Below are 1121920 nucleotides of genomic sequence, written 5' to 3' on the forward strand. Positions count from 1 at the left end.
CTCCCACAACCAGGAAGAGGAGGGGTGGGGTGGATAGCGGATGACCAAAGTCTAAAACGCTGTCTAAATGCACCCACAACCCTCAGTTTTGTTCCTCCACTCCTTCCTCCCCTATCGTAACAGTCCAATTCCAAACAAGAACCCTCCTCACTCCAGTCCAAACCACACGCCTCCAGAAGATGGGAAGTTCTTCTCCCTCCTGGTCCACTCCTCTCCCTCCTCTCTCTTCAATGTAGGCCTGAAAAGCCTCAGGCCTCGAGCTGCAGGCCTCCCCTCTTGCAGGTGTCATGCAGCATCAGCAGCACAACAGGCAGCCCAGGTCTTGAATGGGCCTCAGGCCTCAGTTACAGGCACACTTTGCGCAGCAGCAAAACTGAAGGTCACACTGGAAAGGCAGCCAGAAGCCACAGCCAGAGCCCGGAGTCAGTAGTTAGCAGCCAGCAGTTTGTAGCCAGAATCCAGCAGCGCAACAACCAACCCTCCCTGTGGAGAATTATTTGTCCAGCCTGGACACAGGCGTTAATCACTTGTACACACTGTTCAATATTGTCAATAAACTCCCAAACATGTCTCCCTGCCTGTGGCTCCATGTTCTGATGAACACTGTTCATGTCACTCAGATGTGAAACCTTTCTGCACAAGGTAAAGGCAGGTGTCTCAGTCCAGGGCCTCTTCCCTGTGCTCTGTGCAGCCTTCAGACCACAGTGATGGTCCAGCCTCTCACTCCCTGGAAACATTACTGATGCCTGTACCTCAGCGGTGCTGGTCATTGCTGCCAGAATGTATTGGGCTGGTGCCACAGAGTTCCCTCATACTGTGTGTGCCCCCAGCACCAGCATCTGTGACCAGTGATGCTGTGCATCAGCTCCTGAAGGGCTGAGGTGCTGAAGGCGGACACAGCATCAGGTGCGTCTAAAGTTTCATGGCTGCGTCTCTGAGATGGCCCTGATCATGGAGCGCAAGCGAGCTGCCCTCAGCCAGACAGGAGTCAGACATTCTCAGAGGCTGTGTGAAGATCTATGGAGTGTCCTCACTGCATGTTGTCGTCATCCTCCCCAAATCTGGCAGCTATGAGGGCCTCCCAAGCGCACCTGCCTCCTCTAGCCAGTGCGAGAGCCTCATCCCCGATGTCATCACCACCGAGGACTCTCACCCTCATCCCTGTCAGCGTCCTCCTCATCGGAGGAGACGTGCAGCTCCTTCATCTCTCCCTCAGCCAGCTCCTCTCCCTGTTGCATGACCAAGTTGTAAAGGGTACAGCAGGCAACGTGGAAGCCCTTGCAGTTGATGAAGTTCACAGACGCAGTTATCATGGCAGCACTTAGCATCTTTCATGACTCTGTGACCGCCCCTTAATTCTTCCGGAGAGTGCTGCTCACCCCCAGATGGCCAGAGATGAGTGCCCTGCAGGAGATCGGACCTCCTCTCAGCTGCCAGTTAGCCATGCTGTTGTACAGAAACGTCTTCCTCTTGTGGATGAAGTGGACGCCCTTAGTCTTCCTGGCATTCATCTCCTACCCCATCTTTTGGCAGAAGTCCTGTACAATGGCCAAGTTCTTGGTTATGTTGGCATGGAAGTCACTGAGAAAAGCAATGTCATCAGCCAACGCCAGAGCTGAACAACTAATCTGCGTTCCCCGAAAGGGTAAGTGGACGCCCAACTGTGCCCCCTGTAGGGAGCAGATTAGAGGATCTATCGCTATGTTAAACAGTATTGGTGATAACAGGTCACCTCGCTTGACCCCTCATGATGTTGATGGGTTTTGTTTGGCCGTCTTTACATTCAATGTATGTGTTTGTTTCTGAATACAGATCTGTGATCATTGCGATGAATGATTTTGGCAGCCCCACTCTCTGAAATGCCTTGATGAGCATTTTATTCCCTATGGAATCGAATGCCTTAGCCAGATCCACAAAGACAATGGCCAGCTCTCTCTCCTGTTGTGTTTCGCCCCTTTTAATGATATTACTGAGAACCATGATCTCATTACAACCAGGAGTCACCACCAGAAACCCTTGCTGCCTGGGGTTGATCTGGACCACTTCACTTAGGCGTTTGGCGATGATCTTAGTGAAGAGCTGTAATAAAATCGGGCCAATCATTATTGGCCGCCAGTTGTCAATGCTTTTCAGTTTCTCAGCGTCGTCTGTCTTGGAATGAGAACCGTACGACTCTTTTTCACAACCCGAGGGATGGGACTTGATATGAGCCAGAGGGTGAAGAGGTGTGGAATCCTGTCCTCATACTCCGCCTGGATGTCACTGATGTCTTCCCACTTCATACCATCAGGACCTGTCGTGTTCTTATCAATGCCCTTTATCACCCGCTCAACCTCTTCCTTCTGTATGGGCTCTTTCCAAGAGTCGTAGCTTCTCGTTCCCTTATATGATGCAAACTTTTGAAGGTTTGCTTTGTTATTTGGCTTGGCGAGTTTATCTGTAAGACTCTCTCTTCCAGTTCAGCTTTGCTGAGTGGACATTGCAGGGTGGACTGTGCACCCATGATTTGCTGTGCTACCTTTCGTCTGTCGGTTTTGTACACCAACTGCGTAGATTTGAAATGTGCTTTTTTTTAGTTGCCCACTTTTTCATTGCATTCGTGTTTCTGCTTCCGTCCTTGGGGTGAGCAACTGTCTACCTGGACCGCTTGCCAGTTTGCTCTTCCTTCCCTTCAGTCAGTATGGCATCTGTGATGCTTTCAACGAGGCCGATGGCCGGGGCTCTCGTTTCAGGGTCATCCCGTACCACCATAAATTCCTCAGCTGATCATCCAGATCCCTGTGTTTAGGGATACTGGCCGGGGGTCGCACATTCCTTGTCGTTTGGGGACTGTTCTCAAACACCAGCTCTGCATCATCCCCCTCTTGTGGAGTTTCCATTCCCAAAGCACCTTCTGTCTGGCTGCTTTGCGGCGTTGGTATGCTCGGTGTATTCTGCTCTGCTTTCAGGAGACATCTGCTCTATGAAGCAATCTGCCTGTTGGTTTTAAATGTTAGATGGACTGCAATTTGTTAATATCTGCACAGCCTTCGTACTGCTTCACCAATGCTATGAGGAGGTCCGTTTCCTCTTTAGTCCATTTGTAATCTCTCCTGCCAGGCTTTCCCTGTGGTAGGTGAGCTGCTAATGATTTTGCATTTAATACTTCGGCGTGCCTGTGACCCTCGTGCTGGCTGAGCCCAATTTGCCATGTGAATTGCATTTGGCAGTGTTCACATGCATAGATCGTACCGGTGAGGGGTGGCCTGACCCCTTTACACTTGCTATAGTGACAAGCAATGGAATGGTACTCGCCAGTTTTTCTGCACTGGGAACATTATCGTACAAACGTGTTTTATCTGGTGTCTAACGGCCATGTGTTAGCAGAACTCACCCACCCCGGGGAGTAGCAGATTGCACCGACTGCAGAGCAGACCATCAACGGGATATTGGATCTCCACTTCTCTGTGTGGTTCTGTCACTGGGTGGCATCACCACAGGCTCGACATAGGTGGGGCACCTGTCTCATCTTGGGGTTCCACCACCCCATTCCCGTCCAAAGTTAACGTTCCCTCCAACTTCGTGTTATAAAAGGTCAGCGTTCTTATGGCTGTCGTGTCCTCCCTTTCGCTGAGAGGGCTTGACTCCGATACCTTCTCTTGTTGAATGACATTCACTACTGGGGGTTCTGGACCTTGCAGTCTGGCTTGTTTCACAGGTTCCCAGTAGGGTCGGTAATGTCTATACAGCCTCGAGTCCCCCTCGGTGATTTGTGTTGAGGTGGACTTTTTCTCTAGTCCGTTGAGCTCGGAACTAGCACTTGTGTAGCAATTGCAATTTACACAGTGACCTGCTACAGAAGGTACAACTGTTGGAATGTTTTTTATCCGGGTCGCTTCCCAACCGGGCCACTCTGACCGACGGTCATCCATTTTTTGATGAAATTGCTGGTCACCGCAGACCGCAACCAACACGGTGCTCTTTGTAAGGTCGTTCAGCCAACGAAATCTTTTCTGTGCCAACTGGGATAACGGTGACATTGTTACCGGCAGGAGGCACGACCAACGCTGTGGATGGCGAGAGCACCAAACCAACACAGTCACGTAACTACTAACCAGACAGGCTCACAGGTGAGACCACCACCAGAGAGTCATAGTTACTCCCACCAGTACTAGCAATTTGTTGAGTACTTGCCTGTTTGTGTGCTGTGATGATGGAGATAGTCAGGAAGGTTTTCCTGGTTGAACAAAGGAAGGGGTTAGTTTTTCCCATATTTAAAAAAAACTGACCTGGGTAAAATATAACCAGATCTGACCTGTACAACAAACACAGGCCCAAACACTGAAAAGTACAGATTACAGGAGGAGGGGGGAACTGTGTAAAAATAAAATGTCAGTTTGTAGTTTGCTGTCTTGGCCGGTTGCAGATTGGATCTGATGGTAGTGAAGCTTCTAATGTCAAGATGAGGACAACAGTTGACGTTTGTCTAGGGTCACAGCTGTGGAGTTTCTTTAAAAATCTTTGTCTATTGTAAATGGGAGTCCCAGTCAAATTAGACAAGGCCCCTCTGAGCTGGAGAGAGGGAGGTGGGCAGGAGGATTCCCTTCACTTTTTTTGAAAAATATACTTTATATACCTCGAAGAACATTCCAAACCATTTCAAAATCACCATCACAAAAGTACAATCAGGTTCAACTTTTACACATGTATCACAAGGTGCATCAATACAATCAATGAATATTACAATCATTTCAATCTGGTCAATGCAGACAATCAGACAATGGTATTGGAGTTGTCAACATACATCATGTTGCTCTGAGGTGCTTCAATACATATATAATACAATTAGTATTCAATGTAAACATTCATTTTGAGCTGTACAGCCCCGAGGGGCTCTCGACAGTTCCCAGTCCCTCGGTGCACTGTGGCAGAAAGGTCTTAGACCTTTCCCCATTGAGCCTTTGTGGCGGCTGCCCCAAGCTGTAGTGCGTCCCTCAGCACGTAGTCCTGGACTTTGGAATGTGCCAGTCTGCAACACTCGGTCGGGGACAACTCTTTGTGCTGGAAGACCAACAAGTTTCGGGCAGACCAAAGAGCGTCTTTCACCGAGTTGATGATCCTCCAGCTGCAGTTGATGTTTGTCTGTGTGTGTGTCCCTGGGAACAGCCCATAGAGCACAGAGTCCTGTGTCACTGAACTGCTCAGGGTGAACCTCGACAGAAACCATTGCATCTCTCTTCAGACCTTTGCAAAGGCACAATCCACAAGGAGGTGAACAACGGTCTCGTCCCCACCACAGCCACCTCAAGGGCAACGCGCAGAGTGGGTGAGACTCCTGGCGTGTAGTAACGATCTGACGAGGAGGGCCTTTCTCACCGCCAGCCAAGCTACATCTTGGGGCTTGTTGGAAGGTTCTGGCGATGAGGCATTCCACCAAATGACTGACAGTCTGCTCGGGGAACCATCCCACAGGATCCATTCTCTCCTTTTTCCTCAGGGCCTCTAAGACATTAGGTGCCGACCACTGTCTGATGGACTTGTGGTCAAAGGTGTTTCTCTGCATAAATTTTCCCACGAGGGACAGGTGGTACAGCACGGTCCAACTACTTGGAGCGTTCCACGGCAGCGTGGCCAAACCCATCCTTCGCAACACCTGGGACAGGTAGAACCTCAGCACGTAGTGACACTTGGTGTTTGCGTACCGAGGGTCTACGCACAGCTTGATGCAGCTGCACACAAAGGTGGCCATCAGTATGAGGACGATGTTGGGGACGTTTTATCCCCCTTATCTAGAGGCTTGTACATCGCGTCCCTGCGGACATGATCCATTTTCAACCTCCAGATAAAGCGAAAGATGGCTCGGGTGATCGCCATCGCGCAGGAGTTTGGAATGGGCCAGACCTGCGCCACGTACAGCAACAGCGAGAGTGCCTCACACCTGATGACCAGGTTCTTACCCGCAATGGTGAGGGAGCGTTCCTGCCACATGCCCAGTTTTCTTTTCACCATAGACACTCGCTCCTTCCAGTTTCTAACGCATGCCCCGGTCCCTCCAAACCATATCCCCAGCACCTTCAGGCCGTCAGCCCTGACGGTGAAGGGGACAAAGGATCGGTCAGCCCAGTTCCCAAAGAACATGGCCTCGCTCTTCCCACGATTTACCTTGGCTCCTGAGGCCAGTTCGAACTGGTCGCAGATGTGGATCAGTCTGCGCACCGACAGCGGATCCGAGCAGAAGATGGCGACATCGTCCATGTACAGGGAGGCTTTGACCTGAGTGCCTCCACTGCCTGGGATCGTCACTCCTCTTATGCCCAGATTCTTCCTGATGGAGTCAGCAAAGGGTTCTATGCAACACAAACAGGACAGGGGAGAGAGGGCAGCCCTGCCTGACTCCCTATTTAATAGGGAAGCTATCTGATTCCCACCCATTGATTGAGACTGCACTACTGATAGTGTAGAGCAGTTGGATCCAATTGCGAATTCCCTCCCCAAACCCCATTTTGGAGAGCACATCCACCATGTAGGTGTGCGATATTCTGTCAAAGGCCTTCTCCTGATCCAGGCTGATGAGGCAGATGTCCACACCCCTGTCCTGCACATAGGCAATCGTATCCCTGAGCAGCGCTAGGCTGTCAGATCTTCCTGCCCGGCGCAGTGCAGGTCTGGTCAGGGTGGATCACCAATTCCAGAGCGGACTTGACCCGATTGGCGATGACCTTGGACAGAATCTTATAGTCCACATTCAACCGTGAAATGGGTCGCCAATTTTTTTATTTCCTCCCTTTTCCCCCTTGTGCTTGTAGATGAGGGGGATGATGTCTTTCCTCATGGATTCTGACATGCTGCCGGCCAGGAGCATACTCTCGTACACTACTAGCAGGTCTGGGCCGATCCAGTCCCACTGAGCCGAATACAACTCCGCCGGCAAGCCATCGCTTCCGGGAGTTTTACTCTTCTCAAAGGACTTAAAGGCCTTAGTCAGTTCGTCAGGAGTTAGTGGTTTGTCCAGGCTCTCCCGTGTACTGTCGTCTAAGACCTCCGTGATAGAGGACAGGAAGGACTGGGAGTCTGTGCTGTCTGTGGGCTTCACGTCATACAATCCGGCATAAAAGGATTTGCTGATCCTCAATGTCGGACTGCGATGACTTTACTGAGCCGCCTTCTTCCTTCAGGCTGCTGATCACAGAGCTCTGTCTGTGTACCTTTTTAGAAGAAGAAACGTGAGCACGTCTCATCCTGCTCCACAGAGTCGACCCTGGAACGGAAGATGATCTTGGAGGTCTCCGAGGCAAAGAGCGAGGCTTGCTGGCTCTTCACCTCTTGGAGTTCCTCCTTGACATCGACCCCCATCGACTGCAGCCGGAGCAGATTCTGCATGTTTTTCTGGAGTCGGGACATTTCCCTCTGTTGCTTTCTGGGCGCCTTTGAGGATGAAAAACCTCTTGATGTTTCCCTTGACCGCTTCCAACAGTGTGTCAGGGACTCAGAGGGGTTTCACGGTTCTCCAAACTTTGTAATCCCTCTTGAGCTCCTCAATGTTCTCTGGGGTCAGCAGTTGCACGTTTAGCTTCCATGCCCCCCGCCCACCCTCTTCTCTTCCTCTAAGTGGCAGTCAGCCAGTAGGAGGCAGTGGTCAGAAGAATACCGGCTTGATGTTAGTGGATCTGACTGCGAACGCACGGGACACAAACAGTAAGTCTATCCTGGAACGAATGGACCCGTCTGGCCGCGACCAGGTGTATCTACGCTGCGCTCCGTCTGCAGGGTTGCTGAAGACATCTTGCAGCTTGGCATCCTTAAATGTTTCCATCAGGGATCTGGACGTAGCGTCCAATCTGCTGTCGGCCCTGCCGGATCGTCCAGCCGCATCGATGATGCAGTTGAAGTCACCGCCCTCCCTTCACTCAACTATGTTTTAGCACATACTGAAATACCCACAGCTTGGCTTGTCTTGTGACTTCTCTCCAGCTGTAGTTCCAACTATCATACATTTCAAATATAAATTGAGTCACGTTTGGATGTTATCTAAAAATAAACTTCCTTTGTTCAAGTAAAGTCTCCATTTCCAATTGAACTGTCGATGGCTGCCACACGTGTCAAAGGCAGTCATACAAACATCGAACATACAAATTAGGAGTCGGCTATGCAAGTCTCCTCTACCGTTAAATAAGATCATGACTGATCTGTTTGTAACCTCAACCCCACATTCCCCCCTACCCAATAACCTGTCACCCCTGTTAATCAAGAATCTATCTAGCTCTGCCTTAAATATTCCGGCTGCTTCCACTGCCTCCAAAGGTGCTCAACCATTTCTCCTCATCTGTCTTAATGGGGGAACCCTAATTTTTAAACAGTTCTAGTGTCTCGCACAACAGGCAAGATCCTCTCCACATTCACTCTGTTAAGATCTCTCAGGATCTTGAAGGTTTCAATTAAGTCACCTCTTAGTTTTCTGAACTCCAGCCTTTCCTCATAAGACAACATTGCCTATTCCTGTTATTAGCCTGGTAAACCTTCTCTAAACTATCACATGTACATCCTTAAATGAGAACAATACTGTGCACAGTACTCCAGATGTGGTCTTGCCAATGCCCTGTACAACTGAAGCATAACCTCCTACTTGATATAATCAATTCCCCTCACAATAAATGATCTTTCACTAGCTCTCCAACTTGCCTGCTGTACCTGCACACTAAGCTTTGACAGAGATCCCTCTGAATCTCAGCACTGTAATCTCACCATACAAGTAATTTTATTCATCCTGCCAAAATGAACAATTTTACATTACTCACCCGGAGGCTACAAAGTGACAAAGATCTGGCAAATGGAGTATAATGTGGGCAAATGGTAAAACTCTTTTTGTCAGGTTAAGTCCTCGTCACAATTCACTTTCCTTCCTATCTATCTTTGTCACCAGCAAATAGAGCAACCATTCCTTCAGTCCCTTCATCCAAATCATTTATATAAATTGTAAACCGTTAAGGCCCCAGCACTGATCCCTGTGGCACACCACTCATCACATCTGCCAACCAGAGTCCTATTTATGCCAATGCTGTTAGCCAGCCAATCTATCTATGCCAATACATTGCCCCTATGTGAGTTTTTATTTTCTGAAATAAGCTTTTCACGTGGCACTTTATCAAATGCCTTCTGGAACTGTAAGTGCAGCACATCCACTGGTTCCCCTTTATTCAGAGCACATGTGACTCCTTCAAAGAACTTCAATGAATTGGTTAAACATGGACCAGAATTTTACAACTTGCAGTGGGACGTGTGCCTGACCTGAATGGACAGGAATTCGTGCGAGATGACGATGGGCAGGCATCCTAATGTCATTTTGTACACATGCAATCTTCAGGTCAGCAGGCCTATGCAGGTGTTGAAGTTGACTGCCAACAATTAAAGTGGTGCTTAAGGCCATGAAGCAATTGATCTGATTTTGTATTGCCCATGCATTTTGCACTGTTCAAACAGGCAGTCCACTTTTAACAAAACCCCATCCAAGGGTGGGATAAAGATCTGCAGCATTGCCACTGAGTAGTGAGGAGTTCAGGGGATAGTTTGCCACTGGTTGCTTATTGGAACTTGTCAGCTTCATCTCCTGTTCTGAGCTTCATTCTCAGCTTTTCTAGGCTTCATTTCAGGACTCATTGGTGTCTAAGGCCCCAGGAGAATCTTGACCATGTCGACCCTTCTGGGTATCAGACAGGCTTCTGTCACCCTGGTAATGGGGAATGTGCACTCTGCTGTTGGCACCACCTCCTGACGGACAGAAGGGAGGAGGCCACATGGTCCCTATGCAGCTTCCAGCAGAGGGAGCTGTGGGAGGAGGTACAGGCACAGGGCCAGCAGCTTGTCCAAGGCAGAAGGGACTGCAGCAGATGCCACTAGCCTGCCAGGGTTCAGAACCATAGAAAAGTTACAGCACAGGAGGCCATTCGGCCCATCTCGTCCATGTCAGCCCGAGAACACCCAGGTGCCTTTTCTAATCCCACCGTCCTGCATCTGGCCTACAGCCCTGCAGCTTACAGCACTTAAGGTGCAGATCCAGGTACTTTTTAAAGGAGTTTAGAATTTCTGCCTCTACAACCAACTTGGGCAGTGAATTCCAGACACCCACTACCCTCGGCGTATTTTTTAAAAAAAAAAAGTTCTTCATGTTCCCCAACACCTTACACCTTCTGCCACTTATCTTCAATCTGTCCCCTGCCTGCTTATGGAATTCTCCAGCAAGGGAAACCATTTTATCCTGTCCACTCTATCTATTTCCCTCAATTTTGTACACCTCAATCAAGTCACCTCTCAGCCTTTGTTCTAAGGAAAATAACCCCAACCTATCCAATCTCTGCTCGTAGCTACACTTTTCTAACCCTGGCAACATTCTTGTAAACCTCCTCTGCACTCGCTCCAGAGCTATTACGTCCTTCCTGTAATGTGGTGACCAGAACTGCACACAATACTCCAGTTATGGCCTGACCAGTGTTTTATACAATTCCAACATTATATCCTTACTTTTATATTCTATACCTCTGCCAGTGAAGGAGAGCATTCCATATCCCTTCTTTACAACCTTGTCTACTTGAACTGCTGCCTTCAGGGTCCTGTGTACTTGTACGCCAAGATCTCACTTCATCTACCCCTCTTAGTATATTCCCATTTATTGTGTAATCCCTGTAGCTCTTTGACCTCCCTAAATGTATGACCTCACACTTCTTCTCTGTTAAAATCCATCTGCCCCTTTACTGCCCACTCCACCAACCCATCTATTTACAGGCAGCAATGCAGCTCCCTCCAATGAGGTGCAATGCTGAAAGAGGCTCTAATCTCCAGGAAGACTGACCTCCGTTTTGTTACATGATTGGACCTGAAATCAGCTCTGACTGGGTGGACACACCATGCCAGTGGCTCAATTTCTATGCCTCCTCCAGCTGTTTCCAGGGTTCAGTGGGGGATCTTTGGGTCATTCCACAATTAGCTGTCCACAGTTGAATTATGCTGGTGACAGAAGCTCTGGTCAGGCGGGTACTGACCTTTTATTCTTCACCATATGGACGAGGCCAGCCAGTGCGCGCCAGAGGCTTTTCAGTGATTGTTGGATTCCTCAGCATCCAAGGTGCAATCGACTGCACATGTGGCCATCAAGGTGCCAACGGTCAGCAGGGCGCCTTCGTCAACAAGAAGGGATTCCACTCGAACAGTCAGGTAGCTAGTGACCACAAGATATAGATTCTGCAAGTCTGTGCAAGGTACGCTGACAGCTCCCATGAGCCTTAGATCCTGACACTCCCAGCTGCTGAGGCTGTTCACTGCTGGATGCTGGGTGACGGGGACCTCAAAAACAGAGGCAGAGCAGCATTACGCCTCAAGGGTGCTGGTAGAACCATAAGCCTTCTGCAGATGCACTTGCAATGCCTAGACCATTCGGGGGGGGAGCAGTACAATACCCCCCAGAGCGGGTGCCACATAGTGGTTGCATGTGTGCTCTCCACAGTCTGGCTCTGGCAAGTGGGGACCCACTGGAGGAAGAGAATCTTGAGGGAGCTGCACAGGCCACATGATGAGTCCAGCAGTGATTCAGAAGAGGAACATAGTGAGGAGAATGCTGAGGGTGTGGAGGCAGACCTCTGGACCCTTCAGGGAGGCTGGGACAACTTAATCCAACACTGCTTCAGCTAGGCTGCCAAAGACCTACCACCTCATGTCAGGGCTGCTGCCTCCATCCCAGGTGTCTGAAATAACCTTTTTTATTTGACCCCAAAGTCCACTCAGTGCCTGGGCAATAAAGTATAGAGCTACTCAGCCCAGCATTAGATACTGGCATGCCCTGCACCATCAAAACAAGTGAAGCTTAGGCCATTCAGACAAAAAAGCAAAATTTATATGTTGGCACTCACAAAAAATGAACACTGGTCTGACCATTAACACGATATAAAAACATGAACAAAAATGGCAGAACAGACCAACTGGAATCAGTGGCTCCTGTGCCCATGGAACCTTTTTAAAATGATGGCCATTATAAAACCAAAACTTATGCATTTTGCCAACCCAAACAAATGACCATCACCTTCCCTCGTCTTAATTCCCAGACCAGAAAACATAAACCAAACATGACAGAATGGAAGATCACCCGTGACCAGCCCCTCCTTGTGCTCATGGGGCCTTTAAACTTTGATATTTCCAAGCGTTGTCTTGGTGCCCCCACCTCACTGGCAGCAGCATTGGAGACTGCTGGCTGTCTCTGCTGACCTTAGTGGTCATGCTCTGCCCAGTGGAGCCTGTGCTGCCCCCACCTCAGTGCCATGGCTGGCATCTGTCGTCACAGTTTCATGTCATGGTCACTGGCAGAAGGGTGGAGGAGCTGCTGCCATCATCCAGAGCACAGGAGGCTGCAGAGACAAAAAGCTTGTGGACCAACATGATGCTCCAGACCTCCCTGCTCAAGTGATAGACAGGCACCGAGCTGGGATACTGGGTGCCTCATCCATCTCCCACACTGACACTGACCGCCTGAGGTCATTGCCTCTTGAGGGATCACAGGTCTGAGCGCGACCCTGGGAACCTGATTCCTGTCTCTGGAGCTGCGTCTCCATGAGTCGCCACTGAATGGGAGGAGGCAGTGCGCTCGGCAATGAGGGTCAATGCACTGATGCTCCGCATGGAGTCCTCGATAACGGAGACCATGGCACGCAGACTCTCCTGAATCTCTGCCAGATCCTCCCGTATATCGCACTGGACATCCAGCAACTGCTGCACAATGGATGACTCGAGAGGCTCATCTGTTTTCGAATCAGTATCGTCCCGGTTCCCAGCAGTCCACTGACGGCTGGTGCCCTGGGCACTGCCACCTGCTCCTCAAGCTGTGAAGTGCCCTCACTGCTACGCACATTCTAGCTGGTGATGTAACGCCCGCAAGAGGCGCTGGTATCCATGCTGGTACCTGGTTCGGTGGGGGTGATGCAGCTGTAGCTGAAGAACAGTGGTCCTGGCATCAAGGGCGTGGCTCTTTGGGGTCCTGCATTTGTGGGCAAATTCTGGGGGCAAGGACACGTCCTTTGATTAAGTCATCAAACTGTAACTGTACATGACAGGCACCCTGGTGAGACAATGGATCTGCATCATGGTGCCATCGTCTTTCAATGATCAATGGGGGCTCTGGGTTTGAACCTCCCATTAATGAGAACACAATGTTTGCACAATCTGCCACTCGGATCTGCACTCCTATCTTCAACAGAGACCCCTACCTTTCCATGACTGGCTGACCAAGGTGGATGGTGGCACTCCTCCAAATCCATTCCATACCTTGTCAGAATGAGGTTTGGGGGGGCCTCCGCCTGTCATCTCTTGTTATGGCTTCTCTTTACCTGAGCAGAGGAGCATTGATTAGTCCACTCTCTACCTGCAGTGCTATTGGTGCCTGGCCAACCCCACCTGAGGAGCACCTCACAGGGCCCTCGAGAGCTGCAAGGCACTCAGTTCAAGAAGCCAGGGCTCACCCCTTGACTGGCACCCCTGTCAGTAACAGTGGGAACTCAGACTCTAACACCATTGAGCTCCACAGGGGGACAGTCAGTCCTTAACACATCTCCACACTGATCCATGCCAACTGGGTACTCTTGCTTGCTGAGTGTAGCAGATTGAGCCTTTAGTGGCACTGTATCCATGTGCATACCACAACACTATGGCTGCTGATCTCAGCTGCCATCTCTTCACTGGTATTTTGGTTGGGTGTGGTGGGCTGCCTCACACCATCCCTGGATATGACAGTGTCCAGCCTGACACCAACCTGCAAAGGTCATGAGGCACCATCTGAAACAGGGCAAAGAGTCTAGCCGCCTAACGTCTCCCAGCCTCTGGTGAGGCCATTGTTCGAATGAAATGGTTTCTTGGACAGGCTCCAAAGGTTTGCCACTAACGACCTTGGGGAACTGCCTCTGTTTTTGAAGTGTCAGCTAGGTCACCGTTAATACCTGGTGCCTGACAGCCTTCTGCCCCCTGCCTGGCACTTGACCATTGAGAAGGCAAGTTTCATGCTGAGTGGACCTTAACTGGCCACCCAGTGTGAAACCATGTTTGCAATGTGACCGTGGCCAGGAGCAGATTCCAGTTCCTGGTGATGGTGTGCACACCAAGCATGAAATTCAGGCCATGATTTCCCTTTTACAAAACAATGACTCTACCTGATGCCTTGAATTTCTCAGTGCCCTGCTATAACATCTTTCAAAAATAGCTTTAAACATTTACCTATGACAGATGTTAGGCTAACTGGCCTGTAGTTTGCTTTGTGTCCCTCCCTTTTGGATAAAGGAGTTAAATTTTCTATTTTCAAATTTAATGGAACCTTCCCCAAATCTAGAATTATGGAAAATTTAAAACCAGTGCATTAACTATCTCTCTAGCCACTTATTTTAGACCTTGGAGTGAAGTCCATCTGAACCCGGGGATTTGTCAGCCTGTAACTCCAACAATTTGCTCAATACCACTTCTCTAATTTTCCCAAGTTCCTCCCTCCCCCTCCCTTCCATTTCCTGATTTACAGCTATTTCTGGGATGTTAGTTGTATCCTCTAGTGAAGACAATCAAAATACCTGCTTCATCCATCTGCCTACTTGCCATATTTAATTATCAGGCAGGAAAGTATTATTTCTCAATGTGGGTGTCACTGGCAAGGCCAGCATTTATTGCCCATTCCTAATTGTGCTTGAATCTGGTGGTGAGCTGCTGCCTTGAACCACTGCAGTCTCAGGTGTAGCGAAGACCAGAGAATTTAACTGCACTGTGCTACAAGTCCGTTTCTGCCAAAATGGGAGGTAAATTAAATGAGGGGGATGATTCCAGCAGGCAGGCAAGATGATGAGATGCAAATGCATTGAAATTCGGTTCCTGATGAACTGGAAAAGGTGGTTTGCCATCGAGCAGATGAATTCGGGTGGAGTGGATGATGGCAAATTAATTTCACAATGGCACTGAACAATGTTGGCCATTTTGTCCCCACTGCCCACCATGACGCCTGACGCCAATGGGGCTGGAAAATTCCAGCCGGAGTTTCAGCAATTGAGGCTAATTGGCCTGTGCAATCTGGTAAGATCCCCTCAGGAGATGATCTTTGAGCATGTTCAGAGATGGTTTTACAGCCTCCTTTAAAATGGAACTGTTGCTTGAAAAGCTCCTCTTCCCGATTTTATTGGAATGTATTCCTTGTGATCCAAGTCGCTTGGCTTACTTGGATTCATGCTTTCACTGGAGAATACTTGGCCTTGCTTGAACCCATCAAGTGTCAATGTATTTACAAACCCATTTCTTAGCTTCATTAGTGGAGGAGTGTAAAGGCTTGTTACGAGAGGTTTGTCCAGGGTGTGACCTGCAAGTTGCTGCTAACTATTAATGACTCCTGAAGCTCTGCATTCTCCATTTCTTGAGAGGGGAACCTTTATTTCCTGGAAAAGTCATCCAAAGGTTCTGGTCCCTGCCCCCTGGGTGTGCAGTGTGTATGTATCATGATTGCTACCCAGATACTGTGCGCACACCTGCATTATCTATCCTTTTGTTTTATGAGCACACCATTTGGACATGGATTGAGTGATACCTTTTGCTATTGATAAATGCCCTGGTACTCCAGATGGAGCTTCTATTGCTGTGTGCAGTTGATGACCCCCTGCACCTTCAGACATCCAGCCATGGCTGCAAAGTTTCTGGGTCTTTCACCTTGACTGGCATTCTCAGTAGTGATAGAAACTCCTGGACATGCCTGAGTGAAGCATTTGTGGAGATCCTCTCAGTGATAGGCCACGTGCTGGGAAATTTCAGTACCGTCTTCATGACTTGGGAAATGAAGAAAGTCAATGCCACAGGCATCGAGTGACCACCAATGCAATTGGAGGCCATCTCCCCAGGCAGTGTCTCAAGGTTGTGACCATCTCCTTGTGGATACTGTCTTTGAAGGCAGTGTTAAGACATCAGGAGGCTTGTCATTCTCACCTCTTTTTGTTGACATGGCTGGCAAGGTAGTGCCTTTGCCTGCCTCATGTTCCTGTCTGTCCTGTGCAGCCCATTGAGCAGCAGCAGGTGCACATCTTGCTGGACCATGGGGCACCTGTCTCTGGCCAGCTGCCATCCTCCCCTTCCTCTCCCTCGCTGGAGGGCGAGCTTCATACAGAATGAAAAATTCCCATGGGGGAAACGGGGATATAAAGCTCCAATGCTGGAGTGCACAAACTTGATAGTTGGCACTTTGCCCCCCTCCCCCATTCCCGAGTTTAACACAGCCTGAAAACTCGAACTGGAAAGTGAAACCACCAATGAAACACATTGACCAGAACCTTGAGCATTCTTTTATATCCACCTTGCAACACATCCTGATTTAACCTGTGACTCCCCATCTGTTTTTCCACATGCACCCATTGAAAAATGACATGGGCAATGTAAAATTATGGCCCATTGCCTTGTTAACCAGCTGACTTGGCCCTTTCTGAGAATGGTGGGTAGGGGTTGCTGATTGTCTGCCCAGCTTCTGCACTAGTGATGTTGGCACGCTGGAATTTACATATGGAATGGTGGAGGTCCCAATTTCCTTAAGACGTAGGAGCAGAAATTAGGCCATTCGGCCCATCAAGTCTGCTCCGCTATTCAATCATGGCTGATAAGTTTCTCAACCCCATTCTCCCGCCTTCGCCCTGTAACCTTTGATCCCCTGACCAATCAAGAACTTATCTATCTCGGTCTTAAATACACTCAATGACCTGGCCTCCACAGCCTTCTGTGGCAATGAATTCCATAGATTCACCACTCTCTGGCTAAAGAAGTTTCTCCTCGCCTCTGTTCTAAAAGGTCATCCCTTTACTTTGAGGCTGTGCCCTCGGGTCCTAGTCTCATCTACTAATGGAAACTTCTTCCCCACGTCCACTCTATCCAGGACTTTCAGTATCCTGTAAGTTTCAATCAGATCCCCCCTCATCCTTCTAAACTCCATCGAGTATAGACCCAGAGTCCTCAAACGTTCCTCATATGTGAAGCCTTTCATTGGTGGGATCGTTCTTGTGAACCTCCTCTGGACCGTCTCCAGGGCCAGCACATCCTTCCTGAGATACGGGGCCCAAAATTGCTCACAATATTCTAAATGTGGTCTGACCAGAGCCTTATAAAGCCTCAGCAGCACATCCCTGCTTTTATATTCTAGTCCCCTCGAAATAAATGCCAACATTGCATTTGCCTTCCTAACTACTGACTCAGCCTGCAAGTTAACCTTAAGAGAATCCTGGACTAGGACTCCCAAGTCCCTTTGCACTCCAGATTTCTGAATTCTCTCCCCATTTAGTAATGGTCTGCCTCTATTCTCCCTACCAAAGTTTGCAGATGATACAAGGATAGGTGGAGGGACAGATAGTGTTGAGGAGGTGGGGAGGCTGCAGAGGGATTTAAACAGGTTAGGAGAATGGGCAAAGAAGAGGCAGATGGAATACAACATGTGGAAGTGAGAGGTCATGCACTTAGCCAGAATGCCCTCAGTTCCTTCAACTAGATCATTAATGTATAAAGTGAAAAGTTGTGGTCCCAACACTGACCCTTGCGGAAGGACCCCCTTATCCCCACTCTCTGCCTCCTGCCAGAAGGCCAATCTTCTATCCATGCTAGTACTTGCCTCTAACACCATGGGCTCTTATCTTACTGAGCAGCCTCCTGTGCGGCACCTTGTCAAAGGCCTTCTGGAAGTCCAAGTAGATAACATCCATTGGCTCTCCTTTGTCTAACCTGCTCGTTACCTCCTCCAAAGAATTCTAACAGATTTGTCAGGCATGACCTCCCCTTGATGAAACCATGCTGACTTTGCCCTATTTTACCACGTGCTTCCAAGTATTCTGAAATCTCATCCTTAATAGTGGACTCTAAAATCTTAGCAACGACCGAGGTCAGGCTAATCGGCCTATAATTTCCCGTCTTTTGCCTCACTCCCTCCTTAAACGGGGGGGTTACATTAGTGATTTTCCAGTCCTCTGGGACCCTCCCTGACTCGAGTGATTCCTGAAAGATCACCACTAATGCCTCCACTATCTCTTCAGCTATCTCCTTCATAACTCTGGGGTGTAATCCATCTGGTCCAGGTGATTTATTCACCTTCAGACCTTTCAGTTTTCCTAGCACCATCTCCCTGGTAATGGCCACCATACTCACCTCTGCCCCCCGACTCTCTTGAACTTTGGGGATGTTACTCGTGTCTTCCACGTGAAGACTGACACAAAGTACCTATTCAGTTCCTCCGCCATTTCTTTGTTCCCCACTACTACTTCTCCAGCGTCATTTTCCAGCAGCCCAATGTCCACTTTTGCCTCTCTTACCCTTTATATATCTAAAAATACTCTTGCAATCTTCTTTTATATTACTGGCTAGTTTACCCTCATATTTAATCTTCTCCCTCATTTCTTTTTTAGTTGTCCTCTGTTGGTCTTTGTAGGCTTCCCAATCACCTGGTTTCCCACTGCTCTTCGCCGCATTGTATGCTTTCTATTTAGTTTTTATGCTGTCCCTGACTTCCCTTGTCAGCCATGGTTGCCTCGCCTTCCCTTCTTCGTCCAAGGGATGAATGTGTCTCCCAAATTACTCCCAGAAACTCCTGCCATTGCTGTTCCACTGTCTTTCCTGCTAGGCATATCTCCCAGTCAATTCTGGCCAGCTCCTCCCTCATGCCTCTGTAGTTGCCTTTATTCAACTGTAATACCGTTACATCTGATGCCAGCTTTTTCCTCAAATTGCAGGGTAAATTCTATCATATTATGGTCACTTCCTCCTAAGGGTCCCTTCACTTTAAGCTCCCTTATCAAATCTGCCTCATTACACATCACTAAATCTAGAATTGCCTGTTCCCTAGTGGACTCCACCACAAGCTGCTCCAAAAAGCCATCTCGTAGACATTCCACAAATTCCTTTTCTTGGGATCCACTACCAACCTGATATTCCCAGTCTACCTGCATATTGAAATCCCCCATGATCACTGTAACCTTGCCTTTATTACACGCCTTTTCTATCTCCTGGTGTATCTTGTGCCCCACATCCTATGTTCAGAGGCCTGTACATAACTCCCATCATGGATTTTTTACCTTTGGCGGTTCCTCAACTCTACCCACAGATTCTACATCATCTGACCCTACGTCGTTTCTTGCTATCAATTTAATTTCATTTCTTACTAACAAAGCAACCCCATCCCCTCAGCCAATCTGCCTATCTTTTCAATAGGATGTATATCCTTGGATATTTAGCTCCCAGTCCTGATCCCCTTGCAGCCATGTCTCCGTGATGCCCACCATATCATACCTGCCAATTTCAATCTGCATCACAAGTTCATTTACCTTATTTCGTATGCTGCGTGCATTCAGATACAACACCTTCAGTCCTGTATTTCCCGTCCCCCTTCTCATTGTCATCCCTTTATCTGATGTGCTTGAAGTTAGATTCCTAGCCCTTTCCAAACACTGAAATTTTGTGTTCTGGAGACTTTAATAGCCTCTCCTGGGCTCTCCTTTCTTTCCAGTTTTTTCATAATTTTCCATGAAGTTGAATCCACCCCCCACACGCTAACCTGCTGCTTTGTTTCCCATTAGTCATGCTTCTTGGAGTTTTACCCTTCCCATCCCCCCACTTTCTAGTTAAAAGTCCTGTTGATCACCCTATTTACCCTTTTTGCTAGAACATTGGTCCCAGATCGGTTCAGGTGGAGACCATCCCAACGGTACAGATCCCTCCTGTTCCAATACTGATGCCAGTGCCCCACGAAATGGAACCCCTCTTTCCTGCACCACTCCTTTAGCCACATTTTTACTTCCCTTATCCTCGCGTCCCTATGCCAATTTGCACGTGGCTCGGGTAGTAATCCGGAGATTATAACTCTTGAGGACCTGTTCTTTAATTTAGTTCCTAGTTCCTGATAATCCCCAAACAGGTCCTCTTTCCTAGTCTTACCTATGTTATTTGTCCCGACGTGGACCACAACAACTGGATCATCCCTCTCCAATATCCTTTCAACCCAGTCAGAGATGCCCTAGAATGTATTTCCTGATTATGAAGTGACAAAATATGTTCACCCGTGCAACCACTTGCGATCAAAAATTCTCAACTTCTCTAGGGCCACTGCTTCTTCTAGGTGCTTCCCTGACATCTGCAGCAGGAGTGGAGACAGTCTGTACAAGGGTTGGCCCTGTTGCCTCTGATGACTTGGGCATGGGTCCTCTGGACAGCTGAGGCCTTGAGGGCCCCGGCTTGCTTTGGGTGTCCTCCTGTGGGCTAGCTGCTCCCTCTGCAGTGACAGAGGACAAGGTTAAGGGGGTCACAGGCAAAGCGCACTCCCAGAGGGAGAGGACTGCCTCTGGGATTACTGAGTGGATGACACAGCAGTGTCCAGCTGCTGCTTCTCCTCCCTTCAAGTGCCAAGAGTCCTGGCCTGACTCCTTGAGGGGAAGTAGTACCTGGAGGAATGTTGAGGTGCTCCGTTTCCCTCTTGCGTTGCCACTGTTGTTACTGCGATGGAGTGCACGTCTGTGTGCATCTGTGTTCAGCTGGACCTGTGGCTCGATGGCATCTGCCATCCTTCCCATGTGCACATGTGGGCACCACTTCAGAGAGCAGGCGAATGCCCTCCTCCGATTTGTGAGCCACTCTGCTGAGGGCTTCCAGCAGCTCTGCATGATGTTCCCCCGCCTTCTGCTGACCCTCCACGATGAGTTGGAAGGCCCAATCTAGAGTCTTCTCATCTGACTTGGACCTCACAGATGCCTCATCTCCAGCAGTTCTCCAAGTGCTGGGGAGCTTGGCTGAACCTGCCTCCTCCTGTTGCGGACACGTGTCTGTGTAGTGACCACCAGATTGTGAACCTGAGCCTGCTTTAGATCTAGGTCCCAACGAGGTGTGTGTCTCTGCACTGGTGCAGGGTGTGGGTAAACGCTGTGACGGGTCTTCCAGGCTGCTTATTTCCAGCTCTTCAATGGCTCTTGGCTGGAGGTGAGGACCTGGATGGAGCTGAGGGACTGGCTGGCTGAGGGTGTCAGTTGCTTGGCAGAGCTCCCTGTGAACCAAACATCAGGCAACTGCATCCAGTTCATTCTCGGTTATCAAATTTATCCTGCTTCTGTCTGACATGTTCTGTCAAACTTTGCTTCCAATAATTCTGCCTTTTTCATTCTTTCATGTGATGTGGTCAACACTAGCTAGGGCAATATTTATTGCCCACCCTTAAATGCCCTTGAAGGTGGTGTAGGTACACCCACAGTGCTGTTAGGGAGGGAGTTCCAGGATTTTGACCCAGTGACAGTGAAGGGGTGATGATATATTTTAAGATAGGATGTGTTGAGTGGGTTGGAGGGGAACCTACAGGTGTTCCCGTGTGTCGGCTGCTGTTGTCCATTCTAGATGGTAGTGGTCATGGGTTTGGAAGGTGTTGTGGAAGAAGAGTCTTGGTGAGCTGCTGCAGTGCATCTTGTAAGCAGTGGTGGAGGGAGTGAATGTTGAAGGTGGTGGATGGGGTGCCAATCAAGCAGGCTGCTTTGTCCTGGATACTGAGAGTTTGTGTTGGAGCTGTGCTCACCCAGGCAAGTGATGAGTGTTACACCACTTTCCTGACTTATACCTTGTAGATGGTGGACAGGATTTGTGGATCAGGAGGTGAGTTACTCAAAGCAGATTCCAAGCTTTTCACCTCCTTGTGGCCACACTATTTATTTATGGCCGGTTCATTTTCTGGTCAATGGTAACCCCCCAGAATAGTGGGGGATTCAGTGATGGTAATGCCATTTGAATGTCGAGGGGAGATGGTTAGATTCTCTCCTGTTGGAGATGATTATTGCCTGGCACTTGGGTGGTGCAAATGTTACTTGCCACTTATCCGCAGCCTGGATATTGTTCAGGTCTTGCTGCATTTGGACATGGACTGCTTCAGTATCTGAGACATGAATGATGCGCAACATTGCATGTCCACTTCTAACCTTCAGATGAAGGGAATGTCATTGAAGCAACTGAAGATGGTTGCAGCTCAGACACAACCCCAATGAACTCCTGCAGTGATGTTCTGGGGCTGAGATGATTGACCTCCAACAACCACAACCATCTTTGTGCTCGGTGTGACTCCAACGAGCAGAGTTCCCTCCAATTCCCATTGACTCCAGTTTTGCTAGGGCTCCTTGATGCCACACTCGGTCAAATGCTACCTTGATGTCAAGGGCAGTCACTCAACACGCCTCGAGTTGAGCTCTTTTCTCCATGTTTGAATCAAGGCTGTAATGAATCTGAATCACAGTGCAGAAGAGGCCCTTTGGCCCATCGAGTCTGCACTGACATGAGAAACACCTGAGCTACCTACCTAATCCCATAGCCTTGAATGTTATGACATGCCAAGTGCTCATCCAGGTACTTTTTAAAGGATGTGAGGCAACCCGCCTCCACCACCCTCACAGGCAGTGCATTCCAGAGCATCACCATCCTCCTGGGTAAAACCTTTGCTCACGCCCCCCTCCCCTGTCTGCCAAACCTCCTGCCCCTCACCTTGCACTTGTCCCCTCGTGACTGACCCTTCAACTCAGGGGCACAGCTGCTCCCTATCCACCCTGTCCATGACCCTCAATCTTCTACACCTCAATCAGGTCACCCCTCAGTCTTCTCTGCTCCAATGAAAACAACCCAAGTCTATCCAACCTCTCTTGATAACTTAAATGTTTCATCCCAGGAAACATCCTGGTAAATCTCCTCTGCACCCCCTCAATCACATCCTTCCTATAATGTGGCGACCAGAACTGCACACAGTACTCTAACTGTGGCCTCACCAACTCCAACATGACCTCCCTACTTTTGTAATCTATGCCTCAATTGATAAAGGCAAGTGTCCCATATGCCTTTTTCACCACCCCACTAACATGCCCCTCCACCTTCAGAGATCTATGAACACACACGCCAAGGTCCCTTTGTTCCTCAGAACTTCCTAGTGTCATGCCATTCATTGAATACTTCCTTGTCAAATTACCCCTTTCAAAGTGTATCACCTCACACTTTTCAGGATTAAATTCCATCTGCCACTTATCTGCCCATTTGACCATCCCGTTTATATCTTCCTGTAGCCCAAGATACTCAACCTCACTGTTAACCACCCGGCCTATCTTTGTGTCATCTGCAAACTTACTAATCCTACCCCCCACATAATCATCTATGTTTACATAAATGACTAACAATAGGGGACCCAGCACAGATCCCTGTGGTACGCCACTGGACATTGGCTTCCAGTCACTAGAGCATCCTTCTGTCATCACCCTCTGTTTCCTACAACCATGTTTCTGTGATGGCTACTATATCATAATTCCGTGTCAATCCTCACCCTTAACTCACCTGTTTGACCTGTAATACTCCTGGCATTAAAGTAGAGGCCATCCAGCCTTGCCTTCCTCACTTGAAACTTAATGCAGCTGTACTCCCTGTAACTTGATTGTTTTACTGTATTATGATGTGTCCCTATTCTGCTAACATTGTGTCCCCTCCCCCTGCCGAATTAGTTTAAACTCCTCCCAACAGCACTAGCAAACCCGCCCACAAGGATGTTAGTCCCGCTCTGGTTCAGATGTAGACCGTCCCGCTTGTACAGGTCCCACCTTCCCCACAAACCGTCCCAGTGATCCAGGATTCTAAAACCCTCCCTCCTGCACCAACTCTTAAGCCACATATTCATCTGCGCTATTCTCCTATTTCTGAGCTCGGTAGCATGTGGCACTGGGAGTAATCCAGAGATTACAACCTGAGAGGTCTTGCTTTTTAGTCTACTGCCTAACTCCCTGAATTCTTGATGCAAGACCTCATCCCTCTTTCTACCTGTCATTGGTACCAACATGTACCATGACCTCTGCCTTATCACCCTCCCCCTTCAGGATGTCCTGCAGCTGTTCAGTGACATCCCGGACCCTGGCACCAGGGAGGCAACACACCATCCTGGAGTCACGTTGACGGCCACAGTAGCGCCTATCTGTTCCCCTGACTATAGAATCTCCTATTACTGTTGCTCTTCCTCCCCTCCTGTACAGACAGGCTGCTTGTGGTGCCAGAAGCTTGGCCCTGTCCGCACTCCCTGGAGGAACCAGCGCCCTCATCAACCTCCAAAATGGAATACCGATTTGCGAGCGGGACCCCAGGGGACTCCTGAATGACCTGCCTGTTTCTCTTGGACTGCCTGGTGGTCACCCATTCCCTTCAAGTCCCTACAGCTGCGGTGTGACCACCTCTCGAAACGTGTTATCCACGATGCTCTCAGATTCGCGGATGCTCCAGTGTCCCCAGCCGCCGTTCCAGCTCTGAAACCCGAGCTTCCAGCTGGACACACTTCCTGCACACAGCTGGTCCCGGGCACTGGAAATGTCCCCGGCTTCCCACATGGAGCACGAGGAGCGCACCACGGCTTTGAGCTCTCCTGCCATGTCTTAACGCTTAAAATTAAAAGTTTTAAATCAATTACTCTAGGCCCTTTGTCCTGAGCCACACCCACCCCGAGAAATATTGGTTTTAATATTTATATTTTTTCATATAAGCTCCTCCCAGAGGGAGAGAAAGGTGGAAATCATCTCCCCCTCTGAGATGTTAATGCAGAGGAGGGAGAGGGGTAGAAGACAGGGAGACATAGGAGGGTAAGTGTCGGGTGTCTTGATGGGAGATGGATGGTGGGTGGGAGCCTTTATGATCTTCCGGTCGGGGGAGGGTGATGTCTTCACCAGGCAGCTGTTACTGCCTGGCACACAGGAGTGAGGCCTGTTCTCCTTCACCAGGCAGCACCAGCTACCTGGGTTTAGGCCTAGTGGGGAGTGGTGATGGTATGGGGGGAGGTGGTAAGATTTTACAGAATACAGCAGCGGTCAGTAGTCCAGCAGCAGGAACACAGCCCAGAGCAGCCAGCTCTCCTCACACTCAGGCTGCAACTGCTGCAGCAGCTGAGAGCAATGGGGAATTATTTGTCCAGCCTGGGCACAGGCGTTAATCACTTGTACACACTGTTCAATATTGTCAATAAACTCCCAAACATGTCTCCCTGCCTGTGGCTCCATGTTCTGATGAACACTGTTCGTGTCACTCAGATGTGAAACCTTTCAGCACAAGGTAAAGGCAGGTGTCTCAGTCCAGGGCCTCTTCCCTGTGCTCTGTGCAGCCTTCAGACCACAGTGATGGTCCAGCCTCTCACTCCCTGGAAACATTACTGATGTCTGTACCTCGGCGGTGCTGGTCATTGCTGCCAGAATGTATTGGGCTGGTGACAGAGTTCCCTCACACTGTGTGTGCCCCCAGCACCAGCATCTGTGACCAGTGATGCTGTGCACCAGCTCCTGAAGGGCTGAGGTGCTGAAGACGGACACAGCATCAGATGCGTCTAAAGTTTCATGCGAGAGCCTCATCCCCTATGTCATCACCACCGAGGACTCTCACCCTCATCCCGGTCAGCGTCCTCCTCATCGGAGGAGACGTGCAGCTCCTCCATCTCCTCCTCAGCCAGCTCCTGTAGGGGGTGGTGTGTGTGTGTCAGCTTCACCTCTGACTTCTGAGCGGTTCGAATCGCTCCCACTCCCTGGGTTCTAGACCTTGAGCTTATTTGGGGGTTGTGACAAAGTGCAGCAGACACTGGTTTTGGTGCAAGAAAAAAACTGGGTTTATTGAAGTCACAAATGAATTTATAACATTAGGATTACACTGAGATTATACAGACCTACAAAGTACACTTAGTTAAGAATGGGGAACACACGGCATAACAAGGGAAAATCACGCTACTAATCCCCTTCCCCTTGTCCCACCCCCAAAACCTAACTAAATTGAACTAGGAGAGGTCAGGGGTCATGCTTACCAACCAGGGTTCCTTGACAGTTTGAAATCCAGCCAGGTAAGCCGGTTGCAGTTTTGGGGTACGCTCTTTGTGTCCTCTGGGGCCTGCCGTCCCCATGTGGTCCTGGTCTGTGGAATCTGCAAAGGTTCTTCAGTTGGATGGAGGGGGTGGTTGTGGGTGGTCGATCTTCGTGGAGGCTGCGGTTGTGGCCTTGTTGTCTTCGGTTGAGCCTGCCACCCCGTGCCCCTCGCCGTGATGTTGCCTGCGGGGCTGCAAACCTCCAGATCTCCTCCCTCCGCTTGGCTCACCTACGCCCTGTTTAAACTCTGCTTCAACCACTCCAAAACTGCTCACCCTCCTGTGTCAGCTTCACCTTCATAACTGACTGCCCAGTTATACTGTTTTTTTGAATTTCTCATCTGAAACCAAATCAAGGTTAGTTCTTTGTCTGATTTGGACTTCTTCTGGTGATTGTTGTCTTGTTGTTTTTAATGGGCTCGCATGATGTTTATCGTTGTCTTCCTGTCCCCGTAACTAGTCTTGTTCTGAAAGATATTGTATATGTGGAGTATTGATTGGTTCGCATAATTGCATTGATTGCTGTCTTCCTGCCTCAGTAGTTAGTAGCGATTATTTCTGCATGATTTTGACGGACTTTAGTTTCGTTTAAGATGACGTCTTTCTCTGGGTTGATTGTTTTAAAGGGAAGAATGCATATTCTGTCTCTTCTCATTGTCTTGTTACAGGCAACAATCCACATTGCACTCAACAAGCCCGGGCATGTCCAGTCCCAGGCCTTCATGGGCTGCCTCCTGTCTGCAGGGTTCTACACTAAACTCAGCAGTTGTGTCTCTGCCATAAAAGTCCCAAAGTCATATCCTTGTTGATGATATGAAAAATGTGGCAATTTTGAGAACCCTTCACTCCTCTCCCCGTTGCAGCGCCAGGTTGTAAAGGGTACAGCAGACAACGACTATGCGTGACACTCGTGGACCCCTGCAATACAGTCCACACAGACCAGTCCAGGCACCGGAACCGCATCTTCAGCATCCCGATGGTCTGCTCGACCAAGTTGTGAGCTGCAGCATGAGCCTCATTATACCGTCGCTCTGCTGCAGCCTGAGGCCGCCACACGGGTGTCATCAGCCACGGCCTCTGTGGGTGTCCCTTCTCCACAAGGAGCCAACCCTGCAGCCTCTGTGGACCCTGGAAGACTGCAGGGATCTGCGAGCGACTCAGGATGTCGGCATCGTGCACACTCCCTGGAAACCGTGCTCATACCTGCAGGATGTGTTTCTGGTGGTTGTACACCAGCTGCACGTTCAGTGAGTGGAAGCCCTTGCGGTTGATGAAGTTCACTGAGTGTAGCGATGGAGACTTGAGCACCACATGGCTGCAGTCAATCGCACCCTGCACCTGTGGGAATCCCGAGATCCAGGCGAATCCAATGGCCCTTGCATCCTGGCTGTCCCTGTCCCGGGCAAAATGCACAAAAGTTGTGTGCCATGGAGAAGATGGCATCCGTGACCTCATGGATGCATTTGCGGTTGGCAGATTGTGAAATCCCACAGAGGTCACCTGTGGAGCCCTGAAAGGACCCCTGAAATGTCCCCTTGGCACCCGGCCCTGCAGTAAGTGGGAGATGTGAGACACCAGGTCCCTGGACATGCGCAGTCGTCAGCAACACTGGTTCTCAGTCATCTGCAGGAATGGCAGGCGCTGTCCATAGACCCTGGGTATCGCTAGGCACTGACCAGACACGGCTCACTGTCACTCCTGGGCAGTGTGTGGGGGAGTCCCTGCTGCCCCTTCATGAGGTTGCTGCTCCTGCCTTTGTACGGCCAGGAGTCTCAGTCACTCTCTCCTCCATCTTCTACAGTCTCTCTAGGCCATCAGGCACACAGCTAGGTCACCAGGATCCATGTTCCTGGCGTGGAGCATGAAAAAGAGAGATTCAGTTATCATGGCAGCACTTAGCGTCTTTCCTGACCCTTGTGACCGCCCCTTAATTCTTCCGGAGAGTGCTGCTCACCCCCAGATGGCCAGAGATGAGTGCGCTGCATGGCTGCCCTATCAGCCTGCAACATGGGGGACACTGGTCCAAACCAGGATGCTGAGATTACAAGGGGCAGTGAGCGTCTCCAGCAGTGACTGCTACATGGCCAGTGTTGGTGAGGAGATTGTACAACGTGTGCAGTCCAACTGCTCCACGCTCCAATAAAGTGGTGGTGGATTCGAAGTCTGTGTTGGGGGTTGAAGGGGAGGGGTAAGGTTTGGAGCGCTTGGTGACCCTTTGGTGCCTCTGCGATGTTTGTGTGAGTGGGCAGGCTAGGAGCCTGACCCCAATCATATCCCTGTGGCTGTGCCTGATCTGTCTCAGTTACAGAGACATGGTCAGTTTATACAGGGTGTCCCTAATGCGCGGCCACTCCCCTCACTTACCCTGCCCCCCCACCTCGATTGCCTGTGCGCGGGATGCAGCACCAGGGCAGCACTGAACACCCCTCCCACCCTCCGCAGTCACCTCCGGGGCCAGGCTTCAGTTGCCCCACCTCTGCCCTGAGGCCTGTAAACAACAGGCGAGCTGTGGAGGACGCTGCTGTTCACTCCCCTCCGTTCCCCCAAAGTGAAGGCCGCCAAGTGCACGTTGCCTATGTGTTGTTGTGAAGCAGGTCGGAGTTGCTTTCCCGCTGACGTGGATGGACGATACAGCGGGGTTCCAACAGCCTGGCGGGATGGCACTTTAATTATATGCTAACGTATTACAATTAGCTCCCCGCCGACCGATGGCGGGAAACGCGGCCCCGCCATCAGCGGGCTGAGCGGAAGATTGTGAGCTGCCTTCACACCGTCAGGAAGTGGGTCCCGCCATATTTTCCCCGCATGCCCAACTATCTCACCCACCACCAGCGGGCTGGAAAAATTCCACCCGTGGTCTCACCAGTGCCCTGGATAACTGATGCATAACATCCTTACTTTTCTGTTCAATTCCTCTTGTAATATGAAGGCTAATGGGATGTTATCCTTGAATGACTTTCTGTACCTGCACTAGAACACCCAGATCCCTCTGCATCTCGGAATTCTGCCGCTGTTCTCTAAGTAATACTCTGCTTTTTTTATTCTTCCTGCCAAAGTGAAAAACTTCCCATTTTCCCACATTATATTCCTGAATTTGCCAGATTTTTGCCCAGCACTGACCCCTGCAGGACTCCACTCATCACATTCTGCCAATCAGCAAAAGATCCATTTGTGCTCTGGGAGATTTATTGTCCATGTCGACTTCACTCCGGACCAGGGTGTTGCCGGGTTGGAGCCAGACGGGTTTTGAGGAACGGAGTTGACTGTGTTCCAGTCCAGGGCAGAGTCTCGGTTGAGGAATTCTTCCAAATGTTCTCTCCGGGGAGCACTGACTGCCTCCCTGTCCTTGGGTCATGTTTCAGTGATTGAGCTCACCCTCGCTCTCGCACAACTCCATCTACCCACCTCAGTTCTGTAAAGCTTAATAACGAGGCCTGTTCCTCTTCACCAGGCAGCACCAGCTACCTGGGTTTAGGCCTAGTGGGGAGGGGTGATGGTATTTTGGCGGGGGGGGGGTGTTGGGGTGGTGGTAAGATTTTACACCGGCACACACACGCACCCTTTTACTCCCCCAAGTCTCTAGGACAGTCCTCTGCCCTCCTCCGACAAAACAGTTCTTTTCCAGCCCCCACCTGAATAAATAAATGTCCAGACACCCACCTTGGATGTTTATTACACAGTCCTGGCCTCCCTGTCCTGTTGCAGCAGCTCTCCCTCTCTTCCTCTCTCCCTCTCTCTCTATCTTCTGGCCTCACAGAATGCCTTTTCCCCAGGCAATGGAGGATGATGAAATTGTTAATAAAACAGAAGGTTTCTGGAAACAGGCAGTGCCAGTCAGGAGGAATACAGCAGCAGTCAGTATCCAGCAGCAGGAACACAGCACAGAGCAGCCAGCTCTCCTCACTCTCTGGCTGCAACTGAAGCAGCAACAAACAGCAGCTCAGAGCAATGGAGAATTATTTGTCCAGCCTGGGCACAGGCGTTAATCACTTGTACACACTGTCCAATATTGTCAATAAACTCCCAAACATGTCTCCCTGCCTGTGGCTCACAGTGATGGTCCAGCCTCTCACTCCCTGGACACATTACTGATGCCTGTACCTCAGCGGTGCTGGTCATTGCTGCCAGAATGTATTGGGCTGGTGCCACAGAGTTCCCTCATACTGTGTGTGCCCCCAGCACCAGCATCTGTGACCAGTGATGCTGTGCACCAGCTCCTGAAGGGCTGAGGTGCTGAAGGCAGACACAGCATCAGGTGCGTCTAAAGTTTCATGGCTGCGTCTCTGAGATGGCCCTGATCATGGAGCGCAAGCGAACTGCCCTCGGCCAGACAGGAGTCAGACGTTCTCAGAGGCTGTGAGAAGATCTATGGAGTGTCCTCACTGCATGTTGTCGTCATCCCCATCAGCGTCCTCTTCATCAGAGGAGAAGTGCAGCTCCTCCATCTCCTCAGCCAGCTCCTCTCCCCGTTGCAGCGCCGTGTAAATGGTACAGCAGACGGTGATGATGTGTGACACTCTCTGTGGGCTGTATTGCAGGGCTCCACCAGACTGGTCCAGGCACCAGAACCGCATCTTCAGCGTCCCGATGGTCTGCTCCACCAAGTTGTGAGCTGCAGCACGAGCCTCATTATATCGTCGCTCTGCTGCAGCCTGAGGCCGCCACACGGGTGTCCCTTGTCCCCCAAGGAGCCAACCCTGCAGCCTCTGTGGACCCTGGAAGACTGCAGGGATCTGCGAGCGACTCAGGATGTAGGCATCGTGCACACTCCCTGGAAACCGTGCTCATACCTGCAGGATGTGTTTCTGGTGGTTGTACACCAGCTGCACGTTCAGTGAGTGGAAGCCCTTGCGGCTGATGAAGTTCACTGAGTGTAGCGATGGAGACCTGAGCACCACATGGGTGCAGTCAATCGCACCCTGCACCTGTGAGAATCCCGAGATCCAGGCAAATCCAATGGCCCTGGCCGAGGTGTCAGGGTTCCCGTTCCCTCCTTTACCTGGTTCTTAGACTTCAGGATTTATAAAAAACAAAATGTCACAGACGGTGTTTGTGTCAACCAAGATTTTGATCTTTCATTGAACCCAGTGATGTCCCGAATAACACAGGAAAACAACAAAATTAAAACAACAGGGCCACAAGTCAAAACCTCCTGTGTCTGGAATTGACACCCCAGTTCCCAGCTAACCCAACACACAGTCACCACGACCCGGTTAAACTCTCAAAATACAGATTAAAAACACTGTCTTGTCCCAAAACCCTCAGACCAATATCACTACGATTTGTCTGAAAACATTTACAATCCCCAACACGCCTGGTCCGTTCTGGTGTTAATTGTAGGTCCTGGGTCAAGGTGACCAGCCCTGAACCGCTTCCCGACTGCAGCAGACACTCTATAAAAAGAGCACATCAATGATTCAACTGAGACATATCAAATCTTATTTCCTGCTGTTCCGATGTCCAGTAGTTAGCACTCGGTTTATTCCACGTGTAGTCCCAATGAATGTGATCGATTAATGCTGGTTGAAACAATACAGGGTTTTTCCATGGGATATCTGGGATACGAGATATAGAACCATAGAAACATAGAACACTACAGCACAGAAAAACAGGCCGTTCGGCCCTTCTAGTCTGTGCAGAAATATTATTCCGCTAGTCCCATTGATCTGCACCCAGTCCATAACCCTCCAGACCTCTCCCATCCATGTATCTATCTAATTTATTCTTAAAACCTAAGAGTGAGCCCACATTTACCACGTCAGATGGCAGCTCGTTCCACACTCCGACCAATGTGAGTGAAGAAGTTCCCCCTGAACCTTTCCCATTTCACCCTAAAGCCATGTCCTCTCGTGTTTATCTCTCCTAATCTAAGTGGAAAGAGCCTACTCGCATTTACTCTGTCTATACCCTTCACAATTTTGTAAACTTCTATCAAATCTCCCCTCATTCTTCCACGCTCCAAGGAATAAAGTCCTAACCTGTTTAATCTTTCCCTGTAACTCAACTCCTGAAGACCCAGCAACATCCTAGTAAATCTTCTCTGCACTCTTTCAATCTTACTGATATCCTTCCTGTAGTTAGGCGACCAGAACTGCGCACACTACTGCAAAGTTGGTCTCACCAATGTCTTATACAACCTCACCATAACATCCCAACTCCTATACTCAATACTTTGATTTATGAAGGCCAGTATGCCAAAAGCTTTCTTCACAACCCTGTCTACCTGTGACGCCTCTTTCAGGGAATTATGTATCTGATCTCCCAGATCCCTTTGTTCCTCTGCACTCCTCAGTGCCCTACCATTTACTGTGTGTGTCCTACCTTGGTTTGTCCTTCCAAAATGCAACACCTCACACTTTTTTCTGCATTAAATTCCATCTGCCATTTTCTGGCCCATTTTTCCAGTTGGTCCAGATCCCTCTGCAAGCTTTGAAAGCCTTCCTCACTGTCCACAACGCCTCCAATCTTAGTGACATCAGCAAACCTGCTGATCCAATTCACCACATTATCATCCAGGTCATTGATATAGACGACAAACAACAATGGTCCCAGCACAGATCCTTGAGGCACACCACTAGTCACAGGCCTCCAGTCTGAGAAGCAATCATCCACTACCACTCTGTCTTCTCCCACACAGCCAATTTCAAATCCAGTTTACAACCTCTCCATGGATACCAAGTGTCTGAACCTTCTGAACTAACCTCCCATGTGGGACCTTGTCAAAGGCCTTACTAAAGTCCATGTAGACAACATCCACAGCCTTTCCTTCATCTACTTTCTTGGTAACCTCCTCAAAACTCTACAAGGTTTGTTAAACACTACCTACCACGCACAAAGCCATGCTGACTATCCTTAATCAGCCCTTGGCTGTCCAAATAATTGTATATCCAATCTCTCAGAACTCCTTCCAATAATTTACCTACTACTGACGTCAGGCTCACTGGCCTGTAATTACCTGGTTTACCTTTGGAGCCTTTTTTAAACAACTGAACAACGTGAGCTACCCTCCAATCCTCCGGCACCTCACCCATGGCTAAGGAATTTTTAAATATTTCTGCCAGGGCCCCTGCAATTTCTATACTAGTCTCCCTCAAGGTCTGAGGGAATATGATTCAGGCCCCAGGAAAAATCATGTCAGACCCGGTGGATTTATCTACCTTTTATTCGCTGTAAGGCAGCAAGCACCTCCTCTTTAATCTCTATATGTTCCATGACACTACTGCCTTCCTTATACACTCTGCCAGTTTCCTGAGTAAATACTGATGCAAAAAGACTGTTTAAAATCTCCCCCATCTTGTGAGGCTCCACACATAGGCGACCACTCTGATCTTCAAGGGGTCCAATTGTGTCCCTTACTATCCTTTTACTCTTAATATACTTGTAGAAACCCTTCGGGTTTAACTTCACATTATCTGCCAAAGCAACCTCATGTCGTCTTTTTGCCTTCCTGATTTCCTTCTTTAGTATTTTCTTACATTTTCTATACTCCACAAGTACCTCATTTGCTCCTTGTTGCCTATGCCTGCTATACACCTCTCTCTTCTTCTTAACCAGATCGCCAATATCCCTAGCAAACCAAGGTTACCTATGCCTGTTAACTTTGCCTTTAATCCTGACAGGAACATACAAACTCTGCACTCTCAAAATTTCGCCTTTGAATGCCTTCCACTTACTGAACACATCCTTGTCAGAAAACAACTTATCCCAATCCACTCTTCCTAGATCCTTTCTCATTTCCACAACATTGGCCTTTCTCCAATTTAGAATCTCAACTCAAGGACCAGACCTTTCCTTAGCCATAATTAACTTAAAACTAATGACATTGTGGTCACTGGACCCAAAATGTTTGCCTACACATACTTCTGTCACCTGACCTGTCTGGTTCCCTAATAGGAGATCAAGTATTGCATCCTCTCTCGTTGGTACCTCTATATATTGATTTCAAAAACTTTCCTGAACACATTTGACAAACTCCAAGCCATCCAGCCCTTTTACAGTATTGGAGTCCCAGTCAATATGTGGATAGTTAAAATCTCCTACTATCACAACTTTCTAATTTCTTACATCGGTCTGCTATCTCTCTACAGATTTGCTCCTCCAATTCTCCCTGACTATTGGGCGGTCTATAATACAACCCTATTAGTGTGGTCACACCTTTCCCGTTCCTCAGCTCCACCCATATGGCCTCTGTAGACGAGCCCTCCGGGCTGTCCTGTCTACGCACAGCTGTGATATTTTCCCTGACTAGTAATGCCACTCCTCCCCTTTCATCCCTCCCCCTCTATCACGTCCGAAACAACGGAACCCCGGAACATTGAGCTGCCAGTCCTGCCCCTCCTGCAACCAAGTCTCACTAATACCAATAATGTCGTAATCCCACGTGCCAATCCACGCCCTAAGCTCATCTGCCTTTCCGACAATAGTCCTTGCGTTGAAATAGATGCACCTGAGAACATTTCTATCACGTACAAACCTTTGATTTCTGTCTATACATGCATTCCTCGCTTGACCTTTAACCTCCTCCACTTATCTGCTCTAACACTCTGGTTCACCTCCCCCTGCAAATCAGGTTTAAACCCCCCGGAGCAGCACTAGTAAACCTACCCGCAAGGATGTTAGTCCCCCTCCAGTTCAGGCGCAAACCATCCCGTCGGAACAGGTCCCACCTTCCCTGGAACAGAGCCCAATGGTTCAGAAACATGAAGCCCTCCCTCCTGCACCATCTCCTTAGCCACATATTTAGCTGCATTATCCTCCTATTTCTAGCCTCACTAGCACGTGGCACGGGTAGCACTCCTGAGATCGCAACCCTGAAGGTCCTGACCTTCAACTTTGCACCAAACTCCCTAAACTCTCTTTGCAGGACCTCCTCCTCCTTCCTATCCATGTCATTGGTCCCTACATGGACCACGACATCTGGCTGCTCACCCTCCCTCCTGAGAATACTGAGAACTCGATCCGAGATATCGCGGACCCTGGCACCAGGGAGGCAACAGACCATCAGGGATTCTCGATCTCTCCCACAGAACTTCTTATCTGTCCCCCTAACTATCGAATCCCCTATCACTACTGCTCTCCTCTTTTCCCTCCCTCCTTTCTGAGCTGAGGGTCCAGTCTCGGTGCCAGAGACGCGACCACTACAACTTGCCCCTGGTGGGTCGTCCCCACCAACAGTATCCAAAACGGTATACATATTGTTGATGGGAACAGCCACAGGGGTGCTCTGCTCTTTCTGTCTATTCCCCTTCCCTCTTCTGACAGTCACCCAGCTACCTGCCTCCTGCCTTTTAGGGGTGACTGTCTCCCTGAAACTCCTGTCTATTGCTGCCTCTGCCTCCCGTATGATCCGAAGTTCATCCAGCTCCAGTTCCCTAACTCGGTTTGTCAGGAGCTGCAGCTGGATGCATCTTTTGCAGGTGTAGTCACCAGGGACAATTGTGCTGTCCCAGACTTCCCACATGCTGCATTCTGAGCACTCGACTGCCCTAACTGCTGCCTCCATTACCTACTCCTAATTTAATTAAAGGAACTTACCCGGCCTTACCCCACTGGGAGCAAGCTCGTCCTCAGCCTCTGCTCGTCCTCAGCCTCTGCTCGTCCTCAGCCTCTGCTCGTCCTCAGCCTCTGCTCGTCCTCAGCCTCTGCTCGTCCTCAGCCTCTGCTCGTCCTCAGCCTCTGCTCGTCCTCAGCCTCTGCTCGTCCTCAGCCTCTGCTCGTCCTCAGCCTCTGCTCGTCCTCAGCCTCTGCTCGTCCTCAGCCTCTGCTCGTCCTCAGCCTCTGCTCGTCCTCAGCCTCTGCTCGTCCTCAGCCTCTGCTCGTCCTCAGCCTCTGCTCGTCCTCAGCCTCTGCTCGTCCTCAGCCTCTGCTCGTCCTCAGCCTCTGCTCGTCCTCAGCCTCTGCTCGTCCTCAGCCTCTGCTCGTCCTCAGCCTCTGCTCGTCCTCAGCCTCTGCTCGTCCTCAGCCTCTGCTCGTCCTCAGCCTCTGCTCGTCCTCAGCCTCTGCTCGTCCTCAGCCTCTGCTCGTCCTCAGCCTCTGCTCGACAAAGCCTCTGCTCGACAAAGCCTCTGCTCGACAAAGCCTCTAAGCTCCACTCCTTCACTGGGCCACTCACACGCAGTTGAAGGAGAAATTGTTCAGTGAGAAGACAAGTTCAGCCAAGCAGAGCAGAGTAGTGGTGGATGGGGATTGTTCAGGCCTCTGTTCAAGGAAGAAGCGGAGAGCCCTCAGACCATCCCGGTGGGGGATGGAGGTGTACAGGGCTTGGACGTCCTTGGTGAAGAGGAGGCAGTTCAGGACAGGGAACTGGAAATTGTTGATATGATGTAGGGCATAAGAATCACAGATGTAGGTGCGAAGAGACTGGATGAGGGGGAAGAGAATGGAGTCAAGATAGGAAGAAATGTTCTTTTGGGGGAGGAACAGGCTGATACGATTGGTCTATTAGGACAGTCCTGTGTGTGGATTTTGGGAAGGAAGTAGAAGTGGGCTTTCCGAGGTTGGGAGCCTGAGGTTGGAAGCTGTTTGGGTGGGGGTGGAAATCTCCAGAGGAGATGGGATCAGTGACCATCCTAGAAACGGTGGCTTGATGTTCAGTGGTGGGGTCATGATCCAGTTGAAGGTGGGAAGAAGTGTCTGAGAGTTGGCGCTCAGCCTCTGAGATAGTCGTCAGTACGCCAGACAACATCAGACCTGACAAGGGTCGTGCTAACAAAGTCAGGGTTGGACCTGAGAGAACGGAGAGCAGCAAGTTCAGAAGGAGACGGGTTAGAGTGGGTGAGGGGGGGGAAGAGAAATTGAGATGGTCAATGTCACGCCGACAGTTCTCAATGAAAAGATCAATAGCAGGTAAGAGGCCAGAGGGAGGGGTCCAGCTGGAGGGAGAATACTGGAGGCGGGTGAAAGGATCCATTGAACCGGGGGAGGACTCCTGCCCAAAGAAGTGAGCACGGAGACGAAAGTGGTGGAAGAAGAGTTCAGCATCTGGAATTCATTGAGGTGAGGGTGTAAGAGTATGAAACTGAGTCCTTCGTTGAGCACTGAACATTCAGCATCAGAGGGGAAGGTCAGAGGGTATAGGATCGGCTGGGATTAGAAGACGGGGATGGGGTCAGAGGGATGGGAAGGGGTGGAGGGTCCTGGATGGGCGTTGGTATCAATCAGTTGTTGGAGCTTGCGTTCTTTAACACCTGAAAGGAAGAGTTTCTTGTTAAGGCGTCAGATGAGACGAAGAATAAAATGAAACTGGGGACAAGGGCAGCTTTTGAGAGAGGGTGAGTCGGTGCTGATGGAGGGAGAGGCTGAGTGTACATATGGCAGCACATGGCACTGAATATGGAAATCAGGATGTAGTGAGAACAGCAGGCTGAGGAGCCTTAGCTGTAATCCTGGGTGGACTTGAGACATGAGGGATGGAACTTCAGTTGGAACCAACATGGGGGTGAGACAGAGACAGACAGTCACTGAGGAAGGAAATATGGCTGTGAAAGCAGGTTTTAGTAAACACCTTGTCAAAAAAAGAACAAAGAAAAGTACAGCACAGGAACAGGCCCTTCGGCCCTCCAAGCCTGCGCCGATCATATTGCCCGTCAACTAAAACATTTTGCACTTCCGGGGTCCGTATCCCTCTATTCCCATCCTATTCATGCATTTGTCAAGCTGCCTCTTAAACACCACTATCGTACCTGCTTCCACCACCTCCTCTGGCAGCGAATTCCAGACACTCAATACCCTCTGTCTAAAAACACTTGCCCCGCACCTCTCCTCTATAGTTTTCTCCTCTCACCTTAAATCTATGTCCCCTAGTAATTGACACTTCCACCCTGGGAAAAAGCTTCTATCTACTCTGTCCATGCCACTCATAATTTTGTAAAGTTCTTTCAAGTCGCCCCTCAATCTCCATCACTCTACTGAGAACAATCCGAGTTTCTCCAACCTCTCCTCATAGCTAATAACCTCCAGACCAGGCAGCATCCTGATAAATCTCCTCTACACCCTCTCCAATGCCTCCATATCCTTCTGGTAATGTGGTGACCAGAATTTCATGCAATATTCCAAGTGTGGCCTAACCAAGGTTCTATACAGTTGCAGCATGACTTCCCAGCTTTTATACTCAATACCCCTGCCAATGAAGGCAAGCATGCCATATACCTTCCTGACTACCTTATCCATCTGCATTGCCACTTTCAGTCACCTGTGGACCTGTACGCCCAGATCCCTCTGCCCGTCAATGCACTTAAGGGTTCTGCCATTTACTGTATAATTCCTGCCTGTACTAGACCTTCCAAAATGCATTACCTCGCATTTGTCCGGATTAAACTCCATCTGCCATTTCTCCGCCCAAATCTCCAACCGATCTATATCCCGTTGTATCCTTTGACAATCCTCTTCACTATCTGCAACTCCTCCAACCTTAGTGTCATCTGCAAACTTACTAATTAGCCCACTTACATTTTCCTCCAAATCATTTATGTATACTACAAACAGCAAAGGTCCCAGCACTGATCCCTGCGGAACACCACTAGTCACAGCTCTCCATTCAGAAAAGCACCCTTCCACTGCTACACTGTCTTCTATGACCAAGCCAATTCTGTATCCATCCTGCCAGCTCACCTCTGATCCTGTGCGACTTTACCTTCTGTACCAGTCTGCCACGAGGGACCTTCTCAAAGGCCTTACTGAAATCCATGTTTATAAATGCACTGCCCTTCCATTGTCGATCATCTTTGTCACTTCCTCAAAACTCGATCAAGTTAATGAGACACGACCTCCCCTTCACAAAACCATGCTGCCTCTCACTAATATGGCCATTTGCTTCCAAATGGTAGTAAATCCTGTCACGAAGGATCTTCTCCAATAATTTCCCTACCATTGACGTAAGGCTCACCGGCCTGTAATTTCCTGGATTATCCCTGCTACCCTCCTTAAACAATGGAACAATATTGGCCATTTTCCAGTCCTCTGGGACCTCAGCCATAGCCAGTGAGGATACAAAGATTTCTGTCAGGGCCCCAGCAATCTCCTCCCTTGCCTCCCTCAGCACTCTGGGGTAGATCCCATCTGGCCCTGGGGACTTATCCACCTTAATATTCTTCAAGACGCCTAACCCTTTTTTTTTTTATCACGTGATCCAGGCTATCGACACACACTTCCCTAGACAAATCGACCGCTAAGTCCTTCTCTTTGGTGAATACTGATCTGAGAAGTACTCATTTGGTATCTCTCCCATTTCTTCTGGCTCCACACACAGATTCCCACCTCTGTCCCTGAGTGGGCCTACCCTTTCCCTGGCTACCCTCTTGCTTTTTACATATGTATAAAAGACCTTGGGATTTTCTTTAATCCTGGTTGCCAGTGACTTTTCATGACCCCTTTTTTAGCGCTCCTGACTCCTTGCTTAAGTTTCTTCCAACTTTCTTTATATTCTCCAGGGGCTTCATCTGTTCCCAGCCTTCTAGCCCTTAGGAATGCTTCCCTTTTCTTTTTACTAATCTCACAATATCCTTCGTTATCCAAGGTTCCTGAAACTTGCCATGCTTATCCTCCATCCTAGCAGGAACATGCCAGTCCTGAATTCTTATCAATTAACTTTTGAAAGCCCCCCACATGTCAGTTGTTGATTTGCCCTCAAACATCCGCCTCCAGTCTAGATTCCTCAGTTCCTGCCTAAAATTGTTATAATTAGCCTTCCCCCAATTAAGCACCTTAACCTGAGGACTCCTGTTATCCTTATCCACCAGTACCTTGAAACTTACTGAATTATGGTCACTTTTCCTGAAATGCTCCCCTTCTGAAACTTCGACCGCCTGGCTGGGTTCATTCCCTAATACCAGGTCCAGTATTGCCCCTTCCCTAGTTGGACTATCTACATATGGTCTCAGGAAGCCCTCCTGGATGCACCTTACAAATTCTGCACCATCCAAACCCCTAGCACTAAGTGATTCCCAGTCAATATAGGGAAAGTTAAAATCACCCACCACAACAACCCTATCGCTTTTACATCTTTCCAAAATCTGCCGACAGAACTGTTCCTCAATCTCCCGCCGGCAATTAGGAGGCCTATAGTAAACCCCCAACATTGTGACTGCACCCTTCCTATTCCGGAGCTCTACCCATAATGCCTCACTGCATGAGCCCTCCGAGGTGTCCTCCTGTCGTACAGCTGTTATATTCTCCTTAACCAGCAGTGCAACTCCCCCACCTCTTATACATCCCTCTCTATCCTGCCTGAAACATCGAAATCCTGGAACGTTTATCTGCCAATCCTGTCCATCCTTCAACCAAGTCTCTGTAATAGCAATAACATCATAGTCCCAAATACTAATCCAAGCTCTAAGCTCATCTGCCTTGCCTGGTATACTTCTCGCATTGAAACAAATGCATTTCAGACCCCCAGTCCCACTGTGTTCAGTAATTTCTCCCTGCCTGCCCTTCCTCTTAGTCCTACTGGCCATATTCACTGGTTCCCAGTCATTCATTTCACCTGCTGACCTATTGCTCTGGTTCCCATCCCCCTGCCATACTAGTTTAAACCCTCCCGAGTGACACTAACAAACCTCACAGCCAGACACCAGGGAGGAAATGGGAACCAATGAAGGTGAACAGGGTGAAAGAGAGGAACTGAAATCCTGTTGGAGAGGAGAGCAGTACCTCTTCAAGGTGGGCATTCCCGGAAGAGAAGTGGCAGTGAATTAAACACTAAGATAAAAGCCAATTATTCTGGATGCTGGAAAAACTCAGCAGCTCACAGCATCTGTGGAGTGAGAATCAGTTAATGTTTCGAGTCTGTCTGACACTACTTCACAGCTAAAGAACAGTAGAAATCTCACTGTGGCCTCGCCCTCTATTTATCAGCTGCCCGAGTTGAGGTGTCCCTCGCAGGTCGGGCTGTTTCCACTCCCGGGAGGTGAGTGAAGGTGATTTTCTACCTTGTCACCTGCTCTAATGATGTGAACAAAATGTTGCATCTATCTTTGATGCTGGGCACTAATTTCCCCCTCCAGCCTCTTGCAGCGTGTCCTCATTTAGTCTTTCTGTCTGTGTAGGATATGCAGAACATCAGGGGCTAATCTGCAGCCTGTGGAAAGGAGACTTGCTCTGCTTAAAAGCCTCGGGACTTTCTTGCTCTGAACCAGAATTGAAAGTGCTGTGCTTCAGCCCCATTAACCTCATGAAATGTCCCCGGGTGCTTCACAGGAACATTATACAACAAAGTGAACCAAGACACATAAGGAAATATTAGGTCAGGTGACCAAAGGCTTCGTCAATGGGTGGGTTTGAATCAGTGTCAGAAAAGAGGAAAGGAAGGTTTGTGTCAGAGGTGTAGGGAGGGAATCCCAGTGCTTGGGGGCCCAGGGAACTGAAGGTACAGCCACCAATAGTGGAGCAATTAATTTCAATCCCACTTTCCAGCGCCTGGTCCGTAGCTCTGGAGGTTACAGCGCTTCAGGTGCAGATCCAGGTACCTTTCTCAAGAGTTGACTGTTTTGGCCTCAACCACCAACCTGGGCAGTGAATTCCTCTGGGTGAGTGTTTTTCCTCACATCCCCTCTAATCTGTCTACCAATCACCTTTAAATCTATGTCTCTGGTAATCGACCCCTCAGTTATGGGAAACAAGGCTTTCCTGTCTACCTTATATCTAGGCCCCTTTATAATTTTGTACACCACAATTAGGTCACCCCTCAGCCTCCTCTGTTGTAAGGAGAACAGCCCTAGCCTACCCAATGGGCCATCATATCTGCACCGTCTCTCCAAATGAACATTGACCTGGTGCCAATCTCCCCGTAACCCTGCATGTTTTCTTTTCCAATAATCATCCAATCCCCTCTTCGATGCCTCGATTGAACCTGCCTCCATCTGACTTCTAGGCAGTGCATTCGAGACCCGAACCACTGATGTGAAAAGGTTTTTCCTCATGTCACACTGGTTTCTTTTGCAAATCACTTCAAATCTGTGCCTTCTCCTCCTTGATCCTTTTATGAGCAGGAACAGCTTCTCCCTGTCTACTCTATCCAGCCCCCTCATGATTTGGAACATGTCTATTAAATCTCCTCTCAGCCTTCTCCTCTCCAAGGAGAACAGTCCCAACTTCTCCAATCTTTCCTCACAACTGAAGTTCTTCATCCCTGGAACCATTTTCGTAAACCTCTTCTGCACTCTCTCCAATGTGTTCACATCCTTCCTATAATACGGTGCCCAGAACTGCACACAATATTCCAGCTGAGGTCCAATGAAGGTCTTATATAAATTCAGCTTAATCTCCCTGCTCTTGTACTCTATGCCCCTATTAATAAAGCCCAGGATACTATATGCTTTATTAACTGCTACCTTCAATGATCTCTGCACATATATACCCAGGTCTCTCTGCTCCTGCACCCCCTTCAAAATTTCACCCCTTATTTTCTATTGTCCCTCCATGTTCTTCCTACCAAAATGCATCACCTCACACTTCTGCACAATGAACTTCATCTGCCACCTGAAATTCTGCACTCTCCTCGGTTTACAATGCTTCCCAAATTGTCATCTGATGCCACTTCCCTGGGTTTTAGCCTGGGGAAGAGATTTGTCTTTCCAATGCTGTCAGCATCAATCCACCTCCAACTGGCCCTCTTCCTCCTGCCTCTGCCAATCAACCTGGAGGATTCAGATGCGGAGAGCACATGAACCACCTCCGTGAACGGAATCACCAAGGTCTGGAATACTGCCTCCAGTCCTGCCCTTTTCAATGGGCATTGTGAGCACACTTATGCTGAGAGTAGGTGTAACATTGCAAGCACCAACACTGCTGGGTTATTTGATGTCATCCTGCCTACGCATGATCACAATGCTGGGCGGCCAAGATGCTGTCCACCTTCCCCATCAGCACAGACTCCCAACCCCCACCATCCACCCCAACCCCGCCAGACCAAACGGGGAAGTCCGCACTGACATCGTTGCTAAGACCAATGCCTTCACTGCACTCTGCTGCCTTGGATCTCCCAGACAATCTTGCACAATCTTGTGACTCTCGCAGCCTCGCCTCCCCCCCGGTGACAAGAACCCTCCCCACTCAAGTCCAAAACACTCGCCTCCAGAAGACGGGAAGTTCTTCTCCCTCCTGGTCCACTCCTCTTCCTCCTCTCTTCAATGTAGGCCCGAAAAGCCTCAGGCCTCGAGCTGCTGGCCTCCCCTCTTGAAGGTGTCATGCAGCAGCAGCACCACAACAGGCAGCCCAGGTCTTGAATGGGCCTCAGGCCTCAGTTACAGGCACACTTCGCGCAGCAGCAAAACTGAAGGTCACACTGGAAAGGCAGCCAGAAGCCACAGCCAGAGCCTGGAGTCAGTAGTTGGCAGCCAGCAGTCTGTAGCCAGAATCCAGCAGCACAGCAACCAACGCTCCCTGCGGAGAATTATTTGTTCAGCCTGGGCACAGGTGTTAATCACTTGTACACACTGTTCACTATTGTCTAAACTCCTAAACATGGGGCCACAGGCAGGGAGACATGTTCTGATGAACACTGTTCATGTCACTCAGATGTGAAACCTTTCAGCACAAGGTAAAGGCAGGTGTCTCAGTCCAGGGCCTCTTCCCTGTGCTCTGTGCAGCCTTCAGACCAAAGTGATGGTCCAGCCTCTCAATCCCTGGAAACATTACTGATGCCTGTACCTCGGCGGTGCTGGTCATTGCTGCCAGAATGTATTGGGCTGGTGCCACAGAGTTCCCTCATACTGTGTGTGCCCCCAGCACCAGCATCTGTGACCAGTGCTGCTGTGCACCAGCTCCTGAAGGGCTGAGGTGCTGAAGGCGGACACAGCATCAGATGTGTCTAAAGTTTCATGGCTGCGTCTCTGAGATGGCCCTGATCATGGAGCGCAAGCGAGCTGCCCTCGGCCAGACATTCTCAGAGACTGTGTGAAGATCTATGGAGTGTCCTCACTGCATGTTGTCTTCATCCACCCCAAATCTGGCAGCTATGAGGGCCTCCCGAGTGTGCCTGCCTCGGTCTAGCCAGTGCAAGAGCCTCATCCCCGATGTCATCGCCACCGAGGACTCTCACCCTCATCCCGGTCAGCATCATCCTCATCGGAGGAGACGTGCAGCTCCTCCATCTCCATCTCAGCCAGCTCTTCACCCCATTGCAGCGCCGTGTAAAGGGCACAGCAGATGGTGATGATGCGTGACAGTCTCTGCGGACTGTAGTGCAGGGCTCCACCAGACCGGTCCAGGCCCCGGAACCGCATCTTCAGCATCCCGATGGTCTGCTCCACCAATTTGTGAGCTGCAGCATGAGCCTCATTATACCGTCGCTCTGCTGCAGCCTGAGGCCGCCACACGGGTGTCATCAGCCACGGCCTCTGCGGGTGTCCCTTGTCCCCAAGGAGCCAACCCTGCAGCCTCTGTGAACCCTGGAAGACTGCAGGGATCTGCGAGCGACACAGGATGTCGGCATCGTGCACACTCCCTGGAAACCGTGCTCATACCTGTAGGATGTGTTTCTGGTGGTTGTACACCAGCTGCACGTTCAGTGAGTGGAAGCCCTTGCGGTTGATGAAGTTCACTGAGTGTAGCAATGGAGACCTGAGCACCACATGGGTGCAGTCAATCGCACCCTGCACCTGTGGGAATCCCGAGATCCAGGCGAATCAAATGGCCCTTACATCCTGGCTGTCCCGGTTCCGGGCAAAATGCACAAAGTTGTGTGCCATGGAGAAGATGGCATCTGTGACCTCATGGATGCATTTGCGGGTGGCAGATTGTGAAATACCACAGAGGTCACCTGTGGAGCCCTGAAAGGACCCCTGAAATGTCCCCTTGGCACCAGGTCCCTGGACATGCGCAGTGTCAGCAACACTGGTTCTCAGTCATCTGCAGGTATGGCAGGCAGCGTCTATAGACCCTGGGTGTCGCTAAGCACTAACCAGCCACGGCTCACTGTCGCTCCTGGGCAGTGTGTGCGGGAGTCCCTGCTGCCCCTTCTTCATGAGGTTGCTGCTCCTGCCTTTGCTTGGCCAGGAGCCTCAGTCACTCTCTCCTCCATCTTCTACAGTCTCTCTAGGCATCAGGCACACAGCTAGGTGACCAGGATCCATGATCCTGACGTGGAGCATGAAAAAGAGAGACGCAGTTATCATGGCAGCACTTAGCGTCTTTCCTGGCCCTTGTGACCGCCCCTTAATTCTTCCGGAGAGTGCTGCTCACCCCCAGATGGCCAGAGATGAGTGCGCTGCATGGCTGCCCTATCAGCCTGCAACATGGGGGACACTGGTCCAAACCAGGATGCTGAGATTACAAGGGGCTGTGAGCGTCTCCAGCAGTGACTGCTACATGGCCAGTGTTGGCGAGGAGATTGTACGTGTGCAGTCCAACTGCTCCACGGTCCAATAAAGTGGTGGTGGATTCGAAGTCTGTGCCGGGGGGTGAAGGGGAGGGGTAAGGTTTGGAGCGCTTGGTGACCCTGTGGTGCCTCTGCGATGTTTGTGTGAGTGGGCAGGCTAGGAGCCTGACCCCAATCATATCCCTGTGGCTGTGCCTGATCTGTCTCAGTTACAGAGACATGGTCAGTTTATACAGGGTGTCCCTAATGCACGGCCACTCCCCTCACTTACCCTGCTCCCCCACCTCGATTGCCTGTGCGCGGGATGCAGCGCCACGGCAGCACTGAACACCCCTCCCACCCTCCGCAGTCACCTCCGGGTCCAGGCCTCAGTTGCCCCTCCCTCTGCCCTGAGGCCTGTAAACAACAGGCGAGCTGTGGAGGACGCTGCTGTTCACTCCCCTCCGTTCCCCCAAAGTGAAGGCCGCCAAGTGCACGTTGCCTGTGTGCTGTTGTGAAACAGGTCGGTGTTGCTTTCCCGCTGACGTAGGTGGATGATACAGCGGGGTTCCAACAGCCTGGCGGGATGGCAGTTTAATTATATGCTAACGTATTACAATTGTCTCCCCGCCGACCGATGGCGGGAAACGCGGCCCCGCCATCAGCGGGCTGAGCGGAAGATTGTGAGCTGCCTTCACACCGTCGGGAAGTGGGTCCCGTCATATTTTCCCCGCATGCCCAACTATCACACCCACCCCCAGTGGGCTGGTAAAATTCCACCCGTGGTCTCACCAGTGCCCTGGATAACTGAATCATAACATCCTTACTTTTCTGTTCAATTCCTCTTGTAATAAGAAGGCGAATGGTATGTTATCCTTGAATGACTTTCTGTACCTGCACTAGAACACCCAGATCCCTCTGCAACTCGGAATTCTGCCGCTGTTCTCTGTTTAAGTAATAATCTGCTTTTTTTTATTCTTCCTGCCAAAGTGAAAAACTTCCCATTTTCCCACATTATATTCCTGAATCTGCCAGATTTTTGCCCAGCACTGACCCCTGCAGGACTCCACTCATCACATTCTGCCAATCAGCAAAAGATCCATTTGTGCTCGGGGAGATTTATTGTCCATGTCGACTTCACTCCGGACCAGGGTAGTGCCGGGTTGGAGCCAGACGGGTTTTGAGGAACGGAGTTGACTGTGTTCCTGTCCAGGGCAGAGTCTCGGTTGAGGAATTCTTCCAAATGTTCTCTCCGGGGAGCACTGACTGCCTCCCTGTCCTTGGGTCATGTTTCAGTGATTGAGCTCACCCTAGCTCTCGCACAACTCCATCTACCCACCTCAGTTCTGTAAACCTTCATAATTGGACCTAACAAAAACCTCCTTTCCACTGACCTCAAATTGGATGGTTTGTTTAAGGGGGGGGAGGGGTGGATGTTCCAGATTTCCAACACCCTTTGTGTGAAGAAGTGTTTCCCGATATCACTCCTGAATTAACCTGGCTCTCATTTTAAGGCTCTGTCTCCCCCCTTTGTCCTGTACAGGCCCATCAGGAGAAATAGTTTCTCTATCATTTCTTTCATAATTTATAGAAATATCATTCCTGAAACAAATACAATGGTGGGACATTCTAAGTAGCAACCTTAGTGTTTGTTTTCTTGAAATTTAACCTTTGGTCTTGAGGAAAGAGGCAACAAGGCAGCTTTGCTACACTTACAGGAGTGTAACAAATGTCTTTGCAACCTGGGGCAGAATTTTCTGCCTCTCCACGAGAGTCGCCACTCTCTCCACACAGGACGCATGGCGCTCGGACATGTGGCTCATTGCTTTGGCGATCATCTGCGTGGACTCCTCCACCACGGAGACTAAGACAAGCATAACCTCATGTATCTTCCCCCAGATGCTCCCGCACACCCGGCCGCAATTCCTGCCCCTGCTGTGCCCCGGATGACTCTGGCACCGACTGAGCATGTGCCTGGTACCTTGCAGTCCTCCAACTGCTGGCGCCATGGGCACTCTCTGCCAGCTCCTCCAGCGACTGAAGTGCCCTCATCACTGTGTCCTGGGACACTAGCTGATGTCGAATTCCTACTGAGGTGCTAGTATTTGCACTGCCGGCTGCCTCGCAGAGATGGTGTGACGCTGGTGAGACTTCAGGCCGTTCAGGTGTGAGAGGGCCTCTGCTCCTCCTCCTAGTCCTGCTCCAATGATGCTGAAAGGAAGAACAAGGACAGTGGGTCAGTTAACGTGGAGACAATTGACAAAGTGCATCCCTGTCCCCCAGATCATCATGCACTCATCCTTCCATAAGCAATGGTCAAGCCATGTTGCAAAACTAAATCAATTAACATTCAGCACTATTGGGAGAACAATGCTGACTTCACTAGGCATAAATATCTGGCCGTGGCACCCCAGCCTCACCGACACCAGTGGAACTGGGCACATGGCGCCTCTCCAAATCCAGGGCCTCCTCTCAAATCGGCTAAGAATGGTGATCTGCGCCTGGCCGTCGCCAATCCTCACACGCTCTGCTGCGTTATGAAAATTATTCTCCTGAAAATGAGACTAGCGTTGATTAGTGCAAATTATACATGGACTGGCTTCGCGCCCCGGCCCACCCCAACCAGAGTGGACATATCAGGGCTCCAGAGCCTCCTCACCCTGCTGCTGCCGAACACACTCAAAGATGCTCGGCCTGTTTCTCTCCCGACCGCCCCCCACCCCACCCCCAGCCATATGTTGCCTACATCACATTAGGCACCCCACGGTATATCCTTCCATAGCAAGGAGGCACAAGCACGTGGAGCGCAGAGGGCAGCAGATGGTTCGTTGCCAACGCCACCTTGAAGCTCCCCTCCCAGCATCTCATCACCCTGACTTGGACATGCCCTGGAGTTCCAGCACTGTGTCTAGGTGCAGCTCCTCCAGGTTGCCCCCAAACCAGTCATGTGGGTCTGAGTGTACCATGCTGCGGGGGCAAAACACATCTCTTCACCACCCTCTCAGGGTGACCTCGGCATAGGCAATATCTGCTAGCCCACCCAGCGAAGGACACATTCTGTCAATGATTCAATGCAGCCACTACACTCAGACTTGGGGGTGGCGAGGGTGGGTGTGGGTAGCAGTGGGGAAAGCCGACCTGGGTTAAATGACCAATGCCAACATGGTACTCACCCTGCCAGAGCGCAACTAGTTATTGAAGCATTTGTGACACTGGATCCAGGTGCGCTGCACCACTTGCAGGAGCTCACCACCACCTCCCAGGCACATTCCGTCATGTGGGGGGGGGGCTGCCTCCTCCCATCCTGGGGAACCAGCACCTCCCCCTGTGCTGCCACTTCCTCGGAGGGCAGCAAGGCAGTCGTCTGAAAAACGATGGGCACACTGGCCCCCTGGCCTGCCCTGAAGGTCTACCCTCCGGACTTGCATGACCGTCATTGCCCCCCCTTTGCACAGCCCTTCACCCAGCCATTGACAGCCGCCTTTCTGAGGCTGCCAGGGCTCTTCCTTTCTACAGGCTGCCGGGTCCCCATTGGATCTGGCAGCCTGAGCGCGCCCGCCCACTCCCGCTATGCACAGGAGTCGTGAAGTACACTGGGCGGACCTTAATTGGCCTGTCCGAGTAAAATGGGGGCTGCGACCCAACTACAAGAGGTGATCAGGTCCGCTCCTGCTCTGCCCTCCCCCCACCAGCCAGAAAATTCAGCCCATAGTGAAAAGCACTCAGCTGAGGTATTATGACGGTATTCATGTCCTGTCTCATATCTCTGAAATCTTTAATATCAAATCCCCCCCCGCTGCCTTCACTGGTCACACTTACCTGGTGCCCCAAGTCCAGTCCCTATCCATTTCTGCACATTTTTATTAAATAACCCCTTGCTGTATATTACAATACTAAACCCTGTAACAACAACTTAAATTTATATATCGCCTTTAACATAATAAAACATCCCAATGCGCTACAGAGGATCATCATAAAGCGAAGTATGATACTGTGCCACATAAGGAAATGTTCGGTCAGTTGACTGAATGCTTGATCAGAGTTAGGTTTTAAGGAGTGTCAGAGACAAGCCAAATGGAAGATGTAAAGGGAGGGAATTCGAGATTGGGGCCAAGGCAGCTGAAAGCATAGCCACCAATGGTGGAGAAATGATGATTGGGAATGCACAGATATCTCGGCTGTGGGGTTAGAGATTGGAGATCGGTGTTGTTTCAATCCCAAGCCAGCTGAAGCATGAAACTAGTCAATATTAATCTTGATAATGGCTTTATTCACACATGCAGCATTACAGGCATGTCTGCTTCCTCGGTACCAACCCATCAGTGTCTCTATTCAAACTATACAAAACATACATTCAAGTGACAGTCCCTCTAAAAGCAAAATCTGAAAGAAACTTTAGCAAACCTGTTATTTCCAGGGCTGACTATGCACTCCAGCCCCTATGGTGCCCACTGGCTGCGGAAGGTCTCGAGTGTGCCAGTGGACATTGCTTGCTCCCTCTCCAAAGACACCTGGTCATGAATGTAGCTGTGAAAGAGGGGCAGTCAGTTGGGCTGATGCTCCCCCCACCCACACACCACCTGGGCCTGTTGATAGCCACCTTGGCCAGGCCCAATAGCAGGCTTACAAGGAGGTTCTCCTCCTTGCCTGCACACCCCCCACCCCCTGCACCAGGTGGCCAAAGATCAGGGGTGGGTGGGGGGGGAGGATTGTGGCTGAAGTGCAACTAAAACTTAAGTAATTCACAAAACAAATAAAAAGGGAGTACAATCTCTCTCAATCTATGGATGCCTGGAACACTGAATCCTCAAGGCCACAAATACAGATGGCTTGGGAGTCCTTGAGCCCATCATATAGCATAGGATTGTACAGGACTGCTGTATACAACTCCCTCCACACCAGATTGCCAATGGGAAAAGGGAGGACTCCCACGTAGACAGTCCTCCACTGGAGATCCCTGCCACTGTTGGATGGCAGGATGTGAAGGGTGTGCAGCAGCAGCCTTTAAAAAGCCCTCTGCACCAAATGGAAAGTGTTATGACCGATGCAGTTGGTAAAGCGGAAGTTATTTAAAAATCCCAGAGGGAAACTTTAAACAACTGTCATAACCAATAATTTTAAGTGTTATGTTTGAGATGCAGCTCTAAATTCAGGAATCAGACCACCAGTTCTCGAGGTTTTACATTCAAATAAAGGGAACATTTCATTAATTTCCACAGGTTAAAATATATATACACATGGTGTCAAATTACTATTATAACTTTTAACAAATTCCCAAACTAATCTCCATTAAGGCAACAGAAACCCATAGACTTAACCAGACACCAGGCAAAGCATTTTCACCCTACGAATTCAGACTGAGGTTCTTTTCACTGGAGCCAGTTGGAGGTTTACAGCTGCCTTTTGATCCTTCTTTGCCTCTGCCTCTGACTCTGCTCTGCACTGCACACCCGAAAACTTGTTGAAGTTATACCCTCCCACCACTGAATCCAAATTCTCATTGTCTCACCAGCCTCTTTGAACTTCACCTTTTCACAATGAAACTTCTTTCACAGTACCAATTTTATGAGTAATATAAACATGTTGCTTGTTACCCATCAAAGCACCCAGACTAGCTGGCTTTAATCCAATTAAGACACCCACAGACTAAACCTCCATTTTAAAAAATATACATGAATAGCTTCATGACACCTCCCACAGTAATGTCGTACACTGTCCATGTTAATACCAGATGGAAGAATCCCCATGCTGCCAAACCTCGACAGCAGTGCTGTCAAACTTCAGGACCTCAATCCCGTTCTTCAAATTGTTGCACCATGCTGTCCAAATCCAGGATAATCCCCATGTGGTACCTGGGGACAGCTGCATCCCATTTCTCAACACTGCTCACTACAAGATACCTATTTCCATTTGCATACCATCTTGCTGTGTATGTTTAGCTTTAAAAGGCAAGGGCTAAAAATGAAATACTTAATGGGCAGAATTTTATGGCTGACGTGTGGGTGGTGGAGCCCGCAGGTCAGTGCGATATTTAGGTGGGCGGACGCTATGAAGTGCGACGTGTGCCAGCCATTAATTAAAGGCCTTGTTAAGGCCTTTAACTCGGCAATCGACGCCGATTTTGAGGAGCCCGTGCGATCTTCGCCTCGACGCACGGGCCCAACGGGCAGGCGGGTTACTGATTTTTTAACAAACCTCATCGATGGGCGGGATATGTGGGCTCAGAGGGGTTGTTAATCCTTTTTCTGAAGTATTTAATGCAGAAAGTGTTTTAAACTTGCCTGTGTGATTGTTAACAGTTCAGATCGATTTCCAATAGCTTTCTCTGTACTTTGAAGTTTCAGCTCAGCACTCTGCAGACAGTAATCTTTATCGGGCCTGCAGCTTTCCGGAGGCCTCCATTTAGCCTGGGTATGGGTTCTGACATCTCCACTGGAGGCAGCTCCTCTGAGGAGGAAGGGAGGGATATAATAAGGAGGAGGCCAGGAGTGGACAATCAGCCTCCCAGGGAGCCATTTTTGGGAGGCCAGTTGCGGGGCAAAGACGTTGTCCAAGGTGGAAGGGGCCGCAGAAGATGCCACTATCCTGCTGCCAGGGTATACAGGCGGCGAAGCAGCTACCTCAATATGACTGAGGTGCAGTGCCGAAGGAGGCTGCGACTCTCAAGGGAGACAGTCAACTATATCTGTCAGATGATTGGCCCTGAGATCTCCCCTAACTGTGTGGGTGGACACCCCATGCCAGCGGCTCTGAAGGTCACAGTTGCCCTCCACTTCTATGCATCTGGCTCCTTCCAGGGCTCAGTGGGTGATCTTTGCAGTGTCTCCCAATCAGCTGTCCACACTTGTGTCAAGCAGGTTACAGACGCTCTGTTCAGACGTGCATTGACCTTCATCCACTTCCGTTGGGACCAGGCAAGTCAGACACAGTGAGCCAGAGGCTTCACAGCCATTGCTGGCTTACCCCGTGTCCAGGGTGCTATAGACTGTACACACGTGGCCATCAAGGCGCCAGCAGGTGAGCCCGCTGCCTTCATCAACAGGAAGGGCTTCCACTCCATGAACGTGCAGATAGTGTGTGATCACAGGATGCTGATTCTACAAGTCTGCAAGGTACCCAGGTAGCTCCCAACAAGCCAACATCCTCAGACATTCCCAGGTGCCAGGACGAAGAGCTCAGCTGGATGGTTGGCTGCAGGGTGACAAGGGCTCTCCCCTGCAAAGGTGGCTCATGATGCCTCTCCGCCTTCCAAGAACAGAAGCTGAGCAGCGCTACAATAGGAGCCACGGCACCACAAGGGCTGTGGTGGAGAGAGCCATCGGTCTTCTCAAGATGCACTTCCGTTGCCTGGACCGTTCAGGGGACGCACTTCAGTACCCCCCAGATCACGTCTCTGTGATAGTGGTAGCATGCTGCGCTCTGCACAATCTTGCGCTGGAAAGGGGGGATGAAGTTGACGATGAAGACCTTGATGCAGTGGATGTGGCTGCACATGATGAATCCAGCAGTGGCTCAGAGGATGAGGAAGCACAGGGCAATGATGAGGGGCAGCACGCTGACCCACTACTACACCAAGGAGGCAGGGACACCCGGGACACTTTAATCCAAAGAACCTTCAGCTAGCTCCACACACATGGATCAGCAGGACCAGCATTGCCTGTCACTTCCACACGTGGCACTAAGATGCCACATCTTCCACCTGTTCAGCTGCAGATAAGGACTTATTACAGAAACATCAATGTCCACTCAAACACTCATGATAAATCTGTGAAAAAGAAAAACGCACCACAAACAAAAGACCCTCAGCCATGGTTACAAAGGTGGACTTCATTTTGTCCAAAACAAAAACACACACCACTTGTCAGTGATCACAAAAATATGGGTCCCTATTCGAAGGCCAACACAAAATCACCAGTGACATACCCATTGAGTGCCTAACGTGCCTTATGCTTACGTTTGTGGGTGCTACGTCTAGGTGCCGCCCCATCGCTCGGAGTGGCTTGTGAGACAGCCTGCTGACTCTGCTGTCCAGTTGGCCTCAATGACCTTGACGGCCGTCCTCTGGCCCGTGGAGCCTGTGATGTGAGGAGCCGCTGCCCTCATCTGGAGCGCTCTGAGAGGAGCTCGCAGTGACGACAGGCAGCTGCTGTGCCGACATGAGGTCCATTTCGACCTCCCTGCTCACCGCAGATGCATGGGCACCGAGTGCCAGCACTTGGTGTCCACAACATCTCCCACAATGGAAAACACCACCTGTGGCCAGAACTGTTGTGAGGGCTTGCAGGTCAGAGTGTAACCCAATCATATTTTGATCCATTTGGTGGAAGCTCCTCTCTGGGAGTCGCCAATCTCTCATTGAAGGAATCCTGATGCTCTGTCCTGAGGGCTGTTTCTTCACCTGCACTCTGCCTAGACTCCTCCATCGCAGAGAGTAACTGAACCATTCCCTCATGCAACCCTGCCAGATGCAAACGCATTTCCTGCCGCCTGTTCTGCAGCTGCTGCATTGGGGACAACTCCACAGACACGTCATCAGTGCCGGACTCAGCATGTGCCTCGTCCCCTGCAGCCCTCCGGCTGCTGGAGCCATCGGCACTCTCTGTCCCTGCCATCTCCTCCAGCGATTGTGATGCGCCCTCTCCACTGTGACCTTGGGACACTAGCCGATGGTAAAGTCCCCACCGAGGTGTGTCTGCGCTGGTGCCTGGCTGGGTGAAATACGCTGCAAGTTGCACATGTTGGCCCTCAGGTGTGGAGGGAGGGTCGAGGTGTGGGTCACTCTGGTGGTGACGCTGAAATTAACAACAAGGACAGCGCATCAGTTAGCGGACATTCAGATCAACCTTTCATCCCTTTCCTCCCCCCAGCCTCATAAGTCGCTCACCCTTCAAGACCCTAAGGAGAAGAACATTGGTGAGGTAGAAAAGAGTCTAGACGAGCCCCAACCATTAACCGCACATGCAGACAGGCTGGTCAGATGGCCTCAGGAATGCTACATGGCTTGTTATAAACCATAGGAATGGGAAGCATGCAGAGGTATCTGACCTGGATGCATTGGGGCCTGGATAGTTGCGGGGCTGAGGAAACATCGCAAACAGTAGCGACATTTGCCGTGGGTCACAGGAGATTGAGAGGTCACATTATTGGCCTTTATTCCACAAGGAGGACCATAGATGGGGTGGACAGAAGGCAACATTTCCCCTTGGCGCAGGGATGGCTGAAAGGGTGCTGGAGGTCCCAAACCCCCTCAGTCTTTGGCTGTGCAGCAGCGATCCAATGGCGTGTTAGACCATGGTGATAGTGGTCACAAATGGGATAAGGTGACTTTGGAAGGTGGTGAAGATGCGATTCCTCAAGGGGATGAGGGTCCCTTCTGTATGACCCACACGTCAGAATGTCTCACTCTGTGAATGAGCAGTGTTTCAGCATTATCGATTGCAGCAACTATCAGTGGTTTGGATGGTGGGGAGACAGTGGATGGGACTGTGGACCTCAAATACCTGCCCGCTGGACCCCAGCCTCACTGCCCCCGGCCTCCCTGGCCTCCTGCCTCCTGCCCAGCTCCATGGCCTGCTCCTCGAATGGGGTGAGGTGCTGCAGGAGGACGCGCCCACCTCCAGTCCTCTGGCGTTCCCGGGCATTGTGGTGAGTTTTTTGCCTGCAAAACAGAAGAGCATTTATTGGGGCTGATCGCTCATGTAGTCTGCACGCACACGCCGCACCCCAACCACAGTGGCCCATCTGATGCCTCCAGTGGCTCCTGTCCACACTACTGGTGATCAGTCCCCAGAAGATAGTACGGCTGCACCCAACCCCCTCCCCCAATGGACACCTTGGACACATTCGGCGTCCATCACTTTGAATAACACACAGGTCTTAGTGCCCATGGCAAGGAGGCACAACTAGGTCTAGTGCTGAGGTCAGCAGATGGCACTTGCCCAAAACACCTTGAGGCTCCCCTTGCACCATCTCATCACCATCAATAAGACATGTGTTGGAGTTCTGACTATGTGTCCAGCTGCCTCCCCTGCAGGTTGCCCCCAGACTACTCAAATGCCACAAACACCAACATCTGCAGGGAGAACCCATCTTCTCAACCACTAAGGCTGATGTAAACATGGTCAGTACCCATTTGCCCACCCAGCGTGTGACAGATGCCCTCTGCAGTAACGACAGCAACACATGGTGGGGGGGGTCAAAGGCTCAGGCTGCCTTCTGGGTCAAATGGCCAAGACAGACATGGTACTCAACAGTCCAGAGTGCAGCAAATCATTGAATCATTTCCTGCACTGTGTGCTAGTGCACCGCACACCATGGGCACTTACAGCGTCACCCACCTCCTCCCACGCCTGGCTAGTGACATGGGGGGTTCTCCTCCTCCCATCCTCTGGATACAGAAGGTGCCGACGGATGCCCACCTCTTGCAGGAGGACAGCAAGGCATGCGTCGGAAAGCCGGGGGGCACATTGTCCCCCCCGCTGGCCTCTCCTGCAGCCTGCCCCCCTCCTCCTGCTCATGCTGCTCTCCACTCACACCTCCCTCCCTCTCTCCCCGAGGGGCCATGGTGCACTGTCTCGAGCAGCTGCCTGGTCACTCTTTATCCAGGCTGCAGGTTCCCCATTGGAACCGACAGCCTGAGGCCGCCCACCCCTGTGACTATTTTCCCCTTCTCCACAGGAGTCGCTTACCCGTGGGGCGGGTCTTAATTGGCCACCCGTGGAAAATGGCGGCCCGGCCCGTTCCTTCAGTGTCGATCAGCCGGCCGACCGACAAACGGAAAATTCTGGCCTAAGTCTTTTCTTTTAATCTGAAACAACCCTTAGCTTCCTTTATCAGCCGTGGTTGATTGACTTTTTTGGGGTTTTGCACCTTGAAGGAATGTATAGGTGCTGTAAGCTATGTAATAGTTCTTTGAAGACTACCCATTGCATATGTACGGTCATAACCTTTAATGAATTTTCCCAATCTACCTCAGCCAATTTGTCCCTCATGCCTTCATAGTTTCCCTTATTCAACTTTAACGCCTGGAACTCCTCATTTTCAAACATAATGTAAAATTCTATCATATTGTGGTCACTCATCCCTAAAGGTTCTTTGACAACGAGATTATTAATTATCTCTTTCTCATTACATAATACTAGATCTAATTAAGCCTGTCCTCTAGTCGGCTCCTCAACATACTTCTCTAGAAAACCATCCCTAACACACTCAAACTCGTCTTCCACAGCATTAGTGCTCAATTAGTTTACCCAGTCTATATGCAGATTGTAGTCACCCATGATGACTGTATGGCCCACGCTTCTCTCATCTCCTGTTTAACATCATGCCCCACATCACCATTACTGTTTGGTGGCCTATAAACAACTCCAACCAATGTTTGCTGCCCTTTGCTTTTTCTTAGCTCCACCCAAACAGATTCCACACATTGTTCTTCTGATCTGAGATCCTCCCTTACTAATGCACTGATCCCTTATCAGTGCAGCTCCAACTCCTTTCCCATCTTCCTAAACATCGAATGTAGCCTTGAATATTCAGTTCCCAGTCTTGGTCACCCTGCAGTCATGTTTCTGTAGTGGTAATTATATCTCACCCATTTACCTCTCTTTGTGCCTTTAGATCACCTACCTTATTGTGAATTCTGCGCACACTCAGGTAGAGAGCCCTTAACTTTGTCTTTTTGATATCATTCTCCATTCGAAGCATACTCAATGCTCTGCTTTGTTTCTCCTGCCTCCTTATCTCACTACTAATTCCTGTTACCAACTTTACTTCCTTCCTTCCAATTTGGGCCACCCCTCAGGTTTTCCCCCCCACTGACAAGCTAGTTTAAACCGACCCCAACAGCACTAGTAAATCTCCCTGTGAGAATATCAGTCCCAGTCCTGTTAAGATGAAACCTGTCCAGCTTGTACAGGTCCCACCGGCCCCAGAACCAGCCCAATGCCTCAGAAATCTGATGTCCTCCCTCCGACACCAGTTCTCCAGTCGCATATGTAATCGATCTAAAATAAAGACAGAAGGCCCAGGCTTCATACTCCGGGGTCAGGGGTTCAAATCCCACTCTGGCATCTGGTGGATTTTAAACTCAATTAATAAATCTGGAATATAAAGCTAGACTCAGTCATGGACTGTCGCGGAAAACGGAGTGAACACTCGGACCCAGGAGGTTTGTCTTGGAAGTCTTTATTAAATCATGATATCACGGAGAGCCCAGTCGCATACAATGGAGCGATCCTGCACTCTGAGAAGCATTAGAGTACATGTAGTTATAGCAAAAATGTACGTGACAGAGATTAGGCAGTTTCAATGGTTAGGCAGTTTCAATGGTTATTTAACCCTCACTAATTGTTAACATGGTTATGGTGACATATCTTGGGCATGCACACAAGAGTTCTTCCTTTGTTTACAAACATATCTGACATCTGGCGCCCATTAGTCTGGGAAGGTAGCTGATAGCGCGACTAGTCTATTAGTTTATGTACTGGTTATGTGACTGCTCAAGGACACTCTGTAGTAATTTCATTATACATGTATTTTATTCTTCCACAATCCCTCCTTGTTAATGTTTTAGATTAACACCAGTGAGGAATAGTAACTTCTTCATCATACGAGGGTTCATAACCGTAAGGAAAAGGCTGGTCCCTGGCAGGTTAAACTTTCTCTCCCAACCAGTGGGCTTCGCTGGGGCCAGTGCACATCATTTGGGGAATAATTGGGGCACCACCTAATCCAGTAGAGAGACCGCTGATAATCTGGGAGCAGCAAATCCACAAAGCAACACATGCACAACACCCTATAACACATGCTACGACCAACCCAATTAAAACGTATAGCAACCAACTTCCCCAACCGGAGAACCAACCTACTATTACAGACCACCAAGAATCTTTTTTTATAAAAATTACTCAAACTTTCCGTTTCAATACATAATACAAGTTAGATCACTTGGTAACAGCGGCTATATTATCGCCGGACAATATTTTTTACAGCGGGTGGCGTGGACCCAGTCTTCCTTCCCTTTAACCTTCAAGGCCGTCCGAGTTGTTAGCAGCACAAGGTAGGGTCCTTTCCACCACAGAGAAAGAGTCTTTGTTTAGATTTTTTACATACACGCCTTCCAGCCAGGTGATCAAGTGTATAGGAGTATCTCCTACGGTCATCTGAGCCTGCCTTACCCCCTCATGCAATTCAGCTGCAGTTTTGCATAGTGCTTGGGCGTAAGCCAAGGTCTGCTTATCATTCCATATTAAGGCCAATTTTTCGGCACATACAGGGGGCTGGGCTCCCATAGTCATAGGACGTCCCATAAGAGCTTCATGGGGCGTTATTCCAGTGGTTCTATTTTTTCTATTTTGCATAGCATAAAGCACTAGGAGTGCTTCTGGCCATGAGAGGATATTATCCTGACAAACTTTAGATAGGGTGTTTTTTAATTCCCCATTTACCCTTTCTACCATCCCTGACGACTGTGGCTGGTAGGGAATACGCAATTTCCACTGAAATCCCATAACCTGCACTAAGTCTTTTACTATCTTTCCGGTAAAGTGAGTCCCTCGGTCACTATTTATTCCCATAGGTATTCTGTATCTAGGTATTATGTCTTTCCACAATATTTTCACTACCGTTCGAGCATCATCTTTTCGTGTGGGGTAAGCTTCTACCCATCGGGTGAACATGTCTACTATTACTAACATATACTTATATCCCGAGGCCAGGGGCATACGCACAAAATCAATTTGTAAATTTTCGAAGGGTATCTTGGGCATCGGGAGGTGATCATACTTGGCTGCTGCCCCTTTGTTATTCTGCTGGCAAATCGAACAAGAGCGAGTGATTTTTTTTGTATGGTTGGGGTTATGCCTGGCGCAAACGATTCTTGGTTAATCGCATGTTACATCCCTCCTTTGTCCATGTGTGCCTGTGCATGCACTAGGTGGCACAGGGGCAAAAACAGACTGCGGGGACAGACCACCCGCCCATCCGGATGAAACCAAAAACCTTCCTTAAAACTGCATTGCGCCCGCTCCCATGTCCGCTTTTCCTGTAGGGTAGAATTTTGTTGCGCTGCCTGTAATTCAAAAGACCCTAAAGCAGGGATGGGAGAGCAACTTGAGGTGTGAAGAGCTTGCAGGAGAGGCATTTGTGCGGCAGCTACTTCTTTGGCCGCCTGATCCGCTCGGGCATTCCCTTGGGAAACATTATCAGTCAAATTAGTATGTGCTTGGCATTTAACAATTGCCAGGCGCTTGGGCAACTGAATTGCTGCGAGGAGGTTTAATACAAGTTGGGAATGTTTGATGGACTTTCCTGCTGATGTAATAAAACCCTGATTTTTCCATATCTGGCCGAAATCATGAACAACGCCAAAGGCATAGCGGGAATCGGTATAAATATTAGCCGCCCGATCACCGGCCAGGATGCAAGCTCGGGTGAGGGCAAAGAGTCCCGCTGCCTGCGCTGAAGCGCCAGGGGGTAATGCATAGGCTTCCACGGTGCGGTGCGGGTCCACAATGGCATAACCGGCGAGGAGTAAATAGTCTCTTGGTCGATGAGAAGAGCAGTCGGTGAAAAAGATAACATCCGGATCGAGCAGGGGGTCTATCCGCAGATCCTCCCTGGGGGAAGTGCACTGTTCGACCACTGTGAGGCAGTCATGCTCCACATCAGTTGAGGGCTCCGGCACAAAGGTGGCAGGATTAATCGCAGGCGATCGGCAGTAAGTGTAATTGGGGTGTGATAGCAAAATTACTTCGTATCCTGTACATCGTGAGGCGGTAAAATGTTGTGTAGCGGCTGAGTTTAAAAGTAGCATAACAGCATGGGGTACTCGCACCTGACAAGGGTGGTCGAGGACCAACGGCAAAGACTTCTCGACCATGGCAGCGGTGGCTGCGACGGCACGGAGACAAGCAGGCATTCCCAGTACTACAGGGAGAGCCGTAGAGTAGTAAGCAACCGGTCTTCCTCCTCTATGGTCCTGGGTAAGCACTCCCGTGGCGAACCCTTCCTTTTCACAGACGTGCAACTGAAAAGGGCGCTCATAGTTGGGTAGCCCCAAGGCCAGGGCCGTGGTTACAGCTGTCTTGAGGGCTCGGAATGCTGACTCCGTTCTGGAGTACATTGAATGAGCGCGGGTGCTTCTTTCAGATCAGCAGCACGGAGGACAGCATCATGCAGGCGATAATCAGGTATCCATTGTCGACAATAGCCAATCACACCTAGAAAAGAAAGGACCTCCTTCTTTGTTTTAGGAGGGGGTATTCGTAGGATAGCCTGTACTCGCTTAGGTCCTATTTGCCGAGTTCCAGCCTTGAAGGTAAATCCCAGGTATTGGACTTATGACTGGCAGAACTGTAGTTTAGATCTCGATACCCTATGGCCTCTTGTAGCTAATAAATGGAGCAAAGTCACTGAGTCCTCTACACAGTCCACCAGGGTAGGTGAGGCCACTAAAAGGTCATCAGCATACTGTATCAGGGTGGGGTTTCCAGTCACACAGCATTCGTCCAGATCATGTTGCACAGCGGCTGCATATACGGCCAGGCTCTCTGTGTAGCCTTGGGGAAGCTGCGTCCAGGTATACTGTCGTCATTTATATGTAAAAACAAACAAATACTGGCTATCGGGATGGAGGGGGATAGAGAAGAATGCAGAGCACAAATCAACCACAGTGTAGGCCGTGGCATCAGACGGGATAGAGGAAAGGTTCACATTTACATCCGGCACCACCGGGGCTATGGGAATGACAATGTTGTTTACAGCCGTTAAGCCCTGCACAAAGTGCCATTCGTTTGGCCGTCCGACCTTGGGTTTAGGCAGTATTGGTGTGTTACAGGGACTGGCTTAAGAACCCCTTGCTGGAGCAGGGAATCTATGACTGTGGCGATGCCTGCCTCAGCTTCAGGGGTCAGTCGGTACTGTCGAACGCAAGGCAGCACAACGTCCTTTCGTAGTATGACACGGTGGTCCGGGGCGGTGAGCACTCGGCCTACATGAGTCTTGTGCAGGGCCCACAAATCACCATTGACTATGTCCAACACTAAAGGGCCAATAGAGTTGGGCTGCTCAGGTGGCTGTTGCTGCTGAAATTCAGCAAGAGGGTCGATTAATTGACAGGAAATCCCCGGGAGGTATATTCTACCCTCAGCAGGTCCAAACCACTTGAAAGATCCAATGCATTCAGAGGTAGGAGCTGACTGTAACCGCTTAAGCATGGGACCTATTTGTTTGGCATGGAAGGGGGGCCGGACCACAAGGGTTAAGTGGGGCTCAGAGTCGAGGTCCATATGGAACAGGGGCTGCTGTTCCATGGTCAAGTGCACCGGGACGCCTAGGCCCATTTCCCCGAAATAAAGGTAGGGGTCGAGGCAAAGGGAGGTTAATTGCCCTGCAAGAGCGTTGGCCCTTTGGCGATACTCGGTCATCTTTCATTGTAATCCACGCAGTACAGTGTAAGCGAGAGTAATACCGTAGCACCTGTAACAGGCTCTTCAGAGTCCTAACAGGAGTTAAAACCGGCAGCTTATTGATTTCCTGCCACAAGCGGCCCATCTTTGCCACATAAGGGTTACCCTCAAGTTGCCAGCAGTATAAGGTCAGTTCGGGCTCAGCTTCGGGGGTAAGGAGTAGGGACATTAACTGATGGGTCTGGGGCGAGGGTACCTCCATATACATGCCCTGAGGGGTACAGTAGATAGTGGCTCCTAATTTGCACAGGGTCTGACGTCCTAGCAGTGGTAAGGGAGTGGTTGCTGATACTATCAGTGTCTTCTCTATATGGTTGTCTTTCAGTGACAGAGCAACCCGTTTAGATAGGGGCTCTGATAAGGGAACCCCAGACACTCCCACAGTCACTACCCTGTTCTGACTAAGGGGTAATCCCAGGGAGGGGGGTACAGACGACAGGGTAGCGTCAGTGTCCACCAAGGCTCGGAAATGAGTATCTCCTATTCTAAGGGTTACCATAGGTTGTGCTTCCGAGTCTTGGGAAAGTGATATAACCGCTCCCTATACCATAACCTCCCCTGGGCCCCGCTAATCCTGCGGAAAAGGGTTATTATAAGTAAAGGAGGGAACCGTGGCTATCTGCTACCTGTGTGACATAGCAGGCTCCTTGGGGGGAGTAGATTGGCAGTCCCTGGCCCAGTGCCCTTTCTTCCCGCACTTACGGCAAATGTCTTGGGATTTGTCCCGTCTCGGACCCTTAGCCTGTCCCTTACATCTGCCCTGTTCCTGACAATAGAATTGGGTCTTTTGTTGTTTGGGGCCCTCCCGGGGGCTGACGAACAGTCCCTCCGGTCCATATTGACCAAAGTAGTGGTAATTTCGGACCAGCGCATAGATTGCCAATTCAGATTTTGCATCTTAAAAGCCTGGGCTTGTTGGGGCAGCATACAGTTCAGCAGCGTCTGAATGGCCAAGGGCCCATTGCCCTCTAAGGGAACACCTGCATACTCTTCCCAGGTATTATGAAATCTGGCGATTAAAATCAGGGGCGCCCTCATCTTTCCTCGGCAAACACCGAGTTACTTCCCCCAGGTCCCCATGTCTCTGTGCTGCCCCCATAATGGCAATCCGGCCTCTTCCTTGTAACCAATGTCCTAAACTTTCATTGCTAGTTTCCGCTTGTTCATCATCTTTTCGCCAATCCCCATTTTCCCCAGGTGGCCCCAGAATGGTATCCCTCAGTGTGGCCCAGGAGCTCCCATAAACAAATTTACACAAGGCTGGCAAGTCGCCCGGAAGGGGTTGATAAATTGCACACATTTGCTCCAACCAATTGAGGAAGGCTGTGGGACGCTTAATGGGGTTTGGGCGCCTCGGCTACCATGGCGTGAGCCTCAGCTGGGGTCCGTGGTTTAAGTATGGCCGTTTCTCCAATCATTATTTTAGGGGCCTGAAATGCATGAGAGGTAGAGTCAGCCTCTATCCACTTAGAATGACTTCGCGTGGTTACCCCTCTTTGCCGCTTTGCTTCATCACTTTCACTATCAGATTCCGACTCCTTGGATTGGGGGTTGGGATCGGGCTGTTCGTCAGTCGGGACGGGTTTTGATGGTCCCGGACCCGGTCTCGCCACTCTATTAGACTGTCTCCAAGCCGCTACCATCTCTATTAGTTCACCTGTCAGGGTATCAGGGAGGGGAGGCCGACAAGGGCTGCCAGAAGCGGGCGACATGAGTCTAGGGAACTGGGAATAAGGCCGCAGTAGACCGGGGTTAATGGGATAAGGCGGAGGAGCAGAGGGGGTTTTCATTATCAGGAACCAAACCCTCCCGTTTATTCTTTTGTTTGGGAGTTGATGTCACTTGGCCACCTCCATCCATTTTTCAAAACAACCCATCATATAATCAAAATCCCAAGCAGAATCTCCGGCCCCATTAGCCACTCCATCCCACCAGGCCTGGATGAGGGGTATTTTAAAACTGCCACCATAAGGCCATTCCCCTTGTGTCCAGCCATATAAGTCACTGCTAAAAGGCACCGCATACCTGTCATCACCCGTCTCTTTTACAACAATGTCGGCTGGCGACCCCGGAGGGACCAGCGGGTCTCCTACCTTCTGTCGAGCCCTGGTTACCATTTTCATACGTTTTTCCGTTTTCTTGCCCATCTTCAAAGTTCCGGATTTGGGCTCTGGCTTTGGTTTGTTTTTGGAGCCCCGTGGAACAGGGGAGGTGGGGGATGCTGCTCTGCTGTTACAACTTCCCATTATACCTAGAAAGGAAACACAATTAACAGCGCGGCGTGTTTCCTACCCTATGCGCTCACCGGTGTTTAAGAGTTCCTTAACAAGTCCTCCGATTCTTTGGTCGGTAGCTACCGTTTTACTCGCAGTCCCCCTTTCAGCTGGGACGCTAATTCACTGCAATCCCCTCTCAACTAGGATGCAGTTTGTACTCTCCCTAACTTAGGAGAGTTGTTCCTCCCTTTCTCTGCGAGGGTTCTTTTTCGGAGATCCGACGGTCCAGGATTTCAATCACCTCTCCAACTTAGGCAACTGGACTTCGCCAATTTGTCGCGCGAAGTGAACACGCGGACCCAGGAGGTTTGTCTTGGAAGTCTTTATTAAATCGTGATATCACAGAGAGCCCAGTCGCATACAATGGAGCGATCCGGCACTCTGAGAAGCATTAGAGTACACACATAGTTATAGCAAAAATGTACGTGACAGAGATTAAGCAGTTTCAATGTATTTTATTCTTCCACAGCATGAGAGGGGAAGATGTTTGGTGGCATCACACTGGAGATGGCAGAAATGGCAGAGGATGTTCCTTTTGGATTTGGAGGCTGGTGGGGTGAAAAGTGAGGACAAGGGGGACCCTATCATGGTTCTGAGAGGGAGAGGAAGGTGCGAGGGCAGAGGTGCAGGAGGTGGATTGAATGCAGCTGAGGGCCCCGTCAACCATGGTGGGAAACTTCGGTTAAGGAAGACACAACAGAAGCACCGTTTTGGAAAGTGGCGTCATCGGGACAGGCGAAGGAACGGAGAGAATAGGATGGAGTCTTTACAGGAAGTCGGGTGTGTGGAGCTATAGTCGAGGTAGCTGTGGGAGTTGGTGAGTTTGTAATGAATATTGGTGGACAGTCCAACACCAGAAATTGAAACAGATCAAGGAAGGGAAGTGTTGGTGATGGAGGGGTGGAAATTGGAAGCAAAATGGAGAAATTTTTCCGGGTCCAGACGAGAGCATCAAGTGGCACCTAAACAATTGTGGGGAGGGGGCCTTGAGTAGGACTGGAGCAAGGAATGTTCCACATACCCCATAAAGAGACAGGCATAACTGGGGCCCATGTGGGTACCCATAGTCTCACCTTTTATTTGGAGGAAATGAGACGAGTTGAATGAGAAATTCTTAAGTGAGAAGACAAGTTCAGCCAAGCAGAGGAGAGTATTGGTGGATGGCGATTGTTCAGGCCTCACTTCCAGGAAGAAGCGGAGAGCCCTCAGACCATCCCGGTGGGGGATGGAGGTGTAGAGGGATTGGACGTCCATGGTGAAAAGGAGGTGGTTCGGGCCAAGGAACTGGAAATTGTTGATCTGATGTAGGGCATAAGAATCGCGGATGTAGGTGGGAAGAGAATGGAGTCAAAATAGGAAGAAATGTTCTTTTGGGGGAGGAACAGGCTGATACGATTGGTCTATTAGGACAGTCCTGTTTGTGGATTTTGGGAAGGAAGTAAAAGTGGGCTTTCCAAGGTTGGGAGCCTGAGGTTGGAAGCTGTTTGGGTGGGGGTGGAAATCTCCAGAGGAGATGGGATCAGTGACCATCCTAGAAACGGTGGCTTGATGTTCAGGGGTGGGGTCATGATCCAGTTGAAGGGAGGAAGAAATGTCTGAGAGTTGGCGCTCAGCCTCTGAGATAGTCGTCAGTACGCCAGACAACATCAGACCTGACAAGGGTGGTGCTAACAAAGTCAGGGTTGGACCTGAGAGAACGGAGAGCAGCAAGTTCAGAAGGAGACAGGTTAGAGTGGGTGAGGGGGGGGAAGAGAAATTGAGATGGCCAGTGTCACGCTGACAGTTCTCAATGAAAAGATCAATAGCAGGTAAGAGGCCAGAGGGAGGGGTCCAGCTGGAGGGAGAATACTGGAGGCGGGTGAAAGGATCCATTGAACCGGGGGAGGACTCCTGCCCAAAGAAGTGAGCACGGAGACGAAAGTGGTGGAAGAAGAGTTCAGCATCTGGAATTCATTGAGGTGAGGGTGGAAGAGTATGAAACTGAGTCCTTCGTTGAGCACTGAACATTCAGCATCAGAGGGGAAGGTCAGAGGGTATAGGATCGGCTGGGATTAGAAGACGGGGATGGGGTCAGAGGGATGGGAAGGGGTGGAGGGTCCTGGATGGGCGTTGGTATCAATCAGTTGTTGGAGCTTGCGTTCTTTAACACCTGAAAGGAAGAGTTTCTTGTTAAGGCGTCAGATGAGACGAAGAATAAAATGAAACTGGGGACAAGGGCAGCTTTTGAGAGAGGGTGAGTCGGTGCTGATGGAGGGAGAGGCTGAGTGTACATATGGCAGCACATGGCACTGAATATGGAAATCAGGATGTAGTGAGAACAGCAGGCTGAGGAGCCTTAGCTGTAATCCTGGGTGGACTTGAGACATGAGGGATGGAACTTCAGTTGGAACCAACATGGGGGTGAGACAGAGACAGACAGTCACTGAGGAAGGAAATATGGCTGTGAAAGCAGGTTTTAGTAAACACCTTGTCAAAAAAAGAACAAAGAAAAGTACAGCACAGGAACAGGCCCTTCAGCCCTCCAAGCCTGCGCCGATCATATTGCCCGTCAACTAAAACATTTTGCACTTCCGGGGTCCGTATCCCTCTATTCCCATCCTATTCATGCATTTGTCAAGCTGCCTCTTAAACACCACTATCGTACCTGCTTCCACCACCTCCTCTGGCAGCGAATTCCAGACACTCAATACCCTCTGTCTAAAAACACTTGCCCCGCACCTCTCCTCTATAGTTTTCTCCTCTCACCTTAAATCTATGTCCCCTAGTAATTGACACTTCCACCCTGGGAAAAAGCTTCTGACTATCCACTCTGTCCATGCCACTCATAATTTTGTAAACTTCTATCAGGTCGACCCTCAATCTCCGTCGCTCTAGTGAGAACAGTCCGAGTTTCTCCAACCTCTCCTCATAGCTAATAACCTCCAGAGCAGGCAGCATCCTGGCAAACCTCCTCTGCACCCTCTCCAACATCTCCATATCCTTCTGGTAATGTGGTGACCAGAATTTCACGCAATATTCCAAGTGTGGCCTAACTAAGGTTCTATATAGCTGCAGCATAACTTCCAAGCTTTTATACTCAATACCCCTGCCAGTGAAGGCAAGCATGCCATATACCTTCCTGACTACCTTATCCATCTGCGTTGCCACTTTCAGTCACCTGTGGACCTGTACGCCCAGATCCCTCTGCCTGTCAATGCACTTAAGGGTTCTGCCATTTACTGTATAATTCCTGCCTGTATTAGACCTTCCAAAATGCATTACCTCGCATTTGTCTGGATTAAACTCCATCTGCTATTTCTCCACCCAAGTCTCCAACCGATCTATATCCCGTTGTATCCTTTGACAATCCTCTTCACTATCTGCAACTCCTCCAACCTTATTGTCATCTGCAAACTTACTAATTAGCCCAGTTACATTTTCCTCCAAATCATTTATGTATACTACAAACAGCAAAGGTCCCAGCACTGATCCCTGCGGAACACCACTAGTCACAGCTCTCCATTCAGAAAAGCACCTTTCCACTGCTACCCTGTGTCTTCTATGACCAAGCCAATTCTGTATCCATCCTGCCAGCTCACCTCTGATCCTGTGCGACTTTACCTTCTGTACCAGTCTGCCATGAGGGACCTTGTCAAAGTCCTTACTGAAATCCATGTTTATAAATGCACTGCCCTTCCATTATCGATCATCTTTGTCACTTCCTCAAAACTCGATCAAGTCAGTGAGACACGACCTCCCTTTCACAAAACCATGCTGCCTCTCACTAATATGGCCATTTGCTTCCAAATGGTAGTAAATCCTGTCACAAAGGATCTTCTCCAATAATTTCCCTACCACTGACGTCAGGCTCACCGGCCTGTAATTTCCTGGATTATCCCTGCTACCCTCCTTAAACAATGGAACAATATTGGCCATTTTCCAGTCCTCTGGGACCTCACCCATAGCCAGTGAGGATACAAAGATTTCTGTCAGGGCCCCAGCAATCTCCTCCCTTACCTCCCTCAGCACTCTGAGGTAGATCCCATCTGGCCCTGGGGACTTATCCACCTTAATATTCTTCAAGACGCCTAACCCTTTTTTTTAATCACATGATCCAGACTATCTACACACTCTTCCCTAGACAAATCGACCACTAAATCCTTCTCTTTGGTGAATACTGATCTGAGAAGTACTCATTTAGTATCTCTCCCATTTCTTCTGGCTCCACACACAGATTCCCACCTCTGTTCCTGAGTGGGCCTACCCTTTCCCTGGCTACCCTCTTGCTTTTTACATATGAATAAAAGACCTTGGGATTTTCCTTAATCCTGGTTGGCAGTGACTTTTCATGACCCCTTTTTAGCCCTCCTGACTCCTTGCTTAAGTTTCTTCCTACTTTCTATATATTCTCCACGAGCTTCATCTGTTCCCAGCCTTCTAGCCCTTAGGAATGCTTCCCTTTTTTTTTGACTAATCTCACAATATCCTTCGTTATCCAAGGTTCCTGAAACTTGCTATGCTTATCCTTCATCCTAGCAGGAACATGCCGGTCCTGAATTCTTATCAATTGACTATTGAAAGCCCCCCACATGTCTGTTGTTGATTTGCCCTCAAACATCCGCCTCCAGTCTAGATTCCTCAGTTCCTGCCTAATATTGTTATAATTAGCCTTCCCCCAATTAAGCACCTTAACCTGAGGACTCCTGTTATCCTTATCCACCAGTACCTTGAAACTTACTGAATTATGGTCACTTTTCCCGAAATGCTCCCCTACTGAAACTTCGACCACCTGGCTGGGTTCATTCCCTAATACCAGGTCCAGTATTGCCCCTTCCCTAGTTGAACTATCTACATATTGTCTCAGGAAGCCCTCTTGGATGCACCTTATAAATTCTGCACCATCCAAACCCCTAGCACTAAGTGATTCCCAGTCAATATAGGGAAAGTTAAAATCACCCACCACAACAACCCTATCGCTTTTACATCTTTCCAAAATCTGCCTACATAACTGTTCCTCAATTTCCCGCTGGCAATTGGGAGGCCTATAGTAAACCCCCAACGTTTTGACTGCACTCTTCCTATTCCGGACCTCTACCCATGTTGCCTCGCTGCATGAGCCCACCGAGGTGTCCTCCTGTCGTACAGCTGTTATATTCTCCTTAACCAGCAGTGCAACTTCCCCCACCTCTTCTACATCCCCCTCTATCTTGCCTGAAACATCGAAATCCTGGAACATTTATCTGCCAATCCTGTCCATCCTTCAACCAAGTCTCTGTAATAGCAATAACATCATAGTCCCAAGTACTAATCCAAGCTCTAAGCTCATCTGCCTTGCCTGGTATACTTCTCGCATTGAAACAAATGCATTTCAGACCCCCAGTCCCACTGTGTTCAGTAATTTCTCCCTGCCTGCCCTTCCTCTTAGTCCTACTGGCCATATTCACTGGTTCCCAGTCATTCATTTCACCTGCTGACCTATTGCTCTGGTTCTCATCCCCCTACCATACTAGTTTAAACCCTCCCGAGTGACACTAACAAACCTCGCAGCCAGACACCAGGGAGGAAATGGAAAACAATGAAGGTGAACAGGGTGAAAGAGAGGAACTGAAATCCTGTTGGAGAGGAGAGCAGTAGCTCTTCAAGGTGGGCATTCCCGAAAGAGAAGTGGCAGTGAATTAAACACTAAGATAAAAGCAAAATACTGTGGATGCTGGAAAAACTCAGCAGGTCACAGCATCTGTGGAGAGGGAATCAGTTAATGTTTCGAGTCTGTCTGACACTACTTCAGAGCTAAAGAACAGTAGAAATCTCACTGTGGCCTCGCCCTCTATTTATCAGCTGCCCGAGTTGAGGTGTCCTTCGCAGGTCGGGCTGTTTCCACTCCCGGGAGGTGAGTGAAGGTGATTTTCTACCTTGTCACCTGCTCTAATGATGTGAACAAAATGTTGCATCTATCTTTGATGCTGGGCACTAATTTCCTCCTCCAGCTTCTCGCAGCGTGTCCTCATTTAGTCTTTCTGTCTGTGTAGGATATGCAGAACATCAGGGGCTAATCTGCAGCCTGTGGAAAGGAGACTTGCTCTGCTTAAAAGCCTCGGGACTTTCTTGCTCTGAACCAGAATTGAAAGTGCTTTGCTTCAGCCCCATTAACCTCATGAAATGTCCCCGGGTGCTTCACAGGAACATTATACAACAAAGTGAACCAAGACACATAAGGAAATATTAGGTCAGGTGACCAAAGGCTTAGTCAATGGGTGGGTTTTAATCAGTGTCAGAAAAGAGGAAAGGAAGGTTTGTGTCAGAGGTGTAGGGAGGGAATCCCAGTGGTTGGGGCCCAGGGAACTGAAGGTACAGCCACCAATAGTGGAGCAATTAATTTCAATCCCACTTTCCAGCGCCTGGTCCGTAGCTCTGGAGGTTACAGTGCTTCAGGTGCAGATCCAGGTACCTTTCTCAAATGAGTTGACTGTTTTGGCCTCAACCACCAACCTGGGCAGTGAATTCCTCTGGGTGAGTGTTTTTCCTCACATCCCCTCTAATCTGTCTACCAATCGCCTTTAAATCTATGTCTCTGGTAATCGACCCCTCAGTTATGGGAAACAAGGCTTTCCTGTCTACCTTTTATATCTAGGCTCCTTTATAATTTTGTACACCTCAATTTGGTCACCCCTCAGCCTCCTCTGTTGTAAGGAGAACAGCCCTAGCCTACCCAATAGCCCATCATGTCTGCACCGTCTCTCCAAATGAACACTGACCTGGTGCCAATCTCCCCGTAACCCTGCATTTTTTCTTTTCCAATAATCATCCAATCCCCTCTTCGATGCATCGATTGAACCTGCCTCCATCTGACTTCTAGGCAGTGCATTCGAGACCCGAACCACTGATGTGAAAAGGCTTTTTCTCATCTCACACTGGTTTCTTTTGCAAATCACTTCAAATCTGTGCCTTCTCCTCCTTGATCCTTTTTTATCAGCAGGAACAGCTTCTCCCTGTCTACTCTATCCAGCCCCCTCATGATTTGGAACATGTCTATTAAATCTCCTCTCAGCCTTCTCTCCAAGGAGAACAGTCCAAACTTCTCCAATCTTTCCTCACAACGGAAGTTTCTCATCCCTGGAACCATTTTCATAAACCTCTTCAGCACTCTCTCCAATGTGTTCACATCCTTCCTATAATACGGTGCCCAGAACTGCACACAATATTCCAGCTGAGGTCCAATCAAGGTCCCATATAAATTCAGCATAATCTCCCTGCTCTTGTACTCTATTCCTCCATTAATACAGCCCAGGAAACTATATGCTTTATTAACTGCTACCTTCAATGATCGCTGCACATATACACCCAGGTCTCTCTGCTCCTGCACCCCCTTCAAAATTTCACCCCTTATTTTCTATTGTCCCTCCATGTTCTTCCTACCAAAATGCATCACCTCATACTTCTGCACAATGAACTTCATCTGTCACCTGAAATTCTGCACTGTCCTCAGTTTACAATGCTTCCCAAATTGTCATCTGATGCCACTTCCCTGGGTTTTAGCCTGGGGAAGAGATTTGTCTTTCCAATGCTGTCAGCATCAATCCACCTCCAACTGGCCCTCTTCCTCCTGCCTCTGCCAATCAACCTGGAGGATTCAGATGCGGAGAGCACATGAACCACCTCCGTGAACGGTATCACCAAGGTCTGGAATACTGCCTCCAGTCCTGCCCTTTTCAATGGGCATTGTGAGCACACTTATCCTGAGAGTAGGTGTAACATTGCAAGCACCAACACTGCTGGGTTATTTGATGTCATCCTGCCTACGCATGATCACAATGCTGGGCGGCCAAGATGCTGTCCACCTTCCCCATCAGCACAGACTCCCAACACCCCCATCCACCCCACCCCCAACCCCGCCGGACCAAACGGGGAAGTGCACACTGACATCGGTGCTAAGACCAAGGCCTTCACTGCACCCTGCTGCCTTGGATCTCCCAGACAATCATGCAGGCCTCCAGCATTTGCAATGCTCCTCCGCAGCTTCCTGGCACAAGAATACACCCACTGAGGACTTAGTCACCCTGGCCAACCTCAGGTGGTCATTGAGGGTCTTCTGGCATTGTCCACTCGCCCAACACTGCTGACCTCCTGCTACAACCTCCTCCGAGGCTGCACATCTCCCAGAGGGAGCTCCCCTCTCTCTGTCAGCTGGTATTAGCTGCTCACACCTGGCAGACACAGCACAGAGGAGGGTGCGGAGAGATTCATCACCAAGTCTGGCCTGCTCTGGTCCTTCTTCCCTGCCTCTCCCTCGCTCCGTTGCCTTGGCCATCTCTGGAGGGAAACATGCAATAATTAGACGACAACTCTGTTAGGAGCTAGAATTTGTTCATGTTCAAATTGAATTCCTCCTGTGATCAGTGGCAAAGAACCTAAACTCTGATCATTTCAGAGAGATTAAAAACATTCACACTTCACTAAAATGAAGTCTGATAGTGAATTTGGTTAGATAATTCTGCAGATTTGAGTAAAATGCGCACATTTACCGGGTCATCTGACACTGTCCCCATGCCAGGTGACCCTTTTTAAATGACTGTGATCTCCTTCCAGGCCACATCCAACCACCTGACAGCAGACATCCTGCCCTCTAGCACTGGGCAGAGAGCTCACTCCCTTGGGGCCTCGAGGCTGGGAAACCTGCCCCCCCGGCCCCAGTTTGCATAGTTTCCATTCAATCCAGTGTTCTTGGATGGCGGGGGCTGGGAATGGGAAGGCTGCCCCTTGCTGAGCCTGACTGGATTATTCAGCCCCGTGCCACACAGATGGCATTGTGACTCTCGACAGGGCAAGTCTCCTCAGGGCACTGCCTTTGTCATCTCAGTGTTGCACACCCTGTAAACGGGTGGTCTCTGCACGTGCCCCTGACCTGCTGCAGCCTGTCCTCAGCGGGTTTTGCTCCTTCGGGCAGACTCTGGCTCATGTTCCTTTGGGCTGCCTGTGCCATCACTGCCTCCTCACTGGAGGATGAACCTCCCAACAGAATAAGCGATGCTGGTGTTGGGCACAGCAGGAATGCTGCGGTGATGTTAGCAGTGTCTACTAGTTTGGAAACAGTAAAATGATCAATACTCCTGTTATTCTCCAGGGATTCATGCACTCCAATGATTTGGAAGTCAAAAGCCTGTCAGCAGCCCCTCCGGCTAAAAGCAGGCTTAGACCCACCTCTCGCCTGTCCACCCTTCCAACTAACAATAGAAATAAAAAAACCTGGTGTATTTCACATGCTGGGAACATATTCTGGCATTGGGACATAATGCACTCGATTTAGACGATTGTTGTTATGTTGGAGTAGTTGCAATGATGTCTGAAGAATGTTAGCTATAAAGATGCTAACATTTAATTTAACATTTGCAGATTATGGAGAACACCTCTTAGCTTTGGGGCAGTCAAGAATCAAAGTTAAAGGAAAGCAAGCGTGCCCCAGAGTGTCTCATCATAGACTAGTCCAACATTTCTCCATTGTACTAATCAGCTTAAACCATCGATAATTGTTGTTTCAAAACCTAGTCTGAGAGATGGTGACCATGACCTGCTCCCAATTCTGGAGGGCGCCCACCCACCATATCATTTCTGACTAGCGCCATGTCGGTGCTGTCACCTGATGTCATCGCGCTGGACATGATGTCACGGCGAGACTAAAACGGTCCAGTTTGTAAAAAGTAAAATTCAGCCTGTTGAGTTTGAACCACTTTCCTCATCAAATTGAAACTGAAGAACCTGATGTTTTGTCCCTTCATCGTATCTTTAATGGGGTTTTCCAGGAACATGTTCTTGCTGATGTTCTGTGCAGTCCAGTCGCATTCCAGAGAGTCGTGTATTATCTTCAAACCTGGCTGTGAAATAGACTGCAGCGATGTCCCGACCTTTCACAATATTAAGTCAGGTGGGAATTGCAAGTCCGAACTCTACATATGCCCAGTCGCAATGGTCACTTTCCGCTGCAGAAGATCGAAGATGTTACAACCTATGATTTTCTGTCATGTGCGTGCAATGTTCAGAAATGAGACTGAGGAGCCGCACCTTCTCTAGTTCTCAGCTTGTCACTGTCTGTCTCACCAGCTTTACCTGATCAGTCCTGCTTAGTGACTCACGTGGGTGTGACTTAAAAACCTTGGAGATCTTCGAGAATCTCTGCAAAAAAAATAAAACTGGCCTTTTTGACTTGTTGACATGATCGGGCCATCGCCGGCTGGGCGCTGACAATTTGCAGAACCTCATCATAGAACCATAGAAAAGTTACAGCACAGGAGGAGGCTATTCCGCCCATCTTGGCCAGGCCAGCCCGAGGAGACCCGGATGCCCTTTCTAATCCCACCTTCCTGCACCCGGCCCATAGCCCTGCAGTTTACAGCACTTAAGGTGCAGATCCAGATACTTTTTAAAAGAGTTTCTGCCTCTACCACCAACTTGGGCAGTGAATTCCAGACACCCACTACCCTCTCTGTAAAAAAAGTTCTTCCTCATGTCCCCCCTACACCTTCTGCCACTTATCTTGAATCTATGTCCCCTAGTTCTAGAATTCTCCACCAAGGGAAACAATTTTATCCTGTCCACTCTATCCATTCCCCTCATAATTTTGTACACTTCAATCAAGTCACATCTCAACCGCCTTTGTTCTAAGGAGAATAACCCCAACCTATCCAATCTCTACTCGTAGCTACACTTTTCTAACCCTGGCAACATTCTTGTAAACCTCCTCTGCACTCTCTCCAGAGCTATTACGTCCTTCCTGTAATGCGGTGACCAGAACTGCACACAATACTCCAGTTGTGGCCTCACCAGTGTTTTATACAATTCCAACATTATATTCTTACTTTGTTATTCTATACCTCTGCCAATGAAGGAGAGCATTCCATATGCCTTCTTCACAACCTTGTCTACTTGAACTGCTGCCTTCAGGTACCTCTTTACTTGTACGCCAAGATCTCTCATTTCATCTACCCCTCTTAGTATATTCCCATTTATTGTGTAATCCCTGTAACTGTTTGACCTCCCTAAATGTATGACCTCCCCATTCTCTATGTTTAAAATCCATCTGCCACTTCCCCCCCACCCCCTCCTTCAACCCGTCTATATCGTTTTGGAGATTATGGCTATCCTCTACACTATCCACTACTCGGCCAATCTTTGTGTCATCTGCAAATTTCCCAATCGTTCCCCCCACGTTCACATCGAAATCGTTAATATATAACACAAACAGCAAGGGTCCCAACACTGAGCCCTGTGGAACACCTGAGACAACTTTCTATTTGCAAGGGCATCCATCGACCATTATCCTTATTATTCCATTCTTAATTAGCACTTTTCTTAGATATCACCACCTTCAACACCTCTTTGATCCTTTGTCTGTGACATATTTTGATTATCTGCTATCACTGCTTGCTTATCCCCACAATCACCCCACCCTCAACTTCTCTCTCCCCCCGCTCCCCCCCTCACCTTAGACCAGCTTATATATCACCTATCTCGTAACTATACTCAGTTCTGCCGAAAGGTCGTGAGGACTCAAAACGTTAACTGATTTCTTCTCCACCGATGTTGCCAGACCTGCTGAGTTTTTCCAGGTAATTCTGTTTTTGTTTATTATCCTTTGTTTCCTGTTACAAAGCCAAACTTTTATCCAGTTTGCCACATTACCCTGAATCCCATGGGCTTTTACTTTCCTGACCAATCTGCCATGTGGGACCTTGTCAAATGCCTTGCTAAAATCCATGTACACAACATCCACTGCACTACCTTCATCAACCCTTCTTGTCACTTCCTCAAAGAATTCAATCAAATTTGTGAGGCAAGACGTTCCTTTAACAAATCCATGCTGACCATCCCTGACTGGTCCATGCCTTTCCACATGACAGTTAATCCAATCTCTCAGGATTGATTCTACTAATTTGGTCACCACCGATGAAAGACTAACTGGCCTATAATTGTTTGGCATTTCCTTTAATCCCTTTTTAAACAATGGAACTACGTTTGCATTTCTCCAGTCCTCCGGTACCTTCCCTGTATCTAGTGAAGATTGGAAAATCATCCTCAGAGCATCTGCTATCTCTTCCCTGACTTCCTTCAGCAGCCTCGGAAACAATCCATCTGGCCCTGGTAACTTATCAACTTTCAAGAATTTCAACCCTTCGAGTACTTCCCCTCTCTTTATGACTATCCCGTCCAATATCTCGCAGTGTTTCTCCTGGACTACTATATCTACATCCTCCCTTTCCTTTGTAAACATGGAGACAAAATATTAATTTTAAACCCTTCCCACAGCCTCTGCATCTACACACAAGTTTCCATCTTCATCTCTGATAGGTCCCACTTTTTCCTTAACTACCCTTTTAGCGTTAATGTGTTGGTAAAACATCTTTGTGTTATCTTTAACTTTACTTGCTAATCTTTTTTGATGCCCTCTCTTTGATTTCCTTATTTCCTTTTTTATTTCGTCCCTGCGCTTCCTATATTCGTCTAGGCTATCTGCAGTGTTTAGTTCATTGTGCCTATCGAACGATTTCTTTTTCTGTTTGATCTTCCCCTGTATTCCTCTATACAACCAGGAGGGTCTAGATTTGGCAGTACCACTCTTATTTTTGTAGGGGACATCTCTACTTTGTACAATTAGGATCTTGCTTTTTAGTGCTTCCCATTGGTTTTCCACTGTTTTATCCTCCAGCAGTGCTGTCCAGTCCACCTCAGCCAAGTCCCTTCACTTTCCTGCAAAATCTGCCTTCCCCCAGTTCAAGACTTTTACTCCTGTCTTATCTCTGTCCTTTTCCATGGTAATGCTAAATCTGACTGAATTGTGATCACTGTCCCCGATATGGTCGTCAACTGTCACTTCACCCACTTGCCCTTCTTCGTTCCCCAAGACTAGGTCTAGAATTGCATCTCCTCTTGTTGGGTTTGTCACTAATTGGTTGAAAGTTTTTTCCTGGACACACTGCATGAATTTTACTCCCTTAGTGCCCCTTATATTGTTTGAATCCCAGTTGATATTAGGGTAGTTGAAGTCTCCTACTATTATTGCCCTCTTGATCTTACAAGCAGAAATTTGCCTACATACTTGTTCTCCTTTCACTATTTGGGGGTCTGTAGTATACTCCCAGTCGTGTGACTGCCTCTTTTTTATTTCTAAGCTCAATCCATAAAGCCTCGTTTGTTGACCCATTTAGTATATCATCCCTTCTCACAACTGGAATTGATTCTTTAACTATTAGTGCTACCCCCCTCCTTTTTTATCTCCTACTCTATCGTGTCTGAAGACTCTAACCAGTGATATTTAGCTGCCAGTTTTGTCCCTCCTATAGCCAGGTCTCCATTATAGCAATGACATCCTGCTGCCATGTGTCTACCTGTGCCCTTAACTCATCTACCTTGTTTGTAATGCTCCTTGCATTGAAGTATAAACAGTTTAACCCCGTCAATTTCCCTTGCTGGACACTTTGTAAACTTTGCTTCTCCTGTAACTCCATGTCTATCACAACGTCCCTAGCTAATGTTCTACCTCCATTTTTCTGATCTGAATCTGACCTATCTGATCCAACCCCTGGGATCCCATCCCCCTGCCACACTAGTTTAAATACTCCCTAACAGAACTAGCAAATGCCCCCGCAAGGACACTGGTCCCAGCTCTGCCTGGGTGCAGCCCGTCCGGTTAGTACAGGTCCTACCTTCCCCAGAACCGGTCCCAGTGCCTCAAGAATCTGAATCCCTCCCAGCTACACCATCTCTCCAGCCACGTGTTCATTTGGTCTATCCTCTTATTCCTGCTCTCGCTAGCACGTGGAACTGGGAGTAATCCTGAGATTACTACATTTGAGGTCCTGCATTTTAATTTATCTCCTAACTTCCTGTCCTGAGGTCTCGAATGGCAACGGCCATGAGCCAGACGAGCTAACTCCTGCGGGAGCATCCAGCCCACTCCTCTGCCACCCAGTACGTCCCCGATCCTGCTCACCGCGGCAGCCACAGCCCTCCTCTCCACCAGCCACTGAAACGGACGGAGGGGCGGATTCCTGAGCAGCAGCTCTCTGACGATAGCCACTACTCCTGACGGGGGAGAGCTGCGTCGCGAGGCGACCATGGTCCAGACTTTGATCAGGTCCTGGTAAAAGATGGGCAACGCCTGCAAGGAGCCACCAAGGCCCCTGTTGTGCTGTTGTGAAACAGGTCGGTGTTGCTTTCCCGCTGACGTGGATGGACGATACAGCGGGGTTCCAACAGCCTGGCGGGATGGCACTTTAATTATATGCTAATGTATTACAATTAGCTCCCCGCCGACCGATGGCGGGAAACGCGGCCCCGCCATCAGCGGGCTGAGGGGAAGATTGTGAGCTGCCTTCACACCGTCGGGAAGTGGGTCCCGCCATATTTTCCCCACATGCCCGACTATCACACCCACCCACAGCGGGCCCGAAAAATTCCACCCGAGGCTTAATAGTTTGATACCTGGAATGAGTGGGTTTGTCTTATGAGGAAAGGTTGGACAGACTGGGCTTGTTTCCACTGGAGTTTAGAAGAGTGAGGGGTGATGAGGGGACATGAAGGGAGTGCTGCAGTCCCCTGGCGGGCTAGATGAATCCTCGGGGGTCCAGGGTGGATCTGGGTGGGGCATGGCCTCAAGGGCGATACCCTCACTGACCCCCGAGGGACCCTGCTCTGGGGGCCGCAGCAATGGAGCAGGTGTCTGGTTTCCCCCACCCCCGACCCCCCCCCCGAGGGCAAAGTGGGGTCTTAAAAGGTGGAGACGCTACCACCTCCTGCTCACCAGGGGAGGGGACAGAACCAACCTCATGGGTGGGAATGTCCTCCCCCTCCGAGGGGTGACGTCTCTTCCGGGACAGGCTGGGGGCCGGGGAGACCCCACTCAGCTAGGCCTCCACCACCTTGTCCAGCCCCTCCCGGACGCTCCGCCCTCTGGGGTTTGGGTGATTCCCCCAGCTCGGGGGTCGTGAGCCTCACCCCCGCGGGACCCAGGAACCCGCGTGGGGAAAACGCCGGGTGCAGATGTTTCTAGTTCCCCCGAGCTGGTATTTTCGGGGGGGGGGGGGGGGGGGATCGGGCAGTCTTGGGGGGGTCTGGTGAGTCTCGGGCCGCCCCCGGATTGCATCTCTCCCCCCACCTCACCGGCAGCCGAGATGACGGTAGCTGCCGGTGACACCTCCCCTTGGGGGGAGGGGTGGTGACGGGGGGAGGGAGATGGAAGGGCGGTGTCGGGGGGCGGGGCGGTGTCCCCGGCCAGAGCCTTAACACAGGCCTCGATGGTCATTGTGAGGTGGGTGTAACACTTCACCCCGAGCTGACAGGTCAATAATCTAAAGGTGACGGGGCCGAAGAGGCCACCACCCCCGTGTAGGTGGCCTGGGCCGGCTGCACTACCGGCCAAGATGGTGCCACCATTAGGGAGTGCTACACCCACCCCCATTTCCCAGAGCAAAGGGGAGTGGGAGCAGGGGAGAGCGAGAGGACAGATTGGCAAATGCCTCAATGTTTCTGGGGGTGGGGGGGGTGGTGGGGGGTTGGGGTGGTGGGGTTGGTGGGCACCCACCTCCGGCACAGAAACAGTCCTTCCCCCTCGGCTCTCCATGAACTCCCACTGCCAGGCCTAGGTTCTTCAGGCCTCGGTAGGCCTCACAAGGCCCTGCCCTGCCCTGCAGCAGCTGGCTGGAATAGCAGCAGCAGGTTATCCCAAGGCAGCTTCAGGAACAGCTGGAGGAATCCAGCAGTGTAGAGATCCAACAGCAGCAAAACGGGAGCCTCAGCTGGAATCCCAGGGCATCCACAGGAATACAGCAGCCTGGAAATCCAATAGCAGCTCACAGCCCAGAGCATCCAACACTCCCTGCTCTCAGGCTGCAACTGAAGCAATGAGCAACAGCTGAGAGCAATGGAGAATTATTTGTCCAGCCTGGGCACAGGCGTTAATTACTTGTAAACACTGTTCACTATTGTCAATAAACTCCCAAACATATCTCCCTGCCTGTGGCTCCATGTTCCATGGACATTGTGGCACCTGCCCACTACATTCTGGCAGCAGAGTTCCCTCATACTGTGTGTGCCCTCAGCACCAGCTCCTGAAGGGCTGAGGTGCTGAAGGCGGACACAGCATCAGATGCGTCTAAAGTTTCAAGGCTGCGTCTGTGAGATGTCCCTGATGATGGAGCGCAAGCGAGCTGCCCTCGGCCAGACAGGAGTCAGACATTCTCAGAGGCTGTGTGAAGATCTATGGAGTGTGCTCACTGCATGTCGTCATCATCATCCTCCTGCGATCGAGTGACTATTTGGGCCTCTGCTGCATCTCCATGATAGGAGCATTCTCACAGAGGGTATTGGTGCTGCGATAAGCCAGACTGGAGTCAAACGTTCACAACTGTGATGTGAGGATCTATAGGGACACCTCCCTGCATGTCGTCATTGTTAGCATAAATTCTCACTTACTTTCTTCCCCCTAAGAGAGAATTCATTATAAGGGAATGAATTACTTAAATTAGAATCTACAGGCGCAAACCAGTAAATCAACAGTTAAACCAGATGCACTTTGTACACCCCCAGGGCTTGTGATCACCAGCAAGGCCCTGGGAACTAGACTGGACATGAAGGAATTAAAAGTAAGATAGAATGGGTGTCCTGGCAGTCAGACTGGAAACTTAGGTTGGAAAACAACTAAGATTAAGTGTGCTCTTCAACAGATGGGGGAAGGACAGATGGTCGCAGCTTAGGTAGGAGGGAAGGTCTCTGCCTGGGTGAAAAGTGGGATGTACCTGATGCCAGAGATATACGTGATCAGTAAAGCATAAATATGCTGAACACTTGTAATTTAGCAGAGTGCTACCTCAGATTGCCTTGAGGTGGGTCTCTCTTTGCAATCGCTTGAATAAACGATCGTAGCCTGTACCTGAGACTCCTGTGGTCCATTTGTCCAAGATTCCACAACATCACCTTCCACAAATCTGGCAGCTATGAGGGCCTCCTGAGCTTGCCTGCCTCGTCGAGCCAGTGCGAGAGCCTCATCCCTGTTGTCATCACCACCGCGGACCCCCTCACCCTCATCCCTGCCGTCACCACCGAGGACCCCCTCGCCCTCATCCCCGTCTGTGTCCTCCTGATCGGAGGAGACGTGCAGCTCCTCCATTTCCTCCTCAGCCAGCTCCTCTCCCTGTTGCAGCGCCGTGTAAAGGGTACAGCAGACGGTGATGATGTGTGACACTCTCTGTGGACTGTATTGCACGGCTCCACCAGACCGATCCAGGCACCAGAACCACATCTTCAGCATCCCGATGGTCTGCTCCTCCAAGTTGTGAGCTGCAGCATGAGCCTCATTATACCGTCGCTCTGCTGCAGCCTGAGGCCGCCACACGGGTGTCATCACCCACGGCCTCTTACCCCAAGGAGCCAACCCTGCAGCCCCGGTGGACCCTGGAAGACTGCAGGGGTCTGCGAGCGACTTGGGATGTAGGCATCGTGCACATGGCTCTTAAGTGCCTGTTGTTAATCCAGGAAGGTACAGGATCTTGCTCTAGGTCTCTAACTTACTGAGCCCCAAGCGTCGGACATGACGCACATATCATTCTGGGCAGCCTGGTCTGACGTGTTCCACTCCTCCTCCTATCAGTTTGTTTATGGCCTGGGCATGAGTCTCCAGCTCAGCTGTAATTTCCTTTAAGTGAATGGCCAACATGTGGTCCCCCCAATAATTGCCCCTCAATCTCATCCCCCTCCCCCAGTATTTTCTTGAACTGATCCTACAAGGTGTTGCCCTGCATTTGCAGCTGGGCATCATCTAACTATTGAGCAGTCACGTCCGTGTATTAAACACCGTGGCTGTGTGTATTCATCAATTCCCTCTTCCATCCCTCCCAACTGGTGTGACTGTCGTCGGCAAAACTGGTATAAACCCAGCCGCCCATAACACAGCTCAAAACCGTTGGAGCATTTCCCTTCACCACTTGGCGTATGATTTTTCCATCTCTGGTGGGCACTACAGGGGAAGCCATACCTCCGTTAAATTAAGGAGGACAGAAGCTACCTCATAATGGACATCATGGTACAACAGCTCCCCTGTTGGAATCAGCACCAACCCATTCCTGGGCCTGGTTGTCATCATGGGGCACTTAACCTCTTTATCCCGGGTCTTTGGGCCTGTTGGTAGGGGCTTCCTTTGGTAAGCTCGCAGTCCGCTGTATTTGGAGGATCGGAGACCTCACCACACAGGAGTCTAACCTTTGAGTTCAGTGCATAGCAGATCCTGAGTCCTGCCATTGCCTTTTCAAAGCAATAGCCAGCCCCCTCCGTCACCTGCGTTCTGACCCTCCCACACAGACATCAATCCCTTGCTCTTCCTTCCACGTGACCTGGTCCCCTACCCTCTACGACTGTGGCTCCAACAGCATTTTATCCTTGTGCTGGCTTCCCATGTTATCCACTTCTTCCCAACGGTGCCTTTCCTCAGGGACTCGCACAGATCTTCTACGAGCCTGTCCCGAGTTACCTCCCTAATTTGGGTTTCGGTCAGGACCGGTACCAACATGACCCTCCCGGTCATCATACGAACAAGGAACGGGAGTAGGCCATTCAGCCCCTCGAGCCTGTTCTGTCATTTAACAAGATCATGGCTGATCTGATAGTAACTTCAAATCTGCATCCTGCCCACCCCCTGGTAACTTATCACCCCCCTTACTTACCAAGAATCTATCCACTTCTGTCTCAGGGTGTGTGTATGTGGCTTAACTGGATTAAAGTCAACTAGTCTGGGTGCTTTGAAATGTTAATTAGATAAACGTGAAGCGAGAAGGTAAAGAGTACATTTGCATTTGTTGAATAAACCATTCAAAATAAGGGAGTAAAATCTTGCACCTAGCTAGGAGACACCAAGCAATATGTTCATATTACTAATAAAATTGGTACCATGAAAGGGGTTTTATTGTTCAAGGAGGTGGAGTTCAAAGGGCCTGGTGATACAATGAGAGTTTACATTCAAAGGGAGGGCTGGGTATAAAGAAAAGGAGTTTTGTATGCGCAGGTCAGAGGGTGTAAGGTCTAACCAGCCTGTTAGCCCTGCAACTGTGTCTGCAAAGGAACCAAATTGCAAGAGACCTCATTTTTGAATTCTTAAGACAAAATGAGCTTCGCCTGGTGTCTGTTTAGGTCTATGGGTTATTGTTACCTTGGTGAAGATTTACCTGGGAGTGATTTAATTTGGGGATTTGTTTAAAAGTTATTACAGTAGTAATTTGTAGACATGTGTATGTGTTTAATTAGTTGTTGAATCAATAAATGTTGAAGCTAGTTTTATATTTTTTTTAAAAACCTCTTGAGGCTTGGTGGTCTTATTCCTGAATTCAGAGCTACATCTCAAGCACCAATTGAAAATATAGGTTATGACAGTTGTCTAAGTTTCCCTCTGGGATTTAAACAACTCAGCCTTTACCGACTCCTGTGTCATAACAAAGAGACTTCCAAAGACTCACCACCCTTAAAACTGAGATGAGGGGAAATTTTTTTTTAAGTGAGCGACCCCTTATTTTTGAACAGTGACCTTTTAGTTCTAGATATTCCCACAAGAGGAAACATCCTCTCCACATCCACCCTGTCAAGACCCCTCAGGATCTTTTATGTTTCAATCAAGTCGCCTCTCACTCTTCTAAACTCCAGTGGATACAAGCCTAACCTGTCCAACCTTTCCTCATAAGATAAACCGCCCATTCCAGGTATTAGTCTGGTAAACCTTCTCTGAATTGTTTCTTACACATTAACATAAGGAGACCAATACTGTACACAGCACTACAGATCTCACTGGTTCTCTGTATAACTGAAACATACCCTCCCTACTTCTGTTTTCAATGCACCTCACAATAAATGATAACATCCTATTAACGTTTCTAACTAGTGCAGGGAGTGCCCTGTGCTTTGAGATACTGGCCCTGCTGCTCATAAAGACTGGAGGGCAGGACCTCATCCCACTTTTTCAGATATTCCCCTATCTCTTTCCTAAGCCTCTCCTTTTTAAGGTCTGATTCATCCTTTCCACCAATCCTGATGATTGGGGGGGTTGTGGGCCACACGCTGTTTTCCCTGTATTCCTAAAAGTTTCAGGGTGGCCTGAATAACTGGTCCTGCAAAATGGCTCCGCTGATCCGATTCCACTATCTGGGCTATCCCCATTGGGAGAACACTTCCCTTACCAGGAGTTAGTGCTGTGGCTGTTCAACAAGGGAATATTGTGAGCAATTTTGGGCCCCTTATCTCAGGAATGATGTGCTGGCCCTGGAGAGGGTCCAGAGGAGGTTCACGAGAACGATCCCCGGAATGAAAGGCTTAACATATGAGGAAGGTTTGAGGACTCTGGGTCTATACTCGATGGAGTTTAGAAGGATGAGGGGGGATCTGATTGAAACTTACAGAATACTGAAAGGCTTGTATAGAGTGGACGAGGGGAAGATGTTTCCATTAGTAGGAGAGACTGGAACCCGAGGGCACAGCCTCAGAGTAAAGGGAAGACCTTTTAGAACAGAGATGAGGAGAAACTTCTTTAGCCAGAGAGTGGTGAATCTATGGAATTCATTGCCACAGAAGGCTGTGGAGGCCAGGTCATTGAGTGTATTTAAGACCGAGATAGGTTCTTGATTGGTAAGGGGATCAAAGGTTACAGGGAGATGGCGGGAAAATGGGGTTGAGAAACATATCAGCCATGATTGAATGGCGGAGCAGACTCGGTGGGCCAAATGGCCTAATTTCTGCTCCTATGTCTTATGGTCTTATGGAAGGCTTCCACCCTCTAGGAGAAAACATCCACCAACACCAGACAATATTTATTGCCTGCTTTTGTGGTGGGCAGTGTTCTGATGAAGTCTATTTGTACTGATCACCATGGTCCCTCTACCCTCCTAGTGTGTCCTTAGTGTGGGCCTCTCGATAATGGGGGCTGTCTTTTTTATTCATTCACAGGATGTGGGCTTCGCTGGCTGGGCCAGCATTTATTGTCCATCCCTAGTTGCCCTTGAGTAGGTGGTGGTGATCTGCCTTCTTGAACTGCTGCAGTCCATGTGGCGTAGGTACACCCACAGTGCTGTTAGGAAGAGAGTTCCAGGATTTTGACCCAGTGACAGTGAAGGAACGGCGATATATTTCCAAGTCAGGATGGTGAGTGACTTTGAGGGGAACTTCCAGGTGGTGGTGTTCCCATCTATCTTCTATCCTTGTCCTTCTAGATGTTAGTGGTCATGGATTTGGAAGGTGCTGTCGAAGGAGCCCTGGTGAATTCCTCCTTGTAGATGGTACACACTGCTGCTACTGTGCGTTAGTGGTGGAGGGAGTGAATGTTTGTGGATGTGGTGCCAATTAAGCGGGCTGCTTTGTCCTGGATGGTGTCAAGCTTCTTGAGTGTTGTAGGAGCTGCACTCATCGAAGCAAGTGTGGAGTATTCCATCACACTACTGACTTGTGCCTTGTAGATGGTAGACAGGCTTTGGGGAGTCGGGAGGTGAGATACTCACTGCAGGACCGGCTCTTGTAGCCACAGTATTTATATGGCTAGTCCAGTTCAGTTTCTGGTCAATGGTAACTCCCAGGATGTTAATAGTGGGGGATTCAGTGATGGTAATGCCATTGAATGTCAAGGAACAATGGTTGGATTCTCTCTTGTTGAAGATGGTCATTGCCTGACACTTGTGTGGCGTGAATGTTACTTGCCACTTGTCAGCCCAAGCCTGGATATTGTCCAGGTCTTACTGCATTTGGACATGGACTGCCTCATGGTCTGGGTTATTTGCCGCGCACACTAGGCAACTGTGACAGTGTTCCTTACCTCTTCCCTGAGTTGAGGCCACCAACTCACCATCTCCTCCTTCCTCCAGGTTATCTCCTGCCCTGGGTGTCCTGTTCCCGGACCCCCATGGGCGAGCTGCAGGAATTCTTCTGGGTTTCGTGTGGGCAGGATCCTTTCATCCTTCAAACCATCTGTGGTACCCCCACCCTCACCCTCAACCTCGCCCCCACCCCTAACCCCAACTTAGTGGCTGCCGACAAACTCTGATACAGTTTCTTGTCTGGGGAACCAGCCAGTTTCTTCCTTCCATCCTCGTCACAATGATTGATTTTCCCCGATCTGCTCTATGCCAGCGACGTGGACAAGAGGCGCCCCCCCACCCTCCCTGCTTCAGTTCCGGCACACTGACCATCTCCTGTAACTGAAGGTTCACAGAGGGGTCACATCATCACTGGGCAACAGCGCCGGACCACCGCCTGCTGGAGGGGGAGCGCACATCGGTCTCAGTGGTCCTGGTGACTCGGGAGGAGGTTGACACTCACTACACTGGGTCCCGTCATCGGACCCCTCTCTGTCCTCGCCCCAGTCTACCCCGAATCCCCCTGGCGCCATCAGACAAGCCGTGCCCTTGGCCCCGGATAATGCTAGGGTCAACTTGTGAATATTTTCCTGACAGGGCCCATGGTCGGCCTCTTCACGTACCCAATTTTGAGCTACCCTGTGAGCCACCTTAAAATCCTTCAGCTTGCCCCACAGCCTTGTCAGCTCTCTCCAAATTCCTGGCACGTTCCTCACACTGAACCTGACGCTCCCTTTTACTCTCGGTGACCTGACTTTGCAGATATTCTATCGCATTCCCAGAAATTTCCTCCTGCACTTTCCTCTCCTGCCTTTTCATTACTTGGATCCTCTGTCAAGTGATTCCCTCCAACCTCTCTGTCACTTGCGGGTGCACTCCCAACCCCCGATTGGGGGTAAAATTGCGCGAGAAGACATTGGGCGAGTGTGCGGGGTGACAGTCGGGACAATCTTCAGGTCGGCGGGCACGCGCGGGTGTCAGAGCTGCGCCCGCCATCAATTAAAAGGCCACTCAAGGCCATTAAAAACCCAATGGATTCAGGTTGTACGTTTTGCCCCTGCGATTTCGCACTAGTCACGGGCAGGTGGGCAGCCCACATTTTACAAAACCTCATCCAAGGGCGGGATAAAAAGGGTCAGCAGCATTGCCAGTGTGAGGAGTGAGGAGTTTAGGAGAGAGTTTGCTGCTGGTTGCTTATTGGAACTTGACAGCTTCATCTCTGTTCTGAGCTTCATTCTTAGCATTTCTAGGCTTCATTTCTGGACTCATTGGTGTCTCCAAGGCCCCCGGAGGGTTCAGACCGTGTGGACTCTTCCAGGTATCAGACAGCCTTCCCTTACCCTGGCGATGGGGATTGTGGTCTCCGCTGGTGCCACCTCCTCTGAGGAGCAAGAGAGGGGCAGAAGGGAGAGGAGGCCGGGTGTCCCAATGCAACTTCCAGGGGAGGGACCTGTGGGAGGAGAGGCGCAGGCACAAGGGGCGCAGGGCCAGCAGGTAGTCCAAGGCGGGAGGGGCTGCAGGAGATGCCACTATCCTGCTGCCAGAGTTAACAGGCAGTGATGCAGCTACCTCAATATGTCCAAGGTGCAATGCCAAAGGAGGGTCCACCTCTCCAGGGAGACCCTGACCTCCATTTGTCAGATGATCGGCCCTGAGATCACCTCTGACTGTGTGGATGGAAATCCCATGCCACTGGCCCTGAAGGTCACAGTGGCCCTCAACTTCTATCCCTCTGGCTCTTTCCAGGGGTCAGTGGGGGATCTGTGTGGAGTCTCCCAATCAGCTGTGCACAGTTGTCTCAAGCTGGTGACAGAAGCTCTGTTCAGGCGGTACTGACAATTATTCATTTCCGTATGGATGAGGCCAGGCTGAGTGAGTCAGAGACTTTACAGTGATTGCTGGTTTCCCCCACATCCAGAGTGCTATAGACTGTACACATGTGGCCATCAAGGCGCCAGTGGGTCAGCCGGGTGTCTTCGTCAACAGGAAGGGATTGCACTTGATGTGCACGTGGATCTTCAGTGTCCCAGCCCGATTGGATGGATGGCTGCTGGGTGACCAGGACTATCTGTTGAAAAGGTGGCTTGTGAGGCCTCTCCACCACCCAAGAACAGAGGCAGAGCAGCATTAGAATGGGAGTCATGCCTCCACAAGCGCAGTGATAGAGAGGATCTTAGGTCTTCTCAAGATGTGCTTCCGACGCCTGGATCATTCAGAGGGAGCAGTACAATATCCCCCAGAGCAGGTGTCACTGATAGTGGTTGCATGTTGCGCTCTCCACAATCTGGCACTGGCAAGGGGGGTCCCACTGGAGGAAGAGGATCCTTGACGCAGCTCCACAGGCCACAGAGGATGAATCCAGTAGTGAGTCAGAAGAGGAACACGGTGAGGAGAACGCTGAAGGTGTGGAGGTAGACCTCTGTATCCTTCAGGGAGGCAGTGACACCAGGAACACCTTGATCCAAAGCTCCTTCAGCTAGGCTGCCAAAGATCTGTTTTCACCTCATGCCAGGGCTGCCGCCTCCATCCAGGATGTCTGAAATGACCCTTTCACTTGAACCCAAAGTCCCTCCAGTGCCTGTGCAATAAAGTTTAGAGCCACTCACACCAAGCATGACATAGAATCACAGTGCAGAAGAGGCCCTTCGGCCCATCGAGTCTGCACCGACACGTGAGAAACACCTGACCTACCTACCTAATCCCATTTACCAGCACTTGGCCCATAGCCTTGAATGTTATGACGTGCCAAGTGCTCATCCAGGTACTTTTTCAAGGATGTGAGGCAACCCGCCTCCACCACCCTCCCAGGCAGCGAATTCCAGACCGACACCACCCTCTGGGTAAAAAAACTTTTCCTCACATCCACCCCTAAACCTCCTGCCCCTCACCTTGAACTTATGCCCCCTTGTGACTGGCCTTTCAACTAAGGGGAACAGCTGCTCCCTATCCACCCTGTCCATGCCCCTCATATTGGCATACCCTGCACCAAACAAAAAGGTGAAGCATACTCAGGATACAGGGAGCCTCATCCATCTGGCACTGACCACTTGAGGTCATTGCCTGTGTGAGGGTTTGCAGGTCCAAGGACATCTCCAGCATCCCCTGATCCTGTCCCTGGAGCTGCCTCTCCATGAGAATCGCTGCTCTCTCAATGGAGGAGGCAGTGCGCTCGGCCATGAGGGTGAATGCAGTGCTCACGCTCCTCCACAATGGAAACCATGACACACAGACCCTCATGGATCTCCGCCAGATTCTCCCACACATCCTGCTGGACATCAGCATCTGCCGCCTAATGGACAACTCCAGAGTATCATCATCTGCCTTCGACCCATCATCATCCTCCGGCTGCCGGTGCCCTGGGCACACTCTGCCTCCGCCTGCACCTCAAGCAAGTGTGAAGTGCCCTCACCAATGTGCACCAACATTCTAGCCAACCAAGCTGCTGGTATCTGTGCTGGTGCCTGGTTCAGAGAGCGGGGGTGGCACAGGTGCATGTGGAGCCTGGTGGTCCTCTGGCATCAGGGGTGGTTCTTCGGGGTCCTGCGATTGAGTGCGCGCTAGTGAATCTAAGGGAGAACAGCGACATGTCATTAGTTTCAGTCATCACACTGTCACTGTACATGCCAGGCACCCTGGTGAGACAATGGAGATCTGCATCATGGTGCCATCGTCTTTCAATGATCAATGGGGAATCCAGTTTTGAGGCTCCCATCGGTGATGAGACTACACAAGAATGTTTGCACCATCCAAAACTCTTACCTCTGTGCACTGCACTCTTACCTTCGTCTGACACCTCAGCATCTCTGCGGCCAGTTGACCGAGCTGCATGGCGTCTCTCCAGCTCCAAGGTGTCCTGCTCGAATCTGGATCGGATTAGGAAGTTAGGGGGACCTCCACCTGTACTCGACCTTTCAGTGTTGTTATGGGTCGTCTTCTCCTGAAAGGACAGAGGAGCATGGATTAGTCCCCTCTCTACCTGCAGCGCCATTGCAGCCTGGCCAACCCCACCTGAGGAACACCTCGCAGGGCACATCTGAGTCGTGGCCCTCGAGCCGCAAGGCACTCAGTCCCAGCAGACAGGGCTCACCCCCTTGGCCAGCTCCAGCGTCATTGACAGTTGACACTCAGACTCTAACACCCCTCAGCTCCACGGGGGGGAAGGCCCACCCTTATCACATGGCCGCACTGGTCCATACCAACACAGTACTCACCCTTGCCAAGCGCAGCAGGTCATTGAATCTTTTGCAGCGCTGCACCCATGTGAGCCTCACAACGTCACGGCTGCTGACCTCAGCTGCCACCTCCTCGCAAGCTATTTTAGTCTGGTGGGGTGGCCTCCTCCTGCCATCTCTGGGAATGAGGGTGTCCCTCTTGGCAGACACATCCTCCAAGAGCACCGCGAGGCACCCGTCTGGAAAAACAGGAGGCCGAGTGCCCACTCGACCTGCCCTGTCACTCGGTGTCTCCAGCCACTGTTGAGGCCATTGCTTCACACTCCAGAACGCAGAATATATGATTCCCTGGCAGCCTTCAAGGAGCTGCCTCTGCTGTTTTTAAACCGCCCGCCGGGTCTCCATTGGGCCCAGCGCCTGACAGGTTCCCGCCCCCGCCTGGCCCTTCCTGACCACTGGGAAGATGCGTTTAATGCTGGGTGGGAGGAGTAGAGGGATTGGACGTCCATGGTGAAGAGGAAGTGGTTGGGGCAAGGGAACTGGAAATTGTTGATGTGACGTAAGGTGTCAGAGGAATCACGGATGTAGGTGGGAAGGGACTGGACAAGGGGAGAGAGAAGGGAGTCAAGATAACGAGAAATGATTTCCGTGGGGCAGGAACAGGCTGACACGATCGGTCTGCCAGGACAGTTCTGTTTGTGGATTTTGGGTAGGAGGTAGAAGCCGGCCGTCCGAGGTTGGGCGACTATCAGGTTGGAAGCTGTGGGAGTTAGATCTCCAGAGGAGATGAGGTCAGTGACAGTCCTGAAAACAATGGCTTGAGGTTCAGTGGTGGGGTCATGATCCAGGGAGACGTAGGAGGAAGTGTCTGCGAGTTGACGCTCAGCCTCCGAGAGGTAGAGGTCAGTGCGCCAGACAACAACACCACCACCCTTGTCAGCGGGTTTGATGACATTGTTGGGGTTGGACCTGAGAGAATGGAGTGCAGTAAGTTCAGAGAGAGACAGATTAGAATGGGTGAGAGGAGCAGAGAAATTGAGACGACAAATGTCACGCCGACAGTTCTCAGTGAAAAGATCAAGAGAAGGTAAGAATCCAGAAGGAGAGGTCCAGGTGGAGGGAGAATATTGGAGGTGGATAAAAGGATCCGTTGAACGGGGAGAGGACTCCTGCCCAATGAAGTGAGCACGGAGACGAAGACGGCGGAAGAAGAGTTCAGCATCGGGCCAAGCCCGAAATTCATTGAGATGAGGGCGTAAGGGTATGAAACTAAGTCCTTTGCTAAGCACTGATGTTCCTGCCCCACGGAACTCATTTCTCGTTATCTTGACTCCCTTCCCTCTCCCCTTGTCCAGTCCCTTCCCACCTACATCCGTGATTCCTCTGACACATTACGTCACATCAACAATTTCCAGTTCCCTGGCCCCAACCGCTTCCTCTTCACCATGGATGTCCAATCCCTCTACACCTCCATCCCCCACCAGGATGGTCTGAGGGCCCTTAGCTTCTTCCTTGAACAGAGGCCCGGACAATCCCCATCCACCATTACTCTCCTCCGTCTGGCTGAACTTGTTCTCACACTGAACAATTTCTCCTTTAACTCCTCTCACTTCCTCCAAATAAAAGGTGTGGCTATGGGTACCCGCATGGGCCCCAGCTATGCCTGTCTCTTTATGGGGTATTTGGAACATTCCTTGTTCCAGTCCTACTCCGGCCCACTCCCACAACTCTTTCTCCGGTACATTGATGATTACTTCGGTGCTGCTTCATGCTCTCGTCGGGACCTGGAAAAATTTATTAATTTTGCTTCCAATCTCCACCCCTCCATCATTTTCACATGGTCCGTCTCAGAGAGGTCAAGGAAGGGAAGTGTCAGTCTCAATTTCTGATGATAGACTGTCCACCAATATCCATTACAAGCCTACCGACTCCCACAGCTACCTCGACTACAGCTCCTCACACCCCGCTTCCTGTAAGGACTCCATCCCATTCTCTCAGTTCCTTCGCCTCCGTCGCATCTGTTCTGATGATGCTACCTTCAAAAACAGTTCCTCTGACATGTCCTCCTTCTTCCTTAACCGAGGTTTTCCACCCACGGTCGTTGACAGGGCCCTCAACCGTGTCCGGCCCATCTCCCGCGCATCCGCCCTCATGCCTTCTCCCTCCCTCCCAGAAATATGATAGGGTCCCCCTTGTCATCACTTATCACCCCACCAGCCTCCGCGTTCAAAGGATCATCCTCCGCCATTTCCGCCAACTCCAGCATGATGCCACCACCAAACACATCTTCCCTTCACCCCCCCGGCGGCAGTCCGCGGGGATCGTTCCCTCTGGGACACCCTGGTCCACTCCTCCATCACCCCCTACTCCTCAACCCCCACCTATGGCACCTCCCCATGCCCATGCAGAAGATGCAACACCTGCCCCTTCACTTCCTCTCTCCTCACCGTCCAACGGCCCAAACACTCCTTTCAAGTGAAGCAGCATTTCACTTGCATTTCCCCTAACTTAGTCTACTGCATTTGTTATTCCCAATGCGGTCTCCTCTACATTGGAGAGACCAAACGCAGACTGGGTGACCGCTTTGCAGAACACCTGCGGTCTGTCTGCAAGAAAGACCCAAACCTCCCTGTCGCTTGCCATTTTAACACTCCACCCTGCTCTCTTGCCCACATGTCTGTCCTTGGCTTGCTGCATTGTTCTAGTGAAGCCCAACGCAAACTGGAGGATCAGCACCTCATCTTCCGACTAGGCACTTTACAGCCTTCCGGACTGAATATTGAATTCAACAACTTTAGATCTTGAACTCCCTCCTCCATCCCCACCCCCTTTCCATTTCTTCCCCCTCATTTTTGTTTTTTCCAATAATTTATATAGATTTTTCTTTTCCCACCTATTTCCATTATTTTTAAATCTATACCTGTAATGCCCTGTCAGTCTTTCCACCCCAACCCCACTAGAGCTGTACCTTGAGTGTCCTGCCATTCATTCTTAATTAGCACATTCTCTTAGATAATATCACCACCTTCAACACCTCATTGTTCCTTTGTCTGTGACATATTTTGATTATCTGCTCCTATCACTGCTTGCTTGTCCCTACAACCCCCCCACCCCCCCACCCTTAAACCAGCTTATATTTCACCCCTCTCCTAACTTTACTCAGTTCTGCTGAAGGGTCGTGAAGACTCGAAACATCAACTCTTTTCTTCTCCGCCGATGCTGCCAGACATGCTGAGTTTTTCCAGATAATTCTGTTTCTGTTCTGGATTTCCAGCATCCGCAGTAGTTTTTTGTTTTTATCTATGTGGACGATGTGGCCTGGCGGGCGGAGCTGATCGAGCTCGGTCAATGTTTCGATGCTGGGGATGTTGGCCTGAGTGAGAACACTGCCATTGGTGCGCCTGTCCTGCTAATGGGTTTGCAGGATCTTGTGGAGGCAGCACTGGTGGGACCTCTCCAGAATTTTGAGGTGCCCCCCCTGTACATAGTCCACATCTCTGAGCCACATCACCTCAGTGAAGGTGTTGACGATGGCTTGGAGCTTGGTCTCCGAGTGTGCGCAAACACAAGCATCGTCTGAATACTGTAGCTCAATGACAGAGGATGGGACGACTTTGGATCTGGCCTGCAGGCGGTGGAGGGTAAACAGGTTCCCGCGTGTTCTGTCATTTATCTCCACTCCAGCGGGGAGCTTGGTGAGGGTGAGACGGAGCATTGTAGCAAGGAAGATCAAGAAGAGCGTCGGTGTGATGACACAGCCTGGCTTGTCCCCGGTCCGAATGTGGATCGGGTCTGTGGTGGATCCGTTGGTCAGGATCACGGCCTGCATCTCATCGTGGAGCAGGCGGAGGACGATGACAAATATCAGGGGGCAGCCGAAATGTAGGAGGATGCCCCATAATCCTTTGCGGTTGACGGTCGGAGGCTTTTCAGAGGTTGAAGGCCATGTACAAGGGTTGGTGCTGTTCCCTGCATTTCTCTTGCAGTTGCCGCACGGTGAAGATCATGTCCATTGTGCCACTTAGTGGGTGGAATCCACATTGTGACTCTGGGAGGAGCTCTTCAGCCACTGGGAGGAGGTGATTGAGGAGGATTCTTGTGATGACCTTCGCTGTGGCCGACAGCCGAGAGATTCCTCTGTAGTTCCCTCAGTCAGACTCGTCACCTTTCTTGAAGACGGTCAAGATTATGGCGTCTCTGAGATCTCGTGACATGCTCTCCTCTGTCCAGATAAGGGAGATGAGGCCTTGTAATTGGGCCAATAGTGCTTTTCCACCATGCTTTAGTACTTCAGCGGGGATTCCATCTACTCCTGATGCCTTGATGCTCTTTAGCTGTCAAATGGCCTTTTCTACCTCGTGCCGGGTTGAAGTTGTGCTGAGATGGTGGCGGGTAACGTGCTGCGGGATGGAGTAGAGGACACTCACGTTGAAGACAGAGTCTCTGTTAAGAAGATCTTGGAAGTGCTCCTTCCAGCAGGCGCTGACTGCCTCTCTGTCCTTGATGAGCACCTCCGTTCTTGGCCAGCAGTGGAGTGGGGCCTTGGCTGCTTGGGCCGTAGGTGGTCTTGACTGCGCTAAAGAAACCTCACACATCATGGCTGTTGGATAACTGTTGGATCTCCTGTGCTTCCTCCACCCGCCGTCTGTTCTTTAGGTCGTGGGTTTTTTTTGCTGGACCTCAGCCTACAGCCGCCTGTAGAGCTGTTTACTTGCTCTCGAGTTGGGTTGCTGTTTCAGGTTCCGAAATGCCTTGCGCTTGTAGCTTAGCAGCTCCTGGATCTCTGGGTCGTTCCCATCAAACCAGTCTTGGTGTTTCCTGGTCGAGTGACCAAGCGTCTCTTCTCAGGTGCTGATGAGGGCAGACCAGGCGCTGTGGACACTCAGCATCTCTGGGGCACCGGGAGTCACCAGGTTGGCAGTGAGGCACTGGCTGAATAGGGGTCTCTTATCAGGCTCCTTGAGTGCCTCGGTGTTGATTTTCCTGCGACATTGTTTCTGTTGCCGTCGCTGCTTTGGGGCTGCATTGATGTTGATGACAGAGAGAATTAGACGGTGGGGTCTGTCCAGCAGTCGTCAGCTCCTGTCATGGTGCGGGTGATATGCGCGTCCCTGTGGACCCTCACTTGGACAATGATGTAGTCGAGCAGGTGTCAGCGCTTGGAGCGAGGGTGTTGCCACGAGGCCTTGTACTCGTCTCTCTGATGGAACAAGGTGTTGGTCATGACAAGGCCGTGTCCTAGGCATTTTCTCAGGAGCAGGGCACCATTGGTGTTGGATCCCTACCCCCTCTCTGCCGATTACATCTCCCCAGAGGTCTCTATCCTTCCCAACTCTGGTGTTGAAGCCACTGAGGAGGATCAGCTTATCGCCCGCTGGGATTAGGGCCATGGATTGTTCGGGACTGGAGTAAAATTCCTCTTTGGACTCGTCTGCAGCATCCAGTGCTGGGGCATACACGCTGAGGACTATAGTGCATTGGTTCTGGGCTAGGGTGAGACGAAGGGTCATGAAGCACTCATTTATCCCGCAAGCGGTACCTTTTATGATGGCCAACTAGTTTGGTCTTTAATTTTGAAGCCAACCCCATTGAGGCGGTGATCTTCCACTGCTTTACCTTTCCAGAAGAAGGTGTAACCGCCATCTTGGTCCTTGAGCTGGCCTTCCCCAGCCCGCCGGGTCTCACTTAGGCCACCGACGTCAATGTCGAAATGTCTGAGCTCCTGGGCAACGATAGCAGTATTTCATCCTGGTCTGTCACTGTTAAGACCATAAGACATAGGAGCAGAAATTAGGCCATTCGGCCCATCGAGTTTGCTCCGCCATTCAATCATGGCTGACAAGTTTCTCAACCCCATTCTCCCACCTTCTCACCGTAACCTTTGATTCCCTTACCAATCAAGAACCTATCTATCTCGGTCTTAAATACACTCAATGACCTGGCCTCCACAGCCTTCTGTGGCAATGAATTCCATAGATTCACCACTCTCTGGCTAAAGAAGTTTCTCCTCATCTCTGTTCTAAAAGGTCTTCCCTTTACTCTGAGGCTGTGCCCTCGGGTCCTAGTCTCTCCTACTAATGGAAACATCTTCCCCATGTCCACTCTATCCAGGCCTTTCAGTATTCTGTAAATTTCAATCAGATCCCCCCTCATCCTTCTAAACTCCATCGAGTATAGACCCAGAGTCCTCAAATGTTCCTCATATGTTAAGTCTTTCATTTCTGGGATCATTCTCGTGAACCTCCTCTGGACCCTCTCCAGGGCCAGTACATCCTCCCTGAGATACGGGGCCCAAAATTGCTCACAATATTCTAAATGTGGTCTGACCAGAGCCTTATAAAGCCTCAGCAGCACATCCCTGCTTCTATATTCTAGTCCTCTCGAAATAAATGCCAACATTGCATTTGCCTTCCTAACTGCCGCGTCAACCTGCAAGTTAACCTTAAGAGAATCCTGGACTAGGACTCTGTAGGGATTGTCCATGAGGGCCCTTGCATTTCAGGTCCCGAGCTTCATTTTAAGGGGATGGAAGATGCCTGTGTGAGTTCCTTTAATGTGGGTCGGCCGTTTCACACCAGCTACCACACGGGCTTCATGGAGCAAGGCCTTGGTCCAGGGGCAAGAGAGTCCCAGACGACTGGAGACCAGGCTCTGCTGAGTGAGTCTAGGACATACAGACACACACGCTACTTACTACTGTCCTCTTTTCTCCTTCCCACAGGACCTCTCTCCCGGGGATAAAGAACAGTGGCAGCTTCGCCATCTCACTGACTCTAATTTTAAATTTTACAAAGAATTTTCCAACTTCAGCTTTATTAAGAATGGATTATTTTGTCTCCAAATAGGTCTCCAATTCCCAACACCTAAGGGACATATAATTTGATCTTTCCTCCCAATGATTCTTCTTGCCAAACACTGTTGTGACTATTTAAAAACAGACTCCTTCCTAGCCAGTCTATTCCCTGCAGCTGTATTCTTAAATGTTCCTTGCCATTTATATCTTTACCCACAATTTGATTCCTTTACCTTTTTGATTTGTTTACATCCAATTCTTCCCAATTTGATTCTTCATTTACCAAACAGTCCCAATCACCTGTCTCCTCGTTCATTATACTTGTTCCATTAAGTTAATCAAAGATATGATCCTATTCCAATTCATTTTCCACTCTAGTGCCAAATTCAGTGATATGAAGAGAAGTATCATCACCCTGGAGCTCTATAATTTCTGCCTCTAATACCAGTTCACCAACTTCTGTCATTGTTCAAGTGGGGTTTAACTTTGCACTCTTTTTATAAGTTTAACAAATTCGGGCATCTCCTTTTGTCCAAAGTGTGTTTATTGGCCTTGATTGAAAGTCCCTTTCTAATCCTATTAATGACTCTTGTATTCCTTTTCTAATCTAAGCAGATAAGAGATTTCCTCCTTTGTCCATCTAGGTTTCTTATCCGTTATCTTCTGGGGAGCCTTGGCCTAATCCATTGTCTCCAACCTGTACTTCAACATGACGAAGCCTTGCTTGCTGTCCTAGACCCGCATGTTCTCGAATATCATCCGACAAATATTACATTGGATCTCCCCCATTTTGACCACCACCTTTAGCATAATGATAGACGCTGGAATGAGAGTCACCTTCCTTCCCACATTTACTACACATCGCTCAAAATCTTTTAATCAAATGTTTATCTTTGTAAAAGAACTGACTGAGGTGTTAAATTTCCAAGCGGGACCTGCAAGTAAGGTGATCACTCGGATAATGGATCATGATATTATCATTGTGCCCCCTCCTCCTCCTTCCTCCGGGGGCACTGTCACGCCCTCGTACCTCATCCACCCCCCATCTTTAATTAGTAACATTAGAGCCTTTATTCGATTCGTTACCTATAACAGCGTTCAATGAATTAAACACGCTAATAGAATCTGAACAAGTCCCCTGGTGGAAATCTCCGTCTCGAATTATTATAAAAATTGAAGTTCTCTTCATCCGAAGGATGGTTCCAAATACATCTCTCCTCCTTTCTGTAATTCAGCTCCTTGTTTGTATCCATCCCTGGCTTATCCCCTTCAGCCGGTTCTGAAATTGGGAGATCAGCAACCTAAATGGACTCTGTAAAAGATCCTACAGAATCCTGCTCAGCAGTTGGAGTCCTGGTAGATCTTAGCATGGCCTCCGCTAAACTGGTGGGTGCGGCTTCCGCTCTCTCCCAGCGAGGACGTCATCGACATTTCACATCTTCGGCTGTCGCAGTAAAAACAGAGGGTTTTTTGTGCAGTTCAGATCCCGCCTGAGAGGTTTGAGTTTCAAAAGCCCAAACATTTTTATTCTTCGTTGTCCTGCTCCCTGACTCTGTGGGCGTAATGGTGTCCGCAGGCCACTGCCAACCAAACTGATCTTCCACGGGCTGTTTCGCCGACCTAGACATCGGCAGGATCAATGTCAGAATCCAACCAAAGCTCAAATATAAAGACCTGATCCAAGCTACATTCACACTGTCATTCCCAGCAGTACCGTGTGGAGGTGCAGTACCGTGTGGAGTTACAGTCCACTACGACTAAGAAATCATAACCGTTCCAGTTACCTCCCATCCAAGGAAATAAAAACCTGGTCTATCCCACCTGATCTCATAATTTCCCCCATTTAGTGCCCAGTGTCATTCTGGTAAATCTACAGGTGACCTCTGGGCAATGGAGTCCATAAAAGATTGCCTTTAGATTCGGGAATTCCAATGATTCCATCTTTATAATTGGTATCTTACTGTGTAATTCTGACTCTTCGCAGCTACTATATATAGGTCAGAGTTACTGACGAGGTACATGATCCCCAAGGACTTTGGGAATAGATGAGAGAGTGGTGGAGCTGGTCTCTTGTTGCAATGTGGGAAGACTGAAGAGATCAGGATTAATCTGCAGCCTGTGTAAAGGAGACTCTGCTGCTGTTAGAACCATAGAACACTGCAGCACAGAAAAACAGGCCGTTCGGCCCTTCTAGTCTGTGCCGAAATATTATTCCGCTAGTCCCATTGACCTGCACCCAGTCCATAACCCTCCAGACCTCTCCCATCCATGTATCTAACCAATTTATTCTTAAAACTTAAGAGTGAGCCCGCATTTACCATGTCAGATGGCAGCTCGTTCCACACTCTCACCACTCTGAGTGAAGAAGTTACCCCTAATGTTCCCCCTAAACCTTTCCCCTTTCATCCTAAAGCCATGTCCTCTCGTGTTTATCTCTCCTAATCTAAGTGGAAAGAGCCTACTCGCATTTACTCTGTCTATACCCCTCACAATTTTGTAAACTTCTATCAAATCTCCCCTCATTCTTCTACGCTCCAAGGAATAAAGTCCTAACCTGTTGAATCTTTCCCTATAACTCAACTCCCGAAGACCCGGCAACATCCTAGTAAATCTTCTCTGCACTCTTTCAATCTTACTGATATCCTTCCTGTAGTTAGGCGACCAGAACTGCACACAATGCTCCAAAGTTGGCCTCACCAATGTCTTATACAACCTCACCATAACATCCCAACTCCTATACTCAATATTTTGATTTATGAAGGCCAGTATGCCAAAAGCTTTCTTTACAACCCTGTCTACCTGTGACGCCACTTTCATGGAATTATGTATCTGAACTCCCAGATCCCTTTGTTCCTCTGCACTCCTCAGTGCCCTACCATTTACTGTGTATGTCCTACCAAAATGCAACACCTCACACTTTTCTGCATTAAATTCCATCTGCCATTTTCTGGCCCATTTTTCCAGTTGGTCCAGATCCCTCTGCAAGCTTTGAAAGCCTTCCTCACTGTCCACAACACCTCCAATCTTAGTGTCATCAGCAAACTTGCTGATCCAATTTACCACATTATCATCCAGATCATTGATATAGACAACAAACAACAATGGTCCCAGCACAGATCCCTGAGGCACACCACTAGTCACAGGCCTCCAGTCTGAGAAGCAATCATCCACTACCACTCTCTGTCTTCTCCCACACAGCCAATGAAGCCCTCCCTCCTGCACTATCTCCTTAGCCACGTATTTAGCTGCATTATCCTCCTATTTATAGCCTCACTAGCACGTGGCACGGGTAGCACTCCTGAGATCGTAACCCTGGAGGTCCTGTCCTTCAATTTTGCACCTAACTCCATAAACTCTCTTTGCAGGACATCCTCCTCCTTCCTATCCACGTCATTGCTCCCTACATGGACCACGACATCTGGCTGCTCACCCTCCCTCCTGAGAATACTGAGAACTCGATCCGAGATATCGCGGACCCTGGCACCAGGGAGGCAACAGACCTTCCGGGATTCTCGATCTCTCCCACAGAATCTCCTACCTGTCCCCCTAACTATCGAATCCCCTATCTCTACTGCTCTCCTTTTTTCCCTCCCTCCTTTCTGAGCTGAGGGTCCAGCCTCGGTGCCAGAGACGCGACCACAACAACTTGTCCCTGGTGGGTCGTCCCCACCAACAGTATCCAAAACGGTATACATATTGTTGATGAGAACGGCCACAGGGGTGCTCTGCTCTTTCTGTCTATTCCCCTTCCCTCTCCTGACAGTCACCCAGCTACCTGCCTCCTGACTTTTAGGGGTGACTGTCTCCCTGAAACTCCTGTCTATTACTGCCTCTGCCTCCCGAATGATCCGAAGTTCATCCAGCTCCAGCTCCAGTTCCCTAACTCGGTTTGTCAGGAGCTGCAGCTGGATGCATCTTTTGCAGGTGTAGTCACCAGGGACAATTGTGCTGTCCCAGACTTCCCACATGCTGCATTCGGAGCACTCGACTGCCCTAACTGCTGCCTATATTACCTACTCCTAATTGAATTAAAGGAACTTACCCGGCCTTACCCCACGGGGAGCAAGCTCGTCCTCAGCCTCTGCTCGCCGAAGCCTCACGAGCCAAAGCCTCAAAGCTCCACTCCTTCACTGGGCCGCTCACACACTGGCCGCTCCTCTACAGCTTCCCCTCCTTTTATTTTCAACCTCCCGCCCGACTCTCCTCTCGCGCTGTTTTCAACCTCCCGCCCGACTCTCCTCTCGCGCTGTTTTCAACCTCCCGCCCGACTCTCCTCTCGCGCTGTTTTCAACCTCCCGCCCGACTCTCCTCTCGCGCTGTTTTCAACCTCCCGCCCGACTCTCCTCTCGCGCTGTTTTCAACCTCCCGCCCGACTCTCCTCTCGCGCTGTTTTCAACCTCCCGCCCGACTCTCCTCTCGCGCTGTTTTCAACCTCCCGCCCGACTCTCCTCTCGCGGTTTTCAACCTCCCGCCCGACTCTCCTCTCGCGCTGTTTTCAACCTCCCGCCCGACTCGCCTCTCGCGCTGTTTTCAACTTCCCGCCCGACTCTCCTCTCGCGCTGTTTTCAACTTCCCGCCCGACTCTCCTCTCGCGCTGTTTTCAACCTCCCGCCCGACTCTCCTCTCGCGCTGTTTTCAACCTCCCGCCCGACTCTCCTGTCGCGATGTTTTCAACCTCCCGCCCGACTCTCCTGTCGCGATGTTTTCAACTTCCCCAATCTCTTGTTCTGGAGCAATTTAAAACCAGGGATACTCCAAGAGGCCAGAGTTGGAGGAGCGTTGCTATCTTGGAGGGTTGTGGGCTGGAGGAATGAAGATATAGAAGGTTTTGAAAATGAGGATGAAAGTTTTGGTTGACCTTGTAAGCCAGTGTAGGTCGGTGAGCATGGGAGGGAGGGAAAGGAGAGGGATTGGGGGGGGGGGGGGGGTGCGGGGGGAAGAAACAGGACAGCAGAAATTTGACCTCAAATTTACAGAGGGTAGAATGTGGGAGACGAGCCAGGAGTGTGTTTTTTTGTTATTCATTCATGGGATGTTGGCATCACTGGCTAGGCCAGCATTTATTGCCCATCCCTAATTGCCCTTGTTTGGAGGAGTCAGCCAGACCAGGTAAGGACAGCAGATTTCCTTCCCTAAAGGACATTAGTGAACCAGATGGGTTTTTACGACAATTGACAATGGTTTCTTGGTCCTCCCAGATTGTTATTGAACCCGGGCCCCCAGGGCATTACCCTCTGAATGACCATTCCAGTGACAATACCACTAAGCCTCCGCATCCCTCATGGTGTGGTGGAACAGTTCAGCCTCGGAGTAACAAAGGCACGGATGGAGTTCCAGCAGCAGATGAGCTGAGATAAGGGATGTCGAGCGATGTTAAAGGAGCCTGTCTTAAGGATGGCACAAGCGTATAGTCAGAAACTCATCTTGGGGTCAGATTTGTCACCGAGGATGGGAACAGACTGGTTTAATCCCAGACTGTTGCCAGGAGAGTGTGGCGGAGTGGGTCGTTACCAAGCGAGGTTCCGAGCAGGGACCAAAAACAACGGCATCAGTTTTCCCAATGTTCAATAGTGGGAAATTTCTGCCCCTGCTGTGTTGGATGTCGGATAAGCAGTCTGATAATTTAGCAACAGCAGAGGAGTCAAAAGAGGTGCTAGTGAGGCAGAGCTGGGTGCCATCAATGTCTATGTGAACATTGATGTGAAGGGGGCAGCGTGTAGATGAGAAATAGGAGGTGGGGGGCGGGGGGGGGCTAAGGATACATCCTTGGGGGAGAGACATCAGAGGTAATGGTTCATGTGGAAAGAGAAGCCCATAGCAAGTGGCTACCATTAAATATACGACTGGAACCAGATGGGGACAGTCCCATCCAACTTGACGACAGTCATCAACGGCTGTCCTTCGATTCAAGGATGACGCCTACTCGGGTTCTCACAGACCCTGGTAGAAGCCTGCATTGGCTTCGGTTAACCTCAGCACGGTCATTGTCCACACAATCTTGTTCCGATTTTGGTGATGTTGAGCCACGATGACTGGGACCACAGCCACCTTTAGAGCCAGTGAGAGACTCTCTCCGTTCTCCTGTTCTGCCATTGAGGGCTTGCTGGACCGCACTTTGGCATCTCCCCCTGACCTCGCCGTGAGGAACATCATTCCCATGAATCTTTTCTGCACTCTCCCAAGCCTTCCCATCCTTTCTAAGATGCAGCGTCCAGAACTGGACACAACACTCCAGCTGAGGTTGAACTAGTGACTTAAACAAGTTCAACAGAACCTTGCTCTTGTCTGGCAGACTAGATACTTTATTAACCATGTGCTCAACCAGTCCTGCCACCTTCAATAATTTATGCATATGTGCACCCAGGTCCCTCTGCTCCTGCATCCCCTTTAGAGTTGTACCCTTCATTTTATATTGTCTCTCCATGTTCTTCCTACCAAAATGAATCACTTCACATTTCTGCACATTGAATTTCATCTACCTCCTATCCACCCACTCCACCAACTCACTATGTCCCCTTTGAAGTTCTACACTGTCCTCTTCACCGTTCACAATCCTTCCAAGTCTTGTATCATCTGCAGACTTTGAAATTGTGCCCTGTACACCAAGTCTAAGTTAATATTTATCAGAAAAAGCAAGGGTCCCAACACTGACCCCTGGGGAACTCCACTTCAAACCTTCCTTCCAGCCTGAAAAACATCCATAGAACCATAGAAAAGTTACAGCACAGAAGGAGGCCATTCGGCCCATCCTGTCCATGCCAGCCTGAGGACACCCAGGTGCCCTTTCTAATCCCACCTTCCTGCACCCGGTCCATAGCCCTGCAGCTTCCATTAACCAATACTCGCTGTTTCCTGTCACTCAGACAATTTCGTATCCATGTTGCTACTGTCCCTTTTATTCCATGAGCTCTGACTTTGCTCACAAGTCTGTTGTGTGGCACGGTATCAAATATCTTATAGAAGTCCACATCAACAGTTACCACTTCAAAAAACTCTAGCAAGTTAGTTAAACATATTCCCTTAAGAAATCCTGCTGGCTTTTGTTAATTAACCTGCATTTGTCCATGTGACTATTAATTTCATCCCAAATTATAGTTTCTAGAAAGTTCCCCACCACCAAAGTTAAACTGGCCTACTCCTGCTCCAATGCCCCATACGAACATATGAAATAGGAACAGGAGTAGGCCATTCGGCCCCTCGAGCCTGCTCCGCCATTTAATAAGATCATGGCTGATCTGTTTGTTTCGATTTCCACATTCCCATCTAACCCCGATAACCTTTGATTCCCTTACCTAACAAGAATCTATCTACCTCTGCCTTAAAAATATCCAATGATCCCGCTTCCACCACCACCTTAAATAGGAACCACATTAGCTGTTCTCCAGTCCTCTGGCATCTCCCCCGTGGCCAGAGAGGAATTAAAAATTTGGGTCAGAGCCCCTGCAATCTCCTTCCTTGCCTCCCTCAGCAGTCTGGGACACAAATCATCCGGACCTGGAGATTTGTCCAATTTTAAGCCTGCCAATACCTCCAATACCTTGTCACTCCCTATATCAATTTGCTTAAGAATCTTGCAGTCTCTCTCCCCGAGTTCGATACCTTCATCCTCATTCTCTTGGGTGAAGACAGATGTGAAGTATCCGTTCAACACTCCACCGATGTCTTCTGGCTCCACCCATAGATTGCCCCCTTGGTCCCTAATGGACCCAATTCTTTCCCTGGTTATCCTCTTCCCATTGATATACTTATAGAATATCTTGGGATTTTCCCTACTTTTACCAGCTAGAGCTTTCTCATATCCCCTCTTTGCTCTCCTAATTGATTTCTTAAGCTCCACCCTGCCCTGTCTATTCTCCACTAATGCCTCCGTTGACTTGCTTCCCTTGTACCTGCTAAAAGCCTCTCTTTTCCTTCTCATCGTATCCTGAATATCTCTGGTCATCCATGGTTCTCTGGGCTTGTTACTCCTTCCTATCACCCTGGAGGGAACATGTTGAGCCAGTACCCTCCCCATTTCCTTTTTGAACCCCCCCCCCCACCCCACTGCTCCACTGTAGATTTCCCCACAAGTAGCTGTTTCCAGTCTACCTTGGCCAGATCCTGCCTTATTTTACTAAAATCCACTCTCCCCCAATTCAAAACATTTAATCTTCGGGTAAACTTTAAATCTCACCCTTTGTGGTGACTCTAAAACACAGGCTTGTGCCCCGAAAGATTCTGCTTCGGACTTAGACACTTATTAGGAGATTGTCTACTTGCTGTAACATGGGCGCTGTCATCGGGGGTTGAGTTCACTGATGCCCGGACCCCACCCATTACTTGGTGAAAGGTGCATGGCGTGATAAAACAAAACGAGTTTAAATCAGGCGGTCCGGAACTACAGTTCCCAGTGGGCCTTGGCACTCCTGCATTGGCCGGGAAAGGGCGCACACACACAGCTCGCATTTTCTTTCCGTTCTCAGGTCTCCAGCTGAAGAATGCGCATGCACAGTTGGTGGATTTCCTCATCTTTAGGCTGGTAACCAGCCCAGTGCACACGCGCAGAAGAAACAGAAAAGTGAAACGGCACAAAACTGGAGTTTAGGTGACCTGAAGAGGGGCACCATTGCAGAGAAGGAGAAGGTCCCAGGCAGGGACAAGGACAGGGATCGGAAACTGATCCTAGAAGACAGTCGTAGGTTAAGGACAAGGACAGAGTTCAGAAATAAATCCTGTTGAAAAAGTTGAGAGGAGCAGAGCAATTGGCTCTGAGTTAAACAGAAATCTGTGCAGAGCAGACTTGAAGCAAAGTGGGCTTGAGAAAAGCCAGAAGATCTGAGGAGGCAATCGAAGGTTGGTAGCTCCTTGCTGCAGGCCCTTTGGAGCAGTGGGTGATCTGCTTGGCACAGCTGAATATCTGAAAGTGTGCTTGGAAGGTGAAGCTTGTGTGTACGTGGAGTTCCAGGGGAAAGGAACATCGGAAGGAGAGATTGAAACCCTGAACTTAGATTCTTGTTGAAGCTGTCCAAGTGGAAGTGATGTTTGGGAGAGAATTCCAAGGTGAATTCTTTCAGTGTGAAGATTGGAAGCCCTCGTGAGAAAGACAGTGTTTCAGTGAGACCGGTTGGCTCACAGTATAACAAGCGTCTGGGAAGGTTGATCAGAAATCCATGGAATCTGTTCTGGTGGCATCTGTCACTCGTTTTGAGGTACGTGTGTCTCACCCCAGTTCTCCTGCATACTCACCTCTGAATATTAGAGTATAAGAAATATATTGTAAATTTGTAATAATATTGTAAATCTTTACAAATTTGTATGTACCAGTAAAGGTATAGTTGGAATGAAGGAATAGTGTGATTTGAATCATTTTCTTGTGTTTGTGCTGAAATCTTTCCAACCTTTTTTGTCTGGCGTAATATCGCTCATTTTTCTTGCTTTATAAATATTTTATTATTTGTGTTAAAAGTTCACGGCAGACTCCTGTGAATTTGTTCAGTCACTGTCCTCCATGGTTTCAAAATAAAACTAAAGTTAGGATCTATCACGCCAAGTTTCACTCTGGGATCTGACTTGTGCAGCATTAACATCAGCTGGGATCGTAACAAAAGCGCTATTGTGGAGCTCCTGTGGGACTGGAGTCCACGTGCACTACTTTTCTCCTAGGGCAAAGGTGAATTGATTCTGCGATCCTGGGGCTAAAGAGATGGCGCAGAAGCCGTTAGCGATATCTGGAACTGTGAATATTCTGTGATCTGGCCGTGATCCATTAAAAATCACAGCAGGGGCTCGTGACAATGGAGTGCAGCTACCAGCTCAGCTTATTCAATGCTGAGTCATCGACGGAGTCATCCCATCTGGCATCCAGACTGGCCCTCCAGGCCAGTTGGTCATGGAAGTTGTTCTGTGTAATACTCCCCTCTCTACCGGCTCCCTAATGATATCCTCAGTGGCTCCCTTTGCTTCTGGTTTGACAGGATATGGCTGGTGCACTTGATGTTCTTCCCCGGGAATCGTTACCGGATCTATTTCTACCTTTCCCACAATCCTGTTTATGGGTGGACCATGCTCTAGGGTATGTGGGCACAAATGCCATAAATGCTATCCCTTGCCCAGTCCCGCGCAAGGGGCTTTGCGGACGCTATTGGGATCGAGTTATGTACATTGGCTTGTGACCCCGCTAGGTATCGCTTTTCTCCCCCCCCTTGTGATTGGCCAGATAGTTTGTCCCTTTCGCGGGTCCATTAAAACCCCAATCTCCCTTAAGACATCAATCCCTTGGATCGTTCCCTCTTTGGGCACACCCAGAAGTGTACAGGGACCATCACGTACCCTATTTCTAACAGTTGGCTCTCAGTTCGTCTAGTTTTAATTGAGTTCCCCCTTCCCCCCGCTCCCTCCCAAGTTACATATAAAATTTCCCTGCTGATGGGTTAGGGCAGATTGGTGATTGAGACTGAGGGACCCGTACCTGCTAACATTTCACACCACCGGCCCCCGCAATCCTGATGGCTTCAGGGACCTGTTCAGTAATTCGCTCTGTGGCAGCCCCTTGGGTCTAAAAGCTCATTGGGGACCACCCCCTTTTCCTCCCCCTTTACTCTGGCAGTGCTTATGTTTGTGGCCCTGCTTCCCACAATTACTACATTTTAATTTTCCCACACATCTCCCCATCCCCCCTCCCCACACACCCGCTTTTGCCTGAGTCCCTGGTGTGGTGTCCTATCTTGCTGCAATTGAAACATCGCCCAATCTAGCAACCTCACCAAATGTTGCGGCTACCTCTACTTCTACAACGACTGCAGTCACCATGGGAGTCCGCCTTGCCTGCTTGACCATCTACCTTACTTACCCATCGCTAAACAGTTTTGTAATCGTTACCGACTGAGAGTCCCAAATCGAGAATCATCTGGTGCTGCTGACTAAACCTCTCCTCTAGCGTCTTTCGAAACACTGGATCATCCCGAGTGGGATTCTGGGCCCCAGAAAACTCTTCGTGGGTCATATATTTTCGCTCAGCGTAATCGCTGGCGGTTCCCCCCCCACCCCCAACCCCAACAACCCCCTCCCGGGTTTCTGTATGACTCTGGTTATTGCTCTCCAGTTGCTCTTCCCGTTCTGCTCCCTGTGCTGTGTCCTTAAATCTGTGACATTTCTCCTGGACCATGTCATTTGCTGTGACTCATGCCCCCTCTTTAGTGTTGTCTGGACATTGGTTCCATGTCTGTCAGGGGGCGTTTGGTTCACACGAGGAAGTGTCCATCCCTCCAAATGCATATTCTGGATCTCGTATTCAATTCCCCTCCCAATAAACAATAACATTCTATTAGCTTTCCTAATTAGCTGCTGTACCTGCAGCCTAACCTTCTGCGATTCATGTACTAGGACACCCAAATCCCTCTGAATCTCAGAGCTCTGCAATCTCTCACCATTTAGATAATATGCTTCTCTTATTCTTCCTGCCTAAATGGACAATTTCACATTTTGCCACATTATACTCCATTTGCCAGATCTTTGCCCACTCACTTAACCTACCTGTGCCCCTTTGTAGTTTCCTTATGTCCTCCTCACAATTTACTTTCCTACCTATCTTTGTGCCATCAGCAAATTTAGCAACCATTCCTTTGGTCCCTTCACCCAAGTCATTTCTATAAATTGTAAACAGTTGAGGCCCCAGCACTGATCCCTGTGGCACACCACTTGTTACATCCTGCCAACCAGAAAAAGACCCATTTACGCCTCCTCTCTGTCTCCTGTTAGCCAGCCAATCTTGTTTCCATGCCTAAAATATTACCCCCTACACCACGAGCTTTCATTTGCTGCAATAATCTTTGATGTGGCACTTTATCAAATGCCTTCTGGAAATCTAAGAGCAGTACAGGATTTAGGGATTAAAAACTGTCCTATGTAGTTTTAAATTTACCCAGTGTCATTCTGGCCCTCGACCACAATGTAAACATTTTGAGCAGCACCACCGATTTTTTTTGGAATTTAAAGTTTTCAGTTCCTTACCTGAAGGTTCATCTGGTCAGGGTGCCACATCCTTTTGAAAGTTGTTGATTATAGTCCTAACTCAGTTATTAAAATCAAAAGAAGAGGAAGTTATTATCTTCCTTTTTAATGTACTTGGAAAATTTACCTTTATCTGACTTGTTATTAACTGTAGATAATTTCAGGATGAAATAATCTTCTAAATCATCCATTTTCAGGGGACATTTAACTTGATTTGGATCCCCCCCAATTAGACTTCTGGCTAGACTTTTTTAATAAGCTCCTTCCGAGCTTATTAAAACGAGCTACCATCCAGAAGGACAAGGGCAGCAGACATGGGAACACAACCATCTGGAAATTCCCCTCCAAGCCACTCACTGATTTGGAAATATATCACTGTCGCTGGGTCAAAATCCTGGAACTCCCTCCCTAGGGTGCACCTACACCACAGGGACTGCAGCGGCTCAAGAAGGCAGCTCACCGCCACCTTCTCCAGGGCAATTAGGGATGGGCAATAAATGCTGGCCCAGCCAGTGATGCCCACATCCCTTGAATGAATTTTAAGAAGTGTTTGGATTTCTTTAAATACCTGTTTCTTTTTAACATATTTTCTTCTAGCCCCTGTAATCTTAAAGGACTGATTCTTATTAATACAATCTACTTTATCCAATCGTTTGTTATCTACATTCCCCACTTTTAATCCAGAGAAAGCAACCTTATCGAAAATGTGTCCAATCATTACTTTGATTTGATCCCCATCCACACCCTTTCTATCTTTGTCAATAACCTATCAGTCATATTCATTAACATTGCAGCATCCATATTCTCGTAATTAATATCATTGGCCATCCTTGTTTCTGTAACAGAAATTCTTAAATTACTTACATTTAAATTTGGTCCCCACCGACGTCATTTTCACAATGTGCCTCTCAGTTCCTCCTTCAGATAAAGTAGAAGTGGCCTCGAATGGATTAATATCAAAATGTTAAATTATCAAGGGGACCAAAGTTTTCCTACGTTTCATCAATTCCACGGATCGCCGCTGATCGGAAATCTGTTGATTGTTTTTTTTTTGATACCCGGACTTTAGCGAATATGACCTTAATGTTCTTACTCGCAGCATATTTTTAACTTTCCTCCTTTGTTAGTCCAAATTGCGTTTTTACTATGAAAAGGCTGAGGTGAAGTTGACCGAGGGCCACTGTTCTTTTCGTATTTCCCAAATCAGCGTGTGTATGACCTTCATGTTGGCTTAAACCACATTTCGATTTAAAACCTTTTTTACATCTTGAACAAATTAAGTCCATGATATCGCTCGTCTCAGCTACACACCCTTACATTGAGCTTAATAGCATGCTATCGGATGATACTCGCCCGTCTTTTCACATTTACTACATATAACTAAGAACTTTGTTTATTTTTAAGATGTTTTCTAAAATTGGTAATTGAATTTAAAATTTCGTTGCAGGGCCTGACATTTGAACTGTCTGCAGGGATAATAAATCCTAATTATGTCATCAAACTCCTCAATGGTTAAGAGTTCTGAACATGATTGGTCTTTAAATTGTCATTAACCACAACTTGGTTAGTAAAATTAGTTTTGTTTATAGTTTTTTTAACCTTACCCAGTGATTTTTTTAGTTAATAATCCCATCATTATAATTGATGATTAAAGGATCTTAAACTCGTATTGTAAAAAGTCAAATTAAACTTACCAAATGGTAACGATGTTTCAGGTAAAATCTGGATTTCAGGGGAAATCCTCCAACATCTTTCGCTTTTGCTGTCGAAGGAGCCTTGGTGAATTCCTGCAGTGCGTCTTGTAGATGGTACACACTGCTGATACTGTGCGTCGGTGGTGGAGGGAGTGAGTGTTTGTGGATGGGGTGCCAATCAAGCGGGGCTGCTTTGTCCTGGATGGTGTTGAGCTTCTTCAGTGTTGTGGGAGCTGCACTCATCCAGGCAAGTGGGGAGTATTCCATCACACTCCTGACTCGTGCCTTGTAGATGGTGGACAGGCTTTGGGGAGTCAGGAGGTGAGTTACTTACTGTGAAATTTCCAGCCTCTGACCTGCTCTTGTAGCCACAGTATTTATATGGCTAGTCCAGTTCAGTTTCTGGTCAATGGTAACCCCCGAGGATGTTGATAGTGGGGGATTCAGTGATGGTAACGCCATTGAATAGCAAGGGGCAATGGTTAGATTCTCTCTTGTTGGAGATGGTCATTGCCTGCCACGTGTGGCTCGAATATTACTTGCCACTTGTCAGTCCAAACCTGAATATTGTCCAGATTGTGCTGCATTTAGATATGGACTGCTTCAGTATCTAAGGAGGCATAAGTGGTGCTGAACATTGTGCAATCATCAGCGAACATCCCCAATTCTGACCTTATGATGGAAGGAAGGTCATTGATGAAGCAGCTGAAGATGGTTTGGCCGAGGACACTACCCTGAGGAACTCCTGCAGTGATGTCTGGGAACTAGGATGACTGACCTCCAACAACCACAACCATCTTCATTTGTGCTAGGTATGACTCCAACCAGCGGAGAGTTTTCCCCGATCCCCATCGACTCCAGTTTTGCTAGGGCCACACTCGGTCAAATGCTGCCTTGACACCAAGCATAGTCACTCTCACCTCGGGAGTTCAGCTCTTTTCTCCATACAGAATCTCACAGTGCAGAAGAGGCTCTTTGGCCCATCAAGTCTGCACCGACATGTGAGAAACACCTGACCTACCTACCTAATCCCATTTACCAGCACTTGGCCCATAGCCTTGAATGTTATGATGTGCCAAGTGCTTATCCAGGTACTTTTTAAAGGATGTGAGGCAACCTGCCTCCACCACCCTCCCAGACCATCACCACCCTCTGGGTAAAAAAGTTTTCCCTCTCATCCCCCCCAAACCTCCTGCCCCTCACCTTGAACTTGTGTCCCCTCGTGACTGACCCTTCAACTAAGGGGAACAACTGCTCCCTATCCACCCTGTCCATGCCCCTCATAATCTTCTATACCTCGATCAGGTCGCCCCTCAGTCTTCTCTGCTCCAATTAAAACAACCCAAGTCTATCCAACCTCTCTTCATAACTTAAATGCTTCATCCCAGGCAACATCCTGGTGAATCTCCTCTGCACCCCCTCCAGTGCAATCACATCCTTCCTATAATGTGGCGACCAGAACTGCACACAGTACTCCAGCTGTGGCCTCACCAAGGTTCTATACAACTCCAACATGACCTCCCTACTTTTGTAATCTATGCCTCGATTGATAAAGGCAAGTGTCCCATATGCCTTTTTCACCACCCCACTAACGTGCCCCTCCGCCTTCAGAGATCTATGGACACACACCAAGGTCCCTTTGTTCCTCAGAACTTCCTAATGTCATGCCATTCATTGAATACTTCCTTGTCAAATTACCCCTTCCAAAGTGTATCACCTCACACTTTTCAGGTTTAAATTCCATCTGCCACTTATCTGCCCATTTGACCATCCCATCTCTTCCTGTAGCCTAAGACACTCAACCTCACTGTTGACCACCCGGCCAATCTTTGTGTCATGCACAAACTTACTAGTCCCACCCCCGACATAGTCATCGATGTCATTTATATAAATAATGAATGGTCCATGTTTGAACCAAGGCTGTAATGAGGTCAGGAGCTGAGTGACCCTGGCCGGGTCCAAATTGAATGTCAGTGAGCAGGCTATTGCTAGGAAAATGATGCTTGATAGTCCTGTCAATGACCCCTTCCATCACTTTATTGATGATGGAGAGTAGACTGATGGGGAGGTAACTGGCCAGGTTGGATTTGTCCCGTTTATGCACAGGACATACCTGGGCAATTTTCCACAGAGCCGGGTAGATGTTAGTGTTGTAGCTGTACTGGAACAGCTTGGCTAGGGGCGCAGCAAGTTCTGGAGCACAAGTCTTCAGTACTATTGCCGAAATATTGTCAGGGCCCATAGCCTTTGCAGAATCCAGTGCCTTCAGCCATTTTTTGATATCACATGGAGTGAATTGAATTGGCTGAAGACCGGCATCTATGATGCTGGAGACTTCCAGACTTCCACTCGGCACTTCTGGTTGAAGATTGTTGTAAATGCTTCAGCTTTGTGCCGGGCTCCCACATCATTGAGGATGGGGATATTTGCAGGGCCACCTCCTCCAGGGAGTTGTTTAATTGCCCACCACCATTCACGAATGGATGTTGCAATGATCTCGTTGGTTGTGGGATCGCTTAGTTCTGTCTATCACTTGCTGCTTATGCTGTTTGACACGCAAGTAGCCCTGTGTTGTAGCTTCACCAGGTTGACGCCTCACTTTTAGGTATGCCTGGTGCTGCTCCTGGCATGCCCTCCTTCACCCTTCATTGAACCTGGCTTGTTGGTCATGGTAAAGTGGGGATATGTCGGGTTATGAGGTTACAGATTGTGTTCGAGTACAATTCTGCTGCTGCTGATGGCCCACAGAACCTCATGGATGCCCCGTCTTGAGTTGCTAGATCTTTTCGAAATCTATCCCATTTAGCATGGTGGTAGTGCCACACAACATGATGGAGGGTATCCTCAACGTGAGGCGGGACTTCATCCCCAAAGGGACTGTATGGTGGTCACTCCTACCAATACTGTCATGGACAGATGCATCTGCGACAGGCAGGTTGGCGAGGATGAGGTCAAGTACGTTTTTCCCTCTTGTTGGTTCCCTCACCACCTGCTGCAGACCCAGCCTAACAGCTATGTCCTTTAGGATTCGGTCAGGTCAGTAGCGGTGGTACCAAGCCACTTTTGGTGATGGACATTCTGCGCCCTTGCCACCCTCAGTGCTCCAAGTGATGTTCAACATGGAGCACTGATTCAGCAAATGAGGTTGGTTGGGTGGGGGGTGAGCGGTGGGGGGGAGAGCGTGACGTTTGGCAGTATGTGGTAATTAGCAAGTTTCCTTGTCCATGTTTGACCTGATGCCATGAGACTTCATGGGGTCCGGAGTTGATATTGAGGACTCCCAGGGTAACTTCCTCCCAACTGTATACCACTGTGCCGCCACCTCTGCTGGGTATGTCCTGCCAGGGGGGCAGGGCATACCCAGGGATGGTGATGGTGGTGTCTGCGACATTATCTGAAAGATATGATTCTGAGAGTAACGTTCTATCAGGCTGTTGCTTGACTAGACTGTGAGACAGCTCTCCAAATTTTGGCACTCGTCCCCAGATTTAGTAAGGAGGACTTTGCAGGGTCGACAGGGCTGATTTTGCCACTGTCAGTTCTGGTGCCTAGGTCAATGCTGAGTGGTCCGTCTGGTTTCATTCCTTATAGACTTTCTAGTGAACATGATACAACTGAATGGCTTGCTAGGCCATTTCAGAGGGCAGTTAAGAGTCAACCACATTGCTGTGTGTCTGGAGTCACATGTAGGCCAGACCAGGTAAGGACGGCAGATTTCCTTCCCTAAAGAACATTAGTGAACCCAGATGGGTTTTTACAGCAACCAACAATGGTTTTATGGTCATTAGACTTGTAATTCCAGACTTTTTTGAATTCAGATTCCACCATCTGCCATGGTAGGACTTGAACCCAGAGCATTTGAATTACTAGCCCAGTGATAATACCACAACACCACTGCCTTCCCCATTTCCCCATACTCCGTTGGGTCTTCCTGATTTTGGCTGTGCGGAGCATGCCATTAAAAGTTTTCTAGCAAGGTCCCCAAAACCATTAGCTGAAAGGAAATCCTGGAAGGCCTCCAAATGGTACGTGTGGCTATTGTTATACAGTTTTCCATGTTTAAGTGGAATACTTTAAGATATTTATTTATTTTGTTCCAAAAATCAATTTCTCCCGATGTGGTGTTATGATGTGACAGGTGATATTTGCCAGGCAGACCAAATCCACAAAGGAAACTTGGCCATGCTATCACAACGGTTTGGCAATTTGTATTTATTATGAGAAGATTTGTGCACTGAATTCAAAAGTAGTGAGTCCACTAACACCTTTAGTGATTTTAAAAATTAAATTAAAACATTTATTAACAGAAGAAAACAATTCAAACACATTCATAAGATTACAGTCAGTTGATATTATAACAGATCCCAAAATTCCAAATTAACCTAATTCCAAACTATACACCCCCTTTAAGGCAACAGTCCAAAGTAGATTTTAAATTTAAATAGGCAATCCAGCAAGGTTACCACAGCACCCACTCAACAGTGGAATTCCAAAGGCTTTTAACACAGCTTTAGTTACTGGACACAGCAGACTTCTGCAAAAGTGGCTAGAGGCTTTTCCCCAAGGCTGCTTTACACGGTGTACCTTTCAAGATGTTGCACGGCCACCCACACATAACCTTCTATCCTTCTTTATATATTGTCTCTCTCTTTAATATGTAAATCCCATTGTTCGACATGTCTTTGGAAATTTTCTTTTCCCGTAATATAAAAATCTTTCATGTTGTCAATGTGGTCAGTACCTTTGGGGAAAAATAAACATACTGCTTGGCTTTGCTTATCTTATTGGTTGTAAACATCCTATCATCCCTGTGAAAATCAAACAACTCCCCACTTATCTTAAAATGCAAATTTCATTCACACCTTATCTGTGGAACCCTCATCCTCGCTTGTCCATCCCTATTTCAAAAATCTGCTTTACACCGACATCTTCTGATAACTTCACCCTTGCAGTCTATCTGACTCTCATTCAATTAAATCAGTCACACAAACAGAACCATCCACACTCTCAACCATAAACATACCTTACAATGTCCCACAATACTATTATGAAAAATATGATAGTTTCATAACATAAGCAAATGTGATATATTGATGATTGATGTATTCATTTGTCTGTAGAGTGAAAATTCTGTACAGTGATGCCAACGTGACATTCAATGCCCACTTACTGACACATCTTCCCAAACATGTAGCTATGTCCTTTTGCGGACTCATTTATGCTTCCCCTTTGAGGCATGCAAATGGCGACTGAAGCAACAACGTAAAGGGTAAAGGCGCATTATCTCTCAAATAGTGCAAAAGTTTCTTTTCAAGCAAAATTTGCCACTCATGGTGGGTGAGTCTGCAAACTCACCATTAGCTAGAAGATTTGATGTGCAATGTTAGCCAAAAGAGGAGGGAAGAAATTGCCCATGAAGCGTTCGGAGAGGTTAGACCTTTAGGGCAAAGGTGACCTGCGAATGTTCAATACACAAGTAGCAGCTTTATCTAGAAAGGATTGTACTGTTGATGGGGATCAGACAACATGTGCATACTACAGAATGCGCAAGAATACAATGGTGGCTGGTGTACAATACAGAACTGAAACTATGTGAAGAAAGAATTCTGTTTTATTTGACAACCAGCTACAAGACATATTGACATTTCAAGGTCGATGCCTAATGAACATCAAAGAACTGTTGATGCAAGACACTGCCCCATTCCAGGATCTGGAAACGGGTTGCATCGCATTTCTGAGGATCTACACAGGCATTTCTCTGAACACCCCAAGCTGTGGCACCTGGAGAGCAGTGGCCAGCTGTGTTAAAACAGAGTTCAGTGACAGATGCTAAGTCGCATACTTTCCAAATTACATGGCTCTGAACTAGATCTCTGTTCATCTGAACATTTTGAAACTGAGACACTTCGTTCCTGTGCACTGTGGAGACCAGCCTCTCATGCTTCTAATCGTGGGAAAGAAATGTGTAAATTGGTTGGCCATGTTGTACAACCCCAGAGAAATTCTCAAAACTCCTGGTGGGCACAAGGGAAAATGCAAACCAAATGAATAATAGTGGAATAAAAATTAATAGCAAAGTTCGTGATTGAGATCATGAAATCATTTTATTGTCTCTGATGGAGTCCTGTCAATGTATTTACTGCATATAAATACCAAGTTTACATATAATTATACAAATATAAATAAAATATGAATGTGCAAATGTATATACATTTCAGCAGATGCAAATCTCCATTGGAATTGTCACTTATGCAAATGTTGTTTATGCAAAAAAAATTTAAAGTGAGACAATCAATGGATTTTCCATTTGACTCCAGTCATGAGAGGCTAGATTAATTCCACAACTCTTCAGACCATATTTCATAAAGGAAAGTGTTTAAGTTGTGGGGACTAGAATTTTATTGGTGACTACAGTGACATTCTAGTTATGATAAAAGGCCAGAATTTTAATTTGAATACAAGGGTGGGATAGTTTTTTAAGCTTTGATAGGAAATTGGGACGTTTGCATTATTCTTGGGTTAGAAACTCTACGAAAGCGAAAATTTTTGGGAACATTTAAGAGTTTAATTCAAAACGTTCTGATCCATTTTGCTTCAGGGCTTTTGTTCATAAGTGTGTGTGCACATGGCTTGGAGAAATGTCATTGTTCTAACTTTTTTTTAAAAAAAACACGGGTTGATGATTGACCTAATTACCTGCATGAGGACTTTTGCCCTGCCCCTCTCCCTGCCCCCCTTTTCAAACTAGCAGGGACAGTTTATGGCTAGCAGCTGAGCCCAACACACAGCTTTTAGCTTGAATGAAGATTTACATAGTTCTATTGGGCATTATGAAATTTTAAGTTTCTGAATTGACAGATGTGTTTGGGTGATTTAACCCTTTTGGCTCTCAGCTAAATGGACCTTTTTGTGTTTGTTTTACTGAACAGGTGATGGTGTCCAATTCTGAGAGTGCAGCAGCTTCAAGAATTTGGGAACCAAGTAATGTCACAGGGTAGTTGTGGACTAAAGGCTTTCCCGTGCTTAAAAAAAAGTTGTCTCGCGAAATGGCAAATGGCCTGCATGGGTTAAGGCCAGAGTGCTCGAGAATGGGAGATTGATGTAAACACACTAACCAATAAGTATTCAATGTTTCAAAACCACCAAGCCTGAGCACAGAAAATTGGAATTGATGAACTGAATTAACACGAACTCCTGCCAATGTAAGATGGGCCACCAACAGCGCACTTGTCAGAGCACGTGCAGAAATCCACCCTAAGTTTGTGCGAGTGAGATGGTGTGTGGAATGGTAAACTTTGGCATGCTTAAAAACTAGCAAGGTTGAATCAGAGAACTTTCCAATCACAACAGTTTGTTCCATTCTACATTTCTTTTTTTTTTACAGAACAGATCTTCACCTCAACCTGTCTCGGTTTATAAGGTATGTTTTTTAAGCAAAGTTTGTGGTAGGTGGCTACCAGATATTTAATTTATTGTTTTGTGCCAGGGATAACTTATTTTTGTGTTGCACCATTGTTAGGTTTACGCTTTTTCCAAGTTAAATGACAATTCAAATAATGGAGTAATGTAAACCACTGATCTTTAGATGTTTAAGTTATTTTATCATGTTCTTTTTGTTGGCGTTGTTGTACCAACCATATCAATAATGCTAGGTTTGGGGTACCTAGTTTTCATACATATTTTGGATGGTCTGTAAATTGCTTTACAAGCACCAGTAACTTGATGCTGCCAACACTGTGATATTTCCAATTCCAGGGTCAGTGATGACCACACATGCACCCTTGCTGCACATTGCCCCCTATAAAGATGGCAGCCATGCATACACAGCTTTGGCAGCAAACACAGCCTTAAATTAAACTCGTGAATTGGTATTTTAAACATCTAAATGAAAAAGTTTACCTGGAATTTACAGGGATTTTAGTCTCTTCTAGATGGTTAAGAAATAACATTTCCGGGGAGCAATAAACTTACAAGACCTCTCATCTTAAACTCAAATAGCTGAGTTGTTGGGCTAAATTTGAAAATATCAGTATAATCTAGTGGCTGCTTAAGTGATAGAACGTCATCTAAAAGGAAGAACGAAAAAAAATCACGTTAATGTCTAGAATCAAATGGGATGTTTCTGGTCTTGTTATTAAAACAAAAATTTATTTATCCATTCACATGATGTGGCGCGTCATTGGCTAGAGCGGCACTTGTTGCCCATTCCTAATCGCCCTTGAGAAGGTGGTGGTGAATTGCCTTCTTGAACTGCTGCAGTCCATGTGGTGCTTTTAGGGAGTTCCAGGATTTTTACCCAGCGACAGTGAAGAAACAGTGATATATTTCCAAGCTATTCCCAGGCCGTCTCCCATCCAAGTACTAACCAGGCCAGAGTCTGTTTAGCTTCCGAGATCAAATGAGATCAGGCTTTTTCAGACTCGTATGACCACAGGCAAGAAACTTATCTCCCCATCGGGGAACTGAACCCTGGTCTCCTGCCTAACAGGCGGGGATAGTAATACTGTACTAACAAGTGACTTGGAGGGGACCAGCAGGGTGGTGTTCCCATGGGGTTTGGAAGGTGCTGTGAAAGGAAAAGTTTCTCTAGGGCTCAAAATGAATTAGAATTGCACATAATGAGGATTGGGAATTAAATCTGGCTGATGCAAGAAGTAACAAAGGGATTTTGGAAATAGACATAGGCAAAATTAAAAATCTAAATATTAAATTACAAGAAAACACACACCTTGATCTTTCAATATGATCACCTGAAAGTCTAGAAATGGTTTATGCCGGATAGTTCAAGTGGCATGATATTGGAATACCAGTGTAAGTATGACCTGTCACACATGAAGTGACTAACGTGCAAAAAGGGCATGGTAAAATGCACTAAACAGCAGGTCTCAAGCATGCTTAGCATGGACAACAGAACATGAAATGGTTAATGTGGCCAGTATAGTAAGACGACGTCTTTAAATCGCCATGCATTGACACTAACACTATCCTGAAAGTCAATTTCTCTATAGAGTTATATAAAAAGAATGTGTTGGAACAGATGAAATGCCAGGAAAGCAATATTTAGCGGAATTATGTACAAGGTGGGTATAGGTAAAGGGAGAGCTGGAGAATCTTTAAGCCCATACACAATCTGTTTCAATATTGGGTGAGCTGATGTGCAGGTGGGAAGTGTTAAACCAAGGACTATCAGTCTGAATCGATCGTAATCAGTGATCACATTCTATAATGGTATTTAACACATTTTTCACCACCAGGAGTCATCCAGGGTTATGGAGAGGAAATCAAAATCAAAAGGGATCTTAAAAAAACAATGTGCAGTTCACCCCACATATGGGCTAGAGAAAGGAAGAGTGGTCAAGAACAAAAATGAGATCAGGGATGAGGGAGTAAGATCCTGTCCTGTGTAAACTGAAGGTTCCAAGAATGGTTTTTAAAATGACGAGTAGAAAACGCCCATTCAATCCCGGTAAGAATTAATGAGTGGACTCAATGGCCTAGAGTGAGTTCTATCCTTTTGTGAATGATAGCGTGATTAGTAAATGGTTTAACTGTACCACGAGTGGGGACATGGGTTATCATACTTAATGAAGGGCAGTCAGACAGATGTGACCCTAGTAACCTGTAAGTCACTTGGCTACCTCATGTACAAAATGAAGCAGAATGAGAAGGTTAAGGAAGAAATTCCTGGTGTCATTAGTGGGACATTGGGCTGAATAGGGAGATTCCCTCCTTGGATTAGGATAATGTCGTGTCCTAGTGGTAGTTCAGCTAGTTGTTTGTTTTGGTATATCCGTGTGCCGATCAAGCAGGCTTCTTTGTCCTTGGTGGTGATGAGCTTGTTGAGTGTTGTTGAAATGTTTTTGTTAAGTTCTCAACCACCGAACCCATAGAGAGTTCGGCCTTGGCGTTTCAGGGCATAGACCACATCCATGGCGGTAACAGTCTTGCGTTTAGCATGTTCCGTGCAGGTGACCGAGTCTCGGATTATATTTTCCAAGAAAACCTTGAGAACCCCGCGAGTTTCCTCGTAAATGAGGCCGGAGATGCGCTTAACGCCCCCACGACGAGCGAGGCGGCGAATGGCAGGTTTAGCGACTCCCTAGATATTATCTCGGAGGACTTTCGGGTGCCGTTTCGCACCCCCTTTACCGAGACCTTTCCTGCCTTTGCCTCTACCGGACATCACACCGGGAGATAAAGCTTTGTAATCTTGAGTGTTGTTGAAACTCTTTCGAGTTACCAACAGTCACAGATTGCAACTCTTTTCGAGTACAATCACAGTTCTTAGTTTCTGGGAGTGGGACGTGAACCCACAACCCTCTGATTCAAAGGCGAGGGTGCTATGAACTGAGCCACAGCTGTTGAAACTCTTTCGAGTTATCAACAGTCACAGATTGCAACTCTTTCGAGTACAATCACAGTTCTTAAGTTTCTGGGAGTGGGACGTGAACCCACAACCCTCTGATTCAAAGGCGAGGGTGCTATGAACTGAGCCACAGCTGACACCTCGCCACAGCTGTTGAAACCTCTTTCGAGTACATTCACAGTTCTTGGTTTTTCCGGGAGTGGGACATGAACCCACAACCTTCTGATTCAAAGGCAAGGGTGCTATGAACTGAGCCACAGCTGACACCTCTTACCAACAGTCACAGATTGCAACTCTTTCGAGTACAATCACAGTTCTTGGTTTCCGGGAGTGGGACATGAACCCACAACCCTCTGATTCAAAGGCGAGGGTGCTATGAACTGCTATGAACTATGCAGCTTCAACAGCTGACACCTCGCCACAGCTGTTGAAGCTGCACTCATCCAGGCAAGTGGTTAAGGCAACATTTGCTAATTTAATGGAAATGCAACCATAGGCACAATGTCTACTGTTAAGTGATGACTGATTTGTGTTTACCATTAATTAAACAATGATTGATTTAATTGTTAGGATTCAGTGCAGGTGCACTTCATCCTCAAAGTGGGGACTGCAAGGTTCAGTGGGTTTTTTCTCAATCTTTTAATATTTTTAATGATCCCTTTGATGCTTTGCAATTTAGCCTTAGCATCATTGTTAACTTTGCTCAAATCATGTTGAAAGTGTAAGCAGGCTTGAGATAATAATTGCTTCTTCCTTGATTAGTCTAAGCAATCCTTAAATTGTTTAATCTAAATCAAGGAAGATGTATGGAAGGTGGGGTCTACTTGACATATCAAGTGGATGACGTTGGAACATGGCCAAATATGGTAAGAATGGGGCTCAAAAAAGGAAGATAAAGCGAAATTTAAAGCGACACAAGAGAGTGATGAAGACATTATCTGTGCTACAGCAACTGGTGAAGCAAAAACTGAAGATTGTTGTTAATTGCATTATTAATTAATAAATCTCACTTGATTCACTGTACTTGTTGTCTGATCTGTATTTGGGTCATGATCCAGACTGTCACCATCTTTACAGGGGAGGTGAGAGTGACTGTCCTTGACATCAAGGCAGCATTTGACAGAGTGAGGCATCAAGGAGTCCCAGCAAAACTGGAGTCAATGGGAATCGGGGGGAAAACCCTCCGCTGGCTGGAGTCATACCTAGCACAACGGAAAACGGTTGTGTTTGTTGGAGGTCAGTCATCTCAGTTCCAAGACATCACTGCAGGGGTTCCTCAGGGTAGTGCCCCAGCCCAACCATCCTCAGCTGCTTCATCAATGACCTTCCTTCCATCATAAGGTCAGAAGTGGGGATGTTCGCTGATGATTGCACAATGTTCAGCACCATTCACGATTCCTCAGATACTGAAGCAGTCCATGCACATATGCAGCAAGGTTTGGGCTAATTAATGCCAAGTAAGGCAGCTCACCACCACCACTGCCACCTCAGGGCAATTAGGGATGGACAACAAATGCTGACCATATCCCATTAAAGAGCAAAAAAATAGGAATGGGAAATAAATGATGGCTTTGCCAGTGATATCCACATCCCATGAACTGTGAACATATTAAAAATAAAATGTGTTCAAACTGCTGGACAGTTAACCAGCCAAGAGTAAGCAAGATGATGCGTGCAATAGTGCACATCACTGGTGATGCAGCTTCATTAGCTACTAACTAGATTGAATAGGTAGATGAAGGAAATGGGGTTGAAGGAAGATGGTAGTGATTAGGGCCTTTTGATTCCCTTCTTAACAGCACTGTGGATGTACCTACACCAAATGGACTGCAGTGGTTCAAGGCGATGGTTCACCAGCACCTTCTCAAGAGCAATGCCCAATGGGATGGGCAGCAAATGCCTTGCCAATGATACTCACATTCCCATGGAAGAAAAATAAAGACAAGTTACAGCACAGTCACTGAACACCAGTCCCTGCATCAGGCAGTGGCTGGAATTAATGACAAACATCTAAACGCCACACACAAAATGAACCTGTTGTGAGTTTTGCCTCAAATAGGCCAAGACGTGATGCAAAAGAAGCCACCCTATAGCAACTCTTGCTTTGTGCAGGATGATGAGAGACAATATTAATGGACTTCCCCACATTTACATACATCACCAGTGATGTACAAAGACAGCAAGGTCAACAGGAACTAAATGGAATAATAGTGCATTCATCTCCAAAGAAAAAATAATTCAATTTTAATGGATACATCTCTGAAGTACAATGATCATTAGGCTCAAATCTAACCCACATTTCTATAGAGCGGCTAAATTCTCCATTGCCCATTTTTAAAAATAAATTGTGCACTTGGTACAAACACAATGATCAAATGGGCCTGGAGTGTCCCACAGAATAATATTCAAGATGGCAGAGCACCGCTACACGTTTTAATCTGCGATTTGGTGTCCCAATCTTCAGAAAACAGGCTGGAGAAAAGGTTACTGTGGAGATGTCATCTGCCCCAGTTTCCAATTACACAATGAGGCACAAGCAGAAAATGCTGGAAACAGCATGCCAGACAGCATCTGCAGAGACAGAAGGAGAGTTGCTTTGCTTGTCATTTTAATTCTCCACTTTGCTCCCACTCTGACCTTTCTGTCCTTGGTCTGCTTCAGCTCAAGAAACAGCACCTCATCTTTCCTCAAAATTGAGCTCATCAAATCATAATCTCTGCCTCCATCTTATTCTATTTTGTTTTGCCTACTCACTTTTTTTTCTCCTTCATGTTACGTTCACGTGGCAGCTATATTGCCATTCACACCTCCTCTGGACTTCTGTATCATGAAACCTTTTTGTCCTTTAATTTCTCCTGCGCCATCCCCCCCCACTTCTGTGGTTTAAAAACTCTTGCGTTTCTATCTTTCCTTCTGTTCTAACAAAAAGGCAATGATCTGAAACGTTAACTCTGTTCCTCCCCACAGATGCTGCCTGACCCACCGAGCAGTTCCTGTTTTTATTACATAGGTAATCGGAAATGGAAGATGCAACAGTTTTCAAGCAAGTGCGAAGGGGAAGAAGACTAAGGGAAGGTCACTTAATTATGACAAAAGATCAACTTGAAATCTGTTTCTCTCTCCACAGATGCTGCTTGACCTGAGTATTTCCAGCACTTCATTTTTAATGACAGATTTCCAGCAGCAGCAGTATTTTGCTTTTATCCTGACAGTTATGAGGCAGATCCCCTTGGTGCTGCTAATGGGCAGAGCATCATTGCTGCACATGACTTTTTTTAAATCCACAGGCTGTCTGATTTGGGTGGCCTGGTTGCTTTTTACAGTGTCTGCTTGTCTACTGAATGAAGGGCCTGGGTTTCTGACAATGTAATATTGCACGCAAGCAGTTCTTGTTAGAGAGTTCAGGGTACAGGTAAATACCAGCTTTAGGAATGGCAATAAATGATGGTCCCGTCAGCAACGTTCACCGCCCTGTGTACAAATTAACAAACAAATACAGCTCTCTATATCCTGTTTGCAAGCTCCTGTAAAATCTGCATTCAGCCATTTCAACAACAGTGATGCGGAGTGAAGGGATCCATCCTCGTAGCAAATTCAATCCCAATTACTCACTGGTGATTACCAATAGCTCCACGGGTGCACCGACACAAAGCAATCAGGAATGTACTGCACAGGCAACACACAGGGCATGAACAAGCAACTGTCTCTTTGAGGTGTATAGCCGCACAGTGCAACAAGCCAGTCATGCAATGATATTAGAGAGAACATTGTTAATGACAGGATCATGGAGCACTTACCCTGGGGACTTTCAGTCTCAGATGAGCAGCTGCCACTGGCATTTTTGGATAAACATTTAAAACATTAAAATAATGACACATCTCCCTGTCTCCTGTACTACTCCTGAAGGTGCCACTGTTGGGGGGGATGGTTCCTGCAATTCCGTGGCATATCACAGCAATGCAACATTTCTTGCATGCAAATTGTGATTTGTACCAAGTCAGTCACGGTGTTTATTAAATACTTGGGCCCAAAGCTGGTGGCCTCAATCTGATGGATCAGCAACACCCAATCTGCTAATCTCCACACTTGCCTTGTAGGTCACTCAATAACCTTGAGCTTTCAGCTCCTCAACAAGCTGTGTTGAGTTCAGCCTCTGATGCTCGTCAGTCCTTGTCTTTTAAATAAACTGGGATTTACAAGTTGCACATTCCACTGTGCTGAACTGCACCTTCCTGGCTTGGTTAATGCGACAATGAGTTAAACATTATAACCAGCTACTTACTGCATCCATCTCCCAATAAGGCCTGACAAGCTCATCAATACTTCAAACATACTAAGTAATAAAATGTTTCATTTCATCTCTAATTTGACACAGGAACACATTTTAATAAAAATGCCTGTTACGCTTCAAAAGGCACCAATTTAGCAAGTTGCTACTTAACTTCTGACTCAGCTGAGTCAGTGAAAGGGTTAACAATTCAATGGCTGCTGTAACTAAACAGCTGAGCGGCTCGTGGGTGAACTGATTTGAGAGGATGGTTGAACCACTTCTCTGAACATTTACAAAACAAAAAAATCTCCCACTTGGGAGATTCACTCCACACTTACAACCTCACGATGCACAAATTGGTTGGAACATCAAAAATGGGCCCAGGGATGCAACACAATTTCAGAGACCCTGACTACAGTTTCTTCTTTATCACTTGCACATCCTCTCAAAGCTGGACATTGAATAAGGGCAAGACTCACTCTCTGGTGTTGGAATGCACCGCCGTCACTCCATCAGCCCTTCAATGATCAAGGGCGATTTGGTTAATTCACCTCACAGCCTTCCCCAATACACAAACCAGCTTCTCAAGGCTCCATTTTAGGTTTCAATGCACCCACTCGACAAGCACCTTCCATATCAAACTGAGTCCACCAGCCAAGAGTTGACTTGAAGTGAATGGGGAAGAGGGAAAAGAAAGAATTGGTTCCACTGTGCATCCTGTATATGCGCCAGGGGCTGGGGGAAGACACTGCAGAAAATGGCTCATCTCATTTCTTCCTTAAAAAGATAAGTCAATGAACTGAAATTTATTACAACTGCGCCAATGCTTGTAAGCTATAAGATATAGATATATAATTATTGATCTAATCAGATAATAGTGAACATATAAAACCAATTAATATAAATTGTATGTGTGTCTCAAACGCATTTAATACAAGCTGTTCCTGTTGTTTAAAAAAAAACGATGGGTGTTTGCTTCAGTACAACTGCAACATGTCGAGTGAGAAGTCATTGTATAACTCAACTGTTGTAACAATATCTGTTCGCACTGCCTTCAACCGTATCTCATTCAGTTCTGCATCAACCCGACTCAGTTTCTCTTGATCAATGCTGTAGTCAATAAGGTCATACGTAGATGGGGGCCAGGGGAGGCCTTCTTCATAGCAGTCGACTGGAATAGGGTGCACGACTATTTTAAGGACTGGTAGCTGCACTGCTGTATGAAGCAAGGCCTTGAGGCCCTGGCTGGAGATCGGGTTACAGAAACAGCTGAAATACTGGAGCTGAGAGCAGTGCCTGAGGGCGGGCAGGAAGGAGGTGAGCTGTCTGTCCATCACCCGGCACTCCATGATGTCCAGGTACACCAGCGAGGTGGAGGAGTGCTGCAGGATCTGGCAAAAGGGACCCAGAAGGACATCAGATAGGTTGTTGCCACTCAAATCCAGCTTCCTCAGGAAAGGGGCATGATGGCTGTTGGCCAGGTAGGTTGCATCGGTTGGTAGAAGGTAGCAGTAAGCAAGTTCCAAGCTTTCCAAAGGTTTCTGCAAGACACTGTTTGAAACAAATCCATTACACTCCACATGAGAAGGGCCGATGTATCACACAGTTGTACAGCAAACACCACAGGATCAAATCACTTACTGTGTAGTGAGCTGGCCAGAGGCAGCCTGGGACCAGACTATTTTTATAAGGGATGGACACTGTGGGCGAGACAAAGACAGACAAGAACTTGTGTTCATATATCACCTCATCAGGTCTCTCGGAGGGTCCCATTGCCCTTCAAATAATCATACAACACTGAAGGAGGCCATTTGGCCCATCCTACCTGTGTTGGCTCTTTGAAATTGCTAAATAGTCCTACTCCCCTGCTTTTCGCCCATAGCCCCTTCAAGTTACTATTAAATCATCTTCCACCACCCTTTCAGACAGTTCAAGATCATCATAACTCTGTGTTTAAGGGGAAAAAAAATCTCCTCCCCTCTGGTTCTCTTGCCTCACATAGAATAAGTTTCCTTTTTAAAGTGCCATCACTTTGTGCGGGGTAAGCACTGCCCAATTTATGTACAATAGGTCAATCTGTTATTTGGTGGCGTTTGGGTGGAAATTGGGAGGGTTTCCTGGCACAATTACAGCAAGGCAGGCGGTTTTAATCTCTCATTTGAAGGATGACAATGCAGCACTCCTTCAGTACTGCACAGTGTCGATCCTAGAGGGGCTTGAAGACACACCGTCCTGATGCCATCGAAATAAACAAGCCGAAATAGTGAGTTTGAGCTTTTCTATAGCAAAACTTCCTTTGTAATGTCACAAGAAAGGGTGTTCCATGAAAAGTCACTGCTCCCAGTTGCCTCTAGCCACCAGTTATAATGAATGAAACATGATACCAAGGAGAAACTGCAACAGGATGTTGTGTCATACTCACAAGTGCTTAGTGCGTTTTCATTATTGGTGTCAGCTGTGGCTCACTAGGTAGTAATCTCACCTCTGAGTCAGAATGTTGTGGGTTCAAGTCCCACTCCTGAGCACCAAGTCTAGTCTGACATCAGTGCTGCACTCAGAGGCACCAGCTTTTAGTTGAGATGTTAAACCGAGGCCCCTCTCAGGTGGACATACGATCTCGCAAAGATAAAAACAAAAAGCTAAAAGCTACTGCGGATGCTAAGGATACTGCGGATCCTTCTCTCTCCCCTTGTCCAGTCCCTTCCCACCTACATCCGTGATTCCTCTGACACCTTACGTCACATCAACAATTTCCAGTTCCCTGGCCCCAACCGCTTCCTCTTCACCATGGATGTCCAATCCCTCTACACCTCCATCCCCCACCAGGATGGTCTGAGGGCCCTTAGCTTCTTCCTTAAACAGAGGCCCGAACAATCCCCATCCACCACTACTCTCCTCCGTCTGGCTGAACTTGTTCTCACACTGAACAATTTCTCCTTTAACTCCTCTCACTTCCTCCAAATAAAAGGTGTGGCTATGGGTACCCGCATGGGCCCCAGCTATGCCTGTCTCTTTATGGGGTATGTGGAACATTCCTTGTTACAGTCCTACTCCGGCCCCCTCCCACAACTCTTTCTCCGGTACATCGATGATTACTTCGGTGCTGCTTCATGCTCTCGTCGGGACCTGGAAAAATTTATTAATTTTGCTTCCAATCTCCACCCCTCCATCATTTTCACATGGTCCATCTCTGACACTTCTCTTCCCTTCCTTGACCTCTCTGTCTCAATTTCTGATGATAGACTGTCCACCAATATCCATTACAAGCCTACCGACTCCCACAGCTACCTCGACTACAGCTCCTCACACCCCGCTTCCTGTAAGGACTCCATCCCATTCTCTCAGTTCCTTCGCCTCCGTCGCATCTGTTCTGATGACGCTACCTTCAAAAACAGCTCCTCTGACATGTCCTCCTTCTTCCTTAACCGAGGTTTTCCACCCACGGTCGTTGACAGGGCCCTCAACCGTATCCGGCCCATCTCCCGCGCAGCCGCCCTCACGCCTTCTCCTCCCTCCCAGAAACATGATAGGGTCCCCCTTGTCCTCACTTATCACCCCATCAGCCTCCGCATTCAAAGGATCATCCTCCGCCATTTCCGCCAACTCCAGCATAATGCCACCACCAAACACATCTTCCCTTCACCACCCCTGGCGGCATTCCGTAGGGATCGTTCCCTCCGGGACACCCTGGTCCACTCCTCCATCACCCCCTACTCCTCAACCCCCACTTATGGCACCTCCCCATGCCCACGCAGAAGATGCAACACCTGCCCCTTCACTTCCTCTCTCCTCACCGTCCAAGGGCCCAAACACTCCTTTCAAGTGAAGCAGCATTTCACTTGCATTTCCCCTAACTTAGTCTACTGCATTCGTTGCTCCCAATGCGGTCTCCTCTACATTGGAGAGACCAAACGCAAACTGGGCGACCGCTTTGCAGAACACCTGCGGTCTGTCCGCAAGAAAGACCCAAACCTCCCTGTCGCTTGCCATTTTAACACTCCACCCTGTTCTCTTGCCCACATGTCTGTCCTTGGCTTGCTGCATTGTTCCAGTGAAGCCCAACGCAAACTGGAGGAACAGCACCTCATCTTCCGACTAGGCACTTTACAGCCTTCCGGGCTGAATATTGAATTCAACAACTTTAGATCTTAAACTCCCCCTCCCCCCATCCCCACCCCGTTTCTTCCCCCTCCTTTTTTTTTCAATAATTTATATAGATTCTTCTTTTCCCACCTATTTCCATTATTTTTAAATCTACAACTAATACTTTGTTAGTCTTTCCACCCCACCCCCACTAGAGCTGTACCTTGAGTATCCTGCCAGTCATTCTTAATTAGCACTTTTCTTAGATAATATCACCACCTTCAACACCTCTTTGATCCTTTTGTCTGTGACATCTTTTGATTATCTGCTCCTATCACTGCTTGCTCGTCCCCACAACCACCCCACCCTCAACTTCTCTCTCTCCCCGCCCCCCCACCTTAGACCAGCTTATATTTCACCTCTCTCCTAACTATACTTCAGTTCTGCCAAAGGGTCATGAGGACTCGAAACGTCAACTGTTTTCTTCTCCACCGATGCTGCCAGACCTGCTGAGTTTTTCCAGGTAATTCTGTTTTTGTATATGATCTCTCAATGTTATTTCAAATGGCAGAGCAGCTCTTCCCAGTGTAGTGGTCAATACTTATCCCTCAACTAACATCACTAAACAAAGACAAGTGCGCAAATGGACTGCCCTCGTTCCCATATCTCAGTGACTAAACTTCAAAAGAACTTCATTGGCTGTAAAATGCCTTGGGCCATCCTGAGGTTGTGAAAGGCGCTATATAAATGCAAGTCCTTTAACTCTATATCTCAACATCCAAATTATCAGATTTTGTGCCAGAACTGATTGGGAAATGGTTCCTGAAACATACATCAAATTACAGTAAACCTGGGTAATAGGGGAAGTGAAAAGCAGATTCACTATGATCTGCTGTCACCTTCCATAGTGCCCACAAATGCTCCCTGTTCCAAAGTCCTATTGGACTCAAAACATTAACTCTGCTTCTCTCTCCACAGGTACTACCAGAGCTGCTGAGCTTTTCCAGCACTTTGTTTTTATTACTACCTGATTCCTGCTATATCCACTAACCTTATATTTCATGGATATAATCGAGAGAAGACATTCTCCAAGTTCAGAGCCAATTCATAATCTTCTAACAGTGCGTCAAGAGTGACCTCTAAATAACAAACAAGGGACACAAACCCAGCAGCTGTACACAGCTTTCCATTAATACCGCCTCTTCACACAAAGGAACAAAAACATGTTTATGTAGTCTTTCACGGCTGCAGCACAGTGTAAAAGCACTTCACTTTTTGAAGTGTCTTTACTGCTGTTACCTAGGGAAGTGACCAGTGAATCTACTTTTAGTGATATTGGTTAAGGGAATAAATGGCCAGGAGTCTAGATCTCTCCAGAGGAGCTTTTACAACAGGCTCAACAAGCAAACAACCTCAGTTTGACTTCTCATCTGAAGGACGGCAACAGTGCAGCGCTCCCTCAGTACTGCACCAGAGACGCAGCATTGGTGCTGAAATTTCAGTAACAGGTTGTATAACCCACAACTTCTGTGGGCTCTGAGGTGAAAGCGCTACCTCAGGTATGATTCCAGAATGAAAGCACTGGTTTCTTGCTAAGGTACAGATCAGTGAGCGCTCTAGGGTCACACCGACATGGTCATTCTTCAGATGCATTTGTTATGCAACAGGAAAGCATCGTAATCCAGTCTAATACTTATCTTTAGCAACAAGCACCATTGTTAGCCACCAGTAGTAACTGCAGGGCAGTGAGAGCAGAGGGCTGGTGAAACGCATAGCAAACAAATTACTTTGAGGAGGAGATGGAGTAGTGTTAATGTGACAAGACTAACAATACAAAAACCCAAACTAATGCTCTGGGAACATGGGTTCAAATCCCACCATGCTGTTGGAATTTGAATTCAATTAGTAAACCTGAATTTTTGGAAGGATGTGATCGCACAGGAGAGGGTGCAGAGGAGATTTACCAGGATGCTGCCTGGGCTGGAGGGTCTGAGCTATGAGGAAAGATTGGATAGCCTGAGGTTGTTTTCCTTGGAGCAGCAAAGGTTGAGCGAGGACCTGATGGAGGTGTAGAAGATGATGAGGGGCATAGATCGGATGGATAGAAAGGTACTTTTTCCATTTGTAGAGGGGTCAATAACCAGGGGGCATAGATTTAAGGTAAGAGGTATAAGGCTAAGACGAGAGTTGAGGAGAAATTGTTTCACCCAGAGGGCGGTGGGAGTCTGGAACTCACTGCCTGAAAGGGTGCTTGCTTCAGAAACTCTCATAACATTTAATACGTTTTTAGATAATCACTTGTGTTGCCATAGCCTCCAGGGCTATGGGCCAAGCGCTGGAAAATGGGATTAGTGTAGTCAGATCTTTGTTGACTGGTGCAGACACAATGGGTTGAATGGCCTCCTTCGGTGCTGTAAACGTCTACTTTCTGGGTAACAGTCACAGGATCACAAAATTGTTACAGTGGAGATGGCAACCATTTGGCCCATCGTGTCTGCAAAGGCTCTCCGAATGAGCAACTCACCCAGTACCATTCCCTCTCCTTCTCCCCATAACCCTGCACAATCTTCCTTTTCAGATTAACAGTCTAATTCCCTTTTGAACACTTCAATTGAACCTGCCTCTACCACACTCTCGGGCAGTGCATTCCAAACCCTAAACACTCGCTGAGTGTAGATGTTTCTCCTCATATCACTTTTGCTTCCTTTACTAGTTACTTGAAATTGTGCCCTCTCACTTTCGATACTTTCATGAGTGGGAAAAGTTTCTCCCTATCTACTCTGTCCAGATCCCTCATGATTTTGAATACCTCTATCAAATCTCTTCTCAACCTTCTTTTCTCCAAGGGAAACGGTCTGAACTTCTCCAATCTCTCTTCTTAACGGAAGTTACTCACCCCTGGAGCCAATCTCATGAATCTTTTCTGCACCCTCTCTAATGCCTTCACATCCTTCCAAAAGTCCGGCACCCAGAACAGGACTCAATACTCCAGCTGATGCCAAACTAGTGACTTATACAAGTTCAACATAACTTCCTTGCTCTTTGCCCCGATTAATAAAGACTAGGATTCTGTATGTTTTATTAACTGCTCTCTCAACCTGTCCTTTCAATGACTTATGCACGTTTACACCAGGTCCTTCGGCTCCTGCACCCACTTTCGAATTGTACCCTTTATTTTACACTGTCTCTCCATGTTCTTCCTACCAAAATGTATCACCGCACATTTCTCCACATTGAACTTCATCTGCCACCTGCACGCCCGTCTCACCAACTTGTCTATGTCCTTTTGAAGTTCTACACTATCCTTCTCACAGTTCATAATGCTTCTAAGTTTGGTGTTATTAGCAAACTTTGAAGTTGTGGCCTGTACCCCAAGGTCTAGGTTATTAATATATGTCAGGTAGAGCAAGGCTCCCAACACTGACCCCTGGGGAATTCCACTTCAAACCTTCCTCCAGCCTGAAAAACATCCATTGACCACTACTCTCTGTTTCCTGTCATTCAGCCAATTTTGTATCCACATTGCTACTGTCCCTTTTATTCCACAAGTTATAACTTTTCTCATAAGTCTGTTGTGTGGCACTGTATCAAGTGCCTTTTGAAAGTCCATGTACACCACATCAACAGGATTGCCCTCATCAACCCTCTCTGTTACCTCATCAAAATACTCCAGCAAGTTAGTTAAACGTGATTTTCCCTTAAGAAATCCAAGCTGGCTTTCCTTAATTAACCCACATTTGTCCATGTGACATTAATTTTGTCCCGAATTATTGTTTCTACAATTTTCCCCACCACCGAAGTGAAACTGATTGGCCTGTAGTTGCTGGGCTCATCTTTGCACCCTTTTTTGAACAAGGGTGTAACGTTTGAATTTCTCCAGTCCTCCAGGATCACCCCTGAGTCAAAGGAAGACTGAAAAATTATGGCCAATGCCTCTGCGATTTCCACTCTCACTTCCCCCAGCATCCTTGGGTGCATCTCAGCCAGTCCCCTCGCCTTATCAACTTTAAGTAATTTCAATTTTAAACCCATCGGGCATCTGAATTACCTCATCTTTTACCATGGCCTGGGTGGCATCTTCTTCCTTCATAAAGACAGTGCAAATTATTCATTTAATACCTCAGCCGTGCCAACCTGCTTCCATGTGTTAGTCTCCTTTTTTGTCACTCACTGGCCCCACTCCTCCTTTTACCACCCTTTATACTATTTATGTGCCTGTAGAAGACTTTGGAATTCCCTTTTACATTAACCGTCAGTATCTTTTCATACTCCCTCTTTGTTTCCGTTATTTGCTTCTTCACCTCCTGTATTCAGCCTGGTTTTCAACTGTATTTTCTACTTGACACCACACATTTTCTTCTTCATCTTAATTTCTACCTCCCTAAAGTTTCGAGTCCCTATGAGCCTCTGAAGAAGGGTCACATGGATTCGAAACATTAACTCTGTTTCTCTCTCCACAGATGCTGCTAGACCTGCTGAATTTTTCCAGCATTTTCTGTTTTTGTTAAAGGGCTGTGAATGTTTGGAACATAACGCGCAGGGTAGCACAAGATCAATTCTTGGGCATCAGTAATTTACAATCTATATTAATGACTTGGATGAGGGACTGAATGTAACACCATCCACGTTCGCTGAACATACGAAGTTAGAAAAAGAAAGAGAAGACTTGCATTTATATAGTGCTTTCCACCATCGCTGGACGTTTCAAAGAGCTTTACAGCCAATTAAGTACTTTGGAAGTGGAGTCACTGCTGTAATGTAGCTAAATTAGGTGGGAAAGTAAGTGGTGAGGAGAATGCAAAGAGGCTGCAGAGGGATATCAACAGAGTGGATGAGTGGACAAGAACAGGGTAGATGGATACAATGTGGTGAAGCCTAAAGTTATCCAGATGGTAAGAGATTGGGAAATGTTTGCATTCGGAGGGATCTGGCTGTCTTTGCACAAGAATGACAAAAGTTATCATGCAGGCACAGTAAACAATTAGGAAGGCAAATGGCACATTAGCTTTTGTTTCCAATTCGTTTTCTAAAGGACTCTTACTACAATTGTACAGGGCATTGGTGAGGCTGCAGCTGGAATACTGAATGCAGTTTATGTTTCTTTATTTATTCCCCCTGGAGGAAGTGCAACAAAGGTTCACCAGACTAGCTCCTGGGATGACAGGATTATCCTATGAGGAGAGATTGAGCAGACGAGGCCAATATTTGTGGATTTTCGAGGAATGAGAGGTGATCTAATTGGAACATATAAAATTCTTCAGGGGCTTTGCAGAGTAGATGCTGAGAAAAATGTTTCTTCTGTTGTGGAATCTAGAAGACGGGGTCAGCTAATTCAGAGTGGGATGAGAAATTTCTTCACACAGAGGGTTTGAATCTTTGGAATTCTCTAAGGCAGTGAGCTGTGGATGCTCAGTCATTGAGTATATTCAAGACTGAGGTTGAATGATTTTTGAGTACTAAGGGAATGAAGGGATATGGGGATAGTGGGGGAAGATGGAGTAGAGATAGAAGATCAGCCCTGATCTTATTGAATGGCAGAGCAATCTCGAAAGGCCAATTGGCCTACTCCTCTTATTTCTTACGTTATGATTGGGACAAAGGTTTTGTGCAGTATGAACACCAAGGACTGGTTGGGGGAACAGTCAGCTTCTGTGTTGTAATTCCATGTAAGGTTAGTAAAGATTCTTGCTCCGGATTATTAACTAGTGACCCTATTTAGAAAGGGTATGTGGAGGCAGGACCTATATGCCCCTCCCTACCACTGCCATCCATCCCCCAGTCAAATTGCCTGTTGGCACAAACTATCTCTACTTGCGTCAGTAGAATGACTTTCAGAAAGCTACCAGTGCACTGGCAGTGCCCATAGAACAGGACTCCCAGAATCTGGGGGCATGTGAACCTCCTAGTCCCACTTCTCCATCCCACGATTGAACCCATGGACTCTGCCAGTAAATCTACAATCTGTGTATATCTCTCTCTCTGGGCTTTGTTGACTCTTGTCAGTTGTGAGATACAACCGCACAAAATACAGTGTGTGTGTGTGTGTGTGTGTGAGACAAAGCCTTTGCCGTTCATGATAACCTTATTGTGGATCACTGCATTGACATCACAGCCCTGACTGACTTTGTTCGTAGACAATGATGACATCTTGCCTCTTACTCCCAAGCTGGTTATACTTTCCACCCTCTCCCCTGCCATAGTGGCGATATGGGCCGTATCATCAAATCTCACCTTGCTCTGACCCCCAATCTCAATCTTGTTGCACCATACTTACTTCTCCATTCAAATGTTGGCTTTGTATTGCCCTACACAAGCCCCAGCTCAGCAATGAAATGGTGCTCATACAGCCCTCAAGATATCCCGAAGAGCTTCAGTAAGATTGCAGTCACTATGGTTTTGACATCAGGCACAGCAACCAAGTCCCACAAACAGCAACAAGGTAAAGGAGCAGTTAATCTGTTTTATGGTGGAAGACGAGTATTGGCCAGACCAGCAGGAGATGCTCTTCAAACAGTGCTATGGGCAACCCCCTGGACTGGCACGCAGGCTTAGTTTAATATCTTCATCCAAAGATGGCGCCTCCAGCAATGCAGCACACCCTCAGTATTGTACAGTGACAGTTTAGGTTATGGGTTCAAGTCCTGAAGCAGTGCTTCAATTCACAACTTTCTATTCCAAAATGTGATTCACTCACTGAACCGAGGCCCACACTTTTGTAGGTGAAAAGAGGAGAATCAAGAAAGGAAAAATAAACTTTTGAACACCAAGTCGCTCTGAGATTAGATAAAAGGTCTCAACCTGAATCCTACTATTATCCAGACTAGGATGCTCCTCACTGGGTGTCACTGAGAAGAGTTGCTCAGTCGGAGAGCCCAAACCATTACCAGGAGACGGATGTGAATGGAAGTGATGGGGCAAGATCTAGAACAACAGACACGTTTGACCACTTACCTCAGCAGTTCCCGGATGCGCCCAGAGAGTCTGGAGGACGCCAGGTTTAACTCCTTCACATTAGGCAACTGGCTGAACGCTGACACCATGCTCTGGAAGGACTCCTCCATCTCAGGAGTCATGTGCCTCACATCGATATTACTGTAGGGAAGCTTGAGGCTGATCAGGTTCCCAAACATCGGGAAGTAAGGGAACACAGCGTTGAGCCCACAGAGGCCAAGGTTGTTGTATCGCAGCTCAATCTTCTTGAGAACTACCGGATCCAACAGTTCCAGGATACTGATCGTCTTTTTTGCAGATAATTCCTCTGCTCGAAGATCTCGGCATTTCAGACACAAGGGAGAGGTTTTGCTGATCTGTAGTGCATCCCTTACTGTTGCGTAAGAGTTGCTTGTGATGAAGAGGTTGGCGTGGATCTCGACGCACACCTGGCTGTCACAGGTTCCATCCAGCGGGGTACCACCTTTGCCTTTCCTCCGCTTAGATGAATTGTACTCGTCCCTTCTGCTAGTCCGAGATATATCAATGCAAGCTTTGGCCAAAGCCACAGTTCGGGACCACTGGCCAATGGTATCTGCATCTTGCCTGTCTCCATCATCCTGGAGTCCTGTGAGGTCCACAACACGGAGCAATCGGTGTTTCCTAAGAACCAAGGATGCAAACCATTGGGGTCACCATTACTCAGGTTAGAAACATCAATCACAGACACTACCGGAACAATGACTCAACTACCTAATTAGGCAATGAAGTAACACTCATCCCAAGAATACAATTATGGTGTGCGACAGCTTTTAAGATTGAACAGGCTAGGGTTCTCTTCTCTAGAAGAGAGGAGGCTGAAGGATGACCTGATTGATGTCTTTAATAGGGTGGGCTTAGAAGAGGTTTCTATCTGTGGGGGAGACCAGAACTTGAGTCAGTCATTCTGAAATTCATTATTGAATTTACTAGAAATGTCTTTACCCAGTGAATGTGAGAATGAGGAATTGAGGTGAATAACATAAATGCTCCAACAATTTACTCAGTACCATTTCTGTGGTGATTATAATTTTCCTGAGCTCCTCCCTACCTTCCATTTCCTGATTTACAGCTGCCTCTGGGATGTTACTTGTATCCTCTATAGTGAAGACCGATGCAAAATACCTGTTCAATTTATCTGCCGTTTCCTTGTTTTCCATTATCAATTCTCCAGATTTCCTAAGCTTTATGTCTTTAAAACATCACCTTTTTGACTAAGCTCTTGATTACCCTTCCCAGTGCCTATTTTTTTGATTAAACCTCAACTTTAAAAGCCCTATATAGTGAATCCTCCTGACAGATAGCAATAGACCTCCAGTGCAGGTATTAGTTTGATCAGATTTTTTAGCGTTAATACAGCAAAAGTTCATTAAATTGATCCCTGGGATGAGGGGGTTGCCCTATGAGGAGTGGTTGAGTAAATTGGGCCTATAGTCTCTGGAGTTTGAAGGAATGAGAGGCAATCTCATTGAAACATAATAGATTCTGAAGGGGCTTGATAGGATGGATGCTGAGAGATTGTTTCTGCTGGTAGGAGAATCTAAAGCACAGGGGCGCAGACTCAGGATAAGGGGACAATCATTTAGGATGCAGAGAAATTACTTCACTCAAAGGGGTGTGAAGCTTTGAAACTCTCTAGCCCAGAGGGTTGTGGATGCTCTACTACTGAAAACATTCAAGGCTGAAATATACAGGATTTTGATCTCTCAGGGAATTAATCGATATGGGGAGCGGGCAGGAAAGAGGAGTTGAAGCCCAAGATCAACCATGATCATATTGAATGGCGGAGCAGGCTCGATGGGCTGTGTGGTCTAGTCCTGCTCCTATTTCTTATGTTCTTGTTGACTTTCGTTTAACAACATAGAGAGTGTCCAACCAGATATTCAGATTAGAATGCCAATGTACAAAATCACGACTTCACTGTGCGATCCAGTCTGCCAGTGGGGTTTGAACAACAGCTCATAGAGCAACACCACACATCAGATCCTTACAGCCAGAAGAGACGAGATTCAACCTGCCAGGGTTTATTATAAGATTTCTAGATGAAATGGTCAAAATTACAGGATACACTCTCTGAATGAGAGATTATCAGGCAACATTATTTTGCATCTCACCCTATAACTGACCTGGGCTCAGTTAACATAGTAATTGGAAAGCACACGCCATGACCAAGAAGTAATATCCCTGAGCATAACTGGTGCAAAATTCACCTAAAGTGAGATTCGAGTAAAAAATAAAGCATACCTTGAAATAAATCCTGATGCTTAAAGGAATTTAATTTTGCATAATGGATTTGCAGCTTAAAAATAATAATCAACATTGAGTAGGATTTAGGGAGCACCAACACTATTATATAACATTCAAATGACAATAGTGCAATTTCTGTGAATGATTAAAATTCTGAATGCAATAAGAACATTAGGGCATATGGCCCCTCAAGCCCCTGCTCCACCATTTAATAAGGTTGTGGCTGATCAACTTTATACTCTAACCCTACCCGATATCCCTTGATTCCCTTAGTGCCCAAATATCTATCAATCTCAGTGAAAGCAACCACAGCCCTCTCTCCCAAAGATTCACAGCCCCTTTGCATGAAGAAATCTCTTCTCATCTCAGACCTAAACAGCCAAGCCCTATTAGGACCATAGAAAAGTTACAGCACAGAAGGAGGCCATTCAGCCCATCTTGTCCATGCCAGCCCGAGGACACCCAGGTGCTCTTTCTAATCCTGCCTTCCTGCACCCAGCCCATAGCCCTGCAGCTTACAGCACTTAAGGTGCAGATCCAGGTACTTTTTAAAAGAGTTTAGAGTTTCTGCCTCTACCACCAACTTGGGCAGTGAATTCCAGACACCCACTACCCTCTGCGTTAAAAAGTTCTTCCTCACGGCACCCCCTACACCTTCTGCCACTTATCTTGAATCTATGTCCCCTGGTTCTAGAATTCTCCATCAAGGGAAACAATTTTATCCTGTCCACTCTATCTATTCCCCTCAATTTTGTACACCTCAATCAAGTCATCTCTCAGCCTTCTTTGTTCTAAGGAAAATAACCCTAACCTATCCAATCTCTCCTCGTAGCTACACTTTTCTAACCCTGGCAACATTCTTGTAAACCTCCTCTGCACTCTCTCCAGAGCTATTACGTCTTTCCTGTAATGTGACCAGAACTGCACACAATACTCCAGTTGTGGCCTCACCAGTGTTTTATACAATTCCAACATTATATCCTTACTTTTATATTCTATACCTCTGCAAATGAAGGAGAGCATTCCATATGCCTTCCTTACAACCTTGTCTACTTAAACTGCTGCCTTCAGGGACCTGTGTACTTGTACGCCAAGATCTCTCACTTCATCTACCCCTCTTAGTATATTCCCATTTATTGTGTAATCCCTGTAACTGTTTGACCTCCCTAAATGTATGACCTCACACCTCTCTATGTTAAAATCCATCTGCCACTTTACCACCCGCTCCACCAACCCATCTACATCGTTTTGGAGACCATGACCCAGAATTCCTGAATCCTCAGCCAGGGAGAATAGTCTCTTAGCATTTACTCTGTCAAGTCCTCTAGGAATGTTATACATTTCAATAAGATCACCCATCATTCTTCTAAACTCCAGAGGATATAGGCCCATGCTATTCCCATCTCAGGACAACCCTCTCATCCCAGGAATCAGTCTAGTGAACCTTTGGTATACCCCACTAAGGCAAGTCCATCCTTCCTTAGGTAAGGAGACACAAACTGTACATAGTACACCAAAGCCCTATATAATTGCAAGGCCAATGCAGTCCATCTTACCTTACCAGTCAATCACTTCCCTTGCCAAATGTCCACCAAACTCTCAAACTTACAAACACAACCCAAATCCAAAGCCTCACTTGGCAGTCTTTTCCAATGTGTTCACCAGTGTCTGTAAAACATTTTATTAACCTTCTGCTTAACATTTCTGCTTCTAAGTTTGAGTCTGTCCCTCCTTCAGTGTTAGAGCTCAGCTCCTCTTTACTTTTATGATTATATATCCTTTTAATAAGCTCTTCACGTCCTTTATCCTAAACATGTCCAATTTCTGAAACTCGAATTTTATCTTCTTCGATTTTCAACGAAGCCCCAAGGTTCACTTATCCCACTTTGTACAACAACCACACAATATCGCAGGGACACACATGCTCATGTTAGTTCTCCGATATCTCTGCTTCTCACCTTCACTCAGCCAGCTAATTTCATACACTCGCCTCAGTGAGTTCATGCAGTACTCTATACACTTCACAGCATCAGGAGAGGCAAAATAAACTTAAATGGGACAATTTGAAAAGGGACTGCACTAACACCAATCTTTGAAGGTGACAGAACAAGTAATAAAGGCTTTAGGAAAGCATATGGAATCCACGGCTTTACACACAGAGGCTGAAGCTTTATAAACACTGTTCTCAGTTGGAGAATTGTGACCATCTCCACACACCTCACTTTAGGAAGGATGTCAAGGGTGCAGAAGAGATTTACTAGATGATGACGGACTTCATTTTCGTGGAGACTGAAGGAGATGGGATTGTTGTATTTGAAGCAGAGAATATTAACATGAGATTTAATAGATATTCAAAATCATGAAGGGTTTTGACAGAGCCAATAAGGAGACACGGTTTCCACTGGCAAGCGGGCTGGTAACCAGAGGACACTGATTTAAGGTCATTAGCAAAAAAACAGAGGCAAGATGAAGAGAATTTTATTTTTATGCAGTGGCTTGTAATCTGGAATGCATTGCCTGAAAGGGTGTTCGAGGTAAATTCAATGGTAACTTTCAAAATGGAATTGGAGAAAAACCTGCAGGGTTACTGGAAATGAGCAAGGGAGTAGGACTAATTAGATTGCACTTTCAAAGAGACTACATAGGTACAATGAGCTGGAATGGCCTCCTCTGCTCTGTATCATTCTAGAGTTCTATAAAAGTTCAATCTATCCCCACTCTAACTTTACCACTGCTGAAATTCACATTCTTGCCAACTCCAATGTTCATATCCAGCTTCTTGTTCTGCAGCAGCGATAGTCTGTGGGAATCAAGGCTACTCAGGATCGCAATCAGGTGACTAAATCCCAGAATGTTCCTTCTTCCCACCTCTAACTCACAGACACTTCTGTTGGCTGCACCATCACTCCTTCATTTGTTAACATCTGGACTCGCTCTAATGTCAAATATCACCTCCTCTTGCAATCTGCGGCCAGGAAGCCCTGGCCTTTTGTGCCCGAAGACTTACACCTCTCTATTAGGCTGATTCTATCATAGATTGGAATACTGCTCCCATATCTGCAGAGGGCTTTCTCATATCCCCAGGCAACCTTTCTTGATTCTACCCGATCAATATTATGACCTGTGCTTCTCTGAAATTTCTCATCATTCTTTTTAAGCAATAGATACGCCATCCTCTATATTATATCCTCCCTTTCCGCAGCTTCACTGTTAAAATCAAGACTCATCACAGTATCTATGATCTATTTAATGGGAACGGTAGCATCTTGGTCATGATACTGGACCAGTAATCCAGGAGGCATGAACTAATGATCCAGGCACACAAGTTCAAATCCCATCTTGACAGCTAGAGAGTTTATATTCATTCAATTAAATAAATCTGAAATAAAAACTAATCACAGTAATGTTGACCATGAAACTACCAGATTGTTATTACAGAGTCATCTGAATCAGCCGTGCTAACACATTCTGGCCTGTATTTGACACCAGACCAACAGTAATGTGGCTGACCCTAAACTGCATTCTGCAGTGGCCCAGCTATAGTTAGGTTGAAGATGGTGGCCCATCATCTTCTCAAGGTGAATTAGGAATGAGTAATAAACACTGACCTAGACAGTGATGCTCATATTCTGTGAATGAATTGAAACTCCTAATCTCAATCTTTCTCAAGAGCTCAATTAGCCAATAGCTAATTCCTGATCCAACTTATCATCTCTTTTGCTCTTTTCAACCTAAAATTTAATTATGGGTCTTGATTTTTCCCAATTAAACGAACCATCTTCAATGATGGTGTTGTAATTGCTGTCATGTATAGAATCTGTCACAACTGGATGGCAGATAGCAAACACTCCCTATCCACCAACCAAAAACAGCAATACATTCGATACACATTTTTTTTTGCCACCTGCGGTTTCTCTGTGCATTGTGCCATTCCGTTACTGTGGGTGCCAAGTAAAAACCTGCCCCTAGGCAGTGACAAAGTGCAAGAGGGATGTGGAGGTGACATCTTCAGATTCCCCACCTCACCACCCTGAAGAGGAATCGCCTTTGTGACCAGAGATGAGGAATCTGCGTCGCTACATCTTACTTCCCTGGGTTGGACAACCAACACATCGCATTTCCCTCCAAAGTAAAAAAATAATTCACAGAGCAATTTTACCAGCAAGCTTACCTCTAGGTAGCTGTGGGGCAAGGGGTAGACAGAGTAGTTTCAATACAAGGTTCTTTCTCATCCATGTTTGCATCGTAGAACCACAAGTCTTTTGAAAGCACTCCTCTGCACACCCTGGCAGCCTAACATGGGGCAGTTGGATGTCTTGCATCAGCATCTGGCAGGGAGAGGGAATACTGATTGGAAGGATACACTAGCTGCCGGCTAATGTATAGTTCAATAAACAGGAGCCACATTTTCCATTTTTAAATGCATTCTCCATCAAGGCTTTTACAATTGTTTCTGGGTGGCAGTGGGAGAGGAGAAGATTTCAGCAGGGCATTAATGCTAACCGGGCACAAAGCAGCCAAATGATTTCCTCCCCAATCTCCCCTCCATCCATCCTCCCTTCCAGGACATTACAGGAAAGAGTCACTGGTTGTCCCACTGTATAGAGGACCCTGGGATGGAGGGTAGTGTCTGTGACTTTCTCACTATGCATACTACACAGGCAGGGACAGGATTGCACCCCACATTATTCTGAGAAGGTTGGGGTTTGTTTTCAAGACTTGCCCTGAAACATATAAAAAAATCTTTACATGATAAAGTACTGTCTTTCTATGCTTCCTCTCATACAGGTTAATATATTTGCTGTACCTAAGCTTGAAATTGTCCTGAGATGTTGATGCTTTTGTTTTTCTGCAAAATAACAAAAAGGAAGTTAACAATTCCAGCTAGTCTCTCCTTTGTCCCTACCCTCACCTTCCTACAAGTGTAGGAAGTCTCCCAGTCCTCTCCTCAGCTCATTGATAACTCCATGTTCTCTCTGCCATCCCTCCTGCTTTAACCCAACCCCCCATTCCCTTGAAAGAATCCAGTAAAACCAAACATGTAATGAACTGCACACTACACCATGGGTAAGTGCAGAGCTCAGCCAGTCTAATGGGCTGAGGGTGTGAGATTGTAAGACTCACAGGAAGAGAATTTCTTTCCGGGAAGTTGTTAAAATGCTTATTTTCTGGACTCCCCTTTTGACCTGTCAATGCACTGAGGGCTGCTGAGCTGCTGCTGGGATGAACACCAGCAGCTTCAATGCTACACTCCTTGCAAATTGCCTTCTCTTCTTTCTGCCTCCCCACAGCAGCATGGCTGAGATACAGAGCCAAGAAGAAAAAGACTCAGGTTTGTTTCAATCTTTGGGATGTGGGCATTGCTGGCAAGGCCAGCATTTGTTTCCCATCCCTAAATGCCCTTTCGCTGAGTGGCTTGCTAGACAATTGCAGAGGGCAGGTAAGAGTCAACCACATTGCTGTGGGTCTGGAGTCACATATAGGCCAGACCAAGTAAGGATGGCAGATTTCCTTCCCTAAAGGACATTAGTGAAGCAGATGGGTTTTTATGATATTCAATGATGGCTTCATGAGACTAGCTTTATATTCCATATTCATTAATTGAATTTAAATTCCACCAGCTGCCTTGGTGGGATTTGAACCCATGACTCCAGAGCATTAGCCTGGGCCTCTGGATTACTAGTCCAGTGACATTACCACTACTCCACCCTCTCCACTTCCAAGCAGTCTGATGCGTAACGCAATATTCCAGGTTACTACAGAGCAGGAGTAACACTGTGCCTGATCAGTAAGAAGAGCCAGAGGGCAGGGGCCCCAAAAGCCTATCTTGCTCCATGAATTGATCTTCGTTTAGATATAAGAAGCTAACTGTAACCCTTGTCCTTCGCATTCCAGATCAGCCGCACAAGGTGTAGATCCCATCCACAAAACAAATTTCAGTCCAACTCAGGTTGGCTGTTGTTCTGCTCCTAACCCTGCCAGCTCTCTCCTGAAGAGAAGCACCTCCACTGTACAGGTCCATAGGACTGCAGGCACCCAACCGGGGTGCCTCAGCTTCCTCATGTGCGAGACTTGTCAATGAGCATTGGCATGGGATGGAGAACTGTGGCCTGTGGGGAGTAGGCAAGGTGAATTATAGTAATGCCCAATGCCGAGGTGAGAAAGTTCAGTCAAGAACTGTGTTGGCAAGTCTGTCATTCAGCTGGTTAAGGCATCAATAGAGCAACCAAAGCGGTTTTAATTTTATCAAAACAAATTTATGGGTTGTCAAATGGTTAACAGGCCCCAATATTACTAGATCCTAATAATCAGTACACTTGAGCTGGAACCATCCTAGTTAGTACCTGTTGCTGGGGGTGCGGTTCTGTCGTAGCTCGTTCGTTAGGTAGTCCTTTACTCCCATTATGACTGCCTGCAAGCACTGCTTGTTGGGCTTCTCCCGGATCACATCACGGTCACAGTGCTTGCATCTCTTCAGGATGGTCGAGAAGTTGAGAATGCTGAAGGGCCACCTCTGCACCACATCGCGCAGCACCAGTGTCCGTATGTCCAGGAAGGCAGCTTTAAACAACACCGGGTAGATCTCACGCGGGATGTAGTCCAGGGCTTTACGGGTTGAGGCGTGGTCTGAAATCACTTTCTGCGCACAAAAGAAGACCAGAGAATGCATCCTTCCGAAGAAACAGCCCGGGTCACGTTGATGCTGCAGTCAGTGGGTGGCTGGTGGGAGAGAGAATGATATCGGTCAGATCCAAGAAACACATCTTTTTTGAACCGTTGTCTCTACTGAGCCTCTGTGCCTGCAACTTGTGCAGGTAGATTGTTCCCATGAGTACCTGATCCCAGCTGAAATGTGGTCAAACACTAAGAACCTCACAGGAGATGCAGTCTATTAATTCTGCATTACTACGTTTCAAATAGTGCATTTTCAGTCACTTGGTAATACAGAACTAGAATATTGCTGAAAACAGAAGTTGCTGAAGCTTTTCATCTTGCACTCATTGGAACAAACACTAGAATGCCAAATTTCAAACAATCACAACAATTTATACTACACGAGAAAAGGGTGCTGATTGGTTGGCAAGTAAAATGCTGATTGGCCGAGATGTTTCTATGAAGAAAGCAACATGAAACTATGAGCCAATCGTTGTGACGTTCTTCATTCATTTTCATTACACCATTTCTGTATTCCTTGACCAAGGGAACATCGAACACCTGAACTCAAGATGCAGAATCTGGAGAGGCAAGGTTTGATCAGGGATTGTCAACATGGCTTTGTCAGAGGGAGGTCATGCCTAACAAATTTGATTGAATTTTTGAGGAGGTGTGTAGATGAGGGTAGTGCAGTTGATGTAGTTTATATGGATTTCAGCAAAGCCTTTGACAAGGTCCCACATGGGAGACTTATAAAGAAGGCAAATGCACATGGGATACAGGGTAATTTAATAAGGTGAATTCAAAATTGACTTAGTTGTAGGAGACAGAGGGTGATGACAGAAGGCTGCTTTAGTGACTGGAAGCCAGTGTCCAGTGGCGTACCACAGGGATCTGTGCTGGGTCCCCTATTATTCATCATTTATATAAACGACATAGATGGCTATGTGGGGGGTAGGATTAGTAAATTTGCAGATGACACAAAGATTGGCCAGGTGGTTAACAGTGAGGTTGAGTGTCGTGGGCTACAGGAAGATATGGACGGGATGGTCAAATGGGCAGATGGAATTTAACCCTGAAAAGTGTGAGGTGATACACCTTGGAAGGGGTAATTTGACAAGGGAGTATTCAATGAATGGCATGACACTAGGAAGTTCTGAGGAACAAAGGGACCTTGGCATATATGTCCATAGATCTCTGAAGGTGGAGGGGCATGTTAGTGGGGTGGTGAAAAAGGCATATGGGACACTTGCCTTTATCAATCGAGGCTTGGATTACAAAAGTAGGGAGGTCATGTTGGAGTTGTATAGAACCTTGGTGAGGCCACAGCTGGAGTACTGTGTGCAGTTCTGGTCGCCACATTATAGAAAGGATGTGATTGCACTGGAGGGGGTGCAGAGGAGATTCACCAGGATGTTGCCTGGGATGAAACATTTAAGTTATGAAGAGAGGTTGGATAGACTTGGGTTGTTTTCGTTGGAGCAGAGAAGACTGAGGGGTGACCTGATCAAGGTGTACAAGATTATGAGGGGCATGGACAGGGTGGATGGAGAGCAGCTGTTCCCCTTAGTTGAAGGGTCAGTCACGAGGGGTCACAAGTTCAAGGTGAGGGGCAGGAGGTTTAGGGGGGGTGTGAGGAAAAACTTTTTTACCCAGAGGTTGGTGATGGTCTGGAATGCGCTGCCTGGGAGGGTGGTGGAGGTGGGTTGCCTCACATCCTTTAAAAAGTATCTGGATGAGCGCTTGGCATGTCATAACATTCAAGGCTATGGGCCAAGTGCTGGTAAATGGGATTAGGTAGCTAGGTCAGATGTTTCTCATGTCGGTGCAGAGTTGATGAGCCGGAGGGCCTCTTCTGCACTGAGATTCTGTAATTGCTTGCTGCACCTGCATATTCGCTTTCAGTAACTTATGAACAAGGATATCCAGTTCCCTTTGGACATCAACACTTCCCAATCTCTTACCATTCAAGAAACCTCTGTTCCTCCTACTAAAGTGTATAACCTCACACTTATCCACATTATAACCCATCTGCTAAGTTCTTACCACTCACTCAGACTGTCCAAATCCCCTTGAAGCCTCCTTGCTTCCTCCTCACAACTCACATTCCCACCTAGTTTTGTCTCACCTGCACACTTGGAAATATTACATTTGGTCCCCACATCCAAATCATTGATATAGATTGCAAATAGCTGGGACCCAAGTACTGATCCTTGCAGTGCCAGTCACAGCCTACCAACCGGAGAATGACCCATTTATTCCTTCTCTGTTGTTTGTCTGTTACCAGTCCTCAATCCATGCCAGTATATTACTCCCATCCCAGGTGCTTAAATTCTGTTTACTAACCTCCTACGTGGGACCTTATTGAAAGCCTTCCGAAAATCCAAATACACCACATCCACTGGTTCCCCCTTACCTATTCTGCTAGTAATATCCTCAAAAAACTCCAACTGGTTTGTCAAACATGATTTCTCTTTCAAAAATCCATTTTGACTCTGACCAATGGCCAGTTATCACATCCTTTACAATAGATTCTAGTATTTTCCCTACTACTGATGTCAGGCTAACAGGTCTGTAGTCTATCGGGTTCCAGTTTCTCCAGTGCTACTTTTTTTTTTACTCATACTAATTTCTTTCAGTATCTTGGTTCCCTATTATTTCTGGGAGGTTTTTTGTATCTTCCTCCTTGAAGACAGACACAAAGCTACACATTTAGCTTCTCTGCCATTTCTCTATTCCCCATCATCAACTCTCCTGACATTTGCGTTCACTAATCTTTTCCTTTTTACATACCTTTTTTTTACACTCTGTTTTTATGTTCTATTATATTCGATTCTCCCTTTATCAGTTCCTTGATCCTGTTTTGCGGAATTTTAAAATGCTCCCAATCCTCAGGCTTACTACTTTTTTGGAAACTTTATAAGCGTCTTCCTTTGATCTAATAGAATCTTCCTTTGTTAGCCACAGGTGACCCATTTTTCCTGCTGGGTTTTTGTGCCTTAAAAGAATGTATATTTGTTGCAAACCAAGTATTAATTCTTTAAATACTGGTCATCACCTGTCTTTCATCATATCTTTTACTCTATTTCACAATCCACCACAGCCAACTTGCTCTTTATACTTCAATAGTTTCCTTTGTTTAGATTTAGGACCCTAGCTTCGGATTGAACAACATCATTTTCAAATTTAATGTAAAATTCTAACATATAACGGCCACTCCTTCCTAAAAGTTCTTTACAATAAGATTAATTAGCCCTTTCCTGTTGCATAAAATGAGATCTAAAATAACCTGTTCTCTAGTTGGCTCAAATTTAAATTGCACCAGCTGCTATGGTGGGATTGGTTTCAGTGTTGTGGGGTGGTGGTGGCGTAATGGTTATGTCACTGGACTATTAATCCAGAGGCCCAGGCTAATGTTCTGGGGACATGGGGTTCAAATCCCACCATAACAGCTGGTGGAATTTGAATTCAGTTAATAAAGCTAGTCTCAATCATGTTGACCATGAAACTATCAGCCATTGTTGTAAAAACCCATCTGGTTCACTGATGCCCTTTAGGGAAGGCAATCTGCCATCCTCACCTGGTCTGGCCTACATGTCCACAGCAATGTCATATCAAACCACTCCGAGGCCTGAAAGGATGAGCTTGGACCTCTAAAGGTGGTCAAAGGCTCTGAGGAGAGGGCGGGTGTATGGAACTGAAATAGAGGATCAGACATGATCATATTGAATGGCGGAGTGGGCTCGAAGGGCTGAATGGCCTCTACTGCTGCTCCTAGCTTCTATGTTTCTGGATTCCCTGTCCAGTGACACTTGCCTTGCCACACCACCCTCTGCCGGGACTGACTGAGAGTTAAACCCTGCTGCCCCTGACTAAAGGGCGGGCAAAGGGCTGAGGGCCGAGGCGGTGAACAATCGGGTTCAGCCTTCGGGATCGGCCAGGACCGAGTCTCTCACTCGGTTCTAGAGTAGCTGCAACTTTAACCCTCCACAACAAGCTGAGGCCGTTCAGTACAGCAACTCCATATGAACCATGTTGATGAATATTAATGCGTGATCACCTCTCTGACTGCAGCCCAGGCCGGGAGGCTCCAACTGGGCCTCCACCCGCCCCCGCGCCCCGGCCTCAGTTTGAGCCTGAGCCCAGGCCCAGGGCTCAGGCTGCGCCCCGGCCTTACCCTCCCCCCCAGACTCCGGGCCCGGGCCGTACCTTGCCTGTTCTCCGGCCGCGGCTGAGACTGTGTGTGAGCGCGGCAGGCGATGAGACTCCATGGAGACGGAACGGTTGCCATGTCCCCCGGGGAAGAGCCGCGCCTGCGCACTGCACGGCCTTCCCGTCCTGCTCTCCGGATTGTGGTGTCATCGCCTGGTCAGGGGCGGGGGGGGGGGGGGGCGGGGGAGGGGTAGGGCGTGGCCCTGGCGAAGGACGGGGTCCGGGCAATGGGGAAGGCGAGGAGGGGCGGGACCGGGACGGAAGGAGGCGGGGCTTGGAGTGGAGGCGGGGCTTGGAGTGGAGGCGGGGTCTGGGCGATGGGGTGGGCGCGGGGGCGGGACCGGGACGGAAGGAGGCGGGGCTCGGAGTGGGGAGTCAGGGCACAGGGTCAGAGCAGAAGGGGCCGCGACCCAGGGCAGCGTAGGGTAGGGTAGGGGCGGGGCCCGTACGAGAGTAGCCGAAGGGGGCGGGGCCAAAAGTAGGGGGCGTGGCCTCAGGGCGCTCTCCGCCGGCCCGGCGTAGAACTGCGGGTCCGCTCCCAGCGCCACCTGGCGGCGGGAGGTCAAGTTCCTTCGCTGCGCCCACTCCAGGCGACTGGTGGTACTGCAGTTCCAGGAAAAGTGAAACCAAATGAAAAATGTGGCAAGGGGAACGGGAGTCCATTCGGCCCATCATAGCTGTGTCAGCTCTTTGAAACAGCCAGCCACTCAGTCGCACGACCGCTGCCTTTTCCCTACAGCCCTGTAAAATTTTGGCTTTCCAAACAATTCTTTTTGAAAAGTATTTATGACATTGACATTAAACGTGGAGAAGCAGTGACAGACTTCTAAGGAGATATTTAAATACTCTCAACAAAGATATGTTCCATTTAGAAAGAAAGTCGCTATGAGGACTAACTAAGGAAGTTAATGATGGTATCAAATTGAAAGAAAAGCTGGGTAACGTTGCAAAGTTTAGCGGCAGCCCAGCAGGTCGGGAAACATATAGAAACCAGCAAAAGATGTCTCAAAAAAAATAACAGAGGGAGAATTGGAGTATGTGAGAAAACTAGCAAGAAATATAAAAGCAGACAGAAAAAGCTTCTATAAATATATGAAAAGAAAAAGAGTAGTTAAAGTCCCTTGGAGGGTGAAACTGGGGAATTGGTAATGGGAAACAAGGAAATGACAGAGACTTTGAACAAGAGATAGTGGGTGCATTGGTTGTCATCTTCCAATATTCCCTAGTTCCTGGAAAACCACAAATATAACACCTTTGTTCAAGAAAGAGGGAGACAGAAAGCAGGGAACTTTAGGCCAGTTATGAGGTGGTCATAGCAGGACACTTAGAAAATCATAATACAATCAGGCAGAGTCAACATGGTTTTGTGAAAGGAAAATTGTGTTTAACTAATTTATTAAAGTTCCTTGAAGATGTAACAAGCAAGGTGGGTACAGGGGAACCGGTAGATGTAGTGTATTTGGACTTCCAAAAGGCACTCGATAAGGTGTTACATAGAAGGTAACTGCACAAAGTAAGGGCTCATGGTGTTGGGGGTGGTTTATTAGCATGGATAGAGAATTGGCTAACAAGCAGGAGACAGGGAGTCTGGATAAATGGATTATTTTTAGGTTGGCAAATTGTAACTAGTGAAGTAACACAGGGATCAGTGCTGCTGCCTCAACTATTTACAATCTATATCAATGACTTGGATAAAAAGACAGTGCTTTCCTCTTTATCCATATATCTCTGAACTTTTGACCTTTTGTTGGTCTTTGAGTTATTTTATATAAATTATTTCCATTTCTGGCACTTGTATTGTAGCTAACTTTGCTGATGATACAAAGGTAGGTAAGAAAGAAAGTTGTGAGCAGGATATAGTAAGTTTGCAAAGGGATATAGCCAGGTTAATGAGTGGCCAAAAAAATGGCAGATGGAGTATAACGTGGGAAAATGTGAGGTTGACAACTTTGGCAGGAAGAATGGAAAAGCAGAATATTAAATAAATGGAGGGAGACTGCAGAATGCTGCAGTACAGAGGGATCTGGTTGGCCTTGTGAATGAATTGCAAAAAGTTAGCATACAGATACAGCAAATAATTAGGAAGTCAATTGGAATGTTAGCCTTTATTGCAAGGGGATGGAATATAAAAGTAAGGAGGTCTTGCTACAACTGTACTGGACGTTGGGAAACCACACCTGGAGTACTGTGTACAGTTCTGGTCTCCTTACTGAAGGAGGGATATACTTGCATTGGAAGCAGTTCAGAGCAGGTCCACTGGGCTGATACATGGAGTGAAAGGGTTGTTTTTTGAGGCGAGATTGAGCAGGTTGGGCCTATACTCACTGGAGTTTAGAAGAATGAGATGATTATATTGAAAGATACTGTATAAGATTCTGAGGCCATTGACAGGGCAGATGCTGAAAGGACATTTCCTCTCGTGCGGGAACCTGGAACTAGGGGATACACTTTTAAAATAAGGGACCTCCCATTTAAGATGGAGATGAAGAGGAATTTCTTCCCTCAGGGGGTTGTTAGTCTTTAGCATTCTCTTCCCCAGAGAGCAATGGAGGCTGGGTCATTGAATATAATCAAGGCTGAGTTTGATTTTTGATTAACCAAAGAGTCAAGAATTATGAGGGACAGGCAGGAAAGTGGAGTCAAGGCCACAATCAGATCAGCCATGATATTATTGAATGGTGGAGCAGGCTCAATGGGCTGAATGGCCCACACCTGCTCCTATTTCTTATGATCTTACAAAGAGGCTGACAAACAGGTTAACAATTGTTTTTTTTTAATCTAGCATACAATGAAAAGGGCTGGGTGATGTACACAGATCAGTAGAAAGTGTTGGAAAGCCAAAATGTGAGCGAGCAAGGAAACAGATAATCAGGCTCCTTAAGTCAGCGAATGTTCTCTTTTATTCATATCCTTCCATAGCACAGTAGGGGTAAACTTTTCCTGTATTAAGTGAAGAAGTTTAAAACAATTGTAAATGTCTGTGGATTATTGACCCAGTACTGACCTTAAAACACTGGTCAGTTTTAATCACTTCAGTAAGGGTAAAGATATACCAGTGCATGCTGGCTCATTTTGTATTCATTCATGGGATGTGGGAGTCCATCCTTAATTGTCCTAGACAAGGTGGTGGTGAGTCACCTTCTTGTGCCAGTGCATGGACTGCAGGTCCAGTGGTGTAGGTACTCCCACAGTGCTGTTAGGGACAGTGTTCCAGGAATTTGACCCAGTGACAGTGAAGGAATGGAGATTTATTTCCAAGTCAGGATGGTGAGTTACTTTTGAGGGGAACTTCCAGGTTGTGATGTTCCCATCTATCTGCTGCCCTTGTCCTTCTAGATGGCAGTGGTCTTGGGTTTGGAAGGTGCTGTCGAAAGATCCTTGGTGAGTTCCTGCAGTGAATCTTGTAGATGGTATACACTGCTGCTACTGTGCATCGATGGTGGAGGGAGTGAATGTTTGAAGTAGTGAGTGTGGTGCCAATCAAGCGGGCTGCTTTGTCCTGGATGGTGTCAAACTTCTTGAGTGTTGTGGGAGCTGCACTCATCCAGGCAAGTATTCCATCACACTCCTGACTTGTGCCTTGTAGATGGTGGACAGGCTTTGGGGAGTCAGGAGGTGAGTTACTCGCCACAGGATTCCCAGCCTCTGAGCTGCTCTTGTAGCCACAGTATTTGTATGGCTAGTCCAGTTCAGTTTCTGGTCAATGGTAACCCCCAGGCTGTTGATAGTTGGGGATTCAGTGATGTAATGCCATTGAATGTCATGGGGAGATGGTTAGATTCTCTCTTGTCGGAGATGGTCATTGCCTAGCACTTGTGTGGCCTGAATGTTATTTGCCTGAATCCTGTCCAGGTCTTGCTGCATTTGGACAGGGACTGCTTCAATATGTGTGGAGTCCCGAATGGTGCTGAACATTGTGCAATCATCAGTGAACATCCCCGCTTATGACTGACCTTATGATGGAAGAAAGGTCATTGACGAAGCAGCTGAAGATGGTTGGACCGAGGACACTACCCTGAGGAACTCCTGCAGTGATGTCCTGGAGCTGAGATGACTGACCTCCAACAACCACAGCCATCTTCCTTTGTGCTAGGTATGACTCCAACCAGCAGAGAGTTTTCCCCCTGATTCCCATTGACTCTAGTTTTGCTTGGGCTCCTTGATGCCACAAAAGAGCTGAACTCAAGAGGTGAGATGAGAATGACTGCCCTGGACATCAAGGCAGCATTTGAGCATGACTGTAATGAGGCCAGGAGCTGAGTGGCCCTGGCAGAACCCAAACTGAGCAGGTTATTGCTGAGTATGTGACGCTTGATAGTACTGTCGACCACACTTCCCATTACTGATAATCGAGAGTAGACTGATGGTACTGTAATTGGCTGGATTGGATTTGTCCTGCTTTTTATGCAAGACATACCTAGGCATTTTTCCACCTTGCTGGGTAGATGTCAGTGTTGTAGCTGTACTGGAACAGCTTGGCTAGGGGCGTAGCAAGTTCTGGAGCACGAGTCTTAAGTACTATTGCCGGGATGTTGTCAGAGCTCATAGCATTTGCAGTATCCAGTATCTTCAGCCATTTCTTGATATCACGTGAAGTGAATCGAATTGGCTGAAGACTGACATCTGTGATGCTGGGGACCTCTGGAGGAGGCCGAGATGGATCATCCACTCGGCACTTCTGGCTGAAGATTGTTGGAAATGCTTCAGTCTTATCTTTTTCTACACAGTATTTGAAAGATATTTTATTCAGGAAAAAGAGTAAATTCTACATTAGTTAAATATCCTCCTCCTTTAGGTACCATGCCCTAAGAGAGCATTGGTGACCATGGACCTCCATTGAATTAGTCCATGATTATATTTGGCAAAGTATTGCGGTGGTTTGCCATTGCCTTCTGCAGTATGGCTGACCAGGAAACTCTCCCACTCTTACCGCCCGCTATCAGACGTTCTGGAAGGATTTACAGGCTGATAATCAACCTGTTTGGCCATGTTATGAATGCATCCTCCATGGTCATCAAGTCCTGAAGTGGGACTTGAACCCAGAGCTTCTTGGCCAGAGGTAGAAACGCTACTCACTGCACCACAAGATCTCCCAGGTAAACATCATCCTTTTTAAACAGGGTTCCTCTATTTCACAGTATCTTCACAGTGCAAGAGGCCATTTGGCCCATCGAGTCTGCACTGGCTCACTGAAAGAGCATTCTACCTAATCCCACTCCCCTGCCTTATCCCCGTAACCCTGCACCTTCTCTCTTTTAAGGTAACAATCCAATTCCCTTTTGAATACCTCGATCGAACCTGCCTCCACCACCCACTCAGGAGATTTTCTCGACTCCAACCACCCTCTGGGTGAAAAAATGTTTTCTCACAGCACATTTACTCCTTTTGCCAATTATTTTGAATCTGTGCCCTCTAGTTCTTGATGTTCTCTTGAGTAGGAACAGTTTCTCACTATTTACCTTGTTCATACCCCTCAGGATCTTGAATACCTCTATCAAGCCTCCTCTCAGCCTTCTTTTCTCCAAGGAAAACAGATCCAACCTCTCCAATCTGTCCACATAGCTACAGCTCTTTACCCCGGGAATCATTCTTGTGCATCTCTTCTGTCCAATGCCTTCACATCCTTCCTCCAGTATGGTGCCCACAACTGGATGCAGTACTCCAGATGAGGCCGAACTAAGACCTTAAGTTTTCCCTGGATTCGGTCTGGCTAGAGGAAGCTGATGCTCTCTAACATTTTCACCATTTCTTATCCCAGTCTTACTGACACCGGTCCCACGCAGGGACTGCACAGTAATTGTCCGGGACGTTGAAGCATCTAATGGACAATTACCCTGCACTGGGAATCATCCAATTCAAATCGGAGACTTTGGATGGTTTGAGTCTCTTAGCAGAATAGTTACGCAGGAAAAGTTAGGAGAATTAAAACCACTTGTAACTCCTGGGTAACTATAGTACTGACCAACACAGCCCCAACCCCTCTTCTACTCCCCGCCTCACCACTTGACTATCCACCTAACCCCCCCCACAACTTCCTTCCTGACCATCCCAGTCACACGACTACCCCCACCCCCTTGACTACCCTTCCAACCTGACTTACCACCTGACCCCCCAACGCATCCTACCCCCACCAAGTGAACACCTGACACCCCTCAACTGACCACCCAACCCCCCAACTGACCATCCAAACCCCCTGACATGTCCTACCGCTCGACTGACCACCCAATCCCTGACCCATCGCATCCCCCCCAACTGACCACCCGACCCATCTTATCTGCCCAATCCCCCTAACTGACCACCCAACCCCCCCAACTGACCATCCAACCCCCCCTGACCCGTCCTACCCAACTGACCACCCAACTGGCCATCCAACCCCCCCTGACCCGTCCTACCCAACTGACCACCCAACAGCCCCCAACTGACCATCCAACCCCCCTGACATGTCCTACCGCTCGACTGACCACCCAACCCCTGACCATCCAACCCACCTTACCTGCCCAACCCCCCTAACTGACCATCCAACACCAGCCACTCATCCTACCCTCACCACCCCAAGTGACAAGAGCCCCCAACCTATCCTACCCCAATAACCCCCGACTGAACCACCCACCTCCCCGAACACCAGAGCCCCCCCCAACCCATCCAACCCCCACAACTGACCATCCAACCCCGCCATGACTGACCACACGGCTGCCCGCTACTGACCGCCCAACCCATCCTACCCCCAACCGACTGACGACCCGACCCCACTGACCCATCCTACTCCACCCTGACTGACCAAGCAACGCCGCCCCCCTCCACCCCACCCACCCCAACCTACACCCACCACCCCCCCAACTCCTATCCTACCCACTTACCGTATACACTTAGCTTCTCCCTGGCTTCTCAAAGGTGGCTGAACCTTTAAACGTACCTGCGTCAGGGTAGCTAGTACCTTAAAAAGAGGGCGTTGATTTCCTTTCCTCCAACTCTTTGCTGCCCTAGACTGAAGGCCTTGGGAACCTGCTGCACTGGACTCTTCTGAGGAGGCCCAAGTTGGACTGTGCAGCTCCCGACTAAGGTGATCTGAAAGGAGCGGAATGGCAATGGGACTCTGATTGCTATTCCTCGGATGTTCCGGCTCACCACTGTCTAACAAGTGTGAAACGAACACTAGGATAGCAACTTAAGGCCATCGTGCCGCTCTACCTTAGAAGTAAAATTATTGCTCAGTGGCCAGTCAAATGAATCCACCTTCCCTGGAACTGATTTTAAATTTTATGTAATTGCGCAATGCAGAATCGTGCAGGTTGTCACCTGGAAAGAGTACGAGGAATAGATTAAAATTGAGTGTTTAGATTCGCGAAAATACTGAGCTCGGAATGTTTCCTCTTGTGGGAGAATCTAGAACTAGGGGGTCACTGTTTAAAAATAAGGGGGTCGCTCATTCGCGACAGAGACGAGCAGAATTTTTTTTCTCTCAGAGGGTCGTGAGTCTTTGGAACTCTCTTCCTCAAAAGGCGGTGGAAGCAGAGTCCTTGAATATTTTAAAGGCAGAGCTGGATAGATTCTTGATTAACAAGGGGGTGAAAGGTTATCGGGGGTAGGTGGGAATGTGGTGTTGAGGTTACAATCAGATCAGCCATGAAGTTATCGAATGCTGGAGCAGGCTCGAGGGGCCGAGTGGCCTACTCCTGCTCCCGATCCCTATGTATCTTTTTTTCCCCCCATAAAGCTTGAAGCCTCAGCACAACCTTTGTCGGCTTATGGTCCAGTTGTGGCTAATCGGTTCCACATTTGTATCCAGATTAAGAGTGAGGAACCGACTGTAACTCAGTGATCCTGCTTTAATTCTGCTTCCTTCATTGGTGCTCATTCTTTCTACCAATCCCTCACGTCGCCCAGTCGTAAATTTAATTTGCCATTTGCCTATCAGGTTGCCAAAATAATTCCAAATCCTTCTGCAGGATGTATAACAGCATCTCCGTTTCCTCTCGCTCTCCTTGTGCGAGTTCTCTGAAGATTTGAGAGCGTGCATCCTAGGTCATTAGTGTACAGGAGAGCCCAGGCACTGATCCCAGCAGCATTCTACCCAGTACATCACCTCACTCCATCTCTCACTCGTACTGTCAGCTTTCTATTTTTTTATTCCAATTTGATCAGAATCTCCGCAGGAATGAACAATAAAGAGGGAGAGGGAGAGTGTCAGCGGTTTTTATTCAGTCACTGGATGTGGCAACAAGAACTTGGATTTATATAGCGCCTTTAATGTAATGAAACATCCCAAGGCACTTCACAGGAGCGTTATATCAAACACAGTACGACACTGAGCCACATGAGGCGACATTAGGTCAGGTGACCAAAAGCTTGGTCAAAAGGGTAGGTTTTAAAAAGTGTCTTCAAAAAGGAAAGAGAGGTAGAGAGCCAGAGAGGTGTAGGGAGGGTATTCCAGTGCTTAGGTTCTTGGCAGCTGAAGGCGTGGCCGCCATTGCTGGAGCAGTTATAACACAATGCACAAGAGGCCAGAATTCGAGGAGCACAGATATCTCGCAGGGTTGAGGGTTTGCAGGAGATTATAGAGATAGGCAGGGGTGGAGGGCACAGAGGGATTTGAAAATTAGGATGAAAATTTTAAAATCAATTCGCTGCTTGACTGGGAGCCGTTGAATGTCAGTGAGCCCGGGAGCGATGGGTGGAACAGGACTTGCTGCGAGGTTAAGATTTGGGCAGCAGAGTTTTGGATAGCCTCAAGTTTAAGAGGTCATGAAGAGAGACGAGGTAAAATCAGATAAGACCAGCATTTATTGCCCTTGAGAAGGTGGCAGTCAAGCTAGTTATTAGCCCATTTGAGAGGGCAGATTAAGAGTCAGCTACATTAGCTGTGGCTGTGGCTCTGGAGACACATAGATGCCAGATCAGGTCAGGTAAGGATGGCAGATCTCCCTCCCTCAATCACCAGATGGGCTTTTACAATCATCCAGTATTAATCACTGATACCGACTCTTCATTCCACATCTATTTAATTCATTCATCAGATGTTAGGCCAGCATTTATTGCCCTTGTCCAGAGGGCATTTTATAAGAGTCAACCACATCACGGTCTGGAGTCACATGTAGGGCCAGACCAGGTAAGGACGGCAGATTTCCTTCCCTAAAGGGGCATTAGGGAACCAGATGGGTTTTTACAACAATCGTTTTGTGATCATCATTAGACTTTTAATTCCACCATCTGCCGTGGTGGGATTCGAACCCCGGACCCCAGAGCATTAGCCCAGGCCTCTCCATTACCCTGCATCTCTGGATTACCAGCCAAGTGACAATACCACTACGCCACCGCCTCAGTGATTGAATTTAAATCCCACCAGCTGTCACCAGTGCTGGGATTTGAACCCATATTAGCCCGGGCTTCTCGATTACCGCTGTGCTAACATTTTTGTCAAACTGAGGCAGCTTCAGTCTTCTCTTTTCTAGAAAGACAGAGACGCAACATGTTCAGCATTTGCTGCTGGGTATAACCTCTCAGTTCTGGGGCTATCCTTGTGAATTGTTTTTACACCTCTGTAGGGGTTCTACATCGTATCCAGAACGTGAAGACCACAACTGTGCAGACTACAACACATCTGGTCGTCAGTTTCTTTTCTCACCCTCACTGAGTCTGAACTTAAAACACATCAAACAGCGACTGAGCGTCAGCCAGTAGCAGCAGCAGGCACAGTGTGATTCGCATGGCTGATACTTCCAGTACAACATGAGCTTAGTGACACTGCAACAAAGTCATTATACAGGGATGGGAACAGCCGGAGACAGAGGGACTGTTGCTGCTGAGAGAGGGATTACTGTTGCTGCTGAGAGATGGATTACTGTTCCTGCTGAGAGAGGGATTACTGTCGCTGCTGAGAGAGGGATTACTGTTGCTGCTGAGAGAGGGATTACTGTTGCTGCTGAGAGAGGGATTACTGTCGCTGCTGAGAGAGGGATTACTGTTGCTGCTGAGAGAGGGATTACTGTTGCTGCTGAGAGAGGGATTACTGTTGCTGCTGAGAGATGGATTACTGTTCCTGCTGAGAGAGGGATTACTGTTGCTGCTGAGAGAGGGATTACTGTTGCTGCTGAGAGAGGGATTACTGTTGCTGCTGAGAGAGGGATTACTGTTGCTGCTGAGAGATGGATTACTGTTCCTGCTGAGAGAGGGATTACTGTCGCTGCTGAGAGAGGGATTACTGTCGCTGCTGAGAGAGGGATTACTGTCGCTGCTGAGAGAGGGATTACTGTTGCTGCTGAGAGAGGGATTACTGTCGCTGCTGAGAGAGGGATTACTGTTGCTGCTGAGAGAGGGATTACTGTCGCTGCTGAGAGAGGGACTACTGTTGCTGCTGAGAGAGGGATTACTGTCGCTGCTGAGAGAGGGATTACTGTTGCTGCTGAGAGAGGGATTACTGTCGCTGCTGAGAGAGGGATTACTGTTGCTGCTGAGAGAGGGATTACTGTTGCTGCTGAGAGAGGGATTACTGTTGCTGCTGAGAGAGGGATTACTGTTGCTGCTGAGAGAGGGATTACTGTTGCTGCTGAGAGAGGGATTACTGTTGCTGCTGAGAGAGGGATTACTGTTGCTGCTGAGAGAGGGATTACTGTTGCTGCTGAGAGAGGGATTACTGTTGCTGCTGAGAGAGGAACTACTGTTGCTGCTGAGAGAGGGATTACTGTTGCTGCTGAGAGGGATTACTGACGCTGCTGAGAGAGGGATTACAGTTGCTGCTGAGGGAGGGATTACTGTCGCTGCTGAGAGAGGGATTACTGTTGCTGCTGAGAGAGGGATTACTGTCGCTGCTGAGAGAGGGATTACTGTCGCTGCTGAGAGAGGGATTACTGTCGCTGCTGAGAGAGGGATTACTGTCGCTGCTGAGAGAGGGATTACTGTCGCTGCTGAGAGAGGGTTTACTGTTGCTGCTGAGAGAGGGATTACTGTCGCTGCTGAGAGAGGGATTACTGTCGCTGCTGAGAGAGGGATTACTGTCGCTGCTGAGAGAGGGATTACGGTTGCTGCTGAGAGAGGGATTACTGTTGCTGCTGAGAGAGGGATTACTGTTGCTGCTGAGAGTGGGATTACTGTTGCTGCTGAGAGAGGGATTACTGTTGCTGCTGAGAGAGGGATTACTGTTGCTGCTGAGAGAGGGATTACTGTTGCTGCTGAGAGAGGGATTACTGTTGCTGCTGAGAGAGGGATTACTGTTGCTGCTGAGAGAGGGATTACTGTTGCTGCTGAGAGAGGGATTACTGTTGCTGCTGAGAGAGGGATTACTGTTGCTGCTGAGAGAGGGATTACTGTTGCTGCTGAGAGAGGGATTACTGTTGCTGCTGAGAGAGGGATTACTTTTGCTGCTGAGAGATGGATTACTGTTGCTGCTGAGAAAGGGATTACTGTTCCTGCTAAAAGAGGGATTACTGTTGCTGCTGAGAGAGGGATTACTGTTGCTGCTGAGAGAGGGATTACTTTTGCTGCTGAGAGATGGATTACTGTTGCTGCTGAGAGAGGGATTACTGTTGCTGCTGAGAGATGGAATACTGTTGCTGCTGAGAGAGGGATTACTGTTGCTGCTGAGAGAGGGATTACTGTCGCTGCTGAGAGAGGGATTACTGTTGCTGCTGAGAGAGGGATTACTGTTGCTGCTGAGAGAGGGATTACTGTTGCTGCTGAGAGAGGGATTACTGTTGCTGCTGAGAGAGGGATTACTGTTGCTGCTGAGAGAGGGATTACTGTTGCTGCTGAGAGAGGAACTACTGTTGCTGCTGAGAGAGGGATTACTGTTGCTGCTGAGAGAGGGATTACTGTTGCTGCTGAGAGAGGAACTACTGTTGCTGCTGAGAGAGGGATTACTGTTGCTGCTGAGAGGGATTACTGACGCTGCTGAGAGAGGGATTACAGTTGCTGCTGAGGGAGGGATTACTGTCGCTGCTGAGAGAGGGATTACTGTCGCTGCTGAGAGAGGGATTACTGTCGCTGCTGAGAGAGGGATTACTGTCGCTGCTGAGAGAGGGATTACTGTCGCTGCTGAGAGAGGGATTACTGTCGCTGCTGAGAGAGGGATTACTGTTGCTGCTGAGAGAGGGATTACTGTCGCTGCTGAGAGAGGGATTACTGTCGCTGCTGAGAGAGGGATTACTGTCGCTGCTGAGAGAGGGATTACGGTTGCTGCTGAGAGAGGGATTACTGTTGCTGCTGAGAGAGGGATTACTGTTGCTGCTGAGAGTGGGATTACTGTTGCTGCTGAGAGAGGGATTACTGTTGCTGCTGAGAGAGGGATTACTGTTGCTGCTGAGAGAGGGATTACTGTTGCTGCTGAGAGAGGGATTACTGTTGCTGCTGAGAGAGGGATTACTGTTGCTGCTGAGAGAGGGATTACTGTTGCTGCTGAGAGAGGGATTACTGTTGCTGCTGAGAGAGGGATTACTGTTGCTGCTGAGAGAGGGATTACTGTTGCTGCTGAGAGAGGGATTACTGTTGCTGCTGAGAGAGGGATTACTGTTGCTGCTGAGAGAGGGATTACTTTTGCTGCTGAGAAAGGGATTACTGTTGCTGCTGAGAAAGGGATTACTGTTCCTGCTAAGAGAGGGATTACTGTTGCTGCTGAGAGAGGGATTACTTTTGCTGCTGAGAGAGGGATTACTTTTGCTGCTGAGAGATGGATTACTGTTGCTGCTGAGAGAGGGATTACTGTTGCTGCTGAGAGATGGAATACTGTTGCTGCTGAGAGAGGGATTACTGTTGCTGCTGAGAGAGGGATTACTGTTGCTGCTGAGAGAGGGATTACTGTTGCTGCTGAGAGAGGGATTACTGTTGCTGCTGAGAGAGGGATTACTGTTGCTGCTGAGAGAGGGATTACTGTTGCTGCTGAGAGAGGGATTACTGTTGCTGCTGAGAGAGGGATTACTGTTGCTGCTGAAAGAGGGACTACTGTCGCTGCTGAGAGAGGAACTACTGTCGCTGCTGAGAGAGGGATTACTGTTGCTGCTGAGAGAGGGACTACTGTTGCTGCTGAGAGAGGGATTACTGTTGCTGCTGCGAGAGGGATTACTGTTGCTGCTGAGAGAGGGATTACTGTTGCTGCTGAGAGAGGGATTACTGTCGCTGCTGAGAGAGGAACTACTGTTGCTGCTGAGAGAGGGATTACTGTTGCTGCTGAGAGAGGGATTACTGTTGCTGCTGAGAGAGGGATTACTGTTGCTGCTGAGAGAGGGATTACTGTTGCTGCTGAGAGAGGGATTACTGTCGCTGCTGCGAGAGGGATTACTGTTGCTGCTGAGGGAGGGATTACTGTCGCTGCTGAGAGAGGGATTACTGTTGCTGCTGCGAGAGGGATTACTGTTCCTGCTGAGAGAGGGATTACTGTCGCTGCTGAGAGAGGGATTACTGTTGCTGCTGAGAGAGGGATTACTGTTGCTGCTGAGAGAGGGATTACTGTTGTTGCTGCGAGAGGGATTACTGTTGCTGCTGAGAGAGGGATTACTGTTGCTGCTGAGAGAGGGATTACTGTTGCTGCTGAGAGAGGGATTACTGTTGCTGCTGAGAGAGGGATTACTGTCGCTGCTGAGAGAGGGATTACTGTTGCTGCTGAGAGAGGGATTACTGTCGCTGCTGAGAGAGGGATTACTGTTGCTGCTGAGAGAGGGATTACTGTTGCTGCTGAGAGAGGGATTACTGTTGCTGCTGAGAGAGGGATTACTGTTGCTGCTGCGAGAGGGATTACTGTTGCTGCTGCGAGAGGGATTACTGTTGCTGCTGAGAGAGGGATTACTGTTGCTGCTGAGAGAGGGATTACTGTTGCTGCTGAAGGCACACAAGTTTTGCCAGGCTAAAGTTCAATTTATTGGGGTATGTTTGTCTTCCGTGAAGTGTTAGATGTCAATGCAGCAAAGGAACCATTCTCATATTTCATCCAGTTTTAGTATCAAACACTCCCAGGACAGGTACAGCACGTGTTAGATTCAGAGTAAATCTCCCTCTACACTGTCCCCATCAAACACTCCCAGGACAGGTACAGCACGGGGTTAGATACAGAGTAAAGCTCCCTCTACACTGTCCCTATCAAAACCTGCCAGTACTGGGGATGGGACACTGATAAAAGAGAAGAATGTGTTTGGGAGGGGTGAGTGGGGAGATTAGGGGGAGGATGATGTAAGAGAGGGAGGGGGTAAAAATTGCATGAAAGTGAAATATGAAAATGAAACGAGGAACTTGGAGCATCTCCAGTGTTTGGAGGGTGGAACCTGGGCTTTGATTTACAGAGGCTCAGAGCAGCCAGGTGTCGGAGTGCTGAACACAGTAACACACCTGTGTCAGCACCTCTGCCAGCTCCTCATCGGCCTCTCGCCGCCAAGATGGCAGCAGCTGGTGGTGGTTGAGTGTCCGCAGGTTGGGCACCCCCTCCTGGAGAAGACTGTAGAGACAAGGCCAGCGACTCTGGACTGCCAGCTGGGTCTGACTGTTCAGGATAATGCCCCGGATCGTCTTCCTGGCCTTTAGCTCCTTCAGCTGAGGGAGGTTCAAGAGGCTGAAGACCAGGCCTCGGCTCTGGGAGACATCCAGGAACTCCAAGGAGGCGGACTCCAAAGCGTACGTGACCTCCAGGTCTCTGACAGGGATCATAACGTGCAGGACCAGTCTCTTGAGGTTAGGCAGGGCACGGATCAGCTGCTGCAAGCTGCTGGGACAGATTCCCTTAAAAACCCAAAAGTTCCTCAGCTCCAAGCACTTCAACTGCTGGAAGCTAGTCAGTAACTGGACCGAGTGCTCTGACCAATCAAAGGGCAGGCTGGCCTGTCGGAGAGCTGGTGAGACCAGGCCCAGCCTCTCCAGCAGAGTCTGAAAGTTGGTGACCTGCTCCGCCTTGGTCATGCCCACTTGGGTCATGCTGGGCTGGCGGTGAGTGGACAAGGGCTCCAGCGGAGTGAAGGTCCAGTTCAGTTCCAGCTCCTCTAGATCCCGGCAGTTCACCCTCTCCAGGAACCGCAGGAGGAACTGGGTCCAGTTGGTCTGCTCATCTCCCAGGTCAAAGCTGGCGCGTAACACCAGGAGGCTGGCGCTGCGCGACATCAGGTGGTAAGCATAGTCCTCAACCCACTTCCTCCAGCGCTTGTGGTCTCCGGCGGCGGGCAGCAGCGCTCCCTCCCAGCCCCAGACCGCACCCAGATGGGTAAAGTCTGCCCGCCGCCACAGTTTGGAGGTCCTCATCAGCTGGCTCCAACCTTGGCAGACCAGGGCTGCCCGACACTTCTCCACATCCGACAGGAACGAGAAGCAGTGGAGTTGGCACTCGGGTGGCAAAGCGTTAAACGGAAAATGCTGGCATCCCACCAGCTCTCTGCCCGTCCCCCTCTGGGGGCCACTGGCGATCCCACCAGCTCTGCCAACGCCGACTCGTTTCCTCTTGCGGGGCATCGCCAGACGGTGCAGGCAGCCGTGGTCAGAGGCATCGCAGTCTCAGCCTGACCAGGACATTGATTCGTCAACTCACTGGCCGTTATACATCAATCCCTGTCCGACTGGCAACGGAATCGTCAGCAGCAACTTCAGGACCTCCCGGCACTTGGAAATTCCTAAAAGGAGGGAGGGGAATAAAAAAAGGAGAAAGTGATTCAACTGAGCATGAGAAATAGGAACAGGAGTGGGCCATTCGGCCCCTCGAGCCTGCTCCGCCATTCAATAAAACCATGGCTGATCTTCTTGCGTTTCGATTTCCATATTCCCATCTAACCCCGATAACCTTTGATTCCCTTGCCTAACAAGAATCTATCTACCTCTGCCTTAAAAATATTCAATGACCCCGCCTCCACCACCTTCTGAGACAGAGAGTTCCAAAGTCGCACAACCCTCTGAAAGAAACAATCTCTCCTCATCTCTGTCCTAAAAGGGCGACCCTTAGTTTTCAAACAGTGCCCCCTAGTTCTGGACTCACCCACAAGAGGAAACATCCTTTCGACATCCACCTTGTCAAGGCCGTTCAGGATCTTGTATACTTCAATCAAATCACCCCTCACTCTTCTAAACTCCAGTGGAAACAAGCTCAGTCTGTCCAACCTTTCCTCATAAGACAACCTGCTCATTCCAGGTATCAATCTAGTAAACCTCCTCTGAACCGCCTCCAATGCATTTACATCCTTCCTTAAATAAGGAGACCAAAACTGCACACAGTATTCGAGGTGCAGTCTCACCAATGCCGTGTATAACTGAAGCATAACATCCTTACTTTAATGTTCAATTCCTCTCGTAATAAAGGATAGCATTCCATTAACCTTCTTAATTACTTGCTGTCAGTGCTGAGTGCACAGCGCCTCCTCCTGCTCCCTCCTGAAAGTGCAAATTCCAATTCCACAATCAGCAAGGCTCCTCTGATCCTCCAATGACCTCTGGATTTCAATACATTGGTGGGAGCTGCGGGTGTTGTGGGGAGGGGGTGAATGATTTGAGAGAGAGAAGGTTCACTAACCCTAAACCCTAGCCCTAACCTTCCACCTTTTTGTTGAATTCTTAACTTGTAAAGTCTTGATTGGAACAGTGCGCACAACAACAGGAACAATTATCCAACACACAATAAGGAGATATTAGGGTCATCTGACCTAAGAGGTCAGTTTTAAGATATGTCTTAAAGGAGGAAAGCGAGGTAGAGAGAGACAGAGAGGTGGGACTTGTGGCCATGGTGACTTTGTTTTCCTTTATTCTTTCATGGGGCGTGGGCATCCCTGGCATTTGTTGCCCATCCCTAAATGCCCTTGAGTGGCTTTCTCGGCCATTGCAGAGGGCAGTGAAGAGTCAACCACATTGCTGTGTATCTGGAGTCACATGTAGGTCAGACCGGGTTAAGGTGGCAGATTTCCTTCCCTAAAGGACATTAGTGAACCAGATGGGTTTTTTATAACAATCTATGATAGTTTCGTAGAAGCAAAATACTGCAGATGCTGGAAATCTGAAATTAAGAACAGAAAATGCTGGAAAAACTCAGCAGGTCTGGCAGCATCTGTGGAGGGAGAAACAGAGTTACATGTTTCGAGTCTGTGTGACTCTTCAAGAGCTAAAGAGAAGTAGAAATTTGATGGAGTTTATACTGTTTAAGAGGGGGTGGATCAGTTGGAACAAAATAGAACGTCAGGGGTAGGTGGGAGCTAAGGAGAGATTGGCAAAGCTGTCATGGGCACAGGACAAAGTGGGTGTTAAAGGTAGTGTTAAAGACTAAAGAAGGTGCTGATAGTGGCATAAAGATGAGATAGCAGAATGTGTTAATAACAGAACAAGGGTCAGGGCTCTGTGAAAGCACAGCATAGAAACAAGTGACAGGTGGCCCCGTGGGGGTGGAAGGGGGGCAGGGGTTGGGGGAAAAGGATTTTTTAAAAATGAATGAATAAATACATTTCTTTTAAATGGATTAAAAAAGGAGTAAAGATGAAGGGGAGATTTCATGCTCTGAAGTTGTTGAACTCAATATTCAGTCCGGAAGGCTGTAAAGTGCCTAGTCGGAAGATGAGGTGCTGTTCCTCCAGTTTGCGTTGAGCTTCACTGGAACAATGCAGCAAGCCAAGGACAGACATGTTCGTTTTTCTCTTCGTTCATGGGATGTGGGTGTCGCGGGCTAGGCCAGCATTTGTTACCCGTTCCTAACTGCCCTTGAGAACTGAGTGGCTTGCTAGGCCATTTCAGAGGGCATTTAAGCGTCAACTACAATGCTGTGGGTCTGGAGTCACATGCAGGTCAGACCAGGTAAGGATGGCAGATTTCCTTCCCTAAAGGACATTACCCTGGGTCTCTGGATTACTAGTCCAGTGACAATACCACTAGGCCACCACTTCCCCGGGGCATGAGAGCAGGGTGGAGTGTTGAAATGGCAAATGACAGGGAGGTCTGGGTCATGCTTGCGGACAGACCGAAGGTTTTTCTGCAAAGCAGTCACCCAGTATGCGTTTAATCTCCCCAATGTAGAGGAAACCGCATTGGGAGCAGCGAATGCAGTAAATAAATTGAAGGAGGTGCGAGTGAAATGCTGCTTCACCTGAACAGAGTGTTTGGAGCCTTGGGCGATGAGGAGGGAGGAGATAAAGGGGCAGGAGTTGCACCTTCTGCGATTGCATGGGAAGGTGCCATGGGAAGGGGATGAGGAGTTGGGGGTGATGGAGGAGTGGACCAGGGTGTCCCGGAGGGAACAGTCCCTACAGAATGCTGACCGGTGAGGGGAAGATGTGTTTGGTGGTGGCATCATGCTGGAGTTGGCGGAAATGGCGGAGGAGTAGTTGATAGCTTCATGATTACCATTACTGAGACTAGCTATTTTAATATTCTGGATTTATTAATTGAATTTAAGTTCCACAGACTGGATTTGACCCATGTCCCCACAGCATTGTTTCTTATTGTTATTTTTTATTATCCCCAGAGCACTAGCCTGGGCCTATGGATTACTGGCATTACCGGGATGCCACCTCTCCCCTTGAAGGTACAGCCATCAATGACGGAGCGATTAAAATCAGGGATTTTCAAAATTCCACCTCTTTGAAAGGCCCATTCAATCTGCCCCACTTCCACTGTCCTTTCAGGCAGGAACGTGGGCCTGAAGGAAACTCTGAACGTTTCGAGTCCCGTATGACTCTTCTACGGAACTTGGCCTTTGTCGGGCAATTCCAATTGTAAAACAAAATTAAAAAGCTGAAAGAAAATGTCTCCTCACTTGTCACAAGAAATTGTGGCTGGAGAAGGGGCCACTCAGCCCCTCCAGCCTGTCCCACCATTCAACATGATCATGGCTGATCTTCTATCTCATCGCCACCTTCCTGCATTCTCCTCATAGCCCTTTCCGAAGGTTCTGTTCAAGACACGGAGGTCAATAGTTTTCTAGATGGTAAAGTCATCAAAGGCATAGTGCGGGAAAATGGTGTTGAACTGGAGGATCATCCAACTGAATGGTGAAGCAGGCAGGAGGGGCTGAATGGCCTACTCCTGCTCCTATTTTTCAGTATCCTAGGCTTTATTAGTAAGGGCATAGAGTACAAGAGCAAAGAAGGTCATGCTGGACTTGTACAGGACACTGGTTAGACCTCAGCTGGAGTATTGTGTACAGTTCTGGGTGCTACACTATAGGAAGGATGTGAAGGCACTAGAGAGCGCGCAGAAGAGGTTTACGAGAATGATTTCAGGGATGAGGAACTTCAGATATGAAGAGAGTTTGGAGAAGTTGGGATTGTTTTCCTCGGGGAAAAGGCGGCTGAGAGGAGATTTGATAGAGGTATTCAGAATCATGAGGGGTCTGGTCAGAGCAGATCGTGAGAAATAGTTCCCAGGGATCGAGGACAGATTTTAATTGGCAAAAGAGACAAGAGCGACATGGGAATAAACTTTTTCACGCAGCGAGTGGTTTGGGTCTGGGATGCACTGAGAGTGTGGTGGAGACAGGTTCAACCGAGGCATTCAAGAGGGCATTAGATCATTATTTGAAAAGAAACAAATCTGCAGGGTTACGGGGAGAAGGCAGGAGAATGGCACTAGGTGAGATGCACATTCGGAGAGCTGATGCAGACATGATGGGCCGAATGTCCTCCTTCTGTACTGTAACAATTCTGAGATTCTATTTCCAATTCTCCTGCATTCCAACGCTCCCAATTCCCTCTGCAAAAATCCATTGACAGATGTCTTCAACATGCTCAATGACTTGAGCCTCCACAGCCCTCGGTGGGGGGGGGGGGGGGGGGGGGGGGTAGAGAATTCCAAAGATTCACCACACCTTCTGAGTCTTAAATGGCCGACCCCTGTGACCCTAGGATCTGGATTTCTCCCCTCCCCCCACCAGCCCACGGGAAACGTGTTCTCAGAATTGATCTTATCAAAGCTGCTCAAGAGTTTGGTGTCCCCCAATGAGTTCACCTCCGATGCGGCGTCTCCTTCCCCACCGGTTGGCAAGATGACCCCTGTTGAGTCAGCCTTTGTCCCTGCGCCCACTCATGTCCCAACTCTGGGTGGCAGTCAAAATCTCTGGGACAGCTCAGGGTCAGAGGAACATCCAGGAAGTGACTAGGGAACATCTGGGAGAGAACCAATATGGGGGGGGGTGGCTGGGATGAGGGGGGGGGACAAGTTAGAGTCAGCCCCAGATCCAGAATTAAGCCAATAGGCAGGGGTCCAAACCCTGGGACCCAGGGCACAGACAATAGACACATTTCAGTGGTTTTAAACCATTTCCTGTGTGTTTTCAGGCCTCCAGTTTCCTGCTGGGGGCTTCGTAAGAGACAAAAAAAAAAGAGACGTTAAATGCAGGTTGTTGTTTTTTTTTTGGGGGGGGGGGTTTGGAGTGTTTCCCTGGAAATAAAGACAAAGACATTCTGCTGCTCTGGAGAAACCCCACTTACCACCAGCCCCTTCCCCGGGGAAGCGTCTCTCCTCTGCAGCTTGTAGCTCAGTGACCCGGGCCTCGGTCTATCTGCTGCGATTCTCCCCCTGTTTGTCTGCCTCAGATGCACCGAGTCCCCCACCTCCCGCACCCCATACCACCCACCACCCCCGCGGGATCAGGATCTCCGGATCCGACCCCTTCCGCAATCCGGAGGAGCGGAACCCAGACCGGGGGGGGGGGGGGGGGGAGGGGCAGTGCCCCCCTGTGGGCGCCGCGGGAACTGCAGCATCTCACCTCACCTGCGGGTCACAGTGCCCCCCTGTGGGCACAGCGGGAACTGCAGCACCTCACCTGGGGGTCACGGTGCCCCCCCCCCCCGTGGGCACCGCCGGAACTGCAGCACCTCACCTGCAGGTCACGGTGCCCCCCTGTGGGCACAGCGGGAACTGCAGCACCTCACCTGCGGGTCACGGTGCCCCCCCCTCCCTGTGGGCACAGCGGGAACTGCAGCACCTCACCTGCGGGTCACAGTGCCCCCCTGTGGGCACGGCGGGAACTGCAGCACCTCACCTGCGGGTCACGGTGCCCCCTGTAGGCACAGCGGGAACTGCATCACCTCACCTGTGGGTCACGGTGCCCCTGTGGGCACAGAGGGAACAGCAGCACTTCACCTGTGGGTCACGGTGCCCCCCTGTGGGCACCGCGGGAACTGCAGCACCTCCTCACCTGCGGGTCATGGTGCCCCCGTGTGGGCACAGCGGGAACTGCAGCACCCCACCTGCGGGGCACGGTGCCCCAGTGTGGGCACAGCAGGAACTGCAGCACCTCACCTGTAGGTCACGGTGCCCCCTGTGGGCACAGAGGGAACTGCAGCAGCTCACCTGCAGGTCACGGTGCCCCAGTGTGGGCACAGCGGGAACTGCAGCACCTCACCTCACCTGTGGGTCACGGTGCCCCCCCCCTGTGGGCACAGCGGGAACTGCAGCACCTCACCTCACCTGTGGGTCACGGTGCCCCCCCCCCCGTGGGCACAGCGGGAACTGCAGCACCTCACCTGCGGGTCACGGTGCCCCCCCCGCCTGTGGGCACAGCGGGAACTGCAGCACCTCACCTGCGGGTCACGGTGCCCCCCCCCGTGGGCACAGCGGGAACTGCAGCACCTCACCTGCGGGTCACGGTGCCCCCTTGTGGGAACAGCGGGAACTGCAGCACTTCACCTGTGGGTCACAGTGCCCCATTGTGGGCACAGCGGGAACTGCAGCACCTCACCTGCGGGTCACGGTGCCCCCTGTGGGCACAGCGGGAACTGCATCACCTCACCTGTGGGTCACGGTGCCCCCTGTGGGCACAGAGGGAACAGCAGCACTTCACCTGTGGGTCACGGCGCCCCCCCTGTGGGCACAGAGGGAACAGCAGCACTTCACCTGTGGGTCACGGTGCCCCCCTGTGGGCACCGCAGGAACTGCAGCACCTCCTCACCTGTGGGTCACGGTGCCCCCGTGTGGGCACAGTGGGAACTGCAGCACCCCACCTGCGGGTCACGGTGCCCCAGTGTGGGCACAGCAGGAACTGCAGCACCTCACCTGTGGGTCACGGTGCCCCCTGTGGGCACAGAGGGAACTGCAGCAGCTCACCTGCAGGTCACGGTGCCCCAGTGTGGGCACAGCGGGAATTGCAGCACCTCACCTGTGGGTCACAGTGCCCCCTGTGGGCACAGCAGATACTGCAGCATCTCACCTGTGGATTACAATGCCCCCTCTGTTATAGAGTTTTACAGCACGGAAAGAGGCCCTTTGGCCCATCGTGTCCATGCCAGTCATCAAGCACCTGTCTACTCTAATCCCATTTTCCAGCACTTGGCCCATAACCTTGTATGCTATGGCATTTCAAGTGTTCATCAAAATATTTCTTCAATGTTGTGAGGGTTTCTGCCTCTACCACCCCTTCAGGCAGTGAGTTCCAGATTCCCACCACCCTCTGGGTGAAAAAAATTTTCCTCAAATCCCCTCTAAACATACTGCCCCTTACCTTAAATCTATGCCCTCTGGTTGTTGACCCCCCCGCCAAGGGGAAAAATTTCTTTCTATCTACCCTATCTATGCCCCTCATAATTTTATACACCTCAATCAGGTCCCCCCTCAGCCTTCTCTGCTCCAAGGAAAAAACCCCCAGCCTATCTAGTCTCTCTTCATAGCTGAAACACTCCAGCCCAAGCAACATCCTGGTGAATCTCCTCTGTGCCCTCTCTAGTGCAATCGCATCCTTCCTATAGTGTGGCGATCTGAACTGCACACAGTACTCCAGATGTGGCCCAACTAACATTTTATACAGCTCCAACATAACCTCCCTGCTCTTGTATTCAATGCCTCAACTAATAAAGGCAAGTATCCCATATGCCTTCTTAACCACTTTATCTACCTGTCCTGCTGCCTTCAAGGATCTATGGACATGAACAGCAATGTCCCTCTGATTCTCTGTACTTCCTAGGGTCCTAACATTCATCGTGTACTCCCTTGCCTTGTTAGTCCTCCCAAAATGCATCACTTCACACATTTCAGGATTAAATTCCATTTGCTACTGTTCTGCGCATCTGATCAGCCCATCTATATTGTCCTGTAGTCTAAGGCTTTCTTCCTCACTATTTATCACACCACAAATGTTCGTGTCATCTGTGAACTTACTGATCATACCTCCTACATTCATGTCTAGATCATTAATATACATTACAAACAGCAAGGGACCCAGCACTGAACCGTGTGGTACGCCACTGGACAGATTTCCAGTCACAAAAGCAACCTTCGACCATCACCCTCTGCCTCCTGCCACTAAGCCAATTTTGGATCCAATTTGCCAAATTGCTCTGGATCCCATGGGCTCTTACCTTCTTGACCAGTCTCCCATGCGGAACCTTGTCAAAAGCCTTACTGAAGTCCAAGTAGACTACTTCAACTGCACTACCCTCACCTACACACCTAGTCACCTTCTGGAAAAATTCAATCAAATTTGTTAGACATGATCTCCCCTTAACAAAGCCACGCTGACTATCCCTGATTAATCTTTGCCTCTCCAGGTGGAGATTAATCCTGTTTCCCCAGAATTTCTTCCAAACGTTTCCCTGCCACTGAGGTTAGACTCACTGGCCCTGGTTTATCACTACCACCCTTCTTGTATAACGTTACCACATTCACTGTCCTCCAATCCTCTGGCATCTCTCCTGTGGCCAGAGAGGATTTGAAAATTCATGTCAGGGCCCCTGCAATCTCCTCCCTTGTCTCACATACATCTCATCTGGGCCTGGGGACTTATCCACTTTTAAGCCCACTAAAACCGCTAATACCTCTTCCCTTTCAATGCTAATTTTTTCAAGTATATCACAACCCCCCCATCCCTGATTTCTACACCTACATCATCCTCCTCCATTGTGAACACAGATGAAAAGTAATCATTTAAAACTCCACCTACGTCTTCCGGCTCCTCACACATTGCCACTTCAGTCCCTGATGGGCCCTCCTCTTTCCCTGGTTATCCTCTTGCCCCTAATGTATTTATAAAACACCTTTGGATTTTTCTTTATTTTACCCGCCAGTGTTTCTTCATGCCCCCTCTTCGCTCTCCTAATTTCTTTTTTAAGTAACCCCCTTCACTTTCTATACTCTTTTAGCGCTGTCGTGGTTTTGAACCCTTGGTATCTACCATGAGCTTCCCTTTTTTTCCTTATCCAATCGTGTACATTCCTCGACATCCAGGGTTCTCTGGACTTCTTGGTCCCACCCTTCACCTTTACAAGGACATGTTGGCCCTGCACTCTATTTCCTTTTTGAATGACTCCCACTGGTCTGATGGAGATTTTCCTACAAGTAGCTGCTCCCAGTCCACTTTGGCCAGATCCTGTCAGCCTTCCTCCGATTCAGAACCTTTATTTCTGGTCCATCTTTGTCCTTGTCCATAACTACCTTAAATCTTACAGAATTATGGTCACTATCACCGAAATGCTCCCCCACTGACACTTCTAACATTTGCCCGGCTTCATTCCCTCAAATTAGGTCCGGTACCACCCCTTCTCTTGTAGGACTTTCTACGTGCTGGCTTAAAAAGCTGTCCTGGATACATTTTAAGAATTCTGCCCCCTCTAGGCCTTTCATGTTGGGAAAGTTGAAATCTCCTATTATTATTACCCTATTATTTTTACACTTCTCTGAGATTTGCCTACATATCTACATAGAATCTACAATTCCATCTCTCCCTGACTGTTTGGGGGTTTATAGTACACTCCCAGCAATGTGATTGCCCCCTTTTTGTTTTTATGCTCTACCCATATGGCCTTATTTGAGGAACCTTCTAAGATATCATCCCTCCTTATTGCAGTAATTGACTCCTTGATCAATAGTGCAATGCCACCTCCTCTTTTACAACCTCCCTACCCCTGTAACGCCTGAAGATTCTGTACCCTGGAATATTGAGCTGCCAGTCCTGCCCCTCCCTCAACCATGTCTCTTTGATAGCAACAATATCATATTCCCATGTTAATCAACACTCTCAACTCATCTGCCTTACTCACAAGACTCATTGCATTAAAATAAATGCCATCCAGTCTTGCCATGCTCCCTTCTGCCTTAACTTGATTATATACTGTCTGCCTTCCAGACTGACTTGCTTTTTCTTCTATACTTGTCTGTGCATCACCCACTACTATACCTCCACTCCGCATCCCATTCCCCTGCCAAATTAGTTTAAACCCCCAACAACAGCACTAGCAAACTGCCCCAAACTGGTCCCGTTCTGGTTCAGGTGCAACCAGTTGGACTTGTCCAGTTCCCACCTTCCCCAGAAACAGACCCAGTGATCCAGGAAACTAAAGCCCTCCCTCCTGCACCATCTCTTCAGCCACGCATTCATCCTCTCTATCCCCCTATTCCTACACTCCCTAGCATGTGACACCAGGAATAATCCAGAGATTACAACCTTTGAGTTCCTGCTTTTTAATCTGTTACCCAGCTCCCTAAATTCTTGTTGCAGGACCTCATCCCTCTTTCTATCTGTGTCATTGGTACCAATGTGAACCACAATCTGACTGTTTGCCCTTCCCCTTCAGAATGCCCTGCAGCCGTTCAGTGACATCCGTGACCCTGGCCCCAGGGAGGCAACACACCATCCTGGAGTCACGTCTGCAGCTGCAGAAACGCCTGTCTGTACCCCTTGCTACTGAGTCTCCTACCACTGTTGCTCTTCCTCTCTTTCTCCTCCTCCCTTGTGCAGCTGGGCTCTGGCTGCCCTCCCCAGAGGAACTGTCACTTTCACCGTTTTCCAACACAGGAAAACTGTTCTTGAGTGAGATGCACTCTGGGGTTTTCCTCATACCTGCCTGCCTCCCTCCTTCTAACCGGTGGTCACCCATTCCCTCTCTGACTGCACTTCCTTAAACTGCAGGGTGATCACGTCTAAAAGCGTGCTATCCACGTAACTCTCAGCCTCGCGGATGCTCTGCTGTGCCTTCAGCCAACGCTCAAGCTCCGAAACTCGCCACTCAAGCTGGTCAAACTAGTGGCATTTCCTGCAGATGTGGTCATCCAGACTGCCAGGAGCGTCTAAGAATTCCCACATACTGCAGGCTGTGCAGCACATGGGACTTCCCTGCCATACCTTTAGTTAAAATACTCTTACACTAAATTTAAGGCAAGTAGAAAATTATTTAAGTTACTTTCATTTTTTTTTTAAAAAGCTAGAACTTTTCTTCATGTAGCTTTATAGTGGAGAGAAACAAATTACCAACTACCTACCAATCAGCTCTCTGCTTTGTGCTGAAATCACTTTCGTCAGCCTTTTTGAATTCTGGCGGGGTTCCTGTTGGGTTTAGCTGCTGTTCCGCCTGGCTTGATTTGGGCATCGACTCTCAGGCTTTTATTGAGAATCTTCACTGGCGCCATTCACCCCCTCCCCCACCCAAGGTTCGCTCCTCTCCGCTCCCGCTGCTGCTCCAGCTGGCTCCGTTCAGGAGACGTTTTATCTCCCGATCTCACGCTGCTTTCTCTCACCTGTGGCTCACAGTGCCCCAGTGTGGGCACAGCAGGTACTGCAGCATCTCACCTGTGAGTCACAGTGCCCCAGTGTGGGCACAGCAGGTACTGCAGCATCTCACCTGTGGGTCACAGTGCCCCAGTGTGGCCACAGCAGGTACTGCAGCATCTCACCTGTGAGTCACAATGCCCCAGTGTGGGCACAGCAGGTACTGCAGCAACTCACCTGTGGGTCACAGTGCCCCAGTGTGGGCACAGCAGGTACTGCAACATCTCACCGGAGAGTCACAGTGCCCCAGTGTGGGCACAGGAGGTACTGTAACATCTCACCTGAGGGTCACAGTGCCCCAGTGTGGGGACAGCAGGAACTGCAACATCTCACCTGAGAGTCACGGTGCCCCAGTGTGAGCACAGCAGGTACAGCAACAAAAACAGAATTACCTGGAAAAACTCAGCAGGTCTGGCAGCATCGGTCGAGAAGAAGAGTCGACGTTTCGAGTCCTCACGCCCCTTCAACAGAACAGGCTGTTGAAGGGTCATGAGGAATCGAAACGTCGACTCTTTTCTTCTCCACCGATGCTGCCAGACCTGCTGAGTTTTTCCTTGTAAATCTGTTTTTGTTTTGGATTTCCAGCATCAGCAGTAGTTTTTTGTTTTTAGGTACAGCAACATCTCACCTGTGGTACATAGTGCCCTACTGTGGGCACAGCAGGTACTGCAACATCTCACCTGAAAGCCACAGTGCCCCAGAGTGGGCACAGCAGGTACTGCAACATCTCACCTGTGGGTCACAGCGCCCAAGTGTGGGCACAACAGGTACCGCAACATCTCACCTGCGGGTCACAGTGCCCCAGTGTGGGCACAGCAGGTACTGGAATGTCTCATCTGTGGGTCACAGTGCCCCAGTGTGGGCACAGCAGGTACTGCAGCATCTCACCTATGGGTCACAGTGCCCCAGTGTGAGCACAGCAGATACTGCAGAATCTCACCTGTGGGTCACAGTGCCCCAGTGTGGGCACAGCATGTACTGCAGCATCTCACCTGTGGCTCACAGTGCCCTAGTGTGGGTACAGTAGGTACTGCAACATCTCACCTGTGGGTCACAGCGCCCAAGTGTGGGCAAAACAGGTACCGCAACATCTCACCTGAGAGTCACTGTGCCCCAGTGTGGGCACAGCAGGTACTGCAGCATCTCAACTGCGGGTCACAGTGCCCCAGGGTGGGCACAGCTGGTACTGCAACATCTCACCTGAGGTTCAAAATGCTGACCGGTGGGCACAGCCGGTACTGCAAAATCTCACCTGTGGCTCACAGTGCCCCAGTGTGAGTGCAGCAGGTACTGCAGCATCTCACCTGTGGTCACAGTGGCCCAGCGTGGGCACAACTGGTACTGCAGCATCTCACCTGTGGGCCACAGTGCCCCATTGTGGGCACAGCAGGTACGGCAGCATCTCACATATGGGTCACAGTGCCCCAGTGTGGGCACAGCTGGTACTGCAACACCTCACCTGTGGGTCACACTGCCCTAGCATGGGCACAGCAGGTACTGCAGCATCTCACCTGTGGATCACAGTGCCCTAGTTTGGGCACAGCGGGTACTGCAACACCTCACCTGTGGGTCACAGTGCCCTAGCATGGGCAAAGCAGGTACTGCAACATCTCACTTAAAGGACACAGTACCCCAGTGTGGGCACAGCAGGTACTGCACAATCTCACCTGTGGGTCACAGTGCCCTAGCATGGGCACAGCAGGTACTGCAACACCTCACCTGTGGGTCACAGTGCCCTAGCATGGGCAAAGCAGGTACTGCAACATCTCACCTGAGAGTCACAGTGCCCCAGTGTGGGCACAGCAGGTACTGCAACATCTCACCTGTGGGTAACAGTGCTCCAGTGTGGGCACAGCAGGTACTGCAACATCTCACCTGAGAGTCACTGTGCCCCAGGGTGGGCATGGCTGGTACTGCAACATCTCACCTGAGGGTCACTGTGCCCCCTACGGGCACAACCGGTACTGCAAAATCTCATCTTTGCCTCACAGTGCCCCAGTGTGGGCACAACAGGTACTGCAACATCTCACCTGTGGGTCACAATGCACCAGTGTGGGCACAGCAGGTACTGCAACATCTCACCTGTGAGTCACAGTGCCCTAGTGTGGGCACAGCAGGTAATGCAGCATCTTTCCTGTGGCTCACAGTGCCCCGTGTGGGCAGAGCAGGCACAGCAGCATCTCACCGGCGGGTCACAGTGCCCCAGTGTGGGTACAACAGGAACTGCAGCATCTCATCTGTGGATCACAGTGCCCCACTGTGGGCACAGCAGGCACTGCAGCATCTTACCTATGGGTCACAGTGTCCCAGTGTGGTCACAACAGTTACTGCAACATCTCACCGGAGAGTCACAGTGCCCCAGTGTGGGCACGGCTGGTACTGCAACATCTCACCTGCGGGTCAAAATGCCCCCTGTGGGCACAGCCGGTACTGCAAAATCTCACCTGTGGCTCACAGCGCCCCAGTGTGGGCACAGCAGGTACTGCAACATCTCACCGGAGAGTCACAGTGCCCCAGTGTGGGCACGGCTGGTACTGCAACATCTCACCTGGGGGTCAAAATGCCCCCTGTGGGCACAGCCGGTACTGCAAAATCTCACCTGAGGGTCACAGTACCCCAGTGTGAGCACAGCAGGGACAGCAACAAAAACAGAATTACCTGGAAAAACTCAGCAGGTCTGGCAGCATCGGTCGAGAAGAAGAGTCGACGTTTCGAGTCCTCACGCCCCTTCAACAGAACAGGCTGTTGAAGAGTCATGAAGAATCGAAACGTCGACTCTTTTCTTCTCCACCGATGCTGCCAGACCTGCTGAGTTTTTCCATGTAAATCTGTTTTTGTTTTGGATTTCCAGCATCAGCAGTAGTTTTTTGTTTTTAGGTACAGCAACATCTCACCTGTGGTACATAGTGCCCTACATGGGCACAGCAGATACTGCAACATCTCACCTGAAAGCCACAGTGCCCCAGAGTGGGCACAGCAGGTACTGCAACATCTCACCTGTGGGTCACAGCGCCCAAGTGTGGGCACAACAGGTACCGCAACATCTCACCTGCGGGTCACAGTGCCCCAGTGTGGGCACAGCAGGTACTGGAATGTCTCATCTGTGGGTCACAGTGCCCCAGTGTGGGCACAGCAGGTACTGCAGCATCTCACCTATGGGTCACAGTGCCCCAGTGTGAGCACAGCAGATACTGCAGAATCTCACCTGTGGGTCACAGTGCCCCAGTGTGGGCACAGCATGTACTGCAGCATCTCACCTGTGGCTCACAGTGCCCTAGTGTGGGTACAGTAGGTACTGCAACATCTCACCTGTGGGTCACAGCGCCCAAGTGTGGGCAAAACAGGTACCGCAACATCTCACCTGAGAGTCACTGTGCCCCAGTGTGGGCACAGCAGGTACTGCAGCATCTCAACTGCGGGTCACAGTGCCCCAGGGTGGGCACAGCTGGTACTGCAACATCTCACCTGAGGTTCAAAATGCTGACCGGTGGGCACAGCCGGTACTGCAAAATCTCACCTGTGGCTCACAGTGCCCCAGTGTGAGTGCAGCAGGTACTGCAGCATCTCACCTGTGGTCACAGTGGCCCAGCGTGGGCACAACTGGTACTGCAGCATCTCACCTGTGGGCCACAGTGCCCCATTGTGGGCACAGCAGGTACGGCAGCATCTCACATATGGGTCACAGTGCCCCAGTGTGGGCACAGCTGGTACTGCAACACCTCACCTGTGGGTCACACTGCCCTAGCATGGGCACAGCAGGTACTGCAGCATCTCACCTGTGGATCACAGTGCCCTAGTTTGGGCACAGCGGGTACTGCAACACCTCACCTGTGGGTCACAGTGCCCTAGCATGGGCAAAGCAGGTACTGCAACATCTCACTTAAAGGACACAGTACCCCAGTGTGGGCACAGCAGGTACTGCACAATCTCACCTGTGGGTCACAGTGCCCTAGCATGGGCACAGCAGGTACTGCAACACCTCACCTGTGGGTCACAGTGCCCTAGCATGGGCAAAGCAGGTACTGCAACATCTCACCTGAGAGTCACAGTGCCCCAGTGTGGGCACAGCAGGTACTGCAACATCTCACCTGTGGGTAACAGTGCTCCAGTGTGGTCACAGCAGGTACTGCAACATCTCACCTGAGAGTCACTGTGCCCCAGGGTGGGCACGGCTGGTACTGCAACATCTCACCTGAGGGTCACTGTGCCCCCTACGGGCACAGCCGGTACAGCAAAATCTCATCTTTGCCTCACAGTGCCCCAGTGTGGGCACAACAGGTACTGCAACATCTCACCTGTGGGGTACAATACACCAGTGTGGACACAGCAGGTATTGCAACATCTCACCTGTGGCTCACAGTGCCCCCTGTGGGCAGAGCAGGTACAGCAGCATCTCACCTGCGGATAACAGTGCCCCAGTGTGGGCACAGCAGGTACTGCAACATCTCACTTTTGAGTCACAGTGCCCTAGTGTGGGCACAGCAGGTAATGCAGCATCTCACCTGTGGCTCACAGTGCCCCGTGTGGGCAGAGCAGGCACAGCAGCATCTCACCTGAGGGTCACAGTGCCCCAGTGTGGGTACAACAGGAACTGCAGCATTTCATCTGTGGGTCACAGTGCCCCAGTGTGGGCACAGCAGGCACTGTAGCATCTTACCTATGGGTCACAGTGCCCCAGTGTGGGCACAACAGTTACTGCAACATCTCACCGGAGAGTCACAGTGCCCCAGTGTGGGCACGGCTGGTACTGCAACATCTCACCTGCGGGTCAAAATGCCCCCTGTGGGCACAGCCGGTACTGCAAAATCTCACCTGTGGCTCACAGTGCCCCAATGTGGGCACAGCAGGTACTGCAACATCTCACTTAAAGGACACAGTACCCCAGTGTGGGCACAGCAGGTACTGCACAATCTCACCTGTGGGTCACAGTGCCCTAGCATGGGCACAGCAGGTACTGCAACACCTCACCTGTGGGTCACAGTGCCCTAGCATGGGCAAAGCAGGTACTGCACAATCTCACCTGTGGGTCACAGTGCCCTAGCATGGGCACAGCAGGTACTGCAACACCTCACCTGTGGGTCACAGTGCCCTAGCATGGGCAAAGCAGGTACTGCAACATCTCACCTGAGAGTCACAGTGCCCCAGTGTGGGCACAGCAGGTACTGCAACATCTCTCCTGTGGGTAACAGTGCTCCAGTGTGGGCACAGCAGGTACTGCAACATCTCACCTGAGAGTCACTGTGCCCCAGGGTGGGCACGGCTGGTGCTGCAACATCTCACCTGAGGGTCACTGTGCCCCCTACGGGCACAGCCGGTACAGCAAAATCTCATCTTTGCCTCACAGTGCCCCAGTGTGGGCACAACAGGTACTGCAACATCTCACCTGTGGGGCACAATGCCCCAGTGTGGGCACAGCAGGTACTGCAACATCTCACCTGTGGCTCACGGTGCCCCAGTGTGGACACAGCAGGTATTGCAACATCTCACCTGTGGCTCACAGTGCCCCCTGTGGGCAGAGCAGGTACAGCAGCATCTCACCTGCGGATCACAGTGCCCCGTGTGGGCACAGCAGGTACTGCAACATCTCACTTTTGAGTCACAGTGCCCTAGTGTGGGCACAGCAGGTAATGCAGCATCTCACCTGTGGCTCACAGTGCCCCGTGTGGGCACAGCCGGGACTGCAACATCTCACCTGATGGTCACTGTGCCCCCTACGGGCACAGCCGGTACAGCAAAATCTCATCTTTGCCTCACAGTGCCCCAGTGTGGGTGCAACAGGAACTGCAGCATCTCACCTGCGGCTCATGGTGCCCCAGTGTGGGTACAGCAGGAACTGCAGCATTTCATCTGTGGGTCACAGTGCCCCAGTGTGGGCACAGCAGGCACTGCAGCATCTTACCTATGGGTCACAGTGCCCCAGTATGGGCACAACAGTTACTGCAACATCTCACCGGAGAGTCACAGTGCCCCAGTGTGGGCACAGCAGGTACTGCAACATCTCACTTATGAGTCACAGTGCCCTAGTGTGGACACAGCAGCTAATGCAGCATCTCACCTGTGGCTCACAGTGCCCCGTGTGGGCAGAGCAGGCACAGCAGCATCTCACCTGCGGGTCACAATGCCCCAGTGTGGGTACAACAGGAACTGCAGCATCTCACCTGCAGGTCACAATACCCCAGTGTGGGTACAGCAGGAACTGCAGCATTTCATCTGTGGGTCACAGTGCCCCAGTGTGGGCACAGCAGGCACTGCAGCATCTTACCTGTGGCTCACAGTGCCCCAGTGTGGGTACAGCAGGTACTGCAACATCTCACTTGTGAGTCACAATGCCTAGTGTGGGCACAGCAGGTACTGCAGCATCTCACCTGTGGCTCACAGTGCCCCAGTGTGGGCACAGCAGGCACTGCAGCATCAGTGTGGGCACAGCAGGTACTGCAACATCTCACCTGTGGCTCACGGTGCCCCAGTGTGGACACAGCAGGTATTGCAACATCTCACCTGTGGCTCACAGTGCCCCCTGTGGGCAGAGCAGGTACAGCAGCATCTCACCTGCGGATCACAGTGCCCCGTGTGGGCACAGCAGGTACTGCAACATCTCACTTGTGAGTCACAGTGCCCTAGTGTGGGCACAGCAGGTAATGCAGCATCTCACCTGTGGCTCACAGTGCCCCGGGTGGGCAGAGCAGGCACAGCAGCATCTCACCTGTGGGTCACAGTGCCCCAGTGTGGGTACAACAGGAACTGCAGCATCTCACCTGCGGGTCACAGTGCCCCAGTGTGGGTACAGCAGGAACTGCAGTATTTCATCTGTGGGTCACAGTGCCCCAGTGTGGGCGCAGCAGTCACTGCAGCATCTTACCTATGGGTCACAGTGCCCCAGTGTGGGCACAACAGTTACTGCAACATCTCACCGGAGCGTCACAGTGCCCCAGTGTGGGCACGGTTGGTACTGCAACATCTCACCTGCGGGTCAAAATGCCCCCTGTGGGCACAGCCGGTACTGCAAAATCTCACCTGTGGCTCACAGTGCCCCAGTGTGAGCACAGCAGGTACTGCAACATATCACCTGTGGCTCACAGTGCCCCAGTGTGGGCACAGCAGGTACTGCAACATATCACCTGAGAGACACAGTGCCCCAGTGTGGGCACAGCAGGTACTGCAGCATATCACCTGAGAGTCACAGTGCCCCAGTGTGTGTACAGCAGGTACTGCAGCATCTCACCTGTGGGCCACAGTGTCCCATTGTGAGCTCAGCAGGTACTACAGCATCTCACCTGTGGGTCACAGTGCCCTAGTGTGGGCACAGCAGGTCCTGCAACACCTCACCTGTGGGTCACAGTGCCCTAGTGTGGACACAGCAGGTACTGCAGCATCTCACCTGTGGCTCACAATGCCCCCTGTGGGCAGAGCAGGCACACCAGCATCTCACCTTGGGTCACAGTGCCCCAGTGTGGGCACAGCAGGTATTGCAACATTTCACTTGTGAGTCACAGTGCCCACTGTGAGCACAGCAGGTACTGCAGCATCTCACCTGTGGTTCACAGTGCCCAAGTGTGGGCACAGCAGGTACTGCAGCATCTCACCTGAGAGTCACAGTGCCCCAGTGTGGGCACAGCAGGCATTGCAACATCTCACTTGTGAGTCACAGTGCCCACTGTGAGCACAGCAGGTACTGCTGCATCTCACCTGTGGCTCACAGTGCCCCAGTGTGCATACAGCAGGTACTGCAACATCTCACTTGTGAGTCACAGTGCCTACTGTGGGCACAGCAGGTACTGCAGCATCTCACCTTGGCTCACAGTGCCCCAGTGTGGGCACAGCAGGTACTGCAACATCTCACCTGTGGGTCAAAGTGCCTAAGTGTGGGCACAGTAGGGACTGCAGCATCTCACCTATGGTTCACAGTGCCCCAGTGTGGGCACAGCAGGTACTGCAACATATCACCTGAGAGACACAGTGCCCCAGTGTGGGCACAGCAGGTACTGCAGCATATCACCTGAGAGTCACAGTGCCCCAGTGTGTGTACAGCAGGTACTGCAGCATCTCACCTGTGGGCCACAGTGTCCCATTGTGAGCTCAGCAGGTACTACAGCATCTCACCTGTGGGTCACAGTGCCCTAGTGTGGGCACAGCAGGTCCTGCAACACCTCACCTGTGGGTCACAATGCCCCAGTGTGGGCACAGCAGGTACTGCAACATCTCACCTGTGGCTCACAGTGCCCCAGTGTGGACACAGCAGGTATTGCAACATCTCACCTGTGGCTCACAGTACCCCCAGTGGGCAGAGCAGGTACAGCAGCATCTCACCTGCAGATCACAGTGCCCCAGTGTGGACACAGCAGGTACTGCAACATCTCACTTTTGAGTCATAGTGCCCCTGTGTGGGCACAGCAGGTACTGCATCATCTCACCTGAGAGTCACAGTGCCCCAGGGTGGGCACGGCTGGTACTGCAACTTCTCACCTGAGGGTCACAGTGCCCCAGTGTGGGCACAGCAGGTACTGGAATGTCTCATCTGTGGGTCACAGTGCCCCAGTGTGGGCACAGCAGGTACTGCAACATCTCACCTGTGGGTCACAGTGCCCCAGTGTGGGCACAGCATGTACTGCAGCATCTCACCTGTGGCTCACAGTGCCCTAGTGTGGGTACAGTAGGTACTGCAACATCACACCTGTGGGTCACAGTGGCTCAGCGTGGGCACAGCTGGTACTGCAGCATCTCACCTGTGGTTCACAGTGCCCTAGCATGGGCAAAGCAGGTACTGCAACATCTCACTTAAAGGACACAGTACCCCAGTGTGGGCACAGCAGGTACTGCACAATCTCACCTGTGGGTCACAGTGCCCTAGCATGGGCACAGCAGGTACTGCAACACCTCACCTGTGGGTCACAGTGCCCTAGCATGGGCAAGGCAGGTACTGCAACATCTCACCTGAGAGTCACAGTGCCCCAGTGTGGGCACAGCAGGTACTGCAACATCTCACCTGTGGGTAACAGTGCTCCAGTGTGGGCACAGCAGGTACTGCAACATCTCACCTGAGAGTCACTGTGGCCCAGGGTGGGCACGGCTGGTACTGCAACTTCTCACCTGAGGGTCACAGTGCCCCAGTGTGGGCACAGCAGGTACTGCAACATCTCACCTGAGGGTCACTGTGCCCCCTACGGGCACAGCCGGTACAGCAAAATCTCATCTTTGCCTCACAGTGCCCCAGTGTGGGCACAACAGGAACTGCAGCATCTCACCTGCAGGTCACAGTGCCCCAGTGTGGGTACAGCAGGAACTGCAGCATTTCATCTGTGGGTCACAGTGCCCCAGTGTGGGCACAGCAGGCACTGCAGCATCTTACCTGGGGGTCAAAATGCCCCCTGTGGGCACAGCCAGTACTGCAAAATCTCACCTGTGGCTCACAGTGCCCCAGTGTGGGCACAGCAGGTACTGCAACATCTCACCTGTAGCTCACAGTGCCCCAGTGTGGGTACAGCAGGTACTGCAACATCTCACTTGTGAGTCAGAGTGCCTAGAGTGGGCACAGCAGGTACTGCAGCATCTCACCTGTGGCTCACAGTGCCCCAGTGTGGGCACAGCAGGTACTGCAACATCTCACCTGTGGCTCACAGTGCCCCAGTGTGCGTACAGCAGGTACTGCAACATCTCACTTGTGAGTCACAGTGCCTAGTGTGGGCACAGCAGGTACTGCAGCATCTCACCTGTGGCTCACAGTGCCCCAGTGTGGGCACAGCAGGTACTGCAGCATCTCAGCTGTGGCTCACAGTGCCCCCTGTGGGCAGAGCAGGCACAGCAGCATCTCATCTGTGGGTCACAGTGCTCCAGTGTGGGCTCAGCAGGCACTTCAACATCTCACCGGAGAGTCACAGTGCCCGAGGGTGGGCACGGCTGGTGCTGCAACATCTCACCTGAGGGTCAAAATGGCCCCTGTGGGCACAGCCGGTACTGCAAAATCTCACCTGTGGATCACAGTGCCCCAGTGTGGGCACAGCAGGTACTGCAACATGTCACCTGTGGGTCGCAGTGCCCCAGTGTGGGCACAGAAGGTACTGCAACATCTCACCTGTGGGTCGTAGTGCCCAAGTGTGGGCACAGCAGGTACTGCAGCATCTCACCTATGGTTCACAGTGCCCCAGTGTGGGCACAGCAGGTACTGCAACATATCACCTGAGAGACACAGTGCCCCAGTGTGGGCACTGCAGGTACTGCAGCATATCACCTGAGAGTCACAGTGCCCCAGTGTGTGTACAGCAGGTACTGCAGCATCTCACCTGTGGGCCACAGTGTCCCATTGTGAGCTCAGCAGGTACTACAGCATCTCACCTGTGGGTCACAGTGCCCTAGTGTGGGCACAGCAGGTCCTGCAACACCTCACCTGTGGGTCACAGTGCCCTAGCATGGGCAAAGCAGGTATTGCAACATCTCACCTGAGAGTCACAGTGCCCTAGTGTGGACACAGCAGGTATTGCAGCATCTCACCTGTGGCTCACAATGCCCCCTGTGGGCAGAGCAGGCACACCAGCATCTCACCTGTGGGTCACAGTGCCCCAGTGTGGGCACAGCAGGTATTGCAACATTTCACTTGTGAGTCACAGTGCCCACTGTGAGCACAGCAGGTACTGCAGCATCTCACCTGTGGCTCACAATGCCCCCTGTGGGCAGAGCAGGCACACCAGCATCTCACCTGTGGGTCACAGTGCCCCAGTGTGGGCACAGCAGGTATTGCAACATCTCACTTGTGAGTCACAGTGCCCACTGTGAGCACAGCAGGTACTGCAGCATCTCACCTGTGGTTCACAGTGCCCCATTGTGGGCACAGCAGGTACTGCAGCATCTCACCTGAGAGTCACAGTGCCCCAGTGTGGGCACAGCAGGTATTGCAACATCTCACTTGTGAGTCACAGTGCCCACTGTGAGCACAGCAGGTACTGCTGCATCTCACCTGTGGCTCACAGTGCCCCATTGTGGGTACAGCAGTTACTGCAGCATCTCACCTGTGGGACACAGTGCCCCATTGTGGGCACAGCAGGTACTGCAGCATCTCACCTATGGGTCACAGTGCCCCAGTGTGGGCACAGCAGGTACTGCAACACCTTACCTGTGGGTCACAGTGCCCTAGCATGGGCACAGCAGGTACTGCAGCATCTCACCTGTGGATCACAGTGCCCTAGTGTGGGCACAGCAGAACAGGCTGTTGAAGGGTCATGACGAATCGAAACGTCGACTCTTTTCTTCTCTACCGATGCTGCCAGACCTGCTGAGTTTTTCCATGTAATTCTGTTTTTGTTTTGGATTTCCAGCATCAGCTGTAGTTTTTTGTTTTTAGGTACAGCAACATCTCACCTGTGGTACATAGTGCCCTACTGTGGGCACAGCAGGTACTGCAACATCTCACCTGAAAGCCACAGTGCCCCAGTGTGGGCACAGCAGGTACTGCAGCATCTCACCTGTGGTCACAGTGGCCCAGTGTGGGCACAACTGGTACTGCAGCATCTCACCTGTGGTTCACAGTGCCGCAGTGTGGGCACAGAAGGTACTGCAACATCTCACCTGTGGGTCACAGCGCCCAACTGTGGTAACAACATGTACCGCAACATCTCACCTGAGAGTCACTGTGCCCCAGTGTGGGCACAGCAGGTACTGCAGCATCTCAACTGCGGGTCACAGTGCCCCAGTGTGGGCACAGGAGGTACTGCAACATCGCACCGGAGGGCCACAGTGCCCCAGGGTGGGCACGGCTGGTACTGCAATATCTCACCTGAGGTTCAAAATGCCACCGGTGGGCACAGCCGGTACTGCAAAATCTCACCTGTGGCTCACAGTGCCCCAGTGTGGGTACAGCAGGTACTGCAGCATCTCACCTGCGGGCCCCAGTGCCCCAGTGTGGGCGCAGCCGGTTCTGCAGCATCTCACAAATGGGTCACAGTGCCCCAGTGTGAGCACAGCAGATACTGCAGAATCTCACCTGTGGGTCACAGTGCCCCAGCGTGGGCACAGCAGGTATTGCAACATCTCACCTGTGGCGCACAGTGCCCTAGTATGGGTACAGCAGGTAGTGCAACATCACACCTGTGGGGCACAGTGGCTCAGCGTGGGCACAGCTGGTACTGCAGCATCTCACCTGTGGTTCACAGTGTCGCAGTGTGGGCACAGCAGGTACTGCAACATCTCACCTGAGAATCACAGTGCCCCAGTGTGGTCACAGCAGGTACTGCAGCATCTCACTTAAAGGACACAGTACCCCGGTGTGGGCACAGCAGGTACTGCAGCATCTCACCTGTGGCTCACAGTGCCCCAGTGTGGGTACAGCAGGTACTGCAGCATCTCACCTGTGGGCCTCAGTGCCCCATTGTGGGCACAGCAGGTATGGCAGCATCTCACCTATGGGTCACAGTGCCCCAGTGTGGGCACAGCAGGTACTGCAACACCTCACCTGTGGGTCACAGTGCCCTAGCATGGGCACAGCAGGTACTGCAGCATCTCACCTGTAGCTCACAGTGCCCCAGTGTGGGTACAGCAGGTACTGCAACATCTCACTTGTGAGTCAGAGTGCCTAGAGTGGGCACAGCAGGTACTGCAGCATCTCACCTGTGGCTCACAGTGCCCCAGTGTGGGCACAGCAGGTACTGCAATATCTCACCTGTGGCTCACAGTGCCCCAGTGTGCGTACAGCAGGTACTGCAACATCTCACTTGTGAGTCACAGTGCCTAGTGTGGGCACAGCAGGTACTGCAGCATCTCACCTGTGGCTCACAGTGCCCCAGTGTGGGCACAGCAGGTACTGCAGCATCTCAGCTGTGGCTCACAGTGCCCCCTGTGGGCAGAGCAGGCACAGCAGCATCTCATCTGTGGGTCACAGTGCTCCAGTGTGGGCTCAGCAGGCACTTCAACATCTCACCGGAGAGTCACAGTGCCCGAGGGTGGGCACAGCTGGTGCTGCAACATCTCACCTGAGGGTAAAAATGCCCCCTGTGGGCACAGCCGGTACTGCAAAATCTCACCTGTGGATCACAGTGCCCCAGTGTGGGCACAGCAGGTACTGCAACATGTCACCTGTGGGTCGCAGTGCCCCAGTGTGGGCACAGAAGGTACTGCAACATCTCACCTGTGGGTCGTAGTGCCCAAGTGTGGGCACAGCAGGTACTGCAGCATCTCACCTATGGTTCACAGTGCCCCAGTGTGGGCACAGCAGGTACTGCAACATATCACCTGAGAGACACAGTGCCCCAGTGTGGGCACAGCAGGTACTGCAGCATATCACCTGAGAGTCACAGTGCCCCAGTGTGTGTACAGCAGGTACTGCAGCATCTCACCTGTGGGCCACAGTGTCCCATTGTGAGCTCAGCAGGTACTACAGCATCTCACCTGTGGGTCACAGTGCCCTAGTGTGGGCACAGCAGGTCCTGCAACACCTCACCTGTGGGTCACAGTGCCCTAGCATGGGCAAAGCAGGTATTGCAACATCTCACCTGAGAGTCACAGTGCCCTAGTGTGGACACAGCAGGTACTGCAGCATCTCACCTGTGGCTCACAATGCCCCCTGTGGGCAGAGCAGGCACACCAGCATCTCACCTGTGGGTCACAGTGCCCCAGTGTGGGCACAGCAGGTATTGCAACATTTCACTTGTGAGTCACAGTGCCCACTGTGAGCACAGCAGGTACTGCAGCATCTCACCTGTGGTTCACAGTGCCCAAGTGTGGGCACAGCAGGTACTGCAGCATCTCACCTGAGAGTCACAGTGCCCCAGTGTGGGCACAGCAGGTATTGCAACATCTCACTTGTGAGTCACAGTGCCCACTGTGAGCACAGCAGGTACTGCTGCATCTCACCTGTGGCTCACAGTGCCCCAGTGTGGGCACAGCAGGTACTGCAACATCTCACCTGAGGGTCACTGTGCCCCCTACGGGCACAGCCAGTACAGCAAAATCTCATCTTTGCCTCACAGTGCCCCAGTGTGGGCACAACAGGTACTGCAACATCTCACCTGTGGGGCACAATGCCCCAGTGTGGGCACAGCAGGTACTGCAACATCTCACCTGTGGCTCACAGTGCCCCAGTGTGGACACAGCAGGTATTGCAACATCTCACCTGTGGCTCACAGTGCCCCCAGTGGGCAGAGCAGGTACAGCAGCATCTCACCTGCCGATCACAGTGCCCCAGTGTGGGCACAGCAGGTACTGCAACATCTCACTTTTGAGTCATAGTGCCCTAGTGTGGGCACAGAAAGTAATGCAGCATCTCACCTGTGGCTCACAGTGCCCCGTGTGGGCAGAGCAGGCACAGCAGCATCTCACCTGCGGGTCACAGTGCCCCAGTGTGGGTACAACAGGAACTGCAGCATCTCACCTGTGGGTCACAGTGCCCCAGTGTGGGTACAGCAGGAACTGCAGCATTTCATCTGTGGGTCACAGTGCCCCCGTGTGAGCACAACAGTTACTGCAACATCTCACCGGAGAGTCACAGTGCCCCAGTGTGGGCACGGCTGGTACTGCAACATCTCACCTGCGGGTCAAAATGCCCCCTGTGGGCACAGCCGGTACTGCAAAATCTCACCTGTGGCACACAGTGCCCCAGTGTGGGCACAGCAGGTACTGCAACATCTCACCTGTGGCTCACAGTGCCCCAGTGTGGGTACAGCAGGTACTACAACATCTCACTTGTGAGTCACAGTGCCTAGTGTAGGCACAGCAGGTACTGCAGCATCTCACCTGTGGCTCACAGTGCCCCAGTGTGGGCTCAGCAGTCACTGCAACATCTCACCTGAGAGTCACAGTGCCCCTGTGTGGGCACAGCAGGTACTGCATCATCTCACCTGAGAGTCACAGTGCCCCAGGGTGGGCACGGCTGGTACTGCAACTTCTCACCTGAGGGTCACAGTGCCCCAGTGTGGGCACAGCAGGTACTGGAATGTCTCATCTGTGGGTCACAGTGCCCCAGTGTGGGCACAGCAGGTACTGCAACATCTCACCTGTGGGTCACAGTGCCCCAGTGTGGGCACAGCATGTACTGCAGCATCTCACCTGTGGCTCACAGTGCCCTAGTGTGGGTACAGTAGGTACTGCAACATCACACCTGTGGGTCACAGTGGCTCAGCGTGGGCACAGCTGGTACTGCAGCATCTCACCTGTGGTTCACAGTGCCCTAGCATGGGCAAAGCAGGTACTGCAACATCTCACTTAAAGGACACAGTACCCCAGTGTGGGCACAGCAGGTACTGCACAATCTCACCTGTGAGTCACAGTGCCCTAGCATGGGCACAGCAGGTACTGCAACACCTCACCTGTGGGTCACAGTGCCCTAGCATGGGCAAGGCAGGTACTGCAACATCTCACCTGAGAGTCACAGTGCCCCAGTGTGGGCACAGCAGGTACTGCAACATCTCACCTGTGGGTAACAGTGCTCCAGTGTGGGCACAGCAGGTACTGCAACATCTCACCTGAGAGTCACTGTGGCCCAGGGTGGGCACGGCTGGTACTGCAACTTCCCACCTGAGGGTCACAGTGCCCCAGTGTGGGCACAGCAGGTACTGCAACATCTCACCTGAGGGTCGCTGTGCCCCCTACGGGCACAGCCGGTACAGCAAAATCTCATCTTTGCCTCACAGTGCCCCAGTGTGGGCACAACAGGAACTGCAGCATCTCACCTGCAGGTCACAGTGCCCCAGTGTGGGTACAGCAGGAACTGCAGCATTTCATCTGTGGGTACAGTGCCCCAGTGTGGGCACAGCAGGCACTGCAGCATCTTACCTGGGGGTCAAAATGCCCCCTGTGGGCACAGCCAGTACTGCAAAATCTCACCTGTGGCTCACAGTGCCCCAGTGTGGGCACAGCAGGTACTGCAACATCTCACCTGTAGCTCACAGTGCCCCAGTGTGGGTACAGCAGGTACTGCAACATCTCACTTGTGAGTCAGAGTGCCTAGAGTGGGCACAGCAGGTACTGCAGCATCTCACCTGTGGCTCACAGTGCCCCAGTGTGGGCACAGCAGGTACTGCAACATCTCACCTGTGGCTCACAGTGCCCCAGTGTGCGTACAGCAGGTACTGCAACAACTCACTTGTGAGTCACAGTGCCTAGTGTGGGCACAGCAGGTACTGCAGCATCTCACCTGTGGCTCACAGTGCCCCAGTGTGGGCACAGCAGGTACTGCAGCATCTCAGCTGTGGCTCACAGTGCCCCCTGTGGGCAGAGCAGGCACAGCAGCATCTCATCTGTGGGTCACAGTGCTCCAGTGTGGGCTCAGCAGGCACTTCAACATCTCACCGGAGAGTCACAGTGCCCGAGGGTGGGCACGGCTGGTGCTGCAACATCTCACCTGAGGGTCAAAATGCCCCCTGTGGGCACAGCCGGTACTGCAAAATCTCACCTGTGGATCACAGTGCCCCAGTGTGGGCACAGCAGGTACTGCAACATGTCACCTGTGGGTCGCAGTGCCCCAGTGTGGGCACAGAAGGTACTGCAACATCTCACCTGTGGGTCGTAGTGCCCAAGTGTGGGCACAGCAGGTACTGCAGCATCTCACCTATGGTTCACAGTGCCCCAGTGTGGGCACAGCAGGTACTGCAACATATCACCTGAGAGACACAGTGCCCCAGTGTGGGCACTGCAGGTACTGCAGCATATCACCTGAGAGTCACAGTGCCCCAGTGTGTGTACAGCAGGTACTGCAGCATCTCACCTGTGGGCCACAGTGTCCCATTGTGAGCTCAGCAGGTACTACAGCATCTCACCTGTGGGTCACAGTGCCCTAGTGTGGGCACAGCAGGTCCTGCAACACCTCACCTGTGGGTCACAGTGCCCTAGCATGGGCAAAGCAGGTATTGCAACATCTCACCTGAGAGTCACAGTGCCCTAGTGTGGACACAGCAGGTACTGCAGCATCTCACCTGTGGCTCACAATGCCCCCTGTGGGCAGAGCAGGCACACCAGCATCTCACCTGTGGGTCACAGTGCCCCAGTGTGGGCACAGCAGGTATTGCAACATTTCACTTGTGAGTCACAGTGCCCACTGTGAGCACAGCAGGTACTGCAGCATCTCACCTGTGGTTCACAGTGCCCAAGTGTGGGCACAGCAGGTACTGCAGCATCTCACCTGAGAGTCACAGTGCCCCAGTGTGGGCACAGCAGGTATTGCAACATCTCACTTGTGAGTCACAGTGCCCACTGTGAGCACAGCAGGTACTGCTGCATCTCACCTGTGGCTCACAGTGCCCCAGTGTGGGCACAGCAGGTACTGCAACATCTCACCTGAGGGTCACTGTGCCCCCTACGGGCACAGCCAGTACAGCAAAATCTCATCTTTGCCTCACAGTGCCCCAGTGTGGGCACAACAGGTACTGCAACATCTCACCTGTGGGGCACAATGCCCCAGTGTGGGCACAGCAGGTACTGCAACATCTCACCTGTGGCTCACAGTGCCCCAGTGTGGACACAGCAGGTATTGCAACATCTCACCTGTGGCTCACAGTGCCCCCAGTGGGCAGAGCAGGTACAGCAGCATCTCACCTGCAGATCACAGTGCCCCAGTGTGGGCACAGCAGGTACTGCAACATCTCACTTTTGAGTCATAGTGCCCTAGTGTGGGCACAGAAAGTAATGCAGCATCTCACCTGTGGCTCACAGTGCCCCGTGTGGGCAGAGCAGGCACAGCAGCATCTCACCTGCGGGTCACAGTGCCCCAGTGTGGGTACAACAGGAACTGCAGCATCTCACCTGTGGGTCACAGTGCCCCAGTGTGGGTACAGCAGGGACTGCAGCATTTCATCTGTGGGTCACAGTGCCCCCGTGTGAGCACAACAGTTACTGCAACATCTCACCGGAGAGTCACAGTGCCCCAGTGTGGGCACGGCTGGTACTGCAACATCTCACCTGCGGGTCAAAATGCCCCCTGTGGGCACAGCCAGTACTGCAAAATCTCACCTGTGGCACACAGTGCCCCAGTGTGGGCACAGCAGGTACTGCAACATCTCACCTGTGGCTCACAGTGCCCCAGTGTGGGTACAGCAGGTACTACAACATCTCACTTGTGAGTCACAGTGCCTAGTGTAGGCACAGCAGGTACTGCAGCATCTCACCTGTGGCTCACAGTGCCCCAGTGTGGGCTCAGCAGTCACTGCAACATCTCACCTGAGAGTCACAGTGCCCCTGTGTGGGCACAGCAGGTACTGCATCATCTCACCTGAGAGTCACAGTGCCCCAGGGTGGGCACGGCTGGTACTGCAACTTCTCACCTGAGGGTCACAGTGCCCCAGTGTGGGCACAGCAGGTACTGGAATGTCTCATCTGTGGGTCACAGTGCCCCAGTGTGGGCACAGCAGGTACTGCAACATCTCACCTGTGGGTCACAGTGCCCCAGTGTGGGCACAGCATGTACTGCAGCATCTCACCTGTGGCTCACAGTGCCCTAGTGTGGGTACAGTAGGTACTGCAACATCACACCTGTGGGTCACAGTGGCTCAGCGTGGGCACAGCTGGTACTGCAGCATCTCACCTGTGGTTCACAGTGCCCTAGCATGGGCAAAGCAGGTACTGCAACATCTCACTTAAAGGACACAGTACCCCAGTGTGGGCACAGCAGGTACTGCACAATCTCACCTGTGAGTCACAGTGCCCTAGCATGGGCACAGCAGGTACTGCAACACCTCACCTGTGGGTCACAGTGCCCTAGCATGGGCAAGGCAGGTACTGCAACATCTCACCTGAGAGTCACAGTGCCCCAGTGTGGGCACAGCAGGTACTGCAACATCTCACCTGTGGGTAACAGTGCTCCAGTGTGGGCACAGCAGGTACTGCAACATCTCACCTGAGAGTCACTGTGGCCCAGGGTGGGCACGGCTGGTACTGCAACTTCCCACCTGAGGGTCACAGTGCCCCAGTGTGGGCACAGCAGGTACTGCAACATCTCACCTGAGGGTCGCTGTGCCCCCTACGGGCACAGCCGGTACAGCAAAATCTCATCTTTGCCTCACAGTGCCCCAGTGTGGGCACAACAGGAACTGCAGCATCTCACCTGCAGGTCACAGTGCCCCAGTGTGGGTACAGCAGGAACTGCAGCATTTCATCTGTGGGTCACAGTGCCCCAGTGTGGGCACAGCAGGCACTGCAGCATCTTACCTGGGGGTCAAAATGCCCCCTGTGGGCACAGCCAGTACTGCAAAATCTCACCTGTGGCTCACAGTGCCCCAGTGTGGGCACAGCAGGTACTGCAACATCTCACCTGTAGCTCACAGTGCCCCAGTGTGGGTACAGCAGGTACTGCAACATCTCACTTGTGAGTCAGAGTGCCTAGAGTGGGCACAGCAAGTACTGCAGCATCTCACCTGTGGCTCACAGTGCCCCAGTGTGGGCACAGCAGGTACTGCAACATCTCACCTGTGGCTCACAGTGCCCCAGTGTGCGTACAGCAGGTACTGCAACATCTCACTTGTGAGTCACAGTGCCTAGTGTGGGCACAGCAGGTACTGCAGCATCTCACCTGTGGCTCACAGTGCCCCAGTGTGGGCACAGCAGGTACTGCAGCATCTCAGCTGTGGCTCACAGTGCCCCCTGTGGGCAGAGCAGGCACAGCAGCATCTCATCTGTGGGTCACAGTGCTCCAGTGTGGGCTCAGCAGGCACTTCAACATCTCACCGGAGAGTCACAGTGCCCGAGGGTGGGCACGGCTGGTGCTGCAACATCTCACCTGAGGGTCAAAATGCCCCCTGTGGGCACAGCCGGTACTGCAAAATCTCACCTGTGGATCACAGTGCCCCAGTGTGGGCACAGCAGGTACTGCAACATGTCACCTGTGGGTCGCAGTGCCCCAGTGTGGGCACAGAAGGTACTGCAACATCTCACCTGTGGGTCGTAGTGCCCAAGTGTGGGCACAGCAGGTACTGCAACATATCACCTGAGAGACACAGTGCCCCAGTGTGGGCACAGCAGGTACTGCAGCATATCACCTGAGAGTCACAGTGCCCCAGTGTGTGTACAGCAGGTACTGCAGCATCTCACCTGTGGGCCACAGTGTCCCATTGTGAGCTCAGCAGGTACTACAGCATCTCACCTGTGGGTCACAGTGCCCTAGTGTGGGCACAGCAGGTCCTGCAACACCTCACCTGTGGGTCACAGTGCCCTAGCATGGGCAAAGCAGGTATTGCAACATCTCACCTGAGAGTCACAGTGCCCTAGTGTGGACACAGCAGGTACTGCAGCATCTCACCTGTGGCTCACAATGCCCCCTGTGGGCAGAGCAGGCACACCAGCATCTCACCTGTGGGTCACAGTGCCCCAGTGTGGGCACAGCAGGTATTGCAACATTTCACTTGTGAGTCACAGTGCCCACTGTGAGCACAGCAGGTACTGCAGCATCTCACCTGTGGCTCACAATGCCCCCTGTGGGCAGAGCAGGCACACCAGCATCTCACCTGTGGGTCACAGTGCCCCAGTGTGGGCACAGCAGGTATTGCAACATCTCACTTGTGAGTCACAGTGCCCACTGTGAGCACAGCAGGTACTGCAGCATCTCACCTGTGGTTCACAGTGCCCCATTGTGGGCACAGCAGGTACTGCAGCATCTCACCTGAGAGTCACAGTGCCCCAGTGTGGGCACAGCAGGTATTGCAACATCTCACTTGTGAGTCACAGTGCCCACTGTGAGCACAGCAGGTACTGCTGCATCTCACCTGTGGCTCACAGTGCCCCAGTGTGGGCACAGCAGGTACTGCAACATCTCACCTGAGGGTCACTGTGCCCCCTACGGGCACAGCCAGTACAGCAAAATCTCATCTTTGCCTCACAGTGCCCCAGTGTGGGCACAACAGGTACTGCAACATCTCACCCGTGGGGCACAATGCCCCAGTGTGAGCACAGCAGGTACTGCAACATCTCACCTGTGGCTCACAGTGCCCCAGTGTGGACACAGCAGGTATTGCAACATCTCACCTGTGGCTCACAGTGCCCCCAGTGGGCAGAGCATGTACAGCAGCATCTCACCTGCAGATCACAGTGCCCCAGTGTGGGCACAGCAGGTACTGCAACATCTCACTTTTGAGTCATAGTGCCCTAGTGTGGGCACAGAAAGTAATGCAGCATCTCACCTGTGGCTCACAGTGCCCCGTGTGGGCAGAGCAGGCACAGCAGCATCTCACCTGCGGGTCACAGTGCCCCAGTGTGGGTACAACAGGAACTGCAGCATCTCACCTGTGGGTCACAGTGCCCCAGTGTGGGTACAGCAGGAACTGCAGCATTTCATCTGTGGGTCACAGTGCCCCCGTGTGAGCACAACAGTTACTGCAACATCTCACCGGAGAGTCACAGTGCCCCAGTGTGGGCACGGCTGGTACTGCAACATCTCACCTGCGGGTCAAAATGCCCCCTGTGGGCACAGCCGGTACTGCAAAATCTCACCTGTGGCACACAGTGCCCCAGTGTGGGCACAGCAGGTACTGCAACATCTCACCTGTGGCTCACAGTGCCCCAGTGTGGGTACAGCAGGTACTACAACATCTCACTTGTGAGTCACAGTGCCTAGTGTAGGCACAGCAGGTACTGCAGCATCTCACCTGTGGCTCACAGTGCCCCAGTGTGGGCTCAGCAGTCACTGCAACATCTCACCTGAGAGTCACAGTGCCCCTGTGTGGGCACAGCAGGGACTGCATCATCTCACCTGAGAGTCACAGTGCCCCAGGGTGGGCATGGCTGGTACTGCAACTTCTCACCTGAGGGTCACAGTGCCCCAGTGTGGGCACAGCAGGTACTGGAATGTCTCATCTGTGGGTCACAGTGCCCCAGTGTGGGCACAGCAGGTACTGCAACATCTCACCTGTGGGTCACAGTGCCCCAGTGTGGGCACAGCATGTACTGCAGCATCTCACCTGTGGCTCACAGTGCCCTAGTGTGGGTACAGTAGGTACTGCAACATCACACCTGTGGGTCACAGTGGCTCAGCGTGGGCACAGCTGGTACTGCAGCATCTCACCTGTGGTTCACAGTGCCCTAGCATGGGCAAAGCAGGTACTGCAACATCTCACTTAAAGGACACAGTACCCGAGTGTGGGCACAGCAGGTACTGCACAATCTCACCTGTGAGTCACAGTGCCCTAGCATGGGCACAGCAGGTACTGCAACACCTCACCTGTGGGTCAAAGTGCCCTAGCATGGGCAAGGCAGGTACTGCAACATCTCACCTGAGAGTCACAGTGCCCCAGTGTGGGCAAGGCAGGTACTGCAACATCTCACCTGAGAGTCACAGTGCCCCAGTGTGGGCACAGCAGGTACTGCAACATCTCACCTGTGGGTAACAGTGCTCCAGTGTGGGCACAGCAGGTACTGCAACATCTCACCTGAGAGTCACTGTGGCCCAGGGTGGGCACGGCTGGTACTGCAACTTCCCACCTGAGGGTCACAGTGCCCCAGTGTGGGCACAGCAGGTACTGCAACATCTCACCTGAGGGTCGCTGTGCCCCCTACGGGCACAGCCGGTACAGCAAAATCTCATCTTTGCCTCACAGTGCCCCAGTGTGGGCACAACAGGAACTGCAGCATCTCACCTGCAGGTCACAGTGCCCCAGTGTGGGTACAGCAGGAACTGCAGCATCTCATCTGTGGGCCACAGTGCCCCATTGTGAGCACAGCAGGTACTACAGCCTCTCACCTATGGTTCACAGTGCCCCAGTGTGGGCACAGCAGGTACTGCAACATATCACCTGAGAGTCACAGTCCCCCAGTGTGGGCACAGCAGGTACTGCAACATCTCACCTGAGAGTCACAGTGCCCTAATGTGGACACAGCAGATACTGCGGCATCTCACCTGTGGCTCACAATGCCCCCTGTGGGCAGAGCAGGCACAGCAGCATCTCACCTGTGGGTCACAGTGCCCCAGTGTGGGCACAGCAGGTATTGCAACATCTCACTTGTGAGTCACAGTGCCCACTGTGAGCACAGCAGGTACTGCAGCATCTCACCTGTGGTTCACAGTGCCCAAGTGTGGGCACAGCAGGTACTGCAGCATCTCACCTGAGAGTCAAGTGCCCCAGTGTGGGCACAGCAGGTACTGCAACATCTCACTTGTGAGTCACAGTGCCCCCTGTGAGCACAGCAGGTACTGCAACATGTCACCTGTGGGCCACAGTGCCCCATTGTGGGCACAGCAGGTACTGCAGCATCTCACCTATGGGTCACAGTGCCCCAGTGTGGTCACAGCAGGTACTGCAACACCTCACCTGTGGGTCACAGTGCCCCAGTGTGGGTACAGTAGGTACTGCAGCATCTCATCTGTGGATCACAGTGCCCTAGTGTGGGCACAGCAGGTACTACAACACCTCACCTGTGGGTCACAGTGCCCTAGCATGGGCAAAGCAGGTACTGCAACATCTCACTTAAAGGACACAGTACCCCAGTGTGTGCACAGCAGGTATTGCAGAATCTCACCTGTGGGTCACAGTGCCCTAGCATGGGCACAGCAGGTCCTGCAACACCTCACCTGTGGGTCACAGTGCCCTAGCATGGGCAAAGCAGGTACTGCAACATCTCACCTGAGAGTCACAGTGCCCCAGTGTGGGCACAGCAGGTACTGCAACATCTCACCTGTGGGTAACAGTGCTCCAGTGTGGACACAGCAGGTACTGCAACATCTCACCTGAGAGTCACTGTGCCCCAGGGTGGGCACGGCAGGTACTGCAACATCGCACCTGAAGGTCACTGTGCCCCCTACGGGCACAACCGGTACTGCAAAATCTCATCTTTGCCTCACAGTGCCCCAGTGTGGGCACAACAGGTACTGCAACAACTCACCTGTGGTTCACAATGCCCCAGTGTGGGCACAGCAGGTACTGCAACATCTCACCTGTGGCTCACAGTGCCCCAATGTGGACACAGCAGGTATTGCAACATCTCACCTGTGGCTCACAGTGCCCCCTGTGGGCAGAGCAGGTACAGCAGCATCACACCTGCGGATCACAGTGCCCCAGTGTGGGCACAGCAGGTACTACAACATCTCACTTTTGAGTCACAGTGCCCTAGTGTGGGCACAGCAGGTAATGCAGCATCTCACCTGTGGCTCACAGTGCCCCGTGTGGGCAGAGCAGGCACAGCAGCATCTCAGCTGCGGGTCACAGTGCCCCAGTGTGGGTACAGCAGGTACTGCAACATCTCACTTGTGAGTCACAGTGCCTAGTGTGGGCACAGCAGGTACTGCAGCATCTCACCTGTGGCTCACAGTGCCCCAGTGTGGGCACAGCAGGTAATGCAGCATCTCACCTGTGGCTCACAGTGCCCCGTGTGGGCAGAGCAGGCACAGCAGCATCTCACCTGCGGGTCACAGTGCCCCAGTGTGGGTACAACAGGAACTGCAACATCTCACCAGAGAGTCACAGTGCCCGAGGGTGGGCACAGCTGGTACTGCAGCATCTCACCTGAGGGTCAAAATGCTCCCTGTGGGCACAGCCGGTACTGCAACATGTCACCTGTGGGTCACAGTGCCCCAGTGTGGGCACAGCAGGTACTGCAACATCTCACCTGTGGGTCATAGTGCCCAAGTGTGGGCACAGCAGGTACTGCAGCATCTCACCTATGGTTCACAGTGCCCCAGTGTGGGCACAGCAGGTACTACAGCATCTCACCTGTGGGTCACAGTGCCCAAGTGTGGGCACAGCAGGTATTGCAACATCTCATTTGTGAGTCACAGTGCCCACTGTGAGCACAGCAAGTACTGCAGCATCTCACCTGTGGGTCACAGTGCCCCAGTGTTGGTACAGTGATCAGATTGCATTGGGAATATTGCATTCAAATTCTTAGAGAGAGAGCAGTGTTGATTCACCAGAATGATCCAGGGACTTAGAGGGCTGAAGTAGTGGTGATCTGCCCAAGTGCAGGGTTCCTACTCATTACTTACTGTCCTGCCCTTTCCTCCTCTTCAGTTCCCTGTTGGAGCCTCCCATTTTCAACTTCACTAAGCAACGAGCAACTTGACTAAGGAAAAGGATACATGAGGCGATTTTCCATTGCCTTCCCGTGTGCTCTTAAAGGAAACACAAGTCCTCTTCCTGAAGGGTTCTCCACCTGGAAGCAGCCACTGTCCCTCAAGGAATAAAAACAGAAAGTTCTGGAAAATCTCAGCAGGTCTGGCAGCATCTGTGGAGAGAGAAATAGAGCTAACGTTTCGAGTCAGCTCTGAAGAAGGGTCATACAGACTCGAAAGGTTAACCCTGTTTCTCCCTCCACAGACACTGCCAGACCTGCTGAGATTTCCCAGCATTTTCTGTTTTTATTTCAGATTTCCACCATCCACGGTCTTTCACTTTTATATTATTGTTCATTGAGGTTCCAGCTCTTTCGCCATCACCACTGAAACATTGGTGGTTCCACCCTCAGCCATGTCTCCTAACACTGAGCACAGGACCCTCACCTGGGCCTGGGGCCTGAGACCACCAATGGTCCCACTATTATCCTCACATTATGTGGACGGGTCACATAAACCTGGCTTGTGAGCCCTCTGAGTTTGAAAAGCTGACAGGCAGGGGAGACGGTGGCAGAGTGGTATTGTCACTCGGCTAGTATTACAGAGACCCAGGGTAATGCTTTGGAGACCCGGGCTTGAATATCACCATGGCAGATGGCTTGGAATTCAATTTTTTTTTAAAACCTGGAGTTAAGAGCCATGAAACCATTGCCGATTGTTGTAAAAACCCATCTGGGTCACTAATGCCCCTTTAAGGAAGGAAATCTGCCGTCCTTACTTGGTCTGGCCTACATCTGACTCCAGAGCCAGAGCAATGTGGCTGATTCTTCAATGCCCCCATGAATAAGGGCAGTTAGGGATGGGCAATAAATGCCGGCCTACCCAGTGAGGCCCGCACCCCACGAACCAATAAAAGAAAGTTAAAATCCTTTTGAGTGGATCCCACAATCGTGAAACTTTTCTATACGGCTGTCGTTGAGAGCGCTTATCCTTTTCTGGATGTCTCGCCTGGTTCAGTCGCCTTAGGAAAGTAGATCCTTTAAGGGTGCAGAGGTTACTGAACCAGGCAGGGAGGGTAACTTTCGAGCAGATCTTTCTTGATGCGTTCTGCTCTCGAAGAATCTCGGTGGAAGAAGAGTGTGATGAACAATTAGAATCAAGCCCTTGCTTCAGTTTTACTGCTGGATGCATTCAGGGGAAGGGCTACAATCACTCAGATGCAGGAAAAATCAGTTCCCGAGCTGATTCTATCAGAGCTTGACTCAGGAGTTTGATGTGTGGATGAGGATATCAGGGTGACACTCACTGACCGATTCCTTTAATGCACTGAAATAGTTCCAAATACCCATTGAATTAAAGTTAGATCTTTGTGATTTTCTTTCTTTTATTGATATTATTCATTTATATGTTTTTTTCCTAATGAATCAGCAATGTACCCGAAACAAATTTCCATATGGATAATAATAAAGTGAATGAATGTGAACGATTCTCCCCAAACACTTCTCGTGGTAGCGAGCTCCACACACGCTGTGTGTAAAGCAGTTCCTCCTGAATTCCCTATTGGCTGGTTGTTGGAACATTTTTAGCCTTTGCAAATGATGTAAGACAAACAAAAATATAAATCCATTGTTTTATTATCAAATGAAGTAATGCAGACATTACACAAGAGTAAACCCAATGTAGCTCATCCAACAAGAACACCTTATGGTACCTGTGTCTCATGTTACCACCCGTTTAGTTTTGGAGCAGACAGCTATTTAACAATCAAAGTGTTTGACTCATGGGGTAAGGAAACAATGGGGCTTGACTCTCCCTGTGGACAAGCCTATGTCTAACACTCTGACAGGGCCCCCCCAGCTAGGATTCAGTGGATGTTAATGCTCTGTCTCCTGTCTGTCTCCTCTCACTCTCCTGGAACTCTTGAAGATGTATAACTGCAGGCCTGTAAACCAGAGCCTGTCACTGACACTATCAGTGAGTCATTACGGCACATAGGGAGGACATTCATACCACTGAGTCCATGCCCACTCTCTGTAGAGTAAATCCAGTCAATCCCACTCCCCCACTCTATCCCTTTAATCCTCCGAGCTTATTTCCCTCAACTGCCCATTCAATTTTCTTTTGAAATCGTTAATCGGTTCCGCTGGCAACTCCCTCATAAGCAGCAGATTCCAGGTCATTATTACCCACTGCATTAAAAAAGGTTCCTCCTCACATCCCCCCAGTATCCTTTTGTCCAAAGCCTTAACTCATGAGTCCCCTAGTCAGTGTGCAGTCAGCTAACAGCAACAGCGTTCCTTTGTCTCTATCATAGTCTTGTACACTTCTGTCAAATTTCCCTTCAATCTCCTTTTCTCCAAGGAGAATAATCCCAGTTTCACCAGCTTAACCACGTAGCTGAAACCACCGGTCCCTGTGACAATCTGGAAAATCGAAGAGGATAACTGAAGCTCATTCACTCTGATGTCAACCTTGGTTCATCATGAACCTATTCCCATTGCTCTGCATTATGCAGTGATAAATAGCCCCCAACGGTGCTCAAGGGTCTCGGTTCTGCCTATGTTTGCAGTTGTGAACAGGTTAGCAGGATTCCAGTTACTACCTCCCAACATTCAGAACCGGTTAAATCCCAAACCTCATGTCAGTCTGGTGTGTGTCTATGTCTGTGTGTGTCTGGGGTATTATTATTTATTAAACTACCTGTCCAACTGTATTTGGCATGGGGTCACTGTTTAAAAATAAGGGGTCGCCCGTTTAAAACGGAGAGGAGGAGAAATTGTTTCTCTCCGAGGGTCGTGAGTCTTTGGAACTCTCTTCCTGTAAAGGTAGTGGAAACAGAGTCTTTAAATATTTTTAAGGCAGAGGTGGATAGATTCTTGGTAAGCAAAGGGGGTGATAGGTTATTGGGGGTAGGCGGGATGCAGATTTGAGGTTACGATCAGATCAGCCATGATCTAATTAAATGGTGGAGCAGGCTCGAGGGGCTGAATGGCCTACTCCTGCTCCTTGTTTGTATGTTCCTTCAGTCTGAATATTTTGTCATTTATACCCTCGGAAAGTGTTTGTGGCTATCTCTGTGTTCTGATGGATCAAACAGCAAAACATTCAGAACAGACAAACATCAATGGTAAACTTTCCTTTCAAATCACATTTCCTGCACAACAATGTGCTAAGTGGAAGGGGGAGGGGTCGGGAGGGGAGAGCAGGGGAGGGGGAGGGGAGAGGAGGGGCTGGGTGGGGAGAGGAGGAGTTGGGAGGGGGAGGAGAGAGAAGAGGCTGGGAGGGGAGAGTAGGGGAGGGAAGGGGAGAGGGGGGCTGGGTGGGGAGAGGAGGGGTTGGGAGGGCAGAGCAGGGGAGAGGAGGGGTTGGGAGGGCAGAGCAGGGGAGGGAGAGGGGAGAGTAGGGGAGGGAGAGGGGAGAGTAGGAGAGGGGAGACTAGGGGCTGGGTGGGGAGGGTGAGAGGAGAGGAAAGGCTGGGAAGGGAGAGTAGGGGAGGGGGAGGGGGCAGAGAGAGGAAGTGAAGGAGGAGAAACTTTGAGGGGGGCTGGAGCAGGAGAGTGGAAGTGGGAAGGTGAGGGAGGGGGGAAGTGGAGGGGAGGGGAAGAGGATGGGGAAGACAGAATGGGGAGGGGACCAGGAGAGGAGGGATGGAGAGGGGCGGGGAAGGGGAGGAGGAGGAGATGGTGAGGTGTGGAGGAATGGAGGGGAGGGGGGAGGGGGGGAGAGGAGAGGGGCGGGGAAGGGGAGAGGAGGAGATGGTGAGGTTTGGAGGAATGGAGGGGAGAAGGGGGAGGGGAGGGTGGGGTAAGGTTTCTTCACAACATTTCATAAAATACTCATAAACATAATCTCTTCTTGAGCTCCCCACCTCTCCCCTCCCCTCCTGATCGACTGTCCCTCAGACCTTAATAGCCCTCCCACTCATCATTACCCCACCCCCCTCCGCTACACTCCCACATGGGTTTATCATGTGAAGGGTCAATGGTTCACTGGAGCTTTGGGGAGCAGATGATGTAGTTGTCCCTCTGCTTACACCTTCTGGCCAAGTTCAGTGATTGTAACCAGGAGCAGGGACCCTGCACCAATGTCAGTGATGGCACCTTAACCCGCACTCCACCAATGAACCCAGTAGATATTAGTGATTGTGCCTGGGATCTCCCTCATCTCCGGAGAGTCACTGCCCCAACGTCGGGAAGGAGTTTACAATTTGAAGTACTGTGTAAGGATCAGATCCCATTTCCACTCTAATATCCTTCCCCCCCGCCTGACTTCAGTACCTCACCAGCCTGATTCACCAACTTCCCTCCGAATTAAGCTGCTCCTTTTGATCCAGCCCTCCTGCTGCTTCAGCCTGTCCTAGGCCAGTGTCCCAGGAATGGGGAAGAAATGCCGGAATCTCCGGTGATGCCCAGACCCAGGGAACGAATAAACCAAACCGGAAAATAGATGTGTGCATCCAGGGATATATTCACACACTTCCTTCATTGTCAAACGGTGACTGTCACACTCTCCCAACGCTATCTGTCTGTCTCCCGCACTTCCTGCTTTATCCCAATACCTTCCTTCCCTGCTTCCCAACCCGCTTTAATTCTGGCACTTTGTTAAGTATTCTCCCCCCCTCCCACTCCTCATACTTTCACCTTTAAACCCTTGCTTTTCTTTTCTCGTTCACTCCTTCCCTCTCGGATTCCCCTGACCCGCTCCGGGGTGGGGTCCTCTCCGCAGGTGAGGGACAAGGTGAGAGCGACGGGGTCATGATACAAAAACTAAAAGGCGCGCATTTACATAGCGCCGTTCACCACCTGGAGATAAACCCCCCCATGCCCCCCTCGCGAGTGCTTCGCAGGCGTCGTCGTCGCCGTGGAACGCGGCAGCCAATTTGTGCACAGCAAGCTCCCGCACGCAGCCACGTGATCAATGACCAGGCAAATCCGTAAGATGCAGCGATAAAATGTTGGGCCAGGCCACCGATGGAGGGAGAGAGATAGTTGAACAGCACCCTTGACATCCGCGGGGTGGGGGGGGGCCCCTCAGTTTAACGTCCCATCCGAAAGACGGCCCCTCCGACAGTGCGGCACTCCCGCGTCAGCCTGGCCTCTCCTCCTTTCAGCAGTGGATTTCGTACTTGATCTCCTGCTGGAACCCGGCGCTGCGGTTCCCCATCGCCTCCCCGTCGCCCAGGCCGTGGGGCCCCTGGGCCTCGGCCTCCTCCTCCTCGGCCGTCTGGGTGGCCTGGTCCTGGAGGGGCCCGGCCTGCAGCAGCAGCAGGAGCCGGCCCCGCTCGGCCGCCGTGTCCGTGTCCGTGTCCTTGTAGGTGCGGAAGTCCCTCTTGGTCCGGTCCAGGACCAGCATCTGGTGGCCGGCGGCGTCGCCGTACTCCTCCAGCTGGGCGAAGGTGGTGGGCCCGTCCGAGTAGTCGTGGAGGTAAAGGCCGCGCTGCTCCTCCTCCGCCGCCTCCCCCATCCCCGCCCTCTCCTGCTCCTCCTCCCCGGCCCCCCGCTGCTTACCCCGCCGCCGGCAGATCACCGCCAGCAGCAGGAGGGCGGTGAGGGCCAGCAGCGAGATGCCGGCGGCGATGCCGGTCTGGGTGGCCGTGCCCAGGGCGGTGAAGTCCAGGCTGTCCACGCTCTCGTACAGCGGCTCCTGGCTCAGGCCCGGCCGCCCCGGCGGGAGAGGGAGGAGGAGGCCCCGGCCTAGGCCCAGGCCCCGACCCCCGGACCCGGACAGGTTGACCGACAGCTCGAAGGCGGCGGCGGCCCTCCCGCCGGGGTTGCGGGCCTCGCACTCGTAGCGCCCGGCCTGGGAGGCCGTCAGGTTGCGGAGGGTCAGCGTACCGGCGTCACCCGAGGCCCCGGACCCGGCCCCCGGAGGGCTCAAGGCCCCGGATCCCGCCCCCGGAGGGCTCAAGGCCCCGGATCCCGCCCCCGGAGGGCCCCAGGCCCCCGCCCGGCCCGAGGCCCCGGACCCGGCCCCCGCCGCCCCCGGAGGGCCCGAGGCCCCGGACCCCGCCCCCGGAGGTCCCGAGGCCCCGGACCCCGCCCCCGCCGCCTGGAGTCGGCCCGGCGCCGCCGCGGCCTCCACCTTCCTCCAGCCCACCGCCGGCTGCGGGTAGCCGGACGCCCGGCACACCACCCGCAGGTCCTCCCCCAGGCGGCTGACCACCACCCCCTCGCCGCGGTCCAGCCGCACGGCCGGAGGGATGCAGACCAGGCTGTTCCCGGGGATGTCCAGCAGGCTCTGGCCAGCCAGGCGCGGGGGCTCGGCGCAGAGGATCCTCTTGCCCAGCAGCAGCCGGTGTCCTTCCTGAATGATCCAGGCCCTCAGCCAGTGCAGCACACAGTCACATCGCCACTGGTTACCTACAGAGGAGAGAGAGAGAGATCATCTCAGCCAGTGCAGCACACAGTCACATCGCCACTGGTTACCTACAGAGGAGAGAGAGAGAGAGATCATCTCAGCCAGTGCAGCACACAGTCACATCGCCACTGGTTACCTACAGGGGAGAGAGAGAGATCATCTCAGCCAGTGCAGCACACAGTCACATCGCCACTGGTTACCTACAGGGGAGGAGAAAGGGGAGAGATCATCTCAGCCAGTGCAGCACACAGTCACATCTCCACTGGTTCCCTACAGAGGAGAGAGAGAGAGATCATCTCAGCCAGTGCAGCACACAGTCACATCTCCACTGGTTACCTACAGAGGAGAGAGAGAGAGATCATCTCAGCCAGTGCAGCACACAGTCACATCTCCACTGGTTCCCTACAGAGGAGAGAGAGAGAGATCATCTCAGCCAGTGCAGCACACAGTCACATCTCCACTGGTTACCTACAGAGGAGAGAGAAAGGGGAGAGATCATCTCAGCCAGTGCAGCACACAGTCACATCTCCACTGGTTACCTACAGAGGAGAGAGAAAGGGGAGAGATCATCTCAGCCAGTGCAGCACACAGTCACATCTCCACTGGTTACCTACAGGGGGGGAAGAGAGAAAGGGGAGAGATCAAACACCCTTCATCGTCCCTAAACCAACACTTCCCACTGGCTTTAATCATCCCTAAACCAACACTTCCCACTGGCTTTAATCATCTTAAACACCTCAATTGGACCAGCCCTTCATCTTCTGCACTCAAGGGGAATACAAGCCTCCACTCTGCAGCCTCTCCTCATAACTTAGCGACGGGTAAGAAATGCTGGCCCTAGACAGCGATGCCCACATCCTGAGAAAAAAATAACTCAAAACCCAAATTTTAAAAACCTTTTTTAGATGCGCTATCACTCTGGTGAATTTGTGCCACATCCTCTCCAATGCCCATATATCTTCCCTGATGTGCCAGCGCCCAGAGCTGGAAACAATGCATGTCAAACCTCCATAACAGACAGCCTTATAACCCCTCCCCGAATCCTACAAACCCTCCCCGAATCCTACAACCAGTCCCCGAACCCGACAATCCCTCCCCGAACCCGACAACCCCTCCCCGAATCCTACAACCCCTCCCCGAACCCGACAACCCCTCCCCGAATCCTACAACCCCTCCCCGAACCCGACAACCCCTCCCCGAACCCGACGATCCCTCCCCAAACCCTACAACCCCTCCCCAAACCCTACAACCCCGCCCCGAACCCAACAACCCCTCCCCGAACACTACAACCCCTCCCCGAACCCGACAATCCCTCCCCAAACCCTACAACCCCTCCCCAAATCTTACAACCCCTCCCCGAACCCTACAACCCCTCCCCGAACCCTACAACCCCTCCCTGAACCCTACAACCCCTCCCCGAACCCGACAATCCCTCCCCAAACCCTACAACCCCTCCCCAAATCCTACAACCCCTCCCCGAACCCTACAACCCCTCCCCGAATCCTACAACCCCTCCCCGAACCCTACAACCCCTCCCCGAATCCTACAACCCCTCCCCGAACCCGACAACCCCTCCCCGAATCCTACAACCCCTCCCCGAACCCGACGATCCCTCCCCAAACCCTACAACCCCTCCCCGAACCCGACAACCGTTCCCCGAATCCTACAACCCCTCCCCGAACCCGACGATCCCTCCCCAAACCCTACAACCCCTCCCCGAATCCTACAACCCCTCCCCAAACCCGACAACCTCTCCCCGAATCCTACAACCCCTCCCCGAACCCTACAACCCCTCCCCAAATCCTACAACCCCTCCCGAATCCTACAACCCCTCCCCGAATCCTACAAACCCTTGCCAATCCTACAACCCCTCCCTGAATCCTACAACCCCTCCCTGTATCCTACAACCCCTCCCCAAACCTACAACTCACCCCAAACCCTACAACCCCTCCCCGAATCCTACAACCCCTCCCCGAATCCTACAACTCCTCCCCGAACCCTACAACACCTCCCTGAATCCTACAACCCCTCCCCAAATCCTACAAACCCGACAAACCCTCCCCAAACCCTACAACCCCTCCCCAAACCCGACAATCCCTCCCCAAACCCTGCAACCCCTCCCCAAACCCTACAACCCCTACCCAAACCCAACAACCCCTTCCCGAATCCTACAACCCCTCCCCAACCCTACAATCCCTCCCCAACCCTACAACCCCTTCCCGAATCCTACAACCCCTCCCCAAAGCCTACAACCCCTTCCCGAACCCTACAACCCCTCCCCAAACCCTACAACCCCTCCACGAATCCTACAACCCCTCCCCAAACCCTACAACCCCTCCACGAATCCTACATCCCCTCCCCAACCCTACAAACCCTCCCCAAACCCGACAACCCCTCCCCAAACCCTACAACCCCTCGCCGAACCCTACAACCACTCCCCAAACCCTACAGCCCCTCCCCAAACCCTACAACCCCTCCCCGAATCCTACAACCCCTCCCCGAACCCTACAACCCCTCCCCAAACCCTACAACCCCTCCCCGAATCCTACAACCCCTTCCCAAACCCTATAACCCCTCCCCGAATCCTACAACCCCTCCCCGAACCCTACAACCCCTCCCCGAATTCTACAACCCCTCCCCAAACCCTATAACCCCTCCCCGAATCCTACAACCCCTCCCCGAATCCTACAACCCCTCCCCAAATCCTACAACACCTCCCCGAACCCTAGTAATCCGTCCCCAAACCCTATAACTTTCCCCGAACCCTACAACCCCTCCTGAAACCCTAGGTAACTCTCCCTCAATCCTACAACCTCTCCCTGAACCCTAGTAACCTCTCCCTGAGCCCTAGCAAACCCTCCCTGAACCTTACAACCTCTCCCTGAACCCTAGTAACCTCTCCCTGAACCCTAGTAACCTCTCCCTGAACCCTAGCAAACCCTCCCCAAACCCTACAACCTCTCCCCGGATCCTAGCAACTTCTCCCTGAACCCTACAACCCCTCCCTGAACCCTACAACCCCTCCCCAAATTCTACAACCCCTCCCCGAACCCTACAATCCCCCCCTGAACCCTAGCAACTGCTCCCTGAGCCCTACAACCCCTCCCTGAACCCTACAACCCCTTCCTGAACCCTCTCTCTACTCAGTCTGTCCATGGTCTTTTGCACATGCTCCAACTGGCATTGGAATTCTCTCTCTAAACCTCCCCACTAAGACCCTATTTAAAAACCACTCCTTTGTCTGAGTTTTGTTAATCACGCCTTCCTAATATCTCCTGCTTTGGCTTGCCATTTGGTCCCATTGTGACTCCGCATGAGGCACCTTGCCAAATTTTCCCATCGTGCCAAAGGCGATATATAAACGCAGTTGTTGTTGCCGCTTGCTCTTGGCCCCGAATCTACTCAGACTCCTTTTTGCTGCTTCACCCTAAACCCGTTTACCTGGGGGAGTGTGTGACAAGTGATGGGTCAAGTCAAACTGTTTGCTCTGGTGAAGGGTTCGAGGGTCCAGGGGAGAAAATCAGTTATTAGAAAATCAGGAATCAGGAGAGAAGTCAGGAACACAACAGTCAAACCCAAGGGAATAGAGTCGGGAATGAGTTTCTGGGAATACCATTAAAGCTTCAGGAGACAATACTGGATTCACACAGTAAGGGTTCATTTCCATTGACCCTGCGCCAGTTCAACTGCTGGAACTTTGCTGGAGCTGCAGGAGATTGGGAACAGCTCCCAGGAAATTCCCACACATATTCTCTGTGACCTGGAGATGGGCTGTTCATACGTTGCCTGGAGGAGAGGCTCAGGGAAGTCACATCACCGTGTACAGTGAAGCACCAGGAAAAGTTCAGCAAATTCATCAAAACAACAATCACAGCCCAAGTGACATCCACAAAAGAAAGCATTGTAAAAGGGAACATTAACCCCTTGTTGGCCACCATTAAACTTCCAGTCTCTGACACTGTGTGAACTTCACTGTAAAAAAAACCCTGTCTCTCACACTGTGGATATCACTGTAAATAACCCCCATGTCTCTCACACTGTGTGTGAATGTCACTGAAAATAAACCCCTGTCTCTCTCACTGTGGATATCACTGTAAATAAACCCCTCTCCTCTCACACTGTGTGGATATCACTGTACAAAAAACCCTGTCTCTCACACTGTGGATATCATTGTAAATAAACCCCTCTCTCTCAAACTGTGTGAATATCATTGTAAATAAACCCCCCTCTCTCAAACCGTGTGAATATCACTGTAAATAACTCCCTGTCTGTCACACTATGTGGATATCACTGTAAATAGCCCCCTGTCTCTCACACTGTATGTGAATATCACTGTAAATAAACCCCTGTCTCTCACACTGTGTGAATATCACTGTAAATAACCCCCTGTCTTTCACTGTTACGAATCTATAATAATTTTCAGAATATTTTTCTGGTTTATTGTGAAGTAGGTTTATGGGGGTGAGTATAGTATAGTTGAGTCTGTGTGTGATTTAATAGCATTTGGAGTCAAGTAGACTGAAAATTTGAATTCATCAAAAGAAGCTAGTTGCTTGACATGCTAATTAATAAACATGGATGCTGGATTAGCATGTAAGGTGTGAAGGTAAGTTGCATTTTTAGATAAATTAAGGGATTATTTGGATTTCAAAGGGATCTTAGCCCTGCTTAACTGGGTTAAGTTGTAAACAGACCAAGAAGTGCGTTTATTTTAGAAACATAGAAACTAGGAGCAGGAGTAGGCCATTCGGCCCTTCCGAGCCTGCTCTGCCGTTCAATATGACCATGGCTGATCCTCTATCTCAACGCCATACTCCCACTTTCTCTCCAGACCCCTTGATGCCCCTAATATCCAAAAAATTATCAATTTCTTTCTTGAATACACTCGGTGATTCGGCCTCCACAGCCTTCTGTGGTAAAGAATTCCACAGGTTGACCACCCTCTGAGTGAAGAGATTTTTCCTCATCTCAGTCCTAAATGGCCTGCCCCCTATCCTGAGACTGTGGCCCCTGGTTCTAGACTCCCCAACCAGGGGAAACATCCTCCCTGCATCCAGTCTGTCTAGCTCTGTTAGAATTTTATACATTTCAATCAGATCCCCTCTCATTCTTCTAAACGCTAGTGAATACAGGTCCAGTCAAACCAATCTCTCCTCATACGACAGTCCTGCCATCCCCGGTATCAGCCTAGTGAACATTCACTGCACTCCCTCTATGGCAAATATATACTTTCTTAGGTAGGGAGACCAAAACTGCACGCAATACTCCAGGTGTGGTCTCACCAAGGCCCTACATCCCTACTTCTGAACTCAAATCCTCTTGCAATGAAGGCCAACATACCATTTGCCTTCCTAATTGCTTGCTGCACTTGCCTGTTTACTTTCATTGACTGGTCTACAAGGACACCCAGATCCCTTTGTACATCCACATTTCCCAATATATCACTATTTAAATAATACTCTGCCTTTCTGTTTTTCACACCGAAGCATATAACTTCACATTTAACCACCTTATACTGCATCTGCCATGTGTTTGCCCACACACACAACTTGTCTAAATCGCCCTGAAGCCTCCTTGCATCCTCCTCAAAACTCACAACCCTGCCCAGTTTTGTGTCATCAGCAAACTTGGAAATATTGCATTTGTTTCCTCATCCAAGTCATTTATATATATCGTGAATAGCTGGGGCCCAAGCACTGATCCCTGCGATACACCACTACTTACCGTCTGCCACCCAGAAAAAGACCCATTTATTCCCACTCGCTGTTTCTGATGTGTCAACCAATTCTCAATCCATGCCGTATATTACCTCTGATCCCATGTGCTTCAATTTTGCCCACTAGCCTCTTATGTGGGACCTTATCAAATGCCTTCTTGAAATCCAAATACACCACATCCACTGGTTCTCCCTTATCTATTTTACTAGTTACATCCTCAAAGAACTCCAGCAGATTAGTTAAGCATGATTTCCCTTTCATAAACCCATGCTGACTTTGTCTAATCCCGTTAATACTTTCCAAGTGTTCTGTTACCATGTTTTATAATAGACTCTAGCATTTTCCCCACTAGCGATGTTAGGTGAACTGGTCTGTAATTCTCTGTTTTTTCTCTCTCTTTTTAAATAGTGGGGTTACATTTGCCACCCTCCAATCTGTAGGAACTGCTCCAGAGTCTCTAGAATTTTAGAAGATGACCACCAATGCATCCAATATTTCCAGGGCCACTTCCTTTAATACTCTGGGATGTAGATTATCAGGCCCTGGTGATTTTTCAGCTTTTAACCCCATTAATTTCTCTAGCACCATTTTTTTGTACTAATACTGATTTTCTTCAATTCCCCTTTCTCACTAGACCCTTGGTTCCCTAACATTCCTGGGAAATTATTTGTGTCCACTTTTGTGAAGACAGAACCAAAATGTGTTCAATTCTTCTGCCATTTCTTTGTTCCCCGTTATAATTTCCCCCGTTTCTGACTATAAGGGACCTATATTTGTCTTCGCTAATCTTTTTCTTTTCACATATTCATAGGAGCTTTTACAGTCAGCTTTTATGTTCCCTGCAAGTTTACTCTCGTACTCCATTTTCCCCTTCTTGATCAGTCTTTTTGTCCACTTTTGCTGAATTCCAAACTGCTCCCAATCCTCAGGCTTTTTGCTTTTTCTGGCACTTTTATATGTCTCCTCTTTGGATCTACTACTATCCCTAATTTATTTTGTAATCCATGGTTGAGTCACCTTTCCTGTTTTATTTGTGTGCCAGACAAGAATGAATAATTGTTGTAATTCATGCATACATTCCTTAAATATTAGCCATTGCCCATCCACTGTCAACCATTTTAGTAAGGTTCCCCAATCCATCATTGCCAACTCGCGCCTCATACCCTTGTAGTTCCCTTTATTTAGATTCAGGACCCTGGCTACTGACAATATTGGCAACATGAAAGTTTTTATATAATGTGGAAGATACAGTTTCAACGACATATGGAACAATAGAATTTACATATTAAAAAGAGAGAAACATATATAAAGGAGAATGAAAGGCTATGTGGAAAAAAAGGCCATTTAAGATCTAACAGGAGTGTGTGAAATAGCCTAAATGAAGCCTCCAGCCATGTGTGCATGAGTCCACTATGTAACAAAACTGAAGTTGGGGAAAAGCCATTTGGAATTCCGCTGTCAAGTGGGTATTGTGTTAACTTGCTGGTTCTGTTTTAAATCTAAAATCTATTTTTGACTGTTGCCTTACAGGGGGTGTAACAGGGAGTCAGATTAATTAGGAATTTTAGGAGTTATTTTCATAGTAAGCAATTGTAGTCTTATTTATGTGTTTGAAATCTTTTATTTTGTTAATAAATATTTTAATTTAATTTTTAAAATCTCTAAATGCCTTGGTGGACTTATTGCTTCTAAATGTATAATAAATACAAATTGCAAAACCATTGTGATAACGCGACCAAGTTTCCCTTGTGGATTTGGTCTGCCTGGCACACATCATCTGCCATGTCATAATACTCATACTATGTGAATATCACTGTAAAAAAAAAAAGTCTCTCACACTGTGTGATATCACTGTAAGTGACCCACTGTCTCTAGCAGTGTATGAATATCACCAAGTTTTTTTTTATTCATTCACAGGATTTGGGCTTCGCTGACTGGATATCACTGTAAATAACCCCCTGTCTCCCACACTGTGTGGATATCACTGTAAAAGACCCCTGTTTCCCACACTGTGTCAATATCACTGTAAATAACCCCCTGTCTCTCACACTATGTGGATATCACTGTGAATAACCCCCTGTTTCACACACTGTGCGGATATCACTGTAAATAACCCCCTGACTCTCACACTGTGTGGATATCACTGTAAATAACCCCCTGTCTCTCACACTGTGCTGAGTTGAATATTAAAGCTGTGAGGCTGTTTTCTCACCAGTCAATCTGAGCTCCTGGAGGCTCCTCAGGGGTTGGATTGATGCTTGGTGCAGAGTATGGAGGCTGTTGCTGCTTAGGTCCAGCAAGGCCAGTGACGAAAGCCCCAGGAAAGCTTGATCAGCTAAAGATTCGAGATTGTTCTCCTGGAGATGAAGCTCCTGTAACCTCTGGAAGAGAAACAGAACCGTTGTGAACAACCGACCTTCAGGCTTTTAAAATCCCAACCTCCTCAGCACACACTGCTACTTCCTCATTTACTTCATTGTCCCTTTCATTCTACGCAGTCCCCCTGATTTCCATACCACCAGCCTCCGCCCTCCGCCCTTTGCCCTTTGCCCTCCATCCTTAGCTCAGGTTTCTCAACAGAAGCCATGAACTGAGATATGTTAAAAATGATCATTCATACCTCTCAAATTTACTATTCCTGTGCTGGTCCAAGGACAAATAACACCTGTGCACCCAGGCCCCATTTGGTTTCTCTCCTGCTGATTCTCCATCCCTTCCAGGGGGAAGTGATTGATCATCACTCCATCCAGTGTGAGGCTGTCGCTCTGACCAGTGCGAGGCCGTCCCTCCATCCAGTGTGAGGCCATCCCTCTGACCAGTGCGAGGCCATCCCTCCATCCAGTGCCAGGCCACTCTTCAGTTCAGGATCCACTCTCCCTATTCTCCCTCCATTCAGCTTCTATTTCCCTCAGTTCATACTCCCCCCTCAGCTCCCACTCTCTCCCCCATTGCCTACCCTTCCCCTCAATTCCCACACCCTCTCAGTACCCATCCTCCTGAGTGCCCACCATCCCCTTCAATGCTCACTCTCTCTCCCCCATTTCCCACCTTTCTCCTCAGTGCACTCATCCCCCCTCAGTGTTCATTCTTCCCCCATTTCCCACTCCCCCTCAGTGTCCACTCTCCCTCAGTGCCCACTCTCCCTCAGTGCCCACACCCCCTCAGTGCCCACTCCCCCTCAGTGCCCACTCCCCCTCAGTGCCCACTCCCCCTCAGTGCCCACATCCCCTCAGTGCCTGCATCCCCTCAGTGCCCACATCCCCTCAGTGCCCACATCCCCTCAGAGCCCTCTCAGTGCCCACTCCCCCTCAGTGCCCACTGCCCCTCAGTGCCCACTCCCCCTCAGTGCCCACACCCCCTCAGTGCCCACTCCCCCTCAGTGCCCACTCCCCCTCAGTGCCCACACCCCCTCAGTGCCCACACCCCCTCAGTGCCCACATCCCCTCAGTGCCCACATCCCCTCAGAGCCCTCTCAGTGCCCACTCCCCCTCAGTGCCCACACCCCCTCAGTGCCCACTCCCCCTCAGTCCTCACTCCTTTTCAGTGTCCACTGCCCATTCAGTGCCCACTCCCCCTCAGTGTCCACTCAGAGCCCAGCCCTCCTCAGTGTCCACTCCCCCTCAGTGCCCACCTCCCCTCAGTGCCCACTCCCCCTCAGTGTCCACTCCCCCTCAGTGCCCAATCCCCTTCAGCACCCACTCCCCCTCAGTGCCCACTCCCCCCACTGCCCACTCCTCCTCTGCACTTTATACCTGAAGTCCGCGAAAGGTGAAGTCTGCCAGCCGGGTGATCTGGTTTCCTGCCAAGTACAAGACCCTCAGGTGACCCAACCCTTCGAAGATGCTACGGTTCAGTTGTTGAATCCGATTGCCATTCAATGCCAACTCCACCAGTGAGTGTTGCCTGGACAGGGCACCAGGTTCGATGGTGCTGAGGCTGTTGTTTTGAATGTAGAGGTTCTGGAGTTTGGAGAGATGGGAGAAGTCCTGATGGTTGATGTGAGCGATGTCATTGTCTTGCAAGAATAAGGTCTGAGAGAATGAACAAAACCCAAGTTAACTCACTGAGGCAGAAAGAGCGAGAACAGACAGAGAAAGAGAGCGAGAGACTAAGAGAGAAAGCGAGAGACAGAGAGAGAGCGAGAGAGACAGAGAGAGAATGAGAGACAGAGAAAGAGAACAAAAGACAGAGAGAGACAGAGAGAGAACGAGAGACAGAGAGAGAGAGCAAGAGACAGAGAGAGAATGAGAGACAGAGAGAGAACAAGGGACAGAGAGAGAGCGAGAGGCAGAGAGAGAGAACAGGAGACAGAGAGAGAGAACGAGGGACAGAGAGTGAGAACAAGAGATAGAGAGAGAGAACGAGGGACAGAAAGAACAGGAGACAGAGAGAGAGATTGAGGGACAGAGAGTGAGAACGAGATACAGAGAACGAGAGACAGAGAGTGAGAGAGAATGAGAGAGAACGAGAGAGACAGAGTGAGAAAGAATGAGAGGCAGAGAGTGAGAGAGAGAACAAGAGACAGAGAGTGAGAACGAGGGACAGAGAGTGAGAGAGAATGAGAGAGACGGTGAGAAAGAATGAGAGAGGCAGAGAGAGAGAGAGAGAATGAGAGAGGCAGGGAGAAAGAGAACGAGAGACAGAGCGAGAGAACGGGCAGCACAAATCAAACAAGAATTCCCCATGAACAAGCTGGCAATGCACAGGAGAAATAGTGAGAGCACTCAGTCCAAAACATGTGGTGACAGAGTATGGAAGCAGCAGAAAAACAGCATGATAGACGTGGGGAGAGAGGATAAAACAAGTCTAATTACAACACAAGGCAGCAGAGAACAATTATAGATCAGAAAACGGTGAGAATGTGAAAGCAGTAGGGAAACAGGATGTGACAGGGAAAGGCTGAACAGAAAGAGTAAACAGCACAAAACATTGCTTCAACATTAAACCGACATTCAGAGCCGTTTAACCATATTCATCAGCATAAAGGTGAAAGTGTGAAATTGGAATATTTTCAATCTTTCTCCCCCAAGCGAACTCAGGACAGGCTCAGTTTAAATTGAGGTACAACATTCTGTAATTCTCCCTGACCTGCACAGTGCAGCACTGTACCTTCCCCATATGGATTGTGGTTTAAGAAGGATGGCCAGCAGCTTCGAGGGCAACTAAGAACAGATGGCAAACACGGCTTTGCCAACATGACCACATGCCGGGAAAAAAGTCAAAAGAAATAGATACATTTTCTTCCCTAGGCGACCTCGGCCAATTACCCCTCATCGCTATATCTGGGATTTGGTGCTAGAATTTACTCAGGTTTAGCCTTTTATTTTATTCATTCATGGGATTGTGGGCTTCGCTGGCTGGGCCAGCATTTATTGCCCATCCCTAATTGCCTTTGGGAAGGTGGTGGTGAGCTGCCTTCTTGAGCCGCTGCAGTCCATGTGGTGTGGGTACACCCACAGTGCTGTTAGGAAGGGAGTTCCAGGATTTTGACCCAGCGACAGTGAAGGAACGGCGATATATTTCCAAGTCAGGATGGTGAGTGGGTTGGAGGGGAACTTGCACCAATGGTCGCTCCCATAAGCAGATGTGATGTCCCTTACAATCTGGAGTGCGTCCTTTTCTTCTCTTTACCTAGTTAAACAGTGGCATGACCCAGGGATGGTAACAGACAACCCTTGCTCCTTATACTACACACCAGCACCTGAATTCTTCACACTTTGAGGAAGGAGGACTGAAGCAATATTACACCAAGGCAGGGAACAGCTTCAGTTAGTTCACCAGTTTCATTGCACAAGAAGGGGGCCATTTGCCAGTTTTCTGACAGAGCTATGCTCTTATCCCATTCCGCTGCTCACATCTTTATCCACTGTCCTTTCTCAGTCCTGGCTCTGGGTCCAAGCAGTCTCTCCCCTGAGTCAGAAGGCATCATCATGTCCCAGGGACATAAGCATAAAATCGAAGTGTACGCACGGTACTAAAGGGAGTGCTGCATGGTCAGAGGTGCCACCGGTCAGATGAGACATTAAATCAAAGTGCCGTCCGCCCTCTCGAGTGGATGTAAAAAAAATCCCACGGGACTATCTGATAAATGAACAGGGGAGTTTTTCCTAGTGTCCTAGTCAATATTTATTGTATTGTCACTGGACTAGTATTCCAGAGACCCAGGGCAATGCTCTGGGGACCCGGGTTCAAATCCCACCAGGTGATGAAATTTGAATTCAATCAAAATCTGGAATTAAAAATGCCTGATGGTGACTATGAAACCATTGCCGATTGTCATTAAAAACCCATCTGGTTCACTCCTGCCCTTCAGGGAGGGAAATCTGCCGTCCTTACCTGGTCTGGCCTACATGTTACTCCAGACCCACAGCATTGTGGTTGACTCTTAAAAATGCCCTCTGAGCAAGGGCAATTAGCAATGGGCAATGAATGCTGGCCTAGCCAGAGACACCCACATCCCATGAACGAATAAAAAAAAACCCAACAAACACCAACTAACAGATTAATTGGGTCATTAACACCTTGCTCCCTGCGGCAGCTTGCTGTGCACAGATTCTCTGCTGCCACAATACAACAACATCTATATTTCAAAAGTATTGTACAGTGGCTGTAACGTGCTTGGGGACATCCTGAGGTTTTGAAAGGCGCTATAGGAATGCAAGTCTTTCCTTGGGAAGCCACTGTGGGTTCTAATTCCTCCACAATTTGTGCATTTCAGGACCCCACAAGACTCTGCGTTAAATTAACTCTCCCCATCTCCTCCCCTTGTATTTTTATTTTGGTGATGAGGTTGCAGCTTCTCCATTGTGAACTCAGTGGGATCAGGCTTGCACCACATGGTACGGTATGAGGGGGATTGCTGCACTAAGTCAGTCCGTGAAGTTACCTGGGTGAAAGGAGGAATATTGGACGGTACAGTTGTCAGTCCTAGAGATCCACATTCCACGGTTGTACTGTAACACCGGCACCCTTCAAGGCAGCCCTGGGACCGAAGCACCTGGAGGCTGAGTATTATAAAAGTGGCGACGAAATCCATTGGGTCAGAGTGGATAACCTGTGTGTAAATAAACAGCAGAGGAATTAATACCTCAACTCGCTCTGTGCTCATTGAAAAGGATCCTGCCAACAATGAGGCCAACCTTTAGTATCCATCTCATTTTAACTTCTCTTGGGTTGCTCTCATGTTCAGCCCCTGTGCATTTTATTCTTTCACAGGACGTGAACGTCGCTGGCTAAGCCCTAACTGCCCCTTGAGAAGGTGGTGGTGAGCTGCCTTCTTGAAGCACTGAAGTCCCTGTGGTGTAGGTACACCCACAGTGCTGTTAGGGAGGGAGCTCCAGGATTTTGACCCAGCGACAGTGAAGGAACGGCGATATATTTCCAAGTCAGGATGGTGATTGTGAGCTTGTAGGTGCTGGTGTTCCAGTGCTTAGAACCCTGGCAGCTAAGGCACAGGCACCAATGGAGAGAAGACGATTGGGTGACCTGCCTATATGTTAGGGGGTGGGTGGGGGGTTGGGGGGTGAGGGGTTTGCCCTTGTAGGGGCAAGACTTCTGCCCGCCCTTCTATATCCCCAACCACAGACTCTATCCTGGGGTGATGTGTCAGCTGCATGTACCCAGCCAGCTCCTCCATTTCCCCCCATCAAGAGGGAGCCCTGCCAGTACAAGCAAGAAACTTCCAGTGGTAATGTAGCACAGATAGGGCAACAAGGGGTCTTGAAGGGATCAAAGACCCCAGCTTCAAGGCTACTATTGCAGGCCTCACCTGAAACTGAGACCTTCAGCAGGGAAGTGTTTGAGGCCTACTGAAAGGAGAAGAGGCCTCTCCACAGGTGAGGGGTGCCACTTCCCAGGGTCCACTTTGAACATGGCAGACAAGCGTTGCCAAGTCTGGTTAAATGCATTCCTGGAGATTTCATCACATGATCTGGCTTCTCCAAATACCGGCACCTACCATTGGTTCACCTGGTGGCACTTCCCTCTTCCGATGGCCAATTGGAAAGTGAGAACAGGCTCTTCATTCCCCAGTCTGTTTATTCCTGACTGTTCATTAAACAGCCCTTTCCCCAGCATCCATATTGTCACAACGAATGAACAGAAATGGGCTCAAAGAAAATGAGGAAAAACCCCCTCTTTGAAAATATCCCGATGAATCGTTCCTGAGCCACTCGCGAGGGAGGGGAAGTAGGGGAGGTGAATGGTGTGCTGGTATTATTGCTGCCCTGGTAACCTGGGGACCTGGGTTCAAATCCCACCAAGGCAATTTGAATTCACCAAAAGTCTGGAATTAAAAGTTGAGTGGTGACCATGAAGCCATTGCTGACTGCTAGAAAAATCCATCTGGTTCACTCATGTCCTTTAGGCCTGGGCCCTGGTCTGGCCTACATGTGGCCTCCAGACCCACAGCAATGTAGGTTGACTTTTAAATGCCCTCTGAACAAGGGCAATTAGGAATGGATAATAAATGTTGGCCTAGCCTGTGATGCCCACATCCCATGAATGAATTAAAAAAAAACAATATTCTGGAGATTATTCTCCAATTCCTGGTGGCCCTGGAGGGTTCAAGTTGGGGGTGTGCATGGGTGTTGCTGTTGAAGTGTTAAAAGTGACTGTAAACTTCACCATGCAAATTTCTTCCATGGGATGTGGGTGTCACTGGCAAGGCCAGTGTTTGTTACTGATCCCTAATTGCCCTTGAACTGAGTGGCTTGTTAGGGGGCATTTCAGAGTCAATCCTTGCTGTGGACCTGGAGTCATATGTAGGCCAGACTAGGTAAGGATGGCAGATTTCTACCCCTACAGGGATATTAGTGAACCAGATGGGTTTTTACAACAATCAATGAGAGACAAGATGGAATTTAATTGAATTGAATTTAAATTCCACCCTCTGCCATGATGGGATTTGACCCCATGTCCCCAGCACATTAGCCTGGGCCACTGGATTACTAGTCCAGTGACATTACCATTATTCCAACATCTGCTGCATTCTCTGCCTCAGCCCTGTCTGGTGACCAGCTGCATTACAGAGGAACATTCCGGCAGCATCTTAGAGGGAATCTGATGCAGCAACAGTCTAATCTCTTTACCATTTTTAAATTGTCCCTCTGGTAAGAAAAAATGAGCAAGACTTGTACTTAAATGCATCTTTCCCAACCTCAGAAGGTCCCAAAGCATTTTACAGCCATCTGAGTACTTTTTGAAGTGCAGTCACTACATTGTGATGCACAAAACACAGCAACTAATTTTCACACAGCAACTTCCCACAAGCAGCAGCGTGGTAATGACCAGATAATCTGGTTTTTTAATCATGTCACTGGAAGGATAAATATTGGTCACATCAGCAGGGAGGACTCCGCTGCTCTCTCTGAAAATCGTGACATTTACATCCACCTGAAGGCAGACAGGGCCTTGGTTTAACATTTCATCTGAAAGCAGGCACCTCTGACAGTGCTGCACTCCCTCAGTACTGCACTGGGGGCATCAGACTAGAGATTTTTGCACTGGAGTTGGACTTGAACCCTCAACCTTCTGACACAGAGGCAAAAATTCTACCCACTGAGTCACAGCTGGCACAAAAACCCATTACTTACCTTACATTATTTGTCCCTTCTCTTAGAATTGCTGAATTTTATTCTCTCCAATGTTTCAATAATTTATACAAAGGCTGTAATGATCATACATCGGTGATTCATCCTGACATACCCGGCTCGTATTGTTCCCTCAAACAATACCATCAGGAAACACTCGTTAACCACTTGTGGAATCTTGCTGTGCATATTCTTCTTTGATTAGTTTGTTTATATAATGCCAGGCTCTTCAGAGTAACTCATTGTGTGCTAAACGCTTTGCAATATTATGAAGCACATGATATTTCCGCACATTCACAAGAGATGGTACTCAGTTTGCATGAGTCAGGTAGGTGTGAACGGACTATGAACTTGATGTGCACTGTTTATGTACAGGAGCTGAGACTAAGTCTGAGACTCTCATGTTTCTCATGAATCTCAGGGTGTGGGTGATGTTGATAAGGCTGTTCTTATTGCCAGTTGCCATCTGTAGTGGTTTTTGAAGTGTGGCTCATGAACCCAAGCTCCAGGTTGCTAGTCCAGTATAACACGTGAATATTCATTTCCTCCCCATTCATTCTGGATACTGCAAAGGCTATGGGCCCTGACAATATTCCGGCAACAGTACTGAAGACTTGTGCTCCAGAACTTGCCACGCCCCTAGCCAAGCTGTTCCAGTACAGCTACAATACTGGCATCTGCCCAGCTAAGTGGAAAATTGCCTGGGTGTGTCCTGTACACAAAAAGCAGGACAAATCCAACCCGGCCAATTACCGCCCCATCAATCTACTCTCGACCACCAGTAAAGTAATGGAAGGGGTCATCAACAGTCCTATCAAGCGGCACTTGCTTAGCAATAACCTGCTCACTGACTCTCAATTTGGGTTCCGCCAGGGCCACTCAGCTCCTGACCTCATTACAGCCTTGGTTCAAACATGGACAAAAAAGCTGAACTCAAGAGGTGAGGTAAGAATGACTGCCCTTGACATGAAGGGCATTTGACCGAGTGTGGCATCAAGGAGCCCAAGCAAAACTGAAGTCAATGGGGATCAGGGGGCAAACTCTCTGCTAATTGGAGTCATACCTAGCACAAAGGAAGGTAGTTGTGGTTGTTGGAGGTCAATCATCTCAGGACATCACTGCAGGAGTTCCTCAGGGTAGAGTCATCAGCCCAACCATCTTCAGCTGCTTCATCAATGACCTTCCTTCCATCATAAGGTCAGAAGTGAGGACGTTCGCTGATGATTGCACAATGTTCAGCACCATTCGCAACTCCTCAGATACTGAAGCAGTCCATGTCCAAATGCAGCAAGACCTGGACAATATCCAGGCTTGGGCTGACAAATGGCAAGTAACATTTGCGCCACACAAGTGCCAGGCAATGACCATCTCCAACAACAGAGAATCTAACCATCTCCCCTTGACATTTAATGGCATTACCATCAACAAATCCCTCACTATCAACATCCTGGGGGTTACCACTGACCAGAAACTGAATTGGACTAGCCACATAAATACTGTGGCTACAAGAGCAGGTCAGAGGCTAGGAATCCTGCAGCGAGTAACTCACCTTCTGACTCCCCAAAGCCTGTCCACCATCTACAAGGCACAAGTCAGGATGGAATACTCCCCACTTGGCTGGATGAGTGCAGCTCCTGCAACACTCAAGAAGCTTAACCCTATCCAGGACAAAGCAGCCCGTTTGCTTGGCACCACATCCACAAACATTCACTGCCCCCACCACCAATGCACAGTAGCAGCAGTGTGTGCCATCTACAAGATGCACTGCAGGAATTCACCAAGGCTCCTGAGACAGCACCTTCCAAACCCAAGACCGCTACCATCTAGAAGGACAAGGGCAGCTGATATATGGGAACACCACCACCTGGAAGTTCCCCTCCAAGTCACTCACCATCCTGACTTGGAAATATATCGCCGTCCCTTCACTGTCACTGGGTCAAAATCCTGGAACTCCCTTCCTAACAGCACTGTGGGTGTACCTACACCACATGGACTGCAGCGGTTCAAGAAGGCAGCTCATCAGTACCTTCTCAAGGGCAACTAGGGATGGGCAATAAATGCTAGAGAACCATTTTACTACTTAAGTGGTGCTGACAATGAATTGTACATTACTGCACTGTACTAAATCAATGTAGATGGTCTATGTATAAAAGCTGAGATATGATTCATTCAGTACCAGACAGAATTAAACCGATCATCATTGCACACAACACCTTCAGCCTGAGGCAGTCCTCAAGATGCAACATCAAATAAAAACCGATTACCTGCTCCAATCAGTTGTTCCTCGAACCTGCTCGAACCCACAGAAGTTGCAATAACTGATCTCACCCTTGCTGCTCCTAAAGCATCGGGAACTTGGTGTGCACTGTGCCAGGGATCTCAATGCCCTCCTAACTGAACAACTCCCGCTGTATTCTGACCTTTGACACCGGGCTGTAGTTTGTGGCTCCCTCATAGTGAAACTAGAATAAGTGGATGTTGTGTGCCCTGCACTGTAATATTGTAATTACAGCACACCTTTGTGTACCACACTCTGTGCCCCACATTTACTGCGGAATTTATTGCACCTTCTCAATACAAGCCCTTATTTCGAATTTACCCTGGCCATGCACCACCCATTCCACCGGCTGAGCCAAGCTGACACACACACACACACAAACACACAGCTCACAGCTCACACACACACAGCTCACACATACACACACACAGACACACACAAACCTCACACACAGATCACACACACAAACCTCACACACACACAGCTCACACAGCTCGCTCACACACGGCTTTGAATCACTGGCTTGAATCTGGGAGGCAGCCAGCTTATCTTATCTTCTCTTTGTAAAGAGCATTGTCTTACTTGTACTCTCAATATCTCCGACAGTGTGGGTGGGCTCAGGTAATATCAGTGCTATCCTCTCTATTTTTTTGACAGCAGACACCGGGAATAAAGAGCGAACTGTAGAACTGGCAGGTAGCAGTTTTCCACAGCAACCTCGCATGCCAATTATACCGCGAATGGGGAGACTTCATTCTCTCATCAAACTCTGACAGGGATCGTTCAGTGAGCACAGTCCCTAATGATTCATGCAAGAAAAATCTAATAGCGTCCTCAAAGTGGGCAAACTCTCCACCCCTGCAGCCTTCTCCCCCTTCAGTCCTCGCCCTGTCCTTTGACCAACATGTTCTGGGTAATTCAGCCTCTGATAGAAATGATGTTGTGTCTGTGCAGTGAGGATTGCAAGTCAAGTTACCAAAGCAGAGACAATGTGGCTGTGACAGAGAAACAGACTGACAAAGTTGCTTCTCTCTCTCTCTCTCTCTCTCTCTCTCTCTCCCCCCCTCTCTCTCTCCCTCTCTCTCCCTCTCTCTGAGAGCTCCAGGTACATGCCGCAGGTTGCTCAGTATCAGCCAGGAAGGGGAAAAAAAACAGGAGAAGATGATTTCTGGCGCTCTGACTCTCCGACTCTCCTTGCAAAAGGCTAATCTCTCTGTTCAGGTGCTGACATGACTTACTCTTGATCCAGTTTTCAGTATTCCATGCCACAAGCAAAATGCTGCGGGGGGCCGGAAATCTGAAATAAAAACAGAAACGGATGCTGCACAGAATGCTGCCAGACCTGCTGAGCTATTCCATTGTGCCATAGGCTTTCCTGTTTCTCTTTTATCTTCTGTCTGATTTTTTTTTAAAACTCATGTTTAGTAGGAAGAACAGAGAGAGAAACATAGAAACATAGAAACTAGGAGCAGGAGTAGGCCATTCAGCCCTTCAAGCCTGCTCCGCCATTCATTATGATCATGGCTGGTCATCCAACTCAATAGCCTGCTCCCGCTTTCTCCCCATACCCTTTGATCCCTTTTGCCCCAAGAGCTATATCTAACTCCTTCTTGAAAACATACAATGTTTTGGCCTCAACTACTTTCTGTGGTAACGAATTCCACAGGCTCACCACTCTCTGGGTGAAGGAATTTCTCCTCATCTCAGTCCTAAATGGTCTACCCCATATCCTCAGACTGTGACCCCTGGTTCTGGACTCCCCCACCATCAGGAACATCCTTCCTGCATCTAACCTGTCTAGTCCTGTTAGAATTTTATAGGTTTCTATGAGATTCCCCCTCAATCTTCTGAACTCCAGCAAATATAATCCTAATCGACTCAATCTCTCCTCGTATGGTGGTCCCACCATCCCAGGAATCAGTCTGGTAAACCTTCGCTGCACTCCCTCTATAGCAAGAACATCCTTCCTCAGATAAGGAGACCAAAACTGCACACAATATTCCAGGTGTGGTCTCACCAAGGCTCTGTATAATTGCAGCAAGACATCCCTGCTCCTGTACTCGAATCCTCTGGCTATGAAGGCCAACATACCATTTGCCTTCTTTACCACCTGCATGCTTACCTTCAGCGACCGGTGTACAAGGACACCCAGGTCTCATTGCACATTCCCCTCCCTCAATTTATAGCCATTCAGATAATAATCTGCCTTCCTGTTTTTGCTACCAAAGTGGATAACCTCACGTTTATTCACATTATACTGCATCTGCCATGCATTTGCCCACCCACTCAGCTTATCCAAATCACACTGAAGCATCTCTGCATCCTCCTCACAGCTCACCCTCCCACCCAGCTTTGTGTCATCTGCAAATTTGGAGATATTACATTTAGTTCCCTCATCTAAATCATTAATATATATTGTGAATAACTGGGGTCCCAGCACCGATCCCTGCGGTACCCCACTAGTCACTGCCTGCCTTTCAGAAAAAGACCTGTTTATTCCTACTCTTTGTTTCCTGTCTGCCAATCAGTTTTCTATCCATCTCAATACATTATCCCCAATCCCATGCGCTTTAATTTTACATGCTAATCTCTTACATGGGACTTTGTCGAAAGCCTTCTGAAAGTCCAAATAAACCACATCCACTGGCTCCCCCTCATCAACTCTACTAGTTACATCCTCGAAAAATTCCAGTAGATTTGTCAAGCATGATTTCCCTTTCGTAAATCCATGCTGACTCTGACCGATTCTGCCACTGTTTTCCAAGTGCTCAGCTATTAAATCTTTTATAATGGACTCTAGAATATTCCCCACTACCGACATCAGGCTGACTGGTCTATAATTCCCTGTTTTCTCTCTACCTCCCTTTTTAAATAGTGGGTTATATTAGCTACCCTCCAATCTGTAGGAACTGTTCCAGAGTGTACAGAATCTCGGAAGATGACCAACAATGCATCCACTATTTCTAGGGCCACTTCCTTAAGTGCTCTGGGATGTAGATTATCAGGCCCCAGGGATTTATCGACATTCAATCCCATCAATTTCCCCAACACCATTTCCCTACTAATACTGATTTCTTCAGCTCCTCCCTCTCAATAAACCCTGCGTTCCCCAACATTTCTGGTATGTTATTAGTGTCCTCCTTTGTGAAGACAGAACCAAAGTATGTATTTAGTTGGTCAGCCATTTCTTTGTTCCCCATTATAAATTCCCCTGTTTCTGACTGTAAAGGACCTACATTTGTCTTCACCAATCTTTTTCTCTTCACATACCTATAGAAACTTTTACAGTCAGAGAGACAATATAAACTAAAGGGTACAATTCTGAAGGGGGTGGAGGAGCAGATTGACCTGGGGGTATAAGTGCCCAAATCATTGAAAGTGGCAGGACAGGTTGAGAAAGTGATTAAAAAAGGCACACAGGATCCTGGGCTTTATAAATAGGCGCATGGAATATAAAAGCAAAGCAGTTATGATGAAAATTTATTTTAAAAAATGGTCTTGCCTCAGTGTCCAATGTCCTTGTACTCCTTTCAATTTATTGTATTCACTGTTGACAATGTGGTCTCCTCTACTCTGGGGAGAGCAAGCGCAGACTGGGAGACCGCTTTGTGGAACACCTCCGCTCAGTCCGCAGGCATGACCCCTGAGCTTCCGGTTGGTGTCATTTTAATTCTCCACCTTGCTCCCACACTGACCTTTCTGTCCTTGGCCTGCTCCAATTGAGCTCAACGCAAGCTTGGGGAACAATGCCCCACCTTTCCAGTTGGCACGCTACAGCCTCCTGGGTTCAGCGTTGAGTTCAGCAACTTTAGATGGTGACCTCTGCCTTCAACTTGGTGGATGTGCTTTCTCTCCCCCCTCTCTCTTTTTTCTTGTTTCGCTGGATCGGTCTGGCTTCTGCTTTTATCCCTTCGCGTTACATTCAGGTGGTTTTTAGTGTAACCCTTCACACCTCATTTGGACACAGCTTTTGTTTCTCTGCTCTACCCATTCCCACTCTCATTGCCTGTTGCATCAGGAAATCTTTTGTTCGTTAATCTCCCCTGCCCTCTACCCCTAACACAGAGCTTCTCCACTGTCCTTCCTGGCCCCCTCTCCGCTTCCACTGCCTTAAAATCTCTTACGTTTCTATCTCTCTTCAGTTCTGATGAAAAATCATCAAGCTGGAACCTTAACTCTGCTTCTCTCCCCGCAGATGCTACCTGACCTGCTGAGTACGTCTAGCAGTTTTTTGTTTTAATTTCAGATTTCCAGCATCTGCAGTATTTTGCTTTAGTATTTGCACATTCGATGGGCTGAATAAAATGAGGGGGGGAGGTGGGGGGGTGGTGGTGGAGGGGGGAAGGTGGCAGAGGTTGGGGGAGGGTTCGCACCACCCCCATATCACACCACCCCCCTCACCATCGGCCGAAGCAGTCAGTGTGGGGCCAGCCCACTGCACCCGGACCCGCCCCACAGTGCCATGCCCTGCGACCAGGCTTAACAAGGATGAAGCGGGACTTCTGCCCCTCACTGGGGAGGAAGTCCTGCCCTCTGGAGCTGCTGGCCAATTCCATAGTCCCGGCAGTGCCAAAGCGCATGTTAGTGGGCGCTGCCGGGATTGTGTCAAGGAGGGAGAAAGGTCCAATGGATCCATGGAAGCGGTGAGTCATGGGCAGGGAGGGTTTCGGCAAGTCATGAAGGGTGGGGTGTGGGGAGCGTTGGTTTTAAAGCTGCGGGAGGAGGGTTAAGAAGAAAAGTTGGGTGGGGGGTGGTGTTCGATCTTCTGGGGTGGGGGGCCCCCGAAGATAGTACCCCCCATCCCGTCCTTCCCGTCCTTGGAAGGCTGCACTTAACAAAAAAAAAAATCGGGATGCCCACTCCTGCTCATCTGCCCACGCCAAACGGTTTATGGTATGGGCAGCATATTATCAGGGTCTATTGGCTTGGTAGCTAGTCTAATTGACCCTTGGTTACCTATTTAAATATAGCGGGCGGCCTGCCGATTTCAGCACCCGCCCAACCCTCGTGTCACGGGAGGTGAGCTGGGGGTGGGTGGGTGGGTGGGAAGGCGGTGGTGGGGTAAGCACCTGCCCTATTTTATGTGCCCCCTGCCCTATTTTACGTACCCCCTGCCCTATTTTAAGTGCCCCCTGCCCTATTTTAAGTGCCCCCTGCCCTATTTTACGTGCCTCCTGCCCTATTTTACGTGGCCCCTGCCCTATTTTACGTGCCCCCTGCCCTATTTTACATGGCCCCTGCCCTATTTTACATGGCCCCTGCCCTATTTTAAGTGGCCCTTGCCCTATTTTAAGTGGCCCCTGCCCTATTTTATGTGCCCCCTGCCCTATTTTATGTGGCCCCTGCCCTGTTTTATGTGGCCCTTACCCTATTTTAAGTGGCCCTTGCCCTATTTTAAGTGGCCCTTGCCCTATTTTACATGCCCCCTGCTCTATTTTAAGTGGCCCTTGCCCTATTTTAAGTGGCCCCTGCCCTATTTTATGAGGCCCCCTGCCCTATTTTACGTGGCCCCTGCCCTATTTTACGTGCCCCCTGCCCTATTTTACATGGCCCCTGCCCTATTTTACATGGCCCCTGCCCTATTTTAAGTGGCCCTTGCCCTATTTTAAGTGGCCCTTGCCCTATTTTACATGCCCCCTGCTCTATTTTAAGTGGCCCTTGCCCTATTTTAAGTGGCCCCTGCCCTATTTTATGAGGCCCCCTGCCCTATTTTACGTGGCCCCTGCCCTATTTTAAGTGGCCCCTGCCCTATTTTACGTGGCCCCTGCCCTATTTTACGTGCCCCTGCCCTATTTTACGTGCCCCCTGCCCTATTTTACGTGGCCCCTGCCCTATTTTACGTGCCCCCTGCCCTATTTTACATGGCCCCTGCCCTGTTTTATGTGGCCCTTACCCTATTTTAAGTGGCCCTTGCCCTATTTTAAGTGGCCCCTGCCCTATTTTACGTGCCCCCTGCCCTATTTTACGTGCCCCCTGCCCTATTTTAAGTGCCCCCTGCCCTATTTTACATGCCCCCTGCCCTATTTTAAGTGGCCCCTGCCTTATTTTAAGTGGCCCTTGCCCTATTTTATGTGGCCCTTGCCCTATTTTAAGTGGCCCCTGCCCTATTTTACGTGCCCCCTGCCCTATTTTACATGCCCCCTGCCCTATTTTAAGTGCCCCCTGCCCTATTTTAAGTGGCCCTTGCCCTATTTTACATGCCCCCTGCTCTATTTTAAGTGGCCCTTGCCCTATTTTAAGTGGCCCCTGCCCTATTTTATGAGGCCCCCTGCCCTATTTTACGTGGCCCCTGCCCTATTTTACGTGGCCCCTGCCCTATTTTACGTGGCCCCTGCCCTATTTTACGTGCCCCTGCCCTATTTTACGTGCCCCCTGCCCTATTTTATGTGGCCCCTGCCCTATTTTATGTGGCCCCTGCCCTATTTTACATGGCCCCTGCCCTATTTTATGTGGCCCCTGCCCTATTTTATGTGCCCCCTGCCCTATTTTATGTGGCCCCTGCCCTATTTTATGTGGCCCTTGCCCTATTTTATGTGGCCTCTGCCCTATTTTATGTGCCCCCTGCCCTATTTTATGTGGCCCCTGCCCTATTTTATGTGGCCCCTTGCCCTATTTTATGTGGCCCCCTGCCAGAAACACGCCCAATGGATACCACCTAAAATGCAGCCCAATATCTTACCTGATCTCAGCACTGCCAAAAGCAATTTCCAGCCAATGAAATACTTTTTGAAGTGCAGTCACTGTTGCAATGTTTTTCTTTTCCCACCTATTTCCATTATTTTTAAATTTATACCTTTTATGCCCTGTTAGTCTTTCCACCCCACCCCCACTAGAGCTGTACCTTGTGTGTCCTGCCATCCATTCTTAATTAGCACATTCTCTTAGATAATATCACCACCTTTAACACCTTTGTTCTTTTGTCTGTGACATCTTTTGATTATCTGCTCCTATCACTGCTTGCTTGTCTCTACGACCACCCCCCACCTCCCCACCCCCACTTCTCTCCCCCCACCTTAAACCAGCTTATATTTCACCCCTCTCCTAATATTACTCAGTTCTGTTGAAGGGTCATGAGGACTCAAAACATCAACTTTATTCTTCTCCGCTGATGCTGCCAGACCTGCTGGGTTTTTCCAGGTAATTCTGTTTTTGTTTAGGAAACACAGCAACCAATTTGCACACGGCAAGCTCCCACAAACAGCAAAGGTGATAATGACCATGCAGACAAACTGTTTCTTTTTGATATTTATTGAGGGGTAAATATCAACCAGGACGCTGAGAAAATTCGTCTTGGATCTTCTTGGAAAAAGTGGGGTTGCAGTGTTTATTATTTTGTGGGGCGTGAGCATTGCTGACAGGGCCAGCATTTGTTGCCCAGCCCTCATTGAGCTGAGTGGTTTGCTAGGCCCTTCCAGATGGCAGTTAAGAGTCAACCATGTTTTGCTGTGAGTGTGGAGTCACATGTAAGCCAGACCATGTAAGGATGGTAGATTTTGTTCTGTAAAGGGCATTAGTGCACCAGATGGGTTTTTACAATAATAGTTTTCAATGCCAGCTTTATTAATTGAATTTAAATTCCACCAGCTGCCATGGTGGGATTAGAATCCATGTCCCCAGAGCCTCTAGATTACTCATCCAGTGACATTACCACTCCACCACCATCTCTCTCTAAATACATACCTCATTTGGTCAATTATTCTGTGTTTGATTTGGTGAGCCTGTTGACTGATCTATGATCACTGTGCTTGCTTTAGTCAGCCTGGACGTGGATTCAGAGAGATAAGTAACAACGCTGTAGAAAGGGCTGGAGACCAGAGCTGAAGCATTGTGAATAAAACCAGTTTCACACAGAGGAAACTAGTGTCATCTCTGGATAGATCTGAGGTATAAAATGTACAACAAGGACCTGAAAGAGCAGACAGGCACTCAGTTTAACATCTGATCCAAAAAAAAACAGCACCTCCAACAGTGCAGCACTCCCTCAGTACTACACTGAGGTGTCAACCTTGATTTGTATCCTTAAGTGGGATTTGAACTCACGACTTCATCCTGACACTCAGGTTAGAGCACTATCAACTGACCCACAACTGACCCCTCAAGATTCACTGCCCCATCTTCCAGTGTAACCCATCCATTCCGAGGACATAAAATCATCTTCCTGGACAAGATTCAAAGGAACAGGAGGAGGCCATTCAGCCCCTCGAGCCTGTTCCTCCGTTCGATTAGATCTGGCTGCTCTGCCTCTTAAGTCCATTTTCTCTTGCTTGCCTCCTTGGCCCTTAATACCCTTGCCTGACAACAATCGATCAATCGCAGCCTTGAAACGATTCCATTGAAATTTCAAGCCTCGGCAGCTGTTTTGGGATGCGAGTTCCAGACTTCCCCTAATCTTTGTGCAAAGAAGGGCTTCTCAGGCATCGGCCCTGAACAGCTTCACTCTAATTCTGAGATTGCTGGGTAAGATTGCCTGATGTTAGCACAAGTTTTTTTGCCCTAGTGAATTGTCGCACGCCCCCTGTACATTTTCTGCCTCAGAGGAAAGGATTCAGGAAAATGTTTCACGGCGTTGAGTGGAAGTGAGGTGACAGATGATGAGCGAGAGTACCTGTCTGAGCATAGAGCAGCCCCCACTGGATCTGTCAAAGGAACCTTGCACAGATTTGACTTGACAGCCTGTGGCACTGTTCAAAGGGTCAGCTTTGTAGCTGATGGTCTCCAGTGGAAACTTACAGAATACTGAAAGGCCTGGATAAAGTGGACGTGGGGAAGATGTTTCCATTAGTAGGAGAGACTAGGACCCGAGGGCACAGCCTCAGAGCAAAGGGAAGACCTTTTAGAACAGAGATGAGGAGAAACTTCTTTAGCCAGAGAGTGGTGAATCTATGGAATTCATTGCCACAGAAGGCTGTGGAGGCCAGGTCATTGAGTGTATATAAGACCGAGATAGATAGGTTCTTGATTGGTAAGGGGATCAAAGGTTACGAGAAGGTGGGAGAATGGGGTTGAGAAACTTATCAGCCATGATTGAATGGCGGAGCAGACTCCATGGGCCAAATGGCCTAATTTCTGCTCCTATGTCTTATGGTCTTATGGTCTTATGGAGAGTTTGAACCTTAAGGACCGCAGTTGTGTTTGGGTTCCAAAATTGCCAGACAAAGCGTAAGTAGGTGTAATAGTAAAATCAGTGGCCCCCTCTCTCTCCCTCTCTCTCTCTCCCTCTCTCTACCTCTCCATCCTTTTATTATTGCCTTTATCGTGCCTGGGGAGTCCTTTCTGTTTTGCCTCAGTTTCCCGTCTTTGGTCTCACCTCTCTCTTCTCTCACGTTCTCTTCATCTTGCCTGTACCTTTCATCGAACCTCTTTTTCTTTTGTTTTCTCTCTCTCTCTATTTTGTCCTGTATGATTGTTATCTTGTCAGCCGCTGGAGAAACAGGCGATACTGGAAATACGCAGCAGATCTGGCTGCATTACTGGGGAGAGAAACGGTCGAGGACCTCTCGTCGCCTGTCTGAAATGTTAACTCTCTTCCTCTCTCCACAGATGCTGCCTGAGCCCCTCTGCCCCCTGTGTATTTCCAGCATTTTCCGTTTTTATTCCTGATTTCTAGCACCCCCAGTATTTTGCCTTTGTTAACGGTTGGCTTGTCTCGGTTGGTAGCGGTGCTATCTTTGAATCAGCAGGTGGTGGGGAACCCGGGACCTCAGCATAGGATCTAGTCTGATGCTGCAGTGAGGTACTGAGGGAGAGCTGCACTGTCAGAGGTGCTGTCTTTCAGGTGAAACGTTAACCTGAAGCCCTGCCTACCTGTTCAGGTGGAAGTAAAAGGTCTCATGTGGTATCCATTGAAAAACTGAGGGGATTCATATCATAGCAATTAGGAAGGCGAATGGCATGTTGGCCTTCATCGTGAGGGGATTTGAGTACAGGAGTAAGGATGTCTTGTTGCAATTGTATAGAGCCTTGGTGAGACCTCACCTGGAGCTGTGCATAATTTTGGTCCCTCTGTCTAGGGAAGGATGTGTTTTCCATAGAGGCAGTGCAACAGAGGCTCACCAGACTAATCCCTGGGATGGCGGGATTATCTTTTGAGGAGACTGGGTCTGTATTCACTAGAGTTTCGAAGGACAGGCGATCTCAAAATTCTTACAGGGTAGATGTAGACGGGTGCTTCCCCTGACTGGTGAGTTCTCAGAATAAGGGACTGAGATGAAGAGGAACTTCTTCACGCAGAGGGTGGGGAATCTCGGGAATTCTCTACCCCAGAGGGCCGTGGATCTCGATCACTGAGCATGTTCAAAACAGAAATCAATAATGCACATGGGGATAGCGGGGGAAAGTGGTGTTGAGGTGGATGATCAGTCATGATCTGTTTGAATGGAAAAGCAGGTTCTATGGGCCGAATGGCCTACTCCTGCTCCTATGTTCCTATAGAAGAATGGTTACAACACAGGAGATCATTCAGCCCATCATGCCCATGTCAGTTCTCTGCAAGAGCAACTCTGCTAGTCCCACTCTCCCCACTCTTTCCCTGTAATTATTTTCTTTTCAAATAATGATCCAATTCTCTTTTGAAAGTCACAACTGAACCTGCCTCCCCCACACTCTCAGGCAGTGCATTCCAGATCCTAAACACTCGCTGCATTTGTGCTTTTTTTTATTTATTCACAGGATGTGGGCTTTGCTGGCAGGGCCAGCATTTATTGCCCATCCCTAGTTGCCCTTGAGAAGGTGGTGGTGAGCTGCCTTCTTGAACCGCTGCAGTCCATGTGGTGTAGGTACACCTACAGTGCTGTTAGGAAGGGAGTTCCAGGATTTTGACCCAGCGACAGTGAAGGAACGGCGATATATTTCCAAGTCAGGATGGTGTGTGACTTGGAGGGGATCTTCCAGGTGGCGCTGTTCCCATCTATCTGCTGCCCTTCTCCTTCTAGTTGGTAATGGTTGTGAGTTTGGAAGGTGCTGTCTAAGGAGCCTTGGTGAGTTCTTGTAGTGCATCTTGTAGATGATATACACTGTTGCTACTGGCTACTGTGCGTAGGTGGTGGAGGAACTGAATGTTTGTGGATGTGGTGCCAATCAAGCGGGCTGCTCATGTCACTGTTGATTCTTTTGCCAGTCACTTAAAATCTGTGTCCTCTGGTTCTCGATCCTTCTGCCAAGGGGAACAGTGTCTCCCTACCTACTCTGTCCAGACTCCCCATGATTCTGAATACCTCAATCAAATCTTCTCTTCTTCAGGGAAAACAACCCCAACTTCACTAATCTATCCATATAACCAAAGCCCTTCATCGTTGGAGCCATTCCCATGAACCTTTTCTGGACTCCCTCTAATGCCTTCACATCCCAGAATTGGAAGCAATACTCCAGCTGAGGCCGAACCAGTGTTTTACACAGATTTAGCATAACCTCCTTGCTTTGGTATTCCATACTGCTATTTATAAAGCCCAGGATCCCACACGCTTTCCCTGTTTTCTCAACCTGCCACCTTTAATTATTTCTGCAAATATACGCCCAGGTCTCTCCGCTCCTGCAAACCCCTTAGAATTATCTCCTTCATTTTATATCATCTCTCCACGTTCTTCCTACCAAAAATCATCACTGCACACTTCTCTGCATTAAATTTAATCTGCCACTTGTCCATCCATCCCACCAGCCTGCCATTCCTCTTGAAGTTCATCACTCACTGGGTTCCCCCAGCGTCCTCCTCAAGATTTATCCTTCGATTAACAGGTCATTCATCCTAATTGATTGCGGAATCTTGCTGTGCAGAATTTGGCCACACTTCTAAAAGGAGTCACTGGCCCTGAGGATCCCCTGAACAACCCGGGATGTGAAAGGAGAATTATTTCTCTTTCCTTTCCTCTCCCGATCCATCTTTCCTCAGCTGCTAGCTGATGGTGTGTCTGTGGTACAGCAAGGCCTAAGGTAGGCCGTAAGGCTCAGGAGGGATTAACCGAAGAGTCAGCAAGATCCCCTGCTGGCTCATGGAGTTTATCCAGACAAATAAAAAGAACTTGCATTTCTATAGCACCTTTCACCTCCTCAGGATGGCTCAAAGCCAATGATGGACTTTTGACCTGTCGTCGCTCTTGTCAAGTAGAAAAACGCAGCAAGTGATTTTCACACAGTGAGCTCCGACTCGCAGCTTATGGTGATGATGACCAGGTAATCTGCCTTTCGTGATGGGGGTTCAAAGGTAAATATTGGTCAGGACAGCAGAGATTGTCTCTGAGAGAATAGTATCCTGTGCGCAGCTGAGAAGGCAGACTGGGGCCTCGGTTTTACATCACATTTGAAAGACAGCACTGTCCACAGAGATGCACTGGCGGGTCAGCCCGGCTCCTTTGCTCAAGGCTCCAGAGTGGGACTTGAACCCAGGACCTTCTGACTCAAGAGGTGAGAGTGCCACAGGTGACCGGAGCATTGAGCCTGACTTTGCAGTAAAGTCCACCATTGTTGATTTTTTACCTTATTCCAGAGTACATGGAGTTGATCATGTCTGACAGGAGAAATTGTTGGGAATTTGCAGATTGGACACGCTCTCCTAACCATGGGTTGGATTTTCCCAGGGGGATTGAAGAGGGGGGGGTGGGGGTGTGTGTAGGAGGGGTTGTCTGAAAAATAGGGGGGAAGCAACATTCATCCAGGCAGTCCCCCAATGCATTCCCGCTGCCAGGGAGGTGTCCCCGAGCTGGCCTGGGAATCGGACTAGCTGGGCATTCCTAGGAGGCGGGTTGTCAATGACCCTCGTTAACGCCCCGATTAGAGGGGAGGTTGCAGCCTCAACGGCATCCTGCTGACCGAGGGAAGGTCCCCCGCCACGTGATAGGACTGCCAGCTCAACGGAGGCGGCCTCCCTGCGGCAAGCTGGGGGGATGGCAGGTAGTCCTGTTGGAGCTAGAGGCTCCATGGCCCAAAGAGGAGGCCCATGAGGAGGAAATTTTGCACCTGGGTCCCACTGGAGGGATTCCCCCTCTAGTCCAAGGGGGCCAACCTCTTATGAATTTCATCTGATCTTTTAGCGCCCTCATGGTCCCCAACCTGCCTCAGCAGCGCCAACTGCTCATCTTCGGGCTGCTGAGTCTCCGGAGCTGCCAGGCCTCTGATTGGGCACCGGGAGCTCACCTGCTATCCTTAATAGGACAGCAAACCTGGAGCCTGTTTCCATCCCAGAAAGTGCAGGACCCCCATTTAGTCCCAACATCAGGATCCTGAAGCTCAATGGAAACCCCAGGGCCCCACGATTCTGATGTGACAGCATTACAAGCAAAATAAAATGAAATAAGAGCAGAATTCAAGTCTCCTCGGAACAGAGGAGGTAAACTCAGCTGTCACCGCTATACTGTTCAGTGAGGCAGCCCTTTCCGCTCATTCCTCTCGCACATTTGAAAGGTCTGTCATTATCCCACATTCCCCACTAATATTAGCAAGTCCTTCCATTTGGGTCTCTCTTCCTACTGCTATGTTCTCAGGACCTGGGATTAGGCCTCTTCATCCTCTCCTCATCATGCATTCCTGGGCTCCCCCGCGTATATAATCCTGAGGTTTGCTCTCCTCCCCTTTCCCTATCGCACCCTCCCTGCCCACATTCTCAGACTCTGCCAATGGATCCACCATAAACAATATCTCCTGCTGGACACACATCACAAATTCCCTGGGATCTATTATTGAATTGCTTATCCCCTGGGATCTATTTCTGGATCACCCAGTCCCTGGGATCTAACACTGGATCACAGATTAGCCAGGATCTATGATTTCCTGGGGTCCATGATTGGATCCAGCTATCCTTTCCTTTGAACTTCCCTCCTTGACCATTACCTGGGAATTGCTAACCACATGATACTCCACCAATGAAATGGAGCCAATGTACGCACAGCAGGGTCGTAGCAATGAAAAGGGGCCAAGTAACCTGGCTTCGGGAGCCTGGCGTGACTATAGAATCTGGGAGCTCATTCTCCGGAGGAGCCTTTCGCTCCGTGGCAATCTCTTGCACATCAGGAGCTGTCAATCGAAATTACTTCCACTCTAGTATAATCAGATAATGAGACCGAATCAAAATTCCAGCAGCAGGCAGAGACAGAAGACTGGCATTGAATCCGATCTGACAGCTGGACATGTTGGCAACGGTGCAGCAGACTGGACCAATGAGGCTCTTTCATAATCTTGACACAGAACCGATTTTAAATGGGTTTCTCCGCTGCCGGACTCTCTCCGGTTGACTTGGCACGACAAGCTGAACCGGTATACACCTGGACCCTGGGAAAACTCCCCACCTTCAGGCCAACTTAAATGAAACCTGGCATTTTAGAAGTGAAGGTTTCATTGTGGGAGGGAGAGAGTTTAAGGCCGAATGCAATCTTTGGAAGGGGGAATGTTCAAAAGCTCCTTAAGCTACATCAATATGGTTTGTGATATAATCAACTAGAATTACAATCTGTTATTTCTATATGGCATAGCAGTATTGCCACTAAACTGGTAATCCAGAGGTGCCAGGCTAATGCTCTGGGGACATGGGTTCAAATCCCAACAAGGCAGCTGGTGGAATTTAAATTTAATTAAATAAACAATCTGGAATCAAAAGCTGATCTCAGTCATAGTGGCCATGAAACTATTGTTGACAGTCATAAAAACCCATCTGCTTCACTAATGCCCTTCAGGAAAGAAAATCTGTCAGCCTTGCTGGGTCTGGCCTACACGTGACTCCAGGCTGCCCTCTGAAATGGCCCTAGACAGCCACTCAGTTCAAGGGCAATTATGGATGGGCAACAAATGCTGGCCTTGTCAGTAACACCCACATCCCATGAAAGAAAAAATACATAAACCAACCGAACCCCTCGATTAGTTTCCGGTCAGTATCTCACTCCTGGGTATCCACTATTCTATATATAAACCCCACCGAATCCTTCAATTAGATTCCAGTCTGTAACTCACTTGCAGGTATCCATTATTCTATATATAAACCCCCTGAATCCCTCGATTAGGTTCCAGTGACCATGAGCCTCTTGAATGCGGGGCTGCTGCTGATGAGCTTCACACCAAATTGTGCCCAGTAAACTCACATTGATAGATGTCCAGGGGGAGTTGGGGAGAAGTCCATGTGTAACAGCTAGCTCCCCTTACATGTACCTTTCCCTTTACAGTCACTCACTTGAACTGTCTTTTGGACTTTGCAACACAATCTTCAATGCATCTCATCGTATACCATCTCTAACTGAGATGTTTAAGATGATTAGATGAGTGATAGGATAGATAAGAGAGATGCGAGTATCCATAACAAGACATAAACTTAAAATTAGGGCCAGGCCATTCTGAGGTGATGTCAGGAAGCACTTTTTCATACGAAGGGAAGTGCAAACCTGGAGCTCTCTCCCTCAAAGGTCAATTAAAAACCTCAATGCTGAGCCTGGTAGATCTTGAGGTTTCGGAAGCAGAAAGGCAGGTGGATGGGGTTGAGATACAGAGCAGCCATGATCTAATTGAATGGCAGAGATTGAAGGGCTGAATGGCCTCCTCCTGTTCCTATGTTCTTCCCTATGTCCCTAGTAAGTGACAATGTTTTACATACACATTCCAACCTCCTGATAGTGTGTTCCAAAGATAATGTAAATTGGCATGATAGTGGAAGGAGTGTTAACCTATGTCCACTCCTCCACACTGCTCATTACACATGCTCCCTTGATGGGTCGTTGTGAGGAGACAGGCCTATCATTTACATTGGAACCTCCTCAAGTGCTTCTTCTACTGTGACCTTGAGGTGTCAGCTGTGGCTCAGTTCATAGCACCCTCGCCTTTGAATCAGAGGGTTGTGGGTTCATGTCCCACTCCCGGAAACCAAGAACTGTGATTGTACTCAAAAGAGTTGCAATCTGTGACTGTTGATAACTCGAAAGAGTTTCTACTGTGACCTGTGAGGTGTCAGCTGTGGCTCAGTTCATAGCACCCTCGCCTTTGAATCAGAGGGTTGTGGGTTCATGTCCCACTCCCGGAAACCAAGAACTGTGATTGTACTCGAAAGAGTTGCAATCTGTGACTGTTGATAACTCGAAAGGGTTTCTACTGTGACCTCTTGGAAGTGGAAAGTTCATCTACTATTAACATCAATCGTACGTCAGCTGCCAGGGCTATAAACTCTGGAATTCCTTCCCTAAATCAGGGAGATGGTAGCATAGTGGTAATGTTGCTAGACTAGCAATCCAGAGGATGTGAGTTCAAATCCCACCATAGCAGCTGGTGGAATTTAAATTCAATTAATCAAATCTGGGCTGTAAAACTAGTCTTAGTGATCAGTAATGTGGTTAACTCTTAACTAGCCTAGCAAGCTACTCATTTGTTGCTGGCCTTGCCAGTAACACCTGCATCAAATGAAAAATTCTCTCTTCCTTCAAGACACTTTCTTAAAACCTTATTTTTAGGCCAAGCTGTTGTTCATTTGTCCTGATAGCTCCTATGTGGGTCAGGGCAATGGCACTAGGTCATAATGCTCGTTTGGAGAGGCGGTGCAGACATGATGGGCCGAATAGCCTCTTTCTGTGCCATTAAAATTCTGTAATTCTGTGATTCAGGCATAGCCTGTACCAGTCGAATGGAGATATTCAGTGGTCTTAGCAACAGGTATGAAATAATGAAACTGCACAGAGAAGTAAGTAGAAATTCACATTATTCTTCTTGTAGATACAGGATAACTTTCCTCACCTTTGTGCATTAAAGCTATTTAACGGTAGCCACATTGCTACCATCTTGAAAGAAATGGCTAGTGAGATAGTTGATGCGTTGGTTTTAATTTTCCAAAATTTCCTGGATCTGGGGAAGGTTCCATTAGATTGGAAAATAGCGAATATAATTCCTTTATTCAAAAAGGGCGGGGAGACAGAAAGCAGGAAGCGACAGGCCAGTTAGCTTGAAAATGTTAGAAGCTATTATTAAAGATGTTATAGCAGGGCACTTAGAAGAATTTAAGGTAATCAGACAGAGGCAACATGGTTTTGTGAAAGGGAAATTATGATTAACCAATTTATTGAAGTTCTTTGAAGGTGTTGCATGTGCTGTGGATAAAGGGGAACTGGTGGATGTGCTGTACTTAGATTTCCAGAAGATTTGAGAAGGTGCCACATCAAAGGTTATTGCGGAAAATAAAAGCTCATGGTGCAGGGGGTAACATATCGGCATGGATAGAAGATTGGCTGGCTACCAGGAAACAGAGAGTAGCCATAAATGGGTGTTTTTCTGGTTGGCAGGATGTGATAAGTGGAATCCCACAGGCATCAGTGCTGGGACCTCAACTGTTTACAATTTATATAAATGACTTGGATGAAGGGACCGAAGGAATAGTTACTAAATTTGCTGACAACATAAAGATAGATAGGAAAGTGAGTTGTGAAGAGGACGTAAGGAGGCTACAAAGTGACATAGATAGGTTAAGTGAGTGGGCAAAGATCTGGCAAATGGAGTATAATGTGGGCAAATGTGAAATTGTCCATTTTGGCAGGAAGAATAAAAATGAAGCATATTATATAAATGGCGAGAGATTGCACTATTCTGAGATGCAGGGGGATCTGGGTGTCCTAGTGCATCACTCACAAAAGGCTCGTATACAGGTACAACAGGTAATTAGGAAAGCTAATAGAATGTTATCATTTATTGTGAGGGGAATTGAACACAAAAGTAGGGAGGTTATGCTTCAGTTGTACAGAGCACTGGTGAGACAATATCTGGAGTACTGTGTACAGTATTGATCACCTTATTTAAGGAAGGATGTAAATGTGTTGGAAGCTGTTCAGGGAAGGTTTACTAAACTAATACCAGGAATGGGTGGGTTGTCTTAAGAAGAAAGGTTGGACAGGTGAAGCTTGTATCTACTGGAGTTTAGAAGAGTAAGAGGCAACTTGATTGAAACCTTTAAGATCCTGAGGGGTATTGACAATGTGGATGTGGAGAGGGTATTTCCTCTTGTGAGAGAATCTAGAACTGTTTAAAAATAGGGGGTCACTCTTTTAAGACAGAGATGAGGAGAAATGTTTTCTCTCAGAGGGTTGTCAGTCTTTGGAACTCTCTTCCTAAAAAGGCTGTGGAAGCAGAGTCTTTGAATATTTTTAAGGCAGAGCTAGATAGATTCTTGATTAATAAGGGGGCGAAAGGTTATTGGGATAGGCGGGAGGTTACAATCAGATCAACCATGATCTTATTGAATGGCGGAGCAGGCTTGAAGGGCCAAGTGGCCTACTCCTGCTCCTAGTTCGTATCTTCGTATTGTATGTATCCAACACTTGCAATGCCACCTCCTGCCAGTGGCTCAAGAAGGCAGCTCACCACCGCCTTCTCAAGGGCAATTAGGGATGGGCAATAAATTCTGGCTGTGAATGCATAAATAAAGATTTCTGTGTGGTAATTTACTGTTGATGATTAAATAAGATGTCTTTAGTAATTGCTTTAGGCAGATTCAGCTAAACAAAAATTAAGTTCCTGACCCCTATCATTTATCACTGCGACAACATTATCGGAAATGCATATTTAGGAGATGAGCCAGCAAGGCAGGATTAATGGAATCAGAGACTGAAGTCATTTTCAAAATGGACCTAACGGTTTGCATAGAATCATAGCATGGTTATAGCACAGAATGAGGCCATTCGGCCTGCTGAGTCTGTGCTGGCCCTCTGAGGGAGCAATTCACCTGCTGCCACTCCCCTGCCCTTTCCCCATAGTCCTGCAAATGTTTCCTTTTTGGATGATGATCCAATTCCTTCTTGAAAGCCTCGATCGACCCTGCCTCCGCCACACTCTCAGGCAGTGTGTTCCAGATCCTAACCACTCGCTGTGTGAAAATGTTTTTCCTCATGTCTCCATCGGTTCTTTTGCCAATCGCCTTAAATCTGTGCCCTCTCATTCTCGATCCTTCCACCAATGGAACAGTTTCTCCCTATCGACTCTGTTCAGACCCCTCACGATTTTGAACACCTCTATCAAATCTCCTGCCAACCTTCTTTTCTCCAAGGACAACAGTCTCAACTTCTCCTATCTACGTTCATAAATAATCACCATAGTTGGGGGGAGGGTGGGGGGGCGGGTGGGGAAACAATGGTGTAGTGATAATGTCACTGGACTTACCTGGTCTGGTCTACATGTGACTCCAGACCCACAGCAATGTGGTTGACTCTTAGTGGCCCTAGCAAGGTCAGTTCAGGCCAGCAACACCCACAAAACATCAACAAGGTGACTCAGAACTTGCAACTTTGGAAGAAGAGGTTTGGGAGTTTGTGGGGCGGTGATTCCAGGTAATTTCAAACCCACTTGGGTTGGTTGTTGGGCTGCAAGGTGGATTATCAAGGGCAGCATTTAAAGAGCAGCCTCATTAAAACAGCAGTGTAGTAACTCACACCTTGGAATATCTAATTCCCTGAATCACCTCCGCTCCTTCTATATGCAATATTCCCATATCCAGCTGTGTGGCATCAAGGAGCCCTGGCACAACTGGAGTTAATGGGAATCAGGGGAAAAACTCTAAATTGGTTGGAGTCATACTGAGCACAAAGGAAGATGGTTGTGGTTGTTGGAAGTCAGTCATCTCGGTTCCAGGACCTCGCTGCAGGAGTTCATCAGGGTAGTGTCCTCGGCCCAACCATCTTCAGCTGCTTCATCAATGACCTTCCTTTCATCATAAAGTTAGAAGTGCGGAGTTCACTGATGGTTGCACCATGTTCAGCACCATTCACAACTCCTCAGATACTGAAGCAGTCCATGACCATATACAGCAAGACCTGGACAACATTCAGGCTTGGGCTGACAAGTGGCAAGTAACATTCACTCCACACAAGTGCTAGGCAATGACTATCTTCAACAAGAGAGAATCTAATCATCTCCCCTCAACATTCAATGGCATTTCCATCGAATCCCTCACTATCAACATCCTGGGGGGTTACCATTGAACAGAAACCGAACAGGACTAGCCATATAAATACTGTGGGTACAAAAGCAGGTCAGAGGCTGTGAATCCTGCAGTGAGTAACCCACCTCCTGACTCCCCAAAGCCTGTCCACCATCTACAAGGCACAAGTCAGGAGTGTAATGGAATATTCTTCACTTGCCTGGATGAGTACAGCTTCAACAACACTTAAGAAGCTCAACACTATCTGGGACAAAGCAGCCCGTTTGATTGGCACCCATCCACCACTTCAACATTCACTCCCTCCACCACCGATGCACAGTAGCAGCAGTGTGTACCATCTACAAGATGCACTGCAGCAACTCACCACGGATCCTTCAACAGCACCTTCCAAACCTGTGACCTCTACCACCTAGAAGGACAAGGGCAGCATGGAAACATCACTACCTGCAAGTTCCCCTCCAAGTCACATACTATCCTGACATGGAATGATATCGCCATTCCTTCACTGTCACTTCACCACCACCTTCTCAAGGGTAATTAGGGATGGCAATAAATGCTGACCTTGCCAGAAATACCCAAATCACAGGATCAAATTTAAAAAATGGAAAACAAAAACAAAAATACCTGGAAAAACCCACCAGGTCTGGCAGCATCTGTGGATAGGAGCACAGTTAACGTTTCGAGTCCGAATGACCCTTCAGCAGAACTGAAGAGTTCTGTTGAAGGGTCATTCGGACTCAAAACGTTAACTGTGTTCCTATCCACAGATGCTGCCAGACCTGCTGAGTTTTTCCAGGTATTTTTGTTTTTGTTTTGGATTTCCAGCATCCACAGTTTTTTGCTTTTAAAAAATGGAATATTCCCACTGTCTGCATGTAAAATATTCCCACTCCTTGTACATGAAATGTTCCCAATCTTTGTATGTGAAGTATTCTCATACTCTGTACGTGGAATATTCCAATTCCCTGTTCCTGAATGATTTCCATTTCCTATGGCAGAATTAGTCCCATTCCCTTAACCTGAATTATCCCAATTCCCTGCAGCTGACCAGTTTACGTCTAAGAATCCAGTATGTGTTCTTAGATGTGATCTGCATTTCAAATAAGAGTAAATATACTTATGGCACAAGTGACATAATTTAAGGTTTGAGTGTGTGGATATAATTGATTTATCATTGATAGGTTGTTTAAAACAGTGTGTGAGTTGAATGGTAAGAGACTGCGAATTAAATGAACACACCACACAGACTGCATGGATGGGTATGCTGAATACTGTATGCACGGCATATAAGTTGTTTCAATATAGGGATTATTAAACTACATCAGCATCGACAAGGCTCTCTTAATCAAGCTGTATTACATAAAGTAAACTGTAGACTGTGTCCTTACCTGGGTAACTAGCTGGCTCCTTCAAACCTTCTTTAAACACCTGTAGTCCTCATGATATTTGGGTATAGTGGGCAGCAATCATTAATAACAGCGAGACCAAGCCAACTGGCACTGAGCATGATTTCTCTCTCTCTCTCTCCGCCTCTCTCTCTCTTCCATTTCACTGACTTCTCTCTCTCTCTCTCTCTCCACTATTCTAAGATCTCAAACAATCGCCAGTCAGGGACTCGCCCACCTCTCTCCACGATTGGTGACCCTCGCTTGCATCACCTCCGTAGTCGGCCAACTGCAGACCCACTGGGTGATGTCATCACATCCCAGGCCCCGTGTTCCCATTCAATCTTATTTGCCATTTGTAACGGAGGGAGGAGGGGCGGGAGGTTAGAATAGGGCTGCAGTTGCTAGGCAACCAGCCGAGGTGAAGGAGGCTGCCTCTTCAACAAGCGTGTTTAGATGCAGCTTCGGGTTTCTCATTTCATTAATCATGTGTCAAACGGGCCGTGTTTATCAGGCTTTTAATCCCATGATGGTGGAGTTCTTGGCCGAGCCAGTGGAGGAAGTGGAAACATGTTTGAACAGAGAGATTCTAAGGTATTGGGCCAGGCAGTGCGAGGCTGTTGTGCGAGGGTGTTTAGAGTGGTGGCGAGGGGGGTACTAATTGATAAAATGTATTAGAAACTGATCCTGCCAATCCCTCTTCAGCACGAACAAACTCTCATAACTACAGCTAACGACTGCTGCACAAGACAAAATGGGTGTGTCCTTTTCAAGACACATCAAAATATTCGTTTTTTTTTCTGTGTTTGTTCAATTGTCGTACTGCACCCCGAGGACCGGCGCATTTTTTATTTTAAGTCCTTCATCTGTTGCCGCTCCAAGCCTTTGTTGGACTCGAGTATTCCATAACTCTCCCACCTTACGCCTTTCGTAAAACTCATCCAAAACTCTGCTGCCCGTGCCCTTAACCCACGCCAAGAAAGAAAGACACCTGCTCTCGTTGGTGGCAAGCTTGGAGGCAGGGTGGGTAATTGGGCAAGATGGTGGCGTAACTCTTTCGAGTTATCAACAGTCACAGACTGTAACTCTTTCGAGTACATTCACAGTTCTTGGTTTTCCGGGAGTGGGACATGAACCCACAACCCTCTGATTCAAAGGCGAGGGTGCTATGAACTGAGCCAAACCCGAACCTCGCCTCGTTTCCACCTCCGCCAGAATTAAGTTCTGGGCGGGAAGGCCCGGGGTCGACTCTCCTGCGCCGGCTGCCAATCGAAGCCCTTAAGTGGCCAATTAATGACCACTTCAGGGCCTCATCGCAACGCCATGGGTATTAAACCATTGGTGGGTGGGACTTGTCCCCGTGCAGCCAGCTTGTCACCTCCTGTGGGGGAGGAGTGCCCCCCCCCCCGATCAAAGGTACTCAGTGCCTGATTGAGGGGCTGGACGTCGGGAAGGGTGTTTCCACTGAGAACCCCTCGCCCTTGCTGCCGACCCCTCTGCACCCCTCTCCATGACCCCCACCCTACGAAACCTCACCCTTCCCCCCCCTCCTGTGGCCTGGGTCTCTCTGCGATCCTGGGACTCGAGTGTCCTGTCCTTCCGGCAGCAGCCACAGCCTCCCCAGTGGCGCTGCTGAGCACAAGAGCTATCAGCCTCTTAAAGTTTCAATCGACCCAGCATCTACAATGTTTTAAAGGAGAGTGTTCCCAGGTGTCTAACACTCTTTGTTTTCCAGATCATTCCTAAATGACTTGGCTATAATTTTTAAGATGTTGTCCATTTGTTCTGGAGTTCCCCCACCAGAGGAAATAGCTTTTCCCTATCTATTCTACTCTGTCCTTCTACACCTAGATTAGATCAACCCTTAATCTATGTTCAAGGAAATGAATTTAAGCCAAGCTTATGCAGCCCGTCCTTACAATGTGACCTTTAATTCCAATATCATTTTGCAAAATCTGCTGTATCTGATCCACTATCTTTCCTGAAATACCCAGGACCAGAACTGAGTTTTATATACACATAATATATATAGTCATGACAGCAGATCACAGCCCTGAATTACTTACGGACATGTTGAACTTTTTAAATAAGACGTGTTTTTTTTGTTTTAAAAAGACCTACAAGCAAAAGCTAGCTGAAAATGTGAAGTAACCACCTGCTGGAAAATTCCTATGTGGATTACACTTGACCAACTAGTCAAGAGAGCATAGAATGTTGCACCTAAAAAGGTGTCAAGGCCTACTCCAGACAGAGACACTTCAAAGGAAGAGATGCAATGCAAAAAGACTGAACTTTAATCTCCTGTGGTTGCGGAGACAATGGAGACTGATTACCATCTCAATAGAAACCGTCTCCTGTTGGGTTATGTCTCAGAATGTGGAAATGATCGGAGTTGAAAGAAAGCTGGCTCTGGACAAAAGACATATTTGTTTCTCCCTTCCAGGAATACCCAAAAAAGCGGTTTTAAAAAGCCAGCTGCAAACCTGATCTGTCTGTGCTATTTCTGGTGTTCTAGTTCTGCTGTGCTAGTGTGTGCTGTGAAGGTCACAGCTGAAGAGCATCAGCCAGGCATCCTTGCGGCCTGCGGGTAAAAGTCTCTCTCTGTTTCGGAGACAAGCTGCAAGTCAGCAAAGCCACAGTCAGAAAGGAAACAGGGCAACTCCTTCAGCTAACCTGCAGAACCAAGTTATCGGCGGCAGTCCCTCGGAATCGAGGATGATGTGTCCGTCAGGCTTGGTGAGACTTCAGATGAGTGAAGAGCCCAATTCTGGACCCACATGTTCTTCCACAGTGGAGGCACATTGTTGCGCAGGGGAATGGAAATCATAGCCCCGGGTTGGCTTCCTCCTCCCTCCTCTGCTGCCGCTATTCTGCCTCGCTGTTGAGACGCTGAGCCTCGAAGTGGTTTGTGCCTTGATGGACCAGCTGGTGCCCTGCTGAGCGATTGGCAGCATTCTCCTCCCAGTCAGTGGTGTTAATGCCTCCGTGCTTTAGGGCGACCTTGAGCGTATCCTTATACCTTTTCCTTTTGCCGCCTTTGACCGTTGGCCAACGGAGAACGTGAGAAGAGAACCTGCCGAGGGAGGCGGTTTTCGGGCATCCGGGCACAATGGCCTGTCAATCAGAGTTGGTTCCACAGGAGCAGGGCTTCAATGCTGATAGACACAGCTTCATGGAGGACGCTTGCATTAGTCTGGCGATCCTCCCATTTGATCCCCAGGATTCGACGCAAGCACTGCTGATGGAAGCTCTCAAGGATCTTAATATGGTGTCGATCGACAGTCCATGTTTCGCTGCAGTAGAGGAGGGCGGTCAACACAACAGCCTTACAAATCAGAACCTTTGTGGGCTTGCAAAGGTCCCTTCCAAAGGTCCCAAGTGTCTCCAACCAAACTGCTTAACTGCCAAAGTCAGCTCTACCAGAATCATCCAACTTCACGGCCGCAACGTTTCACCATCTACTCTTCATGGACAAGCCAAAGACTGATGCATATTTTTTTAACTTTTATTTTCTCATTTCTAATCTGTGTGTATGTGTGTTGCATTTTTATTTTTTTTTCACCAGTTTTTAGTAACTAATAAACTTACTCTTTCTTTGACTCAAGAAAGCCTGGGTTAAATTGGCTCCTTCTAAAACATAAATACATTTGGAGTGGGAATAGGTATCCATGAGGGAAGGGATCCTTCGTAAATTAATCTTGTTGCGGCCAACTGAAGTGGTTGAATAAAGAAGGGGAGCCCGTTCACCCCTCCTCACCCGGGAGTGTAACAATTTGTGATATCTCGTCAGGGATCATAACAAATTTATTGGCTGGCTAACAGAAAGCAGAGAGTAGGCATAAATGGGTCTTTTTCAGGCTGGCAAGATGTAATGAGTGGCGTGCCACAGGAATCAATGCTGGGACCTCAACTGTTTACGATTTATATAAATGACTTGAATGAAGTGATGGATTGGATGGTTGCTAAATTTGTTGATGTCACAAAGATAGGTAGGAAAGTAAGTTGTGAAGAGGACATAGGGAGGCTACAAAAAGATATAGATAGGTTAAGTGAGTGGGCAAAAATCTAGCAAATGGAGTAAAATGTGGCAACATGTGAAATTGTCCATTTTGGCAGGAAGAATAAAAGAAACATATTATCTAAATGGTAAGAGATTGCAGAGCTCTGAAATGCAGAAGGATCTGGGTGTCCTACTGCATGAATCACAAAAAGCTAGTTTGCAAATACAGCAAGTAATTAGGGAATAAGTAATAGAATGTTATCATTTACTGGGAGGGGAATTGAATACAAAAGTAAGGAGGTTATGTTTCCACTATATAGAGCACTAGTGAGACCACATCTGGAGTACTGTGTACAGTATTGGTCACCTTATTTAAGGAAAGATGTAAATATGTTGGAAGCAGTTCGGAGAAGATTTACCAGACTAATTCCTGGAATGGGCGGGTTGTCTTATGTGGAAAGGTTAGGCTTGTATCCGCTGGAGTTTAGAAGAGTAAGAGGTGACTTGATTGAAACATATAAGATCCTGAGGGATCTTGACAGGGTGGATGTGGAGAGGATGTTTCCTCTTGTGGGAGAATCTAGAACTAGGTGATCACTGTTTAAAAATAAGGGGTCATTCATTTAAAATGGAGATGAGGTGAAATTTTTTTCACTCAGAGAGCCATGAGTCTTTGAAACTTTCTTCCTGAAAAGGCAATGGAAGCAGAGTCTTTAAATATTCTTAAGGCAGAGGTGGATAGTCTCTTGGTAAGCAAGGGGGGGGTGATAGGTTATCGGGGGTAGGTGGGAAGCAGATTTGAGGTTACTGTCAGATCAGCCATGATCTTATTAAATGATGGAGCAGGCTTGAGGGGCTGAATGGCCTACTCCTGCTCCTTGTTCGCATGTTTGTATTTTCAGCCACCTTGAGAAAATTTTTTTTATTCATTCAGGGGTATGGGTGTCACTGGCAAGGCCAGTATTTATTGTCCATCCCTAATTGCCCTTGATAATGTATCAGGTCAAACATGGGCAAGGAAACCTCCTGCTGATTAACACATACCCCCCCCGTCCGTCAGCTGATGAATCAGTGTCCTCCATGTTAAACACAACTTGGAGGGAGCACAGAGGGTGGCAAGGGCACAGAATGTACTCTGGGTGGGGGACTTCAATGTCCATCACCAAGAATGGTTCGGTAGCATCACTACTGACCGAGCTGGCCGAGTCCTAAAGGACATAGCTGCTAGACTGGGTCTGCAACAGGCGGTGAGGGAACCAACAAGAGGGAAAAACATACTTGACCTCATCCTCACCAACCTGCCTGCCGCCGATGTATCTCTCCATGACAGTATCGGTAGGAGTGACCACCACACAGTCATTGTGGAGACGAAGACCTGCCTTCACATTGAGGATACCCTCTATCGTGTTGTGTGGCACTACCACCGTGTTAAATGGGATAGATTTCAAACAGTTCTAGCAACTCAATACTGGGTATCCATGAGGTGCTGTGGGCCATCAGCAACAGCAGAATTGTACTCGAACACAATCTGTAACCTCATGGTCCGGCATATTCCCCACTCTACCATTACCATCAAGCCAAGGGTTCAACCCTGGTTCAATGAAGAGTGCAGGAGGGCATGCCAGGAACAGCACCAGGCATACATAAAAATGAGGTGTCAACCTGGTGAAGCTATAACACAGGACTACTTCCGTGCCAAACAGCATAAGCAGCAAGTGATAGACAGAGCTGAGCGATCCCACAACCAACTGATCAGGTCTAAGCTCTACAGTCCTGCCACATCCAGTCGTGAATGGTGGTGGAAATTTAAACAACTCAATGGAGGAGGAGGCTCCACAAATATCCCCATCCTCAATGATGGATGAGCCCAGCACATCAGTGCAAAAGATAAGGCTGAAGCATTTGCTACAATCTTCAGCCAGAAATGCCAAGTGGGTGATCCATCTCGGCCTCTTCCGGAGGTCCCCAGGGTCACAGATGCCAGTCTTCAGCCAATTCAATTCATTCCATGGCTGAAGGCACTGGATGCTGCAAAGGCTATGGGCCCTGATAATATTCTGGCAATAGTACTGAAGACTTGAGCTCCAGAACTTGCCGCGCCCCTAGCCAAGCTGTTCCAGTACAGTTACAACACTGACATCTACCCAGCAATGCAGAAAATTGCCCAGGTATGTTCTGTACACAAAAAGCAGGACAAGTCCATCCCAGCCAATCACCGTCATATCAATCTACTCTCCATTATCAGTAAAGTGATGGAAGCGGTCATCAACAGTGCTATTAAGCGGCATTTGCTTGGCAATAACCGGCTCATTGACGCTCAGTTTGGGTTCCGCCAGGGCCACTCAGCTCCTGATCTCATTACAGCCTTGGTTCAAACATGGGCAAAGGCGCTAAACTCCTGAGGTGAGGTGAGAGTGACTGTCCTTGACATCAAGGCAACATTTGACCGAGTGTGGCATTAAGGAGCCCTAGCAAAACTGGAGTCAATGAGAAACAGGGAGAAAATTCTCCGTTGGTTTGAGTCATACCTAGAACAAAGGAAGATGGTTGTGGTTGTTGGAGGTCAGTCATCTCAGCTCCAGGACATCACTGCAGGAGTTCCCCTGGGTAGTGTCCTCGGCCCAACCATATTCAGCTGATTCATCAATGCCCTTCCTTTCATCATAAGGTCAGAAGTGGGGATGTTCACAATGTTCAGCACCATTCGCAACTCCTCAGATACTGAAGCAGTCCATGTCCAAATGCAGCAAGACCTGGACAATATCCAGGCTTGGGCTGACAAGTGGCAAGTAACATTCGTGCCGCACAAGTATCAGGCAATGACCATCTCCAACAAGAGAGAATCCAAAAATCAACCCTTGACATTCAATGGCATTACCATCACTGAATCACCCCCTATCAATATCCTGGGGGTTACCATTGACCGAAACTGAAGTGGACTGGATCTATAAATACTGTGGCTACAAGAGCAGGTCAGAGGCTAGGGATCCTGCGACAAGCAACTCACCCCCTGACTCCCCAAAGCCTGTCCACCATCTACAAGGCACAAGTCGGGAGTGTGATGGAATACTCTCCACTTCCCTGGATGAATGCAGCTCCCACAACACTCAAGAAGCTGGACACCGTCCAGGACAAAGCAGCCCGCTTGATTGGCACCCCATCCACAAACATTCACTCCCTGCACCACTGACGTGCAGTAGCAGCAGTGTGAACCATCTACAAGATGCACTGCAGGAACTCACCAAGGCTCCTTCGACAGCACCTTCCAAACCCACGACCACTACCATCTAGAAGGACAAGGGCAGCGGACACATGGGAACACCACCACCTAGAAGTTCCCCTCCAGGCCACTCACCATCCTGACTTGGAAATATATCGCTGTTCCTTCACTGTCACTGGGTCAAAATCCTGGAACTCCCTCCCTAACAGCACTGTGGGTGTACCTACACCACAGGGACTGCAGCGGTTCAAGAAGGCAGCTCACCACCGCCTTCTCAAGGGCAATTAGGGATGGGCAATAAATGCTGGCCCAGCCAGTGACGCCCACATCACGTGAATGAATATAAATAAAGGGCAGCTGAGTGGCTCACTGGATCATTTCACAGCTGAATTCAAATTCCAGCAGCTGCTGTGGTGGGGTTTTCACTGATGCGCAGGATTTTCCCACGAGCTTCGGGACCCCGACATCGGGATCAAACGGGGCGTCCTGAGGTCAGTCACTCTCACCTCACCTCGGGAGTTCAGCTCCTTTATCCATGTCCTGAGCCCCCAGCTGCCAGAATCCTCCTTAGTCACCTCCGAGCTTGTAGCACAGCCTATTAAGTTCAAAGGGCAGGGTCACGATGCTGGCTCCTTGTTTAATTTTCTCCAATTTCACCATCTCTTGCTGACATTTGCATTAAACTAGGATCTGCCGACTCTGGCACTGAGGGGATTGGTCAATTAAAATGTCCTCAGTATTTGCTGGCTGCATTTGTTTGGCTTAAAGCCTTTTGGTAAGTTGAGCTGCCGCTTGCTTAGTTGAGATAGTTTAAAATTAAAAGCAAGACTCGCAATTAAGAATATTACCCAGTTATCACTAGTGAGCAGACATTACAGGAAGTGGTGGAGACAGGTTGAAAATAGAAAATTCATGGGATGTGGGCGTCGCTGGCTAGGCCAGCATTTATTGCCCATCACTCATTGCCCTCGTTCAGAGGGCATTTTTAAGAGTCAACCACATTGCTGTGGGTCTGGAGCCACATGTAGGCCAGGCCAGGTAAGGATGGCAGGTTTAACTTCCTTAAAGCTGTAAAAAAATCTTGGCTCATTGTCCAATGTTTTATCCTCCTTTGTAAAGCTCTTTCCTCTATCTCACATGGTGCTAGTTCTGATTTTTGTTTTGGTTTGTTTGGGTGGAAATCAAATTATTTTATACTTTGCCTTTTTATTGAGACAATCTCGACTTATTTTCACCAACCTCACAGATCGATTGAGCTGGTCCCTGCAAAATTGATGAGTTCCATTAAGTCTGCACCAATCCCAATTTAAGTCTGAACTGCAACCATGTCTAAGAATTGGCATCATTTTGTTTCATACCTTCACACATGTTTTGTTTTTCCTTTTGGGGAATGGTGGGGAAGTGTTGGAAGGATTAGCAGGCTGATTATCATCCTGTTGAACTGCATCATGAACACTCCTTCACGGTCAACAAATCTGAGAGGGGGGCTTGAACCCAGAGATCTTGGTTCAGAGCTATTTGCCTGCACTATCCCCCTATCCCTTGACATCTTTAATATCTAGAAATTTATCGATCTCAGTCTTGAACATACTCAAAGACTAAGCCTCCACAGCCCTCGGGGGGTAGAGAATTCCAAAGATTCACCACCCTCTGAGTGAAGAAATTCCTCCTCATCTCAGTCTTAAATGGCCAAACCCTTATTCTGAGAAAACTGTAGCCAATGAAATGCAGACAGCTGGGTCCATTTCCCTTCCCCTGATTTTTCCGCTGTATTCCCACCACAGACCTTTCCTGCACAACTCAACGGTGACTCAGGATTAAGTTCCGACCAAAGTTCCCTTTAAAACGTTATTGTACGCACTACAGGAGCTCAGCAAGGCTCCTTTGACAGCACCTTCCACACCCACAACCGCCACCATCTAGAAGGACAAGGGCAGCAGATAGATGGGAACACCACCACCTGGAAGTTCCCCTCCAAGTCACTCACCATCCTGATTTGGAAATATATCGCCGTTCCTTCACTGTCACTGGATCAAAATCCTGGAACTCCCTCCCTAACAGCACTGTGGGTGTACCTACACCACATGGACTGCAGCGGTTCAAGAAGGCAGCTCACCACCACCTTCTCAAGGGCAACTAGGAATGGGCAATAAATGCTGGCCCAGCCAGCGAAGCCCACATCCCTTGAACGAATACGCTTTTTAAAAATTGCTAAAAGTATTCAAAATTAGGAGGGGTCTGGAAAGAGTAGAATGGGAGAAGTTGTCCCATTGGTGGAAGGATTGAGAACCAGAGGGCACAGATTGAAGATAATTGGCAAAAGAACCAAATGCATCACGAGGAAAATAATTTCACGCAGCAAGTGGTCAGGGTCTGGAACGCACTGCCTGAGACTGTGGTGGAAGCAGATTCAATCAAGGCTTTCAAAGGAAAATTGGATCATTTCCTAAAGAGAAAGTTTTTCAGGGCTATGGGGAAAAGGTGGGGGAGTGGAACTAGATAAGACGTTCTTGCAGAGAGCCAGCATGGACACGATGGGCTAAGTGGCCTCCTTCAGTGCTGCAAGCATTCTATAATTCCATCCACCTGAGCAAACGACCTCACATGTCACATTCATAGAGAGTATTGCTCATAAGATAATTGCCATTTCGACACTCCACCCTGCTCTCATGCCCACATGTCCATCCTTGGCCTGCTGCAATGTTCCAGTGAAGCTCAACGCAAACTGGAGGAACAGCACCTCATCTTCCGATTAGGCACTTTACAGCCTTCCGGGCTTAACATTGAGTTCAACAGCTTCAGACCATGAAATCTCTCCTCCATCCTCATCCCTCTTTTTCATCCCCCTTTTCTCCATGTTCATTTTTAAAAAATTTTCATTTTTTTCCCACTTATTTTCATTAATTTAAAAAAAAAATTTATTTCCATTTTCATTCATTGTTTTATCCCCAGCTTTTAGCCTATTTTCGATCTTTCTTCCCTCACCCACCCCCATAGGGCCATCTGTCACTTTCCAGAGTGCTTACCCTGGTCTGGACATTTTCACATTTTGCTTTCTTAATGTCACCATTAGCACCTCCTTTAGTCAGTACCACCACCACTAACAACTCTTTGACCTTTTGTTTATGACATCTTATGCTATCTCCCCTTTGCCTCCACCTCTATCTGGCCCTCTATCCAGCTTCACCGGTTCCACCCTCCCTTAATCAGTGTATATTTCACCACATCACTACCTCTCTTTAGATCTGAAGAAGAGTCATACGGATTCGAAATGTTATCTCTGTCTCTCTCTCCAAAGGTGCTGTAAGACCTGCTGAGTTTTCCCAGTATTTTTTGTTTTCATTTCAGATTTCCAGCATCTGTAGTATTTTGCCTTTATTAAAATAAACTTGTCCTGGCTTATAGTCCAACATACTTGTTGTGTATCTCATACAGAGTTAACCTAGTTGATAACAGCTTCACATTAACCATCAGTGAATTCTCACTGATGACTCCCAAAATCCCTTTTTTCATCTCCTCATCATCCATAGGTTTTTTTGCCATTGTCTGTTCCATCGTGTACTCCCTCACATTTATCTGCATTCAACTCCCATCTGTCATCCTTACCCCATTCATTGAATTAATCCAAATATCTTGGAATCCTATTATCCTTCTTGTGATTGCAGAGCTGTGTTCCAGCGGCACATTTTACTGTAGTGCAGTGAGAACCTTCTCATCACTATTGGGCACCGTAAACAGCCGGAGTCCCCAAAAACACATATCGCAGATTGTCACTGACCGACCTCCTGGTTCAGAGCCTTGCTTCCATTTTATCCTGAATTCCGTACACTCACCAGTTTCAGATCCAGCCCAGTTAATTTCGCATTATTCCCATGAACCTTAATCTTCCTTAAAATCCTCTATTGGCTCCTGAAGCTCCAAATTAATAACATTCGTCAGGCAGCCTTTATCTGATCATTTAATCACTGCCTGAAAAATACCAGCATCTTTCTGAGAGAGGCAGACCTGCACCTCTGTATACATCTCGCCTGACAACAGGTTATCTCCAAAGTGCTTGGCAGCCAATCAGGGATTGTTGCCGTTGTAACGCAGGAAATGTGGCAGCCAATTTGTGCACAGCAAGCTCCCGCAAACAGCAACGTGATGGATTGCTAGATGCTCTGCTTTAGGTATAAAAACAGAAAGTGCCGGATATACTCAGCAGCCTTGGCAACATCTGCGTGGAGAGAGGAAAACAGAGTTAACAGGCCTGAACGTCCTCGGAGTGGCAATCAGCATCGGATTGCCACGACACTCCCAGTTCTTAACCTTAATTTTTTTTCTCCAGCCTTGTCTCACCCGACCTTCTGACCCAGGCTGGACGAGATCCAGGCAGTGCAACGCGTCCCTGGGGGCGCAGCATTGAAGGGTAGCTCTGTCGAAGGGAAGGAGGCCGCGCCCGCTTTTTTACAGCACTAGCTGCCGTAAGCAGCTAAGTTACAGGCCCATTGAAGTTTAAAGGCCCTAGACAGGCCAGGCAGAAGGTAAGCGTATAAGGTAAGTGGGTATAATTGTAGTGAGTGGGCGGGGGGAGGTGGTGTGGCTGAGCTTTATAGTGGTGGGGGGGGGTTGGACCTTGGGGGGGGGGGGGTGGGTGGGTGTGGGTGGGAGGTGCGTCAGGTCTTGGGGTTGTGGTGTCGGGCCTTGGGCGTGGGGGTGCGGGTGTCAGGCCTCAGGGGTGGGGTTGGGGTTTGGGCCTTGGGGAAGTTGGGGGGGAGAGGCAGGCGTCAGGAGGGGAGTCAGGTCTCGGGGGTGGGTGTGTCGGGCCTCAGGAAATTGGGGGGTGTCAGGTTTTGAGCGGTGGGTGGGTGGGGGGGGGCCGGGCCTTGAGGAGGTGGAGGGGTTCAGGCCTCAGGGGGTATGGGGAGGCCCAGGCCTTGGGAGGGTGGGGGTTGGAGGGGTCAGACCTTGGGTGTGTGGGAGGTCAGTTCTCGGGGGAGTGGGTGGGTCAGGACTCGGGGCAGGGGGGGTGTAGTTGGCAGGTCGGGCCTCAAGGGTGTTATTGGGTGGGGGTGTTGGGGCAGGGGGGATGGGTTTGGTGTCAGGCCCGTAGAGATGGGGTTGGAGGCCAGGAGGGGAGGTGGTTGGGGGCAGTAATGGGTTGGGGGTGGGGGGGGTGGAGAGGAGTGGGGGCAGGGAAAATATCAGGAGAATGCCTCAGGATGGATCCCTGACATCCTCCCATGTCCAGGCTAATTGACCGGGAGCAGACGGGTAGTGGGAGCAGGAGTTGTCTGCCCATTGGTGAGCATTCAATTGAAGCTTTTGGAATCCTATAGAAGACACACGGGTCTCACAGATCGTCAGCAACTCAAGCGAGGCGTGGGCGCAGCAAGAGGAGCTTGTTCCTGAAACGAACAGGCAATAAACCCTGTAGTTTCCAAGCAGGAAGGCTTGGGGCTGCCATCGGATGGGAGTGTAGTTTAAAGGGATTTTGGTATGAAAGGGCTGTGTCAGAGACAGTAACTCTCAGGACAATGAACAGTGAGCCAGCCTAATCCCACCATCAAGCTCTTGACTCCAGTCTTGTCATCTAGTGTATTTTCTAACTGTGATGGGGGTTCTGCCTCTTTCAGGCAGTGAGTGCCAGACTCCCATTACCCTTTGGGTGAGAAACTCTCTCTTCATTTCTTCCCTAATCCTTTTGCCAATTACAATCCCCACCTCCCGACTCCCTCCTTCCCCCACCGCCCCCGGTTATTGACCCCAGTGCGAATCGGGGGAAAACTCTCCTTTGGTTGGAGTCATACCTAGCACAAAGGAAGATGGTTGTGGTTGTTGGAGGTCAGTCATCTCAGGCCCAGGACATCACTGCAGGAGTTCCTCAGGGTAGTGTCCTCCGCCCAGCCATCTTCAGCTGCTTCATCAATGACCTATTTTTCATCATAAGGTCAGAAGTGGGGATGTTCGCTGATGATTGCACAATGTTCAGCACCATTCGCAATTCCTCAGAAATTGAAGCAGTCCATGTCCAAATGCAGCAAGACCTGGACAATATCCAGGCTTGGCCTGACAAGTGGCAAGTAACATTCACGCCACACAAGTGTCAGGCAATGACCATATCTAACAAGAGAGAATCCAACCATCGCCCCTTGATGTTCAATGGCATTGCGATCACTGAATCCCCCACTATCAACATCCTGGGAGTTACCATTGACCAGAAACTGAATTGGACTAGCCATATAAATACTGTGGCTACAAGAGCAGGACAGAGGCTAGGAATCCTGCAATGAGTAACACCACCTCCTGACTCCTCAAAGCCTGTCCATCATCTACAAGGCACGAGTCAGGAGTGTGATGGAATACTCCCCACTTGCCTGGATGAGTGCAGCTCCCACAACACTCAAGAAGCTTGACACCATCCAAGACAAAGCAGTCCACTTGATTGGCACCACATCCACAAACATTCACTCCCTCCACCACCGACGCACAGTAGCAGCAGTGTGTACCATCTACAAGATGCACTGCAGGAATTCACCAAGGCTCCTGAGACAGCACCTTCCAAACCCACGACCACTACCATCTAGAAGGACAAGGGCAGCAGATAGATGGGAACACCACCACCTGGAAGTACCCCTCCAAGCCACTCACCATCCTGACTTGGAAATATATCGCCTTTCCTTCACTGTCGCTGGGTCAAAATCCTGGAACTCCCTTCCTAACAGCATTGTGAATGTACCTACACCATGTGGACTGCGGTAGTTCAAGAAGGCAGCTCACCACCACCTTCCCAAGGGCAACTAGGGATGGGCAATAAATTCTGACCCAGCCAGCAAAGCCCATGAATAAATAAAAAAAATAAGTAATAGCCCAAGTATCACTTCCCTTTGCACCCTCATGTTGGCAGTTACTCCATTAAACCTTCTTCACTTGTCTGCCTGAAGTGGGGTTAACTCAGTTGACTGGATGGCCAGAGTGGATCAGATTTGGTGTCAACAGTATGGGATTCGATCCCCTTCCCAGCTGGAGTGGATTTGGGACCTGTCTCCTTGCACTATTTGTGGTGAAGGTTGTGTCACTGTGGGTCAGACCTGCCTTTGGGCAGGGAACTGAAGAAGCAGCAGTTTGTTCTTAATATAGAGCACGTCACATTGTGACCAGCATTATCGGTTAGCTGGATGGCGAGAGTCCAGTGTATAGGCACAGTGCTCCAATGGTTTGGATTGTCTGCAAAGGTGTCTGAAGCTCTTGACTAAACTGCACTATCTTTGTACAATTTTCCACTTTTAATTCTGCCTTCTGCACACAAAGGGTGATAAAAAGTAAAAAAGTAACTGGGAAAGCTAATAGAATGTTATTATTTATTGCAAGGGGAATTGAACACAAAGGTAGGGAGGTTATGCTTCAGTTGTACAGGACATTGGTGAGATCACATAGAACCATAGAACCATAGAACACTACAGCACAGAAAACAGGCCATTCAGCCCTTCTAGTCTGTGCCGAAATATTATTCCGCTAGTCCCATTGACCTGCACCTAGTCCATAACCCTCCAGACCTCTCCCATCCATGTATCTATCTAATTTATTCTTAAAACTTAAGAGTGAGCCTGCATTTACCACGTCAGATGGTAGCTCGTTCCACACTCTCACCACTCTCTGAGTGAAGAAGTTCCCCCTAATGTTCCCCCTAAACCTTTCCCCTTTCACTCTAAAGCCATGTCCTCTCGTGTTTATTTCTCCTAATCTAAGTGGAAAGAGCCTACTCGCATTTACTCTGTCTATACCCCTCACAATTTTGTAAACTTCTATCAAATCTCCCCTCATTCTTCTACGCTCCAAGGAATAAAGTCCTAACCTGTTTAATCTTTCCCTGTAACTCAACTCCTTAAGACACGGCAACATCCTAGTAAATCTTCTTTACACTCTCTCAATCTTACTGATATCCTTCCTGTAGTTAGGCGACCAGAACTGCACACAATACTCCAAAGTTGGCCTCACCAATGTCTTATACAACCTCACCATAACATCCAAACTCCTATACTCAATACTTTGATATATGAAGGCCAGTATGCTAAAAGCTTTCTTTACAACCTTGTCTACCTATGACGCCACTTTCTGGAGTATTGCGTACAATATTGGTCACCTTATTTAAGGAAGGATGTAAATGTGTTAGAAGCTGTTCAGAGGTTTACTGGACTAATATCAGGAATGGGCGGGTTGTCTTATGAGGAAAGGTTAGACAGGTAAGGCTTGTATCCACTGGAATTTAGAAGAGTAAGATTGAAAGCTTCAAGATCCTGAGGGGTCTTGACAGAGTGGATGTAGAGAGGATGTTTCCTCTTGTGGGAGAATCTAGAACTAGGGGTCATGGTTTAAACATAAGGTGGCACTCAATTAAGAGAGAGAAGGGGAGAAATTTTTTCTCTGAGGGTCGTGAGTCTTTGGAGCGCTCATCCTCAAAAGGCAGTGGAAGCAGAGTCTTTGAATATTTTCAAGGGGCTGAAAGGTTATTGAGGGTAGGCGGGAAGTTACAATCAGATCAGCCATGATCTCATTGAATGGCAGAGCAGGCTCGAAGGGCCGAGTGGCCTACTCCTGCTCCTAGTTTGTTTGTTTGTTTGTATGTAGAAGATTGGAACTCTCTTCCACAATTGACAATTGATGCTATTTCAATTGTAAATTTTAAATCTAAGATTGGTAGATTATTGTTAACCAAAGATATTAATGGATATAGGGCCAAGTCACACAGCATCCTGACTTGGAAATATATCACCGTTCCCTCACTGTCGCTGGGTCAAAATCCTGGAACTCCCTCCCTAACAGCACTGTGGGTGTTCCTACACCACATGGACTGCAGCGGTTCAAGAAGGCAGCTCACCACCACCTTCTCAAGGGCAATTGGGGATGGGCACTAAATGCTGGCCCAGCCAGTGATGCCCACATCCTGCGAATGAATTAAAAAAACATGCGGATATCTGGAGTTAGGTCGCAGATCAGCTCTGATCTCATTGAATGGCAGAACAGCCTCGAGGGGCTGAATGGCCTCCTCTTGTTCCTGTGCTCCCACGTGTGGCCCGTAAGTTTCTGCACAGTGGTGGGTCTGCTACCCTTACACCGATTTACATGTTCCATTACATATTATTGTTCCTAACACTGTGTGATTCCACTGATCAAAATGATGATTAGCACTGACGCCTCGCCAAAGATTTCAGGAGGAACTGCATCCCTTTGAAGTGAATGTCATTGTTATTATTGGAATAAGGAAGCTATAGGTGACGTTGACCTTCACTTGCCTCTAGCTCCTGTGATTGTGCGTGGGGCTGACACAGGAGCCAAGTGCAGTCAACTCGAGAGCACCTGGATCTAGAGCAATTGTGGTGTAAATGCAGTTTGGGGTGCAGATCAACCAGACTCTGACAGAATGGCATAACACCTTTGAAGGGTTGAACGGCCCACCCTGGGTCCCAGTGTTCCCACGTTCATCCGAGGAGCAGGATTGCCGGAAGCTCGCAAAAGAATTTAATTGCACAGTGTGCGTTTGAACATGTTGCTGGGTGGCCTTTGGGTGAGATCAGCATCACATTATAAACATCGGAGAAAGTTGTTAAAGACACACACGCCCAGTCTTGTCAGAGTGGGGAATAATTGAATCACAGAGGAACAGAACACGTTCCGATCATCAGCCACCAGCTTAATGCCTGCAAAGTGACACTTCCCAATAATGCTTTATTTTGCTTGCTTCACCTTCTTTGCAGTGTCTACTTTGCAAGTTCCATACACCATGTTCAGAACTTCAGCTAGAGACTCTTTCCATGCTGAGCTGATACCCACCACACTGAAATTCCCACTTCCCCAAGTGCCATCCTGTCACATTCCTCTGTAAGGATGTTATCATTATAAATTATTCTATTTGTGGAGTTTGGAACCATAGAAAAGTTACAGAAAGAGGCCATTCAGCCCATCATGTCTGCGCCAGCTGAGAAAAACTAGCTGCCCTTCTTAATCCCAGTTTCCAGCACCCGGTCTGTAGCCCTGCAGGTTACAGCACTTCCAATGCCAATCCAGGTGCCTTTTAAATAAGTTGAGGGTTTCTGCCTCCACCACCGAACCAGGCAGCGAATTCCAGACACTCACCACCCACTGGGCAAAGTAAATGAATAAAAATAAAAGCTTGGTCTCCTTGAATGGCAGAATGGGGCTGATTGGCCTCCTCTCATTCCAGGTCATTTATCTCATTTCTGTTTGTGGGAACTTGCTGCGTACAAATTGGTTGCTACATTTCTCTGACATTACAACAGCGCAATGCTTTTTTTTTATATTCTTTCACGGGATGTGGATGCATTTGTTGCTCATCCTTAATTGCCCTTGAAAAGGTGGGGGTGAGCTGCCTTCTTGAACCGCCGCAGTCCATGTGGTGTAGGTACACCCACAGTGCTGTTAGGAAGGGAGTTCCAGGATTTTGACCCTGCGACAGTGAAGGAAAGGCGATATATTTCCAAGTCAGGATGGTGAGTGGCTTGGAGGGGAACTTGCAGGTGGTGGTGTTCCCATGTGTCTGCTGCCCTTGCCCTTCTAGGTGGTGGAGGTTGTGGGTTTGGAAGGGGCTGTCTAACTTCAAACTTCAAAATATTAGAATAAAACACAGAGAAATATGTATCAGTATAAATACTCTGAGCTGGGTAAATGTCAGTAACAATGCAGACGGACAGGAGAAGCTGGGGTTGTGCACCTAGGCGCAGAGCAGCTCGGATAGAGGTGCTCAAAATCATTTGATAGTTTCTTCTCACTCAGCCTATCTCCATTAACAAAAGTGTCAGTAATTAGAAGGCACAGATTTAAGTGATTGGCAAAAGAACTAGAAGGAAGAGGAGAAAAGGTTTTTTTAAACAGCAAGTGTGACTTGGAATACACCGTCTGTGAAAGGGGTGGAAGCAGATTCAATAGTAACTTTCAGAAGGAAATTGGGCAAATCCTTGAAGGGAAAAATAATGCAGGGGTGTGGGAAAAGAGCTGGAGAGTGGGGAGTAATTGGATAGCTCTACCAAAGAGCTGGGCCAGGCACGAGGGGCCGAGTGGCCTCCTTCTGCGCTGCATCATTCCACGGCCAACCCCTCAGGTCTCTCTTTTTATAGAAAAAAGGAGATCGCAGCTTGTTTGATCTTTCCAGGTAGTAAAAACCTCTTAGTTCTGGTGTCATGTTTGTAAATATAATTCGCCGGTGCCCTTGCATCCTTTCTGTATTACGGAGCCCAGGATTGTACACAATACAGGTATTCGCAGTCTCATTCGGTACTCTACTGTCAATATTGCCGTAAGTGTGGTGAAGCTGAGCACGAAATGGAGCTACAGTGACCCCTCAGCACTGAGATTGAGAATGGATGAACCCTTTGGGTCAGTCTGTCACAAGCAGAGCCCCCTGTACTCGGGTGAAATCAGGGGCTCTGCTTACTGGGAAGGTTCCTGAAACGCAGGCTACAAACGCTGAGCGCTGCTGGGGTGAGGGCGGGAGGAGGGCGAGCACAGACATTTATGCCTGCGCACGGGTGCGTGCAATGAAAGCTCCCTGAGGCACGGAGCTGCCTCAGAAAGCTGAAGATTTTTAAATTCCTGTCGGAGACTTCATCCCGCCCGTGGATGAGGTTTCACAAAAAATCCAAAGGCCACTTGGCTTTTTTTGCCCGCCCGCCAACCGATCGGTTGGACAGGCAGCAAAAAATCCGAAACAAAAACAGAATTACCTGGAAAAACTCAGCAGGTCTGGCAGCATCAGCGGGGAAGAAATCAGTTAACGTTTCGAGCCTTCATGGCCCTTCGGCAGAACTGAAGCATAGTTAGGAGAAAGGAGAAATATAAACTGGTTTAAGGTGGGCGGGGGGGGGGGGTGGAAGAGAGAAGTTGAGGGTGTGGTGATTGTGGAGATAAGCAAGCCGTGATAGGAGCAGATAATCAAAAGATGTCACAGACAAAAGGATCAAAGAGGTGTTGAAGGTGGTGATATTTGTCTAAGAAAAGTGCTAATTAAGAATGGAAGACAGGATACTCAAAGTACAGCTCTAGTGGGGGTGGGATGGACAGACTAACAAGGTTTTAGTTTTAGATTTAAAAATAATGGAAATAGGTGGGGAAAGAAGAATCTATATAAATTATTGAAAAAAAAAGGGGGGGGGTGGGGGGGGGGAGAAACAGGGTGGGGATGGGGGGAGGGGGAGTTTAAGATCTAAAGTTGTTGAATTCAATATTCAGCCCGGAAGGCTGTAAAGTGCCTAGTCGGAAGATGAGGTGCTGTTCCTCCAGTTTGCGTTGGGCTTCACTGGAACAATGCAGCAAGCCAAGGACAGACATGTGGGCAAGACAGCAGGGTGGAGTGTTAAAATGGCAAGCGACAGGGAGGTTTGGGTCTTTCTTGCGGACAGACCGCAGGTGTTCCGCAAAACGGTCGCCCAGTTTGCGTTTGGTCTCTCCAATGTAGAGGAGACCGCATTGGGAGCAACGAATGCAGTAGACTAAGTTAGGGGAAATGCAAGTGAAATGCTGCTTCACTTGAAAGGAGTGTTTGGGCCCTTGGACGGTGAGGAGAGAGGAAGTGAAGGGGCAGGTGTTGCATCTTCTGCGTGGGCATGGGGAGGTGCCATAAGTGGGGGTTGAGGAGTAGGGGGTGATGGAGGAGTGGACCAGGGTGTCCCGGAGGGAACGATCCCTACGGAATGCCATCAGGGGGGGTGAAGGGAAGATGTGTTTGGTGGTGGCATCATGCTGGAGTTGGCGGAAATGGCGGAGGATGATCCTTTGAATGCGGAGGCTGGTGGGGTGATAAGTGAGGACAAGGGGGACCCTATCATGTTTCTGGGAGGGAGGAGAAGGCGTGAGGGAGGATGCGCGGGATATGGGCCAGACACGGTTGAGGGCCCTGTCAACGACCGTGGATGGAAAACCTCGGTTAAGGAAGAAGGAGGACATGTCAGAGGAGCTGTTTTTGAAGGTAGCGTCATCAGAACAGATGCGACGGAGGCGAAGGAACTGAGAGAATGGGATGGAGTCTTTACAGGAAGCTGGGTGTGAGGAGCTGTAGTCGAGGTAGCTGTGGGAGTCGGTAGGCTTGTAATGGATATTGGTGGACAGTCTATCATCAGAAATTGAGACAGAGAGGTCAAGGAAGGGAAGAGAAGTGTCAGAGATGGACCATGTGAAAATGATGGCGGGGTGGAGATTGGAAGCAAAATTAATAAATTTTTCCAGGTCCCGACGAGAGCATGAAGCAGCACCGAAGTAATCATCGATGTACCGGAGAAAGAGTTGTGGGAGGGGGCCGGAGTAGGACTGGAACAAGGAATGTTCCACATACCCCATAAAGAGACAGGCATAGCTGGGGCCCATGCGGGTACCCATAGCCACACCTTTTATTTGGAGGAAGTTAGAGGAGTTAAAGGAGAAATTGTTCAGTGTGAGAACAAGTTCAGCCAGATGGAGGAGAGTAGTGGTGGATGGGGATTGTTGGGGCCTCTGTTCAAGAAAGAAGCTAAGGGCCCTCAGACCATCCTGGTGGGGGATGGAGGTGTAGAGGGATTGGACATCCATGGTGAAGAGGAAGCGGTTGGGGCCAGGGAACTGGAAATTGTTGATGTGACGTAAGGTGTCAGAGGAATCACGGATGTAGGTGGGAAGGGACTGGACAAGGGGAGAGAGAAGGGAGTCAAGATAACGAGAAATGAGTTCCGTGGGGCAGGAACAGGCTGACACGATCGGTCTGCCAGGACAGTTCTGTTTGTGGATTTTGGGTAGGAGGTAGAAGCGGGCCGTCCAAGGTTTGGCGACTATCAAGTTGGAAGCTGTGGGAGGAAGATCTCCAGAGGAGATGAGGTCAGTGACAGTCCTGGAAACAATGGCTTGATGTTCTGTGGTGGGGTCATGGTCCAGGGAGAGGTAGGAGGAAATGTCTGCGAGTTGACGCAAAAAATCCAATTTAATTAATTGATACGGGCCTTAATTGGCCTCTTAATTGTCGGTGGGTACACCGCCACCCAGCGCGCACACGCACCGTGCGAAATGTTGTGAAAGTGCGTGTTGACATCAGGACGCTCACCATTTCACTCTCGTTCAGGTCGGGCGCACGCTTGCCCAAGGAGAGGAAAATCCTGCCCTATGTCTTTGCACTTTACCCGTCTAATAATAAAAATCTCTCAGTGTTAATTTTACCAGTAATCTTTAGGAAAAATAAACGCATTGTTTCTGAACTTCGTCTGGCTAGGTGTAATATTTCACTCCCACTCTTTGAATTCAAACTAGTCTAGCTTATTTAAAAATGTAAACGTGCTTTTACACCTCACATTCTAAAATTCCCCCATGTTTACCTACTTAACATTTCAAACCTAGCTCATCTTCTAATACATCAAAGCCTTCAGACCCGCTGCCTTTAATCCAGTTAAGTCTCACACACAGAGAGACACATATAGACAATGATAGCACTATTTCACAGTAAATTCCAATAACATTATTATATCTTCCTAACATCTATTGCCTCCACTTTCAGGCCAATAAAATTTAATAACCTTCCCTTGTTTACTTATGAAACCTTTGTAAGTTGTAAAAGTCCCTTAAACTCCCTTTGAAATTTAACAGCTGAAAAGTCATGTCCTTACCCATGACCTAATTCAAATCTCTCTTTACCAACATAAGCATCTATCACATTTACCTTTCATCTCTCAGCTCCCACTAAATTTCCCCCAGTTTAATTAATTATTGACACAAACACGCGCACACACACACACACACACACAGCCTTCTTTACAGAATACCACCATATTCCTAAAACTATTAAAATAAGAACATTAATCTTCACACCTCCCTCAACAGAAAAATAAATCATCATATTTAAAAATGATGTTTTCATTTTCTCAATCCACTTCATATTACCTTATATACTTATATTTATATACATACTTATATACACACAAAACATGATTAGACTAGGGAGGTATAGTTAAAGTTACCCAGTAAAGCCAAGAGAAGTGAACTGATCCAGTTGTTGGTAGAATATTTGGATCTCATGTCCGATAGAACAGGTAGATGCAGGGCTCAGCCATGACTCTAAATCCCTCCCCCAAGCTAAACTCAAGCTGGTATAGCTCAGAATGCAGCTAGAATTTAAGGCGGGGGAAAGAGAGAGAGAGAAAGGGAAGTTCAGGAGAAGGAAAGAGAGAGAGAGAGAGAGAGAAAGAGAAGTTCAGGAGAAGGAAAGAGAGAGAGAGAGAAAGAGAAGTTCAGGAGAAAGAGAGATAGGAAGGAAAGTTCAGGACAGAGAAGGGTAAAGAGAGAGAGAGAGAGTGTAAGGGAACAGAAAAGGGAAAGAGAATTCCAGCTCCAAAGATTGGAAATGGAGCTAGTAACTCGAAGGGAGAGAGACACCAGACAGCTGGAATCTGCAAGGGAAAATCTACTCGGTATCACCCCCTATCATCCTAACCCAGAGCCACTCTGAGGCCCTCAAGCATGCTAGATGTAATCCCAAATCCGAGAGTGCGATGTGCAGTCGTTTCTTTTTGTGTCTTTTTGGAGAGAGAGTAGCAGGACGGCTAAATTGACCTTCAGATATCTGGACCTTTTTTAACTTCAAGGGCGGCTATCAGGGAGAGCCCAAGAGGTCTACTCCATGCTGACTCCTGATGTGTCTATGAATTATGAGCAGACCAAGGCTGCCATCCTAAGTGCCTATGAGTTAGTCCTGAAGGCAAATCGCCAGCAATCCCAGAACACTAGCAAGAAACCCACACAAAGCTACATTGAGTTTGAACGACTGGGATAAGTTTCCTCGGAATCCCATTGCACAAGTAGATATTGTTAGAGGAATTTAAAAACCGCTTACACTCCAGCCTAAGGATGCGCTTGGCGGAGCAGAGAATCCTCGCAGCCCGGGAGGTAGACATCACAGCAGGCAGCTACAATCTCACCCCAAGGCCTGGAAACTCAGTCAGACCCTTTCCAAACCATTCCCAAGATAAGCAGGGCAACCCAGATAGGAAAGGACCACCCCCCCCGCCCCCCACCACCCTGTCCAGACAGGAAAACACAAAGGAGATGTGGGAGGAGTCCTCCTGCAGCCCGAAAGGAGAACAGCCAGAGGCCGGTGTGTTCCCATTGTAATAAAATAGGCCATTCCAGACCTGAGTGCTGGAGATTGTGCAGAAAGCCTGCTGGCCCTAATGGGGCTCCATATGAATAGTCTCCCGAAGGACGCCCCAATGGGTAGCATGGCAGAGAATCTCAGTACACAAACCTACCCTTGGAGGGCATGGCACTTTGTGTGTCTGAGCTGGACAAACTCCCTGGGGGCTTCTGGAGTTCTGTCCGGTCAGGAACAGCGCCCCTCCTTCCCATCCCAAAATGTGAGCAAGTCTGCGGTACTGCTCTGGGACACAGGGGCCACTCAGTCCTTAATGCTTGAGAGAAACCTAAACCTACCCCCCCCCCGCCGCCTCACTCACCACCCTCCCTCCCCGAGTCCTCCCTGAAGGAGAAGGAAAAGAGAGACTTTTAGCAGGTACAAGGGGAGCAAGTCAACGGAGGCATCAGTGGAGTACAGAAAGTGCAGGGTGGAGCTTAAGAAAGCAGTTAGGAGAGCAAAGAGGGGATATCAGAAAGCTCTGGCTGGTAAAAGTAGGGAAAATCCCAAGGTATTCAATAAGTATATCAATGGGAAGAGGATAACCTGGGAAAGAGTAGGGCCCATTAGGGACCAAGGGGGCAATCTATGGGTGGAGCCAGAGGACATCGCTAGAGTGTTGAACGAATACTTCACATCCGTCTTCACCCAAGAGAATGAGGATGAAGGTATTGAACTTGGGGAGAGAGACTGCGAGGTTCTTGAGCAAATTGATATAGGGAGTGACAAGGTATTGGAGGTGTTGGCAGGCTTAAAAATGGACAAATCTCCAGGTCCGGATGATTTGTGTCCCAGATTGCTGAGGGAGGCAAGGGAGGAGATCGCAGGGACTCTGACCCAAATTTTTAATTCCTCTCTGGCCACGGGGGAGGTGCCAGAGGACTGGAGAACAGCTAATGTGGTTCTGCTATTTAAGAAGGGTTGTAGAGATAAGCCAGGGAACTACAGACCAGTGAGTCTCACGTCAGTGGTAGGGAAACTATTGGCAAAAATTCTGAAGGAGAGAATCTATCTCCACTTGGAAAGGTAAGGTTTGATCAGGGATAGTCAGCATGGCTTTGTCAGATGGATGTCATGCCTAACAAATTTGATTGAATTTTTTGAGGAGGTGACCAGTGCGTAGATGAGGGTAGTGCAGTTGAAGTAGTTTATATGGATTTCAGCAAAGCCTCTGACAAGGTCCCACATGGGAGACTTATAAAGAAGGCAAATGCACATGGGATACAGGGTAATTTGATAAGGTAGATTCAAAATTGGCTTAGTTGTAGGAGACAGAGGGTGATGACAGAAGGATGCTTTAGTGACTGGAAGCCAGTGTCCAGTGGTGTACCACAGAGATCTGTGCTGGGTCCCCTATTATCCATCATTAATATAAACGACATAGATGACTATGTGGGGGGTAGGACTAGTAAGTTTGCGGATAACACAAAGATTGGCCGGGTGGTTAACAGTGAGGTTGAGTGTCTTGGGCTGCTGGAAGATATAGACGGGATGGTCAAATAGGCAGATAAGTAGCAGATGGAATTTAACCCTGAAAAGTGTGAGATGATACACTTTGGAAGGAGTAATTTGACAAGGAAGTATTCAATGAATGGCATGACACTAGGAAGTTCTGAGGAACAAAGGGACCTTGGCATGTGTGTCCATAGATCTCTGAAGGCGGAGGGGCATGTTAGTGGGGTGGTGAAAAAGGCATATGGGACACTTGCCTTTATCAATCAAGGCACAGGTTATAAAAGTAGGGAGGTCATGTTGGAGTTGTATAGAACCTTGGTGAGGCCACAGCTGGAGGACTGTGTGCAGTTCTGGCCGCCACATTATAGGAAGGTTGTGATTACACTGGAGGGGGTGCAGAGGAGATTCACCAGGATGTTGCGTGGGATGAAACATTTAAGTTATGAAGAGAGGTTGGATAGACTTGGGTTGTTTTCATTGGAGCAGAGAAGACTGAGGGACGACCTGATCAAGGTGTACAAGATTATGAGGGGCATGGACAGGGTGGATAGAGATAGATTCCCCTTAGTTGAAGGATCAGTCATGAGGGGACACAAGTTCAAGGTGAGGGGCAGGAGGTTTAGGGGGGATGTGAGGAAAAGCTTTTTTACCCAGAGGGTGTTGACGGTCTGGAATGCACTGCCTGGGAGGGTGGTGGAGGCGGGTTGCCTCACATCCTTTAAAAAGTACCTGGATGAGCACTTGGCACGTCGTAACATTGAAGGCCATGGGCCAAGTGCTGGTAAGTGGGATTAGGTAGGTAGGTCAGGTGTTTCTCACGTGTCGGTGCAGACTCGATGGTCCGAAGGGCCTCTTCTGCACTGTGTGATTCTGTGAAGGCCAAAGCCCTGATCAGTGGAGTGAAAGGAGGATCTGCGTTTGCCCCCCCACCCCACTCCATTGGATCCACTGAGAGTGTAACCTTGTTTCAGGCCCTGTCACGGTAGGAATTGATCCTGAACGACCAGAAGCAGGAATCGACTTCCTCCTTGGAAACAACTTGGCTGGCAGCAAAGTGTTCGCCAGCAAACGAAAAGAGGCCAACATCAGCCAGCAGAAATCTGCAGGAGTGCAGAAGGCTGGGGAATGTTCAGAGGCCCAAAAGTTGAAATAACACCCATAAGCATTTAGCAAGAGCTGCTTGCATGTGACAAAGCCATAGCAAAGCCAGTAACATTAAAAAAGAGGCCCAATCAGAGTCAACCTGCCTGGTTTAAATTTAAACAGAAGCTTGGTAGTTAACTGCTCCCTGGTGCATTCTCCATGGTAACGCCTCTGCCATTCAAAGTCTAACTGCCAACCAATAAGCAGATCTGTCCTAATGAGTGTAAAATGAAAAACTTCAAAAGCTTGTCTCTTTTTTTCAGCAACACTCTGATGCAAATGCAACTCAAACAAGCCTAGGTTTATTGCATTTAAAAGATAGCCTATCTTTGTCTGAGGTTGGAGTGGTAGCGAAAAACAAAGATACAGCTCTAAGCTTCTAAAACGCCAGGGATCTGGAGAGAGAACAATTACATCCTAGAAACATAAATTATTCATCTGGGTTACAGAATCAAGGTAGAATAATTAGGTCAAACATTTCTGTTTGAATCATCCCAAAATTCAGGGTGGAGCATTGGTTATTAAGTTCTTTTGTTTAATTTAACTGTATGTGTTTGCTGACAGAAGCAGGCAATTCAGTTTGTGTTTCATGAGGGAAAATCAGCTGGAAGATTTGCTCTAGTTTGCAGTTAGTAGAAGAAGTCTACAGTGGTCCTCATAGAACCTTGTGGCAGAAGGTCAGCTTGAATAGTTAGCTTGGAAAGAGCTGTACAGACGTTGTGTACAGAAATAGACTGAGAAAAAGCGGTCCACATATGTCCAAAGCCAGGACAAGGAACTGAAGACTCCACAGTCATGAGGTCATTAAAGAAAATTGGAGGATCGTTTATCCAAAAGATAATGGAAGGATCCTCAAGAAATTTGTACCTTGAAGACTAGCTGGAATACGAAGAAGAAATCAAAGTGACTTCAAGAGGGCTGTGGCAAACCATTGCATTGGTCCCAGGAAGAGTGAATGAAACTTCAGGTTGTAAGATAATGGAACTCTTTTGCTAGGGTGGAGGGGGATGGGAGTGAAAAGTAGAACTTAGTTTATAGCATAAGTCTTCAGAAGTTATAGTGTTAAGTTAAAAATACAGCAAAGTCCCGCCGTTCGCACCTCCCTGGATCGTGTTATCACTTACCCTCGCTTTGTATTCTGTACACCGCTTCATCCATCATGTGAGAAATGTTTGATTATCCGCGGTTTCCTCATGTTGAGACACCGTCTCTTTCTGGTAGACAGTAGAAATCAGGGGAGTGGTGCAAGGATGTGGATAGTGGGATGGAGTTTTTTTTATATATGTGTCCAGGCAAAATACCAAATCGCCATTTGTGGTGCCACCAGTGTGATGAAATAATACTCAAATCCTTTGGGCCTTCTGCTTTCCCTCCAACAAAAATATCATTTACCAAAAGATCTTCCATCGAAACTAATACCCGATTCAATTTGAAATCTTCACTGATGAGGAAGCTCAGAGGCTTCCCCGTCTGTTGTATACAGGGACGGCGCCACAATACTGCCCTCGCATGGCTGGAACTCGTCTAATTGAATCCCACTCAAAAGCAAGTTCCCCGTTCGCGATTTCGCCATTTGCAAGTTTTCGCGGGAACGTAACCCCCCCCCGTGAACAGCGGGACTTTAGTGTACTCACTTCCTTTCATTCGTTTTCATATACAATAATTTTAAAATATGAAATCTTGTGGCATCGCTCTGTCGGTTAATTACTGGGTGTTCGGATTTCTTCTTTAAACTTAACGGCCCCTAACAGGATCATGACAGTAGTACACACGAGCATATGAATCAGGAGCAGGAGTAGGCCACTCGGCCCCTCATGTCTGCTCCGCCATTCAATAAGATCGTGGCTGATCTGACAGTAACCTTAACCCCACATTCCTGCCTACCCCTGATAACCTGTCACCCCCTTGTTAATCAAGAATCTATCCAGCTCTGCCTTAAAAATATTCAAAGGCTCTGCTTCCACTGCCTTTTGAGGAAGAGAGTTCCAAAGACTCACAACCCTCTGAGAGAAAACATTTCTCCTCATCTCTGTCTTATATCAGTGACCCCTTATTTTTGAACAGTGACCCCCTAGTTCCAGATTCTCCCACAAGAGGAAACATCCTCTCCACAACCACCCTGTCAAGGCCCCTCAGGACCTTGAAGCTTTCAATTAAGTCACCTCTTACTGTTCTAAATTCCAGTGGATACAAGCCTAACCTGTCCAGCCTTTCCTCATAAAACAATCCACCCATTCCTGGTATTATTCTAGTAAATCTTTTCTGAATTGCTTCTAACGCATTTACATCTTTCCTTAAATAAGGAGACCAGTACTGTACACAGTACTCCGGATGTGGTCTCACCAATGCCCTGTACAACTGAAGAATAACCTCCCTACTTTTGTAACCAATTCCCCTCACAACAAATGACAACATTCTATTAGCTTTCCTAATTACCTGCTGTACCTGAATCTCAGAGCTCTGCAATCTCTCACCATTTAGACAATAAGCTTCCTTTTTATTCTTCCTGTCAAAATGAACGATTTCACATTTGCCCACATTATACTCCATTTGCCAGATCTTTGCCCACTCACTTAACCTATCTAGGTCGTTTTGTAGCCTCCTTACATTCTCTTCACTATTTACTTTCCTACCTATCTTTGTGTCATCAGCAACTTTAGCAACCATTCCTTCGGTCCCTTCATCTAAGTCATTTTTATAAACTGTAAAAAGTTGAGGCCCCGGCACCTGTGGCACACCACGTGTCACATCCTGCCAACCAGAAAAATCACATTTATGCCAACTCTCTGCTTCCTGTTAGTTAGCCAATCTTCTATCCATGCCAATATGTTACCCCCTACACCATGAGCTTTTATTTTCTGCAAAACCTTTGATGTGGCACTTTATCAAATGCCTTCTGGAAATCTAAGTACAGTACACCCACCAGTTCCCCTTTATCCACAGCACCTGTGACTCCTTCAAAGGATTCCAATAAATCGGTTAAACAGGTTTCCCTTTCACAAAACCATGTTGACTCTGCCTGATCACCTTGAATTTTTCTTAGTGACCTGCTATAACATCTTTAATAATACCTTCTAACATTTTCCCTATGATGGTTGTTAGGCTAACTGGCCTATAGTTTCCTGTTTTCTGTCTCTCTCCCTTTTTGAATAAAGGAGTTATATTTGCTATTTTCCAATCTAATGGAACCTTCCCCGAATCCAGGGAATTTTGGAAAATTAAAACCAGTGCATCAGCTCAACTCTCTCACTAGCCACTTCTTTCAAGACCTTAGAGTGAAGTCCATCCAGACCTGGGGATTTGTCAGCCCGCAGCCCCAACAATTTGCTTAACACTTCCCTGGTGATTGTAATTTTCTTGAGTACCTCCCTCTCTTCCATTTTCTGATTTACAGCTATTTCCTCTATAGTGAAGACCGAAGTAAAATACCTGTTTAATTCATCCGCCATCTCCCTGCTTTCCATTATCAATTCCCCAGGTGTACTTTCTGTAGGATTAATGCTCACTTTGTTAACTTTTTTCTTATTTAAATATCTATGGAAACTCTTACTATCCATCTTTATATTTCCAGTTAGCTTTCTCTCCTATTCTAATTTTTTCCTCCTTATTAATCTTTTTGTCATTCTTTGTTGTTCTTTATATTCTTTCCAATCTTCTGACCTGCCACCCATCTTTGCGTAATTGTATGCTTTTTCTTCAAATTTGATACTTTTTAACATTTTTAATTAACCTCGGATGGTGGGCCCGCCCCTTGGAATTTTTCTTTCTCATTGGAACGTATTTATTCTGTGCATTCGGAAATATCCCCTTAAATGTCTGCCACTGAACTTCTATTGACATATCCCTTAACCTCATTTGCCAGTTGACGTTAGCTAGCTCTGTTTTCATGGCCTCATAATTGCCCTTATTTAAGTTTAAAATACTAGTTTTAGACACACTCCTTTCTCCCTCAAAATGAATGTAAAAAACAATCATATTATGATCGCTGGTACCTAGGGGTGCCTTCACTAGGAGGTTATCAATTAATCCTATCTCATTGATCAATACCAGGTCTAGTATAGCCTGCTCTCTGGTTGGCTCCAGAACATGCATGGCTCCAGAATATTCAGGTTCCGATCTATGTCATCCTGTAGCCATGTCTCTGTAATGGCTGTCAGATTGTACTTATTTATTTCTATTTGTGCTATCATTTCATCTGTTTTGTTTTGAACGCTATGTGCATTTAGATACAGAGCCATTAGTTTTGTCCTTTTAATATTTTTGTAGCATCAAGCCTTATCTGCTGATTTACTCTTGGAATTGTATTCTCTGTCCCTTCATGTCACTGGTCTGGCCTACATGTAACTCCAGACCCACAGCAATGTGGTTGACTCTTAAAATGCCCTCTGAAATGGCCTAGCAAGCCACTCTCACCACCAACTTCACAAGGGCAACTAGGGATGGGCAATAAATGCTGGCCCAACCAGCGAAGCCCACATCCCTTGAATGAATTTTTTTTAAAAATACCTTTCTCTCTTGCCTTGTCTCTATTCTTTGGTTTACCACATCTTCCCAAATTTGATCCTTTGCCCCACTATTCAGTTTAAAATCCTCTCTACTTCCCTAGTTAGGTGAACACCAGCCCCAGCACGGTTCAGGCGTAGACCATCCCAATGGTACAGATCCCACTTTCCCCAATACTGGTGCCAATGCCCCACAAACCGGAACCCACTTCTCCCACACCAGTCTTTGGGCCATGCATTCATTTCTCTAATCTTATTTGCCCTATGCCAATTTGCACGTAGCTGAGATAATAATCCAGAAATTATTACCTTTGAGGTTCTGCTTCTTAATTTGGTGCCTCGCTCATCGTACTGACCAGGCAGAGCCTCCTTCCTCATTCTGCCCATGTCGTTGATACATGGACCACGACCACTGGGTCCTCCCCCTCCCACTGCAAGTTCCTCTCCAGCCCTGAGCAGATGTCCTGGCACCAGGCAGGCAACAAAGCCATCTGGACTCTCACTCTTTGCTACAGAGAACAGTGTCAATCTCCCTCTCTATATTGTCTCCTACTAACACTAGGTTCCTTTTTGCTCCCCCTACTTGGATGATTTCCTGTACCGCGGTGCCATGGTCAGTTTATTCATCCACCCTGCAGCCCCCACTCTCATCTAAGCAAGCTGAGAAAACCTCAAACCTATTGGACAATTGCAGACACTCACACTCCTGCCCTCTGCGTCCCCTTACCTGCCTCACTCGCAGTCACACCCTCCTGTCCCTGGCCACTGACCCTATCCTAAGTGGTGTGACTGCCTCCTGGTATAAAGCATCCAGGTAACTTTCCCCCTCCTGATGTGTCACAGTGTCTGCAGCTCAGCCTCCAGCTCAATGACTCTGAGCTGAAGTTCCTCAAGTCACAAACACTTACTGCAGACGTGTTTGCCCTGGATCACAATGTTATCCAGGAGCTCCCACATGCTGCAGCCTTGACACATCACCTGTCCTGCCATCCTTAATGTGTTTAAAATAATTACTTAATTATATTAATCACTTATTTATGTTGCTTTTTAAATACATTTTATTAACTTTACCACCAATTTGTGGACTATTTTAAACCTTAGGGTTAGAATAGAACTGACCTACTCACCAAACAGCCAGCTCCTTTCCCTGTAGTAGAACACGAACCAATTTCTATGGGGTGTGAAAGATAGAAAAAGGAAACAAACACATCCTTCCCCCAACTCCCCTCTCATCAAACTCCAAGTCTTCACTCAGTTCGTCAGCTACATTAAAGAACCCTGAATTTGTAGTAAACTGAACTGGGGCTACAGTAACCAGATTCAACCAGTTAGCTCATTAACTACTCAGCTCCTACAGCTGAGAGTGAGTTTACCCTGTCTAAACTGCAAGAAAGAAAGAACTTAGCCTGCTTACACAGTACTTTCCGGTTACTGCTAATTACAGACTAGAGTCGATTTTAAGAACAAAATTAATAGTTAAAACTCCCCCTCTCCCCAAACTCCAAGTAGTAGTGATCTGGCTGAGGGTAGGGTCTCTACTCATTTCTCTACACCTCATGCTCTTGCACGTTCCTGTGGCTCAGTTCATAGCACCCTCGCCTTTGAATCAGAGGGTTGTGGGTTCATGTCCCACTCCCGGAAAACCAAGAACTGTGATTGTACTCGAAAGAATTGCAATCTGTGACTGTCGATAACTCAAAAGAGTTTCCCCTTCAGTTGCTGGTAGGAGCCTCCCATTTTCAACTTCAATAAGCAACATAACTAGAGAAATGAATGCATGAACTGGTTTCCCCATTGCCTTCCTTGTGTGTTCTTAGAGGAAGCACAAGTCCTCTTCTCAAAGGATCTTCTATCTATAAGCAGTCATTGTCCCTCAAGGTTCCAGCTCTTACACCATCACCATTGAAAATGTGCTGAGTCTGCCATTAGCCATGGCTCTTAACCCTGAGCATGAGACCTGGGCCAATTCTCAAAAGGACAGAGATGACCACCCCCTGAGGTCTCAGATAACCCTGCCACCCTGCAGCTGTAAGTAAGGCCATTAAAATAAATCAAATGAAATTCTTGGTTTTGCAACTAGAATCAGAATTCAAAAGCAAAAGGGTAGCAATATGTAAGAAAGAACATGTACACACATTGTGCCTGTTTCAGCTGAACAAAATAAGTGACAGCCATTCGCTGACTAATTCCTCAGGGGAATGCCTTGACCAATCAGGGTCAAGCTGCCTGGTTTAAATTTCAAACAATGCTTGGCAGTTTGCTGTCAGTCACCATCATGGGTGCATTCTCCGTGGCAATGCCTCTACCAATCAGCACTCTCTTCACATGCAGTATAAATTGTTGTTTTCCCATTATATTGGTATGTTGTTTAAATTGCACAAGATCTTAATTAAGCTGCAGTCAGAGCACAAAATATGGTGTTGGGTATCCCATTTTGGAGAGAATGTGAAAGTATTAGAAAAGGTGCAGTGTAAATTCGTGGGATGTTACCAGGAATGAGAGATTACAGTTGTGAAGAGATCCTTGAGAAATTGAGCTTTTGCCACTAAGAAGATGAAGGGGTGACATTTATGATTATAAATGATTCTGATGCAGTTAATAGTGATGGACTGTCTAACCTGGCCAGTGAAGTAGGGGACACATTTAAAATAATCATAAATAGAATTAAAGAGGTCAGAAAAAATTTGGTAACAGAGAGTGACTGGAATGTGGAATGCACTGTCACAAATCATTATTGAAGCACAGTCCATAAATTTCTTTAAAAATTAAATTATATGGTTGCTGGAAGAAGAGTAATATTAATGGTTATAGGAAGCAAGCAGGAGAGTGGGTTGAGAATAGGTGTCTCACTGGAGAAACACAATGGTACAGAGCTGATGGAGCTGAATAATCGAGTTCTGTACTGGAATGTTCAATAATTCAGTTCCATCTTTGTAGACTGCACAAGTATCCACTCCTTCATTGTATCAGTGTCCCAACTCCCTGTACTGAATGTTATCCTCCTGCTGTACTTGTGTCCCCTCTACCCAACTGCACAATGTTACCCCTTCCCCCTCACAATGTCCCAACTCCCCATAGCTTCCTATCAATAATCCTGTCCGTTTCACAGGGCAGAGAATCTCTCAGGTTCATTTTATTCAAGTTGGAACCTCAGTCTAACATCTCATCCAGAAATCATTACCTTTGATAGTATAGCACTCTCTTGTATATCCCTCTAAGTCTTGCACTCCCTCAGTATGACCCTCTTATACTACAGCAGTCAATCAATAATTTCCTACTGACAGTGTAGCACTCCCTCAGTGCTGCCCCTCTGACACTGAGGCACTTCAGTACTGCCCCCAACAGTGCAGGATACCCTCAGTACTGCCCCTCCAACAGCAAAGCATATCCTCAATGCTGCCCCTCTGACAGTGTAGCACTCCTTCAGTACTGCCCCTCCAACAGTATAGCATGCCCTCAGTATTACCCTGCAAGTGTACGCATGCCAATGCAGACAATGACCTATACCTTTAAGAAGCTGCATAGTGACATCACTATGACATCACCGTGTGTGAGGCTGGATGGTAAAGGGACAGTCTCCATGATAGATGTTCATTATTGCCTGTGATCTCCACTGCAGATGTTCACTACTGTCTGTGTCTGTGGGCAGAATCGTCCCTGATTTGCACTAAGTGCGGTAGTAAACGATGTTTTACCAGCCGCAATGGTGGGTTTTCACGCCGTATCGTCCCAAACCCGTCACATTATTTATGCGTTCCCAGGAGACATGCCGTTTCCATGGCGGGCGGGCGCTCATTCGTGCACTTTCCACCTCACTGCTTCATCACGCCAGGTACCACATTTAAAGTACAGCCGCGCTCAGTGCTTCCAGCCCAGGACTGCGGCAAAGAAGATGGCAGCCCTCAAGCGCCTTTTGGACGCTGTTGAGGCCCACTGTGATGTCCTCTATCCCCGCTCTGGCCACAGGAGGGGCAGCTACATTACCACGCCAGCTTGGGGGGCGATGGCAGTGGTGATCAGTGCCAATGCTGCACAGAAGAGGTCGGCCATCCAATGCAGATAGAGGGTGAATGATCTCATCCATGCAGCCAGAGTATGGAAACCATCTCATCACTCTAAACTCATACTCACAAGCCCATCACACATTCACTGGCATCTCACTCACTGCCAGCTCAAGGGACCACTCACTCTCTCACACATACCCTCAAATCTCTATCTGGCCTCATCTGCTCTGGAGACTGCCCCCTCAGGCATCACCACCTTGAGGCCACTGGCACAGATTAACATGTGCCCCCTCTACACACACACACACCCTGGGATACCCTCCTTCCCCAGGACAGTTCTCGTCCTGCAGCCTCTTACCTTGCCTGAGGCCGCTTCCCCTACCTTCCCCAAGCAAGATCTTGCCCTGCAGCCATTGAAAAGCCACCCATATATGGCTGGTCTGGTAGAGACCTACCCATGAGGCTCCCTAAAAGTGATGTGGCGCTGTCTGTGAAGCTTGATGCTGATGACCGTGAGTGCTGCCCGGAGCAAGGCAGGCACACAAACATTGAAGTCCCGAGCAAAGTGCAGCCCACCGAGTGCATGTCACTTATGTGCTGTTGTGAAACATGTTGGCGTGTTTTCCAGCCGACATGAGCTGATCATCCAGGAGGGGGAATGGGTCCAGCGGGCTGGCCTTACAATGATATGCTGATGTATTACAATGAGGTTCCCCATGTCCGATGAGGGAAACGCAGCCCACCATTGGCGGGCTGAGCAGACAAGCGCAAACTGGTTTTACGCTGTTGTGAAACCAATTGCACCACATTGTCCGCTCACTCCACCAAACACGCCCGATGCTAGCGGGCACAGAAAATCACGGCCCCTGTACCAGTAAGCCTTTATGTATACCTTATGTGTCAGGCATACAGTCAAGTAATCAGCCTATGTAACTGTTAAGACCCAGGCTAGATCGAGGCCTGTGCAGAGCTGTATATAGTTGTTGCTAGTAATAAACTTCATGTAATTATGTTTGACCAGAACCCTCGTCAGTCTCAATTTCTTGCTTAGCATAGATAGCACAGAGACAGATCCCTCAAGGTGCACATCAAGACCCTCAACATATATCAGGGCAGCAGGCTGTAGGAGACCATGACAAGTGTCAGCTTAGATTTTGTGCTTAAATCTCTGGAGTGGGACTTGAACCGTCAGAGGACTTGGAGGCAAGGGTGATAAACACTGAGTCACACTTGACACAGAAACAACATTAGAAAAGGAATTGATGTCAATTTACATCAATGAGTTTGAGGTCAATGAATATTGGTCTCCAGAATGCTCAGGATATTGTGTTATGATTTGACGTGAATCTCTCCTTTATCTTATTCACTCCTCCTTCACTTGTGCTCATCCATCATGTGCTAAGTGACCCTTGATTTGACGGTTAACATTTCTTCAGGAATAAAACACACATCAGGGGTCTGAAACAAAGAGAAAAACAGCAGAAAATGCTAGAACCACTCAGCAGGTCTGGCAACACCTGCAGCGGGACAGAGAGTAAAACAGAGTCTATCTTTCGGGACAATGATCTTCCGTCAGACCATAGCATCGCTCTAACAGGGAAAGGGCAGGCTCTGGGCCTAAGCCTCCATCAGAACTGGCCTTGCTGCTCTTTGGCCATAGTCTATAGCTGTCTCTCTCAGGCCCTGGCAGCTGCTACAGCCACACAGTTTCACTCAGATGGTGGCAGTGACTTATTTTAAAATTTGTCCTTGGGATGTGGGCGTCGCTGGCTAGGCCAGCATTAATTGTCCTTGAGAAGGTGGCGGTGAGCTGCCTTCCTGAACCGCTGCAGTCCATGTGGTGTAGGTACACCCACAGTGCTGCTTCTATCATGGACTGATACAACTGAATGGCTCACTAGGCATTTCAGAATCAGACACATTGAATCTGGAGTCACAGGTAGGCCAAACTGGGTAAGGATGTTAGATTATCCCCCCAGGATTACTCCAGATGGGTTTTTAACCACAATCTGGTAGTTTCGTGGTCATTATTAAATGAGACTAGCATTTTATTCCAGATTGATTGGTTAATTAATTGAATTTAAATTCCCCCAGTTGCCGTGGTGGGATTTGAACACTGACTCTGAAGCTTTAGCCTCTCGGTTACTACTCCAGTAACATTATCACTCTGCTGCTGCTTACTGTGCAATTCACTCCATGCGGGGATAGACCTGCTATAGAAACTTTCAAAACAAATGGCTCACCACAGCTCGCTGTAGTGTTACCGACTCTGGTTGGACAGATACCTGGCAGTTTCATCACATGACCTTCTGCCTCCAACAGCCCCTCCCCAATCTAACAGCCCTACCCCCATCTTTTGTTTTATTCTTTGGTGGGAGGTGGGTGTCACTGGCAAGGCCAGCATTTGTTGCCCATCCCTAACTGCCCTTGAACTGAGTGGCTCGCTCAGCCATTTCAAAGGGCAGTTAAGAGTCAACCACATTGCTGTGGGTCTGGAGTCACGTGTAGGTCAGACCAGGTAAGAATGGCAGATTTTCTTCTCTAAAGAGACAATGGTGAATCAGATGGGTGTTTGTGACAATCAATGATAGTTTCATGGCCACCATTACTGAGATTAGCTTTCAATTCTAGGATTTGTGAATTGAATTTAAATTCCAACAGCTGCCATGGTGAGATTTGAACCCATGTGGTGGTGTGGTGGTAATTTTTTTTGTATACATTCCTTCACGGGACGTGGGTGTTGCTGGCTGGGCCAGCATTTATTGCCCTTGAGAAGGTGGCGGTGAGCTGCCTTCTTGAGCCGCTGCAGTCCATGTGGTGTAGGTACACCCACAGTGCTGTTAGGAAGAGAGTTCCAGGATATTGACCCAGCGACAGTGAAGGAACGGCGATATATTTCCAAGTCAGGATGGTGAATGGCTTGGAGGGGAGCTTCCAGATGGTGGTGTTCCTATCTATCTGCTGCCCTTGTCCTTCTAGATGGCAGTGGTCATGGATTTGGAAGGTGCTGTTGAAGGAGCCTTGGTGAATTCCTGCAGTGCATCTTGCAGATGGTACACACTGCTGTTACTGTGTCGGTGGTGGAAGGAGTGAATGTGGTGCCAATCAAGCAGGCTGCTTTGTCCTGGATGGTGTCAACTTCTTGAGTGTTGTGGGAGCTGCACTCATCCAGGCAAGTGGGGAGTATTCCATCACACCCCTGACTTGTGCCTTGTAGATGGCGGACAGGCTTTGGGGAGTCAGGTGGTGAGTTACTCGTCACAGGATTCCTAGCCTCTGACCTGCTCTTGGAGGCGCAGTATTTACATGGCTAGTCCAATTCAGTTTCTGGTCAATGGTAACTCCCAGGATGTTGGTGGTAGGGGATTCAGCGAAGGTAATGCCATTGAACATCAAGGGGAGATGTTTAGAATTTCTATTGTTGGAGATGGTCATTGCCTGGCATTTGTATGGCGTGAATGTTACTTGTCACTTGTCAGCCCAAGCCTGAATGTTGTCCCGGTCTTGCTCCATATGGACATGGATCATCTCCTCCTAAATGACACTAGACTAATAATCCAGAGGCCCAGGCTAATGCTCTGGAGACATAGGTTCAAATCCCACAATGGCAGCTAAAGGAATTTAAATGCACTTAATAAAATCTGGAATTGAAAGCTAGCCTCAGTCATGGTGACCATGAAACAATCATCAACTGTTGTAAAAAACCCATTTCATTCACTAATGTCCTTCAGGGAAGGAAAGATGATCAGCCATGATCTAATTAAATGGTGGAGCAGGCTCGATAAGCCAAATGGCCTACTCCTGCTTCTATGAATCTGTCATCCTTATCTGGTCTGGCCTGCATGTCACTCAGATCCACAGTACTCTGGTTGACTCTTAAGTGCCCTCTGAAATGGCCTAGGAAGTGTTATGATCCCAGCTGATGTTACTACTGGACAAGCCAGATCCCAGGGTGGAACCCGGCTTGACAGGTCCTAACTTTTACTTTTTCTTTACAAGTGTGGAAGGTGGCTACTGAACAGAGTCACAGGAATCAGCTGATGAACTTTTGACAAAAGAATAAAACATTTATTAAACAAGAAAAGATTAACTATATGACAATATTCCTTCATCCACAACTATACCTTCACAGATATATGCGGGTTTGTAAGGATACAAAAGTAACTTGTATCATATAGATTATCTTATACTCTAATGTTCACAGTAAGTACACAGGCCATGCAAACCCTTAGGTGATCTGTGGTCAGCTACACCACACTCCGAAACCAAGTGACAGATGCCACCCCAAACAGATGCTATGAATCTCTCATCAACTCCCCCAGATTCTTGTCAAACTGTGAGTCATCCAATCTCACTGAACCCCGTCTTTCACATGAGGGTTTTCAATCTCCACTCTCGAAGAATTCGCTTTTGAATCTTCTCCCAAACAGCGCTTTCTCTCAGATGCCTTCCACAAGGGTCCTCCTCCAGGGTAACGATCTCTCCTTTCTGATGTTCCTCTCACCGTTTAGCCATGTGTATTCAAGCTTTTCCTTCCATGTACTCTCTCTCAGATACTCAACTGTGCCAACAGAGCACCACTGCTTCATATGTCCATAGTAAGGAGTCACCAACCTTTGGCTGTCTCCTGGATCTTCTGGCTTCTTGCAAGCCTATTTTGCTTTTAGTCTGCGTCCTGCAGCTTTCTCCCTTTAAGCTTGGAACTTTCCTCTGCTCCTCACTCTTAACTTCACCTAACAGGACCTTTTCCAGATTCATGTTCTTTTCCTTTGACTAGAAGGTCTTCTTGGGACCTTAGCAATCCATTCCGGTGTCCCTTAATTAACTCACAATTTCCCAAGTGACTACTAATTTTGTCCCAAATTATTGTTTCTAGAAGCTTCCCCACAATCAAGGTTAAACTGACTGGCCTGTAGTTGCTGGGTTTATCTTTACACCTTTTTTTTGAACAACGGTATAACGTTTGCAATTCTCCAGTTCTCTGGCACCACTCCTGAATCTAAGAAAGACTGAAAAATTATAGCCAGTGCCTCCACAATTTCCACTCTCACTTCCCTCAGTATCCTAGGGTGCATCTGATCTTGTCCTGATGTCCTATCAGCTTTAAATACAGTTAATCTATCCAATACCACCTCCTTATCAATTTTAAACCGTTCACATGTCTGAACTACTTCCTATTTCAACTTGTTCCTTGGTAAAGTCAGGTGCAAAGTATTCATTTAATACCTCAGCAATGTCCCCTGCCTCCATCCGTAAATCCCATTTTTGGTCCCTAATAGACCCCACTCCTCCTCTTACCCCTTTTTACTATTTATATGCCTATAGAAGACTTTGGGATTCCCTTCTATGTTAGCTGCCAGTCTCTTTGCATACTCTCTCTTTGCTTCCCCTTATTTGCTTTTTAAATTCATCTCTGAACCTTTTATATTCAGTCTGGTTCTCGGTTGTACTATCCACCTGACATGTGTCAGAAGCACACTTTTTTCTTCTTCATCTTAATCTCTATCTCTTTCGTCATCCAGGGAGCTCAGAATTTATTTGCCCTCCCTTTCCCCTTCGTGGAAATTTTCTGTTATAAACCTAGTCCATGGTTCATGTCAATATTTTAGAGGTAATGTTTATTTCTGGGAAGATTAAAGTTTAACTGTAGAAAATGGGATAAATGCAACTAAAGCAGCTTGGAGTCTTATTACACTCAAAATGCTGGGGCCATGTTGATTTAAGGGATTAACAGCAAGATAGTTAAGAGCCATACTTAGTTGGAGAACTGGAGACGAGGTACCTGCACTGCTTGGAAAGAAGTGCAGCCCAGAGAGTTGTTTGTTTTGGGTGTTGAGGTGTTTTGCTTTTAAAAGCATTCAGCGAGCCCTGGACGGCTATGTTGTCATGGAAATGAGTGGGGCTGAAGAAAGTTCTAGGGCTTGAATTTATCTGTCTTATTTGCTGGGGAGTGAGTGCTCTGCAACTGGGGAAAAGGCCACACCGAAAAGGTGCTGTTGTTAGCAAGCTCCAGGCAGCAAAAGTGTTGATGCTAGTCGGCTTTGTGTGTTTGGGGCTCAGGAGAGGTCCCAGGAGCCGTTTGATAGCTCTGTGCAGTTAGAGCTCAGGAGAAGTGCTGGGGGGAGCTGAGCAGGTGGCACAAGGTGGCTCCATGCTGGAAAGGGTTACGGGTCAGAAGAAGTCCTGGGAGCCATTTATAGTTCGGTGTAGCTGGGAAGACTGGAGCCGGGTGAAACCCAGGAGCAGTGCCAGCCCGGTGAAACTAGCCGGCTGTTGAAGAGCCGAAACTGTTCCAGTAAATAGAGGCTGGAGTGTAGACTCGGAAATCCAAGGGAACGGCACATCGGGAGGTGGGATTGAAATCCTGGGAGGTACGCAGTCGTTGAGGCAGTCCAGGTTGGAGTGGCTTTGAGGGAATTCAGAGGCTTGATCTTCGAAAGTGATAAGTTTGGAGTCACTCTTGAGAGGGACGGAATTTCAACGAGACCAGTTGACTCACAGTGTTTACTGACATCCGGGTGGATTGCTGAGAAATCCGTGGGATCGGTCTTGTTTGCATTTGCTATTAATTGTGCAGTGTGGTGTGTTCGACCACAGTTTGCCTGTTAATTCATGTGTGCCTGTTAAAAACCATATTTGCTCTAAAAATATGGAAGGACTCTGCGTTACCTGGTCACTTTGACCTGGATTTTTTTTTTTAAAAGGGTCATAAGTTCGCCTTTGGACTGGGAGCAAGCATGCCTTTTCCAACAAATCACCCGACCAGCGTGGTACTTGAGGGGGGGGAAGAGCTGTTTGCGCTGCAATTATTTTAATGGACCGGGGGGAAAAACAAACTGGTTTAAATGCAAAGGCTAGTGATTTACTGGAAATCGCAGGACAGGGATGAGCTTTAAGCTTTGGACTTGGTGTTTTGAATTCAGTTGGAACTGAACTGAGAAAGTTAACAAACTGCCCAGCTCGCTGCCTTGTCTTGCCTGAAACTGTGTGATTGACAGCATCCGGATAAGGATCCTCATCTCAGTGAAACCTGAAGGGTCATGAGGACTCGAAACGTCAACTCTTTTCTTCTCCGCCAATGCCGCCAGACCTGCTGAGTTTTTCCAGGTAATTCTGTTTTTGTTTCAGTGAAACTTGTCTCTATTCGGAAACCCGAGAGGCTGAGACGAGAGGGATTAATCCGGCTCTATTCTCCTCCACGCCAAATAAACTCAGAACGATTGATTTATTATAAAATAAAACTTTTTTTTTAAGACAAATTGCAAGAACTGGTTAACACACAATTGTAATCCGGAACTATAACTATCTATCCCTTTTAAAAACCCCCAGCATGCGCACGAACACAGACAAACAAACAAAGGACAAACAGATAGGGCCTCTGCAGAGATGGGCTTTGGAGGATGGGCGTTATAAAATAAAGGATAAAGTTCGCAGGACGAGAACCTCCAGACATCAACTGGGACCAGCGGCCCATCATCACGTGACTGAGCTCCAGACCAAACATTCACTCTCTCCACCACCAACGCACAGTAACAGCAGTGTGTACCATCTATAAGATGCACTGTAGGAATTCACCAAGGCTCCTTCGACAGCGCCTTCCAAATCCACGACCACCACCATCTAGAAGTACAAGGACAAGATGGGAACACTGCCACCTGGAAGTTCCCCTCCAAGTCACTCACCATCCTGACTTGGAAATATATCGCCATTCCTTCACTGTCGCTGGGTCAAAATCCTGGAACTCCCTCCCTAACAGCACTGTGGGTGTACCTACACCACTTGGACTGCAGCGGTTCAAGAAGGTAGCTCACCACCACCTTCTCAAGGGCAACTAGGGATGGGCAATAAATGCTGGCCCAGCCAGCGAAGCCCACATCTGATGAACAAATAAAACAAACTGGAAAGATGGTACTGGTGTGTAAGGAGAGAGAGAGAGAGAGATGAGCAGGGTGAGATGGTGGCGAGTGTGTTGGGAGGGGGGGAATGGTTAAGGGATTGAGGTGCAATCCTGGGGCAGATTAGAGGCAAGGTTAGCTCTGCATCTTACTCAAGCATGTAAAACCACAACTAAGTTCTTTGATGGTCCTTCCTCCTGTGAACCTGTTAGATCCTCTCCCTGCACCTCTTTCTGATCGAAACTCTGCTTACCAATAAAGATGAAGTTAAATCCCGCAGGAATACAGCCTGATTCCATTCTGACTGTCTCCTGTGAATTGACTGACAGTTGGATCTGCCAGTAAGGAATTACCATAGTTTCTTCCAGATCCCGATATCACATCAGTTCAACTCAAACTGTTCTTCAGATTTTTTTCCCCCTTTTGGGGTTGTAGTTTGTATCATTAAAAATATAATTACAGATTCTGGAGAAAAAAATATTGGCTATAATTTAATTTTATTTAATCTCAGGCTGTATAAAATGTCATTTCACTTCCCTGGTCAGCGATTGATCTAAACTGCTAGATTACTGGTGTGAAATGGTGCAGATATTTTATGTACCATGCTGCAATCATTCTCAGGAGAGTTTGTGCATGCATGCGTGCGTCTGTGTGTGTGCATGTCTGTGAGCCTGCGTGTGTGCGTTTGTCTGTGTGCGTGCGCACGGGTGCATATGTGTATGCGTGCATGTGTGCGTATGCATGTGTGTGTGTGTATGCGTACCTGTGTGTATGCGTACGTATGTGTATGCATATGTGTGTATGTACATTTGTGTATGTGTGTGTGTGTATGTATGCGTGCGCGTGTGTATGTGTGCATGCATGTATGTGTGCGTTTGTGTATGCCTGTGTTTGTAAATGCGTGTGTGTGTGCATGTGTACGCATGTGTGTGTGTAAATGTGTACATGTGTGTATATGCATGTGTGTGTATGTGCGCATGTGTGCATGTGTATATGTATGCACGCATGTATGTTTGTATGCGTGTGTGCATGTTAAAAGGTACAACAGCAATTGGAATTTATATACATAGGATTACACAGAATATAGAGCACATAAACAGGCCATTCAGCCCGACCAGTGCTTGCTGGTAATCATGATCCACTCGAGCCTCCTCCCATCTTTCTTCATCTAAATGGATCATCGTAACCCTCAATTCCCTTCTCCCTCAAATGTTTGTCCAGCTTCCTCTTAAATGCATCAATCAAATTCACTTCAACCCCTGTGGCACATTCAAACACCTTTGACTTAGCAAAACTTCACGAGGCACTCCACAGGAGTATTGTCAAAGGAACATTTCTGTCCTCTGTCAAGATGCTCCTTTAAAAACTACCTCTGACCAAGTTTTTGGGTCACCGGCCTCAATCTCCTCTGATATGCCTTGTTAAGTTTCAGCACTTTAGATGTGCTATTTAAATGCAATCTTTTTGAATATCCTTCTTTGATACTGAGGTCATGCACAGCTTTTTACTGACTGGTCAGTGCCTCCTCTAATTGCTCATGCTCTCTTGTTCAAGTGTACAAAATCTATCTGCTTAATGGAGTGAACGAAGGGGATTAGATGTTGTGTGTCCAACAGGTCGATGAAGTGCACCTAGTGTGTGGGTGAAGAGATTTAGCACCTTTCAAGTTCTGAGGACAGCTTTTGTTAATTAAGGATGACGTTAGCACAGCACGGAGAGGTGACCGTAGCTTGAAAGAGCAAGTTGTAGAATCAGTTTGGGTAAAGATAAGAAATAGGAAGGGTAAGCAGTCACTTGTGGGAGTAGTTCACAGGCCCCCTGACAGTAGTTACGCTGTAGGACAGAGTATGCAGGAAGGAATAAACACGAACATACGAATTAGGAGCAGGAGTAGGCCACTCGGCCCCTCGAGCCTGCTCCACCATTCAATAAGATCATGGCTGATCTGATTGTGGCCTCAGCTCCACATTCTCGATTACCCCTGATAATCTTCACCCCCTTGTTAATCAAGAATTTATCTAGCTCTGCCTTAAAAATATTCAAAGACTCTGAGTCCAGATTTGCGCTAAGTGCGGTAGCGGGCGGGAAAAAGGATGTTTTACCTGCTGGCTACAATAACGACTTCTCACACTGTGTCGTCCGAGATCCGCCTCTTATTCTCCCGCCACGCCATCACCTCATCGCTTCATCACGCCGGGCACCATATTTAAAGTGCAGCCGCGCGCACACCTCTCAGTGCTTCTAGCACACGACTGCTACAAAGAAGACTTGGTCCCGAATGGTAACTAGACTGCAGCCCCCAGGTGCATGAGGTGTCCCTCGAGCGCCGTTTGGACACAGTGGAGGCTCGCCATGATGTCCTCTATCCCTGCACTAGCTACAGGATGGGCAGGAACATCATTAATCCGGCTTGGGAGGCAGTGGCAGCGGTGATCAGCGCGAACGCCCTGCAGAAGAGGGCAGCCACCCAGTGCCACGAGAGGATAAATTATCTCCTCCATTCCGCTAGGGTAAGTCAGTCTTCTCACCACTCTCAACTCTCTCACTCACAAACGCATCACACATCCACAGGTGTGTGCATGTGTGTGTGTACGTGTACATGTGTGTGTATGTGTGTGTGCCACTCACTGCCAGTTCAAGGGACATCACCATTCACTCTCTCACACTCACCGTCATTGTCCTTATCCCGTCCATGGGACCACTCACCACCCACACATGCCAGGCATACTTATCATCTTGCCTGGCAGTCATCCTGCTTACACTCTCTCCATCTCTATTCAGGCAGGACAAGCTGGCACACAACAAGAGAGAGAGACCGCAGACCAGAGGAGGAATGCCTGAAATCAAGGTCTTCGCAGACTTTGAAAACAGAGCCATCCAGCTGGCCGGCGATGACAGGGACCAGTCCTGTGCTGACGGTGAGGTCGGTGCTGCTCTACCAAGTGTGGATCCAGCAGTGCAACATCCATCAGACAACCATGCTGAGAGTGACATGTCCTGTTTCACAGGCCACTGCCATGCACTAATTATCTCTCCTTGCTTTCGCAGGCACATCTGCCAAACAGCCGATGGACTCCATGACCCAGGGCCTCCAATCAAACCCTGAAGAAACCTCTGAAGAGGAATTTGAAGGCTTGATACCACTTCTCTAGTGATTGTAATTTTCCTGCGTTCCTCCCTCACTTCCATTCCCTGATTTACAGCTATTTCTGGGATGTTACTCATACCCTATACAGTGAAAACCGATGTAAAATACCTGTTCAATCCATCTGCCGTCTCCTTATTTTCCATTATTAATTCCTCAGACTCACTTCCCATAGGATACTTTGCTAACACTTTTCTTATTTAAATATCTATAGAAACTCTTACTATCTGTCTTTATATTTCCAAATAGCTTTCTCTAGTGCTCTAATTTTTTCCTTCTTTATTAATTTTTTGTCATTCTTTGCTGTTTTTTATATTCTGTCCAATCTTCTAACCTGCCACCCGCCTTTGCACAATTATATGCTTTTTCTTTAAGTTTGATACTGTCTTTATCTTTTTTAAGTTAACCGCGGATGGTGGGCCCTCCCCTTGGAATTTTTCTTTCTCATTGGAACGTATCTATTCTGTACATTCGGAAATATCCCTTTAAAAGTCTGCCACTGCGTCTATATGGACCTATCCCTCAACCTCATTTGCCAGTTCACACGAGCTAGCTCTGCTTTTATGCCCTCATAACTCTAGCTAGAATCATCATCAAACCAGCTAGAAATATAAAAACAGAAAGGGCGGAATCATCCCAGATTCGCATTGTGTGGTAGCCGGCAGGGAAAGGGATGTTTTACCCGCTGGCAGCAATGGCGGGTTATCACGCCGTATCGTCCCAATCCCGCCTCAGTAATCATGTATTCCCGGGAAACACGCTGTTTCGCTGGGGGGGGGGGGCTGGCCTCCGATTTGCCCGCCACACTGTCACCTCACCGCTTCCTCACACCAGGCGCCATATTTAAAGCGCGGCCGCATGCCGCACCTCTCGGTGTTTCCAGCCCAGGGATGTTTCAAAGAAGTCATGGCCTCGAAAGGCAAGAAGACTGAAGCCTCCCGGATTCAGTGACGCATCCCTGGGACGCCTTCTGTTCACCATTGGAGCCTGTTGCAATATCCTCTACCCCCCGGTCTGGCCGCAGGAGGCCCACCAGTGTCACCACTCTGACTTGGGGGGCGGTGGCAGCGGTGGTCAGTGCCAACGCTGCACAGAAGAGGTTGGCCATCCAGTGCAGATTGAGGATGAATGATCTCATCCATGCCGCCAGGCAACCATCTCATCACTCCCAAAAACTCTCACGCTCACAAGCCCATCACACATTTACTGGCATCTCACTCACTGGCAGCTCAGGGGACCACTCACCCTCTCACACACACCCTCACATCTCCTTCGAGACTCATCTCCTCTGGAGACTGCTTCCTCAGCCCTCACCATCTTGAGGGCGCTTGCACAGATCAACATGTGCCCCCACACACACACTGATTACTGAAAAGTGATTGCAGTAGCAAAGACAGATTCATATCCCTTTCCACAATTGGAGGATTGTATTGAGAAAGTGGGACAGTCAATGCTTATCACAAAAATTGACTTGCTGCATGGATATTGGCAAGTACCCTTATCAGATAAGGGCAAAAGAGATATCAGCTTTTGTGACACCAGATGGTCTATATCAATGCAAAGTAGTGACTTTTGGTATGAAAAATGCACCAGCAACATTTCAGGGACTAACAAACAAAGTGATTGAGCGACTGAACCATTGTGCTGTTTATATTGATGACTTAATAATATTCAGTCAAACGTGGGAGGAACATTGACAAAATTTAAAGGAACTGTTTGATTGACTGCAGGGAGCCAATTTGGGTGTAAATTTGGCTAAAGGTGAATGTACCGAAGCACAAGTTGCATTTTTAGGCCACACTGTTGGGCCTTGTCAAGTGGCCCCATGAGATGCAAAAGTAAATGCTATTGTGGAATTCCCAGTGCCTAAAGCAAAGTGGGAAGTTTTGAGATTTCTAGGCATGAGTGGGTTTTATTGGAAATTCATGTCAAATTTCAGCAGCATCATATGCTCTGCTGACTGGGTTGTTCAAAGAAAATCCAATGAACACAGGAGTGCCAGAATGCATTTGACAGCTTGAAACCTGTACTAGTTACTACGCCTGTTCTATCAGCACCTGGTTATACAATGCAGTTTAAGTCAGCTATTGACGCCTGTGATGTGGGTGCTGGTGCTGTGTTGCTACAGATGGTGAACTGAGAATTGAGAAGATGGTAGGATATTTCACATGGAAGTTTACATGGTGAAAATTTAATTGCAGATGCGTTGTCAAGAGTTTAAAATTCAAAAGAACTTGGAGATTGGCAAATGGAGAATGGACCGGAATGAACTCTATATTTACAACAACTTATGTATATTTTCATGGTTAGTGCATGTACACCACAGTGTAATAGTTTCGGTTTGTATAGTTAAATGTAGGAAGCTATAAGAAATGGGTGAAAAAGTGAAACCATCTTTTTGGAATTATGATGGTTCATTTTGTTTACAAGGAGGGAGGTGTGAGAAATGGATGTTTTTTTAAAACTATTTTTGGGGAATATTGTGCTATTCTGTGAAGATGGGTGTGTGTGTGTGTGTGCGTGCATCTGTGCATGTGTATGATTTAATTAAGCTGGGCAGAGAACAATAGGAGACAGGTTGTCTGGGGGGTTTAAAACATGAAAAGGAGAGATGTTAGGATTGAGGTACAAGTGAATATATTAGATCAAGCATTTGCATTTTTAGATAAATTGAGAGTTTGTTTAAATATCAAAGGGAAGTCAGATGTGCCAAGACACATGTCTGTATCTTGCAGGAGTTCCATAGGTAAACAGAAGTGGGGTTATTATATTTTGTTGACCCAAAAGCAAAGACAGAATAGACATGAAAGATTTTGTATTTAGAAGGATGTGAGTTTCAAAGAGGTGTGAGAACAATGGAACCTGAGATGAAAGGGGGAAAAAGGATATTTTAGAGTTACTGTAGCTGTGAGCTTTAGCTGTTGAGCTGGAGCTGTGAGATGAAGCAGCTGGAGCTATAGTTGGAGCTCTGGTTTGGGAGTAGATGCAGGTTTGAATCAGCCATCCAGTCAAGCCAGAAAAGTATTGGGCTGCAAAAAGCAGGTTTATTCTAAAGTTTGGATTTCCATAGCAGAATGAAAGAGAGTTAAAGGGGTCATGTGGTATACCTCTGTTAAAGTTACAGCAGGTTGCCTTGGGAAATATTACTGAATTTTTATTGCTAAAAATCTATAAGGGAATGTTGCCTGGAAGGTGTTTAGTTGCAGGTCTGACCAAGCAGAGTGTCTTTTTAGGGGGATGTTTTGTAAGACTAAGTTTAATTGTGTAACTGCAATCTTGTGTGCTTAAGTTTTGTTTTATTCTTATTAATAAAACTTTTACTTTTAATTTTTTTAATTCCAGAAGTGTTACTGGACTTCTTGCTGCTGAGATCAGTACGTTGTCTTCTCGTTTACAGTATACAAAAAAATGGGTTTCCCTCTGGGATTTGGTTTGTGCATCGGCTGTGGTCAAAACAGTAATAAACTTCCAAAATTCTTTAGATTCTGTAAGAGTCCCAGCAGATTGGAAAATAGCCACCTTTATTCAAGAAAGGAGGGAGACAGAAAGCAGGACACTACAGGCTACTTAGCCTAACATCTGTCTTAGGGAAATTGCTAGAATCCATTAATACGGTTATAGCAGGATATTTAGCTGGAAATCCTAATGTGGCCAGGCAGAGTCAACATGGTTTTGTGAAAGGGAAACTGTGATTAACTAATTTATTAAAGTTCTTTGAGGAAGTAACATGCAAGGTGGATAAAGGGGAACCTGTGGATGTGGTGTACTTGGATTTCCAAAGGCCATTTGATAAGATGCCACATCAAAGGTTACTGTATGAAATAAGGACTCATGACGTAGCTAACAGGAAGCAGAAAGTAGGGATAAATGGGGCTTTGTTGGGTTGGCAAGCTGTAACTTGTGAGTGCCACCAGGATCAGTGCTGGGGCCTCAACTATTTACAATCTATATCAGTGACTTGGATGAAGGAACCAAATTTATGGTAGCTAAATTTGCTGATGATACCAAGATAGGTAGGAAAGTAAAAGCAAAAAACTGCAGATGCTGGAAATCCAAAACAAAAACAAAAATACCTGGAAAAACTCAGCAGGTCTGACAGCATCTGCCAGAGAGGAATACAGTTAATGTTTCGAGTCCGTATGACTCTTCACCAGATGGTAGGAAAGTAAGTTGTCAAGAGGAGGCAGAGAGTCTGCAAAGAGATATAAATATTAACAGATAGAGTATAATGTGGGAAAATGTGAACTTGTCCACTTTGGCTGGAAGAATAGAAAAGCAGCATATTATTTAACTGGAGAGAGATTACAGAACTCAGTGGTACAGAGGGATCTGGGTGTCCTGGTACAGGAATCACAAAAAGATAATATGCAAGTACAGCAAGTGATTAGCAAGGCAAATGGAATCACAGAATCTCACAGTGCAGAAGAGGCCCTTCGGCCCATCGAGTCTGCACCGACAGGTGAGAAACACCTGACCTACCTACCTAATCCCATTTACCAGCAATTGGCCCGTAGCCTTAAATGTTGTGACGTGCCAAGTGCTCATCCAGGTACTTCTTAAAGGATATGAGGCAACCCGCCTCCACCACCCTCCCAGGCAGCGCATTCCAGACCGTCACTACCCTCTGGGTAAAAAAGTTTTTTCTCACATCCCCCCTAAACCTCCTGCCCCTCACCTTGAACTTATGTCCCCTTGTGACTGACCCTTCAGCTAAGGGGCACAGCTGCTCCCTATTCACCCTGTCCATGCCCCTCATAATCTTGTGCACAATGTTGGCATTAATTGCAAGGGGAATGGAATATAAAAGTCAGGAAGTTTTACTGCAGCTGTACAGGGCCTTGGTGAGTCCAAATCTGGAGTATTGTGTGCAGTTTCTGTCTCCTTATTTGAAAAATGATATCATTGTGTTAGGAGCCATTCAGAGAAAGTTCACTTGACTCACTCCTTGGATGAAGGGCTTAACTTATGAGGAAAGGTTGAACAGGTCGGGCCTCTATCCATTGGAGTTTAGCAGAATAAGAGGCGATCTTATTGAAACATAAAAGATTCTGAGCGGACTTGATAGTGTGGATACTGGGAGGATGTTTCCACTTGTTGGGGGGGAGGGATTAGAACTAGGGGACACAATTTAAAAATAAGGGCTCTCCCTTCTAAGACAAAGATGAGAATATTTTTCTCTCAGAGGGTCATTAGCGTGTGGAATTCTCTTCCCCAGAGAGTAGTGGGGGCTGGGTCATTGAATTTATTCAAGGCAGAGTTAGGCACATGGAAGTCAAGCATTATGGAGCAGACAGTAAAGTTGAGACCGCAGTCAGATCAGCTATGATCTTATCAAATGGCAGAACAAACTCGAAGGGCCGAATGGTCTACTCCTGTTCTTATAGGACATTCCAAAGCGCTTTACAGCTATAAACCACTTTTGACCAAAAGCAAAATATTGCGATGATGGAAATCTGTAATAAAAACAGAAAATGCTGGAAATTGGAGCTCGAAACAGAGTTTAATGTTTCATATCGAACTGATGGAAGCTCAGTGAGCTAAAATATTAACCTTGTTTCCCTCTCCACAGATGCTGAGCATTTCCAGCATTTTCTCTAGGTATTTTTTGAACTGTTGTAATGTAATAGCAGAATAGTATTGAAATGGATGAGCGAGCTCCCATAAACAGCAATGTGATAATGGCCGGTTAATCTATTTTCTGTGATGCTGGTTGAGTGATTAATATTGGGCAGGACATCAGGCAGAACTCCCCCTGCATTGCTTCAAGATAGTGCTATGGGGTCCTTTGACTGGAATTTTCTGGCGTTGGACGTCATGGCGGGCGGGGGAGAAGGGGTGGGAGGGGGGTACAATATGGCGAGATGGCCAAAAATCGGTTACTCGCCATCGTGAAACCAGTTTGCGATTGTCCGCACCACCACCCATCAATGGTGGGCCGCGTTCCCTGCTGCCGCACATCGGGAATTTCAATACTTTACCATTTCGTTATAAGCCCTGCTCGCAACAATCATCCCCCCACGCTGGGTCATCTGGGCATGTTGGTGTAACTGCACACCGACATGTTTCACAACTGTGCACAAGTGACATGCATCTGGGGAGCTGCACTTCGCTTGGGACTTCAAGGTTTGTTTGCCGACCTTGTTTCAGTCAGCACTCACGGTCATCAGAGCCAGGCTTCGCAGACAGCACCACCTCACTTTTAGGGGGGCTCACGGGCAGGTCTCTACCTACCTAACCAGCTGTAAGGCGAGGGTGGCTTTTCAATTGCTGCAGGGCTAGGGCTTGCTTGGGGAAGGGGGAGAAGTGGCCCCAGGCAAGAGAAGATGCTGCAGACCAAGGGCTGTACTGGGGAAGGAGGGGTATCCAAGGGTGTGTGTATGTGTGGGGGCAGATGTTGATCTGTGCAAGTGACCTCGAGATGGTGAGGGCTGAGGAAGCCAGAGGAGATGAGGCCAGATGGAGATGTGTGTGTGTGTAAGAGAGAGAGTGGTGATGTCCCTTGAGTTGGCACTGAGTGAGATGCCAGTGAATATGTGATGGGCTTGTGAATGTGTGAGCTTAGAGTGATAAGAGGTTGCCTTACCCTGTTGGCACGGATGAAATCATTCATCCATTTTCTGCACTGGATGGCCGACCTCTTGCACGCAGCATTGGCACTGACCACCTCTGCCACCACCTCGCAAGCTGGAGTGGTGAGACTGATGGGCCTCCTGCGGCCAGAGCTGGGGTAGAGGACATCGGAGCAGGCCTCCATGGCCTCCAGAAGGCATCCCTGGGATGTGTCACTGAATCAGGGAGGGAGGGCTACACCATTCTTGCCTTTTGGGGCTATGCCTTCGCCGGAACAGTCCTGGGCTGGGAGCATTGAGAAGTGTGCTCGCGGCTGCAGTTTAAATATGGCGCCCTGCATGAGGAAGCTGGGAGGTAATGACAAAGCGGGCAAATCGGAGGCCGCCCACCAGCGAGATAGAATGTTTCCTGTGGCTGCACAATTAATAAGGCAGGAATGGGACAATACCTGCCAATGCGGCCGGCGGGTAAAACAACTTCCCGCCCGTTACCGCACTTTGTGCAAATCTGGGATGATTCCGCCCTTTATCTTCATCCAAGGGGGCAGAGTTTTAGTTTACTGTCTCATCCAAAAGACGGCACCTCTGACAATGCAACACTCCCTCAGTGCTGCAATGGCGTGTTCGAGACGCTGTTGTGGGACTTCAACCCCAGGATTTTATGGTTCAGAGGTAAGAGTGCTACCAGTGAGCGAAAGCTGGTACCTAAGAGTTAAATAGAACCTGACACCTCATCTCCCACACTGGGACACTGGTAGATTATGCTAGTGTGAAAGGTTAATTGAACAGCTTAAGGACGAATCACAGGAAAGTTAATGAGTTAAGTGCGCTGGATTCTAATTACTTTGGTTCACAGCATTTTTCTCCCAGACGACACCTACAATTACTTGTCTGTTAACTGTTTCACTATTTGCTGTGGACAAGAATCATCAGCAAGGGGCTGTGCATGAGTAGTCTTAATGACACAAATAGCAATCAAACTCTGCCCGATGGCTTGGAAACAGAATGGTCCTGTACCGCACAAACTGTGAAGGTTTATCCCCACTCAATGTGGTTAGTTGAGCTCAATGGTGCAGGAATTGGGATGAGGGAGAAAACGAAAGGCAGGAAAAGCTTGAAATACTCAGCAGGGTCGGGCAGCATCTGTGGAGAGAGAAACAGTTAATGGTTCAGGACGACAATCCTTCATCAGACCCAGAACCCTGTGATACAGGTCAGAGAGGTCAGACCAGATGTGAAGCGTTGGGCGGTATTTAATCAACACGACAGTTTTGGGGGGGGTCTTACCCACTATCTGGAGAGCCCCACATCGCCTCCTTTGGGGAGAGCCCACTCGTATTAACTTAAATGGTGAACTTCCCCAGGATCAAGGACCCTGCGGATGGAAGTCCTGCCCCCTGAGGGCTACCGGCCAATCAGAGGTTGGTAGCTGTCTATTGCAGTGCCACCCAGGGACAAAGGCCACAAGAGAGTGAAGGTGGGATGGGGGGTCGCAGGGTGGGGGGGTTGCAGGGAGGGGGTCAGGTGGTTGACAGCAAGGCTGGTGGGGGGGGAGGGGGTGGTGAGGCTCTCAGCAGCTCTTCCTCTCTTCCTGGTGTTGAGTCCCTTGATTAGACACTGAGTGCCTTTGAATAAGGGACCACCACCACCACCCCACCCCCAACCACCCCCCTGTGCTCCCCCAACCCACCCCCCACGCCACCCCCCCACCCTGCTCCTCCCCACCCACCCCACCCCACCTGTGTGCCTGTGCTGGCTCTCCTAAGCAGCAATTCACATACCGCCACTCCCCTGCCCTCTCCCCACATCCCTGCATATTCCTCCTTTGTCAGATATTTAGAAAATTGAGAAAATGTAGAAAAATTTAGAGCACAGAGGGAGGCCACTCTGCCCATCATGTCTGTGCCGGCTGAAAAATGAGTCGTTCCCTCAACCTAATCCCATTTTCCAACACTTGTTCCGTAGCCCTGGAGGTTATGGGACTTCAGGTGCAAATTCCAACACTTTTTAAATGGGTTGAGGGTTTATGCCTCTGTTACCCTTTCAGGCAGTGAGTTCCAGGCCTCCAGAACCTTCTGGGTGAAAAGAATTTCCTCATCCCCCCTCTGATCTTTCTACCAAACACTTTGAATCTATGCCCCCTAGTCACTGGCCTCTCTGCTAAAGGAAAAAGGTCCTTCCCATCCACTCTATCCAGGCCCTTCACAACCTTGTACACAACAATCAAATCTCCCCTCAGCCTCCTCTATTCCCTGCTTTTCTACTCAATGCCTCTATTTATGAAGACCAATGTTCTCAACGCCTCTAGTCATGCAGCTAATTCCCCATTTTACCCACGTCATAAATAGAAAGAAGGACAAGCAAAGGCCGCCTCTCTCCCTACATGGAGTAAGCGGATTAAAATTACAAGTTGAGAAAGCAAGGCACCCTGGAGGTGTTATTATTTAACAGCAAGTGTTCGTGAGAGACACACTGGCTGTTTTTTAAAATTCATTTATGGGATATGGGCATCGCTGGCTAGGCCAGCATTTATTGCCCATCCCTAGTTGCCCTTGAGAAGGTGATGGTGAGCTGCCTTCTTGAACCCCTGCAGTCCATGTGGTGTAGGTACACCCACAGTGCTGTTAGGGAGGGAGATCCAGGATTTTGACCCAGTGATAGTGAAGGAACGGCAATACGTTTCCGAAGTCAGGAGGTGGTGTTCCCATGTGTCTGCTGCCCTTGTCCTTCTAGAGGGTAGTGGCTGAGAGCGAGTTGTCAGCTTCCTTTGCCAGTGTATGTTGAATGGCACCGTCATCTGGCTGGCACTGCATGAGCCCATTGTATCCCAATACAGATAAGCAGGGATGCCAACCTCACACCAAGTGACTCACTAAATAAAAATCCTCAATATTCATGTACTATAACTGAGCATCTGCGGGTTGGGATGGGAAATCACCGTGGTGCTGGAATCCTGAGATTCAGTGGAGCAACATTCAAAAAGAGCAAAATGTTAAGCTGCAAAGATGAGGGAAACTGGTACCAATTATTAAAAGCATTCTCCCAAACCCATAAGCGCAATGGTGAGAGAATTGTAACGAATGCACAAATACTGTAGTTCCAGCAATATCAAGAGCATGTGCATTTACTTAATTGCCACTTTAAATGATTTTTTTTAACAGAAAATATACTTCTTGAGCATCGCTGAGTAAATAAATTAGTGCTGCATTCAATAATAAAATGCTTTCCTTTATTGCACTGATGGAATGAAGCATTAAACAGCATTGTCTGAACAGACAACCATGCAAGAAAACACTTATATCTCCTGCTTGCTACATGGATGAGCACTCTTCCTCAGTGACTGACTTCAGTTGGCGCTTGAACAGACAGCATGATGGGTGAACAAGAATCGTGACTGGAAGTCCACAGTGAGATAGAATCCCCCCCACCCACTGCAGTATTCATGAATCTGAGAGGCTTCCAACTGAAATTAATGTTGACAGTCTCGGTCTAGTTCATAGCAAGTCCATGTCTGCAATGCTGAGTGTGAGATGGTTCTGCACTCAACGATCAGACAAACTCTTCGAATAATTTGGTGTTGGGAATTAGAATGTCACACCATGTCGTAGACACCCAGAAGATCCCAAGTTCAATCCCTGGTCCGTGCCCACGTCAGTGTAAACCTGTCAACCTGTTAAACCGTGCAAGTTTCACCCTGCCACTGAACTGCATGGTCAAACATTAAGAATCAGCAAGACCGGTCACTGCTGCAGTGTCCACCATGGGGCTTTGCTATGCTATTCAGCTGCACTGAGTACATTGGTGGTTTTCTAAAAACCATTTCAGATATCTAATTTCCCTCTCTGTCAAGCACCTCGCTCACTCTGGCAAAATGATGGAATCGATCCAAATACAAACCATACAGAAGGCACAGGGCAGGGGGAAAGAAAATATTTTTATATAAGTGTTCACTGAATAATCACCTGCCAGTTAATGAGAAAGCAGTGTTTCTGGGCCCGTTATTGGCGATTCAGGTACAGTCAGAAATACAAGTCGTGCACTCTGATGTCAAAGCATTAGTCAGGAGGTGCCCCATTGGGAGGTGAGGGGTTGGCAGTGATTGTATTCGCACCAGGCCGTAGAAACACATAATTTCCCAAGACAGCAGATTTAATTGTTACAGATCTTTTCACATGGAAGTGCCTGAGTTGCACTGGGTAGCAGGATTAGTAATTACAATATATTATATTTCCAACATTACAATACGACCCTCATCGGATATTCGTGACACCTCCCATCCCCATTCTGGCAGCATAAAGGCCAACTCACTTCTAAGTGGGCTCTTCATTCTGGATGAACGAGGCAAGTTCATTGGTCAGTCGGAAACGCTGACCATTCCAGTGAAAGTGGGATGGTGGACTGTTCTCTGGGCTGCCAGCAGCGTATTCAAAGTGAGGACTAAATTCGAAGGCCAGGGAAGACTTGACCAGCCCCACGCTACCTGACCTCTCCGGGGCCGGGTGATAGACTCGCCCGTTCTCCGGCATGAACAGCCTCTCGGGCTCGAACCTCACGGCCAACTTGTCGCCGCCCCCGCAGTAGGACAGCAGCTCCTCCTCCGATCCCACTCCTTTAATCAGGTGCGTGAACACGACAGGCAGGTCATCACAGCGAACAAAGTTCCGCTCCCGACCGCACAGCGACACATAGGGGAATTCCTGGTAGCGGCCAGTGGAGTTCTTCCTCAGTTGCTTGAAGAAGAAAATGAGGAATTGTTTATCTGTTCAATAACCAACAGAGAGAGCGGTTCAATTAAGTGGAGGGAATTGAACAACAGGCAGCATCTCCACCAAGCAATCAGTCACCAAAATACTGTCAAATACCTAGTTACCAATATGGGATTCAGCAGAAACTTCAGGAGAATGTGGAACTAGCTACCACAGCATGTGGTTGAGGCAAGAAATATAGATATAGTTAAGGGGAAGCTAGATAAGTACATGAAGAGACAGGAATAGAAGGATATGCAGACAGGGTGAGATGATGTCAGGTGGGAGGAGGCTCTTATGGAGTACAACAACTAACATCAACTTTCTGGGCCGCATGGCTTGTTTCTGGGCTGTAAATTCTATGTCGCTCCCTTTGGTGCAGGGCTACTCAAACTGCAGCTTGAGGTCATCTGTCTCCTCTCAGCACTAACAATCCAGCTTTCACAGTTCAGGAAACTTGGTCCTATTTTCACTAATATTTATTTGCTGATTTATCCTGTTTGAATTTTGTGCACCTGGAGGTTTTGGTATGGTATATTTGGCACTGTTGCCTCCTGGGTGGAACCAATCCTGGATTGACAACAGCGAGGTATGTTAACATAGGTTAGCTCGGTGGAATGTAAGGAGGTGGTGGCGTAGTGGTATTGCTCTGGGGGCTTGAATCCCACCATAGCATTTGAATTTGAATTTGAATTCAATACATATAAAAAATCTGGAATTAAAAGTCTAATGATGACCATGAAATCAGTGTCGATTGTTGTAAAAACCCATTTGGTTCACTAATGCCCTTTAGGGAAGGAAATCTGCTGTCCTCACCTGGTCTGGCCTACACGTGACTCCAGACCCACAGCAATGTGGCTGACTCTTAAATGCAAGGGCAGTTAGGGAAGGGCAATAAGTGCTGGCTTAGCCAGCGATGCCCACATCCCAAAAATGAATTTTAAAAAAAACATGCAGCCTCACAAAATAAAAAGATGCCCCCACTTCCCCCATTTCTTATTTTGTTGGTAAACACACTACATGACGTAGAAACCACCCAGGTTTAAGTCCCCATGGAAAGTGACTCAGTGGTTGCACTCTCACTTGAGTCAGAGATTTGTGGATTTTAGTCCCACTCCAGAGGCTTAAGCACAAAAGCTAGACTGCCACTGAGGGAGGGCTGCACCATCAGAAGTTCATCTTCCCAATGAGGCACAAAGCAAAGCCCCATCTGTTCTCTCCACAGCACTATTTCAAAGAGATATGGGGGAGAATCCTCTGGTGTCCCCAGCAATATTTATCCCTCAATCAACATTAGTAAATCATATTGTCCAGTCTTTATAACATTAATGTTTGTGGGAGCTTGCTGTACGCAAATTGGTTGCTATGTTTCCTACATTACAACAGTGAAAGCACTTTGCACTGTAGGATGTCCTGAAAGGCTCGAAACGAATACAAGTGTTGCTTTCTTGATCTCAGCCCAGATAGCAGTGAATTCCTAGAAATGCCTTGAGTTTCCTGGGGCAAAGCTTATCTGAGAATTTCTGATGCTCAGTATGTAGACTCGCCTGAAGGATGGGTACAGGAAGGGGACTGGCGCCTATGAAACCAAACCCCAACACACGTGAGGTGGAGAACGATATTAATATACTAAAACATCAGTTGGACCCAAATTTCTTCTCACTTTCCCTGTCTCTGGTTGTCTCTGCAGCATGCACAATTAATTAATCACTTGAAAAATGCAAGATTGGCCTCTGCCAGTACTAGCCCACAACAGCATGTCTAGATTCTGAGTGGCATTTTGGGGAACTATGAAGGAGACCGCTCTCTATGCATAGCGGTGTCATCCAACTGTAACCATTAAATTGGAGTCATTCTCCCTCGAGTGGAACTGTGCCTTTATTGAAGTCATTCTATCAAGTTAACACATACCAGTGTCCAAATTATTAAGGCACACTCAGAGTCAGATTTGACACACAGTGGCATGTAGACATGTCTGTTGAAGCTTGGATCAGTAACAGGGGCTGCTTCAAAGTTGAGCTTCCAGTGAAAGATAGAAAAAAATCTCAAAGGTACTGAATGGTACAGTCTGTTAGAATTTCAACCTTCACTTCTAGAACTGGGCTTTCATTTGGATCAGGCTAACTGGCTGAAGGACACCTCCCATCAAAGACTGAGTTCATCTGAGGAGTCTCACAGATCAATGTCCAACTCCTGCTCCGAACTTTGTAATCTATTGTAGCAGTCAGTTGTGAAGGGGATAGTGGAATGGGAAACAGAGATTCTATAGCTCTTCTAAGGCTGGAACAATTGTTGAGTTAAGGTTAATAGAGCTTTCGTCCATAATCCAAATGGCAACAGCTAACATAAGAGAGATAGATGAAGAGCCTAGGTGCTACAGGCAGAAATAGGTTAAGTCCTAAGAAGTTTTAATTCCTCTCTGGCCACAGGGGAGGTGCCAGAGGACTGGAGAACAGCTAATGTGGTTCCGCTATTTAAGAAGGGTTGCAGAGATAAGCCAGGGAACTACAGACCAGTGAGTCTCATGTCAGTGGTAGGGAAACTATTGGGGAAAATTCTGAAGGAGAGAATCTATCTCCACTTGGAGAGGCAAGGTTTGATCAGGGATAGCATGGCTTTGTCAGAGGGAGGTCATGCCTAACAAATTTGAGTGAATTTTTTGAGGAGGTGACCAGGTGTGTAGATGAGGGTAGTGCAGTTGATGTAGTTTATATGGATTTCTGCAAAGCCTTTGACAAGGTCCCACATGGGAGACTTATAAAGAAGGGAAATGCACATGGGATACAGGGTAATTTGATAAGGTGGATTCAAAATTGGCTTAGTTGTAGGAGACAGAGGGTGATGACAGAAGGCTGCTTTAGTGACTGGAAGCCAGTGTCCAGTGGCGTGCCACAGCGTACCTAGTGCTGGGTCCCTATTATTTGTCATTTGTATAAACGACATAGATGACTATGTGGGGGATAGGATTAGTAAGTTTGCGAATGACACAAAGATTGGCCAAGTGGTTAACAGTGAGGTTGAGTGTCTCGGGCTACAGGAAGATATAGACGGGATGGTCAAATGGGCAGATAAGTGGCAGTTGGAATTTATCCCTGAAAAGTGTGAGGTGAAACACTTTGGAAGGAGTAATTTGACAAGGAAGTATTCAATGAACTGCATGACACTAGGAAGTTCTGAGGAACAAAGGGACCTTGGCATGTGTGTCCATAGATCTCTGAAGGCGGAGGGGCACGTTAGTGGGGTGGTGAAAAAGGCATATAGGAATCCTGCCTTTATCAATCAAGGCATAGATTACAAAAGTAGGGAGGTCATGTTGGAGCTGTATAGAACCTTGGTGAGGCCACAGCTGGAGTACTGTGTGCAGTTCTAGTCACCACATTATAGGAAGGATGTGATTGCACTGGAGGGGGTGCAGAGGAGATTCACCAGGATGTTGCCTGGGATGAAACATTTAAATTATGAAGAGAGGTTGGATAGACTTGGGTTGTTTTCGTTGGAGCAGAGAAGACTGAGGCAGGGGTTCAAGGTCTCTACATCCTGTAACATTTGACAAGATCGAGGTGTACAAGATTATGAGAGGCATGGACAGGGTGGATAGGGAGCAGCTATTCCCCTTAGTTGAAGGGTCAGTCACAAGGGGACAGAAGTTCAAGGTGAAGGGCAGGAGGTTTAGGGGGGATGTGAGGAAAAACCTTTTTACCCAGAGGGTGGTGACGGTCTGGAATGCGCTGCCTGGGAGGGTGGTGGAGGCGGGCTGCCTCACATCCTTTAAAAAGTACCTGGATGAGCACTTGGCACGTCATAATATTCAAGGCTATGGGCCAGGTGCTGGTAAATGGGATTAGGTAGGTAGGTCAGGTGTTTCTCACGTGTTGGTGCAGACTCAATGGGCCGAAGGGCCTCTTCTGCACTGTGATTCTGTAATTGACAGGATTTGCCATAAGGTACACAGGGTTTAATTGTAAGAGGTTTTATTTTTAAATTGATTATAGATGTGAGACTCAGGACAATTTTCACCTTACATTTTTAGAAAGCAGTGACTGAATATTTGATAGAACACGCTCAATACTTAAGGATGTGTACTCTCCACATCATTTCCTGATTTTAAGTCGCATTGTCAACAGAAATCTCTGAATAGAAGTAACGGATTTATCTATGGGGACAGGGAGAAAGACAGATCGGACTAAATGTTCCGCTCATTCATTCTAGTGACCAGTACAGAGCAGTGATTTGAGAGCAACCAATAGTCCCATCCAGGAAAAGTAAGAGGATTTGAGAATCTCCCGGGGAGTGAGGAATGGACAAAATACAACTCACTCACAAATTTGATTCTAAAATAAAATGTTACTTGGGGAGGGGTTCAAGGTCTCTACATCCTGTAACATTTGACAAAATGTGGAATTTTCTGTACTTGACTTTTTAAAAAATTCCTTCATGGGGTGTGGGCATCGCTGGCTGGGCCAGCATTTGTTGCCCAGCCCTAGTTGCCCTTGAGAAGGCGGTGGTGAGCTGCCTTCTTAGACCGCTGCAGTCCATGTGGTGTAGGTACACCCACAGTGCTGTTAGGGAGGGAGTTCCAGGGTTTTGACACAGCGACAGTGAAAGAATGGTGAGCTGGTCCTAAATCATAATGGCCCAGATCTTCCGGTCTCCGGATGGTCGTACCCAGGAGGTACTCCAGAAGATGTGCTGGGGACCCCTAGGATGTTCCAACACAAGGACTCCACAGGAATTGCCTAGGAAGTTTCAAATTCCGATGGCAATTCCCCTGCATCTGGAACCCTCCGAAAAAGTCTCCAACTCTGAGTTAGAGCAGAGACGTTGGAGGGTTCTGACTCACTTACCAGAATAGTTACCCAGGAAATGTTAGACAGCAAAACAACATGCCTAACTTCTGGGTACAACCAGCCCCTTCCCCCAACTCACCACTGACCCACACCCATAACTCCCCTCCCTGGCCCTCTGACACCTCTCGCGGACCCTCTGACTCTACCCACCCCCGGCCCTCCAACTAACACCCCCGACCCCTTCCCCCCAACCTGACAACTCACCCCCTCGACCCTCTGACACACACCCCCGACCTTCCAAATTACCCTCACCCCTCTGACTCCAACTCCTCCCGCCGACCCCACGACTCACGTCCCCCGCGGCATTTGCCTGGGCCTCTGAATTACTAGTTCAATGAGATTACCACGCCACCGTCTCCCTGCCTAACACCCGGCTATCTACCCACCAACCCACCTGCCACCTGCCACCCAGCTGGCACCCTACCATCCTATCCAATCCCCCCCCCACTTACCTCATTCACACTCATTCACTAACACAGTGAAAAGCTACTCAAATGTCCCAAACTTATTCACTGTGTTAGTGAATAAAGACCTACCGAAATAGGGCAGCTAGTGCTGTAAAAAAGGGGATGTGTCTTAGCTTCTCCTGACGATCCTGCCCCACAAGGAAGGACTCAGAACATTTCTGCATTTCAGGTGGATGTGGGTGTCAGTGACAAGGCCAGCATTTGTTGCCCATCCCTAATTGCCCTTGAACTGGGTAGCTTGCCCGGCCATTTCAAAGGGCAGTTAAGAGTCAATTACATTGCTGAGAGTCTGGAATCACATGTAGGCCAGACCAGGTAAGGATGGCAGATTTCCTTCCCTAAAGGGGCATTAGTGAACCAGATGGGTTCTTACAACAATCAATGATAGTTTCATAGTCGTCATTACTAAGAGTAGCTTTATATTCCTGCGGCTCTGGATTACTATTCTAGTGGCATTATTACTATGCCACCATCTCCACGTTATGAAATGGCTATGAGTCAGGAGAGTGCTGGGGACAGCCCATATTGTAATCCTAGGCATGCAAACCCTTACATGGCAAACATAAGAGGATACTTTATATGATAGGAATTTTGATCTGATTATGAAAATCGCATGTTATCTGATTCTTGGGTGAGATTTTTGTTTCTGCGTGTCAGATGTGTCTAAGGTACCCTTTGGCAGAGCAGCACTCACCTTTAAAGCAAGTGATGAAATTTTTCACCCTTGTGTCATCAAGGAAGAGCTGCAAGAAAACACAGGAGAGTGTCAACACTATATCTCATACAAGAAAACACAGGGCAGTGTCAACACCACATCTCACACGAGAAAACACAGGACAGTGTCAACACCACATCTCACATGAGAAAACACAGGACAGTGTCAACACCACATCTCACATGAGAAAACACAGGACAGTGTCAACACCACATCTCACACGAGAAAACACAGGACAGTGTCAACACCACATCTCACACGAGAAAACACAGGACAGTGTCAACACCACATCTCATACGAGAAAATACAGGACAGTGTCAACACCACATCTCATATGAGAAAACACAGGACAGTGTCAACACCACATCTCACATGAGAAAACACAGGACAGTGTCAACACCACATCTCACGCGAGAAAACACAGGACAGTGTCATCACATCTCACACGAGAAAACACAGGACAGTGTCATCACATCTAACACGAGAAAACACAGGACAGTGTCAACACCACATCTCACACGAGAAAACACAGGGCAGTGTCAACACCGCATCTCACACGAGAAAACACAGGACAGTGTCATCACATCTCACACGAGAAAACACAGGACAGTGTCATCACATCTCACACGAGAAAACACAGGACAGTGTCAACACCACATCTCACACGAGAAAACACAGGACAGTGTCAACACCACATCTCACATGAGAAAACACAGGGCAGTGTCAACACCACATCTCACACGAGAAAACACAGGACAGTGTCAACACCACATCTCACACGAGAAAACACAGGACAGTGTCAACACCACATCTCATACGAGAAAACACAGGACAGTGTCAACACCACATCTCACATGAGAAAACACAGGGCAGTGTCAACACCACATCTCACACGAGAAAACACAGGACAGTGTCAACACCACATCTCACATGAGAAAACACAGGGCAGTGTCAACACCACATCCCACACGAGAAAACACAGGACAGTGTCATCACATCTAACACGAGAAAACACAGGACAATGTCAACACCACATCTCACATGAGAAAACACAGGACAGTGTCAACACCACATCTCACACGAGAAAACACAGGACAATGTCAACACCACATCTCACACGAGAAAACACAGGACAGTGTCAACACCACATCTCACACGAGAAAACACAGGGCAGTGTCAACACCACATCCCACACGAGAAAACACAGGACAGTGTCATCACATCTCACACGAGAAAACACAGGACAATGTCAACACCACATCTCACACGAGAAAACACAGGACAGTGTCAACACCACATCTCACACGAGAAAACACAGGACAGTGTCAACACCACATCTCACACGAGAAAACACAGGACAGTGTCAACACCACATCTCACACGAGAAAACACAGGACAGTGTCAACACCACATCTTACACGAGAAATCACAGGACAGTGTCAACACCACATCTCACACGAGAAAACACAGGACAGTGTCAACACCGCAACTCACACGAGAAATCACAGGACAACGTCAATACCACATCTCACACGAGAAAACACAGGACAATGTCAATACCACAACTCACACGAGAAATCACAGGACAGTGTTAGCACCCCAACTCACAAGAGAAATCACAGGACAATGTCAATACCACATCTCATACAAGAAAACACAGGTCAGTGTCAACACTGTCAACTTCTTACACAATCCATGCATACTCCATGCTAACGTGCCTGGTTCATAGTGCAGCCTCTCCCAGTCACTTCATATTCAAAAGGTTGAGCTCACTCGGAGATACTTCACATTCGAAAGGGATTCCCTCACTCAGATATTCCACATTCGAAAGGGAGTCCCTCACTCTGAAATACTCCACACGGACATAGAGCAGGAGTAGGCCATTCAGCCCCTTGAGCCTGCTCGAGGGCATTTAATAAGATCATGGCTGATCTGATAGTAACCTGAAATCTGCATCCCACCTACCCCCGATAACCTATCACCCCCTTGCTTACCAAGAATCTATCCACCCCTGCCTTAAAAATATTCAAAGATTTTGCTTCCACCAGATTTTTCGGAAGAGAGTTCCAAAGACTCATGACCCTGAGTGAAAACGTTTCACCTTCTCTCTGTTTTAAATGGGCGACCCCTTATTTTTAAACCATGAACCCAAGTTCTAGATTCTTCCACAAGAGGAAACATCCTCTCAACATGCACCCTGTCAAGACCCCTCAGGATCTTATATGTTTCAATCAAGTCACCTCTTACTCCACTAAACTCCAGCGGATACAAGCCTAGTCTGTCCAATCTTTCCACCCATTCCAGGTTATTAGTCTAATAAACCTTCTCTGAACTGCTTCCAACACATTTACATCCTTCCTTAAATAAGGTGAGCAATACTGTACACAGTACTCCAAGTGTGGTCTCACTAGTGCCCTGTACAACTGAAGCATAACATCCCTACTCTTGTATTCAATTCCCCTCACAATAAGCAATAATATTTTATTAGCTTTTCTCATTACTTATTGTACCTGCATACTAGCCTTTTGTGATTCATGCACTAGGACACCCAGGACAAAGCAGCCGGCTTGATTAGCACCATATCCACAAACATTCATTTCCTCCACCACCGATGCACAGTAGCAGCAGTGTGTACCATCTACAAGATGCACTGCAGAAATTCACCAAGGTTCCTTAGACAACACCTTCCAAACCCACGACCACTACTATCTAGAAGGAGAAGGGCAGCGGATAGATGGGAACACCACCACCTGGAAGTTCCCCTCCAAGTGTGATGCTAGGCGTGTAGGCTGTACGTCCCAAAGGCTGGCAGATCATGTCAAACAGCATGTCCCTTCTGCTGTTTGCAACAGGCAGGGGATGGACTGTTCACAACCAGCCCATGCTTGCAAAACTCAAAAAAAAGTGTCCAACATTAGATGCATTTCCGCAATTGGACAACAATTTTTGAGCAATTTCTGGCAATAATTTTCAATACCTCTCTGGCCACAGGAGAGGTGCCAGAGGGCTGGAGGACAACCAATGTTGTACCGTTATTCAATAAGGGAGGAAGGGATAAACCAGGAAACTACAGGCCAGTCAGTCTAACCTCAGTGGTGGGGAAACTATTGGAAGCAATTCTGAGGGACAGAATTAATCTACACTTGGAGAGGCAGGGATTAATCAAGGACAGTCAGCATGGTTTTGTTAAGGGGAGGTCATGTCTGACCAATTTGATTGAATTTTTCGAAGAGGTGACCAGGTCTGTAGATGAGGGCAATGCATTTGACGCAGTCTGCTTGGACTTCAGCAAGGCTTTTGATAAGGTCCCGCATGGGAGACTGATAACAAAGGTAAGAGCCCATGGGATCCAAGGCAATTTGGCAAATTGAATCTAGAATTGGCTGAGTGGCAGGAAGCAGAGGGTGATGGTCGAGGGGTGTTTTTGTGACTGGATGCCTGTGTCCAGTGGGGTTCCATAGGGATCAGTGTTGGGTCCCTTGCTGTTTGTGGTATATATAAATGATTTAGACTTGAACGTAGGAGGGTTGATCAATAAGTTCGCGGATGACACAAAAATTGGTGGGGTGGTAAATAGTGAGGAGGATAGCCTTAGATTACAGGACGATATAGACAGGCGGGTCAGATGGGCTGAACAGCGGCAAATGGAATTTAATCCGGATAAGTGTGAGGTAATGCACTTGGGCAGGACAAACAAAGCACGGGAATACATGATGAATGGTAGGAACCTGGGAAATACCAAGGATCAGAGGGACCTTGGTGTGCATGTCCACCAGTCCTTAAGGTAGCAGGACAGGTAGATAAGGTGGTTAAGAAGGAATATGGGATACTTGCCTTTATTAGCCAAGACATAGAATATAACAGCAGGGAGGTTATGCTGGAACTGTATAAAATGCTGGTTAGGCCACAGCTAGAGTATTGTATGCAGTTCTGGAATCCGCATTATAGGGAGGAATGGGTTGCACTAGAGAGAGTGCCGAGGAGATTTACCAGGATGCTGCCTGGGCTGGAAAGTTTTAGTTATGAGGAGAGATTGAATAGACTGGGATTATTTTTCCTGGAGCAGAGGAGATTGAGGGGGGACATGATTGAGGTGTATAAAATTATGAGGAGCATAGATAGGGTAGACAGGAAGGAACTTTTCCCCTTGGTGGAAGGATCAATAACCAGGGGGCACAGATTTAAGGTAAGGGGCAGGAGGTTTAGAGGGGATGTGAGGAAGGATTTTTTCATCCAGAGGGTGGTGGGAATCTGGAACTCACTGCCTGAAAGGGTGGTAGAGGCAGAAACCCTCATAACATTTAAGTATTTGGATGTGCACTTGCGATGCCATGGCATACAAGGCTATGGGCCTAGTGCTGGAAAATGGGATTAGAATAGTTAGGTACTTGTTTGACCGGCGCAGACTTGATGGGCCGAAGGGCCTTTTTCTGCGCTGTAGACCTCTATGGCTCTATGAGATGCTGTCTGACCTGCTGAGTTTTTCCAGCAATTTTTGTTTTTTTGTTTCAGATTTGCAGCGTCCGCAATATTTTGCTTTTATATTATTGAAGAGAAATGCCATTTGCTTTGACAATTTAAAATGCCTGCTCAGAGAAAGGCAGTGTTACATATTAGATTATGTAGCATAGGTTACGGTGAATCAAAGTCACAGTGGATACCAGGGATTTACATTTTCTCTTCAATGGCATTCTGGGGGATGGGGGGGGGGGGGGGGGGTGGGGGGGCGGGGGGAGGAATTCATCATAGTAACTGGTGTTACTGTTCCTTTGACATCCCTATCTTCAAAGAAATTAAAAAGTATAAAATTCATGAATCCTTCAACAGCTGGCCGTTCTGGCACAGGTGCCAAAATAGATTCAGGAACACAGTGAATATTAGAGCCAATATGTTCTACCTCGACTCGGAGGACACACCTCAAGGCTCCATTCTACGTATTAAGCAACAAGATAAGTTCACCCAAGAAACCGGAAGAAAAAGTGGGGAAAAGGTATTATTAGGTCGGTCCATCTAAAAACGGAGATGTGAGAAGGATAAAATAGACAGTTTGTGGACAGTTTCTACAACTTTCATTTGCCTTTATTGTAACGTGCAGTATTCCTTTAGTGCTTTAGATTCCTCATTAGTAAATAAATTGGATTAACAGTGCTCAGGTCCTCAGTGTGCTGGTTTCTACCTTGCAGATTGAATAGCAACATTGTGAGAATACTCTGCAATTTCAAGTGCAGCACGTTGCTGCTAAATGGGGTAATTATTAGCTCTGGGCTATTCAATCCGTATATTACCAGTTCTTAACAGACACAGCCCGCTCAAGTAGAAATTATTACAACCATTAGAATGCAGTGTTTAAGAAGCTTAAACCGTTACACTTTTATTATTTTTATGGTGTCACTTCTGGTGATGTAAAGAAGATGGGAGTATTACATACATGTTACCGAGCTCTGGAATACCCTCCTTACATGTCAGCACCTCTCTACCATGCTTTCCTCCTCCAAGGCACTTCTTAAAACCGGCTTCTTTGAACAAGCTTTTGGCCATCTGATCAATATCTCTCTCTGTGGCTCGGTGTCATATTTTATCGTGTAGCCGTCCCATGAAGCACCTTTTACCAATTTTATTTTGAATAGTTACAGCAGGTTCAGGAAACCTAGTTCAATCCTCTGCCTAAACAGTTTGAATTTGTCTCTCATCAGATGTTTTCCAGTCCATCCCTGGAAACCTGGCTGCCATTGACAAGGCCTTAGGGACATAGGAACAGGAGTAGGCCATTCGGCCCATTGAACCTGCCCCACCATTCAAATAGATCATGGCTGACCATCAACTCCAAAACCCACGCGATATCCATACCCCTGATGTCATTAGTCTCCAGAAATCTATTGATTTCTGTCTTGAACATGTTTAATGATTGAGCCTCCACAGCCTACTGGGGTAGAGAATTCCAAAGATTTCTCCTCATCTCAGTATTAAGTAACCTACCCCTTATCCTAAAAGCCTGGTTTCAGAATCTTCATCCAGGGAAAATGTTTTATCCACATCCACCCTGTCACGCCCTGTAAGAATTTAGTAAGTTTCAATGAGGTCACTCCTCATTCTTCAAAATATTAGGGAATACAGACCCAGTCTCCTCAATCTCTCCTCAAGCAACAATCTCGCCATCCCAGGGATTAATCTGGTAAACCTTTGTTGCACTTCCTCTATGGCAAGTATATCCTTCCTTAGATAAGGGGACAAAATGGTGTACAATACTCCAGGTGAGGTCTCACCAAGGCTCTATATAACTGCAGCAAGACATCCTTACTCCTGTAATCAAATCTCCTCGCGATGAAGGCCAACATACCATTTGCCTTCCTAACTGCTTACTGCACTTGCATGTTAGTTTTTAGTGACTCATGAACACGGGTACCGAGGTCCCATTGGACAACCGCACTTACCAACCTCTCACCATTTAAGAAACATTCTGCTTTTGTCTTTTCAACCAAAGTGAATAACTTCACACTTATTCACATTATTTTCCATCTACCACATTCTAGCCCATTCACTTAGCCTGTCCAAATCCTCTTGAAGCCTCCTTGAATCCTTCTCAACTTAGGTTCCCACCTAGTTTGGTGTCATCAGCAAGTTTGGAGATACTACAATTGGTCCTCACATTGTGATACCCCACAAGTAACAACCTGCCATCCCGAGAATGATCTGTTTATTCCTACTCTCTGCTTTCAGTCTGTTAACAAGTTCCCAATCCTTACTATATTTCCTCCAATCACAAGCACTCTAATTTTATTTACTAACCTCCTGTGTGGGACCTTAATGGGACCTCGGTACCCTTTTACGTGAATGAACGCAGTACACGAAATAAGGTAAATGAGCTTGTGGCGCAGATTGAAATTGGCAGGTACGATGTGGTGGGCATCACGGAGACATGGCTGCAAGGGGATCAGGACTGGGAGCTAAATATCCAAGGATATACATCCTATCGAAAAGATAGGCAGGTTGGCAGAGGGGGTGGGGTTGCTTTGTTAGTAAGAAATGAAATTAAATCGATAGCAAGAAATGATGTAGGGTCAGATGATGTAGAATCTGTGTGGGTAGAATTGAGGAACCGCAAAGGTAAAAAAACCATAATGGGAGTTATGTACAGGCCTCCGAACAGTAGTCAGGATGTGGGGCACAAGATACACCAGGAGATAGATAAGGTGTGTAAGAAAGGCAAGGTTACAGTGATCATGGGGGATTTCAATATGCAGGTAGACTAGGAAAATCAGGTTAGTAGTGGATCCCAAGAAAAGGAATTTGTGGAATGTCTACGAGATGGCTTTTTGGAGCAGCTTGTGGTGGACCCCACTAGGGAACAGGCAATTCTAGATTTAGTGATGTGTAATGAGGCAGATTTGATAAGGGAGCTTAAAGTGAAGGAACCCTTAGGAGGAAGTGACCATAATATGATAGAATTTACCATGCAATTTGAGAGGAAAAAGCTGGAATCAGATGTAACGGTATTACAGTTGAATAAAGGCAACTACAGAGGCATGAGGGAGGAGCTGGCCAGAATTGACTGGGAGATGAGCCTAGCAGGAAAGACAGCGGAACAGCAATGGCAGGAGTTTCTGGGAGTAATTTGGGAGACACAGCACAAATTCATCCCTAGGAAGAAGAAGCATACTAAAGGGAGGACGAGGCAACCATGGCTGACAAGGGAAGTCAGGGACAGCATAAAAGCTAAAGAGAAAGCATACAATGCGGCGAAGCGCAGTGGGAAACCAGGGGATTGGGAAGCCTACAAAGACCAACAGAGGACAACTAAAAAAGAAATAAGGAGGGAGAAGATTAAATATGAGGGTAAACTAGCCAGTAATATAAAAGAAGATTGCAAGAGTATTTTTAGATATATAAAGGGTAAGAGAGAGGCAAAAGTGGACATTGGGCCGCTGGAAAATGATGCTGGAGAAGTAGTAGTGGGGAACAAAGAAATGGCGGAGGAACTGAATAGGTACTTTGCGTCAGTCTTCACAGTGGAAGACACGAGTGACATCCCCAAAGTTTAAGAGAGTCGGGGGGCAGAGGTAAGTATGGTGACCATTACCAAGGAGAAGGTGCTAGGAAAACTGAAAGGTCTGAAGGTGGATAAATCACCTGGACCAGATGGATTACACCTCAGAGTTCTGAAGGAGATAGCTGAAGAGATAGTAGAGGCGTTAGTGGTGATCTTTCAGGAATCACTGGAGTCAGGGAGGGTCCCAGAGGACTGGAAAATCGCTAATGTAACCCCCCTGTTTAAGAAGGGAGTGAGGCAAAAGACGGGAAATTACAGGCCGATTAGCCTGACCTCGGTCGTTGGTAAGATTTTAGAGTCCATTATTAAGGATGAGATTTCAGAATACTTGGAAGTGCATGGTAAAATTGGGCAAAGTCAGCATGGTTTCATCAAGGGGAGGTCATGCCTGACAAATCTGTTAGAATTCTTTGAGGAGGTAACGAGTAGGTTAGACAAAGGAGAGCCAATGGATGTTATCTGCTTGGATTTCCAGAAGGCCTTTGACAAGGTGCTGCACAGGAGGCTGCTCAGTAAGATAAGAGCCCATGGTGTTAGAGGCAAGGTACAAGCATGGATAGAAGATTGGCTGTCTGGCAGGAGGCAGAGAGTGGAGATAAGGGGGTCCTTCTCAGGATGGCGGCTGGTGACTAGTGGAGTTCCGCAGGGGTCAGTGTTGGGACCACAACTTTTCACTTTATACATTAATGATCTAGATGAAGGAACTGAGGGCATCCTGGCTAAGTTTGCAGATGATACAAAGATAGGTGGAGGGACAGGTAGTATTGAGGAGGTGGGGAGGCTGCAGAAGGATTTGGACAGGTTAGGAGAATGGGCAAAGAAGTGGCAGATGGAATACAACGTGGGGAAGTATGAGGTCATGCACTTTGGTAGGAAGAATAGAGGCATAGACTATTTTCTAAATGGGGAGAGAATTCAGAAATCTGCACTTGGGAGTCCTAGTCCAGGATTCTCTTAAGGTTAACTTGCAGGTTGAGTCGGTAGTTAGGAAGGCATTTATTTCGAGAGGACTAGAATATAAAAGCAGGGATGTGCTGCTGAGGCTTTATAAGGCTCTGGTCAGACCACATTTAGAATATTGTGAGCAATTTTGGGCCCCGTATCTCAGGAAGGATGTGTTGGCCCTGGAGAGGGTCCAGAGGAGGTTCACGAGAATGATCCCAGAAATGAAAGGCTTAACATATGAGGAACGTTTGAGGACTCTGGGTCTATACTCGATGGAGTTTAGAAGAATGAGGGGGGATCTGATTGAAACTTACATAATACTGAAAGGCCTGGATAGAGTGGACGTGGGAAGATGTTTCCATTAGTAGGAGAGATTAGGACCCGAGGGCACAGCCTCAGAGTAAAGGGAAGACCTTTTAGAACAGAGATGAGGAGAAACTTCTTTAGCCAGAGAGTGGTGAATCTATGGAATTCAATGCCACAGAAGGCTGTGGAGGCCAGGTCATTGAGTGTATTTAAGACCGAGATAGATAGGTTTTTGATTGGTAAGGGGAGAAGGCGGGAGAATGGGGTTGAGAAACTTATCAGCCATGATTGAATGGCGGAGCAGACTTGATGGGCCGAATGGCCTAATTTCTGCTCCTATGTCTTATGGTCTTATGGATAGACTTGGGTTGTTTTCATTGGAGCAGAGAAGGCTGAGGGGCGACCTGATCGAGGTGTACAAGATTATGAGAGGCATGGACAGGGTGGATGGGGAGCAGTTGTTCCCCTTAGTTGAAGGGTCAGTCACAAGGGGGCATAAGTTCAAGGTAGGAGGTTTAGGGGGGGGATGTGAGGAAAAACTTTTTTTTACCCAGAGGGTGGTGACGGTCTGGAATGCACTGACTGGGTGTTGGAGGCGGGTTGCCTCACATCCTTTAAAAAGTACCTGGATGAGCACTTGGCACGTCACAACATTCAATGCTATGGGCCAAGTGCTGGTAAATGGGATTAGGTAGGTAGGTCAGGTGTTTCTCACGTGTCGGTGCAGACTTGATGGGCCGAGGGGCCTCTTCTGCACTGTGATGCTGTGAAATCCATCTTGACTCTGCCCAATGTCACCATTCTTTTCTAAATGCCCAGTTATCACATCTTTTATACAGCTGGAACTGTATGAAACGCTGGTTAGGCCACAGCTAGTGTATTGCGTGCAGTTCTGGAATCCGCATTATAGGAAGGATGTGATTGCACTAGAGAGAGTGCAGAGGAGATTTACCAGGACGTTGCCTGAGCTGGAGAGTTTTAGTTATGAGGAGAGATTGGATAGGCTGGGGTTATTTTCCCTGGAGCAGAGGAGATTGAGGGGGGACATGATTGAGGTGTATAAAATTATGAGGGGCATAGATGGGGTAGACAGGAAGGAACTTTTCCCCTTGGTGGAGGGATCAATAACCAGGAGGCATAGATTTAAGTTAAGGGGCAGGAGGTTTAGAGGGGATGTGAGGAAGATTTTTTTCACCCCGAGGCTGGTGGGAATCTGGAACTCTCTGCCTGAAAGGGTGGTAGAGGCAGAAACCCTCATAACATTTAAGAAGTATTTGGAAGTGCACTTGCAATGCCATGGCATACAAGGCTATGGGCCTAGTGCTGGAAAATGGGATTAGAATAGTTAGGTACCTGTTTGACCGGCACAGACTCGATGGGCCGAACGGCCTTTTTCTGTGCTGTAGACCTCTATGACTCTATAACATTTTCTAAATAATCCTGTGTTCTAAGAATGACACTGACAACCAATTTAAGATTGTCAGTCGACTCAGTGTGACGCATTTGCACTGGAACCTACATATTAATTTACACAGGGCCCTGTTCTTTGCAGACACACATTACGTCTGTTTTAGCTAAACAAAATAAGTGACAGCCATTCGCTGGTTCATTCCCAAGGGCAATGTCTTGACCAATCAGAGTCAAGCAGCCTGGTTTCAATTTCAAACAATGATTGGCAGTTAACTGTCAGTCACCATCAGCTGGTGCATTTCCCACGGTAACGCCTCTACCAATCAGAGTCCACTTGCCAAAGAATCAGTACTCTCTTCTCATTCTGTATAAATATGTTGTTTCCCCTGACATTGGTATTTTCTTGTGAATTGTCCTGATGAGTGCAAGATGAAAAGCTTCAACAAAAAAAGCCTCTTTTTCAGCAATACTCAAGTTTTGGACTACCAAACGACTATTTCTAACCATTCTCTGAATAAAGATACTCCTTTAAGAACAATTGTTATCCAGCCTTTCCCCCACACCCACAGCAGGCTTGGATGGTTTCTCCAATGATCCAACTTGTGTATGGTTTCACCTTGTTAAGAGCTCCCTGTCCGGAATAAGTTAGACAGGAGAACAAACATGGAACTGGATCAAAGGAGGTAGATGCTACCCAGGCCATGGTAACAGATAAGGAAACTCTGTCACCAGAAGGATTCATAATTGATAAGGAGGTGGTATTGGATAAACTGTCAATATTTAAAGTTGACAAGGCACCGGGACAGGACGAGATGCATCCAAGGACATTGAAGGAAGTGAGAGCAGAAATTGCAGGGGCACTGAACATAATTTTTCAGTCTTCCCTAGACTCAGGGATGGTACCAGAGGACTGGAGAATTGCAGACATAACACCTTTGTTCAAAAAAGGTTGTAAGAATAAGCCCAGCAATTACAGACCAGTCAGTTTAACGACAGTGGTGGGCAAGATTCTAGAAGCAATTATTCAGGATAGAATTAGTAATCACATGGAAAAATATGGGCTGATAAGGAAGGGCCAGCATGGATTTCTAATGGGGAAATCATGTTTAACTGACTTGCTGGAGTTTTTTAAGAGATAACAGAAAAGGTCGATGAGGGTAATGCTGTTGATGTGGTGTACATGGACTTTCAAAAGGCATTTGATACAGTGCCACACAACAGACTTGTGAGAAATGTTGTTGCTCATGGAATAAAAGGGACAGTAGCAACATGGATACAAAATTGTCTGAAAAATAGGAAGCGGAGAGTAATGGTCAATTTTTCGGGCTGGAGAAAGGTTTGTAGTGGAGTTCCTCAGGGGCCGGTATTGGGACCCTTGCTTTTCCTGATGTATATTAATGATCTAGATCTTGGTACACAGGGGACAATTTCAAAGTTTGTGGATGATACGAAGCATGGGAGTGTTGTAAACTGCGAGGAGGACAGTGTAGCACTTCAAAAGGACATAGACAAGTTGGTGGAGTGGGCAGATAGGTGGCAAATGAAGTTCAATGTGGAGAAGTGTGAGATGATACATTTTGGTAGGAAGAACATAGTCAGACAATATAAAATAAGGGGTGAAATTCTGAAGGGGTTGCAGGAGCAGAAAGACCTGGGTGTATATGTGCATAGATCATTGAAGGTGGCAGGACAGGTGGAAAGAACAGTTAATAAAGAATATAGTATGCTGGGCTTTATTAAAAGGGACATAGAGTACAAGGGCAAAGAGGTTATGCTGAATTTATATAAGGCACTTGTCAGACCTCAACTGGAGTGTCGTGTGCAGTTCTGGGTGCCACATAATAGGAAGGATGTGAACACATTGGAGAGAGTGCAAAAGAGGTTTACAAAATGGTTCCAGGGATGAGAAACTTCAGTTACAAAGATAGATTGGAGAGGTTGGGACTGTTCTCCTTGGAGAGAAGGCAGCTGAGAGAAGATTTGATAGACATGTTCAAAATTATGAGGGGCTGGACAGATAGGGAGAAGCTGTTTCTGCTCAAAAAAGGATCAAGAACGAAAGGGCACAGATTTAAAGTGATTTGCAAAGGTAGCAAACGTGATGTGAGAGAAAACTTTTTCGCAGAACAAGTGGTTCGGGTCTGGAATGCACTGCCTGGAAGTGAAACCAAACACAAGCTGGATCATTGGAGAAACAAGCCAAGACTGTTGTGGGTGTGGGGGAAAGGCTGGATAACAATTGTTCTTAAAGGAGTATCTTTATTCAGAGAATAGTCAGAAATAGTCATTTGGTAGTACAAAACTTGAGTATTGCTGAAAAAAAGAGACTCTTTTTGTGGTGGTGGAGGCAGGTTCAATCGGGGCATCCAAGAGAGCATTGGACGATTATTTGAATAGAAACAATGTGCAGGGGTACGGGGCAAAGGTAGGGCAATGACACTAGGTCATAATGCTCATTTCGAGAGCCGGTGCAGATATGATGGGCCGAATGGCCTCCTTCTGTGCCATTAAAATTCTGTGAGATTCTGTGAAAATAGGCAGCATCAGCACATCAGAATTAGTTGACAAGAAAGCCAAATTAATGACTGGCATTAGCAACTTGGAATTCAGCAAGAGAAGGGGGAGGGCAAAAAACAAGAGAGATGGAAAGAAAAGGTCACTGAGCGGTGAAGAAACAGAATAACAAATCCTGACAAGTTGAAAGGAGAAAGAGATGAACTGACATATGCCAGAAAGCGTGGCAATCAAAGCAGATAATCGTTCGAGACACATGACATGTTCACAATAACAGGATGATGCTACAAGAAGATTAACTCCAGACCATTCTGCATCTCGCTCTGAACTAAGCTACTTGGAAATTAAGACAATCCCAGTGCTGGCCGCTTGTCTCTGTCCCCTCCCATTCTTTGACTGATGGTTCTGTGTGACATCCCTACAGGTATGATCTTTGCCTCCTTGCCCCAACGCTCTCTGCTGCTGTGTTCAAGTTCTCCCACAGCTCTTACCTTTTATCCTCCCTTTACTTCTGCTCTTTTTCGTTTTGTATATTGTAGTTACTGTTAAATCAAATGTAAAAAAATAAAATTGGAAATGTCCGGAAGGTCAAAAATTACAGCAAGAGTCCTCTTATTTAACCCTTTCACAGGATGTGGGTGTTGCTGGCAAGGCTGGCATTTGTTGCCCATCCCTAAATGCCCTTGAACTAGTGGCTTGTTCGGACAGTTAAGAGTCAGCGACATTGCTGTGGGTCTGGAGTCACATGTAGGCCAGACCAGGTAAGGACGGCAGATTTCCTTCCCTAAAGGGCATTAATGAACCAGATGGGATTTTATGAAAATCTACAGTCACCATTACAGAGACCAGCTTTCATTTCCAGATTTTATTAATTGAACTTAAATTTCACCAGCTACCATGGTGGGATTTGAATCTGTACTCCCAAAGCATTAGACTGGGCCTCTGGATTACTGGTCCCTTGACACTCCCACCATACCAGCATACTGTACCCCACTCTATAAATAAGGAAGAATGGAAGATACATTTACATAGTGACTTCCATCACCTCAGAACATCCTAACCAAGCACTTTTGAAGTATAGTCACCGTTGTAATATAGGAATTGCAGCTGCCAATATGTTGTGGGAGCTTGCTGTGCACAATAAGATAAGAACTACAATGTTGTTTCAGGTGCCAGTTGAGAGATAAACGTTGCTAAATACACACTTGTTGGGGGAGGGGATGATACTCCCCTGCTCTTCTTCTAATAGCACTGTGGGATCTTCTGTGACCACCAGAGAGAGTCAAGAAGGAGCCTTGGCCTAACGTCTCCATCCCAAAGATGTCACCTCTGCCTTGCAGCACTTCCCTAGAATGGCAGCCTCGGTTTTTGTGCTCTGGTGCCTGGAGGACAGCTTGAGCCTTTTGATTCAGAGTCAAGTGTGTTACGCACTGAGCCACAGCGGTCAACTAATACTGGAAGTTCTTCCAAAGTCTTATTCCCAATAAGTCAGAGCACATCTTGGTTAAGAGAGACAAGCAGATTGTCACAGTGCAAAATTTATTAGCCTGGTTTTAAATGTGGCAGTGTACAAACTGATGTGTCTCTTTAGTAGCACACAGTGTAATTTATAGGCATTGCTTGGATCAGTTAGGGGCTAACCAGTTATAGCAGATGTTCAGGTCAATGAGAGGCAAGACTGCCTTTCCGTGAGACAAGTTGCTGAAGCTTTTCAGCTTGCACTTATCAGGACAAGCAAAAGAATGCCAAATTTCAAAAGATCACAACAATTTATACTACAGGAGAATAGGGTATGGTTTGGTTGGCAAGTCAACTCTGATTGGCCAAGGCCATGGAAAGGCACAAGGCTTGAACATATTCCTTTTTTTTTGCAGAGAATGGGTCTCTGTGTATGAATGTATGTCACTTCTAGCTAGCGTAAATGAGTTTGACTGATTATCTTAAATTGGTTGCTGGTGTAGCTAGTGTAGTGCAAGTTCAGCAAGTGCTGTCCAATTGCAGAATCACACCTAACAGTAGACATTTTGTTTTCATTTTGCAAGTGCAGGCTGCAGAGTACGACCCGTACTCTATCTATTCCAAACAACTGAAGGAACATGTTGTTTAATTTGATCACTCAATTGCTGGGATGTACGGCCTACATTTCTGGCATCGCACCAGCACTGAAATATATAGAAACGTGGCAGAATTTTGCACGTCTCACAATGTCACACTCGAAGTCTGACAGACACAAACGAGTGTTAGATATCCATCCACACTATACTCACAACCAAAGTGTTTTACAACCCATGAAATTATTTTGAAGCGTAGCCACAGTTGTAGTGTAATGAAATGGGCCTATCAATTTTTGCACAGTACAGTTCCCAACAGTAATGATACAAATGACCAGGTAATCATTGTCAAAGAGCCAAACAGGGTGGTAATAGGGAAAGCAATGAAACAAAAGATGTGTCCAGATGAGCAGTGAATGACGTTAGAATGCAAAGGAATAAAGAAAGAAACCAGAAAAAATACAAAACAAAATGGAAGTAGAGGCTATGCTCTAAAATTGTTGAATTGTCTGCTCCAGCTGTCTCCTCTCCCCCAGCAGCACCACCACCACCCCCACATGTTGCTGTATAGGAGGGACTGCAGGTTAGAGGCAGGCTGGAAGCAAGACCTAGTCTTGCCCCTCTGGTGTGACATTAGAAACTCACTAGGATATAACTTCATAATATATTCATGAGGGCAGCTTAAAGTACATTCATTGCCAGGCTGCCTCTAACCTGTAGTTTTAAACAATAAGGAAGATTGACGGACGCCATGAGGAACACCATGCAAAGCTCCCTTATAGTGTTGAGATTGGGTGATAATTCAGTCGTATACACTGTCCCTTTAATGAACGGAAGGTGATGCAGCAAGAACTTTCTGTTGCTGTCACTTTTTATTGATACAGAGCTGCAGCAACCTCTACTGGCAGAACACAGTAAATGAGGTACTAAATGAATACTTTGCATCTGTCTTTACCAAGGAAAAAGATGCTGTCCAGTTCATGGTGAAAGAGAGGTGGTTCAGACACTTGAAAGGTTTAAAATTGATAAGGAAGAGCTTAAAGTCTGCACTTAAAGTTGATAAGACACCAGGACTGATGGAGATGCATCCAAGGATACGGAGGGAAGTGAGAATGGAAATTACGGAGGCACTGGCCATAATTTTCCGGTCCTCCTTAGTCTCAGAGTAGAGGTTTGGAGAATTGCAAATGATACACCCTAATTCAAAAGAAGGATATATAGATAAGCTCAGCAGCTACAGATCAGTCAGTTTAACCTCAGTGGTGGGGAAGCTTTTAGAAAGAATAACTCAGGAAAAAATTAATAGCCACTTGGGCAAATGAGAGTTAATTAAGAAAAGCCAGCATGGATTTGTTAAGGGCAAATCGCGTTTAACTAACTTGCTTTAAGTTTTTGATGAGCCAACAGAGAAGGTTGATGAGGGCAATGCTGTTGATGTGGTGTATATGGGTTTCCAAAAGGCATTTGATACAGTGTCACACAACAGACCAGTGAGCAAAGTTCGAGCTCATGGAATACAAGGGACAGTAGCAACGTGGATATGAAATTGGCAGAGTGACAGGAAGCATAGAGTAGCGGTGAACAGTTGTTTCTCAGACAGGAGGAAGGTTAATAGTTGGGTTCTCCAGGGATTGGTGTTAGAACTCCTACTGTTCCTGATATATCTTAACAACCTAGACCTTGGTGTACATGGCACAATTTCAAAATTTGCCGATGATATGAAGTTTGGAATGTTGTGAACCATGAGGAGGATAGTGTAAAACTTCAAAAGGACATGGGTTGGTGGAACGGTTGGACAAGTGGCAGATAAAACTTAATGCAGAGAAGTGTGAATTGATTCACTTTGGTAGGAAGAACACACAGAGACAATATAAAGTAAAGGGTATAATTCAAAAGGGGGTGCTGGGGCAGAGGACCGGGATGTATATGTGCATAAATCATTGGAAGTGGCAGGACAGGTTGCAAGCACGGTTAATAAAGCATACAGCATCCTAGGCTTTAATAATAGGGACATAGAGGACAAGAGCAAGGAGGTTACATCAAACCTGTATAAAATACTGATTCAAACTCAACTGTATTGCTTCCAGTTCTGGGCACCACACTTTAGGGGAGATGTAAAGGCATTGGAGAGAGTGCAGAAAAGATTCATGAGAATGGTTCCGGTGATGAGGAATTTCAGTTATGTAGATAGATTGAAGAAGTTGGGGCTGTTTTCCTTGGAGAAGAGAAGGTTGAGAGGAGATTTGATAGAGGTAGTCAAAATCATGATGGGTCTGAGTAGAGAGGGAGAAACTGTTCCCATGGGTGGAAGGATCAAGAACCAGGGGCCATAGATTTAAAGTAATTGGTATAAGAAGCAACAGTGATATGAGGAAAAATCTTTTCACGCAGCAAGTGGTTGGGATCTGGAATGCACTGCCTGAGAATATGGTGGAAGCAGATTCAATTGAGGCATTCAAAAAGGAATTGGATCACTATCCAAAAAGGAAAAATTTGCAGAGCTACAGGGAAAGGAAGGGGAATGGCACTAAGTGAATTGCTCCTTCAGAGAGCCAGCACAGACATGACAGGCTGAATGGCCTCCTTCTGTGCTGTAACTATTCTATGATTCTATGATCAAAAGCACATGGAATCTTAATGTCATTCTGACCTGATACTTTCAACCATATAGTAACAACTATCCTTTAAACACACAACTGGATCGCATCTAACATCCAGTGGGGACGGTGATCAGGAGCAGGAATGCTGAGTGTGTTCTAGTCTTGGATGAGATTCAGGCACAGGTTGGCCTGTCCCTCATCTGATAAATATTAATATTTGTATTTTTGTATCACTATATTATTTATCAGTTTCATCTGTTTAGAGCATTGGATAGTCACAGCATAGGAGGCCATTCTGCCCATAATATCCATGTTGGCTCTTTGCTAGAACAATCCAAAGCTAATCCCACTGTCCCATTCTCTCTCTGCATCTTCCTCGTCTTCAAACAGTATTTCAATTTTCCCCTAAAGAATGCAGTGGTCTCGTTCTCTCAACCGGTCCTTGTGGAAAAACATTCCATGGTCCAACGACTGACTGTGGCTAGTTTTATATTGATGATGATTTTCCTAATGATGAGTTTAAATTGATAATCATTCAATTTCAGCATTTATTTCTAGTCACAGGATGTTTACAGGATATTCTCACACATAGTGAGAGAGTGGTAAGCATGTAGGACCTTGGGCTTTATAAACAGAGGCATTGAGTACAAAAGCAGGGAAGTTGCACTGAACCTTTTTAGGGGTCCTTGAGAGGGTGCAGAGGAGATTTATCAGAATGGTTCCAGGGATGAGGGTTTTAAGCTACAGGGTTAGGTTGGAGAAGCTGGGGTTGTTCTCCTTGGAGCAAAGGAGATTATGGGGAGATTTGATAGAGGTGTACAAGATTATGACAATTTTAGATAAGGTAGACAAAGAATCCCATTAGCTGATGGTACAAGGATAAGGGACGCAGGTTTAAGATTTTGTGCAAGGTATGATTTTAAAAATCCCAAATGGTTCACTAACAACAATTTGTATTTATGTACCGACTTTGATGTAATAAAAATCATTACAGAAGGAACATCAAACAAAATTTGACACTGAGCCCCGTAAGGAGATATTAGGACAGATAACCAAAAGCTTGGTCAAAGAGGTCTGTTTCAAGGAGCATCTTAAAGGAGAGGCCATGGAAGGATTTGAAAACAAAGATGTAAACTTTAAAACCAAGGCAATGTAGGTCAGCAAGCACTGGGCTGATGAGTGAATGGGAGTTGGCGTGAGTTAGGACATGGGCAGGAGAGGTTTGGATGAGCTTGAGTGTTTGAAGGGTGTAACGTGGAAGGCAGGCTAGGAGTGCGTTGGAACAGTCAAAGGCATGGTTGAGGGTTTCAGCAGCAGATGAACTGAGTCAAGGAAGGGAGTATACATGGTCAGGCCAACATGTAATCCTACACTCTGTGGTTGAAACAAAAGAAAGACAGACTTGAATTTACATGGCGCCTTTCACAAAAGCAGGACATCCCAAATCACTTCACAAGTGAGGAATTACTTTCTGAAGTGCAGTCAATGTTACAGCAAGTCACTTGTAAAAATCACAACTCCTAAATCCCCTTGTTCATCTATCCTGCTGAATGGTCTTTCCAATTCTGAATGAAAGGAAGCAATGAGTACTTGCTAAGGGCAAGGAAACACTGTACAGAACAACCAGGGTCTGTGCTCTTGATAATCTACATTAGCTGGATTCCAATTAGCCATTCCATTTTGACCATCATTGCACATTTAAGCCCATGAGGGACAGCGAAGCCCCTAATTGGCATGGACCACTGCAGTCCATGTGGTGTAGGTACACCCACAGTGCTGTTAGGAAGGGATGTACACTGGTGACAGCCAGCTCTACCTCAGAACCAACTCCTGCTACCTCCCCACTTCCTCTGTGTTGTCAGGCCACTTGCTCGATTCATAGTGCCTGGTGAGATCAGTTTCATCCATTTAAACATTGTGAGATTGTCTTTGGCACCCCACACACCACCACCATTCCCACCCACCATCCCCCAGCCCCCACCCCACAAACTCACTTACTCACTGTCACTGAGATGTTCACATTCTTGCTGCCCCATCTGGACCCTCAGTTTGGGGTCAATTAGCTCCTATCACAAAGACTTCCGCTTCCACCTCCGGAATATCACCCAGCTCCATCTGTGCTCCCAGCTCATCCGCTGCTGAAACCTTCATCCATTTCTCCAGTTCCGATTATTCCAATACATCCGCGGCCTAGCCTCTATCTTCCACACTCCAGAAACTGAAGCTCGTACATGAAGCTCTGCTGACTATATCCTAACCTGTACCAAGTCCTGTTCAACCATCATCCCTCTTCTTCTGATCTTACTAACCCCGTAATTTTAGAATCTTTTATTCAGATCCATCGCCAATGATTGTTGGCAGCTCATTTGGATGGCACTGGGGCCATTGTAACCAAGGCTGATCCCACCGTCACCAACTGATCCCAGCACACGTGCTTTCCAGCAGGGGTCACAGGCCAGGAGCCAGTTGCAATTTCATTTCATTTGCCCAGAAATGCTGAAGCCAATTCATGCACCCCTTCTATCTGAGATCAGGCAAATCAGCAAAGGCCGTGGGATCTCCCTGCTCTTTGTGGCTCTGGGTCAGAGGTTCCAAAACTTTACTATTGGGTACCCCAGCTGCTCGCGTACTCCAACCGGCAAACAGTTTTAACCCCTTTAACATTGCACAAAAGTATAATAGTTTTATATCTTAAACAACACTTTATGAGTAATGAAAACAAAAAATTCTGGAAAATTCTTCAGGTCTGACAGCATCTGTGGAGAGAGAGACAGAGATAACGTTTCGAGTCCGTATGATTCTTCTTCAGATCTAAAGGGAGGTAGAGATGTGGTGAAATATATACTGTTTAAGGGGGGGTGGAACCGGTGAAGCTGGATAGAAGGCCAGCAATAGACGGAGGCAAAGGGGAGATGGCAAAAGATGTCATGAACAAAAGGTCAAAGAGTTGTTGATGGTGGTGGTACTGGCTAAAGGAGGTGCTAATGGTGTCATTAAGAAAGCAAAATGTGACAATGTCCAGACTAGGGTAAGCACTCTGGAAAGTGACAGATGGCCCTAGTGGGGGTGGGGTGGGGGAAGAAAGATCGAAAATAGGCTAAAAGCTGGGGATAAAACAATGAATGAAAATGGAAATCATTTTTAAAAAAAAATAATGAAAATAAATGGGGAAAAAATGAACATTTAAAAAATAAATAAATAAAAATGAATATGGAAAAAAGGGGGATGAAAAAGGGGGTGGGACGGAGGAGAGAGTTCATGATCTGAACTTGTTGAACTCAATGTTAAGTCCGGAAGACTGTAAAGTGCCTAGTCGGAAGATGAGGTGCTGTTCCTCCAGTTTGCGTTGAGCTTCACTTGAACATTGCAGCAGGCCAAGGACGGACATGTGGGCATGAGAGCAGGGTGGAGTGTTGAAATGGCAATTACCTTATGGGCAGTACTCTCTATGAATGTGACATGTGAGGTCGTTTGCTCAGGTGGATGGAATTATAGAATGCTTGCAGCACTGAAGGAGGCCACTTAGCCCATCGTGTCCATGCTGGCTCTCTGCAAGAACATCTTATCTAGTTCCACTCCCCCACCTTTTCCCCGTAGCCCTGAAAAACTTTCTCTTTAGGAAATGATCCAATTTTCCTTTGAAAGCCTTGATTGAATCTGCTTCCACCACAGTCTCAGGCAGTGCGTTCCAGACCCTGACCACTTGCTGCGTGAAATTATTTTCCTCGTGATGCATTTGGTTCTTTTGCCAATTATCTTCAATCTGTGCCCTCTGGTTCTCAATCCTTCCACCAATGGGACAACTTCTCCCATTCTACTCTGTCAAAGGAGCCTTGCTGAGCTCCTGCAGTGCGTACAATAACGTTTTAAAGGGAACTTTGGTCGGAACTTAATCCTGAGTCACCGTTGAGTTGTGCAGGAAAGGTCTGTGGTGGGAATACAGCGGAAAAATCAGGGAAAGGGAAATGGACCCAGCTGTTTGCATTTCATTGGCTACAGTTTTCTCAGAATAAGGGTTTGGCCATTTAAGACTGAGATGAGGAGGAATTTCTTCACTCAGAGGGTGGTGAATCTTTGGAATTCTCTACCCCCTGAGGGCTGTGGAGGCTTAGTCACTGAGTATGTTCAAGACTGAGATCGATAGATTTCTAGATATTAAAGATGTCAAGGGATAGGGGGATAGTGCAGGCAAATAGCTTTGAACCAGGATCTCTGGGTTCAAGCCCCCCTCTCAGATTTGTTGACCGTGAAGGAGTGTTCATGATGCAGTTCAACAGGATGATAATCAGCCTGCTAATCCTTCCAACACTTCCCCACCATTCCCCAAAAGGAAAAACAAAACATGTGTGAAGGTATGAAGCAAAATGATGCCAATTCTTAGACATGGTTGCAGTTCAGACTTAAATTGGGATTGGTGCAGACTTAATGGAACTCATCAATTTTGCAGAGACCGGCTCAATCGATCTGTGAGGTTGGTGAAAATAAGTCGAGATTGTCTCAATAAAAAGGCAAAGTATAAAATAATTTGATTTCTACCCAAACAAACCAAAACAAAAATCAGAACTAGCACCATGTGAGATAGAGGAAAGAGCTTTACAAAGAAGGATAAAACATTGGACAATGAGCCAAGATTTTTTTTACAGCTTTAAGGAAGTTAAACCTGCCATCCTTCCCTGGCCTGGCCTACATGTGGCTCCAGACCCACAGCAATGTGGTTGACTCTTAAAAATTCCCTCTGAACGAGGGCAATGAGTGATGGGCAATAAATGCTGGCCTAGCCAGCGACGCCCACATCCCATGAATTTTCTATTTTCAACCTGCCTCCACCACTTCCTGTAATGTCTGCTCACTAGTGATAACTGGGTAATATTCTTAATTGCGAGTCTTGCTTTTAATTTTAAACTATCTCAACTAAGCCAGCGGCAGCTCAACTTACCAAAAGGCTTTAAGCCAAACAAATGCAGCCAGCAAATACTGAGGACATTTTAATTGACCAATCCCCTCAGTGCCAGAGTCGGCAGATCCTAGTTTAATGCAAATGTCAGCAAGAGATGGTGAAATTGGAGAAAATTAAACAAGGAGCCAGCATCATGACCCTGCCCTTTGACCTTAATAGGCTGTTCTGCAAGCTCGGAGGTGACTAAGGAGGATTCTGGCAGCTGGGGGCTCAGGACATGGATAAAGGAGCTGAACTCCCGAGGTGAGGTGAGGGTGACTGACCTCGGGACGCCCCGTTTGATCCCGATGTCGGGGTCCCAAAGCTCGTGGGAAAATCCTGCTCATCAGTGCAAAACCCCACCACAGTAGCTGCTGGAATTTGAATTCAGCTGTGAAATGATCCAGTGAGCCACTCAGTTGCCCTTTTTATTATATTCATTCACGGGATGTGGGCGTCGCTGGCTGGGCCAGCATTTATTGCCCATCCCTAGTTGCCCTTGAGAAGGTGGTGGTGAGCTGCCTTCTTGAACCGCTGCAGTCTGTGTGGTGTAGGTACACCCACAGTGCTGTTGGGGACGGTGTTCCAGGATTTTGACCCAGCAACAATGAAGGAACAGCGATATATTTCCAAGTCAGGATGGTGAGTAACTTGGAGGGGAACTTCCAGGTGGTGATGTTCCCATTTGCCTGCTGTCCTTGTCCTTCTAGATGGTGGGCTTGGAAATACAATTTATGTATCCTTAAAGCATTTTTATTTGTCCAGATAACTTTAAGCCTCTAGCTACACAGGCTTGGGAGCAGCACAGTCACTATCCCTCAGTATAGTAGCTTCCTTCATAGTAATTCTTAATGACTTTGCGGTGGGAATAATTATAGTTCAAAGGAGGCACAACAATGAGGAAAGACTGGGACTCTTCTGACCTGAAAGGAGATGACTGAGAGGGACCTTGTACAAAATATTTAACTGTACAGATAAGGTAAATCTAAATGGTTTTGCTTTGTTTACAATGTCCCAGGGTTTAGATTAATATTTAATAGGTCCAAGAATTTCTTTTCACGTATACCAGCTCCTGAAAAGGTGGTGGAAGCAGAGTCTTTAAATATTTTTAAGGCAGGGGTGAATAGATTCTTGGTAAGCAAGGGGGTGATAGGTTATCAGGGGTAGGTGGGATGCAGATTTCAGGTTACTATCAGATCAGCCATGATCTTATTAAATGCGGAGCAGGCTTGAGGGGCTGAATGGCCTATTCCTGCTCCTTGTTCGTACGTATGTTTGTATGACATTTACCTTGTTTTGGACGTTTCGGTCAATATTTAGCTGGTTTCTGAGCTATTTATGCTAATAATATTTACTTGGTCATTGACCTTTTTATATTAATATTTACCAAGTATTTATACCACAATTTAGCTTACTAATCAATATTTATTTGGTTTCTGTACATATTAATATTTCTTTGTCTCCAACATTTGTATCAACGTTTCCCAGGTTCTGAGATTTATGATAACCTTAGTGTTTGTTTTTATATTTATCACGTGCTATGTAGCTATTTGTCAAGACCATGGCAGTGTGGTTTACTATTAAAAATGGCCCTTTTGTTATTTTACTGGGCTCTGGGGTTATATTAAATATTATCTATCCAGTTTGGGTTTTTTATGTTGATACTTCCCCAGTCTCTTAACTGTTTAATCAATGTTAATCCAGTCTCTGACATTTCAGCCCATATTTCATAAGCATCTTTAGTTAACTGCCCTGATACAGCACATTCTTCTCAATTCACAGTTGTTCCATTTTGGTTATTCGATCATTAATTTTCTGAACACAAAATTCATACCTTGCTGTGAGATAGGATGTTTATTTCCAATTATTGGGTACTTTTTTGTTTAGTGCAAGAAAAATGATTTTGAATTAACAGGATTTATACGTTCGCATGACTGCATTTTTGTCCGGAGCTCAGTGCTCAGCTGTTTTTAGTCAAATTTACCACCTCACAGGTGGTTTCAGATTTCTCCAATGCTCTGGTCCTCAGCACTGCTACATACCAACCCTTTGGATGTTTATATTATCATTTATCAACCCTCTCCCGGATGTTTATATTATTATTTACCCCAGTCCTGGGGGTTTACGTTGATATTTACCCCTGTCCTGGGGGTTTACGTTGATATTTACCCCTGTCCTGGGGGTTTACGTTGATATTTACCCCTGTCCTGGGGGTTTACGTTGATATTTACCCCTGTCCGGGGTGTTTACGTTGATATTTACCCCCGTCCCGGGTGTTTAAAGTGATATTTACCCCTCTCCCGGGTGTTTAGACTGATATTAGCCCCTCTCTTGGGTGTTTAGACTGATATTTACCCCTCTCCCGGGTGTTTAGACTGATATTTACCCCTGACCCGGATGTTTAGATTGATATTTACCCCTGTCCGGGGTGTTTACGTTGATATTTACCCCTGTCCTGGGGGGTTTACGTTGATATTTACCCCTGTCCTGGGGGGTTTACGTTGATATTTACACATGACCCGGGGGTTTACGTTGATATTTACCCCCGTCACGGGTGTTTACGTTGATATTTACCCCCGTCCCGGGTGTTTACATTGATATTTACCCCTGTCCCGGGTGTTTACGTTGATGTATACCCCTGTCCCGGGTGTTTAAACTGATATTTACCCCTCTCCCGGGTGTTTAGACTGATATTAGCCCCTCTCCTGGGTGTTTAGACTGATATTTACCCCTCTCCCGGGTGTTTAGACTGATACTTACCCCTGACCCGGATGTTTAGATTGATATTTACCCCTGTCCGGGGTGTTTACATTGATATTTACCCCTGTCCTGGGGGTTTACGTTGATATTTACACATGACCCGGGGGTTTACGTTGATATTTACCCCCGTCACAGGTGTTTACATTGATATTTACCCCCGTCACGGGTGTTTACACTGATATTTACCCCCGTCCCAGGTATTTATGTTGATATTTACCCCCGTCCCGGGTGTTTACGTTGATGTTTACCACCGTCCCGGGTGTTTAAACTGATATTTATCCCTCTCCCGGGTGTTTAGACTGATATTAGCCCCTCTCCTGGGTGTTTAGACTGATATTTACCCCTCTCCCGGGTGTTTAGACTGATATTAGCCCCTCTCCTGGGTGTTTAGACTGATATTTACCCCTCTCCCAGGTGTTTAGACTGATATTTACCTCTGACCCGGGTGTTTAGACTGATATTTACCCCTATCCTGGAGGTTTACGTTGATATTTATCCCTGTCCTGGGTGTTTAGATTGATATTTACCCCCATCCTGGGTGTTTAGATTGATATTTACCCCCCCCCCGTCCTGGGTGTTTACGTTGATATTTACCTCCGTCCCGGGTGTTTACATTGATGTTTACCCCCGTCCCGGGTGTTTATGTTGATGTTTACCCCCGTCCCGGGTGTTTAGATTGATATTTACCCCTGTCCGGGGTGTTTACTTTGATATTTACCCCTGTCCGGGGTGTTTACATTGATATTTACCCCTGTCCCGGGTGTTTACATTGATATTTACCCCTGTCCCGGGGGGGGGTTACGTTGATGTTTACCCCCGTCCCGGGTGTTTATGTTGACGTTTACCCCTGTCCTGGGTGTTTAAACTGATGTTTACCCCCGTCCCGGGTGTTTAAACTGATGTTTACCCCTGTCCCGGGTGTTTAGATTGATATTTACCCCTGTCCGGGGTGTTTACATTGATATTTACCCCTGTCCCGAGTGTTTAGACTGATATTTACCACTGTCCCGGGGGGTTACGTTGATATTTACCCCTGTCCCGGGTGTTTAGACTGATAATTACCCCTGTCCCGGGTGTTTACGTTGATATTTACCTCCGTCCCGGGTGTTTAGATTGATATTTACCCCTGTCCGGGGTGTTTACATTGATATTTACCCCTGTCCCGAGTGTTTAGACTGATATTTACCCCTGTCCCGGGTGTTTAGATTGATATTTACCCCTGTCCGGGGTGTTTACATTGATATTTACCCCTGTCCCGAGTGTTTAGACTGATATTTACCCCTGTCCCGGGGGGTTACGTTGATATTTACCCCTGTCCCGGGTGTTTAGACTGATAATTACCCCTGTCCCGGGTGTTTACATTGATAATTACCCCTGTCCCGGGTGTTTACATTGATAATTACCCCTGTCCCGGGTGTTTAGATTGATAATTACCCCTGTCCCGGGTGTTTACGTTGATGTTTACCCCTGTCCCGGGTGTTTACGTTGATGTTTACCCCTGTCACGGGTGTTTACGTTGATGTTTACCCCTGTCACGGGTGTTTACGCTGATATTTACCCCTGTCACGGGTGTTTACGTTGATATTTACCCCTGTCACGGGGGTTTACGTTGATATTTACCCCTGTCACGGGGGTTTACATTGATATTTACCCCCGTCCCGGGGCTTTACCTGTCCCTGATGATCGATGTAGTAGAAATACTCCCGGATCCTGGGCTCCGGGCTCTGGCCTTGACGATAACTCAGGGAGCGGGACAAGGTGAGGAGGAGGCGGCGGCCGGTGCGCAGGAAAGGCGGCGACATCTCGCAGGCTAGGCTAGGCTGGGCTGGGCTGAGCTGCGAGTCACCAGGGCCAAGGCCCAATGCCGGCCTCAGCAACCACTTCCCACCTTTCACCGTTGCCAGGGGCTCCCGCGTTGCTAGGTCGGGGGAGGAGGGGAAGAGGCTAAGGGGCGGAAGTGGGTCCGTGGCCGGAAACGCTCCGACCGGAGTCTCGGTGCCGCTCATGTGGTTCCAGAAAACAGCTGCAGCTTCATAAGAAGCGGGAGATCCTCACTCAGGGTTTAAATCTCATTAAAAGAAGCCATTTCAGGTAAAAAAAGAAACAACAAACACACATTTTAAGATGCAATTTCCTTCATGTTACGATAAAGTGGAAATATAATTTGTGAAATAAACGGGAAGACAATAATTTGCATTTACACAGGGTAAAACCCTGACAAAACGCTTGACAAGAGCGTCCGGAGAGAAGCGGAAAATAACAAATAAAACTTGATAAACGAAGGAAATCGAAAGCGCTGGAAAAACGGGACAGGGTCTTGGCGGCATCGACGGGGGTGAGAAATAAGAGTGAACGAGCCGGACTATCCGGTTCCCGCCGAAAGTCGGGATTTTCCGCTCCAGATTTTACGTTGCCCCCGCCCCGCCCCGCCCCCAGCCTCCGCCTCCTGCCCCGCGCCTCTGTCCTGCCCCGCCCCTGTCCCCGCCCCCTGCTCCGCCACGCCACGCCCCCTGCCCAGCCTCCGCCTCCTGCCCCGCGCCTTTGTCCCGCCCCCTGCCCAGCCTCCGCCCCCTGCCCCTGCCCCGCGACTCTGTCCCGCCCCCTGCCCAGCCTCCGCCCCCTGCCCCTGCCCCTGCCCCGCGACTCTGTCCCGCCCCCTGCCCCTGCCCCGCGACTCTGTCCCGCCCCCTGCCCTGCGCCTCTGTCCCTGTCCCCGCCATGAGGATGTGAATTTTAATTTTTCTTCTATTGTTCATTCATGGGTTGTGGATGTCGTTGGCTGGGCCAGCATTTATTGCCCATCCCTAGTTGCCCTTGGGAAGGTGGTGGTGAGCTGCCTTCTTGAACCGCTGCAGTCCCTGTGGTGTAGGTACACCCACAGTGCTGTTAGGGAGGGAGTTCCAGGATTTTGACCCAGTGACAGTGAAGGAACGGTGATATATTTCCAAGTCAGGATGGTGAGTGACTTGGAGGGGAACTTCCAGGTGGTGGTGTCCCCATCTATCTGCTGCCCTTGTCCTTCTAGATGGTAGTGGTTGTGGGTTTGGAAGGTGCTGTTGAAGGAGCCTTGGTGAGTTCCTGCAGTGCATCTTGTAGATGGTACACACTGCTGCTACTGTGCATTGGTGGTGGGGGCAATGAATGTTTGTGGATGTGGTGCCAATCAAGTGGGCTGCTTTGCCCTGGACAGTGTCCAGCTTATTGAGTGTTGTGGGAGCTGCACTCATCCAGGGAAGTGGGGGGTATTCCATCAGACTCCTGACTTGTAGATGGTGGACAGGCTTTGGGGAGTCACGGTACTTATATGGCTAGTTCAGTTCAGTTTCTGGTCAATGGTAACCCCCAGGATGTTGATGGTGGAGGATTCAGTGATGGTGATGCCATTGAATGTCAAGGGGCGATGGTTAGATTCTCTTGTTGGAGATGGTCATTGCCTGACACTTATGTGGCACGAATGTTACTTGCCACTTGTCAGCCCAAGCCTGGATATTGTCCAGGTCTTGCTGCATTTGGACATGGACTGATTCAGTATCTGAGGAGTCGCGAATGGTGCTGAACATTATGCAATCATCAGCGAACATCCTCACTTCTGACCTTATGATGGAAGGAAGGTCATTGATGAATCTAAGGCATTGTTGGACCAGGAGCCCATGCAGGTCAGCAAGCACAGGGGCGATGGAGGAACAGGACTGAATACAAGCTGGGGTACAGGCAGCAGACATTTAGACAGCTGAATTTTAGAGGCCTGGAGGAGCTTGACCAGTAGGTGGTGTTGTTAACCTGACATTAAAGACAGCGCTTCACTCAGCCCTTAGTGATCCTGGGTGACTGAGGAGGGTGGGTCGGTGTTGGTAGTGTTACCTTATGAGGAAAGGTTGGACAGACTGGACCTGTATCCATTAGAAACATAGAAAATAGGAGCAGGGGTAGGCCATTCGGCCCATCAAGTTTAGAAGAACGAGAGGTGATCTTATTGAAACATGTAAGGGGACATCCCGAGGGGACTTGATGGTGGATACAGGGTGGATGCTGAAAGTATGTTTCCACTCGTTGGGGAATTTAAAATCAGGGAACACAGTTTAAAACTAAGGAGTCTCCCATTTAAGACTGAGATAAGGAGAATTTTTTTCCCTCACAGGATCGTAAGTCTTTGGAACTGTCTTCCTGCTCCTCATTGGTATGTACATTAGTATGTGTAATTAATAAAAATCAGTGCATAAAACAGCACAATGTGGTGAATCAAACATTTCTGAAGTGAAATACGAGTATAGAAATTGCCAGCTGAGTCAGAACATTCTCGGTTCAAGTTTCGATCCGGAGATTTGACCCGAAATCGGAAAGGCTGACACTCCAGTGCAGCACTATCTCGGGCGGATGATAAAGATCCCATGCCACGATTCAAAGGGAGACTCTCCCAGGTGTCCTGGCCAAGGTTCACCTGACAACCAGCAACACGAGCCGTGGATAATCCGGCCATTTGTTTCATTGTCTGTGGGAGCTTTCTTTGCACTACTTGGCTTTCCAACGTCACAATGACGCAGTTCAAAAGTACATCATCACCTGTGAAAAGTCATGGGATGTCCTGAAGTCATGAAAGGCAACATATTGGGGAAGCACCCCCACTGCCTGGGGAACAGCCATTCAACCAACATGTAAACCACAAGGGGGCAGCCTGACTCCACCAGTCAGAATAGAATCGTAGAATGGTGACAGCGTAGGAGGCTCTTCGGCCTGTCGCCTCTGTGCCGTCTCTCTGCAAGAGCAAATCAGCTAGTCCCACTCCCACCCCAACCTTTCAATGCAGCCCTGCAAATACTTTCTATTCAGATAACCATCCAATTCCCCTTTGAAAGCCACTATTGAACCTGTCTCTACCACATTCTCAGGCAGTGCATTCCAGATCCTAACCACTGAGTCCCATCTTTTTATCCTTTCATGGGATGTTGGCGTTGCCGGCAAGGTCAGCATTTGTTGCCCATCCCTAGTTGCCCTTGAACTGAGTGGTTTGCTCGGCCATTTCAGAGGGCGGTTAAGAGTCAACCGCATTGCTGTGGGTCTGGAATCACTTCACAGAATCTTTACAGTGCTGAAAGAGGCCATTCGGCCCATCGAGTCTGCACTGGCTCTCTGAAAGAGCATTCCACCCAGCCCTAGTCCCCAGACTTAGCCCCGTAACCTTACACATTCATTCTTCTCAGGTAGCAATCCAATTCCCTTTTGAATACCTCGATCGAACCTGCCTCCACCACCCTCTCAGGGAGTTCGTTCCAGACTCCAACCACCCTCTGGATGAAAAACATTTTCCTCACATCACTTTTGCTCTTTTTGCCAATTATTTTGAATCTATGCTCTTGATGTTCTCTTGACTGGGAACAGTTTCTCACTGTTTACTCTGTCCATACCCCCAGGATCTTGAATATCTCTATCAAATCTCTTCTCAGCCTTCTTTTCTCCAAGGAAAACAGTCCCAACCCCTCCAATATATCCACGCAGCTACAGTTCTTCATCCCTGGAATCATTCTTGTAAGGACAGTGTGAGAGGAGGACCCTGGGACAGGCAGTCAGCAGCATCTATGGGAGAGTGCGAGAGGAGGACCCTGGGACAGGCAGTCAGCAGCATCTATAGGAGAGTGCGAGAGGAGGACCCTGGGACAGGCAGTCAGCAGCATCTATAGGAGAGTGTGAGAGGAGGACCCTGGGACAGGCAGTCAGCAGCACCTAGAGGAGAGTGTGAGAGGAGGACTCTGGGACAGGCAGTGAGCAGCACCTAGAGGAGAGTGTGAGAGGAGGACCCTGGGACAGGCAGTCAGCAGCATCTATAGGAGAGTGCGAGAGGAGGACCCTGGGACAGGCAGTCAGCAGCATCTATAGGAGAGTGTGAGAGGAGGATCCTGGAACAGGCAGTCAGCAGCACCTAGAGGAGAATGTGAGAGGAGGACCCTGGGACAGGCAGTCAGCAGCATCTATAGGAGAGTGTGAGAGGAGGACCCTGGGACAGGCAGTCAGCAGCATCTAGAGGAGAGTGCGAGAAGAGGACCCTGGGACAGACAGTCAGCAGCACCTAGAGGATCTAGCCTATCTAGAGGATCTAGCATCTAGCCTAAACTCAAGTAGGAGTACGGGAAAAATAAAAGGAAGGGTCCATATTCTATTTAGTTAAGATATATCCGAGGAGCTCAGTCTTGTGATTTGCACATCTTGCGCTATGTGGGAAATCCTAGATGCTCCTAGTGGTCTGGATGACCATGTGTGCAGGAGGCGCCTCCGACTGGAGCAACTGGAGCTCCGGGTTTTGGAGCTTGAGCGGCAGCTGGGAGCACTACAGTGCATTCACGAGGCTGAGAGGTTCATGCACAGCGCGTTTCAGGACGTGGTCACCTCACAGTTTAAGGAAGTGCAAGCAGAGAGGGAATGGGTGACCGCCAGACAGAAGGAGGGGACCAGGCAGGTAGTGAGGAATCCCCCGAGTGCATCTCACTCGAAAACCGTTTTTCGGCCTTGGAAAACGGTGAGAGTGACGGTTCCTCTGTGGAGGCCAACCAGAGCCAAGGCCATAGCACTGTGGATGGTCCGGAGCTCGGGGGGGAGGAAGAAGTGTGGAAGGGCAATAGTGGTAGGGGATTCATTTGTGAGGGGAGTAGGCAGGTGCTTCTGCAGCCATAGACGTGACTCCAGGATGGCATGTTGCCTCCCGGGTACCAGCGTCAAGACTGTCACAGAACGGCTGCAGGGCATTCTGAAGGGGGAGGGTGAACAGCCAGAGGTCATGGTCTATGTTGGAACCGATGACATAGGAAGAAAGAGAAATGAGGTCCTGTGAGTAGACATTAGGGAGTTACGTAGGAAATTGAAAAGCAGGACGGATTACTCCCGGTGCCACGCAGTAGTGAGTATGGGAACAGAAGGATAGAGCAGATGAATGCGTGGCTGGAGAGATGGTGCAGGAGGGAGGGCTTTAGATTCCTGGGGCACTGGGACCATTTCTGGGGAAGGTGGGACCTGTACAAGTTGGACGGGTTACATCTGAACAGGAATGGGACCAACATCCTCGCGGGGAGGTTTGCTAATGCTGTTGGGGCGGATTTAAACTAAATTGGCATGGGGATGGGGTCCTGAAAAGTAGTTCAGAGGGGAGAGCAGCTGAGTTGGAATTAGAAGCTAAAACACTAGTAAATGAGTCTAGAAGGCAGAGGAAACATGGGCTAGATAAGAAAGAAGTGAGTTTAACAATGCTAAATGGAATATATTTTAATGCAAGGAGCCTGAGGAATAAGACAGACGAGCTGAGGGCACAGATAGGCAGGTGGGAGCATGATATTATAGCTAGAACCCGAGACTTGGATAAAAGAAGGGAAGGATTGGCAGCTCAATATTCCTGGTTAGAGGTTATTCAGACAAGATAGAGAGGGGAATAGAAGAGGAGGGGGGGCGCAATATTGATCAAGGAATCGATTATAGCAGTGAGGAGGGATGATCTCTTGGAAGGATTATCAAATGAGGTCATATGGGTAGAAGTAAAAAACACAAAAGGGGCAAACACGCTGTTGGGTGTGTACTATAAACCCCCAAACAGTCAGGGAGAGATAGAGGATCAAATATGTGATCAAATTTCAGAGAAGTGTAAGAATAGTAAGACAGTAATAGTAGGGGATTTTAACTAACCAACTATTAACACGGGATAGTTTTAGTGTGCAAGGGAGGGAGGGAGCAAAACTCTTAAGTTGCATCCAGGAGAACTTTCTTAGAAAGCCCAACAAGGGAGGGGGCAGTTTAGGACCTAATATTCAGAAATGAGCCTGGGCAGGTGGCAGGTGTATTCGCAGGGGAGCATTTTGTAGATGGTGACCTTAACTCAGTTAAATTTAGGATAGTTATGGAAAAGGATAAGGTTGGGCTGGGAATAAAAGTTCTAAACTGGGGAAAGGCTAATTTTACTAAGATGAGATATGATTTGGACCAAGTGGACTGGGATCAGCTACTTGCAGATAAAACTGTGTCAGAGCAGTGGGAGGCATTCAAGGGTGAAATAGGAGAGTACAGGGCAAATATGTTTCCATAAAGACAAAGTGGGGGAACAAGTCTGAGAACCCTGGATGTCAAGGGACATAAAGGTTAGGATTAAGAAAGAAAGAGAAGCTTATGGCAGATACCAAGGGCTCAGTACTGCAGAGTCCCTAGAGGAGTATAAAAAGTGCAGGGGGTGAACTTAAAAAGGAAATTAGGAAAGCTAAGAGAGTGCATGAGAAAGCATTGGTGGTTAGAATAAGGGAAAATCCAAAGGGGCTTTTTTAAAAATATAAAGAGAATAACTAGGGAAAGAGTAGGGCCAATTAGGGACCATGTAGGTAATCTGTGTGTGGACCCGGAAGACATGGGTACAGTCCTCAATGAATATTTCGCACGGTCTTCACAATAGAAAAGGACGACACAGGTATAGACATTAGGGTGGAAAACTGTGAAATATTAGAGGAAATTAACATAGAGAGAGAGGAGGTACTAGCGGGTTTAGCAGCCTTAAAAGCGAATAAATCCACAGGCCCAGATGAGATGTATCCCTGGCTGTTGAGGGAGGCAAGGGAAGAGACATCAGGGACCCTGGCAGTAATTTTCAAATCCTCTCTGGTCACAGGTGAGGTGCCAGAGGACTGGAGGACTGCTAACGTTATTAAAAAAGGGAAGAAGGGATAGACCAGGAAACTACAGGCCAGTCAGTCTAACCTCGGTGGTAGGGAAGTTACTAGAAAGAATTCTGAGGGACAGAATACATCTACACTTGGAGAGAATGGATTAATCAGGGATAGTCAGCATGGATTTGTTAAGGGAAGGTTGTGTTTGACAAATTTGATCAAATATTTAGAGGAGGTAACCAGGAGTGTTGATGAGGGCAATGCATTTGATGTGGTCTACATGGACTTCAGCAAGGCTTTTGATAAGGTCCCTCATGACAGACTGGTTAAGAAAGTAATGCAAGGCAAAGTGGCATATTGGATCCAAAATTGGCTGAGAGGCGGGAAACAGAAGGTGATGGTAGAGGAATGTTTCTGTGACTGGAAGTCTGTTTCCTGTGGGGTTCCACTGGGCTCGGTGCTGGGGCCCTTGCTGTTTGTGGTGTACATAAATGATTTGGACTTAAATGTAGAGGGTATGATCAGTAAGTTAGGGGATGACACACAAATTGGGAAGGTTGTAAATAGTGAGGAGGGTAGCTGTAAACTGCCGGAGGATGTCAATGGACTGGTCAGGTGGGCAGAGCAGTGGCAAATGGAACTCAACCCAGAAAAGTGTGAGGTAATGCACTTTTGGGGCCTAACAAGGCAAGGGATTACACTATGAATGGTAGGACCCTGGAAAGTACTATAGATCAAAGGGACCTTGGTGTGCATATCCACAGATCCCTGAAGGTAGCAGGGAAGGTAGATAAGGTGGTTAAGAAGGCAAATGGGATACTTGCCTTTATTAGCCGAGGCATAGAATACAAGAGCAGGGAGGTTATGCTGGAACTGTATAAAATGCTGGTTAGGCCACAACTGGAGTACTGCGTGCAGTTCTGGTCACCACATCTTAGGAAGGATGTGATTGCACTGGAGAGGGTGCAGGGGAGATTTACCAGGATGCTGCCTGGGCTGGAGGGTCTGAGCTATGAGGAAAGATTGGATAGGCTGGGGCTGTTTTCCTTGCAGCAGCGAAGGTTGAGAGGGGACCTGGTAGAGGTGTATAAGATTATGAGGGGCATAGATAGGGTGGATAGGAAGGCACTTTTTCCATTAGTAGAGAGGTCAATAACCAGGGGGCATAGATTTAAGGTAAGAGGTATAAGGCTAAGAAGGGAGTTGAGGAGAAATTGTTTCACCCAGAGGGTGGTGGGAGTCTGGAACTCACTGCCTGAAAGGGTGCTTGAGTCAGAAACTCTCATAACATTTAGTACGTTTTTAGATATTCACTTGCATTGCCATAGCCTCCAGGGCTATGGGCCAAGCGCTGGAAAATGGGATAAGTATAGTCAGATCTTTGTTGACCATTATGGACATGATGGGCCAAATGGCCTCCTTTTGTGCTGTAAACGTCTATGAATCTCCTCTGTACTTTTTCCAATGCCTTCACATCCTTCCTCAAGTATGGCGCCCAGAACTGGACGCGGTACTCTAGATGAGGCCTAATTAGTGTCTTATACAAATTCAATATGACCTCCTTACTCTTGTACTCAACGTCCCTATTATTAAAAGCCTAAGATACTATATGCTTTATCAGCTGCTCTCTCAACATGCCCTGCCATCTTCAATCACTTATAGGCCAGACTGGGTAAGGACAGCAGATTTCCTTCCCTAAAGGGATATTAGTGAACCAGATGGGTTTTTATGACAATTGATGATAGTTTCATGGTCACCATTCTGAGACTAGCTTTATGTTCAAGATTTTATTAATTGAACTTAAATTTCACCAGTTGTTGTGGTGGGATTTGAACCCACATCCCCAGAGCATTAGTCTGGATTACTAGGCAAGTGATATTACTACTGTGCCATCACCTGCCCTCATCTGAAAGGTAGCACCCCTCAGTTCTGTACCGAAGTGTCAGTGTGGATGATGTGTTCGAGTCTCTGGACTGCGTTGTAAACCAATAACCTGCAGACTCAGAGACACTGCCTCCCACCTCACACATAGAGCAGTATATAACGGAGGTGACGGGGACTCCCCCGAGCTCAAGAGCCCTGCGTCACCTGTTCTCCGGAGGGCCTGTTGCTGCTTCCACCTTCAACTGCCTCTCCCCCCGCTTCCTGTCACTGGTCACCCAACATGATGGGTCACCCAGCCCATCACAGAGCACTGCCCTGCTAAGGGTCACCCTACCGTGGCAATTAGTGCCAATCAGGCACTTTACTGGACCTTCCTCAGGAGCAAAGAACACAGGGACACCACTCCTCACCCTCACACACAAACATACACACACAGACACTGCTCCCCACCCTCACACAGACACACACACACACAGACACTGCTCCCCACCCTTACACAGACACATACACACACACAGACACTGCTCCCCACCCTCACACAGACACACAAACACACACAGACACTGCTCCCCACCCTCACACACACACACACACACACACACAGAGACTGCTCCTCACCCTCACACTCAGACACTGCTCCCCACCCTCACACAGACGCACTCACACACACAGGGACACTGCTCCACACCCTCACACACACACATACACTGCTCCCCACCCTCACACAGACACACACACAGGGACACTGCTCCACACCCTCACACACACACATACACTGCTCCCCACCCTCACACAGACACACACACACACACACAGGGACACTGCTCCACACCCTCACACACACACAGACACTGCTCCCCACCCTCACACAGACACACACAAACACAGGGACACTGCTCCACACCCTCACACACACACACACACACACAGACACTGCTCCCCACCCTCACACAGACACACACAAACACAGGGACACTGCTCCACACCCTCACACACACACACGCACACACACACAGACACTGCTCCACACCCTCACACACACACACACACACACACACCCTCTCACACACACACACACACACACACAGACACTGCTCCCCACCCTCACACACACACAGTGGAGAATTTTCCCCTTGCCGGGCGGGTTGAGTGGGCACAGACCCGATTGCTGCCCGCGATCGGGTCCACGCTGCCAATTAAGGCCCGCCCAGCGTATTTCTCGACTCCTGAAGATAGCGGGAGTGGGCGGGCATGCACTGACCACCGGGTCCACTGGCGACCCGGCAGCCTGTTTGAATGAAGGCCTGGCAGCCTTTACAAGGCTGCTTACAATGGCCAGCAGGAGAGCTCTGCAGAGGGATACTGTTCAGCACGCAAGTCCAGAGGGTAGACCAGCGGGACAGGCCAGGCCGGAGGGTAAGGCAGCGGGACAGGCCAGGCCGGAGGGTAGGGCAGCGGGACAGGCCAGGCCGGAGGGTAGGGCAGCGGGACAGGCCAGGCCGGAGGGTAGGGCAGCGGGACAGGCCAGGCCAGAGGGTAAGGCAGCGGGACAGGCCAGGCCGGAGGGTAAGGCAGCGGGACAGGCCAGGCCGGAGGGTAGGGCAGCGGGACAGGCCCAGGCCGGAGGGTAGGGCAGCGGGACAGGCCAGGCCGGAGGGTAGGGCAGCGGGACAGGCCAGGCCGGAGGGTAGGGCAGCGGGACAGGCCAGGCCGGAGGGTAGGGCAGCGGGGCAGGCCCAGGCCGGAGGGTAGGGCAGTGGGGCAGGCCCAGGCCGGAGGGTAGGGCAGCGGGACAGGCCAGGCCGGAGGGTAGACCAGCGGGGCAGGCCAGGCCGGAGGGTAGGGCAGCGGGCAGGAGAGAGCTGCTCGGGAGGAGGTAGCCGAGAGTGTCAGCTCCCGTGATGTGGGTGCGCCGTGCATGGGTCCAGTGCCGAAAAAGATTCAACGACCTCCTGCCCTCGGGAAGGGTGAGGACCGTGTTCGCTGAGGTTACAATGCAGCCGTCACCCATTCCCCCCACTGCCCCCCCAACACCCTCCCCCAGCCCCAACAACTCTGAGCACAGTAACGGCACTGAATCCCTGACAGCATGTATCCCTCGCTGGGTGTGCCAGCAGATATTGCCCATGCCTAGTTCACCCTGAGAGGGTTGAGTTAGGATGGGTTCTGCACCCGCAGCATGTGTGACACTGACACCCAGAGTATAGAATGGGGGTGAAACTCAAGGATGTGCACCTAGGCCGAGAGCTGGAACTGGGAAGCATGTCGGAGTCAGGGTGCTAACATGCTGAGCGGGGAGCTTCTAGGTGGTGGGGCATCAATCCATCTGCTGGCCTTTGCGCTCCACGTGCTTGTGCCTCCTTGCTTAGCAAAGTGACACCTTGCGGTGCCACGTGTGAAGGAGGCAGCATTTGGGCAATGGTGGGAGGGTTAGCCCTGGCTTGTTTGGGTGAGTGTGCGGCAGCTGCGGGGTGATGAAGAACTGGAGTCCTGCAGTGTCCCACTGTGGCTGGGTTGGCAGGGATGTGATGGGAATCCAGGTACGGGCTGGATTAATCAATGCTCCTCTCTCCTTTACAAGAGAAGACTGTGCATGATTCCACCGAGCAGATGCAGACTGGCAGAGGCCAGGCCCAGTTGGCCATCCTGACACCTTTTCAGCAGCAGGCCATGGACCTGGAGAGGCGCCATGTGCCCAGGTCCACTGGTGGCGGTGAGGCTGGGGTGCCATGGGGAGGTATGTTTGGCGAGCAGTCAGGTCACCATGCGTGTCACAGAAGCCATGGCACTGCTGAATGCTCCTTGATTGAAGTTTGCAACATGGGTTGACCATAGATTATGGAAAGATGAGCGCATAGTGACCTGGGGAGCGGCATGCAAGTTGACATTGTCTACACTGTAACTAATCAAATGTCCTTGGTCTGCCTTTCAGCATAACCGGAGCAGGGCCGGGAGGAGGATACAGAGGGCCCACTTCTCACCCCTGAAGCCCCAGAACAAATCCACTCACCAGCATCACACCATCTCAGCCAGGCAGGCACCAGCACAGGTACTAGCACCTCGGTGGGAATTAGATCTTCGGCTAGTGTCCCGGGACACAGCGGTGAGGGCACTTCACACTCGCTTGAGGTGCGGGCAGAGACAGAGAGTGCCCAGGGCGCCGGCAGTCGGAGGACTGCTGAGGACCAGGTACTTGCTCGATCGGAGGCTGATGATGTGCCTGTGGAGTCATCCGAGAGGCAGCAAACGCTGGAAGTGCAGCAGGGTATGCGGGAGGATCTGGCAGAGATGCATGAGGCTATGCTTGGCATGGTGTCCATGCTGGAGGAGCCCACGCAGAACATCATCGATGCAATGAGCCTCATGGCTGAGCGCCATGCTTCCTCCATGGAGAGAGTGGCGACTCTCGTGGAGAGGCTTCTCCCAGGAGAACAATCAGGGCCTCCTGGGGTTGCGCTCAGACCTGCAAGTCCTCACAGCGGCAGTGGCCTCAGCTGGTCAGTGCCCGTGTGGGAGATGGTTTGGGCACCAAGTATCCCAGCTTGGTGTCCATCCATCTATGGTGAGCAGGGAGGTCCGAAGTGACCTCACGTTGGTGCAGGAGCTGCCTGTCATCTCTGCGAGCTCCTCTCAGGGCACTCCAGATGAGGGCAGCAGCTCCTCCACCCCTCTGCCAGTGACTGATGCATTCGGTGAGGCTGCGACGACTGGGCATATGCCAACTGTGGAACTGGCCGCTCCCTCCCAGGCGGGGCCAGCACAGGCTCCACGGGCCAGGGGACGGCCGCTAAGGTCATCGAGGCCAACAGGACATCACAGTGAGCAGGCTGTCTCAGATGCCAGTGCCAGCGAGGGTACAGCACCAAGACGTAGCATAAATTTAATGCACCTTAGGCACACCACGGGTTTCTCACTGGTGCTTTTATGTTGCCCCATATTAGTTCATTTAGGACTTGGTGTGATGTGCAACACCATTTTTTTTGGTTTCTGAAGTTACTTTGCCATGCCTCAGGGTGATTCCTCACTTCTGCAGGTGGATGTAGTGCTGCTCAGCTTCTGTTCTTGGATGGCGTAGAGGCATCATGAGCCACCTTCTGAGGGGAGAGCCCTTGTCATCCAGCAGCCAACCATCCAGCCGGGCCGGAGCACTGAAGAGCCCCGGCACCTGGGAGTGTCTGAGGATGTAGGCGTCGTGGGAGCTGCCTGGGTACCTTGCACAAACTTGTAGAATCTGCATCCTGTGATCACACACTATCTGCACGTTCAAGGAGTGGAAGCCCTTCCTGCTGACGAAGGCACCGGGCTCACCTGCTGGTGCCTTGATGGCCACATGTGTACAGTCTATAGCACCCTGGACACGGGGGAAGCCAGCAATGGCCGCGAAGCCTCTGGCTCACTCTGTCTGGCTTGCCTGGTCGCAGTGGAAGTGGATGAGGGTCAATGCCTGTCTGAACAGAGCGTCTGTAACCTGCTTGACACAAGTGTGGACAGCTGATTGGGAGACTCTGCAAAGATCATCTACTGACCTCTGGAAGGAGCCAGAGGCATAGAAGTTGAGGGCAGCTGTGACCTTCAGAGCCACTGGCGTGGGGTGTCCACCCACACAGTTAGGGGAGATCTCAGGGCCAATCATCTGACAGATATAGTTGACTGTCTCCCTTGACATTCGGGGCCTTCTTCGGCACTGCACCTCAGACATATTGAGCTAACTGTTTCACTGCCTGTAAACCCTGGCAGCAGGATAGTGGTGTCCTCTACCTCTTGGCCCTACGCCCCTTGTGCCTGCGCCCCTCCTCCCAAAGCTGGATCCCCTGGAGGCTGAATATGGACTCCTGGCCTCCTCCCCTTTCTGGCCCTCCCTTCCTCCTCAAGGAGGTGCCTCCAGTGGAGAGCACAACTCCTATTCCCAGGCTAAGGGAAGGCTTCCTGAAACCTGCAGGCCCCAAAAATGATCTTAGTCCTGGCCTGAAGGCTGTTACTCCTGTCCAAGTAGCTGGTAAGAGTTTTGAAGTATTCCTGCTCACACAAGCATCAGTAACTTTCACAATTAAATATCTGACAGATAACATTTGCGATCCCACTCACCCCTCTTATCGCGCCCGTGATGAGGTTTATACAAATGTCTCCTACCCGCCTGCCCGTTGTGCCCATGTGATGTCTCGAAGATCACATGGACCCCGAAAAATTGCAGTCAATTGCTGCCTCAAGGGCCTTAACTACATGATTAATTAATGGCGGGTGTGCACCGGAGAACATTGCGCGCCCGCCCATCTAAATATCGAGATGGCGCGCGGTGATGCCGGGACGCTCGCCCGACGTCACCGTGTGTCATTTTACGCATCGGCCGCCCCTGCACACCAACGGGAAATTCCTGGCCATAGACATTGCTCCCCACCCTCACACACACACACTCACACACTCACACCCTCACACACACACACCCACACCCTCACCCTCACACACACACACACACCCTCACACACACACACACACCCTCACACACACACACCCACACCCTCACACACACACACTCACACCCTCACACACACACACCCACACCCTCACACACACACACACACCCTCACACACACACACACACCCTCACACACACACACACACCCTCACACACACACCCACACCCTCACACACACACACTCACACCCTCACACACACACCCACACCCTCACACACACACACACACCCTCACACACACACACACACCCTCACACACACACACCCACACCCTCACACACACACACCCACACCCTCACACACCCACACCCTCACACACACACACACACCCTCACACACACACCCCCACACCCTCTCACACACACACACACAAACACGCACACACACACACCCTCACACACACACACACCCTCACCCTCACACACACACAGACGCTGCTCCCCACCCTCACACACACACACAAACACCCTCACACACACACACACACAAACACCCTCACATACACACACACACACCCTCACACACACACAGACACTGCTCCCCACCCTCACACACACACGCCCCCTCACACACACACACACCCTCACACACACACATGCTGCTCCCCACCCTCACACACACCCTCACACACACACACACACACACACAGACACTGCTCTCCACCCTCACACACACACGCCCCCTCACACACACACACGCCCCCTCACACACACACATGCTGCACCCCACCCTCACACACACACCCTCACACACACACACACAGACACTGCTCCCCACCCTCACACACACACACACACACCCTCACACACACATGCTGCTCCCCACCCTCACACACACACAGGCACTGCTCCCCACCCTCACTCACACACCCTCACACACACACACACACACACACACACATCCTCATACACACACGCTGCTCCCCACCCTCACACACACACACACACACACCCTCACACACACACACACACGCTGCTCCCCACCCTCAAACACACACATACACACTGCTCCCCACCCTCACACGCACACACCCTCACACACATACACACATGCTGCTCCCCACCCTCAAACACACACCCTCACACACACACACATGCTGCTACCCACCCTCAAACACACACACCCTCAAACACACACACCCTCACACACACACACGCTGCTACCCACCTTCAAACACACACACCCTCACATACACAAACACACACACACACACAGATACTGCTCCCCACCCTCACACACACACACGCACAGACGCTGCTTCTCACCCTCACACACACACAAACCCACTCCGATAAATGAAATAAACCTATGTCTGTAGTAGGTTACAGGTTAATAAGTCAAATATCTGGTGCGTTCTTGGAGGAAGGGCTGTTGTCAGTGATGATGACAGGACCCACTACACCTTGGTTTTAAAATGACAATCCCAGATGAATTATTAGGAGTGAAATAACCCTGATAAATCTAGCACCAAACCTGCAATATTTCAGTGTGTATCTGTTTAACATGTTTAATTTTGTTTTTAAAAAGGAAGTGAAGTTTTTTTAAAAACACCCACACACACAGACACTGCTCCCCACCCTCACACACACACACCCTCACACACACACACAGACACTGCTCCCCACCCTCACACACACACGCCCCCTCATACACACACACACCCTCACACACACACATACTGCTCCCCACCCTCACACACACACCCTCACACACACACACACACACACAGACACTGCTCCCCACCCTCAAACACACACATACACACTGCTCCCCACCCTCACACACACACACCCTCACACACATACACACACTTGCTGCTCCCCACCCTCAAACACACACCCTCACACACACACAGACGCTGCTCCCCACCCTGAAACATGCACACCCTCAAACACACACACCCTCACACACACACAGATGCTGCTCCCCACCCTCCAACACACACACACACACAGACAGACGCTGCTCCCCACCCTCAAACACACACACACACACAGACAGACACTGCTCCCCACCCTCAAACACACACACTCACACAGACACTGCTCCCCACCCTCAAACACACACACATACACAGGCATTGCTCCCCACCCTCAAACACACACACACACACAGACATTGCTCCCCACCCTCAAACACACACACATACACAGACATTGCTCCCCACCCTCAAACACACACACACACAGACACTGCTCCCCACCCTCAAACACACACACCCTCACATACACACACACACACACACACACACAGGCGCTGCTCCCCACCCTCAAACACACACACACACACAGACAGACACTACTCCCCACCCTCAAACACACACACCCTCTCTCACACACACGCACTCTCTCTCACACACACCCTCTCTCACACACACACCCTCTCTCACACACGCACCCTCTCTCACACACGCACCCTCTCTCACACACACCCTCTCTCACACACGCACCCTCTCTCACACACACCCTCTCTCACACACACCCTCTCTCACACACGCACCCTCTCTCACACGCACCCTCTCTCACACGCACCCTCTCTCACACACGCACCCTCTCTCTCACACACACGCACCCTCTCTCACACGCACCCTCTCTCTCACACGCACCCTCTCTCTCACACACACCCTCTCTCTCACACACACGCACCCTCTCTCACACACACGCACCTACTCCCACACGCACCCTCTCCCACACGCACCCTCTCCCACACGCACCCTCTCCCACACGCACCCTCTCCCACACGCACCCTCTCCCACACGCACCCTCTCCCACACGCACCCTCTCCCACACGCACCCTCTCCCACACGCACCCTCACTCACACGCACCCTCACTCACACGCACCCTCACTCACACGCACCCTCTCTCACACGCACCCTCTCTCACACGCACCCTCTCTCACACGCACCCTCTCTCACACGCACCCTCTCTCACACGCACCCTCTCTCTCACACACACGCACCCTCTCTCACACGCACCCTCTCTCACACGCACCCTCTCTCACACGCACCCTCTCTCACACGCACCCTCTCTCACACGCACCCTCTCTCACACGCACCCTCTCTCACACGCACCCTCTCACACACGCACCCTCTCACACACGCACCCTCTCTCACACGCACCCTCTCTCACACACACGCACCCACTCTCACACGCACCCTCTCTCACACGCACCCTCTCTCACACGCACCCTCTCTCACATGCACCCTCTCTCACATGCACCCTCTCTCACACACACGCACCCTCTCTCACACACACGCACCCTCTCTCACACACACGCACCCTCTCTCACACACACGCACCCTCTCTCACACACACGCACCCTCTCTCACACACACGCACCCTCTCTCACACGCACCCTCTCTCACACGCACCCTCTCTCACACGCACCCTCTCTCACACGCACCCTCTCTCACACGCACCCTCTCTCACACGCACCATCTCTCACACGCACCCTCTCTCACACGCACCCTCTCTCACACGCACCCTCTCTCACACGCACCCTCTCTCACACTCACCCTCTCTCAGACGCACCATCTCTCACACGCGCCCTCTCTCACACGCGCCCTCTCTCACACGCGCCCTCTCTCACACACGCACCCTCTCTCACACGCACCCTCTCTCACACGCACCCTCTCTCACACGCACCCTCTCTCACACGCACCCTCTCTCACACACGCACCCTCTCTCATACGCACCCTCTCTCACACGCACCCTCTCTCACACGCACCCTCTCTCACACGCACCCTCTCTCACACGCACCCTCTCTCACACGCACCCTCTCTCACACGCACCCTCTCTCACACGCACCCTCGCTCACACGCACCCTCTCTCACACGCACCCTCTCTCACACGCACCCTCTCTCACACGCACCCTCTCTCACACGCACCCTCTCTCACACGCACCCTCTCTCACACTCACCCTCTCTCACACTCACCCTCTCTCACACGCACCCTCTCTCACACACACGCACCCTCTCTCACACACACGCACCCTCTCTCACACACACGCACCCTCTCTCTCACACACACCCTCTCTCACACACACCCTCTCTCACACGCACCCTCTCACACGCACCCTCTCACACGCACCCTCTCTCACTTGCACCCTCTCTCACACACACGCACCCTCTCTCTCACACACACACACCCTCTCTCTCACACACACCCTCTCTCACACACACCCTCTCTCTCTCACATACGCACCCTCTCTCTCACACACACGCACCCTCTCTCACATGCACCCTCTCTCACACACACCCTCTCTCAGACACGCCCCTTCTCTCTCTCACACACGCACCTTCTCTCTCACACACACGCACCCTCTCTCTCACACACACGCACAGACATTGCTCCCCACCCTCTCACACACAGTGACTCTGCTCCATTCTGTTTCCCACCCTCTGCGTCAATGGGTCTGATCTCCAGCTGGCTGGAAATCCCTGATGTCCAGTGAGCCCCATAGTCCATCGAGTGGGACACAGATACAGAGCTGACAATAGTTATTCAAAATGATCCATAGCTGATTTTCATTTGGACTGACTGCCGGTTTCAGTTCTGCCGAAGGGTCATGAGGACTCGAAACGTTAACTGATTTCTTCTCCACCGATGCTGCCAGACCTGCTGAGTTTTTCCAGGTAATTCTGTTTTTGTGCCGGTTTCACTGTTTGCTGGGCACTCCTTTTGGTTGGTGGTGCATGGGGGGTCCGGTGCTGGTGGGTGAAAAGCGCTATATAAATGCAAGTCTTTCTTGCATTGTTACTTGTAGTTTAACTGGGATTTGGAGTTTTTGGGTTTGGGGTTCGGCGTTTGGGGTGTGGGGTCTGGGTTTGATGTTTGGGTTTGGGGTGTGGGGTCCGGCTTTGGGGTTTGGGGTGTGGGGTGTGTGTCTGGGTTTGGTGTTTGGGTTTGGGGTGTGGGGTCTGGGTTTGGTGTTCGGGTTTCGGGCGTGGGGTCCGGCTTTGGGGTTTGGGGTGTGGGGTGTGTGTCTGGGTTTGGTGTTAGGGTTTGGAGTGTGGGTCTGGGTTTGGTGTTCGGGTTTGGGGTGTGGGGTGTGGGGTGTGGGTCTGGTGTTCGGGTTTGGGGTGTGGGGTCCGGCTTTGGGGTTTGGGGTGTGGGGTGTGTGTCTGGGTTTGGGGTTTGGCGTCCGGCTTTGGGGTGTGGGTTGTGGGTCTGGGTTTGGGGTGTGGGGTCCGGCTTTGGGGTTTGGGGTGTGTGTTTGGGTTTGGTGTTCGGGTTTGGGTGTGTGGTCCAGCTTTGGGGTGTGGGGTGTGGGTCTGGGTTTGGTGTTCGGGTTTGGGGTTTGGCGTCCGGCTTTGGGGTTTGGGGTGTGGGTCTGGGTTTGGTGTTCGGGTTTGGGGTTTGGCGTCCGGCTTTGGGGTTTGGGGTGTGGGGTCTGGGTCTGGGTTTGGTGTTCGGGTTTGGGGTGTGGAGTCCGGCTTTGGGGTTTAGCGTTCAGGTTTGGGCTTTGGGGTATTGTGGTTTGGTTTGGGGTTTGTGTTTGGGGTTGGGGTTTTTGGGGCTTGGAGTTTTCCCACTTCCACTTGTCACCGCTTAGGCAGTGAGATGTGCCCGTCCCGTGGGATTTGCCTGCTCATTCGCCATAGGATTTTGGCATTTGGCGGATCACCACATTCACCAGCTCCAGACTCCTCACGTGGTATCAGAGAGCTGGTGCCAACTATGGAGCAAAACCCCGAAAGGAAGCAACACATTGCGGATTTATCCAGGGGTAATTGGAACAGCAGAGCAGCAGCAACAAGTAATCGATAGAGAGGAAGCCAGAGACTGTGTGGCAAACCTCATTCCTATTCCCAGCTAGTACAGAATGCAGTCAGTAGATTTTACACGGCTAATGTAACGTGCTTTGGCTGTCATTTAAATTGGTGCATTCTTTAATTGCCTTTGACAGCCTGGCAGATATTTTCTTTGCTAAAGCTCACACACTTAATATTTCAGTGTGAATTCCTATTAAGCTTATTGTCGGAACGTGAATACAATTTAGATGCAAATGAGTTTCTCAGGTGCAGCACACTCCTTGTCACGGAGCGGTGGAGGGGCATGGCACTGGGGGGGCGGGGGGTGCCACTTAAACTGGCACCCAGGATAATTGGGAGCGTGACTGACACCGAGATGGCAAAGGAAGGGGACAGTAGGGAATATTTTCAGTCACTTCTCAAAGGTTTGACATTTATATATATTAAAAAAATGAGAAACTTGCATTTATATAGCACCTTTCACAACCAACATCACAAAAGGAACAGCTTTACCTGGTCATTATTACAATGCTGTTTGTGGGGATTTGTTGTACACACAGTTGGCTGCCACGTTTCCCATGTCACAGCAATCACTTCAGCAACAATCTCCCACAAACAGCAATGTGATAATGATCCATCCTGACTTGGAAATATATCGGTCGTTCCTTCACTGTCGTTGGGTCAAAATCCTGGAACTCCCTCCCTAACAGCACTGTGGGTGTACCTACACCACATGGACTGCAGCGGTTCAAGAAGGCAGCTCACCACCACCTTCTCAAGGGCAACTAGGGATGGGCAATAAATGCTGGCCCAGCCAGCGAAGCCCACATCCTGTGAATGAATAAAAATAAAATCAGATAATCTGTTCTTTTTGTGTTATTAGTTGAGGGATAAATATTGCCCGGGACTCTCCCCTGATCTTCTTCAAACTAGAACCATGGGATCTTTTACATCCACCTAAAAAGACAGATGGGGCCTTGATTTAACAGCTCATCCGAAAGATGGCACCTCTGACAGCGCAGCACTCCCTCATTGCTGCACTGGAGTGTCAGCTTTGATTTCTGTGCTCAAGCCTCTGGAGTGGAACTTGAACCCAGAACCTTGGTGACTCAGAGGTAAGAGCGTTACCAACTGAGCTCGTAGTTTCTCACTGACATGTTGAGCTTATCCAATGAGTTGCTAAGCCCCACGCACCAGGAAGGTCCTTTGTTTGATCCCCGTTCTGTGCTAGATGAGCTCAGCTTCATCATAGAGAGGCTAAGGCCACTTCACTTGGCCTCAGAGTTCCCTGTTTGTGTAGAACCATGGAAAAGTCACATCATGTATGTGCCAGCCGGAAACAGATGAAAAAGAAACTAGCGGCTCATTTTAATCCCACTTTCCAGCACCTGGTCCCTGCAGGTTACAGCGCTACAGGTGCAGATCCAAATACCTTTTAAATGAGTTGAGCGTTTCAGCCTCAACCACCAATTTAGGCAGCAAATCCCAGACACCCACCACCCTCTGGGTGAAAAAGTTTTTCCTCATGTTCCCTCTAATTCTTCTACCAATCACTGTAAATCTATGCCCCTGGTAATTGACCCCTCAGCTAGGGGAAAACAAGTCTTTCCTGTCTACCCTATCTTAATAACCTCATAACCTTGTACACCTCAATTAGGTCACCCCCTCAGCCGCCTCTGTTCTAAGGAAAACAACACTAGCTTATCCAATCTTTCCTCATAGCTGCAATTTTCAAGCCCTGGCAACATTCTTGTAAATCTTCTCTGTACTCTCATTGTACTAACAGAGTATTCTCTGTACTCTCTCTCTACTTACCATTGACCAGAAACTGAACTGAACTAGCCATATAAGTACTGTGACTCCGCAAAGCCTGTCCACCATCTACAAGGCACAAGTCAGGAGTGTGATGGAATACTCTCCACTTGCCTGGATGAGTGCAGCTCCCACAATTCAAGAAGTTCGACACCATCCAGGACAAAGCAGCCCCGCTTGATTGGCACCGCATCCACATCCTCCACCACCCACACACAATAGCAGCAGTGTGTACCATCTACAAGATGCACTGCAGAAATTCACCAAAGTTCCTTCGACAGCACCTTCCAAACCCACGACCACCACCATCTAGAAGGAAAAGAGCAGGAGATAGATGGGAACACCACCATTTGGAAGTCCAAGTCACCCACTGCTCTGACTTGGAAACATATTGTCGTTCCTTCACTGTCGCTGGGTCAATCAGTTATATGTAAATAAATTTTAAAATTCCACTTGTCATAAGAACAGAAGAACTTTTAACATCAGCATCTTCTGTGATGTTCTCGATATGCAGGATGTCACCAAGTGTTTATTATTAAGGAGCAAACGCAGTGAACAGGAAGATAAGAAATAGGAGCAGGAGTAGATAATTCGACCCGTCGAGCCTGCCCTGCCATTCAATTAAATCATGGCAGACCTTCTATCTCAATGCAATTTTCCCGCACTATCCCCATATCCCTTGAACATCTTTAATATCTTGAAATCTATCAATCTCTGTCTTTAACATGCTCAATGGGTGGCATTTTCTGTGCCCGTTGGCATCAGGGGATCATGGTGGGTGTGAGCGGACAATATTGTAGGGAGGACAAAAGTTGTTTTCACGATGTGGTGAAGCCAGTTTGCAATCGTCTGCTCCACCCGTCAATGGTGGGCCTCGTTTCCCACCGCTGCACATCAGGAACTTCATTCTAATACATCTACATATCATTATAAGCCCAGCTCGCTTGAATGATCCTCCAACGCTGGATCATCTGTGCACGCCGACGTGTTTCACAATTGAACGTAAGCAACGTGCACTTCACTCGGGACTTCAAGGTTTGTTGGCCTACTTTGCTTCGGGCAGCACTCGAGGTCATCAGCGCCAGGCTTCGCTGACAGCACCACCTCACTTTTAAGGGTCTCACAAGCAGGTCTCTAGTTACAAGAGCAGCCGTAAGGCGGGGGGATGGCTTTTCAACTGCTGCAGGGATAGTGCTTGCTTGGGGAAGAGGGAGAAATTGCCTCAGGCAAGGGAAAAAGCTGCAGGGTAGGGCATTACTGGGGAATGGGGTATCCCAGGATGCGTGCAAGGGGCACGTGCTGATCCGTGCAAGTGGCCTCAAGAGGGTCAGGGCTGAGGAGGCAGTCTCCAGAGGAGATAAGTCCAGATGGAGATGTGAGGGCGTGTGTGAGAGAGAGTGAGTGGTGATGTCCCTTGAGCTGGCAGGGTGAGATGCCAGTGAATGTGCAATGGCCTTGTGAGTTTAGAGAGATGAGATAGTTGCCTTTCCCTCTTACCCTTATCCTCTTTCTGCACTGGATGGCAAACCTGTGCAGCATTGGCACTGACCACCTCTGCCACCTTCTCCCAAGCCAGAGTGGTGACACTGATGGGCCTCCTACGGTCAGAGCCAGGGTGGAGGATATTGCAACAGGCTCCAGTGGTGTCCAGAAAGCATCCCAGGGATGCATGACTGAATTGGGGGTCTGCAGTCTTCTTGCCTTTCAGGGCCATGTCTTCTGTGCAGCAGTCCTGGGCTGATAGCGTTGAGAGGTGTGCGTGTGGCTGCACATTAAATAAACATGGTGCCCGGCATGAGGAAGCAGCGAGGCGATGGTGTGGTGGGTGAATCGGAGGCTGCCCATCAGCAAAATAGCATGTTTCCCGGGAATGCATGATTAATGAGGCGGGAATAGAACAATATGGCGCGGAAACCCACCATTACGGCCGACGGGTAAAACCTTTTTCGCACTCACGACCACACTTAGTGCAAATCTGAGACAATCCCGTCCAACGACTGAGCCTCCACAGCCCTCTGGGGTAGAGAATTCCAAAGATTCACCACCCTCTGAGTGAAGAAATTCCCCCCTCACCTCAGTCCTAAATGGCCAAACCCTTATTCTGAGACTGTGTCCACCTGGTTCCAGACTCACCAGCCAGTGGAAACAACCCTTCCTGCATCTACCCTATCGAGCCCTTTAAGAGTTTTGTATGCTTCATCGAGGTCACCTCTCATTCTTCTAAACTCTGGAGAACACTGGTCAGGAAGGATGGAGAGGGCTAGAGATTTGTAAGCACAACTTTTAGTAGATCAACAACCTCCCCGTCTCCTCATACTCCTCAGTCCCTTCTCTCCGCTAAGTTACTGCTTGCCTGTGTCACTTCCAGTAAAGTATGGGAATAAATAAACAATAATTGGTTTCAATCAAACAATAATTGGCTTTAATAAACAATAGCCAATTAACTTTAACAGTTAAGGACTATTGAATGACTTTGACATTTAAAATATCAATTAGAATTTTAATTAATAATAATAGGGCTGCTTTCGAAAAATGCACAATAATTGATTAGCCATAATAAATAATTATCAATCGCGGTTAATGAAATCTTTGACTTTAATGAATAAATAATTCATTAATCTGACAGGAAAATGTAAATAATTGATCGGCTCCGAAATAATAACATAAGAACAAAAGAAATAGCAGCAGGAGGAGACCACATAGCCTGTTGGGCCTGCTCTGCCAGTCAGTATAATCATGGCTGATCTTGGGCATCAACTCCACTTTCCCGCCTGCTCCCTGTGTCCCTTGATGTTCCTGATACATTGAATACTTTAACACCAATTTAATTCCCGGATAATATTAATATTTACCCTGCAGATATTAAATAAGTCATTCCCGACTGGAATAAATAATTAATGATCAAACAACCTTACTGATACATTAAATAAATAAGTCACCGGTCCAAAAACATGTAATAAACTACTTAGGATCAGGATATTGACAAGAAGGTCTTTATATCGCCCACATGAAGGATAAACTCCTAATCTGTAGATGTGTCTATCAGATTTCTCCAGACTCCTATAATGTCACAGTGTCAATTATTATAGCTGTTGTTTCGCTCAGTAAGTGTCTCACTTTATCCAGGCTGCTAACAACCATAAGCATCCCTGGCATTTAAGGATAAAGCAACTAATGAAATAATCAAGTGGTCTAAATTCAATGAAAGCAAAATACTGCGGAGGCTGGAGATCTGAGATAAAAACAAAACGTGCTGGAAAAACTCAGCAGGCCTGGCAGCGTCTGTGGAGAGAGAGACCGAGTTAATGTTTCGGGTCCAATATGACTCTTCATCGGAACTTCAGGACTTTGAAGAAGAGTCATATTGGACTCGAAATATTAACTCTGGTCTAAGTTCAGCGCTCTGTTGCTTTTAACAAACTTGTGAAATTTGGGTTAGTAAATGCATTCAATACTTGGTAGCGCCCACCCTTGGTAGGAAGCTTCTCGAATTCTAGTGGCACACTGCAAAATAAAATAAAGATGGAAAATGTTGGCAATATTCAGGAGGTTAGGCAGCATCTGTGGAGAGAGTAACAGAATTAATGCTTCAGGTCGATGATCTTTCATCAGAGCTGTTTTTCTTTCTCTCTCTCATCCTGGGGGTTTACCATTGACCAGAAACTGAACTGGGCCAGCCGTATAAATACTGTGGCTACAGGAGCAGGTCAGAGGCTGGTAATTCTGCAGTGATTAACTTCAAAAGTCACTCCCACTCGGACGTTTGGACAATGACCCATCTTGCAGTGCTTCAATTTCACCTTCCGAGATTCTTTTCCTCTGAATCTCCGAGTACACTCAAGCTTCACCTTCAATGCACAATTTCAGATCTTCGGCCATGCCAAACAGAACTCCACTGTTTGCCCCAACAGCCTGCAGAACAAAGTCACCCAACCTTCAGCTGCCTTCTCGGATCTTCAGGGCTCCTCACATGCCCACTGCGCTTAAAGTCTGCTCCCTGCAGCTCTTTCTTGAAGTCAGAGCCTATTACTTTGTTCCTTTCTTTAACTTCAATTAATGGGACCTATTCCTGTCCCCAGCCTTCATCCCTTACCTGGGACTAACTTTTGGGACCTCTTCCTGTCATCCTCCCTGGTTTGGGAGCTTCTCCCTGCCCCCCCCCAACCCCTGCCCTCCAACTCCCCAACCCTTTGTCCTGTTTGCTGGGACACACTCACTATGATGTTGCTCCATATCAGGTCATCTGACCTGCTTCTTAGGCGCCGTTTTATATCCTTTTCTCTGCGTAGGCGCGTAGGGCTGGTCCCCAGCCTGAAGAGCAGAAAAAAACTCGAACTGCATATGTTCCGATATTTCCCAGCGAGCACCATTTTCAGAGGCACGAGATTCTTTGGGAACTGGAGTTCCTGACCTACAAACCAAAAAAAGGTAAGTATTTGAGTTTCATCACACCTTTTCCCTTGGAAGAAAGAAAACTTCATTACTGTGAAGATTTCTTTACAACGGCTTTACACTAACCTAGCGTCGTAAACTTCTAACAAAACATTATTACATACTATACAGTTAAATTTTTCACTTTGTAATTGTATAATACACATGTGTAATTGTGGAACAAAAGTTTGACCAAAACAAAAGCCAATACATGTAACAAGTAGGATTAGCAGAATTTAAACTCATAGAATTAGCATAAAACAATGCTTGCATTTCTTTCTCCTCTTATTCCTGGCCTTTAACTCGGCAAAGAACATTTCACCTAAGCTCACAGACCAAGTTTCATCCTTTTCATTAGCTGTAGGTGTAATTCCCTCTTCCAGCTCATTTTCCGAACTCAAACGTGGTAAATTCTCATTTTGAGACAATAAGGTCAAAATGACATCTTTGTGTATTACCAGTCCATTTCTCCTCTGATCAAAATCTCTTTTAGACATTTCAAAGGTGTTACTGAGATGCTTCTTATTTTCACACAAAAGAGTTTCATACTCCTGCTTGGTTTGATCTTTGAAGTAGTTTCTCCTGATCCCATTGCAAACGGATCTTATTTTTGAGCAACGTCAACCATTTCTTCACTCTGAATTTTTATTGTTCATTCCAATACTTCAAATCTTTTTACACAATTCACAAACCATATCATTCCACTCCTTTGCAGATTTGAAATGATCTTTGGTGAACTGTCCATTTTCCTGGATTCCTGCTGCTGTACCTTGTGTATCAACACTGGAAAGCACTTGTAACTCAGTGTCCACAGTGTCCCTTCCAGACCATTTTGTTGTTTCAGTCTATTCTATTTACAATTCTTAGTTCTCAATTCTGTAGGCAATTCTGTTGCTTCTGTACTGTCCGTCACTGAGGTTGATGCGTCAGTATGGTGACTTGGATCAGTTCTTCGTTGAACGGGGGTCACAATTTGGCAAAGAGTTTTTATTCATAAGAACAACTTCAGAACTGTGATGTTCCATCCCTGGTTGTGGAAAAAATTTATGCCACTATACCATTGTCCAGTATAACGTCTACATTTGCAATAGGTAATTTTGGAACAACTCCAACCACACCAAGGCCCCTTCTTCAGAGCATAACTTAAATTTACTCTATGCAATGGATAAGACATACACCTCCCATCAACACCCTGCATTAGTACATTCCAATTCAGTGAAATTTCTGATGTAAGATCCAAATCCTTTGCTAACAATGAGCTCTGAATTGAACCAGTGTCTCGCAGGATAACAATTTTTCCGGGCTGTTTCTTGGACAAAAATGGAATGACTTCCCCTTCCAATATAAACCCCTGGTAATCTTTTTCAATCTACCTACTCTGCTGTAAAAACATCAGAAGCACAGGGTCTCTCACAAGTTTCATTTTCTGATGCAACTATCTCTGTGGAAGTCTCTGTCACTACCTTTTCTAAAGGCTCCTTAAGTGTTCTTATTACTTTTGCTAAAAGGGAAGTTGAATGCTACTTCAGAGAAAGCTGCACTGGAACTATCAGTAGTGACAAAGCAACACACTGAATCACAGAGTGAGAAGATGAGCTGAACAAGAAAATAAACAGTTAACAGCTAATTATCATTCAGTGTCAAATTCAAAAACGGTAAAGAACCCTTCAGCAACATGAAGGAATAAAGATTAGCTTGAACAGCAGAATGATTGAACAGCAGAACAAGCTCAATAAGACTCTGTTAAATTGTAAGGAAACTCAAGACAAAGTAATTGAGCTTTGCAACAAAAAGGAAAACCTGTTGAAAGACCTTCACATGCTACAAGGATCCCTCAGGTCAAAAATTGTTCCTGTGGAACATTCTGAAATGAATTTAATATCACTTTGAAAGAATTGAAGAACCGGTTGGCAGAGAAGACTCGAGGAATGTTCTATATTCCAGGAGGAAACCAAGAGAGACAAGATAGAGACTGCAGAACTGAAGAAAATGGTTGGACATTTGGAAGAAAACTTGGGAAAATATTACATTTCCAAAGAGATACATGAAGAGATGAAAATCAAGAACATAGAATGGCAAACGAAGGTAGGAGTTCTCACTGCAGTGTGAGATAAAACCATAAGACATAGGAGCAGAAATTAGGCCATTCGGCCCATCGAGTCTGCTCCATCATTCAATCATGGCTGATAAGTTTCTCAACCCCATTCTCCCGCCTTCTCCCTGTAACCTTTGATCCCCTTACCAATCAAGAACCTATCTATCTTGGTTTTAAATACACTCAATGACCTGGCCTCTACAGCCTTCTGTGGCAATGAATTTCATAGATTCACCACTCTCTGGCTAAAGAAGTTTCTCCTCATCTCTGTTCTAAGAGGTCTTCCCTTTACTCTGAGGCTGTGCCCTCGAGTCCTAGTCTCTCCTACTAATGGAAACATCTTCCCCACATCCACTCTATCCAGGCCTTTCAGTATTCTGTAAGTTTCAATCAGATCCCCCCTCATCCTTCTAAACTCCATTGAGTATAGACCCAGAGTCCTCAAACCTTCCTCATATGTTAAGCCTTTCATTCCTGGGATTGTTCTCATGAACCTCCTCTGGACCCTCTCCAGGGCCAGAACATCCTTCCTGAGATACGGGGCCCAAAATTGCTCACAATATTCTAAATGTGGTCTGACCAGAGCCTTATAAAGCCTCAGCAGCACATCCCTGCTTTTATATTCTAGTCCTCTCGAAATAAATGCCAACATTGCATTTGCCTTCCTAACTACCAACTCAACCTGCGAGTTAACCTTAAGAGAATCCTGGACTAGGACTCCCAAGTCCCTTTGCACTCCAGATTTCTGAATTCTCTCCCCATTTAGAAAATAGTCTATGCCTCTATTCTTCCTACCAAAGTGCATGACCTCACACTTCGCCACGTTGTATTCCATCTGCCACTTCTTTGCCCATTCTCCTAACCTTTCCAAATCCTTCTGCAGCCTCCCCGCCTCCTCAATACTACCTGTCCCTCCACCTATCTTTGTATCATCTGCAAACTTAGCCAGGATACCCTCAGTTCCTTCATCTAGATCATTAATGTATAAAGTGAAAAGTTGTGATCCCAGCACTGACCCCTGCAGAACTCCACTAGTCACCGGCCGCCATCCTGAGAAGGACCCCCTTATCCCCACTCTCTGTCTCCTGCCAGACAGCCAATCTTCTATCCATGCTAGTCGCAAAAACACTTGGCAGCAGTACAATCAGAGAATGTGAGCTTCAAGAATAGCACAGAGGAATTATACTCTGTTAAGGAAAATCTGCTCAGTGTAGAGAATCAACTTTCACGTACAAATTATGAGCTAAGGAAAAATGAGAACTGATGAGAGCACTGGAGTGTCGCTCACAGGAAGTAGAGCACTTGAAAGAGAACTTGAAATGCTTAAATGATGAACTTGTACAAACAAATTCAACAAAGATAGATCTCCATAATACTTGAGGAACTTCAAGCATCAGATGTCTCTAGTAAACATTGTGAGAAATGCCTGGAACGCGAGAAGGAATTGCTGAAGATTCAGAACAGATGCTTGAATGCAGAATTAATGACCAACACTGATAAAATTGCTGAACTCTGATCCAATCAGAACAACATGATAGACGAGATGCGTAGTATGGAAGGGCAAATCCAGACTTTGAAAGCAGAGAAGGAAAATTCTAAGAAACACATGGAGGATCTAACGAATGAACTGAAAGAGTCCAAACAGCAGTCAGTGACCAGGCAAGAAACATTCTGAACAGAGCTGAATGGCCAGGTCTCAGAAAAACCTCAATGGTCAGACCAGCCAAACACCCAAGAGGTAACCATGACACCTCCAGTGGAAGAGGCTAAAGAGAGTGATCACCAGTCCGAGGAAACTCTACCTCCAGCCCCGAGAGCGGTACAGCAGGTCAACACTGCAACCACTGCATACACTGGAACTCCCAACCAACATGCCAAAGACTTAAGAGATGCTGGGACCTGGTAGCAGCAGTCCATGGCCGACAATGAAAGCAGAGGTGAGCGTACCACTAAACCCTATTCTCATCACAGGAACGCTCTTCCTCAGCCACAGAGGACATCGAGATGACCCACGCGAGACAGAAAAGGTGAAAGAAGCGACAAGGAGATGAACACAATGTTCATCCACCCCACAAGAAATGAGTTAGAGAAGCAACAACCACCAATCAACGCAACAGCCAACCGGACTGAGTGCGCTTCAACATGAAGGGATGGAAGAAAAGAATGAAAGCATACCCTGGCGCCACCTTAACCTCCAAACCAACAGGAGGAACCAACAATGATGGAGTCTGCCACTCCACCAGCAGAACTGCGAACAAGATATGGGAGGGTTATAAGGCCTCCACACCACCTGAAGCTTTAAATTCAAGGATGTGAAGAGGCAAGATGGGGTAGTGATAATGTAGTAATTGTGATAATGTAGTAACAATGTAAATATATGGGAGTGATAACAATGTAAATGTAAGACATAAGGTGAGCTAGTATAACTTCAAATACACGGGATAAAAACTTGGGGGGAGGGGTAGTATAACGGTCTGGTACATATAGGTTCAATGTGGAACTGAGACAGCACCTTCCAAACCCACGACCACTGCCATCTAGAAGGGCAAGGGCACATGGGAACACCACCACCTGGATGTTCCCCTCCAAAACACTCACCATCCTGACTTGGAAATATATAGCCGTTCCTTCACTGTCACTGGGTCAAAATCCTGGAACTCCCTCCCTAACAGCACTGTGGGTGTATCTGCACCACATGGACTGCAGTGGTTCAAAAAGGCAGCCCACCACCACCTTCTCAAGGGCAATTAGGGATGGGCAATAAATGCTGGCCTAGCCAGCGACGCCCAGATCCCATGAATGAATAAATTAAAGAGCATAGTAGCAGCCACACAGTGAGGTAAGAAGGCACATGACCAAGACCTGGGGGTCAGTGTGGTGTTGAGCAGAGACAGGTGCAGACTTAAGCATGGAGACAGCTCCCAGCCTGTACCCTTTACTATTAAGGTGTAAATAGCTCTACTATCTATTAACCTGCTGAAGGCTAAGAAGGCTTATTTAAGACACAGTGATCTGTAACCAACAGTCCACAAGAAGTTACAGACTAGAATTTAGTTGAGGGGATTGGGTGGTTTATGTATAGATAATGGATTCCTGGGAGAGTTAGGGACTGGAATCTAATTGAGGGTTTCAGGGGGTTTATATGTAGAATAATGGATACCCAGGAGTGAGTTACAGACTGGAACCTAATCAAGAGGTTTGGGGTGGTTTATATAGAGCGTTATGATCCCAGCTGATATCACTACTGAAAAAATCAGGGTGGAACCTGGCTTGATAAATCCTAACTTTTAGAAACGTGGGGGGTGGCTAATGAACAGAGTCACAGAAGTCTGCTGATGAACTTTTAACAAAATAATAAATTTTCATTAAACAACAAAAGATGAGCTATATTACACTACTCCTTCACCCCAACTATACCTTTACAGATGTTTCTCTTGGGCTTGGCTTGACTGATAAGTGGCAAGTAACATTTGCGCCAAACAAGTGTCAGGCAATGATCATCTCCAACAAGAGAGAATCCAACCATCGCCCCTTGATGTTCAATGGCATTACCATCACTGAATCCCCTACTACCAACATCCTGGGGGTTCCCATTGACCAGAAACTGAACTGGATTCAGCCATATAAATACAGTAGCTACAAGAGCAGGTTAGAGGCTAGGAATCGTGCGACGAGTAACTCACCTCCCGACTCCCCAAAGCCTGTCCACCATCTCCAAGGCTCAAGTCAGGAGTGAGATGGAATACTCCCCAAATGCCTGGATGAGTGCAACTCCCACAACACTCAAGAAGATTGACACCATCCAGGACCAAGCAGCCCGCTTGATTGGCACCACATCCACAAAAGTTCACTCCCTCCACCACTGATGCACAGTAGTAGCAGTGTGTACCATCTACAAGATGCACTGCAGGAATTCACCAAGGCTGCTTAGACAGGACCTTCCAAACCCACGAGCACTACCATCTAGAAGGACAAGGGCAGCAGATAGATGGAACACCACCACCTGGAAGTTCCCCTCCAAGTCACTCACCATCCTGACTTGGAAATATATTCCTTGATATATTCCTTGACCATGATATGTTCCTTCAATGTTGCTGTGTCAAAATCCTGGAACTCCCTCCCTAACAGCACTGTGGGTGTACCTACACCACCTGGACTGCAGCAGTTCAAGAAGGCAGCTCACTACCGCCTTCTCAAGGGCAACTCAGAATTACAGAATCTTAACGGCACAAAAGGAGGCCATTTGATCCATCACGTCTGCACTGGCTCTCCAAATGAGCATTATGACCTAGTGCCATTGCCCTGCCTTTTCCCTGTAACCTTGCACATTGTTTCCATTCAAATAATCATCTAATGTCCTCTTGAATGCTTCGATTGAGCCTGCCTCCACCACACTTCCTGGCAGTGCATTCCAGACCTAAACAACTCGTTGTATGAAAAAGTTTTTTCTCATGTCACACTTGCTTCTTTTGAAAATCACTTTAAATGTGTGTCCTCTCGTTCCTGATTCATTTACGAGTGGAAACAGCTTCTCCCTGCACTCTCATGATTTTGAACATCTCTATCAAATTTCTTCTCAGCCTCCTTCTCTCCAAGAACAGTCTCAACCTCGCTAATCTATCCTCAGAGCTGAAGTTTCTCATCCCTGGAACCACTTTTGTAAACCTCTTCTGCACTCTCTCCAATGTGTTCACATCCTTCCTATAATACGGTGCCCAGAACTGTACACAATACTCTAGCTGAGGTTTAATGAGTGTCTTATATAAATTCAGCATAACCTCTCTGCTCTTGTGCTCTATTAATAAAGCCCAGGATACTATGTGCTTATTTAACTGCTCTCTCCACCTGTCCTGCCACCTTCAATGATCTATGCACATATACACTTAGGTCTTTCTGCTCCTGCACCCCCTTCAAAATTTCGCCCCTTATTTTATATTATCTGTCCATGTTCTTTCTACCAAAATGCATCACCTCACACTTTTCTCCACATTGAACTACATCTGACACTTACTGCCCACTTCACCAACTTGTCTATGTCCTCTCGAAGTTCCATACTGTCCTCCTCGCAGCTCACAACACTCCCAAGCTTTATATCATCCGCAAACTTTGAAATTGTCCCCTGCACAGGTCTGGATCATTAATATATATCAAGATAGCAAGGGTCCCAACACAGGCCCCTGGAAACTCCACTACAAACTCTCCTCCAGCCTGAAAAATATCCATTGACCATTACTCTCTGCTTCCTATTTTTCAGCCAACTTTGTGTCCATGTTGCTACTGTCCTTTCTATTCCATGAGCAATAACTTTTCTCACAAGTCTGTTGTGTGGCACTGTGTCAAATGCCTTTTCAAAGTCCATGTACACCACATCAACAGCATTACCCTCATCGACCTTTTCTGTTACCTCTTCAAAAGCCTCCAGCAAGCTAGTTAAACATGATTTCCCCTTTAGAAAGGGGATTTCCTTATCAACCCATATTTTTCCATGTGACTACTAATTCTATTCTGAAAATTATTTCTAGAATCTTGCTCACCACTGAAGTTAAACTGACTGGTCTGTAATTGCTGGGCTTATCCTTACAACCTTTTTTGAACAAGGGTGTAATGTTTGCAATTCTCCAGTCCTCTGGCACCACCCCTGAGCCTAGGGAAGACTGAAAGATTATGGCCAGTGCCCCTGCAATTTCTACTCTCACTTCCTTCAATATCCTTGGATGCATTTCATCCGGTCCTGGTGCCTTGTCAACTTTAAGTACCAACAGTCTATTCAACACTTACTCCTTATCAATTTTGAACCCTTCTATTGACAGAGTTTCCTCATCTCTCACCATGGCCTGAGTCGCATCTATAACTAGGGATGGGCAATAAATGCTGGCCCATATCACCTGAATTAATTTTTAAAAAAGTCAGAGCCAAGTTTGTGGCACCACAGATGACTCTATTGTACAGGAGAGGAGGAAAAAGAGGGGAAGAGTATTAGTGATAGGAGATTCATGAGTTAGGGGAACAGACAGGCATTTCTGTGGCAGTAGATGTGACTCCAGGATGTTGCTTCCCTGGTGCCAGGGTCAAGGATGTCATGGAACCGCTGCAGGACATTCTTCTGGAGGAGGATGATCAGCCAGAGGTCGTGGTCCACATTGGTACCAATGGCTTGGGTAGGAGAGGGGATGAGACGCTGAAAGCAGGCTTTAGGGAGCTAGGAAGGAGATTGAAAAGCAGGATCTCTAAAGCGGTAATCTCAGGATTACTCCCAGTCCCACGTGCAAGCGAGTATAGAAATAGGGGAATTGAGTGAATAAACACGTGGCTGGAAAGCTGGTGTAGGAGGGAGGGCATCAGATTTCTGAGGCATTGGGATCGGTTCTGGGGAAGGTGAGACCTGTACAAGCCGGACGTCCGCACCTGAACAGGACTGAAATGGATATCCTCGCAGGGAGATTTGCTAGTGCTGTTTTGGCGGGGTTGGAGGGGGGTTTAAACTAGTTTGGCGGGGGGTGGGAACCTGAGGGCAAATTCAGAGCAGGGAATGGGAGATGGAGAATTAGTGAGTGACTGAAAGACAGAAGCAGCACAGGTTAAAAAGTGTACGGCACAGGAATTTGGCAGTGTTAAAAGGTATATATATAAATGCAAGGAGCATAGTAAATAAAGCCTATGAGCTGAGGGCACAGATACACACATGGCAACATGATATCATCGCTTGAATGGAAACTTGGTTTAAGGAGGGGCAAAAATAGCAGCTCAACATCCCTGGATAGAGAGTTTTCAGGCAGGGTAGAGAGGGGGATAAAAAAGGTGGGGCTGTAGCATTATTGGTTAAAGAAACAATTACAGCTATGAGGAGGGATGATATACTAAATGAGGTACCAAATGAGGCCATATGGGTTGAGCTCAGAAATAAAAAAGGGGGCAGCCACACTGCTAGGAGTGTACTATAGACCCCCAAATAGTGGAACAGAGTTAGAAGAGCAAATATGTAGACAGATTTCTGAGTGCAAAAACAATAGGGCAGTAATTGTTGGGGACTTCAACTATCCTAATATCAATTGGGATACAAACAGTGTGAAGGGCACAGAGGGCACAAAATTCTTGAACTCCATTCAAGAGAACTTTTTTAGCCAGCACGTAACAAGCACAACGAGAGGGGGCACAATTTAGTCTTAGGAAATGAATCTGGGCAAGTGGATGAAGTAGCAGTGGGCGGCCATTTTGGAGATAGTGACCATAATATAATTAAATTTAGCATCATTATGGAAAAGGACAAAAATAGAACAGGAGTAAAGCTTCTAAATTGGGGAAAGACAAATTTTACAAAGCTGGGAGGTAAGCTGGTGAGAATGGACTGAATACAGCTATTAGAAAGAAAAACTGTGTCAAATCAGTGGGAGGTTTGCAAAAGCGAGATTCTATGAGCACAGTGTATACATGTCCCCACAAAGATAAAGGGTGGTACGCCAAATCTAGAGCCCCCTGGTTATCCAGAAGCATACAGGCCAAGATAAAGCAGAAAAAGAAAGCTTATGACAGTCATGAAAAGCTTAATGTTGTAGAAAGCCTAGAGGATTATAGAAAGTACAGGGGTGAAGTAAAAATGGAAATTAGGAAAGCAGAGAGGATACAAAAAAATACTGGCAGGTAAAATCAAAGAAAATCCAAAGATGTTTCACCAGTACATAAGAACATAAGAACTAGGAGCAGGAGTAGGCAATTCAGCCCCTCGAGCCTGCCCCGCCATTCAATACAATCGTGGCTGATCTCATTTCAGCCTCAACTCCAATTTCCCGCCCTCTCCCCATAACCTTTCAACCCATTACTAATTAAAAATCTGTCTATTTCCTCCTTAAATTTATTCAGCGTCCCGGCATCCATTGCACTCTGAGGTAGTGAATTCCACAGATTCACGACCCTTTGAGAAAAGTAATTCCTCCTCATCTCTGATTTAAATCTACCACCCCTTAGCCTAAAACTATGGCCTCTTGTTCTAGAATGCCCCACAAGGGGAAACATCCGCTCCACGTCTACTTTGTCTATCCCCTTTAGCATCTTATATACCTCAATTAGATCTCCTCTCATCCTTCTAAACTCTAGCGAGTATAGGCCTAAACTGCTCAATCTCTCCTCATAAGACAAGCCCTGCATCTCTGGAATCAATCTAGTGAATCTCCTCTGAACCGCCTCCAATGCAACTACATCCTTCCTCAAGTAAGGGGACCAAAACTGTGCACAGTATTCCAAGTGCGGACTCACCAATGCCTTGTACAGTTGCAACAACACTTCCTTATTTTTATATTTTATTCCTTTAGAAATAAATGCCAAAATTCCATTTGCCTTCCTTATTACCTGCTGTACCTGCATATTAGCTTTCAGCGATTCATGCACGAGGACACCCAGATCCCTCTGCACTGAAGCATTCTGAATTTTCTCTCCATTTAAATAATAAGTCCCCTTTTTATTCTTCCGACCAAAATGGATAACCTCACACTTATCCACGTTAAACTCCATCTGCCAAATTTTGGCCCATTCACCTAATCTGTCCATATCCATTTGTAAATTTCTTATTTCTTCATTGCAACTTACTTTCCCACCTATTTTGGTGTCATCTGCAAATTTAGCTATAGTACCTTCTATCCCTGAATCCAAGTAATTAATATAGATTGTAAATAGTTGGGGCCCAAGGACCGAACCCTGTGGCACCCCACTAGTTACAGCTTGCCATCCAGAAAAAGATCCATTTATCCGACTCTCTGCTTTCTGTTGGTTAGCCAATCCTCTATCCAAGCTAATATATTACCCCTAACTCCGTGTGATCTTATCTTGGGTATTAATCTTTTGTGTGGCACCTTATCAAAGAGCTTCTGGAAGTCCAGATATACTACATCTACAGGATCCCCAATATCCACTTTGCTTGTCACATCTTCAAAGAACTCTAGCAAATTAGTCAAACACAATTTACTCTTCATAAAACCATGCTGACTCTGATGGATTGCATTTTGACTTTCCAAATGCCCCATTAATACTTCCTTAATAATGGATTCCAACAATTTCCCAATGACAGATGTTAAACTAACTGGTCTATAGTTTCCTACTTTCTGCCTCCCCACCCCCCTTTTTTGAATAAGGGAGTTATATTAGCATTTTTCCAATCCACTGGAACCTTTCCAGAATCCAGGGAACTTTGGAATATTATAGCCAATGCATCCACTATATCCGCTGCCACTTCCTTTAAGACCCTGGGATGTAGGCCATCAGGTCCTGGGGACTTCTCAACCTTTAATCCCAATAGTTTGCTCAATACTTTCTCTCTAGTGATGGTGATTGTTCTAAGTTCCTCCTTCTCTATACCCTCTTCACTACCTGTTACTATTGGGGTGGTACTAGTGTCCTCCACCATGAAAACTGAGGCAAAATATTGATTAAGCGTCTCTGCCATTTCTGCGTTCCCCACTATTAACTCCCCAGTCAGCTCCTCCAAGGGACCAACATTCACTTTAGCTACTCTCTTTCCTTTTATATACTTGTAGAAGCTTTTGCTATTAGTTTTTACATTTTGCGCTAGTTTTCTTTCATAACTTACCTTTGCTCTTTATATTATTTTTTTAGTAACCCTTTGTTGATCTTTAAAAGTTTCCCAATCTTCCAGCCTGCCAATGACCTTTGCAATTTAGTATGCCTTAGTTTTTGCCTTTATGTTATCTTTAACTTCCTTGCTTAGCCATGGATGCTTTTTCTCCCTCTTACCACCTTTCTTCCTCTTTGGAATATATTTTACTTGGGAGGAATTGAATATCTCCTTAAATATACGCCACTGTTCATCAACTGTCCTACCTTGTAGTCTTCCTGCACCGTCCACTAGGGCCAAATCTGCCCTCATGCCTATGTAGTTACCTTTGTTTAACTCCAGAACACTAGTGTGGGACTCAAGTTTCTTGCTCTCAAACAGAACTTGAAATTCTATCATGCTATGATCACTCTTCCCTCGAGGGTCCTTTACTATGAGATCATTAATTAATCCCATCTCATTACACAAAACCAAATCCAGAATAGCCTGCTCCCTGGTAGGTTCCACAACATATGGCTCCAAGAAACAATCTCTAATACACTCTATGAACCCTCCCTCGAGGCTACCCTTGCCAATTTGATTAGTCCAGTCCATTATGCATATTAAAATCATCCTTCATTATTGTCGTGCCTTTCTGACATGCTCCCAGTATTTCCTGGTTTATACTGTGCCCTACTGCTGAACTACTGTTTGGGGACCTATAGATTACTTCCGTTTACATTAAAGCAAGATGTGCATTAAAGATGTACATTAAAGCAAGAGAATAAGAGAGTGGGGAAAAGGTAGGGCCTATCAGAGGTATACATGGTAACTTGTGGGTTGTTGCAGAAGATGTGGACAGGATTCCCCATGAGTATCTTGTCACTGTCTTCACTAAGGAGGGGGATGATGCAGACATTCTAGTTAAAGAGGAGGAGTGTGAAATATTAGATACAATAAGTATAGTGAGAGAGGAAGTACTGGAGGGACTGGCATCCTTGAAGGTGGATAAATCACCAGGGCTGGATGGATTGTATCCCAGGCTGTTGAAGGAAGCCAGGGAGGTAATATCAGATGCTCTGAGGATCATTTTCCAATCCTCACTGAAACAGGCGAGGTTCCAGAGGATTGGAGTTCTGCAAACATTGTATTTAAAAAGGGTGCGAGAGATAGGCCAGAAAATTACAGGTCGGTGGGCCCGCAGCTGATTTTACTGCGGGCTCGCCTTCCTGAAAATTTAAATGGGGCGGGATGATGTCGGGGGTTCCACCCGACGTGATCCTGCATCATTTTACATGTCGGCAAGCAGGCCCCGCCCCCTGCTCGCCGACGGCAAAATTCTGCCCAGTGTGTTTATTTTTCCCAAAGATGACTGGTAAAATTGGTACTATGCTTGGTTTTTATTATTTGAGAGGTAAAGTCCAAAGACAGAGTGAAACAATAGGAATTTGCATTCAAAGGGGAAAATATGTATGAAGGAGGGAAGGTTGTGTGTAAGGGAAGGCATTCTAAGATCTAACAAGTATGTAAAGCCTCCAGGCTCTGTGCCCAAAGTGCTGTCTGCAGGAACTGAAATTAACAAAACTCACTTTGAAACAGGGTATCGTATTACTTTGCCTGGGTCTTTTAAAATCAATGTGTTTTTACTGTTGCGTTAGCGGAGGTGTAACTGGGAGTTAAATTAATTAAGGGAGCTAGGAACTATTATAGTACTAATTTGTAGACCTTTGTATGCGCTTAAAATTATTTCTCTTATTAATAAGTGTTTAATTTAGTTTTGTAAAAACCCTCTAAGACTCATTGAACTTATTACTGCCGAATTCAAGGCACGCATCTCCAAATAAATATACAAACTGCAAAACAGTTGTGGCAGTTGTTTCAAGTTTCCCTTTGGAATTTGAGCAGCTCAGCATTTACCATCTGCTGTGCCACAACCAGTAGACAGGAAAGACCTGTTTCCCCTGGCTGAGTGGTCAATTACTAAGGGGGCATAGATTTAAGGTGATTGGTAGAAGGATTAGAGGGGACATGAGGAAAATATTTTTCACCCAGAGGGTGGTGGGCATCTGGAATTCACTGGCGAATTTAGTGGTTGAGGCTGAAATGCTAAACTCATTTAAAAGGTATCTGGATCTGCACCTGAAGTGCTGTAACCTGCAAGGCTACAGACCGGGTGCTGGATGGAAAATGCGACTAAAAATGAGCGGCTAGCTTCTTTTTTCTCTTTTTTACAGCTGGCACAGGCATGATGGGCTGAATGGCCACTTTCTGTGCGTAACTTTTCAATGGTTCACAGGAGCATTATCAAACAAATTTTAACACCGAATCACATAAGGAGGTATTAGGACACGGGACCAGAATTTTAGTCAAAGAGGTAGTTTTTTTAAGGATTGTGTTATGGATGAGAGAGATAGAGACTTGGGAAACGTATGGAGGGAATTCCAGATCTTAGGACCTGGTTAGTTGAAGGTGGGGCTGCTCATGACTGAGCGAAAGAAATCAGGGGCTACACAGGAGGCCAGAATGAGAAGAGCGCAGAATTCTCGGAGAGTGTGTTTGAGGAATTACAGAGGTAGGGAGGGAGCGAGGCCATGGAGGGATTTCCAAAAAGGATGGCAATTTTAAAATCTAACCTAAAGTGTATCACCCAGTCAATCGTTACTGGTGGCAACTGCAAACTTTAAGACGCGCATAATCTCGTAACGTGTTTGGTGAATGACTGGGGTGGATCTGTTATTTTCAATCATATACAAACTGACAACAGTAAAAGTTGGTTTTGAGTGTGAGTTGGTTTGTTTGTGCCTATGATGTGTTATGATCCTGGACCAGACCCCCAGGTTTTTGATACGATACAGTTAGGGACCAGCGATGTTTTGTTTAAAGGAAAACAAAGTTTGAGATTCAAGGCACTTGCTAAGATTGCACAAGATCCCACAGTTTCTGAAGTAAGTGAATAGACTTTACCATACAAGGTCAGAAAGATAAAACAATTTAGAATATCTATCTTATACTCTAACATTCATCACCAACATGAGGTATATGTGAATTTTCAGGCAACTGTGGTTGAACACACCACACTGCCAATAAATAGCAGATGTGACCAAGACAGAGTCCATGGATTTCTCAGTTGCCCAGACATCAGTAAACACAGTGAGTCAACCAATCTCATTGAAACTCTCTCTCTTAATAGGGATTCCAGGCTTCACCTTCAAAGAACTAACCTCTGAAATCCCCCCAAAAGTCGCTCCAACCTGGACTATCTCAATGACTGCTCACATCCCCACCCCCCGGCTCCCGAGGGTTTCAATCTCATCTTCCAAGACTCCATTCCCCTGGATTCCTGAGTCTGCACTTCAGCACCAACTCACGACCACAACTTCAGCTCTTCGCCTGCACCAAGCAGGACCCCACTGCTCCAAAGGGTTATCTTTGCCCCATCAGCCTGCAGCACCTAGTCACCAACCTCCCGCTGCCTTCTCAGATCTCCAGGGCTTCTCCCGAGCCCTCATTACTCAAAGCCTGCTAACCGCAGCACTTTTACAGCTCAGAGCCTCTTTCCTTGCTCCTCTCCCTGGTGGTTCCCACTGATGGTTTCCTCTTCCTGGTGGATCTTTCCCCAGTTTTGTCTATCTCTTTCTCTCTCTGAGACTTCTCCCCGTCCCCTCTCCTTGGGTTCTCTCTTTGGGTTCCCTCTGGGAACCTCTTCCTGTTCCTTCTCCCTGACCCATGCCCTGGGACCCCTCTCTCGTATGGCACCCCACTCCTGGGTCCCTGAGTGATTGGGGTTTTTGCACTTTTTTGTGCAGGCGCACTGGGCCCTTGTCCTTGGCCTGAAGAAGTCCAAAGCGCTGGACTGCACACGTGTCGCCCGCTCCCGACCTGTGCATTTGCAGAAACACCTGATGCCTGTCAGGACTTGTAGTTCCCAACCTCTGTCAAATGCCAAGGTAAGCTTGCATCTCTTAACAGACTCCTGTTGGTGTAGGTGTTGGGTGACAATACGCTCCATGTCGCTGGCAACATGCAGAGGAGAGTGTTAATGATTGTGACAACATCATTGGCGGTTTATCAAGTGATCATTTGCAGTTCATTACTGGCAATCTCTGGCTCCCAGCAATTGTTCTGACTGATCAGAATGTAGAACTACAATCCCAGTTAGCAGGGACTGGGAATAATTTGATATGACAGCACATGCACACTAAACGGCTCCCACTGGGTAAATGTCCTGAATGATATGCCACAAAGTCCAAGTGCCAGCTGCATAACAGGGTAGCAATGAGCACAATACACGTAGGGTTGCCAACTGTGATTAAATGTATTCCTGGAGGTTTCATCACATGACCTGTCCCCACAATCCACCCATTAGTCGCCAACACATCCATCCTTGTGACATACTGCCTCCCTACATTAATTGGAAAGCTAAAAGACTCATTACCCACTTGGATGACGCATGACTGTCAGCCAAACAGCCTGTATGTTTTTTCCCATTTTCATTATTTTTATATCTGGTAAAGAGAAATATTCAAAGAAATTGACAAAAAATACAATCTTTTTTAATGTCCCTATGATTTTTCTCCAGGGTTGCGCAGTATCCTGGAGATTGATCTTCATTTCCTGAAGACTCCAGGCCAATCCTGGAGGGTTGGCAACCCTAAATACAATTGGCCTGGGTTAGCATGGAGGAAAAGATTAAATCAGTCAGGGCTAACTCCAGCTAGCCAATGCGTCCTCAGATGGGAACGGGTTTGGACCTGGCTGTAATGCTTCTGCTCGTGACCAGTCCGCTGACATGACACTCGCTGTCAAGGTCCATCTGGAAAATGGCCACTCATTGAGGTGCCGGAGGACAACAAGTACCAGTGAAAGTACACCTCAGTGAGGAGCCCCGCATTCCGATGTAGCCGAGCATGTGGAAGGGGTGGGGGGGGGAAGGGGTGGGTGGGTGGAGGAGGAGGTGGTGAGGGTGGTAACAGGAGTAGACCATTCAGCCCCATAAACCTGCTTTACCAATCAATTGGATCAGTGATTCTCAAATGTTTCCCTCTGCAGATCATTTAGGTTAGGGGGGGGGCCAAAAGACCCAGACCACACCCACTTTCACTGACCAACCCAAAAAGACTCAAGGGAACTAATGGAATCTATAAATATTCCGCTGCATTTTCGCTACTAAATGCAGAACCATAGAAGAAGTTACGCACAGAAAGAGGCCGTTCAGCTCATCATGTCTGTGCCGGCTGAAAAAGAAAAAAATTAAAAACTAGCTGCTGCCCTTTTTAATCCCACCTTCCAGGACCCGGTCTGTAGCCCTGCAGGTTACAGCACTTCAGGTGTCGATCCAGGTGCCTTTTATAAGATCATAAGACATAGGAGCAGAAATTAGGCCATTCGGCCCATCGAGTCTGCTCCGCCATTCAATCATGGCTGATAAGTTTCTCAATCCCATTTTCCCGCCTTCTCCCCGTAACCTTTGATCCCCCTTACCAATCAAGAACCTATCTATCTCGGTCTTAAATACACTCAATGACCTGGCCTCCACAGCCTTCTGTGGCAATGAATTCCATAGATTCACCACTCTCTGGCTAAAGAAGTTTCTCCTCATCTCTTTTAAATGAGTTGAGGGTTTCTGCCTCCACCACCAAACCAGGCAGCAAATTCCTAACACCCACCACCCTCTGGGTGAAGAGGCTATTCCTCATGTCCCCTCTAATCCTTCCATCAATCACCTTAAAACTGTGGCCCCTGGTAATTCACCCCTTCTGCAAGGGGAAGCAGCACATCCCCGTCCACTCTATCTAGGCCCCCCACATTCTCAATAAAAACAAAATACTGCAGCTGCTGGAAATCTGAAACAAAAACTGAAAATGCTGGAAAAACTCAGCAGGTCCGGCGGCATCTGTGGAGAGAGAAACAGAGTTAACGTTTCGAGTCCGTATAGCTCTTCTTCAGAATCCCCTCATAATCTTGTACATCTCAATTAGGTCACCCCTCAGCCTCCTCTGTTCCAAGGAAAACAACCCTAGCCTACCCAATCTCTCCTCATAACTGCAATTTTCCAGCCCTGGCAACATTCTTGTGAATATCTTCTGTTATAAATTTATGAATGATTGAGGACTGGAGCAATCTTCCACAAACCTTAAATTCCATGCTCTGTAAGGATTAATTTAAGGAAAATATGCTGAACTTTTTTTGAATGAATGAAACCATTGATGGAACTCATTGTGCATCTCCTGTGAAAATTAATTGCTGGAAGACTACAGAGGGAAACCTTTCCAAGTACCAAGTATCAAGTATGTGCACTTTTAAAATTAAGTCTCGAAGTACATTAATTCATGCCAGAAATAAAAACTTAGACATTTTCAGAATTTTATCAAGATTCACTGTAACTTCCTTGCATTCCAATCCCCAGAAACCCTGTCCAGGATAATTCTGGAGGGCTGGCAACCCTTACAGTATGTGTGAGGCTGTCAATACAGGTGATAGCAGCTGGCAGGCGAAGGGAAGTTGGGGTGGGGGTGGGGGGTGCATGGGTGAGACAGCATTTTTAAAATTTATTCCTTCACAGGCTGTGGCTACTCTGGCCATTTATTGCCCATCCCTAATTGCCACCACATTCTTGAACCGCTGCAGTTCATGTGGTGTAGGTACACCCGCTAGGGTTGCCAACTGTGATTCAATGTCTTCCTGGAGGTTTCATCACATGACTTGCCCCCCCCCCCACCCCCAGCCATTAACCAGCCAACACATCCATCCTTGTGACGTACTACCTTCCTATGCCAACTGGAAAGCTAAAAGATTCATTACCCAATTGGATGATGCTTGACTGTCAACCAAACAGCAATTTTTCCCCATTTCCGATATCTTTAGATCTAGTGAAGAGAAATGTTCGAAGAACATGATTTTTCTCCAGGGTTGCACACAGTAATGTCCTGGAGATTAATCTTTAATTCCTGGAGACTCTAAGCCAATCCTGGAGGCTTGGCAACTCCAGAAGGTGGTGGTGAGCTGCCTTCTTGAGCCACTGCAGTCCATGTGGTGTAGGTACACCCACTGTGCTGTTCGGGAGGGAGTCTCAGTGACAGTGAAGGAAAGGCGATGTATTTCCAAGTCAGAAATAAAAACAGAAAGTACTAGAAAAACTGAACAGGTCTGGCAGCATCTGTGGAGAGAGAAACAGAGTTAACCTTTTGAGTCCAAAGTTTTTTGAGTTCTCTGAAGAAGTCACATCCGACTCCAAATGTTAACTTTGTTTCTGTGTCCACAGATGCTGCCAGACCTGCTGTATTTCAGATCTCCAGCATCTGCAGTATTTTGCTTTTACTTTAGTTCCAAGTCAGGTTGGTGTGTGGTTTGGAGGGTGGAGTTCCCATGCATCTGCTACCCAATTGTCCTTCTGGGTGGTAGAGGACGCTGGCTGTAATGTGCTTGTCGACCTGCAGAGGGGGCGCACTCTGGCTTGATGAGCCCACGGCTGACAAAGACTACAATCCCCGGCGTGCCCCGAGACGGCGACAGCGTCCCATGGCGTGCGCGTTGACGTCCAGCGCGTCCAGGTGGGGCCCGTCACCGCCCCCACGGCGCGCTGATGTCTCACGGGGGTCGGCGTAACGCGGCAGGCATGTTGAAACATCGCGGCCGGCGAGCTAACGTCAGGCGGGGGAGTTAGGCAGGGCGGGGCGGGGCGGCACGTTAACGTCCGGTGAGGGCGGGGCGACGGGGCCAGCGCGCTGACGTCGGGGAGACGGGGCGTTCTAACGTCAGGCGGGGGCGGGCCGGCGCGCTGACGTCAGGCGGTTGTAGGGACGGCTGCTAAACGCGGCTCCAATATTAATGATGCTCGAGCCGGCGAGCGCTTTGCATCGGATGGAGCCGTTCCTGGTTAGCGTTCAACCTTACACACGCTGAGTTTCCCCCCCTCACAAGATGGCAGAGAGGTCGGTTAATTTCAATTAAAAATAAACCCTCTTTTACCAAAAAAAAAAATTTATTGAATGTTATATTTTTTCACTCCCCTTGTGAGGTGATTTTAATTTTTTTCCCTGTGTATGTGTTTTCTGACTGACTTTTGAGGCGATTTGAGCCGGGTGTTTTTATTTTATTTGATATATTCTTGCCGCCAGCCAGTGCTGTGGGGATGAAGCCCGCAGCTGCCGGGTTGCTCTCGGTCTGCCGGTGATGCTTGGAGTCGGTGCCCGCTGCCTAATAGTGAGCTCCAACCGTGCAGCCAGCAGCCTGTCTCCGCCTCAGGCTGCGGGAGAGCTGGTGCGCAGGCGCGGGCTTGCCAAATACTGGTCCCCTTCTCGCCTGCAGAGCATGCGCAGCCCGGCAACAGGTGCAACGGAGTGCGCATGCGCCAGGGCCTCCGTTCGTTTGAATGGGATTTTTTTTTGCGGGGCGAGAAATTGGGGGTCTTGTGGCGCAGTGGGACCCGCCCCACCCACCCCGTGTCTGAGCTAGAAGCCCCCACCATGGGACTTAATGACTGGGAGAGGTACATCCATGCCGTGGCCCAACATGTTGATTGTCAAATCCTTTCAGCAGACGGGAAACACGTTGGAGCCTCTCTCCAGTCACTATCCATAGCTCCAGACTACAGCATGCATGTAACTGGTGTATATGTTGCTGCAGCAACCCAGACTCCAAGTGAACTGTAATGCACCACCACAGGGCAGAAACAGTCCACTGCACCCAGCCAGTGCCTTTGAAAGAAAATAACAAATTCACCCTGCTTTGTGGCATTGGAATTGTGAAAGTCCGAAAGCAAAGTACTGCAGATGCTGGAGATTTGTAATAAAAACAGAAAATGTTGAAAACTCTCAGCGGGTCAGACAGCATCTGTGGAGAGAAACAGCTAACGTTTCATGTGTGATGATCCTTCATTGGAACTCTAATCTAAGTCCAAAACCCATCCAGACCCATCTAACCGTGGTGTAATGATAATGGAGTTGTTCACTAATTATAGCAATCAATCTATTGTTCTACAACAAACCCAGACATGAGTGGATGAAAATCCCAGTGGTGGGATCCATAGTCCAAAGTTACCTATTACTCCCACGCACTCTGTGCTCACCACATCATGTCCCAAATTACTCGTGTATCCAAAAATGAAATAAATGAATCTGATTTGTATTTGAATGTATCAATACTACCAGCTTCCGAGGGAGCCCCTATGCAAATAATGTTTCTGCAGATTAGTTTTGCATTTATCCCCCTTTCAAATGTAAGTCTTGTCCACATTCTCCTGGTCTGGTCCAGCTGAGCAGCTTTTCATTTTATTTTCTGATCCTTTTGGTTTCCCAGAAATAGAAGTTGTGTTACCTCGCGATATCACAATCACTTCCCTGTAATCCAGTCTCTTCATTCTCCTCAAAGAGAATTGGAATGTTTTAACCGTCTATGTAAAGATTTCAATTCTTTTTGAGATTGTCTTTGATTCGTACCCTTTGGTGCAAACTATCTATCACAATTTGGCTGCTCACAAACCTTCAGAAACTTGAAGAGCTCTACCAGATTTGCCTGCAAACCTCTGCTCTGTTGGGATGATGGGGGTTGGAAATCTGAAGAGACGCTTGAATTCTTCAAGCCTCTGTAGCTGTAACAGCTCACCTCTGCTCAGATCTATACATTGTCAATCTTTTCCAAAACTTGTGTATAATCTGATGCCCAAAATAGCACAAAATACTCCAGCCTCACTTCCGCATTATCTCCTTGTTTTTTGTACGTCTTAGATACAAAACCAATTATTCGTTTTACCTTCTTGATTGGTATTTGTGAGAGATGATGGGAATGCAGCCTCAGAACGTTGGTGAGGTGCATGCTGCACTTCTTTTCCTGGTTAATTCTGGAAAGGCAGAGTCTACCACAAGTGCCACACATGAGGTTGTCCCTTGCTGATGGTGCAGGGTGATCTCTGCTGACACCTTGTTTGCAAGACTGGCATCTGCTTTGGAGCTTCTGAAGCCACATGTCGCCATGGTGGTGAATTCCTGCTCACTGCTGGTGTTGCCATTTGCGTCAGTTGTCAGCTAGAGTTTCCTACTTGTTGTGATTGATGCTGAGGGCTTTCATTTCTCTTTTGAGAGGGTTGTTGAACTGGAGCTTGGTGCTCTGCTGTGTTGGCATGGGAAACCTCTCCATATAACATATCCTTGGGGATACAGCCATCCTGTGCACTTGCCCAAGCCAGTGAAGTTTTTGCTTTATTTGCGCTAGCATGCTTGGCAAATTTGCTCTAGAAAGAACTGCTTCATTGGTGACTTTGTGTTTCCGTGTGGTGCCGAGGGTATCTTCTTATTTTGCCTTCTCATGGCTTTGTGCATTTGTGCGTCTGCCATTAATGACCTGTATATTTACACACTCAGGTCCCTATGCTCCTCTTATCCATTCATGGTGCACTTCTCTTCCCTGTTTCCAAAATATATTACTTCATATAGCTTTTGAAAGGTAAATTCTGGTTTATTCATGGTGATTGATGGTTCTCATTGTACCTTGCATGGTATGAGTTTTGTTTTAATTCTGTTTATTCCTGGATGGGAGTATTTTTTTTGTTTTTAATTGGTTTCTTGTGACTAAAGTCATTATTGTCTTAGTATTTTAAGCATTTGTTACAATTGTAACCACATGGCTGTGCATATATAGTCCTCGATAGCTTCCTGCTCACGCCCCCATTCTGTGATCTGCCTAATCTCAAAAAGAGAAGTATTGCATTTGCTTTTATATGGTGCCTCGCCATGTTTCTTCGACATCATCTGAGTGCTTCACAAACAGTAACATGTTGGTCATTGGATGATTAGAAATAGAAACAATGTGCAGAGTTACGGAGAAAAGGCAGGAGGTTGGCACTAAGTTAAGATGCTCAGAGAGCCGGTGCAGGCATGATGGGCCGAATGGCCTCCTTCTACACTAACAATTTTGTGATTCTGTAACGTTGTTATGTGGGAAAACATGGAAGTCTCTGTTCACAACAATAATGAAGTGAATGACAGGGTGATGAGTCTTTAACGTTGTTTGCTGAGGGGGCGATGTTGGCCTGGACAGGGAGAATGCCGTGCTTTTCAGGCAGTGCCATGGAATCTTTCAGTATCAACGGGATAGGTGTACAGGCCCTAAAAGATAATGCCCCACTTTCTCAGCATGCCATTAAACATTGCTGTCGCCTGGACTGAAACAGTGCTCTGACTCGAGAGGTGTTGGTGTTACCAACAGATGCTACTTAGTTCCGGAGTTTTGAAATGGGATGTCATTTCTGATTTATTTCTATCGTTCTACCGCCTAAACCGCCTGTATGCTAAAATATTCTGTGTAATTATAGTACAATTTGAAGTTCACACAGTGTGTATAACTGATCAATGCATGAAGTTCCAGCGTGCATTTTCCCTCGTGGTATCTAGAATTGCATTCCGTTGTGTGTATTAAATAGATGCAGAAATATTGGTGCTTAGTTTAAGACCAAATAAAAATGAAAAATATACAACCACAATAAAAATATTCACCTGTAAACACCTGTTTAATTTTTACTTTTAAGCATCTTAGCTTGTAGAATTTTTTTTTCTCCTACTGTACTGATGGTGCTTACATGCTGAAATACAGTCCTCTGCTACAATGAATATTTTTCATGGAGCACACTTCAGTATTTTTGGGCTATTTTGCTTTGAAGAGCATCATAACTAAACTGAGTTCCATTTCACCCATGTCCAGATGTACTGATGTGAAGTTAACTCATAAGCAGGCAAATGAATGTCACAATTTCAGTAGTTAATTATTTAATGTAGTAAAAATAAAATAATCTATCATTGCAAAAGGGACTTTAAATGCTGGTAAAATAAATATACAGAATATTTCATAAGCACTGTATCTTGTTTGTATGACTTGCTTGTGCTGTATTCTCCCTGATTGCTTCTTAGTTTTGGACTGTGCTGTGTCGCATCATTAGCAAGATGGTTGAGATTCTCCCTGTCCCCCACCAGTGCTGCTTGTTTATTTATTTAAACGTAAAGTGCTTTTATACAAATATTGCTTTGAAAAATGACTTTCTATTCCAATGAGTTTGCTGGTCAAAGGAGCACTTGTTGACTTTTCTTACATTCAGACTGAGCATCAAATGCTTTTGTCAGGTATAACCAGTGGAGAAAGCTTCTTGCTGGAAGGTTTAGTGGGTACGTTTCTAGTGCCAAACTGTTCCAGCGTCAATAGCTGTTGAGTACGTCAATTTATTCATCCAGTTCCACACCTTTGTAGGTGTAAATAGATAGGGCAATGCTTGATCCACTGTACCTCACCTCTCATCACCCCCTTTCTTGTACCAGTCTGATGACCTCTTTGAATTAATTTGTGCACAGTTAAAGCATGATTACGATGTGAGTGCCCTCACACTGTGACTTGAGTTGGGTTTTCGTGCAAGGCCCTTATACTGGTAGAGGATTGATTAAAATAATGCCTTTTTACAACATGCCAGTGCAGCACACATCTAGATCACTTGTAATGCAAGTTGTTGCCTTCAATCATAATGGGCTGTATTTTACAGGTGATTTATTCCCATAATCTGAATCTCTTCTGTTTGTGTTGTACAGTTTTTTTCCCCCTGTGTGCCTCCAGCGCTGCATTTGTGCAAGTTCATTTAGAATACTGAGGAATTCTGACCTCATTACATCAAATGCATTGAGCAACTCACTTACAGTGGGTTATTTGGGAGAATTTGGTGACTAGTGTGACAGCATTAGTGAATGGTGGTTCTTCACTAATTTTAAAATATGATTAAATGTTTGAACTGTAATTAATGTGATGTGAGAGTAGAGCCTTTTGAGAACAGAATACTCGTCTTTCAGTGTGTGTCCTTTGTTCAGTGTAGTCTCTGCAAATTTCTAAAGTGGGTGTTGGTTAAGACAATTATTGTCCACTATTCTGCTACTGGCTTCTGCTGACAAATGACAAGAATGCTGCGAGGAAGGAATAATACATCCTTCAAAGAGAAGAATGACATATCTGCACTGCTATTGTTTCTGTGGAAATTATGGCATGGATATTATTGGGCAGTTTATGTAGTTAGTGGGGGCGGAGTTTTGAATGGGAATTTCTGAGCTCCCCACACGCTGTAGAATTTTAAATCCACAGCATGCGTCTTCTGTCATTGAAAGGTTCACCACCCAGAAGTCAGCCTGATTGACCGGCTTGACTTCCAGACAGGCAGGGAGGACTCTGGAGCAGGCTGAAGTCACAGGTATGTCCCAGGGGAGTGCCTCATCTTGGGAGTCTCTGTGTGAGGTTGTCTATTTGGAGCTGGGGGAAAGTTGGGGCTGGGGGATCCATTCCTGGCCCCCAAGCAGTGCTGTGAAGATGCAAATCTGTGCCCATCTCCCTTGAGCTGTCAGTGTTCCAAATTCTATTTGTCCTCAAGTGCTTTGCAGCCAATTAGGTACTTTTTGAACTGAGTTACTGTTGTAATGCAGGAAATGCAGCAATCAATTTACACATAGCAAGCTCTCATAAATTGCAGGGGAGAATGACCATTTAATCTGTTTAGTTGAGGAATGAGTATTGACCAATTTGGCCAGCTCTTCAAAGGTGGGATGGGATCTTTTACTCTACCTGAGAGGAAAAAGGGGGAGTTGATTTAATGTTCCATCTAAAACAATCAATGTCAGCCTACAAGTCTCTACCAGTGGGACTTGAGTCACATTCTGATGCGAGAGGGCCGCTGCTGAGCCAAGTCTTACTGACCCCCTCGGTTTGAGTGTTGCGTACAGTTCTGGGCACCCACAATAGAAAGGATATTACAGCCAGGAAAAAGATTCAATAAAGAGTCCCGAGAACTATACAGGAATATGAGGGTGCAGTTACAAAGTCGCACTTGCAAAATTGGTGATTTATTTGCTGAAACCTGTAAGATGAAGAAGTGGGAACATAGAGGTTTTCAAAATTTTGAAATGATCAATAAAGATAAGTTAGTGACTCAGCAACAAAGATTATCATGAGTTGATTCAAGGTGGTTGAGGATCTTTTTTCGTTAACATTATTAGAATTCTTTAGACATGTCTGGTGAAGTATGGACTATAACATCATGTAAAAGGAAATTGGACAAATCAAGAATCAGTATTTAAAAAGGAAAAATATACAGGAATGAAGGATATGGAAATGACATTGGCGTAAATTGTTCCTGTTAAGGAGCTGAATATTTTATGATCCAACTTACTTGAAAAGTATTAAAAGAAGTTTCTACACTAAACGTTGCTGGTCAGGTTTAAATATCGCGAGTGTTTTGTGGTAGGAATTCCAGAGCTTAGAGTCCAGACAGCTGAAGGCACAGCCACCAATGCTGAAGCCCCATTAATATCGGGGAAATGGGAGCGGTGAGGATTATAAGAGCGTAGATATAACAGGGTTGTGGGGCTGGAGGAGATTACGGAGATAGGGAGGAACAATGCCATGGAAGGATTTGAAAATAAGGGTGAGGATTTTTAAATTGAATTGCTGCTTAATTGGGAGCCAGTGTGGGTCAGCGAGCAGAAGAATTAAGGGGGAATGGGATTTGGTGTGTTAGAACACAGGCAGCAGAGTTTTAGGTGACTTCAAGTTTATGGAAGAATGTGGGAAGCCAGCCAGAAATGCCTTGGAATAGCCCAGTCTAGAAGTAATAAAGCCATGGATGAGGGTTTTAGCAGCAGATGAACTGAGGCAGGGGCAGAGTCTGGTGATGTTAACCAACTATGCTTCTCAGTTTCCACTGAGGGCATTTTTGTACTGGTTTCATGTGTGTAGTAGTTAACCTCCCTGAAATAGGAACCGTGTGATGGGGAGAGTCTAGTCATTTGGATTACAAGACAGTCTGCCTGGTAATGTTGGGGAGACATCAGGTCAATAAAATCGTTCTGTTTTGAAACCTTTTTCTTTAAGTAGTTTATTGAGGCAAGATGTGGATTTCAAATTGCTACCATTTCTTTTAATTATGGTACATAGTTCTTTTAATTGAACATGGCATGACAAAGATCACTCTACTTAAAAACCCTTGGAGTCTAATGCTAGGCTGCTACTGGAAACTGGGTATCTAATTAAATGTCCCACTGTATAGATTAAGGTAATACATGTCTGAACTTTTGTCATTACTTTAATATCTTTGAAATATTACTGTTAGAACATCCTATAAGGTGCTAACTCCTCTTCTCCCAGCTGGCTTTGTAATTTGTGTAACAGTAACTCACTAATTAGAATGCATAAGATTAAATTGCTAATTAAAAGTTCCTTCTCTTTTTAATAAAAAAAATGACCAAAGTGGCTTTCAGCTACCTTGACTACAGCCGGTTGTTAATTCCCATATTTTCTTTTTGCTTTTTGTATCTCCCATCCAATTTTAGTCTACAAATTGCAAGGACTTTTTAAACAAATAGAAGGGAGTTTATTTTGTCCTGCTGTTCTCCTAAGAATGTCTGCCTCTGTTTTTTGTTTTGTCAAGGTGACCGGAATAACGTGCTATGGTCTGTATTCTTCCTACCTTTTTTGTCATGTACAGCTGACTGAGCAATGTGTTAACAGTAATCCTTTGAACAAGGAGTCTGGTGTCGCATGCAAAATACACATAGCCTTTTATTAAATTTTCAGGAGTTCAAATATTGACATCTTAGCTAGACAGTTGTGTGTATTTCACGAATGCCACTGCAGAATATCCCGTGGGGTTCAACACCAGGGATACAGCAACAAATTTGGAAAATTGATGTAGGAAATTGGAAGACATTTTCCTATTTCTTTGAGGGTTGTATCCAAACAAGCTGTTGCTTGCATGCCAAATGAACTGAATTTAGAGGTTTGATGTTTTGTCAACATGGTCAACTGTTGGCTTCAGATTCAGTGACTGAAGTTGAGAGAATTGTGGATTTACTAATCTGTCTGTGAATAGCGCATTGAATATTTGAATACTCTCCGAAATCTGATGGTGTCACCAGTCATGTAATTGACGTATGCATTGACCTGGGAGTGATGCGGATGTACATCAATTCCTCTGACAATTATTGATTTGAATAAAACAATTTAGCTCAGGCTCTAGATTACTATTAAAATCTTGATGTATACAAAGGTGATCAAACGGATGTCCTTGGCCTGCCTCGGCAGCTCCGTTCTTCCACACGTTCCTCCTGTACTGGTCTTATCCTTGTAGATTTTCTTTGAAGAAATTGAAAAGCCTGACCGAAGGGTCAGGTATAAGATGCTGAAGTTGAAAAGGTAGGAGCGAAGGTGAGCTAACTTGAGGAATAGTGGCTAGGTGACATCAAAGTTGTAGTTTAAAGCCTGCTGGAGGAAGGGTAGTAAGGAACTGTATGGTTTTGAAAACCTGGGGGAGTGAGACTGTGAAGGCATAGCAAGCCTAGATTACATCACATTGGAGGAAGAGTATATAGAAAGATGCATGTGCAGTTTAGATTGAACAAGAGGAGAGTTCAACAGAATATCATACATCAATAAAACAGTGCTCAGGAAGGTTGCAGCAAATAGAGGCTGAATGCTAGAGATGAGAGTGAGGTCAACAAAAGTTTTTTTTGTGTGTCCTGTCTATCAATTGCAATTGATACCGGAAGAGCCTGCTCGAGTAGAGCAGCAGTATTCAAGTCTTGTATGGACGGTGCAGCCAGCACCTTTCTTTGCACCTTTTCTATAAATCCCAACAGCTTTCGACACTCTCCTATACTTCAAATTTTTTTGAAGCCCTGTGCCTATTTTTCAAAACTACAATGAGTAACACAAAAGGATCCTTTGCTGCAGGCAATTTTGCAGCACCTCATCTAAGTGCTTTCTTTATCTGTGAGCTAAGCCAAGAACATAACATAAGGAACAGGAGTAGACCATTCGGCCCCTCAAGCCTGCTCCACCATTCAATTAGATTATGGCTGATCTTGTGTTTCGATTTCCACATTCCCATCCGACAACCTTTGATTTCCTTGCCTAACAAGAATCATCTACCTCTGCCTTTAAAAATATTCAATGACCCCACCTCCACCACCTTCTGAGGCAGAGAATTCCAAAGTCGCACAACCTTTAGAGAAAAAAATTCTCCTCATCTCTGTCCTAAAAGGGCAAAATTTTATAACATTGCCCCCTAGTTCTGGACTCACCCATAAGAGGAAACATCCTTTCAACGTCCACCTTGTCAAGGACGGTTAGGATCTTGTATACATACCTCAATCAAATCACTCCTCACTCTTCTAAACTCTAGTTTAGAAGCCCAGTTTTTCCAAGCCCAGTCTGTCCAACCTTTTCTCATAAGACAACCCACTCATTCCAGGTATCAATCTAATAAATCTCCTTTGAACTGCCTCCAATGCATTTACATCCTTCCTTAAATAAGGAGACCAAAACTGCCCACAGTATTCGAGGTGCAGTCTCACCAATGCTCTGTAGAATTGAAGCATGACATCTTTACTTTGATGTTCAATCCCTCTTGTAATAAAGGATAGCATTCTATTAGCCTTCTTAATTACTTGCTGTACCTGCATACTAACTTTTTGTGACTCGTACTAGAACACCGAGATCCCTCTGCATCTCAGAATTATGCAGCTGTTTTCCATTTAAGTAATACTGTGCTTTTTTGTTGTTCCTGCCAAAATGAACAACTTCATTGTTAAACTCCATTTGCCAGATCTCCGCCCACTCACTCAACCTATCCATATCCATCTGCAACCTCCTCATGTCCTCTTCACAACATATTTTCCTACCTATCTTTGTGTCATCTTCAAATTTAGCTACCATGTCTTCACTCCCCTCATCTTCCCCAAGTCATTGATGTAAATTGTAAAAAGTTGAGGCCTCAGTACAGACCCCTGTGGGACTCCACTCAACCCATTTATGCATACTCTCTGCTTTCTGCCAGCCAGCCAATCTTCTATCCATGCTAATATGTTATCCACTACACCATGCGCTTTTCTGTAATAATCTTTGATGTGGCACCTTATCAAATGCCTTCTGGAAATCCAAGTACAGCACGTCTACAGGCTCCCCTTTATCCACTGCGCATGTTCCTCAAAAAACTCCAATAAATTGGTTAAACATGATTTTCCTTTCATAAAACCATGCTGATTCTTCCCAAATCCCATGAGCTCTTCTAAGTGCCCAATTATAACCTCCTTAATGATCGATTCTAATAACTCCCCTTGACAGATGCCAAGCTAACTGGCCTATAGTTTCCTGTTTTCTGCCTCCCTTGAATAGAGGGGGGTTATATTTGCTATTTTTCCAATCTGATGGAACCTTCCCAGAACCTAGAGAATTTTGGAAAATTAACACCAGCGCATCAACTACCTCATTAGCCACCTCTTTTAAGACCCTAGGATGTTGTCCAAAGAGAGCATTTGTAGGCTATATGACCGTGAAGCCATGAAATTCTGATGAGCTTATCCCTTTTCCAGCCAGAGTCAATGAAACCAATTGCACCTTCACAGATTACGCCGCACAAACTGGGAGTCAACCCAGGACTGTTTCTCGTTTATTCACCAAAGCACAGGAAGTCTTCATAATTTTTATTCTGCCGCTGCTGCTTGTAGCTACTCCTGCCAGGAGATCTGCTGTCACGTTACGTCATGTGTGTCATGCTATGACTTGCGCCATCCTCACACATTCACTGTAACTCGCCTCCGACTGCTCTGTGACATCCATCACCCGACTATGCCTAAGTCGACCCCTCTTTGTGCTGCTCTTCACTTTGCCCTCTAGAAGAGGTCTCTGCAGCTTCTCAGCTCTGATTTAAATGGCTGAAATACTGCCAATTTTTTTTCTGGATGTCACTTTTTAAAGTTCTTTTTGCATTTGCAATTTCAAGCACCTCTTCATTTGTCTTATGGTCTGTATATGGAATGTTTAGCATATGTCTTAGCATCCACATTTCAAAGGCCTCTGTTTTCTTCCACGGATCTTTATTTATTGTACAGGTTTCTGAAGCAGAGGGGGAAGTGGAAAGAATGTAGCATCTTATGAGTTTTTATTCAAGATAATGTAAATCTAGATTTCCTTTTTAATACTTGAAATACATGAAAACCAGGAGAAATACCAACATTTAAAGTAGAAATGCAAAATTAGAATTTGAAGGAAAAAATGGGGGGGAAATGATATAACCTAAAAACAGAAAAGTTTGAAAGGAATAATTTGCATTTATATAGTGACTTTCATGGCCTTAAGATGTTCCAAAGCATTTTCTAACCAATGAAGTACTTTTGAAGTGGAATCACTGTTGTAATGTGGGAAATGCATCAATTTGTGCACAGCAAGCTCCCACAAACAGCAATGCCATTATGACATATAATCTGCTTTATTTAAGTTGTTTGAGGGAGCTAGAATTATTGCCAGGGTACTGGGGTGAACTCCTCTGCTCCCTTTGTTTTTAAACAAAAAATTGTCATGGGATCTTTTATATCCACCTGAGAGGGCGATTGGGTCTTTGATTTAATGTCTCATTCAAAAGACGGAACCTTGGACAATGCAGTGCTCCCTCAGTAGTGTACTGAAGTGTCAGCTTGGATTTTGTGCTTCCAACTGAGTATTTTAAAAGGGCTCATTCATATAACTACAGATAACTATCAGCTTTGCATTGTTCAAGACCACAATTAAGGGCAGACAGTGGAGATTTATAGATGATAGGTTATGTTTTACTCATTTCATTGAATTCTTCCAGGAAGATACCCAGCATATATAGATATTGGGAAAGCAACAGGTGTGCTATGTGTCAACCTTCAAGAGCTTTTGAGTGCCATAAGGACAGATTTATGAAATCAAAGCCAAATGCTTAAAAGTCATGACTTAGAACTTTAAATGCCATAAACCCTTTTAATATTTTTACTTATTACTCTAACAGGTACTGCTTTGGTTTCCCTGCACCCTTCCCTTCACCATCTCTTGTTAATGCAGAGATGAAAAACTTCTAAACATCTCTCTCATCTTCAGCCTGTAGTGGACTTCTCTTCCTTCTGAGGTGCTTATAAAGCCCTTCACTTACTTAATAGGTTAAATAACAGACTGTTATCTATTTTTGCTCCTCCACTACTCCATTTTTACTTTCTTCTACAATATTGGTATTTCTCTTGCTTTTTGTCTGCATTGTGATAAAAGCTGGATAGAGACTGAAGAAGAGAACACAGAATAGAAGTTTCTCAGATTGACAAGGTTTAGATGATGATAGCTAAGGGCCAGTGTTGGGACCTCTTGTTCTCCCATGTGTAGAAACGTTTTGGGCGTTGGTGTAGGAAGTGGGGTATCAAAATTTGATGATGGCAAGTTAGGGAGCATATCAAACAAAAGGAGAATGTGATTGACTATAGGTTGAGTCTGCATTTGACCCTGTTCTGCAGCTTCCTGTCACGGATGAGTTAGATGAAGAACCCTCATCACTCGAACTCGAGAAGGTCATAAACTGCTTGGCAAACAGGCAACCTGGCAAGGATGGAATCCCAGCCAAACTGTTCGAGTACAGAGTCGCTAGCTGACAATAGGGGACGATGGCAACACCTTCTGTGGGCTAGTGTGCATTACCAAGATGACCAGTGGCTACAGCAGCTTGCAACAGATGCCAAAGCCAAAAACAACTCTCAGTGACATCTGGTAGCTTCATGTGCGGCACTTGTGGCAGAACCTGCCTCTCCAAGGATTGGCCTCTTCAGCCATCAACAAAGGTGCACATTATGAAGATACCCTATCTGAAATGGATTGTTTGCTGCATGTACACTCTCTTGCGTAGATGGAAGGATGCTAACGAAGGCGACAGTTTAAGATAGTGGGCAGATATTTGACAAAGGCAGTTCAGCATAACAAGAAATAAGAACAAAAAAAGGCGGAAGATTATCAACCTGAAACGTTGACTCTGTTTCTCGCCACAGATGCTGCCTGACCTGAGGTTTTCCAGCTTTTTTTTTGTTACTGCAGATGCTAGAAATCTGGAATATTTTGCTTTTGTATCAGCATAACAGGGACCTCATTGTACTGTACTCAGCTAGCTTGCTTCCCAAGATATATTTTTAAAAATCATATTCCTTGTATCCTTTATTTTAGCAAAACAATGCTGTTATGACCCCAGCTGATATTACTGGACAAGTCAGATTTCAGAGTGAAACCTGGCTTAGTAGATCCTAACTTTTTTTTTAGAAACTGTGGAAGTCAATTACTGAACACATTCACAAGAACCTGCCAGTGCACTTTTAACACACAGAATAAAACATTTATTAAGCAAGAAAAAATGAACTATATTGCACTAGACAAAATGGTTGGAAAGATTTCAATACAGATACCAAAAAATGATTCAAACTCACTATTCCTTTTATCCCAGCAACACTTACAGATACAAAAGCCCCATGAAGATTTACCACTATCTCAACAGCAAGGTTTCTTGCTTGAGTTAGCTCAGTTTCAAACCGTTTTCTTCTGGCGGACTTCTGAGCATTCACTAGATACTTTTCTTCAGCTGGTACCTCTCCCTGAGATACCCAAAAACTACAATCTGAACTCTCTGTTACTTCAACTTCAGAGCAAACACATGAGTTTCCTAAACTCAGTTCCCAAGCAGACTTGCAGGATTTGTTATGAGAGAGATTGGACCATCTGCCTGCACTCTCGGGTATACACAACTAACTGACTGCCCTTCTGTGTTTCCTTGTCTCTCTGGACCCCTGTTGCTAGGCAACAGCACAGTTTTTTAAACTTCATGAAACTGCTAACTCCTTGATAACTCATCTCTTCACTTCGAGCTGTAAAACCTCATTAAAAATGCACATATACAAACAGGGCCCAGGGCACCAAGCTCACAAAAACCTCTAAAAGAAACTAAAACTAGGTTTCACCTTTCTTAAGACCCAAATATCACAGAATCACACAGTGCAAAAGAGGCCAATATAAAATATAAATTAAACTTAAAGCTATACATTATTCCTAACACAGCTTCAGCTTGAATATGTTGATGCCATCTACCTCAATGCTATCAATGGGAAGTTTGCTCCATGCACTAGTTACCCTGTGTAAAGTAGTTAACTTAAACTATCTGCTCAGCTTCCTGCCTGTGAGCCTCAGTCCATACTGTGACTATCTTGGACAATTTTGAGGGTTTAATTTATTTCTACTTGTCCTAAATTCTGAAAATTCAACAAGATCTCCCCGAGCTATAATTTCTTCTGCTCCCCCCCACCCCCCCACCTTGCAGGATTCCCCCATATCAACTTCTTTAGACCTGCTCTGTACATGCTGTAAGGTGAATGGTACACCAAGTTGGGTGGACCATGCAGTGAGTGTTTTGTCCTTTTTGTGCTTCATGCTTCTTGTGTGTCACATTCTCACCATCGTAATTTGATGTTGAAATACATAGCTCGCTTGCTCACATTTCATATTCATGAAACAATGAGTTGCCAATTGAAGTAAGGAAGATGAATCAAATGTGAGCATATGGATAGAAAAGCTACCAATGAAGGAGTAATAAGGGCATATGAAAAAAATAAATCATCGGAATTTAACATGCCCTACAAATAAAAGCAAGATGATGAGCTTAAAATGATGCCTCTGATCACCATCTTGCTTTCTTCCAAAAGTGAGACCTAATACGGAAATTAGTTTTTTTTTACCAAAATAAAATCAGTAAAGTACATTATCAATGAAACTGTTAAAGTTACCAATACACAGTAGATATATGTGTAAATTGTATCCAAAATTAGGACCATGAGTAAGCCACTTCAGCCTGCTCCACTAATCAATTAGATCATGCCTGATTTGTATTGAAGATGTGCTTTATGTAAAAGAACATGATTGTTAATCCACCACCTGGAAACACGAAGTGAACTTTTAAAAGCTGACTTTAAAACACAGGTTAAAGGGACTTGAGCTCACAGCCTAAGATGGCTGACCCCAATTTGCATTGCTGTACATTCATATGACAATTCAGATGTCTGCAAAACCCACCAAAGACAATGACCTTCTGGAAAATGTACAGACCCACATCTCCTGCCCCGTTAGCATGGCATTATGGCAATCACCTGAGATATTCAGCTGAACCATTAAGCCTAGTCATTTGGACGATGGGACCTTGGCTGAAAGAGCTTCCCAGACATGAAATAATCAAATTAACCTTGGAACACAGGCAATGACCTTATTTGGATCCCCTGGACAATTGGAGAGGGAAGGTCGCTGACAAGCCAACCCTTTGTATGTATTAAAAGCATGTTTTCTCTGCAGAACTGGGAACAAATAGCTGAGACGCTGAGATAGAAGACCCAAGTGGGGTCCCTCCTGCCTCCCTCTCTCCAACTCACCTAGCAAGCTTTGATCCCTATTTGCTGACTGTGACCATCCAGGGAGCCCCCTGCTGCAGACAGAGATTTCTTAAGAGTTCAACCCAGCACTACCGTCTCCAGAAGAAGAACCAACTTTGCCACCTACATCTTTAAATCGGAAGCATTGAGATCACTGGAGTAGAGTTGTAAGATCACCAAATTCAACCGGGAGCCAGCTGAGTCAGCAGATTGTATATTCATTTTACATTTTATGGGCTAAATTGGCCAACCTATTCTTCCCCACTCTGTAATCTGTGTGCACGCGCTTGTGTGCGAGCACACGAAAGTCAGTTTAAGTATAATCAAACTAACCCCTTTCTTTGTTAAGTTCAAGAAAACCTGTCCGATTAGTCCTTCTAAGATTACAGCACATAAACAATTAAGTATTTACTAAATTGGCAAGTATATCCTTTTCAAAAATTCTATTGTGGTCAAATGAGGAGAGGAAAAAGAGAGGAGCCATTCGACCCTTCCTCACCTGATCATAACAATATTTTAGTTCCATTTATCTGCCTTGGATCCATTTCCCCCAATACCATTCCCAAACAAAAACCTGTCACTCTATATTGAAATTTACAATTACGCCTCAGCTTTTCAAGTAGAGTGTTCCAGATTTCCACTACCCTTTGAAAAAGTGCTTCCCAACATCACCCCTGAATGATCTAGCTCTTTTTTTTTTAAGGATATGCCCCATTGTCCTGCACTCTCCCAATGTAGTTCCTGTGGGAGGGCTTTGTCTCACTGCAAAGCCCATGCCCTGATTGAGTTCATCGCACTTCCGAGAACTAGGGTATGTGGTCTGTGGTTCAAACTAGTAAAAGGCAAATTCAGGACTGATATAAGGGAGGTTGTCTTCAGATAAAGAGTTGAAATGGATTCCAGATAGGATATTCTGATGTGTGGAAACCCATCACCGTGCCTTTCATTTTCTACATCAAATTACTATAGCATTATATTCTTTCATGGGATGTGGGTGTCGCTGGCAAGGCCACCATTTGTTATCGATGCCTAATTGCCCTTGAACTGAGTGGCTTGTTAGGCCATTTCAGAGGGCAGTTAGAGTCAACCACATTGCTGTGGGCGTGGAGTCACATGTAGACCAGACTGGGTAAGGACGGCAGATTTCCTTCCCTGAAGGGCATTACTGAACCAGATGGGTTTTTACTGTAATTGACAATGGTTTAATGTCACCATTACTGAGATTAGCTTTCAATTCCAGATTAATTGAATTTAAATTCCATCAGCTGCTGTGGTGGGATTTGAATCCATGTCCCCGGAGTTTTTTTGCATCTTCACTCTGCCCCTTTTTGGAGAACAGTGTGAAGATTCACAGACAGCAACTTAACCACTGCTATGGTTGTAACCATCTTTATACCAGTTAATAGGGTTGTTTGTCTTGTAAGGTTGGAGAGTTTTTAACGGCTCCCACAACCCATGCTATGGGGATGGGGTTTGGGGGGGGGGGTGGGGCTGTGCAGTCTGGGACAGAGGGGGGTGGGAACAGCCCACACCCATTGGATGCAAGGGTCCCACCAGATGGCAACCCAGAATTCCAAGTCGTTCTCCAGTCGTTGGAGTTTTCTGGAAGGGTTTCTGTTCTAACTCTGTACCTTTGTGATACAGAGGCAGGAATGTGACCGCTAATCCAAAGGCACTCTTTCCAGATAGGGCCGACAGGGTGAAAATCTTGGAATCATTTAAAGACCAATTTGATGTTGCAGCGAGCATTTCATGGGAGTTAATGGGATACCCCCCTTGTGGCTTCCCTCTTGTGAATTATCAACGTCAATTAGAGAATCAGCAAGGTCCTAGTCTGCAATTTTCAGCTTGCATCTGTATCTTGAAATGTGTAGAATTTTTTAGACCATTCAGAACATGCCAATCCCCATCTATTCAGGAAAGGAGAAACACTAACACGGAGATAGAAGTCCCTTTAGGGACAGGGAATCACCTGAAAATTTATTTTCTTTCCTACAAAAATATCAGAAGCAAGATAAAGAATGAACTTTTTACCCTTTGTGATGCAATTGTTTGGAAAGTGAGCAATGTAAATTAGTTTATGAGAAGGGTTGTTTATCTAGTCAATACAGTGTTCAATGTTTTACAAACGGAATGTAGTACTTTGAAACGTATCCATTGGTCAGTTTGTAAGATTTATTTTCTGATGTATTTTAAATGGTTCCAGAAGCTGTGTTTATTTTAGTTGTGTTTTGTAAGTGAAAATTCCAAGTTAATATAAGGATCAGATTCTGTAGGCACTGCATCCTTATTCACGTTTAAAGGGAAATTACAAATAAAGATCCTGAATTTACAGATTCTTATTTAAACAGTACTTTTGCAACACCAATTATTGCTTCAGAAATATTTGGTCTAAAGTAAGGAAGACTTGATTTTATATAGTGCTTTTCACAACCACCGGACATCTCAAAGCACTTTACAGCCTTTTTTGATGTGTAGTCACGTGGCAGCCAATAGCACACAGCAAGCTCCCACAAACAGCAATGCAGTAAAGGAAGAGAGATGCAAATTGGTTAAATTTCAAGTACATCTTGTGCATTAGAGACTGCTCCACATTCCAGCATCCCCTTTGTAACAGTATAACCTCTGACTCCTGTGAGTGACCCTTTGGGAAATCCACCTGTCTCTGTATCACAACAGTTTAGCTAAAGAATGTATGTCATACTTATATCTGATGGTGCCTACTTCACTAGATCCTTCCTTAAGTACTTTAATGTGTAGCCTACCAGGGCTTTACCACTTAACCATTCTCAGTCTGTCAGTTAATTTCTAATATCCTTAATGTTTTCTCATCCCTCCCTAAACATTTATGGATAAATGTGAAGTGGTGCTTCTTAGGGAAAAAAAAGTTCAACAGAACTGTACCCAAATTGGTATAATTCACAAAGGAGTGGAGAAACGAGGAGATCTTAGGGGCGTGGGTGAAAAATGCCATGAGAAAAAGCTGAGTACAAAAGCCAGTGGATGCAAGAGATTAGTTACACCACAGTTTGCGTAATATGTGCAGTTTTGAGCACTCTATTAGAGACCTTGAAAAGATGCAACATAACTTCAGCAAGAGGAGCATTCAGATGTGAAGCTTACTATATTCTAGAGTAATAAACGAAAGCTAGAATCCAGTAGGAGTGTTCAAAGTTGAAGGATTTGAGAGGATGGATCATGATTTAAAATATGGGTATAAGCTTGAAGTATAAAGTAAGGCACTTTCTTATATAAAAGGATCATGATATGCTCTGAATGGCTGTTCTTGCTGTCAGTCATGTGAAAAACATTACTGTAAGTGACTATTGAAACCGGACCAGTTACAATACAATACACTGCTCTGCTGTGGGGCTGCTTATATAATTCTGAAGCATAGTTGTGATGTTAGCTGTTAGTGTGACTCTGCCCCCTTTTTTTTAATGACGACTGTTTAAATTCTCCCTGTGATAGACACATCCTGAGACTAATGAACTGGAGGTTTCTTCAGTTTGCAGCTGCTGATCCATTTCTGGCTCTTAATCTTTGGGAGAGGTCGAGTTATCAAGCAAAAGCATCAGGAAATGATAGTCTTTTTCTCTATATATCCATTTTGACCTACTGAAGTGAAACATCTGAAGCGTAAGTATTGGGTGCTTGGCCCAGGATTCTTTATATAAAGATAAATCAACCACTCGAGAAAAGATATTGAAAAGTTTGGGGTTGGAACAAGATTGCTTCGGTGTCATCGCTACAGGCTTAGTGGAGCAAAAGGGTCCCGACTGTTGAAAAATATTTCTTTCGTTGACTGGTTTGGGCAACTGAAATGTCACATTGAATCTGCTGAAATTGGAATTGTGACATGCTCATTAGGACAGAGCCAAGGAAACTTAACTGTACATATAACTGTGCTGTGAATTGGGTATGACCGCCTACTGGCTCAATATTGAGCTGGAACCCCAGAGAAGGTGACTTCAAATAGCACCATGGTGCATGAAATTAGTCAGTTTGGCTCTGTTATCATATTTTGTCACCTTGAAGTGGAGGGTTGCAGGTTCAAGCCCCACTCCAGGATCTGTGGAGTGTGTAATCCAAGCTGGCATTTAAGTGCGATACAAAGGGAAGTACTGCTGGAGGTGCTTAGGATTTACTTTGTTTTTATGTTTTGCGTATTAGTTTGGACAGCCCATCTGTCCAGTGGTGAATCAGCAGTACTCTCCTCCTGAGGTGACACTTGTAGTGATTGTGTTTTGGATTAGACTATTGCCACTCAAGTGGTCTGTTCAGAATATTCCTGATGCGGAAGCAGTTGTTGACTGTATGGCTGCAAGTAGTGGACACTACATTATTGCTTAATGGTCTTTGCGAACTTACTGATATTTTTTAATGAATACAAAAAAAAACACCTCCTGACCTCAACCCGCACACAGTACATATTTCCCCTCAAATTTGTGTTATATTCCTTTATCATTCCTATAAGTGCATAATTAGATTCTTTTAAATCCCTGCAGTTTTCCCCACTATTTCAGGTATCAACTACACAGTATAATGATGTATGTTTAAACTGCAAAATCCCGGTTGTGGAACTCAGTTCCTCTAAAGGCTGTGTCATATATAAGTATGCGATGTATGTACTGCATTTTATGGTACTTGATAAGCACACAGGTTTTCAGATTGTGCAGCTCTGTAACCACCTTTTGTGTGAATGTGGGCAGTATGCGTGCCTGCTCCCTGGAAGAGCTCCATGCTATCACCACCCAATAAATGAGATGTGGCATCTCAGCTGTGCACCCTGGTAAAGTATTTTCAATCTGTAAATACTGTAAATGGAAAACTGATTAACAGTTGATGGATTTTTGTTTTTTCAAGATTGCTGTAATCAGTCTCGGGCAGATGTAACAGATTGCAATAGTGTGGCAGCGACTTCAGTCCTGAATATTGCATAGTGATGTGACTGCAGACACAGGTTTTTGTGCTACATCGATTATTTTGAGCCCTGTATTCCTTTTATTTTTAAAAAATAATTATGAAAAAGAAGATGCTTAATTCTTTTTTTCTATATGAGATAGGTCAATGGTAAACAACATTTAGCATAACTGGATCACAGTGCTTAATTGTTTATTTTTGCGTATGCATTTAAGTGAAGATTTTTTTTTGAGGACAGGGTGGAGTTGGAGTGATGGGATGTATAAACGTGGTTTTGGTGTGGAGCCACACTGCTTGCTGTGCAATGTGCAGGGGAGTAGCTCACAGTCCAGGTTTGGGAAACGGCAAGTCGGGTTTTCCCAAACCTTTCCACGAAGATAGAGGGGGAAAATCTGAGGGAAAAGTCATCCCGGGATGATAATACAGACGATCCTTCCCTGGTGCCTGGCTGCTTTTTAATAAGGTTGATGGATGGTGGAAATAGGTACAATCTAGGTCTAAAAAAACAACTGTTTCACTATGAGTGGGAGACAGTGGAACAGAAGTTAAAGTAGCCTTGCAAATGGAGGTAAAAAATAACTGCAATTTTTTTGTCTTGTGGCATTTAAATTTAATCATGACTGTGTTGTGATTTTTTGGATTCCAAACTTCCCCCCGCCAAACCCCTTTCCGTCTGTCCCTCACCTGAATGGAAATCTACGTGCATGTGTTTTTCCATGCTGTCAGGTAGGGTACAGTAAAACTCTCTCTTCACTGTTGCTTCATTGCCCTGCTGTAAACTCTTCTGCACAACAAAGTTGTTGTAAAGATGATAAAAGAGAAGCTGATCTGATCTCTCTGCAGCCTGAGTGTAAAAATGATTAATGTTCATATTTCTCCGAATAATTATTTTCCGTATTTTAAATCCAGTGATTTCTGTGCTCCTCTCGTGAATGATACCCATAAAGAGTAGATCAAATTATGCAATCTTCTGTTGGAACTAGAGAAACAAAAGCAGTATTCATTTTATGTCTATAGGAGGAGTCAGCTTGATGGGCTAACTGTACCTTTTTGATGTTTTACCTACTTTTCCGTAACTCCAACAATGGAACTGGATCGTAGAGAGCCTGCGTGGACTCTGCTGGCTGAATGGGTTCCTGTGTTGTAACCATTCTATAAGTCTACGATATCTGTTATTTCATCTAAGAACTCAATCAAGTTAGTCAAACACAATTTGCCTTTAACAAATTTGTGCTGGTTTTCATTCATCAACCCATATTTTTGTTCTAAGTGCCAGTTACTTTTGGCCTGGATTATTGTGTCTCAAAGTTTTCCACCATTGATGTCAGCCTGTTACAAGAGTGTAACATTTGCAGTCCTCCAGTACCCTCGCACCATTCCCATATCTAAGGAGGATTGGAAGAATTTGGCCAGAGCCTTCACAATTTCCACCCTTAGTTCCCTCAGCAACCGAGGATGCATTCTACTTTTCTACTGAGTGCTGCCAATCTTTTAAGTACCTACTCTCTATCTATTTTTAAACTATCCAGTTTCTCTACCACCTCCTCCTTTCCTGTGACACTGACAGCATCTTCTTTAGTGAAGATAGATGCATAGTATTTAGTTAGTACCTCAGTAATGTCCTCTACCCCTACAAGAACATCTTTTTTTAATCCCTAATTGGCCCCACCTTTGACCACCCTTTTACTATTTGTGTTTATAAAATATCTTTGGGTTCCCTTCTGCCTTACCCACAAATTGATTCTCTCTCTACTTTCTCTCTCTCTTTGATTCTCATTTCCTTTTTAATTTCTCCTCTATAAATTTTTTATATATTTAGTGTGGTTCTCTACTGAATTATGAACCTGGCATTTATCATTAGATTCCTTTTTCTATCTCATTTTAGTCTCTATACCTTTGGTCATCCAAGGAACTCTCTCTTTGGATGTCCATCCTTTCCCCTTCATGAGAACGTGTCCAGTCTTTACCCAAACTAACTCCTCTTCCAAGGCACCCCCACCCCCACCAACAGTTTTACCTCCTTAACTTTGACTCAAATCCACCTGGGCCAGACCCTTTTTTAAACTCACTGAAATTAGCCCCCTTCTAGTTGAGCATTTTCATGTGATTGTACCTTGTCCTTTTCCTTAACCCTTAATGATATTGTGATTGTTGCTTCCCAAATGTTCTACCATAGAAACACACTCCATTTGTCCCTAGAATTTCTTTCTTCTGATCAAGAAACTTCTGTTGTACACATTTTGGAAACTCCTCCTTCTTTGTCCTCAGCAGTGCTATTTTCCTAGTTTACATTAGGCTAATTAAAGTCTCCCGTTATCATTGCTCAATTTCTTGCATAATTTTAGCAAATTTTCTCCCCTATCTTCCCAACTCTATGGGCCGAAGGGCCTCTTCTGCACTGTGATTCTGTGATTATTTGGTGGCCTATTGTGCACACCCAGCAGTGCCATAGCTCCTCTATTGTTCTTGAATTCTAACCTGAAATTCTTCCTTTTAATCCTCAACTATATCATCCTTAAATGTTGCAAAGCTATCTTTAATCAGCATTACCATCCCTCCTTTTCTATCCTTCCCCATCTTTGTTGAATACTTAGTAGCCAGAAATTCCCCCCTCCTTGTTCGAGCCAGTTCTCCATTACTGCTACTATAATCCCATGTGGTTGCTTGGACCTGCAGCTCACCAACCTTATTTACACACATGCACTCCAAATTCATTTTAGTCTCCCTCTCATTTGCCCTATCTGATCCCTCCCATTTCTGAACTTTTCTTTACTCTTCTATGTAGATTTGTGCCGTTTTCCACACTAAGCCCCAGTGCTTTGATTTTAATTAGCACTCTGGCAGAAAGGAAAGAGACGTAAATGCTGAATTTGCATTTTAATGGATCCTTGTTTCTGAGTGCAACTGCAGTTATTTAAAAGATTTATCTAACCTCGTTGTGCAGCTTTAAAGCCTGGGAGTAGGAGATGTGGGTTGAACCTAAATGAGGATGAAATAAAAAGACACACTTGAATTTCTTTAGTGCTTTTTGTGCTTTTTATGATCTCAGGGTGTCCAAAACATTTTACAGTTGATTAAGTTCTCTGTGAAGTGTAGTCGCTGTTGTAATGCAGGAAATTCAGCAGTCAACTGATGCACAACAAGCTCCCACAAACAACCTTCAGACTTGACTACGCCAATGTGCTCCTGGCTGGTCTCCCATTTTCTACTCTCCGTAAACTTGAAGTTATCTGAAACCCTGCTGCCCAAGTCTTAATTTTTAAAAATTCATTCATGGGATGTGGGCTTCGCTGGCTGGGCCAGCATTTATTGCCCATCCCTAGTAGCCCTTGAGAAGGTGGTGGTGAGCTGCCTTCTTGAACCGCTGCAGTCCATGTGGTGTGGGTATACCCACAGTGCTGTTAGGGATGGAGTTCCAGGATTTTGACCCAGCAATACTGAAGTCTTGGCAATATACTTCCAAGTCAGGATGGTGAGTGACTTGGAGGGGAACTTCCAGGTGTTGGTTTTCCCATCTATCTGCTGTCCTTGCCCTTCTAGATGGTAGTGGTTGTGGGTTTGGAAGGTGCTGTCTAAGGAGCCTTGGTGAATTCCTGCAGTGCCACCTGTAGATGGTACACACTGCTGCTACTGTACGTTGGTGTTGGAGGGAGTGAATGTTTATTGGGTGTTGTGCCAAACAAGTGGCCTGCTTTGTCCTGGACTGTATCAAGCTTTTTAAGTGGTGTGGGTGCTGCACTCATCCAGGCAAGTGAGGAGTATTCCATCACACTCCTGACTTGTGCCTTGTAGATGGTGGACAGGCTTTGGGGAGTCAGGAGGTGAATTACATGCCACAGGATTCCCAGCCTCTGACCTGCTCTTGTAGCCACAGTATTTATGTAGCTAGTCCAATTCAGTTTCTGGTCAATGGTAACCCCCAGGATATTGATAGTGGTGGATTCAGTGATGGTAATGCCATTGAACATCAAGGGACGATGGTTGGATTCTCTCTTGGAGATGGTCATTGCCTGACACTTGTGTGACATGAATGTTACTTGCCTCTTACCAGCCCAAGCCTGGATATTGTCCTGGTCTTGCTGCATTTGGAAATAACTCCTCAGATACTGAAGCAGCCTTTGAATGATGCTGGACATTGTGCAATCATCAGCAAACATCCCCACTTCTGACCTTAAGATGGAAGGAAGATCAGTGATGAAGATGGTTGGGCTGAGGACATTACCCTGAGGAACTCCTGCAGTGATGTCCTGGAGCTGAGATGACTGACCTCTGACAACCACAACCATCTTCCCTTGTGTTAGGTATGACTCCAACCAGTGGAGAGTTTCCCCCTGATTCCCTTTGACTCCAGTTTTGCGAGTGCTCCTTGATGCCACACTCTGTCAACTGCTGCCTTGATGTCAAGGGCAGTCACCTTGAACTCTCACCTTGAGAGTTCAGCTCTTTTGTCCGTGTTTGAACCAAAGCTGTAAAGAGGTCAGGAGCAGAGTGGCCCTGGCGGAACCCAAACTGGGCGCCAGTGAGCAGGCTATTGCTAAGCCAGTGTCACTTGATAGCACTGTTGAGGACCCCTTCCATCACTTTACTGATGATGGAGAGTAGACTGATGGGGTGGTAATTGGCTGGGTTGGATTTGTCCCACTTTTTGTGTGCAGGACGTACCTAGGAAATTTCTCACATTTCCAAGTAGATGCCAGTGTTGTCGTTGTACTGGAACAGCTTGGCTAGGGGCGTGGCAAGTTCCGCGGCACAAGTCTTCAGTACTATTGCCGGAATATTGTCAGGGCCCATAGCCTTTGCAGTATCCAGTGCCTTCAGCCGTTTCGTGATATCACGTGGAGTGAATTGAATTGGCTGAAGACTGGCACGTGTGATGCTGGGGACCTCCGGAGGAGGCCGAGATGGATCACCTGATCGGCACTTCTGGCTGAAAGTTGTAGCAAATGCTTCAGCCTTATCTTTTGCACTGATGCGCTGAGCTCTTCCATCATTGAGGGTGGGGATATTTGTGGAGCCTGCTCCTCCAGTGAGTTGTTTAATTGTCCACCACCATTCACGACTGGATGTGGCAGGACTGCAGAGTTTAGATCTGATCTGTTGGTTGTGGAATTGCTCAGCTCTGTCTATCACTTGCTGCTTATGCTGTTTGGCACACAAGTAGTCCTGCGTTATAGCTTCACCTCATGTTTAGATATGCCTGGTGCTGCTCCCGGCTTGCCCTCCTGCACTCTTCATTGAACCGGGGTTGATCCCCTGGCTTGATGGTAATGGTAGAGTGGGGGATATGCTAGACCATGAGGTTACAGATTGTGTTCGAGTACAATTCTGCTGTTGCTGATGGCCCACAGTGCCTCATGGATACCCAGTCTTGAGTTGCTAGACCTGTTCGAAATATATCACATTTAGCACGGTGGTAGTGCCACACAACACGACGGAAAGTATCCTCAGTGTGAAGATGGGACTTCGTCTCCACAACGACTGTGCAGTGGTCACTCTTACAGATACTGTCATGGACAGATGCATCTGTGGCAGGTGGGTTGGTGAGGATGAGGCCAAGTATATTTTTCCCTCTTGTTGGTTCCCTCACCACCTGCCGCAGACTCAGTCTAGCAGCTATGTCCTTTAGGACTGGCCAGCTTGGTCAGTAGTGGTGCTACTGAGCCACTCTTGGTGGTGGACATTGAAGTCCCCCACCCAGAGTACATTCTGCGCCCTTGCCACCCTCAGTGCATCCTCTGAGTGGTGCTCAACATGGAGGTGTACTGATTCATCAGCTGAGGGAGGGCAATATGTGGTAATCAGCTGGAGGTTTCCTTGCCCATGTTTGAACTGATGCCATGAGACTTCCAAGGGGTCCGGAGTTGATGTTGAGGACTCCCAGGGTAATTCCCTCCACTGTGTATACCACTGTGCCACCACCTCTACTGGGCCTGTCCTGCCAGTGGAGTCACTTGTAAGCCAGGCCAGACCAGCTAAGGACAACTGATTTCCTTCCCTAAAGGGCATTAGTGAACCAGATGGGTTTTTACAGCAATGGTTTCATGGTCATCATTAAACTTTTAATTCCAGATTTTTATTGAATTCAAATACCACCATCTACCACAGAATTCGAACTATGGCCCCCAGAGCATTACCCTAGGTGTCTGATCACGAGTCCAGCGACAATACCACTACGCCATTGCCTCCCCCCGAATTACAGAAAATCCTGTTAACACATTGCCCCTGTGCTCACGGACCTACATTGACTTCCAATCAAGCAATGTCTTGAATTTAAAATTCTTATCCTTATTTCCAAGTCCTTCAGTGGTCTCAACCCTCCAGCCCCACAACCCTCTGAGATACCTGTGTTCCTCCTTGTGGCTGTGCCTTCAGCTGCCTAGGCCCTGAACTCTGGAATACCCCCCTTACACCTCTCTACCTTTTTACCTTGCTTTCCTCCTTTAAAGCACTACTTAAAACTTACCTCTCTGACCAACCATTTGATCATCTGACCTAATACCTCCTTATGAGGCTCAGTGTCATACTTTGATAATGCTCCTGTGAAGTGCCCTGGGATGTTTCATTACATTTATATAGCATCTTTACTGTAAGTTGTTGTTCCCTGCTCTTTGAATAATACCAGAACCTTTTACATGTATTTGAGACGGCAGTAGGGCTTTGGTTTCACATCTCATGCAGCACTGCTAAAACATGTCATTAGAACTGTCATTAGAACATTCCACTTGCCTTCCCTATTATCTGCTGAACTTGTATGTTAGCTTTTTGGGATTCATGCACGAGGAGCCGAAATATCTCAGTGCAGCAGCTTTCTGCAGTCTTTCTCCATTTAAATAATTTTCAGCTCCTCTATTCTTCCTGCCAAAATGCATAACCTCACGTTTTCCCACATTATATTCCATCTGCCAAGTTTTTGCCCACTAGCTTAACCTGCCTATTTCCCTCTTTAGACTCTGTGTCTTCCTCACCACTCGTCTTCCCAGCTATTTTCGTGTCATCTGCAAACTTGGCGTTAGTATATTTACTTCCCTCATCTAAGTCATTGATAAATAGTGTAAATAATTGTGGCCGCAGCACTGATTCCTGTGGCACTCCGCTAGTTACTGGTTGCCATCCTGAAAATGAGCCCCCTTATCCCAACTCTCTCTCTTCTATTAGTTAGCCAGTCCTCTATCCATGCTAATATACTACTCCCAACACACGGGCTCTTATCTTATTAAGTAGCCGTATGTGCGGTACCTTGTCGAACGCCTTTTGGATTTCCAAATATATCTACTGGTTCCCCTTTATCTAACCTGCTTGTTACCTCCTCAAAGAATTCTAAAAAAAAATTGTCAGGCATGATTTCCCCTTCATGAAGCCATGCTCACTCAGCTTGATTATATTATGCATTTCTAAACGCTCTGCTATTACATGCTTTATAATAGACTCTAACATTATCCCAATGATGGATATTAAGCTAACTGGCCCATAGTTACCTGTTTTTTGCCTCCCTTTTTGAATAAGGGTGTTACATTGGCAGGTTTCCAATCTTGTGGGACCTTTCCAGAATCTAAGGATTCGTCGAAGATTACTATCAGTGCATCCGCTATCTGGGTAGCTACTTCCTTTAATATCCTAGGATGCAACCCATCAGGTCCAGGGGATTTATCGGCCTTTAGCCCCATTAGTTTCCCTAGTACTTTTTCTTTAGTGATAGTTATTGTATTTATTTCCTCTTTCTCCCCCACCCCTTTTTTTTTTTGCCCCTTGATTATTTAGTATTTTTGGAAGAGGTAAATCTGTGGAATTCTTCACTGCAGAGGCCTGTTGAGGCCGAATGGCCTCCTGCTGCTACGTCTTATGATCTTTGTATACAGCAAGTTTTGTTACAAGTCTGATAACTCGTTTCTTCCACGGTCTCTTGTATAAATGGGTAAATGCTGGGCTTGCTCTGGCAATTCTATTTGCCATCTTGCTGTCAATGCAGACATTTCTGCAGATTAAACTTCCAAGTTTGATGAAATTATCTATAGCCTTCAGGATTGTGTCATTGATAGTCTATTCTTAATCATCAATTTTTAACAGTGTATAGAAGTGGCACTTGCCACTGGATGCTCAGTTTGAGCTTTACCAGGGCCACTTGGGTCCAGATCTCATTATAGCCTTTCTCCAAACATGGATGAAGAGCTGAGTTCAAGTTGAGAGTGGCTGTCCTCGACATCAAGGCAAGCATTTGACTGTGTGCGTCATCAAGGAGCCCTGGTAAAATTGAAGTCAATGCGAATCAGGGGGGAACTCGCCACTGGTTGGAATTATACCTGGGAAGATGGAAGCCAATCATCTCAGCCCCAGGGCATTGCTGCTGGAATTCCTCAGGGAAGTGTCCTCGGCCCAACTATCTTCAGCTTCATCAATGGCCTTCTGTCCATCATAAGGCCAGAGTGGAGTTCATTGCTGATGATTGCAAAATATTCAGTTCCATTTGTAACTCCTTAGTCCATGCCTGCATGCAGCAAGGCCTGGACAATATTCAGGCTTTGGCTAGTTACGGGCAACCAATATTCATGCCTTCTAAGCGCCAGGTATCTATCTTCAAAAAAACAGAATCTAACCAACACTCCTTGATATTTAAAGGCTTTACTGTCTCTGAATTCCCCCCATCAACATCCTGGGGGTTACCATTGACCAGAAAGTTAACTGGACCAGCTATATGAATACTGTCACTACAAGACCAGGTCAGAGGCTGGGAATTCTGCAACGAATGATTCACGGCCTGACTTCCCAAAGCCTTACCACCATCCCTAAGGCACAAATCAGGATTGTGATGGAATACTCTCCACTTGCCTGGGTGATTGTAGATCCAACAACACTCAAAAAGCTCAAATCATCCAGGATAAAACAGCCTGCTTAATTGGCACCCCATCCACCACCTTAAACGTTCACTCCATCCACTACCAGCACACAGTGACACGATGTGGACCATGTACAGGATGCACTGCAGTAACACATCAAGACTTCTTACGCAGCACCTTCCAAACCTGTGACCTCTCCAACTTAGGTGAACAAGGGCAACAGGTGCTTGGGAACACCATGAAAGTTCCCCTCCAAGTTGCACATAATCTTGATTTGGCAATATATTGCCATTCCTTTACTGCCACTGGGTCAAAACCCTGAAATGGGAACACAGAATGGAGATAACGAGGACTGAGTGTGCTGAGGAACGAGTGCTAACTCGGGAATTTGGTACAGGTGGGATATCTCTGGTAAGTTTTTCTTGAAGCTGTAACTTACATTAACAGTCAGACTCTGATTTGTGGGGCGCAAATGTTACTTTTTCATGCTGCATGTGGGCACGGATTGTTTCAGTATCTGAGGAATCATGAATGGTGCTGAACATTGTGCAATCATAAGTGAACATGCCCACTTTTGACCTGATGGAAGGTCATTGGTGAAGCAGCTGAAGATGGTTGGGCAGGGACTCCTGCAACGATATCCTGGAACTGAGATGATTGACCTCCAACAACCAGAACCATCTTCCTTTGTGCTAGGTATGACTCCAACCAGTGGAGAGTTTCCCCCTCGATTCCCACTGACTCCAGTTTTGCTAGGGCTTCTTGACGCCTCACTCTGTCAAATGCAGCCTTGATGTTAAAGGCCAATCACTCTCACCCTACCTCTTGAATGCAGCTCTTTTGTCCATATTTGGACCAAGGCTGTAAATGTGTGAGTGAGAACTGAGTGGTGAATTAAGTTCAGCCTTGGCTGCCAGAGTATCTGGGAGTATCCTAACTCCTACCATGTCCTATTCACCCATCACCTCCTCCATGGTTTCTCCCCTCCCTATCTGTAGCTTCCTCTAGCCTTACAGACCTCAGAGATATGTATCTGCATTCCTTTAATTTTGGCCTCTTGTGCATACCTGGCTTCCTTCAGCCAACCAGAGGCATCTGTGCCTTCAGCTATACATACCCAAGCCTTGGGAATTGTTTCCCTGAACTCCTCTCTCTTTCTTTTAAGGTTCTTAAGCCTTCTTGCTTCTCTGCACAAGTTTTTGGTTAAATGTCCTAATGTCTCTTCCTTTGATTTGGTGTCAGTTTACTTTGCCTGATTTCACTCTTGTGAAGTGGCTTGGAAGATTTTACGATGTTACAGGAGCTGTATAAATACATGTTGTTCTTAACTCAAAGATTTACCAGTTAAATGTGAAGCAAAGTGCTTTAACCTTGTAATTGAGTATGAATAGAGCGGTCTGTGATTATTACTTGGTCCGGTTACACAATGCTAACATTTTCAGGTTATTGAGTAAGAAGTCGTCTTGAGTTTGCACCATCAGGCACTCGTGTGCAACTTATTCAAACTGACTACACTCTGGCATTGAACACTCCTCAGTTTGATCTGATTTCAAAACATCCACAATGAGCACTGCATACATAATAAATACATAATTAAATACTATGTTCTGGTACCTGAAGGCACAGCAAGAACTTCTTACCTTCCCAGCATGTGGATACTGTTGTCGCTAGGTTGCATGTCTGCAAGTAATGGCATTCCTGCAGTGTCACAGCAGCGATGTCGGAAAGTTTTTTTTTAAACCTAAATCATCCACTCGTCCAGTTACAGCTCATCTATTTGTCACCCAGTCCCACTAGCTACAGATTTAATTAACATTAGTGCCTCAGTATCCATAACTGCCTTAGTAAGGGTCGATGGGTCAAAATCCCGGAACTCCCTCCGTAACAGCACTGTGGGTGTACCTACACCACAGGGACTGCAGCGGTTCAAGAAGGCAGCTCACCACCACCTTCTCAAGGGCGATTAGGGATGGGCAATAAATGCTGGCTCAGCCAGCGAAGCCCACACCCCATGAATGAATAAAAAAAAGGGAAAGCTGGAGAGAAAACAACTCCTCTCCATCTTCCACCTGAATGCGATCAGTTTTTAAGCATTAAACCAAGTGTCTTGAAAATTATTTGCAATCTGTTAATGCACTTGGTAACATTATCAGGCATGGCATTGAAGTATAAAATATCCTTAAAGTGGGAAACTTGGCTCTTACATTAACATGTGGAGCTTATTTCATGTTGATTTCAGTGCAAAAGCAGCATGTAAAATTCTGTTTATACAGATGGTGGGTATGTCTTACAGCAACGTTGAAAAAAAAATTATTTGACAATAATGCTTAAAACATCGTTTTGTTACAGATGGCACATTAATAGGATCAGAAAAAACTGTCTTGGTGTGGCAGATGGATAAATTTTGGGGAATTAATAGATTGGGTTTTGACATCAAATTTTAATCAAAATGAAAGTGTCTTGACAGGCCTGGTTTTCCTTAACGTTCCCGAGTTTCAAGCCCATTGGGGAAGGGAGAGCAGAGATGCTGTTTTAGTGGTTGGCTAATTAATTTTCTTTTCGTGCACATTGGAGCACTGATTAAATAATTTTAGGCATGTTTTAAAATTTTATGCCCTGAACAGACACCATTGAAGACAGTTGAGTAATGGTTTTCTGTGTAAGCTTTTCTCTTTCTAAACAGGGTTAGAATCTTGTTAACTTTAGGCAGAAAAGCAGTACACACAAGAATTAATGCCTTTGATCTGTTGTGAATTGGTTTTCAGGATGGTGGATATGATCAAACAAAACTGGCCAACATACAGGCTTGAGCTGAAATATGACAAGTAATATTCACATCACTACAAATGCCAGGCAATGACCATCTCCAAAAAGAGAGGTTCTAAAAGCTTGTGCAGATGTTTAATAGCATTATCATTGCTGAATCTTCCACCATCAACATCCTAGGGGGTTACCATTGACCAGAAGCTGAACTAGACCAGCCATTTAAATACTGTGGTGACAAGAGCAGGTCAGAGGCTGGGAATTCTGTGGCAAGTAAGTCACCTCCTGACTTTCCAAAGCCTGTCCAACATCTAAAAGACATAAGTCTTTGGGGAGACAGTGTCATAGTGGTAATGTCACCAGAGTAGTAATCCAGAGGCCCAGGCTACTGCTCTGGGGACATGGATTCAAATCCTGCTGTGGCAGCTGGTGGAATTTAAATTCAGTTAATAAATCTGGAATTAAAAAGTTAGTTTCATTAATAGTGGTCATGAAACCATTGTCAATTAGAAATAAATCAAAACTGACCTGGTTCACTAATGTCCTTCAGGGAAGGAAATCTGCCATCCTTACCTGGTCTGGCCTACATTTGACTCTATGCAATGTGGTTGACTCTTAAAAGCACTCTGACATGGCCTAGCAAGCCACTCAGTTGTATCAAACCACTACGAAGTCTACAAAAAGGAATGAAACCGGACAGACCAACCAGCATCGACCTAGGCACCGGAAATGACATTGGCAATGCCAGCCCTGTTGACCCTGCAAAGTCCTCCTTACTAACGCCTGGGAGCTTGTACCAAATTTGTCAGAGCTGTCCTGCAGGCTAGTCTAGCTATTGCTTGATATAGTCATACTCATGGAATCATACCTTACAGATAGTGTCCCAGACACCACCATCACAATCCCTGGGTATATTCTGTCCCACTGGCAGGACAGACCCAGCAGAGGTGGCAGCACAGTGGCATACAGTCGGAAGAGAGTTGCCCTGGGAGTTCACAACATCGACTCTGGACCCCATGTAGTCTCATGGTATCAAGTCAAACATGAGCAAGGAAACTCCTGCTGATTACCACCTACCGCCCTCAGCTGATGAATCAGTACTCCTCCATGTTGAACCCAGGGTGGCAAGGGCGCAGAATGTACTCTGGGTGGGGGCTTCAATGCCCATTACCAAGAGTGGCTCGGTAGCACCACTAGTGACTGAGTTGGCCAAGCCCTGAAGAACATAGCTGCAAGACTGGGTCTGCAGCAGGTGTTGAGGGAACCAACAAGAGGGAAAAACCAACTTGACCTCATCCTCACCAAACCTGCCTGTCTTAGATGCATCTGTCCATGACAATATTGGTAGGAGTAACTGCTGCACAGCCCTCGTGGAGACGAAGTCCCACCTTCAAATTAAGGATACTCTCCATCGTGTTGTGTGGCACTACCACCATGCTAAATAGAATAGATTTCAAACAGATCTAGCAGCTCAAAACTGGGCAACCATGAGGTGTTGTGGGCCATCAGAAGCAGCAGAATTATATTCAAACACAATCTGTAACCTCAAGGCCCAACATATCCCCCACTCTCCATTACTATCAAACCAGGGGATCAACCCTTGTTCATTGAAAAATGCAGAAGGGCAAGCCAACAGCAGCACCAGGCATACCTAAGAATGCAACTTGGTGAAGCTATAACACAGGACTACTTGCATGCCAAACAGTGAAAGCAGCAAGTGATAGACAGAGCTAAGCGATCCCACAACTAACGGACCAGATCTAAGCACTGCAGCCCTGCCACATCCAGTTGTGACTGTTGGTGGATGATTAAACAACTCAACTGGAGGAGGAGGTTCTACAAATATCCCCATCCTCAATGATGGGGGAGCCCAGTACATCAGTACAAAATTCAAGGCTGAAGCATTTGCAACAATTTTCAGCCAGATGTGCCAAGCGGATGATCCAGCTTGGCCTCCTCCTGAGGTCCCCAGCATCTCAAATGTCAGTCTTCAGCCAATTCAATTCACTCCACTTGATACCAAGAAATGACTGAAGGCACTGGGTATTACAAAGGCTATGGGCCCCGGCAATATTCCAGCAATAGTATTGAAGTCTTGTGCTCCAGAACTAGCTGTGCCCTTAACCAAGCAGTTCCAGTCCTGGCATCTACCTGGCAAAATGGAAAATTGCCCAGGTATGTCCTGTGCATAAAAAGCAGGACAAATCCAACCCAGTCAATTACCACCCATCATTCTACTCTCCATCATCAGCAAAGTGATGGAAGGGATCATCAACAGTGCTATCAAGCAGCACTTACACAGGTACAACCTGCTTACTAATGCTCACTTTAGGTTCTGCCAGGGCCACTTAGCTTATTACCTCATTACAGCTTTCATTCAAATATGAACAAAAGGTGAGGTGAGAGTGACTGCCCTTGACATCAAGGCAGCAGTTGACTGAGTTTGGCATTAAGAAGCCCTAACAAGACTGGAGTCAATGAGAATCAGGGGGAAAACTCTCCACTGGTTGAAGTAATATCTAGCACAAAATAACATAGTTGTGGTTGTTGGAGGTCATTCATCTCAGCCCCAGGACATCACTGCAGGACTTCCTCGGGGTTGTGACCTAGGCCCAACCATCTTCAGCTATTTCATCAATGACCTTCCTTCCATCATAAGGTTGGAAGTGGCACTGTTCGCTGATGATTGCACAATGTTCACGAGATCTGGACAACATTCAGGTTTGGGCTGATAAGTGGCAAGTAACACAAGTGCCAGGCAATGACCACCTCCAACAAAAAAAGAATCTAACGATCGCCCCTTGACGTTTAATGGAGTTACCATAGCTGAATCTCCCACTTTCAACATCCTGGGGATTACCATTGACCAGAACCTGAATTGGACTAGCCATATAAATACTGTGGCTACAAGAGCAGGTCAGAGGCTGGGAGTTCAGTGGCGAGTAACTCACCTCTTGACTTCCCAAACCCTGTCCACCATCTGCAAGACACAAGCCAGGAGTGTGATGGAATACTCTCAACTTGCCTGGATGAGTGCAGCTCCAAAAACACTCAAGAATCTCGACATCATCCAGGACAAAGCAGCCCACTTGATTGGCACCCCATTCACCACGTCCTCCACCATCGACGCGCAGTGTGTACCATCTACAAGGACGCACCAAGGCTCCTTCGACAACACCTTCCAAACCTACAACCTCTACCATCTAGAAGGACAAGGGCAGCAGGTGCATCAGAACAACACATTGGAGCACTGTCACATTCGTGTTTCCCACCATGTCACACACCATCCTGATTTGAAGCTATATCACTGTTCCTTCACTGTCACGGGGTCAAAATTCTTGAATTCCCTAATGGCACTCAGCGTACCCGCAGCACTTGGTTTTCAGCGGCTCTAGGCGGCAGCTCACCATCACCTTCTCAAGGGCAATTAGAGATGGGCAATGAATGCTGGCATTGCTGGCATCACTGACATCCACAAAAGAATTTTAAAAAAAAATCTGAAGTCTCTTTCCACTTCCTGCCTCGGTGGCACTGACGTGGAGTTAAACATGGTCTTGAGTTGAGCGTACTTATAAAATAGAGAATTATCTATCTCAAGAACTTCAGGTTTATAAACCTGAAGTTCATCAACACCTTCTTCAGTGGTTAGGATAGTTTTGTAAAATAATTTGTGATAATTTCTTGGTTGTCAGTGGGTGGGAATAAATTACTAAAAGCTGTTGCATTGAAACTTAGTCTGTTTTAAAAAGTCTGGTCTCATTTTTCTTGATAACAGAATATTATTTAAACTAACAACATCAATTCCTCAGGAGCCCTTAACACTGGAGAATCTTCAGAATCGAGCAGGAACTAGAGGAATATCGGCACACAGTGCCTGCTTTCCATGAGTTGTGATGTTGTCTTCATTTAATACTGTTGCATTCCAACAGATATTCTAAGTAGATTGTGGCAACCTTGGAAAGCAATGGATTAGATCCCATCCTGAGAAAGGACCCAAGTGGAAGGGCAAAGCTAAAATGGTGAGACACACATTGCCCATGCCAGGTTGTGTGTGGAAGCTGGCAGATGATGTAGAATGAGTGAGAGTGGCTTTTGGTGTGGGTGCTGCCTGTTAATGACTTATGTCGTTACTGTTGTGGGAAATTATCATGACTTTGGTGTAAACTATTTGTTTAGTGTTACAGTTGGCTAAAATGTTGTACAAGGTTTTATTAGCACATGGAGAATGTGATGTGAGTAAACTGAGAGACCTTTTGTCTCAGTTATTTCAGCGTAACGTTCAGGCTATTCACAATCTGAGATCGAGTGAAGGAGGCATTCTGTTTACAGAACTTTCCGTTTCTGGAAACTTCCAGAAGAAAATGTAGACTGGAATACGAAACAGAACTAATAGGTAAAAAGTTATTTGCATCAACTTCCAGTCTCATTATAAAACTCCAGGTGAGAGACTGAATTCATACTTGTCTCTGTAATTTTTCTGCCTAAAATTAAGTTTCTCAGCCTCTTCTTTAGAAGAACTAAACAAAATTTACTCAAAAACTCCAGTATTAACTTCAGCAGATTCTTCAAACTGTAATGAACAGTCTCTACTGCAAAACATGAACCCGTATTTTTCTTTTTAGAATTTACCCTGTTTACTTGGTTGTTCCAGAATGTTCTGTTTTTAATTTCTGTTGATAAACTGAAGTCAGTTATGTTTCAGTATTGTTATGATCCCAGCTGAGATTACCACTGGACAAGCCTGAACCCAGAGTGGAACCCAACTTTATAGATCCTAAATTTTATTTGTTTGTTTAGATACGTGGAGAGTGGCTACTGAACAGAGTCACGTAATGAACTTTCAACAAAAGAATAAAACATTTATTTAACAAGAAATGAACTATAATACAATACTCCTCCATCCACAACTGCACCTTTACGGATATATACAGATTTGTAAGGATAACACAAGTTACAAAGGCTATCTTATACTCTAATGTTCACAGTAAGTACACAGTCCATGTAAACCAATAGGCACCCTGTGGTCAGGCACACCACACTCTGAAACCAAGTGACAGATGCCACCTCAACCAGACGCTGTGAATCTCTGCTCAACTCCTTTCCCCCCCATCCAGACGCTTGTCACACTGTGAGCCAACTGGTCTCACTGCACTCCGTCTTTCACATGATGGTTTCCAATCTCCACTCTGCAAGATCTCACCTTGGAATCTTCTCCCAAACCAACGCTTTCTCTCAGATGCCTTCCACAAGGGTTTCGAACTCTCCTGATGTTCCTCTTCCCTGGATAACCACATGCATTCAAGCTGTTTTCCACACACACACTCTCACCAACTCAACTGGCAACCATACACCACTGCATCACATGCCCATAGCAAAGAATTGCAGACCTTCACTTGTCTCTTTCTGGCCTCTTGCAAGCTGTCCTTGCTTTAAATCCACTTACTGCAGCTTTTGTCTCTTTAAATCTGAAGCTTGGAGCCTTTGTCTTTGCCCCTCACTCTTAACTTCACTTAATAGGACCTTTTCCAGGTTCCTGTCCTTCCTTTGACTAGAAGGTCTTGCTGGGACTTCCTCCTGTTCCACTGCCCTGGATTGTTGGGGTCTTTTCTTTGGCTTGGTACTAGGTTTTGGCTATTTGTCCCCTTTGCTCTAGTCTTTCCTGGCAGCTGACTTCAAAACCAACTGAATTTGCAGCTTCCAAATCAAACTGCTGTTCCTAATTTCTTGAGTGTGTGTCTGTGGGACCGACCTGCCTCTCTGGACCTTTGGTGCTGGGCAACAGCCTAGTTTCTCTACTCTTGTTTGCTTAACTTAGCTGCAACAGTCGTAAAACTCTCATTAGAAATGCAGGCACCTTTTAAAGTGAAACTAAAATTCAATTTGACCTTTCCTTAACACACAAATACAGAAATACAAATCAAACTCAAATTTAAAGCTAAAACTCATTCCTAGCACTCAAAAATACAAATATAACTTACTTAAATTATCTCTATTTCCTAACAGTATGTCACATATAACAATCCAAGCAATGGATGTGGCACCGTGAAGTGATGGTGAAACTGGATAGTAAATATTTTCCACTATCAGTAATATAAAAAAAAGTATTTTCATCTTACTGAAGTTTTAACAAGAAAATTCTTATTGTGGTAATGCTATTTGTCATTCTGTAACTTGTGATACTTGTGAGGCCCTTGAATAACTTTGAACTTGAACCCTTAACACAGAAGTCTTACCTTTTGCAAAGCCTGAAAGTAAACTTCCCCCATCAGGAGAGATTATCAGTCAAATTCAACTGGCTGAAGATCAGAAAACAACAGATTCTGGCTAGAAGAGTTGGCACAGGTAGGATGGTGGGGGAGGAAGTACTGAGTAGAGCGCTCGCAGATTTGATGATCTCCAAGACAGCATTGTGTACAACCTTCAAGATGCATTGCAGCAACTTCTTGAGGCTTCTTCAACAGCACATCCCAAACCCACAATCACTATTGCCTAGAAGAACAAGGGCACAGATGCATGAGAATACCATGAGCTGCACGTTCTTCTCCAAGTTACCTCATCATCCTGACTTGGAACTATATTGTCATTTCTTCATTGCCATTGGATCAAAACAGATAATTTAAGATGGGCTCAATTTATCCCGACTGACCACGTAATGTTGTGATGAATCTCTTTAATCGGACAGTATCATATTAAAACAGAAATAGTCACAGCTTTCAAAAGCTAGTAATTTTAATCCTCTAATTTCAATGGGAACAAATTTAATCAAAGTCCCAGACTTGCTTGTTACTGAATTTATAAATTGCTTCCAAGGTCTGGGACTGGCATCAAGAATTAGGAAAGATGCCAACATGTGTTGCTATGACATTCTACTTGCAAAAGGCTGCATATTTCAGTTGCACGCGCCTCCCTTTTGTTAATAAACCACTCAAAGGATGTGGGCATCCATCAGGTCTGCTGGTAGAGTAAGAGAATTGAATGTTTCCCCTCAGACAGTGAGTGGGGCAAACTATATTCCATTGGCTAACTACATATTAGAGAGTTCTATGCCCTGGAATTATTTTACATTTTAAGAGGTGGCAAGGTAAGATCTGATGATTTTTTTTTGTGATGAGTGGGCAGTTTGTTACCTGTGACACTCATTATTAGGATAAATGTCATAGCAACTCACTGAGCTAGAATAGGAAGAGCTTTAATTTGCAACATATTGGTTGCTTTAGTCTCAGCTTCTATGGATCCTCGTTTCAGAACAGTGCTTTGTGGTACAGCTGGAGGAGATGGCTAAATTCGGACCGGGTCACCTGCTCAAATGTGCTGCTACTCATCAGAATATGATTCAGGGACATTGCAACAAAACCTGATACAGGGGCCCTGAGTGTTCTTTTTTAATTGTTACAAATGTGAAGTTGGTAAGATTGTTGTGTTTTGGGATGTCTCTTTAAATTAGGGTAAAATGGAGGAAAGAAGGGTTTCATGTGACCTGTTCTGAATTCTGCTCAACAAGCTTCAGTGGCTTGGTTGTCAAAGTCGGGGCCCAGGTTGTCTTACTGGGAAGAAGGTGAGAGATATTCCCACCTAAAAATTACCAAGGCAGCTGTGCTGGCAGTGGATGGGCATTTAGTCTCCAAGTCTCAAAGGAAGGTGTTAGGAATGTCAGTTTTTGTAAATGATTATACTTTAAATTGTCTATTTAATTCCAAGAAAGAATAGAGTTGGGGGTCTAGAGGATAACTAATTGACTTTTCCACCTGGATACAAGGCCCATGTGATTCAAATTGCCATGGAGATGGGCTCTGAGAGGGGAAGAGTCCATAGAAAACCATTGTAGTGTCAGCTTACAGGGATTTCTCAGGTATCACTGAACCTTACAGAGATGGGTCAGTCAGCCTGAAAGAATCTGAGAGAGAGAGAGCTCAAAGAGATCGAGGGAGCCAGTCTCTGTTATTCACCACCCAGAATTCAGGTGGAAGCTTGCGCTTGGATTGAGGCTCATGAGGATTTAAATGAGATGGGAAGATTTACCTAGCTTTGGCTAGAAGGAGGAATCTCCAGGATAAACTTGACTGTGAAAGTCAGTTCGGGGATTAGAAGTTATTCAACTGGAAAAGGAAGAAGCAGCGAGCCATCGGATGCTAAAAATAGCTTTGGACTGGTTCCTGGAGAATGAAGTTTCCATTTAAGGGACAGATTAAAGTATAACCATGGAGGGGGACTTTCGGTTGTTTTAAAAGGTAAATGGGAGATCTTTTCTGTAGTCTAGAGTATGAGGTACTTGAAGAATAGTGTTTAGACAATAAAAACAATGTGCTGGAAAAGCTCAGCAGGTCCGGCAGCATCTGTGGAAAGAAAGACAGAGTTAATGTTTCGAGTTGAATATGACTCTGGTTCCGAAGAAGAGTCATATTTGACACAGCGTTAACTCTGATTCTCTCTCCAGATGTTGCCAAACCTGCTGCTTTTTACCAGTTCTGTTTTTTCCCCCCAGATTTCTGTCATCTGCAGTATTTTGCTTTTATTTTAGTGCTTAGACAATGTTTCTTTTAGTCTGTTTATTGCAGTAAAAGTCTTACAATTTGAAACCTTGTGTGATCCATCCAGTCGGGCAATGGAAATTCAACCATTTTTTAAAAATGGTTTTATGGTCTGTACAGGGATTGTAACTGCATCTTGTCTAACCATGAAGTTCTGAGGCCCTTGCTGTTACCCAGTTGACATTGGGCTATTGTAACTCAAAACCAGGGACAGACACTTTTTAAAAAAATGGCAAATCCTGTGTCCAAAGCTGCATAAATGCGATGGAGTGCTGGACTATTAATGCTCTGGGGACCCGGGTTCAAATCCTGCCGTGGCAGATGGTGGAATTTGAATTCAATAAAAATCTGGAATTAAAAGTCTAATGATGACCATGAAACCATTGCTGATTGTTGTAAAAATCCATTTGGTTCACTAATGCCCTTTAGGAAAGGAAATCTGCCATCCCTAGCTGGTCTGGCCAACAAGTGACTCCAGACCCACAGAAATGTGGTTGACTCTTAACTGCCCTCTGAAATGGCCACTCAATTGTATCAAACCTCTACCAAGTCTCAAAAAAGGAATGAAATCGGACAGACCGCCCACCATCGACCCAAGCACTGGAAACGACAATGACAAACCAAGCTCTCTCGACCCTGCAAAGTTCTCCTTACTAACATCTGGGGGCTAGGGCTATTGTCAAAATTGGGAGAGTTGTCTCACAGTCTTGTCAAGCATCAGCCTGACATAGTCATCCTATGGGGAACCATATCTTATAAATAATGTACCTGACACCACCATCACCATCCCTGGGTATGTCCTGTCCCACCAGCTGGACACACCCAGCAAAGGTGGCAGCACAGTGGTATAAAGTCGGGAGGGAGTTGTCCTGGGAACCTCAATGTCGACCCCGGACCCCACGAAGTTTCATGGCACCAGGTCAAACATGGACAAGGAAACCTCCTGCTGATGACCACCTACCGCCCTCCCTCAGCTGATGAATCAGTGCTCCTCCATGTTGAACACCACTTGGAGGAAGCACTGAGGGTGGCAAGGGCGCAGAATGTACTCTGGATGGGGGACTTCAATGTCACCAAGGGTGGCTCGGTAGCACCACTGCAGACCGAGCTGACCGAGTCCTAAATTACAAAGCTGCTAGACTGGGTCTGCGGCAGGTGATGAAGGAACCAACAAGAGGGAAAAACATACTTGATCTCATCCTCACCAACCTGCCTGCCGCAGATGTATCTGTCCATGACAGTATCGGCAGGAGTGACCACAGCACAGTCATTGTGGAGACGAAGCCCCGCCTTCACATTGAGGATACCCTCCATTGTGTTGTGTAGCACTACCACTGTGCTAAATGGGATAGATTGCAAACAGATCTAGCAACGCAAGACTGGGTATCCATGAGGCGCTCTGGGCCACTTACAGAAGCAGAATTATGCGCAAACACAATCTGTAACCTCATGGCCCGGCATATCCCCGACTCTTCCATTACCATCAAGCCAGGGATCAACCCTGGTTCAATGAAGAGTGCAGGAGGGCATGCCAGGAGCAGCACCAGGCATACCTAAAAATGAGGTGTCAACCTAGTGAAGCTATAACACAGGACTGCTTGCTTGCCAAGCAGCATAAGCAGCCAGTGATAGACTAGAACTAAGTGATCCCACAACCAATGGATCAGATCTATGCACTGTAGTCCTGTCACATTCAGTCATGAATGATGGTGGACAAATAAACAACTCACTGGAGAAGGAGGGTCCACAAATATCCCCATCCCCATTCCCACCCTCAATGATGGGGGAGCCCAGCACATCACTGCAAAAGATAAGGCTGAAGCATTTGCAACAGTCTTCAGCAGAAATATGGAGTGGATGATCCATCTCAGCCTCCTATGGAAGTCCCCAGCATCACAGATGCCAGCCTTCAGCCAATTCAATTCACTCCATGTGATAACAAGAAATGGCTGAAGGCACTGTTCAGTGCAAAGGCTATGGGCCCTGACAATATTCCAGCAATAGTGCTGAAGACTTGTGCTCCAGAACTTGCCGCGCCCCTAACCAAGCTGTTCCAGTACAGCTACAACACTGGCATCTACCCGGCTATGTGGAAAATTGGCCAGGTATGTTCTGTACACACAAAGCAGGACAAATCCAACCCAGTCTGTTACCGCCCCATCAATCTACTCTTGATCATCAGTAAAGTAATGGAAGGGGTCTTCAACAGTGCTATTAAGTGGCCCTTGTTTAGCAATAACTTGCTCCCTGGTGCCCATTTTGGGTACTGCCAGGGCCACTCAGCTCCTGACCTCATTATAGCCTTGGTTCAAACATGGATAAAAGAGCTGAACTCCTGAGGTGAGTGACTGCCCTTGACACCAAGGGCATTTGACCGAGTGCTGCATCAAGGAGCTCTAGCAAAACTAGAGTCAGTGGGAATCGGGGAAAACTCTCTGCTGGTTGCAGTCAAACCTAGCACAAAAGAAGAGGTTGCAGTTGTTGAAGGTCGGTCAACTCACCTTCAGGACATGACTGCAGGAATTCTTCAGGGTCGTGTCCTCGGCCCATCATCATTGGCTTCATCAATGCCCTTCCTTCCATCATAAGGTCAGACTTGGGGATGTTCGCTGATGATTGCACAATGTTCAGCACCATTCGTGACTCCTCAGGTACTGAAGCAGTCCATGCCCATAGGCAGCAAGACCTGGACAATATCCAGGTTCGGGGTAGCAAGTAACATTTGTGCCACACAAGTGCCAGGCAATGACCATCTCCAGCAAGAGACTATCTAGCCATTGATGTTCAATGGCATTACCATCTCTGAATGCCCCACTATCAACATCCTGGGGGTTACCATTGACCAGAAACTACAAGGACAGGTCAGAGGCTAGGAATCCTGTGACGAGTAACTCACCTCCTGACTCCCCAAAGCCTGTCCACCATATACCAAGCACAAGTCAGGAGTGTGATAGAGTACTCCCCACTTGCATAGATGAGTGTAGCTCCCACACTCAAGAAGCTTGACACCGTCCAGGACAAAGCAGTCCGCTTGATTGGCACCACATCCACAAACATTCACTCCCTCCACCACCACACAGTGGCAGCAGTGTGTACCATCTACAAGATGCACTACAGGAATCACCAAGATTCCTTAGGCAGCACCTTCCAAACCCAGGACCATAACCATCTAGAACGATAAGGGCAGCAGACACATGAAAACACCATCACCTGGATGTTCCACTCCAAGTCACTCACCAGCCTGATTTGGAAATATATTGCCGTTCCTTCACTGTCGCTGAGTCAAAACACTGGAACTCCATCCCTAACAGCACTGTGGGTGCACCTACACCACATGGAGTGCAGCGATTCAAGAAGGCAGCTCACTACCGCCTTCTCAAGGGCCATTAGGGATGAGCAATAAATGCTGGCCCAGCCAGCAAAGCCCACATCCCTTGAATGAATTAAAAAAAACAATTATTGGTGCAAGTGTAGAGGTGTTATAATTGCATTAGAAGCAGTTCAGTGAAGGTTCACCATGGGATGAAAGGGTTTTTTGTGAGGAAGGGTTGAGCAGGTTGTCCCTATACTCATTGTAGTTTGGAAGAATGAAAGGTGATCTTATTGAAACATATAAGGTCCTGAGAGGTCTTGACAGGGCAAATGCTGGCAGGATGTTTCTGACTGTGGGAGCGACTAGGACTGGGGGACACAGTTTAAAATTAAGGGAACTCCCATTTAAGAGGGAGGTGAGGAGAAATATTTTCTCAGGGTTGTTAATCTGTGGAATTCTCCTTCCCAGAAAGCGGTGGAGGCAGGACCGTTGAATATATTTGAGGCTGAGTTAGTTAGGTTTTGGTTGATACGGGAGCCGGGGGTTGTGGGGACAGGGGGATGATGGAGTTGAGGCCACAATCAGATCATCCATGATCTTACCAAATGGCAGAGCAGGCTCGAGGGGCTGATCGGCCTACTTCTGCTTTTAATTTTTCTGTACTCGCATTCTTGTGGTCTTTATGGCTTAGTTCTGCACCTTTATAGTGCAACTGCCCATTGTGTCATTCAGCAAGCTCTTGGCAACCAGTAGACAGAGAATAAAATATATTTACATTAATTGCACACGTTTTGTGGCCAGGTTCATCATCTTTTTCAACTAACCTGCTGGAGTTTTTTGAAGAGGTAACAGGGTTGATGAGGGTAATGCTGTTGATGTGGTGTACATGGATTTCAAACAGACTTGAGAAAAGTTATAACTCGTGGAATAAAAGGGACAGTAGCAACGTGAATACAAAATTGGCTGAGTAATAGGAAATAGCGGGTAATGGATATTTTTCAGGCTGGAGGAAGATTTGTAATGGAGTTCCTCAGAGGCCAGTATTGGGACCCTTGCTTTCCCTGATATATATAAATGATCTAGACCTTGGTGTGCAGGGGACAATTTCAAAGTTTGCAGATGATATGAAACTTGGAAGCATTGTAAACTGTGAGGAGGACAGTGTTGAATTTCAAAAGGACATAGACAAGTTGGTGGAATGGGCAGGTAGGTGGCAGATGAAGTTCAAAATGGAGAACTGTGGGGTGGTTCATTTTGGCAGGAAGAACATGGAGAGACAATATAAAATAAAGGGTACAACTTGAAAGTGTGTGCAGGAGCAGAGGGACCTGGGTGTATATGTACATAGAACATTGAAGGTGGCAAGACAGGAGGAGAGCAGTTAATAAAGCATGCAGTATCTTGGGCTTTATTAATAGGGGCATGGAGTACAAGAGCAGGGAGGTTATGCTGAGCTTATGTAAGACACTAGTTAGACCTCACCTGGAATATTGTGTACAGTTCTGGGCGCCATAGTATAGGAAGAATGTGAACGTATTGGAGAAAGTGCAGAAGAGGTTTACAAGAATTGTTCCAGGGATGAGAAACTTGAGTTATGAGGATAAATTTTAGAGGTTGGGACTGTTCTCCTTGGAGAGGAGAAGGCTAAGAGGAGATTTAATAGAGGTGCTCAAAATTATGAGGGGGCTGGATAGAGTAGTTGGGAAGAAATTGTTCCTGCTCGTAAAAGGATGGAGAACAGGAGGGCGCAGATTTAAAGTGATTTGCAAAAGAAGTAAATGTGATGTGAGAAAAACTTTTTCACAGAGCAAGTGGTTAGAGTCAGGAATTCTTGGAAGTGTGGTGGAGGCAGGTTCAATCGAGGCATTCAAGAGGGTATTGGATGATTATTTGAATAGAAACAACGTGCAAAGGTGTGGGGAAAAGGCAGGAGAGTGCCACTAAGTCAATACTCATTTGGAGAGCTGGTGCAGACACAATGGACCGAATGGGCTCCTTCTGCACTGTAACAATTCTGTGATTCTTGCAGGAGAATCTAGAACTAGAGGTCATGGTTTAAAAATAAGAGATCAATTATTTAAGACAGATGAGGAGAAATTTTTTCTCTCAAAGGGTTGTAAATCTTTGGAATTCTTCCTCAAAAGACAGTGGAAGCAGGGTCTTTGAATAATTTTGAGGCAGAGCAAGATAGATTCTTGATTAACAAAGGGTGAAAGGTTAGCAGGGGTAGGTTATAACCAGATTAGCCATGACCTTATTGAAAGGTGGAGTAGGCTTGAAGGGCCAAGTGGCCTACTCCTGCTCCTAGTTCTTATGTTTAAATAAAACCTCTCATTCTTCTGAATTCCAATGGGTATAGGCTCAACCTGTTCAACCTTTCTTCATAAGATAAGCTCTTCATCCAAGGAATGAATCGAGTAAACCTTCTCTGAACTGCTTCTAATGCAAGGAGGCAATAAGGAGACCAGAACTATACACAGTACTCTAAATGTGGTCTCACCAAGGCCCTGTACAGCTGCAGTAAAACTTTCCTACTTTTGCATTTTTTTTCCCTTGCAACAAAGGCCAACATTCCATTTGCCTTCCTAATCACTTGCTGTACCTGAATATTAACTTTTTGTGATTCATGTACCAAGACACTCAGATCCCTCTGTACCTCAGAGTTCTACAATTAACCTCCCTTTAAATAGTATGCTGCTTTTCTGTTCTTCCTGCTAAAGTGGACAGGTTCGCATTTTCCTACATTATAGTCCATCTGCCAAATTGTTGTCCACTCACTTAACCTATCTATATCCCTTTGTAGATGCTTTACCACCTCTTGACAACTTACTTTCCCACCTATCTTGGGGGTCATTGGCAAATTTAGCAACCATACATTCAGTCCCTTCATCCAAGTTATTAATATAGATTGTAAATAGTTGAGGCCCCAGTACTGATCCCTGTGGCAATCCGCTAGTTCCAGCTTGCCACCTGAAAATGACCTATTTCTTTTTTTCCTGTTAGCCAACCGATCCATTATTCCTGCTAATATGTTAGCCCGACACCATGTGCTCTTACCTTGTGTAGTAACCTTTGATGTGGTATCTTATCAAATGTCCTTTGGAAATCTTAATGCACCACATCCACAGGTTCCCCTTTATCCACCTTGCTTGTTACTTCCTATAAGAACTCTAATAAATGATAAAACCATGTTGACTCTGCCCTGAAACCTTTCTCGGAAATCTTTTCTGCGCCCTCTCAAACCTTCACATTCTTCCTAAAGTCAGAGCCTAGAATTGGACACAATACTCCAGTTGAGGCTGAACCAGAGTTTTACAATGGCTTATCTTTAGTCTTTTTTCCCAATGTCTCTAATTATAAAGCCCAGGATCCCCCTTTTTAATCACTTTCTCAACCTATGCTGACACCTTCAATGCTTTCTGCTCATATACCCCAAGATCTCTGTTCATGCACCCTATTTAGAGTTGTACCCTTTAGTTTATGTTGCCTCTCTTACTTCTTTCTGCCAAAATGTATCACTTCTTACTTCTCTGCATTAAATGCATCTGCCAGTCCCTGTGCCTGTCTGTTGTCTTGAAGTTTATCACTATCCTCCTCACAGTTCACAATGCTTCCAAATCTTGTGTCATTTGCTGATATTGAAATTGTGCCCGGCACATCTATGTTTAGGTCACTAATATAGATTGAGAGAGGCACTAGTCCTAGTACCTGGGGATCCCCACTGTATAACTTCCTCCTGTTTGAAAAAACAACAGTTCACCACCACTCTGTTTCCTGTCACTTGGTCAACTTTTCTAACAAACCTGTTACGTGGCACCTTATCAAATGCCTTTAGGATGTCCACAGAGACCGCATCAACCACACTACCCTCATCAACCCTGAGTTACCTCATCAAAAAAACTCACCAAATCAGTTAAACACAATTTGCCTTTAACAAATCTGTTCAATCTTCAAATCTCTCATTAATCCAAACTTGTCCAAGTGAATTTTGCCCCAGGTTTCTACAAATTTTCCCACCACTGAGGATAAATTGACTGACCCGTATTTGCTGTGTTTATTCTTATACTGTTGTTTTGAACAAAGGTGTAACGTTTAGAAATTCTTCAGTTCTCTGGCACCACCTCTGTATTTAAAGAGGTTTTGGAGATTGTGACCAGTATCTCTATAATTTTCACCCTTACTTCCCTCAACTTCCATGCATGCACCCATCTGGTCCTGCTGACTTATCAACTCTGAAGTACAGCCTTTCTAATTCCTCTTCTTTATCAATTTTTAGCCCATCCAATATCTCTATCACTTCTTTGACTATGACTTTGGCAGCATCTCCCTTGGTAAAGAAAGATGCAAAATACTCATTTAACCCTTTGGCCATGTCCTCTGCCTTCATGCATTAATCCCCTTTTTTGATTTCTAATTGTCCCCACCCGTCCACCTACTACCCTTTTATTATTTACATGTGTAAAGAAGACTTTTGGATGCCCTTTTATATTCGCTGCTAGTCTCTAAAAGGTTTGAACAGGTTGGGCCTATACCCTTTGGAGTTTAGAAGAATGAGAGGTAATCTTATTGAAACATGTAAGACCCTGAGGGGATTTGATAAGGTAGATACCAGGTGGATGTTTCCACTTGTGGGAGAGACTAGAACCAGGGGACACAGTTTAAGGATATGAGGTCTACTGTTTAAGACTGAGATGAGGAGAAATTTTCTCTCTCAAAAGGATTGCCTGTGGCATTCTCTTCCCCAGAAAGCAGTGGAGGCTGGGCCATTGAAATTATTCAAGGCAGAGTTAGATTTTTGATAGGTAAGGGAGTCAAGCATTATGGGGGTGCACATGGCAAAGTGGAGTTGACACCACACCCAGATCAACCATGATCTCATTGATGGCAGAGCAGCTTAAGAGGGCTGAATGGCCTACTCCCGCTCTTATGTCCCTATGTTTTCTTACCGTGCCTCTTTGCCTCTTATTTCCTTTTTCACACACACCCCACACCCCCTGAACCTTTTAAATTCAGCCTTATTTTTCGCTTGTAGTATCAACCTGACGTTTGTCATACATAACCATTTCCACTTCATCTTACTCTGTACCTTTTTTGTCATCCAGGGAGTTCTGGCTTGGTTGCCTTGCCTTTCTCCTTTGTGAGAATGTATCCAATTGTACCCAAACCATCTCCTCTTTAAAGGCAACCCAGTTTTGCTGGCCAATCTTTGGATCTTTCTCAGGTAAATTGGCATCATTGTCATCTTACAGAAATTGACCCTCTGCCAAGGAAGTATTTGTACTCTAAATTGCTCTTTGTCCTTTTATTTATTTTTTATTCGTTCATGGGAGGTGGGCGTCACTGGCTGGGCCAGTATTTATTGCTCTTGTTTAGAGGGCATTTAAGAGCCAACCACATTGCTGTGGGTCTGGAGTCACATGTAGGCCAGACCAGGTAAGGACGACAGATTTCCTTCCTTAAAGGACATTAGTGAACCAGGTGGGTTTTTATGACAATCGTTTCATGGTCATCATCAGACTTTTAATTCCAGATTTTTTATTAAATTCAAATTCTGGGCCATTGAACTTATTCAAAGTAGGGAAAATCCCAAGATATTCTATAAGTATATCAATTGGAAGAGGATAACCAGGGAAAGAGTAGGGCCCATAAGAGACCAAGGGGGCAATCTATGGGTGGAGCCAGAGGACTTCACTGGAGTTTTGAATGAATACTTCACATCCGTCTTCACCCAAGAGAATGAGGATGACGGTATTGAACTTGGGGAGAGAGACCGCAAGGTTCTTGAGCAAATTGAAATAGGGAGTGACAAGGTATTGGAGGTGTTGGCAGGCTTAAAAGTGGACAAACCTCCATGTCCGGATTATGTGTGTCCCAGACTGCTGAGGGAGGCAAGGGAGGAGGTCGCAGGGGCTCTGACCTGAATTTTTAATTACTCTTTGGCCACGGGGGAGGTGCCAGAGGACTGGAGAACAGCTAATGTGGTTCCGCTATTTAAGAAGGGTTGTAGAGATAAGCCAGGGAACTACAGGCCAGTGAGTCTCACGTTAGTGGTAGGGAAACTATTGGAGAAATTTCTGAAGGAGAGTATCTATCTCCACTTGGAGAGGCAAGGTTTGATCAGGGATAGTCAGCATGGCTTTGTCAGAGGGAGGTCATGCCTAACAAATTTGATTGAATTTTTTGAGGAGGTGACCAGGTGTGTAGATGAGGGTAGTGCAGTTGATGTCGTTTATATGGATTTCAGCAAAGCCTTTGACAAGGTCCCACATGGGAGACTTATAAAGAAGGCAAATGCACATAGGATACAGGGTAATTTGATAAGGTGGATTCAAAAAATTGGCTTAGTTGTAGGAGGCAGAGGGTGATGACAGAAGGATGCTTTAGTGACTGGAAGCCAGTGTCCAGTTGCATACCACAGGGATCTGTGCTTGGTCCCCTATTATTTGTCATTTATATAAACGACATAGATGACTGTGGGGGGTAGGATTAGTAAGTTTGCGGATGACACAAAGATTGACCGAGTGGTTAACTGAGGTTGAGTGTCTTGGGCTACAGGAAGATATAGACGGGATGGTCAAATGGGCAGATAAGTGGCAGATGGAATTTAACCGTGAAAAGTGTGAGGTGATACACTTTGGAAGGAGTAATTTGATAAGGAAGTATTCAATGAATGGCATGGCACTAGGAAGTTCTGAGGAACAAAGGGACCTTGGAGTGTATGTCCATAGATCTCTGAAGGCAGAGGGGCATGTTAGTGGGGTGGTGAAAAAGGCATATGGGACACTTGCCTTTATCAATCGAGGCATAGATTACAAAAGTAGGGAGGTCATGTTGGAGTTGTATAGAATCTTGGTGAGGCCACAGCTGGAGTAGTGTGTGCAGTTCTGGTCGCATTATAGGAAGGATGTGATTGCACTGGAGGGGATGCAGAGGAGATTCACCAGGATGTTGCCTGGGATGAAACATTTAGGTTATGAAGAGTGGTTGGAGAGACTTGGGTTGTTTTCGTTGGAGCAGAGAAGACTGAGGAGTGACCTGTACAAGATTTTGAGTGGCATGGACAAGGTGGATAGGGAGCAACTGTTCCCCTTAGTTGAAGGGTCAGTCACAAGGGGGCAGAAGTTCAAGGTGAGGGGCAGGAGGTTTTGGGGGGATGTGAGGAAAAGCTTTTTTTACCCAGAGGGTGGTGATGGTCTGGAATGCACTGCCTGGGAGGGTGGTGGAGGTGGGTTGCCCCTCATTCTTTAAAAGTACCTGGATGAGCACTTGGCACGTCATAACATTCAAGGCTATGGGCCAAGTGCTGGTAAATGGGATTAGGTCGGTAGGTCAGGTGTTTCTCACGTGTCGGTGCAGACTTGATGGGCCGAAGGGCCTCTTCTGCACTGTGATTGTCCCGTCTGCGGGATTCGAACCCGGGTCCCCAGAGCATTACCCTGGGTCTCTGGATTACTAGTCCAGCAACAATACCACTACGCCATCACTCCCTCCCACCCCTGTCCCCTGAATATTCCTTGCAAATTTGTTCCTTTATATCTTTCCCACTAGTTGGTGGCCTGTGGAGTACACCCAGTGGTGTAATGGTACTGCTATTATTTCTTAATTCTAACCAAACAGATTCTGTGCTTGACCCTCCTGGGACATCCTTTCACTACAGCACGGTAATATTCTCCTTAATCAGCACTGTAACCCCTCCTCCTTTCTTTACTTCTCTATCTTCCCTGTATACCTTGGATCCAGGAATATTTATTAACCAGTTCCACCCCCTTTCTTAATATTCTCATGTGCCTATTTGTGCTTCCAGTTCACCAACCTTATTTACCACACTTTTTGCATTTACATAGATGCACTATAAACCTGACAGATTTTCCTCTATTCCCTCTTACCCTGACCCCAGATAATTCCTTACTATTTCTTACTCAAATGCTATCTATCTGTGCCAATCCTTTGTGCACCTAGTTTCTCCTTTCTAATGCTGTATTCTGATTTCCATCCCCTCTAAAATCAGTTTAAACTCCGTCTCACAGAACTGGTATATTGCCCTAAAAGGATATTGATCCTGGTCCGGTTTATGGTGTAACCCAGTTGGTATGTACAGGTTCCACCCACCCACACACTGCCCCCCACCCCACCCCTCCGAGCAGAACCAGCCCCAATGCCCCAGAAATCCAAGACATCCCTTCTGTACTGTCTTTTGAAATGTAGTTACTTTTGTAAAGTAGGAAACATGGTAGCCAACATGAGCACAGGAAGCTCCCGCAAACAGCAATGATCTGTTTTAGAGATGTTGATTGAGGGATAAGTATTGGCCAGGACACTGAGGCGAGGCCCCATTTTCTTCAGAATAGTGTTGTGGCATCTTTTACATCTGCCAGAGAGGACAGATGAGGTCTCAGTTTAACGTTTCATCTGAAAGATGCCACCCCGGAAAGTGCAGCTTTCCCTCAGTATAGCACTGGAGTGTCAGCTGGGTTTTTTGTGCTCAAGTTCCTGGGGGCGGAACTCGAACCTACAACCTTTTGACTCTGAAGTGAGAGTGCCTCAAACTGAGCAATGGCTGACACCTGAGCCAGGGATTTTTTGTCCCACAAAGGCCAGAGTCCTGTCATTGGGGTGAGGGGAATGACGTACTCTGTTATTTTGTTAAAAGCCAAATTCTGAGCATTGTTGAGTTATAATGATTCATGCAAAACTATTCATACAAACCTAATTTTCAGAGATTTAGTTTTGATTACATTTTTGCAATCAATCCTTCTCAAGTATATTTTCACAGTGCATTTTTTAGTATCCTAAATATAGTCATTTAAATATATGTTTATGCTAAGATGTATGTCATTACAGGAAGGGTTGCAATATCACGTGATTCAGTTCCCTTGCACAGTCTGTTAGCATGTGTAAACTTAAGCAACAGCAAGTCTCCAGTGAAACTCTGTGTTCAACCTCTCTGCTTGTCGTTCGACTTTATTTATATTAATCTAGAAAGAGATAATATAACATGGTGGCAGCAGTGGTCAGCCAACAGCATTGATCAACAGGTGAAAATGACAATTCAGGTCAGAAGCCCTACCTGAAGTGCTGCTGTGATCAGTTCACAGCTCTCACATCAGGAGAGCAACGGTTTGAGTAGAATTTGAAGGCGATTTGGGTGCATTAACAGTTTTACCCTGAGCCGGCAAGACAAAAAAATCGAAGGCCGTTTCAACCACAGAGATCAGCGCAGCATTGTATTTTGGCGTGGATTCCTTCATGCCGTCATCGCACTTGCGTACCATTAGCGGACCCTGATGCCAGAACCCCTTGCCTGCAAGCTCAAAGCCTACGCTTCAACAGCAGAGCTCAGGGCGTGGCTCTTGCTCTGTTCTGTAAACATCACAGCTTGCTGCAACTTGTAAAACAAGGTTTGCTTTGCAGGGAGAGAAAAAGAGTAGAAGGCGACCAAGGCACTTGAACTAAAAGAAATTAGTATGAGTAAAAAGGCAGTATTTAAAAAGTTAACTGGATCAAAGGTTGTTAAATCCCTTGGACCAAATGAGCTTCACCCCAGAGCATTGAAGGAGGTGGCTAAAGGGACAGTGGATGCATTACTGGTTATCATTCAAAATTCTATAGATCCTGGAGAGGTTCCTCTGAACTGGAAAGTAGCAAATGTAACCCCACTATATAAGAAGGAAGGAGGAGGGAGAATGGAGAACTATTGATCTGTTAATTTGATGTCTGTAGAAGGGTAATTGTTGGAATCTATTATAAAAGATGTGATAACTGGGTATTTAGAAAAGAATGGTGACATTGGGCAGAGTCAAGATGGATTTATGAAAGGGAAATCATGTTTGACATACTTGGAGTTTTTGAGGATATTACTTCTGGCATAGATAGAGGAGAACCAGTGGATGCAGTGTATTTGGATTTTCAGAAGGCTTTTGATAAGGCCCCATACACGAGGTTAGTAAATAAAATTAGAGTGCATGTGATTGGAGGAAATATAGTATGGATTGGGAACTTGTTAACAGACTGAAAGCAGAGAGTAGGAATAAACAGATCATTCTCGGGATGGCAGGTTGTTACTTGTGGGGTACCACAATGTGGGGACCAATTGTAGTATCTCCAAACTTGCTGATGACACCAAACTAGGTGGGAACCTAAGTTGAGAAGGATTCAAGGAGGCTTCAAGAGGATTTGGACGGGCTCAGTGAATGGGCTAGAATGTGGTAGATGGAAAATAATGTGAATAAGTGTGAAGTTATTCACTTTGGTTGAAAAAACAAAGGCAGAATGTTTCTTAAATGGTGAGAGGTTGGGAAGTGCAGGTGTCCAATGGGACCTCGGTACCCGTGTTCATGAGTCACTAAAAACTAACATGCAAGTGCAGCAAGCAGTTAGGAAGGCAAATGGCATGTTGGCCTTCATCATGAGGGGATTTGAGTACAGGAGTAAGGATGTCTTGCTGCAGTTATGTAGAGCCTTGGTGAGACCTCACCTGGAGTATTGTGCACCATTTTGTCCCCTTATCTAAGGAAGGATATACTTGCCATAGAGGAAGTGCAACAAAGGTTTACCAGATTAATCCCTGGGATGGCGAGATTGTCACTTGAGGAGAGATTGAGGAGACTGGGTCTGTATTCCCTAATATTTTGAAGAATGAGGAGTGACCTCATTGAAACTCACTAAATTCTTACAGGGCGTGACAGGGTCGATGTGGATAAGACATTTTCCCTGGATGAAGAGTCTGAAACCAGGCTTTTAGGATAAGGGGTAGGTTACTTAATACTGAGATGAGGAGAAACCTTTGGAATTCTCTACCCCAGTAGGCTGTGGAGGCTCAATCATTGAACATGTTCAAGACAGAAATCAATAGATTTCTGGAGACTAATGACATCAGGGGTATGGATATCGCGTGGGTTTTGGAGTAGATGGTCAGCCATGATCTAATTGAATGGTGGGGCAGGCTCAATGGGCCGAATGGCCTACTCCTGTTCCTATGTCCCTAAGGCCTTGGTAATGGCAGCCAGGTTTCCAGAGATGGACTGGAAAGCATCTGATGTGAGACAAATTCAAACTGTTTAGGCAGAGGATTGAACTAGGCTTCCTGAACCTGCTGTAATTATTCAAAAATAAAATTGGTAAAAGGTGCTTCATGGGACGGCTACACGATAAAATATGACACCGAGCCACAGAGAGAGATATTGATCAGATGGCCAAAAATTTGTTCAAAGAAGCCGGTTTTAAGAAGTGCCTTGAAGGAGGAAAGCATGGTAGAGAGGTGCCGACATGTAAGGAGGGTATTCCAGAGCTCAGTAACATGCATGTAATACTCCCATCTTCCTTACATCACCAGAAGTGACACCATAAAAATAATAAAAGTGTAACGGTTTAAGCTTCTTAAACACTGCATTCTAATGGTTGTAATAATTTCTACTTGAGCGGGCTGTGTCTGTTAAGAACTGGCAATATACGGATTGAATAGCCCAGAGCTAATAATTACCCCATTTAGCAGCAACGTGCTGCACTTGAAATTGCAGAGTATTCTCACTATGTTGCTATTCAATCTGCAAGGTAGAAACCAGCACACTGAGGACCTGAGCACTGTTAATCCAATTTATTTACTAATGAGGAATCTAAAGCACTAAAGGAATACTGCACGTTACAATAAAGGCAAATGAAAGTTGTAGAAACTGTCCACAAACTGTCTATTTTATCCTTCTCACATCTCCGTTTTTAGATGGACCAACCCAATAATACCTCTTCCCCACTTTTTCTTCCGGTTTCTTGGGTGAACTTGTCTTGTTGCTTAATATGTAGAACGTAGCCTTGAGGTGTGTCCTCCGAGCTGAGGTAGAACATATTGGCTCTAATATTCACTGTGTTCCCGAATATATTTTGGTAACTGTGCCAGAACGGCTGGCTGTTGAAGGATTCATGAATTTTATACTTTTTAATTTCTTTGAAGATAGGGATGTCAATCAATGCTGATCAAAGGAACAGTAACACCAGTTACTATGATGAATTCCCCCCCCCACCCCCATCCCCCAGAATGCCATTGAAGAGAGAATGTAAATCCCTGGTATCCACTGTGACTTTGATTCACCATAACCTATGCTACATAATCTAATATGTAACACTGCCTTTCTCTGAGCAGGCATTTTAAATTGTCAAAGCAAATGGCATTTCTCTTCAAACTGGGTTACCATAAATGTTAAGATATATCTGCAAGATGTACAAACTTCCTGGGTGAAATTCTGCCACATCACAAAAATAGCTTTTCAGACCCAAGCAATGGCGTGAAATCTTGAGAAAGAAAATGCTGGTGATGGGAAGCATGATCAAAGGGATTCAGGGGTCCATGTTTCTGTCACTAAAGGTAGCCTGTGGTGCAAAAGATAATCTTAAAAAACCAAGAAGGTGGCAGGCTTCATCGCAACATAAAAGCGAGGAAGTGGACATTCTGCTATATAGGGTGTTTGTGGACCTCGTTGGTTAGTGTTGGGCACCCCATCTTTATGAAGGACTGGTGAAAATGATCAACCAGAGTGATAATAGGGTTGAAGGGACTGAAGTACAATGGATAACCTGGAGATAAGGCTAAGGGGTGTTCTGATTTGAAGTATTTAAAATATAGGAAATTGATTTGGTTAGATATGAGATGACATATGCTTTGCAATTGAAGTTAATCAAAGCTGGCTATTTTTTCCAAAAAAGGAAAAAAACTGTTGATATTGGAAATCTGACATAAAAGCTGAAATTGCTGGAAATACTCAGCAGGACAGCACCAGTGGAGACAGAAACTGAGTTAACGTTTCATGTTGATGATCTTCCATTTGTGATCATAGATCATCAACCTGAAACGTTAACTCTGTTTCTCTCTACACAGATGCTGCCAGACATGCTGAGTATTTCCAGCATTTTCGGGATAATAATAATTTGAGGAAGACGATCTTGTCGGACAGGATTGTGAGAATGTGGAGTGCACTGCACTAGTAGGCCAATGTAGTACCCCTGAGTCAGGACTGGAAAAACTTAGCCTTAGTTCCTGCTCCAAGATACTATCCAATGACCAGCTCCCCCCACCCCTGCTCCCAACATTCCACAGGATGGACGTTCGGAGAAGTCAAGTTCAGATGTGATGCCTCTTTCCCTCTTGGTCAAATACATTTACTGTCTAGGTTTACTTATGAAGAATGGCTAGGTGTTGGCCACAGGAGCATCTGTGAAACGCACTCTGGAACGTCAGGACTTCAGAGCAGGAGGCCATTCAGCCCCCCTGCTAGCCAGTTCTGCCATTCAGTTAGATCATGAGTGACCTGTATCTTAACTCAATTTTCGTGTCTTGGTTCCTGAGCTATCAACACCCTTGCCTAACAAAACAAAAACTGCTGAAGAACTGGGAGGCAAAGACCAATGTAATTTTACTTCCTATAGTATGTAAAGATAGTGCTCAAGGCTACGAACTGTAATGCAGGACTTTGAGACTTCAGAAGAGGACCACACCACACAAGTTTAAAAGAGTAGATGTGATAACATGTTTAGGTTTTAAGAAGATTAGAGGAGGAAAGACTGACCAAGATGAGTTGCGATCGCAACAAAGAATTTGGAGTAAGAAATGGTGCATTAAGTTTTGATTTTAATAGTGATGCTGCAAGAGGGGGCAGAGTGGAATAGGATGACATCTTTGCAGCTGAGGAGGAACAAGTAGAGAAAGTTGTCAGTATAAAGAAGCACTGGCCTGAATAATTTGTAACACTTCAGTTGAACAGTACAGTGTGTCATGACATTACTGTTGTGTTCTGGCTGAATGTAGTGAGCATACTTTTCATGCAATCCATGAACATTGTAACTTCATAGAGTTATGTCTCAATTATTTTTACATAGCAAATAAATTACCAACTTAAAATATTGGCATTGTGCCAATATATCCTGTCTATTTGAGGGAAAGACTTGCATTTATATAGCACCTTTCACAAGCGCTGGATATCCAAAACCAATTAAGTGCTTTTGAAGTACAGTGACTGTTGTGATGTAGAAAATACAGCAGCCAGTTTACACACAGCAAGGTCCTAAAACAGCAATGACCAGATCATCTGTTTTCATGATGTTGACTGAGGGATGGGTATTGGCCAGGGCATTGGGATTAACTCCTCCCCTCCATTCCCCCCCCCCCCCACCTCACCGCCACTACCTCCTTTGAAGTAGTACAACAAAATCTTTGCCGTCCACTTTAGGGAGTGGACGAGTCCTCAGTTCAACATCTCATCTGAAAAAGGCACCTCTGACAGTTCAGCACTCCTTCAGCACTGCACTGGAGTTTCAGCCTTGATTTTTGTGCTCAGTCCCTGGAGTGGGACTTGAACCCATGCACTTCCTTCTTAAGATGAAAGCAATATCAAATAAACCGTGGTGGATATGTGCAAGTGTAAAGCTTTTGTTGTAGTTGTCTTAATGTATTCATTTAAGAAATCACTGAAAAATGTAAGAATTCTTTCTAAAACTTCTGTTCACCTAGTAAGAAAAAGTGATACTGTTTACTTTAACTTTGAGATCGCCCAGTGGTTGTTAGGACCATTTATTGTCCCTTTGACTAGTTCTATATTTATAGGAATTCTAGTTCCTATAAAATATCATATTCTTAAGTATCTTTCATTCACTTCTATCAAAATTTTCTGCAGATACTTATCCAAATCAATTGAATTTGCTGACAGAAATCCTAGCCTCTGGTGATCTTGATGGCTGAATGTGCTGAATTATAAAGTATGATCCTTGGTCTGAACTCAGTTAGCTGATCTCAACTGGTTAAGGGTGTCTTGTTGCCAATGAGTTACGGATGGGAGGTAAATTTAGCCAGGGGTCCTGGTTCTGGTCCCTAACTATTGGGCATCAGCAGGCCTTTGCCTGATGCCCATATGGGTTGTGTATGCACATATGTGAATGTTGAGTAAAGATGGACTTGTGATACCCTCACTCCCGGAACCCGGGATTGTTACTCTGATGGGGCTCGGTAACTATGCCTGTCCCAAGGAAGGGGAAGAAAGAGAGACAATTGGCAGCAAAAGAAAAGATCTCCTGTTTCCTGATGTTGCTTCAACCACTCAAGAGATTTTCTTACAGTTGGAACCCTTGTACCTGAAATGGAATGGAAGAGTAGCAGTGAATCACTCCCCTTTGTCAGCACCTAACCTATATTATTGCTGGGAATGCACCAATTTATTAGAATGCAGCAGATGGCATCTCTAATAGTTGATGGTTTTTATGGAAATGGAGCAGATGGGAGGGGGAGGGGTAAATTGTGAGCTTGACATTTTTACACATGAAAAACTAATACAAATAGGGAGGAATAAGATTTTACAACAACAACTTGCATTTATATCACACCTTTAATACAGTAAAACATCTCAAGGCACTTTACAGGAACAGTAGCAGACCAAAAATTGACAGTGAGCTAAAGAGAGCGACATTAGAACATGTGACCAAAAGCTTGATTAAAGAGGTAGGTTATTATTGGGGCTTAAGCATTAAATAACATTTTTTTTAAAATTCCATCATTCTCCATCACCCTTCCCAATTTATTGTGGGTACCCTAACCAGGTCCACACCTTTCCAGTTCTCGTTTGTGCGTGGTTCTTAATTTGTATAGCAAAAACATTGAAAATCTCTGGACTTCTCTCCGGTGTTTAAAGCAATGGATCACTTGCACCAACCTCGTGGCGAGGCTAAGTATGTGATTTGCTAAAAGAAAGTGGAGGGACTATTTTTTACTGAAAAAGGCAGCACAACTGGAGATGGGAAATGTTTAAGAATAAAGATTGGCCTGATGAGGCCCTTAAATATGTTATTACACCGTGGAACTTGGGCTCCAATCTGACCCAACTAAACTTTCATTTATGCAGTGCCTTTCATGACGTCTGGATGTCCCAAAGCACTTTACAGTCAATGCTGTACTTTGAAGTGAAATTGAAGTGCTCTGTCTCGCTCTTTTGCTCTATCCCTCTCTCTGCAGACTATTAAGATTCTGTGCCAACTGTTCCAGATGAATAAACAAAGAGAGACTTGAAATTCTAGCCAGCCCTATTACCTCAGAGAAATTGACTCATTGGGGCAGCCATTTTGTATATAGCAAATTTCCATAAACAATAAAGAGATTCCATGACAAGTTAATCTGGTTTTGGTGATGGTGGCAGCATGGAGAGATTTTGCCTGGGATACTGAGGACCCCTCTGCTCAGCTTTGAATAATACTGTGGGTCCTTTAATGTTCATCTGAACCACTTGAATATTCAGGTTGAGAACTTGGATTAGTGTTCCATAAAAAGGATTGCAAAAAAAAATGCATACCTCAGCTGGGCAAGAAAATGAAATCTTGCCTGTATAGTAAGGGTTGTTTGCCAAAATTGTGTTGAGGGGTATTTTTGGGGAATGTTAGGGGACCTGGGCACCCAATCTATGCCAGGAGTGATGTGCTCAGTTTCGGCTCCATCAGGCCTGCTCAGTACCAAACCTCATTACCGCTTTGGTCCAAACATGGACAAAAGAGCTGAATTCCAGTGCTGAGGTGAGAGTAATTGCCCTTGACATCAAGGCAACATTTGACTGATGGGGTTACCTCTCCACTGATTGGAGTCATACCTAGCAGAAAGCAACAGGTTGTGGTTGTTCGAGGCCAATCATCTCAGTCCCAGGACATTGCTGCAGGAATTCCTCAAGGTAGCATCCTAAGGTCAGAAGTAGGGATATTCGCTGATGATTGCACAGTGTTTAGTACCATTTGCAACTCCTCAGATAGTGATGCAGTCTGTGCCTATATGCAGCAAAACTTGGACAACATTCAGGCTTGGCTTGCTAAATGACAAGTAAGATTCACGCCATACATGTGCCAGGCAATGAGTTTCCAACAAGAGAGAATCTAATCATCTCCCCTTGACACTCAATAGCATTATCATTGCTGAAACCCCACCATCAACATCCTTGGGGTTACCATTGACCAGAAACTGAACTGGACTAGCCGTATAAATACTGTGGTGACACGAGCAGGTCAGAGGCTAGGAATCCTGTGGTGGGTAACTGGCCTTCTGAATCCCCAAAGCCTGTCCACCATCTACAAGGCACAAGTCAGGAGTGTGATGGTATATTCTCCACTTGCCTGGATGAGTGCAGCTGCAACGACACTCATGAAGCTTGACACCATCCAGGACAAAGCCGCCTGTTGATCAGCATTCCTTTCACCACCTTAAATATTCACCCACTCTGCCAGCGGTGCAGCGGTAGCAGTGTATAACATCAACAAGATGCACTGCAGCAACTTGTCAAGGCTGCTTTGACAACACTTTCCAAACCTGCAGCCCTCTACCAGCTAGAAGATCCAAGGGCAGCAGACAGGTGGGAACACCACCAGCTCCAAGTTCCCCTCCAAGGCATAAATCATCTTGACTTGGCAATATATCTCTATTCCTTGACTGTCGCTGGGTCAGAATCTTGGAGCTCACTCCCCAACAGCACTGTGGACTTTTTTTTATTCTTTATTGGATGTGAGCACTGCTGGCAAGGCCAGCATTTGTTGCCCATCCCTAATTGTTTGTGAGAAGTGGTGGTGAGCTGCCTTCTTGAACTACTGCAGTCCATCTGTTGTAGGCACACCCACAGTGTGGATGGTAAACGTTGCTGTTACTGTGCTGATGGCAGAGGATGTGAATGGCTCCCCATCCATCACCTTAAACAATCAAGTGGGCTGCTTTGTTCTGGATGGTGTTGAGCTTCTTGAGTGTTGTTGGAGCAGTTCATTAAGGTGGTTCACTATCAGCTTTGTGAGAGCAATTATGGATGGCCAATACATGCTGGCCTTGTCTGCGACGCTGATATCCCATGAGCAAATTAAAAAATGCATGTGTTGTAAGCAGCAAAATGCTCAATTAAGTACTGATGAAACGTTGATTAACAAAAAAAACATCCTCCTTGTCTGCCTCACTCTCTGTTGCTCAAAGTTGTGAGATAATTATTGATGAGGATTTCGATTTGACCATTTTAATTCACTGATCCAGAAAGATTCTAAAGACAACCTTTCACAACTTCAGGATGTCTCAAGAACTTTTGACGTATAGTCACCGTTAATGTAAGAAATATTGGTCCTTTGAGCATCTATATTTATTTTTAAATGAGTGAAATACATTCAAAAGAACAAAGAAAAGTACAGCACAGGAACAGGCCCTTCGGCCCTCCAAGCCTCCGCCGATCATATTGCCCGTCAAACTGAAATATTTTGCACTTCCGGGGTCCATATCCCTCTATTCCCATCCTATTCATGTATTTGTCAAGCTGCCTCTTAAACACCACTATCGTACCTGCTTCCACCACCACCTCTGGCAGCGAATTCCAGACACTCACTACCCTCTGCGTAAAAAAACTTGCCCTGCACATCTCCTCTAAAGTTTTCTCCTCTCACCTTAAATCTATGTCCCCTAGTAATTGACTCTTCCACCCTGGGAAAAAGCTTCTGACTATCTACTCTGTCCATGCCACTCATAATTTTGTAAATTTCTATCAAGTCGCCCCTCAATCTCCGTTGCTGTAGTGAGAACAATCCGAGTTTCTCCAACCTCTCCTCATAGCTAATAACCTCCAGACCAGGCAGCATCCTGGTAAACCTCCTCTGCACCCTCTCCAACGCCTCCATATCCTTCTGGTAATGTGGCGACCAGAATTGCATGCAATATTCCAAGTGTGGTCTAACCAAGGTTCTATACAGCTGCAGCATGACTCCCCAGCTTTTGTACTCAATACCCCTGCCGATGAAGGCAAGCATGCCATATGCCTTCCTGACTACCTTATCCACCTGTGTTGCCACTTTCAGTGACCTGTGGACCTGCACACCCAGATCCCTCTGCCCGTCGTTGGACTTAAGGGTTCTGCCATTTACTGTATAATTCCTACCTGTATTAGACATTCCAAAATGCATTACCTCGCATTTGTCCGGATTAAACTCCACCTGCCATTTCTCCACCCAAGTCTCCAACCGATCTATATCCCGTTGTATCCTTTGACAGTCCTCTTCACTAACTGCAACTCCTCCAACCTTAGTGTCGTCTGCAAACTTACTAATTAGCCCAGTTACATTTTCCTCCAAATCATTTATGTATACTACAAACAGCAAAGGTCCCAGCACTGATCCCTGCGGAACACCACTAGTCACAGCTCTCCATTCAGAAAAGCACCCTTCTACTGCTACCCTCTGTCTTCTATGACCAAGCCAATTCTGTGTCCATCTTGCCAGCTCACCTCTGATCCCGTGTGACTTTACCTTCTGTACCAGTCTGCCATGAGGGATCTTGTCAAAGGCCTTACTGAAATCCATGTAGATAACATCCACTGCCCTTCCATTGTCGATCATCTTTGTCACTTCCTCGAAAAACTCGATCAAGTTAGTGAGACACGACCTCCCCTTCGCAAAACCATGCTGCCTCTCACTAATACGCCCATTTGCTTCCAAATGGTAGTAAATCCTGTCACGAAGAATCTTCTCCAATAATTTCCCTACCACTGACGTAAGGCTCACCTGCCTGTAATTTCCTGGATTATCCCTGCTACCCTTCTTAAACAATGGAACAACATTGGCCATTTTCCAGTCCTCTGGGACCTCACCCGTAGCCAGTGAGGATACAAAGATTTCTGTCAAGGCCCCAGCAATCTCCTCCCTTGCCTCCCTCAGTACTCTGGGGTAGATCCCATCTGGCCCTGGGGACTTATCCACCTTAATATTCTTCAAGAGGCCTAATACCTCTTTTTTGATCTCAACATGATCCAGGCTGTTTACACACTCTTCCCTAGGCAAATCGACCGCTAAGTCCTATTTGGTGAATACTGATGAGAAGTACACATTTAGTACCTCTCCCATTTCTTCTGGCTTCACACACCTCTGTCCATGAGTGGGCCTACTCTTTCCCTGGCTACCCTCTTGCTTTTTACATATGTGTAAAAGGCCTTGGGATTTTCCTTAATCCTGGTTGCCAATGACTTTTCATGACCCCTTTTATCCCTCCTGACTCCTTGCTTAAGTTTCTTACTTTCTTTATATTCTCCATGGGCTTCATCTGTTCCCAGCCTTCTAGCCCTTACGAATGCTTCCCTTTTCTTTTTGACTAATCTCACAATATCCTTCGTTATCCAAGGTTCCTGAAACTTGCCATAATTATCCTTCATCCTAGCAGAAACATGCCAGTCCTGAATTCTTATCAACTGACGTTTGAAAGCACCCCACATGTCAGTTGTTGATTTGCCCTCAAACATCCGCCTCCAGTCTAGATTCCTCAGTTCCTGCCTAATATTGTTATAACTAGCCTTCCCCCAATTAAGCACCTTAACCCGAGGACTCCTGTTATCCTTATCCACCAGTACCTTGAAACTTACTGAATTATGGTCACTTTTCCCGGAATGCTCTCCGACTGAAACTTCGACTGCCTGGTCGGGTTCTTCCCCTAATACCAGTATTGCCCCTTCCTTAGTTGGACTATCTACATATTGTCTCAGGAAGCCCTCCTGGATGCACCTTACAAATTCTGCACCATCCAAACCCCTAGCACTAAGTGATTCCCAGTCAATATAGGGAAAGTTAAAATCACCCACCACAACAACCCTATTGCTTTTACATCTTTCCAAAATCTCCCTACATCACTGTTCCTCAATCTCCTGCCGGCAATTGGGAGGCCTATAGTAAACCCCCAACATTGTGACTGCACCCTTCCTATTCCGGAGCTCTACCCATATTGCCTCGCTACATGAGCCCTCCAAGGTGTCCTCCTGTCGTACAGCTGTGATATTCTCCTTAACCAGCAGTGCAACTCCCCCACCTCTTCTACATCCCTCTCTATCCTGCCTGAAACATTTAAATCCTTGAACGTTTATCTGCCAATCCTGTCCATCCTTCAACCAAGTCTCTGTAATAGCAATAACATCATAGGCCCAAGTACTAATCCAAGTTCTTTTACTCTGTCTGGGAGCCTATCTGGTCGTTCTTTGTTTGAAGAACCATTCCCTGATATTAGTCCTCGATTTTCCTTTTACTGTAATACAATTGGGAGGGATGGCGGTGTAGTGGTAACATTACTGGACTAGTAATCCAGAGGCCCTGGGTAATGCTGGTTCAAATCCCACCATACCAGTTAGTGGAGTTTAAATTTAATTAATAAAATCTGACCATGAAACTATCATCGATTGTTTAAAAATCCATCTGGTTCACTAATGCCCTTTAGGGAAGGAAACCTGTCTTCCTAACCTGGACTCACCTACATGTGAATCCAGACCCACAGCAATGTGGTTGACTCTTAAATGCCCTCTGAAATGGCATGGCAAGCTACTCTGTTCAAGGGCAATTAGGGATGGACAACAAGCAATGTCCAAATCCCATGGAAGAATTAAAAAAAATAGAAACACTCAGCAGGTCAGGCAGCGTCTGTGGAGAGAGAAACAGAGTTCATGTTTCAAGTATAAAATGCTATCAATCTGAAACATTAATTCTCTTTCTCTGTCCATATATGCTGAGTATTTCCAGCATTTCCTGTTCTCATTTCAGATTTCCAACATCCGCAGTATTTTGCCTTTGTTTTCTTTTCACTGATTTGAACCTGTGACCCCCCCCTCATCCTATTCTTGTATTTTCGTTTAATGTTCCAGCTTTACGCCCTCTCTCTCCTCACTTGGACTCAGGTATCTTAAAGCCATCTGGTACATCGTTATTTTTCCAAATTGGCTTGCTTTGCAAGACTTGTAAACCAAAAACTCATGATAACTGTGCTTCTTTATAGTCCCCTTTGTGCAACATGAACATTGAAGGCTCATCCTCCTCCTACAGTTAATAGGAAAGGTTTAATTAACCAAAGCAGGAAAAATCAATCTTGACTTAAAATATTGCTGGGTTATTTATTAGTGTGTGTGTGTACTTCAAACTTTTATGACTAGGAAAAGCTTGCATTTTGTTAACTAGGCCATTGAGAGTTCTGATTTATGCTTACAGAAACGTTTTAACATGCTGTCTCACGTATGTTTCATTTTTCAAATGTTAACACATTGTAGGGTACATTGGATATCCACGATGCAGGTCCAAAAAATGGGTTTTCTAGCAATGACAGTATGAACAGTTATCTTTCAATAGTTGTTTGGTAGTACAGAACTTGAGTATTGGTGAAAAAAGAGACATGCTATCAAAGTTTTTCATCTTACACTTGCACGATAAACCAACAGAAAAGGGAACAACAATTTATGCTGTGTTAGGAAACAGAGATAGTTTAAGTAAGTTATATTTGTATTTGTGGGTGTTGGGAATGAGTTTTAGCTTTAATGTTTAAGTTTTATTTGTATTTCTGTAACTCTGCTTTAAGAAAAGTCAAATTGAGTTTTAGTTTCACTTTAAAAGGTGCCTGCATTTCTACTGAGTGTTTTACGACTGTTGCAGCTAAGTTAAACAAACAAGAGTAGAGAAACTGGGCTGTTGCCGAGCAACAGGGGTCTAGAGAGGCAGGTCCCTCCCACAGACACACACACAAAAAATTAGAAACAGTTTGATTTGGAAGCTGTTTGAGTTCAGTTGGTTTTGAAAGTGGCTGCCAGAAGAGACTGGAGTAAAAGGAACAGATAGCCAGTCCTGAGATAAAGAAAAGACCCTAAAATCCAGGGGAGTGGAACAGGAGGAAGTCCCTAGCAAACTGTCTCGTCAAAGGAAGGACAGGAACCTGGGAAAAGGTCCTATTAAGTGAAGTTAAGAGTGAGGGGCAGAGAGAAAGGCTCCAAGCTTCAGATTCAAAGAGACAAAAGCTGCAGAAAGCAGATTTAAAGCGAGAACAGCTTGCAAGAGGCAAGAAGGTCCAAAGAGATGGCCGAAGGACTGTAACTCTTTGCTTATGGGCATGTGAAGCAGTGGTGTACTGTTGACAATGAGAGAGTGTGTGGAAGACAGCTTGAATGCATGTGGTGACCCAGGGAAGAGGAACATCGGAAGGAGAATTCGAAACCCTGGAGATGGATCCTTGTGGAAGACGTCTGAGAGAAAGCATCGGTTTGGGAGAAGATTCCAAAGTGAGTTCTTAGGGAGTGGAGATTGGAAACCCTTGTGTGAAAGACAGGGTTCAGTGAGGCTGGTTGGCTCATGGTGGGATAAGCGTCTGGAGGGAGTTGATGAGAGATCCATAGCATCTGATTGAGGTGGCATCTGTCATTTGGTTTGAGTATGGTGTGTCTGATCACAGGATGCCTATTGGTTTACATGGTCTGTGAACATTAGAGTATAAGATATCTTTTGTAATTTGTGTTATCCTTACAAATCTTTATATATCTGCAAAGGTATAGTTGTGGGCGAAGAAGTATTGTAAGATAGTTCATCTTTTCTTGTTCAATAAATGCTTTATTCTTTTGTTGGAAGTTCATTAGCTGACTCCGGTGACTCTGTTCAGCAGCCCCTCTTCCTGTATCTAACAAACAAATAAAAGTCAGGATCTATCAAGCTGGGTTTCACCCTGGGATAAGGCTTTTCAGGGGTAATAACAGCTGGGATCATCATAACTGCATGAGAAGAGAGTACTGATTGGTTGGCAAGTAGATTCTGATTGATAGAGGTGTTGGCATGGAGAATGCAGCAGAGAACCGTTTAATGCCAAGGTTTTGTTCAAGTTTGAACCAAATTCTGATAGGTCAAGGCATTGCCATGGGGAATGAACTAAGGAATGGCTGTCTCCCAAGCTTTTCTTCAGTTAGAAAAGGTTATCTTTCAGTGGACTGAATGGGACCCATGAGAATGTGGCAGATCCAGGCGACTATAAAAGCATTTTTATTGAGGTGTTATTTTCAGAAGGTGTTACACAGTATTTGCAGCACAAACAGACCATTTGGCTCAAAAGGCCCATACTCTGCATGTGCTTCCTCTAACCCTTTCTCATATAACGCTATCAACATAACCCTCTGTGTTGAACAGACTGTGTTTCATTTTTGCTGATCCAGGAACAGTGATGGAAATGCTGTTTGTGTATAAATGTAACCACTCTTGCTGGCTTCATGAAGATGGTTGGTGCTCTACTGGTAATGGAAAATCCATAGTTCTCTGTTCGCTTGTCCTCCTCCACTGACTCAAGATTGCATATTCATTATTCCTTTTAAAGTCATATTTGTTACTTGGGAGCAATTAATGTCACTCAATTGCTGTGTAGTCTAAATGGTATTGATGTCTTTGGGCTGAGCATATTCAAGTTCAAGCTCCAGCTTCAAAGACACAGACACTCGATCAATTTGGTTAGTCTGAACCAGGCCTAGTCTCGATGGAATACCATCCAGCATCAGATAGATGATACACTTGGCACAATGCTCAGGGATATCTTGTGGCCTTGGAACTGCACGTCTAAAACTGGCAGTAGTCTCTTCACACCCTACTGACTCCAGATAACATGGAAGGTGTGGTAAGGGAAGAGAGAAGAAGACATAACCACAGGATGTCCCAAAGTGTTTTACAGCCAGTGAAGTGCTTTTGAAGCATAGCCGCTGTTATAATGTAGAAAATGTGTCAGCCAATAAGTACACAGCAAGGTCTCACAAACAAAAATGAGATAATCATCAGATGATCAGGGTTTTTTCCCCTAAACTAGGGCAGTAGTTTAAACTAGAACCAAGAACATGTAAGTCATGTATTAATTTTGTAGCTTAACGAGATAAACTATATTTGAAGTATACTCATTAAACTACTTGATGTAACTACCAATAATCATTGAATAAAAGCTAAATAAATGAGGTTCGTCTAAGATATTTTCTTTATTATTTCATGGATGTGGGCATCACTGGCAAGGTCAGCATTTGTTGCCCATCTCTAATTGCCCTTGCTGGGCCATTTCAGAGTCAACCACATTGCTGTGGGTCTGGAGTCACATGTAGGCCAGAGAGGATAAGGATGGCAGATTTCCTTCCCTAAAGGACGTTATAAACCATAGGATCTTTACAGTGCAGAAGGAGGCCATTTGGCCCATCGAGTCTGCTTGCTGAAAGAGCATTCTACCTAATCCCACTCCTCTGCCTTATCCCTGTAACCTTGCATTCATTCATTCTTTTCAGATAGCAATCCAATTCCCTTTTGAATACCTCGATCGAACCCGCCTGCACCTTCCTTTCAGGAAGTTGGCTCCTGACTCCAATCACCCTCTGGGTGAAAATTTTTTTCCTCACATCATTTCTACTCCTTTTGCCCATTATTTTGAATCTGTGCCCTCTAGTTCTTGATGTACTATTGAGCGGGAACAGTTTCTCACGATTTACCTTGTCCATACCCCTCAGGATCTTGAACACGTCTATCAGGTCTCCTCTCAGCCTTCTTTTCTCCAAGGAAAACAGACCCAACCTCTCCAATCTATTCTCATACCTACAATTGTTTTTCCCTGGAATCATTCTTGTGAATCTCATAGAAACATAGAAACTAGCAGCAGGAGTAGGCCATTCGGCCCTTTGAGCCTGCTCCGCCATTCATTATGATCATGGCTGTTCCTTCCAACTCAATAGCCTGCTCCTGCTTTCTGCCCATACCCTTTGATCCCTTTCACCCCAAGAGCTATATCCAACTCCTTATTGAAAACATACAATGTTTTGGTCTCAACTACTTTCTGTGGTAACGAATTCCACAGGCTCACCACTCTCTGGGTGAAGAAATTTCTCCTCATCTCAGTCCTAAATGGTCTACCCCATATCCTCAGACTGTGACACCTGGTTCTGGACTCCCCCACCATCGGGAACACCCTTCCTGCATCTACCCTGTCCAGTCCTGTTAGAATTTTATAGGTTTCTATGAGATCCCTCCTCATTCTTCTGAACTCCAGCGAATATAATCCTAATCGACTCAATCTCTCCTCATATGTCAGTCCTGCCATCCCAGGAATCAGTCGGTAAACCTTCGCTGCACTCCCTCTATAGCAAGTACATCCTTCTTCAGATAAGGAGACCAAAACTGCACACAATATTCCAGGTGTGGTCTCACCAAGGCCCTGTACAATTGCAGCAAGACATCCCTGTTCCTGTACTTGAATCCTCTGGCTATGAAGGCCATTTGCCTTCTTTACCGCCTGCTGCACCTGCATGCTTACCTTCAGCGACTGGTGTACAAGGACATCCAGGTCTCGTTGCACATTCCCCTCTCTCAATTTATAGCCATTCAGATAATAATCCGCCTTTTTGCTACCAAAATGGATAATCTCACATTTATCCACATTATACTGCATCTGCCATGCATTTGCCCACTCACTCAGCTTGTCCAAATCACACTGAAGCATCTCAGCATTCTCCTCACAGCTCACCCTCCCACCAAGCTTTGTGTCATCTGCAAATTTGGAGATATTACATTTAATTCCCTCATCTAAATCATTAATATATATTGTGAATAACTGGGGTCCCAGCACCGATCCCTGCGGTACCCCACTAGTCATTGCCTGCCATTCGGAAAAAGACCCATTTATTCCTACTCTTTGTTTCCTGTCTGCCAACCTGTTTCCGATCCATCTCAATACACTACCCCCAATCCCATGCGCTTTAATTTTACACGCCAATCTCTTATGTGGGACTTTGTCGAAAGCCTTCTGAAAGTCCAAATAAACTACATCCACTGGCTACTTTCCAGCATCCACTGGCTTCCCCTCATCAACTCTACCAGTTACATCCTCGAAAAATTCCAGTAGATTTGTCAAGCATGATTTCCCTTTCATAAATCCTGACTCTGTCCGATTCTGCCACTGTTTTCCATGTGCTCAGCTATTAAATCTTTTATAATGGACTCTTTTCCCCACTACCGACGTCAGGCTGACTGGTCTATAATTCCCTGTTTTCTCTCTGCCTCCCTTTTTAAATATTGGGGTTACATTAGCTACCCTCCAATTTGTAGGAACTGTTCCAGAGTCTCTAGAATCTTGGAAGATGACCACCAATGCATCCACTATTTCTAGGGCCACTTCCTTAAGTACTCTGTGATGTAGATTATCAGGCCCCGGGGATTTGTCGGCCTTCAATCCCATCAATTTCCCCAACACCATTTCCCTACTAATACTGATTTCTTTCAGTTCCTCCCTCTCACTAAACCCTGTGTTCCCCAACATTTCTGGTATGTTATTGGTGTCCTCCTTTGTGAAGACAGAACCAAAGTATGTATTTAGTTGGTCAGCTATTTCTTTGTTCCCCATTATAAATTCCCCTGTTTCTGACTGTAAAGGACCTACATTTGTCTTCACCAATCTTTTTCTCTTCACATACCTATAGAAACTTTTACAGTCAGTTTTTATGTTCCCTGCAAGCTTACTCTCGTAATCTATTTTCCCCTTCTTAATCAATCCCTTGGTCATCCTTTGCTGAATTCTAAACTGCTCCCGATCCTCAGGTCTGTTGTTTTTTCTGGCTAATTTGTATGCCTCTTCCTTGCATCTAATACTATCTCTAATTTTCCTTGTGAGCCATGGTTTGGCCACCTTTCCTGTTTTACTTTTGCGCCAGACAGGAATAAACAATTGTTGCAGTTCACCCATGCACTCTTTGAATGTTTGCCATTGCCTATCCACCGTCATCCCTTTAATTAATGTTTCCCAATCCATCATAGCCAACTCGTGCCTCATACCATTGTAGTTTCCTTTATTAAGATTCAGGACCCAAGTCTCAGAATCAACTACGTCACTCTCCATCTTGATGAAGAATTCTATCATATTATGGTCGCTCATCCCCAAGGGGCCTCTCACAACTAGATTGCCAATTATTCCTTTCTCATTACACAATACCCAGCCGAGGATGGCCTGTTCTCTAGTTGGTTCCTCAATGTATTGGTCCAGAAAAACATCCCATGTACACTCCAGGAATTCCTCCTCTACGGTATTGTTACTAATTTGATTTGCCCAATCTATATGCATATTAAAGTCACACATAATTACAGATGTTCCTTTATTACAAGCATCTCTAATTTCCTGTTTAATTCCATTCCCAACATCACCACTTCAGTTTGGGGGTCTATATACAACCCCCACTAACAATTTTTGCCCCTTAGTGTTTCTCAGCTCTACCCATACAGATTCTACATCGTCGGAACTAATATCTTTCCTCGCTATTGCGTTAAATTCCTTTTTAACCAGCAAGGCAACTCCACCACCTTTTCCTTTTTGCCTGTCCTTCCTAAATACTGAATACCCCTGGATGCTCAGTTCCCATCCCCGGTCACCCTGCAGCCATGTTTATATATCATACCTGTTTACATCTATTTGCGCGGTTAATTCATCCACTTTATTGCGAATGCTCCTCGCGTTAAGGCACAAAGCTTTAAGGCTTGTCTTTTTAACATTATTTGTCCTGTTCCCACTATTTTTCACTGAGGCCCTGTTTGATTCTTGCCCTTGATTTCTCTGACTATCACTTTTCTTATTCTGCTTTCTGTCTTTTGTTCTTGTCTTTGATTCCCCTTCCTCTGACTTCTTGCATAGGTCCCCATCCCCCTGCCATTTTAGTTTAAACCCTCCCAAACCACTCTAGCAAATGTTCCCCCTAGAACATTAGTCCCGGTCCTGCCCAGGTGTAACCCGTCCAGTTTGTACTGGTCCTATCTCCCCCAGAACCGGTCCCAATGCCCCAGGAGTCTGAAACCCTCCCCTTCATACCATCCCTTCAGCCACGTATTCATCCGATATATCCTGCTATTTCTACTCTGACTGGCACTCTCGTCTGTACTCTCTCGAATGCCTTCACATCCATAAGTATGTTTCCCAGAATGGGACGCAGTACTTCAGATGAGGTCTAACTAGTGTTTATACAATTTAACATGACTTCCTTACTCTTGTACTCAATGCCCTTATTAATAAAATCTAGGATACCATATGTTTTATTAACTGTTTTCTCTACATGCCCTGCCAGCATCAGTGACTTATGTACATGTACACTTTGTCCCTGCACCTCCTTTAGAGTTTCTCCCTTTTATTTTATACTGTCTCTCCATATTCTTCCTGCCAAAATGAATCACCTCACACTTCTCTGTATTGAACATCATCTGCCACTTGTCTGCCTAATCCATCATTATGTCTATGTTCTTTTGAAGTTCAAGACTATCCCCATCACAGTTGAAGATGCTTCCAATCTTCGTATCATCTGCAAATTTAGAAATCAAGCCCTGCACACCACAGTCTAGGTCATTAATATATTATCAATAAGATTAAGTGTCCCAACACTGACCCTGGGGAGCTCCGCTACAGATCTTCCTCCAATCTGAAAAACAACCAAGCATTTAATAAGTATTTAGATGAGCGCTTGAAACGCCATAGCATACAGGGCTACGGGCCAAGTGCTGGAAAATGGGGTTAGAATATATAGGTGCTTGATAGTCGGCACGGACATCATGGGCCAAAGGGCCTGTTTCTGTGCTGTATAACTCTATGACACTTACCTATCTATGTCCCTTTGTAAGCCACCTTACGTCCTCTTCACAATTTACTTTCCTACCTTTCTTTGTGTCTTCAGCAAATTTAGCAACCTTTCCTTCGGTTCCTCCATCCTTTATATAAATTGTAAAAAGTTGAGACCCCAGCACTGATCCCTGTGGCACACCACTTGTCACATCCTGCCAACCAGAAAAAGACCCATTTATGCCAACTCTCTGCTCCCTGTTAGCTAGCTAATCTTCTACCCATGCCAATATGTTACCCCCTGCGCCATGAGCTTTTATTTTCCACAGTAACCTTTGATGTGGCATCTTATCAAATGCCTTTTGGAAATCTAAGTACAGTACATCCACTGGTTCCCCATTACCCACAGCACACATGACTCCGTCAAAGAAATCCAATAAATTAGTTAAACATGATTTCCTTTTCACAAAATGTTGACTCTGCCTGACTTTCTTGAATTTTTCCAAGTGCCCTGCTGTAACATCTTTAATAATAGCTTCTAACATTTTCCCTATGACGGATGTTAGGCTAACTGGCCTGGAGTTTCCTACTTTCTGTCTCCCTTTTTGAATAAAGGAGTTATATTTGCTATTTTCCAATTTCATGGAACCTTCCCTGAATCTTGGGAATTTTGGAGAATTAAAACCAATGCATCAACTATCTCACTAGCCACTTAGGGTGAAATCCAACCAGACCTGGGATTTGTCAGCCTGCAGCCCCAACAATTTGCTCAATACCATTTCCCCGGTAATTGCAATTTTACCGAGTCCTCCTTCCCTTCCATTTCCTGATTTACAGCTATTTTTGTGTTGTTACTTGAGTCCTCTATTGTGAAGAACGAAGCAAAATACCTGTTTAATTCATCCGCCATCTCCCTATTTTCCATTATCAATTCCGCAGGTGTACTTTCCAAAGGACCAACGCTCACTTTGTTAACTCTTTTCTTATTTAAATATCTATAGAAACTCTTGCTATCTGTCATTATTTTACTAGCTAGCTTTCTCTCACACTCTCATTTTTCCTCCCTTATTAATCTTTTTGTAATTCTTTGCTGTTCTTTATATTCTTTCCAATCTTCTGACCTGCCACCCGTCATTGCGCAATTATATGCTTTTTCTTTACGCTTGATACTGTCTTTAACTTTTTTAGTTAACCATGGATGGTGGGCCCTCCCCTTGGAATTTTTCTTTCTCATTGGAATTCTATTCTGTGTATTCTGAAATATTCCTTTAAATGAGTGCCACTTAACCTCATTTGCCAGTTCACTTTAGCTAGCTCTGCTTTCATACTGTCATAATTGCCCTTATTTAAGTTTAAAATACTAGTCTTGAACGCACTTGTCTCTCCCTCAAAATGAACGTAAAATTCAAATATATTATGATCGCTGCTACCTAGGGGTGCCCTCACTGAAGTTATCAATTAATCCCATCTTGTTGCTCAATGCCAGGCCGAGTATAGCCTACTCTCTTTTGGTTCCAGAAAGTGCTGTTCTAAGAAACTATTCCGAAAACATTCTCGAACTGTTCACTACTCTACCTTTGCATGTCTGATTTTTCCGGTCCATATGTAGATTAAAATCCCCCATGATTATCACCTACCTGTCTGACAAGCTCCTGTTATCTCTTTTACACTGTGTCCTACCGTGTAGTTACAATTAGGGGACCTGTATACCACTTCCACAAGTGACTCCTTGCCTTTATCATTTCTCATCTCAACCCAAACCACTTTTACAACCTGGTTTCTTGAACTTAGATCATCCCTCTCTAATGTGCTAATACCATAACTAATTAACAGAGCCACCCCTCCACCTTTTCCTAATTTCCTGCCCTTCCTAAATGTCACATACCCTTAAATATTCAGGCCCCAATCTATGTCATTCTGTAGCCATGTCTCTGTAATGGCTATCAGATCAGATCATATTTATTTATTTCTATTGTGCTATAAGCTCATCTGTTTTGCTTTGAATGCTATGTACATTTAGATACAGAGCCTTTAGTTTTGTTCTTTTATTATTTCAGTAGCGTCTAGCCTTACCTGCTGATTAACTCCTAGAATTGTTCTCTCTGTCGCTTCCTGTCATGGTCTGTTTATCAATTCCTTTAATAACTTTCTCTCTTGCCCTGTCTCTACTCTTTGGTTTACCACATTGATAGTCAATACTGAGGAGGATTGCAACAAGTTACAGGAGGGCTTAGATAAACTTGCAGAATGGGCCATTTGCAGATTGGTGAATTTAAGTTCAAGCACAGATATTGGACCAGTAATGTAGAGGTCTGAACCAATGTTCCTGAGCCTTGAGTTCAGATCTCACCTTTGTAGCTGGTGAATTTAAAATTCATTTAAACCTGCAGTAAAAGAAAATCTAGCATCAGTAGTGTTCATCATGAACTTAACAGATTGTTGTAAAATCCCATCTAGATTCTTTAAGGAAGGAAGACTGCCATCTTTGCCTCGTCTGATTTATATGTGATTCCAGACCCATGGCAATGTGCCCTCTGATGTGGCCTGACAAGCCACTCAGTTGTATAAGGATGGGCAATAAATGCTGACCTCACCAAGGACACCCAAACCCTACAAATAATTAAAAGAAAATGGATTTTCCTGTCTTAAGATTCACAAAATCCTTGAACTGAGGCATGAAGGCAGGACGAAGTGGCAGCAGGTTGAATTAAGCACAAGGAGGGGATGGTGGGGTGGGAAAATAAAGAAAAATTCTGCTGCCTGAGCTTTAACCTTCTGTAATTACATTATACAGATGCAGCTCACACTATATCAGTATGGTTTCGTCAGGTTAGACCAATCAAATTTTTTTTCTGTTTTCTCTTTGTTATTTGCTGTCAGATACAAATCAATAAACAATTAATCTAGGCTGAAATTCTCATAGCAATCAATAAGCGTTTGACACTGTTGACCACAGCACCCACCTCCAAAGTCCCACCGCTGTCGACCAGCTGGGTGGGACTGCTCTCAGGTGAATCCATTCCTATCTACTCGCAGTCAGAGAATCGTTTTCAATGGCTTCTGTTCGTACACCCTTAACTCTGGTGTCCCCCAAGGATTTATCCTCATCCACCGCTCCCCCACCTCCTATTGCTGCCTGACCTGCTGAGTATTACCGGAATTTTCTGTTTTTATTTTATATTATTTATAGGCACACAAAACCTTGCAAAATCTTAAGCAGCGATGTCACTTTTTTTAATCCTGGTCAATCAATCACAGCGATCAAATCAGTCTGTGCCAGCAAAAAAACAGATACCACTCAGTGGGTTCAAAGATATCTCTCAGTCTGCCTTGTATGTTCATGACTGGGGTCAAACTGGTCAAACTGAATTGAATGATATTGTCTTTGAAGTGATCTTTTACATACCAGAATGTAATGTAGATTCGTACAGTGTGAGAAAGCTGCTCGCAGTACCCAAACATGCAAAGTGACTCCTATGTAAAGGATAGTGGCCCGGAATTTGCAATATTCATGACGGACAGTATAAATGAGATTGCGATGCTCCTCAATCCACAAGATGCAAGATGCTCTTCTGACCTTGTATTTGTGCCATTGTTAAGACTGCCTATTTCTGCCTCCATAACATCGCCTGATCTTGGCCCTGTCTCCGCTCATCTGCTGAAACCCTCATTCATTACCACTAGACTCTATTATTCCAATGCACTCTTGTCTGATCGTCCACATCTTAGCCTCTGTAAAATTCTGCTGCCTGTGGCATAACTCACACTAAGACCAGTTTCCCGATCGCCCCTGTGCTTGCTGACCTACATTGACTCCCGGTCAAGCAACATCTTGATTTTAAAATTCTCGTCCTTGTTTTCAAATCCTCCGTGGCCTCACTCCTCCCTATTTCTGTAATCTCCTCCAATTCCACAACCCTCCAAGATATCTGTGCTCCTCTAATTCTGGCTTTTTGTGCATCCCTGATTTTAGTCATGCTGCCATTGGTGGCTGTGCTTTCAGTTGCTTATGTCCCAAGCTTTGGAATTCCCTCCTGACACCTCTTTGCCCCTCTACCTCACATTCCTCCTTTTAGAACACTACTTCAGCCTACCTCTTTGATCATCTGACCGAAAGCTCCTTATGAGGCTCTTTGTCATACATTGTTTTATAATGCTTCTGTGAAGGGCCTTTGGCCACTCAGGAACTGCCGCAATGCTCACTGTGGCATATTCTAATTTTCCAGTGAACACGCCACTTGTGGATCAAGGAGCATCGCAATCTCATTTATGCTGTCCACCACGAGTATCGCAAATTCTGAGCCACTATCCTTTATGTAGGAGTCACGTTGCACATTTGGGCAGTGCTGCGAGCTGCGTTCTCACGCTGCATGAATCCACATGACATTCTGGTATCTAAAAGATCACTTCAATGACAATATCCTGATGACTACAGTATCTGCTTCGATATCATTCAATTCAGTTTGGTCAGTTTGACCCCAGTCATGAACATGCAAGGCAGACTGAGAGATACCTTTGAACCTACTGAGTGGTATCTGTTCTTTTGCTGGCACAGACTGATTTGATTGCTGTGATTGGTTGACCAGGATTTTTTTAAAAAGTGACATCACTGCTTGATACCTTAGAGGCTCTGTGTGCCTATAAATAATATAAAATAAACCAGAAAACTCTGCTAATACCCAGCAGGTCAGGCAGCATCTGTGAAGCGAGAAACAGTTAACATTTCAGGTTAATCAGAATTGGAATAACTTTTTTTTTCCTGAAAAATCAATGTAACTGACTATTAACTGCCCCCTGAAGTGGCCTAGCAAGCCTCTCGGTTATTTAGGGCAACTGAGGATGATTAATAAATGCTGGCTTTGTCAATAACCGAAACATGAAAACAGTATTTTAAAAAAGCTGCCGAGTTTTGTGGCTCGGGTGCATCTTCAAGGCCCATTTCATTATTAAAATCTAGATGAATTAGTTGATGTTGCTCCCTCAGCACCACCATCCAAATCTACATTCTAATCATTAGTGTTTGTGAGATCTTGTGAGTAAACAGCTGTATTTTCTTACACTCAACAGTCACTATAATTCAAAGGATAATAATTCACTGCGTGAATTGTTTTGACATATTTATCATTTAATAGGTGCCATTTAGATGTAGTGGAAAGCCCTGTGGTGCAATGGCCATGTAATACCAACACGAGTGAGACCAGAAAGAGAGCCAAGTTTAAGGTTGGAGGCGAGGATTGCTCTTGTATAACTGCTGTCTTGCTATTGACAGTTCTTTAAATAACCATTTCCCTTCTGCTTTAGTTGTGTCGACATCACAGACTAATATCTGTATTCTGCCTACATTTATATGGGTGGTGCTGGCTAAGCCAGGCATGATCTGAGAAATCGGCGGAGAAGAAAAGAGTTGACGTTTCGAGTCCTCATGACCCTTCAGCAGAACTGAGTGAAGTTAGGAGAGGGGTGAAATATAAGCTGGTTTAAGGTGGGGGGGGTGGGGGGGGTGGGTGGGGGGGTGGTTGTAGGGACAGGCAAGCAGTGATAGGAGCAGATATCTTCTGCTCTCCCCCCCTCCCCCCCCCACCTTAAACCAGCTTATATTTCACCCCTCTCCTAACTTCACTCAGTTCTGCTGAAGGGTCATGAGGACTCGAAACGTCAACACTTCTCCACCGATGCTGCCAGACCTGCTGAGTTTTTCCAGGTAATTCTGTTTTTGTTTTGGATTTCCAACATCCGCAGTAGTTTTTTGTTTTTATGATCTGAGAAATAGTTGTCCTGATAATGAAAACTTTTAAATAGAAATATTTCATTTTCAGCATGTGTCTGCTACTGGCAAGGGCAACATTTTATTGCCTATTCCCAGTTTCCCTGTATAACTGAGAGGCTCACAAGGCCACTTCAGAGTTAAAAGTCAACTACACTGATGTGACACTGGAGTCACTTATAGACCCAGACCGGCTAAGGACGACAGGTTTCGTTCCCCAAAACCACTGTTTGGGTTTGAACTGTTTGGGTTTTTATGACAATCCGACAGCCTCATGGTCACTTACCGATACAGGTTTTTTATTTCCAGATTTAAACTGAATTTAAATTTTCAATCACCGTGAGGAGATTTGAATTCTCCAGTAATATAACCGCCAGAGTCCACAAGGAGATGGAGGCATCTCTCTCTTTGGAGCGAGACAAGTGGTTATAGCTGGAGGGGCACTGCTCTGCATAAAGGCACCAAGGCTCCTTAGACAGCACCTTCCAAATGCACGACCATCTAAAAGGACAAGGTCTGAAGATAGATAGGAGGAGCACCACCACCACCATTCACCATCCTGACTTGGAAATATATCACTGTCACTGGGTCAAAATCCTGGAACTCCCTCCATAACGGCACTGTAGGTGTACCTACACCACATGAATGCAGCAGTTCAACAAGGCAGCTCACCACCACCTTCTCGTGGGTAACTAGGGATGGGCAATAAATGCTGGCCCAGCCAGCGAAGCCCACGTCCTGTGGATGAATGAAAAAAAGGCATGGCTGGATAGTAATCTGTTCTTACTGCTTACTATGAGTGTGTTTGAAAAGTGAGCAGGCTGATTATCAACGGTTTGGCCCCATCATGCCTGCTCCTGGAGTGGCACTTGAATCATGTGCTTCCAGCTCAGAGACAGGGGTGCTACCTACTGAGCCAAAAGACCTCCACGTACATGGACTTAAACTCCCTCTTATTCTCTTTTGCAAACAAGTCGACATTTTTTGTGATGAACTTCATCATTAATTCTCACATCTCCTCCAGTCAGCCTGGCCCCACTGCTGTTTTCATAGCAGTGTAACTGAGAAGTACTGCTGCTAGCTTAACACTGAACTGGGGGAATCAAAAATGAGGAAACATAATCTCAAAATCTTTTCATACATTGTTGAAGGAAACTCGCACTCTTTCCCCCAAAAGGCTGTTAATGGCAGCACAGTTGGAGATTTCAAGACTTCATTCAGTGCATATTAGTTACTTAAGGGTATCAAAATTATGAAGCAAAAATGGATAAATGTAGTTAAGTAACAGATCAGCCATGACCTAATGACTTGAATGGCAGAGCAGGCTCAAGGAATTGAATGGCCCACTCCTGTTAGGCCGTTGAATGTATTCAAGGCTGAGTTAGATATACTTTTGGTTGATAGGGGAGCAGAGGGTTGTGGGGCACAAGCGGGAAGGTGGAGTTGAGACCATAATCAGATCAGCCATTTTCTTACCGAATGGCAGAGCAGGCTCAAGGGGCCGAATGGCCTACTACTTTTAATTTTTTTGTTCTTGTGTGTTCTTGCGACCAGGTTATGTGTGCATGGGGGATCGGGTGACCTATACCAAAGAAGGCTGAGAAAATAGTCATCTGATGCTTAATTGCGTTTATCCATAACTGAACTGTACAGTCCTGATGCGGATGACCTTTAGGTCTGCTAGTTCTCTCTATTGGGACAGCAGTAGCAATGTTAAAATTAGCCTCTGTTCCCTGTGCCTTGTAGATGGTGGATAGGCTTTTGCTAGTCAGGATCCTTTTTTTCCCCTTTACGAATGGGTTAGAAGTAAAACTTGTATTTATATAGCATGTTTTACAAGCAATGAAGTAGTTTTGAAATGTAGTGATTTTTGTAAAGTAGTGAATTGTGGCAGCCACTCTATGCGCAGTATTGTCACACAAATGGCAGTGAGCTAATGACCTGGTAATTTTTTAAGTGACGAGGAATAAATATTGATTTAGGGCACTGGTGTGGACTCCCCACTGCTCTTCAAAATGATGCCATGGATTCTTTTACATCCACCTGAGAAGGCAGACCTGGCACTTTAGAATGTGTGGATTTGAAAGATAAAAGAGCCACAACTTGCACTAAAATAATTTGAATGCTTTAAAACTCAGGATTTAAGTAAGTCAGGATAAATTGGCCAAGGTTCCTGCTCCTGATGCCGTTGAAACGTCTCTTCTGGAACATGCTGACGTATTGACTTTGTATGAAGACGGAAGTGTGTTTGGCTGTGATGTCCGAATGGTTAAAGCAGTCAGATAACCCCCTGGATGGAGGATCACTCATGGAGAACGGCCATGGGTAAGGCCTTGCGAGATAATTTGTACCCTTTGCACCAGCCCCCTTAAAGAGACAGAAGGAGAGAAAGGCTGCTGGGGGGGGGGCAGTGATGAGTGAGAACAAAATGTTATTGTCCTGCCACATCCTACCACCCGTGTAAGGTTTCAAATTTTGCCTTTTTAAAAAGAAAAACTAGCTTTAATTCCCTGAGCACAACCAGACTTAAACTTATTTGAGAGCCTTGGTGGCCAGACATGTCTTGTGGTTGTGGGCCTGGTTCCAAGTGTTTAAGTGCTAACAGTATATCAGCAGGATGAATAATGTTAGCTTTATAGTAGCTGGTGTAGAGCCTGAGCATTATTCTTGCACAGAAATTGCTGCAATGTTTTCGAGGCAGATGGTCTTACTTAAGATACATATGGCACTTTTGTATGTGTTTTTTTTATTCGTTCATGGGATGTGGGCGTTGCTGGCTCAACCAGCATTTATTGCCCATCCCAAATTTCCCTTGAGAAGGTGGTGGTGAGCTGCCTTCTTAAACCACTGCAGTCCATGTGGTGTAGGTACACCCACAGTGCTGTTAGGGAGGGAGTTTCAGGATTTTGGCCCAGCGACAATGAAGGAACAGTGATATATTTCCAAGTCAGGATGGTGAGTGGCTTGGAGTGGAACTTCCAGCTGGTGATGTATCTGCTCCTAGGTGGTAGAGTTGCAGGTTTGGAAGGTGCTGTCGAAGGAGCCTTGGTGAGTTGCCGCAGTGCATCTTGTAGATGGTACACACCGCTGCTACTGTGCATCAGTGGTGGAGGGAGTGAATGTTGAAGGTGGTGGATGGAGTGCCAATCTAGCGGACTGCTTTCCCCTGGATGGTGTTGAGTTTCTTGAGTGTTGTGGGAACTACACTTGTCCAGGCAAGTGGGGAATATTCCATCACACTCCTGACTAGTGCCTTGTAGATGGTGGGCAGACTTTTGGGAGTCAGGATCCTATTCTTCTCCCTTACTAATGGATTACAAGGAAAACTTGTATTTATATAGCATGCTTCACGAGCAATGAAGTAGTTTTGAAATGTAGTGATTGTTGTAATATCAGGAATTGTGGCCGCCACTCTATGCACAGTATTGTCACACAAATGGCAGTGAGATGATGATCTGATTTTTTTAAGTGACGAGGAATAAATATTGATTTAGGGCAGTGGTGTGGACTCCCCACTACTCTTCAAAATGATGCCATGGATTCTTTTACATCCACCTGAGAAGGCAGACCTGGCACTTTAGAATGTGTGGATTTGAAAGATAAAAGAGCCACAACTTGCACTAAAATAATTTGACTGCTTTAAAACTCAGGATTTACTCAGATGAGGGAGTAGTACCTGGGGGTTCTCCACTTATTTGTTGGGTAAATAGCAAAGTATTTGGCGATTCTAATTAGGAAGGCCCAGGGTTCAATTCCTGCCTGATCTCAGCCGGGTTAGGCACGGGGAGATACAATTTATGGCATTGACCCCATGATAGGGAACTGTCCCTACCTCCCATTATAGGCCACTGTTCCTTAGCGTTCTACATTGGATGAGGAAAAGGCTGGCTCTGTTGTGCTGCCACACATTATTAATTAGCCTGTTGCTGCTTTCTGTATTGGTTTGGGCGTGGAGGAACATGGCCACTTGGTTGAGGGGTGGGGAAGGCTGCTGGTGGCTGTGAAATTATTCTGCAACAAGAGGATAAAAGGACAGAGGTGAATGTGATTGAATGCAAAGATACTGGCACTTTAGTATCAGGCTAGAAGTGTGCAATTTTGTATATCTATGGCATGGACTATGGCTCTTTCAAATGTCCTTAATGTCAGTGGCAGAGTAAGCAGTTTTAAAAATAAATCCGATAGTAATTCTGTCCTTGTTCCGTTGATGATAATTAGTGGAAATTCTGAAGCACTGAAGATTTCAGCCCAGAGCATAAGAACTGGCTCTTGCTAGAGACCTGTCCACAATTCTTCCACTTCACTAACTTTTCCCCTTCTTTTAAAATGCATTTGCAACATTTTGGGTTTTTGTCGTAATGATCAATCTTAATCAATAATCAATCTCAAGGCTGCCCATTGTTTTTTTTTTTGTTTTCTTGCTAGTGCCGACTTCAACCACTCCTCGAACTGTTCTGCTTTTTAGTTTTGCATTGTGAAAGATGTTGTTACTGCCCCCCGCTTACTTTTCTATGTATGACAATATTGTGCTGCAGCCTATAGGAGGCGCAGCTTGTAGGACTAATTGGGAAGTGTTAGTGATAGTCCAGTCCACTATTGTAGATTTAGTCTGTGCAAGTGTAAAGACTCATTCGGATTCATGCTGGTATTCTAAGGTCCTAAGGAACGGAAAAGGTCAAATGCATTATTACGTTTTTTAAACAATATGTATTAAGGACAGGCACCTTGACCATTTTATTAAATAATTCATCAAAGACAACGCAGGTTTGAGTTCTGGTGTGTAGATAGCCTGGATAGGTTCTATTTAGAAACTGACAGTGAGATGAAGCATTTCTTAAACGTGCCTCATCATTTCTTTTATTGCTTTTATGTGGGTAATATGTCATTTTTTTTATTCCTCTGACAGTGTTTCTTTTAAATCCGTGTGCAGAATGGCAGGTGAAGAGAAAAAAAAAGACAAGGCTGTGGGTGTGTAATTACATTCCAGAGAAATCAACTTGCATTTAAATGTTTCCTTTCCCCTCTCCTCTCCTCTTCCTCCTCCTTTCCTTCCTTCCCCCCTTCATCAGTTGCTGCCCTTTCATTTCCAATGCTTTCTTTTATCAAACTGCCAGTGAAAAATGAATTTCCAACTGGCTATGTTCCTGCTGCCTGTCTGCCTCTCCTCTACCATTACCCACCCTCCCTCCAACCCATATACAAACATCTTTTTGCATCTAATTTCTACCACCTGGGAGCAACAGAACAAATAGGTTGTTTTTAGCAAATAATATTTGAATACAAGATATACAACATTTTTCCGCTTTTTAATTTACTGAAGGAAGTTTTCTCTCTCCTTTTCCTGATGCAGATGTTTGCTTGGATATATATTGATCTTACAGATATATCCTGGGCAGTGTCTAGGTGTCTCACTGTCACTCATTCTCATTTTCAGTATCACTTCTCCCTTTCTCTTGCCTCTTGGGGGCCTCACCTGCCCTCTTGCCCTCCCTCCACAATATGTGAATGTTTTGTAATTCTTGGTACCTCCATGGTATCCCATTGAAGCATTTTTGGGATGTACCAGGTTGTTGGCTCATGGTGGTGTCCACTCTATCCAAAAGGAAATCATTAGAGGGAGTAAAATAGAAAATGGGAATGCATCCGTATGAACCATGGGAATTCAATGGAAAAAATGACAGCACACAGTATCCAATTGGTAGGAAAATGTAAAGCCCTTTGGTAGATTTTGTCTTAGTTTCAGGAAAAACATAGGCTAATCACTGTAAATGTTAAAATTTAATCTGGAAAATTCACCAGGACCTGAAAACAGTGAAAGGTTATAAGTATCCAGTGATGTTGGCAGAGTTTAGCATGCTGAGACTGAGCATGCATTGTCTACATTTACAGCCTGCATAATTGAGTTGTGCCCACAACGAGCTGATATGTTTGACCTCACATTTAGCCTCGTGCTTTTGGCTGAGGTTCATCATTTTAGAATTCCATTTTTGCACTAGAATTCCATTTTTTTTTGTCTCAACCTCTTTAAAACCAATACTTTGGGTCCGAGGTGTATTAAACGTTAGCTGTAGCACTGCTTGTGTTCTCTTGGCAGTTTCTTCTGTGCTTGAAGCAAGAGTGAAAACAAGCTGTTGTTGAATGATGGAGGGGGTGTGGAACAGTCTGTCAGGGCAATGTAAAGAGAGTTGACTGTATTGCCGCAAAGAGTTTTGGTGCTTAGAGTCATAGAATCGCTTATGGCACAGGAGGTGGCCATTTGGCCCACCGAGTCCATGTCAGCTCCTCGGAGAGCAATCCTGTCATTCCCACTCTCCAGCTCAGTACTCTTGGCCCTGCAAGTTTATTTCCTTCAAGTGTACATCTAATCGCCTTTTGAAATCATTGATTGTTTCTGCATCCACCACCCTCGTAGGCAGCAAGTTTCAGGTCATTGCCTCTCGTTGTTCTTCACGTTCCTCCCTGCATCTCTTGCCCAAAATCTTAAACCTGTGTCCCCTCGCCCTTGTACAGTTAGCTAATGGGAAGAGTTTTTCCTTGTCAACCTTATCTAAGCCTGTGCACCTTTATCAGGTTTCCTTTAACCCCTCAATCTCCTTTGCTCCAAGGGGAACAGCTCCAGACTCTCCAGCCTAATCTTGTGACTAAACCCCCACCCCCATCCCTGGAACCATTTTGATAAATCTCATCTGCACCCTCTCAAGGACATTCACATCTTTCCTCAAGTGTGGTGAGCAGAACTGGACACAGTATTCCAGTTGGTGCCTAACCAGAACTTTGTAAATGTTCAGTATAACTTCCCTGCTTTTGTGGTCAATGCCTCTATTTATGAAGCCACCTGAGAAATTTGCCAATTCATCATCAGCAGAATTTTGAATTTCTCCACTTGATTTTTTTTTAATTAAAAAAAATTGAGCTGAATAAATAATAGAACTGAATGGTGCTGGTTAAGGAATACAGCTGTAATAGTGAGAGAGCAATATGAAATGACGAATTGTGTGTTCTATGGCATGTTACTCAATATTAGGGCGCATTAGCCTAAGTGTAATTTCCCCAGTACATGTTGGTACCAACAAGTGGACGTAATGCCAACAGTGCATGGATCCAAACCCTGAAAGAGATAATTGAGGGAAGAGGTGCATTTGAACCAATTCATGTATGTATTTTTTAAATAATCACTTAAAATAACAACACAAGTGCAACAGTTTCTTTGGCAGGTAACTTTAAAATTTGTCAAATGTATTGCCTCTTTTTTTAATGGATTTCTAGCCTGAGCACATAAGAATAGAAGCAGCCTTGAACTTGTTCCACGTCTGCAGAAGGGAAAAACAGTAAAAACTGGGAAATAAGAATACTGGTCCGAACTGGTCCTGTATACCTTAAAATGGAACACCAGTAAAACTGGGAAATAAGAGCACTGGTCCGAACTGGCCCTGCATACCTTAAAATGGAACACCGGTAAGACCGGGCAATAAGAATACTGGTCCGAACTGGCCCTGTATACCTTAAAATGGAACACCAGTAAAACTGGGCAATAAGAGTACTGGGTCCGAACTGTTTTTCCCCCTGGGCCTGCAGATGGACAGGATCCCTGACATTTACTGATGCACCTGGACTGGAAGGACCTGCGGCTATACGTAGGCTTCTTTAACCCAGAATGTCGCCACTGTGACGTTCCTCTTAGAGTTCCAGCTGCACTGGGAAGGGGTGAGAGTGTGGTGGTTTTAAGCCACCCCCATTTTTAGCCTCTGCTTGTGTGCAACCTGTGCACCGATTCCTGTTCACAGTGTATGGATAGAATTCTGGTTCTCTGTGTCTCACTCTGATGAAAAGCACTTGAGTACACCAATAGAATAGATAGCTTGCTGACGAGACGTGTGATCAAAACTGACCAATTGAAACTTTTTATTATTTTGTTTTGGGCTTTTTAGTCCAGTTTTTATTTATAAGATGGGTTACAGCCTTTTTGGAATAGCTTACATCCAGTAGAACCTGGACATGCTACATACTCTTTTTGCAGCACCTTTTGTTGGGTACCAGTGGACCTTTAGAGAACCGTTGCGCTATACAAGGGGAAGGCATTTTAGCAGAGCAAGAAAATGCCACCAGAAATGTTTGAAATTCTAGTTGAACGTGCTGTAATGTTGAAGCCTGTCTAAGACTTGAATGCTCTTCCTATTATCAGGGGAGACTCTTCCAGTGCCTGATCTGTCATGTCTTCCTCCTTCTTTCATCCTTATTTTGGTTATTTTCATTGCTTCTTTGAACTTTTGTTTCAGCTTCCCCCAAGGTAGAAATGTGCTGTTGTATTTTTTATCCTCATTCCTACAAGTTCATCTGGTTTAAATGAAAACATGCTACACTGCCCCTTACTCTGTCATCAAAACTGGAGACTTCCTCACCACCTTCGCCTGCTGTTAGAATCTACAGGCTTGCTCCTCTCCCCAGTGGCTCACTTGGTTAGCACAATAAGTAGCTGAGCCTTACAGCTCACCTCTCAATTTTAGACCCCTAAATTTGTACTTATCCTGGCTGGACTAGCAGTATCTGTGCTGCAAAAATGGCAACGTCAGGGAGGGAAAACTCCATCAGAGACCCCATATGTTGTAGGATATACTGTGACCCTTGCTGAAGAGTTTATGTGAGGACAGACTCAGGTCAGATTATGGTAACTTTCCACCTCCACCCTCAACGTTGAATAATCTAATGGCCGAAGCTCACAAAGGAAGAGGCACTAAGTAACTTGTCAGAGGACCGGTGCCCATGCACCATGGCTGAGCAAATCATTAACAACTTCAGAGGCAGAAGCGTTTTCTTTGTCTTGCTGTTCCTTTCAAACTTGTGAAGTTGAAGGCGTGGGGTTAAAGAGTATCCTACACAACTTGGGTAATATTTCAAGGTTACTGCAGCAATTGCTAGTGGATGCCAGAGACTTTTCTGCAGAGTGTGAAGTCCTTTACAGTCACTTGATGGTTGGTTGTAGGCAAGCATTGATACTGTCTTAAGAGCAGGTGAAGTTGTCTTGTTTTCACCCAGGTCATAATATGTGTAATGGAGTTGGCCGGAGGAGTTGGGGAGATGGTGGACATGTTCGAAACAAGTGGGCAATGGAGTCAAAAACACCACATACTAACTTCCCTGAAGCTTTACATTTTTAAGTTTTTGGTTTTTTTTTTGTTAGTAGTTAGTCCTGGAAGAGTACCTATTAAACTATGCATTGGAAGCGAGAAGCTGTATGTATGTAACTATTGCTTGGTATTATAAACCTTGTGTTTCTTTATCCTCGAGTTATGTTGCAGTGCAGTAACTCTCCATGACCTGATGTTAACCAGCAACTTTTGCACATTTCCAAAAAGAAAGACTTGCATTTATATTATGCCTTTCACAGCTTCAGGACCTCCCGAAATGCATTACGTCCACGTTTAATCTAAGATCTTTGTTGTGTTCTAATTTACACTCATGACTGTGTTTTTATACATAATCTAGTAATGTTATTTTACCTTTTCTTTAGTTTACTATTTTTACATGTTTTTCTTTCTCATGTCAGAAGGTGAGAAATGTTTGGCTGATGATTGGGTTTAAATGACGTTGCACCATGTTTGTGTGCAAGAGAAATTATTGGAATTTATTTATCAGCTGAATTAGGAAATGTCACAATGTCTAATGTATATGAACAAATAACAAAGATTTAGTAGCATAAATAATGCAGCACTTCAGCCTTTGGCTCCTGCAACTTGTGGTTGTATCAGAAGTGTCTTATGCCCTTGATGCCAACTCTCTTTTTCCATGAAGGGAAGTGTAGGCTTAATAATTCTTCTTTATCACTATCTTCTTCAATCTCTTCAGGAATGCAAGTAATTGTCTCTTGAACCATTTTAGAAAATAAGAACATAAGAAATAGGAGCAGGAGTATGGCCCCTTGAGCCTCTCTGATCATCATGGCTGATCTTCTATCTCTCTCCAATTTTGTGTCTGCTGCCCAATCCCTTGATTATTTTTTTTATTCATTTATGGGATGTGGGTGTTGCTGGCTCAGACAGCATTTATTGCCCAAACATAGTTTCCCATGAGAAGGTGGTGGTGAGCTACTTTCTTGAACCACTGCAGTCCATGTGGCATAGGTACACCCACAGTACTGTTAGGGAGGGAGTTCCAGGATTTTGACCCAATGACCAGAGCGGGACCGGGAGGCAGTGCGAGAGAAGCGGCGGCCTTGGTAAGATTTAAAAAGAGCGGGAGCTGAGAGCCAGAGCAGAAATTTAAAAGAGCGTGAGCTGGAATCAGGGCTGAAAGCAACGTGAGGACAGAGCGAGGGTTCTGGGGAGACTCGGGGCTGAAAGTGGCGAGAGGGCAGAGTGAGAGTTCTGGGGAGACTCGAGGCTGAAAGTGGCAGGAGGAGGTCACGATTCAAAAAGTGACGTGACGCAGGGGAGGCAGCTGATTGGTAAGTAGGGTCAGGTGAGTACTTCTACTTTTTCTACTAATTAAACTGCTGCAGTCCATTAGCTTAAACAAAATAAGGTGAGGACTTTGAACTGTAGTGGGAGTATTTGGAGTGGAATAAGGCCCCTAGCATAATTAGTACCCTTTAAAGGGAGTAACTAATGAGCTTAATCTAAAGCAAAGTCATGGCAGCAGAGCTCGCACCCGTGATATGCTCCTCCTGTTCTATGTGGGAAGTCATGGACACTTCCAGTGTCCCTGGCGACCATGTGTGCAGGAAGTGTGTCCAGCTGCAGCTACTGGCTAACCGCATTTCGGAGCTGGAGCTGAGGGTGGATTCACTGTGGAGCATCTGCGATGCTGAGATTATCGTGGACAGCATGTTCAGTGAGGTGGTCACACCGCAGGTAAAGACTGAACAGGCAGAAAGGGGATGGGTGACCACCAGGCAGAGTAGAGGAAGTTAGGTAGTACAGGAGTCTCCTATGGCCGTCGCCACTCTAACAGATATACTGTTTTGGATACTGTTGGGGGAGATGACTTCTCAGGGAAAAGCATCAGGAGCCAAGCCCATGGCACCATGCGTGGCTCTGCTGCAAAAGAGGGGAGAAAAAAGAGTGCAAGGGCTATAGTGATAGGGGATTTAATAGTAAGGGGAACAGATGGGCGTTTCTGCGGCCACAAAAGAGACTCCAGGATGGTATGTTGCCTCCCTGGTGGCAGGGTCAAGGATGTCTCGGAGATGCTGCAGGGCATTCTGAAGGGGAGGGTGAACAGCCAGTGGTCGTACATATTGGTACCAACAACAGGTAAAAAAAAAAGGGATGAAATCCTACAAGCTGAATATGGGGAGTTTAGGTGTAAATTAAAAAGTAGGACCTCAAAGGTAGTAATCCCAGGATTACTACCAGCGCCACGTGCTAGCGAGAGTAGAAATAACAGGATACATCAAATGAAAACGTAGCTGAAGAAATGGTGTGGGGGGAGGGATTCAGATTCCTGGGCTGGGACTGGATCCTGGGGAAGGTGGGGCGTTGGTGCTTGCTAGTGCAGTCATGGAGGGTTTAAACTAGAATGGCAGGGGTGGGGAAGGTGGGGTGGGAACCCAAGCAGGGAGATAGAGGAGGGGGAAACAAGGATAGAAACAAAAGTCAGAAAAGTAATAAGCAAAAATGGAAGGCAGAAAAAAACAAGAGTGAAAAACAAATGGGGTCATATTGCAAAATAAAGCTAAGATGACTAACAAGGTTAAAAAGGCAAGTCTAAAGGCATTGTACCTGAATGCATGGAGCATTCGCAATAAGGTAGATGAATTAACAGCGTGAATAAATATAAACGGTTAAGATATAGTTGCAATTACAGAGACATGGCTGCAGGGTGACCAAGGATGAGAGCTGAACATCCAGGGGTATTCAATATTTAGGAAGGACAGACAAATAAGGAAAGGAGGTGGGGTGGCACTGTTAGTAAAGGAGGAAATCAATGCAATAGTGAGGAAGAATATTGGCTCGGAAAATCATGATGTAGAATCTGTTTGGGTGGGGATAAGAAACACCATGCGGCAGAAAACATTGGTGGGGGTTGTCTATAGGCCCCCAAACAGTAATGGAGATGTAAGAGAAGGCATCCTCACTGCTTGCCTTCCTACCTATTTTTGTGTCATCTGCAAACTTGACAATAGTACATTCATTTCCCTCATCCAAGTCTTTAATATATATTGTAAATAATTGTGGCCCCAGCACTGATCCCTGTGGCACTCCACTAGCTGCCATCCTGAAAATGCCCCCCGTATCCCAAATCTCTGTCTTCTATTAGTTAGCCAGTCCCCTATCCATGCTAATGTACCATCCCTAACATCATGGGCTCTTATTAAGTAGCCTTATGTGTGGTACCTTATTGAACGCCTTTTGGAAATCCAAATATATTACATCTACTGGTTCCCCTTTATTTGTCCTGCTTGCTACCTCCTCAAAGAATTCTAATGAATTTGTCAGACATGATTTCCTCTTCATGACGCCATGCTGGCTCTGCTTGATTAGATTATGCATAAATGCTCTGCTATTACATCCTTTATAATAGAGTCCAACATTTTCCCAATGACATGTTAAGCTAACTGGCCTATAGGTACCTGTTTTTCATCTCCCTCACTTTTTGAATAAGGGTGTTACATTGGCAGTTTTCCAATCCTCTGGGACTTTTCCAGAATCTATGGACTCTTAGAAGATTGCTACCAGTGCACCCACCATCTGTAGCTATTTCCTTTAATATCCTAGGATGCACCCCATCAGGTCCAGGTGACTTATCGGCCTTTAGCCCCATTAGTTTCCCTAGTACTTTTTCTTTAGTGATAGCTATTGTATTTATTTCTCTCCCCCCCCCACCCTTTTGCCCCATGATTATTTAGTATTTTTGGAATGCTATTAGTATTTTCTACCGTGAAGACTGGTGCAAAGTATTTATTCAACTCCTCTGCCATTTCCTCGTTCTCTATTATTATTTCCCCAGCCTCATTCTTTAAGGAGCCTATATTGACTTTGGCACCTCTCTTCCTTTTTATATATTTAAAGAAGCTCTTACTGGCCGTTTTTATATTACTTGCTAGTTTACCTTCAAAGTTTATTTTATCCCTCTTTTTTTTGGTCATCTTCTGTTGGTTTATAAAACTGTCCCAATCCTCAGGCTTACTACTATTCTTTGCCACATTGTATGTTTTTTCTTTCGCTTTGATACTATCCTTAACTTCCTTGGTTAACCATGGTTGGTTTATCCCCTTCCTACAACCCTTCTTCCTCACTGGGTTATATCTTTGTTGTGAGTCATGAACTATTTTCTTAAAATGTCTGCCATTGTTCATCAACTGTCTTTTCTGCTAAACTGCTTTCCCAGTCCACTCTAGCCAACTCTGCCCTCATTCCTTTGTAATTGCCCTTATTTAAGTTTAGCGCAGATGTTTCTGAACTAAGTTTCTCACTCTTAACTGAATGCTAAATTCCACCATGTTCTGGTCATTTTTTCCTCGGGGATCTTTTACTCTGAGATCATTTGTTAAACTTGCCTCATTACACATTACCAGATCCAAAAAGCCTGATCCCTGGTTGGATCCACAACATATTGTTCTAGGAAACTGTCCCAAATACACTCTATGAATTCTTGCTCGTGGCTACCTCTGTCAATTTGATTTTCCCAATCGACATCGGTGGTCAGCTTCCAAAACTCTATAGACTGGAGCAGTTCCTACAGATTTGAGGGTGGCAAATGTAACCCCACATTTTAAAAAGAAGGGAGAGAAAAAACAGAATTACAGACCAGTTAGCCTAAAATCAGTAGTGGGGAAAATGCTGGAGTCTATTATAAAAGACGTGGTAACAGAACGCTTGGAAAGCATTAACAGGATTAGACAAAGTCAGCATGGGTTTATGAAAGGGAAATCCTGCTTAACTAATCTGCTGGAGTTCTTTGAGGATGTAGTGGATGTGGCGTATTTGGATTTCAAGAAGGCCTTTGATAACGTCCCACATAAGGAGCTAGTGGGCAAAATTAAAGCACATGGGATTGGGGGTAATATACTGGCATGGATGGATCTCTGTCTCAATTTCTGATGATAGACTGTCCACCAATATCCATTACAAGCCTCCCACAGCTACCTCGACTACAGCTCCTCACACCCCGCTTCCTGTAAGGACTCCGTCCCATTCTCTCAGCTCCTTCGCCTCCGTCGCATCTGTTCTGATGATGCTACCTTCAAAAACAGTTCCTCTGACATGTCCTCCTTCTTCCTTAACCGAGGTTTTCCACCCACGGTCGTTGACAGGGCCCTCAACCGTGTCCGGCCCATATCCCGCGCATCCGCCCTCACGCCTTCTCCTCCCTCCCAAAAACATGATAGGGTCCCCCTTGTCCTCACTTATCACCCCACCAGCCTCCGCATTCAAAGGATCATCCTCTGCCATTTCCGCCAACTCCAGCACGATGCCACCACCAAACACATCTTCCCTTCACCCCCCCGGCGGCATTCCGTAGGGATCGTTCCCTCTGGGACACCCTGGTCCACTCCTCCATCACCCCCTACTCCTCAACCCCCACCAATGGCACCTCCCCATGCCCATGCAGAAGGTGCAACACCTGCCCCTTCACTTCCTCTCTCCTCACCGTCCAAGGGCCCAAACACTCCTTTCAAGTGAAGCAGCATTTCACTTGCATTTCCCCTAACTTAGTCTACTGCATTCGTTGCTCCCAATGCGGTCTCCTCTACATTGGAGAGACCAAACGCAAACTGGGCGACCGCTTTGCAGAACACATGCGGTCTGTCTGCAAGAAAGACCCAAACCTCCCTGTCGCTTGCCATTTTAACATGCCACCCTGCTCTCTTGCCCACATGTCTGTCCTTGGCTTGCTGCATTGTTCCAGTGAAGCCCAACGCAAACAGGAGGAACAGCACCACATCTTCCGACTAGGCACTTTAAAGCCTTCCGGGCTGAATATTGAATTCAACAACTTTAGATCTTAAACTCCCTCCCCCATCCCCACCCCCTTTCCGTTTCTTCCCCCTCCCTTTTGTTTTTTCCAATAATTTATATAGATTTTTCTTTTCCCACCTATTTCCATTATTTTTAAATCTATAACTGTAATACCCTGTCGTCAGTCTTTCCACCCCACCCCCACTAGAGCTGTACCTTGAGTGGCCTGCCATCCATTCTTAATTAGCACATTTTTCACCTTTAACACCCCATTGTTCCTTTTGTCTGTGACATCTTTTGATTATCTGCTCCTATCACTGCTTGCTTGTCCCTACAACCACCCCCCCACCCAACTTCTCTCCACCCCACACCCCCAACCTTAAACCAGCTTATATTTCACCCCTCTCCTAACTTTACTCAGTTCTGCCGAAGGGTCATGAGGACTCGAAACGTCAACTCTTTTCTTCTCCGCCGATGCTGCCAGACCTGCTGAGTTTTTCCAGGTAATTCTGTTTTTATTTTGGATTGAGAATTGGTTGACAGACTGGAAACAGTGTGTGGGAATAAATGGGTCTTTTTTCGGGTGGCAGGTGGTGACTAGTGGTGTACCACAGGGATCAGTGCTTGGGCCCTGGCTATTCACAATATAGATAAATGACTTGGATGAGGGAACCAAATGCAATATTTCCAAGTTTGCTGACGACACAAAACTGGGTGGGGTTGTAAGGAGGATGCAAGGAGGCTTCAGGGCAATTTAAACAAGTTGTGTGTGTGGGCAAGCACATGGCAGATGCAGTATAAGGTGGATAAATGTGAAGTTATATGCTTCAGTGTGAAAAACAGAATGGCAGAGTATTATTTAAGCAGTGATATATTGGGAAATGTGGATGTACAAAGGGATCTGGGTGTCCTTGTAGACCAGTCAATGAAAGTAAATAGCAGGTGCAGCAAGCAATTAGGAAGGCAAATGGCATGTTGGCCTTCATTGCAAGAGGATTTGAGTTCAGAAGTAGGGATGTCTTACTGCAGTTAAACAGGGCCTTGGTGAGACCACACCTGTCGTATTGCGTGCAGTTTTGGTCTCCCTACCTAAGAAAAGATATACTGGTCATAGAGGGAGTGCAGCGAAGGTTCACTAGGCTGATACCGGGACTGGCAGGACTATCGTTTGAGGAGAGATCGATTCGACTGGGCCTGTATTCACTAGAGTTTAGAAGAATGAGAGGGGATCTGATCGAAATGTATAAAATTCTAACAGGGCTAGAAGACTGGATGCAGGGAGGATGTTTTCCCTGGTTGGGGAGTCTAGAACCAGGGGCCACAGTCTCAGGATAGGGAGCAGGCCATTTAAGACTGAGATGAGGAAAGATTTCTTCACTCGGAGGGCGGTCAACCTGTGGAATTTTCTACCACAGAAGGCTGTGGAGGCCGGGTCACTGAGTATATTCAAGAAAGAAATTGATAATTTTTTGGATATTAGGGGCATTGAGGGGTATGGAGAGAAAGCAGGAATATGGCGTTGAGATAGAGGATCAGCCATGACTATATTGAATGGCGGAGCAGACCCGAAGGGCCAAATAGCCTACTTCTGCTCCCAGTTTCTATGTTTCTATGACAGTGAAGGAACAGCGATATATTTCCAAGTCAGGTTGGTGAGTGGCTTGGAGGGGAATTTCCTGGTGATAGTGTTCCCACATGTCTGCTGCCCTTGTCCTTCTGGATGGTAGTGGCCGTAGGTTTGGAGTGTGCTGTCTAAGGAGCTTTGGTGAGTTTCTGCAGTGCACCTTGTAGATGGTACACACTGCTGGTACTGTGCGTTGGTTATGGAGGAAGTGAATGTTTGTGGAAGGTGTGCCAATCAAGTGGGCTGCTTTGTCCTGGATGGTGTCAAACTTCTTGAGTGTTGTGGGAGCTGCATTCATCCAGGCAAGTGGAGAGTATTCCGTCACACTCCTGACTTGTGCCTTGTAAATGGTGGACATGCTTTGGGGAGTCAGGAGGTGACCTGCTCTTGTAGCCACAATATTTATGTGGCTAGTCAAGTTCAGATTCTGGTCAATGGTAACCCCCAGGATGTTGATAGTGATAGTAATGCCGTTGAACATCAAGGGGCAATGATTAGATTCTCAGTTGTTGGAGATGGCCATTGTCTGACACTTGTGTGGCGCGAATGTTACTTGCCACTTGTCAGCCCAAGCCTGGATATTGTTCAGGTCTTGCTGCCTTTGGACATGGACTGCTTCAGTGTCTGAGGAGTCGTGAATGATGCTGAACATTGTTCAATCATCAGCGAACATCCCTACTTCTGACTTTACGATGGAAGGAAGGGCATTGATGAAGTGGCTGAATATGGTTTGGCTGAGGACACTACCCTGAGGAACTCCTGCAGTGATGTCCTGGAGCTGAGATGATTGACCTCCAACAACCACAACCATCTTCCTTTGTGCTAGGTATGACTCCAACCATTGGAGAGTTTCCCTCCTGATTCCCATTGACCCCAGTTTTGCTCGGGCTCCTTGATGCCACACTCTGTCAATTGCAGCCTTGATGTCAAGGGCAGTGACTCTCAACTCACCTCGGGGGTTCAGCTCTTTTGTTCATGTTTGAACTAAGACTGTAATGAGGTCAGGAACTGAGTGGCCCTGGCGGAACCCAAACTGGGCATCAGTGAGCAGGTTATTGCTAAGCAAATGCCGCTTGATAACACTGTTGATGACCCCTTCTCTTACTTTATTGATGATGGAAAGTAGACAGATGGGGCGGTAATTGGCTAGGTTGGAATTGTCCTGTTTTTTGTGTCCAGGACATACCTGGGCAATTTTCCACATAGCCGGGTCGGTGCCAGTGCTGTAGCTATACTGGAACAGCTTGGCTAGGGGCGCAAGTTCTGGAGCACAAGTCTTCAGTACTATTGACGGAATGTTGTCATGGCCCATAACCTTTGCAGTATCCAGTGCCTTTAGCTGTTTCTTGATATCGCGTGGAGTGAATCAGACTGGCATCTGTGATGCTGAGGACCTCTGGAGGAGGTTGAGATGGATCATCCACTCGGCACTTCTGGCTGAAGATTGTAGCAAATGCTTTTGTACTGGTGTGCTGGCCTCCACCATCATTGAGGATGGGAATATTTGAGTAGCCCCCTCCTCCTCCAGTGAGTTGTTTAATTGCCCACCACCGTTCACAACTGGATGTGGCAGGACTGCAGAGCTTAGATCTGATCCGCTGGTGTGGGATCACTTAGATCTGCCTAGAACCTGCTGCTTATGCCGTTTGGCACGCATTAGTCCTGTGTTATAGGTTCACCAGGTTGACACCTCATTTTTAGGTATGCCTGGTGCTGCTCCTGGCATGCCCTCCTGCACTCTTCATTGACCCTGGGTTGACTCCCTTGCTTGATGGTAATGGTAGAGTGGGGGGATATGCCGGGTCATGAGGTTACAGATTGTGTTCGAGTACAAATCTGCTGCTGCTGATGGCCCACAACGCCTCAAGGATGCCCAGTCTTGAATTGCTAAATCTGTTCGAAATCTATCCCATTTAGCACGGTGGCATTTCCACACAGCACGATGGAGGGTATTCTCAATGTGAAGCTGGGACTTCATTTCCACAAGGACTGCGCAGTGGTCACTCCTACCAACACCGTCATAGACAGATGCATCCGTTTCTGACCACATATCGCCTCAGCAAGAAGATCGACTGTTTTCTCTTCTGTAACATCACAGACTCTGCCCTGGCTCAGCTCAGCTGCTGTGGAAACACTCCTCCATGTCTTTGTTACCACTGGACTTGATTATTTCAATGTACTCCATAGTGGGTTCCCATCTTCCACTCGCTGGCATGGATAGAATATTGGTTAGTTAAAAGGAATCAACAGGTAGGCATAAATGGGTCATTTTCTGGTTGGCAGGATGTAACAACTGGTGTGCCACAGGGATCAATGCTGGGGCCTCAACTTTTTTCAGTTTATATAAGTGACTTGAATATGTTATGGTTGCTAAATTTGCTGATGACAGAAAGATAGCTAGGAAAATAAGTTGTCAAGAGGATGCAAGGAGACTACAAAGCAACATAGATTAAGTGAGTGGGCAAGTGAGGGTTTCGAAATCCCTCCATGGCCTCGCCCCTCCCTTTCACTGTAATCTCTTCCAGCCCCACAACCCTCAAAGTATCAGTGCTTCTCTAATTCTCTTGAGCATTCCTTATTTTAATCACTCCACCATTGCTGGCCGTGCCTTCAGTTTTACCATCCTGACTTGGAACTATATCGCTGTTCCTTTGCTGTCGCTGGGTCAAAATTCTGGAACTCTGTCCCGAACAGCACTGTGGGTTTACCTACACTACATGCGCTGCAGCGGTTCAAGAAGACAGCTCACCACTACCTTCTCAAGGGCAACTAGCAATGGGTAAAAATGCAGGCCTTTCAGTGGAGCCTGCTTCCCAATAGTGAATTCTTAAAAAGCTGCCTGGGCCTAAACTCTGGTATTTGCTCCTTAAACCTCTGAATCTCTACCTCACATTCCTCCTTTAAGACACTTCTTAAAACTTACATCTTCAACCAAGCTTTTGGGTCATCTACCCCATTCTTCTGCGTCTTGTATCAAATTTTATTTGGTGACACTCATGTGAAGCACTTTGCAATGTTAAAGGCGTTATAAAAATGTAAGTTGTTCAAAAGCAAAATACTGCGGATGCTGAAAATCTGAAATAAAGACAGAAAATGCTAGAAATACTCAGCAGGTCAGACAGCATGGGAGAAAATCAGAGCTAACGTTTCAGGTCGACGATCCTTCGGTCAGAACGTTCCTGATGAACAGTCATTAGCCTGAAATGTAAGTTGTTCTGCTGTATGGTTCCAAGATGCTGAAAACCCTCCACTACCTGATGCAAATGCACATTCTTTTACACAGTAGGCTTTTTTCATTGTGCCATGTACCCTGGCCAAGTCTCCGAACTGTTTCGCTCAACGGATGCTGCCTGACCTGCTGAGTATTTTCCAACATTTTTTGTTTCCATTTCAGATTTCCAGCATCTGTAGTATTTTCCTTTTGAACCACTTGGTTGGTATTTTTTATCTTTTATTGGTCTAGCCCAATGTATTCTCTTAATTTTTTTTTGGCATGTGTGAGCGATTAAAATGTGCACCCCTTAATTTTGTTTTTGCAGAGTCGCACACAAACAGTAGTTTAAAGGGGCTGACTTATGCACAGCAACTTTTCAAGGGGCTGAGCAGTTTAGAGGGTGGTTTGCCTTAGCTCCTAACACCTTTGAACCTGGAACCTTGCTGCCTTTGAACTTAGCCTTAAGTTTGGCCAGTACGCAGCTAAGGGAAGTCAATAACGAATTGTAGATGAGTTTACTGTAGTTTAATGGAAAACTGAAGACCCACATGCATTTGTAATGATAATGGGAGTGTTCTGTTAGCGTTTGTGGTGTGACACTTACTGGTTCATTCAATTCAATTCAATAGTTTTATCTGCACAATGAAAACTGGATTCGATGTAGACTACATTGGCTACCTGTTGCTTGGCATCAACTGGTGGGTAATGGGTGGTGAGATTCATTGTGTAATCCCTTGATGCCTGTGGTTGCTGAATAAATCTGATGTGTAACCCGTAACATTTGGCAGGGAGTGTGAGGGAGGTTCTGAAATTACTTCCTTTGAACAGCCAATCTTTTTATTTCTCATTTGTGATCTCAAAAAAGAATTGTTAATATATCCTCTTGATTTTTCAAGTTATTTATCCTTTGAATTAATTTTGCTTTTTTAAAATATAGCTTTTCTGTACTTTATTTCTCATTGTTCATGTTTTACAATTCGCAGGCTGCTGCAAATTCTGCAACTGAGAGAGGGAGTCCAACATTTTCTACAGTGATTATTGTTCTACAGGGGACTGATCCATTCTAACATTGTGCCTGTATGTTACTGATTAGACTGTTATTACCTCTGCCAATCTTTCACCCAAGTGTCACACTGCTTGAATGCTCTCGAGACATGACCAAAGTTTGGAAGGACAGAAGATAATTGTAGTGCTCATTTTTCCATAATTCAAGTGGGCATTAAATAAAAACTTGTCTCGCATTTTGCTGAACTAGTGAGAGCATGGCTGCAGTATTGCTGGATTAGGTCCATTACACAGGCAGAGTGGAGGGGTGGGAGAGACAGTTCACAATAGAATAATCTGGATCCAGTAACCATCTCAATTTGGCTGAATTGTCTTTCTCACTCAGATCTTCCTTGCGCAATAAGATTATTGTTGGAGAGAGCTGTTGGATTAGTGGTAACATTCCTGCCTCTGAGGCAGAAGCTGCCAGTTTGAAGCCCATGTCAGGCAAATCCCAGCAAGTGGAGACTATAACTCCAGCCCTGAATCCTGGATTGACATCCAACAGGATATTCATGTCCAGTCAGTGTTGGTTGCTCTCCTTACCTCATTATATGGGGTTGTGGGTAATACATTGAACTCCTCCTACCCCCCCATCCAATGTTGTATAGGGCAAATAACTCTATCGGATGGTGTGAGTGTTAATTAGTCTGCGTATCCTTCCGCTATTTCACGCTGTTTTCCAGGGGAAGAAAATGAAGGTGTGAAAACAAGTGCCTTGTTTTACATGCATCTGAGTTTAATAGTTTACATATTACAACATGAATGTTGTACACTGCAGAATTATAACCAACTTTTTGACTTTAGCAATTATTCAGTCATACATGTTCTTGTGGAAATCCTATTCATGGGTCTTTGTTCGTAACTGCTGAGAAGGGAGTCATGGTTTACAGATGATCGTTATACAAATTCTAACGATTTGGAATTTAGGTGTACTGCCAAGACTGGCATTGACATGAGCCTTGTTTTATCGCCACATTGCCAGTTGTCTCCAGACTTTGCCACAAAAATCAAGACTGACACTCCAGTACAATACTAAGGGAGTGCTGCAGTGTTAGAGGTACCGTCTTTTGGGTGAGACATTGAACCAAGGCCTGTATGCTCTTTTGGTTGAATGTGGAAGACCCTATGAAACTATTTCGAGGAAGATCAGGGGAGTTCTCCCTGATGTCCTGGCCAATATTTATTCCTCAGTCCATGTAACAAAAAACAGATTATTTAGTCATTATCACATTGCTGTTTGTGGGAGTTTGCTGTGTGCAAATTAGTTTCTGTGTTTCCTACATTACAACACCGATTGTACTTCAAAAAATACTTCATTGGCTGTAAAATGCTTTGGGATGTCTTGTGGTTGTGAAAGGCCTTATATAAATGCAAATCTTTCTTTCACCCAAGTTTCTGACTAGGAATGTTTGTTTTCCATCTGATACAATGATCATTAATCACGTCAGTAGGTTGCAATTACGAGGGGGAATGAGAGGGTGAGAAACCTGTGTAGTTATGAAGGAAAAGTTCTATCGGTACCTCTTGTAGAAATTAAACTTGATAAATTGTATTGTTAAGCTGCATACATAGTCCTTCTCAAGGGCAATTAAGGATGGACAATAAATGCTAGCCTTGCCAGCGGCGCGCACATCCCAAGAACTAATTTTAAAAAACTTGTGTCAGAATGTTCAGCATTCTGTTTTCCCAGTTCATGTTAATGCGTGCAGGCATTGCCTTAATCTTCAAATGTCTCGTTGAGTGAATTGGTTTGGAGGGGTTATCCTGCCTGACGATGTGGGTATGATTAATCAACCACAGTCGAAATAATAACTTCTGGATGCTTCACCCCAGGGGAACATATGTAAAATTACTTTAGCTTCTTCACCCTGACAGACTTGAGTACCTCTTCCAAACCAACATTTATTATTTCAACAGAAGTGTTACCCAAAAAGTGCCTCCCTCAAACATAATTCTTTGCAGTATTTTTTTTAGATAAAGCTATTTATTTATTTTTTGTTTATTATTCACTACTGGAGAAAAGACTTTGTTTTATTAACCCAGTGTCTAACATACCAAGCCTGTTAGAGCAGAGACTTTCCTCTACTCGGTTCTGGCAGTGGACCTGGGTAAACCGTGAGAGGAATAGTTCTTTATGGGGTACTAAAAGCTTTCCATTTCCTATACCAACTATCCCTATGTGAGGCTGCCACCTGCATACGACTATTTCTTCTGATAGGGGAACCCAGAACAACGGGGCACAATTAAGTTCAAGAAGCACTTCTTCACACTATTTGGAACTCTCTTCCACCAAAAGTCCTCAGATTGTGGGTCAATATTAATTTTCAAGACTTGAGAGATTTTTATTAACACGAGGGTATTGTAGCGGGTAAACGGAGTTGAGATCGTGATCAGCTATTCATCAATTGAATGGCAGAACAGGTTCAAGGGACTGAATGGCCAGCTCATGTTCCCAAGCTAATTGAATGTCATTTTTTACAATGGACTTGGATGGCTTTCAAAGGAATGTGTACAAAAGTAACTTATTCTCTAATCTTTCCTTTTGCTTCTTAGGCTCGAGCTGTTAGAAGCCTATAATTAGGATCAATCTAAATCCAACTTGGTGAAAGTAGGCTGCCAGATATTTGACAATACCTGGTCTAGCAGATAAATTATGATGTTTAAAAGTGAACAGGATGTATCGAATTAGGTTTAACTTCAGACAGTAATTGGTAAAATACATCAGTAATTTTAGAAGTTGTTAGAGGTATTGAAATATGTTGTACACTGTTAATCCCCTCTATAATGATATCTCCTCCGTTGCTTACTTAATCAAATGAATTATTTTGGTTTAGAGCTGAGTTTTTGAGGTTTATTTAAAATTAGCCTGTGATTACTATTCTGGAAAACCACTTCAAAATTTTAAATTTTTTTTCTCAAAATTGTGGGAAATTGCAACTGACTAATATTTGCTCCCAAACTGCTCCTACAGCTTTAATCAAAGAATACAATGGCGTTTTGGTTTAAGTGAGGAGTGAGTCCCAACATAATTAAATCCTTTAGGAACAAAGAAAGGGCTTTAAACCCAATGTGCCTATTCCATTATGTTGGATCTCAGCCCCACCTCTGCATGCTCCTCAATCTAGAAATTCTCTCCTGAACCCTGGAGAAGGTTTATAAATTATGAGGTGGTGACAGAAGGGTGAGGAAAATATTACTCACTTTGCTTTATTCTAAAGCTTTGTTTAAGGGTGTCAGTCGTGGCTCAATCAGTAGCACCGTTAGTTCTGAGTCAGAAGGTTGTGGATTTGAGCCTCACTCCAGAAACAAGCGCGTAATTCAGGTTGACTCTCCCAGTGCCACTACTGAGGGTGTTCTGCACCGTCAGAGGTGGCACCTTTCAAATGAACCATTAAACTGTGTCCCTGGCTGCTCCCTCAGGTGGATGTAAAAGATTCCATTGTTTGATTCCTTCAAGACATCATCTCCTTTCAGAATAACAATTTATTGAAAAAAATTATCTTCTTTCTCCATAGTGCAAAATGTGGTTTTGATCCCGTGATATACCCACTGTGCTGAATTCCCAACCTGACCCGCGCTGTGTGGAGGAAACTGGAGAGTGAGATACCACTGAGCCAGATTTGTGTACTCCCCGTTAAGGCTGGCCAAAGAATGTGATTGACAGAGTTCTGGAGTAAATCCCCATTAACTGGTGCATCCTAACTTGGGAGAGGAATAGAGGGTTAAAAAATAATAAGTGAAGGCGCTATAGATCATTCACTTAGTTTACATCAGGACAAGCCAAATGGTTTGTTCTCTTCAGTTTAAGCTGTGTTTCTCCGCATCAGTTCAGACGTAATGCTCAAGAAGCAGAAATCTCATCGTTGTTGAGGCATTTTACATACTATGTAACTCTGTAATTGCTAGACAGTGCTACAATGACCTAAAAATTGGTGAAGCAGTTGAATTTTTTTCTCCACTTAGCTGAAAGGATTTATCTCGAAGTCCTGTTGCTCTCCGCGTGGATAAATGTTCCATATAACACTGTACCGAGCCGTACAGCTAGCGAAGGCTTCAAGGAAAGGGAAGGCCTTATCGGAGAAAAAGTTGATGGGTGACCTAGTATTTAGTTTGAGATGTTGTGTGACTGGCTCACAGAAGCATCCTGGAGTCGCTTGGCTTCCCCCCCACCACCACCCCCATCCATTTTGTGAAAGTGGCTGAACTGCCCTGGGCCATTTCCTATGACAGCTCAGCTTGGATTCGGAAAGTCACCTACCTTTCCCGTCAATCCACAGCTGCACTGTGACTTCAACCTCTGCTCACCTCTGCCCCATTGCTGCCACTTTTTAGCTGGCCGGCTACAGGGAAATGTAAGACAACTCTAGAGTGAACAGTATTTAGGGATCATTTGTTTCTCCATTTTCTACTCTTTAAAGACAAACAAGCCTGTCGGAAATATGATTCAAAGATTCTTGTGACAAATGAGTGCAAACTTTTAATGTCTCCAGATTCTTCTTGGCAATGATTGTGTAGGTCTCTGAAGGCCTTTGAATGAAACTTTTCATCAGCTTGATCCTCAATGATCCGTCAAAACCTTTTCCAGGGTCAGCAGTTGGACTATCGTAGGATTAAGCTTGCACATGTTCAAGTTTAGTAGACTTAAGGTAACATTAGCTGCTTAGGCAGGGTTACTTAGCAAGAGATCAACAATGTTTTGTGTGTGTCTCTCTGCATTTTTGTGTGTATGTGTGTATACATGTGTATGACTGAAATATCTGGGGTCTGATCTCTGTATTTTAGGTGCTAAGCAATCTGTCTCCATTTTACAGCCATCACTTGTACAGACCAATGAAGCAGCTTAATAAGGTTCTGTCTGTCCCCTTGGGCACATTCCTTAATGTGCAGGCAGCACTGGGAGATTTGTAGTTACTGTATGTTTTTAAGTCCAGGATTATCTTTTATGGATGCATTTATAATGCAACCTGTGTCATCGTTAAAGGGTTTTTTCTTGTCAACAATTTTCCTATATTAATTATTGGATGTGGGTATCATTGGCAAGGCCAATATTTATTGCCCATTCCTTGTTGCCCTCCAGAATGTGGTGCTGCAGTCCATGAGATGAAAGTGCTCCTTCAGTATAAGGAGCCAGTAAAGAGTGTCAGCATTTTGAACCAGCAAAAGTAATAACTATCCAAGTCAGGATGGCATGTTACTTGCAACACCAAAGGAGCAATTTAAACTGTAGTGTCTCATTCCTACAGATAATAAATTAGTATTTTAGATTTTTAAAAAAATTTAGAACATTTTTTTTCTTTCTTTCTCTGTTATCTCACTTTCTCTCGCACACTCATTCTTAAACCAGCCTTTCTTTTCTGTACCTGATTTAGCTTCTGATTCACCCGATTTCCTTCTCCATCATCCCTTTTTCTTTCTCATTTTAAATCTCATTGGTTAAGAAGATAGACTGCTGGTGCCACTGTGCACCAAAGTCACACTTCATTAACAGCTCGAACTTCCAGCAACTCACAGGGCAAAATATGTATGAGCTGAGGGTGAGGGAGGGCCGAATGCGAGATTTCAGCAAACTCCGGACAATTCATATGCAGTTCAAGTAGCTTCTGGAAGTTGCTAGTGTCTACCTTGCACTCTCCACTCATCCTATCTCAATTTACCAGCCTTGTTTTCCTATCTGCTTGGCTGTTCCATTTCTTCTACTGAGTAATCAGCTTTTCTTTGTAGAGTTGTTAGGATCGGGAAGGTATTACCTGGAAGGGTGGTACAAGCAGATTCAATAGTAACATTTAGAAGGGAATATGATATATAATTGAAAAGGAATAGACTTACAAGACCTTGGGGAAAGGGACAGAGGCTTGGGACTAATTCCATAGCTCTTTCAAAAAGCAAGCACCATCAGGATGGGCCGAATGGCCACCTCCTGTGATGTATGATACTATTACTTGGTTTGTTCTTTTCTGAGCCTAATGTGCATGCATGTCAATAATGAACTGCAATTATTCTTTACAACGAAAGCTTTGCCAATTTTCTCTACTGATTTTTTTTTTTTGCTCCCTTATTTTCCTCCTCCCGTCCCCCTGATTCCTTGTTGGCCACTTTCTTTCTGCTACCATGTAGATATTCTTCACGTGCGAGCCTGAACACTAACATCAGCTGGTCATTCACACGTGTAGAGTCGAGCCCAGTCCTATTCTTGTCCTCTGACCATATGCGTGAACAGAAGTACTGAGTAGTGATCATTTTTTTACCCTTCTAATTAAAGGTTAATTTTTTTGACCTTCTGCTATTGCCTTAGTTGAAATCAGCTAATCGGGACAGATGGAGAATCAGCCTAGTACTTCTTGGTCTATGTGTCTTTGCTGTTCTCTGGCTAAATCTGCTGAATCATCAGCAGAACAGTGGAAGGTGAGGGTTTACACTGGAGTTTACATTTACTTAACCAGAGGTTAGATGTGACCACGATCTGCTGGAGTCTGACATCTGTCAGTGCTCGGCACCTGCTGAATATGGAGCCTGATTCAGCCACGTGCCGGTATAAGTTGGAGGTGGATTGTTGGCCAGATTTTTTTCTCCCTTTTAATGATCCTACTTCCCCTCCCGCCCCCCTCATGTTTTCAACTTTTGTCTCCCTTGCTTGCATGCTGTACCGGATATCAGCTCCCATCCATCCAGTTGGCTCTGTGGAGAACTGAGTGGCAGGAAGGACATTTTCCATTTCTGACAACTCTGGCACTTAACCTTTCTCTCTTTAGTTAGTCAGTTGGCAAATCTTTGTATCCCAGCCCCTTAAATTAGGCATTTTGTTATTCCTTGTGAACAAAAGCTATGGAAAACGGTCAATACTTTTCGCAAAGCGTGACTAGACTTGTAAAGGTGGAAGTTAATTATGGGTCAAATCTGTTCAGTGCAGTGAACATCAAAAGGTGGGCAAATGGGAGACTTTTTTTGTTTAAATGAGGATTTTATAAGAAGCACTAGGGCCAATAAATCTACACAGTAGGAGTAAATGGGAAGAGATGGTCCATTTGGAATGTGGAACTGTCATAAAATGCTTTTTAAATCTGATGGAGCTGACCTGGAATTACTTTTCCTGAGAAAATTCAAATATAAGGGTTCAAAATAGAAAGTATTCTAAATGCATACTGCACAAAAGTAAACTTCTTATTTTCACTGCCTCCATTTTAATGTAAGCAATCTTGTGGGAATGCAGCGCTCTATTAAATATCTTTTCCTTCGTCTATCTAATTGACTTTAATCCTACTTCATGGTTTTAATTTTTAATGTGTGGCAGAAAGAGGCATATTGTGATATCAGTTATATTCCACCCCTGGCTCTCACTAGAACTTCACTTCCATTTCTTGCAAGTTCCTTTTTTTTATTCATTCCTTCACTGGGTGTGGGCTTCGCTGGCTGGGCCAGCATTTATTGCCCATCCCTAGTTGCAATTGAGAAGGTGGTGGTGAGCCGCCTTCTTGAACCGCTGCAGTCCATGTGGTGTAGGTACACCCACAGTGCTGTTAGGAAGGGAGTCGCAAGATTTTGACCCAGCGACAGTAAAAGAACGGTGATATATTTCCAAGTCAGGTTGGTGATGACTTGTAGGGGAACTTGCAGGTGGTTGTGTTCCAATGTGTCTGCTGCCCTTTTCCTTCTAGATGGTAGTGGCCATGGGTTTGGAAGGTGCTGTCTAAGATGCCTTGGCGAATTCCTGCGGTGCATCTTGTGGGTGGTACACACTGCTGCTATGGTGGTGGAGGGAGTGAATGTTTGTGGATTTGGTGCCAATCAAGTGGGCTGCTTTGTCCTGGGCAGTGTCAAGCTTCTTCAGTGTTGTGGGAGCTACACTTATCCAGGCAAGTGGAGAGTATTCCACCACACTCCTGACTTGTGCCTTGTAAATGGTGGACAGGCTTTGGGGATTCCTAGCCTCTGACCTGCTCTTGTAGCCTCAGTATTTATATGGCTAGTCCAATTCAGCTTCTGGTCAATGGTAACCCCCAGGATGTTGATAGTGGGAGATTCAGTGATGGTAATGCTATTGAACATCAAGGGGCGATGGTTAGATTCTCTCTTGTTGGAGATGGTCATTGCCTAGCACTTGTGTGGCACAAATGTTACTTGCCACTTATCAGCCCAAGCCTAGATATTGTCCAGGCCTTGCTGCATTTGGACATGGACTGCTTCAATATCTGAGGAGTCGCAAATGATGCTGAACATTGTGCAATCATCAGCGAACATCCCCATGTCTGATCTTATGGAAGGAAGGTCGTTGATGAGACAGCTGAAGATGGTTGGCCCGAGGACACTACCCTGAGGAACTCCTGCAGTGATGTCCTGGAGCTGGGATGACTGACCTCCAACAACCACAGCCACCTTCCTTTGTGCTAGGTATGACTCCAACGAGTGGAGAGTTTTCCCCCGATTCCCATTGACTCCAGTTTTGCTAGGGCTCCTTGATGCCACACTCGGTCAAATGCTGCCTTGATGTCAAGGGCCGTCACTCTCATCTCACCTCGGGAGTTCAGCTCTTTGCCCATGTTTGAACCAAGTCTGTAATAAGGTCAGGAGCTGAGTGGCCCTGGCGGAACCCAAACTGGGCGTCAGTGAGCAGGTTACTGCAAAGCAAATGCTGCTTGATAGCACTGTTGATAACCCCTTCCATTACTTTACTGATGATGGAGATCGATGGGGTGGTAATTGGCAGGGTTGGATTTGTCTTGCTTTTTGTGCACAGGACGTACCTGGGCAATTTTCCACACAGCCGGGTAGATGCCAATGTTGTAGCTGTACTGGAAAAGCTTGGCCAGTGGCACACCAAGTTCTGGAGCACAAGCCTTCAGTACTATTGCTGGAATATTGTCAGAGCCCATAGCCTTTGCAGTATCTAGTGCCTTCAGTTGTTTTTTGATATCACATGGACTGAATCAAATTGGCTGGAGACTAGCATCTGTTCTGCTGGGGACCTCCGGAGGAGGCCAAGATGGATCATCCAACCGGTACTTCTGGCTGAAGATGTAGCAAATGCTTCAGCCTTATTTTTTGCACTGATGTGCTGGGCTCCTCCATCATCGAGAATGAGGATATTTATGGAGCCTCCTCCTCCAGCGAGTTGTTTACTTGTCCACCACCATTCACGACTGGATGTGACAGGACTGCAGAGCTTAGATCTGATCCATTGGTTGTGGGATTGCTTAGCTCTGTCTATCACTGTGTTGATTATTTGAGAGATCTAAATCCTACTGCATAAATCTTCATAATGATTCCTTTTCCTACCCCCTGCCAACCTGTTTTCTGCCTTCCTGAAGGTGGGGATTCTGGCTGGAGTGCAATTCAATACTCTTGAATTTAGTATCACACTCGAGCAGCAATCCTTCATGTGTGAATGTAGACACTGAGCATCGGTAGGCTATTTGATTGTGAAGGGTATCGCATCTGATCACGAGCCCATGGGCACATGTGTACTCATGAGGAGAGTGACTGGAAAGCAATCTGATGTGTGACTGTTTGTTCTCCATATTGCAGGATATTGAGGCCAACTGTGTTGTTGACATCAACTAACTTAAAGTCTATGGATTGAATACAAGACCCGTTGCTAGGTGTACAGCTCAGTGCAACACCACATGATGTATTTACCTGCACAGCCATCAGGGCTTCCTTCTGTACCACAATGTATATGATTCAATAAAAGATGTTCTCTCCTCATTACTGGGAAAAATATATAATTCCATTTAAGAACAAAAATCTTTTTGCTATGCGGTGCAGAAAATCTTGTAAGTGCGTAGTGATGTTGCTGAGGACAAATTGACAATTGTAGTGAGACCTCAAATGGTGGAATTATGAAATGTGTGTGGATACTCTCTGAATTCAGAGGCACTTAATCTGAATTATCTGTTACTTTGAAAATATTTCTGGTACAAACATAGCTTATGAAACTGCTTATTTTAGATTGTGGACCAGTTAAAAAAAGCCCTCGAATTTATGGATTATACTGTATGTAAGGACATTGTTGGCTGGCAGGATGTTTTGAAACTGTTCACGTTGGATTGCACTGCAACCTGAGAGCAAACTGGCCGGAATTCATGGAAAATCTCTGGAAAAACTGCAATCCTTGGCAAGTATACCACGTTGCATGTGGCCACGTGAGCGAAATGGCTTTTTGGCCATGTTGAATTTTTTAACTTGTATTTTTGTATTGCTAGAATCAGCCTGTATGGTGTTAAAACAACATCACAGTGGGTAATTCTCAAAGGGAAACATCAGTTCCAGGCAAATATAATAAATGCTAACAGTATAAAGTTCCGAATATTAAGGTGGGGCCTGGGGTGGTAGACCCTATCCTCTCGTGTCACAGTTCAAGGTAGGCCACAACCTGAGGTTGTGGCTTTGAAGTTGTTTCTCAGACCATCGATAAATGGGTAAAAGCAAAATACTGAGGATTCCGGAAATCTGAAACAAGAACAGAAAATGCTGGAAAAACTCAGCTGAAGAATGGTCATATGGACCCGAAATGTCGACTCTGTTTCTCTCTCCACAGATGCTGTCAGACCTGCTGAGTTTTTCTAGCATTTTATGTTTTTGCATTGATAAATGGGCATGGATTTGATTAAGCGCTCACTGATTGACATCAGACTAATCAATTGGCTGCCTACAGTCAATGAGAGAGAGTGTTAGTGTGAAAGAGAAAGACTGACTCATAGCCAATAGGCCATCTGAGCCAGCTTAATCAGGGCGTGACTCCAGACCCACAGCAATGTGGTTGACTCTCAAATGCCCTCTGAACAAGGGTAATTCGGGATGGGCAATAAATGCTGGGCTAGTCAGAGACACCCACACCCCATGAACGAATTTTTAAAAAATCAAATCCACTGTTTGTAGAGAAAGAAAGCGTTGCTTAGCAGCACGTGATACACTCCCGCAACTGGAGTGCTGAGTCGGCAGTCTCTTGTTACGATCAGTAATCAGGTCACGGTATTGTTTCTTTGGATTGCAAAGGACATAAGGTCCACTACTTTAAGAGGCTAGTGGATACTTGTACCACCCATCCCTGATGCGAGGCTACCTTACCCTTGGCATTAGATTTTTTGAGGGGTGCGGGTGGGGGTGACTCTGGAAGCATTTATAGAATTTTTTTTTAACTCAAGGGTGTAGTAATGCTTCTGAGAGTTGAATGCTTTTCTTGCATTACAGTTTTCATTACTGTTCCCAAAACATTCTATCAAAACCTTAAAGGCAACTCGGAAGGTTGCCAGTGTTTGGTTTATGATCTTTCGCATCTGCAGCAGTTGACAAATTCAAGTTCTGAAGTCCTTGTATCCCATTAAGGAGATAATGGTAGTGTGACCTAGCACTATCAATAATAACAGCTCACAGTCTCAACTGCAAAATAGTCAAGAAAGTAAGATGAATGAGTGTGTTTCAGACAGTAATACATCTCTGGATGCTGCTGAGGTCCTGAACTTATAGAGCAGGTCAAAGAGCTTTATGAAACAGTGAATAGGGAGCTGCAATATTGGTTTCAAATGGTCCCCACGATCATCTGTTGTGCCGTGTAGCACAAACCATATTAAATGGACTTGATTTAAAGAGGCTACTGTGTGCGGAGCCCAGCAGTAATTCACATCTGTGCACATGGCTCAGATTGAAGTGATGATTCAAAATGTGTACAAGGTGCTGTTATTCCAAATGTCAGACTTAAATACTTGAATATTGGTCTTCTATATTTGACCAATGTGTACATTAATTATAAACACATTTACTCTTTTTGAGGGGAGCAATGTGAAAGAAGGAAAGATGCTACCAGTGATTTAAACATAACCTTGTGCTGCTTTCTCTTAAATCCTGATTAAAATAAAATGTTTGTAAAGTGTTCTATAAAGAGAAAATATACAGAGAAAAAGAAAGACAGTGTCTTTTACACCTCAGGATGCCCCAAAGCACTTTGTAGTTAATGAAATACTTTTGAAGTATAGTCACTGTGGTAATATAGGAAATAATGAGTTTTAAATGGTAGGATATGTTAGATTGCTGTTAGTAATTGCCTCTGTACCTTTCCCTACATTATGCTTGCCCTCCCAATCTTGACCATGCATAATTGAAAGGTCAGACAGCTGATAACATTATTAGAAGGTTTGACTGGATTGATGTACTGTTGACAGGTGAGAGTGAACTGAATTAACATGAATGAAGGTAGAGGAAGTCCTGGGGCTTCAGCTATCTTGTCATTTCGACAGCGCATGAGGAAATTGAACTGAGTGTGAAAACTACACAACATCCTGCACTGGATACGGCAAAGACTATGGGCCCTGATAACATTCCAGCAATATTACTAAAGTCTTGTGCTCCACAACTAGCCATGCCCAAGCTGTTCCAGTACAGCGACAACACTAGCATCTACCCCGCCATGTGAAAAATTGTCCAGGTATGTACTGTCCATAAAAAAAAAACAGGACAAATCTAACTTGAACAATTACCACCCCATCAGTCTACTCTTGACCACCAGCAAAGAGATGGAAGGGGCTGTCGACAGTGCTATTAAACGGCACTTGTTCAGCAATAACCTGCTCACTGATGCTCAGTTTGGGTTTCACCAGGGCCACTCGGCTCCTGGCCTCATTACAGCCTTAGTTTGGGGGGTAGGCGGAATATGGAATTGAGTACACAATCAGATCAGCTATGGTCTTAATGAATGGCAGTGCGGACTTGAGGGGCCAAATAGCCGGCTCCTGCTCCTAATTAGTATGTTCATATGCAGTTAAGAGCTGAACTCAAGTGATGAATGAGGTGAGAGTGACTGCCCTTGACATCAAGGCAGCATTTGACCAAGTGTGCATCAAGGAGTCCTAGCAAAACTGGAGTCAATGGGAATTGGGGGAAAACACTCCACTGTTTGGAGTCATAACTAACACAAAGGAAGATGGTTGTGGCTGTTGGAGGTCAATCAACTCAGTCCCAGAACATTGCTGCAGGAGTTCCTCAGGGTAGTGTCCTCGGCCCAACCATCTTCAGCTGTTTCATCAATGACCTTCCCTCAATCATAAGGTCAGAAATGGGGGAGTTCGCTGATGATTGCACAATGTTCACCTCTTGTGATGACTCACATACTGAAGTAGTCCGTATTCATATGCAGCAAGTCCTGAACAACATTCAGGCTTGGGGTGATAAGTGGCAAGTAACATGAATGTTGCTCAATGCCTGGTTGAGTGCAGCTCCAACAACTCTCTAAGCTTGACACCATCCAGGACATAGCAGCTCGCTTGATTGGCACTTCACCCATCACCTTCAATGTTCACTCCCTCCACCACAACGCACAGTGACAGCAGTATCTACCATGTACAAGATGCAGCAACTCACCAAGGTTCCTTCAACAGCACCTTCTAAACCCGTGACCTCTACCACCTGGTAGGACAAGGGCAGCAGGCACATGGGAATACCACCACATGCAAGTTCCCCTCCCAAGACACTCACCATCCTGACTTGGAACTATATCGCCGTTCCTTCACTGTCGCTGGGTCAAAATCCTGGAACTACCTCCCAAACAGCACAGTGGATGTTCCCATACCACATGGACTGCAGCAACTCAAGAAGGCAGCTCACCACCACCTTCTCCAGGGCAATTAGGGATGGGCAATATATGCTGGTTTAGCCAGTGATGCCACATCCCATGAATGAATGAATGAGTAAATAAAAAAATATGGTGGGGATAGTGCAGGAAGGTGGAGTTACAGTAGAAGATTAGCCATGACCGTGTTAAATGGTGGAGCAGGCTGGAAGAGCCAAATGGCCTCGTCTAGCTCATTTTGTTCTACTGACCCTTCTGCTTTATTTTTCTGATCACGCAACCAGAGTTTGGAGTATAATAGGAAACCCTCTCAAAACAACCAAAGCTGTCAATCTGGATGTTCTTCGTGATATTCAGAACGCATCTATAGATTGGATTCTTTAGTTGTTAGTTCACCCCAAGAATGAAAGGAATTATTTAGTGACCGCTTTAAGTGTCACAGCATCTGTAAAATGCTGGTTATTATTTTGTTGGATTGTTTTTTCACACAGGAAACAGATTCCAGTGTGCAAGCAAGTGACACAAAGAAAATCTAAAATGTGTGCAGTGAGCTGTGAAACAGCCTCCTTACTGTTTGCAGAATTGTGCGTGTGAAGACAGCCTCTTCAGACATGTCAACTCGTCCAGCGGTAGCCCCCACTGTCTCCTGCGTGCATACAAATTACACAAATTTTCCAGCAAGTTACCATGGCTGAAAAAGCCATTCAGTTGTTGGATGGGAAAAATCCATATTGTGTGTTGCATTACAGTGATTGCAAAAATGGAAAGTCGTAGAAGTAGGTAGTCAGCATCTGAAATGTTCAGATAGGTTAATGCTCTGCTTGTCTCTCTTGATCTGAACTCAGCTTTGCTGTTTAAGTTGCTTACTTAGACTAAACCTTGGGTAAGGTCATTATTTTGCTGAGTAAGTCCTTGGGTTTGGAGTCAGCATGATGCCTGATCTGGATTCCAGTTTCCCTTGTAGATCCATACAGTGCTGACCATAGCCCAGCTATTTGAAGTATCAGTCCCACATTGTTTTTTCAAACCTCTTTATATCTGCACTGTCTTCTAAGTGCACATATTCCTATGTAAAACCTTGATGATTTGACTAAGGGGCTTTCTCATCTCTCCTTATTGTCTAGTGTCCAACATATACTTTGAGACCTTGTTGTTTGTGGAGATATCAGCTTGCTTTTCTTAATCTTGGGTCCTGCAATGTTAGACTAAGTGGAAGCATCTAACAATTTGATGGTGCTGAATTGTTGCTCTGTCAATATTCAGCAGTAACTAACCAGTAGCGCTGATCATCGTCCAACTGTGGTGTATCCTTTCTTCTTTGAAGTCTTGCTGACAAATGGCTACAGGGAGCGAACCTATTGTGGATCAAATAATGCTGATCAGGGGCCTCGCACTGGATGCAGTCCAGGGACTGATAGCAGTTGATTCATTGCAGTATACACAGAACAAATCATGACAAGTTTAATGGTCTTTTCCATGAGAGTAGACATTGACTTCTGCCCTCCCAAGATGTGCCATTACTTTATAGAACCATAACAAAGTTATGGTGCAGAAAGAGGCCATTCAGCCCATCATGTCTGCACCAGCTAAAAAGAGAAGAAAGAAACTAGCCGCACATTTTAATTCCACTTTCCAGCCCCGGTGCATAGCCTTGCAGGTTACAGCACTTCAGATGCAGACCCAGGTGCTTTTTATATGAGTTGAGCATTTTGGCCTCGACCACAAACTTAGGCAGTGAATTCCAGACGCCCACCCCCCTCTGGGTGGAAAAAGTTTTTCCCCATGCCCCCTCCAAATCTTCTACCAATCACCTTAAATCTATGCGCCCTGGTAATTGACCCCCTCAGCTAGGGGAAGCAGGTCTTTCCTGTCTACCCTATTTAGGCCCCCCATAATTTTGTACACCTCAATTAGGTCACCCCTTAGCCTCCTCTGTTCTAAGGAAAACAACCCCAGCCTATCCAATCTCTTCTCATAGCTGCAATTTTCAAGCCCTGGCCACATTCTCGTAAATCTCCTCTACACTCTCTCCATTGCAATTATGTCCTTCCTGTAATGTGGTGACCAGAACTGTACACACAATTCCAGCTGTGGCCTAACCAACTTTATGCAGTTCCGTCATCACATCCTTGCTTTTGTATTCAATACCTCGCCCAATAAAGGAAAGCATTCCATATACTTTCTTGTCCATCTGTCCTGCCACATTCAAGGACCTGTAGACATGCACTCACTTCCTCAACCTCCCTCAGTAACTTCCTGTTTATTGAGTATTCCTTTGCTTTCTTTTCCCTCCCCAAGTGCATTACCTCACACTTTTCCGGATTGAATTCCATTTGCCACTTCTCCGCCCACTCAACCAAACCATTGATATTCTGGAGTCAACAGCTATCCTTTTCACTATCAACTACACAGCCAATTTTTGTGTCATCTGCAAACTTCCCAATCATGCCTCTCACATTTAAGTCTAAATTATTAATATGTACATCAAACAGCAAGGGCCCCAACACCAAGCCCTGTAGAACACCACTGGAAACCGTTTTCCATTCACAAAAATATCCAAAGACCCTTTGTTTCCTGTCACTGAGCCAATTTTGGATCCAACCTGCCACCTTCCCCGGCATCCCATGAGATCTCACTTTCCTGACCAGTCTGCCATGTGGGACCTTGTCAAATGCCTTACTGAAATCCATGTAGACAACATCCGCTGCATTACCCTCATCAATCCCCCCTTGCTACTTCCTCAAAAAAATTCTATTAAGTTAATAAGACACAGTCTTCCCCTAACAAAACCATGATGTCTCTCCCTGACCAATCAGTGTCTTTCTAAGTGATAGTTTATCCTGTCTCAGAATTGTTTCCAATAATTTTCCCACCACCAAAGTCAGACTGACCGGCCTATAATTTTCTGGCCTATCCCTCGCACCCTTCTAAATAATGGCACAACATTCAATACTTGGGATCTCTCCTGTATCTGGTGAGGATTGGAGAATGACCCTCAGTATTTGCTATTTCCTCCCTGGCTTCCTTCAACAGCCTGGGATACAATCCATCTGGCCCTGGTGATTTACCCACCTTCAAGGATGCCAGTCCCTCCAGTACTTCCTCTCTCATTATGCTTATTGTTTTTAATATTTCAGATTCCTCTTCTTAAACTAGAATGTCTGCATCATCCCTCTCCTTAATGAAGACAGAGACTCATGGGGAACCGTGCCCACATCTTCTGCATCAACCCACATGTATATCCCTGATAGGCCCTACCTTTTCCTTAATTATTCTCTTGCTCTTAATGTACTGGTAAAACACCTTAGGATTTTCCTTGATTTTACCTGCCAATATTTTTTCGTATCCTCTCTTTGCTTTCCTAATTTCCATTTTTACTTCACCCCTGTACTTTCTATATTCCTCTAGGTTTTCTACAGTATTAAGTTTTTTGTGACTGTCATAAGCTTTCTTTTTCTGCTTTATCTTGGCCTGTATGCTTCTGGATAACCAGGGGGCTCTAGATTTGGCAGTACCATCCCCTTTCTTTGTGGGGACATGTCTACACTGGACCCATAGAATCTCACCTTTGAATGCCTCCCATTGATCTAACACAGTTTTTCCTTCTAATAGCTGTATCCAGTCCACTCTCGCCAGCTCACCTCCCAGCTTTGTAAAATTTGTCTTCCCCCAATTTAGAATTTTTACTCCTGTTCTATCTTTGTCTTTTTCCATAATGATGCTAAATTTAACTATAGTATGGTCACTATCTATAAAATGGACCCCCACTGCTACTTCATCCACTTGCCCAGCTTAATTTCCTAAGACTAAATCTAGAATTACACCTCCTGTCTTTGGGATTGTTATGTGCTGGCTAAAAAAGTTCTCTTGAATGCAGTTCAAGAATTTTGCCCTTCACTGTTTGTATCCCAATTGATATTAGGGTGGTTGAAGTCCCCAACTATTACTGCCCTATTGTTTTTGCACTCAGAAATCTGTCTACATATTTGCTCTCCTAACTCCTTTCCATTATAGTACAATCCTAGCAGCGTGGCTGCCCCTTTTTTATTTCTGAGTTCAACCCATATGGCCTCATTTGATGCTTCATTTAGTATATCATCCCTCCTCACAGCTGTAATTGATTCTTTACCCAATAATGCCACAGCCCCACCTTTTTTATCCCCCTCTCTATCCTGCCTGAAAACTCTATATCCAGGGATATTGAGCTGCCATTTTTGCCCCTCCTTAAACCAAGTTTCCATTATAGTAATGATATCATGTTGCCATGTGTCTATCTGTGCCCTCAGCTCATCAGCTTTATTTACTATGCTCCTTGTATTTACATATATACCTCTTAACACTGCCAAATTCTTGTGCTGTACACTTTTTAACCTGTGCTGCTTCTGTCTTTCAGTCACTCACTAATTCTCCATCTTCCATTCCCTGCTCTGAATTTGCCCTCAGGTTCCTATCACCTTGCCAATCTAGTTTAACCCTACCCCCTCAACGGCACTAGCAAATCTCCCTGCGAGGATATTCATCTCAGCCCTGTTCAGGTGTCCAGCTTATACAGGTCCCACCTTCCCCAGAACCGGCCCCAGTGTCTCAGAAATATGATGCCCTCCCTCCTACCCTAGCTTTCCAGCCATGTGTTTATTCGCTCAATTCTCATATTTCTGTACTCGCTTGCACGTGGGACTGAGTAAACCTGGGTTACTGCTTTAGAGGTCCTGCTTTTCAATCTCGTTCCTAGTTCCCTAAAGTCTGCTTTCAGGGCTTCATCCCCTTTCCTACCTAAGCCATTGATACCAACGTGGACCACAATCTCTGGCTGATCACCCTTCCACAGAAGAATGTCCTGCAGTTGCTCCGTGACATCCTTGACCCTGGCACAGGGAGGCAATGTACCATCCTGGAGTCATGTCTCCGACCGCAGAAACGCCTGACTGTTCCCCTAGCTAACGAATCCCCTATTACGACTGCTCTTCCCCTTTCCTTTCTCCCCGCCAGTACAGCAGAACAACCTGTGGTGCCACAAACTTCCCTCTGACTGCACTCCTCCGAGGAACCAATGCCCTCACCCATATCCAAAACGGAAAACCGATTGGTGAGTGGGACCTCAGGAGACTTCTGCACTACCTGACTAATTTTCTTGGACTGCCTGGCAGTCACCCATTCCCTTTGTGCTTCCAGGTTCCTAACCTGTGGTGTGACTTGAACGTGCTATCCACGTAGCTCTCAGCCTCGCAGATGTGCCAGAGTGACTCCAGCCACTGCTCAAGCTCTGAAACCCGGAGCTCTAAGTTTCTGCAGCTGGTGACATTTCCTGCACATGTGGTTGCCTTGGGCACTGGTAGCATCCTCAACTTTCCACTTATTTTTATTGCATGTGTGTTTGTGCATTTCATTTGTCAGTTGTGTCTACCTAGCGTTTGTTTCAAGCGTTTGATTATTTGGTGTTACCAGACATAATGTTAAATCATATGGTTAAACACTCGGTTTTGCCACTACTCTTCTTGTGTGATGATTCTAATTTAACACCACCAAATTACTCTCATCAATGCTACCACCTCCAGTATCTCACTCTAGTGTTATACAGCTCTAAATATTCTCTACAAACAAAACTCTAACTTGGCAGGACAAAACCTATAATAGCATCCCTGAATATTTTTAACAATCCGAGTGGGCGTAGTATGAATATTTCATTTGATGCCATTGCACCTTAGTGAGGGGCCTTCGAGGCAACATTAACTGCTATATAATCCTGACTGCCAAAATCGTTGAAGAAAAGAGATTAAGGGATGTTTTGAAAGAGGTGATTAAAATTAGGAAAGGGTATGGCAGAATGGATAGAAGCAGACTGTTTCCAGTGGTTGAGGGGCCTAGATCAAAGCATCATCGATTTTAGGTGCAAGAACTTTTTTTTATGTAAAGGATTTTAAGGCTGTGGAATGCATTACCAGTTTGTGACTGCAGCAGTGACCATGTCAACATGTAAGAACAGGTTAAATAGGTGGTAGAAGAAAAGGGATAAGGGAACAGGATGAGCATATGGAATTAAGACCATTGTTCAAGTGGAGATTAAACACCAACGCAGGCTGCTTGGACCGAGCAGCCTGCTTCTGTGCCGTAACAATTTTTATGTAAAATTCTCCTTTTTGTGTTTTCTTGCTAGTGTGTCAGCCGAGGCCCAATGGGTAGCGCACTCGCATCTGAATCGGAAGATTGTGGGTTGAGCACACAAATCCAGGCTGACACTCCCAAGTGCAGTACCAAGGGAGCTCTGCACTGCCAGAGATGCTTTCCTCTTTCCGATTAAACATTGAAACGAGGTACTGTCTTCCCGCTCAGGTAGACCAAAAAAACCCCGTGGTACTATTTTGAAGAAGATCAGGGCAGATATCCCCGGTGTCCTGGCCAGCATTTATCCCTCAATCAACATCACAAAAAGCAGTTTATCTGGTCTTTTATCACGTTAATGTTTGTGAGTGCTTGCTGTGTGTAAATTGGCTACTGTGTTTCCTAGATTACAGAAGTAACGACATTTCAAAAGTACTTAATTGGCTGTAAGACACTTTGGGATATCTGGTGGTTTTGAAAGAGGCTATATAAATTATGGTTATGTTGTTTAGTTAGATGAATGGTGCGAAGAACATGACCTGAGATTCACACCATCAGCGAATCATCCAACTGAGGTAAAGAAGTCGCCTGTATCCAGTGATATTTTTAAAATTCATTACCCGTCAGAATTTATTGTTGTTAATATTTGTAAATCACTTTAGTTTCACTTCCCAAATGTTGGTCAGCATGTAAGTTTTCTTCTTGACTGAATCTAAGGTGAGCAGGGTGAAGGTGAGAAACGACACTAAGGATATGAACAAACTTATGGAATTACAGATTTTCACAGTGCTGTGTTGCTGTTAGGCACAGAGAAGTGAGAAGCTTTACTGGGAGATGTCTGCAAGAGGTTGTGAAGTATTGCATTCAATTGCTAGAGTAAAAGTCTGCTTGCTTTTCTAGCTCTAAGATGCATTTGGGGAGGTTGAACAGAATTAAGATTCCCAGTATCTTTCTACTATATTGCCCATAATTGATTTGCAAAATTGTCAGTCACTCAGAGAGCTGATTTAGGAAATTGAAATGTTAGTGGTGCAGTTTGGAGTCGCCTTATCATGTTGAGATAAGTTGTGTACAGAAAGCTGTACTCAGCAGCTAGCGTATGTGTGATGCCAACAAAAGTGTCAAAAATTAGAAGAATATTCTGTTCACAGCACCAAGTGCCAGTCACTATGATTGGGACAAAAATACTATTCCAAAAATATAGTTTTGTTTAAAGTGACTCAGCCTGTACATTAACCAAGCGGGGTTAATTTGTTTAAAATGCTTACAGTCCTGTTGTTTCTTTTTATAGAGATTATTCAGGGGAGGTAATACTATTCAATTTGGATTCCTAACCTCATTACCAAAAGATGCTTTTAATTAAAGTGAGTCCAGTCTGATTGCAGTCGGAATGGAGTCAACCTTTCTGCAGTTAAACTGTGCAAATTCTTTTTAAAGCATGGGGAAAATATTGAATTTCTCTAGGTTTCACTCTGATGGCTTACTAACCCACTTTCACCCATAATTAACTTATGTGCCACTTCAACACTTTTGAATAATTTAACGCTAAGGAATGTGTTTGTACCTTGTTATGTGTCGATTTCACAGTTTCATTGCTAACGGCTCTTTGAGACCAGTGAGTGAAAATAGTGATTGTAAAGTCTTGTATTTTTTAAATAGATTTTTTTTTGAAAAAATCTAACTGATTTACACATTCTTGCATAGTTCAGGAGAGCTTGGAACATTCATTATTAACTTGTTTGAGTGCACTGTAGCATCTTTTGTCATGACACCTTGAGTTAAGCAGTCTGTTGGTGCTATGTTGGCTATGAAGGTGGCACATTTCTTTGAAGTGTGAAATACTCCCCCAAAAGCAGTCATGCTGTCACATCTGTGGTTGTTCAGTAAACAACTTAACACGGGGTCCAAGACCCCACAGCTGCTTTGCGCTCCTACGTCTAGTGGAGAAATAAAATTTAAAGGTGCACAAGGAATTGGGATGTAAGCGTTACTACTCCCAATGTTTCTCACGTGCCTATCTGCATTCCCTTTCAAGCCTGGAGCTGAGTTATAACTATCAATTTAGCTTCTATCTTTTCTGATTTTCTGTTCCCAGTTTAAAGGAGGAAAGCCATCTGTGGAACTGTTTGGGTGAGTGGGTGAAAGTGAGAGGCAACACTCGTTTTTGTGTTGTTACACCAGTCAGTCACGTCCCCTTTTCATTCACAGAGATAAAAGCAAAAAACTGCGGATGCTGGAAATCCAAAACAAAAACAGAAACAGAAATACCTGGAAAAACTCAGCAGGTCTGGCAGCATCGGCGGAGGAGAGCACAATTCGCGTTTCGAGTCCTCATGACCCTTCAACCTATTTTTACTTAGTTCTGTTGAAGAGTCATGAGGACTCGAAACGTCAACTGTGCTCTCCTCCACCGATGCTGCCAGACCTGCTGAGTTTTTCCAGGTATTTCTGTTTCTGTTTTTGTTCCCCATTTCATTCATTTGATAGATGGGAACTATGGGAAGCAACGTTAGGGTGAATGAGGATAATTTTTAACACATGTGGAATGAGAAACAGCCATTGGAAATCACTTGCCAAACCTCAACTGTATCCACCCTGGACTGGTTAAAGAGACATTATCTTCAGAGACTGATGCCTTTGAACTTGAGAGTTTGTTTTCTTGTGAATGTGGATATTTATTTTTAAATACTTTAAGAGATGTAATTGAAAACTTTGTTGAAATTGGAGAGTGCTGCCATCTTAAGTACAGTTTTAATGGTTGTGTTTATAAAGAAGACATGTTGCCTTGTGCACCACAAGATATTGTAGCTTTAATCCAGGAATTTCTCTCCTCCCTCTTTGTATTGACCTCTTGCTGGACTAAATTCCTTTGCGTGCTTTCTGATGCCTCAGCCACCATTGTCCTCTGTGAACCTAGACAGAATATATAAGGGGCTATCCAACAGTGGTGTATCATTCTGTACTTACTCATGATTCTTTTTAAATGAACATTCCCTGATGCCCCTGTTTCCTCTGCTCTGGTTGAGGTTAAGGATAGGTAAACTGTCGTTTAGCCTCTGCTCATGCAGTTCTCTGTATTGTAACTCTACATTGTTGTGGCTTAGTTATTATTTTCACCTCTTGAGTCAGAAGATCAAAGATCCAAGCCCCACATGTGAACCTGAGCAACAGACAGTGCAGCACTGACTGTGGGATTGTTGCATTGTTGGACGTGACACCAAGTCTGAATCTTCAGATAAGTGGCTTAAAAATTCCATTGCGATATCGGGGGAGGCGATGGCGTAGTGGTATTGTCACTGGACCGGTAATCTGGAAACCCAGGGTAATGCTCTAAGGACCTGGGTTTGAATCCCAACACGGCAGATAGTGGAATTTGAATCCAATAAAAGTCTGGAATTAAAAAGTCTAACGATGCCCATGAAACCATTGCCGATTGTCATAAAAACCTATCTGGTTCACTAATGTCCATTGGGGAAGGAAATCTGCTATCCTTACCTGGTCTGGCCTACATGTGACTCCAGACTCTCAGCAATGTGATTGACTCTTAAATGCCCTCTGAACAAGGGAAATTGGGGATGGGCAATAAATGCTGGCTGAGCCAGAGACACCCACATCCCATGAACGAATTTTTTAAAATTCAGAAAAATTAGGGAACTCTGTTGGCCAAGGTTTCTCCCTCAAGTGACACTGACAAAATAGAATATTTGTGGGATCTTGCTGTGTATAAAATGGCTGCTGCATTTGCCTATATAAAAGTTGTTTTCTCATAGCACTGAACATCTTGTGATGTTACTGGGTTATTTCTGAGAGATGCAATAAGGCACCATATAATACATGCGTAGATATTGTTCATGTATACATATATAATATATGGCTTTCTTTTTCACATATTTTAGTTCAGCGGTGGAGAGGAATTCCATAAGAGCAGCTTGGATGTTTCCTTGTGATTTTAGTTATTATTGGAGGTTACATAATTTTAAAATTTATTTTGAACTTTTTTCTATCTTTTTTATTTCCCTCTCTCTCAGTCCCATTTTCTTTCCCTTTCTTCATTTCACTTTCTGTACATAATTTTAAATTGAATAAAATATTCTAACTTGCACGTCCTAGTTCAGTCTCTGTGTGCCTCAGTAATCTGGTTGAGGAGACAGGCAGTAGCTTGCCCTGTTCATGTAGGTCCCAGGTTCCCTGTAGAGTGCACCTTGCAGTTTTGGATCTGTACAAATTTCTACCTAGATAACTACAAATCACAGTGCAAAAGCCCAACAGTAAGTCTTTTGGTAAATGCAAGTGGTGAACGTTGAACGCCGTTCATTTGCTGTTACTGTAAAATCCAGGCCATAGCATTTCAGGCCCTTCATCGGAACTTGAATATTGATACAAGAGAGTTTTTTGTGCATTTCAGTCTCTGTGGAATTTGAGTGCAGCAAATAAGCTTTTAAAATAGGCACTGAGATTCTCCAAGAAAACCACAGGCTCAATGTGGTCCCTATACACACACGCATACTCGATGAGCAGCCAGAAGGGACAAAATATGATCTGTGCAGATGTTGGTGGAAGAATATTGTCCTTTCTGACAGTGCATTAATGGGACACTATTACTGGACCTTGGCTTATTCCAGGTGCTAATTTTCTCATGAGTTGTCCACCTTATAAAGGCTTCCTTCTCTGAACAGATTGACCTCAAGGATGTGTTTATTTATTGAAGTTTAATTCAAATGGAAGGTTTGCCAAATCTAATTTCCCTACACTTAACCAATAAAAGCCAGGACTTTTTCCATGCAATGTACATGAAGCTGCAGTTGCTTAGCTCTGTGTAGGAGGTTGTTATATGTGTGCAAGTGGGTAGATGCTGTCAGGATATTGAAGTAAGTGTCATTGAATGCAGGGTTTGCAGCAACCTATACTTGTGGTTCTTTTTATTGTAATTGCTTTGTGCTAATCAGGATGAGATGTATTCAATGTTGGGGAATGCAATCCTTACAAATCTCAGGACTTATTTCGCCCCAGGTCTGATACAACATGGGTTTCATGTAAAAAGTATAAGTTCATTCTACTCTGCCTCAGGCCCAGACTCAGAAGAAAAGAAAGACGCCTTTATATAATACCTTTCACCACCCTTAGAACGTGCCAAAATGCTTTGCAGCCAATGAAATAGTTTTGAAGCGTAGCCATTGTTGTAATGTCAAAAATATAGCAGCTAGTTTATGCACGGCAAGCTCCCACAAACCTTAATGGCCATATAATCTGTTTTAGTGCTTTTGGTTGAGGAGTAGATGTTGGCTAGAACACTGGAGATAAGTCCCTGGCTCCCTTCATTATAGGACTATATAATCCTTTATGCCCACGTGAGAGGGCGAACGGAACCTCAGTTTAGTGCCTCATCTGAAAAACAGCACCTTTTATAAGGTGGACAACTCATGAGAAAATTAGCACCTGGCATAAGCCAAGATCCAGTAATTAATGCACTGTCAGTAAGGACAATATTCTTCCATCAACATCTGCACAGATCATATTTTGTCCCTTCTGGCTGTCCATCGAATATGCGTGCGTGTACAGGAACCACACTATGCCTTTGGTTTTCTTAGACAACCTCAGTGGCTATTTTAAAAGCTTATTTGCTGCATTCAAAACACTACTCTCACTACTGTACTGGAGTGTCAGCCTAGATTATGTGCTCAAATCCTTTGAGTGGAACTCAAACCCACAACCTTCAGAGCCAGGTGAGAGTATCACCACTGAGCCACGGATGATAGTGAATGTTCTCTATTACACCAGAGTGACGTTTTTCCATTCCCCACATTCCTGTGGCCTTTGAGTGAGATTAGCCATTTAGTTCTGTATTGTGGGGCAGTTTTTATTCACACAGCCTAAATTAATTTTATTTATGATCATTATAAACTGCAGAGAGAGAATACCATCTATCAGTCTGAATTGGATTAAACCCAGGCCCCTGAGGGTGAATTTCTTACTTAAGCAAAGAAATGAGCTTGCGATGAGGCTTCAGAACTTTTGATTTTTTTTTTCCTCCAGCACTTCTGAGAAGTTTGGTTTGCAACTCCTGTTTGTTATTCACAGTATCCCAACATGTAGGTCCAGTGTAGGAGACCCCCAACCCACTCTGCCCCTTCCCACCATGTTAATATTACAGAATCGCTTTCATTAGTTGTGATTTTGTAACATAATCTGATCTCTATGCCTCTCACTTCATATTGTCCAAGGAGGTGAATTTAACATTAACACTGTGTGAGATTTACGCAGGTACATTTTGCCTTGAAGCTGCAATTGTGACTTTGCAATGTGTTTACAGCTACTACAACACATACTACATATGCGGTTGATGCCAAATTGTGTTTACCACTCTGGCTGGGAACTTGCCAATGCTGGAGTAGCCTCCAAACACCAGGCACAGATTGCTGGCCTTTATTGGCCTGTGGTCAAGACCAAGAATGATTGACTCAGCCAAACTGCTGATGTGTACATCTTCCACTGCCAAAACAGAGCAGGCAAAAATGCTTCTTGAGACGCCCGTGGTGTCTTAGACTTGGGTTCATTTTCCAGGATTACCCTCCATGGCACTCTTACAATCTTGTAAAATTAAAGCTGTGATATGAATTGGAACAAAAGCCGCTGTTCCTGCTTTTGTATTGAACTATGTAATAGCTTTCCGATGTAATATGAATCATTTGAAGTGCCTCTCTCTATTCTTTTGGATTAAATGTTTGTTTCCAGAAAGTGCAGATGAGAACTGAAAAATGAAATGAGAGGCCAAAAAGAGTGCATGCGAAAAGATTAGTGGGTAACAAAAAAGGGAACATTAAAGTATTTAATAAATATACAGAGTAAAAGGATAGTCAATCAGGATCTGTATGAGGACAAATGCTTTTCTTGTTCTATTCAAATGACTTGGACTTGAGAATAGGGAGTAGAATTTTGAATTTTGCAAATGATATAAAAGTAAATAATGAGGAGGGTAGTATCAGACATTAGGAGGATATAGACAGACTGGTGAAATGGGCAGACACATGGCAGATACAATTTAATGGAGATAGTATGAAGCGATGATGCGCTTTGGCAGAAGCAACATGGAGAAGCAGTATAATCTAAATATACTATTTTGAGTGGGATATAAGAACAGGAGAACCTGAGAGCGCATCTTTGAAGGTGACAGGACAAATTGTTAAGGGCAGTTAAGAAACACAGGATACTTGGCTTTATAAATAGGGACATTGAATACAAAAAAGAAGTTATGCTAAACCTTCACAAATCACTTAGCTGGAGTATTGTGTACAATTCTGGGCACTTAACTTTAAGAAGGATGCCAGTTGCCTTGGAAAGGGTACAGAGGAGGTTTACCAGGGATGGGAGATTTCAGTCATGTGGTGAGATTGGAGATTCAAAGTTCCAGTACAGGTATTGAAAGTTATGATGGGTTATGGTAGAGCAAGGAGGGAGTAACTGTTCCCCTGGTAAGTGGATCATTATTAGAAGTCATTGGCAAAATTGCCAGAGGGAATATAAGGAGAAGTGTTATCACAGAGAATTGTTATGATGTGGAAAGCACTATCTGAAAGGGTGGTGAAAGCAGGGACTTCCAGAAAGGAACTGGACATGTACCTGAAGGAGACTAATTTGCAGGGTTATGGGGCAGAGTGGGACTAAATTGGACAACTCTTTCAAAGAGATGGCACAGGCAGCACAGACCAATGGCCTCCTTCCGTCCTGTAAGGTTCTGTGTTAAGTAGAGGCATTTTGGAAGTAAAAATGTGGTTGGGCAATATAAATTAAATGGTACCATTTTAAAGAGCAAGCAGGAATCCGGGAGTTGCGTAAACAAACCTTTGAGGCTGGCAGGACGAGTTGATGAGTGTTTTTTTTTTAAAAAGTTCTACAGGTTCCTTGGCAAGAAAGTAATAGTAACCTTTTCTAACTCACCACAAGGCTTCAGCTAAATGATTGTGTCCAATTCTGAGCAGCACACTTTAGGAAGGACGTAAAGGAGAGGTTGTAGTGGAGAATGATCAGAATTGTACCACAGCAGGTGGATTTCAGTTAGGTGGTGAGATGAGTGAAGTTAGAATTGTTCTCCTTAGAGTAGAGGAGTTAAGGGGAGAATTAGTAGAGCTATTCAAAATATTGATCGTGTAGGTAGGGAGAAACTGTTTCCAATGGTAAAATACTCAAAATCACAGGATACAGATTGAAAGTAATTGGCAAAAATGCAGGCGGGAAATGTGAAGCAGTTGCTTTTTACAGAGTTGTTGTGGCCCAGAGGGTGGTGGAAGCAGGTTCAATAGTAACTTTCAAAATGGAATTAGATATATACTTGTAGTGGAAATATTTGCAGCAAAGATTGGTGGAGTGGATCTAAATGACTAGTTCGGTTGAAAAGCCAGCACAGATGTGGTGGGCTGAATGGCCACCTGTGCAGTATGATTCTCTCAATCCTTTAACCACTCAACGTGTTAAGTCTCCCTGCTGTGGAAGTATGAGAGAAACATCCTGGCCTATGCTGAGTTTGTGATTTTTCAAAGCTAAAATACTAGCTATAATTTGGTGTATCATGCTAGAATCCTCCTCAGTTACTCTATTGGAGTTGTACATAGGTGGGCAAGATTAGGCTTGGTTATGCTGCCTTCAGATAGTAGACTATAAGTACTTTGAGCTTTACCCCTGCATGTATTTCCATCTTTCATCTTGAGCGGTATCAGGAGATGCTGCTGCATCCCTGGATGCTTCACAGGAGCATTGTCCTGAGCCGAATTTATATTAATTACTGTTAACACAGACATTAGGATATGTTGATAGGATTAGATGAAGAAGGGTGGGAGAAGATTGTGTAGTGCATAACCACCAGTATGGACTAGTTGGGTTGAATGGCCTGTTTCTCTCCTGTACTTTATATGTAATACACAACATAGTAAGGTCACTGAATTATTCAGACTAGAAAGGTTCCAAGTTAATGTTAAGCCAGCTCAACTTGGCCAATGTTAGGCTCTACAATTGGCCTATGTGCATCTTTGTTAATTGGAAGAGGGGGGAATAAGGCAGGTTTTCTATTCTGACTACTATCCAACAACACCCATTAGAAGTGCGGCAGTTTGGCTATACGGGGAGGGCAGCAGGATTGTGTTTGGGAACCCCACAGTTGAGTAACCTGCTGACTTTGCAGTCTACAATTAATCATGAAGCATGATCATTTAGAATAGGTAGTGAAGAGTGGCCAGCACCCATAGCATTGTACCTCAGCAAGGAGCCCAAGTCTTTAGGAGTGGCAGATGGAAGGAGAGAAAGAAATCATCTGAAAAAAGGAGCATAAAAGAAAATAATCGATTTTCCTAGTATGAAATCTAAGTTTTCAAAAGTTTGTTGGAGCTGTAATACTGTATGCACTGTTCATGTGAGCAATGCATGACTCCAGATATATTTTCAGCTGAAAGTTGGTGGAAAACTACTCCATTCAACAGCTGTTGTAACACATGTTGCTTTGAAGGTAGGAAGGCACTTTAAGGCTTTGGGATTCAAAAGCATGTGGTTCCCTTTTGTGGTAGTGTGAAGATTAATTTGTATTCTGTTGTGGTTTTCCAAATATGATCAAAGATAAGATTTCACTTTCTAATTTGAATTTGAAATACCGAAGTGAACGTGGTGTGAAAGGCTTGTCTTGTACAGTGAGTAAGATGCAGACTGGTTTGATGATATTTGCAGTTCTGCCTGTCACCACGTTACAGATTTTTGTGAAAATCAGATTCAATTCAATACCTTTTGGCCTTTGGCTTTGTTTTTGCTTTGTAGACATTTGAACCTGTCACGGTTCTTTCTGTGTCTGACTACATTGCACCTTATTGGCTCACGTGAAGGTGCAGTTTTCTCCTAAGCATGGATTGTTGTTCCTGGGTAGTGATCGCTCTGAAGACACCGCTTGGAGTTTACTGCAAGGTCCACAAGGAGCTGTTTTAGAGGAAGGCATCTCCTTTGTGCAGTTAGTGAGGAGCATAGATGGTGGGAAGCAACCCTGAAACCTTCCCAGCCTGGACTAGCCATTTTATGTGGAAAGAAAGTATTGACTTGCATTTATAATAGAGCCTTGGACATCCCCACAGCACCTTACAGCCAAAAGAGTACTTTGAAGTATAGCCACTGATGTAATCTGGGAAATGGGGCAGCCAATTTGCACACTGCATAATCCCATAAAAAGCAATGCGATAATGCCCATGTCATCTGCTTTAGTGATAGTTGAGGGTACGTATTTTACAAGTGTTTGGAGGACTCTTACGCTGTTCTTCAAAAAAGTATTAAGGAATCTTTTACAGCTACCCAAGAGGGTAGACAGGGCCTTGATTTTAATGTGTCATCTGAAAGATTTAAAATAGCCTGTCTGAAGTTGGGAGCACAAGCAGCATGCTCCATTCTCCCCCTGTATGCCTCTCTTTGAAGATATGTTAACCTCTAATATCCTCAGTTGTTGCTCTGAGTAAGGAGGGTAGGAGACTGGCCTGTATTCTGGGCTTTATCCAAATGAATGCTTCAACCATGTGTTGTCCCTTCTCTTGATTTCTTACATCATAGTAGATATCAAATACTTGCTCCTTTTATATTAAAAAAACCCCCAACTTTTTGAGATGTTTCCAATATTGAATACCATTTCTCAGCTAAGATGGGGGAATAATTAAAATAAAAGCAAAATACCGGAGATGCTAGAAATCTGAAATAAAAGCAGAGAATGCTGAAAAACCTCCAGGGATGCAATTAAGATAGTCTCACCTCTGTATATATTGCTCCTGAAATGGCTTCCAGGGGGCGAGTGAGAATAATATGGGATATTATTTGTGAATATGAATATGGCAGAGATGTGAAATTTTCTTTGGGTAATTTGACAGTGCAAACATACAACTTACCACAATGAGAGATGATGCTTTCTACACAACTATTACAGGTTAGTCAGGTTTTGCTTTTAGAGAAAAAAAAAATCATCTTTTTATATAGCTGTGATGAACTGTGCCAAATATTAAAAAGATATGTGTGGGAACATTCTAGGCTGAGCTCATCGAGAGGCTTAAGGGTGTCAAAGGAAAGATAAAGACTATTGACTCTCAAAGCAATGACAGACTACCGAGTATACAGTTACAGTGAGTAAAACTGTGTTGAATTCTTGTCGGGTTGTACCTGTACCTGGGTGAATATATGAAGAAACTTGGGTAGACAACAAGCTGAAAATGTTCAACTCTCGTGTTTATATGTTCTGAAATCTTAAATTAGGAAAAACAGCCTAAAGGAATCAATGGAACAAATGAGAGGAAGATGAGAGTTAGAAAAACTAGGAATGGCCAGAATTTAAGAACGTTGAGAATGCGCTCTAATCCGAGTCAGGGTGTTAACAGTATGTAATTGGTTTTAGTGCCCTCGAGTTAGGGAGTAGTAAATCAGCCAGAGTTTCCATTCCTGATTGTTATCCTAACCCTCTACTGGAATGTGTGCTCGTGAATTTGAGATTGGCTTGCACTTGATGCTTTCCATGGTGGGGAAATTCTACCAGCGTTGCAGGGAGACGGGTGGTATGGGAGGGTGTGGAATTCCTGCCAACATTAGTGGGAGAGTGCAAAACATGCCAACATGGGTGGGGGGAAGTTATTATTAGCTGCTTTGGGTGTGCCAATCAGGAGTCGGCAGAACTATAGACCAACTAAACCCAGTAAAAAGTGGCTGAAGACATGGTGAAACTCATTTCAGAGGAACTTAACAACATAGGACTCAGGAGCAGGAGTAGGCCATTCAGCCCTTCGAGCCTGCTCTGCCATTCAATAAGACCCTCTCTGATCTGGTTGTGGTCTCAACTCCATTTTCCTGTCTGCCCCTCTCTTCCCCCCCTCCCCCACCCCCCTCCCCCATAACCTTTGACTCCTTTTTCTATCAAAAATCTAACTCAGCCTCGAGTAAATTCAATAACCCAGCCTCCACTGGTCTCTGTGGAAGAGCATTCCAAAGATTAACGACCCTCTTGAGAGAAAAAAATTCAGGTCATGAATCTTTATTTCCAAGTTCCTAGAAATTCCCATATCTATTCATTCTTGGGATGTAGGGGTCACTGGCAAGATTGGTATTTATTGCTCATCCCTCATTACGACTGATTGGCTTGCTCAACCACTTCAGAGGATGGTTAAGAGCCAATTATATTGGTGTGGAATTGGAATCCTATATGAACAACAACTTGCATTTATATAGTGTAGGAAAACATTGCAAGGTGCTTCGCAGGAGCGTTTCTAACAAAACTTTGGCACCAAGCCACATCAGGAGCTATTAAGGCAGGTGACCAAAGAGAGGCCAGACCAGATTGGGACGACAGATAGCCATCCCCAAAGCACATTAGTTTACCAGTTTTTAACAGCAGCATCACAACTTCACGGTCACTTTGCCAAATTCTAATTTCTAAGTTGTTAAAAACCGAATTCAACATTCTCAAACTGCCATGGTAGGATTCTCTCTCATTCTCAGGATACTAATAATAAGAACAGAAAATGCTGGAAAAACTCAGCAGGTCTGACAGCATCTGTGGAGAGAGAAACGGAATTAATATTTCAAGTCTGTATGACCCTTCAGAGATCTGAAGAAGAGTCATACAGACTTGAAACGTTAAGTCCGTTTCTCTCTCCCCACAGATGCTGTCAGACCTGCTGAGTTTTTCCAGCATTTTCTGTTTTTATTTCAGATTTTCAGCATCCACAGTATTTGGCTTTTTTTCTCAGGATACTAGTTCAGTAGCATAATCACTATGCTACTATCCCTGTTATGTGGCAAAGCTTTGGAGAGATATTTGGAGCTAAACCTTCCTCAGTTGTGATTGAATTTTATTTATGAAATAGCATGCAGTCTCAACCTGTAATACAATTAGAAAGTAGCATTAAAGTTAACCTTGTTAACTCATACTCTTCTCTGCATGAACAGGCAGCATCTGGGGGACATGGCAGTCTGTGGGATAATGTAGTGAGGAGGGTACGCAAGTTCCACATTTTTTTGACATCCCTAAATACCCAGCTTCAGTTGTGGAAGGTGTTGTGTGACATTTCATTAAGTCAGGTCTTATGTACTCTCCTTGGGGCTCTCCACTCTAACCTTTTCGAGGTATCTACAATGGACGGTACAAGTAGCAACTTTGCATTTTGTGGGCCAGATATGATTCCCTGCCCAGTTCCGCCAGTGACCATGATGCATTTGGCCTCAGCGTTCTTTGGTTGGGCAGGAGATATGTTGGCCACGATCTTGTTTGCAGTCTGACTCTTTCCCCAAACCACCCACGACCCACAGCTTGGAAGTGTATATGGCTAGGGTAGAGCTGAGCTTGAGTGGGATAACTCTTATGATTCACTAGCTCACTGGCTTCTACCCGGATGCCTGTTGAAGAATGGTCAGTCTGTGCATTGCTACAGGGTTGTTGTTTGCCAACTTGAGTTTTAACCTTTAAGAAATTTGACCTGCTGGTGGTGTTTTGTATTATTTTCCTTTTAAAAACCAATGTTACTGAATCTAATGGGAATGGGATATTAGTATACAAATAGACTGAATTACACAGTGCTGGCAGATAGATTTGTGGTGTCAAATGTTTAAAGGTCAAGTTGTTGTTATATTCACTTGTGACCGGTTCAAATAGAATTGGGAAAAAATCCCATGAGTAGATTATCTAGTAACTTGAGGAAGGGCTGGGGGGTCGGGGGTGAAATTAAAGGATGTAGAAGAAAAGGGAAGGAACTGTAAATAAGAAATAAATTCTAGCTAACTTTATCAGAATTCTCTTACTGACACAAGAGCACAAACTCAAGAACATAAGAAATAGGAGCAGGAGTAGTGGCCTGTCAAGCCTGCTCTGCCATTCCATATGATCGTGGCTGATTTTGGGCTTCAACTTCATTTTCCTGCCCACTCCCCATGTCCCTTAATCCTCCGCGAGACCAAAAATCTGTCAATCCCAGCCTTAAATGTATTCAACAATGGAACACCCACAACCCTCTCCAGTAGATAATTCCAATGCTTCACAACCCTTTGAGTGAAGTAATTTCACCGAATCAGCCCTAAATGATTGGCGCCTTATCCTGAGACTGTGCCCCCGTGTTTTAGATTCCCCAACTGGCAGAAACAATCTCTGTGTCTACCCTATCAAATCCCCTCAGAATTTTCTAGGCTCCAATGAGATCGCCTCTCATTCTTATAAACTCCAGAGAATATAAACCCAATTTATTTAGCCTCTCATCATTGATCCCTGGGATGAGGGGGTTGTCCTATCTAGTGAACATTCGCTGTACCTGCCTCTAACGCAATGCAAGTATATCCTTTCTTAAATGTGGAAACCAAAACTGCACACAGTGTTCCAGCTGTGGTCTCACCAAAACCCTGGACAGCTGTGGCAAGACTTCTTTATCCTTGTACTCCAATCCCCTTGCAATAAAGGCCAACATGCCATTTGCCTTCCTAATTGCTTGCTGCATCTGCATGCTAGTTTTCTGTGTTCCTTGTACAAGCACACCCAAGTCTCTTTGAACATCAACACTTACAAGTTTCGCACCTTTTTAAAAAATTACCTGCTTTTCTATTCTTATGACCAAAATAAATAACTTCACACTTCCCTACATTATGCTCCATCTGTCATCTTGTTGCCCACTCACTTAACCTGTCAATATCACTTTGCAGCCTCTGTATCCCCCCACAGCTTACCTTCCCACCTAGCTTGGTATCATTTGCAAACTTAGGTACATTACTCTCTGTCTCTTCATCTAAGTCATTAGTATAGACTGTAAATAACTGATCCTTATGGCACTGCACTATTCACTGCCTGTTAATTTGAAAAAGCCCTGTTTATGCCTGCTCTTTGCTTTCTATCTATTAACCAATCCTCTACCCATGCTAAATTACTATCTGCAATTCCATGAGCCCTTTTCTTTCCTATTAACCTTGTGTGTGGCACCTTATTGAATGCCTTTTGGAAATCCAGATGTACTACATCTACTGGTTCCCCTTTATCTATCCTACTATGGATGTTATCTACTTGGACTTCCAGAAGGCCTTTGGCAAGGTGCCGCACAGGAGGCTACTCAGTAAGATAAGAGCCCATGGTGTTAGAGGCAAGGTTCTAGCATGGATAGAAAATTGGCAGGAGGCAGAGAGTGGGGATAAGGGGGTCCTTCTCAGGATGGCAGCTGGTGACTAGTGGAGTTCCGCAGGGGTCAGTGTTGGGACCACAACTTTTCACTTTATACATTAATGATCTAGATGAAGGAACTGAGGACATCCTGGCTAAGTTTGCAGATGATACAAAGATAGGTGGAGGGACAGGTAGTATTGAGGAGGCAGGGAGGCTGCAGAAGGATTTGGAAAGGTTAGGAGAATGGGCAAAGAAGTGGCAGATGGAATACAATGTGGGGAAGTGTGAGGTCATGCATTTTGGTAGGAAGAATAGAGGCATAGACTATTTTCTAAGTGGGGAGAGAATTCAGAAATCTGGAGTGCAAAGGGACTTGGGAGTCCTAGTCCAGGATTCTCTTAAGGTTAACTTGCAGGTTGAGTCGGTAGTTAGGAAGGCAAATGCAATGTTGGCATTTATTTCGAGAGGACTAGAATATAAAAGCAGGGATGTGCTGCTGAGGCTTTAGAAGGCTCTGGTCAGACCACATTTAGAATATTGTGAGCAATTTTGGGCCCCGTATCTCAGGAAGAATGTGCTGGCCCTGGAGAGGGTCCAGAGGAGGTTCACGAGAACGATCCCAGGAATGAAAGGCTTAACATATGAGGAACGTTTGAGGACTCTGGGTCTATACTCGATGGAGTTTAGAAGGATATGGGGGGATTTGATTGAAACTTACAGAATACTGAAAGGCCTGGATAGAGTGGACGTGGGGAAGATGTTTCCATTAGTAGGAGAGACTAGGACCCGAGGGCACAGCCTCAGAGTAAAGGGAAGACCTTTTAGAACAGAGATGAGGAGAAACTTCTTTAGCCAGAGAGTGGTGAATCTATGGAATTCATTGCCACAAAAGGCTGTGGAGGTCATTGAGTGTATTTAAGACCGAGATAGATAGGTTCTTGATTGGTAAGGGGATCAAAGGTTATGGGGAGAAGGCGGGAGAATGGGGTTGAGAAAGTTATCAGCCATGATTGAATGGCGGAGCAGACTCGATGGGCCGAATGGCCTAATTTCTGCTCCTATGTCTTATGTCTTATGGTCTTATAGTTACATCATCAAAAAGCTCTAATAAATTTGTTAAACAAGATTTCCCTTTAGTAAAACTATGTTGACTTGTTTCAATAATACCATGCTTTTCTGAGTGCATTGTTGACACTTCCTTAATAATAGATTCCAATATTTTTCCAACTGATAAGCTAACTGGCCTGTAGTTCCCTGTTTTCTCTCCCCCTCCTTTCTTGAAAAGTGGTGTAACATTTGCCCACTTCCAATCTAATTGGATCATTCCAAAATCTAAGGAATTTTGAAAAATCATGGCCAGTATATCCACTATCTCTGCAGCTACCTCTTTTAGAACCCTAGTGTATAAGCTAGCCTGTCTCGGGGATTTGTTGGATTCTAGTTCCTCAAATTTCGCCAATACGTTTTCTCTGCTGATATTAATTTCCTTAATTTCTTCACTTTTTAGCCCCTAGGTTACCATCTAATTCTGGTATGAAACTTGTGTCTTCTACGTTGAAGGCAGACACAAAATATTTGTTCAATGCCTCTGCCATTTCTTCATTCCCCATGATAATTTCTCCTGCCTCTGCTTCTAAGGGGCCAGTGTTTACTTTAGCTACTCTCTCAATATATACGTATAAGCTCTTACAATCTGTTTTTTATATTTCTAGCAACTTTTGGTGACCCTCTGCTCATTTCTAAAACATTCCCAATCCTCAGACTTGCTACTGCAACATTATGAGCCTCTTCTTTTAATCTATAACCACCCTTAACTTGCTGAGTGAACCACGGATGGGTCTGCCTGGTTGAGTTTTTGCATTTCAGTGGAATGTATTTTAGTTGAAGATTTTGAATTGTTTCTTTAAATGTTCCCACTGACGCAACGAATAGAAAGTAAACTGTCAAATAGCAGAGTGTTTGCTTCAAAAAGGACAGTACAATCTGTTCCTCTTTGTGAATAGATCCTGCTTTAACTTCAATTTTTTTCTGGCTCTCGCACTGGAGGTCTGTACATCTACGTGGGTAGGTCACGTAGATTACGGTGTTTACGGTGTTGTACGCACATGTACATGCTTATGTGTGTTTCCATGCTTCTGTAAAGCGTGTTTCTGTTGCTGTTGTTACTGTAGTACAGTACGTTAATGAAACAGACATGGATCTGATCATGCAGTGATTACTGGACTAATAACCCAGAAGCCTTGGCAAATAATCTAAAGAACATGAGTTCAAATCCCACTGCTGTAGTTTGAGAATTTGAATTCAGTTTAATAATGGCAAGAAGCTGTCAGATTGATTTTAAAATCCAACTGGTTCGCTAATGCCCTTCAGGAGAGGAGATCTGCTGTCCTTGCCTTACCTACTTTGGCCCACGTGTGACTCTAGTCCCACAACATTGTGTTTGACTCAACTCCTCTGAAGTGACCCAGCAAGCCACTTTGTTGTATCCAAACCACTAATCTAGTTAGTGGTGGTGGAGGACCATCACCTCCTTCTCGAGCCAGTTCGTTATGGGCAGTAAATGCAGGCCTTGTCAGTAATGCCAGAGAAACTTGAGTGCCAGTGAAGCCTGAGATGAAGCAAATCTCTGCAGCTGTTGGTTTAACACAATAGTGAAGCTGCCTGAGCTGGTGGCTGTTCTGAACACATGCTGTATAATCCTCCCTTAATTCTTCTTTTCCCCTGTTTTGACAGTATTGGCTATTGTCAAAGTATTAGAAATTGACTGAATGTGTAAAGAATTTAGTACAATGGGCAAATGAAGATCTCAAAAGAAGCCTCTTCAATTAGCAGGACACGTATGTCTTAATCATTCCCAGCAAATTGTAATCTTGGTTCACTCACTGGAAGCTAAATGGTTCCACTTAAAGAGAAAAGAATAATATGTTTTGCGCTAAACTCCACAACATGAGCAACGTTTTTTTAAATTATAGAAGTCATGGGCAATCTGAAGGTACAGCGTTTCAGTTCAGTTGATCTGTGCACTATCTAAAAATCCTCATACAGCGGAGTTTCTGGAACGTGACTGTGACAGTTTGTTTTTTCCCTCCCAATACTTTCCTGTGTTTGTTGTCTGGTACAGTTAATAATCAACTGAGTCTCTCTCAAACTAAGACCTGTGTTTTTGTTCACTGCTGGGTATAAACTGGTGTACCCCAGCTTTAGCACTGAACTCCACATTCTGATTTGTCACTAACTGAGAATGTGTAGGACATTTGCCATGCTTTCCTGTCACCTCGGAGAGCACAAAAACAGCTTGCCACTGGGCTATAGATTGCATAGGCCAAAGCAGCTTGTTTAGATTTATATGCACATGATTCTAACTACAGTAATCAATCTGACATAAAAACAAAAAACTGCGGATGCTGGAAATCCAAAACAAAAACAGGATTACCTGGAAAAATTCAGCAGGTCTGGCAGCATCGGCGGAGAAGAATAAAGTTGACGTTTCGAGTCCTCATGACCCTTCAATAGAACTGAGTAAAATTAGGAGAGGGGTGAAATATAAGCTGGTTTAAGGTGGGGGGAGAGCAGTGGGGGGGTGGTGTGGTTGTAGGGACAAGCAAGCAGTGATAGGAGCAGATAATCAAAAGATGTCACAGACAAAAGAACAAAGAGGTGTTGAAGGTGGTGATATTATCTAAGAGAATGTGCTAATTAAGAATGGATGGCAGGACACACAAGTACAGCTCTAGTGGGGGTGGGGTGAAATAATACTAACAGGGCATAAAAGGTATAAATTTAAAAATAATGGAAATAGGTGGGAAAAGAAAAATCTATATAAATTATTGGAAAAAACAAAAGGGAGGGGGAAGAAACGGAAAGGGGGTGGGGATGGACGAGGGAGTTCAAGATCTAAAGTTGTTGAATTCAATATTCAGTCCGGAAGGCTGTAAAGTGCCTAGTCGGAAGATGAGTTGCTGTTCCTCCAGTTTGCGCTGAGCTTCACTGGAACAATGCAGCAAGCCAAGGACAGACATGTACAGACATGACCCAAACCTCCCTGTCACTTGCCATTTTAACACTCCACCCTGCTCTCTTGCCCACATGTCTGTACTTGGCTTGCTGCATTGTTCCAGTGAAGCTCAAAGCAAACTGGAGGAACGGCACCTCATCTTCCGACTAGGCATTTTACAGCCTTCCGGACTGAATATTGAATTCAACAACTTTCGATCTTGAACTCCCTCCTCCATCCCCACCCCCTTTCCGTTTCTTCCCCCTCCCTTTTGTTTTTTCCAATAATTTATATAGATTTTTCTTTTCCCACCTATTTCCATTATTTTTTAATTTATACCTTTTTTACCCTGTTAGTATTATTTCACCCCACCCCCACTAGAGCTGTACCTTGTGTGTCCTGCCATCCATTCTTAATTAGCACATTCTCTTAGATAATATCACCACCTTCAACACCTCTTTGTTCTTTTGTCTGTGACATCTTTTGATTATCTGCTGCTATCACTGCTTGCTGTTTTTGTAATCAATCTGACACTAGTTCAAATTGAGTTGATCCCACATGATTCTTGTAGATCTTCTCGTATTTTAAGAAAACAATCTCCGGTGGTATATACACAAAGCTTTGGTTCTTGTGGCACTCTGTTTTTCTTAACTTGCACGTAGAGGCGTACAGAAGACCCAACAGCTGGATTGAGCACTCCGACTCTAAGATGTAAAAACGATCCTTTTAAAGATTTTTTTTTTTGTTCATGGGATGTGGGCATCACTGGCTGGGCCAGCACTTATTACCCATCCCTAATTGCCCTTGTTCAGAGGGCAGTTAAGAGTCAATCACACTGCTGTGGGTCTGGAGTCACATGTAGGCCAGACCAGGTAAGGACAGCAAATTTCCTTCCCTAAAGGGAATGCCTAAAGGGGCATTAGTGAACCAACTGGGTTTTTACAACGACCAATGGTCATCATTAGACTTTTATCCAGATTTTTATTTAATTCAAATTCCACCATCTGCCGTGACGGGATTCGAACCTGGGAACATTACCCTGGGTCTCTGGATTATTAGCTTAGCGACAATACCGCTACGCCATCATCTCCTCATCAATGTCCTCATCAAATAGTTTCTGGGAAATAATGCCATCACAGTAGGCAATGAGTTAACGGTTCAGGAACTCTCTCTCCTAGTGATGTTCATATCTGTGACATTCAGTGACAGAAGAAATTACATTTGTGATAGCAAGAGAAATTCACAAAGTAGCAATGTACACAGGGAATGGGTTATGTTTTAGTTGGTCAGACAGAGATTGAAACAACACTGAAATCTCATTTAGGACTGATGTCCCATTCAATACAATGACTGTCTGATAGCATGCAGCCAATTTTCTGTGTACGTTACCTGCAGAATAACTCTCAAAACAGAAGGAGTTTTCACACATCTCCGGAGTCACAGCTGTCTGAGGTGATTTTTACCTTGGGATTTACCTGATCTAAAATCCCACAAAGCAACGACAACAGTTCCTGCACCCAGTGAAATTGATTTGCAAAGCCATGTGTCAGTCACATCCTCAGACATGTATTATAACTGTACTGTATAACTTGCCTTCAGATGGAGTACGCCTCAAATCATTGATGAGACATGGGAGTTCTTTTTATCCTTTGTTACATTTTAATGCCAGTCAGTACTAATTCCAACAGGAAAGCAGACGTTCCACAAGGTGCAAACATATTCTGAAAATTCTTCAGAGGAAAATCATAGTGATTTACATATTGCTTTACCTATTAGTTAGTTGGTCATTACCTTCAAATGGCTTCTAAACAATGTAGTACTTCAATGGTTGAGCTATGCATAATTGGGCAGATAGCTGACATATATGCTTAACAATTTAGTGCTTGAGTGGGGACACTTGGTCACTGAGGGTATCTGCTTGTTCTGGTGTCATGACACTGTTGAGTCAGTTTTCAGAGATGCCTGGGTGGTGATGCTCTTCCATTTTCTGCCTGTCCCAGTGTGGAGACATATTGTGTTGTCTTTGTGAAGGGGGGAGGTGTAGACCTCCAGCAAGAGAGTTCAGAGTGTTTGATGCTTTTCAAACCTGAGGATTTCAGGATTCAGCAAAGAATGACCAAAAATCGATAAATAAATTAGAGTATGAGAGTAAACTAGCAGGAGACATTAAAAACAGATTATGAAAGTTTTTATAGGAATGTGGAAAAGAAGAGATTTGTGAAAGTAATTCTGAATTCCTTACATGCAGAGGCAGGAACATAAAGAACAAGGAGTGGGAGAAGGCCATTTGGCCCCTCGAGCCTGTGCTGCCATTCAGTAAGATCATGGCTGATTTTATCGTGACCTCAACTCCACTTTCCTGCCCTTGACTCCCTTGTAGATCAAAGATGTGCCTAATTCAGCCTTGAATGTTTCAATGAGCCAGCACTGCTCTCTGGGGAACAGAATTCCAAAGATTAACGACCTTCAGAAGAAATTCCTCCTCGCGTCCATCTTAACTGGGAGACCCCTTACTTTTAAACTGTGCCACCTAGTTCCAGATTCCCCCACTTCTGCTTCAGTTGTGTTGGTATCACAGACGAAGATGCTCATTCCGGCATGAGGGGAAACGTTCTTTCGGCATCTACCCTGTCAAGCCCCCTCAGAATTTTGTCTGGAATTGTAATGATTACATGAAATTATAAGGAAATGGCAAACATTTCACACATACTGTTCTCATGGTTAAAGATACGAAACAAACATTCTAGTGAGAAAGAGGAACTTAAATAAATTAGTTTGCGCAAGGAAATACCTGTAGTACTGGAGAAATTAATCTGGCTAAAAGCCAACAAATCCCCTGGACCTGATGGCCTGTATCCTTGGGTTTTAAAAGAAAGGCTAGAGAGACAGCAGATGCCATTGGTTTTGATCTTTCACAATCCTCTAGGTTTTAGATTGGTCCCCGCGGATTGGAAGATAGGAAATGTAACTCTGCTATTCAAGAAAGGTTAAGGAAAGATAAAACAGGGAATTATAGGTTAGTTAGCCTGGTGTCAGTACTAGGGAAAATGGTAGAATCTATTATTAGTGATGTGGTAACTGGGCACTAAAATTATAATATGATTAGGAAGAGTCAACACTGATGTATGAAAAGGAAATAGCGTTTGATAAATCTGTTTTTTGAGGTCGTAACTAGCAGGGTGGGAACCAATGGATGTGGTGTATTTAGATTTTCAAAAAGCATTCGGTAAGATGCCATATAAGGGGTTTTACATAAAATTAGGGCTTGTGGGTATGAGGTAATATAAGCATGAATTGGGTAATATAAGCATGGATTGAGGATTGGTTAGCAGACAAAAAACAGAGTTATTTTGGGTTGGCAGGCTATAACTGGCGGATTACCACAACGATCAGTATTTGGGCCTCAACTATTTACAAACCGTATTGATGCCGTGGATGTAGTGTGTCCAGATATGCTAACAATACAAAGCGAGGTGGGAAAGTTAGCTGTGAGGAAGAGGAAAAGGTTTCAGAGGGTTATAGAAAGGTTAAATGGGCAAGAATGTGACAGATGAAATATAACACGAAAAAATGTGGAGTTGCCCAGTTTGGAAGGAAACGTAGAAAAGTGAAATATTTTCAAAATGGTAAGTGACTGGGAAATGTTGGTCTTCAGAGGGACCTGGGTGTGATTGTACAGGAATCACAGAAAATTAACGTACAGGTGCAGCAAGCAATTTGGGAAGTCAAGTGGTATGGAAGCATTTATTACAAAGGGATTGGAGTATAAGAGTAAAGAAGTTTTACTGCAGTTATCATATAACACCAAATGGACTGTACAGCAATGGCCTCCTCATCTGAGTACAGATATGCTTGTCTTAGAGGGAGTGCATTGAATGTTTACCTTATAAGATCCTGAGGGGACTTGATAGGGTGGATACCAGGAGGATGTTTCCACTTGTGGGGCAGACCAGAACTAGGGAACACAGTTTAAGAATAAAAGATCTTCCTTTTAAAATCAAGACCAGGAGAAAATTTTCTCTCAAAGGGTCGATGGCCTGTGGAATTTTCTTCCCAGAAAGCAATGGAGGCTGAGTCTTTAAATTTATTCAAGGCAGAGTTAGTCAGATTTTTGATAGACAAGGGAGTCGAGGGTTATGGAGGGCAGACAGGAAAGTGGTGTTGAGGTCATGGTCAGATCAGCCATGATCTTATTGAATGGCAGAGCAGGCTCAAAGGGCTGAATGGCCTACTACTTCTGCTCCTAAGTCGTGTGTTGAGCAGATTGATTCCTGGGATGTGGAAATTGTCCTATGAGGAGAGATTGAGTGGACTACTTAAAAACGAGAGGTTGAACTCATTGAAACATAAAATTCTTAAGGGACTAGGAGGATGTTTTCCCTGCTGGGGAGTCTAGAATTGGAGTCACAGTCACAGAAGAGTCAGTCATTTAGGACTGACATCAAATTTCTTCACTCAAAAGGCTTGTGAATCTTTGGAATTCTTTACCCCAGAGAGACAGATGATGCTCAGTGAACTGAGAATATTCAAGACCATGATAGATAAATTTTTGGATATGAAGGGAATTAATATGGAATAGTGTGGGTAGGTGGAATTGGAAGTAGAAAATCAGTATGATCTTATTGCATGACAGGGAAGGCTTGATGGGCCCACTGTCTCCTATTTCTTATGTTATTATGTTTGCAGTTCCAAATAGAGACCATACATCATGTACTGTGATTGGAAAATATATCTATTCCACAGTTGTTTAATCCACATGCTTATGTTGGAGGCAGTGTGACTTCACTGCGGGAGGGGAAGCTTATCTTCTCACTGCTAGCAGCGAGAGTCTTTCCTTTAAAATGTTTTTTATTTGCTAATTTTCTCCCCTCAGGGCTTCTTCAGAGGGCATCGACTTCTGCTGGGGTCCGATTTTACAATTACTGGCCGCCCTCTGGAACCTCGCTTAAGGTACCTCAGCGTTCTTCCTGTGTGAACATAGTCAATGTTGGCAGGCCGTTCCACCAAAGCGAGTCACCATGGAACCTGATCTTGCCCTCGCTTGGTGTCCAAGTCCCGATGGAAGGTCACAGACCTGAAACGTTAACTCTGTTTCTCTCTCCACAGATGCTGCCAGACATGCTGAGTACTTCCAGAATTTTCTTTTGCCATTCCATGTGCACTTCTCACTCACCGCCTCCCAAAGCACGGAGAATATTTGCAGTGCCCGCACTGTCACCTTGGCTGAGATGAGCCAACTAAGCACGGACTGCAAACCCTTTTAATCTATACGGCCCAGAAACTCCTGGCTAAAACCTGCTGAGCTAGTGGGCAAGCAAACTATTTTTGAAATAAATGATTTTTTTTCCCCCCCTCCTCACTTCAATAATGTTATGACATATTTGGTCAGACTTTGCTGCCATTTGTAATTCGGGTGCGTGTTAACATCGTGTCCTGATTCAGGAGATTCAGAGTTACCAGTGTCCTATCAGTAAGTCCTCAATTAAAAGTTGTGGTTATGTTCCTGAAAATCACGACTTTTAAGTGAAATGGCTGATTTCTATGGGAATTTTTCAATTGATGTTAAAACTGTAGTTACGTTCTGTAGGGCTTTTCCTTATCAGAAAGAAACAACTATTAGAACATTTAGTATTGCTGAAAAAAGGGACTTTTTTGTCAAAGCTTTTCATCTTGCACTCATCAGGACAATTCACAAGAAAGTGCCAATCTCAGGGGAACAACAAATTTATACTGTTTGAGAAAAGAGTGCTGATTGGCAAGTGGACTCTGGTAGAGGTGTTGCCATGGACAATGTACCAGTAGATGGTGACTGACAGTTAATTGCCAAGCATCGTTTGAAATTTAAACCAGGAAGCTTGACTCTGATCAAGAAATTGCCCTGGGGAATATTTTGTTTGGCTGAAACAGGCATAATGTGTGTACATGTTCTTTCTATTTGCAAAGAACAGGGCCCTGTGTATTAATATATGTAGCCTCCAGTGCACTCAAATGCACCACACTGCAAACCTGACTGACAATCTTAAATTGGTTGTCAGTGTGATTCTTAGCACACTGAAGACTATTTAGCAAATGTTGTACAATCACGGAATTACATCTAATCTTGGATACTGTTTTGCAAGTGTGGGCTGGTTGAGTACAGTCTGTACCTTGCCTGTTGTGAACAACGAAGGGACATGCTGTTTGATATAAACATGTATGCACATTACGCCTGTTTCAGCTAAACACAATAAGTGACAGCCATTAGCTAGTTCATTCCCCAGAGCAATGTCTTGACCAATCAGTGTCAAGCTGCCTAGTTTAAATTTCAAACAATACTTGGCAGTTAACTATCAGTCACCATCGACTGGTGCATTCTCCATGTCAATGCCTCTACCAATTTAAAGCATACAGTATTCTAGGCTTCATTAATCGGAGCATAGATTACGAGAGCAGGGAGGTTATGATGAACTTATATAAGACACTGGTTAGACTTCAACTGGATATTGTGTAAAATTCCGGGCACCACACTATAGGAAGGATATGAACACAGAATGGTTCCAGGGATGAGAGATTTCAGTTATGAGGAAAGATTGGAGAAGTTGGGGCTGTTTTCCTTGGAGAGGAGAAGGCGGAGAGGAGACTTGATAGAAGTTTTCAAAATCATGAAGGGTCTGGACAGAATAGATAGGGAGAAATTGTTCCTGTTTGTAAACGGATCGAGAACCAGAGGACACAGTTTTAAAGTGTTTTGCAAAAGAAGCAAATGCGAGATGAGAAAAAACTTTCACACAGCGAGTAGTTAGGGTTTGGAATACACTGCCTGGAAGTGTGGTGGGGGCAGGTTCAATTGAGGTATTCAAGAAGACATTAGATGATTATCTAAATAGAAACAATGTGCAAGCTTACAGGGAAAAGGCAGGAGATTGGCATTAAGTTGAAATGCTCAGAGAGCCGGTGCAGAAACGATGGGCCCAATGGCCTCCTACACCGTCACAATTCTGTGATTCTGAGAGTCCAGTTGCCAATCAATCAGGACTCTCATACAGTATAAATATGTTGTTTCTCCTGACGTTGGCATTTTCTTGCGAATTGTCCTGATGAGTGCAGGATGAAAAACTTTGACAAAAAAGGCTCTTTTATCAGCAATACTCAAGATCTGTACTACGAAACGACTATTTATTAGAACATTATACCGTCTAAGTTGAAATAATTTTACATTGGTAAATGAAGTAACTTTCAAAATAAGATGAGTTTAAAAGATTGTAACTGTCAACTTACAGTACCTCCTGCTCACCGCAGAACCTTTGCCCGAACCTCCTGCTCCCTGATCCTGGTCGCTGGAGATCCTCCAAGCTGTGGCCTCTCTCTGCTCCCCCCTCCTCCAAGTTGTGGCCTCTCCTCCTCCCGGACCCACCCTCTTGCTAATCCTCCCATTCCCTGGCTTGCCATTTCCCTCTCCCGGACCTGCGTTCCTGTTGAAGACCCAGATCCCATCGAAGCTGGAGCTCCAATGTTGTGGATCCTCCCTGCTCGGGAACATTTAAAAAAAAAACATGGATTGTAGAAGCCCCAGCTCGGCACCTCTGCACCATCAGAACCGGCACTTCCACAACAGAGCTCCGGCTTTGGATTGGATCTGGATCTTCAAGGGGAGCGCAGTTCCCAGAGAAGGAAGCAGTGAGAGGGTGAGTCAGGGAGTGGGAGGTTAAACGAGAGGGCGAGTTGGAGAGCGGGAGAGGCCGCAACTTTGAGGTCGGGGAGTGGGGAGAGGCTGCTCCAAAATGGCGCCAATCGGGTCACGTGGGAAACTACATTAAAACAAATGTAGTGACACTCGATGAGATTACAGTCTCTGTTAATTTAGCAACGTTAGAGTGAAGCAACATTAAATGGGGCAACATTGAATGGGGCCTTACTCTCCTTGCATGCATTGTGACTAGTTGGCGCTAATTTGAAATTTGTACATTCAACATTATTCCTGATGGCTATTCTTATTGAACTAGGCTCTCTTTCTCAGTGTCGCCCACCCTATCCTGAATTTTTCAAAAGGTAACATTCCTAATCTGAAGGAGCTTCATCATCTTCCACAGTGTTACCCAGCAGAAACTTTTCAAAGAAAGATATTGGATAATGGAAGATTGTGCACGCCCCGCTTCAGAGATCTAAAATTCCAATCTGACACTCCTAGTGTCGAGGAAGTCCTGAACTGTCTGAGGTCTGTCAGATTGGATGTTAAACCGAGGGCCTGTTTGCCCTCTTAGATGGACACAAAATATCTCAAGGCATTATTATGTAAAGAGCCTAATGCTCTGTCTGCTATTATCCTTGAATTAACACTCAAAAACAGATTATCAGCGCATCAATCTCATTGCTGTTGTGGGACCTTGCTGTACTCTTTGGCTGTGGCACATCCTAAATTACAACAGTGACTAAACTTCACAAGTACTTCATTGGCTGCAAAATGTTTTGGGATGTTCTGAGATCATGAAAGGTGCTGTGTAAATGCAAGTCTTTTACAGCCAGTCAGTCTAACGGTTCAGGTGATCAATAAGTCTATGCTCTTTGTAAGGCTGTTTTAACTCCTCTTCTAGATTGTTGCCTTGTAATCTGTGCTAGTCCACTTCATTTTATGTTTATTCTTTACACAGTGAGAAAGTGCTCTCAGGACTTTACCAGTGCTATTTAATGTGTTGTAAGTCACCTATCCTTTTTCTTTTGCCCCTTGTGAGCTGTGGATAAGTTGGGGACACTCTTGCCAGGGAATTGAAATGGCACAAAAATCTATGCTGACACTACAGTGCAGTACTGAGGGAGTGCTGCGCTGTCCGAGGTGTTGTCTTTCAGATGAAACATTAAACCGAGGCTTCCATTACCTACTTGGGTGGGTGTAAAAGTTCCTCTGGCACTGTTTCAAAGAAGAGCAGGGGATTCTGCTAGTGACCTGGCCATCATTTTTCCCTCAATCCATATCACCAGACGTATTAAAATTTGGTATTGATTCATCAGAACCAGAACTCCTATTCCCTAATGGGTTAATGTTGATGAGAGGTGGTGGCAAGGTGTTACGTCCATGTAGTGAGTGGGAGGGGAAGGGAGAAAGGGAAAAAGACTTGCCTTTCATGGCCACCGGATGTCTCAAAGCACTTTACAGCCAATGAAGAACTTCATTCAGCACCAGAAGAACGGATTATCTGGTTATTATCACGTTGTTTTTGTGGGAGTTTGCTGTGTGCAAATTGGCTGCTACATTTCCTACATTACAACAGTGACTACACTTCAAAGTACTTCATTAATCCACTTGGGAATAGGAGTGCTGGTTCTGGTAAATCAATACCAAATCTTAATACATTCATTTTCGAGTAATGAACAGAAATAACGTTATAAGATAAAAATAGTTTCTGTGCTGTGGATGATATTGGCAAAGCAGACTTTATTGCCCGCCCCTAGCAGTAATGGTAGTGGGCCTTCTTGAATGGTTGATGGTGCTCCCACTGCGGTGTTCGGTAAGGAATTCCGTGGTACGACATGGCCATATTTGGTGTATTACTTGGATTTATTCAAACTTTATTCAATTTTTATTCATTTTTTAAAATTTAAAATAGTCTTTGCACTTTGATAAAAGGATTAATTGTAATAGTTGCTGAAAAAATAACATGGTAATTGTGCTTACTAAGCTTATGAAATCAATGTCCTTTCAGGTCTTACGACATGCAACTTGAAACTGAAACGGAAAGTGCTACGACATGGTAAGAGAAAAAGTCCAAAGAAAATTCTGGCTTTTTCTTTACAAATTGTGGATTGTGATGCCATTAAAATTCCACGACTGGATTTGTAATGTATAGCAAGCATATTCTCTCCCTGCACCCCACCCCCCCCACCCCACCCTAGGAATCAACTGTGCATTATAGTTTGATTTGAACTCAGTGTTTGGAATTGTCTCTTTTGATTGGCAGGTTATTGAATTGCTAAGTGGGATGGTGAGCTGTACAGACAGGGATTGTCTCATGTTATCTGTGTGAGTTAGCTGATGTTGGCTGGAATGCTGCCATTAACTACAATGTCCTTAGGCTGAAGTCAGGTCAGGTGTTAAAACCTACTATTGTAATAACAGTAGGTATTATTACCTGTTACTAGTCATTGATGAGTGCCAGGCGACAGTTAAATAATCCCAGCCATCGCCTCAGCTTGGGTAAGAGTATCAAGCAATATGGAGAAAAGGTGGGTAAATTGGGTTGAGGGACAGCTAGACATGATCTAATTGAATGACGAAGCAGGCTCAAGGGGCTGAACAGCCTTCTCCCATAGTCCTATGTAACTTTATGCATGCAATACCAAGGGTCAAACAGGAACCTTTCATACTGTAATTAGCTCACTTAATTGACAAGCCCTCTTGTAATCTCCTACTGTTCAGATGATGAAATAACATACATAGTTGTCAGACTGCATTATTGGGATATAAACTAAGCATCAGGTTTATCAAAAGCAGAATTAGACAGTAGCAGGAAATCAATGATTCATTTGATTAAGACTGTGTAACTACACCTCCTTGGGTACAAAAATAATGGTGACACCGTAGCAATTCTCTTGTTAGTACAAACCTAGACCAATCTGTGACATGAAACTTATACGTGACTAGAACGAGTCGTTCTTGTATCCAGATCCACATGGGAACCAGTAGAGGAGAGCTGACAGCATGCTGCCTCATATATGTGATCAGAGAGGCCAATGAGATTGGAAATTATATAAAAAATTGTCTTCTGTTAAAGTGAGAGTAAGATAAGTGAACACTGGTTTAAACTAATAAGAAAATTTAGGACTAAAGTCAGGAAGTTCCTTCCACAATGAATGACATTGAATAGCTCTCAATGGAGGAAGAAACTCTGGAATTGTTCTAAAAACGAATTAGATGCTGCAGTGGGGTGGACACTAGCATACTCCTGAGTGGATGAGCTGAGATGGGCTGATAAGGCTACATCTATAAATAATCATCTTGTGTTCTATCCTTTGTATCTTTCCTGAAGTTCAGATCTGGATACAGGGAGCTGACAGGTGTCTTCCATAATTGAATGAAGCTAATTGAATTATTCCTGAAATGCAACCAAATATCAGACTGAAGCCCATTGAAACATGTGACTTAAACTCTTGTCCTGGAATCAAGCAAAGCAAGTGGTCTGCGCTGAGTAGTTTCCACTTGCTTTGCAATTATTGCAATTGAAGAATGCCTTTGAAGTGACATTTTGCATACCAGACAGCACTGTGTATCGTCTTCAACCAAGCAAAAACAAATCAGCTGGGAGGCAAGCAGCTGGACAGTTTGCAACAGGCAGTAATAGAATTTAAAATTACCAGCCTCTTTCCCATCAATTGATATTAAAGATATATAGACCTTATGATTTGAAATGCAATATACCCATTATTCCCTCCCTGCCCAGCAAATTTCATGATATTCAATCCACTTATATTAACCACACTGTTCACAGTCAACTTGTGGAAAAAAAACATGTTAGTTGAAATATCTGGTTTCAGGTTCCTGCAGCTTCATTTCCTAAACAGCTCCCTTCAGACCCCATCCAAGACGGCACTCCTGCTAAAGTCAAGGGTTTGTTTGCTGCTTAATATTTTCCACCCCAATACAGCTGACCATCATATTGTCCTTTTTAAATTAGTGCCATATCTGTTCAAAACTGTCCCATCTAGCCTCAAGTTGCTGTCCTCTAATCTTCAGGCATTTCTGGCAAGATTGATTCATTCGTGAGTTAAGTGACTGGTATACCAATGAAAGTTAAGGAATTTCTCAACCTAAGTGTTACAAATGTGTTCCTGTATTGAAAGATTTTTATTGGGTATCAAGGGAGTTAAACTCAATACATCAGTCATGATGTATTTGGAACAGGCTTGTGGGCTGAATGGTCTACTCCTGTTCCTATTAACCTAAATTATTACCACTCCACATACAAACATACACTGATGACCTGACAGCTGTGGCCATGAGGGGTTATTAACTTTTCACAACCCTGCAGAGAGCACCTCCATTTTGAGCCACCCTCACTGTCTCGACATAAGAACGTACAAATTAGGAGTAAGCTCCTTGAGCCAGCTCCACCATTCAATAAGATCATGGCTGATCTGATACTGACCCCAACTCTGCATTCCTGCCTATTCCCCATGAACCTTGACTGCCCTATAGTTCAGAAATCTGTTTCTTAGCATTGAATATATTCGTTGTCTCCTGCTTGTCGCAGCATCATTCATCTCTCCCAGAGGAGCTGCCGGCTGGACATTGCTGTGAGCCCTCCCATTGTGCCTCCCACTTCACTGGTCTGCCTGTTGCCCTTAATTGGACACGGCTCCCAGAAGCAGCTTCTTAGTTGGCCGCCTCCAGGAAGATCACGAGCGATGTCCAACCACAATCACTTCCGGGTTCCCAACTTGGAAATGAGGCTGACTGGAGATCGCGACCCAACCGGGAAAATCTAGCCCATTAGAATCTCAGAATCACGCCGGGCAGAAGAGGCCCTTTGGCTCATCGAGTTTGCACCGACACATGAGAAACACCTGACCTACCTATCTAATCCCATTTGGCAGCACTTGGCCCATAGCCTTGAATGTTGTGACGTGCCAAGTGCTCATCCAGGTACTTTTTAAAGGATGTGAGGCAACCCGCCTCCACCACCCTCCCAGGCAGTGCATTCCAGACCGTCACCACCCTCTGGGTAAAAAAGCTTTTCCTCATATCTCCCCCTGAACCTCCTGCCCCTCACCTTGAACTTATGCCCCCTTGTGACTGACCCTTCAACTAAGGGGAACAGCTGCTCCCTAGCCACCTTGTCCATGCCTCTCAATCTTGTACACCTTGATCACGTCGCCCCTCAGTCTTCTCTGCTCCAACGAAAACAACCCAAGTCTATCCAACCTCTCTTCATATCTTAAATGTTTCATCCCAGGCAACATCCTGATGAATCTCCTCTGCATCCCCTCCAGTGCAATCACATCCTTCCTATAATGTGGCGACCATAACTGCACACAGTACTCCAACTGTGGCCTCACCAAGGTTCTATACAACTCCAACATGACCTCCATGCTTTTGTAATCAATGCCTCGATTGATAAAGGCAAGTTTCCCATATGCTTTTTTCACCACCCCACTAAAATGCCCCTCCGCCTTCAGAGATCTATGGACATGTTGTGGATCTAGTGCCGTGCTGTTCATTGAATACTTCCTTGTCAAATTACTCCTTCCAAAGTGTATCACCTCACACTTTTCAGGGTTAAATTCCACCTGCCACTTATCTGCCCATTTGACTATCCCGTCTATATCTTCCTGTAGCCCAAGACACTCAATCTCACTGTTAACCACCCGGCCAATCTTTGTGTCATCCGCAAATTTACTAATCCTACCCCCCACATAATCATCTATGTCGTTTATATAAATGACGAAAAATAGGGAACCGAGCACAGATCCCTGTGGTATGCCAGTGGACACAGAATAGAAGCAGAAGTAGGCCATTCAGCCCTTCGAGCCTGTTCCACCATTCAATATGATCATGGCTGATCCTCTATCTCAACGCTATATTCCTGCTTTCTCTCCATACCCCTTTATGTCCCTAATATCCAAAAACTTATCAATTTTTTTCTTGAATATACTCAGTGACCCAGCCTCCACAGCCTTCTGTGGTAGAGAATTCCACAGGTTGACCACCCTCTGAGTGAAGAGATTTTTCCTCATCTCAGTCCTAAATGGCCTACCCCGTATCCTGAGACTGTGGCCCCTGGTTCTAGACTCCCCAACCAGGGGAAACATCCTCCCTGCATCCAGTTTGTCTAGCCCTGTTAGAATTTTATACATTTTAATCAGATCCCCTCTCATTCTTCTAAACTCTAGTGCATACAGGTCCAGTCGAACTAATCTCTCCTCATACGACAGTCCTGCTATCCCTGGTACCAGCCGAGTGAACTTTTGCTGCACTCCCTTTATGGGAAGTATATCCTTTCTTAGGTAGGGAGACCAAAACTGCACGTAATACTCCAGGTGTGGTCTCACCAAGGCCCTGTATAACTGCAGTAAGCTATCCCTATTTCTGAACTCAAATCCTCTTGCAATGAAGGCCAACATACCATTTGCCTTTCTAATTGCTTGCTGCACCTGCCTATTTACTTTCATTGACTGGTCTACAAGGACACCCAGATCCCTTTGTACATCCACATTTCCCAATATATCACTATTTAAATAATACTCTGCCTTTCTGTTTTTCACACTGAAGCACATAACTTCACATTTATCCACCTTATACTGCATCTGCCATGTGTTTACCCACACACACAACTTGTCTAAATCGCCCTAAAGTCTCCTTGCATCCTCCTTACAACCCCGCCCAGTTTTGTGTCATCAAACTTGGAAATATTGCATTTGGTTCCCTCATCCAAGTCATTTATATATATATATTGTGAATAGTTGGAGCCCAAGCACTGATCCCTGCGGTACACTAGTCACCGCTTGCTACCTGGAAAAAGACCCATTTATTCCCACTCTCTGTTTCCGATCTGTCAACCAATTCTCAATCCATGCAGCATATTAACCCCAATCTCATCTGCTTTAATTATGCCCTCTAGCCTCTTATGTGGGACCTTATCAAAAGCCGCCTTGAAATCCAAATATACCATACCCACTGGTTCTCCCATATCTATTCTACTAGTTACATACTCAAAAAATTCCAGTAGATTAGTTAAGCATGATTTCCCTTTCATAAACCCATGCTGTCTTTGTCTAATCCCGTTAATGCTTTCTTAGTGCCCTGTTACCACGTCTTTTATAATAGTCTCCAGCATTTTCCCCACTACTGTGTTAGGCTAACTGGTCTGTAATTCTGTTTTTTCTCTCCCTCCTTTTTTAGATTATGGGGTTACTTTTGCCGCCCTCCAATCTGTAGGAACTGCTCCAGAGTCTATAGAATTTTGGAAGATGACCACCAATGCATCTATTATTTCCAGGGCCGCTTCCTTTAGTACTCTGGAATGTAGATTATCAGGCCCTGGGGATTTTTCAGCCTTTAACCCCATTAATTTCTCTAGCACCATTTTTTTACTAATACTGATTTTCTTCAATTCCTCCCTCTCACTTGGTTCCCTAACATTTCTGGGAAATTATTTGTGTCCTCTTTTGTGAAGACAGAACAAAAATATGTGTTCAATTCTTCTGCCATTTCTTTGTTCCCTATTATAATTTTCCCCCTTTCTGACTGTAAGGGACCTATGTTTGTCTTCACTAATCTTTTTCTCTTCACATATTTATAGGAGCTTTTACAATCAGTTTTTATGTTCCTTGCAGGTTTAACCTCACACTCCATTTTTCCCTTCTTGATCAATCTTTTTATCCACTTTTGCTGAATTCTAAACTGTTCCCAATCCTCAGGCTTGCTGCTTTTTATGGCAATTTTGTATATCTCCTCTTTGGATCTAATACTATCCCTAATTTATTTTGTAAGCCATGGTTGAGCCACCTTTCCTGTTTTATTTTTGCACCAGACAGGAATGAATAATGCTTGTAATTCATGCGTATATTCCTTAAATATTAGCCATTGCCTATCCACTGTCAACCCTTTTAGTAAGGTTCCCCAATCCATCATTGCCAACTCGTGCCTCATGCCCTCGTAGTTCCCTTTATTTAGATTCAGGACCCTAGTTTCGGATTCAACTTCTTCATTCTCCATCCATTGAATAATTCTATCATTTTATGGTTGTTCTTCCCCAAGATTGTTAATTAATCCTTGCTTATTGCATAATACCCAGTCTAGGGAAGCCTGCTCTTCAGCTGGTTCCTCAACATATTGGTCTAAAAAACCATCACGCGCACACTCCAGGAAATCCTCCTCCACAGTGTTATTGCTAGTTTGGTTTGTCCAATCTATATGTAAATTAGTCACCTATGATTACAGTTATACCCTTATTGCTTGCCTCTCTAATTTCCTGCTTAATGTCTTTACTTACATCCCCATTACTGTTTTGGGGCCTATAGACAACCCCCACCAATGCCCCTTGGTTCTTGTCTCCACCCAAACAAATTCCACATCATGATTTTCCGAGCCAATATCCTTCCTCACTATTGCATTGATTTCCTCCTTTACTAACAATGCCATGCCACCTCCTTTCCCCATTTGTCTGTCATCCCTAAATATTGAATACCTCTGGATGTTCAGTTCCCACTTGGTCACCCTGCAGCCACGTCTCCGTAATTGCAACTATATCTTAACCGTTTACATCTATTTGCGCTGTTAATTCATCTACCTTATTGCGAATGCTCCATGCATTAAGATACAATGCCTTTAGACTTGCCTTTTTAACCTTGTTAGTCATCTTGGTTTTATTTTGCACTATGACCCCATATGTTTTTTGCCCTTGTTTTTCCTGCCTTCCAATTTTGCTTCTTACTTTTCTGGTCTTTTGTTGCTATCCTTGTTTCCCCCTGCTCTGTCTCCCTGCTCAGGTTCCCATCCCCCTGCCATTCTAGTTTGAACCTTCCCCGACTGCACTAGCAAACACCTCCCCCCTGCGGACATTAGTATCGGTCCTACCCAGGTGAAACCCGTCCTGTTTGTACTGGTCCCACCTTCTCCAGAACCGGTCCCAATGTCCCAGGAATCGGAATCCCTCCCCCCTGCACTTTTTCTTCAGCCACGTATTCATTTGATATGCCCTGTTATTTATACTGTCGCTAGCATGTGGCACTGGTCGTAATCCTGAGATTACTCCTTTTTTTTCCACATATGCCTTCTGGAATCTCACCTGTGGCCATTATTCAGATATTGAACATTGGAAGTGAATGGCATGGGGTCGTTTGACAGTAGAAAGCAAACTCTGCTCTCATCATCCTCACAATTACACTCGGACATGTGTTACTGAATTATGGTCTGAATGGGAACTCTGGTTAATACTTCTCTCTCTAACCTGGAGCACTGAGGCAAATTGCAGCATTGCTGCAGCTGCCCGGTTGAAAATCCACTAACCCCGAACCCTCCTTCCTGACATTTACTGGATACCATAACTGGACCATAATAGAGATGCCTAATACTCCTTGATAAAAGCAAAAAACTGCGGATGCTGGAAATCCAAAACAAAAATAAAAATACTTGGAAAAACTCAGCAGGTCTGGCAGCATCTGCGGAGAGGAACACAGTTAACGTTTTGAGTCTGTATGACTCTTCAACAGAACTGAGTAAAAATAGAAAAGAGGTGAAATATAAGCTGGTTTAAGGGTGGGGGGGAGGGGTGGGACAGGTAGAGCTGGATAGAGGGTCCAGTGATAGGTGGAGATAGCCAAAAGATGTCACAGACTAAAGGACAAAGAGGTGGTGGTGATATTATCTAAGGAATGTGCTGATTAAGGGTAGAAAGCAGGACAAGCAAGGTACAGATAGCCCTAGTGGGGGTGGGGTGGGGTGAAGGAATCGAAAAAGGCTAAAAGGTAGAGATAAAACAATGGATGGAAATACATTTAAAAATAATGGAAATAGGTGGGAAAAGAAAAATCTATATAAATTATTTTTAAAAAGGGGGGATTGGAAAGGGGGTAGGGATGGAGGAGAGAGTTCATGATCTAAAATTGTTGAACTCGATATTCAGTCCGGAAGGCTGTAAATTGCCTAGTCGGAAGATGAGGTGCTGTTCCTCCCGTTTGCGTTGAGCTTCACTGGAGCAATGCAGCAGGCCAAGGACGGACATGTGGGCATGAGAGCAGGGTGGAGTGTTGAAATGGCAAGCGACAGGGAGGTCTGGGTCATGCTTGCGGACAAACCGAAGGTGTTCTGCAAAGTGGTCACCCAGTCTGCATTTGGTCTCTCCAATTTAGAGGAAACCGCATTGGGAGCAACGAATGCGGTAGACTAAATTGAGGGAAGTGCGAGTGAAATGCTGCTTCACTTGAAAGGAGTGTTTGGGCCCTTGGACGGTGAGGAGAGGGGAAGTAAAGAGGCAAGTGTTACACCTTCTGCGGTTGCATGGGAAGGTGCCGTGGGAGGGGGTTGAGGTGTAGGGGGTGATGGAGGTGTGGACCAGGGTGTCCTGGAGGGAACGATTCCTGCGGAATGCCGCCGGGGGGGTGTGAAGGGAAGATGTGTTTGGTGGTGGCATCATGCTGGAGTTGGCAGAAATGGCGGAGGATGATCCTTTGAATGCAGAGGCTGGTGGGGTGATAAGTGAGGACAAGGGGGACCCTATCATGGTTCTGGGAGGGAGAGGAAGGTGTGAGGGCGGATGCGCGGGAGATGGGCCGGACACGGTTGAGGGCCCTGTCAACCACCGTGGGTGGAAAAGCTCGGTTAAGGAAGAAGGAAGACATGTCAGAGGAACTGTTTTTGAAAGTGGCATCATCAGAACAGATGCGACGGAGGCGAAGGAACTGAGAGAATGGGATGGAGTCCTTACAGGAAGCGGGGTGTGAGGAGCTGTAGTCGAGGTAGCTGTGGGAGTTGGTAGGCTTGTAATGCATATTGGTGGACAGTCTATCACCAGAAATTGAGACAGAGAGGTCAAGGAAGGGAAGGGAAGTGTCAGAGATGGACCATGTGAAAATGTTGAAGGGGTGGAAATTGGAAGCAAAATTAATAAATTTTTCCAGGTCCAGATGAGAGCATGAAGCAGCACCGAAGTAATCATCGATGTACTAGAGAAAGAGTTGTGGGAGGGGGCCGGAGTAGGACATACCCCATAAAGAGATGGGCATAACTGGGGCCCATGCGGGTACCCATAGCCACACCTTTTATTTGGAGGAAGTGAGAGGCGTTTAAGGAGAAATTGTTCAGTGTGAGAACAAGTTCAGCCAGACGGAGGAGAGTAGTGGTGGATGGGGATTGTTCGGGCCTCTGTTCGAGGAAGAAGCGGAGAGCCGTCAGACCGTCCTGGTGGGGGATGGAGGTGTAGAGGGATTGGACGTCCATGGTGAAGAGGAGGCGTTGGGGCCAAGGAACTGGAAATTATTGATATGATGTAGGGTGTCAGAGGAATCATGGATGTGGGTAGGAAGGGACTGGACAAGGGTAGAGAGAATGGAGTCAAGATAGCAAGAAATGAGTTCCGTGGGGCAGGAACAGGCTGACACGATCCGTCTGCCGGGACAGTCCTGCTTTTGGATTTTGGGTAGGAGGTAGAAGCGGGCCGTCTGAGGTTGGGAGACTCTGAGGTTGGAAGCTGTGGAAGGAAGATCTCCAGAGGAGATGAGGTCAGTAACAGTCCTGGAAACAATGGCTTGATGTTCAGTGGTGGGGTCACGGTCCAGGGAGAGGTGGGAGGAAGTGTCTGCGAGTTGACGCTCAGCCTCTGCGAGGTAGAGGTCAGTGCGCCAGACAACAACAGCACCACCCTAGTCAGCAGGTTTGATGACAATGTCAGGGTTGGACCTGAGAGAACGGAGTGCAGTAAGTTCAGAGAGAGACAGATTGGAATGGGTGAGAGAAGCAGAGAAATTGAGACGGTTAATGTCGTGCCGACAGTTCTCAATGAAAAGATCAAGAGAAGGTAAGAATCCAGAGGGAGGGGTCCAGGTGGAGGGAGAATATTGGAGGTGGGTAAAAGGATCCATTGAACGGGGAGAGGACTCTTGCCCAAAGAAGTGAGCACGGAGACGAAGACGGCGGAAGAAGAGTTCAGCATCGTGCCGAGCCCGAAACTCATTGAGATGAGGGCACAAGGGTATGAAACTAAGTCCTTTGTTGAGCACTGAATGTTCAGCATCGGAGAGGGGAAGGTCAGGGGGTATGGTGAATACACGGCCGGGGTTGGGATTGGAAAATGGGATGGGGACAGAGGGACAGGCAGTGGTGGAGGGTCCTGGATGGGTGTTGGTGTCGATGATTTTTAAAATAATTTATATAGATTTTTCTTTTCCCACCTATTTCCATTATTTTAAAATGTATTTCCATCCATTGTTTTATCTCTACCTTTTAGCCTATTTCGATCCCTTCCCTTCACCCCACCCCACCCCCACTAGGGCTATCTGTACCTTGCTTGTCCTGTTTTCTACCCTTAATTAGCACATTCCTTAGATAATATCACCACCTTCAACACCTCTTTGTCCTTTTGTCTATGACATCTTTTGGCTATCTCCACCTATCGCTGGCCCTCTATCCAGCTCTACCTGTCCCACCACCCCCCCCCTTAAACCAGCTGATATTTCACCTCTTTTCTATTTTTACTTAGTTCTGTTGAAGAGTCACACGGACTCGAAACGTTAACTGTGTTCCTCTCCGCAGATGCTGCCAGACCTGCTGAGTTTTTCCAGATATTTTTATTTTTTGCCTAATACACCTTATTTGATTCATAAATCCCTTGCTTCAAGTTATTTTATGCTGTTGTTAGTGCCTATGTTTTTTCTTTTGTGTAAAGATAAGTCATCAAATATGTATTGTTGTGATGTAGCTGAAGTTCCAAGTTACTGGGAGGGAAGATTGATTGCGGGTGAATTAGCATTGTTACTGACAGAGTGGCCACCATTTAACTGCAGTGATGCAGGAGGACCTGTTCTCTCGCTGTTTTAAAACATCTTTATGCTCTTCCTCCTTTATGTAACAGATTATCTCTGTGCCATTTTCCTATAACCCAAAGAAATGATTGAGTTGCAGGTGAAGAGTCAGTGAGGGTGACTCACTCCCCCAATTTCAATGTTTGCCTTCTGTGACCTGAACCACTGATGCCCCACTTTCCAATTTGTTCCCAAAATGACCAAACTAATATTCAACTTGCTGGAACATGTGGGGAAAATCACAAAGAATCCTAAACTCTCTATTACTGTGTCATCAATGGTTAGGATGTAATAAATAAGTTGGAGGCTGAATTATTTTTATCTGGTTTAACGTTGGCCTTGCCTAAGTGGGCAGCACTCTTGCTGCTGAGTCAGAAGCTTGTGCTTTCAAGCCACACTCCCTCACCTTCTGCACATAATCTGGACTAACAGTTCAGTGCAGCACTGAAGGCGTGCTTTACAGTTGGAGGTGCCCTCTCGGATGGAAGTAAAAGATCCCATAGCACCAATTCAACAAGAGCAAGACAATTCTCTTGGCGTCTTGGCCAATATTTATCTCTCAACCAACCTTCCTAAAGAAAAACAAACAAATTGACCACTGCCTTTTCTAACATTCGCTGGCTGTGAATCACTTCAGAAATTTTGAGAATGTCATAGAGTCATAGACCGATCGAGTCTGCTCTGGTCAAACAAGTACCTAACTATTCTAGTCCCATTTTCCAGCACTAGGCCCATAGCCTTGTATGCTATGGCATCGCAAGTGCACATCCAAATACTTCTTAAATGTTATGAGGGTTTCTGCCTCTACCACCCTTTCAGGCAGTGAGTTCCAGATTCCCGCCACCCTCTAGGTGAAAAAATTCTTCCTCACATCCCCTCTAAACCTCCTGCCCCCTACCTTAAATCTATGCCCCCTGGTTATTGATCCCTCCACCAAGGGGAAAAGTTCAGTCCTGTCTACCCTATCTATGCCCCTCATAATTTTATATACCTCAATCATGTTCCCCCCTCAATCTCCTCTGCTCTAGGGAAAGTAACCCCAGTCTATCCAATCTCTCCTCATAATTAAAACTAAATGTAAAAGGTTGCACTTGTAATGGTGGTAATAAAACTACCAGGTCATTGTTAAAAGTCCATCTAGTTCACAAATGCCTTTTAGGGAAAGAAATCTGCCATCTTTATCCTGATAGATCTGACCTATGTGTGATGTCAGATCCACAGCAATGTGATTGACTCTGAATTGCCCTCTGAAATGGCCTAGCAAGCCACTCAGTCATATCAAAACCATAAGGGCTGTCTGCAGCAGTTCCAGAAAGGGGCTTACCACTGTCTTCAAGACCAATTAGGGGTGGGCAATAAATTAATGAGATGCCAACCTGATGAAGCTACAATGCAGGACTACATGCATGTTAAACAGCAGAAGCAACATGCTCCACATGGAGCTAAGTAATCCCATAACCAACAGATCAAGTCAAAGTTCTTCAGACATGTAGGTGTCAATGGTGATAGATAATTAAATAACTAACCAAACATCACCATCTTCAAAGATGGTGATCAGCATGTTAGTGCAGAAAAAAGCTGAAATATTTGCAAACACCTTAAGCCAGAAGCACCAACTGGATGATCCATCTCAGCCTCATCCTGAGGTTCCCAGCATTGCAGATGCTAGTCTTCAACAAATTTGATTCACTACATGTGATATCAAGAAATGGCTGAAGGCACTGGAGATACAGAAAAAGCTCTGGACCTTAAGAATATCCTGGCTGTAGTACTGAAGACTTGCGTTTGCAGAATGAGCTGGACTCTGTGCAAGCTGCTCCAGTACAGCTACAACACTGGCATCAATGTGGAAAATTGCCCAGGTGTCCTTCCACAAAAAAACAGGACAAATTCAATCCAATTAATTATTACCCCATCAATCTACTCCCAGTCATCAGCAAAATGATGGAAGTTATCATCATCAGCGCTGTCAAGTGACAATTACATGACAACAACCTGTTCACCAATGTGTAGTTTGGGTTCCACCAGGCCTATTCAGCTCCAGATCTCATTACAGCTTTGGTTCAAACGTGGACAAAAGAGCTGAAATGCAGAGGTGAAGGTGACTTCCCCTGATAGCAAGGCAGCATTTGACTGAATATGGCATCAAGGAGCACTAGCAAAATTGATGTCAATCAGAAAACTCTCCACTGGTTAAAGTCATCCCAAACACAAAGGAAGATGGCTGTTGTTGGAGGTCAGTCATCTCAGCTCCAGGACATCGCTGCAGTAGTTCCTCAGGGTAGCGTCCTAGGCCCAACCATCTTTAACTGCTTCAATGACCTTCCATCCATCATCAGGTCCAAGATGGGAATGTTCACTGATGATCACGCAGTATTCAGTACCATTTGCAACTCCTCAGATACTGAAGCAATCCATGTTTATATGCAGAAAGATCTCGATCATTCAGGTTTGGAATGATAAGTGGCAATTAACATTCGTGCCACACAAGTGCCAGGAATGACCATTTCCAACAAGAGAGAATCTAACCATCTCCTCTTGACATTCAATGACATTGCCATCGCTGAATCCACCATTATCAACATCCTGGGCCTTGCAATTGACCAGCCAGATAAATACTGTGGTTACAAGAGCAGGCTGAGATGTACAGATTTTTGGTTTTCCAGGGAATCGAAGGATATGGGGCGCGGGTGGGAAAATGGAGTTGAAGCCCAAGATCAGCTATGATCACATTGAATGTGTTATGATCTCTAGGAAGACAATTAACATTTTAAAAATAAATTTAAACTCCCAGTTATTCACTGAAAAAACTATGACATGAGGTTTTACTCTTTAAACAAAACCTTTTGCTGTACAAAGGTTAAACAAAGCAAGTACTATGAACTTAACTCTATATATTTCGTAAACACTGATTATTTAAGCCCGAAAACCTCAACAGTGCACTCCCTGTCCTACTGTTATTTCCACCCAAGAGCTCCCCTGTGTCTTGAGGGCACCTTAACTTCTTCTGGGACCAAACCAAGGTGTGCCACTGTTCTCAGGAATCCACACTGATTCTCCTCACTTTTCCCATATTCTCCGAAATAGGAGATTTCTTGGGGTCCTTCCATTACCATCTGGCGGCCCTCCAATTCTCTTTAACTGGACTTCCGAGCTCAAGCACGAGCCTCACTGCTTTCTTGCTCAATGAATCCAAATCAGAAAACACGCTTGCTTTTGATAGCCCTTTGCTTCTGGTCTTGACTGCTTCCAAGCACCAGCTGCTGGCAGCTTTCTCTTTCTGCCTGTTTCCAAGCTGTTCCACCTCCTGATGTAAACTACCTTGTCTGTGAGAAAACAAAGATAAACAAAAAAAAAAGCTACACCCCATGACGCACCTGTGATGTCCCAGATAGGGATTACAACTAATTAACTTTACTTTCGAGAACACCCCTTTGATCTGACAAGTATATGGATGCTTTAAGACCTCTTGTTTACCAGTTGTTTTCCAACCTGTCTTTGACCTGGTAAATTACATGAATAATTTAAATACCTTAATGAAGGCAACCTTAAGTATCTCATCTCCTCCAAGGAACTCGGAACGGGGCCTTGCATTGTTTAATGTTTTCCCACTTCCAATTCTGATGTTATTAAATAAACACAGGCCACCCTTTGAATGGCAATTACTTCAGATCTGATTAACAACTTGCCAAACTAGGTGCTTCCTTACCTTACTTTTCAAAAAACTTCAGTCCCCAAACTAAAAGTTATGCTCCCAAAACATGAAAAATGAAATTAGACATTTTTGCAACAAATGGCAGAGCAGGCTCAAAGGGCTGTATGGTCTGCTCCTGCTCTTATTTCTTATGTAGGTCAAAGTCTGGGAATTCTGCACTGAATAACTCGCCTCCTGACTCCTCAAAGCCTGTCCACCATCTACAAGGCACAAATCAGGAGTGCGATGGAAGCAGCCTCAATAGTAGCTTTCAAAAAGGAATTGGTTATTCACTTGAAAAAGAAAAGTTTGCAGGGCTGTAGGAAAGTGGGGACTAATAGGATAGATCTTTCATAGACGCATGGGCACAATGTGCCAAATGCCCTCCCTCTGTGTTGTATGACTCAATATATTTAGTGACTGGAAGCCAGTGTCCAGTGGCATACCACAGGGATCTGTGCTCGGTCCCCTATTATTTGTAATTTATATAAATGACATAGATGACTACGTGGGGGGTAGGATTAGTAAGTTTGCGGATGACACAAAGATTGGCTGGGTGGTTGACAGCGAGGTTGAGTGTCTTGGGCTACAGGAAGATAGAGACGGGATGGTCAAATGGGCAGATAAATGGCAGATGGAATTTAACCCTGATAAGTGTGAGGTAATACACTTTGGAAGGAATAATTTGACAAGGAAGTATTCAATGAATGGCATGGCACTTGGAAGTTCTGAGGAACAAAGGGACCTTGGCATGTGTGCTCATAGATCTCTGAAGGCAGAGGGGCATGTTAGTGGGGTGGCGAAAAAGGCATATGGGACACTTGCCTTTATCAATCGAGGCATAGATTACAAAAGTAGGGAGGTCATGTTGGAGTTGTATAGAACCTTGGTGAGGCCACAGTTGGAGTATTGTGTGCAGTTCTGGTCGCCACATTATAGGAAGGATGTGATTGCACTGGAGGCGGTGCAGAGGAGATTCACCAGGCTGTTGTCTGGGATGAAACATTATTAAGTTATGAAGAGAGGTTGGATAGACTTGGGTTGTTTTCGTTGGAGCAGAGAAGACTGAGAGGCGACCTGATCAAGGTGTACAAGATTATGAGGGGCATGGACAGGGTGGATAGGGAGCAGCTGTTCCCCATAGTTGAAGGGTCAGTCTCAAGGGGGCATAAGTTCAAGGTGAGGGGCAGGATGTTTAGGAGGGATGTGAGGAAAAACTTTTTTACCCAGAGGGTGGTGACGGTCTGGAATGCACTGCCTGGGAGGGTGGTGGAGGCGGGTTGCCTCACATCCTTTAAAAAGTACCTGGATGAGCACTTGGTACGTCATAACATTCAAGGCTATGGGCCAAGTGCTGGTAAATGGGATTAGATAGGTAGGTCAGGTGTTTCTCGCATGTCGGTGCAGACTCGATGGGCCGAAGGGCCTCTTCTGCACTGTGATTCTGTGATATATTCTTTTACACAATCAGGGTTCCCCTATCACCCCTGTATTCAGTGACTTAAGTTGGCTCCTAGTCAAGAAACAGCTTGATTTTAAAATGATCATTCTTTTTTGCAAATCCCTTCATGGCCTCACCACTCCCTATCTCTGTACTCACCACCAGCCCTACAACGCTCTGATATCTGGAGTCCTCCCATTCTTGCCTTTTGTGAATTCCCAATTTAATTGCACCACTACTGGTGGCCATGCCTTCAGTTGCCTGGGCTCCAAGCTTTGGAACACCCACCCACACCTCTCCACCTCGCTTTCCATCTTTTAGACAATCCTTAAAACCTACGTCTTTGACCCAACTTTTTGTCATCTAACCTAATATCTCCTTATTTGGCTTTGTGTCATACCATATTTTATAATGCTCCTGTGAAATGCCTTGGGACTTTTGATTACATTAAAAGCACTATATAAATACAAGTTGTTGTTGATGTTGCAATTGATCTTGGCAAATTCCATTCTACCTACCATTTTTAGTAATTTGTGAAGCGCTTCTTAAAGCTGTTTCATTGATGTGCCAACTACTTGTCCGAGCTGCCTTGCCTGGGGAAACCCGAGAGGATTTTTAAAATGCGAGTGTATAAAGGATGCACTTTGTTCAGATAACAATTCCCTGAGCTGCAGTGCATTACAAACTCCCCTTAAATCAGACAGGACCATATTGGCCCCACGAGCACCACATATATTACTTAACGGTGGTAAATCTTTTGACATTATTGTCTCATCTTTGATTTCAGTTGGCTGGCTACAGATTCCCCCCTCCCCCATCTCACCCCCAACTCACTCCAGCCTTCTGCACTCAGTGCCACCATTTCTTTCCTCTCGCTCACCGATGAGACAAAGCCAGGGGATATTGTGGGAGGCCAGCCTATTCCTCCTCCATGCTACAGCACAATGAAAACTCAACCGGCTATTTTCTCTAGAAAGGAGAATACTGAGGCATGACCAGAAAGTAGAGACTGTTCTATAGGACAGATGTGGAGGAGAGATTTCAGCTTGGGAGCGAGTCTAAAACTAGGGGCCATCAGTATAAGATTAGTCACTAGTAAATCCAATAGGGAATTCAGGAGAAACTACTTTACCCAGAGAGTGGTAAGAATGTGGAACTCGCCAATACAGAAGTTGAGGCAAATAGTATAGATAAGTATCTGAAGGAAGGAATGGAAGAATATGGTGATAGAGTAAGCGGGGAGGAGGCTTATGTGGCATGGACCTGCTGGGCTGAATGGCGTATGACGATGCTGTAAAAGCCTATGAAATAACTGATAAGAATTGAGAATTCAACATTGTATATTTTGTATGTTTAAAATCCTGAGATTGCAGTCAAGTTTTTTTAATATATAAATGGCTTCCACCCTTTGAAAGAATGAGAGAAGTTTTCATTTTTTCGCCCTTTGCACTAGGATCTACGAGATAGACTCATGGATATATTGAGTGAAGGGAATTGCTGTTGGGGAGGCCCAACACTTTTGACGTATGTGAACAGCTGACTTTCAACATGTTATTAAAGTGAGCCTGCAGTGTGCAAAGCTGCTGCAAAACGGCTGCCTTCAGCCACATTGAGGATCCTCCTTTGCCCTGTGTAATTGTCCTTGTGTGGATTAGTGAATAATTTGGACAACTGATCGCATCTGACTTGCAGCACTGTGCTACACCGAGCTGTACTGATTAGGCACAGCAACCCCATACAGTGAGAGGAAATAATTATTCACACAGGGCATTCTGGGGGGTCCAGCTGGTTCAGATAAGTGACACTTGAAGAAACAGTGCTGCACTGTAAATTGGCTTTTCTAGAAATATGTTGATGCTCAATTTTCTATGTACAAATTTCTAGGAGCTTTTCAGCCAAATGGGACTGTCCCACTCCTTTCTTTCCATAAATTGTTCTGGCTTTTGTGTAGTTTTCATTGCCTTACATTTATTTATGGCTTTCAGCTGCTTAGGCCCTAAGTTCTGGAATTCGTTCCCTAAACCCCTGTGCCTCTCTGCCTCTCATTTTCAAGATGCTCTTTAAATTGTCTCTTTGACAATGTGACCTAATGTATCCTGAAATGGCTTGTTGTCAAATTGTTTGATAACATTCCTGTGAAATATCTGAAGATGTTTTTGTATGTTATGGTGGTATATGAATGCAAAAGGTTCTTGAAACACATGTTCCTTTTTTTTAAAAACATGGTTAGGAACTCCAGTAAAGGTCAAAAACATTGAAGTGAATCGGGTAAGGAAAGAAAAATGTACTTTTTTAATCAGTTTGAAAATTAAAAGAGCATTTAAACTGTCCACTCTACTGCACCAAATGATTCACCTCCTGACTCTCAAAGCCTGCCCACCATCTAAAAGGCGCAAGTTCGGGATTGTGACAAAATGCTGTCCACTTGCCTGGATGAGTGCAGCTCCAACAACATTCAGGAAGTTCGAAACCATCCAGGACAAAGCAGTCCGCTAGATTGACACCCCATCCACCACCTTCAACATTCACTCCCTCCACCACCGACGCACAGTAGCAGCAGTGTGTACCATCTACAAGATGCACTGCAGCAACTCACCAAGCCTCCTTTGACAGCACCTTCCAAACCTGCAATCTCAAGAAATCAAGGGCAGCAGATTTTTTTTATTCTTCCATGAGATGTGGGCGTCACTGGCAAGGACAGCATTTATTGCCCATCCTAATTGCTCTTGAGGAGGTGATGGTGAGCTGCCTTCTTGAACCGCTGCAGTCCATGTGGTGTAGGTGCACCTACAGTGCTTTTCGAAAGGGAGTTCCAGCGGCGGTGGAGGAATGCTGATATAGTTCCAAGTCAGGATGATATGTGACTTGGAGGATAACTTGCAGGTAGTGATGTTCCTATGCATCTCCTGCCCTTGTCCTTTTAGATGGTACAGGTCAAGGGTTTGGAGGGTGCATTCGAAGGAGCCTCAGTGAGTTGCTGCAGAGCATCTTATAGATAGTACAAACTGCTGCCACTGTGTGTCGGTGTTAGAGGGAGTAAATGTTGAAGGTGGTAGATATGGTGCCAATCAAGTGGGCTCTTTGTCCTGGATGGTGTTGAGCTTCTTGAGTGTTGTTGGAGCTGCACTCATCCAGGCAAGTGTGGAATATTCCATCACACTCCTAACTTGTGCCTTGTAGATGGTGGACAGGCTTTGGGGAAATGGCAGGACCCTTAAATGCATTGACGGGCAGAGATGATCTGGGTGTACAGGCCCACAGGTCACCGAAAGTGGCAACGCAGGTGGATAAGGTAGTCAGGAAGGCATATGGCATGCTTGCCTTCATTGGCAGGGGTATTGAGTATAAAAGCTGGGAAGTCATGCTGCAGCTGTATAGAACCTTGGTTAGGCCACACTTGGAATATTGTGTGCAATCCTGGTCGCCACATTACCAGAAGGATATGGAGGCGTTGGAGAGGGTGCAGAGGAGGTTTACCAGGATGCTGCCTGGTCTGGAGGTTATTAGCTATGAGGAGAGGTTGGAGAAACTCGGATTGTTCTCACTAGAGCGACGGAGATTGAGGGGCGACTTGATAGAAGTTTACAAAATTATGAGTGGTATGGACAGAGTAGATAGTCAGAAGCTTTTTCCCAGGGTGGAAGAGTCAATTAATAGGGGACATAGATTTAAGGTGAGAGGAGAAAACTATAGAGGAGATGTGTGGGGCAAGTTTTTTACACAGAGGGTAGTGAGTGTCTTGAATTCGCTGCCAGAGGAGGTGGTAGAAGCAGGTATGATAGTGGTGTTTAAGAGGCAGCTTGACAAATACATGAATAGGATGGGAATAGAAGGATACAGACCCCGGAAGTGCAAAATGTTTTAGTTGATGGGCAATATGATCGGCGCAGGCTTGGGGGGCCGAAGGGCCTGTTCCTGTGCTGTACTTTTCTTTGTTCTTTGTTCTTTGAGTCAGGAGGTGAGATACTCGCCATAGAATTCCCAGCCCGTGATCTGCTCTTGTAGCCACAGTATTTGCATGGCTGGGACCAGTTCAGTTTCTGGTCAGTGGTAACCCCCAGGATGTTGATAGTGGGATTTCAGCAATGATAATGCCATTGAATGCCATGGGGAGATGTTTGGATTCTCTCTTGTTGGAGATGGCACTTGTGTCGTGTGAATGTTAGTTGCCACTTATCAGCCCAAGCCTGAATGTTGTCCAGGTCTTGCTGCATAGGGACACAGACTGTTTCGGTATCTGAGGAGTTGCAAATGTTGCTGAACATTGTGTAACTCCAGTTTTGCTTGGGTTCCTTGATGCCATTCTCAGTCAAATACTGCCTTGATGTCAAGGGGAGTCAGTCTCACCTCACCTCTTGAATCCTACTCTTTTGTCCATATTTGGACCAAGAATATAATGAGCTGAGTGGCCCTGGACAAACCCAAACTGAACACCAGTGAGCAGGTTATTGCTTACTGATGCTTGATAGCAATGTCAACTTTTCCCTCACTCTGCTGTTGATGGAGTGTGACCTAATGGAGCGGTAATTGGCCGGGTTGGATTTGTCCTACTTTGTGTGTACAGGACATACCTGGGCAATTTTTCACATTGCAGGACAGATGTCATGATTGTAGCTGTACTGGAACAGCTTGGCTAGGGGCACGGCTAGTTCTGGAGCACAAGCCTTCAGGGCTATTGCCAGAATGTTGTCAGGGCCCATACCCTTTGCAGTGTCCAGAGCCTTCAGCCATTTCTTGATATCACGTGGAGTGAATTGAGTTGGCTGAAGACTGGCATCTATGATGCTGGGGACCATGGAGGAGGCCGAGATAGATCATCCACTTTGCACTTCTGGCTGAATATTTTTGCAAATGCTTCAGCCTTGTCTTTTGCACTCATGTGCTGGACTCCCCTCATTGAGGATGGGGATATTTGTGGAGCCTTGTCCACCTGTTAGTTGTTTAATTGTTCACTACCATTCACGACTGGATGTGGCAGGACTGCAGAGCTTGGATCTGATCTGTTGCTTGTGGGATCGTTTTAGCTCTGTTCGTCGCAAGCTGCTTTTGCTGTTTGGCATGCAAGTAGTTTTTAGCTTCACCAGGTTGACACCTCATTATTAGGTATGCCTGCTGCTGCTCCTGGCATGCCCTTCTGCACTCTTCATCGAACCAGGGTTGATCCCCCGGCTTGATGGTAATGGTAGGGTGAGGGATAAGCTGGGGCATGAGGTTACAGATTGTGATTGTATGCAATTTTGCTGCTGCGCCTCATGGATGCCCAATCTTGAGTTTCTAGATCTACGGTGGTAGTGCCACATAACGATGGAGGGTATCCTCAATGTTAAGACAGGACTTTGTCTCTACAAGGACTGTGCGGTGGTCACTCCTACCAATATTGTCATGACAGATGCATCTGTGGCAGGCAGGTTGATGAGGATGAGGACATGTCGGTTTTTCCCTCTTCTTGGCTTTCTCACCACCTGGCACAGATCCAGTTTAGCAGCTATGTCGCTGATGCATGGGAACACCACCTGAAGTTATCCTCCAAGCCACACAACATCCTTCATTGTTTCTGAGTCAAAATCCTGGAACTCTGTGTTGTCGGTGTACCTACACCACCACTGTAGTGGTTCAAGAAGGCAGCTCACCACCACCTTCTTAAGGGCAACTAGGGATGGGCAATAAATGCTGGCCTAGCCAGTCATTCCCCCACCCCATGAAAGAATTGAAAAAAAACATACCATGAATGAATTAAAAATAAAAATAAATTTGACTTCTATTTAAGACTCCTGTGACAACTGGGTGAAGATTGGTGGCTAGTGGGTAGAGAGTTGCAGATGAACTTAATGACTTACAACTGCAAGACATTAGTGGTAATTTTCCAAATGCGTTTGCCAGGCACAAAGTTTCACCCACAGGGAGGGCGTATCAGGAGATTCCAGGCGTACACTCCATGATCTTCCACCTGTTAAGTGAACGGTTGGAACACAGGGAATTCATCACTGACTTCATGATGTGCACTGCCAGCTGATGAGGCACTATGTTGGGAATCACTAATTCGACAAAACAATGCTCTTAGTGTAAATTGTAACATATTGCCCAAACACGTGCCATCCTTCACAATGAAGCAAGGACTCTGAACACTGCTTGTAATCTCTTTACTGGGGGCTGTTGTCTACATAATAAAAAAAAATGAAAGCCCTATATCTTGCCAGTATAGGTGGGGTAACTTCGCCTTCATTTAGCGAAGGTTTAATTCTAAATTAAACTTCCCACATCAGTAACTCCCCAACGAAGGGAAATAATCTTTTCATGTGCTCTATCAAAGTTCACAGTTTTCAAAACCTCTATCAAACTCCTATTAACCATTAATGCCCCACAATAAATAGTCCCAGTATTTTAACTTTTCTTATAACTGTCTGTCTTGAGATGGACTTTGAAGCGCTTACATGATACAAAATGAAGAAATGTTTCCTGGAATCATTCCCAAGTAATCATTCAGGACAGGGTCTGTGTAGTGGAATACCTAGTCCGAATGTCATCTATCCCTGGTGTACCTGACGAGGTAAATGGTTTTTAAATGTCTCAGTCCTAATGGGGAGCTGTTAGTTGACAAAAGTGCTGAAATTTTTGAACTACAACCAGGAAAACTTTCTAAAGAGCTTGCCCGTGTGTTTGTGTATATACGCACTTTTATATCTAAATATATATATATACCTTTATAAGCTTTTATCTTTCTTTTCTCAAGGCTGGAATGGGTGGAGATCATTGAGCCTCGAACTCGGGAGCGTATGTACGCTAACCTTACCACCGGAGAATGTGTCTGGGATCCGCCTTCTGGTGTCCGGATAAAGCGCACCAATGAGAATCAGTGGTGGGAGCTCTTTGATCCCAACACCTCTAGGTTTTATTATTACAATGCCACAACACAGAGGACTGTATGGCATCGGCCTCAGAACTGTGACATCATCCCGCTGGCCAAATTGCAGACATTAAAACAGAACACCGACTCGCCGAGTCGAGCTTCGGCTGACAACAGTCCGGGCCGTAGTAGTAATATGAGTAGAGAAGGGAGTACCAGCTCTTCCCTAGAACAGGAACTGGAAGCTGATAGGACACAAGAACAGGCACGACCAAAACAAGCCCAGCAGATTATTGGAAAAGAGGAACCAGAGAGGTAAGGTCTAGAGCTGCTGCATGCTCTCCATGGTATCCGTGCATGTCATGTGTTTGTTTTCACTTGTTCCTTACTCTCCGCCACTCAATGACCAGGAAAATATGCCTGCCAATTGTTGGGTGAAGCATTGGTTTCTGTTGGGATACTGGATGGCAGAATGAGGTGATGGACAATTGTTGACAGACATCATTAGTTAGACAGAGAGTTAATGCTGGTTGTCAGTACATAACCTCACAGCCTTCCTCTGGCCTAATAAATCCTTAAATAACTGAGTTCAGCAGCTAATTGCTAGCCGTGCATTTGAATGAATACACACAAGGGACCCAATCAAAGGTGATGGAATCGTTTCCCAGTGACCCTCACAAGGACGGTGATGTTTCACCTTTTGGTGCAGACTTTTGGAGTGATCTACTGTGTTGAGATACAAACAAGCATTGGGCAACTCTTGCAGTTTCAGATATAGATCATTGAACCCTGAATTTGAAAGTATAAATATGCTAAAATAAATGTTCCATCAGGATCAATTTAGTCAGCAACTGAATAGGTTTCTTGTGGAGATATCTCTCCACAACTGTCAATAAGAATTTGATGTTTTAAAATAAGAGAATAGGAATTAGGAAAGTCCATGATTGCCCAACAATTTTTTTTTGAAGAGATCATGCCCACTTCCTCACTATATCACTCTATATCTTGTTCTTTTTTTTCTCCCTCTTTCTGTTACACAGCAGCTAATCACCTTCTGAACCCATTTCTGCTGTACACTTCAGGGCCCTGTGTACATCACAGAATTCTCCCACGCTTCCTTCTGATTCCATACTTGATCATTTTTAACTTGTGTTAACCTGTGAGTCCATGCTGGACCGTGAGTTCCACGACTCATATTTTACTGGGGGGCTAACACACTGACGGAATTGCCTCCTCAATCATCTCCTGGCATTATTTGGGATTGGGACCCTAATACTCCAGTTGTGAATTTCCAATATCAGCTATGTCCCTGGGTAGGCACAAAGCTGAACCGAGTTCCGTAACCAACAGGGGTTGCAAAATGATAGCATCAACCACCAAAGCTGCTCTGTTGCAGCTCCCAGCAACAACCTAAAGCAGAATTTGGAGAAGACTTGGATAATTTTGGTTCCCAACTCTTGTCGGACTGATTCTGTGTATTGCGGTTGGAAGAAAGTGACCTTAGATTGCATGGCGTTGCAGTGTGATGAAATGATGGAACCAAATTAACAATGGGAAGAAGTCTTCAGTTTTGCAGACCCTTAATCCGTGTTTTCACTCTTGCCCCTGTTCGGACTTCTTGGTCAAATTATTGGCTGTGCCGTTGCAGGAGGGGCAGAGCTGAAATTTGTTCCCCCTGGGAAATCTTATGTCAATTGGCATTTTTAAATTCAGAAATAATGCTCCAGTCTTTGACATTTCTAGGAGGTAACTATGGAGCTGAAGGACCTGTCTCATTTAGAAATGGTTTTCTGTGAAATAGCATCATAATGTTTTAAACACTAAACTGAAGGCTGGTAAATTTAAGTGATGAAATTAGAGGATTCTGCTGTGGGGTGTGCGATATTTGTTACTTCCCTTTCTCCCTCGCCCACTCCACCAGCCACAACCCCCACCCCCCCCCCAAAACTATGATCTTTTGCTGGCTGTTAAAAGTATCGTAGTCCAGGGTACACTGCAGTCTTGAATCATTGGGTAAAATTGCTGAAAGTGGCACAGTGTGAAGAGAAAGAAGAGGGGGAAATCCATTAAAAATCAAATTAAAATGAGCAGTTGCCCAGGTGATCCTGCAACGTTTTAATAGAATTTTATTTCTAGGGACAGGTAAGTAAGGAGTGAAGTAGTTTGCTTCAACAAAGTTCAGCTTGCAGCTGACTTGACAAAATTTCTTAGACTCTCCTAGATTCAAACATTTCACAGTCAGACGAATGGATAATAAGACAATGTGGGGCCTATCTGTGTGAAAAGTAGGTTGTTGCTTCTTGTTTTGTGACCCTCCTTCCAACATTTCCTATAGAACACAGTCTTCTGAAAATAACCCGCCGCCTTCTGAAAAAGCAGCAAGGTTTAAAATGCGATAAAATTTGCACTACCATATGAACATATGAACAAGGAGCAGGAGTAGGCCATTCGGCCCCTTAAGCCTGCTGCGCCATTTAATAAGATCATGGCTGATCTGATAGTAACCTCAAATCTGCGTCCTGCCTACCCTTGATAACCTTTCAGTGTCAGGAAGATATAATTTTCATAATGTTATTTGGAATTTATTGTAAAGCAGAGTAATAGTGGGGCCTGTGTCTATGTGTGTGTGTGGGACTTAATTGAATTAAAGACAACTGGTCGCAAGGCTTTGATGTAAGAAGAGAAGCTAAGTTTGAAATGCTAAATATGTAAACATGGGTGAAGTTTTAGAATGTGAGGTATAAAGGGAACATTTGTATTTTTAAATAAACCAGAGTAACTTGAATTCAAAAGAGAGGATGAAATGTTTCACCTAGCCAGGAGAAGTTAAGAAACAGTGTGTTTATTTTTCCCAAAGATTACCAATTTTACCAGTAAATTGATAAATTTTTATTATTAGAGAGGTAACGTCCAAAGACATAGTGAAACAATGGAAATTTGCATTCAAAGGGGAAATCTGTATAAAGGAGATGAGGTTTTGTGTAGGAAAGGAGGCATTCTAAGATATAACAAGTGTTAAAAGCCTCCAGCCTCTAAGCCTGAAGTTGCTATCTACACGAACCAAAGTGAAAAAAACTTATTTTGAATTTGACTGTTCAGGGTATCATGTTACTTTGTCTGGGTCTTTTAAAACCTATGTTTTACTGTTGCCTTAACGGAGGTGTAACTGGGAGTTAAATTAACTGGTAGGGCTAGGAGTTACCATAGTAGTAATTTGAAACCTATGTATGTGCTTACAATCATTTTTTTTTATTAATAAAGGTTTAACTTAATTTTGTAAGAAACCTCTAAGCCTCGGTGGCCTTTTTACTGAATTCAAAGCCCGCATCTCTAAATAAATACAAATTGCAAATAGTTGTGGCAGCTGCTTCAAATTTCCCTTTGGGATTTGAGCAGCTTGGCATTTACCTTCCGCTTGCCATAACAATCACTTCCTTGCTTACCAAGAATCTATCCACCTCTGTCTTCAAAACATTCAAAGATTCTCTTCCTGTTAAGGTGGCGGAAGCAGGGTTCCAAAGGCTCATGACCCTCAGAGAAAAAATTTTTGCCTCATCTCCGTTTTAAATGGGCCACCCCTTATTTTTAAACAGTGACCCCTAGTTCTAGATTCTCCCTCAAGAGGAAACACCCTCTCCACATCCACCCTGTCAAGTCCCCGCAGGATCTTATATGTTTCAATCAAGTCGCCTCTTACTGTTCTAAACTCCAATGGATACAAGCCTAGCTGTCCAGCCTTTCCTCATAAGACAACCCGCCCATTACAGCTATTAGTCTGGTACACCTTCTCTGAACTGCTTCCAACACATTTACATCCTTCCTTAAATAAGGAGACCAATACTGTGCACAGTACTCAAGGTGTGGTCTCACTAGTGCTCTGTATAACTGAAGCATAACCTCCTTACTTTTGTATTCAATTCCCCTCACAATAAATGATAACATTCTATTAGCTTTCCTAATTACTTGCTGTACCTGCATACTAGCCTTTTGCGATTCATGCACTAAGATACCCGTATCTCTCTGCATCAGAGCCCTGCAACCTATCACCATTTAGGTAATATGCTTCTCTTTTATTCTTCCTGCCAAATGGACAGTTTCACATTTTCCCATATTATACTCCGTTTGCTAGATCTTTGCCCTTCGCTTAACCTATCTATACCTTTTTGTGGCCTCCCTATGTCCTCTTCACAAGTTACGTTCCAACGTATCTTTTTGTCATCAGCAAATTTGGCAACAATCCCATCCATCCCTTCATCCAAGTCATTCATATAAATTGTAAACAGTTGAGGTCCCAGTGCTGATCCCTGTGGCACACCACTCATTGCATCTTGCCAACCTGAAAAAGACCCATTTATGCCGACTCTCTGCTTCCTATTAGCCAGCTAATCATCTATCCATGCCAATATGTTACCCCTTATGCCATGAGCTTTTATTTTCCACAATAACCTTTGATGTGGCACTTTATCAAATATCTTCTGGAAATCGAAGTACAGTACAACCACCGATTCCCCTTTATCCACAGCACATTACTTCCTCAAAGAACTCCAATAATTTGGTTAAACACTATTTCCCTTTCACAAAACCAGGTTGACTCTGCCTGATTACCTTGAACTTATCCAAGTGCCCTGCTATAGCTTCTTTAATAATAGCTTCTAACATTTTCCTTATGACGGATGTTAAGTTAACTGGCCTGTAGTTTCCCACATTCTATCTCCCTCCCTTTTTGAATAATGGAGTTATATTTGCTATCTTCGAATCTAATGGAACCTTTCCTGAATCTAGGGAATTTTGGAAAATTAAAACTAATGCATCAACTATCACACTAGACACTTCTTTTAAGACCCTGGGATGAAATACATCAGGACCCTTGTCAGCCCGCAGCCCCAACAATTTACTCAGTACCACTTCTCTGGTGATTATAATTTTCCTGAATTCCTCCCTTCCTTTTATTTCCTGATTTATAGCTGCTTCTGGGATGTTACTTGTATCCTCTATAGTGAAGACTGATGCAAAATATCTGTTTAATAAATCTGCCACCTGCTTGATTTCCATTATCAATTCTACAGAGTCGATTTCCGTAGGATCAATGCTCACTTTGTTAATTTGTTTCTTTTTAAAATATTTATCGAAACTTACTATCTGTTTTTATATTTCTGGCTAGCTTTCTCTTGTACTCTAATTTTTCTCTCATTAATCTTTTAGTCACCTTTTGCTGTTCCTTATATTCTGTCCTATCTTCTGGTCTTCTACCTATTTTTGCACAATTATATACTTTTTCTTTAGGTTTGATACTATCTTTAACCTTTCTAGTTAACCACCGATGGTGTGTCCGTCCCTTTTTCTTACTCGTTGGCATGTATCTATTCTGTGTATTCTGAAATATCCCCTTAAATGCTTGCCACTTCATCTCTATTGACCTATCCCTTAACCTAATTCGCCAATTCACTTTAGCCAGCTCTGCTTTTATGCCCTCATAATTGCTCTTATTTAAGTTTGAAAACATAGTCTTGGACCCACTCCTCTCTCCCTCAAACTGAATGTAAAATTCAAGCATATTATGGTCACTGCTACCTAGGGGTGCCTTCACTATGCGATCATTAATTAGTCCCATCTTGTTGCACAATACCAGGTCTAGTATAGCCTGCTCTCCGGTTAGCTCCAAAACATGCTGTTCTAAGAAACTGTCGCGGAAACATCCTATGAACTCCTCATCTGGGCTACCTTTGCCCATCTAACTTTTCCAGTCTATATGTAGATTAAAATCTCCCATGATTATCACTGTGTCTTTCTGACAAGCACCCTTTATTCCTTTATGCTCCATTCTACCATGTGGTTACTATTAGGGGTCTGTACACAATCCCACAAGTGACTTCTTGCCTTTACCATTTCTCATGTCTACCCAAACCATATCCTGGTTTCCTGAACTTAGGTCATCCCTCTCTATTGTGCTAATACCATCATTAACTATTATGGTCACCCCTCCACCTTTTCCTCGCCTCCTGTCCTTCCTAAATGTCCTCTACTTTTTAATATTCAGGCCCCAATCCATGTCCTCCTGCACCCATGTCTCTGTAATGGCTATCAAATCATAATTAGTTACTTCTATGTGCATTCTTAGATCATCTGTTTTGTTTTGAATGCTTCATGCATTCAGATACACTGCCTTTAGTTTTATCCTTTTATTCTTTTTATAACCCCTAGTCTCATCTGTTGATTTACTGATAGATTTGTACTCTTTATCCCTTCCGGTCACAGTCTGTTTTTCATTTCCGTAATAATACCTTTCTCTTTTGTCTTGTCTGTACTCTTGTTTTACCACGTCTTCCCAAATTTGTATTCTTGCCCCGACTAATTAGTTTAAAACCCTCTCTACTTCTCTAGTTATGCGGCTCGCAAGAACACCGATCCCAGCACGGTTCAGGTGTAGACTGTCCAGACGGTACAGATCCCACTTTTCCCAGTACTGGTACCAGTGCCCCACAAACCGGAACCCACTTCTCCCACACCAGGCTTTCAGCTACGTGTTCATCTCCCTAATCTGATTTGCCCTATGCCAATTTTCACGTGACTCAGGTAATAATCCAGAGATTATGACCTTTGAGGTCCTGCTTCTTAATTTGGTGCCAAGCTCCTCATACTAACAATGTAGAACCTACTTCTTTGTCCTGCCTATGTCTTTGGTACCAACATGGACCACGATGACTGGGTCCTCCCTCTCCCACTCCAAGTTCCTCTACAACCCCGAGCAGATGTCCTGAACCCTGGCACTGGGCAGGCAACACAACAGTCTGGATTAACGCTCTTTGCTGCAGAGAATGGTGTCAATCCCTCTGACTATACTGTCCCCTATTACCATTACGTTCCTTATAACATCCCCGCTTGAATGGCTTCCTGTTCACGGTGCCATGGCCAGTTAGTTCATCCATCCTGAAGCCCCCGTTCTCATCCAAACAAGCTGAGAAAACCCCAAACCTGCTGGACAACTGCAAGGGCCGAGGCTCCTGCATTCCTGACCTCGGGTTCCCCTTACCTGTCTCACTTGCAGTCACACCCTCCTGTTCCTGACCACTGACCAAATCAGAAGATTTCATCTTAAGGGATGTGACTGCCTCGTGGAATAGTTTCCAAGTAACTTTGCCCCTCCCTGATATGCCAGTGTCTGCAGCTCGGCCTCCGACTCTATAACACGGAGCCGAAGTTCCTTCAGCTGCAAACACTTACTGCAGATGTGTTTGCCCTGGATCACACTAGTATCTCGAAGCTCCGATATCCTGCAACCGCAGCACACCTGCCCTCCCATCTCCGATATGTGTTAATTAGTTAATTAATTATAATTAATAAAGTTCACACATCCCAATAGGCTTTGGCACTGCCAGTAAACTTTGCAATACTGATCAAACAATACAGTACTTACAATACTGATAAAACTAATAATACCAGTTACTGGTTTACCTGCTCCTTCTGCTGCACCGAAGTGGAAATCAAATACTGGAGGATGAAAAAGGGGTTGAAGAAAAAGAAAGCACCTCCTCCCTGTCCTTCATTGAACTCCCCACTCAGCATACTTTACTTCTTGCAGTAAGCATTACCTAAAACACCTCTTTTTTCCCCCCCATGTACCAAATTCCCACTTTGAACCAAATTCTCAAATATACTCGAATGACTCTTCTTCAGAGCTAAGAAGTAAAAATTTTTTTTTTTTTTTTGCTTCTCTCTTTACTTCTCTTAGCTCTGAAGAAGAGTGATATGGACTCAAAACCTTAACTCTGCCTTTCTCTCCACAGATGCTGTCAGGCCTGCTGAGTTTTTCCAGCACTTTTTGTTTTTGTTTCAGATTTCCAGCATCCGCAGTATTTTGCCTTTATCCCAAATATACTCACTTGGTCTCTGTCTCACCCAGGCTGAAGTCTCCCCTCTGTGACCTCTTACTGACCATGCGCTTTAAAAGTCTCTTTCTTATATAGAGCTGTGATGAGTCACTTTCTAGCTTAGCTACCTGCTACAGTAATCAGCACCTATTCAGGCAAGGGCTTTCAGGTGATTGACAGTTAACTGCTACTAAGGCAGTTGCCTGTTTAACTGAGCTATTTAACTTACTTAAAGGCTGCTAGTTCTAGGTCAGAATCTGACTCTTAGTCTAAAATTGAGCTTGAAAAAGATTTACCAGTTGAATTCCCACTTTGAACCAAATTCCCTAATATACTCACTCGGTCTCTGTTTCACTCAGGCCAAAGTCTCCCCTCTGTACGTGTATCGAACCCAGTGCTCATTCTGAAGATTATAAAGAGTATGTTTTGTCTTCAGGGTTTTTGTGAGGATTTACTATTCTGACTCCACAAAAGTACTTAATTAGCTGTAAAGCGCATCAGAACATCCTGAGGTCAGGAAAGGCACTCCATAAATGCAAGGTCTTTCTTTATATTTGGGGGCTTCTCAGGCGATGCTGGTCAGGTGATTAGGCCCCTGCAGAACAGTCAGCAGTACAAGTGGTGAAAACTGCACCAACAGGGAAGAGTCTGTTTCCCATCAGATGCCTCCCCCCCACCTTTTCTATTCGTTCATGAGATGTGGGCGTCGCTGGCTAGGCCAGCATTTGTTGCCCATCCCTAGTTGCCCTTGAGAAGAATTTCTGGAAGAATCTTTATTTTTCGGACTAAAAACTATTACCAAACCAAATCTTTGGTCAATCACTGTTTTCAGGTATGTCAGTTGTTTCTCACCTGGTGCAGACTCGATGGGCCGGTTTGATTCTGTGATTCTGAGAATTGCCTCTCTAACTGTACTGTGACATTCTGCACTTACTCTGTTAGAGATACTCGGGCACTATACTTAACTTTTTGCATGCGTATCACAGAGGCCAGTAAAAGTGAATTCATTATTTGACAGGACTCCTCTGCCACATTGGGCAATCCAATATTTTTTACTGTTTTTGTTCATTCTCTTTCTTATTTTATTTCACAGTCGTGGAATGAGAAACCAAGTTATTTTTTCTTTTTAATTTACCAACACTTGTCTGTACAGATCTTGAATCTGAAGCAGATTGTTCGAAGTATGTTGTATTGTCCCCTCAAGTAATCTCAGTAATTGGATCTTTGAACTCGTATTTTCCGCATTGATAGGACTCAAAAGCAGTTCTGAAGAGCCACTCTAGCCTAGTTTTGCTGTTTCATCCCTGGAAGAAAATGTATCTGATTGTTTTATCATTTTAAAAAAATATAAAAATAAAACCAATAAAAAGATTTGACAGACAGCTCTTGTTAGAAATTATTTTGAAGATAGTTGGTGTTAAAACGACATTGCAAGTAATCTTGAAGTGCTTGTTAATTTTAAACGATTATCCAGATACACAGAGTTGACAGTTGGTTGCAGGGTGTGATTCAATCTACGTTCTGCTGACATTTTACAGAGTGCTTAAGCCTTCGCCTCACATTTCAAGGATATTAGATGATTGATTTAAGCCCGATTTACTTACTTGTTAATTTTCCTTTATTCATTCAATTCTTTTATAAGCTGTTTCTAAGTTCAAGGGTGATGTTAGGAAACTCTTCTCCACATTTCCTCCTTCCTTTTGGAATTCCCTCGCCTCCAGGAGGTTGTGGATGCTTCATTGTTGAATATATTTAAGCCTGGGATAGACATCTGGTAGACAGATTTTGGTCTCTCAGGGAATCCAAGGATTTGGGAAGTGGGTGAGAAAATGGAGTTGAAGCCCAAGATGGTATTGAATGTCGGAGCAGGCTCACTGGGCCGTATGATCTACTCCTCGTATTCCGTGTGTCCCGCACAAAGGGTAGTGGGAATCTGGAGCTCCCTTCCCCCACATTTCAAAACTGATAGATGGATTTTTATTAAGTGAGCGTATTAAGGGAAGCTAAACCAAGATTGATGAATGGAGTTAAGATACAGATCAGCCATGATCTAATTGAATGCTGGGACAGGTTTGAGGGCATGAATGGCTGGTTCCTGTTCTTGTGTTTTTTCATTCTCTCCACTACTGTTGCATGAGAAGATTTTTCCCAGAGCTGCATGTGGTGTACTGTATTCACTTTTCCATTTTAGTCTTCCTCTCTTTATGTATTATTTTCAGCGGGATGTAGGTTATGCTAGCAAGGCCTGAGGGGCGTTAACTGTGTAGCGTGGGACTGGATCATACCAGGTAGGGGTGGCAGCTTTCATTCCCGGAAGGGCATTAACATGTGATGTGGGTTTTTACAGCAGCTTTTTTGGTTATTTAGCTGGTGCCTGCCCAACAATACCAGATTTTTGGAATTCAAGTTTCCACAGCTTGACATGTTGGATTTGAATTCTGGATTATTAATCCCTTACCAGACCACAAGACGAATACAGAATACACGTATCATTTGCAAGTAACTATACTCTAGGAAACAATTGAATGACTGGGATAGTGTCCCTATTGATAGATTAATCTAGTTTAACAAATTGGGGAGGACCAGAGAAGATGAGTTTAAACAATGTAAGGGTAGGAATCAAGTGGATGTTAGGTGGTCGTTTTGCCAGAGAGAAGTGAGACATTGCTGGTTGATGCAGTGAGTGCTGACTCTATACTGTCTCTGCCTGCAAGCAGGAACTAAAATTGGGAATGACCTCTACGATGTCTGATGATATTTTGTGGGTGGCTGCACTCTCTGGGTAGGACCCTTTCAAAAAAATTTCGCTTATGTTTGGAAACATAGGTGGAGACAACAGTGCGTTTAGATATCAGTTTGTGGAGTCCTGTGCTATGACTGACTGATAGTATGTGGGACATGTATGTGAAGCGGGTGCTCACACTCTTACCTCAAGTGGGCTTTTCACTGCCTTTATCATGCTGCTGTCTCCCTGGAGACTGCAACATAATGCATTCTTCAGTTTTGAAAGAACTACAGTACAGACTGTAGTGCTGTCACTGTGGAGTGATGGGGTGAGGTTTCATTTGTCAAGGGCTGAGGTTTGGCAGTGTTCTTTTCTCTTTCCTCTTCAAGAAAGGTTCTTGAAGATTAAATGATCTTAAAGAATAGCCTGTTTGAAATATAGGGCGGATCTTGAGACCAGCTTGTGCTGAAATGCTTATGGTTTGATGAATGAACTCTAATTTTCCTCCTCAGAGAATCTGGTTCTAATGTGATGCTTACTTTTAGTGAAATCTCTGTGTTATGCTGGCTAGTGGCCTGTATTTTGGTGGTAATCTTACTTTAATAATTTATTAACCAATTTATTACTTATTACTCATACACATTGTCCTAACAGGAACTTGCTTCTAGTGATGTAAACTGCAGGTAGAGTGACAGACTGTCTGTCTGGTACAATATGTATGTCTCATTGCCAGCTACATGCATCCATGTTAACACCACATTTATTAATGGACTGATGTGCCAGGATGACGAACACCTTCCACTGCATGTTTCTGACCAGTTCTGTAAATGGCCATAGTTAGTAAATGCAAACAGAGCACCTTTATCAACTTGTAGCCTCCTTCATTACTCTCTGCTGTCTGACATTAAAGCACGCACATTGCACCATGAGATGCAGTAATCTTTTGCGGGTACAGTACTTCTGAAGAAATAATAGGACACAGGTGTTTAAAATTTGAAGTGGGTTTATATTTTACAATGTGGTTGTGGCTGACTTCAAAAATAAAATTTCTCGGGGAGCGGAATGACGCCTTTGTGCCTGTAGGCTGCCAGTCTGATCACTGGGTCTGAATGTGCTGTCTTTTAAGGTGGAGTGGATAAACAGACTGTGCCAAGAAGCAGGTTTCAAAATCATTTGCGGATATTCTTCAGAGCATCAAAATTACAAGCTTCAGAGGTAATAAAAAGAAACTCGCATTAAATCTCTCCAGAGGGGGCGCCTCCCAACATCTTTACTTGCAGCCCGTCTGTTGGATGCTTCCTGAACAGCTGTACATTTTTATTCCAAAAAAATCAACAAGCTTATTCTGGCATCAGAATGAATTTTTTCCTCAAAAACTTGTGCAGTATATCAAATGAACCTGTGTGTATAGCAGCACCAGAGATCACAATGTCGGCCTTGAATGCTTCACATGGAGAATGCTGCATTGTTCAGTTATATAACTCGTGAGCAGTGACTAAACCTCGTACAATTTGCTACCTGTATTTCCTTTCTATTCCCTGCCTTTCCTGACAGCACAGTTCCTGCTGCGGAATGGTTCTGTGGGTTGTGCCTTTGACGTTACAGGTTTTGAATGCAATTCTACAAGAGTAAGAATTGGGCGTCTTCGCAGGCAAGCTAGCCAGATTCGGGCCTCCCCCACTCTCCACAGATGTGTCAGCAAACGAATCCTAAAATGGGCACCTCGGCCATATTTTTCTCCTTTTCCCCTCCTGTTCCCAACGGCGCAGAGTCCAGTTGAGTGACTAACTCACTGCAGACCAAACCTATAGTCTTGTGAGTAACGTAAAGGCAAAACAATTCAAGTGTTGGAAATCTGAAATAAAAACAGAGCATGCTGGAAACACTCAGCAGGTCAGGTGGCATCTGTGGAGAAGAGAAGCAGAATTATTGGGCAGAATTTCACCAGGCCCTTTGAGGCAGTGGGGGGAAAGGATTATGAGCAGTAGAGAAAATGCGCTGGTCTTAATTACTGACATGTTCCTGCCACTAGCCACTTTCCCCAAGGGTGGGTTGAATCCAATATCGGCAATCCACCTGACAGTGGTGGGAAGCCAATTGAAGTGGATAATTAAGCAATTAACTGCAATCTTCCAGCAACATTGCCTTTTTCTCAGCATCACACGGGGCTCATGCTGTGTCAACACCTCAGCAACTCAGAGGAGACGGGAGTTCGGAACAGCGTGAGATTTCAAGGCTTTCTAACCTTTGGCCTTCATCGCAAGGGAATTTGAGTAAAGGAATAAAGATGTTTTGCTGCAATTATATAGAGCCTTGGTGAGACTGCACCCGGAGTATTGTGTACAATTTTGGTCTCCTAATTTAAAGAAGGATATACTTACCATAGACGGAGTGCAATGGAGGTTCACCAGGCTAATCCCTGAGATGGCGAGATTTTCTTATGAAGAGAGATTGAGGAAACTGGGCCCTATATCCTCTAGAGTTTTGTAGAATGAGAGGTGACCTCATTGAAATTTACAAAATTCTTCAGGGCGTGACAGAGTAAATGTAGATAGGATGTTCCCTCTGGCTGGTGAGTCTAGAACTAAGGGACACAGTTCCAGAATAAGGAGTAGGCCATTTAAGACTGAGATAAGGAGGAATTTCTTCCCTCAGAGAGTGGTGAATCTTTGGAATTCTCTGTCCCAGAGGCCTGTGGAAGCTCAACCATTGAGCATGTTCAAGATAGAAATAGATAGGTGACAGAAATCGATAGATTTTTGGATCGTAATAACAACAAGGGGTATTAGGATAGTAAGGAAAAATGCTGTTTAGGTAGATGATCAGCCACAATCTGTTTGAATGGTAGAGCAGGCTCGATGGGCCAAATGGCCTACAACTGCTTCTATTTCCTATGTTCCTGTGTAACAACAGAAAATAGGAAGGATGGTGTCTTCCACTCATAGAGGCTCACTATGGGTGAGGAGCTCCTGGAGACTGATGTCTCTGATAGTGCTGAAGGTGAAGCAGAGGCTTTCATCCTATCAGACTGATGACACCTCCATTGTGATCCTCCTCCTGTATTCCCCACAGCAGCACTCTCACTGCATAGCCGGTGAAGGCTGTTGACCTTCCTTGCATTGGGGCCAGTGAATTGAACTTCTACCTGCTCAGGCCGTCTGCCATCTCTAATTGGACGGCAGGTCCTTAATTGGCTTCCTTTGGGATGATTGAACTGAAAGGCTCACTGCTGCTGTGAATGGGGTCAGGACCCGAAAAAGGGTGTCGACAGTTGAAAACTTTCTATGTCTGGAAAATCCTGTTTCACCTCCACGACCATGCAGAAAACTCTCTCCATGGATGCTGCCTGACAAGCTGAGTATTTCCAGAATTTCTGTATTTTTATTGTCTTGCTGGAAAATATAGTTCAGTACCACTTACCCATTGAAATATTAGAAATTCTGTTTGTCCATCTTTTAACAAGCTTCAGAAAGTCTCCTTGTAATCCAGAAATGTTCCCCGTGCTGTGCCATCACCAGTGAACAGCCCCTGTAGTCATAGCACGACACCATTATCTTTTGACCATTGAGACAAATTTCATGATGTAAGGGGAAAAAAAAACTCTAACATTAGTTCATGGGAAACTTAAAATGAAAATTAATTCTGGAGAGCTGGGCATCACTGGCAGGGCTGACATGGTCCATCTCTAACTTCCCCATGCAACTGAGTGCCAATTCAAAGGGCAGTTAGAGGTGGAATTGGAGTCACAGATGAGCCTAGACCGGGGAAGGACAATGTGTTTCCTTCCCTCAACAACATTAGTGAGTTGGTTTTTAATGACAACGGCTTCGTGGACACTTTTACTGATACCAACTTTGTATTTCCAAATTTAGACTGAAGCTAAATTCTCAAACTGCTATGGTGGTATTTGCACAAGCATTCTCTAGATTTAGTCCAGGCATCTTTATTAGTCCAGCAACATAACCACAACACTACTGTACTCGACATAATCTGGCTTTAATTCCAATCTTCTAACTGATTCCAATTGCTAACATTTCTCCTCTCCTAGTTGGCTCCCATGTTACAAACAGAAACCATAGCACCGAACAGCTGGGTAAATATAACATCCAGTGGGTGGACCTGACTTTGTACATTTGTGACTTTGTGTCTCAGGCACTCTTTTATTGTGCTGCCCACTGGGTCCCGTGTGTGTGTGTCTACACTTACTCCATAAGTAGAATAAATAAGATATTCTACAAACCTCACGTGCAGTTTTCTATTTTTTCACTTGGTCGTACAGAACTTGCATATCTTGAATATTGCTTGAAAGGAGACTTTTTTCCCCCCCTTATTCTTTCATGGGATGTTGGCATTGTTGCCAAAGCCATCATTTGTTGCCCATCTCTAATTGCCCTTGAACTGAACATTTCAGAGGACAGTTAAGAGTCAACTACATTGCTGTGGGTCTAGAGTCACATGTAGGCCAGAATATAGATGGCAGATTTCCTTCTCTAAAGGACATTAGTGAACCAGATGGATTGTTATGAAAATTGCTGGTAGCTTCATGGTCAGCATTACTAGCTTTATATTCCAGATTTATTAATTGAATTAAAATTCCACCAGCTGCCATGCTGGGATTTGAACCCATGACCCTAAGAGCATTAGCTTGGGTCTCTGGATTACTAGTCCAGTGACATTACCGCTACGCCACCGTTTCCCTTTCAATACACTGTTGAAGCTTTTCGTCTTGCACTCTTCAGGACAAGATGCCAAATTTCAAAGGGAACAACAGTTTATACTGCATGAGAAAAGGAGGGGGGTGGGGGGGGGAGGGGGTTGCTGCTAATTGGTTGGCATGTCGGCTCTCATTAGTCGAGACGTTGCCATGGCGAATGCACCAGAGAGCGATTGTCCCCCGTGTTTTTATTTATTCAAAAAAGGACATATTCCTTTTTCCTGCAGAGGACAGATCCCTGCATATAAGTATATGCAGCTTCTAGCAAGTGTAAGCAAGCTACATTGTGAGTCTGACTGATCATCTTAAATTGGTTGTTAGTGTAATTCTTAGCACACTCAGGATTGTTTAACAAGTGCTGCCCAATCATGGAATCACATCTAATGTTAGACATGACATTGAGTTTTGCAAGCACGGGTTGGCTAAGTACGGTCAGTACTCTGCCTATGGCAAACAGGTGAAGGGACGTGTTGTTTGATACGATCTGCCAGTCATTGGGATATATGTCCTATGTACCTAGCATTGCACTGGCACTGAAATTCATATGCCACATTACTCATTTGTCTGGTAGGCAAAATGTCTTTTTGGCTTGATGGCAGCATCCTGTTAGTGAAAAACACCACTTGTGTTGTCACTGCATAGTAGCAGCGTGAAATGGCTAGCTTCATCTGCTGCTCAAATTTTTTAGATACTTTACCCTTCCAGGGTAATTTAACGTAGACTGGGCAATTTTCAGGCCTAAAACAGGCAACCGTAGACCTATTCATGAGTATGTGTGATACACATCAAGCAATGATCTGATCAGGGTAGCCATTATCCTGCAGGATAGCTTTGATGCACCCTATTTTAGCATCAAGCTTGCACAGTGAGCGAGATTGTCCATCAGTTTTCTATTCATGCATTAAAGATTGATGCATTTGTTTGTTGTAGATCAAAAACTGAAAATTGAATTTGTGCGTCTTGTTAGTGCTACCAGCACCACCTCTCTTGACTCCTGTACTATCTCTGAATCGTCACACTACCGGTGCAACATTCAGCAATTGGTGAGCAGAAGTTTCCTCCAGTTAAATAATGGAAAATCAAAGCCATTGACTTTGGTCCCCGCCACAAACTCCAACGCTACAAACTCCATACCCTCTCCCTGCCAACCAGTTTGTTCACAGCCTTGGTTTCCTAATTGATGCTGAGCTGAGTGTTACATTCTCTGTAGACGCTGATAACTTTTAAAAAGATTCAAACTTCCAGTTACTAGCTGAAAGAATGATGCAACAAGATTTCACGGTTTAAGATTCTTATTGTAACAAATGACTCAAAAACAACTTTCACTAAACACTATTTTGTTTTTGTAGATCGCTTGTACTTTAAACTGCAGAAAGGAAAATTCCCCTTTTATAATTATCACACATCACACTCTCCACTGAATTAAAGTCCTTAATGCAAACAGTCCATAGTTTCTCCCAGCTACCATGCGGTTCCCATATCCCTGTTTCGCCAAGTAATAATTTCAAGTGACCATCTCCTGGAAATCCCCTCAATTTTCACAGAATTTCTTAAACCTGCCAGCAGCAGCAAAGCCTATTCTGCAGATTCATCTTTCCCCCTCGCCATGCCAGGTCAAATCTCTAGAATCTTTAGAAGGCTGCAAAATGCATCCTGTTGATTAGAAACCATCTCCTTACCGCACCCTGCTGTGGTAGCTTGCAAAGCTAAGCAACCTCTTTTCTCTGCTGACCATTCAGAACCTGCTGTCTGTCAGTGATATTCATTGATTTTTTTTTATGGAAGCCTGTAACCTGATCTCAAAAATGGCTCCCTCTTCCCCATAACAACCTGAAACACACTAAGCTTGCATCCAGATTGAAATGATGATTTGCTGTTTTTGACCCCAGCTCCTTTTCATCTTAGAAGTAAATGGACAATTACATAATGGCATAACTCTTTACAACATGGTACCTTCAATACCTTTAAGGGACTTTGGGAGACTCAGATCCTACTCATTGTAAATTCAGAGACTGCTGCCATTGTTTCCAAGTGTGAATACCTTGCATGTTCTTCCTAAAACAATCTAAGCCTCCTTTTGATTTCTAATAATTGTAACATCCCCATATCATTTTTTTATTCATTCATGGATGTGGGCACAGCATTTATTACCTATCCCTAATTGCCCTTGCTCAGAGGGCATTTAAGGTTCAACCACATTGCGGTGGGTCTGAAGTCACGTGCAGGCCAGACCAGGTAAGGACAGCAGATTTCCTTCTCTAAAGTGAACCAGATGGGTTTTAATTCCAGATTTTTATTGAATTCAAATTCCCCTATCTGCCATGGTGGGATTCGAACCCAGGTCCCCAGAGCATTACCCTGGGTCTCTGGATTACCGACCCAGTGACAATACCACTATGTCACCACCACTACACCATGTAACCTCCATAATGTTGCTAGTCTCCGCCCCACTCTCAGCTCATCTGCTGCTGAAATCCTCTTTCATGTCTTTGTTATCTCTAGCCTTGACGATTCTCCTGGCCTGCCTCCCATCTTGGATCCTTTATAAACTTGAAGTCATCCAGTATTGTAACTCGCACCAAGTCCAGTTTAACCACCCTTCTTGTTTTCACTGGTCCAGCGATGGCTCATTTTTAAAATTCTCAACCCTTTACTAAGTTTGTTATAAATGCTGTGTGATATAAATGCAACTTGGAATGCTGTAAATGGAAGAGCACAGTGTTTGATCCAAATACTGCTGCATTCTGGAACACGGTCATATTAACATGCCAAGCATTCCTTTTGATTTCTGAAGGAAAATTCAGACGGTGTCCATGAGGTTGATGTCTTGTGACTCCTGTGGCTGCTCGTAAGCAATTATGGGCAAATGTGGCCTGGGGAGAATGTCAGGAAATTCATAAATGAGACAGCATGGGGTCACAGGAGGGTAATGTTGGGTCACAGGAGGGTAATGTTGGCTCACCTAAATAAATTTAATTGGTGTGACCAATTTTTGTGGCACATTGGTTAGTAGGACACAGGAACGCAGGAGTAGGCCATTCCGTCCCCTTGAGTCTGCTTTGCCATTCAGTAGATCACAGTTGAGCTTCTATGTCAATGCTATTTTCCTGTATATTATCCCCATATCCCTTCATATTCTTTAATATCTAGAAATCTATTGACCTCTGTCTTTAACATGCTCAACCCTTTGGGGTAGGGGATTCCAAAGATTCACCACCTTCTGACTGAAGAAATTCCTCCTCATCTCAATCCTAAATGACTCTCCCCTTATTCTGAGACTTTTTCCCCTGATTCTAGACCTACCCCCAGCCAGGGAAACATCCTTTCTACATTTACCCTTGTCACAACCTGTAAGAATTTTGTATGCTTCAATGAGAACACACCTCATTCTCCTAAATCCTAGAGAATATAGACCCAGTCTCCTCAATCTCTCCTCATATGACAATCCCGCCATTCCAGGAATCAGCCTGGTGAACCTTCATTGCACTTCCTCTATGGCAAGTGTATCCTTCCTTAGGTAAGGAAGTACGCAGTACTCCAGGTGTGGTCTCGCCAAGGCTGTATACAATTGAAGCAAGACATCTTTACTCCTGTACTCAAATCCTCTTACGATAAAGGCTACATACCATTCACCTTCTTAATTGCTCGCTGCATGTTCGCTTTCAGTGACTTATGAACAAGGACACCCAGGTGCATCAACACTTCCCAACCTCTCACCATTTAAGAAATAATTGTTTCTGTTTTTCATACCAAAGTGGATAACTTCAATTTTTCCACGCTATATTCCATTTGTGATGTTCTTGCCCACTCACTTAGTCTGTCTTGAAACCTCTCTGCATCCTCCTCACAACTCACATTCCCACCAAGATTTGTGTCATTAGCAAATTTGGAAATATTACAATTTGGTCTTCACATCCAAATCATTGATATAGATTGTGAAGCCCAAGCACTGATCTTTGCAGTACCCCACTAGTTACAGCCTTCCAACCTGAGAATGACCCGTTTATTCCTATTCTCTTATTTTCTGCCCCCTAACCCATGCCAGTATATTACCCTCAATCCCAGGTGCTCTAATTTTGCTTATTAACCTTTTGCGTGGGACCTTATCAAAAGCCTTCTGAAAATCCAAATACACCATATCCAATGGTCTCCTTTATCTATTCTGCTGGTTACATTCTGAAAAAAACTCCTAACAGGTTTGTCAAACTTGATTTCCCTTTCACAAATCCATGTTGACTCTGCCTAATCCTATCATTATTTTCTAAGTTTCTAGTTATCACATCCTTTGTAATAGATGCTAGCATTTCCCATACTACTGACGTCAGGCTAACAGGTCTGTAGTTCTTCCTTTTCTCTCTCCTTCCTTTCTTAAATATGGGCACAAGAAGCAAGTTTATGGTTATTGGAAAAATAACCCAGATATGGTGACCAGGTGTGCTAGTTGTTGGGAACTTATTTTTAAAATTGCAGCTTCATTATTCAATTAAAAGACTGTTCTCAAATTAACAATCGCAAGTGTGAATTCTGTACGATCAGTTTTTTGCCAACGGCAGGTCATGGAGGAAGCACATAGCTTGGCATTAATCTATCAGAAATAGAAGTTATTAGAAATTTAAAACAAAATCTTATTGTTTCAGCTGGGCTTCATGTTAGTATTGTCTGTTACAATCCCGGTCAAGACCCACAATTTTGTTACAATCTGGTTAGGGACCAGTAACTTTTTGTTTTAAAGTAGACAAAATTTGAAATCCCAGGTATTCACTAAGAGAATAAAGGCACAAGATTCCGCAGATTTAAACAAACCAGAAACGTTACTATACAAGAATCAACAAAGCAAACAGTCAGTACTATCTATCTTCTATTCTAACGTCCAGAATTAGCATGTGGCTAACATGAATTAATAGGAAAACTGTGGTTGAATACACCACAAACTGCATATTAAATGACAGATGCAACCAAGACAGGTCCCCCAAATTCTTTAGCAACCCACCCAGACATCTGTGATCACTGACCGTCACGAAAATTCTTTAAAACTCAGTCTTCCTCCCGAGGCATTGGAAGAGCTATCCTCTGATTTTCCCTCAACAGCTGCTCTAATTCGGATTGACCCAACAACTGCTCACCGCAGAGCTGCTCAATCTTTTCTCCCGAGACTGGATCCCACTAGATTCACAAGGGTGCACCACACTACGATCCCAGCTATCTAGCTGTCCTCAGAAGAGCATCACTCTTCCTAGGTTTCTCTGAGCCGCAACTCTCAGCTGCACTGAGCAACTACTTCTCCTGGTCTTCCCTGAGTCCCAACTCCCGGCTGCACTGAGCTATCAACAGCTCTTGGGGCTTCTGTGAGCCTCAGCTCCCCACGGACTTTTCTGAGACCAAGTTGCACGGAGCTAGCCACCTTCTGCCTCCTCTTCAGCTCCTAATGGGTTTTTCTGAGCCGCAGCTGCACATGGAGCTAACAACAGCACTTCAGCTGCCGCTTCTTCAGCTCCCGATTAATCTTGTCACTTGGGCTTACTTTCACACTGCACCAGGTCTCATGGTTATTGTTTGTGCCACGCCACCATGCAGGCGCACTGCCCAATCTCTGCAGCTGTCTAAAGAAAACCGGAAACCGAGCTTGCACAGCCTGTCTCCCTGCCATGCTTTACGATGGAGCCCCAGGCGTGCTAAGAGTTGTTGTCCCTCAGCTAGGACTCGACCCCCGGCCCCCGCCCTGTAAACACACTGAAACAACCTCGGAATACAAATTTCCTCATGTCTGAGTCAGACGGTTGTGGGTTGAACGCCTACTCAAGAAAATTGAGCTCATAACCTAGGCTGATACTTCAGGGTAGTACTGAAGGGGGTGCTGCATTGTTGGAGAGGCTATCTTTCCGATGAGATCTTCAGCCCACTCAGGTGGACGCAAAGGTTCTCACGGCACTATTCGAAGAGCAAGACGTTTTGGTGTCTTAGCCCACATTAATTCTTTAACCACTACTACTGAGATAATTGAACTGGCTGCTTGCCTCTGTGCTCTTTATGCCCACATGTGCATAAATTGGTTGCCACATTTGCCTGAAAAACAGTACCGACGCTTCAAAGAGTAACCTATCCGCTTCATAAGGATCCCTGGCACAACCTCAGCACGTGAAGCTACATAAATTCAGTTCTCCTTTCTCACTGCAAGTTGCTATTGATTCAATCATGATCTTTTACGGAGAATTGGATGAAAGCTTGGAGAAAATTAGTTAAGGATTCGAGCCGGTAATTCTGATGTGGAGCTGGTACAGAAGTGAGACGTGGAGTTGAACTAGAATTTCCATGATTTTCAATGCCATCACTTAACAATGGTATCTGAATGGTGGGGTGTCTCCTGGAGGATTGAAACAAACTGTAATCAATGTTTTTTTTTATAAATTCCAATTAAATGAACAAACTGGCCTGTTTTTCAGCTCGGTAAATTTATTCTTGATTTGCATCCTAGAGTATTCCCTTCAGCTCTGCCCAGTGTTTTGTTGGGTGGGGTGTGGTGTGTGTGTGTGTGTACATTCATATGCCTATGAGTAAGAGTTCAAGAAGGCTACGAATAGACCTTTAAATGTTACCGCTTCACTGCTTGCTTACTTCCCTTGGAAATATCATTCTGGGAAGCTGTGTTAATTTAATTAGATAGCCAAGTAATTAATATCTTAACTGTAATGTATGAATGCATGCAATGGCACAATTGCATGGAGAAATTCAGACTGTAGCATGTGAAGCTTTGACCTTAAAATTGCGTTAGCCAGATGGAGCAAGTATTAGTTTTATAGAACGTGACCAAACCTGCAGTTTCCTAAAAATATTGAAGCCAGGCCACCTTTTCCCACCTGGCAGCATGCCTCCGCTGATTTGACAGTGGATCCCTGTTCCCAATTTAAAATTCTCATCCTTCACTTCAGTTTGCTCCTCAACCTCACTCTGTACCCTGTTTGCATTCTCCACTGCCCTGTATCCCCTTCTTTATAAGGAGGAAGGCAGACTTGGGATGGCTCAAAGAATCAATGAAGTACTTTTAAAATGCTGTGTCAGCCATGACTCAGTGGGTAGCACTTTCATCTCTGAATCAGAAGGTTCTGGGTTCAAGTCCGACTCCAGAACTGGAGCACAAATCAAGGCTGACACTGTGGTGCAGTACTGAGAGAGTCCTATATTGTTGGAGGTGCTATCTTTCGAACAAGATGTTAAACCAAGCCTCCATCTGCCCTCAGGTGGATGTAAAGGACCCCATGACACTATTTCAAAAAAGAGCAGAGAAGTTCTCCCTGATATCTAGGGAAATATTTATTTCTCAATCCACCTCACTAACAAACTATCACATTGTCGTTCCTGGGAGCTTGCTGTGCGCAAATTGGCTGTTGCATCTCCAACATTACAACAGTGACTACAATTCAAAAAAAGTACTTCATGAGTTGTAAAGTGTTTTGAGACATCCGGTGGTTGTGCAAGACACCATAAATTCAAGACTTTCTATGAAATGTAGTGAACGTAGGAAGCACGACACCCAGTTTGCACCAAGCATGCTCCCACCAACAGCAATGAACTAATGACCAGATAATCTATCCTTACCCCACCCCACTATTGTTCACCATTTTTGTGGAGACTTCAGCACCCTTAACCTTACTTTGTGGAATTTGCTCCCTAATCTCACCCATCTTTTTACCCTTATTTCCGCCTTTCTAAGCTTTCTCTCAATCCCTTTCTTCTACTAAGCTTTTGATCATCCGTTCTAATCTTTCATGGCCTTGGATTCTGTTGTTCCTTGTATTTGTGTTTTGCTGTATTTTTTTGGAAGAGCGCCACAGTCTGAATGCAAGCTGTTATTGTGTTGTAAAATCATTTTAACAGTATGTGGTTTGTGACCTATTTGGATACTTAGAACTTGCCATTTTTGTTACATCTGAAGCTCTGTTGTCAAGGCTTGAGGTATGAACTCTCAGCTGACTCCTCAGCAATTCACTGCAAGTTACATCTGGTGAGTGATGATGTGCCTTTATACTGAACCATGCAGACCAGGAGAGACCCAGATCTGTACTAAAGGTATGTGACCTGCGCCTCAGTGGTAATGAGGATTCAACAGTTTGTCATCATTGTTGAGAATAAGCAGGAGGAAAAGAACCTGAGCCATATGCAGTGACCATCTTACGGAAAATATACACGCTTGCACATAGAGCAGGAGAAGGCTCAAATGTGATACTGCCCTAGTGGGCATAAAAAGACTTTTGAAGAGCGGCAGTGCTCACCCCTTTCGCCTGTCCAATATTTACCCTTCAACAGACATCATTACAACAGATGACCTGGTGATTTCCCTCATTGCTGTTCGTGGGAACTTACTGTGCACAAATTGCCTGTCGTGTTTCTGGTGTTACAGCAGTGACTACAATTCAAAAGGAACAATTCACTGGTTGCAAGTGCTGAGGGTTTGAAAGGCATCATATAAAATATACGTCTTTGCTTTAATCATTTAGTCTCCTGACATTCAAAGTTTGAATATTAGGAATGACCAAGCCAAAGGACAATGAGTGTTTTTACTTTTTAAAGTTGTTACACATCCTGATTCGTGCTTTTTAAAAAAAATTCAAACCGGATATGGTCACAACATTGCTGCAAATCCTGAAGCTTATTTCTCAGATGCCAGGTTTCTTTTTGTGGTTTAATTGAATTTTGCCTCAGGGCCTGTGGCTGTTACAGTGATGCACCTAATTTTTTTTTTGTAAAATGACTTTGCTGTAATAAGACACAAATATGTTCCGTCGTGTAATTGATATAATGGAAGTAAACACACACAAGATCAGCAGCATGGTATATTTTCCCTGTACTCGCTGCTTCTGTCATCTGCTGTGGAAAGGCAAGGAGTAATTTAATAAATACCACAGTTTCCAAGGCTCACATGTGAAACCTTAACTAGCCTTGTTAGAAAGCTGATGGGCCTGTTGTACAATTCAGCAGTTTTCTGATCCAGTACTCAAGTTTTCTTTTTTTAACCGTTATTATAGCTCTGGTCTATTTGTCAATCGAAGCAGGGTCACATCTTTCTCTAAAACACAATGTTTACAGCATAGAAGGAGGCGATTGTGTCTGAGCGGCTCTCTGCTAAAGCAATCTGCATTAATCCCAGTGCCCTGCCCTCTCCCTGCAGCCTTGTCTCTTTGTATACTTGAAGTATATATTCAGTTTTCCCTTGAAAGAACAGTGGTCTCTGCCTCAACCACTCCCTGCAGCAAAACATTCTTCTGTTCCAGCGTATCTCTGCGTAAACAATTTTTTCCTCATCTCTCCTCTTCGTCTCTCGGTGACTATTTTAAACTGATTTTTCATATTCTCATCCTTGTTTTTAAACCACTCCATGACCTCAGCTGTCCCTTTCTTTGTAACCTCCTCCAGCCCCACAACTCTGCGACATGTATGCACTCCTCTTATTCTGGCCTCTTGAGCATTCCCAAATTTAATCATTGCACCATTGGTGATGTGCTTTCCACTGCCAAGCTCTGGAATTGCCTCCCTAACCCTCTCCACCTCACTATCTCTTTCCTCATTCAAGAAGCTCCTTGAAACCTACCTCTTTGACTGAGCTTTTGATCATTTGCCCGAGTATTTCCTTAATCGGCACACTGTCAGATTTTGCTTTATAACATCCTGGTGAAGCACCTTTGGGCTTTTTATTATGTTAAAGGTGCTATATAAATCAAGGTTGTTGTTGATGGCCCCTCAATGCTGACTCTCCAAAGAGGGGAAAAAGTCCTCCTCTTTTCTCTATCACAACAATTCATGTTCCCTCTTGTGCAATTTGCATACATTTTTCTGTTGAGCCTTTTTTGAGGCCCCTTCATGTGCCTTCTGAAAATCCATGTCCACTTCAAGTTCTGCACTTGTGTTATCAGACACAATTGGTCACTTCGTTACAAAACCTTATTAACTTTTGGTCAAACATGACTTGCCTTTAACAAATCTGTGTTGATTGTTCTTTGATTAATCCATGTATTTCTCAATGCAAACCAACATTTTCTTGAACTATAGATTCTAAGAATTTTATAGCGACTGATGTTAGACTTTTTTTATTCTTTAATGGGACATGGTAGTCTCTGGGAAGACCAGCATTTGTTTCCCATCCCCAATTTCCCTTGAGCTAAATGGCTTGCTGGGCCAAATCAGAGGGCAGTTAAGAGTCAACCACATTGCTGAGGGTTTGGAGTCAGATGTAGGCCCGCCCCAGTAAGGATGGCAGATTTCCTTCCCTAAAAGACATTAGTGAACCAGTTGGGTTTTTATAACAATCAATGATAGTTTCATGGCCACCATTATTGATGGTAGCAAAAATCAATTCCAGGTATTTTTTTAAGATTCATTCATGGGATGTGGGTATCGCTGGCAAGGCCAGCATTCATTGCCCACCCCTAATTGCTCTTGAGAAGGTGATGGTGGGGATGGAGTGGGCAGATGGTGCGATGTGTGAAAATCAGCAGGAGGTTTCCTTGCCCATATTTGACGTGATGCCATGAGACTTAATGGGGTCCGCAGTTGTTGTTGAGGACTCCCAGGGCAACTCCCTCACGACTGTATACCACTGTGCTGGGTCTGCCCTGCCAGTGGGACAGTACGTACCCAGGGATAGCGATGGTGGTGCCTGTAACATCATCTGTAAGGGACGATTCCGTGAGTATGACTATGTCAGGCTGTTGCTTGACTAGTCTGTGAGACAGCTCTCCCAATTTTGGTACTAACCCCTGGATGTTAGTAAGCAGGACTTGCAGGGTCGACAAGGCTACGATTGTCGTTGTCGTTTCCGGTGCCTAAATTAATGCTGAGTGCTCTGCCCGGCTACATTCCTTATAGATTTTGTAGCGGTTTGATACAACTGAGTGGCTTGCTAGGCCACTTCAGAGGGAATTTAAGAGTCAACCACGTTGCTGTGGGTCTGGAGCCACATGTAGGCTAGACCAGGTAAGGACGACAGATTTCCTTCCCTCAAGGACATTAGTGAACCAGACGGGTTTTTAGGACAGCCTACAATGCTTTTGTGGTTGTCATTTGGCCTTTAATTCCAGATATTTATTGGATTCAAATTCCACCATCTGCCATGGTGGGATTCGAAACTGGGACTCCAGACAATTACCCTGGGTCTCTGATTACTGGTCCACCACAGCCTCATTTCCCCTAACTTGTCTATAGTTTATCCATTTTCCCCTTCTTGACCAAAGCTGTTACGTTGGTCACTCTCCAGCATTGCAATTTGTACATTATAGAAACATTGAATTGTTACAGTGTAGTTGGGGGCCATTCGGCCCATTGTGCCTGCACTGGCTCTCCGAATGAGCAGTTCACCGTTTTCGTTATTCACTCACGGGATGTGGGCTTTGCTGGCTGGGCCAGCATTTGTTGCCCATCCCCAGTTGCCCTTGAAGAAGGCGGTGAGCTGCCTTCTTGAACCGCTGCAGTCCATGTAGTATAGGTACACCCACAGTGCTATAAGGGAGGGAGTTCCAGGATTTTGACCCAGCGACAGTGAAGGAATAGCGATATGTTTCCACGTCAGGATTGCAAGTGACTTGGAGGGGAACTTCCAGGTGGTGATGTTCCCATCTCTACCTGCTGCCCTTGTCTTTCTAGGTAGTGGTCATGGGTTTGGAGGGTGCTGGCGAAGGAGCCTTTGTAAATTCCTGAAGTGCATCTTGTAGATGTACACACTGCTGCTATTGTGCGTTGGTGGTGGAGGGAGTGAATGTTTATGGATGTGATGCCAATCAAGCGGGCTGCTTTGTCCTGGACGGTGTCAAGCTTCTGTGGGAGCTGCACACGTCCAGGCAAGTATTCCAACACACTCCTGACTTGTGCCTTGTGGATGGTGGACAGGCTTTGGGGAATCAGGAGGTGAGTTACTCATTGCATGATTCCTAGCCTCTGACTTGCTCATGCAGCCACAGTATTGATATGGCTAGTCCAGTTCAGTTTCTGGCCAACGGTAATCCCCAGATTGTTGATAGTGGGGGATTCAGTGATGGTAATGCCACTGAACATCAAGGGGCAATGGTTGGATTCTCTCTTGTTGGAGATGGCCATTGCCTGACACTTGTGTGGTGCGAATGTTACTTGCCACTTGTCAGCCCAAGCCTGGATATTGTCCAGGTCTTGCTACATTTGGACATGGACTACTTCAGTATCTGAGGAGTCGCGATTGGTGCTGAACATTGTACAATCATCAGCGAACGTCCCACTTCTGACATTTTGATGGAAGGAAGATCATTGATGAGACAGTTGAAGATGGTTTGGCCGAGGATACTACCCTGAGGAACTCCTTCAGTGATGTCTTGGAGCTGAGATGACTGACCTCCAACAACCACACCCATCTTCCTTTGTGCTAGGTATGACTCCAACCAGCGGAGAGTATTCCCCCGATCTCCATTGACTCCAGTTTTGCTAGGGCTCCTTGATGCCACACTCGGTCAAATGCTGCCTTGGTGTTAAGGCTGCTTATGCTGTTTGGCATGCTGTGTTATAGCTTCACCAGGTTGACACCTCATTTTTAGGTATGCCTGGTGCTGCACCTGGCATGCTCTCCTGCACTCTTCATTGATCCCCTGGCTTGATGGTAATGGTTGGGTGGAGGATATGCCTGGTCATGAGGTTACAGATTGTGTTCGAGTACAATTCTACTGCTGCTGATGGCCCACCGTACCTCATGGATGCCCAGTCTTGTGTTGCTAGATTTGTTCGAAATCTATCCAATTTAGCACGGTGGTAGTGCCACACAACACGATGGAGGGTATCCTCAATGTGAAGGCGGGACTTCATCTCCACAACGACTGTGCGGTGGTCACCCCTACCAATACTGTCATGGACAGATGCACCTGTGGCAGGCAGGTTGGCGAGGATAAGGTCAAGTATGTTTTTCCCTCTTGTTGGTTCCCTCACCACCTGCTGCAGACCCAGTCTAGCAGCTATGTCCTTTTGGACTTGGCCAGCTCAGTCAGTAGTGGCGCTACCGAGCCACTCCTGGTGATGGACATTGAAATACATTCTGCACCCTTTCCATCCTCAGTGCTTCCTCCAAGTGGTGTTCAACATGGAGGAGCACTGATTCATCAACTGAAGGAGGGAGGTACGTGGTAGGAGGTTTCTTTGCCCATGTTTGACCTGATGCCATGAAACATCGATGTTGAGGACTCCCAGGGTAACCCCCTCCCAATTGTATACCACTGTGCCGCCACCTCTGCTAGGCGTGTCCTGCCAGTGGGACAGGACGTACCCAGGGATGGTGATCGTGGTTTCTGGGACATTATCTGTAAGATATGGTTCTGTGAGGATGACTATGTCAGGCTGTTGCTTTCCCAATTTTGCCCCCAGACGTTAGTAAGGAGGGCTTTGCAGGGTCGACAGGGCTGAGATTGCCATCGTCGTTTCCAGTGCCTAGATCGATGCCAGGTGGTTCGTCCGGTTTTATTCCTTTTTTTGTGACTTTGTAGCGGTTTGTTACAGCTGAATGGCTTGCTCAGCCATTTCACAGGGCATTTAAGAGTCAACCGCATTGCTGTGGGTCTGGAGTCACGTGTACTTCACAGACCAGGTAAGGATGACAGATTTCCTTCCCTAAAGGGCATTAGTGAACCAGATGGGTTTTTACAACAATCATTGTTTTAATTCCAGGTTTTTATTGAATTCAAATTCCACCAACCCAATTCGAACTCAGGTCCCCCAGAGCATTACCCTGGGTCTCTGGATTACTAGCCTAGCAACAATACCGCTACGCCATCTCCTTATTTATGAGGATCCTATTAGCCAAGTCCACTTCTGGGTTCCTGTTGATGGTGCCCTTATGATGCTGCAGGAATTACTTGACAGTATAACGGTTGGAGTTGAGAACTCGGGCATGACCTTTACACAGCCTTCTGGAGATCTGATAACTGAGCTAAAGATCAAACCTGGCACATTACTGGTCTCTGATTCAGTGCACACTACTGAACCATTATTCAGCCATGGCTCAGTTGGTAGTACTCCTGTCTCTGAATCACAGAGTTCCCGGTTCAAGCCCCATTCAAGGGTTTGAGCACAATAATCCAGGCTGACACCCCAGTACAGTAATGAGGGTGTGCTGCACTGTCAGAGGTGCAATCTTTCTAATTAGATGTTAAACAAAGACCTGTCTGTCCTTCAGCTGGACACAGTTCCTGATGGCACTATTTCGGAGAAAAGCAGGGGAGTTTTCACCGGTGATCTGGCCATAATTTATTTCTTAAGCAACATCACAGAAACAGATTATTCATTTATTATCTCAACTCTCTGCACAAATTGGCAGCTGCATTCTCTATATTGCAACTGTGACTACACCTCAGAAGTACTTCATTGGTTGTAAAGCACTTTGGAATGTCTGGTGGTCATGAAAGGTGCTATATAAATTTAATTTTTTTTCTCTTCAGCAGTCTGGATAGGAAAAAAGTACACATGGTTTGTATCTGGAGATGATTCAAAGACCACTTGACAGAGGGCATGTACAAGGCTTGTGGTCAAATTCAAGGTTCTGGGGATTCAAGGCTAAAATCCCTAGAACTGAAGTAAGAAACTGGCTGAAGAGTGGAAAGGAAGCATTTATTAAAGGAGTTATATCAGGCTGGGGAAATGAGTCGGATGCCTCAGAGCATGGTGTTGAAAATTGGGCTATTTCTAATTTGAATCAAAGGCCTGGAATCAGAAACTTAACGAAAAAGTGGTTTCGTTTTGCAAATGATACCAAACGGTGGGTGGGGAGCAATGGAATCCAAGGAAGCAGGTTGGAAAGGAAAGAATGAGCTGGTCAAAGTAAGCATGTGGATAGAATGAAGCACACAGTTCCTCTACATAATATGGGCAACTACGTGACTCATGAACTCCATGAATGGGTCAGATCGCAAAGGAGATTTGGGAGTCTTGGTAGACCTGATACTAAACATCTCCAACCAAATCAGAGTAGCACTCAATTGAACCAATAGTGTTTTGAACAGAACCTGAAGAATGGAGTACAAGTCAGAGGAAGGTATGATCCATCTGTACAGTGCTCTGGCTAAACTGCATCTGGGGTACTAATCTGTTGTGGTTGCTGAGATATGAGGGCGATGTTCTGTGTTAGTGGCAGTGCAGAATAGTGTCATGAAGCAGATTCCTGAGTGTCAGAGGCCTAAGTTATGGGGAAAGAATAGTGAAACTTGGGCTGTTAGCAAGGAAAGGAGACAGTTGAATGGTGATCTTACTGTAAAACAAAAACAAAAAAAAACCTGGAAAAACTCAGCAGGCCTGGCAGCATCGGTGGAGAAGAGCACAGTTGACGTTTCGAGTCCTCATGACCCTTCAACAGATGCTGCCAGACCTGCTGAGTTTTTCCAGGTATTTTTGTTTTTGTTTTTGTTTTCGATTTCCAGCATCCGCAGTTCTTTGCTTTTATCTCGGTGATCTTACTGTGATATACAAGATAGTTATGGAAATGGGAAAAGGTTTTTTAATTCATTCTCAGGATGTGGGCATCGATGGGTAGGCCAGCATTTATCGCCCATCCCTAATTGTCCTTGAGAAATTGGTGGTGAGCTGCCTTCTTGAACCACTGCAGTCCTTGTGGTATAGGCACACCCACAGTGCTGTTAGGAAGGGATTTCCAGGATTTTGACCCTGGAACGCCATTATATTTCCAAGTCAGGATGGTGAGTGGCTTGGAGGGGGTGGTGGAGTTGGTGTTCCCATGCCTGCTGCCCTTGTCCTTTTTGGTGGGAGAGGTCACGGGTTTGGCAAGTAAATCCAGAGTAATGTTTTTATTTAAATTGAAGGACTTAGATCAGGAGTACTAGTACAGACTAAAAAAAGATAAATTTTGAGACCATTCAAAGGAAATTTTTCTTCGCACACAGTGACCACGAACTGGGAATAGATTGAGTGTTGGATGGAGTTAGAAATCCTGGAATCACTTTAACAATTGGATGCTGCAATGGGAGCGACATCCATTCTGGATGAATGGCATTTCTCATCTGGAATTGCCCTGTGGTCTTCTGGCCAATTGTGGGAGCATTAGTTCAGAGCGTGGAGTGAAATTACCAGTGCAGTGTTTGGGCAGAGAACAAGACCCTGTTTTTTTTATTTTTTCATGGGATGTGGGTGCCACGAGCAAGGCCAGCATTTGTTACCCATCCCTAATTGCCCTTGAACTGAGTTGCTTGCTAGGCTGTTTCAGAGGGCAGTTAAGAGTCAACCACACTGCTGTGGGCCTGGACTCACGTGTAGGCCAGACCGTGTAATTTCCTCCTCTAAAGGACATTAGTGAACTAGATGGGTTTTTATGACAATCAGTGATAGTTTCATGGTCACCATTACTGAGACTAGCTTTATATCCAGATTTATTAATTGAATTAAAATGCACCAGCTGCTGTGGTGGGATTTGAACTCATGTTTTTTTTATTCATTCATGGGATGTGGACATCGCTGGCTGGGCCAGCGTTTATTGCCCATCCCTAGTTGCCCTTGAGAAGGTGGTGGTGAGCTGCCTTGTTGAACCACCATGTGGTGTAGGTACACCCACAGTGCTGTTAGGAGCATTAGCCTGGGCCTCTAGATTACTAGCCCAATGACATCACTACACCACCATCACCCAACACAGTTCAGGAAAACCACATTAAATTTAGATCTTGCCATCATGTTTATTGCATTGGGGTCCCAGATAACGGTGAAGTACATGGATGAGTTAATTCTACCTTACAACATAAACACCAGCTTTCCCTTTTTCTCTTGCTCTCTATCCAATAAAGAGCTTGGAAGGATTGAAATGTTAGTAACATGTGGCCCACAGTTTAATTCCAAGCAGTCCAGAGCCTAATCAAATTCCAGAGATAGAAACTAACCAAGTGCTGACCTTGTTGCTGATTGTAAATGTGATATTTTGTCGCGTGTAGCATGAGCAGTTTATGTCTCTGTCAGCTGTTTTTGTTTTCTGAACTGTTGCCGTTTTAACCACTGCAGCTTTCCTGAGCGTTCACATCCTACAGTGACAGATTGTTGTCAGAACACAGCAGCAGGGGGGATGGAGTCCAATTTCCTTAGACTTAGTGCTGTGTTATCCTTCTTAAATGATGTTAGTGGGTAATTGTATAATAAAGTCATTCCTTTTATGGAATCTTTTACAGTAACATCTCTCAGAGAAGGATTAACATTTTGGCCTAATCCCTTTTGCTTTGTATTTACATAACAGCTTTAAAACCACCTGCAATAGCCCATTTCAAACCAGCTTTCTCGCTAATTACACACGTTTGAAATCGATCAACCAGCGATCTTGAAGTGGCTGTCTGTGTGAATGTGTAATATATACATGTGTATGCTACGTATTTGTTATTTGACAGTTTCCTCTATTGTTTCAACTTTCGTTTTGACAAATCCATCTCATTCTGGTTTTTGCCTTTATAAAATAGATAGTTATTTTTGGGGTGAATTGCTCATCTCGTTGATAAGTAGTGCTTCCCCACTTCTATAACAGCACAGTTAGATGCAGACCATATCTCCCTTTATATTATCTAAACCTCCCTTTCATATTATGCAAATTCCAGAAGAGCGTTCCTGCTGCAGCAGTGTGACATTTCAATTTCCCACACCAGCCACCCTAATGCAGTGAGGGAAGCTGTCAATCTAGTGGCAATTTTTTTGCTGAATTATGGACAATTTTATGCTTAGACCCGCACTCATTAGACTTGATTGAGAGTATTGCACATTCAACCACTACAGATGATCACACTTGGCAGAGAGAGGAGGGACTCATAAGTATGGGTTGGATTCAAATCCAGGGAGTAGATGTGAAAGGGTATTTTAATTTAATTTAATCTAACCAGTTCTTTCCTTACTTTACTGACAAATGTCCAAAGTGTGCTACTAACTGCATGCTATTGCAGTGTCATCAGTTCACTACTGTACTTGACTCTTAATGAGCAGAATATTTTTTCTCCTTTAAATAACCATTGCGTTTCCCCTAATATCTCAGTAGATGAATACACAGTACAATACTGAGCCATAAACATCAGGCCAGTCCCGAGCTCAATACCTCAGACTATGCTGAACTTGCTGATCCCATTTGAGGAGCTACAGTTAGCCTCCTCATCATTTGGCTATAGAGGCATCGCCTCAGCCAGGGCTTCAGCTCAGGTTGGAAGGTATAGGTGCGTGGATATTGGCTGAGAACAGGTTCAGCCTCGGCTTGGTCTCCCCTTTTACTACTTGCTGTCCGAGTTCGTGTATGAAGATGGGCTACTTGCTCCAAGTACTGGGGAGCAGTTACTGCCTGTGGAATTGCACTTCACTGTGACTCACTGTCTTCAGGATCAGAAGGAGAAAAGCAAGTGCATTACATAGAATTTGCACAGAAACAGCCCCATTGATGCTACGTTCCCTCCGGGACACCCTGGTCCACTCCTCCATCACCCCCTACTCCTCAACCCCCACCTATGGCACTTCCCCATGCCCACGCAGAAGATGCAACACCTGCCCCTTCACTTCCTCTCTCCTCACCGTCCAAGGGCCCAAACACTCCTTTCAAGTGAAGCAGCATTTCACTTGCATTTCCCCCAACTTAGTCTACTGCATTCGTTGCTCCCAATGCGGTCTCCTCTACATTGGAGAGACCAAACACAAACTGGGCGACTGCTTTGCAGAACACCTGCGGTCTGTCCGCAAGAAAGACCCAAACCTCCCTGTCGCTTGCCATTTTAACACTCCACCCTGTTCTCTTGCCCACATGTCTGTCCTTGGCTTGCTGCATTGTTCCAGTGAAGCCCAACGCAAACTGGAGGAACAGCACCTCATCTTCCGACTAGGCACTTTACAGCCTTCCGGGCTGAATATTGAATTCAACAACTTTAGATCTTAAACTCCCCCTCCCCCCATCCCCACCCTGTTTCTCCCCCCTCCCTTTTTTTTCAATAATTTATATAGATTCTTCTTTTCCCACCTATTTCCATTATTTTTAAATCTATACCTGTAATGCCCTGTCAGTCTTTCCACCCCACCCCCACTAGAGCTGTACCTTGAGTATCCTGTCTTCCATTCTTAATTAGCACATTCGTTTAGATAATATCATCACCTTCAACACCTCTTTGATCCTTTTGTCTGTGACATCTTTTGATTATCTGCTCCTGTCACTGCTTGCTTATCTCCACAATCACCACACCCTCAACTTCTCTCTCCCCCCGCCCCCCCACCTTAAACCAGCTTATATTTCACCTTTCTCCTAACTATGCTTCAGTTCTGCCGAAGGGTCGTGAAGACTCGAAACATTAACTGATTTCTTCTCCACCGATGCTGCCAGACCTGCTGAGTTTTTCCAGGTAATTCTGTTTTTCCATTGTCTATGCAGGTGTTTGCACTGCCTCCTCCCACCTTTTTTCTCACTCTATCAGTACATACATCTATTTCTTTCTCCCTTATGTATTTAACCAGCTTCCCTTTAAATGCAACTATGTTAGTTGGGCTTCTGACACTGCCTCAAGGAACTCCTGAGGCGATTGAGAGTATCTTTGTAGTAACATGACAGTTGTACTCATGCAGGTTAGAAATTTACCTCTGCTTCCAATCAGCCCTTGAAATGCAACAAAGTGTATTTTTAAAATTCTTTCATGGAATGCGGGCGTCACTGGTACAGCCAGCACTTGTTGTCCATCCCTAATTGCCTTTGAACTGAGTGGCTTGCTAGGCCATTTGAGGCTTCAAGATGATTTAGACAGGTTGAGTGAGTGGGCAAGTACATGGCAGATGCAGTATAATGTGGATAAGTGTGAAGTTATCCACTTTGGTGGGAAAAACAGAATGGCAGAGTATTATTGAAATGGTGATAGGTTGGAAAATATTGATGTACAAAGGGGTTTGGAAGTCCTTGTACACCAATCACTGAAAGCCAGCATGCAGGTGCAGCAAACAGTTAAGAAGGCAAATGGTACATTGGCCTTCATTGCAAGAGGACTTGAGCACAGGAGCAAGGATCTTACTGCAGCTGTACAGGGCCTTGGTGAGACCACACCTGGAGTATTGTGTGCAGTTTTGGCCTCTTTACCTAAGAAAGGATATACTTGCTATAGAGGAAGTGCTGCGAAGGTTCACCAGCCTGATTCCTGGGATGGCAGAATTGTCGTATGAGGAGAGACTGGGCCGACTCAGCCTATGTTCACTGGAGTTTAGAAGAATGAAAGGGGACCTCATTGAAACGTATAAAATTCTGACAGGGATGGACAGACTGGATGCAGGGATGATATTTCCTCTGGCTGGGGCAGAGAGGGGTCTAGAATAAGGGGTCACAATCTCAGGATACGGGGTAGATCATTTAGGGCTGAGCTGAGGAGAAACTTCTTCACTTAGAGGGTTGTGAACCTATGGAATTCTCTACCAGAGAAGGCTGTGGAGGCCAAGTCACTGAATATATTTATGAAGGAAATAGATAGATTTCTAGACTCTAAAGGCGTCAAGGGGAGAGCGCGGGAGTACGGCGTTGAGGTAGAGGATCAGTATGATCATATTGAATGGTGGAGCAGTCTCAAAGGGCCAAATACCTAATCCTGCTTCTATTTTCTATGTTTCTATTCCAAGGGTAGTTAAGAGTCAACCACATTGCTGTGGGGCTATGGTCACATGTGGGCCAGACCAGATAAGGATGGCAGATTTCCATCCCTAAAGGACATTAGTGAACCAGATGGGTTTATTATGACAAATCAACGGTGGTTTCATGGTCACCATGACTGAAACTAGCTTCAAAATTCCAGATTATAGATTGCAGTAGTGGGATTTGAACCCTTGTCCCTAGGGCATTAGCCTTGGCCTCTGGACTATTAATCTGGTGACATTACCACTAAGCCACCCATCTCCTTGATTTAACTCCTTGTGATCACCTGTAATGTGTCCACTGCCTCAAGCTTAGGCATTTCACTTCTAGATGGTGAATGCTGGCAGCTAAGCTTATCTTAAATCCTGTCATAATTACAATAGATGCTAACAATTTATCCATGGACCTAAAGATAACTCGATAAATTTCTGTTCTGGTGACATACAGAATTAGAAATTCACACTTTTCATAATGTCACTAAATGGGGGTCTCTGCAGAAAATGTTTTGCTTTCAGGCAGCTTCTGAACATCAATTGTAAAGCGTAAAGTTTTGGGATATCAAAATACTGGGAAACTGTTATGGCACAGGGAGAGAAATGCACCTCATTAAAGGAGAGTGAAAGAACATAACATAAGAAATAGGAACAGGAGTAGACCATTCGGCCCCTCGAGCCTGCTTTGCCATTCAATAAGATCATGGCTGATCATCTTGTGTTTCGATTTCCACATTCCCATCTAACCCCGATAACCTTAGATTCTTGTTAAGCAAGGGAATCAATCCACCTCTGCCTTAAAAATATTCAATAACCCCGCCTCCACCACCTTCTGAGGCAGAGAATTCCAAAATCGCACAACCCTCAGAGAAAAAGTCGGAGAAAAAAGAAACCTGTAGGTACTTCTATATCGGGATGTGGCTGTCACTGGCAAGACATTCGTAGTTTGATATGACCATGTTGGCTCTTGCCTTATTACAGAGAGTTATTGATTTTTAAAGTCCTCTATTTAGTAAGCTAATTTTTTTTATCATTAATTGTTAATAGCACTTAGCAGCTTTGATAGCATGGACCTGCTGTAGCCTTTATTTGTTTCTTGCAGCTTGTTGGTCTGTCATGCACACCCATTGTGTGAGCTCCTCAGATCATAGAATACAAGTACTGATAAGATCTTTTACATGTGTGTAGGTTTTGTATATAGCAATCAATGTTTAAAATCAATGTTTAATGGCAACGTTACAAAGGTACGTGTAGTTGTAACATAACGCTATGTGATAGGGTCACCTAAAGCAAAGAAATTCAAGACCACTTGTTGGAACCATGCAGAAAAAGGAATTTTAAAAAAAGAAAAAAATTAAGAACCTGCTTAAAAAAATCCACAATTTACTTGAACAGGGAAAGAAATGGAAAAATCATTTTAGGATAGTGACTTTGTATAAGGTGGTGAAGTGAACTCATCCACAAAATGGTAAATGATAGCAATCAACCTTCTCTCTGCGGAGGCAAAATTCCTACCATGAGTAGGGGTGGGGTATCACACCAGCATTCCAGCTGTGACAGAATTTTTCCCACCATCGCTGAAGTAATTCCTCCTTGCTTCTTCCTCCTCCCCTCCATATATCCCTTCCCCCTGGACTCTCTCTCACTCCCTTGTCTCTTCTTCCTCCTCACTCATATCCTTCAAGAACATAAAATAAGAAACAGTGGTTGGCCCCTCAAGCACTGTTCCCTCTAAGCTGTGCAGGAGCTTCTCCTGCGCAGGCCAAGCACAAATTGGCCCCTCTAATTATACTCAGCAACTGAGCATCCACAGCTTTCTAGATTCACAACCCTCTGAACTTCCCCTCATCTCAGTCCTAAATTCCTGACCATTTATACTGTGACCACACATTGTACATTTCCAACCAGAGGAAATATTTTCTCAATATCTACCCTGTAAATCACCTCTTGCTCTTCTAAACTCAAGGAAATATAGGCCTAGTCCACTCAATTAGCCCTCATTGAACAATCCCCTCACCCCAGCCAATAATCTGGTGAACCATCGTTGCATGCTGACCCATAGTTGAGGGGAGGAGGAAGTAATAGCACGTTCACCTTTGTGTCCTAGTGGTAGTGGCAGCAACAACAGCTTCCGCTAATGGGGCCATTTGCAAGTTACTTCACAGGAATGTGATAAAACAAAATTAGACGCCAATCCACAAAAGGCAATATTAGGACAGATGGCCAAAAACTTGGTCAATGAGGTACATTCTAATGAGCATCTTAAAGGAAGAAGGAGAGGTTTAGGGAGGTAATTCCAGAGCTTGGGGTCCAGCAACTGAAGGCACGACCACCGATGGTAAAGTGATTAAAATCAGAAATGCTTAAGAGGCCAGCACTGGATGAGTATAAATATCTCTGAGGGTTGTGGAGCTGGAGGAGCTTTTAGAGAAAGGGAGGGGTGAGGTCATGGAGGGATTTGAAAACAAGGATGAGAATTTTAAAATCAAGGGAGCCAATGTAGGTCAATGGGCAGAAGGGTGATAGGTGAAAGTGACTTACTGCGAGTGAGGACACAAGCAGCAGAGTTCTAGAAGACCTCAAGTTTATGGAGGGTAGAATATGGGAGACCAGCCAGTCCTGCGTTCTAATATTCGGACCTTTTATTTAAATTTATTTTTTCATGGCATGTGGGCATTACTGGGGCAAGGCCAGCATCTGTTACCCTTGAACTGAGTGGCTTGCCACACCATTTCACAGGGCAGTTAAGAGTCCACCACATTGCTGTGGGGCTGGAGTCACGTGTAGGCCAGTGCAGGTAAGGATGGCAGATTTCCCTCCCTCAAGGACATTCGTGAGCCAGTTGGGTCTAGAGGTAACACGAGTGAGAGTTTTAGCAGCAGATGTGCTCAGACAGGCGAAGTCAGGCAATGTTGTGAGGCTGGAGAAAGGTGTCTGAGTCAGGGAGTCATTACTGCACAAAAGCCCTTTGAATCTATGCCGACTTTCTGTAGAGCAAATTAATCTATTTCCCCTGCACTTCTGCAAGTTTATTTCCTTCAAGTACCCATATAATTTCCTCTTGAAATCACTGAACCTTTGCTTCCACCAGTCTTACAGGCAGCGAGTTCCAGGTCATCAGCACTTGCTTTGAATAAAGTTCCTCCTCAACATCTCCTTTTTACAGGTACGAGCTGATCTGCTTTGTATTTTAATTTTAAATCTTTTTGTTTCATGGTTCCGAAGTCCTGAAGTTGAATAGATTTTTATTATGACCTTGAATCAGTCTGAAACCTGAATCCAGTAATTGGAAGAATGATCCAATGAATATAAGGAAAGGGAAACCAGCTTGTCCTGAATTCGTTGGGACTTCCTGAAGCCATGAATGCTGTTGCATAAATACATGTGTATGGAGAACAAAAAACTACCTTGCCACAGATCCTTGGTCACGAGCTACAGTTTGGCAATCTGGGAAACACTGACTTACTTGTGCCACCATTCTATCTTTCAGCTAACTCTCTGTCACCACTTCAGTACCATAGGCCTTAATTGTCACAGTAAGTTGTGCTTTATCGAATGCTTTTAAAAGTTGAAAGCTAACACATCCAATGTATTCCCTCTATTTTATTGTGGAATGTTCATTGCTGCAGTAATTACACACTTAAAATTGTCATTACTGTAATCCTTACAAGATCTTATGTAGTGGAGAAGCATTCAAGGCTTCAGTCACATGCCAGTATATAACTTTTATTGGTTCGTGGGATGTGAGCATTACTGGGAAAGCCAGTATTTATTGCCCAACCCTAATTGCCCCTGAGAAGGTGTTGGTGAGCTGCCGCCTTGAACCGCTGCAGTCCATGTGGTGTAGGTACACTCACGGTGCTGTTAGAGAAGGAGTTCCAGGATTTTAATCCAGTGACAGTGAAGGAATGGCAATATAGTTCCCAATCAGGATGGGGTGTGTGTTGGAGGGGAACTTTGAGGTCGTAGTGTTCCCATGCTTCCTTTGCTTTCCTAGGTTGGAGAGGTCACAGGCTTGGAAGGCGTTGTTCTTGGCGAGTACCTGCAATATATGGTGCACACTGCTGTATCCTTAAGGTGGTGAATGGGGTGCCAGTCAAGCAGGTGGCTTTGTCCTGGATGGTGTTGAGCTTACTGAGTGTTGGAACTGCACTCATCCAGACAAGTGGAGAGTATCCCATCACACTCCTGACTTGTGCCTTGTAGATGGAGGACAGGCTTTGGGCAGTCAGGAGGTGAGTTAGTTGCTGCATAATTCCTGGCTGACCTGCTCTCTTAGCCATAGTTTTTATATGGCTGGTCTAATTAAGTTTCTGGTCAATTGTAATTCCCAGGATGTTGATAGTGGGGGATTCAGCAATGGTAATGCAATTGAACATCATGGGGAGATGGTAAGATTCTCTTGTTGGAGATAGCCGTTGCCTGACACTTGTGTGGCACGAATGTTACTTACCAGCCCAAGCCTAAATTTTGTCCAAATCTTGCTGCATGTGGGCATGGACTGCTTCAGTATCTGAGGAGTCGCAAATGGTGCTGAACATTGTGTAATCATCAACGTACATCCCCACTTCTGACTTATGATGGGAGGATGGTCATTTATGAAGCAGCTGAAGATGGTTGGGGCCAGGGCACTACCCTGAGGAACTCCTGCAGCCATGCCATAGGACCGAGATGATTGACCTCCAACAACATAACCATCTTCCTTTGTGCTAGGTATGACCTCAACAGTGGAGAGTTTTCCCCCTGATTCCCATTGACTTCAGTTTTGCTAGGGTTCCTCGATGCCACACTAGGTCAAATGCTGCCTTGATGTCAAGAGCAGTCACTCTCACTTCATCTCTTGAATTCATCACTTCTGTCTATGTTTGAACCAATGCTGTAATGAGACCAAGAGCTGAGTGGCCCAAGCGGAACCCAAACTGAGCATCGATGAGATTGTTGTTGATGTGTAAATGCCGCTCGATTGCACTGTCACTTTGCTGATGATCGAGAGTAGACGGATGGGGCATTAACTGATTGGATTGGATTTGTCCTATATCTTGTGGACAGGACATACCTGGGCAATTTTCCACATTGCTTGCAGATGCCAGTGTTGTAGAGTGGAACAGCTCGGCTAGGGATTTGCCTAGTTTTGGAGTATTGTTACCAAGATGTTGTCAGGGCTGATAGCTTTTTCTGTATCTGGTCCCTTCTTAGTGGATCATATATAAAAATAAAATTCAGCCCAGTACTACTTAGAGAGTAGCATAATGGTTTTGTTACTAGACTAGTAAGCCAGAGGCCTGGAATAATGATCCAGAGGCATGAATGAGTTCAATGATAATAACCAGATAATCTGTTTGTGTGAGTTTTGTTGAGGGATAAATATTGTCCAGGGCACTGGGGATAGCTAGTTCCCCTACTCTTCTTCGAAATAATGCCATAGACTCTTTTACGTCACACTGAGAGGGCAGACAGAGCCAAGGTTTAATATCTCATTCGAAAGACAGCACCTCTGATAGTGCAGCACTTCTCCACCACTCCACTATACCGGAGTACAAGATTTTGTCAATTTTTGTGCTCAAGTCCTGAAGTAAAACTTGAGGCAAAAGTGCCAGTAAGTAGTCCACTTTTTTTTTATTCCAGATTTATTTAATTATCGGTGATGGTGAGGATGAAAGTACCAGGATTGTCATAAAAACTGGTTCATAAAAATCCTTTAGGGAAGGAAATCTGCCATCCTTACTCGGCCTGACCTACATGTGACTCTGCAAGCACGGCGATGTGGTTCACTCTTCTGAAATGACCTAGCAACTTGTATTCAGGAAGGCAGCTCATGGCCACCTTTGCAAGGGTAATTAGGATGGGCAAGAAATGCCGGCCTTGCCAGTGATGCTCACATCTGGCGAATGAATATGGGGAGGCAGTGGCATAGTGGGATTGTCACTGGATTAGTAATTCAGAGACCAGGGTAATGACCTGGGTTCAAAATCCCACCACGGTAGATGGTGGAATTTGAAGTCTAATGATGACCAGGAAACCATTATCAATTGTTGTAAAAGCCCGTCTGGTTCACTAATGTCCTTTAGGGAAGGAAATCTGCCATCCTTACCTGGTCTGGCCTACATGTGACTCCAGACCCACAGCAATGTGGTTGACTCTTAACTGCCCCCTGAAATGACCTGGCAAGCCACTCAGTTCGAGGACGAATAGGGATGGGCAACAAATGTTGGCCTTGCCAGCGACATCTGCATCCCATCAAAGAATTTAAAAAATACAAAAATATTCTCAGTTCCAAAAACCATTTTCAGTTCCTACTCAAGTCTTTTACAAAATTCCATTCCAAAATTCTGGAACAGTGCTGTCACTGGAATTTCAGAGCAGAGTAAACATGATTGTGTGTAATTTTAAAAGCATGTTTATCTGAAGTGTGAAAAGGGCCAACAGTGCAGTTACTGATTTTATTTTTTTTATTTTTATTTTTTCCTTCGTTCATTGGATATGGGCACCACTGACTAGGCCAGCATTTATTGCCCACCCCTAATTGCCCTGTTCAGGGGGCATTTAACAGTCAACCACATTGCTGTTGGTCTGGAGTCACATGTAGGCCAGACCAGGTAAGGACGGCAGATATCCTTCCCTAAAGAAATTAGTGAACCAGATGGGTTTTTACGGCAATCGGCAATGGTTTCATGGTCATCATCAGACTTTTAATTCCAGATTTTTTTTTTATTGAATTCAAATTCTACCATCTATCGTGGTGGGATTCGCACCCAGGTCCCCAGAGCATTACCCTCGGTCTCTGGGTTACCAGTCCACTACACCACCACCTCCCAAGCTTTTTTCCAAGCATGGTTTGTGTCTGGGGAGAGCATTTTGAGCTATTGTCCGGTACCAGAGTCCTCTAGCAGTGAGTGATGAATTTATAGGTTGATATAGGATGAAATATTACACCTAGCCAGAAGAAGCCAAACAATGTGTTTATTTTTTCCCAAAACTAACTAATAAAATTGGTACTATGAAAGGGTTTTATTGTTAGAAGAGGTAAAGTTCAAAAAACCTAGCGATACAATGAGAATTTGCATTCAAAGAGGAAAATATGTACAAAGGAAGAGAAGGCTGTTGGTAAAGAGGGAGAGAGATTCTAAGATCTAAAGCCTCCAGCTGTAAGCCTCAAGCCACTGTCTGCAAGGACCCAGAGATTAAATAGACTCATTTTGAATGCGACTGTCCAGAGTGTGCTTTGCCAGGAGTCTGTTTAAATCTATGTGCTTAAATTTATGTGTGTTTTAAATCCATGTGCCTTAATGGAGGTGTAACTGAGTCAGATTAATTGGGAGATTTTTAGAAGTTATTATAGTAGTAATTTGTAGACATGTGTATATGCTTACAATCTTTTAATCAATGTTTAATTTAGTTCTATAAAAACCCCTTGAGACTCGGTGGTCTTATTATAACTGATATCAAAGCCTGCATCTCGAAACATACAAATAGCAAAAATAGGTTATGACAGTTGTTTCAAGTTTCCCTCTGGGATTTGAACAACTCAGCGTTTATCATCAGCTATGTCATCATAACCAACATCTGTTGCCCATTCCTAATTACTCTTGCAAAAGTGGCAGTGAGCTGCCTTCCTGAATACAGCTGAGTGGCTTGCTGGCAATTTCAGAGGACAGTTAAGAATCAATCAAGTTGCTGTGCTTGCAAAGTCACATATAGGTCAGGCCAGATAAGGGTGGAGATTTCCTTCCCTAAGGGATATCTATGAACCAGTTTTCATGACAATCTTAGTAGTATCATTGTCACCATTACTGATACTAACATTTTATTCCAGATTTATTTATTAAATTCAAAGTCTGGTATGGATTTGCTCTACTCTTCCTTGACTTTGAATTTGGCACCATCAGTTTGGCATCATTATAGGCTGATTAGCCATTCAATTTGAAGAATGCTCACAAAACAAAACAGGAAGTAAAAAACAGTGATTATTTTAATGATTGTGCAGAAAGCAAAATAAAGATTGGGCCATACACATGGGATTAATGGAGATGATGTGTAACCATAAACGGACCTTTAAAAAGTTACAATTTTAAAAATCATGCAACTTTTAAATGTTTTTCTGAGGGAATTAGGCTCCATGATTGTAAAGTTATTTTTTCGAGGCTTGAGAGGTTGTTCAGCATTTGTTATGACTCAATGTACCTTTAGAAACTCAATTACTCCTGATCAAACAAGGTTTAACACTTTGATTTTTAGATCGGGAATAGTCCATAAAAAGTTGAAGTTTACGTCAAATCACTGATTCTGTGTCAGTTGCATCTGCAATGACTTGTGTCAGCACACTTAATAGAGGGAACAGGGTATCACTGACAGCAACTTCGGGATTTTCATGCGTCATGAAGAGACATTAATGTATATAATGTTATTGGAAATTATTTTTTTTAAATAGAGGTTTAGCCTGTGTGTGTGCCTTAATTGGAGTGAAGCCAGCTAGTTTGGGTGCTTTGATGCATAGAAAGAAGTAGGTTTGAAATGGTAATTAGATAAACATGGGGGCAATTTGCACTTTTAAATAGAGCATTCAAGAGTGGGAGTGAAATCTCCACCTAGCTAGGAGACACCATGCAATATGTTTCTATTATTAATAAAATTGATATTATAAAAGGGGCTCAAAGGGCCTGGTGATACAATGAAAATTTACATTCAAAGGGGAAGGCTGGGTATAACAGAAAGGAGCTTTGTGTAAGCAGGTCAGAGGCATGTAAGATCTAAGCCTGTAAGCCTACAACTGCCTGCAAAAGAACCAAATTGAAAGGAACCTTATTTTGAATTTGTGAGGTGAAAAACGCCTTGCCTGGTGTCTGGTTAAGTCTATTAGTCATTGTTGCCTTAGTGGAGATTAATTTGGAAATTGGTTAAAAAGTTATGATAGTAATTTGTAGCCATGTGTATGTGTTTAATACCTTGTTGTAAATTAATAAATGTTTCATTTAGTTTGATATAAAAACCTCTTGAGGCCCCTGGTGGTTTTTATTTCTGCATTCAGAGCTGCATCTCAAACATTCCAATTGAAAATATAGGTTTTGACAGTTGTTTAAAGTTTCCCTCTGGGATTTTAAATAACTCAGCCTTTACCAACTGCTGTGTCATAACACATGTTTAAATGTGCATGTGTGGACCCCGAGAGTTGTAAGTTTTATAGGGTGATGAAAGTGAGCACAGTCAGGCTCGCTGCCACTGCAGACGCAAATTCCGGATCACTATCTTTAGTTTGATTTCTGTTTGGTACCAATGCATGAAATCAGCTCAATGATTCCTCTTACGCTTTTCAGTATTTCCTTTTAAATACAGTAAATGCGCAAAAATGTAGCCTGTTACAGTAAAAGCATTGGACAGGCAACACCTCTCTTGTCTGTTGCATTTCCTGAGAGTTTAAGATCAGCCCTTTGACAGAAGGAAATATTAATTTGTCTCTTCCTGGCTCCTCTCTGCTGTTAATAGATTTTTTTTGGTGAAGTGCTTGTTTAAATTCCTGATTTACGGCTTTGCATTTCCTGAGTCAGTCAGTTTTATTGTTTTCCATCTTCTCTAAAATCATCCATAGTGTCAGTGACTTGGGGGTGGGGGGTGGGGGGGTGCAAGAGATGCCTGCTGGTTCTATTAAATAATGGAAGAATTGTGGAGCTGTTTATATATTAAAATTCAGGGGCAGGATTTTCCCCACAGCTTCAGGACTCCACTGCCAGCCTCAAATGGGGATCACTCCACAGGTTCGCCTGGAGCTGCAGTTGAAGCCAAGCAGGCAGGCACAGCCTCTAAGCCTATCAGCAGTGCTGCCCCCACTCCCCGGGAAATTTCCAGTTGGCTTCTTACTCTGACAGTAGGACTTAATAGGATATTAATTAGCTGAATTGCTACCCACCACGTGGCCAGGCAGCCCTGTCATGTGCCCCCGCTCCCCCATCCCATCTCCAAGAAAATGTTGCCTGGTCTGTTTCTGCTGAACTAAAATTACAGTTTACAAGGATCATGAATAAAAAGAAGCTTGTATTTTTTTTTATAAATAAGATCCATTTAAGAAAATTAATAACCGCACACTTTCATTTCCATTTTTGGATCCAAATATTACCTGTATTTTCCCTGTATGATATCTTTCATATGTCCCATCTGTGTTCAATTTTTTAACTAAACTGGTTTCTGGTTTAATAAATTCAGAAAAATCTACTGCACAAAATAATTATAATTATTATTGCTTACTTGTACCCTCATCTTTGTGTGTTTAAAATTATTGAACTTTATCTGAGTGATTTTTGAAAACTGATGCGGGGTAATCTATGACTTAACAAATTTAACAACTCTTCTTAAATTCTAGGCCAACCCCTTCCCAAAAAAGCTACTGCAAAACTCCACTTAAAATCAGTGACATAGAATGTAGCACAGAAGCCTTTCCAGTAACTTTCCTGCAGGTTGGACATATTTTGTGAAAGATCCTATTCCATTTTTTTGCAAGGTTTTTTACCTTGTGTCTCTGCTGCACACAGTCCTCATCACATGAAATAAACTGGGTGGAATCTATTTAAGAGTCTGCTCAAAAGTAGCAGGGGGAAAGGAAGTAGGGGAAAGAGTAAGTTGGCCGAATGAACCTTTCTCATCCCGCATTGACTTATATTCATGTTCCCTCATTGATTACATTCCTGTGAAGATCCTTGTCATGTTTTACTATGTTAAAGTGACTATATAAATGCAAGTCTTTTCTTATTTATTCACGGGATGTGGGTGTTACTGACGTGGCCAGCATCATTGCCCTTGAGAAGATGCTGCTGAGCCATCCCTTGGACTACTGTAGCCCATGTGGTGAAGGTACTCCCGCAGCGATTATACTGTAGCAGTTTGGTACAACTGAGTGGCTTGTTAGGCCAGTGGTTCTCAAACTCGGGTCTGTGGACCCCTGGGCTTCGTAAAGACTTTCTGGGGGTATGTGAGTAAGCGCATTAATATTGACCAGCGGTAGGCTTCCTGTGAGCCCTGAAGTGAGAGCGGAGTGCAACTGCCACAGTCGCAGCACAGAGTGGGCTAGCTGTCTCACCGAGGGAAGTTTGCATGGAGGAACGCCAAGAGGGACAAAATATCACTCGTTTGACCTACATTTCCCAAGGCTGGTGGTGGATGCCAGGTGAGTTCAGCCTTTTTGAAGTGAGGAGTTTTTTTTAACTATTGAAGTAGGCACATTCATCTCACAGATATCTAGAACAAGCACCTATTTTCTTAAATGCATTATTACAGTATAGAGTCATATTTGGGACACAAGGAGCCCATTTGGCCCATCGAGTCCAAACTGGCACTCCATGGAGCAATCCAGTCACTCCTACACCCCCGCTTGATCCCAGTTGCCCTGCACACTTATTTCCTTTAAGTGCTCATCCAATTTCCTTTTGGAATCCTTGATTGTTTCCACTTCCACCACCCTCGTAGTCAGCCAGTTCCAGGTCATTGCCACTCGCTGTGTTTAAAAAAAAGTTCTTCATCACATTCTCCTGCATCTCGTGTCCAAAAGCTTAAATCTGTGTCCCCTAGTCCTTGTACTGTTAGTGAAAGGGAACAGTTTTTCCTTGTATTCCAAGAATCAAGACATTCATATATATCCCATGAGCCTCAATTTTGTAAATCAACCATTTATGTTGTACTTTATCGAACACTCCTTAAAACCCATTTGGACATCATACGGACTCGAAACGTTAACTGTGTTCCCCTCTGCAGATGCTGTCTGACCTGCTGAGTTTTTCCAGGTATTTTTGTTTTTGTTTTGGACATCATCCACGTTCTCCTCATCAACCCTCTCTGTTACTTCATCAAAGAATTCAATTAGGTTGGCCAAGCATGTTTTGCCTTTTACAAATCCATGCTGGTTCTCCTTAATTAACTCAAACCTCTCCAAGTGCCTGTTGATTTTTTTTTTTCCCCTGATTAATGTTTCTAAAATTTTACTCACTCTTAATGTTTAGAGGGAGATGATGGTGTAGTGGCAATAGGAACATAGGAGCAGGAGTAGGCCATTTGGCCCTTCAAGCCTGCTCCATGGCTGATCTGGTTATGGTCTCAACTCCACTTTTCTGTCGGCCCCCTATAACCCTTGACTCCTTTGCCTAACAAAAATTTGTCTAACACTGCCTTAAATAAATTCAAAGACCCTGGCTCCACTACTTTTTGGGGAAGAGAATTCCACACACGAGCAACCCAGTAGGAGATCGCTTATTCTTAAACTATGTCCCCTAGTTTTAGTCTCTCCCATAAGAAGAAACATCCCCCCAGTATCCACCCTATTAAGTCCCCTTAGGATCTTATATATTTCAATTAGATCACCTCTCATTCTCCTTAACTCCAATGGGTATGGCCCAACCTGTTCAACCTTTTTTGATAAGATTACTGCTTCATCCCACAAATGACTCCAGTGAACCTTCTCTGAACTGCTTCTGAAGCAATTATATTGTTATGACCGATGCAGTTGGTAAAGCGGAGTTATTTAAAAATCCCAGAGGGAAACTTTAAACAACTATCATAACCTATAATTTTAAGTGTTATGTTTGAGATGCGACTGTAAATTCAGGAATCAGACCATTAGTTCTTAAGGCTTTATATTGAACTAATTGAAACATTTTATTAATTTACACAGATTAAAATATATGTACACATGGCTTCAAATTACTATCATCATAACTTTTAACAAATTCCCAAACTGATCTCCATTAAGGCAACAACAACCCATAGACTTAACCAAACGCCAGGCAAAGCATTTTCACCTTACGAATTCAAAATGAGGTTATTTTCGCGGTGGAGCCAGTTGGAGGCTTGTAGCTGCCTTTTGATCTTACATTGCCTCTGCCTGCACACCTGAAAACTACTAAAGTTATACCTACCACCACTGATTGAATTCAAATTCTCATTGTCTCACCAGTCTCTTTTGAACTTTACCTTTTAAGAATGAAACCCCCTTTCACAGTACCAATTTTATTAGTAATATAAACATATTGCTTGGTATCTGCTAGATAGGCGTCAAGTTTTCACCCCGCTTCTTGAATGCTCTATTCAAAAAATGCAATTGCACTCTACCTCTCTGTTTATACCTCAAGCTGGGACATCAAAGCACCCAGACTAGCTGGGTGGAAACATCCCCGCAGATTAAAGACATGCCCGCAGATTAAACCAATATTTTAAAAGAATAATATTTTCCAAAATATTATATACATTAATAGCTTCATGACAATATCTTTTTTTTTAGATAAGGAGACCAAAACTGCACAAAGTACTCCAGATGTGGTCTCACCAAGGACCTGTACAGCTGTAGTAAAACTTCCCTACTTTTATATTCCATTCCTCTTGCAAGAAGCATCAACATTCAATTTGCCTTTTTAATCACTTGCTGTACCTGCATACTAACTTTGTGATTAATGTACGAGGACACCCAGATCCCTCTGTACCACCAGGTTCTGAAATCTTTCTCCATTTAAATAGCATACTGCTTTTCTATTCTACCGGCCAGAGCGAATAATTTCACGTTTACCCTCTATCTGTATAGATGTTAACCTATCTTTATCAAAAACAAAAATAAAAATACCTGGAAAAACTCAGCAGGTCTGACAGCATCTGCGGAGTGGAATACAGTTAAGATTTTGAGTCCGTCTGACTCTTCAACAGAACTCGGTTCTGTTGAAGAGTCATATGGACTCGAAACCTTAACTGTATTCCTCTTCGCAGATGCTGTCAGACCTGCTGAGTTTTTCCAGGTATTTTTACTTTTGTTGTTGTTTTGAATTTCCAGCATCCACAGTTTTTTGCTTTTAACCTATCTATATCCCTCTGCAGACTCTCTACCTCCTGCTGACAACTTACTTTCCTATCTATCTTGGCGTCATTGGAAAACTTAACTATCAATTGCTCCCTACATCAAAACCATGAGATGTCTGGACAGAGTGGATAGGGAGAAATTGTTTTCACTCGTGAAAGGCTCGAGAATGAGAGGGCACAGATTTAAAGTAATTGACGAGAAGCAAAAGCAACATGAGAAAAAAAAATTTCACGCAGCGAGTGGTTAAGGTTTGGAATGCACTGCTGAGAGCGTGGTGGAGGCAGATTCAACCGAAGCATTCAAAAGGGAATTAGACTGTTACCTGGAAAGGAAGAATGTGCAACATTGTGGGGAGAAGGCAGAAGAATGGCACTAATGAACTGCTCATTTGGAGAGCCCATTTACACACGATGGGCTAAATGGCCTCCTACTGCCCTGTAACAATTCAGTGATTCTGAGTTTGGGAATCATAGATCCACAATTTGCTGCTCCATCCAAGCATGCTACACTCACCACATGTCGTGTCTCAAACTAGTCATATGTTGTGTCCCAAAATATTACTTTCAGGAAGAAGTCTGACTAATTTGCAGTGAATGAATCAGCACTGTGTTCCACCCTTTCCTTAGAGCGCCTGTTCTGTAGATTTTCTGCTGGCACACTGTAATCATGGAATCATAGAAGGTTTGTGGTGCAGAAAGAGGCCACTTGGCCCATCTGCACCAGCTGTAAACGAGCTCCCCAGCCTAATCCCACTTTCCAGCATCTGGTCTTGTAGCCCTGCAGTTTCCGGCACTTGAGGTGCATATCCAGACGCCTGTTAAATGAGTTGAAGGTTTCTGCCTCCACTACCCTTTCAGGCAGTGAGTTCCAGACCCCCACAACCCTCTGGGTGAAAAATTCTTTCCTCATCTCCCCTCTAATCTTTTTACCAATCACTTAAAATCTATGCCCCCTTGTCACTGAATTCTGCTAAAGTAAATAGGGCCTTCCCAAGCACAGAATCACACAGTGCCGAAGAGGCCCTTTGGCCCATCGAGTCTGCACCGAAATGTGAGAAACACCTGACCTACCTACCTAATCCCATTTACCAGCACTTGGCCCATAGCCTTGAATGTTGTGACGTGTCAAGTGCTCATCCACGTACTTTTTAAAGGATATGAGGCAACCTGCCTCCACCACCCTCCCATCGTGTGTAAATGGGCTCTCCAAATGAGCAGTTCATTAGTCCCATTCTTCTGCCTTCTCCCCATAATGTTGCACATTCTTCCTTTTTAGGTAACAGTCTAATTCCCTTTTGAATGCTTCGGTTGAATCTGCCTCCACCACGCTCTCAGCAGTGCATTCCAGACCGTCACCACCCTCTGGGCAAAAAAGTTTTTCCTCACATCCCCCCTAAACCTCCTGCCCCTCACCTTGAACTTATGTCCCCTCGTGACTGACCCTTCAACTAAGGGGAACAGCTGCTCCCTATCCACCCTGTCCATGCCCTCATAATCTTGTACACCTCGATCAGGTCGCCCCTCAGTCTTCTCTGCTCCAACAAAAGCAACCCAAGCCTATCCAACCTCTCTTCATAACTTAAGTGTTTCATCCCAGGCAACATCCTGGTGAATCTCCTCTGCACCCCCTCCAGTGCAATCACATCCTTCCTATAATGTGGCGACCAGAACTGCACACAGTACTCCAGCTGTGTCCTCACCAAGGTTCTATACAATTCCAACATGACCTCCCTACTTTTGTAATCTATGCCTCAATTGTTAAAGGCAAGTGTCCCATATGCATTTTTCACCACCCCACTAACAAGCCACTCCGCCTTCAGAGACCTATGGAGACACACGCCAAGGTCCCTTTGTTCCTCAGAACTTCCTAGTGTCATGCCGTTCATTGAATACTTCCTTGTCAAATTACTCCTTCCAAAGTGTATCACCTCTCACTTTTCAGGGTTAAATTCCATCTGCCACTTATATGCCCATTTGACCATCCCGTCTATATCTTCCTGTAGCCCAAGACACTCAACCTCACTGTTAACCATCCAGCCAATCTTTGTGTCATCTGCAAACTTACTAATCCTACCCCCCCACAAAGTCATCTATGTCGTTTATATAAATGACGAATAATAGGGGAGCCAGCACAGATCCCTGTAGTACGCCACTGGACACTGGCTTCCAGTCACTAAAGCATCCTTCTGTCCTCACCCTCTGTCTCCTACGACTAAGCCAATTTTGAGTCTGCCTTATCAAATGACCCTGTATCCCATGTGCATTTGCCTTCTTTATAAGTCTCCCATGTGGGACCTTGTCAAAGGCTTTGCTGAAATCCAGATAAACTACATCAACTGCACTACCCTCACCTACACACCTGGTCACCTCCTCAAAAAATTCAATCAAATTTGTTAGGCCTGAGCTCCCTCTGACAAAGCCATGCTGACTATCCCTGATCAAACCTTGCCTCTCCAAGTGGAGAGAGATTCTCCTTCAGAATTTTCTCCAATGGTTTCCCTATCACTGACATGAGACTCATTGGCCTGTAGTTCCCTGGCTTATCTCTACAACCTCGCAGTTTGCGGATGCCACAAATCTGTACAAAGTTGACATGTCCCCGACAAAAATAAGAGTGGTACTGCCAAATCTAAACCCCCCGCCCTGGTTGTCTAGAGGAATACAGGGGAAGATCAAACAGAAAAAGAAAGCGTACGATAGGCACAAAGAACTAAGCACTGCAGATAGCCTAGATGAATATAGGAAGTGCAGGGACAAAGTAAAAAAGGAAATCAAAGAGAGGGCATGAAAAAAGATTAGCAAGTAAAGTTAAAGATAACCCAAAGATGTTTTACCAATACATTAATGCTAAAAGGTTAGTTAAGGAAAAAGTGGGACCTATCAGAGATGAGGATGGAAACTTATGTGTTGATGCAGAGGCTGTGGGAAGGGTTTTGAATGAATATTTTGTCTCCGTGTTTACAAAGGAAAGGGAGGATGTAGATATAGTAGTCCAGGAGGAACACTGTGAGATATTGGACGGGATAGTCATAAAGAGAGAGGAAGTACTTGAAGGGTTGAAATCCTTGAAAGTTGATAAGTCACTAGGGCCAGATGGATTGTTTCCGAGGCTGCTGAAGGAAGTCAGGGAGGAGATAGCAGATGCTCTGAGGATGATTTTCCAATCTTCATTAGATACAAAGGAGGTACCAGAGGACTGGAGAAATGCAAACGTAGTTCCATTGTCTTAGTATATTCCCATTTAATTTGTAATCCCTGTAACTGTTTGACCTCCCTAAATGTATGACCTCACACTTGTCTATGTTAAAATCCATCTACCACTTTACCGCCCACTCCACCAACCCATCTATATTGTTTTGGAGATTATGGCTATCCTCTACACTATCCACTACTCGGCCAATCTTTGTGTCATCTGCAAGTTTCCCAATCACGCCCCCCACGTTCACGTCCAAATCGTTAATATATAACACAAACAGCAAGGGTCCCAACACCGAGCCCTGTGGAACACCACTTGAGACAACTTTCCATTCGCGAGGGCATCCATCAACCATTACCCTTTGTTTCCTGTTACAAAGCCAACCTTTTATCCAGTTTGCCACATTACCCTGAATCCCATGGGCTTTTACTTTCCTGACCAATCTGCCATGTGGGACCTTGTCAAATGCCTTGCTAAAATCCACGTGCACAACATCCACTGCACGACCTTCATCAACCCTTCTTATCAAATCCTCAAAGAATTCAATCAAATTTGTGAGGCAAGACCTTCCTTTAACAAATCCATGCTGACCATCCCTGACTAGTTCATGCCTTTCCACATGACAGTTAATCCTATCTCTCAAGATTGATTCTACTAATTTGCTCACCACCGATGTAAGACTAACTGGCCTATAATTGTCTGGCATTTCCTTTGATCCCTTTTTAAACAGTTAGTCCCGCTCTGGTTCAGATGTAGACTGTCCCGCTTGTACAGGTCCCACCTTCCCCAGAAACAGCCCCAGTGATCCAGGAATCTAAAACCCTCCCTCCTGCACCAACTCTTAAGCCACGTATTTATCTGCACTGTTCTCCTATTTCTAAGCTCACTAGCACGTGGCACTGGGAGTAATCCAGAGATTACAACCCGAGAGGTCCTGCTTTTCAGTCTACTGCCTAACTCCCTGAATCCTAGAAGCAAGACCTCATCCCTCTTTCTACCTATGTCATTGGTACCAATATGTACCATGACCTCTGCCTTATCATCCTCCCCCTTCAGGATGCCCTGCAGCCGTTCAGCCTATTCAGGTCCTTCACAATTTTATCCATCTCAATCAAATCTCCCCTTAGCCTTCTCTGTTCCAAGGAAAACAACCCCAGCCGATCCAACCTTTCTCTTCACAGCTGCAATTTTCAAGTCCTGGCAACATCCTCTTAAATCGCCATGATCATATTGAATGGTGGAGCAGGCTCGAAGGGCCGAATGACCTACTCCTGCTCCTGTCTTCAATGTCCGTTTATTCTGTACCGTTTCTAATGCAATTACATCCTGTCTGTAATGAGGTGACCAGAACTGCACATAGTACTCAAGTTGGGACCGGATTTTCAGTACAGGGTCTGGAACCCGACACCCGGATGAATTTCAGGTCCTGACCCTGCGCCAGACTTGTGATGCAATCTTCAAATTCAGATAGCCTAACTGGCCATGTTTGGGGTTTCTGCAGCTTACCGATTTGAGCAGGCAGCTTTTCAAAAGGCCAAGAGGTCAAACAAGGCGGACAGCAGCCTTGCCAGACAAGGTATGGCAAGATGGCATAGTGGTATTGTCACTGGACTCGTATTCCAGAGACCCAGGGTAATGCTCTGGGACCCAGGTTTGACAGATGTTCGAATTCAATAAAAATCTGGAATTAAAAATCTGATTACATAGAATATGCAGCAGATATACAAGCCATTTAGCCCCACCAGTCCATGCCGGTGTTTATGCTCCACTTGAGCCTCCTCCTGACTTTCCTCATCTAATTCAGCATAACTCTTTCTTCCCTTCACCCTTATATGCACATCTAACCTCCCCTTAAATGTTGGGGAAATTCTAAAGTAACAAAACCTTTTCAGAGTAGTATTGCTTAATTTAGTAATTTGTTTATAAAATAGAAACAGAAAATGCTAGAAATCTAGGTTTCCATTGCATCTCTTCTGACAATGCCACATTCCATACTAAAGGATCCGAGTTGGCTTTCTGTTTTCTTAACTGAGGATTCCCCTCCATCGTGGGTGACAGACCCTCGGCTGTGTCTGTTCCATTTCATGCATTTCTGCTCTCGCTTCCTTCCCTTGCTTCCCAGAACCATGCTAGGCTTCCCATTCCTCATCTTCCACCTTACCAGCCTCCATGCTAAACAAATATTTTTCTACAACCTCCAGCATAATGCCATCATCAAACCCATAGCCCTCTACCCTCCCTTTCAACATTCCTAAAAGACGATTCTTTCTTTGACACCTTGGTTCACTCCTCAGTCACTCCCAACATCTTGATGACCATGAAACCATTGTCAATTGTCAGAAAAACCCATCTGGTTCACTGATGCCCTTTAGGGAAGGAATTGCTGTCCTTAGCTGGTCTGGCCTACATGTGACTCCAGACCACAGCAATGTGGTCGACTTTCAAATGCCCTCTGGACAAGGGTAATTAGGGATGGGCAATAAATGCTGGCCTAGCCAGTGACGGCCACATCCCATGAATGAATAAAAAAAAAGTTGGCCCCACAGATTCCCCTCAAAAACACCTTCAGAGACATGTATTTGGGCCCAGTGGCAAACAGACAGCTGTGCACTGATGCGCACAAGACTTTGGATTCGTTAAGGAAAGTTTTGACAATTTCATTGCATTCTGGACAGGCCCCTTAAGCTCCCACATCCCTCCCCGTCACTGGACCATTGAAAAATCGGAACTATCCAGAAAATGTCAGGATGCCGACACGTGTTCCAGGACCACGATTTTCAAAGCCTATCCAGATCTTGCGCCCTTTAAAAATCCCGGCGCATGTTTCTGTCGATTTAGTCTTGAAACCACCTCACTTCAAGCGCAGGCTGTGTCCTCTGGATGACACCTGATGTAATTCTGCCTTTCGTTGTATTGGAGTTTGTGTATGGCTATGGTTCCATTTTATACTTCAATGTATATGAATGGAATAGGACTGTAACATAGAAGTCAAGCAAGTTCTAATCGTATGCACGTCACGATCGCCAAAACAGCTTTACAAACACTGCTCCAGAGCCTGTGGCCATTATGTAACATAATCTCCTCAGCTTTGCATACAACAATATAGCTGAACATTGACATGGTGACAGGACTTACTCCTGTTGAAGATATTAAATCCAAGCCGACATGGATTTATGAAAGGCATATCACGCAGAACAAATTTATTGAAATACTTTGAAGATGCAACAGAATATAACAGGATATAACATTATGTAACTACGTGGCTTTCAGAAACCACTTGATAAGGATTCCCTCATTGAGGATTTTGTAGCAATGTTCCCTGTAAAGTTTGCAAGTGCTTGGGTGCGCAACATCCCAGCAGGCCGCTCGCAAGTTGTCCCATTTAAGATAACACGCGGCAGCGCAAAAAAGAATTTAAAGGTATTGCTCATTAAAATGAACAGGCCACGCAAAACAAAAAAACCTAAAGGGAACATTGGTTTGTATTTTGAAATGAAAGCTCATGGGGCCCACGGTGAAACTGTAAATGGGGTTCCTAATTGACTGGACTTTACTCACTCCATCATTGGTGGCCTTCAGCTGCCAAGGCTCTAAGCTCTGCAATTCCCTCTCTAAACCTCTCCCTTTCTATCCCTCTCTCCTCCGTTCGGACACTTCCTAAAGCTGACCTCTTTGACCAAGCTTTTGGTTATCTGGCTTATGTGGCTGTGTCCAATTTGCTTTGCACTCCTCCTGTGAACGTTCTATTATGTGAACGGCAATATGTAATTACAGATTGAGCCATGGTTAGTTAGCAGCAATAATAATTGGGCAGCTTAGTAGTGGAGTGCCCCGGAGATCCATTCTAGGATCCTGCTGTTCATGCAAATTACCTTTCTATTTAAAAGAAAAGTTTTAAACATTAAGCTGTACTCTTACAAGGCTCAACCAGTGATATCTACTCTTCATGGATTTGGACATGCCACCTGCACCCTTGTTCTGTAGCGATGCCTTTTGCAAGTTGCAATTTTTGGTGCTGTTAGAAGGTTAGTTCAATGAAATCATGCTACCTTTATTTGCACCATGGCTAATGACCCTGAGCTAGAAGTCTCCGTACAGAAGCGGCTTGTGAATTCAATGAGATCCATGTCTTTTCTTGGTTACTGAACGTGCTCTAGGGATGCTAGGGCAACAGTTGTGTTTTTCCAGACCATTAGTGCAGGTCATTTGCTTTACAATCAAGCTAAAGTCATCATGGTCTATGGAATACTGCACAACTCTCTCATGTGTTGTGGGCTCTGTCAGATTTTATCTTTCTCCCTCTCCTTCTGTCGCTCCACTTGTGAGTCACCCAGTACACCTTCCTGAAACACTCTACATGCTAAAACACTCCGTCCTGGAGTTCGGCAGAAGGTGTGCGCTTGAACTAATCTGATGTGAAATATCAGGATACCTGGCACCACTTTCTCTGCCCTCCTTATCTTGGAAAGAACCTAAATGGAGTGAAGCTTTAAAACAACTTCTGATCTTCTATCTCTTTAGTGTTTTATCTAGCTGTTCTTCAAATTTGGCCTCTGCTTTAAAGATCTGGTAAGTGAATCAGTGTAATGGTATGATAGTAAATGAAGGATACTTGTCTGGGCTCCATACTCTCTGTTCCAAATGCTCTCCATAGGCTCACGTAAAAATAGCCCAGGGCGTTCTCCTTGACATGACTCTGCCACTACCTGTCATAGTCCCCTCTCATTGGTTCTGCACTGCCTTAGCTGGTAAGTAGAACACCTTTAGGCAATTGTCTGAGCACCTAAATGCTATCTGCCTGAGAGTGTAGGAGATGAGCATTGTCTATGGAGAAAAGAGTAAGCACATTCATCATGGTGGTACCATCTTGCTTGGTACTTCTCCTGATTTCACTGAACTTTTCCTTGGCTGTGGTGATATGAACTAGTCCATTCGCAAACTTGATTTTTGTACTTGAACCCAAGATGAGCTCCTGACCACACATCCAATCTTATCACCAGGACTTCCTAGTGATGAAACTGGAATACTGGCCTTAACCTGAAGCCGGAGGTCGGAAACTTGGGTCTTCTGCGCATGCGCTGGCCGGGAAGTGGCTGCATGTGCTGCTCAGTTTGTTTGTTTTTGCGTCTTCAGGCTGGGAACTGGCCCTGCGCGCCTGCGCAGAAGCAAAGAAGTGAAATGGTGTGAAACAGTAGGTCAGGTGACCTGAAGTGGAGCATTACTGAGGAAGGTGTCCCAAGGAGCAGGACATGGGGAGGGGGACAGGGAGAGATTCCAGAAGCAAATCCAAGGAGGGGACAAAGACAAGGATCAGAAAGAGGTCCCAGAAATAAAGTTAAAAGAAAGGAGCAGAGCAACTCTGAGTTAAAGAGAGAGCTGCGAGAAGCAGACTTGAAGCGAAGTGGGCTTGAGAGAACCCTGAAGAGCCAAGGAGGCAGCGGAAGGTTGGTGACTCCTTACTGCAGGCCTTTTCGAGCAGCGGTGTCCTGCTTGGCATGGCCAAAGTGCTTGGAAGTTGAAGTTTGAGTGTACACAGACCCAGGGAAAAGGAACCTCAGAAGATCAGATTGAAACCCTGGAGGTGGATCCTTGTTGAAGCCGTTTGAGTTGGAGTGATGTTTGAAGAGAATTCCAAGGCAAGTTCTTCAAATGTGGACATTGGAAAACCTCGTGCGAAAGACAAAGTGTCAATGAGACTGGTTGGCTCACATTGTAACAGATGTCTGGGTGGATTGTTGAGAAATCTATGGAATCTGCTTTGGCTGCATCTGTCAATCGCTTTGGAGAATGATGTGTCTGACCACAGTGTGCCTGTTAATTCACATGTACCTCATACCTCTAAATATTAGAGTATAAGCTAGATATTGTAAATTGTTTTATCTTTCTGAATTTGTATCTGTAAAGATATTGCTGGGATAAAAGGAATAGTTTTTTTAATTCAATTCATGGAATCTGGGCTTCGCTGGCTGGGCCAGCATTTATTGCCCATCCCTACTTGCCCTTGAGAAGGTGGTGGTGAGCTGCCTTGAACCTCTGCAGTCCACGTGGTGTAGGTACACCCATAGTGCCGTTGGGAAGGGAGTTCCAGGATTTTGACCCAGCGACAGTGAAGGAACGGTGATTTATTTCGAAGTCAGGCTGGTGAGTGACTTGGAGGGGAACTTCCAGGTGGTGGTACTCCCATCTATCTGCTACCCTTGTCCTTCTAGATGGTAGTGGTCGTGGGCTTGGGAGGTGCTGTCGAAGGAGCCTTTGTGAATTCCTGCAGTGCATCTTGTAGATGGTACCCTTTGCAACTGTGCATTGGTGGTGGAGGGGCTGAATCTTTGTGGGTGTGGTGCCAATCAAGCGGATTGCTTTGTCCTGGATGGCGTCAAGCTTCTTGAGTGTTGTGGGAGCTACACTCATCCAAGCAAGTGGAGAGTATTCTATCACACTCCTGTAGATGGTGGACAGGTTTTGGGGAGTCAGGAGATGAGTTACTCTGATGATAATGCCATTGAACATCAAGGGGTGATGGTTGGATTCTCTCTTGTTGGAGATGGTCATTCCCTGACACTTGTGTGGTGCAAATGTTACTTACCACTTGTCAGCCCAAGCCTGGCTATTGTCCAAGCCTTACTACATTTGGACATACACAGCTTCAGTATCTGAGGAGTCGCGAATGGTACTGAACATTGTGCAATCATCAGCGAACATCCCAACTTCTGACCTTATGATGGAAGGAAGATTGTTGATGAAGCAGCTGAAGATGGTTGGACTGAGGACACTACCCTGAGGAACTCCTGCAGTGATGTCCTGGAGCTGAGTTGACTGACCTCCAACAACCACAATCATCTTCCTATGTGCTAGGTATGACTCCAACCAGCGGAGAGTTTTCCCCCTGATTCCCATTGACTCCAGTTTTGCTAGGGCTCCTTGATGCCACACTTGTTCAGTAACTTTCCTCCCCAGTTTCTAAAAAAAGAGTTAGGATCTATCAAGCCAGATTTCACCCTGGGATCTGATTTGTCCAGTATTAACATCCGCTGGGATTGTAACAGCCTACTTCCACCTCCGTAACATAGTCCGACTCCGATTCTGCCTCACTTCATCTGCGACGGAACACCTTATCCAGGTTTTGTTACCTCTAGACTTAACTATCCTATAGCTCTCCCAGCCAGCCTCCCATCTTCCACCCAGCATAAACTTGTACTCATCCAAAACTTTACTGTCCATACCTAATCTCTTCCCAAGTCTCAATAACCCATCATCCCTGTGCTTGCTGACCGATTCTGGCTCCCAGTCCAACAACACTTCAATTTTAAAGTCCTTATCCTTGTTTTCAAATCTCTCCATGGCCTTGCCACTTGCTTTATCTGAAATCTCCTCCAGCCCTTGAACCCACCCCCACCCCGAGTTCTCTGTACTCATCCAGTATTGGAAACTGTGTCTGCTCGATTTTAATCACTCCACTTTAGGTGTTTGTACTTTCAGCTGCCTTGATCTAAGCTCTGGAAGTCCCACCCTAAGCGTCTCTGCCCCTCCCTTCTCTTTCTCTGTCTTTAAGACGGTCTGTAAAGCCTACCTCTTTGACTAAGCTTTGGGACGTTTGCCCTAATATCTCCTGCTGTGGTTTAGTATCAAATATTTGTTGATAACGTTCTTGTTAAGTGCCTTGTGGTATTTTGGTATGTAAATGCAAGTGGTTGTTGATGGATGGACTAGTTTGACTCTGATTACCATACAGCCTGAAACTTGCTATACTAGGGAGTGCATTCCTTCGATTTATTTCTTAGCTAGAGACCTCAGGAGTCATTAGTAAATGATGTTTAGCCCAATTGCGCACACAGTTTTCAAAAGTCTGTGCTTTTGCACTTTGCTACAGTGTAAGGAGGTAAACTCTTCTTTTAATAATGACCAGCGGCCCAGTAAGTGCTGATGGATCACTCAACATGCAAGCCTTTCCACCTCTGCAGCAAGGCAGCTAATTTCGCAAAACGTTCTGCAAGTCAGCCTTACCCACTGTCAGTGTGTCTATGGCCGGCAGAGTCATACAAACAGAATGATACAGCACAGAGACTTGTTTAGATATTTGTCAGTTAGGATGTGAGCATCAGTGGCAAGTCCAGCATTTGTTGCCCATCCCTAATTTCTCCTAAAGGTGGTGTGAGCTGCCTCCTTGAATGACTGCAGTCCGTGTGGTGTAGGTGTACCATTGTGCCTCAGCCGGCTTTTTGAAATAGCTGTCCAGTTAGTCCCACTCCTTTGGTCTTTCCCCATTGCTCTGCAATTTCCGTTCAAATATTTATGCAATTTCCCGTTGAAAGTTATTATTGAATCAGTCTTCCAGATAGTCCATTCCAGATCATACCAATCACTAAAACAATTTCTCCTCATCTTCCCTTGGTTCTTTGGCCAGTTACTTTAAATATTTCCCCTTTGGTCCTGTTTTTGTTGTTCTCACAAATTGGAGCTCATCTGCATTTAGTTTTCAGGTGGTGGAAAGTAGGACTTTCCAGGGAGAATAACGATTCCTTTTTAAAGAGTGACACTGAAACTGGGTGATGAAGGGTAAAAATGGCATTTAATTTTGAGACATGTAATGCATATGGTTAAATAATGATCGCTATTAAACAAAGCAGATTGTAGAAATGCAGCAGGGAAAAGATCTGAGCATTGGACTCAATCAAACATAAGATATCCTTAAGTTGTTTTAAACAATGCTGCCAAGGTACGTAAACTTTAGGCATATAAATAGATCCAAAGAGCTTATGGGTCCATTGGGGGTATCCTGACATCTTGAGTTATTGGCTAGACTCTACCTGGAGCTTTTTTCATTGCATTCATTAAAAGGCTTCAAAGAACAAGAATAGAATTAGTTAAATCAATGAGCTATGAAAAGAAACTAAGTAGCCCAATCTATTTCCAGTGGGAAACATTGACAAAGGGGAAGCATAATTCATATTTATTAAACACTTGGTAAGGCATCTGTGGAGACTATCTTTGTGATAAGCCAAGTAGCATGATTAGAAACTAAATATAAGATATGAGCTAATTACTTAACTGTAGAATTAAGAATAGGTGACTTGGTCAAAGCGTGCAAAGCTTTTGGAGGCATTCCAGGTTCCATACTAAGCTAGCATTGAGAAGCAGGAGATGGAAGTTACCCCTGCTGGTCTTGTGCATGCCCCTTGACCTGCCGGGCTCAAATGTGCAGCGCGGGAACCGGAGAGAAAGTGAGAAAATGTCCCCCAAAAAAAAAAGATAGATAGGCTGAATGACATTGAGATTTGTGCCTGATTTATTTTTCTGATTCTGGTTTGGAAAGTGCTCAACATTAACATATCTTTAGCCACCAATTTGAAGATGAGTTTCCTTTTTTAAAAAGGGAGATGCAGTGGCATAGTGGTATTGTCACTGGACTAGTATTCCAGAGACCCAGGGTAATGCTCTGGGGACCCGGGTTCGAATCTCACCAAGACAGATGGTGAAAATTGAATCCATTAAGAATCTGGAATTAAAAGACTAATGATGACCATGAAACCATTGTCGATTGTCGTAAAAAACCCACCTGGTTCACTAATGTCCTTTAGGGAAGGAAATATGCTGTGCTTACCTGGCTTGGCCTACATGTGACTCCAGACCCACAGCAATGTGGTTGACTCTTAAAAGCCTTCTGAACAAGGGCAGTTAGGGATGGGCAATAAATGCTGGCCTAGCTATGGATGCCCAGCATGGATGCCCACACCCCATGAACAAATAAAAAAAAAAGCACCTTAAAAAATCTCAGAAGTGTTTTTTCCTGAAATGCACTGACTGCTGTTATCTCAGCAGATATGGCAGCCACTTTGCGTGCAGAAAACTCCCATACAGCAATGAGATGAATGATGAATCTTTTTACTGGTGTTTAGTTCAAGGAGCAACATTGGCCAGGACATCAAGATAACTCCCATTTCTAACGCAAATAGATGCCTTAAGAACTTTTAAAACGCACATCAGCAACTAAAACAGTGAGACAAGGCCTTGTCTATAACCTTCTCCAGCACTACAGTCCTCTAAGATACCTGTACTCCTTCAGTTCTGGCCTCTTGCGCACCCACATTTTAATTGTTTCACCAGCCTTCAGCTGCTAGGCTCTCCCTAAATCACTCCCTAAACCTTTCCACCTTTATACTTGTCTCTCCTTAACGATGCTCTTTGAAAGCTACCTCACTGACTAAGCTTTTGGTCACCTGCCCTGCTATCTTTTTGCCTAACTCAGTGACAAATTGTTTGTTGCTCACTTCTGTGAAGTGTCTTGGGATGTTAAAGATGTCATATAAACAAAAGTTGTTGTTGTTGTTTAAAGCCTCACCTCAGCGTTGTGCTCCTTTAGTACTGCACTGGAGTGCCAAACTAGAATATTGGCTGAAGCCTTGCAGCTGAGAGAATCTGACGGTCACTAATTTTTATTTCATGCTGCAACGTGCAGCCAATACGTTCCCTGTACAATGAGCCAAATGATTCATAAACGGTTCTGTAGGAAGCTCCTTTGAAGAACCTGGTTACGTTTCCCTATGTTAAAGGCACTTTGGAATTGAAGTTGTTGCTATAGTGGTGGATAAGTTGGCGAGGTCATGGCAGGCTTCCTGCAGCTTGCAAAGAACATGAGAAATGTAAACAGCAGCTATAATGAGTGGGATTGAGCAGAGTGAGGCAGCAATGCTTTGCTCAGCCTGAACTTCTGTGTCCATGTCAGCCATTGTCATAGTCTAACAGCTTGATCAATGGCTGTTGCAGTGGGCATTGGATATGGCTCCAAGTATAGACCATTAAAGCTTTGATCTAGCTGCAGTCATGAACTTGAAAGAGTTCTGAGCTATGGATTATTCTAATGCTGTGTAATCATTATTGAGACAGGCAGTCTCAATAGGTGTACCAGATTGTGCATTAGAATGTTAAAGCCTTCGGTACCATGTAATTAGAAATGCAGTGAGATGGATATCATAAGAACGTGCTACAGGGCATGAAGCAATACATCTTTAGAAAATGCTTTGTAGTAGAAAATACACCGCTGAACAATTTGTGAACTCATAATGAAGCATAGTTGCTTAAATTTGTTTTCAATTTGTTTGTGAAAAAAGCAAGTAATACTTTCTCACATGAAGGCGTTCATGTTTCAAGGTCGTTAGGCTCTCCCTTCGGCTTGTTTGGTTGGCCTTTGTGGGACGCTGGGCACCACTGCACCCTTTCCTCAGTTCATCAATTGGGTCAGTGAGGTAGGGGCAGTAAATGAACTAGATCTGCCCAAGCCCCTCTGCCCACACTGGAAATATGCACAAGTTACTGGGTGAGGGCAGGGTTAAACCTGGCTGTGAAACTCTGTGGTGGGATAGCCTGATGATGCTGTTGACCAGGCTGTAACATCAAGAGTCACATTAGTGTCCCATGTACTGAAGAGCTGGCAGCACCTTGGGATTGTATCCTGTACTATTGGCTTATTGACACTGTACGCTCCTTGTGATTGTATCCTGTGCTATAGGCTTATTAACACTGTGTGCGACTCCCAACAGGACAGATAATGCTGTGAAAAAAAATGAGGTGCTTTTGAGGCATTAATGATAACAGTAGAGAAGGATATGACTGCTTCTGAGAATTGTCTGTGCTATGGGAAAGTGCGTAGAATCTACAGAACTGTTTCCCAGGCCTGAACAATATTGATTTGCAGGTTACAAAAATAAAATCTTAGCTGAATTGCTGCATGGGAACTTGGTCCATCCTTAAATGATGAATTGTTCTTTCTTGGCTTCCAGACCTTGTCTGAATAACTTGTAACTAATCTTACTGACTTGATTAGTCGATAACATTGCCAGGACTGCTGTTCAAAGATGAAACACGTACGTGTCCTGACTAACACTAATATTTCATTAAAGTAGTCACTGAACGAAGGCACAAAGGTTGTAGAATCTTGCATCCAGAATTTCAATGTGCCATCTGATGATAAACGTTTACAAGTCTTCTATTATTTCAGACATATTAAAATGGGAGAAATGAATTTCCAGTGACATGTACGAGAGATCAGGTTTACTACCTCATTACAAATTTACTTTCATGATGTCTATTGCATTCTTATCTCTGAATTAAGGCACATTAAAATACTTTCTGAATTACGCTGATCTGGTGTTCTTTTCTGAGGTTATGGTTCTTTAAGTTTAGAACAGTGATAATGTTACTCAGGAAGGACCTGAAGGTAATCTGCAAAACTATTGTCACTGCACTCAGCAGCTATAAAAATGTAAATGAGACATGTGGTTCTGGAGGTGGTGCTCAAAATTACGAGGTGTCTTGATCGATTAGATATATATAACTGATTGCACTGTAACCAGAGGACACATTTAAAGTAATTGGAAAAAAATTCAGGGGGCGATGAGAAATTTTCTCACATAGCAAGCTGTTATGATTTGGGATGCACTGGCTGAAAGGGCGATTGAAGTGGGTTCAAATGTCAGCAACAGCTTACATTTATATAGCACCTTTAATAGAGTAAAGCATCTCAAGGTGCTTCACAGGAGCTATTATCAAACAAGATTTGACAACAAACCACAAGGTGACATCATGACAGGTGATTAAAAGCCTGCTCAAAGAGGCAGGTTTTACTTCGTGTTTTATGGAGGAGAGAGAAACAGAGAGGTTTAAGGAGGGAATTCCTAGTGGGTAGGCAGCTGAAGAAGGCATGGCTGCCAATTTATGGGCAAAGGAAAACACAGAAGCACAAGTGGCCATAATTGAAGGAAGATAGGGTTCGAAGATTGCTGGGCTGGTGGTGATTATGTAAATGGGGGGGGCGGTGGGGGGGAAGGCAATGAAGTGATCTGAACACCAGGATGAGAATTTTAAAATCAGAGTATTGCCAGACCAGGAGCCCAATGTAGGTCAACCAGCGCAGGGGTGTTGGGTGAACGGAACATGACGAGAGTCAGGAGATGATGAGCAGCAGAACTTTTGATGAGTTTGGATGAAGTTTATGGCAGTCGGAAGGCCAGAAGAGCATCGGAATATCCTGGGTTGGAGATAACAAAAGAATAAATGAGGATTCCAGCAAGAGATTGACTGAAGCGGAGTTGCAGACGGGTAATATTAAGGAGGTAGAAGTAGAGTTTCAAGGGTAAAAATGTAGGAGCTAAAAATGAAATCAGTTGTGAGTTTTTTTAGAGAAGGCTGTCGAAATGGATACTGTAAGCACATTTAAGGGAGTAAGCATTGAGTGACCAATTAGGATGTAAAAAGCAAAGAGTTGATCAACTAAATGGCATTTTCTGTTCCCAAAATCTGTATCCCTGTATAAAAATTTTTGACAATGAAATCTTCAGTTAAACCGTTTAGCTTATAAAATTTATCTTTACTTGAAAGCCCTGCAGCGCAAATTTTAAATGTTTGCTCCAAGTTTGGCATCTAATTAAACCTCATATTGTAGAGGGTCAATACCTCTTTCAGTTTTTCTGCGAGATCAGATTGAGAGATCACTCTTCTGCTCCTGAACTGTATGTGATTTGGTTCAAAGTAATTGCGCTGGTTAGGACAAATGATCTCACAGTAAGTGACTGGGCCTTTCCAGAAAACACTCACCCATGAAAAGCATTTTTAACTGAGCACCACCGAGAGTTAGAATTGTTTAGTTGTGGAGGCTGGGAGCTGTCCTTGAACAAATTATGTTAATTTATCGCACAACTGTCACAGTTTGGGCTGTTTAAATATTTTTTGATGGTTGTATCATTTTCCCCTTAACTCAGCTTTGCTTCTTGAGAATCAGAAATGAACACCTCAGTTTGCCCAGGGCTAACAATTGCCCTATTTACAGTTACACTGCACAATGAAAATCTCATGATGTCTCTTAAAAGGTTGGAAGTAAAATACTTAGGAGTTGGTTGTTACAGGCTTACCCATACTTAAAACAGTTTACATTAGCAAATATTGTGAAGTACAAAGTGCTAGGTAGAAGGCCTGGAGCTTGACACAGAAGGTTAAGTCATTAATTCACTTTCATCAGTTTAGTAAATCTTTTTCTGTTAGTTTTGTGCAAGGGAAAAGTTTCTTCGACTGAAACCGAATCTCCTTCTCTTGCCACTTGGTAATAGAATGTTACCTTGAGGTATATTCTGCAGTTAGATGTTACATGTGGAGTGCTTAATGTTACATGTGGAGTGCTTAATGCTCACATCTCCCACTGTTAGCAGCCATGCCTCTAACCCTATGTTTAGCAATTCCCTCCCCAGTCCACACTGTTTCTCTACGTCCCTCTCTTCCTTTTAAGGACCCTTCTTAAAACCCGAGCTTTTGGTCACCCCTCTTGATATTTTCTGCTTGAGCTCAGTTCCCCTTGTACCTTCACTTCGCCATATCACTCCCCTGTACCTCTGTGAAGGGTTTTGGGATATTAAAAGTGTTATTGAAACACACATTATTGTTGAAAAAGCACTCGTGCAATGCTACTCTATCTGGAATCTTAGCTGTTCAAACCACATATCACTTAATATAACAGTCTTTATAGGCTTGAAATGGCAGCTAAAACACGTTTATGCCTGGATTTATTGCATGAATGAATTTCTTTTAAACTATTCTTGATTCAACATTGAATGGCATGGATCAGTTGACAATGCAACATCCCTTTAGCATTGGCATAAAACAGGACAGGATTTATGCACTTAGCTCTTTTTGGTCTGTCTAAAGCATCTCATTTACATGAACAAAGCTGTCCACCCTTTTGAAGTGTAGAAGCTGCTGAATGCTGCTGGAGATTATGTCTATATTTTTTTTCTCAATTCATGACATTTCTTTCCCCAGAAAAACAGTGACTTCTGTTGCTTGGTTATCCTCGTATCTTATGCTAGCATAAGCTCAATGGGAAAGGTGTAAAGGATCAGAGGCATCTGGAGTGTTACGACCGGGATGGGAGGAGTGCACGAATTATAAAGCCCCACTACTCCACAGGTCATACCGTTAATTTAAAGTTTAATTTTGTCACCAAAATGGCCACTTGTTTACCTATACGCCTTGTACCCAGAAGGAAAGAGACTCTGAGCAGGCTTCTTTCAAAAACTCAGAGTGATTAATTAATGTTTAAAAACAAAACTTCTTTTAACAAGTTGCAAGTACTGGCACAATTGTAATCGGGAAGTATAAACTATCTTTCGCTTCCTAAAGAATTCCCCCAGCACACACACAGACACAGACACATGCACAGACAAGCAGAGGACAAACAGATAAAATCTCTCTGCAGAGATGGGCTTTGGAGGGTGGGCCATAAAGGTTATAAAGTAAAGGATAAAGTCTGCAGGGTCTCGACGCTGTCAACCTGGGGTTCTCTCGCGTGAAGCCGCTGGTCCCAGTGGATGTCTGGAAGTTCTCACCACTGGTCTCAGCTTTGCAGGTCCAAATGCAGACTAGTTACACTCAGATGAGGGTTCTCAGGCTACAGGTTGATAGCCCCACACAACTTTAGGCAAGGGAGCCAGTCAAGGTAACCTTCTTTTCTCCAACAAAACTGCTTCCAAACAAGCAGGTTCACAACTTAAGTTTTTTCCCTCTCCCCTATGTGATTGCCATTTTTGTCTCCCAGCTTTTCATTAAGTATTTTTCAGTTCAAACAACCAAACAACTCCTTCTCAAGTACCGTTTGGTCAGGTGGTTTCTTGGAAGAGGCTTGCTGGTTGGCAGCTCCAAGGTGCACTTATGACATTTTTTTAAAAAAATCCCAGGTTAGCATCCAGATGACCAGATCATAGCAGGTCCTTCCATTTTTTTTAAATAAAACTTCAGTCTTGAGAGAAATTATTCTAACAGGAGGTGCAGCTACATTTCCTGAGTGTGAGTGCAGGTAGGTTAAACCATAAATAAGATAAGCAGCATTTTTTTTTGCTTTCATAAATAGGGGCATAAAGTATAAAAGCAAAGGGGTAAGGATAAATTAATAAAAGGCAGTTGGTAGAGTACTGTGTGGTTTTGGGTGCCCCATTATTGAAAATATATTAAAGCCACAGAAGGGCTACTTTAGATCAACTAACAGGTGACTATCTAGATTTTCCAAACAATGTTATTTTAATAACACTGACCTCTACCTCGCGGAGGCTGAGCGTCAACTCGCAGACACTTCCTCCTACCTCTCCCTGGACCATGACCCCACCACTGAACATCAAGCCGTTGTTTCCAGGACTGTCATTGACCTCATCTCCTCTGGAGATCTTCCTCCCACAGCTTCCAACCTGATAGTCGCCCAACCTCGGACGGCCCGCTTCTACTTCCTACCCAAAATCCACAAACAGAACTGTCCCGGCAGACCGATCGTGTCAGCCTGTTCCTGCCCCATGGAACTCATTTCTCATCATCTTGACTCCCTTCTCTCTCCCCTTGTCCAGTCCCTTCCCACCTACATCCATGATTCCTCTGACACCTTACGTCACATCAACAATTTCCAGTTCCCTGGCCCCAACTGCTTCCTCTTCACCATGGATGTCCAATCCCTCTACACCTCCATCCTCCACCAGGATGGTCTGAGGGCCCTTAGCTTCTTCCTCGAACAGAGGCCCGAACAATCCCCATCCACCACTATTCTCCTCCGTCTGGCTGAACTTGTTCTCACACTGAACAATTTCTCCTTAAACTCCTCTCACTTCCTCCAAATAAAAGGTGTGGCTATGGGTACCCGCATGGGCCCCAGCTATGCCTGTCTCTTTATGGGGTATGTGGAACATTCCTTGTTCCAGTCCTACTCCGGCTCCCTCCCATAACTCTTTCTCCGGTTCATCGATGATTACTTCGGTGCGGCTTCATGCTCTCGTCGAGACCTGGAAAAATTTATTAATTTTGCTTCCAATCTCCACCCCTCCATCATTTTCGCATGGTCCATCTCTGACACTTCTCTTCCCTTCCTTGACCTCTCTGTCTCAATTTCTGGTGATAGACTGTCCACCAATATCCATTACAAGCCTACCGACTCCCACAGCTACCTCGACTACAGCTGCTCACACCCGGCTTCCTGTAAGGACTCCATCCCATTCTCTCAGTTCCTTCGCCTCCGTCGCATCTGTTCTGATGATGCTACCTTCAAAAACAGTTCCTCTGACATGTCTTCCTTCTTCCTTAACCGAGGTTTTCCACCCACGGTGGTTGACAGGGCCCTCAACCGTGTCCGGCCCATCTCCTGCGCATCCGCCCTCACGCCTTCTCCTCCCTCCCAGAAACATGATAGGGTCCCCCTTGTCCTCACTTATCACCCCACCAGCCTCCGCATTCAAAGAATCATCCTCCGCCATTTCCGCCAACTCCAGCACGATGCCACCACCAAACACATCTTCCCTTCACCCCCCCGGCGGCATTCCGTAGGGATCGTTCCCTCCGGGACACCCTGGTCCACTCCTCCATCACCTCCTACTCCTCAACCCCCACCTATGTCACCTCCCCATGCCCACGCAGAAGATGCAACACCTGCCCCTTCACTTCCTCTCTCCTCACCGTCCAAGGGTCCAAACACTCCTTTCAAGTGAAGCAGCATTTCACTTGCATTTCCCCTAACTTAGTCTACTGCATTCGTTGCTCCCAATGCGGTCTCCTCTACATTGGAGAGACCAAACGCAAACTGGGCGACCGCTTTGCAGAACACCTGCGGTCTGTCCGCAAGAAAGACCCAAACCTCCCTGTCGCTTGCCATTTTAACACTCCACCCTGCTCTCTTGCCCACATGTCTGTCCTTGGCTTGCTGCATTGTTCCAGTGAAGCCCAACGCTAACTGGAGGAACAGCACCTCATCTTCCGACTAGGCACTTTACAGCCTTCCGGACTGAATATTGAATTCAACAACTTTAGATCTTGAACTCCCTCCTCCATCCCCACCCCCTTTCCGTTTCTTCCCCCTCCCTTTTGTTTTTTCCAATAATTTATATAGATTTTTCTTTTCCCACCTATTTCCATTATTTTTAAATCTATACCTGTTACGCCCTGTCAGTCTTTCCACCCCACCCCCACTAGAGCTGTACCTTGAATGTCCTGCCATCCATTCTTAATTAGCACATTCTCTTAGATAATATCACCACCTTCAACACCTCTTTGTTCCTTTGTCTGTGACATCTTTTGATTATCTGCTCCTATCACTGCTTGCTTGTCCCTACAACCACACCCCCCCCCACCTTAAACCAGCTTATATTTCACCCCTCTCCTAATTTTACTCAGTTCCTTTGAAGGGTCATGAGGACTTGAAACGTCAACTCTTTTCTTCTCTGCCGATGCTGCCAGACCTGCTGAGTTTTTCCAGGTAATTCTGTTAATGTTATTTTAATGCCTGCCGTAATATTTATTTTTGTAGACTATTCATTGTCAAACATCATCCTTCAGAAGGGAGGGTAGGATGGTGGAGGGGCAATTTTTGTTGCAATCAGTGTTACTGTGGAGTTGAACAGCAGAAAGAATAATTCAAGAAGGTTAGAGTGGTTGATGTCGGCTTTTCTTGTCTTGAAACGTGTAGTTAACCTTCATTAAATGCCCTGTTGAGATAATTGACTGATTGTAACTGACAAGGCTAAGATTTCAAAAGTGTTCATAAATATTCCCCTAATATTTCAGATGTGGACTTCAGGTCATCAACTGATGGAGACTGGAGAGAAGCTGGGGACAGATTGGAAACACCATCGGTGTTATGAGAGATTCTTGTTATAAATGTTTGAAACTCTATGAAGCTGTTTAAAAACAACACAACTGTTCTCTCTTCTGAAGTTGTGTTAAATTGCACAATGCTTAAAAGAGTGTGTGTTCTGAGGAATTAACTGGCATAAATATGCTCAGTACAAATATTGGCAAGATTCCATAACTTTCCATAATGAGCTCACACCAACAGAAATTTTGTCAAACTTGGGCAAAGGCATACTGAAAAAATCTAGGTCATCTTCTCTTACAGTTTGGCTCTACCACTAGTTCTCCATGTAATAACATCCTTGGAAACAGTAGGAGCTTCCACACATTGCTCCATTGCATCTAAGAAACTTGCTTTCCTTTGCATGTTCTTTTCTGTCAACAAATCTTGACAACCTGTATAGAGCCTACATCCATCTGCTGTCATATTTGACAAAGCTCTTCTGATGTGCCTCACACTCCTGCACAAAATACCTGACCAGCAACTCTTCCTCGTAACTGGCTTCCAATCTCTCTCTCTATCACAACCGTAATTGTCTTTCTATCGATGGTACTGTGGTTAGGCACTCTATACCGCAGTCTAACTGAAAATAATCTGTCCCAATCACTGTTTTTCCTCATTGAAGCATGATCATAAGAAATAGGAACAGGAGTAGGTTATTTGGCCCCGCAAGCCTGCTGTGCCATTCAACAAGATTACAGTTGATCTGATTGTGACCTTAACTTCACTTTCCTGCCTGCCCTCCAATAACCTATGACTCCCTTGTAGATTAACAATCTGTCTAGCTCAGCCTTGGATATATTCAATGACCCAACCTCCACAGCGCTCAATGGAAGAAAATTCCAAAGACTAACAACCCTCTGATTGAAAAAAATCCTCCTCACCTGTGCCTTAAATAGAAGCTCGCCTATTTTTAAACTGTACCCTCTAGTTCTAGATTCCCCCAAGAGTGTAAATATCCTCTTGACATCAACTTTATCAAGCTCCCTCAGAATCTTATATGTTTCAAAAAGATCACCTCATTTTCGAAACTGCAATAAGTATAATTGCAACTTGCTCAACCTTTTCTCGTAACACAGTCCCTTCATCCAAGAATTAGCCTAATGTACCATCTCTGAACTGCTTCCAATGCAAGTATATCCCTCCTTAATTAAGGAAACCAAAACTGCACAAAATACTCTGTGTTGTCTCACCAATGCCCTGTATGGCAGTAACAAGACTTTTATACTCCATATAAAAGCCATGCAATAAAGGCCATCATTCCATTTGCTTTCCTAATTACTTCATGTATCTGCATGCTAACTTTCTGTGATTCGCGAATGAGGACATCCAGGATCCTCTGTACAGAATCATTCTGTAGTGACTCTCTCTATTTAAATAATATTCTGTTTTTCTATTCTTCCTGCTAACGTGGGCAATCTCTCATTTTCTCACATTATACTCCATCTGCCAACGCCACTCAATTAACTTATCTATATCCTTTTGCAGCTCTTTGTATCCTCCTCACAACTTGCTTTACTTTTTTGTATTATCGGCAAATTTGGCTACAATTCATCCTTCATCCAAGCCATTAATATAAATCGTTAACACTTGAAATCCCAGCACCGATCCCTGTGGCACTGTACTCGATACAGTTTGCCAAGTTGAAAATGACCCATTTGTCTCAACACTCTGTCTCCTATTAGTTAGCCAAACCTCTATCGATGCTAATATATCACCCCAACACATGACCACCGCCTTTTGCAGTAACCTTTTATGTGGCACCTTATCGAATGCCTTTTGGAAATACGAATACACTAAATTTCCTTTTTTTATTCTTTCATGGGATGTGGGCGTCGCTGGCTAGGCCAGCATTTAATGACCTTCCTTAATTGCCCTTGAGTAGGCGGTGGTGAGCTGCTGCCTTAAACCGCTGCAGTGTAGGTATGCCCACAGTGCTGTTGGGAAGGAAGTTGACCCAACAACAGCGAAGGATTGGCAATATAGTTCAAGTCAGGATGGTGAATGGCTTTGAGGGCAACTTCCAGGTGGCGGTGTTCCCGTGCATCTGCAGCTTTTGTCCTTTGAGGTGGTAAAGGTCGCAGGTTTGCAAGGTGCTGTTGAAGGAGCCTTGGTGAGTTCCTGCAGTGGATATTGTAGATGGCACTCACTGCTGCCATTGCATTGGTGGAGGGAGTGAATGTTTTATGTAGTGGGTGGGGTGTTGATCAAGCAGGCTGCGGATGTTGTTGAGTACTACTTGAGTATTGTTGGAACTGCACTCATCCAGGCAAGTGGAGACTATTGTATCACACTCCTGACTTGTGCCTTGTAGATTGTGGACAGGCGTTGGGGGTTCAGGAAGTGAATTACTTGCCACAGAATTTATATGGCTGATGCAGTTCAGTTTCTGGTCAATGGTAACGTCCCAGGAATTTAATAGTGGGGGATTCAGTGATGGTAATGCCATTGAATGTCAAGGGGAGATGGTTGGATTCTCTCTTGTTGGAGATGGTCATTGCCTGGCATAACTTCTTGTTCAAGAAGGCAGCTCACCACCACCTTCTCAAGGGCAACTAGGGATGGGCAATAAATGCTGGCCCAGCCAGCGAAGCCCACATCCCGAGAGTGAATAAAAAAAATATATTACTTGCCACTTGTCAGCCTAAGCCTGAATGTTGTCCAGGTCTTGCTGCATTTGGACATGGACTGCTTCAGTATCTGAGGGTCACGAATGGCGCTGAACATTGTGTAATCATGAACGAACATCCCCACTTCTGACCTAACGATTGGAGGGAAGGTCATTGAAACAGCTGAAGATGGTTGGGATTCGGACACAACCCTGAGAAACTCCTGCACTGAAGTCCTTGAAGTGAGATTTTTTTTTTTAGCCTATCTTCATGCACGCTTTTCTTCCACTTTGGGGAATAGTGGGGCGGTGGTGAAAGGATTCTTGGTTGATTATCAGCTTATTGAACCACATCATGAATGCTCCTTCCGTGGCCAGCAAGACCAGATGTGGGACTTGAACCCAGAACATCTGGCCAGTCTGCCTCAATGCCTCCTGGTCTTGAGATGATTGACCTCCAACAATCACAACCATCTTTCTTTGTGCTAGGTATGACTCCAACCAGCAGAGAGTTTTCCCCCTGATTCCCATGGACTCCAGCTTTGCTAAGGTTGCTTGATACCATACTCGGTCAAATGCTGCCTTAATGTCAAAAGCAGTCGCTCTCACCTCACCTCTGGAGTTAAGCTCTTTTGCCATGTTCGGACCAAGGCTGCTGTTATGGCACAGCAGATGATAAATGCTAAGCTGCTCAAATCCCAAAGGGAAACTTGAAACAACTGCCACAACTGTTTTGCAATTTGTATAGTTATTTCGAAATGCGTGCCACTGAGTCTTGGTGTGTTTTCACGAAACTAAATTAAACATTTATTAATAAAAGAAATAATTTTAAGCACATGCACAGGTCTACAAATTAATACTATGATAACTCCTAGCTCCCCTAATTAATCTAACCCACAGTTACACCTCCATTAAGGCAACAGTAAAAACAAAATAGACTTTAACAGACCCAGGCAGAGCAACACGCAATACCTTGGACAGGGAAGTTCAAAGTGAGTTTTCTTAACTTCAACTCTTGCAGGCAGCAATTTGGGCACAGTGGCTGGGGGCTTATCATGCTTGTTAGATCTTAGAATGCTTTCCCTCCTTTATACATGTCTCTCCCTTTTTAATGTAAATCCCAATGTTCCAATATGTCTTTGGTCTTTACTTTTCTAGTAATAAAAATCTTTCATAGTACCAATTTTATCAGTAAGCTTTGGGAAAAATAAACACACTGTTTGGTTTCGTCTGGCTAATTGCAACATTTCACTCTCTCTTTGAAATTCATGACTACTCTGGTTTATCTCAAAATGCAAATTTTCCTTTTACACCTCACATTCTAAAACTTCAACCATGTTTACTTATTTAGCATTTCGAACCTAGCTTCTCTTCTGACACAGCAAAGCCTTCAGACCAGCTGTCTTTAATTCAATTAGGGGAGGAGATGGCGTTAGTGGTATTGTCACTGGACTAGTAATCCAGAGACCCAGGGTAATGCTCTGGGGACCCGGGGTTCAAATCCCACCATGGCAGAGGGTGGAATTTGAATTCAATAAAAAGCTGGAATGACCATGAAACGGTTGTCAATTGTTGTAAGCACCCATCTGTTGTCCTTATCCGGCCTGGCCTACATGTGACTCCAGACCCACAGAAACGAGATTGACCCTTAAATGCCATCTGAAATGGCCTAGCAAGCCACTCAGTTGTAAGAAACCACTACAAAATGGTAGTGTGAGGTCTACTGGGTAGGGGGCTTCAAACCACTACAAAGTCACAAAAAAGGAATGAAACCGGACGGACCACCTGGCATCGACCTAGGCACCAGAAACAACAACTGCAATCTCAGCCCTCTCGACCCTGCAAAGTCCTCCTTACTAATATCTGGGGGCTAGTCCCACAATTGGGAGATTTGTCTAACAGACAGCAACAGCCTGACATAGTCATCCTCATGGAATCATATCTTACAGATAATGTCTCAGACACCACCATCACCATTCCTGGGTATGTCCTGTCCCACCGGCAGGACAGACCCAGCAGAGGTGGAGGCACAGTGGCATACAGTCAGGAGGGCATTGCCCTGGGAGTCCTCAACATCGACTCCGGACCCCATGAGGTCTCATGGTTTCAGGTCCAACATAGGCAAGGAAACCTCCTGCTGGTTACCATGCACCACGCTTCCTCAGCTGATGAATCAGTGCTCCTCAATGTTGAACACCACTTGGAGGAAGCACTGAGGGTGGCAAGGGCACAGAGTGTACTCTGGTTGGGGGTCTTCGATGTCCATCACCAAGAGTGGTTCGGTAACACCAATACTGACCGAGCAGGCCAAGTCCTAAATGACATAGCTGCTAGACTGGGTCTGCGGCAGGTGGTGAGGGAACCAACAAGAAGGAAAAAAGTACTTGACCTCATCATCACCAACCTGCCTGTCACAGATGCAGCTGTCCATGAGAGTATTGGTAGGAGTGACCACCGCACAGTGTTGTGGAGACGAAACCCTGCCTTCACATTGAGGATACCCTCAATGCCTTGAGTATCCATGAGGCACTGTGGGCCATCAACAGCACCAGAATTGTACTCGAACACAATCTGTAACCTCATGGCCCGGCATGTCCCCCACTCTACCATTTCCATCAAGCCAAGGGATCAACCCTGGTTCAATGAAGAGTGCAGGAGGGCATGCCAGGAGCAACACCAGGCATAATTAAAAATGAGGTGTCAACCTGGTGAAGCTATATCACAGGACTACTTGCATGCCAAACAGCATAAGCAGCAAGTGATAGACAGAGCTGAGAGGTCCCACAACCAATGGATCAGATCAAAGCTCTGCAGCCCTGCCACATCCAGTTGTGAATGGTGATGGACAATGGAGGAGGATGCTCCACAAATATCCCCATCCTCAATGATGGGGGAGCCCAGCACATCAGTGTAAAAGATAAGGCTGAAGCATTTGATACAATCTTCAGCCAGAAGTGCCCAGTGGATGATCCATCTCAGCTTCTTAGAGCATAAGAACTAGGAGCAGGAGTAGGCAATTCATCCCCTCGAGCCTGCCCCGCCATTCAATACGATCATGGCTGATCTCATTTCGGCCTCAACTCCAATTTCCCGCCCCCTCCCCATAACCTTTCAACCCATTACTAATTAAAAATCTGTCTATCTCCTCCTTAAATTTATTCAGCGTCCCGGCATCCACTGCACTCTGAGGTAGTGAATTCCACAGATTCACGACCCTTTGAGAAAAGTAATTCCTCCTCATCTCTGATTTAAATCTACCACCTCTTAGCCCAAAACTATGGCCTCTTGTTCTAGAATGCCCCACAAGGGGAAACGTCTGCTCCACGCCTACTTTGTCTATCCCCTTTAGCATCTTATATTCCTCAATTGGATCCCCTCTCATCCTTCTAAACTCTAGCGAGTATAGGCCTAAACTGCTCAATCTCTCCTCATAAGACAAGCCCCCGCATCTCTGGAATCAATCTAGTGAGCCTCCTCTGAACCGCCTCCAGTACAACTACATCCTTCCTCAAGTAAGGGGACCAAAACTGTGCACAGTACTCCAGGTGCGGTCTCACCAATGCCTTGTACATTTTATACTCTATTCCTTTAGCAATAAATGCCAAAATTCCATTTGCCTTCCTTATTACCTGCTGTACCTGCATACTAGCTTTCAGCATTCCTCTGCACTGAAGCATTTTGAAGTTTCTCTCCATTTAATTAATAAGTCGCCTTTTCATTCTTGCGACCAAAATGAATAACCTAATACTTATCCATGTTAAACTGCATATGCCAAATTTTGGCCCATTCACCTAACCTGTCCATATCCATTTGTAAATTTCTTATTTCTTCATTGCAACTTACTTTCCCGCCTATTTTAGTGTCATCTGCAAATTTAGCTACAGTACCTTCTATCCCTGAATCCAAGTCATTAATATAGATTGTAAATAGTTGGGGCCCAAGGACCGAACCATGTGGCACCCCACTAGTTACAGCTTGCCATCCAGAAAAAGACCCATTTATCCCGACACTCTGCTTTCTGTTGGTTAGCCAATCCTCTATCCAAGCTAATATATTACCCCTAACTCTTCCAGAGGCCCCCAGCATCACAGATGCTAGGCTTCAGCCAACTCGATTCACTCCACGTGATATCAAGAAACAGCTGAAGGCACTGGATACTGCAAAGGCTATGGGCCCTGACAATATTCCAGCAATAGTACTGAAGACTTGTGCTCCAGAACTTGCTGCACCCCTGGCCAAGCTGTTCCTGTACAGCTACAACGCTGGCATCTACCCGGTAACGTGGAAAATTGCCCAGGTATGTGCTGTACACAAAAAGCAGGACAAATCCAACCCAGCCAATTACTGCCCCATCTCGATCATCAGTAAAGTAACGGAAGTGGTCATCAACTGTGCTATCAACTGGCAATAACCTGCTCACTGACACCCAGGTTGGGTTCTGCCAGGGCCGCTCAGCTCCCGACTTCATTACAGCCTTGGTTCAAACATGTACAAAAGAGCTAAACTCCCGAGATGAGGTGAGAGTGACTGCCCTTGACATCAAAGCAGTATTTGACCAAGTGTGGCATCAAGGAGCCCTAGCAAAACTGGAGTCAATGGGAATCAGGGGAAAACTCTCTGCTGTTTGGAGTCATACCAAGGCACAAGCACAACATAGCACAAAGGAAGATGGTTGTGGTTGTTGGAGGTCAGTCATCTCAGCTCCAGAACATCACTGCAGGAGTTCCTCAGGAACGTGTTCTCGCCCAGCCATCTTCAGCTGCTTCATCAAGACCTTCCTTCCCTCATAAGGTCAGAAGTGGGGATGTTCACTTATGATTACACAATGTTCAGCACTATTCGCGACTCCTCAGATACTGAAGTTGTCCATGTCCAATTGCAGCAAGACCTGGACAATATCCAGGCTTGGGCTGACAAGTGGCAAGTAACATTCGCACCACACAAATCTCAGGCAATGACCATCGCCAACAAGAGAGAATCCAACCATTGTCCCTTGATGTTCAATGGCATTACCATCACTGAATCCCCACTATCAACATCCTGGGGGTTACCATTGACCAGAAACTGAACTGGACTAGCCATATAAATACTGTGGCTACAAGAGCAGGACAGAGGCTAGAATCATGCAATGGGTCCTCCTGACTCCCCAAAGCCTGTCCACCATCTACAAGGCACAAGTCACGAGTGTGATGGAATACTCCCCACTTGCCTGGAGAGTGCAGCTCCCACAACACTCAAGAAGCTTCACACCATCCAGGATAAGGCAGTCCGCTTGATTGGCACCACATCCACAAACATTCACTCCCTCCACCACCAATGCACAGTGGCAGCATTGTGTACCATCTACAAGATGCACTGCAGGAATTCGCCAAGGATCCTTAGACAGCACCTTCCAAACCCATGACCACTACCATCTAGAAGGACAAGGGCAGCAGATAGATGGGAAAACCACCACCTGAAAGTTCCCCATCACCATCCCAACTTGGAAATATTTTGCCGTTCCTTCACTGTCACTGGGTCAAAATCCTGGAGCTCCCATCCTAACAGTACTGTGGGTGTACCTACACCACATGGACTGCAGCGGTTCAAGAAGGCAGCTCACCACCACCTTCTCAAGGGCAACTAGGGATGGGCAATAAATGCTGGCCCAGCCTGTGAAGCCCACATCCTGTAAGTAAATTTTAAAAAATTAAGTATCTCACACAAACACACACACATACATACACACACACTATTCCAACTTTACCATAAATCCCAATAACAATACAAAAATTATTATATTTTCATGACACTGGTTCCCTTTATCCATCTTGCTTGTTACATCCTTAACAAACGCTATAAATTTGTCAAACACTATTTCCCTTTCATAAAACTATGTTGACTCTGATTATTAATCTCCAAGGTCTTTAAAACTATTTAATTTCTTACCTTCTGCAAATCTTCTTTCTCCCCCCCGACAGGCATTTCAAACACAGCTTAGCATATCACCTAATCACAGCTATGTAATTTAGCTCTGTTACAGTTTTGGGTCTTCCATCAGCTCTTTCTTTCAGACCGTCCCATGAATATAATTGGCTGACTGGAAATGACACAAGTCCTCTTTCAGTAACAGAAGAATGAAGAAGAAGCTAGACTGTGATTCAGGCCAAAAATTAGGAATTGAGTTTATTATTCTAAAGGGGATGCAGGAGCAGAGCGATCTGGGTGTATGTGTGCATTAGTCATTGAAGGTTGCTAGTCATTTTAGTTTTGCTTGGTTTTTTTGAGGTTGGGAAAGTGCAAAGTATTGCCCAAAATGAGTGATTGATCTGCATTTTATTATTAAACTGGGTGATGGCAAACAATCAGCCTAACTGTTAATTTTATCATCTCCCAGCATATTGATTTAAAAATCCTTAATCTTCAATCAAACATCCTTTTTTTCCCATCAAATTCCTGCAGCCACCTCCAGCCCCACATCCTATTGCATAGTTTCTGCTGTCTGCATTTGTTCCATTGTGTGTTTCCCTTTCTGTCCTCCACCATAAGCAACAGAGCTTTCAAATTCCCAGCCAGCATCAAATTCCTAGCCTGTTTTCCTTGCAGGATCTTGTGTCACCCACAAAATCTATATCTTCAGCCTTTCCTTTGTCCCCCAAGATCCCCGCTCAGTCTCACCCACCCTTACTTAGTAAAGCGCCATGGGCTATTTCACAATCTTAACTTATATTTGGATACTATCTTTATTGTCACTGTTGTTTTCAATCTTTGTGGTCTCCTGCACCATTGACCGGTCACCCTGGTTTCTCAATTTGAGAAAGAAATGCTGTGATTGTGTGTGATGGCTTTTGCAGGCTGATCCAATGATGTAAAATCCAGCCATCTATTATAGGCAGCTTATTGTTCTGACAGTTCTGATTTGATTGATGCTTCCAGCATATAACGTAGCATGATTGGTGTGAGATTTATAAACAGACACTCTGACACCTGGAGATAGTGTCAAGACTAGGAGGTTAAACATTGCAATTAGAGCCTACTTGTAACGATAGGGATAGCTTGCCCTGGAGCTTCACAGGTACCCGGGCCTCGGAAATTAAAGCAGTTGTCTGTGACTTCATCTTTCTAGATAACTGACATCTCCCAACTATCAGGCTAATATTAAAGGATTAAATTGCAATCTCCTTGGGATTTGGGAGTTCTTTAGTATTAAATGTACTGATGTTATTCAGTTTGTATCCCAGGGTCATGCTGATATTGCTAAGAGCAGCTTAAGCATTCAAGGTGTACTTGCACACTCTCTGCTTCCTCCATCTACAGTTGACAAAGAAGATTTTCACAAGGGACACTTCAAACATTAAATAATTACTCTGCCCCATTTTACGTGTGGCAGAATGCATTTTAAAATGTCTTTCACCTACCCGAGAATAATACCCTTCAAAGAGCTCGCCTAGTACCCCAAACCAGAGACTTGAGCACATAATCTGTTCTGACACTCCAGTGCTGTACTGTCAGAGGTGCCATCTTCCTGACGAGATGTTAAACTGAGTGATGTATTTTGTTGCAAGGGTTCACCTTCAACTGTCAATGATCTTAAGTAGAAGAAAGTCGCGACTTACTAAGGAGTTTTTATAAGACAATGTTTCCTACGTTGCAACAGTGACTGCACATTGGCTGTAAAGAACTTTGGAACATCCTGAGGTAGTGAAAGGCGCTGTAAAAATGCAAGTGGTGCTTTTTTTAAGTAGTTCTCTCTTCAGTTTCATCTGAATGGGCCTTCAGTAATGTTAGGTTTTGAAATCAACTTGTTTATTTCCTCACAGTTCTTTTTACATAGATATCAACAGGTCTTCAGTATGTTTCTGGCATGAGTTTGCACAATGAGAACCAGCTGCTGTTCAAGTGTTGTATACAAAAGTATAATTAATGGGCAGGAAAAGACGAGCTCATCCATCAAGTTTGTCCTACACTCATAGTGACTGGAGCATCATGATTAAACACTTGAACTGTGGGGCCACCCGGGTCCTGGAGTCCGCCATGCCTACAAGTGGGTTCCAGCAATATCCTGGTTGCTGGATCATTGGCAGCTGCTGGTATGAAGCTGACGTGAGGGAAACCTGCTGTGAGGCTGAAGGGGGCTGGCTTCTCTGGCTGAGTGGGGGGTTATATCGTATCAATTCATCAAGGCTCCTTCGACAGCACTTTCCAAATCCATGACCACTACCATCTAGAAAGACAAGGGCAGCAGACACATGGGAACACCACCACCTGGAAGTTCCCCTCCAAGTCACTCACCATCCTGACTTGGAAATATATCGGCCGTTCCTTCACTGTCGCTGGGTCAAAATCCTGGAACTCCCTCCCTAACAGCACTGTGGGTGTACCTACACCACATGGACTGCAGCGGTTCAAGAAGGCAGCTCACCACCGCCTTCTCAAGGGCAGTTAGGGATGGGCAATAAATGCTGGCCCAGCCAGCGAAGCCCACATCCCGTAAATGAATTTTTTTAAAAATCACCGCAGGTTTTCTTCAGGGCTCAGGTACTGGTGGCTTTTTAAACATATTGGCAGCACCATCTCTTGTGTCAGGTGATGATGTGACCCCTGCCTAAAGTCCCACCACCAGGTGCAGGTTACCTCCCCCCCAACCACCCCCCCGGCCCACCTGCTGTCTGTTAATTGACCATCCAGCATGAGACATGAGATTGCTCCACAAACTGAGATCGGAGCCAGAGAGCCTTCACCTTCCGGTTCTGCCTCTGTGACCCTGCCGGTCCAGGTAAAATCCCGGCCTTCCTACCCAACCTACTCATGATCAAAGCCAGCCCAGGAGGTCTCTCAGACCATGTTATTTATTAAAATAACCTTAAAGAATTAAATCGGAATCTCCTTGGTAAGAATTTTGTGGCTGGCAAACCCTGTGAGGAGAAAAAATTAAATAGTTGTTTGTCGGCACTGTTTACCTTGCAATTTTTGTGGTGAACATGTCAAGGAGGAACTTTTTCAAGTACCCTGTATTTATTATTCAGTGATGCATCTTACTTTGCCAGCCATTTTATTTACTTTAGATCATATCTGGCCTAGGCTAGGCTTAGGCTATTATTACGTAGGTTTATATGCGGTATCCGAGAACCGAAATGATCTGAAATCTGAAATGCAATCGACCCTGAAAGTTCTGGATAAAGGTAACTCGACCTGGATAATGTAGCTCAGAACTACTGGACTTCTCTCAAAACTTTACAGACAATAAAGTTACTGTTGTAATGTAGAAAACATGGCAGCTAATTTACACACATCAAAATCCTTCAAACAGCAATATGTTAATAACCACTTGATCTGTTTTTGTGGTGTCAACTGATGGATAAATATTGGCCAGGACACGAGAGTTAACTCCCCAGCTCTTCTTCAAAATATGGCATGGGATCCTTTATATCCATGGTGCCTCGTTTAATTTCTCCTCCAAAAGACGGCACCCCCGACAGTGCAGCACTCCCTCAATATTGAGGGGGGGGAGGGGGAGGCAGAGTGTAATGTATCCAGATTTGCCAACGGTACAAAAATAGGTGGGAGGGCATGTTGTGATGAGGACATAGGAATCTGCAAGGGGATATAGACCGGTTGAATGAGCGGGCAAAAACCTGATAGATGGAGTTTAATGTAGGAAAGTGTGAGATCATGCACTTTGGTAGGAAAAATCAAAAGGCAGACTATTATTTAAATGGAGAGAGACTCCAAAAAAGTGCAGCACAGAGGGATCTAGGTATTCTTGTGCATGAACCACAAAAAGTTAGCATGCAGGTGCAGCAAGTAATTAAGAAGGCAATTGGAGTTTTGGCCTGTATTGCTAGCGGGTTGGAGTTTAAAAATAGGGAAGTGTTGTTACAACTGTACAAAGTTTTGATGAGGCCGCACCTGGAGTACTGTGTACAGTTTTGGCCCCCGCATTTAAGAAAGTATATACTGGCATTGGAGGCAGTTCACAGGTTCACTAGGCTGATTCCTGGGATGAAGGGGTTGACTTATCAAGAAGTGGGGAAATCTCAAACTAGAGGACATAGTTACAGAATAAGGGGACACTCATTTAAAACTGAGATGCGAAGGAATTTCTTCTCTGAGGGTAGAGAATGTCTGGAATTCTCCACCCCAGAGCGTTGTGGAGTCTAGATCACTGAAAGTATTTAAAGAGGAGGTCGATAGATTTTTGAAATATCGTGGAGTTGAGGGTAATGAGGAGCTGGCATGAAAGAGGAGTTGAGGCCTGGGGGAGCTCAGCCATGATCTTATTGAATGGCAGGGCCAGGCTTGAAGGGCCGAATGGCCTACTCCTGCTCCTATTTCTTATGTTCTTATGTATTGCGCTGGAGTGTCAGCACTAATTTTTGTGCTCAGTTCCTGGACTTGAACTCTGAATCTCATGATTCAGAGATGAGAGTGTAACCTCCCTCTCTTCTTAGGCAGTCCCTCAGGATCGTGGATGGCTTGCTTCCACTCCGGTTCGGTGGGTTCTGAACTCAGCCACAGCTGACACTTTAGAAATATTAATCAAAAAGCAGCAGGTGGCTTTTTAACGCCTTTACATTAACTTCTCATGAGAGAATCAGTCAGAGATTTGCCAATCATGCCACAGGTTCATTAGTTGCAATTTAGCAAGCTTGAGCCAGCTTGCATTAATTGGTCGAAAATACATTGATCGCGCTGCAGACCAAGCACTCTGTTTAGGGCACATGATAGTTATTGAGTGAATGAGTTTTCCAAAGTCGTTGAAGAAGACGTTAGGCAGCTAAATCATGAACTAACATTTCTTTATTAGCGCATGTAAGGTAACATGATTAATGGTATCTGAAGGCTAACCATTAGAGACTACATAAGGGCATATGTTATTAACATTAGTAATTATGCATTGTAAATTGTACATTATACATTAGTAATCCTACAGATAGGAGACAGTTTAAATGTATTGTGCTAAATCCCAATATCAACTGCTCTCAGTGCAAAATTAAAATATATTTAGTGCGCAAGATTGACGTAAAATAGTAGGGTTAATTTGTGTGGGTGTTGAAAGACTTGTTATGTAAAGCTATCGGACATGTTTAAAACCCAGTTAAGTATATTGATGATGAGTTTGTAGCTTTAATAGTATGATTCCTTAATCTCATATCACCACTTCCTTCCAATTCAGTGACAAGAGTGGGCAGTGGTATCCATTCCATCATAGTATGTGGCCACCTGGTAGATCAAGTCTCCAACTCAGAGGTTGAGGGTCCTGGGCAGCAGGTGAATTGCCCATTGGAAATTTAGACTTCTGAAGATGTGCTTATTACAAATAGTGATTTTTATTCCACTTGGAATTGAACTTTTGAGAATACACTTCTTAAAACAATGGTAACCCCCAGGATGATGATAGTGGGGGATTCAGCAGTGCTAATGCCATTGAACGTCAAGGGGCGAAGGTTAGATTCTCTCTTGTTGGAGATGGTCATTGCCTGGCACTTGTGTGGTCGAATGTTAGTTGCCACTTGTCAGCCCAAGCCTGGATATTGTCCAAGCCTTGCTGCATTTGGACATGTACTGTTTCAATATCTGAGGAGTCACAAATGGTGCTGAACATTGTACAATCATCAGCGAACATCCCCATTTCTGACCTTATGATGGAAGGAAGGTCATTGACAAAGCAGCTAAAGATGGTTGGGCCTAGGACACTACCCTGAAGAACTCCTGCAGTGATGTCCTGGAGCTGAGACGACTGACCTCCAACAATCACAATCATCTTCCTTTGTGCTAGGTATGACTCCAACCAGCGGAGAGTTTCCCCCCTGTTTCCCATTGACTCCAGTTTTTCTAGGGCTCCTTGAAGCCACACTAGGTCAAATGCTGCCTTGATGTCAAGGACAGTCACTCTTACCTCACCTCGGGAGTTCAGCTCTTTTGTCCATGTTTGAACCAAGGCTGGAATGAGGTCAGGAGCTGAGTGATCCCGGTGGAACACAAACTGAGTGTCAGTGAGCAGGTTATTGCTAAGCAAGTGCTGCATGATAGCACTGTTGATGACCCACTCCATCATTTTACTAATGATCAAGAGCGGACTGATGGGGTGGTAATTGGCTGGGTTGGATTTGCCCTGCTCTTTGTGTACAGGACATACCTTAGCAATTTTCCACATAGCCGGGTAGATGCCAGTGTTGTAGCTATACTTGAACAGCTTGGCAAGTTCTGGAGCACAAGTCTTCAGTACTATTGCCGGAATATTGTCATGGCCCATAACCTTTGCAGTATCCAGTGCCTTCAGCTATTTCTTGATATCATGTGGAATGAATCAAATTGGCTGAAGACTGGCATCTGTGATGCTGGGGATCATTCACTCGGCACTTCTGGCTGAAGATATAGCAAATGCTTCAGCTTTATCTTTTGCACTGATGTGCTGGGCTCCTCCATCATTGAGAATGGGGATATTTGTGGAGCCCCCTCCTCCAGTGAGTTGTTTATTTGCCCACCACCATGCACAACTGGATGTGGCAGGACTGCAGAGCTTAGATCTGATCCGTTGGTTGTGGGATTGCTTAGCCCTGTCCATCACATGCTGCTTATGCTGTTTTGAACGCAAGTGGTCCTGGTCGACACCTCATTTTTAGGTATGCCTGGTGCTGCCCTCTTTATTGAACCAGGCTTGGTGGTAATGGTAGAGTGGGGGATATGCCAGCCATGCGGTGACAGATTGTGATTGAGTACAATTCCCGGCTGCTGATGGCCCACAGCACTTCATCGTTGTCCAGTTTTGAGTTGCTTGATCTGTTCAAAGTCTACCTTATTTAGTATGGTGGTAGTGCCACGCAACATGAAGGAGGGTATCCTCAATGTGAAGACGGGACTTCATCTCCACAGGGACTGTGCAATGGTCACTCCTACTGATACTGTCACGGACAGATGCAACCGTGACAGGCAGATTGTTGAGGATGAGGTCAAGTATGATTTTCCCTCTTGTTGGTTCCCTCACAACCTGCTGCAGACCCAGTCTAGCAGCCATGTCCTTTAGGACTCAGCCAGCTTGATAAGTAGTGGTGCTACCGAACCACTCTTGGTGAAGGATATTGAAGTCCCCCACCAGAGTACATTCTGCGCCCTTGCCACCCTCAGTGCTTCCTCCAAGTGGTGTTCAACATGAAGGAGTACTGATTCAACAGCTGAGGGAGGGCGTTACGTGGTAATCAGCAGGAGGCTTTTTTGCCCACATTTGACCTGATGCCATGAGACATTATGTGGTCCAGAGTCGATGTTGAGGACTCCCAAGGTAACTCCCTCCCAACTGTATACCACTGTGCCGCCACCTCTGCTGGGTCTGTCCTGCGGTGGGACAGGACATACTCAGGGAGGTTGATGGTGGTGTCTGGGACATTGTCTGTAAGATATGGTACCGTAAGGACGACTATGTCAGGCTGTTGCTTGACTCGTCTGTGAGACAGCTCTCCCAATTTTAGCACAAGCCCCCCAGCAAGGAGGACTTTGCAGAGTCAACAGGGCTGGGTTTGCTGTTGTTGTTTCTGGTGTCTAGGTCGATGCCGGGAGGTCCGTCCGGTTTCATTCCCTTTCGACTTTCTAGTGTTTTGATACAACTGAGTAGCTTGCTGGGCTATTTCAAAGGGCATTTAAGAGTCAACCACTTTGCTGTGGGCCTGGAGTCACATGTTGGCCAGACCAGGTAAGGATGGCAGATTTCCTTCCCCAAAGGACAATAGTACACCAGATGGGTTTTTACGACAATCAACACTGGTTTCATGGTCATCATTAGATTTTTAATTCCAGATTTTTATTGATTGCATTCAAATCCCAGTGTCTACCATGGCGGGATTCGAACCCTGGTACCCAGAGCATTACCCTGGGTTTCTGGATTACTGGTCCAGGGACAATACCACTGCGCAGAGTGATTGGAGGCTCCACTACATCTGTGACAGTTCTGGAATGATGGGAGGCTATTCTTCAAAGGAGACAATAGTCCAAAAATGTTCTTGATATGAGCATGTCTCAGAGACTTATTGCTTTTAGGTACTACTCCTTGGAAGGAATGATTGAAGTTGAAGGTGGCTTTAAGAGTCATAGATCCACACATGCAGTGCCATGACAGTATTGTCACTGTGAATTTATGAATAGCAATTTTCCCAATTCAGCCATGGCAGGAGGCAGGAGGTGAGATGAGCAGAGGCTAGGCAGAGAATGTTGGATGGTAGACTGATGTTGATGGGGGGCACTCCAAAGATGGGGAAAGAAAATGAAACTTCAAAAACGTTCTTATTTGTACAGTCCACATCCCACTTCATTAGGAAGGAAACGCCAGGCCTGCAAAGACCCAACCAGAGACTCTAAACCCTTGAGGAATGTGAAAGACTCTATCTGCTGTGCGATTAACAGGTCATTAAGACAAGCTCCTGAGATTCAACTGTTGTTGATGGGACATTAAATCTAATAACTTGGGCCATGAGACAATGGCTAAGATAACTTTGCAGACTTGAGCTAATCAAGCTACCCTTTGGAAAACACGGACGACAGCCTTATTTGGATTCCCCCATCCGATAATGGAGAGAGCAAGTCACATGACCAGCAAATCCCTTTTGTGTGTTAAAGAAGACACTTTGCAGAGAGGAGATACTGAGGACAAAGAGCTGAAGCTGTTGAGCCTTGCTCTCTCTTTCCATCTTTCCTGGTTAAGCTTCAGGTCCTGTTTGCTGATCGAGACCAACCAGAAACATACCTGCTGTGAACTGAGACCTTTGAAAACAGAAATTCTGCTCGGCACCACTGTCTCCAGAGGAATAATCAAATTAACCAGATGAACCTTTAAATCAAAACATCAGGAGCACCCAAGGATGGTCTGATCAATAAAGTCAGCGAGCCACTGACCATGTTCCATTTACTTCTGGATTCTAAATTGATCAACTCATCCTTCCTCACTCTGTAATGTGTCTGTGTGTGTGGTGTGTATTTTATTATTTTACATAGATCAGATAAAACTAACCTCTTTCTTTGTTAAACTCTAAAAACCTGTCCAATTGGTCCCTTTATGATCATAGTACGTGAACATAAGCACATAAAGAATTGACAAGTACATCCTGTTAAATTTAAAACAAAAACCTTGTCAAAATCAAATGAGGAGTGGGAAAAAGAGGTGACCCATTCAACCCCTCCTCACCTGGCTGTAACACTTCCAGGGAATTCCAACAAAGGTGTGCATGTCAGGACTTCCACAGGATTCCCAACACGCATCTTTTGTCATACCCTCTGGTGTTCAACAACCCAGAGATGGGAAGATTTGGCCCCTATAGGTCAAAAGAGGTTGGTTTTGAGGAGCAAAAACAGAAAATGCTGGAAAAACTCAGCAGGTCTGGCAGCTCTGAAGAAGGGTCATACGGACTCAAAGCGTCAACTCTGTTTCTCCCTCCACAGATGCTGTCAGATCTGCTGAGTTTTTCCAGCATTTTTTGTTCTTATTTCAGGTTTCCAGCATCCGCAGTATTTTACCTTGGTTTTAAGGAGCGCCTTAAAGGAGAAAAGCAAGATGGAGCGCAGAGAGGTGTAAGAAGGCAATTCCTGAACTTAGGGCCTAGGCAACCAGTCCGCCACTGGTGGAGCGTTTAAAATCGGGGATGCTCAGGCCAGAATTAGAGGAGCACAGAAATCTCTGAGGGTTGTGGGAAAAGAGATTATAAAGATAGTGAGGGATAAGACCATGGAGGGATTTAAAACAAGTTTGAGAATTTTAAAATCAGGATATTGCTTGAGCAAGAGTCAGTTTAGGTCAGTGAGCACAGAGGTGATATGGGATCTGGACTTGGTGCCAATTAAGACATGGGCAGCAGAGTTTTGGATGACCTCAAAGTTTACAGAGTCAAATGTGCGAGATCAGCCAGGAGTACATTTGAATAATCAAGTCTCGAGACAATAAAGGCATGAAAGAGGGTTTTAGAAGCAGATGAGCTGAGAGTGAAGTTGGTCAATGTTACAGGGGGTGGAAATAGGCAGTTTTGGTGATGCCGAGAATATGTAGTCAGAAGCTCACCTCGGGGGTCACATATGACGCCAAGGTTGTGAACAGACTGGTTTAGTCTCAAACTGTTGGCAGAGGGAGGGATGGAGTTGGTAGATAGAGAACAGAGTTTGGAATGGGAACCAAAAACAATGGCTTTTGTTTTCCCAACTTTTAATTGGAGGAAATTTCTGCTCATCCAGTCAGATGCTGAATAAACATAATAATTTAGCAACATTGGAGGGGTCAAGAGAAGTGGCAGTGAGGTAGAGCTGCGTGTTGCCAATGTACATGTGAAAACTAGTGATGTGCCACTGTCCAGTTGGGCTGAATGACCTGTTTCTGTGCTATGTATTCTAAATACTTGTTTATCTTCTTTCTCCTGGCACTGCATAGACAGTGTATAATGGGAGTGGGGAACTTTATGGGGGAACTGTATAGATAGTGTATAATGGGAGTGGGGAACTTTATGGGGGAACTGTATAGACAGTGTATAATGGGAGTGGGGAACTTTATGGATAGCGTTTAATGAGAGTGGGGATCTTTATGGGTGAATTATGTAGACAGTATATAATGGGAGTGGGGAACTTTATGGGCAGCTGAAAGAAAGGGCATCTGATTTTGAATGAACTATTATCCTACAATAGAGGGAGTCTTTGCAAATCTAACTGAAAAAATAGTGCAGCTAAACTTAACAGCTGAAGAGATTTAGTGACCATGAAATGAAATATTGGCACAATAGAAGACTATTTGAAAAGAATATCCAAGTTATGCCTTATTTGTGAGGAAGGCGACGTATGCTCAAGCAATAGGCTATTCCTGGATATCCGAGACTGTAATATTTATGCATACAACGGTTTGTTTTTGTCCCATTCTGATGCACCTGTTATACGTCCTGCCTGTAGGGGTTATATTGAGCAGGAGCTTTTGAACCCATTTGATTGATCTTTCAGTCCTAACTAACAAAACGTTTAACCATTTCTTAACTTCACCCTGCCTCCCACTCATGGTGTTAACGCTCCATTTACTGAGTCTGCTGTAATGATTTACCAGGCATAAAAGACAGGTTGTTTGTGTGCTGCCTTGCTTACATGCCCTAGTTTCTTTAATCTGGGATGCCCAGTTTTAATTGAAAAAGTTCGATTTTAAAGTGGTTGTAATTTTCACTTGGCATTAACCAGCTTTGCTGAGAAGATTTATGTACAGGAAGCTTTGCATTATGCTATAGAAATGATAATACTCATGGGATAACTTATGGTACTTTGTGGAAAAAGGAACTGAAGTCAAAGGACCTGCTTTTATTTAGAGCTAAAATATGGTAAGCTCCTTTCATAGCTACATTAGCAAAGGCTCTTCATCCCATTGGAGATCATCCTCTAGTGCCCTGATCCACCTATCACAGCATCCAAAGCAGCCTCAATGAACCTAGTACTGTAGCAGAATCTTGCAGTCATACATTGTTCTATGAGAAAATATATTCTTCTGACTCATTTCCATTCACATCCTCCGAGCCTAATTCATGGTTTATGCAGAAGCAATAGTCTGAATCTACACGGTGATTGACACATTCCAGGAAGAAGCTAGATAAATATGAGAGAGAGAGAGGATTAGGAGGATACTGATAGGATGAGATGAATAATGGGAGGAGGCTCATCCAGGCAGTACTCGGACTCGCGACACAATTGGTTCCTGAAAACTGCATTTTAAGTTGGAACGTCATAACTCTGAATCGATTTTCTCATAAGAACAACAGCCAGAATTTTACACCTTGCGGGCATAAAAAGCGTGAGAAGATGTCAGGCGAGCATCCTGACGTCATCCGACACGCGCGCGATCTTCAGGTTGGCGGGCACTTGCGGGTGTCGGAGCTGTGCCCGCCATCAATTAAGAGGCCACTTAAGGCCATTAAAAACCTAACTGAACCCAAATTGACGTTGCCTGTGCGGTTTTGCGCCCATCACATGGGCAAAATGGGCAGGCAGGCAGCCGCATTTTGCAAAACCTCATCCAAGGGCGGGATAAAAAGGGTCAGCAGCATTGCCAGTGTGAGTAGTGAGGAGTTTAGGAGAGAGTTTGCTGCTGGTTGCTTCTTGAAACTTGACAGCTTCATCTCTGTTCTGAGCTTCATTCTTAGCATTTCTAGGCTTCATTTCAGGACTAATTGGTGTCTCCAAGGCCACAGAGAATTTTGACCGTGTGGATCCTTCCAGGTATCAGACAGCCTTCTGTCACCCTGGGAATGGGGATTGTGGTCTCTGCTAGTGCCACCTCCTCTGAGGAGGAAGAGAGGGGCTGAAGGGAAAGGAGGCCGGGTGTCCCAATGCAGCTTCCAGGGGAGCGACCTATGGGAGGAGAGGCGCAGGCATAAGGATTGCAGGGCCAAGGGGTAGCTCAGGGTGTAAGGAGCCGCAGAAGATGCCACTATTCTGCTGCCAGGCAGTGATGCAGCTACCTCAATATGTCCGAGGTGCAATGCCAAAGGAGGCTCCACCTCTCCAGAGAGACCCTGACCTCCATTTGTCAGATGATTGGGCCTGAGATCACCTCCAACTGTGAGGATGGAAGCCCCATGCCAGTGGCTGTGAAGGTCACAGTGGCCCTTAACTTCTATGCCTCTGGCTCTTTCCAGGGTTCAGTGGGGGATCTGTGTGGAGTCTCCCAATCAGCCATACACAGTTGCGTCAAGCTGCTGACAGAAGCTCTGTTCGGGTGAGTAATGACATTTATTCATTTCCGAATGGATGAGGCCAGCCAGGCTGATCGAGTCAGAGGCTTTGCAGTGATTGCTGGATTCCCCCGCATCCAGAGTGTAATCGACTGTACATATGTGACCATCAAGACGCCAGCGGGTCAGCCCGGTGCCTTTGTCAACAGGAAGGGATTCCATTCCATGAACGTGCAGATAGTGTGTGACCATAGGAAGCAGATTCTGCAAGTCTGTGCAAGGTACCCAGGGCAGCTCCCTTGACGCTTATATCCTGAGACACTCCCAGGTGCCGAGGCTCTTCAGTGCTCCAGCCAGACTGGATGGATGGCTGCCGGGTGACAAGGGCTATCTGTTGAAAAGGTGGCTTATGACACCTCTCCGCCACCCAAGAACAGAGGCAGAGCAGCATTATAATAGGAGTCATGTTTCCACAAGGGCAGTGATAGAGAGGACCATAGGTCTTCTCAAGATGTGCTTCCGATGCCTGGACCATTCAGGGGAGCAGTACAATATCCCCCAGACCGGGTGGCACTGATAGTGGTTGCATGTTGTGCTCTCCACAATCTGGCACTGAAAAGGAGGGTACCCACTGAAGGAAGAGGATCTTGACACAGCTCCACAGGCCACAGAGGATGAATCCAGTAGTGGGTCAGAAGAGGACGGTGTTGAGGAGAACGCGGAGGTCATAGAGGCAGACTTCTGTATCCTTCAGGGAGGTAGCGACACCAGGGACACCTTTATCTAACTCTCCTTCAGCTAGGCTGCCAAAGATCTGCTTCCACCTCATGCCAGGGCTGCCACCTCCATTCCAGATGTCTGAAATGGCCCTTTCATTTGAATTCAAAGTCCCTCCAGTGCCTGTGCAATAAAGTTTAGTGCCACTCACATCCTGCATTACATACTGGTGTACCCTGCACCAAAAAATAAAAGGGTGAATCATACTCAGGCCATTACGACAAAAACAAAAATTATCTCATTTTGACAATCCAAAAAAATTTACATAATCTTCCCTGATCTTCATTCTCAGATCAGTAAACATAAAACATTACATAACAGAAGATCACCTGTGGCCCGTCCCTCTTGTGCTCATGGTGCCTTAAACTTAGGTTTATGAATGCTACATCTTGGTAATCTTGGTACCCCCCCCCACCGCTGGCAGCAGCATTGGAGGCAGCTACTGACTCTGCCGTCTTGCTGGCCTTGATGACCTTGGCAGTCGCCCTCTGGCCAATGGAGCCTGTGCTGGCTCCGCCTGGGAGAAAGCAGTTAGTGCCATGGCTGGTATCTCCCTAGTCATTGCAGCCTCATCAGATGCCACGATCACTGGCAGAGGGGTGGAGGAGTTGCTGCCATCATCCAGATGATGACTCCAGAGGATCACCTTCCTTCGACTCAGCATGACCCTGGTCTCCAGCAGTCCTCCGACTGCCGGCGCCCTGGGAACTCTGCCTCCTCCTGCTCCTCAAGCGAGTGTGAAGTGCCCTCATTGCTATGCTCTGACATTCTAGCCGAGGAGCTAACGCCCATCAAGGTGTTGGTATCTGCACTGGTGCCTGGTTCAAAGTGAGTGTGGCGCAGGTGCATGTGAAGTCTGGTGGTTCTCTGGCATCAGGGGTGGTTCTTCGGGGTCCTACGATTGAGTGCGTGCTGGTGAATCTAAGGCAAAACAGCAACATGTCATTAGTTTAAGTCATCACACTGTCACTGTGCATGCCAGGCACCCTGGTGAGACAATGGAGATCTGCATCATGGTGCCATTGTCTTTCAATGATCAATAGGGAATCCAGATTTGAGGCTCCCATTGGTGATGAGACCAAACAAGAATGTTTGCACCATCCGAAACTCTTAACTCTGTGCACTGCACTCTTACCTTTGTCTGACACCCCATAATCTCTGCGGCCAGTTGACCGAGCTGCATGGTGCCTCTCCAGCTGCAAGGTGTCCTGCTCGAATCTGGATAGGATTAGGAAGTTTGGGGGACCTCCACCTGTACTCGACCTTTCAGTGTTGTTATGGGTCGTCTTCTCCTGAAAGGACAGAGGAGCATGGATTAGTCCCCTCTCTACCTGCAGCGCCATTGCAGCCTGGCCAACCCCACCTGAGGAACACCTCGCAGGGCATATCCGAGACATGGCCCTCGAGCCAAAAGGCATTCAGTCCCAGCAGACAGGGCTCACCCCCTTGGCCAGCTCTGGTGTCATTGACAGTTGGCACACAGACTCTAACACCCCTGAGCTCCACGGTGGAGACAGCCAGCCCTGAACACTTCACCACACTGATCCATGCCAACACGGTACTCACCCTTCCCAAGCACAGCAGCTCATTAAGCCTTTTGCGGCACTGCACCCATGTGTGCCGCATGACATCATGGCTGCTGACCTGTGCTGCCACCTCCTCCCAAGCTCTTTTGGTTTGGTACGGTGGCCTCCTCCTTCCATCTCTGGGGACAAGAGTGTCTCTCCTGGCAGCCACCTCCAGGAGGACCGCGAGGCACTCATCTGAAAACCGGAGAGGGGGGGGAGGGGGTGCTGCCGAGAGCCCACCCGACTTGCCTTGCCGCCTGGCATCTCCAGCCGCACTTGAGGCCAATAACTTTGGTGTTCAGAACACTGCAGGTATGTTCTTCCCTGGCAGTCCTCAAGGAACTGCCTGGGCCATTTTTCAACTGGTCGCCATTGGACCCAGCGGCCAACAGGCACCCGCCCCCACCCGGCCCTTCCTGACCATTGGGAAGATGAGTCCCAGGCTTGGTGGGCCAGCATGAAATCGCGGTCGGGGGCTGATTGCGTGCGGCAGCCCACCGAACGCCAAGAGTAAAATTCAGGCCAATGTTATAAATTGCTGTTTGGCTCCTGGACCAAGGCCCGATACCCTATTTTCGCCAAAATGGCCCAGAATTTTGTACTCAATTACAGATGAGTAATATAGTAACATTAATATAGTAACATTAATGTATTTATGTTGAAAGTAGCAATCATATTGACATTGAAAAATATCACAAGCTAAAAATACTTATAGAAATATAGTAAAGTACTGTACTAATAGCGTCAGAACAGCAACTGAGCGCCTTGAATCAGGGAGGTGTGGGGCGCAGAACGTCAATGCGCACATATGGAGCACATGGACATTTGAACTTGCTCGCTGGCTTGGCGGTGTAAAGTCGAAATCAACATGGGAAAGTCAAAATGGTGTTGATTTATGAGCATCGTAAGTGCCGTTTGTTGTAACTGAAATGTTGTAAAGTTGAGGACTGCCTGTATGGAGTGTAAACACAGGCCATGGGTCAGTTGACCTATATGGCTGTATCTGAGCTGAAAATTTGATTTCAATTTTATTTACTTCAGTAAGGTCCCCCTTTCACTGCTTTCTTTCTAGTCTGTAAACCTTAAGCTTCTTTAATCTTATCTCATAGATCATTCTATTTACATCAGGACTCAGTCTATTGTCCTTTACACTTCTCTTTCCAGTGTCTTTTTAATAGCACGGTGACCCATTCTGAACATGGTTTATCAGGTCAAAAACAGAATTACCTGGAAAAACTCAGCAAGTCTGGCAGCATCTTCTGGCGGAGAAGAAAAGAGTTGACGTTTTGAGTCCTCATGACCCTTCAGCAGAACTGAGTAAAGTTAGGAGAGGGGTGAAATATAAGCTGGTTTAAGGTGGGGGAGGGGGGGTGGGGGGAGAAAAGTTGTGGGGGGGAGGTAGTTGTAGGGACAAGCAAGCAGTGATAGGAGTGGATAATCAAAAGATGTCACAGACAAAAGGAACAAAGACGTGTTAAAGGTGGTGATATTATCTAAGAGAATGTGCTAATTAAGAATGGATGGCAGGACACTCAAGGGACAGCTCTAGTGGAGGGTGGGGTGGAAAGACTGACGGGGTATTACAGTTATAGATTTAAAAATAATGGAAATAGGTGGGAAAAGAAAAATCTATATAAATTATTGGAAAAAACAAAAGGGAGGGGGAAGAAACGGAAAGGGGGTGGGGATGGGGGAGGGAGTTTAAGATCTAAAGTTGTTGAATTCAATATTCAGCCCGGAAGGCTGTAAAGTGCCTAGTCGGAAGATGAGGTGCTGTTCCTCCAGTTTGCGTTGGGCTTCACTGGAACAATGCAACAAGCCAAGGACAGACATGTGGGCAAGAGAGCAGGGTGGAGTGTTAAAATGGCAAGCGACAGGGAGGTTTGGGTCTTTCTTGCGGACAGACCGCAGGTGTTCTGCAAAGTGGTCGCCCAGTTTGCGTTTGGTCTCTCCAATGTAAAGGAGACCGCATTGGGAGCAACGAATGCAGTAGACTAAAGTTAGGGGAAATGCAAGTGAAATGCTGCTTCACGTCTCACCAAGAAACTTTTTCTCTTTCTCTCAAGTGCTAAGGAACGCAAGCTCCAACAACTCATTGACACCAACACCCATCTGGGACCCTCCACCCCTGCTTGTCCCTCCGTCCCCACCCCATCTTCCAATCCCAGCCCCAGCCGCGTATTCACTATAACCCCTGACCTTCCCCTCTCCGATGCTGAACGTTCAGTGCTCAGCAAAGGACTTAGTTTCAGACCCTTACGCCCTCATCTCAATGAATTTCAGGCTCGGCACGATGCTGAACTCTTCTTCCGCCGTCTTCGTCTCCGTGCTCACTTCTTTGGGCAGGAGTCCTCTCCCCATTCAACGGATCCTTTTACCCACCTGCAATATTCCCCCTTCACCTGGACCCCTCCCTCTGGATTCTTACCTTCTCTTGATCTTTTCATTGAGAACTGTCGGCGTGACATTAGTTGTCTCAATTTCTCTGCTCCTCTCACCCATTCTATTCTGTCTCTCTCTGAACTTACTGCACTCCGTTCTCTCAGGTCCAACCCCAAAATCCACAAACAGAACTGTCCCGGCAGACCGATCGTGTCAGCCTGTTCCTGCCCCACGGAACTCATTTCTCGTTATCTTGACTCCCTTCTCTCTCCCCTTGTCCAGTCCCTTCCCACCTACATCCGTGATTCCTCTGACACCTTACGTCACATCAACAATTTCCAGTTCCCTGGCCCCAACCGCTTCCTCTTCACCATGGACGTCCAATCCCTCTACACCTCCATCCCCCACCAGGATGATCTGAGGGCCCTTAGCTTCTTCCTTGAACAGAGGCCCGAACAATCCCCATCCACCACTACTCTCCTCCGTCTGGCTGAACTTGTTCTCACACTGAACAATTTCTCCTTTAACTCCTCTCACTTCCTCCAAATAAAAGGTGTGGCTATGGGTACCCGCATGGGCCCCAGCTATGCCTGTCTCTTTATGGGGTATGTGGAACATTCCTTGTTCCAGTCCTACTCCGGCCCCCTCCCACAACTCTTTCTCCGATACATCGATGATTACTTCGGTGCGGCTTCATGCTCTCGTCGGGACCTGGAAAAATTTATTAATTTTGCTTCCAATCTCCACCCCTCCATCAATTTCACATGGTCCATCTCTGAAACTTCCCTTCCCTTCCTTGACCTCTCTGTCTCAATTTCTGGTTATAGACTGTCCACCAATATCCATTACAAGCCTACCAACTCCTACAGCTACCTCGACTACAGCTCCTCACACCCCGCTTCCTGTAAGGACTCCATCCCATTCTCTCAGTTCCTTCGCCTCCGTCGCATCTGTTCTGATGATGCTACCTTCAAAAACAGTTCCTCTGACATGTCCTCCTTCTTCCTTAACCGAGGTTTTCCACCCACGGTGGTTGACAGGGCCCTCAACTGTGTCCGGCCCATCTCCCGCGCATCCACCCTCACGCCTTCTCCTCCCTCCCAGAAACATGATAGGGTCCCCCTTGTCCTCACTTATCACCCCACCAGCCTTCGCATTCAAAGGATCATCCTCCGCCATTTCCGCCAACTCCAGCATGATGCCATCACCAAACACATCTTCTCTTCACCCCCCCCGGCGGCATTCCGTAGGGATCGTTCCCTCCGGGACACCCTGGTCCACTCCTTCATCACCCCCTACTCCTCAACCCCCATTTTAACACTCCACCCTGCTCTCTTGCCCACATGTCTGTCCTTGGCTTGCTGCATTGTTCCAGTGAAGCCCACCGCAAACTGGAGGAACAGCACCTCATCTTCCGACTAGGCACTTTACAGCCTTCCGGGCTGAATATTGAATTCAACAACTTTAGATCTTAAACTCCCTCCCCCATCCCCACCCCCTTTCCGTTTCTTCCCCCTCCCTTTTGTTTTTTCCAATAATTTATATAGATTTTTCTTTTCCCACCTATTTCCATTATTTTTAAATCTATAACTGTAAACCCCGTCAGTCTTTCTACCCCACCCCCACTAGAGCTGTCCCTTGAGTGTCCTGCCATCCATTCTTAATTAGCACATTCTCTTAGATAATATCACCACCTTTAACACGTCTTTGTTCCTTTTGTCTGTGACATCTTTTGATTATCCGCTCCTATCACTGCTTGCTTGTCCCTACAACCACCACCACCCCCCAACTTCTCTCCCTCCCCCCCCCCCCCCCCCAAACCATATTATATTTCACCCCTCTCCTAACTTTACTCAGTTCTGCTGAAGGGTCATGAGGACTCAAAACGTCAACTCTTCTTCTCCGCCGATGCTGCCTGACCTGCTGAGTTTTTCCAGGTAATTCTGTTTTTGTTTTGGATTTCCAGCATCCGCAGTAGTTTTTTGTTTTTATCTCATGGTTTATCAGGTGCGTGGTTTGTGAATTGTAAAGCCTGAGCATAACTTCTGTAGCCTTTCATTTCACCGCTTTATCCTCATGTTCCTTTATCTCCTTCGATTGCTTTGTCACATTGTCTTTTTATTTAATCATTCATGGGCCAGCATTTATTGCCCATCCCCAGTTGTCCTTGAGAAGGTGGTGGTGAGCTGCCTTCTTGAACCGCTGCAGTCCATGTGGTATAGGTACACCCACAGTGCTGTTAGGGAGGGAGCTCCAGGATTTTGACCTACATGTTGAAAGTCAGAATCAACTTAATCCAAGGCTCCGTTCTAGGTCTGCCTGTTTCACTTTCACTGCGTACATTTGTATATTCTACATTTCCTAATTTAATTTGCACATTGCATGCCCAGTGTCTAGCCAATCGCAATTGTTTTGCAAATCTTCAGCTGCACCCACTGTTTGCTCTTGCTTTGCTCGTTTTGCCATTCTGAGAAAATTTGCCAAACTTGTACTTAGCTTTGGTAACCAGGTCATTTCTGTTATGAATATTGTCTAACCACTGAGCACCAAGTATTCCATTTCCCCTCCATCAACCCACCGCCCCATCAGCGTCTGACATTACACCTCTCACGAGTACCAGGAACAGATTGACTGACTCATCACGCATCTCATATGCCCTTTGTGGACTGGCAGATGCATCTGCCTGCACTACCAATGTAATTCACCCAGTTGCCAGGGACTCTGCGATCCTGGCGACATCATAAAGTGCGGTTATAAATATGCAGGTTTTTTTTCCTTTCTAAACACCAGCTGCTTTGGTTAACATTCTAACCAGACTGTCACAGAAAGCCACTGAGACTAACAGCCCATTTAGTTGCATCTATTTTTCATTAGAAGCTAGGGTTAAGGTCAAGAAGAAATGATTATGTGAAACAGGGTCGTTGTGCCTGAGAGAAAGGGCAGTCCGATGTAAAGGAAATTCCACAGTGTCAGGATTCAGGGAAAGACTGATTTTCACAGAGAGAGGATGCAGGTAGAAAGTAAAATGTTGGAAAGGGAATTTAAGGTTAGAAAATAATTCAAAATTCAAAATAATCTTAAAATTAGTATTAAATTGATAATTCAAGACATCTCATTTTCTAACATAGGTCAGAGTGGTCAATCCTTCAGGTGGATCATATCTACTCTGAGCGAACAAAACCACAGCCTTATGTCAGGACAAAGATCTGGTCAACTTGGTATTCGCCCCTTTTGAGTGATGTAAGAAAAGGCCCTCCAAGTGATTGAAGTCATAGACCCCCAACAGTTCCCAGAATTTACTACAGAATGCACGCAAATGTGCAATTCGCACAAAAAAGTTTCCTGCTGAGATTTGGTAACACTCACTATGTGGGAGAGGGAATCGATTATTAGTCATTGTTGTCTAATGGCTTCTTTCTGTGCTTTTGGGTCTGCCTGCTGTGCCAAGAGTCCTTTGTGTAGCTGCAGGAATGCAACTCCTATTGAAAGGCACAACATAAAATAGTACAGCACAGAAGGGGGCATTTGTTCCATCATGCCTTGCTGGGTCTTTGATAGAGCTACCAATTCCCTTTTGGGAGTTACAATTGGATTTGCTCCCACTGCCCTTTCAGACAATGCTTTCATAATCATACCAGTTTGCTGTGTAGGGAAAAATAGTAAATTCTTCTTCTCCTCACTGACTTTTTGCCAGTTATCTTAAATTTGTGTCCTCTGGTTGGCTGACCCTCCTGCCAGTGAAAACAGTTTCTCCCTATCTACCTTTTTAAAACCACTCAACAATTAAACAATTCACTGGAGGAGGAGGCTCCACAAATATCCCCATTCTCAATGATGGAGGAGCCCCGCACATCAGTGCAAAAGATGATGCAGCAACCTTCAGCCAGAAGTGCCGAGCGGATGATCCATATTGGCTACTTCCAGAGGTCCCCACCATCACAGATGCCAGTCTTCAAGCCAATTCAGTTCACTCCACGTGATATCAAGAAACGGCTGAAAGCACTGGATACTGCAAAGGCTATGGGCCCAGACAATAATCCGGCAATAGTACTGAAGACTTGTGCTCCAGAACTTGCCATGCCCCTAGTCAAACTCTTCCAGTACAGCTACAACATTGATAGGACAAATTCAACCCGGCCAATTACTGCCATGTCAATCTACTCTCAATCATGAGTAAGGTGGTGGAAGGAGTCCTAGCAAAACTGGAGTCAATGGGAATCAGGGGGAAAGCTCTCTGCTGGTTGGAGTCATACCTAGCACAGAGGAAAATGGTTGTGGTTCAGCTGCTTCATCATTGACCTTCCCTCCACCTTAAGGTCAGAAGTGGGGATGTTCGCTGATGATTGCGCAATGTTCAGCACCATTCACGACGACTCAGATACTGAAGCAGTCCATGTGCCAATTCAGCAAGACCTGGACAACATCCATACTTGGGCTGATAAGTGGCAAGTAACATTTGCACCACACAAGTGCCAGGCAATGACCATCTCCAACAAGAGAGAGAGGGCAGAATCGTCCCGGATTTGCATTAAGTGCAGTAGCAGATGGGTAAAACGTTGTTTAACCCGCCGGCCGCAGTGGTGGCTTTTCGTGCCATATCGTCCCAAACCACCCCCCATGTTAATCATGCATTCCCGGGAAACACGCCGTTTCCATGGCGGGCAGGCTCATTTTCCCACCACATCATCACCTCACCGCTTCATCACACCAGGCACCGCATTTGAAGTGCAGCCACACACGCACCTCTCAGTACTTCCAGCCCAGGACTGCCACATGGAAGACAAGATGGCCCCGAAAGGCAAAAAAACTGCAGCCCCCCACTTCAGTGACATGTCCCTCGAGCCCCTTTTGAACGCTTTGGAGGCCCGGCATGATGCCCTCTATCCCCGTTCTGGCTGCAGGTTGGGCAGCTGCATCACCAATCCAGCATGGGAGGTGTTGGCAGCGGTGGTCAGTGCCAATTCCTTGCAAAAGAGGACAGCCACCCAGTGCCACTACAGGATGAATGGTCTCATCCATTCTGCCAGGGTAACTCGCTCTTCTCATCACTCTTAACTCACACAAACATAAATCCATCACACATCCACAGGGATCTCACACCTCAAGAAACAACAACACCAACTCTCACACACACCCTCACATCTCCATCAGGCTGATATCCTCTTGAGCTCGCGTCTTCACCCTGTCCATGGTTCAGCTCACTACACAAACATTCCACACAGTGCCATGTGTCCTGCTCACACTCTCTCCATCTGTTTTCATGCAGGAAAAGCCTGCTCACATCAGCAGGAAGAGGCCCCAGACTGGGGGCTGGAGTGGCCCACATTAGGCCCCTCACTCACTTTAAGGAGTGTGCCATCGCGCTGACTGATGAGAATGTGGACCATGCCTGTGGTGACAGTGAGGTCAGCGGCGAACACCCTCATGAGGATCCTGCACCACATCATCCCTCTCTCAACACAGATGTGTGTGCTCTCTCTCCTGCTTTTGACTCTACTGCCATGCTCTACTTATCTCTACTTCGGTTCACAGGGAGCTCTGCCAAGTAACTGACATGCTCAGCCAGCCAGTCCCTCAGCTCCAACCAGGTCCTCATCTCCTGCCAAGAGGACACCTCCTCCACTGAAGAGCTGGAAGTAAGCAGCCTGGAAGACCTGTCACAGTGCTTACCCACACCCTCCACCAGCGCAGAGACACACACCTCGGTGGGACCTAGATCTACAGTCGGCTCAGGTTTACAATCTGGTGTTCATTGCACGAACACGTGTCCACAGCAGGAGGCGTGCAAGCGCCCCACCAATCGGATGACTGCTTGGGAAGAGGCATGTGTGAGATCCAAGTCAGATGACGAGCCTCTGGATTTGGCCTTCCAACTCATCCTGGAGAGTTAGCAGAAAGCGTGGGAACATCCAACAGAGTTGTTGGAAGCTCTCAACAGAGTGGCATGTGAGTCAGAGGAGTGTGTCTGCCTGCTGTCTGGAATGGTGCCCAAATGTGCGCATTTGGAGGTCTCCTTGGGGAGGGCGGTGGACGCCATGGAGAACCTGGTCCGGCAAAATGCAGAGATGTGTGCAGACCTGCACTCCATCGCTGTAGCCATGGGTGAGTTCCTCCAGTGGCTACCCTTTTCCTTCGGGGATGTCCAAGTGAACGTGGACATTCCCTTCCTTCCCGAAAATCCCACCCCCATCCACATTTATCTCCCTGACCTCCTCCCTCCCACTCCCAGCGTCCATGTCTGCCTCCGAGTCCAGACTAACCAACCTCAACATCCCTCCAGGTGCTTCTTCCTCTCAAGGAGTCAGGGCGGGGCCCTTGGGCACCCGAAGGCAGGAGGAGTGGCAGCTGGATGCTTCTGGGTCACCCACTCAGGAATCTTAGAGCCTGTCCTCTTCCTCCGAGTCCCCTTTGCCTATGAGCCCCTCAACCTCGTCCTCTGTCACCGCAGAGGGAACAGCTGGCCAACGAGTGATTCTAGAGGGAGAAGTGTGTGTGGCAGGGCCTTTCGGAGCCTCGTGCAAGCACTCTCCCATGCACATGGATCCGTCACGTATCACACTCATCTCAATGCCCTGAGCATTTTCAGTGCTGCCTGCTGGGATTCACTTTCAGTTGTCCATCTGAGCTGACCTGCATCTCCGCCCACCCAATGATCACACTCCCATACAGCACCTGATCTCACCCACCACGACTCTCATTTCACTTTTGATTTGGACAGCATGGTTTGGATTCACTATTTTGTGTGCTCCCCTATCTTTTTCCCCTCCCTCAGTCACCAATTTCCTTTCCCCCAGCACCACTGACACTCCTCCCCACAACCCTCGCTTAGTCCTTACTCCTTCAGATACCCTTACTTCTTCCTTCAGCCTTACTCCCTCCCCTCTCTGCACTTCCTTCCTCCCCGCGGAATCCCTCCCCTCGCCGCAGACCTTCCCCCCTCCAAACTCCCTCCCTTACACCTTCCACCCCCCTTACATCTACCTCCCCAGTTGCCATCTTCTCCCTGTTACACCCTCCTCCCCCCCATACTCCCACCCCCCCACACCCTCATTCACCCCACAGCCTCACCCCATTCTGATACCTTCATTCCTCCCCTCCCAACCTCACCTCACCCTGACTCATTCATTCCCCCCCTCCCAACCTCACCCCATCCTGACACCTTCATTCCTCCCCTCCCAACCTCAACCCATCCTGACTCCTCTTCCCCTCCTAATCGATCCTAGACCTTTCTCTCCCATCCCCGGTACACCATCTACTCCCAAACACAGCTGGACCTTCCTATCCACCCCCTTGACCATCATCCATTGTGAGCAGATCCTCAACAGTGTTTCCAACTTTGGTAGGCTGCTTCACAGCAGAGCCATAATCGTGAGAGTCCACCCAGCATGCCATGGACGTTCCTCCAAGCCAAGGCCAAGCGGACGATCGCAAACTGGTTTCATGATTTTGGCCCTTTCGCCACATTGTCTGCTCATGCTGCTGAGCAAGCCCGACACCAGCGGGCATGGATGATTCCGCCCAGAATCTAACCATCACCCCATGACATTCAATGGCATTACCATCGCTGAATCCCCCACTATCAACATCCTGGGGGTTACCATTGACCAGAAACTGAACTGGACTAGCCATATAAATACTGTGGCTACAAGAGCAGGTCAGAGGCTAGGAATCATGCGACAAGTAACTCACCTCCTGACTCCCCAAAGCCTGTCCAGCATCTACATCCTGGATGAGTGCAGCTCCCACAACACTCGAAGCTTGACACCATCCAGGATAAAGCAAACCGCTTGATTGGCATCACATCCACAAACATTCACTCTGCCACCGATGCACAGCGGCCACAGTGTGTGTCCCATCTGTAAGATGCATTGCAGCAACTCACCAAAGCTCCTTAGACAGCACCTTGCAAACCCACAACTGCTACCATCTAGAAGGACAAGGGCATCTGACACATGGGAACACCACCACCTGGAAGTTCCTCTCCACCGACTCACCATCCTGACTTGGAAATATATCGCCGTTCCTTCACTGTCGCTGGGTCAAAATCCTGGAACTCCCTTCCAAATAGCACTGTGGGTGTACCTGCAAGCCAGGACTGCAGAGGTTCAAAAAGGTGAACCTTCTCAAGGGCAATTAGGGATGGGCAATAAATGCTGGCCTAGCCAGCGAAGCCCAATTCCCATAAAATGAATTTTTTAAAAAAATTTTGAACACCTCAATTAAATCTCCCCGGAACCTGCTCTGCTCCAAGGAGCACAATCCCAGCTCTCTAGTCCCTCCAGATAACTGAAACCCCTCCTTCCTGGTACCATTCCAGTAACTGTCTCCTGTATCCTTGCTGAAATATTGTACACAATACACAAGCTGGGACCTAACCAGTGATTTGTCAAGGTTTCGCATGGAACACATAAGGATGTCTTGTACAGTTGTAGCAAGACTTGTCTACTTTTATACTCCATCCCCCTTGCAATAAAGGCTGGCATTCCATTTGACTTCCTAACTGCTTGCAGTACCTGCATGCTAATATTTGTGATTCATAAGAAATAGTAACACTAAATTGAGGCAAGAGAACATCGTTTTGATGGTGTTCTTTAACTGATCTCCAAGATAAAATGGTCTTTGCACCCAGCGGCAGTCTTCTGCCTCTTTTAAAAAAATTAAATCCCCATAAATGATCTGTCTTTCTCTCCCTCCCCCTCCATCTCTGAGTGTATGGCAGTAAACCAAATAAATACAGTACTCTGCAATTTGAAAGCGATTCAACTTCTAGTTGGGATTGATTTGTTAGTGTGCAGTTTGTGTAGCCATTGCACTAACTACTTGTCTCTGTCCCATCCTCACCTACTCATTTCTCACTCTGTGATTAACCAGAGGTGAAGAATTGTAAACATTTATTCATAATTACACAGCACTGTACTTGCAAGTATCTGCTTCAAAGGGAGTCAAAGGGGTATCAGATGTAGACAGGATAGTGGAATTGAAGTCATAATTAGACCAGCCATGTCTTATTGAATGGCGGAACAGGCTCGAGGGGCCGAATGGCCTACTCCTGCACTTAATTCATATGTTCACTTGCTTCTTTTGAGAATGGGGAAAAGAATTCCATATTTCTTCCCCTCTACAATGTTAAATGTCGAATCCCTTCTGCCTCCCCACCTCCCTCTTAAGTTTCTGGCTGTAACCAGGGAAACTGTATAAAGCTCAGGTTCCTGCAGCTTGTAATCCCTCCTGTTGAATCCAGCAAAAGGAATGCATTCTCCATTAAGAAGATTAGTGTGCGCTGTACGACAGCAAATCTATTCTTATCTCAGCCTCCAGAACTAAGCTGAGCGTGTGCTTGTGCATATGTGTGGGGTGGAAGAAAACGCAGATGTCTTCCGTTTCAATCGAGTAATATTCCTTTTGTAAATTTCCTTAAATTCCCTACAGAAAAGATTTAAAACGGCGAGCAGGTTTGAAAGTATTTGGGAATTAAGGCAAGGGTTTTGTTCTGTCTCTGCTGTAGGTCGGATGACAGCAGTGTTTGTGCCATATCTGCTTTACCATTCTGTTCCTCTCTTCCCCTTCTTTGATGTGCTGTGACGATTTATCCTCCCTGGTGTTTTAGGTTTGGATTCTGTGTTACAGCCGTATTTTATATATTTTGGCGGTCTCTGCAACTCTGCTCCGTCATCAAGAGTGACAAAATGCAATATTTTGACTCTTGCTTCCGTTTCACTGATTATGCCATCACAATGTGGTAAATAACACCACATTTAAAGGCTGAAAAGCTATCTAGAGATGAAGGTCATACGAGGAGACAATGGGCCACATTCTTTTCTGTTGCTCCATCACATAGCGAACTGGAGAGAATGGCCAGCTCACTCATATCCTAACTGACTCGTGGAAGTAACTTTTTCCTTCCAATTTCTCATTCCATGTCCCATGACCTACTTCCAACTTACTTTGTGTCTCTCTGTCTCTTCCTGAGGAGTGTGACTTGATGATTTCTGATTTATCTGGCCATTACAGATTATCTGCTACCTCCTCTGATGTCCCTGGCTAAGCAGTTTGTTGCTCGTTTACCTTTCCTCAGAAGTCTTCAGCCAGGTGCTTTGCTGGTTTCCCCCATCTTTCTTTGATGTCATTCGCTGAACAATCCTTTGCCATTTGTCCACAAGTCAGTCGTCAACGTTGGTAACAGCTCCTGTCTCTGCTGTTGGACCTGCCTGCTGTACCAGATGTCCATTGTGAAACTGCAGAAATGTAACTCACCTTGAAAGGTGCATTACAATCAATGGTGATTCTGTTTTCCCCTGACATTCGCTTAAATGAATAATTCTGCCTAAACTAAGATCAACATGGACATGGGATCAAACTCTGACTTTGTGGTCTATTTAGTTTGTCACCTCCCAAACTGGCACTAGCTTTTTCAGAACAGCCAAAACTGGACTAGTCCGCATCTGTCTTCTGATTCCAGCTGAGCATGGCGGTACACACACCTTGGACATGGGCTTTGGCAGAGTGTCAAGGCGCATTCAGTGTTGCACTGTGTATCCCACCTGGTGTTTTGGGAGTAGCATTGCCTGAATAGTTTCTGTGTGGATTATCACAACTATTGGGTGCAGGATCAGACTGATCATCTAACTTAGTTTTAACCACTGATAGTTATTGGGAACATAGGAGCCTAGGAACATAGGAACAGGAGTAGTCGATTCAGCCTGTCAAGCCTGCTACACCATTCAATTGGAGGATGGCTGATCATCTACCTCAACGCCATTTTCCTGCACTATCTCCATATCCCTTGACGTCATTAGTCTCCAGAAATCTATCAATTTCTGTCTTGAACATGCTCGATGATTGAGCTTCCATAGCCCTCTGGCATAGAGAATTTCAAAGATTCACCACTCTCTGAGGGAAAAATTCCTCCTCATCTCAGTCTTAAATGGCCAACCCCTTATCCTGAGATATGTCCCCTCACCAGCCAGGAGAAACATCCACCTTATTATGCTCTGTGAGAATTTTGTAAGTTTCAATGGCATCACCCCTCATTCTTTGAAATTCTAGGGAATACAGACCCAGTCTCCTCAATCCCTCCACATATGACAATCCCGCCATCCCAGGGATGAATCTGGTGAACCTCCATTATACCTCTTCTATGGTAGGTATAACCTTCCTTAGTTAAGGACACCAATACTCCAGGTGAGGTCTCACCAAGGCTCTGCACAACAGCAGCAAGACATTTTTACTCCTGTACTCAAATCCCCTTGCAATGAAGTCCAACACACCATTTGCCTTCCTAATCGCTTACTGCACTTGCATTCTAACTTGTAGTGATTCATGAACAAGGACAACCAGGTCCCTTTGGAATCCCACACTTCCCAACCTCTCACCATTTAAGAAATATTTTGTCTTTATATTTTCCTACCAAAAGTGAATAACTTCCCATTTATTCACATTGTATTCCATCTGCCATGTTCTAGCCCATTCACTTAGCCTGTCCAAGTCCTCTTGAAGTCTCCTTGCATCCTCCCCACAAATTAAGCTCCCACCCAGTTTGGTGTCATCAGCAAGTATGAAAATATTACAATTGGTCCCCACATCCAAATCATTTATATAGATTGTGAACAGCTTTAGACCTAGCACTGATCCTTGCTGTACCCTACTAGTATCAGACTGCCCATCCTGAGAATGATCCGTTTATTCCTACTCTCTGCTTTCTGTCTGTTAACCAATCCTCAATCCACACTAGTATATTTCCCCCAATCCCATGCACTCTAATTTTATTTACTAACCTATGTGGGACCTTATCAAAAGCCTTCTGAAAATCAAAATACACCACATCTACTCATTCTCCTTTATACTACAAGTTGCATCCTCAAAAAAAATTCCAGTGATTTCCCTTTCATAAATCCATGTTGACTCTGCCCAATTTTATCATTTTTTTTCTAAATGTCCAATTATCACACCCTTTATAATAGATTCTAACATTTTCCCTTCTACTGATGTTGGACTAATAAGTCTGTAGTTCTCCATTCTCCCTCTTTCTCCCTTCTTAAATAGAGGGGTTACATTTGCTACTTTCCAGTCTGCAGGAACCTTTCTAGAATCTGTAGAATTTTGAAAGATGATCACCAATACATCCACTATCTCTCTAGCCGCCTCTTTCAACGCTCCGGGATGAAACTCATCTGGTCCAGGGGATTTATCAACCTTCAATTCAGTACTACCTCTTTACTAATACTAATTTCTTCTAGTCCCTCAGTTTCACAAGCCCCTTGGTTATTATTTCATAGACTATCTTTTTTTCTATTTTATTTCATAATTTTTCAACAACCAGCTCTCCATTCTGGAATTTTTAAGAAATTATTTTGTTTTGTTCCCTTCTGGTGTTTCCTGTCACAATATCCGGATAACTTGCTGCAGAGTCTCAGTCGATGCTGCTCTGCAGCCAACCCCTTGAGATGCAAAAGATGTATTTTATCCCATGGACCTTTCTGCTCCTTATGCTGCAGCTTGGTGCCCCCTGATAATGGTATGACTAATATTGGGGAATATGCGTGCAGTTGCAGACTCAAATCAGATCCCACTGCTTTGTGGCACAATGTGTAGGAGATGCAATGCCCCACTGTGCCCTCCTACTGTCTGTTCTTTCAGTCATTATATCCTCTGACAGTAAGTCGGACTGTTTCTTCCCTTGTCTGTTTATCTTTGCAACTTGCACCCAATTGACGACCTATGCCTGGCAAATCAGACACTGCAATAAGCCCCCACTGAGCTGAGAGAAATATTTCTAGAGGACCCTGCTACTTCCTCTGGGAATGTAAAACACAATTTATCTAATGGAGGAGTTATGGTTTAAAGGGGATTATATCTTAAAGCATGTTATATATATTGAGATGTTAAGTAATTACTGATTACTCTCACCACTTGAGCAAGTACGCCACTTGTAATCTTATTTGTTGAGGGAGTAAGTTTATTTTCCATGTCATTGCAGTGAACATCCCTTAGCCCAGCGACCGTGATGAGTACATAGATCTGGTGCTTTAGAAGGATAAAACCAAATGGACTGACGGGCCTTTGTCCAAACCTGACTTGAGGAATCTCACGCTATAGATAATGGCTAGTATAAATATATCCAGCGTAATGCAGAAAGATAAGCAACAAAAATTGTACAGCATTGCTCACATATGGAGACACATTTCTGTGTCCTTTATAGGGCATTGGATGGTGGGCACAGGGTAAGAGCAAACAAACTCTACCCTGGTCAGAAATGGGCATTAGGAGGTTTTCCGAAGATGGGCAGAGAGATGGCAAGGAGGATGTACTAACGGAGGAAATAGGTGGGAATGACCACTGATAGAGCTGAGGACATACTCAAAGCCAGGTAACTCACTAGAATTGTATGACGTCCAAAATCCAGCACCGTCAGGCGTGAGACTGTATCGGATTTTGGATTTTCCTGGGTTTTAAATCAGGTAATCAATTAAATCAGGCAAGGCACCATTTTTACTGGCAAAATGTGACCTCATTTCCCACGGATTTTACACGTTAGACCCGATGGATTCAAACTTTTCCCGAATGCACATTGAAGTTGGGCCAAGTTGCTTCAGGCACTGTCGGATGCCCCTTGAAGTCTGCTACGCCCAACAGTTGCTCGGAACAGGTTGGTCATGGAACAGCAGAATATTAAGCCGAAAGTCAGTTTCCAGTTTTTCAGCTCTCCCTTGGCCGGAATGGGAACTAGCCAGAGGGCAATGCCTTTGCCTAATACAGCTTGCCAAGCACTTTCACATGCCGTTGACCACGAACCAACCTGACTTTCTGTCCCAAATGACCGAAGGTGTTCAGGGCCACACATTCGGGGCAGTGTTTCACAAATTTCCCCTGCTCATTCAGGATTGGAACACAAACATAGTACGTGGGAGGGTCGGCCCTTTCGAACAAGCCATTTCTGGCACGAGTAGGGTGCTTAATACCAGAGCAAGAACGTCTGACCCCAGGCATCTGGCCTTGCATTGTTGAAGGGATATCACCAACCAACGTAATACCGCAACCTCACCCGCAGAGGGAAGCAATTATTTCCAAAATGTCCGGTTTTCAGACAGTTCCGGTTTTTGGACATCGTCCCTGTATAATTAATGACTACGACCCTTCAGAGAAATGGTGGGGATCTATCTGTATCCTGCTAAAAGGCTGAGTATTAAGCCGACTTTTGGCTTCTTATTCCGCCGTTGCGCAACCAACCTGTTCTAAGCAACTGTTGGGCACAGCAGACTTCGAGGGGCATCCGACAGTGCCTGGAGCAACTTGGCCTATCATCAGGGAGAATTCGGGAGAAGTCTGAATCCATCGGGTCTAACATGTAACACCCGTGGGAACTGAGGGGTCACATTTCGCCAGTAAAAATGGCGCCTTGCCTGATTTTATTCGATACCTGATTTAAAGACTGAAAATAAGGCATCAGCATTTTGACATTTCATCTCAATGGTTATGTTTAGCTTCTTACCACACGATAGTCATGAAGGTGCTAATGTTCGTAGAATCTCAGAAAACACAGCCTTTGGGTCCATTACTGTTATGCCAGAGCAAGATTTTCAATTGGAACTATATATACTCCAGTCGCATTTACCTTCCCTTTCCCTGTATCCTTTCATATTGCTTTTCAAATACCTACCTGTTTCCTTTTAAATAGTCTGTGTTTCAGTAATTATTTACAGTAAAGCATTTTGTGTCCTAATAACTAAGTGGGAAAATGTTTCTTCCAGTTCCCCCATTTATTCTTCACAGGCTATGTTACCCACTTTTCACCATTCACCAAACAACAGAAACTATTTAACTCTCTTTAAAACCTTTCATGATTTTGAAAATCCCTTAACCCTGTTCCAGTGAAAAGAGACCTACCCTTTCATAAATTATAATCTCTCATTCCCCTTTCCATAGCTCTAACCTGCCTGTAACATGCAGCATGCATGCAAGACTTCAGTTGTGCCTAACCAATTTATTGTTTTAAATCCAGAATCCCATTTTCCTTTGTGACCTTTTCTACCTTAATTTGCAGCTTTTATGGATCTATGTACCTGCACCCATTCAGAACAACTCAGATAATGAAACAGACCTTGCCTGCATGCAGCAAGACCAGGCATGAACTGATAAATGGCAAATCTGACCACCTCCCCATGACAGTCAATGGCATTGCCATCGTTAAGTCTCCACCATCAACATCTTGTGGGTGGGGGGGGGTTTACCATTCACCAGATGACTTTTTACTCTTTCATGGCAAGTGAGTGTCGCTAGCAAAGCCAATATTTGTTGCCCATCCCTAATTGCCCTTGAAAAGGTGGTGATTGGCCATCTGAACCACTGCAGTCCACCCACAGTGCTGTTAGGAAGGGAGTTCCAGATTTTTGACCCAGTGATAGTGAAGTAACAGTGATATAGTTCAAAGTCAGAATGGTGTGTGGCTGGAGGTTAACTTGCAGGTGGTGGTGTTCCCAAGCAACTGCTGCCCTTGTCCTTCTATGTGGTAGAGGTCACACGTTTGGAAGATGCTGTCACCGGGTGCTCGATGAATGCTGCAGTGCACCTTGTCAATGGTACACACTGCTGCTATTGTACATCGGTTCTGGAGGGAGTGAATGTATTAAGGTGGTGGATGGGGTGTCAATCAAATCGGCTGCTTTATCCTGGGTAGTGTTGGGTTTCTTGAGTGTTGTTGGAGCTGCACTCATCCAGGCAAGTGGAGTGTATCCCATCACACTCCTGACTTTGTCTTGTAAATGGTGGACAGGCTTTGGTGACAGGATGTTGATAGTGGGGGATTCAGCAATGGTAATGTATTGAATGTTAAAGGGTGATGGTTAGATTCTCTCTTGTTGGAGATGTTCACTCCTTGGCCCTTGTGTGGTGCAAATGTTACTTGCCACTTATCAGCCCAAGCCTGATTGTTGACCATGCCTTGTTGCATATGGACATGGAGTACTTCAGTAGCTGAGGAGTAGCAAATGCTACTGAACATTATGCAATCATCAGAGAACATCCCCACTTATGATGGAGGGAAGGTCATTGATGAAGCAACTGAAGAAGGTTAGGCCTACGACACTACACTGAGGAACTCTTGCAGCCATGTTGTGGAGCTGAGATGATTGACCTCCACCATCCACAACCATCTTCCTTTGTGTTAGGTATGACTCCAACCAGCAGAGAGTTTTTCCCCTGATTCCCATTGATTGCGGTTTTGCTAGGGCTCCTTGATGCCACACTCGGTCAAATGCTGCCTTGATGTCAAGGGCAGTCACTCTCACCTCACTTCTTGAGTTCAGCATTTTTGTCCATGTTTGGACCAAGACTGTAATGAGGTCAGGAGTTGAGTGGCCCTGGCGGAACCCAATCTGAGCATTGGTGAGCAGGGAATAAAAACAGAAAATGCTGGAAAAACTCAGCAGGTCTGGCAGCATCTGTGGAGAAACAGAGTTAACGTTTCGAGTCCACATTATTCCTTCAGAGCTAAAGAGAAGTAGTATTTCCATCACATTATATTGGTGAGCAGGTTCTTTTGTAAGTGCTGCTTGATAGTGCTGTCGATGACATGTTTCATCACACTACTTAAGATCGAGAGTAGTCTGGAGGTGCAGGAATTGGTCAGGTTGGATTTGTCATGCGTTTTGAGGATGGGACATACCCTGGGCAATTTTCCACATTATTGATTAGATGCCAGTGTTGTAGCTGTACTGGAACAGCTTGGCTAGGGACATGGTAAGTTCTGGAACCCAAGTTGTCAGTACTCCTGGGATGTTGTCAGGGCCCATAGCCTCTGCTGTATCCAGTGCCTTAAGCGATTTCTTGATATCAAGTGGAGTGAATCATATTGGCTGAAGACTGGTATCTGTGATGCTGGGGACCTTGGAGGAGGCCAAGATGGATTATCTGCTCTGCACTTCTGGCTAAAGATCGTTGCATGTGGAAAAATGAGTTCAGTATTCTATCCTGATAAAGACTCTATTTCAGCCATTTGATTTTCTGCACAGTGGGATCGAATGAGACGCGGTTGAATTTCTCAGGATGCAAGTCCTTGTAGGATGAGACTTGGGACAAATCCAGTCCCCACCAACCGATGAGCTGTTCTCTGACATTCAAAAGGCTGAAAAACAAAGTGACTCATCAGAGTCTCTGTTTGCCCCTTTGTATCCAGTCCTTTCCATGTTTTGTAACTCTGGTTAAAACTGCAGGAACACTTCCAGGGAATGAAATGCTAATTGATGTGCTATTTTGGTGCTCATTACACATGAACCTCTAAAAAGTAAGTTTAAAAATGCAGCCAGGGCGGTGAGGGTGGGTGTGGACGAAGAGGGAAACAGACACGAGCAAAAAGCTGTAGGAACCTAATCCAACAGTGAGCAATTTTTCCAATTTAATAATAAGCCAGAGGGAATCGAAAAAAATGTCTTTTTTTAGAGATTGCCAGTAGAAGATCAGCATAAGAGAGTTAATACGCTAAGTGATTACATTTGAGAAGTGTTCATTTTAGTGGACTCTGGTTGCATTTTACCAATCATAGAAGGTTTCACAGCTGTACTTAATGACTTCAGTATTTCTTGTATGGGCAGTCATGACAGGCATAAAGGAGCTCAAAACTAATAAATTCCCACAGCTGGATGGTGGATACCAGTGGGTAGTAAATGACAAAATCCATGGATTCCTAATAGTCATCAAGAACAAGCTTTACTGGATTGGAAACCAGCCAAAATGGTACTTAAATGTGTTAAAGCAAACCTAGGTAACTACTAGATTCATTAGTCTCACATCAGCGTCTCACATCAGGGGCAAATGACAGACCCTTGCATTTATATAGCACTAAAATACTTTGTGAGGGTATAATAAAAAAAAAGGAGCAGAGGCCGAAAGGTTAGTCAAAAAATTTGGGTTTCGTAGGAAGAAAGGCTAGTGGAGGGGTTTAGAGAGCAAATTCTAGACCCATGAGGACTCGAGATCTAAGAGGATGGCTGCCAGTGTTATGGCAAAGGTAAGAGAGAGGGTAGGGGTGCACTAGGATAGGGTCAGAGTAATTAAATTTGAGTGAGGGATTATAGGGCTGCAGGTGTTTGTAGAGATGAGAATGGGTGCAACCATGAAAAGATTTAGACACCAAGTTGAGAGTTTTAAATTTGAGGCATTGAGGGACCAGGGGTCAGTTGTAGGGCAGCGAGCCCAGGGGTGATAAATGCAGCAGGACTTGCTGCAGGTTACAATACGGGCAGTAGAGTTTTGGATGAGCTGGAGTTTATGAAGGGTGAAGGATTTTTAATTATTATTTATTCTTTCATGGGAAGCAGGCGATTTTAGCAAAGCAATCCATAATTGTCCTTAAACCTAGTAGCTTGCTCGGCCATTTCAGAGGGCAGTTAGGAGTCAAACGCGTTGCTGTGAGTCTGGAGTCATGTGTCGGCCAGACCAGGTGGCAGATTTCCTTTCCCAAAGGGCATTAGTGAACCAGATGGGTTTCAATGACAATCAATGATAGTTTCATGGTCGCCATTACTGAGACAAGCTTTCAATTCCAGATTGTATTAATTGAATTCAAATTACACCAGCTGCCATTGGTGGGATTTGAACCCATGTTCCCAAAGAATTAGTGCAGCCCCCTGGATTATTAGTTCAGTGACATTACCACTACATCACCACACCACCCTCCCCCACCTTCCCTGGATGGGATGCAGGCAAGAAGAGTAGTGGAGTGTATCAGTGCTAAATGGGAGAGTACTCTAGAGGCTCTGGGGTTGAAAGATCACCTTGGGCTTGAATAACGTGCCATTGCTTTTTTGAACAGTCTGGTTCAGCTGATCTTGTGGCTGGAGTGAGATTCAGTGAATAGGGAACAGAGTTTGTGGAGAAGAGTCAAAGCCAATGGCTTTGGTCTTCCCAATGTTTAATTGGACAAGTTGCAACACCTCCAAGATTGGATGTTGAGCATCCAGTCAGACCCAGTCTGACAACACAGAGAAGTGACTAGGCCTAGAGTCCAGTGACAGTAGAGAATAGAACCATTAACTACATGTTACTGCTGCTATATAAATGTTATTGATTTGGTAATGTAACTCTGTATTCTGTCTATGGGATTGTGTACAAACTGTACAAGATTGTGTTATCCCATGATTGTGGATGATGCTAAGGTGGAAGATAATAAGGTGGAAGAGGTCAAGGTTAGATTCTTGGGGTACTTCGGTGTAACAGTGCTGGGTATGAGAAGAGAAGCTGTTGCAGGAGATACTCTGGCTACAATCAGATAGGTAAGAGTGGAACCAAGCAAAGGCAGTTCTGCTGAGCTGGGCAATGGAGACTACAGAGAGGTCAAGGAAGGATAATGCACCACAGTCACAGTCTGATGAAGCTGCTAAAGGATGACTGAAGGACCTAGACAAAATTTGCAAATGGACAGAAATTCATTTCTGCTATGAGCAAACCTGTGCATTGGAAGAAAAATGGGATTCAAATTGAATAGCTTTGAGCAAGCTAGGAAAGAGGTTAAAAGGATCTATGAGCGATAGTGAGCTCAACACTGATTGTGTCCCGGTCATTGCTGAGCAGGATTAATGAAGCAGACAGAAAGCTAAACTATATTACCAAATCAATAACAACAATTTATATTTGTATAGCAACAACAACTTGTATTATAAAGTAGCTGTAACATGGAACCTATCGCAAGGCACTTTATATCCGGGGGTGTTCTTCTAACAACCAGTTGGTGAAGGAGACCTGAAGTCAATTTTGATTCAGTTTTAGATTTATTCACAAAGTGAGACATTATAAATGTAAATCTCCTGGTGCTGCAACCCACCACCAGTATCAATAATTGTCTCTTTATATGAGGGCCTCCCACCTGTATACACTTAACCTTAATTTATACAATTAGCAGGGTGGGGGTGGAGGAACTAGGAAAAACACAAAGTAAAAGGACTATCAATATAAATAAAAAGGAACGGTTGTAAATGCTAGGTCTGGAAGCATCATGGTGAAGCTTAAGGTGCCAATTGTCAGATGAGACCTCAAATACTGTATTTGCTTGAGGTCACTAAAGCACAAGGGAAATATTTCAGCTGTTTGTTAAAGTCTGGGCCATGAGAAAGAATTAGAAAATCTCTTTCCTCATCAGCTTTGAATGAGAACAAACTTCGTGGAAGTGCACAGATATTAAATAGAATAGAAAAAATTAACCTTAAATGCAAAGCACAAACTGGTATAAAAAAAAATGCCCAGGGCAGAAACTTAGCAGAACAGGAATGTAGAACCATAAAAAAAGTTATGGTGCAGAAGGAGGCCATTCAGCCCATCGTATCTGCGCTAGCCAAAAAGAGAGAAAAAGAAGCTCATTTTAATCCCACTTTCCAGCACCTGGTCCATAGCCTTGCAGGTTACAGCGCTTCAAATGCAGATCCAGGTACCTTTTAAATGAGTTGAGCATTTCAACTTCAACCACTAACTTAGGTAGTGAATTCCAGATGCCCACCACCCTCTGGGTGAAAAGGTTTTTCCTCATGCCCCCATTAATCCTTTTACCAATCACCTTAAATCTATGCCCCCTGGTAATTGACCCCTCAGCTAGGGAAAACAAGTATTTCCTGTCTACCCTATCCATGCCCCTCATAATTTGGTACACCTCAATTAGGTCACCCCTTAGCCTCCTCTGTTCTAAGGAAAACAACCCTAGCCTATCCATTCTCTCCTCATAGCTGCAATTTTCAAGCCCTGGCAACATTCTTGTAAATCTCCTGTACACTCTCTCCAGAGCAATTATGTCCTTCCTGTCATGTGGTGACCAGAACTTTACAGAAAATTTCAGCTGTGGCCTAACCAGTATTTTATACAGTTCCATCATTACATCCAATAAAGGAAAGCATTCCATATGTTTTCTTGACCACCTTGTCCACCTGTCCTGCCGTCTTCAGGAAACTGTGGGCATGCACTCCAAGGTCCCCCGTTTCCTCAATCCCTCTCAATAACTTCCTGTTTATTGAGTATTCCCTTGCTTTGTTTGGTCTCTCCAAATGCATTACTTCACATTTTTTTGGATTGAATTTTATTTGCCACTTCTCCGCCCGCTCAACAAAACCATCAATATTGTTCTGGAGCTGACAGCCATCCTCTTCCCTATCAACTCCACAGCCAATTTTTGTGTCACCTTCAAATTTCCCAATCATACCTCCTACATCTAAGTCCAAAACATTAATATATACAAGAAACTGCAAGGGCTCCAACACTCAGCCCTGTGAAACACCGTTTTCCATTTGCAAAAACATCCAAAGACCAAGACTGAGCCAATTTTGGATCCAACCTGCCACCTTCCCCTGTATTCCATGAGATCTCACTTTTCTGACCAGTCTGCCATGTGGGACCTGGTCAAATGCCTTACTGAAATCCATGTAGACAACATCCGCTGCATTACCCTCATCAATCCTCCTTGTTACTTCCTCAAAAAATTCTATTAATTTGGTAAGACAAGATCTTCCCCTAACAAAACCATGCTGACTATCTCTGATCAGCCTGTGCTTTCTGAGTGACAGGTTATCCTGTCTCAGAATTGTTTCCAACAACTTGCCCACTACTGAAGTCAGATTGACCAGCCTATAATTTTCTGGCCTATCCCTCGCATCCTTTTTAAAAAATGGTACAACGTTTGCAGACCTCCAATGCTCTGGTACCTCACCTGTATCTAGTGAAGGTTGGAAAATGACCCTCAGAGCATCTGCTATTTCCTCCCTGGCTTCCTTCAACAGCCTGGGATACAATCCATCCGGCCCTGGTTATTTATCCACCTTCAAGGATGCCAGTCCCTCCAGTACTTCCTCTCTCATTATGCTTATTGTACCTAATATTTCACACTCCTCCTCCTTAACTAGAATGTCTGCATCACCCCTCTCCTTAGTGAAGACGGAGACAAGTACTCATTGAGAACCCTGCCCACATCTTCTACATCAACCCACAAGTTACCATGTACACCTCTGAAAGGCTACAGAACCACAGAAGATCCTTGTAGTCTTTGTAGCTCATTCTCATGTCTATATTTTATGTCCAGAAGGAAAAAGCAGTTCGGACCAGTACCCTTATTTCCCAGTTTTTAATGGTGTTCTATTTTAAGGTACACAACCAGTTCGTGCCACTATTCTTATTTCCCAGTTTTTTCCTTCCGTTACTGTCATATCCCTCTATCCAATATATTCTCCAGCTACTTATTTAATTTTCCCTTGAACTTGCCAATATAATCAGTGCTCAATAATGATGACATAAGTGGCAACTTACACTTGTATCATATCTTTAATGCAGTAAATTATTCCTTGGCAATTCAAAAAGGCCAAAGGACACCAAGCTGAAGACGACAATATTAAAAAGTGAGGCCAAAGGTTCAGTCAGAGAGATCAGTTTTAAAGCAATCTGTCTCACACATTCATCATCCTGTGTGTAAAATAGTTAAATAAAAACAGCAGGCCGGGCACCATCTGTGGAGAGAGAAACTCTTAATGTTACAGCTCAGTGACTTTTCATCAGAACTGGTAGAGATTGAGTTTTTAAGCAAGTAGAGTCAGGAACAAAAAGGGTGGTGGAGGAGACAGAAAGGACAGTGAAGGTCTGTAATCAAGTGGCCGACAGGAGTAATTAAACATCAAAAGAGATGATGGTGAAAAGCAAAAGTGGGTAGCAGTAAAGGGACAAGTAAAGAAACAAAAAATGGGCCTGCAGGAGGTGTAAATGGATGCAGCAGCATTGCAGAGGGGGAGGGAAATTTAGTTAAATCAAATTTAAGATTAATCTATCCTTGTAGGTTAAATGTGCTGGCATGCATCTTGTTTACGGCCTTTAGGATCTTGAATTAAGAAAGAATTTGCATTATATAGCACCTTTCATGACCTTGGGGCAGCCAGTGAACATAAGAACATAAGAAATAGGAACAGGAGTAGACCATTCAGCCCCTCGAGCCTGCTCCACCATTCAATAAGATCATGGCTGATCTTCTTGTGTTTCAGTTTCCACATTCCCATCTAACCCCGATAACCTTCAATTCCCTTGCCTAACAAGAATCTATCTACCTCTGCCTTAAAAATATTCAATGACCCCACCTCCACCACCTTCTGATGCAGAGAATTCCAAAGTCTCATAACCTTCTGAGAGAAAAAATTTCCCCTCATCTCTGTTCTAGAAGGGTGACGCCTAATTTTAAAACAGTGCTCCCTAGTTCTGGACTCACCCACAAGAGGAAACATCCTTTCAACATCCACCTTGTCAAGGCCATTCAGGATCTTGTGTACTTCAACCAAATCACCCCTCACTCTTCTAAACTCCAGTGGAAACAAGCCCAGTCTGTCCAACCTTTCCTCATAAGACAACCCACTTATTCCAGGTCTAGTAAAGTCTAGTAAACCTCCTCTGAACTGCCTCCAATGCATTTACATCCTTCTTAAATAAGGAGACCAAAGGGCACCAGGGAGAACTCTACTGAGTTCTGTAAGATTGGTGGTGATCCCTCTGTTCTTCAGTGAAAACATTCCCATCTTCTGCAGCCTCTCCAAACCAAGCAATCAATTTAATTGACCTTTGCGCCACCCATTCCAAGTCTTTTTAATAACTCAGTAACCAGGTTCTGAAGAAAGGTCATCAACCTGAAATGCTAACTCTGTTTCTCCATGGATGCTGCCAGCTCTGCTGAGTATTTCTCATATTTTCTGTTTTAGCCAGAATTATACATTGAACAAATGATCTTAACCAGCTCTGAATGACTGAGTTTTGCGCTCGATTCCACTTGCTGAGGAACTCGTGCTGCTATTTGCTATCTTTATTACAAACATTGACAGACTGGAAAAGACCCTCTAGTCTGTTGAGTCTGCCCCATGCAGTAGTGTATACACTTGCCACCACAACTACTCATTGCCACTAAACACCTTTGATGATAACTTCAAAGATCTAACCACCCATACCCTCCAGTCCCTCTTGTGTCACACCCTTTCAAATTAGAACTGGGTTCTGCCTTCTGTTTTCATCATCTGTCAAACCATTACAAACAGAAGGTGGGAATGCTTTCCATCACCTCTTGGGTGACAAAAGTGAGTTTGTCTATGGCTTTGCCCTCCCTATTTTTGTAATCTCCTCCACCCCTACAGCCTTCCGAGATATCTGTGCTCTGCTATTTCTGGTTTCTTCAATACCCCAAAATTTAATTGCTGCACCGTTGGAGGCTCTAAGCTCTGGAATTTCTTCTCTGCACCTTTCCACCTCTCTTCCTTCCTTTAAAGCACATCTTAAAACCTACCTCTTTGCAAACTTTTGGTCATCTGTATTTATGTTCCTTTATGTGCCTTGAACTCAAATTTTGTTTGCTGCTACTCTGAAGCTCCTTGGGGTGTTTTATTAACTTAAAAGCATTATATTAATGCACGTTTTTGTTGACTATATTGCATAGGGATTGAACGAATACCAGTCTTTTTTTCTCTTTGGATTTGTGACTCTTGGCTGTTTTAAGTCATTCAGGTTTGTGCGTGGTAAATATGCTCTCCCCGTCTGTGCCTGCTGCCTCTTAAAGTAACATCTGTTTAGCGTGTGGGTGGAGCTGTCATTGTGCAACTCTCTGTTGACCTTTTATTTACAAAAAAAATCTAAAAGGAAAAACAAATGGAGAAATTGATGACTGGAAGTGGTGAAGGGTTGCATGGGGGCTGGGGCGGCAACTGCACAACTGTGGCTTTTAGACTGAACAGTTGACCTTTAATTTGGAGCCAGATGACCTTTACTTTCATTTCAAACTTTTGGGAATGAAATTCTTTTCTGATGGCCTTCCCTGTCCAAACTTCAGCCCATACAGACTTTCTGCTGAACTTGAATCTTGCTTACATCTGAGCGTACTGTTTAAATGGTCAATTTTGCAGGCTTCAGTGCTTTCATAGAGACTGATGTACTAGAAGCAGTAGTGTAGTGGTTATCTGACTGGACTAATAGTCCAGAGAATGAGAGTTCATATTCACCATGACCAGTTCGAGAATTTCAATTCAATATTTTAAAAACAAATCCAAAATAAAAATAATCTCCCTACAGCAGAGAAGCTAAGGAGGAGATTTGATGGGAATTCACCAAGGCTCCTTCGACAGCACCTTCCAAACTCACGACCACTACCATCTAGAAGGACAAGGGCATCAGACACATGGGAGCACCACCACCTGGAAGTTCAACTCCAAGTCACTCACCATCCTGACTTGGAAATATATCACTGTTCCTTCACTGTCGCTGGGTCAAAATCCTGGAACTCCCTTCCTAACAGCACTGTGGGTGTACCTGCACCACATGGACTGCAGCGGTTCAAGAAGGCAGCTCACCACCACCTTCTCAAGGGCAACTAGGGATGGGCAATAAATGCTGGCCCAGCCAGCGAAGCCCACAACCCGTGAATGAATAAAAAAAGTTCAAAATTATGAAGAATGAATAAATAAGAATAAACTGTTTCCAGTGACAGAGGGGTTGTTAACCAGAGGACACAGATATAAGGTAATTGGCAAAAAGAACCAGAGGCAAAAAAAAAAAGTTATTCAGTGAGTAGTTGTGATATGGAATGCGTTGCCTGAACGGATGGTAGAAGCAGATTCAATAAAGTCTTTCAAAGGAGCTGGGAAAAAAAATTTAAGGGGTGTGGAAAAATCGCAGGGGAGTGGCACTAACTGGATATTTCTTCCATAGAGCTAGTAAAACAAGATAGGCTCATGGTTCTATCAGCAGTCACGTTGTTGCAAAAAATGCAGCTGATTCATGAATATCCTTTAGGAGGGGAAATCTGCCCTTATTTGGTCTGGCATAAATGTGACTCCAATCCCACATTAACGTGGGTAACTGTTAGCTGCCTTCTGAAGTGGCCATTCAACCCATTCAATATGTCAAGAAGGCCCATCTTAAGGCAGTTAGGAATGGGCAATAAATGCTGGCCTTGCTTCCCTGAGAGACCAACAGTCTGTTCATCTCAGCCTTAAATTCTTTTTTTGTTCATTTACAGTCATTTTACGGGATGTGGGCACCGCTGGCTAGGCCAGCATTTATTACCCATCCCTAATTGCCTTTGAGAAGATGGCGGTGAGCTTCCTTCTTGAACTGCTGCAGTCCCATGTGATGTAGGTATACCCACAGTGCTGTTAGGGAGGGAGTTCCAAGATTTTTACCCATCAACAGTGGAGGAATGGCGATATATTTCCAGGATGGTGAGTGGCTTGGAGGGGAACTTCCAGGTGGTGGTGCTCCCATCTCTCTGCCGCCCTTGTCCTCCTAGATGGTAGTGGTCGTGGGTTTGGAAGGTGCTGTCTAAGGAGCCTTGGTGAGTTTTTGCAATGCATCTTGTAGATGGTACACACTGCGACCATTGTTCGACAGTGGTGTATCCACAACCTTCCAGAGTAGACATTCTAAAGATTCACAACTTCTGAGTGAAGAAATTTCTCCTCATCTCGGACCCCTTATCCTGAGACTCTGTCCCTTGTTCTGGATTCCACCAGGGGAAGCACCTTTCGAGTGTCTATGCTGTCAAGCCCCTTCATAATCTTGAATGTTTCAATGAGATCACCTTTCTTCCTTCTAAAATATAGATCAAATTTACCTAGTCTCTCACCATAGGACAGCCCTCTCATCCTAGAAACAAATCAAGTGAACTTCTCTGTAGTGCCTCCAATACAAGTTTTTTGTTTATTTGTTCATGGATGTGGGCATCACTGGTTGGGTCAGCGTTTATTGCCCATTCCTAATTGCCCTTGAGAAGGTCATGGTGTGCTGCCTTCTTGAACCGCTGCAGTCCATGTGTTGTAGGTAAATCTTCCTTAAATGTGGAGATCAAAGCTGCGTACAGTACACTTACAATATTGGCCAAAATCCTTTCCCGCTCCTTTCCTCATATCACCCTTTACTATCAGCATCACTCTTCCTTTTTCCATTCTGTCTCTCTTTTCAAAAGTTGTGTAACCTGGGATATTTAATTCCCAACCTTGGTCACCTTGTAAGCATGTCTCTGTAATTTAAACCATTTATCCCCCTTTGTGCCGCTAGTTCATCTATCTTACTACAAACACTTCATGTATTCAGATTTGGAATCTTTAATTTTACTTTTTTTAACTCTTGTTCTTCGCACTATTACCATTAAACACTTTGTTCCTTCCTGTCCCGTTCTGTTTGTCTTTATCCAAATTGCTACTTGCTCCATTGCCTTGACTTTTGTCTTTATAGCCCCCTTCATCTAACTCTACCCCCACCGCCCCTGCTGACCCATGAGCTTCCACATGAGCTCCTCCCACCCTACTTCATCAACCCCGGCTGAGCATCATATTCCTTTCTCCCCCGTGTTTATGTAGCTTTCCCTTAAATGCATCTATTGTATTTTCCTCAAATACTCCTTCCGATAGCAAGTTCCACAATATGGCCATCTCCTGGGTAAAAAGGTTTCTCCTGAATTCCTTGTTGGATTTATTAGCGAGTATACCCAACCCACCCCCCCCACCTCTCCAGGGAAGTATCATTTTTGACACTTCATTTGGTGCATTTTGCAATCTTGTGAAGTAACTTTGAATTGGTAACAGGGAAGTGAATTACATCCAATGCTGTTGGAACCTACAGGAATCAACACTTAGTGTAGAACCACTGACTGGACGTGTGAAATCCAAAACAATGTTACTGCTTCATGAGTGGGCACCCAGTGCGAGCCCTCCTTCCTGTCACTCCTGCTAATCGGAAGAAACAATGCCCCTCTACTGAGATTAAATCCCGTTTATGCCCCCAACTACTCTCCTAGGTGCAACTCGTTTTTGCTTCGTGACATCAGACGTCAGTCACCTCATCACCTGACAAAATCCAAAAGCTCGGAGCATGCAACTCTATGGGTCTCTGCACCAGCAGGCCACCTGCAGCACACAGATGTTCATTTTGATGGGATTTTTCTTTCTTGTGCTCCTTCCGTTATGACATGCTCTGGTCCCCTGCCCTAAAAGCTTGACGGTGAGTGTTGGCAGACTGTTGGGACATCACCATCTAAGGCTGGTGGTCTTGTCCCCTGCTGATACTGAAATGCATTTTTTAGCATGTCCACTGATTAGGCGTTGAAGCAGTTGACTTCCTCTTGCTACCTCCGCAATGCTGAGGCCAATTGAGACACCTTTAACACCATCCCTGGATATGAGGCTAACTCCTTCGTCTGTGAGGCGCAACTGTTCACTGGGCATTATGTAATCAGAGTTTTGATGATGTTGCTAATAAGATTATCATTGCCATATTGATTAAGACGGCCGTTCATCGGATCAGGCTCTGAATGGAATTTGAATTCCAAGCATTACTTCACTTGTAAAATTTAGAAGGATCAACTGGTATCTTTTGCTGTTTGATCCATCTACGTCAGCATTGCTTGAAGAGAAAATTTCCACCCTGCACTAATGATCATTGCAATGTCACACTGTGCCCGTGACATCCATATAAAAAAAGCAAAATACTGCGGATGCAGGAAATCTGAAAGTGCTGGAAGTACTCAGCAGGTCTGGCAGCATCATCTTCAGAAGAGTCATATTCAACTTGAAACGTTAACTCTTGTTTCTCTCTCCACAGACCCTGCTGAGCATTTCCAGCACTTTGTTTTTATTCTTGTCACATCAATTCTTAGCTGATGATTCAGAGGTAGACTCAGCAGGTAGTAACGACAGGGTAGGAAAATGCAGATAAGGAGAGAAATGCATTCGTACTGTAAATCTGAAATGAAAACAGGAAGTACACGCAGCTGGTGGAGCAGCAACAGGAAGGGAAAGATAGGCTAATGTTCCAGCTGTGCTCCCTTCAGTATTCCCGTCCACAGACTGCACAACCCGCAGGTTTGAGAAGAACCTGCTTAAATGCTCTTCACGCTGCTACAGCATGGGGCACTTGGCTTGACATCTGCTGTTGGGTTGTACAGATATGGATCTGGATCTGGATCTGTGCTGGTCCTTGCATAGGTCTGATTGAGTTCAGACATTTTTGGCACAGAATGTTTAATAGTGGTGATCCAAACTCTGAAGCTTAGTTTAACAAAAGAATTAGAGTCATTTTAACTTCAATATCATTTATTTACATGAATTCTGAGCCCATGGTATGAACAGACATGCTGACCTGTCAACTTTGGACCACCAGTGGCAACATTTTTTTTATTCATTCGTGGGATGTGGCCTTCGCTGGCTGGGCCAGCATTTATTGCCCATCCCTAGTTGCCCTTGAGAAGGTGGTGGTGAGCTGCCTTCTTGAACCGCTGCAATCTGTGTGGCGTTGGTACACCCACAGTGCTGTCAGGGAGGGAGTTCCAGGATTTTGATCCAACCACAGTGAAGGAACGGCGATATATTTCCAAGTCAGGATGATGAGTGACTTGGAGTTGAAATTTCAGGTGGTGGTGTTCCCATCTATCTGCTGCCCTTGCCCTTCTAGATGGTTGTGGTCGTGGGTTTGGATGGTGCTACCTAAGGAGCCTTGGTGAATTCCTGCAGTGCATCTTGTAGATGGTACACACTGTTGCTACTGTGTGTGGTGATGGAGGGAGTGAATGTTTGTGGATGTGGTGCCAATCAAGCGGGTTGCTTTGTCCTGGATAGTGTCAAGCTTCTTGAGTGTTGTGGGAGCTGCACTCATCCAGGCAAGTAGGGAGTATTCCATCATACTCCTGACTTGTGCCTTGTAGATGGTGGACAGACTTTGGGGAGTCACGATGTGGGTTACTCGTCGCACGATTCCTAGCCTCTGACCTACTCTTGTAGCCACAGTATTTATATGGCTAGTCCAGTTCAGTTTCTGGTCAATGGTAACCCCCCGAATGTTGATAGTGAGGGATTCAGAGATGGTAATGCCATTGAACATCAAGGGGCGATGGTTGGATTCACTCTTGTTGGAGGTGGTCATTGCCTGACACGTGCGGTTAGTTGCCACTTGTCACCCCAAGCCTGGATATTATCCAGGTCTTACTGCATTTGGATATGGACTGCTTCAGTATCTAAGGAGTCGTGAATGATGCTGAACATTGTGCAATCATCAGCGAATATCCCCACTTCTGACCTTTTGATGGAAGGAAGGTCATTGATGAAGCAGCTGAAGATGGTTGGGCCGAGGATACTAGCCTGAGGATCTCTTGCAGTGATGTCCTGGAGGTGAGATGACTGACCTCCAACAACCACAGCCATCTTCCTTTGTACCAGGAATGACTCTAATCAGCGGAGAGTTTTCCCCCTGATTCCCAGTTTTGCTAGGGCTCCTTGATGCCACACTCGGTCAAATGTTGCTTTGATGTCAAGGGCAGTCACTGTCACCTCACCTCTGGAGTTCAGCTCTTTTGTCCATGTTTGAACCAAGGCTGTAATGAGGTCAGGAGCTGAGTGGCCCTGGCGGAACCCAAACTGGGCATCAGTGAGCAGGTTATTGCTAATCAAGTGCCGCTTGATAGCACTGTTGATGACCCTTCTATCACTTGACTGATGATCGAAAGTAGACTGATGGGGTAGTAATTGGTCGGGTTGGATTTGTTCTGCTTTTTGCGGAGAGGACATACCTGGGCAATTTTCCACATAGCCTGGTAGATGCCTGTGTTGGAGCTGTACTGGAACAGCTTGGCTGGTAGGGGCTGGCAAGTTCTGGAGCACAAGTTGAAATTGCTGAAATATTGTCAGGTCCCATAGCCTTTGCAGAATCCAGTGCATTCAGCCATTTCTTGATATCACATGGAGTGAATCAAATTGGCTGAAGACTGGCATCTGTGATGCTGGGAACCTCCGAAGGAGGCTGAGATGGATTATCCATTTGGCACTTCTGGCTGAAGATTGTAGCAAATGCTTCAGCCTTATCTTTTGCACTGATGTGCTGGGCTCCTCCATCATTGAGGATGGGATATTTGTGGAGCCTCTTCGAGTCCATATGACCCTTCTTCAGAATATATATTGTAATGGATCAACCAGGCATCAAGAGGCTCTCTTTTTACACAAGTTGCTCTTTTTCATTTATTTGTTTCAGACAATTGCTTGAATAGGTAAGATTTATAAATCTATTCAGATATCCTGTCAGCAGGTGGCATTGAGCTATTGTAGGGTCTCGTGCAGGAACATTTAGATTAAAATCCACACACAAACCAATGCCACAGGGCGACAAATTTCCTTCCCAAAGGGCATTAGTGAAGCAGATGGGTTTTAACAACAATCGACAGTGGTTTCATGGTCATTATTAGACTTTTGAGTCCCGATTTTTATTGAATTCAAATTCCACCATCTGCCATGGCAGGATTCAGATCTGGGTCTTTAGAGCATTACCCTTGGTCTCTGGATCACTAGTCCAGCAATGACACCACTACGTCATTGCCTCCCACATTAAGTGTTCTTGGGTGCTGCCATGACACAGTTGGCTGCAAAGTTATATTCTCACTGCCCTTCATCCTCCTGGACCCCAATGGTGGGCATCAGCATAGAAATACACCTCATGCTGCACCATTGTCATCTTTTTCCATTTCCTATATCTGCTGTGCAGTCAGAGTGAGGTTGCCCATTTTGGAACAGTTTTGTCCTCTGGGCTTACTTCCATTCTGAACGTGCCCTGAGGCTGTGCCAGTGTCCCATCGGAATCTTCTACCTGGAGCGAGGGATCATTTCACTCTGATCTAAATTTGGACCCTGGTGCCAGAGGTGAAAGGTCATCGTGTAGCCCCCTATGTCATTCAGACCCCCAAACTTATAATTTCTTACATTCATACCAACGGTGCGAGAAAGAAAGAACTTGCATTTGTATAGCACCTTTCATAACCTCAGGCTGTCCCAAAGTGCTTTGCAGCCAATGAAGCACTTTTGAAGTACAGTCGCTCAGTGTAGGAAACGTGGCAGTCAAATTGCACGCAGCAAAGTCCCACAAACAGCATTGGGATAATGACCAGATAATCTGTTTCAGTAATGTCAGTTGAGGGGATAAATATTGCTTTGGACACTGGGGAGAAGTCCCTAGCTATTCTACAAAATAACACCTTTTACATTCACCTGAGAGGGCAGACAGGGCCCGTGGGAGAATGGGGTTGAGAAACTTATCAGCCATGATTGAATGGCGGAGCAGACTCGATGGGCCGATTGGCCTAATTTCTGCTCCTATGTCTTATGGTCTTATGGTTGAACATCTCATCTGAAAGGCGGCACCTCCGACATTGTAGCACTTCCTCAATGCTAAACTGGGAATGTCAGCCTGGGTTCTGTGCTCATGTCTCTGGAATTGGACTTGAACTCATGACCTTGTGACTCAGAGGGAAATGTGCTATCAGCTGTCGAGTACAAATGAAATGTGCCTATTAGCTACATACTGGTTCGTGTGATTCCTCCAACTGACAATAAAATAGCAACTCAAGTACCTTGTTAACCAGGATGAGATCTGATGGTGGACAGGATGAAGGCAGTAAAATATCAAGTTTTGGGGAAGACAAACTAACTTCGGGTCAGTGAATTCAGCTCGATTTTGATAAATCTGTAGTCAGTTTCCTTCCTTGGAAATGTTCAAAATAAAAGTTCTGAGTGAAACGTGTTTTTCTTCAGCATTGCGACCTAACAACAGGACGAATGTATAAATTGCACAGCCTTTTACATACTGTAATAAAAACAGAAAGTGCTGGAAAAACTCAGCAGGTCTGACAGCATCTGTGGAGAGAGAAACAGAGTTAATGTTTCGAGTCCGTATGACCCTTCTTTAGAATATATATTGTAATGGATCAACCAGGCATCAGGAGGCTCTCTTTTTACACTAGTTGCTCTTTTTCATTTATTTGTTTCAGACAATTGCTTGGAGAGGTAAGATTTATAAATCTATTCAGATATCCTGTCAGCAGGTGGCATTCAGCAATTGGAGGGTCTCATGCTGGAACATTTGGAATTAAATCCACATACAAACCTGTGCCACTCAAAGGACACCATAGGGTCGCCATAGGGCAGTACTCTGTGCTCAACCTGTGAGGAGTCATGCGACGATGTTCCCTTCTGTCTTCACAGGCTTGTGAAAAAAAAAATCCTGACTGTAAAGGAAAACCAGGATGTGAAGGAGGTTATTGCTGCCTTATCTGTACAGTGACTCCAATTAGCAATACCAACAAAAATTAGCAAGACTTGGAATAATGAGCGCACACCAATCGTCAGAGTTGAGATCCGGTTAATAAGCCACATGCCAGAATTCTCCACCATATGTGCTGTGGTAAAGCAGGCGGTCTTAGTGTTAATCATTAAACAAGGCATTTAAAATATAAATACATGTACAACCAACATTTATCGAGGACAAGGTCTTGTATTTAACAATTAACCTCAATTCAGTGTAAACATTTACTTCTGACAGATATACAATCCATTTGCTCAGATTTATTTTCCCAGTGCCCGCATGGGGCTTTGTCAAGCTTTTGCACATGCCTCCCCATTCCAGTATCTGGCCATTCAGCATGTGGGTAATCACGACCCAAGCCCGTATGTTATTGCCCTGTGACACATCACAATGGGATGTTAAAAGAGACTCTTGATTAGAGAGTGATCTTAATTGCCTTCCCACCGTGTATAAGCTGACCACCATGAGGGCTGTTACTGAGGGCATGAGCTTTATGGGCTACAAGATGTTATAATCATGCCCAGCGTTTGGGTGAACCTGCGAGACCCATGGGGCTGACCAGTGTGCACCACAACTATATGAGTCTGTGTGAGACTGTGCTGCTGTCTTGTTAAATGTTTAGGACTGCAGTAAATTGAAGGGCAGCGTGGCTTCCGAACTGTGAAAGAGTCTGACAGATCTGGAATGTTCACAGTTAGATTCTGTGACAGCCTTTATTTTAAGCCAGCCAACCGTTAAGTTTTCATTACCTGGATATACTGGATTATCTTGTTTCGAGTTCAATCCCCCTATTTGTAAATCTAACCATTTCTATATGGAAATAAATTGATGCGTCCCTTTTGAGCAATCCCATTGGCTAATTTACTAATCATGGCCATGTGGCTCATTAAAGTGTCAGTTTCTGGCGATCTCATTGGTCAACAGTAAATCATGGCTTTCCCAGTCCACTCCAGCCAACTCTGCCCTCATTCCATTGTAATTACCCTTATTTAAGTTTAGCACAGTTGTTTCCGACCCAAGCTTTTCTTACTCAAACCTAATGCTAAATTCTGCCATTTTATGGTCACTGTTCCGTAGGGGATCCTTTACTCTGAGATAACTTATTAAACCTGCCTCATTACACATTACAAGATCCAAAATAGTCTGATCTCTGGTTGGATTCACAACATATTGTTCTAAGAAACTGTCCTGAATACGCTATGAATTCTTGCTCGTGGCTACCTCTGCCAATTTGATTTTCCCAATCTACATGAAGATTAAATTCACCCATGATTAATGTTCTATCTTTTTTACATGCCCTCATTATCTCCTGATTTATTCTCTGTCCTATAGTATAGCTACTGTCAGGAGGCCTATAGACTACACCCACCAACGTCGTCTTCCCCTTGTTATTTCTTACCTCCACCCATACGGATTCTACATCTTCCGATCCATTCTTACTATTGTACTTATTCCATCTCATATTAACAAAGCTACCCCACTACCCTTTACTTCCTGCCTGTCCTTTCGAAAAGTCACACACCCCTGAATGTTTAGTTCTCAGCTTTGATCTCCTTGTAACCACATCTCCATAATGGCTATAAGATCATACCCATTAACCTCTATTTGTGCCGTTAATTAATTTATTTTGATCTGAATACTATGTGCATTTAAGTAAAGGGCAATCAATTTTACCATTTTTTACCACTTTTTCCCATTTTGACTGTATTTGCTGCTGTTTTTTTATGTTTGCACACTCTGTCCCTTCCTGTCACACTCTGGTTATCATTACCTAAATAGCTGCCCTGCAAGGCTGCCATGTCCTTTTGCTTTGTAACCCTTTCCAGAAAGGTTCCCCCCCACCGACCCCCGCTCTATTTAGTTTAAAGCCCTCTCTATAACCCTAGTTATTCGATTCGCCAAGACACTGGCCCCAGCACGGTTCAAGTGAAGCCCATCCCACCACAACAGCTCCCTTCTACCCCAGTACTGGTGCCAGTGCCCCATGAACTGAGACCCATTCCTCCCACACCAATCTCTGAGCCATGCATTTAACACCTTGACTTTATTTTCCCTATGCCAGTTTGCCCGTGGCTCAGGTAGCAATCCCGAGATTATTAACTTAGAGGTTCTGCTTTTTAATTTAGCTCCTAATTGTTCAAATTCTTTCAGCAGAACCTCCTTTTTTGTCCTCAGTGTCGTTGGTACCAATATGGGCGACGACAACTGGATCCCTCCCCTCCCACTCCAAGTTCCTCTCCAACCCTGAGGAGATGTCCTTAACCCTGGCACCGGGCAGACAACACAACCTTTGGGACTTACGCCCACGGCTTCAGAGAACAGTATCTATCCCCCTAATTATACTGTCCTCTACCACTACTATGCTCCCATTTCCTCCCCCTACTTGAATGGCTCCCTGTACCATGGTGCTGTGGTCAGTTCGCTGCAGTCCCCACTCTCATCCACACAGCTTGCAAGAACCTTGTAACTGTTGGACAGTTTCAGGAGTCAAGGCTTCTCGAACTCTACCTCCTGGATGCCCAAATCCACTTCACCTGCAGTCACACCCTCCTGCCCCTGATCACAGAGCAAATTTGAACTACCTAATCTGAGGGGTGTGACCGCCTCCTGGAGCAAAGCGTCCAGGTAACTTTCCCCCTCCCTGATGTGGTGCAATGTCTGCAGCTCAGACTCCAGCTCCTTAACTCGGATCCGAAGTTCATCGAGCTGCAAACACTTGGTACAGATGTGTTCGTTCTGGATCACCTTGGTGTCCAGCAGCTCCCACATGCTGCAGCAGCAACACATCACCCATCCTGCCATCCCCATCGTATTTTATTCAATTTATTAACTAATTACTCTGGTATCCCCACTCTTTACACTTTATTTTTTTTTATACACACCAGTATCGATCCTATCCATAACAAGCTATCTTTAAGAAGAGAAAAAAAGACTAGAGATCTAAACACAAACTAAAGGCTACTGTGTGGCTATTTCTGTGGTAACAGGTGCTCATTTGTTCTGAGTGCAGTAATTGGTCTTTAAGAACAATGTATTGGGCGTAATCACGTAATTGGATCAATGATATGATTGCTTACTGGTGTCTCGTAACCGCATAATATTACAATGACTGAATATCACTGGACAGTTAGTTTTGCTTTGGAGACAAAGAAAATTTATTTAAAAATATGTTACCATGGTAATGGGCAGAATATAAATTAGAAGAATGAGGAAAATAATCAGATGAACACTGGAGTCACGTGATATATATATATATATATATATATATAAGAGAGAGGCACTGCATTCTGGTTGATATACTATTGCATTTTATCCCAGAGCAATGCCACAGAGGGTCAACTAGTTTGTATAAGAAAGTCACGCACACTAAGTGTTTGTATTTTTTATAGACTCTTTACAAGTCAACATCTCACAAAACTTCACTCAATGAACTTTTCTCGAAGTGCAAGCAAATGTTCAGTCTCTACGCCCCCCAAGTAGATTATCTGGCACAGTTCCACTATCCCTATCTCACATTGATTATGTAGAAACTATCGCGCACACTTCTTGGCCCGGTTGATCTATTCTGTGTGTTTACTCCCCCACCCGGAGTCTCCCCTCCCCTCCCCTCCCCCTACCCCTCTTTATTGAATTCGATCACCATATCCTTCTATTCTTTCCTTCCTCATCTGCTTCTCCAGCTTCGCCTTAGATGTATAATTCATAGATTGAATTGTCACAAAGTTCAAGCTGAGATTTGTGCCTTTGCACTTTTCATTTAGGTGGCAGTACTCTGTAGGGATTCATTTTGACTTTGTGTGATAGTTTAGAATATGTGATAGCAAATGAACCGTCAGTTTTACATCTCTCCTCACTTTAACTTTCACTGAAGTCAGTGAGATATAAGCTAGGCTGCTGACTCACTAGCACAGAGACATATTGAAGTGGGGGAGTTGGAGGAAGAGAAGGAAATGCGTTTGTCCCCTCGCTTCTTTTTACCTCTCCCCTTTCTGGGTGTAATGTAGCCTTCAATCCATGTACACGCTCTCACCCTGTTCTCTGTGGCAACTGTAAACTACATTACAGACCAGAGAAGGACCTGTGCCACAGGCTATTAATGTTATGCAGTAATTGATATTGCTGTTGCTGCTCTTTCTGCCAATGCAAAACCTTTTGCCCTTTTGTGTTGAAATAATGGTGGCTATTAATTCTTGCAAACTTCTACGATCTAAAGTTTTGGAAATTTGCTAATGTTCTTCCTAAAAAAAATAACAATACCTCCTATGAGTACAGCAAAAAATGATTCGCAAAGATAATACTGGAACAGAAAGGGTCTAACTATCAGGAAAGATCAAACAGGCTGGAGCTCTTTTCTCTAGCGAAGATAAGTCCGAGGAATGACTGGTTCTGGTTTTTTTAAATTATAAAGGTGTTTGATGGGATAGACATAGAGAAGATGCTTCCATGAGCAGAGGAGTCCAAAACTACAGGTCCTAAATATAAGATAGTCACCAATAAATTCAGTAAGTATTTCAGGAGTTTCTTTATCCAGGGAGTGGTGCAAATGTGGAACTTGCTACCACAGCGAGTGGCTAAGGTGAATAACACAGATGTATTTAAGGGGAAGCTACACAAGTACATGAGAGAGAAAAGAAGGAGATGTTGGTAGGGTGCAATGAAGTAGGGGTGTTGGAGGATCGTGTGGAACATGAACACAGCTATAGATTGGTTTAGCCGAATAGTTGTTCTGTACTGTAAAAAAAAAACTGAGTTTGTCCATTTGTGTTGTATGATCTGATTTTGTTGTGTTAGCTGAGGCTCCGTTTTGGACATTTAGTTGTTCTATCATAGCCAAGCTTCATGTCTTTTGCATTGTTTGATTTGGCCCTGGCCTCCATCTTTTCATCCTACTCAACCTCTGCACAGAATCACACAGTGCAGAAGAGGCCCTTCGGCCCATTGAGTCTGCACCAACACGTGAGAAACACCTGACCTACCTACCTAATCCCACTTACCAGCACTTGGCCCATAGCCTTGAATGTTATGATGTGCCAAGTGCTCATCCAGGTACTTTTTAAAGGATGTGAGGCAACCCGCCTCCACCACCCTCCCAGGCAGCACATTCCAGACCGTCACCACCCTCTGAGTAAAAAAGTTTTTCCTCACATCCCCCCTAATCCTCCTGCCCCTCACTTTGAACTTATGTCCCCTCGTGACTGACCCTTCAACTAAGGGGAACAGCTGCTCCCTATCCACCTGTCCATGCCCCTCATGATCTTGTATACCTCGATCAGGTCACCCCTCAGTCTTCTCTGCTCCAACGAAAACAACCCAAGTCTATCCAACCTCTCTTCATAACTTAAATGTTTCATCCCAGGCAACATCCTGGTGAATCCCCTCTGCATCCCCTCCAGTGCAATCACATCCTTCCTATAATGTGGTGACCAGAACTGCACACTGTACTCCAGCTGTGGCCTCACCAAGGTTCTATACAAATCCAACATGACCTCCCTCGGGCTGACCCGAGCCCAGTTTTTTAGCCTTGAGAGCTAAGTGCACTGCTGAGGCCCAGCTTTGTGAGCCTTAATAGCCGACTACAAATCTTGTGCTGGGCTTGGCGAGCCCATGAAGCTGTCACAAGGCTAATCACAACTTGGTGCCCATAGCTGGTGGGATGCAGGATGTTTGAGGAGGGTTGGGTGGGGGGGAGGGGGGGCGATCAGTAAGGCTTCTGGCATTCACAGTAACTCCATGAACAAAGCAGCTGAGAAAACTGTAACCGTAGATGTTCAGTTTGTCTGACATAGAGTACAAACTCTCTTCATAAGGTCACATACCATATACCTTTTTAATTAATTTTACAGATGCGGTCATACTGTCATGGCCAGCCTTTATTGCCAAGGTGGAGGTGGACCTTCCTGAACCTCTGGTAATGTCTTGATACAGCTCAGTGACTTGCTGGACCACTTCAGACTCCAGCATGGTACCAGAGTCACATATAGGCCACAACATGTGAGCCACTAAGCCAAAGGCCACTATCAGCACCTTCTTTAGTCTTTAACACTACCATTAATGCTCCCTTTGTCTTGTGTCCATGACAGCTTTTTCAAATTTCTCCTTAGCTCTCACCTATCCCTTCTATTTTGCTCCACCCCCTCTTAAACAGTATAAAATCCATCACATTTCAACTTCTCTTGAGCTCTGAAGAGTCTTACAGACTCAAAACGTTAAGTCTGTTTCTCTCTCCACAGATGCTGCCAGACCTGCTGAGTTTTCCCAGTGCTTTCTGTTTTTGTTTCAGATTTCCAGCATCTGCAGTATTTTGCTCTTATCACATATAGGCCAGACTGTCGGCTTTCTTTCCCTAAAAGACATTAATGAACCAGTTGGATATTTACAAACACTTTTACTGCTACCAGCTGTTTTAATTTTCAGTTTTTTAAAAACCAAATTCAAATCCTCAAACTACCATAGTGGGATTGTAAACATTGCATTCCCTGGATTGATTATTTGTTCAGGCCACTGGGTTACTCATGCAGTAAAGATAACCACAACAATTCTCTTACCAAATGGTTTTAGTTGCTTAAGTGAAAATCTCGGGTGGGACCCTGTATTGGAATGGAATGTTGCAGTAGGACTATAAAGTGAAAATACCCAACACGCACAGCGAGCTTTCAGCTTCTGCAGAGAGACAGCCAATTTAATGTTTCAGGTGCCATTCAGTTGTAGCTTCACTGTGTGCCCCACGCAGGATGTCACCATAATTTTGGACAGGCACAGCAGTGAAGTATAGCTGGTGATTGATTCCAGTCCAGTTCCTCGCCCAGTACAGTTGTTTGTTTTTTTTTTTAAAAATAGGTGTCTTTAAACTTCGATTGCTAGCTTTCCATTTAACCTGTGCATTCTTTTTTTGGTTTGCAAGTGCAATTATGTGTGGGGCTTGATAAATAAAGCTGATTTTAAAAGAGCCCCATAAAATTGTTTTCTTTTTTAAAAAAAAGGCTTATTTTTAATGAGCAGATCTCAAACCGTGCATCACGAGAATGATTTGGATGCTGTAATGAGAGCCTTTCAGAGAAACACAATGTGGCCATTGACAAAGCTTAAAAGCGGGAGACACTCGTTTCCTGAGAGCACTGATTAAGCTTTTGGTTGTGGGTTTAAATGACGTGAAGGCGTTGCAGTGGCCTGGGTCCGATGTTTTATTTTTAAACTTGGCTGCTTCCCAGCACCACATTGTAGAAAACTCTGGGGTTTTTTTTTGCGTAGTTTTAAAAATTACTGTAATGTCGGATGTATAAATTTCAAATTTGATTAACTCTGATCAGTTTTACTGATTTGCGGTTTCAATGCAGTTTTATTTTCTTGTTTTTGTTAATAAATCAGATCCTCTCAAATGCTACTTTTATTTTTAAACTTGTGTGGACGCACTAGTTGTGGGACAATGGTTTCCCACCAACATTCGGACTAGTTCACAGCAGCAGGCTAGAACTAGAGGAGGCGTTTTTCAAAACCAAATGGCACAATATGATTCTGCTTCAGATTTCTTCAAATATTTATATATTGATATAAATGTCCTCAGCACTCTTTCCCCATTTCTGCTCCATGCCCGGCACCGTCTCCCCATTTCTGTCTTATATACAATACATCTCCCTATTTCTGGTTCATACACGATACTATTTACCCAATTCTGCTCTATACATAATACCGTTTACCTATTTCTGGTTCATATGCAGTACCATTTACACACTTCTGCTATACACTCGATACAGTTTACCCGCTTCTACTACATTCTAGCCTTAACTCCTCAGTCTCAATTACACTCAATGACTACACATCCACAGCCTTTTCAGGTAGTGAATTCCAAAGATTCACAGCCCTTCGAGTGAAGACATTTCTCCTCATCTCCGTCCCAAATAGCCAACCCTTTATTCTGAGAGCAAAATGCCTAATTCTAGCCTCTGCAGCCAGGGAAACAGCCTCTCAGCATCTACCCTGCCAGGCCCTCTCTGCATTTTGTACATTTCAATAAAATCACCTCTTATGCTCCTAAACTCCAGATTCTACCCCCCTATTTTTGTTGTTGTTGCACTGTTTCTTTGGAGGGTGTAGGTGGTGTTGCACTTGGTGAGGTTAAGTAGTTAGTTACTAATTGTCACTTGGTAACATAGAGCTTGAGTATTTCTGAAAAAAAGAGACATGCTGTTGAAGCTTTTCGTCTTGCCCTCATCAGGGCAGACACAAAAACTCCAAAGGGAACAACAATTTACGCTGCTTGAGAAAAGGGGTGATGGCAAGTCAGCTCTGATTGGTTGAGACGTTACCATGATGAATACACCAGAGATCTATTGTCCCCCACACTTTTATTTATTCAAAAAATGTGCAATGCCTGGACATGTTCCTCTTTCCTGCAGCGGACAGGTCCCTGTCCATGAATATATGTAATTTCTAGCAAGCATAAGTGAGCTACATTGTGAGTCTGACTGATAACCTGAAATTGGTTGTCAGTGTAATTCTTGGCGCACTCGGGATTGTTCAGCAAGTGCAGGCCAATAACAGGATCACATCTAACATTAGTCATTATGTTCTGAGTTTTGCATGCACAGGTTGGTTGAATACAGTCAGTTCTCTGCCTATCGTAAACAGCCAAAGGAACATGCTGTTTGATACGGTCTGCTGCCAGCTGTTGGAACATAACGGCCTATTTACCTGGCATCTCACCACTGAAATTCATATACCACATTACTCATTTGTGGTAGGCAGAATATCTTTTTCACTAATAGGGTGCTGCCATCAAACTAAAATCACCACTTGAATTGCCACTGCAGAGAAGCAGTGTGAAAATGCTAGCTCCTCCATATTTCTGAGATACTTTACCCTTCCAGGGTAATTTGAGGGAAACTTGCCACTTTTCAGGTTTGAAAGTGGCGGCCTTAGGCCCATTCACAAGTATGCTCGTTATGTATCGCACAATGATCTGATCAGGGTAACCATTATCCTACAAAATAGATTTGCATCCTGTTTTGGTGTCAAGCTTGCATGGTGAGCAAATGGCTCAGGCCCTATTAACCTGAAATGATCTGAACTCAGCAGCGATAGAGCCAGTACTAGAGGTTAGCTTTTGGGGGAGATGGTGGTGTAGTGGTAATGTCATTGGACTTGTAGTCCAGAGGCCCAGGCTAATGTTAAGACCATAAGATGTAGGAGCAGAAATAGGCCATTGGGCCCATCGAGCCTGCTCCGCCATTCAATGAGATCATGGCTGATCTGATAATCCTCATTTGCACTTTCCTTTTCCACATCACCCTTGATTCCCTTACTGATTAAAAATCTGCCTGTCTCAGCCTTGAATATACTAAATGACCCAGCCCATACAGCCCTCTGCGGTAAAGAATTCCACAGATTCACTACTCTGAGAGAAGAAATTCCTCCTCATCTCTGCCTTAAATGGGTGAACGCTTACTCTGAGATTATGCCCTCTGGTTCTAGACTCTCCCACAAGGGGAACCAACCTCTCAGCATCTACCCTGTCAAGCCCCCTAAGAATCTTATATGTTTCGATAAGGTTGCCTCTCATTCTTCTAAACTCCAATGAATACAGGCCGAACCTACTCAACCCCTCCTCATAAGAAAATCCCTCCATACCCGGGATCAACCTAGTGAACCTTCTCTGGACTGCTTCCAATGCCAGTATATCTTTCCTTAGATAAAGGGACCAAAACTGTTCACAGTATTCTAGGTGTGGTCTAACTAATGCCTTGTATAGTTTTAGCAAGACTTCCCTATTTTTATACTCATTGAAATAAAGGCCAACATTACATTTGCCTTCCCTATTATCTGCTGAACTTATATGCTAGCTTTTTGTGATTCGTGCATGAGGACCTCCAAATCCTGCTGTGCTGAAACTTTCTGCAGCCTTTCTCCATTTCAATAATATTCAGCTCCTCTATTCTTCCTGCCAAAGTGCATAACTTCACATTTTCCCACGTTATAGTCCATCTGCCAAGTTTTTGCGTACTCACTTAACCTGTCTATTTACCTCTGTAGACTCCTTGTGTCATCCTCACCACTTGCTTTCCCACCTATTTTTGTGTCATCTGCAAGCTTGGCGATAGTACATTCACTTCCTTCATCCAAGTCATTAATATATATTGTAAATAATTGAGGCCCCAGCACTGATTCCAGTGGCACTCCACTAGTTACAGGTTGCCATCCTGAAAATGACCCCCTTATCCCAACTTTCTGTCCTCTATTAGTTAGCCAATTCTCTATCCATGCTAATATACTACCCCCAACACCATGCGCTCTTAACTTATTAAGTAGCCTTATGTGCGGTATCTTATCGAAAGCCTTTTGGAAATCCAAATTCAAATCCAAAATCTATTGCTTCCCCTTTATCTATCCTGCTTGTTACCTCCTCAAAGAATTCTAATAAATTTGTCAGGTATGATTTCCCCTTCATGTAGCCATGCTGGCTCTGCTTGATTTGATTATGCATTTTTAAATGCTCTGCTATTACATCCTTTATAATGTACTCCAACATTTTCCCAATGACAGATGTTAAGCTAACTGGCCTATAGTTACCTCTTTTTTGTCCCTCTTTTTGAATAAGGATGTTACGTTGGCAGTTTTCCAATCCTCTGGGACTTTTCCAGAATCTAAGGATTCTTGGAAGATTACTACCAGTGTATCCGCTATCTCTGTAGCTACTTCCTTTAATATCCTAGGATGCAACCCATCAGGTCCAGGGAACTTATCGGCCTTTAGCGCCATTAGTTTCCCTAGTACTTTTTCTCTAGTGATAGTTATTGTATTTATTTCCTCCCCATCTTTTGCCCCTTGATTAGTTAGTATTGGTATGCTATTAGTGTCTTCTACCGTGAAGACTGAAGCAAAGTATTGATTCAACTCCTCTGCCATTTCTTGGTTCCCCATAATTATTTCCCGAGCCTCATTCTCCAAAGGGCCTTTGTTCACTTTGGCCTCTCTCTTCCTTTTTTATATATTTAAAGAAGCTCTTACTGTCTGTTTTATATTACTTGCTAGTTTACCCTCAAAGTTTATTTTCTCCCTCTTTATTTTTTTTTTGGTCACCTTTTGTTGGTTTTTAAAACTTTCCCAATCCTCTGGTTTACCTCTAATCTTTGCCAAATTGTATGTCTTCTCTTTTAATTTTATACTATCCTTAACTTACTTGGTTAACCATGGCTGGTTCATCCCCTTCCTTGAATCCATCTTCCTCACTGCGATATATCTTTATTGTGAGTCATTAACTATTTTCTCAAACATCTGCTATTGTTCATCAATCGTTTTTTTCTCCTAAAATCCTAAGCCAGTCCACTCCAGCCAACTCTGCCCTCATTCCATTGTAATTACCCTTATTCAAGTTTAGCACAGTTGTTTCCGACCCAAATTTCTCACTCTCAAACTGAATGCTAAATTCTACCATATTATGGTCACTGTTTCCTAGGGGATCTTTTACTCTCAGATCATTTATTAAACCTGCCTCATTATACATAACCAGATCCAAAATAGCCTGATCCCTGGTAGGAGCCACAACATATTGTTCTAGGAAACTGTCCTGAATACAATCTATGAATTCTTGCTCGTGTCTACCTCTGCCAATTTGATTTCCCCAATCTACGTGAAGATTAAAGTCACCCATGGTTAACATACTGCCTTTTTTACATGCCCTTATTATCTCCTGATTTATTCTCTGTCCTACAGTATAGCTACTGTTAGGGGGCCTATAGACTTGTCAACAGTGTCTTCTTCCCCTTGTTATTTCTTACCTCCTACCATATGGATTCTACATCTTCCGATCCAAGATCCTTTCTTGCTATCGTACTTATTCCATTTTGTTCTAACAAAGCTACCCCGCCACCCTTTCCTTCCTGTCTGTCCTTTCAAAAAGTCACATACCCCTAAATATTTAGTTCCCAGCTTTGATCTCTTTGCAACCATGTCTCTGTAGTGGCTATAAGATCATACCCATTAACTTCTATTTGTGCCGTTAATTCATTTATTTTGTTCCAAACACGATGTGCATTTAAGCAAAGAGCCATTAATTTTACCTTTTTACCATTTCCCCCCCACCCCTTTGACCCTGTTTGCTGCTTTTTTTAATGTTTGTACACCCTGTCCCTTCCGGTCACACTATGGGTATCATTATCTAAATAGCTGCCCTACAAGGCTACCATATCCTTTTCCTTTGTAAGTGTTCATATCCCCTCTCCAGAACCCTCCCCTCCCCTATATAGTTTAAAGCACTCTCTACAGCCCATGTTATTTGATTCGCTTGGACATTGGTCCCAGCACGGTTCAAGTGAAGCCCGTCCCACCGGAACAGCTCCATTCTACTCCAGTGCCCCATGAACTGAAACCCATTCCTCCCACACCAATCTTTGAGCCACGCATTTAATTCCTTGACTTTATTTACCCTATGCCGGTTTGCCCGTGGCTCGGGTAGTACTCCCGAGATTATTACCTTGGAGGTTCTGCTTTTTAATTTAGTTCCTAACTATTCAAATTCTTTCAGCAGAACTTCCTTTCTAGTCCCATCGACGTCATTGGTACCAACGTGGACGATGACAACTGGATTCCTATCCTCCCATTCCAAGTTCCTCTCCAGCCCGAGGAGTTGTACTTAACCCTGGCACCGGGCAGACAACATAGCCTTTGGGACTTAGGCTCACGGCTGCAGAGAACAGTATCTATCCCCCTAATTATACTGTCCCCTACCACTACTACTTTCCCGTTTCCTCCCCCAACTTGAATGGCTCCCTATATCACAGTGCCATGGTCAGTTCACTCGTCTTCCCCACAGCCCCTGCTCTCATCCACACAGCTTGCAAGAACCTGTTGGACAACTGCAGGGGCCGAGGCTCTTTGAACGCTACCCCTGGGTCTCTATACCTGCCTCACCTGCAGTCACATCCTCCTGTCCCTGATCACGGAGAAAATTTGAATTACTTAATCTGTGGGATGTGACCGCCTCCTGGAGCAAAGTGTCGGGTTAACTTTCCCCCTCCCTGATGTGGCGCAATGTCTGCAGCTCAGACTCGAGCTCCTCAACTCAGATCCAAAGTTCCTTGAGCTGCAAACACTTACTACAGCTCTGTTCATTCTGGATCACCTTGGTGTCCAGCAGCTCCCACAAGCCGCAGCAGCAACACATCACCACTCCTGCCATCACTATCTTATTTTATTTAATTTATTAATTAATTACTCTGGTATCCCCACGCTACACTTTGTTGTAAATAATTTGTTTCTTAACACCAGTATCAATCTTATACTTAACAAGCTATTTTTAAGAAAAAGAGAGGAAAGAAAACTAGAAACCTTATCACAAACTAAAGACCTTACTTTTACTTTAAACACTAGAAATACTCACCAATCAGCTGCTTTCCCTGCACTCACGTCACGTTGTGGTTCGTGACCTCACTCCACCGCCGGTCTCACTGCAGGTAGGCTTCTCGACCTGTGCCTTTTATCCTCTCCCGCTCACCTCATGCTCAAATTATACTATTTTAAGCCTTCCTGGGGACAAGGGTTCGAATCCCACCATGGCAGCTGGTGGAATTTGAATTCAAGTAATAATCCAGAATTGAAAAAGCTAGTCTCAGCGGGATGGCCATCAAACCATTGTCGATTGTCATAAATACCCATCTGGTTCATTAATGCCCTGTAAAGAAGGAAATCTGCCATCCTTACCTGGTCTAGCCTAAATATGACTCTGGACCCACAGCAATGTGGTTGACTCTTAACTATCCTCTGAAATAGTGTGACAAGCCACTCAGTTCAAGGGCAATTAGGGGTGGGCAACCAAAGCTGACCTTGCCAGCAATGCCCACATCCCATGAAAGAAATATAAAAAAATCACCTGGACTCAGCAGAGATGGAGCCAGTGCCAGAGGTTGCCTGGACAAAGCAAGTGGGGAGAAAGAGTTGTCACAGGAACAAACTGCAATTTACAGGGAAAGAGCAAAGAAAAAGGTTGTTCTCAATGCTGTCGGACTTGTATGCTGTTAATATTACTGAGATGACAACTGCACCAGGCGTTACCGACACAATTTCTCTTGTGCAGTATATGTACTCAAAACCAAATGCTATAAATCTTGAATAATAATTGCAAGGTTTCATGAAATTGTGCAACTGTGCAAACCTGTCATATTTCAAGTGAAAATTGATCAGGGAGAACTATAAGCTCTGGGAATTTGACAGTGAAAAGAGAAAATGAGGAACTCTGAACAGTGCTCCATCCAGCTGCTAATCAGTCATCTGAGGTAGGACTGACATTGAACACCACAGTTCAAATCTAGAATTTCTACGTAGAAATTCTAACGTAGAAACCGGCCATTCGGCTCAACCAATTTGTGTTGGAGCTTACCACCTTTTCTATTCATTCGCGGGATGTGGGCTTCGCTGACTGGGCCAGCATTTATTGCCCATTCCTAGTTGCCCTGGAGAAGGTGGTGGTGAGCTGCCTTCTTGAACTGCTGCAGTCCATGTGGTGTAGGTACACCCACAGTGCTGTTAGGAAGGGAGTTCCAGGATTTTGACCCAACAACAGTAAAGGAACGGCGATATATTTCCAAGTCAGGATGGTGAGTAGCTTTGAGGGGAACTTCTAGATGGTGTTGTTCCCATTTATCTGCTGCCCTTCTCCTTCTAGATGGTAGTGCTCATGGGTTTGGAAGGTGCTGCCTAAGGAGCCTTGGTGAATTCCTGCAGTGCATCTTGCAGATGGTACACACTGCTGCTAATGTGCATTGGTGGTGGAGGGAGTGAATGTTTATGGATGTGGTGCCAATCCTGGCAAGTGGAGATTATTCCATCACACTCCTGATTTGTGCCTTGTAGATGGTGGACAAGCTTTGGGAGTCAGGAGGCGAGTTACTTGTCAGAGGATTCCTACACTTTGACCTGCTCTTGTAGCCACAGTATTTATATGCCTAGTCCAGTCCAGTTTCTAGTCAGTGGTAATCCCCAGGATGTTGATAGTGGGGGATTCAGTGATGGTAATTCCGTTGAACGTCAAGGGGCGATGGTTAGACTCTTCCTTGTTGGAGACGGTGATTGCCTGGCAATTGTGTGGCCCGAATGTTACTTGCCACTTGTCAGCCCAAGACTGGGTATTGTCCAGGTCTTACTGCATTTGGACGTGGACTGCTTCAGTATCTGAGTAGTCGCAAATGGTGCTGAACATTGTGCAATCATCAGTGAACATCCCCACTTCTGACCTTATGATGGAAGGAAGGTCATTGATGGAGCAGCTGAAGATGGTTGGGCTGAGGACACTACTCTGAGGAACCCCTGCAGTGATGTCCTGGAGCTGAGATGATTGACCTCCAAAAACTACAACCATCTTTTTTGTGGTAGCTATGACTGCAACCAGCGAGAGTTTTTCCCTTGATTCCCATTGATTCCAGTTTTGCTAGGGCTCCGACACCACATTCGGTCAAATGCGGCCTTGATGTCAAGCGAAGTTACTGTCACCTCACCTCGGGAGTTTAGCTGTTTTGTTCATGTTTGGACTAAGGCTGTAATGACGTCAGGAGCTTAGTGGCCCTGTTGAAACCCAAACTCGGCTTCAGTGAGCAGGTTATTCGCTGAGTAAGTGCTGATTGATAGCACTGTTGATGACCCCTTCCATCACTTGACTGATGATGGAGATTAGACTGTTGGGGCGGTAATTGGTTGGATTTGTCCTGCTTTTTCTGTACAGGACATACCTGGACAATTTTCCACATTGTCGGGTCGATGCCAGTATTGTTGCTGTACTGGAACTGCTGGGCTAGGGGTATGGCAAATTCTGGAGCGCAAGTCTTCAATACTATTGCTACTGCAATGTTGTCAGGCCCATAGCCTTTGCAAGTGCCTTTAGCTTAGTGCCTTTAGCCGTTTCTTGCTATCACATGGAGTGAATGGAATTTGCTGAAGACTGGCATCTATGATGCTGGGGACCTCCGGAGGACACCGAGATGGATCATCCATTCGGCACTTCTGTCTGAAGGTTGTTGCAAATGCATCAGCCTTATCTTTTGCACTGATGTGCTGGGCTCCCCCATCATTGAGGATGGGGATATTTGTGGAGCCTCCTCCTCCAGTGAATTGTTAAATTCTCCACCACCACTTATGACTGGGTGTGGCAAGACTGCAGAGTTTAGATTTGATCCATTGGTTGTGGGATCACTTAGTCCTGTCTATCACTTGTTGCTTTTGCTGTTTAGTACGCAAGCAGTCCTGTGTTATAGCTTCGCCAGGTTGACGCCTCGTTCTTAGATATGGATGTTGCTGCTCCTGCACGCTTCATCGAACCAGGGTTGACCCCCTGGTTTGATGGTATTGGTAGAGATGGGGATATGCCAGGCCATGATTACAGGTTGTGGTTATATACAATTCTGCCTCTATTGATGGCCCACAGCGCCTCTGGATGCCCAGTCTTCAGTTGCTAGATCTGTTCAAAATCTATCCTATTTCGCACGGGTGGTAGTGCCACATAACATGATGAAGGGCATCCTCAACGTGAAGACGGGACTTCACCTCCGCAAGGACTGTCCAGTGGTTGCTCCTACCAGTACTGCATTGGACAGATGCATCTGCAGCCGGTAGATTGATGAGGACAAGGTCAATTTGAATTTTCCTTCTGCAGACCCAGTCTAGAAGCTATGTCCTTTAGGACTTAGTTAGCTCAGTCAGTAGTGATGCTACCAAGCCATTCTTGGTAATAGACGTTGCAGTCCCCCGCCCAAAATACATTGTGCCTTAACCACTCTCGGTGCTTCCTCCAAGTGGTGTTCACCATGGAGGAACATTGATTCATCACCTGAGGGGGACGGTAGGTGGTAACTAGCAGGAGGCTTTTTTTATTCATTTATGGGATATGGGTGTCAATGGCTAGGCCAGTATTTATTGCCCATCCCTATTTGCCCTTGAGAGCTGCTTTCTTGAACTGCTGCAGTCCATGTGTTGTCGGTACACTCAGTGCTGTTAGGGAAGGCATTTCAGGGTCAACCACATTGCTGTGGTCCTGGAGTCACATGTCAGCCAGACCAGGTGAGGACAGCAGATTTCCTTCCCTAAAGGTCATGAGTGAACCAGATGTTTTCATGGTCGCTATTATCGAGACCAGCTATTTAATTCCTAATTTATTATTTGAATTTAAATACCACCAGCCGTTTTGGAACCCGTGTCCCCAGAGCAATAGCCTGGGCCCCTGGATTACTAGTCCAGTGACATTACCACTACACCACCACCTCCCCTAATATTGGTAACTTGGAATCGGATGAAAACAGTTGATATGTCTTGTGAAATGTCAGTTTGAAAAAGAAGGAACCAATACTTATACAGCACCTTTTGTGACCTCAGGATATCTCAAGGTACTTTACAGCCAATGAAGCACTACTTAAGAAGTATAGTCACAGTCATAATGTAGGAAATACAGCGATTAACTGACGACAAAAAGTTTTTTTGGCGATATTGATTGAAGTATAAATATTGGCCAGGACTTCGCTGCTCTTCAAAAAAGCATTTGGGACCTGCTACATCCATCTGATCACGAATTAACACCTCATCCAGATGACAGCACCTCGAACAGTGTAGCAGTCCCTCAGGATTGCACTGGAGTGTCAGATTGTGACATAGATTTTCCAGTCAGCGACAATGCTGATTGCATTGCTACTGACAGTGAAGATTTTACTGACCCGACTCTACTGCTCATTTCTTCCGATCCCGCCTGATACTCAAATGGGCAGCTCTCCCGCCTAACTCCACCAAATGGAAAAGAGTCTGGGGGAAGAGAGGACGCGCCCCTTTTTAAGGCACTGCCTGCAATATTTAGATAAGCCTTTAAAGGTCCAGTCTTTTATGAATGAATGTGGGTGTGTGTGCGCGCATGGGTGAATGAGCAGGTGGGTCTAGAGGGTGTCGGATCTGGAGGATGGGAGGTAGATGGATCAGGTCGGAAGGGTGTTCAGGTCAGAGGGTTAATTGGGTCGGGCAGGGGTCAGTTGGGTTGGGGAGGTTGGAGGGTGTTGGTTGGGTCAGAGTAGGGGCTTATTCGGGTCGGTTCAGGGGTAGATTGGTTGTGGAGTTACCCAACTGTTAAACCAGGTTTTAAACTGTCTTAACATTTCCAGGGTAAGCACATGGGTAAGTCCTTTGTAACGAGCTCAAGTCTCTGCCCTAAGCTCAGGATTGGAAATATTCGTGGAAGATCCCAGGCAGCAGGAATCAGCCCATTGGATGTTTAACCTTCCCGGGCAATTTTCTTGTATGTCTGCACATCAGGACTTCCACAGGGCCCTAACACATGTCTCCCGACATAGATACCATCTCTGACGATCTGGAGAAGGGAAGATTTGGGCCTATGCGTCATCTTGAGCGGGCTTAATTTGTAACTGAAAGACAAGCATGTTGCCAACTGAGCAGCAACTGACACCTTAAAAGCTGATGGTGGGCATGTATGAAGCGTTTTTCTAATGACCGTTGTTTGTGTTTTGTCTCCTTGTTTCTCACCTTCCCGGTGACACTTCAAAGCTAGTTGTTTGGCCTGACCTACCAAGGTAAAATTAACTCACTCCCAGCGAGCAAGCTTGTTGTTCCTACGTACTAACGTTCTGTTTTTGGAGAGCTCGCAGAAGAATCACAGCAAGTTAACATGCAGGTGAATCAAGCAATTAAGGAGGCAAATGACACATTGATCTTTATTGCAAAGGGTTTGAAGTTTTTTTTATTCATTCATGGAATGAGGACATCGCTGACTAGGCCAGCATTTATTGCCCATCCCTAATTGCCCTTGAGAAGGTTGTAGCAGAAGTTTTGCAACAATTATGCAGGACTTTGGTGAGACTGCACCTGGAATACTGTGTACAATTGCGGTCACTTTATCTAAAGAATATACTTAGATGAAGGTGATGCAGTGAAGGTACACTAGGTTGATTCCTGAAATGAGAAGGTTGTCTTATGAGGGGAGGTTGAGTAGAATGGGTCTATACTCTTTTGAGTGTAGAAGAATGAGAGTTGTACTCATCAAAATATACAAGATTCTGGGGTGCTTGACAGGGTTGATACTGGAAAGATGTTTCCTCTGGGTGGACAGTCAAGAACCAGGGGGCACAGTCTCAGGATAATGGGTTAACCATTTAAGACTGAGGTAAGGAGAAATTTCTTCACTCAAAGGGTTGTGAATGTTTGGAATTCTTCAACCTGGAGGGCTATGGATGCGTAGTCGTTGACCGTATTCGTGGCTGAGTTTGATAGATTTTTGGATGCAAGGAGAATCGAGAGATATGGAGATGGGTGGGAAAGTGGAGCTGAGGTCTAAAAACAGCTATCATCGTGTTGAATGGCAGTACAGGCTCCAAACTGTATGGTCTACTCTTGTTCCTATTTCTCATGTTCTTCTATCCATATACTAATATAAAGTAGATAGTTGCTAGAGTTTGAGAACTGAAATCTTGATTTCTATGAGGGTGGAGAGGAGAGCAGGTTGGTATTGGAGGACGACGGAATGATTAAATAGTAGATTGTAGGGTTTGTGTGAGCAATATTGATTGTAGTTTGGAGGCAAACGGAAATGGAATGAGTGTCACTATTCATGAACTATGGCCACATAACTGGTCATTTTGTCCCAGTCTGTTTACTAGGATGCTCATGAGTTCAATAGAAAAGGAACTGGAAACGGGTGGAAGGTCTGATATCACCTGTTTAGCACTTGGATCAAGAATGAAAATTGCTTCAGAAGTGTGCTCAAAATGTTCTCTGTGTGTTCACTGGTGCCAGACATGTTTATGACAGAGGCTGATAATTAGTGGGAATGATAAGCAGGAGGGATGGTTGAGGACAAGATATTGAATCTATTTAAACAACAAGATGTTGAAATGAGGAAATGGTAAATTTGGTACTGTGAAAGGATGCGATAAAATAGGTTGAAAGGTTTTCTGCATCCCAAGATAATGCAGTGGTTGTGACACTGGAGTAATAACTTAGATCATGAGTTATAATTCCTATTATAACAAATAGTGACATTGAATTCAATACATCTGGTACTTGGTGAGAAATTGAGCATGACAGCTGCCAAATCATCATGAAACCCAACTGGTGTATCAGTATCCCCAGGGAAGGGAATCTCTTCATCTACCCAGTTACACATTCAGAGCTGATTCTTGATGCCCATTGAAGTGGTTGAGCAAGCTGCACAGGTTGTTTATAAATCATAATCGCTACAACAATGCCAACAACTTGCATTTTACTATATAGCACTATTAACATAATAAAATATCCCAAGGCATGTCACTAGACAACTATCAAACAAAATTTGACATGGAGCTACATGAGATACTAGAATAGATGACCAAGAGCTTGGTCAAAGAGGTGTGTCTTAAGGAGCATCTTAAAGCAGGAAAGAGAGGCAGAGACAGAGGTTTGGGATGGAATTCCAGAGTGCAGGTCTTAACTAACTGAAGGCTGTGGCTATCAATGGTGGAGCGAAGGAAATCAGGGACACTCAGGAAGCCTAAGATCTTGGAGGGATTTGGAACCGGAAGAGAGAAGAGATTACAGAGATAAGGCGGGGCCAGGCCTTTGAGGAGTCTGAGCATGTGGATGAGAATTTTAAAATGGAGGCGTTACCGGGTTGGGGGAAAATGTAGGCCAACAAGCAGAGGTGAGTTAGGGTATGGGCAGCAGCATTTTCAGAAGAAATCCCATCACAACCTTATATGAACATATGAAACATGAGCAGAAGTAGGCCATTTGGCCCCTTGAGCCTGCTCCGCTATTCAGTCAGATCATGGCTGATTTGTGTTTTGAATTCAACAGTCCCATCTAATCCCTCTAACTTTAGATTCTTGCTAAGATAAAAGCAAAAAACTGCGAATTCTGGAAATCCAAAACAAAAATAAAAATACCTGGAAAAACTCAGCAGGTCTGGCAGCATCAGCGGAGAGGAATACAGTAAACGTTTTGAGTCTGTGTGACTCTTCAACAGAACTTCTGTTGAAGAGTCATACGGACTCAAAACGTTAACTGTGTTCCTCTCCACAGATGCTGCCAGACCTGCTGAGTTTTTCCAGGTATTTTTATTTTATTTTTTTTTTAACCTTAGATTCTTGTTAGGCGAAGGAATCAATCTACCTTTGCCTTAAAAATATTCAATGACCCCGCCTCCACTGCCTTCAGAGGCAGAGTGTTCCAAAGTCGCATAACCCTCAGAAAAAAATTCTCCTCATATCTGTCCTAAAAGGGCAACCCCTAATTTTAAAACAGTACCCCCTAGTTCTGGACTCACCCCCTCAGAGGAAACATCCTTTCCACGTCCACCTTGTCAAGGCCGCTCAGGATCTTGTATACTTCAAGCATATCACCCCTCACTCTTCTAAATTCCAGTGGAAACAAGCCCAGTCTCTCCAACCTTTCCTCATAAGATAACCCACTCATTCCAGGTATCAATTTTCCTCCGAACTGCCTCTAACACATTTACATCCTTCCTTAAATAAGACCAAAACTGCCCACAATATTCAAGATGTGGTCTCACCAATGCCCTGTATAGGCTGAAGCATTACCTTCATAGTTTTATGTTCAATTCCTCTCATAATAAAGGATATTATTCCATTAGCTTTCTCAGTTACTTACAAATGTTAGTATGCAGGTACAGTGACTCATGCACTAGAACACCTAGGTCTCGGAATTCTGCAGCTGTTCACCGTTTACATAATACTCTGCCTTTTTATTCTTCCTGTCAAAGTGAACAACTTCACATTTTCCTACATTATACTCTATCTGCCAGATTTTTGCCCACTCACACAACCTACCTATATCCATCTGCAACCTCCTTATGTCGTCTTCACAGCATACTTTCCTACCTATCTTTGTGTCTCATCTGCAAATTTAGCTACCATGCCTTCACTGCCCTCATCTAGTCATTGATATAAATTGTAAAAAGCTGAGGCTGCAGCACAGACCCCTGTGGGACTCCACTCATTACATCCTGCCAATCAAAAAAAGACCCATTTATGCATACGCTCTGTTTTCTGCCAGCCAGCCAATCTTCTCTATACACGCTAGTATGTTACCCCCCTTGCCATGAGCTTTTATTTTCCACAATAACCTTTGATGTGGCACCTTATCAAATGCCTTATGGAAATCCAAATACAGCACGTCTACGTGCTCCCCTTTAACCACAGCGCATGTTACTGTTTCAAAGAACTCCAATAAATTGGTCAAACATGATTTCCCTTTCACAAAACCATACCGACTCTTCCCAACTACCTTGAGTTTTTCTAAGTGCCCAGCTATAATCTCCTTAATGATCAATTCTGACACCTTCCCCACAACAGACATCAAGCTAATTGGCCTATAGTTTCCTGTTTCTGCCTCCCTCCCTTTTTGAATAGAGGGGTTATATTTGCTATTTTCCAGCCTGATGGAACCTTTCCAGACTCTAGGGACTTTTGGAAAATTAACACCAACACACCTACCGCCTCATTAGCCCCCTCTTTTAAGACCCTAGGATGAAATCCATGTGGACCTGGAGACTTGTCAGTCCGCAGCTCCATCAGTTTGCTCAGTACTGCTTCCCTAGTGATTGTAATTTTACCAAGTTCCCCCCTCCCTTTCACCTCCTGATTTACAGTTATTACTGGAATATTTTTTGTCTCTGTAGTGAACACAGAAGCAAAATATTTCTTCATTTCACCCACCATTTCCCTATTATCTACTATTAACTCCCCACTGTCACTCTCTAGAGGACCAACACTCACTTTATCTACTCTTTTCTTTTCTAAATACCTGTAGAAACTCTTGCTATCCATTTTTACGTTTCTAGCTAGCTTCCTCTCATACTCTAATTTCTTTCTGCTGATTACCCTTTTAGTCATTCTCTGCCGCTCTTGATATTACGTCCAATAATCTGTCCTGCCAATCATCTTTGCGCAGTTATATGCTTTTTCCCCTAAGTTTGATGCTTTCCTTAACTTCTTTAGTTAACCATGGATGGTGGGTCCTTTCCTTAGAATATTTCTTTATAGTAGGAATATACTTATTCTGAGTATTCTGAAATATCCCCTTAAAAGTCTGCCACTGCTTTTCTATTGATCTATCCCCTAGCCTACTGCCCCAGTTCACTTCAGCTAGCTCAGCTTTCATGCCCACATAGTTGCCCTTATTTAAGTTTAAAATACAAGTCTCAGACCCACTCTTCTCCCTTTCAAACTGGATGTAAAATTCGCTCGTACTGTGATTGCTACTATCTAGGGGTGCCTTTACTCTGAGGTCATCAATTAATTCTGTCACATTACACAATACCAAATCTAATATAACCTGTTCTCTGGTTGGTTTCAGAATGTGCTGCTCTAAAAAAAAACTATTTTGAAAGCATTCTATGAACTCCTTGTCCATGCTACTAATGCCAGTCTGATTTTTCCAGTTTATATGTAGATTAAAATCACCCATTGCTGTCCCTTTATCACAAGCACCCAATAGTTCTTCTTGTATACTTTGTCCTAATTTGTGGTTACTGTTAGGGGGCCTGTTGACCATTTCCACTAGTGACTTCTTTCATCGGAACATACGAACAAGGAGCAGGAGGAGGCCATTCAGTCCCTCGAGCCTGCTCTACCATTTAATAAGATCATGGCTGACCTGATAGTAACTTGAAATCTGCATCCGATCTACCCCCAATAACCTACCACCCCCTCGCTTACCAAGAAGCTATCCACCTCTGCCTTAAGAATATTCAAAGACTCTGCTTCCACCATCTTTTCAGGAAGACAGTTCCAAAGACTCAAAGATCCAAAGAGTGAAAGCATTTCGCCTCATCTCTGTTATAAATGGGCAACCCCCTTTTTTAAACAGCAACCCTTAGTTCTAGATTCTTCCGCAAGAAGAAACATCCTCTCCACATCCACCCTGCCAAGACCCCGCAGGATCTTATATGTTTCGATCAAGTCACCTCTTACTCTTCTAAACTCCAGTGGTTACAAGCTAGTCTGTCCAATGTTTCCTCATAAGACAACCCATTCCACGTATTAGTCTGGTAAACCTTCTCTGAACTGCTTCCAATGTGTTTACATCCTTCCTTAAATAAGGTGACCAATATTGTACACAGTACTCCAAATTTGGTCTCACCAATGCCCTGTATAACTGAAGCATAACCTCCCTACTTTTGTATTCAATTCCCCTCACAATAAATGATAACATTCTATTAGCTTTCCTAATTACTTGCTGTACTTGCATACTAGCCTTTTAGGATTCATGCACAAGGACACTCAGATTCCTCTGCACTTCAGAGCTCTGCAATCTCTCACCATTTAGATAATATGCTTTTATTTAATTCTTCATGCTAACATGGACAATTTCATGTTTTCCCATATTAAACTCCATCTGCCAGATCTTTGCCCACTCACTTAACCTATTTATGTCTGTTTGTAGCCTCCTTATGTTCTTTTCACAACTTACTTTCCTACCTATCTTTGAGTCATCTGCAAATTTGGCAGCCAGCCCTTCAATCCCTTCATCCAAGTCATTTATATAAATTGTAAACAGTTGAGGTCCCAGCACTGATCCCTGTGGCACTGGCACCAGTACTGGGGAAAGTGGGGGCTGCACCGTTGGGATGGTCTACACCTGAATCGTGCTGGGACGTGTGTTCTTGTGAATTGCATAGGGAAGTAGAGAGACTACTTACTATTCCTCATCTCCACCCAAACTGATTCTACATCCTGACCTCCTGAACCAGGGTCTTCTCTAATATTGCACCAGTGCCATCTTTGATCAACAGTGCTATCTCTTCATCTTTACCTAGCTTCCTACTCTTCTTGAATATCATATACCCCTCAATATTCAGGACCCAATCCTTGTCATCCTGCAACCATGTCTCTGTAAAGGCTATCAGATCATATCTATTTACTTCAATGTGCGCTATCAATTCACTTACTTTGTTATGAATGCCAAGTGCATTCAGATACAGAACCTTTAGTTTTGTCTTTTTGTTATCTTTTGTAACATTTAGTCTTGACTATTGGTGTATTCTTAGGTTTTATCTCTCTGTCCCTTCCTGCTATTCTATGACCCTCATTTCCCATATTACTATTGTGGTCTCCTGCTTTGAATGTACCCCTTGATTTGCTACGCCTACCCAAGCATCAGTCCACACACACACACACACCGCCCCGCCCCCCCCCTCCCGTTTAGTTTAAAGCTTGCTCTACTTCTCTAGTTATGCGATTTACAAGAACACACGTCCCAGCACAGTTCAGGTGTAGACCTTGCCAGTGGTACAGCCCCCACTTTTCTCAGTACTGGTGCCAGTGCCCCATGAACCGGAACCCACTTCTCCCACAGTAGTCTTTGAGCCACACATTCATCTCTCTAATCTTATTTGCCCTATGCCAATTTGCACATGCTTCAGGTAATAACCCAGAGATTATTACTTTTGAGGTTTTGCTTCTTAATTTGGTGCTTAGCTTCTCATACTGACTACGCAGAACCTCCTTCCTTGTCCTGCCTATGTTGTTGGTACCTACATGGACCATGACAACTGGGTCCTCCCCCTCCCACTGCAAGTTCCTTTCCAGCCCTGAGCAGATGTCCCGAACCCTGGCACTGGGCAAGCAACACATCCTTCTGAACTCTCGTTCTTTCCTGCAGAGAACAGTATCAATCCCCCTCATTATACTGTCCCCACATTCCTGTTTGCTCACCCCGCTTGAACGGCTTCCTGTACCATGGTGCCATGGCCAGCCTGCTCATCCATCTTGCAGATGCAATCTCACTTTCGTCTACACAGGTTGTGAGCACCTCAAACCTATTTAACAATCTCTCCAACACCGATGCACAGTGGCAGCAGTGTGTACCATCTACAAAATGCACTGCAGGAATTCACCAAGACTCCTTCGACAGCACTTTCCAAACGCATGACCACTATCATCTAGAAAGACAAGGGCAGCAGATAGATGGGAACACCACCATCTGGAAGTTCCCCTCCAAGTCACTAACCGTCCTGATTTGGAAATAAAATCGCCATTCCTTCACTGTCGCTGGGTCGAAATCCGTTCCTAATAGCACTGTGGGTGCTGCAGCAGTTCAAGAAGGCAGTTCACCACCACCTTCTCAAGGGCAACTAGGGATGGGCAATAAATGCTGGCCCAGTCAACGAAGCTCACATCCCTTGAATTAATAAAATAAAAATTGCAAAGTCTGAGGCTCCTCTACTTCTATCTGCTTGGTCCCATTACACGCCTTAATGACAGTCACATCTTTCTGTCCCTCACCGCTGACCAAAACAGATGACCCCATTCTAAGAGGTGTGACCGTCTTTTGGAACAAAGCGTAGGGATTTCTCCTGCTCCCTTACATTGCACAGTGTTTGCAGTTCAGCTTTCAGATCAATAATCTTGATCCAGAATTCGTCTAGTTGCTTACACTTTCTGCAGACGTGTTTGTCATGGATTGCCTTGGCGTCCAAAAGGCCCTACATTCTACAGCTGCAACATAACACCTGTCCTGCCGTTGTTATTTATGTTATTTAGTTAATTTAATTACTCACTTAATTAACTTAGAATGATTCCTATGTATACCACACCTCTTTCCCACGTGAACCTAATTTGATACTCACTCAGTCTCTGTCTCAGTCCAGCATAGTCACCTGTCTCCTGTGGTTTGAAAAGCCTGTCTCTTTAATAGACCCTCTGATGAGTCACTAGCTAGTTTAGCTTCCTGCTACATTAATTAACACCATTTGAACTAGCTGCTTTCAGATGATTGACAGATAACTGCCATTCCAGGTTTACCTAACCTGAAGGTTAGTACTATGTTAGATCTTGATTCTTAATCCATAGTTAAAACCTGAATAGGACTTACCAGAATTTACCATGTGAACCTAATTCGCTACTTACTCAGTCTCCGTCTCACTTCTTAGCAGAATTAGGGATTAGGCAAGAACTGTAAACGTTCCAATGTCAGTTACGTCCACACAACAAATAACAACATAATGAATAGGAGCAGGAGTAGATCATAGGGCCCGTCAAGCCTGCTCCGCCATTCAATACAATCATGGCTGTTCTTTGGCTTCAACTTCACTTTCGACCCACTCCACATGGCCTTCGATTACCTGAGAGACTAAAAATCTGTCCATTCCAGGCACCGATGATGCATCCCGAATCCTCTGAGATAGCGAATTCCAAAGATTCACTTTGAGTGAAGAAATTTCTTCTCATCTCAGTTCTAAGCAATTGGCCCCTTATCCTGAGACTGTGCCTTCAAAAGAAACCACACACAGCCTTACAAGGTTGAACTTGAAAAGAACTGAACCATACAATTATACCATTTGAATTTCCAAACACAGTTCTGCTTGAAGAGTATTTTGAGCTGTGTTAAAGTACCATTGGTTCCACATCTTGTCACTTGTGGCAAGAGGAGTTTGGGGTCACTGAATTAATGGGTTAATGAATCCACATCAATTTTATTGAAACTCTGAATCCAGTGAGTTAACTGCCTTATAAAAGCGTGTACTAACACTTTTTGTTCGTAGAAGATTTACTGAGAGTTGCTTAAAACTTCCATTGCAGATAATTGGCAAAGGAACCGGAGAGGAAAATGAGAATTCATTTTACACAACAACTTATGATCTGGAATGAACTGCTTGTAAGGATAGGGGAAGCAGCTTCAGTAGTAACTTTCATAAGGGAAATGGATAAATACTTGAAAAGGAAACATGTGCAAGACTTTTGAGAAAAGAGCAAGGATGTGGGCCTAATTGGATTGCTCTTTGAAAGAGCCATCGTGGGTATAATAGGTCGAATGGCCTCCTAATCTGTTACGTTCTATGATTTTATGATAGGCTCATGGAATGACAGCAACCGAGCAACACTGCCCGGTAGTGGGCTGAAAACCGACTCAATAGTCACCTTTAAAATTGGATAGATACTTGAAGAAAAAAATTGCAGAGCCATGGGGAAAGAGCGAGGGGAGTGGGGCTAACTAGCTCGCTCTTCAAAAGAGCTGGTGCAGATTCAATGCGCAGAAGGGTCTCCTTTTATGCTGCAATGTTTCTATGATTCTAAGCCAAATGAAAGATCATTTGATTACATTGCATCTCATTTTGAAGCATAGTTACAATTGGCTCCATTTTAAAACATTTTTTCAAGTATAATTGTAAACCTTTTCCTCCTCTTCCCCTCCATCCAAAGGAAGTTGCTTTCTCCAAATTATTTTTAAACGCTATAATTGATGATTTTTTTAAAAAAAATCTATTTTTAACCCAAATTTAAAGTTCTAGTCACAAAGGAAATTGCTGCATAATTGATGGGTTCTGTGAAAAGGTCGAGGAGGAGCAAGAAAATTATGCAGAAATTTGCTGGCAGCCAGTTAATAATGGCGAATGTTCTTGGACTGTGCTGGACTGGAGCAGCTTACAAGTGTTTGAAGCAGTCATGTGCTGCCCACTCGGGATTACCTGACATGCCAGGTTAGCTGGGTCTAAATCCAAAACAAGATAATTCCATTTGAAGAAATTTCTTTTTGTAAACAAGATGTTTATTACGAGTGTACAAAGTGGATTAAGAAACCATAAGAGTTAAAGACAGACACCAATGGTCGCACCAATAGTTTCCCATTCTCTAGCTCCTGACATTATTGGATTCCTTGATTTTAACTCTTCATTTATCTTCCCTTTCACTTTTTTTTTTGCAGGACATCACCTCATCGGTGGATGACTGGCACCAAGGAACGAATGTTGATTAAAGTTACAGACCGGGAACCAAGTTACTTATTGCATCAGGGTAATGGGAATGCTGAGAACCAGCCAGGGACACGGTCTCGTAGGCCTTCAGGGCACCAGCTGTCTCACGCTCACAGCTTTGCATCAGACAGTGACAACCAGGTCTTCTTTACTGAACGCAAGCCATCCCCTTACCTGAAAAGGGCAGAGCACGTTGGCGGCTGTTCCCCAGTTCTGGCAAGAGGGGAGCCCTATCATTCCCCAATCCATTACCAGCACAGAAAGTACTCCTTTGAATCCCAGCCCTCATCTCCGCGCTATGGCTATGAGCCTCCTCTTTACGAGGAGCCACCTGTTGAATACCAGGCTCCTATTTATGATGAACCACCCATGGAGGTACAGTGCGAGGGAATGAGCCTCTACAAAGCAGGGTCGCCACAGAAGTCCCCTGTTCGGAAGCCGCATCCAATGCTTCATTCTCCCAAACAGAGCCAGAACTCTCCTTATCAGCATCTAGTGTTAACAAAGCAAAAATGCCCAGAGAAATCCATGAGCTTAGAATACAGTCCAGTGGGCAAAGAACTCGTGAAGCAGCTAGTATATGTAGAGCAATCTGGCTCTAGCCCAAAGTTCAAATCAAGTACAAAGCATCGATATTCACCTAGTGCTACATCCACCATTTCTTGCCCATTACAACACAGCCATTCGTTGGTGAGAGACTTTCAATGTTCTGAATCAAGATCTACTGACTACAATGGCCTGGAAGGGTCCGAAGCCAGGTATAGTCACCAGGGCAGCCAGTTGATTCATGAGGATTCAATGTCATGGTCCAGCCAGCATGACTCGTTATCTTCAATAGGCTATTCTCCAAACACAAGGAAAAGGAAAAGCAGGAAGCCCTCGCTTACACAAGAGACTTGCGGCGTGGTAGGGGAGAGCTGTGGAGAAATGAACCCCGTCCCTGAGCGGCTGCTGGCAGAGGAGCGGCACTCACCCCTTGACAAGCCACAGGTGAGCCAGACCGAAAGCAAGAGCGCCGAGGCAGAGATGTTGCGGGGATACCCTGACGTGCACACGACCCAGGCAAGACTCGCACGCGAGGCACAGCAGCTGCATCACATCAAGCAGCGCAGCAGCTGGGATTCGCAGAAAGAAGTGTCTGGTTACGAGAGTGATGGAGCCCTTCCTCTACCTATGCCAGGCCCTGTGGTTCGGGCTTTCAGTGAGGATGAAGCATTGGCTCAACAGGAGGGCAAACACTGGAAAAGAAACACATTTGAAAAGCTCGGCTTTCCTCAAGTGCTGTTGGAAAAGAGTGTTTCTGTACAAACTAACTTGGCTTCACCGGAGCCTTACTTACACCCATCACAGGTAGGTCTTCAGTATAACCAGTTTCGATGTTGATGTGAGAAAGTAAATGTAAAGTTTAGCAAAAATGAAAGTCACATAAGGTATCTTTTGTGCTTAAGGTGTTAAATGTTGGGATGGACCATTTTCCGATTTGTTTTGTACCCATTTGAGCAGGTTAGGTGCAAGACAAGATTAATGCAGAGTACAATATGTTGTGCTCCGCAGGAGAAGAGCAGCCACTGCTGCCCTAGTGTGACATGCCCATTGCTTACACGAGCTATTCTTGTGACCACTTTGACATTCTCAAGTTATGGGTAGGAATTTTTTTTTCCATGTTGAACTGAAACTGTTCACATAGTTTCTATATTGACTGAGAAGTAACCTTGCTGGATTTGCTCAGGCTAGGAATCAAGAGGAGCCAACACAGACAGGATTGCCTTGGCCACCAGAGCAGATGGCACAAGACACCATATAAATGCAGATCTTCAACCCATTTTTGTGTTCCATTTGTACGATCTCCCAACGATATCTTTTAAAATTCATTGTCAGGATATGAACATTGCTCGCAAGGCCAGCCTCTATTGCCCATCCCTAATTTCCCTTGAGAAGGTAGAGATGAGCTACCTCCTTGAACCGCTGCAGTCCACTTGGTGTAGGTACACCCCACAGTGCTAATAGGAAGGGAGTTTCAGGATTTTGATTCAGCGACAATGAAAGAACGGTGGTATTTTCCAAGTCAGGATGGTGTGTGACTTATGGAGAATATTGGAGGCGTTTGTATTCAGTGCACCTGCTAGTTTGGGAGATGCTATTGAAGAAGCCTTGGTGAGTTGCTGAAGTGTATCTTGTAGCTGTGTTTAGGGACCAGTTAGGGACCTGTAATCTTTTGTTTAAAGTAGACGAAGTTTGAAACCCCGAATACTTACTAAAGGGAATAAGGATTTTAAACAAACAAAGTAAACTTTACTGTACAAAGTCAGAAAAGTAAAATAATTTACCATATCTATCTTATACTCTTAACATTCAGGACTAATATGAGGTAAATATGAATTAACAGGCAAACTATGGTCGAACATACCACACTGCGTATTAAATGGCAGATACGACCAAGACAGATCCCACAGATTTCTCAGCAACTCACCCAGTCTTTCAGTAACCGCCATGAGTCACAAAATCTCATTAAAACTCTGTCTCCCTCACGAGGGATTTCAACTTCTCTCTTTTGAAGATCTAGCCTCTGAATTCCCACAAAAGCCGCTCCAGCTCGGGACTGCCTCAACAACTACTCACCTCCTGATGGTTAAAAATCTCCTGCTGAGATTGCGTTCCACAGGATTCACAAAGCTGTAATCTCGCCTCTAATTACCAGCACAGTTCCTGCTCTTCCGTAGACCACAAGTTTCACTAAGCTGGCACTACCCTTGGATTTCTCTGAACTCCAGTCTCCTGGCTGCACCAAGCTATAAATGGCTCCCAGGGCTTCTCTGAGCTCTAACTGTCTCCAGCACAGAACCAGTGACCTTGCACCACCTTCTAAGCTCCCCAGGACTGAGCCCTAATTGCCTTGAGCCTTCTAACAGCTGCACCTTGTTGGTATCCAATCTCTTCCCCTGCTGCAAAACACTCACAACACACAGATAAATTGAAACCAGACAACCGTCTTAAGCTCCACCCCATCTCCATGACGATGTAGCCAGCTCTGGTCTATCCTCCAACTGACCAAGCCAATAATCCCTTCTCTACAATTTCTCCAGCTAAGTAAGCCCACCTGTTGTTTTAGGATCTTACCTTTCTAATTCTTAACCCCTTAAGTCAACACGGCCCCAACCTTTTGAGTGTAATAGACTCCAAGCTGCTTTAGTTGCATTTGCCCTATTTTCTACAATTAAACTTTAATCTTCCCAGAAATAAACATTACCTCTAAAATAGTAACATGAACTATTATTCATCACAGCTGCTATAGATGCAGCAGCTGTGCACTGATGGTAGAGGGTGTTATTGTTTAAGATGGTGGATGGGGTGCCAAGGCTACTTTGTCCTGGAAGATGTTGAACCTTTTGAGTGTCATTGCAGCTTCATGCATGCAGGCAAGTGGAGAATATTCCATCACACTCTTGACTTGTGCCTTAAAGATGATGGAAATTCTCTGGGGAGTCAGGAGGTGAGTCATTTGTTGCAGAATTCTCAGTCCTTCTGACCTGCTTTAGTAGCCACATCATTTATGTGGCTGATGTGGCTCAGGTACTGGTTATTGGTGACCTCCAAACAGTTGATGGTGAGGGTTTGGCAATGCTAACACCACTGAATGTCAATGGGAGGTGGTTAGACTCTTTCATGTTGGAGATGGTCATTGCTAGCCCATATACGCACCGGTCCTTCTGCTCCTGCACCTGCTTTAGAATTGCACCTTTGAATTTATATTTCCTCTCCTCATTCTTCCTACCAAATGAATCACTTCATACTTCTCTGCATCAAATTTCATCTGCCACCTGACTGCCCATTCCACTAGCCTGTCTATGTCCTCTTGAAGTTTATCACTATCCTCCTCATAGTTCACAAGACTTGCAAGTTTTATGTTATCTGTAAATTTTGATATTGTGTCCTGTATACCCAAGTCTAATTCATTAATATATATCAAGAGAAGCGAAAGTGATAACACCAACCCCTGGGGAGCTCCACTACAAACTTCCTCCATTCTGAAAGTCAACCGTTCAAAACTACTCTCTGTTTCCTGCTACTCAACCAATTGCCCCAACGCCGAGTTTAAATTGACTGGCCTGTAATTGCTGGGCTTATCTTTACACCCTTTTTTGAACAAGGGTGTAACATTTGTAATTCTCTAGTCCTCTGAAACCCACCCCTGTATCTAAAGGAGCGTGGGAAGATTATGGTCAGTGCCTCTGCAATTTCTACCTTTATCTCCCTCTTCCCTTGGATGCATCTCATCCGGTCCTGGTGACCTATCAACTTTAAGTATGGCCAGCCTATTTAATATCTGCTCTTTATCAATTTTAGACCATCCAACCCAACTTGCACTATGACTTGGACAGCATCTTCTTCTTTAGTAAAGACAGATGCAAAATACTCATTTAGCACCTCGCCATGCCCCCTGCCTCCATGTGTAAATCCCTTATCGGCCCCACTCTTCCTTTTATGACCCTTTTGTTGTTTATATGCCTGCAGAAGACTGTTTAATGTTAGCTACCAGTCTCTTCTCACACTTTATCTTTGCTTCTCTTATTTGTTTTTTCACTTTCCCTCTGAACCTTCTATATTCAGCCTGGTTGTCAATTGTATTATATACCTGACATCTGTCATGAACACATCGTCATCCTATTCACTATTTCTTTCATCGTCCTCTGGATTTGTTTGCCCTACCTTTCCCCATCATGGAAATGTGCCTCAACTGTACCCAAACTATCCTCTCTTTAAAGGCAATCCATTGTTCAGTTAAAGCTTTGCCTCCCAAACTTTGATTCCAATTTACCTGGGCCAGATGAGTTTTCACCCCATTGAAATTGGCTCTCCCCCAATTAAGTATTTTTACTCTGAATTGCTTCTTGTCCTTTTCTATAACTAACTTCAACCTTATGACACTCTCAATTTTTTCCCTTCCCCTCATTTCTGCTTTTGGTAACTCATTGTTGGCATGACCATTGGTATATATGCCCTTTAGATGTTTGTTGTACTGTATCTCGTGTAGCACTGTATTGTACAGACCCAGAGGTCTTGGGCCTGTGATGAGTTACCTGACCTGAGCTGGAATGTTAGGGGAGAAAATTATATTTGCATAATAACTTTCTTCAGTTAGTGAGGAGTGCAACTCGGAAAGGATTCCTGTACAGCAGCTCCAGATGCAAACGCTTGCACGTGGATGCCTGATGAGAATGGTATAAAGTTCCATTGTGATGACCTTCACTGTCCAGATTAATATGTGAGGAAAATACCACAGAGGTAATGGAACCCTTTTGCTACCTCTAGTACTCTACCCCAACATCAATCAGTGCACCCAGGAGGATAAGGCAATAAATTCACATGGTAACAATGGATATATATGGTAAGGGAATAAATTCAAATGTTTATGTTGTGGATGTAGGACAAGAGAATAAATTCACATGGGAGAGAGGAATTAAAACTTGTATTATCCAACCCAATTCTTTCTCCTCAAGTTGTTTTGGTTTCCCCGTTCCTCAATGATCTTTACTCTATTTTGTCTTCCTCAGATCATACAAACCAGTCCTCAAGCTAAAATTCAGTGAGGACTGTCAGACTAATAAAAGTAGAGTCTAACACAACAGGAAAAGAAGAGGTTTCTTTTTCCTTGCTTACCAAAATTTGCCAGGCTGGCAAAGCAATGGAAGATTAACTTTAAGCTGAGCCACTGTTGAAAAATTGTCAACTCTTTTAATTAGCATTGGACGTCATTAGCAGTCATACTTTATACTGATTGAGAGTAGGAAGCTGGTGAACATCTGCACTCTCCAGTTGTAGCCTTCGATTGATTGTGTTTATAATCATTACGCTTGCAACTTGTAAACGTGTAGCTGTACCGAATATTAAATATCAGCAAAGCATAGTTCCTCATTAAATATGCTACTGACTCATGGTGGAATCTGTATTGAAGCCTCAGCCCATTATGATCTAAACAACGACAAAAACGTCTGCAAATTCATTTTTATTCTGCAACTGATTTGGCATTTACTGTCATGTCAGGCTGAGATCAGTACATTTTAATTTTTATGTGGCTGTCTAATTTTCTTGTATTTTTGTACATAGGTTTTTGCAATCTCGGGGAACTTAATTCAAAATAAAGATGCGAAATACCAAACATGATAATTGAGCTAAACACTTGATCATATTCTGAAGCTTAGAATAATTAACCCTGCTCCTCCCGGCAGTTGTGTCATATTGTTAATGGAATAAGCTAATATTTATCTGTGCACTGACAGCCGTAATCATGCTTATTGTGCTGGAAAACTCCCTCCCGCAATTTATAAATCAGCCTTCAAGTTCTGAAATCTAAGGGGCCTTTTCATTACGATGGGAGCTTTGATTTGAAGCTGTTTCAACAACTTACATTTTTATAGTACCTTTAATGTAATAAAATGTGCCACGGTACTTTACAGGAGCATTATAAAAACAAAATATGACACCGAGCCACATAAGGAGGTATATGGGCAGACGACCAAAAGCTTGATCAAGGAGGTAGGATTTAAGGAGTGTTTTGAAAGGAGGAAAGCGAGGTGGCGAGGTTTAGCTAGGGAATTCCGGAGCTCAGGGCTCAGCCAGCTGAAGGCACGGCTGCCAGTGGAGAAGTGGCTAAAATCGGAGGGATGCTTAAGAAGCCAAAATTAGGTGAGCGCAGATATCTCGGAAGGTTCTGGGGCTGGGGGAGATTAGAGAAATAGGGAGGGGCAAGGTCATGGAGGGTTTTGAAAACAAGGATGAGAATTTTGCAATCAATTTGAACATTTTTAAACCATAGAAATACATAAAAGTTATAACAGCAACAGGCCAATCAGCCCCACCATTCCATTTTGGTATTTACTCTCCACATGAGCCAATTATCCACATCACAATTACGCACCCTGTTCCCATATCGCTTTAACCCATTCTCCATCACCCACATATCCAATCAGTTCTGAACATTAAAAAATTTGCCTCAACAGCTAACTTTGGAAGTGAATTCCAGTTTCAGAACTCTGTCAGTAAAGAACTCTGTCTCCTCCTCCGCCACTTTACTGAATCTCTTGCGTTTAATCACAATGGTAACAAAGTAGATTTAATTCATCTGGATTTTCAAAAGGCTAAGGTTAGAGAATGTGGAATCAGGACAAGTGGCAGAATGGATTGCCAGCTGGCTTCAAGACAGAAAGCAGAGTGTGGGAGTGAAGGGTGGCAGAAGGTGGTGTTCCACAAGGATCAGTGCTGGGACCACTGCTGTTTACAATTTACATTAACAAATTAAACTTTGGAATCAAAAACACAATTTCTAAATTCGCAGATGAAACCAAATTGGAGTAGTAGCAATACTGAGGACTGCAACAAAATATAGGAGGACATGAATAAACTCGCAGAATAGGCAAATAACTGGCAGTGCAGTTCAACACTGATAAACGTGAGGTAGTACATTGTGATAGGAAGAATAGGGAGGCCACTTATTAATTGGAAGGTGCAAGTCTAGGTGGGGCAGAGGTAGAAAGAGACCCTGGAGTAAAAATGTCCATCACTAAAAGTTGCGCCACAGGTTTGCCAGGCCATAAAAGTAGGGAAGTTAGGCTAAACCTGTACGAACCTTGGTCAGACCACACTTAGAGTACTGCCAATATCATAAAAAGGATACAGAGGCACTGGGGAGTATGGGGAGAAGATTTATCAGGATGATACCAGAAATGTGTGGGTAAACATATCAGGAAAGAATTGACAGGCTTTTCTCTTGAAAAAAGGCAGCTGAGGGGTGGCCTAACGGAGGTCTTTAAAATTATGGAAGCTTTCGATAGAGTGGATACAGGGAGAGTGTTTTCACTTGTGGGAAGAGCATAACTAGTGATCATTAATATAAAATAGTCACCAAGAAATCCAAGAGGGAATTCAGAAGAAACTTCTTCACCCAAAGAGTGGTGAGAATGTGGAACTCACTACCACAGGAGTGGTTGAAGTGAATATTATATGTGCATTTAAGGGGAAACTAGACGAGCTTATGAGGGAGAAGGGAAAAAATATTACGATAGTAGATTTAGATGAGGAAAGATGGTAGGAGGCTCAAGTGGAGCATAAACACCAGCATGGACTGATGGGCCAAATGGCCTGTTTCTGTATATCTGATATAATCCTATGCTAAGCTGTGAGATGTGGGAGCTTTTGGACGCCAAGGCGATCCATGACAAACGCGTCTACAGAAGAAAGTGTAAGCAGCTTGAGGAATTCCAGATCAGGATTAATGATCTGGAAGTTGGACTGCAGACACTGCACAACATAAGGGAGGGGGAGAATACCTGGATACTTTGTTCCAGAAGACAGTCACACCTATTAGAAGAGGGCCATCTGTTTTGGTCAGCAGTGAGGGACAGGAGGGTGTGACTGTCAGTGAGGCAGGTAATGGGACTGAGCAGACTAATGGAGGAGCCTCAGGCTTTGCAATTGTCAAACAGGTTTGAGATGCTCAAAACCAACCTGTGTGGATAAAAACACAGTCTGCAAGGTGGACGAACTGGCTGGCCATGGCACTGTTACAGGAAGCCGTTCAAGCCATGGGGAGCAAAAAGGAATGTAGTGGTAGTAGGGGATAGTATAGTGAGGGGGATTGACACTGTTCTCTGCAGGACAGAGCGAAATGTCCAGACGGCTATGTTGCCTGTCGGTGCCAGGGTTCAGGATATCTGCTCAGGGCTGTAGAGGAGCTTGCAGTAGGAGGGGGAGGATCCAGCTGTCGTGGTCCATGTAGGTACTAATGACATAGGTAGAACTAGGAAAGAGGTTCTGCAAAGTCAGTATGAGGAGCTAGGTACCAAATTAAGAAGCAGAATCTCAACAGTAATAATCTCTGGGTTATTACCTGAGTCACATGCAAATTGACATAGGGCAAATGAGATTAGAGAGACGAATGCATGGCTCAAAGACTGGTGTGGGAGAACTGGGTTATGGTTTGTGGGGCATTGGCATCAGTACTGGGGAAAGTGGGGGCTGTACAGTTGGAATGGTTTTACACCTAAACCGTGCTGGGACGAGAGTCCTTGCAAATCGCATAACTAGGGAAGTAGAGAGTAAACTAAACAAGAAGGGTGAGGGATCAAGCTTGGGTAGAGGTAACAATTAAAGGTGTTGAGTCAAGACAGGAGAGCAAAATAGTAATATGAGAAATGAGGGTCGGAGAATGGCAGGAAGGGACAGAGAGAAAATAACCTAAGAATACATCAACAGTCAAGACTAGATGTTACAAAGGTAATAAAAAGACAAAACTGAAGGCTCTCTATCTGAATGCACATAGCATTCATAACAAAGTAGATGAATTGATGGCCCACATTGAAGTAAATAAAAATGATCCGATAGCAATTACAGAGATGTGGCTGCAGGACGACAGAGATTGGGTCCTTAATATTGAAGGGTACATGACATTCAAGAAGAATAGGAAGTTAGGTGAAGGTGGAGGGGTAGCACCATTAACCAAAGAGGGCATTGGTGCAATAGTTAAAGATGACCTTGGTTCAGGAGATCAGGATGTAGAATCGGTTTGGGTGGAGATGAGTAATAGGGGGAAAAAGTCATTATTGGGAGTGGTCTACAGGCCCCCTAACAGTAGCCACAGTGTAGGACAAAATATTCAAGAGAAAATATTGTGTGCTTGTGATAAAGGGACAGCAATAATCTTGGGTGATTTTTAATCTACACATAAACTGGAAAAATCAGATTGGCCTGGATGAGGAGTTCATAGGATGCTTTTGAAGTAGTTTCTTAGGGCAGCATGTTCTGGAACTAACCAGAGAGCAGGTTATATTAGATTTGGTATTGCGTAAAGTGACAGGATTAATTAGTGACCTCAGAGTGAAGGCACCCCTAGGTAGCAGCGACCACAATATAATTGAATTTTACATCTAGTTTGAAAGGGGGAAGAGTGGTTCTAAGACTAGTGTCTTAAACTTAAATGAGGGCAACTATGTGGGCATGAAAGCTGAGCTAGCTGAAGTGAACTGGGAAACTAGGTTAGAGGACCGATCAATAGAGAAGCAGTGGCAGATATTTAAGGGGATATTTCAGAGTATTCAGAATAAGTATATTCCTACTATAAAGAAAAATTCTAAGGGGAGGACCCACCATCCGTGGTTAACTGGAGATGTTAAGAAAGCATCAAACTTCAGGAAAAAGCATACAACTCCACAAAGATGAGTGGCAGGACAGATGATTGGACAGAATATAAAGAACGGCAGAGAATGACTAAAAGGCTAATCAGGAGAAAGAAATTAGAGTATGAGAGGAAGCTAACTAGAAATGTAAAAACAGATAGCAAGAGTTTCTACAGGTATTTTAAAAGGAAAAAAGTAAATAAAGTGAGTGTTGGTCCTCTAGAGACTGTTAGTGGGGAGTTAATAGTAGATAATTAGGAAATGGCGAAAGAAATGAACAAATATTTTGCTTCTATGTTCACGATAGAGGATACAAAAAACATTCCAGTAATAGCTGCAAGTCAGGAGGATCGGGAGAAAGGAACTCGGTGAAATTGAAATCACTAGGGAAATGGTACTGAGCAAACTGATGGAGCTGCAGGCTGGCAAGTCTCCGGGTGGACTACATCCTAAGGTCTTAAAAGAGGTTGCTAGTGAGGTAGTCGATGCGCCGGTGTTAATTTTCCAAAATTTCCTAGATTCTGGAAAGGTTCCATCAGATTGGAAAGTAGCAAATATAACCACTCAATTCAAGAAGGGAGGGAGGCAGAAAACAGGAAACTATAGGCCAGTTAGCTTGACGTCTGGTGTGGGAAAGTTATTAGAATCAATCATTAAGGAGGTTATAACTGGGCATTTAGAAGAGCTCAAACCAGGGAAGAGTCAGCGTGGTTTTGTGAAAGGGAAATCATGTTTAACCAATTTATTGGTGTTTTTTGAAGGAGTAATGTGTGCAGTGGATAAAGGGGAGTCTGTAGATGTACTGTATTTGGATTTCCAGAAGGCATTTGATAAGGTGCCACATAAAAGATTATTATGGAAAATAAAAGTGCATGCTGTAGTGGGTAACATATTAGCATGGATAGAAGATTGGCTGGCTGGCAGAAAGTAAAGAGTATACATAAATGGGTCTTTTTCTGATTGGCAGGATTTGACAAGTGGCGTCCCACAGGGGTCTGTGCTGGGGCCCATGGGGCCTCAGCTTTTTGTGATTTACAGCAATGATTTAAATGAGGGGAGTGAAGACATAGTAGCTAAATTTGCAGATGGCACAAAGGTAGGAACGTATGTTGTGAAGAGGACATGAGGCGGTTGCAATGGATATGAATAGGTTGAGTGAGATCTGGCAAATGGAGTTTAATGTGGGAAAATGTGAAGTTGTTCACTTTGGCAGGAAGAACAAAAAAGCAGAGTATTACTTAAATGGAGAATGGCTGCATAATTCTGAGGTGCAGAGGGATCTAGGTGTTCTAGGTGTTCTAGTACATGGGTCACAAAAAGTTAGAATGCAGATACAACAAGTAATTAAGAAGGCTAATGGAATGCTATCCTTTATTACGAGAGGGATTGAACATAAACGTAAGGATGTTATGCTTCAGTTATACAGGGCATTGGTGAGACCACACCTTGACTACTGTGTGCAGTTTTGGTCTCCTTGTTTAAGGAAGGATGTAAATGCATTGGACGCAGTTCAAAAGAGGTTTACACGATTGATATCTGGAATGAGTGGGTTGTCTTATGAGGAAAGGTTGGACAGACTTGCCTAGTTTCCACTGGAGTTTAGAAGAGTGAGGGGTGATTTGATTGAAGCATACAAGATCCTGAACGGCCTTGACAAGTTGGATGTCGAAAGGATGTTTCCTCTTGTGGGTGAGTCCAGAACTAGGGGGCACTGTTTTAAAATTAGGGGTTGCCCTTTTAGGACAGAAATTAGGAGAAATTTTTTCTCAGAGGGTTGTGCGACTTTAGAATTCTCTGCCTCAGAAGGTGGTGGAGGTGGGGTCATTGAATATTTTTAAGGCAGAGGTAGATAGATTCTACCATTGTTAGGCAAGGGAATCAAAGGTTATCGGAGGTAGATGGGAATGTGGAAATCGAAACACAAGTAGATCAGCCATGGTCTTATTGAATGGCGGAGCAGACTCGAGGGGCCGAATGGTCTACTCCTGTTCCTATTTCTTATGTTCTTAAATCTCTGGCCTCTCATTCTTGACCTCTCAACTGCAAGGAAAAATCTGCTTCCATCTACCTTGTCTCATCCTTTCATAATTTTAAACATATATTAAACATATATTGCTACAATCTATGTTATAACTAAAAAGGACTAAATTTTTCATGTCTGTTTGTTGTTGAATTTCTTCAAACTCTCCAGCACCTGAGTCAATCTGTATTTTTTATTATTCATTTACAGAATGTGGGCATCGCTGGCAAGTCCAGCATTTATTGCCCATCTCTAATTGCCCTTGAGAAGATGGTGGTGAACTGCCTTCTTGAACCGCTGCAGTCCCTGTGGTGTAAGTACACCCACAGTGCTGTTAGGAAGGGAGTTCCAGAATTTTGACCCAGCGACAGTACCCTCTCTAAATTCCCATTATATTTCCTTTGGTGGAGCATGATGATGCACATAGTACTCACGCTGAGGCCCTGTTAAAGTTTTATATAGGCTGTTAATTACCACTTGGTTTTCACTTTGTACCAATCGTAAATGCAGTCTAAATGTGCAGCTCAACACCAGAGCAAAGTGCAGTGAGTCTCCCTAGATAAGGAATCTTGCTGTGCTTTTTCCTGTAGTCAGGCCATACTTTTGCTCCGGATTTACATCGTGCAAGTTAATATTGATGCAAAGTAGAAACAGTATTGCACAGATGCTAAAGCAATAGAATCAGAAAATTTTGCACCGCAGGAGGCTATTCAGTCCATCACAACTGTGCTGGCTCGCTGAAAAGCCATTCCTTAAGGCCTTCGCCCCATGCCATTTCAGACTTTTCCTTTTCAAATATCATTGGCTTCTTTTAAAAGCCATTATGGATTCTGCTCCTGACATTGTTTCTGATGGAGCAAATGATGTTTAAACATTAAAAAAAATTCCCGATTTATCACTTTGATCTTTTAGAAATTACTTTAAATTTATGTGCTCTCATCATCAACTCATTGACTGATGGACATTAATTTTTCCTTACTCACTTTATGAAAGCTCCTCATAAGTTTAACGTCTCAACCACCTCTGAAAAGAACTACATTTTTTCTTAGTTTTGTCTCATTACTAAAGCCTCTGATCCCTAATATCCTCTTTGTAATTTACCTAACCTTTCACTTAGACACCCTTGCAAAGTAGGGCACGATTTTTTTTCTCTTTATTCTTTCATGAGATGTGGGTGACGCTGGTGAGGCCAGTATTTGTTGCCTGTCCTTAACTGCCCTTGCTAGGCTATTTCAGAGGGCAGTTAAAAGTCAACCACGTTGCTGTGGGTTTGAAGCCTGGGTCTCTGGATTACTAGTCCAGCGACATTAACACTATGTCACCATCTCCCCGATACTCTAACTGCAGTCTAACCAATGAGTGACAAAGGTTTTCAAATCCCTCAGTGGCTTGCCCTTCCCTATCTCCTGTAATCTCTACTCCTATAACCCACTTGTGATATCTGTACTCCTCCAATTCTGCCCCTTGAGCAGCCCCGACTTTAATCATTGCGCCATCAGCAGCTGTGCCTTCAGTGCTAGCGTAGTGGTAATGTCACTGGACTGGTAATCCAGAGGCCGAGGCTAATGCTCTGGGAATACGGGTTCAAATCTCACCACAGCAGCTGGTGGAATTTAAATTCAATTAATAAATCTTGAATTGCAAGCTAGTCTCAGTAATAGTGACCATGAAACTATCATTGATTGTTATAAAAACCCATCTGGTTCGCAAATGTCCTTGAGGGAAGGAAATTTGCCATCGTTACCTGCTCTGGCTTACATGTGACTCCAGATCCACAGCAACGAGGTTGACTCTTAACTGCCCTCTGAAAGGGCCTGGCAAGCCACTCAGTTCAAGGGCAATTAGGGATGGGCAACAAATGGTGGTCTTGCCAGCGATGCCCGCATCCCATGAACGAATAAAGAAGAAAAAGCTGCTCAGGTGCTAAGCTTTGGAATTCCCTCCATAAACCTCTTTATCTCATTTTCCTCCTTTAAGATTTTCCTTGTAAACTACATCTTTATCAAGCTTTTAGCCATCTGCCCTAATAATATCCTTATGGAGTTAGGTGATGAATATTGTCCAATAATGCTCATATGAAGTGCTGTTTTACCACGTTAAAGGTGCTACATAAATGCAAGTTGTTCTTTGTTGTTACCTCTTTGCTTTTAGTTCATCTATATAAATGTAGGATCCTTTTGTTTTAAACAGCTGTATCAACTTGACCTTTTTAATGCATTTTGTGTATCTGACCTTCTCTCTTTTTCTCTTTTTAAACTTTTTTACCATTTCAGGTATATACGCATCCAAAACTAATTGCCTCACTTCTCTGCTCTAAATGTAATTGACATCTGTCTGGCCAATCCAGTGACCTGCCTGTGTTTCATTTAAGCTGCTCACAGTCCTCTTCATGGTTCATGACGCTGTCTATTCTTGACTGCAAATTTTAACTTTGAGGGGTAAGAAATGCTTTAGCTTTCTGAACCCCTTTCTGTTAAATGTCTATCTAGTCGGTCTAGCTCAGGGAATGGTCTGAGAGCTGGCAAGCTGATGAGGCGGCCTTTCTTAAAAAGAAATACATGCATATGTTTTAATCTGTATTCTCTGCTAGTTTATTTTACCTGTAGTTAACGGGTAAATTATAGTTGTCAAACTCAAAACAAAACCACAGGAATGCATGGACTGTTATTGTCCACACTATTGAGTGGTATAATCGAACAACGTGAACGCTTGCCTATTTTTAGAGCCATTTAACATAGGAACATAGGAGCAGGAGTAGGCCATTCAGCCCCTCAAGCCTGCTCCCCCATTCAACTAGACCTTGGCTGCTTGTCTACTTCTAGACCTTTTTCCCACACTATCCCCATTCCCCTTGATGTCGTTAGTATCTAGAAATCTATCGATCTCTGTCTTGAACATACTCAATGTTCCACAGCCCTCTGGGGAAGAGAATTTCAAAGATTCACTACACTGAGTGAAGAAATTCTTCCTCATTTCAGTCCTAAATGGCCTGCCTCTTATTCTGAGACTGTGTTCCCATTTCTAGATGTACACAATAGTCCCAGTGTGGTTTAACCAAAGTTCTATGCAATTGAAGCAAGGCTTCTTTATTCCTGTACTCAAATCCTCTTACGATAAAGGTCAACATTTGTGGGAAAGCGATGGCGTAGTGCTATCTGGATAGACTAGTAATCCAGAGACCCAGCGTAATGCTCTGGGGACCCGGGTTCAAATCCACGGCAGGATTTCAATAAAAATTAAAAGTCTAATGATGACCATTATTGATTGTTGTAAAAACCCATCTGGTTCACTAATATCCTTTAGGGGAGGAAATCTGCTGTCCTTCATGTGACTCCAGACCCACAGCAATGTGGTTGACTCTTAAATGCCTTCTGGAAACGGCGTAGCAAGCCACTTAGTTGTATCAAACCACTACAAAGTCACAAAAACCACCTAGGCACCTGCAGTGTCCTCCTTACTAATATGTGGGGGCTAGTGCCAAAATTGGGGGAGCTGCCTCACAGACTAGTCAAGCAACAGCCTGACACAGTCATCCTCACAGAATCGGCCCATCGAGTCTGCACCGACACGTGAGAAACATCTCACCTACCTAATCCCATTTACCAGCACTTGGCTCATAGCCTTGAATGTTATGACATGCCAAGTGCTCATCCAGGTACTTTTTAAAGGCTGTGAGGCAACCCGCCTCCACCACCCTCCCAGGCAGCGCATTCCAGACCATCACCACCCTCTGGGTAAAAAAGTTTTTCCTCACGTCCCCCCTAAACCTCCTGCCCCTCACCTTGAACTTGTGTCCCCTCGTATCTTACGGATAACATCCCAGACACCACCATCACCATCCCACCAGCAGGACAGGCCCAGCAGAGGTGGCGGCAGTCGAGAGGGATTTGCCATGGGGGTCCTCAACATCAACATCGACTCTGGACCATGTAGTCTTGTGGCATCAGGTCAAACATGGGCAAGGAAACCTCCTGCTGAGGGAGGGTGGTACAGCTGATGAATCAATGCTCCTCCATGTTGAACAGAATGTTCTCTGGATGGGGTACTTCAATGTCCATCACCAAGAGTGGCTCGGTAACACCACTTCTGACCGAGTTTTTATTTATTCGCTGGCTGGGCCAGGGGAACCGCTGCAGTGGTGTGGTACACCCACAGTGCTGTTAGGAAGGTAGTTCCAGGATTTTGACCCAGTGACAGTGAAGGAACGGCGATACATTTCCAAGTCAGAATGGTATACGAGCATACGAACTAGGAGCGGGAGTAGGCAACTCGGCCCTTCGAGCCTCCTCCACCATTCAATAAGATCATGGCTGATCTGATTGTAACCTCTTGCCTGCCTAACCTCTCACCTGATTGTTAATCAAGAATCTATCTAGCTTTAGCTTAAAAATATTCAAAGACCCTGCTTCCACTGCCTTTTGAGGGAGAGAGTTCCAAAGACTCACGACCCGCTGAGAGTAAAAATTTCTCCTCACCTCTGTCTTAAATGAGCCATCCCTTATTTTTAAACACTGACCCTTAGTTCTAGATTCTCCTATAAGAGGAAACATCCTCTCCACATCCACTCTGTCAAGACCCCTCAGGATCTTAAAGGTTTCAATTAAGTTGCCTCTTACTCTTCTAAACTCCAGTGGATGCAAGCCTAACCTGTGCAACCTTTCCTCATAAGACAACCCGCCCATTCCTGGTATGGGTTTAATAGACAACTTACATCCTTCCTTAAATAAGGAGACCAATACTGTTCACAGTACTCCAGATGTGATCTCATCAGTGCTCTGTACAACTGAAGCATAATCTCCGTACTTTTATATTCAATTCCCCTCGCAATAAATGAGAACATTCTATTAGCTTTCCTAATTACTTGCTGTACCTGCATACTAGCCTTTTGTGATTCATACATTAGGACCCCTGAATCTCAGGACTCTGCAATCTCTGCATATAGGTAATAAGCTTCTTTTTTATTCTTCCTGCCAAAATGATAATTTCACATTTGCCCGCATTATACACCATTTGCCAGGTTTTTGTCCACTCACTTAACCGAACTATTTCACTTTGTAGCCTCCTTACGTCCTCCTCACAACTTACTTTCCTACCTGTCTCTGTGTTGTCAGCAAATTTAGCAACTGTTCCTTCATCTAAGTCATTTCTATAAATTATAAAAAGTTGAGGCCACGCCACTATTCCCTGTGGCACACCACTCGTTATATCCCGCCAACCAGAAAAAGACCCTCCTGTTAGCTAGCTAATCTTCTATCCTTGTCATCTGCAAACTTGGAAATATTACATTTGGTTCCCACATCCAAATCATTGATATAGATTGTGAACAGCTGGGGCCCAAGCACTGATCCTTGGGATGCAAATAATGCAAATAATCTCAGTTACTAAATATAATTTGATAGCATGATCAGAATAGGAGGAGGCCATTCAGCCCCTCGAGACTGTTCTGCCATTCAATAAGATCATACCTGATTTGCGTCTTAACCCCATTTACCTGTCTTTACTTCATTGCCCTTGATATCGTTACCCAGCAAAAATCTATCAATCTCGGTCTCTAAAGCCAGCTTTGAATTGACCCAGTTTTCCGCTGCAAAACAGAGAGGTAAAAGAGTGGTCTTTGTTCGTTGGCAGGCCACCCCATTCATGTCATGAAGGAATGCAGGCTTCAGTTTACGGAGAGTATGGGTCTGCTTGTAGAATGTGCCCTTTTGCCATGAACTGAGTTGTGACACATCTCACTCTGGAACAATCTGGGGCCTTTTGATCTACAGTCCCAGCCATTGGGGAGGCCTGAAATCTCTTTTTTCACCCCCCGCCCCCCCAACCACCCAGCTCCCCAGCCTTGCTCTTATTCCAGCAGGCAACTCACATCAAAACAAATGACTTCCCATCCTTTCACTGGTGCTGCTTGAGGTCAGCTGCTCAGATCAGCATGAAACTGGCTCGGTGACGACGCTTCCCTGACTACTCTTGTGCCCTCTCTGCAGGGAAGTGCCAGCCTCCTCCCTATGGAGGTACAGTTGAGGTTCAGAAGGTGGGCATTAATTCCTCATTTCGCATTACACAGCAACCTCTACAAAATAAACAGTGAAAAGAAGCTCCTTTCAGGTGACGAGATTTCCTTGTATAAAGAAGGGTTGTGGAATCTGAGATTTAATCATTTCTGCATGAGCAAATATACCTCGAGTTTTTTTTTTATTCTTCACATCACGCATTGCGTGTCACCTCGTTTTTTACATGAGGAATTTATTACAGCTTAGGAATCTAAGTTGCTATAGTTACCAGAGATGGTGCAGCATTTAAAGGAATATTGCCCAAAAAAAGACTTTAACATTAAATATTATGTGGAAAAATTAACCACTACAGCCACCTCAGTATTTTGATGAATTTTTAAAGAGTTACGTTCAATTCTGTTGTTTAAATGTTTTAATTTACCCTGAAGTAATGGATCACGTTTCTGCTGTTTTCATAGCTGGAGACTGGTTTATTGGGTCACCGCATTGGTTATTTTCCTTGATATCACTAAGTATTATATTTGTTTTTAAACTTGATTTGAGGACTGATTTGTACTCGGTGGGTATGGTTCCATGACCTTGTTGGCATGAAGAACTGGATATTTTAACTCCCTCCTGCAATGTCCATACTGCTGCCTGCAGTTGGTGTCACGCTACTTTACAATCACACTAAGTCATGGTAGATTTCTCATGGGTCTTTCGTGCTGCAATAACTCAGTAGCGTGTGATTATCAGGATTGTGCCCACGCTCCTGGCCCAGTCATTTTATTAAAGAAAATGTAAACGATTTTGTTTTTTGTTTCTGTGACCTTTTCCTCAGCTCGCTCCGTCAGCCGAGAAAGCAAGCAGGTCAATGCTGCTCCGTGAGCAGCTGCCAGATCGTGTACGCGCTGGTCCAACTATCATACTCAGGACAGAACTTTACGTCCGGCCGGCGGGCGGGCGGGCACACCCCCGACCCGATCGGGCGTAAAATAGTGCGCAGTGATGTCGGGTGAGCGTCCTGACGTCATCGCACACTCGCCTGCCATTAATTAAGAGGCCACCTAAGGTTATTAACAATCCAATTGACAGCGATATTTTGTTGCCTGTGCGATTTTGCACTTGTCGCACGGGCAAAACGGGCAGGCAGCCAGCCAACATTTTCAAAAACTCATCCACGGGCAGGATAAGAGGGGTTAGCAGCATTGACAGTGTCAGTAATAGGCAGCTTGGTACATAGTTTGTTGCTGGTGACTTGTTGGTACTTGGCAGCTTCATCTCTGTTCGGGGCTTCATTCTTAGCATTTCCAGGCTTCATTTCAGGACTCCTTGGTGTGTCCAAGGACCCCAGAGGATTCAAACCGTGTAGACCATTCCAGGCATCAGACAGCCTTCCCTTACCCTGGTAATGGGCATTGCGGTCTCCGCTGATGGCGTCCTCTGAGGAAGAAGAGAGGGGCAGAAGGGAGAGGAGGCCAGATGTCCCTATGCAGATTCCAAAGGAGTGACCGGTGGGAGGAGAGATGCAGGCATAAGGGGCACAGGGCCAGCTGGCAGTCCAAGGCAGAAGGGGGTCACAGAAGATGCCACCATCCTGCTGCCAGGGTTTACAGGCAGCGACGCAGCTACCTCAATATGTCCGAGGTGGAATGCCAAAGGACGCTCCACCTCTCAACGTGAACTCCATTTGTGAAATGATTGGGCCTGAGATCAGCTCCAACTGTGTGGATGGACACCCCATGCCAGTGGCCCTGAAGGTCACAGTGGCCCTCAACTTTTATGCCTCTGGCTCCTTCCAGGGGTCAGTGGGGGGTCTGTGTGGAGTCTCCCAATCAGCTGTCCACAGTAGCATCAAGCTGGTGACAGAAACTCTGTTCAGGTGGGTACTAACATTTATTCTTTACCATATAGACGAGGCCAGCCAGGCTGAGTGAACCAGAGGCTTTGCACAGATTGCTGGGATCCCCTGCATCCAGGGTACCATTGAGTGCACACATGTGGCCATCAAGGTGCCAGCGGGTCAGCCGGGTGCCTTCGTCAACAGGAAGGGCTTCCACTCCATGAACGTGCAGATAGTGTGTGATCACAGGATGCAGATTCTACAAGTCTGTGCAAGGTAACCTGGCAGCTCCCATGAGACACTCCCAGGTGCCGAGGCTCTTCAGTGCTCCAGCCCAACTGGATGGATGGCTGCTGGGTGACAAGGGCTATCCGTTGAAGAGGTGGCTCATGACGCCTCTCCGTAACCCAAGAACAGAGGCAGAGAAGCGTTACAATAGGAGTCATGCCTCCACAAGGGCGGTGGCAGAGTGGACCATAGGTCTTCTCAAGATGCGCTTCCGATGCCTGGACTATTCAGGGGGTGCACTATAATACTCCCCAGAGCGGGTGTCACTGAAAGTAGTTGCATGTTGCGCTCTCCACAATCTGGCACTGGCAAGGGGGGAACCCACTGGAGGAAGAGGATCTTGACACAGTTGCACAGGCCACAGATGATGAATCCAGTAGTGAGTCAGAAGAGGAGCACAGTGAGGAGAGTGCTGAGGGTGTGGAGGCAGACCTCGATCACCTCCAAGGAGGCAGGGACACCAGGGACACCTTGACCCAAAGCTCCTTCAGCTAGGCTGCCAAAGATCTGTTTTCACCTCATGCCAGGGCTGCCGCCTCCATCCCGGATGTCTGAAATGACCCTTTCATTTGAACCCAAAGAACACTCAGTGCCTGTGCAATAAAGTTCAGAGCAACTTGTGTCCAGCATTGCATACTGACATGCCCTGCACCAAAAAAACAAAAAGGTGAAGCATATTCAGGCCATGACGACAAAAACAAAATTTATCTCATTTTGACAATTCCAAACAATTGACATAATCTTCTCTGGTCTTCATTCGCAGACCAGTATAGATAAAGCAAACACAAATGAACATAAAATCACTCAAACTGTCCCTCTTGTGCTTATGGTGCCTTTAACTTACGTTTCTGAGTGCTACTTCTTGGTGACCCCCACCTCGCTGGCACCGGCACTGGGGGCAGCCGGCTGACTCTGCTGTCTTGGCCTCGATGACCTTGGTTGTCATCCTCTGGCCAGTGAACCCTATGCTGAGGGATGGCCAGGGGCACGGCTGGCATCTCCCCAGTCATCGCAGCCACATCAGATGCCACGGTCACTGGCAGAGGGGTGGAGGAGCTGCTGCTGTCATCCAGAGCACCCCGAGAGGAGCCTGCAGGGACAACAAGCAGTTTGTGTGCCAATGTGAGGTCGCTCTGGACCTCCCTGCTCACCACTGATGGACGGACACCTAGCTGGGATACTGGGTGCCTCATCCATCTCCCACACTGACACTGACCACTTGAGTTTAATGCCTGTGTGAGGGCTTGCAGGTCCGAGCGGAATCTCCGGAAACCCTCAATCTGTCCCTGGAGCTGCCTCGCCATGAGAGTCGCCGGTCTCACAGTGGAGGAGGCAGTGTGCTCGGCCATGAGGGTCAGCACAGTGCTCATGATCCGCATGGACTCCTCCATAACGGAGACCATGACACACATACCCTCATGGATCTCTGCCATATCCTCCCGCAATTCTCACTGGATATCCAGCATCTGCCACCTAATGGGTGACTCCAGAGGCTGATCATCAGCCTTCGACTGAGCATCCTCCTGGTCTCCAGCAGCCCTCTGACTGCTGGCACCCTGGGCACTCTCTGCCTCCGCCTGCACCTCAAGTGAGTGTGAAGTACCATCACCAATCTTCACTGAGATACAAGCCGCCGATCTAATGCCCACCGAGGTGCTGGTATCTGCGCTGGTGCCTGCTTCAGAACGCAGGTGTGAAGCAGGTGCAACTGAAGCTTGGTGGTCCTCCAGCATCAGGGGTGGCCCCTCAGGGTCCGCAGAGTGAACACCTGCTTACGAACCTAAAAGGGAGAACAAGGACGTGTCATCAGTTAAAGTCATCACACTGTCACTGTGCATGCCAGGCACCCTGGTGAGACGATGGAGATCTGCATCACGGTGCCATCATCTTTCAATGATCAATGGGGACTCCAGGTTCAAGGCTCCCATCAATCAACACTAGAATGGTTGCACAAGCCGAAAGTCTCACCTCTGAGCACTGCACTCTCACCTTCATCTGGCACCCCTGCTTCCCCACACCCGGTTACACGGGGAGCGTGCCAGCTCTCGAGCTCGAGGGCATCTCGCTCAAACCTGCTGAGCAGCAGGAGATTGGGTGGCCCTCCTCCTGTGCGTGCACTCTGCTTGGTTTTGGCTCGTCTTCTCCTGAAAGGACGGAGGAGCATGGATTAGTCCGCTCTCTACCTGCAGCGCCATTGCAGTCTGGCCAACCCCAGCTGAGGAACACCTCGCAGGGCACATCCGAGTCGTGGCCCTCGAGCCGCAAGGCACTCAGTCCCAGCAGACAGGGCTCACCCCCTTGGCCAGCTCCGGCTCATTGACAGTTGGCACTCAGACTCCAGCACCCCTGAGGTCCAAGGGGAAACAGCCACACCTTAACACTAAACCATGCCAGCACAGTACTCGTCCTTTCTGAGCTCAGCAGGTTATTGAAGTGCTTCCAGCACTGCACTCATGCTGCTCACCAGCGCTGCCACCCGCTCCCCTGCCCTCTTGGTGAGATGCAGTGGCCGCCTCCTCTCATCTCTGGGGACAAGGCAGCCACCTCCAGGAGGAGAGCGAGGCACTCGTCCAAAAAGTGAGGGGGCGACTGCCCATCTGAGCTGCCCTCCTGCCTGCTGTGTCCAGCCACACTTTTTTGTATTCGTTCATGGGATGTGGGCATCACTGGCTAGGCCAGCATTTATTGCCCATCCCTAATTACCCTTGTTCAAGAGGGCATTTTAAGAGCCAACCACATTGCTGTGGGTCTGGATTCACATGTAGGCCAGACCAGGTAAGAACAGCAGATTTCCTTCCCTAAAGGACGTTAGTGGGTCAGATGGGTTTTTATGACAATCGGCCATGGTTTCATGGCCATCATCAGACTTTCAATTCCAGATCTTTATTGAATTCAAATTTCACCATCTGCCGTGGTGGGATTTGAACATGAACTTGGATATTGGAACACACAGTAAAATTTCAAGATTTGCCAATAATACCAATCTTGCAGACATGGCAATCAACTCTGAAAAAGGGAATAGACTAGCAGAATGAGTAGAGGAAATGGCAGATGGAATTTCATCCAGAGAAGTACAAGGTGAAGCATTTTAGCAGAAGGGAGAGGGAGAGGCAATATAGACTCAATGGCACAGTTCAAAAAGAGTGTACAGGAATACAAGGACTTGGGGGTGCTTGTGCACGGATCTTTGATGGTGGTGAGATATATTGAGAGCACAATTAGCAGAGCTTAGAAGGACCTTAGGCTTCATTAATAGAGGCACTGAGTGAAAAAAGCTGGGAAGTTTTGCTGAACCTTTATATAGCTCTGATTAGGTCACACAACTAGAGTATTGCATCCAGTTCTGGTCATCACCCTTCGGGGCTCTGAGGGTGCAGACGAGATTTACTAGAATGGCTCCTTAACTTCGATATTGAGAATGCACAGGAGACGTTCTTCCAGGGGCTGCCTGGGCCGTTTTTAAACAGGCCGCCGGGTCGCCATTGGGCCCGGCGACCAAGAGGCCCCCACCGTTGCTTGGCCCTCCCCGCCCGGTGCGGAGCTGCATTTCGTGCTGGGTGGGCCTTAATTGGCCCGCCAGCGTGAAATCGCGGTTCGGCGCCGATCGTGGGCGCTGGACCTTTTCCCGGCTGCTCCCGGGCCCGCCCGTCTGGCGACCTCAAAATCCTGCCCTCATTGTGTGAGCAATCAAGAACACAGCTTCTATCCTACCACACTATAAGAGCTGAACTTAATTTTTTTGAAGCAAAAGTGATGTTTTCTCATCAGGAGCATTTCTTCCCTGTAATGTGACAATCGGCGCTTTAGCACAGCGCTGCACAATCGTTTAAAAAGATGAGAGCTGCCTCTTGCGGTAAATTAATTTGTGACTGACTGACGGGCATACTCAGGTGAAACACTCACCTTGGTTTCACACCTGTGGACTTGGGTTTGTATCCAGATTGTGCTGTCCGGAGGAAAGACTGCTCTTTCTGATGGTTGTAAGGTTTTAACATAAAAGGAGTTTGGGTAAAGTTCTTCTTGGGTAAAGTAATTCTTTGGCCTGAGTCCACAATCAGGGAATGCCCATAAATCAATAGTAAGTCCTCAGTCTCAATCAGATCGTAAGAATTTTTGGTGTGGGGAATGGAAATATCTGTAGAAGATGGTTCCCTAAAGCTAGGGTTTAACAACAGCTTCATTTATAAAGCGCCTTTAATGTAGTAAAATGTCCCAAAGTGCCTCGCTGAACCGTTATCAGATAAAAATTGGCACTGAGCCATGAGATGGGACGGGTAGGTTGTAAGCAGTGTCTTAAATGAAGGGAGGTCAATGGCAAGCTTTAGGGAGGGAATTCCAAAGCTTGGAGCCTAGATCTGGCCGAGAGAGAAGCTTAAGAACTCTGTCAAATAAGCAGGTGATGAGTTGTACCAAGCAACCCTGGCACCTCTGAGCATTGGTCAGATTCACACATTATTATGATAGAATCTTATAACACAGAAAGAGGCCATTCAGCCCTTAGTACCTTTGCTGACTGTCTCAAAGAGCTACCCAGTTAGTCCCACTCTTGTGTTCTTTCCACATAGTCATGTAATTCTTTTCATTTCAAATGTTTATCCAATTCCCTTTTGAAAGTTGTTGAATTTTATTCAGTTTATTTTCCATCCTTTTAGTCAGTTCATTCCAGATTGCTGTATAAAAATATTTCTCCTTATTTACCCTATCATTTCTATTAAATCTTCCTTTAACCTTATCTGCACTGAATAGAACAATCCCGGCTTCTTTAATCTCTCCACGTAACTAATGTCCCTCATCCCTGGTACCATTCTAGTAAATCTCCTCTGCACCATATCTAACATCCTTGACAACTTTCCTGATATGTGGTGTACAGAATTGGATTCAACACTCCAGCTGAGGCCTAACCAATTAGCCCTTGTTCAGGAGGCTTCTGGCTGTACCTTCCATACTATCTACTGTGTACATGAAAACCAGTCTGCCATACCCATAGATGCACATACTGAACATTGAGGTAAGCAGTAAAGAATTCTGTGGCTGGGAGGGGAAAAGGAAGAGAGGTTAAATCCATGATGCCTCTTGCTTCTTAAAGTTTTGCAGTTGAGAAGGATTACAGACAATGTGTGGTTAATGTACTCTCAACCCCTGATCTCTGCTTTACACCCCAGGGTTTTCAGCCAGTCATGGAACTGCAGCCCAAGGGCAAACAGTGGGTTAAGTTCAATTGACCTTCATGTAACAACTTAATAACCTGGTGACTTGAGGGAGGACTTACCTATTTCTTCCCCAGCGATGAGGTTCTTAGCTCCTACTGATCATTAGTCATTTTATAAGTGCGTAGTTCTTCTATACAAGAGGTAATGATCTGCAAATGTTATGTAATTCGTTACATTATATTAAGTTTTAAGATTTGAAGAAAATTCTAATTTGTACCCTGTCTGGAAGGAGCAGGTAGCTTTAGGCCTGTGATTCCCAAATTTTTTTTTATTCATTCACAGGATGTGGGCTTCGCTGGCTGGGCCAGCATTTATTGCCCATCCCTAGCTGCCCTTGAGAAGGTGGCAGTGAGCTGCCTTCTTGAACCGCTGCAGTCCATCTGGTGTAAGTACATCCACAGTGCTGTTAGGAAGGGAGTTCCAGGATTTTGACCCAGCGACAGTGAAGGAACGGCGATATATTTCCAAGTCAGGATGGTGAGTGGTTTGGAGGGGAACTTCCAGGTGGTGGTGTTCCCATCTATCTGCTGCCCTTGTCCTTCTAGATGGTAGTGGTCGTCGGTTTGGAAGGTACTGTCTAAGGAGCCTTGGTGAATTCCTGCAGTGCATCTTGTAGATGGTACACACTGCTGCCACTGTGCGTCGGTGGTGGAGGGAGTGAATGTTTGTGGATGTGGTGCCAATCAAGTGGGCTGCTTTGTCCTGGGCGGTGTCAAGCTTCTTGAGTGTTGTGGGAGCTGCACTCATCCAGGCAAGTGGAGAGTATTCCATCACACTCCTGACTTGTGCCTTGTGGACAGGCTTTGGGGAGTCAGGAAGCGAGTTACTCGTCACACGATTCCTAGCCTCTGACCCGCACTGTAGCCACAGTATTTATATGGCTAGTCCAGTTCAGTTTCTGGTCAATGGGAACCCCCAGGCTGTTGATAGTGGTGGATTCAGTGATGGTAATGCCATTGAACATCAAGGGGTGATGAATGGATTCTCTCTTGGTGAAGATGGTCATTACCTGACACTTGTGTGGTGTGAACGTTACTTGCCACTTGTCAGCCCAAGCCTGCTTGCTGCATTTGGATACGGATGCTTCCATGGACTCCTTCCAAATCCTTCCATGTCTAGGTTTTCATTGCCTCATGTCTGGGTCTGTTGTAGACTAATACCAGAGATTGATTGGTTAACAACTACATTATTGATATATCACGTGACCCTAGGATGACGGAAGGCGAACTGGGTAAACCTTGGTCTTTTTATCTTGCAACTGATATGTGCACCGCTGCATCTTGGCTGTGACCATATAGTCTATCGTACAGGAGTGATGTACAGTATTTATGATATTCCTTATGCTATGCTTAAATTAAATTTCACTAATAGAAGGGGAAAGTGAAATGATCGCCAACAGTGCTGCATTGCTAGAAGCAAATGGACTACTGACACTTAGTGTATGAGTTTGCACAAGAAACTGTAGTCTGCCAGAACACATGGAACTGCGCCCCATTGTTCAAGTGAGATGGGGAGAAGAACCATTGAAGTTGCATGTATGGTTTTGAAGGCAGATGTAAACCCATTTGATTTCACTCTGTTTATCTTCAACTTTCTGCAGACCATGAGCTGTCTCCCAGCCTTTACACAGCTTAATCAGGCTCCCTTATCCCTTTGAAATGCTCTCAGATCCCAATTTTTCATGAATCTACAACTGGGGGAAAGGAACCACATTCCGTGAACTCTTGAAACACTCAACAAGCAGCTGCCTCACAGAATCTCAAACAAAATGTGTGTATAAAGTTTTAAACGAGTGCAGACCTGTCTCTCATGGAGCAATTTGGGAACTTGGAAGGTGGCCATTTGAGGTGATGCTAATCATTTGAGCAGTAAGCTTTGCCCCACACTGTTGGGGATTTCTGAGCTGAGTGAAAAGGTAAGGAGCTGCAGGTGGACTAAACACTGGACTGCAATATCTTGCTTCAACAATTACAGCCTCATTACAGCCTTGTTCCAAACATGGACAAAAGAACTGAACTCCAGAGGTGAGAGTGACTGTCCTTGACATCAAGTCAGCATTTGACCGAGTGTGGCATCAAGGAGCCCTAGCAAAACTGGAGTCAATGGGAATCTGGGGGAAAACTCTCCACTGGCTGGAGCCATACCTAGCACAAAGGAAGATGGTTGTGGTTGTTGGAGCCAATCATCTCAGTTCCAGGACATCACTGCAGGAGTTCCTCAGGGTGGTGTCCTCGGCCCAACCATCTTCAGCTGCTTCATCAATGATCTTCCTTCCATCATAAGGTCAGAAGTGGGATGTTCACCGATGATTGCACAATGTTTAGCACCATTCCTGACTCCTCAGATACTGAAGCAGTCCATGCCCATAAGCAGCAAGACCTGGACAAGATTCAGGCTTGGGCTGACAAGTGGCAAGTAACATTCACACTACATAAATGCCAGGAAATTACCATCTCCAACAAGAGAAAATCTAACCATCTCCCCTCGACATTCAATGGCATTACCATCGCTGAATCCCCCACTATCAATGTCCTGGGGGTTACCATTGACTAGAAACTGAACTGGACTAGCCATATAAATACTGTGGCTACAAGACCAGTCAGAGGCTGGGAATTCTGCACAGAGTAACTCCCTCCTGATTCCCTAAAATCTACAAGGCACAAGTCAGGAGAGTGATGGAATACTCTCCACTTGCCTGGAGGATTGCAGCTCCTGCAACACTCAAGACGCTTAACACCATCCAGGACAAAACAGCCAACTGGATTGGCACCACATCCACCACTTTCAACATCCACTCCCTCCACTACCGATGTACACTGACAGCAGTGTGTACCATCTACGAGAGGCACTGCAGCAACTCATCAAGGCTCCTTCGACAGCATCTTCCAACCCACGACCACTACCATCTAGAAGGACAAGGGCAGCAGACACATGGGAACACCACCACCTGGAAGTTCCCCTCCAGGCCACTCACCATCCTGACTTGGAAATATATCGCAGTTCCTTCACTGTCGCTGGGTCAAAATCCTGGAACTCCCTTCCTAACAGCACTGTGGGTGTACCTACTCCACATGGACTGTAGAGGTTCAACTAGGCAGCTCACCACCCCCTTCTCCGGGACAATTAGGGATGGGCAATAAATGCTGGCCCAGCCAGCGAAGCCCACATCCCGTGAAAGAATTTTAAAAAAAGTTGTGTGAGTGCCTTCACCACACAGATCACAGTGTTTCAAGGCACAGATCCACCACTACCTCAGGGCAACTCGGGGATGGGTAATGAATACTGGGTCTTGCCAGCAACACTCATATCCTGACAACACATTTGAAAGAAAAACTCACTCAGCCAAGCAAGTGGGAATCGGCAGAGGCCCAGGGCTGGGTTTCAATGCTCTCAGTGGCAATTGTGTGTCCTTTACCATCTTGGACATGAGAAGATGTTTGGAAAGCCTACGAGGTATTCTTTTTACGGATTTTTTTTTTTTAAACCTGCCTAATTACAAACTCATCACCACACTGCAAGCCTGTGATGACAAATGACAAACGTCACTTGTTGAAGATTTGTTGTTAGCTAAATGGCAACGTCTCTAATTAAAAATGAAATGCGCACAGGGAAGTGAGCAAGACTGAATAGGTCAGAATCCGCACCTTGCGCCTCTCGGAAGCTCAGGCCAATAGGAAGAAATTCTGCCCTCAGCCATAAAAGGTCACACAAGCTAAGCTTGCATTGCTTTCAACCACGTTCCCAGTTGCTGCACATCCATTACACAAGGTTGTGATTTGGGGAAAAATTGGCGATTTCTCTTGAGCTGTTGTAGCGTGTTGTATGTCAGGGGTCCTAGCCCCCAGAGCATGGATCTCAGGCAGACATTTGCAAGGTAGGCACTTGCAAACCAGAAGTAAAGTTTCCGGGATTCGCTGAGGCCAGTAATTAGGAAAACCCATTAGAGGCGCTGGCGCCAGTCGAACATCTCTTGGCTCAATTTAAAAGCAGCTTTAGAGAGGCCACAAGAATTAATGGTGTGGGAAATGCAAATATTGAACTCCTGTGGTGAGGAATGCTCATCTGGTGAAGTTATGGCAAATTGTTGGCTTCCCGAAATCCAGATTGGAGCTGTCATTATCATCTTCAGTCAACCACAAAAAGATTTAAAATTTACTTGTATTTAAACCCTGTTTAAGAGGTGCATTATAACTGTGGATTGGTGATAAAAAAAATCTCTTTGCTCCATTCCTTTCCCCATAGGGAGAGATAGTAAGCTTTATGGCCTTTCTGAGTAAACAATGCAATTTAGTACTGCCCACTAAGTGCTGGATAGAGATGAACCCAAAGCAGCAGGAGATATTGGATGGTTTCTTTAGGTGGGTAATTTGTGACTCATTTTATTTTGTGTGTTAACGCAGTTTTTGGTTTTTCTTTTATGTTTAGGTGGGAGGAGATCAACTCATGTCATTTTGCATTGCAAACAAACATGGGAGCATAAATCTTTAGAAATAAAAATGCTTGCAAATGCTAGGAATCTGAAACAAATTCAGAAAATGCTAGGAATATTCAGCAGGTCTTGCACCATCTGTAAAGAGAGAGACATGTTAATGTTTTAGGCATAACATGTCATCAGAACAGGTAGTTAACAATCATTTCTCTCTACAGATGCTAACTGTGCATTTTGAGCATATTTTTATTTTCTATTCCCTTTTTCCTTCATGCTCGAACAGTTTCTCAGTGGGAATTTGGTTCATACAAATGGAATCTATCACATTATCCAAACACTGACTACCCATTTCTCTTTCTGCAGTCTGAAGACTTGGGCACTTGCAGTCAGTACGATATTGGAAGGCAGAGCCGGAGTATGATGCCCAGCGCCAGCTGTGTCTTCCCTGGATTCATGCTACGAAAGCCCTCCTCCGAGACAGACATCGAGAACTGGGCGTCCAAACACTTCAACAAGCACACGCAGGGAATCTTCCGCCGCAAGGTCTCCATCGCCAATATGCTGGCCTGGAGCAGTGAGTCGATCAAGAAGCCCATGATAATGACGGCCGACCGTAATGTGAAGAAGGAAGCATGCGAAGTGTTCAAATTGATCCAGATGTACATGGGTGACCGGCGGGCCAAGGTGGACCAGCTTAACGTGGCGCTGGAGATCGCCACAAAGGGCTGGAGCATGCAGGGCCTGAGGGATGAACTGTACATCCAACTGTGCAGGCAGACTACTGAAAATTTTAGATATGAGAGTCTTGCCAGGGGCTGGGAATTAATGGCCATCTGCCTGGCCTTCTTCCCTCCTACTCCCAAATTTCACTCCTACCTAGAAGGCTATATCTACCGGCATATGGATCCCGTGAATGATGCAAAAGGTAAGCCTCTAATGATTGAAAAAACACCTAAGGGGGCTATCTATAACTTCCATATTTCACAAGAGGACAAAGAGAACCCATTTTTTGCCCCTTCCCTCTTTGAAATAGATAGTGCATTGAAAATGTTTCATTGCTTCTTGTAGATGTGTATATACCAAGTAGAGCTTCAAAATATGCACATACCGTTAGGTCCTCTGCCTGACTATTACTCATTATACTTTGTGAACTGGTGGCTGTGGATGCTGGTCATGGCTTTTTCTTTCTCTGTGATATCTAGTCGTCGCAGGCAGTTACTGCGTAAAAATCATAGCTGCTGTCAGTCCAGGTGTCCCATGTAATGCCTAGAAATGGGAGGGGAAGGATTAAGTGTAGGGGATCCAGGCAGGGGTTGGATCGGACACTGTTGAAGCACTGATGGAACATCCTGGTTTTCATTTTATACTGAGTGTAATGCGTGGGGAGATGGAAAAGGAGGAGGCCATTCAAGTTTATAGGCCCATCCTGCAATTCAGTTAATTCAAGATTGACCTGTACCTCAACTCCATCTCCCTGTCTTCGTTCTGTAACCCTCAATACCCTTACCTGACAAAGATCTATCAATCTGCGTTTTGAAATTTTCAATTGACCCCCAGCAACCACAGCATTTTTTTAGGGGGTGGATGTGGAGATTTCGAGATTTCCACCAGCTTTTGTGTGAAGTGCTTCCTGACATCACCCCTGAAATACCTAATTCTAAGGTCACGCCCCTTTGTTTTGGACCCCCCCCCCCCCCCCCCTCCCAAACCCCCACTAGAGGCAATAGCTTCTATCTATCTACCTTATCAAAGCTTTCATGGTCTTAAATATCTCAAACAGATCACCCCTGCAATGTTTTGAGACTCTCATATGTTTTGGCATCGATATTCTGGGATGCATTCTTCACCTCTTGATTTCTCTGCCTGAAGGTAGGTCTCACCCACAGCCCCAGGTAGGGCAAGGAGGCAGGTCCTGAATCCATCCCAGCCGGAACGAGGATCAAACCCCGTGCAGTTGGCACGAAGATGATCCACACTAGCTGTCCAACTAGCTGAGACAACCGGCCCACTGGGATGTATAATGGATCCTCCAAACTATAAATATTGCTGGACAATAAGAGAACAAATGAGTTTCCTGTTTTTTAAAGACTTAATTTTGATCAAATGCAAAGCCCCTACTACTGGTGAGTAAAATATCTTGAGTGCAATTTGGTCGATAACATCACTAAGTACCGCCCATAACTTTCACTTATTGAATCTCCTAATCAAACTTAGATTTCCCTTAAGGAAAAGGAGTCGCCTCTGCAAATACCTGAAGACAATGTTGTGTTACAACTGAAGATAGACAGCACTATAGAATTAAACAGTTCTGCAGCAGCCTCACCAGAACAGGTCTGCAGTTAAAACATCTGTTTAGTCCTTGTTTAAAACTAATTCTGGCTTCAAGCTATTAGCATTTTTCATTTTAATTGCTTACCTAGTATATAGCATAAGGAGAAAGAGGACTGTATTTATTAGAGTTCAAATCCCACACATATTATTGGCCATAACTCACTGGTGATGAATTAACAGTGCAGCCCACTATTGGACTATAAATCATATCCCACTGCTTCTCATATGCATTCTGCTGGTACCACTCGTGGAGGGCTGCAGATATCAAAATAGTTTTTTGTTCAGGCACAATTTAAATAATTTATTCAAGTGTGTGAAGCAGGACTAATTTTCTACTGAGTCCTAAGAATTTGCCTCTATTAATGCTGCAGAAAACAGTTTTAATAATTGATCTCGGTACTGGTCTATATATCTGTCTCTTTGGCATTTTATGTCCGCCAAATTGCGAAATCCTGATGCTGTGGAATGCACTACTTTCCATTTTTGACCCACGGCACTCCTAGCTATCACTCCAGTACCAAGCAGAGCACGACTAAAGTGCTTGTATCTTGGTGTCCATGGGGCATTTGTGCCACTGTCTCCCAAAGGACGGGTCACATTCAGTCTGAGAGTACCCTGTAAAGATGGGTCTCACAAAATTTGTCATGTTTACATTCAAGACTAAGATCAACAGATTTATTCAGTAAGGATATCAAGTGATATGGATTAAAGGTGGGTAACTTGAGAGGTACAGATCAGTCATGACCGGATTAAATGGTAAAATAGATTCAAGGCGCTGAATGGCTTGCTCCTGTTTCTGTGTTCCTATGGTTGATGTCAGTTGTGTGAGACATGGATTTTGGAACTGACAGTGCAAACATCCCACTGACACCAATATAAACAAGCCTTTGGTTATAGAGCAATCTGGCCTCAATTCTGTGCTACCCAGAGCACACTTTATATTTCCCTCATCAAACACCCTCTCTGAATGATACTGGCAATTAATGCCAAAATCCAGAACGTTTTGTGCTGTTGCACCTTAAATACAGAAGGAGTTAGACTGATCTGGCCAAACCCCCCATAACTGGTACAAGTAAATAAAGATTAATAGTTTGGAAAGGAACTGAGATGAGGTGCATGGGGCTGCTTTGTGTTCACTGATTTACACCAGTTCTAAAGAATTAAGTGGAATGGCAATATGCTCAAAGCACTCAACTCTCCTGGCTCTTCCATTTGCACAGATATTTATAGTTTCAGGTGCAGATTTGGGCACTAGCCAAGATTACCCTAGGGGTGGGAATATAAAATTGTGTATAGGGATGTAGACAAAGTTAAGTGGCAGAATGTGGAGAGATCAATTCTTACAGACTTTGGAGCAACTCGAATGACATCTCATTCCCATTGACTGCCTTTCACAAGTCTGAAGGGTGAATGGGTAAAGAAGCAACAAGGGAAAATGAAGGGAAAGGAAACGCAGAGTACAGATAAATGACAGAGCAGTCCAATAACCAAGTCCTGTTTGGCTGCTAACTGGAAAGTAGTGAAGTGGTTTAAATTGTCCTCGCTGCACTGTTGTCAGCACACACTTCCAGAAACTTTGCAGGCAAAAAAATCTTAAAGCTTAAAACATAGAGGAACAAGTCTATCTCACAACACACTTTGAGATCACTCGCTCCAGCAAACCTGGCCCATAAATGAGCTCTGTAACCAGTTCTTAGAAAATTGTTTGGAGCTGATCCTACTTATTTTAACCCTAAATCCCTGATTTCAAGATGGTGGATAAAGTCTTCATAAGAGTATTGAAGGTAGCTTCCAGTAAAGTCATGGTCGGTGGGGGGCATGTGTTTAAAGCAACCTATTTCATGGTGGCCCAAACGTCCACATCTGACCCCCAATCCTTGAAAATCGAATCCTCACATCCCCAAAATCTCAGTTCTATTTGAACTTCCTACTTGCTGAATTTCAAGAGCCTGGAGATTTGGAAAGTGCTGTTTTAGCACTCAAGGTAAATCTTCAATCAGAACTCTAAAACCTGCAGCTTGAGATATGCAGATTGATCATTACGTGGATTCAAATTTTTTGCAAGTTCCCCAAGGCTCATGCTGCACATCTATGCAGCACGTGGATGCTGAAGTTCAAACACGTCTGCCCAGAATGGGCTATGTGTTGGCACAGAGCCATGCAATATGCAATGTACTTGTCTTCTGAGTTGCTGATACTAGCTGTGTTGCTGTTGGGAAGTACAAAAAAGGAGCAGACCAACATTCTTTCACAGGTATTAAGAACAGAACATTAAAGGGCTTGCAATGCCATCCTTTAATCATGCATCTGAGATAGTCCAGCAGAAAAGGGGTTGAATAGTTAGCCGCCTGCACAAACAAACATCCTTTAGTCCAAACTAAGGGGAATCACCAGTCGTTGGTGGGCACTAACTCCTACCATCCCATCCAAAGATAGCACAGGCAAGAAGGTAAAGACCAGATCATCCACCTGTATTGAGTGAAGAGATGGTGCGTGTTTTTGCGTGAGCAGAACAGGAAGTACCTGGATTGATTCCTCAGTGTGGGCAGAGCTGGTTTCAGCTGGGCTGGTAGTGGTAATAGCACACCTGGCCTTTGCATTGCTGGGTTAGGAGAGGAGAATCACAGAGTTCCTCTTTATGTTTGTTTTTGGGATGTGATCATCACTGGCAAGGTCAGCATTTGTTGCCCACCCCTAATTGCCCTTGAGAAGGTGCTCGGTGAGCCATCTTTTTGAAGCACTACAGTCCATGAAGTGTAGGTACACCCACAGAGCTGTTTGGATCCTGATCTAATTGAATGACAGGTTCATAATCATTTGTGATTTAATTGGATGGTGGAAAAGGCTCGAGGAGCTGAATAACCTGCTCCCTGGTCCCATGTTCCTCATTACTATCCAGCTGGAACTGCGTAAGTTTGTGGGCTTCAGCTGAGGACAAGACTGAGCTCAATTGTGATGCTCACTATGGATCAGAGAGTCTGTCGATTCTTGCCATGAAGGCTCACAAACCAGCTCTGCGAGAGTGACCACTGCCTATGGAAATGTACCTCAGCAAAGGGTCATCTTCAGGTGAGGTGGATAAAAGCAGCTAAAATAAAACAATTTGCAATTAAAACAGATAGTAAATTTGAAACAATCTTTTAGCAGGCAACAGACATGTGGAGTAAACAGTTTACTTTTAATCCAACTGCTGAATGCAGAATTTAATGCAAGAACCATGTAACTCAATCACTTGTCAAAGTATAAATTCCTCATTTGTGTTGTTTATCACAGTCTCATTTATATTTGGGGATAACCATTGCATTCCTGCCTGTTAGAATCATGAGGAATTCATTCTGATTGTCACACAAATACAGCAACAACTTGCATTTACACAGCAAAACATCCTAAGTCACTTAACGGGAGAGATTATCAAACATAATTTGACGCCCAGTCCCCTAAAGCGAAATTAGGACAGGTGACCAAAAGCTTGATCCAAGTTAGATTTAAAGGAGTGTCTTAAAAGAGGAAAGAAAGGTAGAGAGTAAAGAAAAGGAGGAAATTCCTGATCCTAGGGCCCAAAGAGCTGAAAGTGCAGCCAAAGGTGGAGTGATTAAAATTGGTGTTGCACAGGAGGCCAGAACTGGAAGAATGCAGGGATCTGAGAGGGTTGTCGGTCTGGAAGGTGTTGCAGAGCTGGGGAGCGGTGAGGCCATAGAGAAACCAAGGATGGCAATTTAAAATTGAGGCATTGCTGGGCCAGGAACCAATACAGGTCAGTGATGTTTGGTGAATAAGACTTTGTGTAAGAATTTCAAAAATAATGGAGCCTGTAACCTAACTCACTGTAAGGCTATGAAAATTTAGACTACTTACTTTATTTTTAAATGAATAAGTGGCTTCTAAATCTGTCATATATATGAACATGCGAATTAGGATCAGGAGTAGGCCCAGGCCCCGGCCCCTCGAGCCTGCTCCACCATTTGATAAGATCATGGTTGATCTGATATGGCCTCAACTCTATTTTCCTGCCTACACCCTATACCCTTAGATTCCTGACTGACAAGGGAGTCAATCTAACTCAACCTTAAAAATATTCAATGATCCAGCCTCAACCACTCTCTGGGGAAGAGAATTCCACAGACTAACGACCCTCTGAGAGAAAAAAAACTCTCCTCATCTCCATCGTAGACCCCTTATTTTTAAACTGTGAACCCTAGTTCTAACCTGTCCCTTAAGGAGGGCATCCACTCTGTCAAATTGAAGTGATCTATGTGAAATGTCCCCAATAATTCCCTGCCACCCCCACAATTCCAATTGTGTCAGAAGGAACTACTGCAGTGAAACAACTGTGGAATTTCAGTTCATTACACATTGTAGCTCTATGCCTTCCCATAGTGACATGACTGAGATTCAACAAACTCATATCCTACTGCTCTAACTGTTGTGTCACCCATTTTTCTATATTTAAACTAAATTAATATCTTGATTAGATCCTCAATCTGTAACTCGTTTTCAGCTATGCTTTGCTATACTTATAGACAAGCTAAATCACTTGAGTTACAGTTTGGATGTTAATCTAGTGTACTCATTCTATATATAAACCATCTGAGCCTTCTTGATTAGATTCTAGCCTGTAACTCATTCGAAGGTAACCATTATTCTACATATAAACCATCTGAATCCTTCGATTAGATTCCATTCTGTAACTCACTCTTGGGTATCCATTATTCTATATACAGTGAAATTTTTATTATCCGGGTGGTGCTGGTTACTCAAAAATACCAATTTATGGAGAGCTCCGTTTACCAATGGAATCTATCACAATACTTGTATCATGAATTAATATGCAAGTACTCAGGAAGTAAAGAACAGTATTCTTTTTACTTCTAACCTTCAACAATACATTAAGGCAGAAAGTATGAAATTAGGCAGTGTGCAGGTACGGGTTCCAGATAACTTCTTAATTGCTTCCGATTGGGAAAGTGATGACTTGTATTAAGGGAACATCAGAAATTCCGGTTTGTAGAGAATTCCAGTTGGTAGAGTGCCAGATAACATAAAGTTTACAATATATAAACCATCTGTGGTGGGTTTTAGATTCCAATCTGAAGCTTGTTCACGGGGTAATCCATTATTCTATATGTACCATGTTTTTGACTGTATTGCCTTGGAAGGATCTTAGCATAATCTATATTAAAATGTTGCCCTTAACTTTTATTTAGCTCTCAAGGTTAAATTAATTAAATAATCAAGCGCTAGGGGGTGTGTATTTAACCAGATGGATCAGTTGGTGAAATGGTGCTTCTCCTGTACCACTTCAACTTGAGACAATAGAATTAATTTAAACCTTCCTGTGAATCATCCAAACTCACTATATTAGGAAAGTCAAAACAAAAACAGAAACAGAAATACCTGGAAAAACTCAGCAGGTCTGGCAGCATCGGCGGAGAAGAGCACAGTTGACATTTCGAGTCCTCATGACCCCTCAACAGAACATCACCTTGTTGAGGGGTCACGAGGACTCGAAACGTCAACTGTGCTCTTCTCCGCCGATGCTGCCAGACCTGCTGAGTTTTTCCAGGTATTTCTGTTTCTGTTTTTGTTTTGGATTTCCAGCATCCGCAGTTTTTTGTTTTTATATTAGGAAAGTCTATTGTTTGAGCTCTGTAGGAGCAAGATTTAAGGAATCCTCATGCAGGGCAGCCACAGATAGAGTTAATTAGTCAATCCTCAGACAGGGAGTGTTGGGAAAAGTTTAGCAGCCAAGCTGCTGGTTTCCTATCCAGCTAAGGAAGAAAGAAGGGAAGAATAAATAAAAATATGATCTCAGTTCAGGAGGTTTGTAGCGGGAAACAGGCAGAGAGTCTGAGTGAAATAAAAGCAAAATACTGCGGATGCTGGAAATCTGAAACAAAAACAAAAATTGCTGGAAAAACTCAGCAGGTCTGACAGCATCTGTGGAGAGGAAGACAGAGTTAACGTTTCTCTTCTTCAGAACTAAAGAGAAATGGAAATGTGGTGAAATATAAGCTGTTTAAGGGGGATGGGACAGGTGGAGCCGGATAGAGGGCCAGTAATAGGTGGAGGCAAAGGAGAGATTGACAAAGATGTCATAAACAAAAGGTCAAAGGGGTGTTGACGGTGATGATGTTAGCTAAAGGATGTGCTAATGGTGACATTAAGGGTAGAATGCAGGATGAGCAAGTGACAGATGGCCCTAGTGGGGGTGGGTGGGGGTAAGGGATCAAAATAGTCTAAAAGGTGGGATGAAACAATGGATGGAAATAAGTTTTAAAAATAATAATATAAATAGGTGGGAAAAGAAAAATATATATATAAAAAGTATATAATAATTATTAGAAAAAAGGGATCAAAAAAAGGGGTGGGGATGGAGGAGAGAGTTCATGATCTGAAGTTGTTGAACTCAATGTTAAGTCCAGAAGGCTGTAAAGTGCCTAATCGGAAGATGAGGTGCTGTTCCTCCAGTTTGCGTTGAGCTTCACTAGAACATTGCAGCAGGCCAAGGACGGACATGTGGGCATGAGAGCAGGGTGGTGTGTTGAAATGGCAAGCAACAAGAAGGTCTGGGTCATGCTTGCGGAGAGAACGAAGGTGTTCTGCAAAGCGGTCACCCTGTCTGCGTTTGGTCTCTCCAATGTAGAGGAGACCACATTGGGAGCAGTGAATGCAGTAGACTAAATTGAGGGAAGTGCAAGTGAAATGCTGCTCCACTTGAAAGGAGTGTTTGGGCCCTTGAACGGTAAGGAGGGGGAAAGTAAAGGGGCAGGTGTTGCACCTTCTGCAGTTGCATGGGAAGGTGCCATGGGAGGGGGTTGAGGTGTAGAGGGTGATGGAGGAGTGGACCAGGGTGTCCCAGAGGGAACCGTCAGAGTGAGCTGTTACCCCTTAGCTACTGCTAACCAGTGTCAGGAAGAGTACTGATTATGTAAGTTATATTTAACCCACAACCAGTAACAACAAGGAACGTATTGTTATTTTCTGTGTTACTATGAGTATTCCTGAATTAAGTTGGTACAGTGATGTTTACTTTGTTCTTCTCATTCATTTCCTGATTGTAAACTAAACTTACTAATTGATTAACACAGGCCTTGCCTCACTAATGTGTTGATCAGAAGATAGGTGAAGCACATGTGACAGCATCTGTGATATTACAGCATTCAGTATAACAAAAGGTTTCATTGCTCTGACCCTGTAGGTTATGCAATTGTATGACTAGACAATGGCAGTAAAAGTAAACCCTTGATCAGACCTGTGTATCTGAACCCAGAAGAATATCTAGTGCAGGCCTGAAGTTTGTAATAATAAATCACCTGAACTCAATTAGATTCCAACTTTGAAATCTCTTCCAACTATTATTTTACGCAGTACGTATCACTTAAAAGAAATAAATATCCAAACTGCTCTCAGCTATAAAACATCACTTGCGCACCTGCTTTCGAGTCTGCCCAACCAGACATGGATGTTAAAATCAATGACATGTTTCTGTTGCAAATAATCTCGAGTAATGGAGAGGCAGTGCTGTCATTTTGGTGATTGTTATATTTTTACCCAACTGTTCTCTTGTTTTTACTGATAGATCCTGTTCAGACAACCTTTCAACTTAGTTGTGTAAATTATTTGTTTAAAATATACCTTTGGGGAGAGAGGGATCACAAGACCTTTTGAAATTGCATTTCATCGCATTGCAATGCTTTTGCCATTTTTATAATTTAAACTATATGACTCAGATGTTGAGATTTGAGGTGGAGGCTGAAAGGTATGGTATGTTTTTCTAAAGTGGGAAATGGCACTCAAGAGTAAAATACCTATCTTGCATTTTTAAAGTGTAAATTTTGTAACTGGAGAATCTAATTCAGTTTCAAACGTGAATTTAAAAGGTGAATTCAATGTGCCTGAGACTGTACATTTCTGCTTTCTGCCTCTCCTTTGTTCTGAGGTCTAATTTTCATACTTGCTGTTCCATCTTTCTCATTGAAATCCTAATCTGTAAAACAATGGAAAATCAATAGGTTTCAATAGCAATCTGGGACCCCTTGAATGAACATTAAAAATCAATTCCATTGCTTGCCCTTGAAGAAGGAGAAGCCTTTCAGACAGTCCTTGTTCGACATCTCTGCTAACATTTACCACCGTGACACAGAACAAGGCCACAATTAACAATTTAACCGTTTTGCTGCCAAAAAGGGGTTTGATTTCTCCCAAGACTCTTCCTCGCCTAAGCAATTTACTCAATGTCCTTGACACTTGTTTTTTTTTGTGTGTGTGTGTGTGTGTTAGCCGTGGCTCAGCAATAGCATTCTCTGCTCTGCGTCAGAAGATTGTGGGCCTAGTACCCACACCAGAGATAGGAGCATGTAAGCCTGACATTTCCAGTGCAGTAGCACTAAGGAAGTACTGTCGGAGATGCTGTCTTTCAGATGAGATATTAAATCAAGGCCCCAGGTAGATGTAAACAAGCCCATGGGACAATTTTGAAAAAGAGCGGGGGAGTTCTCCCCAGGTGTCTTGGCCAATATTTATTCTCGGCCAACAGCACTAAAGCAGATTATTTTGTCAATATAATATTGCTATTTGTGGGATCTTGCTGTGTGCAAATTGGCTGCCAGGTTTCCTATATTACATCAGTTACTGCGCTTCAGAAGAACTTAATTGGTTGTAAAGTGATTTGGAATGTCCTGAGGTATAAGTTTGATTGTAATAATGTGTAGCTTTAGATCTGTTACTGATCTAATTAAAATATGATATGAATTTGCAATGGTCAAATGTGCCTTTTAGCTTGAAGATGTGGAAACTATCATGCTCAGGGAAGTAGTGATTTCCACCCCCCCCCCCCCGCCGGCCCTAACTAATAGCAAAGACCATCCAGCATTGCAGCTTGAGTTATAGAAGTACAAACAGCAATGTTTTGGCTTAGAGCAAGGTTTCCTTCTCAGATCGTGCACAAGAAACCAAAAATAGAAAGGGGCAATACAGTAGGACACAGCACTGGATAATCACTGCATTATGCAGCAGGGATAAAGAGTTTACATCTTACAAATTGTCTTGAGTTCACTGCACAGAGACACCAGCACTTCCCCTGTAAAGAGGCAGATTCCAAGACAGCATAGCTCCTTTCTGCAGCCTGCTTCAGAGTGATATTAACAGTGGTCTGGAAGAAGATAGTTGAATTCAGGAATATTCTGGAATGGAAAGAATCTCTACAACATAGATTGGAAGAAGTTGAATGTCTGAACAGAAAGAGTAGGCGTATAGAGTCAACAAAGAAAGGAAAGAAGTATTTTCTGAATGTGACTATAGTGGTACCAGCCCAGGTACTTTGATCAGTGTACTTGACAATAGAGCAAACTAAGAAAAGGATTCCAGATGTGCTGAAGGATAAGAAAAATTGAGGAAAGGCAGTTTGTTTTTTTTTTTGGAAAAAAAATTTCGAGGTGGCCCAGTTGCAGTTTCCACGAAATGAATCGGTGACATTTATCCAGGTGATTGAACACAGCGGTAGAGGGCTCAAATACTTGGGGATACAAGTTTAAAATGAGAACTTTTAAGAACCGGGGTGGAGGTCGAGTAGAGCTTTTTCACCCAAAGATGCGACGTAACTAGCAGAGGATGTTAATAGTTCATGATTTCAGGAGACAGTTAGATGTGTCTTAGACTTAGAAGAGACTAAGCAACATCATGAGGAGGCGGTAGATGTGGCTGAAAAATGGACTGGCTTTGCTGCCCACTGGCCTTTACATATTCGTAAAAATTCTTCCAATATGTAGATCCTGCCATTTGCAGCAGCTTCATAGTCTTCACTGGAGTTGCATGGTTTGCGCCTCCTGTTCATTTAGTCGGGGATCTACTGATCTTGAAGCAATTAAGTACATTTTCCTTAAGACCCAGTTTGATCCACAATTTTCACCTGTGCTAACTACTGCTGGGATACAGTTCTCTGAACATATAGCACCCTCCTCTATTTCACCACATGTCTGCTCTGTATGTGCGAGCCTGGACAATGATCCCCAGTTAGTGGTTAAAGCTACTAGATTATGATTGCTGAGAACGTCAGAGATGAGCCTGTGCTCAGTTAATGCCCAGAGATGCACACTTTCCAACAAGGGTAACTGAACAGACGTTAGCCCCCTGTTCCCTTTCCCAGGGGTTCAGAGCCCAAATGCAATTTCTGTTTCTGGTCAGGCCAGACCTGTGATCAAGAGGTGGAATCTCCGTGTGGTTCAGCTTTGTAGAACACTGTCTATTAACCCACCCCGTCATTAGTGGAGGTGTTTCAGAAGTGTTTAATGATCCTGGCAGTGAGCTGACATGCCTGTGTTTTATGCTGCTCCCTTGTGAGCGTAGATTCTTGCAGTTCATCAGAATCCCTTTCCCCAATGCCCTCGCTCACCACCTCCACAACATCTGTTCTGACAGAGTCGCTGTCCACATGAGGACTACATTGTTCCACATACATACACAGTGTTGCGAAATCAGCGCTTTTTCCAAGAAATACAAGACGACTTTTGTTCTGTTTTGTGCCAAGTAGGCTGTAAACAGGCACAAAATGAGCTTTTTGTTGTTGCCCTCTTGACCATTTCAAGCTTTTTATATTGCAGCTTATTTATGTCATTTACAAAAGTTATTCAAAGTTGCCAAATTTTAATTTTAGCTATGAGCTAAGGAAATGATGTGCTGCCCACAGATTATAAAGACAGGGTTTTGCATAGAGTATGTTATTGTACTTATTCTACACTCTGTGTTCCTTGCTGCTTAGAGTCTGTGCTTAATATTGCCAACAGTCATTTCTAGATTAAAATGTCATATTGTAAAATGCCACTTTGATTTCTTTTACAGCATGGTCAGTCCTTGTGGGTTCTCTCTATGAAATGGGTATGACTTGACCTACCAAGTCACAGCGGTATATCGCTTTCCATTTTATATCGGTTCTGCTGAATCTGTGCCCTACCATGTCAAAGATTGAGGAGTAACATGGAATGCAGTTTATTCAATAAATAGACTTCCAATTATAAAGGAACGTTCACAACTTCAGGATATACCAAAGTGCTTGACACTGGAGTACTTTTGAAGTGTTATTGACTCTTACAATGTTAGGAACATGACAGCCAATGTCACACGGCATTGTCCCACAAATAATACTGAAATAAATGACCAGATCAAGTGTTTTAGATGTTGGTTTAGACGACAGTGTTAGCCAGGATACCGGGGAGAGCACCCCATGCGCGTCTTTGAAATTGCGCCGTGGGCTTGTTTTAAGTCCACCTAAGAGGGGAGGTGCGGCCTCAGTTTAACACCTCATCTGAAAGACAGCACCTCTGCCAATACAGCACTGCCTCAGTACTGCACTGGGAGTTTCAGCCCTAGCTTTCATGCTCAGTCGCTGGGTTGGGACTTGAACTTAAAACTATCTAACTCAGTGACAAGAGTACTGCTGCCCACTGACCCATGGCTGACACCTAGTTAATGGCCTCAGAGCCAGTTTTGAGGTGCGGGTTGGTTGTGGGGTGATGGTGATAATGGCCGAGTTGCCTGATGTTCTTTGTGGGAGAGGCTCCCCGACAATGAAGTAATGCTGAGAACTAACACAGTGACATCTTTAAAAGTCACAAACCGCAAAAATGTGGAAGTAGATTTTCCGACTGGTTGCTAGTCAAACTTTGTGTTATTAGCACCTGCTCAACATTAAAATTTGAGCTAGGGATGATATCAGGAAGCACTTCTTCTCACAAAAGATAGTAAATATCAGGAACTCCTTTTCACCTGCCCACTTCCCACCCCCCCACCCTACCCCCCACCCTACCCCCCACACACACACCCCACACACACACACACACACACACACACTCCCCACACACACATACACACACACATACACGCACACACCACACACACACACACACACACACACACACATACACGCGCACACACCCCACACACACACACCCCACACACACACACCCCACACACACACACACACACACATACACAGACACACACACACACACACACACACACACACACACACACAACTAAAAAAGCATCTGAGTTTAGGGGTCAGTTGGAAATCTCAAAAGTGAGATGAATAGATTTTTATTAGGCAAGCATATTAAGGTTTAAGGAACCTTAAACGTTGAGAGTTGAGTTAAGATGCAGAACAGCCATGATCTAATTGAATGTTGGAATAGGCTTGAGGGGCTGAATGGCCTCTTCCTGTTCCTTTGTACACATGATGCTGTGGAACCAGCTTCATAGTACAGGAGGGCTCCTATTCCGTGTTGCACCTGGCAGTTGGAGTTCATGTGGAAGGGCAAATCATGTGTAAACTGCCCTAAAAAAGTGCGATGGAGAAATTTTAATGGACTGTGTCACAATTTGAGAATTCAGTTCTGCACTGGCACTGGCACTGCCTGCGCAGTCAGGTCTGCTCTGGCACTGCTCTGGCACCAATTCTGCGCTAGCACTGCCTGTGTAGCTCTGAGCAAGTGCTGCAGTGTTGGAGGTGCCATCTTTGCAATGAGACATTAAACCAAATTCCAGCTTGCCCTCTTTAAAAAAAAAATAACAGATTATCTGTTTGGTATCAGATTGCTGTTTGTGGGAGCTTGCTGTGCATGATTTGGCTGTCGTGTTTCTTACGTTACAACAGTCACTACATTTCACATTTACTTCATTGTATGTAAAGCGCTTTGGGATTTACTGAGATTGTAAAAGGCACTGTACAAATTATTTTTGAAAACTGTAGGTTAGGCCCAGTAACATGAAAAATGGTTACTGTAGTACTTATTAGTGTCCTGATCAGTGGACATCAGTATGCCTGAACGAAAATGACAGCTACCATCTGTAACACTCTGCTCCCTCAGGCCTGTGGGATGCTGCCCTTTAGTATGGCAGTTGCTACCCATCTCTAGCCACCATCCTTGCTGCAGGTTTCTATACGCCCAGCGCTACTGCCACTTAAGATCATTCAGGCAGTGCTATGCTGAGCTCCTCTCAGTTGTCAGATATTTTATGTTATGGTAGATTATACTCCTCAAGGGGTTTGCTTTGAACACTTGCTGACTAACAAAAGCAGGAGTTTTTTTTTTCAGTTAAACTAATCAGAATATGAGCCTCCAGCATTTGTTTCCACTTCCCCAGTCAGGGAACTCCGCTCAAAAATCTGTCAAAACGTGCCATTACAAATATGTTCCTTCATAACAGTAGAATTATGGTGACTACCAAGCTATCTATGTATATGAACAGGAGTAGGCCATTTTTTTTCCTTTTCAAATTGCACCACGATATTTAATTTGTTTGCGGAATGTGGGTGTTGCTGACGAGATTCGCGTTTACTGTCTACTGCTAGCTAGGCCCTTTCGGAGGGCAAGTCAAGATCCAACCACACTGTGGTTAGTCTGTACCGGGTACGGTCAACAAACTTCTTTCCCTAACCAGTGAATCAGCTGGGTTTTTAACAACAATCTAGTCGCCACAACTGCTACTGGTTTTTTAATTCCAGATTTATTTAATTGATTAGGTGAATTTAAAATCCCCAGTTGCCATGGTGAGATTTGAACTAGTGCCCCTGGATCATTAGTCCAGTGTTCAGGATTACTTCTAGTCCAGTGGCATAACCACTGCTGTAGCCAGAGCAGCTCTACCATTTTAAATGCAGTTCCCTGCTCTTTCTCTTTTATCCCTCAGTGAGCTTACTTAAGCCTCAACCTCCCTTTTAAGCACCTCACTTGATTCTGCAACTCTGGCTGCCTGGAACAATGCATTTCACATTCTCCATGAGTATCTGTGCAAAGGTATTTTTCTAGGATTTGCTTTTGATCAACTTATTTCTAATTTTAAGAGCATGTTCCCTCTCTCTGAATCCTCCACTAGAAGGAAGAGTCATTTCTGGTCTACCTTGTCAATTCCTTTCATTATTTTGAGCTCCGCCGATTATCTCTTAACATCCTCATCTAGGGATTGTATTCCAACTTTTTTTTGTATTCATTCACAAGGTATGAGCATTGCTGGCAAAACCAGCATTTGCTGCCCTTCCCTAATTGCCCTTGAGAAAGTGGTGGTAAGCTGCCTTCTTGAACTGCTGCAGGCCACGTGGTGTAGGTGCTGCCTAAGTGCTGCTAAGGAGGGAGTTCCAGAGTTTTGATCCAGCAATGATGAAGGAACAGCGATATATTTCCACCTCAGGATGGTGTGGCATGGAGGGGAATTTGCAGGTGGTGGTGTTCCCATGCTCCTGCTGCTCATCCTCCTGGGTGATAGAGGTCACAGGTTTGGAAGGTGCGGTCGAAAGAGCCTTGGCAAGCTGCTGCTGTACATCTTGTAAGATGGTACGCACTGCTGCCACTGTGTGCCGGTGGTGGAGAGGGTGAATGTTTAAGGTCGTGGATGGGGGAGTAATCAAGTGAGTTCCTTTGTCTCGAATGTTGTCAAGCTTAAGTGCACACATCCAGGCCAATGGAGAGTATCCCTTCACAGCCTGACTCACCTAGTACCTCACAAAAGTTCAGTCCCTTTATCCCAGGAATCATCCTAGTATAAGCCATAGAGTTTTATTGAATAGGAGGCCAGCCAGCCAATTATACCAGTGCTGGCTCTTTGAAAGAGGGTCCCATTTAGTCTCATTTCTTTTCCCTGTCCCAAACTCTTTTTCTCTCCTTTTCAACCATATTAATTTCCTTTTTAAAATCTACTATGCATTCAACTTCCATTATTGCTCCTGGTAGTGTAGTCCATGTTCTAACACCCTTCTTTGTACAAAAAAACCTTTTTTTTGGCTGGCAGTGCCCCCGGTTACTGACTTACCAACCAGTGGAAACACTTTCGTCCTGACTTACTCTCTCAAATCCTATGTTTTCTTAAATTTTCTCCCATCAGGTTTCCTCTTGACGTTCTTTATTGTGACAAAGAGAGTCTCGGTTTCCCAGTCTGTCCTCCTAAATAAAGTTTCTCATCCTTAGTGAATCTCTTCTGCACCTTTTCCATGACCTTGAAATCCTTCCTCATGCAGGACAACCAAAACAATACTCCAACTGTGGCCTAAAGTATGGTTTGTACAGGTTTAGGCTTACCTCTGTTTTGTTCCCTGTACCTCTGTTTATCAAACCAACAGCTTCATCCGCTTGTTCTGCTGTATGAAATATTTGTCGATCTGAACCCCTAATGTATATTTTTCTCCTTATTCATCTTTTCAAAATGTTGCATTTTTCTATATTACATTAAATTTTATTTTTTTATCTGTCTAACTGACTAACCTGTCAGCTGCCATCCTAAAATGACTAACAGTCCTCTTCACAGTTAGCACACTCCCTATTTTGATATTGTGCTCCCTATATCTAAGTATATAAATATTTACACACCTCCAATCAGGAAAAAAAGATATATTAATCATTATTCTCAGTTAGCTCTACATTCACAAATTTTCTTAATACCATGTTTCTTCATTTTATTGATGAGCCTCATGTACACACCTTATTAAAAGCCTTTTCAGATATGGCTTACCTTTCACAAATCCATGCTGGCTGCCCTTGATTAATGCATGGCTCTCCAGGTGATTATTAATTTTATTCCATATTCTGGCCTCTTACCCACTGCTGATATTCGGTCAACAGTAAATTGGTTTATCCCTGTCTCCCGTTTTGAACAAAGGCAAACCTTCAGACTTTCTCAAAAGTCAGTATCCTAATTTAGGATGTTCAAAAGCTGAACAAAATACTACAAGTGACCAGCACTTTTTTTATAATTGCAGTATCCATTCCTTTTTGTTTAACAATTTCTACCTTTGGTGATGAAGCACAGCCTTTGATTATCCCACCTGATTTTTTTTATATACATGCAAGCAAGCTTTTAATAATTTACATACCCAAACCTGTAAATCCCTTTATTCATCGATTCACACCCTGCTAGTGCCTCCCCGTTTAATTGTACTCCCATCTGACAATCCTTGCATTCAAAGTGTACCTGCTCTTGCTTTGGTTACATGGACCTGTCATTTGCCTTTACTCTCCATATTGGCTTAATCTAGCATCTTTCTGGAATTTTTCAGGATACCGTCACAACCTTCCAATTTAGCAGCATGTGGTCACTTGCACAATGCACCTCCATATTGCCAAATCTAGGATATTTTTACATACAGTGAAAAGTTGCAGCCCTAGCACCAAATTACTGAATCGTGTGAGAAAAAGATTGAACTATTCGCACTATGCAGTATCTGGAGAGGCACAGAGGCTAATGAGCTGGGTTTCTAAGAACTCTGTGCATAGCAAATGGCCTGCACTGCCATGAAATGGCAGATCACCATTTAGTTCTGGCTGTAGGCAGGCTGAGCTTTCAATCCATACATGCTAAAATCTTACTAAAATTCGTTGAGATGTTTTACATTGCTGTCTTATATGGGTCTTTCCCCTTGGAAGAGGTCTGCAGTCCCAAATGCAGCTTTCCAAGAATGACATTTCAAAGCCGCAAATGCACTTGCTTTAATGTCCTGAATCTACGAATGGGATTAATTCAGAGTCCCAATTGCTCTTTAATATCGTAAATAATACAGACACCAACCTAGAAGGTACATTTTTTTTAAGTTCTAAACCATGCTGCTGATACTGGGATTTAATCACGTTAACAAATCAATTATAGGAGTTGCTTGCAGAATCCAGAGGAAACAAGGCATTTTGGAAGCAGGGGGCAGCCTAGTGTCAGTCTACATGTACTGAAAAGGCCTAAGATAATGCCATAGGAAGGTTAAAATGCCACCTGCTGCTCAAGTTTCCCATCTTCCACCCTGTGTAAACTTGAGCTCATCCAAAACTCTGCAACCCTGCACTGAGCACCACTTACTAATCACCCCTGTGCTCACTGGCCTACACCGGCTCCCGGTCCAGCAACACCCTTCCCTATCTTTGTAATCTCCAGCCCTACAGTGTTCCAATATTTCTACTCTCTTCCAATCCTAGCTTCTTGCGCATCCCCAGTATCCCTCACTCACCATTGGTGCCCTTACCTTCCGCTGCCTATAACCTGAGCTATGGAATTTCCTACCTAAACCTACCCACCTCTCTCTATCCTTTAAGATGCTGCCTAAAACCTACCTCTTTGAAAAAGCTTTTGCTCACCTGTCCTAACATCTGCTTTTGCGGCTCAGTGTTAAATTTTGCCTGATAAAACAGCATTGCTTTCTTGGACACATGTTGCTCCAACTAAGGTATGAACATAAGAAATAGGAGTGGGAGTAGACTATATGGTCCCCCGAGCCTGTATCCTATTGGGATTAATTGAATACTTTGTTCAGTCCAATGCAGAACATTTTATTATCACAGTTGGAATGACTTACCATCATGCGCCCATCTTGATCCACCTAAACTGGAAGTGTGAACCAGCTGCTCTGGCATAGACAATGTTGCAGCACCCAGCCCTGGTTGACTTTCAGTCTTGGGTGGTATTTGAGAGTTGATGTCCTTGTGTCCACACTGCTGCATGTGGGTGAATGAAAGTGATGGTAGTGACATGCTCCCATCTTTTGATTCAATAAAGTGCTGCAACATGGTGTGGGAGACTGAGACTCAATGGTTCTCGCACCACTGGGGAAAGGCACCTAATGAAGGCCTCCAGGATTTATTTTATTTGTTCTTGAGATGTGAGCATTGCTAGCAAGTCAAGCATTTATTGCCCATCCCTAATTGTTCATGAGAATATGGTGGTGGGCCGTTTACTTGAGTCACTGTCAGTCTATGTGGTGTAGATATACCCACAGTGCTTGTTTCTATAGTGATTTGATACAACTGAGTGGCTTGCTGGGCCACTTCAGGGGGCAGCTATTGCTGTGGATCTGAAGTCACATGTAGGCCTGACTGAGTAAAGATGGCAGATTTCCTCCCCCAAAAGTCATAATGAACCAGATGGGTTTTTATGACAATCTGGTAATTTCATGTCATCTCACTATTAATGAGATTAGCATTTAATTCTGGATTTATTAATTAATTGAATTTAAGTCCCTCAAACTGATGTGGTGGGATTTGGACTCATGTCTCTGGAGTATTAGTCCGGCCTCTAGATCACTAAGTCCAGTAGTATTAGGAGGGAAGGAAAATCAGAGAGCGAGTTATAACAACCCACAGAGTGTGCAGATGTATTTATGAAGAACTGGATGCAAGAGAGCAGCCACCTTCTTGGCCAGGAAGTGGTGTACACAAAGGCCCAAAGAAAGTGAGGGTTTTTTTAATTAATCAAGTTTAAAAGCCTGACCTACAATTATATATGGTGAAAGCTTTTTACACACCGAGTTGTTGTGATCTGGAATGCACTGACTGAAAGGGTGGTGGAAGCAGGTTCAATAGTAACTTTCAAAATGGAATTGGATAAATCCTGGTGGTGGGAATTTGCAGTTCCTTGGAGAAAGAGCAGGGAAATGGGACTAATCTTGATAGCCCTTGTGGACCAAATGGCCTCCTTCTGTATTGTATCATTCTATGATCGTGTGTTTAAACAGCAGAGCCTGTTTTATTTTTTTTTTGTTTTGGTTTTGTTCAAACTTTTATTTATTTTACCAGTGACACGGCACATTAAAGAACTCCAGGAAAGGAAAAATGAGAAGAAATTGAAATTGCGAAAGAAAGCAAAGCCTTGTATTACGGATGCTGATGGTAGGGTTTGATGCTAAGAGCCAGCGTGTCTTGGCCTAGTGTCCAGTTGCATGTGCTTGCGCTGCTCCTCCTTCAGCTTGGCACCGTTCTAAGATGCAGTGCAATGGCCACAAGGCAATAAGATGGAAGAACAGTTTGCTCCATGGAGCCACAGCCAGGGTGCGAAGCAAACCTTGATTAGCTGGCCCACTAATTTAAGGTATTGATTAAAAGGTTTTGGATTTCCCGAGACAGGTGCTGAGGTTTTATCTCCTCTTTGATTGAGTGTTTGCCATGTGTGTTTATATATATATATATATATATATATATATATATGTAACTTATTTTAAGTGGAAAAATTTACCATCACCTCTCTCTTTTCCCAAAAGCCTAGATGTAATTTTAATCAACAGCTTTTTTCTACCTTCAGTCCTTTTGTTTCAATCAGCAGTGTCTTTTTTTTTATTCATTCGTGGGATGTGGGTGTCACCGGCTGGGCCAGGATTTATTGCCCATCCCTAATTGCCCTTGAGAAGGTGGCGGTGAGCTGCCTTCTTGAACCGCTGCAGTCCGTGTGTGAGGCACTGAGGTTATCCCAGGTTTGAAGGCTATTCGTATTTTTGCATATTCAAGATCAGTCACGTCTACGTTTAAGCAAAAAATGGAAACAAATGTTTTCTTTTGCCTTTTAAATCCTGGAAATGGACAACAGATAATAAGGATATTGAAGTTTATAGGTCATTTGTGAGGAGTACTGATGTGAAAATACAATTCACATTTCAAGTCGAAACCATCTTCCCATGTGGTGGTGTTCACTCGCTGACACGCAATCTCAGATTCCTCTTTTTTAATCTTTGCTTTGCTTACTTGACCCTTCTTACGTGAAGCCATCGAGTCCTTATTGAGTGAGGGATACAGAAAACAGAGGAGGTTTGAGAAATAATTTTTTTTTTAAATACTAATAAGGTATTTTTCAGATATATCACTAAAATAGAGGCATTAAATATTAGAATGAGTTAGTCGAAGATCAGTGGAAATTGGCAGGGATCTTAAATTCTCGGAGTTTACAGTGAAGAAAGGTTTTGGTCAGGAAAGTTGCTTTAATAGCTTGCCAAATTCGATGAGGCCTGTGGTCAGGAAGGCCACGTTTTTTAAAAACTAATGTTGACTTCCCAGCTGCTGCTTTAGTGAATCCAGCAGGTTTGCTGTGGGGCTGTCATCGGATGCGGAGACCCGCAGAGCATGTTATTTACCAGCTGGAAAATTTCCCCACCAACACACCAAAGCTGCAAAGTTACTTATCGTTGTGCTTCTTCTTCCCTCCCCCTCCCCCTCTCCCTCTCCCTCTCCGCTTTCCAGCTGGGCCAGCGCTGCTTTCTGAGCCCATCAGCCTGTACTCAGCGAGAATGTAAGGCAAAGAATATTAAGGAAGGGGTTTTGCCTTCTCTTTGAATTTTTGGGAAAAAAACACTCCTGTGAGAAACTATTTGTGTGGGAAATCCGAATCCTTTGTGCTGACCTGTCTGTATCCATCCGTTGCTGCATTTTATAAAGTCTGCTGCTTCTTTCAGATCTGTGGTGGTTTAGCTGTGGTGAAATAATGGATTAATAAATGCACTGATTCTGTTTCCCATTGCTCCCGTTCACTCTTTGTTTGTCTCAGTTTAACATGTTAACGGTGAGTAGCACTTTGCTGATTCATTTTTTGGCAAACATTTTGCCACGTTGATTAAACAGGAGGGAAAATACAATGTCCGGGTAGTTTAGCGGATCAGATCTTTTGTTTTTAATCTTTTAACCCTTGATTTTCAGTTGCGAGTCATTATTAGGCACAGGTTCTAGGTTGAATTTATTGATCTGTTGAAAGGACAATGCGCGCACACTGCATAATAATGATTTATTCACAAGCTGCTTGGATTGTCAGTTTTTCCTGCATAATCTCTGTAATTTTATCTTCCCTGTCTATGTTGCCGCAATTTCTAACCTGCTTATGTTCTGAGTGCGTGAGAACAACAGGTTGGCCCTAATGTAAATGTCAGTACTTGCTGATGGATGGGAATTTTCTGAGCTTGAGTTACCTTTTAATGTTGACCACACATAAGGGGAGAAAAATGGGAGAAAGGCTCTCCATGGAATGAGGTTTCCCCCTTACAAGTCCCATCTCATTTAAATACTAAAATATTGATTGAACAATACGCTGCCTTAGAGCCCAGAAGATGAGGATTTCATCTGTTCAGGAACATTCCTTGCTTGCTTTGAGACAAAATACATTTGCTAGCTATCACATGATGGATTGCCATCCTGGTTTCATCAAACTCCATAGTGTTTGGTTTAATTGGTAGCATTCTCGCCTTTGAATCAGAAAGTCGTGGGTTCATGTCCCACTCCAGAAACTTGAACACAAAATCTGAGCTGACACTCCAATGCAGTGTTGTGGGAGCTTGCTGTGTGCAATTTGGCTGCCATATTTCCTACATTACATTAGTAACTGCACTTTTAAAAAAAAAAAAGCTGCTTCGTTGGCTGTAAAGTGTTTGGAGATGTTCTGAAGTCATGAAAGGCACTATATAAATGCAAGTTTTTCCTCCCTCCCTGGTGTTGATGAGGCAGGTTCTTTGTCTGATTTGAATGAAATGAACCATATTGCAAATCGTACAGAGCAGCCCTTTCAGTTTCCATTTTAGTCTGTGAGGTTGGCAGAGTATTGATTGAGACAGCTTTAGGACATAAAAAGAGGCATTCCATTGACAGAAATTCTCTCCACACACTGGTCTGATGATTTTTTTTTTGTTCATTCGTGGGATGTGGGCTTCGCTGGCTGGGCCAGCATTTATTGCCCATCTCTAATTGCCCTTGAGAAGGTGGTGGTGGCTGCCTTCTTGAACCGCTGCAGTGGTGTAGGTACACACACAGTGCTGTTAGGAAGGGAGTTCCAGGATTTTGACCCAGCGACAGTGAAGGAACGGTGATATATTTCCAAGTCAGGATGGTGAGTGACTTGGAGGGGAGCTTCCAGGTGGTGTTGTTCCCATGTGTCTGCTACCCTTGTCCTTCTAGATGGTAGTGGTCATGGATTTGGAAGGTGCTGTCTAAGGAGCCTTGGTGAATTCCTGCAGTGCAGATCTCGAATGCTTTGCCATATATTTTATAAGTTTCTCTCCATGCTGGCAGAATCCCTTAGTTAAGGGTGGGTATACTTCACAGTGAAGCAAATACATGAATTGGAGTCAGTCCAAATTTATTTTTGAGTACTGGTGAAGAAAGCTTTTCACCTTGCACTCATCAGGACAGATGCAAGAATGCCAAATTTCAAAGGGAACAGCAATATATACTGCATGAGAAAAAGGGGGTGCTGATGGTTGGCAAGTCAGCTCTGATTGATTGAGACATTGCCATGGCGAGTGCACCAAAGAGCTTCTGTCCTCCATGTGTTTATCTATTCAAAAAGGTTGCAATGTTTGGACATATTGGCTCTGCAGCCAAAAGGAACATATGTAGCTTCCAACAAGCATAAGTAAGCTACATTGCAAGCCTGATTGATACTTTTAAATTGATGTTAGTGTAATCCTTAATACACTTGGGATTGTTCAGCAAATGCTATCCAATTGCGGAATGACACCTAATGTTAGACATTATGTTCTGAGCAATGTAGCTCATTTACGCATGTATATTCACATGCAGGGACCAGTCCACTGCAGGCGAAATAAATATGTCCAGACATTGCACCTTTTTTGAATAAACAAAAAAGTGTGAGGGCAAAGCTCCCTGCTGCATTTGCCATGGCAGCATCACAACCACTCAGCATCGCCACCACCCCCCTTTTCCTCATGCAATCTAAATTGTTGTCCCCTTTGAAATTTAGCATTCTTGCATCTGTCCTGATGAATGCAAGACGAAAAGCTTTGACAGCATGTCTTGCTTTTATGCAATACTTAAGTTCTCATGTTCCATACTACTATATTTTTGTTCATCATTTTTCCCCATCAGCGCTACTTGCACCAACCCCGCTACCCCATCTTGACATTGTTCCTTTTGCCTCATAAAGAATAGCTGCTTACCCAGCTTCCTCTGTCTGGCCCCAGTCAGTACAGAGAACATATACTTTTACAGGACAGGGGTAGGCAGGTCTTGTCACTTACCCAGAGTCTACCAGTCAATATGGAACTGTATCCCATCCCCTTTGTGAGAGCAAGAGGAGGAGAAAAAGGAAGGAACAAAGATCTCTCTGGGCAGAGCATTATTTCTGCGCTGATGTTTTGTTCCACTTTGACTTCAGGAATCCATGCTTGCATTTCTGGAAATTTATGATTTAAGTTGGAACAGATTTTAAAATCTATATATATATGTCACTTTTCCAAATCTGGACCAAAATAAACAGCTTTGACCTCTCTGCCGCTCGTGTTTTCCTATTAAATTCATTACAATCACGCTGATCCCAGGGTCATTATACTATTCAGTTTAGGGGATTACCATGCAGAGATTAGGGTACTGTATTCATAATCCAGAGGCCTGGACAAAGAATCCAGAGACACCTCAAATCCCACCAGGGTGGCTGCAGAATTTAAATTCAGTTAATAAATAAATCTGGAATAAAAACTCAGTATCGGTTAAGGGTGACCATGAAACTAACGGATTGTCGTAAAAACCCATCTGGTTCACTACTGTCCATAAGGGAAGGAAACCTGCCGTCCTTACCTGGTCTGGCCTACATGTGACTTCAGACCCCAGCACTGTGGCTGATTCTTTCATAGCTTCCCCCTGAAAGAGTCTAGCAAGTCATTAAATTAAGAGAAACTAGGGACGGGCATTAAATGCTGACCTTGCCAGTGACACCCGCATCCTGTGAATGAATTTTTAAAATATACACGTTCCTGCGTTTCTTCTCATGATGGCAAACGAATAACAGTTGAAAGGTTTTTTTCACCTAAATGTCGACTGGTTCTTGAGTTTCTGTTGTGAATGTGCACATAAAATAAAATATCAGTGTTTAGGAACTTAGAGCAGGAGTAGGCCATTCGGCCCCTCGAGCCCGGTCTGCCATTTAACTAGATCATGGCTGACCACCTACCTCAATGCCATCTTCTCGCACTATCCCCGTAACCCTTAATGTCACTGTTACCAGTTTTACCATTTTCACTATCGCAAGATTGCAAAGAATTGTGGGTGATGAAAGCCATTTGGCCCATCTTATTCATTCATCCATCCCTCATTGTGGTGTGGAATATGTCTCAAATGATTCCAACGTTTCCTGTTCCACTACTCTGCCCGAGAGTCCAATCCATGTGTCGTTGGAAGAAAAGCCCTTAATTTGCCTTCTACTTGAAAACTGTGAAGATCCCTTTACGTTGTTCTTCCACCCCCAGTCCTGACAGTCCGGGTTCTTGGAGGATGTTCAGAAAATTACTCGGATCTACAAAGGGGTCATTACTCTTGCTGGATCAATAGAAAACTGTCGCACAAAAGAAGTAGCTGAAAATGGAGGTTAGGCAATTTTCAGAGTTTCCTGGTCTGAAGAAATACCATTCTGAAAGCCGTGGGGTTTTCCCGATCTCACGGTTCACTCCCAACATCGTCAGCATTGTATTGTAAACAGCATAACGCTATTGTTGAGCTTGGCAAAGGGGCAGGAAGTATACACGGTTCAATTTTAAACTGATGTGACGTGCCCAGTGAACCTGGCTGGTAGATAGTGCTGCAGTCGCTATTAATGGAAGTCATTGCTCATCTTGCAACTAGTACAATCACTTTAATGTTAAGCTGGCAGCTATTCTCCACTTTTAACAGAAACCAGCCAATTTGCTGCTGCTTTAATTGAACAATGCCTCTTGCTGACAGCATCAGGATTCTTTCTTGTTGGATGGCTGCTGGCTTTCCATATGAGGTGAATCTTCATGTTGTAGGAACACTTTCTTTTGGCTGTATCTTGCAGAGCGGAAGCCTTTTTTTTTCTTTTGTTCAGAATTCTGGGGTTAGGACCATAAGTGCGATGATGGTGGCAGGTTTTCAGCCCCACTGGAGCTGCCATTGTGCACTCAGCCAGGCCATGGTAGACTGCAGCTACTAGTTTCGTTGGCATAATCCAGAACAAGGGGGCATCATAAAATTGACCGAATCATTTAGGAGTAAAATCAGGAAGCACTTTTTTTACACAGAGGATAGAGAAGATCTTTAATTCACTCCCCCAAAAGCCTGTGGATTTTGGGTGAATTGGAACTTTCAAGACCAAGGTAGATAGATTTTTGTTAGGCAACTATGTGAAGGGGTAAAGGGACATAGGCGGGAAAATTGAACTGAGGTACAGATCAGCCATGCTCTGAGTGAATGGAATATTGTTGTTTATTACAAGGGGAGTAGAATATAAAAGTAGGGATGTTTTGCCTCAGTTGGGTGTTGGTGAGACTACATCTAGGGTACTGTGTACAGTTTTGGTCCCCTTATTTAAGATAGGATATAAATGCATTCAGAGTAGTTCAGAGAAGGTTCACTCGACTGGTATCTGAGATGAGGGGGTTATCTTACAAGGGAAGGTTGCACAGGTTGGGCCTGTATCCATTGGAGTTTAGAAGAATGAGCGGTGATCTTATTGAAACATATAAGATTCTGAGGGGACTTGACAGGGTTGATGCTGAAAGGATGTTTCCCCTTGTGGGAGAGACTAGTTCTAGGGAACACAGTTTAAAAATAAGAAGTCTCCCATTTAAGACAGAGATGAGAAGAATATTTTTCTCTCAGAAGGTCATGAATCTTTGGAACTCCTTTCCCCGGAGAGTGGTGGAAGCAGGGTCATTGAATATTTTTAAGGCAATGGTAGATAGAATTGTAACTAACAAGGGAGTCAAAGGTTACTGGAGCAAGTGGAATGTGGTATTGAAGCCACAGTCAGATCAGCCATGATCTTATTGAATGGCGGAGCAGGCTCAAGGAGCCAAATGGCCTACTCCTCCTAATTCATATGTTTGTAATCAGCTGTCTCGATGGATTGAGTAGCTGCTTCCTTTTCTAATATTCCAATGCCATTTTCAGGTGGGTGGGCTAAGCAGATTTTGTGTGTTTCACTGCCCACCTGCAGTCAGATATACTTGTCCAGCAAGTGTTGAGAGGTTTTGTTTTTGAACACAGAAGGAATAGCATTGCATCAGACCCCTTGGCTGACTTGTTGGTAGGGAGGTGGGTCATACCAGATCTAGGTTCCCTGACTGTTTTTGTTTTTCTCCTACCCCTTCCAGAAGGCGTTGACTCCTCACCAATTCTATGGGCATCCATACCTCTCCAGTATCTTGATCAAGAAGCATTACTCATTAGTGTGAACAAGTATGGGAGTTATGCCATACCTTTATAAATTACTGGTTGGGCCTCAACTGGATTATGATGTCCAATTCTGAGCACTTTAGGAAGGACCTTGAAGAAGTTGCAGAGGAGTTTTACCAGATTGATACCAGGGATGAAATACTTCAATTATGTGCAGAGACGAGACAATCTGGCATTTTCCCCCTCAAAGCAAAGAAATCCAATGGAAGATTTAATTGAGATGTTCAAAATGTTGACCACGACACTGGGAGAACTCGCATGTTTCTCTTTGAATCACCGGTGCCTTAAGATCTTTTACATGCACTTGAAAGGGAAGAAGGGGCCTCAGTTTAATGTCTCACCTGAAAGGCAGCACCCTTGGCAGTGTGGGACTCCTTCAGTGCTGCAGTGGAGTGTCAGCCCGGCCTCCCACATTCTACCCTCAATCAACTTGAGGCCATCCAAAATACAGCTGCCATTTCCTAACCCACACCAAATCCCATTCAGGTATCACCCCTGGGCTCTCTGACATACACTGCCTCCCAGCTAAGCAACACCTCAATTTTAAAATTCTAATCCGTTTTCAAATCCCTCTATGACCTTGCATCTCTCTACCTCACATCCCTCCTTTAAGATATTCCTTAAAACCTACCTCTTTGATCAAGCTTTTGACCTGACCTAATATCTCCTTCTGTGGCTCGGTGTCATATTTTGCTTTATAATGCTCCTGTGAAATGCAACACATTTTATTAAAGTCAGTACATAACAATAACAACAACTTGTATTTGTTTATGTACTCAAGTCTCTGAAGTGGGACTTGAATCCACAATCTATTGTCTGACAGGCATGAGCACTACTACTAAGCCGAGGCTAACACCTTGTGTACCTGGAGCGGATACTGACCATTTTAACATTTGGGTTTCCTGTGGGTGGGTAAGAGTAATAGGACAGATTGGCCTTAATGGTGGAAAAGATTGGAGACCCTCAACCTGGTTTGAAAAGGAGGAGAAGGGTGATGAAGCAAAGAGACCATATCCAACTTTCTGCTAAAGTTGAAAACGGGACTGACTTGGAACCATAGGTTGTGGCTCTCAAAGTAACCCTGGTGAGATATTGCAGTATGTCCTCCCAAACCCGTAACCTCCACTATTGAGAAGTACAAGGGCAGCAGGTGCATGCAGCAGGTAGAGAGGCTTTGAGAGGTTAGGAGGTGACTTACCTGTTGCAATGTACCCTTGATGTTGGGCGCCTTGAAGAATATTAAGGTGGATAAGTCCCCAGGGCCAGAGGGGATCCACCCCAGAGTACTGAGGGAGGCAAGGGAGGAGATTGCTGGGGCCTTGACAGAAATCTTTGTATCCTCACTGGCTACAGGTGAGGTCCCAGAGGACTGGAGAATGGCCAATGTTGTTCCATTGTTTAAGAAGGGTAGCAGGGATAATCCAGGAAATTACAGGCCAGTGAGCCTTATGTCAGTGGTAGGGAAATTATTGGAAAGATTCTTTGTGACAGGATTTACTACCATTTGGAAGCAAATGGGCGTATTAGTGAGAGGCAGCATGGTTTTGTGAAGGGGAGGTCGTGTCTCACTAACTTGATCGAGTTTTTCGAGGAAGTGACAAAGATGATCGATGATGGAAGGGCAGTGGATGTTATCTACATGGATTTCAGTAAGGCCTTTGACAAGGTCCCTCATGGCAGACTGGTACAGAAGGTAAAGTCACACGGAATCAGAGGTGAGCTGGCAAGATGGATACAGAATTGGCTTGGTCATAGAAGACAGAGGGTAGCAGTGGAAGGGTGCTTTTCTGAATGGAGAGCTGTGACTAGTGGTGTTCCGCAGGGATCAGTGCTGGGACCTTTGCTGTTTGTAGTATACGTAAATGATTTGGAGGAAAATGTAACTGGGCTAATTAGTAAGTTTGCAGACGACACTAAGTTTGGAGGAGTTGCAGATAGTGAAGAGGATTGTCAAAGGATACAACAGGATATAGATCGGTTGGAGACTTGGGCGGAGAAATGGCAGATGGAGTTTAATCCGGACAAATGCGAGGTAATGCACTTTGGAAGGTCTAATACAGGTAGGAGTTATACAGTAAATGGCAGAACTCTTAAGTGCATCGACGGGCAGTGGGATCTGGGTGTACAGGTCCATAGGTCACTGAAAGTGGCAACACAGGTGGATAAGTTAGTCAGGAAGGCATATGGCATGCTTGCCTTCATCGGCAGGGGTATTGAGTATAAAAGCTGGGGAGTCATGCTGCAGCTGTATAGAACCTTGGTTAGGCCACACTTGGAATATTGCATGCAAATCTGGTCGCCACATTACCAGAAGGATGTGGAGGCGTTGGAGAGGGTGCAGAGGAGGTTTACCAGGATGCTGCCTGGTCTGGAGTTTATTAGCTACGAGGAAAGGTTGGAGAAACTCGGATTGTTCTCACTAGAGCGACGGAGATTGAGGGGCGACTTGATAGAAGTTTACAAAATTATGAGTGGCATGGACAGAGTAGATAGTCAGAAGCTTTTTCCCAGGGCGGAAGAGTCAATTACTAGGGGACATAGATTTAAGGTGAGAGGAGAAAACTTTAGAGGAGATGTGCGGGGCAAGTTTTTTACGCAGAGGGTAGTGAGTGTCTGGAATTCGCTGCCAGAGGAGGTGGTGGAAGCAGGTATGATAGTAGTGTTTAAGAGGCAGCTTGCTAAATACATGAATAGGATGGGAATAGAGGGATACAGACCCTGGAAGTGCAAAATGTTTTAGTTTGACAGGCAATATGATTGGCGCAGGCTTGGAGGGCCAAAGGGCCTGTTCCTGTGCTGTACTTTTCTTTGTTCTTTGTTCTTGATAAAGTAAATCAGGAAAAGCTATCTTCACTGGGCGGTGAATTGGTGATTAGTAGTAACCGTCACCAAAAGAGCAGAGGTAAACACAGCCCAGTCCTCTCCTCAAAGACACTCCTTAAAATCTACTTTTGACTATGCTTCTGGCCACCTGTCCTAATATCTCGCCCTTTGGTTTGGTGTCAATATTTATCTGATTAACTCCTTTAAAAGCACCCTGGGACATTTTACTTTGTGCTCAACCCCTTAGCCTGACGTCAGAGGGAGACAGGAGAAAATGAAAAGGTGTATTCAGTAGGAAATGAAGTAAAGGAGGAGGATTGGATTTTTACATTTTGAGAGTTTGTCCAAAGCCTGTTTCTTCCCTCAACCCCACAAATTTAAAAAAAATATATTGGATGTGGGTGTTGCTGGCAACGACTCCCATCCCTGATTATCCTTAACTGAGTGGCTTGCTAAGATATTTCGGAGGGCAGTTAAGAGCCAAACACATTACTGTGAGCCTGGGATCATATACAGGCAAGGTATACAGTTGTTGCAATCAGACACTAGGGGCAGAATCTTCTGCTTGTCGGGTGGGCCGGTCAGGAGCGAGCGCGGAGTTAATTGCCGCCATTTTACGTGGGTGGGCCAATTAAGGCCCACCCAGCGTGACACACGCCCAGTAGCACTCAGCGCTACCTGTGTGAGCAGGGGGAGGAGTGAGAGTCGGGGCCTGTGCTCTTTCGCGCATGCGCACGAAAGAGCGCAGAAATCTCCCTGAGACAGCTCCGTGCCTCAGGGAGATTAAGTTCAAATTGAAAGTTTAAAATAAAGAAAGATTAAAATTTTTTAGACATGGCTCCTCATGTGACAGTGTCACATGAGCTGGGACATATTTATGAAATGTGTAAAAAAAAATGTTTATTTATGTAACAAAACCTTCAGGAAACCTCATCCTGCCTGTGGATGTGGTTTCCTGAAAAACACAAAGGCCGCTTGGGCTTTTTGCCTGCCTGCCAACCTTAAGGTTGGACGGGCAGCCCCGTCAATTATCTCAGTTAGCCTCCTAATGGCCTTAACAGGCCTTTGACAGTTTGCCGGGCGTGCAGCCACCTCTGGCGCGTGCCTGCCGAACAAAAGATTGGAATGACGCGCGGTGACGTCGGGACGCACGCCTGACATCACCGCGTGTCATTTTACGTGTCGGCGTGCAGGGCCCACCCCCGCATGCCGACCAGAAGATTCTGGCCTAAATTACTGCTACTTTCAAAGCTATACAAGGCAACACTCTATGACCTTTTGTTTGGAGGAAAACTGTGTTTTAGGAAAGTTGAGAATCAAGATCTGAACCTCCAGCCATTAACACTGAGTAAATTATCAAGACTTATTCATGTTGCACTGTGTGTGTCAACATTTAAACCAAGCATCCAAAAGCTGGCAGTCCCTGGGATATGAATGAGATCTTGTCATGCTAATACCAGTCTGATAGAAAAAGATAATGGAGATTGGGCTACTCAGTGCTTTTCTTAATCACTGCAGTAGTGTATTGGAAGTCGGTTCTGACAGGTGACTTGTAAACATTACATTGTTATTTGCAGAATGTGTTCATAATCTCTGATTAGGATAACACTGGCTATATTGTACATGACTAAACTATCATCTGTCATGTGATGTAACAGTTGAGCAGAGTGTGTTTAATGTTATTCTTACTCAGGATCAGAATCATAGAATTGTTACAGTGCAGGAGGAGGCTGTTTGGCCCATCCTGTCTGCACTGGCTGTCCGAATGAGCAATTCACTTAGTGCCATGGTTATCTTGGCTGGGGCGATGAGGGCATCCCTCAACATTTTTGGGGAAAATAGCCGTTTGTGTTTTGTTGTACACACACACACACACACACACACATTCACAGACCCTTTTTAAATAAGGGTATTTTCTTCACTGGGGACTGGAATTTAAGCAACCTGGTGCAGCTAATGTAGGACATAGCACAGTGCAGGATGGAAAAGAGAGATTTCTTCACACCTTCCATCACCAGGTTTCTCTTCTGAAGGTACTAACTCATGCTACAGTAAACCTCCAAAGGCAATAGAATTTCCCTGACCTCACCGAGTGAGCATCCATGTGGATCTTGAATGATGCTTGACAGGTAAGTAGGGATCACAGGACAAACTTGATCTATTTCTCACCTGCACATTCCAGAAGAGGCCACTAAATATCGCTCGGTGCTTTTTTTAAATAACCCTCTTTAACCCAGAACATTGAGGCCAATTGTTCTTTCCTTACTGTAATTACCACATGGCTCAGATGATAAAGGCAACCATAGAGCAGAAGATTCTACACTCAGTCCTGTCTTTACTGAGTTAACTGATTTCAGCAAGAGTGAGCCTGAAAATAGGCTTTATGAAATCATACACCGCAGGAGGAGATCATTTGGCCCTGTAGTAATTATAATTTTGCTAAACGTAAAACTGTATGTTAAGAATAATCCTGTGTTGTAAGATCACATGATTGTGTAAACCAATGAGTTAGCAGCACAGGCAACCTCTAGGGAGAGAGTTTTTCTTTAGTTTTAGAGTTTGATGTACACATGTAGTTGCTGCCACTGTTTTGTAAATAAAGTTTAATGTTTCCACCAAAAAAAGTTGCCTGGAAAATCAACTCTTTAAAAAATTGGCAACGAGGATAAAATCAGTTCCAATGCTGTCCTTTGCCCAGCGATTGAGAGTATCTAAGATAATGAAAAAGAAAGGAAGATACACTCATCCCAGATGCCACAGTTTGGCAGAATCAATCCCATTGAGCCAGCCACAGATGACTGGTCTCAATATATAGAACATTTTGCATTCTACTTTCAAACCAACAAAATCACAGGAAAAGTGGAGAGCGATTCTCCTGAGTATTTGTGGGAACAAAACCTACAGTTTAATTCAAAGCTTGGCAGCCCCCAGTGTCCCAGATTCGAAGACCTTCAGTGAATTAGTAGACCTCGTTAAGTGACATTTTCAACCCAAGCCCTCAGTCACAATGCAGAGGTTCAGGTTCAATTCACAGAATAGAGCACCGGGGGAGACCATTGCTACCTACATGGCAAAATGAAAACAACTAAAGGAATATTGTGATTTCAGTGAAACCCTGAATGATATGCTCAGGGATCGTTTGGTCTGTGGCATGCAAGAGGATGCTATTCAGCGAAGATTGCTGACTGAAGTGGATCTTGATATTATGAAAGCGTTAGAAATAGCACTTGCGATGGAAAGTGCTGTAAGGGGTGCACAAGCAATTCAAGGTGTGCAAAATGGCGCCATTTTCCTAGCTGGATGGAAACGGTCAGCCGAAAGTGGCACAAAAAGCCGGGACTCTGCCGCGAAGCGGGAAACAGCCCCCGCTAACCAAAAATTTAGAGGAAACAGCTTAGCAGGAAATTCAAAAACTAATTTTTATCAACGTGGAAACAATCATACTCCTAATGATTGGCAATTTAAAAAGGTGGAGTGCTATTTTTGTCACAAAAGTGGGCACATATTGAAACATTGCAAAGTGAGATTAAAACAGGCTCCCGGGCAACAAACAAAGTCCAATGAAGGATAGTGTGGCAGAGCCAGAAACAACCAAATCTGACATTTATTCCTTATTCAACATGAAAGTTGGGAAAAAAGCAAAATACTGTGGATGCTGGAAATCTAGAACAAAAACAAAAATACCTGGAAAACTCAGCAGGTCTGACAGCATGAATGTCCGAATGACTCTTCATCAGAACTAAGGACAAATAGAAAAGAGGTGAAATATAAGCTGGTTTAAGTGGGGGTGGTTATAGGACCAGTGATAGGTGGAGATTTCCAAAAGATGTCATAGACAAAAGGACAAAGAGATGTTGACGGTGGTGATATTAGCTAAGAAATGTGCTAATGGGGACATTAAGGGTAGAAAGCAGGACGAGCAAGGGACAGTTGGGAAGACAGAGCCAACTACTGGCATATTGTAAGTGAATGGTAAACCCTTAAAAATGGAAGTAAACACTAGTGCTTCTACCACTGTAGTAGGAGAACACACTTTCAGATATTTAAATAAAGGTGATCAACAATTAAATTTGGAACAAACCTCTGCAAGTTGAAAACGTACACAGGTGAAGCAAATCCAGGTAAAAGGTATCACCAGAGTACATGTTTTTATAGACACCAAACAGCGCAACTACCAGTGATGGTATTAGGAGGTAGAGGACCAAGCCTTCTAGGTCAAAATTGGTTGAGGGAAATTAACCTTGATTGGCCAGTGAGATTTCAAAAGGAAGCTGGAAGAGTTCCTGAGTTGAAAAAGGAACAAGGCAAGGTACTTCAGAAAGAGCCTGGAGAGTCCATGGACTGCAACAGGATGAAAAAGGAGTGTGTAGCCATTCAGCAACCTGAATAAATAAAGACTGCCTTAAGCAACAACACAGGAGAACAGCAGAAGAAACTCAAGGAGACTCTGCTGAATTACAGAATTCAAGATGAAGCAATTGAGCTTCGCAAAGAAGAGGAAAACCTGTTGAAAGACCTTCACACACTACAAGGAACCCTCAGGTCAAAGTTTGTACCTCTGGAAAATTATGAAGAGAAACAGGAAGTATTTAACGTCACTCTGAACAAACTGAAGAACCAATTGGTAGAGAAGACACAACAATGTTCAAGGCTCCAGGAGGAAGCCAACGGATACAAGAAGGAGACAGAAGAGCTGAAGAATCAGCTGAATGAAGCTAAAGAGGTCTTGAAAGCAAAAGTCGTAGAACTTTCCAAGATGTGAGTAGATAATGAAGTCATGGGTAGCTTAACTACTGAACTAAGACAGGTTGAGATTTCACCTGAGAGAGGTCTGGCCGACAGTGAACAGTGAAGTAAAAAAAAAAGGCCGAAACTAAATTCTGTGGTAGAAAGAAGACGACATGTAGGATGACGATGCAGAATTACTGATGAGATGCCGTCTTCGAACAAGACTAAGCCTGATACCTCCCAATTTGGAGGGGAGGGTGGAGAAAAGACAAGGGAACCAAAAAGTGACTAATGATTTGCATAGTCATGAGCAACACTTTACTGTTGGAGAAGCAATATATATAAAGAATTTCGTTGGAGGACCGAAGTGGTTACCTAGTAAAGTAAGCTCTGTGACCGGACCATTGTCGTACTACGTGGAAGTGGAGGGCCGGATCACCTGAAAACATGTAGATCATTTAAGAAGAAGGGCGATACTCCAACAAGATGTTGTTCCACCTGTAACCATTGCTGAACCACTGGTTCTTGTTGACGTTGTTCAACCAAGGACAGGCATGCCTGATGTCTCTGTTGGAGTGGATGACACTGAATTGCCTGTGCCTAATGAGGTACCTGATGTTAATGCGGTTCCAGAGAATGTGGTTCCTGTCAAAGAATCAGAAGCCGTGGAGCTACGACGTTCCACACGGATCAGGAAACCACCTGAAAGACTGAACTTGTGATTTCATAACCAGGGTAAATACTGTAATATCATGAGATAAATATCCTTGTAAATACAAAATGTACAGAAAAGTTAAAGGGGGAGGAATGTAGTAATTATAGTTTTGATAAACGTAGGACTGTAGCTTTAAGAATAATCCTGCGTTGTAAGATCATATGATCTTTGTAAACCAATGAGTTAGCAGCATGGGGAACCTCTAAGGAGAGAGTTTGATGCACACATGTAGTTGCTGCTGCTGTCTTGTAAATAAAGTTCAATGTTTCCACCAAGAAAAGTTGCCTGGAAAATCAACTCTATAACAGGCCCGATGCTGGCTCTTTTACAAAGCTATCCAGTTAGTCCCACTACCCTGCTCTTCCCCAGAGCACCTGCAAATTATTTCCTTTACAAGTATTTATTCCATTCCCTTTTGAAAATTACTATTGAATCTACTTCCACCACCCTTTCGTGCCATGCACTCTAGATGATAACAACGCACTGCATTAAAAACATTTCTCTTCATCTCCCTTAGCTCCCCAGTTTAAAAAGGGGAAGAATCAGCCAGTGTTTCTACTGCTAATAAATATGCAGCACTATCTCTTGGCAGAATTTGGACTTCAGATGAAGGGAATGGGACAGTGTGATTTCCACACCATGGATACAGATTTGCTGACATTCACCATAAAATGCAGAGGTAAAGAACGGTTACAGATGAGGAATTGGATGGTAAACAACATCCATGGAACCATACTCCAGCCAGGAAGTGCTTTCAGGAGAGAAAAATAAGTCTCCCTTGCCTCTCTTGATGCCCACATGATAGATTCTTTGAACTATATTGAGGCACCTTGTTCTGCCCTAGTTAAAACAGAGTCCCTAGTTAAAACAGAGACCGAGTCTCGTACCAGGGTAAGTAGCGTAAAGAGAAGGTTGTATATTTTTATAGTCCTTTTTGTGACCTCCAGATGTCCCAAAGTGCTTTACGGTCAACTAAGCACTTTTTGAGCTGTAATCATTGTTGTAATATAGGAAACATGGCAGCCAGTTTGCACACAGCAAGGTCCGACAACCAGCAATCTGATTTTATTGATGTTGCTCGAGTGATAACTTTCAGCCAGGACACCGGGAAGACCTTCCCTTCTCTTCTTTGAAATAGTGCCACGGAATCTTTTACATCCTCCCGGGGCCTCGGGCTTAATGCCTCATCTGTAACATGGCATCCCCAACTGTTCAACTCTCTCAATGCTGCACTGGAGTGTCAGTCTAGATTAAGTGCTTAAGTCTCGGAAGTGAGATTTGAACCCACAACCTTCAGAGGCCAGCATGCCAGGAAATAGAGAATCACTGAAGTGAGCATTGCCAGGCCCCATCTACTGCCAGTGGGCTATGACCAACAATGCAAACATTGGTCCTTGAACCTAGTGGATTTTAGGATCGTAATTGTCGGAACTATTTCCAATTCGACATTTATGCATTGTAGTGAAACGTTTCTGAGAACGCTGTGACCTTCACTAATATAAATTAGAATGCCAGATACTCTAAAACGGTTACAAAAACAGAACCACGTAACTGGCCAGTTAATATCTACAGAGAAAACGGACAAACGGTTAATCTTTTGCGCTCGGCCTTTCTTCAGAACTGGGAATCAAAATATGATGAAGAAGCATTTTAATAGAGTCAAAAGAAAGGTAAAGATAACATGAATGGAGTGGAAGTATCAGTGGAAAGACCAGTAACCTGCTGAAAAGCAAAACAGGAGATTGTTGAATGTAAAGATCATCTCAATGTGTTACTAAGCATTAACGACGTTAAACAGAGAACTTGCGAACGTCTAAAGCAATAATAGACAATCCCAGAAGAGATAGAAGGTGGGCGATGTTGAAATCACAGCCCGCTTATCAGATTGTGTCAGTTCTTGCCATGAACATTTTGTATATGCTGCATGCGCGTATACTCTTTACAGGTTAACACTGCATGCTGTTGAAATACTTTCACACTTCATGTCATCCCACAAGAAATGAAAAATTGGGATGGAAAATAGCTGTGTGCGCTGCAAATCAACCAGCAAGTTCAGAGGATTAAGAGACATGTTGTGAGTTGCAAATCTCCAGAACTTGCTTGTAGGTTTGCATTATTCCACTATTTGCTTCACACAAATGCATCTCGCTCTTAATCTCACCATTACTTATAAGAATTTGCTGCACTTGCACATAATTGCCCATTAGACTCACCGAAAATCCTTGAAGGTGGTGGTGAGCCACTTTCTAGAAACACTGCAGTCCATGTGATGAAGGTACACTCTCAGTAGTGTACTATTTGGCAGGGAGCTCCGGGAGTTTGACCCAGTGACAGTAAAGGAATATTTATATACTTCCAGGTTAGGAAGCTGTGTGCGACTCAGAGGGGAATTGGAGGTAATGGTGTTTCCTTATACTTCTAGGTGATGGATTTGGGTTGAAGAAATGTTGATGAGCTCCTGCAGTACATTTTGTAACTGGTACACTTTGCAGTCACATTACATTGGTGGTGGAGGGAGTGAATGTTTAAGGTGGTGGACGGGATACAGATCAACCAGACTGCTTTGTCCTGGATGATGTCAAGCTTCTTGAGTGTTGTTAGAGCTGCACTTATCCAGACAAGTGAAGAGTATTCCATCACACTCCTGATTTGTGCCTTGTAGATGGTAGAAAGGCTCTGGGGAGTTACTAGCCACAGAATTCATAGTTTCTAACCTGCTCTTGTAGCCAAAGAGTGTGAAATATTGGATGAGAGAAACATAATGAGGGAGAAAATATTAAGGAATTTAACACCCTTGAGGGATGAATCACCAACCTTGGATGAAATAGGAGCAGGAGTAGGCCATTCAGCCCCTCAAGCCTGCTCCGCCATTCAAATAGATAGATGGGCCAAATAGCCGCCTCCTGTGAGGTAAATCTTTCTATGTTTCTAAGAATAGATGGTTATGCTGATAGATATGATGAAGAATTGGATGAAGAGGGATAGGAGGAGGCTAGTGTGGAACATAAACATGGCATAGACCAGTTGGGCTAAATGACCTGTTTCTCTGCTGTAAATTCTATGTAATGCTATGTTAGGGTGAAGTACTGATGGTCACAGTTCTATCATTGGAACTGATTAAGAGTGTCACGAGATAGACATTAGCTTAATGGCAATTCTCCTCTAAAAATTAAACAACAAGTAAACCTTGTATTAGTCGCTGTTTTTATGTACGTAAGTGAAAGCTGATTGCAACAAACAAGATAACTACAAGTATCAGTGATAGATTGAGCAGTTAATCTTATTTCAAGGCATGTTAGCTGATGGAGGATTATTCAGTTGGAGATTGGAAAAGTCCCTGCCTTACTTCAAATAGTGCCAATGGTTTAGTCTGAACAAGACACAGGATCTATACCATATTTGCACCTTTGTAACTGGCACCATCAAGTATAAATCATGTGTTGCAGTTATAGGAGCTACGCTCTCTATTTGAAATGGAATTGCAGGTACTGCCACTGTACTAGATGACAACTGTTCCGTGTTTGCTTAAATTACTTGTTGAAAGGCAGTGCAATAGTATAGCAGCCAATTAGGGCTGAGAAAATTGTACTTGTAGTCATGACTGATGTCCGAGCTGCCGGTCTATATCGTTGTGAAGACAAGTCAAGTGAAGGACATGAGATTTCCCAACAGGAAGCGAGAAAACATCAAATTGAGACTCATGGGGAAACTGTCGTGCCCTGAAGAGCAGTATGAGTTGAGGTTTAGGAGCAGGCCATTTCAGCTTTCCTAGTTTAGACATTTTCATAGGGGATAAAGGTAAGAAGATGAGAAAGGAGCAATGCCTCATCTTGGACAAGGTTTTGGGAGTTCCAGGAGATAATGTGACCAATCTTTATTTCAGCACAGTGGGGCTGTAGGAAAAGATATAACTTGCATTAATAATAGCCCCTTTTATATCCTCAGGACATCCCAATGTGCTTCACAGCCAACTTAGTATTTTGTAATGTTGTCACTGTTCTGTAGACAAATGTGGCAGCCCATTTCCACAAAGTAAGATCTCACGAATTAGATAAATGATCTGCTTTTATTTTCGTGTTTGCTTGAGGAAAGAACGTTGGATTAGACACGAGGGGAGAAATGTTATTCTTCTCTTGGAATAAGACCATGCAATCATCGAACTCTGCACCAGAGGCCTGAATTTAACAGCTCTCCCAAAAGACCTAATAATCCAGCACTCCCTCACTGCCAAGCTGAAGTGTCAGACTGGATTATGCAGATCAAGTCCTAGTCGGGGAGGCTGGAAACTATAATGTTTTAACTCTGAGGCAAGATAATAATAAAGCTAAGCTGACAACTTGGAGGAGGAAGTGTGGGCAGTAGGAGTTTGGATCTGAGATGGGCTAGGAGATGAAAGTTCAGAAGAACATGGACTGTAATATCAATATGAACATGCAAATTTGGAGGAGTAGGCCACTCGGCCCCTCGAGCCTACTCCGCCATTCAATAAGATTATGGCTGATCTGAATGTAACCTCAACCCCACATTCCTGCCTACCCATGATAACCTTTCACCTCCTTGTTAGTCAAGGATCTATCTAGCTCTGCCTTAAAAATATTCAGACTCTGCTTCCACCGCCTTTTGAGGAAGAGAATTGCAAAGATTCACAACCCTCAGAGAAAAAATTGCTCCTCATCTCTGTCTTAAATGAGTAACCCCTTATTTTTAAACAGTGACCACTAGTTCTAGATTCTCCCACAAGAGGAAACATCCTCTCCACATCCACCCTGTCAAAGCCCCCTCAGGATCTTAAAGGTTTCAATCAAGTCGCCTCTTACTTGTCTAAATTCCAGTGGATACAAGCCTAAACTGTCCACCTTTTCCTCATAAGGCAACCCACCCATTCCTGGTATTGGTCTGGTAAACCTTCTCTGAACTGCTAACGCATTTACATCTTTCTTTAAATAAAGAGACCAGTACTGTACACAATACTCCAGATACGGTCTCACCAATGCCCTGTACAACTGAAGCATAACCTCCCTATTTTTGTAATCAATTCCCCTCTCAATAAATGATAACATTCTATTAGCTTTCCTGATTACCTGTTGTATCTGCATACTAACCTTTTGTGATTCATGCACTAAGACACCCAGATCCCTTTGAATCTAAGAGCTCCTCAATCTTTCATCATTTAGATAATAAGGTTTTTATTCTTCCTGCCAAAATGAACAATTTCAGATTTGCCCATATTATACTCTGCCAGGTTTTTGCCCACTCACTTAACCTATCTATGTCACTTTGTAGCCTCCTTACGTCCTCTTCATGGTTTACTTCCCTACCTATCTTTGTGTCGTCAGCAAATTTAGCAACCGTTCCTTCGATCCCTTCATCCAAGTCATTTATATAAATTGTAAAAAGTTGAGGCCTCAGCACTGATCCCTGTCACTCATCACATCCTGCTACCCAGAAAAAGACCCATTTGTGCCAACTCTCTGTTTCTGGTAGCCAGCCAATCTTCTATCCATGCCAATATGTTACCCCCTACACCATGAGCTTTTATTTTCTGCAATAACCTTTTATCAAATGCCTTCTGGAAATCTAAGTATAGTACATCTACCAATTCCCCTGTATCCACAGCACCTGTGACTCCTTCAAAGAACTCCAATAAATTGGTTAAACATGATTTTCCTTTCATAAAACCATGTTGACTGCTTGATTGCCTTAAATTTTTCTAAGTGCCCTGCTATTACATCTTTAATAATAACTTTTAACATTTTCCCTATGACAGATGTTAGGCTAATTGGCCTATAATTTTCTGCTTTCTATCTCCCTCACTTTTTGAATAAAGGAGTTATATTTGCTATTTTCCAATCTAATAGAACCTTCCCCAAATCTAGGGAACTTTGGAAAATTAAAACCAGCGCATCAAGCATCTCACTAGCCACTTCTTTCAAAAGCTTAGGGTGAAGTCCATCCGGACCTGGAGACTTTTCAGCCAGCAGCCCCAACAATTTGCTCAATACCGCTTCCCTGGTGATTGTAATTTTCCTGAGTTCCTCCCTCCCTTCTATTTCCTGATTTACATCTATTTCCGGGATGTTACTTGTGTCCTCTATAGTGAAGAATGAAGCAAAATACCTGTTTAAATTCATCAGCCATCTCCCTTCTTTCCATTATCAATTCCCCAATACTCACTATCACTCTTTATATTACTAACTAGCTTTCCCTCTAATTTTTCCTTCCTTATTATTTTTTTGTCATTCTTTGCTGTTCTTTATGTTCTGTCCAATCTTCTGACCTGCCACCTGCCTTTGCGTAATTATATGCTTTTTCTTTAAGTTTGATACTGTCTTTAACTTTTTTACACAGATGTTGGGCCCTCCCCTTGGGATTTTTCTTCCTCATTGGAATGTATATATTCTGTGTACTCTGAAATATCCCTTTAAACGTCTGCCACTGAACTTCTATTGACATATCCCTTAACCGCATTTGCCAGTTCACTCTAGCTAACTCTGCTTTCATGCCCTCATAATTGCCCTTATTTAAGTTTAAAATGCTAGTCTTGGACGTGCTCAATTCTCCTTCAAAATGAATGTAAAATTCAATCATATTATGATCGCTGCTACCTAGGGGTGCTTCACAATAAGGTTATCGATTAATCCTATTTCATTCAATACCAGGTCTAGTATAGCCTGCAGAACATGCTGTTCTAAGAAACTATCCTGAAAACATTCTATGAACTCCTCATCTATGCTACCTTTGCCCATCTGATTTTTCCAGTCCATAAGTAGATGGAAATCCCCCGGGATTATTGCTGTACCTTTCTGGCAAGCTCCCATTATCTCATCTTTTATACTCTGTCCAACCATGTAGTTACAATTAGGGGACCTGTACATCACTCCCACAAGTGACTTCTTACCTTTATCATTCCTCATCTCAACCAAAACAACTTCTACATCCTGGTTTCCTGAATTTAGGTCATTCCCCTCTCATGTGCTTATACCATTATTAATTAACAGAGCTATCCCTCCACCTTTTCCTAACTTCCTGTCCTTTCTAAATGTCACATATCCTTCAATATTCAGGTCCCAATCTACATCATCATGTAGTCTGGTCTCTGTAATGGCTATCAGATCGTACATATTTATTTGTATTTGCACTATCAGTTCATCTGTTTTGTTTCAAATGCTATGTGTTTAGATACAGAGCCTTTAGTTTTGTCCTTTTATTATTTTTGTAGCGTCTGGCCTTATCTGATGATTTACCCTTAGATTTGTATTCTCTGTCCCTTCCTGTCACAGTCTGTTTATCATTTCCCATATTAATACCTGTCTCTCTTGCCTTATCTCTACTCTTTGGTTTACCACAGCTTCCCAAATTTGATCCCTTGACCCCACTATTCAGTTTAAAACCCTCTCTACATCCTTAGTTAGGTGGCTTGTGAGGAAACCAGCCGCAGCACAGTTCAGGTGTAGACCATCCCAACGGTACATATCCCACTTTCCCCCGATACTGGTGCCAATACCCTACAAACCAGAACCCACTTCTCCCATACCAGTCTTTCAGCCGCACATTTATTTCTTGAATCATATTTGTCCTGTGCCAATTTGCACGTGGCTCAGATAATAATCCAGAAATGATTACCTTTGAGATTCTGCTTAATTTGGTGCCTTGCTTGTCATACTGATTATGTAGAGCCTCCTTCCTCATCCTGCCCATGTTGTTGGTACCTAAATGGACTCCAACCACTGAATCCTCCTCCTCCCACTGCAAGTTCCTCTCCATCCCTGAGCAGATGTTCCGACCCCTGGCACCGGGCAGGCAACAAAGCCATCTGGACTCTTGCTCTTTGCTACAGAGAACAGTATCAATCCCCCTTAATATACTGTCCCCTACTACCACTACATTCGTTTTTGCTCCCCCCACTTGGATGACTTCCTGTACCACAGTGCCATGGTCAGTTTGTTCATCCATCCTGCAGCCCTCACTCTCATCCAAACAAGCTGAGAAAACCTCAAATCTATTGGACAATTGCAGACACTCACACTCCTGCCCTCTGCATCCCCTTACCTGCTTCACTCGCAGTCACACCCTCCTGTCCCTGGCCACTGACCAAATCAGAAGACCCTATCCTAAGCGGTGTGACTGCCTCCTGGTATAAAGCATCCAGGTAACTTTCCCCCTCCTGATGTGTCACAGAGTCTGCAGCTCAGCCTCCAGCTCAATGACTCTGAGCTGAAGTTCCTCAAGCCACAAACACTTACTGCAGGCGTGTTTGCCCTGGATCACAATGTTATCCAGGAGCTCCCACATGCTGCAGCCTTGACACATCACCTGTCCTGCCATCCTTAATGTGTTTAAAATAATTACATTAATCACTTATTTATGTTGCTTTCTTATATATTTTATTAACTTTACCACCAAATAATGTACTATTTTAAACCTTAGGGATAGAATAGAACTTACCAGATACCATTAGCTCCTTTCCCTGTAGTAGAACAAGAACCCATTTCTATGGGGATAGAAAGAGGAAATGAACAACTCTTTCTCCCAACTCCCATCTCACTAAACTCCAAGTCTTCACTCAGTTAGTCAGCTGCACTCCATTTACCAAGGCTGTACTAAAGAACCCTGAACTTATAGTAAGCTGAACTGGGGCTACAGTAACCAGATTCAACCAGTTAGCTCATCAACTACTCAGCTCCTACAGCTGAGAATGAGTTTACCCTAAACTGCAAGAAAGAACTTAGCCTGCTTACACAGTACTTTCCAGTTACTGCTAATTACAGACTAGAGTAGATTTTAAGAACAAAATTAACACTTAAAACACCCCTCTCACCAGACTCCTAGCCTTCACTCAGTTAGTGGCTGCACTCCGTTTGTAATGGAGAGAGAGAGATTGCCTATCAGATGACAAAATTTCTGGACTTGGGAATACACAAGATATCCTTCCTGTTAGCTAACACGACTCAAAACCAGATTCCTCAGATCAATAGACACAGGGAGCCAGGATTCCTGTGGAGCATCCCACTAACCAAATGTTTCTCTCTAATCAACATCACTTAGTGTCTGATGAGCCCTGCCCAGGCCAACCACAAGAAACTCCAACACCCTTGAGCACCTAATGCTTCATCAGCAGTCAGACCTTACACACACCCATATGCACCTTATCCCCACCCCGGTTAAACCTGATATACATCCCGTGTCTAATGGTTTTCTGTTCCTCTTTGATAGGTGTTGCTATTAGCACGTATGCTAAGTACTGCTACCGTAAACTGCAGAAATCGGCTCTGACTGGAGCGAAGAAGGTAACTGAGTTTCTCACTTTTTTTCGCAGTATAAATTGTGCTGATGTTTTAATATGAGTATCTAACTGTGCTTGTTCATTTGTACTGCCCTTCACTAGCCCAAAATGCTAAAGGGAAAGCTCCCAATGTTTTGGGAGCAATGACACTGTGAGGGAGAGGGGATGGGAGACAAGAACACTTGTGTTGAAACGTATTGGTTGTTGAGCTAGGATTGATAACCAGGATAAGAAAGTGATTGGTTCGATGAGGATTGGATCAAAGGATCCAATTATTCAATCCAGCTGGGTGTAAGAGCTGAGCTACCACCGCTGGAGATCATAACACAAGAGATTTGGCTGGGGATGAGCTACAAACATGGCATACGTACAAACTTACAGAGCCTAACAATGCAGAACTGGTTTAACATCAGTGGAAGTTATAACACGAGGGAACTGGCTAGGGACTTTTGAGGAGCCTATATTAACATCGATTGGGATACATTTACTAAAGTGGAGTGCTTCGGCATTGCCGTGATCTTTGTCTGTTAATTCAGGCCCTATGAGAAAGGCTGGAAGACCATGGTTACCTATGTCACTCGGCATGGCACTTAGATGATCACGATGAGAAAGTGCCTTGGCTCACCTAATTACTCTCTGACTGACAGTTCAAGTAAAATTAGAAATTTCAGCAGAGTGATTTAGTTGAGGTAATGATGAATATGTACCTAGAACTTCATGAACTTTACATATATTGTCTTTTCTTGAATGGGTTCTGCTGTGGTGCCATTCCAGGAGCACTGGGCACACTCCAGAATCTTACTGAAGTGGCCTTTCCGCACACATAAAGCTAGACAACATGACTGCGGAGGACGTCACAGGCAAGCCGCCTTCTTTCTTCACTGGTGTCCAGCCACATATTATCCCTGATTTTAATCTAACTCGCCCAGTGGAAACAGGTCAGATGCTCATTCTACAACCCATTAGAGGTTTAAGGGTAAAATTATGAAGACAGGTTACATAGACTAGGCTTGTATTCCCTCGAGTGCAGTGATTAAGGGGTGGCTTAATCGAAAAGCAGAATACTGCGGATGCTGGAAATCTGAAATAAAAACAGAAAATGCTGGAAATATTCAGCAGGGTATGGCAGCATCTGTGGAGAGAAACAGATTTAGTTGGGGTGTTTAAGATGATTAAGAAGGATTTCATTGTGTAGATAGAGACAAACTATTTCCCCTGCTGGGGGAGACCAGAACAAGGGGGTTTAATCTTAAAATTAAATTCAAGCTGCTCAGGTACGATGTCCAAAACTGATTCTTCAGACAAAGGATAGTGGAAATCTGGAACTCTCAAATTTCACAATTGAGATTAATATTTTTATTCAGAAAGGGTATTAAAAGATATGGAATCAAGGCAGATAGATGCAGTTAATATTCAGATGAACCATTATCTAATTGAATGGTGCAACAGATTTGAGGCGATTGAATGGCCTTTCTCTTGTCCCTATGTCACGAGATTTTACTCCGTGGAAGTCCGTTTCCCCCTCAGTGGCTCCAGTTAAAATATCCAATGGGTGAGAGGGGTCACTAATCGGCACCAGGATTCAGACGAATTGTAGCGTGGCGACCACCACCTCAGCTATGAGCTACTAGTTCATTGCACAGTAGGGGATCGAAGCCCAAGGCCTGCTGGTGCAAATGACTCAGTTAAACTAAACTGCCTTAAAGGCAGCTGTGGTGCATGCTCGAGAGGGCAGATGATTTACTCCTGCTCCTATTTGTTATTTTTATGGGAGAGACATTTTTTTTAATGTTTAAGCAAAAGCACTGAATCTGAACTGTCTGCAAATTAGAAACAAATGTGAGCATGCAGCTCCAGAGGATTCTAGCTGGCTATTGAAATCAATGTAAGGTTACCATCTCCTACAGCAGACGTTAATCCTGCCATCCTTCATTCCACCTTTTGACTGCTAATTTGTCTCACATCAAACAAGAGAAAATGATTGTAAACCCTTTTCTTCCCGGTCTTTAATCTGTGTCCGTTAAGGTTCGCTTTAATGAAGAACAAATGTCCCTTTCAACAGAAATGTTTTATTGAGCATGAGAGTGCGCTCTGCACCTCTGGTGTGTAATTGCCTTATCAAAGCAGAAAGAGAAATTAAATTAGACGCAACTTTGCATAATCAGTCTCGGCCAGATTTAAGAGTGAATAGATAAACAGCTTCACAGGAGACTAACTTCTTACTTTCTAAAGGACCTTAAAACATTAAATAAAACAATAATTGCCTTTCTCTTTTTACTCATTCATGGGGTGTGGGCATCGCTGGCTGGGCCAGCATTTATTGTGCATCCCTAGTTGCCCTTGAAAAGGTGGTGGTGAGCTGCCTTCTTGAACCACTGCAGTCCATGTCATGTAGGTACACCCACAGTGCTGTTAGGGAGGGAGTTCCAGGATTTTGACCCAGTGACAGTGAAGGAGCAGTGACATATTTCCAAGTCAGGCTGGTGAGTGGCTTGGAGGGGAGCTTCCTGGTGGTGATGCTCCCATGTGTCTGCTGCCCTTGTCCTTCTAGATGGTAGCAGTCGTGGGTTTGTAAGGTGCTACCGAAGGAGCCTTAGTGAGGTCCTGCTGTCATCTTGTAGATGGTACACACTGCTGCCACTGTGTGTCAGTGGTGGAGGGAGTGAATGTTTGTGGATGTGGTGCCAATCAAGCAGGCTGCTTTGTCCTGGACGGTGTCAAATGAGTGTTGTGGGAGCTGCACTCATGGAGACATGTGGAGAGTATTCCATCACACTCCTGACTTGTGCCTTGTAGATGATGGACAGGCTTTGGGGGAGTCAGGAGATGAGTTACTCGTTGCAGGATTCCTAGCCTCTAACCTGCTTTTGTAGTCACAGTATTTATATGGTCCGTCTAGTTCCATTTCTGATCAATGATAACCCCCAGGATGTTGATAGTGGGGCGGTTCAGCAATGGTAACGCCATTGAATGTCAAGGGGTGATGGTTAGATTCCCTCTTGTTGGAGATGGTAATTGCTAGCACTTGTGTGGCATGAAGAGGCAGGGAGGGTTCTGGAAAGGGGATACGTAGGCTTACAAAGCAAAAGGATATGGCAGTCTTGCAGGGCAGCTATTTACGTAATGATACCCAGAGTGTGACAGGAAGGGACAGAGTGTACAAACATAAAAGAACAGCAGCAAACAGGGTCAAAGGGGGAAAAAATGGTTAAAAGGCAAAATTAATGGCCCTTTACTTAAATGCACATAGTATTCAGAACAAAATAATGAATTAACGGCACAAATAGAGGTTAATGGGCACAATCTTATAGCCATTACAGAGACGTAGTTACAAGGAGATCAAAACTGGGACCTAAATATTCAGGAGTATGTGACTTTTCGAAAGGACAGGCAGGAAGGAAAGGGTGGTGGGGTAGCTTTGTTAGTAAGAGATGGAATAAGTACGATAGCAAAAATTGATCTTGGATCGAAAGATGTAGAATCCATATGGGTGGAGGTAAGAAATAACATGGGGAAGAAGACACTGGTGGGAGTAGTCTATAGGTCCCCCGACAGTAGCTATACTGTAGGACAGCGAATACATCAGGAGATAATGAGGGCATGTAAAAAAAGCAGGACATTAATCATGGGTGACTTTAATCTTCATGTAGATTGGGAAATTCAAATTGGCAGAGGTAGACAAGAGCGAGAATTCATAGTGTCCTGTTTTTCTGGGTACAGGGCATACCTGGGCAATTTTCCACATTGCCAAGTAGATGCCAGTGTTGTAGCTGTACAGTTGCAACACTTAATTATAACACCTCTGGGTCTTGTTAGCTCAACTGCAGTCTGCCTTTACTAATCAAACCATTTCTTAAGCGATTTGCCCTTTTGAGGCTATATATATGATCCAATCACTAATTGCCCAAAGAAGCTGGTGGTGGGGCCTCTCCGTGAACTGGTTCATTCTGTGTGCTGAAGGTACTCACAGAATGGTGTTTTGTCAGAAATTCATAGGATTACAGTCCAGAAACAGGCCATTCAGCCCAACCAGTCTATGCCGGTGTTTATGCTCCACTCGAGCTTTTTCCCATCTGTTCTCATCTAAATCAACCATCATAATCATCTACTCCCTTCACCATCATATACTTGTCTAGTTTTCCCTTAAATGCATCCATATGATTTGCTTTGACCACATCCTATGGCAGCGAGTTCCACATTCTCCGTATTCTTTGGGGTTTTTTTTATTATTTCCTGGGATGTTGCCCATCCCCATCTGTCCTAGAATTGAGTGGCTTGCTCGGCCATTTTGGAGGGCATTTCAGAGTCAAACACATTGCTGTGGGTCTGGAGTCACATGTAGGTCAAACCAGGTAAGGATGGCAGATGTCCTTCCCTAAAAAGGGCATTAGTGAACCAGATGGGTTTTTACAACTATCGATGATAGTTTCATAGTCACCATTACTGAGACTAGATTTATTTATTTTTTAATTAATTGAATTTAAATTCCACCAGCTGCCATGGTGGGATTTGAACCCATATCCCCTTTGACAGAAAAAATTCCCCTCATCTCTGTCATAAATGGGCCACCCCTTATTTTTAAACAGTGGCTTCTAGTTCTAGATTCTCCCACAAGAGGAAACATCCTTTCCACATCCACTGTGCTAAGAACCTTCAGGATCTTATAATGTTTCAAACAAGTTACCTCTTACTCTTGTAAGAGTCTTGTAAACTCCGGCGGATACAAGCCTAGCCTGTCCAACCTTTCCTCATAAGCCAACCTTCCCATTCCAGGTATTAGCCCAGCAAACGTTCTCTGAACTGCTTCCACTGCATTTACATCCTTCCTTAAATAAGTACTTTACACAGTACTCCAGATGTGCTCTCACCAATGTCCTGTACAACTGAAGCATAACCTCTCCATTCTTTTGTATTCAATTCCCCTCACAATAAATGATAACATTCTATTAGCTTTCTTAATTATTTGCTGTCCGTGCATACCACACCTTGAGTGCTGTAAGCAGTTATGGGAACCAAAACTTAGAAAGGTTGTGTTGGTCTTGGAAGGAGTCCAGTGTAAACTAGAATAATGCCTGGACTCTAAGGGTCAAAATACAGGGAGAGATTAAATGAACAAGGGTTGTATTATCTGGAATTTAGAATGGTAAAGAGTGATTTGATTGAAGTCGTCAAGATAATAAGGGGAACAGATGAGGTAGATTGAGAGAAACTAAAATGGAGCCAGCTCTTTCAAAAGTGTAATTAGGAAACACTTCTTCACACAAAGGGTGGTAGACGTTAAAAACTCTCTTCCGCAAATGGCAATTAATGCTAGAGAAATTGTGAATATTAAAATTTTGATTGATAGATTTTTGTTAGCCAAAGGTATGAAGCGATATGGGGCAAAGGTGAGTAAATGGAATTAGGTCACAGATCAGCCTGATCTCATTGAGTGGCAGAACAGACTCAAGGAGCTAAATGGCTCCCACCTGAAAGCAGAATATCGCGGATGCTGGAAATCTGAAAAATAAACAAAAATTGCTGGTAAAACTCAGGTCTGGCTGCATCTGTGGAGAGAGAAACAGAGTTAAAGCTTCAAGTCTGCATGACTCTTCTTCAGTGCTAAAGAGAAGTTGAAATGTGATGGATTTTATACTGTTTAAGGGGGGGGTGGCCCTGACAGATGGCCCTGTGGGTTCGAGGGAGGAGGTTGGGGAAAAATGGATTTTAAAAAAATAAATAAAAAATGAAAATAAAAAGTAAAATTTTAAAAATGGATTAAAAAGGGAGGTAAAAATGGAGGAGAAAATTCATGGTCTGAAGTTTTTGAACTCAATGTTAAGTCCGGAAGCTGTAAAGTGCCTAATCAGAAGATGAGGTGCTGTTCCTACAGTTTGCGTTGGGCTTCACTGGAACGTTGCAGCAGGCCAAGGACGGACATGTGGGCATGAGAGCAGGATGGTGTTTTGAAATGGCAAGCGACAGGAAGGTCTGGGTCATGCTTGCAGACTGAGCAAAGCGATCACCCAGTCTGTATTTAGTCTCCCCAATGTAGGGGAGACCACACTGGGAGCAGAGAATGCAAGACCAAATTGAAGGAGTGCAAGTGAAGCACTGCTTCACCTGAAAGGAGTGTTTTAGGCCTTGGACGGTGAGGAAGAGGAGGTAAAGGGACAGGCTTTGCACCTTCTACGATTGCATGGGAGGGTGCCGTGGGAAGGGGATAAGGAGGAGTGATGGAGGAGTGGACCAGGATGTCACGGAGGGAACGGTCCCTACACAATGCTGAGGGTGGGGGGATGGGGGGGTGGTGGGGGATGGTGAGGGGAAGATGTATTTGGTGGTGGCGTCATGCTGGAGTTGGCGGAAATGGTGGAGGATGATCCTTTGAATGCCAAGGCTGGTGGGGTGAAAAGCAAGGACTAGGAGGACCCTATCATGGTTCTGGGAGGGAGGGGAAGGGGTGAAGGCCGAGATGCGGGAAATGGATTGGACATGGCTGAGGGTCCTGTCAACCACAGTGGGGTGAGAACCCTCGGTTAAGGAAGAAGGAAGACATGTCAGAAGCACCGTTTTGGAAAGTGGCATCATCGGAACAGATGCGACGGAGGCAGAGGAACTGAGAGAATGAGATGGAGTTCTTACAGGAAGCAGGGTGTGAGGAGTGCAGTCGAGGTAGCTGTGGGAGTCGGTGGGCTGTAATGAATATTGGTAGACAGTCTATCACCAGAAATTGAGACAGAGAGGTCAAGGAAGGGAAGGGAAGTGCCGGAGATAGACCATGTAAAGGTGAGAGAGGGGTGGAAATTGGAAGCAAAATCGATAAATTTTCCCAGGTCTAGATGAGAAGGAAGTGGCACTGAAGCAGTCATCGATGTACCGAAAGGAGTTGTGGGAGGGGGCCTGATTAGGATTGGAACAAGGAATGTTCCACATAGCCCACAAAAAGACAGGCATAACTGGGGCCCATGAGGTACTTATAGCCACACCTTTTATCTGGAGGAAGTGAGGCAAGTTAAAGGAGAAATTGTTCAGTGCCCTTCTCTTGGCACCTTCCCATGCAATCGCAGAAGGTGCACGCCTGCCCCTTTACCTCCACCCTCCTCGCCATCAAAGGCCCCAAACACTCCTTTCAGGTGAAGCAGTGCATCACTTGCAACTCTTTCAATTTGGCCTACTGTATTCGCTGCTGCCAATGCGGTCTCCTCTACGTTCAGGAGACTAAACACAGACTGGGTGACCACTTTGCAGGACACTTTCGTTCAGTTTGCAAGCATTACCCAGACCTCCCTGTCGCTTGCCATTTCAACACTCCACCCTGCTCTCATGCCCACATGTCCGTCCTTGGCCTGCTGCAATGTTCCAGCGAAGCCCAACGCAAACTGGAGGAACAGCACCTCATCTTCCGATTAAGTCTTCCAGATTTAATATTGAGTTCAACAACTTCAGACCATGACCTCTCTCCTCCATCTTTACCCCTTTTTTTTTAATTCAATTGTTTTTCTGTTTAAATTTTACTTTTTAGCTTCATTTTTTATTTCTTTCTTTCTTTTTAATCCTTTTCCCCCGCCACCAGCATCCGCCCCCCCCCCCCCCCCCCCCCCCCACCCCCCCGCCACCCCAAACCACCCTCACAGGGCCATCTGTCACTTGTTTCTATGTTGAGCTTTCACAGAACACTGACCCTTGTTCTCCTATTAATACACATTCTGTTCTTACCTTTATGCCACTATCAGCACCTTCTTTAGTCTTTACCACTACCATTAAAACTCCCTTTGTCTTGTGTCCATGACATCTTTGTCAATCTCTCTGTAGCTCCCACCTATCCCTAATCTTCCATCCCGCTTCACCCCCTTTCTTAAACAGTATAAACTCTATCACATTTCTACTTCTCTTTGGGCCTGAAGAAGAGTCATACGGACTCAAAATGTTAACCCTGTTTCTCTCTCCACAGATGCTACCAGAGCAGAGCTGAGTTTTTCCAGCATTTTTTGTTCTTATTTGGCTTCATCCTGTCCCTGTGTTCCAACACCTGTCAAACAACCCATAGTGAGATGTCACTGCTGCAAGGTGCATTGGGGGCTCCTGGGAATGTAAAGACTGCTTTATCAGTGGAAAATAATGTATTGTTATCGAACGAGGGAGAAAAATAGGCAAAACAGTTTGTATTTGGAGTCTGTGTACCTATTTTAAATATATAGATTACATCTTTATATATAATGACTATAGTTTAAAGAATCCTAAATTGAGTGTCTTGTGGATGCAATTTTCTTACGGGTGCATCAATGTAATTCTTGAATGAGTTAATGGTTTATCTATTGTAAATGCTTCAAAACCTATTTATCAAATGATTCTAGCAGGCTCAAATGTTTCCCTGTTGATTGTTCTGTGTGAATCCAATCAAGCTCCTTTTTGCTTAGTTAAATGTTGGAATTGTTGATTGTGGCTTTGTGGTTAAGAATTGTATTGTCATTGGGAGCCTTGTCTTGAAAAGCATTGAGTGCTTAACAGTAGAACATTGAAACAAAATGCTGGCAATTTCTGTTGTTTGAACAGCTGGAAGGCTCGTTTTCTGCTCCCAATGAGCAAGATTAATGGTTTATGTTATGATTCACTGGTACCCAAGGTGGTACAAGAAGAGAAAGACACTGAATTTCCAGGAATCGGAACTTTGTGTTTCAGAACAGACAGGACAATTAGACGCCTTCACTAGGAATGCTTAGTACGGGTAATTGACTCTATGGGCTGAATTTTGGAAGACTGCCAGAGGTGGGAATGGAGTCAGATGGGCCCAGAATTTCTCAGCACAGTCCCACTTCCAGGCCATTTTTAAGGAGGCCAGTTCAGGGAGGAGAGAGAGATGTGTCCACCCACAAGCGACAGGTAGTTAATAGAGGCCAAAGGTTCCTCTCCCATGCTGACTGGAATTTTCCTGTTGTGAGGGCCAATGAAAGGGGGCAGTGCTCCTGAGGCACTTTTAAGGACCTTTCCTTCCACCCCCAACCACCCCCCCAACAAAAGCCCTTACCACCCCAATCCCCACTGTCATTGCCGGAAACCCCTCCCCAGGGTGGCCAATGCCTGTAACTGTGACCATTGTTAACCTCAAAAGATTTTAAAAGTTTTGAGAGGCCCTCTTGCACTCTTAACTGCAATGACAGGCTGCAGCTTTCTTGCTGCTGGAGTGTCTTCTGTTGGGCCTTTGAAGTTGGGAGCCCACCCACCATCCTTAATTGGAAAGCAAGCAAGCCCTCTGGCCTTTAATTGACCAATCCAACAAAAGTCGCACCCACCCACGCCCTGAGAAGTCGGAACTTGGAAATGATCCCGATGCTGGGGCCCCAACCCAAAACAAAAATCTTGCCCTACGTGTTTATATTTGTACTGTTAATATTCACCAAGCCTTTGTCCTTTATGTTTCTATTTAGTCAAAAATAAATATCTTGATTGTTTTAGCCTATAAATCTAATACATAATTGATATGCCATCCCAATAGTATCACATGCACCTCTTCATAATCCAGTATTAATACAAATAGAAATTATAGAGCAGGAACCAGGCTATTTGGCTCAACTGGTCTCTTCGGGTGATTATGCCCCACATAAGCCTCTTCCCACCCCTCTTCATCTAACCCCATTAGCATAGCATGTTCCTTTCCTTCTCGTGTGCTTATCGAGCTTCCTCTTAAGTGCTTCTATCCCTCAACTATTTTCTGTAGCAGTGTGTTCCATATCCTTGGCACTCTCTGCATAAAGAAGTTTTTCCTGCATGCCTCACCGGGCTTATTAGTGACCATCTTATATTTAAGACCTCTAGTTTTAAACTTTCCCACAAGTGGAAGCATCTCTTCTATGTCTACCCTATCATTATCTTAAAGTGCTCTGTTAGGTTGCCTCTCAGCCTTTTCTTTTCTAAAGCAATGACCAATATTTCCCTGATAGATATAATCTCTCAGTGCTTCCTTATTCTCCTTGGAAATACCTCAGTAATTGGTAATAGCTTAATTATTAACCTTTGGGTTATGAAATTCTATAGATTATCAGTTTTATGGGGATGGAGGAAACTGCAGCATGCAGGTGGTGGAGAACCTGATCCACTTTGTTATCCGGGCTCCTGCAGAACTTGCTGTGAATCTGTGAAATCAGTTCGGTGAGGACCTGTAATTGTAACTATATTTCTGGCCAGTTTTCATTTCTGCTGAGAAGTATTATTTAATCAAGAATCTGTGTGCATGCATTTCATTACCAATTTGATGTCTGCCAGGCATACCTTCCCAGTTTAACTCTTTGTTCCATTTTTAATTTATCCACTGGTTGAAGTCCTGAGAAGACTCCACCTCAGAAATCAGTTTGGACAGAGAGGGTGAAAGTCTTCTTTATTTCTGCTGACTGGAGCCTGAAACTCTTTCGAGTTATCAACAGTCACAGATTGCAACTCTTTCGAGTACAATCACAGTTCTTGGTTTCCGGGAGTGGGACATGAACCCACAACCCTCTGATTCAAAGGCGAGGGTGCTATGAACTGAGTTTCGGACATTGTTAACCCATTCCCACCACCACAAATTTGTCTTCAATTTCAGCTCTAGCTGGAACTAGTTTCCCCAGAGGAGTCATAGGATGAAGGCATCAAGAAATGGTCTTTGTTGGTTTACCCCTTAAAAGAGAAGCTCCAGCTGAAAGCTGCAAGGTTTATTTTGTTTAATTTCTGCTGTTTAATTTCCATTCTTTTGCCTGTTGCAATCTGTTGGTCACGCTCACTATCTTCATCATCTATACCAAATAGGCAAAATAGTGTAGTGATTAACTTAGGAGAGTAATAACTCAGAGAACGCATTTGAATTCAAAGCCTCAATAATCTGGAAATAAAACAAAACTGTATCAGTAAATGTGTCCGTGAAGGTGTTCGTTTGTTGTACAAACCCATCTGGTTCACCAATATCCTTTGGGAAGGAAATCTGCCATCCTTACCCAGTCTGACCAATATCTGACTCCAGTTCCACACCAGCTCCATGTGTTAAACCACTATCAAGGTTCAAGAAGCAGGAGATTCCCACGTGGCCTTCCTAAGCACAATGTAGCCTCATATCATTATACGTCATTAGTTGGGCGAAGGAAAGAAACAAGTTGCATTTATGCAGCAACTTTCACATCCTTAGTAAATCTCACCGATCTTTAACAGTGAATTTCTTTTGCAGTGGGCTTGAGTAGAATTGGTCTATACTCTTTGGAATTTAGAAGAATGAGAGGCAATCTCATTGAAACACTGAACCTTCTGAGAGGATTTGACAGGGTCGATGATGAGAGCCGTTTCTCTTGACTGGAGAGTCTAGAACTAGCAGTCATACCAGCATTTAGGACTGAGATGAGGAGAAATTTCTTCAACATGTATCTTTGGAATTCCCTACCCGAGAGGGCAGGGATGCTCAGTCATTGAGTATATTCAAGACTACTGCTGCTTGTAGCTACTTCTACCAGGAGATCAGCTGTCATGGTATGTCATGCTCATCTGTCTCTTCACATCCTCACACATCCACTGTAGCTCATCTGCAGCCACTCTGTGTCATCCATCTATGCCTAGGTCAACCCCTCTTCCTACTGCCAACACTTTGTCCTCTAGAAGAGATCACTGCAGCTTTTCAGCTCTGATTGAATTGCTGAAACACTGATATTTCCTTTACTGGATGTCACTTTTTAAAGCTTTTGCAATTTCAAGACTGAGATCGATAAATGTTTGAACTCTAAGGAAATGGGGCTCGGGTGGGAAAGTAGAGTTGAGGTTGAGGCCAGCCATGAACTTGGGTAAATGGCAGGGCAGGCTCTCAGGGCTGTATCGCCTACTCCTAGTTCCTGTTTCTTATGTTTGTGTTTTAACGTAGAATAGTCTTTGTTATTATGTTGGCAAACATGGCGGCCAATTTGTATACCGTAAGGGTTTGTGAAGCGCAGTAGGATAAACGGTCAGTTAATCTCAGGTTGGAAGATTTTAGTTATGCGGAGAAACTGAAGATAGTGGGATCTTTTCATGATAACAAGGAAGATTGAGAGGAGATCTAATAGAAGTGTTCAACACTGAGATGTCTGGATGAAGTGAATAGGAAAAAACATTTTGGTCAGTAAATAAAGAGCATGAAAAGAAGCAAGGCTGAGGGGAGGTGAATTTTATCGGAGGATGGTGCGATACGGCGTGCCAGAAATCATGTTGGACAGAATACATAATAACTTCCAAAAGGAAAGTGAGTAAGTATTTGAAAAAAGTAAACACCAAAAGGTCATGAGGAAATGGCAGGGTGCTGGGACTAATTGAATAGCTCTTTCAGACAGCTGGCTCAGGCACAGTGGGCCGAATGGCCTCCTCCTGTACTATAAATTCTGTCTTTTTGCTCTCGGGTCCACTGTGCTGAATGATAACCATATAAAGACACTATGTCCTAACATCATTCATCACTATGTCTCTGTGCCTTAGTACCACTTAATGTATGAAAATTATAATTATAACAAGGCCTCCAATTAGCATTAATATCACCACTGTTCCAATTCATCAGTTGTCCACATGGTGTCAGCCTTAGTTCAATGGGTAACATTCTCATCCCTGTCAAGGCTTGTGCACATAATCTCTAAATTCTCCCTAATATCCTCAATCACCAGCATTAAATAAACAGATTGCCAAGTCATTATTTGTTTCTGGGAGCTTGCTATGTGCACATTGGCTGCTCCGGTGGCTGTACTTCAAACAATACTGATTTAACTGTAAAGCATTTTAGCATGCCCTGTGGTTGTGAAGGATGTTGAAAAATGCATGTTAAAATGTCAAACATAGAAGATTGTCAGCCACTTTTTGTCAAGGAGGCATTGGTTTAAGTTCTGAAGCCCTGGTAAGGGCTAAACCCAGAGCAGGATACAACGGTTAGAAAGAGTTACAAGAAAACCTTTATTATATCAGGGGCTAATATTTGGATGCTTATCCAGTTTGAGTTTTTAAAATTTGAAGGCTTAGGGGGAAAGTAATGTGTTTTAAATAGAATTCCTGTCGTGACATGGTTCTCGTCTTTTTTAAGTCAGAAGAAATCTAGTTTAAACATGGATGTTTACACAGAATAAAAGAGCAGCGGAGACATAGGATAAAAGAGCGCGAGGGGAGCAGAGACACAGGATAAAAGAGAGCGAGGAGAGCGGCGGAGGCACAGGATAAAAGAGCGCGAGGAGAGCAGCGGAGGCACGGGATAAAAGAGCGCGAGGGGAGCAGAGACACAGGATAAAAGAGCGGGAGGAGAGCGGCGGAGACACAGGATAAAAGAGCGCGAGGAGAGCGGCAGAGACACAGGATAAAAGAGCACGAGGAGTGCGGCAGAGACACAGGATAAAAGAGCTCAAGGAGAGCGGCAGAGACACAGGATAAAAGAGCATGAAGAGAGCGGTGGAGACACAGGATAACAGAGTGTGAGGAGAGCAGAGACACAGGATAAGAGAGCGCGAGGAGAGCGGCGGAGACACAGGATAACAGAGCGCGAGGAGAGCGGAGGAGACACAGGATAAAAGAGCACGAGGGGAGTGGCAGAGACACAGGATAAGAGAGCGCGAGGAGAGCAGCGGAGACACAGGATAACAGAGCGCAAGGAGAGCGGAGGAGACACAGGATAAAAGAGCACGAGGGGAGTGGCAGAGACACATGATAAAAGAGTGCGAGGAGAGCGGAGACAGGATAAAAGAGCGCGAGGAGAACGGTGGAGACACAGGATAAAAGAGTGTGAAGAGAGCAGAGACACAGGATAAAAGAGTGTGAAGACATACCTGGTACTTAAGAAGCATATAACTTTAGTTGTCAGTGGTGCTAGCATTCAATAAACACAGTAAGCTGTAGCATACATAGGAAGAAAGTAATTAAAGTAAATTAAATAACATAAGTTAGAATGGCGGGACAGGTGTTATGTGCAGCTGCGAGATGTAGGAGCTTTTGCACACCAAGATGATCCATGACAAACACATCTGCAGGAAGTGTAAGCAGCTTGAGAAATTCCGGATCAGGATTATTAACCTGGAAGCCAGAATGCAGACACTGCGCAACATAAGGGAGAGGGAGAAATACCTGGATACTTTGTTCCAGAAGACAGTCACACACCTCAAATAGGGTCATCTGTTTTGGTCAGCAGTGAGGGATAGGAGGTTGTGACTGTAAGTGAGACAGATAATATGACCGAGCAGACTGTAATGGAGGAGCCCCAGACTTTGCAATTGTCAAACAGGTTTAAGGTGCTCACAACCTGGGTGGATGAAAGTGAAGTCTTCAAGGTGGCTGAGCTGGCTGGTCATGGCACTGTGGCACAGGAAACCATTCAAGTGGGGGGACTAATGTAGTGGTAGTAGTGAGGGAGATTGACACTGTTCTCTGTAGCAAAGAGCGAGAGTCCAGTTGGCTATGTTGCCTGCCCGGTTTGGGACATCTGCTCAGGGCAGTGCGAGGGGGAGGACCCAGTTGTCATGGTCCATATAGGTACCAATGACATAGGTAGAACTAGGAAAGAGGTTCTGCAAAGTCAGTATGAGGAGCTAGGTACCAAATTAAGAAGCAGAACCTCAAAGGTAATAATCTCTGGATTATCGCTGTGGCCTGATTGAAGTATACAAGATCCTGAATAGCTTGTCAAGGTGGATGTGGAAAGGATGTTTCCTCTTGTGGGTGAGTCCAGAATTAGGGGGCACTGTTTTAAAATTAGGGGTCACCCTTTTAGGACAGAGATGAGGAGAAATTTTTTCTCTCGGAGCGTTATGTGACTTTGGAACTCTCTGTCTCAGAAGGTGGTGGAGGCGGAATCAATGAATATTTTTAAAGGCAGAAGTAGATAGATTCTTGTTAGGCAAGGGAATCAAAAGTTATCGGGGTAAGATGAGAATGCGGAAATCAAAACACAAACAAATCAGCCATGATCTTATCAAATGGCGAAGCAGGCTTGAGGGGCCAGATGGTCTACTCCTGTTCCTATTTCTTATGTTCTTATGTCAGGCTTGTTTGACATGAGGCAGCCACTGTTTTTGGATATCATTAGAAAATTGATTTTGTTTTGTTTGTTCAGGGAATGTGGAAATCGCTGGCCGGGCCAGCATTTATTGCCCATCCCTAATTGTCCTTGAGAAGGTGGTGATGAGCTGCTGCCTTGAACTGCTGCAGTTCATGTGGTCTAGATACACCCACAGTGCTGTTTGGGAGAGAGTTCCAGAATTTTGACCCAGCGGCGGTGAAGGAACAGCAATATATTTCCAAGTCAGGACGGTGAGTGGTTTGGAGGGGAACTTCCAGGTGGTGATGTTCCCATGTGTCTGCTGCCCTTGTCCTTCTAGACGGTAGTGGCCATGGGTTTGGAAGGTGCTGTCTAAGGAGGCTTGGTGAGTTCCTGCAGTGCATCTTGTAGATGGTACACACTGCTACTACTGTGCATCGGTGGTGGAGGGAGTGAATATTTGTGGATGTGGTGCCAATCAGGTGGGCTGCTTTGTCCTGGATGGTGTCGAGCTTCTTGAGTGTTGGAACTGCACTCATCCAGGCAAGTGGAGAGTATTCCATCACACTCCTGTGGGGTGTATTCCATCATCACTTCTGTGATAAGGTTAGTCTGTGAGTGGCTGATCAACACTGCAGTGCAACTAAGCCTCAGTTTGAAAGTAAAATCAAAATACTGCAGATGCTGGAAATAGGAAATAAAAGCAGAAAATGCTGGAAAAACTCAGCAGGTCTAGCAACATCTGTGGAGAGAGAAATAGAGTTAACGTTTTGAGTCCCTGAGAGCTCTGAAGAAGAGTCACACAAACTCAAAACGTTAACTCAGTTTCTCTCTCCACAGATGCTGCCAGACCTGCTGAGCTTTTCCAGCATTTTTTGTTTTTATTTCAGTTTGTTCTAAGTATTCGCCTGAGGCCTCTATGAATTGAATTGCTCAAACTGTTGCCTTATAATCTGACGCTGGGCAGATGAATTCTTCTCTTGTCCAGTTTTTGATGTGTGTGCGCCAGCATCTGTATGAACTGCTTGATGTACACACCGCTTAATCTAAATCAAACGAAGCCTCATTATCAATTGTAGTTTGGGATTTAGCACTGTCAAAAGTACCCTGTGCTGTGCCACATGCTCTTCAAAGTCTGGGCATAACAAGTGGGGAAGAGCCATAGCTTGGATGACTTTAGGAACTCATTCCTAGTGTACAGACTAATGAAGACCGTTGTGTCCATTAACCCCAGACTCATTTCTGATGAATGAAATGTAGCCCTGGCAGACTGACATAGGGCTGCCAACTCTGGATGTATTCCTGGAGATTTCATCCTCAGACCTCTATCATCACACCCAGTCAAACAGCCTTTTTCCCCCACCTCTAAAGACTTTTATAACTAATAAACATAAGTGTACAAATAAAAATGGGAGGAAATGCACACAATCTTTTTAATGTACCTTTTTTTTTTCTCCCAGAGTTACTCACAAACATCCGGGAGATCAGCATTTAATCCTGGAGACTCCAGGACAATCCTGGAGGGTTGGCAGCCCTGGACTGATACTGTAACACGCTCTATCACTGTACTTTTAAAAATATGTTTATGCTCAAGGATCGGCTATCACCTGTACATGAGTTATTGTCCCTGCTGTTCTCCAGTTATTGGTTTCAGTCCAGCACCCTTAGTGCTGCATCCCAGGACTCGGGTTGTTTCGAAGGTTGTGTTTTAGCGATGGGTGTCCATTTATAACTGGCATTGTTAGTGACTAACTCAACTGTTAGTGACTAACTCAACTGTTAGTGACTAACTCAATTGTTATAGTTTGCAATATTCTACTTGACCAGTCTCATTCCCCAATTAAACTTTTATTTTAACCAGCAGGATTTGAATCATGGTATACTATACAGTATTTAATCACCTATGTCAATTGCAAGATAGCTGTGTAAACGGTAGAAAATGTCATGTGTAAATTAAATATACTCTTGGAACCTCCATATATTCAGTGTACATACATCATAATTAGCAGGCAATTTTTTAATATATTAATTTACAGGGTGTGGGTGTCACTGGCTGAGCCAGCATTTATTGCCCATCCCTAGTTGCCCTTGAGGTGTTGGTGGTGAGCTGCCTGCTTGAACCGCCAGAGTCCCTGTGGTGTAGGTACACCCACAGTGCTGTTAGGAAGGGGGTTCCAGGATTTTGACCCAGCAACGGTGATAGTTGATAGTCAGTTTAATGCCTCGTCTGAAAAATGCACCTCCTACAATGCAATATATCGCTCAGCACTGACTATGGTCAGCCTAGATTATGTGCTCATGTTTCTTGTGTGGGATTGAACCCACAACTTTAGGAACATAGAAACAGGAGAAGGCCATTCAGCCCGTTGAGCCTGCTCCACCCGTTGAGCCTGCTCCGCCATTCAGTAGGATCACGGCTGATCGAACACTTCAATGCCTTTTACCCATACTCTCCCCATAACCCTTTACGTTATTGTTAATCAGAAATCTATCAATCTATACCTTAAACATACCAATGACTGAGCTTCCACGGCCCTCTGGGGTAGAGAATTCCAAAGATTCACACCCCTCTGAGTGAAGCAATTTCTCCTCATCTCAGCCCTAAGTGGCCCCCCACTTATTTTGGAATTGTGTCCCCTGGTTGTCAACTCCCCAACCAGGGGAAACATCTTACCTGCATCTACCCTGTCTATTCCTTTAAGTATTTTGAAGGTTTCAATGGGATCACCTCTCATTCTTTGAAATTCTCAAGAACACAGGCCCAGTTCCCCCAATCTCTTGTCATAAGACAGTCCCGCCATCCCCGGAATAAGTCTGGTGAACCTTCATTGCACTCCCTCTATGGAAATAATTTCCTTTCTGAAGTAAGGGGACCAAAACTGCACACAATACCCCACTTTCTGCCATATATGTCTATGGTTTATACAATAGCCAGTTTAGCTTGCCCCTGAACCATCTTACATGCTCTGTCACTGCAGGAATACCTATGGGAAGTATCCTAGACCCAAGCCAACTTCATCAATGACCTTCCCAGCATCATAAGGTGATCAGTGTTGGCTGCTGAACCTGTAGCCAAAATTGTTTAATAGTTACACTCCGTGACAATCAACATAGAATTTGAGTACAGCCCCTGTGAAAACTCCCTTTTGACAGTTATCAAAGAGAATGAGAGACACAGATGTTACAGCTACTACTAATGTAATCACAGGTCTAAATTAACACAACTAACATGTCGTCATAATAAAGGTAAACATTGACTTTATAGCACGCATTTTGTTAAATATTCAGATCGCTCTCTGCATTGCGTATACCAATGTAATTCAAGCGTATCGCTGTATCTTAGCTGCAGCGTAGCAAGGTTATACTGAAAGTATAGCAAAATGATTTAGAGTTCCATGGTTATTGTGTGGTTTGTTAAGGCTAGATCAATAGTTCGTATTCAAGTAAACAATGTTAAATGAGTAGAAACTGGTTCTTTGATAAATCAACTTTATGATCTTAGGGGTTGAGTTCCTTCTGAAAGCTAGCAGTGTGTCCACATCTGTGGCTGACTTTGTTTCTTATCATCCTGTTGCTGGTTCTAGTTTAGCTTCACTGCTGTGCTAAGTATAGGCCTCACACTGTTCTCGGAGGCAAACGACTAAATAACATGTTGATACAAATGAGAAGCTTTACTTGGTGCTTAATGTTGTGCTGCCGAGTACAGAGGCTCATGCTGAATATAGGACGTCACTGCAGGAGTGCCTCAGGGCAGCGTCATGGCTCAATCATATTCAACTGCTTCATCAATGACTCCCCTCCGTCATAAGGTTGTTTGCTGACCATTCTACAGCGACCACTTCCATTCACAATTCTGACAATGAACAAGCCCATGACATCTTACAGCAAGACGGAGTTAATATTCAGGCAGGTAACATTTGTATCAAATAAGTACAAAATAATGAGCATCACAAACAAGCAAAAGTCTATCTTTTGATCTCCTTTTGAGTTCAAGTAGCAGTAACATTGCAAAACCACTACCATCAGCATCCTGAGTGGGGTGGGGTAGGGCGGGTGAGGGGTGTCAGTATTGACCAGAAGCTGAATTGGATCAATCATATCATTACCAAGCTACAGGAGCAGAGCAGAAGAGGATATTCTACAACACATGGTTCATTTCCTGGTTCCTCAAACCCCTCTACAGTCTTCCAGGTTCAATTCACGAGTGTGATGGGATAATCACCATTCGTCTGCATGAGTGTAGAAGCAGTCAATACTCAAGAAACTCAACACCATTCAGAACAGAACAATGTGCTTGACTCCATCATCATTGGCGCACTCTGGCTGCAATATAAACAGAACGCAACGTAGCAGCTCGTAAAGAAGCAGCATCTCCATCACCTGAATCTCTACCAAGGACAAGAGCAGCAAGTACATGGAGACACCATTATTTCCAAGTCTACGCACCATCCAGACTTGAACATAAATCACCATTCCTTCATCATCGCTGGGTCAAAATCCTGGACTGATCTGCCTAGTGCTAGCATTGGAGCACAGTTACCATAAACATTAAAGCTGTCCAAGAAGGCCCACCACTACCATCTCAAATAGGGATAGGTAACAATCTGACCTTGCCATCATCAGCCATGTGGCATTTTTTTTCAAAAGTTAAGGATTCACTGGGGCATGCTCGTCCCCTTCCAGTCTGTCAATCAATTTTGATAGACATATGCCAGATTTCAAATAGTCAGTGGCAAAATACTGCAGATGCTGGAAATCTGAAATAATAAAATGCTGGAAATACCCAGCAAGACAGGCAGCACCTGTGGAGAAAGAAATCGAATTAATGTTTTAGGACAGTGACCTTTCATCAGAACTGGAAGATGTTACGGAGTGCTTTGTGAGCAGCAAATGCAGTGTATTAATACAGAATCACAGAACTATTACAGCGTAGAAGGGAGCCATTTGGCTCATCCTGTCTGCACTGGCTCTCCGAATGAGCGATTCACTCAGTGCCATTTCAGTAGATCAAATTGGAAGAAATACAAGGAAATCACACACTGCTCATAATGCAGTCTCCCCTACAGTGGGGAGACCAAAGGCAAATTGGGTGAACACCTCCGTTCAGTCTACAAACGTGAGCCTGAGCTTCAGATCGCTGGTCAGTTTAATTCTCCATCCTGACCTCTCTATCCTTGGCTTCCAACACTGTTCCAATAAAGCCTCTTTTTTTAATTCATTCTTGGGATGTGGGTGTCGCTGGCTAGGCCAACATTTATTGCCCATTCCTAATTGCCCTTGAGAAGGTGGTGGTGAGCTGCCTATTGAAACCATTCAGTCACGTGTTGTAGGTACACCCACAGTGCTGTTACGGATGGAGTTCCAGGATTTCGACCCAGCGACAGTGAAGGAACGGCAATATATTTCCAAGTCAGGATGGTGAGTCACTTGGAAGGGAACTGGTAGGTGGTGGTGTTCCCATGTATATGCTGCCTTTCTCCTTCTAGATGGTAGTTGTTGTGGGTTTGGAAGGTGCTGTGTAAGGAGCCTTAGTGAGTTCCTGCAGTGCATCTTGTAGATGGTGCACTCTGTGGCCACTGTGTGTCAGTGGTGGAGGGAGTGAATGTTTGTGGATGCGGTGCCAATCAAGCGGGCTGCTTTGTCCTGGATGGTGTCAAGCTTCTTGAGCGTTGTGGGAGCTGCACTCATCCAGGCAAGTGGGGAGTATTCCATCACACTCCTGACTTGTGCCTTGTAGATAGTGGACAGGCTTTGGGGAGTCAGGAGGTGAGTTACTCGCTACAGGATTCCTAGCCTCTGACCTGCTCTTGTAGCCACAGTATTTATACGGCTAGTCCGGTTCAGTTTCTGGTCAATGGTAACCCCCAGGATGTTGATAGCTTTACAAAAACTCAGAGAACAGTGCCTCATCTTTAGATTAGTTGCTTTTATTACCTTCCAAATTCAACATGGGGTTCAGCAATTTCAGATCACAACCACCACTGCCATTCTTGCAGTCAGCAGGTGCTGGTAATAATTCTGCTTTTCATTTACTCTGTGATGCCCTCCACACGCACAACTTCCCTTATATTCTTTCTTCCCCTTCCACCACCCCCACCCCCTTTTTCTTTGCCCTATTCTTGCTTAAAGCCTGTTATGTCTCTGACATTTTCCATTTCTGTCCCATTATCTCCTCCTTTGCCTCGGTGTAATTTTATTTTAGCCTGACAATGATCCTGTGAAGGACTACATTAAAGGCATTCGTAAATGCAAGGTGTTGATACTGAGCAGAAAAATCAAAACTGGAATTCGATGTCAGAAGTTTGACGTTGATTTGTTCCACATTATTTTTTTTTTTAAAAGTCTGATTGGTGATATGGAGCAAGGACGCGGAGTCTGGAAATAGCCAAGGCTGTGATTGAGGAGACCTGGCTAAAGACTGTCCAGGGAGGTGACAGATCATTAGACATCCTATCCCTAACCTCATGTAATGGCAATGAGAAGAAAGAGAAAGTGAAAGATTCATTTGGACTTTGTCTTCCTTTTTTGAAGGTGTAATCTATTCTGGGGCTTCAGTCGATTTTCTTTTGTTTCCTTTGACCATTCTAATTATTTCTCTATCCACTGGCTTAGGATTTGCTATCCAGTGGTCCAGTTAAAGGGTGCATCAGTCCAGAAATTCAAGTTTAAACTGACAATGTGAAATTCTTCCTTTATCCTACAAGTCCAGTGTATACAAACTAGATCAGCTCAAGTCTTCCATAAGAGTGTCCAGCGCTGCAGAAAATTGTGGACTTAATTCCTTCTGTATAGATCACACAAATTATCTGCATGCATCTAACACATTCAGTTAACTTCTGCAAACAAGAATTAATGTAACTAAATGCTGGATATACTTCTCCAGAAGGAATTAAGCCTATGAATGGACACTGAAAGTGGCAGAACAAGTTGTGAAAGTTGTTTAAAGAAAACATATAGAATCCTTAACTTTATAAATGGAGACATGCGGGAATTTTATAGAGCCTGCAAGAGCAGGTAACGTGGCATGCGGGTTGACTGAATTAATTAGGAGCCATAATTTCGATTTCCCAACAGCGCATTGAGATGCAGAGATTATGTCAGCGGCATGTTTGTGGCATGTCGGGCCTCACGCAGTCTTGTGGCTCCCAGGGTTAAACTGCATCAGAGTAGCCATCTGGATTGTGGGTAGGCTCTTTTCTCCCTCCCCCCCACCCCCGACTTTTTAGCTAGGAGGATGTGGATCATCGCTCATTATAAAATTCAGCCCGATGAGTGTGCTTCAAGCTGAAGATGGTGAAATGCCACATTCTGTAGATTAAGAGAGAAACACTACACACCGCTGAAGGTGGTATTCCTAATGGAATATTTAGCGGATGTTGTGTGTTTACTACTTCAGTATAGGTCACAGTATGTAAATGGAGATTGAGGGCAGCCTCCTGTTATCCCAGCTGTATCTTATTTGCACTGCAACCATTTCACTGGCAGGGGCAGATGTGCTGACTGTTTCCTAATAAGCAGGTTGTCTAAGCGGTCGCACAATTTCCTTGTAATCAGCTGCAAATTACATCCCTGTGAAACTCCAGAAGTGGCATGATGCTTATTTATCCTACAGTGCGAATGTCATTGCTTCTAAACAGCACCAAGTACACTGGCATTCAGCACAATAACCTGAGCAAAGTCTCAACACTATCAGCTTGGATAAAAGTCACCCGTTGACTGAGTGCTAATAAGGCGTACAGAGCAGGAAGTGTCAGGATGGGATTAATGACTTGTGACAACCTCAGCTCAGCAGCAGTTAGGCTGCTGCAATAAACCTCAGTTCCCCAATGCTAGGGAGGAGGAAAATAAGCAGAGAAGTCCCTTCGGGCTTCAAGGGTTAAATTCTGAGGATAGGTTGTATCAGCTTGGCATGTGTTCCCTTCGGGTGCGAAAGTTCAGGAATGATCTGATCGAGCTGTTTAAAATGTTGAATGGATTTGATAGGGTAAATACTCTGGTGGAGGAATGAAGAACATGGGGTTGCAATTTTATAAATTGAGCTAAATCAGGAAGCACTTTTCACACAAAGCCTAGTGGAAAGTTGGAATTCTCTCCCCCATGGATGCTGGGCCAATTGGAGCTTTCAAGGCTAAGATTTCGATATTTTAGTTAGGGAAAGTGTGTCAAGAATTTGGAGCAAATGGAGTTGAAGTTCAGGTCAGCATGGTCCAAATAAACAATCAGCTGAGGCTCACTTGGTATCACTCTCAACTCTGGGGTTGGGGATCCAAGTCCCACTCCAGGATTTGAGTACAAAAATCAACACTGACACTTCAGTGCGGTACTGGGGCAATGTTTCCTTGTTTGAAGTCCTCTATTTCAGATGAGATGTTAAACTGACGCCTTACCAGCCCCCTCAAGTGGCTGTAAAACACCTCGTGGCACTATTTCAAATGTCAACGCCACTCAGTCAACATCATAAAAACAGCTTATTTGGTCATTATCACTTGCTGTTTTTGGGACCTTGCTGTGCAGAAATTGTCTGCAGCATTTCCTACATTACAACAATGATGAACATTTCAAAAAGTACTTCATTGGCTGTTTTTGTTGATATTCGTTCACGAGATGTGGGCAACGCTGGCTAGACCAGCATTTATTGCCCATCCCTAATTGTCCTTGAGAAGGTGGTGGTGAGCCGCCTTCTTGAACCACTGAAGCATTCCATGTCCAAATGCAGCAAGACCTGGACAATATCCAGGCTTGGGCTGACAAGTAGCAAGTAAAATTCATGCCGCACAAGTGTCAGGCAATGACCATCTCCAACAAGAGAGAGTCTAACCACTGCCCCTTGACATTCAATGGCATTACCATCACTGAATCCCCCACTATCAACATCCTGGGGGTTACCATTGACCAAAAACTGAACTGGACTATCCATATAAATACTGTGACTGCAAAAGCAGGTCAGAGACTCGGAATCCTGTGACAAGTAACTCACCTCCTGACTCCCCATAGCCTGTCCACCATCTACAAGGCACAGGTCAGGAGTTTGATTGAGTACATCCAGTGCACTTGCCTGGATGAGTGCAGCTCCCACAGCACTCAAGGAACTTGACACTGTCCAGGACAAAGCAGCCCGCTTGATTGGCACCACATCACAAACATTCACTCCCTCCACCACCGACGCACAGCAACAGCAGTGTATACCGTCTACAAGATGCACTGCAGGGACTCACCAAGCCTCCTAAACAACACCTTCCAAACCCACGACCTCTACCATCTAGAAGGACAAGGGCAGCAGACACATGGAAACACCACCACCTGGAAGTTCCCCTCCAACTCGCTCACCATCCTGACTTTGAAATATACTGCCGTTCCTTCACTGTTGCTGGGTCAAAATCCTGGAAGTCCCTCCCTAACAGCATTGTCGGTGCACCACAGGGGCTGTAGTGGTTCAAGAAGGCAGCTCACCACCACCTTCTCGACGGCAATTAGGGATGGGCAATTAATGCTGCCTGGCCAGCAACGCCCACATCCCATGAATGAATATAAAAAAGAACATCGCCACTTCTGACATTATGATGGAAGGAAGGCCATTGATGAAGCAGCTGAAGATAGTTGGGCCGATATTCTCTGAGGAACTCCTGTAGTGATGTCCTGGGACTGAGATGATTGACATCCAACAACAGCAATCATCTTCCTTTGTGCTAGGGATGACTCCAACAAGTGGAGAGTTTTCCCCATGATTCCCATTTACTCCAGTTTTGCTAGGGTTTCTTAATGCTATACCCGGCCAAATGTTGCCTTGATGTCAAGGGCAGTCACTCACCTCACCTCTTAATTAAGCTCTTTTGTCCATCTTTGGACCAAGGTTGTAATGAGGTCAGGGGCTGAGTGGCCCCAGCAGAACCCAAACTGAGCATCAGTGAGCAGGTTATACCTCTGTGAAGTTATAGATTGTGGTTGAATGCAATTCTGCTGCTGCTGATGGCCCACAGCATCTCATGATTTCCCAGTCTTGAGTTGCTTGATCTGTTCAAAATCTATCTCATTTAGCACAGCGGTAGTGCCACACAACACGATGGAGAGTATCCTCAATGTGAAGGCAGGACTCCACAATGACTGTGCGGTGGTCACTCCTGTCGTGTGCAGATGCATCTGTGGCAGACAGGTTGGTGAGGATGAGGTCAAGTATGTTTTCCCTCTTGTTGGTTCCCTCACCACCTGCCGCAGACCCAGTCTAGCAGCTATATCCTTTAGGACTCGGCCAGCTCGGTCTGTAGGGGTGCTACCGAGGCACTCTTGGTGGTAGACATTGAAGTCCCCCACCCAGAGTACATTCTGTGCCTTTTCCACCTTCAATACTTTCCCCAAGTGATCTTCAACATGGAGGAGCACTGATTCATCAGCTGAGGGAGGGCGGTACGTGGTAATCAGCAGGAGGCTGGACCTGATGTTTGACCTGATGCCATGAGACTTCATGGGGTCCAGAGTTGACGTTGAGGACTCCCAGAGCAACTCCCTCCTGACTGTATACCATGTGCCGCCACCTCTGCTGGTGATGGCAGAATCTGGGATTATCTGTAAGGTGTGATTCCATGAGGGTGACTATGTCAGGCTGTTGTCTGTGAGACAACTCTCCCAGTTTTGGCACTAGCCCCCAGATGTTAGTAAGGAGGACTTTGCAGGGTCTGTCCGGTTTCATTCCTTTTTTTTTGAGTCTTTGTAGCAGTTTGATGCAACTGAGTGGCTTGCTAGGCCATTTCAGAGGGCATTTAAGAGTCAACCACATTGCTGGAGTCACAGGTAAAGATGACAGATTTCCTTCCCTAAAGGGCATTAGTGAACCAGATGAGTTTTTACAACAATGGTTTCATCATTAGACTTTTAATTACAGATTTTTTTTATTGAATTCAAATCTGCCATGGTGGGATTCGAATATGGGCCCCCAGAGCATTACCCTAGGTCTCTGGATTACTAGTTCAGTGACAATACCACTACACCACTACGCCTCCCTCACTGCAGGGATCAGTACTTGGGCCCCAGCTGTACAGATATAAATCAATGATTTGGATGAGGGAACCAAATGTAATATTTTCAAGTTTGCTGATGACATGAAACTTTGTGGGACTGTGAGCAATGAGGAGTTAAAAGGCATCAAGGCGATTTGGACAGGTTGAGTGAATGGGCAAATACATGACTGATGCAGCATGACATGGATAAGTGTGAAGTTATCTACTTTGGTAAGAAAAACAGAATGGCAATGTATTATTTAAATGGTGATAGATTGGGAAATGTTGATGTACAAAGGGCACTTGGTGTCCTTGTACACCAATCCCTGAAAGCAAACATGCAGGTGCAGCAAGCAGTTAAGGCAAATTGTATGTTGACCTTCAATGCGAGAGGACTTGAAAACAGGAGCAAGGATGTCTTACTGCAGCTGTACAGGGCTTTGGTGAGACCACACCTGGAGTATTGTGGGCAGTTTTGGCCGCCTCCATCTAAGAAAGAATATACTTGCCATAAAGTGGGTGCAGCGAAGTTTCACCAGATTGATTCCTGAGATGGCAGGATTGGCGCATGAGGAGAGGCCTCATTCACCAGAGTTTAGAAGAATGAGGGGAGATCTCATTGAAACATATAAAATCCTGACAGGGATGGACAAACTCGATGCAGGGGATGCCTCTGCTGCAAAGAGCAAGAGTCCAGGCAGCTATATTGCCTGCCCGGTGCCAGGGTTCGGGACATCTGCTCAGGGCTGGAGAGGAACTTGCAGTGAGAGGGTGAGGATCCAGTTGTCGTGGATCACGTAGGTACCAATGACATAGGTAGAACTAGGAAAGAGGTTCTGAAAAGTCAGTACGAGGAGCTAGGTACCAAATTAAGAAGCAGAACCTCAAAGCTAATAATCTCTGGATTATTATCTGAGCCACGTACAAATTGGCATAGGGCAAATGAGATTAGATAGATGAATGCATGGCTCAGACTGGAGTGGGAGAAGTGGGTTCCGGTTTGTTGGGGCACTGGCATCAGTACTGGGGAAAGTGGGGGCTATACCGTTGGGACAGTTTACACCTGAACCATGCTGGGACAAGTGTCCTTGCACATCGCATAGATAGGGAAGTAGAGAGGGCTTTAAACTGAACAAGAGGGGTGAGGGATCAAGTTTGGGTTGGCAATTCAAGGTGTAGAGTTAAGACAGGAGAGCAAAATAGTAATATGAGAAATGAGGGTCGGAGAATGGCAGGAAGGGACAGAGAGAAAAACCCTCAGAATACATCAACACTAGATGTTACAAAGGTAACAAAAAGACAAAACTGAAGGCTCTCTATCTGAATGCACATAGCATTCATAACAAAGTAAATGAATTGATGGCCCACATTGAAGTAAATAAATATGATTTGATAGCAGTGCGGGAACATGGCTGCAGGATGACAATGATTGGGTCCTTAATATTGAGGGGTACGTGACATTCAAGAAGAATAGGAAGCTAGGTAAAGGTGGAGGGGTAGCACTGTTAATTAAAGGGGGCATTGGTGCAATAGTTAGAGATGACCTTGGTTCAGGAAATCAGGATGTAGAATCAGTTTGGGTGGAGATGAAGAATAGTAGGGGAAAAAGTCATTAGTGGGAGTGGTCTACAGGCCCCCGACAGTAACCATAGTGTAGGATAGAGTATTCAAGAGAAAATATTGTATGCTTGTGATAAAGGGGCGGCAATCATCATGGGTGATTTTAATCTACACATAAACTGGAAAAATCAGATTGGCAGTAGTAGCCTGGGTGAGAAGTTCTTAGAATGCTTTTGAGATAGCTTCTTAGAGCAGCATGTTCTGGAACCAACCAGAGAGCAGGTTATATTAGATTTGGTATGATGTAACGTGACAGGATTAATTAGTGACCTCAGAGTAAAGGCACCCCTAGGTATCAGCGATGACAATATGATTGAGTTTTACATCCAGTTTGAAAGGGAGAAGAGTGGGTCTAAGACTAGAATCTTAAATAAGGGCAACTAAGTGGGGATGAAAGCTGAGCGAGCTGAAGTGAACTGAGAAATAAGGCTAGAGGATTGATCAATAGAGAAGTAGTGGCAGACATTTAAGGGGATATTTCAGAGTATTCAGAATAAGTACTTTCCTACTATAAAGAAGAACTCTAAGGGAAAGACTCACCATCCGTGGTCAACTAGAAATGTTAAGGAAAGCATAAAACTTAAGGAAAAAGCATATAACTCCACAAAGGTGAGTGGCAGGACAGATGATTGAACAGTATATAAAGAATGGCAGAGAATGACTAAAAGGTTAATCAGGAGAAAGAAATTAGAGTTTGAGAGGAAGCTAGCTGGAAATGTAAAAATGGATAGCAAGAGTTCCTACAGGTACTTAAAAAGGAAAAGAGTAAGAAAAGTGAGTGACATTGGGGAGTTAATAGTAGATAATAAGGAAATGGTGGAAGAAATGAATAAATATCTTGCTTATGCGTTCACGAGAGAGGATACAAAAAACGTTCCAGTAAAGCTGCAAGTCAGGAGGATCGGGACAAAGGAACTTGGTGAAACTGAAATCACTAGGGAAACAGTACTGAGCAAATTGGAGCTGCAAGCTGGCAAGTCTCCGGGTCCTGATGGACTACATCCTAGGGTCTTAAAAGAGGTGGCTAATGAGGCAGTCGATGCACTGGTGTTAATTTTCCAAAATTTGCTAGATTCTGGAAAGGTTCCTTCAGAATGGAAAGTAGCAAATATAATCCCTCTGTTCAAGAAGGGACGGAGGCAGAAAACAGGAAACCATAGGCCAGTTAGCTTGACGTCTGTCGTGGGGAAGTTATTAGAATTGATCATTAAGGAGATTATAGCTGGACACTTAGAAGAGCTCAATTCAATTTGGAAGAGCCAGCATGGTTTTGTGAAAGAAAAATCATGTTTAACCAATTTATTGGAGTTTTTTGAAGGAGTAACATGCGCAGTGGATAAAGGGGAGCCTGTAGACGTACTGTATTTGGATTTCCAGAAGGCATTTGATAAGGTGCCACATCAAAGATTATTACGGAAAATTAAAGCACATGGTGTAGTGGGTAACATATTAGCATGGATAGAAAATTGGTTGGCTGGCAGAAAGCAGAGAGTATGCATAAATAGGTCTTCTTCTGCTTGGCAGGATGTGACGAGTGGAGTCCCAGAGGGGCCTGTACTGGGGCATCAACTTTTTCCGATTTACATCAATGACTTAGATGAGGGAAGTGAAGACATGGTAGCTAAATTTGCAATAGACATAAAGATAGGTAGGAAAGTATGTTGTGAAGAGGACATGAGGTTACAGATGGATATAGATAGGTTGAGTGAGTGGGCAAAGATCTGGCAAATGGAGTTTAATGTGGGAAAATGTGAAGTTGTTCACTTTGGCAGGAAGAACAAAAAAGCAGAGTATTACTTAAATGGAGAACAACTGCATAATTCTGAGGTGTAGAGGGATCTAGGTGTTCTAGGTGTTTTATGACATGAGTCACAAAAAGCTAGTATGCAGGTACAGCAAGTAATTAAGAAGATTAATGAAATGCTATCCTTTATTACGAGAGGGATTGAACATCAAAGTAAGGATGTTATGCTTCAGTTCTACAGGGCATTGGTGAGACCGCACCTCGAATACTGTGTGCAGTTTGGTCTCCTTATTTAAGGAAGGATGTAAATGCTTTGGAGGTGGTTCAAAGGAAGTTTACTAGATTGATACCTAGAATGAGTGGGCTGCCTTATGAGGAAAGGTTGGACAGACTGGGCTTGTTTCCACTGGAGCTTAGAAGAGTGAGGGGTGATTTGATTGAAGTATACAAGATCCTGAATGGCATTCACAAGGTGGACGTCGAAAGGATGTTTCCTCTCGTGGGTGAGTCCAGAATTAGGGGGCACTGTTTTAAAATTAGGGGTCGCCCTTTTAGGACAGAGATGAGGAGAAGTTTTTTCTCTGAGGGTTGTGCGACTTTGGAATTCTCTGCCTCAGAAGGTGGTGGAGGCGGGGTCATCGAATATTTTTAAGGCAGAGGTAGATAGGCTCTTGTTAGGCAAGGGAATCAAAAGTTATCAGGGTTAGATGGGAATGTGGAAATCGAAACACAAGATAGTCAGCCATGGCCTTATTGAATGGCAGAGCAGACTCGAGAGGCTGAATTGTCTACTCCTGTTCCTATTTCTTATGTTCTTTTGATATTTCCTCTGTCTGGGGAGTCTAGAACAAGGGGTCACAGTCTCAGGATATGGGGTAGGCCATTTAGGACTGAGATGAGGAGAAACTTTTTCACTCAGAGGGTGGTGAACCTATAGCATTCTGAACCACAGAGTCTGTGGAGGCCAAGTCACTGAATATATTGAAGAAGTAAATAAATAGGTTTCTGGACTCTAAAGGCGTCAAGGGGTATTTGGAAAGAGCACAAGAGTATAACGTTGAGATAGAGGATCAGCCATGATTACACCGAATGATGGAGCAGGCTCGAAGGGCCGAATGACTTACTCCTGCTCCTATTTTCTATGTTCCTATGTTCCTCACCATCTGCCGCAGACTCAGTCTAGCCAGCCAGCTCAGTCTGTGGTGGTGCTACCGAGCCTCTCTCGGTGATGGACATTGAAATCCCCCACCCAGAGTACACTCTGTGCCCTTGCCACCATCAGTGCTTCTTCCAGTTGATCTTCAACATGCAGGAAAGCTGATTCATCAGCTGAGGGGCTGGGGGTGTGGTGCCAGGGCCGGGCCAGGGTGGGGTGCGGCGCAGTAGGGTGTAATCAGCCTTATTTTTGACTTAATGCCTTGAGACTTCATGGGGTCCAGGGTCAATGTTGAGGACTCCCCGGGCAATTCCCTCCCAACTGTATACCACTGTGCTGCCAACTCTGGTGGGTCTGTTCTGCCAGTTGGGCAGCAGATACCCAGGCATGATAATGGTTGCATCTGGGACATTGTCCGTAAGGTATGATTCTGTGAGGATAACTGTGTCAGGCTGTTGCTTGACTAGTCTGTGAGATGGCTCTCCCAATTGTGGCACAAGCCCCCAGATGTTAGTAAGAAGGACTTTGTAGGGTTTGCTGCTGTCGTTTCTGGTGCCTCGTTAGACTTTGTAGCAGTTTGATACAGATGAGTGGCTTGCTAGGCCATTTTGGAGACCAGTTTAGTGCCAACCACATTGCTGTGGGTATGGAGTAACATGTAGGCCAGACCAGCTAAGGACGGCAGATTTCCTTCTCTAAAGGCATGAGTGAACCAGATGGGTTTTTACGGCAATCAACAATGGTTTCATGGTCACCATTACTGAGACTTATTTATTAATTGAGTTTAAATTCCACCAGCCGCCATGGTGGGATTTGACCCCACATCCCCAGAGCATTAGCTGGGCCTCTAAGTTACTAATCCAGTGACATTACCACTATGCCACCGTCTCCCCGTAAAACACTTTGGGATGTCCTGAGGTCATGAAAGGTGCATTAGAAATGCAGTCTGTCTTTCTTTCGAGGAGCTGAACGGCTGCCCCCTGTCCTGCTCCTGATCATGATCTTACTAGAAATTGCCACGTTCCTAGCTGTCAAGTAGGGTTAGGATTGAGCTCAAATGTAGTACGCTCCACAATTAAACGTCTCACTTATACTCATGGGACAGGAGGACGGAACAATGAGCAAATTCTTTTTTAAATTAACAGCATTTAAATAACTGCTAACACTGAAATGGTTACAGGGCAGTAATCTAATTTTTGTGTTCTGATAACCTGTAAAAAGTAAGGAATTTTATTGCCAGTGAAGTTTAATGTTTAGGTATAATGTAAACATCAAACACTCCTTGTTCATGTAAAACACGAGTAGGCAGGAGTGTTAAGTCTCATTGGCCTAGCTTTTTAAATGCTTCTACATCAGCTATAGTAGTCAGTAGATGCAAAGTAGGTTCCTTCCTCAGATTCAGAACGGTGCCTCGACCCCTCACCTATAGCCTGATGTAGGAGTGGGTACATTTCCATTTCCATTTATCCCATTATTGCTGCTCAGTGACATGGCCAATGTTGTGCCAGATTTTGTTTTGCACCTGCTGGGAGCTGGAATGAGATGGAAAGAAAAACTGCTGGAAACATGAAATATAAACAGCTATTGCCAGAAAGGCCCAGTGGGCCAATGAAAGCATTAGCGTTCCAGGTGGAACTCCTGGCCAGAAGTCATAACTGGTCTGATGAAGTGCCCCACATGGAATATCAAAGTTGTCCTTTTTTCACTATCTCTGTAATTGCCCAAGCCCCTTTTCAATCAGCGCCCTTGTAATCGAATAAGAGAAGGAATATATTTCATCCTGTTGAAATCAATGTCCTATCGTACAGCTTAAACATTTGTGCTGCAGTCAGAGTTGTGTACATACAATGACTCCACCTAGAATTACTGCTTGGGGAATATATATATCACAAGGCAGTCATTGTGGTGCACTCAGTATTTAATCAGTGCCAGCTGTGGTACAGAAAATGATATATAGAATCCATAGTTACTGCCAATAATAAAGAACTTTTCATAAATTGTTCTCATTATAAACATATTAGGTCACTCTTGGGTAATTTAGGAAACCTTTGTTGTATGAGAGCCGCACAATATTTTTCATGTGTGCATGTCTTCAGATGACTGAACCCAAGAGTAGAATTTGGATGAATTTAGACTAAGCCTTTACAACCACACGAGGAAGGTTAACAAAGGGATATCTTTGTGAATGTAGATGGAATGCATCATTTTAATTGTATGTGAACGTGGTTTAGGCAATCCAAAGCACAATTCTGAATACCTTTAGGTAATTAGTGGAACTGGGAGAAATTTATTTCCTTCCTTCCTCCTCCTCCCTTCACTCCTTCATCCAAATTCAGGTTCATTTTCATTTCTCATCCAGCTTCCTCGTTACAGTCATAATCATAGGCCTCTCCTCACACACCGTTAATATCACTTCTTTGTTGGGGATTCAGTGTGTTTCAGGTTATTTCAGACTTTTTTTTTATCCCTGTCAGTTCTCTCCTTTTGCCCCCCGCCCGAACCCTTTATCCCATCTATTAATGTTCTTTGCCTGCAGCAGCTTGTGGAACTTATCCAATGGTGGAGGGTGAGTTGGAATGATGGGGGGTCTTGTACATTTTTCTGATAAAGGAAGAATTTCAAAGGAGGATTGATTCAAAGCAGTCATGTGGGTCCTGGATAGCCGTTTACATGAATAGTGGGTCATTCGAAACTTTCAGGACAGATACCCGTAGATTTCTGTTTGTTAAAGACATCAAGAGAACAAAGATGGGAAAATGAAGGCACGACCACCAGTGCTGAAGCAATTAAAATCAGGGATGCTCAAGAGGACAGAATTAGAGGAGCACAGTTTCCTCGGAGGGTTGTGGGTCTGGAGGGGATTGCAGACTTGGGGATTGGTGAGGCCAAGAAGATATTTGAAAATCAGGACGAGTGTCCTTAAATTCCAGATTTAGTTAAATACTGAATTTTAAATTCCACAGCTGCCTTGGGATTTGAATTCCTGTCTCCGGATTATTAGTGCAGGCGTATGGTTTACTAGCTGGTACAATGCTGCCATTCCCTTTGTGTTGTCATTATTGAGTGGACACACATTAACATTAACGATCATAGGTGGAAGATGGAACTTTACACTCTGAGAAAAGTACATGGAAAATTGTGGTGAGGGGAGAACAATTAGAATTACCATTGTACAGTTGCAGTTCCCAGGGTACAAAAGCTAAGCTGTCTTAGTTGGCAGTATATGGTGAGTTCCATATGTTAGCTTGGAACATACATTGTTTCACAGTGAACCTGACACTATGACAGCACAATGTAAAGGATTTTTTTAATGCAATGTGGGCATTGCTGACAAGGCCATCCCCATCTGCCCTCAAACTGAGTGGTTTGCTAGGCCATTTCAAAGGGCACTTAAGAGTCAACCATATTTCTGTGGGTCTGGAGTCACATGTAGGCCAGACCAGGTAAGGATGGCAGATTTCCCTCCCTAAAGGACGTTAGTGAACCAGATGGGTTTTTACAACAATCAATGATGGTTGTCATGGTTACAAAAGAGCATAAGAACTAAGAGCAGGAGTAGGCAATTCAGCCCCTCGAGCCTGCCCTGCCATTCAATACAATCGTGGCTGATCTCATTTCAGCCTCAACTCCAATTTCTCGCCCTCTCCCCATAACCTTTCAACCTGTTACTAATTAAAAATCTGTCTATCTCCTCCTTAAATTTATTCAGCGTCCCGGCATCCACTGCACTGAAGTAGTGAATTCCACAGATTCATGACCCTTTGAGAAAAGTAATTCCTCCTCATCTCTGATTTAAATCTACTGCCCCTTAGCCTAAAACTATGGCCTCTTGTTCTAGAATGCCCCACAAGGGGAAACATCTGCTCCACGTCTACTTTGTCAATCCCCTTTAGCATCTTATATACCTCAATTAGATCTTCTCTCATCCTTCTAAACTCTAGCGAGTATAGGCCTAAATTGCTCAATCTCTCCTCATAAGACAAGCCCTGCATCTTTGGAATCAATCTAGTGAACCTCCTCTGAACTGCCTCCAATGCACAATGCAACTACATCCTTCCTCAAGTAAGGGGACCAAAACTGTGCACAGTACTCCAGGTGCAGTCTCACCAATGCCTTGTACAGTTGCAACAACACTGCCCTATTTTTATATTCTATTCCTTTAGCAATAAATGCCAAAATTCCATTTGCCTTCCTTATTACCTGCTGTACCTACTTGCTAGCTTTCAGTGATTCATGCACAAGAACACCCAGATCCCTCTGCACTGAAGCATTCTGAAGTTTCTCTCCATTTAAATAATAAGTCGCCTTTTCATTCTTCCGACCAAAAATGGATAACTTCACACTTATCCACGTTGAACTCCATCTGCCAAATTTTGGCCCATTCACCTAACCTGTCCATGTCCATTTGTAAATTTCTTATTTCTTCATTGCAACTTACTTTCCCACCTATTTTGGTGTCATCTCCAAATTTAGCTACAGTACCTTCTATCCCTGAATCCAAGTCATTAATATAGATTGTAAATATTTGGGGCCCAAGGACCAAACCCTGTGGCACCCCACTAGTTACAGCTTGCCATCCAGAAAAAGACCCATTTATCCTGACTCTCTGCTTTCTGTTGGTTAGCCAATCCTCTATCCAAGCTAATATAACTCCGTGTGATCTTATCTTGTGTATTAATCTTTTGTGTGGCACCTTATCAAAGGCCTTCTGGAAGTCCAGATATACTACATCTACAGGATCGCCATTATCCACTTTGCATGTCACATCTTCAAAGAACTCTAGCAAATTAGTCAAACAAGATTTACTCTTCATAAAACAATGCTGACTCTGATGGATTGCATTTTGACTTTCCAAATGCCCCATTACTACTTCCTTAATAATGGATTCTAACAATTTCCCAATGACAGACGTTAACCTAACTGGTCTATAGTTTCTTCCTCGCCTCCTTTTTGAATAAGGGCATTATATTAGAATTTTTCCAATCCACTGGAACCTTTCCAGAATCCAGGGAATTTTGGAATATTATAGCCAATGCATCCACTATCTCCACTGCCACTTCCTTTAAGACCCTGGGATGTGGGCCATCAGGTCCTGGGGACTTGTCACCCTTTAATCCCAATAGTTTGCTCAGTACTTTTTCTCTAGTGATGGTGATTGTTCTAAGTTCCTCCTTCTCTATACCCTCTGCACCACCTGTTACTATTGGGGTGGTACTAGTGTCCTCCGCCGTGAAAGCTGAGGCAAAATATTGATTAAACGTCTCTGCCATTTCTGCGTTCCCCACTGTTAACTCTCCAGTCTCATCCTCCAAGGGACCAACGTTCACTTTAGCTACTCTCTTTCCTTTTATGTACTTGTAGAAGCTTTTGCTATCAGTTTTTATATTTTGCGCTAGTTTTCTTTCATAATTTACCTTTGCTCTTTTTATTATTTTTTTAGTAACCCTTTGTTGATCTTTAAAAGTTCCCCAATCTTCCAGCCTGCCACTGACCTTTGCAATTTAGTATGCCTTAATTTTTGCCTTTGTGTTATCCTTAACTTCCTTGTTTAGCCATGGGTGCTTTTTCCCCCTCTTACCACCTTTCTTCCTCTTTGGAATATATTTTACTTGGGAGGAATTGAATATCTCCTTAAATATCTGCCACTGTTCATCAACTGTCCTACCTTGTAGTCTTTCTGCCCAGTCCACTTGGGCCAAACCTGCCCTCATGCCTATGTAGTTACCTTTGTTTAACTCCAGAACACTAGTGTAGGACTCAAGTTTCTCGCTCTCAAACTGAACTTGAAATTTTAGCATGCTATGATCACTCTTCCCTAGAGGATCCTTTACTATGAGATTATTAATTAATCCCATCTCATTACACAAAACCAAATCCAGAATAGCCTGCTCCCTGGTAGGCTCCACAACATATTGCTCCAAGAAACAATCTCTAATACACTGTATGAACTCTCCCTCGAGGCTACCTTTGCCAATTTGATTGGTCCAGTCTATATGCATATTAAAATCACCCATGACTATTGCCGTGCCTTTCTGACAGCACGTATTTCCTGGTTTATACTGTGCCCTACTGCTGAACTACTGTTTGGGGACCTACAGATTACTCCCACCAGGGACTTCTTTCCCTTGCTATTTCTTATTTCTGCCCAGACAGACTTTACGTCTTGCTCTCCAGTGCCTATATCATTCCTCACTATAGCACCGATCTCTTCCTTTACTAACAAAGCTACACCCCCTCCTTTTCCTTCCTGCTTATCCTTCTGAAATACTGAGTACCCTTGGATATTCAGCTCCCAAACCTGCTCTCCCTGTAACCACGTCTCAGTAATCGCCACCAAATCATACCTATTTATCTCTATTTGCGCTGTTAACTCATTAGTTTTATTCCAAATGCTACGCGCATTCAGGTACAAAGCCTTTAAGTTTGCCCTATTGTCAATTTTCCCTACTTTTATAGGTGCAATATGGCACTCACACACTCTGTCCCTTCCTTTCACTTTTTGGTAGCAATCAGCCTCATCACTAACCTGCACTCTTACCCTTTACTTAAACTTTGATTTTTTATATTTCCTTGCAACTGAACCCTCCCCCCCCACTATTTAGTTTAAAGCCCTATCTACAACCCTAGTTATGCGATTGTCTCCATGTGTTTTGCAAGGCAATGTTGTGTTGAGTTCACACTCAATATCCCGTGAGACCCCTATCTCAGCCCTGCCGTTGCTTTTATCCCTGGAAAGAGGAATCCTGGTTAAGCTTTCATCTTCCCTAATCCGGCATGAAAGGTCAAATTGTGAGGACTGGTTGCATAGATGAGGCTTCCCTTGAATATAGAAGATTGAGAGCTGATCCATTTGAGATGTCGATTACTGTCTAAAGACCCTGCTGGAAAATGTGCGGCTGTGGACATTGAGTGAGGACAGGGGCAGGCCTGGGTATAAAGCCTCCTAGAATCAAATAACCATGGGATGGAGATTTTAAAAAGTACTGTTGCAGTTATCGGGCCTCAGATTTTGTGCAGGTCCCTAGCACTAAATTCCAGCTGCTTTTCTGCTGGCAGCTTATGCTCATCAGGGAGTGAGCTTGAGGTATAACAAACTCATTTCACATTGACACCTTGCACCCAGAGGAATGTAGATACTTTAATTCCACTGGTTGTCTTGCTGTAATGTCAGATGTATAAGGGTAGCATGCTGATTTACCTAATTTCCTCATTTAGATTAAGATATAACGCAATTGAATGCAAGATCTTGCATTTATTTTTATTGCTTTATCACATCCACCGGTCTGCTCAAAGCCCGTCTAATCCAATGAATTACTTTTTGATGAATATTTGCTGCTTTATCTATACAAATAGCTCAGCCAATTTACACACAATAAGTCTGATAAACAACAACGAGTTTTTGGTCAAATTGGAAAGAATTGATTTAAAGTAATTTGCAGAAGAGCCAGAGATGGGATAACAGAAAATATTTTTTATCCATCAAGTTATCATCCTCTGGAATGCATTACCTGAAATTGTAGTGGAAGTGGATTCATGAATAACTTTCAAAAAGGAATTGGATAAATACTTGATGGGGAGAAAATTTGCAAGGCTGTGGGGAAAGAGCAAGGGAGTGTGATTAATTGGATAGCTCTTTGAAAGAGCCAGTACAGTAACAGTGGGCCAATTTTTTTTTTTATTCATTCATGGGATGTGGGCTTCGCTGGCTGGGCCAGCATTTATTACCCATCCCTATTTGCCCTTGAGAAGGTGATGGTGAGCTGCCTTCTTGAACCGCTGCAGCCCATGTGGTGTAGGTATACCCACAGTGCTGTTAGAGAGGGAGTTCCAGGATTTTGACCCAGACGACAGTAAAGGAATGGTGATATACTTCCAAGTCAGGATGATGAGTGACTTGGAGGGGAACTTGCAGGTGTTGGTGTTCCCATCTATCTGTTGCCCTTGTCCTTTTCGATGGCAGTGGCCGTGGGTTTGGAAGGTGCTATTGAAGGAGCCTTGGCGAATTCCTGGAGTGTATCTTGTAGATGGCACACACACTGCTGCTACGGTGCATCGGTGGTGGAGGGAGTGAATGTTTGTAGATGTGGTGCCAATCAAGCAGGCTGCTTTGTCCTGGATGGTGTCAAGCTTCTTGAGTGTTGTGGGAGCTGCACTCATCCGGGTAAGTGGGAACTATTCCATCACACTCCTACCTTGTGCCTTGTAGATGGTGGACAGGCTTTGGGGAGTCAGGAGGTGGGTTACTCGTCACACAGTTCCTAGCCTCTGACCTGCTCTTGTAGCCACAGTATTTATACGGCCAGTCCGGTTCAGTTTCTGGTCAATGGTAACCCCCAGGATTTTGATAGTGGGAGATTCAGTGATGGTAATGCCATTGAACATCATGGGGCAATGGTTGGATTCTATCTTGTTGCAGATGGTCATTGCCTGACACTTGTGTGGCGCGAATGTTACTTGGCACTTGTCAGCCCAAGCCTGGATATTGTCCAGATCTTGCTGCATTTGGACATGGACTGCTTCAATATCTGAGGAGTCGTGAATGGTGCTAAACATTATACAATCATCAGCAAACATCCCCACTTCTGACCTTATGATGGAAGGAAGGTCATTGATGAAGCAACTGCAGATGATTGGGCAGTGGATACTACCCTGAGGAATTCCTGCAATGATACCCTGAGATGACTGACCTCCAATAACCACAACCATCTTCCATTGCGCTAGGTATGACTCCAGCCAGTGGAGAATATTCCCCCTGATTCCCATTGACTCCAGTTTTGCCAGGGCTCCTTGATGCCACACTCGGTCAAATGTGGCCTTGATGTCAAGAGCTGTCACTCCCGCCTCACCTCGGGAGTTCAGCTCTTTTGTCCATGTTTGAGCCAAGTCTATAATACGATCAGGAGCTTAGTGGCCCTGGCAGAACCCAAACTGGGCATCAGTGAGCAGGTTGTTGCTCAGCAAGTGCCACTTGATAGCAGTGTTGATGGCCCCTTCCAGTACTTCACTGATGATCGAGAGTAGACTGGTGGGGCAGTAATTGGCCGGGTTGGATTTGTCCTGCTTTTTGTGTACAGGACATACCTGGGCAATTTTCCACATAGCTGGGTAGATGTCAGTGTTGTAGCTACACTGGAACAGCTTGGCTAGGGGCACGGCAAGTTCTGGAGCACAAGTCTTCAGTACTATTGCCGGAATACTGTCAGGGCCCATAACCTTTGCAGTATCCAGTGCCTTAAGCCATTTCTTGATATTCTTGAAATGAATTGAATTGGCTGAAGACTGGCATGTGTGATGCTGGGGATCTCTGGAGGTGGCCAAGATGGATCATCCACTTGGCACTTCTGGCTGAAGATTGTAGCAAATGCTTCAGCCTTATCTTTTTGCACTGATGTGCTGGGCTCCTCCATCATTGGGGATGGGGATATTTGTGGAGCCTCCTCCTCCAGTGAGTTGTTTACTTGTCCACCACCATTCACAACTGGATGTGGCAGGACTGCAGAGCTTAGTTCTGATCTGTTGGTTGTGGGATCGCTTAGCCCTATCACTTGCTGCTTATGCTGTTTGGTATGCAAGTAGTCCTGTGTTTTAGCTTCACCAGGTTGACACCTCATTTTTAGGTTTGCCTGGTGCTGCTCCTGACATGCCCTCCTGCACTCTTCATTGATCCAGGGTTGATCCCCTGGCTTGATGGTAATGGTAGAGTGGGGGATATGCTGGGCAATGAGGTTACAGATTGTGTTCGAGTACGATTCTGCTTCTGCTGATGGCCCACAGCGCCTCATGGCTGCCCAGTCTTGAGTTGCTAGATCTGTTCGAAATCTACCCCATTTAGCACGGTGGTAGTGCCACACAGCACGATGGAGGGTATCCTCAATGTGAAGGTGGGACTTTGTCTCCACAATGACTGTGCAGTGGTCACTCCTACTGATACTGTCATGGCCTCGACCTATGCTGTGCAATTATGTGAATGTTGGCCAAGGCGCCAGGAGAACTCCCCTGCTCTTCTCCAAGTATTGCCAATTGGGTTTCTAAGCTCGCTGGAACAGCCAGGTGAATAAACCTTTAACATTTCATCTGAAAGGTGTCTTCTCCGACAGTGCCACATTCCCTCAGGTCCTGGAGTAGGACGAGAGTGCAACCAGCTGAGCCAAGCTGAAGTAGTTTATTAATGTCTTCAGAAACTAAAGATTATCTTCGAGCTTGAAACACACTCCATTGTGGTTTAGAGATGAAAAAAGTTGCAATGTATGTAATAAATCATTTTGTTTTCAGACTGTTGACATTAACTACGTCTGCATTGTAACCTATCTGTTGAGGCTGTCACAGAATCTTCTGCTTTGTAGCCAGGTCTTTGTCATTGTGAAACAAATTGCATGTAGTGCAGAGGAATAGTAACTGAGATTATCAGCCTTCGCCAGTGCAGAGGGCTAGTTTGGCACCCCCACACACATCCCATTCCCCAGCCACAGTTTCAGGCAGGCTAATGTCACCAGAAATTGTCCCACAGAAGCAATGCAGCACTCCCTCAGTACTGCTGTGGGAGTGCAGTGCTGAAGTCCCCGGAGTGGGACTCAGAGGCGAGAATGCTAACCACTAAGCCACCTAAGAAATGTTGCAGCAAAGCGCAGTCCATTCGGCATCTTTCGAAATACTTTCACAAGAACACTTGCTGCTGTCTGCTAAAAGGTGACAGCTGTCCTACAACCGTAAATGGAGAAACTCTGAGCCTTTAGTTAGGAGTGTTTATCATGTCAGATTCTTGACTTCTATGAATGTCCCAAGTCTGGTAAGTAGAAGAAATTTTATAAACTGAATTCTCTGTCTTTTGCTCCATGTGCCATGCTTTGCTGCTCTAAATGACTGATTTCTAAATAATTTGGATTTGCAGTTTTAGTCTACACTGGGTGATAACTTTGCCTTGCGTTTTACCTTGCCCTGGCTGAGTGGTAGCACTATATCGTTACTGAGTCAGAAGGTTGTAGGGCTCAAGCCCCACTCCAGAACCTGAAAGCAGCCTCAATGCAGCACTTGAGAGAGTGCTGCACTGCCAGAGATGTGGCCTGTCAGAGCGGGTGTTAAATTGGAACCTAAAAACAGGAATAGGCCATTCACCACTCAAGCCTGTTTGGCCATTCACTTTGATCATGGCTGATGAGTATCTCAGTTGCATTAACTCACCTTGTCTCCATTCCTAATTTGTCAACAAAAATTTGTCAATGACAGAATTAAAAATCTCAGTTGACCCTCCCACCCCCACCCCCACCCTCCAAGCCTACTGAGGAAGCGAGTTTTGATTTCCACCATCCTTTGCATGGAAAAAGTGCTTACTGATTTAATGCCTAAACTGCCCAGCTCTAATTTGGATCCCTCACTCAAGGAGTTAGTTTCACTGCAACTGCCTCGTCAAACCCCTTGATCATTTGAAAATTCAGCCATCCCACATGAAGAATCAGCCATAATACTGTGCCGCAGCCTCATTGACACTGGGCCAACTACTGGGTGGCAAGCAGGCCTACGGGACTCACCAGATTGAGACCTACCAAAATTGGACCCCAACCCCCAGCAGGCAGTATGGTAAGTGTAGGGGAAGGTGTACTGATCACAGGGAAGGGCCAAGGTGGGGCACACTGACCCCAATTTCTTTTTGTGGACCCAGGAAGAGCACTCCTGTTCCTAGAAAAATAATATTACACTTCCCCTGCCTGGGCCATCTCTCCTATGTCACTGTGAAATCAACAGAAGCTGCATCTTGAATATAAACTCTGATGTACAGCAAGTAAACTTCACAGACCTGCACAACAACAACCACAGCAATGATATTTTGCTGTATCCCCCCCATTACCAAGGGTTCGAGTGTGCAACAACCCCTAATCCCCTCACGGGGAAGCAAACCATATTCCTGACCTCAATATGGTGCCTGAAATGCAAACAAGAAGGAAGGAAGGAATAGGAATTTTACAAAGCTGTGTGTGTTTGTTTTATTTGAAATCCATCCTCTCCAAAGACAACTGAGACAACCAGTCAAGGTCACTTGGTCATTGTGATGTCATTTAACACTGGTACTTCTGCTCCCTGGCGATCACTTGATTTACTTGTGAAAGTGAGCAAGTGACTGCGGATGGGATTGGGAATTTACTTGCATAGGATTTTTTGCTATGTAAGTCAAAGTGTAATCTTTAGAAGAGTCTACCGTTTCTTCAAGGTGAGTTTTCTGTGCTTGGCTGTGTAACGTGACCCTGTGGGGATGAAGTGTCCCAATCACGCTATGCACACAGATTATAGAATGATATAGTACAGAAAGTCAACGGTCGTTGACAGGGCCCTCAACCGTGTCCGGCCCATATCCCGCACATCCGCCCTCACGCCTTCTCCTCCCTCCCAGAAACATGATAGGGTCCCCCTTGTCCTCACTTATCACCCCACCAGCCTCCGCATTCAAAGGATCATCCTCCGCCATTTCCGCCAACTCCAGCATGATGCCACCACCAAACACATCTTCCCTTCACCCCCCCTGGCGGCATTCCGTAGGGATCGTTCCCTCCGGGACACCCTGGTCCACTCCTCCATCACCTCCTACTTCTCAACCCCCACCTATGGCACCTCCCCATGCCCACGCAGAAGATGCAACACCTGCCCCTTCACTTCCTCTCTCCTCACCGTCCAAGGGCCCAAACACTCCTTTCAAGTGAAGCAGCATTTCACTTGCATTTCCCCTAACTTAGTCTACTGCATTCGTTGCTCCCAATGCGGTCTCCTCTACATTGGAGAGACCAAACGCAAACTGGGCGACCGCTTTGCAGAACACCTGCGGTCTGTCCGCAAGAAAGACCCAAACCTCCCTGTCACTTGCCATTTTAACACTCCACCCTGCTCTCTTGCCCACATGTCTGTCCTTGGCTTGCTGCATTGTTCCAGTGAAGCCCAACGCAAACTGGAGGAACAGCACCTCATCTTCCGACTAGGCACTTTACAGCCTTCCGGGCTGAATATTGAATTCAACAACTTTAGATCTTAAACTCCCTCCCCCCATCCCCACCCCGTTTCTTCCCCCTCTCTTTTGTTTTTTCCAATAATTAATATAGATTTTTCTTTTCCCACCTATTTCCATTATTTTTAAATCTATAACTGTAATACCCTGTCAGTCTTTCCACCCCACCCCCACTAGAGCTATACCTTGAGTGTCCTGCCATCCATTCTTAATTAGCACATTTTCTTAGATAATATCACCACCTTTAACACCTCTTTGTTCCTTTTGTCTATGACATCTTTTGATGATCTGCTCCTATCACTGCTTGCTTGTCCCTACAACCACCCCATCCCCCCACAACTTCTCTCCCCCCACCAAACTTAAACCAGCTTATATTTCACCCCTCTCCTAACTTCACTCAGTTCTGCTGAAGGGTCATGAGGACTCGAAATGTCAACTCTTTTCTTCTCCGCCGATGCTGCCAGACCTGCTGAGTTTTTCCAGGTAATTCTGTTTTTGTTTTGGATTTCCAGCATCGGCAGTAGTTTTTTAGTTTTTTGTTTTTATTAGTACAGAAAGAGGCTATTCAGCCCATTGTGCCTGTGCTGGCTCTTTTAAAGAGCAACCTGATTAGTCCCACTGCCTGTTAATGTAGCCCTGAATATTTTTCTTTAACTATATGTTCAATTCCCTCTTCAAAGTTGCTATTGAATTTGCTTTCCCTTCCAAGCAGTGCATTTAGATCTTAAAAACGTGCTGCATTAGCAAATTCCCACCTCACCTCTGGTTCCTATGGCAGCTATCTTAAATCTGCGTCCCTCCGGGTTACTGACCATCCTGCTACTGTAAATGTCTTCTCTTTATTTACTCTATCAAAGCCCTTCAAAAACCAAAATCCTAACCTAACCTTTTCTGTTCTAAGGGGCATAATTTCATCTTCTCTCTTCCCTCCACATAACTGAAGCCCCCATCCCTCGTACCATTCTAGTAAATTTAATCTGCAATCTCTCCAAGGCCTTCAAGTAGGAACAGGAGTAGGCCCTTCAGCCCCTTGAGCCTGTACTGCTATTCAGTTAGTTCAGAGTTGATCTGTATCTTAATTCCCTCTAGCTGTCTTGACTTCATAACTTTAATACCCCTGCCATAAAAAAAATCAATTTCAGTTTTGAAATTTTCAAAGCCTCAACTCCTTTTTGGGTGATTGTGTCCCAGATTTATCCTACCCTGTTGTGTTAAAAGTGTTTGCAGACATCACCCCCTTGAAGTCCTAAATCTAATTCGAAGGTCATGATGCCTGTTCTAGACTCCCTGTCAGAGGAAATAGTTTCTCTCAACCCTATCAACTTCATCAGTCATCTTAAACAGCACCATTAGATTAGCCTTTAATCCGGATATGTCGATGGAATAGAAACCTGGTCTATGTAACCTGACCCCAAAATTTAGCCCCAGCATTATTCTAGTCAATCTGCTCTGCGCCCCCTCCAAGATCTTGACATTTTTTCAGGTGGGTGTAGGCATCTCAGCAGCTTAAGTGGAGACTGTAAAACACACTGCAAAGATTTGACACATTCAAGTTCACCCAAATGAGATGTTGGTCTTTAATGATGTGGCAGCCTTCCATCTTTAACACGATGGTTTGTGCTACGGTGCTCAACTCTTTGTTAAGCATTGACTGGTGTGGCTCAGGAGCCCCACTCTGACATGGGAGTTTCTGCTGCACTTGCTGCAGAGGAAGCCAGTGGGCTGAGAAGGCGCACGATTCGCTGGCCTCTGTTTTCTCTGGGTCCTCTTCTCAGCCATCTGAGCTTTTTGTTTCTCCTCGCCTCTTCCAATGCCCTTCCAAGCAGTCAGCCTCCAGAGGCCACAGCTGTCAGTCACTGTCTACCAGTTGTCAATGCCAATATCCGCTATCTTCATATCTCGTTTGCAGGTGTCCTTGTAACAGAGCTATGAGCACTCAGGACATTTGTGACCCAGTAGCCAATTCATTATACAGAATGTCTTAGGATATACGGCCATCATCCATCCAGTGAACATGTCCGAGCCAGCGCGACATCGTTGCCTTAGCAATGTGTGTCTGCTGATGGAATTAGCATGTTCCAGGACCTCTGAATTGGTGACCTTGTCCTGCTGTGGATACATCTGAGACTGCAAAGGTGGAAACTATTCAGCCTTTTCTCCTGCCTAGCGTATGTTGTCAGCTCTGTGGAGGAATGTGCTGAGAAAGCAGGCCTGATAGACTCACAGTTTGGTGGTCTCAGTAAGGTTGCTGTACCACACTCTCTTACTCAGCTTGGACATAACAGCTGCAGCTTTTGCGATCTGTGCATTGATTTCGGCATCAAGTAACATTGCTGGTAATTGTGCTGCCTAGATATGTGAAGCAACCAACAACTTCCAGCGTCACATTGTCACACTGCCATCTATCAGCATTGACAGCATCCTGGGCAATGACATTTGCCTTCCTGATGCTGAAGGTCAAATCAAACTCTTTACAGGTATAAGAGAGTCTGTCAATTCCCTTCCTCTAGAGCAGCTCTTTGACGAGAACTTGATGCATCTCTGTCTTGGATCTCAGACATGCAAAGCTGAGCAGCTTTCTGTCAATTCTGGCATATAAGTAGTCATTCTATGTAGAATACCTGAAGGCATATGACAGCAGCAAAGAGAACATGCCAAAGAGCGTCACCACCAGAACACAACCCTTTTTGACCCCACTGGAGATGTCATAGCTGGTCTTCCTCATCATGTTGTCATGGAGAGAGGAGGTTACATTGAACAGCTTCAGCAGCAACCATTTTACACCAGTAGCTTAAATAGACCACCCCTACACACATGGTTGAATGTCTTGGTAAGATTGATGAAGGAAAAATATGGTGGTCTCCCTTTGTTCACGACATTTCTCTTGGGCTCCTGGCAGATGCTCCAGGAGTGCCAATTTCCTGTGCTTGATGAGTTCAAGTGGTATAGCATCAGCACCTGGAGCCTTGACCATGGCAAGAAAGTCAATAACTTTGCAACCTCCTCATTCTGGGTTCAATATCCAGCTCTGCCCATGAGAGGCACGTTTTCTATGTTGTCTAGAGCTTTCTCGGTGGCAGCATTCTCCCTAGAGTACAGCTCAAGGTAGTGTTCCACCTGTCTCTCCAACTGTTAATTGCAGTTGGTGATGACCTCTCCAGTCTTTGTTTTCAATGTTCCTTTCCACCAGCTGGTTTTTGAACAGTTCACTCTGCATTGAGGTCTTTAATTGGAAACATAACTCCTGGGTTGGCATTCCTAAATAGATTTTGACTACTTTTTAATTCATTAATAGTGCAGCACAGAAAGCCACTCACACCCCCTTGCGTTCCCCCATCGGCGGAAAGCCCAGGCGACATGCATTCCCACCTCCTGGTTGATGTGTGAACTGATTGCTGTTTCCGCTCTGCATGACCTGAGGTTAAGTTTTTCTACAGTTAAGACCAAACATTGCACCAGGGCTCATTTCAAACAGATGGCTGTGGGTGTTTTTGAGGTTAGGAAAATGGATTGACAAGTTGATGCAGCCAAACTGAACCCTTTGTATCATTTCCGAATTTTCGTTCTGGTATTGGATGGCAGTTAAAAATTCTGATGTTGTAACCTTTGCACCCAAGGGACAACAGTTGCTCTGGTATAAGTTACCAGGGAAGCTTGTTAAACTGTGTAATGGAAAGGGTTGAACAGGCTTCTGTGATACCTCAGTCAATCTATCCTGCCAGAAATTGAGCAGAACACAACAGGAATAATCCAGGCTCAGTCACTGTTTGTGCTCTTAGCTGATCTATCTCAGTGCTAGGAGCCTTAGGACACTCCCTAAGCTGGTGAACAATGACCACTTATTTCAATTATCATAGTTGTCCTGATGCCACTAAACCCAAGAAAGCGTCTGCGACAGGCCTGAATTTTTAACAATGGCCATGTAGAACAATACAAAAACAGAATTATCTGGAAAAACTCAGCAGGTCTGGCAGCATCGGTGGAGAAGTAAAAAGTCGACGTTTCGAGTCCACATGACCCTTCAACAGTACTGAGTGTAGTTAGGAGAGGGGTGAAATATAAGCTGGTTTAAGGTGGGGGGCAGGGGGAGAGAATTTGAGGGTGGGGTGGTTGTAGGGACAAGCAAGCAGTGATAGGAGCAGATAACCAAAAGATGTCACAGACAAAAGGATCAAAGAGGTGTTGAAGGTGGTGATATTATCTAAGAAAAGTGCTAATTAAGAATGGATGGCAGGACACTCAAGGTACAGCTCTAGTGGGGGTGGGGTGGAAAGACTGACAAGGTATTAATTGTAGATTTAAAAATAATGGAAATAGGTGGGAAAAGAAAAATCTATATAAATTATTGAAAAAAACAAAAGGGAGGGGGAAGAAACGGGGTGGGGATGGGGGGAGGGAGTTTAAGATCTAAAGTTGTTGAGTTCAATATTCAGCCCGGAAGGCTGTAAAGTGCCTAGTCGGAAGATGAGGTGCTGTTCCTCCAGTTTGCGTTGGGCTTCACTGGAACAATGCAGCAAGCCAAGGACAGACATGTGGGCAAGAGAGCAGGGTGGAGTGTTAAAATGGCAAGCGACAGGGAGGTTTGGGTCTTTCTTGCGGACAGACCGCAGGTGTTCTGCAAAGCGGTCGCCCAGTTTGTGTTTGGTCTCTCCAATGTAGAGGAGACCACATTGGGAGCAACAAATGCAGTAGACTAAGTTAGGGGAAATGCAAGTGAAATGCTGCTTCACTTGAAAGGAGTGTTTGGGCCCTTGGACGGTGAGGAGAGAGGAAGTGAAGGGGCAGGTGTTGCATCTTCTGCGTGGGCATGGGGAAGTGCCATAGGTGGGGGTTGAGGAGTAGGGGGTGATGGAGGAGTGGACCAGGGTGTCCCGGAGGGAACGATCCCTACGGAATGCCTCCAGGGGGGGTGAAGGGAAGATGTGTTTGGTGGTGGCATCATGCTGGAGTTGGCGGAAATGGCGGAGGATGATCCTTTGAATGCGGAGGCTGGTGGGGTGATAAGTGAGGACAAGGGGGACCCTATCATGGTTCTGGGAGGGAGGAGAAGGCGTGAGGCCGGTTGCGCGGGAGATGGGCCGGACACAGTTGAGGGCCCTGTCAACGACCGTGGGTGGAAAACCTCGGTTAAGGAAGAAGGAGGACATGTCAGAGGAACTGTTTTTGAAGGTAGTGTCATCAGAACAGATGCGACGGAGGCGAAGGAACTGAGAGAATGGGATGGAGTCCTTACAGGAAGCGGGTTGTGAGGAGCTGTAGTCGAGGTAGCTGTGGGTATTCGGTAGGCTTGTAATGGATATTGGTGGACAGTCTATCATCAGAAATTGAGACAGCGAGGTCAAGGAAGGGAAGAGAAGTGTCAGAGATGGACCATGTGAAAATGATGAAGGGGTGGAGATTGGAAGCAAAATTAATAAATTTTTCCAGGTCCCGACGAGAGCATGAAGCAGCACCGAAGTAATCATCGATGTACCGGAGAAAGAGTTGTGGGAGGGGGCCGGTGTAGGACTGGAACAAGGAATGTTCCACATACCCCATAAAGAGACAGGCATAGCTGGGGCCCATGCGGGTACCCATAGCCACACCTTTTATTTGGAGGAAGTGAGAGGAGTTAAAGGAGAAATTGTTCAGCATGAGAACAAGTTCAGCCAGACGGAGGAGAGTAGTGGTGGATGGAGATTGTTCGGGCCTCTGTTCAAGGAAGGAGCTAAGGGCCCTCAGACCATCCTGGTGGGGGGTGGACATCCATGGTGAAGAGGAAGCGGTTGGGGCCAGGGAACTGGAAATTGTTGATGTGACGTAAGGTGTCAGAGGAATCACGGATGTAGGTGGGAAGGGACTGGACAAGGGGAGAGAGAAGGGAGTCAAGATAACGAGAAATGAGTTCCGGGGGGCAGGAACAGGCTGACACGATCGATCAGCCAGGACAGTTCTGTTTGTGGATTTTGGGTAGGAGGTAGAAGCGGGCCATCCGAGGTTGGGCGACTATCAGGTTGGAAGCTGTGGGAGGAAGATCTCCAGAGGAGATGAGGTCAGTGACAGTCCTGGAAACAATGGCTTGATGTTCCGTGGTGGGGTCATGGTCCAGGGAGAGGTAGGAGGATGTGTCTGCGAGTTGACACTCAGCCTCCGCGAGGTAGAGGTCAGTGCGCCAGACAACAACAGCACCACCCTTGTCAGCGGGTTTGATGACAATGTTGGGGTTGGGATAGAACAATACCCTATCAAGCAATTCATAACTATATCCCATCTATCTGTTAGTATCTGTGGAATCAAGTAATTAGAACCTGTGGAACTGTATCCCAGGAAAACAATTAGGACCTGTGCAACTGTATCCCAGGGAAATAATTGAAACCTGTGGAACTGTATCCCAGGGGAATAATTGGAACCTGTGGAACTGTATCCCATCGACAAGTTGCAAAAAAATGTTTTGGATTGGGGGAGAGTGGATTTTAGTAAAATAAGGAAGGATCTGGCCAAGGTAGACTGGGAACAGTTAGTTGTGGGGAAATCTACAGAGGAACAGTGGGGGGTGTTCAAAAAGGAAATGGGGAGGGTACAGGCTGAACATGTTCCCTCTAGGGTGATAGGAAGGAGTAACGAGCCCAGAGAACTGTGGATGACCAGAGATATTCAGGTTACGATGAGACGGAAAAGAGAGGCTTTTAGCAGGTACAAGGGAAGCAAATCAGCAGAGGCATTAGTGGAGTACAGACAGTGCAGCATGGAGCTTACGAAAGCAATTAGGAGAGCAAAGAGGGGATATGAGAAAGCTCTGGCTGGTAAAAGTAGGGAAAATCCCAAGATATTCTATAAGTGGGAAGAGGGTAACCAGGGAAAGAGTAGGGCCCATAAGGGACCAAGGGGGCAATCTATGGGTGGAGCCAGAGAACATCGCTAGAGTGTTGAATGAATACTTCACATCTGTCTTCACCCAAGAGAATGAGGATGAAGGTATGGAACTCGGGGAGAGAGACTGCGAGGTTCTTAAGCAAATTGATATAGGGAGTGACAAGGTATTGGAGGTGTAGGCAGGCTTAAAAGTGGACAAATCTCCAGGTCTGGATGATTTGTGTCCCAGACTGCTGGGGGAGGCAAGGGAGGAGATCGCAGCGGCTCTGACCCGAATTTTTAATTCCTCTCTGGCCACGAGGGAGGTGCCAGAGGACTGGAGAACAGCTAATGTGGTCCCGCTATTTAAGAAGGGTTGTAGAGATAAGCCAGGGAACTACAGGCCAGTGAGTCTCACGTCAGTGGGAGGGAAATTATTGGAGAAAGTTCTGAAGGAGAGTATCTATCTCCACTTGGAGAGGCATCGTTTGATCAGGGATAGTAGGCATGGCTTTGTCAGAGGGAGGTCATGCCTAACAAATTTGATTGAATTTTTTGAGGAGGTGACCAGGTATGTAGATGAGGGTAGTGTAGTTGATGTAGTTTATATGGATTTCAGCAAAGCCTTTGACAAGGTCCCACATGGGAGACTTATAAAGAAGGCAAATGCACATGGGATACAGGGTAATTTGATAAGGTGGATTCAAAATTGGCTTAGTTGTAGGAGGCAGAGGGTGATTACAGAAGGATGCTTTAGTGACTGGAAGCCAGTGTCCAGTGGCGTGCCACAGGGATCTGTGCTCGGTCCCCTATTATTTGTCATTTATATAAACGACATAGATGACTATGTGGGGGGTAGGATTAGTAAGTTTGCAGATGACACAAAGATTGGCCGGGTGGTTAACTGTGAGGTTGAGTGTCTTGGGCTACAGGAAGATATAGACGGGATGGTCAAATGGGCAGATAAGTGGCAGATGGAATTTAACCCTGAAAAGTGTGAGGTGATACACTCTGGAAGGAGTAATTTGACAAGGAAGTATTCAATGAACAGCATAGCACTAGGAAGTTCTGAGGAACAAAGGGACCTTGGCATGTGTATCCATAGATCTCTGAAGGCAGAGGGGCACGTTAGTGGGGTGGTGAAAAAGGCATATGGGACACTTGCCTTTATCAATCGAGGCATAGATTACAAAAGTAGGGAGGTCATGTTGGAGTTGTATAGAACCTTGGTGAGGCCACAGCTGGAGTACTGTGTGCAGTTCTGGTCGCCACATTATAGGAAGGATCTGATTGCACTGGAGGGGGTGCAGAGGAGATTCAGCAGGATTTTGCCTGGGATGAAACATTTAAGTTATGAAGAGAGGTTGGATAGACTTGGGTTGTTTTCGTTGGAGCAGAGAAGACTGAGGGGCGACCTGATCAAGGTGTACAAGATTGAGGTGCATTGACAGGGTGGATAGAGAGCAGCTGTTCCCCTTAGTTGAAGGGTCAGTCACAAGGGGACATAAGTTCAAGGTGAGGGGCAGGAGGTTTAGGGGGGATGTGAGGAAAAACCTTTTTACCCAGAGGGTGGTGACGGTCTGGAATGCACTGCCTGGGAGGGTGGTGGAGGCGGGTTGCCTCACATCCTTTTAAAAGTACCTGGATGAGCACTTGGCACGTCATAACATTCAAGGCTATGGGCCAAGTGCTGGTAAATGGGATTAGGTATGTAGGTCAGGTGTTTCTCATGTGTCGGTGCAGACTCAATGGGCCGAAGGGCCTCTTCTGCATTGTGATTCTGTGAAACAATTGGAACCTGTGGAACTGTATCCCAGGGAAACAATTGAAGCCATGTGGGAATGTATCCCATGGACCAATTGGGGTTATGCGGCTGACAGTAAATGTGCGGACATTACTTCAACTGGATATGCATTTGTATATAATGGGGTCATTTTGTGAACCTCCACGGCAAAGCTTGGAACATTGCTGATAGGGCTACGATAAACTGTGGCCCCAGTTTTCTGAATCAGCTCAGGGGGTCAACCTTGCAAAGTGAGCCCCCCTCCCAGAGTGAATGTTTGGAAGGGAGGAGCATCATTCAGTCAAAGGCTGGAAGGATGTGTGCAAACATGGACCAAATTCTTCCAGAATTAGGATTGTTGCTGTTCTGAACGTTTTGTTCTTTTTCCTCATAAGCTACAGTACACCATCCTCTGCATATTCTTCCAGCAGCTCTGTTGAAATCCAGAATTGTTGAACTTTGCACTCTACCTTATTCTGTCCCAAGAATTTAAATCTTTGGAACTCCTCACCTCCTTTAATTTTCCCTTCCTCTTGAAATGTGCAGGTTTTTAAAAATCCACACTAAGTCATCTAAACACCAGGACTGGTTTGCCTTCTACCAGCCGTGATGTATAAAGCAGGATGGGCCTTGGTCGAAGCACAGCAGCGGAGGAATGATTAATAAAGGACTGCAGTATTTACTTGGAGACAGTAGGGGAGTGGGGAGACATTGACAGAACCTATGGATTAATAAACTGAAGAAACCATTTATTCCTTTGCAAGCTCCGGGACCCCCACATTTATCACTTGAGTATATTACCAGAGAGTAAGTCAGGACCTTCTGACAATGTCATAAATCACAAAGAATGGTTTTTGCACATTGATAGAGATTGGGCTCTAGTCTGAAGTGTACTTACAGCTTTCTAACAATTGCAATGTGCATCAGACAGTATATTTTAAAGATTTACTTTTATCATTGCATCAAGCTATTGGTCTGCTGAGTATAAAAGTCACCAGCCTTGTTACAACACCATGACAAAGCATTGCCGTTCCAGCCTATTATAGGAAAGTGAAGCAGTATTGCTGTTCCAGCTTGTTAAAGCACAGCCAGACAGCACTGCTGTTCCAGCATGTTATGTCACAGTGAGGCTGCATTGTTGTTCCAGCTTGTTATGTCACAGTGAGGCTGCATTGTTGTTCCAGCATGTGATAACACCATGAGGCAGCATTGCTGTTCTAGCTTGTTATAGCACAGTGAGGCAGCATTACTGATCCAGCTGGTTATGGAACAGTGAGGCTCTATTGCATTGCCCGCTTGTTATAGCACAGTGCGATAGCATTTTTGTCCTCACTTGTCATAGCACAGTGAGACAGCATTGATGATCCAGCTTGTTATGGCACAGTGAGGGTGTATTGCATTTCCAACTTGTTATAGCACAGAGAGGCTGCATTGCTGTACCCGCTTGTTATAGCACAATGAGACAGCATTTCTGTACCCGCTTGTTATAGCACAGTGAGACAGCATTTCTATACCCGCTTGTTATAGCACAGTGAGACAGCATTGATGATCCAGCTTGTTCTGGCACAGTGAGGGTGTATTGCTGTTCCCGCTTGTTATAGCACAGAGAGGCTGCATTGCTGTACCCGCTTCTTTTGGCACATTGAGATAGCATTGCTGTTCCCGCTTGTTAGAGTACAACACAACAGTATTGCTCTCCCAGCTTGTTATCGCAGTGAGACAGCATTGATGTTCCACTAGTTATCGCACAGTGAGACAGCATTTCTGCTCCAGCTTGCTATAGCACAGTGAGACAGCATTGCTGAACCGGCTTGTCAAAGCACAGGGAGGCTGCATTCCTGTTGCAGCTTGCTATAGCACAGTGAGACCGCATTGTGCATCCAGTTTGTTGTTGCACAGTGATACATCATTGCTCTTCCAGCTTGCTATAGCAAAGTGAGGCAGCATTTCGTGTTCCAGTTTGCTATAGCACAGTGAGACTGCCTTGCTGATCCAGCTTGCTATAGCACAGTGAGGCAGCATTGCTGATCCAGCTTGTTATAGCACAGTGAGGCAGCATTGCTGATCCAGCTTCTTATATCACATTGAGACAGCATTGCTGATCCAGCTTGTTATGACACAGTGAGACGACATTGCATTGCTCGCTTGTTATAGCACAGTGCGATAGCATTTTTCTCCTCGCTTGTTATAGCACAGTGAGACAGCATTGATCCAGTTTGTTATGGCACAGTGAGGGTGTATTGCCTTTCCAGCTTGTTATAGCACAGAGAGGCTGCATTGCTGTACCTGCTTGTTATAGCACAATGAGACAGCATTGATGATCCAGCTTGTTATAGCACAGTGAGGGTGTATTGCATTTCCAGCTTGTTATAGCTCAGAGAGGCTGCATTGCTGTACCCGCTTGTTATAGCACAGTGAAACAGCATTGCGGTACCCGCTTGTTATAGCACAGTGAGACAGCATTGCTGTTCCAGCTTGTTATAGCACCGTGAGACAGCATTGCTAACCCAGCTTGATATGGCACAGTGAGACAGCATTGCTGTTCCAGCTTCTTAATGCACAGTGAGGCAACATTACTGTTCCAAATTGTTATAGCACAGTGAGACAGCATTGCTGATCCAGCTTCTTATAGCACAATGAGACAGCATTGCTGATCCAGCTTGTTATAGCACAGTGAGGCAGCATTGCTGTTCCAGCTTGTTATAGCACCGTGAGACAGCATTGCTATTCCAGCTTGATGTGGCACAGTGAGACAGCATTGCTGTTCCAGCTTGATATGGCACAGTGAGACAGCATTGCTGATCCAGCTTCTTAATGCACAGTGAGACAACATTACTGTTCCAGCTTGTTATCACACAGTGAGACAGCATTGCTGTTCCAGCTTGTTATAGCACAGTGAGACAGCATTGCTGTTTCATCTTGTTATAGCACAGTGAGACAACATTGCAGATCCTGCTTGTTATGCCACAGTGAGACAGCATTGCTGCTCCATCTTATTATAACACAGTGACACAACATTGCAGATCCTGCTTGTTATAGCACATTGAGACAGCATTGCCGTTCCAGCTTGTTATCACACAGTGAGACAGCATTGCTGATCCAGCTTGTTATAGCACAGTGAGACAACATTGCTGTTCCAGCTTGTTATAGCACAGTGAGACAGCATTGCTGTTCCAGCTAGTTATCACACATTGAGACAGCATTGCTGTACCCATTTGTTTTAGCACAGCGATACAGCATTGATGACCCAGCTTGTTATGGCACAGTGAGACTGCATTGCTTTTCCAGCTTGTTACAACTCATTCAGGCTACATTGCTCTTCCAGCTTGTTACAGCGCAGTGAGGCAGCATTGCTTTACAGCTCATTTTAGCACAGTCAGGCTGCATTGTTCTTCCAGCTTACTATCGCACAGTGAGGCTACATTACTGTCCCAGTTTCGAATTGCACAGTGTGGCTGCATTGCTGTTCCAGCTGGTTATAACTCATTTGGCTGCATTGTTCTTCCAGCCTGTTCTAGCACAGTAAGGCTGCATTGCTCTTCCAGCTTTTTACAGCACAGGGAGTCTGCATAGCTTTTCCAGCTTGTTATAGCACAGTCAGGCTGCATTGTTCTTCCAGCTTGTTATAGCACAGTGAGACAGCATTGCTGTTCCAGCTTGTTATAGCACAGTGAGACAGCATTCCTGATGCAGCTTGTTATAGCACAGTGAGGCAGCATTGATGATCCAGCTTATTATAGCACAGTGAGACAGCATTGCTGATCCAGCTTGTTATAGCACAGTGAGGCAGCATTGCTGATCCAGCTTGTTATAGCACAGTGAGACAGCATTGCTGATCCAGCTTGTTATAGCACAGTGAGACAACATTGCTGATCCAGCTTGTTATAGCACAGTGAGACAACATTGCTGATCCAGCTTGTTATAGCACAGTGAGACAACATTGCTGATCCAGCTTGTTATAGCACAGTGAGGCAGCATTGCTGATCCAGCTTGTTATAGCACAGTGAGGCAACATTGCTGATCCAGCTTGTTATAGCACAGTGAGACAGCATTGCTGATCCAGCTTGTTATAGCACAGTGAGACAGCATTGCTGATCCAGTTTTTTATCACAGTGAGGCAGCATTGCTGATCCAGGTTGTTATAGTACTGTGAGACAGCATTGCTGTCCAGCTTGTTATAGCACAGTGAGACATCATTGCTATACCCACTTGTTATAGCACAGTGCGATAGCATTTTTCTCCTCGCTTGTTATAGCACAGTGAGACAGCATTGATCCAGTTTGTTATGGCACAGTGAGGGTGTATTGCCTTTCCAGCTTGTTATAGCACAGAGAGGCTGCATTGCTGTACCTGCTTGTTATAGCACAATGAGACAGCATTGATGATCCAGCTTGTTATAGCACAGTGAGGATGTATTGCATTTCCAGCTTGTTTTAGCTCAGAGAGGCTGCATTGCTGTACCCGCTTGTTATAGCACAGTGAGACAGCATTGCGGTACCCGCTTGTTATAGCACAGTGAGACAACATTGCTGATCCAGTTTTTTATCACACAGTGAGACAGCATTGCTGTCCAGCTTGTTATAGCACAGTGAGACAGCATTGCTATACCCGCTTGTTATAGCACAGTGAGACAGCATTGCTGCTCCAGCTTGTTATAGCACAGTGGGACGGCATTGCTGGTCCAGCCTGTTATAGCACAGTGAGACAGCATTGCTGATCCAGTTTGTTATAGCACAGTGAGAAAGCATTGCTGCTCCAGCTTGTTATAGCACAGTGAGACAGCACTGCGGTTCCAGCTTGTTATTGCAGAGTGAGTATGCATTGCTGTTCCAGCTTGTTATAGCACAGTGAGGGTGCATTGCTGTTCCAGCTTGTTATAGCAGAGTGAGGCTGCATTGCAGTTCCAGCTTGTTATAGCACAGTGAGATAGCACTGCGGTTCCAGCTTGTTATTCTGGAGTGAGACAGCATTGCAGATCCTGCTTGTTAGAGCAGAAAGAGGCTGCATTGCTGTTCCAAGTTGTTATTGCATAGTGTGGCTACATTGTTGTTCCAGCTTGTTACAGCACATTGAGACTGCATTGCTGTTCCAGCTTGTTATAACTCATTCAGGCTACATTGTTCTTCCAGCTAGTTATAGCACAGTGTGGCTGCATTGCTGTTCCAGCTTGTTATAGCACAGTGTGGCTGCATTGCTGTTCCAGCTTGTTATAAGTCATTCGGCTGCATTGTTATTCCAGCTTGTTATAGCAAAGTAAGGCTTCATTGCTGTTCCAACTTGTTACAGCACAGTCAGGGTACATTGTTCTTCCAGCTTGTTACAGCACAGTGAAACAGCATTGATGATCTAGCTTGTTATAGCACAGTAAGTCAACTTGCTGATCCAGCTTGTCATAGCACAGTGAGACTGCATTACTGCTGAAGCGTGTTATAGCACAGTGAGGCTGCATTGTTCTTCCAGCTTGTTATAGCACAGTGAGGCAGCATTGCTGTCCAGCTTGTTATCACACAGTGAGACTGCATTGCTGATCCAGCTTCTTATAGTACTGTGAGACAGCATTGCTGTCCAGCTTGTTATCACACTGTGAGACAGCATTGCTGTCCAGCTTGTTATAGCACAGTGAGACAACATTGCTGTTCCAGCTGGTTACAGCACATTGAGACAACATTGCTGTTCCAGCTTGTTATCACACAGTGAGACAGCATTGCTGATCCAGCTTGTTATAACACAGTAAGACAGCATTGCTGATCCAGCTTGTCATAGCACAGTGAGACAGCATTGCTGATCCAGCTTGTCATAGCACAGTGCAACTACATTGCTGCTCCAGCATGTTATTTCCTAGTGAGGCTGCATTTCTGTTACAGCGCAGTGAGGCTGCATTGCTTTACAGCTCATTTTAGCACAGTCAGGCTGCATTGTTCTTCGTGCTTACTATTGCACAGTGAGGCTACATTGCTGTCGCAGCTTCGATTTGCACAGTGTGGCTGCATTGCTGTTCCAGCTTGTTATAGCTCATTCGGCGGCATTGTTCTTCCAGCCTATTATAGCACAGTAAGGCTGCATTGCTCTTCCAGCTTGTTACACTCAGGGAGGCTGCATTGCTTTTCCAGCTTGTTATAGCACAGTCAGGCTGCATTGTTCTTCCAGCTTGTTATAGCACTGTGAGACAGCATTGCTGATCTAGCTTGTCATAGCACAGTGTGACTGCATTGCTGCTCTAGCGTGTTATAGCACAGTGAGGCTCCATTTTTATTCCAGGTTTTTATTGCAGTGTAGCTGCATTGCTGTTCTAGCTGGTTATAGTACAGTAAGGCTGCATTGCTGCTCCAGCTTGTTATAGCACAGTAAGGCTGCATTGCTGTTCCAGCGTGTTATAGCACAGTAAGACTGCATTGCTATTCCAGCATGTTATAGCACAGTAAGCCAGCATTCCTGATCCGGCTTGTTATAGCACAGTGAGACAGCATTGCGGTTCCAGCTTGTTATCGCACAGTGAGACAGCATTGCGGTTCCAGCTTGTTATTCCGGAATGAGACAGCATTGCAGATCCTGCTTATTCTGGAACAGTGAGGCTGCATTGTTGTTCCAGCTTATTATAGCACCATGAGGCAGCATTACTGATCCAGCTTGTTATGACACAGTGAGACAGCATTGCAGTTTTAGCGTCTTATAGCACAGCGAGACAGCAATGCTGATCCAGCTTGTTATAGCACAGTGAGACAGCATTGCTGATCCAGCTTATCATACCACAGTGAGACAGCATTGCTGATCCAGCTTGTTATAGCAGAGTGAGGCTGCATTGCTGTTCCAGCTTGTTATAGCACAGTCAGGCTGCATTGTTCTTCCAGCTTGTTATAGCACAGTGAGGCTGTATTGCTGTTCTAGCTTGTTATAGCACAGTGAGGCTGCATTGCTGTTCTAGCTTGTTATAGCACATTGAGACAGCATTGCTGTTCCAGCTTATTATAGCACAGTGAGGCTGCATTGCTGTTCTAGCTTGTTATAGCACAGTGAGACAGCATTGCTGTTCCAGCTTATTATAGCACAGTGAGGCTGCATTGCTGTTCTAGCTTGTTATAGCACAGTGAGACAGCATTGCTGTTCCAGCTTGTTATAGCAGAGTGAGGCTGCATTGCTGTTTCAGCTTGTTATAGCACAGTGAGACAGCACTGCGGTTCCAGCTTGTTATTCTGGAGTGAGACAGCATTGCAGATCCTGCTTGTCATAGCAGAGTGAGGCTGCATTGCTGTCCAACTTGTTATTGCACAGTGTGGCTGCATTGTTGTTCCAGCTTGTTACATCACAGTGAGACTGCATTGCTTTTCCAGCTTGTTATAACTCATTCAGGCTACATTGCTCTTCCAGCTTGTTACAGCGCAGTGAGGCTGCATTGCTTTACAGCTCATTTTAGCACAGTCAGGCTGCATTGTTCTTCCAGCTTACTATCGCACAGTGAGGCTACATTGCTGTCCCAGCTTCGAATTGCACAGTGTGGCTGCATTGCTGTTCCAGCTTGTTATAACTCATTCGGCTACATTGTTCTTCCAGCCTGTTATAGCACAGTAAGGCTGCATTGCTCTTCCAGCTTTTTACAGCACAGGGAGTCTGCATAGCTTTTCCAGCTTGTTATAGCACAGTCAGGCTGCATTGTTCTTCCAGCTTGTTATAGCACAGTGAGAGACAGCATTGCTGTTCCAGCTTGTTATAGCACAGTGAGACAGCATTCCTGATGCAGCTTGTTATAGCACAGTGAGGCAGCATTCCTGATGCAGCTTGTTATAGCACAGTGAGGCAGCATTGCTGATCCAGCTTGTTATAGCACAGTGAGACAGCATTCCTGATGCAGCTTGTTATCGCACAGTGAGACAGCATTGCTGATCCAGCTTATCATACCACAGTGAGACAGCATTGTTGTTCCAGCTTGTTATAGCACAGTGAGAAAGCATTGCAGTTTTAACGTCTTCGAGGACAGTGAGGCTGCATTGCTGTTCAAGGTTGTTATCGCACAGTGAGACAGCAATGCTGATCCAGCTTGTTATCGCACAGTGAGACAGCATTGCTGATCCAGCTTATCATACCACAGTGAGACAGCATTGTTGTTCCAGCTTGTTATAGCACAGTGAGTCTGTATTGCTGTTCCAGCTTGTTATAGCACAGTGAGGCTGCATTGCTGTTCTAGCTTTTTATAGCACATTGAGACAGCATTGCTGTTCCAGCTTGTTACAGCAGAGTGAGGATGCATTGCTGTTCCAGCTTTTTATAGCAGAGTGAGGCTGCATTGCTGTTCCAGCTTGTTGTATCACAGTGAGGCAGCATTGCTGATCCAGCTTGTTATAGCACAGCGAGGCAGTATTGCTGATTCTGTTTGTTATAGCACAGTGAGACAGCATTGCTGATCCAGCTTGTTATAGCAGAGTGAGGTTGCATTGCTGTTTCAGCTTGGAGCACAGAGCGGCTGCATTGCTATTCCAGCTTGTTATTGCAGAGTGAGTATGCATTGCTGTTCCAGCTTGTTATAGCACCGTGAGGGTGCATTGCTGTTCCAGCTTGTTATAGCAGAGTGAGTGTGCATTGCTGTTCCAGCTTGTTATAGCACAGTGAGGGTGCATTGCTGTTCCAGCTTGTTATAGCAGAGTGAGGCTGCATTGCTGTTCCAGCTTGTTATAGCACAGTGAGATAGCACTGCGGTTCCAGCTTGTTATGCTGGAGTGAGACAGCATTGCAGATCCTGCTTGTTATAGCACAAAGAGGCAGCATTGCTGTTCCAACTTGTTATTGCATAGTGTGGCTACATTGTTCCAGCTTGTTACAGCACAGTGAGACTGCATTGCTGTTCCAGCTTGTTATAACTCATTCAGGCTACATTGTTCTTCCAGCTTGTTATAGCACAGTGTGGCTGCATTGCTGTTCCAGCTTGTTATAGCACAGTGAGACTGCATTGCTGTTCCAGCTTGTTATAACTCATTCAGGCTACATTGTTCTTCCAGCTTGTTATAGCACAGTGTGGCTGCATTGCTGTTCCAGCTTGTTATAGCACAGTGTGGCTGCATTGCTGTTCCAGCTTGTTATAGCACAGTGTGGCTGCATTGCTTATCCAGCTTGTTATAACTCATTCAGGCTACATTGTTCTTCCAGCTTGTTATAGCACAGTGTGGCTGCAATGCTGTTCCAGCTTGTTATAGCACAGTGTGGCTGCATTGCTGTTCCAGCTTGTTATAGCACAGTGTGGCTGCATTGCTGTTCCAGCTTGTTATAACTCATTCAGGCTACATTGCTCTTCCAGCTTGTTACAGCGCAGTGAGGCTGCATTGCTTTACAGCTCATTTTAGCACAGTCAGGCTGCATTGTTCTTCCAGCTTACTATCGCACAGTGAGGCTACATTGCTGTCCCAGTTTCGAATTGCACAGTGTGGCTGCATTGCTGTTCCAGCTTGTTATAACTCATTCGGCTACATTGTTCTTCCAGCCTGTTATAGCACAGTAAGGCTGCATTGCTCTTCCAGCTTTTTACAGCACAGGGAGTCTGCATTGCTTTTCCAGCTTGTTATAGCACAGTCAGGCTGCATTGTTCTTCCAGCTTGTTATAGCACAGTGAGAGACAGCATTGCTGTTCCAGCTTGTTATAGCACAGTGAGACAGCATTCCTGATGCAGCTTGTTATAGCACAGTGAGGCAGCATTCCTGATGCAGCTTGTTATAGCACAGTGAGATAGCATTCCTGATGCAGCTTGTTATAGCACAGTGAGGCAGCATTCCTGATGCAGCTTGTTATAGCACAGTGAGACAACATTGCTGATCCAGTTTTTTATCACACTGTGAGGTAGCATTGCTGATCCAGGTTGTTATAGTACTGTGAGACAGCATTGCTGTCCAGCTTGTTATACCACAGTGAGACAACATTGCTGCTCCAGCTTGTTATAACACAGTGAGACAACATTGCTGCTCCAGCTTGTTGTAGCACAGTGAGACAGCATTGCTGCTCCAGCTTGTTATAGCACAGTGAGACAACATTGCTGCTCCAGCTTGTTATAGCACAGTGAGACAGCATTGTTGCTCCAGCTTGTTATAGCACAGTGAGACAGCATTGCTATACCCGCTTGTTATAGCACAGTGAGACAGCATTGCTGATCCGGCTTGTTATAGCACAGTGAGACAGCATTGCGGTTCCAGCTTTTTATTCCGGAATGAGACAGCATTGCAGATCCTGCTTGTTCTGGAACAATGAGGCTGCATTGTTGTTTCAGCTTGTTATAGCACCATGAGGTAGCATTACTGATTCAGCTTGTTATGGCACAGTGAGAAAGCATTGCAGTTTTAACGTCTTCGAGGACAGTGAGACTGCATTGCTGTTCAAGGTTGTTATCGCACAGTGAGACAGCAATGCTGATCCAGCTTGTTATCGCACAGTGAGACAGCATTGCTGATCCAGCTTATCATACCATAGTGAGACAGCATTGTTGTTGCAGCTTGTTATAGGACAGTGAGTCTGTATTGCTGTTCCAGCTTGTTATAGCACAGTGAGGCTGCATTGCTGTTCTAGCTTTTTATAGCACATTGAGACAGCATTGCTGTTCCAGCTTGTTACAGCAGAGTGAGGATGCATTGCTGTTCCAGCTTTTTATAGCAGAGTGAGGCTGCATTGCTGTTCCAGCTTGTTGTATCACAGTGAGACAGCATTGCTGATCCAGCTTGTTATAGCACAGCGAGGCAGTATTGCTGATTCTGTTTGTTATAGCACAGTGAGACAGCATTGCTGATCCAGCTTGTTATAGCAGAGTGAGGTTGCATTGCTGTTTCAGCTTGGAGCACAGAGCGGCTGCATTGCTATTCCAGCTTGTTATTGCAGAGTGAGTATGCATCGCTGTTCCAGCTTGTTATAGCACCGTGAGGGTGCATTGCTGTTCCAGCTTGTTATAGCAGAGTGAGTATGCATTGCTGTTCCAGCTTGTTATAGCACAGTGAGGGTGCATTGCTGTTCCAGCTTGTTATAGCAGAGTGAGGCTGCATTGCTGTTCCAGCTTGTTATAGCACAGTGAGATAGCACTGCGGTTCCAGCTTGTTATTCTGGAGTGAGACAGCATTGCAGATCCTGCTTGTTAGAGCAGAAAGAGGCTGCATTGCTGTTCCAAGTTGTTATTGCATAGTGTGGCTACATTGTTGTTCCAGCTTGTTACAGCACATTGAGACTGCATTGCTGTTCCAGCTTGTTATAACTCATTCAGGCTACATTGTTCTTCCAGCTAGTTATAGCACAGTGTGGCTGCATTGCTGTTCCAGCTTGTTATAGCACAGTGTGGCTGCATTGCTGTTCCAGCTTGTTATAGCACAGTGTGGCTGCATTGCTGTTCCAGCTTGTTATAGCACAGTGTGGCTGCATTGCTTATCCAGCTTGTTATAACTCATTCAGGCTACATTGTTCTTCCAGCTTGTTATAGCACAGTGTGGCTGCATTGCTGTTCCAGCTTGTTATAGCACAGTGTGGCTGCATTGCTGTTCCAGCTTGTTATAACTCATTCGGCTGCATTGTTGTTCCAGCTTGTTATAGCAAAGTCAGGCTACATTGTTCTTCCAGCTTGTTACAGCACAGTGAAACAGCATTGATGATCTAGCTTGTTATAGCACAGTAAGTCAACTTGCTGATCCAGCTCGTCATAGCACAGTGAGACTGCATTACTGCTGAAGCGTGTTATAGCACCGTGAGACTGCATTGTTCTTCCAGCTTGTTATAGCACAGTAAGGCAGCATTGCTGTTCCAGCTTGTTACAGCACAGTGAGACAGCATTGCTGTCCAGCTTATTATCACACAGTGAGGCAGCATTGCTAATCCAGCTTGTTATAGTACTGTGAGACAGCGTTGCTGTCCAGCTTGTTATCACACAGTGAGACAGCATTGCTGATCCAGCTTGTTATAGCACAGTGAGACTGCATTGCTGATCCAGCTTGTTATAGCACATTGAGACAGCATTGCTGATCCAGCTTGTTATAGCACAATGAGACAGCATTGCTGATCCGGCTTGTTATAGCACAGTGAGACAGCATTGCGGTTCCAGCTTTTTATTCCGGAATGAGACAGCATTGCAGATCCTGCTTGTTCTGGAACAATGAGGCTGCATTGTTGTTTCAGCTTGTTATAGCACCATGAGGTAGCATTACTGATTCAGCTTGTTATGGCACAGTGAGAAAGCATTGCAGTTTTAACGTCTTCGAGGACAGTGAGACTGCATTGCTGTTCAAGGTTGTTATCGCACAGTGAGACAGCAATGCTGATCCAGCTTGTTATCGCACAGTGAGACAGCATTGCTGATCCAGCTTATCATACCACAGTGAGACAGCATTGTTGTTGCAGCTTGTTATAGGACAGTGAGTCTGTATTGCTGTTCCAGCTTGTTATAGCACAGTGAGGCTGCATTGCTGTTCTAGCTTTTTATAGCACATTGAGACAGCATTGCTGTTCCAGCTTGTTACAGCAGAGTGAGGATGCATTGCTGTTCCAGCTTTTTATAGCAGAGTGAGGCTGCATTGCTGTTCCAGCTTGTTGTATCACAGTGAGACAGCATTGCTGATCCAGCTTGTTATAGCACAGCGAGGCAGCATTGCTGATTCTGTTTGTTATAGCACAGTGAGACAGCATTGCTGATCCAGCTTGTTATAGCAGAGTGAGGTTGCATTGCTGTTTCAGCTTGGAGCACAGAGCGGCTGCATTGCTATTCCAGCTTGTTATTGCAGAGTGAGTATGCATTGCTGTTCCAGCTTGTTATAGCACCGTGAGGGTGCATTGCTGTTCCAGCTTGTTATAGCAGAGTGAGGCTGCATTGCTGTTCCAGCTTGTTATAGCACAGTGAGATAGCACTGCGGTTCGAGCTTGTTATGCTGGAGTGAGACAGCATTGCAGATCCTGCTTGTTATAGCACAAAGAGGCAGCATTGCTGTTCCAACTTGTTATTGCATAGTGTGGCTACATTGTTGTTCCAGCTTGTTACAGCACAGTGAGACTGCATTGCTGTTCCAGCTTGTTATAACTCATTCAGGCTACATTGTTCTTCCAGCTTGTTATAGCACAGTGTGGCTGCATTGCTGTTCCAGCTTGTTATAGCACAGTGTGGCTGCATTGCTGTTCCAGCTTGTTATAGCACAGTGTGGCTGCATTGCTGTTCCAGCTTGTTATAACTCATTCAGGCTACATTGTTCTTCCAGCTTGTTATAGCACAGTGTGGCTGCAATGCTGTTCCAGCTTGTTATAGCACAGTGTGGCTGCATTGCTGTTCCAGCTTGTTATAGCACAGTGTGGCTGCATTGCTGTTCCAGCTTGTTATAACTCATTCGGCTGCATTGTTGTTCCAGCTTGTTATAGCAAAGTCAGGCTACATTGTTCTTCCAGCTTGTTACAGCACAGTGAAACAGCATTGATGATCTAGCTTGTTATAGCACAGTAAGTCAACTTGCTGATCCAGCTCGTCATAGCACAGTGAGACTGCATTACTGCTGAAGCGTGTTATAGCACCGTGAGACTGCATTGTTCTTCCAGCTTGTTATAGCACAGTAAGGCAGCATTGCTGTTCCAGCTTGTTACAGCACAGTGAGACAGCATTGCTGTCCAGCTTATTATCACACAGTGAGGCAGCATTGCTAATCCAGCTTGTTATAGTACTGTGAGACAGCGTTGCTGTCCAGCTTGTTATCACACAGTGAGACTGCATTGCTGAACCAGCTTGTTATAGCACAGTGAGGCTGCATTGCTGTTCCAGCTGGTTACAGCACATTGAGACAGCATTGCTGATCCAGCTTGTTATAGCACAGTGTGGCTGCATTGCTGTTCCAGCTTGTTATAACTCATTCAGGCTACATTGTTCTTCCAGCTTGTTATAGCACAGTGTGGCTGCAATGCTGTTCCAGCTTGTTATAGCACAGTGTGGCTGCATTGCTGTTCCAGCTTGTTATAGCACAGTGTGGCTGCATTGCTGTTCCAGCTTGTTATAACTCATTCGGCTGCATTGTTGTTCCAGCTTGTTATAGCAAAGTCAGGCTACATTGTTCTTCCAGCTTGTTACAGCACAGTGAAACAGCATTGATGATCTAGCTTGTTATAGCACAGTAAGTCAACTTGCTGATCCAGCTCGTCATAGCACAGTGAGACTGCATTACTGCTGAAGCGTGTTATAGCACCGTGAGACTGCATTGTTCTTCCAGCTTGTTATAGCACAGTAAGGCAGCATTGCTGTTCCAGCTTGTTACAGCACAGTGAGACAGCATTGCTGTCCAGCTTATTATCACACAGTGAGGCAGCATTGCTAATCCAGCTTGTTATAGTACTGTGAGACAGCGTTGCTGTCCAGCTTGTTATCACACAGTGAGACTGCATTGCTGAACCAGCTTGTTATAGCGCAGTGAGGCTGCATTGCTGTTCCAGCTGGTTACAGCACATTGAGACAGCATTGCTGATCCAGCTTGTTATAGCACAGTGAGACAGCATTGCTGATCCAGCTTGTTATAGCACAGTGAGACAGCATTGCTGGTCCAGCTTGTCATAGCACAGTGAGACAGCATTGCTGATCCAGCCTGTCATAGCACAGTGCAACTACATTGCTGCTCCAGCATGTTATTTCCTAGTGAGGCTGCATTTCTGTCATAGCACAGTGAGACAGCACTGCGGTTCCAGCTTGTTATTCTGGAGTGAGACAGCATTGCAGATCCTGCTTGTCATAGCAGAGTCAGGCTGCATTGCTGTCCAACTTGTTATTGCACAGTGTGGCTACATTGTTGTTCCAGCTTGTTACAGCACAGTGAGACTGCATTGCTGTTCCAGCTTGTTATAACTCATTCAGGCTACATTGTTCTTCCAGCTTGTTATAGCACAGTGTGGCTGCATTGCTGTTCCAGCTTGTTATAGCACAGTGTGGTTGCATTGCTGTTCCAGCTTGTTATAGCACAGTGTGGCTGCATTGCTGTTCCAGCTTGTTATAACTCATTCAGGCTACATTGTTCTTCCAGCTTGTTATAGCACAGTGTGGCTGCAATGCTGTTCCAGCTTGTTATAGCACAGTGTGGCTGCATTGCTGTTCCAGCTTGTTATAGCACAGTGTGGCTGCATTGCTGTTCCAGCTTGTTATAACTCATTCGGCTGCATTGTTGTTCCAGCTTGTTATAGCAAAGTCAGGCTACATTGTTCTTCCAGCTTGTTACAGCACAGTGAAACAGCATTGATGATCTAGCTTGTTATAGCACAGTAAGTCAACTTGCTGATCCAGCTCGTCATAGCACAGTGAGACTGCATTACTGCTGAAGCGTGTTATAGCACCGTGAGACTGCATTGTTCTTCCAGCTTGTTATAGCACAGTAAGGCAGCATTGCTGTTCCAGCTTGTTACAGCACAGTGAGACAGCATTGCTGTCCAGCTTATTATCACACAGTGAGGCAGCATTGCTAATCCAGCTTGTTATAGTACTGTGAGACAGCGTTGCTGTCCAGCTTGTTATCACACAGTGAGACTGCATTGCTGAACCAGCTTGTTATAGCACAGTGAGGCTGCATTGCTGTTCCAGCTGGTTACAGCACATTGAGACAGCATTGCTGATCCAGCTTGTTATAGCACAGTGTGGCTGCATTGCTGTTCCAGCTTGTTATAACTCATTCAGGCTACATTGTTCTTCCAGCTTGTTATAGCACAGTGTGGCTGCATTGCTGTTCCAGCTTGTTATAGCACAGTGTGGCTGCATTGCTGTTCCAGCTTGTTATAGCACAGTGTGGCTGCATTGCTGTTCCAGCTTGTTATAACTCATTCGGCTGCATTGTTGTTCCAGCTTGTTATAGCAAAGTCAGGCTACATTGTTCTTCCAGCTTGTTACAGCACAGTGAAACAGCATTGATGATCTAGCTTGTTATAGCACAGTAAGTCAACTTGCTGATCCAGCTCACCATAGCACAGTGAGACTGCATTACTGCTGAAGCGTGTTATAGCACCGTGAGACTGCATTGTTCTTCCAGCTTGTTATAGCACAGTAAGGCAGCATTGCTGTTCCAGCTTGTTACAGCACAGTGAGACAGCATTGCTGTCCAGCTTATTATCACACAGTGAGGCAGCATTGCTAATCCAGCTTGTTATAGTACTGTGAGACAGCGTTGCTGTCCAGCTTGTTATCACACAGTGAGACTGCATTGCTGAACCAGCTTGTTATAGCACAGTGAGGCTGCATTGCTGTTCCAGCTGGTTACAGCACATTGAGACAGCATTGCTGATCCAGCTTGTTATAGCACAGTGTGGCTGCATTGCTGTTCCAGCTTGTTATAACTCATTCAGGCTACATTGTTCTTCCAGCTTGTTATAGCACAGTGTGGCTGCATTGCTGTTCCAGCTTGTTATAGCACAGTGTGGCTGCATTGCTGTTCCAGCTTGTTATAGCACAGTGTGGCTGCATTGCTGTTCCAGCTTGTTATAACTCATTCGGCTGCATTGTTGTTCCAGCTTGTTATAGCAAAGTCAGGCTACATTGTTCTTCCAGCTTGTTACAGCACAGTGAAACAGCATTGATGATCTAGCTTGTTATAGCACAGTAAGTCAACTTGCTGATCCAGCTCGTCATAGCACAGTGAGACTGCATTACTGCTGAAGCGTGTTATAGCACCGTGAGACTGCATTGTTCTTCCAGCTTGTTATAGCACAGTAAGGCAGCATTGCTGTTCCAGCTTGTTACAGCACAGTGAGACAGCATTGCTGTCCAGCTTATTATCACACAGTGAGGCAGCATTGCTAATCCAGCTTGTTATAGTACTGTGAGACAGCGTTGCTGTCCAGCTTGTTATCACACAGTGAGACTGCATTGCTGAACCAGCTTGTTATAGCGCAGTGAGGCTGCATTGCTGTTCCAGCTGGTTACAGCACATTGAGACAGCATTGCTGATCCAGCTTGTTATAGCACAGTGAGACAGCATTGCTGATCCAGCTTGTTATAGCACAGTGAGACAGCATTGCTGGTCCAGCTTGTCATAGCACAGTGAGACAGCATTGCTGATCCAGCCTGTCATAGCACAGTGCAACTACATTGCTGCTCCAGCATGTTATTTCCTAGTGAGGCTGCATTTCTGTCATAGCACAGTGAGACAGCACTGCGGTTCCAGCTTGTTATTCTGGAGTGAGACAGCATTGCAGATCCTGCTTGTCATAGCAGAGTCAGGCTGCATTGCTGTCCAACTTGTTATTGCACAGTGTGGCTGCATTGTTGTTCCAGCTTGTTACATCACAGTGAGACTGCATTGCTGTTCCAGCTTGTTATAACTCATTCAGGCTACATTGCTCTTCCAGTTTGTTACAGCGCAGTGAGGCTGCATTGCTGTTCCAGCTTGTTACATCACAGTGAGACTTCATTGCTGTTCCAGCTTGTTATAACTCATTCAGGCTACATTGCTCTTCCAGCTTGTTACAGCGCAGTGAGGCTGCATTGCTTTACAGCTCATTTTAGCACAGTCAGGCTGCATTGTTCTTCCAGCTTACTATCGCACAGTGAGGCTACATTACTGTCCCAGCTTCGAATTGCACATTGTGGCTGCATTGCTGTTCCAGCTTGTTATAACTCATTCGGCTGCATTGTTCTTCCAGCCTGTTATAGCACAGTAAGGCTGCATTGCTCTTCCAGCTTTTTACAGCACAGGGAGTGTGCATTGCTTTTCCAGCTTGTTATAGCACAGTCAGGCTGCATTGTTCTTCCAGCTTGTTATAGCACAGTGAGACAGCATTGCTGTTCCAGCTTGTTATAGCACAGTGAGACAGCATTGCTGATGCAGCTTGTTATAGCACACTGAGGCAGCATTGCTGATCCAGCTTATTATAGCACAGTGAGACAGCATTGCTGACCCAGCTTGTTATAGCACAGTGAGACAGCATTGCTGACCCAGCTTGTTATAGCACAGTGAGACAGCATTGCTGATCCAGCTTGTTATAGCACAGTGAGACAGCATTGCGGTTCCAGCTTGTTATTCCGGAATGAGACAGCATTGCAGATCCTGCTTGTTCTGGAACAATGAGGCTGCATTGTTGTTCCAGCTTAATATAGCACCATGAGGTAGCTTTACTGATTCAGCTTGTTATGGCACAGTGAGAAAGCATTGCACTTTTAATGTCTTCTAGGACAGTGAGTCTGCATTGCTGTTCAAGTTTGTTATCGCACAGTGAGACTGCAATGCTGATCCAGCTTGTTATAGCACAGTGAGACAGCATTGCTGATCCAGCTTATCATACCACAGTGAGACAGCATTGTTGTTCCAGCTTGTTATAGCAATGTGAGACTGTATTGCTGTTCCAGCTTGTCATAGCAGAGTGAGACAGCATTGCTGATCCAGCTTGTTATAGCAGACTGAGGCTTCATTGCTGTTCTAGCTTTTTATAGCACATTGAGACAGCATTGCTGTTCCAACTTGTTATAGCAGAGTGAGGCTGCATTGCTGTTCCAGCTTGTTATAGCACAGCGAGGCAGCATTGCTGATAATGCTTGTTATAGCACAATGAGACAGCATTGCTGATGCAGCTTGTTATAGCACAGTGAGACAGCATTGCTGATCCAGCTTATTATAGCACTGTGAGACGCCATTGCTGTCCAGCTTGTTATAGCACAGTGAGACAGCATTACTGATCCAGTTTTTTATCACACAGTGAGGCAGCATTGCTGATCCAGGTTGTTATAGTACTGTGAGACAGCATTGCTGTCCAGCTTGTTATAGCACAGTGAGACAGCATTGCTATACCCGCTTGTTATAGCACAGTGAGACAGCATGGCTGATCCAGCTTGTTATAGCACAGTGAGACAGCATTGCTGCTCCAGCTTGTTATAGCACAGTGAGACAGAATTGCCGTTCCAGCTTGTTACCGGAATGAGACAGCATTGCAGATCCTGCTTGTTCTGGAACAGGGAGGCTGCGTTGTTGTTCCAGCTTGTTATGGTACCATGAGGTAGCATTACTGATTCAGCTTGTTATGGCACAGTGAGAACGCATTGCACTTTTAATGTCTTCTAGGACAGTGAGGCTGCATTGCTGTTCAAGCTTGTTATCGCACAGTGAGACAGCAATGCTGATCCAGCTTGTTATGGCACAGTGAGACAGCATTGTTGTTCCAGCTTGTTATAGCACATTGAGACAGCATTGCTGTTCCAAGTTGTTATAGCAGAGTGAGGCTGCATTGCTGTTCCAGCTTGTTATAGCAGAGTGAGGCTGCATTGCTGTTCTAGCTTGTTATAGCACGTTGAGACAGCATTGCTGATCCAGCTTGTTATAGCACAGCGAGGCAGCATTGCTGATCCTGTTTGTTATAGCACAATGAGACAGCATTGCTGATCCAGCTTGTCATTGCAGAGTAAGGATGCATTGCTGTTCCAGTTTGTTATAGCATAATGAGGCTGCATTGCTGTTCTAGTTTGTTATAGCACAGTGATGCTGCATTGCTGATTCAGCTTGTTATAGCACATTGAGACAGCATTGCTGTTCCAGCTAATTATAGCACAGTGAGGCTGCATTGCTGTTCTAGCTTGTTATATCACAATGAGACAGCATTGCTGATCCAGCTTGTTATAGCACAGCGAGGCAGCATTGCTGATCCTGTTTGTTATAGCACAGTGAAACAGCATCGCTGATCCTGCTTATTACAGCACAGTGAGGCTGCATTGCTGTTTCATCTTGTTATTGCACAGTGAGGCTGCATCGCTGTTTTATCTTGTTATAGCAAAGTGAGACTGCATTGCTGATCCAGCTTGTTATAGCAGAGTGAGACTGCATTGCTGATCCAGCTTGTTATGGCACAGTGAGACTGCATTGCTGATCCAGCTTGTTATAGCACATGAGACTGCATTGCTGATCCAGCTTGTTATAGCAGAGTGAAGCTGCACTGCTGTTTCAGCTTGTTATAGCACAGTGAGACAGCACTGCGGTTCCAGCTTGTTATTCTGGAGTGAGACAGCATTGTAGATCCTGCTTGTCATGGCAGAGTGAGGCTGCATTGCTGTCCAACTTGTTATTGCACAGTGTGGCTGCATTGTTGTTCCAGCTTGTTACATCACAGTAAGACTGCATTTCTTTTCCAGCTTGTTATAACTCATTCAGGCTACATTGCTCTTCCAGCTTGTTACAGCGCAGTGAGGCTGCATTGCTTTACAGCTTATTTTAGCACAGTCAGGCTGCATTGTTCTTCCAGCTTAATATCGCACAGTGAGGCTACATTGCTGTCCAACGTCGAATTGCACAGTGTGGCTGCATTGCTGTTCCAGCTTGTTATAACTCATTCGGCTGCATTGTTCTTCCAGCCTGTTATAGCACAGTAAGGCTGCATTGCACTTCCAGCTTTTTACAGCACAGGGAGTCTGCATTGCTTTTCCAGCTTGTTATAGCACAGTCAGGCTGCATTGTTCTTCCAGCTTGTTATAGAACAGTGAGACAGCATTGCTGTTCCAGCTTGTTATAGCACAGTGAGACAGCATTCCTGTTGCAGCTTGTTATAGCACAGTGAGGCAACATTGCTGATCCAGCTTGTTATAGCACAGTGAGACAGCATTGCTGTTCCAGCTTGTTATAGCACAGTGAAGCAACATTGCTGATCCAGCTTGTTATAGCACAGTGAGACAGCATCGCTGTTCCAGCTTGTTATAGCACAGTTAGACAGCATTGCTGATCCAGCTTGTTATAGCACAGTGAGACAGCATTGCTGATCCAGTTTTTTATCACACAGTGAGGCACCATTGCTGATTCAGGTTGTTATAGCACAGTGAGACAGCATTGCTATACCCGCTTGTTATAGCACAGTGAGACAGCATTGCTATACCCGCTTGTTATAGCACAGTGAGACAGCTTTGCTATACCCGCTTGTTATAGCACAGTGAGACAGCATTGCAGATCCAGCTTGTTATAGCACAGTGAGACAGCATTGCGGTTCCAGCTTGTTATTCCGGAATGAGACAACATTGCAGATCCCGCTTGTTCTGGAACAGTGAGGCTGCATTGTTGTTCCAGCTTGTTATAGCACCATGAGGTAGCATTACTGATTCAGCTTGTTATGGCACAGTGAGAAAGCATTGCAGTTTTAACGTCTTCTAGGACAGTGAGGCTGCATTGCTGTTCAAGCTTGTTTTCGCACAGTGAGACAGCAATGCTGATCCAGCTTGTTATCGCACAGTGAGACAGCAATGCTGATCCAGCTTGTTATCGCACAGTGAGACAGCATTGCTGATCCAGCTTATCATACCACAGTGAGACAGCATTGTTGTTCCAACTTGTTATAGCACAGTGAGGCTGTATTGCTGTTCCAGCTTGTCATAGCAGAGTGAGACAGCATTGCTGATCCAGCTTATTATAGCAGAGTGAGACAGCATTGCTGTTCCAGCTTGTTGTATCACATTGAGACAGCATTGCTGTTCCAGCTTGTTATCGCACAATGAGACAGCATTGCTGATCCAGCTTGTTATAGCACAGCGAGGCAGCATTGCTGATCCTGTTTGTTATAGCACAGTGAATCTGCATTGCTGTTTCATTTTGTTATAGCACAGTGAGACAGCATTGCTGATCCAGCTTGTTATAGCAGAGTGAGGTTGCATTCCTGTTTCAGCTTGGAGCACAGAGCGGCTGCATTGCTGTTCCAGCTTGTTATTGCAAGTGAGTATGCATTGCTGTTCCAGCTTGTTATAACACAGTGAGGGTGCTTTGCTGTTCCAGCTTGTTATAGCAGAGTGAGTCTGCATTGCTGTTCCAGCATGTTATACCAGAGTGATGCCGCATTGCTGTTCCAGCTTGTGAAAGCACAGTGAGATAGCACTGCGGTTCCAACTTGTTATTCTGGAGTGAGACAGCATTGCAGATCCTGCTTGTTATAGCAGAATGAGGCTGCATTGATGTTCCAACTTGTTATTGCATAGTAGGCTACATTGTTGTTCCAGCTTGTTACAGCACAGTGAGACTGCATTGCTTTTCCAGCTTGTTATAACTCATTCAGGCTACATTGTTCTTCCAGCTAGTTATAGCACAGTGTGGCTGCATTGCTGTTCCAGCTTGTTATAGCACAGTGTGGCTGCATTGCTGTTCCAGCTTGTTATAACTCATTCGGCTACATTGTTATTCCAGCTTGTTACAGCACAGTAAGGCAGCATTGCTGTTCCAGCTTGTTATTGCACAGTGAGACAGCATTTTTAATCCAGCTTGTTATAGCAGAGTGAGGCTGCATTGCTGTTCCAGCTTGTTACAGCAGAGTGAGGCTGCATTGCTGTTCTAGCTTGTTATAGCACAGCGAGGCAGCATTGCTGATCCTGTTTGTTTTAGCACAATGAGACAGCATTGCTGATCCAGCATGTTATACCAGAGTGAGGTTGCATTGCTGTTTCAGCTTCGAGCACAAAGCAGCTGCATTGCTGTTCCAACTTGTTATTGCAGAGTGAATATGCATTGCTGTTCCAGCTTGTTATAGCACAATGAGGCTGCATTGCTGTTCTAGCTTGTTATAGCACAGAGAGGCTGCATTGCTGATCCAGCTTGTTATAGCACATTGAGACAGCATTGCTGTTCCAGCTAATTATAGCACAGTGAGGCTGCATTGCTGTTCTAGCTTGTTATATCACAATGAGACAGCATTGCTGATTCAGCTTGTTATAGCACAGCGCGGCAGCATTGCTGATCCTGTTTGTTATAGCACAGTGAAACAGCATTGCTGATCCAGCTTGTTACATCACAGTGAGACTGCATTGCTTTTCCAGCTTGTTTCAACTCATTCAGGCTACATTGCTCTTCCAGCTTGTTACAGCACAGTGAGGCTGCATTGCTTTACAGCTCATTTTAGCACAGTCAGGCTGCATTGTTCTTCCAGCTTACTATCGCACAGTGAGGCTACATTGCTGTCCCAGTTTCGAATTGCACAGTGTGGCTGCATTGCTGTTCCAGCTTGTTATAACTCATTCGGCTGCATTGTTCTTCCAGCCTGTTATAGCACAGTAAGGCTGCATTGCTCTTCCAGCTTTTTACAGCACAGGGAGTCTGCATTGCTTTTCCAGCTTGTCATAGCACAGTCAGGCTGCATTGTTCTTCCAGCTTGTTATAGCACAGTGAGGCAGCATTGCTGATCCAGCTTATTATAGCACAGTGAGACAGCATTACTGATCCAGTTTTTTATCACACAGTGAGGCAGCATTGCTGATCCAGGTTGTTATACCACAGTGAGACAGCATTGCTGCTGCAGCTTGTTATACCACAGTGAGACAGCATTGCTGATCTAGTTTTTTAGCACACAGTGAGACAGCATTGCTGATCCAGCTTGTTATAGCACAGTGAGGCAGCATTGCTGTTCCAGCTTGTTATAGCACAGTGAGACAGCATTGCTATACCCGCTTGTTATAGCACAGTGAGACAGCATTGCTGATCCAGCTTGTTATAGCACAGTGAGACAGCATTGCAGATCCTGCTTGTTATAGCACAGTGAGACAGCATTGCTGTCCAGCTTGTTATAGCACAGTGAGACAACATTGCTGATCCAGTTTTTTATCACACAGTGAGACAGCATTGCAGATCCTGCTTGTTATAGCACAGTGAGACAGCATTGCTGGTTCAGCTTGTTATAGCACAGTGAGGCAGCATTGCTGATCCAGCTTATTATAGCACAATGAGACAGCATTGCTGTCCAGCTTGTTATAGCACAGTGAGACATCATTGCTGATCCAGTTTTTTATCACACAGTGAGACAGCATTGCAGATCCTGCTTGTTATAGCACAGTGAGACAGCATTGCTGCTCCAGCTTGTTATAGCACCTTGAGACAGCATTGGGGTTCCAGCTTGTTATTCTGGAATGAGACAGCATTGCAGATCCTGCTTGTTCTGGAACAGTGAGGCTGCATTGTTGTTCCAGCTTGTTATAGCACCATGAGGTAGTATTACTGATTCAGCTTGTTATGGCACAGTGAGAAAGCATTGCAGTTTTAACGTCTTTTCGGACAGTGAGGCTGCATTGCTGTTCAAGCTTGTTATCGCACAGTGAGACAGCAATGCTGACCCAGCTTATTATGGCACATTGAGACAGCATTGCTGATCCAGCTTATCTTACCACAGTGAGACAGCATTGCGGTTCTAGCTTGTTATAGCACAGTGAGGCTGCACTGCTGTTCTAGCTTGTTCTAGCACATTGAGACAGCATTGCTGTTCCAGCTTATTATAGCACAGTGAGGCTGCATTGCTGATCCAGCTTGTTATAGCACATTGAGACAGCCTTGCTGTTCCAGCTAATCATAGCACAGTGAGGCTGCATTGCTGTTCTAGCTTGTTATATCACAATGAGACAGCATTGCTGATCCAGCTTGTTATAGCACAGTGAGGCTGCATTGCTGTTCTAGCTTGTTATATCACAATGAACAACATTGCTGATCCAGCTTGTTATAGCACAGCGAGGCAGCATTGCTGATCCAGTTTTTTATCACACAGTGAGACAGCATTGCTGTCCAGCTTGTTATAGCACAGTGAGGCACCATTGCTGATCCAGCTTGTTATAGCACAATGAGACAGCATTGCTGTCCAGCTTGTTATAGCACAGTGAGACAGCATTACTATACCTGCTTATTATAGCACAGTTTGCCGGCATTGCTATACCTGCTTATTATAGCACAGTGAGACAGCATTGCTATACCTGCTTGTTATAGCACAGTGAGACAGCATTGCTGATCCAGCTTGTTATAGCACAGTGAGACAGCATTGCGGTTCCAGCTTGTTATTCCGAAATGAGACAGCATTGCAGATCCTGCTTGTTCTGGAACAATGAGGCTGCATTGTTGTTCCAGCTTGTTATAGCACCATAATGTAGCATTACTGATTCAGCTTGTTATGGCACAGTGAGAAAGCATTGCAGTTTTAACGTCTTCTAGGACAGTGAGGCTGCATTGCTGTTCAAGCTTGTTATCGCACAGTGAGACAGCAATGCTGATCCAGCTTGTTATCGCACAGTGAGACAGCATTGCTGATCCAGCTTATCATACCACAGTGAGACAGCATTGTTGTTGCAGCTTGTTATAGCACAGTGAGGCTGTATTGCTGTTCCAGCTTGTCATAGCAGAGTGAGACAGCATTGCTGATCCAGCTTGTTATAGCAGAGTGAGGCTGCATTGCTGTTCTAGCTTGTTATAGCACATTGAGGCTGCATTGCTGTTCCAGCTTGTTGTATCACAGTGAGACAGCATTGCTGATCCAGCTTGTTATAGCACAGCGAGGCAGCATTGCTGATTCTGTTTGTTATAGCACAGTGAGACAGCATTGCTGATCCTGCTTGTTACAGCACAGTGAGACTGCATTGCTGTTCCAGCTTGTTATAGCACAGTGAGACAACATTGCTGTTCCAGCTTGTTATAGCACAGTGAGACAGCATTGCTGTTCCAGCTTGTTATAGCACAGTGAGACAACATTGCTGTTCCAGCTTGTTATAGCACAGTGAGACAACATTGCTGATCCAGTTTTTTATCACACAGTGAGGCAGCATTGCCGAGCCAGGTTGTTATAGTACTGTGAGACAGCATTGCTGTCCAGCTTGTTATAGCACAGTGAGACTGCATTGCTGATCCAGCTTGTTATAGCACAGTGAGACAGCATTGCTGATCCAGCTTGTTATAGCACAGTGAGACAGCATTGCTGGTCCAGCTTGTTATAGCGCAGTGAGACAGCATTGCGGTTCCAGCTTGTTATTCCGGAATGAGACAGCATTACAGATCCTGCTTGTTCCGGAACAGTGAGGCTGCATTGTTGTTTCAGCTTGTTATAGCACCATGAGGTAGCATTACTGATTCAGCTTGTTATGGCACAGTGAGAAAGCATTGCAGTTTTAACGTCTTATAGGACAGTGAGGCTGCATTGCTGTTCAAGCTTGTTATCGCACAGTGAGACAGCAATGCTGATCCAGCTTGTTATAGCACAGTGAGACAGCATTGCTGATCCAGCTTGTTATAGCACAGTGAGACAGCATTGCTGTTCCAGCTTGTTATAGCAAAGTGAGACTGCATTGCTGATCCAGCTTGTTATAGCAGAGTGAAGCTGCATTGCTGTTTCAGCTTGTTATAGCACAGTGAGACAGCACTGCGGTTCCAGCTTGTTATTCTGGAGTGAGACAGCATTGCAGATCCTGCTTCTCTTAGCAGAGTGAGGCTGCATTGCTGTCCAACTTGTTATTGCACAGTGAGGCTGCATTGTTGTTCCAGCTTGTTACAGCACAGTGAGACTGCATTGCTGTTCCAGCTTGTTATAACTCATTCAGGCTACATTGTTCTTCCAGCTTGTTATAGCACAGTGTGGCTGCATTGCTGTTCCAGCTTGTTATAGCACAGTGTGGCTGCATTGCTGTTCCAGCTTGTTATAACTCATTCGGCTGCATTGTTATTCCAGCTTGTTATAGCAAAGTAAGGCTTCATTGCTGTTCCAACTTGTTACAGCACAGTCAGGCTACATTGTTCTTCCAGCTTGTTACAGTAAGTCAACTTGCTGATCCAGCTTGTCAGAGCACAGTGAGACTGCATTACTGCTGAAGCGTGTTATAGCACAGTGAGGCTGCATTGTTCTTTCAGCTTGTTATAGCACAGTAAGGCAGCATTGCTGTTCCAGCTTGTTACAGCAGTGAGGCTGCTTTGCTGTTCCAGCTTGTTATTGCACAGTGAGACAGCATTGCTGTCCAGCTTATTATCACACAGTGAGGCAGCATTGCTAATCCAGCTTGTTATAGTACTGTGAGACAGTATTGCTGTCCAGCTTGTTATCACACAGTGAGACTGCATTGCTGATCCAGCTTCTTATAGTACTGTGAGACAGCATTGCTGTCCAGCTTGTTATAGCACAGTGAGGCAGCATTGCTGTTCCAGCTTGTTATCACACAGTGAGACAACATTGCTGATCCAGCTTGTTATAGCACAGTGAGACAGCATTGCTGATCCAGCTTGTCATAGCACAGTGCAACTACATTGCTGCTCCAGCATGTTATTTCCTAGTGAGGCTGCATTTCTGTTACAGCGCAGTGAGGCTGCATTGCTTTACAGCTCATTTTAGCACAGTCAGGCTGCATTGTTCTTCCAGCTTACTATTGCACAGTGAGGCTACATTGCTGTCCCAGCTTCGATTTGCACAGTGTGGCTGCATTGCTGTTCCAGCTTGTTATAACTCATTCGGCTGCATTGTTCTTCCAGCCTGTTCTAGCACAGTAAGGCTGCATTGCTCTTCCAGCTTGTAACACTCAGGGAGGCTGCATTGCTTTTCCAGCTTGTTATAGCACAGTCAGGCTGCATTGTTCTTCCAGCTTGTTATAGCACAGTGAGACAGCATTGATGATCCATCCTGTTATCGCACATTAAGTCAACATTGCTGTTCTAGCTTGTCATAGCACAGTGTGGCTGCATTGCTGCTCTAGCGTGTTATAGCATAGTGAGGCTCCATTTTTATTCCAGCTTTTTATTGCAGCGTTGCTGCATTGCTGTTCTAGCCGGTTATAGTACAGTAAGGCTGCATTGCTGCTCCAGCTTGTTATAGCACAGTGAGACAGCATTGCTGATCCAGTTTTTTATCACACAGTGAGGCACCATTGCTGATCCAGGTTGTTATAATACTGTGAGACAGCATTGCTGTCCAGCTTGTTTTAGCACGGTGAGACAGCATTGCTGTTCTAGCTTGTTAAAGCACAGTGAGGCTGTATTGCTGATCCAGCTTGTTATAGCACATTGAGACAGCATTGCTGTTCCAGCTAATTATAGCACAGTGAGGCTGCATTGCTGTTCTAGCTTGTTATAGCACAGTGAGGCTGCATTGCTGTTCCAGCTTTTTATAGCACAGTGAGACAGCATTGATGATCCAGCTTGTCAAAGCACAGTGAGACAGCATTGTGGTTCCAGCTAATTATAGCACAGTGAGGCTGCATTGCTGTTCTAGCTTGTTATAGCACAGTGAGACAGCATTGCTGATCCAGTTTTTTATCACACAGTGAGGCACCATTGCTGATCCAGGTTGTTATAATACTGTGAGACAGCATTGCTGTCCAGCTTGTTTTAGCACGGTGAGACAGCATTGCTGTTCTAGCTTGTTAAAGCACAGTGAGGCTGTATTGCTGATCCAGCTTGTTATAGCACATTGAGACAGCATTGCTGTTCCAGCTAATTATAGCACAGTGAGGCTGCATTGCTGTTCTAGCTTGTTATAGCACAGTGAGACAGCATTACTGATCCAGTTTTTTATCACACAGTGAGGCATCATTGCTGATCCAGGTTGTTATAGTACTGTGAGACAGCATTGCTGTCCAGGTTGTTATAGCACAGTGAGACAGCATTGCTGATCCAGCTTGTTATAGCACAGTGAGACTGCATTGCTGATCTAGCTTGTTATAGCACAGTGAGACAGCACTGCGGTTCCAGCTTGTTATTCTGCAGTGAGACAGCATTGCAGATCCTGCTTGTCATAGCAGAGTGAGGCTGCATTGCTGTCCAACTTGTTATTGCACAGTGTGGCTACATTGTTGTTCCAGCTTGTTACATCACAGTGAGACTGCATTGCTTTTCCAGCTTGTTATAACTCATTCAGGCTACATTGCTCTTCCAGCTTGTTATAGCGCAGTGAGGCTGCATTGCTTTACAGCTTATTTTAGCACAGTCAGGCTGCATTGTTCTTCCAGCTTAATATCGCACAGTGAGGCTACATTGCTGCCCCAGCTTCGAATTGCACAGTGTGGCTGCATTGCTGTTCCAGCTTGTTATAACTCATTCGGCTGCATTGTTCTTCCAGCCTGTTCTAGCACAATAAGGCTGCATTGCTCTTCCAGCTTTTTACAGCACAGGGAGTCTGCATTGCTTTTCCAGCTTGTTATAGCACAGTCAGGCTGCATTGTTCTTCCAGCTTGTTATAGCACAGTGAGACAGCATTGCTGTTGCAGCTTGTTATAGCACAGTGAGACAGCACTCCTGATGCAGCTTGTTATAGCACAGTGAGGCAGCATTGCTGATCCAGTTTTTTATCACACAGTGAGGCAGCATTGCTGATCCAGGTTGTTATAGTACTGTTAGACAGCATTGCTGATCCAGGTTGTTATAGTACTGTGAGACAGCATTGCTGTCCAGCTTGTTATAGCACAGTGAGACAGCATTGCTGTCCAGCTTGTTATAGCACAGTGAGACAGCATTGCTATACCCGCTTGTTATAGCACAGTGAGACAGCATTGCGGTTCCAGCTTGTTATTCCAGAATGAGACAGCATTGCAGATCCTGTTTGTTCTGGAACAGTGAGGCTGCATTGTTGTTCCAACTTGTTATAGCACCATGAGGCAGCATTACTGATTCAGCTTGTTATGGCACAGTGAGAAAGCATTGCAGTTTTAACGTCTTCTAGGACAGTGAGGCTGCATTGCTGTTCAAGCTTGTTATCACACAGTGAGACAGCAATGCTGATCCAGCTTGTTATCGCACAGTGAGACAGCATTGCTGGTCCAGCTTGTTATAGCACAGTGAGACAGCATTGCGGTTCCAGCTTGTTATAGCACAGTGAGACAGCATTGCTGGTCCAGCTTGTTATAGCACAGTGAGACAGCATTGCTGGTCCAGCTTGTTATAGCACAGTGAGACAGCATTGCTGATCCAGCTTGTTATAGCACAGTGAGACAGCATTGCTATACCCGCTTGTTATAGCACAGTGAGACAGCATTGCTGGTCCAGCTTGTTATAGCACAGTGAGACAGCATTGCTGGTCCAGCTTGTTATAGCACAGTGAGACAGCATTGCGGTTCCAACTTGTTATTCCGGAATGAGACAGCATTGCAGATCCTGCTTGTTCTGGAACAGTGAGGCTGCATTGTTGTTCCAACTTGTTATAGCACCATGAGGCAGCATTACTGTTCCAGCTTGTTATAGCACAGTGAGACTGCATTGCTGATCTAGCTTGTTATAGCAGAGTGAAGCTGCATTGCTGTTTCAGCTTGTTATAGCACAGTGAGACAGCACTGCGGTTCCAGCTTGTTATTCTGGAGTGAGACAGCATTGCAGATCCTGCTTGTCATAGCAGAGTGAGGCTGCATTGCTGTCCAACTTGCTATTGCACAGTGAGACTGCATTGCTTTTCCAGCTTGTTATAACTCATTCAGGCTACATTGCTCTTCCAGCTTGTTACAGCGCAGTGAGGCTGCATTGCTTTACAGCTCATTTTAGCACAGTCAGGCTGCATTGTTCTTCCAGCTTACTATCACACAGTGAGGCTACATTGCTGTCCCAGCTTCGAATTGCACAGTGTGGCTGCATTGCTGTTCCAGCTTGTTATAACTCATTCAGCTGCATTGTTCTTCCAGCCTGTTATAGCACAGTAAGGCTGCATTGCTCTTCCAGCTTTTTACAGCACAGGGAGTGTGCATTGCTTTTCCAGCTTGTTATAGCACAGTCAGGCTGCATTGTTCTTCCAGCTTGTTATAGCACAGTGAGACAGCATTGCTGTTCCAGCTTGTTATAGCACAGTGAGACAGCATTCCTGATGCAGCTTGTTATAGCACAGTGAGGCAGCATTGCTGATCCAGCTTGTTATAGCACAGTGAGACAGCATTGCTGATCCAGCTTGTTATAGCACAGTGACGCAGCATTGCTGTCCAGCTTGTTATCGCACAGTGAGACAACATTGCTGATCCAGCTTGTTATAGCACAGTGAGACAGCATTGCTGTCCAGCTTGTTATAGCACAGTGAGACAACATTGCTGCTCCAGCTTGTTATAGCACAGTGAGACAGCATTGCTGTCCAGCTTGTTATAGCACAGTGAGACAGCATTGCTGATCCAGTTTTTTATCACACAGTGAGGCACCATTGCTGATCCAGGTTGTTATAGTACTGTGAGACAGCATTGCTATACCCGCTTGTTATAGCACAGTGAGACAGCATTGCTGATCCAGCTTGTTATAGCACAGTGAGACAGCATTGCGGTTCCAGCTTGTTATTCTGGAATGAGACAGCATTGCAGATTCTGCTTGTTCTGGAACAATGAGGCTGCATTGTTGTTCCAGCTTGTTATAGCACCATGAGCTGGCATTACTGATTCAGCTTGTTATGGCACAGTGAGAAAGCATTGCAGTTTTAACGTCTTCTAGGACAGTGAGGCTGCATTGCTGTTCAAGCTTGTTATCGCACAGTTACACAACATTGCTGTCCTCGCTTGTTTTAGCTCAGTCAGGCTGCATTGTTCTTCCAACTTGTTATAGCACAGTGAGACAGCATTGATGATCCAGCTTGTTATAGCACAGTGCAACTACATTGCTGCTCTGGCGTATTATAGCACAGTTACACAACATTGCTGTCCTCGCTTGTTTTAGCACAGTCAGGCTGCATTGTTCTTCCAACTTGTTAAAGCACATTGAGACAGCATTGATGATCCAGCTTGTTATAGCACAGTGCAACTACATTGCTGCTCTAGTGTGTTATAGCACAGTGAGGCTGCATTTCTGTTCCAGCTTGTTATAGCACAGTGAGACAGCATTGCTCTTCCAGCTTCTAATTGCACAGTGTGGCTGCATTGCTGTTCCAGCTTGTTATAAGTCATTCGGCTGCATTGTTCTTCCAGCTTGTTTTTGCACAGTAAGGCTGCTTTGCTGTTCCAGCTTGTTACAGCACAGGGAGGCTGCATTGCTGTTCCAGCTTGTTACACCACAGTTAGGCTACATTGTTCTTCCAGCTTGTTATAGCACAGTGAAACAGCATTGATGATCCATCTTGTTATAGCAGTAAGTCAACATTGCTGTTCCAGCTTGTTATGGTACAGTGAGACTGCATTGCTGTTCCAGCTGGTTACAAGATGGTTAGACATCATTGCATTTCCAACTTGTTACGGCACAGTGGGACAGCATTGCTGTTCCAGCTTGATACAGAATAATGAGACAGCATTGCTGTTTCAGTTTGTTCCAGGACATGGAGGCAGAGTCCATCTACAGAGGGAAAAGTTAATTTTACCAGAGCAGGCGTAGTTGGGCACATAGTCAAAACACAGAAAGTTGAAGCCAAGAAACAAGCCATTCAGTCAATCCAGTCTGTGTTGGTGACTTTCTCTTGGAGACCCTGACTTTAACTGAAATTGAAATGGAAGTCCAAGGGATTGAATGACTCCAGGTTAATCACAGCGTGCTTGTTAAATTCAGTCCTTTCTGAATGGCTCAACCAATCCTGAGACAGATATGCACTTGCAGTGCCGTAACCTACTGGCCTACGAACTAAGAGCTGGAAGGTGCGATTAGTCTGGATAGCTCTTTTGTGGCAGGCAAGAATGCAGTGGGCCAAATAGCCTCGTTCTGTGCCTTAAATCTTCCTTTGTTTCCACATTTCTAAGGGTGTCAAGATTTTAATCGTGGCAGAGATGCTGGGTGTGTGTTAGCTAAAATAGGGAACCTGTTGGTGGTGAAATCATAACCAAAGGATAGTCACCCAAAAATCCAATAAACCCAGAGAGTTATGGATAAGGACCACATGGAGCAGTTAAGATTGTTATGGCACAGCCAATAGTAAATGCTGAGCTGCTCAAATCCCACAGGGAAACTTGAAACAACTGCCACAACTGTTTTGCAATTTGTATAAATTTCGAGGTGCGTGCCTTGAATTCAGGAGTAATAAGACCATTGAGTCTTATAGATTTCTTACAAAACTAAATTAAGCCTTTATTAATAGAAGAAATTATTTTAAAGCACATACATAGATCTACAAATTTCTACTGTGATAACTTCTAAATCCCCTAGTTAACCTAACTCCCAGTTACACTTTCATTAAGGCAACAGTAAGACGCACAGATTTTAAAAGACCCAGGTAAAGAAACACGATACCCTGAACAATCCAATTCAAAGTGAGTTTTCTTGACTTCAGTTCTTTGTAGACAGCAGCTTGAGGTGTAAATGCTGGAGGTTTTTGCACACTTGTTTTAGATCTTAGAATGCCTGCCCTTACACACAGCCTTCACTCCCTTATACATATTTTCCTCTTTGAATGCAAATTCCCATTGTTTCACCATGTCTTTGGACTTTACCCTTCTAATAATAAAATCCATCAAGGTACCAATTTTACCAGTAATCTTTAGGAAAAATAAACACACTGTTTCTTAACTTCTCCTGGCTAGATTAAACATTTCACTGCATCTTTGAAATCAATCTAGGCTGGTTTATTAAAAAATGCAAATGTTCCCTTTACACCTATGTTTACCTAATTAACATTTCAAACCTAGCTTATCTTCTATTACATCAAAGCCTTCAGACCAGCTGCCTTTAATTCAATTAACACACACGCACACAGACACACAGACCCCACTATTACTCTACTTTACAATAAATTCCAATAATATCATGAAAATTATTATATGTTCCTGACAAGATGGATTTAGGGGGAAGATAGATAAGTAGATGAAGGAGAAAGGAATAGAAGGATATGCTGATAGGTTGAGATGAAATATGTTGGGAGAAGGCTAATGTGAGGGATAAACACCAACGTAGACTAGTTAAGTTGAATGATCTATTTGTCTGCCGTCAGTTCTGATAATTTTATTGTGAGCTGAACGTGAAATCTTTGGCCAGAGACTGCCTGTCCTGGTGTTCATTGCTTCAAACTGGAATGTCAGGATGAAAAGTAAATTTTGAAAGAGACAAAGGAACAATGCCTTTTCTTCTTGGTATCCAAACAGGGACTTCGGAAACCCAACGCAGACGAGATCAGACATGCCACAAATGCTGTTTTCTGCCCTTCCATGTTTGGTAGCTCCCTAGACGAGATCATGAACATGCAACATGAGCACTATCCAGACCGACAATTGCCGTGGGTCCAAACCAGACTCTCGGAGGAAGTGCTGAAACTCAATGGAGCACAGACTGAGGGCATCTTCAGGTAACATTTACTGACAGTTTATTGTCAACCCTTTGGCTGGATACAGCTCACACATACCAGGAATCTTCCAATATGTTCGGCAAGTGGAACTTAGGAACAGGTGGAGCCTCTTGAGCCTGTTCCACCATTCATGGGTGACCTGTTTCAAATCTGACTTGGGCTTCCCCTAGTGTGCCTAGGCTGCAAATGTTAGGAGTCTGTTTGGCTATGATGCCTCTCATTGTCAATCTCAGTGTCTTCCTCGCGCACACTTCCAGCAGGGATTGCAGGCTGGCAGGGAGCAATGGCCCTGGTCAAATTTGGTAATCTACCAAGGGGAGCTGCAGCAACCCATTTTTTTCAATAATACCAAAAAATCTCATTCAGCATTGACGAATAACATGGAGTCTACAGCACAGGAACAGGCCATTTGGCCTAACTAATCATTTATGCTCTACACAAGCCTCCACCCACCACCTTTTCATCTATTGGTGTAGGTAAAGCTAAGAAATTCATTGACTGGTTTCAGAAAGTAATTGGAATTGACTAGCACTTGTCAGAGATTAGAAGCAATCGAGAGAACGGGGTGAGAAAGAGAATACACTGCATGCTGTGTCTGCCCTTTCCAATAAAGCATTCATCACGGACAATTCCCTGCTGTATTTAATGTCCCGGATCTGCTTAACAAATACAATTCTTATTTCGGGAATTTATAATGGCATTGTGTTCTGCATAAAAGCATATGTAGTCTCAACAATCTTCATGCGCACGTGCATGCACACACACCCAAACACACGTATACATTTGCATGTGCACACACACACATGCACACACACACACCTTTTTATTTCAAAAGGGACTATTTGGTTTGCTCTGTTAAAGAGGTGGCACTAGCACAATGAACCCAAAGGCTGCCTTCTGTGCTGTAAGACTCTATGATAGTTTCCACTCTAGATTATGTGCTCAACAAAATGTCGGCCAAGGGTGCAATTTGTGCTTCAGAAGCATTCTCTACACACACTCCTTGAACTCTGATTTAGAGGGAGTGCTTACTACCAATTAAACCAAGCTGACAAGGAAGGGCAAACAAATGTGCCTTTCCACAAGTGATGGGTTAGAAAGCCAGTGGTGCATGACAGATTGATATGGTTGTAAAATGTATGCTTTCATTTTCATTTATAGCAATGTCATTTTATTAAAACATTCACATCTAATATTAATATGCTGGAAGGATTATTGGGGCAGTTCATCATGAGAGAGACACCATGGCTAAGAATGATCAGCTTTGAACCAGCTCATCCTGTTTGAGCCTGAGCTAACTTCAAACCCTACATCCTTGACAACTGTAAAGACCACCTCTCTTGACCCGCAAAACAAATTTCCTCTCACCCCTGAAACCTTTCTCCTCCAAAAGCTGTGAATTGTCAGCCATCCCTCCCACCATCTCCCCTCTGTGATCTACCTTCTTGGCATTGCCCTTGATTCTGCTTCAACATATTCCCCACAATGGTTTTTGTCCCCCTTCACCTCATAGTCATCTCGAGTGAACCTGTATGATTTCATCCTGTACTCCTTTCGTTTTCTCGATCTACGCGTAGTCCTTTGTCACCATCATCTAGAGGCATGGTGTCAGCTTTCATGCCACCAAGCTCAACTTCTCTGCCTCCATTCTTGAATCCACCGTCACTACTTGTGCAACATCGAGCTACAGATCAACAAAAACCTTCTCCAATGTAATGTTAGAAAGACTGAAACCACCCTATTCAGCCTCTGTTAGAAGCTCTGCTTATTATCCCCTAATCCCATTCTCTCTCAAGATTGTTCACTCAGGTTGAACTTGGTATCATTTTTGACTCTTGAGCTGAACTTCAAACCCCACATCGTAGACACCATTACCTTTGTTCAACATTTCTCATTCCACTGCTGCTGAAACCCTCCCCCACACCTTGGTCACCTGAAGGCTCTCCTTACTGGCCTCAACATTAAACAGAAGTTAACCGGAACTATACCATATATATTATGTCACATACCAAAGCCTATTTCTCTAACCTTGCCAACCTTCCCTGCCTGTCCTGCCACATCAAGTCATGAATGGTGCTAGACAATTAAATAACTAACCAGAGCAGGAGTCTCCACAAATATCCCCATCCTCAATTATTGGGGAGCCCAGTACATAAGAGAGCAAAAGACAAGGCTGAAGTATTTGCAACCATCTTCAGGCAGAAGTGCCTAGTGGATTATCCTTCTGCCATCTTCTGAGGTCTCCAGTACCACAGATGCCAATCTTCAGCCAATTTAATTCACTTTATATCAAGTAATGGCTGAAGGCACTGGATACTGCAAAGGCTATGGGCCCTGACAATATTCCGGCAATAGTACTTAAGATTTGTGCTCCAGAACTTGCCGTGCCCCTAGCCAAGCTGTTCCAGTACAGCTACAACATTGGCATCTACCCGGCTGTGTGGAAAATTGCCCAGTTCTGTCCTGTCCACAAAAAGCAGGACAAATCCATCTGGCTATTTACCAGTCTGTCCGTTTACTCAATCATTAGCAAAGTGTCACCAACAATGCTATCAAGCGGCACTTACAGAGTAAAAACCTGCTCACTAATGCTCAGTTTGGGTTCTGCCAGGGTCAGTCAGTTCCTGATGAATTACAGCCTTGGTCCAAAGATGGACAAAAGGTATGAATTAACAAGATGAGGTGAGAGTGACTGCCCTTGACATCAAGGCAACATTTGACCTTGTGTGGCATCAAGGAGCCTGAGCAAAACTGGAGTCAATGGGAATCAGGGGAAAAACTGTCCACTGGCTGGAGTCATACCTAGCACCAAGGAAGATGGTTGTGGATGTTGGAGGTCAATCATCTCAGCTCCAGGACATCACTGCAGGAGTTTCTCAAGGTAGTGTTCTAGGCCCAACCATCTTTAGTTGCTTCATCAATGACCTTCCCTCCATCATAAGGTCAGAAGTGGAGATGTTCGCTGATTGCACAAAGTTCAGCACTTTGCTCAGATACTGAGACAGATCCATGTCCAGATGCAGGCTTGGACTGATAATTGGCAAGTAACATTCGCACTACACAAACGTCAGGCAATGACCATCTCCATCAAAAGTGAATCTAGCCATCTCCCCTTGACATTTGATGGCATTACCATCGCTAAATCCTCAACTATCAACACCCTGAGGGGTTACTATTGACCAGAAACCGAACTAGATCAGCCATGTAAATACTGCAGCTAGGAGAACAGGTCAGAGGCTGGGAATTCTATGGTGAGCAACTCACCTACTGACTCCCCAAAACCTGTACACATCTAAAATGCACAAGTCACGAATGTGATTGAATACTCTCCACTTGCCTGGATGAGTGCAGCTCCAACAATACTCAAGAAGCTCAACACCATCTAGGACAAAACAGCCCGCTTGATTGGCACCACATCCACCACATTAAATATTCACTTCTCCACCACCAATGCACAGTGGCAGCAGTGTGCACCATCTACAAGATACACTGCAGCAACTCACCAAGGATCCTTCAACAAGACCAGCCAAACCCGGGACCTCTACAACCTAGGAGGACAAAGACAGCAGATGCATAGGAACGCCACCATCTATAAGTTCTCCATCCTGACTTGGAACTGCATTGCCGTTCCTTCACTGTTGTTGAGTGAATACCCTGGAGTCCTTTTCACAACAGCACTGTGGGTGTACCTACAGCCATGGACTGCAGCAGTTCAAGAAGGCAGCTCACCACCACCCTATCAAGGGCATTGAAGGACGGGCAATAAATGCTGGCCTGGCCAATGACGTCCCTATCCTGGGAAAGAATTTTTAAAAAGTGAGATTGGTGATTTTCTAATCCAAGGAGATAATTGATAAGAGTTTGGAAGATCATATCTTTGGAATATCAACTAGCATATCAATAATCTGCACCTGCATCTTTCAATATCCTGGGGTTGTAATATCATCAGTACCTGAAGCCTTGTCAATTATCAATCACGTTATTTTCTCCACTACCTTTTTTTAAAACTTGTATTCAATCTCGTAAGATTTTCCCTTTGATTTCCATAAGACCATAAGACATAGGAGCAGAAATTAGGCCATTCGGCCTATCGAGTCTGCTCCGCCATTCAATCATGGCTGATAAGTTTCTCAACCCCATTCTCCCGCCTTCTCCCCGTAACCTTTGGCCCCCCATACCAATCAAGAACCTATCTATCTCGGTCTTAAATACACTCCATGACCTGGCCTCCACAGTCTTCTGTGGCAATGAATTCCATAGATTCACCACTCCCTGGCTAAAGAAGTTTCTCCTCATCTCTGTTCTAAAAGTCTTCCCTTTACTCTGAGTGTGCCCTCGGGTCCTAGTCTCTCCTACTAATAGAAACATCTTCCCCATGTCCACTCTATCCAAGCCTTTTAGTATTCTGTAAGTTTCAATCAGATCCCCCCTCAACCTTCTAAACTCCATCGAGTATAGACCCAGAGTCCTCAAATGTTCCTCATACGTTAAGCCTGTCATTCCTGGGATCGTTCTTGTGAACCTCCTCTGGACCCTCTCCAGGGCCAGAACATCCTTCCTGAGATGCGGGGCCCAAAATTGCTCACAATATTCTAAATGTGGTCTGACCAGAGCCTTATAAAGCCTCAGCAGCACATCTCTGCTTTTATACTCTAGTCCTCTCGAAATAAATGCCAACATTGCATTTGCCTTCCTAACTACCGACTCAACCTGCAAGTTAACCTTAAGAGAATCCTGGACTAGGACTCCCAAGTCCCTTTGCACTCCAGATTTCTGAATTCTCTCCCCATTTAGAAAATAGTCTATGCCTCTATTCTTCCAACCAAAGTGCATGACCTCACACTTCCACACGTTGTATTCCATCTGCCACTTCTTTGCCCATTCTCCTAACCTGTCCAAATTATTCTGCAGCCTCCCCACCTCCTCAATACTACCTGTCCCTCCACCTATCTTTGTATCATCTGCAAACTTAGCCAGGATACCCTCAGTTCCTTCATCTAGATCATTAATGTATAAAGTGAAAAGTTGTGGTCCCAACACTGACCCCTGCGGAACTCCACTAGTCACCGGCTGCCATCCTGAGAAGGACCCCTTTATCCCCACTCTCTGCCTCCTGCCAGACAGCCAATCTTCTATCCATGCTAGTACCTTGCCTCTAACACCATGGGCTCTTATCTTACTGAGCAGCCTCCTGTGCAGCACCTTGTCAAAGGCCTTCTGGAAGTCCAAGTAGATAACATCCATTGGCTCTCCGTTGTCTAACCTACTCATTACCTCCTCAAAGAATTCTAACAGATTTGTCAGGCATGACCTCCCCCTGATGAAACCATGCTGACTTTTCCCTATTTTACCATGCACTTCTAAGTATTCTGAAATCTCATCCTTAATAATGGACTCTAAAATCTTACCAACGACCGAGGTCAGGCTAACCGGCCTGTAATTTCCCATCTTTTGCCTCACTCCCTTCTTAAACAGGGGGGTTACATTAGCGATTTTCCAGTTCTCTGGGACCCTCCCTGACTCGAGTGATTCCTGAAAGATCACCACTAACGCCTCTACTATCTCTTCAGCTATCTCATTCAGAACTCTGGTGTGTAATCCATCTGGTCCAGGTGATTTATCCACCTTCAAACCTTTCAGTTTTCCTAGCACCTTCTCTTCGGTAATGGCCACCATACTCACCTCTGCCCCCCGACTCTCTTGAACTTTGGGGATGTTACTTGTGTCTTCCACCGTGAAGACTGACGCAAAGTACCTATTCAGTTCCTCCGCCATTTCTTTGTTCCCCACCACTACTTCTCCAGCGTCATTTTCCAGCGGCCCAATGTCCACTTTTGCCTCTCTCTTACCCTTTATATATCTAAAAAATCTCTTGCAATCTTCTTTTATATTTCCTTCTAGTTTTACTCACATCTCTGGTATTTTAGCCTCTTCCTCTACTGTGAAGACCAGTACAATGTAATTATTGAGCAAGTCTGCTATTTCTTGATTTCCAGTCAATTTAGTAACTTTGATCAAAAGATTGTGTATCTAAACCTATGTACAATACTTTCCATTTCTCATTAAATTTCCATTTTCATTGAACTCCTCATCACGTAACCAATCTAAATCCTTCATTATCCTTTAGATGCATCCTTCGTCTCTGATGTCTTCCATACTCTCCTTTGGTGTTAGAAAGCTTATTTTGGCTTCAGTATCAAGGAAATTTATGTCAATCATGGCTCTCCACCCAGCACCTCCCAAATTGGCTTTCCATCTTCTGTTGTCTGTCATTTTAGACAAATATTTATCCACCTTCATTGCCTTACCCTCACTTTGTGCCTTTTCGTTCAGTTAGAAGTCTTGCTTATGAACCTTATCAAAAGCTTTATGAATGTTCAAGTAAACAACACAAAAGGGAGTTCCACCATCTATTCTATCTGTGACATTCTCAAAGAAGTCAAGATTCATTAGAGAGAATGTTTTGTTCTAAATTCATGCCGAATGCTTTTTATCATCTTTGATACATTACACAATTCCATTGAACTTCTGCAATAATTTACTCCTCACAGCTCTTCTTGGTCTTCACAGTTGTAATTGGCCTCAGTATCCAAATGCTGAAGAGCAGGATGGGGGGGAGACGATAAAACAAATATAATCAACCAGCCAGGGCTTTTTTTTCTTTCATGGAATGTGAGCGTTGCTAGCTAGGCCAGCAGTTATTGGCCTTGAGAAGGTGGTGGTGAGCTGCCTCTTGAGCTGCTGCAGTCCATGTGATGTAGGTACACCCACAGTGCTGTTAGGGAGGGAGTTCCATGATTTTGACTCAGTGACAGTGAAGGAACAGCAATATAGTTCCAGGTCAGGATGATGTGAGGCTTGAAGGGAATCTTGCAAGTGGTGGTGTTCCCATGCATCTGCTGCCCTTGTCCTTCTAGGTGGTAGAGGTCACAGGTTTGGAAGGTGTTGTTGAAGGAGCCTTGATGAGTTGCTGCAGTGCATCATGTAGATGGTACACACTGCTGCCACTTTGCATTGGTGGTGGAGGGAGTGAACTTTGAAGGTGATGGATGGGGTGCCAATCAAGTGGGCTGCTTTGTCCTGGATTGTGTCGAGCTTCTTGAGTGTTGTTGGAGCTGCACTCAACCAAGCAAGTGGAGAGCATTCCATCACACTCCTGACTTGTGCCTTTTAGATATGGACAGACTTTGGGGAGTCAGGAGGTGAGTTACCCACCACAGAATTCCCAGCGATAAAAACAAAAAACTACTGCGGATGCTGGAAATCCAAAACAAAAACAGAATTACCTGGAAAAACTCAGCAGGTCTGGCAGCATCGGTGGAGAAGAAAAGAGTCGACGTTTTGAGTCCTCACGACCCTTCAACAGAACTGAGTATAGTTAGGAGAGAGGTGAAATATAAGCTGGTTTAAGGTGGGGGGCGGGGGGGGGAGAGACGTTGAGGGCGGGGTGGTGATTGTGGGGATAAGCAAGCAGTGATAGGAGCAGATAATCAAAAGATGTCACAGACAAAAGGATCAAAGAGGTGTTGAAGGTGGTGATATTATCTAAGAAAATGTGCTAATTAAGAATGGATGGCAGGACACTCAAGGTACAGCTCTACTGCATTTGTTGCTCCCAATGCGGTCTCCTCTACATTGGAGAGACCAAACGCAAACTGGGCGACCGCTTTGCAGAACACCTGCGGTCTGTCCGCAAGAAAGACCCAAACCTCCCTGTCGCTTGCCATTTTAACACTCCACCCTGCTCCCTTGCCCACATGTCTGTCCTTGGCTTGCTGCATTGTTCCAGTGAAGCCCAACGCAAACTGGAGGAACAGCACCTCATCTTCCGACTAGGCACGTTACAGCCTTCCGGGCTGAATATTGAATTCAACAGCTTTAGATCTTAAACTCCCTCCCCCCATCCCCACCCTGTTTCTTCCCCCTCCCTTTTGTTTTTTTTCAATAGTTTATATAGATTTTTCTTTTCCCACCTATTTCCATTATTTTAAAATCTACAACTAATACCTTGTCAGTCTTTCCACCCCACCCCCACTAGAGCTGTACCTTGAGTGTCCTGCCATCCATTCTTAATTAGCACATTTTCTTAGATAATATCACCACCTTCAACACCTCTTTGATCCTTTTGTCTGTGACATCTTTTGATGATCTGCTCCTATCACTGCTTGCTTGTCCCTACAACCATCACCCCGCCCTCAACGTCTCTCCCCCCCGCCCCCCACCTTAAACCAGCTTATATTTCACCCCTCTCCTAACTATACTCAGTTCTGTTGAAGGGTCGTGAAGACTCGAAACGTCGACTCTTTTCTTCTCCACCGATGCTGCCAGACCTGCTGAGTTTTTCCAGGTAATTCTGTTTTTGTTCAGAATTCCCAGCCTCTGACCAGTTGTTTTAGCCACAGTATTTATGTGGCTAGTCCAGTTCAGTTTCTGGTCAATGGTAACCCCCCAGGATGTTGATAATGGGGGATTCAACAATGGTAATGCCATTGAATGTCAAGAGGAGATGGTTAGATTCTGTCTGGTTGGAGATGGTCATTGCCTGGTACTTGTGTAGTGCGAATGTTACTTGCCACTTGTCAGTCCAAGCTGATTATTGCTCTAGTCCTTGATGAAAAGTTTTGTGTGAGTGCCTGTGTGCATTTTGTGTGTCATCAGGTCAGGAGAGGATGGCCATGTTCAGTGTCCAGACATACATAAAAAATGTAAATAGGAGCAGGAGCAGAACATGCGGACCTTCGAACCTGCTCCGCCATTCAATATGGTCATGACTGATCTTGGGCTTCAACTCCACTTCCCTATATCCCTTGATTCCCTGACAGACCAAAAATCTGTCTATCCCAGCCTTAACTATAATCAGTGATGGAGCTTGCAGAACCCTCGCAGGAACATATGATACTGTTGGACTGCTTCCTCCAGTTTCTCCCACGCAACTACAAAGCCTTGTGCGTCAAAATACTGACACTACCCAACCTTACCTGAAAGCCATGTATTCTTGTTAGCAGCAAAAACCAGTATAAAAGCCCAGTCTTTAGTGAAAATTCCCCCCCAACCCCCTTAGGCAATCAAAATTGGCGAGGAGATCAGCCTGGCTCTGATTAATGTAATGTGGCACTTGCCTTTTGTATGAGGTGATCCCAGCCTCTGTCAGAACCAGTTTTAGTTCTCTCTTGAAGCAATTCAGTGAATGAATGTTCACCACACAAGCTTGCAACCTGTTCTAGGCTTTCACTATTCCCTTAGAAAAGAGCCTCCTCCTGACATCTAACCTTGATCTGGCCTTGCAGAATTTGTGATTGTGACCACGATCCTCTCCCAACTCATTTAGTTGACATATACTTTCTGCACAGACACAATCTGTTTCCTTAATCATTTTATAAACCTTGGTCAAATCATGCTCTCAATTCATGTCACTCCAGTGATGTATTACCAGGATTAATGCCTGCCATGAAACCATACCACAGTAAGAGTCAGCATCTTCAGGAAAGGAGGAAGAGAAAAGGAGACTATGAAGGGATGGAGGAAACAAAAAAACAGTCACTCATTGGCCTGGATATTGTGGTCAGCAGCAGACTGACCATGAAGAATTCTGCCCACAGATCTAACATCATAATCACTTTCCCAATAGCTTTGAAAATAAATTGTAAAGCCACTTCTGTTTAGCTCATTTGTACAGGTTCCAACATCTCAAAATGCTGCAGGTAACTAAGTTCCTTTTGGTCGATTGTTAACACTGGTTGGATGTATTCCCAAAGTTTTATCACATGAGTTCTTGCCTCCAACCTCCTCACCCCCAGGTTCACACCATTGGTCACCCAATACATCCATCCTACCTCTGCAACTTTCATCCTTTGGAAAATAAGCAGAATTCCCTTTTCCTGACTGGATGATTATTGACTGCCAGTAAAATGGCCTCTTGTCAATCTGTTTTATAAGAAAGAAATTAAATTTTCAAAAGAAAAGGAAGGAACATTTTTTAAAGCTCCTGTGATTTTCCTCCTGTGTGCTGCTCCCAGCAAGGTCCTGAGATTAATCTTTAATTCCTGGAGATTCTAGGAGGTTGGCAATACCAGAAGTTTGGCAGCTCAATCCTGCAGCATTAGAGCACACCAAAGGCTTCTAAACAAGGAAAATTACTTCAGACATGCATCAATTGTCCTGTTTGTTTGTTTTCAGCTTTGCATTGTTCAACTCTGCACTGGCTTATTGGCCTCATTAGTCTCCTGTTAACCACTATTGCAGAAAGCCACGACTCTGAATCTTGCTTCATTTGGCAGGCAGGAATTGGGGGAGGGAGGAGGCTCGGTTGCTCACAAGATGGATAGTTTGAAGCATAGTGCGGAGACAAAGAGAGGTTAGTGGTGTGGGCTGCTCACTAACAAATTACTCTGAATAACATTAACATTGCTGCTGTGTCCTGTGTGCTCCTTCTGTCTTTCTGCAGAGTCCCCGGGGACATCGATGAGGTCAACGCCCTCAAGCTTCAAGTGGATCAGTGGGTTATCCCACAAGGGCTGACAGACCCTCATGTCCCAGGTAAGGCCACTTGCTGATCATAGTGAAGGATGCACTGGGAGAGTAAAACCTGTTGTCACTGGAATTTTGGAATGCGTTTTTCTTTGGCTTGTCACAGGGATCAGCAGTCGTGCTGCTTCCATCCCCCTCCCAACCCTGTTACTCCTGAGAAGTGAACCTCCAGCTTCTTCCCTCAAAGACGTGTCTGTGTCATCTCGTCTTGCTTAGCTTAGTTAAGGATGCTTAAGCTCAGTGCAGTAAGGCTGATTCATCCCTTTCCCAACATCATTCTTTTCCCTTCGTCTCCCTTTCCTCCACTCTGGGAGCAGACAGAGAACTAAACCCAGCAGCTTAATTTTTTTGGCAATATCAATCACATCAATCAGGTTTTCTTTCTTTAAAAAGAAAGCTTCCCCTGCTGTGTAACCAAACAGATCAGATAAGTTCCAGACTTAAGGGGGCCGAATTAGACCTCCTCCCACTCCTGATCACTCTCCAGTATTCCCCACATGAGGGGCTGAATTGGGCTCAATTGTGATGCCTCCTCCTTAATCAGACAAGCAGAAGACGCTCTGCCAGAAGAACAACTAGTTTGGCTTGGCACTGTGGGGACTGCTTTAACAAGAAAGTCATTGCATTCACACCAGGGGAGGGGAGCAAATTGCAGTCAGAGAGAACAGATTGTGCCTTCAAGAATAGATGGTATTGCTGGCAATCATCAACACACCAGAAACAGCAGCAGCAGCTTTAAAAGTAAGAAGGCTATTGGGATGCACATTTTCATGTCACACTACAAAAGATCAAAGCGCAAAGCTGTGATGAAATGGTGCATTATAATAATACTCTTCCTCTGCTCGAACTGTTGCACTACATGCAAGGGCAGTGCTTTGATGTCATTCTAACAAATTTAATATAAAGCACCTTTTGACACACAGTGCCCGTGAGACACTATTAGTGCAGCAGGAGTTGTTTTAGCATTTGAAGAGATTAAACAACCACACTATACTGCTGCAATTTGTTAGGAAGCTGATTAGAATTCCTGCTGTGCTACTGGTGCCCGTTTCCAAAATAACCCTTTGGCTGCCTGAAAAGATTCACTTCCCCTTCCATGGTACGGCACATGACAGCAGCACTAGTGCCGGGGCATGGCAAATCTGTAAATTCACCTTCCCCGTTCTGCTGAGTTAGCTTTGCTCACGTGCATCTCGGACAGAGTTAACTCGGGTAGAGTAGAAACAAAAAACTAAAAAACTACTGCGTAAGAGAAGTAGCAGAGTAGGACTGCTACAATTGAAATGAGCACTTGGGGGTTTAGGGATGGAAAAACAAGCAGGCTGGAAGGAAAAAGAACAGACAAAGATGAACTTGCATTTATATAGTAAGATAAAAGCAAAAAACTGCGGATGCTGGAAATCGAAAACAAAAACGAAAATACCTGGAAAAACTCAGCAGATCTGGCAGCATCTGTGGAAGGGAGAGGAGGTTGGTGGAGATAAATGATGGTCCATTACCCATCGAGAGCCAGCATTCCAGGGGAGAAGGGAATATTGACTCTGCAATCTTAAATAAGTTGATCAAAAAGCTTGTGTTTTTGCAATGGAGATGTGATTCTCATTAAACAGGCTGAGGGCCACTTGCAAGCCCACCTCCCAGACTCGGTGCCTGTTCACAATCCTGCCCACAGCGACTGAGCTGTATTTCTGCACTGCTCTCTGTCCTGTTCCTTGCACATCAGGGTAAGGTAGCAAAGGATGGGAAGGGAATGCTATTGGGAAAGTTATGGTGTACCTGCTTCCACCCAGCGAGTGAAAGGGCCCCAGTTAAAAATCTGACTTGCTTAGTTTGAAATATTGGTTTTAAAATGGAGCTTGGTTAAAAGTCAGGGAGTTTGTTTGGCATCTGGATTGTCTAGTTTGCTGCCTGCTGAAGGAAACCAGTTTATGACTTGATGGCAAAGTTGCTCGGAGTTACTTCACCACAAGAACTTTTCCTGTTAACTCTTTCTATGAGCCGCATGTCAGTTCAATGTGCTTAGTCGTACCTGGTTTGCATTGTTGGATTGTCTCGACCCTAAGCTCTGGAATTAGCTCCCTACACCTCTCCGTCTCTGTTTGGAGAAAAGCCGTTGTGCACTGTTGCCTTTGTGCACTGTGGCTTGCCATAGTCGATCAACCTCTGATATAATCTTTCAGTAAATAAAGGTTTTAAGGCTGTAGCCATTTTACCCACCACACGGAACATGGTGTCAGAAGTGTGTGGCTGAAATTGAGTGGATTTTCGTAGCTGTAAGAGACCCAGCAGATGTAAAAAAATAATAGAAGAGAAAAATTAAAACTTCAGTCTGCAACTTTGTACAGGACATCAACTACTGGGTGAGTTAATATGGTTTTGAATATTCCTGCTCCTATGGAGTTGAAAGGGATTTGAGAATGAACTAGAAATTCTTTCAGAATTATGAGATTGTGAATGTTATTTATGAACACTATGTGTTCAACACCAGCTGTCAGGAAGAGGGGGAGAATGTCAGTCAGTATGTGACTTCACTGAGAGATCTAGCTGAATCTTGAGTTTGAGCAACTGAAGGATGATCTCATCAGAGAAAGAATTGTCTTATTAACAAGGGGTCCCACTGTGAGAGCACATCTGCTGAGGAAAGGCAGACTTACTCTCAAGAAAGTTATTGACTTGTGCAGAAGCTCTGAGGTTGGAACAACTGATGAGGCTTTACATTATGGTGAGAGGCAGTCCAAACCTTCCAAGCACAAGCCAATCAGTTTGAGGGTAAGAAGAGCGAGTCCAAGATTAGTGTTTTAAACTTAAAGGCAATTACAAGGGTACATATGAACATATGAATTAGAAAGCAGGAGTAGGCCATTTGGCCTCTCGAGCCTGCTCCACCATTCAATAAGATCATGGCTGATCTGATTGTGGCCTCAACTCCACTTTCCTTCTTACCCCCTATACCCTTTGACTCCCTTGTCAATCAAGAATCTATCTAACTCAGCCTTAAAAATATTCAGTGATCCTGCCTCCACCGCTCTTCTGGAGAAGAGAGTTCCACAGACTCATGACCCTCTGAAACCCTCTTCTAAACTCCAATGGATACAGGCCAAACCTTTCCAACTTTTCCTCATAAGACAACCTCCTCATTCCAGTAATTAGTCAAGTGAACCTTCTCTGAACTGCAATTATGTCCTTTCTTAAACAAAGAGATCAAAACTGTACATAGTACAGTATGCAATTGTAGCAAAACATCCCTACTTTTATATTCCATTCTCCTTGCAATAAACAACAACATTTCATTTGTCCTCCTAATCACTTACCTGCATACTAACTTTTTGTGACGCATGTACCAGGAGACCCAGATCCCTCTGTACCACTGAGTTCTGCAGTCTTTCCCCATTTAAATAACATGCTGCTCTTCTACTTTTCCTGCCGAAGTGGACAAGTTCACATTCTCTCACATTATACTCCATCTGCCAAATTTTTGCCTACTCACTTAACTGTCTGTATCCCTTTGCAGACTCTTTACCTCCCCTTGTCAACGCACTTTCCTACCTATCTTTGTGTCATCAGAAAATTTAGCAACCATACGTCTGATCCTGTAATTCCAAGTCATACCTATAGATTGTGAATAGTTGAGACCCCAGCACTGATCCCTGTGGCACTTTACTCATTAACACATGATGGAACAATGCCCACCCCAAGAGGGCAAACTGAGCTGAGAGACCAGCACAACGGGAAGAAAAAAGATCTGCGGTTCCAGATAGTGAACACTCAGTAAAACCCCCCCTCATCTCAGTGAAACAAATCAAAAGCTTGGACTAGTAATCATCTGCATACCAGGAGAGATTTGCAGTGTTTTGCATGGCACCAAGCTATGGACTTCTGATAAAATTACAAAGATGTTTTCAAAGGTCTTAGATGTCTTCCTGGTGAATATCATCTTGAAGTAGATGAGAGTGTGAGACCAACTCAACATCTTCTGAGGAGAGTTCCAGCTGCCCTCAAGCCCAGCCTAAAAGACAAGATAGAGGAACTGGAAGAGAAGGAAGTAATCAAGAAAGTGACAACTGAAACAGACTAGATAAACAGCATGGTAACAGTGAAAAAAACTGGAAAGCTGAGAGTGTGCCCAGATCCAAAGGACCTCAGTAAAGCTTTGATGAGATCTCACTTCCCCATGCCATTCATTGAAGAAATTTTGATATAACTTACCAAGGCAAAGGTCTTTATTACCCTAGATGCGAAGAATAGATACTGGCAAATCAAGTTGGATAAAAGCAGCAATTTTCTGACTACATTTTGGACGCCATTTGGGAGGTGCTCTTCTGTGTGACATTTCTGCTGCTCCAGAAGAATATCAACTCTCAGACAGCATGAGATAGCCAGTGTTCTTCCAGGAGCAAAAGTGATCATGGATGATCTGCTAGTCTATGGATGTGGAGATAAGATGGAAGAAGCCATTGCAGACCATGACCAGAATCTAGTGAGGCTGCTAGAGAGAGCTCACCAGATGAGCCTGAAGCTGAACAAGCACAGCAACTTAGGATGACTGAAGTCGAGTACATGTACTGACAGTGAAATGACTTTGCCCTGATCCTAGTAAGGTGTGAGCTGTAGCAGAGGTGCAGCAACCGACAGATGTGAAGACAGTTCAATGATTTATTAGCTTTGAGAACTACCTAGCCCAGTTCTTGCCCAATTTGCTATCAGAATGTGAACCGTTACACAAGCTCACTGCGAAGGATGTTCAGTGGTGTTGGGGCACAGAACAAGAAGCAGCTTTCACTCACATCAGCTAGTGAGGACAACATCAGTGCTGAAGTGCTATGATGTCAATGACAAAGTCACTTTGCAGTGTGATGCTAGTGAAACAGGACTTGAAGCAATCCTCATCTAGCAAGGACGACTTGCGTTTGCATCCAGAGCGTTAACGCAAACTGAACAACACTATGCACAGATTGAGAAAGAGTGCCTGGCTATTGTCTTGTGAGCATTTTAATCAGTACCTGTTTAAGAGAGAGAAAGTGATAGTAGAGTCTGATGACAAGCCACTTCAAAGCATCTTTCTCAAACCGCTTCTATCTGCTCCAAAGCATCTGCAAAGGAGGGTACTTGGTTTGCAGAGATCTCATTTGGAAGTGAAGTACAAGCAAGAGAAGCAGATGTATCTTGCCAACATGCTGTCGAGAGCTGCACTCGCTTTGAAGGAAGTCGATGCTAGTACAGAGATTCAACAAGAAGCAACTGCATGACATGCTCTGAAAGTTATCAACCCAGCAGAGACATTGAATCTAATAGACAAGCATCTTGCTCAGATCAAGCAAACTATGCAATGAGATGCAACTCTTTAAGTGCTACAGAATGTAGTGATGAAAGGATGACTGAAACGTTGATATGAGAGTATTGGGCATACAGGGGTGAAGTAATTACCCAAGATGACATCTTGCACAAAGGAACTAGATTCATTATCCCTAAAGAGACAAAAGAAATGTTGAAGCACATCCATGCAATCTATCAAGGAATTGAGTCTAGTCTGAGAAAGACAAGTGAAGTGCTGTACTGGACAAACATGAGCAATGAGATTAAGGACCACATTGGCCAGTACAGTGCTTGTAATAAACATCAAGCTAAGCAAATGAGCTGCTCATGGCTCATGACATCCCAGAACCATCCAAGTTTTTTGTTCATACGTGACAGTTTTCTTTATAGACTATCCATGTGAGTGACTTGAAACTGCAAATGATAGTGCATGCAATTACTTTTCTCTTTTTTGCAATGAAAAGGGGGATGTTTGGAGAAATGCCTTTTTGCACTATTATCTTTGTGTACTGTGACTTGCCATAGTCATGTGACCTCTGATGTCATCTAAAGGTTTTAGAGGGCTGTAGCCATTTTACCCACCACGTGGAACAGTCTCTCCCGCTCCATCTTTAAGACATTCCTTAAAGCTTACCTCTTTGACAAAGCTTTTGGCCAGCTGCCCTAATATCTCCTTTTTAGCTCGGTGCCAGGTTTTGTCTGCTTAGCTCCTGTGAAGTGCCTTTGTAACGACTTGCTACATTAAAGGCGCCATATAAATACAAGTTGTTGCTTTGTAGATAGTGTAAGTTCAACAAGACAGGCCGCTTTTAGAACAAAGTGGAATTGTGGACTTGAATGTTACAGAACTGGCGATTATGGCTGACTTTGGTTTGTCCCACTGTGATACATAGCAATGATCTAAGCTCGATCTGCTTGCTCCAGTTCTGCTGACGAGAGAGCTCACTTATTTCTTTTGAGTAATGCTTCATCTCAAGTGCTGTAAAAAGAATTTGAAAGGGACGTGTTTGATTAATCCCTCATTAATCCTTCGTATTCTCTCTCCAGTCTTCAGCCTCACTGTTTGATATCATATGAGTAATGTTTTTTCTTGGAAATTATTCTATTTGTGAATACTCCTGTACAATACTACAGCCTGTTACTGTCCTACTGTCTGCTCCTTTGTGTCAATTATTTATCTGACTACAGTCCTATGAAGCAACTGGGCACATTTTACAACGTTAGAGGTCTGTATGAATGCAAATGACTATTATTTTTGTGTGTGCGGAATGGTTGCGTTTAGTCATATTCGGAAGTGAGAAACATCCTTTGTACTGTCCAGTTTATAATCAGTGGGAGAATTGTTTTCTCTGCATCATATTATGTCCCAGAAACTAAATACAGTAAAAATTTCTAGTTTTTTTTTATTCATTGACGGGATGTGGGCTTCGCTGGCTGGGCCAGCATTTATTGCCCATCCCTAGTTGCCCTTGCGAAGGTGGTGGTGAGCTGCCTTCTTGAACCGTTGCAGTCCTTGTGGTGTAGGTACTTCCACAGTGCTGTTAGGAAGGGAGTTCCAGGATTTTGACCCAGTGACAGTGAAGGAACGGCGATATATTTCCAAGTCAGGATGGTGAGTGACTTGGAGGGGAACTTCCAGATGGTGGTGTTCCCATGTGTTTGATGATGCCCTTGTTCTTCTCGATGGTAGTGGTCGTGGGTTTGGAAGGTGCCTTGGTGAATTCCTGCAGTGCATCTTTTAGATGTTACACACTGCTGCTACTGTGCCTCGGTGGTGGAGGGAGTGAATGTTTGTGGATGGGATGCCAATCAAGTGGGCTGCTTTGTCCTGTATGGTGTCAAGCTTCTTGAGTGGTGTAGGAGCTGCACTCATCCAGGCAAGTCTGGAATATTCCATCACACTCCTGACTTGTGCTTTGTAGATGGTAAACGGGCTTTGGGAAGTCAGGAGGTGAGTTACTCGTTGCACAATTCCTAGCCTCTGACCTGCCACAGTATTTATGTGGCTTGTTCAGTTCAGTTTCTGGTCAATGGTAACCCCCAGGATGTTGATAGTGGGGGATTCAGTGATGGTAATGCCATTGAACGATGGTTGGATTCTCTCTTGTTGGAGATGTTCATTGCCAGGCACCTGCGTGGCACAAATGTTACTTGCCATTTGTCAGTCCAAGACATTGTCCAGATCTTCCTGCATTTGGACATGGACTGCTTCAGTATCTGAGGAGTCACAAATGGTGCTGAACATTGTGCAATCATCAGCACAATGACCTTATGATGGAAGGAAGGTCATTCATGAAGCAGCTGAAGATGATTGGGCCTAGGACACTACCCTGAGGAACCCCTACAGCCATGTCCTGGAACTGAAATGACCGACCTTCAACAATCACAACCATCTTCCTTTGTCCCAGGTACAACTCCAACCAATGGAGTGTTTTTCCCCCGATTCCCACTGACTTCAGTTTTGCTGGGGCTCCTTGATGCCACACTCGGTCAAATGCAGTCTTGATGTCAAGGGCAGTCACTCTCACCCCACCTTGGGAGTTCAACTCTTTTGTCAATGTTTGAACCAAGGCTGTGATGAGGTCAGGAGCTGAGTAGCCCTGGCAGAACCCAAACTGGGCATCAGTGAGCAGGTTATTGCTAAGCAAGTGCTGTTTGGTAGCAGTGTTGATGACCCCTTCCATTACTTTACTGATGATGGAGAGTAGACTGATGGGGAGGTAATTGGCTGGGTTGGATTTGTCCTGCTTTTTTTGTACATGACATACCTGGGCAATTTTCCACACAGCCAGGTAGATGCTAGTGTTGTAGCTGCACTGGAACAGCTTGGCTAGGGGCGCAGCAAGTTCTGCAGTACAAGTCTTCAGTACTATTGCTGGAATATTGTCAGGGCCCATAGCTTTTGCACTATTCAGTGCCTTTAGCAGCTTCTTGATATCACGTGGAATTAATTGAATTGGCTGAAGACTGGCATCTGTGACGGTGGGGACCTCTAGAGGAGTCCGAGATGGATCATCCACTCGGCACTTCTGGCTGAAGATTGTAGCAAATTGTAGCTTCAGCCTTATTTTTTGGACTGATGTGCTGGGCTCCTCCATCATTGAAGATGGGGATATTAGTGGAGCCTCCTCCGCCAGGGAGTTGTTTGATTGTTCACCATCATTCACGATTGAATGTGGCAGGACTTGCAAAGCTTAGATCTGTCCCGTTGGTTGTGGGATCACTTAGCTCTGTCTATCACTTGCTGCTCATGCTGCTTGGCACGCAAATTGTCCTATGTTATAGCTTCACCAGGTTAACACCTAATTTTTAGGTATGCCTGCTGTTGCTTCTGGTGTGCCCTCCTGCACCCTTCGTTGAACCAGGGTTGATCCCGTGGCTTGATGGTAATGGTAGAGCGGGGGATATGCTGGGCCGTGAGGTTACAGATTGTGTTCAAGTACAATTCTGCTGCTGCTGATGGCCCACAGCGCTTAGTGTCCAGCATGTATGGGGAATAGGTGGTGCTGGTTAATCAAACATGCCGGTTCCCAAAGAGTTCCACATGTTCAACCAATCAGAGCCCCTGGGTGATCCGGTGGTGATGCAGGTGTTGAGGCCTCATGAGAAGCGTGGGAGCACCAAGGGAACGTGGTGCTGCAGAACAGTGGGAGGCTGAGACCGGAGTGAGGGCAGGCCATGGATAACGACTACCCGTGAGTTTGATAGTTTTTAGTGGGTCTGCTGGGGAACAAATATTAGCACCAGCTTCTGCTGGATGAGAGACATCTCCAGTCAAAAACAGACTCAACAGGAATTCCAGCTAGTAGAGAATTCAGGTTGGTTAAAGGCTGGATGACACAAAATTTACTGTACGTAGAAAAGCAAAATACTGCAGATGTTGGAAATCTGAAATAAAATAAGAAAATGCTGGAAATACTCAGCAGGCCAGGCAGCATCAGTGAAGCAAGAAACAGTTAACGTTTCAAGTCAACTTCACATCAGAACTCTGGTTCCAGCTCTGAGCGATTGTAAGCTTAACTTTGGAATTATATTTTGCCATGAAAGCAGGAAGAGAGCGTTGGGAGCAAGGCCACATCACAGAATCTTTTGTGTGGAAGAAGGCCGTTCGACCCATCGAGGCTCACTGAAAGAGCGTTGAATTCCTCGATTGAACCTTTCTCCACCACCCTCTCAGGAAGTTCGCTCCAGACTCCAACCACCCTCTGGGTGAAAAAATTTTCCTCACATCACTTCCACTCTTTTTGCCCATTATTTTGAATCTGTGCCCCTTAGTTCTTGATGTTCTCTTGAGTGGGACCAGTTTCTCAGTATTTACCCTGTCCATACCCCTCAGGATCTTGAATATCTCTATCAAGTCTCCTCTCAGCCTTCTTTTCTCCAAGGAAAACAGACCCAATCTCTCCAATTTATCCTCATAGCTAGAGTTCTTTATCCCTGGAATCATTCTTGTGAATCTTCTCTGTACTGTCTCCAATGCCTTCACATCTTTCCTCAAGTATGGCGCCCAGAATTGGACGCAGTGCTCCATATGAGGCCTAACTACTGTCTTATACAAGTTTAACATGACTTTCTTACTCTTATGCTCAATGCCCCTATCAGTAAAGCCTAGGATACCATATGCTTTATTGACTGCTCTCTCAACATGCCCTGCCACCTTCAATGACTTATGTACATATACACTGAGGTCCCTTCGTTCCTGCACCTCCTTTAGAGTTTCTCTCTTTATTTTATACTGTCTCTCCATATTCTTCCTTTCAAAATGAATCACCTCACACTTCTCTGCATTGAACTTCATCTGCCACTTGTCTGCCCAATCCTTCAATATGTCTATGTTCTTTTGAAGTTTAAGACTATTCTCATCACAGTTGAAAATGTGTCCAATCTTAGTATCATCCGCAAATTTTGAAATCATGCCCTGCACACTATAGTCTAGGTCACTAATATATCTCAAGAAGAGTAAGGGCCCCAACACTGACCCCTGGGGAATTCCACCTCAAACCTTCCTCCAATCTGAAAAACAACCATTTATCACTACTCTCTGCTTCGTGTCGCTCAGCCAATTTCTTATCCAAGCGCCCACTTTCCCTTTTATTCCATGAGCTAGAAGTTTGTTCACAAGTCTGCTGTGTGGCACTGTATCAAATACATTTTGAAAATCCATATACACATCAACAGCATTGCCCTTATCTCTGTTCTCTGTTAGCTCCTCAAAAAACTCCAGCAAGTTAGTTAAACATGATTTCCCCTTAATGAATCCATGTTGGCTTTCCTTAATTATCCTGCACTGGTCTAAGTGACTATTGATTTTGTCCCGAACTATGAAGTCAAACTGACTGGTCTGTAGTTGCCAGCATTATCCTTGCACCCCTTATTGAACCAGGGTGTAACATTTGCAATTCTCCAGTCCTCTGGCACCTCCCCTGTGTCAAAGGAAGACTGGAAGATTATCACCAGTGCCTCTGCAATTTCCACTCTCACCTCCCCCAGTATCCTCAAATGCATCTCATCAGGTCCTAGTACCTTATCAATTTTGAGTAAAGATAGCCTTTCTAACACTTCCTGCTGTTCAACTGTAAATTGCTTGGGTGTACCAGTTACCTCCTCTCTCACCTCAGCCTTGGTAGCATCCTCTTCCCTTGTAAAGACAGGTGCAAAGTACTCATTTAATACCTCTGCTACTTCTCCTGCCTCCACAAGCAAGTCTCTTTTATCCCTAATTGGTTCTACCCTCTCTTTTACCACCCTTTTATTAATTACATGCTTATAGAAGATCTTGGGATTCCCTTTTCTGTTAGCTGCTAGTCTCGTTTCATGCTCTTGCCTTGATTTTCTGATTAGTTTTTCACTTCCCCTCTGGTCCTTCTATATTCAGCCTGATTCTCCTGTATTTTCTGCTTGACATCTGTCATACGCGTACTTTTCCTTTTCATCTTGACCTCTATTTCTCTCGTCATCCAGGGTGCTTTGGATTGATTTGTCCTATCTTTCCCCTTCAAGGGAATACACTTCGACATTGCCTGCAATACTTTTTCTTTGAAGGTGGCCCATTGTTCAGCCACTGTCTTTTCTGCTAACATTTGATTCCAACTCATTCGACTCAGATGCATTCTCATCCCATCGAAGTTGGCTTTCCCCCAATTAATTATCCCCGCTCTGGATTGTTCCTTGTCCTTTATGGCCAACCTAAACCTTATGATACAATGGTCACTGTCCCCTAAATGCTCTCCCACTGATATTTGATCCACTTGGGCCAACTCATTCCCCAGAACAAGTGCCTGCCCTCTCATTGGGCTGGAAATGTACTGCTGCAGAAAAATAATCTTAAATACATTCCAGGAACTCTAGCCCTTCTTGTCCCTTTGCACTATTCCTATCCAGTCTATTTTTGGATAATTGAAGTCCCCCATTATAATTCTATAATTCTTGCACCTCTCTGTAATTTATTTGCAAATTTGTTTCTCTACATCCCTTCCTCTAGTTGGTAGTCTATATGCTACACTGATAAATATTATTGCACCTTTTTCATTCCTTACCTGTAGGCAGAGGGATTCTGTCCTTGACCCCTCTGGAACATCCTCACTCTTCAGATCTGTAATACCATCCTTAATGAACACTGCCACTCCCCCCCCCACACCGCCTTCTCTTCCTTTTTTTTGTCTCCCCTAAATACCTTGCACCCAAGAATATTTAATGCCCATTCCTGCCCTTCTTTGAGCCAGGTCTCTGTTATAGCAATAACATCATAGGCCTGAATTTTTCAGCTAGCAGGTGGGGGTTGGCGGTGGAGCCGATTGCCGTCCGCGATTGGCTCCACGCCACCATTTTACACGGGCGGGCCAATTAAGGCTCGCTCAGCACAAGACGCAAGCCGTGGTGCTCAGCGCTACCTGTGCAGGTGGGGGGGAGGAGGGAGAGTCAGGGCCTGCACCCTTTCTGCTTCCATCTCCCTGAGGCATGGAGCTGCCTCAGGGAGATTGAAGGGCTATTGTAATTATTAAATAAATGGATGTAAAATTCAATTAAACATGTCCGCTCACATGACATGGGAAAATTATTTATTTATTTAATGAAAGCTTTAGGAAACCTCATCCCGCTCGTGGGTGAGGTTTCCTAAAAGACGCGAAGGCCGCTTGGCCTTTTTTGCCCGCCCGCCAACCTTTAAGTTTGGACGGGCAGCGTTGACAATTACCTAACTCACTTCCTCAATGGCCTTAATAGGCTGTTTACGTATCGGCGGGCGCGCAGCCCACTCCGGCGTGTGCCCGCCCAATGAAACATCGCGAGACAGTACGATGACGTCGGGACGCATGCCTGATGTCATCGCGTGTCATTTTATGTGTTGGGCCCGCCCCCGCACACCAGTTGAAAAATCCTGCCCTTAGTTCCATTTGTCAACCTGTGCCTGCAGATCACCATAAGACATTAACCACACACCGTGCATTCACATACATGCACATTAATCCTGATTTAGGCTTTTTAACTTTCCCCCTTACTCTGACCTCATCTAATGACTTACCATAGCCTACTGTAGTTCTGCAAGTATTCTATGTGCCTTGACACTGCTCTCTGATATATCCTACTTATCAGTTAATACTTCTCTTCTTCCCACTGCCAGTTTTTCTCCTCACCCCTCTGAATTTCCCCTCAGGTTCCCAACCCTCTGTCAATCTTGTTTAAACCCTCCCCAACAGCACTAGCAAACATCCCTGTGAAAACATTAGTCCCAGTCCTGTTAAAGTGTCCTTCTTGTACAGGCCCCACCTGCCTCAGAACCAGTCTCAATGCCTCAGAAATCTAAAGCCCTCCTTCCTACTCCATTTCTCCAGCCACGTTTTGAACTGCTCAAACTTCCTATTCTTAATGCTCACTAGCACCTGGCACTGGGAGTAATCCTGAGATTACTGCTCTTGAGGTCCTGCTTTTCAATTTCCTTCCTAACTCCCTAAAATCTACTTTCAGGACCTCATGCCTTTTCCTGCCTATGTCATTTGTCCCAATGTGAACAATGACTTCTGGCTGCTTGCCCCCCCCCCCCCCCCCCCCCAAAGAGTGCCCTGCAGCCACTCTGTGCCATTGTTGGCCTTGGCATCAGGAAGGCCACATACCATTCTGGAGTCATGTCTACGGCCGCAGAAACACCTGTCTGCTCCTCTAACTATGGAATCCCCCACCACTAAAGCACTTCCACTGTTCCACCACCCCTCCTGTGCAGCTGAGCCACCCGTGGTATCACGAACCTGGCTCTTGCTACAGTCCTCTGAGGAACCATCTCGCTCACCAGTATCCAAAATGGAAAAGCGGTTAGAAAGCGAGATAGCCTCGGGGCATTCCTGCACTCCCTGCCTGTTTCTCTTAGATACCCTGGTGGTAACCCGTTCCCTCCCTGCCTGTGTACTTCTTAGCTGCAATGTGACCACCTCTCTAAACGTGCTATCCACATAATCCTCAGCCTTGTGGATACATCATAGTGACTCCAGCCGCTGCTCAAGTACCGCAACCCAGAGCTCAAGTTTCTGCAGCTGGTGACACACTTCCTGCAGATGTGTTCATCATGTGCCTGCATGACTTCCCACATCCCGCAGGATGCACATTTCACATGGCCGAGCTGCACTGACATGCCTTAAACTTTATATAAAGGGTTTACTCACCTGTCACTCACCAATCATCGTCTCCTCTCCCTCTTGTGCTATTTATGAAATCTCGCTGCTCTCTCCTCGTGCTCTTTTTGAAGTCTTGCTGCTGTCTCCCTCTCGCGCTCTTTATAGAGTCTCGCTGCTCTCTCCCTTTTGCTCCTCTTTATTTAAAATGAAGTCTCTGCCACTCTCCGCGCTCTTTTAAAATGAAGCCTCCCATAACTGTCAAGCCCTGTTTATCCATTTATCCATTTAACTAAAGTTGTATTTTCTTTTAAATGTTCAAATTTTATGATTAGAACCGGGATGGATTGTATTAAGAGGAGCCTTGAGGGTTGTCAGAAAAAGATAAAGTTTTAATAGTTGATAACAGGCCAACACATGGAGTCTAGAGTTTGGATTCAACTAATGGCAGCTGAACATGTACATCTGTAATAATATTGAAATGGATCATTCTCTCCTCTCTCTCTCTCTCTCTCTCTCTTTTTCCCGCTTTCTGCACTTCTGACAGCCTCGTTGTTGAAATTATGGTACCGTGAACTAGAGGATCCGCTCATCCCTCACGAGTTTTATGAGCAGTCCATCAACCATTACGAAAACCCAGAGGCGGCGATCGCAGTCGTCCACTCCCTACCCAAGCTCAACCGGCTGGTACTCGGCTACCTCATCCGCTTTCTACAGGTACAGTCACTGTTACAGCCTGTTCCCGAGGCATCCATATTTAACACGCCCATTTGTATTGACCACAAAGCCACGACCACCATCCATTTGCATTAAGGTCAATTTCAGAAAGGCCGATCGTCACGTTTGAAGCACCTGGTTTATTTCAGGCAGATTACTCATGTTCTTGGTCACTAGTTTGCATCTCATTAAGGTGCACTGAAGACAGGGACAAGCAGAAGTCGATGCATTTAAGGGAAAGCTGGGTAAATGAATGAGGGGAGAGAGGAGTAGATGATGTGATGATAGGGGTTAGATAAAGTACAGAAGGAGGGTCACGTGGGGCATCAACCCCAGCATTGACAAGTTATGCCGAATGGCTTATTTCTGTGCTGTAAGTTATATATTGTGCTAAGTGTGTAATAGATAAGTAATCAACACCTCAATAATGTTCAGTTGTCTTTTGTGCACTAAAACCCTTCGAATGCCCTCCAAGTGGTGTGGGGTTACAGATTGCACTAAGCACTGACTGCAGTTCCAATAAAGCTGCAGGTCAGTTTAGAGCTGGAAACAGAGGGGTCACTACATGGAAGGAGCATTCTTATTATATGGTAGAGTTGATATATCGCCATCGCGAGGAAATCGCATTTCCACGACCTTGCCCAGTACAATTTGTAGGGGCTGTATTTATCAACTTAATTTTCCTCTAGATTCAGAAATGTAATTGTTATTTTCTTCAGTCCTATACAGTCCGGGGTCACATTTGGTTTTCTGGTTTGCTTATCCAGCATGAGGATTTTTTTTCATTAAAACCACATGTAATTCTCGTGGCACTATAATGGCCTGTATAAACGACCTGTATAATTTCAATTTGACCAAGGCTTTTTTTCAGTTCTTTTTATTTTTCCTCTAGTTGTTTTTTCTCCTCTACTGAAGGTGCTGAGTGGCAGAGGGGTATGTAAGTTACCCAACAGCTGTATAAAGCTCCGTTTAGACACCATTTGGAACACTGCATTCAGTTCTGGGAGCTGCCCCCCAGGAAGGTGCCTCGAGGACATGTAGCACAGATTAACCAGAATGAAACTGCAGCGAAAAGGGGTTAAATTCTGAGGGCAAGTTGCATAGACTAGGCTTGCACCCCCAAGCGTATAGAAGATTATGGAGTGATCTAATTGAGGCGTTTAAGATGATTAAACAAATTGCTAGGGTAGATGGAGTAAAATAGTTCCTCTGGTTCAGGAGTAAAGAACGAGAGGGCATAACCTTAAAGTTAGAACTAGGCTGTTCAGATGCCAGGAAGCAGTTCCTCCACAAAGGGTAGTGGAAATTGGGAATGTGTCCCCCCCCAGCTAAAAGGCTGTTGAGGCTGAGGCTCAATTGGAAATTTCAAATCTGGGATTGATAGATTTTTTTATTAGGCTAGGGCATTAAGGAATATAGAAGCAAAGTGAGTAAATGGAGTTGAGATACAGATCATCCATAATCTGATTGACTGGCCTACTCCTGTACCTGGATTTCTATCTAATATCTTAAAAACGGCACCTCCAACAGTACCACACACCCTCAGTACTTCATTGGAGCATAGACTGCAGTGGCTGAATGGCCTCCTCCTGTGTCTATGGAGTCAGTACGCTTAAGTGGGGATCAAAAGGAGAAAATGAATTCAGATGTAAAGTCCACTTCATTCCACACCACCCCCCCCACCCCCATTTAATCGAGGACGAGTGAACCCTGAGACACGTGGGCTGAACAGAAAAATTCATTGCGTTTTCCCTTCTTTTCTCGACTCCTGCTAATTAGATTTTCGTCCAACCGGCCAACGTCTGCGTTACCAAGATGGATGTCAACAACCTAGCCATGGTCATGGCTCCCAACTGCCTCCGCTGTCAATCCGATAACCCCAGGATCATATTCGAGAACACACGGAAAGAGATGTCCTTCCTGCGAGTGTTAATCCAACACCTGGACACCAGTTTCGTGAAAGATGTGCTATAGCCAGGAGAGTTTAAGAAAAATTGAGAGGTGGAAAAGAAGCAAAACAAACAGAAAACGCAAAGATAAGCCTTGTACAAAAAAAAAACGTAATGCGTTTGTGTCTGCATCTGTTTATACCAATTTGAAATCTTTTTGCCAGTCCCTTGCTGGTTGGTGTTGTCTACATTATAAAAAAAATAAGAAGGGAAAAAAAACAAAGAAAAAAGTATTATATGTAAATTTTGACGCTGGTTTTGATGCTGCTTTTTTTGTCTGCTCTGTATAATGCTCACATCCAGGTCCATCCCCTCCTGTGGCACAGTTTACTAATAGTTTATTTTTTTCGTTTAGCATGCGTATTTGGGTTTTTAAACCTGTTTATAAAGTAACTTTATTTTTATAGCATTTAATTATACAGGGCTAAAAAAAAACAAAAATGAAACAAAAGACACCCTTTATGTGGGCGAGACATCCTCTCATGTGGTTTATTTCTTCTCTTACTTCTTACCGTTCTACAGTACTTTGCTGTGAATGTTAACCAAACACATTCCAAATTTTACATCGTTTTAATCTTTTGCGCGAGAGACATTCAAAATATCCGCAGTTTTTATTGTTTATAAAGAATAGTTCTGCTGTGTTTTTGGAGGAACCTCTAAATAATCTGTGACTTTTCCCCCCCACTGCCCATTCAATTCCCTTTCGAGTTTGAGGGCAATGTAGAATTGCTCCACTTTGGTGCTAACTCTCATCAGTCTGGTTGCCTAGATGCGAGTGTTCTAATCCCAGTTGCCTGGTTTAGGGTTTTCAAGGTGGTTAATCCTTTTTGAGTGAGTCTGCATGTTTTTACGCGGAATGATGGGAGTCAATGCCCAAAATGCTGGCGGCAAGTCCCAGAATCTGACTTTGTAAAAGTGGGTGTTTAACTCATTCGCTTGCTGTAACCTAATAGCCTATAATGAACTCTGTTTTTAAAAAGATGATGCTGAACTGCGATATCCTCCCTTGTATCGAATCGTAATGACCTCTTCTCTGAAAAGATTTGAAATGTGAATTGCACCTAAGCTCAAGAACCTGCCTGAACCATTCTGGACCATGGTCTAACTTGATGGGGCAGCACCCTGGGTTGCAACTGGAGGCTGATATTGAGAATTGACAGATTGACTTTAATAGTTGGTAAAAGCACAAATAGACTTGGATGGATAAAGGGCAAGCCCGGAGCCTTTCGTGGAGCCTAAACGCAAGCTCTAACAGGTGCTGCTTCAGAGGATGACAACTTGCCAATCTAAACATAATAAGTGCTGTGTGTGTAAAGGGACAGAAATGCCCCTGACACTGGAGACTGTCCCACAGATTGGAGTGTAATTTGCACTGTTTGCCATTCACTGATTCTGCATGTTCCCTGACTGATACATAATCACACTGTTGAAATCAGGACTGGTCAGTCACACTCCCTCCTATTTCTACTTAGCCCAGGACCTCTGGACTGTGAAACTTCTTACCTTCCTCAACCTTGCCTCCTCCAGACAAGCTGCAGGCTTTTAAACGTTTAATTAGGACTACCTTATTTCACTTTCTGTTTCTATCGAGGTGCTGTCCCCCGCTAACAGCTTTCAGCCTTTGAGCCAAATGATTGATTTTTTAAAATAACTCCTTCCACCTGCACCCGCCAGTCCCTGTTTTCCCCATTCCCCACCCGCGTTTCCCCGTTCCCCACCCACGCTTCCCCGTTCCCCACCCACGCTTCCCCGTTCCCCACCCACGCTTCCCCGTTCCCCACCCGCGCTTCCCCATTCCCCACCCACGCTTCCCCATTCCCCACCCACGCTTCCCCATTCCCCACCCACGCTTCCCCAATCTCCACCCACGCTTCCCAGTTCCCCACCCACACTTCCCCATTCCCCACCCACGCTTCCCCATTCTCCACCCACACTTCCCCGTTCCCCACCCACACTTCCCCATTCCCCACCCACGCTTCCCCATTCCCCACCCACACTTCCCCATTCCCCACCCACACTTCCCCATTCCCCACCCACGCTTCCCCATTCTCCACCCACACTTCCCCACCCACACTTCCCCATTCCCCACCCACGCTTCCCCATTCCCCACCCACGCTTCCCCATTCTCCACCCACGCTTCCCCATTCCCCACCCACACTTCCCCATTCCCCACCCACGCTTCCCCATTCCCCACCCACGCTTCCCCATTCTCCACCCACGCTTCCCCATTCCCCACCCACGCTTCCCCATTCCCCACCCCCACTGCCCAACCCCGTTTCTCCACTCCCTACCCCCACTCCCGACCCCAGCCTTTCTGCCCCAAAGCCGCCCCCCCACCCCAGTGGTTTGGATGGTAAGGCCAGACGGTGCAGACAAATGGTTCCCAGGCCTGGGCTGAGTATGGCAGTAGGGGTGTTACAATTGGCTTCCAGTTTCTTCTTTAAACTAATAGTGAACTGACTCAGCTGGGCGGACATTTGACTAACCATGAGACTAAGTAACATTTTGTTTGAGTTGAGTTGATTTGTCTTGCTTTCAGTGCATAGTTCAGGCTTTGATGACTGGTCTCTCCACGAGAGCCTGATGGCTGCCTCGGCAGCCAACATCCAGCGAGCAGAGATCTCCGGCCTTACACACAGATGACAGCTGTTAATGAGCACAATAGTCTTACCTTCTAAAGCTGTGTTGCAGGGGCCACACCCTTTTTTCACTGTCTGAGAAAAAAACCTACTGACTCTCAACTTATGAAGGTATTGTAAAGGTCTGGTGTACTTAGGCTCTGGCTGCTTCTGTTTCTGCTAAGACTGGAGAGGAAATGTAACACTGAGGGAAGGGCTCTGTACCCACCCCACCAAATCCATCTGATCCTCTAGTTTTTTTTTGCACTTTGAGCTTTGCCCAGTTGTCCCCGTCCCCCCAAACTTCCCTTTCCACACTTTGCTATCAGCTGAAGATGGCCCTTTTTTATAGATCAATATCCTTTGCCTGATTTCAGAGCTGAAAACTGCAGAGCAGCTCTTTTCAACTAAACCCGAATGTGAATTAAAATGAGCAAGTGTTTCTTTTTTAACCATTCAGGCTCTGGTAATGCGCCATTTTACTTGCCTTCGAATTGTTCAACCTGGATGTGCTGATGGTGACCTGTGTCCTCAGGCCAATTGGGGTAACCTGTGACCACCCAGTGTTCGTATCGGAAAGGTGTACGTTATATTGGTTATTGTCCCATGGAATTCTGACCCGTTTATTTAATGGTGAAATCACTTCCCCATATTCCGATATTTTAAGCCACCCAGCACCCATCCATCGATTTCCCTTCTGTCCCCATTGACAGCTCATCACATAACGTTACCACTTCTTCACATCCTGTGAGGCTGGGAGGGAATGATGCACATTCATATACACATTGAAAGGTGATCACATTATATGACATGAATGGTCATTGAATCTTACTACAGAAGGAGACTTTTCAGACCAACATGCATTTACCAGCAGTCTTTGGTTAGAAGCAAGCAGCAACACTGTGGTTTAATCAGTAGGTTCAGGTTACACTGCCAGCAAGGACCCTGCCTTAATTAAATTACTGTCCTGTCTTCCCCACCTTTTTAATCATCGTTTCAGTGAGTCCTGCCATTTGTTGGATTTGTTTTTTTATTCATTGGATGTGGGCATCACTGGCTAGGCCAGCATTTATTGCCCATCCCTAATCGCCCTTATTCGGAGGGTATTTCAGAGTCACATGTAGGCCAGACTAGGTAAGGACCGCAGATTTCCTTCCCTAAAGGACATTAGTGAACCAGATGGGTTCTTCCAACAATCGACAATGGTTTCATGGTCATCACTAGACTTTTAATTCCAGATTTTTATTGAATTCAAATTCCACCATCTGCCGTGGTGGGATTCGAACCGGGGTCCCCAGAGCATTGCCCTGGTCTCTGGAATATTAGCTCACACAATACCACTATGCCATTGCCTCCCCACGATGTACCACAGTGAATAAATGCTGCTGCTGCTGCTGCTTGTAGCTACTCCTGCCAGTAGATCTTCTGACATGCTCGGTCACACTCATCTGTCTTGTTGCATCCTCACACATTCACTGTAGCTCGTCTCCAACTGCTCTGTGACATCCGTCATCCAACTATGCCTAAGTCTTTCTGCTGCTCTTCACTTTGCCCTCTAGAAGAGATCTCTGCAGCTTCTCAGCTCTGATTTAAATGGCTGAAATACTGCCAATTTTTTTCCGGATGTCACTTTTTAAAGTTCTTTTTGCTTCTGCAATTTCAAGCACCTCTTCATTTGTCTTATGGTCTGTATATGGAATGTTTAGTATATGTCTCAGTGTCCACATTTCAAAGGCCTCTGTTTTCTTCCACAGATCTTTATTTATTGCCCAGGTTCCTGAGGCAGAGAGGGAAGTGGATAGAATGTAGCATCTTATGCGTTTTTTGCCTTGTTACAAGCTTGGGTTTCCTTGTTGTTGACACATCCTTCTTCTTCGCAAAATTACTTCCAGCTATCTCTGTCCGGGGAAACTCTCCACCAGAACCACTGACTGTGTCGCTGTAGCAATTTCAAAGCTGGGATCTGTAGTGGGGTCTGTGCCGCCTTTAGCGTGTTTAGTGTATGGGGACCTGAGTGTCTCTCTCATAGTCCCAGACCACAGTCTGTCAGAGTCAGTCTGTTCGTTCACATTTTGACATGAGGGGTAATAAATAGATAGTCAGAGGCCTGACCCAAAGTCAAATTTGCCTTATCTAAACACACTGAAGCTTTGCCAGAAAACCCTATGGAAAATGCACAACCCTATCTGTTGTCCTGACTATTAGGTCTGAGGTATGATAATATTGTTTATTCCCCCATTCCAAAAAGTATTAAATTCCTCCCTCTTTTTTTCTTTAGTCACTAAAAGTCATGCATAATCCTCCACTCAGAAGCACAAGAGCCTATCCTTCACTGAATATAAGTGTTTCCTGTCCTGTAAAGTGGAGTTTACACCTCGCCTTCTCGTTCCCACAGCAACAGAAGTCAGGATCCCACGTACCTTTTTATTCAATATTTTTTCCCACTGGCGGTATATCGAAATAGTGTGAGCTGAGACCCTGTGGCAGGCTTGGAGTGAGAACTTGAGGGAAGATTGGATTGTAATGCACGCATCGCTTTCATCCACCAGTTGCACATTTTTTCAGCTGCTCCTCAGATGGTTTCACAATGTCATTTTTTTCACTGCATCACAAAGCAACCGAATGGATCTCCTGGCTGTCAGTCCAGCCACTAACATTGGCTGGAAGGCTGACAGCAAAAAAAGTTATTTGAAACCATTAATAAGAGATTAGACTTAATTGTTACAAGTCTGGATAATGCTGCAATAAATTGGAACTCCATTACCTGCACTCCTGGTATCCATCGTACCAATTATAAGTCGCAGCATGGAAATTTGGGTGAGACATCACCTCACTGCCTACTTCTTATGCCTATTTCATCCCTTGTTCTTGGTGAATGACATTACATTGTAATATTTTTGTTATTTAGCTCCTATTGGCCGTGATTCCTACTGGCCTTGACTGCCAGTCCCTAGGTATCACTGTACAAAGTATAGAACGGCAATCAGGGCTCTCGATAAATGCACTAATCTCCATTGTGTCTCGGGAGCCTCCTGTGTTAAATTGGATGTGGGAAGTCTGTGTGTGTGTGTGTGTGTGTGTGTGTGTGTGTTTCTCTTTTAATCATACCTGACAGTAATTACAATGTAAATCTCTCTCTCTCCCTCTGTCTCTCACACACTAGGAGCGAGACTATAATCGTTTAAGGCTTTCTCCTACAGGTGAAAGTCTGGACCTTCCAATGCGATTATTTTCCTCTGTAATTACTCTCACGTCCCTACAAACCCCAATTCATATCTGCCTGATGCGAGCACTGCGATGAAAACCTTGCCAGAGTTGTTGGTGCCGGAGGCGCTCACAGGAGGGTACTAGCCAGGATTCTGATATGCGTTTTACACTGAGAATCTACTGCCTGGGTTGTGCAGCACCCAAACTTTCAACAGCAAGGCCATCGGGGCAGAACGAAGGGTCCTCGGTCACTAACATGCATTGACCTTCTCACCCAAGTAAATTAGAAAGAGTGGTAATCCCAACATTGTTTCCTGGGGAGCCTCATTCAATAATCCTCCCTTATCCTGAAAAAGCTCCTCCAGCAAGGACCCACTTTGTTCTAACCGTCAGCCAATTTCTTACCTTCAAGATTTATCCAAGAGTCCCAGTTGTATAATGTGAGGTGACTGTTAATAACCGGGTGGGTGTAACCCAGACGTTGCCCCTGTGGGGTATCAGCTGGATCAGAGTGCTCCTGCTTCTGATGAATGGGGAGAAACCCTGAACCTTTACCTTGGCAGGGGGAGGGGGTGTGGGTGGCTGTGAAGCACTTTGGGACATCTTTGCACATCAAAGGCACTATATAAATTCAGGTTGCAGCCCTGTAACAGGGAACAGTACTGACAGAATGTCCTAGGAGAAGCTTCTGTGCTAACGTGACACCCTCAGCCAGTAATGATCTGAGATCTAGACGATATGCAAGACCTAGAGAGAGGCTAAATGGAGAGAAAGCATCAAATATCCTACAAGGGAAAATAAGGCTCATCGCTCCCCGTCCACCTGTAAAAATTGGATCCGTTCAGTCAGTCTTAAAGAAAGAGCTGGCATTTCAACAACACCTTTTAGGACCTTGCAATGTCCCAAAGCACTTCCCAGTCAATGCAATGTCCCAAAGCACTTCCCACTCAATGCAATGTCCCAAAGCACTTTCCAGTCAGTGCAATGCTTTTCAGCAGTTGGTGCTGTTCTAATGCAGGAAATCTACATTATGGGGCCTGGGTTAGTCCTCGCCTCTGTACGTTGTCCAGATATATTTTTTAAACCATCTACGCACGATTCAGATCGAAATACCATGCCTCAGCAACACTGAGGGTCTGAACTCCCACAGCATGATCGTTAACTAAAGTAATGTCACTCTCTTCATGCACGTTACTATGATACATTTTATAGAGAATAGGGTTGAAAATTAATATGAAACCATGACACACAAAGAGGTTGGTCGCTTTTAAATTTATAAGGGACGTAAAACAGGATTAGACTCAATGACGTGGAAACGAATCGGTCAATAATTATTTAAAGTATTGCATTTATTTTATGTAACAATGATTGAGGATTCATATCTGATACAGTATACAGACCCTGCCATTTCATGTAGATAAACTGCTGGTGCGCACATTTTATCTGGAATTAACTACACAGAAACAGACTATTTGGTCCAACTGGTTTATGCTCTGTAGTAGCCGCTTTCCACCTTACTTCATCTGACCCTATCAGAGGATCCTTCTATTTCTTCCTCCTTTGTGTTTATCTAGCTTCCCCTTAAATGCCCCTATGGTATTGGCCTCAATTATACCTCGCGGTAGCAAATTCCACATTCTAAACATTCCCTAGATAAAGAAGTTTCTCCTGAATTCCTTATTGAATTTATTATTGACTATCTTATATTTATGACCCCTAGTTTTGGACTCCAGCGCAAGTGGATATATCCTTTGGGTGCCAATCCCACTGACCTTGCCACCACCCCCCTTCCCCCACTTCATAATTTTAATTTTCTTAGGTCTGCACCCCTCAGCCTTCTCTTTTCTAGAGAAAAGAGCACCAGCCGTTGAATCTTTCCTGATAGTTATAATCTCTCAGATCTGGTATCATCTTTGTATATCTTTCTTGCACCTTCTCCAAAGCCTCTATCTTCTTTTTGTAATGTGGAGACCAGAACTGTTCATAGTACTCCAAGTGTAGTCAAATCGATGTTTTCTGCAATATAGCTTTTCTGCTTTTCAATTCTAACCCTCTAGAAATGAACTTCAGTGCTTTGTATTTTTAAGACTTTGTTAACCTGTGTGCTACTTTTACTGATTAGTAAATCTAGATACCTTTGCACCTGTACACCAATTAAACTATTTTTGCATAGGGAGTAAGTAGCCTCCTTCATACTCCTACCAAATGTCCTCACCTCACACTTATCTACGTTGAAATTCAATGCTATTTACAACGTTCTACAATATTAACATACAACATCTTGTATCTTGTTTCAGTTTTGCTCAGCATTAACTTTATCCCCTCTTAACAGATTGTGTCTCTTACACTCCAAACATCCCATTTTCTTACAAATACAAAAGTCTTTAAAAAAGAGAAAATTTGCCATTTTACATTTGGTGCTTCTGACCTGAGAACTAACGTTTGTGACCATTTTCCCCCTTGCATATTGCCTACGAATTGCTTAGCGCCTCCCTTGAAGTTTTTACTTGAAAGTTTTGGGCATTTCTCAAAAACCTGGGCTTTGAGTGGAAATTTTTAGCTTAGGAAAGTTGCACAAAGCTTCCGCCCAATTTGTGTGGCCTGAGCACGTAGAGTTTGCAGAGTTTCCCAGTTTACGATCCACACATCAGCATGAATTAAAGAAAGTAAGGACGTTCTTCCCTCATTCTGAGTATTTCCAAGTCTTTTGCTTTGCCTGAATGACCTCGCAAGAAACTGGAGATTGAATAATTAGAACTATTAGTACAGTCAGGTCCAGCATTTCTGTGAATTTATTAATAACCTTTATGGACAGAAGCGACTGGGATTGTGGTCTCTTTGCTGATGATTAGAAAGGAGAACGAAGAGACTTTATAGCGAATGGATTGCCATGAATGAAATATTAAAAATTCAGTTCAAAATCATCTTATCGGAAACATATCTAAAGATTAAATTTTTCGAAACTCCATAGATTATGATAATGTGTTTTATTAGGTCATTCTTTTTTGTTTATGGAAATGTCTGATTGTTAAAAACTGTCTAAGTCAGTAAACTCAATAATGCTGCATGAAATTTTCCACTTTCTCGCTCCTGATGCGCACCAGAACTTGTGATTTTCCATTCCTCCATTGAAAGAAGCAGAAAGTTTAAACTGAAGTACTCACACGTGAATGCTGTAGGACAGGAGCTTTCTGATGATGGGGAAAGGTATTGACATGCCCCCCCTGTTCCCCTGTTCCTGTGTTCCTCTGTTCCCGTGTTCCCATTTTCCACTGTTCCTGTGTTCCTCTGTTCCTGTTTTCCCATGTTTGCATGTTCCCATATTCCTCTGTTCCCATGTTTCTCTGCTCCTCTGTTTCCAAGTTCCTCTGTTCCAGTGTTTACATGTTCCCAAATGTGTAGAAGACTCTGCAAATGGGCTTGGTGGGTGTTGAGGGGTAGTTGAGAGACGTGGGGTTGTTGGGAAGACTGACGGGTGGAAACACAGTATGGTCTAAAGAAACAGAAGTGGGCCAATGACAGCTTGGGTCCCATTCTCCCAGGCCCCGACTGCCCACTAGTCTGTGAGACCACCCTTTTCCTCATGCCCCTAAAGCAGCAGCCCACTCCTGCTGTTCCCCAACACCCCTTCAGCAGACTGGAGCCCGACTCCCAGATTCTGAGATTTCTCCTCTCATACTCTCAAGTTCCCCATCACATTCCCATAGGTCCCTGATTGATGCTAGTGGCTGGCCACCCAATGGTCCCAGATCCTGAAACCTCCCTGTTCCCAAGTCCCAAGATTCCTTTCCCACCAATAGATTCCTAATGTCCCTAGAGTCCCTCTTTCAATATTTACTCAGACTCCATACCAGTCCTGCAAGACCCCAGGCCGCCCCCATTCCGCGTTGATCCAGGTGTCTGGGCTGGCATTGGTGTCCTCACCATAATCAATGCCAAGTCTGCTAGTTTGCATAAAACAGCCCTGTGTTTAGTTCAATCCAAATATTACAGATGGGAAATGAAATTTGTTTGCGGGGATGGGTGAGGGGTGTTGAAGAGAGGAAGAAGCACAACATGTCCAATCAGTAAAAGTGCAGGTTTTACTTGGCTTCAGGAGTCACACTTGGCAATAATAAAGGTCGTGTGAGCTCTAATTGACCTAAAGCGCTTCTTGGAACAATCCACCTCTAATTGTCCTCAACCCACAATTCCGCCTTGCAGTCCTAACGTTAGTAATGGAATGATATACTGCCCCTTTTCCAATTAAACCGCATCCTCCGACCAAAGACGTAGAAATCCAGCACAGTTTTATATTTGTCACCCCACCATTAATCAAGGCTCATCAGACTGTCTCCTACCCTAACCCAAAACCTCTAAACTGGGGGAATTCCTAACCTCCCTCCATCCTTCTTCCTTTAGCTCTCACCTAATCACTGCTTCCCGATTTGCCTTGCCTTCCCTCCAACTCTTGCCTTGGTTTCTGTATTCATTCACGGGATGTGAGCGTCACTGGCTAGGACAACGTTTGTTGCCCATCCCTAATTGCCCTTGAGAAGGTTGTGGTGGTGTTGGACCTTCTTCTTCAACCACTGCAGTGAAGGTGCTCCCCAGTGCTGTTGGGTAGGGCATTCCAGGACATTGACACAGTCTGCTTGCCCATCCTTCATCCAGGTTTTGCACTGATAAAATAATTGGAAATTAGATCTCCAACTGCCAAGAATGGTCTCATCTGATAATCTAACAACCGTTTGCCTTTGATTCATTGTTACAACCGCTTGTAAATCATCTGATAAGATTATTCTGCTGGTGATAGCACAATAGCCAGTGACCGCTCTCGATGTGGCTTTGTTCTGTCCTTGTTCATCATTACTGTAATTCTGGGAATATCTTGATCTAACAGAGTGTGAGTAAAAGGCTGTATTTTTAATCAGAGGTGATTAGATAAATGCCTTTCAATCTAGCAAAATTCATCCTTATGGCATGTGACACCTCGAATCCTCAGATTATAACGTTCATTTCTCACTCCCAAACTATTTCCTTCTTCACATTAGTTGTTTGTGGCGTATTACATGAGGAATCGAGACCAAGTAGAATGTTTGGGTGAAATGGGTGAGTGAGAGAGATAATTGGGCCAGTCACACAGACACAATCCATCCACAGTTTATTGTCACATTTTTCTCCCCCCTATCCTATTTTCTTTACAAATTTCTAGGCCACATTCACAATGGAAACAGCCAGTGTGAATTTATCATGCTGTAATTAGATGGTGCAGCAAGAGCACAGTTACAACAAGACAGGTTTACATCAGCAATTCCCATTATAGATGTGGGCATAGGAAATTATGATGGAAAATGTTGACAGCAAGTGGGTGCGGATGTAAGATTTATTTTAAAATATGTTAAAGAAACGCGATATGCAAAAGTTTAATGCACAAGGAACATTGCTACATTATCAAACGTGTGGCGTCGTGTAACTCACTTATTACACCTCTCAGCCGTCCTGCCCTGACCTCTTAACAGTGAGGAAAGTTCGAAGAATGTTATTTTTAGATAGAAAAAAAAGCTTTATAATTTAAGTGTGAATGTGTTTGTGTGTTTTCGAGTGTCGGAGGGGATGGTGGGCTCCTGGAAGCACCTCGCACTTCACCCAGGCGGGATGGCCCATTTCCAAGGCCGCTGAAGTTCGAGATGCTGTCAGCCACATGGTACCTGATTACTGCACAGGTAAACTGTGTGGGCATTGGATCTTTGAATAATTTATTTTATATACACTGTGCACTGAAAAGCCAAAAGGCCATAGAAAAGGCAGCAGATGGGATCCTTTTTTCTCTCTCCATGTCTAGGGTGACCGGGTAACAACGGAATGAGCGCTTTCTCGGTGCCGTGACATGTCAGCTGTTTTTAAGCTGCATCAATGGCTCCTCCTGGTTTTCACGTTGTATCAAACAAACAAAAACCCGCCCGCCCACCCACCCAATAAATAAACAACGTGAGGGAGGTGGAAACCCCCACCCTGCTCTAATCCTCACGTAGCACAGTGAACAATGTAAGGGAATCTTTTTTTAAACAAGACTCAAGGTTATACACGTACCTTTGTAAATTTTTTTGTTGTTTCTTTCTCGCTGTAAAGTTTCTCCAGTTTTTATATGTTGACTTTGAAGAACTGAGATTTATTATTTATTGAGCCAGTGAGTAATCGACTGGTGATTCAAGAAGCTGTTCACTGATAACAGAGGGAGGTGGGATGGATGACCCCACAGGTTTTAAACACAATTAACATCAAGTTTTCCTTTGTGGTGACGGAGATGGATGTTTGTACACGATGTTTGACCTTCCACCTTTGCAGCCTATCTGAGTGCCCAGGCTAGAAAGGACTGCAGGGCTTAAAAAGAGTGTGCAATGTCAGCCTAACTCTGTAATTATAATGCATGGAAATGTAGAGACTCCATGTTGTGTGAATAATGAATAAAAAAGTTATGGAAAACTTTGCCCGTTTCTTTATCCCAATCAGTTTTATTTCTGTACTGATTTTACATTTCTCACCCTTATTTTCAAATCCCCTCCAATGACCTTGCCCCTTCCCTATCTCTGTAATCTCCTCCAGTCTCTCAACTCTCCGAGATATCTGCGTTCATCTAATTCTGACCTCTTGGACATCTCCAATTTTAATTGCTTCTCCACGGGCAGAATTTTCCGCTGGTCCGGCGGGCGGGCGGGCGTGCACCTGACCCGAACGAGCGTAAAATGACACCGGGCGAGCGTCCCGACGTCACCGCGCACTCTCACGATATTTCGGTGGGCAGGCACACCCGGGAGTCAGCAGCGCGCCCGCCAACAACTGACAGGCCCATTAAGGCTATCAAAGATCCAATCCAGTTCAATTTCTCGCTGCCCGCCAAGCGAAATGGCCAAGCCGCCTTTGGATTCTTTGCGAAACCCCATCCACGGGCGGGGTGAGGTTTCGATCTGCCATTAAAAAAAAATACTTAATTTTCATTGTAATTTCTAACATGTCCCTGCTCATGTGACAGAGTCAAATGAGGGGACATGATGATAACATTTTTAAAACCCTTGTTTTTCAAAATCTTCATCTCCCTGGGGCAGCTCTGTGCTTCAGGGAGCTTTTCCTGCGTACACTCACGCACTCGCCCTCCCCCCCCCACCCTCACAGGCAGCGCTGCAATGCACGTTTCACACTAGACGGGCCTTAATTCGCCCACCCGCCAGCGTAAAATCGCAGTCACACCCCGATCGTGGCTGGCAGTCGGCTTCCAAACCGCTCCTGCTCGTCCCCCGCCAAGCCCGCCTGACTAGGGCAAAACCCTGGCCCGTGGGTCACCGTGTGTACCTTCAGCTGCCGAGGCTCTGAGCTCTGGAATTCCCTCTCAAAACCCCACCGCTTCTCTACCTTTACCCTTTAAGGCACTCCTTGAAACCTACCTCTTGGACCAAGATTTTGGTTATCTTCCCTACTATCCCCTTGTGTGCCTCAGTGTCAAGTTTTACTTTACGACGCCCCTGTGAAGTGCATTTGGATGTTTTTATATGCTAAAGGCGCTATGTAAATACAGGTGGTTGTTGCATAAGCCACCTCCCTCCTGTGTCCAACCATCTTCAGCTGCTTCATCAATGACCTTCTTTCCATCATAAGGTCAGAAGTGAGGATGTTCACTGATGATTTCACAATGTTCAGCATCATTCGTGACTCCTCAGATACTGAAGCAGTCCATGTCCAAATGCAGCAAGATCTGGACAATATCCAGGGTTGGGCTGACAAGTGACAAGTAATATTCGCACCACACAAGTGTCATGCAATGACCATCTCCAACAAGAGAGAATCTAACCGTCACACCCTGACATTTAGTGGCATTACCATTGCTGAATCCCCCACTATCAACATCCTGGGGGTTACCATTGACCAGAAACTGAACTGGACTAGCCATATAAATACTGTGGGTACAAGAGCAGGAATCCTGCGGTAAGTAACTCACCTCCTGACTCCCCAAAGCCTGTTCACCACCTACAAGACACAAGTCAGGAGCGTGATGGAATATTCCCCACTTGCCTGGATGAGTGTAGCTCCAACAACACTCAAGAAGCTTGACACCGTCCAGGACAAAGCAGCCCGCTTGCTACCTCATCCACAAACATTCACTTCTTGCACCATTGACACGCAGTAGCAGCAGTGTGTACCATCAACAATATGCACTGCAGAAACTCACCAAAGCCTTAGACAGCACCTTCCAAACTCCCGACCACTGTTAACTAAGGTAAAGAGCAAGACTTTGAGCAGAGTGGGGCTGTAAAGAGAGAGACTCCAGTGAGCAGAGCGGGACTGTAAAGAGAGAGATTTCAGTGAGCAGAGTGGGGTTGTAAAGAGAGAGATTTCAGTGAGCAGAGCGGGACTGTAAAGAGAGATTTCAGTGAGCAGACAAGGAATGTAAAGAGAGAGATTTCAGTGAGCAGAGCGGGACTGTAAAGAGAGAGATTTCAGTGAGCAGAGCGGGACTGTAAAGAGAGAGATTTCAGTGAGCAGAGCGGGACTGTAAAGAGAGAGATTTCAGTGAGCAGAGTGGGACTGTAAAGAGAGAGATTTCAGTGAGCAGAGCGGGGTTGTAAAGAGCGCGATTTCAGGGAGCAGAACGGGACTGTAAAGAGAGAGATTTCAGTGAGCAGAGCGGGACTGTGAAGAGAGAGATTTTAGTGAGCAGAGCGGGGCTGTAAAGAGAGAGATTTCAGTGAGCAGAGTGGGGTTGTAAAGAGCGAGATTTCAGGGAGCAGAACGGGACTGTAAAGAGAGAGATTTCAGTGAGCAGAGTGGGACTGTAAAGAGAGAGATTTCAGTGAGCAGAGTGGGGCTGTAAAGAGAGAGATTTCAGTGAGCAGAGCGGGACTGTAAAGAGAGAGATTTCAGTGAGGAGAGCGGGACTGTAAAGAGAGAGATTTCAGTGAGCAGACAAGGCTGTAAAGAGAGACAGTTCAGTGAGCAGAGCGGGACTGTAAAGAGAGAGATTTCAGTGAGCAGAGCGGGACTGTAAAGAGAGAGATTTCAGTGAGCAGAGCGGGATTGTAAAGAGAGAGATTTCAGTGAGCAGAGCGGGACTGTAAAGAGAGAGATTTCAGTGAGCAGAGCGGGACTGTAAAGAGCGAGATTTCAGTGAGCAGAGCGGGACTGTAAAGAGAGAGATTTCAGTGAGCAGAGTGGGGCTGTAAAGAGAGAGAGTTCAGTGAGCAGAGCGGGACTGTAAAGAGAGAGATTTCAGTGAGCAGAGCGGGGCTGTAAAGAGAGAGATTTCAGTGAGCAGAGCGGGACTGTAAAGAGAGAGATTTCAGTGAGCAGAGTGGGACTGTAAAGAGAGAGATTTCAGTGAGCAGAGTGGGGCTGTAAAGAGAGAGAGTTCAGTGAGCAGAGCGGGACTGTGAAGAGAGAGATTTCAGTGAGCAGAGCGGGGCTGTAAAGAGAGGGATTTCAGTGAGAAGAGCGGGATTGTAAAGAGAGAGATTTCAGTGAGCAGAGCGGGGCTGTAAAGAGAGAGATTTCAGTGAGCAGAGCGGGACTGTAAAGAGAGAGATTTCAGTGAGCAGAGCGGGACTGTAAAGAGAGATTTCAGTGAGCAGAGCGGGATTGTAAAGAGAGATTTCAGTGAGCAGAGCGGGACTTTAAAGAGAGAGATTTCAGTGAGCAGAGCGGGACTGTAAAGAGAGAGATTTCAGTGAGCAGAGCGGGGTTGTAAAGAGAGAGATTTCAGTGAGCAGAGCGGGACTGTAAAGAGAGAGATTTCAGTGAGCAGAGCGGGACTGTAAAGAGAGAGATTTCAGTGAGCAGAGTGGGGCTGTAAAGAGAGAGAGTTCAGTGAGCAGAGCGGGACTGTAGAGAGATTTCAGTGAGCAGAGCGGGGCTGTAAAGAGAGAGATTCAGTGAGCAGAGCGGGGTTGTAAAGAGAGAGATTTCAGTGAGCAGAGCGGGACTGTGAAGAGAGAGAGTTCAGTGAGAAGAGCGGGACTGTAAAGAGAGAGATTTCAGTGAGCAGAGCGGGACTGTAAAGAGAGAGATTTCAGTGAGCAGAGTGGGATTGTAAAGAGAGAGATTTCAGTGAGCAGAGCGGGATTGTAAAGAGAGAGATTTCAGTGAGCAGAGCGGGACTGTAAAGAGAGAGATTCAGTGAGCAGAGCGGGGCTGTAAAGAGAGAGATTTCAGTGAGCAGAGCGGGACTGTAAAGAGAGAGATTTCAGTGAGCAGAGCGGGACTGTAACGAGAGATTTCAGTGAGCAGAGCGGGATTGTAAAGAGAGAGAGTTCAGTGAGCAGAGCGGGACTGTAAAGAGAGAGATTCAGTGAGCAGAGCGGGACTGTAAAGATAGAGATTTCAGTGAGCAGAGCGGGGCTGTAAAGAGAGGGATTTCAGGGAGCAGAACGGGACTGTAAAGAGAGAGATTTCAGTGAGCAGAGTGGGGCTGTAAAGAGAGAGAGTTCAGTGAGCAGAGCGGGACTGTAAAGAGAGAGATTTCAGTGAGCAGAGCGGGACTGTAAAGAGAGAGATTTCAGTGAGCAGAGCGGGACTGTAAAGAGAGAGATTTCAGTGAGCAGAGTGGGGCTGTAAAGAGAGAGATTTCAGTGAGCAGAGTGGGGCTGTAAAGAGAGAGAGTTCAGTGAGCAGAGCGGGATTGTAAAGACAGAGATTTCAGTGAGCAGAGCGGGACTGTAAAGAGAGAGATTTCAGTGAGCAGAGCGGGACTGTAAAGAGAGAGATTTCAGTGAGCAGAGCGGGATTGTAAAGAGAGAGAGTTCAGTGAGCAGAGCGGGACTGTAAAGAGAGAGATTTCAGTGAGCAGAGCGGGATTATAAAGAGAGAGATTTCAGTGAGCAGAGCGGGATTGTAAAGAGAGAGAGTTCAGTGAGCAGAGCGGGACTGTAAAGAGAGAGATTTCAGTGAGCAGAGCGGGACTGTAAAGAGAGATTTCAGTGAGCAGAACGGGACTGTAAAGAGAGAGATTTCAGTGAGCAGAGCGGGACTGTAAAGAGAGAGATTTCAGTGAGCAGAGCGGGATTGTAAAGAGAGAGATTTCAGTGAGCAGAGCGGGACTGTAAAGAGAGAGATTTCAGTGAGCAGAGTGGGGCTGTAAAGAGAGAGATTTCAGTGAGCAGAGCGGGACTGTAAAGAGAGAGATTTCAGTGAGCAGACAAGGCTGTAAAGAGAGAGATTTCAGTGAGCAGACAAGGAATGTAAAGAGAGAGATTTCAGTGAGCAGAGTGGGGCTGTAAAGAGAGACAGTTCAGTGAGCAGAGCGGGACTGTAAAGAGAGAGATTTCAATGAGCAGAGCGGGACTGTAAAGAGAGAGATTTCAGTGAGCAGAGCGGGACTGTAAAGAGAGAGATTTCAGTGAGCAGAGCGGGACTGTAAAGAGAGAGATTTCAGTGAGCAGAGCGGGACTGTAAAGAGAGAGATTTCAGTGAGCAGAGCGGGACTGTAAAGAGAGAGATTTCAGTGAGCAGAGCGGGGCTGTAAAGAGAGAGAGTTCAGTGAGCAGAGCGGGACTGTAAAGAGAGAGATTTCAGTGAGCAGAGCGGGGCTGTAAAGAGAGAGATTTCAGTGAGCAGAGCGGGACTGTAAAGAGAGAGATTTCAGTGAGCAGAGCGGGACTGTAAAGAGAGAGATTTCAGTGAGCAGACAAGGCTGTAAAGAGAGAGAGTTCAGTGAGCAGAGTGGGACTGTAAAGAGAGAGATTTCAGTGAGCAGACAAGGCTGTAAAGAGAGAGATTTCAGTGAGCAGAGCGGGGCTATAAAGAGAGAGATTTCAGTGAGCAGAGCGGTGCTGTAAAGAGAGAGATTTCAGTGAGCAGAGCGGGACTGTAAAGAGAGAGATTTCAGTGAGCAGAGCGGGACTGTAAAGAGAGAGATTTCAGTGAGCAGAGCGGGATTGTAAAGAGAGATTTCAGTGAGCGGAGCGGGACTGTAAAGAGAGATTTCAGTGAACAGAGCGGGACTGTAAAGAGAGATTTCAGTGAACAGAGCGGGACTGTAAAGAGAGATTTCAGTGAGCGGAGCGGGACTGTAAAGAGAGATTTCAGTGAGCAGAGCGGGGCTGTAAAGAGAGAGATTTCAGTGAGCAGAGCGGGACTGTAAAGAGAGAGATTTCAGTGAGCAGGGCGGGACTGTAAAGAGAGAGATTTCAGTGAGCAGAGCGGGACTGTAAAGAGAGAGATTTCAGTGAGCAGAGCGGGACTGTAAAGAGAGAGAGTTCAATGAGCAGAGCGGGACTGTAAAGAGAGATTTCAGTGAGCAGAACGGGACTGTAAAGAGAGAGATTTCAGTGAGCAGAGCGGGATTGTAAAGAGAGAGAGTTCAGTGAGCAGAGCGGGACTGTAAAGAGAGAGATTTCAGTGAGCAGAGCGGGACTGTAAAGAGAGAGATTTCAGTGAGCAGAGCGGGACTGTAAAGAGAGAGATTTCAGTGAGCAGAGCGAGACTGTAAAGAGAGACATTTCAGTGAGCAGAGCGGGACTGTAAAGAGAGAGAGTTCAGTGAGCAGACCGGGACTGTAAAGAGAGAGAGTTCAGTGAGCAGAGCAGGACTGTAAAGAGAGAGATTTCAGTGAGCAGAGCGGGACTGTAAAGAGAGATTTCAGTGAGCAGAGCGGGACTGTAAAGAGAGAGATTTCAGTGAGCAGAGCGGGATTGTAAAGAGAGATTTCAGTGAGCAGAGCGGGACTGTAAAGAGAGAGATTTCAGTGAGCAGAGCGGGATTGTAAAGAGAGATTTCAGTGAGCAGAGCGGGACTGTAAAGAGAGAGATTTCAGTGAGCAGAGCGGGAATGTAAAGAGTGAGGCTCCAGTGAGCAGAGCGGGACTGTAAAGAGTGAGGCTCCAGTGAGCAGTGCGGGACTGTAAAGAGAGAGATTTCAGTGAGCAGAGCGGGACTGTAAAGAGTGAGGCTCCAGTGAGCAGAGTGGGACTGTAAAGAGAGAGATTTCAGTGAGCAGAGCGGGAATGTAAAGAGTGAGGCTCCAGTGAGCAGAGCGGGACTGTAAAGAGTGAGGCTCCAGTGAGCAGTGCGGGACTGTAAAGAGAGAGATTTCAGTGAGCAGAGCGGGACTGTAAAGAGAGAGATTTCAGTGAGCAGAGCGGGAATGTAAAGAGTGAGGCTCCAGTGAGCAGAGCGGGACTGTAAAGAGTGAGGCTCCAGTGAGCAGTGCGGGACTGTAAAGAGAGAGATTTCAGTGAGCAGAGCGGGACTGTAAAGAGTGAGGCTCCAGTGAGCAGAGTGGGACTGTAAAGAGAGAGATTTCAGTGAGCAGAGCGGGGCTATAAAGAGAGAGATTTCAATGAGCAGAGCGGGACTGTAAAGAGAGAGATTTCAGTGAGCAGAGCGGGACTGTAAAGAGAGAGAATCCAGTGAGCAGAGCGGGACTGTAAAGAGAGAGAATCCAGTGAGCAGAGCGGGACTGTAAAGAGAGAGAATCCAGTAAGCAGAGTGGGACTGTAAAGAGAGAGATTTCAGTGAGCAGAGCGGGACTGTAAACAGAGATTTCAGTGAACAGAGTGGGACTGTAAAGAGAGAGATTTCAGTGAGCAGAGTGGGACTGTAAAGAGAGAGAGTTCAGTGAGCAGAGTGGGACTGTAAAGAGAGAGAGTTCAGTGAGCAGAGTGGGGCTGTGAAGAGAGAGAGTTCAGTGCGCAGAGTGGGACTGTAAAGAGAGAGAGTTCAGTGAGCAGAACGGGACTGTAAAGAGAGAGATTTCAGTGAACAGAGCGGGACTGTAAAGAGAGATTTCAGTGAGCAGAGCGGGACTGTAAAGAGAGAGATTTCAGTGAGCAGAGCGGGACTGTAAAGAGAGATTTCAGTGAGCGGAGCGGGACTGTAAAGAGAGATTTCAGTGAACAGAGTGGGGCTGTAAAGAGAGAGATTTCAGTGAGCAGAGCGGGACTGTAAAGAGAGAGATTTCAGTGAGCAGAGCGGGACTGTAAAGAGAGAGATTTCAGTGAGCAGAGTGGGACTGTAAAGAGAGAGATTTCAGTGAGCAGAGTGGGGCTATAAAGAGAGAGATTTCAGTGAGCAGTGCGGGACTGTAAAGAGAGAGATTTCAGTGAGCAGAGCGGGACTGTAAAGAGAGAGATTTCAGTGAGCAGAGTGGGACTGTAAAGAGAGAGATTTCAGTGAGCAGAGTGGGGCTGTAAAGAGAGAGATTTCAGTGAGCAGAGTGGGGCTGTAAAGAGAGAGATTTCAGTGAGCAGAGCGGGACTGTAAAGAGAGAGATTTCAGTGAGCAGAGCGGGGCTGTAAAGAGAGAGATTTCAGTGAGCAGAGCGGGATTGTAAAGAGAGAGATTTCAGTGAGCAGAGCGGGATTGTAAAGAGAGAGATTTCAGTGAGCAGAGCGGGGCTATAAAGAGAGAGATTTCAGTGAGCAGAGCGGGGTTGTAAAGAGAGAGATTTCAGTGAGCAGAGCGGGACTGTAAAGAGAGAGAATCCAGTGAGCAGAGCGGGATTGTAAAGAGAGAGAATCCAGTGAGCAAAGCGGGATTGTAAAGAGAGAGATATCAGTGAGCAGAGCAGGGCTTAAATTTAAGGAAATAGTCTTTTAATTAAAAACAAACAAGAAGTACGGCGAGGGAGCTCAGTCCCATGTGTTGTACGGCCTGTGGAAATTCTTAAACACTCTTTGCAGTCTGGATGACCACATGTACAGGAAGTGCTATCGGCTTGACCAGCTTGAGCAAAGGGTTTCGGAGCTTGAGCATCAGCTGGAGACACCGCGGTCCCTCCGCGAGGCTGAGGGTTATGTGGATAGCACGTTTTTAGATGTGGTCACTCCACAGCTTAAGGAAGTGCAGTCAGAGATGGAATGGGTGACCACCAGTCAGAAGATGGAAGGCAGGCAGGTAGTCAGGAAAGCCCCAGAGTGCATCTCACTCAAGAACCTGTTTTCTGTGTTGGAAAATGGTGAGGATGAAGGTTCCTCCGGAGAGTGCATCCAGAGCCAAGCTCACGGCACTGTGGGTGGCTTGGCTGCACAAGGCGGGAGGAGTAAGAGTGCAAGAGCAATAGTGGTAGGAGATTCAATAGTGAGGGGCTTCTGCGGCCGTAGATGTGACTCCAGGTTGGTGCGTTGCCTCCCTGGTGCCAGGGTCAAGGATGTCACAGTATAGCAGCAGGGCATCCTAAAGGGGGAGGGCGAACAGTCCGAGGTCGTGGTTCACATTGGTACCAACAACATAGGTAGAAAGAGGGATGAGGTCCTGCAACAAAAATTTAGGGAGGTAGGTAGCAGATGCAAAAGCAGGACCTCAAAGGTTGTAATCTCTGGATTACTCCCTGTGCCATGTGCTAGTGAGTTTCGGAATAGGAGGATAGAGGTGATGAATGCGTGGCTGAAGAGGTGGTGCAGGAGGGAGGGCTTTAGTTTCCTGGATCATTGGGTCTGTTTCTAGTGAAGGTGGGGCCTATACAAGTTGGATGGGTTGCACCTGAACCAGAATGGGACCAACATCCTTGCAGGGAGGTTTGCTAGTGCTGTTGGGAGAGTGTTTAACCTAATTTGGCAGGGGGGTGGGATACAGAGTGGAGGTAGAGTAGGGGGTGACACACAGCCAAATACAGAAGAGAAACTAAGTCAGTCTGGAAGGCAGAGCAAATATAGACCTGTTAAGGCACAAGGGAATAATGCGAGGCTGGGTTGCATCTATTTTAACGCAGAGAATCTTACAAGTAAGGCAGATGAATTGAGGGTGTTGATTAACACATGGGAATATAATATTGTTGCTATCACAGAGACAAGGTTGAGAGAAGGGCAGGACTGGCAGCTCAATATTTCAGGGTATAGAATCTTTAGGCGTGACAGAAGGGGGTGTAAAAGAGGAGGTGGCATTGCACTATTGATCAAGGAGTCAATGACTACAGTGAGGAGGGATGGTACCTTAGATGGTTCCTCAAATGAAGCCATATGGGTAGAATTTAAAAGCAAAAAGGGGGCAACCACTTTGCTGGGAGTGTACAATAGGCCTCCAAACAGTCAGGGGGAGTTAGAGGAGCAGATATGTAGGCAAATCTCGGAGAAGTGTTAAAATAATAGGGTACTAATAGTAGGGCATTTCAACTTCCCCAATATTAACTGTGATAGTCTCAGTGTGAAAGGCTTACAGGGGGCGGAATTCTTTAAGTGCATCCAGGAGAGCTTTTTGACCCAGCACATAGTACATCCTACAAGAGAAGGGGCGGTACTGGACCTAATCTTAGGGAATGAAACCGGGCAAGTGGTAGAAGTGTCAGTGGAGGAGCATTTTGGGGATAGTGACCATAATTCTGTAAGATTTAAGGTAGTTCTGGAAAAGGACAAAGATGGACTGGAAATAAAGGTCCTGAATTGGGGGAAGGCGGATTTCAATGTGATAAGACAGGAACTGGCCAAAGTGGACTGGGAGCAGCTACTTGTAGGAAAATCTACATCAGATCAGTGAGAGTCATTCAAAAAGGAAATAGTGAGAGTTCAGAGCCAACATGTTCCCGTAAAGGTGAAGGGTGGGACCAACAAGTCCAGAGAATGCTGAACGCCAAGGGATCTAGAGGATTGGATAAGGAAAAAAAGGAGGCTTATGGCAGATACAGAGGGCTGAAAACAGCAGAGCCCCTAGAGGACTATAGAAAGTGCAGGTGGGTGCTTAAAAAAATAATTAGGAGAGCGAAGAGGGCACATGAAAAAACACTGGCGGGCAAGATAAAGGAAAATCCCAAGGCATTTTATAAATATATTAAGGGCAAGAGGATAACCAGGGAAAGAGTAAGGCCAATTAGGGACCAAAGTGCGAATCTGCATGGAGCCGGAAGACATGGGTGAGGTTTTGAATGAATACTTTTCATCTGTGTTCACTATTGAGAAGGACGATGTAGGTGTAGAAATCAGGGAGGGGGACTGTGATATACTTGAACAAATTAGCATTGAAAGGGAGGAGGTATTAATAGTTTTAGTGGGTTTAAAAGTGGATAAGTCCCCAGGCCCAGGTGAGATGTATGTGAGGCAAGGGAGGAGATTGCAGGGGCCCTGACACTAATTTTCAAATCCTCTCTGGCCACAGGAGAGGTGCCAGAGGACTGGAGGACAGTGAATGTGGTACCATTCTTCAAGAAGAGTAGTAGGGATAAATCGGGTAATTACAGGCCAGTGAGTCAAACATCAATGGTTAGGGAAACTTTGGAAAAAATTCTGAGGGACAGGATTAATCTCTATTTGGAGAGGCAGGGATTAATCAGGGATAGTCAACATGGCTTTGTCAGGGGGAGATCATGTCTAACAAATTTGATTGAATTTTCTGAGGTGGCTAGTTGTGTAGATGAGAGTAGTGCAGTTGATGTAGACTACATGGACTTCAGTAAGGCTTTTGACAAGGTTCCACATGGGAGAATGGTCAAGAAGCTAAGAGCCCATGGAATCCAGGGCAATTTGGCAAATTGGATCCAAAATTGGCTTAGTGGCAGGAGGCAGAGGGCGATGGTCAAATGTTGTTTTTGCAATTGGAAACCTGTGACGAGTGGTGTACTGCAGGGATCGGTGCTGGGACCCTTGTTGTTTGTAGTGTACATTAATGATTTGGATGTGAATATAGGAGGTATGATCTGTAAGGTTGCAGCTGACACGAAAATTGGTGGCGTCTTAAATAGTGAGGAGGAAAGCCTTAGATTACAGGGCGATATAGATGGGCTGGTAAGATGGGTAGAGCAGTGGCAAATGGAATTTAATCCTGAGAAGTGTGAGGCGATGCATTTTGGGAGGACCAACACAGCAAGGGAATCCACAATGAATGGTAGGACCGTAGGAGGTACAGAGGATCAAAGGGACCTTGGTGTACATGTCCATAGATCCCCGAAGGCAGCAGCACAGGTAGATAAAGTGGTTAAGAAGGCAAATGGGATACTTGCCTTTATTAGCCGAGGCATAGAATATAAGAGCAGGGAGGTTATGTTGGAGCTATATAAAATGCTAGTTAGGCCACAGAGGATCAGAGGGACCTTGCTGTACATGTCCTTAGATCCCTGAAGGCAGCAGCACAGGTAAATACGGAGGTTGAGAAGGCATATGGGATACTTGCCTTTATTTGCCGAGGCATAGAATATAAGAGCAGGGAGGTTACGTTGGAGCTATATAAAATGCTAGTTAGGCCACAGCTGGAGTACTATGTGCAGTTCTGGTTGCCACACTATAGGAAGGATGCGATTGCACTAGAGAGGGAGATTCACCAGGATGTTGCCTGGACTGGAGCGTTTCAGCTATGAAGAGAGACTAGGTAGGCTGGGGTTGTTTTCCTTAGAGCAGAGAAGGTTGAGGGGGGACTTGATAGGGGTATACAAAATTGTGAGGGGCATAGATAGGGTAGATAGAAAGAAACTTTTCCCCTCAGCGGAGCTGTCAATAACCAGGGGGCATAGATTTAAGGGGCAGGGGGTTTAGAGGGGATTTGAGGAAAAATGTTTTCACCCAGAGGGTGTTTGGAATCTGGAACACACTGCCTGAGGAGGTGGTAGAGGCAGGAACCCTCACAACATTTTTAAAAACATTTAGATGAGCACTTGAAACACCATAGTATACAGGGCTACAGGCCAAGAGCTGGAAAATGGGATTAGAATAGATTGGTGCTTGATGGCCGGCAAGGACATGATGGGGCAAAGGGCCTCTTTCTGAGCTGTATAGCTCTATAACTTTATGACCATCTAGAAGGACAAGGGCAGCAGATAGATGGGAACACCACCACCTGGAAGTTCTCCTCCAAGTCACTCACCATCCTGACTTGGAAATATATCGCCGTTCCTTCACTGTCGCTGGGTCAAAATCCTGGAACTCTCTTCCTAACAGCACTGTGGATGTACCTACACTGCATGGACTGCAGCGGTTCAAGAAGGCAGCTCACCACCACCTTCTCAAGGGCAACTAGGGATGGGCAATAAATACTGGCCCAGCCAGCGAAGCCCACATCCCGTGAATGATTTTTTAAAACATGCACCTTTCTCTTCAGGGAGATGAAGGTATCTCAGTTTCTTGCTGTTACTGCTCTATAACAAGCTGTCTCACGCAGTAAGCTCTTGGCTTCAAACCAGTACACTTGAAAAGGAGGGATACTAATCTTGGATTGGGGATGTTGGGGGGGCAGAGTTGGGGGTAAGGTGGGAGCAGCCAAATCCCAGGAACCTTCATTTAACTATTTGCATTTGTATTTTAGTCACTCAACATTTCAGTTATTGTGGTGGTGTTTGTATTTCTATTGCATTTAACATATTGTTATAGTGGTTGCAAATTTGCTGATTTTATTTTTCACTTTTCATTCGCTCCTGGGATGTGAGCATCACTGGCAAGGCCAACATACATTGCCCATCTCTCATTTCCCTTGAGAAGATGGGGATGAGCCACTGCTGCAGCCCGTGTGCTGTAGGTCCACCCGCAGTTCATTGGGGCCCTGCTGTCAGGGTTAAGTGGGGGTCAGAGGCCTGCACGGTGAGCAAGTCAACTCCCTGAATTGGCCAATTAACGGCCAGGGGGTGTGTTCACTGCCCTTAAGTCTCTCAAAGCTAGAGGTCCAATTAATTAACTGAATTGGCTACCCACCGTTTGCAGGTAGCCCTACTGCCCCGCCAACCCCCATCCAGCCTGTATGAAAATGGCACGGGACGTGGGATGGAGCCAGGAAATGAGTACACCGGCCGGCAGAATTAATTTGTGCCTGCCCCATCAGGGTCTAAAAACTCAGCTCCTTAACTCTGTTTCTGTCTCGGTCGATGCTGCCTGGGCTCCAGCATCTTCTACTTTTATTCAAGTCTGTCCCTTTACCAGCCACTCAACTCCTTCAGCCTTTTGCTGAGGCGACCTGACTGCCTGAAGATAGTATAGAGAAAAAGGAAGCCAAGTATGGTTAAAAGAAGCATTGTTTTTTTTTAAAAAGGACACATTGAGGAAACTCCAGTGAGTCTCCAGTTCCTGTACAGACAAATTGGGTTTAAAAGCTGAACCAGCCTCTGAAAAATACGCCAATGAGAGTCCGACATTCAATACTTCCTCTTTAGAATGGGAGGGGCTGAATGGCCGTTCCAGATCCTGGTTTTATCACTTTGAAATGCTGGAGAGCCCAAGTTGGTAGCACTCCTGCTTCCGAGCTGTAAGGGCCCAGGTTCAAGTCCCACTCGAGGACTTGTCATCTCTGGAAGGAGCATTCACGGTCTTTAGCCCTCCTGCAAAATGCTTCCAACACTCCCACACCATTCTCCGAGTGTGAAGATATCCAAAGCAAGCAAACTTTTAAGTGCCACTTTGTGTTGAGCCCAAAGTCAGGGGTTTATTGAGTGTGAGGCTTCCAGAGCAAGCAATTAACGAAGCTAAAAGCAAAAAACTGCGGATGCTGGAAATCCAAAACAAAAACAAAAATACCTGGAAAAACTCAGCAGGTCTGACAGCATCTGCAGAGAGGAACACAGTTAACGTTTCGAGTCCGTATGACTCTTCAACAGAACTAAGGAAAAATAGAAAAGAGGTGAAATATAAGCTGGTTTAAGGGGGGGGTGGGACAAGTAGAGCTGGATAGAGGGCCAGTGATAGATGGAGATAACCAAAAGATGTCATAGACAAAAGGACAAAGAGGTGTTGAAGCTGTTCGCTTTGCACTGCACTGCTCACTGTGTCAGCGTATTGAACCCACTGGAAATACCATAGACTTCAAGGTCACCACCAGAGATAACAGATATCTGCTTACTCAGCCGTGTTCGTAATACTGCAGCTGGGAGCACCGAGCACAATCCAGGTGGGAGCCCATCGATTATCAACCCTGAACAAACACAATCACATGGATAACATTTTTCATCATATGGTCACGAGGAAGGGTCAAATCAAAGGGTGTTTCCTTTTCTTCCCTTTATTTCCCTGGTATCCTTAAACCCCCTTTCCCTATATATTCTTTCTCTCATCTCCTATTCCCGTATTCTGATAACCCCCTCCCATGTTAATATCTTGTCAATTACATTGTTCAGGTTAAGAGAAACAGGTGATGGGTATTAATTGTCTCTAAGCACATATAAATAGGGGATTCACCCCCAGAATTGACAGCTTGATTTGGATTTTGTAAGTTTCCTTTCACGTTTTTATTTTAGTTACACTGCCCCACCAGGGGCTGTCACCCTGGTTTAATTTATTGATTTTGTTTCTCAAAAAGAGTGTACAAATAGGGGATAACTGGGGCACTGGGTTGTGTGGGAGAAGAGCTGTGAGACTGAACAAAGCAATAAAAACCCTTTCAGTACAGAAAAGCCCTGTGTCTTTGTTTTGGCTTCACCAACCGACTTTGATCCTATTAATGCTCACTGTATTTTCCTTCACCCTGTTTCTGTTTATTCGTGTCAATCAACTCCCTCATTGTGATGGTCAGTGTTCTCACAAACCTCTACTCTCAGCACTGCAGGGTAAATACCAACACAAAGTTCTGGGATCAAGTCCCACTGCACGATTTGAGCACAAAAAAAATCAAGGCTAATACTCAAGTGCCGTACTAGGGGAGTGCTTCACTGTCTGAAGTGCTTTCTTTCAGATGAGATGCTAATCTGAGGCCACATCTGCTCCCCCGATGTATAAGATCCCATGGCATTTTATCAAAAGAAAGTTCTCCACAGTGTCTTGGCTAATGTTCATCCCCCAAACAACATCACAAAAAACAGATGACCTGGTCATATCACATTAATTTGTGTGGGAGTTTGCTGTGTGCAAATTGGTTGCACATTTCCTAAATTGGAAATGAAAAAATATAATAATGATTGGGTAGCACGGATTTCAAAAGGGAAATTCTTACTTGAGTGTGACAATAATGATATAGCAGATGTAATTTGTGTGGATTTTCAAAAGATCTTCGATAAGGTGCCCCATAATAGATTAATAAATAAGGTCGGAGAAACGTGGAGTCGGGACCAGTGGCAGAATGGATTGCTAGCTGGCTTCAAGGCAGAGCAGAGAGTGGGAGTGAAGGGTAGTTATTTAGATTGGCAGGAGATGGGAAGTGGTGTTCCACAAGAATCGGCGCTGGGACCACTGCTTTTCACAATTTACATTAACTATTTGGACTTTGAAATCAAAAGCACAATTACTAAATTTGCAGACGACACCAAATTGTGGGGAATATTCAATACCGAGGAGGACTGCAACAATTCACAAAAGGGCATTAATAAACTTGCAACCAGGTGACTTCCCCAAACAATGCAAAATGGGCATATAATTGACAAATTAAGTTCAACACAGATGTGAGATAGTCATTTTGGTGGGAAATTTAGGGAGGTCCATTACTTGGAAGGTGCAAGTCTAGGTGGGATAGAGGAACAAAGGTGATCTCGGAGTACAAATACATCCAACACTAAAGGTTGCACCACAGGAGTATAATGTGGGCAAATGTGAAATTGTCCATTTTGACAGGAAGAATAAAAGAGAAACATATTATCTAAATGGTGAGACATTGCAGAGCTCTGAGGTGCAGATGGACCTGGTTGTCCTAGTGCATGAATCACAAAAGGCCAGTTTGCAAGTGCAGCAAGTAATTGGGAAAGCCAATAGAATGTTATCATTTATTGTGAGGGGAATTGAATACAAAAGCAAGGAGGTTATGCTTCAGATGTACAGGGCACTAGTAAGACCACATCTGGAGTATTGTGTCTAGTATTGGTCTCCTTATTTAAAGAAAGATGTAAATGTGTTAGAAGCAGTTCAGAGAAGGTTTACTAGACTAATACCTGGAATGGGCAGGTTGCCTTATGAGGAAAGGCTGGACAGGTTAGGCTTGTATCCACTGGAGTTTAGAAGAGTAAGAGGCGACTTGATTGAAACCTTTAAAATCCTGAAGGGTCTTGACAGGGAGGATGTTTCCTCTTGTGGGAGAATCTAGAACTAGGGGGTCACTGTTTAAAAATAAGGGGGTCGCTCATTTAGGACAGAGATGAGGAGAATTTTTTTCCCAGAGGATCATGTGTCTTGGAACTCTCTTCCTCAAAAGGCGGTGGAAGCCGAGTCTTTGAATATTTTTAAGGCAGAGCCTTGATTCTTGATTAACAAGGGGGTGAAAGGTTATCGGGGGTGGGCAGGAATGTGGGATTGAGGTTACAATCAGGTCAGCTTTGATCTTATTAAACGGAGGAGCAGGTTTGAGGGGCCGAGTTGCCTACTCCTGCTCCTAATTTGTATGTTTGTTGGTTAGCAAGGCCATATAGGACTGGGTTTTATTTCTAGGGGGATAGAATTGAAAAGTAGGGAAGTTATGCTGAACCTGTATCGAACCTTGATAAGACCACACTTAGAGAACTATGTGCAGTTCTGAGGCACTGGTGATTATGCACAGAAGATATACAAGGATGCTACCAGGAAAAGTGAGTATAGATATCAGGAAAGGGTTGACAGGCTGGACCTCTTGCCTCGTGGCAAAAGGCTGAGGGGTGGCCTAATAAAGGTCTTTAAAATTCTGAAAGGTTTTGATAGAGTGGATACAGAGAGAATGTTTCCTCTTGTGGGGAAGAGCAGAACTAGAGGCCACCAGTATAATAGACTCACCAAGAAATCCAATAGGGAATTCATAAAAACTTCTTCACCCAGAGAATGGTGAGAATGTGGAACTCGCTACCAAAGGGAGTAGTTGAAGAAAATATTGTAGATGCATAGATGGTAAATTTAGATGATGAAAGTTGCAAGGAGGCTCAAATGGAGCATAAACTGTTTGTGTGCCATATGTCCTTTCTTTTCATGGGATGTGGACATCACTGGCAAGGCCCTAATTTCCCTTGAACTGAGTGGTTTGCTCAGGCCATTTCAGTGGGTCTGGACTCACATGTAGGCCAGACCAGGTAAGGATAGCAGATTTCCTTCCTTAAAGGACATTAGTGAGCCAGATGGGTTTTTACAACAATTGGTGATAGTTTCATGGTCACCATTACTGAGAATAGCTTTCAATTCCAAGCTTATTAATTGCATTTAATTTCCAACAGCTGCTGTGTTGGGATTTGAACTCATATCCCCCCCAGAGCATTAGCCTGGGGCCTCTGGATTACTAGTCCACTGACATTACCACTATGCCACCATCTCCCTTCCAATGTAATTACAACATTGACTACACTTCACTGGCTCCACCGCACTTTGAGGGGAAAACAACAGAATAGAAATGCAAGTTTTTGTATCAAGTCTGTTCGTATCTTTAAGCCTCTTCATTTCTTCTCTGATCATCCTGTTTATTTTGTGGATCTAAAAGAATATTTTCCTCTTATCCCTAAAATCTCAGCTCTTTTCCACTTCCCTCTTTGCTTCTGTGGCCACCTTTCCCTTCAAAACAGTTTCTTGTATTCAATCCAGTGAATCATTACTTCCGGCAGGCACTGGTGGCTGTTTTTCCCCCTTTATTTCACCTAATGTTTGTTTGGCCTCAGCTTGTTGGTTTGGGGGTAAGTACTAATGTACAAATCTGGAACTCTTTCCCCTAAAAGGCTGTGGATTTGGGAGGTCCCAACTCTGGTTGGACATGTCTCTGGAGATTTTGCCACATGACCTGCAACAATCCCACCCCCCAAGTGCTCATTGGCCATCTGTCATGTCAATCATCATCCCTCCCCCCCCCCCCCCCCCCCACTCCAGCCAATTGGAAAGCAAATCGACCCTTTGCTACCTGATTGGACGATTCTTGACTGTCTGTCAAATAGACTTTCCACCCCATCTCCAATATTTTTATAACAAAGTAAATTAATATGGTCAAAGAAAATTGAAACGTGATTATACACCCTCGTGATCTAACTCCTGTTTGCAGCAAAAGAAAAGGAGATTAATCTTGAATTCTTGGAGGCTCCAGGACCCCTATTGTGGAGGCTGGGGGTCAAGTGGAATTTTTAAGACTTCAATCAATAGATTTCTGTTGGCTAAGGGTTAGTTGAGGTACCGATTCGCCAGTACTTAACATAGGTTTTTTTAAAACTTGCATTTATATAGCGCCTTTCACATCCTCAAGATGTGCCAAACTGCTCGACAGCCAAACAAGGCAGTGTTGTGATGTAGGAAATGCAGCTGCCGACAAGGGGGCCAATATGGGCTTCATGTTCCTACATGGTGAAACCTTGGAGTTTAATCTGCAATGAGGGAAGCTGAAGTCTGGAGTCATTATGGCACAGGAGGAGGTCATTCGGCCCGTCGAGTCCATGCTGGCTCTCTGTAGAGCAATTCAGTCAGTCCCATTCCCCCCGCTTTATCCCTGTAGCCCTGCAAGTTTATTTCTTTCAAGGCCCTGTCCAATTTCCTTTAGAAATCATCCATCATCCTCCGTTTCCACTACCCACGCAGGCAGTGATTCCAGGTCATTGACACTCGCTGTGAAAAATAGTCTCTGTTACATTCCCCCTGCATCACTTGCCCAAAACCTTAAATGTGTGTCCCTCAGTCCTTGTATCTTCAGCTAATGGGAATAGTATTTCTTTGTCAACCTTATCTAAGGCTGTCACAATCTTGTACCACACTATCTAATCGCCTCTCAGTCTCCTTGGCTCCAGGGAGAACAACCCCAGCTTCTCCAAGCGAACCTTGTAGCTAAACACACCACCACCCCCAGCCCCCCTGCTCCACAACCCCCCACCACCCCACCCTCCCCCCTCCCCCCCGCCGCATTCCCCCACTCACCCCACCACCCGCCCATCCCTGGGACCATTCTGGGAAATCTTTCTGCATCCTCTCAAGGACCCTCACACCCTCTCTAAAGTGAAGTATTGGACAAGTAAAGATCCGGTGGAACTGATTGATGTAAATAGGCGTTGCTGTGTTCCATGGGACAGCAAGAGATCTACGGAATGCCATTAACACATTGTGAATAGATAATGAAGTATTATGACAAATCTGGACCGCAGTGTTTGGCAGCAAGTTTAACATTGTGTCCTGTGGATTTTGCAATGAATTAAGTGTTGGCGTGATTAGTGAGACATGTAGTGTAATTAAAAGAATTCACACCTCCAGTTTAGCTCCAGAGCTGAGGGAAAGCTCGACCCTCAGCTTCACTGTGGGACATTACTGTAAACTGCCTGCTGGTTTTCACACCTTCTCTTGCTGGTTTATTGGCTCACACCTCCGGTGCTAATCATTAATGACTGGCCAACGGAGCAACTTCGAATTGAAAGAATTGCTATTTCTGTAACTCCTTTCACCATCGCATCACATCTAAAATTGCTTTACAACCAAAGATATACTTGTCCAAAGTGTAGTTACTTTTGTAATGTAGAAAATGCAGCAAGCAACCTGTGCACAGCACATAACGGCAAGGAGGTAAACGGTAAAAATAGTCTGTTTCAGTCATGTTGATGGAGAGGAAAATATTGGCCTGGACATCGGGGAGAACTCTTCTGCTCTTCTTCAAAATAGTGCCATGGGATTCTTAAACGCCCACCTGAAAGGGCAGGCAGGGCCTCGGTTTTACATCTCATCTGCAAGACCACACCTTTGACAGTGCAGCACTCCTTCAGTACTGTATGGGGAGGGTCAGCCTGGATTATGTTCCCTGGAGTGAGACTTCACCCATCAACTTTCCTTCCTTTGTTCTCTCTCTCTGTCTCTGTCCCCCACTCTCTGTCTATTTCTGTCTCTTTTTCTCCCCATCTCTCTCACTCTCCTTTTCCCTCTCTTTCTGGCTTTTTGGCTCCTCATCCCTGGAACTGCAGGAACTCACCAAGGATCCTTGGACAACTCCTTCCAAACACACGACCACTGCCATCTAGAAGAGCAAGGGCAGCAGATAGATGGGAACACCACCACCTGGAAGTTCCCCTCCAAGTCACTCACCATCCTGACTTGGAAATATATCGCCGTTCCTTCACTGTCACTGGGTCAAAATCCTGGAACTCCCTCCCTAACAGCACAGTGGGTGCACCTACACCACATGGACTGCAGCAGTTCAAGAAGGCAGCTCACCACCACTTTCTCAAGGGGCAATTAAGGATGGGCAATAAATGCTGGCCCAGCCAGCGAAGCCCACATCCCATGAACGAATTTTTAAAAAATTCTCGTGAATCTTATCTGCACTCTCTCTAATGCCTTCAAATCCTTCTGAAAGTGTGGTGCCCAGAACTGGACACAATACTCCAGTTGAAGCTGAACTAATGTTTTGTAAAAGTTCATCCTAACTCGCCTGTTTTTGTCCTCGATGCCCCTATTGATTAATCCTAGGATCATGTGACTCTCATAAACTGCGCTCTCAACCTGTCCTGTCACCTTCAATGATCTGTGCGCATATACCCCCAGGTCCCCCTGCACCAGCCCCCTTTTAGAATTGTACCCTTTAGTTTATATTGTCTCTCCACGTTCTTCCTATCAAGGTGAATCACTTCATGTTCCTCCGTGTTAAATTTCATCTGCTACATGCCTGCCCATTCCACCAGCCTGTCCGTGTGACCTTAAAGACTCTCATTATCCTCCTCACAGTTCACAATACTTCCAAATTTTGAGTTTTGGGATTGCAACTTTTGGAGTTGTGCCCTGAAAGTCTGGGACGTTAGATATGGAACAAGAAAAGCAGTGGTCCTAACACCAAGCCCTTGGGACCCCACATTATACCGAAAACAACCCTGCTTACCACCACCCTCACAGTTTCCTGTCACTCAGCTGACAGTGTAGCCAAGCTGTTAGTTCCCTTTTTATTCCATGGGCTCCAACTTTCATCCAATGACTTAATTCTCCTCAAGTTTCAGTTTGGTGTTATTTGTCATTGCGAAGCCGGAGAGTGTCCCTCGAGTTCAGGAGGAAATCCGTGGCTTCAGGAGAACATAAGACCATAAGACGTAGGGGCAGAAATTAGGCCATTTGGCCCATCGAGTCTGCTCTGCCATTCAATCATGGCTGATAAGTTTCTCAACCCCATTCTCCCGCCTTCTCCCCGTAACCTTTGATCCCCTTACTAATCAAAAACCTATCTATCTCGGTCTTGAATACACTCAATGACCTGGCCTCCACAGCCTTCTGTGGCAATGAATTCCATAGATTCACCACACTATGGCTAAAGAAGTTTCTCCTCATCTCTGTTCTAAAAGGTCTTCCCTTTAACTCTGAGGCTGTGCCCTTGGGTCCTAGTCTCTCCTACTAATGGAAACATCTTCCCCACGTCCACTCCATCCAGGCCTTTCCGTATTCTGTAAGGTTCAATCAGATCCCCCCTCATCCTTCTAAACTCCATCGAGTATAGACCCAGAGTCCTCAAACATTCCTCATATGTTAAGCCTTTCATTCCTGGGATTGTTCTTGTGAACCTCCTCTGGATCCTCTCCAGGGCCAGAACATCCTTCCTGAGATATGGGGCCCAAAATTGCTCACAATATTCTAAATGTGGTCTGACCAGAGCCTTATAAAGCCTCACCAAGGGAGGACGCCAAATTGGGGTGAAAACAGCAAATGCCCACCCACCTCCCCCACCACCCCACTAAAATGTTATGGGAGGGGAAGAGAAGAGTGAAGCTGCAGACAAGGTTCAGGATTTGGGGCGCTGATCCTGCAGCGGCTAAAATCCTTCAATGTAAAGTTGGTAATTCAACATTTCAAATGTGTCTCCAGACTCCAGTTAGGGCCCAGGAACCTCAGTTGCCCACCGACTGCAGGCTGCTGAACAGGGTCAGAGGTCACACCCTGACACCAGAGTAGGGTTGCCAACCCTCCAGGACTGGCCTGGAGTATCCAGGAATTGAAGATCAATCTCCAGGACACTGCCGTGTGAAATCCTGGAGAAAAATCATTGGGACATCAAAAAAAATATTTTTTAGTCATTTCCTTCGAACATTTCTTATTTTCGAGTGTGAAAATTTGGAAAATGGGGGGAAAAAATGCAATTGGATGACAGTCAAGCATCATCCAATTGGGTAGAGTTTCTTTGAATTTCAAATTGGTGTAGGAAGGCCCTAGATCACAAGGATGGATATGTAAGCCAAATAGTGCCTGGAGTGTGAGGGCAAATCGTGACCACATGACCACTCCAGGACCACATTTAATCACAGTTGGCAACCCTACACCAGAGACATAAAGTCTCAATGTTCAATTAGATCCCAGTATTCCGTGTGGAGCTCTGTGGGACATTACACTGGCTCCCAGTGTTTCTCATAGAGCTCTGTGGAATATTACACTGGCTCCCAGTGTTCTTTGTGGAGCTCTGTGGAATATTACACTGGCTCTCAGTGTTCCTTGTGGAGTTCTGTGGGATGTTACACTAACTCCCAGTGTTCCTTGTGGAGCTCTGTGGGACATTACACTGACTCCCAGTATTCCTCAAGGAGCTCTGTGGGATATTACACTGGCTCCCAGTGTTCCTTGTGAAACTCTGTGGGATATTACGTTGGCTCCCAGTGTTCCTTGTGGAGCTCTGTGGGATATTACACTGGTTCCCAGTATTCCTTGTGGAGCTCTGTGGGATATTACACTGGCCCTCAGTGTTCCTTGTGGAGCTCTGTGGGACATTACACTGGCTCCTAGTGATCCTTGTGGAGCTCTGTGGGACATTACGCTGGCTCCCAGTGTTCCTTGTGGAGCTCTGTGGGATATTACGCTGGTTCCCAGTGTTCCTTGTGGAGCTCTGTGGGATATTACATTGGCTCCCAGTGTTCCTTGTGGAGCTCTGTGGGATATTACACTGGCTCCCAGTGTTCCTTGTGGAGCTCTGCGGGATATTACACTGGCTCCCAGTGTTCCTTGTGGAGCTCTGTGGGATATTACACTGGCTCCCAGTATTCCTTGTGAAGCTCTGTGGGATATTACACTGGCTCCCAGTGTTCCTTGTGGAGCTCTGTGGGATATTACATCCAGTGCCTGTCATAACTGAATAATTAAACCAGTCACTCATCATTTTCCCAGAATTCCTAATCCCAGGGGATATCTCCTTTCTTCCACCAATGTGCCCCCTTCCCTGCTTCCTTCCTTCCCTCCCACCTCTCTCTCTCCTTCTCTCCCTACCTCCCTCCCTCCTTTCCTTCTCTTCCCTAATTTTTTTCCATTTGTTAAATGCCAGCAAAATGAATCTGATTTTCTGGATTTACTTTCACACGTTAATAATTCACCTCAAATCAGCTCCAGTTTACACCCAGTCAGTCACCAGAGTGTAAAATAACGCAGAGGCTGGAAATCTGACACAAAGGCTGACAACATATACCCCACCACCCCTGGCCCCCCAATCTCTGTAATCACCCCCACTGCCCCACCACCACTACCCCCCACCCAACTTTCCCATCCAGCCTCACAACCCTCCCTATCCCTGTAACCTCCTCCAGCCCTCATAACCATCCCTATCTCCGTAACCTCCTCCAACCATTACAACTTTCCCTATCTCTGTAACCTCCTCCAGCCCCTACAACCCTCTCCATCTCTGTAACCTCCTCCAGCCCCTACAACCCTCTCCATCTCTGTAACCTCTACCAGCCACTAAAATCCTCCCTATCTCTGTAACCTCCTCCAGCCCCTACAACCCTCTCCATCTCTGTAACCTCTACCAGCCACTAAAATCCTCCCTATCTCTGTAACCTCCTCCAGCCCCTACAACTCTCCCTATCTCTGTGACCTCCTCCAGCCCTACAACCCTTCCTATTGTTGTAACCTGCACTAGCCACTACAGCCCTCCCTATCTCCAGCCCCTATAACCCTCTGTAATCTCTGCACTCCTCCAATTCTGGCCTGTTGTACATGCTGAAATTCCTTTGCTCTGTAATTGGTGGCCATACCTTCAGCTGCCTAGGTCCTAAACTCAGATTTCTCTCTTTAAACCTCTGCCCATCTCTCTCTCTTCTTCCCCCACCCCCGCCCACACTCTTTAAGATGCTCCTCAAAACCTATCTCTCTGGTCCACCTGTGTTAATATATCCTTATGTGCTCAATGCCAAATGTCTGACAATGCTCATGTTAAATGCCTTGGGATGGTTCTAGGTGCTATATAAATGCAAGTTGTTGTTGATCATGCTATTCCTATAAAACCACACGGGAAAGCGTGGCAAGCAGAACAGGCCAAAAGCCAATATTACAGTTTTGCTGAAGTAATTTATGTAAACAATGACGGTTGATCGCATTCTCCATCCCTGCACCATGCTGAATCAACTCCCAGGATGGTGATAAAATAGTTGATTGGCCTCAGTACCAGTTGGTTAGTGAAGTGATAAATCAATCCAACTGCCCTCTTGGTCTTGGTCAGTTAACATAGGTGAACTGGTCATTCACCTCATTGCTGTTTCTGGGATCTTGCTCTGTCCTGAGTTTGCTTCCTGGTCCAACAACCTCAAAGAAACTCATTGTAAGTGAAGTGGAACATTGTGTCCAATTCTGGGCTTCAGACTTTAGGAAGGATATGAAGGAGGACACGGAGGAGGCTTACCAGGATGTGGGAGTTCAGTTATGTGAGGAGACTGGAGAAGCTGGGATTGTTCTCCTGAGGGCAGAGAAGGTAAACAGGACATCTTCTTGAGGTATGCAAAATTACGTGGAGTTTTGATAGAGCAAATAGGGAGAAACCGTTTACTTTGGCAAGTGGGTCAGTAACCAAAGACCATAGATTTAAAAGAATTGGATGAAGATCTTGAGAGGAAATGAGGAGAAATTTCTTCGCAAAGAGAGAGTTGTTAAGATCTGGAACACGCTAACTGAACATTGGGTGCAATCAGAGCTAGTGGAAACTTTCAAAAGGCAATTGAACTGATTTAAATCGCTCTTTCAAAGAGCAGGCACAGGAGCGATGGGCTGAAAGGCCTCCCATGCTGTATGATTCGGGGCTGTCTCCCTTGGATGAGGTATCCACAGAAATGAGCCCCAATGTGAGTCTGTGCCTCCAGGTAAGGATGTCCATGGGTACTGTGCAAATGGACAGCTCCTGGTAGAAGAGGGACTAGGATCTGTCCTCATTGCAGCCACACTGCCACTTGGTGGCCTTGTTCAGATTTACAGTGAATCATTGAAAAATCTCCCTGGATCTTGTTGGAAGATTTGAAGAGGCAGCAAAGTGGAACTGAGGGAGACTCAATATGAAATTCCTGACAAGAACAACCTCCATTCTGACCTGTCCAAGGTAAATCATTGTCAAATATTCAATAATAACTTTCACTTTTAAATGTTATTATTTTGATTATAGAAATTTAAATTTATAATACTTTAAACATGTGTCTTTATTCCAGTTAGGTGATGATGGGTTTTTTGGGGGAAGATCCCATTGGTCAGTTTCCAAACAGAAAACTACAACTCCCAGGAGGCTATGCGAGGGGCGCGCATGTGCGGATTCCTCCCGCGTCGGCGCAGTCCGACTTCAACCTCTGACCCCGGAGATGCATCCGGGACACGCTGGAATCAAGGAAGAGAAAGAAAACCTGCGAGTTTGGGTGAGATGGAGGGAGGGATGAGAGGGGGAATGGGGGAATGAGGGATGAGGAGGGGGAATGAGGGATGAGGAGGGGAGGGATGAGGAGGGGGAATGAGGGATGAGGAGGGGGAATGAGGGATGAGGAGGGGGAATGAGGAGGGGGAATGAGGGGAGGGATGAGGAGGGGGAATGAGGGAGGGAGGGATGAGGGGGAAATTAGGGTGGGATGAGGCGGAGATGAGGGTGGGATGAGGAGGGGATGAGAAGGGAGTGAGGGAGTTATGAGGAGGGGAAAGAGGGAGGAAAGGAGGAATGAGGGAGGGAAGGATGAGGGAGGGAAGGATGAGGGAGGGAAGGATAAGGAGGAGGGAAGACAGTGGTTGAAATGGTAAGACTTGGTGGGGGAGGGGGGGTGGGGGGTGGTGGTTTCTGACTGGGATGGGTTGAGGGAGTGCCGGACTGTCTTTTTTTCAGCTGAGATATGAACTGAGGTCTGGTCTGCCCTGCCTCCTCACGTGAATGTGGCTGCTGTATTTGCTAAGTGGAGCGACCTCCTCGGTGTCCTGGCCAATATTTACCCCTGACCAATGACACAAAAATAAATTCTCTGGGCATTATCACATTGCTGATTGTGGGATCTTGCTGTGCACAAATTGGCTGCTGCATTCCCCACATTACAACGGTGACTGCTCTTCATTGGCTGGAAAGATTTTGGGGTGTCATGAGGTGATGAAAGGTGCTATAGGAATGCAGGTCTGTTTAAGTTGTCGGTGGTCTGTGCAGATCTGAGCTTGCCCTGTCCTGTTTTTGGAATTGCAGAGATGGCAGACGGAGAGAGGAAGGGGACCAAGAGCAAGCGGATCCTGGTGACCGGTGGCTCGGGGCTGGTCGGCAGAGCCATCGAGCAGGTGGTGAAAGAGGGTGAGGGGCAGGCGGATGAGGAGTGGATCTTCCTCTCGTCAAAAGATGCTGATTTAACGTGAGTCCCTTAGTGGAAAGGCGGTTATATGGAGTTCGGCTACAAACCAACCATTGAATGGTGGAAGAGGCCCAAGGGGCGAATGGCCTCCTTTCGTGTGATAACGTGCTCTGTGGGGCCAACAGAACAAACTATCCCTTCTACTCTTCAATGCAGTACTGAGGGAGTGCTGCGCTGTCAGAGGGTCAGTACTGAGGGAGTGCCGCACTGTCAGAGGATCAGTACTGAGGGAGTGCCGCACTGTCAGAGGATCAGTACTGAGAGAGTGCTGCGCTGTCAGTGGGTCAGTACTGAGGGAGTGCCACACTGCCAGAGGGTCAGTACTGAGGGAGTGCTGCGCTGTCAGAGGGTCAGTACTGAGGGAGTGCCGCAGTGTCAGAGGATCAGTACTGAGGGAGCGCTGCACTGCCGGAGGGTCAGTACTGAGGGAGCGCTGTACTGCCAGAGGGTCAGTACTGAGGGAGTGCTGCACTGCCAGAGGGTCAGTACTGAGAGAGTGCTGTGCTGTCAGTGGGTCAGTACTGAGGGAGTGCTGCGCTGTCAGAGGATCAGTACTGAGGGAATGCTGCACTGCCGGAGGGTCAGTACTGAGGGAACGCTGCACTGTCGGAGGGTCGGTAATGAGTGAGTGTCGCGCCGTCGGAGGGTCGCTAATGAGTGAGCGTCGCGCTGTCGGAGGGTCGGTAATTGAGTGTTGCGCTGTCGGAGGGTCGGTGCTGAGTGAGTGTTGCGCTGTCGGAGGGTCGGTGCTGAGTGAATGTCGCGCTGTCGGAGGGTCGGTGCTGAGTGAGTGTCGGTGCTGAGTGAGTGTCGGTGCTGAGTGAGTGTCGGTGCTGAGTGAGTGTCGGTGCTGAGTGAGTGTCGGTGCTGAGTGAGTGTCGGTGCTGAGTGAGTGTCGGTGCTGAGTGAGTGTCGGGCTGTCGGAGGGTCGGTGCTGAGTGAGTGTCGCGCTGTCGGAGGGTCGGTGCTGAGTGAGTGTCGCGCTGTCGGAGGGTCACGCTGTCGGAGGGTCGGTGCTGAGTGAGTGTCGCGCTGTCGGAGGGTCGGCGCTGAGTGAGTGTCGCGTTGTCGGAGGGTCGGCGCTGAGTGAGTGTCGCGCTGTCGGAGGGTCAGCATTGAGTGAGTGTCGCGCTGTCAGGGGTGTGATGGTGACTTGCTTCCACTCCGGTTCGATGGGTTCTGAGTTGGCTGATGAGTCCAATGTGAGATCTGCAGATTCCACCACATACAGGGCTGGTGGTGCTTGAAGGGCGGGGTAGCTAGTTGCTAGGGATTTGTGCGCTCTCCCTGGCTGAGGGGGCACTGTGCTGTCTGAGTCAAGGTGTTTTACCGAGGCCACGTCTGCCCTCTCAGGTGGACATAAAAGATCTTCTGGCACTGGTCAATGACAAGCAGGGGAGGTTCTCCCCAGTGTCCTGGCCAATAGTAACCCCTCAACCAACATCACTTTAAAATAAGTGTTGGCGATCCCACGGTGCTGCATGTGGGATCTTGCTGTGCAGAGATTTGCTGCCGCATTTCCCACGTTGGCTGTGAAGTGCCTGTCCATTACAATGAAGTACGTCTTGTTTCGAAGTGCTTTAGAAAATGTGGAGGTGGTGGGAGGTGCTATGGAAATGTAAAACCTTTTGTTTGCCGGTCAGGAATGCTGCAGAAACCAGGGCCTTATTCGACAGACACCAACCCACCCACGTGATTCACCTGGCAGCCATGGTGGGCGGACTCTTCCGGAACATGAAATACAACCTGGATTTCTGGGTGAGTGACGGTGTGTGGATAGTGAATCAGGTGGAAATTAATTTCCTTTGGGCCCCCACCTTGGTGTATTTGTGTCCAAATCCTGGGCACCACACTTCCGGGAGGATGTGAAGGCTTTGGAGGGGTTACAGAGGAGATTTACAAGAATGGTCCCAGGAATGAGGGATTACAGTTACACAGAGAGACTGGAGAAGCTGGGACTGTTCTCCTAGTAACAGAGGGGAGATTTGATAGAGGGGTTTAAAATCGTGAAGAGTTTAGATAGAGTAAATAAAGAGAAAGGGTTTCCTATTGGCTGAATGGTCGATAAACAGAGGGACCAGATTTAAAGTGATCGTCTCTGGCTCTTCTGCCAATCTGAGGATATTTTGTTTTTTAACACACTCAGCGGTTAGGGTTTGGAATGCACACTGCCTGACCGTCTGGTGGATACAGATTTAATAGAAGCTTTTAAAAGGGAATTGGATAAACACTTGAAGGAAAAAAAAATTGCAGGGATATGGGGTAAGAGTGGATTGCTCTTCAAAAGAGCCAGCACAGACTTGATGGGCTGATGGGTCTCCTCTTGTGGTGTGCTATTCTATTCTATCATTGACTGAGCCACCCTGACCGGAATGTACCGTGTCGGACCCCTGGTGGTTCTGAAGAGCTGATCCAGGCTGAGGAAGCAGTTGGGACTGGGCTGGGGGGGGGGGTGTGGTTGCTGCAAGACTGGCCTGGGCTTTCCACGTGCAGCTAAAGCACCACAATGGTAAATATAATTGAAGCCTGTCTTGTGGGCGAGGATCTCTCAGTCTGCTCCCTGTAACCTGCGACTGGGTCTGTTTCCAAACCGAATTTCACCAGCAAGCAGCAGTGGAGAATGGGCAATGCTGGTGAAAACCCCTCTTCAACAAGGAGATGACATTGGCAGGAGAGGATCGCGAGGGACAGACAGGCGGGGGTGGGGGTGGGTGGTTTGGAGACGGTCGGTACCTGATACTGGTGTCAACCTGGTGAAGCTATAACACAGGACTACTTGCGTGCCAAACAGCAAAAGCAGCAAGTGATAGACAGAGCTAAGCGATCCCACAACCAACGAGTCAGATCTAAAAGCTCTGCAGTCCTGCCACATCCAGTCGTGAATGGTGGTGGACAATTAAACAACTCACTGGAGGAGGAGGCTCCACAAATATCCCCATCCTCAATGATGGAGGAGCCCAGCACATCAGTGCAAAAGATGAGGCTGAAGCATTCGCGACAATCTTCAGCCAGAAGCGCCGAGTGGATGATCCATCTTTGCCTCATCTGGAGGTCCCCAGCATCACAGATGCCAATCTTCAGCCAATTCGATTCACTCTACGTGATATCAAGAAACGGTTGAAGGCACTGGATACTGCAAAGACTATGGGCCCTGACAATATTCCAGCAATAGTACTGAAGACTTGTGCTCCAGAACTTGCCGCGCCCCTAGCCAAGTTGTTCCAGTACAGCTACAACACTGGCATCTACCTGGCTATGTGGAAAATTGCCCAGGTATGTCATGTACAGAAAAAGCGGGACGAATCCAACCCAGCCAATTACCGCCCATCAGTCCAGTCTCGATCATCAGTAAAGTAATGGAAGGGGTCATCAACAGTGCTATCAAGGGGCACTTGCTTAGTGATAACCTGCTCACTGACACTCAGTTTGGGTTCTGCCAGGGTCGCTCACCTTCTGATCTCAATTACAGCTTTGGTTCAAACATGGACAAAAGAGCTGAACTCCAGAGGTGAGGTGAGAGTGACTTCCCTTAACACCAATGCAGCATTTGACCAAGTGTGGCATCAAGGAGCCCTAGCAAAACTGAAACAAAAACAAAAATAGCTGGAAAAACTCAGCAGGGCTGACATCTCCTCTCCACAGATGCTGTCAGCCCTGCTGAGTTTTTCCAGCTATTTTTGTTTCAGATTTCTAGCATCTGCAGTATTTTGCTTTTATCCTAGCAAAACTGAAGTCACTGGGAATCAGGGGGAAAACTCTCCGCTGGTTGGAGTCATACCTAGCACAAAAGGAAGATGGTTGTGGTTGTTGGAGGTCAGTCATCTCAGCTCCAGGACATCACTGCAGGAGTTCCTCAGGGTAGTGTCCTTGGCCCAACCATCTTCAGCTACTGCATCAATGACTTTCCTTCCATCACAAGGTCAGAAGTTGGGATGTTCGCTGATGATTGCACAATGTTTGACACCATTCGCAACTCCTCAGATACTGAAGCAGTCCATGTCCAAAAGCAGCAAGACCTGGACGATATCCAGGCTTGGGCTGACAAGTGGCAAGTAACATTCACGCCACACAAGTATCAGGCAATGACCATCTCCAACAAGAGAGAATCCAACCATCGTCCCTTGATGTTCAATGGCATTACCATCACTGAATCCCCACTATCAACATCCTGGGGGTTACCATTGACCAGAAACTAAACTAGACCAGCCATATAAATACCGTGGCTACAAGAGCAGGTCAGGCTAGGAATCCTGCGATGAGTAACTTACCTCCTCACTCCCCATAGCCCATCCAACATCTACAAGGCACAAGTCAGGAATGTGATGGAATACTCCCCACTTGCCTGGATGAGTGCAGCTCCCATAACACTGAAGAAGCTGGACACTGTCCAGGACAAAGCAGCCCGCTTGATTGGCACCCCATCCACAAACATTCACTCCCTCCACCACTGATGCACAGTAGCAGCAGTGTGTACCATCTACAAGATGCACTGCAGGAATTCACCAAGGCTCCTTAGACAGCACCTTCCAAACCCACGACCACAACTACCTAGAAGGACAAGGGCAGCAGATAAATGGGAACACCACCACCTGGAGGTTTCCCTCCAAGTCACTTATCATCCTCACTTGGAAATATATCGCCGTTCCTTTACTGTCGCTGGGTCACAATCCTAGAACTCCCTTCCTAACAGCACTGTGGATGTACCTACACCACATGGACTGCAGCCATTCAAGAAGGTAGCTCACCGCCACCTTCTCAAGGGCAACTAGGGATGGGCAATAAATGCTGGCCCAGCCAGTGAAGCCCACATCCTGTGAAGGAATTTTTAAAAATACTGTCGGGAGGAATCAGTGAGGGAGAGACGGGGAGTTTGGAGATAATCGGTACTCGATGCTGTCAGGAGGGAATCAGTGAGGGAGAAACGGGGAGTTTGGAGGTAGATCGGTTCAATCCTGTTTGTGATTTTTGTGTTTTCTTTTCACAGAGAAAGAATGTTCACATTAATGACAATGTGCTGCACTCGGCCCATGAGCTCGGGGTCACAAAGGTCATCTCCTGCCTCTCCACCTGCATCTTCCCAGACAAGACAACCTACCCTATTGATGAAACAATGGTGAGACCTCTCTCCCTGTTCCTCCTCTTCCTCCCCCCTCATTTTCCCCCCTTTTCTCCTTTCCCTCCTGCTAATGACATGCCTCAGAGGTGGGTAAATAGAATTAAGATACAGATCAGCCATGTTCTGATTGAATGGCAGAAGCGGCCTCCTCCATAGCCCGAAAAGACTGATCTAACACTACTGCCTAATTGGCATTTAAATCCAAAATCAAACACCAAGATGTGTTGTAGCTTCTCTGTGAGGTGTACAGTTTATTTTTGGAAAGTCCAATATTAGTTTGTGGCCATGGTTTCTCTGAGGGCTTTAAGTATAAGACTGGAGTCACATATTGGCCAGACCAGGTAAGGATGAGATTTCCTTCCCTGAAAAACGTTAGGGGGACCAGTTGGGTTTTTATAACTTTCTGGCAGTAATGTGAAAGTCGATTTAACCCTCACGCATGTGTTCCCTGAGGCGATATTTAGGGGCTTGGGGTGATGGGAGGGCCGGGCGTTTCTCTGCCAAGCCCACGCCTGCGGGTGCCCCCCTTTGGCTGAGATCCCAGTGATCTCCTGACAGCCATGAGAGTGGCATAGCGGTCATGTCATTGAAATAGTAATCCAGAGGCCCAGGCTAATGCTCTGGGGGCACAGGATCAAATCCCACCACGGCCGCTGGGGGAATTTAAATTCAATTAATAAAACCTGGAATATAAAGCTAGCCTCAGCAATGGTGGCCATGACAACCATCATGGACCTTAATGAACCAAGATGGGTTTTGTAACAATTGATTGCCTTTAGGGAAGGAAATCTGCTGTCCTTACCTGGTCTGGCCTACATGTGACTCCAGACCGACAGCAATGTGGTTGACTCTTAACTGTCCTCTGCAATGGCCTAGCAAACCATTCAGTTCAAAGGCAATTAGGGATGGGCAACAAATGCTGGTCTTGCCAGCGATGCCCACATCCCATGAATGAATAAATTTTAAAAATCACTGCAAGGCGTGGTATCTCCAGGGAGGGAAAGGCTGGGGACATTTTCCAGTTCTGTAATAATATAAGAAATTCGGCCCATCAAGCTTGCTCCACTCTTCAATAAGGTCATGACTGATCATCTACACCAACTCCACCTTCCTGTACAATCTACATATAATTTAATTCTCTTAGTACTCAAAAAAAATCTATCAGTCTCGATCTTAAATATACTTAATGACTGAGCATCCACAACTCTCTGGGGTAGGGAATTCCAGAGATTCACCACCAACCCCTTATTCGAAGGCACTGACCCCTAGTTCTAGAAACCCCAGCCAGAGGAAACGACCTGTGTCTACTCTGTCAAGTCCCCTCAAAACTTGAATGAAATTACCTCCCATTAACCTAAACTCCAGTGACTATAAGCCCATTTTACTCTACTGCTCTGCCTAGGACAACACCACTCATCCTGGGAATCAATCTCGTTCCATCAGGTGGCAGTTTAACAGGTTCATATTGTGTTCCAGGTACAGTAACGCGCAGGATTTAGGGGTGAAGAATTTCAGAGAGGGCAGTGGCTTGAGCACGAATGTCCCCTGTGCAGGATTTACACCTGAGACTTTGGGATTTGAGGAGATGGTGGCATTATTGGTATTGTCACTCGACTGGTATTACAGAGACCCAGGGCGATGCTCTGGGGACCTGGGATTGAATCCCACCACGGCAGATGGTGAAATTTGAATCAATAAAGATCTGGAATTAAAAGTCTGATGATCGCGAAATCACTGTCGATTTGTCACAAAAACCCATCTGGTTCACTAATGGCCTTTAAGGAAGGAAATCTGCTGTCCTTCCTTACCTGGTCTGGCCAACATGTGACTCCAGACCCACAGCAATGTGGTTGACTCTTAAATGCCCTCTGAATGAGGGCAATTAGGGATGGGCAATAAATGCTAACCTAGCTGTGATGCCCACATCCCACGAACAAATAATAAATTTTTTAAAAAATTATACAGATCTCGTGTGGAGAGGCTGGTGAAGCTGAGATTGTTCTCCAGTGGAGCAGAGAAGGTTAAGGGGAGACTTAATAAATGTGTTGCTGAAGATAGAGCCATGAAGCTTTGCATTTTGCACCCAGCAGGACAAACACATGAATGCCAAATTTCAAACGATCACAACAGTTTATACTACAGGAGAAAAGGGTGTGGATTGGTTGGCAAGTCGACTCTGGCTCTGGTTGACATGGAGAAAGCAACAGGGAACTATAGGCTCCTCAGGTTCCCGGGTATTTCAAAAAAGGTGCAAAGTTTGAACATGTTCCTTTTGTTTGCCGTGAACAAGCCCCTGCTTATGAATGTATGTCGCTTCTAGCAGGTGTAAATGAGCCGTGTAACGAGCTCGACTGAAGATCTTAAATTGGTTGTTAGTGTAGCTATTAGCGCGCTCGGGATTGTTCAGCAAGTGCTGCCTAATCGCGGAATCACATCCAACAGCCGTTTTGTTTTTGGGTTTTGCAAGCGCGGGCTGGCTGCGTAGAGTCTGTACCCTGCCTATTACAGATAACCCAAGAAACTTCTTGTTTGATTCGATCAGCCAGACATTATGATGTATAGCCCACACACTGGCACTGAAATTCATACATGACGTTGCTTGATCTTGTGGTAGGCAAAACGTCACTTTTGGACTGCCGGCAGCATCTTGTTAGTGGAAAATACCCCTCACGCACGGCCGCTGCATAGCAGCAACTTAACGTGTTGTTCAAATTTTTGAAATACTTTTGCCTGTCCAGAGTAATTAATTTGAGGTAGACCTCAATCTGAGTTAATTGGTGGAGCTCGTAACCCCACCCTCACCCCACCCACCCCACTCGCCACATCTGTGCTGTCTGAATCTGATATTGTAATTCTATCCTGTACGGGCGTGATGGGCCGAATGGCGGCTCCCTGTGCAGTAACAATTCTGTGATTCTATCTCGCAGCTGTTCACGAAGCTGCATTCCAGACACCGGCTTATCTCTGCTCGCTGTGCCATGTTCAGGTTGTAGCTAGCCGTGCTGCAGGCAGGAGCGAGCTGACAGATGATTACAGCGAGAGACAGAATCCTGCTGACAATACCATCCAGGATACGGAGTCGAAAGGACAATAGAAATTTAATATTTTCCTCTGTGTTCCTTGTAGATCCACAGTGGGCCCCCACACAGTTCAAACTTTGGATATTCGTATGCAAAGCGAATGATCGACATTCAGAACCGGTGAGCATCCTTTTCTGTTTGTACTTCATTTCCCTCATCTTCCTCTCCTCTTTTCTGCCTCTCATCTTTTCCCCTTGCCTCCCCCTCTTCCCTCCTGTAACGGATGCCGGCATTTAATAAGCCACCCATCCCCACGAGGCTAAAGGTGGAGTTTGCCTTAACTCGGGTGTGGATTGCCACTGACCTCACTCCTTCTCTGTTCCAGTGCTTACTTTGAACAACACAACCGGATGTTTACAGCCGTGATTCCCACCAACGTCTTCGGAATGTACGACAATTTTAATATCGAGGATGGGCATGTTTTGCCAGGACTGATTCACAAGACTTACCTCGCACAGAGTTGAGTCTCCCATTCTTAGTTCTTTGTCGAGTGACTGCGTTAAATTGTAACACTTTTTTAAAAAAAAATTCATTCACGGGATGTGGGCTTCGCTGTCATTGCCCATCCCTAATTGTCCTTGAGGAGGTGGGGTTGAGCTGCCTTCCTGAGCCGCTGCAGTCCATGTGGTGTAGGCACACCCACAGTGCTGTTAGGGAGGGAGTTCCAGGACTTTGACCCAGCGACAGTGAAGGAACGGCGATATATTTCCAAGTCAGGATGGTGAGTGGCTTGGAGGGGAACTTCCAGGTGGTGGTGTCCCCATCTAGCTGCTGCCCACCTATCTGCTGCCCTTGTCCTTCTAGGTGGTAGTGGTCGGGGGTTTGGAAGGTGCTGTCGAAGGAGCCTCGGTGACTTCCTGCAGTGCATCTTGTAGATGGTGTACACGTGTGCCTCCGCTGCTCTCTGAGGAAGGGGTGTGGGCAGGGTTGGGGGGGTGGTGTAGTGTTGATAGATGAACGGAACTGCACTCCCTCTTTGAGGTCATTTGAGTAGGATGCACTTCCGCTCAGAAACAGGAGAGGGTTGGAGCTAAGTTACTGACCTCTTTCTGTTTCATTTCATTGCTACCCCCAGGAAACGGCACATCGCTGGTGGTGTGGGGATCAGGGAAACCCAGGAGGCAGTTCATATACTCTCTGGTAGGTTTCCGGGTCAACTCTTGGAGCTCGGTTTGTTTCTGTGATGCGACTGACTCTTTGAGCAGATTCCATGAAGGAAAAGAGTGTTGGTGGAGGGAGGTGGACCCTGGCCATTGTTCATCTGGGACTCTCGAATCTGTCTCCAGCCCTAGCTGCTGACTGCATGTCTGCAACCTCTGGCTGGGTGTAACATCCAGGCTAGACGTTTCACCCCCCCGCCACCCCCCTCACCCAGCAAGCCCCCCATGTCTCCGCACCTCTACGCCCCTAAATATGGGTGAAAATACTTGGACAAAGTTCCTCTCCAAGGTGCCCTCAGGTGAACAAATTAGGAGCAGAAGTAGGCCACTCGGCCCCTCGAGCCTGCTCTGCCATTTGATAAGATCACGGCTGATCTGGTTTTAATCTCATATTCCTACCTAGCCACGCTCCCCCACCGATAACCTTTCACCCCCTTGCTTATCAAGAATCTATCTACCTCTGCCTTAAAGGTATTCAAGGACTTGGGCGCGACACCTTTTGAGGAAGAGAATTTCAAAGTCTCACAACCCTCTGAGAGAAAAACATTCCCCTCAACAGTGACCTCCAAGTTCTAGATTCTCTCACAAGCGGAAACACCCTCTCCACATCCATCCTGTCAAGTCCCCTCAGGACCTTATATGCTTCAATCAAGTCGCCTTTTACTCTTCTGAACTCCAGTGGATACAAGGTTAGCCAGTCCGTCCTTTACACATAGGACAACCAGTTCAGGAGGTCACAGGGAATGTGTGTTCTCTGTGAAGATTCTTACCTCCTAGAATGTCTGTCCCAGTCTGGAACTGGTCCAGTTGAAAGGAGCTTTTTAATGTTCAACGACTTTGTTTTGAGTTGTGTGGTGGCCTCTTAATTGAAGGCGATTCCCTCAGATAGGGTTGAACCTGTCTCCGTCTGGTCACTGGGAGTGAAATGTTCCTCTGAGGGTCTAGGTTACCACGTCTTGCGGGTCCTCTCTCCTGATTGGAGGGCAGGGTAGGGTGATCAAGGTGCCACACTGATGGAGTTCATGGATGGTGGTCCGTGGGTTGCACTATCGCATCGCCAGTGTGTGCGGGGTTTGTAGCTGTGTATAAACAGGGGACAGCCAAGACATGGCATATGCAATACAGCTTGATGACTGGACTTGATGACAGTGACTTCATTTTCCAGGATCTGGCCCGTCTCTTCATCTGGGTTTTGAGAGAATATAAAGAGATTGAACCCATCATCCTCTCAGGTGAGAATGGTTTGTCTGATTACACCCTGCCAACTGCTTTACTGCATCAGAGGCAATTCATAAATGCCAATTGTTTTGAGGAAGAAAGCAAGTCATAGCGAGTTAAAACCTCCCCAAGCTCTCTTCACCCCCCACCCCCCGCACCACCAGCTCCAGATATCTGTGAATATCTGTGTTGCAGGTATTGGCTTAGGATCAGTCGTGATGGTTTCCACAGTTGAATAGTCTCTTGGCGCTTGGTGTGTGTTAGAGAACAGGTAATGGATTGAGGGATGGAGGGATGATGCTTTCCCCAGCAAGGGTCTTGTTTAGGAGGGTAAGGAGTATTGGGGAGGTGATGGGGGAAAGCTGGATTCATTCAAATCCATTCCAAGATGTTGGGTTGAAATTCCTGTCTCCATACAGACTAAGGATGTTGTGTGAAGGTAATTTGGGAGTCCAGCTCCAACTGATGTATATCAGCTTCTCAGGTCTCACTTTGATGCTGCCATTGATCCATTGGACTGAACATTTTTAAATCCATGGAACCCCAGTAGGAAAATCCATCCTGAATTTTAGACCAAGGCACATTGTTGGGGCAAGACTGAGGGAGGTGTTTACTCTGTATCTAACCCTGTGCTGTACCTGTCCTGGGAGTGTTTGATGACGACAGTGTAGAGGGAGCTTTACTCTGTATCTAACCCTGTGCTGTACCTGTCCTGGGAGTGTTTGATGTGGACAGTGTAGAGGGAGCTTTACTCTGTATCTAACCCCATGCTGTACCTGTCCTGGGAGTGTTTGATGTGGACAGTGTAGAGGGAGCTTTACTCTGTATCTAACCCCGTGCTGTACCTGTCCTGGGAGTGTTTGATGGGGACGGTGTAGAGGGAGCTTTACTCTGTATCTAACCCTGTGCTGTACCTGTCCTGGGAGTGTTTGATGGGGACAGTGTAGAGGGAGCTTTACTCTGTATCTAACCCCGTGCTGTGCCTGTCCTGGGAGTGTTTGATGGGGACAGTGTAGAGGGAGCTTTACTCTGTATCTAACCCCGTGCTGCACCTGTCCTGGGAGTGTTTGATGGGGACAGTGTAGAGGGAGATTTACTCTGTATCTAACCCCGTGCTGTACCTGTCCTGGGAGTGTTTGATGTGGACAGTGTAGAGGGAGCTTTACTCTGTATCTAACCCTGTGCTGTACCTGTCCTGGGAGTGTTTGATGGGGACAGTGTAGAGGGGGCTTTACTCTGTATCTAACCCTGTGCTGTACCTGTCCTGGGAGTGTTTGATGGGGACAGTGTAGAGGGAGATTTACTCTAATCCTGTGCTGTACCTCAATTTTGCTGCTAAAACTGGATGTTGAGTGCTGTTTCCTCCTCATTCTGGTGAAAGCCTTTGTGGCTCCTCTCCTTCGTCTAAAAAAATTTTTTCATGCAGTGAGTGGTTAAGGTCTGGCATGTGCTGCCTGAGCGTCAGGTTCAATTGAAGTATTCAAAAGGGAATTGGGCAATTATCTGAAAAGCAAGAACGTGCAGGAGAGAAGGTGGGAGAATGGCACTAAGGGAATTGGTCATTCAGAGAGCCAGTGCAGACACAATGGGCCAAGTGACCTCTGTCTGTACTGTAACAGTTCTGTGATTCTGTGGGCAGTGTTTGAAGAGGGCTCAGTGCGGTAAATTGGTGTTGGGTAGTAAGCAGGTTCTCGGATGGTGTTTGATGCTGGTTACTGTGAGGATAATGTTCCTGTGTTTCTGTCCTCAGTGGGAGAGGAAGATGAAGTGTCCATTAAAGAGGCAGCTGAGTGCATTGTGGCAGCCATGGGGTTCAAAGGGGAGGTCATTGTATCCTTCACATATATGACTGCCTATATAATACTCCCGGCTCCAGGAACTTCCTCATTGGGTCACTGGGACTCAGCCAGAGCTGCAGTTCCTAATAGTGACCCCCTGTTGTGTTTGTGTGATAGAGGCTGTGTTGCCTATCCTGCTTGGGTATATTCCTGGAGATTTCTTCACAACTTCCTGCCTCCAGTCACCCCGCCCCCACACTCCCATCATTGGCTGACTGACACGTCAATGCTTGTAATGATGTGTCTTCCCTCAACCCATTCGAAAACAAAGATTTCATTACCTGATTAGATGGTCCTGGAGTGTCAGTCAAACAACCTGTTCTCCCCAAAAAAACACTGTTCAAGAATTTGTTGTTATCAATCAAATGGCATGTTTCTTTGGCTGTTTGTAACAGGCAGAGTACAGACCGTAAACCACCAGCCCGTACTTGTAAAACCCAAAGCTAAATGTCTAGTGTTAGATGTGATTCTGTGATTGGGCAGCACTTGCTGAACAATCCTGAGCGTGTTAATAACTACACCAACAACCAATTTAAGATAATCAGTAACATGGCTCATTTACAGTTGCTAGAAGCTACATGCTTTCATACTCAGGGACCCGTTCTCTGGAAACAAAAGGAATATGTTCAAGCCTTGCACCTTTTTTGAGTTAACCGGGAGCTTGGGGAGTCTCTCCTTCCCCATTGTTTTCTCCATGTCACTGTTCCAGCCAATCAGAGTTGACTTGCCAACCAATCAGCATTCTTTTCTCCTGTAGTATAAATTGTTGTGATTGTTTGAAATTTTGTATTCTTGCATTTGTCCTGAAAAGTGCAAGAGGAAAAGTTTCAGCAACATGCTCGCCCCGCCCCCCCCCCCCCCCCCCCGCCACTTTTCAATAATATTCAAGTTCTATACTACCAACTGACATTTTTGTTTTAATGGCCTCGTGATTTTTCTCCTGAGTGTTGCCCACCACAGTGTCCAGAAGATTAACCCTCAATTCTTGAAAGGTTGGCAACCCTAGTTCCAGGCCTGGGTTGATTGAATGACGCTTGCCTGTGACACACTTCCACAGTCGATCAGCTTGCCACATTTCACTGGCTAGGTTTGGATTGCTGGTGGGCAGTTGGATGAGGTAATTGAGGGTGCATTATGCTGGTGGATCTGTACCCCGGAGAGGACTATTAACCCGTGTGTGTTTGTGTGTTTGGCTGGTATCCATTAGGATAGTGGCACTAAAGCCGTCTGCAGCCAAGGATGTGCCACATGCTTTCTCTTTTTTTTCTTCCCATCCCACTCTCTTTCCTTAATTATGAGCATCAAGTTTGACACAAGCAAATCTGATGGGCAGTTCAAGAAGACGGCCAGTAACAGCAAGTTGAGGAAATACCTGCCAGACTTCAAATTCACCCCCTTCAGCCAAGGTGAGTCTCAATGTCTTACACACTCCAACCTCCCATTCATGTCTCATCCATAAACCTGGAAGTTACAATAAAGCAGCACAGCACTAACACCCACCTTCCTGTAGACAACTTCATACATTTAAAAAAAACTCATTCATGTGATGTGAGCATCACTGGCGAGGCCAGCATTTATTGCCCATCCCTAGTTGCCCTTGAGAAGGTGGTGGTGAGCTGCCTTCTTGAACCGCTGCAGTCCATGTGGTGTAGGTACACCCACAGTGCTGTTAGGGAGGGAGTTCCAGGATTTTGACCCAGCGACAGAACGGCGATATATTTCCAAGTCAGGGTGATGTGTAGCTTGGAGGGGAACTTCCAGGTGGTGGTGTTCCCATCTATCTGCTGCCTTTGTCCGTCTAGATGGTAAAAGTCATGGGTTTGGAAGGTGCTCTTTAAGCGTGAATTCCTTGGTGAATTCCTGCAGTGCATCTTGTAGATGGTACACACTGCTGCTACTGTGTGTCAGTGTGGAGAGAGTGAATGTTTGTGGATGGGGTGCCAATCAAGTGACTGCTTTGTCCTGGATAATGTCAAGCTTCTTGAGTGTTGTTGGAGCTGCACTCATCCAGGCCAATGGGGAGTATTCCATCACACTCCTGACTTGTGTCAGGAGGTAAGTTACACTCTGCAGGATTCCTAGCCTCTGGCCTGCCCTTGTAGACACAGTATTTATATGGCTGGTCCAGTTCAGTTCCTGGTCAATGGTAGCCCCCCCAGGATGTTTATAGTGGGGGATTGATGGTAATACCATTGAATGTAGTTAGCTGATGTCTGCCCTGTTGGAGGGTGAGGGCAGAGTGTGTTTTTAATTGGCCTCAATTCCACTGATGTCAGGGAAGGAAAAACCCAGTCGGTGTTCCTGCTGCTGATAGTTACCCAGTGATTGCTGACATGGCTGAAGTGATGCTGCCATAGTTGAATAGCCTAGCGCTGCTCGCTGTCTAGTGTCATGCATGCAGAACGGCCAAACTGCCAGTGAAGCTTGTGACCAGTGGGGCTGCAGCCTGAGCTGGCATGTTCAAGAGGAAGGGGCAAATCCTTCAACTTCTCGAGACTTCCATGAATTTGAAGAATTACTAACGAGCATCCGATATTAAACACTGTATTAAAGCACATTTACTACCAAGGACTAACTAAGAGGATGGGTTTAGTTTAAATGCACTACGTTCCCACATGGATGTTTCAATCTGGTGATACTGATTGTTTTACTGACTTACTGTTTTTGTTGAAGTTTCATTCCTGTCACTGTGGGTGGCCTAGTTCTGGCTCACTGAGGGCTGGCCTGTCCACTTGGCTGCAAGACGCACGCGCTACTCCCTGCCGTTTTTTTTCATTCACAGGATGGTGGGCATCACTGGCAAGTTTATTACCTGTCCTTAATTCCCCTTGAGTAGGCGGTGAGCTGCCACCTTAACAACTGAGTGGGGCTCGAGTCCATTTCAGAGGTCATTTAAGAGTCAACCACATTGCTGTGGGCCTGCAGTCACATGTAGGCCGGACCGGGCAAGGATGGCAGACTTCCCTCCCTAAAGGGCATTAGTGAACCAGATGGGCTGTTATGACAATCTGATAGTTTCATGGTTACCATTACTGAGACTAGCTTTATATTCCAGATTCACTCAAAGGGTCGCGAATCTTTGGAATTCTCTATCCCAGAGGCTTGGGGATCCTCCGTCATTGAAGATATTTAAGCCTGAGGCAGATAGATAGACAGATTTTTGGCGTCTCAGGAAATCGAGGGATATAGGGTGTGGGCGAGGAACTGCGGTTGAAGCCCAAGATCAACCATGATCGTATTGAATGGCGGAGCGGGCTCGAAGGGCCATGTGGTCTACTCCTGCTCCTATCTCTTATGTTCTTATTTATTTAATTAACTGCATTCAAGTTCCCGTGTTACGGTGGTAGGATTTAAACTCATGACTCTGGACCATTAATCCAGACCTTGCGATTACTAGTCCAGTAACATTACTACTGTACCAGTTGGTGCTTATTGGACTAGACTGCCACCTGCTGGCTCAGTTTGGAATAGGTATTCTTAAGGGTGGCAATTTCAAAAATCCACCGTGCCACATTGTAAAACGTATTGGTCATTGGTAAAATTAACATCAAAGAATTTTGTCATTTCTCAGCTGGGCCTCAGAAGGGGAAAAGGTTAAAAATGGTCACGAAAACAGCAGGATTATCCGAAAAAAAACCCAATTTGGGTTCACTAATGTGTCACTCCAGTCAGGTTTACACATGATTCTGGGAGATGAAAAGTGGTTCAGAAGATTAGCGCTGAATGCTGCCCTCTTGTTTTGCATTGTGTGTATTTAAAACTGCAGTTTTACTAGTTGATATATATATATATATATATATATTTTTTTTTTTTTAAGTATCTTATTTCTCCCCAAAAAGAAACAAATTGTGAACACGCTTTTTGAAAATAAGAGCAAGTAACAACAGGTTTTAATTTGTTTCAGCTGTCAAGGAGACCTGTGATTGGTTCGCAGCCAATTATGACCTGGCAAGGAAATGAGGGAGCGGAGGGCAGTCGATCAGCTTTTGGGGCAACCGCCCATAGTGGACCACAGTGATTGTTGGGTTGGAAGTAGATATCGATTATATAATGTAGCTCTGGGTTTAATTCAAAGGGAGGAGCTGAACCCACGTCCTGACTCTCTACAGTTGTCCAGACTCCCTGCTGCTGCTGCGGCCTCTTTTTCAGCTCAGTGTCTGATTGCAGCAGGGGCTTGCTGTGTTGATCCCAGCAAGCCAGCACAGCATCAACCTCTAAGGTGGTTTAGGAAGCCTCCTCCTCCTCCATTTTGCTGCAGTTGTATATGTCTGAGGGGAAGTTGGCTGCAGGTTTGTCTGTGATTAACTCACTCAGGTTATCAGTGTCAATCAAAAAAAAAACCTTACTCCCATTTCTGTTTCGACTTCCTCTCCACCCCCTCCTTCCCTCCCCCTCCCCCCCTACATTTCCTGATTGCCTCCTTGTAGCTGTGTCAGTGAAGATTTATCCAGGTGGTTTCATGGGTGCAGCAAGCCCCACCTTATCTTGTACAAAACATGGAGTGACATTGGATGTTCAACTGCACTTATCTGAGGAACACCAAGCCTGGTTGTGTTGGAGAGGTCTGCTGGGCTGGGATCTATCTGGACAATTTGGTGTGATATCAGTGTTTTATCTAGTGACCTGTGCAGATCCTCTCCCTTGGTGAACTAGGTAGTTCCTTCATCCAGGCAATCTCCCCACACTACACTCATTGTTGTGAAATATTTTGTGTCTGGCTGAGGTTTGAAAGTTCCTGTTAATGGTAAAACAGATATGAATATTAAAGAAAATGGAAAATGACACTATGGTGTGTTGCAGTCCTTGAACGTGATGTTTTCAATGGGGATGAATACAGTTTCAATCACTGTACAATGAGTTGTCTGACCTACTTTTGAGGGAAGTCTGGTTACTTTTACAGGTCGAGTGGAATTCCTGTCAATTGTTTCAGTGAGACTTGATCTTTTTGTTTTAAATTTTAAACAGCACTTTTATATTTGTAACTTGGTTGGGGTGAGTAAGGGTCTGTGCACAAGTTTCCCCAAGAGGTTGGATTAGGGTTTCTGCGCAAGCTTCTACCCGGATGGGAGCCATGAGAATAGGGTCTGTGTACGAGCTCCCTGTAGTGTGATGGGCTGCGAAACTAGTTCTGTGAACCAGCTACCAGCAAGTTGGAGTAGGTTGTGTGAACTCCCAGTGGGTTATGTCCACAATTGTCTTAGCTCAGGTAGAAAGCAAGAATTCCCCCCTCTCGACCATTGCGCATTCAGTTTGCTAAAACCTGCCCTTCTTATCACAACAGCAGAGTCCTATGCCCATATCTTTTGTCAATTGCAATGTGGTTGGAATGTGAATTCGTTTCAGCGATGTTGCAAAGCACTACGTTTCCCCACTTCAATTTAAAGTAGTTCTTGTAGCAGCTCTCTAACTCATAAAATGTTGAAAGTATTTTTTATTTCAGGGTTGAAGAGGAGGCATTGGAAATGTTTTTTTTTGTTTACTGAAGGTGTTCACCCTCTGATATGTCTCCTGCACTTTCTCCCACCTATTCCCTGGGACCTTTGTCACTTATACCCTGGTGCTGAGGCTCCCTATATGGCTTATTCCTGCTCCTACGTTGTCCATTCAGCCCATTGAATCTGCTCTGCTATTCAATTAGAACATGGCTGACCATCTACCTCAATGTCACTTTCCCACACTATCTCCATACCCCCTGATGTCATTAGTCCCTAAAAATTTACTGATTTCTGTTTTGAACATGCTCAGTGATTGAGCTTCCATAGCCCTCGGGGGGTAGAGAATTCCAAAGATTCACCACCCTCTGAGTGAAGAAATTCCTCCTCATCTCAGTCTTAAATGGCCTACCTCTTATCCTGAGATTATGTCGCCTGGCTTTAGGCTCACCGGCTAGGGGAAACATCTTCTCTACATCGACCCTGTAAGCATCTTCAAAGTTTGTGTGGTCACTCCTCATTCTTCGAAACGCTAGGGAATATAGTCCTGTCTCCTCAATCTCTCTTCATAAAATAATCCCGCCATCCCAGGGATTAATCTGGTGAACACACGGCCCTACCCTACCTTACATTGCACCGTTCAGCTTCTTCCAGTTTACCACAGGTTGAGCAGCACAAAGCCTGAGTACCACGTAGCTGAAAGGTGAGAGAGGGCACAGCCTGCATCACTCATTCCCATTGTTAGAGACTGAAGTGGATTGCGAGAGGCCAGTTGGACTAGATGCAGGATTCTTCATTTGTAATTTAAAGGGAGGATCTTTTCGCAATTGTTAGCAGACGTTGTGGTTTTTTAAAAATTAAACTCCTGGTTGTGTAATGGGAAAATGAGTTTTGGTGAATAATTAAAAGATGTAATTTTATTTTTTAAAGGTGATTTAAATATTAAAAGCACACCTGTTTGAAATCAAACCAGTTTTTTTCCTCTTTACTTCCTCTTGTGGGGGGGTGGATGGGGAGGTCAGGGATGGGAGGGGAGTCTTAAAACTGGAAGCTATATGAACTAGAATGATGAAAGTGGAAAAAATTGCAGGGTAGTAAGATTAATGGAATAAGCTTATACTGAAAGGCCTGATGGGGTGAATGGTCTCTGCTGGATCATTCCACTTCTATACACTGCAGTATATTTTGGACCCCTGCTCAATGGCAGATTTTACTGTTATATGACTAGACAAATCCTTATTCCTAAGTGTGGTGCTGTGTGCAGGTGATAGGGACTGAGACTGTTGTGGCAAGAGTGGAAAGTCACCTCACAAAATATGGGGGCTGAGATCAAAAGTTTTTCATTGTGACATTTCTTGCAGCAATGAAAAGTGCCTTTGCACAGATTAGTGAAGTAGTATTGAGCAACCTATAACTTTTTATATTCATTCATGGGATGTGGGTATTATGGGCTAGGCCAGCATTTAATGCCCATCCCTAATTGCCCTTGAAGGTGGTGAAGTCCGTGATGTAGTTACACCCAGAATGATGTTAGAGAGTTTGAGGATTTTGACCCAGTAACAATGAAGGAACTGTCAGGATCAGGATGAGTGACTTCACAATCAGAATGCAGAAGAGGCCCTTCAGCCCATCGAGTCTGCACCGACACGTGAGAAACACCCGACCTACCTACCTGATCCCATTTACCAGCACATGGAACGTCAACATTCAAGGCTATGGGCCAAGTGCTCATCCAGATACTTTTTAAAGGACGAGGCAACCTGCCTCCACCACCCTCCCAGGCAGCGCATTCCAGACCGTCACCATCCTCTGGGTAAAAAAGTTTTTCCTCACATCCCCCTAAACCTCCTACCCCTCACCTTGAACTTATGCCCCCTTGTGACTGACCTTTCAACTAAGGGGAACAGCTGGTCCTTATCAAGTCGTACAGACTCAAAATGTAAACTCTTGTCTTCCTCTCCACAGATGCTATCAGGCCTGCTAAACTTTTCCAGCTATTTTTTGTTTTGGATTTCCAGCATCCGCAGTATTTTGCTTTTATCTTAGCTGCTCCCTATCCATGCCCCTCATAATCTTGTACACCTCAATCAGGTCGCCCTCAGTCTTCTCTGCTCCAACGAAAACAACCCAAGTCTATCCAACCTCTCTTCATAACTTAAATGTTTCATCCCAGGCAACATCCTGGTGAATCTCCTCTGCACCCCCTCCAGTGCAATCACATCCTTCCTATAATGTGGCGACCAGAACTGCACACAGTCCTCCAGCTGTGGCCTCCCCAAGTTTCTATACAACTCCAACATGACCTCCCTACTTTTGTAATCTATGCCTCGATTGATAAAGGCAAGTGTCCCATCTGCCTTTATCACCACCCCACTAACATGCCCCTCCGCCTTCAGAGATCTATGGACACACACACCAAGGTCCCTTTGTTCCTCAGAACCTCCTAGTGTAATGCCGTTCATTGAATACTTGGAGGGGAACTTGCAGGTGGTGGTGTTCCCATGTATCTGCTGCCATGTTTGAACCAAGGCTGTAATTAAGGTCAGAAGGTGAGTGACCCTGGCAGGACCGAAACTGAGTGTCAGTGAGCAGGTTATAGCTAAGCAAGTGCCACTTAATAGCACTGTTGATGACCCCTTCCTGTTACTTTACCGATGATTGAGTGTAGACTGATGGGGCAGTAATTTGTCCTGCTTTGTGTACACAGGACATACCTGGGCAACTTTCCACATTGCTGGGTAAATGCCATTGTTGTAGCTGTACTGGAACAGCTTGGCTAGGGGCACAGCAAGTTCTGAAGCACAAGTCTTCAGTACTATTGCCAGAATATTGTCAGGGCCTTTAGCCATTTCTTGATATCATGTGGAGTGAATAGAATTGGCTGGGAATTGCTGGGAACCACTGGAGGAGGCCGAGATGGATCATCCACTCAGCACTTCTGGCTGAAGATTATTGCAAATGCTTCAGCCTCATCTTTTGCACTGATGTGCTGGGCTCCCCCATCATTGAGGATGGGGATATTTGTGGAGTCTCCTCCTCCAGTGAGTTGTTTAATTGCCCACCGCCATTCACAACTGGATGTGGCACAACTGCAGACCTTAGATCTGATCAGTTAGTTGTGGAATCGCTTAGCTCTATCTATTACTTGCTGTTTATGTTGTTTGACACGCAAATAGCGATGTGTTACAGCTTCACCCAGTTGATACCTCATTTTTAGGTATGCCTGGTGCTGCTCCTGGCATGCCTTCCTGCACTCTTCATTGAACCAGGGTTGATCCCCTGCCTTGATGGTAATGGTAGTGTGGGGGATATGTTGGGCTATGAGGTTACAGATTGTGGTTAAGTACAATGCTGCTGCTGATGGCCCACAGCACCTCATGGATGCCCAGTCTTGAGTTGCAAGATCTGTTTGAAATCTATCCCATTTAGCATCCACAAGGACTGTGCAGTGATCACTCCTACTGATGCTGTCAGGCAGGTTGGTGAGGATGAGGTCAAGTATGATTTTCCCTCTTGTGGGTTCCCTCATCACCTGCCACAGATCCAGTCTAGCAGCTATGTCCTTTAAGACTCGGCCTGTAGTGATGTTACCGAGCCATTCTTGGTGATGGACATTGAAGTCCCCCACCCAGAGTACATTCTGCACCCTTTCCATCCTTGGTGCTTCCTTCAAGTGGCATTCAACATGGAGGAGCACTGATTCATCAACGGAGGGAGGCCAGTATGTGGTAATCAGCAGGAGGTTTCCTCACCCATGCTTGACCTGATGCCATGAGATCTCATGGGGTCTGGAGTCGATGTTGACGACTCCCAGGGCAACTCCCTCCCAACTGTATATCGCTGTGCTGCCACCTCTGCTGGCTCTGCCAGTGGGTACAGGACATACCCAGGGATGGTGATGGTGGTGTCCGGGATATGTTGCTTTGCTGGTCTGTGAAACAGCTCTCCCAATTTTGGCACAAGCCCCCAGACGTTAGTAAGGATGACTTTGCAGGGTCGACAGGGCTGGATTTGCCATTGTCGTTTCCAGTGCCTAGGTCAATGCTGGTTTCATTCCTTTTTATTGGCTTTGTAGTGGTTTGATACACCTAGGTGGCTTGCCAGACCATTTTAGAGGGCTTTTAAGAGTCAGCCACAGATCTGGAGTCACATGTAGACCAGACCAGGTAAGGACATTAGGGAAGCAGATGGTCATCATTAGACATTGAATTCAATAAAAAATACTGGAAATAAATCTGCCGTGGTGGGATTTGAACTCAGTTCCCCAGAGCATTATCCTGGGTCTCTGCATTACCAGTCCAGTGATAATACCACCTCCCCCACTCAAGGACTGACGGAGTTGGTTTAACCAAAAAGATGGTTCCTCATAATTTTAGTGCAGCACTCCCTCAGCCTTGCAGTAAGGACCAGAAAAGGAGATGGTGGAAAAAAGACAAATGCCTCTTGCATCCTTCAATTAGAGGTCAGATAAAAGGGAGGGGACCAAAATTAAATCTGTCAATTAGTTTTAGAAATCCAAATAAATTTATTGAATAATTAAAAATTACAAAGATGAAAATAGGATAGATAGACTTGGTTACACCCTGACCTCAATCACACAGCAACATTATATTTGAACAGTGATTAACAGTAATCATGAGCAGGGAATTAGTATTCCCAAGGTCATATTTCCAAAGTGTTTCAATCATAGGAAGTATTGACATTTAATCAGCCAACAAGTCAAAGTAAGACATTTAGTGTTATAGTGTACCTGCCATATAGATTATGCAACAGGACCAAATTTAAAAAATGCTAGTCACAAATGCTTTTGAAAAATGTCATAAGTTATGCATTTCACGTCCCCCACTATTTAAAAGCCAGATTCACTAACCACAGTTCTACCATCTCAGATGAAAAGCTGTGCCTACATTAATAATGTCAAAAGGGACTTCACAACATGATCAGAATGCAGCAGAGTAATAAGTCTCATTAAAAAAACAATTAGTATTCATGATATTTACCTGGGCGGACTCCTTTGGTTGAAAAGTAAACAAAACCTGAAAACACACTCATTTTTCCAGAACCGCTTCATCCATTTCAGGATTACAGGGAGTCAGAGCCTAACCTGACAGGCAATGGGCGCTAGGCAGGGTACACCCAGGATAGGGCAAAATCTGAAAACTGGCTTGTCCAAATACAAAAATTCACTGTAATAAAACAAGTGAAAAACCTATTGTTGGAACTCTGTTTTAAACTGGTTCATTAATACTAGATTACCTATGATTGCAGATCACAATCTTTTCATTTCTGCTCAAATAATGACTTCAGGATAGTTATACACCAGAGAAAAACCCAAAGGAAAGCAGAGACACCAAAAAGCCAACAAGGATCTTTTGATATCAATGAGCATCTGCCTACTTGGGTTAAATCTCAATTTGTGATCTTGCACAAGAGGCAGATGACTGCATCCCCAGAGCACCACGAATCAAGATAGTTGAGAATTACAGCCATAACATCCAGGAGGTCACTTGCCTTCCTATTATAATTTCCTCAGATTGAAAAATTTGACCATCCCATCAACTTCACACTAACTGAACAGAAAGCAATTCATGTCACACAACAAGAGCTGGATTGCATGCAGAGTGTTTCAGTTCATCCCATCAGAGTAGTGTGGACAGCCAGTGTAACTCAGTACATCCATCCAAACAGATTCAGTGTGAGCAGATCATGTTCCACTGCATAAACTGGCAAATTTAACAGGAATTTGCAAAGGATTTGCCTAGAGTGGATATTACTATACTTTGATTAGAAATGATTTAATATAGGAGCACCCCAAATTTGTGTGCTTGTTACCAAAAGAAAGGTTCAACCTCAAGGAATCTCATGGGTCACAAAAAAAGATTAACTTCTCATTAAACTTCATCCTGGGGTTAGCAGAGGGATGATCTTATCAGCAATTTGTATATGCAATCAGATTTTAGTGTTAAACTTAACCAGTAATGGCGGTAATAAAGTTTCCAGCCCCAAAGAATGCACTCAGGTCAAAGCTGTGAGTATTAAAGTCAGGGAATTAGGTTGTACATCACAGGTCAGCACTGCCAGGACTTGCAGGTCTAGCATGGCCCACAGGTTTGAACACCAATGGCCTTTCATCCTTCAGGTGACCACTACTTAACCAAAGTTTCTGTAAAATGCATTACAAGAGTATAAAGCCCTCCTCTTTAATACCTGGCTCCCGCTAGGGTTAATGCAGCAGCACAACTCAGCTTCTGCTGTGTAGACTCTCAATTTTGTTCAAGTGGTGAGGTGGCTTGAAGACTGAGTTACATATTTAAGGGGGCACTTCCAATCCAACCACATTCTCAATTTGTTACATTAAATCTTAAACAAGGGCTGTTTCACAAGATTATACAAAACTCTCTCCATCCACCTCAGAATCCTCTGCATAGATATCTGCAATGACATCTGACCACAAGCAGATATAAATGTGAAGAAATTTGCTGTATCTACCAATGCTGCAGACGCAGAGCACATGACTGATCAGGTGAGTGAGGGACAGTGAGGTAATTCTGGAAGTGGATAACGATTAAAGTAAATGGAATGAATGTTACAAGAACAGGCAGTCTTAATGGAATACAGACCAGGCAGGAGCAGTGCAGAAAATTAGCAGCAAAGAGTCAGTTATTGCACAGTTTCAATTGACAGAATTCTGGATAAAGGATTACACAAAATAAATTGCTAGTCAACAGGAAGAACCCTGCTGTGCCAAATGTTCCATTTTGCTAACAAACACAAATGTGCAAATTAATACAAGTCTCCAGAGACCTCAGTAAAAGGAAAAGGTCAGAGATTAGGACAAAGTAAAGGGGACATGGTAAAACAGGAATATAAAATAAAAACTGAAGGTGTTGTCCTTATACGCCTACACACTCGCCTGGCTGCTTTTCCCAGTCCAAACCCCTTATCTAAGACCCAAGTTTTCTGGGAGTTTTGTACAGATATTGTAACAGCCTTCCAGCCCAATTCTCATTTCACTGGAAGTAGCTGTATTTTTTCACAGCCAGAATCCAACCAACATACTGATTTCCAAACACCTTCAAAATATGAAGGGGTTACATACAGGCAGTTAGTGGTTGCAGTTAGTAACCAGGTTCCCCAGGGGCAAGAATCAGTCATCACACATTCACAGTTCAATCTGATACCTTAAAAGAAAAATAACCATTTCACGTTTCCAAAAAAAACGATTAAAATCAAAGATGAAAGCAAAGAAAATGCTAAAAATACATGGCTGGTCTGCTAGCAGAGAGAGGAAAGAGTAATGTCAAGCTCCTTCAGACAGGCTGAATACCCAGCTTTCAACAAGGTGACACAGCCATATATACTTCTGTTACCTGGTTCCAAACAATTTTGCTGAATCTGCACAGTTTGGGCAGGGAGGAGAGCTTATTGAACAATGAACCATTATTAATTTGGAATGCTTCTAATTGGATCAGCATACACAGAGTCAGGAATTCTCCCCATTTATGTCAAATCTGTTTAAAAACCAAGAAATTATAAATACATGTCATATTAAATTAACCAAATTTAAAACAGCATCAACATTCTTCAACTAAGCAACAGCGATTTAGACCGAAGTAGATTTAACTGTTATGAAGTCTGCCCTGAAACATGGATTCGACAGAATTCCTGTCCGGTAACTGCTTTATTTCGGCATGGCTGACCAGTCTTTGTGATGCCACAACAGGGTTGCCTCTGTGACAGAGATCTAACATTGAGAGGGGGAAAACAAAGGTTAGTTACATTGTTAACCACATCTTGATTGCTCATTCACTGCAGTGAGAAAGGGGAATTGATCCAAGTATAGTGCAGTGTCCAGGATACCCAGACCTCACATCATGGGCTTATCGGAAGGAGTCTGAGACCAAAAAGTGGGGAACCCACTAAGAGATGGGAAATATGCACTGTCCATGTGGATGCTCATTTGCCTCCAGAAGGCACTAGCATGGGTCTGCAAGTACAGCACTAGCCTGTACTTTTGGGCATGATAATATCTGGATATCAATGGTCCTTTTCAATTAACAGAATAAAACAGCATAAAAACAGGATATATCATACTAATGTCAATTCTTTTTACACAAATAAAAACCCAACTCACCCTCCTGTTTTCACCCTTTTAAAATAGAGTCTCTTCCGCCAGATGTGGTTGGACAATCTGATCACCCTCAATGTAAACACTTTTAATCAAGATGATCTTAAATTGATGCCCACATTACCTCCTCACTGACCAGTGGAAACAATCCGATCAATATTTACTTTGTAATTGCAAAGAGCTCATTCATGCCATCCTTTAACCTTTTCAGCTGCAATGGACAAAGATGCAACTTCTCAAATATCTCTACAGCAAGAATGCTTCATCCACAGCAAGATCCCAGTGAATCTACAAAGCACCTTTTATATCTTTCCTATAGGATTGCCCAAATACTCCAACTGCAGCTTAATGAAGTGTCCGCTTGCTTCAGTTTGATATACTCCTAGATACAAAACCAACGATAAAGCTTTTCTTTAAACAAAGGTATCCAAGACCCTGATGGTTGGAGTTCAGAATTGGAAAGGTGAATGGACAGAACAGAGAGCTTCCTCAGGGTTGAAGAGAAACAAATGGTGATGGCAGCAGAAAAAGAAAAACGTCAAGGGATTAAAAAGTAAAAAGTCGGCTGACGAGTCCCCAGGTCTGCATCGTAGGGTCTTAAAAGTAGTGCAGGAAACCCTGGATGTAGAGGGATATCGAGGTTTGGATAAGGAAAAAAAAAAAGGAGGTTTAAGGCAGATACAGAGGGTTGAAAATAGCAGAAGCCCTATAGGAGTATAGAAAGTGTAGGGGGGTACTTAAAGTAATTAGGAGAGCGAAGAGGGGTCATGAAAAAACACTGGTGGGCAGGATAAAGGAAAATCCCAAGGCATTTTATAAATATATTAAGGGCAAGAGGATAACCAGGGAACGAGTAGGGCCAATTAGGGACCAAAGTGCCAATCTGCATGGAGTCGGAGGACATAGGTGAGGTTCTAAATTATTACTTTATAAATCGGTGTTCGCTATGGAGATGAATGATGTAGGTGTAGAAAACAGGGAAGGGGACTGTGATATACTTGAACAAATTAGCATTGAAAGGGAGGAGGTATTAGCAGTTTCAGCAGGCTTAAAAGTGGATAAATCTCCAGGCCCAGACAATATGTATCCCAGGCTGCTATGTGAGGCAGGGGAGGAGATTGCAGGGGCTCTGACACTAATTTTCAAATCCTCTCTAGCCACAGGAGAGGTGCCAGAGGATTGGAGGACAGTGAAGGTGGTACCGTTATTCAAGAAGGGTAGTAGAGTTAAACCAAGTAATTAAAGGCCAGTGAGTCAAACATCAGTGAGAGGGAAACTATTGGAAAAAATTATGAGGGACAGGATTAATCTCCACTTGGAGAGGCAGGGATTAATCAGGGATAGTCAGCATGACTTTGTCAGGGGGAGATCATGTCTAACAAATTTTATTGAATTTTTTGAGGAGGTGACTAGTTGTGTAGATGAGGGTAGTACATGGACTTCAGTAAGGCTTTTGACAAGGTCCTGCATGGGGGGGATGGTCAAGGTGGTGAGAGCCCATGGAATCCAGGGCAAATTGGATCCAAAACTGGCTTAGTGGCAGGAGGCAGAGGGCAATGGTCAAAGGTTGTTTTTGCTATTGGAAGCCTGTGACGAGTGGTGTACTACAGGGATCGGTGCTGGGACCCTTGTTGTTTGTAGTGTACATTAATGATTTAGATGTGAATATAGGAGGTATGATCAATAAGTTCGCAGATGTCACGAAAATTGGTGGTGTTGTAAATACTGAGGGGGAAAGCCTTAGATTACAGGGTGATATAGATGGGCTGGTAATATGGGTAGAGCAGTGGCAAACTGAATGTGAGATGATGCATTTTGGGAGGACCAACACAGCAAGGGAATACACAATGAATGGTAGGACCGTAGGAAGTACAGAGGATCAAAGGGACCTTGGTGTACATGTCCATAGATCCCCGAAGGCAGCAGCACAGGTAGATAAGGTGGTTAAGGTGGCAAATGGGATACTTGCCTTTATTAGCTGAGGCATAGAATATAAGAGCAGGGAGGTTATGTTGGAGCTATATAAAACACTAGTTAGGCCACACCTGGAGTACTGTGCAGTTCTGGTTGCCACACTATAGGAAGGATGTGATTGCACTGGAGAGGGTACAGAGGAGATTCATCAGGATGTTGCCAGGGCTGGAGCGTTTCAGCTATGAAGAGAGACTAGATAGGCTAGGGTTGTTTTCCTTAGAACAGAGAAGGCTGAGGCGGGAGCTGATAGAGGTATACAAAATTCTGAGGGGCATAGATAGCAAGAAACTTTTCCCCTTAGCTGAGGTGTCAATAACCAGGGGGCAGGAGGTTTAGAGGGGATTTGAGGAAACTTTTTTTCACCCAGAGGTTGTTTGGAATCTGGAACACACTGCCTGAAGGGGTGGTAGAGGCAGGAACAACCCTCAATATTTAAGAAGTATTTAGATGGGCACTTGAAACACCATAGCATACAGGGCTACGGACGAAGTGCTGGAAAATGGGATTAGAATAGATAGGTGCTTGATGGCCAGCACGGACACAATGGGCTGATGGGCCTGTTTCTGTGCTGTATAACTATGACTCCAATAGATAGCATAGATAGCAGATATGTTGGTTATAATCTTCCAAAATTCCTTAGACTCTGGAAAGGTTCAGCGATTGGAAAATAGCTGTTCAAGAAGGAAGACAGAAAGCAGAAAACCATAGGCCTATCATGGGAAAAGTGCTAGAATACATTAAGGAGGTTATAACAGGATACTTAAATAATCACGATTTGATCAGGCAGAGCCAACATGGCTTTGTGGAAGGGAAATAGTGTTTGTTTGACTAATATTAGAGTTTTTTGACGAAGTAACATTTAAGGTGGATAAAGGGAAATCTTAGATGTGGTGTACTTGGATTTCCAAAAGGCATTTGATAAGGTATCAGATCAAAGGTTTTACACAAGTTAAGAGCACATGATGTAGAAGGCAGCATATTAGCATAGATAAAAGATTGGTTGGATAACAGGAAGCAGAGCAGGGATAAATGGGTCTTTTTCAGAATGGAAAGTTGTAACTAATGGAATGTCATGGGGACACATACGAACTAGGAGCAGGAGTAGGCCACTTGGCCCTTCAACCTGCTCCACCATTCAATAGCATCATGGCTGATTCGATTGTAAACTCTCACCTATCCTGATAGATTTTTGACTAACATGGGGGTGAAAAATTATCTAGCTCTGCTTTACAAATATTCATAGACCCTGCTTCCACTACTTTTGAGGAAGAGAGTTCCAAAGACTCACGATCCTCAGAAAAAAATTCTCCTCATCTTGGTCTTTAAATGAGCGACCCCTCATTTTTAAACCATGACCCCTAGTTCTAGATTCTCCCACAAGAGGAAATATCCTCTCTACATCCACTCCGTCAAGACCCCCAAGGATTTTAAAGGTTTTGAACAGTACTGGGTCCTCAACTATTTACAATTTATATCAATGATATGGATAAAGGGACTGAATAATAGCTACATTTGCTGATGACACCAAGATAGGTAGCAAAGTATATTGTCAAGAGGAGGCAGAGTGTCTGCAAAGGGATATAGACAGGTTAAGTGAGTGGGCAAAATTTGGGAGAGAGTATAACATGGGTAAATGTGAACTTGTTCACTTTGGCAGGAAGAACAGAAAAGCAGTATACTATTTAAATGGAGAAAGGTTGCAAAACAAAGGTTGCACACAAGGATCGAAGTGTCCTTGTACATGAATCACAGTTAAAATGCAGGTACAGCAAATGATTAGGAAGGCAAATGGAATGCTGGCGTTTATTGCAAGATAAATGGAATATAAAAGTAGGGAAGTTTTACTGTAGTTGTACAGGGCCTTGGTGAGGCCGCATCAGGAGTACTGTGTGTAGTTTTGGTCTCCTTATTTTAAGAAAAAGATATAGGGCAGAATTTTTACCTCGTCGGGTGGGCCCAGGAGTAGCCGCGCAACAGGTCATGGCCCGCGATTGGGCCCCGACCGTGATTTCACACTAGCTGGCCAATTAACGGCACTGAACTCTGCACATGTGTGGGGGATTTGCTCAGTGAAAGCTCCCTGAAGGCACAAAACCGCCTCAGGGAGCTGAAGATTTTTAACATTAAAAATAGGGATTTCAAAAATAAGGAAAACATGTACCCTCATGTGAAATGTTAAAAATGAGTTTCAAAAATTTTTTTTATTTTTTTTTTATTTACTGTCCAAAGCTTCATCCTGCCCGTGGATGAGGTTTTGTTAAAAATGCAAAGGCCACCTGGCCCATTTGCCCGCTTGCCAACCAAACGGTTGGACGGCCAGTGAAAAATTCACTTTAATTAATTAAGGGCTTTAATAGGCCTCTTAATTGTCGGCAGGCCCACTGCCACCTCTTGCATGCGCCCGAGTGAAATATCATGAGTGTGCGTGATAGACTCAGACATTTACAGCACAGGAGGTCGTCATTCTGTCCATCGTGTCTGTGCCAGTCAACAAAGATCTGACAACAAAAATCCCATTTTCCAGCGCTTGGCCTATAGCCCTGGAGGCAATTGAATATCTAAATACTTCTTAATTATTACGAGAGTTTCTGACTCAACCACCCTTTCAGGCAGCGAGTTCCTGACTCCCAGTACCCTGTGGGTGAAAAAAAATCTTCCCCTCAGACTCTTATCTCTTACCTTAAATCTATGCCCACTGGTTATTGACCCCTCTACAAATGGAAAAAGTGCCTTCCTATCCACCCTATCTCTGCCCCTCATAAATCTCATACACCTCTATCAGATCCCCTCTCAACCCTCTCTGCTCCAAGGAAAACAACCCCAACCTATCCAATCTTTCCTCATAGCTCAGACCGTCCAGCCCAGGTAGCATCCTGGGGGACACTCGCCCGACATCATCTATTTTACTCCTGTTTGGGTCGGGCATGTTCCTGTAATTCTGCCCATAATTGCTTTAGAAGCAATTCAGAGAAGGTTCACTGGACTCATTCCTGGGATGAAGGAAGGTTAAATAGGTTAGTCCTATACCCATTGGAGTTTAGAAGAATGAGGGGTGATCTTATTGAACATACAAGATCCTGAGGGGACTTGACAAGGTGGACATCAAGAGAAGTTTCCACTTGTGGGAGAGACTAAAACTAGGGCACAGTTTAAAAATAAGAGGGACTCCTTTTTAAGACAGGGATGAGGAGAAATGTTTTCTCCCAAAGGGTCGTTGGTGTATAGAATTCTCTTCCCCAGAAAGTAGTGGAGGTTGGGTCACTGAATTTATTCAATGCAGAGTTAGACAAATTTTTGTTAGGCAAGGGAGTCAGGGATTATAGGGAAAATGGAGCCGAGACCACAACCAGATCAGCCATGATCTTATGGAATGGTGGAGCAGGCTCGAAGGGCCAAATGGCCTACTCCTGCTCTTATGTTTCTATGTAAAGAGGGGAAAGAAATAAAAGCTTTTACAACCTCAGGTCAGCCCAAAGTGCTTCACAGCCAGTCAACATTTGGGATGGGCTAGCTAGGGAGATGACTGAGGCTGCTAACAATCAGCAAGTGGAAGCTGCACAGGTATTTGATGAGAAAAGCTGAAAGATGATGTGAATGATGCTTTGAGTTTTTGAACTCTCGAGCTGGCCAACTGAACTGGTGATCTTTTCCAGTTCTAGATATTGCTGTGTGTCTGCTCACCACTTAGGAATCACAAAAAGTTAGTATGCAGGTAAGCATACTAGAAAGGCAAATGGAATGTTGGCCTTTATTGAAAGGGGAATGGAATATAAAAGTAGGGAAGTTTTACTGCAGCTATGCAGGGCAATGTTAAGACCACATCTAGGGTACTGTGTACAGTTTTGGTCTCCTTATTTGAAAATAGATATAATTGCATTCGAAGCAGTTTAGAGGAGGTTCACTCAACTCATTCCTGGGATGAAGGACTTATCCTATGAGGAAAGGTTGAATGGGTTGGGCCTATACCCATTGGAGTTAAGAAGAATTAGAGATGATCTTACTGAAACATATAAGATCCTGAGGGGATTTGATAGGGTGGATATCGGGAGGATGTTTGCTTTTGTAGGGGAGACTAGACTAGGGACACAGTTTAAGAATAAGACATCTCCCTTTTAGACAGAGATGAGGAAAATTATTTTCTCAGAGCCTGTGGAATTGTCTTCCCAAGAAAGCAGTGAAGGCTGGGTGATTGAATTTATTCAAGGCCGAGTTAGAAAGATTTTGATAGACAGGGACTCAAGGGTTATGGGGGCAGACAGGAAAGTGGAGTTGATACCACAACCAGATCAATCATGAACAGGCTCGAAGGGCCAAATGGCCTACTCCTGCTCCTACGCCCTATGTCACTATTACCAAGGCCCTAATGCTTTCTTTACCATGTCCTCACTTATCACCAAGTGTATTTGTATCTTGTACAATTACCTAAAATCAGCTATTAACATTTCCTATTAATTTTCTCTACTTCCCCTCTATAGTTTTCTTACATTTGTTCTAACTTTCCTGTCTTCTTCATCTGCTTTGCCAAAATGTTGGTTTTAAATCTCCCTTTTCCTCCATGGCACCCTAACTTTGAACTTTGCATTGCAACATTGGGATACTCACCCATTGCTGGCAGCAGAATTATTGAGACTGAAGGTTTCAGCTTCAAACTTGCTTGCACGGTGATTCAGGGTTGCCTCTTCCACAACAATCTAAACCAGGGGTTAAGGATACAATATAAATGCATAATTTAAATTGACTGGGGTCAGGAACAACTAACAATAACAATTAACAAGACACCACATCTCAGGTACTGTGTACAGTCTTAGTCTCTTTATTTAAGAAAGGATATAAATGCACTAGAAGCAGTTCAGAGAAGGTTCACTCAACTGATACCTGGGATGAGGGTGTTATTTTATCAACCAGATCTATGGACATGATGAGATCTCCAATGGAGGCCAGCGGAAGCCCCAAGATCTGATTTTTGGAATGCATCTGTATTTTTATTAAATTATTGCCATTCCTGTAAATTAAGCAATCACATTTTCTGCCTCACTGTTGTTTGGGTTTCTGACACTGGCTTTGAGGTTGGTTTCTCAGGTTCTATTATTCCTCTGTTCCTGTTGGTTCATTTTAATGCTCAATAACTCTGTGTAAAGGATGGTTTACCTCCACTAGCTTCCTAAACTTTATAATTTAGACACCTTCCTAAGCGAACTGTGGCACAAAACAATTTAGTAGTAGTTTCAGGTTTCATCCCTGTACTAACTGTTAGCTGGTCTCCACTAGGTAAGTAGGATCAGTGGCTGCAGCACACTCAGACTATTGCAAGGGAAGTGGGGGAAGAAGCAAGGTTTCCTGTGTTGAAGGGCTTGCGGTTGTAGGATAAATGATATGGTTGTTGGTGAGAAGAACCCACATGTGAAGAATAGTTACTTGAACGAGGTATTAGACAGTAACTGGTGTCTGGAATTGTTTCCCAGTGGAAACCATTGTCTTCAGAAGAGGAGAAGAAATTGGGAAGGAGTTGATGAGGATTCTTGCTTCAACCAAATTTCAAACAGATGATTCCACCTTTTATTAAGTGTACATGAATGGTAAGTATCTGAAAGTACTAGTGCCATCTGCTTATGTAATTGATTAGGTTTAGTGGTGGCAGTGTTTTTTTGTTTGAAGGTCCTGGAAAAATGCTGTAGAAAGGGGCTCAGCTTTGCTGGTCCCCCCCGCCCTCTACTTTAGGGAGAAGGCAAGAGAATGGACTAGGTGAAATGTTCATTCAGAGAGCCGGTGCAGACATGGGCTGATTGGTCCCCTTTTGCACTGTAACCATTCTTTGATTCTGATTTGCCTTTGTTATTGAATCAGCCATTAGGTCAGTGTTCAAATGTGAAGATTACCTGATATCAGTCATGGGTCTGGTCAGGTTTTTAAACTGGGCTCTCTTTAGAATGTATACTAAGAAGAATTATAATTGGAAAATGGGGTGAGTGGAAGAGAAATTTGCTACTGTGTGCTAGGAAGTCTAATAAACCTGAGGAAAATGGATCTTCAAGGAACAATGTCTTAGTTTGGTTCTCAAGCTAGATTTCAAACTCTGCTTAAAGGATGGTTTACCTCCACACAGGAGTTATCGAGGAACATGATAATGAACCAACAGGAACAGAGGAATAACAAGAACCTGAAAACATTCTGTTGTCCAATAGGTGCAGCAAATTCTTGTGTTGAACAAAAAACTCAAGTCCATTAACAAGCATACTCACTTGCAGCATGTGTTGGACAGCATAAAATTTCTTTTAATTTCCTCAATATAACTTACCCAAGAAAATTAGATTGCATCAGTACAACTTGGGTCCTTTGCTGGAAAGAAGTAGCACTAAAACCAGTCACATTTTGTGAAACTACACAAAACAGGGCAGGGAGAGGTAGACAACTCAAATTCAAGAGGCAGAAATTTCCCTCTAGTCATCAGGGTTAGATTTTAAATTCAGGTTCTAAGTGAAGTAAATGTGGATTTGGTAATCTATACACCCATGCTCCCAAATATCAGCTACATTTGTGGATTTTTAAGGATGAACATACATTTCTCTGAGCGGCCTCCCAACACGCAGAGTTGGTCAATCCCAGTCTTTTCTTCAATATGGGCATGGAGCTTATAGGAATTTTGGAGACATATTCCATTTGAGTCTTAGTGTGTGGCGATGCCTGGGCTGGAGTCTCTATCAGAGTGCTGCTTCTGATAAAATCTGCATTCTCAGAACCGTAGTTGCCTAAATCAGAAAAAAATTCTTTAGTCCTTCAACTTCAACATGTTCCTGCCTTCACTTCCTGATGAAGTTTCAGAGCAACACAAAAATTTTGCACATTTCCATGTTTTCCACCTCTACTCAATGAACGCTCCAGAGTAAAAGGCTAAGGTTCAAGCAAGTTCTCCAAGCATTTTCTCAGAAAGGTTGTGCTGAGTTTATTAAAGAACATCAAGATATCTGACACATTTGTGGCACTTTACTGCTCTTAAAAAGGAGTCCCATCCATTGACCAGCAGGATGCAAGAGTCAGTCGAGGCACAATGCTTAAATCTCCACTCATTATTTCACATCCTATTTAGCAAGGATGTAAAAGCATTAGAGAGGGTGCAGAAAAGATTTACAAGAATGGTTTCAGGGATGAGACACTTTGGATACATGGACAGATTGGACAAACTGGGGCTGTTCTCCTTAAAAAAAAAACTTTTGAAAGATTTAATGGAGGTGTTCAAAATCATGAGTGTAGAGAGACTACATAGGGAGAAATTGTTCCCATTGCAGAACGATTGAGGACCAGAGGACATTTAAAACATTTGGCAAAAGAAGCAATAGCAACATGAGGGAATTCTTTATTATGCAGCAAGTGGTTAGGATCGGGAATGCACGACGAGTGTGTTGTGGATGCAGATTCAATTGTGGCTTTCAAAGGAAATTGAGTAAGCATTGGAAGGGAAAAAAATGTGCAGGGGTGTGGGAAAAGGGCCAGGGAGTGGGACTAGCTAAATTGCTTTTGCAGAGAACCAGCATGGACACGATGGTCGAAATAGCCATCTCCTGAGCTATAAGCATTCCATAATTAATTCTACACATTTTTCCCCAGGACTGTGGAACTCCTTGCCTCCTACAGCTTCAGGATTTTAAAACCCAAGCTTAGGTTCACAACGACTAATTCAACTAAAATCTCTTCTTCCCCCACCGTACACAATCTTGCGTCCAGGACTGCACACCTTTGCACAGCACTGACTCCATGTTACAGCCAATGATTTGTTTTTTTTAAAAATAAAACCAAGTATGTCCAATGGTATTAAACTACTGTGGGCTAGATCCACGTGTAACTGGGAAAGCAAACCCAGAATATGCAGCCATGGAAGATGATCCTTTATTGAAATAAAGCAACTATTTCAACATATGCTTTTTGTGGATATGTTGAGGGGAGATGAAAGAAACCCTTTGTAAATTCACTGGTATCTGGTTTTGCCCTGGTGGTGTGAAGATTATTAAACACAAATGCTGCACAGTAAATTTGAATCTTCTGTTGCAAGCAGCCACTACTTTAACATCAATCACTCTATGCCATGTACCTCAAACTGAGTCATGACTTATTTACTTTTAATCATTAACTGAGGAGAAATATAATCGTTGAATGATATTCCCTATCACAAGTTAGCCTAATCTCAGCTTCCAGTTACAAATATTAGCAGAACCAATTACCGAATTGTGCATATTTTCTTATTGGTGCCCTGTTTACAATTCACTGTGTACCCAAGAAATTCACTTGGGTGATGCACTGATGTGATAAGGTGGTATATTAAAGCATGTCCTTATTTCTCTCCTGTAATTACTAAACCCGCTGGTCTGGCTTCTGTCCATCTCTCATTATTGAACAGGTTTAACCCAAGTCACAAACCCAGTTTATAACTGTAACTATGACATCTTTTCTTAGCTAAAATCTGAACAACTTGTAGAGCCTCCCTTTAGTCAGTCACTATTTCCCATCTTTCAAAGCAACCAGTGTTTCTCCACCCACCCTCAAAATCCTAATTCTAACTACTATCCACAATGTTCTGTTCCTCTAACATGTTTGAACATTATAACCACCTAGCTGTGTTCACCTCTCCCACCACTTCCATCCAGTTGCACTTAATCCAAAAGGACCAAGATCACTGTGGTTAAAGTCACTAATGACATCCTGTGATTGTTGCATTATCGCCTTTCCCCTCCTCAGTCAACATCTCCACCTCCAAAGATTTACTTCTGTAGCACCACACTTGATTTCATTCATACCAACCCATCAGAACCAACACATTATCTGCCATGGCTTCTCCTCCCACCTTCCCTTGGAGAAACCCCATCTGCCAACTCTTACTATTCCTCTCTGTAGGAGACCTCAGCAACATTTGCAGTCCTTGGGTTGGGTGGCCGGGAGGTGGGGGTCAGTCTTCATATTTATGTTGTTGATACCTAGCGCTCCCTCTCAAATCACTACCAAAATCCAGTGCTCTCATATTCCTTCTCCATGGCAACGTGAACTGACAATTTCACTTTCTAAATTAATTCCCTCCAATTTTGAAACTTCTAACTTGTTTGTAACAAATGTTTACCTCGCAAGCCATCACATTCCAGTTTCTCAAGCTCTTCCTCGAAGCTGGGAAGGTCATACTTTCTGGGAAAACAGTCACATTATTAATTTTTCAGTTTTATTGAGTACTCTTGTGCGTGTTGCCAAACACAAGTTCATTTAATTAATCAATCAAAATAAATATAAAACTAGTCCCCAATAGGTCAGCATAAACCAACAAGAATTGCTGGATACCAGGAGTGTCCTGGTTCCTTTCCCCAGTCCTAACAAAGGAAAATTTAAAGCATTTCTGCTATTGTCCACATCAGATCAACTAACTAGACATTGACAAGGAATCAAACTAGAGACTGCCCTGATATGAATGGCTCAGCAGCTGATAGTCAACAAGGGGACCTTATGCATCCTTGCGTGGTATAGAAGAGAAATAATGAAAAGATGACATAAAGTACAACCAATACCGCTCAGGTGTGGAGGTGCGAAACCAAGTCTTCATCGAGTTGCAGAGGTTTGAAGGCACAATAACAGGAGTAGTTGGATGACCGTGTAGAGACTTTCTCTTCCAGAAACTCAAGCAGTTAATCAACATCCAGTTACCTAACAAAAGTTAAATAGAACTTGACAAGAGCCACCTCTTTCAATGAGCCAGTAAACAATTCAATTGAAAAGAAAAAAACCCTGCTTCTTACTATTTACATACCAGTAAGAGATTTTTGGGTTCCCTTTATATGTTGACTGCCATTTAATGCTTATATTCTCTCTTTGCCAGTCTTATTTTCCTCTTCACCTCCCCACTCAATAGATAACTATCAGAATTTTGAATTGATCCATGGTGAACAGGTCAGGATCATTTTTTGACAATTCCAACAGGCACAGGCTATGCATGATTACTTTTTTAAAAAAACAAGCAGCAGTAGAGTGCTGGTGTAGAAACACTTTCCCCTCACTTTACTAAAATCCTCCTCTAAGATGCTAATCAACTCTTGCCAGCTACAGTTCCATGATTGGGTTTCCTCCCAGTAGTACGTCACACAAATGGTACTTACATGATGGGGAATATTAGATGTCGAAACAAATTACCATAACATAGCTGGATGATAAACAGAGAAACTGGTCAAGCCTTCCAACTATTACCTAGGATCACTATGTATCTACTTTTGGGCCAAAGAGTTTACTTCTTTTATGAGAACTGGCCTGAAGTTTTAAACTAAAGGACATAAACATTTAATAAAATTAAGTCATTTCAGCCCCCTCCACCACCCCCAATTTACTTCTGCCTCATGAAATGGAAGCAATATCTATTGTGATTAAGCTTTGTGTTGAATTATCAAACTTGAGCCACAAACCTTTCCAGGTATTTGACTTGACAAAAATAAAGCTATCTCTCTATAACCCTCTACTTACCAACCACAGTCATAGACAGGAAGAGACTCAGACACTTGAGGTCCATGGAGACACAGTGGTTAAACTGAGATAGAGCATTTAACACCACCAGAATCAACAACACCACTCGGGAGAAACCTGGAGTTTGCAAGAATGTCATGATGAGGGCAGCAACCAGGAAATAGCTGACATGTACTGTACATGTGTAGATTACATGGAGGTTGTTTCCTGTAATTACAAATTCAGTACAGAAAAGTAAATTTGTTATAACTATCAACCAGGTTACTTACTGGTCTATAATAACAGGCACTGCAATCCAAAAAATCATGTTTCAAGTTTTAAAAATCCTAAAAAAAACAGTTTACACTCTTGGCCTAGCAAGGAAGTGGATCACAATAGAACACACACTCAGCAACGGGCTGGTCTTTTGGAGCACTTCTGGTGGCACACAAGCAGGAAACAGATATGAGTCATACAGAACAGGAGCCATGTCCATGATCAATCCTTGATCTTCGTTGAATTAGTACAACCGACCAGTTAGAACCTGGCAGCCTAAACAGGAGCAGTGGAGGGACCATAAATCTTAGGTGCTATCTAATGTTCCAAAATGCATATACGTGAACATCAGACAACTACAGAACATCTTGCTTCTTTCTGGATGTTCGGTGTGGAATGCCTTTATACCACACAGGATAGTGGACTCAGGAGGACCCAAAGTGGAAATCACATCCCTAGCTATAATGCATGCTGCAGGTGACTATCAGGGAATGTATACTGGAAATATTTATAGCACACACTCCACCATTTGCAAACCAACATTAAAAGATATGCAATATTAAAAATTTTACAGCTACACATTTTTCTGGCAAATTTTCCCACAGCAATTCATGTTCACATTTATAAAATAGAAGCTTCCTATGTAAAGTTAACCCATTAGAATTGCACACCTCCAAGTGGATATTGGCCTGAGGGTGCACTTACAGGTCCCAGCTCCCATTATACTTATGGTCGAGGGAATTTATATCAATTGGCTTCTAACTCAACTACACTATATTCGAAACATCTCCACCAGAAGCCAATTTTTATGAATAATACCCCCATCACATCTTAAACAACTTATGCAGGTGAATGTGGCAGTCATTGTTTTGGCACAGTACATCCCTTCCACAAACAGCAATAACATGAATGGTCAGTAAATCTATTCTTGGAGCCATTCTGAATAAGACTTGGTTCACACAAGTAAGGTTAAAAATCTACACATGAACAACTGCACCCAAAAGGTAATAGGGGATACTAAAGTAAACAGTCCAGTTCCACTCAGCTACTTACCTGCCCAGTTCAGGAAATGCTGAATGCTGTTCAGCCTCTGGCTCACTCCTAGTTCAAGGTGGTCAATCATGTACATCACCATGCCCACAGTCTGGTTCATCTTCTGCAGCTTTTCCATTAACTGGTCATAATAGATGGCAGTCTGGGACTGGTGGGCAGAAAATAAAGCCAGGTTCGAATCTGCAAACAAACAGATTTTTAGCATCGCACACACAGAGTATGGGTCAATGTGAAGTCATTCGCTTTGGATCTAAAAGGATAGAACAGGGTACATTCTGAATGAAGAAAATAGAAACAGTAAAGATTCAAAGAAACTTGGGGGTCCGAGCACACACACCAATAAAAAGCCATGAACTGGTAGTGGTCTAGATGGTACCTTTAACTACAATTCATAAAGCATATGGGGTCCTCGGTTTTACATATAGAAGCATAGAGTACAAAAACCAGGGAGTTATGTTAAATAGATATAAACCTCTCATTCAGCCCCAGCTGGAGCAGTGTCCATTTCTGGAAACTACACTTTAGCAAGGATGGCTTTGGAGAGAGTTGGGAAGATATTATAGTTAGATTGACGGACTGGAGAAGTCAGGATTGTTCTCCTTCGGGCAGAGGGTGAGGAGATTGTATAGGTTTACAAACTACTTCCAATGGCTGAAGGATCGATAGTCAGAGAGCACAGATTTAAAAGGTGAGTGGCAAAATGGCCAGAGGTGATATGAGGAAATATTTCTTAATGCAATTTGGGATTGATCATTTGGAATATACTGTCTGCTAGGATGGTGGATATAGATATAATAGCAACCTTCGATAAGGGAATTGGACAAATACTTGGAGGAAAAAAAAAATTACAGGGATATGGGGAAAGAGTAGGGGAGTGGGACTAATTGGATTGGTCTTCGAAAGAGCTAATACAGCCTCAATGGGTCAAATGGCTTCTTTGTGCTGTACTGTTCTATGATTCAATGAGATGTCGGAGACCATTAGAATTACTTTTCTTCCTCCAGTGCCTCAGAAGTTTGGTGTACACTGAAGTCGTCTGGGCTATGATCCATTTTGTAGTTTTAAAATAATAAATCCAACTGATATACAAGAGGGCTATCAGCCAAATCTGGAATCTTCAAAGATTTCCCTAGTTTCTTCAGCACTTTAAACACTCCTGATTAAAGTGAGCCACCTTACTTCAGCCAACTGATAGCATAAGAGATTGCAGCCTGGTCTTGCACAGCACGATTGATATTGCTACCTGGCATTTCAGTTGATTGATTTTAAAAAGGTGCTGGCGAAGGTCAGACATTAACTTTGGTCACTAAAGCATGCAGAGTTCTTGCACTTTAAAACACGCTTGACTTAAGTTTTAAAAGAAGTGCTGTTGAATGGACACTCCAGCAAGGTGCATTGGAGACTTGCAGTGATTCCAAGTTCACCACCGATGCATAAAATGACGCGAGATGACGTTGGGTGGAACTCCCAACATCACCCCTCGTCATTTCCATTTTCGGGTTGGCGGGAACGCAGCCGAGTCAGCTGCGCACCCACCGACCTGTCAATGGCCTATTGAGGCCATTGAGAAACTAATTAAAATCATTAATGGACCTGCCAGTCCAACCTTAAAGTTGGCGGGCAGGCCGGGAGCCCTAGCGGGCTTCAGGAAAAAACATGAAACCTCACCCATGGGCAGGATGAGGTTTCATGAGGGTATTTAAATTTTTAATAAAGGTTTCAGTTAAAGTTACGGACATGTCCCAACTCATGTGACAGTGTCACATGAGGGGACGTCAGGGAAATTTTTCTAATCATTTGTATTGCAAATTTTAATTCAGAGCCGATCTCCCTGAGGCAGCACTTAGTCTCAGGGAGATCAGTGTGCTTTTTCGTGTACATGAGTGAAAGAGCGCACTCCCAGCTGAGGGAATCCCCCCCTACCTGCACAGGGAACGCATAGCGCTTCCTGGCGGACGTCATGCTGGGCATGCCTTAATTGGCCCGCCCACATAAAATGGTGGTGCACCCCCAAATCGGGGACACCAATCGGAGGCTCCCCTGCTCCTGCATTTCCCCCCCAACTGGGTGGGGGGGGGGATTTTTCCCGTGTAGTGTTTTTGACCATATTTGGGAAGTTGGGGGGAGGAAGCTACTTTTGCTTTCCCTCCCCCAATCTGTACCACACACAAATCTCAAACCAAAAGGTCTGACACAGGATGAAGTCTCAATGACAACCCATTTCTCTCCTAGTTGCTGAGTGACTTGCTGTGCATTTACAACATTTTCTATGCTTATTTGATATTCCAATTGTAGTTTTCCTTTTATCCTCCACAGCCAATGAATAGGAAGAAAACCTGCTACCAAATATACAGCAGTTCTGACTGCCACTGTAATGGTAGCCGGAAAGAGTGAACTAGGCATCAGAGGAAACAGTCCTTTTGGAAACTAGAAAAATGAGCAGGCAGGAAACTTTTTATTTTTCATGAGGTGTGGGTATCACAGGCAAGGCCAGAATTAGTTGCCCATCTCTAACTGCCCTCGAACAGAGGGATTGTGGATCTGGAATCACATGCAGGCCAGATCAGGAAAGGATGGCAGATTTCCTTCCCTAAAAGACATTAGTGAACCATGTGGGTTGATGATAGTTTCATGGTCACCATTATTAGCTTTCAATTCCAGATTTTTATTAATTGGATTTAAATTTCATCAGCTGCTATGGTGGGATTTGAACTCATGCCCCCAGAGCATTAGCCTGGACCTCTGGATTACTAGTCCAATTACATTACCACTACACCGTTTCCCCGTGCTTTTCGTTGATGTTGTAAGTGCTGGAAATCCCATATGATACTGATGTAGTGCCCCAAAAACCAGCCTACTGAATATCTGTAACTGCCCTCATTTAATGTCCTCCATTTTCACCATATATACAATTTTAGAAAGGTAGTCAAGTATTCAACCACAAGGTCCATCACTCCAAAAGCAATAGGTTACTTACCCAGCTTGGTGTACACCTGATGAGCACGTGCCCTGACCTCCAGGAGGTCAGTTAGAATTGTTCGATGGCCTTCTTGTAGCTCAGAGTTCTGGTTAGCCAATTGTCTACTGACATTTTCTAGAATATATAGATAAAGCAAAGCTTATTGAACTCAGCATTTCTCCTCACCCTATTCCCTTCGTCTAGTTATTGAGCTTCCCCTTAAATGTATCAATCTCACCAATGATTCCACCTGGTAGAGAGTTCCACATTCTCATCACTCTGGGAATGTTCTCCAGAATTCCTATTGGATTTATAAGAGACTCTCATTGAGGCCTTGTTTTGAACAGCCTCCCCTCCCCAACCACAATGGAAACATTTTCTTTACATCTATCCTAACAAAGCTTCCCTTCTTAATTTTAAATATTTCTGTTACAAGGCTGAGGGGTGATATCTTTTCTAGAGAAAAATGATCTAGCTTGTTCAGTATTTCCTGAAAGTTACAACGTCAGTGCTGGCACCATTTTTGTAAATAAATTTAATTAAGTATTGGCACCAACAGTCTACAAAAGGAACCAAAATCAGTACCAGAAAATAGAGGCAATTACAGCTTACAGGGTTTGGGATTTTTGTAATGGTAATGTGTTGCTCTAGCGTGGTAAGGTATGATGTTCAACCAGAAATGGCCTGTCAGAGAGGTTTCCACAGGGAAGGAAATACCTTTCTCATTACTTATAGGTTTGATTCAGTTAGTTACACTTCCACTCTAGTCAAGAGGGTTGTGGGTTCAAGCCTGATTGCAGGACTGACACTCTAACACAGCATTAATGGCCCTGCTGCCTCCCTTGTGAACAAGACTATAGATTGGAGATCCTGTCCATCTGTTCTGGTGTTTCAAGCAGATGTAACAATCCCATTCACTATTTTGAAGACAGACTTTTCCTGGAATTTTGTCAACACCTTATTACAAAGCCAAAAAAATACTTTTTTTTTTAAACTCAGTGCTATTTATGGGCCTATAAATAACTTATTCACAACAAAGAATGAACTAACTTGTGCAGTTAATGTAAAGTGCCTTAGGTCTTCAATATTCCAAAGTACAAGATTTCTCCCTATTCCACCCAGTTGGGGTCCTGCCTAAGTGCAAAACAGAAACTAATTGATATATAGACTCTGATATTTCCAGGCTGCTTTTGACAGAAAGACAAGAACATACCAGTGTTATTTACGATTCTGATCATAATTCCTCACACTCCCCAACACTGATCATAAAGATAAGGATGCTGCCTTGTCAGAGGTGTTCTTCCTTTCGCTGCATCCTTTCCACCTAACCAGCTTTTAGGATCATGCAGAGTTCAACTCCTACTACTACTGCACAAACAAACATGCTGCAACACACTACTCTGCGCAGTTAAAAAAAACACAACTCAAATTTGTATGACATTTCTTTGCTATTTAAGACATTGATGTAAAAAGATGTAACACTGGAGTTGAAATTGCAAATAAATGTCATAGGAACTTGTTGGTTAACATTCTAATGTTTACAGTGTAACTTAAAGACCAAGAGCCACACAAGTAAGTTTCCCTCAAGCTTTCAGAAAAAAATAAAAGTAATGCTCAGGAATTATGAATACACTGCTCCTTCCACTCGAAGAAACTCAGCTAGATTATGAAACATAATGAAGGTCAAAAAATTGAAACATTAACTCTATTTCTCTCTCCATGGATGCTGTTTGACCAGAGTCTTCCGGGATTTTCTTTTACACAGTAGGTCTTTGGATAAAAACACAAGAAATAGGAGACCACCTTACAGCCTCTCGAATCCGCTCCACCATTAAATAAGATCATGGCTAATCTACCTGAACTCCGCTTTCCCACCCTATCCTCATATTCCTCAGATCCCTTCAGTGCCCAATTATCTATCATTTTCAGGTTTTCAATATACTTAACGGCTAAACATCCAAAGGCTTCTATAATAATTGGAGTGAACTAAGTTAGAAGGATTATTTTACCCATTGTTAACGTGATGCCCTCAATCAACTTGGCAACTTGCTGGTGTCCGCTAGCAATGAGCTCCTTTTCCTTGGTCAACTTCTCCAGGTTTCCATTAATGGAGGACTCCAAATCTTGCTGACCATCCTGAAGCTGCTCCTGCTGCTCCAGCAACTCATTCTGACTCTTGACAACCTTCTCCAGTGACGAAGCAGTCAGCTCTCGCAGTTCTTTTTGCCCATCCTATGATAAATAGATAACTTTTTATTTATTCCTGTCAGGAAGATATAATAATTTTCATAATGTTATTGGAATTTATTGTAAAGTAGAGTAATAGAGAGTATGTGTGTGTGTGTGAGTGAGTGAGTGAGTGAGTGAGTGAAAGGAGAGAGAGAGAGAGAGAGAGAGAGAGAGAAAGAGAGAGAGAGAGAGAGAGAGATTAATAAAGATTAATTTAGTTGTGTGAGAAACTTATAAACTCAGCAGTCTTATTACTACTGAATTCAAGGCACGCATCACGAAATGTACACAAATTGCAGAACAGTTGTTTAAAGTTTCCCTTTGGGATTTGAGCTGCTCAGCATTTACCATCGGCTGTGCCATAATTTCTTTCATGGGATGTGGGCATCACCAGCGAGGCCAGCATTTGGTGCCCATTCCTAATTGCTGCTGAACTGAGCGGCAGACAACTAACAGTCAAACACATTACTGTGGGTCTGGAATCACATGTGACCCAGATCAGGTAAGGACAGCGGGTTTCAGTCCCTAATGGGTATTAGTGAATCAGTTGGGTTTTTACAACAATTGATGATAGTTTCATGGTCACAATGACTGAGATTAGCTTTAATTGAATTTAAATTCCACTAGATGCTGTGGTGGAATTTGAACCTATGTCCAGTGACATTACCACTGCACCATCATCTCCCCCACTCTTACTCTGGAAGTTCACTGGCAAGCTTACAATTCAGGGGGCAGGGCCCTGAAGGAGTTTTATAGCCAGCAAGAGACTGAAGCCAGAGATTGTTGCCACTCCTCTGTTCAGGGTACAGTATTCATAGCTCCAGTTAATGGGTGGTTTACAGACAGCCAGCATGGCCTAACTGCAGGAAAATCAGTAATTATCATTTTAACTAGGCAGTAATCAGAGGGCTACTCTTCCACAGGCCCAAAAATCTACCAAAGTTCAATCAATTGAGCAAAATGATTTAAAACACCAGTTACACTGGGTTCAAACCAACTCTTTAATTCCAAATCAATGCCATCAAAAAACTCAGATTTCTACAGTGCCTTTAAAAAAAGGTAGAAAATGCCCCAAAGTGCTTTCGCTGAGGAGTGGTTATACTGAGCGCAGGGAGAACACAATTACCTTCAGCATTTTCATGGCTTCCAACTGGCTGGAAGCTGAAACCACCAGTGAGTTCACTGTCACCTCAGTCCTTCGTTTGAAATCCTGCTGTCGTGTGGCATAGCACACAGAGCGTGCCCGGTTACTGACTATGTGGTACGCATTCCAGGTATCAGGGTCCATATTCGCTGTACATTCAGCTAATGTCTTAGGGCCAACAGGGTGTGGGAGGAAGAATAAAGCATTAAATTAATAGCAGATAATCTAATGGTTCATAAAATATTGAGGTATTGTGTGCTGTGCCATCACAAGAACAAAGAGAAGGGAAAGTGAACACTACAGAATAGGCCGTTCCTAGCTACTCGCAAAGGACTAGACACAAGCACAGAAGTCTGTAAGTATACAAGGCTGCAGAGGAGGATTGGCAAAACAAAGTGGAGATAAAGATTTGCAGGGGATGCCACTAAACGAAGTCAGGGTTGAGGTCCGAATACAGCACTAGGTATTGGTGATGAAACAGAACAGGGAGAGGTGACTCTGGCCACCAGCAGTTGGTTGAGAAAGGGCACCATATTTCCAGAAGTTAAAGCAAAATCAAACCCATCAGGTGGCCCTCATATTTCAGGTGAGGTGACATATCATATACAGTCTCAGCAAAAGAATTTTAAAAAAGCTACTTCTTTCATACAAGAGGCGAACACACCCGCATTCTATACTGAAGATGCATCTACCTCAGGGGAATATGATGTTAATTGTTGTATGCAGGTAGTGGGCATTAACTGTGCATGCATTCAAGTCCTTAGAAACAGGTGCATGCATGTAATGTGTAACTCTGTAAATAAATATAAAAGTGTAGAAAGGTTGACTCCAGTTCTATCCTTCACCAACTGGCTTTCTGAAGAACACTAAAAAGTCAGATTAACTAGCATTTTACTAACAGTAACCAGCCTTGCTGTGTTCAGTCTGCTACCATTAGTCTCAAGAATCTACATTATTTAAAGAACAGCATAAGTTTACTGATGCAGGAAGAGTGTCCATACGTGATTCAACTGAGTATTCAAAAGAGAGACTGGAATTTAACCACGTAAAATTATAACACAAAATTCAATCCCACTCAAGAACACAGGGCACTGATGCACCAGCCAACATACTGATTGCCATTATCCCCTCCTCCCAATTGCAAGAGGAAGGAAAATCACCCAATAGAATTACCATGTCTGCAGTACACAGGTAAGTTAGACGATGTTCAGCAGCTGCTTGACAGTTGAATAAGGACACCCCAAGTTTGGCAAGCTCCTCTTCTGAAAGGTCACTGCAAGAGGACTTTAGCTGAGCTATTACCTGGAGAAAGAGGAAACAATATATAGAATTTAAGCAAATTCTCAAATTTATCAGCAACTGCCTTCACCATGGGTGGTGAGAGGAGTAAGACAAAAGCTCCAACAATGGCCTACTGATAAAGACATGACACAGTGTAAGCTATATAAACTCCACAGATATATCTCAGCTAATGCCCCACAATGGAGTATCACAACTGACCAGTGCTGGTGCGGAGATGAGGAGAAAAACCCATTACGATTCGCTAATGTTAAACACTACTGAAAGATCGAGGTGTGCTTGTAGATAGCAGTTGACACCCTTCATTATTGAAATTATTGTTGAAAGTCAGTGCCTTCAAAGGAAGGTAGCTTGAACAGCATCAAACACTTACATTTTTCAGATGAGACATTAAACAGTGGCTCAGGTGTATTAAAAAAAAATCCCTTGGCATTATCAGCAGAAGAGCAAGGAAGTTCTCTTAGAATCTTAACATAAGACAAGAAACGGGAGTCATATAGGTTTGCTCCACCATTCAATAAGATCACGGCCAAACTTATACATCAACTCTACTTTCCCTTTCACTATATCCCTTTATGCTCAAAAATCTTACAATCTCAGTCTTTGAACAGCCAAAGCCCTCTGGAGTAGAAAATTCTAAAGTCTTAGCCAATGTTTATCCTTCAAACCAATACTAGTCACTTAGAATATATAAATACACAGCACAGAAATATGCCATTCAGCCCAACCAGTCCATGCAGCATTCACACTCCAGTCAAGCCTCCTTCCATCCTCCCTCATCTAATTATCCAGCAAAACCCTCTATTCCCACCTCCCTCATATGCTTATCTAGCTTCCTCTTAAAAGGCATCTATACTATTAGTTTCTTTTCAATTCCCCATTTCATTTCTTGATGACTATCTTATATTGATGGCCTTTGGTTTTGCTCTTCCCCACAAGTGGAAACACTCATGTTTACTCTATCAAAACCTTAATGACCTTGCTTAGGTCACTTCTCAGCCTTCTCGTAAGACAAAAAAAGAGTCCAAGTATGTTCATTTTTTCCCAATGAGCTTAAACTCATTGTGGCTTGAGGGAAATTGCTTTTTGAAAATTACTTAATTGATAAAGACCATTAGGACATTCCAATATCTTAAAAAGGTGCTGTAAAAATGCAAGTCATTTCAAGAAGGACAAATTTAAAAATATTTGCTTCTACAGTTTTGTCCTCGATCTGGGTTTGTAGTGGCTGATGTTACGACCAGGATTGCAGGAGTGCACAAATGATCAAACCCCACTACTTTGCAGGCCGTAACATTAATTTGTTTAATTTTCTCACCAAAATGGCCAATTGTTTACCTATACATCCATTGCCCAGAAGCAAAGAGATTCTGACCGGGTTTCAAAAACTCAATGAATAATTTATTTTAAAACAAAACTTCTTGAAATAACTTGCAAGTACTGGTTAACACACAATCGTAATCGGGAAGTATAACTATCTATCCCTTCCTAAAGAATTCCCCCCAGTGCGCACGCACACAGACACACTGATTTCTCCACGGAGATGGGCTTTGGTGCTTGGGAGTTATAAAATAAAGGATAAAGTCCGCAGGGCCTCCATGCTATCGACCTGGAGTTCTCATGTGAAGACGGGCCACTGGTCCCAGTGGATGCCTGGAAGTTCTCACCAACTCTTACAGGTTCAAATGCAGACCAGTTACAGTCAGATGAGAGTTCTCTGGCTACAGGTTGATAGCCACACAATTTTAGGCAAGGTAGAGAGAGGGAATCAGTCAAGGTAGCCTTATTTCCTCAGGTTTCTCTCCAACAAGACTGCCTTCCAAACAAGCAGGTTCACAACTTACCCTCTGCCATGCAATTGTCTTTTTGTCTCCAAGCTTTTCATTATAGTTCTTTGCAGTTCAACACAAACAACTCCTTCTCAAGTACCATTTGGTCAGGTGATTTCTTGGAAGAGGTTTGCTTGTTGACAGTTCCAAGGGGAACTTATGACATTTATTTAAAAATTCCCAGGTTAGCGTCCAGATCATGCATGTCCTTCTGTTTTGTAAAAAAAAACTTCAGTCTTGAGAGATATGATTCTAACACTGATCATGAATATAATTAAAGAGCCCATGTGGAAACTTGGTTAATTTGGAGTGAATGAGAGTTAAATTGGATATGCAGCCCCTGAAGGCATCATCACACATCAGGGGGTGGGTTACAAGGGCTGGAAGTCCTCAAACCATAGCCTCACCAATCACATCAACAGGACTGTTAACTCTGGCTGTCTTTTTTTCTCTTCCATATCCTAGCTCAAGAGATCAATTGCAGCTTCCCTAATTGGCTACAATCAAGCAAGCCAGCAGACAGGAATCTAAACCAGGACTTTACACCTCTTCATTGCTCAGTATGGCATCTGGTAGTGTATTTATTCACTAAAGCATTGGAGATAATTTCTGAAACAAAAGCTGCAAAGGGGACTCTATTCTAAAGCATGATTCCACCAGAAAATTAACTACCTGCAGAGCAGTTAGTGAACATAAGAGAGCCTAGAACAGGGAGAGCAGAGATCAGTTGTTACAGAAATGGATGTTAAATGCATGCTGCTTTAATATACATGCTCGCTAATAGCCAATGTTTAATTTAATACAAGTGATTCGGCTAATGAGCTATTTGCATAATAGTGCAAAGATTTTATATGAAATTGCATCTATTATTATATTCTGCACTTGTGTATGTTACATACGAACAAGGAGCAGGAGAAGGCCATTCGGCCCCTCAAGCCTGCTCCACCATTTAATAAGATCATGGCTGATCTGACAGTAACCTCAAATCTGCTTCCTGCCTACCCCCGATAACCTATCAACCCCCCTTGCTTACCAAGAGACTATCCACCTCTGCCTTAAAAATATTCAAAGGCTCTGCTTCCACCAAATTTACATGAAGAGAGAGTTCCAAAGACTCACAACCTTCAGAGAAAAAATTTTGCTTCATCTCCGCTTTAAATGGGTGACCCCTTATTTTTAAAACGGTGACCCCTAGTTCTAGGTTCTCTCAAGAGGGAACATCCTCTCCACATCCAACCTGTCAAGTTCCCTCAGAATCTTACATGTTTCAATCAAGTCCCTTCTAAACTCCAGCAGATAAAGTCTAACCTTTCCTCATAAGGCAACCTTCCCATTCCAGGTATCAGTCTGGTAAACCTTCTCTGAACTGCTTCCAACATATTTACATCCTTCCTTAAATAAGGTGACCAAATACTATCCACAGTACTCCAAATGTGGTCTCACTAGTGCTCTGTATAACTGAAACATAACCTCCCTACTTTTAATTTAATTCCCCTCGCAATAAATGATAACATTCTATTAGCTTCCCTAATTACTTGCTGTACTTGCAAACTAGCTTTTTGTGATCCATGCACTAGGACACCCAGATCCTTCTGCATCTCAGCGCTCTGCAATCTCTCACCATTTAGATAATATGTCTCTTTTATTCTTCCTACCAAAATGGACAATTTCACATTTTCCTACATTATACTCCATTTGCCAGATCTTTACCCACTTATTTAATCTATATCATTTTGTAGCCTCCTTATGTCCTCTTCACAAATTACTTTCCTATCTATCTTTGTCATCAGCCTATATGTGGCTACAAGTGAACAGAGTTTTGGAGAAAGTCTTATCTGTGCCCGAGCCCCTGAGCCTCAATGAGGGCCTAGAATAAGCTGCGCACTGGAGAAACTGGCATCACCAATTCCAGACTGCTTCTGAACTTGCTCAAAAACCAGATGAGGAGCAAGTCAGTGCTCTCCTCTATGCAATTGGCAGATGTGCTAATGATATTTTAAGGAGACAAGGGATTGATGAAGAAATGGCTAAATACGAAGAGGTCGTCGAGGCCTTTGATTCCTACTTTAGCTTACAGTGCAATAATATTAAAGGCTGACTAAATTTAACCAGCGTGGCCAGGAACCTGCAGAGATTATAAATGCCCTGTAGTACTTAGCAGATAACTAAATGAGGCAAAGAGCGAGGAGCTCATCAGAGACCATATTGTAGTGGGAGTGATCGATGAAGGATCGTCAGACTATTTGCAGTCCGCAGAATGTCTCACTTTGCTCAAAGCAGTACAGTTAGCCAGCAGGCAGAACTTCACAAACAAAACAGGCTATTCATCAATGGTGATAGGGGGCCTTGCTGGGGGCAGACCATTGACTTGGTCCAATTTGTGAACCATAGGTCTATCAGCACACCTGCCAGAAAACAGAGCCAGTATAAAGAGGGCGCAGTTGGTGCAATTGTTCCCTGTCTGGTTTGAGGCAGGAAAAAACTTCATTGATGTGAAGCCTGCCCAGCCATTAATGCCAAGTGCTGCCCCTGCCACAAGAGGGCGCACTTTAACATAGTATACCACAGCAGCAGGAAAGTTCCATTTTCTGGTTAAAAATTTGAAGACAGACCATTCCGATCTGCAAGTGTCCAAGAAATAACATACTGAAGAACAGGATGTATTCTTCTTAGGTGAAGTGGCAGAGCCACAAGAGTCTTTCAGGTATGCTGATGCCATGGTTAATGGCTGAAAGGCAAATTTTAAACTGAATGCAGGAGCGGGAGTGTCCTATCTTTCTGATACCACACTACGGCTGAAGTCTAAATTTCTCCAGCCGTCTACCATTCAACTTCACGGCGCAGGAGGTATTCTGCTCAAGGAGGAGATGACTGCTACAGTTCCTCAATGTTGCAGTAGAAACTCAAGTTGACTCAAAACACTGAATCAGTCCTACGACCACAGCAGGACATCGTAGTTTTCATTTCTCTTTGAGGAGAGGCTAGATGAAGCGGGAGACAGGTGCATCATGGATGAAGGTGACCAGCCGCAAGATGACATTCTAGTCCTTAGGAAAGAGTGGTAGAGGATGAAAACCAAAATGCCATTGAGATCGATAATTTGTCACAGGAGATTCTAAACCTTGCTTCACTTTTTGAGGACAATGTAGATGACGACTATGATAGCCCAGATACCTCTGCTGAGGGGGATCAATATATTATTGAAGAAAAAAGTGATTAGATGCAAATCTGTCATTCTGCTAAAAGACACCAATGACGTACAACAACAACTTGATGCAGCAACTGTTTTGTACAATGAATAAGAGAGACCAGGAGTTCTTACTATCGGGGCGTAACATTGTCAAATAAACCCCTGTCATAGTTGAATCTGGAGATCAAAAAACTACAGAGGTGCTTACTATAGATTTTATTCTTGCCATAGGTGTACAAGAAAGTGTAATTTCTCTGCCACTGCATTTTTCTTTCACTGCTGATGGTGGTGACAGCATACTCAGAGGAAGTTCCACAGAAGTTCAGACCTGCTGAGGAGCAACCTCACACCGAAGAGTGTGTGCAAATTGAACCACTACCTACAGAAAAAGAAATTCCTACAGCATTAGCAGGACAACTTTCTCTTCGGAAAATTCTTTGTCCTTCTCTTCGTTCATTGATGAGGCATTACATAATACTTCATTCAATGCAGCAGTAGAAGTTTCTAGTCCCTTTACAGCTGTAGAGAACTTCACAGCAGCTGAACAAGCTTCATTCTTTCAAGTAAGAGCAGCCAGCAATCCAACCTTTTCCCAGTGCCAAGAAGGGAAAAAGAAAGAAAACGAAAGTCTGTGCTCACTGCCATATACTGTGGACCAGAAGCAGAAAATCTCCTTGGAAGGCGCTGACTTCCGCAGACAGAGAAGGTTATGGAGAGCATACATCCTATACAATCTCAAGGAGACCCGAGAGTAGTTGGTGATTGACGCCACCGGCACAAGAGACTGTGAGGGTGAGCAAGTAGGATATCTAAATAGGTAATGTTAGAGTAGAACGAAAGACTTGGGGGAATAGTATAAAGGTTTAATAGCCATTATGCTAATAGCTAGAGTGTATCATCAGTGATGTCAGATCACATACAACTAGAACCTGAGAAAAGAAGGTTCTAATGGACTCCTGCTGAAGTCCATCTCTGTAAATATTCAAAGCCCAGCGATGATAATACACCTGTCAACAAACTCAAAGCACTCTTCGTATTTTGGGGTATGATGGGTACAGTTCCAGAATTTGTTAGCTTAAAGTGGGCAATGCTTCACATGTCTGCTGGCACAGGTAACATAGGCCAGTTGGCCCCTCTGTGCTGCAATCAAATGAACCCAGTGACAACAGGGTTCACCTGTGGAGTATCACAGCTAAACAGATCCTGTCCTTGCACATGCTACCCAACAAGGGAGAGTGGAACGTCATCAAGAAGTGCAACATTAAAGATTTCTCCCCCTTCCTAGTCTAAGGACACCAGAAGGAATTTTAGCAGTCCCAAAATACCAGCTCAGCTGAGAGCAACTAAGATAGTACAGACTCTGCAATCGAGTCTTACAAAGGGTCCACATTCCACACGTTAATTTATCTTTTCTCTTGACATACCTGAGTGATTCGGGTTCCCCCCCCCCCACTCCGCCCCCGCCCCCAAAGTTTAGTTTTTCCCATTTTAACCATCTGACCTATGTAGCTTATGTTCCACCATATAGTACCTTTAGCTATCAGGCAAGGGCTGTAGCCTGGTAATCTACTTACGAACAAATGTATCACTTAGACCTCAGATCACATTACTTATGAAGGGGAATTAACATTGTCAGTATATGAATGCAATGAAGCAGATATTTATCTGGTTAAGTTCAGCACACCTGGTCAATGTGTAAATACTGCTTTATACAACAGTCAATCATTAAAAAGGGATTCTCCATTTTATCAATAAAAAGAAAAAAACTTCTCATTTTAGCTTTTAAACTGCATCAAATGATAATTATTTATTTTGAGGAACCTAATCTGATTGACTAAACACAGACTCCACAAAGGTGTACGTGGAAATATGATATTGCGGCAGTAATGGAGACCAGGCTCAAAGAAGGCCTGGACTGGGTATTAAATATTCCTGGATACAAGGTGTCCAGGAAAGATAGGAAAGAAGGAGAGTTGGCAGTATTAATTTAGGAGAACATTGCAGTGCTGGAGAGAGATGATGTCCCAGATGGGTCAAGGACAGAATCTATTTGGTTAGGGGTAAGGAACAAAAAAAGGTGCAGTTACATTGCTTGATGTAGCCTACAGGCAACCAACTAGTGGAAAGATGTAGAGGAACAAATTTGCAAGGAAATTAAGAGAGGTGCACAAATTATAGAGCAGTTAAAATGGGGACTTTAATTATCTGAATATAGACTGGATAGTAGTAGTGCAAAAGGAAGAGAGGGGCATGAGTTGCTCGAGTGTGTTCAGGCAAATTTTCGACAGCAGCATGTTTCCAATCCAATGAGAAAGGAAATGTTGATAGATGTGGTTTTTGGGGATGAGGTAGGCCGAGTGGAACAAGGATTAGTAGGAAAACACTTACGGGACAGCAATCATTGTATCATAAAGTTTAGGCCTTTATGGAAGAGGACAAGGAACAATCCAGAGTAAGAATAATTAACTGGGGGAAAGCCAACTTCAAAGTGCTGAGAATTATTTCAATTTGGGTCAGAGCCAAAGATTAGCAGTTAAGACTGTAACTGAACAATGGGCTGCCTTTAAAGAAGAGAGAGTTCAAGGTATATTTCCACAAAGGAGGATGGTGGTACAAACAAATCCAGAGCTCCCTGGAGGACAAAAGAGATAGAGAACAAGATGAAGAAAAAGTGTGCTTATGACAGATGTCAGGTGGATAAGACAGTCAAGAACAAGGCTGAATATAGAATTCAGGGCAATTGAAAAAACCAACAAGAGAAGCAAAGAGAGAGTACGAGAAGAGACTTGCAACAAACCTAAATGGGAATCCAAATATCTTGGCATATAAATAGTAAAAAGGTGGCAAAAGGAGGAGTGGGGCCAATTAGGGACCAAAAAGGGGATTTATGCATGGAGGCAGGGGGCATAGCTAAGGTATTAAAAGAATACTTTGCATCTGTCTTCACCAAAGATGATGCTGCCCAGGTCATGGTGAAAAAGGAGGTAATTCAGATATTTGACAGATTTGAAATTGATAAGGAGCTGGTATTGGATAGGGTCTCTGTACTTATAAAGTTGATAAGCACCAGGACTGGATGAGATGCATCCAAAGATACTAAGGGAAGAGAGAGTAGAAACTGTGGAGGCACTGGCCATGATTTTCCAGTCCTTAGTCTCAGGCTGGTGTCAGAGGACTGGAGAATTGAAAATGTTACACCCTTGTTCAAAAAAAAAGGGTGTAAAGGTAAGCCTAGCAACTACAGGCCAGTCAGTTTAACCTTGGTAGTGGGGAAACTTCTAGAAACAATAATTTGGGAAAAAATTAATCACTTGGGCAAATGCAGGTTAAAAAAGGAAAGCCAGCACAGATTTTCTGAAGTAACAGGATTGATGAAGGTAATGCTGTCGATGTGGTGTACATGGACTTCCAGAAGGCATTTGATAAAGTGTCATACAACAGACTTCTGAGCCAAGTTACAGCTCAAGGAATAAAAGGGACAGTAACAACTTAGATACAAAATTGGCTGCGTGACAGGAAACAGAGTAGTGGTTAACAGTTGTTTTTCAGACTGGAGGAAGGCTTATAGCATAGTTTCCCAGGGGCCAATGTTGGGATCCTTGCTCTTCCATATATATATTAAATGACCTAGACCTTGGTGTACAGGGCACAATTTCAAAATTTGTGGAATATACAAAACTCGGAAGGATTGTGAACGGTGAAGAGGATAGTGTAGAACTTCAAAGGGACATAGACAAGTTGGTGGAATGGGTGGAGAGCTGGCAGATTAAGTTCAATATGGAGAAACGTGAAGTGATTCATTTGGTAGGAAGAACATGGAGACACAATGTAAAATAAAGGGTACAACTCCAAGTGCAGGAGCAGAGGGCCTGGGTGCGTATATGCATAAATCATTGAAGGTGGCAGGACAGGTTGAGAGAGTAGTTAATAAAGCATACAGTAACCTGGGATTTATTAATAGGGGCATTGAGTACAAGAGCAAGGAGGTTATGTTGGACTTGTATAAGTCACTAGTTTGGCCTCAGCTATAGTATTACATCCAGTTCTGGGTGCCACACTTTAGGGGATGCGAGGGCATTAGAGAAGGTGCAGAAAAGAATCACGAGAATGGTTCCAGGGTTGAGCAATTTCAGTTATGAAGTCAGTTTAGAGAAGTTAGGACAGTTTTTCTTAAAGGTAAAAAAGGTTGAGAGGAGATTCAATAGAGGTATTCAGAATCATGAGGGTCTGGACAGAGCAGTTGGGGTGTAACTGTACCCACATGTGAAAGAGTCAAGAACAAGATGGCACAGATAAGAAGCAAAAGTGATAGGAGGAGAAACTTTTTTGTTTTTTTTAGTGTTTAGGGTTTGGAATGCATTGCCTGAGTATGTGGTGGAGGCAGGTTCAATTGAAGCATTCAAAAGGGAATTAGGCTGTTATCTGAAAAGGAAGAATGTGCAGGATTATGGGAAGGCGGCAGGGAATGGCACTAGACGAGTTGTTCATTCGGACAGCCAGTGCAAACGTGATGGACCAAATGGCCTTCTTCTAACCCATAACAATTCTCAGTCATTTTCTGAAATTTCATCTGACAAATTTAATGCAGAGCAATGTGAAGTAATTTATTTTGGTTGAAAGTGCTTAGAGAGACAATATAAAATAAAGGGTACAATTATAAAGGTGTGGAGGAGCAGAGGGACCTGGGTGTATATGTGCATAAACCAGTGACCTCTACCACCTAGAAAGGCAAGGGCAACAGATGCATGGGAAACCACCACCTGCAAGTTCCCCTCTGAGACACACACCACCCTGACTTGGAACTATATCACTGATCCTTCACTGTCGCTAGGTCAAAATCCTGGAAGTCTCTCCCTAACGCACTACAACACATGGAGTGCAGCGGTTCAAGGTGGTGGTGAGCCAGGACAATTAGAGATGGACAATAAAAAAATGCTGCCCTAGCCAACGACACCCATGTCCCATGAAAGATAAAAAGCATTGAAGTTCAGAGCGTGGTTAATAAAGCATTCAGTATCTTGGGCTTTATGAACAGGAGCATAGAGTACGAAAGTAAGGAAGTCAGACTAAACCCATATAAAACAATGGCTCAGCCTCAACAGGAGTATTGCATCCACTTTTTGGAACCACACTTTAGGAAGGATGTAAAGATGTTAGAGATGGTACAGGAGAAGATTCATGAGAATGGTCCCAGGGATGAGAAACTTCTGTAATGTAGATATGTGCACTGGCAATAATCTTCAACGTTCCCTGGATTCGTGGGAGGTGCCAGAGGACTGGAGAATCGCAAACAACATTCTTGTTCAAAAAAAAGGTTGTAAAGATCTGCAATTACAGACCAGTCAGTTTAACTTCGGTGGTGGGGAAACTTCTAAAAACTATTATTCAGGATAGAATTAATAAGTCACATGGAAAAACATGGATTGATTTGGAAGAGTTTGTTAAAAGAAAATCGTGTCTAACTAACTTGCTAGAGTTTTTTTGAAGAGGTAACAGAGATGGTTGATGAGGGAAAGGCTTGATGTGGTATATATGGACTTCCAAAAGGCTTTTGATACAATGACACACAATAGACTTGAGAGGAAAGTTATAGGTCATGGAATAGAAGGGACAGTAGTAACATGGACACAAAATTGGCTGAGGGATAGGAAACAGAATAATGGTTAATGGGTATTTTTCGGGCTGGAAGAAGGTTTGTAGTGGACTTCCCCAGGGGTCGGGTATTGGGACCCTTGCTTTTCCCGATTATAAAGGGGCAAAGACACCTGGGTGTAAATGTACATAAGTTATTAAAGGTTGCAGAACAGGTAGCAAGAGCTGTTTCTAGAGCATACAGTATTCTAGGCTTCATTAACAGGGGCAGAGAGTATAAGAGCCGGGAGTTTTTGATGAACTTATGTAAGACGCTGGTTAGACCTCAGCTGGAGTATTGTGTATGGTTCTGGGCACCACACTATAGGAAGGATGTGAACGCATTGGAGAGAGTGCAGAAGAGGTTTACGAGAATGGTTCCAGGGATGAGACACTACAATTATCAGGAAAGATTGGAGAAGTTGGGACTGTTTTCCTTGGGAGAGGAGACTTGGCAGAAGTTTTCAAACTCATGTAGGGTCTGGACAGAGTAGATAGGGAGAAACTGTTCCCATTCATAAATGGATCTAGAACCAGGGGGCACAGTTTTAAAGTGTTTTGCAAAAGAAGCAAACGCGAGGTGAGAAAAAAACTTTTTAAACACAGCGAGTAGTTAGGGTTTAGAACGCCTAGAAGTGTGGCGGAGGCAGGTTCAATTGAGGCATTGAAGAGGGCATTAGATGATTATTTAAATAGAAACAACATGCAGGGTTACGGGGAAAAGGTAAGAGATTGGCACTAAGTTAAAATGCTCAGAGAGCCAGTGCAGACACGATGGACCGAATGGCCTCCTCTGCACCATAATAATTCTGTGATTCTGGGAGATTAGAGGGATTGGAGAGGTTAGGATTGTTTTCTTTGGGGAATAGAAGGTTGAAAGGCTATTTGATAGAGGTATTCAAAATCACGAGGTCTGGACAGAGTAGACAGGAGGAAAGCTATTCCCATTGGTGGTACGATCAAGAACTTTGATCACAAAAGTAAAGGTGATTTGCAAAAGCAGCAAGGAGGTAAATTTTTTCTCGCAGCAAATGGTTAGGATCTGGAATGCACTGCCCGGGAGGCAGTGGAGGCAGAGTCAATTGAAGCATTCGAAAGGGAATTAGATTGTTATCTGAAAAGGAAGAATGTGCAGGGCTACACAAAGAAGGTGGGGAAGTGGCACTAGGTGAATTGCTCCTGGGGAGAGCCAGCACAGACACAAAAGGCCAAACTGTCTCCTTCTGCGTTGTAACCAGTCTATGATTCTCAATCATAGAAAAGATAGATTCCAGCTTCAATTTTAATTTTATTTTGTCCTTAAGGTCAGGATGGTAGCCTTGAGGAACAGAAGTTTCCATTTAATGCCAGCTAAAGGTTTCACCGATCAGCTGAAGCATGGCTAGATTTAGAGTGAAGCTACCTTTACTGATTCATTCCTCCGGAAAGAGGAATGAGCCAAGATTATAATGTACACAATTAATCCCACATCACCACGGAGATTTTTAAAACAAAGTTATATCCAGCTGCAATGTCTAATTATTTTTGTCAAAAATTATCTTGGTTTGTGTGAGAGCTCAAAAGGTTGATGGGTGATTTAATCAAGGTGTTTAAAATAATATAAGTATTGGATCGATAGATTCATCTAATAGGGAATCCAGAACTAGAGGACATATCTGAAAATTGGAGCTGAACCATTATAGGAGTGAAATCAGGAAGCTCGCTTTCATAGAACTGTTACAACACAGGTGGTCATTCAGCCTATTGTATCTGACACTGGCTCTCTGAATGAGAAGTGTACCTAGTGCCATTCCCCTGTCTTCTCCCCATAAGCCCTGTGCATTCTCTCCTTTCAGATAATAATCCAATTCCCTCTTGAATACCTTGATTAACCCTGCCTCCACTACACACTCAGACAGCGCATTCCAGGTCCTAAACACTCAGAGTTTTCCCTCTATCACCATTAGTTCTTTTGCCAATCACCTTAATTTTGCCAAGTATCTTAAATCTGTGCCCTCTGGTTCTCAATCCTTCCAACAATGGGAACAGTTTCTCCCACTCTACTCTGTCCAGACCGCTCATGATTTTGAATACCTCTTATCAAATCTCCTCTCAACCTTCTCTTCTCTAAGGAAGACAGTCCTAACTTTTCCAATCTATCTGCGTAACTGAAGTTCCTCATACCTGGAATTATTCTCGTGAATCTTTTCTGCACTCTGCCCCATGCCTTCACATCTTTCCTAAAGCGTGGGGCCCGGATGCTATACTCCGGTTGAGGCCAAACCAGTGTTTATACAAGTTTAACATAACTTCCGTGCTCTTGTACTCAATGTCCCTATTAATAAAGCCAAGGACACTGTACGCTTTATTAACCACCCTTTCAACTTGTTCTGCCATTTTCAATGACTTATCCATATATACCCAGAGGTTCCTCTTGGCTCCTGCACTTTCTTTGGAGTTGTACCCTTTCTACATAAAAGGCTACGTGGGTGCTGGGTCTTTCAAGACAGACTTATACATTTTTGTTTTAGATTTCCAGCAACCACAGTATTTTGCTTTCAACTTACACATTTTTGTCGGTTAAAGACATAGAGGAATATGGTTTAATGGCAGACCATGAAATTATTAGATATGCTGTGATCTAGTTGAAATGTGGAATGGGTTCAAGGGGCTGAATGCACTATTCCTGTTCCTATATAGCATTCCACCCTTCAAGTCACAGCACAAAAATGACATTCCTAAATTAGCTTCAGCCTAGTTTAGCTCTATCAACGCAATGCAAACAAAAAGCAATAATGCACCAATACTAGAGATCTGAAACACAAACAGCGGCTGTGGAGACACAGAGAAGCTAATCATTCAGGCATTGACAGAATTGGAGGATATGACACACGAAGGTGCCCTTGATGGTGAGCCATCTTCTTGAACTGCTGCAGTCCATGTGATGTAGGTCTAGGGAGGGAATTCCAGGATTTTGACCCAGTGACAGTGAAGGAAGGGCGATATATTTCCAAGTCAGGATAGTGAATGTCTGCTGCCCTTCCAGACAGTTAGCAATCCAAGGTTTGGAAGGTGCTGTTGAAGGAGCCTCATTGAGTTGCTGCAATGCATGTTGTAGATGGCACACATTGCTGCTACTGTCCTTCTAGGCGGGTGCCAGGTTGTGAAAGGCGCTACGAAAATGCAAGTTCTTTCTTCCTGGTTTGGCATTGGTAAAGAACATGAAGTGGTCAACAGTTTTAAAAAGCTTTTCCTTTGCGGAACTGACCGGAAATCGCTGTAAATCCCCGATTTAACGTGAGCCTTCCCTCCCCTCCCTCCCTCCCTTACCGCCTGGTGACAGCTGTCCAGCAGACTCAGCTCCAGCCTCTGGCCTTCGGACACAAACCACTCGTCCACCGTGGTCATCTCGAAGGGGGGGTGCGGGGGCTCGCCGCCGCCGCCGCCGGCGATGACCCTGCCTCCCGGAGAGGGAGAAGGGGCCGGGACCCCGGCTTCTTCTTCTTTGTGGAGGAACCAACCGAAAACAGCCGAGTAGCAGCCGCCGGCGGCCAGCCAGGAGGAGAGAGCGAGGAGCAGGAGGAGCCGGGGCTGGCGGCCGCTCACCATGATGGAGCGGTCAGTCCCGGGGTGCGGGGGGGGACGAGGGGGGCGGTCAGTCCCGGGTGGGTGTCACCTCCTGTGGGGTCAGTCCCGGGGGGGGTGTCACTCTCCGCGGGGTCAGTCCCGGGGTGCGGGGGGGGACGAGGGGGGCGGTCAGTCCCGGGTGGGTGTCACCTCCTGTGGGGTCAGTCCCGGGGTGAGTGTCACCTCCTGTGGGATCAGTCCCGGGGGGGGTGTCACTCTCCGCGGGGTCAGTCCCGGGGTGCGGGGGGGACGAGGGGGTCGGTCAGTGCCGGGGTGGGTGTCACCTCCTGTGGGGTCAGTCCCTGGGCGGGGGGGGGGAGTCACTCTCCGCCGAGTCAGTCTCGGTGTATGGGGGAAGGGGGGTCACTCTCCGCGGGGTCAGTCCCGGGTGAAGGGGTCAGTCCCGGGTGAAGGGGTCACTCTCTGAGGGGTCAGTCCGGTGTATGGGGGGAGGGGGGTCACTCTCCGCTTGGTCAGTCCCGGGTGAAGGGGTCACTCTCCGCGGGGTCAGTCCCGGGGGAAGGGGGTCACTCTCCGCGGGGTCAGTCCCGGGTGAATGGGTCACTCTCCGCGGGGTCAGTCCCGGGTGAAGTGGTCACTCTCCGCGGGGTCAGTCCCGGGTGAAGGGGTCACTCTCCGCGGGGTCAGTCCCGGGTGAAGGGGTCACTCTCCGCGGGGTCAGTCCCGGGTGAATGGGTCACTCTCCGCGGGGTCAGTCCCGGGTGAAGGGGTCACTCTCCGCGGGGTCAGTCCCGGTGTATGGGGAATGGGGTCACTCTCCGCGGGGTCAGTCCCGGTGTATGGGGGAAGGGGGTCACTCTCCGCGGGGTCAGTCCCGGTGTATGGGGGAAGGGGGTCACTCTCCGCGGGGTCAGTCCCGGTGTATGGGGGAAGGGGGTCACTCTCCGCCGGGTCAGTCGCTCTCTGGCCGGGTTCACACGCCCACGTAACTGGTCTTTAAACCGTCTCCGGTTTTGAAACCGCCGCGTGCTCCCTGTTTAATGGGCGGGCCCGTGGGGCAGCCAATCAGCTTCGCGCACACCCAAACTCCCGCCTCCGAAAGCAAAATGCTGCAGAGGCTGGAAAAGAGCAATCAAATGGGAGCAGGGGAAGAGAGAGAGAGCCCATATACACATCAACCACGTTACCTCATCGGACATCAACGGCAAGTAACTCTTTCGAGTTATTAACAGATCTCATGTAACTCTTTCGAGTACATTCACAGTTCTTGGTTTTTTTTTCCGGGAGTGGGACAGGAACCCACAACCTTCTAACTCAAAGGCGAGGGTGCTATGAACTGAGCCACAGCTGACACCTCATCAATAGCAAGTAACATTCGCGCCACACAAGTGTCAGGCAATGACCATCTCTAACAAGAGAGAATCCAACCATCGCTCCTTGATGTTCAATGGCACTACCATCACTGAATCCCCCACTATCAACATCCTGGGGGGTTACCATTGATCAGAAACTGAACTGGACTAGCCATATAAATACTGTGGCTACAAGAGCAGGTCAGAGGCTAGGAATCGTGCCATGAGTAACTCACCACCTGACTCCCCAAAGCCTGTCCACCATCTACAAGGCACAAGTCAGGAGTGTGATGGAATACTCTCCACTTGCCTGGATGAGTGCAGTTCCCACAACACTCAAGAAGCTTGACACCGTCCAGGACAAAGCAGTCCACTTGATTGGCACCACATCCACAAACATTCACTCCCTCCATCACCAATGCACAGTGGCAGCATTGTGTACCATCTACAAGATGCACTTCAGGAATTCACTCTCAGCATCTACCCTGTCAAGCCCCCTAAGAATCTTATATGTTTCAATAAGGTCACCTCTCATTCTTCTAAACTCCAATGGGTACAGGCCCAACCTACTCAACCTCTCCTCATAAGAAAATCCCTCCATACCCAGGATCAAACTAGTGAACCTTCTCTGGACTGCCTCCAATGCCAATATATCTTTCCTTAGATAGGGGGACCAAAACGGTTCACAGTATTCTAGGTGTGGTCTAACAAGTGCCTTGCATAGTTTTAGCAAGACTTCCCTATTTTTATACTCCATTCCCTTTGAAATAAAGGCCAAAATCCATTTGCTTTCCCTATTACCTGTTGAACTTGTATGCTAGCTTTTTGTGATTCATGCACGAGGACTTCCAAATCCCTCTGTGTTGCAGCTTTCTGCAGTCTTTCTTCATTTAAATAGTATTCAGCTCCTCTATTCTTCCTGCCAAAGTGCATAACCTCACATTTTCCCACATTATATTCCATCTGCCAAGTTTTTGCCCACTCACTTAACCTGTCTATATCCCTCTGTAGACTCTTTGTATCATTCTCACCACTTGCCTTCCCACCTATTTTTGTGTTGTCCACAAACTTGGTGATAGTACATTCACTTCCCTCATCCTTTTAGATGCATCTCATCCTATATTGGTGACTTATTAAATTGAATTACAGCTAGCCTATCTAATATATCCTCTTTATAAATTTTTAGTTGACCCAATGTCTCAACTACCTCCCCTTTCACTATGACTTGTGCAACATCTTCTTCCTTCCCAATTAATTATTCTTACTCTGGATTGATCCTTGTCCTTTTCCTTTTCCATAGTTAACATAAACATTATGATGCAATTATCTCCTAAATGTTCCCCAACTGACACTTGATCCGCTTGACCCATCTCATTCCCAGGAACCAGATCCAGCAATGCCTCCTTCCTCAATGGAATGGAAACATATTGATATAGAAAATTCTCCTGAACACACCCTAGAAATCCTTGTCCCCCTCTGCCCTTTGCACTAGTACTGTCCCAGTCTATATTTGGATAATTAAAGTCCCCGTTATAACCACTGTACAATTCTTGCACCTCTCTGTGATTTCCTTGCAAATTTGTTCCTCCATATCTTCCCCAATAGTTGGTGGCTAATCGAATACACCCAGCAATGTAATGGTACCTCAATTATTTCTTAGCTCTAACCAAATAGATTCTGCCCTCTACAACTCTAGGACATCCTCTCTCAACACTAATGATCTCCTTAATTAATGCTGCCACCTTCTTTCTTTCCTGTCTTTCCTGAACACCCTGTATCCTGGAATTTTACCTTCTTTGTGGCAGGTCTCTGTTATTGTCATAACAGATTCCCAAGTGACTATCTGTGCCAAAACAAAAATAAAAATAGCTGGAAAAACTCAGCAGGTCTGACAGCATCTGCGGAGAGGAACATAGTTAACGTTTGGAGTCCATATGACTCTTCAACTGTTGAAGAGTCATACGGACTCCAAACATTAACTGTGTTCCTCTCCGCAGATGCTGTCAGACCTACTGAGTTTTTCCAGCTATTTTTATTTTTGTTTTGGATTTCCAGCATCTGCAGTTTTTTGCTTTTATCTTTTGACTATCTGTACCTGCGGCTCACCAACCTTATTTACCTGGTTGGATATGTGTTCCCACATTTTTAAGAGTTTTAACCCCTTCCACCTGTCATGGGGAGATTAATGCTGAAAAATGTTACAGCAGGGCAGTTGTAGTTCTTCGACCTGTTCTCAAAGCAGTGGATGGTTTATGGTTGGCCATCTAGTTTCTGAACACAGGGTTATTTTCTGGTGAGCCAACTGTGCTTCACTGTTGTTAGTGATCGCAGCAACCATGGAGGAAGGTCTGATTGTGGGCTTTATTGGTGCAGGGAAAATGGCTTTTGGAATTGCCAAAGGGCTCTTGGTGTCAGGTAATGCATTTGGTAACAGTTAGTGAGGGTGCAGTCTCTTAACTGAGGTGTTCAGCCATCTGAAAACTCAACGTATCAGCATTAATTCCCTTCAGCTTGATTTTGCTGAATGCAAAGTGGATTGGAGACACATGAGGATTTGTTGTGGGGAGGAGGGTGTCTAAGTTTTGGGGGGCGGGGGAGGGCGGGGGAGGGTGTCTGGGTTTTGGGGGGCGGGGGAGGGTGTCTGGGTTTTGGGGGGCGGGGGAGGGTGTCTGGGTTTTGGGGGGAGGGTGTCTGGGTTTTGGGGGGAGGGTGTCTGGGTTTTGGCGGGGGGAGGGTGTCTGGGTTTTGGTGGGGGGGGGGGATCATGTCTGGGTTGGTGGTGGTGGGGGGGGGAGGACCGTGTTTGGGTTTGTGGGGGGGAGGAAGGTGTCTGGGTTTTGGTGGGGGGGGTAGGGTGTCTGGGTTTTGGTGGGGGGGGGGGTAGGGTGTCTGGGTTTTGGTTGGGGGGGGGTAGGGTGTCTGGGTTTTGGTGGGGGTGTAGGGTGTCTGGGTTTTGGTGGGGGCGTTAGGGTGTCTGGGTTTGGGGGGGGGAGGGTGTCTGGATTTGGGGGATGAGGGTGTCTGGGGTTGTTGGGGGAGGAGGGTGTCTGGGGTTGTTGGGGGAAGGAGCGTGCCTGGGGTTGTTGGGGGAGGAGCGTGCCTGGGGTTGTTGGGGGAGGAGCGTGCCTGGGGTTGTTGGGGGAGGAGCGTGTCTGGGGTTGTTGGGGGAGGAGCGTGTCTGGGGTTGTTGGGGGAGGAGCGTGTCTGGGGTTGTTGGGGGAGGAGCGTGTCTGGGGTTGTTGGGGGAGGAGCGTGTCTGGGGTTGTTGGGGGAGGAGCGTGTCTGGGGTTGTTGGGGGAGGAGCGTGTCTGGGGTTGTTGGGGGAGGAGCGTGTCTGGGGTTGTTGGGGGAGGAGCGTGTCTGGGGTTGTTGGGGGAGGAGCGTGTCTGGGGTTGTTGGGGGAGGAGCGTGTCTGGGGTTGTTGGGGGAGGAGCGTGTCTGGGGTTGTTGGGGGAGGAGCGTGTCTGGGGTTGTTGGGGGAGGAGCGTGTCTGGGGTTGTTGGTGGAGGAGCGTGTCTGGGGTTGTTGGGGGAGGAGCGTGTCTGGGGTTGTTGGGGGAGGAGCGTGTCTGGGGTTGTTGGGGGAGGAGCGTGTCTGGGGTTGTTGGGGGAGGAGCGTGTCTGGGGTTGTTGGGGGAGGAGCGTGTCTGGGGTTGTTGGGGGAGGAGCGTGTCTGGGGTTGTTGGGGGAGGAGCGTGTCTGGGGTTGTTGGGGGAGGAGCGTGTCTGGGGTTGTTGGGGGAGGAGCGTGTCTGGGGTTGTTGGGGGAGGAGCGTGTCTGGGGTTGTTGGGGGAGGAGCGTGTCTGAGGTTGTTGGGGAAGGAGCGTGTCTGAGGTTGTTGGGGGATGGGCGTGTCTGGGTTTGTTGGGGGAGGAGCGTGTCTGGGGTTGGGGGAGCGTGTCTGGGGTTGGCGGGAGGAGCGTGTCTGTGTTTGGGGTGAGGGTGTCTGAGTTTGGGGTGGGAGCGTGTCTGGGGTTGTTGGTGGATGAGCGTGTCTGGGGTTTGTTGTGGGGGAGCATGTCTGGGGTTGTGGGGGGGAGGAGCGTGTCTGGGGTTGTTGGGGGAGGAGCGTGTCTGGGGTTGTTGGGGGAGGAGCGTGTCTGAGGTTGTTGGGGAAGGAGCGTGTCTGAGGTTGTTGGGGGATGGGCGTGTCTGGGTTTGTTGGGGGAGGAGCGTGTCTGGGGTTGGGGGAGCGTGTCTGGGGTTGGCGGGAGGAGCGTGTCTGGGGTTGTTGGGGGAGGAGCGTGTCTGGGGTTGTTGGGGGAGGAGCGTGTCTGGGGTTGTTGGGGGAGGAGCGTGTCTGAGGTTGTTGGGGAAGGAGCGTGTCTGAGGTTGTTGGGGGATGGGCGTGTCTGGGTTTGTTGGGGGAGGAGCGTGTCTGGGGTTGGGGGAGCGTGTCTGGGGTTGGCGGGAGGAGCGTGTCTGTGTTTGGGGTGAGGGTGTCTGGGTTTGGGGTGGGAGCGTGTCTGGGGTTGTTGGTGGATGAGCGTGTCTGGGGTTTGTTGTGGGGGAGCATGTCTGGGGTTGTGGGGGGGAGGAGTGTGTCGGGTTGGGGGAGGAGCGTGTCTGGGGTTGTTGGGGGAGGAGCGTGTCTGGGGTTGTTGGGGGAGGAGCGTGTCTGAGGTTGTTGGGGGAGGAGCGTGTCTGGGGTTGTTGTGGGAGGAGCGTGTCTGGGGTTGTTGGGGAAGGAGCGTGTCTGGGGTTGTTGGGGAAGGAGCGTGTCTGGGGTTGTTGGGGGATGGGCGTGTCTGGGGTTGGGGGGAGGTGTGTGTCTGGGTTTGTTGGGGGAGGAGCGTGTCTGGGGTTGGGGGAGCGTGTCTGGGGTTGGGGGGAGGAGCGTGTCTGTGTTTGGGGGTGAGGGTGTCTGGGTTTGGGGTGGGAGCGTGTCTGGGGTTGTTGGTGGAGGAGCGTGTCTGGGGTTTGTTGGGGGGAGCATGTCTGGGGTTGTGGGGGGGAGGAGTGTGTCGGGTTGGGGGAGGAGCGTGTCTGGGGTTGTTGGGGGAGGAGCGTGTCTGGGGTTGTTGGGGGAGGAGCGTGTCTGAGGTTGTTGGGGGAGGAGCGTGTCTGGGGTTGTTGTGGGAGGAGCGTGTCTGGGGTTGTTGGGGAGGAGCGTGTCTGGGGTTGTTGGGGGAGGAGCGTGACTGGGGTTGTTGGGGGAGGAGCGTGTCTGGGGCTGTTGGGGGAGGAGCGTGTTTGTGGTTGTTGGGAGAGGAGCGTGTCTGGGGTTGTTAGGGGGAGAAGCGTGTCTGGGGTTGTTAGGGGGAGGAGCGTGTCTGGGGTTGTTAGGGGGAGGAGCGTGTCTGGGGTTGTCGGGGGAGAAGCGTGTCTGGGGTTGTTGGGGGAGGAGCCTGTCTGGGGTTGGGGAAGAGCGTGTCTGGGGTTGGGGGGAGGAGCGTGTCTGGGTTTGTTGGGGGAGGAGCGTGTCTGGGGTTGGGGGAGCGTGTCGGGTTGGGCGGAGGAGTGTGTCTGGGTTTGGGGGGTGAGGGTGTCTGGTGTTGTTGGTGGGGGAGCGTGTCTGGTGTTGTTGGTGGAGGAGCGTGTCTGGGGTTTGTTGGGGGGGGGAGCGTGTCTGGGGTTGTGGGGTGGAGCGTGTCTGGGGTTGTTGGGGGAGGAGCGTGTCTGGGGTTGTTGGGGGAGGAGCGTGTCTGGGGTTGTTGGGGGAGGAACGTGTCTGGGGTTGTTGGGGGAGGAGCGTGTCTGGGGTTGTTAGGGAGAGGAGCGTGTCTGGGGTTGTTAGGGAGAGGAGCGTGTCTGGGTTTGTTGGGGGAGGAGCGTGTCTGGGGTTGTGGGGTGGAGCGTGTCTGGGGTTGTTGGGGGAGGAGCGTGTCTGGGGTTGTTGGGGGAGGAGCGTGTCTGGGGTTGTTGGGGGAGGAGCGTGTCTGGGGTTGTTGGGGGAGGAGCGTGTCTGGGGTTGTTGGGGGAGGAGCGTGTCTGGGGTTGTTAGGGGGAGGAGCGTGTCTGGGGTTGTTAGGGGGAGGAGCGTGTCTGAGGTTGTTAGGGGGAGGAGCGTGTCTGGGGTTGTTGGGGGAGGAGCGTGTCTGGGGTTGTTGGGGGAGGAGCGTGTCTGGGGTTGTTGGGGGAGGAGCGTGTCTGGGTTTTTGAGGGGGGGGGACTGTGGGTTTCAATTTTAAATTTGCTGGGCTTTTGCTTGACTAGATGATTATCAAAATGTAAACAAAGTGGCTAAATTCAACACAACATAAAATCAATATTTGCATTTATATAGCATGATTCATGATCTCCGGACTTCTCTAAGCACTTGAAAGTCAATGAAATATTTTTGAAGTGTAGTCAGTATTCATGTAGGAAATTCGCAGCCAATTTACACACACCACGTCCCACAAACAGCAACGTGGTGCTGCCTTCTGTGCATCGGGGGTTTCCCCCTCCCCCTCCCCTTCCCCCTCCCCCTCCCCCTCCTTTTCCCCCTCCCCTACTTCCTACCCGCTTGCTCCATTAAACTCACCTACCCCTCCCCCTCCCTACTTCCTACCCGCCTGCTCCATTAAACTCACCTACCCCTCCCCCTCCCCTACTTCCTACCCGCCTGCTCCATTAAACTCACCTACCCATCCCCCCCTTCCCCCTCCCTAACCTGCCCAAGACCCCCAGGCTTAACTGGCTCCGGGATCCATGGCCCTCCGCTGCCTTCTTCCTGGTTGTCCTGGCAGCACCCACAAATGCCCTCTTGGCGCGACCAGGACTGATGGAGCTACTGGCCAATCAGATTGGCTGGCAGCCACCAAAGGCAGGACTTCCTCCCAGTGAGGGGTGGACGTCCCACATTGCCTCTATTTAGCACATTATGCCCGTGGAGTGGGCTGGTGTGGCGTGGGTTGTCTCCATGCTGACTTTGCTTTTGGGGGTGGGTGGGGGCAACAAGCCATCCACCCCTGATAATATTTACCCCGTCATAACGACCAGCCACTCTGTCTTTTTCTGATGTTGGCTGAGGGATAAATATTGACCAGGACACCGGGGAGAACTGCCCTGCTCTTTGAAATAGTGTTATTTATATCCAACTGAGAGAGCAGATCAGGTCTGAGTTTAACATTTCATCAAAAAGACAATGAAAGCTGGGGAGATTCGTGCTAAACCTTAAAACTATGCTCAGGGCTTCAAGAACTGCAGTGAGACCATTTGAATGGCCATGAGGGAGCAGTACTGTTGACAAATCTCCTGTGATCGCATCGCTATCATGCTGATTGTATGTATTGCAGCCACACTTATTTTAACATTGAAGCAGTTATGTGGAACGTACAGCTCTGAAACATATGGGGAGTTGGTGACATTGTCGTAATGTCACTGGGCTAATAGTCCAGAGGCCCAGGCTAATGCTCTGGGGACATGGGTTCAAATCCCACCACGGCGGCTGGTGGAATTTAAATTTGATTATTCAATCTGGAATTGAAAGCTCGTCTCGGTAATGATGACCATGAAACTATCATTGATTGATTTTAAAAAACCCACCTAGTTCACTGATGTCCTGTTGGGAAGGAAATCTGGCCTACACGTGACTCCAGACCCACAGCAATGTGGTTGACTCCTACCTGCCCTCTGCAATGACCTAGCAAGCCACTCAATTCAAGGGCAGTTAGGGATGGGCAACCAATGCCAGCCTTCCAGCAACACCCAAATCCCATGAAAGAATAAAAGAATGGGCCATTTGTCTCAACCAGTCTGTGTTGGTGATTATTTCCAAACCAGCATCCTCCCACGCCTCCTCATCAGTCCTATCAAGCCAGGAGGGAAAGCTCCATCACAGTTTATAATTGGAGCCTGTGACTATCCTGCTATTAGTAGGAACGCGCAGTCTCTCTGTCAATTGAAGCTGCCCTGTTCCACAAGCACCTTGTGTGACCTTGTGTGTTGCCAGGGCTCTGAGGAGGTGAGTGAGCTGCACAGTGCAATGGGCCGGCGATCCTAATTGTAAAGCGTGATATCTTCTTTTGCTTCTCAGGAAATGTGAAACCTGAGAAGGTGATGGCTTCAGCTCCATCAAACAACAACTTATACAAATTCAAGGTAAGGTGCAGTCTCTGGATTATAACTGTGTGAAGCTAAGTGGTGGGGAAACGGGGGTTAGAAAGGATTGGCAGACGGAATCGCCGTATGTGATAAAGGAATATCTCGGCGCCCGTCCTCCCCGAATGGCTTCATCAGTTAATGTGTTACCTTGAGTTGTGAGGAACGTAGGCAGGTTCCAGATACAATTGGTTAGTAAAAATTGGTCTGAGAGAAAGAAAATCTTGCTCCTTTTTAAAAAATTTGTTCACAGGATGTGAGCATCGCCTGCTAGGGCAGCATTTATTGCCCATCCCTAATTGCTCTTGAGAAGGTGGTGGTGAGCTGCCTTCTTGAACCGCTGCAGTCCATGTGGTGTAGGTACACCCACAATGCTAATCACTATCCAGTAGGACCTCTTCATGTGGTTCCTGAGTGAGGATGAAATCATGCTCAGGTTGTGAAGTGTACCAGAGCTGAATAGTCCAGCAACGTTCACTGTGCCCAAGTTGTAGTAACTGTACCCAGGGGTAGGGCGAGAAGAAATTCAATGACAATAGAAAGAATGGGAGATTTGCTTCAACTTTTGATGGGAGAACAAGAAACTCAACGGACTCTTCCAAGATAAAGCCCATGATGGAATGGGTTATATTGGAAGGGGTGAGATAGCTGGTCAAATGGTCTTTTCTCTTCTGTTCCTATTGTGCCTTGCTCTGCAGGATGCTGGGATGAAGACAACGCACTGTAATACCTCGGTGGTGAAGAGCTGCAATGTCGTCTTTCTGAGCGTCAAGCCTCACATTCTGCCTGAAGTCCTGAGAGACATAGCTCCATTTGTCACATCAACTCACCTCATCGTCTCTGTGGCAGCTGGGGTTACCATAGAAACACTGGAAAAAGTAAGTAGGTAGCCCTTGGGTGGAGTGAGGGAGGTGTTACAGGTGAGTATTTTTCAAGAGAAGTATTTCCACGATTTTCACCTCTCCTCTGCTGAATGTGTGCACTTTTTACTGGTGTCATATTGGCTAATCATCCTCCAGTACTATGACCATCTGCAATTATTCATGCGACCCTTATACATAAGAAATAGGAGCAGGAGTAGGCTGTAAGGCTCCTTGAGCCTGCTCCGCCATTCAGTACAATTATTGCTAATCCTTCATCTCAACTCTACTTTCCCACTTGTTCCCCATATCTCTTTGTTTCCTTAGGTACAGCAAGTAATTAGGAAGGCAAATGGTACGTTGGCCTTTATTGCAAGGTGTTTTGGAGTACAGGAGTAAGGAAGCCTTGCTGCAATTGTTCAGGGCTTTGGTGAGACCACACATGGAATACTGTGTGCAATTTTGATTTCCCTCTATCTCTGTCTCGAATATACTCAATGACTGAACATCTACAGTCCTCTGGAGTGGGCAATTACAAAGGTTCAGTACCCTCTGAGTGAAGAAATTTCTCCTCCCCTCAGGCCAAAATGACTGCCCTCTTTACTGTGAGACAGTGAGCCCTAGTTCTAGGCAGGGTTCACAACCTAAAAGCATCTATCCCTTGTAGAAGCCTACATGAACAGCTCTCATTTTTCTAAACTCCAAAGTGTATAAGCCCTTTTACATAATTTCCTCTGTCCACAGTTGGACAGCCCTCACAGTCTAGGAATCCATGTCGTGAATCTTTGCCACACCTCTTCTAAGGCAAGTATATCCTTCCTTAGGAACAGAAGCCAAAACTGCACACAGTACACCAGGTGTGGTCTCATCAAAGCCCTGACCAATTGCAGCAAGGCTTCCTTACTCTTGTACTCCAACCCCCTTGCAATAAAGGCCAGCATAGCTATTTGCCTTCCTAATTACTTGCTGTACCTGCATTTTAACTTTATATATTCCTTTTACAAGACACCCAAATCCCTTTGAACACCAACAGAAACATAAATAGTTTCTCACCATTTAAAAAATATTCTGATATTCCATTCTTACTGCCAAAGTGAATAACCTCACATTTCACCACATTATACTCCCATCTGCCACCTTGTTGCTCACTCACTTAACCTGTCTATTATCCTTTTGCAGACTCTATGTCCTCCTCACAACTTAATTTCCTATCTAGCAAACCCGGATACACTACACCAGGTCCCTTCATCTAAGTCATTAATATAGATTATAAATAGCTGAGGCCCCAGCACTGATCCATGCGGCGCTCCACTCGTAACAGCCTGACAACCTGGAATTGACACGGTTATTCCCACTCTCCGTTCTCTGTTATTTAACCAATCCTCATTCAATGCTGATATATCACCTCAATACCGCAAACCTTTATCTTGTGCAACAACCTTCCCTCTGTGTTGAACACCTTTTGAAAATCCAAATACACTGCATCCGCAGGTTTCCCTTTACCTACACGGCCAGTTACATTCTTAAAAAGCTCTTAATAGACTTGTCAAACATGATTTCCCTTTAATAAAACTATGTTAACTTTGCCTGATCCATACGATGATTTTCTAATTGCTCTGTTACCGCTTCCTATTAATGACCGATGATTGATTTCAGACTAACTGGCCTGAAGTTTCCTGTTTCCTCTCCCTCTCCTTTCTTGAATAGCGGTGTCACATTTGCTAACTTCCATTCCACTGGGACCATTCCAGAATCTGGGGAATTTTGGAAGGTCACAACCAGTGCACCGACTGTCTATGCAGCCTTGACAGTGAGAGTCACAGTTGAACTCATTCCTGACTTTGATGTCTCTTTGCACATGAGGATAATTTGTAGCAGGATTGCTGGACAGTAGTCAGCAGTGAGAACCCTGACTTGATTTTTTGCTCTATAGACCTCCATCGAACACGGAGGCACTGACAAATCTCTCCTTAGTAACATAAAACTTAGTCTATGAGCTGATTGGTCACCGAATATTGGTTTCTTACCGAATGATTGATTTTTCGCATCTCTTTCCTAAATCTTTAATGCAGAATGGCTGGTAATAATTACCATGGATTTTAAGATTCTTATTCTTGTGTTCAAATCCCTCCATGGCCTCACTCCTCTCTACCTTTGTCACCCACTCCCAAGATCTCCACGTTCCCCTTGGCCTCTTGCACATTCCTTATTTTCTTCACTCCACCATTGTCAGCCGTCAGCTATCCAGGCCCTAAGCTCTGGAATTCCCTCCCTAAACCTCACTTCCTCTCTACCTCTATCTTCTCCTTTAAGATGCTCCCTAAAACCTACCTCATTGACCAAACTTTTGGCCACCTGTATTAATATCTCCTCCTTTGGCTCCTTGTCAGATTCTGTCTTGATGATACTCTAGTCACAGCCCTCCATTCAGCTTTTGAGAATAATAGTCTGAGGGACCACGAAGACCATGACTGGCCTTATATTCCTGAAGGACCCAACCTAATGCTTGCTGCACCTGCTCACTGAGTAGCAAGAGGCCTGTGCTACAAGCTGTTGCTAGCAGCTTCTTTTTTCACTGTTTGCAGTGTAGCTCTCCCTACAACCAACACCTGGAGGTCACATACCTGTCAGAACAATTTGGCTTCCACCTGGAATTGAATAATTACTGAAGAGTGTGAGGCACTGGCATTTTCACTTTGCTTCCACCCTTCAGCACAGAGACCCTCCACCAACAGAGGTCATAACAAACGCGCCACCACCACCATCACCAACCTGACTATCAATAGACATCCCTGAATCGCAGACCCAATTGATCCCTGTAGACCAACAAAAAGCATATTACCTCAACCCCCTAAATTTACATTGCTGAGTACTCAGAAAACAGACTCCATAAACACCATGTACTGCAAATGTACGATAGCTTCATAAAATGTATACGTATGAATATAAACTCTTGGATATATTTTAACAAAGCGCATGGACACGAAGGGCTGAGTGGTTTCTTCGTGTGCTGTAATGACTTTAAGTCCTTGCAGTTATTCTCATACTCCAACCTGTGACTCTCTCTTCTCAGTTCCTGCCTATTGGGACCAAGGTGTTGCGAATGATGCTAAACCTCCCCTGCGTGGTGCAGCAGGGCTCGATGGTGTTTTGCCGTGGAAGCAATGCTGGGGATCAGGAAGCCGCTCTCCTGAAGAGCCTTGTGTCTTCCTGTGGACTGTGTGAAGAAACTCCAGAATCTTACGTGGACATTCATACTGGGATCAGTGGGAGCGGAGTGGCATATGTAAGTATTGTAGGTAGCAGAGAAAGGACTCAAATATGTCCTTGTACTCATTGATGGGCTGCAGCTAAACACAGCACGTGGCACTGCCTGGCCAGTGTCTGCAAAGGTTAAGACCAGGATTTTCAATCCTCTCTTGAAACTATTGACCCCCTTGCTACGGTACTGGATGTCCTCTGCTATTAGACATGAGTGCCAATAATTCATCCTCAGGAAGCGTCACAGCAATGCCAAATAATTTTAATCTGAAATCTGCATTAGCTGGATGATAATCAGGAACTGGGACTATGGAATAATACAGGACAGAAGGAGGTCATTCGGCCCACAATGCCTAAGCCAGCTATTTGGTAGAGCTAATCGTGGGTGATCTCTTTCCTCCCTCCCCCGTTACAGGTGCACTATTTCAAAGGAGAGCAGAGGAGCTCCTTCAGGAACCTGGCAAATATTTATCCCTTGACGTACATCATTAAAAAAGCAGATTATCTGGTCATTATCGCATTGCTGTTTGTGGGAGCTTGCTGCGCACAAACTGACTGTTGCGTTTCCTACATTATATTATACTTCAAGACTACTTCATTGGCTGTAAAGAGCATCTGGACGATATGAGGTTGTAAAAGATGGTATATAAATGCAAGTTCTTCCTTTCCCATTCCATAGGTTTACCTGTTTGCCGAGGCTCTAACAGAGGGAGGTATTAAAATGGGAATGCCGTATGACTTGTCAAAGAAACTTGTAGCTCACACGCTGCTGGTAAGTGACACATCTTTAGCCATTTTTGAATTTGAGTTAGCTTCTCCCTCATGTTAGTGAGTATATTCCCAGCTTGCTGCAACTTATACAGACAAGGCAGAATCCCAGGTTCAGTCACTGGTCTATACAGAATTACTTGATCTCAGGCAGGGCAGTGGTAGGGGCTCTACAGTAGTCTCAATGATCCTGGGTTTGGATGGAATATCGATTGCTCCTGATTCACAAACAATTCCCCTTAGATTGGGAGGACAGAAAGGGGTTCAACTGTGATGCTCCTGCAGTCCAATATCACTCACCATTCAGACTTGCATACAGAGAGTATCCAGCTGAGTGGAGCAGCAGACGGTGTCTGATGTGAGCGGATCCATACCCCAGCATGAGTCTGGGGAAAGGAGGGGAGAAAACTTGGTGGGAGAAATAAAATGTTGATAAACCTATCTCCTTGGAGCTGCCAAATACTGTACAGCTAGTGAGGGCGGGGAGAGAAAAGGAGACTCCTAGATAGTGATGAGAGAGACAATCCCTCCTTGCTGGTGGGAACAGAGAAAGAGAGAGAGAGAGACATCTGGAGTCCAGTCACACTGGAAAAGTGTCTGACCTTCACTTGGCAACCACCCAGGGCAGCACATTTGAAATCAGCAGTCCATATAGAGGTGTTTAAACACAGACCTGTGTGTTGTCACTGTGCAACGAAAGATTCTGCAAAATGACCCATCTCCCGAGCCCATCATTGTGATTGTAGCCCTTAACAAAATTTTAATACATCTCCCAAAGTGTTGCACTTGTGAAGTTGAAGACTGAATGTCATCTTCAGTAGATGACTAGACCAGAGCGCACGGACTTAATTCAGTCCCCGTTTTCCAGTCATTCATTCCCTATTTATTTTCTAATTAATACTTTGATTTGATGGAGTTAAATAGCAAAACTAGCTGCAATTTGGAAAGCAGAAAAGTAGAGTTGAATTTGAAGGAGTTGCTTTTTGTTAACTAAGGAGGAGACATCCCTGGCAGGATGTTGTAAGAGCAGGAGTAGGCCATTCAGCCCCTCAAGCCTGTTCCCCATTCAATATGATCTTGGCTGATCTGATTCTGGCTTTAATTCCACTTTCCTGTCTGCTCCCCCCAACTTTGACTCCCTTGCCAATCAGAAATCTGTCTAAAATAAAAATAGAAAATACTTGAAAAACTCAGCAGATCTGGCAGCATTTGTGGAGACAGAAACAGAGTTAATGTTTCCAGTCTGAATGACTCTTCTTCAGAGCTAAAGAGAAGTAGAAATATAATGGATTTTATACTGTTTAAGAGGGGGTGGAGCAGGTGGAGCAAGATAGAAGGTCAGGGGTAGGTAGAAGCTCAGGAGAGATTGACAAAGGTGTCATGGACACAAGACAAAGGGAGTGTTAATGGTAGTGTTAAAGACTAAAGAAGGTGCTGATAGTGGCATAGAGGTAAGATAGCAGAATGTGTTAATAACCAAACAAGGGTCAGGGCTCTGTGAAAGCACAACATAGAAACAAGTGACAGGTGGCCCTGTGGGAAGGGGAGTTGTGGAAAAAGAATTTAAAAAGATAAAATAAATTTGAAAAATTAAAAATGAATAAATAAATAAAAGCAAATACATAAATAAAAATAAATTAAAAATTAGATAAAAAAGGGGTAAAGATGGAGGAGACAGTTCATGGTCTGAAGTTGTTGAACTCATAGTCCAGAAGGCTGTAAAGTGCCTAGTCGGAAGATGAGCTGCTGTTCCTCCAGTTTGCGTTGGGCTTCACTGGAACATTGCAGCAGGCCAAAGATAGACATGTGGGCTTGAGAGCAAAATGGTGTGTGAAATGGCAAGCGACAGGAAGGTCAGGGTCATACTTGCGGACTGAGCAAAGGTGTTCTGCAAAGCGGTCACGCAGTCTGTATTTAGTCTCCCCGATGTAGAGGAGACCGCATTGGGAGCAGTGAATACAGTGGACCAAATTGAAGGTGGTGCAAATGAAACGTTGCTTCACCTGAAAAGAGTGTTTGGGGCCTTGGATGGTGAGGAGGGAGGAGGTAAAGGGGCAGGTGTTGCACCTTCTGCGATTGCATGGGAAGGTGCCATGGGAGGGGGATGAGGAGTGGACCAGGGTGTCACAGAGGGAATAGTCCCTACGGAATGCTGATGGGAGGGTGAGGGGAAGATGGTGGTGGTGGTGGTGGCATGCTGGAGTCGGCGGAAATGGTGGAGGATGATCCTTTGAATGTGGAGGCTGGTGAGGTGAGAGTGAGGACAATAGGGACCCTGTCATGGTCCTGGGAGGGAGAGGAAGGTGTGAAGGCCAAGGTGTGGGAGATGGGTTGGACACGGTTGAGGGCCCTGTCAGTCACAGTGTTTGGAGCGGGGGAGGGTGGGGGGGAGGGTGGAAGACATGTCAGAAGTGTCATTTTAGAAGATAGCATCATCGGAACAGATGCAACAGAAGCTGAGGAACTGGGAGAATGAGATGGAGTCCTTATTTGAAGCAGGGTATGAGAAGCAGTAGTCGTGGTAGCTGAGAGAGTCGGTGGGCTTGTAAAGAATATTGGTAGTCAGTCCATCACCAGAAATGGAGACAGAGAGGTCAAAGAAGGAAAGGGAAGTGTCGGAGGTGGGCCATGTGAAGGTGAGAGAGGGGTGGAAATTGGAAGCAAAATCAATAAATGTTTCCAGGTCCGGACGAGAGCATCAAGCGGCACTGTTACAGCCATTGATGTACTGAAGAAAGAGTTGTGGAAGGGGCCTGAGTAGAATTAGAACAAGGAATGTTCCACATACCCCACAAAAAGGGGCCCATGAGGGTACCCATAGCCACACCTTATTTGGAGGAAGTGGGACAAGTTGAAGGAGAAATTGTTCAGTGAGAGAACAAGTTCAGCCAAGCGGAGGAGAGTAGTGGTGGATGGTGACTGTTCGGGCCTCTGTTCAAGGAAGGAGCGGAGAGCCCTCAGACCATCCTGGTGGGGGATGGAGGTGTAGAGGGATTGGACTTCCATAGTGAAGAGGAGGAGGTTAGGGCCAGGAAACTGGAAATTGTTGATATGACGTAGGGCATCAGAGGAATTGCGAATGTACGCTGGAAAAGATTGGACAAGGGGAGAGAGAATGGAGTCTAGATAGGAATAAATGAGTTCCACGGGGCAGGAACAGGCTGACATGATGTGTCTACCAAGACAGTCCTGTTTGTGGATTTTGGGAAGGAGATAGAAGCGGGCTGTGTGGGGTTGGGAGACTATGAGGTTGGAAGCTGTGGAAGGAAGATATCCAGAAGAGATAAGATCAGTGACAGTCCTGGAAACTATGGCTTGATGTTTGGTGGTGGTCCAGGGGGAGATAAGAAGAAGTGTCTATAAAAGAGTTGGTGCTCAGCCTTTGCAAAGTAGAAGTCAATACGCCAGACAACAACAGCACCACTCTTTTCGGCAACAAAGTCAGGGTTGGACCTGAGGGAAGGGAGTGCAGCAAGTTCAGAAGGAAATATAAGAAATAGGAACCAGAGTAGACCATTCGGCCCCTCGAGCCTGCTCCGCCATTCAATAAGATCATGGCTAATCTGCATGTGTTTCGATTTCCACATTCCCATCTATCCCTGATAACCTTAGATTCTTGTTAGGCAAGGGAATCAATCTACTTCTGCCTTAAAAATATTCAATGACCCCTCCTCCACCACCTTCTGAGGCAGAGTGTTCCAAAGTCGCACAACCCTCTGAGAGAAAAAAATTTCTCCTCATCTCAATGGGCTGAAGGGCCTCTTCTGAACTGTGATTCTGTGATCTCTGTCCTAAAAGGGCAATGCCAAATTTTAAAACAGTGCCCCCCTAGTTCTGGACTTAACCGACAAGAGGAAACAACCTTTCCACATCCACCTTGTCAAGACCGTTCAGGATCTTGTATACTTCAATCAAATCACCCCTCACTCTTCTAAACTCCAGTGGAAACAAGCCCAGTTGGAGTGGGTGAGAGGAGCAGAGAAATTAAGACAGCTGATGTCACACTGACAATTCTCAATGAGAAGATCAAGAGCAGGTAAGAGGCCAGAGAGAGGGGTCCAGATAGAGGGAGAATACTGGAGGCAGGTGAAATGATCCATTGAACGGGGGGAGGACTCCTGCCCAAAGAAGTGAGTATGGAAACGAAGGTGATGGAAGAAGAGTTCAGCATCATACCGAGCCCAAAATTCATTGAGGTGAGGGCGTAAGGAGATGAAACTGGATCCTTTGCTGGGTGCAGAACGTTCAGCGTCAGAGAGGAGAAAGTCAGAGGGTATAGCGAATACACAAGATGGGCTGAGATTAGAAGAAGAGATGGAGTCAGAGGGATGGGAAAGGGTGGAGGGTGCCAGGTGTGTGTTGGTATTAATAAGTTGTTGGAGCTTGCATTTCTTAACACCTGAAAAGAAGAGAAAAAGTTTATTGTTAAAGTGCCAGATGAGACGAAAAATAAAATGAAACTGGGGACAAGGACAGCTTTGAGATAGAGTGAGTCGGTGCTGCTGGAGAGAGAGGTTGAGTGTGTACATATGGCGGCACATAGCACTATGGATCTCAGGATATGATGAGTACAGCAGTTCAAGGAACGTTGTATATCCTGGAGATAGCTATAATCCTGGATGGATTCAAAACATGAGGGATGGAACTTCAATTGGACTCCACATGAGGTAAGTCAGATGAAGACAGTCACTGAAGAAGGAAAACAAAAACAGAATTACTTGGAAAAACTCAGCAGGTCTGGCAGCATCGGTGGAGAAGAAATCAGTTAATGTTTTGAGTCCTCACGACCCTTCGGCAGAACTGAGTATAGTTAGGAGAGAGGTGAAATATAAGCTGGTCTAAGGTGGGGGGGCGGGGGGAGAGAGAAGTTGAGGGTGGGGTGATTGTGGGGATAAGCAAGCAGTGATAGGAGCAGATAATCAAAAGATGTCACAGATAAAAGGATCAAAGAGGTGTTGAAGGTGATGATATTATCTAAGAAAAGTGCTAATTAAGAATGGAAGGCAGGATACTCAAGGTACAGCTCTAGTGGGGGTGGGGTGGAAAGACTAACAAAGTTTTAGTTTTAGATTTAAAAATAATGGAAATAGGTGGGAAAAGAAGAATCTATATAAATTATTGAAAAAAAAAGGGGGGGGAGGGGGGAGAAACGGGGTGGGGATGGGGGGAGGGGGAGTTTAAGATCTAAAGTTGTTGAATTCAATATTCAGCCCGGAAGGCTGTAAAGTGCCTAGTCCAGTTTGCGTTGGGCTTCACTGGAACAATGCAGCAAGCATAGGACAGACATGTGGGCAAGAGAACAGGGTGGAGTGTTAAAATGGCAAGTGACAGGGAGGTTTGGGTCTTTCTTGCGGACAGACCGCAGGTGTTCTGCAAAGCGGTCGCCCAGTTTGCGTTTGGTCTCTCCAATGTAGAGGAGACCGCATTGGGAGCAACGAATGCAGTAGACTAAGTTAGGGGAAATGCAAGTGAAATGCTGCTTCACTTGAAAGGAGTGTTTGGGCCCTTGGACGGTGAGGAGAGAGGAAGTGAAGGGGCAGGTGTTGCATCTTCTGCGTGGGCATGGGGAGGTGCCATAGGTGGGGGTTGAGGAGTAGGGGGTGATGGAGGAGTGGACCAGGGTGTCCCGGAGGGAACGATCCCTATGGAATGCCGCCAGGGGTGGTGAAGGGAAGATATGTTTGGTGATGGCATCATGCTGGAGTTGGCAGAAATGACTTTGTTAGTCTTTCCACCCCACCCCCACTAGAGTTGTACCTTGAGTATCCTGCCTTCCATTCTTAATTAGCACTTTTCTTAGATAATATCACCACCTTCAACACCTCTTTGATCCTTTTGTCTGTGACATCTTTTGATTATCTGCTCCTATCACTGCTTGCTTATCCCCACAATCACCCCCCCTCAACTTCTCTCTCCCCCCGCCACCCCAACTTAGACCAGCTTATATTTCACCTCTCTCCTAACTATACTCAGTTCTGCCGAAGGGTCGTGAGGACTCGAAACATTAACTGATTTCTTCTCCACCGATGCTGCCAGACCTGCTGAGTTTTTCCAGGTAATTCTGTTTTTGTTTTGGATTTCCAGCATCCGCAGTAGCTTTTAGCTTTTTGTTTTTATCACTGAGGAAGGAAATATGGCTGTGAAAGTGAGTTTTGGAAAACGCCTTGTCAAACACCAGGAAGGAAATGGAAAACAGTGAAGGTGAACAGGGTGAAAGAGACAAATGGAAATCCTGTCGGAGAGAAGAGCAGTACTTCTTCAAGGTAGACATTCCCGGAAAGTGGCAGTGAACTAAACACTTAGATAAAAGCAAAATACTGTGGATGCTGGAAATCCAAAATAAAAACAGAAAATGCTGGAAAAATTCAGCAGGTCTGGCAGCATCTGTGGAGAGAGAAACAGAGTTAACGTTTTGAGTACATATGACTTTTTCAGAGCTAAAGAGAAGTAGAAATGTGATGTGATGGATTTTGTACTGTTTAAGGGGAGGTGGAGCAAAATAGAAGGTCGGGGTAGGTAGAAGCTCAGGAGAGATTGACAAAGATGTCATGGACACAAGACAAAGGGAGAGTTAATGGTAGTGTTAAAGACTAAAGAAGGTGCTGATAGTGGCATGATGGTAAAATAGCAGAATGCGTTAATAACCATATGAGCATCAGTACTCTATGAAAGCAAAACATAGAAACAAGTGACAGATGGCCCTATGGGGGTTGGGTGGGGAGGTAGGGGGTTTGGGGAAAGAATATAAAAAAGGATTAACAAAAACTCAGCCTTGAATATATTCAATGACCCAGCCTCCGTTGCTTGCTGGGGAACAGAATTCCAAAAACCAATGACCCCATGAGAGAAGAAATTCCTCCTCATCTCCATCTTAAATGGGAGACCCCTTATTTTTAAACTGTGCCCCCCTAGTTCTAGACTCCCCCATGAGAGGAAACGCCCTCTCGGCATCTACCCTATCAAGATCACTCAGAATCTTCTATGTTTCATTAAGATCACCTCTCATTCTTCTAAACTCCAATGAGGATAGGCCCAACTTGCTCAACCTTTCCTCATAGGACAATCCTCTCATCCTAGGAATCCGCCTAATGAACATTCTCTGAACTGCTTCCAATGCAAGTGTGTCCCTTCTTAAGGAAAAGACACTTACTTAGTACACAGTATTCTTGGTGCTACAGTCCTCTATGCAGGTGTAGCCAGACTTAACTACTTAATACTCCATCCCCCTTGCAATATACACCAATATTCCATTTGCCTTCCTAATTATTTGCTGTGCCTGCATGCTAACACTTTATGATTCATGTACAAGGACACTCAGATCCCTCTGGACTGCAGCATTCTACAGTCTCTTGCCATTTAAGTAATATTCTATTTGAAATAATATTCTGTAATCATCGTGTGACATGTTCACATAGTTTCAATTATATAGACAAACATAGCCATATATATAAATATATTTTATATAGTTGCAACAAAATATAGTTTTAATAATTTCCTTCTTCTGTTTGTGTGATATCTTTCCCTCAGGGAGCTGCAAAGATGATCATGGAGACAGGGGATCACCCAGGAAAACTGAAGACTGATGTCTGCACGCCAGGTGGGACAACCATCAACGGCCTTTATGAGCTGGAGAAGGGAAACCTACGCTGCACCGTCATGAATGCTGTAGAAGCTGCGACAAACCGGGCTCGTGAGTTGGGTAAAAAGTAGTCACGGCGATGCTGGAAGCACAGTGGCGGTGGGGGGTTGCTCCCAGAACCATTCTGCATTTCTATGGGCTTTACAATGCTTGTCTTCAATGTCTGGAGCCCGGAGAGATTAAAGAGTGTAATTTATTTCATTTGAGGTTCGAGGCACATCTGAAATGCAATTAAAATATAAACTTCATAAAGCAACGTCTAACATAAACTTGGACTGGATTATTTGTGGAGAACCAGACCCGAGGGTAGAGCGAACTGTACTCTGCTTAATGCTGATACTGGGATCGAGAAATGGGAAAGCATTGCATTGCTTCACATTGGGAAGTGCAAATATCAAAGAAATACAGCGGAACACACAGAATCTGGTTCACTTCTGGATATATGTGTATTTAAATTCACATTGTAGTACTGACGTTCTCACAGAGCTGGTTTTGCATCGTCTCGTTCCAGCAAACAAAGTCTGTGGGAGGGAGCTGCTGTCTTCCTCTGTTTTATGAAATGTCGAAAGCAAATCAAAAAAACTTAATGTTTTAAAACTCAGCAGGGTTTTCTTTGCTGGTTTTATAAAAATATGAATTTTGTTAACTGTTTAGAAATTTTGGAACCAGGGCTCCCTCCCTGCAAGGACCTTCCGTCGATATAAGATTAGAAGGCTGCTCCATAGCAGTCCTCGGGCTGCTCTGTAGTTGCCACTCCCTGCGATGGAGCTGATCCAAGGTGCTTTTAATCAGTGATGCTGCGAGCAAGGAGGGAGAGAGACCAAACTGGAGTCTGCTTGCAGCTATATAAAATTCACGTGGTTACAGTCATTCCCGTTGCATCCATCGTAAAATGGAGGGAATAACCACCCCAAGGCTTTCTCTCCACATTTGTTTTCAAGTTGATTGAAAATTCCTAATGCTGCTAAGAAGGTTCCATTCCATTTGTTGCAGTTTTATTTGTGCTCTGTTACTGCTTGTCATGCTGTTGTGCTGTTTATCAAAAACTCTGAGAGCATAAAATACTCATCATCAGAGAGTGGCCACTCAATTCTAAATCCTGCAAAAAGATAACACTGGTTATTGACTCCAACAGCTAACAGAAGCTTGTCGGATTTTCACTTGTTAAACTCAGCTCACGCTCTTTTTCCACTTCCTGCTTCCATATGACAAGTTGTTAAAACTGCTTTTAATTCATTCACGGGATGTGGGCTTCGCTGGCTGGGCCAGCATTTATTGCCCATCCCTAGTTGCCCTTGAGAAGGTGGTGGTGAGCTGCCTTCTTGAACCGCTAAAACCCTGTGGTGTAGGTACACCCACAGTGCTGTTAGGAAGAGAGTTCCAGAGTTTTGACTCAGCGACAGTGAAGGAACGGCGATATATTTCCAAGTCAGGATGGTGAGTGACTTGGAGGGGAACGACTAGGTGGTGGTGTTCACATGTGTCTGCTGCCCTTGTCCTTCTAGATGGCCATAAGACCATAAGACATAAGAGCAGAAATTAGGCCATTTGGCCCAACGAGTCTGCTCCGCCATTCAATCATGGCTGATAAGTTTCTCGACCCTATTCTCCCGCCTTCTCCCCGTAACCTTTGATCCCCTTACCAGTCAAGAACCTATCTATCTCGGTCTTAAGTACACTCAATGACCTGGCCTCCACAGCCTTCTGTGGCAATGAATTCCATAGATTCACCACTCTGGCTAAAGAAGTTTCTCCTCATCTCTATTCTAAAAGTCTCCCCTTTACTCTGAGGCTGTGCCCTCGAGTCCTAGCCTCTCCTACTAATGGAAACATCTTCCCCATGTCCACTCTATCCAGGCCTTTCAGTATTCTGTAAGTTTCAATCAGATCCCCCCTCATCCTTCTAAATTCCATCGAGTATAGACCCAGAGTCCTCAAACGTTCCTCATATGTTAAGCCTTTCATTCCTGGGATCGTTCTCGTGAACCTCCTCTGGACCCTCTCCAGGGCCAGAACATCCTTCCTGAGATACGGGGCCCAAAATTGCTCTCAATATTCTAAATGTGGTCTGACCAGAGCCTTATAAAGCCTCAGCAGCACATCCCTGCTTTTATATTCTAGTCCTCTTGAAATAAATGCCAACATTGCATTTGCCTTCCTAACTGCAAGTTAGCCTTAAGAGAATTGACTAGGACTCCCAAGTCCCTTTGCACTCCAGATTTCTGAATTCTCTCCCCATTTAGAAAATAGTCTATGCCCCTATTCTTCCTACCAAAGTGTATGACCTCACACTTCCCCACGTTGTATTCCATCTGCCACTTCTTTGCCCATTCTCCTAACCTGTCCAAATCCTTCTGCAGCCTCCCTGCCTCCTCAATACTACCTGTCCCTCCACCTATCTTTGTATCATCTGCAAACTTAGCCAGGATGCCCTCAGTTCCTTCATCTAGATCATTAATGTATAAAGTGAATAGTTGTGGTCCCAACACTGACCCCTGCGGAACTCCACTAGTCACCGGCTGCCATCCTGAGAAAGACCCCCTTATCCCCACTCTCTGCCTCCTACCAGACAGCCAATCTTCTATCCATGCTAGTACCTTGCCTCTAACACCATGGGCTCTTATCTTACTGAGCAGCCTCCTGTGCGGCACCTTGTCAAAGGCCTTCTGGAAGTCCAAGTAGATTACATCCATTGGCTCTCCTTTGTCTAACCTGCTCGTTACCTCCTCCAAAGAATTCTAACAGATTTGTCAGGCATGACCTCCCCTTGATGAAACCATGCTGACTTTGCCCTATTTTACCATGCACTTCCAAGTATTCTGAAATCTCATCCTTAATAATGGACTCTAAAATCTTACCAACGACCGAGGTCAGGCTAATCGGTCTGTAATTTCCCGTCTTTTGCCTCACTCCCTTCTTAAACAGGGGGGTTACATTAGCGATTTTCCAGTCCTCTGCGACCCTCCCTGACTCCAGTGATTCCTGAAAGATCACCACTAACGCCTCCACTATCTCTTCAGCTATCTCCTTCAGAACTCTTGGGTGTAATCCATCTGGTCCAGGTGATTTATCCACCTTCAGACCTTTCAGTTTTCCTAGCACCTTCTCCTTGGTAATGGCCACCATACTCACCTCTGCCCCCCGACTCTCTTGAACTTTGGGGATGTTACTCGTGTCTTCCACTGAAGCAAAGTACCTATTCAGTTCCTCCGCCATTTCTTTGTTCCCCACTACTACTTCTCCAGCGTCATTTTCCAGCGGCCCAATGTCCACTTTTGCCTCTCTCTTACCCTTTATATATCTAAAAAAAACTCTTGCAATCTTCTTTTATATTACTGGCTAGTTTACCCTCATATTTAATCTTCTCCCTCCTTATTTCTTTTTTAGTTGTCCTCTGTTGGTCTTTGTAGGCTTCCCAAACCCCTGGTTTCCCACTGCTCTTCGCCACATTGTATGCTTTCTCTTTAGCTTTTATGCTGTCCCTGACTTCCCTTGTCAGCCAGGGTTGCCTCGTCCTCCCTTTAGTATGCTTCTTCTCCCTAGGGATGAACTTTTGCTGTGTCTCCCAAATTACTCCCAGAAACTCCTGCCATTTCTGTTCCACTGTGTTTCCTGCTAGGCTCATCTCCCAGTCAATTCTGGCCAGCTCCTCCCTCATGCCTCTGTAGTTGCCTTTATTCAACTGTAATACCGTTACATCTGATTCCAGCTTTTTCCTCTCAAATTGCAGGGTAAATTCTATCATATTATGGTCACTTCCTCCTAAGGGTTCCTTCACCTTAAGCTCCCTTATCAAATCTGCCTCATTACACATCACTAAATCTAGAATTGCCTGTTCCCTAGTGGGGTCCAGCACAAGCTGCTCCAAACAGCCATCTCGTAGACATTCCACAAATTCCTTTTCTTGGGATCCACTACCAACCTGATTTTCCCAGTCTACCTGCATATTGAAATCCCCCATGATCACTGTAACCTTGCCTTTCTTACACGCCTTTTCTATCTCCTGGTGTATCTTGTGCCCCACATCCTGACTATTGTTCGGAGGCCTGTACATAACTCCCTTTATGGTTTTTTTACCTTTGCGGTTCCTCAACCCTACCCACACAGATTCTAAATCATCTGACCCTATGTCATTTCTTGCTATCGATTTAATTTCATTTCTTACTAACAAAGCAACCCCACCCCCTCTGCAAACCAGCCTATCTTTTCGATAGGATGTATATCCTTGGATATTTAGCTCCCAGTCCTGATCCCCTTGCAGCCATGTCTCCATAATGCCCACCACATCATACCTGCCAATTTCAATCTGCGCCACAAGCTCATTTACCTTATTTCGTATACTGCGTGCATTCAGATACAACACCTTCAGTCCTGTATTTCCCGTCACCTTTCTCATTGTCGTCCCTTTATCTGATGTGCTTGAAGTTAGATTCCTAGCCCTTTCCAAACACTCTGTCCTATTTTGTGTTCTGGAGACTTTAATAGCCACTCCTGGGCTCTCCTTTTCAGTTTTTTCATAATTTTCCATGAAGTTGAATCCACCCCCCCACATACTAACCTGCTGCTTTGTTTCCCATTAGTCATACTTCTTGGAGTTTTACCCTTCCCTTCCCCCCCACTTTCTAGTTTAAAGTCCTGTTGACCACCCTATTTACCCTTTTCGCTAGAACATTGGTCCCAGATCGGTTCAGGTGGAGACCGTCCCAATGGTATAGATCCCTCCTGTCACTGGTCCTGCTGTCGAAGGAGCCTTGGTGAATTTCTGCTGTGCATCTTTTAGGTGTTACACACTGCTGCCACTGTGCGTCGGAAGTAGAGGGAGTGAACGTTTGTGGATGTGGTGCCAATCAAGTTGGCTGCTTTGTCCTGGATGGTGTCAAGCTTCTTGAATGTTGTGGGAGCTGCACTCATCCAGGCAAGTCTGGAGTATTCCATCACACTCTTGACTTGTGCCTTGTAGATGGTGGACAGGCTTTGGGGAGTCAGGAGGTGAGTTACTCGTCGCACTATTCTTAGCCTCTGTCCTGATCTTGTAGCCACAGTATTTATATGGCTAGTCCAGTTCAGTTTGTGGTCAATGGTAACCCCCAGGATGTTGATAGCGGGGGATGCAGTGATGTAATGTCATTGAACATCAAGGTGCGATTGTTGGATTCTCTCTTGTTGGAGATGGTCATTGCCTGACACTTGTGTGGTGTGAATGTTATTTGCCACTTGTCAGCCCAAGCCTGGATATCGTCCAGGTCTCGCTGCATTTGGATGTGGACTGCTTCAGTATCTGAGGAGTCGCAAATAATGCTGAACATTATACAATCATCAGCGAACAGCCCCACTTCTGACCTTTGCTAGGGCTTCTTGATGCACACTTGGTCAAATGCTGCCTTGATGTGAGTGGCATTTACTCTCACCTCACCTCGGGAGTTCAGCTCTTTTGTCCATGTTTGAACCAAGGCTGTAATGAGGTCAGGAGCTGAGTGACCTTGGCAGAACCCAAACTGGTCAGTGAGCAGGTTATTGCTAAGCAAGTGCTGCTTGATAGCACTGTTGATGAGCCCTTCCATTACTTTACTGATGATTGAGAGTAGACTGATGGGGCGGTAATTGGCCGGGTTGGATTTGTCCTGCTTTTTGTGTACAGAACATACCTGGGCAATTTTTCCACATAGCCAGGTAGATGCCAGTGTTGTAGCTATATTGGAATAGCTTGGCTGGGGGCGCGGCAAGTTCTGGAGCACAAGTCTTCAGTACTATTACCAGAATATTGTCATGGCCCATCACCTTTGCGGTATCCAGTGCCTTCAGCCGTTTCTTGATATCACGTGGAGTGAATCAAATTGGCTGAAGACTGGCATCTGTGATGCTGGGGACCTCCAGAGGAGGCCGAGATGGATCATCCACTCGGCACGTCTGGCTGAAAACTGTAGCTTCAGCCTTATCTTCTGCACTGATGTGCTGGGCTCCCCCATCATAGAGGATAAGGATATTTGTGGAGCCGCTTCCTCCAGTGGGTTGTTTAACTGTTCACCACCATTCACCATTGGATGTGGCAGGACTGCAGAGCTTAGATCTGATCCGTTGGTTGTGGGATTGCTTAGCTCTGTCTATCACTTGCTGCTTATGCTGTTTGGCACGCAAGTAGTCCTGTGTTATAGCTTCACCAGGTTGACACCTCATTTTTAGCTGTGCCTTTTGTTGCTCCTGGCATGTCCTCCTGCACCCTTCATTGAACCAGGGTTGATCCCCTGGCTTGGTGGTAATGGTAGAGTGGGGGATATGCCGGGCCATGAGGTTACAGATTGTGTTCGAGTAAAATTCTGCTGCTGCTGATGGCCCACAGCGCCTCATGGATGCCCAGTCTTGAGTTGCTAGATCTATTGAAAATCTATCCCATTTAGCACGGTGGTGGTGCCACACAACATGATGGAGGGTATCCTCAATGTGAAGGCAGGATTTCGTCTCCACGCGACTGTGTGCGGTGGTCACTCCTACAGATGCACCTGTTTTTCCTTTTTTTTGACTTTGTAGCAGTTTGATGCAACTGAGTGCCTTGCTAGCCTATTTCAGAGGGCATCTAAAAGTTGTGTAGGTCTGGAGTCATATGTAGGCCTGACCGGGTAAGAATGACAGATTTCCTTCCCTAAAAGACATTAGTGAACCAGATAGGTTTTCATAACAATTGACAATGGTTTCAGGGTCATCATTCAACTTTTAATTCCAGATTTTTATTAAATTCAAATTCCACCATTCAAACCTGGGTCCCCAGAGCATTACCCTGGGTCTCTGGATTACTAGTCCAGCGAAAATACTATTACACCCATCGCCTACCTTTTTGCTGAGTTAAAGTAAATAAAGGAATTGTGATGAATTTGTAGGGCAAACGATGTCATGTCAAACTTGAATTGCCAACATCCACTCACAGAGACCTGCCAATTGCATATTTGATAGGTGATATTGAAGTTACTCCTTTAAACTAATGATAAAATGGATATTGTTTTCTTTGAGTTTTAAAAAGAAATAAATTAACAGATAACTTGCAGAGCTGAGGGGCTGGCTTGTGTAGGGGGATAGTTAACGGGCTATTCATCTTTGGGACCTGGCTCTGAAAAGAGACCATTAAAAATTAATGGGCACAGATTCAAAATAATTGGCAAAAGGAGTAAAAGTGATGTGAGGAAAAATGTTTTCACCCAGAGGGTGGTTGGGGTCTGGAACAAACTTCTCAAGAGTGTTCCTCTGCCCTAACACTCCACCCTGCTCTCTTGCCCACATGTCTGTCCTTGGCTTACTGCATTGTTCCAGTGAAGCCCAATGCAAACTGGAGAAACAGCACCTCATCTTCCGACTAGGCACTTTACAGCCTTCCGGGCTGAATATTGAATTCAACAACTTTAGATCTTAAACTCCCTACCCCCACCCCCACCCCATTTCTTCCCCCTCCCTTTTGTTTTTTTCAATAATTTATATAGATTTTTCTTTTCCCACCTATTTCTATTATTTTTAAATCTACAACTGTAATACCTTGTCAGCCTTCCCACCCCCACTAGAGCTGTACCTTGAGTGTCCTGCCATCCATTCTTAATTAGCACATTTTCTTAGATAATATCACCACCTTCAACATCCCTTTGTTCCTTTTGTCTGTGACATCTTTTGATTATCTGCTCCTATCACTGCTTACTTGTCCCTACAACCACACCCCCCCCACAACTTCTCTCCCCCCACCACCCCCCCCACCTTAAACCAGCTTATATTTCACCTCCTAACTATACTCAGTTCTGCTGAAGGGTCATGAGGACTCGAAACGTCAACTCTTTTCTTCTCTGCCGATGCTGCAAGACCTGCTGAGTTTTTCCAGGTAATTCTGTTTTTGTGAAGGTATTGGACGTTGTTGGCAGGCTTAAAAGTGGACAAATCTCCAGGTCCAGATGATTTGTGTCCCAGATTGCTGAGGGAGGCAAGGGAGGAGATCGCAGGGGCTCTGACCCGAATTTTTAATTCCTCTCTGGCCACGGGGGAGGTGCCAGAGGACTGAAGAACAGCGAATGTGGTTCCGCTATTTAAGAAGGGTTGTAGAGATAAGCCAGGGAACTACAGGCCAGTGAGTCTCACGTCAGTGGTAGGGAAACTATTGGAGAAATTTCTAAAGGAGAGTATCTATCTCCACTTGGAGAGGCATGGTTTGATCAGGGATAGTCAGCATGGCTTTGTCAGAGGGAGATCATGCCTAATAAATTTGATTGAATTTTTTGAGGAGGTGACCATGTGTGTAGATGAGGGTAGTGTAGCTGATGTAGTTTATATGGATTTCAGCAAAGCCTTTGACAAGGTCCCACGTGGGAGACTTATAAAGAAGGCAAATGCACATGGGATACAGGGTAATTTGATAAGGTGGATTCAAAATTGGCTTAGCTGTAGGAGACAGAGGGTGATGACAGAAGGAAGCTTTAGTGACTGGAAGCCAGTGTCCAGTGGCGTACCACAGGGATCTGTGCTCGGTCCCCAATTATTTGTCATTTATACAAACGACATAGATGACTATATGGGGGGTAGGATTAGTAAGTTTGCGGATGACACAAAGATTGGCCAGGTGGTTAACAGTGAAGTTGAGTGTCTTGGGCTACAGGAAGATATAGACGGGATGGTCAAATGGGCAGATAAGTGGCAGATAGAATTTATCCCTGAAAAGTGTGAGGTGATACACTTTGGAAGGAGTAATTTGACAAGGAAGTAATCAATGAACGGCATGGCACTAGGATGTTCTGAGGAACAAAGGGACCTTGGCGTGTGTGTCCATAGATCTCTGAAGGCGGAGGGGCATGTTAGTGGGGTGGTGAAAAAGGCATATGGGACACTTGCCTTTATCAATCAAGGCATAGATTACAAAAGTAGGGAGGTCACGTTGGAGTTGTATAGAACCTTGGTGAGGCCACAGCTGGAGTACTGTGTGCAGTTCTGGTCGCCACATTATAGGAAGGATGTGATTGCACTGGAGGGGGTGCAGAGGAGATTCACCAGGATGTTGCCTGGGATGAAACATTTAAGTTAAGAAGAGAGGTTGGATTGACTTGGGTTGTTTTCATTGGAGCAGAGAAGACTGAGGGGTGACCTGATCGAGGTATACAAGATTATGAGGGGCATGGACAGGGTGGATAGGGAGCAGCTGTTCCCCTTAGTTGAAGGGTCAGTCACAAGGGGGCATAAGTTCAAGGTGAGGGGCAGGAGGTTTAGGGGGGATGTTAGGAAGAACTTCTTTACCCAGAGGGTGGTGTCGGTCTGGAATGCACTGCCTGGGAGGGTGGTGGAGGCGGGTTGCCTCACATCCTTTAAAAAGTTCCTGGATAAGCACTTGGCACGTCATAACATTCAAGGCTATGGGCCAAGTGCTGGTAAATGGGATTAGGTAGGTAGGTCAGGTGTTTCTCACGTGTCGGTGCAGACTCGGTGGGCCGAAGGGCCTCTTCTGCACTGTGATTCTGTGATCCCTCTCTCTCTCTCTCACACTCTCTCCGTCTCTCCCCAACATCTTTAAGTTTTCAAATAAAAATGTGAAGTGTAAGGTGATCCATTTCGGCAGAAGGAATGGGGAGAGGCAATATAGACTTAATGGTACAATTCTGAAGAATGCAGAAACAGGGACCTGGGATGCAAAGCATATGTGATCTTGGGCTTCATAAATAGAGGCATTGAGTACAAAAGCAGGGAAGTTATGCTGAACCTTTATAAACCTCTGGTTAGGCCCCAACTAGAGTATTCCATCCAGTTCTGGTCGCCACACTTTAGGAAAGATGTGAATGTCCTTGAGAGAGTTTAGAGAACATTTGCTAGAATGATCCCAGGGATGGGGTTGGTGGTGGAGGGTGGTTTAGTTGTAAGGTTAGGTTGAAATGGAAATTAAGTATTGCCCTTGAGCATCTATTTTGCATATTTTATGTAGCAAGTCACCGCAAGAGCTAACTGATAAAGGTTCTGTGAGGGAACTTGGACATCTGGGATTTGGCTAAACAGGACAAGTGACTGCATTTTTTCTTAATTCATTTATGGGATGTGGGCATCATGGCTAGGCCAGCATTTATATATCTGCTTAAACAATCAGACTGAAGGAAATTCACAGTTGAAAGACTGAGAAAGATGTGTAAATCAGAGGGGGTGAATTTAATGCCAAATCAGGTACAGAAAGAGAAATAGAGAGGTGAAGAAAGATTGGATTAAGAGAGCTAGAGAGTAATACCGAGCACAAAGGAAGATGGCTGTGGTTGTTGGAGGTCAATCATCTCAGTTCCAGGACCATCACTGCAGGAGTTCCTAAGGGTAGTATCCTAGGCTCAACCATCTCCACCAGCTTCATCAATGACCTTCCTTCCATCATAAGGTTAGAAATGGGGATGTTTGCTGATGATTTGCATAATGTTTAGTACCATTCACGATTCCTCAGCTAGTGAAGTAGTCCATGTCCAAATGCAGCAAGACCTGGACAATAGCCAGGTTTGGCTTAACAAGTGGCAAGTAACATTCACTCCACACAAGTGCCAGGCAATGACCATCTCCAACAAGACAAAATCAACATTCTGGGAGTTACCACTGACCAGAAACTGAACTGGACTAGCTATGTAAATACTCTGGCTAAAAGAACAGGTTAGAGGCTAGGAATCCTGCAGCAAGTAACTCACCTCCTGACTCAAAGCCTGTCCACCATCCATAAGGCACAAGCCAGTAATGTGATGGAAACTCTTCACTTACCAGGATAAGTGCAGCTCCAACAACACTCTAGAAATTTGACACCATCCAGGACAAAGCAGCCCACATTATTGGCATCTGTTCCACAAGCATTCACTCCCTCCCACCTTCGACACACAGTAGCAGCAGTGTGTACCATCTACAAGATGCACTCCAGGAACTTACCAAGACTCCTTAGACATGGCTCCTCCCAAACCCATGATAGCTACCATTTAGAAGGACGAGGGCAGCAGGCACATGGGAACACCACCACCTTGAAGTTCCCTTCCGAGCCACACACCCTCCTGACTTGAAATATATCACTGTTCTTTCAGTATTGTTGGGTCAAAATCCTGGAACTCCCTCCCTAACAGCAATGTGAGTATACCTACACCACATGGACTGCAGGGGTTCAAGAAGGCAGCTCACCACCACCTTCTCATGGGCAATTAGGGATGGGGAATAAATGTTGGCTGACCCAGTGACACCCACACCCCATGAATGAATAAAAGAAAAGGGCTGAGAGGGATATGATTGATGCTTTGAAAATGTTAAGTGGATTGGATACGATGTGGTTATTTGAAATAAAATGGATGGTAGGACTGGAGGCTGTGCTGATAGATACTGGATGGCATGGCTTGTCACAGAGTCATCATGCTCTCAAAAAAACCTTCACAAACATCTGGCAAGTGTGGGGTTCACTATAGCCCCTTAGAAAGAACTTGAAAAGTTCCTGAGTGAACACTGCCAGTTCCAGGGAGTCAGTGGTTCATTTAGAATGTCATGTGACTCTGCTGGAGTCTCAGGAATGGGGGAGGGGGGATTTGCTGATAATTTTCTTAAAGTGACAACGCTTCTTTGTTCGATCCCAGAGACAGCATTACTAGTTGGTAGGACAGCATTATGCGAGATGATATTACTTATTGCATGGGATGAGCTTGATGGACCTGATTGTCTGTTCTTGCCCATCCTTTTATATATTTATATGTGCAGACTGTACATCGCATCGGGGCTGTGCTTGATGTATTGGCTCAGAGACTTCACCCAATCAGTATAGCTGAGCCCAGACAATATCCAGTCTCAATCCCCCATTGGTGAACTCATCTCTTCATATGATCCATGAACAAATCGGAAAACACACAGTTAATTTTCCTTCAATATTTATTTCCAGATGTTAAAACTTCTCACATTTAAGTCACTGAAATAACGTGACCCTGAAAACATAAGAACATCTGGAAAATGACGACAGAAAACTGGACATAGTCATAGAGTTTTGCAGCACGGAAAGAGGCCCTTCGGCCCATCGTGTCCATGCCGGTCGTCAAGCACCTCTACTCTAATCCCATTTTCCAGCATTTGGCCCGTAGCCCTGTATGCTATGGCATTTCAAGTGTTCATCCAAATACTTCTTAACTGTTGTGAGGGTTCCTGCCTCTACCACCCTTTCAGGCAGTGAGTTCCAGATAACCCCCAGCCTCTGGGTGAAAAATATTTCCTCAAATCCCTTTTAAACCTCCTGCCCCTTACCTTAAATCTACGCCCCCTGGTTGTTGACCCCTCCACTAAGGGGAAAAGTTTCTTCCTATCTACCCTATCTATGCCTCTCATAATTTTGTACACCTCAATCAGGTCCCCCCTCAGCCTTCTCTGCTCTAAGGGAAACAACCTCAGCCTATCTAGTCTCTTTTCATAGCTGAAACACTCCAGCCCAGGCAACATCCTGGTGAATTTCTTCTGCACCCTCTCTAGTGCAATCACATCATTCCTGTAGTGTGGTGACCAGAACTGCACACAGTAGTCCAGATGTGGCTTAACTAACATTTTATACAGCTCCATCATAACCTCCCTGCTCTTATATTCAATGCCTCGACTAATAAAGGCAAGTATCCGATATGCCTTCTTAACCACTTTATCTACCTGTCCTGCTGCCTTCAAGGATCTATGGACATGTACACCAAGGTCCCTCTGATTTTCTGTACTTCCTAGGGTCTTAACATTCATCGTGTACTCCCTTACCTTGTTAGTCCTCCCAAAATGCATCACTTCACACATTTCAGGATTAAATTCCATTTGCCACTGTTCTGCCCATCTGATCAGCCCATCTATATTGTCCTGTAGTCTAAGGCTTTCCTCCTCAATATTTATCACACCGCAAATGTTTGTGTCATCTGTGAACTTACTGATCATACCTCCTACATTCATGTCTAGATCATTAATATACATTACAAACAGCAAGGGACCCAGCACTGAACCGTGTGGTACGCCACTGGACAGATTTCCAATCACAAAAGCAACCTTCAATCATCACCCTCTGCCTCCTGCCACTAAGCCAATTTTGGATCCAATTTGCCAAATTGCCCTGGGTCCCATGGGCTCTTACCTTCTTGACCATTCTCCCACGTGAAACCTTGTCAAAAGCCTTACTGAAGTCCAGGTAGACTACTTCAACTGCACTACCCTCATCTACACGCCTAGTCACCTCCCCGAAAAATTCAATCAAATTTATTAAACATGATCTCCCCCTGACAAAGTCCTGCTGACTATCCTTGATTAATCCTTACCTCTCCAAGTGGAGATTAATTCTGTCCCTCAGAATTTTTTCCAAAAGTTTCCCTAAATCTGACGTTAGACTCATTGACCTATCCCTACCACACTTCTTGAATAATGGTATCACATTAGCTGTCCTCCAGTCCTCTGGCACCTCTCCTGTGGCCAGAGAGGATTTGAAAATTAATGCCAGGACCCCTGCAATCTCCTCCCTTGCCTCCCACTGCAGCCTGGGATACATCTCATCTGGGCTTGGGGATTTATCCACTTTTAAGCCTGCTAAAACCGCTAATACTTCCTCCCTCTCAATGTCAATTTGTTTAAGGATATCACAGTCCCCCTCCCTGATTTCTATACGTACATCGTCCTTTTCAATAGCGAATACAGGTGCAAAGTACTCATTTAAAACCTCACCTACATATTCTGCTCCTCACACAGATTGCCACTTTGGTCCCTAATGGGCCCTACTCTTTCCCTGGTTATCCTCTTCTCCCTTATATACTTATAAAATGCCTTTGGATTTTCCTTTATTTTACCCGCCAGTGTTTTTTCATGCCCCCTCTTTGCTCTCCTAATTTCTTTTTTTAAGTAAACCCCTGTACTTTCTAAACTTCTGCTGTTTTGAGCCCTAGGTATCTACTATAAGCTTCCCTTTTTTTCCTTATCCAATCTTGTACATTCCTTGACATCCAGGGTTGGTCCCACTCTTTACCTTTACGGGAACACATTGGCACTCTCACTATTTCCTTTTTGAATGACTCCCACTGCTCTGATGTAGATTTTCCTACAAGTAGCTGCTCCCAGTCCACTTTGGCCAGATCATATTAAAATCAGCCTTCCCCCAATTCAGAACCTTTCTTTCTGGTCCATCTTTGTCCTTTTCCATAACTACCTTAGATGTTACTGAGTTATGGTCACTATCACCAAAATGCTCCCCCACTGACACTTCTACCACTTGCTCACCTTTGTTGCCTAAAATTAGATCCAGCACCTCTCTTGTAGGACTTTCTACGTGCTGGCTTAAAAAGTTGTTCTGGATACATTTTAAGAATTCCACCCCCTCTAAGTCTTTCACACATTGCCTATCCCAGTTAATATTGGGGAAGTTGAAATCCCCTACTATTATTACCCTATTATTTTTACACTTCTCTGAGATTTGCCAACATGTCTGGCCTTCTGTCTCTCCCTGACTGTTTGGGGGTCTATAATACACTCCCAGCAATGTGATTGCCCCCTTTTTGTTTTTAAGTTCTACCCATATGGCTTCATTTGAGGAACCTTCTAAGATATCATCCCTCCTTATTGTAGTAATTGACTCCTTCATCAATATTGCAACACCACCTCCTCTTTTACACCCCTCCCCCCCTGAAGATTCTATACCCCTATATTGAGCTGCCAGTACTGCCCCTCCCTCAACCATGTCTCTGTGATAGCAATGATATCATATCCCTATGTGTTAATCAACTATTAATCAACTCATCTGCCTTACTTGCAAGACTACTTGCATTAAAATAAATGTCATCCAGCCTTGCCATGCTCCCTGTGCCTTGACTATATACTGTCTGCCTTCCAGACTTAGTTTTTCTTCTATACGTCTGTGCATCATCCCCTACTATACCTCCACTCTGTATTCCATCCCCTTGCCAAATTAGTTTAATCCCCCACCAACAGCACTAGCAAACGCCCCCGCAAGGATGTTGGTCCCGTGCCAGTTCCGCCTGTCCCATTCAACTGCAATGCCTTGTGTAACACAATATATAGATCTCTCCAGTCCCACCAGGATTGTCTTGTCTCCAGGGAGAGGCGAATAAACAGGTTAAAAACCAAGGTTAATTTGGAAGAAAGCGTTTCTGGGAAATTCCTCTCCGATCCCCTTAGGAAATCGAAAACTAGTCCAGGAGATCACTCTGGTCCTAACAAGACCATGAATTACAAGTTGATAGATTTGCCTCTCTTATTTTGCAGCCACCGTCTGAATACAGGGCCTCCGATCCTGAGTTCCAACGATCTCCACAGTTCAGTACGAGCAGTCACTTCCCGAACATTCATCGATGATTTGGAAGCTGTTGCTGGGTTGTCCAGAGTTCCCACTTCTGTGTCCTTATAGGTTGAACAAAAAACTGTTCCAATTCTTCTCTTTTAAAAGTGCCAGCTATAGCATCCTTTAATTCATCAGGATCTGATCTCATTGCATTAATCCAGGTTTGTCCAAGGTACGGACAACGGGCTGGATGCAGCCCCTTAAGGTATTTTCATTCGGCCCACCACTTTGTTGAACTCAACTGTCCAAGACTTCCTGGACAGAATTTTGAAAAATGCTGAGAGCTTGCTCATCCAATGACAGGCTGGTTTCTCCGTGCATTGGCTGCTGATAGGCACACCAGTGGTGTGCCAGAGGAACCGGCCTGTGCTTGGACAAGTTTCATGTCATCAGTTGCCAGGTAAGTTTTAATATTTTGGTTTCGGGCTGAGATCAGAGCAACAGGTAAGTTCAGCAGCTGCAGAGGGCCTGGGAGTGGCGGAGCAGGATGTCAGGTGGGACCTCTGGTGGAGCTGGACCTCAGGAAAATTAGAGGCCACTAATTTAATTGACTCCAGGGGTGCTCGGAACTGCAACCTTGCGCAGAAAAAGGTATAGCGGTGCGTCAGGGTGGACTGCCTCACTGCAAATTTAGAGCCAGGGGTGTGTACATGAGATGTGTGTTTTTTTCATTCATTCTTGGGCCAGCATTTATTACCTATCCCATCCCTAGTTGCGAGGGCATTTAAGAGTCAACCACATTGCTGTGGGTCTGGAGTCACATGTAGGCCAGACCAGGTTAGGACGGCAGATTTCTTCCCTAAAGGAGCATTAGTGAACCAGATGGGTTTTTACAATAATCGACGAAGGTCAATTGAATTCAAATTCCACTGCCATGGTGGGATTCGAACCCAGAGCATTATTCCAAGTCTCTAGAATACTGGTCCATCAACAATATCTCTACGCCATCACCTCCCCATGTGTGAGAGAGGGTGAGTGAGTGTGTGTGAGAGAGGGTGAGTGAGTGTGTGTGTGAGAGAGAAAATGAGTGTGTGAGAGAGAATGAGTGTCTGAATGAGAGTCAGAGAGAATGAGTGTGAGAGACAGAGAGAAAATGAATGTGTGTATGAGAGAGAATGAGCAACTCATTTAGAGAATCTAGGCAGGGTCCTGTATAGACCGGAAAAATACAGCATCCGCTGTAAGAAATCCAAATGCTCGTTCCTGAAGCCCTCAGTGGAATACCTGGGACATGTGATCAACGAAACCAACCTCTCAACCTCACCCAGAAAGGTGGAGGCAGTGGCGAATGCACCACAGCACAAAAATGTTAAGGAGCTTCTTTTGTTTTTGGGACTTGTGAATTACTACAGCAAGTTCATTTCCAGTTTGGCTACCAAGGCAGCATCACTGAATAATCTGTTAAAGAAGAATGCAAAATGGGATTGGTCACAAGCCTGTCAGGAAAGTTTCAAGGAACTCAAGCAAGAGTTTATTTCTGCTAAAGTCCTGGCACATTTCAATGAAAAGTGACTGTCAGCCCGGCTTGTGATGCATCTGCATATGGGGTTGGAGCTGTCATTTCCCACACATTTCCTGATGGCAGTGAAAGGCCCATTGCATACACATATTGTCAAAGGCAGAACAAAATTATGCCCAAATTGAGAAGGAAGCTCTTGGACTAACCTATGTAATCAAGAAGTTCCACCAATATTTGTATGGGCGTAAATTCATGTTAATTACACACCACAAGCCTTTGACCCAGTTGCTTAGCCTGAAGTCACAAACCCTGACACTTGCCGCTGCACACCTACAAAGGTGGGCACTGATCTTATCTGCTTACCAGTATGAAATTACATTTCGCTCTACTGAGAATCATGGAAATGCGGACGCATTTTCCAGACTTCCGTTCCACCACAGCTCCACAACCCAAAGTGAAGTCACTGCTTTCAATGTGAACCAGATAGACATGTTACCTGTTAAAGTGCATCAAATTTGACTTGAAACGCAGAGGGATGCTGTGCTCCCCGAAGTTTACCTGTACGCACAGAAGGGTTGGTGTGTACCTCGAGAAGTGACTACTGAACTTAAGCCTTACTACATGCTTAGATTTGAGCTGACTCTGCAAGATGGTTGTTTGTTATGGGGAATCCAAGTTGTTATTCCTCCAAAAATTCAAACACGTGTTAGAAGAACTTTATCCCAGTCACATGGGAATCATCAAAATGAAAACATTAGCTCCTCTACATGTATGGTGGCCACACCTGGTTAAAGGCATTGAAGGCATGGTCAGTGATTGCCTTCCATACCAAGAAATGAAGTCTTCTCCTGCACCTGCCCCATTACATCCATGGGCTTGGCCTGGCCACCCATGGCAGAGACTTTAGGTGCATTTTGCCGGACCACTTCTTGGACATACGTTCCTGATTGTGGTGGATGCCCGCACAAAGTGGCCTCATGTTATTCAAATGAAGTCGACCATTTCAACAAAGACCACTGATGCTCTCTGAAATGTGTTCACTACTTTTGGATTGCCGGAGCAGGTTGTGTCTGACAATGGCACAAAGTTCACATCATGTGAATTTCAAACATTCCTGAAAAACAATGAGATGAAGCAGATTCTCATCTCATCCTCAAATGGTGAAGCGGAGTGCTTTGTCCAGACATTTAAAATGGCCATATTGAAGGGGAGGACGCAGACAGATTGGAAGTTGAAGCTGAAGAACATTTTGATAATGTATTGTAACACTCCACATTCAACAACAGGCATATCTCCTGCTGAGCTGATGTTTGGAAGACGACTGCATACCAGAATGGGTTTGCTGGGTCAGGATTTGAAAGGAAAGATTGGTTCAAGGCAACTTGATCAGGAAAAAGTCACATGACACAATTGAACCAGCTCGTAAGTTTAATCTGGATCAGTCTGTTTGGGTCCGAAATTACTGTGGGACACTAAAGTAGCTCCTGGGAAGAACCATTAAGCATCGAGGACCACTGACCTATGATGTTGAATCTTCCTGGAATCTGCAAGAGACACACTGATCAGATTAGAGAAGCCAAATCCAAGGAACCCAATTTCCAGAGATCTCCAATCACAGTGGAAGATTTCTGGAGAACGCCTGCTCCAGTTGGTGAAATCTGACTTGATTCAACTGACAAACCTGTAGCCGCAACTGTTTCGAAGCAAACAACCGAGATACCTAAGCCAACACTTCTCTCTAGACCAAAGCGAACCTGCAAGCTGCCCCACCGATTTGTTCCTGCCGAAAGGTGGAAGAGATGTGATGTTTGTGTTTAACGTTTATGCTTTTTTTTAGTTAAAAAGAAGTGTTATATAAAAAACCCGATAGTAGGGTGTGCTAAGTCCCAGATGTATTGCCCTCTGGTGTAGAATAAGGAATAAAGGAACCTTCTGTTCTTTCACACAGGAAATTGGGGTTCAGAAGCAGGTAGCAGTGTGTGTGTATGTATTCTTTATTGCTAAGAAGTGACAAAACACTTCAAATTCCATCTCAACATCCAGGCAATCAATCAGATTCTGGCAAGATCCAGATCCAAGCAATTCAGTTTCATCGTTTGGATCTATTGCCCGTGAATAACACTCTATTGATCTATTTGGCTTGTAGGGTCAGTCTGTCTCATCCTGAGTAACAGTTGGTCAGTGTTTGGGAAAATAAATATTCTAATTATTAAACGAGGGCCGTCTTTACTCTTCAACTGTCTTGGCATTCTCCAGTGTGCCCCTGAGGTCAGACTGGCACAGCACTTAACACAGGGTGTCTGTGAAGCAGAATTGGGCCCAGAACCACCTTCTGCTGCAAGATTCTGTAGCATCTGGACTACCTCGGTGTGGATCATCCAGCGGTCAGGGTGAATACAGAGCAGCTGATTGTCCTGACTTTGTGTTCCCCACTCCAACTAAATGTGGCCCCAGGAATCCCACTTCATGGCTCAAGTCTCAGTGGGAAGCAATGGGTGGAATTTTATCCCAAAGGCCCTGCACACAATGGGGAGATCGGTGGCGGGTCGGGAACCCGTTTGATTCAGTAGTGGATTTTACCATGGTAACTCAGCCATGGCATTAGCATCCTACTTCCGCGTTTGCCAGCCAATCAGAAAGGGCCGGCAGCATGACACACTGAAACTGTCAAAGGAAGAATTTCTCATGACACTTAGGCCTTCGTGGCCGGTTGTCGCTGACATCTAGAAAGCAGCGGACCCAGGCAGGGGTTAGAATTTCACAGGAAAGTGTGAGTGACATAAGTCGCTCGGGTGCCAAGCCCCACACTCTGACTTTCCCAGCATTCTCCTGTACCACACTCCTACACCAGCACACCTCGTAGCTACATTCATTCCTGTCTCACATCCTCAACCGAACACATAACACTCACACTCATCTTTGTGCCATCTCACACCCATGCCTCACACTCTCCATAAATGCTGTCCTTCCCTCCTCTCCACACAATCATTTCTCACACTCACAATTCTCTGCTTTCACTCAGAATCACAGAATTGTCATGGTGCAGGAGGAGGCCATTCGGCCCATCATGTCTGCACCGGCTCTCCAAATGAGCATCATGACTTAGTGCCATTCTCCTGCTTTCTCCCCGTACCCTTACAAATTGTTTTAATTCAAATAATCATCCAATGTCTTCTTGAATGCCTAGATTGAAACTGCCTCCGCCAGACTTCCAGGCAGTACATACCAGACCCAAACCACTTGTCATGTGAAAAAGTTTCTTCCCACATCACATCTGCTTCTCTTGCAAATATGCCCCCTTGTTCTCAATCCTTTTATGAGCAGGAACAATTTCTCCCTATCTGTGCTATCCAGCCCCCTCATGATTTTGAACACCTCTGTCAGATCTCCTCTTAGCCTTCTCAGAGAACAGTCCCAACTTCTCCAATGTATCGTCCTAACTCAAGTTTCACATCCCTGGAACCATTCTTGTAAACCTCTTCTGCACTCTCTCCAATGTGTTGACATCCTTCCTATAGTGTGGCGCTCAAAACTGTACACAATACTCCAGCTGAGGTCTAACCAGTGTCTGATATAAGTTCAGCATAATCTCCCTGCTCTTGTACTCTATGCCCCCATCAATAAAGCCCAGGATACTATATGCTTTATTAACTGCTCTCTCCACCTGTCCTGTCACCTTCAATAATCTATGCACATACACACCCAGGTCCCTCTACTCCTGCACACCCTTAAGAATAGTACCCCTTATTTCATATTGTCTCCCATATTCTTCCTACCAAAGTGCAACACTTCACACTTCTCCGCATTGAACTTCATCTTCCATCTAACTGCCCAGTCCACCAACTTGCCTATTTCCTTTTGAAGTTCTATACTGTACTCCTCACTGTTTACAATGGTTCCAAGTTTCATATCATCCACAAACTTTGAAATTGTCTCCTGCACACCAAGATCTAAATCATTAATATACATCAGGAAAAGCAAGGGTCCCAATACCAACTCCTGAGAAACTCCAATACAAACCTTCCTCCAGCCCAAAAAATATCCATTGACCATTACCCTCTGTTTCCTACTACTCAGCCAATTTTTTTTCCATGTTGCTATTGCCCCTTTTATTCCATGAGCTATAACTTTTCTCACAAGTCTGTTTTGTGGAACTAAGGGAAGAGAGCGCAGAACTGCAGGGAGAGACAGAGAACCAGGGGTGGTCCTCCAGTGACAGATACCTCGATGACCACTGGCAATGTGTGTCCCCCTGATCCACTGGGAGGGAGATCTTGTTCCCGGCGGCTGCAGATGTCAGCAACGACCTGCCCTGAAAGGCTGAGCCTCCTGATTGAGCTTAGTTGCTTGAATCAGGTGCTCACACAGGTCGAAAGAGCTGACCCTCTGCATATAGACCCTGTTTGGGGGTCCTGCCTCCTCCCAGCTAGATCTCGGCGTCCATCACCTCTGCCCTGTGCAACAACATGTGACTGAGGAGAAAGCAGCTGGTGCTGCTGTTGGTGTTGCTGCTCCTCTTGTTCCTCATCAGAGGTGTAAGGTGAAGCTGCATAAACTGCTCCCATTCCATAGAGAAAGCTGACTGCAAGGATGCCCAAGTCAAGGTGAGTCATGTCCAAGACGTTATAAATCACCCTGTCAAGCTGCGAAAGCACATTTTCAGAAGAAGCTCTATGAGTATCAGTCTCTCAGCTGGACAAGGCTTCAGCTCGTCAGTTTCACCGCTTGAAGATTTCAGCCTGTCAGTTTCAGTGTGAAGAAACTCGCTGCTCTTCCTCACCTTGCTGACCCTAGTGAGTGCCACTCTGAACTGGAAAATCTCAAGATGTTGCCTCGATGGTGTAGAGTGAGATGGTCTGGTTAACAGCCCTCACTAACAAATCCCAGCCTTCCCAGTCCACACAACCAGGTGAGCAACCATACTAATATGTACCAAGGTCTCCCAGGATAAAGAGAAAGACTCTTGCCCAGATCTGAGGTTGTCATACATACTGGTGCTAGAATGAATACCCGAGGCACCAACAACCACTGATGGTGAATGCTTCACCAGAGACAACCATCGCCCCTCTGGTGACATCAAACCAAACCTGGAACACTGGCCTCCAATTGACAGCAGCAGCTCATTTGGAAGTGGCAGCCTCAGAGGTCTCAACCCTGCTCAGGGTACTGGCTTCACCATCTCCTTGAGGTTTTCCTGTTCAATGCCAAGGTTGGCACCCAGTTAACCTCAGTCAGAGATGACTGTATGGGTTTGGCTCTAACCTTTGCCATTGCAGTTAACACCAAGTAATGCCACACTGAGCGTGAAGCGGGATCAAGGTTGGTTCTTGATTCCAATGTGGGGAAGTGAGGGCTGGATGTGAAGCACCCAATGTGGAATGGGTGGGTGAGTTTTAAACAAAAATAGATGTCAGAATACAGCCTGGCATTGATAGTAAGGATGAATATCTCAGTGACTTTAGTGTCCAGAACACACCCCACAGACTATAGGCAGTCTCTGTGAGACCCTGCAGTCTGACCAATAAGTTCCACTACTCCAAATATTTATCCAGCTTTCCCTTAAAATATGCAATGCTCTTTGCTTCAACTATTCTCTGAAAGAAGGCATCTAGAAAGATCTGGGGGGAGGGTAGTTGTTAATCGTCAATTAAAAAATTACAGGATGTAGAGCTGGCATTGAGAAATGGGGACACAGATGATGTGTGGAGAATTTCAGTTTCACTGCTCCCTCCTTTGCAGTATCTCTACTGGCAATGATTGGTTTGTAGTCGGAATTTGCTCTCTCTTGTGTTAGGTCCACTTGTTGTTTTGCTGTTCATGACTTGAGTCAGTGGGTAGTTTGACAAAAACACCATTTCCTCTCGCTCATCCTGACACCAGCTGTGTAACTGTGGCAGACAAAGAAATTAGACTCAGAAAATACTGGATTCCATCAAGTACAACATGAGGCATTTCATAGCACCCTTCATTTAGTCAAACCATTTACCCCAGAAATACTGAATATAGATTCTGGGTGCAAAGCTGATTGGCTTGTTACGTCTGTTGTAATGTTACTGGTGCCAGCTTCATATTAAATCACAGAATTTTAATGGCACAGAAGGAGGCCATTCAGCCCATCATGTCTGCACTGGCTCTCCAAATGAGCATTATGACCTAGTGCCATTGCCCTCCTTTCTCCCGTACCCCTGTACATTGTTTCTATTCGAATAATCATCTAATGCCCTCTTGAATGCCTTGATTGAACCTGCCTCCAAGACACTTCCAGGCAGTGCATTCCAGACCCGAACCACTCGTTGTGTGAAAAAGTTTTTTCTCAGATCACATTTGCTTCTTTTGCAAATCACTAAATCTGTGCCCTCTCGTTCTTGATCCGTTTGTGAGCGGGAACAGCTTCTCCCTATCTACTCTGTCCAGTTACCTCATGATTTTGGACGTCTCTTTCAAATCTCCTCTCAGCCTTCTTCTCTCCAAGGAAAACAGTCCCAACCTGTCCAATCTACCTTCATAACTGAAGTTTCTCATCCCTGGAACCATTCCTGTAAACCTCTTCTGCACTCTCTCCAATGTGTTCACATCCTTCCCATAATGTGGTGCCCAGAACTGCACACAATGCTCCATCTGAGGTCTAAGGAGTGTCTTATATAAATTCAGGATAACCTCCTTGCTCTTGTACTCAATGCCCCTATTAATAAAGCCCAAGATACTATATTCTTTATTAACTGCTCTCTCCACCTGTCCTGCCACCTCCAATTATCTATGCACATATACACCCAGGTCTTTCTGCTCCTGCACCCCCTTCAAAATTTCACCCCTTATTTTATATTGTCTGTCCATGTTCTTCCTACCAAAATGCATCACCTCACACTTCTCTGCATTGAACTTCATCTGCCACCTATCTGCCCACTCCACCAACTTGTCTATCTCCTTTTGAAGTTCCACACCATCCTCCTCACAGTTTACAAAGCTCCCAAGCTTTGTATCATCCACAAACTCTGAAATTGTCCGCTGCACACCAAGATCTAGGTCATTTATATATATCAAGAAAAGCAAGGGTCTCAATACCGACCCCTGGGGAACTCCACTACAAACCTTCCTCCAGCCTGAAAAACATTCATTGACCATTACTCTCCGCTTCCTATTTGTCAGCTAATTTTGTATCCACATTGCTAATGTTCCTTTTATTCCATGAGCAATTAATTTTCTCACAAGTCTGTTGGGTGTCACTGTATCAAATGCCTTTTGAAAGTCCATATACACCACATCAACAGCATAACCCTCGTTGACTTTTTCTCTTAGCTCTTCAAAAAACTCCAGCAAATTAGTTAAACACTATTTCCCCTTTAGAAATCCATGCTGGTTCTTCCATATTTTTCCATGTGACTACTAATTCTATCCCGAAAATTGTTCCTAGAATCTTGCCCATCACTGAAGTTAAACTGACTGGTCTGTAAGGTTGTAAGCTGGGCTTATCCTTACAACCTTTTTTGAACAAGGCAGAGCTCATCGCACCGGAGTGGAGGCAAGTCATTCTCTATCTCGAGGGACTGCCTAAGAAGGAGAAAAAAGGCAGAAGGTTCCATCGCTTCTGGAGTTGGACAACTGACAACATATTTGAATGATTTTAGTTTCTGTCTTTATAGCCACTCGTTCTAAACATCTACGTGAAGAATTTCAACTCCTCACCCCTCATTCTTCAAGACGTAACCCTGATCTCTCAGTGTTGGTGGAAAATTTGACAACTGATTAATGGGACAAAGTGATGGCCCAGTGGTTGTATCACTCACTGTAATCCAGAGGTCTGGAGTAATACTCTATGGACATGGTAGCTCGTGGAATTTAAATTCAATTAATTAATAAATTCAATCCATTAAAAGCAAGTCTGGAATTGAAATAAAAAACAGAAACTGTTATGCTGCCAGACCTGCTGTGTATTTCCAGCATTTTCTGTTTTTATTTCAGATTTCCAGCATCTGCAGTATTCTGCTTTCATTCAGTCTGGAATTGAACGCTCGTTTCAATAACAGTAACCATGAAACTATCATTGATTGTTGTAAAAACCCATCTGGTTCACTAATGCCCTTTAGGGAAGGAAATCTACCGTCCTTACCTGGTCTGACCTACATGTGACTCCAGACCCACAGCAATGTGGTTGACTCTTCACTGCTCTCAAGGGCAATTAGGGATGGGCAAAAAAAGATGGACTTGCCATTGATGGCCACAAAAATGTTTAAAAAGTAATGTTGTTCACTCACTTTCTCAGCCTCTGCCCTTATTTAGTCATTCATTCTATCCCAAAACTAAACTCACACCAACCAGTGGTCTCAATATTAAGACTCTCAACTACAAGTGTAAACAAACCTTTAACAGCAGCAACTTTGAGTCTCAGCTGGCTAGCAATATTTCCATTGTTCACACTCCCTTCACAAAGTAAACCTGTTCAGACCTTCTGCACATCTGCATTCAGTCCTAAAGGGATCAAGCAGAGAGTAAGAGTCAGTGCAGCTCCATATCCATCATAAACTGGTTGTGCAACCTCCTGCCCCAAATGTGATGTCTGATCTCACATGATGCACAGTGTGTTGTGATGTCAAAGGGTCTTACTTTGATCAAAGTGTTGGGTAAACGCCCAGGGGTTCCATTCAAGTCACAATAACAGAATGAGTGAGAATGTAAGAACAGGTTTTCATGGGGTTACAAGTCAGAGAACAGGACCCAAGAGCAATGGGCCATAATGGGAATGTTTGTCTTCTCCCTGCTCTTCTATTGGCGAGGGATGAGTCTTATGTTCCAATATCCTTCTGAAACTGTATTTGTTGACTTTGGGGTGCTGTAGAACTGAGCCCTCCAAATTATCAATGGTGTCGGATACCATTGATCAGGACCACTGATGCTGGGTTGATATCATTTAGGCTGGAGATTGATTGGTGCCGGATGGGGTTTTACACGAAGCTGACTCCAATTCAGACTTCACTATGTTTTTTTTTTATTCATTCAAGGGACGTGGGCTTCACTAGCTAGGCCATCCGTAATTGCCCTTGAGAAGGTGGTCGTGAGCCACCTTGAACCGCTGTAGTCTGGAGAGCTGGTGCAGACATGTTGTAGGTACGCCCAGAGTGCTGTTAGAGGGTTCCAGGATTGTGACCCAGCGACAGTGAAGGAATGGTGATATATTTCCAAGTCCGGATGGTGAGTGGCTTGGAGGGGAATTTCAAGGTGGTGGTGTTCCCATGTATCTGCTGCCCTTGTCCTTCTAGATGGTAATGGTCGTGGGTTTGGAAGGTGCTATCTAAGGAGCCTTGGTGAATTTCTGCAGTTCGTCTTGTAGATGATACACACTGCTACTACTGTGCGTCAGTGGTGGAGGGAGTGAATGTTTGTGGAAGGGGGGTCAATCAGGCAGGCTGCTTTGTCCTGGATGGTGTCAAGCTTCTTGAGTGTTGTAGGACCTGCACTCATCCAGGCAAGTGGAGAGTATTCCATCACACCCCTGACTTGTGCCTTTTAGATTGTGGACAGGCTTTGGGGAGTCAGGAGGTGAGTTACTTGCCACAGGATTCCTAGCCTCTGACCTGCTCTTGACAGTATTTATATGGTCAGTCCAGTCAGTTTCTGGTCAGTGGTGTGTTGTTTAGATTGAGGCTTTTCAACAAATTATTGCCCAATAGAATGGCAATGATTGATGACCAGTTCAGTTAAGCTTTATTATGAATGTGCAGGTAGTCTGGTAGCAGGGGTGGGGGAAGAGGGTGGGTGGTTAATGTCTTACTGGGGCCTTAATGTTGGCCCAGTAAAGATTGGTAACTACTGACCACCATTCAGATTGACACCACCAATTAGATGGGAGAGCTACCAATAATGTTGTATAATTTTACAGAACAGAGAGCGTGCATCAAATTCAATGACAGATAGCAGCCAGTCAGTGGGAGCCAAAAAGGAAGGACCTGAAAGTGGAGTTGTGTAACCATCAGTAACCAGGTTCCAGGGCCCAGACTACCTATGAAAAACGATGTTGTAAATTCACCAGCAACAACAACTTCAATTAATCTACCTCTACAATGCTTCAGTATTTGTGGGTCTGTTAAACTGATCATATATTTTGTTATAACCTTCACAAATTATGATTTAAGACAACTATGTTGAGACAAACCATGCAATGTCCGCAGATTTGTGTCTAATATACTGGTTGATGTTGCCATTGGTCACATGCCCTTCACAAAGTAAACCTGTTCAGTTCTTCTTAGCCGACCATCTTCATTCCTTGGTAGATCAGTCCGTTAGTAACAATCTGTGCAGTTCCATTTCTTTCGCTGAAACTGGTTGCGCTTACGAACCATTGTGATGTCTGATCTCACTGAGGTGCTCAGTGTGAGGGAAAGGCTAGCTCTGTAATGTCACGGTTTGACTCAACTAGGTAAGGGCCTCACCGTGAAAGTGCTGGAGAAACACCCTTGTTCTTTGTTTAATTTACAATGACAGAATGAGTTAGATTATAGAAACAGGTTTCCGTGTGGTTACAACCCAATAAACAAGACGAGTGGGCAATGGTGATGAGATTGTTTGCCTTCTCCGTGCCTGATTCCAATTACTACAACATCCTTTGAAACAGTTCTCGTGTTTCTTGGGTTTGAGCAATCTGGAACTGGACACCAGAGATCATCCGTGGTACTGGAGAAAATTGATCAGGGCCCACTGACGCTGGCTTGGTGCCAGAGGCTGTAGGAGCCAATCCGTGCTGTCGGAGGAGCTGAAACAAATTCTTGCTGGGTTACACGTTGTCATGTTGTTAGAGCCTAGGATTTACAACAAGTCCTTGCTGAGAGAAAGGCTTTGGGAGATAAACCAGTTCCTTTAAGCTCTATTCTATTCATGCAGGTAACTGGGGTAAATGTGAGCAAGTCCAGTAAGTATTGATAACTTTTGTCCAACCTCTGGAATATCCCAAACAATGCCATGGAAAATTTAGCAATGATGTCAGGTAGCTGAATATAGTTACTGTTACATAGTACATAGAACAGTTAGCTGAACAGGGCATGAGCACATAACTCTCAGACTTGCAGCGAGACGAGTCAGAGACTCTCAGGGAAGGACCTGAGAGCGGGGCTGATTAACCATTAGAAATCAGACTCCAGGCACCCGACCACCTATCAGCAATTAAATGGAAGATTTACTCATGACAAAACACTATTCCACCTTACTGTGCAGCATTAGTACTGAGTTTATATCTGTCACAAATTACGATACAAGATAACCATGTTGAGACAAACCTTTCAATGTCCGTAACCTTCCATTCAATCTACTAGTTGATGTCACTATTGGCCATGCTCCCTTCACAAAGTAAACTTATTCAGATCTTCTAGCCGACCACATTCACTCCTAAATAGATCAGATAGTGTCAGTGCAGCTCCATTACCTTCACTTCAATAATTGTGTAGCCTCCTGCCTCAAATTTACCCAGTTTACAAAACATTGTGATGTCTGAACTCACTTTGACACGCAGGGTGACGGTGAGACCTGCAATGTAATGTCACGGTTTGACCCGTCTGTTCAAGGGGCCATGCTCTGATGAAATTGAGTTTGTCAAACTTCAGTTTTCAATTTGACTGACTGTCCTACAATGCAATAGCAGGGTTCCATGTAATCCCGTCCCAGAGAACAGGGAGTGTGGGCAATGGGCAGCGATGGGATTCTTTGCATCCCGCCACTGATGTTAAGCAGTTGTATACATTGACAGTAACAGGAGTAACCATTCAGCAGCTCAAGCATACTTCACCATTTATTTAGATCGTACCAAGATAAACTTTGGAATGTAGGAACAGGAGTTGACCTTTCAGCTCCTTGAGCCTGTTCCATTGTTCAATCAGAACATTAGTGATTAATATCTTAACTCAATTAACCTGCCTTGCTTTCATATCCCACAATAACCCAACTAACATGAATCTATCACTTTAATTTTTAATGGTTTCCATTAACCTAACCAAAACACAGCTTTTTAGGGGAGATGGTTTCTGACGCTTTGTGTGATGAAGTGCTTCCTGACGTCACCCCTGAACAGTCCAACTCTAATTTTAAGAACATATCCATTGTTCCGGACTCCCTCACAAGAGCAAAGAACTTCTCCCTATCTAATCTATCATATTATCATATCATGATTAAATCTTAAACATCTCAACTAGATCAATCCTTTAACTTCTATCGTCAAGAGAATACAAACTTAGTCTGTGTAATATGATCACATAATTTAACCCTTTAACCTCCAGTATCATTCTGGTGAATCAACGCTACACCCCCTTCAGGAACAATATCTCCTTGCTGAGAGTGTGGTGCCACCGGGGCCTGAATTCAATGTTCCAGATACAGCCTAAACCAGGGCACTGTAAATCTGTGGTAAAGCTTCCACCCATTTGTATTCCAGCCCCTTGGAGATGAAAAAGGGGCATTAGTTTTTTTTAAATATTTCTTAGCTTGTCTATCAGTTCCCAACCTTCACCATTTGGAAAATATTCTGATCAATCTTTCTTAGATCCAAAGTGGATGACTTTGCTATTTCCCCACAATGAACTCTATCAGACTCAGATTTTCCCACTCAGTCTATCAAAGTTAGTTACTGCACCACCTGTCTTAGTGCCATCAGCAAACTTGGCTATACCTCTCTCTAATCCTTCATACCATTGAAAAACATAGTGAAAAGCTGAGACCACAGAGCAGATTCCTGGGAATACCATTTATCACATCATACCAATTCAGAGAATATTCTCTTTATCCCAAAATCCTGTCTCCTATCTCCCAACCAATTGTCAACCCATGTGAAAGGTTACCTACAATTTTATCTATTCTAAATTTTACTATAATCTCCTGCATGGAACCTTATATGATGTCTCTGAGAAGACCAAATAGATATCACCTATAGACACTCGCTCTCCCACCTTGTTAGTGACCTCCTCAAACTGTAAAGAAATTCTGTGATTCTGTGAATTTCTTTTGATAGATTGGTCAGATGCGACCTACCCTTCTCACAAAGTCGTGCTGACTTAATTTGCTTACCTATGACCAATGTGAAAGATCTACCAATAACGTTAAGTTAGCTAAACATAATTACAGAACAAGGCATGAGGACCAAATGCACAGACTGGCAGTGAGACGGTCAGGGACCCCAAGTAAGGACCTGAGAGCGGGGCTGATTAACTATCAGATATCAGGCTCCAGGCACCCGACTACCTATCAGCAATTAAATGGAAGATTTACTCGTGACAAGAAATACAACTATTCCGCCTTACTGTGCAGCATTATTACTGAACTTGTTACGTCTGTAACAAATTACAAGATAACCATGTTGAGACAAACCTTTCAATGTCCGTAAACTTCCATTCAATCTACTAGTTGATGTCACTATTGGTCATGCTCCCTTCACAAAGTAAACTTATTCAGATCTTCTAGCCGACCACATTCACTCCTAGATAGATCAGACAGTTAGTTTCAGTGCAGCTCCATTACCTTCACTTCAACTAATTGTGTAGCCTCCTGCCTCAAATTTACCCAATTTACAAACATATTGTGATGTCTGAACTCACTTTGACGTGCAGGGTGAGGGTGAGTCTTGTACTGTGATGTCATGGTTTGACTCTTCTGTTCAAGGGGCCACACTTTGATGAAATTGAGTTTGTCAAACCCTTGGGCTTCATTCAGAGTACAATGACTGACTGCGCTCGAATGGAATAACAGGGTCCACCTCGCAGAGAACAGGGAGCGCAGGCGATGAGCAGTGATGGGATTCTTTGCCTCCTGCCATTGAAGTTAAGTAGTTGCATACATTGACAGCAACAGGAGTAGTCATTCAGTTCTTCAAACAAATTTCACCATTCATTAAATCATGATTGATCTGTACCTCAAATATATTACCCCATCTTTGATCCAGATCCTTTGATTAACTTAGGAACATAGGAAAAGGAGTAGACTGTTCCGTTCCTGGACCCTGTTCCTCTGTTCAGTTAGAACATGGCTGATTAATATCTTAACTCAATCTACCTGGCTTGCTTTCACATCCCATAATAATAAAACTAACATGAATTTGCAGCCTTAAACCCAAAAGCATTCTCTTCTTCTGCAGAAAGGTAAATTCTATTGGGGGGTAATTTTTCTAATAGCTAATTTTTTTCCAATTACCTTGTGTCTCATCAATGTTGGAACCGACAGGATAAAAATAACCTTCCTCCTCAATAATAGTCTTTAAAGTTGCAGGATTCGGCACCTGAGTCAGCACTTGCTCCTTCAGCAGTAAACTTCAGATTATTAAAGTCTGCCATCCTCTTGAAATGCTCAAACCAATCTGAACTTGCTTCAAAAGATTCATTTGAAGCTGCTCCATCCTCCTTTAGATTCAAATTCTCGAAGACACTCCTATCTTTCTCTTGAATCATGCCTATGCTTAAAGGAATTGATCATTAGCATTGATCTTCAACCCAATAAGTGCACCATTCTCACCATCACATGGCTGTGCAGGTGTTGTAAGCTTGTGGCAGCTGTAGGAGTTACACACTCTTGACTTTATCTTTATTTTTCCTAATAGTACACATTAGATTCAGCCAAGTTTATGGAATTAGCAATATCAATCACATAAGCACTTCACTCAAGAGCCTAATCTTAACCTCTAACACAAAAGACCACAAGCAGATTGAAAGAACACATTTTAAATTCCCCTTAGTCACTGTGGGGAGTTGAAGTAGACTGTCACTTGGACACGATGGGGTTTAATTCTTTTTTACTCTTTGATGGGATATGGGTGTCACTGACAAGCACAGCATTTGTTGTCTAAATGCCTTTGAATGCAGTGGCTTGCTTGGCCATTTCAGGAGGGCAATTAAACAACCACCAAGATGAAAGCAAAATACTGGAGATGCTGGAAATCTGAAATAAAAACAGAAAACGCTGGAAAAATTCAGCAGGCCTGGCAGCATCATACAACGTTTCAAAATGTTAACTCTGTTTCTCTCTCCACAGAGTGTTTCGAAACATTAACTTTGTTTGTCTCTTGTTATGGCACGACGGGTGGTAAATGCCGAGCTGCTCAAATCCCAGAGGGAAACTTGAAACAGCTGCTAAAACAGTTTTTGCAATTTGTATAATGTGAGGAGCAGTTCTGAAATCAGGAAATGATTTCTCCAACTACTTGATGATTTTATAGTAAACATTTATTAAAAGAATAAAGAAAAAAATTAAACACAAGAATGGCTTCACACAGTAAACAGTACTTTAAAACAGTTCCATTATTCTTAACTTAACTACCCTCAGAGCTAACCTTTCCCTTTTCTGTTCAGCCACTATCCTTATACCTTAAACAAGTCCAGTAATTTTACCATTTACAATTTCTTGTTTCCATGACATCTACCTCCCTTTTTTTAAAAGAAAATAAACCGTCATTCAGAAAGATGGTTTCATTTTCTTAACCTTTTTCCTATGAATTACTACTTATCTCTATACACTATACTATTACATTATAAGATGTATGCATTAACATAATATACCCAAGGTTTCAGTAAAAATAGAGTCCATTTCAGCCCTTTTTCCCAGGTTTCGCATGTCCAATCTTCTTTACATCTTAAATCCTTGATAATGCATCCGCAATTAGTTTTTCATGTCCAGCTACACGTATAATTTGCAAGTTAAATGGATTGTAACAATAGAGTCAATTTAAACAAACACTCTCGTATTCCGATTTCAAAACCTTTTCAAAAATCTTAACGGGTTATAGTCAATGTAAACAATTGTTTCTGATGAATTGTTGGCAACGTAAATTTCAAAATGTTGCAATGCCAGTACCAAACTCAGTGCTTCCTTCTCAACGGTGGAGTATTTTTGTTGATGAATATTTAACTTCTTTGAGAAATATCCCACAGGCTTTTCAATACCTGTGTCATTTTCCTGCAACAACACAGCACCAATGCCCACATCACTTGCATCAATAGCCAATTTAAACGGCTTGGCGTAATTCGGTGTTGCTAAAACTTGCGCTCTTGTCAACACAGTTTTCAGATTTTTGAATGCATTTTGGCACTCTGATGTCCAGCTGAGAGATCAGTTAATGGAGCAAACATGCTGCTAAAATTTGGCACAAACTTCCTGTACAAACCAGTCATGTCCAGAAATTGTAAAATTTCCCTTTTTGTTGATGGCACTGGGAACTCGTCAATCGCCTTTACTTTTACATCTCATGGGGCCATCTGACCATGTCCAACAGCATGGCCCAAATATGTGACCTGTGCTTTTGCAAATTCAGTCTTAGCCACGTTCACCACCAACTTAGCTTCTTGTAGACGATCGAATAGTTCTCCCAGATGCTGTAAGCGCTCCTCCCATGTTTGACTGAATATCACCAGATCATCAATGTACACAGTATAGTCTCAGTCCAGCAATAACCTTATTCGTTAGTCTCTGGAAGATTGCTGGTGCATTTTTCATACCAAACGACATGACTTTGAACGGATAGAGTCCATCTCGTGTTATAAAAGCTAAAACCTCTTTTGTCCTTTCCGATAGAGGTACTTGCCAATATCCTTCCAGCAAGTCATTCTTTGTGATGAACTTTGATTGTCCCACTTTCTCAATGCTGTCTTCCAAACATGGAATAGGATATGAATCCGCTTTCGTCACTGCATTCACTTTTCGATAATCCACGCACAGTCTTTGTGTTCCATCTGACTTCGTTACCATCACAATAGGTGAACTCCAATTGCTGCAACTCAACTCAATAATGTCATTCTTGAGTGTAAATTCAATTTCTTTTTGCACTTGCGATAATTTTACTGGATTCAACTTATAAGGAAGCTGCTTGATTAGAACAGAATCCCCCACATTTGTATCATGTACAGCTACCTTTGTTTTTCTCAATTTATCCTCACAGATAGTTCTTTGTGACTGCAATAGCTCTCTCAAGTCACTTCGATTCTTATCTGGAAGGTAATTCAGTATTTCATTCAATAAACACTTCCTCATTGTCCATTTGAATTTGAGGAAAATCAATTTCACAATCTTCCATCATTTCCTGATTCATCACTACTAATATTTCTTCTTTTTGGTTATACTAACTATCCCATATTTTGTGACATATTTATGTGACATACCTTCTGAGTTTTTCTTCTATCTGGAGTTCTTACTAAATAATTCACGTCACTTAGATTTCTTTTCAATTTGGTAAGGCCCACTGAACCTGGCTTTTAATGGTTTACCTTATTTACTGGCAAAAAACTAACACTTTTTCCCCAGCTACAAAGCTATGAGTCTTTGCCTTCCTATCTGCTTCTGTCTTCATCACCTGCTGTGATATTTTTAAATGCTCTTTAGCTAATTCACATGCTCTGTTCAACCTTTCCCTGAACTTTAATACATAGTCCAAGAGTGTGGTTTCTGAATTCTTACTTACTAACTTCTCATGAATTAGTTTGAGTGGTCTCTCACTTCCATGATCATATACTAATTCAAAAGGACTAAATTTTGTTGAGTTAGTAAGTACATCTCTAATAGCAAAGAACAAGGACGGAATTCCTCTATCCTAGTCTTGTGGGTAATCCTGACTATATGCCCTCATCAGAGTCTTGAGAGTTTGAGGCCATCTCTCTAATGCCCCTTGTGATTCAGGGTGATAAGCTGAAGATTTAAACTGCTTTATCTCTAGACTGTTCATAACTTCCCTAAACAATTGTGACATGAAATTTGAACCCTGGTCCAAACTGTATTTCTTTTGGCAAACCATATCTGGTAAAGAATTTGGCCAATTCTTCTACAAACCTTTCTACTGTGATATTTCTAAATGGTATCCATTCCGGGAATCTAGTGGATACATCCATGATGGTGAGCAAGTTAAAAGCAAAAAACTGTGGATGCTGGAAATCCAAAACAAAAATAAAAATACCTGGAAAAACTCAGCAGGTCTGGCAGCATCTGCGGAGAGGAACACAGTTAACGTTTCGAGTCCGTATGACTCTTCAACAGAACTAAGTAAAAATAGAAAAGAGGTGAAATATAAGCTGGTTTAGGGTGGGGGGGGGGGGGGGGGGGGGGGGGGGGAGGGGGTGGGGTGGGGGGGTAGAGCTGGATAGAGGGCCAGAGATAGGTGGAGATAGCCAAAAGATGTCATAGGCAAAAGGACAAAGAGGTGTTGAAGGCGATAATATTATCTAAGGAATGTGCTAATTAAGGGTAGAAAGCAGGACAAGCAAGGTACAGATAGCCCTAGTGGGGGTGGGGTGAAGGGAAGGGATCGAAATAGGCTAAAAGGTAGAGATAAAACAATGGATGGAAATACATTTAAAAATAATGGAAATAGATGGGAAAAGAAAAATCTATATAAATTATTGGAAAAAAAAAGGGGGGGGGAAATCAGAAAGGGGGTGGGGATGGAGGAGAGAGTTCATGATCTAAAATTGTTGAACTCGATATTCAGTCCGGAAGGCTGTAAAGTGCCTAGTCAGAAGATGAGGTGCTGTTCCTCCAGTTTGCGTTGAGCTTCACTGGAACAATGCAGCAGGCCAAGGACGGACATGTGGGCATGAGAGCAGGGTGGAGTGTTGAAATGGCAAGCGACAGGGAGGTCTGGGTCATGCTTGCGGACAGACCGAAGGTGTTCTGCAAAGCGGTCACCCAGTCTGCGTTTGGTCTCTCCAATGTAGAGGAAACCACATGGGGAGCAACAAACTCAGTAGACTAAATTGAGGGAAGTGCAAGTGAAATGCTGCTTCACTTGAAAGGAGTGTTTGGGCCCTTGGATGATGAGGAGAGGGGAAGTAAAGGGGCAGGTGTTGCACCTTCTGTTGTTGCATGGGAAGGTGCCGTGGGAGGGAGTTGAGGTGTAGGGGGTGATGGAGGAGTGGACCAGGGTGTCCCGGAGGGAACGATCCCTGCAAGATGCCACCAGGGGGGTTGAAGGGAAGATGTGTTTGGTGGTGGCATCATGCTGGAGTTGGCGGAAATGGCGGAGGATGATCCTTTGAATGTGGAGGCTGGTGGGGTGATAAGTGAGGACAAGGGGGACCCTATCATGGTTCTGGGAGGGAGAGGAAGATGTGAGGGCGGATGCGTGGTAGATGGGCCGGACACGGTTGAGAGCCCTGTCAACCACTGTGGGTGGAAAACCTCGGTTAAGGAAGAAGGAAGACATGTCAGAGGAACTGTTTTTGAAAGTGGTATCATCAGAACAGATGCGACGGAGGCGAAGGAACTGAGAGAATAGGATGGAGTCTTTACAGGAAGCGGGGTGTGAGGAGCTGTAGTCGAGGTAGCTGTGGAAGTCGGTAGGCTTGTAATGCATATTGGTGGACAGTCTATCACCAGAAATTGAGACAGAGAGGTCAAGGAAGGGAAGGGAAGTGTCAGAGACGGACCATGTGAAAATGATGGAGGGGTGGAGATTGGAAGCAAAATTAATAAATTTTTCCAGGTCCAGACGAGAGCATGAAGCAGCACCAAAGCAATCATCGATGTACCGGAGAAAGAGTTGTGGGAGGGGGCCAGAGTAGGACTGGAACAAGGAATGTTCCACATTCCCCATAAAGAGACAGGCATAACTGGGGCCTATGCAGGTACCCATAGCCACACCTTTTATTTGGAGGAAGTGAGAGGAGTTTAAGGAGAAATTGTTCAGTGTGAGAACAAGTTCAGTCAGACAGAGGAGAGTAGTGGTGGATGGGGATTGTTCGGGCCTCTGTTCGAGGAAGAAGCGGAGAGCCATCAGACCATCCTGGTGGGGGATGGAGGTGTAGAGGGATTGAACGTCCATGGTGAAGAGGAGGCGGTTGGGGCCAGGGAACTGGAAATTGTTGATATGATGTAGGGTGTCAGAGGAATCACGGATGTAGGTGGGAAGGGACTGGACAAGGGTAGAGAGAATGGAGTCAAGATAGCAAGAAATGAGTTCCGTAGGGCAGGAACAGGCTGACACGATCGGTCTGCCGGAACAGTCGTTTGTAGATTTTGGGTAGGAGGTAGAAGCGGGCCGTCCGAGGTTGGGAGACTCTGAGGTTGGAAGCTGTGGAAGGAAGATCTCCAGAGGGGATGAGGTCAGTAACAGTCCTGGAAACAATGGCTTGATGTTCAGTGGTGGGGTCATGGTCCAGGGGGAGGTAGGAGGAAGTGTCTGCGAGTCGACGCTCAGCCTCTGCGAGGTAGAGGTCAGTGCGCCAGACAACAACAACACCACCCTTGTCAGCAGGTTTGATGACAATGTCAGGGTTGGACCTGAGGGAACTTAGTGCAGCAAGTTCAGAGAGAGAGACAGGTTAGAGTGGGTGAGAGGAGCAGAGAAATTAAGACGACTAATGTCACAATTTCTCAATTCGTCTCAATTTCTCTGCTCCTCTCACCCAGTCTAACCTGTCTCTCTCTCTCTCTCTGAGCTTACTGCACTCTGTTCTCTCAGGTCCAACCCTGACATTGTCATCAAACCTGCTGACAAGGGTGGTGGTGTTTTTGTCTGGCGCACTGACATCTACCTCGCAGAGGCTGAGCGTCGACTCGCAGACACTTCCTCCTACCTCCCCCTGGACCATGACCCCACCACTGAACATCAAGCCATTGTTTCCAGGACTGTAACTGACCTCATCTCCTCTGGAGATCTTCCTTCCACAGCTTCCAACCTCAGAGTCTCCCAACCTCGGACGGCCCACTTCTCCCTCCTACCCAAAATCCACAAACAGGACTGTCCCGGCAGACCGATCGTGTCAGCCTGTTCCTGCCCCACGGAACTCATTTCTTGCTATCTTGACTCCATTCTCTCTACCCTTGTCCAGTCCCTTCCCACCTACATCTGTGATTCCTCTGACACCCTACATCATATCAACAATTTCCAGTTCCCTGGCCCCAACTGCCTCCTCTTCACCATGGACATTCAATCCCTCTACACCTCCATCCCCCACCAGGATGGTCTGATGGCTCTCCATTTCTTCCTCGAACAGAGGCCCAAACAATCCCCATCCACCACTACTCTCCTCCGTCTGGCTGAACTTGTTCTCACACTGAACAATTTCTCCTTAAACTCCTCTCACTTCCTCCAAATAAAAGGCGTGGCTATGAGTACCCGCATGGGCCCCAGTTATGCCTGTCTCTTTATGGGGAATGTGGAACATTCCTTGTTCCAGTCCTACTCTGGCCCCCTCCCACAACTCTTTCTCCGGTACATCGAAGATTGCTTTGGTGCTGCTTCATGCTCTACCTTTTAGGCTATTTCGATTCGATCCCTTCCCTTCACCCCACCCCACCCCCACTAGGGCTATCTGTACCTTGCTTGTCCTGCTTTCTACCTTTAATTAGCACATTCCTTAGATAATATCACCACCTTCAACACCTATTTGTCCTTTTGTCTATGACATCTTTTGGCTATCTCCACCTATCACTGGCCCTGTATCCAGCTCTACCCCCCTCCCCCTTAAACCTGCTTATATTTCACCTCATCTATTTTTACTTAGTTCTGTTGAAGAGTCATATGGACTCAAAACGTTAACTGTGTTCCTCTCCGCAGATGCTACCAGGCCTGCTGAGTTTTTCCAGGTATTTTTATTTTTATTGTGAGCAAGTACTGATTTCCACTTTTTGTCTTGGGGCGGGGTCCTACACAATCAATTAGGACCCTAATAAAAGATTCCTCAAATGCTGGAATAGGAATTAAAGGTGCAGGTTCTATTACTGCTTGAGGCAGTGAGGAGCAGTTCTGATTTCCCCAACCACCTGTGATGATTTTATAGTAAAGTAAACATTTATTAAAAGAATAAAGGAAAAAAAACCCAATTACATTTAAACACAAGAATGGCCTCACACAGTAAACAGCACTTTAAAACAGTGCCACAAATGTTAACTACCTCAGAGCTAACCTTTCCCTTTTCTGTTCAGCAAGTATCCTTATAGATTTAAAAATTCCTGATTTCAGGGCTGCTCCTCATACGATACAAATTGCAAAAAAACGTTTTGGCAGCTGTTTCAAGTTTCTCTCTGGGATTTGAACAGCTCGGCATTTACCATCCGCCATGCCATAACAAAATTGGGGGCTCGTCTGGGATATTAAAAGAATAATTGCTTGATTGGCTTGGAATTGGTGAATTTAAAGGCAATGAGGGTGACGAGTATACTGAACCAGGAGTGGTATTGTGAGATTTTAAAGTGCAATATGGCTTTGGTGGTTGCTAAGATTTGTCTGGGAGTTGAAGTTATAACCTTGGTTTCAAACCTAAGTCCAGAAATTTTACCACAGTGCTTTTGCCTTGGGGTGCCCTCTGATAGACAGCAACTGGTTCTTTCAGTCTGGCCTTGTTCTCACTGTCTTCTGGGAGTTCTGACCAGCTACCCTGCTGTCTTCTGGGAGATCTAAGCAGCGACCTCCTCACATAGGCTTCAGAATTTGCTTAAATGTGTTCCTTCCCTTTGATCTCTCTATTGTTTCAACCAGTCTCTTCAGAAATGCTTTCTTCCCAGAATTGATTAAATCGTTCTTTACTTTAGCTCTTAGACATGTAAAAACAAACTTACCCTGTCTGTTCTGTGGAAGGGTCATGAGGACTCGAAACGCCAACTCTTTTCTTCTCCGCCGATGCTGCCAGACCTGCTGAGTTTTTCCAGGTAATTCTGTTTTTGTTACCCTATCTTAACCTCATTCCCTTGCACCTTTTAAACAACCTGCATATATCCCCCTTTGAACTAAAACAGCTCAATTCAAACTATTCCTGTTATTGCTTAATGTAAAACTCTGATTGAAGTTCCTCTTGCTTCATTAACCTATCAGGGGAGGCGATGGCATAGTGGAATTGTCACTACTGGACTAGTAATCCTAAGATCCAGTGTAATGATCTGGGGGGCCTGGGTTTGAATCCTATGAATTCAATCTGGAATTAAAAGTCTGATGACCATGAAATCATTGTTGTAAAAAACCTATCTGGGTCACTAATGTCTTTTAGGGAAGGAAATCTACCATCCTTACCTGGTCTGGCCTATATATGACTCCAGACCCACAGCAATGTGGTTGACTCTTAAATGTCCTCTGAACTAGGGCAGTTAGGGATGGGCAATAAATGCTGGCCTAACCAACAATGCCCACATCCCATGAATAAGAAAAAAAAACACTTCTCACTATTGACTTTAGACCCTTGCTGTCACTCTAGCTCTTAATCCAATACAGCCTGACTTCCAGTACAATAGGCCAGGGTTATTACCAGAAGAAAAATATTACAATTTCTTAAACAAAAGCAGAAAACGCTGGAAAAACTCAGCAGGTCTAACAGCATCTGTGGAGAGAGAAAAAAAACAGAGTTAACGCTTCGAGTCCTTAAAACTCCTCTTCAGAGCTAAAAAGAGAAAAACGTCAATGAAATTTAACAGGGCAAAAGAGACAAACGGAAATCCTGTCGGAGGGAAGGGCAGTACTTCTTCAAGGTAGGCATTCCTGGAAGAGACGTGGCAGTGAATTAAACACCGAAGATAAAAGCAAAATAAATGTCTTGTTTTCTTGATATTCTCCACAGATGCTGTCAGGTCTGCTGAGTTTTTCCAGCATTTTCTGTTTTTATTTCATAGTTCCGGCCCCCCCCGCAGTGTTTTGCCTCTATCTCTGGATTGCTCGTCCAGTGACATTACCATTATGCCACCCTCCTCCTCCTCCTTATGCAGAGCACCCACACTGCAGCAGCGCAGCTGGACGCACAATTTTCAACGAATGTTGAATAAAATCTTGAAGGAGTGAAAGGAAGCACTCCATGAGAACGTTTCCGTGCGTCTTTCCTGAAGACAGTATTGACCCAGTGTCCCACTGCGCCATCTTGAACCGGCCCTTGGCTAACACCTTCCCTCAACGCGGTCCGCTCCTGTTGGCACGCATCCTGACGCATGCGCAGCTCCGGTACTTGACAACACCGGGGGCTCCCGGCGCACGCGCAGTGAAGTCTCAAGCCTGGTGCTGGCCGGCCGCCTTAAGCCCCGCTAATTTAGTACGCACAAATTTTTGTAGCGTCCAATCCGAGTGTTTACGTGGCTCGTCCACGTTGTGTCTTAACTCCAGGAAACCACATCCAAGGGCAGTGAGGAAACCGCAACCGAGGGCAGTGACTCAGGTGGAAGCGGAGCTCTGGGACGATTGATCTTGATTTTCAGTATGAAGCAAACAAAATTTAGGCAAGTGTGGAAGTTCGTCACTTAGGTATTGATGAAACTGGGTAGCCGATGACATGGTTAGTGGTCCGAAGACCCACCCTGAATTACATCATTTGAAAGTTTGTCACCTTTATTAATTAATTTTACATTAACTCAGGAAAAAACAGCATTGGTTAATATAGTTATAATTAACGCCATGTAACAATTATCCAAACAGTAAAACAGGTAAAACCCACCACCATTATGCCAGACTATACAAGTTCATTTAACCCTTATGTACAAATTATCCACCTTACCCGCCCACTGGGGATCAGGTGTTGGACTTCCCACCCTGGAGACATACAATACCCATCTCGTAGAGCCTCTCCGTCCTTCATCTTGGGTCTTGTGACATCTCTTCGGGTGGTCTCTTTCAAACGCTCCTCTGACTACTGGTCTCCAAAGATTTGCAACAGTTCCAATGTCAGGGAGATCGTCAGTCTTGAAGCAAGCTGGGCGAAGGATTTGTACTTATCGATCTTCAGGAAATGCATGAGGCTGTCATTCTTGGCGAACCACTTCCCTCACGCACCCATGACGAATCCGAAGTATTTTACTGACTCGCCGCCGGTCAGTTCCAGTATATCCTTCTCAAGATGTTGGTATTTATGCTCTTTTTCGGCCCAAGCTTTTTCCAGAGACTTATTATTGTCTTCGAAATGTACTGTCACATCCACCACCGCGACTACTCCGTCTTTGACGAGGACTAGATCTGGCTTCCAAAGGGACCCGTCCTTTCCGAAGAGCCTTGGTTCTAGGTGAGATGTCCAGCCGTATTTGGCGATGAACTGCTGTAAGCGGTCCAGGATTTTGTTATGTCTTTTGATTCTAGCGTTTTTCACAAACGGACAGCTGCCGGAGATGTGAGCCAGTGATTCGAATGGGGCCTCACATCTCCTACAGGATTTGTTATGGTGCTGTCTGCCTCTGTTTAGGGTGGATCTCGTCGGGTAGAGATTGCACCGCAGAAGCAAACTATTGATGAGTCTGGATTGCTTTAAGTTGAAACAAGTTTTTATCCAGGAATTAGAAGCATAGTCGTTTGCATAGTACTTGACGCCAGTTCCTTGGCATTGGAGGTCGGCCCACTTTAAATATTCAACCTTCCTCCAAGCCGCCTAACTATTGATGGGTTTGGACCTTCGGGTAGTATCTGTCCATCCCATATCGATAGCGAATTCATCCAGGCCATCACCCTCATTCACCCCTTTTGGACCTCCACTATCCTTAAGGGCTTCTTCGATCTCTCTGAGTACTTTGAGGTTCCTCAGGGATTCGATTGTTTGTTTATTATCAATTCCGCTGAATTCAAACGAGGCCTCTATCGCCGCGTCCGGCGAGCTCTCCATCGGATGATGGCGGACGGAATCTGGACTTCGAGCCTAGGCATGCCTAGTCCTCCATTCCTGTTACTGCTGTGTAGTAGACCGTCCGTCGTATGTGGCGGAAGGTGTAAAATTTCTTTGGTTCCGTTTTTGATATATTGGTCCAGTTTGACTAGTGTATTCTGTGGTACCTCTGCGAGGATCAGGTGGAAATATATTGGCGTCAGTTCCTTACTTTCCAACCTGCGCTCAATGGAAAAGGCGTGTCCAGAGCATGCTTGAAACAGCTGCGGCTGATGTAACGGGCTGGTCTGGAGCATACCACAACCCTGAGACTGGGGGGGGTCTCGGAGGAGTCATTTCATATAACCGGGGCAGAAAATTCACCAGAGCGGTTTAACTTGCTATCATTTCACCGAAGATGATAAATGTATGGCGAATAATGGCGGTGGGTTGTCAGGGGTAATCGGCAATTTTATTAGGGCTGGAATGAGTCCCCCCCCCCCCCCCAACCTCTTGGATTCAATGGTGCAGGCTGACGTGGCGCATGCGTTGCTCATTGAGGGGGGGTGTGGAAGAGAGTCTGAGTACGCAGGCGCGGTCTTTCTGGCACTGGGCGGCGGTGGAGCAGGGAGTGATTGAGAGAAAGTGAGTAAGTACCAGGGGGGGGGAATGGAAGGAGACTGGGTACCAAAACCCCGCCATTATACCCCGAGAAACACTGAGAGGCCCAGAGTCACCAGTCAGAGAGTTTATATTGCGGGCAAACGGTTAAAATGAGGAGTTTTGTGCGTGTGGGGGAGGGGAGAGCGGCGCCCCCTAAAGGCACCGGCGTGGAACCGCACCGTCCAGTGCACACGTGGTGCGCAGGAAGCTCCTAGTGTAAAAGATTCCTGCAGTGTACCTGTGCTGAAATAAAAAGAACAGAAAATGCTGGAAATACTGGGATGAGGGACAATGAGATAGCTTGCCTCAGCAGAGAAGGGACCGAAGCTTATGGCTGCTAAGCCTGTTGACGACACAAAGATGAGCAGTATAAGAGCTCTACCATTTTAGACAGATAAGGAGAAATCTTTCTTTCAAAGGGTCGTTAGTGGGTGAAAGTATCTTCCACAAAAAGCAGTGGAGGCTGGGTCATTGAATTTATTCAAGACAGAGTTAGATACGTTTTTGATCGACAAGGGTGTCAAGGATTATTGGCCGGAGGGGTGGAGGTGGGGTGGGGGGGGTGGGGGGGCGGTGCAGGTGGTAAAGCGGAGTTGAGACCACAACCAGATCAGCCATGATCTTATTGAATGGTTGAACAGGCTTAAAGGGCTGAGTGACCTACTAAGGTAAGTTGTGAGGAGGACCTGAGGAGTCCGCATAGGGATATAGCAAGGTTAAGTGAGTGAGCAAAAATTTGGCAGATGGCATATAATGTGGGAAAATGTGAACTTGTCCACTTTGGCAGGAAGGATAGAAAAGCAGCATGTTATTAAAATAGAGAGAGGGATTGCGGAATTCTGAGGTACAGAGGGATCTGGGTGTCCTAGTGCATGAATCACAAAAAGGTAGTGTGTAGATACAGCAAGTGATTAGGAAGGCAAATAGAATGTTGCTGTTTATTGCAAGGGGAGTGGGATATAAAAGTAGGGATGTTTTGCCACAGTTGTAGGGCATTGGTAAGACCACATCTGGAGTACTGTGTACAGTTTTGGTCTCCTTTATTTGACAAAGGATATAATTCCATTAGAAGCAGTTCAGAGAAGGTTCACTCGCCTGATACCTGGGGTGGGGGAGTTTGCCTTAAGAGGAAAGGTTGAGCAGGTTGGGCTACATTCATTGGAGTTTAGAGGAATGAGAGTTGATCTTATTGAAATATATTAGATCCTGAGGGGATTTGACAGGGTGGACGCTGAAAGGATGTTTCCCTTTGTAGGAGAGATGAGGAAGGATGTAAGCGCGTTGGAGGGAGTGCCTTAAAAATATTGACTCTGCTGTCACCGACTTCTAAAGAAGAGAGTTCCAAAGACTCATGACCCTCTGAGTGAAAAAATTTCGCCTCATCTCTGTTTTAAATGAGCAGTCCCTTTTTTTAAAATAGTGACCTCCACGTCCACCCTGTCAAGACCCCTGAGGATCTTAAAGGTTTTGATCAAGTCACCTCTTATTCTTTTGAACTCGAGTGAATATAAGCCTAACCTGTCCAACCTTTCCTCATACGACAACCCTCCCATTCCCGGTATTAAGACTGATAAACCTTCTCCGAATTGCTAATGCGTTTACATCCTTCCTTAAATAAGGAGACCAATACTATACACAGTACTCCAGTTGTGGTCTCACCAATGCCCTGTACAACTGAAGCATAACCTCCCTAATTTTGTAATCAATTTCCTTCACAATAAACAATAACATTCTACTAGCTTTCTTAATTACTTGCTGTATCTGCATACTAGCCTTTTGTGATTCATGCACTTGGACACCCAGGTTCCTCTGAGTTCAGAGTTCAACAACCTCCCACCATTTAGATAATGTGCTTTTTTAATTCTTCCTACCAAAATGGACAATTTCACATTTGCCCCCATTAGACTCCGTTTGCTAGATCTTTGCCCACTCACTTCACCTATCTATGTCCCTTTAATTGAAACATTTGCCTTGGGAAAAGGCAGGAGAGTGGCACTGAGTCATCATGCTTTTTTGGAGAGCTGGTACAGACATGATGGGCTGAATGGCCGTCTTCTGCACTAACAATTCTGTGAACTAGGGGCACAGTTTAAGAATAAGGGGTCTCCCATTTAAGATGGAGGCGAGAAGAATTTTTTTTTCTTTGAGGGTTGAGAGTCTTTGGAACTCTCTTTCCCAGACAACGTTGGAGGCAAGGCCACTGAATATTTTTAAAGCAGAGATAGATAGATTCTTGACTAACAAGGAGGTCAAAAGATATTAGGGGTAGGCAGAATGTGGAGTTGAGACCACAGTCAGATCAGCCATGATCTAATTGAATGGTGGAGCAGGCTTGAGGGGCCGAATGGCCTCGTCCTGCTCTGAATTTGTATGTTCATACTGTACACTGCAGGGGCAAAACACTGGATGCTGGAAATCTGAGATTAAAAGCAGAAAAATACTGGAAATGTTCAGGAGGTCAAGTAGCATCTGCAGATAGAGGAACAGATTTTAGGTTTCAGGTTGGTAACCTTTCATCACATTAAATAACCTATTTCTTTCCAGGCAGGCAAGCAACTGAAAGTGTGGTGGAAGCAGATTCAAGGCTGCAAAAACAAATTGAACACTGGCCTTTATCTTGAAGGGGCCAGTTTACAAAGTTGTGCTTCAGTGGTACACAGCCATGATCAGATCCCATCTGGAGGATTGTGTTCTGATGAAAGGTCACAGACCTTTGGAGAGCTGTTTTTCCCCCTCCGTGGATGCTGTCAGATCTGCTGAATATATCCAGTATTTTTCTGTTTAATGTTAGATTTGCAGTGTTTGCACCTGCAGCGTACTGTGCTGAGTCAGGCCGTCTCTTTGTCCCTTGTCCCAACCCATTGACGCTCTGCTGCAAGGTCAGCACTCAAAGGCTGCGAGGAGTGCATGTCAAATCAGTTATTAATTTTAAATCTGAGATTAAGATTTTTGTCATTTGTTTAGTTTTTAAATGAATTTAATTTTTTTTTTTGAAAAGGAAATTGGAAATGCAGCTGAAGGGTAAAATATTAAAGGCGGGGAGTGGGACTAGTTGAGATGATCTGGGTTGGTCAACATAGACTAGATGGGCTGCAAGGACTTCTTCTCATAGAGTCATTACAGCACAGAAAGAGGTCATTGAGCCCATGCTGGTTCAATGAGCAATCCAGTCAGCCCCATTCCCCTGCTCTAAGCCTGTAGTCTAGCCAGTTTCTTTTTGATTGTCTCCACTTCCACCACCCTCGGGTAGCAAGTTCCAGTTCATTACCACTTACTGTGACAAAAAAAATTTTTCTCACGTCCCCCCCTCTTGGCCTTATGCTTAAATCTGTGTCTCCCGGTTCTTGTACCATCAGCCAATGGAAAGAGCTTTTCTTTGTGCTGTAGCCTTTCTATGATTCCAGGCATTAAACGATGTGGGGCTTAGACAGGTTTATGGAGTTAGGTCACAGATCAAGCATGATGTCACAAAATGGTGGAACAGACACTCCCTCTTAATGTGGGAAATTGGTACAAATGGGTTGGCTTGTTCAGCTGCTGAATGTGTAAAGAGTGTGACCTTGCTGTTTCAGCGTATATCACATCCGTGGTAGTGACTGTCTTTCACTTGACACGCTTGGTGTTGGTGATTGCTTCCCTGATCACCTTCAGGGAAACCTGCAGCATTCCACTGCAGGTCTACTCATATGTCAGATCAGAGAACCATTTGACACCGCCCTGAGAAATGCAGGCAGAGCGGGAGGCAGGTTGTGTCGGTTATAAACACTGGCACAGACCTGCAGGGCAGAACAGCCTGCTGCTGTGATATTCATCTTGTTTAGTTCTTGGTGCAATGTTGCTGGAGTGCTGACTCCCTCTTGAAAGTATTGAGCTCGTACTGGTATATGTGCTGAGGCGCTCAGCAGTCCTGAGCCTCTTATAAATGCCTCTGGTTGCTTGACTTTGCCCCCACCAGTGTAGTTTGCATATGGGCTGTTTTTGCTTCAGACATGCGCTGGTCATTTTTTTATTTGTCGATGGGATGTGAGCATCACCGGTAAGCCTAGTGTTTGTTACCCATCCCTAATTGCCCTTGAAAAGGTGGTGGTGAGCCGCCTTCTTGAACCGCTGCAGTCCAAGTGGTGTAGGTACACCCACAGTGCTGTTAGGGAGGGAGTTCCAGGTTTGACCCATTTTTAACCCATTTCTGATTTTGTAAGATTGAAAGGAGATTTTTAAGGCAGCGAATCATTAATTGGTTAAAATGTATGTTGAAAAGAACGGGCTGAATAACTTCATTTATTTCAGATCTGTTTTGGGTGGGGTTAAGTTGAACGTGAGTAATGCTGGTAAAGCCCATGTTATCTTTCTGCTTAATTCTTGTTTGATTTATTAGTTTTATGTATGGTCACTAAAGATATTTTCTGAGTATGAATGAAAACTCTTTGTCTTTGCCAAATTACTGTGTGTGAGAGCTCAGATTTGCCTCATGGCCCAGGGCAGGAAGGTGGAATTATCCAGAGTTGCTACTCCTGGTTGCTGTCACAGTGGTGACCATTACTGAGAAACGTGTGGGCATGAACTACGTGGTGGTGCTTGCTTTAGTCGAATAGCTCAGCCTCGCGAAGAATCCGCATTCCCAGAGATGGAGAAAGAGAGCAGAGGGTGGCCAGCCCTACCCCAGCAGGAAGATAGAAATTGGTAAGGAGAGTGGGGAAAGGTGTTTTCTGTGTTTGATACAAAGTTGATTTAACTGAGATTTGATGCTCAGTTGGGAAAGCAGTGACACATCAGAAACTGCAGGGAATTGCTGCTGCTATTCCTGTGTTGGACAGTTTTGGTCTGCATAAGAAAGGATATACTTGCATTGGAGGAGGCACAGCCAAAGTTTGCTAATTGGTCCCTGGCATGAGAGAGTTGTCCTATGATGAGAGGCTGGGTAAATTGGGTTCACATTCTCTGGAGTTTAGAAGAATGAGAGGTGATCTCATTGAAATCTATAGGATTCTGAAGGGGTTTGACAGGATGGGCGCTGAGAGATTGTTTCCACTGGTCGGAGAACCTAAAACATAGGGGTAGAGTCTCAGGATAAGGGGCTATAATTTAGGACTGAGATGAGAATTTACAACAGTTTCCAGCCAATTCGATTCACTCCCCATGATATCAAGAAATGGCTGAAGGCACTGGATAGTGCAAAGGCTATGGGCCCTGACGATATTCCGGCAATAGCACTGAAGACCTGTGCTCCAGAACTTGCCGCGCCCCTAGCCAAGCTGTTCCAGTACAGCTACAACACTGCCATCTACTCGGCTATGTGCCCAGTTATGCCCTGTTCACAAAAAGCAGAACAAATCCAACCGGGCCAATTACTGCCCCATCAGTCTACTCTTGATCATCAGGAAAGTAATGGAAGGGATCATCAACAGTGCTATCAAGCGGCACTAGCTTAACAGTAACCTGCTCACTGATGCCTACTTTGGGTTCCACCAGGGCCACTCGGCTCCTGGCCTCATTTCAGCCTTGGTTCAAACATGGGCAAAAGAACTGAATTCGTGAGGTGAGAGTGACTACCCTCGACATCAAGGCAGCATTTGACCGAGTGTGGCATCAAGGAGCCCTAGCAAAACTAGAGACAATGGGAATCGAGGAGAAGTCTCCACTGGTTGGAGTCATACCCAGCACAAAGGAAGATGGTTGTGGTTGTTGGAAGTCAGTCATCTTAGGCCCAGGACATGACTGCAGGAGTTCCTCAGGGTAGTGTCCTTGGCCCAACCATCTTCAGCTGCTTCATCAATGGCCTTCCTTCCATCATAAGGTCAGAAGTGGGGATGTTCGCTGATGATTGTACAATGTTCAGTACTATTCACGACTCCTCAAATACTGAAGCAGTCCATGTCCAAATGCAGCAAGACCTGGACAATATCCAGGCTTAGGCTGGTAAGTAACAAGTATCATTCACACCGCCCAAGTGCCAAGCAATGACCATCTCCAACAAGAGAGAATCTAACCATCACCCCTTGACGTTCAATAGCATTACCATCTCTGAATCCCCCACTATCAACATCCTGGAAACTGAACTGGACGTGCCACATAAATACTGTGGCTACAAGAGCAGGCCAGAGGCTAGGAATCCTGTGATGAGTAACTCACCTCTTGACTCCCCAAAGCCTGCCCAGCATCTACAAGGCACAAATCAGGAGTGTGATGGAGTACCCCCCACTTGCCTAGATGAGTGCAGCTCCCACAACACTCAAGAAGCTTGACACCATCTAGGGCAAAGCAGCCTGCTTGATTGGTACCCCATCCACAAACATTCACTCCCTCCACCATCAATGCACAGAAGCAGCTGTGTGTATCATCTACAAGATACACTGCAGGAATTCACCAAGGCTCCTTCGACAACACCTTCCAAACCCACGACCACTACGGTCCAGAAGGACAAGGGCATCAGATAGATGGGAACACCACCACCTGGAAGTTCCCCTCCAAGTCGCTCACCATCCTAACTTGGAAATATATCGCTGTTCCTTCACTGCCGCTGGGTCAAAATCCTGGAACTCTCTCCCTAACAGCACAGTGGGTGTACCTATACCACATGGACTGCAGCGGTTCAAGAAGGCAACTGACCACTACATTCTCGAGGGCAATTAGGGATGGGCAATAAATGCTGGCCCAGCCAGTGAAGCCCACATCCTGTGAATGAAAAACTCAAAAGGGTTGTGAATCTTTAGAATTCTCTAACCCAGAGGCTTGTGAATGTCCATCATTGAATACATTTAAGGCTGGTATAGACAGATTTTTGGGGTCTCAAAGAGTGAAGGAGTATGGAGAGCAGGTGGGAAAGTGGAGTTGAGGTGGAAGATCAACCATGAATGTATTGAATGGCGTAGCAAGCTTGACGGGCCATGTGGTCCACTCCTCCTATTTCTTGTGTTCAGAAGTGAGGGTGCCCATTGTTGGCAGTTTGTGACATTTGATTGTTCAGCCTATGTACAGGTTTTTCACCCCTCAACTCAGGGTCCCTGTGACATTCATCCATGAGCGGGCAGTGATTTTAGGATTATGGTTGATTTCACCGGGCCCTCGTTTGTAGGACACAAAGATTTGCACGAGTTTGCAGGGGGCGATGAGAGAAAATAGTAGTACAAATACAGTATTGTAGCGCCAGGCTTGCCACTGGCATCGGCAGCTGTGGTACAATGGGAGTGTGTCTCGATGGATAGATTGGAGGAGCGGCGGGATCAGAGAGTTCTAGCCAACTGAGAATTCTCCTATTGTTTGATGTCAGTGTGTCATTGGCACCAGGGAACTGGGCATCTGTCACAGCTGTTGCTCCCTGATGCAAAGGGGTCACTGTGGATCAATGTGTGTGTTTCCAGAATACTGTTTGCCATCGAACAAGAGGGGCGGGAAAAAGAAAGGTTGCATTTATTTAGCACCATTCATAATCGCAGGATGTCCCAAAGCACTTTACATCCAGTGAAGTGCTTTTGAAGTGTAGTCACTGTTGTAATGTAGGAATTTGGGAGCCATTTTGAACACAGCAAGCTCCTGCAAATGGCATTGTAACGTCTAGATAATCTTTGCTAATGTTGCTTCAAGGATAAATATTGTCCAGGACACCCGGAGGCTTTGCCCTGATCTTTGAAATACTGTCATGGGACTTTTTACATCCACCTGAGGAAGTAGATGAAGCCTTGGTTTAACAGCTCATTTGAAAGTCAGCACCTTTGGCAATGCAGCACTCCATCAGTTCTGCATGGGTGCGAATGTCAGGTTAAGTTTTTGTGTGCAAGCTTCTGGAGTGAGAAGCCCTGATTTTCTGACTCGGTGTAAATGCTGCCCACTGAGTTCTGGTTGTCTTATTGTCAGTGCTGGGGCCGCAGCATGAGATGGGGGAGCCTGCGCGCTTGTCATCTATCACTGCGGCCAGTGTTGTCTCTTGGCGATCTTGGATTGGGTGGAGCTAAAGGAGGGGCTGCAATTGGGATCGGTAATGCTGGATTAGAACAAAGAGGGTCTTCATCCCTACCCTAACCCCCACTTCCACTATCCGATCAGCCTGTGCGTGCAAACAGACATCACTGTTACATTTTAGTTGTCCTTCCAGTGTCGAGTTACAGACGGACCCTCAACTGTGTAGACTTACAAATGAAGAATTGCTCTATCTGTGGTAGTGGGGGTAAGAAACCACAAAGGACGCTGGTTGGGAGAAGGTGGTTTAACAGCTGTATTCTATTCGTGGGGATCAAGTAATCTGCCGATGTAAACTTTACCTGAACCCTTGGCTGGGGCGGCGGGGTAAGCAGCTGTCTTGCCCTTCATTCCCAGTAATCCTACTGTTACAGCTTTGTGACCTGTAATGTAGGTGGTTAGCGGTAATGCTATATGTTTGTATTGTGTCACTGAATCACTTTTTAAATGTTCTTCTCTCTCTTTCCCTCAATGCTGTCTGTTGTAGGATAAGAAGGTGAGTACCTGTCATTGTACAGCATCATTTCACCACCTCTTCCCACCTCCCAGGGTCTTTTCCAAAGGAGCCAGTGTTGCAGGATTCGCCCTCCTAATGGATGGGATAGTGAAGCTCTGATCAGCCTTGGCATTGCCACCAGATTAAACACTGGAAGTTTTTCTCACGGTGCCAGTTTGTTAAACAGGGTGTGAATGCATCAATCCAGGAGAAGGGTTGGTGCTAAAAAACAGCCGCCTGTCCCATCAGCTCAGAGCCTCACCCGCTCGATTTGCCTGATGCTAATATTCCTAGTCGCTGTCTGATGGACCGAGGTTACGTGCGTGTCCCTAACAGGTCAGAGTGTGGAATCTTTGAAGCTGGTTTGTTTTCTACTTTGAAGCAAAACTTTTTCCTATTGGACTCAGTGCAGTTTCCAACACGATGCTGTGATCTAGGCGAATTGCAGCACACTATCCTCCATCCCTACTGCATCACTCATCCCTGCCGCTCACCCTCTTCCACTCATGGCCCCCTCACTCTCCCCTTGTGTTCCTTGCCTTCCTTTCCCCACCCTGCCCCTCCACTTGGTGTGTCTGACACACTTTCTCCCCAACCCTGCTTAGTGCAACCAGTAACCTTCCCCCCACCCCCCCCCCCGTCATCTCTCTCGATGCACAGATACACTGTTTAAGTCTGGTTTTGTTCAGTGTGACCGGGACACTGTTTCTGATTTCCCAATTCAGACTGTCTCAAAATTTCTTCTTTAAATGATAATTGTTCACAGTGATCCCACCGCATGTAGCGGAGGCTAAGCTGGGCTGAATAGTTATTCTCAAAAAGCAGGGTACAGTGATATCAGAAACACAGGCCGCGTGCGTACAGGCCCTGCTGTTTCACTGGACACCTGTTGTATCTAGAGTTACCTCCCTGCTTTATTCAGAATGTGCCAGTAAGCGCTTGGTGAACAGTGCCTTCTGTTTGTATATTTCCTTGTTTACTGTGTTCCTTCTTTCTCCTGTTGTACTGCACGCTGCAGAGGATGAGGATCCGGAAGCATCCCTACCTGCTGGAGACCATCTGGTTGGACAAGTGCAAGTTCGACGAGGCAGAGAGGCTATTCCACGAGGGCCAGCAGGCCTCTGCAGTCTCCGCCATGGTGCAGGCTGCCCAGGAGGCTGAGTTGACTCAGTCTGCCTGGCCTCGGGCCAGAGAGGAGGCGCAACAGGAACGAGAGACGGGGAAGAAGAGACGGAGGAAGCGGTCTCCACGTGCCCCGCCCGAAGAGATGGAATGCGCACATCGGCTGGGGCTGGCAGGGCTGCCCATGGTCTCTGGCTCGGCCCCGGTGAAGGACACAGCTTGCCCAGCAGCTTACACTAGGCCAGCCAGTGGGGATGCCACACCCGGCCATGAGACACGCCCCCTAGTGGCCTGCCATCAGCTGGTGCACGGTGTCTGGGTCAACAAGGACACTTTCGACGAGGCTGAGCGCCTGTTCATCATGCGGTCGCAAGCGCGCAGTATCCCACGCTCTCTCCCAATCCCGGTTTCCAGGGTCACTGCTGTTCCGAAATTGTGGGCCACTCCAGATGAAGGCTACATCAGTGCCACCCCTGCCACCCCCATAACTCCTGGTTTCCCCAGTGGTGGAGACACCAGCCTGCCAGTCAATGGCATGTTCCCAAGTGCCAGCCCACTGGCACTCAAGGTTTGGCTGGAAAAGCCACTGTACGATGATGCCGAGCGATACTACCATGAGGTGTTGTACGGTGGCTCAGCCCTGGGCACGGAAAGCACAGGCCTACCCCAGACAAAGGGACAGAGACCCCCTGCCACCAGTCCCACTCATGCCCATCGAAGCGCCAAGCCCTGCCAGCTGCCCACATCGGGTGAGGATCCTGCGGCAGCCGCTCGCCATCTTGTTGATGAGGGCAGCGAACCGGTGTGGTTCAGTAAACCCACGTATGATGCTGCTGAGTTACGCTACCACCTGGCTGGAATCTGGAGACCTGCCAACAAGACCCAGAAGCTGATGCCAGAGCCAACACGGGCACCACCCCTGGAGAGATCTGCTCCTGCACCGCGCTCTCCGAGGCTCCAGGATAAGTAGGCTTGAATCATTGAATACACCTGAACCCTTCACCCTGCTTCTGTAGTATCCCCGGCAGTGCATTTTCTTTTGTTTTTGAGTCATCCTTCAGCATGCCTTGGATCTGATTTTGTTTACGTTATGCACCAAATCCTTGTGAAGCTGACTTGCTCTGTGATGTCAAGGGGTTAGAAACTCGACTTGGGGGGCGTCACTTCTGCCATCGGTTAATCTGGCCCCCTCCCAGCGCTTGGTGCCGCAGTCAAATATTGGTCCCTACTCACCATGGACTTTCGCTTGGTGCACCGGATTGTCATTTCTGACCCAATGACTTCCATGGTAGCTTTCATCCATGTCGGGGGTGGGATCCAGAGGCAGTTGTGTGCATTGGCGGTGAGGTGAAAACTCTGAGGTGAGCCAGTGCCTTCATTAGTTTCCAGTCTTTGCACCAAGAGCTGAGGTAGTCCAGAGTTACGGGTAATGGCCACTGTCACTCTTCCTTTAGCCATTTCCCAGTCAGTGCGATAAGTTTACAAATGGAGATGAGGTGCAGTGGGGGCCATATTGTACCTGTCATAGCTAACTGCGAGATAACAATATGATCAATGGGCTCAGATTGAATTGGAGGTAGAGGGAATGAAGCTCAGTTGTTTTATATTTACCACTGATGGGGTCACACTACATTATAAATTAATTAATGACTAACGAAGAGGGATTTTATAGTTGTGCAAGGTTTATTTTTGTGCCATTCTAGATTTCTTTATGAAGCGTTCACTCCCACAAGAGTTCTATATGTTGATTTTATTTTCATTCCTGGTGTGTGGGCCTTATTGCCCAACCCTGGTTGCACTGAGGGGGTTTTGGTGGGTCTTTCTGAACTCCTGCAGGTGGTTTGATGCACCTGAGTGGTAGTGTGGGACTGGAGTTATGTATAAGCCAGACTGAATAAGGACAGTAGATTTCCTTCCCTGAAAGCGCATTAGCAAACCGGTTGAAGTTTTACAACAGCCAGACAGCTTCCCAGTCATTAGTATTGACAGCATTGTTCTTATTTTAAATCTGAATTAAAAATTCTCGAATGGCCTTAATAGGTTTTTCATGTTCTCTGAATGGTCAGTCTACATCCCTGGATTGGTGGTTCAGCAACATGACCTCTCCACTGTTGTGCATAGAGTGATAGAATAATATAGCAAAGTAGGAGGCCATCAGGCCTGTCCAATCTGTGCAGGCTCCTTTGAAGAGCGATCCAGTTAATCTGCTCATTCCCTAGATCCCTGCCATCACTGTTCAGCCACCCATACTCCATGAAAATGGTATTTAGATCAGTCAATTTTCAGCCACCCTGTTGTACACTGCCCTGCCAAGGATTCTCAAAACCGTTACCTGCCCTTCTTGCTATACGTTCAACAGTTTCCATTCTCATTTCTGTGGGCTCAGCTATTTCTGTTTCCTTCCCAGGGCTCCTAATATCCTCACGCCTCACCACTGTGTGAAACCCACGGCCTTCCATGGGTGGGGGGGTGCCTCTTGGCCATCAAGGCCCTTGTTTCCCAGGAATGGTATGCACCCTTGTTGCTGCTGACTCAGGCCCCCCTGGTGTCTCTGCTCTGCATCGACAAACCCACCAGGCAGCAGATAGTTCCGTAGTTAAACCAGGTGATATACGTGTGTAGCATGAAGAGGAGAAAGGCAATATTTAAGATGGGGGAGGGGCCGTTAGTAAGTTCTGATGTGGTGTACTACACCAAAATGTTACCCCAGTCTTTCTCTGGCATGCCCAGTCCTCTTCATCCCGTTTATATTAATTCAGTCCTGTTTATGATGCTCCTTATTCTGTGTTACTGTAAATGTTGCATGACCTCTTAGTCTCAAAATATAGACGTGTCTCAGCCTTTTCTCACCAGCTATAACCTAGCCATTACAACCAAAATATCGTGCACCCAGTTGATTTAAAATGATTATCTTGCTCTGAATGCCAGCTGTGTGATAGACTCACAGACAAACAGATGGATGATGATGTCTCATTAACAGGCGTGGTGATCTTACTGTAATCCAAACAGTGCTCCTGACAGCATGATCACTGGATGACTGCTCCTGCCATTCAGTGATGGAAATCCCCTTTTAGTTAATCTGCTGTTGTATTTGAGAGTTAGAATGAGAGGGGTGAGTATCCGGGAGACATCAAATGTTTGGCTGCAGCTTAGTCGAGTTGCAGAGGCAAAGGAAAGAGTTGAACTGGTGGTTTTTGGAGTTGGGAAGATGAAGAGGATTGTGTGTTTGGGCTGGGATGTTTCTGACTCCTAGGTTTGCAGTTTCAGGCTGTTGGGAATAGTCCAAGAGCGTTGACTTTGTGTTGTTGGTTTTGAACATCAGTCATCACAGCTTGTGCACCAGCTGCATGTTGCATGACTCTCAGCTTTGTTGTGGTAGCAACGGTTTAGTTCTTTGCACCTGCTTGCTGCTTTATAAAGGGAGAGGTGAGTTGAGGGGCTGGGAAGGATTTGTTCTGACAGCTCCAAGCTGAATGGAGCCCCCGCGCACACGAGGGCATTTTGAAGCACTCCATGGTCCAATAGCTTGCAGACAAACCTTACACACGTGGAAGGGATGCATAGTGAGGTGACCATTCTTGCAGAACCAGCGTGAGTTGGCGCCTTGTGGGGGGAAGTGGGTGAGGAACTGGGGACATAGTGGAGCCAACACAAAGTAACTCTCAGGTCAGGCTGGACTCTCCTGTGCCTGGGAGGGTGAAGGTCACAGGAGACCTTGTCACTTTTTGTTATAACCTCACTGCAGAGATGGGGAAACTCACCTATAGGATGGGATGTCTGCCTCATGTTACCACCGTTTTGTTTCGATGATGTAAGGTGCAAATCACTGTAGGATCTAAAGGTGTTATAATTATTTAACTCCTGTAGCCATAACTCTGTGTCGGGGGTGAAACAGCAAGTCTGTGGTTAGAATGGGGCAGCACCGAGAGGTAGATGGGAAAGTGTGCAATTTCCCCCTTCGTATCTCCTCCCGGTCTGTTATTAGCCGGCTGGGTTGTGTAAATATTGCGGGTGATATCTCTTCACTCTGAGCAGCGTCTTACTGTGCCCCTCGTCTACCTTCCCACATTACAGGACCATGGCAGTTAACGTTTTGGCAGAGGAAAAAATCTGGTTCGATAAATACAAGTTTGATGATGCAGAGACGCAGTATTACATTCACCTCAACAGCCCGGTCGCCACCAAAATACAGAACCCACCAGCCATGCAGGTATATTACAGAGCACTCCTATTTATTGACCTCCTGTGTCGGGGGGGTGTATGTGTCTGGTAGCATTGTTTTACATACCTAACTTGTTTGGTGAATGGGTGGTAGTATTAACCGTTCAAATAATGAATGTCTCAGTTGCTGTCAGTAAAACATATTTTCTGTTTTAATTTCTGACTTGACCATGCAAGATACTGCTCCGTGTGCACTTCGACTGACGGTGTCAAAAGGTGGCCGTTTTGATTGCAAACGGAAATGCACACAGCAGGTCAGTCAGCGACTGAAGAAAAAGCGCAGCTCGAGGCTTTGGCTTGTAACTCCCTAATGCCAGTGTTACGTTTTCTCTATTAGGTGCTAAATGCCCTGCCGTGCTTTCCCACATTTATCGTCTTTTTAAAAATTTCTCATCAAGTTTCTTTTCACCTCCAGCGGGCCTGACTTTGTTAGAGTAAAGTAAAGTAAAATAAAAATCCAACTGCCTGAATGTTTTTGATGTAAAAGACCAAGAACTTGCATTTGTACGGGGCCTTTTAAACTAGTAAAACATTCTCCAGCACATGGACGTCAGAAATTGTTTGACACTGAGCCACGTAGGGAGGTATTAGGACAGGTGATCAAAGGCTTGGTCAGAACCAGATTTTAAAGGAAAGAGAGAGAGAGAGAGGTGGAAAGGTGTAAATGGGGAATTCCACAGCTGCCTGTGAGAGCTCCGAGGGCTCCTTTCTGTTGTCGGCTGATTCTGTAGGAAGTTTAGTTGGTTTTGCGATGAGATCAGGAATGCCCAAATCACAATCCTATCTTAGCTTGAATTTCTCATTCAATAACATGAAATGTGGAAATTCCTTTGAAAGTTAATTCAAACTTGATATGTGGGCATCTGATCCTCCATGATTCACACAGATAGTTTGGATTCTCCTTTTCCTCACCTTACACCAGATGACTGGTGACTTGTCAGTTAGTCTTCGAACTAATGCGGAGACAAAACTGCCCTGTATAGTAAGGAGTGATACACCCATGCCCTCAAAAATAACAGTTAACTTGTTCTGTTTCACCTTGACGCTGGACTCTGTGTTCAGCACTGCAGTGTTGAGTTCCTTACACACGTTATAGGAAGTGTTGGGGGCAGGGCTGTCAATTTGGCTGCACTTGCTGATTGTACCAGAGATGGCTGAGAATTCCTTTGCCTGTACATTGCACCCCGACTAACAGTTAACATACAACTAACTCACGTGATGCAAACGTTCACCTGCAGGAGGGAAGACCATAAGACATAGGAGCAGAAATTAGGCCATTCGGCCCATCGAGTCTGCTCCGCCATTCAATCATGGCTAATAAGTTTCTCAACCCCATTCTCCCGCCTTCTCCCCGTAACCTTTGATCCCCCTTACCAATCAAGAACCTATCTATCTCGGTCTTAAATACACTCCATGACCTGGCCTCCACAGCCTTCTGTGGCAATGAATTCCATAGATTCACCACACTATGGCTAAAGAAGTTTCTCCTCATCTCTGTTCTAAAAGGTCTTCCCTTTACTCTGAGGCTGTGCCCTTGGGTCCTAGTCTCTCCTACTAATGGAAGCATCTTCCCCACGTCCACTCTATCCAGGCCTTTCAGTATTCTGTAAGTTTCAATCAAATCCCCCCTCATCCTTCTAAACTCCATCGAGTATAGACCCAGAGTCCTCAAACGTTCCTCATATGTTAAGCCTTTCATTCCTGGGATCGTTCCCGTGAACCTCCTCTGGACCCTCTCCAGGGCTAGAACATCCTTCCTGAGGTACGGTGCCCAAAATTGCTCTCAATATTTTAAATGTGGTCTGACCAGAGCCTTATAAAGCCTCAGCAGCACATCTCTGCTTTTATATTCTAGTACTCTCGAAATAAATGCCAACATTGCATTTGCCTTCCTAACTACCGACTCAACCTGCAAGTTAACCTTAAGAGAATCCTGGACTAGGACTCCCAAGTCCCTTTGCACTCCAGATTTCTGAATTCTCTCCCCATTTAGAAAATAGTCTATGCCTCTATTCTTCCTACAAAGTGCATGACCTCACACTTGCCCATGTTGTATTCCATCTGCCACTTCTTTGCCCATTCTCCTAAACTGTCCAAATCCTTCTGCAGCCTCCCTGCCTCCTCAATACTACCTGTCCCTCCACCTATCTTTGTATCATCTGCAAACTTAGCCAGAATGCCCTCAGTTCCTTCATCTAAATCATTAATGTATAAAGTGAAAAGTTGTGGTCCCAACACTGACCCCTGCGGAACTCCACCAGTCACCGGCCGCCATCCTGAGAAGGACCCCCTTATCCCCACTCTCTGCCTCCTGCCAGACAGCCAATCTTCTATCCATGCTAGTACCTTGCCTCTAACACCATGGGCTCTTATCTTACCGAGCAGCCTCCTGTGCGGCACCTTGTCAAAGGCCTTCTGGAAGTCCAAGTAGATAACACCCATTGGCTCTCCTTTGTCTAACCTACTCATTACGTCCTCAAAGAGTTCTAACAGATTTGTCAGGCATGACCTCCCCTTGATGAAACCATGCTGACTTTGCCCTATTTTACCATGCACTTCCAAGTATTCTGAAATCTCATCCTTAATAATGGACTCTAAAATCTTACCAACGACCAAGGTCAGGCTAATTGGCCTGTAATTTCCTGTCTTTTGCCTCACTCCATTCTTAAACAGGGGGGTTACATTAGCGATTTTCCAGTCCTCTGGGACCTTCCCTGACTCCAGTGATTCCTGAAAGATCACCACTAACACCTCAACTATCTCTTCAGCTATCTCCTTCAGAACTCTGGGGTGTAATCCATCTGGTGCAGGTGATTTATCCACCTTCAGACCTTTCAGTTTTCCTAGCACCTTCTCCTTGGTAATGGCCACCAACTCTCTTGAGCTTTGGGGATGTTACTCGCATCTTCCACCGTGAAGACTTGACGCAAATTACCTATTCAGTTCCTCTGCCATTTCTTTGTTCCCCACTACTACTTCTCCAGCGACCCAATGTCCACTTTTGCCTCTCTCTTACCCTTTATATATCTAAAAAAACTCTTGCAATCTTCTTTTATATTACTGGCTAGTTTACCCTCGTATTTAATCTTCCCCCTCCTTATTTCTTTTTTAGTTGTCCTCTGTTGGTCTTTGTAGGCTTCCCAATCCCCTAAGCTGCTCTTCGCCGCATTGTATGCTTTCTGGGCCAGCTCTCTGTTCCAAATGGACTTGATCCATACATTATGCATGAGAAATTGTGTAATATATTACATGAAAATGGTTTCTGTAAGTGCTCACTGTCTGCCTGTCACTCAGGGGTCTAGTGCAGGTTTTAATGGCACACTCTTCAAACAAAATAACAGTAAGAGTAGTGAAGCAAAGGCAATAATCTGCAGTATGCAGCAAACCCTCGATGGCGGGGTGGTAAATCGACCTGAACATACCCAGGACGCATGCAACTTTCTACAAACAAGAGGGCCCCTGGTTTCCAGCCAACAGGTTTACTACCCTCGGAAACCAATTCAGCTGAACACTTGTCGTTGTTCGAGAAGAAAGAGAAATGAGTAGTGAGAGGAGTTTTCCCTTCCTACCCCTCCCTGCCATAGCTTCCAGCTGTGCCTTTTTTTATTCATTCATGGGATGTGGGTGTCGCTGGCATTTATTGCCCATCCCTAACTGCCCTTGAGAAGGTGATGGTGAGCCGCCGCCTTGAACCGCTACAGTCCATGTGATGTAGGTGCACCCACAGTGCTGTTAGGGAGGGAGTTCCAGGATTTTGAACCAGCGACAGTGAAGGAACAAATGTGAATCAGAGTTTTAATTTTAGGGGACATTTAGCCATCTGTCCACAATTGGTGAGTCACATTGTAAAGCAGTCTCACTGAATTAGGTCAGGGTTCTCCTTGTGTAAAAATTCTGAGCGCATGACTGGAGAGCTTTTTTCATTCCACATACGAGAGGTGGGACCAGACATTGTGAGGGGTCATTTTTTTAAATATATATATTCATTCCAAGAATGCAGGAGTCAACATGGCCAGAGTTTATTGCCCATTCCTGGTTGCCCTTGACAAGGTAGTGGTGATGGTGAGCTGCCTTTTTGAATCTCTGTTGTCTCTGTGTTGAAGGTGCTTCCCTTGGTGCTGTGAGGGACTGAGTTCCAGGGTTTTTGACTCAATGTCAACAAAGGAATGCTGATACATGTGGCAAAAGGTTGGAATCTGTTTGCAGAGAGGCAGGTTCCAACCCAGTGACTGTCTGCTGCCGCAACCCCAGGCCCTGGACTTAGTGATAAAAGCACTAGAATGGCCTTTTCATGCATCAATCCTTGCACGATGCTGAAAGCAAATGAGGAAACTAGAGCAGCAGTTGCTTTAAGATGCTTACCTGGAGACGAGTGTAATTATAGTCAGAGGCTACTCAGCTGGATGACAGTCGATAGGGTCTGGTGTGTACCCACTGAGTGCAAGGAGAGGCGTTGGTTTGCTGCTCGTGTATGTTATCCAGATAGGTTGTGCTGTTTGCCATTCTGCCTTGAGGTGTTTCTGGTACTTGCTACAGTTATCTAGTGGTGGGAGGAGAGGTGCGCAGGGTCAAGTAGGGTTCAAGACGACCAGTCTCTGATGGAGTACACACAACGGGCTCGAACTCTGTGGCAACCTCTGGGATCTGGGGCCTGAAATGGTTGAGTCTGCAATTCTGCAGGGATTATTACTGTAGCCTGTGCAGGTGACTGAGTCAGGCCCCACAGCTCCAGATAACCTACAAGTAAAACTTGCTTATGCTCTGTCCTGAGGAGCTGGTTAAACTCAGAGTAGCATTGACTGCACTGGAGGGAGAGCGGGGGTGTTCCCCAGTTCTTGATCATTGCAGCTAAGATCTCCAGACTTTGGTAATTGAGGTTCCTGTATAAGAAAGGAGAGTGTGTTTTCTAAATCTGGTGTAGGGAAACATGACCTGTGTCGATTTCCCACCAGCCAGTAGCGCAACATGGAGACTCTTAAACGTGGTGACAAGTTCCTTGCTGTTAGGTACATTTCTGGTCAAAAAAAAATGTCTCTGACATGGGTCCCTGCAGCACAATTATTACATTGAACATTGATCTGAGTTAATTGGTGAATGTGCTGGATCTAATTATTCTGGTTATTGGAATTAATTTCAGCTCCCAGGTAACTGATGTGTTTATATAAAAAGTATATTTTAACAATTCCAGTTTCCTGATGGCATGCCATTCTTTGCTGAAGATCATTCAGGTGGGAGCTCTTCACCCATCTTAGCACTCTGCTGTCAAATTCTGCATTCCCACTGGAGGGTGGAAACCAGAATTGGAGACAAACTCTTGGAAGAGAACCTAATCTTAACGCAATCCTGTAGCTCCCATCTCCTGGCCCAACATCCAAACCCTGCACAGAATGGATGCTGAGCTCTGACAGTTTCTGCCTCAGGCTCCTCAGATGGCTGAATTGTTTAATGAATTGTGTAACTGCGCATAAAGCCCAGGACACTCCTGGGTCTGATTTCTCCTAGTGTTAGCCAGCACAGCAGCAAGGGCCTCAGAGCAGAACTCAACTCTTTGTTGCTCCATGAACTCCCATGAGAGGAGGTGGGGGAAGGAAGTGGTCCCAGGCTGTAAAGCACTGTCGTCATAACTCTTTTGCATCTGAATTAGTAGTGGGCAAGGGGTGCCAGTGGGTCAGGGTAGAGGGGAGTCTCTGGTGGCTGTGAATCTGTATCCCAGCCTCAAGGCTTATGCCTTCATAAGACAGGATGGGAGGAAAGTGATGGAAGTGGAGAGGAAGCAGCGAACACAGTATCACCCGATGTCTGTTTGTTGCTGTGAAATAATAGCCCCTTCAGTCTTTACTGAAGGCTGAACAGTTTCTGCAACCATCTTGTAGAAATATAGAATGACGTGGCCCAGAATGGAGGCCATTTGGCAAGTCCAACCTCTTTGAAAGAACCATCCAATTAGCCCCACTTCCTTTGCTTGTTCCCTGTTGCTCTGCCTCTGCAAGTATCTATCCAGTTTTCTTGAGAGCGTTACCATTAAAGCACACTTTCAGGCAATGCATTCCAGATCATTGTAACTCGTATAAAAAAAAAACAAAAAAGCATTGATGCCCAGAAACGCGCTCCTGATCCTTACAAATGTTATTTAATATGCATTTTACCTGGGATAGGGCCTAAAAAGCAGAGGACCGAAATGTTCGTATTTGTCGCTGCGTTACCTATAATGTTTGTGTTTCTCTATGCTGATGTGAGCTTCTTTTGATCTCGGCTGTTGTGTAGAATTTGGATGCTATAAGAGAATCGCCTACTAAAATGGAACACAAATCGCAGTTTGTTTCTGACTGCTCTTTGAACCTGAGTCCTTCCCCTACAACCTATACTCCTCACTGTTCGTGAATTGTGCATGTTCTCAAATTGCAAACCCAGCTGTCACAAAATGCATAGAAAACACATCCTAATTCCCGAGCAGTATATCTTTTTGCATGCTCAATAACCACTACTGACCCAATAATTTGATAATTTCAATGTGAAGCCTAAGAACAATTCCTGCAGATTTACTACAACAATCTATTGTTGTTATTAGTTTTTATTTTGAAAAATGCAAAATGCATTGACCATTGTCATTGTTCGGTCGGCACTGACCAGTTCTTACTTCCTCAGTTATATAACCATTCAATTGTGTTGTTCTCCTGACTGGATGTTCAACTCTTTGGAGGGGGGGGGTTATCACAACTGACATCCACAAATTCACCTCCAGCAGACGGGGAGGGAGATCCTTGTCTGATTTCTCTTTTCCCCCCCCTCCCCGCCTATATAAACTCAGATCAGTTACTCAGCACAGGTCTCTTTAGACTGTAAGCTTCAGAAGCTGCTGACTTAACCTGCTGAGGCATTGGAAGGGGTGTAGGTAGTGATCATTTTTAAACCCTGGTGGCCTTTTTTTTTGCTTACAACACTAAGGAGAGATGGGGAGGTGGGGGGAGGAGCTGTGCTCTGATCAAAGTGCACCTTCTAGATTCAGCTCAGTTTGCCCAAAGCTTATCTCTCGAGGTCTGTGAGGGTCAGGAGATTTGCGAACAAGTTGTTCATGTTTACTTGGAGTTTGGGCACACTGGCAGAGAAATCGCTGCCCTGTGGATCGGGTATGGGTCTGTGCCTATCCGTCCTTTTGGTCGACTGGGTCTACTATGCTTACCTGTTTCCTGGTTTTGCTGGATTTCATTTTCCCCTGAACCAGTGATTGTAACCCACAGACTTTTTTATTTCTGCTGTCGTTTGACCAGAGAACAAGCTTTTGACCAAATTCTTTCTGCACTACCTAGGAGAATGGAGCGAGTAACATCCTTCGAGACATTGCCAGAGCCAGGGAGAATATCCAGAAGTCACTGGCCGGAGTGAGTACCTGCTCCTCATAGCTGGCCGCAGACTTGAGATGCCCACTTAGTTGTGCATAAAGGCTTTCCCAAAAAATACCCTAAACCCTTTAACTGCTAGAAAGCTAGGCAATGATTCAAATTGTGTTCACACCGCATTTCGTTTTAAAATGTCTACACAAGTTGGTAGCTTTTCACATCTGGCTGAGAATGGAATTGGGTGTTTTAATAGAAATAAATTTCCTTCAAACATGCAATGAGACAGAATCCTTTATATTAAAGGCTAAGTACCAACATCAACTCTCAATAAACTCCCAATAAAATTGAAATATGAGACTTTGTAGACTTGAATTTGTAGCCAAAGCCACATTCAACTTAACCCTACCCATTAAATGTTTCCTAGGCCATACATCCCCTCAAGCTTTCTGGGTATAGCTATATAGTATATATATATATATATATAGCTACTCATATACTGTTAAAATGCATGCCACTGTATTATCATCTGACTCCCTAAACAGGGCAGCAGTATAAAACAGGCTCTGTACTTTTGAATCTGTTCTCTGTAACATCAACATCAGTGATGCTCTCCACAATGTTATTCTGTGATGTGATTCTTGTAGGGAGGTACCAGACCTGGGTTCCATGGGAACAGAGAGGGCATTTAGCCCTTGAGCCTGTTCTGCCATTTAAGGAATTCATGTCTGATATGCAACCTAACTCCATATACCCAATTTTGCCCTGTATCCCATAGTTTTTGTTAACCTAAGATATTGTCAATCTGTGTTTTAAAATTAACAGTTGAACCAGCATCAATTGCTGTTTGTGAGAGAGAGAGAGAGAGAGAGTGCCAAACCTCTGCCACCCTTTGTGTGTAGAAGTGTTTCCTAATTTCGCTCCTGGAAGGTCTGACTCTAATTTTTACACTACAGGGAGTCTAGGAATAAGAAACAATCAGCAGAAATGTGTTTCTCTCTAGCTTCCCTATCCATTCCCTTAATACAGTAAAATCTTTGCTATAGGACATGCTCGGGGAATGGGTGATGCTGGTCAATCAAAAACACCGTTTAACGGGGAGTTAAATTACCCTGAACACAAGACAAGGTGCTGCTCTGTCTTTGAGGGGAGAGGGGGAAGCAGCTGGGCAGTTGAGGGCCCCAGAACAGCAGGGACATTACAGTAAAACCACTACAACTGGAGACCAAGCTGACACCACGACTGTCAGACCAGCATTTAAAAGAAGAAATCAAGCTGAGCTCCGAGCGGTATATCTTTTTGCAGGCTCGATTACCACTACTGACCCAATAATTTAATAATTTCAATGTGAAGCCTAAGAACAATTCCTGCAAATTTACTAAAACAACCTATTGTTGTTATTTGTTTTTATTTTGAAGAATGCATTATCTGAGTACTGAAAGTGACCAGTGGTTTTTTTTTTAAATCGAGTCATCAAAAATTCCAGTTACTGGAGAATTCCACTTGGTTGAGTACCAGATAACACAAAGTTTACTGTATCTTGGAAACTTGGATTAAATTGCCCATAACCTTCTTAACTTCCAGAGACTACAACTAAAGTTTGTGTAACCACTGCTCATCATTTAAACCCTTGGGTCTAAGTAACATCCTAAGCTGCATAAGAACGTAAGGAAAGGAATGGCAGTAGGCCTTCCGGCCCCCTCGAGCCTGCTCTGCCATTCAATAAGATCATGATTGGGGCCTTAACTCCACTTTCCTACCTGCCCTCCATAACCTTTGATTCCCTTGCAGATCAAAAATCTGTTCTAACTCAGAATTGAATATATTCGATGACCCAGCCTCCAGCTATCCAGGGTAAAGAATTCCAAAGATTTAACAGCTCTCCAAGAAGAAATTTTTCCTCATCACAGTCTTAAATGGGAGACCCCTTATTTGGACTTCCACTGTTTCTAGCTCTTCACCATTTAGAAAGTATCCTGTTTTATCCTTTTTAGGTCCAAAATGGATGACCTCACATTCACCTACATTGAAATCCATTTGCCACAATATCTGTTTGTAATTTTTTGCCTCTATTGACCCAACTTACAACACTGCCTGTCATTGAATACATTGAATAGTTGAGGTTATACCACAGATCCCTGCAATTACGCTCTGTCTCTTGCCGCTCAGCCAGTTTCCTAACCAGGTTAGTAACTTTCCTTCAATTCCATGGCTTCAACTTGAACTAACAGTCTCTTATGAGGGACTTTATCAAATGCATCCTGGAAGTCCATATAAGTAACACCCATAGACATTCCCCTGTCCACTGCTTCAGTCACCTCTCCAAAATAAAATCTAATCAGGTTTGTCAGGCATGATAACTTACCTGTTACAAATCCTAGCACTCTGATCAACTAAATAATTTTAGAGATGTTAGTCACCCTAGCCTTAATTATAAACTCAAGTATTCCCTGACAACCTGTTTTTGGGTAACTGGTCTATCATTCCCTGGATTTCACCTGCCTCCTTCCTTTTAAATGGGTTTAAATAGATTTTGAGAAACTTGTGCCTGGGTCTGCCGGAGTAGGGTATACTCATGGTATGGCCATTGAACTCATTGCCTCCCAGCTTGTTCCATTCAAGGTTGGGGGTGGGGTTCATTTCAGTATTAGGCATGGGACGGGATCTTGCAGCCCCTTGGCACGGATGGGGGATAGAGAAATCTTCTTTGTTCTAGATCTTGTATCAATGTCTATTTGGATAGTAATTAACTCCAAGTTACAGAAGGGAAATTCAGATCTAGTTAATGTTAGGAATTGGAGCCTACAGTACACTCACTTTCTCAGTGTATCAATTAGTTCTGTAAGTGACCTACTTAAGGGAACTAACTTGCACTTCTCTACATCTACCTGGACTGTAGTGAACCTTGGACTTTGACAGAATCCCCTTGTGATCTTAATTGGATACTCATGTCTGTTACACATATATGTTAGCCCCTCTAAATGCAGCCAAGTTAGCACTAGATGAGGCTCTGTTTGATTCATTAAGCTGATTTGGTTCACAGTACAGTGAACATACAGTACAACATTGTCAGATCCACTCAGTTAAATCAGTGCCATCTAATTTTGTGAAAAAGTGCATGATATGTGAAGCCACTTAAATGAAGAGGATAGAATTGATTGATCCTTGGCAAGACCACACCTGGAGTGCTGCGTACAATTCTAGTTGCCGTATTATATTAAAAAAAGGGCACTGGAAAGGTATAAAAAAAAATTTACAGAAATGATAGGAATGTGAGGTTATGTCTGTCAGGAGAGGGATGAACACTTGGGTCTCTTCTCTTGAAAAGAGAAGACTGAGGGGTGACCTAAAGAGATCTTTTTAAATTCTGAAAGATTTTGATAAGAGTGGGTTCAGAGAGAATGTTTCCTCTTCTGGGGAAGAGCATAACTAGAGGCCTTCAATATAATAGAAATCCAATAGGGTGAGAATGTGGAACTTGCTACCACAGCGGGTGATTGCGGTGAATAGTATAGATACATTTAAGGGAAAGCTAGACAAACTAATGAGGGAGCAGGGAATAGAGGGTTAAGCTGATAGTTAGATGAGGCAAGGCAGGCAGAGGTTCAGGTGGAGCATAAATGCTGGCATGAACTGGGTCGAAAGGTCTTTTTCTTTATTGTATATCCCGAGTAAAGAGATTAACCCCTCTACATTCTACCTTTTCATCTGGTATACAGTTGGATGAGAAGGGAAAAATGTTGATCGTTCTGCTTTATTCCTGACCCTTCTGTCAGAAAAGGATCCAAAACTTGTCAGCACAATGGTTATGCAGAATTTATTAATGATAGACACAACCCACTGGATGGCTTAATATTTAGTTAGTGAGGAAACAATGTGAATACTTGATCATTAGCATCTTAATAACTTCCGCCTCAGATACTCTCTCTTTTGTTATGCTTTTGAAAGATGGCATTAAAAATTTTTTTAAAATAAAAAGTTTTATCTCCCACCCCTGTCATTTCCTTGGGAATCTCTGAAAGATGGCTGCCAATTGAGATTTTTCTATTGGAATTTTTTTGGGGAGGGGGATTTCACTCACCTGACATCCCAGTGAGTTCATGCATGTCTGAGGAATTATGCATACTTGGTTTGAGCACATCCCTACCCTCTCCAGATAAATTTGCTGATGTTCGCTGGGTCAGATGTCTCTTTGCTATAGGTGACCTCCACAGCCTTGGGTCAGAGAGAGGGAAATTGTCCAATATTCCCATGTGAACCCTGTTGGAGGGTGTGTGCATGTGAGCGTGTGGGGTGACCGTGTAAAGAATACTACAGGAGAGCACCTTAAAGACATAGGACTGTAAGCCCAGCAAGAGCCACTGCCTTCAGAGGGTTCCAGGAGGGAGAATTAATAAGAAATAGATTTACTGAGTGACAATTGTTTTGCCCTGGCTTTGTGTTGAGGTCTGAGAGATGCCCTAACCAGTCATGTCCATGAGACTGAGTAAAGACTTTGGGTGTGAACAAACCTGATGTTCTTCATCAGAATCCCAGGAGTTAGTGACTGGAAAGCATTAATATACATGGAGTAGTTATCCTTTGTCCCCTTCTGCTGCCCCGTGACCTGACTTCAATTTATTAATCAGCCATTCAATACGGACATCACGTTGAGTTGGTCAAAATGATAGCAAGAGTGACCTATTAGAGGCCTTTAAAATTAGAAGGTAGGGGGGGGATTCCTATGAAGTGGGTAGTCATGGGGAAGATGATGCCACTTGGAGTCCAAAGCTCGGTGCAGACACGATAGGCTGAATGGCCTCTTTCTGCACTGTAACTTTTTTATGGTTCTAAAACTAAGGGTGATAAATATAAGATAATCACGAATAAATCCAATAGGGAATTTGGGAAAAACTTCTTTAGCTAGAGAGTGGTTAGAATGTGGACCTCACTATCACTTGGACTAAGTTGAAATGAATAGCATTAATGCATTTAGGGGAAGTTAGATAAGTACGTGAGAAAGGTTTATGCTGACTGGGTCGTGAGAGGCCCAAGTGGAGGATAAATACTGTCACAGAGCATTTGGGTCAAATGGCTTGTTACTGTGCTGTATTTTAATATTAATTACAAACACACACATGAAACCCTTGACACTCTGATTGTAGAAATGTCTAAGCAGCTGCCAAGAAGCCCCCCCCCTCCCCCCCCAAAACCCCATCCTTTATCAGCCCTTTCATTATCAATTAAGACAACATGAAGGGCCCTTACCGTCCTTTTGAGAAAGAAGATAATCTATAACGTGAAGGTGATCATTTTGAAAGGCCTGCTAGTTAATCAGAAAATGTATTTTGTCGATAAAATCATGTGAAAATAATTGTTTCAACTTTACGTAGCATTTTAAAACATCCTAAAGCGGTGGGAACAGAGTTGCCCCATTCAGATCCAGTATAAACTTTGGCACCTGTTTAAGAAGGGGGCTCTTTTTAAATTTAAAATGTTGTCAATCTTTTTTTAAACAAACAGGGGATCACTAAAAGGAGTAAATGAACCCCCCAGATCAGAGTTTTAAAAAGTCACTGAATTGACACCAAGGTTTGTGTCACAATTAACTGGGCATCACTCTTAAAATGGACTGCATTTTTCGAGCAAATCTGTGAAGACAGATTATAGTAGCAGAAGATAAACAATAAAGCTGACTCGGGTTCCTGGCCTCTGTGGTAATGTGCTGCCTTGGTGTTGGATGAATCGGTACCTTTCAGTCTGCTCAGGAGAAAGTTGGTGCTTGTGGAAGCGTTGTGAGACTATCACAGTACAGTATGTGAATGTATTTCCATGATCAGATCCAATCCGTTTGGGAGGCCAACCATAATCCCAAAGAAACTGTCTTGGATAACGTCGACCCCATCTCGTGCCACGTGAGATTCCATGGCAATGCAAGTCTAGATTTTAGGTGGCACGCTGAGTTCTCCCTGTCACCCAGCACATCACTAACCTCATCATTAATACCTCCCACCTGTACTGCCATTGTAAACTGTAAAAAAAAAAATACACAGTATTGCATTTTGAAGTGAATTGTGTTGACCTGTGCATTGTGTTTTTCTTTTTCATTTATACATACCATGGCTCTTTGGTCCTGCTGCAAGGACAAGAATCTATGTCTGCTCTCCCAGTATTGTCAGCATCCATCCTCTTCTGTGTGTGTGTGTGCGTGCTTTATGGTGTTGACCTCTTTTACATTTGACTCATGGTTAACATTTGAGCACTGGATTATTGCATCCTTTCATCTTCATTAACATTTGTGTTCCATAACCCCATTGGCACTCACTTTGTGACTTGGGAGAAAGGGATGTGAAAGTGTGATTGTTCCTGGGTTGTGCTTCTAGTTTGTTGTGGCCTCATGAGAATTGAAACAAAGGGTTTTTTAATAATGTCTGCTCACAAGGTACTAAAGCTTTGTTGTTTGTTTTTATTTCCTGAAAAGAATGTCTTGCTTGTAAATCATCAGAAAGTAAGTACATTGCTGCAGCTTTTGTCCGCTTTGGGGGTTGGTTGCGAGATTCCCTTGCCTCCCATCTTCACATTGTGCCTTTTCTTCTTTAATATAAAATGTGGCTTCCTCACACTGGCTGCATGCAGAGCTGAGCCATTCACTCCTCATGTCAGATGCATGTCCCGCTACAGGAAGCGTTTAAATGCCCACTGTGGCCAGACCCCATTCTTTCTGTCTGCTATTCCCCTGCTCCCACTAAGCTCACGAGTAAAGATGCGGCCCAATAGCCGTGGTAGCGAGTCCGCATTCTGATCTGAGGCAGCTTGGCGATCGTTGTCCACCAGCTTCTGGCTGGAGAGCAGACAGCCAAATGTCCAGAGTGGCACTTGGGCAAAGTCCCAGCGGGCTTCCTCCGAGACTGTGTATTCCACAGAGGGAGGGTGGGGGGTGGGGGGAAGCAGCTGATCCATTGCCCTCTGAAGAGAGCAATGAGAAAAAGAGACTCTTCAGGGCACGGGGTGGACAGCCAACATGATAGCGTGTCCCTCAGTTCAGGTGCTGCTTGGCCCTGCTTTGTTGCAGCATTTTCTATTTTTATTTTATAGTTTCACCACTCTCAGCTCTTGTGTTCAACTTTTAGTTAAAACTTCTTGTTGCCATTGAGTTTCCCAGGGGCTCTTCATACAAAACTCTTATGCCCTATGACAGCTGTGACCACTGAGTCATACCAGCCAGGAACAGCCCAATTTGCTCCTAAACCATTATGGCTGAGAGTACGATGCTCTCGGGGCCAGTGAGGGAAGGGAGAAAATTCCTGAACCTTTCTGCTGGAAAGAGATGTTCTGAAAGAAAGGAGCTGCTCTGCAGGGTTAAATTGTAAGGGCATACCAAAGCAATCACCCTGGATCTTCTATATTCAAGGGAATACAAGCCTACCCTACGTAACCTTCCTTTGTAATTTAACCTTCTTAGCCCCAGAGCATTCTGGTGAATCTGCACTGTACCCACTCAAAGGCCAGTGTACCCTTCATAAGGTGCGGTGCCCAGAACTGAATGCAGTGCCCCAGATGGAGTCTGTATAAGGCTCTGTAGAATTCCTGCTCTTTATATTACAGCCTGCCTTAGATAGGGAACTTTTACATGGGGGAATCGCTGTCCTGCAACTCTGTCATGTAGTGCACTGGCCAAGATCGTCTTTGGCGATCATTTTTAAAGCTAACATTTCTTCCTTTAATTCCTTACCTTCAGGCTTTTTTAATGTAGCAGAGCGTAAACTGGACACTGTCTCCCCACCCACCCCCCACCCCCACCACAGCATGGGGTAATTTGATCATCACAGAAGCAGCTGGGTTGTAGGTGTTGCCAGCAGCATGGATCTCTGCACTGAGGTTCAGTATAACTACAGCCCCAGGAATTGGCAGCATTTTCTCACCAGTGATTATCGAGTTTAGACTGTGGAGCAGAGTCTGTTTCCCAACCACTAAGCGGGCTCCCTACTCCCAGCAGCGGGATTGCGGATACACACGGTGTCCAATGTTCAGTCATGCTAATGGAGAAAACAATCTGCACTGACCCAAGCATTGGTGCAAAAGCCACTTAGCCTGCTTAGTTCATTATCAAATTGTGACCTCAAGGAGCCTCGTAGACCTGTAGCGACAGAATGGTGTTAAGAGGAGCTTCAGGGCTCTTTCTGAAAAGTGAGGGATCATGCACGTACAGAACATCCTGCTGGCTTTCTGATGTGTTGAAAAATGTTGCCTATATCAGCTATCTCTGAAAGAAATGTAATCATCAGATACCAAAATCAACAAATGTGCGGACATTGCTGGGTTTCCTTTCTTTGCCTGCCCTGTGTGTGTGTGTATGTGTAAGTGTGTGTGAGCGCTTCCTGCTTGCTTCCAGGGGAGTTCTGGCCTCTTACTTTAACTGTTACACACCATTGGTAAGAGTTTGCTGTTGCAGTTTAATCGTCCTCATTATCCAGAGAGGAACAAACGTGACAGTGCACACCAACTGCCCCTTGAACTCTTACCAATGGGGAAAGAGGGGGATGGGGGAAGGAAGGGCTAACTCTCTGCTGCCTGGGGGCTCTCTCTCTCTCTCTCTCTCCTTTTGAGTAAGGCTAATTCCCACTTGTTCTATTTTCAGAGCGCTGTGCAAGGTTCAGATATCGAGCTGTGTGCCCGGGTCACCAGCCTAGAGAAGGAGAATCAGAATTTACACCAGGGTAAGTGGGAGATTTTTTCACCATTATCACTTTGGTCAATGTGTCGTGACTGTGATAAAGGGAGGATAGGATGATGTGCAGGACTGTGGAAAGGGGGGGGGGACGGGGTGATGTGGAGGGCTGTGCAAAGGGGAACGGGGTGATGTGGAGGGCTGTGATAAAGGGGAACGGGTTGATGTGGAGGGCTGTGATAAAGGGGAATGGGGCGATGTGGAGGGCTGTGATAAAGGGGAACGGGGTGATGTGGAGGGCTGTGATAAAGGGGAATGGGGCGATGTGGAGGGCTGTGATAAAGGGGAACGGGGTGATGTGGAGGGCTGTGATAAAGGGGAATGGGGCGATGTGAAGGGCTGTGATAAAGGGGAACGGGGTGATTTGGAGGGCTGTGCTAAAAGGGAACGGGTTGATGTGGAGGGCTGTGATAAAAGGGAATGGGGTGATGTGGAGGGCTGTGATTCCTATCTGAGGCTTGAGAAGTCTGATGCATTGCTTTTGTGATTCAGCCACATGTCCTCATACTGACCAGGACACTGGGCAGAACTCCCTTGCTCCTCTTTGAGCAGTGCCGTGGAATCAGTTTGTGAAATAAACAACACGAACATGAGCGTTTATGTGTGTTGGGCAAAATAATGGTGCTAAGACTTGTAATTCCTGGGGCTGGGTAAAATATAACCTCCAAACCACACATCACCCTGACTTGAAAATATATCGCCAATCCTTCACTCTCACTTGGTTAAAACCCTGGAACTCCCTCCCTAACAGCACTGTGGGTGTACCTACACCACATGGACTGCAACAGTTCAAGAAGGCAGCTCACCACCACCTTCTCAAGGGCAGTTAGGGATGGGCAATAAATGCTGGCCTTGCCAGTGACCGTCACTTTCCATAAATGAATATAAAAAAGTATGTCTCCACATAGCTTATTTTTGTTTTTATTAATTTTCTCCCCTTCTTTCTCCCCTTGTTTCAGTCCAGGAGGACTGGCCACAGTCAACTCATTCACCTAGATCTTCATTTCTCACCTGAGTTTATACCGTTAGCGTCAGCAGGGAAGCATCACAGCCAAGCCCTATTCTGTTCTTAGCCAATCTTCACAGATCACATTTTACATAATATTTACAGCACAGAAACAGACCATTCGGCCAAACTTGTCCAATCCTGTGTTTCTCCTCCACATAAACTTCCTCTCACTCCTCTTCATCTAATTCCATCAATATATTCTCCTATTCCTTTCTCTCATATACTTGTTTAGTTTTCCCATAAATGCATCTACACTATTCACCTCAACTATCAAGTTCCACATTCTCACCACTCTCTGGGTGAATAAGTTTCTCCTCAATTTCCCTATTGGATTTAACAGTGACTATCTTATATTTACAGCCCCTAGTTCTGGCTAGAGGCCGTAGAACAGTTTCTCTGGCTACCCCATCAAAACCTTTCATCATCTATAAGGTCACCCTCAGCCTTGTCTTATCTAGAGAAAAGAGCCCCTGCTTGTTTAGGCCTTTCTGGTGGGTATTACCTCACAGCTGTGGTATTGTCTCTGTAAATCTTTTTTGCAGCTTGTCCAATGCCTTTCCACTTCTTCATTATACGGAGACTAGAGAGAAAAGTTGCTCCTTGCCTCCCCTTTCCATTCTCTGCATGATAATTAACACCTCTTTGGTCTTATAGCAGTAGTCTTTTATTGAAACACTCAGTGGGTTTTAGCTCGGCTCAATGTGCTGGTTTGTCTGCAGGGGGAGCTAGAGAACTGAATGTGGAAAGCTCAGAAATCCAATGGCAATTTCTCCTTCAACGTTGGTCCCACTTCCTTCATTTGTTCTTCAGTATAATTGAAATTCAAGCAGGCTGTCACTGTACTTCCATTATTACTGCTTCCATCATCTGCCTGAATCCTCACTGGACCAAACCCTTTACACAAGTTCCTGTCTGCCAACTGCAGCCACCCTCCTGACGGGCAGCCATGAAAGATTGAATTATGTTTGTTCTGCACGTGGTCTCCCCTGCCGTGTCCATAATACAACCTGCCCTTCATATGAGACCAAGCCAAACATATTTTCCATAACCTGCCAATCTCCATAACTCACTGGAGGCGGGGGAGAAGGGGCCTGCTCTGAATGGTAGAAGATCCGCTGGAAGTGGTTTTGATTTCTGCGCAGCCTGTGTGTATTGTACTTTGACGCTGCTCCTTGTTCACTCCTTGTTAGAGGTGGAAGACCTGCGGTTGGCACTGTCAAAGCTAGAGGCTCGCCTGTCAACATTGGAGAAACCCTCGACCAGCATCAAGCCTGCAGTCTGCCCACCAGCCCCGCACAACAAGGTAAGATGCCGTTATCATCATCCCGTACTGCCCCCTTGTAAGTTTGGCCCCGTGTTGGAGAATGGATTGATAGACACCCTCCAATACCTCAGTTCGACAGCGCGTGCGCTATTTCACCCTGATAGGGCAACAAATGAGGCTGACCCTGCCCCTGCCCAAAGTGCATGTCGTTGGATAAAGGTTCACGTGGTGATCTTGCAAGCAGAGCTATTGGGAGAATTGGGACAAATTCTGCCTCATTGCCCCAGGATCACTTTTGCCCCAGATTCTGTAATTCTACAAGGTTTATGTTTGAATTAGGGACGTGTTTCATTAAATGGGGGGGAATTAGCGGGGCACTGGTAATTGGGGAATAGAGAAGGGGGACTGGTGAATGGTGGGGGGGGGGTGCGTAAATGGGAGAGTGGAGGGCTTCAGCAAGAAATGGGGGTTGAGGAGCTCTTACAGCAACCTAAAAAGCCCCCTGCGGCTCTATAGCTATAGGCTGGCCCCCTCATCTAAGCTGACACCAGTGCTGAGGGAGCGCTGCACTGTCAGAATCGCTGTTTTTCAGGTGAAACATTAAACCTAGGCCCTAGCTGCCTCCTCGAATGGATAGTAAAGGTTCAGTGATCCTGTGACACTATTCGAAGAAGAACAGGGGAGAGTCCTCACCAGGGCCCTCAATCAACACCACTGAAACAGCTTAGCTGGTCATTATCATATGGCTGTTTGTGGGGAGCTTGCTATGCACAAATCTGCTGCTGCGTTTCCAACAGTAAAATGGCGACTATGCTTCAGGGGAAATAAACTGACTGTGAAACACTTGGGGATATGCTGAGGTTATGAAAGGTGCTATATAAATGTAAATTCTTTATTTTTTCGTAGGCCAAATGTGGTCACCGATTTCTGCAAATCGATGAATGTGTCCTGCTCAGGTTAATAGAAGGGCGAATGTTTATCAGGCATTGTAGCTCTCTCATGCCCTCTCTCTCTCTCTCTCTCTCTTTCCCACTCCCAACACTCATCCACTGCCCCCCTGTCCTCGCTCGCGCGCTTCAAAGGCCCTGGGTTGCCACTGTACTGGGCTTATATGAATTTTGAAAGGCGTGTGGCGGTGGTTTTATTTCACACTGTCCTGGTCTCCAGTGATTTTATCCTGTAAACATATTGCTCTTCCTTTTATGTAAAGCCCAACACGAAGCAGCCTGAGGCAGAGGAGGAGGATGACGATGACATTGATCTTTTTGGAAGCAGTGATGAGGAAGAGAGTGCAGAGAAGGAGAGGGTTCGTGAGGAACGATTACGTCAATATGCAGAGAAGAAATCCAAGAAACCTACCCTTATCGCCAAGTCCTCTATCCTTCTGGACGTGAAACCGGTAAGCTATCCTCCTTTCACTAAAACACCAGCCCCCTTCCACCCCCGCCACAGTAATTCCACATCCATGGTACATTCCTCCCATCTCTCTCCAGCCTCCCCCCACCCCCTCCATTCATGATCCATTACACGCCTATGCTACATTCCTTCCTCCGTCCCCTCCCACAGCCCCCACCCCCGTGCATTCCTTTCCCCTCACCTATGGTACATTCCCCCACCCTAACCCTGCCAAATTCTGCTCCACAGACACAAGGGACCCTCTCTCCCTCTCCCTCTCCCCCCCCTCCTTCCCTCTCTCCCTCTCCCCCATATCCATCGCGCTGTATCTCATGCCTGGCTCATGAGGTCTGTCTAGATGATGTGTCTTGATGGGGTTGTTGAACCATTGAGTGCCATCACAGCAGAGCCTGATCTTTTCTAGAGGGTTCACTGCCACGAAGGGCGATTGTTCACTGGACAGCGATTCATAGAAACTAGGAGCAGGAGTAGGCCATTCGGCCCTTCGAGCCTGCTCCGCCATTCATTATGATCATGGTTGATCATCCAGATCAATAGCCTGCTCCCGCTTTCTCCCCATACCCTTTGATCCCTTTCGCCCCAAGAGCTATATCTAACTCCTTCTTGAAAACATACAATGTTTTGGTCTCATCTACTTTCTGTGGTAACGAATTCCACAGGCTCACCACTCTCTGGGTGAAGAAATTTCTCCTCATCTCAGTCCTAAATGATCAACCCCATATCCTCAGACTGTGGCCCCTGGTTCTGGACTCCCCCACCATCGGGAACATCCTTCCTGCATCTACCCTGTCTAGTCCTGTTAGAATTTTATAGGTTTCTATGAAATGCCCCCTCATTCTTCTGAACTCCAGCGAATATAATCCTAATCGACTCAATCTCTTCTCGTATGTCAGTCCCGCCATCCCAGGAATCAGTCTGGTAAACCTTTGCTGCACTCCCTCTATAGCAAGTACATCCTTCCTCAGATAAGGAGACCAAAACTGCACACAATATTCCAGGTGCGGTCTCACCAAGGCCCTGTACAATTGCAAGACATCCCCGCTCCTGTACTCCAATCCTCTGGCTATGAAGGCCAACATACCATTTGCCTTCTTTACCGCCTGCTGCATCTGCATGCTTACCTTCAGTGACTGGTGTACAAGGACACCCAGGTCTCGGGGCTTGCGGGGGGGCATTTGATGGCTTAGTGAACTGGGTAGCGGGAAATTCGGTTCACTGATTCTTCTTTTTTTCTTGAGGTTTGTTCTAAAATCTGTATAATGCTAGACACCTGCAAATACACACCATGAAAGCAAAACGCTGCGGATACTGGAAACCTGAAAAAACACACAATGCTGGAAAAACTTAGCAGGTCAGGTAGCGCGTCTAGAGAGAAACAGAGTTAATATTTCGGGTCAATGATGACTTTTCATAAGGACTGGAAATAGTTAAAGTCACCCTGAAACATTTCTCTCCTCAAGTGCTGCCTGTCCTGCTGAGTGTCTCCAGCATCTTCTGCTCTTATAATCCACACTTTGTTCAGTCATAGAAGTCTACAGCACAGAAAAAGGCCCTCGGCCCATCGAGTCTGCGCTGGTCAAACGAGTACCTAACTATTCTAATCCCATCTTCCAGCACTAGGCCCATAGCCTTGTTTGCCATGGCATCGCAAGTGCACATCCAAATACTTTCTAAATGTTATGAGGTTTCCTGCCTCTGCCACCCTTTCAGGCAGTGAGTTCCAGATTTCCACCACCCTCTGGGTGAAAAAATTCTTCCTCACATCCCCTCTAAACCTCCTGCCCCTTAAATCTATGCCCCCTGGTTATTGATCCATCCTCCAAGGGGAAAAGTTCCTTCCTATCTACCCTATCTTTGCTCCTCATAATTTTATACACCTCAATCATGTACCCCCTCAATGTTCCCTGCTACAGAGAAAATAACCCCAGTCTATCCAATCTCGCCTCATAACTAAAACTCTGCAGCCCAGCCTAACAAATTTGAGTGAATTTTTTGAGGAGGTGACCAGGTGTGTAGATGAGGGTAGTGCAGTTGATGTAGTTTATATGGATTTCAGCAAAGCCTTTGACAAGGTCCCACATGGGAGACTTATAAAGAAGGCAAATGCACATGGGATACAGGGTAATTTGATAAGGCGGATTCAAAATTGGCTTAGTTGTAGGAGACAGAGGGTGATGACAGAAGGATGCTTTAGTGACTGGAAGCCAGTGTCCAGTGGCGTACCACAGGGTACCTAGTGCTGGGTCCCCTATTATTTGTCAATTTATATAAACGACATAGATAACAATGTGGGAGGTAGGATTAGTAGGTTTGCGGATGACACAAAGATTGGCTAGATGGTTACAGTGAGGTTGAGTGTCTTGGGCTACAGGAAGATATAGACGGAATGGTCAAATGGGCAGATAAGTGGCAGATGGAATTTAACCCTGAAAAGTGTGAGGCGATACACTTTGAAAGGAGTAATTTGACAAGGAAGTATTCAATGAACGGCATGACACTAGGAAGTTCTGAGGAACAAAGGGACCTTGGCACGTGTGTCCATAGATCTCTGAAGGCGGAGGGGCATGTTAGTGGGGTGGTGAAAAAGGCATGTGGGAAACTTGCCTTTATCAACCGAGGCATAGATTACAAAAGTAGGGAGGTCATGTTGGGAGTTGTATAGAACCTTGGTGACGCCACAGCTGGAGTACTGTGTGCAATTCTGGTCGTCACATTATAGGAAGGATGTGATTGCACTGGAGGGGGTGCAGAGGAGATTCACCAGGATGTTGCCTGGGATGAAACATTTAAGTTAAGAAGAGAGGTTGGATTGACTTGGGTTGTTTTCGTTGGAGCAGAGAAGACTGAGGGGCGACCTGATCGAGGTGTACAAGATTATGAGGGGCATGGACAGGGTGGATAGGGAGCAGCTGTTCCCCTTAGTTGAAGGGTCAGTCACAAGGGAACATAAATTCAAGGTGAGGGGCAGGAGGTTTAGGGGGGATGTGAGGAACAACTTTTTTACCCAGAGGGTGGTGACGGTCTGGAATGCACTGCCTGGGAGGGTGGTGGAGGCGGGTTGCCTCACATCTTTTAAGAAATACCTGGATGAGCACTTGGCATGTCATAACATTCAAGTCTGTGGGCCAAGTGCTGGTAAATGGGATTAGGTCAGTAGGTCAGGTATTTTTCACGTGTCGGTGCAGACTCGATGGGCTTCTTCTGCACTGTGAGATTCTGATTCTGTAAACATCCTGCAAAATCTCCTCTGCTCTCTCTCTAGTACAATCACATCCTTCCTATAATGCGGATTTCAGAACTGCACGCAATACTCTAGCTGTGGCCTCACCAGCATTTTATACAGTTCCAGCATAACCTCCCTGCTCTTATATTCTATGCCTCGGCTAGTAAATGCAAGTATCCCATATGCCGCCTTAACCACGTTATCTATCTGCCCCGCTACCGTAAGGGACCGGTGGACGTGCACACCAAGGTCCCTCTAACCCTCGGTACTTCCCAGTGTCCTACCATTCATCGTGTATTCCCACGCCTTGATTGTCCTGCCCAAGTGCATCATCTCACACTTATCCGGATCAAATTCCATTTGCCACTGATCAGCCCATCTGACCAGCCCGCCTATATCCTCCTGTAATCTAAGGCTATCCTCCTCACTTTACCACCCCACCACTTTTCATGTCATCTGCGAACTTACTGGTCAACCCTCCTATATTCACGTCTAAATCGTTTATATATACACCACAAACAACACCAATCCCTGTGGAATCCCACTGGACACAGGCATCCAGTCACAAAAACACCCCTCAACCATCACCCTCTGCTTCCTGCCACTCAGCCAATTCTGGATCCAATTTGCCAAATTGCTGTGGATCCTATGGGCTCTTGCCTTCCTTATCAGTCTCCCATGCGGGATCTTATCAAAAGCCTTGCTGAAGTCCAAGCAGACCACATCAAATGCATTGCCCTCATCTACACACTTGGTCACCTCTTCGAAAAATTCAATAAAATTGGTCAGACATGACCTCTCCTTAACAAAACCATGCTGACTGTCCTTGATTAATCCCTGCCTCTCCAAGTGTAGATTAATTCTGTCCCTCAGAATTGCTTCCAATAGTTTCCCTACCACTGAGTTTAGACCAACTGGCTTGTAGTTCCCTGGTTTATCCCTTCTTCCCTTCTTGAATAACAGCACCACATTGGCTGTCCTCCAGTCCTCTGGCACCTCTCCTGTGGCCGGAGAGGTATTGAAAATTATTGCCAGTGCCCCTGCTATCTCCTCCCTTGCCTCACTCAACAGCCTGGGATACATTTCATCCGGGCCTGGAGATTTATCTACTTTTAAGCCTCTCAGACCACTTAGAACCTCCTCCCTTTCTATGCTAATTTCTTTAATTATATCACAGTCCTTCTGCCTGATTTCCATACCCATGTCGTCCCTCTCACTTGTGAACACCGACACAAAGTATTCATTTAGAACCCTACCTACGTCTTCCGGCTCCACACAAATTGCCACTATGGTCCTTAATGGGCCCTACTCTTTCCCTAGTTATCCTCCTACTTTTAATGTACTTGTAAAATAACTTTGGATTTTCCTTTATTTTACCTGCCAATGTCTTTTCATGCACCCTTTTTAAGTTCCCCCTATATATTCTATACCACTCTAGGGCTTCCGCTGTTTTGAGCCCTCAGTATCTGCCATACGCCTCCCTTTTTCTCTTTATCCAACCCTGTATATCCCTCGACATCCAGGATTCCCTGGATTTGTTGGTCCCACCCTTTGTCTTTACTGGAATATGTTGGCCTGTACTCTCCCTATTTCCTTCTTGAATGAGTCCCACTGCTCTGACGCAGATTTACCTAAAAGTAGCTGCTCCCAGTCCAGTCTGGCCGAATCATATCTGATCTTATTAAAATCAGCCTTCCCCCAATTTGGAACACTGATTTTTGGCCCATCCTTGTCCTTTTCCATAACAACCTTGAATCTAACAGATTTATGATCACTATCTGCAAAATGCTCCCCCACTGATATCTCTACCACTTGCCTGGCTTCATTCCCTAAAATTAAGTCAAGGACCGCCCCTTGTCTTGTAGAACCTTCTACGTACTGGCTTAAAAAGCTCCTGGATGCATTTTAAGAATTCCGCTCCCTCTAAACCTATCACACTATGACTAACCTAGTTAATGTTGGGGAAGTTGAAATCCCCTACAATTGACACCCTATTATTTTTACGCTTCTCTGAAATTTGCCAACATAATCTGCTCTCCTGTTTCTCTGACTTTTTGGGGGCCTATAGTACACTCCCAGCAATGTGATTACCCTTTTTTTGTTTTTCAGTTCTACCCATTTGGCTTCATTTGTCAAGAATATGGACCGCAGTGGTTCAAGACGGTGGCTTACCACCACCTTCCCAAGGGCATTTAGAGATAGGCAATAAATGCTGGCCTAGCCAGTGATACCCACACCCCATGAACAAATAAAGCAAAGAAGACATGCTAACTGTTGGCAAGCTTGCCAACCAATCAGCACACTCTTCTCATGCAGTATAAATTGTTGTTCCCCTGCTCCGAGCTGTCCTGATGAGTGCAAGGCAAATAGCTTTGATAGCGTCTCTCTTTTTTCAGCATTACTCAAGTCCAGTATTATTATAACAGCTGTTTTGAATAAATATTAATAAGTAAATAAAAAGGAAGTGTTTTCACTGGTGGGGGAGGGGTGGGGTGGTCAGTAACCAGAGGACACAAATTGAAGAAACAGGGTGGGGTGGGAACTTTTTTTTTTGCACAGCAAGTTGTTGTGTTCTGGAAGCACTGCATGAAAGGGTAGCGGGTGATTGAATAATAATGTTCAAAACAGAATTAGATAAATACATGCAAAAGAGAAAAGCGCAGGAGAGCGGGACTAATTGGGTAACTCTTTCAAGAAGCTGGCACGGGTACAGTACATCAACAGGCCTCCTTCTGTGCTGTAAGATTCTATGAATTCAAAAGTTGAATGAGAGAAACCACTTTGCAAAGAAAAAACGCATAAACAGGATCTTGTACTTTTCTCCTCTTCCCACCCGCTGTGATATTTCGTGATTCAGACTTGGGAATTGATTCTGAGATCAGTTAACGCTATGAGTGAAAATAAGAGCTGTGGGTGTTGGGCAGTGACGTGCTTCACCCACCCTGGAGTAGGGTGAGGGAAACACTTCAGATCATTCTGTACCTTATCTGCCTCGAGCAGTACATTGCAACATACGGCTTGTGGCTTTCACCACCCCATCGCCTCTTCCCTCGCTCTGCTTTCACCCACAAAATCAATGGAGTTTTGCTCCTTTTTATTCTTTCATGGGATGTGGGCGTTGCTGGCAAGACCAGCATTTGTTGCCCATCCCTAATTACCCTTGAACCTAGGGCCTTGTCATACTATTTTCACAGGACAGTCAACCACATTGCTGTGGGTCCGGAGTCACATGTAGACCAGACCAGATAAGGATGGCAGATTTCCTTCCCCAAAGGACATTAGTGAACCAGATGGGTTTTTACAACAATCAATGGTAGTTTCATGGTCACCATCACTGAGATTAGCTTCAGTTCCAGATTTTATTAATTGAATTTCAATTCCACCAGCTACCGTGGTGAGATTTGAACCCGTGTACCCAGAGCATTAGCCTGTCGTTTGCTGGTGTTTTTAGTGCTAATATTTTTTTCAAGCTATTTTTAATCCCTGCTGAGATCTGCCCTGTATTTTCTGTTGCTTTAAAGGCATTTTTATGGCATCAGTATAAGTCACAATGTTTTTAAAGCTTCCATGGTTGCATGGTCTAAGATGCAGTGTCTGATGAGTATAGCTGGTTTGGAACTTCAATTTTATTATTAAAGGGGTGTATATGCGGTGCAAACCCAGCACTTTTCCTGGACCCCGATTGATTACGCTGAATTGTGGTGCACATTCATGAAATTAGCAAGAAATTTGGGTGCACGAATGAGTGTAACTTCCCGATTGTAGCCCCGACAGGAAGTTTAGTTTTTAATCGGCACAATAAAAATTCGTTCAGAGTAGTTGGTGCTGACAAAATGGACAGGTGACCCCCTACAGGGGCATATTGATCACACTGAGGCCGTCTGACAGGTGACTGCGATGTAGACACTTCATAGAGAGGCCAGGGCATAGGTTTTGGTCAGTCAAGGTTGGTTGTGGTGAGTGCGGTTGACTGCAGTTATACTGAGATGCGTGCTTGTTCTCCACAGTGGGACGACGAGACGGACATGGTGAAGCTGGAGGAGAGCGTGCGCACAGTACAGATGGACGGCTTGGTGTGGGGAGGCTCCAAGCTGGTACCGGTTGGATATGGGATCAAGAAACTGCAGATTCAGTGCGTGGTGGAAGATGATAAGGTTGGCACGGATCAGCTGGAGGAAGAAATCACCAAGTTTGAGGATTACGTGAGTATTGAACTGTAAAGCTGGCTGTCGGGTGGGTTGGTGGAGCTCAGGGCATTGCTGGGGCTGGGTTTGTTTGGAATGCACCACCTCAGCCCGTTGGAAACGCAAAGGCAGGAGTTAAGTGGGAACACCGTCATCTCCCTCACACACTAACCCAACTTGGACTTAAATCAGCCATTCCATCATCGTTCCTGGGTCAAAATTCCCGAATTCCCTCCATAACAGTACCCTCCATAACAGCACTGTGGGTGCAGCTTCATTACACGAACTGCAGTGGCTCAAGAAAGCAGCTCACCACCACCTTGCTGAGGACACCTTATCCCTATCCCTTTGATGGAAGTGTGGCTGCTTGGAGGAGTTGACTCAGGACTAGATCTGCTCAGCTTGAGTTGTACCTGTGATCACGATGCATCACCAATCTTGTTGGGAGGTGCAGCCAACTCTGACTTGTCCTCTGATACACTATGCCCACAGAACACACTTGTTCCCTGTTCACAGAATCTTAATGGCACAGAAGGAGGCCATTCTGCCCTTCGTGTATCCACTGGCTCTCCAAATGAGCATTATGACCTAGTGCCATTGCCCTGCCTTTTCCCTGTGCTCCTGCACATTGTTTCCATTCAAATAATCATCTAATGCCCTCTTAAATGCCTCAATTGAACCTGCCTCCACCAGACTTCCAGGCAGTGCATTCCAGACCTGAACCACTTGTTGTATGAAAAAGCTTTTTCTCACGGCACATTTGGTTTTATTGCAAATCACTTTAAATCCGCGCACTCTCGTTCTCCCTACCTGCTCTGTCCAGCCCCCTCATGATTTTGAAAACTTCTATCAAGTCTCCTCTCAGCCGCCTTCTCTCTAAGGAGAACAGTCCCAACCTCTCCAATCTATCCCCATAGCTGAAGTTTCTCATCCATGGAACCATTTTTGTAAACCTCTTCTGCACTCTCTCCAATGTGTTCACATCCTTCCTGTAATGTGGCGCCCAGAACTGTACACAATACTCTAGCTGAGGTTTAACGAGTGTCTTATATAAATTCTGCATAACCTCTCTGCTTTTGTACTCCATACCCCTATTAATAAAGCCCAGGATACTAAATGCTTTATTAACTGCTCTCTCCACCTGTCCAGCCACCTTCAATGATCTATGCACATATACATCCAGGTCTTTCTGCTCCTGCACCCCCTTCAAAATTCCAACTTTTTTTTAATATTGTCTGTCCATGTTCTTCCTACCAAAATGCATCGCCTCACACATTGAACTTCATCTACCACCTATCTGCCCGCTCTACCAACTTGTTTATGTCCTTTTGAAGTTCTACACTGTCCTCCTCACAGTTTACAACACTCCCAAGCTTCGTATCATCCGCAAACTTTGAAATTGTCCCCTGTGTACCAAGATCTAGATCATTAATATATATCAGGAAAAGCAAGGGTCCCAATACCGACCCCTGGGGACCTCCACTACAAACCTTCCTCCAGCCCAAAAAATATCCATTGACCATTACTCTCTGCATCCTATTTTTCAGCCAATTTTGTATCCATGTTGCTACTGTCCCTTTTATTCCACGAGCAATAACTTTTCTGACAAGTTGGTTGTGTGGTACTGTGCCAGATGCCTTTTCGAAGCCCATCACAGAATTGCCCTCATCGACCTCTTCTGTTACCTCTTCAAAAAAACTCCGTTAGTTAAACACGATTTCCCCTTTAAAAATCCATGCTGGCTCTTCCTTATCAACCCATATTTTTCAATGTGCGACTATTAATTCTATCCAGAATAATTGTTTCTAGAATCTTGCCCACCACTGTCGTTAAACTGACTGGTCTGTAATTGCTGGGTTTATTCTTACAACCTTTTTTTTGAACAAGGGCATAATGTTTGCAATTCTCTAACCCTGTGGCACTAAGGAGCCTAGAGAAGACTGAAAGATTATGGCCAGTGCCTCTGCAATTTCTGCTCTCACTTCCTTCAATATCCTTGGACGCATCTCATCCAGTCCCGGTGCCTTGTCAACTTTAAGTACCGACAGCCTATTCAACACTTCCTCCTCATCAATTTTGAACCCTTCTAGTGACAGAGTTTCCTCATCTGTCACCATGGCCTGGGTAACATCTACCTCCTTGGTAAAGATGGGTGCAAAGTATTCATTTAATGGCTCAGCCATGGCCCCTTTGTCCATGTGTAAATGCCCTTTTAGGTCCCTAATCTGCCCTACTCATTTTGCCACCATTTTACTATTTATATGCATATTGAAGACTTTGGGATTCCCCTTTATGTTGGCTGCCAGTCTTTTCTCATAATCCCTCTTTGCTTCTCTAATATGCTTTTTCACCTCCCCTCTGGACCTTCTGTATTCCTCTTGGTTCTCAATTGTATTTTCTATCTGACACCTGTCATAAGCACACTTTTTCTTCTTTATCTTAATTTCAAAATCCTTTTTCATCCAGGGAGCTCTGGATTTGTTTGTCCTACCTTTCCCTTTCGATGGAATATACCTTGACTGTGCCCAAACCAATTCATTTTTGTTGGTAGCCCTTTGCTGAGCTAGTTTTTCCTGCCAATCTATTTTTCCAGTCTATCTGGCCCAGCTCCATCCTTGCCCCATCGAAGTCGGTTCTTGTCCAGTTAATTATTTTTATTCTGGGTTGCCTATCGTCCTTTCCTATCATCATCCTAAAACGTACAATACAATGATCACCGTCTCTTAAATGTTTCCCTACTGACACTTGATCTACTTGGCCCACCTCATTTCCAAGAACCAGGCCCTGTTGGCTAATAACTGTTGTTATCAAGTTGCACAATTTGCATCTTAAATCCATTCTGACGGTTCAGCAGGTTTACACTTTTGTATATCTTTGCTCCTTGCTGCTGTGTTGCCACAGTAACCTGGTGGTAAAATCTTTAACTTTGTGGTTAAATAGTCACTGGTTCTTCTAATTGACATCTTTTCTTTGTTCATTTTCAGGTGCAAAGTGTTGATGTTGCTGCTTTTAACAAGATCTAAAGACTGCTGAATCTTTCCAGAGTTAAAGGAATAAAGAAGGGATTGAATCATCTGTCCCGTCTTGTCTTTATCGCACTCACCAGGAGGTGTGACATCTGCCCTTTTACCTCCTTGCTTCTCACTGACCATGACCCCAAACACTCCTTCCGGGTGAAGCAGTGGTTTATGTGTCCAACTTTCAATTCAGTGGACTGTATTCGTCGCTCACCATGCGGTGGTCTCTACTCTAACTCAGTCGCAGACTGGATGACAGTCACTGTTCAGTTCGCAAGCATGACGCTGAGCTTCCTGTCATTTTAATTCTCTGCCCTGTTGTCAGTCTGCTCTCTGTCCTCAGTTCCCTGCACTGTTTCAATGAAGCTCAGTGTAAGTTCGAGGAACGGCACCCCGTCTTTTGATTTGGCACTTTACGGCCTTCTGGACTCAACATTGAGTTCAACAATAAAAACCAAAAACTCAGCAGGTTTGGCAGCACCTGTGGAGAGAAACAGAGTTAATGTTTCAAGTCCAATGTGACTCTTTTTGGAACTGAAGAGAGGTAGAAATGTGATAGGTTCATTCTGTTTAATAAAGGGGAAGGGAAGTTGGGTAGAACAAAAGTGGGGGAGGTCAAGGATAGGTTAGCAGGCAGGAGAGCCCCTGGTCTAGAATCTCAGAATTGTTACAGTGCAGAAGGAGGCCATTCGGCCCATTGTGTCTGCACCTGCTCTCCGAACGAGCATTATGACTTAGTGCCATTCTCCTGCTTTTTCCCTGCATCCTTGCACGTTGTTTCTATTCAAATAATTATCTAATGCCCTCTTGAATGCCTCAATTGAACCTGCCTCCACCAGACATCCAGGCAGTGCAATCCAGACCCGAACCACTCATTGTGTGAAAAAGTTTTTTCTCACATCACATGTTTCTTTTGCAAATCACTTTAAACCTGTGTCCTCTTGTTCTTGATCCTTTTACAAGCAGGAGCAGTTTCTCCCTATCTTCTGTATGTAGCTTCCTCGTGATTTTGAATACCTCTATCAAATCTCCTCTTAGCCTTCTCCTCTCCAAGTCCCAACCTCTCCAATCTATCTTCATAACTGAAGTTACTCATCGCTGGAACCATCCTTGTAAATCTCTTCTGCACTCTTCAATGTGTTCACATCCTTCTTATAGCATGGCATCCAGAACTGTACACAGCACTCCAGCTGAGGTCTAACTAGTGTTTTGTATAAGCTCAGCATAACCTCCTTGCTCTTGTACTGTTAATAAAGCCCGTGATACTGTATGCTTTATTAACTGCTCTCTCCACCTGTCCTGCCACCTTCAATGATCTATGCTCCTGCAGGTCCCTCTGCTCCTGCAGCCTGTTAAGAATTTTACCCCTTACTTCATATTGTCTCTATATCCATTCCTCTATAATCCCCAATAGCTAGTCCCCTTCCCACGCAATTGCAGGAGGTGTAACACTTGCCCCTTTCACCTCCCTCTTCAGTGTCCAAGACCCCAAACATCCCTTGCAGATGAAGCAGCGAATTGCTTGTACTTTCAATTTAGTTTATTGTATTAGCTGCTTACAATGCGGTTTCCTCTACATGGGAGACCAAACACAAACATGAGCATGACACTGACTTTCCAGTTGCTTGCCATTTTTTTTCACCACCTTGCTCCCACACTCATTTCTGTCCTCAGCCTGCTGAAATGTTCCAGTGAAGCCCCAACGCAAGCTGAGGAACAGCACCTCCTTCCGATTTAGGATTTTTTCCGAACTTAACAGCCTTGTGGACTCAAAATTAAGTCAACATTGAGCTCAGCAACCTCAGACCATGAACTCTGTCCTTCATTTTGAATTTTTTATTCCCAAGTTCCAGTTTGTATCTTGTTTTTGCTTTCAAAGAGCTGCCTTTTATTCTGCCATTAACACTTACCCTGGACCCACGCTTTACTTCTTTACTGCAGCCATTACAGCTCTCTTTTCCCTTTTTTTCCATGACATCTTTGTTATTTAATCTCCCACTCCCTCTAAACTATCCCTGACCCCGTTTTTGCTCCACCTGCCTCTCCGTCCTTTTTCAGCAGCATTAACCCATCACATTTCTACCTCTGCAGTTCAAAGAAAAGTCATGTTGGACTTGAAATGTTAACTCCGTTTCTCTCTCTACAAACGCTGCCGGACCTGCCGATTATTTTCAGTACTTTGTTTTTTATTTCAGATTTCCAGCATTCACAGTATTCTGCTTTTGGTATGAAGTTAATTAATTTCAGACCATAATCTCTGCCCCCATTTTGTTTCTTCACTGCCCTCTGAATTGCCTAGAAAACCACCCAGTCATATCAAATGAAGGGTGGGTAACAAGTACCAGCTGAAAAGAGACATGTTGCCAAAGCTACTTGTCTTGCATTCATCAGGGCAAATACAAGAATGCCAAATTTCACAGCAGTTTATATACAGGAGAAAAGGATGGTGATTGATTGGTCAGGAGAAAGAAACTAATAACCTATTTAAGATAATCGGTCAAGCTCTTAACATTTACGCTTGCTAGAAGCAACATACATGCATAAGTCAGAACCTGTTCTCTGCAAACAAAAGGAATATGTTCAAGCCTTGTGTGCTTTTTTTTAATTACCCAGAAGCTTGGGGAGCCCATAGTTCCCTGTTGCCTCTCCATGGCAATGCCTCAGCCAATCAGAGTCAACTTGCCAACCAATCAGCACCCTTTGCACCTGCAGTATAAATTGTTGTGATAGTTTGAAATTTGGCATTCTTGCATTTTTCCTGATGAATGTGAGATGAAAAGCTTCAGCAACGTGTCTCTATTTTCAGAAAAAGTTAAGGTTTTAGGTCTGTGACCCGATGAAAGTTACAGGTCACCTTTCAGTTGTAAGATATATACTAACACTTGGTGGCATAGTGGTTATGTCACTGGACTAGAAATCCAGACGCCCAGGCTAATGCTGTGGGGACAGGGGTTCAAATCCTTCCATGGCAGCTGGTGGAATTTGAATTCAGTAAATCTGGATTTGAAAGCTAGTCTCAGTAATAACCCATCTGGTTCACTAATGTCCTTTAGGGAAGGAAATTGCCATGGACTGGCCTACATGTGACTCCACAGCCTCTGTAATGGCCTAGCAAGCCACTCAGTTCAAGGGAAATCAGGGATGGGCAACAAATGCTTGCCAGTGATGCCCATATCCCATGAAAGAGCAAAGGAAAAAAAAAAACAAATCCAAAAAGTATCTTTATGGAGAGTGGTTAGAACTCTCTACTACAAGTAGATGAGGTGTACAGTTTAATGTCCAGCTTGGTAAATACCTAGAGGAGAGAGGCATATAAGTATATGTTGATGGGATGAGATGGGCTGAATGGCCTGTGTGTGTGTGAGAGATGTACATCTCCGATTGAGTATACTGATTAGTTTGCCGAGTTAATGTAGGATTTCTTTATTCCCTGTTTCTGACAAAATTCCTTTTTTATTAATTTAAGGGATGTTGGTTTTGCTGGCTAGGCCAGCATTTATTACCCATCCCTAATTGCCCTTGAGAAGGTGGTGGTGAGCTGCCTTCTTGAACCGCTGCAGTCCATGTGGTGTAGGTACACCCACAGTGCTGTTAGTGGGTGGAGTTCCAGGATTTTGTCCTGGTTGATGATAAATCTAATCCGTAAGTGAACAAGATCACTAAGTTGTGGAAGTCTCAGCCTACCAAGTTCTAACTAGACTTTAACGTAAAAGCAATAAAATACTGCGGGTTCTGGAAGTCTTATATACGAACAGAAAATGCTGGAAAAACTCAGCAGGTCTGGCAGCATCTGTGGAAAGAGAAACAAGAGTTAACATCTCGAGTCCAATATGATGACTCTTTGAAACCTGAAGAACCTGAAAATTAGTGCAAGGCTGTTCAGAGTGAAGTCGAGAAGCACTTGTCCACACAAAGGCTCTTGGAAATCTGGAACTCTTCTAAAAAAAAGCTGTTAAGGTTGGAGGTCAGTTGAAAATTTCAAAACTGAGATTGATTGACTGAGTTTTGTTAGAAAGAGAAAAGACAACCTCCATTTATAAGGTGACTTTCACAACCTCAGGATGTGCCAAAGTACTTTACAGCCAAGGGAGCACTTTTTGAAGTATGGTCACTGTTGTCGGAAATGCAGTAGTCAATTTGCACAAAGCAAGCTGCAGCAAATGGTGGTGTGATCATGACCAGATAACCTGTTCTTAGTGAGGTTGGTTGAAGGATAAATATTGACCAGAGAACCCCCCTGTTCTTTGAAACAGTGACAACGGATTGTTTACATTTGCTGTATGTTTTCAACACAGAATCTTTGAGAAAGTACAGCCCTAATAAGTGGGACCTTTTACCCCTGGTATCGACCTGGTTAATGTGTTTCATTTTCTCTATTTGTCTATGATATCATTTCTGGAAAGAGGATACAAAGCAGCAAAAGATAAAGGGCCCCCTTTACAACTGGGTCTATATTCCCTCAAAGATTAAGTGTTCAAAAGGGCAAATTGATAAACATATATGGAGAGTTTTTTTTCCATTAGCCATTAAATGTGAAGAGGTCAAAGATGAGATACAGAAAAGGGGATGATCAGAAGGAAGTTTTTCATACATTAATGGGATGCAGAATGGCTTTCTGCAAGTGTCATTTGTGGTCCCTGAGTCCCATGCCTATATAGAGCAGTCCTGTAGCGACATCCATAGGGTGGTCATTGAGTCCTTTATTATTATATAGCCCTTTATTCTTAGGACAGTCCATAAGTCAGTTGATGTACAATTACCTGCTTAGGTGTCGGCCATGGCTAATATTCCCTGAGTCAGAAATCTTGTCACTTCAAGCCCCATTCCAAGGAAAACTCTCCACTGGCTGGAGTCATACTTAGCACAAAGGAAGATGATTGTGGCTGTTGGTCAATCATCTCAGTTCCAGGACATCACTGCAGGAGTTCCTCAGGGTAGTGTCCTAGGCCCAACCATCTTCAGCTGCTTCATCAATGACCTTCCTTCCATGGGGATGTTCGCTGGTGACTGCACAATGTTCAGCACCATTCATGACTCCTCAGATACTGAAGCAATCAAGTGTCCAAATGCATCAAGACCTGGACAACTTTCAACTTGGGCTAATGAATGACAAAGTAACACCTATCACATAAGAGCCAGGCAATGGCCATCTTCAATAGAGTTTAACCACCTCCCCATGAATTCCTTCACCATCAATAGCCTCGGGTGGGGGGGTGGGGTGGTCACAGGTGACCAGAAACTTAACTGAACCTACCACATAAATACTGCGGCCACAAAAGTGGATCAGAGGGTGGGTTTCCACCTTTCAACCATCTAAAGTGACGGAATGCTATGGCTGAGTTGAAGGTTGAGGGAGGAGACGTAGGCTGACCCTTCAGTGCAGTAGTCGGAATGCTGTTGGAGGTGTCGTCTTTCGAATAAGAGGTTAAATCTACAGCTTGTCTCTCCCCCCCACCCCCCCGCGCAATACTTCGTAGGCAGACGTACAATTTCCCATGACATTGTTTCAAAGAAGAGAAAGAGAGTTCACGGTCTCCTGGCCAATATTGGCCAGGAGAATGTTCATCTATTGACCAGGATCGCTCAAACAGATTATCTGACCATTATCTCATTGCTGGTTGTGGGATCTATCTGTGATGAGATGGAGAGGCAGGAATGATTAAATGACTAAAAAGGATGATGGTGAAAGGCAAAATGAGATGATGATGAGACTGTGACAAAAATAGGTTCGGAGGAGATGTAACTGTATAATAGCAGAGGGTAAGAAATCTGGGCAAGAGGAGAAGGCTCCTGTGACCCAGGAACATGGGGGAGTAGATTCCAGGGGTGTGACCATCCTGCTGCCTGTGTCCTCTTGGGGGAGCCCCATCTCAAACAGCTCCTCCACCTAGCTTAGTGCTTGATATTTGGTGTCAGCTGTGATCCTGTGCCCACTCATGGCGATTGGAGGAGCTCTGCTTAGACACCCACCACCAACCCCCTTTCCCCCCCTCTCCAAAACCCACCTTGTGCTTTGCATTCAGTTCTAAACACCATGACTCAGGGAAGATATATTGGGCTTGCAGGCCATACAGCGTAGAATTACCAGACTGATATTGGAGCTTGGAGAGTTAATTTATGAGAACAGGTTGCACAGAGCAGGGTTGCATTCTCGAGTATAAAAGATAAAGGTGTGAGTTAATTGAGGTGCTTAAGGTAATTAAAGGATTTGATAGGATAGAGAGAAATTATGAACTCTGGTGGTGAAGTCCAGAACAATGGGTATAATCTCAAAGTTAGAGTAAGGCCATCCAGGGGTGATCATAAGCGGGTAGAGTCCTCGGCCCAACCATCTTCAGGTGCTTCACCAATGACCTCCCTTCTATCATAAGGTCAGAAGTGGGAATGTTTGCTGATGATTGCACGGATGTTCACCGTTCGCGACTCCCCAGATACCAAAGCAGTCCATGTCCAAATGCAGCAAGACCTGGACAATATCCAGGCTTGGACTGACAAGTGGCAAGTAACATTCGCGCCACACAAGTGCCAGGCAATGACCATCTTCAACAAGAGAGAATCCAACCTTCGGCCCGTGATGTTAAATGGCATCACTATCAACTATCAACATCCTGGGGGTTACCATTGACCAGAAACTGAACTGGACTAGCCATATAAATACTGTGGCTACAAGAGGAGATCAGCGGCTAGGAATCGTGCAACGAGTAACTCTCCACCTGACTCCCCAAAGCCTGTCCACCATCTACAAGGCGTAAGTCAGGAGTGTGATGGAATACTCCCCACTTCCCTGGATGAGTGCAGCTCCCACAACACTCAAGAAGCTTGAGACCATTCAGGACAAAGCAGCCCGCTTAATCGGCACCATATCCACAAACATTCACTTCCTCCACCACAGATACACAGTAGCAGCAGCGTGTACCATCTACAAGATGCAGTGCAGGAATTCACCAAGGCTCCTTAGACAGCATCTTCCAAACCCACAACCACTACCATCTAGAAGGACAAGGGCAGCAGATAGATAAATCCACCACCTGGAAGTTCCCCTCCAAGTCACTCGCCATTCTGACTTGGAAATATATTGCTGTTCCTTCACTGTCACGGTCAAAATCCTGGAACTCCCTCCCTAATAGCACTGTGGGTGTACCTACACCACATGGACTGCAGCGGTTCAAGAGGGCAGCTCACCACCGCCTTCTCAAGGGCAATTAAAGGTGGGCACTAAATGCTGGCCTAGCCAGCGATGCCCACATCGTGCCAATGAATAAAAAAAATGAAATAGGAGTAGGCCTTTTGACCCCTCGAGCCTGCTCCAACATTCAATAAGTTCATGACTGACCAGATTGTGGCCTTAACTCCACTTTCCTGTCTGCCCCCCACCCGCCCCTCTATAATCCATGAGTCCTTTGTCAATCAAAAATCTGTCTAACTCAGTCTGCACTGCTCACTGGGCTAGAGAATTCCAAAGACTAACAACCCTCAGAGAAGAAATTCCTCCTCATCTCCATTTTAAACTGTACCCCCTCTTTCTAGATTCCCCCATGAGGAGAAATAACCACCCTGTCATACCCCATCAGAATCAAAAAGATCACCTCTCAATCTACTAAACTCCAGTGAGCATCAGCCCAACCAGCGCAACCTTTTTTCATAAGTCGACTCTTTCATTCCAGGAATCAGCATAGTGAACCTTCTCTGAACTGCTTCCGATGTGAGTATATCCCTCCTTATAAGTAAGGAGACCAGAATTGTAGCAGTGCATAAGGACATAAAAATGTAGGTTTGACCTCAGCCAAACTTTGGGTGAGGCCTGCAAAAATTGGTTCCAGTGTCCATGACCTAGGTAAGTGAAAATTAGCCGGGGTTTGCATTGCTGATTCTATGTGGTGACCTCTGCTGGAACTGTCTGGGTTCCTACCAGATGAATGGCTACTGAACAAGGCAACAGGTGTTGCCTACGCCCCATGGTCTATAACCCTAGCAAACAGCCTTCATTAAAAAGCAGGAAAAATTTGTTAGAATAACTTAAAAAAACATACTTTTTTTACTATTTGATAGGAGGCCTGTTTAAGATTTGATGCCCTTCCCCATAAACAAAGATACGTGGCCTCTGCACATCCCCTCGCCCTGTGTTTTCCTCTTGTTGGATTCTCCACACTGGTGGGCCACACGCCCCTGTAGGCAAGAGAATGAGGACGGTGGTTTTCCCAAGTCAGCCTGATTTTCGTTCTTAGTTAGCTTCTGCCAAGTCTGCAGCAGCTCAATAGTTTCATTTGACTTGGGCCCGTAACTTCTGGGCTTCAGGGCGTCGTAACTGCGGGGTACCCCAAAGAGGTGCTGGGGATCCCCCTGCACCCCCTCCCCAAAAGTCCCCTAGTAAGGATCGCATGGAAATTGCCCAGAAAGTTCAAACATCCGTTAAGCAATTGCCCTGCGCTGGGAACCATCCGAAAGTGCAACATAAATCTCAAACTTCAGATGGTTCTGACTGTTTCCTGTAATAGTTACCCAGGAAAAGTTAGAAGAATTGAAACCATTTCTAACTCATGCATAATTATAATACTGACGCCCCCACCACCACAAACGGGACTCCCACCACAACCTGTCACAGGACTTCTCTGACCCCATCACTGACCACATGACTCCCCCTGACTGACATACGAAATAGGAGCAGAAGTCAGCCATTCAACCTCTTGAGTCTGCTCTGCCATTGAATAAGATCATGACCGCCTGACACCCTCACCGATTGCCCCCTCCCCACCCCCGCCATGGTCAATATTTATCTCAACAACACAAAAAAAAATCATCTAGTCATATCACATTGCTGTTTGTGGGAGCTTGCTGTGCACAAATTGGCTGCCACGTCTCCTGCATTAGAAATGTAACTTCAGCAATACTTAATTAGCTGTAACATGCTTTGAGATATCCTGGGAACGGTGAAAATTTGTATTGTTCACAATCATTCGATACTCACACCCCAAGATGAGAAATGCTTCAACTAGGCAAGTCAAAACTTGCTTTAAAAAGGGAGCAAGGAGGAGGGTAGCGTTAAATAAGGTGGATTAAAATCTCATTAGAGACCTGATGCGTTGAATGTCTCTGGGCTTTAACATTCAATGAATCTACACACCACAAAACAACTTGTATTTCTATAGCACTTTCAATGTGATAAAACATCCCAAGATGCTTCACAGGAGCATTATTAAACAAAATGGGAGGATGCTGAGAGGTGTACAGGAAGTGAGGGACCTTGGAGTGAATGTCCACAGATCCCTGAAGGTAGCAGGACAGCTTGATAAGGTGCTTATGGAGGCATGTGGAATCCTTTCATTTATTAGCTGAGGCATCGAATATAAGAGCAGGGAGGCTATGCTGGAACTGTGTAAAACATTAGTTAGGTCACAACTTGAGTACTGTGTGCAGTTCTGGTCATCTCATTACAGAAAAGATGTGTGTACTAGAAAGGGTAGAGAGGAGATTTACGAGGATGTTCCCAGGACTGGAAAATTGCAGCTTTGAGGAAAAGATTGGATAGGCCGGGGTTATTCTCCTTGGAACAGAGGAGGCTGAGGGGAGATTTGATTGAGATGTGCAAAATTGTGAGGGGCCTGGATAGAGCAGATGGGAAGGGGGTGGGGGTGGGGGGTGTATGTACTGAAGGTCATGGCTTCCATCTTCCACATATTTAGTTGGGGGAAAATCTAGAACTAGTTGTCGGACAAGCAGTGTGACACACCAGAGACAGTGCAGCGACAGGCAAAGGGAGGAAATTTAGCCTGGTGGGCTTGGGGAAAAGGAGGGAAGCAACTGAATAGATGGCCTCAAACTTAGTGACAATGTCCACAAGCTCCTCGCACTGTTTGGAGGTGAAGGTGGAGGAGGCAGGGGAGCTGGATTTAAAAAGATCATTTGAGCAGAGAAGAGAAGCTGAGAGTTATCAGGGAGGTGATGGCATAGTGGGATTGTCACTGGACGAATATTCCAGAAACCCAGGGTAATGCCCTGGGGACCCAAATTTGAATCCCACAATGGCAGATGGTGGACTTTGAATTCAATAAGAATCTGAAGTTAACAGTCTAATGATGACCATGAAACCATTGTTGTAAATAAAAAACTCACCTGGTTCACTAATGCCTCTCAGGGAAGGAAATTTGCCGTCCTTACCTGGTCTGGCCTACATGTGACTCCAGGCCCCACGGCAATGTGGTTGACTCTTAAATGCCCTCTGAGCAAGGGCAGTTAGTGATGGGCAATAAATGCTAGCCTAGCCAGCGATGCCCACATCCCATGAATGAATTTTTAAAATTCCAATATGATCCTGGATAGTGAGCAGTTTTGGCAGCGGAGAGCAGGACCCTATAGTGTTTTATGTGGTCCAGCCAGATTTTGGGGTGAATGGCTAAACCAGTCATCCACCATAAATGTTCAGGTCTGTGCCCCTTTGGGAGTGGAGATGAGGGCTGTACCAGGAGAAACAGTCGGTAAGAGAGTAATGGTTTTATTAGGACATCAAAGGTGGAGGTCACGGTGTGATTTACTGATCTCCCCAACTTCTTGTACAACTCACCCCACCCTGGAGAAAGGTATTCATTGGTAAGGATTAAGAGTAGGCCTCGTGGTCCAGGGCCTGCTCCACCATTCAATAGATTATAATTGATCTTCAACCTGGGGCAGACAATGGCATAGTGGTAATGTTACTGGAATAGTAATCTGGAGGCTCAGCTAATGCCCTGGGTACTTGGGTTCAAATCCCACCGTGGTGGCTGGGGGAAATCAAATTCAATTAATAAAGCTGGTCTCAGTAATGGTGACCATGAAACTATCATTGATTGTTGTAAAAATGCCCTTTAGGGAAGGAAATCTGCCATCCTCACTTGGTCTGGCCTACATGCGACTCCAAACCAACAGCAATGTGGTTGACTCTTAACTGCCCTCTGAAATGGCCTAGCAAGCCACTCAGTTCAAGGGCAATTAGGGATGGGCAACAAATGCTGGCCTTGCCAGTGATGCCCACATCCCATGAAAGAATAAATAAAAACCTCAACTCCATCTTCTGGCATTGATCTCAGTCTTGAATGTACTCAATGACTTGGTGTCCACAGCTCACCGGGATAGAGAATTCCATTGGTTCACAATCTCCTGAGTGAAGAAACTTCTTAACTGAGTCCTAAATGATCAACCCCTTATCCTGAAATTATACCCAAGCCTGCCCCCACCCCCCCTCTTGTGTTCCAGACTCTCAGCATCTACCCCATCCTTTTCAAGGAACTTATATATTTCTCACTCCAGAAAGTAGCAGCCCATTCTCCTCAATCTCTCCTCATAGAACAACCCTCTCATCCCAGGAATTAGTCTGGTGAAGCTTCATTTTAATTCCCATTAAGACAATTATATTCTTCCTTAAGTATGAAGACCAAAATTGCACACACTATACCAGGTATGGTCTCATCAAAGCTCTGAACAAAGAACAAAGAAAAGTACAGCACTGGAACAGGCTTTTCGGCCCACCAAGCCTGCGCCGATCATATTGCCTGTCAACTAAAACATTTTGCACTTCCAGGGTCCGTATCCCTCTATTCCCATCCTATTCATGTATTTGTCAAGCTGCCTCTTAAACACCACTATCGTACCTGCTTCCACCACCTCCTCTGGCAGCGAATTCCAGACACTCACTACCCTCTGCGTAAAAAACTTGCCCCGCACATCTCCTCTATAGTTTTCTCCTCTCACCTTAAATATACGTCCCCTATTAATTGACTCTTCCACCCTGGGAAAAAGCTTCTGACTATCTACTCTGTCCATGCCACT

At 45.5% G+C, this 1121920-nt stretch overlaps 9 protein-coding genes across 22 annotated transcripts; 4 read left to right on the forward strand and 5 right to left on the reverse strand.

Annotated features, from left to right (window-relative positions):
- Positions 1-122988: 122988 nt before the first annotated feature.
- Positions 122989-149344, reverse strand: LOC144675630 (leucine-rich repeat-containing protein 14-like). Of its 4 annotated transcripts, XR_013575115.1 has the most exons (5): positions 149200-149344; positions 144681-145056; positions 136072-136713; positions 125222-126588; positions 122989-125164 (listed from the first exon to the last, which is right to left on the reverse strand). XR_013575115.1 is itself a non-coding variant. In XM_078536290.1 (4 exons), exons 2-4 carry the CDS (start codon positions 145004-145006, stop codon positions 126015-126017), a joined length of 1542 nt encoding a protein of 513 aa, XP_078392416.1. In that variant the 5' UTR covers positions 145007-145056; positions 149205-149344; the 3' UTR covers positions 122989-126014. The 4 variants fall into 4 exon arrangements, 3 of the variants coding, with proteins under 3 accessions (XP_078392416.1, XP_078392401.1, XP_078392408.1); XM_078536290.1 differs by having other exon boundaries at positions 122989-126588; positions 149205-149344; XM_078536275.1 differs by having other exon boundaries at positions 122989-126588.
- Positions 149345-162887: 13543 nt separating this feature from the next.
- On the reverse strand, positions 162888-169782 carry LOC144675653 (uncharacterized). The gene is made up of 2 exons (XM_078536298.1): positions 169560-169782; positions 162888-164774 (listed from the first exon to the last, which is right to left on the reverse strand). Exon 2 carries the CDS (start codon positions 164614-164616, stop codon positions 163468-163470), a length of 1149 nt encoding a protein of 382 aa, XP_078392424.1. The 5' UTR covers positions 164617-164774; positions 169560-169782; the 3' UTR covers positions 162888-163467.
- Positions 169783-204396: 34614 nt separating this feature from the next.
- Positions 204397-219671, reverse strand: lrrc24 (leucine rich repeat containing 24). The gene is given in 6 exon segments (XM_078536312.1): positions 204397-206451; positions 206540-206591; positions 206594-206908; positions 214836-215004; positions 216376-216654; positions 219510-219671. Coding segments are annotated over 6 exon segments (1761 nt in total). The 5' UTR covers positions 219660-219671; the 3' UTR covers positions 204397-205655.
- An 81359-nt stretch (positions 219672-301030) lies between these two features.
- On the reverse strand, positions 301031-336074 carry c3h8orf82 (chromosome 3 C8orf82 homolog). The gene is made up of 3 exons (XM_078536334.1): positions 335837-336074; positions 308577-308625; positions 301031-302582 (listed from the first exon to the last, which is right to left on the reverse strand). Exons 1-3 carry the CDS (start codon positions 335966-335968, stop codon positions 302134-302136), a joined length of 630 nt encoding a protein of 209 aa, XP_078392460.1. The 5' UTR covers positions 335969-336074; the 3' UTR covers positions 301031-302133.
- Positions 336075-381584: 45510 nt separating this feature from the next.
- arhgap39 (Rho GTPase activating protein 39) lies at positions 381585-901252 on the forward strand. 3 transcript variants are annotated; one of them, XM_078536320.1, is made up of 13 exons: positions 400419-401825; positions 440049-440210; positions 524942-525018; positions 529746-529793; positions 552421-552849; positions 711852-713250; positions 742213-742774; positions 762717-762809; positions 787576-787649; positions 873368-873567; positions 884012-884103; positions 898555-898724; positions 900504-901252. In XM_078536320.1, the coding sequence occupies exons 2-13, from the start codon at positions 440193-440195 to the stop codon at positions 900696-900698; spliced, it is 3357 nt and encodes a 1118-aa protein (XP_078392446.1). In that variant the 5' UTR covers positions 400419-401825; positions 440049-440192; the 3' UTR covers positions 900699-901252. The 3 variants fall into 3 exon arrangements, with proteins under 3 accessions (XP_078392454.1, XP_078392446.1, XP_078392450.1); XM_078536328.1 differs by lacking the exons at positions 400419-401825; positions 440049-440210 and adding an exon at positions 381585-381712; XM_078536324.1 differs by lacking the exon at positions 762717-762809.
- Positions 901253-938748: 37496 nt separating this feature from the next.
- Positions 938749-958596, forward strand: LOC144675711 (GDP-L-fucose synthase-like). Its single transcript, XM_078536337.1, has 11 exons — positions 938749-938823; positions 939624-939783; positions 941427-941541; positions 944768-944896; positions 948026-948099; positions 948305-948438; positions 949055-949119; positions 950305-950371; positions 952108-952187; positions 953502-953601; positions 956100-958596. The coding sequence occupies exons 2-11, from the start codon at positions 939626-939628 to the stop codon at positions 956153-956155; spliced, it is 978 nt and encodes a 325-aa protein (XP_078392463.1). The 5' UTR covers positions 938749-938823; positions 939624-939625; the 3' UTR covers positions 956156-958596.
- Positions 958597-962132: 3536 nt separating this feature from the next.
- bmb (brambleberry) lies at positions 962133-1001391 on the reverse strand. Its single transcript, XM_078536345.1, has 12 exons — positions 1001110-1001391; positions 987025-987153; positions 985834-986019; positions 984488-984710; positions 982497-982613; positions 979520-979699; positions 978212-978418; positions 977269-977404; positions 976833-976894; positions 974288-974475; positions 972332-972420; positions 962133-965371 (listed from the first exon to the last, which is right to left on the reverse strand). The coding sequence occupies exons 1-12, from the start codon at positions 1001386-1001388 to the stop codon at positions 965254-965256; spliced, it is 1914 nt and encodes a 637-aa protein (XP_078392471.1). The 5' UTR covers positions 1001389-1001391; the 3' UTR covers positions 962133-965253.
- A 3610-nt stretch (positions 1001392-1005001) lies between these two features.
- pycr3 (pyrroline-5-carboxylate reductase 3) lies at positions 1005002-1023540 on the forward strand. Its single transcript, XM_078536356.1, has 6 exons — positions 1005002-1005134; positions 1010679-1010743; positions 1011442-1011621; positions 1014677-1014889; positions 1015544-1015636; positions 1023160-1023540. Exons 1-6 carry the CDS (start codon positions 1005056-1005058, stop codon positions 1023340-1023342), a joined length of 813 nt encoding a protein of 270 aa, XP_078392482.1. The 5' UTR covers positions 1005002-1005055; the 3' UTR covers positions 1023343-1023540.
- A 42515-nt stretch (positions 1023541-1066055) lies between these two features.
- Positions 1066056-1110179, forward strand: eef1db (eukaryotic translation elongation factor 1 delta b (guanine nucleotide exchange protein)). 9 transcript variants are annotated; one of them, XM_078536362.1, is made up of 10 exons: positions 1066070-1066161; positions 1079821-1079956; positions 1087275-1087346; positions 1093121-1093195; positions 1093762-1093788; positions 1095919-1095997; positions 1098208-1098320; positions 1099492-1099680; positions 1106928-1107122; positions 1110089-1110179. In XM_078536362.1, exons 2-10 carry the CDS (start codon positions 1079825-1079827, stop codon positions 1110125-1110127), a joined length of 921 nt encoding a protein of 306 aa, XP_078392488.1. In that variant the 5' UTR covers positions 1066070-1066161; positions 1079821-1079824; the 3' UTR covers positions 1110128-1110179. The 9 variants fall into 9 exon arrangements, with proteins under 9 accessions (XP_078392484.1, XP_078392488.1, XP_078392491.1 ...); XM_078536365.1 differs by lacking the exon at positions 1093762-1093788; XM_078536370.1 differs by lacking the exon at positions 1093121-1093195.
- Positions 1110180-1121920: the final 11741 nt, after the last annotated feature.

Source organism: Cetorhinus maximus, chromosome 3, assembly GCF_964194155.1.
Source record: "Cetorhinus maximus chromosome 3, sCetMax3.hap1.1, whole genome shotgun sequence".
Taxonomy (NCBI): Eukaryota; Metazoa; Chordata; class Chondrichthyes; order Lamniformes; family Cetorhinidae; genus Cetorhinus; species Cetorhinus maximus.

Coding starts and splice junctions, on each gene's coding strand:
- LOC144675630 (XM_078536290.1), bottom strand. CDS start 145,006: ATGCATTCTCTGGTCTTCTTTTGTGCGCAGAAAGTGATTTCAGACCAC. Junction 136,714..144,680: donor AACCGCACCCCCAGCAACAG/GTACTAACTAGG, acceptor CTTGGTTCTTAG/GAAACACCGATTGCTCCGTG. Junction 126,589..136,071: donor CGCATCCGGGAACTGCTGAG/GTAAGTGGTCAA, acceptor TGTTTCAAACAG/TGTCTTGCAGAAACCTTTGG.
- LOC144675653 (XM_078536298.1), bottom strand. CDS start 164,616: ATGCCCCGCAAGAGGAAACGAGTCGGCGTTGGCAGAGCTGGTGGGATC.
- c3h8orf82 (XM_078536334.1), bottom strand. CDS start 335,968: ATGTCGCCGCCTTTCCTGCGCACCGGCCGCCGCCTCCTCCTCACCTTG. Junction 308,626..335,836: donor ACATCGATCATCAGGGACAG/GTAAAGCCCCGG, acceptor GTTTTCTTGCAG/CTCTTCCTTGATGACACAAG. Junction 302,583..308,576: donor TTTCATCACTTGCTTTAAAG/GTGAGTGCTGCT, acceptor GTTATTGAACAG/ATAAACAATTCCTCATTTTC.
- arhgap39 (XM_078536320.1), top strand. Junction 713,251..742,212: donor CTTACTTACACCCATCACAG/GTAGGTCTTCAG, acceptor CTCTTTCTGCAG/TCTGAAGACTTGGGCACTTG. Junction 742,775..762,716: donor TCCCGTGAATGATGCAAAAG/GTAAGCCTCTAA, acceptor TTATTTTACCAG/TGACACGGCACATTAAAGAA.
- LOC144675711 (XM_078536337.1), top strand. CDS start 939,626: ATGGCAGACGGAGAGAGGAAGGGGACCAAGAGCAAGCGGATCCTGGTG. Junction 939,784..941,426: donor TCAAAAGATGCTGATTTAAC/GTGAGTCCCTTA, acceptor TTTGCCGGTCAG/GAATGCTGCAGAAACCAGGG. Junction 948,439..949,054: donor CAAGACTTACCTCGCACAGA/GTTGAGTCTCCC, acceptor TGCTACCCCCAG/GAAACGGCACATCGCTGGTG.
- bmb (XM_078536345.1), bottom strand. CDS start 1,001,388: ATGGTGAGCGGCCGCCAGCCCCGGCTCCTCCTGCTCCTCGCTCTCTCC. Junction 986,020..987,024: donor ACCTGTGTACTGCAGACATG/GTAATTCTATTG, acceptor GTTGGCCCTAAG/ACATTAGCTGAATGTACAGC. Junction 982,614..984,487: donor GGGCATCACGTTAACAATGG/GTAAAATAATCC, acceptor TATATATTCTAG/AAAATGTCAGTAGACAATTG.
- pycr3 (XM_078536356.1), top strand. CDS start 1,005,056: ATGGAGGAAGGTCTGATTGTGGGCTTTATTGGTGCAGGGAAAATGGCT. Junction 1,005,135..1,010,678: donor CAAAGGGCTCTTGGTGTCAG/GTAATGCATTTG, acceptor TTTGCTTCTCAG/GAAATGTGAAACCTGAGAAG. Junction 1,010,744..1,011,441: donor ACAACTTATACAAATTCAAG/GTAAGGTGCAGT, acceptor CTTGCTCTGCAG/GATGCTGGGATGAAGACAAC.
- eef1db (XM_078536358.1), top strand. CDS start 1,066,057: ATGCGTTGCTCATTGAGGGGGGGTGTGGAAGAGAGTCTGAGTACGCAG. Junction 1,095,998..1,098,207: donor GAATCAGAATTTACACCAGG/GTAAGTGGGAGA, acceptor ACTCCTTGTTAG/AGGTGGAAGACCTGCGGTTG. Junction 1,098,321..1,099,491: donor CACCAGCCCCGCACAACAAG/GTAAGATGCCGT, acceptor TTTTATGTAAAG/CCCAACACGAAGCAGCCTGA.